Below are 1,153,433 nucleotides of genomic sequence, written 5' to 3' on the forward strand. Positions count from 1 at the left end.
GGAGGGGGGTTGGGGGAAACTCAGCCAATCCTGGGAGCAAGGGAGAGTCAGAAGACTCTTCTGAGCGCCACAGGCATCATGAAACTAGCCCCCCACATTCTGCCAGTCATTCTCAAGCTTGCAGAATCAGGGAGAGCCTAGAGGATCAGATAGCCACCTACGGTAGCACTGCTTCTGAATCAGAACAAAATTAAGAGGGCTCTACTAAAAGATCCCCTGAAACAGATCAAGGCCTTTAGGAGGGTCATATCTCCCTATCACAAAAATGGCAAGTATCCAGTCTGGGAGCACCTGGAGTTATACGAGCAAATGATGGATGCTTTCCACCTGAAAGATAGCCAGAGTTGCATCCAATATGTCAAGTGGACATTTTCCCCTGAATACTCCAGCTTCTTTGCGGGGCTGGAGTATCAGAACCATTCAAGATGGTCCACCTATACAGCACCCATCTTAAAACATTTTTCTGTACATAGGAACCCCCAAGAGGCCCGCAAGGCGGCCTACAATCTGCAGTGTGGGGAAGACCAGGCCCCACAAGAATTTGTGCAAGAACTGAAAGGTGCCTTTGCGCAGACCACCAGGAGGGTGCGCACAGACAGTAGGGAGTTCATTAATACCTTCTTTCATGCACTCCCTAAATACATCATGACCCAGCTAGTGAGGGACTTTCATGAGAAGAGATCACTAGGCTGGCTCATTGAACAGACGACTCATATTTATGAAGTGCAGAAACCAGTAGAGAGTAAAAATACAAATATAAACCCTAAACCAGCCAACACCCCTGCTGCTGCTAAGGTGGCGGAGGTGAAGGTTGCCCCCATTTTAGATCTGGAAATGGGGGGCCTAAAAATATTCCTGTGCAAAATCCTTCTAGCCAAAGAACCAAAAGGCCCTCGGGCCAATCCCAATCAGGGAGCCATGGAGGTAATCCCACAAATGTGACCCCTAACTACCCTGATTATATCAGCCCCCTGTTACAAAGGCAACAGATCCATCCTGGGGTATGTGTGGACTCCCCCATCCCAAGGGGGGGGGGGGAATCCAACCCAGTAGCTACCAACTCAGGAAACTTCCTTCCTAACTTTCCCCAGGAGGGCAGTAATCCACCAAATGCTGGGTTGAGCTTCTTTCCCCGGTTGCGCCAAACTTCAACCCCCAAAACAACCCTCCTTTCTTTCCCCACTTTCCTGAGCCCAGACAGCCCAATCCAGGAGAGGGGAAACCAAGGGTGGAGGGTTACCAGAACTATCCCAACCAAGGGTATATAGGGAGAAGTGACAGTTACCCTTACCGTGATCCACCTAGGATGGACCAGAGACCCCCGTGACAGCCAGAGTGGGTGTCCCAACTGGAGAGTCAGGTCCAGAACTGGTCACAGGATCTGGGTCGCATGTTGAGGGCTCAGCAGAACCATCAGATGAACATGGCGGCCCAGAACCCCTCAAACCAAGGGTCTGGTACTCCAGAGCAATGACAGGGGAGAACCCCGAAAACCCACCGGTTCCTAGGGAGGAGGCAGAGGGGGGAAGGGGGTGTAAAGGAAGCTTTCTTCCCCACTTGTGAAAAGCCCCGGGAAACCCAGGAGCCAGAACCAGAATCTCCTGCCCCCGAAAGTCTGCAACTTAAGGAGCAGAGGGCGGGTAGGAGAAATAAAGGACCTAAAAAGACCCATTTTGTGGAGGAGGTCAGTGTCCTCCAATTTGAAGGAGAAGGGTCTTCAGAGGACTCTGGGAAAGGGATCTTCTCCTTCAGGGATGGGGGAACTTCTCCCAAAGAAAAATGGGTCCTGAGAGATCCTAATGAAGACTGGGTAAATGTGGGGACTGAGTTAAAACTGCCCATCATTGAACCCCAGAATGATTGCTTGGAAAATCACCTTGCCCAAACATGTTCTGGGGACTGCCTCCAAGGGGGGGGGGGGGCAGACCAGAATCAGAACCAGGGGAGCCCAAAACTCCCCCAATATCCAACTGCCACCTTTTTCTTACAGATCCCCAAGATCTCTCACCTAATCCTGCCCAAACTACCCCTGTGTCAGAATCCATAGTCAAGAAATTAACCCACCAATTGGCCGAAAATGCACATTATCTTTGCCCCCTTGAGGAGAAGGAGGGAAGATTTTATGCTCCGGTCCAAATACAAGGGTAATTTACATTTTTGACACTGGTGGACACTGGATCCCAAGTCACCCTTCTGTCAAAGAGGGCCTTTGATCAGCTGAATTCAGGAAGGGGGGAGAGATACAAGATCCCTCTCACCCCTCCTCCTGGACAACTTCAGAACTTCAATGGGAATGAAATTCCTGTTGAGGGGACTGCGGATTTGGAAATTAAAATTAGGCAACACAAGGTGAAAAACCCAGTCATAATTGTGACTCCAGAGGGCACACTATGTTTACTGGGGAATGACATCCTGCGTAGATTGCCTCCCCTAATAGATTGTGTAAACAAGGTAATCTGGACCCAGACCAACCGACCAATAAAATTAAAACATAGTGTCAACCATGTTAGTCCAAATGGCACATGTCACATGGTTGAACAAAAACAGGATCACATTGAATTCCATTTTCAGAACAACAAAATCCCTGACGTGACAGTAATTGCAGTAGGACAACAAACTGATGATGGGAAGTCCTCTCTATTTCTGAAAATCAACCTTCCTTCCAGTCTCAAGTGTCATTCCACACTGGAAGGAAATACTCTGAAATTCTATACCAATTCACAATCAGAAAATTCCACGTCCATAGTCCAAAATGATGAGAAACCAGCTCAAGGCTTGGCTGAAATTCATAAGATTGGAGAACAGTTGTTCATCCCTATTCAGTTAAATGAGAGGAAGGACTCTGTTCTCGCCCGAGTGTGCGTGAACAACGGTAAGAGCTTCATCAGCAAAGCCATGTTCCGAAAACTCCCAAAAGATCCAGCCATTAACACATTTAAAGTGATAGACAAATGGGAAATGGACCTGGAAACACCAAATTCCAACCATCTCCTTCCTAGCAGGTGTATGCTCACAATTTCCATAGGCAACATGAGCATAGTCCATAATTGTTGGGTCGTGCGAGATGTCCCTGCCGCATTTTATTTAGGCAGTGACATTCTCAATTGCTTTGTCATTTGTTTGGACCTGATAAACTTCAAAGCCTGGTCCCGATTAGCGGATAATCCCATGGACTTTGATGATCCAGAGAAAGCATTTCGGTCCAGCTCAACTGCTGCCATATGCAATTGAAGTTCAGATTTTAGAGGAAGTCACTATCCCAGAACAGAAGTAAAAATTAAAAGAGGACAGAAATTGCAAAATCTTGACGCATATGTTCATCTCGATGCCCATCTTCAACAGCAAGGGTTGGGGTTAAACCCAACATCATTAGTCAATGCAGAACACAACACCATTCCAATAGTGGTGGATAACAGCGACCTTAGGAGTAGCACTATGGGCGCAGGCGCCCTTATTGGAATGGCGGTTGATGACTGACATTTTTTAATAGATTTAGGTAATGAACTGATAGAACCAATCCCCAATGACTGTTTTGACAGTGACAGCGACAATGACACACCACCAGACAGGATCTTCACCCGGCACGGGGGGAATTTCCTGGTGTACTCTTCCTGCCCTTATGGTAAGGACGAGGTGACCTGTGACTTCAGAAAGGATGATGTGATCTTTCAAGTTCACCAGGACTGCCTTCCCCACCTGAAGGCATCAGTCCAAGTCAGTACTTTAAGCAAGGACTTCTCTACCCAGCTGGAGGGGGCCGCTGAGATAGCCAAACCAGAAGTCTTTCCGGGCTTCAGGCAGATGGTTGAAGAGAGGGTCAACCTAGCTGATGCCTGTGAGACTCTGGAGCAGAAGCAAAAATTGAAACAAGTTTTCTTAGATTTTCAAGATCTCTTTGCGGTGGGCTCATATGACTGTGGTCGCACCGAAATCCATACAACGACAAATCCCACGGACCATGGCATGATTCCAGTGTTTGTGAAGCAATACCACTTGCCTCTCACATCCATGGAGTCCCTCACAGAAATAATTAAAAACCTTGAGTCCCATGGGATAATTTGTCCAGTCCACAGCACCTTCAATAATCCGGTGCTGGAGATTTTGAAACCAAACGGCCAGTGGGGACTCTCTGATGACCTGAGGGAGCTAAACAAACGGGCCCATGCTTCCCGATGGCCCCTTCCCTGCATTGACCAAGGGCTGGCCCAGATCCACGGGTCAAAGGTATACATTGCCATTGACCTGACCAATGGGGACTGGACCGTACCTGTCAGTATGGAGGACCAATACAAGGTGGCCTTTACCTTCGGAGGACAGCAGTGCACTTGGACCCGGACTCCCTTCGGATACATCAACTCCGGCAATGAATTTAATATCTTCTTGCATAAGGCCATGCCCGACTTGGGTGAAAGGGGTAACTTAGCCCATGTAGATGATGTTCTAATCAAAAGCTGAACTGTGGAGGAACACAGTGGAGATACGTTATGTTCTGACACAGTTGTGGGCAGCAAGAGCAAAACTATCCTTCCAAAAGGCACAGTGGTGCAGGACCCGTGTCATTTTCTTGGGGCATGAGAACTCCTGAGGGTCTCTGTCCCCAGGAAAAGAAAGTAGAAGCACTCCTGAAACTAAAAGACCCCACAACTCTGCGGGAGCTAAGGAGCCTCCTTGGACTGACTAATTACAGCAGAAAGTTCATTGAGCATTACGCAGAGATCACAAGACCCCTGATCCATCTGTTGAAGGGGGGGGGGGTCAAGTGGGAGTGGGATCCAGAACAAGCCAAGGAGGTAAGACAACTCAAAAGAAGCCTCTCACAAGCACCTTGCCTAGCTTAGCCTGTCAAAAACAAGAAGTTCTTCTTGGAGACAGGGTTCTCAAATACATGCTTGACTGCAGTATTATATCATAAGCATGACAAGATCAATAAAGTCATCTCCTATGCGAGTAAGACTTTATCCTCTGTGGAGGAAAAATTCAATGATTGTGAGAAGGCACTCCTGGCAAGGGTTTGGGCATTGAAGAAGTGCCTCCTGTTCTTCCAGGGGGAACACATCATAGTGGAGACTTCACACCAGCCTCTGCAATATCTTCAAAGTGACAGAATCTGGCCCGAAAATGTGGGTAATTCCCGAATTAATTCCTGGATTCTGTCAATGCAAGGCTTTCCTATGGAGGTCAGATATGGCGAAAACAAGAAGAAGCCTCTCACGCAAGGTCTGGCTGACTTGCATGATTGTGCCAGAGAAAATTGTCTTGAGGACGAAAGTCTTAAAATCAAGTACAACATGGAGGCATACCTTAATTCCCAACACAAAGTCTATGAAGAAGACAAGTGTGAGGGAATGCCCACTCTCTATGTGGATGGGTGCTCCTACCATGTTGACAACAACAGGGAAAAGGAACTAGTGGCCGGCGTGGGGAATTGCTGGGTGAATGATGCCCGAGAACCTTCCGCTGGGTACAAAATCAGTCCCCGTAGTAGTCAAGTGGCAGAGCTGATGGCTGTGCATCAAGTCATCCTCACTGCTGTCCAACACCAACTCCACGAACTAGTCATAATCACCGATTCATATTAGTCCGTAACGGGTTCGTGGACCACCTGGTTCATTGGAAAACCAGAGGCATGCTGTGTGCTAACAATAAACCACTAAAACATGGAAAATTAATACAGAATATTGATGATCTAGTCACCTCGAATGGGATGACCATCTAGTGGAAAAAGATCAAGGGTCATTCTAAAGTAGAGGGACCAGACAAAACTGGAAATGATCTAGCTGATCAGCTGGCAAACACTAGAGCCATCCAAGGGGATCTACTTGAGATTGAGTACCTGGGGGAAATCCAGGTCATTGTTATCACTAGGTCCCAGACAAATGCTCACAATTAATTCTCAACTGCCCAGTGGAGTAAGGAGACCCCAGATGCTGATTTGATTATGGCTCAAAAAGGGGATCCAATAATTGGTAAGTTTTATCAACACATTGAGGACCGTGAGAACTTTCCCCTGACGGATACCGATTGCATTAGGAAAGAGGACCTCAGAGTGTCGATGAAATGTCCAAAAAAGTTCAGAATCCAAGATGGTTTGTTGGTGAGGAGATCCATATCTGCCATGAACAGTGGGTCATCCCTACCTCATTCTGAAGCCTGGTGCTCAGTCATGCCCATGATGTGGCCACAGCCGGTCATTGGGGGTTTCATACGCGAGAGGTTGAATACTGGCCACACATGGGGCAGGATCTCGAGCAATACTTGAAGGGGTGTCTTGTGTGTGCACAATTTCAGCCAACATCACTCACATACTGTGCCCCCTTCCAAAAGAGGGGAATGACACTGCCTTGGTCAGATTTGCAAGGCGATTTCATTGGGCCCGTGATTCGCTCCTCTAGGGGGAACAAGTACATGTTAACCGCAATATGCTTGTTTACTAAGTGGGTGGAAAGTCTCCCGGCCCCAAATTGCAAGGCAGAAACAGCAGCTGCCCCGATGATCAATCACATCTTCTCGCGTTTTGGACTACCCCCAAAGGATTGAGTCAGACCGAGGAAGTCACTTCACCAGCGAAGTGATCACAAAGATGTGGGAGATACTTGGGGTAAAAAGGAAATTACACATTGCATGCCACCAGTCCTCTAGTGGCGGAGTTGAGAGGTACAATAAAACTATTGAGCATATTTAAAAAGTTTGTGGCAAATTCTGGGCCAAGTTGGGATGTTCAATTACCCTTTGTCCTGATGACCATCAGATCTTCTTCTGCAACAAAAATGTCTCCATTTGAGCGGATGACTGGACAAAGGATGGTGCCACCCCAGCATCTGCTCTACAGAACCCAAGAGCAGACCTTGATAAATGCCTCCACAACTCATGAGTATGTTGAGAATCTGAGAAAACACGTTCAACATGCTTTTGCGTATGCTCAGTGGAATCTAGAAAGATCTGCAGACAGTATGAGGACCCACTATGACCTAAGACAACTAAAAAGGAATATCAAGTAGGAGACAGGGTCTACTTGTACAATTTCCAAAGGAACCAAGCCAAGGAGCGCAAATTTCTCCCAAGTTGGCGGGGTTCTTTTGAAATTGTGGACAGAATCTCACCAGTCGCCTACAGAATCCGCATCCCCAGGGGAAATTTGACAGAAGGGGGAAGACAAGTGGGTCCAGATAAACCAGCTAAAGAGTTGCCATCCCAGGCATACTTTGCGGCATATAGAAGAGCCTACTGGAAACCCAGAGGGGGAAAATCCAGAGATCTAGAAAAAAAATGTATTAAAGGTTCATTAATTACGTGTGAGGAAAGTGTTAAGACTATCACCGAATATAGGCGGGGAATATTTTCAATTGTTATTAAATGCATGCATCCGCCCCACTGCACCCCTCGGGGAACAGTAGTGGGGAAATGTCCCCAACCGTGCTATGTTGTATGTTGTGTTTTCTAGTAATGGAATTAAATCCACCTAATCACCAAGGAGGACATCCTCGGAGACTGGGAGGAAAAAACCAAAGAGATCCGGAGTATCGCTCCACACTTCGAAGCAGAACCAGCGCGGAGAGCGTGTCACATCCATCGCTGATGGGAGAAGCAACCGAATTTCTTCACATGGATTGAAGAAAGAAAATAATCCCATGTGCCCGACTCCCCCATGACTGGACATCACGCTGAAGTCGGGGGGGGGTGTGTAGGATATTTCAACCCATGCCAATGCACCCTACTACACCCCTTTGCCAATGGGGGGAATGAAACTGGCAAAAATGGATACACTAACCCGTGTGTGTGCCAAATCTGCAAAACTGCGCATGGTTCATAAACCACCACAGAGCTGCACACCCTGCCACACACAGTCAACGTTGATGTCAAAACAGAACTCCCTGCAGGAGAATGCTGTCACCTGTCACATTAAACAAGGCCACAAAAGGGGGCTAAAATCCGAAAAATGCTCTTAAATAAAGCTTCCTAATCAATGGCAACCTTCAAAGTGCTGTTTTGGCGCTAAATTCAGTCATTTTCCCAGTGAATTATTGAAAGGAAAAGTGTGCTGAAAGCATAGATTCTCCAGGCAGTCAGAGAAGACCGGGCCTCACTGACTGACAGCTGCATAAGAAAATTAGATGACAAACCCAGTTTACGTGTGTTTCTTTTTCCTGAAGAAATTGCAAATTCGCTATTTAAAGTATGTTTGTGAAGGGCTTAATTCCTTTAAAATGTCAAAATCCATTAAAAACTCTGTTCATTTTATATCTTTTAGATAAAAGATTGTAGCTGAATCTTACAGTAACCCAGTGGAAGTAACTGCTTACTTCAGATTGGACAGTGCCTAGCCTGGGAAGGCTTGACACTTCAGTTGGCACTCCCTCGATACAGGAAGGTTAATGGCTGCTTAATGGTTCCCGCATATGGAGCACAATAGACATCATTAGGCATTCGTCTTGTGGCCGAGTCAAGAACAAAGGACAGGCTGAGCATGGACCTCTGCTGGGGGTGGGCAGGATGCTTCCCTCTACACCCCACCCTGATCAAAGGGACCTGACAGCTGGTGTTTGTTGAAAGGAGAGAAAAGAAACTGCTGGAACTTTTTGATGTTTAAACTTTTATTTGTGGTTAAGTTTAAAACTCTTTAACTGTGCAACCGGAAGAAGGATAAATTAGGTTAACACTGTTTTTTTTTTTTAAAAATATATTTTATTTTATATATATAAACCACACAACATTACAACTTGAACATAGATAAACACGTTTAACAACAAACAACACTGCAATCCCCATCCCTCCCCCCTATGAGCCTGTATGGTGTTCGCCATTGGTATCCGCTGTGGGCGAGGGGGCGTCAGCACTCTCAGAGTCAATTGAAGCTGACCCCGTTCCAAACAGTTCAGCTATCAACAGTTTCCATGCCGCAAGAGAGCACATTTCCTCGTCCTCCCCTGCGATACTGGCATCTCGCCACACAGCCGTCTCGGCCTCCGCCCATTTTTGGAGATCCCTCCACCAGACCTCCGTTCGTGGTTTATGACACTCCTTCCAACCCATGGCAATCCTACGTTTAGCAAGCACATAAGCCAGATCTTTCAATTTATCGACATGTCTAAGTTTACGCGCTCTGGGATATCCCCCCAGTAAGCAGGCCCAAGCTGAATCCACTTTGAGTGTGACACCCTTTCCTGCCAGCTTCTGCGCCACTTCGCCCCAATAGCTTGCAATTACTGGGCACGCCCAAAACATGTGTATCATGTCTGCATTCTCCTCGTCGCACTTGGGGCACGCCTGGCGTCCAACACCCCGAAATTTGGATATTCTCAAAGGGGTCAGGTATGCTCTGTGCGTTATATAAAGCTGTATTTGCTTGAACCTGGCATTTCTCGATACTTTTTTATGATACCCAAGGGCTCGCTCCCACAACCCATCTGTCATCGGGGCCCCCATCTCCGTTTCCCATTCCAGTCTCAAGTGCCCTAAATCGCTCCCAGCCTTCATCATCAACATCTCATACAACCTAGAGACCTCGTGCCCGCCCTCCGATGTGTCATATAGTATCTCCACCGGGGCATCCGGTTCATCGGCCAGGGTAGTTTCGGGCCACCTATTCCGGATCTCCTGCACTATCCTGTGATATGTCATATATTGACCCCTGTGCAGTCCCGACCCTGCCTCTAATTCTTCGAACTCCAAGATGGTCCCATCCTGCCAAATATCTCCCATGGTGACCAACCCCACTGACTCCCAGTATATCCGAATGGTTGCCCTGAGCTGCCCATCTCCCCTCGCCAGTGCGACCAATGGGAACTGCAATACACACGGCAGAGGGTTGCCCATCATCCGGCAGGCCCGTTTCCACATGTTCCGTCCCAAAGCTAGCATACTAGGCCGCTCCCTCATGCATGCATTAGCCACCCAGATCACCTCTCGCAAGTAAAAAGGGGAGCAATCCCTCCCAAACAGCCTGTGTTCAGGGGTCTCTTCATCAGAGAGCCACCTGGACACATATTGTAGCTGCGCTGCTACATAATATGCCTCAAAGTTCGGCAGCTTGATTCCGCCCTTCTCATAGAAGTTCTGCAGCTTCCACAGTGCGACTCTGTTGCGCATGCCGTGCCACAGGAATTCTCTGCAAACACTGTGTAGCCTCACAAAAAACTTCTTAGGAATCATGTAGGGGATGTTGTTAAAATAATGCAGAAGCCTGGGCAGCACCACCATTTTAAGCATGGCTCCTCGGCCCATCATCGCTAGTGGCAATCTTTCCCAGAACCTCATACATTTCTCGATCTTCCCCACAGCAAGTTCAGTGTTATACTTGTGCTCTTCCACGGTCGTATGATACATATCAATCCCCAAGTATCTAAAGGATCTCGTCGCCCACGGGATCTGCAACACTGGCAACCTCTCCACTGGAGTCCCCACATAGCCCCCCAGCGGAAATAGAGTGGATTTCTGAGGGTTTACCGCTATACCGGACAACCAGGCGTACCTCCCCATCACCTCTAAGACATACTGCAAATTTTCTTCTGGGTATCTTAGGTATAACAGCATATCATCCGCATACAGGGATATAAGGTGACACTCTCCTCCCACCTCGATGCCGACCGGGTCATATTGCTGCCGGAGGTAAATCGCCAAGGGTTCTAGGGCCAGGATGTACAACATAGGGGACCAAGGACACCCTTGCCTAGTGCCTCTGCCCAACTGCCATCTCTCTGACACCACTGCGCCCGTACGGACCCTGGCCAGTGGTGCACTGTATAACATCTCGGCCCACCTAACATAACCTGGTCCCATCCCGTACCCTTTCAGAGCCGCTAGCAGCCAAGGCCATCGAACAGAGTCGAACGCCTTAACCGCGTCCAATGCTACTATCGCCATTTCGCCGTCCTCACCACCACCCCACTCGACCACCCTGTGGAGGCGCCTGTGGTTGTGAGTGATGTTCCTATTAGGGACATAGCCCGTCTGGTCAGGGTGGATCAACTTGCCGATCACTCTACGCATTCTAGTAGCCAGGACAGCTGTCAGGATCTTACTATCTTGGTTCAACATCGACAGGGGCCTGTAGGAGCCACAATCATGTCCCGGTTTATTTGGCTTGGGGAGCGGTATTATAATCGCCTCCCTAAGTGACTCCGGCAACCATCCCATCTCGTACGCTTCGTTGAGCATTTCCAACATGGGCGGGAGCACTTCCTCTGCATAAACTTTATAAAATTCACTGGGGAACCCATCTGCCCCTGGGGTCTTACTAGTGGGCAACTGTCTCACAATCTCCTTCAGCTCTTCCAGGGTGATCGGAGCATCCAGCTCCTCTCGCTCCTCATCGCTGACCTTGGGCAAGCCTACATCTTCCAGCACTTCGTCTATCTCCTCCTGGCTGCCCCCCTCGCAATCTTCGTATAGGACCTTATAGTATTCCACGAATGCCCTGTTCACGCCTTCTTGGGTGTCTACCTCCTCCCCCTTTTCATTGGTTACCATTCTGATCGGGGATCGTGGGGTCTCACTCTTGTACAGCCAAGCTAAGAGTCGGCCCGTTTTATCTCCCCCCGCATGCAGTCTCTCAGTATACTTTCTATAATTCAAATTACAGAGCCTGTCCCAATGTTCCGCACACTCTTGTTGCAATTTAGAGACCGCCTCTGCATCTGTCCCACCACCTTTCAACTCCTCCTCCAGCGCGGTCTCAGCTCTATGCAAATCCGCCAGGACTCCCCCCATCAATCCCTTAGACTTCGCAATGGCGATCCCCCGCATTACGACCTTAAAGGCCTCCCATAAGGTGCCAGCCGACTTAACGCTCCCTTTATTCACCTCAAAATAAGCAATTATCTCTTCCCTGATATCCTCTCTGAAGGCGGGGTCTTTGAGCGCCTCCGCCCTTAGGCGCCATGTTGGTATACGCGCTCGTGGGGGATACAGTTGCCATCGCATGACCAGGGGTGAGTGGTCAGAGAGGACCCTCGCCCTGTATTCTATATGGTCGCACTCCGCGACTATGTCTGGCGTGGTGAAAAAGTAGTCAAGCCTCGTGTGCAGTAGATGCGGAGCCGAATAGTGCGAGTATTGTCTCGCGCTCGGGTGTTTCGCTCTCCACACATCAACTAGGCCAAAATCCGCCAGCAGCGTCTGCAATACCCTAGCCGCCGGACCGGGCCCAGCCATCTTGTCATCCGACCTATCCTCCTTGGGGTTCAACACGCAATTAAAGTCACCACCCCATATCACCGTGCCCCCCATCCCAACACTGAGCTTGGTGCACAGCGTCCTAAAATATGTCGCCGTTTCCTGGTTAGGCGCGTATGTATTTACAATGCACACTACTTTGTTCTCTACCAGCCCCCTCACCATAACCAACCTCCCATCCTCCTCCACAACCTCCTCAATTAGCTTGAATGGGACGTGTGGCGCCACCCACACCAGCACTCCTCTGGCATAGGCGGAGTACGTTGATCCTACCACTGTTCCCTTCCACTTCCTCCCTACCAGCTCCAGTTTCTCTCGCTTTAGATGTGTCTCCTGTAGCAGGGCTACGTCTATCTTCTGCCTCTTGAGATACAACATGACTTTATTTCGCTTGAGGTAACTGTTAAGCCCCCTAACGTTCCACGTTAGTATCCTAAGGTCTCCCATGGCCTATCAGTAGTTTCCTCCCCCCATCCAAGGCAATCCCTCCCCACTTTGCGAACACCCACTCCCGGTTTCACCCTCAGGCTCATACAAAAACTAAAACTCCCCCCCAAACCCCCCTACCCCCAACCACTGCCCAGCTCCATCCCTGGATCTCAGGCATCCCTGTGTTCGGTCCTCCTTGGAAACCCAAATAGAGAACCCGACAGGGTGTCACCCTACTAACAGTGACTAAACTAAACACAAAAAGGGGGTGTGAAGGGTGGCTTCAGGCGGCTCCACAACTTCGCAACCATGTCCGCGCAAGGACCACGTTTCATAACCCCTGACGCGCGCATGTTCTCAAGCGAGTTCAGTGACTATAATCTAGTCCCAATGTTCATGACCGACCGGGCCTACAGCGTTACTTATCTCGTCCTTTATTTTCCACCGGCCGTCTGAACATCTGACTCCTGAGGGCAGTTGTGTGCATCCAACCACTCCATAGCATCCTCCGGGGTGACAAAGAACAGTAGCTTGCTCTGAAAGAAAACCTTCAGTTTGGCCGGATAGAGCAACATGTATTTAAGCCCCGCTTCCCGCAATCTCCTCTTCACCGTTCCGAAGTTCATACGACTGCGCTGTACCTGCAGGGTGTAGTCGGGATAGGCCGTTATATTCGCCGCTCCTCGTTGTATTGTGCCTCCCTTGCGGAAGTGTTCAAGGATCCTTTCTCGGTCCCGGTAATTAAGGATCTTAGCTATGACTGGCCTGGGCGGGTTTCCCGGTGGTGGCTTCCTAGTTAAGGCCCTGTGCGCTCTCTCAACCGCAAAACCCTGCGACAGGGTGCCTCCCGTGATCTCCTGCAGTAGCATGTTTTCAATAAATTCCGTTGGATTGTGGCCCTCAGTTCCCTCCGGCAGGCCTACGATGCGAATGTTGTTCCTCCGGGCGCGCCCTTCTGCCTCCTCCGCCCTACTCTCCAAGTTGCCCACGCGTTGCACCAGGGCATGGAGTTCACGCTTATGCACAGCGCAGTCCGCCGCGGTAGGGCCCAATTCTTTCTCCAAAGTCTCTGTACGCTCTGCCAGGGTACGCACGTCCTGCCTTAGGAGGTTCACGTCCTCCTGTACTGCCCCGACCTGGAGTTCCATTGCGGTCTTCAGTTCAGCCACAGCGAGCTGGAGCTTGGTCTCCCAGGTCGCTTTCAGGTCTGCGATCGCAGCGAGGACCTCGTGGTTCGCACCCCCGGCGGCCATTTCCTTGGCTTGCGTTTTGTCCTTGCTTTTGGCTCCGTCTGGGCCGGGAGGCGTTTTAGCGTATTCGTCGAGCGTGTGCTGTTTGGTCTTCGCTCTCAGGGGCTTGTTAGACATGTCTCACGTCCTTCAATCCCCGCTCGGATCTGGGGCAGGGTTTCACTGTGCGCCCTGCGGGTGCCCCGTTGTTATCACCACTTCTCTGACACTAAGTTCCTCTGTCCTCCGGCACCCCCGGCCATCTTGTCTGTTTACCTAGCTAGGCCAGGTCGCGTCTCACCCTCTGAGGTCCACTTTAGGCCACAAAGGGCCCGGGGCACAGTTCCAGGTCACACCGCACGATCCGGGTATAAAGTATCTTCGATCAGGCCCTGCTCCCTTCCCAGGTCCACGCCGTCGGCCTCGCAGGACTGGGTGTCCTTAATGACCTCGATGCACCCGCATCATGCACCTACACCATCACCATGCTCCAGTGCGACCGACAGGCGCCCAGATCAAGCACCCCTTTGTTCCTTCGTTCGGCGGCGGCGGCGGCCATTTTCTCGTTCAACGCACTCTCGCCTCCAGATCTTCTTTTAGCTTTTTGTTGCGCTCTCACGGTGCAGGCCCGTGTCGAAACATAACCTCACGTTCACCCGAGATTCATGCGCGCAGTCATATCGGTCTCAGCCAAATTGCATCGGTCCTTGCACTATTTTCAGTCGGATAATGTGCGGATCTTCGGGAGCCCCCGTACAGCCACGTCCTTTCACATGGCTTCCTAGCCACGCCCCAGGTTAACACTGGTTAACCTAATTTCAGGCTTTTGCTTTGAAGACATTGATGAAACCTGTACCACTTAAGGAACCAAAGTTGTGAAAAAACCCTCATGGTAGCAGAACTATTAATGTTGCAAGCCTAAAATTGTATATACATGATCCACTGATAAGCGCCCAGAGATGAACTGAATTAGAAATTATTAATCCAAACTGTTATGATTAAAATTGATACAATTTCTATACAATGAGAAAAGACAGCTCGCACAGAGATGGGGATTGAATGTGAATATAGACCATCAAATATGAAATATGTGTTCGATTTTATTAGGGTACATAATTTTAGAAATGTACATTTGTGCAAAAGTTACGTTTTGGTCAAAATCAATGTGATGGTTCCTAAATCCCATCGTAAAGATGACAGCTCTATTTGACCCGTTTTTATCAAAAATCGCATAGTGAAAATTTGCAGTTTTCAAAAGTTTACACGTGTCTTTTTCCCCATTTAAAGTGTTTCTCAAATCCCATTTTGATCTAACGTGTGTACTATTGTTCAGCTGGTAGCTCATGTATGTTAGGACCTGTTTAGTGTTGCTTTCCTAAGAATTTTTATTCATTTAAGTATTTTTCACCCTTTTGTATTGTTTCACAAAGCCATTTTCACCTGTCATTTTAAAAGTGTCCATTTCCAAAAATGGTTTTCTCTCTTGCTTAAGGGAGGGAAGATTGCTTTGAAACTCTAGCCATTGTCTTTCATTCCTGAATACCTGCTGATTACTGACATCTGTGTAGGGTTGCTCATTTGTACCTTCGGTACTTTGCAGGGGGAATATGACCCTGAACGCCATCTGTTCACAAACCAAAACTGTTCTTTTTCCTGTGTTTTCTATTCTGCATTAATGTAAGTGAATTCAATTGCTTTACTTATTTTTGAATTGTATTGTCACCACTTGGTGATTGCTGCCCGATATATATAGTCGAGTGTGAAACGCGTTGTGTGCGGGTTGTGCTCACAGGCGTCCTGCCTCTGTTTTTGCCACTGCTTTTCAGCCGTATTTTGTACTTTTGTTTTTTTGGTAACATTAAATACCTTCAGACCTATACCCATACTGTGTCGTGAGCTGTGCTATTTTTTTCTTGACCATGGTCTTTCAATTGACAGCGGAGAGTGTGGTTCATTCTTTCCTCTTTTTGTCTCAATATATATATATATATAAAACTTGTGTGATTTGAATATTAAATAAATATTTACCTTTACAAACTAGCCTGATGCCTGGTTCAGTGTGGCCTGGGGGGTAGTTTGAGAAGGGTGTGATATGAGTGGTATATCATTCAGAATATTGAACTTATAGACACAAATAAAATAAGTATTTCATTGTGTACTACATGCTAGGCGAGACCTGGGTGTGTGCCTGATTGAAATCCTTAACATTACACTGGTTGCACGCTTGTGTGAGGGCAGGGCATTGGTCCCCATGTGGGAATGAGAGCCCACAATGGTAGTATGTGCGGCCTTCTTTGTTTACAGGCGTCTAGCATTCCCCCACCTTGTCTAAACCCAGTCATGAGCTTATCCTTTGGTTGCCCTGAGGCAGATCATGTAGGAAAAACAGTGGTGGCAGCCCCACCAGCCTTAGGTGTCTCCATGACTGCTGCCTGGCTTTACACCCTTTCAAAAATTCTTGCTAAGTCGAGGAGTTCAGGTAAGGGCAGTGGCTTCTTGAGTAACTGTGTCCGAAGCACTAAGCATGAGCACCATTCAAATAACCCATAATCGTTTGGCCTCCTTGTCTGAGAATTGATCCAATTGGCAGTGTTGGATCTGCTCTTGTATGCACAGCACATATTCATCCACTGTCTCATGTGGAAGCTGGCTGCACTGGTTGAAAGTAAATCATTCAAAGTCTTTGTTCCTTTGTGCCACAAACACGCCACTCAATGCTGCAATCAGGGCCTCATATGTCCCCTTTTCTGCCGGCGGTAGGTTTTAATGACCTCCCGTATTTCCTTTCCAGATAAATTAGTACAAATAGGCATCATGCTTTCAGTGTTTTCATCACCCACTGCCTGGATGAAGTCATGGCACTCCTCTTGAGACTCAGGTTTACGTGACCCCCCCTAGCAAACTTGGGGGCGAGTTCAAATGGGTGGGGCTTGCACAGAAAAACGTCCCTAAGGGCACAATACTGATTTGCCCCACTCTTGCCTCCTTTTTCTACTGATCCTGCTTTTTAGATCACCATTGGTGGGCGAACTCTGTACTCCGATATGGGTGTTCAACATTAGGGACCTGAATGAGGCCTCTCCAGGCATATATGGGGTACCTCGTGGGTGAATAGCTGCAGTCTGGGTATAGCCTGTCATGATTACTCAGTGGGGTGATGCAGTGGGTACAAGATTTCCATGTGCTAAATTATTGATGGGCTATAGGAAGGACATTTTTGTTCTTAATAACCCACAACACAAATGGAGTCTGAATATTGGGTTCTATGTGAAATTTCTGCTATTTGAAGGCTGCACATTTATTACGGTTGATTTTGAGCAGCCCTCAAAAAGCTGAAATAGTATGAAATTGGGGTGTTTCACCCCTGAGACCCCCTTGCTCACCTGCCCCCCCTCTGCCTTTCACTCCAAGCCTACCTACTCTATCCCCCACCACATTCACACACAAACATGGCAACCAGTTACATTTACCCCATGTCCGTCCCCCTCTCCTTCACAAACATTCCATATATATATATATATATATATACACATATACACACACACAACTCCTCCTCTGGGTCTCGTTGTGCCCGTCAGCCCCTGCATGCACTTGTGTGCATCGCAGGGGCTGACAGTTCGATTTAGAGAGACCGCTCGGAACGCTCTATGAGTGGTCCTTCTAAAACTGTCTTTTTAAAATTGATTATTAGTAATCGATTTTTTCACTTAGTACCGAATATTGCTATTTGGCTCCGTTTTATTGATGATCTATTTGTAATATCGCAAAGGAGCTTGGGTGATCTTCATTTATTTCACACATTTCTTAATAAAAATGATTTGAACTTGAATTTTGTGATGTTAACCAGTACAGTTAGTATTGAGTCTTTGGCCTTAAAAATATCGGTAATTGATGGTCTCATCCAAACGCAGATGTATCGTAAATCTACTGCAGGAAATTCTCTAAATGCAGGGAAATTCATGTCATCCGTATTCACCCAGTACAATTAATGATGTTCAATATGCAGAATTTCTTAGGGCCAAAAGGAATTGTTCTCATGCCTCTGACTTAGAAGTTATCTGTGAGGATATGTCAACAAAATATTTACAGAGAAACTATTCAAAGGAGGTTATATAAACATCTAGAAGTAAAATGAATGTACGTACTAGACAGAATTGACTAAATTCTAAGAAAAAAGCTGTATCCAAATCTGATGAAATTAGACTTAGTACCACACTGCAAGCTAAACAAATACGCAAAACTGTTACTAAACATTGGCACCTATTGTTAAAAGATCCAGATTTGAGGGTGTTGAGTCCTAGAGCACAAATTACATATATACGAGGTAAGCGCATTGGGGACCTGGTGACCGTTGGCCATCTAGAGGTCATGAAACAATCTAATTGCCTTCAATAATGTCTAGGGTGTTTTTTTGTGGATCGTGTAGCATTTGTCCACAGGTAACTAAAAATACTAATTTTAAAGTCAAAGGTACGAATTGGACCCACTACATTACTTCTCATATTGATTATAACTCAGATTTTGTTGTTTGCGGACTGATATATCCCTGTACAAAAATATACATTGGAAGTACCAAGATAACAATTTAAAATACGTGGAACATCTAAAAACTATTACATCCAGGGATGACAATTATCCAGTAGCCACTCACTTTGCCGAATTCCATAATCAAAATAAATCTTCAATGAAATGGATGGGGCTAGCCTGCATTAAACCACATCCACATAAAGGTGATAGCAAGTTCACTGTTCAGAGACAAGAAGCCAGGTTGATGCTACACTTTAATTGCAAAATCCCTATAGGCTTCAATACCATTGAGGGTACCCACGTGTTTCTGTAGGATGTACCACCAATGCACATAATTGATTGAAACATGTTTGATATCTATATAACGGTATGCATTATTATAATGTTTAATATTTTGTTGTTCTCTTTCTGTGCATGTTTGAATTTTGTGGGAGTATTCTTTGGGTTGTTCATTGTATTGGTTGTATGCTGAGGTGCTCTTTTGTTATTATGTAGCTGAGGCGAGTTATAGAAAAACGATGTTCATGGGATAAGGATACATTGAATTCGATTGATTTAGTCACTTATACATAATTAGCTCTTTTTTACAGGAAAATAATTATATATGTTCTTACTGGATGTTGGTAATTCTCTCATTTTCTAAATATTTGAACTTGCAAGGTTGCACTATGCACTTAATGTATTGAGCACTGTCACGTTGGGGAATTTGTTGTGCTTTTTTGCTACTATGCATCCCAAGCAAGTTATGGCTAATTTATCATGTAATTGTACAAGACAACGCGCCTGCCCACGTGCTGTTGGGAAATTACCTAGCTGATTTGGAACTGGTTTCTAAAGGGCCTCCTCCGACTGCTGCAGCAGTCACTAGGTCACAGGCCAAACAGGACCCGACTGATCGTCAGTTACTCAAGCCAGAAGGGAAACCCAAGGCAAGATGAAAGATCAAGAAGGCCACTTCTGTGAAGGGGGCCACTTCACTACCTGCTGCTTCAGCAGTGCCCACTGTGGACCAAGCCCCTGAGAGACTATACCCATTGGTGACCCTAGATTGAAATACTGAGGGAGAAGATCCTGAGGACCCTCCTCAGGTAGAGGTACTCAACCAAGAGGATCATCCTGACCTTCAATGCCTGCTGGCTGAAGGTGGATCCTCTAGGGGGGATTTTTGTCAGGGTCAAAAAGAGTGCCACTCTCTTGAGGGTCTCAGAAGACAGGCCCAGGCCCACGTTGAAGTGTCTTAGTCTTTCAAGGTTCATTGGGAGGGTGAGCTCCTTTAAAGTGAGCCCACTGAGCTAGTACTTGTACCCCAGGTCTACAGGCCCTTGCTTCTACAGTTGGCACATGAGGTGCCCTTAGCTGCTCATCTTGGCACTAAGAAGACCAGCAAAGGCTCACAGCCCACGTTTACTGGCCCGGGATGGGAGCAGAAGTGGAAAGCCACTGCATAACCTGCCCCAATTGTTAATTGTCCGGCAAGACTGGAGGCCATGTCATTGGCCCACTGCAGCCTTTGCCAGTGGGCGACACCATTTGAGAGGGTAGACATCGACATTGCCTTTCCATTAGACCCTCCTACATCCGGTGGACATGAGTTCATCCTGGTACTGTGGATTATGGCACTGGGTACCCCAAGGCTGCACCCTTTCGGACCAAAACTGCCAAGGTGGTTGCCAGGGCTCTCATGGGAATTTTTACCAGAGTGGGTTTCCCTAAATAAGTAGTCTCCGACAGGGGATCCAACTTCATGTCTAGTTACATGCAAGCAATGTGAAAGGAGTGTGGTGTAACTTACAAGTTCTCTACATCCTACCACCCCCAGACTAATGGTCTGGCTGAGAGATTTAACAAAACTCTCAAAGGCAAGCCTATAGAGAGGTGCCTTAAGAGGGTGTTGGTTTCAGCCCCTTTGAGCTCCTCTTTGGACATCCAGTGAGGGCACCCCTTGCCTTAGTGGTAGAAGATTTGGAAGCCACCCCTCCAGGTCCTGCCAAGAAATTGGGGGACTATGTGTTAGGCCTCAGAAGGAGGATGGCACAGATAATGGACTATGCATCACCAAATCTCAAGGCTAGCCAAGAACTGAACATCTACTTGTACGACCTTAAAGCTTCACAGGTGGCATGGACTCATAGCCAGGAGATCCTTGTGATGGAGCTCACCAAGCCTCGAGCTTTGGCAGATAATGGACTGGACCCTTCACGATAATGTCCAAGATGGGCGAAGACAACTATCAGCTTGACATGGGTATCTCTAGCGTAGCACCTCAGGTCTTCCATGTTAACAGGCTCAAGCCATATCACAGAAGAGAGGAAGTCTCATGCCTTCTGCTAGCCTCGGGGCAGGAGGAGGAGGAGGAGAGTGAGCCCCTTCCTGACTTGCTGCATATCAACCCTCAGGTTGGCTCAGTGGGGGGAGTACATCTCTCTCCAGATCTGACACCAGAGCAGCAGAGGACATGCAGGGCTTTGATCCAGCAGTATGCCCCTCGGTTTTCACTGACACTAGGCCTCAACCCATGGTACAGGCATGAAATAGACACTGGTGACTGTTACGCCTCGGCAGGCCCGGAGGAAGGTTATTGCCCTCCGTAAGGGTATGCGGCATATTGCAAACCCATTCTACGCCCACTGGCAACTGCCCTGGAAAATAGTGGCTTCGGCTCACTCTGCAGCACTCTGCGGCAAGTTGGACTACGATTCCCAGCCTTCCGCCTCCCGCTGTCAGCTGAGAGGCGATGATGCGTGAACCTCGGTTTCGTCCAGTTCTGCCTTCTCCTTCTCAATTTAAACTTTGGAACCGGGCGAAACGCTGCTTCTGATTAAAGTTGCATCCCGGCATTTAGAAGTTCCGTCTTCAATCCTACTTTACTTACCTGTGTACCAGACATGTTTCCTTCTTCACGGACTGCTTTTGCCTGCCGCTTTTTGGAAAACTACTTAACTGTGTACCAGACCTGTTTCCTCCTTCACGGACTGCTTTGCCTGCTGCTTTTTGGAACCTTGTGATCACTGCATCGGTAAGACTTCTTTTCACGACCTGCTAACAAGCATATCTCCTGTACTCATTGTACCTTGCCGCTGAACTAAATCACCTGCAATACTCCAACTCAATTTTGTCCCTTATTGTTGCTGTTACCATCCTCTCCACAATCAGACTTTCATTGGACATTCTTCAGTAGTGCACAGGGAAGCTTTGCAGATAGTGCACCTACCCGACTCTAGTGCGGTCCTCGTTCCGCCCGGGTTCAGTTCCCTAACTAACCTACCCATTTTTTATTTTGCACTTCCGTTTTATGAACTCTTTGGGACAACAAAGACTCAACAGCACATCACTGGTAAGGGTTTTCTGTATTATGATTATCCATATTCCTTAGATAATCGACCACTATAGTCAGGATAGGTTACATTCTCCTCTCTTACTTGTAGGTGGTTCTGGTTGCCTTGAAACAAGGGGAGGGCATAGCTCAGGTACTACTAGAAAGAAGTATCGAGGGAAAGGGATCTTTCTTAAATTTCCAATTGCTCACCTCTTGTTTTTCCTTTACAGCTGGGTTCTTGGCGGCGTGTCCTCCCCGCCCTTTTGAGCGATCAGTCCCTCTGCCTGGTCCTACCCAGCAGAGGGTCATATCGTTAAAAAGGTCTTGTGCCCTCACAGAGAGGAGGCTAGGTTGGAGGCCCCAACCTAGCTCTTCAATCAATAGTTCAGTCCTTTGTCTTCCGGCCACCGATTTGGTATACTTCCCGTCCGGTGAGTAACAGTGACAGTGTACCTGTCAAAAGCAGATTCTACAGGTTGTCAGACACTGTAAATAACCACATCCAGGCAGAGGTCACCAGGATGTTGACCTGGGTGTAATTGAATCCTCAACTAGTCCATGTTCCAGGTCTCCAAGGCAAGTTCCCATGCAGGTACCAAAGATTGGAGATTGTGTGTTAACTACAGAGGAGTCAATGCAGTCACTAAGACTGATATGATAGGTTATTTATAGCGCGCTTAATACCCAGATGTTTCTAAGCGCGTACCCGGGGATTGAACCTGTGGTGCTCCATGTCGTCTTGCTTCCAAGGCGAGCATGTTGCCCCTGAGCTATCCTCCCAAGACTGATGCTCACCCATTGCCTAGGATTGATGAGCTGGTGGACACCAGAGGTGCTGCCAAGTTTATAAGCACCTTTGAGCTTACATCAGGCAATTGGCAAATAGCTCTGACTGACCAGGCCAAGGAGAAAATGGCTTTCTCAACCAACCTCTAAGGGGCTCTACCAGTTAAGAGTCATTCCTTCTGGGTTGAAGAATGCCCCTGCCGCCTACCAAAGGTTATTCAATCATGCCCTCAGTGGACTAGAGAGCTTCTGTGTGGCCTTTCTGGATGACATTGCGGTCTACAGTTTCACCTGGGAAGAGCATTTGACTCATTTGGATAAGGCGATTCAGGTCATGAAAAGGGCCGACCTCAGTAGCAAGTCCACCAAGTGCCATCAGGGAATTGTCACTTACCTTGTTCATGAGAAAGGAGGGGGTCAAATTCAACCTCTCCCTAGTACAAGATGTACATGACTTGTAGACTCCCACTACTCAAACCCAGGTGAGAGCTTTGGTGGGCCCCACTGGGTATTACAGAAATGTTATGGCAGACTATGGCACCATAGCTACTTCTCTGACAGCTCCGACATCACCCAAGCAACCTAAGACAGTTAATTGGACTGAAGACTGTGCAAGGGCATTTGATGGCATGAAGGAATGTATGCGCAGGGCACATGTATTGTATGCTCCTGGCTACAGCAAACCCTTTATTGTACAAACTGAGGCCAGTGACACAGGAATTGGAGCCTTCTTGTCCCAGTTGGGCGACTAAGGGAGAGAACATCCCATTATCTTCATCAGTAGGCAACTGAAAGGTAGAGAAAGTGGGTGGGCAACCATTGAATAGGAATGTTTTAGTATAGTTTGGAGCCTTAGGCGTTTTATACCTTACCTTACTAGGTCTACCTTAAAGGTGCAAACGGACCGTAATCCCTTAAAGTGGGTATGCAGATGAAGGGTGAAAACCCTAAACTGCTCAGGTGGTCTATTAGCCAGCAGGGACTAGACTTCACTATTGAGCATAGACAGGGAATAGTCATGATAATGCAGATGGCTTGTCCAGAAGGTATGTTGACAGTCTGGATGAGGATGACTACCTTGTGGGAGCTTAGCTCACCCTAACCTCAGTCTGGGGTATGGGGAGGGGTGGTGACTGATGCTGGAAATGCAATGGAGTGACAAGGCCTCCTTGTCCTATACCTCCATATTCTGTGTGTTCTGTTTATTTTCTGCACAGGAGTCCAGTTTGGTCCCTTGGCAGTGCGGCTCTTTATCTTGTGGACAGAGACCCATGGCATACCTTGGGGCACCCATGGGTGGGGTGCAATCCTGTAACCTTAGTTTATGTTTTTGGGCATGTGTGTTGCCCACAGAGCAGGGTTTGGGCTGGTGGCAGCTACATGCTGATGTGACAGTGGCTTTAGGTATTCTCCATTTTTGGGATACCCAGGCCCTGCCATAGGAATTAATGGATTCCTACACAAAGGCAAGATGGCCACTGCTGGCCTCTTGATTTACTTTGCCTTACCCCGTGTCTCTCAAAGTCCCGAGAAGCCCTGGCTCTGTTCCCTTCTCCTGAATAGTTGTTGGGTGGAAGGACCATTTATGGCTCTGGGGCTGCCTCCTGCCAGACTGGATGGAGACTTCCTGGGGGCTGCTTGTTGTGGGTACACCCTTGGAGTGGAGCCTACCTGAATGAAGTGAGTAGTCAATATGCTTTATGTGTTGTGGGTGTCTGGTTTTGGTTGTGTGGCAATGCCTGAGCCAGGCCTGACAAACTGGAATAAATGCAGTATGGTGCACTGAATGGCTGGGGAGTAGCCCCAATCCAACTCTTGTGTTGTGGGTGTCTGGTTTCTGGTGAATAGCCTGAATGCCTGTGAGCCTGACTGGGTGCTGTCAACATGAATGTACTTGCGTTGGATTGGCTGGCTGAGCCTGGCTCAGCCTGAGTGAATGTGGAGTGTTTAGTATAACAGGGGGCCTCACACTCGCCGCCTTGTCTCACACTGCAATCTTCTCAATTGGACTGCTGCCCTCTCAACAGCTCCGCCACCACAAGGCATGAGAACACCAAGTGCCTTGGTGGTGGAGCTGCCATTGATAGCGGGCCCGCGCTTTGTCCCCTTTGCTGCACTCTGGAGCACCAGCTCCACAAATATGGCAGACAAGTGGTCCATGTTCAATGGATGGGCACATTCCAGCCCTTTTCCTGCAAGCAGCTGCCCTAATAGGCTGCTGCCTTTGTTTAATATGCCATTGGCAGGGAGCCGGCAGGCGAAGCCGGCCCCGGTTAAGGACTACAATGAAGGATTCTCCCCCGTCTGGGCCTGTGTGGTGCAAGGGCGCCAGCCTTCTTGCCCACTTTGTTCCTGGTTGTCCGTCTGCGCCTCGCGTCATCTCCTTGATGTTTCCTGTTCTGGTTACTTGCTGCCATGTTGACTGTTCCTACTGTAAAGTATGGTGCCTTCTCCCTCACTTTCTCTGTATCCTCTTCTTATCATCTCGCTCCTCCTGCCTTCTTTCCACCCTGATGCTTCACCTCTACTTCCTCTGGTGTGCAGCCCGCCTCTTTGTGCCTGTCCTTTTCTCAATTATCACTTCTCCCCCGCCTCCTTTTCCCACTTCTGCCTTGTCCCTCATGATGGCTCGTGTCTGCCCCACCCCCGTTTATTCCCACCCCCTTCTCACCGCACTTCTGCCGGGTGCAGCCTAGTCCTCGTTATGTCCTGCCCTCCCATCTCATCCATGACTCATGGCCCATCCTCCTGATCTGCCTTCCTCGCTCCACTGGACCCTGCGTTAGAGGCGCTCTCCAGTTTCCTTACCCGCCTGCATCTTGCTACACCCTCTCCTTACCTCTTCATTATTTGCCCTTGCCTCGTTTGCCTCTGCAGTTCCCTTATTATAGGTGAGCCAAGTCTCTCAGTTACCTGTACCCCTTCGCCCTCACTCACCTTCTCTCTTTTTCTGCTTCTTCCCACCATATTTAACACTCTGGCATATCCTAGCAATCCTTGCCGATTGTCTCTCCTATCCCTGTGCCTCCCACCTGCTCTACCCTCCTTCTGTACTGACCCTCAGCTATTTCCTCCTGCTGATATTTCGCTGTCCGAGCTGTGCAACGTTTGGGCCTACCTGCATCCACTGGTCTTGACCCTCGCAGCCTATTCTGTGCATTGGATTTTGACCTACCTCCATCCACTGTTCTTGATTTTTCACAGTCTGTGCTGTGTATTGCTTTTTACCCACTGGTATACATTTTTCCAATGTCTATGCGTTGTTGGTCTTGAATGGATATGTGACGTAGCTCTTTGTCACCTCAGGGTTATGCTTTCCATTATTGTGATGCTTCAACCTGTATACCTGGTGTAGTCCCTTATTCCACAAAACAAGGCTTTTCCAGTCAGGCTGCAGTCATTCTTAGCTGTTTTTTACCACGGCATGTCTGTATGCCTGATGTAGCCTCTCATTCCATGAGGTGTGGCTTTTCCATGCTACAACCATTCACACGCAATTGTCATAATTGCATGTCTGGTTTTCCTAAATGCAGTTTACCTACTTGTCCCTGCACTTTTTAATTTGTTACCCTCATCCCCTCCTGCAATTCCCTTCCTCCCCCTCTTTCCATGTTCAGCACTTGCACATTCCAAATCATCTCAAAACCTGGTCAGGTTGTGTTTGTTCCTTCCCTCTACTCCCTTCCTGCACTTCCCCTCCTCCCCCTGTCCCCTGCTCTCATGCTACAGCACTTGTACGTTCCGAATAAGTGAAGACATTTTAAGAACGGTTTTATTTTATACCTTTTTCCTGTTCCCTCCCCTTTGTCTTGATGCACCTAGATACACATTAATTTTTGGCCATATGTAATGTGCACTATACAGCAAAGAAAATATTGCTCCAGAAGAGGAGTGCCAAGAAGCACATCTATGTCGCCCAGGGTCCGGAGGAGTGTTTGTGACTGTTGGAAGCCAAGTTGCCGAGTATCGCCGGAAAAGGGGGTTACCCTGGCATAGTGCTGCTTGACACCCAGATCTGTGAAAGTTACAAATAATTGACTAATCCTTCAAGGGGCATCCTTGCCACATTTGTCCACGCCGAATGTCCAATGTCGCTGCCTGCAGTGGAGTGTTCTCTGGTGGGTTTCCCACCACCAAAATCCATAGACCATGTCCCGAATGTCTAGACTGGCTGAGGGGCCACAGTCCAGTCCTGTGGTGTGGTCATGTCCAAGTCACCACAAGTCATCCTGAGATCCATGTTGCAGCTGCAGCACCGAGGAACCGAACAGTGGTAAATTGCGAAATCCCAAAACCCAACACCTACTTCTGCCACTACATCCATCATCCAAAGCCACCAAGGGTCTGATCTTCTTCAGCCCGGACTTGTCGTGGTCCAAAGCAAGCTTCACCTTCATGGGACATCCACAGCTGGAGTAACGACCCGGCAACTGAGACAACCGCGAAGACTAAAGTGCTACCTTTGCGACATTGCTTGGTTCCTTTCTTTTTCAATGCATCAACATCCCAGGGACTCCTTCCTTCTTCCAAGGGGGGGTCCATCCTCGAGGGGTCTTGTTGAGTAAAGCCAAGAAACTCCACCCCTTCGCCTGCTAAGGCACCCAAGGTACTGTGACAAGGAAAAGCATCTTCGATCCTCAGGAAGCCTCTAGGAGTCCCAGATTTGCCTTGAATTCTGTTCTCCTGTGACTTCCCAGGTACTTTGGGGTAGTGAGTCCTGGAGAAAAAGAAGCTGAGCATTATTGAACATATTTGGACTGGGATGTAATATACAAGATAAAGTACACCTTAACCTCTCCCTTACCGGTTACCCAGGTGAGGGGGAGGGGGGATCTTCACACAGTATTGCCCATCTACTTTAAGAAAATAATTCTACCAAAGTTCCTAATCTAACCTGCCGTTCTACAGTAATGTCTATGCCATTATCCAATGCTTTAGGATTCCTATACGTTTTAATAACTGTCAGCAGTTGGTGTATATTCTAAATTGAATCTAAGGTATATTGTGGTACCACATAGATGTGTATGGATTTATCATTATTAGGATAGTGTTAACCGAGTACAGCGTGTGTCATTTACTAATGTATATATTTATCTGAACTTTAATTTCTATAAAACATCTGAGGTAGCACAAAGTGTGTGGCCATTCCATTGTGGGGGCTTGGAGCTTCACTGTACTTTAATACCCAGCCTGCATCACCCGCCCTTGGGTCTCAGCCTTTGGTTGCTTGTCCATTGTACCATATCAAGAACCTTGGCTGGGGTGCTCTGTGCCTCTACCCCAACTGCATAGGGGGGCAGAAATACAGATGCCCCCTCCAGTCATTACAGTATCCTAATAGAGGAATGGGACAGCCCACCCTGAGCCAAGGTTAAGAGCTGGTGCTATCAGGATGAGGTGGCAAGGATACACTCCGGTCATCTGAACAACTTTGCGGATCCCTCGGATTGGGGGGACCTCCATTCCAAAAAGCGTCCTCCATCGACCCTTCTTAGGGTAGCCTGCTCGCAAACCTCTTCCACTGTTTGTTGTGTTTGGTAGCAAATAAATCCACTTGCAGCTGGGTCCATTGTGCCAACACTTTCAAGAGTTGCAGAAACCCACGTTCCCTGCTTGAGGTAAGGGGCCATTGTCCTTAAAGCCTTGATCCTTTCTGGGGACGGTCAAACTAGTGCTTCAGTCATGGAGAAGGTCGCACCAAGGAAAACCAGTCGTAGGGATATATGCAGGACTTCTTGTAGTTGATAGTAAATCTGAAATGTTGTGTCTCCCCTGCATGTGATATGGACTGTTTTGCCCGAGCTAGTGTGGAGGCCCGCACTAGCCAGTCGCCTAAGTACAGGTAGATGTGGTGTCCGTGTTTCCTAAGGTACAGTGCTATAGGAGCGAGGCACTTCGAGAAGGTTCTAGTGGCTGATTTGAGTCTGCAGGGTAAAACCCTGAACCGATAGTGTTCACTTCCTAACCTGAACCTTAAATATTTTCTGTGCTTTTTGTGCACTGGAATGTGGAAATACAGGTCTCGTAGATCGAGAGACACTAAGTTTTCTTGTGGTTGAACAGCTTTTATGAAATCTTGCAGGGTAATCATCTTGAACTTCTGCTTTTTTAAATCAATTTGTTAAGCATCCTGAGGTCGAGGATTGGTTGCCATTTTCCATCCAGAAACAAAATAAATACTTTGAATAGACCCTCGTGCCCTGGAGATGTTTTAGCACTTTATGCAATGCCTTTTTTCTCAGCATCTCCTGTTGCTTTAGTACCTTTAGATGGGGTGGCACCTGTTGGTTTGGTGGCATAATGGCAGGTTATCTTGGCAAACACTAGGACGTGGCATTGCTGGATGATGTCCAGGACCCATCTGTCTGATGTTGTTTCATTCCATGATGTAGTTTGTGATTTTGCCCCCTATTTGTTCCCCTTGCTTCATCTATGGCGAGTCATTCTTGTGGTTTAGTCGGTCTCCCTCTCTGTGAAGAAGAGGGGCCTCTGCACCTTTATGATGGTCCCTGCGCCTTTATGATGGTCTCTAGTCCTTTGACTTCTGGTATCCTTGAATATTTCTCTTATTCAGACCTTTGTGAATAGTAGAAGCTTCTATTGTAAGATCTTTCTCCCCTTGTGGAGGAGGAGGTGGCTTTACCCAATGCATCCCAAAAGGGATACAAAGTATTTTGGTGTCGGTGTCCGCCTTCATCACCTTCAAGGCATCATCGATTTTTGTGCCAAACAACTTGTCCCCTTGGAATGGCATATCTATGAATTTACTTCCTGGCAAAATTCAGTGCGGCAGAGCTAACCTTAACAACAGAGTACTGCCCCATTGCCCATTTGTTTAAAGTCATTTTCAGCGACATCTACTGTATGTTGATATTGTGGTTAGAGGCTTCTTCCCCTTCTTTCATGATGGCGAGGGCCTCCTTCCTTTTCTCAGGTACACCAGGATAGGGGCCATCCTGTGTCACATTTCTCTTTCATACCTTGACATGATGGCGCCTTCACAGTGGTGGTACCAATGGCCAGCACTTTCTTTCCCAAATGCGTCCACTTTCCTTCCTTCATTTTCTGGAGGGACAGAGCAGTTCGATGACTTAAGGCCGGCTTTGTGAATGGGCGTTTCATGGCTCATAGGCCTTCCTCTCACACACGATCAATGATCGGAATGGAGACTATCGCTCTCCTACATTTGTTCCTGTGATCAAACAGGAAGTAGTCCTTCTCTTCTGTAGGGGTGAGGCTGAACTCCTGACATGCACCAGTAATCATCGCATGAAAGGCTTCATTTCCTCCGTTGGAGAGTGTGTCCTCTGTGTGGGGGAATCATCCATCTACCAGTCATCACCCTTAAGTTATGATGACGTTGAGGACGCCGTGTCCCATGGATCGCAATCAGTATCCGTATGTGGTAACTCCCCTCCGTTATATGCAGGGGGTGGCGTTCCGGTAATTTAGTTGGATGTGCTGATGACCTGTGAGGTCTTGGTGGGGGTACCACCTGCCTGTGTCGTTGTGGAAATCTTGACCTCTGTGTTGTCGATGCTGCTCTTAGCAGTGGCAAAAGCGATCTATGCCTGAGGGGTCGACCATCCTGCCGCGTGCCCTTGCCTCCTGCTGTGTTGTAGGTGGTGCCGGGAGCAGTAGTCTCGCATGGAGCTGAGACAGTAAACTTTGCAGAGAAGATAGTACCTGCAATGAAAGCAGCATTTGTGGGTGGATTTGTGGCTGCCTTGGAGCAGCTATTTGCAGAGCCAGAGTTGCCATTCTTGGTAGCAATGGCTGTTGAGGAGATGGAGGTAGTCTAAGTGGTGTCTGAGGCTGTGGTCTTGGTTGTTTGCTATCATCTGTTCTTGTGGGTAGGTCCCTTTCAAGAATCAATGACTCCTCAGAATCCAAGAAAGTTGGCGATCATCCTTGTTGTGCCTCAAAATCAATATGTTATTGCAATATCTCATCTGGCATCATATCTGAGTAGGTTATTGCTGGTGAGGTAGGTTTTATTTCCTCTATTGTGATTGCAGGTAGGTCCATCGGCACAGGTAGGTCTGTGCCAGCCCTCCCTAGTATGGGTGACACCATGTCCTTCTCACTCACTGCCACTATGGAGGATGAGGGTGTTGTAGAATTTTGCAGTGGTTTTTCCTTTAGGTTCCATGGACGGGACTTTTGACGTCGTTGATGTCATTGACGACCGGTGAACTGACTCTCTCAACGACAACCAGTGTTTAGATTCCTTCGTCAATGACTTGTGTTCCAAATAAGTCATTGATGAGTGATGGGATTCCTTTGTTGACAAGTGACTCAGACGGCGTGTCAGTATTTTGATTACCTTTGTCAAAGAGACCTTCGCTGAAGATGTGGACGACCATTTTGTAGATGTTACCTTTATCGACGTTGAAGAATGATCCCCCCCCCCCATGGCATTTATCTGGAATGTGCCCACACACCTGCCGGCATTGAGGTTCCTTTGGGTGGTCGTAGATGACCCGGACGTCATCAAGGTTTTTGTTGGAGCTGCTGCGGAGCCCTGGGTCCCAATGGTGAGGTTTCTCATCCTTCTATTTTTTGTATGGCCTTTCCTCAGGCCTTGCCCTTTTCTGAGAAGAGATTTTCACTGAATGTTTGGGTACTGCCATGCTTTTTTAAAGATTCTGCCTCTGACAGTGGGTATTTTCCCTCGTTTAACCAGCACACTAACCTCCTGTGCCTTTCTCTAAGCGTTTTTGCACACTGAAACCTTGGCAGATGTCGCATTCTTTGATGGTATGGTTAGCATATAGGCAGTAGATGCAATCCTCGCGGTGGTCTTCTTCAAAAACATTCGTGAACCCACCAGTGGAGCAAGCCCTAAAAAGTGACTTCCCAATCTGCTCTCCATTTTAAGTCTACTTGGAAATAGAAAAAGACTTATCCGATTTTAATTTTTGATAGAAAGACATCTTTGGTGTGAGGACTTCTCTCAGCACAACGTGCAGTTAGAATCTGAATATGGCCTCCCGGGGAGGTGCTTAACACTTGATGTCTCATTGGCTGTGATAAAAAGCACCCATAATGAGAAGGATGGACTACAAAACACAACTGGTGTTTTTTCCTTTAGTAAAAGTAGTAAGTGTGTAAACAAGGGTTCCCCAGCCTGAAGACAGGGAATATTCAAAGCATGTGAATCTATGAAAGATCCAATGCTGGAGAACTGTACTACCCAGCTGGGTTGACATACTTTAAATGAGACAGCACTGCACTCCTCAGCAGGGCTGACATTCTTTCAATGGGACATCACTGTACTTCCCATTGGACAGGACAGGCACTTACAAGCAAAGTTGGCATGAACTTCGTGATGAACAGACTGAATCAGGGCTCTGCCCTTGATAATATTGACAGTCACTCTGCTTTTGCGTCTGTAATATCCACAATAGCTCAAAATTCTCCCATCAAACTGTCAGCCTCGTTTAATTTTTAATGAGGGTGTAAAATAGTGAGGATGCAGGAAAACATGATGGAACAATGATCCCACAGGTTTTTCCATATCCATACCATGTTTTAAGGGCCTAGGCACGGATCGGACACCCCAGTGTAAAATCTGCTTTGTGGGTTTCCCAGCTCTGTGCACGAAATCTGCATGCGCCTTCCCCAGCCTCAGTATTCTAATGCATATGCTAAAAAGCGGGCAGAGATGTCAGATGCAATGGTGGTATTATTTCATGGCGCCACCATTACTGATGTTTACCACATGTGCATGAATGCATGGCACAAAACCAATTGCATGATTTGCAGGGAGCAGATTTAGGCAGAGGAACATGCATCTACCCAGATTCATGGTTCTAAATCTGCTCCATTCAATGAGGAGAATCCTGTGGAGCGAACCACAGATGCAGATGCAGTCAGGTTCTTACTGCCAGATTCTCAATCTAAATGGCTGTTGGGGAGTAACTTAAAGTTCTGTTGCTTGTAATATCCACACTATATCCAAGCTCTGCTCCTGATAATTCTCATTAACGCAGAGCTTCCAATATCAACCAGAGACTTTTTCCAGCTTTGTTCTTGATAACACAGACTCAATCACAGCTCCACACTTGATGAATCTCCAAGTCACTCATATTTGCTTGCAGAAATTCCTAGGCTCATCCGGAACAATGGCAAGAGATTCTGCAGAAATCTGCATCTTATACATGATTACTCCGAGCCCAGCCCTTAAAAACAGAGTAACTCCAACATTACCGATGCCCAACCAAGTTTCTGTAACGGATAATACTCAGCCACTCATTTGTTATTTGAATGGATAAAGCACTACTGTCATGTGGTTTCGAAGTAGGTGACCAGCAAGCAACATTAGGAAGGGGAGAATAAGGAAATACTAAAAGAGAAAAGTCTTCAATTTACGATGGAAAAATCGCCCGGTTGCCACTGGATCAAAGCGCTCCAGGAAAGGAATTCCAGACTCAGATGTCGACTTCTGAAGATACCCAGGGTTACTCGGAGCGCTGTTCTTAATAATGCCTAATGTTACTCAGAGCACTTCAACTGCTAATGCCAATGCTCTTTCGAAGCGTTGCTCCTGATAAGAACTAGATCTACCTGCACTTCTGCTGTTGATAAATCATTCCCTGAGAATTCAGATTCTGGTAATTAAATGATTCACCCAAACATTTGCTTTTGATAATATCCAGAGGCATGCAGGGCTCTGCTCATGAGAAGACCCCCGACTCACCCGGAGAACTGTTTGATAATTCCTAGAGTTAAGCAGAACTGATGATACCTACACTTAAAAACAGTGCTCTCAATTAAAACTACAGATCTCTGTAGTTCATCACTAATACTCAGTCTCACCAAGGGTGCTGCACTTGATAACAACCAGAGTCATTCTTAGCTGTGCGTCTCATAATATCTAGAGTGGCTCGGAGTTCCCCTTTTGTGGTCACCCAGCATCACCCTGAGCTGTATCGCAGTCACATAAAGATGAATTATTGATAATACCCTTGTTTAATAAGACCTACTCATTCAAGGCACTGCTATTGGTAATATCGTCTCACTTCTGAACTCTACTCTTACCATTCCACAGACCCTGCTCTAGATAATGCTCAGAGTTGCCCGTTGTTGTTTCTTTAAAATATTTACGATGCAATTGGCCTTTGCTTCCTCTAACTATGTGCCCGTGCGTCCAATACTATATAAATGAGTTCTGAGCTCTGTTCCTGAAAACGCCCTATCTGATAAATTCTCAGTGCTACACGGGCACATCTAGCGCTCTGTTCTTAGTAATGCACAGAGGAGCGTGCACATCTCTGGTCCTAATATGCACACTCACAAAGTTCCATCCCTGATAATACCCAGAGTTATTCATAGCGATGCACCTTAAATGTCCCCATTCCCGGTCGGAGCTCTGTCATTGGCAGCTGCTAAACAAACCCAGAGATCTGTTCTCCACAATGCCCAGCTGCTCAGAGGCCTGCTCATAACACTTAAATTCACCCAGGGCTCCCTTTTCTTGCTAGACCCAAAAACCAGGTAGAGGCTTGTTCTTAATAGTAGGCAGCTTCACTCAGTATTCTGCACTTGATAATACCCAGTCATTCTTAGATCTGCTCTTGATAATACCCAGAATGACTCTCGTGTTTACATCATTATTCGCTCAGAGCTATAGCCTTAATAATTCAGACCCATTCAGAGTTCAGCCCTTGAAGACCCACCAGCTCTGGATGGCAAGTGGCCTCCTTTGCTGGTCTGTAGGACCAGGCGGGGGACTTTGTCACTAAGCATGTAATGAAAATTGAAGGAGCCAGGAGTTAATGGAAGATCATACATCACTGCATGGTTTATCTTGACTCCACACCCAATTATTGTCTATCCAACTCTCTGCCGCTCAATCTCCCATGTTTGGGAATATTACATTAAAGTACTCTTTCTAATCCACTAGAGGGGCTCCATCAAACCCTGCAATACATCTGCTTCAACTTGGCCTCGGTTACCTCAACTGTACTTGTTCTTGCCAATTACTTCTTATAATGCAGTCCCGTGTTGCTGCACATTTCCTGAAAAAGAAAACCCTGTCGGGCACAATCCAAACTTGCTCTCGACGACCCTCGTTTCAGAGTAAAAATTTGATACACGAGTGTGAATCCATGTAAGACCCATGCTGGAGAACAAGAGTTACAGGTAAGTAACTTGTATTTTCTCCAGCATGGGGTCTTACATGGATTCACATGCTATGAATATGATTACATAGCAGTACACAAACACATCCCCAGGCGGTGGCAAGGCTCAACAGAAGCAATACACTTACGCCTGGAACAGACTCACCTCATGCAAACAGGTTGCAAAGCACTGCTTGCCAACACAAGACTCCTCCATGGAATCCCTGTCAACACAGTAGAATCTCGTGAAAGTGTGGCAGACCTCCACGTAGCAGCTCTGCAGATATCCAGCAGGGAACACCAGAGAGGAACGCTGTAGTCTAAGCAATGGCTCTGGTGGAATGGGCTCTTGATTGGCCAGGCAATGGTCTGTTGGCCAATTGATGGCAATGCATGATACAGTTGGAGAGCCATCTGGAGATGGAAGCCTTCAATAAGGCTTGCACATGCACCACAGGTGCACATTTTACAAAAAATGTTAACTCTTTCAAAAATCTGTAATGCGTGCCACATAGAACTTCAAGGCATGCAACATGTCCAGTGAATGCAAGGACTGTTCAGCAGGTGTAGAGGAGTTTGCAAAGAAAATTGGTAAGACCAAACACTCATTTAAATGAAAGGCAGACAGGCCTTTGGCATACAGGATCGATGAGTTTGTAGGACAACCTTGGATTGGTGGAAAGACAAATATGGAGGCTTGCATGATGGAGCCTGTATTTCTCCAACATGACTGGCCAAGGTGATCACCACTAGGAAGGCAGTCTACCACGAGAGGAACTTCAAAGACATCTGATGCATTGGCTCAACCCGAACACCCATCAGTTTGTACAGGACTACATTCAACTCCCACGCCAGGGCATGAGCCTTCACCGGAGGGAATGTTCTGAAAAGATCCTTGAGGAACTCGTTCACAAGCCTGTGAGAGCTCATGGAGAGCTTGCCAGGAGCTTGGGTATACTGGGATACTGCGGCTAAGTGCACTTGATGGACTTTAGTATGGGCACCTATAGCCAGCGAGAGCAGGTGCGGCAGAAGTTGCGGTGCTGTGACCTGCTGTGGATAAATCTTCTGTGACTGGCACCACACTGTAAAGTGCTTGCACTTGTGTTTGTAGCATGCAAGTGTAGACAGACCCTGGTCATGGCTAGAATGTTCTTGTATTCCAAAGGCAGCGATTAATGTCCAAATTCTAGGTCTGCAGGAACCAGACCGACAGGTTCAGGGACACTCGGCCATGGTGCAGGATTGCCCCTGCTTCTCTGGATAGCAGGTCTGGAAGAGGAGGCAGCTTGATGGCCGGAACCACTGACAGGTGAAGAAGGTCCAGGTAAAAGATCTGTATAGAACAAGAGAGAAAAGGTCCACCACTAACTCGGTGGACAAACACATGGCACACTTATGTCTGACAAACGTCAGTGAATAGTACATCAATGTTAAAGCAAAAATAATGTTTTATTTTTAGTTGCTTTCCTTCAAGACAACTATCTCTACTAAATTTGACTCTGTTACAGCGTGAACTATACTGGATTGACAAATTAGAATCAATGTACCCAAAAGGAATGAACGTTGATTGGGACATGAGCTGTCATCTGTAAATCAATGAATGCCATACATTTGAAACTGTAGAACAACTATTGTGAGTGTAACCTTACCAGTTTGGAGTATTAGGTTACAGCAATTTACAATCTCAAATTCAGTGCGCTTGTTATTAAGATTAATGCAATCGAACATCTACAACATATTGATTTTCGTTATTTGGCATGACACTCCAAAATGGCGCCCTGCATCGACAGGGTTTTCAGTGAGGTTCTAATTACCCAAAAACCCTCACGGTTGCCCAGCCAACAACGTTAATCCAATTGACAGCGAAAACACTCGCGCGTCTTCTCCGGATACAAAAGAATTACGAGAAAGAGTGCGGTAACAAGGAAGAACGAACGGGGTCCCTCTGGGCTTGAGTAGACAGTGGAACGTCTACTGTTACATCGCAAACGCGCCACGAAGCCGATTTTAACTCCTAGTCATCTGTGGAATATCAAGAAACACAAGTAAGTTGGCCGTATATCAAACGGTTACAACTGCACGGCAAAGTAGCCTTAATACAAGCTAGGATCGGTTGAGATAATATTGTAATCAATATTCACTGTCACCATTTACAGAGCGGTGTTGTGGATAATATCGGAAGGCAAACGTGGACAATACCATCATTGATATGTAGCCGAAATTTGCAAATGATGCTTTTTGCACTGAAATCTCCATACTGAATCAACTATCACATAGGAACACGGTGAGCCGAATGTTATGTTTTTGAAAAAACAGATGAAATAACCGTGGAGTGGGACCCATCGCTTTTGTAGAGCGACTTGGTCCCACTCGCGGTTTTTGAACATATAAGACTCATGATTAGTTTTTGTAAATATGTATTTCTCTACTAGGTATCAGTCCGATACATGAACTAACATCTAGAAGACCTTATCAGCCATTAGATCCCACTTAATTTGGCCCAGTTATCATTGGCACCCTATGAACACAGGTCAGTTGTGTATTTTTTGAATTCTTTAATGGTTGTTGTCGAAATCCAATATATACTCCTCAAATGAACACAAGCCCTATATTTTCTTATCTTTATTCTAAACTACAGGAAAATTAAAGCTTGAAAATTGTACCTGAAGAAGGGCTAGTCCCGAAACGCGTCGTACATTTGCTTTGTGAGAATTTGAATCTCATGTTTTTTACTGAGATAATGTTAATATCATAAATCTTTATGTTTGCTCATAATGATTTTAAATTGCTGAATTTCTTTGCTTTTGTTATACACAATGTATTTACTTCATATAAAGTGTACGTTAAATGTTAACCATTTTAGGTTACACATGTCAAATTTAGTAGAGCTAGTTGTCTTGAAGGAAAGCAACTAAAAATAAAATAAAACATTATTTTTGCTTTAAAATTGATGTACTATTCACTGACGTTTGTCAGACATAAGTGTGCCCTGTGTTTGTCCACCGAGTTAGTGGTGGACCTTTTCTCTTGTTCTACTTTGTTATGGTCTTTTAGCCGAGACCTACTCAGGAGCACCTAAATTTCAATAGGACAAAAGGTAAATTCAGTGAATTATTGACAAACCTTATTTTTCAAACAACAAGAGTGCACCTCTACACTTCATTTCTGAAAAGATCTGTATAGGCCATGCCAGTGCAATGAGGATCATCTTGCAGCAGAATAGTTTAAATGGGTTGATCACATGCAGGAGTAGCGGAATTGGCAGGAATGCGTAAAGGAATAGGTCTTCCCACAGGAACGAGAAGGTGTCCCCTACAGACTCCTTGCCTGAGGATACCTGCTGGCAAATTGCTGGCACTGGCCGCTGTTGCAAACAGGTTGATCTGAGGCTGGTCCCACTCACTGAAGATCCGAGAGGCTTGAGCTTGCAGGAGGCTCCCACTTGTGGCAGGACTGCAACTCCCTGCTGAGAGTGTGTGATGGTGTTTTGAATGCGTGCCAGTGGGAACGGTATTAGAAACATCCGGGGAGCAATGGTTCAGTGCCATGGGCTGTGTGCCTCCAGAAAGAGGGCGGGAGACCTTGTCCCATCTTGCTTCTGGATGCAATACATGGTGTGAAAAAAAAGTCTATAAACGTGCAAGAAAAAATATTAGAAAAATGTAGCACTAATCCCCATTTTCTTACTGAGCTTCTGATAAGGCGGGCTGTTGCAACATCAGTAGCCTTAGTTCCAGCACAGTGCACTTGCTTAGTCCAAAAGCTTCTTGGACTTGCGCTCATGCAAGCTACACCCAATGCTGCCCTTCAGGAGATCCTGGGACTAGAGTGTACGACAGATGGCATTCTACCACTCCCAGAGTCCAAGAAAGTAGTGGTAGAGTGGAAAACCACTGCTGGAGCCCCATGCACAGTGTGCATAAGGCAGAGATCGGAACCCTTTGGCTCGCCAAATGGTATGCACTACAACTCCTACCAGTCAGAGCCAGCATAGTCAATGATGAGGTATCACAGATGTCATAAATCAAAAACACCTAGTCGGTCACAGTCTCTAATGTATTAAGTGTATGCCTTACCCAGTCTAGTGGTGTATAATCTGGTTGGGGCATGGTGGCTACTAAAAGCACACAATTTTAGAGCCACAGAAGAACAAGTTACTTACCAACTGTAAAGTACTTTCGATTGGATGTTCCTCCCACGTATTCCTCATCTTAGATATAGCCTTACCTTCAGCTTTGCTGCTTCGTCAAAAACATTTTTCTCCACCAGAGGGCGCTCTGCTCGAGGCTGCGGCGTCGATGTCCCTCGGCGGCATCCGTCGAGCGCAGACGTCATCTGCTGTATAAGTGCCTCAAGCCGCACCCATTGGCCTCAGTTCTGTTTTTTTGTATATTGTAGCCAATGGCATGCCTCTTTTGACCCAAGCTTTAAAGGAACTTTGAGTGTAAACCACATAAACTGTACTGTACTAGGCTGGGAGGGTCGATGAGGAATACGTGGGAGGAACATCCAATCGAAAGAATGTTACAGTTGGTAAGTAACTTGTTCTTCCAATATATTGTGTCCTCCCACGTATTCCTCATCTTAGACTCCCAAAGCAGTTTTTGTATTGGAGGAGGGAGTACAGAGATATTAATGATGTACAGAATGAAGTACTAATTTAGCAAAGAGACCTCCCTGTGAAGAAGTCGAATCTAGGGAATTGTTTTTTTAATAAACGTGTGCATGGATGACCAGGTGGCTGCTGCACAAATATCTTGCACTGGGACACCCCTTTGAAAGGCTGTTGAAGTTGCCATGCCCCTGGTTGAATGAACTCTCAGCCCATCTGAAGGATCTTTCCCAGCCAATCTATAACATTCAGTTCTAGACAAAATTATCCATCTGGACAATGTTTGCTTAGTCACTGCCAGCCCCAATTTACGGCCAGTGTATCCCAAAAAGAGTTGGTCGCACTGATGTAATTTTTCCAGTATTGAAATATAGAAACTAAGAGCCCTCCTAGGGTCTAAACAGTGTAGTCTTTCCTCCTCCTTACTTGCATGAGGGGGAGGGGGGTGAGGGGGAGGGTAAAAAGCAGGCAGTGTTAAGGTGAAAATCTGAGACAATTTTTGACAAAAAAGAGGGTTTGACCCTAAGAACAACCTTATCTTTGTAAAAGACGGTGTGAGGAGGCCCGCTAGAAAGTGCCTGCAACTCACCCTGCGGGCTGATGAAATTGCCACAAGAAGTATGGTTTTTAAAATAAGGAGCCTTAACGGACAAGAATGTAAAGGCTCAAACGGGACGCATGTGAGGAACTTTAATACTAAGTTTAAGTCCCACACAGGTACTTGAAAAGGAATTGGAGGAAACACATTATTAAGACCTTTTAAGAATTGTGTAAACAAGACTATTTTGAAATAAGATTCTTCCTGTCAGGAGCGCTTAAAAATGGATAAAGCTGCTAAATAACCCTTTATTGTGCCAACCTGGAGCTCCAGATTGGCCAAGTGTAGCAGAAAAGACAATATTGTGGGATTACACTGAAAAGGGTCCACATTTTTATCTGCACCACCTACTGAACTTGTTCCAACGACACCAGTACAGAGATTTAGTTGCTAGTCTTCTGGCCAAAAGCAAAATCTCCATAACGTCATCCAGACTGTCCCAATCCTTGTATCTCAGCCTCTCAGAAGCCATGCGTGAAGGTTGAGTGTTTTGACCTCTGGATGGAGAACCCAACCTTCCTCTCTCTCTCGAGCAGGTCCTCTCTTTGTGGAAGACGTATTGGAGGACAGATGGACATGTCCAGAAGTCCGGGTACCACGTTCTCCTGGTCCAATCGTGGGCAATTAGGATCATGGTTTTGCTGAACCTCCTTAGCCTCCTGATTACTTGAGGGATCACAGGGACTGAAGGAAACACCTACAGGGAAATTCCCAGTCCACCACGCACGCGTCTCCTAGAGCTCCTCTCGTGGGAAATTTCCTTGAGCAGTACAGTTCTCACTTCCTGTTGACACTGGTCATGAACAGATCCACTTGCGGGGTTCCCCAAAGGGCAAAGATCTCTTGAAGGACTTCCTGAGCTAGTTCCCATTCGTGGGAGACTGTGCGCTGCCTGCTCAGAGGGTCAGCCACTGTGCTTTGCTCTCCGGCTAGATGAACTGCCGACAGAGAGATCCCTTCTTGTACTGCCCAGAACCAGAGCTGCATTGCTTCTCTGCACAGTGGTAGTGACCCTACTCCTCTCTTGTTGAGGTAGTACATGGCCACCGTGTAGTCAGTCATTATCAGGACATTCTTTCCCCGTACAGATGGCAGGAAGGCCTTCAGCGCTAGTCTGATTGCCCTCAGCTCCAATAGGTTGATGTGTAGTTTGGACTCCGATGGAGACCAATGACCACTGATTGTCAACTCGTTGGTGTGAGCTCCCAACCCTGCGAGTGAGGCGTCCGTCACTACCGTTATCTCCGGCCATGGTTGCTAAAAAGATTCTCCCTTGAGGATATGTTCTCTGCAAGCCCACCATCGAAGATTCTGTGCTACCCTGGCTGGACCATTTCTCCTGAAAATTGGGACCATTTAGTCCTGAGGGCCCATTGAAGGCATCTCATCCTCAATCTGGCTTCTGGCACCAGAAAAATGTAGGATGCCATAAGACCGAGCAACCTGAGAAAATCGAAGGCCGGTAGATGCTGGGCATTCTGGAATTTTGTAACCATCTGCAGAATGTGGTGAGCTCTCTCTTCGGGAGGCAAGGGTTTGCCCGAGCAAGTATCTAGGACTGCTCCGATAAACTGGAGTTTCTGTGATGGCATCATGTTTGACTTTTTTTAAGTTCAGAGAAAAGCCCAGTCTGTGAAGGAAGTGGCAGATCTTGGATAGATTCTCCTGGGCTTGTTCGGAAGAATGTGCCCTGATCATCCAATCGTCCAGGTAGGGGTAGACGTGAATTCCCCCTCTCCTGAGACTCACTACCGCCATCAACTTGGTGAAAACTCTCAGGGTGGAGGTCAACCCGAAAGGCAGAACTCGAAACTGATAGTGAGAATTGCCAATTGCAAACCTCAAATACTTCCTGTGTTTGAGATGTATTGGCACATGAAAGTAAGCATTCTGAAGGTCCAATGATACCAACCAGTCTTGGAGACGGAGAGCCTGAAGGATCTAAGAGTGTGTGACCATCTTGAACTTGTCCTTCCTGAGCAACTTGTTCAAGTTTCTCCGTCCTTCTTTGGTATAAGGAAATATGGGGAATCCCAACCCTTGTTCCTCTCCGCTACAGGTACATGTTCTATCGCACCTTTCTGTAGCAGGGTTAAGATTTCCTGCAACAGGAGCGGGTTTGGATGTTTGGCAGAGTTGGATCCCTGCGGGTGATTCTGAGGTTTCTTTTGAAAAGAAAGGCAGTAACCTTGGGATACTGTTTCCAGTGCCCAAGCATCTGAAGTAATGCCCGCCATTCTTCCAGATGCTGCGAGATCCTGCCTCCCACCGGGGTCCTGTGGGTCAAAACCTCAGAGTGGCTTTGCGGCATCTGTAGCAGCAGCTGAAGGGACAGTTTCCGTTGCTGGGGCAGATCTAGTACCTTTTCCTCACTCCAAGGAAATGTCCTTTGTCCCCTTTGACTGGCCTGTCCCCTTCCCTTTCTAAATGAGGAATACAATTGAAAGGGATGACCCCTCCAGGAAGATGAGCCTGTGTAGAAGCGTTGTTGAGGTTGTCGTATAACGGCATTGAATGATTTTGCTGCCGCTTTGGAGGTCTGCAGCTTCTCCAAACTTTCATCCGCCTTGCTACCGAACAAACTCGAGCCGTCAAATGGCATATTGAGAAGTCTTGCTTACATATCCGGTACAAAACCTGACTTCCTCAGCCACGCAAACCTACGTAGCACAGTACTAGACGCCATGGACCTACTGATGCAGTCAGCCGTGTCCAAACCTGACTGAAGGCATTCCCCTGTAGCCTCCTTTCTATTCCTTACTATGGCAAGGAAACCTTCCCATTCTTCACCTTCAGGGATGTGTTCAGCTGCTGCTGTCATACAGTCCCACAAGGTGTATGTAAATCTTGCAAGGGTGCAAGTTACATTTGTAGATTTTAATGTCAGGCTCCCTGAAGAAAAAAATCTTTCGGGACCATGCATCCATCTTTTTATCATCCCTCTTTGGGGGAATTGTAGGATATGCTGCATTCCTAGTAGAACTAGCCGCCTGAACTACAAGACTCTTCAGGTGATGGGCGTTTACTCAAATATTCACGATCTGAAGAACAGGGTCTGTATTTTGAAACATATTTTTTATTTACTGCCGGAGTAGATGCAGGGTTTTCCCATGCAGTGGTCACCTTCCTTTGAAGAGATACGTGAAAAGGAACTATGGGGTCTTGTTGAGGTCCCCCCGAAAGGATGTCACGCATATCATCCTCCTGATAAATAGGTGAATTTCTGCTCCAACCCATAAATTCAGTTACCCTTTTCATTAACTTTCTGTATCCTGCATCAGCATGCTCAGCCGGATCAGGCTTTTCAAATTCATATTCTGGAGATGTGTCCAGACCACTTGCTGACTGCAAGCACTCATAAGTCTGCCATATTAGATTGAGGGTCAATCAACTCCTCAGGGACCTATTTTGTACCAAATTTCACACCAGCTGGTGAAACATCTTCCTCTTCTGATGAACCTCCCTCATAAATGGAGAACATGGTTTTAAAGAAATCTTGCCTACTTTCAGGGTGAAATAATTTCTCAGGTGGCACAGACTTCAACACAGATGTCGATTTTGCAACAGGAATCAATGAAGATGTCGACAAGAGCGTCAATGGTGTTGACGTTATAGGTATCGCCTTCAATATCGTCGAAGTAACCTTCGACACTTTCGAAGGAATTGTCAACACTGTTGAAGGATTTGTCAATGGAGCCTTCAACACCGTCTACTGTGCACTCGAGGTAACCTTCTTGGAATGGTCTGTTGACACCCTGTGCTCGATCGCCTTTGACAGAGGCTTCGAGGAGGTCTTCGATGAAGATTTTAATGGCGGATGAGTATCCAATGCCATTTTATCGAGTACTACCCCCGATTTCTGCACCGGTAGGTGTTTTTTATGAGGCATCAGGGGTGACTCCCTGGACGACACCCTCAACGATTTCTCGCCGGATTTTCTTGTCTTAGATCTTCCCCTGTCACTCTTTGTATGAGAAGGGGCATGGCCTTCGCTAGACCTCTTTGAAGGGGTCTGGGCTGCATTCTCAAAGATCTTTAGCGTAGATGTTCTGAGGGCTTCCCACTTTTTTGGGGAATCATGTTTTGACGGACATGTGATAACTTCCTCAGACGACGTCGAGGAAGAGTAAGAGGGAGACCGGTGTCGTCTATTCTCCGCCTTTTTTGAAGAAGAAGAAGAGGACTTCCTGGATCTACTCCTCGACCTAGACTTTTTGGGTCTGTGACGTCTTAAAGAAGACTCAGCTGAGTCTCTTTTCCGCCTCGAAGAAAACTTTAAGGACTCCTCCCCCACCGCCAGTTTACCTCTTAGTTCCTTTAATGCTTTATGGGTCGATTGACAGGAACCGCACTCGTAGATACGGTGGCCGGAACTGATGCACCAGAGGCAATTCCGATGGGGGTCAGTCAGCGACATCTTCCTCCCACATTTCTGGCATTTTTTTAAATCCAGTCTTCGCATGGAAGGATTTGATGACATTTTCACGAACTGAAGCACCGTTTTCTCGATCCGAAGCGAAGCAAACGGAAAAACGGAACTGAGGCCAACGTGCGTGGCTTGAGTCATTTATACAGCAGATGACGTCGGCGCTCAACAGATGCCGCCGAGGGACAATGACGCCGCAGCCTCGAGGAGAGTGCCCTCTGGTGGAGAGAATTTCTTTTTCCAAAGCAACAAAGCTGAAGGTAAGGATATATCTATGATGAGGAATACGTGGGAGGACATAATCCATTTGAAATTGAATTTTACATTAGTGTCCGTTTTGTGAATGACGGGACTGATTTGTATTGGTGTCTGGTCTGACAGTCCCCTTGGCTGCTATAAGGGATAATAGCCAGGCTGCTGCCGTTTGATCCTGCTGAAAGACTAACACCTTCCTCTGAGGATACAGGAAAAATCAACAGGAGATCACCAGGGTAACTGGTACTTCAAAAACAGCACAGACCTAAAGCCAAACTCAAACTAAGGTGCTGGCAACTGGAGTGCCTATAAAGTAAACAGACATGGGAAGAGGGCAAAGTTAGAGTAGCCAGAAGGGAGCGGTGGGCTCAGAGAGGGGGTGCCACCATTCCAGTTTCTATTAGGGCTCTCTAAAACTGTTACTCTCACCTGATCTCTGCGGGGGCATTGGGGAATGGTTGCCGCCCTCCCTGGACTTGGCTCTCCTGGATCAAGCTTCTTCCCCAGCTCCTGTAGTGTGGACTGCGCTGGTTGCAGACACAGCCCCTGAGAGAATACGAGAGGCAGTGAGAATGCTGTGGTTGTACTAGGATTTCCCTCAAACCCTTCTTCCCAGAATGAGGTGAGCATGCGTCTATTCATAAGGTCTCACCTGCTTATTTATGATAAGCTCTCTGTCCTGCTTCTCAACCGCAGCGGCGCCTTTAATGGACCTAGTTTCTTCACTGGTCCGTGCGCGTGGCAGCCCAGACCGGCTGCAGCTGATCCACTTCGAAGGCAAGTGTTTAACAAGGATTATTGTCCGTATCCTTTTGCAATGTCTTTCTTCCGTGATTATTGTCCGTAACCCTTGTAATGTCTTTCCTTCTCCCCAGTAGGTGATGAAGGGCCCAGCGGAGTCGCAGTGTTGGGAGCGAGTCCAAATGGAGGCCAGAGGAGTTTACGAGGTCCCCAGTAGAAGGCAAGTTGGGTTCTAAGGTCAAGCACGAAGAATAAGTTGCACGTGACCTTAGTGTTAAGTCTTTGTGTTTCTAACCTTGTTTATCCTTCTCTCCTGCAGGAATGGCCTGGCGACGTCTGACGAGAGGCAGCTATCCGAACACCTGCCGGCAGTTGCTGGATGGATGGATCCACAATGCTGCTGGCCGAGATGGGCTCCCGCATAGCTTAGACACCCGGAACAGGTGAGGATGTGCCTTGACTGTGATGACTACTGGAATCAGGTAAGATGCGCTGCAGGCGATGGGATTGCGGGAGTCAGGTAAAATGTGCTTCCGGCGATGGTGTTGCTGGAATCAGGTTAGATGCGCAGTGGAGATGATGTTGCTGGAGTCAGGTAAGCTGCGCTTCAAGCGATGGTATTGCTGGAATAAGGCGGTTCAGGCGGCGGTGAGCGTTACGCTGCTTAAGCAGACTAACGCAAAGCGCTTGCATGCGGGCGGGGCAGGCTTAAATAGCCTGGTCCCAGCCACGCCCCCTTGGCTCCGCCTTGTGGCCCCACCTTGCCACTCTGAGTTTCCCAATGTTTCCCTATGGCCACGCCCGACCTGAATGCACGTGGGGAACCTGCAGGGAAGGAAATAACACGTGCACCAGAAATAAAGTGTGCAGAGCATACTTTCTCATGAGCCTGGTGCCAAAGGTGCCAGGACTGGGTCCACTTGGACACTTTAGGTGATGACACTAGCGGTTCTTGCCCAGTGGCCATGACAAAAACATCCTTTCCCTCCATTATGGCAGAGCAAGGTACTCTGGTTAGGTCATAAGGCAAAGGTCATTTGTTACAACAGAGATTGGGCCAATTACAGCCGGCTTGCTTTGGCCCAAACCCATGTGGCATTTTGCCTTTATATGGAGAGAGGAACCCCCTCATGCCTCAATTCATCTCTGGATTCTAACAGGAGGAATTCACTGGACCTCGGTTGAAAAAACAGCCTGTCCCAAAGTCCTCTGCCAGGGAGGTGAGGACAGAAGACATCCAAGGCAGGGTGAGCTCTGACCCCTAACCATCCCCAGGGAAGTGTGGGGTCCACTGCTGTTGGTCCAGGGCTTTACTGCTGGAAGAACCCCATTGACTGGAGGTGAAAGACTCCCTGTAGGTGCCAGCTAACTACCTTTAGTGGGAATACAGAACAGAGGGACTTGTTGTCCTGGTGACCCTGGATTGGGGCTCCGAGCAACAGCTCGGAATACGGTTTCCACGGATCGAGCCATCTTCGCACCAAATCGACCACGCTCAACACCTTTCGAGCCACCACAGGACCTGCGCAGTGCTGCTTTTGGCATTCAGCATTGCTTCAAACCGCTTACTGCATTTGTAGCCACCCAGATGCCAAAATGAACCATTGCCATAGACCAGCTTGAGCAACCCAACTGCAGGCTCAGCCTTCATGGAGGCAATTGACTCGAGCGCCAACTCCACCACTCGGAAGCCATCAAACTCGCTGTCTCAAACTAGCAGAAACCATCATCTTGCTGCCAACTTGACCGTTGCCCGAACTGTTGGAAGACATCTCAAACGTAAACTAGACCGTTCGTGGTCCTGCATTATCAAGCCAACTCCCCCTGACTGCCAGTGGGATTGCATTGAATCAAAACATCTCAACAATAGCTCCACCACAACTATAGCGCCAAGAAGCACAGCTTGATGCCATCGAGCCCTCACAGACAAGAATAAAGGTTCTGTGAAGAGGCCCAGTCCCCTTGGTACCAAGGAAGAGTCTTGCTAGATGCTGGCTTCTCTGTAGTGGTGATCAAACCTCATGTGTCACTGTTATTCTACAAACCCATCACCCATAGTTTTTTGTTACCATTTATTTGTATGAACTAGTAATTTTTTTTATTGTTTGTACAAAGTCAAAAAATTAGAGTGCTATTTCTTTATTTCTTACCGTGAGCACACTAAGCAACTTCTGAGTCCAGAAAGAGGCTTCAGCAAGTTGCACAATGAGGGCTGCAGTGTTGACGTCATTGCTGGAAAGGGAAGGGTTTGGCCATTTACTGCCATGCAGGCATATACTGCTTTCAATAAGAGATACTTTACATTTCTTATTGAGTCAAAATATGCACTACGCAAATAGAGGTAAAAATGTCGAACTGCAAGAAAACCAACCAAAATAAAAAAAGGTGGTTGCAATTGGGGGGAGCAGCTGTTGCTTGGTTAAGCGCTCTGGGCTAAAAGCACATAGTGCAAGAACTTTGTGGAAGGCATGGCACGGTTGTAATACAATGGTTTCTGCAGGTGGAAGCATCGGGGGCAAAGCACACAGTAAGTGCTTGCAGGAAGTGTGGCGAGTGCTGTGTGTGAGACAGGGCAACTCAGTACTAGACAGATTTGTATTGTTCCCAAAAGGGATTTAAAAAATGTGTTTTTTAAAAAATTTAAATATTCAAAGTTATGGAGATATTTTATTTATTTTTACTGGGAAACACGGCAGATGGCTTTATTTTTTCCATAGGAAGTGCCGAAATGAGACAACGGTCTGTGTGTATTGGCAGAAGTCTACAATATAGCCTTCTAATCCAACGGGCGAGTGGTGGGTTATTATCATTGGATAATGGCCTGCTCCCAACTGACATCCCAAGGCGAAGCAGAGGGGTATACGCTGGGAAAGGGTCACTATCGCAAGCAATAAGTACACCTCCTGAGGTTGAATGGGCTATTTGCACATGGTAGCAATTAACAGCTTTGGAGTTGTGGTGTTGAAGTAAAACAGGCAAGTTTAAAAAGGAGTACAGTACACAAAGCAGGCTAGTAAATTAGATGTAGATTAACTTTAAATAACGTCTTTTCTAATGGTAAGCATCACATTGTAAACGTGGTTGAACGGTAACAGTTTCAGCATGAGATTGTTTTTGGTGCATTGCTCCTTTACAAAAGCGAAAGCATTGCTCCATGTTTCAGCTTTTACTTTGTTGTGTTAGAATAGGTTGGAGCGCCTTGTTGAAAGAGATCTTGCTGGGAGATTGCAGTGACAGGAGTGTTTTCGTGGCTGCTTCTGAAGTTAGAAGGTTTGGAATTCATTCAATACTAGTAGTCACTGACTGCATTCTGATTGGCTGATTTGCAATGTAGCTTTTTCAATGCCCTTTAGAAACTAGCACTTTGGGTTCCAGCATGGAACATGCATTTTCACTGTAGCCTTCTCAATAAGCTTTTGGAACCTGCACTCTGAATTCCTGCATGCAGTGCCGTCGTGGCCTTCGCAATCTGCTGTAGAAGCTGAAGATCTGGGTCCAACATGCAGAGCGTCTTTTCACTTTGCCTTTTTCAATGCATTTTAGGAACCTGCACTCTGAATTCCTGCATGTAACGTGCATTTGCACTGTGGCTTTCTCAATATGCTTTAGGCGCCTGCACTTTGGGTTCCAGCATGCAGTGCCTTCACAATCTGCTGTAGAAGCTGAACATCTGGACGAAAAGTACAGCATGCAGCGTCTCTTTTCACTGTGGCATTCTCAATACGCTCTAGGACCAGCACTCTGAATTCCTGCATGCAACGTGCATTTTTAAAAAAAAAAATGTATTTAGTTGTTATGGTCACGAAAAAAAAATATCGAGACCTTTCAACTTATTACAACAATTGTAAAAAAAATCCAAAGAACAAATTTACATACATGATACAATAATTGCTAAAAAAAGACTATATATAAAATACATTAAATGTCTGCTATAAAATTGCAACAATGCACCAAAAGAGATATTTATAAAAGAAGACACATTTACAAGATGTTTATAATGCTTAACATAAAATGATGACTAAAAATAAAAGAAAGAAGAGATAATTAACAATGAGAATTCATGACACTTGAACTGAATCACATATCTCGGTGCACACATTCTCAATGTATATACACCAGTTCCACTGTTAACTGCTAAAAAATAATTTTCTTTTTGAATCTTGCAGCCCAAGATGGCAGAGAAAATTTACTACAGCATATCTCACCGACTTCCTATTTGTATAGTATAGTAAACCCCACAATTTATCGGCTGTCAAGTCACAGTACTCAGCAAATAAGTGCTTATAGTGTGCACATGTATGCATCACCAGTTCAGTACAATCAGTGCATAGATGTTTAAGAGTTTCCACATGTTGATTACAAAAACGACATTTCTCTTTCATACTCCCAACAATACTGCGCCTATTTAACACTTCTTTGGTAAGCCATAAATTCAAGCAAAACCTCATAAAACCGTCCCGATGTGATGGGCTTGGAGATTGCACCATATAATTTGCAACCTCATTATAACATTTCTTCTCGAAGGGGTATGCAATAAAGTTTTGATATTGTGAGCATGCCGTTCTGGTTTTAATCCAGTCTCTCCCCCATATTTTGGTTTTCGCTCGATCCGGATTCTCAATTAGTAAATCTACTTCAATCTGTGCTTCCTCTAATATGCCCTGAATTTTCAGGCGCCACAGTTTAGGAAAGGAATCTGCTGAATTTAACAAATAGATCGCTATAATATTACAAATACCCGTTGTTAGTTTATTCAGGAGACATTTGCGGTAGAGTGAGCATAACTTCCACTTGTAGATTGCACATAGAGAAATCAAACCAAGTTCGTGCCTTATTAATGGTAATGGTTGGGAGTTGGGTAAATTTAACACTTGTTTCCAATAGCGTCCTTTAATCGCCCAATAGTTATAATTCTGCAATTTTTTTGTTTCAGCGCCGTACATAATAACTGGCGTTACTTTTAATTTGAAATAAGTGATCAATAGTAAAATTGAAAACTTACAGTACCTTGCCTTAATAATACGGGCTTGCGAAATTGCTGTTTGAAGTTTTAGCATAGCTGGTTGGTGATATGCATCTTCTGCCAATTGATTGGAAATGGTCATAACTAAGAGAATATAAGATGTTACCACCGATATTTGACAGTTTTGAAGGGGCCACTGCAGTCTAGCTGTTCTTTGCTTTCGTGTCCCAAATTGAATTATTTTTGTTTTTGAGATATTAATGGTTATGCAGTTTTTCTGGACATATCCATTCAGTGCTCTGAGTATTGTACGCACACCCTTGGGGGTTTGGGATATGAGAACCAGATCATCTGCGTACAATAACCATTGTACCTGCGATCCCATAAGTCTTGGGGAATCAGTATTCAATTTCATGAAAACATGGCTCACATCCGAGATGAAGAAGTTAAATAATGCCAATGCTAGAAAGGCAGCCCTGCTTTAAGCTCCTGGCAGTTTCAATTGGATCCGTTAGTAATCCACCCTTCGTAAATCTTATTTGAATAGTGGTATCTGTGTGTAATTATATGATCCATTTTAGGATTTCCCCAAGGACAATGTGCATCAGCAACTTTTTTATAAAGAAGCTCTCGTTGAACTGCATCGAATGGCATCTTGAAATCGATGAAGGCAATATACAAAGCTTGTTTATACTGATGGGCTCTCTGTATAATACTTGTAAGAGTAATCATATTAATGGCCATGCTGATACTCAGTAAGAAACCCGTCTGAAATGGATCACGGATATTCTGAGTATTCAACCATTTGTTAAGAGAGTTTAAGAACAATCTGGCGAATAATTTACCCGGACAGTCTAACAGCGCTATCGATCTGTAAGACCGGGGATCTTCTCGGTCTCCCTTTTTAAATATTGGAAGTACAATTGATTTTTTCCATGTGTCAGGAATGCTACCAATTTTAAAAACATGGTCATATGTTCGGGATAGGATACCAGCCCATTCATCTGGATAAACGTGCATTTGCACTGTGGCTTTTTTGAGAAGCTTTTGGAAGTCCAACACTGCGATCCAAGGTACAACAGGTCTTTTGATTATAGCTTCTATATTATGTAAAGGCTCAATGAACCAATGTGGGTTTAATAATCAGGATTAGTGGCGCACCTTCTCAACCAGCAACAAGCAAACACTCACCCAGATAACACACTCAACGTTCCACTCTGCTCCATGGAGACCTGTAATATTTCAAGTGAATTCACTCACAGGGTGTAGCACCCCTCTTCTTTATATATGTGAAAATGTATATACACACACAGGGCAAATATATATATATATATATACACACACACACAAACACAAGAAAGTAGCAGGAAGCTTGCAGAACCTTGTATAGCGAAAAACAAGTGGAAATCAGGACAGGGAAGCATGCAACTACCAAATAATGTGTTGCTGGTTAGGTCCAGTGAACATACATTAAATTGGAATGAACCCACAAGTAGGGCACCACTCAGCCCTGCACAAGGTGGGTTCTATTTTTCTGGTTGGCTTTGGGGTAAAAGAAGTATTGGAAGTACACTCGGGAGCAGAAGACAGGAGTACAAGGATACACTACGGGCACACCATTGCATCCAGCTCCCAGACACCAGGGGACTCTCTCGAAACACACTCAATATCCTACTCGGCGCTGTGCAGGCCTGTCCTACATATCTCAGGTGCACTTATTTAAGGGATGCAACACTAGCTGGTATAGGAGAGAACAATAGTAGGCTGTTCATGTGGCGCTTCATGCTACAGTAGTTGATACCATTTGGCAGCATGGTCATTTAACGGGTGATGCGATGTCCCAATGTATTGATGGTCAATTTATCAACCTATGAAAGTGTGCACGATTGAGTGAGCTCTGCACCGATTCCATTCACTTACCTGCAGGATGAACACAGAACTTGTCATGAAGCACTCTGCTTACAGAGATCAACGAGGGACTCCCTGCACCAGACTCAGTAAAAGAACATGCAAGCATATTCAAGCCAGGGCTACTACCCTGACACACCTTGTGAACATTAGCATGGCAAGCAAACTCCCACACATTATGGGTTGCATCCCTGAAAACAGCAATCCCTCTGTGTCTTTCAAAAATGGATGGGCGCAAATGGGCTGCAGTAGAATGGTCTGTGGCGCCGGCCTTTTCCCTCGGATGGCTCATCATGGTAGCGGCCCCACTCCATCATGTAAAAATACCTTAGTCCATGAACCCCAAGAAAAGCCTACTCCTTGGCCAGAGAGTCAAGCTAAACTGCTTATTTTAGGTGCAGTACTTAATGCAAAAGAACTGGTTCACATATCATGAGGATTTTCATTTTGACGCAATTCGCACCAATAGAATGTCTTTGGTCAAATGCAGCATGGAACTGTGGCAGGTTAGCTACGTGGAGGATGCGGGGGCGGCACCCATCCCATAAGTGCGAATCGCTAGCCCCTCCGACACATTTTCCTGTGAGCTCTACCCCGGGTCGCTTCTCCCCCAATCCCTCAGAGACCGCAACACTGACTTATCCACGTCTTGTTCCTCTAGCACAGCTGCCGCTTTATCTGTGGTGTGTGCTAAAATAACAAAAATAAAGACTACAAAAAGATCTACTACTTACTTTCACAAAATCATTCTTAACCCGCACTAAAACAATAAACCCACTCTTGCCCACACCTTCCTGTCACCCACCACAACTCCTGCCCCTTCCAAGCATATATGTTGGCTGTGATGTGGACGCATCACTCTCTAACTATGCTCATAGTAAGTCTGCAAAATGTGTACACCCCTAAATGAGTGTACCCACAGGACTGGATTGGATAGTAAAGATGTGAAGCAAACAGCTCTGTGGGCCATCCTGAAGGTCAAGCGGGGCATTCTATGGACGAGTATCCTGAATTAATGTGGCTTTAGAGGGGGTCTCATTCCACAGACCATGTGGTTTGGAAGTTTTCCCCTACTCTGACTGCAAAGCATCTCAACCATGAAGACCACATGGTTTGGAGGCATGGATCAATCCCGACAGATGGGCATTCCGCGGATGAGAATCCCAAAGTCCACGTGGCCTGGAGGAGGGTCTCAGTGCGGAGTGCAGGGCTCTGCTTGGCCCAGCATCCTGAACGAAGGAACAGCAAGAGAATCTGCAGACCTGATCTTCACCCCAAATCAGCTCTATAACAAAGAGTACATTACCCACTCAGCCTTCTGAGGGACATCAAGAAACACATGGGGCCCAAAGTTAGCCTTGGGTTCTCCCCATCTCACCATGCCAACCCCAACCTTGATTCACATGAACACATCAAACATGCCCAGACCCATAAAGAGACACAAGCATTTCTTGATAAAAATAGAAGACTATACAGGATTTATTGCATACAAAACAACTCCTACGCCATGGAATAACACAGTTACAAAAAACAAACGGCAAGGTCAAATATTGTGTAAACAAAATATAGCTTTTCTTTTTACAAAGTTGTGATGGCTGATGTGATGCAGTGCACTGCTTGGACCATGTTTTCCACTGGAGAGATTGTAAGCAGCGGTATCTCAAGCACCTCAAAGTGTGGGAGGCAGAGTCTTTTGCTTTGGACTAGGGTTTTGATGCGGGAGGTAGATCCTGGTCCTCTGGCCTGCAGTCTTTAGAGATGCTGGAGTGCGACAGGGGAAGGATGCGACACTGCGAGCCAGAGGAAGTTCAGCACAGTCGGACGACTTGAGTGCCCAAAAGCATGTTACGTGGGACGCGGGCAAGAGTATCCTGTGAGGTGCAAAATCAACGCATGTGACAGTGGACAAGGGAGTAGAAAGTCTGCTTCCAAAAGATCTTGTGCTATAGACAACATCAACATTTGTAACTGATAAAACTCACCAAATTGCAAAAATACTCAGAGGAATTCAATTGAGCAGATGTGCCTTTAGAAGCTTCTTCAAAAGGGAGGTTATGCTGTTTTTTATTTAAAAAAGTGTACGCAGATCTCAGAGGGGGGCATACTTCTGATACCTGTCCAGAAATGTCCAACGACAGGAAGCACCCCTCGCCTAACCAGGCTTTTTGCTTTCCTTAAGAGCGGACAGGTTGCTGAATGTACCGTATAGAGGTCAGATGCACCCCAAGTCAAAATGTACAGCTAACCTCAGAAGCAAAGGTCTATGCTGATGCGTCATTAAACACTGTACTCTCCTTATTTTACAATTACTCAGATATTAACTGGCCCTGAACAGAATATTTGAAGACTGCTTGTATCCGCCTTGTGTCATCAATGGGAACAATAGACATTTCATGGGGTCACCTCCTGCAGAAAAACATCCTGGCTTCCCTCATTGAAATATTGTCTTAAGAACACGTAATGTGAAGATTATTTACTGTGCTTTAGGCGATCCTAAAGTGTTATTTCATTTATTTACTGAACTAAGGAAACACTGCTGTCTCGCAAGTGTTGGAAACTATCACTGCCAATGATGGGGAGACACGGGGGCGGGGTGTAACTCCATGATTTCTAACAGCGGTTTGTAACAAAGGAGAGGAGCGTAGTTGCGGAAATTTCCTGTTATTAAAACCTGATGAATTGTGACAAATATAGCGGAATGCATAGATAGAAATAATATTATAATGATAAATATAGGGGTGCCGCTGAATAAATGAGAGCCTCATTGTTCCACAGATCACATGGCCAAAAATAGCCCCACCGTATGCAGCCTTCAGTGTGTTGCCTCATAATCGTGTATTTAATATATATATATATATATATATATATATATATATATATATATACACACACACACACACACACACACACAAACAGAAAGGTTAATTTAAAAAAAAAAAAACAAACGGGAGAAACTGCATATATACAAGATTACCAGAGCCTCTCTGAGATGGCAACATGTGTGCGGTCTTACCGGGCAAGTGCCTTCCACTATGCTTATTTGTGTGCCCCAAGCCAATGTTTGGGTTGTTTGTTGCAAAGGAGGCCCAGCACAGTCGAAGCAGGCTTGGGATCCCCGAATTGCTGTGCAGAAGATAGGCTGTGGAGGTTAAGCAATTCTATTGCAACCAGGGTCAACAGTGATAAACTTATGTTTGGTGTCTCCTGAAATGTCAGAAAATGGAAACACAACGGAAGACTTCCCAGAAAGATTCCCAGCGGATAAGGTCCGTTGGCTCAAGCGGTCCCATCCATAATGGGGTCTTTTGAAAGGTTGTGGAGCAACAGCTGACAGCAGTCCAGAGAAAAGAAAATACCTCCCACAAGCCTCTGCAACAACGTGTGTGCTTATAGTCCTGTCGAAATAACAAATATGCGACATGTAAGCTGAAAGCGAGATCACTTAGCAGGAACTAAACCCTGACGGACCCTGTTCAATGTTCTAGGGAACTGTATGGCTCCTCTTGGCTCGAACATATTATTGGCTTGACAATCAATGCATTATCTGGCCCTGCAGAGCAGATGCCGTATACAGTCGAAGGCTTTCCATAATATTTTGAAGTGGGAGTATTTTAATCTGTACTGTTAAAAGTCAAATGATTTTTTTAAAATGCAATTTATTCCCAACAGGAATATTGTTTGGGGAGAATAAATATATTTTTAATGTAAAAAGAAATTACAAAAAAAAAATGTGTATGTAGTCAAAACTTTCTGTCTAGCTCCTCACTTATGTTAAAAAAAAAAAGGATATTTTTTTTTGTTTTCCCTACAGGCCCCCTTCAGATAAGGCAGGTATAATATAAAAGCTCCCGCCCCCACCCCTCCACCCAGACCCCCTGGCACGCCTTGTGGCATGTTGCAGCTAGACCCACTGTTCTGGGCATGGAAGCCTTGCACCTTGTGCTAGAATAGCTCCCCACGGACATACACAGATGCATTGGGGAAAAGGCAGGGTCAGGCTCCTCGTCTCCGAGGTAGGTCTGCCCCAGTGAAGTGTGCACCATCGCATGCCTTTCGACTGCAGTGTCAGGGAAGCGCTGTGGCTTATGAAAATCTGCTCAGTGGACTCCATGTGACGTTGCACAGCATTGGCACATTGTGCAAACTACTGTGTTGAGGAGATTGTCTGAACGCAAAAATACAAAATTCTGGTTAGTCTCATTGTAAAAACATTCACATTAAAATCAGGTGCCTATGATGCATTCTGGTCATTATGGCTAAAATGTGTGTTTAATGTGCAAGTCATCCATTTCTGTTTTTCCTACCCAGGACTGACCAAAGCGTCCGCACTGTATGAGGTCATGTGTATCAGAATGTTAAGAAAGGAGGCGTGCTCCCCTTCCTGCACCCCAGACGCAGAGGTCGACCTACAGGAAGCGGCCATATGCTTAATATAGGACATGGGAAGAGTTTGGAAGAGGTTCTTCAGCTGTTCAGGAAGGATGGCAGTGCGACCCAACACCTCAAGTCATCTTCAATGGAGTCAACATTAGGTTCTCGGATATTTAGAAGACACATTTTTAGACTCTTGAAAACTATAATGCTAGTTGCCCGTGCCACTGGCAAACCCCCATAAAAACAACCAGAAAGAGCTTTTCTGGAAATATACAAGACGCACTTTTATATGAGGGGACCGGGAACCATGAGAGCAGGTATACAGTGTCCAAGGCGTTCGAGGCCCATTGCAAGTAGCCTGGGACTCTTTGTGGTCCATTCCTTTCCAGAGCAGCCCTCAGTAGTGGTAGACCTTTATTTGGTTATTCTCGTCCAGGCCCAACTGCAGCACCCCAGGGCTGGCCGGTGTTTTCCCCGTCCTAGTGAAGAGAGGTCTAGTGCTTAGTGAAGGAAAACGAAAAAGGTGTGATGGTTAAAAGAACAGAGTCTAAGGAATTTCAGGTTACATACAAGGAGCAGTGGCACAGGGAAAGCATGGCGCCACCTACAATCGTACAGACTGCCAAATATGCCAGGGAAAATAGATTTTTTTTATTTATTACGGACAAAAAGGTAATCTTGTTTGGGCGACAGTGGATCTCATCTCACAGGGATCTTGGGGAGAGCAGCACAAAAGCACCCCATATACCGTTACAGCGCTCCAGACCCAATTATGAAGTGAGGGTAATTTACTACATCATTTTTAAAGTTTGATATAAAATGATCTTTTAGGGAATACAAAATGGAATCCTAGTTCAATGGCAGTATTTTATAAGCACATACAAATCTGTTTTAGCTGCAAAACAAATGTTTGCCTAATAAAAGTTTATTTTCACTAAGTTATTAATTCACATGAAGATACATTTTGCCTTTTCAGATCAGGCAGAAGCATTAGTTTCTTCCTGTGCAACTGTGTGTACTGGTCCAAATATATCCATGGATCTGTGTGGGTGAAAGCTGGGGAGAGGGAAGGGTGGGGGCAAGCTCCAATGTGTAGATTTCCTATTTTTTGTTAGGAGTATTTTTTACTCCCCATTTTTCTTTTTTGGGAATAATGCCTATTTTTAGGCAGTAAAGGTGGCTGATACACCCCTTACGTTACCTGTAGGGCTGCACAAGGAACAAGTTACTTACCTGTAACTGGTGTTCTCCAGCATGGGTCTGGCATGGATTCACATGCTCATGAATATTCCCCGTCGTTAGGCTGGGAATCCTCAGTAAAGAAAAAAAATCATTATCAGTTTCGTTTCTGATCTGTCTTTCTTAGTAGTAACCAATCACTGATCTCTGGGTCAGCCCCCAGCCAATGACTGCCCTTTCCCTAAGCCCCGCCTCTGGCAGCCATCCTCAGATTTGGTAGCACGCCAAGTGGCAGTATAACCAGGTGAAGAGCCGCAGAGGGGTAGGTGGGAGGGTTCGCATGTGAATCCATGCCAGACCCATGCTGGAGAACAACAGTTACAGGTAAGTAACTTGTTCCTTCTCCAGCATGGGGTCTGGCATGGATTCAGATGCTCATGAACAAAAGAATACATAGCAGCATACACATGCACAACCACGGGAGGTGGCAACAGGCTCAACATTAAGCAATACAACAACTCAACATTAAGCATCTCTTACCTCCTCACCAGGCTCATCTTAAGCGAACAGGTTGCGCAGCACTGCTTGGCCGACCCTGAACTCCTCCCTGGTGTCCCGATCGACGCAGTAGAATCTTGTGAAGGTGTGCGTCGCCCTCCACGTAGCAGCCCTGCAGATGTCCAGCAGGGGCACACCAGACAGGAACGCCGTGGTAGCAGCGATCGCTCTGGTCGAATGGGCTCTCGGACAGCGGGGCAGCGGTCGGTGTGCCAACCGGTGACAATGCATGATGCAGCCGGAGAGCCATCTGGAAATGGAAGTCTTCGAGAGAGCCTTCCCTTGATTCACAGACCCAAAGTTCAGAAATAGTTGTGACGTCTTCCGAAAACTCTTCGTGCGGTCCACGTAGAACTTCAGCGCTCTAGCTATCTCCAGCGAGTGCAAAGTTCTCTCGGCCGGCGTCGAAGGCGACAGGAAGAAAACTGGTAACACCAAGGGCTCGTTGAGGTGGAAGTCCGACGGCACCTTGGCCATGAAGGAGGGGTGCGTCCTCAGCACCACCCTAGTTTCATGAAAAGTCAAGTATGGAGGCTTGCAAGATGGGGCCTGAATCTCTCCCACTCGTCGTGCAGAGGTGATGGCCACGAGGAACGCTGTCTTCCATGACAGGAACTTCAAAGGCGCTGAATGCATAGGCTTGAATGGGGCACCCATGAGCCTGGTCAGCACCACATTAAGCTCCCATGCCGGGGCAGGAGCCTTCACCGGCGGGAATGATCGGAATAGTCCCTTCATAAATTCCTTCACCAGGCGATGAGATCACAAGGACGCCCGTCCCGTAGTCCTGGTGTATCGGGAGATGGCAGCCAGATGTATTGTTATGGAGGCGTGAGCCAGTCCAGCTTTGGCCAGCGACAGTAGGTACGGCAGCACTTGAGGGGCCGTAATCCGCAGAGGGTTAATCTTCTGTGCACGGCACCAGACAGAGAACCTCTTACATTTATGACCGTAACACTTGAGATTTGAGGACACCCTGGCCTTTGCAAGAACCTCTCTGCAATCAGTCGGGATATCGTACCCTCCAAACTCTAGTGCTGCAGGACCCAGGCCTGCAAGTTGAGCGACTGTGGGTCGTGATGGAGAATGGCGCCTCCTTCTCTGGAGAGAAGATCCGCATCCGCCGGCAGCCTGACTGGTGGGGACGTTGACAAGTCCAGAAGGTCCGGGAACCAGATCTGCCTCGGCCACGCCGGTGCAAAGAGGATCATCCTGCACCTGGACTTCTTGAGCTGGTTGATGAGGCGGAGCAGCAACGGCAATGGAGGGAACGTGTATAGAAACAGGCCGTCCCAAGGGAACGAGAAAGCATCGCCCATGCTCCTCGGCTGTGGGAACCTGCTGGCGAACCTCTGGCACTTGGAGTTAGTCGCCGTCGCGAACAGGTCGATCTGGGGTTTGCCCCATCGTTGGAAGAGTCGATCCACTTGATCCTGGCGCAGTTCCCACTCGTGGCACGAGCGCAGCTCACTGCTGAGTGAGTCGGCGATGGTGTTTTTTATTCCTGCCAGGTGGAAGGGAACCAGAAACATCCCCTGGGCGACGGCCCAGTGCCACAGATCCTGGGCCTCCTTGGATAGGCCTGGGGATCTGGTGCCTCCTTGCTTCCGTATATAGAACATCATGGTGGTGTCGTCGGTGAAGATCCTCACCACATTGCCCTTGAGGGACGGAAGGAACGACTTGAGAGCCCAGAACACTGCTCGGAGCTCCAGAATGTTGATGTGGAGAGACCTCTCCTCCGGGAACCAATGGCCTCTTGCGTGGAGGTCTCTGTGTGGGCCCCCCAACCCTACAGAGAGGCGTCTGTCGTCACTGTCTCCTGAAACGCCGGGATTTGAAATTCCGTGCCTGTCGTGAGGTGAGCACGGATGCCCCACCATAAGATCGCCCGACGGAACTCTTCGTCGAGAGGGATCCTGTCCTCGAAGCAGCCCGTTGCCTGAAACCAGCGGGCGTCGAGGAACTCCTGTAGCGGACGCATCCGAAGTCTGCAAAGGGGTACAAGATAGACGCATGGGGACATCATCCCGAGGAGGGACTTGATGGACCTCACCCTGGCCACGTCCGTGGCTAGCAGGCGCCGCAACTTGCCCAGGATGGTCTTGGTCCTCGCCTCTGACGGGGAGGCCAATTGCCCCACTGTATCGAGCTTTGCTCCCAGAAACAGTGCTATCTGCGATGGAACTAGGTGGGATTTGGGGTAGTTGATGGCAAACCCCAGCTCTGAGCAACCGGACGGTCCTTGCCGTGTGTTCGACGGCGAGTTCCCTTGTCCTTGCCCGGATTAGCGAGTCGTCCAGGTAGGGGTAAACGTGGATCCCCTGCAGGCGCAGCCACACCGCCACTGGTGCCAGGCGCTTGGTGAAAACCCTGGGTGCCGACTTTAATACAAACGGTAGGGCTCTGAATTGGTAGTGACGTCCCTGAACCACGAACCTGAGGAACTTCCTGTGCCTTTTTAGAATAGGGATGTGGAAGTAAGCATCCACCAGGTCCAAAGACGACAGGAAGTCGCCTTCCTCCAGCTGTCCCAGCACGTGCGGGAGGTTGACCATCCTGAATTTCTGCACCTTGATGTACTTGTTTAAGCGACGCAGGTCCAGGATGGGGCGCCAACCGCCTTTCTTCTTCCTGATGAGGAAGTACTTCGAGTACACTCTGGAGCCCCGGAGCCTTCTGGGGACGAGCTCGATGGCACCTTTCTTGAGCATCGCCCTTACCTCCAACAGCAGTTGAGGGACGTGATTTTCCTTCCTGGCCACGGGAGGAATGCGAGGGCACTTCTTTTGGAATTCCAGTGAGTGCCCGTTGGCCAGGGTGTCCAACACCCAACGGTCGGTGGAGATGGACTCCCACGCGCTGACGAACTTCGTCAGCCGGCCTCCCACCGGGGTGCTTCGGTGGGGGCCCGACAACACGGCTGGGTCAGTCTTGCTTGGAGGCGGCCTTGCCGCCGACGGCGGGATCCCCTTTGCTTGCCGCGACCTCTGTAGGCCTCCTGGGAAGAGGAGCGGGCCGCCTGGCGGTAAGTGGAGGAGCCACCGCTGGAACCTTTGGAGGCACCCTGTCTGCCTCTGGAGCTCTGAAAGGGCCGTCGCTGTTGAAGTACCCCTAAGGCCCAGGCCGTCTCCGAGCCGGTCTTGATGGCCTGTAGAGACTCGTCCACCGCCTTATCAAACAGGTTGTTGCCGTCGAACGGCATGTCCAACACTCTGGTCTGGACGTCCTGGCGAAAGTCTGTCGCCTTGAGCCATCCTCGTCGTCGGAGGCAAACTCCGTTGCCCAGTTGGCGAAATCCGGTATCGGCAATGTCCTTTGCCACCGTTATGTCGTGATCCGATGCCACCTCGCCTTCCTGCAGAATTTCTAGGGCCTCCGCCCTCTTTTCGTCAGGTAGGAAGTCTAGCAGGGGAGCTATCTTGAACCAGAGCTCCCTGTCGTAGCGGGCCACGATCGCTAAGGCATTGTCCGCCTTAATCGTCGCCGCCGCCGACGAGATGACTCGTCCCATGGAGTCCAACTTCTTGCTGTCCGGCGGGGAAGTGGAAGTTGAAGCCGCCGCACCAGCTGCCTTCTTCTTAGCCGCTGCCGAGGCGTGGGCTGGGCCCTGAGGCACAAGGGGCGGCATCGGGGACTCAGTACTTCTTCTCGTACCTGTCTCTCTTGGCAGGTGCCATAGAAGGGTTCTTAAGGACAGCAAGCCCCTCGTTCCAGATGTCATCGAGCAAAGGCACCGCAAGGGCCGTCTTCCTCTTGGCCTCTCGTCGTTGGTACAGAAACCCTTCCGTTTTTTGTTCTTCAGGGCAGAGCTGGAAGAGCTCGGATGCCCTGGTTATCATGGCATGGAAAGAGCCAATTTCGTCGGCTGGGGAAGCCCGCGGGGGGGGGGGGGTGATGACGGGATGTCCGCTGTGTCATCGCCGCCGTCATCGTCCGTCCCCCTCGCTGTGTCCGTTGCCATATCCTCTATACGGTCCGGCGCGGATGAGGGGACCATAGGTCTCGCAGGCACGAAGGCCGGAGCGGGGTGGACTCTCCTCCGCTTGTTCGGAGGGCTTCCCGACGGGCCCGGTTCTGGATCCTCCGTCGGGGTCCGTGGTAATCTCGTCCTTATCTCGGTACATAAGGATTGGATTGCCAACAAAATGGCCGCCAAGCTATCCTGGGGCTCGGGTAATGGCTGCGACGGACGGGATGGCCGTTCCACTGGGCCCTCTACGTCGCCATCTTCGATCACGTCAGCGGGGACCGTCCCCTGGGATCGACCCTCTCGTTGAGGCCTATGAACCTCTCGTTGAGGCCCTTCTCGGCTTCCACCGGCTCCTCCTCAGAGGCTGATTCAGAGTCTGTAATGGCCACCGCCCCCCCCCCCTCTTTTTCCGCCAGGGGCTTCACGGGGGTCTTAACGATGGGCTGGAAAGAGGACTCCCTCCACGGTGGCAGGGATACTCTGGGCCCAGAGGCCGTTTCCACTGGCGTAGTCTCAGCTGGCTTCGCCAGGGTCGCAGCGACTACTTCGACAGAGGCCTTTGCCGGATGGATCAAAGCCCTCACCACCTCAGGTGCGTCCTGGGCCTTTGCCTGGGGGGGAGGGTCAGCGCCTCGCTCCCCCTTCGAGATCGACTGGGTCCGCTCCAGCGGCTTACCCGGGTTCTCGGACTTCCTCTTCCCCGAACCAGAGTGCTGGCTCGTGGTCGAACGTGCTGGGGAAGTAGCGCCCTGTCTGGCAGCCGTAGAGCCCGACCTTTCGGCGCTCCTGGTGCCCGTGGACTCGCGGTGCTTGGCCTTCTGTTGGGCCCCCGTCGCCGGGGCGCCCTCACAGGACTTAGAAGCCCGCTCAGACTTTTTCTTCGCCTTCTCAACTGCTGTGCCCTTCTCCAGCCAGGCGGCAAGGCGGGAACGACAATCTTGTTTGGTCCGTTCTGAAAGGTTCTTGCAGAATGCACAGTCCTTCTCCACGTGCGTCTTGTCCTCATGAAGACTGACAACGCGAGTGCTCGTCCTCCTTGAAAACATTCTGCAATCCGCATCCAGGGCAGCACCTGAACAGCTTGGATCCGGGCGTCAAGCTTCCATTGTCCTTGGCCATGTTCGTTGAGGTAGGCTGCAGATCTTCTGGAATCCTCCAAGAAGTGTAAACTCGACAAAAACTTCACCCTTGAGGGGGGTAGAAGAATTCCGAAACGGGACCCCGTTATCGGAAGTAGAAACGGTGGAGCTTGAGGCTCGATTAAACCGAAAAAATGAGAAAATCTCCTGAAAAAATGCAACAATGCAGCAAAAACTCGAGAGCTAAAGCACGAGGACTCCCAATACTTGAGCGTGCGGTAAAAATCTGAGGATGGCTGCCAGAGGCAGGGCCTAGGGAGAGGGCAGTCATTGGCTGGGGGCAGTATGACCCAGAGATCAGTGATTGGTTACTACTAAGAAAGACAGATCAGAAACAAAACTGATACTGATTTTTTCTTTACCGAGGATTCCAGCCTGACGACGGGGAATATTCATGAGCATGTGAATACATGCCAGACCCCATGCTGGAGAAATATGGGATACATTACTCACCGTAATGATATTTCTGATGCTTGTATCTGCTTAGATTCACATGCTCTGCATAGTCCGACATCTAGTGGTAGTCGCAGAGTATTACAAGATTTGTTTTCAAAACTCGAAAACAGACGTCGACAGGGTGTGTTAGTAATACTATCCTTAGTGTGACGTGAACAGTACCCATGGTCCTTCACACGTTGATGCCCCTCAGATTGATTGTTCCTGACATGAGGTTGCATGAAGTGTAGCGCGAGTACAGATGTGATAAAGCAGAAACAGTGATAGACCAGAAAACAACTATGCACCTTCGATTGCAGAAGGGGAGGAAGGGTGGGCACATGTGAATCTAAGCATATACAAGCATCAGAAATACGATTACGGTGAGCAATATATCCCTTCTGAGGCCTGCGGATCTTCTTAGATCACATGCTCTGCATAAATTAGCGAGCAGCATCTGGAGAAGGAGGTGGGATGTGAGAAGGTACAGCAGCAAACAGATGTTTTAGAGTGAGTGTCAATGCAATAATGCTGTGTGATGGTATGAATGGAACTCAATGTAGCTGCTTTGCAAATGGTGTCTAGAGGGACGTTTGCAATAAAGACTAAGGTAGCTGCGGTACCTCTGGTAGAGAGAGCCCTGGGAGTGAAAGGTAAAACTCTTGTGGATAGGGAATAGCAGAGCTGTATGCACTTGACTATCCATTTGGAGATTATTTTTTTTTTATATATGATGGCCGTCTCTCCCAGGTGCTATGGAAACCGAGTTGGTCTGTTTTCCTTAGAGGTTTAGTTTTGTACACAAAGTACAAGATCGCCCTCCGTACATCAAGTGTATGGAGGCTTCTTTCACCTGAGTTAGATGGATTTTGAAAGAAGGTAGGTAGTTCTACAGATTAACATGCAACTTTGAAATGAATTTAGGTGAGAACCTAGGGTGTGTGTTTTGATGACAACTTTGTCCTTGTGGATTATGAAGAAAGGGTCTTGTACGGACTCGTCTTATAGAGGTGACCGTTACTAGGAATGCAGTCTTAAAAGTCAAATGTTTTAGGCTGGCCTTATGCATAGGGGCTCAAAGGGCGGACCCATGAGTTTGGAGTGCACAACATTAAGATCACAACCCAGTGTAGGGTTAGAGATGGGAGGGTATAGCCTCTTTACCCCTTCCATGAATGCTTTAATGTCAGGAACTTTTAACCAGGACACTGTTCTGTGAAGTGGTGTAAACTGATAGAGCCGCCAGGTGCACTTTGGAGTTGAATACTAGGCTGGAGTCTAATGGGTAAAGCATGTAATGGAGAATGTTAGCTGGGGAACATTCTGTTGGGTTTAGTGTTTGCGACGTGCACCATATCACAAATCTCTTCCACTTATTGAAATAGCAGTGTCATGTGTTGGGTTTCCGTGCCTCTTTTAGGATATTCATACACCATTGTGGAATATTTAAATGGCTGAACTCCAGGGCTTCAGAAGTCGGGCTGCCAAGTTCATAGATTGAGGACGAGGATGGAGAGATGCTCCCTTGTGTTGTATTAGCATGTTTTAAAGGCATGGGAGCTTGATTGGATTGCACATCGCCAGTTTGAGCAGATGTAGAAACTAAGGTTGTCTCGCCCATATAGGAGCAACGAGGATTAGAGTAGCTTGTTTCTGGTGCATTTTGTGCACTATTCAGCTCAGGAGTGGGGTTGGGGGTAAAGTGTAAGCAAATTTCCCTGACCAGTTCATCCACAGGGCGTTCCCCTTGGACCCTGGTTGGAGAAACCTGGATGAAAAGTCTGGGCATTGTGCATTTAGGCTTGTGGCGAACAAGTCTAAGGGAGGATGCCCCCATTTGGAGAAGATTCCATCGAGTTTTTCCAGTGGAGTTGCCACCAGAGGGTATCTGCTCAGGGTGTCTGCCTGCCAGAGCACACATGTTGAGAGGTTAGAAAATATGCCCAAGTGCCCACTTCCATATTTTCTGTGATAGCGTGGACAGACTTGGAGAGTGTGCGCCTCACTGCGTGTTTATATAGAACATGGAAATGGTCTGTGAGGACTTGGACTGTTTGACCTGTACAATGTTGCTGAAAGGCTTGCAGAGCCTCGAGAACTGCCAGAAGTTTAAGAAATTGATGAGATTTGGGGCTGTGGTGTATGTCTACTGGCCAAGGGCTGAGTGATGGAGGAAGTGGGCTCCCCAAAAACAGTGAGTGAGGCGCCTGTAGTTAGGATTGCTTGTGTTGGTGGAACGCAAAGGGGTTTTCCTTTTAGTAGGTTGTCCTTGGACCACCAGCGAAAAGCCTGTGCCAGGGTTAGCGAAACAACCACAAGATCGTTACACTGACCGCTTGCTTGAGATCATTGCTCCGCTAATCCCTATTGCATTGGGCGCATGCGCAGGTGTGCGTGTGGAACCAAGTGAAAGCATGAGGCCATCATCCTGAGCAAGCGCATTGCTTTGTAAGCAGTTATCTGGTGACCAGCCTTGTAATGAGATACTTGCAACAACATGTTTTGTACTATCCCATTTGACAGGAAAGCCAGCTCCTTTATGTTTTTAAAACGGCTCCCAGAAATGGTTTATTTGGCTGGGAACTAGACTTAATTTTTTCTCATTGATGGAGAAACCCAAAAGGAAAAGGTGGTTATCATTCTTTGGGTGCTAGGTCTGCAAATTTGAGGAGAATCCCCAGTGATTAGCCAGTTGTCAGATAAGGATACACAGGGATCGACTCTCTGCAGAGATGTGCTGCTACCACTGCGAGCACCTTTGTTGAATACTCTTGGGGCTGAGGCGATGCCGAAGGGGAGCACATTGAACTGGTAGTGAACTCCTGCTACCTTGAATCACAGGTAATTGTGTGCTGGGAGCATTGAAATATGAAAGTATGCATCTTTCATATCCAATGTTGCCATGTCATGCCCCCTGTTTTAAGAGGGGGATTACCGCTTGAAGCGTGGTCATGTGAAACTTTTGAGGTGTGACATATTTGTTCGCAATGGCACAGATCTAATACTGGGCGCATGGACATGTCTTTGGTAGATGGAAGTACACTGAATAAATACCCTTGTTTACCCGATTTGCTGGGACGATCTCTATGGCGTCTTTTTCTAGTTGGGTATTTACTTCCTCCAATAGTATGTGCCAATCTTTCTGGCATATTTCTGTGTCTTGGCGGGCGGTTTTTGCAAAAGTTCGATACAATACCCATCTGCTACGGTGGACAACACCCACCTGTCTGACCTTATCCCCTCCCGCGTGGGTGAAGTTTGAGATGCAACCTCCTACGGGAGTGGCATGTGAGGGGACCTGTAGCGGTGCATCATTTCTTGGGAGGGGTGGAGCATCTTCCAGGTGAGGTTCTGCCTCTTCCTCTGGATCTTTTATGTCCCCTCTGAAAATTAAAAGCGGAAGATTGTCCTTGCCAGGGGCCCCATGTTGAAGACTGTCCCCCCGATTGTATTTGGAAGACCGTTGATTGCCCTGTCCCCGAAACCTGTTGGAGTTTGAGGAACCCCATTAGACGTAGAGTTTGTTGGTTAGTTGGCTGAGTGACTCAAGAGTATCATACTCTTCCTTGGTGCTCTTGAGGGCATCTTCGACGGCCTTGCCGAGAAGGACGTTAGGTCCCACCGGCATTTTAAGGAGGGTGGCCTGTGTCTCCAGTTTACCAAACTGTCTAAACCAGGAACGGCACTTGATCAGTGTGCCCGCTGCAATGATGCGGGCCGCATTGTCTGCTGCATCAAGGTTGTTTTTAAGGATGCAATTAGCTACTGAGACGGTGCTTAGTAGTTGTGATTTTACGGGTTCTGAAACCGCTTCAACCTAGTGCTCCAACTCATCCCACTTATGACAGACATAACTAGCTAGGAGGGTAGAATTATTTATAATTCTAGCCCGATATGCCGCTGAGGATGTGACCTTCCTTCCGAAAGTGTAGATTGTCTTACTTTCTTTGTCTGGCGGGGATTCAGCCGACGCCAGAGGAGTGAAGCCCTCTTCCTAGTAGTGGTGGTGAGAAGTGAGTCAGGTTTGAGCTGACCCCTAATATACAGGGGGTCTGTGGGCACTGGCCTGAATAATTTTTCAATTCTAGGGTTAACCGACCTTGTGAGGTTAGGCGTAAATAAGGAGGGCTGTATACATCTTTGTATGGACTGTAACAGTGGAATAAACCAAGAGGCAGATTTTTTTTGTCGCCAAGAATGTTCTCCACAAAGTCTTTGTCTCCATGTGCTTCTTGGGTGTCAATACTGAAATATTGGGCAGCCTGCCGCAGCAGGTTTGTTGTATTGAAGCTTATTATCTAGAGGTGAATCTGCTACAGGCTGATCTTGATGGCCAGGCGACTGGATGACAGATGTCATTGTAGTACTGGTCCTGGCTGTATTGATCTCCTGTATTGATGTGCTACTGTCAGTCCTTTAGAGTTTTGCACTTAAAGACAATTTTTTTGCCCTTTGCTGAATTGAATTCTGGTATTTGTAGACTCGCAGTCAAGATCGGTGGGGGAGATAATGCCACAATTGTAAACTTTTTGCCTAACATAGTTCCATAAGGATTTATATATTCGAGTGACACTATGGTATATGTACTTTTCAAGTTCGATGATAAAGCAGAGCATTGTTGAAAGGCAGACATGAGGGTGAGGAGGAGAAATGATAATAGAGGGCAAGTAAATCAGGGTTATTTGCCCATAATGTGGCAAGAGTTTGCATCCTGGACACTGGCCCTCTTATTTTACCCTGATTGTGGCTGCTTTTCAGACCACCAGTAAAGGACACATGTGGGTGGACAGTGTAACTTTTTTTCCAGAGGGTGTTCACAACCCCTTGTTTTTTTTTGAGGTTGGCAAGCTTGCTCAGTTATCCAGGATTTTACTCTGGTTGTCCTGTTCCCAGTGCAGACACCTGACCACAAGCACTTGTTTCGTATTGAATTTTGTTTTCCATGGAATATTTCACTACAGATTGCTGTTTTTTTTTTTAAATGTCCAATGCTATTTTGTCTTGCACACTTTCTTCTAAGGATAAGGTCAATTGAACTACATTTGTATATTTCACTTTAAAATATACGGTCACATACTGTGTGTATATTCATGAGTGCCAGATTTTGATTTTCGCTATGGGGGCAAAAGTACCTGGGCATATGTTATTTGTGCAGATGGTAATTTTGTTATCCTTTTCCGTGCTGCTTAAATGCAGTCAGTTTTGTGATGTATCACAAGTCACTAGGAGACCAGCCATAAAACAAGGGGCTTGGGGCACACTGATTATTCAAAGTGTGTGAGCCTTAGTAAATAATGTAATCTCAATGCACATGGAATAGAAACATTACGAGTTCTCAAAGCCTGCAATCTTTTAAACATAACAATACGACTGTCAAGATAGGACAAAACCAGTTTGTGATTAAAGAACGTCTTTGAGCGATGGGTTGCAAGTGTTTTAAAAAATAGTATGGGCATGCCCACTCGCCATTGCCGAAGGCTGTGCTTTCTGGCCATGACTGAAGACCATGCTAGTGGTTTGGAAGCCTTCTGAAAATCTACTTTAGTTGCAGGGATGTTAAGGTGAGAACTTAATGCAACAAAACTCCTGAAATTCAGCAACGCCACCCCCGGCTGTCCTAGAGCTCTGGCTGGGCTTCGTTACAGCTTTTCCATCTGGGGATAGATGGGGACTCCGCTGGGTTGCCCCATGACCGCTGCTAGCCTAGGGGCGACAGTCGACCCATGTGCGAGGCAGAAGCCCAAGGCCTGGAGCAGCACCTCAGGTCGTCCTAGAGCTCATTCTGGGCTGTGTTACAGCTCTTGCATCCAGGGAGGCATAGGGACCCTGCTGGGGCTCCATCGGACTGCCGCTGGCCTTGGGTATGGTTGACCCAAATGGGAGACAGGTACCCAAGGTTGTGGGCAGCATCCCCGGCTGTCCTCAAGCTCTGGCTGTGCCGTGTTACAGCTTTTCCCTACGGGGATGAATGCGGACTGCGCCGGGTCACCCCATGACCCCTGCTGGGCAGTCAACCCTTTTCCTTTCCCATCCAGGTAAACACACCCACGCAAGTGAGGTTTGGTTTTCATCAGGACATCTGTGTTAATGTGGGGAGGTGGGACATGTGGTGTTTTGCAAGCGTTTCGGTAATTTCCATGTGGGAAATGTGTGAAAATAGTGTATTGTCGGATTTATAAGTTTACAGTGCATTCTGGGTAAGAAAATCTGTCGAGAAACACGCACGTGATGCCTATTTGGATTCCCATGAGTGTCTTTTCAGAAATGCAAGGGGCTCCCTGTTTTCCTTGGTGGCTACGACACCCCAAGCCCAAATCTGTGGGTTGTCAAGAAGGGCAAAAACACTATACATTTTGTCAGGCGTTTGGTGTACCAGTGGTTTAGCCTTTTCCCTTTGTGCTCAATACACCCACACGAGGTACTGTTTTCATCTCGACACCTGTGGGAGCTTGGGAAGGTAGGACATGTGTTGTTGCATGTGTGTTTGTGGTTTCCTGGTCACAAATCTCTAAAACTTGTGGGGTTTTTCCCAAAATGTTGGACTTTGCTGTGCATTCTGGTTAATAAAATTGTAGTGCAACACACTCCTTTAGGTCAGCCTGTGTTCTTTCAAAACAGTATGCATGGCATTCTTCACCACATTGGTTTTTGTTATTTTCAAATGCCAAGTATGTCAGTTTAGGCCGTCAGCATAAAAATATTGTGTACCATGGCTTGGTTTTTGGCTTGTGGTATTGCTTGTTTTGTGAACCATTACGAAAAATGTGTGATTTTCGAACTAGAAGAGTTGGTGCATTGCTTTTCTGCAAAGTTATGGAAGCAATTACCTTACCAGGGCAAACATGTCCAGCACATTCTTTCTTTTTCTGTCACCTTTCCAATTTATTGCCGAACTATTGCAATTATGGGTACATAGTTGCTGCAGGAACTTGAAATTGTATCTACTTTTCAGAAATGTATGCCTTTCTGTGTTCCCATTGAGCTTTCCTGCCCTCCTCTTCCATTCCGTGCAAGCATGTCCATAAAAAAAAACAATTAAAGAAAAAAAGGGAAAAAAAAAATCGCCTACCTCCCACAAAACTGAAGGTACACTTACGAAAAATATTTTTCCTTCCGCTCAATCTGTTCTTGAAACTTCGAAAATGGCAAATTCGGAAATGCCAACCTTTTGTTCCTAGCTCTTACGAGAGAAAAACTACAGGGTTTCTTTGTACATCATTGTATTGGCATTTTCTGAAAAAAAACACGATTTGGTCACTTTTTTGCCACCCCCATACAGCAAACCACGAATCCATGGTGGCTTTATGCCCACCAACATGTGAGGGGAAAAAGGGTGCACATGTGGGGGGAAAAAGGGTGCACATTTGGCCAGGATATCCCTTTTAACAAAAATGTTACAAGGGATTGAATGCCGACACACCGAAATGTCCAAAAAAGGGCTCATCACTGGGAGGGAAAGCCCTCGGCAGTTAAGAGGTTAATGTTTCATTCTGCTTTGTGTAACTGAAAAGAAGTTAAAAACCGATGCATTCATATTATACACAGATTTCAGTTACATATTTTAATCGGTTTACTGATGTCTATGTTGGTGGGAGTCTATTTGTTGCCTACTTTTTCAGAAATTTGGTAGCAGCTTCAGCAGTCTGGTGGACCTTTTCTGTTCACAGTTTGTTACCAAAAGGGTGGTGAGGGGGAGGGGCTGGATTTGTGTGGTAGGTTGTCTCATCTGAGTTTCGACTAATCATGATGGCTTTTGTTTCCACGTTTTAAAAAGGTGTGCATGTCACTGGATGGCTGGATTAAGACTGAAAGTGTGATAAAATGCTGTGTTACCAGTCTGTTGTACTCTTGTCATTTTTTTTAAAGTTAAGATGTGATGTGACCTGCCGGGAAGGGGCCTCGCTCGTGCATGATAAGGGCATGTTTAGAGTATCCCTTTGTTTCTTTCGGATGATAATGGTTGCATTTTGTGATGTCGCAAGTTCTTGGTTGTATGGAGATGTCTTTTTTTTTTAGGATACATTTTGCTTCCATTCTACGGATATGTTGTTGTGAATGATTTTGTTTGTTGCGCGGTACATTACCCATTTCGTTGTGTCCCTCTGACCGCATGTTGCACAGTATTTTGGCTTGGTCCCTGTGACCGTGTTGCTGTATCACTGCGAAATTCATGATTTGTGATGGCCCATCTTATTTGGCTAATCTACCACCACGCGGAGATGGTGTGCTGTGGAGGATGGTTTTCTGTTGCACGGTGTACTCCTGACTTCTATGCTGTACTGCGATTCTATGCTGTACTGCGATATGTGTGGAATCCAATGTATTCATCACAGATTCCCTGGTGAGACCCTCCTCCCATGTGACCGGGGGAAGAAAGCTGCTACCTGAACCTGGGGGCAGAATTTTGAGGGAAGACCACATGGGAGGAGACAGCTACTGTGGATATCTCATGACTTCTTTGGATGAAACACAGAATTCCCCCCTTTCCCATGAAGAACACCCTCTGACACCCAAGACCTTAATGGCCCATTGTCAGTTAACAGTCTCCCCTTACACTACTCTGACCAGGCCCCCACCTTTGATCCAAACACCCACAACTCGCACAAAACCTCTCGTTTCTGATGTGCCTTTATGTGAAATCTCGGAGTAAAACCATCTCAGAGTTAAAAGGCCAAAGACATCCATAGACTCCAACTCCCATAACTACTCAGGTACTGAGACAAGGAGGAGGATAAGGGAGTTTATGCAAATTGACAAGAGTTCAGGCTAGCTGTTTTTGCAAGTCTACAGAGTACGGGATATTTGAAGATGGCAACCAGACTAGCAGATTGAGCAGTGCAGGAGAAGACGTTGAACCCCATGCTGAGGCTCATGAACGCGAGACATACAGACCGGTGTGGTGGAACAGAGAAGGCCGCTGGAACGAGAAGAGGAACTCTGCATGTGAGCAAGAAGTGCTGCAGAGACGCTGGGAGCTGTGTAGAAGTTCCTGTATTTTGGCCCGCTCGAAGAGCCAGTGTGCTCTGGTCCGGGCGGAGAAATGGAAAGCCGGCGTGTGACCACGGAGACGCGCAGGATGCTGTAAGAGCGCCTGCACACTCCAAAGTGTGAAGCGGGTGAAGGGACGACTCCAAAGAGGGGCATGTAGAGTCGGAGATGCTGGAAAGAACCGGTCTGCCCAAAGCAACTGGGTCCCTGGGAGGTCCGACAAGCACATCACCAAACGTTTGAATGATACGAAGTTGCTGATGACCCAAAGTTTGTTTAAATGCAGTCAAGGCAAAGTACAAATTCAAAACCCAATATGAAGAATGTTTGAATGCAGACAAGACAAAGCACAAAGGTAAACCCAAATCAAGCACAGATGCATGAGATGCCAGTGTTGGGGATACGTTTAAGCAAATACTTATAAGAATGTTTGAATGCATACATGGCAAAGTAGATAGCATAGACAGATATGCCAATCACCACACAGTATAGGCTTTTGTGGTATAGCCAAAGAACTGTGAAAACATAAGACAAGTCCTGGCAGGCGAGTACACCAGACAGTTGAAATTGTATAAAGATTCCTGGCAGGGGAGTATACCAGGTGATCAACAAGTTACATGAAATACTACAGAAAGACTGGTACAAGAGCTTACTGTTTAAACAAGAACTTTGTCTAGTGAAGAGACAGAGGAACTGTTAATCAAAGAGACATTTTTGCCACCCTATCTAAGAATCCAGGGGAAGGGTGCACTGTTGCGCACAGGCTAAAATGGCCAAGTAGTGGAGCAGCTCTAGCGACCTGGGGGGTTTACACAGGTCCCACTGTCGCCTGTAACCGGCTTGCGACCTTAGCACAGCAGATGTTGCTGCCTGAGAACATCTGCTACATATTGTGGTTGCTGCTCGGTGGGGTTGCTGTGAAGGCCGGGCAGCGCAAGCAGCAGATCCAACGCCTCACTGGATGATATAATGGCGGCAGACATGCAGGCCGCAATGAAGCAATAGCTGTCGGGGATAGCTGCTGGCCGTGACTCGTGCCTGCCATACTTTGGGAGGACAACGGCTGCATCAGCCGGGACACTGCAGAGAGCAGCTCGTGGTGAGGTGATCTTCCCGATGCTACAGGGCTGTAAAGTACTGCCAGCTGTGACGTGGAACACAGCCCTGAGACAGAGCTTCTCTGCCAAACAACAGTGCTGAAGCACACAGCGGCATTAAGAGCAATAGACCCGTGTCTGAGGTAGATTGTTGGCTTCACCGAAACAAGTTGCCCTGGCCCCTGACGGCTGTGCCATACACATCAAATGGAACGCTGAGACTGCAAGTACAGGGCCTGGTGCATTGCTCCTCGAGTGCATGGTGCGCTCTCCCATTTCTTTGACTTGAGGGGTGGCTTGATGGTGCGGGAGCCTTGCTGCCTCGCACTGTGGATTTTGCAGTGTGGGACAGTGGGAGTGAGTGCCCCTACGAACATACAATACTTTAGGTGCTGTGAGTGGTCCTGCAGCCACTGGGGGACTATGTGGTGGGGACTGGTGCTGGACTCAGAGGACCCTGCTTTGGAGTGATGCAGGGCGGATGGGTCGTGGTGCCATCAGAGGCTGGAGGTACAAATACTACGGCAGATCCACCCTGGGACTCCTGTCTCATAGGGAGAGTTGTGACTTCAGCAGGGTGACTCCTGGGGGCAGCGGTGCCGACTGAGCTGGTAGGTGGAGGCGGGTCGACTGTCCCCAGGGCCGCGCAGAGCCACTGTCATCTGGAGCTAAACTGGCCCTGTGTCAGCATATTTGGAACGCACCGTGAGAACCAGTCCCACTGCTTCACTAGTACCTCTGCCCCTGGTGGTGGTTGATTGGTGGTGGAGTCGGGGGTCATGAGATCCGCAAGTGAGACAAGAGCCATCCTGGTTGATCACGACTGCCCGTACTATTGGTCCTCCAGCTCCTCCTAGGGGAGTGATGGAGCTGACACTCGAGAGTAGGGAGAACCACATTCCTGTGTATTCTAAGAGTGGAGATGATGAAGGGGGTCAGCAGGAAGCAAAGCACCATGAATATGTTCACCAAGGCTGTCCCGAGGGGGGCTGAGACCGCTAGTGGTGCCCAGACTCCGGCTGAAACCACAGATGCTGGGGAGCCCACAGAGACAAAGCAAATGATGGCATGTATGCAGGAGGGGTTCTCAGCCATTCATACAAAGCTAGATGACATGAGTGGTACCATCAGCTCCATCAAGACTCGCTTGGAAAAAACAGACACACGGCTGACAGAGGCCGAGACTAAAGTGGAGAATGTGGAGGACATCTTCTGGATGAAAACGTATGTAGCTGCTCTGACCAAGCAGTTGTTGATGATTACTAAGAAAAATGATGTACTCAATCAAGGTAGCGCCGCAACAACATTTAGATTATTACAGTCCCGCTGAACAACCTGGAAGGACCCATGGAAATATTCGTGGAACACACCATTCGAATTCTGCTAGGCAATCCTTACATCGTCACCTCAGTTTGTGGTGGAGCGGGCTCATCGTTCCCTGGCACCTAAACCAAAACCTGGACACCGCCCACTCAATCACTGCCAGATTGCTAAATTACCGAGACACGATTCTACGGGCGGCGCAGGAGAAAAGGCATCTCTTTTTGGGCTCCAGTAGACTGCATATTTACACAGACTTCTCGGTGGCGGTGCAACAAGAGCAAAAACCATTCCTTAAAGTGAAAAAGAGGCTTCATGATCAGGGAATGAAATATGCTGTGCTCTACCCTGCTAAATTAATCATGGAGTGCAACCTTACTGCAGGAAGTCATGACATTCCTGGACGAATGTTCCACTGGTCCGGGATGCAGCAAGGGCTGATTCGATATGCATCTGTAATGTGCATGTATCCCATGTCCGCCCACTGTGCCCTGGGGATCATACTCTGTTTTGGTGATGTCACAATTGAGTGGCATGGATACCACTTCCAGCTAGAATATTTTGTTTACAGAGTCTGTCTTCCGTATAAACAGTTCAGGAGAGATTATTATCTAGAACCATGCTTTTTTCTTCAGTTAGTTCTGTTGGAGCCTGTGTTGCTTCCCGTGCACCTGCATCCCAATGCAGAGTTGCAGTGTTGTTGGGGTTGGGAATGTTGTTGGATACATCCTCCTGATTGGGTGGTGGATGAGGGTGGTGGGAGGAGGGCAGATGTTGGGGTGTAAAAGTGCAGTTGGTATAGGTAAGGCACTTCAATTGATCCACAGACTCTTGCTGCAGAGGGGCTCAGATTGGGAGGCTTCATAGTTGCTGCTCCATCGGGGGTCGTGCATTTCCGGTGTGCTGGGTATGGGTGAAGTCACATGTGTGAGTTGGAACATACAAGGGTTGGGGAATCCAGTTAAGATGCAGAGCTTCTACTCCATGTCGAGCGGCCTAAGGCCAAACTTTTATTTTTGCAAGAAACCCATGCCACGACTACTGGCTGTGAGGGGTTTGCTAAGAGCTGGGGGAAGAATCGGTTTTAGACTGAGTGCTCAAGACAATCTAGAGGGGTGATTCTTCTTCACAACACAGTACCCTTCACACATAGGAAAGTTCACATGGATCCATTGGGACCGTATGTGCTGGTGTATAGGGTGTTGCGGGGAGAGAGTTAATCCTGTTGAACGACCTGTCTTTTTACGAGGAACTCACAGATATGCATGCCCTTTACCCCCCGATTCCCATCCTTTGGGGTGGGGGGAGGTGACCAACAACATCCTAGACTTGCACCTAGATTGATCCAGCTGCAGTGCTAGGACGCTCACGAGGGCTGCACAGATGGTGAGAGATCGATTGGATGAGCAGAGCATGGTGGATGCGTTGAGGGTTCTTCACCCAGGCCAACAAGCATATTCATTCTACTCCTCGGTGCACGATTCATTTCCCGCATTGATTTATGGTTGATCTATGATAATTTGCTCAGCGGGGTCACTCGAGTGGGGGTACTACCCAGAACATACTCTGATCATTCCCATGTTCAGCCTACACTCCAGAGGGGCAGGCTTCCTAAACCCAGGTCCATTTTGAGGTTTAAGTCCCGGGCGCTGTTGGATGTTGCTTTTGAAAGCAACCTAAGAGATCATGTTAAACTTTATTTTGAGGTGCATGTTTGATCGGTGGCTTCTAGCAGGGTACTATGGGAGGCCTTTAAGGTCTATATTCGGGCATTGCGGGGGCCACAGAATACAGTGTCCTTAAAACTATATGGCAGGACATATTGAAAAGTGAGGAAAAGCTGATGCCTGGAGGAGCAGCAGCAGTTGGCGCATCCCCCACTGCTTTGCTTTCACAGTTAGGGAGGCCCTGGGTGAGTTCAGAGAGAATGAGTCGATTTCCTAGATGCCCCGAAGGCAGCGAGGCGGTACGTAGAGGGGGAGCGACTGGCGGATTGCTTCAACGTATGGTGAGGTAGACTACTGGCAATAACTGCATCCCGCTTATCTATGATGGGGCTGATACCCCGGTACATATGCTATCCACGGTTAATCAGGCATCTGAAACCTTTTACTCCGGTTTGTACTTCAGAAGGGAACACTTGTTCACAGGGCAGCATTGACTATTTTCTAACAGCTCTCCCCCTTTCGCAGCTATCAGCAACAGCCAGAGAACAGTTAACTGCCCCACCTCGATAGAGTATATTAGCTGAGGTATCGGTGCATTTCCCACTGGTATGGCCTCTGGTCCAGTCGGCCTCACTACTGAATTTTAAAACACTTCCAAATACTTAACTCTCTACCTGCATGTGGTGTGTGTGGAGTCTCTTGAAAGGCAAATGGCTCCCTCCCAAGTTGGAAGAGGTGGTTATCATGGTGCTACAGAACCTGGGAACCCCCCGCCCCTAAACACTGCAGCTCCTAGCGCCGCTCTCATTGATCAATTCAGATGCCAACATTTTCCCCAAAATTCTGTCTGCCAGCAGCCGTACACTGTACATGCCTCATATTATCCACCGGATCAAGGAGGCTTTATACCCGGGTGCTCTACAGCACTTACACTGCACAGGCTCTTTAATATCCTGCCCAAGAAGACTTGTCAGCCAGAGCAGTGGTAGCCACTTTAGATATACAGAAGACCTTCGATTTGGTCTCATGGCGGTTCATGTATGTGATGTTGGATACGTGCAACTTCGGCCCTGGCTTTAATCCGTGGGCAAGGCTACTATACTGCTCTCCTTCTGACAGGGTCACTTCTAACAGGATGCTCTCAAATCCCTTTAACAAAGCCAGGGGCACAAGTTAGGGGTGTTCCCCATTCCCCCAAGAGGTCTACCCTCCCCAAACTATTATTACTTTCAAAACATCCCATTATGGTCTGGAGCCAACTTCTTTAAAGGACCTAGAAGCTAGTGTTAATGCTAATATGTGGCACTCTGGGTCAGTGCACCTCAAATGGGATATGTTCGCCACACCATACGCACAAGGGGGGTTTGCAGCTCCTAACATATATTAGATGTTAACACAAGCACAATATGCAGTTTTCTGGTTTGCCCAGGACCTCCTTCTCAACATTTTAAATTGGAGAAGTACTCAGCCGGGGAGCGAGACGTTAAATCCTCGGCGCTGCCCCTGAGATTTTCAGACCCCTGCCCTTTCAACCCTGCAAGTGTGACAGGGTTAGTCTGGTGCAAAACGTGGGAACTACTGGGGGTGATCTATACCTTCCCTGTTGGCCTCCGCCTGTGGAACTATATCCCGGCCCTCCCCAAGGTGGATACGGCAGTAGAGCAACAGTGGGTGGGGCAATGGATTTGGCACGCTGGAGAGAATGTATGTTGAAGGAAACTTTGTTGAGGTACCTGGTTTTAGCTCGCCTTAAATCATTGCAGTGGCTCCTTTACATAAGGCTGCGTATGGTGTTCAGGAGGTTGTTGACGGAGTTCCATGTGATAACCCCCCATGAAGTCCAGCTGGATTAAATTATGAACATGTATGGTGCCCGGGGAGTGGGTCAACTTTGTATAGCCTGGTAAGATCGTGCTCAAAAGGGTCCCTGTCAGGGTACACGCCAAATGGAGCAGGATATGGCTCTCGATATTTCTGATGAGGTCTGGAGGGCAATGTGTATGCAGACCCAGGAGATCTCTTGACTGCAGGTTCGCTATGATACAGTTTAAGGTGCTTGACAGATACCACTATACCCCAAGCAGATTACAACTCTTCTCCCGAACCAATACAGGTGTCTGACCTAAGTGTACGGCAACTGAGGCCGGATACTTGCACATGATGTGGGACTGGCCAAAACTTGTCAACTACTGGAATGTTGTTTGCGCTTCCCTCACTGGCATGCTTGGACCTGAACTAGCCGCCAAGCCCGCTTGGACCTGAACTAACCGCCAAGTCCCTGCAATTCCTTTTCCATGCATTTGAGGGTCTGGGGGTAGGGGGGGGGAACGGAAGCATAAACTTGTTTGTTTTTGTTTGTTATTGGCAGTGCGCTGTATATTGTTATTGTGCCTCAGACCAACGGTGCCGCAGTGGTTGCGGGCAGTCACCTGTGGGCAGACACCAAGGAGCAGTGGGCTGCCATGCCACCCAGTTGATATATGAAGGCCCTTCAAGTTACATTTACAGCCCACGTTGGAGGAGACAACCCCCGGGTAAGCTGGGTATGGTTTTTGCCATCTCTACTAGTACATTGTGCCAAGGCAGTATATGTGAGCGCCCAATGTGTGTATTGTCCCATGCACGGATAGGACTGTAATACCATGTGATGGAATGGAACCTAAACACTGTGAACTGGCAGCATGTTAGAAAGATGCAACTGTTTTTGTGCTTATGCTGGAAATGTATACCTGGTTTGGGCAACTTGTGATCCAAGTGCTTTAATAAAGAAAGTTAAAAAAAAAGAAAAAAGAATCAAGGGGAAGGGGAAGGAGACCACCCTCTGGAGCCAAGTCTCTTTGTTTGTTTATTTGATATAGCGCGAGTCCAAAACACTCAGGTAGCTGGGCGCAAGCAATACAAGAATACTTGGGAACCTAGTTACAGGGCAATGCAAGAATACTTGGAACTTGGTTGCAGTAAAATTCAAGGATACTTAGGAACTTGGTTGCAGAACAGTGCAAAATTACTTAGGAACAGGGTAGTGGAGCAATGCAAAAATACTTGGAAAAAAGATGATTACAGAGAATGTGTGCATGGTATGCTCGGTTGCAGAGCAGTTGGAAAGAGGAAGGCGAGCGAGTGCGGGTCATAACAACGGTGAAAGTCATAAAGGGGAAGTTATGTTTCAGCCAAGTAGTGACTCTCCGTCTGAAACTCGAGTAGGGCTGATCAGTTCTAAGCTCTACAGGGAGTTCATTCCATGTTTGGGCAGCTATAACCGGGAAGCTAGAGCCACCAGCAGAACTTTTTGTATCTGGGAACCATAAGCTTGTAGGCATTGGTGAGTCTCGTAGGTCTGTCAGAGGTTTTTTTTAGTAACTCTGTCAGCAAGGTAAGGAGGAGCTAGGTTGTTAAGACATTTGGATGTTAGAGAGAGGGTTTTGAGAGTTATCCTGTCTTTAATTTTGAGCCAGTGTGTTTTTCTTCGAAATGCCGAAATGTGTTCTCTGATCGGGATCTTTAGAGCTGCTCTAAGAGCGTTATTTTGGAGCCTTTGATGTTTATCAAGGATGTATTTATGGGAACTTGCATATAGAGCATTACAATAATCCAGTCTGGATAGAATAAGTGTGTTAGCAGGGGTAATGCAAGTAGTCTCAGATAGGAACGGTCAGCAAGCTCAGATCAATTTGCAGGTGTAAACTGTGGAGGATGCTAGAACATTGATTTGTTTCTTGAATGTGAGTGCTGAGTCAAGATAGACACCAAGGGTTTTGACTGCAGGCATCATTTTAATGACATTACTGTCAATGTTAAATGAGTCATAGCTAGGATTGAGTTTTTTGATAGCCGACTGAGCCTAGGATCAGGATCTCTGTTTTGTCATCATTCAGGCAGAGGCCATGGGAGCCCATCCATGCCTGAATGAGAAGATATATCTTGTTTACTAAGGCCGAATCTTCCAGGTAGTTGCCCGAAAGGGGGATGAGGATCTGAGTGTCATCTGCATAGTTAGTGTAGATGACACCCAATCTGTCCAACTTGTCAAATAGGGACTTAGCAAAGATGTTATACATAGTGGGAGATGCACATGATCCTTGTGGGAGACCACAGGTGACTTGAATATGGTCAGCAGCTGCTAGGGGGGGAGAAGACTCATTGTACGGTTGACAAGGAAGGATTGAATCCATGTTATGGCATCACTTGAAGTGGGCGGCAGATCTAAGGTGATTGCATAAAACTGCATGTGGTCTACCAGGTCGAAGGCCGCCGACAGGTCAAGGAGGAGTAGCATAGCTGATTTGCCAGTGTCCTTCAACTCGTCAATTTGGGTCTTGCGGTTCAATCAAGGCTGTTTATGTGCCATGAAGGGGACGGAAGCCAGATTGTCTAGAGCCTAGTAAGTTGTTAATTTCCAAGGAGTCCTGAATTTGTAGGTAAGCTACTCTGTCAATGATTTTAAGTAAGAATGGGACTGTGGTGATGGGTCTATAGTTTGTTGGAATAGTTGGGTCCAAGGTTTGTTTTTTGAATAGGGGAAGCACCCAAGATTGTTTGAGGTTGTTGGGCACAAGGTTTGACCTAAAGGATGCATTAATAAGTTTTGAGATAATGGGGGCTAGAACTCTAGCTGCGTCCTTTATTATTTGGGCTGGACAGTTGTCACCTTTACAGTTAGATGGTTTTAATGAGAGTATAATTTTTTCAGTCTCAGCTATAGATATTTTTTTGAAGCTAAATGGGTGAAGGTGTTGTTCGGAGAGTTGGGAAGTGGCTGCTGCTGTGGTACAGGTTCTGTTGGGAGGATCAGGGATGCTTTCTTGTTGGCGATTTTAGTTTGGAGGGATTTTGCCCACTAGGGCATTTGGGATTTTAGTACTCCAAGGCTTGTCTTTAGAGGTATTGTCGACTTGAGCTATAGCTGATTCCATTTCTCTGAGGATGGAGAATAATTCCCTGGTATCTGAATTAGCTTTAGCTATTCTTTCATTAAACGTGTTTTTTTTGTGTTGATGATTTCCTTTTTGTATATGCTAGAATGGTTGGTTAGCTTAATTTTATTCTCTTCAGTGGGAGAGTGGCGCCATATTGATTGCAACTTTCTTTTTTGAATCCTGAGTTCTTTCAAATTAGCTGTGAACCAGTTATTCAGATGGGATATTTGTCTACTTTTACGAGTTTTAAGAGGAGCTATAATGTCAAGAGCTGTATTCATGGCTCTATTGAAGACTTCTACCAGCAGGGTAGGGTCTGAGGTATTAGTAAAGTTATCAAGAGTAGGAAGAAGCTGAGGTAGGAGATTTTCTGCTGTAATCTCTTTTTTACACCTAGTAGGGAGAGGCGGTACTTTGAGTATTGGTTTAGGGTGGGCAAGGTCAAGTAGTGTGGAGAAATATCAGATAGTGGTCTGTCCAAGGTTGTGGTGTTAAGTTCGTAATGCAAATGTTACAGTTCAAATCGGCCACCCAATCTAGTTTCCTACCTTTGGCATGTGTGGATGTAGAGATTCTTTGTGTTAAGCCCTAGTCATTAATTAGTGAGGCTACTGATAAGGCATGTTTGTCATTACTATCATTGAAACCGAGGTTGAAATCTCCCAGTAGCAAAATTTGTGTGTGGTCCTTATTATTGTTGTTTAGGATGCTAGATAAGTCCTCCTCAAAGGAGCCTAGTGGTCCCGGTGGTCTGTATAATACAAATATAGTAAGAGTATGGTTGCCTGATAGCTGGAGTTTGGCTGTGAGTATTTCACAAGATTGGAGTGGGAGATTGGAGGTAACCCTAATCGGTAGGTTGGATTTATGGATGATAGCTAGGCAACCTCCTCTAGAGTTTGGTCTGTCGGCTCTTAATAATTGGTAACCGTCAGGAACTGATAACATGATAGCGGGGCCTGCAGCCTTGTGGAGCCAGGTCTCGGTTATGACCAAGAAGTCCAGGTTCTCATTTACTATGATGTCAGCAGCATGAGTTACCATTGACCTGGCATTTATAAGGGACCAAGTTAGTGATAAGGTGCTGGTTGCCTTAGTGACAGGGGAAATTTTGGTAGCAAGGAGACCTTTTTTGATGTTAGTTTGGTTGGTAGCATAGAGGGCAGGTGACATAGGGTTGTGTCTTTGGTACCATGGTTTAGTAGCTAGTCGATTGAGATGGGCGGCTTTACAGGGAACACCTCAGATGGTGTAGTGGATAGGAGGATCATAGATGCGGCACAGCCTCGCTCTCAGCCTCAAGTTTCTGTCCTTAGGTGGGCATGGGGCTAGGGATACGGCCGCCATAATAGAAAGGAGGCCTAAGGCAGGAAGTAATGTCTGAGTCTTGGTAACTTTCAACATAATTGGTGGTAGGGACAGCAAAATAGTGATCATGCATAGGTTAGGGTTGTGGACATTAACTTGGGAGTTAAACTCAGTAGTCATGTAATGTAAACAGTAGTCATGCAATGTAAACTTAAGTCTTATGTGATAATAAGATTAGCAGTATTAGCAACATTGTTATAACAATAATCAAGCATGTGCACATAAGCAGATATGTGATAGTCTGATCATTAGCAGCATATGTTGTTGCAATAAACAAAATCAGGTACTGTGTAAGAATTAAGTTAGTACATAAGTAGGCAAGGGCAGAGTGTAATACGTAGAGGTCATGTGGTAGGCAGAGTATGCTGTTCGGTAGTAGGCAGCGGCAGGATATTACAAATGGTTCTCTAGCGACGGCAGGAGGTATGGTGTCAGCAGTTTAGGTTATTACGTGGATCTGCATAAGCAACACTATATTAGAATTAGTTGCAGACTACACGCAGAATTTCCAATACGCATGTGAGACCAGAGGCAGCACTTTGGCAAGGCCAAATAGTCGTAGGCGAGTCAGCACAAGATCATACGAAAGGTGCAATGTAACTATATGCAGGCAATGTGCATAGCAAGTATCAGAGTCAAGAAGCCAGTGTGGTGAGAGTTAGGTTTACACATGTATAGTGCAGTGTGGATAGCATTCGGGTTACCTGGACATTGTCATAGTCTTTAGGCAGCAGTGGTTGCGGCATAAACCAGAATAGAATCATCCGTAAAGGTCATGCTAGAGGTAGGTAGGCACACGAGGCATGGTTGTGGTACCTTGAAAGGGCTGGTCCTGATACAAATAAAATCAGACAGACAGCAAGGGACACACGTTGATCTATGGAACGTAGTTACTAGATGTGCTAGGAGGTTTGTACATCGATAATGGGAAGCGGGCTCTAAGTCAGCACTTTCAAGGTGTGACTCAATTTCGTAGATTGAAGAAATTGTGTAAGGCCACGGGCCTGCCTTAGTATAAGGATGGGCTCCAGGAGTAAATAGAGGGACTCCTACTACTCCGTTGCTGTGGGGGGTCTGCGCGGCACAGATGAGGGGACGTAGGAGCATAGAGGATAAATGGACCAGTTAGAGTATATAGCCGTGTTTCCGTGGCGTTCCCATGGTGAACATTTTTGTTGAAGTCAATTTGTATACTTTTGGTTTTCAACACTTTTGCCAACATCAAAGCTAAAGACATTTCCTTGCACCCCTTTGTTAATTTTGTTTGTTGCGTGAGGGTCAGGATAGGACGTTTTGGACACAAGGACGGCTTTTCAGTTACTGACATCCTGACACAGAGAGAGCCTTAGTTTTTCATTTCTAGGTAGGTTCGATCCTCTTAAGAATGGGGTCAGAGAGGCATTTTCCAACTCATTTCTTTGTGTACAGCTTTAATTTCTACCCCTTGGTAGAGGTTTTGTGGGAGATTCGTTTTGTGAAACCATATGTTCCTCATTTTGTTTAGTCCCCCTGGCTGTATATTGCACAGTATATATTTTTTATTTGTCTGGTCCACGTTACCATGCTGCTGTCAAGTTGTAGAATTTGCAATAGCGCATGTCATTTGGTTACGATTGTGCATTTATTTTTTACATTTGCTATGCTTGTATGTGGTGATGGTGTGCTATTTTAGCAGATGTTTGACTTTTATACAGTATCCCCTGCATTTACATGTTACGATGGTGTGCTGTAGTTTCAGTGTGGAAGCGTTGAGATTTTTTATTTTTTAGCAGTATATCCCTCATTTTATTGTGTCCATTGCAGGTAGTGTGCATTACTGAGATGGGGTGGCTTTGGGTGTGTGGTGGTGGCTGTGGATGTTTTTGTGGAATATTTATCCTTCTGTGGGCATATTTTGATTTCATTTTACCCCTCCAACCCTACTGTGCATGTAGAGAGTAGTTTCGTACCTGCAACTCCATTTCCCCAGTGTTTGTAGCTTTCATGGATTCACATGCTGTGAACATTCCCAGTCAGGCTTGGAAACCCTGGTTACTATAGCTTAGTTATTTTCCTATGGAAAAAACTTGACACCTTCAGTGTCCCATCAACGTCGTTGTGGGTGCTTTTGGTACCAACCAAGGGGACGTCGAGTGTGTACCTCCGCTCCAGCAGCTTCCCCTCAGATTTTAACCAATCTGAGCTGGAGGATACTCCTGACAAGAGGATGATTGCCTGTAGGGGGAAGGCTGGAGGGCGCATGTGAATCCATGAAAGATACCAACGCTGGAGGAAAGGAGTTACAGGTAAGAAACCGCTCCCTCTCCAGCATTGGATCTTTCATGTATTCAAATGCTGTAAATATATTTTGTAGCAGTATATATGCTAGGAGGTGGTAAACCAGGCAAACACAGATTATCTACGTTAATGCAAGAATAATACATACGCAAGCAAAGAAAGGAAAGAACCCCAGAAGCTGCAGGGATTACCATACTGGAACAGCTGTTGAAGGACTGCCCGTTCCATCTGTGCATCCTCAGCGTGTTGCTGATGTAAACAGTAGTGCTTGGTAAATGTGTGAGGCACTGCCCATGTTGCCACGTGGCAAATATCTCCGATGGGTACACCAGACCAGAGAGCCGGCGATGCAGCTGTGGCTCTAGTGGAGTGCGTTCTGGGCGCCATTTGTAGCGGCTTATTTGTCTTCGAGTGGCAGAAGGAGATTGTAGATGAAACCCACCTTGAAATGCCCTGATTTGATATGGATTTTCCATTGCTGGATGGACCAAAGGCGACAAACAGCTGGTTAGACTATCCAAAAGATTTTGAGCGATTTAAATAATATTTCAAAGCCCCTTTGACATTCAGAGAGTGCAGGGCTTTCTTTGCTGGTGAAGTGACATTTTGAAAGAATGTGGGCAGAGTTATGGTAGCATTTTTATGAAACTCTGAAGTTACTTTAGGGATGAAATGAAGTTTAGTGGAAAGAACCATTTTGTCTTTCATGAACCGTAGATACGGAGGGTCTACAACCAAAGCTTGCAGCTCCGAAACACATTTAGAGGACGTGATGGCCACTAAAAAAGCCACTTTCCACGTTAGAAATTTGATGTGGGTTGTCGACAAAGGTTCGAATGGAGGCTTCATGAGAACTGCCAGTACCAGGTTCAGGCTCCATACAGGTGGAATCCTTTTCTTTGGCAGAAAGGTATGAAAAGTCCTTTTAAGAAGTGTTTGATTAGCCTGTCACTGTAGAGAGGAGAAGATCTTTTCTGTGTAAACCTAGAGCTTGCCGATAAGTGCACTTTCGATGGAAGAGATCGCTAGACCTTTTGTAGCTAACTCTAACAGATACGGAAGGAGTTGATGAGGTGTTATAGCTAGCAGCTGCAGGTTAGGCTGCTGTGCACACCAAGCACAGAATCCTTTCAATTTTCAGCTATAGGAAATCATGGTAGAAGGAGCTCTAGCTGCTGCTAGAATGCGCCAGCAGTTTTGAGGGATATTCAAATGACCGAATTCGGCATGGTCAGGAGTCACGCTGTTAACGAGAGAGCCTGGGTCGTGATGAAAGATCATACCATTGTTCTGGGATAGAAGATTGGCATGAGATCCTACATGGATTGGATTGTCCGCTGCCAGCTGAAGGAGGTCCGAGAACCAGGTCTGTCTGGGCCAGTGCGGGGCTACCAAGATTATTCTGCAACAACTTGTGTATCATCTGTATCGTTTTCCTGATAAGAGGAAACAAAAAGGTAACACGTGGGCAAAGACGCCGTTCCAAGGGAACGAAAATGCGTCCCCTTGAGAGTCGGGATGCGGAATCCTGCTGGCAAATTTCTGGCACTGTTCATTGCCAGGGCTGGAAAATGGATCTACAGGGGGATGACCCCCATCTCTACAACATGTTGGCTACCTGGATGCTGTGCAGTTTCCCCTTGTGTGTCTGCGAGGTGTCCCTGCTGAAGGTATCCGCTTGTTCTCCATCCCCGGCAAGTGGAAGATTTGAAGTAGGATGTTGTGCCGGATGGCCCAATGCCAGATGGTCTGTGCTTCCTGGCACTATGTGATTGAACGCGTTCCACCTTGCTTCCATAGATAAAACATTGTGGTTGTGTTGTTGGTGAGGACGTGAACCACAGAATTCTTGATTAGAAGAAAGGATTTTAGAGCCCAAATCACTACCCGTAATTCCAGCACAATGATGTGGAGGACGGCTCCCTTGGGGGCCCAGAGGCCTTGGAGCTTGTCCAAATGAGCGTCCCATCCTGCCTGCGAAGAGTCTGTTACAACAGTAAGACGGTAATTTGGTTCCATTAATGGCATTCCTTTTTCTATGTTGCAGGGGTATGTCTACTATTTCAGCGTGTTTGACACAGCCCGGGAGATAGTTGCTTTGTCTGACCAGAAACCCTGGGTTTGGGACCATCTGGAAGCCGGCAGTGGGGAATAAGCGGAATCCAAGAGGACATGGTCCCAAGGAGGGCCATGTATGCACGGACTATGACTAGCTTGTTTGGTGTAAATGAGTTCACTAGAGTTGTCAATCTTTTGATTCTTTCTGCTGAAGGCCTGACAAGACTGGCCTGTAAGGAATTGAGCGCTCGGGAAAACCAAACTTCTTGAGGGAAAGTGTGGAGGATTTGGCATAATCTATTGTAAAGCCCAATTGTTGGAGCAGCGTTACTGTTTGGTTGAGAGAAGATCAGGCTTGTTGATACGTTGAACCTTGAACTAGCCAATCGCCTAAGTACAGGTAGACGTGATGGTCTTGTTTTCGAAGAAAGGCTGCTACCGGTGCCAGGCACTTTGTGAATGTTCTGGGTGCCGATTTCAGGCAGAAAGACAGTACCGAAATTTATAATGGCTTTCGCCGACTACAAATCTGAGGTTCTTTCGGTGCCTTGGATGTATTGGCACATGGAAGTATGTGCCCTTGAGATCTAAGGCCGCGAGGTATTCCTGGGACTGAACGTCTTATGACCTCCTGGAGCATTGCCTTTTTGAATTTTTGTTTAATCTTTGTAGAACAAGAATAGGGCGCCACTTCCCATCTGGTATTTTGACGATGAAGTACCTGGAGTATACTCCCTTTCCTCTTGCTGAGGGAGGAACTTTTTCGATGGCTCGCTTTCTTAGCATTTGACGTATCTCGTGCTGTAAAACCTGATGGTGCGGGTGTACCTTTGTGAGAGGTATCGGGATGTGTGCGCACTTGAACTCTAACAAGTGGCCGTACTGGATTGCATCTAGCACGCACCTGTCATTCGTTATTGTTTGCCACTCGTCGAGGTGGAATGCTACATTTCCGCTAAAATGACTGCCCCTGAGGCAGTCATTGCTGTGCCTTACTTTGACGACCTCCCTGTGAGGTGGCAGAAGCGCACTTTTCATGGCCTCAATGGTATGCTCTGTTGCGCTGGGAGGATTGATAATTCCGCTTGTAGCCCTCAGAGTAATATCCGGGCCTACCATAGTTCTTGTTGTCTCTGAATCTTGCATTACCTGAGGCTCCTCGAAAGGAGCAAACGTACCGCCTGCCCTGAAGGGCTGTAAGAGACCTATCCGTGTCCGAGTCAGCCTTAATGGCTTTAAGAGCCTCATCAATTTTGTTCCCAAACAGGTTTTCCCCCTTCAAATGGCACATCAATGACCTTGTGTTGAACTTCTTGTTGAAAATCTGTGCAACAAAGCCATGCTTGGCGCCTAAGGACTACGCCATTGCCAATTTGTTTAAATCCTGTTTACGCAAGGTCTACAGCGATGTGATGTGGATGCTGTGATTCCAGGCTTTTATTCCCCTTCCCGTACCAGCAGCATGGCCTCTTTTCTGCGTTGATCCGGCAAGTGTTCCAACAAGGGAGCTAAACGGTGCAACATCTCTCGATCATATCCAGCAACTTTTGCCAGGCAATTTTCTGCTTTAACCGTTGTTGCCCCAATGGTGAGAACCTTTTTCCTCCCCAAGGCATCCATTCTCTGGTTTTTGTTGTTTGGCGGATTGGTACACTGATGCTGTGTTCGAGCCATGTGGCTTGCTGCCGCTGAGACCACCGACTCTGGAGCAGGTTATGAGGTGAGACATTTCAGTGTAGTATCTGGAGCCTTAAACTTCTTCTCCAGCCTACCTTTAACCGTCGGCTCTGTAAAAGGATGCTTCATAGTACAGAGGCCCTCCTGCCACACATGATCTAGAATGGGTATGGAAAAGACTGCCTTCCTGCGTTTACCCATATGGTGGAAGAGGAAACAATCTTTCTTCTCATCTGGAATTAGGCCAAACTCTTGGCATGCCTTGGACATCATGGCGGCAAACGCCCCAATGTCGCCGGGAGGTGAAGGTTGAGCTGGGCTACCCTGCGCATCTTGATCAGGATCTGTGTCCCACTAGTCGGCTCTTCGTGGAGACAAGGAGGCGGTGGAACTTGTATCCCTCGGACCAGAGTCCTGGTCGGTGTCAATTAAATCCCCATCTTCTTTCTCTCTTCTACGTGGACTGAATACGTGGAGGTGAAGATCTAGGAGGTGTTTGAATCCTAGGGAGTATGCCCTGGTTTCTGCATTGATGGGTTGGATCCCTTCGTTAAGGGGTAACTTGAGATCCGCCATAGGGCTGAATCGGCTGAGCTTGTGGAAGCGGAAACCTGGTATCAAGCTGTCCTAACAGACACTGCTGTGTTGTAAAGACCTGCAGGGAAAGTAGGGATTGTGGTTTTATAAGGGGGTATTGTGTATGCATACCACCTGTAGCAGCAGGTGTTGATGGCAGAGTAGGTGTCTGAAACAGAGTGCGTCTTCCTCTCTAGATGGTCTTTGGATAGGAGGATTAGAAGGTCCTTCTGGATCGGATTCAAAGACACCTGGACATTTGTATGGTGGAGGCTCAAAGTCTGATGTAATCTCATGCTGCAGAATGTCTTCTGGCAGGATATCTGGGTACTCCACAGGAGACATTCCATTTCCAGGGGAGCCTGGTTGTGCATCGTGGCCCCATTTGGGGTTTTTAAAATACCCTTGGGGGACATAATATTGCCTTCTGTCGGTAATAAAATGTCCGTCGTAGCGGTCGACAGACACTTAGGCTTTTCTGCAGGCTGCATTTTGGTTGTCAACCAGGTGGTCGTCGACGAGAGATGAGCCGCAGACTCTGACGAAGATGCAATCATCGTCGTGGTCGATGCCGTCGTCAATGGTGCTGTCATCGGAGTAGACCACGAAGACTATTTGGCCGTCGACATGTGTCTTGATGAAGACTTGTGGCCAGAGGAGATTCCGACGACGAGTAGTGTTTTTTGCCACTCGTCCAGGAAGATTTTTTCAATGACGACACCAAGGAGGATTTGGCTCTTTGCTTGTCAGTCGATGGAGGAGATGATCTGGATGGGTCTGTGGATTTTGATGATGGGTGTGAGCCCTTCTCACTTGGTTTGTCCGACGGGCCCTTGGAATAGTGTTTGGATCCGGTATGGGACCCATCACCACTAGGTGGTGGTTTCATTACAGGTACACAGGGTTTGGCTTTATCGTGGCGCAAGGACGATTTTGCTTCAACTGTCTTGTTTCTTTGTCACCGGCTCCTCAGATCTGGACCTCTGTCTTGACAGTAACTTCTTGTCCGAGGGAGTGGTTGCTATCCCACTCCATGATGAGCCAACCTCGGATGCCGGATAGGATCCTTCATTGAGCCAGCAGATAAGGCATTGGTTCCTATCCTTAAGGGTCTTTTGTGTGAAACCCTTTCAGTCAGCGGAATGGTTTGGGTAGAGGCAGTAAAGACATTCTGTGTGCCTGTTCCCCTCAAACATTTTTTAGGCCGCAGGTGTCGCACTGCATAAATAAGGACTTCTTAGGTACTGAAGCTTCCATGGTTGGAACTGGAACCGAATGTATTCTGATGTCGGTTGCACAGGATTGTAAATTTTGAAGAAAAAATGTTAATTTTAGAAGAAATTTAATTTTCTCTCAAGAGAGAAAGACAAGGAATCCCAACAGCTTGGAAGACGGTTGAAATCTGAGGGGAAGCTGCTGGGGCGGAACTACACACTCTACGTCCCTTTGGTGGGTAACAAAAGCACCCACAGCGTCGATGGTACACTCAAGGTGTCAAGTTTTTTCCATAGGAAAATTACTAAATAAAAGTAACCAGGGTTTCCCAGCCTGACGACAGGGAATGTTCACAGCATGTGAATCCATGAAAGATCTAATGCTGGAGAACGTGGACATCAGGTTCTTCGGAAAGCCTGATGCAAAAAACATGGTGTTTTAAGTCCACTAAAGTTTTGACATTTTGAAACAGATTACAAGACTGTATATTGAGATTTGAAAATTGTCCAAATGGGCTAAATGGCTGCTTAAGTCAATACTAAACAAAATGGGAACAACTGATTTCAATAGATAACGAACAGCAGGACTTGCTTCATTTCAATGTAGGTCACCAAGAATAAAAGATCTAATTTCACATTATTTTAATCACTGAGGACCTTTTGTATTACTATAATGCAAATTTTTGACAACTGCCCTTGGTAGAAGACCTTTAAAAATGTCATTGGCAAAACAAACAGCTGGTTAATGGAGGTGGGTACTGTAGTCCACTATTGGGAAGGATGGAGCAGTCTAGAGGTCACCAACATCCAGGCAAAACTTCCCCTGCCTCCTAAAGTCAGACAATCCTACAGGTGGTAGACCTTGCTCCGGGTGGGCCGACTCTCCCAACTGTTCATATAGAAATTCTATTGGTGCTAAGCGGCTAAGGTGCTTGACAGGGCATGGGGGTTATAGTTTTGCCACACTGGTGCACTACGGCCATATGGCCTGCAAAGGATACACTTTGGGGTCATTCTTGAAGTTCTCCAGCCACCTCTTGTTGGCGTCAATCATGTTCCGGACATTATGACGATCGGTCTCCGGGACCTTGGGGTAAGAGTGCTGTAGGAGGCGGAGCTGTTCACTGTGAGGAGGAAAAGTAACAAGACATCAGAGTTTAGTTCAGGGGGGTTGTGTCCTAATGCAGGTACGATGGCTCTCTCTAAAGGAGGTCCTAGACCTTCAACTTCCACTCATCCGGAAGCAGTGCTGCCCTTACATTTTCACAGGACTGCTCATCTCGCACCCCCTTCATAATGGTGGCTGCAGAGCCTGCATTCATACCTTCCTGTCTATGTTGGATGTAAAGTGCCCTAATGACACACTCCTTGGGATTTCCCAGTCCACAGCTGCACAAGGATATGCAGCCAAGTGGAAACTGACATGTATTTCACAAAGTATGAAGTGCCCACCTCATACTCAGGGAGTTTACTTTAAACTATTTAATTTGTCAAGCCCATAGCACTAACTCTCAGCTTCAGGGCACTATACATGAAGAGCAAAAACAAGAAGAGTCCTCTTAAAAACAGAAACCGGCCCAAGCCAAAAAACAATTAAAAAACCAACCAGAGGAAAGCTAACGGCTCACCATGATCAGACATATATTTTAACATGTGTGGTTCTTGAGATGGAATTGAACACAGCGAAATGGCCAACAAATGTACCTCAAGCACCAGGATTAAAGGCATTTGTCCCACTACCTGTTTCAGCGCGACATAAGTATCAGAGCCTTTATTCCACCTTTTGAGTACCAGCGTCTTGACTGACAGCGGGGACCGGTCCCTTGGTGAAAATCTGAGGGCCAAGTAGTGTAGAGACTTATCTCATTTTCTGGTGACAGCTTGAGAATCTGTCACCCCTTTTAAGACCCCAGACAAGACAAATGGGTCCATTGTGGCCCATTAAAAGCTTACCGGACACTAGTAGAAAACCCGATACAAAAGCTGTCAAAGTAGCAGAGCCAGGAAAGAACTAGAGCTGGACGAGAGTAGTCGGCAGCTACAGGGAGAAGCAGGGACCAAATCTAGCAATGATATGTGAGATCTTCCACTTGTGTGCATCTAATTCAGCACCTGGCATCTCAGGGGTCACTTCACACCAAACCCCTCACAGCTCCAAGGTGTGCCCAGGTTACACTTCGGATACACAACTAGATAGGATATCAGATGGTCAGATTAATCCAGTCTGTAAACTCATATCAACCCAAACCATATCGCTAAATGGGGGGGAGGGAGGAGATCTGCCGGTCCCACTACCAGATTTTATTCTAAGATGTGAGATTTGTCCAAGCTGTGCACCAGCCTCATCGAGAGATGATCTACAAGGATGTGAAACATGGTTGAGCTGTGCAACAAAAGCATCTCCTGGTTGACATACCAGGACAAGTCATTTGCTGAGTTGGCAACCCAACCCACGGCCACATGAAATCGAAGAGCTGACATCTGCTTTGGATGCAACATCCAACCTACTGACCAATAATCTTCCCATGGCAGAGATGGAGGTTGAATATTCTTCAATGGAACTCATGCAGCAATAAGAGAAGCTTATGTGAAGCCAAGGACATGCTGCAGAAAATGTAGTCAGCTGTGAGCTAGGATGAAAGTGAAAGGATTTGATTTTACTTCATACTTGCATGCACACCTACCCTGCTGACAGGTATCCTAGGCTACTTTCCAAAGGTGCTGGGTTTCCACTGAGTGTGGGGATCCCACCTGAAAGAGACAGTAATAAGTAAACAGAGGTATAGATCAGTTTTGCAACCAATTTTCTTTGCAACTCCGCAAAAAAGAGCAAAATGGATTCTTTGACATTTTTTGTTTTTTCTTAACATGGGGGGGGGGGTCCACTTCCTATTCCCCATTTTTCCTCTATAACTTTATTCCTGTTCCCCCCTTAACTTATCTTTAACTTATCATACAAACCATTTACATGTCTGATCGGGATAGAAATTCGTCGGCATTGGGCCAAAGAATGGTCTACTCAATGGTCTTTGTTTTTGGACTGCAAGCCAGTAGAAAGTGCCGAGTGAGAGCCCGGCAAGCACCAGGGTCTGTACACATAGCGTTTTAATAAGAAACCATCTGCTTGACATGAATGTAGCTTAGCTGACCTCATGAAGTGACAAACTTATGCAGACACCATTTACCTGGGAAGTATTTGCGCCATTTTTCATTCAGGATTGTATCCACAGACTGAGTTGCAGAGGCCAGATTAGCGTTCATTGGTGGAGGCCATGCCCACTTGTTTGAGAGCGGAAAGCTGGCAGGGGTGGGCGGAAAAGACCCAGTGGCAGCCTGCGTCCGGGCCAATGAGGTGTAGGTGGAGAGGGGGAGACCGGCAGGAGGAGCAGGATGTCCTTGAATCGGTGAGGAGGCGTAGTTGGGCATGCCAGGATTGCTGAGGGAGCCCAAGATACTCAGCACCCCATTTAATTCTGTGGTGATGCGCTGCAGGGATTCACCGAGGTATTGTACCTTGTTGCGCTGAGGGAAATGCAGGTCAGCTTGCAGGTCATCTGAGGAAGGAAACATGTGCATCAGGTGAAGTTCCCAATACCAGACTCAAGCTTCCTACACTGGGCAAGTGACCGAGTATGCACTACAAAACAAGCCATGTGTGCATGTGGAGCTAGCGGCTGGCTCAAAAAGGGCACCACAGAAGGTGGGTTTGGAGTGGGAACCACAAATGGACTGCTTCATTTACGTCTTAGTGTGGGCTCACATCATGCAAGATACACAGATACTTTGGGAGCTTGTTGGTGGGCTCAACTAATGGGTTAATTACATGAAGACTCCGGGGCGAAATAAGCGAGCGGCATAACAGCCAGTTTTTATGGGCTTTGTGATAGGCTCAAAGGAGATAGTACCGGTTGGGTTCATATGTGGGTCTCACTGTGGGATACAAGCGGACCCCACAAATAGGGCAAATAACAGAGGATTTTGGTGGGGGGAAGTAGTGCTTGGGCTACCAATTGGCTGGTTATATGCTGGTGGACGGAGATTGGTTGTTCACTTAGAGCAGTCACTACAGAGACATTCATATCATGACCCACTGTAAGCATAGAGCTGTCAATACACACAAGACTGCTTACCTGGAAGGAGTCAGTGGTCGGGCTAGAGTAAGTTCTACAGAGGGATTACTTCCATGAGGGGCAGGCTGAGCAGGTCCCACAGATGGGCTTGCTTACCCAGCAGAGTTTAGTGGTGGGATAAAGGGGGGGGGGCAATATGGATATGCTGCTTACATCTGAGCTTGGCAATGGCTCACACAAGCTCTCACAACTGGTTGCTTAGATGGGTCTAGTGTACAATCTGAACAGGCCCAGCACCCTCCAATAAACGCATTGAGACAACATCGTGGAGATGCACTGCAGGCAAGACAATACTTTAGAACATATAAACACGAAGAGTGTAAACATAGGGGCATCGCTGGAGAATGCATATGATCCTCCAAAGAGGACAACCTCAGGAAGATCTCATCTGAAATTGCAGTGACTCCAGGAAGTGCATCGTGGCCTTCACAGCCACAAATAAGGAAACCTTCCTCTTGTAAAACACTTTCAGTCCCACCGGTTGCGGGACTGTAGCCCGGGCTCCCAATTTCACAAAGGTGTTCATGCTTCTAGCTCTACCCACATCTGTGCCTGGGAGAGAGATGGAGTTTCCCTTATTTTTCTTTCCACGTAGGCGTTTGGTCTTGGCCCCTCCACAGATCATGTTCATAATTTCCCACTGAAAAGTAGAAATGATCACTACCACTGGAGGTACCTTCTCGGGTGATACAAGTTAATTCCTTTCATATTCGTAGGACTGGACTTCGTTTCTGATTGCACTGCTGACTGGGATGCATTGTATACTCTGCTGGAATGCTTAACTTTTGCATAAATACCATTACAATAAAGAAAATATATCTGGTCCTAAATCCTGGCTGGTGCATGAGCAATTGCGGGTGGGCTCAATGCAGGTATTGAAGTCAGAATCCTAACAAGGGGGTGGGTGGTGGCTCAGCGGGTGCTATAGACAGGTTGCATGGCTTAACCTGGGCTTGCAGTTGGCCATACAAGTCAGAATACTTTGACGGGGGGACGCATTGGTGGGCTCTAAGTGGCTATTACTGAGGGACTGCTCACATGTATTAGATGCAGAAATGCAGAAAGGCTTTATAGATGGGCAGCTTAGAGGGAGGGCTCAATGGTTTAATCTGAGAAATACAGGCAGGCTGTTTTTCCCGGCCAGGGTGCTTGTGGTGGTTTGTGGGAAGATGGCTGCTTACTTACATCTCTTGGGAGGTAGATCAGTGCTGAGCATACAACTGCTGGTGTCATCAGAGTCACTGAGGTCAAATGTTACCATTTTCTTCCCAGACGTTCCTTTCAGAGTATCTTCATCAGAGAGCTAGGAAGAGCATTGAAAGGTCATACAACATAGTTTTTTCAAAGGTGCATTAACGTAGCAGTAAAATATTCATAAAGCAATGATGATAGAATCCTTGGCACAGGCAAGCCATGACTAGCCCCAAAACCACACTGGCACACCAGACAATGTGCTGCTGCCCCCCCACTCCCTCCAGGATACATACATCCCTGAGAGTGTCATAAAATCACCAACGGATTGAAAGTTGAAACCATTTCCAAGCTCACGCCATCCAAGCGAAGACCAGAGAGGCACCAGCCCACAGATATCTTGGAATCTCCACGTACTGCCACTCCAGGACCAAAGAACTATCCAGGACGTCGGTTCCGTGCCTGAGGTTTATTGATGTTTTTCACTAGAGGCAATGTCCTTGCCCTCCCGGGAACCTTTGTGCTGTGAGCGGGGGTTTAAGCGTACTGATTGCCCATGAGAAGGGAACTGACAATACAGCTGTCAAGAGATCGATGTTAGAACTCAAAATATTAGATCAAATATTGCACACCATTTAGGTTTGATTATAAGGCAAACTCTAGAAGATTAAATGCATAACCAAGCAATTTACAAGATCCAGTTGCACTAAAGAGAACCCTCTGCCATGATTGCGCAGCCTCTTGGGGAAAGGGGAGGAGGCGAGCTATGTGTGTGTTGGTGTGTTGACCTGTGCAGACCTCAAGAACCCAATAGTATGTGTGCCAGGCAGGATCTGGTCATTTGGCCTTAGGCAAGAGGATGTTGCCAGAAAGCCCCTCTCTGCTTACGATCCCAGCCCGTTGGCCTGAAGGGAAGATTTGCACAATGCTCGCAAACTATCATCGTCAGAAAGGGGTGAAAGAAACTCTATATTCTGGAACCTGGATTTGGGTTCATTCTCAAAAGAAAAAGAAGACTCGCACTAAAGAGGCAACTGAGAAATGAGGTTCAACAAGTTAATGTTAAAGGATATTCATACCGCCATTATCACCACCGGAGTGGTCCCCTGGCGGCTCTGAAAAAGGGAAGGGGGTGAGTTAGTGGGAATAAGCTGGAAAAGTGCAAGAGAGCAGTGATGTGCTGTTGGCAGCCTCAGCCCGGTGGGTCAGTTGGCTGGGCTTGGGGTGCTTTCCGTTCGGTAACGGTCATGTACTGTTGCGCAATTCTATGTGTGTTTTGTTGTTGCATTGTAGTGAAGTTTGTGTGGTTGTGTTTGTTTAGAGTTTGAGAGGTGTATGCAGAGGGATAAGATTGTTAGTGAGTTGGTTATTGATCCATGATTGTACGCTTGGTACAGGCTCGGCAGGTGAATCGTATGTCAATCCTTGAATCACATTTCTATCCAGGTGTGGTGCAGACTAAACTTAAGAATTCCATCTATGTGTGGCATATGCCAACAGTCACATTTTATCTAGATGAAACGCAGGCTAAACTAAAGAATTCTGTCCAAGTGTGGCATGTGCTAGCAATCACATTTCCATCTAGATGTGGTGCAGGCCATACTTAAGGATTCCGTCTAAGTGCGGTACATGTTGGCATTCACAATCCTATCTAGATGTGATGCAGGCTAAACTTAAGCAAAAGGACCTTCAGAAAGACAGCAAAAGGCCCTGGTCAAGAGAAGCCCTGCTGCATACTGGAAACTGGGGGGAATTCCCCCTCACCAGCAAATGAGCACTGCCATAAAAGGCACACAGGGGTTCTGCATTCTGGAGGCAGATTTAGTAACAGACCAGCCTGCATTGCCAGGGATCTACAGGGGCACATCCCGAGAAAACGAACATGGTCAGAATAAAAGAGCACATGGTTCTCTGTGGGGAAGAGACCAATCTCCACTGCATTTTGGAACATGTAGTGAAGGCTTTCAAGTGAATGACAAATAGTAAAGAACAGGTTGAGAAGCATTCTCACAGAGAGAGCAGAGACTGCCCTGTACTGCATGCTGGTCTAGGGCTGAGGTTTAGGATTAGGCACAGGCCTTTCAGAGACACAAGTGTTTCTAAGATGTAAAAGAGCAGAAATCCTAGCAGTCTTGCATCGCACGCACATCCATACGAAATAAAGAGTTGAACATCCTTGTTTAAAAGTTATTTTTCATGCACACATGTCACAGACTAAAAGCCGAAGAATTGCTGTTTGACATACCTCAAGTGCCCACAGAACCCTGTGCGTCAGGATGTCGTGCGTTGCCAGGCAACCCGAGCCATGCTGATTTTGACATGGGTTTCATTCCAGAGTCTTTTTTGGGAAAATCACCTCTGACTCATGTGGAGCACATGAATATGCATATGTGATGTCCCCATGCTGCGCTTCAGCGTGGATGGCAGGCGTGCCCATCATGCCATGCCCCTTAGCCCTCTAGGATGTATGGGGCATGGATAGGGTGGGGTGGCACTGCGTTACCCTGCTACCTTATCTGTTGCACCCTGGTGCGTGTGCGCGTGTGTGAAGGGCTCAGCTCTGCATACCATTGACCTTCAAGCTGGTTTGTAGCACTGGCAGTATAATGACTTCGATAGGGATGGAATCCTACTGCTTGAGCTCCCAGCACAGACGTCGGCTGGACGCACAACACACATTCTAATCTTATTTAATTGGCCCGGAGAAAATCGTTTGAATGGTGATTTGAATGAGTACAGGAAGCCCCATGTCTCCCAAAATACCTACTTCATGTCAAGCACTTTGAGTCAGACTCACCTTTTTGTCCTGTCAGGGGATGGGGGCTTTTGTTCCAGTACAATTATCTTGCCCTGGGGAGGGGTGGCCCTCTTGGGGGCAAGTCAAGAGCGGTAAATGCACTCCACTCCTAACAAGCTACAGTGGACAGGGCGGTATACTACATGGACTCCCACCGCGGCCAAATTGGTAGGGACCAGACTCCTAACAGTTAAAGGCCCACACATTGTATTGCTTTTCTTGAATTTTCAATTAGAAATTGTACGTGTTAAAAATCTACTGCTTGAATTCTGGAGATCTCAACAAAATGAACATAGTATCTCTCGTGTATTACACCTGTTTACACTTGTGTACCTTTTCACCAAGCAAAAATCGAATAAAAACGCATATGGAAAAAACTACCCCCATTAGTAGTTGTCTGTTCTGCAGCATGCCCGGTTGCCAAACTGGGGCCCTCCTAAATTGGTGTGCCAGCTGTGAAGACTAGCTTTGGCAACTGCCTTCCAATGTGTTACCGCTGGGAAGTGCCTAACAGTGAGCTTGGAGAGAGGACTACTTTGCAAGCCTACTTCCAAGGACTACAAGAGGCAAGAACGGACTGCAGCTTGTAATGTCCAGAGTCTAGCTCCTGCTGCCGCGTGGATTACTGGAGGAACCCTGCAAAAGAGATCCTAAAACCATCTGAAAGGAGGCATAACCGCATCATGCAGGGAAACGTCCATGCAAGACTCGAGTCTACTGGAGGTAAACAAAACGTAGGACGGTACTTCTGCACCAGTGTGAAGGGCATCCAGACACCGCCAGCTTTGGAGCTTCAGACTCTGAACAAGAACAGCCAGATGAGCTGGGCGTCTCTCTGCTCAGGTGCAGCAAAGATAAAACCAGAACAGTGCATTTTCTATGGGGGGTGGGGGAGCGGGAGGGGACAGCCTCCCTTATCAGTCGGCAACAGGTCCTTTCGTGGCTGTCTAGCACCCTTTCTGTCTTAAACATTTAGACAAACTCGCCTTCTAAACATCCAACTGCTGATACTTCGAAAGATTCCAAGTACCTTTTTGGGGTTTTCCTAATTTTTAAGGATAATTATAATGGGTTTTTTTATAATGCGCTTAATACCGAAAAGGTTTCTAAGCGCAGACCGGGGATTGGAACCGATGTTGCTCTGCATCGTCTTGCTTCCAGGACGAGCCCGTTTCCACTGAGCTATACTACCCGAACCCGATGGATCTGTTAAAACATGTTTTTCCTTTTCTATGGTATTGCCTGGAATTTGCTTATTTTATTGCATTCAACTGTATTGATTTTTTTTTATCATTGTTCTGCCACCAAATGGAAGAGAGGTGCCTTTATGGAATCATGGTTCCATCATTGTGCAGGACTGCTACTGACAGATTTGTGTATCCATATGGCCTAGTGTTTCCAAAGCCATCACAATTCCATTTTCTGAAGACTTACCAGGCCTACTGATCCATACATTCTAGGGTTAAAGGGGAATGGCACACACCGTGTTCTTTTTAAGAAAGTAATCACTAGTGTCACTCCCAAGAACAGCAACCAATGTAAAAAACAAAATGTTTAGACCCTGAAAAATGGCTTGAAAATGGACTGAAGGGGCCGGGGGAGCCATTTTGTTCAGTTTTGTTTACATAATCCTGAAACCAACAAAGGGGTGAACTATACATGGTTTGAAGTAACATCTTGTTTGAAACACGCGAGTGTGTTCCCAATTTATGAAAAAACTGAAACCGATTCTTACAAACACTTGTATTCCTTTTTCGTTTGCTGTTTTTGCTGCTTCTATTTCGCTAACTTTCTTTTGTGTTCTCTTACTTTCACTCTTGCACTTTCCTTTTGCTTTTCCTTCATTATTCCACCACTCAGTGTATTGTTTTCAAGCTATCCTTTTTTGCTTTTCTTTACTGCTGTTCCTTCATTGTCTCTTTTCCTCTTTTGCGCGTTCACTCTCTCGTTTTGACTTTACCTCACAATCTTTCACCCTATCTTTCCGTTGTGTGACCAATTCCCACAAGTCAAGTTGGATGAAGTGACATGGGGGACCCTGGGGGACAGGGCGCCCCCCCTAAGCCCCTCTGCAATGTGGACTCCAGAAGTGGAGAGTCTGGAACAGTTCAATACTGAACTCTGAAGGGGCACAGGATCCAGTGGGTAGGGGCATGGGGAGCAGTTAATACACCTGGGAGCAATAGAAATACAACCCTGGAGCACCCTAGGATGGAAATAAACAACCAAGTACACCTGGTCCACTGGGAGAAAAAAAAAGATAGGCCTAAGCCTCCTCCACTCAAGAAAAATAATCTGTGGGAAGTCCCGAGCCTCCGGCCAGGAGTCCTTGTTACACATGCAGAGAGATAGACCCCTTCTACGGAAGGGTCAGAACCCACGCACCCCTAATATGCCAAATGGAAATATCTACCACAAACCACCATCAAGATGTCTAGTGTGCGGAGGAACGTTTTGGTAGACAGTGAGGGGGCAGGTGGTGGGAGGGGCGAGGTTTCCAACTGCATCTCCTAGAGTCCCTGCTACCACAAGCCCTGCAAGACTAGAAAAATGAAACCTAGTTTTGAGAAAAGACAAAGCTTGAGCGTGGTATTGTCACATGCAGCTGCCCACGAGCCCGAGCCTGCAAAAAACAACTTCAAACCAGAACAAACACCCAACCTCAGAGGAGCTGGACCGCGAGCTTCCGCAGAGCAGCACCGGCCCTATCTTCTGGTTGCAGACCTGCAGCGCCATGCACACAGCAGGTCTGCATGGCTAAGGGGTTGATAGTTCTTCTTTGAGCTTCCCAATCAGAGTCCACTCGCAACAAAGCCCCCGCTGAAGTCACTCCTTTGCTAAGTCGGCAGGCAGACCCATAAGGATATGAAAAGCAACAAATAATTAGGAAAAGTCTGTGAGGTGGTGCTGGTGAGTGAATTAAGTACATGTTGGAGTGGCAAGGAGGAGAGAAGCGGGAAGGAGGCGGAGAGGAGGAGGGGAACGAAGCACAGAGGAGAACATCAACGGGAGTAGGAGAATTGGAGTTGGCAGAGGTGTACAGGAATGGACAGCACGATTGAGGGGAGAAGGTTATAAAGCACCAAAAAGGATGGCAAGTAGGTGGTGAGGAAATCACCAGAGATGTGGTACAGACGATAAATGAAGTATGGAGGAGTGAGGAGAAGGACGACGCAGGGGCCGATGCAGGACAAAGAAAGAGGCACAGTAGCATGTAACTAATCAGCAAGGATCAGTGTGTGTCAATCAGAGGGAATGAGGGAGACTACAACTAAGGAGCAGCAAAGAAGGAGTGATAAGAGACGAGGATAGAAGAAGAGAAAGGGTTGGCCTGGAGTAAGATTCCTACAGATAGTACTAATTTGGTGGTGGTGGTGGTGGTGGTGGTCAAGCCTAGAAAACCTCAGCAGCCAGAGAAAAAGTTGAGCCCAATAACTCTTCAACCCATAGTGATCTGGCAAAACATCTTAAGAGTCTGGCACATGTCCTGATCAGGCAAGGCCCAGCAGTGATAGTGCCAAAGATGGCACCATCATTGACGACGAGAAGCAGGCCAGCAACATCCCGACAAAAAGACACTCAGTCAGTGACTCTGTCCACCACCAGGAATCAAGAGCCTACGGGGAGAGCGAAGCACTGAGGAACAAGGTGCTCTTTAAGCAGGTATACAACCAAACGATTCACACTTCCTTCCGAGTCAAACCTAATCTCTTGCTGTTCTGTTGTCATAATAAAGACCAGTGGACTTGGAAACTGCAGGAGTGATCCGTCAATCCCTTTGGATTGTGACAGCGTTCTCCCAGAGGGCATGGATGACAGACACCTGGATAATAGAGTGCATACTGCTGCAGACCTGCATCTTTCAGTCAGCTGACACTTATGCTAATCATGCGTCACTAATGACACCATGAGGAGCACTGCAAACGTCATCCATCATACAAAGCATAAACACTTGTCACACGAGGGGGGCCCACAGATACATTTTCTGGTGCCAATTACACATAAAAAGCAGCATATTCTACATGAACGAAACCCCTGTCCAGAATACCTCCGAAAGGGCCTTGCAACCGCCCCTGGATAAAGCCTATAAAAACGGCCAAGAATTTAGTAAGATGATCATGCAACAATAACCCAGAATCCTGGAAGAGCGTGATAACAGCATTCCACAATCTCGTCCTACAGCGTGGTCTGCAACATGCGACCCTTCAGGAGTTTGGGACTACAACGCCCACGGTTTCTCACCATTGGCTGTGCTGGCCAGGGCCCCTGGGCGTTCTAGTCCAACTCATCTGGCGATCCAAAGGTTGCAGACTCCCGGCCTCAAAGCTATTAGAGGACGGCTTTAGGCAACCTTCGTAGAATAGATCAAGATATATTAGGATATCTACACTAACGCGATCACAGAATTCCTGTGCGGCCTAATACATCATCCCACAATACTGTACGCATGTTTTAAAGACATGAAACATGTCCGTAAGGGACAGATCTGAACCCAGCTGGGTACAGGACATTCTGCAAGATACTAGCACCTCTTCCAGCAGCGAGGACTCGAGCTGGTTTAGCCTCTCCTCTTTCTTCTTCAGGAGCACTTGTCCCTTGCGCATGGCCGACTTCATTTCCTCCAGCTGTTTTGCCTCCTGCATTAAATGGATGACCGAGACAGAATTAAAAAAAGGCACATCAGCAAAATGTTCTGCAACCGCAGTTTGAGCCACTGGACTCCTTCGCTAAACGCCTGCTGCTCTGACCTAGCATTTCTGGTTTCTTTCAGAAATGCAAGCTTCATTCTCAGTGGCACAAGTGTTTTCAGATATTCATGTTCAACTTCAGTAGACGTAAGCTGGCAAATATTCAAGTCCATAAGTCCCTGCACACCGACTTGCACTTCTCAGGGCACTTGGCACTATTTAACAGACTGAATCTCAGCCCTTCCTAACACAATGACTCAAGGCACTTTCTAATAAGTGGACTCGCAGCACTAACTAATGCAGAGTTGCTACACATCCCAACACTGCCTTTCACCGCTTATTAGAGCATAACATCCCCCACTTGCTCCCACCCGTGCATACTATCAGCGTTCCTACTGCTCGCAGCACCAACTAATGCAGAGTTACGACACATCCCAACACTGCCTTTCACCACTTGCTATTCTAGGGAATAACATCCCCCACCCGTGCATACTATCAGAGTTCCTACTAACTTATTACATTTCAGGACACAGGATTCCTTACTGCTTTCATCCAACATACATAGCTCGCTTTCCGCCTCCTAGTCAGATTCGTTGGGAGGTCAGACCCACGGCACACTTCGGTGAACTGGCCTTCTGCGCGTACCTCACACATGCAGCTGTCAAAGTACCCAAGACCTAGACAGTCTCCTTCGGTATATACCATATGCACAGCACTATCCAAGCACCTCCTGCCAACCGGCACACAACCCGGACATTTACTCCCTCCCCTCTTGCTTCTCTAACTGCTTTGGAGTAACAGCCACCATTCACAAAAGTGAAATGGTTCTTTGCCTCGTTTCCAAATCCGCAGATGTCGGAGTTTCCCAGTGTACTCCCAGCACTGACTGCTGATCTAGGAACTCCGCACCTACTGCTCTTCCACCACAATTCCAGGTTTATGCCAAAGCATCTCCCACTGGCTCACAGAGATTCCTAGTCCTACAGGAACTAGACTGCCTGCTTCCTGCCCGCCCCCCCCCCCCCCAAACACACCACAGTAAGGAGCAATCTGTAGACCTGAAGCACTTCACGCTATTCCTGAACTGAATTCCAGCTCCACTTCCTGGAGACTTGCACGCAGCCTTGCGTTAAGCCAATGCCGCACACATGCACGTGGGGGAAGGAGACATTACAGCGCACTGACTGGCAGGTGACGACGAGCCAGTGCCGCCACAGGACGGTCAGACAGACACACCCAGACACCGATGTTCTCACCTGCTCCAGATTTTTGCGGACATCTTCCAGGATCTGAGAGCTTTCTGGGTCCTGCAGTGCCCCTTGCACCTGGTGCATGTCATGGCGCCATTGCTGCTTGGCACTTTTCAGTGCCACCTGGCGCTTTCGGATGGACTTGGTCTGGCGAGACAGGAACTCCTTTGCACCCTTGATGGACACTCCCTCCGAGGAGATGTAATGCCGGACACTGTGAAGGTAGTCACACATAATGATGCAGGGGGGGGGGCGCCACAAATGGGGAGCAAAATAAGAACGATTACAAATGAGCGCAGCTAATCAGAAAGTACTCCTGCTGTGTGCACAACTCTACTAGCAAACGGCAGACCAGAAATACGCAGATCCCCACACTGGGAGTGCCCAGTATCATTCTGGCTGGCTGCACAACAGCGCCCCACAACATTTGCACGGCAAAAATACACTTTTTTATTTTTATTAATAATTTGTCTAGTTGACGCATCAACTTTTCAAATCGTTAACAAAATATTTACAAACAATAAAATAACATAATATTCATACATCAATAAACATCAATGAGAAATGTTCAATGACTAAAAAGAAAAAAAATTGAAGGAAAAGAAAAAAAAGAGGGGATAACAGACAAAAGCTAAAATCTCATACCATCAAAAATTTCTTACATTAGCAGATGTTAAATTGCCCTCAAATAACCACCAAGTCTGAAAACATCCAGAATTAAGTAGCATTTCTCCTTGACCTCCATACATAATCAGCCAAAGATGATACTGCCTTTACTCTTCACAAATTGAATTTGGTAAAATCATGTCAAGAAACTGCATAATTGCCATTTGCATTTTTATTCTCGGGTTTGAGAATAATAATCACCATATTTGGTCTTGTCTCATAAGCTTTGGAATGACAATATATTCCTGAAGCATTTGCTCCGTACAATGCTCAATGCCTTGCAATCGACTATCAGATGCTGTAAAGTTTCAATTTGGTTTGTGTTCAAGCAGTAGCGGCAGTAGTTTTGCTCTGTGGAAAGGACTCTCCTTCTACACAGTACATGGCGAGTGTTCCACAGATTTAACATGAACCTCAAATACTTCCATCGCATAACCGGGCATGGACACTTCACAAGGTAGTCGGCCATCACCCCATATTTTTTGGTGCCAAATAAGAATATGTTGAATCTTTATGTGACAAACACTGTTACATTTTCCGACCAATCATACTCAAAGATTTTAACTTTTGCCCGATCCGGGTTTGTGATGAGTAAATCTATTGTGACAGCTGCATCAGTGAATGTGTTCAAGATGTGCTTACGCCATTTAGAAGGAAATTTATTTTTAGATGCAAGTAAATTATGGGCTATAATCTTCAAGATAGAGGATTTATCTAAATCTCCCATCGCTTTCAGAAAAAAAAAACCATATTGTTTCCATGTCACATGTGAGTATAAGGATGATAATCCTAGTTCATGACGAATCATAGCTAAGGGAGTACCATTTGGTAGCTGCAATGCTCGTTTCCAATAAATGGACTCTATATTGTCCTAAAATGTACGTTCTTTTGGTTCACTAGCTTCCACTCCATACAATAAAACCGGTGTCACTTTCATTTTGTAGAACATGGTTATATGTTTCAAAGAAAATGTTCCGAATTTATTGATCAATATCTTGGTCTGTGACACTAATGATTGCAATTTACTTTTAATTTCACATGTGTACTGTGTTATAGATTTTCTGTGCTGAATTACCACACCTAGATATTTATACTGATAGACATTAATGAGTTCACACTGTTGTAAATAACATTTATGATTATATTTTCTAGACTTCGGGTTGTTATTACAGACCACTATCTGTGTTTTACTCGTGTTGATGGTTAAATTATTGTCTTGGGCATAAATGCCAAGTTGTTTCAGCATGTTTTGCAACCACTTGGGTGTTTGTGATAGGACCACCAAGTCATCTGCGTATAATAAATAGGATATTTGTTGTGCTCTGATTCTTGGGGGGGTCACCAAGACAATTTGTTAGAGATTCGCCTATATCTAGTATAAAGAAGTTAAACAGAAAGGAGGCTAAAGCAAAGCCTTGCGTTAGACCTCTGAGTGGTAATTATTGGAGATAATTTACCATCTCGGGTGACACGTACACGCATCAATGTGTTCATGTGAAGTAACGTTATCAAAGATAACAATGAAGTGGGGCAATTGTGTCTTTTTAGCTTGGACAACAGGAGGGTTCTGTCGATAGAGTCAAACGCGGCTCTAAAATCAATAAATCCCAAATACAGGGACTGACCTCGAGCCATTTGATGGGATTGAATTAAAGCAAGGGCAAATATGTTAGGAATTGTACCCAATCCCCTGACGAAGTCCGATTGAAAGGGGTCCAACAGTAACTCTTCCGCTGTCCAAGCGTTTTATTTTTTAAGAATTATCCAACAAAAGATTTTGCCTGGAGCATCCAGTAGTGAAATTGGTCGGTAGCTACCAGGAGATTGCCGATCATCTTTTTTGTAGATTGGGACTGTTATTGCTTGTGTCCATGTTTGGGGCAGCTTCTAATCATGGTTAACAGCTGAAAATATATTAAATAATATGGATGCCCAGAGCTCTGGATGGATTTGCATAATATGATTAGATAGCCCATCCGGTCCTACTGCTTTTGAATTACTGGCAGTTTTAATGAGATGGAAGACTGAGTTGATCAAAGGCGAGATTAAAGGCACTCAGTATATTTAAGGCATCTAGACTCAGACTGTTCTCAGGAGCTGAGTACAGATGGCTAAAGTACGATACCCAGTGATGAGTATTAACAGCAGTGGTCTGCGAGCAAATTTGGTGATTACCGGAGGCTTGATTTATCATTGCCCACATCTTCGAGATGTTTTTATCTGCCAGGGTCCTTAACATGTGTGCTCCGTCTCTCTGGTAAAGCAATATTCTATGTCCCTTTGTCCAGTTCCTATAGGCGTTATGTACCTTTTTCGATAAAACAGCTCTGATGGAGGGAGGGTGCACTACGAGTTTTCTCAGCTCACCACGATACATAGGTTTTTTAGCGCGTATCATATTGTCAAATACGTTCAAATGGTTTTGTCGGTTACTAACAGATGTCTTTGTCTGCGGAAGGCTTGAATCACATCACTATATATAATACCAACACTTTCTAATGGATTATCATCTCTCGAATTTGACTATCAAAAATTGATTAAAGTGTACTAGGGCATCCTCCGACCATCAGAGACGGTCTCCACCTGCATTCACTATTAAACATCCCTGCACAGGTACAATCTTAGCAGGGAGACATTCTAATTGTGCACCCCATTCTGTAGATAAAATGTTGTGATCACTTGCATCAAAAATATATTGAAAAAGGACAGCTCAGTGCACATACATGACCCAGGGTCAGGTTGGCCCTTATGTATCTACCAGATCCCTCTAACTCGGTCTGAAAAATGAGATCAGGGAGATGTGGAAGTACAGCGGGTATATGGGAGAAAGAGGGAAGCTGGCTAGGTAGCATGGCTGCTGGGGGCAAAGGTGAAGACAGAGCTGTTGCGAAGCAACTGGCAGAGCAAACCCTCTACGGGTGGATGAAGGATGTTGTAGGAAAACAGATGCGATAGGCCATTCACAACTCCAACAGCCTACACACCGAGAAGAGATTTGCACAAGGTTGGCGCTGCATGGATCAATGTATAACCCTGCAGTTAAGCTTTCAGCATCATTGAGGGTGTATCATTAGGAAGCGGCGGGAGCGAGTATTGTCAGCCGCAGATCGAAGAGCGGTCGGCAAAGCAAAATGAACAATGGAGAAAAACACTATGGGGCACAATGACCCGCCCAAAGCAAAGAGGAAAGCAAAAGACCCATGTGTGGAAAGCCATTTCACAAATTGAATGAAAAAAAGGAGAGAGATCAGAGCGAGGAAGGCAACCAATAGAACCTGCAGACCTGGACATTGCAACATAAACATCTAGTAAGAACTCTTAAACTGAAGTACAATGTTGGCCCTTCAGGATCATAATCCCCAGTCACACAGATATCCAGGACAACGGAGGATGGGAGTACCTAAATCCTTACCCAAGTGGCAGCTCCCGTATCAGTGGAAAGAGCAAGACAAGTGGAAAGAGCAAGACAAGTGGCAATAGTGCCTGGGATGCCAGAAGCGGTACCAACATTGACCAGGCAAACAGGAAGCGATGCAGTCTGGCGCAGCAAAGGGCCAGGAAAGTACAACAAGAGTGGGTTCAACCAGGATTCAGGACAGGGACCCAGCAACATGTGGCAGAAACATCTCTGCTGAGAATCATGCCACCTCTGCTCCCCTAAAGAACAAACTGCAGCAACAGGGGAAACTGTAGCAGAAGCAACAACTGAAGTGGATGCCCCAACAGTAAGGGTAGGCCAACGAACAGGCAGAGGAAATGGCAGAAGGAGGCACCAAAAAGGACGCTCCTGGAAATCCTGCCGGCAAACATCGCCAGTTTATTGGAAACCCATCAGCTGTTGAGAGAGTGGATACAAGTCAGACCAACCACCGGGATAACACAGAGGGTGGCGGTGGAGAGGAAGGAGGGGTGTCCAGAAGGGATAGAGAGGGGGAGAGACTTATGGAACCAAAAACATTACCGATGGGGAATGGACTACAAATGGTCCAAAGAGACAGGGTCAATAACCCTGTGGGATATGGGGGAGATGAAGCCCAGAAGGTCCTAAGAGAAATTCTGTAACACTCGGGGCGTGCACTGCATCGTATAGGGCATCCAGGAAAGGTGTGTGGGGCACACATGACAGAGTATTGAACACTGTTGAGTTCATGAAAGGAACTTGTAGTTAAGAAGGTTAACAATCATCATAAGATCTTTCTAATCCGAGGCATCATAGGAAAACAGGCCCTGAACAGGCATTGCATATATATATATATATATATATATATATATATATATATATATATATATATATATATATAGCACTCGCCTTCAAATGATGCTTCAGAAATTAAATCGCTACCAGCATATCTTTGTAACCCCTTTATTGGTTAAAAGTTGGCATAAACATATCAGCCGTCCTGCATCTCGGCCTTCCCAACAAACAGTCGACGCGTTTTGCGGCATTACTCGCCGCTTGCTCACAACCTAAATATATATGTCAATGAAAAAACTTTGCTAAAAAGGGACGTTATGGTTAAGTTGTGCTAATAAAAACCGATGAAATTCAATGCAGTTTCATTGAGTGGCGCCAAAGTTATAAGCCATCCAAAAACTGCTTTTCACCAACCCTGTAATGCAGAAACAGGCTCGGATGTCCTAGGACATTTGAAGTGTCCGTGGACACTTCAAGACAGTCCCATGATATCTTGTGTTCGACGACTTTTCGGGGGATGAAAAACACCAGTTTTTTGGCTTCTTATGGCCAAATCCCATTCCATCCTCATCACCCCCCACCTCCCCAGAGATTGTTGAGTTTGACAAGTGCAATGTTGCCTCCCCCCGCCCCCCTTTCTACCGCGGTGTCCGCAGACACCGCCAAAAGTCTGCAAATCCAACATGGTGGGCGTTTAATAAAAAGGACGCATTTCACGCTTTTCCTGATCCAATCAGCAGGCGCACCCGATGTCCACGGCCTTCACGTCACCCGATAGGCCAATCAGATGACTGACTCTAGACCGAACTGGGAAATGGATCCGCGGACTGAACCCAGATATCACTATTTTGTTTTACTTCCGTCTAGCCCGTTTTAAAGAAAACTACTGGACGGATTTACACCAAATTTAGAAAGGCACGCTTTCCGAACCAAACCACCACTCCTGCCACAAATTTGGTGAAAATCCGTTTGCGGATTGGGCTGTATGCGTGAGCAAATTTCTTTCCAATAGGTCTATGGAAAAAAGAAAATGTGGGACCCCCTAGAACTTTGCCCCCCCTTGACGAAACCTCACCAAACTTGCCAAAAAAAAATTCAGAGTGGGCCATATACTTTTTTTTGCAAAGTTTGGTCAGGATTCGTCGAGGGGGAGTGAAGTAATAAGTCGCCCAAAAGTGCTTTTCCTATGGGTTTAGCAACTTAACCATAACTAAATAGCCGCTACTGCAAGCCGGCAGTCGCTGCCCTATAGTTCAGGTGAGTCGGACTCCCATAGGAACCCCTCAAAATTCTATCATTAATAACTTTTGATTTGAGTAACAGATTGGACCGAAATTTCAAAAGTGATTGAATAGCGAGCCCGCCACTCTCCAAGCAGCACAGTTTTATAAAGGTTTGCTAAAAAATGTTTTTAAAAAGTTAAGATAAAAGATTTTATTTTCTCCAGAAGTGCAGCGTACTTCACATCAATTTTCCCATAAACAAATGGTACATTTGTGCCAAAGGGCACAGCCCAAACCGCTGGACGGATTTGGACCAGGTCCGGAACAACTTGGGCAAGAAGTGTTGACTGGCGATCCATGCATGGTTTAGGGTTATTCCGTGCAGTAGTTTTTATAATATATCTCACAACACATGACAGCTGCATTATTTTCTTTTAAACCGTGCTATTGTCAGTTCTTGAAAGTTTTGCACAAAGACAATTTCTTGCCTTTTGATGAATTGCATTCTGGTATTTCTCACCATCAAGATAGGGGGAATAATGCCACAACTGTACACTTTTTGCCTAACATAGTTCTCTAAGGATTTATATATTTGAGTGACACAGTGGTATGTGTACATTTAAGTTAGCTTTATAAAGCAGAGTATTGTTGAAAGCCAGACATGGAGGTGAGGAGGGGAAACTATGAGAGGCCAAGCAAATCATGAGCATTTGCTCACAATGTGCTAAGAGTTTGCAATCCTGGAAACTGGTGCAGTTATGTCCCCCTGATTGTGGCTGCTTTTCAGGGCATCAGTAGAGGGCACATGTGGGTGGACAGCATAACTTTTTTCAGAGGGCCAACGCAACTCTTGTTTTTTTTTTTGATGTTCCCAGTGCAGACGCTTACCCGCAAGACCACATTCACTTGTTTCGTGTTGGGATTTTGTTTTCCATGGAATATTTCACTACAGATTGCTTGCTTTAGAAGGCGAGTACCTTTTATACTCCGCCAGCATATTTATTGAAACATTTCCTCTCTCAGGTTATTTTTCTGGTGTTCTTTACTTTTTTTTTAAAAGTCCAATGCTATTTTGTCATGCGCACTTTATTCGAAGAAGGTCAATTGAAATACATTTGCATATTTCACTTTAAAATATATGGTCACTTACTGTCTGTATATTCATGGGTGCCATCTTTTGATTTTCGCTATGGGGCAAAAGTTCCTGGGCATCAGTTATTCTTGCAGCTGATAATTCTTTACTATTTTCCGTGCTGCTTAAATGAGGTTACTTGGGGTAGTGCGATGTATCACAACAGCCACCAAGAGACAATTCTTAAAGAAAGGGGCTTGTAGCACGCTGCTTAACCAAAGCGTGTGATCCTTGGTAAATCATTTAATCCCACTGCACATTGACTAAGAACTTTTTGAGCTCTCAAAGCCTGAAATCTTTTATACATAATTAAAAAAATAGATATGTTTACAGCTACAGTGGGTTTCCCATCCATTCAGTACCCAGGATCGACCCTGCTTAGTTTCAAAGCAAGGAAGGGGTCAGGCCACGTTGCCTAATAAATGAGCCTACCTTACAAGACCACTTAGAGCAGCATGGCCTTAGGGGGCCGGATCCTTCCTCGAAGGGTCAGTCCCGGTTACTGCGTGGATGGGAGACAGCCCACAGTCCCGAATGGCATGTGTTTTCCTAGTTTTAAATATCTCACAACACACAGCAAACGCATTATTTTTTTCAAAGCCGTGCTACTGTCAGTCCTTGAAAATTCAGCATTCGGAGACCATTTTTGAGCCTTTCACTGAATAGCATTCTAGTATTTGTAGTCCCCCAGTCAAGATGGGGGGGGGGGAGCCAGAATTGTACACCATTTGCCGAACATAGTTCTATAAGGATTTATATTTTGAGTGACACTATGGTATGTGTACTTTTCAAGTTAGCTTTATAAAGCAGAGTATTGTTGAAAGCCAGATGTGGGGATGAAGAGAGGAAATTATGAGAGGGCAAGTAAGTCATGAGTATTTGCCCACAAGGTGGCAAGAGAGTTTGCAATCCTAGACACTATTGCACTTATTCCCCGCTAATTGCGGCTACTTTTCAGGGCACAAGTAAAGGACACATGTGGGTGGACAGCGCAACTTTTCTTGAGAGGGCGGATACAACCCCATGTATTCTTTTTTGGCTGGCTGCTCAATTATTTGGCTACCAGGATTTTACTCCGATTGTCATGTTCCCAGTGCAGATGCTTACTCACAAGACCAAAAGCACTCGTTTCATCTTGGGATTTTGTTTTCCATGGAATATTTCACAACAGATTGCTGGGTTTGAAAGGTGAGCACCTTTTATACTTTACCAGCATTTTTATTGGAACATTTCCTCTCGGGTTATTTTTCTGGTGTTCATTACTTTTTTAAGAAGTCCAATGCTAATTTGTCTTGAAGACTTTCTTCTAAGGGGAAGGTCAAATGAACTACATTTGTATATTTCACTTTAAGATATAGGTTCACTTACTTTGCATATATTAATGGGTGCCAGCTTTTGATTTTCACCACGGGTGCAGAAACTACCTGGGCATATGTTATTCTTGCAGCCGGTCATTCCCCCCACAGACCCCCCCCCGCCGTTTTCGTGCTGCTTAAATGTGGTTAGTTGGGATAATGCAATGTATCACAACAGACACCAAGGGAACAGCCGTAAAACAAGACACTTGGGGCTGCTTAACCAAAGTGTGTGGTACATGGGAAATAATTTAATCTCACTGCGCATTGCCTAAAACATGGTGAGTTCTCAAAGCCTGCAATCCTTTATACATAACACTACTACTATCAAAACAGGCCTAAATCAGTTTGTGATTGATGGACGTCTTTGAGCGATGGGTTGAAAGAGTTTTCAAATATATAGTGGCCTTGCCCACTGGCCGTGGCTAGGGGTCTGGTAGAGTTTTAAAATGGACAGTGGGCACGACCAAAGGCCGTGCCCACTGATCATGGCCGAAGACCATGCTAGTTGTCTGGAAGCATTCTGAAAATCTATGGAATAACAAAACCCCTGAAATTCAAGGAAAAAAAACTTTAGTTGCAGGGACGTTAAGGTGAGAACTTACCGCAACAAAGCCCCTGAAAATGAGCTAAAGCCAGCTTAACATCGCGCCCCCTGTTGCGCAGCCTAAGACCACAATGATAACATCACAGATCACATCTATGCCATCACTCGCGACAACCCTAATTACATTGTATAGAACTGATTACATGAAAAATGGAATTAGACATTAACATTTATAATTTAGCTCATGAAAACTTTAATTGCCTTAATAACAATTTAGGCAGTGGACCTGGCCATGGCGAAGGCTGTGCTCACTGGCCAGCACCAAAGGCCATAGCTAGAGGTTGGTTGGTGTTCAAACATACAAATGTGCATGGTTAAAAGCCATGCCTAGCAGCCCATCACTGTTTTAAAATATACAGTGGGCAACGTTGAAAGCTGTAGTCGGTGGCCATGGCTAAAGGCCATAATATCCCCATTAATATGTTAGCATATAAAGGCTGCGGCCACTGGCTAGTATTGTATTGAAGACCATGGCTAGCGGCTGGTTAGTGTATATAATATACATTGGGCACCGCCGAAATCCATAGCTAGTGGCCATTAATATGTTAGCATATAAAGGCTGTGGCCACTGGCTAGTATTGTATTGAAGACCATGGCTAGCGGCGGCTTAGTGTTGTATAATATACAGTGGCCAAGGTCAAAGGCCATCTGTTATTGCATTTTATTATTTTAAAATATACAGTGGACATGGCCAAAAGATGTACAAACTGCTCAAGGTCAAAGGCCATGGCTAGTGGCCCATTTATATGTTAGGATATATAGTGGGCACAGCCAAAGATTGTGGCCACTGGCCAGTATTGTGTTAAAGTCCATGGTTCGTGCCTGATCAGTATATATAATAAACAGTGGACACGGTTGAAATCCGTATCCACTGGTAAAGGTCAAAATCTATGGTTGGTAGCCTGTTTGTGTTGTGAAATAATCAGTGCACATGGGTGAAGGTTGTGACCACTATCTAACTGTAGGCCTCGACTAATACTCATTCATGTGTTAAAATATATTTGGCCATGCACACTACCAAGGCTGAAGGACATGCTTAATGCCACTTACTGTTGTAATGCAATTAGGGATGCCATCAGTGATGTCATCAGTTGTGCAACAGGGGGCACGAAGTTAAAGGAGAGTTCCGGGACTTTTTTTTTATTGTCCCTACGGGTCGGCCATGTGTTTGTAAGCATAAATCGGTAGATCGTAGGAAACTTTCCTATGGACCTTACCCGACTTTTCGCCCCTTATCGCACTCGAAATCAGCCTCCATTTTGTGATAATCCTATCATTCCGCCGCATCGACCTGGCTCACCTGCCTTTGCGGCACTAAATCAAATCCCCCGCCCCTGAGCCTGACATCAGCAGACGCGTACTGCCCATTTCAAGCACGTCTCGTGTCAACAATCGCTGCGCCTCAGCTATTGACGTGTTGCCATGGAAATGGCAGGACGCCTCTTTCCCCAATAAGTATAAACAGACCCTTTCACAACATACAGCAGCAGATTTTCGATTCCATTCCTCTCTCTGTGTTACTTTGAGTATTCTGTGACTCGTTTCAGTGCTCTGGTCAGCTACCTTCGCCGCTTGTAGCCCGTGTGAACAGATACCAGTACCACCGCTATAAATTATTTTACTATCTTTACCGCACAATGGCCACAATAATGCCGTATATGTACGAGCCCGAGTACACCGAGGAAGAACTACTGGAAAGGCAAGCACGCGAAAACGATGGGGATTCGGACGGCAGTTGGGAGGACCAGTCAACGGATGAAGAGCCTGGACCATGTCGCATGGACGGCGTCTCCACCTGGTGCACGTGCAATCGGTGCGAGCTAATGCCAACTGAGGAGGAGAACTGCTGCTGCCGTGAAAATTCCGGGTGCTTGGCCTACATTTCGGAAAGCGAGCAAAGTCAGCAGGAAGGCGAGCAAAGTCCGCAATGCATCACCGAGCTGCCAGAGTTCAGGGAAGCCTGCCTCTCACGGACAGTGTTGAGGATGATGATGGTGCTTATGCACGAACTTCGTGGCACTGTTCGTCCGCGTAATCCGAGTAACGAGTAAGTATACTCTGTTTGTGATGTCAGTGATGCCACCACTATTTCATGGTCGTCTCCCACATATAAAATTACATTTACATATCATTGGAACGCATGTAAATTGGTTCCATATAGTGCATTTTCTAGATATAATTTTTTTCTAAGGAAAATGACATGTGTTACCTGAATCGACATTGATAAGAAAGTTTGGTCAGTTTAATACAGTTTGCATCTTTTTTTTTCACAGGTGGTACAGGCTGGTGGCCTATCGTTGCTTCACTTGGTGGCTTCACGGGAGGCTCGGACACCGCGTTCGGAGAGTAATACCTGCCTGTGCGGTACTTGCCATTAGACAACATTTCCCCAGTGACAGTGGACAATACCGCGGATTTTCCCTCGATGTGCTGCAACCTCAACTTTACAATGTGTAATGTTTATTATTTATGTTTAATTAAAATCTAAAATAAAGCCCAACATATATTTTAACAATGGTTGTTTTGATTTTTTAAATGAATCTAGTGTATATTCTCCTGGGAGGGTGAGGTATTTATAAACTCACCCCCCTGCCTTCCATGTAGTAGATCCTGCAGCCATCCTCTTACATTCAGTTAGATGGCCTCTCCTTGGTGAGGCCCTGCGGCAAACGGGTCTTGTCTGCACGACCACCGCCCCGATCCACCCCCCGCCTTATCAAAGGCAGTTCGCACCGGGGTACTTGAGCTGCTGGCAAGTGGAGCTGTCAGGGAGCGATAAAGGCCAAGAGGTGCCAAAGACCATGTACACTTCAAAGTGGTCTATAGAGCATGGGTTTGTTGTTCCCATGTCTACCTCCAGACCCCGTGTCTCCTGCCAAGCATCCCCCTCACGCTGGACGGCCCCCTGCAATCCACATAAGTGTGTCTCCATTCACGAGTCTTCCTGTGTCTTGTCTGCACGACCACCGCCCCGATCCACCCCCCGCCCTATCAAAGGCAGTTCGCACCGGGGTACTTGAGCTGCTGGCAAGTGGAGCTGTCAGGGAGCGATAAAGGCCAAGAGGTGCCAAAGACCATGTACACTTCAAAGTGGTCTATAGAGCATGGGTTTGTTGTTCCCATGTCTACCTCCAGACCCCGTGTCTCCTGCCAAGCATCCCCCTCACGCTGGACGGCCCCCTGCAATCCACATAAGTGTGTCTCCATTCACGAGTCTTCCTGTGTCTTGTCTGCACGACCACCGCCCCGATCCACCCCCCGCCCTATCAAAGGCAGTTCGCACCGGGGTACTTGAGCTGCTGGCAAGTGGAGCTGTCAGGGAGCGATAAAGGCCAAGAGGTGCCAAAGACCATGTACACTTCAAAGTGGTCTATAGAGCATGGGTTTGTTGTTCCCATGTCTACCTCCAGACCCCGTGTCTCCTGCCAAGCATCCCCCTCACGCTGGACGGCCCCCTGCAATCCACATAATGCCACGACATATACACGTCATTCATTCACAAACACACCCCTGGTTCGAATTCTTTATAACCCACCTCATATTTCTAATGAGAACTTCTTTGCGCTTTGCTAGTCAACCCGTGAAGGTGCTGGTTATCTGCTCTTCGTCTCTGTGAACTTCCGTGACCACTTTGAGCAAACTCGTCAGTTTGCAACCTGTGAACTGCTCCCTGTTCTACGACAAGAAACTACTCTGATCCCTGCATCTAACTGTTTGTTCGTCAAGGTAAGTCCATGTACCATAATCATTTTGCGTCCAATTTTTTAATTTATATCTATTTGCTAGTAGTCATCAAATTGCATCCATGTTTTCTTTTCGTTCACGACAGTACATGCAAGGAACTAGTCACATGTTCTGAGTTTAGTCAAATTACTTTTTCTATTTTTTGAAAGTTATTGAAATACTTATCCGCATGTGAATAACGTGTATAGTTCCAAGAACCAAAACGGACCTTGCATTGAACCTTTTATGTGTCATTTACTGTTTTAACACATTGGTATTCATAGAGAATTGTTGATCTTTACTTTTCAGAACTTTCCATAATGCCTGCCTGTTCCATTGGCGGTTGCCCTTCGAAGACCCATAACAAATCTGAAGGTACTATAATGCATGTTTTCCCTAAGACAATAGATCAGATAAGAGAATGGGTCCGATATTGCGGATATCCAGCCTCTGAGCTAGAAAGTAGAGTCCTAGAAGTCTTTGCGGACAAGAGGGGTGATCGATACCGCATCTGCAGCAGGCACTTTAGCCCAGACATGTACTCCACATCATTGCTAATAAAGAAGAAAACACCGCGAGCGAGGCGAAAATTGCTCTCAACCGCTATTCCCACTCTATTCGTCCACATCCCTCCACTGGTGAGTCAAGTTTACGTATTTATCTCTCGGCCTTGCGGTAGTGTGTAGCATTAGCTAACAATAATTTCCCCATTTATGTATCCACTCAATATGAAGGCGGAATATTCTCCATCCGTGTCGTTATTGCAGTCATCAGCCACTTCAAGCGCCTATCGGGTAATCTTACTTAGCTATTCTGACACTGACTTGTTTTAGGCATGTAAATCAATAGTTTTAATTGATCGTGTAATTATTTTACCTAATGGTACACCCTTGTACTCGTCCTCTAGTCTTTGTTTTCAGTTATAATTATTGTTATCCAAAATAATGCAAGTACTGTCTTTCAGGGAGATGCTGAGGAGTCCAACGCATTGACGACAACCGTAGATGTCACTCAGATGCTCGAGGTACGTTTCCGGACAGTTCCATCGATGGAGATCATCAGATCTTGCATTCTTGTAGCGTGATTGTTACACACAATGTTTCTTTCGTTTTTAGCCATTGATATGTCCTTCTGTCGTCGCCCTCCTATTTGTCTTCTTTTTTCAATATTGTGTTCATTACTAATGAAAGTCCTATGTTTCAGGGAGTCGATGGAGCATTAGTCCAAGTAGAAGGGGGAGCATGCAGTTACGGGTCGGCGCAACAGCTTGCAGAAGTGTGCACCGCAGTTACATCGTCCCTTGATGTTCTTATGCATTTCGAGGTATGGATACTGACAGTTCGATCAAGCGAAATCATATGACGTGATTACATCCGCTATACTTCCTTCTTTATTAACGCAAGTACTATGTTTCAGGGAGATGACGGAGCTTCTTCTACAAGAACATCACCCCTAGTAGTTGATGCAGATCTCTGGGTGGTGACACTTCCAACGATCGAGCAAATCGAATCATATTTACATATCCATTATTTATTTTAGACAACTGATCATTTGTGCAGGTCTATTTAGATGAGCCGTTGACGCCTGCTCAAAGTTTATGTTCTTTTTAACAAAATAGAAAAGCATACTAATGCAATTACTGTGTTTCAGGGAGTTGCTGAAGCGTCATCTTCAATAATATCATCAATGGAAGTCTATGCGGAGCCCGAGGTATGGATCTTGACAGTTCAATCTAACTAGATCAACAATGCGTGAACTATTGTCGTTTGAATGTTCTACACAATGCGTTCATTCGTGTTTTGCTATTGAGATGTACGTATGGGTATTGGTCCCCAAGTACATTTTGTGTTTTCAATATTATTATACATACTAATGAAAGTTCTATGTTTCAGCGAGTCGATGGAGCCTCAGTGAGTGATGGATGTGCTTATCATGAAAGTATAGTCGTTGCAGCGCGAGAGGAAGTGGAGACATGCACACACGAGTCGGAGCAACAGCGTCCAGATGTTGAAGTTCGAGGAAAGAAAGTTTCAAAGAAAAGAAAGCAAAAGAAGGTTAGTGTCCTGTTCACTATATTATGTTGTCTTTCACTGTCAATAGTTCAATACTGTAAGTTGTGTTTAAACTGAACATCCCTTTTCTAATCTGTCCTCTAGTTGCGAGTGGGTGTAAGAACTAGATCTACACAGACAGTGAAGCGAACGAGAGATGTTGCTTGTCAAACCTTTTGGCAGGGACTTGAGACTGGAGATGCATCGTGCCAATGGGAAGAATATGAAGTGATTGACAACGGAGCTATACCACCACCAGCCATTGATAGTGAATGTCCTCCTGGTAGTTTGGATGCAGTCGTAGATCAATTCACAGAATCCACACCCGCAAAAAATAAGAGCACGCGAAAGTTGAAGACATTGTTTTTTTCTCCCATCTCCGGACAAGGAACAGATGTTGCAATGGAAGAGAATGAAGTGGACGACAATGAAACACCATCAATATCACTCAGCATAGCGGAAGACGATATCAGAGATTGTACCTTTCATGCGAGTGACATGTCCTCAACGTTACAGGCCGAACCAGCTGGGATGCAGAGTGACAGTATAAGGAAAGAGGCCAAATTCATTGTATTCGATAGCTGTTTGATGGATATTATTATGATGATGAAATGTGGGCATTGGGTTGGTGGGGAAGTATGTGGGGAGCCATTGATTAATGTGACTCGTGCAATTCGAGGCACTAACCTTAAAATACATGCCACCTGTACACAATATCATCCGTTCACATGGTCTGCACAACCCATGCTGGGGCAACTGCCAGCAGGCAATCTACTTTGTGCAGCGGCCGCACTTTTTAGTGGTTCAAGTTTTAAAAAGTTACAGTATTTCTTTCAGTTTGTGGGAATCCATTTCATTGCGAAAAGTCAGTTCTACAAATACCAAACCGATTATCTATTTCCAGCCATCAGCGAAGCTTGGAGAATGGAAAAAATGTCAATGGAAAGTACATTCGCGGGCAAACGCTTCAGGCTAGCCGGTGATGGACAATGCGACAGTCCAGGATTTTCAGCCAAGTACTGCACCTACCACTTTCAGGACATGGAAAGTAAGAAAATTGTGAGTTCGGTGGTCGTGCAGGTGTCACAAAGTACATCCTCAGTGGCCATGGAGAAAGTTGGCTTTGTAGCATCATTGCAAGAACTACAATCGCGGGGAATGGTGATCGACCTGATAGCCACGGACAGACACGTTTCAATTGCCAAGACAATGAGAGAACAGTACAAAAATATAAATCACCAATTTGACGTTTGGCATCTTGCAAAATCAATCAATAAAAAATTGTCGGCTGCAGGAAAAAAAAAAGATATGCAAGGTATTTCACAGTGGTCCAAGTCAATCAGCAACCATCTTTGGTGGAGCTCAAAAACATGTGAAGGGTCGTTGGAAATTCTACTGGAAAAATGGCGGTCAGTAATGTTGCACTGTAGCAACGTACATCGATGGTCGACAAATGAGCATTTCCACAAATGTGAACATGGCCATTTGTCCACAGAGGAGGCACGGAAGAAGAAGTGGTTGATTCCTTCATCACCCACTCACAAGGCCATTGAAAAGATTGTATTTGATAAAACTATAACAAGAGATTTGAGGGGACTCACGGAATTCTGCCACACAGGAGATTTGGAGGTGTTCCACAATATGTGCCTAAAGTACAGGCCCAAAAGATTGCATTTTGGCATGGAAGGCATGATAAATCGGACTCTTCTAGCGGTCTTGGCACATAACCATAATGTTGGCCGTCAACAAAGTAGGACGACCGGAACTTTAGGGACGCTTCGCTACAATAAGGCCTTCACTAAAAGAAGTAAACAATGGGTGATCAAACCAGTGTTTGAGGATATGCAATATGAGTTTATTGAGAGACTTATCGTAGATGTCCTCGATAGGCACATACATGGAGTGGTGAACGAACCTATGCAGGGGACAACTGCATTGCCACCCAACATTGCCTCTGTTCCATGTCCACCTAAAGCAGAGCTCATTGAGAAATACACATCACGGTTTAAATGATTGTAATTCGATTGTCTGTTCTCTCGAGTCTCCTCATGTTGCAGGCCCATTGCAATTAAACCAAACAGTAATATAAATCATTTTTACAAACATTATAGAATGTTTCCGTATTACAAACACATGGCCGACCCATAGGGACAATAAAAAAAAAGGCACGCAGACAAGATGCCCTTACACTAACTGGAGCTAACTAGAAATGTGTGCTCGCTCAAAGTGAAGGTCAGCTGCTTTGATGTTTTGCTCGGGTGGCGGAACGGCCCACGACCCAATATAAGGTTCTATTGTGATTTGACCTTGACAGGCCGGGACCATCCTGAAAGACTAAGAAAAGATAATGAATAAAATTTCAGAAACGAAACGATGAGCCACGTTCATTAGAAGAAGTAACGTCGGCAAAGAAGGAGTGGTGTTTCGGGTCTGCCCTACACAGAGACACAATGGAAAATGCAAATATAATGTAAGTAACTTTTGATGAGTTTATACCGCAATTTCATTACTATACAGTGGCTTTAAAGACGGGTTCAGTTGTACTTGTTCGTTCTATGTGGCATAGTGTTTTCTACCGCGCACTATCTGGAGGAGAAACATCTGCTTTTACTGAAGCACCTCAAAACCTTCCTCTTTGCTTCTGCTTTCTCTCTCCCTCTCCCCTGCTACAACTGGTCCACTGTCTGCGACCTCGGTCCTGGGCCCTTCCACTCTCCACCTGCACTGCCTCCCTGTCAACCCCTGCACTGGGGGACTGTCTCAGTATCCTACAGCCCCCCCTTCCCAGCACTTGTTCTGCACTTACCTTGCACTTGCCACCAGCTGGCCCTATTTATTTATTATTTTATGCTACTTACCTTGTACTCCACTCCCCCCCCCCTCCATGCCTCGCCACGCCTTTAAACACTTGTGTACACCCAGTAGCGCTGTCCTCGCTATGAAATGAATAATTTTAATAAGGATCTGATGGTGAGACTAATTTCATTTTTTATGTTTTTAGGTACATCATTCACTACTGTCTGTGTCACGAGTACCAGACACCGGCGGACGGCTTCTACAGCCGCCAGTTGCTTCTCCGCGTGAACAACGTTACCACCCTGACCATTTTATGGGACGATCGCCAAGTACAAGTATGCCCTTACGCGGTACTAACGGTTAGATGCAACATACCTACCATTGTGGTGGCCTAGTGCCTCGTTGTTGGAACAGCCATGCGATTATCAGTGCGACAGAAGAGCTTATTTTTATCGTAAACCAACACCCTGTGTACTGCACACGAACATCGCTTCCCTCAAGACTAACTAATTTGGATCGAGAGCAAAGAAAAATGCAAATCGCTGAATATTCTCTAAACATTTGATGTCCAATAAACGTACTTTGCCAAATGTACAATCTTGCCGTTTGCTTTTAAACCACGGTTTCACATTCCGAATTGTGGTGCTGTATTGTGAGATGCTCTAAGACCCTGTGTACAGCAAAGGACCATCGCGTTCCTCAATACGAACTTTTTGGAACATGAGCAAATAAAAATGCAAATCGCTGAATATTCTCTAAACATTTGATGTCAAATAAATGTACTTTACCACATTTACAATCTTGCGGTTTGATTTCAAAGTACAGTTTCATATTCCGAATTGTGGTGCGCTGTATTGTGAGCTGATCTGTGTTGATTTCCGGGGTCTGTGTGGAGTCGCGTAGAAGACGCCTGGGCGCGTTTGCCTACGCAGCACAGTCACGTCACGGATAGAGGCGGGGAATATGAATGTTTTGATAAAGTCTGTTTCAGGGGCGGGGGATTTGATTTAGTGCCGCAAAGGCAGGTGAGCCAGGTCGATGCGGCGGAATGATAGGATTATCACAAAATGGAGGCTGATTTCGAGTGCGATAAGGGGCGAAAAGTCGGGTAAGGTCCATAGGAAAGTTTCCTACGATCTACCGATTTATGCTTACAAACACATGGCCGACCCGTAGGGACAATAAAAAAAAAGTCCCGGAACTCTCCTTTAAGGTGGCTTTAGCTGAATTTCAGGGGTTTTGCTGCGTTAAGTTCTCATCTTAATGTCCCTGCGACTAAAGTTGTTTCCTTGAATATATACGATACATTACTCACCGTAATTGTATTTCTGATGCTTGTATCTGCTTAGAGTCACATGTTATGCATAGGCTGACATCTAGTGGTAGCTACGGAGTATTACAGTTTTTGTTCTTGAAACTCGAAAAGGGACATCGACAGGGCATGCCAGTAATACTATCCCTATTGTGACGTCTACTTTAGCCATGGTCCTTCATGCATCGAGGTCCCTCAGATTATTTTTGTTTCTGACATGAGGTAGCAGGAAGTGTAGCGCAAGTACAGGTGTAGTAAAGCAGATAATTGCAGGTGAAGCCAGATAGACATCTATGCACCTTCTACTCCACAGGGGAGGAAGGGTGGGCGCATGTGAATCCAAGCATATACAAGCATCAGAAGAACAAGTTACTTCTTACCTGGTAACGTTCTTTCGATGGGATGTTCCTCCGACGTATTCCTTATCTTGATAATTACTACCAGCTTGCTGACCTCCGAAAATGTTTTCAGTAGAGGGCGCTGTGCGTCGACTTCCCTCGAGTTGTTGTCCCTCGACAGCCTCCGTATCGGCGCCGACGTCATGCGTATAAATAGACTCGAGCAGCATCCGTTGCTCAGTTCAGTTTTGAAGCTTAAGAGTAGCTGTGCATGAATTGGTTATTGACCTTGAAGGAGCGTAAGCTGCAACCAAAAGGGAAGTTTTACTGAGGGGATGGATGGGAGCGGCGATAAGGAATACGTCGGAGGAACATCCCATCGAAAGAATGTTACCAGGTAAGAAGTAACTTGTTCTTCGAAGGGATTGTGTCCTCCGACGTATTCCTTATCTTGATAGACTCCCATAGCAGTGGTGTGTAAACGGAGGTGGGAGTAAAAGTCCCATATTCCCCTTAAGAATGAACTGAGTGTAATACAGCTTTGCCAAATCTAGTCTCTTGGCTAGAGGAGGAATCCAGATTGTAGAATTTTGTAAAGGTATGTGCGGACGACCATGTGGCAGCCGCACATATGTCTTGAATCGGTACCCCTCTTTGGAGGGCCGAAGAGGCTGCGATACCCCCGGTTGAATGAGCCCTAAGATTTTGAGGGGGCTCTTTCCCTGCCAATTTGTAACATTCTAGAATGGCTAAAATAATCCATCTGGAAATGGTCTGTTTTGTGATTGGCAATCCTAATTTGTGCCCTTTGTAATTTATGAACAGTTGGTCTGCTTGCCTAATCCTAGCAAGTCTGCTGATATAAAAACTCAAGGCTCGCCTTGGATCCAGCCTATGTAGCCTCTCTTCCTCTTTCCCTGGATAGGGAGGAGGATAGAATGAGGGTAAGGTTATCTTCTGAGTGATGTGGAATTCAGAAACCACCTTTAGGAGGAAATTAGGCTTCACTTGTAGGACAACTTTGTGAAAAAATGTATGAGGGGGTTTACAAGATAGGGCTTGTAATTCGCTCACCCTTCTGGCAGATGGCAAAGCCACTAATAAGACAGTTTTAAGGGTGAGAAATCTTTACGAACAAGAATGGAGTGGTTCAAAAGGAGTACCCATCAGGAACTTTAAGACTAAATTTAAGTCCCATAAGGGAACTTGGAACGGTCTTGGGGGATAGGCATTAGTTAACCCCTTCAGAAATCTTATTACTAAGGGTAATTTGAAATATGATGGCTCCTCTGCAGTGCGCTTGAAGATCGATAGAGCTGCCAGGTAGCCCTTCATCGTACCAACTTGAAGACCTGAATTCGCCGAGTAGAGAGGATAACACCATTGGTGTACCACATAAGGGTTCAATATTCTTTTCTCTACACCAGCTGCCAAATCTGTTCCAACGGCAGCGGTATAAAATCTTTGTTACTGGCCTTCTGGCTGAAAGCAACACCTCCATGACGTCATCTGGGAGGTCCCAATCCTTGTAGCTCAACCTTTCAGAAACCAAGCGTGAAGGTTGAGGGTTCTGATGTCTGGATGGAGAACCTGACCTCCCTTCTGCGAGAGAAGATCCTCCCTGTGTGGAAGACGCATCGGAGGGCAGATGGACATGTCCAGAAGGTCCGGGTACCACGTTCTCCTGGTCCAGTCTGGGGCAATTAGGATCATAGTCTTCCGGAATCTTCTCAACCTCCGTAACATCTGATGAAAGACAGGCACTGGAGGAAACGCGTACAGAAGTGGAAACTCCCAGTCTACCACGAACGTGTACCCTATAGCTCCTCTCGGGGGAAATTCCCTTGAACAAAACTGATTGCACTTCCTGTTGATACTGGTGGCGAACAGATCCACTTGAGGGGTTCCCCAAAGGGCAAAGATCTCTCGAAGGACTTCCTGAGCTATCTCCCACTCGTGAGAGACTGTGCTCTGCCTGCTCAGAGCGTCCGCTGTCAAGTTCTTCTCTCCAGCTAAGTGAACTGATTCCTTCTTGAATTGCCCAAAACCAGAGCTGCATCGCCTCTCTGCACAGTGGCAGTGATCCTACACCTCTTTTGTTGAGGTAGTGCATGGCCACTGTATTGTCCGTCATTATTAGGACATTTTTCCCTTGTATAGATGGCAGAAAAGCCTTCAGCGCTAGTCTGATCTCAGCTCCAACAGGTTGATATGTAGTCTGGACTCTGATGGAGATCAATGACCGCTGATAGTCAAGTCGTTGGCATGGGCTCCCAAGCCCGTGAGTGAGGCATCTGTGACTACTGTTATCTCCGGCCATGGTTGCCAAAACAGTTCTCCTTTCAAAATGTTCTCCCGACAGGCCCACCACTGAAGGTCTCGAGCCACTTTGTCCGGAACCTGAAGGAAGTCTGTCATTCTTCCTGAGAATTGCGACCACTGAGTTCTTAGTGCCCACTGGAGAGATCTCACTCTCAGGCGAGCCTCTGGCACAAGGAAGATGCAGGATGCCATGAGGCCTAGCAACCTCAGAAAGTCGAAAGCTGGGAGATGTTGGGCATTTTGAAACTTAGTGACCATCTGCAGAATATCTTGAGCCCTCACCTCTGGTGGAGAAGCTTTCCCCAGGGAATTGTCTAGGACGGCTCCGATGAACTGGAGTCTCTGCGATGGTATCATCTGTGACTTCTTTAAATTGAGGGAGAAGCCCAGTTTGTGAAGGAAGTGGCAGACATAGTTTAGCTGAATCTGAGCTTGTTCCGAAGATACAGCTCTGATCAACCAATCGTCTAGGTAGGGGTAGACGTGAATCCCTTCCCTCCTTAGACTTGCAGCCACTACCGACATTAGCTTAGTGAAGACCCTCTGGGCGCAGGTCAGCCCAAATGGCAGAACTCGAAATTGATAATGAGAGTTGCCAATTGCGAACATCAGGTATTTCCTTGTTTGAGATGGATTGGCACATGGAAATAATCATCCTGAAGGTACAGAGATACCAGCCAGTCCTGAAGCTGGAGGGCCTGAAGGATCTGAGAGAGAGTTACCATCTTGAACTTGTCCTTCCTGAGGAACTTGTTCAATTCTCGTAAATCCAAGATAGGTCTCAGTCCTCCGTCCTTCTTCGGTATCAAGAAGTAGGGGGAGTACCAACCCTTGTTCCTCTCCGCTACAGGTACCGGTTCTATGGCACCTTTCTCCAGCAGGTCTAGAATCTCCTGCAAAAGGAGCGGATCTGGAACCTTCAAAGAGTTGTTCCCCGGTGGATGACTGAGGGGTGCGTAGAAAAGGCAGGCAGTAACCTTGGGCAACTGTCTCCAATGCCCAAGCATCTGGCGTAATAGCCTGCCATTCCGTCAGATGTTGTGTTAACCTGCCCCCTACTGGTGTCTTGTGAGGAGAGTCCTCAGAGTGGTTTAGAGGCGGCTGATGCAGATGCTGAGGGTAAAGAGGCACCTGCTTCGGCTTTTGTACTTTTAACCCGTCCACCTCGGGTGAATTTCTTTTGGCCTCTTTGAGCTGGCTGTCCTCTGACTTTTCCGAATGCGGACTAAAAACGAAAGGACCTACCTCTCCAAGAGGTTCCTGAGGGGCGATAGGGAGTTTGACGGATTGCAGCTCCAAGAGATTTTGCTGCTGCCTTGGATGTTTGTAACTTCTCTAGGCTGTCATCAGCCTTCTTACCAAATAAAGAAGAGCAGTCAAAGGGCATATTCAAACGTCTGGCCTGTACATGTGGAGCAAAACCAGACTTTCGGAACCACGCAAATCTGCGGATTGTAGTACTTGCCGCCATGGCCCTGCTGATACTGTCAACAGAATCAATGTGTTACTCACCGCTCCGTATGCTGATTGGAGCCTGGGTAAGACGACCTCGCGGAGGGAGGTAGGATTTAACAGGTTCGGGTTCAGCCTCCAGGATTCCAGCTCCCCTGAATTCTGTGATTCAGGCTCCCTCTAAGAGGGGCTCTTTTCTACTATGTACCTCTCTGCCGTTTGAGTAAAAACCAGCAGAGATGTCTATCGCCTAAAAGAGCGGGAGAACACACACCGCCAATAACCAATGCTGCAAAGAAAAGAGTATGATTAGAAGCAATCAGGCAATATGGAGTTATTTAGACCATCAGATAATTCTCTAAGTACCTAGACAATGGTTGAGGTGGTGTTGGACCTTAATAGATGAACCTACAAGAAAATCCAAGACTATGAGTATGCACAAGTGATAACCACACACTCACTATGACTGATACAACACCCAGCAGACCTGATAAGTGGGATTCCTAGGGAAAAATGGGTACCAGTTGAAAGGAAAACAACGGCAGGTACAAAACAACAAATGGGAAGGTTAGTAAGGAAGAATATACCCGGGCGGCACGAGGGTCGCACTAGTGACGGGATGGGGCATACACTGGAAAGCATCACTACCATGCACTTGGTTGATGTAGAAAAGGTAAGAATAAATGATATAGTTCCAGGAATCCACACGTATGAGAAGGACTGATGGATTTCAGGTCATGAACAATACAGGAGAATTGGATGGGTTTTACCTTAATTACACAAACACAGGTCAAGTTGGTGAGGCAGTATTGTAATGTGCAGCGTGGTACTCCGCGTAGGAAGTTAATTGCGTAGAACGGCAAGAAAAGAGAGTCCAAGTTCGGCAACAGGGTTCACTGATCAGAATGGAGGAAAAAGCAAATGCAATCCAAGGACAACCCGAAGTCGGCAACAGAGTTCAAAATCAGGTTGAAGGAACAGGCAAGGACAATCCAAGTAGATAAAGGTGGGTCCAAGAATCAGGAAGTCAAGTATCAAGAGGAAAAAGGGAATAAGCACTGGAACGGGATGAAACCGAAGGAACGGAACGCCACAATTAGCAGCAACAAGCCGCTGAGTCCCTTCGGCTTTTATGGTGCAGGGGGGCGGAGCCTCCTTACGCATTCTCTGCGCACAGGACATCTCAGCTGATGCGACGTTCTCTGCTGTACGGCCAGACGCCATGGCAACCGATACCGAAGCCACAACGAAGTTCTGGAACGTGCTTTCCCCCGTATGTGGCCACAAGAAACGGGAGGTACTACAGGACGAGGCCGATATGTAACACAATGCCATTTTGAAGGGATTCGCACATTGCGTCTTTACCATCTTTAATGATGTTCAGAAAAGCTTCCCTTTCTTCTCCTTCTGGGAGGCAGTCAGCCGCTGATGAAGCACACTCCCAAAGTGTATGGCTGAATCTTGCGAGCGTAAAAGTAGCATTAATGGATTTAAGCGCCATGCTACAAGCAGAAAAGACCTTTTTTGACATAGCGTCTATTCTCTTATCATCCCAGTCTTGTGGAACAGTAAGGTATGCAGATCTACTGTTCGATGAAGTTGCTGCTTGAACAACCAGACTCTCTGGAGTTGGATGTTTGGACCAATATCCAGGGTCAGAAGCAGATACCCTATATTTGGCAGATAGTTTGTTGTTAACTGCCAGGATAACCTCAGGAGTTCCCCAGTTGGCCGATATTTTCCTCTGCAACGCAGTATGAAATGGAACCACAGGAAGTCCTGTGGGCCTTTAATTCAAATGCCTGTACGATCATCTTGTTGAAAAGCAGGTGAAGGTGTAGACCAACCCATGAATTCTATTATTCTGGCCATTAAAGTTCTATAAGTGGTCTCCGCATGTTCCCCTGGGTCTGGTTTGGCAAATTCTACTTCTGGGGAAATATCTAACCCACTTGCATCATGCAAGGATTCTTGAAGGTCCTTCAATCTATTTTCTTCAGAGATAAATTCCTCTGGTACAGGTGTTGTAGTCCTCTGCAACCCAAAAGGTCTTTCCTGATCAGAATCCTCCCCTTCCTCATAGAGGACAAGGCTCTGATATAATCTGACCTTGGAAATGGCGTAAAACCCATTTCTAAAGCAGAAGGGGCCAAGCTTGTAGTAACCTGTTGAGAAAACGTCGATGTCGTCGACGTGGAAGTCAAAGGCTTCGAAGAAACCGAAAAAGGCGTCGAAAAGGTATGAAGAGACCTCGAAGAACTCGAGAGGATCGGAATCCTACTTAGAGTCATCGAGGTTATCGACGACATTCAAGGTCATTGTGGAAGCCCTCGGTATGACTACTGACTGCAAAGTAGTGACAGCCGTATGTTTGTCCTTTATCAGCGTCGACATCGGCGTCAAAGACGGCGTCGATTCGACCGATCTATGCTTCGATGGGCCCTTCGATAATGGCGTCGATGATGCAGATTTATGAGTCGAAGGGACCTTCAACGATGTTGTCGATGACGCAGTCTTACTGCCTTTGCTCGAGGGTTCATGACTCTCGGGCAGTTTCTTTCGCCGGGTGCAACGACTCGCAGCGTTTCGATTTTTTGGGTCTTTCACCCAGGGTATCACCTTTAGCCGTCTCCGAGGGGGGTCGAGGCCGCTTTCTCGAAGACGCTAAGCATCTTTTTACGGAATTCCTCCCACTTAGCTGGAGAGCTGTGTTTTGTGGGACAGGTGACCCTTTCCGGGGAAACAGAAGACGAAGAAGAGGGTGATCTTTTGACGTCTTTTTTGAGTGTTTGAATCTCGAAGAGTGATGGGAACTGCTTCGAGACCTCAAACGGGAATGTTTCCTGTGACAGCGAGGAGACGAATGTCTCGACTCTGCCGAGGAAGTAGAGGTTTTGAGAGTCTTGCCTCTTTCGAGCTTCCCCTTGCACTCCTTCAAGGCTTTCGCCGTCATGGACATGCAGTCCTCGCATTCTGAACAATGGTGCTACGATCCCAGGTACCACAAACAGATCCTGTGAGGATCTGTCAACGACATTTCCTTTCCACAATCTCAACACTTTTTGAAGCTGGACCGTGGGGTCGACGGTTCAGATGAGGAAGCCATCGAAAAGAGTAAGATATATTCGAGGAATAAGTAGAATCTACTTGAAGAACGAACTGAGTATTTCAAGGCCCACAAAGCGTGGAAAAACGGAACTGAGCAATGGACGCTGCGCGAGTCTATTTATACACAGGATGACGTCGGCACCGATACGGAGGCTGTCAAGGGACACCAACTCGAGGGACGAAGATGCGCAGCGCCCCCTACTGAAAACATTTTCCGAGGCCAGCAAGCTGGAAGTAATCTATCAAGATAAGGAATACGTCGGAGAACACAATCCCTTCGAAATATGATTACGGTGAGCAATGTATCCCTTCTGAGGCTTGTGGAATCTGCTTAGATCACATGCTATGCATAGATTAGCGAGCATTGTCTGCTGGAGAAGGTGGTAGGATGTGAAGGTACAGCGGCAAATATATGTTTAGCACTGCTTGTCCCTCCTGTGAATCTGCTTTAGAATGTGAGTCAATGCAGTAGTGCTGAGAAAAGGTTTGAATAGAGTTCCATGTAGCTGCTTTGCAAATGACATCTAGAGGGATGTTTGCAATAAAAGGCCAAGGTAGCTCCTGTACCCCTGGTAGCAAAGTGAGCTCTTGGTGTGAAAGGCAGAGTTTTATTTGATAGAGAGTAACAGAGCTACTATCCATTTGGAGATGGCATTTTTGAGACGCGATCACCTTCCATGCCGGCGCTATGGAGACAGTTGGTCTGTTTTCCTTAGCGGTCTGGTCTTGTTTACATAGTAAAGGACCGCCCTCCTTACATCTAGTGTATGGAGTTTCTCAGCTGAGCTTGAAGGGCTTTGAAAGAAAGCTGGTAGTTTGATGAACTGGTTGACATGGAACTTTGATATGAACTTGGGTACCATAGTACCAACTTGTCTTTGTGGATGACAAAGAAAGGGTCTTTCAGTGACAAAGCTTGTAGTTTGTGGACTCTTCCTATGGAGGTGATAGCCACCTGAAAAGCTGTCTTATATGTAAGGTGTTTAAGACTGGATTTATGCATGGGCTCAAAGGGGGTCCCATGAGTTTTGCAAGTGCTACGTTTAGGTCCCACCCAGGAGGCGGGTTTGAAATGGGAGGGTGGAGTCTTTTTTCTCTTTCCATGAATGCCTTAATGGCCGGTACCTTCCACCAGGACACCTTGCTTAGAGAAGCAGTGTATGCAGAGAGAGCCGCCAGGTGAACCTTAGTGGAGCATGTAGTGGAGAATGTGTGATGGAGCACATTCCATCGGGTTTATACTCTTTGACTGGCACCATATTACAAATCTTTTCTATTTGTTGAAATAACAGTGTCTGGTGTTTGGTTTGCGTGCCTACTTGAAGATGTCCATACACCTTTGAAGTAGTTTTAAATGGCCAAATTCCATGACTTCAGGAGCCAAGCTGCCAAGTTCATAGACTGAGGTTGTGGGTGGAACATTGTCCCTGCGTGTTGTGCGAGCATGTTGTCGGGCACAGGAGTTTGATTGCATTGCATATCCCCAATTTGTGCAGATGTAGAAACCAAGGTTGTCTCACCCACATAGGAGCAACTAGGATTAGTGTCACTTATTCCTGGGGCATTTCGTTCACCAACCTGCTCAGTAGCGGAGTAGGGGGGGGGGGGAAACGTAGGCAAATTTCCCTGACCAGTTCATCCACAGGGTGTTCTCCTTGGGCCAGTGTTGGGGAAACCTGGATGCAAAGTCTGGGCATTGTGTGTTTAGGCTTGTGGCGAACAAGTCTTAAGGGGGGTAACCTCATAGGAAGAAGATATTGTTTAGGATATCTTTGTTGAGTTGTCACTCGTGCTCTTCAGGTAGAGGATCTCTGCTTGTATTTGCATTTGTGTTTGAAATGCGCTCGTAGCCCACAGGCATCGGGGCGCAAAGCGACAGATTCATACTAGGCAGTCAGGGTGCAGGAAGGATGGCTAGGAAAGCGGAAAGTTATTTGAAGAGATGGGTCTTCAAATTTTTCCTGAAAGATGTGTGAGTTGGTTCTACTCATTATTGCTGGAAGATTATTCCACTGCCGAGCTGCCTGAACTGGAAAAGATTTCCCGGCACCCATGGCTCGGTTTGCCAATGGTACCAGTACCTTGCCTAATGCTTGTGATCTTAAGGTCCTGTTCGGAATGTATTGTGTGAACTTGGATCTGAGGTATGACGGGGCCGCTCCATGCAAACATCTATGCACTAATGTCATAGATTTGAAAACGATTCTCTCCTCAACTCTAAGCAAATGGAGAGATCTTCTGGCCTCCATCACATGTTCTCTTCCTTTGATCACTGTTATAACCCGGGCCGCGTTATTTTCCTTTATCTGGCATCTGTTGATGCATTTTTAGATGCTCCCAACAATGAATTGCCGTAGTCAAGGCACGCCAGTATAATGGCCCTGGCTATCGTAGCCGCATTTTTCTCATTAAGAAGAGGGCAGATTGCTCCCACAAGCCTTCTATAATAGGCATTATTTTTGTGGAGGTAGTTTGTTTGAGCTTCCGAGCCCAAAGTAGACTCCATCATTATCCCAAGTGTTTTTACATGGGGGACTACTTTGATACGCAAGCCTTTGATCATAAACTCTTCATAATCCATTCCGAGCTTATCCCTCGCTTGGTCCGAGCCAAAAATCATAAGCTCGTTTTTTTTTACTGTTCAAGCACATCCAGTTGTCTTCCATCCATTTATCTATCAGGTTGTAGGCAGACATGATCTTTTCCTTATCTAGTCGGTAGTCACCCTCCAGTTCTAGAACCAACTGTGTGTCTTCGGCGTAGTTTGTAAAATATACGCCGATGGATTCTAGCAGTACACATAGGTATTTCATAAATGGGTTGAAGAGAAGAGGGGGGATATGCCAACTCCCTGTGGTACCCCTGCACTTATAGGGGTTGGAGTTGAGAACTTCTCTTCCCAGTGCATTCTAGCTACACGATCTGAAAGAAAAGATGCCGGCCAGGCCAGGGCTGCTTTGGAACATTCTGCAGTTTTCTCCAGTACTTGCTGTAGCAGTGTCTGATCAACAAGATCAAAAGCAGCACTTCGGTCTAGGAGCATAAGTATCCCCGTCTTGCCCTTATCCACTATGGAAAGCATTTGCGATTGGAGATCTAAAATTGCAGTTTCTGTGCTGTGTGCAGCACGGAAGCCCGACTGCTGCTCATGCAGGATGCTATTGCGTTCCACATGTGCCTGCAATTGTTCTTTGGCGATTGTGTCCATAATTTTCAGGACACAATTAGTGTTAGTGATTGGGCGCATATTACTAGGATCTTTAGGATCCAGACCTGTTTTTTTTTTTTAACAATGGTGTGATGGTCACCTTTTTTATGGCTTGGGGAATCATGCCATCATGAAAAGATGCGTTAATTATCTTGGACAGCAGTGGGGAAAAACAGTTCTTTATTTTCCACGATTATTTTAGGAGGAATTAGATTTTCGGTGCAAGAGGATGGTTTCATCTTGGCTAGCACCTTCACCATCTCAGCATCTGAGATGGGTTGAAAATTAAAGTTGTCTAGTTCATAAGATTGTAGTTTAACCGCATTAGGAAGATGAGTCTCTTTGGCGGTTTCTCTGGCCAGAATGATCGCTTCTCTGGCTTTTTGGGTTTTGTCTGAGAAGGCCTTTTATTTTTACAGTTTCACAGTTCTCCTCTATAGGTGTGTGGTGGGGGGGGTACATGGATTTTGGTTTCTCGTGCAGTTTCAGAATATCAAAGAGCTTACTTGCAGAGTTGGGTGCGGCTTCAATCAGCTAGTTATAATGTTCTGCTTTAGCATTTCTAATGCCCTTTCTGTATTTAACATTAGCCTGGCTCCATTGTTCCTTAGTCTCTGGAGAGGGGTCTTTTTGCCAGATTCTTTCCAGCCGTCTTTTCTCAATCTTGGGTCACGGAGTGTACTGTTGAACCAGCTCTGATGGTTATTAGTTTTTCTAACCATTTTAGATTTAAGAGGGGCATGTTGATCTACCATCTCCAATATGTGATTCGAGTAGTGTTTCAGCATTTGCTCACAGGAGTCCCCGGTTTTGAAGCATTCTATTTGTCGAAGGAAGGGTTCTAGTTTTTCTGGGCCTATGCCTTTGAAATTTATACTCCTAGTCATGATGTGGGGACTGTGTTTATATCTGGGTGCGTCTTGTAAGCAAATGTCAAAACATGACTTTGAAATGATCGGACCAGATGCACGGCTGGGTTATGTTTTGAATGGTGAGATTGTGTGTTACAACCCAGTCCAACTGATTACCTTTCATTGTAGTGGGCTTGTTGTTCTGAATGGACATGTCAATATTTTTTAAAGACTTTTCAAGGCTGGTGGCTTCTTTATCCAGAAGATTTCTACACCATCCATTAAGATCGCCAACCAGGATTGGAGGAGTTAATAGATTTCAGTGCATTGAGCTGCTGGGTGATCTCGAAGCTAAAGTCTGAAATAAGGGAGGGAGGTCTGTATAGCACAATAAAATTGACCCATACTCTAAGGGTTGGGGAGCATTTGAGGTGAAGAGTTTCACAGCCTCTGCAGGACATAGATGCTCTAAAAAGACTAAATGTCTCTCTTGCTATTATGGCCGCCCCACCTCCTGCCCCTTTATCCCTGTTCTGGTGGTAGATGGTATAACCTTCTGGGACTGCTTTATTTCACACAGGGCCGATTGGCTCCTTGAGCCAAGTTTCTGTCAGGAATAGCATATCTAGCTTTTCCTCCACGATGAAGTCGTAGATATTTTCCGAGTGTTTACTGCGAGACCAGGTGTTCAGTAAACAGCCTTTGAGGGTCCTAAGGACAGGCTCTTGCTGGTTGCTTAATGAGCCTGCCAGAGAATTGAGTTCCCTGGAACACGGTGCGATGTTAAGAACATGCCCCGCTTGAGTGCGCACTTCCTCATTTGTTTGTGGTAGCCTGGACAGACTTACATACTTTGTGCACCCATGCTTGTTTACGTAAACATGGTAGCGGTGCGGTCTGCGAGGACTTGTACTGTCTGACCGGACAGCTGCACTTGGAAAGCTTGCAGTGCTTTAAGCACTGCTAGTAGGTCCAAAAGGTTTATGTGATTTTGGGCGGTGATTTGTGTCCACAGGCCATGCGCTGCGTGGTGAAGGTAATGGGCTCCCCACCCGGTGAGCAATGCGCCTGTTGCGATAACTGCTTGCACTGTCGGGTTGTGAAAAGGTATTCCCTTTAATAGGTTTTCCTTTGTCCACCATCGTTGCACTTGAACTAGGGTTAGCAAAACCACCACTAGATCATCCCACTGACCGCTTGCTTGAGACCACTGTTTCACTAACCACTCTTGCATTGGACGCATGCGCAATTGTGTGCGTGGAACCAGGCAAATGCAAGATGCAATCATCCCGAGCTAGCACACTGCTTTGCATACGCTTATTTGGTAACAGGCCAGGTACTGAGGTATTGGCAGCAGTAGGCTTTGTACTCTTTCCATTTTCATGACAGCCCCTAAGAACGGTTTGGTCTTGCTTGGAACAAGACTTGATTTTTTTCTCGTTGATTGAGAATCTCAATTGGAACAGGCGATCAATAGTTCTCTGGGTGTTTTGCCTGCAAATCTGGGGGCGGGGGGGTGTTGTGATTCCCTTGTTATCAGCCAGTCGTCCAGATAAGGGAACAATGGGATGGATTCCAATGCGTAGATGCGCTGCCACTAGCGCTAGTACCTAGGTGAATACCCTTGGAGTGGAGGATATGCAGAAGGGTAGCACCTTGAATTGGTAGTGCTGGTTTCCCATTTTGAAACTCTATGAACATATGCATCTTTCATATCCAAGGTTGCCATGTAGCCCCCTGCTTTAGCAGTGAGATTACCTCCTGTCGCGTTGTCATGCAGAATTTTTGTGGCTGGACACAGGTGTTTGCAGGGCACAGGTCTAGGACAGGGCGCATTGTTAAGTCTTTTTTGGCACAAGCAAGTACATTAAATAAATACCCTTGTTTACCTAGTTTGCCGGGATGATTTCTATGGCGTCCTTTCAAAGCAGCGCCTTCACCTCTTCCAACAGGATACATTGTTCTTCCTGTGAAGAATGCCTTTGTCTTGGCGGGTGGTTGGATTGCGTTTGCATCAGTCCTATACAATATCCCCCCGCCACAGTGGAACGTACCCACTCCCTCCTCCCATGCGTGGGTAAAGTGTGAAATACAACCTTCTAGTGCAGTGGCATGGGAGAGAACCTGTAGCATGGGTGGTCATTGCTTAGGAGCGGAAGGGGGGTGGAGCCCCTTCTGGATGAGCAGGATCTGCCCCTACTTCGAGATATTCTTTGGCCTTTTAGAAAACCCATTCTGAGGACTGTCCTTGTGACGAACCCCAGGACGAATCTTGGCCACCTTGATTGTAATTTGAGGCCCGTCGGGAGTTTTGTCCTCTGAAACTGCGAAAGTTGGAGCTTCTTCTCTGCCCGAAGGGTTAATTGGTGAGCTACCTTAGGGATTTGAGTGTGTCATATTCCTCTTTCGTGCTCTTCAGAGCATCCTCCACCGCTTTGCCAAACAAAGCATTGGGTTCAATGGGTTGCCTGGGTTTCTTGTGTGAGGCCCGATTGGCATAGCCATGCATGGCTTTTAATTAGTGTGCCTTCTGCCACGATTCTCCCTGCATTGTCCGATGTGTCCAAGTTGTTTTTGAGGATGAAGTTGGCTACTTGTTTCCCCTCTGCGATGGTTAGAGCTGTGTTTTGAGGGGCTGTGGGACTGAGTCTATCTGATGAGCGATTTCATCCCACTTGTGACAATTATAACTGGCTAATAACAGTGTTATTAGCTATCCTTGTTTGGTAGGCTGCAGCGGAAGCTAGCCTCCTGCCCAGGGTATAGATTTTATTACTGTCCTTGTTAGGAGGGCCTTCGGCAGAGGCTAGAGGGTTCCTGTCCTCCTTCTTGTAGTAGTAACTACTAAAGAGCCAGGCTTTAAATGCCCCCTGATGTAGAAGGGGCCTGAGGGCGCTAGTCTGAACATCTTCTCGATGCGTGGGCGTACTGTGTTAAATTGGGTGTGAGCAGAGAGGGTTGGATGCGTCTATGTACTGATTGTAACAGGGGAGGGGATAAAGTGGTTTGCTGATTTCATAACCCCCAGGATGTCCTCCATGAAGTCTTTGTCAACTTGCGCTTCTTGTGGATCTATTTTGAAGTGAGTTGCCACCATCGAGAGCAGGTCATTATATTGTTACTGGTTGCCTACCGGCGAATCGGCCACCGGTGAGTCGGAGTGATCTGGGGACTGGATGACTTTTACGTCCTCATTGTCGCCATAATATTGGTCCACGTCGACGTGTCTCCTTCATCCTTTGGGTCTGTGTATGTGCTAGGGTCTTGCGAGCCCTGTGTGGTATGGCAATAGGTATCTTGCTCTAGGTCCTAATGCGAGGTGGTAGCTTGCATGGTGTCCAGGCAGGCTCTTTTGGGGGCGGGCTGAATGACTGCTGCCCCGCTCTGTGGGGTTCCCTGAAGATTTGGGAGGACCTTGGGGTGGATATCAAAGAAATTAATAAAAGAGGCCATCCTCCTCATAACTATCAAATTGCTCTGTGGTCCACTGAGGAGCTTGGTACTACTGAGGTAGCAGGTATAGGTGGGGGCCCTGGGACAGGGGTTTTCGCATGGTGCATAGCCCCTGAAAGAGTACCTTCAGGGGTAGAGTAATCCCTGGTTTTGGTACCTTGAACCTTTTTTACTCTGGGATGAAGACTTATGGTTTTTCAACATTAAGGCCTTTAACAGGGTGTCAAGAACATGCTTTTTAATTAACTTACTCATCTTTGAGCTTTATTTGGAGGCGGTCGACTGTGTCTTTCAAGGCCTGAGGACTTTATAAGTTTAGACGCGGTGTCGGAAACAGACTTTGCTGTCTGTTTCGAAGGGATCTGTCATGTGGTGGTCGCGACCGTGATGGCCCAAAGGACAGGGAAAGTTCGGACCTCCCCCTCAATGCTGCGTGTGGCCTATCGGTTCAGCAGCGTTGTCGACTTTTGGCCATGGGGGTGTGCTTGGTGTGATGAGACTCGGTAGTGCTTGAGCCACCGGGTGTCGGCCCTGTAGCAGAACCTCCCGACCGTCACTTAAGACATCGATGCTGCCATCGCTGGAGGCTCCCTCGATGTCCATGCAGCCTCAACCTGCATGGCGTGGTGGGCCCAGCGTTTGGTCTTGCAGTCCTTTAGGGTTTTAGGCCTGAACAGTTTGCAAGACTTGCACCGTCCCTCGGCGTGATCCCTGGAGAGACAAAGATTGCACACCCGGTGCAAGTCTTTCCAGGGGAACTTCCTATTACAGGAAGTGCAACATTTAAAAGGTGTTTTCCATGATGTATGGTGGTGGCAGCCTGGCAAAATAGATGGGACTAAAAGGGGAATATACATTCTCTAAATGAGACTAGAATATGAACTTCCCCCCACTCTGCCTACTGTGCAGGGCCGAGACCCGGTGGGGCCTTCAGAGGACGTAGACAAAGGATTGTTGAGACGGCTGTTGCTGTCATCACGATTGAAACCGGTCCTCGAAGCAGTCGCCTAAGATCTTGCATTAAACGGATATCGAAAGGACAGAAAGAAATACTAGAATTAAACCTTTTCTAATAAAATGGTGTCAGCCAAGAAGGAACGCCGCGATATGCGTCCGACTACGATGGTGGAAAAAAACAATCTGAGGGACCTCGACGCGTGAAGGACCATGGTGCCGACATCTCTTTTTGTGCTTCGAAAACAAAAACTAATACTCTGCAGCTATCACTAGATGTTGCCCTATGCATAGCATGTGACCCAAGCAGATTCCACAAGCCTCAGAAATATATATGTATATAGCCATGAGAGTAGCAGGAAAAGGGAATACACCCCCGGCACCTTCAGATTATAAGAGGACGACACAAACGATGAACAAAATCTAAAATGTGATCAATCAACATATAACTAGACGCTAATTGGTCACGAGGCAAAAAGTGATTTCGGGAAGTAGAGGGTGATTTCAGAAATTAAAGTGTCACTTAGGAAGCTGTCAATGGAAAGGTAAGTGGTAAAAAAAAAAGGGTGCAGGATGACTAAAATGAATACGAGGTCCAAAACAACCTTCAACTTCTGACAAAAGATGCATGGGTTAACAGCTGGAAACAGCCTACAGATTGCTCCATGGATTGCTCTATCATCCATGGCGGGGAAGTAATCGCAACAAGGAGGAGAGTATACCAAGATTTAGGTCAAAGGATGCAGCAGGCTTCAAGCATTTAATAACCCGGAACTGAGACAGCTCTATACACTAGAGTAGAGGGTTACCAACAGGAATGGGATAAATGCATGAACAGGGTTTGAAAAAAAAATAGCACCACCACCCAGTCTTTCAATTATTATTAATGTCTTTAAAGGCTACTTGGAGTCTACAGATATTCACCTGGTTACCAGGCTTGGCCAGCGGTGGAAAACATCAAATGAAATCATTCAAAGAGCATTTAAGTGATCAATTTCTTTGCCTAAGACTCTATGGGAAAAACGGAGCCATTTACCTTCATGTGATCTTCTAGTGGAGGGTCTCCTGCTACCTTGTGGGTGCTGTGGAGTGATGGAGTAACGAGGCTGATGAGATGTTATCATTTTGATAACATTTTATTCCAGTGAAATGAAGAACCTGTCTCTCCCTATTACTAGAGGGGTTTTCCCTACCTCAACACTGAATAACTTGGGTACTTGTCAGAATATAAGTCAAATAACCAAAGTAAAGTCCTCTGTCCAAACCAACAACTCTAGCCCTACCACTAAGAAATCAACCAAAAAAAGGATTCAATAAACTTAACAAGGTCACTAAGAATGGCTCCCTTCTCCTAGTGAATCAAACCAGGCTCAGGCTGACTGAACATCAGTCTCTTGCAACAGTGTCTGCTTTACCAAATACACTTGGACCAGGAGAATGACTCCCTTCTCCTGTTTTATCTGGAAGTGTTCTGGAGACTATTCCTTAATAGTCCTTTAGAAGCCTCTTAATTTTCTCCCAAGGACTTGCAAACAACAGAGTTGAGGCTTTATCCACTCTTCTTCTTACTGCTGCTGCCCCTTTATTAAGACTATCTTTATTATTAGGAATACTACTCCATGACAGTTTTGTCCTTTTGGTATCCTTCACATGTGTTGGATTTCCCACTGTGATTATGGAGTTCACTGCCTAGGCTCTCCTGATATTTAGGCTATCACGTGATGAGGGAATTCACTCCCAAATAACTCTTGAAATGTATGGTTTTTCGTGTCACTACTCTGATGAGGGAGATCAATCCTGAGGGATACTTGACTCTTGGTTCTCTCAGCATCAATACTGTGACGAGCGAGTTCACCCTCAAGAAATACACAACTCTTTGTGCTCCCTGGACCACATGCGGCTTTCCAGCAACTCCTGTTAATTGTATCTTCACTGGGGTGTGCTACCTGGTCTTCCCGGGGTCTCAAATCGCTGTTGATTCTGTCAACGTTCAGTGCATGTTCCTGCTTTCCTCCCCTTTGGTCTATGCAGCTCTGCAAAGTCATTGCTGCAGCAGTTTCTGCATGCTTTATGGGCCACAGGGCCCACCTGGTTACTTTCGGATTCTTCTCCCGAGGACTGACTGCCTCTCGATATTTCGAGCAGCACAGGTGGGAAATTTCCAGGCCCTGCAGGACAGATGCCAGCTTCCATCACTACTCTCGAGCACACCTAATCCTTCGTCGATCTTTATATTGTTGGGACCACCCCATCGTAGCATCAATGCCTCTGAAGTTAATCTTCATGCCTCCTAGTGGCCACCTAGTTGCAGTTTTCGGATAATCCCTACTATTGCTGTTCTGTATGCTTCTTTGGTTCTTTGTCTCAGTCTTATCGGACCCTACAAATGCAATAGTAGAAATCTCACAATAACACAGTAGCAGTTTCAGGTTGGGGAGAGGCAGAAGGCGTTAATAAAACAATGTCTTCTGTGAAAAAGGTTTAAGGAGGTCCTTCACAGGAGAGGAGTCCTTATCCCCAAGAGGAGAGTCACTCCCTACGAGGCCCTCCCACTTCTTACCATCCCTAGGGGGACTATTGGGTAGCAGTCTCCCCTCCCTAGCATGATAGGGAAGGGCCCCCCTCTGGGAAGAAGTGACAAGACCCTGTGAATCATCACAGTTCCCAGTGTTTCTTTGGACAGTCCCAAATGACTAGCATTAGGGTCATTTTACACAAGTCCTCTGGCGAGGGATTAGGAAGACCAGCTTGTAGTCTTTGTGCAGGGTTTCCCTTTGTTTATTACAGACTCTGTGGTATCAGAGTGGTCAAGGCAGGGGTAGTAGCAACGTGCAGCAAGCAACACGCAATAAGATAAGGACCACACTTTCTATCAAATTGTGCATACATATTATTTACAATTAAAAGAGGTCAGTACTTACAATTCAGAAGAACAAGTTACTTACCAACTATAACGTTCTTTCGACTGGATGTTCCTCCCACGTATTCCTCATCTTATGATAATTCGTTATCTCCAGCTTCGCTGCTTCGGAAAACAAAAATTTCTCGGCAGAGGGCGCTGTGCTCGAGGTGGTGGCGTTGATTGTCCCTCGACGGTCTCCGTACCGTGTCGACGTCACTGATGGTATAAGTAGCTCGAGCCGCGCCCGTTGCTCCATTTCTGTTTTTTCGATGAAACCATATAGGAGGAACACCCAGGCATGCCCCATGACTGATGCACACTTTGTGAAAGGAAAGTTTAAGAAAACGTAAACTGTACTGCAGGGTAGGATGGGAGGGTCGATGAGGAATACGTGGGAGGAACATCCAGTCGAAAGAACGTTACAGTTGGTAAGTAACTTGTTCTTGGAATGGATTGCGTCCTCCCACGTATTCCTCATCTTATGATAGACTCCCATAGCAGTAGTAATTTTGGAGGTGGGAGTATTAGTTTTCAGTTTTCATGGATAGAATGCAGAACTGCCTTGGCAAATAAACCCTCATTAGATGAGGCAGTATCCAAACAGTAATGTCTTACAAAAGTGTGTATTGTTTTCCAGGTAGCAGCTGAACAAATATCTGCTGCCGGGACTCCCCTCTTTAGAGCCGTAGAAGTAGCCATATTCCTTGGAGAATGGGCACAAAGCTCATCTGGTGGGTCCTTTCCTGCTAACCTGTAGCATTCAGTTATGGCTAAGATGATCCAGCGGGATATGGTCTGTTTTGTTACAGATAATCCTAGTTTATGACCAGTATAACCCACAAATAGTTGGTCATCTTGCCTCAATTTAGCCATTCTTGAGATATACGAAGTAAGAGCCCTCCTGGGATCTAGTCTGTGCAATCTCTCCTCTTCCTTTCCCAAATGAGGAGGAGGATAAAAAGTTGGTAATATTATCTTTTGCGACAAATGGAAGTCTGAAACTACCTTTGGTAAAAAGGAAGGTTTAACTTCCTTATAAAAAGTAGTAAATGGCGGTTTGCATGAGAGAGCCTGAAGTTCGCTAACCCTGCGGGCTGATGACAAGGCCACAAGAAGTACAGTTTTTAATGTTAAGATCCTCAATGGGCAGGAGTGCATAGACTCAAAAGGTATACAAGTCAAGAATTTTAGTACTAGATTTAAGTCCCAAGTTGGGACATAAAAAGGTACTGGGCGGTATACATTAGTAAGCCCCTTTAAGAATTGAATGATCAATGGAATTTTGAAATATGAAACCTCTTCTGAGGTGCGCTTGAAAATAGACAGCGCAGCAAGGTATCCTTTAATTGTCCCTATCTGGAGCCCCAGATTGGATAGATGCAGTAGGAAAGAAAGCACCATTGGGGTGCCACATTGAAAAGGGTCCACATTCTTATCTTTGCACCAGTTACTGAACTTGTTCCAGCGACATCAGTATAAAGATTTTGTTGCTGGCCTTCTGGCCGAAAGCAAGATCTCCATTACGTCATCCGGAAGATCCCAATCCTTGTATCTCAACCTCTCAGAAACCATGCGTGAAGGTTGAGTGTCTTGACCTCTGGATGGAGAACCCGACCTTCCTCTTGCGAGAGAAGATCCTCTCTTTGCGGGAGACGTATTGGAGGGCAGATGGACATGTCTAGAAGGTCCGGGTACCACGTCCTCCTGGCCCAATCCGGGGCAATTAGTATCATGGTTTTCCTGAACTTTCTCAACCTCCTGATTACTTGAGGAATCACAGGGACTGGGGGAAACGTGTGCAGCAGTGGAAACTTCCACTCCACTACGAATGTGTCTCCCAGAGCTCCTCTTTGAGGAAATTCCCTTCAGCAGTACTGCTCGCACTTCCGATTGAACAGATCTACTTGAGGGGTTCCCCAAAGGGCGAAGATCTCTTGAAGTACTTCCTGAGCTAGCTCCCACTCGTGGGAGACTGTGCTCTGCCTGCTCAGAGCGTCTGCCACCGTGTTTTGCTCTCCGGCTAGGTGAATTGCCGATAGAGAGATTCCTTCTCGTATTGCCCAGAACCAGAGCTGCATTGCCTCTCTGCACAGTGGTAGTGACCCTACTCCTCCTCTCTTGTTGAGGTAGTACATGGCCACTGTGTTGTCCGTCATTATCAGGACATTCTTTCCCTGTACAGAGGGCAGAAAGGCCTTCAGCGCTAGTCCGATTGCCCTCAGCTCCAATAGGTTGATGTTTAGTTTCGACTCCGATGGAGACCAACGACCGCTGATTGTCAGATCGTTGGTGTGTGCTCCCCACCCCGTGAGTGAGGCGTCCGTCACTACTGTTATCTCCAGCCATGGTTGCCAAAAGGATTCTCCCTTGAGAATGTTGTTGTTGCAAGCCCACCATAGTAGATCCTGAGCAACTGCACTCGGGACTTGCAGAAGATCCGACATATTCCCTGAGAACTGGGACCACTGAGTTCTGAGTGCCCATTGAAGGGATCTCATTCTCAACCTGGCCTCTGGTACTAGGAAAATGCAGGATGCCATGAGGCCGAGCAACCTGAGAAAATCGAAGGCCGGTAGATGTTGGGCATTCTGAAACTTCGTTACCATCTGCTGGATGTGGAGAGCTCTCACTTCGAGAGGCGAGGCTTTTCCCGATGAAGTGTCCAAGACTGATACGATAAACTGGAGTTTCTGGGTTGGTATCATGTGGGTCTTCTTGAAATTGAGGGAGAAGTCCAGTTTGTGGAGGAAGTGGCAGGTGATCGAAAGATGTTCCTGAGCTTGTTCTGGAGAACTTGCTCTGACCAACCAGTCGTCCAGGTAGGGATATATGTGAATACCTCCTCTCCTGAGACTTGCTGCCACAACCGCCAACAGTTTGGTGAAAACCCTCGGGGCGGAGGTCAACCCGAATGGCAGAACTCGAAACTGATAATGAGAATTGCCAACCGCGAACCTCAGGTACTTTCTGTGCCCTGGATGGATTGGCACATCAAAGTAAGCATCCTCAAGGTCCAATGATACCAACCAGTCTTGGAGCTGTAGAGCCTGAAGCATCTGAGAAAGGGTCACCATCTTGAACTTGTCCTTCCTGAGGAACTTTTTCAAGTTTCTTAAATCCAAGATGGGTCTCAATCCTCCGTCCTTTTTTGGGATGAGAAAGTATGGGGAGTACCAACCCTTGTTCCTCTCCGCTAAAGGTACCTGTTCTATGGCACCTTTCTCTAGCAGGGTTAAAATTTCCTGCAACAGGAGCGGGTCTGGAATTTTTTCGGAGTTGGCTCCCGGTGGATGATTCTGAGGCCTTTTTAGAAAGGGGAGACAGTAACCTTGAGCTACTGTTTCCAGTGCCCAAACATCTGAGGTAATGCCTCGCCATTCCTTCAGATGTTGAGAGATCCTGCCTCCCACTGGTGTCTTGTGGAGCAAGGTCTCAGAGATTTGGAGGTGGCTGCAGGAGTGGCTGAGGGCAAAGATGCCGCTCCTGAGGCTGATTTCGCACCTCTTCCACCACGAGGGAAGTTTTTTTCTGCCTCTTTGAGAAGCCTGTCCTCTTCCTCTACCAAATGAGGAGTAGTAGCGAAAAGAACAACCTCTCCAGGAAGATGATCCTGAATAGGTTTTCTGAGGCTGGCGCATGGAGGCACTAAGAGATTTAGCTGCCGCTTTTGAGGTCTGGAGTTTTTCTAGGCTTTCGTCAGCCTTACTGCCAAATAGCCTCGAGCCATCAAAGGGCATGTTAAGGTGTCTGGATTGCACATCCTGGGCAAACCCCGACTTCCTCAACCACGCAAATCTGCACAACACAGTGCTTGTAGCCATGGATCTGCTGATGCTATCAGCAGTATCCAGTCCAGACTGGAGACATTCCCCCATTGCCTCCTTTCCGTCTTTGACTATATTCAGGAAGCCTTCCCTTTCCTCGCTTTCCGGAATATGCTCAGCCGCCGCCGAAATACAGTCCCACAGGGTATGGGTAAACCTGGCCAGGGTACAGGTGACATTTGTCAATTTCAGGGCCATGCTATCTGAAGTGAAAACTTTACGGGCCCAGGCATCAACTTTCTTGTCCTCTCTATCCGGAGGGATAGTGGGATATGCAGTTTGTTTTGCTGTGGATGCAGCCTGAATAACCAGACCTTCTGGAGTCGGATGCCTGTTTAAATATTCAGGATCAGTACCAGCTGGTCTGTATTTCTTTGGGAAATTACTATTTGTAGCAGCAATGCTATCAGGATTTTCCCAATTTTTTTCTACTGTTCTCTGAAGAGCCCTATGAAAGGGGAGAACTGGGACTTTTTGGGGACCTTTCACAATTATATCGGTCATGTCGTCCTGTGCAAACACAGGTGAAGTGTTAGCCCAACCCATGTATTCTACTACCTTGTTCATAAGACCTCTGTACCCTGAGTCTGCATGTTCTGCAGGGTCAGGTTTGGCAAATTCTAACTCTGGGGAGGTGTCAATTTCACTAGCAGAGTGTAGAGTATCACTCAGGTCTCTCATTCTAGATTCCTGATCAATGAGTTCCTCAGGAACTTGTCTTGTGCCATATGAAACTCCAAAGGGAGTGACTTAGTCTTCCTCCGAGCCAGATTCCTCATAAATTGAGGACATAGCTTTAAAAAAGTCTGTTCTGGGCAACGGAGTAAATCTCCTTTCTTTCTCAACAATTTCCTTCGAAGGAAAATCCTTCGAGGTTGTCGACGGGAACGTCGAAGACTTCGAAGAAGACTTCAATACAGGTGTCGAAGACGCTCTTGGCTTCGATGCTTCGATGACTTGAGCTTTTTATGTGGCACCGGAGAGGTGCTCGACTCTCGAGGAGTCTTGACTCACGAGGAGCCTTCGACGACTTGGCGTCGACTCGAGTATCTTCGATACTACTGGCTTTTACCAAGGTAGTTCTCGACTTCTCTTTGTCGTCCAATGGAGCGACCTTCGAGGAATGGCTCTTCCGAGGTTCTTTCAAGGGGGTCGGGGCCGCATTCTCGAAAACCTCCATCATCTTTTTACCGAATTCCTCCCATTTTCTGGGGGAATCCGATTTTGTCGGACATCGAATTTCTTCGGTCGACTCAGTAGATGATGACGATGAGGGAGATCTATGTCTCCTCTTCAGTTTTTTTGACGAGGAAGAAGAGTGTCTCGATCTACTCCTAGATCGAGAGCTCTTGGAGTGCCTATGTTGATCCGATTCTTTCGAATCAGTCGCTTTCTTATGCTTTTTGGACACAGCCTTCTTAGAGGCTTCCCTCCCCACCAACAGTTTAGCTCTCCTCTCACGAAGTGCCTTCTCGGTCATGGACTGGCAGGAACCAGTCGTCGGTTCGGTGACTAGAACCGAGACACCAGAGACTAACTCGTTGATGATCCGTGATCGACATTTTCGATCCACAATCGATACACTTCTTGAACCCAGTCTTGGGTGTCGAAGAAGATGACATTTTCACGAAGAAAATCTCGGAGCGCGCCGTTCACGATAGCAAAGCGATCGGAAAAACGGAACTGAAGCAACGGGCACGGCTCGAGCTACTTATACCATCAGTGACGTCGACACGGTATGGCGACCGTTGAGGGACAATCGACGCCGCGACCTCGAGCACCGCACACTGACGAGAATTTTTTTTTTCCGAAGCAGCGAAGCTGCAGATAACGAATTATCATAAGATGAGGAATACGTGGGAGGGCACAATCCATTCGAAAGAAGCATTACAAACAGTAATGTGCATCAAGAAGACACAAAGTGGCAATTTAAAGTAGTATAAAATATAATTTCACATGCAAGTAAAACATTAAGATACCTTTAGATGGGCTGAAGTTTTTGTTCATTGACTTTAAGGGGACAAAATCAATAGGCAGTAGTTCAGAGTTCTATGGAAAAGGAGATGACATTCTAACAAGTTCCAGTGTGAGCTACAGACAAGGCAACCTTTGAGCTAGTAACAGGTAGGGACCCCTTCACAAGAACTAGGATATAAGTCGTTAAGCAAGAGGCACCTGAGAATGTTGAGAGGAATGAAGTTAGGATGCAGACAGTCTGTGTTCTGCTGCCTGGGAAGAAGGTTTGCAGGCAAAGCCCCAGACACTGAAAAGGGAACCGTGGCTAAGTAGCAGTATAAAGACCCCAAAGGACGGGTAAAGCTGCTGTAAATTTACAAAAAGTGGTACAGGAGACAAGGCTGCATATGTGAGTTGATATATCGAATTTTCTGCAATTTATGGTTAGGTTTCCAGATAAAAGGACAGCGCACAGACCCACTCGTGGGGAAAGGATGAAACCAGCAATGCAGTTGAGGCCAGAAGACCAACAGAACAACCTTCATGTCAGCGAACTGAAGGACAGCAGCAACATAGTCCGATAATGACCCTTGGGGGTTGGGGTGAATCAGCAGATGCTCTAATAAGGATTTAACATGTCTGGGAAGAATAGAGGACGTTCTCCCAAAGGTGGACAGCTGTTGGTTTCTTGCATGGTGAGTCTTGTGATGGTGCAGCACAGGAGGACGGCAGTACCAAGGTTGTCCAGTCACCAGCAGTGTAGCAAGGGCTCCCACTTCTGTGTTGCTAAGGCACAGGACCGCTAGGCTTAGGGGACTACACAAGGGCAGCAGAGGTGTCTCCCCCCCTCACCCCGGGATCAAGGGGAGGAAGTGCCTGAAAGTGTAGTCCACTGGTTGGAGAGGCAGTGCTTCCAGCAAGGATCATCCATCAGCATCTTCTCTCAGTAGTCCCAGGTAGTATTATAGTGAATGGCTCAGGGAGACAGACCGACCACAACCCCCACCCCCCCCCCCCCGCACTCCCGCAACCCCCCCCCCCCCTCGTAACCAGCCACCCTATCACATCTCATGCACCTTTCAAACATTTGGCAGAATTCAAATCTGGAACGTCAACTTCACTCAGGTTTCACAGGCACATTCAATGGGATCTAGATTCAGGTGTCTGCCAGTGCCTCGACCCTATTCCCAAACTGAATCCCATTCAATAAAAGGGTCTTTGTGATCTCCAAGGCACAAATCAAATGGGCAAAAAGGTCAGATTTGATGTTCTTGCCTTGAAACATGAGCACAAGGAATGATTTAGCCAATAGCTATGTCATGGGATGTAAACACTAGGCAGATATTTTGCTGTTGCTCAGGGAGCAAGTTCCACCCTACTTGTTAAAATGCAGTGCAGCCTTTTCCGTTCAAAGTCCTGCCAGCAGCTGTAACAGGGTCTTTAAGAGAAAACTCATCTGGGGACAACATGGGGCCACTTTGTAATACAAACAGCACATCACCAAATGGACACGTTATATCAGACATTTTGGTCATTTGGACTGGGACTCTAGAAACCGCTCAGGTTTTCTTCAACTGGCTCAATAGCCTCACCAGACATTTACAATTCACAATGACCAGTGATCATCACACCACCAACTTTCTAGATCTCACCATTTACCATCACCAAGGAGTACTGAAGGTGAAACCTTTACACAAAGCCACAGACCGGATCTCTCTCCTGGAGTACTCCAGTCACCACATGAAGCATCTCAGGGATAATCTCCCTTTCAGGCAATTTTTGCGCCTCAAACGAAACAGCTCTAATAATGAAATATATGAAGTAGAGGCTAAAGCCTTGACCAAAAAACTAAGGCAACAAGGATACACGAAGAGACTGGTGAAGAAAGCCACTAAGCGGGCATTCAACAACAATAGGAAGCACTCATCGAAGAGAAACCATCAAAAGAACAAAACGGTAGTATGGTGTGTGTCAACACCTTTACCAACCTCAGCATGAGGATTAAAACCATCATACAGAAAAATTGGAGAATTTTTGAAACCAAGGAGATACCCATGCCACAACCCATCTTTGCCTTCAAAAAGAGCACATCAATTGGCAACAGGGTGATTAACAGCAGACTTAAACCCAACTGGACCCAACAGCCACTATCCCTGTGGCTCCTTTGGGATATGCAAACTCACCTCAAAGACAACGGAGGTTGATATCGGCACCGGCAGACCATGGAAACAAAAAACCATGACGAACTGCAACACGGACCATGTGGTGTACCTCATTCGCTACAAATGCGGTCTTGCGCATATAGGAAAAACGACCAGAAAAGCAAAAACCAGAATAATGGAACACAGAAGCTGTTTGAAGAACAGAACGGAAAACGCACCAACGGTTCAACATTTCACCTCCATGAAACATGGGCATGAGGATTTCACATGGACAATTCTCCAGACACTCAAAGGGGACCCAAGAACTACGGTTGACCCCAGACTGTTTAAGTTGGAACAAGAGATGAACTTCAGAATGAGATTTGACCTAAACGGTTTGAACGAGTCAATCGAATGGAATAAGATAAGAAACTGATCCTCCTGATGCTGGGAGTCTCCAGTTTCTGCCTGTGGGAACACTAGCACTTAATTAAAAAAGTTGACAGCATACATTCCCCCCCCCCCTTAGTGAGCCATTAGGCAGCACACCTTTTGCACCCACATGGACCTACAGGGTATCAGAGGGATTCACTGGGGTCCACTCCTGCAGAAACTTGAGTCTGTCCCTTTACAGTCCCCGATGAGATTCGTTTGAGGTATGGCAGACTACCTGTGCTTTCCCGCCTTGAAGCTACCCGAAATGGGTGCACTATAGTGCTGTTGTTCATAACATGTATGTTTATGTGTGGTCATCATCACTGTACCTAACGTGACAATATGTAGCCATACTCTTATACGAGGCTAAAATCAACCGAGGCTTAAAAACCTGCTTACGGGTACTTTGTAATTTTCAAAACATTGCAAAACAATACAAAGAAAAATATTTTTTTTGGGGTGCACTGGTCATTAAGAGATCCTACTCTATTGCCATTTCGGTTTATGGCATGTAGCCGCCAATGGCATAACTACATATTAGAGCCTCACCATAACATGACTATACAGGATAATAGGCCCCATTCCAATTTGGCGCACAGGACAACACCTCCAGAGTTAGGCTCCAGGTTCCCTGACAACAGAGAGAAGGGACTCATTAGACGCCGGGTAACCATGGCTACCCGCACGCCTCCTCCGCAGCATTTCTTCGATCAGTCCACAGACTATCGCGGACAAGACTGACACTCTAGAGGGTTGACAGAGGATGTACAGAGCCTCTCCCCACGGACGGCTTCAAGGTAAGCGGACCTCCACCTTCACATCTAGCCCCCAGGAGCACGTACTCCCCAACGTTTATGCCTGACTCTTTGTAGGCATTCTCCTCGGTACCAACGGCATTTCACCTACTCATCATTATCAATCTAGGTTTCCCCTCAACAGGGGGAACTTCAGCCCTTTGGCACACATAAGAAGCCCCACACTGAGACCCCTCCACCATCTCTGCAATTCAACACGACACGTCTCCAGAGGTAATGGTCCTTCTGGTGTGGGCAGTTGCATGTATGCACTTAGATTTTTACTTCTTTCTATTGTGCTAATTTTAAGCACGTAGGTGGAGAGAGTTTAGCCGCTTGTGTTACACCTTTGAAATGCCCCTTAACGGGCTCCGGGCGTGGCTATCTTTTTGTAGCTAGCATCTTTTAGCTAGCCCTGTTAATTACTATCCCTGTGTTTTCTATTGTAGATGACCATAGTGCCACACAGTACCGATGCAGGCGGAGATTTGAAGACTTGCAGCCTCACGTTAGAAAATTTACCTCTTTGGCACTCTGGGGGTTATTCTACCTTCCAACACAGCAAGGCCAAGTAGCTCCCACTACAGGTGGGTGTCTTTCGAACTTTACTTACCCATACTGCTGCCCCGACCGTACTACGTTTGATCTAAGAGAGCCGCGCGCTCTGTGAGCATAAGACTAACCAAACCTCTGCTTATCTTTACAGCCACACAGTAGGGAAATGATCATTTCCTACCACAATTCAACAGAAGGATTGTACGCCCCCACAAGAACCTTCCCGAGGTAATTTGTTTATCTTGAGTTTAAGGTTCCTAGTTTACTTGTGAACACCTAGAGATTAACCTTAGCAGTAATAGCTTACAGTATATATTTCTCTGTTTAACCTGGACAGGTCGTGTTTTGTTTGCCTTCACTGAAGTTGGACGCATAATAGGAATTTGATGCACATTACTTCCTCCTGTTGAAAGTTCTGTACATATGACATTTTGGAACTGAAACATGTCGAGAGACTAGATGTCTCCGTATAATAACAGAGCTAGAACATTAAGATCAATTGTGAAGATATTAATGATTGCAAACAATGATTTACCATTTCTTGCCTTTTTTCTATGCTCCAATTTGAAGGTTAGCCCATTAATGGCTATATGTCACAAAAAAGTTTCTTCTGGTGACACATGTTTTGAATTGAGGTCTTATGATTTAATACTTGTTTTATGAATGTCTTAAATAATTAAAAATATTGATTGGTAAAATGCTTTACCTCTGACCTGTCCTTTTAAGTTCCATTTTCTCATACCTAAAAGCCACTTTGTAATATGCCAGTCTCGGTAGCCTTATAGACTACTATGGGAGCATGTATAGAAAAGTGTGTTTTGGATCAAATCACAATGGAGAAAGAGTGAGATACCTAAAAGTCAGCAAAAAAGGTTAAGCGGCTAACAAGGTAAGTCAAAAGTGGTCTTTAAGTGATTTCAGCAGGGTTCAAAACTGCTGCAAGCTGGGAAATGTAGCTCCTGCTTGTAGTTTAGAACGGCCTTGTTAGCTTGACACAAACAGTTAGCAGGAGCAACGTTTGGCTCACCCATCTGGTGACATTTACTCAGTTTAAGGGGATTTATATAAAGAAGTTGGAACAAGTTATTTACCTGTAACTGTTGTTCTCCAGCATGGGTCTGGCATGGATTCACATGCTCATGAATATTCCCCGTCGTCAGGCTGGGAATCCTCGGTAAAGAAAAAAAAACAGTATCAGTTTCGTTTCTGATCTGTCTTTCGTAGTAATAACCAATCACTGGTCTCTGCGTCATACTGACCACAGCCAATGACTGCCCTCTACCTAAGCACCGCCTCTGGCAGCCATCTTCAGATTGGAAGCACGTGAAGTGGCAGTATGACCAAGTGAAGAGCCGCAGAGGGGTAGGCGGGAGGGTTCGCATGTGAATCCATGCCAGACCCATGCTTGAGAACAACAGTTACAGGTAAGTAACTTGTTCCTTCTCCAGCATGGGGTCTGGCATGGATTCACATGCTCATGAATAAAGAATACATAGCAGTACACACATGCACAACCACGGGAGGTGGCAAAGGCTCAACATTAAGCATTACATCAAACTCAACATTAAGCATCTTACCTCCTCACCAGGCTCACCTCAGGCGAACAGGTTGCGCAGCACTGCTTGGCCGACCCTGGACTCCTCCCTGGAATCCCGATCGACGCAGTAGAATTTCGTGAAGGTGTGCGTCGACCTCGACGTAGAAGCCCTACATATGTCCAGCAGGGGCACACCAGAAAGGAACGCCGTGGTAGCTGCGATCGCTCTGGTGGAATGGGCTCTCGGACGGCCTGGCAGCGGTCGGTTTGCCAACCGATGACAGTACATGATACAGCCGGAGAGCCATCTGGAAATGGAAGCCTTCAAGAGAGCCTTCCCCTGGGTTGACAGGTCCAAAGTTCACAAAGAGTTGTGACGTCTTCCGAAAACACTTCGTGCGGTCCACGTAGAACTTCAGCGCTCTAGCCACATCCAGCGAGTGCAAAGTCCTCTCAGCCGGCGACGAAGGCGACGGGAAGAACACAGGCAACACCAAGGGTTCGTTGAAATGGAAGTCCGACGGTACCTTGGGCATGAAGGAGGGGTGCGTCCTGAGCACTACCCTTGTGTCATGAAAAGTCAAGTACGGGGCCTTGCAGGAAAGGGCCTGGATCTCTCCCACCCGTCGTGCGGAGGTGATGGCCAAAAGAAACGCTGTTTTCCACGACAGAAACTTCAACGGGACCGAGTGCAGAGGCTCGAACGGAGGTCCCATGAGCTTGGTTAGCACCACGTTGAGCTCCCACGCCGGGGCCGGAGCCTTCACCGGCGGGACCGATCGGACAGTCCCTTCATGAACTCTTTCACCAGACGATGAGACCACAAGGACGTCCGCCCCGTGGTTCTGGTGTATCGGGAGATCGCAGCAAGATGAATCTTGATGGACGCGTGTGCCAGACCAGCTTTGGCCAGTGTCAGCAGGTACGGCAGTACCTGGGAAGCCGTAATCCGTAGAGGGTTAATCTTCTGTGTGTAGCACCGGACAGAGAACCTCTTCCATTTGTGTCCGTAGCATTTAAGAGTCGAGGACGCCCTGGCCTTTGCAAGAACCTCTCTGCAGTCGGCCGGTATGTCGTATCCCCCAAACTCTAGCGCTGCAGGAGCTAGGCCTGCAAGTTCAGCGATTTCGGGTCGTGGTGGAGGATGGCGCCTCCTTCCCTGGAGATTAGATCCGCGTCCACCGGCAGCTTGATTGGCGGGGACGCTGACAAGTCCAGAAGGTCCGGGAACCATATCTGCCTCGGCCACGCAGGTGCGACGAGGATCATCCTGCACCGTGACCTCTTGAGCTGGTTGACGAGCCGGATTAGCAGTGGCAAAGGAGGGAACGCGTAGAGGAACAGGCCCTCCCAGGGGAACGAGAAAGCATCGCCCATGCTCCTCGCCTGGGGAAACCTGCTGGCGAACCTCCGGCACTTGGAGTTCGTCGCCGTCGCGAACAGGTCGATCTGGGGTGTGTCCCACCGTCGGAAGAGGCGATCCACTAGATCCTGCCGTAGTTCCCACTCGTGGCACGAGCGCAGCTCCCTGCTGAGTGAGTCGGCGATGGTGTTTTTTATCCCTGCCAGATGAAACGGCACCAGAAACATCCTTTGGGCGACCGCCCAATGCCACAGGTCCTGCGCCTCCTTGGACAGTGCTGGGGACCTGGTTCCGCCCTGTTTCCTGATGTAAAACATGGTGGTGGTGTTGTCGGTGAAGATCCTCACCACCTTGCCCTTGAGGGACGGAAGGAAGGACCTGAGGGCCCAGAACACTGCACAGAGCTCCAGGACGTTGATATGGAGGGACTTCTCCGTCGGGAGCCAAAGGCCTCTCGCGTGCAGATTTTCGGTGTGCGCTCCCCACCCTTCCAGGGAGGCATCCGTGGTCACTGTCTCCTGGTGGTCTGGGGTCTGGAAGTCCATGCCCGCCGTCAGATGCGCGCGGGTGCCCCACCACCGGACCGCTCGGCGGAAACTCTCGTCGAGTGCGATCCTCTCCTCGAAGCCGCCCGTCGTTTGGATCCAGCGCGCGTCCAGGAAACTCCTGCAACGGGCGCATCCGGAGCCTGCACATGGGAATGAGGTAGATGCAAGAAGACATCATTCCGAGGAGGGACTTGATGGACCTCACCTTGGCCGCGTCGGAAACCAACATCCGCTGTACCTTGCCCAGGATGGACCTGGTCCTTTCCTCCGACGGGGAGGCCAGAAGGGACACTGTGTCGAACTTCGCTCCCAGAAACAGTGCGTTTTGCGCGGGTACCAGGTGGGACTTGGCGTAGTTCACGGAGAATCCCAGGTCCGTGAGAAGTTGGACGGTCCTTGCCGTGTGCTCCACGGCGAGCTCCCTCGTCTTGGCTCGGATGAGCCAGTCGTCCAGGTAGGGGTAGACGTGGATCCCCTTGCGGCGCAGCTGCGCCGCCACTGGTGCAAGGCACTTGGTGAATACCCTGGGTGCCGACCGTAGTCCGAAGGGGAGGGCTTTGAACTGGTAGTGACGCCCTTGGACCACAAACCTGAGGAATTTTCGGTTCCCCTTTAGGATGGGAATATGGAAGTAGGCATCCTCCAAATCCAACGACGACAGGAAGTCTCCTTCCTCCAGCTGACCCAGGACGTGCTGGAGGGTGACCATCCGGAACTTCTGCGCCTTGATGAACTTGTTCAGACGTCGCAGGTCTAGGATGGGGCGCCATCCTCCCGTCTTCTTCTTCACGAGGAAGTATCTCGAGTAAACTCCGGAGCCCCGAAGCCTCTTTGGGACGAGTTCAATGGCGCCCTTCCTGAGCATCGCCCTTACCTCCAGGAGAAGCTGAGGGACGTGAAGCTCTTTCCTGGCCACGGGGGGGACACGCGGGCACCTTCTTTGAAACTCGAGCGCGTGGCCCCGGGCTAAGGCATCCAGCACCCAACGGTCGGTGGAGATGGACTCCCACACGCTGACGAAGCTCGCCAGCCGGCCTCCCACCGGGGTGCTTCGGTGGGGGCCCGACCCCACGGCCGGTTCAATCTTGTTTCGACGAGGCTTTGCCGCCTTGACCTCTTTGGCGACGACGGCGGGGTCCGCCAGACTTGCCTCGTCCTCTGTAGGCCTCCTGAGACGACGAGCGGGCCGCTTGACGGTAGGTGGAGAAACCGCCGCCGGAACCTTTGGAGGCGCCCTTGCCTCTGCTGCTTCGAAAGGGCGTCCGTCGTTGCTGCAGAACCCCAAGGGCCCGGGCCGTCTCAGTGTCCGCTTTAATGGCCTGAAGGGAATCGTCCACTGTTTTCCCAAACAGGTTGTTCCCATCGAACGGCATGTCCAGGACTCTGGTCTGTACGTCTTGACGGAAGTCGTAGCCTTGAGCCATCCACGACGCCTAAGGCACACGCCGTTGCCCAACTGGCGAAACCCAGTGTCGCCGATGTCCGTCGCAATAGTGATGGCGTGGTCCGACGCCACCTCACCTTCCTGTAGGATCTCCAGGGCATCCGCCCTCTTGTCGTCCGGTAGGAAGTCCAGCAGGGGAGCCAGTTTGTACCATAGCTCCCTGTCGTAGCGGGCCACGATAGCCAAGGCGTTGGCCGCTTTAATCGTCGTCGCTGCAGACGAGATGACCCTGCGTCCCATAGCGTCCAATTTCTTTCCCTCGCCGTCCGGTGGGGAAGTCGATGTGGAGGCCGCACCCCCCCCACCCGCTTTCTTCCTGGCCGCCGCAGAGACGACGGAGTCCGGGGTAGGCTGCGCCCGGAGGCACAGGGGGGCCGCGTCCGGGACCCGGTACTTCTTCTCGTACCGGTCTCTTCTAGCTGGCATCGTGGAAGGGTTCTTGAGGAGGGCGAGGCCCTCATCCCAAATGTCGTCCAGTAGAGGCACCGCGAGGACCGTCTTCCTCTTGGCCTCGCGCCGTTGATAAAGGAATCCTTCCTTTTTCTTCTCCTCAGGGCAGAGTTGGAAAAGCTCGGATGCCCTGGCGATCATGGAGTGGAACAATCCAATCTCGTCGGGCGGAGAAGCCCTGGTGGGAGGTGACGACGGTAGATCCTCGTCGTATACCTCGTCGTCCGTGCCCGTCGCTGCCGTGTCAGTCCCTGTATCATCCCCTCGGGGGGACGGGGAGGAGTACCGGACGGGGCGCGACGGCTGAAAAGGAGGTGGAGGGTGAATCCTTCTTTTCTTGGGCGGGGGAACACCAGAAGGTCCCGGTTCAGGATCCCCCGACGGGAGAGGTTCCTCCGTCGGCAACGGTAGTCTCGTCCTTATCTCTGAGCATAAGGACTGTATAGCCAACAAAATGGCCGCCGAGTTGTTTTGCGGCACTGGCAGAGGGGAATCCGACGGGCGATCAGTGGCCCCGTCGGCACCCTCGACGATGTCGTCGTCACCTGCGTCGGGATCCATCCCGACGGGCCGGTCTTCTTCCACGCCAAGGCCCTGGCTTAAGACCTCGATCAGCTCTTCCTCCGAGGTTGAAGCCGAATCTACGACGACGCCCTGCCCCCCCTTTTTCTTCCCCGCCGGGGATTTCACGGGGGTCCTATCGATGGGTACAAAAGAGGACTCCCTCCGAGGTGGCAGGGAGACTGAGCCCCGAGGTCGCCACCACTGGTGTAGCCTCCACAGGCTGAACCAGGGCCGCCGTGACAGTTTCGATAGAGGGCTTGGCCGGATGGATTAAGGCCTTCACCACCTTAGGTGCGCTCACCGCCTTATCCTTGAGGGGGGGGGGAACACTGCCTCGCTCCCCCTCCGATGGGTCCTTCGAGCTCGACCGGGGCCTCTCCAGGAGCTTCGCCAGGTGCTCGCCCTTCCTCTTACCCGACCCAGAGCATTGGCTCATGGCTGAAGGTGCCGGGGAGGGTGCGCCCTGCCTGGCACCCGTAGAGCCCGACCGTTCGGCGCTCCCGGTGCCAGCGGACTGGCGGTGCTTGGCCTTGTGTTGGACCCCCGTCGCCGGGGCGTCCTCAAAGGTCTTAGAAGACCGCTCAGATTTCTTCCTCTTCTTCTCGCCTGACGGGCTCTTCCCTTCCAGCCAGTTGGCGAGACGTTGATGGCGGTCCTTCATGGTCCGCTCCGACATATTACCGCAAAACGCACAGTCCTTCTCCACGTGCGTCTTGTCCTCATGTAAGCAGTAGAGACAAAAGGAGTGTTCGTCCGGGCGTCGAGCTTCCCTTCTCCTGGGCCATGTCCGGGCCTGAGAAGCTTCTGGAGTCCTCCAAAAGCGTAGCTCGACGAAATGTTCATCCTTGAGGGGCGCAGACGAATCCGACACGGGTCCCCGTTAATTGGATGGAGCGTCGGTGGAGCTTGAGGCTCTTTTGACCGAAAAAAACGAAGTTTTTGAGAAAAAACGTGAAAAAAATAGCACTAACGCTCGAGAGCAATAGCACGAGGATCCCAACACATGAACGTGCGGTAAAAATCTGAAGATGGCTGCCAGAGGCGGTGCTTAGGTAGAGGGCAGTCATTGGCTGTGGTCAGTATGACGCAGAGACCAGTGATTGGTTATTACTACGAAAGACAGATCAGAAACGAAACTGATACTGTTTTTTTTTCTTTATCGAGGATTCCCAGCCTGACGACGGGGAATATTCATGAGCATGTGAATCCATGCCAGACACCATGCTGGAGAATTAGGATGCTTCTGAAATTTACATAAAGCATAGCCGGCCATATAGAATGGAGAAAAGGTTCATTTGCCTCCAATGAGTTAGCTAGATTTGTGGTACTCTATGCACTAACTCCCTGATCTTCAGAACTAGCTCCTGCTTACTGATTAATGCCGGACACATAGAAGCTGCTTTTTGCTCCTGATCAGCACAACCTTATTTCAATCATGTTTCTGACCCAACAACCAGCATTGCCGCAAGCATGAGAGGAATAGGCCTGATGTGCAGAGGTTGTGTGCCAGGCTCCCCCTTCTGAAATCTATTTGAACTGTGTAAAGAATGTTCTTGTGGGACACCATGATGCAGGCAGCATATCTACCAACGAGGCTTGTGAATATGGAAAGGGTGCACAAGGACACCTGTGTCTCAAAAATGCACATGGTTTTACAACTTTAACCAAGTAGTAGAATGCCCGAGTAAAACAACCAACAGGACAGCACTGGGGGTGGTTTCCCTGGGAAAAAAGGGTCTTCAATAATTAAAAAAGAAAAAGATGGGCTCTTTCTTCCCCTAAAAGTCACATGTGGAGGAGCATGATGAAGTGACAACGGGTAGGTCTTCTGTCAATTGCAGCATTAAATGAAGTGGGACTAAAGCCATCAGGGGGATCACTGAGGAGGGAGGGGAGAGGAAGTGGTAATACAGATGTTGCTGGAAAATATCTGTTTCTATCAAAGAAGAGAGATAGAGTATGGTGGTAGGTCCCATCTAGTCCTATGCTAGAGAGCAGGGCAGTGGTGTAATGTCCTTATCTGCACAGATCACACCATCTCTATTTGACTATGCAGTGGAAGACAGGCACGTGGACAAATGTGTCCCTTGTGAAGGAAAAACAGTGATATTAGGTTAATGTCAAGATGTCAATCAATTTGTAGGGCCCTGAAAAGGGAGAGAGAATGCTAAATCTTTGTGGTGAAGAGAACCTCCACAGGAGACAGAGCCAACATCCATAGCCCAGACATCTGTGCAACGTTACCATGATTTCTGGGAAATGCTAAATCGTGCTTACTCGTCCATGCTTGTATCTTCCTCCTCCTTCTTCTGCGGGGTTGGAGTCTGCTCCAAGGGGTTCTCAATATTCTAGAAAGGGCAGAATAGGAAATACACAGTCAGATCAAAAACAATCACTGCTGCTGCCAAGGGAAAGCTATGACGTTGGTGCACCCCCGACTTCAAGCGACCACCTTATATGGGAATGCCATGGTGAGAACCCACCTCAGGAACTCTTCTTGAAACTGTATACCCTGGGCAATGCTGCATAATTTCCGGAAGATTGACAATCTAGGGAATAGGACTGAGACCACGAAAACAAATGTGTGTAATTATCTGTAGACTAGGACACACAATTCCCAAGAATTCATTCTGCAAATACTGCAGTGTGGCTCTTCCATTGTACAGAGCTAGGAGCACAGAATTCCTACTTTATTGCGAAATTTCACTAATAGTAGATCATTTGGCCCACAGATATTGATGATTCATGACAAATGAGGTGAATATTTCATAGAATTGTAAACACTCTAATCAGGAAAAGCACTGGTGGTCATGTGATGTGTGGCAACAAGTCTATGTTAGTTCTCCATCACAACAAAGGAAAAACTGAGGATAAGGAGCGTAATGTCCCATTGGAGAGATCGGGACAGGCGATGCCATGTGCAAGGTGTTTCCTCACCGTGGTAGTCTTCCTTAGATCCTCTACTCGAAGCTCATCCTCAGATAGCAGCGAAGGCTCATTCTCTACCATGGATAGGTCTTTCAAGGCATTTTGTTTGCTCTTGATGTCAGCGTCAAGGTCCCTGGAGAATACAGAGATAAATCAAGCAAATTGAGTCGTGGTCAAAACAATTCAGTACAAACATGATCCTTAACATCATATCATCATTTATCAAATCATAACATGCTCAACACACACAAGTCTGCACCGTGACTAGCCTAAAAGAGAATACTGAATATGCCATCTGCCTGAAATACATGTTGCATAGCTACTTCGCCCTTCCATCTCGTGGTTCAGTACAGATAAATGTCCTTTGTAATTAAAATGACTTCCGAATTGCTATGGATCTTCCTTTTGCTATGCCCATAAATGTGACTGCGGGCACGAAAATGCTCACCAAAAACCTCCCCTCTGCTCACGGAGTGATATAAAATGGCAAACAGTTTGTTTTCAGAGATCTGCCAATAGCCCTCCAGTGAGCGTGTGAAGAGATCCATCCTAATAGGGAAATCCAGTTGGCAGTCACATTAAACTCTCAATGGGCAATGGGTCACAACTGTCGGGATTCACTCTTACGAGGGGATGGGCTCACAGCTAGGTAAGGTGAGCCCCAATTGACACAAGAGAAATAAAACAAGAGAAGACACTACACAGCTATATTGAAAAATATGAACACTCTTTATTATAGAATAACACAAACATGAAGTTAAAGTAGGTACACGAAATATATAAGTGCTAGGCAATATACAGGCAAGACCCTTCGCCCCTCCGCCCCATAAAGCCAGTATCACTGATAGCCCCTGGCGGCAGGCAGAATACCTTACACCAGACTTGCTAAAAAAGGTGGTAGAAAAGGGATCTCTAAACACAGGTAGCAGACAAAGTCGTTAAATTATAGGCAAAACATGGATGAACTGTGTTCTTTGTCTACTCCACTTGGTGTATTACAAAAATCGGCTCAGGGTCTAAACCCTGCAAACAAAAGACTGCCTATGCGGAAGGCTTTCGTGCAGGCCGCTCTGCCACCTCCACCTCACACGGTCAGTCTTTGGCATTCCCTTCCTTTTTCCTGTTTATTTCAGCCTGCCTCTCCCCACTCGCCAACACTCAACTTGGCGCCCGCCACCACACTCCCCGAACCTCCACCAACTAACTCAACCGGCAGCAGGGTCCACTTCCCGCTTCCCTCCAGGTCGCATGCCTGAAGAACAGATGTACATCAGGTTGTGTAATGTGAAGAGGCCTTCTGTACGTCGTTTTTCCAGGGACACAGTCTAGACCTCAATCGTAACAAACCTACCAGGGAATACATCTTATAGATATGGGAGGCAAAGGGGTTAAAATACAGGGGCAGTCCAAAATAGTCAATCAGTAAGGTTATTCAAAACAAGGGACAAGCTAAAGGCCCCATTTAGGACAGGTTTTGTACCACTCTCTTAAGGACTCTTCAACAAATGGCCTTAATGGGGGAGCGAACACATGTGACAAGAAAGGGTAGCCAAACCTCTAAGGTAAAGAAATATGGTCAGAGTGGCTCAACTCTCATGTAGGGGTAGTAGATTGGCACAAAGGTATAATTAATCCACATACACATCTCTAGATAATACACCACACTGATATACTGAAAAATATATACTTTTAAAGTCACACACATAAAATAGTTCAAATAAGTACTCAATTCTATTCTTAGATCGGCAGTTTTTTAAAAAGTATTTTGCAGAACATTTTCAGCTGAAAAAAACTTTATTTGGGAGTGGGGGTTCCCCCCAAACCCACTTCCCTATTATCTAGTCCCTATTCCCCACCACCACTTGCATCCCTTTATCCCCCACCCCCCCCCTTATTTTTCAAAGAGTTTTTTTGCCTGAATATCTTTACTCAAAAAACGCTGCGAAAAGAAAGCCTGGCAATGTAACGTCGTCATACCAAGTACTCCGGTAATCATTCACAGTATAAAAAAGATACAAAGCATATTTAAAAAAATGTACTGTCTATACAAAAACCCTCCTAACCCCAATGTCGCTATGTGGGCCCTCTACCAGCGGTGAGCACTCAACATAAAACAAAAGGGTGGTGGAGGGGGAGAACTAAACAACCCTCAAACCTAAGAAGATAAGCCGCCTATGGGCTGCACCATACAGCACAATGTCCTATAGACAAATCACCTAATGGTCAGCACCTAAAACACATAGGTAGGGTATAGGAAAAAGAGGTAAACACAAATTTAATTAACAGGAAAACTAGGTACTAAGTCCCTAACGCCTAAAACAGTACTCCATAATGTTCTACATAGGGCATTATGAACGGATTTATACACAGGAACATATTATATTATAGGCAGAGAGAAAATGAAAACATTGTGAACCCTAGCCAAATGCTTCCAAGAAATATCAAAACATTTAGTAAAAAGTGTTACAAAATAGCCAGAATGTTACACTTACAGTTTTGTGGAAGGAATGCATAAGAAGACTTTAAAATTCTATTCAAAATCACAGATAAGTACCAAAAAAACCAAGCTCAGAGCTCACTAGCCACCCAAAGGAAAGCGGCAGTAGACACCAAAGAAGTGTTCCAGAAGTAGGAAGATGGACCCAGACCCCAGAGGAAGAACAGGCGGAACCCCAATAGAAGTCTATGGGAATCACAGTGAAGACTTGCCTCACAGGAATCTCTGTCACAGACCAGGGTACACCTGCGGGTGAGCATGTAGCATAATCACCCACCCCAGGACCCACATGTCCATAGCTTTTATGAAAAGGGGCCCAGCAGCATGAAAAGCACCCGATGAGTAGACCGTTCTTTCCAACGTGTGCGGTTTGCAGGATTCGGTTCTCTAGGACTAACTGTAGGCCAACCAACGCCCAGCAACCCAAGAAAGAAACAAAGGCTCCTCCCATGATCTCTACCTTCAAGCCAGAAGTGAAACATCTGGTGAGGAAAACTGCAGGTAGAAGAGGGACCCAGTGCAAAAGGATACCAGCAGCCTAGTGAACAAAAGAAAGCAGCAGCACAGCAGCAAACTGTCTCAGGACGGAGAGAATGGCTGGTGGCAGGCTTAGAGGTGCCAAACTGAACATCTGGCAGGTGTTGGAGACTTCAACCAGCTTCTGCACTTCTGCAGTGACCCACAGCCATTCAGAAGGTTCTGTCAGTAAACGGCTGATGGCAAAGGTAAAAAGTCCCAGAAACAGTTGAGACATGAAGGTCTCGGCCCAGCAGCAAACACTCAAACCAAGATATACCCAAACCAATATACTTAGCCTGTATGGCCAGGTGAGGGATAAAACCAGCAAAACAGCGAGAATTGCAGCAAAAATCTCCAGCAGGTCAGTTGGCCTGCTTCTTCCTCGTCGCAGAACAGGAAACCTAGAGAGTAAAACAGGGGGACGACAAAGTCTAAATACCCTTGCACAAAGGGTCTGACTAAAGGCCGTCCATCCAAACATACTGGTGGGTCAGCAGGACTGCCATTCAGCCTTAGCCACCCTCACAGGAAGTGAGAGGGATAGCCCAGGGACCCATACTGGCCTAAACCAGTTAGGACTAATGTGAAGGCCATCATGATATACTCAAAGAGCCCACATAGTTTTTTTATTTTTTATTGTTGCATTGTTACTTTACATAAAGCCTTATACAACATTTCACATACAATATACAATTCATTTTATAAAACAGCATATAACATATAGAAAACATTTCATCTAAATCAAAAACATTTTCATAAAATGTTCCTAAAATATCTATCCCAGCCCTATATTAATATTACATTTGTATTCCCCTTCTTTTCCATTATCTTTTCAGTCCTATTATTCCTCTATAGAATTCCTTTTTTCCAATTCCTCTATTATATTTTGGAGTAACAGATTTAATGCCAGAATTAAAGAAATATTTACACCCCACATACAGCGGCTCCAAAACAAATGAATAGGCATGTCAAGATCCCTATTACATCTATCTTTAATATGAAGTGCTCGTATAGACTCAAAATGGGTACAGGACAAGATAAGGTGCTTAAGGGTTTCTAACAGGTCAGATTCTCCACAGAAGCGACATGTGAAGCGAATTTGATCTTGTTTAGGCATCTCTTCTTTATGTCCCCAGTGTCCCACCCTTTCTAGCATCGGCATCCGATTGAGTCTAAAACGCATAAAAGTTAATCTCGCCCTATAACAAGGGAATATTTGTATATAGAGGGGAATACATTCTCTTGCATGTCCAAAGTTAGAATACTCCTTATAAGAGGGGTAAGACTCTATCCCATTTGCTGTGTCCACCCAATCTGCCTTAAATAGAAGTCTCTTAACTAATCCCGGTCGTTGTACCAGGTCTTCTAAACAGAGACCTAAAGTATCTAATAGAAGATTCATTTTATCACAGAATCCTCTAATAGATTTTACTGACCTGGATTTAACGACCTTATTTAGCAACTCGTATAAGGTATTTACTGGTGGATCATTCATCTTTCTAAACAGTAATAGCTATCTCCACAAGTATCTAGCTTTAAGTGAAATAAGATAACTTGTGGCGGATAATGGCATTGGGGACTGCCATGGATAGGCCCAATACTTCTTTCCACATTTTCCCTTGAACCACATTCAAGTGTGAGCTCATGTCATGGGTACAAATGTTCAGACCATACAAAAGAATCGGCTCCGCTTTCGCAAGATAAAAGCGTCTGATCGGTAGGAGTGAAAATGTACATACCCTAACCTTCAAGAATTTCATTTGAATTTTTAGTTTTGACGCTTTTTCTGCTAGGCTCAGTTTCCACATCTTAAGGCTAGATTTATTAGTGAAGTTATAGCCTAGATATGTTATAGCCTGGACCTGTTCCACCCAGTCGTCTCCCATCTTCCAAGTATATTAGTGACCACAATCGTACAGGATTTGGATGCATTCGGCGAGAGATTATTCCCCATCGCATACTGTAGAAAAATATCCATCTTTTTACGAAGGCCACGTGGAGTGCGGTCAAATAAAATCATCAGCAAAGGCCATCCATTCAATAGCCAAGCTCCCCAACCTAACTTGCGCAATGGAAGGACCCTGCCACATGTCCTCCACATCGCTTACTTATAGGTTGAAGAGTGTGGGCGCAAGTGAACAGCCCTGCTTTACCCCAACCTTAGTGTCAATTGCATGAGATAGCGAGCCTTCCTGAGTCAAACGAACCCTAACCGAGGTATTCCTATGCAACAGTGCCAAGAGTTGGACAATTTTTCGTGGAAATTTCATTGCTAACATTTTAGTCCACAATCTTGCTCTGATTACCCCGTCAAAGGCTTTGGAGAGGTCTAATGATGCCATAAAGACTTTGCCCATGTTGGACTGGTGGACTGTATATCTTAAATGGGGCAAAATATAACCATTCAAATCGGTTCCCAACCCCTCTCTAAAGCCAACCTGAAATGTACTAAAGCAAGCATTCCTCCTAATCACTTTATTAAGGTCCCTTAGAAGTAGAATACCGAAGACCTTACTAGCTGCATCTAAAACTGCAATAGGCCTAATTCTGGGGGTTGAGAACGTCACCTTTTTTAAATATTGGAACAATAATGCTTTGAGCCCAAGATTTAGGGATGATATGATTTTTAAAAATATCATCAAATATGGGTTTTAGCAACTTGGCCCACATTTCAGGGGCCGCCTTTATGACAAAAGGAGGGATACCATCTGGGCCCGGCGCTCTAGATGGTTTAAGTTTATTAATGGCCGACATGATATCTTCAATATCCCACAAGCAATCACCCGCCACTGGAGGACCTAAATCCAACTCCTGTTCCCTAGAGAAGGCTGAAGGCAATGCAAATTTTTCCTTGTAATAAGCACACCATGCCTTTGCTTGGATAGGACACTCAAGTCTGTCTTTTGCCGGCGTGAGAGCATTGTTGACAGTAGCCCAAAATTTAACGTCTCTGCCCTTGCAGAGATTATACATCATCAATTGGTGTACTTCTAGATATTGATCCATTCTCAGGGACTTAATCAAATTTTTATGCTTCATGATAATTTTTTTCTTCCTAAACTGAAATTCGGAAAAGGAGATAGGTAAATTCTTTAAAGTTTTGAAATCCCTATATTTGGTACGCTTGGAATTTTGGATTCTGGAGTCGCCAACCTTCCTCCTAGATTTCAGCGCCTGCCTATTGCATGTCCTGCTAATTTTATAAACACATGACAATATGATATTATTGTAATAAGATTCCCCCAATACAATGTCCACTTCTCTACCCATTCGATGTGCCAATAGGGTTAGGTTCTCCAAGACCAAGGTATTGAATTTCAAGATCGTTTTCTTATTCCATACAATCCTTCTCCCATTATTAGCCGCCTTTAGGCCCGAAAACGTAGGATTGGTATGATTACCCAGCATATGGGAATATGATCACCCAACTCTATCTTCATCGTTGTCAATATTCCACATGCTTGCTTCCAGCTATTGGATACATAGAAACAAATCATTTCTGGAACTGTTGCTTCCTCTTTTCCAGGTATATCTGGGTAAATTCCAATCCGAGGCATGATCTAAGAGCCCCAAATCCCAATGATCAAGGAACTTATCCCACCATAAACCTCTCTTAAAACTCGTAAGAAGCAATTTAGGGATCACCCCTCTTTCATTTAGCATAGAGCCCTCAGCACAAGCCGAAATAAAAATCACCTCCCAAGATAATGTGATTTCCGAACCCCTTCTCAAACCAACAACCCAAAATTTCTCAAAGAGCACCTTCCACTGTATCGATGGTCACTTTTAGAGGATTCTAATATAGATTCAACAAGAGAATCGGATCTACATTATTTTCTGACGATAGAACAATACCCAGAAGCCAATCACTCCTAAAAATGACACTGCCATGCAACCCCAAATTACGATCAACAGCAGTAATCAAACCGCCACTAGGTCGACCAGCTAGTCCCCTAGATGCTAAAGAAGAGACGGTATAAAATCCCTCTATATATGTATCAGACAACATCATGGTTTCTTGAAAAAAATAGATACAGGGACAGATATAAATTTCACCTGTAGTCAGGAATCTGTTTAAATGTCCCCCACGTGAATTCCAAGAAATAACACTGATATTAGAGCTGTTAGGAGCATCCAATACCTTGTGTAAGGGTCCCTAAGGTTTTGAGCACTGGTTGCAACCATGACCAATCTTGACCACTGTTAAGAAGACTAGAAATTGAAGCCATCCCTGGATCTAAATTTTCTGCTTTTTTATTATCCAATTGTGCAATTTGTTGCGTTTGAGTGTTAATCGATTCCTTACATTGAAGGAAATTATCAGCCTCTTTGTCATCTGATAATGTGGTTAGATCATATCCCAAGGAATTAAGATTTTTTCCTTGGGCACGCACCATGTCTGCCACCATCACCGAGTGAAAACAACTTACCATCCGATGATTATTATGGTTGGGTAAGGAGATAGCGTCTATATCATCTGTTATAGCCCGCAATAGAGGAATTATTTTGAACAAATTTAAAAGATGTGTTCTATTTAAACTAGTCTTGATAGTCAGTTTTGTTATTATTAATCCAACCCAAAATCTTCCCTGTATGGATCTTTGAAGGGGGCTGGCCCAAAGTAGACTGCATCTTTGTGTTATCAACAGAAGGTTTATCCAAGGCATTTCCTTGAAAGTCTTGGATTTTAAGAGAGTGAGGGCCTCATTACGACCCAGGCGGAAAACCATGGTGCTAACAGCACCATGGTCCATGCCGGTAACTTACCAACTCCGCCATGGAGAAAGGGGGAATTACCACCCCATTACATGGTTGGCGGGGCGGTAATTCCCCCTTCCTCCATGGCCCTTCCCCATTCCCATTTTCACCCCATAGGGCTCAATGGGATTGGGGAAGGCGCTAAGTACGGTACCACAAATTGTGGTACCGTACTTGGCACCAAGGTCCCATTGCGGGTCCCTAATTTAACGGCTGGTGTAAGCCAGCCGTTAAGGTCGGGTCCCGCAAAGGGACCTCGTAATCAGGCGCTAATGGGTTAACGGCGCCACAGCCTTTTACAGCGCCGTTAACCCATTAGCGCCAGGGTCATAATGAGGCCCTGAGTATCTAAGGGACTTTTCCCCCATATTATTAGTCGAACAACCACTCCCACGCTCGACTGTGGCAAGTGGCACATTAAGAGGGGGGGTTTTGGAGTATACTATCGGCATTATAACTTGGGCCGCCGGAAGAAGTTTAATTTGTTACGTGCCTAGTGATGTTCGGGCATGTTTGGTGCTGGTTATTTTACCAAAAGCAGTCAGCTTGGTTTGTTTAGTTTGGGTGCGGTCATGTCCAATTTTCAATAAGTTACTCTCATCCATGCTCGGGTTGGTATGTTTTTCTCTAGCTAAAGAGCCTTTTTGGAAACCTCCCCCTGCACCTTACCCTCTTCCCTATTAGGGACCTTCGCTACCCCACTATCTTCACATTCTTCTTGGGCAGGAATATTCCTAATTGCTTTAAGATTGGAATTTCTGCCTTTAATTTTTATATTCGGCATATTTATAGTTTTTTTGAGCATCCTGACCCGTTTTCTAGTTTTTTTGCGTCTATTCACTGGAGATTGAGGTACCTCATTAATATCATAGTCCAAATTGTTAACAGGATCTATTTCATCGGAATTAGTCATTCCACCCGTTTCGAATACTGGGTCTACTAATTTCTTCTCTATACGTTTAGTCTTTTGTTTACATTTTTTTCCCTTTTTAGGTGGAGTAAGTTGGATAGTTATCGCTTGTTCACTACTGATATTCAAGCATTCCCCCACCTTAGATAATTCACTCCCGTGCTCCTGGGCACTAGAGTTTTCCAAAAACTGTTCTTGAGTAGACCCTCCTGTATCTCTTACAATAGCGTCCAAAAGGACAGAAGGGCTATCTGGGCAGCTCAATTAATTTCCATATTTATTAATGTTGGATTTTTTGCCTCCTTGGTCATGGGGGTCTAGGTCCACTATCCCTTTATCTGAAGAGGTAGGGCGATCCCCTGAGAGCATGATTTCCAACAAAATGGTGATTTTTGGATCCATAGTAGTTAGCCTATTCTCTTCTTCCACTCTATATTTTTCATATATATTCTGTTCTTTAGTATTATGATCATTATGGGTCTTACCCTCCACTAGGCCCTCTAAAAATGCCAAAGAAGTGACTAATTGGTTAAAGGCCGCTTGTTGGCCTACCATAGAGCCTCCGAGCATCTCTTGGGACTCACCTATAGTTTTCAGAACCAAATTTAAACTAATATGTAGGTTGGATAGAAGGGGTAGGAGATAGTCTCTATCTTCCCCACCTGAACAGGGAATTTCGTGTTTATTCTTAACACCCGAATGACTTTCCAATATAGTTTGATGAGGTTCCGTGGAACTATCCACTGTTTTCGGACATTGGTACCGTTCCATATCCTTTTGAGTGCAAGCTATCTTCCTATATATAGGCATTAAAGAGGTATCCAATGCCGTTCTAGTGGGGGTTAGTTGCTTGCCCTCTTGTTGTTTGCCCATCATAGTAGTGCCTCTAATAGTACAACTCAGCGCCCCCTCAGAAAGGCTCCTCCCATTTTTACCCTTGGATAGAAATCTCCCTGTCGGAATCTCCAAATCAATAATTTCTTTGAGCAAGTCACCCGTAGCATCCGCCATAAGTAAAAAGGAATCATCCAAGTTGCCCCCCCATTAGGTAGATTAATATTATGATTAGAGCGAATGGGTGTCTCTTTAAATTGTTCTCCCTAATTGGCATGCTTAGACTGGGTTGGGCTAATAGCACATTGCATCTTTGTCAAAGGTACTGAAGCAGTAGGATCCTGCAGGAGTGAAGCTGGCCCACCAAACCCCCTAAGCCTGCCTGCTCAACAATCTTTATACTATTCAACTATTGGCCAGGCAAACCCGAGGGGAAAGGGGAATGGATAAAATAACAAAAGACAAGAACTCCCACTGCAGGTACTTCAGACCGTCTTCTTCGGATGGCTTTTAAATCAGTGGAATTCCTAAAAGGATAATACAACCTTAAATAAGTAATATAAACGTCTTTTCTGACTCTCTCTCTCTCTCTCTCTCTCTCTCTCTCTCTCTCTTTTATCTTTTTCTAGTTACCTGTTGCCTAAGCTAGACTTGCTCTTAGGCTGCTTCAAAGAGAATGCTGTTGCTACTTGAAATGCTCTGTACGAACTTCTCTTCTATGTACCTCTTCTTTCTTTTCGAAACTGTGATTTAAACAAAACATATCCAACAATGTAGTTATTCCTAAAGCTAATGTGTATCTTGCTTCTATTTATTTTATTACACTAAATAGATATTAATGTAAGTCAAATTCCTTCTACCTCTGATGTGTCTCAGATGTGTCTTTTATGTTCACTTGAAATTTCATACTCTGTAGGAATTCTTATTTGAAAACTTTCTCAACGCTATATTTTTCTTGAAGAAAATTATTTACATCAGATCACGCTCACTGGAAAATTGCAACTGACACACTTCGTTTTCTGATGCGCTATCTTCAGACGAATGTCTTTGAAGAAATGCTGTCCGTAACACTACGCGACGCATTAAAAAATAAATCCAAGATGGCCGCGACGTTAACGCTACGTCGTAATGTTCTTTCTTCTATCGCGCTGTAAAAATACGATCGAGCAAAGCACAACGAACTAAAACATTGAATTATATTTAGAGGGTTAGAAAATAAGAATTAGAATTAGTAACTCGGCGAAATAGATCCGCGCGCCTGGTTAATGTCAAAAATACCCTTTAAACATCAAAAAGAAAATTTACTTATTTTTCCAGTATATAAACAAATAGTTTTTTCCTTCTACATCAATTTGTACAGCATAAAAGATGTCTAATATCGTCTTCAAATTTAAAGCCTTTGAATCTTCTTCCTTTTAAACAAAAATGCACTTAGCTTAGTTCAGTTCTTCTTTTAAATCTTCAGCTGCCCAGCAAACAGGTTCTGGTGAAAATCTTCAACTTTAAATTTCTTTCTTGCCTCTTTGCCTATTAAATAGATTTGGAAACTACAAAAGATTCTAGACTAGTAATTTGTAACTATACTTAAATTTACTGGAGCTAAAAATTACATGACCTAACCAGATGAAAAACTTTAATGAAAGGCAGTTTAGAATTGTCAGGAACATTCTAAATGACTACACAATGCTGCCTGCATCAGAATAAACCAATCACTGCTGGGAAAGTGTTCCACCATCTTGGCTTGGGAGTGTTTCATCTTTCTACATGAAAGTGAGTTAAGGAAATATGAACTAACTAAAAAGGATTCATTAAATACTTCAATAACATCCCCTTCTAACTTTCTTTGAATAGCATTTGAAACACCCTATTCTCCAAGGAACCCTGCCAATGTGAGATACAAATTGTGAGGTCCTGACAATCTTATTCTGTTCACCCCTCCCAAAAATAAACACTGCTGGCGAGATATGAGTGGAATGCTTAGTGCCAAGTGGGTATTTATCCTTATTATTTCCCATTGTATTCAATTTGGGTAAATCTGAGCCATTAATTTCCCCAGCTTGCATTTTTCCACTTAAAAAGATCTTCTGAAGTGGAGTGGATGCATGAAAGCGAACCACCCTTTTAGTACCAAATAGACTTTGCTGCAGGCATTCTTCGTCTGAGCTCCTGTCTAGACTCCAACATATCCCTATGGGCCCCAGTGGCCTCTATATCTAACATGTCTAAATTTCTCCCAGTAGGAGCTTGCACCTCCATGGTGGCAAAATCAATAATGGAGGGTCCCCCCACACTCCCTTCAGGTGTGTGCTCGGACCCTCCATCACTAACTTCAACAGATACATTAGAAGCAGTGTTATTTTCCATATGGTCTATATTAACAGTCGCCTCACGCTGTGTCGAAGAGACCAATTGAACCTCTACTCTCTTATTCTCTAGACTCTCCACAGTTTCGAACCTGCTTCTAAGTGCTGGCATACTTAAGTAATTAGAATGTACAAAAACACTCCTTTCAGGTAAAAAGTGAGAGGAGAGTACAACTCGCAGCCTCTGAGGATAAAGTAAAAAAATGAAAGAAGAGAAGAATATAAAAGGGCTGGGAAAGAAAACAATGTCGTTAAAATATGTGTAAAATGCAACAATTTTTCAAAGTCACTATGACATAGATGTAAGAATTATTATATTATGTTTACACTGCCTTGGGAACGCCCGATGGCTTGAGGAGCAGCCTTAGTCTGTCTCTCCTCCCCAATGTCCAACTAAATACTGGAGGTAGCAAACACGAGTTTCCTTTTCAGAAGTTTGATAAACAATAATCGAAATTGCAGATATATACCATGCAAGTTGAGGGCTTAAATAACAGTAAATGTAGGGCAATAGATGGACTCAAAGAGAATTCCTCCACAGTCACCCAATGTCCTACTAAATACACTAGTGCACCATACTAGCAGCAATACTGTAGTAAATAAACTTGCAGGAGTAGTATAGGATCACTTCCAGCGCCTCCCAGAGCCAAACAGCAGACAAACAGTGCTATAAAAGCTGCGCCCTTGTCTCCGCTGCGGGCTTAACGCCGCAAGGGTGGCTGGTCCGTTGTTAAATAAAAGAACAGGGTCACGTGATCCGTCACGTGGCCTCAGCCGGTACCGCCTCCTCCAGGAAGCGATAGGTAGACAGCAAGAGCACCCGCGGCTCGCAGTGCTACGTTTATCAAATTAACAAATTCAACAAACGTTCGCCTTCCAACAGTGCACCTTCAATGGATTACAGAACTTACATAGTTAGAACATCCATTTTAAGCCAACTTACCTGTGGTGTGTAGAAGTAGTAGGTGAACACTTAAAGGACATTTTTACTGGTGTTTATTAAAATAATAAAGATATGGCCAATAATAAAGATATGGCCTATCTTTCCCTATTGCTAGAGGGTTACTCCAGGTTATATAAATAACTAAAGGTGCTTATCAGTACGTCCAAAATTAATATGTCCACAGGCCAAAACTAGTTCCAACTGACCCTACCACTACTTTAACCAACTTAAATTTTACTAGGAGAACATCTCTATTTCTTAAACCATGTGATACTTCCCTTCTTCCCAAGGTGTTTGTGCACAGTTCTTAATAACTTCTCTTTCAGGCGTATTCATTATTCTCTTCTCAGTACGACATTTCCACGTAAATGGCTTTATATTTATTAGCTCGTCAGTTTCACTTCTCGTGTTCCAGAACAATGCCCCGGCAGCCTCCCGGTTCCCCTGTTCACCCTGTTACCATTGTATATGGAGGAGAATACTATCGGGCTTGGCACCCACTCGGGTTCTATCCATCTGCTCAGAGGTTGGTGCTTCTCCTTGTTGTTGGTGCCTCGCCCTCTTCTCTCTCGTTGCGACCGGATCTGGATGCGGGTCGTAGGGTGTCCTGTGGACTCCCCAGCTGGGAGCCTTCAGCACTGCTCAACAGGCACACCGGCCACCACAAAGTCATTGTGGTCACGCCACCACCGGGATAATGATTCCCTTCTCCTCATGTCCTCTCTACTCTGAAACTGCAAGCCTCCAGCACTTCCTCTCTGCTGCTTAGGACTCTTCCGAAGGACACAGGTGCCATAACTCGCCTCGGTTGTGCCTCCTCCAGGCCTCCCCTGCTTACGCTCTCCTCTCTAGCTTGGTGCTTTGCCTCTCCTCAGAGTACTCTCCTTGTTCAGCCTCCTAGTCGCTGTTAAATGTAGGTCTCTTCTTGGCAGATCCTCCTCCTCAGTCATAATGGGGCATTTTAGTTTTGTCTTCAGCCAAGTCTCTGGATCGTATAACGTTCTTCAAATCTTATAGTCCCATATATGCTACCATGGTGGATGGTCTAGGGAGTTCCTCACAGGAACAGTAGTCCTTGTCCTCCAAGGGGGAGTCTCTCCCAGTGACGTTCCACTTGCCCAGACCCCTAGTGAGGGTCTTGGGGAGTCAGCTTACTTACCAAGCCTCAAATGGGGAGGGTCCCCTTGGGGAGAAGGGAGGGATATCCTCGATTCGCCACATAACCTAATGGCTACTAAAATGGTGCATTGGGCAACCCTGGTGAAGCCAAACTAAATTATAGCGAACACCAACCTACTCCATAAAACCTCTTAAGTGTGGGTTTGTTTGATTGTTTATTTTATTTATATAGCACGGCTGACCCATAGGTATCTGGGCACTAGTTGATAAGAGGATGGTTACAAGTTACAGTTCATTTGAGAAAGTACAGAGATCACATGATACAAATCATACAGAAGGCATATGATACATGGCATTTAAAATTCAAGTAGTGCAATAGTTCAATCATAACTACAGTCATGTATGAGCAAGTGTGATCATGTAAGGGCGGATGGGTGCAGGGCTAAGAGGGCTAAGAGAAGAGATAGGGTTAGTTCTTATTCAATAGCCCGGTAATAACACTACTTCAACATTTTTCAAATACTTGGATAGTTTTTATGTCCTGAGGGAGTGTGTTCCATAGTTCAGAGGCGAGGACCAGAAAGCTAGAGCCACCTGCTCTTTTGAGGTTGTATCTCGGTACCACTAGGCAGGAGGTGTTGGTGGATCTGGTGGTGCGGGTGGACGTTGAAGGTGTCGGTGAGGTAAGGTGGGGCTTGGTGGTTCAGAGCTTTGTGGATAAGGCAGAGTTTTCTGGTTAATTTATTCTTGTATAGAGAGCCATTTGTGAAGTTTTCTAGTAGCTGATATGTGCTCTCTTCTATGTATGTTTAGGGCAGCTCTGAGAGCATTATTTTGCAGTATCTGCAGCATCTGCATTTTGTTCAGTATGGACTTGTTGGCACCTAGGTAGAGGCCGTTGCAATAGTCCGGTTTAGATTGTATAAATACTCTGACTAATATAAGGCAACTGTTGGGCAACAGTAGGTGTCTGCACGCCCTAATAAACTTGCCAGTGTAGTTGAAGCAGTCATGTTTACATGTTTGGTCAATTTGGAGTTTGCATCAAGGTAAAAACCTAGAGTTCTTACATCTTTGGCGATGGGTATTTTGTTCCCGTCCATGCAAATGCTGGTGTAGTTTGGGCCGAGTTTCTGTAGTTGGTAGGAGAACCGACCAGTAGAATCTTAGTATTATCATTCAGGCAGAGATCATGGAGGGCCATCCATGCCTGAATGATAGTGTAAATTTCATTGATTCGAGATACATCTGTGTCGTAGATGCCTGATAGGGGTAGGAGTATCTGGGTGTCGTCTGCGTAATTGGTGTAGGTGACACTCAGACGGTCCAGTTTATCGAATAGGAGCTTTGTAAAGATATTATACAAAGTAGGCGAGACACATGAGCCTTGTGGCACGCCGCAAGATGATGGGAATGGGGTTGGCCGCTGCCGTGGATTAGAAGACACGCATGGTCATGTTATTAAGTAATGATTGAATCCATAAGATAGCTGAGCTCGAGAAGTGAGCTGCTGATGCGAGGTGGTCACAAAGTACCTTGTGGTCGACCAAGTCAAAGCCCGCCGACAAGTCAAGGAGGAGTAGGATGCCCACTCTGCCTTTATCTTTTAGGTCGTCAATCTGGCTTTTGAGGTCAACAAGGGCAGTTTCCGTTCCATGTTGGGGTCTGAAGCCAGATTGTCGTGTTCCAAGTAATTTGTTGGTCTCAAGATAGGGTTGCTTACCTACAAATCCAAGACTAATATTTTTAATAGAAAAGGAACCGTTGTGATCGGTCTGTAATTTGTGGTTTTAGATGGATCCAACGTTCAAATCACCCTAGGACAGAAACGAGGAGCCTGAGGCAGTCCTAGTATTGGGTACCTTAGGGTCGACCCAACACCATAAACCTTAAATAAGGGACATAATGGCAGAGGACAAGCACCTCTGCCCACCAAAAAGCAATGGGGAAAAGCAAACACTTAAGGGACCCCATAAAGTGCCCCACTCTTAGGTCAGTGGTAGTACAGCCCTGAACAGGGGGTTGTCCAACAACTGATTTCACACTTCTCCAAAACAGATCTCATCCTCGTTTCTGCATTCTCTAGCTCCCGCTTTTCAGTAGTGCCTGTAAAGACTGGAGGGGGGTGTCTGTACTCCTGCTCGCTATATGGCAGAGGAGAGGCACAGAGGACCGCAGCCAAGATTCTTCATTGTTCGTAGCAATGGACGAGCAATGAAGGCTTAGCTCTCAGGAGGTGATGCGGGCTGGTTCTTAAGTACAGTGTAGTCCCCAATCACCCACAAAGGAATGTCCACACACTATGTTAATTAAAACACAGTCGTTATACAAATAAGGTTCAAGGTTATATACACAATCAAGATAATACACTGTGCTCCAACAATTATAAAATGGTAAATATATAGTTTTAAGTGGTACCACTATTATTCTGATTCCATTAAAATGCATCAACTGTACTCAGTTCAAATAACATAAGAATCAACACAGCAAACCGTATCAACCATAGACTTAGGAGGACGACAAGTTGGTTAAACAATTGGCAGAATCCTGGCCCAGATACCTAGACAGTTCTATATGAGGAGCCCCCCCCCCCACTTAGGCAACCTGTAAATGAAGACGCACTACCAGCCCAGTCCATGTATTAGTCTCATCTCCTTCTATAAAGGTTCTACTGCCCCAAAGTATGTGGATTCATAGAGTTCGTTGGTGAGTCATCGTCAACGGGCCCTTCTTGAGCACACTCCCTTTAAAAGGCAGGAGCCGCGCATCGTCGAGATTCGGTGAAGAAAGAGGTGACCGTGTCGTGGAGGGAGCAGCTTCGATCTTTGCGGTGTTGGCTGATGAAAGCTTGTGAATGTCCTGTGAAGGAGGAGTGGGGTGCACCTCGAAGACAAGTGTTTGTTGCCGCAAAGAGTCAGTGAAGAACTTTGGCCCATTAAGGACGTCGGGTCGTCAGCATCTGGTTTGGACGAACAGGACGGGACCACGGCTGGCTTCAGTAGCTTTGTCAGTGTCTTTGAGGTCTTCAGGTGGCGGGAAACCCACCAGCAGATTCTCCTCGGTCGTCCGCGGCCAATACTTTCTCAGACAGGACGAAAGCGGTCAACCTGGTTGAACAAGGATCAAAATATTCTTAGGCAAAAGGGAGCACTGCGGTGCTGGCGGTCGGCTGTCCGGTGCTTGTATTCATGCTCATAGCGGTCCCCTTCTCCGGTCGGCAGCCTTTCATAGGTCTGTATACCAGGGAGCTTTGGCAAATATCAGCTGGTGCACGATGGTCCCTCGTAGCTCAGGAAGAGGTCTTCTAGCCAGGTCCTCTCTTGGATCACTTCCTTGAAGGCTAAGCAGCTTTCAGATTAGCGAAAGACAGCAGCAGCAGCAGTTCTTCCAGTGGGCTTCAAAGTTAAGCATCAGTTTCAACTTCAGCTTCTGAACGATTTCTAGCAGTGAGAGGCCCCCCAGATATACTGTTGATCACCCATTCACTCTGCTGGGTCACACACAGGCAACCAATCACTCAGAAGGGCAGTAAGGCAGCCAATCGGCTCACAGTGCTTTCATGCCATTCTTCTCCATCCAGACACTCACAACACAGAATGTTGATTCAGACAAGCACTCTGCCATTCAGCACTACACACTGCATTCATATCAGTTTCGGACAGGGCTGTCTCAGTCGTTGTGTCAAACACCAAATACTAGACACCCATAACACAGTATGCAGATTCGTCACACACGCCATTCACCCCGGTCCCACCCCACGGGCGTACCCACATCATACAGTCATTGGGAAGGCTCCGGCCAGTCTTGCCTGGACTTTCCCACAATACCATATATGGAACTTCCAACCAACAGCCAGTTAGGGGAAAGGGACAGTCAGGGCTTCCCGGGACTTCGGGATAAGTAAGGTAACAGGCGATAGAAAACAAGAGGCCACATGGGCCATCTGTTTTTTTTAAATCAGGAATCCAGCGATTCCCATGACAGGGCCTGGGCATCCCAAAATGGAGGAATCTCAGGGCAACTGTCAATTCAGCACGGAGCTGCGACCAGCCCATACCCTGCTCTGTGGGCCACCCACAGGTCCCCAAAAACATACACTACGAGTACAGGGTCGTACTCCCACCCATGGGTGCCATAAGGGTATCCCAGGGGTCTGTTCACCAAACCAAATACAGGAAAAGCCGCACCACCAGGAGTCCCACATGAACTCCTGCGCAGAAAACAAGACAGAACACATGATAAAAAGAAATAAAGAACACAGATTTTGGAGGCCCTGTCCCTCCAATGCATTTCCAGCATCACAGCGCCAACGGGTTAATCTGCTTCCCTAGCCACATACTCACCCCACCTACTTATGCGGACACTGCCTTTGGCACGGCTGAAGAACAACAAGGCAAAAACACTACCAGAGCATACAGGTTTACTTGTTGACTTATTACATTCTTGTTACCACTGTTTTAGTCAGGGACATGTACAACTCTCTGTTGCTCCTGAGCTAGGTTTGAGCTATCAGAATATATAATAACATCCTCATTAAGTGCTCCACGTGAGCTAATACACCCTTCCAACACACATACTCACCCAACTCGCTTTTGCAGCCTCTGACTTCGGTTCTGTAGGAGCTCCACCTGGGCTTCTAGCTCAGCCTTCTGATCTTTCAACTCCTCCAGAGTACTTCGCAGCTGTCGCACTGACTCCTGAAGAAGTCGATGCTGCTTCTTCGTTTCCTCTAGCTCAACCCGGCTAAGGTGAGCTGCAGCAGCTTCCTGCAAATAGAGAAGGAAGCAGTAGCTTTTAACTTCTAGCACATGAGACATACCATGTGTGGATGGGGAACAGGTCAGTAGTAGCTGAGGGGTGGGGCAGCCATGGTAATTATAGGAACAAAGGTTGAGTAGGGCCAGCGATTAAGATCATAGCTCAGTTGGGTGACTAGGCTTTGAGTTTCCAAACAGGTCTGAAAAGACACCAATAGGAGGTTAGTAATGTTGCACAAGAAAAGAGAAAATATGCCCCTTTGTTCCTTTGATGTTCCAGGAGAAAGATACTTAAAGACTCTGAGCTAAGCTTAACACAGAGGGAAGTGGTTAAGGCTAGGGAGTATTGGGTGCAAATCCACAGATGGCAAGTGATCCCAAATATTGTTCTCTATAGCAAATGCCCCACCAATGTGAGGTGAATCACGTATTGCAAACAAACATTTGGGTGGTAAACATATTGCCACTAAATGCTTCAGTATGCGCTGCTGGGAACATAGACTATTGCAGTTGACAAGGTTTTCCCACGTCATGCGTGAGTAGATCATCAAGTCGTGCTTTTTGGTCATTTGGAATTTGTAGTCTAGAATATAAAATGGAAAAGCAAAAAAAAACACACATGACTAGTGTTAGTAGGCAAAGAATGAAGGCAGGACTGAAGGGCCATCACCTACTCCATCTCTGAAAAACCTGTTGCGTTTTTCATAATCTTGGTACAAAAACTGACATGACTGTTTAATGCTATTGCAGACAATCTTGGTTTCTAATACAATGCTAGCCATATGACATGCATTACTTACCGTGAAAGCATTTCTGACAATTGTATCTGCTTAGATTCACTTGCTGGGCATATAGTCCGACACCCAGTGGTCACCGCGGAGTATTGCATCTTGTCTTTCGAGAATCGAAAGGGGACATCGACATGGGCGTGCCTGCAAAACTAACGTGACATGTAGTGTACCCAAAATCCCTCATGTGTCAGGGTCCCCGCAACTGTATTTTTTCTGCCGTGAGGGAGCCTATGACTTTCGTGAGTGAGTACAGAAAAGAGAGAGTAGTAAGACGTCTATGTTCCTTCCATCCGAGCGCGGAGGAAGGGTGGGCGCATATGAATCTAAGCAGATACAATCATCAGAAATGCTTTTACGGTAAGTAATGCATGTCTTCTAATGCATGTTAATCTGCTTAGAATCACATGCTGTGCATAGACTAGCGAGCAGTACCCGGAGTTGGAGGTGGGTTGCGAGAAGGAACAGTAGTGAAAAGATGTCTTAGTACTGCTTGTCCCACTTGAGAATCAGACCTAGAATGAGTGTCTAGGCAATAGTGTTTTGTAAAGGTAAAGTACAGAACTCCAGGTTGCCGCTTTGCAAATGGACGATAGGGGAACATTTGCAACGAATGCTATGGAAGCCCCAGTGCCTCGAGTAGAATGCGCTCTAGGCTTGAAGGGCAGTTCTCTCTTAGCAAGAGTGTAGCAGAGTGTGATGCATTTGTCAATCCATCTACAGAATGTAAATTTGGAGACAGGGTCTCCTCCTCTACCTGCTGCCACTGAAATGAAAAACTGATTTGTCTTTCTTAGTGGTCGAGTTTTTTCCATGTAAAACAGGACTGCTCTGCGTACATCCAGTGTGTGCAGGCTTCTTTCTCCCATGTTTTAGGGGTCCTGAAAGAACATTGGTAGTCCTATGGATTGGTTCACATGGAAGTTTGAAATGAATTTAGGCGCAAACCTGGGGTGAGTGCGAAGAACCACCTTATCTCTGAACTGTAACAAAGGGGGCTAGAACTGAGAGCGCTTGTAGTTCACAGACTCTCCTAATGGAAGTAACGGCTATTAAAAAGGCAGTTTTGTAGGTGAGATCTTTGAGCCTTGCTTTATGCATGGGCTCGAAAGGGTACTCCACAACTCTAGTCAACACCACGATTCATTCCCATCCGGGAGCTGGGTTAGAAATGGGAGGGTGAATTCTCTTTACTCCCTCCATGAAAGCCTTAATAACTGGTACCTTCTACCACAACACCCTTTGTTGTGATGTAGTGTAGACTGAAAGAGCAGCTAAATGAACTTTTAAAGAGTTAAAGACCAGGCCTGAGTCAAGTAAATGAGTCGGGTACAAAACGATGTATAGGAGAGCAGTCAATGGGGTTGATGCTCTTAGATTTGCACCAGATGACAAAACGCTTCCACTTACTGGAATAGTAATATCGTGTGTTAGGATTCCTTGCCTCTCCGAGTAGGTCCATACTTCTCTGAGGGAGTTACAGGTGCCCGAACTCTATGACCTCAGGAGCCAGGCCGCTAAGTTCAATGTTTGCGGGCATGGGTGAAGTGTCTCCCCTTTGTCTTGCGACATGTTGTACGGGCAAGGCAGTTTCATTGGAGGAGATAGGGACATCTCCATCAGATGAGCGAACCAGGGTTGGCGGGCCCACATGGGGGCCACCAATATCATTGTGACTGGTTCCTGGTGCATCTTGTGCACCATCTTGTTGAGTAGGGGAGTCGGGGGAAAACCGTAAACAAATTTCCCTGACCAGGTTATCCAGGGTCCGTTGGAACGGTTCTGGGGTAATTGAAGGCGTAATCTTGGCATTGAGCGTTCTTGTCAGGTCCAGTCTTGAATCTTCCTGCAAGAGTGATGCTGGCGCACCAAACACCCCCCCTCTCCCTCCAAGTATGCCTGCCCAATAAACTCTTAGTAGAAATAACTACCAAGCTGGCAAACCCCAGGGGAAAGGGGAATGGAGAAAATAAAATGCAGATCTTCACTGCCACTCAATGACGCCCTCTGGAACTGGATTGATAGATGATCCCTCAGTGTCTGAAAATCTAAACACAAATGTACACAGATGAATGTTTGCTCTGCTCTTAAGTTCTATGTTGCTATAATTATGATTTACCACCCACTTTTTTAATAACTGCTGCCTATACTTGATAGCTCATAGGCTATTTACTTGCAATAGAGTTGTCTAAAGTCTTTAGGGAGTTTTTCTTCATCACTGAATACTTCCTTGTACAACTCTTGGCTCTGCCTTAGATCACTGCAGTCTTACTCCTTCAATTTTCTTTTTTAAATTTCTATTGTCTTTTCCTGCTTGCAATTAATTACTTCTGAAAATATTTCTTTTGTCATCTCTTCTTCAAAAGTATTTCTGTTCAAAACTAACTCTTAAAGTTTGCAAGTAAAACTACTGATTTTTATACACAGAAAATATCTTCAATAACACGTTGAATATTTTGAGTATGAAAATTCACTTTAAACTGAATTGTTTTACTTAACGCAGTCTTAATGAAACTGAAATCCTTAAAATGAAACTGCTGATGAATTCAGTCTTGAAATTTCTGCAGATAGACTCGATGCACAGCGCAATCTCTACAAAAGGACTTGAAGAAACTAATCTCTTCAGGAAGGTACGACGGACACGACGCACTTGACGCTTTTTTCACACAAGCGGGTCCTTTAACTCTAACGTTCATGTGACAGATGACCGAACGCGCACGCCGAAGAAAAAATACACATGGGGAAAATTGTTAATATGTACCTATAAATTAGGGTTAAACTAATTACATTAAATCGATTGAAAAGAGAACCGCGTGCCAGTTATGTGTTATTATTTGCTCGCACACCAATATTTTGTTGCACATAACGGCGCTTACAAGCTGATACAGCGCTCCCTCTATCACGACACATGCACACAGTAGAATATTTGCTGCTTTCATAAAATGTATAGCAGTTTCTTAGTTTTAAAAAATAAAGCTTTTCTTGCGCTGGGAACTTGAATTTAAAATACAGTTCTTTACTCTCAATACATACAACTATTTTAAACAAAAAATGCAATAGCTTATCAGGATGACTTAGCTTGCTTCATCTGTAAATATCCTCGTTTCAAATCAGACTTCGCTTTTTCTTTTTTGAGTTTTCTGTAGAATATTCTTTTCCTTGAATGATCTTCACACAACTTGGATTTATTTGGATTTCTATTTAACTTATTTACTGAGCTATGAAAACGGCAACCTTCCTCTTGGGAAACTGGAATGAAAGGCAGTTTAGAACTCTTGTAAGAATTCCAACTACCTTACCACTCTTCTCCTCCAATCACTGTTGCTGCAGGGAAACTCCATCTTGCTTTGGGGAAGCAAAAGCTTCCTGCACGCTTTTTCATTAAGGAATTTTTACATATTCAAAACCTTAATCCCAACCATAACAAAACCCAAACATCCTTCTACTAACACCTTCACTTAAAGTATGTAAATGATTAAACTAAAATGAATATCTACATGAATCTCTTAGTGAGTGTTTTCTGAAAGAATGTGTTTTTGGAAATTTAAAAATGTACCATGGAACAAGTCGATCTCTGGAAGCCCCATTCTACGAAAACGTTGGAGATAATGTCTTCGTGTAATCGCCATTCGTACTCCATGGGTAGTGGGGAATCTCTGCTGAGTATGTCTGCCAGAAGGTTGAGTTGCCCTGAAACATGTGTTTGAGAGCCCACTTCCAAATTTTCTGGGACAGTTTTGACAGCCCTGGAGAGAGTGCCCTCTTGCCTGTTCAGATAGTACATGGCCGTGGTGCTGTCTGTGAGGATCAGGACCGTCTTGCTCTGCAGTTGTGTCTGAAAAACTTTCAGTGCTTTGAATACTGCTAACAGTTCCAACAGGTTTATGTGGTTGGATGCTGTGTCTGACGACCAAACTCTGTGTGCTGTCTGTTGAAGCAGGTGAGCTCCCCATCCTGTGAGAGATGCGTCTGTAGTTAGAGTGGCCTCCACTGCGGGGTGGTGAAGGATTTCCCCTTCAAGAGGTTCTCCCTCGAACACCACCGTAGCGAGAGAACGAGGGCTGGCGAGACAACCACTCGATCGTCCCATTGTCCGCTGGCCTGACACCACTGGCTGTTGAGCCACTCCTGCATTGGACGCATGCGCAAGCGAGGAACCAACTAAATGCATGACACCATCATTCCCAACAGTCGCATAGCCTTGCGTACCGTCACCTCTCAACTGGCTACATATTGAGGGATTTGAAACAGCATGTTTTGGACCCTGTCGTTGGAGGGGAAGACGAGGCCGTCCTTTGTTCAAATTAGAGCCCCTCGGAACTGCTTGACCTGACTGGGGTCTAGGCTGGATCTCTTCTCGTTGATGGAGAATCCCAGACTGAAAAGAAGATCTATAGTTCTTTGGGTATTTGATAGACATGTTTCGTAGGAGTCGCATGTTATGAGCCAGTCGTCGAGGTAAGGATAAACTGGAATGGATTGCCTGTGCAGGTGTGCTGCTGCCACTGCCAACACCTTTGTAAATACCCTTGGTGCAGGTGCTACACCGAAGGGTAGTACTTTGAACTGATAGTGTTTTTCTTGTATCATGAATCTGAGGTATTTCCTGTGCGCCGGCAACATTGAAATATGAAAGTATGCATCTTTCATGTCCAATGTTGCCATGTGATCCCCTGTGTGAGCAGGGGAATTACTTCCTGCAGAGTGACCATACAAAACTTTTGGGGCTTCACAAATCTGTTTGCTGGGCGCAAATCTAGTACAGGGCGCATGGTGAGATCCTTTTTGGGTACAAGGGAGTACACTGAATAAATACCCTTGTTTACCTGTAGAATAGGTGCGACCTCTATGGCACCCCTTTCCTGCAGGGGCTCTACTTCTTGTAGCAGGATGTGCAGATGTTCCGGCGTCCGACGTCTTGCTTGTGGGGGGCTGAACTGGGGGGTCCAGCAGAATTCTATACAGTATCCGTGGGCAATGGTCTTTAGTACCCACTGGTCTGTAGTTATTCGCTTGAAGAAATTATGTTAGCCGGCCCCCGACCGGGGATGCATGGGAGGGGACCCAGAACTGCGGGTCATTTCTGGCCTGAGGCGGGGAGCCTCAAGGGGTAGAATTCCGGCCCCTACCTTTACCACGTCGTTGCCCCCTTGTGGGATATCGGGTGGTGTAGCTGCAGGTTCTTTGGGGAGAGGAACAGTTATTTCCCGTGCTGTATTGATTTTGAGGGAAACGTTGGCCACGAAAGGTATGTCTATTCCCACTCTTCCTTTGTGAAGGTCTCTGGGTGATCTGATCCAGAGTCTTAAGGGTGTCATGCTCCTTTTTTGCAGTTTCAAGGGCTTCATCCTCTCGCTTGGCCCATTGTGCATCAGCATAGTTGTCCAACAAAGTTGTATTGTTTGCAATGCGAGTGGAGTAACCCGCTGCCGCAGTGATCCTTTTCCCCAGAGCGTAAAGTCTTACACTCCTTATCATGGGGTGCCTTCCCAGTAGCTGGGGGAACCCCTGCTCTTTTCCTGGTGGTTGTCACAACCAGTGAATCTGGAGTAGAATGACCCCTGATGTAGAAGGGGTTAGAGGGGGAGGGTTGAAAAAAAAATTCTACCCTCAGATTCACTGCTCTAGTAAGTGCGGGTGTTAATAAGGAAGGGGCCAATGGCTTCTTGATTGAATTTAGGAGAGGAATAGCTTGGCTGGCCGGTGGTTTTTCTTTTAAAATGTCCGCACACAAAATCAGACTCTGGAACAGCTTCCTGAGTAGCAATGTTGAAGTGCTCTGATGATTTCCTCAATATGGCGTTCAAAGCCATTTGATCATCAACCAGGGAGGCCTGTCGAGTGGGGGTGGTTGGAGGGGAGTCCAAGCACAAGGCATCAGGTTCCGGTGTTGGAGTAAGTGATCAATGGGGTCTGGGTCTACTCCCCCAACCCTCAGTGGGGTCCAAATGAACCTCCTCAGAGTCTGCAAAAGGATCTTCATCCTGAGCCTCCTCCTCAGTGAGGTCATAAATATATTCCTCTTCCTTTTCATCTTGAGAAGGGTCAAAGACCCTCTGCAGCTTAGCCACAGGAAGAGGGAAATTTTCCTCCCTAGATCTCTTGGGTGTGGACTTCCACCACAAACCTTTCTAGCCTGTCCATGCATCCTTCAAATTTTTCTCTGGTCCAAACAGATGAACCAGAGCGGTCCAGGGGTGGAAAGGGTTCTTTGTGGATCTTCTGTCTCCAAACGTTGAGATTTCTTCTTCAACGTTGAAGAAATCCCTTCAGGAGCTTCCGAAAAGTCTTTTCGGGGTTTCGACGGTTGACGCGTGTCCTTTTGTCTGTTTGTAGGCCTTTCCGTAGGTTCTGGTAACTCCTTCGGCCTATCTCTGGATTTTGACAAATCCTTGTGCTTGTTCTTGGGTTTCGATGAATCCTTGGACTTTTGTTTGTGAGAATCAGCCGAAATGATCATGGCGATGCTTTCGGTAATCGCTTCAGCATCTGGAAGTTCTAAAGTTCGGGCCTCTGGTTGCGCGACTACTTTCGGCGGAACCGGGGCCTTTCCGGCTGAGGACGCTTTCTTACGATGCATCTCGACGGATTCCTGAATATCCAGAAGGCCCGGCCACGTGGTCGGCAGCGCGGACCGGAATACCGTCCATCCAAGATACGTGGAACCGTCTTCGGTGGAGACCTGGAAACAGCCGTAGATGGAAGGGACTGTAGGGTAATATTTATAACTAATATATATACGACCAAAGGTCAAAGAAAACAATAGCAATTTTTCTGGACAAGCTCTGCATAAGGCGACCAGTATGCTGGGCGGAAAAAAACAATCTGAGGGACCTAGACGCGTGAGGGATTTTGGGTACACTACATGTCACGGTAGGGATAGTGTTACAGGCACGCCCATGTCGACGTCCCCTTTCGATTCTCGAAAAACAAGCTGCAATACTCTGCGGTGACCACTGGATGTCCGACTATCTGCACAGCATGTGATTCTAAGCACATTAACAAGCATCAGAAACCCTTTTTACTAACGCATCTGTACCCAGAGCTCAAAGGCATGAGTATGTTCCTGATGGACTCTAAAGGGCGAATCACTTCTGCTGATTTTGTTAGTAAACTTTCACAGGCTGCAACTTTTTCAAAGCACTTAGGAATCTTACTGGCCAATACACTTGAGCCCAAAGAGGAACCCCTCCTATAGAAAGTCGGTGCGGGGGGGAGGTCAGCTGAGCAACCAGAGCACAATTATACATACAGTAAATTGAACTTCCCTATCCCTTATGGATTTTGTGATAAACAGGCATTCCAGCATCCAGTCAACCCTTACTTCACGATTCTTCGAAAGTTTCTCTTCATCTTCTTGAAGCTGCTCTCGGGCCTTCTTCAGAGCCTCCTCCTGTGTTTTTCAAAGGAGAAGGGAAAAGTGAATCAAAGATTCCCAAAATTCGAGCCAGCTGTGAGCAGTCAATTTGGCATCTACTGCTGACTTTGAGCCCAACATGCTCTACAAAAGGATTTCAAGCCCTGACTAGAACTGGCTGCATGGCAACCGCCTGGTCCTGCTTACGCTTTTCTGGACCAAGCCTTCCCATGTGTCAGCATGAGTGTGGGTGCAGGTTAGGGCATAAGATGCATTGGTGGGATAGCATGTGGATAATAAGCAATAATAAGCAGGGCCATAGGGAGAAGAGGGTATGTATAATACATCCAGAGGAATACCACTGGCCAACAGAAGGAGAGAACAAATAAATGAATGTCCAAACTGGTATGAATCTATCTCAATAGCAGCTTAAATAAAGGATAGCAGCATCAATGTACTTGGTTGCAGCCTCAAGCAAAAACGTGGGGGATCCCTTTTGTAAAATAAATAGTTTCTTGACAAGTAAGTATGAATTGGTGCTTCTTCAATTTGGGGTCCTGTTTCCAAAGACAAGGTGAAGTAAAATGAACACAAAGTCATCAGCAAGCCGTTTGTGACCACCTGGAACCTTTACCCACACTTCTGTGTCCAACAATGAGATGTATACCTAGTATACACTAAGGGAACAAAGGTAATGTGTTTATGCATTTCTATCAACGTCAGTGTGTGCTTCTCCCTGGGGGCTGAATGGGAGGTAGGGAGCAAGTAAGTGGGGTGAGCAGGCGAGGGTGTGGCCGAATCTTGATTAGTCCCCCTCCAGAAATGGCAAAGCAAGTGGGGAAAAGGGAGAGCGCGACAATGCAGGGGCGGTCTTCAGCAGTGTTGCTCGGACATAGATCTGGGCTTAGATATGCAGTGCTGCACTGTTCAAGTCTCCTTTCCAACTCACCTTGTTATTCAGTTGAGAAGTTTTGGTCTTCACCTCTCTGCTTCTCAACTCCAACTGATCCTCCAAATCTTGGATTCTTTTTTCCTGTAAAAAGCATGTACACAAATTAGCAGTGCTAGATTCCCATTAAATGGTGATACAGGATCATGGTCAAAGAAAGCGATGGAAAAAGTGATTCTATCATGGTTTTCAGCCATAGGGAGTCCTCATTCAAGGCCTCATTAGGGGTGCTACTATGTGTGATATTACTCCTGAGAGACCTTAAGCCCCTCAGGATGCGTTTCCCAAAGTAACTGTTTTCTTCAGCAAGTAACCTTGTTTTGAGAAATTAATGTCTTTGTGCAGCTTTCCAATACTCTTCAACGGTACCCCACATATCTGTGGAGTGTTTAGACACCCGACTAGATTTTTGGGACCGAGATCCTTCTATTGGGTGCACAGTTCCGTCCTAAGGCTATCAGTGCAGGGAGATCTTGTCCCTGAATAAACTAAGGAAGCATTGCTATTTCCCTTAAGGATACTAGTGCTGGAGTTTCCAATTCTCTTTGCCCTGTAGTTATTTTCTCATACTAAATGAAACCCAGGTTAGCTGGTGCCAGTGACACCTTAATGTATTACACTCTCATGCACTCCTGGGCACATTTCCTTTTTTTCTGCATGGCAGCATATTGTACGCTACAGTTCTCAAAATGGCAGGCTAGGTTGCTTAAACTCAATCTTTCCTTTTTACTGTCCTTTTGGGCGTCTTCCACCCAAGCCGGGGTAGAATGTGACCATTTATGGGCATCCACTTCATAAACTCTGGCCAGAGCCCGGGAAAACACTTTGTTGTGCTTGGAACTGGTAAATGCTGGGTATGGGGCTGCAGACAGCTACAGTATGCATCCTGGACCCTGTGTGAGGTCATTGATGCACCTGTGCTGGCTGTCCATGATTATCCAGCCAGACAGAGTTTGAATGTTACAAGTCTTCCAATAGGTCTTCTGGTGGGACTCCAGCCCAGGATTTTGTATATCTGGAGAGGCTATGGAGCCACTCTTCAGCTGACCATGGGAGCCAGACATAAGAAGAACGAGAGGCAACAGATAAGATGTTGAAGCACTACTACTGGGAGAACGTCTGGCCAAACGCCATACACCACAAAGCAAATATCTGTTATTTATTTAACTAAGGAGACCTTTCCCAGTCCTGCATCATCGAGTTGTTAGAGAGATTTGTGCACAGCCATCTGGTGAGGTCTGTATAACCAGCTAACCTAAAGGTTGGACAGATTTCCACCTAAAAGGTTAACTAAACCTATCTACATCAGGTAGCTGTGGCTCAACTCCAGGAAGGCGGGGGGGCTGGTAGATTATTTTTTTGTATTTGTAAAGCGCACTACAGCCCACGGGCATCGAGGCTCTGTTGCACAAAGATGTCATAGCTACAAGAATAGGTGGACCTGCGAGTGGGTTACAGGGAGCATGACCTATGCATAGTGAACAGAGTCCAGGTAACTGGCACTGTAGGGTGGTTAGTAAAAACTTCAAACAGGGGCAAGTGCCAGTTCTAACCCAAACAGTTAACCAAAGAAAACACACCACACTGATATACTGATAAATATACATCTCTATAGGTCTATTAGTTCAAAAAAGCACTTGAGTCAGACATAAAACATAGTAAGTACACAGTCCATGTATAAAAACAGTAACTGTCAATTAAGACATTACCCACTCGTCTACTAAAATGTAAGCCCCCCATCTGATAATAGGCACAGTACATTTAGTCGAAAGGGGTTGGACAAAAAGGAGAACCATAGACCACAAAACACACAGCAATAAAAGTGCCATCCTAGTCCTTGAGGACACAGTACTATATATAATACAAACATGCACCTAAAAGTAAATTTAGGACCTAGATGAAAGGGAAGAATACATAGAAACACAGCCATAGGCCACCAAATGTTATAATGTATTCAATGATGGTACCAATACATTACAAACAATATTTAAAATAATACTTTACGGTTACAAATTGTAACCAAGCATTTCTCATAGGCAGGAGTGAAATGCAAGACTTAAAAATACATGTAAAATCAATGGCACCATGCTAAAATTCCAGTCAGGCTTAAATCTCTGGTGTCCAAGGGGGGGGTTCAGGGACAATGTCCAGAGGCAAGTAAGTACCCCCAAGGTCTCTTAAAGAGAATTCGAGGTAAGTGTGAAAGTTCCCCATAGGAACAAACAGGACAAAGTCAGGAGACGCAACAGTGGTTATGGGGAAGGTAAGTGCCAGTTCTATCCCACAGGTGCAGAGAAGACAGAAACCCACCCCAAGGGATGCAAGGGGATACCCACTGGCAAAGTTCAAGGGCTAGAGTCAAGTCCCAGGAAGAGATGCGGCCAAGCAGGAGTCAACCCAATATGAAAAAGTGTAAGAAGGGGACCTGCAGACTTGACCATGCAGACCCCTGTGGGTAAATATTAGGGAGGTTTTCTTTTTGTAAAGGATTCTGTCCCTTTCTTGAGCCTTGCAGCACTACTGCCGGTCCTTGAGACTTTCATTGACTTTGAAGACGATTGAGACTTTTTTTTTTTTACATCATAGGCGCACAGTCCTGCCTACCTTACTTCTATTTGGGGCTGACAAAGCAGTGGTGTCCGTGACAGTACTTTTAAGGGTAATTCTCTGGGATCCCAGGAGTGGTAGCTGCTTCCTATAATTCTACAACTTGACTAAATCCCTTAAGTCATATTTTTACAACTACCCTTTGCTCTACACTGAGTGCCTGCTTTGACCTGGACTCTCTAGCAGGGTGGGCTCTCCTAGGTGTGAGAAACCTGAAGGGGACTCACACGCTAGTCCCTGGGGATCTGTCATCTAGGTGGCCAGGACACGGCCATCGCTTTTGAATCCAGTTCGGCTGAGGGGTCTTCAGGGAGTGGAAGTTGGACACCGGATGGGTGAGACAAGAGATTCCCTTCCTTGTAACACCTTTTCCCCATCCTACCAGGTAGGATACCTAGGCGCTCGACCCCCCTTTCTCTCGACAAACACTTTCTCACAGACAGTTCACTGTGAGCAACAGACTAACACCAAAGCCGTATACCAGACATGTCTCAACCCCATGATCAGGCAATTAATGATCATTACACACACACCTGACTTCGATCACACTTCCCCCACAGTGATAAAAGGCGGAGCACGAAAGCACACTCTGAGCGAGGCAAAACACACAAGAGCAGTTCCAAGATGGCAGTTTAATACAAGGAGAAAGACGGCGAGACCGGAGAGGATTGCAAAGAGGGAAGCACCCTTGACCTACAGAGACCGTTACTTTCATGAAGCTTGGAAAGTAAGAAACCGAAGACCAGGAACGTAGGAGGAGGTACCCAGGGCTCTCCTGCATCGATAACCAAGGCGGGGAGGAGCGATTGCCACTGTGGTACTGTCCTTGGTTCCTACAATAAAGCTGCGTCCGAAAAGAAAGCACAGCCAGTGAGTCAGGGAGACTGATACCAAACCAGCTTGTGTTTTTTTTTTTAAAACAATATTTTTATTGATTTACAACAAGAAACATTCAAACTGTGTCCCACTAAACCTCCCCCCACCCCCACCGGGAAAGTTCTTATCGCCGCTCTGCTCTCCGAGAGTCTCTAGTTCAATTTAACTAAACATGTCCAGTATCTTTATTTTGTGTGGGCACCACTGCTCCATATAGTCACTTTGCAAGTATTCCAAAGTTACTGCCCACTCCTCCCTGAATTTCTGATGGTTCCCTTGAAGATTGTAAGTTATATGTTCCATCGCTATATGGGACCATACTCTTCTTATCCAGTCTATTGCCATTGGTGGGTGTTTCTGCTTCCATTTTTGGGCTATTTCCAGCCAAACTCCGATTAGTAGGCCCATAAAGTTTCTTTTCTGGGTTTTGGTGAGTGTTCTAGCTTTCGGGTCCCATATCCCACATAGCCACACCTCCTTCCCTGGATCCCCCATGTCTGGGAACATTAACTTCATGTGCGCCTTAACGTCACTCCAATATTGTTGTAGGTTAGGGCAGTCCCACCATATATGCCGCCAGTTGCCTTGTGCCCCACAGTCCCTCCAACATGCATTGGATACTCCCCTGAACATGGTGTGTAGTCTTTCTGGCGTGTAGTGTCATTGGAGGAGAATTTTCATCCACATTTCTTTTGAGTGTTTTGCTTTCGTTAATTTGGGTATCAGCTCCCATGTGTATTCCCACGATTCCCTTGGTATCGTTTTCCTCAAAGTCTTTTCCCACCTCTTAATGTATGGCCATTGTACTTCCTCCCCAAGAGAATTTATAAATCTATATATGTTTGAGACCAGCTTCCTAGAACCATCGTTTGTCATAATGTATTTTTCAAATGGGGTTAATTCTCTCGCGGCAGCCTCTCTTATTTTGGGTGAGTCTAACCAGTGATATATTTGGTCATATCTATATTCATCCGTGGCATTGAGCTTCAATAGAGTGGTACAGTCTTCAAATGATCTTATCTGTCCTCCCTGGAACATATCCCCCACCATTTTGCAACCTGCGACCTCCCATTTTAGGTATGCATTCTTCTCAAGTCCGGGGGGGAATTCTGGGTTTTTGAATAGGGGCATGAAGGGTGCTGGGTTTTTTGTTAGTGTGCCCATCTTAGTGGCTCTGTCCCAAATTTCTAGTGCCGTCTGCATAATTACACTTATACGTGTATTGGGGTGCCTATGTTTCCTCCCCACCCATAGCAAGTGTCTAGTGGGTGTGGTTGCTACTGCCCTATCTTGGGCTGCCCAAAGCCTCTGGGAGTTTTCCGGTATCCATTCTTTCAATATCCAGAGTTGGGCCGCCTCATAATATTTTTTAAAGTGCGGTAGTGCACAACCCCCATCTTTTCTAGCCGCTGTGAGAACTGTGTTGGATGCTCTCGGTGTTTTCCCCTGCCATATGTATTCCGTGACCGCTTTCGTTAGGGATTTGAAGAATTTCGGGGTGGGCCTTATTGGCAGGGCTTGAAACAGGTACGTAAGTTTGGGAAGGATGGTCATCTTGATCACCGTCATCCGTCCCCACCAAGTTACTACTAATGGGTTCCACTTCTCGAGGTCCCTTTTTATTTGTCTTAATATCGAGGGGTAGTTTTGGGCATATAGATGTTGTATTTTGTGTGTCAGGGTAATTCCCAGATATTTGACCCCCTGCTGTGCAACCTTTAATTGGAGATCCGCTGCAATTGATTGAATCTGCTCGAGTCTCCTGCCAGTATCAGTGTTTCTGATTTCTGTCTGTTGATCTTAAGACCTGACAATGTGCCGAATGTTTCTAATTCCTGCATAAGAATTGGGAGGGAGTTTTCTGGGTCCCCCAGCAACACAAGCATATCATCTGCATAAGCAGCTATTTTATGTTCGGTTCCTCCCATGTCTATGCCCTTTATTTCCTTATTACTTCTAATCCGCGATAGTAGGGGTTCCAGAAAAAGTGCGTATAGCAGGGGGGGACAAAGGGCATTTTCTCGGAGAGAGCTCCATTCACTGCAACCCGGATGGAGGGTGATTTGTAGTTAGCTTTGATCATCTTAATGAAGGGCTCCCCCATCCCCATTTTCCTCAACGTATGAAAAAGGAACGACCACTCGACTCAGTCGAATGCCTTTTCCGCGTCCAAGGCCAGTACTGTCGCTGGGGTTCGAGTTATACCTATTTTTTTCCACAATATGTAGGACCCTCCTAATATTGTCGTACGTTTGTCTACCGGGGACAAAACCCGCCTGGTCCTGATGGACCAGGCTCGGGAGTATTTGCGTGAGTCTCGTAGCTAGAATTTTAGTATATAACTTCGCGTCCAGGTTTATTAATGCTATTGGGCGATATGATGTTGGAAGTTCTGGGTCTTTTCCCTGTTTGTGTATCACCAGCATTTTTGTCTCAGATAACGCCTTTTTCTTTGAATGAGTTAAAGAGTTCCGTTAGGACCGGGGCCAATATATCGCTATAGGTTTTATAAAATTGAGCAGTATAGCCGTCCGGGCCCGGGGCCTTATTTCTGGGAAAGTCTTTAATTGCTTTGATGACCTCTTCTTGGGATATATCTTTGTCTAACGTCTGCCTCTCTATTTCCGTTAGTGACGGGAGCGTCACCCCATCTATATATGTCCTTTGGGGGGAGTCTTCTGGGTGATTGGACGAGTATAGTTGCCGATAAAAGTGTTCAAAAATGGCCCCAATTTCCGTCGTTTGTGTTTTCCTAATCCCTTTCTCGTCCTGCAGTGCCTTTACTGTCCTATCCTGAATTTTCCCCCTCAACTGTCGGGCCAGGAGCTTGTCCGCGATGTTGGCCTTTACCAGAAACCAGTGTTTCAATCTTATTAAATGTCTTTCTGCTTTTTTTGTACGAATGGAATCTAATTGGCTTTGTACGTGTCTCAGAGATCTTTGCAGCTTCATGGTTGGTTTCTTTATAATTTCCGCATGGATTTTGCTAATGTTGGCCTCCAGCTCCCTTTCCCATTGGCAGTTAAGCCTCTCCCTTTGGGCTTTTTGTGCGATTATATGACCCCTAGTAACCGCCTTCAGGGCTTCCCATTGTGTTTCTATCGGTATGTCTGGGAGGTTGTTATTATCAAGGTATTCGATGATTTGTTCTCGAAAGGTGTTTCCCATTACCGGGTCTCGGAGTATCTCTTCTGGGAGCCGCCATTTCCACAAGCCGGGGCTTTGTGGGGGAAGCATTATTTCCATCGAAAGGGGGGCATGGTCGGAAAGTGAAATGGCGCCAATTTCTACCCTCCGTGTTTTTCCCAGAATGCATGGGGTGGCCCATAGATAGTCTATCCTCGACATTGATTGGTGTACATGTGAATAGTAGGTGGAGCCTTGTTGATCAGTGCTAATGTGCCTCCAGGTATCTGCAAGTGCTAGATTGGACATTTTCTGTTTCAGGGCTTTCGAGGGGGAGCAGTGGCCCTGCTGTCTGTTGGCAGATCTGTCCAGAATGGGGTCCCACGCTATATTTAGGTCTCCTCCCAGCACTATTTCCCCTGTGGCGAAACGTTCTAATTTTCCCAGTGTGTCTTTAAAGGAACCCCTCCTGCCCTGTATTATGTGCGTATAGAGCAGCAAGCGTTAGGGAGCACGCTTCAATTTTCATGTTCACTAACAGATATCTTCCCTGCTTGTCTGCCTCGGTTTGGAGGATCTGTACCTTTAAGGAGTCTTTGAAGGCTATTAAGACCCCTGCCTTTTTGTCTTGTGTGTTTGCCTGTAGTATCTGGTTATACCCTTTCAAACGGACCTTTGTCTTGTCTTGCGTTTTAATATGTGTTTCTTGGAGCATGATAATGTCATATCTATCCTGTTTCAGGAAGTGCTCCACTTTTTTCCGTTTGACTGGAGAGTTAAGGCCTCGAATATTATAAGTTAGGATTTTAGTCCCCATCCCAATCCTGGATGTTGGTCCCCAAGTTTGTGTCTTGGAGCCTTTCTAGAGTGTAGCGCTGAGTCCCGGTGTTCCCCTCCCCCCCCACCCCTATGAAGCAACCCCCAACTTGCCCTAACCCCCCCCCCCCAAAACTGCCCTGAGATGGGCTATGGTTCCTAAGGTCGCTCTGGCGTTGCGCCGTGCGCGCCATGCCCGACTGTTCTCAGGGATAACTTGCAGGGTGTTCTAAAACCCTCTGGATTCCAAGTGATGTTCCAAGTGCCCTCCTCCCCCCTCTCCACAACTTGTTCATGATTCTGGAAGACTCTCGTCCTGTTTCTTTATCGTTGTCTAGTTGGGTTACTCGTTCTCTCCGGTGTGGATTTGATAGTCCCTTCTGATGCCTTTGTTGTGGTTACCCATCTGTTGGCGGGGGGACCTTTCCCTTTTCTTCCGGTATTTTTCCAGTGGGAATCAGCTCTATTCCGGGTCTGGTTATCTCTCGTCCTTCTCAGAGGTTCTTCCTCTTGTTCGTGAATGCCCAATATTTGTCTCCCTTCTTCGCAGGTAGTTATCCTCCTTTGTTTGTCGTCCCACGTGAAGAGGAGCCCAAAGGGGAATGTCCATTTATATCTTATTTGCCTTGACGTTAGGTATCTTACAACAGGGCCCATGTCTCTGCGCTTCTGTAATGTGATCTGTGCCAGGTCCTGATACAGCTGGACCTCCTCCCCGTTCATTCTAATGTGGTCCATTGACCTGGCTTTCCTCAGGATCTCTTCTTTTTGGGGATAAGAGGAGAGGGCTACCAAAACATCTCTAGGCCTTGCGCCCGGTTCCCCGGCTCTTTTTGGGCCCACCCGGTGTACTCTGTCTATGGATACTACTTCTTCCTTTGCGCCTAGGATCTCCTTAAAGACCTGTTGGACGGCATTTTTCAGGTCTCTGTCCTCTATTGACTCCGCCATATTTTTAATTCTTATGTTCGACCTTCGTGAACGATTTTCAAGGTCCTCGCACTGAATTTCAAGATTGTGAGTCTGTCTCAGCAGTTGTTCCTGGAGCTCTGCATATTGTTGCGTCTCTTCGTCAAGATTTTGGGTGATTTTCTCCAGGGTGTCCGTCCTCTACCCCAAACTCTTAATCTCCGATCCTAATTCTTGTAAGGCCTTCTTCATTTCGTTTTTCATGGATTCAAATTGCGTCTCCGTTTTGGCCATGAACTGTGTTTGAAATTCCCCAAACCACATTTTCATGTCCTCTTTAGATGCCATTTCGGGGCCTGATGTTCCTGTGGTTGCTTTCAAGGGATGTCCTTCTGGAGTTTTTTTCCTTGTGGAGGTAGAGGGAGTAATCTGTTCCGGCCCCCACAGTTGTGGGAGGCTCTGATCCTGTTTCTTCTGGGGGTTTTGGAGGGTAGATTGCGCCGTCCTCCCCCTGGATTTTGACATATGTGCTGATGTTTATTTTCAAATTGTGGGCGCTTCGTTCAGTGTCCTGCTCTCTTCCACTGAGAAGTGTTCTGGGTTCGGGGTGGGTACGCGACTTTCCCGGATTCCGGGTACAGGCCCCCCCGCTGCCCCTGGGCTGCCGCCTCTGTGCCATCGTCGATGGGATCTCCCCCAATTGTCTGCCACTGAGTCTTCTCCCCCAGGGTCGCGTACCTGTTATTTTGTCCGCGGGTGGGCGATTCCCCTCGCCTCCCCCGGCGATCCCTTCTAGTCTTCCCTCCTCACCGCCACCGGCTCCAGCGTCTTCCCGCGGTCCTCGCCGGGGCCGCCCTTCGGTCCGTTGTCCTCCGGCGGCTGTTGTCGGGGGTGGGGCTGCTTCTGCTTCTCTTCCCCTCACGGTTCCTGTCCTTGCTGCTTCCCAGTGTCAGCTCGAAGTCGCGTGGGGGGAAGACGGTTCGTCCCACACTGCACAGCTCCGGGGAGTCGCGGCTCTGTTTTCCTCGGCGGTCGTCTCTGGCGCACGCGGGAGCTTCATGGCAGTCCCGGCAGTCCACCGCCCGTATATCTCCGGCTCTAGGCGATGTTGTGAGAGTTTTCCGCTATGTTGATGGGCTCTTTGGCGGTGCTGCCTGGATGGGGGACGGAGCGACGCTCAGGCACGTCCTCCCTCCATCGCCGCCATCTTGGAATCCACCAGCTTGTGTTTTGAAGCAAGGTTGCAAGCGGCAACATTGTATGAAGAGAACAGTGTGTGAAGCGTTTATAAGCGACGCAAATTCAATTGAAAGTTAAAACACACAGTGGTCCAGCACCACATGGGTGCTTATTCGAAAGTCTGTCAGGTATCCAACTGATGCTAAGTGTGAGAGAAATATTGCAATCGAAGTGGTCAAGCAACGGGTTAAGTTAAACCCTTTGCACATTCAAAAGTCATTCTATAGCTTATAGTAAATCCAAATTGGCCCAAGCCCGTCTGAGGGAGACTAATTGAACCTTGTTTGAAAGGGATCTGAGCCCGGCAGAGGGGGACCAGGATGGACAGCCAAGTTGAATATTGAAGAGAACATTTATGTGTTGTTTCTGGTACAGCAGGCCATCTCTGAAGAGAGACGCAGAGGCTAGAATGTGTGCTTTGCTTGAGTGATCCGCCTTGGCCATGGCTGAAAACGGGGGGAAGGGAGGCCAACTTCCCGAACACCATGACATTTTGTGAACACTTTTTTTCATGAACATTACCCCACATTATTGTGTAACTTAGTGGTAAGGATTGGCAATAGGTTTTTTAGTATAGGCCCTTGTAAATTTGACAAGACTCTACTAGGACTGTATTATTATTAGATGGTCTTAGCTTGCTCCCATCTCTAGATTTAGGTTTAGATGGGCGTTTATCACACCCTCTAACTGTGGTCACTTGTGTCTGTCTTACTATTCCCTCCATGCGTTCCTTACATAGGCTACTCACCCTTGCCTCTCAAGAAACTTTCTGGGACACCTACGAGACTGCCAGTGACTCCGTTGCCCAGAGATGTACTTCTGAAGTACAGTATGCTGTTGAGTAGCTTATAACTGTAAACTCTATGTTCTGATTTGCTCCAACAACCATCTCTCCACTTTAGCCTATGTATTTTATTTTTTAAATAATTGGTTGTTATACTAAAGTAGTGTGTAATCCATAGGGGGTTACCCAACTGTGAGCTATATGACATACATTACTCACTGTAATCGTATGTCTGGTGCTTGCTTCTGCTTAGATTCACATGCTGTGCACATAGTCAGACATCTTGTGGTAATCGCAGAAAATGCCATCTTTTTTTGAAGATCGAAAAGGGATTTCAACATGGGCGTGACTAACATTATCCCTAACATGACTGTCAGTGTACCCAAAATCCTTCACACATTGAGGGTACCCCCCCCCCCACCAGTTTTGTTCTGCTTTGAGGGAGCCTGAAAGAATGCACGAGTACAGAAGAAAGAAGGTATAAGATGTATACGTTCCTTCAACTCCAAAAGGGGAGAAAAGGTGGGCGTATGTGAATCTAAGCAGATCCAAGCACCAGAAATACGATTACGATGAGTAATGCATGTCTTCTGTGAATCTGCTTAGATCACATGCTGTGCATAGACTAGCGTATTTATAGAAAACACTTTCTCCTGGACTAATCCATATATAAAATTACTTTGCAACACTTCTGCATACACCCATTACGGTCTGTGTAGTAGAACATCGTCCCAAGTATGTGTAATCGGGGATCCATCAATGAACCAACCCAGATAGACAAGCCTGTGATGTAACAAAATGATGAACAATTTATTGAAAAATTTCAAAACATACACCCCCAGTAACTCGTATCTCAATTAAAAACTGATCAATGCATTCATAATTAAAAATCTGGCATAAACATATACAAATAGTCATTAAAACAGAATAAAAACAACAAGGAATAAATACATACATTGACAGAAAGAAATCTTACAGTCAGCATAAATCACAATCTATCTATCGCAATTAGAGGGTTGCCTATAATCATTAATAACACCATTGCATCATACACACTGATGAGGCCAACTTGGTGCCTAACAAGTGAAGAAACCCAGTATCTATCTTTGGCCGAGCCTGCTATGAGAACAGATCCATCAAGCCACACTGGCTTAACTAATAGTCCTAGTTTCGACTCCATCGTAAAATCAAAAACAGGAAGGATGGGGTCTTCAATCTGTGACCAAAACACCCTCCCATCTACGAAAGTACTGAAACTGTAAAATCAGTCAGGCACAGATTAGGCACTATATCTAAAAACACATCACCATACCCAAGGTGCGTGTCATCCATCTGTGAAAAACAATTCACCTACATCAACAGACCGAGTGATTACCCAGTGAAGAATCCAGTGTCCCCTACACCATTCCGTGGAAACTACTATATCCAAGCACTGATTTGGACCAACACTGGTCTATGCCAATCAATGGCTACCTGACAGAAAAATCAGCAGCAGCTGACCATGCTTCAGTTTTTTTGTTTCCTTTTCTCTTATGTTGAAGACTTAATTATGGTCAAACCTTTGCTATAGCCTGTTAAACCTATTAAGGAATAGACAAACCATAGACACCATGTGAGTTTCTAAAATAATTAATGACAACTACACCTCATTCTCACATGATGTTGAAATCCATACTCAAATCGCATGATATGTGAAGCCTCAGAACTCATGAAGGCTAAAATCGAGTTTTCACCACCATAGCATCTAACAAGAAGTGTTGTAGACAAGAGGAAAGTGCGCTTGCCAGAAATACTGCAAAAGTCAACATGAAGGTATACCGTAAAACCGTTATCCACAGCCCATACCAATACACCAACAGCGAAAATAATCAACTTTTTTGTTAATACTACTGGCTCGCAACAGTACTTACCCGTTTCACTGTCGGGGTCGAAACAATCAATTCGCGAAGGCACGCTTTAGCTGTAATTCATACAGCCATACCACACAGTTCAGTCCTGCCAGAACAGCTTGCACGCCGGCATCGATCTTTACATATGAACACATCCCGTAGTTTGCTAGATCAAGGACAGAGACGACAAATACCATTGATCGATTCTAATGTATGGCGGCGGCCATGTTGGCTGCATCTCCCAGGCAGAGGCGATCGTATGAAAACACAACAGCTTCTTACTTCCTTGCTACTTGTAACATTTTAAAACAAATAGATACACTAGAGAAAATACATTGGAAAAAAAGCCCATGCTGTAATAGGGGTTACTGCAATTTTAGCAACAATCGTGACCGCAAAAGTTAGAACAAATAACTTAGTCCCACTACAGCCATAATTACAAACCCCATTAATTAGATGGAAACGTGCCAAAACATTAGCCAATGTCACTACAATGATTGCAACTGCTGAGCTGTAAGGAGTGCAGCAGTGGGCATACATCTCTTACTAGTCACTAAGGAAATGTGATAGTATACTGTGTACTCAAACCCCCGATTCATAGAGTGTGCCACGAGATCTCTCATGCAATCACTTAAATCGAAAATCCCTAGCAACTACAGATGAATCACGAAATTGCAGACCTTAATTCACTCATCCATGACACTTACAATCTAATCAAACACCAGGTGCACAAGGAGAAAAGACACCATATTTCACACGGCAGGCCAAGTTTAAAACCATGCCACAACAAGCTTTTATCCCTACTTACTATGCAGTGGGACCATGTCAAAATAAGCTGGTGCTCGGGAAGCCATTATTTAAGTGCACTGGTCCGCACCATGGCATCATTAAAGCCCACCAAATGGGTCTGTAAGTTATAGATCCAAAAGGCTTCACGGTTTGCCAACATTTCTGGAAGAGAACCCCCTCTGTCACTGATGGTAACTTTTTCTATAACAAACCACTTAAAATAATTCTCGCTACGGCCAGCCTCTACAAAATGGTTAACAAGTAGGGCCAAAACAGTCCCTGAATCCGTGACTGGTGTTCCGTAATTCGGCTATGAACTGGTCTCTGGTGTAAGGAAATCATGGTGGCAACAGTAAAGACAGACGCAAGTGATCACAGTTCAAGGGTGTTTATTAAACTGTATAGGTAGGTTGGAGTTGGAAAAACGCCTAATCTACACCTAAATCTAAGATGGGAGCAAGCTACGACCATCAAAAAATAATAATGCAGTCATAGTGGCGTCAAAGGGCCTATACTAAGAAAAACATATTACCAGTCCTTACAACTAAATACAAAAGGGTGTGGGATAGGATTCACAGGAAAAAAAAGAAAAGTGTTCACAAATAATAAGCCAGGATGCAGTAGTTGGGGTCTCCCTTGCCCACGTTTTGAGCATGGGACAAGGCGGGGCTCCGGGGCACAGCACACACTCGCGCTTTCCTAGCACGAGACTGCAGTTTCGCTCTTTGGTATCAGAACGACGGCGGTTAAGTCTCTTCTTCAAAAATTCTCTTGCCTCCAAGTACCCAATGTGTTCCAGAAAAAATAAAGAAGTTCCTTTCTGCTTGCACGTTGGGTGATGCCTTTTCACCCCTGGATCTCCCTCTTCTGGGCTCAGACCCTTCTTGGATGTTAGCCTCATTCCGTCAGGTTCACTACGGCTTTTTAACTCAATTTCAATTCTGGCGTTCACAAATCTTAATGTCCTTTTAAACAGTTCATTGTGGACATCCCTCTGTCGGTTTCACCTTTGACAACACACTGTTCATTGGGACTTTAGGCTTTGCTCCTTTGCATCGGCACCCCTCCGTCAGGTTCACTCTTGCCAACTTTACATATCCTTCTTATGAAGTGGGATTCGCTTCCTTTGGGTTTTCACTGGTTTGCCGGTCAAAGCATTTCGACTGTAGAGGGATTTTGACAGGATTCTGTATGACCACTTTGACCTTTTCCTTGCGGCTCTCTTAAGGCCTTCTGCTATCGGTAGTTTTAACAAACATGGGATCAACCACAGTCTCTTGAATGAGCACCCACGTGGTGACAGACCCCTCAGCAGCTGATCTTCCCTTAACTTTAACAATTCTTTGAACTTTTTTCTGCCACTTCACAATTTTCATTCATCACAGTTTGGTTTCTTATCGGCTCTCCCCTCGACTCACCGGCTGTGATGAACCGCTTGGCTTTTCTTGTCTCTGGAGTCAAGGACGGTACCATGGTAGCAAGCGTCTCTCCCTGGCTTGTTTATCAGCGGAGGAGGGCTCTGTGTACTGTTGCATCTGCTGCAACACACGTTGGCTATTGTTCGCAGTCTTACGATTCCTTCTACGGAGGTCTCACAGGCCGTGGGAAAAAAAGGGCAGGGTTGCTTCTCGTGCGGTCTGCCTTGCTCATAGTGTGCCCTCGTGCTCCACCATTTATCCCTGTGGGGAAGGGAAAGGGCCGTCAACTCCCTGACCCTTGTATTGGGACATGTCAGGTAAACGGCTCTGGTGTTTGTCTTTCGTGGTGTGCGAAAGTGTGTGTCAGAAAGAGGGAGGGGGTGTAGAGTATCCTACAAGGTAGGATGGGCAAAAGGTGTTATAAGAAGGGGGATACTGCATCTCACCCATCAGTGTCCCACTTCCACTTCCCGAAGACCCCCCATCCAGGTGATCCTGCCTCACTGGTCCACCCCCAGCAACTGGATCCAATAGCAATAGCCGTGTCCTGGCCACCTGGATGGTAGATCCCCGGGGACTAGTCAGGGAGACACCTTCAGGTTTCTCTCACTGGGTCTTTCCAACATAGTGTAATTGACCAGGACAAGTAATAACTTAAGTGACATTACATGATTTACAGTTGGTATGTTTGCTTAATTTCCAAGTTCTTTGATTATGCATAAAGTCAACAATATTTTCAGTGAGTTTACATACCACACACCCTCCCAAACGGATGGTGGCCCTGCACAGGTGGCACCCCAAATACGTTCTCATGTTACCACACGTGTTGTCATCTTTTCATAAAGCACAAACCTGGGACTGGTGTAAGTTTACACCGGTCTTGAATGCAGACATCGGTTTGGCTAGTTCTGGTTTGATACTTTGCAAGATATGCCAATTTCTATTAAATTAGGTTATGGATTTTGTTACTTAGTGGTAGCATATACCATTCTTTCAACCTCTGGTCTTAGTGTCTGGACCAATATATGTTCCCACTCATAAAACCAGGTCCTTATCACAGAGCTTTTTAGACGTTTCTTAGTGTAACCCCTTTTGATAGTCTCTCTGTCATAGTTATGGGTTGTTTGTAAAATTCTTCAAGAGATGTAAAATTAAATCGAGCCCTTAGAAACGGATTAAATGGAATGTTTCATGCAGGTTCACGAGGTGTTGGCTTTGACCATGCAAAATGGTATTTCCAGTCCGTGGATTTTCAAAACATCACCTTGATCAGTGTTTTTATTTGCTCTTAATAGCAGATCTAGAAAGGATATTTCTTTTTGACTATGTCTCTGATTCAATTTCAAAGTGGGCAAATCCCCCTTCCAAATAATAAGAATATCATCAATATACCTGTGAAAGAGGACTGTATTCAACAAATATATTGGTCTCAGACCAAATGTAAGTCTTCTTAAAATCCCCGACAAACAAGTTGGCCAAACTGGGGGCGAAAGACAGCCGCACAGATGTGCCTTTAATTTGATTAAAGAAATTACCTTTAAACAGAAGGGTATTCTTTTTCAATGCCGATGCTATGAGATCAAAGAGAAAGGACGTGGGAATCCTGTGTGGAGTAGGTCATGCATCTAGAGCTGTGGTGATCACTTTGATATCCTCTTCCTGTGGGATATTCATGTACAATGGCACAATAACCAATGTCACAAACCATTCATCTTTACTATGCATAGACTAGCGAGCAGTACCAGGAGATGGCAGTGGGATGTGTGAATAAACAGTAGCAAAGACATGTCTTAGCAACGCCTGCCCCACCTGCAAATATGTCTTAGAGTGTGTGTCTAAGGAGTAATGTTGAGTGAAAGTGTGAACAGAACTCCAGGTAGCTGCTTTGCAAATAGAATCAAGAGGAACATTTGCAATAAAGGCTAAAGTAGCTCCTGTGCCTGTCTACCTTAGTGGTTTCGTTTTTTTTTTATCAGGGTAATACACCACAGCTCTCCTAACCTCTAGCGTATGGAGGCTTCATCAGGTGAGAGTGGGATGCTGAAAGAAAGTTGGAAGTATGATGGATTGTTCACATGGAGCTTAGAAATGAATTTAGGCGCAACGTGTGGGTGTGTGCACAATACCACTTTGTCTTTGTGAATGGTAACACATGGATCTTGAACTGAGAACCTGCAGATAACTAACTTTCCTGATAGAGGTATTAGCCACTAGGATAGCAGTCTTATAGGGGAGAGCCCCAAGACTAGCCTTATGCATTGGCTCAAAAGGAGGTCCTACTAGTTTTGTAAGAACAACATTCAAGTCCCAATCCCGGAGTTGGGTTAGAAATACGAGGTGGACTTTAAGCGAGTTGAAAACAAGCCCTGAATCTAAGAGGTGTGTTAGATAAAGGACAATATCTTTAGGTTAACTGTCAATGGGATCGGTGTCATTAGTATTGCACGAAATGACAAACCGTTTCCACTTATTGGAGTAACAATGTCTGGTGTTAGATTTCTGTGCTTCTCTAAGAATGTCCATAGATCACTGAGGTACTTGGAGGTGCCCAAACTCTATGACTTCAGGAGCCAAGCTGCTAAGTTGAGCGTTTAAGGGCACAGGTCTAGTGTCTTCCCTCGGTCCTGTGACAACATGCTGTTTGGGCAAAGTAGTTTCTTGGGTGTGGAGACTGACATTCTCATGTGATGAGAACCATGGCTGTGAAGCCCACATTGGCGCAACCAGAATCAGTGTGACTTGTTCCTGCTGCATCTTGGAACTATCCTGTTGATTAGAGGAATGGGGGGAAAAGCGTAAGCAAATATCCTTGACCATGTTATCCATAGACTGTTCCCTTCGGACTTTCTCTGCTGGTACCTGGAGGCGCAATCTGACCACTGTGCGTTCTCTAGAGTTGGGAACAAGTCGATGTCTAGATAACCTCATTCTGCAAAGACTATGTAGAATGTGTTCTTGCAAGCATCACTCGTGGTCTACGGGTAGGTGCAAGTCTCTGCTGAGCACGTCTGCCAGAAAGTTGTGTTCCCCTGGAATATGCTGTGACCGTAGGAACATGTCATTTTTGATTGCCCACCTCCAAATGTTCTGCAACAGTTTGGATAGCTCAGGAGAGCGAGTGCCCCTTTGTTTTCTCTGGTAATACATGGACCTGGTGCTGTCTGTAAGGACAGAACGGTCTTCCTCTGTAGATGTGTTTGAAGGGCTTTGCACAAAGCAAGTAGTTCCAACAGATTGATAGGTTTGGTTGCTACAGATTCAGACCACATGCCGTGCGCTGGACTGGGAGGTGTGCTCCTTGTCTGACAGAAATGCGTCCATGGGGGGAGTGGCTTCCACCACGGGGGTGGTGAAGGATTTTCCCTTCCGAACTTTCTCCTTGGACCACCACTGCAGAGATTGAACGAGGGTTGTCGAGACAACCACTAAATCGTCCCACTGACTGATTGCCCGACATTGGCTCGAGAGCCACTCCTGCATAGGACTCCTGCACAGACAGGCTTGTAGAACTAGCAAGATGCAGGACGGCATCATCCACAATAGCCGCATGCTTTTCCGTACGGTTACCCGGTGAATGCCTACATACTGAGGGATCTGGAAAAATATATTTTGGACCCTCTCATTGGAGGTAAAGACGAGTCAGTCTTCTGTCCAAATTAGTGCTCCTTGAAACTGTTTGACTTAACTGGGGACCAGGCTTGATTTTTTCTCATTGATTGAGACCCCCAGATTGAAAAGAACATCTACTGTTTTTTGGGTGCTCTCCAGACACGTCTGGTACGAGTTTCCAGTTATGAGCCAGTCGACGAGCTAAGGGTGCACTGGCATGAACTGCTTGCATAGGTGAGCCGCCGCCACTGCTAGTACCTTTGTAAACACCCTTGGACCTGAGGCAATGCCAAAGGGGGGTGGGTACCTTGAACTGATAGGGAGTGTTTTATATCTTGAACCCGAGGTACTTTCTGTGCGCTGGCAACAATGAAATATGAAAGTATGCATTTTCATATCCAAGGTGGCCATGTGATTCCCCCTGTTGTAGCAGCAGTGGGATTACCTGCTGTAGAGTTATCATCCTGAACCTCTGAGGTTTGATATACCTGTTCGCAGATCTAAAGCAGGGTGCATGGTTGGATCCTTTTTGGTTACAAGGAAGTATATTGAATAAATACCCGCATTTACTTGAAGATCTGGGATGTCCTTGCTCGCTCCCTTCTGCAGCAGGATCTGAACTTCTTCTAGCAGGATGTGTAGATGTTCTGGCGAGAGCCATCTGCTTTTCGGCGTGTGTATTGGGGTGGTTACAAGAAATCGCGCATCCGGAAGTGCCTGAGAAGTGCTGTGGCTGTTTGGCTGTGGAACGCTGCCTTTCTACCTGCATCGTTATTGCTGCACTCTTCTTTGCCTTTGGCCGTGCAACAAAGCCGTCGGCAAGAAGAAGCATGAGGAGTGTGGAAACACCCAACTCCGCCCTCTGATCCGCCCACTGCATCCCGGCCTTTCCCACATATACTCCGGTGCCCGTGCATCTCGCGCGCGCATCCGGAAGTGCCTGAGAAGTGCTGTGGCTGTTTGGCTGTTCGGCAGTGCGGGGGGGGCGCCCAAATAGCGATTCTTATCCTTCACAGAGGTATTGGTGTTGTCCGTTTAGAACTGTTAACTGACTGTGATAGATGGGAATCGTGCTTATACATGATACATCATCAAAGGTCCCCATGTTAGCTTGACCATTCGTTGTAGGGAAGGCGTGTGCTTATTGCGAATTGGAACTGATAAAGTCACTACCTATATATACTCCCTAAATTAGTGATAACAACCAGCAGACTTCAAATCCTCTTTCACTATGGCTACTGGTCTGAGGAGTTTGAAGAAACTACAGGACCCACACTGCCCCACGGGGACAATCCATACCAATGGGGCATGCATGTCCTCTACTATGGAAGATGATATGCTGCCACTATATTTAGGTAGTGAGATGGTGGACAAGGCTGATAAAAAAGACTTAGACATACCAGTAGATCACAAAGATAGGATACTAAATGAAATGGGAATTATCCCAAACAATTTGATAACTGCACAGGTACACACCTCCCCTATTAGCCTGGTGAAATACGACTCAATACCCAAATATGCTGTAAAGGACCTTAATGATATCCTGCACTCGGATGAGTCGTATGATGACCCCGTTGTGGAACTTAGGAGACAGATGAATGACATATCTGTTGTATCAATTAAAGGGTCGAAAGATAATGTAATGGATTGTTCTATGATGGGTCCCGCCATCGAAGCTGAACTGGGGAAAAGGGTGCGGCTTTCGCTAGGCCCCTCGACCCCAGTGAATTCCAGAATCATGGGTCGTGAAGATGTATTCATGTTTATCAATCCGTTAATAAAAAAATGTAAGGTAATACTCCCCTATCTGAAATCAGAGGATGGCGTAAATACAATGGCACAATGGGAACCTAATGTGGCATCAGATTAGCATATTGAAAAACCTAAAATGAGCTCCCTAAAAACGAACAGTCCCCAATCAGTCATTGATGCTCGAATGAAACTCGATATACAGGAGTTCCAGTCGACCTCAAATGATAAAGACAAGGAGTTTCCGTCCAATGTGGCTCAATCAGATTTACTAGAAGGGCAATCATTAAACACTGATTTCCCTGTAATAGCGAGAATCCTAGACCTACTCGATAAAGGACATGAACGGTCTCACTGTGAGATTGGTCTTTTGAGAAGATCAATTGAAGAACTTGTGAACAAAACAAAATCGAATTGAGGGACTATTGTTCACGTGTGAAGCAGTTGCCACCCTAACAGGGAAATCTTGCACAGAGAAAACCTGGGCGGATAAAACAACTCAATCCCACAGTGAACCTGACTTATCGGGTAGGGAGAAGAAAACCTTTGCGGAAGTTACCACTGTGAAAGTGATGCAAACAATACACTGTCAGACGGATCCTTTTGCCCAGATTGAGGCGGGGTCCATAAACATGGCTACTTCAATGCAAAAACTTGAACATGATCTGAACGACCTAAAGGATCTTTTTGGGTCCTTGAAACATATGGGGTCTGAAGTTCCTCCAAGTCAGGTTTCATCTAATAATAAGAGTCCCGATAACCCTTCTCCCTTGACAGACTTAATTGACCTTACTGATGATTGTGTTGTGAGAGAGGGCTTACAAGTACAGGCTGTAAGAGAGGCAGATGACCAAGAGAAATCTATAGTTGTACTGACAAGAAGAGAAAAAAGACTAGCCATGAGAGCTCAGAAAAGAAGGGCCAAAGCCAATGCCACAACAAAAAAAAAGAAAATGGTGAATGAGACTATAAAATCTAAACAAGACCGCACCTCGCAGGAATTTCTTGGTACTCATAGCGAAGAGGGGGTCATTGATTTATCCCAATTAAATGAGGAATCGAGAGTTCATCTAGATCATAAACCTGATGGTACGGCTGTTGCAGTAAAGGGCCATAACAACTCCGGTTTAATTTCCAAAAAAGCGATGGTCCCTGATCTAAGTATTCCCAATATAAATTCTAAAAAGAAATTACTGCAGGCATTGGATGTGGTGATGGCTACCTCTCAATCTTCACTCTCACAATTCTATCCTATGGTCCACAAAACCACTTCTGTGAAAAAAAATATAAAGCTCCCTAATGAGCATTTGCCAGTCAAGCAGAGCTTAAATTCACAGAATGAGCTGGGTGAACCCTGGATGATGGGGTTTCTGGGCAAAGATGAACAATGTGTGGTACCTAGTACACACAACTCTGCCCAGTCTTAATAACAAAGTGGCCTCAAATATTGCAGATTCTAAAAATAATGTAACCCCGCCTATAACGGCAGAGGAAGTGTTGCCTAAATCATCTCCCGATCTAGCGGCTAGTGAGGGGGCAGTACCTGAGACCCAAAATGTTGATGTGAACCAAATGGAAAACAGGGAAATCCTAATCACACCCGAGATGCCACTCATCCTGGGATGGGAAAACGACCCGAATATCAATGGTAAAATCAATCTAAACCGCTCCTCCTTATTAAAAGCATTCCATTCTATCCCACCGTTGAGAACGGTGTGTTCGGATGATATTGATTGGGTGAGACTAACCCCATGTCACGACAATAGAATGATTTGCGGATTTCACTCATTGCCGATTATGAAACTGGTATGGGAGCAAAGGGCAAACTTTAGGTATGTTGGTTTGTTACCCAGCCTGTTTCAAACCGATTTGGAAGCTAAAACATTTCTTGAAATGCCAATCAGGAAGGTTGTTGACGATTGACCAAACGGAGCAATGGGTGCATCAATGCTTTCTAATGACAATATGATCAAACAATTAATGGCATTGAATGCCGCTTTGAATGGCTTAAATGGTTTGAATAGCACTCTCTCTAATGCGGTCTCGAAAATAACTATGCTGCCCCCCTAATCAAATTTGTAATGAGTCTAATATCCTGTGTCACTCATGGAACAGCTGTGGCCTGGATAATTTCTTCAGATGGTGGGACACTGCGAAAGATACATGTCATCTGGATGTCATTTTATTACAGGAGACAATGCATATGTCACATTTTAATGTTGAAGGTTTTGTATGCCATTCTCAATCTGCTAAAAGGGGGAATTTGGGGAGGCCTTCAGGAGGTTTGGCCATTCTTATCAATAACTCCTGTAAGCTTATTTCAAAAATGGTATTCAATGATGATTCTGTCGAGCTATCATCAGCCTCAGATCACGCGAGACCAATTCTTATTCTATGTATTTATTGGAATAGGGTTACTACTACCTACAATGAGTTGGAAAGTTTGATTGATTCTATTTTAGAGGAAGCGCTTGGCCGACATGCGAATATTGGTGTCTTAGCTGGAGGAGACTTTAATTCATCCTGTTTATATAAAGGTCAAAAAGCTGGACAAAAATTGTCACCATCTGCTTGAACGGTCAGGAATGGTAAAAAAATGGGTAAAATATTTTCTAAACTGGGATATGCAGGTGATCGAAGTCGGTGATCAAACATCCCCGTATACATGGTCTCGAGGAGGGTTATTCTCCCACATTGATCATTTTTTTTGTCAACTTCATTGTATCACCTTTGCGATCCGATTACAATTGAAGACTTGGGTTTTGGAGATCATTGTGCTATTTCAATTAAACTTGAATTTGGTGAATGGGATTATACTACCTGTCCCGTTCTTACTCTTGTGGATATGGACAGACCGGGTCTGTCAGTCAGATGGTCTGCATCCACATGTCATGAGTTTATCAGGCGGATGAAAAATGATCCTATAATCATGGATAATCTGTCCCGTGAAAACATGGATGCACCCTATATGGATGCACTTATAACCAAGCAAACAAACTTTCATGTATTGGACTTGGTTAAGAAGACGGCTCCGGTCAGCGTTGATAAAATACATAAGCATAAATTTAACATTGATATAACTAATTTAAAGAAAGTAAAAAATACTAATCTTAGAAATCTTGCAAAAAATGTTATTGACAGGGACTCCTATGAGGTCTCAAAATCCAGTATTTTACAGACATACAAAAATTCACTGAAGAGTCAAAGTTAATCAATACATGATTGACAACCAAAATATGATATCATCTGCTGAAATGTGATACCCGTAACATTTGGGCTATATTAAGATCTATAAATCATGAAAAGACTGGCCTAAAGGAAAATGTAATTGCGGGTTCTGTATGGAAGGATCACTTCAAGTAAAAATTTACATTGCCTACTGATATTGTGGAAAAAAAATATTTCCTCCCTCAATTGTGTGGTTAGCCAGCAATCCTTGGTCCCTTAATGATGTTGAAAGGGCAACCATGAAATTAAATGCATCTAGAGTGGTTGGCCCTGATGGAATTCCAGCATGCCTTTTAAAATCAGATATAAAGTTCTGGGCTAGTATTATAAAATACAAAATTGATATGGTATTTGTTACTCATTCCTTACCTCAGCCATGGTGTGCCGCTACGATCAGGCCAATCTATAAAAAGGGCCCTATTAATGGTCCAAATAACTTTAGGCCGATTGCCCTCACGGATGCCTCCTTAAAAGTATTTTGTCATCTTATCTTAGAGGAGCTCCTGGAGTACATGTATGTTAATGCTACCCTATCAAAATATCAAAACGGCTTACGTCGTTCAATGGGGTGCTCCCTAAATGCTACAATTATTTCCCACATTCAATGGAACACTAAACATAATCACACGGGTGCAGTCTATATGGTTTCTCTCGACCTGAGTGCAGCTTTTGACATAGTGGTGAGGGAAATACTGTGGAGAAAAATGCTACACATGGAATTCCCCTCGTACCTGGTGTCACTAATTGCCCTTCTGCATACCTCGACTTATTATAAGGTCAGACTAAACCGAGCAGGCGCTACCACTGATGATATACCAACTAACATTGGACTTAAACAAGGCTCCACTCTTACAGCTGTATTATTTAATCTATACATCTGCGATATTGAGGATTGTTGGACAGAGGTCATCAATTTCCCTGTGAATCTGGGGGTGCTGAAACTCAATTACATGGGCTTTGCCGATGATTTATTATTATTTGATAAGACACCCTTTGGTCTTCAAAACAAGCTGAATTCCTTTTCCCTATATGCATCAGAGAATAATCTGAAAGTGAATCAATCTAAATCTAACATACGGGTTTCCACAGACGGGAAAAAAAGGCATATCAATTTAACTGGTCTATGGATGGTATTCCTATTGAGGTAGTAAAATCTACTAAATATCTTGGTTATACACTGTCTGATATGTACTCATTGCAATGGTGGAAAAACAAACTATGAAAAAGCTAGGCCTTTAATCTCTCAGATGAAAATTATCATGAGAAAATATTGCGGCTATTCCATATTACCTGTTTTACAATTTTATCTACTCAAAGTGGAACCATGCATTCTATATTCTCTTGATATATGTCTTTATGAAATTGAAGATGTTCTTGATTCATTACAAGGTGGCATGTGGAAACAAGTAATGGGTTTGGCCGCCTCAATTCCAAATGATATAAGACATGAAATAGGACTCCTCCCTCTATCTGTAAAATGGCATTGGCGGATGCCTAACAATTATGCTAAGTACCTAAATCCACCAGCCAATAGCCTTTATGAAGACCTAAGAAATCAGGTGCTGCTTAAACATCCTCCGTCCATATCAGCGTTTGTGGAAGAAATTAAGGATATTATGTCCGCTACCCTGATCCCAGAGGAACATCTAATTTTGGGTTTACCTAGCTGCAAAAGGAAAATGCAATTATATTATTGGTGTTGTCAATCAGACAGAATAAGTAGGTATCTCATGTATCAGGATTATGCTCAGACTAGAAGGAAATGGGGTACTTGTCCGAGATATCTTATACAATTTCCATCAGCTCTGGTAGAAATCTATACCTCCGCTTCAGACTGAATCAATTCCCTACAAATGAAAGATTAGCCCAATGGGGAAGATGTAGGGAATCAACTAATTCTGGTGCTTGTAGATTCTATCAGAAGGTTACTGTGGTTGAATCTATACAACATCTGGTTGTTTTCTGTGACTATTTCGAGATAAAGAGACTTAGTATTCTTGGATCTTACTTTGACCCCTCTTCTTTGCTGGCGAGAATGACCCTCTGGTCTAGGTGTATGATAGGCAATAGTACCAAAATGACTATGAACTTGATTATGTTACTGTATGAAATTGACAAGAATTTAAAGGATATTAATCTTTTATGTACATAGTATGAAATCACTAAACTATTAGGGTTAATAAGGATTTTATGATCTGAATAAGTTCACTTTTAGTTTTGTCATACCAGTAATAAATCTTTTTTTTTTTTTAAAAAATAAGGAAATGTGACCTATCACATATGAATTGTAGCAAAAAGAATTGTGTTTATTTGCTAGGAATCAGAAAGATGTTTTTTATATTGTTGTAATTATATGTTCAAAATCTTGTGTAAATTGTAAAGGTTTGTAATCTTACCAAATACAATAAAAAAAAAAAATTAAAAAAAGAAATTGATGCAATAGCTGCTTCTGACGGTTTTGAGGACTCACTGATCCTAGGCGATACCGTCCCATGTGTGGGTGAAAGATGTCAACCGTCCTACTGGGGAAACATGGAAGAGGACCTGCACCACCAAGCCATTTGTTGGCTGGAGCAGGGGGCCTCTGGCTGCTGAATTTCCTCCTCTACCCTTGCCAAACCGAAATCCCCACTGTTGAGGGGTTTGAAAGCTGCTGGAAGTACCCGGACCAGAATACCAGGGAGACCCTCTCGTTACGTTGGCACCTTGGGATGAGTGGAAAAGGATTGCCCGCGAAAGAACCAGTGGGTGTTAAAGACACCCCATTGAACAAATGGCTTGGGCGAGAACTGATTAAGTGACTTCAGCGTTTCATGTTCCTTCTTTGGGGTTCGAGGGCTTCGTCATCTGCTTCACCGAAGAGGACAGTCTTCCACAGGTTTATTAATAAGCAAAGCCTGTTTTTGTGCTTGAACCCAGCATTCTTGAGCCAGGCATGGTGCATCAACACGGTGCCTTCTGCCAGTACCCTTCCTGCAGTCTCTGCCAAGTCAAGGGTGTTCTTCAAAATGTTTTGTGTCAATTGACGCCCTTTGTTCACCACTGCCAGAAGCTGTGATTGGGCAGGCTCGGGAACACTTTGCAGGCCTTCATGAGCTATTCCCCCATTGCACATCATTATAGCTAGCCAAGAGTGTAGCGTTATTAGCTACATGGGTGCCGAAAGCAGCTGAGGAAGTAATCACTTTCCCCAAGAGCATAAAGCTTCTTCCAGTCCTTGTCGAAGTTGACTCGGACGAGGACAATGGAACCCCTGCACATTTCCTTGCGGTAGTCACAACTCGGGAGTCTGGAACAGCATGTTCTCTGATGTATAAAGGATCCGAAGGAGGGGGACAAAACATTTTCTCAATTCTAGAGTTGACGTCCCGAGTGAGTGAAGGTGTAAGTAAGGAGGGGGCAAGGCATTTCTTAACAGAGTTTAGAAGCAGGACAGCCTGGCTGACTGGGACCTTCTCCTTCAGGATATCCTCAACGAAATCCAAGTTGGGCACAGTCTCCTGTGTCACAATCTTAATGTGATCTGCAGACTTCCTAAGGAAGATTTTGAACAACATTTGGTCCTCAAATTGGTGAAGCCTCCCAGGGCTGAGAGACGGGAGAGGCGTCCAAGAATATATTATCTGGTTCAGCCTCGTGGACAAGGGTAGCGGGCAAAGTACCCTGGTCATTTCCGTGGGGTCCAGGCATCTGGGTCTTGAAAAACCAGGTCCTGTGGAACATTATCTGGGATATAATTGATATCATCAGAGTTATAGTGATCATCCTAGAAGATATCCTAAGGAGGATCAGACAAACGTTGCCTAGGCGGTGAGGAAAGGTGAGCCACAGCAGAGTAATGCCTTTGTCAAGGTAGGGAATAAAAGTGAGTCCCAGTAGAGTGATACATGGGGTACTTTGAAGGCCTAGGGCAGTCCGCCATATTCAGTAACCTTTTAAGAACATCAAATGTGTCTGAAAATTTTATAAATTCTGAAGTTTTTTCCATGCAGGCCTCTAAATGTCCCCTGGTCCATGCAGAGGAAGAGGATTTATCAAGAGGAGGGAAAGGTGGATTAGATGGAACAGATCATGTTGTAGGGCCTGTGACAGAGAATAGGCTGGGGAATACCCCTCAGGTAAGGGGACTGAGGGGGTCTTCTTGGGGGTAGAGCCATAAGAAGGGGCCTTGGAAAGCTTCTCCTGGAGTTCAGGAAGCGTTTTAGCGAGGGAAGCGCGTTTCGGCACGTCCTTCAACACAACCGCAACATGCGCCGAAGATTTAGGGGCGGCGCCCGGGTAAGGCTGAAGCCTTAGGACCTTGTGCCGACCGCGAAGGCGGGGGCGCAGGGAGCCCTGAACTGCGAGGTTCAGTAGGCCCTGTCGAAACCTTTGACAGGCCTACTGCCGCCAGTGGCTTCTTCAACTAATCCGTCAACGGATGCAGAGGGGTTGTGTTCTTGGTTTTATGCAAGTGATGTGCATCTTTGTTGCCGGGGTGGGAAGTCCCCATTGCACTGCCGGCGGCATGCATATCGGGCCAGGCACATGCGAGTTGGCAAACTCCACGGTAACGTCTACAGGCTTCGAATCAGAGCTGTGGCTGCTTATGGACTCCTCGTCCGAAATGACAGCGCCAGCAGGGGGCAAGACTCTCAGCCTGCATAGTGTAGGTCGCCCACCGCTTGGTATGCCTGTCCTTAAGGGTTTTAGGCTGAAGAGCGTACAGGCCTTGCACGCTATTCATCATAGTAACAAGGAAGATACCGGTTACACTTTTTGTGAGTGTCCTTCCACTGGAATTTGCTGTTAGACGACAGGCAAAATGTAAAGGCAGTTAGCTCCATAATGGAGACAAAAAGCAGCCAGACGGAAAGAGGGGGAGGGGCAAGGAAAATGCATTCTCAAAGATTATAGTCAGTAGAAAAAGTGTCCCCACACTCCCCTACTGTAAGGCTGGGCCAGAAGGTCAACGCCGAGAGCAGTCGTTGAGTCACCAGAGGTGTAGAATCGACAAAACGGGATCAGCCGTCTAAGAGGATCTAACAGTCGTCGAGGATGCTGATGAAGAGCGCCAAAGACTCAGTAGCTAGCAATATCAACTCGATAAACAAGCTCTGCGTTAAGCGACCAAACAGAAAGGCGGAAAAAAACTATCTGGGGCGGCCTCGACGAGTGAATGATTTTGGGTACACTACACGACACGTTAGGGATCGTGTTAAAGTCACGACCATGTCAACGTCCCTTTTTCGATCTTTGAATAAAAGAGTCAATACTCCACGCTTGCCACTAAATCTTGGAATATATGCACAGCATGTGAATATAAGCAGGTTCACACCCATCAGAAAGTTATTTTGACATACCTTTCAATTTTTAAAAGTGTGACCTAGTTTAGCATTGTAATAAAATGTTATTAAAATATTTAAAAATAATACACAGATGTTAAACAAATCTATACATAAATATTGCAAAAATCTAATTGATCAGTGTCTGAGTCACATAAAATAATTAAAATGTATTCAACATGCCCCCACTTCCTCTCCCATCAAGCATCTAAAAGGAATATGCAAGGTCTTCAACAAGAACATGGCCCCCTTCCCACTTAGTTCAGTCTCACCGCTTGGTCGGTGCCACTAACACTGCGCTTTAGCTCAAGTAGGGATGTGAAAGCCCTGCTAACCCTACACATTGGCTATTTCAAGTCCTACCAAAGGTAACGAGTTTGAAAAAACTTCCTTACAATAAATATCTCTAGGAACCCACCACCAGCACAGGGCACAGGGATAAGCACTCATGGCAGTGGTTCCCCAAAAGATGGTTCAAAAAGAGACAAAATAACCGGATTAGTACAGCTCTTCTTTTACAGATGCAAGTTATGGGACCCGGTCACCCAGGGACTTGAAACATGGACCACCAATGACCCCCAAAAGCCAAAAAGGACAAACTGATGCCACAGGAGTGGGACCCCATAGCCAGGAGTCAAAACAATGACGAAGCTCCTTGATGACTGTGGAACCCAGCAAAGCAGATTCTGGCAGCTTGGATAAAGAGGCGCAGACAATCAGTAGAAAGCGTTCCCTCGACAACAGTGGAGGTGCCCCAGGATGGTCAAACGGACAGAAGAGGTGGGTGTTGGCATTTTACCACCATTAGATGGGGTGAAAGCTTCCTAAATAAATCAAAGTGGCAAAACTGGAAGACTGTGGTAAAATGGCCACAGATGGTGTAAGCATGGATGTCCCAACCAATCCAATGACAGGGATCAGAAGGAGGAAGAGAACAGCCCAGGAAGGACGCCCAGCAGCCAAAGATCCAGAGCTTAAGCACAGAGACACAAGCCCAGCCAGTATATCCAAACCAGGTCTCAAAAGCATAGGGTGCCAAAATCTCCAAACATGCAAGTAAACCTGCAGAGTTAGTCTGAACTACAGCAAAAATCATTCAGAAATGAGCAGAAGATCAGGGTCTTTCCTAGATAAACTTACACAAATAAAACAGCAAGGCTCCTAACAAAGGTGTTGGTGGCCAGCCACTCAGGTTGGCCACAAAATCTACCAAACATTCAGGCCAGGGCCATTCCCACAGGATATGCCAAAGCCTGCCTACGGTTAGGGACTGGTCTAAACAGTCCAAAGCACATTAGAGGGTGCAGGGCTGGGCCCATAGTGAGCCCAAGTGTGCACATGGGTCTTTTGGGCTTTCAGATCCCCCAAGACAAAGAGATGGGGCAAAAACAAAATAACAGAGCACGACAAAAAGATTACATTAGTATTCATTGGCTATCGCTAGGGAGATTTTGGCAAAACCCTCTGGTTAGGGCTGGGTAACCATCTAAGCTAATAGTAAAACACTGTTGTCCAAAAGGAAAATAGGCTAGTAAAAAGGTACAATTGTTACCAAACGTCACCACAAAAGAATACACCACACAAGTATGCAATTCTTAGGTCACACATAAAATACTTACGATAGGACAAATAATTATGCAGGCTTATGGCATTGGTAGCCAAATGTAAGTTCAACATAACATAGCTGAGCATAATGTTGATGAAACAGTTAACGGCCAGTTATGACCCAAGTCACTCTTTCCCATAAAATGTAAGCCACATACTTGGTGGCAGAGGCAATACATAGTGTTTTCAGACGCAAGTTAAAGAATAGACCCATAGGCAATATTACAGAGTAATTACCATCATGGCCAGGATCCAAGGCTACCACACAGGACTTTGCACAGGTTTCCTACTGAAAATCTAAACAACATCAGCAGACAATACAATTTTAGCACTCAGAAGTAGTTAACAGGGGAATACAATGACAAACAGAGCTTTTAGAGCTACCAAAGATCAAGATATATTTTAGTTAGACAGTCTCTAGGCCCAGAAGGGATTATTACACTCCAATGAGGGAAACAGTAGCAACATTTCGCGATAGAAAGCCTATCCTAAGCAGGAGTGTAGTATATGGATTTAAAAATCTCTTATACATCAGGGTGTGACATTAGAATTCTAAGGCATTGAGAACTGCAGGGACCCTAGGGGAACCCAGAAAATGCCACAGTCCAGGTAAGCACATTGCAGAGTCACCTGTGGGAGTTCCAGTGTTGAGAAAATTGTCCCATAGGAAACAAAAGGGCAAAGTCTGTAGGTTGACCTGAAGTTACGATGAAAAGCCTGGTAAAGTCCCAGTTCCTTCGCACAGGTGCCAATAAGCAGTCGAACGCAGAGGACAACAGTGGAAACCCCCAGGAAGACATCCAGTGGATGTTGCAAGACCTAGTAGCCTCACGATCAGAGAAGGTGTCCGCTCCCAATGTAAACCAATGGAAAAATACAGTTAACGGGGACCTGCAGAACCAATGATCGTGTACCATGGGGACCCCGCAGGACGAGCAGCCTTAACATCCTGCCAACCCATGGCCCAGAGTTAAGCACTTGTAGTTTTGGTTAATGAAAATACTGTACTAGGAAAGCAAAACAACCTGGTAAGTAAACACTACATTTTAGGGGGAAATCAAGGATCCGGTCACCCAGGGACTTGAACTCTTGAGCCAACAACCACTGACTGCCAACAAAAGAACGATCGTCCTCAGGAGTCGAGTGTACCCTTCAGCGGCAGAATCCGTGACAGGTGGTTCTAGCAGGAGGGAGGAACCAGACCATGGAAGACCCTGGAAGCTAAACAGGCAACTACTGGTAGTGAACCAGAACCGCCCAGAGATACCGATCTGGCAGGCTGTTGGGATAACTTAGTGGTAGACTGCAGTAAAAAAAGGCCAGAAAATGATCCCAGGATGGAAGCCCTAGCACAAGATGGTGAATAGGAAAAACAGCAGGACAGGGAATATCGTAGAATGAAGGCCAACACTTGAAAATACTAAACCAGTGCACAGACCAGATACACCAGTCCCACCAATATGGCCAGACTGGGTCTCAAATTCAGCTACAATGGTTTTCGGCAACAAAATCATCCATCTGGGAAGCAGACTTGCTCCCCTTTCAAAAATCCAGCAGACCTAAGTGTAGGAATAGTGTTTTACCCATATGTGCCTTCACTCACAGGATCTGGATTCTACAGCCTACCAATACAATTTAGGGGATTTAAAACAAAGGTTTTGGCAAACAGCCAATCAGGTTTCCCCCCAAAACTACCACACACTTATGCCCAAAAGAGGTGTTGCCTGCCCAGGGCCAGGAACTAGTCTAAACAAGTTCAAACTACTAAAGAGCCTTTCATTTTAGGCTTACAAAGAGCCTATATGGGCAGAACCACCATTTTAGGCCAGCCTCATGGTTTCCCTGAACAAAGGAAGCCCCTAAAACAAAATGGCAGAGGACTTAACAAAACCCATTATTACCCCAATGACTACCATACAGGTACATTGGGCTACTAATGTTGTAAAAAGGCTAGTCCCCGGTGAAGCCAAAAGTAATTTTCAGCTGCCACCAGCCAGGCCCCTAAAACAATGTAGGGTGAAATAATCACTCAGGGCACAAAGGGGATGCTTAAGAGGCATCTGTGAGCACCTATTGGCGAGCAAGGACCATATGCGCTTAAAAAGTGAAAAAGGAATGTAGTGGCAGGGCAACTTCAGCAGATGTCACTCTGACCACCAAAATAAGTTAGAAATTCCCTCAAGAAATAAAGGAAAAAAATGCAAAAAGTTAAGGGATCCCAAAAATGAGACTGCAGAACCCCTAAACTAGAATTCTGCCTCAACAGCTACCAATAAGGTGCGCTTAAGTCGGCTTCCATCCCGGAGAAGCCAAAACTAAAATTACATATTCTACCATCCTACTCCCTTAAAAGCAATGTAGCATGATAAAATCAGCCAAAGGGGGAAACTGAGGTAAAAAATAAAGCACCGGTCCCAGGAGCTATATGGGCTAATATGGCACCATATACTAAAAAGGATTGCAGTGGCAGGAGGACATTCCGTAGAAGGGTATGCACGTCAACTGTACTTAACACGGAGGCCGCACCACCGGAAGGCTTGAGCCGGTAGTGGACCTCTGCTACAAGGACCTTGTTAAAAGGGCCTGTCTGTGCCTGTCCGTGACACCAGAGCACCGTCGCCTGGACACTCTGCCCGTTGATGCTAGACAATTTCTATTGGGGAGTACACTAACCTCTTGTGAACTCCTTTCCCCACCCGATTGCCCCCTTTTCTATCTCCCACATGGTTACTCTGGACATCTCATTGAGCCCGCATGTACGCCTCACCCCAACTATGCTGCCCTTCACAGCAGACTACAACTTGTTCCTGTCTGTCATGTCGCGCAGCCCCAATCACATGATCTGCAATAGCCCCAGAGTCTCTCATCAACCTTTATCTGCAATAATCGCATTCGCTGATTCAGCCCTCTGTTGTATCATCATATGCTCCGCTCCCCAGTAGCACTACAAGCACATGATTTAGCCGTCCATGCTCCTATCATGGCACTCGATAACAGCCTACTATACATTCAAACAACCCACCTTTGCAAAATAACATTCTCCTGTACTGAACTAGCCCACTGCATACAAAAACACTGTGGCTCACACTCGAAACAACCAAGTTTGTATTAACCTCTGCTACTGTATACTAAAAACTGATCTGCATTCTAATAGCCTAGCATGCATTGATTTTGACTACTGCATACTAATACTGTGGTTCCCACGTGAGATAGCCTTGCTTGTATTTGTAACAGTTATTTCTCCTTACTTGCCCACTGCAGTGGAAATAACCTCTGGGCACTATATTACCCATAGTGTTCTTGACATACTCCACTGTTGAACTAGCCCTCAGGCGAATGTAGATCTGTATGCTGCCACCCATTAGTGGAACTAGCCCAAGTGTAATGCTGCCCCTTATTAGCTGAACCAGCTTACTTGTGAAAATTGATTTGTATGTTGCCACATATTAGTTGGACCAGCCTATTTGTGAAAAGTGATTTGTAGGCTGCCCCTTATTAGCTGAACTAGCCCATTTGCGAAAATTAATCTGTATGCTACCATTCACTAGTTAAAAATGACTACAGTGCTACTTGACTACTAAGTTTATAGGGCCGCCCAGCCTAGCTAACTTTAGTTGTTCCACCCACTCCTCTGAGCCGCACACCACTTGTACATATCAAATAAATTTGTCCTAATAATGCTTGCATTCCCAACCACTATAATGTTCTCCTTCTGCATAATGCCCCACTCTGTACCTTGTACAGGAGGTTGCTTCATTAAGGTCAACGAAGGACTAGCCCGATTAGGATGCCAGTGCCATTACCCAATTCCCTGCCCTACCCCTTTCCTTCCCTCCACTCCACTACCCCATTCCCCTTTCCTACTGCACACAAAAATAGTGGTGTATAGGGAAGAGGCTGTTTTGTGGATGTTTAGCGCTGTTTAGCGCTGTGTGCGCGGGCTTTCAGAGTTCTTGGGCCGGATCTAATACAGTGAAAGGATTACCCCGTTCGCCGAACAGAGCGAGTTGCCTGTGTTCCTTGGGGTTTGCGGCGCCCCATGGAGGCTGCGCGCCCTTGGGGGAAAGAAATTCTGCATCTCGCTGCAGTAGAGTGCCTGCTTGAATTTCCTAACTTACTATAAACATGCGTCCGGCGGTGCGCTCCCTGGAACCTCGTTATCAGGGAGGACCAGCGCCCAGGCCAAAACACGCGCACAAATAAAACAAGGTCAACGTGTAGCCCCATTGACCCCAAGTGGCCAAGCTCCCAATAGAATATCTCCATCCCGAAGCAAAGTTGCCCGAAAAGCCACACAAGAAACACCCCTCACCGCCCTCACCACTCTCCTGCCCTTACCACTCCCTCTAGGGAAGCGATCCGCAAGAAGGCTGGATTGGAACGCATCCTCGCAACTACAGCTGGAGGCTGCTGAAGAAGGTGAGAGCGAGAGCGAGTTTGAAAGCGGTGCCGCTATGGAGGAGGATGTGGTTACGGGGTCAATGATGAAAATGACAGACACTTATACAGTAGAAGCACAAGTAGTGCTTTGGGCCGTTGCAGTAAGGAGCGAACAGACGGGAGTGGAGGGAGGGCAGAGCTCTAGCAGAGAAGTTTCCTGCTCTGCCATGATCCACCGAGACCCAATATCGATTAACACAACGTCCTCTGCTGCGACCAACTTAGATTTTAAAGGACTACAAGAAAAAAATATCCCCAAACTAGGAGCAGGTGAGATTCATGGTCAAATGACAGGGGATTCTCACGCCCACGAGCGCAATCTGGTGGAGCAAAGAAACAAAGGACTCAAAACGGGGTCTGATGCTCTTAATAATGAAGCAGAGAATCCACCATATACATCAAACCTCATAAATTTCGCAACACTACTGAGATCGATCAGGAGGATCCACACTCGTCAGTCGACCACCTAAAAGCATGGAATATGCACTCAAATGGAATGCCTATAAGTACGGTCTCTGCCACTCAATCGGCAAAGCATGAAGAGCCAAAGAGACCAGGTCCTACACTAAAACTATTGGCTTGGCTAAGAGTTGCCGAAATGCACAAGCCGGTAGTGAAAAGAAAAAGCCCTCTACCTACGAGTGCTTGTAGGGACGTTCAACCAGCACAAGAGAGGCACAAGACAAACTTCAACCAAATATTGATCCCAGGAAACTTGAGCAATAGACATGAGGAGACAATAGGAGGAGGAGCCGATAGTTGGGATCATTTCCAGGTCTGGAAAGAGAGTCTAACCGACTCAAATGCAACGCAACGTCCACGTCCGAGAGACTCACTTGGCATTGCAGACCAGGTGTTAAAAGATCTGGTGGAGCTTAAAACAAAATAACTAACCCAAGGAGGCAATCGCAATTGAGTGCGGAGAGAAGCCCTCTGCTTCAGCCTGAGCTGATGAAAAACACAAAAACACAGAAAGGGGAATCCGAGAAGAAATGAGCCTCGAACGCAACACTCCTAGGTTTGAGGTTAGAAACGACGAGATCCTGGCCTCGCAAAAAAGGTCAAGATGTACAGTGAGCTCCGAGGAGGAAGTAGCTACTCCAAACGCTTTAAAGGTGGGAAAAACAGGACTGTAACTCCACCTGATGAAGAGGTTGATCCTCCATCATCCAAAAAAATAAGAGAAGGCTCACTTAGCTCAACCCCATTTGAATCAGAGGACAGTACTTGCGTCACTGCAAAAAACAAGAATACATCTCAAAGAACACATTCGAAACACAAGAGAGGAGTAAAGAATTCAAAAGATATAACTACCGCCCTAGATAAGATACTTTCAAAATTAAGTCCTATCTTGATGTCGGCTTCAACGATAGCAGTGGCACTTTTATTGAAATTATACGAGAACATAAATGAGAACTTTAAAGATAAAACTACCTTGATTTCTCTACTAAACTCCAAGATTGTAAAATTGGAGATTGACTTGAAAGAAATGACGTCACAAGTTGCAGTGACAAGGAATCTATAAAAAACAGTTCTGAAGACAAGAGACTTCTGGCTGAAGTTACGAAACAGGTACTCCTACTACTTCAAAAAGATCAGGAAGGAGCGAGTAGAAACGATCAGAAATGACCTTGTAGTAGCAATCACTCTTTGGCGGAAACAGCGATTGCCATCGATCCTCCGACTATCACAACAAGAGCCAGAGATCAACAACATCCACCCGAAGACTCTAGAGTAAGACGCATGACAAACTCCTGCAAGAACTGCTGTTACGAAGAAGATCCTATGATCATCTCAGACGCTCAGAACACGCCAATAAAAGCGAAAGTTCTAGAAGAAAAGACAAATAAAGCCTGTAAAAGCACCTCTACTGTTCTAAAGACACAGAATGCAATCGAGGTTCCTTTGGTTACTCCCTCGACCTCTGGAGAAAATGAGGCTAGTACCTCTGGAGAAAATGAGGCTAGCACTCAGCCATTAACTGCCCAAGTAGATGATCAAGGAGCCTGTGCTTCACACAACCCTCCTCAAGAAAGCTTACCCGAAGCGGACACAAAAGAAAATAAATATCGAGAGTGGTTTGATATTTTTGAAAAACACAAACCACAGAGTGAGGCCTCAAAGCTGCCAAAAAATGCATCGAACGATGTGGCAAATGGCAAACAAACAAAAAATAACAAAAAAAAAACAAAGAATTAGCAATTACAAAAGAATAAAAACCTGCAAAGTTCTGCAAACTTCTTCAGAAACATCGAAACTCTAACCATCACAGTGAATGACACCGAACCAAGACCCGATAAAGAAAATGATGAAGAGGCGAGGAGAGAGCCGGCCGCAAGCGATCGCCTGAGGGAAACAACGAAAGTTAAGTCTAGAGGTAGTTTGGCGGCTAACACAGCTGATGAGGAAGAAATAGAAGAGCTACTGGACATGTCAACATACAGTTTCCCCGATGAAGACGCGTTAGAGGACGATTGTTCAAGTAAGGTAAACCAGAAAACTGAGAAGAACACCAGTCACGGTGATCTGGGTGACTATCAACAATCCCCACGCCTTTCGACACAAGAAGAGGAGAAGACGAAAAGAGAAGTCCAGAAAGGAAAAAGGGTTGTTATATGGCCCGATTCACCAGGGAAAGCTACCTCCCCGATGACGACTGAAAAAGTCAAGAGTAGTGGAAATGAAATATTCCTTACCTTAAAAGAGAAACAGGAGCTGAGCCTCTTGAATATGAAAAAAAGCACTCATTCGATTAATAAAATACACGTGAAAAACGTGGAAGAAAGTGAGTGAAGCTTAATGAATGATAAACCATGGAATCCCGAACAGGGGTCAGTGAAAGAGTCAGGTGACTCAATGAAGAAACCGGCAAATAAAAGTGATGATCAGTCGGATAAGTCAAAGCCCCTCTCTCAGAAAGCTTCATTACCGAGTCAACCATTTAGAAATCTTGTTGAAAAAATAACAGGAAAAGTGACGCTCCTCTGAACAGATACTCCATTCTCCAATTGTTTCGAACAATTCCTGTTCTGAATTCCATAAAGAGCTCACAAATCGACAGAGTGCAGATTATACCCGACACAAAACAAAAATGTGTGCTGCTGCACATCGTCGAGAAAAAAAGTTGTATTATCGATTATGATGTGCGAGCGTCGATTACTGGACGCTGGTTATCAAATCTATGAGGCTGAAAAAGCTCTACTAGAGGATAGACACAGAAAGGCAAAGGAGCCAAACTCATCGCAAAAAAAAGAGGGGCTCTGAAACCCTAACGTCTCCAGCAAAATCAAAGAGTGGAAGGAAAGCCAATGTAAACTTGAATACAGAAGAAACAGTCAACAAAACACCTTTCACTTATGAAGAAAAAAAGGTTAAAGGAAATCAGAATAACAGTAGAAAATGTTGAAGGTGGGATTGCAACGTCCCCAAGGAATGAAGAAAAAAAGCGATTTGGGAGACAGTAATGATTGGGCATGGATAGCTAAATCGCTAAATGCAACGAAACAGAGTTAATGCCATGACCAAAAGGCAAAATTAGTGACAGCTGCTTGGAACACGAGAGGCCACTAATCTCCTGAAAACAATGCCGGAGGCGATAGCAAATGCCGACGTGTTATGTATGCAAGAAACGTGGCTCTCAAAAATGCCATATATTGAGGGATTTGAATGTATATTTAATCCAGCTATCACTAAAACTAAAGGGCGCCCGATGTCAGGACAACTAATCCTCATTAAGAGGAAATGTGGCCTAAGAGTGAAGTTCGCAGAGTGTCTCTCACCGTTCCTACAGACAGCTTTTATCGAATCAGTGGAGAGGAACGAGATGGCGACCTCCCCATTCCACTTACTAAATATATACTGGAATACTACACCTAAAACTCATCAAAAATTCGAAGATGATTTACTTGAGGCTTTCGACAAAATTGTAATAGGAGACCCGAAAGCTCTCATAATTCTATGCGGGGATTTCAATATGAGACTTATAGAAAATAATAACCCCAAAGCAGCGTTTAACTACAAAGAAAGGCTCAAGAAATGACATGCAGAAATCTAATTATGCTGAATGGAGCTACAAAGGGCGACATCCCAGTGAAATCAACCTGGACAAGAGGCCTTCAAAACTCGATATTAGATTATATATTCTTCTCTGAAGACCTACTGAAAGACATCGAGTCTTTGAGAGTAAGCATGTCTAACAAAAGTGATCATAATATCGTATCACTCGAGTGGTACAGGTCGAAACCAGTCAAACGGGAACAATGGAGGCCCCAAATCTCACTAGAACCTGGTAGGAACAGGCCACGTCTAAGGAACGAGGACATCATAGCAGTAACATATCTTTTAAGACTGCAAAAGTGTGATGAGCAAACTGATAAGATTGAATACCAACATCTGTTAGAAGTATACAAAGTAAAAAAGAAGACGTATCAAAATAAACCTAACTATCAAAGACTTCACTACGACCCACAGGTGACCCAAAAAAAAAGACAAGGAAGGCAATAAGGGTCATCATAGCATCAAAAAACCCAGAATGTAAGACGATGATAAAGAAAGTGAAAAATCAATATAACAACTGGTGCAAAGAACGCAGAGCGAGAATGGAGCAGAGAGACGCTGAAATAATGTTGACAGCGCTGAATCAAAAGAACTGGAGAGGCTTCCGGACAATTATAAATGAGTCGATGAACCAGGAAAAAGCACTACTATCGAAAATGGTACCTGAAAAAGAGTGGGAAACCCACTATACAAACCTATTTAAAAAGGTAAAAAGATCAAGCTACCGGAATGCCCCTTTAACAAATCCCTGGGAAATAAAATTTCGATCGAGATGATATCCGACCTATTAAAAAAAAGCAGTGCCTCAAGGGCAGCAGGAGCAGATGGTCTGTCAAATGCAGACTTGAAAGCGAATATTGAAGAGTGGTCGGAATTCTGCTACACCCTGTTCCATCTAATAATCACAGAAAGACGGATTCCTTCATCCTGGAAGTCAGGTATCATTGTTCCAATTTACAAAAAAGGACCTCGAAATGCTGCCATAAATTATCGGCCCATAGCTCTATTAGACGTTGTGGGGAAAGTGTTCGCAAGTTTGCTACTTATCCAACTTACAGCATGGATCAAAAGATCTACGATGAGCGAAAATCTGGCTTCATAAAAGGAGTTGGCTACAGTGTGAATCTCTGCATTTTGAACCTGCTGAAAATTGACGCCATCAGAACAGGGCAAAAGGTTTACTTGGCGTTTATAGACATGGCAAATGCATTCAACGGCGTCAAAAGAGAAATGCTGTGGTCCAAACTCAAAGAACAAGGTTGCAACGTGAGTCTAATCCAAGCCATCGAAGAACTCCATTCTGAAACATATCAAAGTACGTTTGTATAACGAGGGAAACTTAGCAAACCCTTTAAGAACGGGGAGGGGAGTGAAGCAGGGTTGCCCCCTTGGAGCAACGCTCTTCAACTTCTATATACTGGAAGTTGGAGCGGCCCTGACAAAAGTGGTTTAGTTTCCACCTCTGATAAACGGAGTACAGTTACACCATATATTATATGCTGATGATATGGTCATCGTGGATTGTACACCCATTGGTCTACAAAGAAAACTGTCAGTGTTAGAAACCTTTACAAAATATCTGGGTTTAGAGATTAACGTGACAAAATCTGAAATCCTTGTCCTAGAAAGCAAAAGGGGAAGGATGAAAAATAACCAAAGACTAAGATGGGCTCTTGGGTCAAAGAAGCTGAACAAGGTGCTTCAAACAAGACACCTAGGAACAATCATTATTTCCAGCATATGCGACAAACCGATGAAAAGAAAATTGCTATGCTCCTCCAAACAACTAACATAGGGGGCAATAATTCAAAGGAAATATGGAAAATACTCATGCCTACGAGTAAAAAGATTTTTTGAAAGCAAAGTCACTCCGATTTTAACATACGGAGCAGAGAATATGTTCGGATGTGACGCAACGACATGGACAAGATGTGAAGGATTTTTTTGGAAGAAAATTTTGCAGATTCCACAAAGTACACCAACTGCCTGCATTCTATATGAAATGGGGATTTCTTCCCTAAATGCGAGAATAACTTGGAACAAACTAGCGTTATTCAGAAAAATCTACACAGAAGCAAACCTACCTTTGGAAATTTGGATTTTGGAAATTCTAATGGACAATACAAGAAAAAAATCAGCGCTAGTCGAATGGAAACATCATTGTAAAGAAATTTTGAAACAGCTGGGGACCGACGTAAATACACTATGGTATAAACCTGATGCAGTAAAAAGAAAGCTACTAGATCTTGAATGGATCGACATTGGAGAGAGAACAACAAATCACAAATCCATGCAAAACTCTCCTCCAGAAGTTAAAAAGCGCTCCACTCTGCAAAAGTACTTGATCATTGCACCCTGTAAACGCCTAAGAAGGCTATATTTAAAAATTCGGTTAAACACCTTTGAAATCAAGGAAATACTGAGAAATAGACGTCACCTTTCATTGAGAAACAAAGTGCAGATTCTGCGATGCAGAAGAGGAAAATTTAAAACACCTTGTCCTCAGTTGTCCTGAATTAAAAGACAAACGGGAGAACTGCTTAAGGAGAGAGATGAACCGATACCAGACGTACAATCAAGTAGACTGGTGGAGACAATTACATATCACAGAATGCAAATCGCTGATGATGGCAACGATGCGATTTCTAGACCAACTTCAATCTCTGCTAGAGCGATCCTCAGTAAATGGCACCGGAAAGGAAATTGCTCAAAGTGGGAAGAACAATTTTGGTTATAGGCCACTTGATGAACATAATATTCCAGACTATAACGATAGAAAGTTTTTTTTTCTTTCCCCTTTTCTTTTCTTTCCGTTTTCTTTTTCCGTTCTCTTTGTCCTGTTTGCTAAAAAACAGTTGCTAAAACATTTTTTTAAGATGTGTATTAATGGAAAATCTTGATTTGAGTATTGATTTGAGATTTTTACATTTCAAAAAATGTGTATAAACTACATGAAATAAAAATAAATTTAAAAAAATAGCATTCTAACCCACGCCACTAACACAGCAGCACCAACCATCCCTAGCTTGAGTAACACAGCGAAATTCGCCTTATCGATTGTGACCAAGAATAAGACAACTCCCACATTGGGTCTCACCAGACTAAACAGACTAAACAGACTTAGAGCTAGAACCAAAACCCTCCACCAAGCTACCAAGCCCACATCTACCACAGATACGTGTACCAAATTTGATACCACCCCCAATAATCACCAACTCAAAGACTTCACTAAAAAACCTATCAAACCACCAATAAAATCCAAAACCACCACCCATTCACCCAACCCAGGAACCCAACACACCAAGACACCACCCCCACGGTCAAAGGTGCACTTATTAATGCACGTTCCCTCGGAGCACACGCTATAGAAATCCATGACCTCATTGTGGATCAACAACTTGACATCCTGGTAGTCACCGAAACCTGACTACACCCTGCTGCAGGCCCACTCCTAGCCCTCGCTATCCACCCAGGATACAACATCTTTAGGACAGACAGGACCAATACGCAAGGAGGTGGAGTCGCCCTAGTAGCCAGAACCTCACTGCAAATCAGAGCATGTCCATTGGAACAAATACAGGGCTACAAACTCCTATTAGTTAAATTCATCCCCAACCCCCAAACCACCATCAATTTCCCGATAGTGTACATGACAACAAACAAAAACACACCCCAATTTGGACACCCCCCTACTCTTAACGCCTTTCATCAAGCCTAACACCAAATGCATCATCCTCGTAAACATCAATTTAGGCTATAGTGACCCTCTAGATCTGGACGCATCAGCCTTCCACACAGCTATGTTAGACATGAATTTTGTACAGTTTATCAATGAACCCACTAATTTCAAAGGTAGAACTCTGGACTGGATCCTCACCCTTAACTCTCGAATCACGATTGACTCCATCCTTCCCATAGACTTGTCAGACCATTTCATCATCAGTTTTACACTGGAATATAACATCACTGACCATACCATCCCCAAGTCTCCCGACTCTTGAAACCAGAAATATCAAAAAGCCCTCTGCTGATAATCTCTCCCCCACTTTCAGCTCAGCACTAGCCAACATAATTCCAAATACAAACAACCCTGTCTACCTAGCAGACTATTACTAACAAAGCCTTACCCATACTATTGACTCACTCGCCCCTATCATTACCAAAACACGGAAACCAGACAAACGCTCTTGCTTCTGGTTCAATGAAGAACTAGTCTCGCTTAGACGTATAAAAAGATCACTAGAGCACCTACACAGAAAAACCAACACCCTTGAATTAGCAAAGGCCTTTGAAACAGCCAATAAAAATTACAAACCAGCCATAATTGCCCACAAAGCTAATGCTTTCAACCATCGCATCACCAATGCCAACTCTGACAGCAAAGAACTGTTCTCCATCCTCAGAGAGCTAGAGAACCCCTGTCAAGTCACAGCTCCCAACAATGTCAGCAAAGCCGGGTGCACTACCATACAATACTCCTTAGCCTCAAAAATCTCGCTGTTAAAAAAACAAAAAATGGAGAGTAAAAAAACTCCCTGCAGAAAAGAATACTTCCTACTATAACAGCGAACCCATCCAACACCTCTCCGTACACTCCTTTCCACTTCACCTCAGTCTCAAACAGAGAAGTGCTAGGCATAATAGCCAAACTCAAAGCATCTAAGAAGACCAATTCCCATCCCACCTAGTCCAACTCTGCGTCCCTACCCCATCACCAATCATTACCGAATTTGTCAATGCCTCCTTCAACTCAAACACGGTCCGTATCAACATCAAAAAAGCATGGGTAACCCCATTCCTAAAATAAAAAAAATAAAAAAGACAAGACCCTTGTTCCTTCAATCCCGATCAACTACCGACCAATTAACACAGTACCATTTCTCCTGAAAATAATTGACAAAATAGCATACTCTCAAATACAAAACCACCTAGAACACCACCACCTAATGGGGGACCGAGAGTCAGGATTCCGCCCTAACCACAGTACGGCGACAGCCCTTCTCGATTTGAAAATCCAAATGGATGCCACCAGAGAAGCAGGTAAACTCTGCCTACTAATGCTACTAGATCTTTCGGCAGCCTTTTACTTGGTCGACCATGACAAACTCTGTGCCTCAGTAGCCAATAACTTTAACCTGTCCAACGACTGGATAAAATCTTTCCTAGCGGATAGCACCTCAAGAGTGCCCATCGGCAAAGAATCAGCCGGGCCCATACCAGTTCCTGTCAGAATCCCACAAGGATCATGCCTATCCCCACTCTTTACAACGCCTACACCAGGCTGCTTTTTGCAGCCTTGGATGCCATGGGTGTCATCTACACTAGTTTTGCAGATGACACCCAGATCCTCATCCCACTAACAGGTAACCACAAGCAAGACTCGCTGCTCATCAACAAAATCTACTCACTAATCCAAAACTGGATGGCCAATAACAGCTATGTCTCAATGATGGCAAAATAGAGCTACTTCTATTAGGATCATTCTCCAAAATTGACTCTCTACAGCCTACTTATACATGTTTCATCATTGATGGCCCCACAATCCCAGTGCTTAAACAAGTCAAGACACTTGGTGTCTATCTTGACGCTACACTAACAATGTCTAAACACGTCAACACCCTAGCCTCCTCCACATCCTACACATCTTTAGTCACAAATTCCTCACAGCTGAGAACTGCGTCACATTAGCAAGAGCGCTTATACTTTCCAAGCTCGACTACTGTAATATCCTATTCCTTGGCACCTCCAATACTAATATAGCCAAACTCCAACTTATGCAAAATAAAGCCCTCCGAGCTGCACTAGGCATAAAAAAACTTTGAAGACATATCTAACACCAGGAGAGACAACCACTGGCTCCCTATCAAAGCTAGGATACTCTTCAAAACCCCAAGTATCACTCATAAATGCATCACCAACAAAGCTCCCAAATACCTTATTAATACAGTCATGAAGAAAAATCACGCTAGACTCCTCAGATGCAACAATAATGCAAACCTCGAAATCCCATGATATAAAAGAGAAAAAGCGGGGGGCAGCAGCTTCTAAGTCCTCGCACCCAGACATTGGAACACCCTACCTACTAATATCAAGAATGAAACGTCCTACCCCAGTTAAAAAAAAAAAAAAGAAAAAAAACACTGAAAACTTGGCTATTCAACCAATACTAATGCTAACCATGACCTCCCACCCTCACTAGACCCCTCCCATCAATTGTATATAAAATGTATGTGTTATAATTTGTGTTTTACTGTTTCTTTTAAAATATTAAGATTGTTTTACCCATTGTCGGCAACTACGCCGCGATACCTCCCGGTCTGGGCGTATAACAAATGTAATAAATAAAATAAATAAATTAACACCAAACACCTAATCACTCTGGCCTGGTGGATGGAGGTTTAGGAGGCCACCCTTGTTATTGTAAACAGGGAGCAACTTCTGGGAGATTAGCCAAACCAATCAAGGTAGCATGAAGAGAAGCCAAGGCTAGATCTCAGGAGAGGGGAGTGGGGTCAGGGTTCCACAAGGAGTCCACACAATGAAACACCAATCATTACACTTAGACAGTTTTAAAAATAACACATTTATTATAGGCCCAGAAAACACATGAAACATTACTATTGCCAGGTAAAAATATCACACAATACTAAGTACTAAAAAACATTTATTTGTATTTGCATTTGGCTTATTACAAACCTTTCAGCAAAGTGTAACAAAATAATTCATACAATATCAAACACATTATCACAATACATTTCACACTTGTTTAGTTATTAAAACACATTACATATTACACATACCATTTGTACAGTCACTGTAGTTGGTGCAAAATTAAACAATCCGACCCCCCCAATATCTGTAAAGGAAGGCACGTGATCAGGTTAGCACCAACTGTCCACAGGATTTACAATCCTAACTTTCGAAGTGCAACCCTAAGTTGTATGCGGCCTTGTGCCCACATGTTCAAAGCTTTCCGGTAGTTTAGAAGTTGGGAATAAATTAGCAGAGGGGTCCTTGGGACGTGAAGATGGGTCCAAAACTTAGATGTAGTATTTTAGTGAATAAATAGTTCCCAGCTTTCAGAGGGCTTTTAGAAACACGTTGTGCCAAAGCTAAACAAGTGTAAAAGTTAGGTAAACTTTTCAAGTGTGATAGTGGGCAGGTAGGTATTGCTACAACTTACCACCTGTGCTTTGATTTCACTTCAGATTTGGTGTGTCATCAGAGGCTCCTCTGGGGTAAATTATCGCGCCTTTGGTTCCCTTAGCTGGTGCCCAGTCGCTACAGTTGCAAGAAGAGTTCCGGTTGTGGATGGAAGTTGGGTGCAACCTCTTCGACGAATAATGCAAGAACCGCTGCTGCAGCACACTCGATCCGGCACGGGAAAGCCAGTTACAGGGAAAGCCACCATTGCACAGCGACACCAGGCATCACGATTGTCGCAGTTGAAGAAAGTCTCCCATCTCAGGACCCGACAATGACGGGGAGCTGGCATTTTGTAGGAAGACCACTTGTCGCACAAGCCAAAGAGCCCTGGAGTTCCGGGCCGAAACTCGGAACGACAGCGCTTCTGCCACGGTAGCCCAATCTGGAGCTGGTCAGTCCACTGGGTGTTCAAGAGACAGTTCTGCGTGCTCCAACCTGCTTGGGTACCAGAAGATGCTCGGATCAGTTCTTTTTACTGGTCCAGAAGGCCGAAACACCTACAAGGGCCTTCAGGGATCAGTAGCCAGACAGGGTTCCACTGGGACTCCAGCCTGATTTGGTTGCCAGGCCCCTTCAGGGATCATCCACAGGTCTTCCACGGTTTTCTCAGCTACTACAGGATACTTGGCTCCTCTTCAGATCTGCTGGAATGGCTACAGGACACATCTTCTTAACCCAAAGTCAGGTGAGTTATCAGACTCCGCCCTCCAATGGCAAGATCTGCGACACACATGCACACCAGCAGTGGTCCGATCAGGGATCACTGTGGGTTTTAGGCAAGCATGCACACCAGACTCTCAGGAGCCAGTATGTGGATTGGGACCACACAGTCCCAGCCCACTTCCTGGACCCCATGCACTTGGTATGCACTAACACGCGAAAAAGCAAGCCTTTCCTAGGCAAGTGCATGACCATAAAGGGATTTTCCCAACCTAGCAGGACAAGAAGTAGGCCAAAGGAAAAGATGGCCAAGCAACAAACAAACTTGTGGCACAGCCATGTTTGGACACTAGTCACCGTTAGTAGCCAAACACGATAAAAAAACGGGTAAGGCTAACAAAAAGTACAGTCAAAAATAGGAAAAAAGTAACTGCTGCCACCAGTCTTTTCTTAGACACACCTTAGGTAACCAAAACATCCCCTTGAGAGTAGTCTAGGAGCATACAAAAGAAACCCCTTTGTACTGTATTGTAAAATGCATTGTGCAATGAAAAAACAGTTTCCCAGAACTGGCAGCCTGAAGGACTAGTCAGTTTTCCCATAACATGTTTATGTTTATTTAATTGTTTTTTTTCATAACGCGCCTAATACCATACCTGAGTTAGGTTTCTAAGCACAGATCCGGATGCTTGCAAGACCTGCATGTTGCCCCTGTGCTATCCTCCGTTCACATGTTAACAATGCCCACTGTAGTGAAGCTGAAGGCTTCACTTCACTGTAAAAAAGTCAGGCCAGGCTAGAATGGCTGGCGGTGGAGTAGCAGCTTAACTTAACTGCTCTGGACCTCTCCCTGTAGCTATTTATATTGAAATTATAATGAGCTCCAAGAAAAAGATTGGGGAAGCAGAAAACCCAGCCTCCAAGAAATCTAAACAAATTCCTGAGATGGAAGAAACCCCTAGCCTTGGAGATGTCTACAAAACCATTCTTCAGGTGGCCCAGGATGTCAGTGATATTAAACTGACAATGGCTGAACTCAATCTGAAAACCGGTCAGCTGGATGGCAGAGTCACAGAACTGGAAAAATCCTCTTCAACTATGAGCACTGAGATTGCTGGCAGCTTCCAAGCATACAAGAACCTACAATCTGACTTGAAGACTGAAAGGGAACAACACTTGGATTTGGAGATGAGAATCAGAGCAAGAAACATCAGACTGGTTGGTGTAGAGGAATCTGAAGGAGATGAGGAGGGCCTGCCATCCCTAGTCTTACAGATTTTTAAAAACAGTTTCCAGTGCTCTGCAATCAGGAATGAAGACATAGATAATATCTTTCGGATTGGTAAACATCTGGGGAACAGAGCTCGGCATATTATGGTCACTTTTTTACATATAAGATCAAAGGAATGTTTGATGAAAGCTGCCAGACAGGCTGGGAAAGCCTTATTCAAAGGTAGATCTGTTTATGTCTATCCTGATTATCCTAAAGAGATCCTACTTAGAAGAAGATCTTTCCGGAGTGCTAAAGAATTGGCTAATCAACTAACTTTAAAAGCCTTTCTTAGTAGAAATAACGTTCTTACTGTTGTGTTTCCTGATGGGGACAGAAACACATCTGATCCGGCATTGGCTTTAGATTGGTTGGAAACATACAAGAGGGGCCTTCCAGCGCCTCCCATGTACAGTGAGTGACATTGTTGGTGTCCCCCCGCCCCACCATGTTTGTATATTTTTATTTTTTTTATTTTTAACAATGTTCTTTTTAATATTCGCCTTTTAAAATGGCGCCGCCGGATTTTGGCAGTTCGTATTATTTGAAATTATTGTGGAACCCCCACTGTACCATTCGATGGAATTGCACGTCTTCGTATCCCGGCTCGCAGTGATTTTAGATGTAAGGAAAGGACCATTCAATTTGGCGTGAGACGTGTGTGTGTGTGTGTACGTCATCACGGCCGTTGAACGCGGAAATGCGGAACCAGCCACAGACGTCAAGAGTGGATGTGTGCGCGGCCCGATTCCCCTTGGATGGCCGTGTCCGGACTCTCCAGTGGCGCTTGCGCCCGGGCGTGGCCGAGAACACGGAGAGCAGCATCTTCGCCTTCAGCTCAAGGTATGTGCTGTCCAAGTGGGGTTCAGTGTTGTCGGGACTGTCTCCTTCATGTCGGAAGCTATGGATGTCCTGGGAGCACTCTGGGCTGCACAGGTTCCCTTGCTCTGTGCCACGGGGGCACATGGTATTCACAAGCCAAGTACAGTCATCTTACAAGCATACCGACATCCGCTCCTCAATTGGTATGTGTTGAGATATTTTATTTCTGGCTGAGACTACGGCGGCGCCCAGGATGCAGTTCTCCTTTTACTCCGCTGCGGTCACATTGGCACGCCTTCACTGATTACGAAGTTGGAAAGTTAAAATGTTAGTTTTATTTCAATTTCGGCAATCTTCATTCCATCGCGAGCCTTGTGGCCACAAAGGATCTGGTCTCCCAAGGGAACTATGGGACAGACTTATGGTCGAGATTAGCTGATTTTAGTACAGGTGCTCAATTACTTTGGCTAGATTAACCACCAGAAGGCACTCTCTTTTCTGTGCTATCCTTCACGTAGTGTATGTGATATCCAAATGTTCCTTTACCCTTTTCCTTTTAACTTCTATTGGGAAGTTGCAATTTAATCGAGGTTTTGGACCATAGTGATGGAGTAGCCTGATGTACGGATATTGATGTTGCATGTTACTGTTTAGATATTCATGAATGGTATGATCTCAGTGCTCTTGCATAGTATATATATTTATACATTTGGAGTTACCTTTTCTAACCTTACTGGTTTTTGCACGGTTCTTTCGATGTTAGTGGATAGGTGCAATTTGGTGTGGGGTGGGGTCTGACAGTATGTTTTTTAAGTAGTGTTTGTTTGCTATAACCTTTTTGTGTTTTTCAATGTGACTCTTGATGGTGGGGTTTCTTCTTTGGGGGATGACTGGGGTTCGGGTTGTTCATTCATTACCAAATATTGTTTTTCTTTATTGGCAGGGTTTTCTGACCACATAGTTATCTTTTATCGCATCATAGGGAGGGGTCCTGGGGATGGTTCTCAATGTTTTTCAATTTTCTTTTTGGGCTGAATAGACTTCATTGCCTTGTCCGTTCTTTTTGTTTTCTGCTTATTGTTTGTCATTTTTTTTGTGTTCCTTTTCATTTTGATTTTTTTGATATTTGTAGTGTAATGATGACTTCCCACTCAGGTGGGACTTCGGATTACCTACGTATTATCTCCTGGAATGTGAATGGGATCAATAACCTGCTCAAGAAAAAGAAAGTGTTTCAAATGATGCAGGACATGCATGCTGACATCTGTTTTTTACAGGAGACTCATATATTGGAGGATGAAATATCTGGGTTGGAGAGGGAATGGGTTGGTTTAGCTGTTGGCTCTTCATTCACTTCCAGATCAAGGGGGGGGTGGTCATTTTGTTTCGAAAGAAATTACCTATAAAAGTTATACGCAAAATTGCAGATCAAGAAGGTCGAATGATTGCGTTGTTGATCGAGATCCAGGGGGAATTATTAACTCTCTGCAATGTGTATGCTCCTACTGTGGATGATGGATCCTTTTTCAGAATGGTGGCACAGACTATTCTAGAGTTGTATAATACTAATGTTCTGCTTGGTGGTGATTTTAATACTGTGATTGATCCAAAAATGGATAAGAGTCAGAGCGGCCGTGTTCTTCGTTGTGATTATCATCACCGGGCACTTAGGTTGATTTTAGAGGAACATAGTTTAAAGGACATATGGCGTCTTGAGCATCTGGACAAGAGGCAATACAGTTTTTATTTCTGTGCACATGCAGTGTTTTCTAGACTGGACATGTTTTTCACTGGTGGACAGTTTCAGACAGTTGGGTCTCTTCCGATATTGGTAACATTGTACTGAGTGATCATGCCCCTGTTGTGTTGCAATTGAGACTTAAATTTCAGTGTAAAAGAAGCTTCTCATGGAAAATGAATACCTCTATTCTATTAGATGATGATATTTTGGATCGGAACTGAAGCTGATTATTTTGTTAAGGAGAATCGCTCAGAAGAGATCAGTGTGGCAAATACATGGGAAGCCTTTAAATGCTGTATGCGTGGTGTGTGTTTGGGGCTGTCTAGTGGTAAACGGAAGAGAGAAGAAGGTAAGAGGCGTGAGCTTGACTTACGTATTGGTGAAATTTCTCGGGATCTGATGTTCGATCCAACAGATTAATTGAAACTTGCTGAATTGAAAAAGCTCAAAAAAGAAATGGAAGATTTTTTGACAATGAGGTCCGAGCGTAGTTTGTTCTACTCTAGGTGTACATATTTTGAGAAAGGGGAGCGTTGTGACAGATGGCTGGCATACCGGCTGCGAAAAAGGATCTCAGAGTCGGCTATTGCTTCCATGATTGACAAGGAGGGTAGGATCACTTTTGATCCAATTAGAATTAACTCAATCTTCCGCGATTTTTATGAGCATCTGTATGGCGATGAGGCTGGTATTACAGGTAGGGGTGAGAGCTTTTTTGGTAATTTGAATTTGCCCAGGATCCAGAATGCTGAGCGTGATAGGCTTGGTGAAATGATAACTATTGAGGAGATTAAAGGCGCAATTTCCGGGCTGAATGTAGGTAAATCTCCGGGGCCGGATGGCCTTCCATGTGAATTTTATAGGGTCCTTCCGAACTCGGCTTTGGAACTCCTGAGAGATATGTTTGTGTCAAGTAGAATTGTTGGGTTGTTACCTAAGAGTACCAATCATGCGTCGATTTCGGTCTTTTTAAAAAAGGATAAGGATTGCAATCAACCAGCAAGTTATCGTCCTATCAGCCTTATCAATACAGATAACAAGATCTTGGCCAAGGTTCTTGCTATACGCTTAGGACAGTTCATGCCGGTCTTGATAGGGGAAGAACAATCTGGTTTCATGAAGAGTCGGCGTACGTCCAGCAATATCAGGAAATTGTTATTAACCATGGAAATGGCAGACAGACTGGTAGGTGATGCAGCCATCCTGTCCTTAGATGCTGAAAAAGCTTTTGACAGAGTTAATTGGAATTATTTATACTCGGTATTGAGGGAAATGAATCTGGGGGAGGATTTTATTTCCTGGGTAGCTCTTTTATATGCCAGTCCAACGGCTGACGTTAAGACTAATGGAGTGGTGTCGGAATCGTTTTGTTTGAAGCGGGGCACGAGGCAGGGTTGCCCTTTTTCTCCTCTGTTATTTATTTTGGCGATTGAACCCCTAGCTATTTACATAAAGAATGAACCGAATTTACAGGGCATTGAATGTTGGGGTATGGTGCAAAAGGCATGGCTTTATGCTGATGACCTCTTGTTGGTGTTGCAGAGTTTGGACATATCCCTGCCATGTCTGATGAGGATTTTGTCGAATTTTCATGATTGTTCTGGATACAAGGTTAACCGCCAGAAGTCAGAAGTGTTGCCTCTGTCCAATAGATGTGATAAATCCCTGGTTGAGGGTCTGGGGTTAACTTGGTGTGATAGGCGCTTACGCTACCTAGGGGTATGGTTGACAGTTCCAGTCTCCCGTATGGTTGATGAAAACATGAGTGTGGTAGTACGAGATTGCAAATTGGTTTTGGAAAGGTGGTCTTTACTTAAACTTTCACTATGGGGTAAAGTCAATGCCTTGAAAATGAATTTGGCTCCCAAGATTAACTTTATAACCAGCATGCTTCCACTGAGAATAAAGTGTAGTTATTGGAAAGATCTAGACCGCCTTATGCAAGAATTTTTATGGGACAGGAAGCCGCCCAGACTTAGTCTATGGAAATTGCAGCGTCCAATTTATTTGGGTGGTCTAGGAGTTCCGAACTTTAAGGCCTACCATTTAGCATTTTCTGCTCATTCTTTTGTTCCGTTTTTAGATGGTAAACTGGACAGATGGGCGGTGGCGGAGTCGAATGCATATGGGCCATTGGGCCCGGAAGCACTGTTGACCACTAACACAAAGATCACGGGGGGGAAGTCTGTTAACCACGTCCTTTTCGCGCAACTCTTGGATTGAGGTCTTGACTTTGATAGGGAGGGACGCTTTTAAGTGTAAGAATGCCTCTATATGGCTGAATCCTAGGATTAGAGATAACTCCAGGACAATTTTTTGGCCCGATTGGTTCCTGATGAATGTTAAAAAGGTCTCCGACTTGGGGAACGATGATCGATGGCTGACTGCAGCTGAGCTGAGAGAGAGATGGAGTTTTGAGGACTTGTCGGACTCGGCTTATAGACGACTCAAGAGGTCTATCGGTGAGGTGGACTGGTCTGACTCCTTTGACTTGATTATTTTTCTGACGGATTCTAATGGACAGGGAGGTGGTTTAGCCAGTAGGTTATACAAACTTTTCATGTCGTATTTTCGGAACAATGACAATTTACGGGATGTCTGGAGTGAGAGAATTGGGTCTGATATTGATCTTGAGGCCTGGCAGAATATATGCGGAAATGTCTCATTATGTTCACTGAATCTGGGCGAAAGGTCTAGACAAATTAAGATCCTGAACCGTGTGTATTGGTGTCCGGAAACGTTACATAAAAGGGGCATGACTGACAATGCTGATTGTTGGGGTTGTGCTCAGGAAGTGGGAACATTGGAACACATGCTGTGGGCCTGCAAGAGGGTCAGGGCTTTCTGGATAGACATTTGTGATGTGTGTGTCAGAATTTTGGGTGAAGGGTGTGTCCTGGACTTTAAGACGATGATCCTAGAGGAGGATTCTGAGCTGGCTGAAGTCAACTCTTCCCTTAAGAAATGGCTTTTCAGAGCAACCATTGTTGCTAAAAGGTTGATCCTTCGAGGATGGAAAGGTCAGGTCCGTCCGTCATTTGAGGAGTGGGTTCAAGAAATGCATAGCCTGTCCAGTACAGAAAAAATGATCTACAGATTGAAATGTAAGTTGTCCACATATGAAAAGATTTGGAACATGTTCAATGATTTTATTTGATTCGTTTTTTCTATATTCCTTGTTGTTCCTCTGTACTTTGGTATTATTTTTGTATATACTTGTAAATAAATAAATAAATTAAAAAAAAAAAAGGTCAGGCCAGGATGAAAAACAAAAGCAAACAGTTTGGGGGGTTTATAATCTATGGAGGGAAAGTTGCTAAAAGAGAAAACCTTCCTAACACTCCCACTGCTAACATTCTTTTTCACCATCACAAAATGGGGGTCTGGGAGAAATATTCAGCCCCACATACCTTTTTCGTAATGTCCTTTTTCTTGGCTAGCTAAAGGCTTTGACATATCTAGGTTATGCTATATGACCTTTATGCTATCTGTTGAGGATGTCTGCTGCCCCATAAAAGCACACCCAGTGAAAGACCAACATCTTTCTGCGGAGAAAAAGACCTAACCGGAGTAAGTCTCCCCCGAAAAAGCTAATAAGCATATTCCACTCTGCCTAGGAAATAATCATTATATGACAGGAATACAGTAAAGGGCCAGCCCATTACTAGAGACCACTCGGCAGAGAAGTCCACTTCAGCTGAGAAAAATACATTTTCACATGTGAGGAATGTCTGTGCCCCGAGAACTATCACCCTTCACCTTAAAAGAATGCCCCTACTCCCAAATTGAGTAGAACACTCTCTGATCCAAGTGGAACAACTCAGAGGGGAATGACACCTCTCCTTCCCCCACCCGGAGGGGAACACCACTAAAAACCCAAGGGCAACACAACATTGCCCTGGGGAAAAGGTCTGCAACCTTTGGCTATCCAGATGTTTGCATTATACTACCATCAGTCCTAGCCAGCATAGGGAATGGTGAGCGATCACAGGAGTTGTAGTCAAAAACATCTGGGGAACTGAAGGTTGCAGACCCCTGAACGCTTCCTTATTTGAGGGGCACACTCATTTGAATGCCTCCTCACTCTGGGAACCAACTCTAGAGAGTAAAGTCTAACTAAAGAGATTTTCTTCTGTGCCCCTACCCTGTAGAAACTGCTTGACCATTAAACATCAACATGCACACCACTGGAAAATAACAGCACAAACCAACAAAAAGGGAGCCTCCAAATACTAATACATTCACATAATTACCTAGTGAATTATCTTCCAACATCAAAAAATACCCCATTTTAAAAATGAATGGCCCCTTTCAAAGATCAGCACCTTTTCCCGATAGCTGTGCCGGATATCCTCTAACCGCCCCTCCAGGTCCTGCCGCAGTGTTCCCAGCTCCCGGTCATGGAGACTGGTTAGGCGCTCTCGCTCTTCATGACGCCTTTCGAGCAGCCTTGCACGCTCCTTCCTTTCCTATGGATGAAAGCACATGATGTTTGAGCATTAGATGCTTGTAAGCAATCCCAAGAAATGCAGAACCTGCGAGGAGGTTGTCCAACCATGGAAGAGCCGTGCACGATTCTGCATCACACAGCCAGCACACCACATACTGGCAAGCTAATGTGACTATCACACAGCATCCTTCCAGTGAAAACATGTACTCTAGCTCACCAACAGCAGCTATTGCACTGCATCCTTCCAGCAAGGCACTAGGCGATGACAAAACATTACTTAGAATTATTTTTCAGAGCAGTGCAGGCTCTTGTTATGGAACTGAATTATGGCACACCTCTTCTTCATACTGGTCTCTGCACCTCTCCAGGACCTGCTTGTGTTCCTCCCTGAGTTTGTCCAGACGGTGCTCATGGTCATCCTGCACCGCCTGCCGCTTCTCTTTCAACAGCTCACTCAGCTGTAACGTGGAATCAAGAGGACAGAAAATCAGGTAGGAGGATATAAACAGGATTTTCATTAAGTTGCTGAAACATCCCTCCCTTTGGAACTGTGGGAGTATTCAGAATGGGATTCAGGATTATATAGGTCGCAGTGGTGGGCACCTAACCTCCAATGACAGGAAATGGTCAACAAAAAAGAAGGCTTCACTCCACAGCACTTTCGCTGCACACTACCAGCATACTCTGAAGAGACCAGGTATAGAGTTAATTGTCAATGCCTTTAATCCAAGAGCCATTGCTAACTTGTATCACTCACCTCATGCTCATAATCGAGCACTTGCTGCATTTTCTTCTGAGATAAATTAAGGTTCTCGGGTAGCGGTGGTTCTTCAGTCGGCTTTATTTCTGCAATCTGCTTACGCAAATTGGAGACACCCTAAAGGGAAGAGAAGCAGCAAGATGTGGATAGCAATATAACGGTTCATAAGAGGCCACAACACATACGGAATGCAAGGAAGTGAACAAAATGGAAGGGAACACAGGAAGAGGCCAAACAATTAGTAATCAGCAGATGGAATAGAAAGCATCAGATATAAAATTAAAAAAAATATATATTGAAAAAGTGGAGAGGGGCACCCTCCAGTTCCCTGCACAATAAACCCACTCAGCCACAGGTGTTCTCCCACCGGTTTCTGTGCTCTTCACATCATCAGGGAGGCAGTCTTAGCTTGCAGCTCACAGCAAGTGCAGGTGTTAATCAATGATGATTCTACTGCAAGGACTTCTGGTAGCTGTAGTCATCAAATTTGCAAGGAACAAGCTCTGTTTGTTCTCTTTATTTTTTAAATCGGTGTTTTTTCCAGCAACAATGTCACTGGCCACCGTACTGGGTCGCCCATAAGGTGCCCAGTCCCATGGGTGACTCCCAGCCGCCCCATTTCTGCCCTGGGATTGCTTTTGTCACCCTATATTGATTTTAGGGGGTAGGCTGGTGGCAGCTAATATTTGTTTTTCGCTTCACCAGGGATGTATGACCATTCACAGCATTAGTAGCCCAATGTGCCTTTATAGTAGCCATTGGGGTACTAATGGGTCTTTTAAAGTCCTACTCTCTACCATTTTGTTTAGGGGTGTCCTTTGTTCAGGGAAACCATGAGGCAAGCATTAAAATGGCAGTTTTTGTGAGTGTTTGGGAGTTTGAGGCCAACCTGATTTGCTGGCCGCCAATACCTTTGTTATAAATCCTCTAATGGTATTGGTGGGCTGGCAGAAGCCAGCCACTGTGAGTTACGAACATATAGGGGGAAACCTATTCCTGAGCTCAGGACTGCTGGATTTGGATAAGTAGGTCTGCTTACCTGCTCGAGGATTGTCAGCCGTTTGTCGCCCTTGCTGCATTTTTAGGCCCTCCTCTGGAAATATTGTCTGGATACAGTGGCCTGGATATAGCTCCGGTTTGGATCCGGTTTTGTACCCTTCTCGTGATTTCCTCATCCTGCTCTTGGTCCTGCTAGGGCTGTTTTCTGGGCCGTTTTACCACATTTTACCGTTGTTTCCCGCCAAGGCATCCGGTCTTGATTTTGGAAGCTACCACCGCCTTGAGAGGTGTTGGGACTCCCCAAAAACACCAAATGTGCTTGCATGGGTCGTCTCTGGTTACCACCATTGATGTCCTGCTGTGTGTATGCTGACCACATTTGCCTGCTGAGCTGCTGGGGTCTGTCGTGTGCCGGTTCCTGCATCGTACTGAAGCCATCTCTGACGTGGATTCCATTTCTGGATGGTGGGTCACATGCCACTGAAGGACGATTGTTCTTTTGGGCCTTTGGGGGTCATCATTGGCTCAGGGTGCAAATTCCTGGGTAACCAGAACCTCCATTTCCCCCTTTAGAAAGCAGCTGCTACTTACCGAGTTGTTTCTCTTTCTGGGAACCACATTTCTAGAGGCAACCACTGTAAGTACTTACTTCTGGGCCCTGGGTTGGTGGGTTATTATAGATGCTCCCTCTCAAGGGTCCCCATGGTCTGTGGTCATTGGGTTTTGCAGGTCCCTTCTACTGCATTTCCTCATTGGATAATATTGGGGCCTGAATACTGCTCAGCTACTTTGCTCCTGGGGCTGTTGTGTCTTGAACCCTTCACTGGATCTCTACTTCTGGGTCTCCACTGGTGTCCCCAGGAGTGGATTGCTGTCTTGGAACCTGTGGAGTTGTTCCAATTATTTCTGATGAGCCATTCTTCTCAACACTAACACTAAAATGTGATACTGCCAGGCCCTCATGTGTACTGTGACATTTTCCTAGGGTCTTCCTAAGGTTCATGGAGGATCACACCAAGCAGTAGATCTTGAGAGACCTCCCCTGAGGTACTAGGGACTTTTAATTCTGCACATTACACCCATTCATAGCTTATATATTGTGTCCTTGTATGTTGATACCGTTGCCCTGCTCGATGTGCAATATGTCCTTCTGAACATAGGGACTGTATCTAAAAGATATCATGGACTTTGGTAGCCCTCCTTGCTGTGTTGGATATTGTGTTCCCCTGCGCGCAACCTTTAAAAGCTATAATGCATTATAGGCATATGTGTTAAGCATAATACTTCCTGCTGAAGGTAATAAGAAGTCTGCACTAAGTTCTGTTTGCTACCTTGGGATCCTGAACTTGATCAACATTACTGTGTGCAATATTGTCTAGAGGTCTTTCTCTTAAGTTACTTCTGAAAGCTTATATGTATGGGGTGTGAGAAACCTGATGGTATTCTCTCACCCACTCCCTCGGGATCTTCCATTCAGGTGACCAGGGAAGGGCAATCCGTTTTGGATCACGACCCTGGGGGTTGACAAGTGAGGGAGGATCACCTGAGTGGAGGGTCACTGGGGATTGGGAGGACGATACCCAAAGGGAAGGCATGGTCTTCCGCCAGCCTGGAAAACACCTTCGCCTACTCTCCCACAGCTTTTGTGGGGGCTTTACAACCTCACCTCATCTCTCCCTCACCGTTTCCAACAACTAATGAGACGAGGAGGTGCCAACTAAGATCAGTAAATATTACCCGTAGGAATATAATGGGGAAAGTAAGGAAAACCTACCCGGGAAAGAACTCTGGTTGTCCCACTAGAGTCAGGCAGCGTCAGGAACTCTGTAGTAACTACTCACACCTGACTCCATTTGAGAGTTTGCTTCACTATAAAAAGGTGTGGTCATGCACACAAGAACAAGCGAGTTGGGGATGCAGTCCGGAACGGTGGAGCCCAGGAGCGGAAAGAATCAGATGCTGCAGGCTGGAGGAGGATGGTGTGCAGAGACACTGTCCTGGTGTGTGTGTGGGCTGTAGAGTTGGTGAAGGAGCCGTGCCTCCAGGTTGCTGGAGAAGCACTGCCTGCATTCTGCAGGGGAGGTCCAGTGAAGTGCTCATTCCCTTGGGGCCAGTGCTGACCCAAAGGGTGCCTTGGGGGCAGGTGTTGAGACCCTGACTTCAACCCTGTACTTCCAGGAGGAACCACCTCACAACGTGAAGCTGCCCATTCAGTTTGAGGGGGGAATGTGAGAAACTCAGGAGTGTGCGTTTGGATATAGAGCAGAGTGGGAGAAAAGCACTGACAGTGAAAGTGGCACAGAACTGCAAGAAAGGAAAGCATTTAAAGCAGAAAGTGCAGCTGAAGGCAGGAACGAAGCAAAAAGCGGAAAGGCTGAGAGCAAATCAGAAAGCCAGTGCGAAGCGGAAAGCAAAAGCAGAAAGGACAAAGGCGTGAAGGCTAACGGCATAGCTGCAAGCACAAATAAAGCAGAAAGCAAGAAAAACAGATCGGAGCAAAAGACTGATCCAAATAGAAAGTTAGAGAAAGTGGAAAGGAGCAGAGAGGTGAGGATGGCCCATAACGAAAAGAGAGGGAGGCATGAGAAGAGGCAAGAAAAGATGCCAGAGGCACAATAAGAAGGAAACCGAAAAAAAAGAGTGCAAGTGCGCACAGAAAGGACAGAGGAGTGCAAGTGTGCATGCCAAAGGAAAGTAGTAGTAAAGGGGTGCAGGAGGAAACTGAAGAGAAACAAAAAGGTATAAAGAAACGAAAACAGCAAGAAGACAAATACGGGTAGAAGGGTTCGAGTGGTCACGCCTAGGAAAAGCAAAGAGCCTTGCCTTTTTCGAAAGCCTCTGATTCTACCCCATGAAAGGATGGTATAGGGAAAAGTTTAGCAAAAAGGAAAAGGTACATCCTATACCATGGAAGTTGCATTTTTAATTAAAGGACTCTAAACGTGGGGAAAGGCACCCTGTGAAATTAATAAAGAACTGACATGTTAAGTTGTGTGTTTGAAAGCTGGAATAGGCCTAAAGCTTGGGGAAAGGAACCCTGAGAGGCTTATCAAAGAAAGCCTTCCGATAAGGCAATTTGTGTTTAAAGGTCCAAGGGGCCTAAGCTTGGGGAAAGGAACCCTGAGAGGCTTATCAAAGAAAGCCTTCCGATAAGGCAATTTGTGTTTAAAGGTCCAAGGGGCCTAAGCTTGGGAAAGGAACTCTAAGAGGCTTAACCAAGTTGGAGACGTATTATTTTTGTTGTACTGCTGAAAGGAACAATGCGTGGGAAAGGAAACCCCAACAGCTTACAAAAGGAACTTTGTTACAATTATTCTATGGTGTTTTGAAACATGAATGGGCTGGAGCTTGGGGGTGAGGACCCCAAGAAACTTAGACATTGAAGGTAGTTGGAATAACTACCAGGGGCCTGTGGAGAAGGTCCTATGAACAGCCCTGTTGATTGAACTTATTTGTGTGACACTGACCAAGCAGCACTGGGTAAGAAGATCACCTGAAACCAACGCTGGTTTCCACTTTTTTGTACAGAGTGAGGGCAACATTCGGTTTAAAGACAGACTGACTTATTTTAGACTATTAGTCAACGACGGCCATTAGAAACATCAGTTGAGGGAATTACCCTCATTAGAGTTCGGGCCAGTTAGGCATTGCACCAACCCATTAACTTCAGTAAATAAAGGTTTATTAAAAAAAACATTTGAGTCTGTGTCGTTCTTGCTACCATGCCTGTCTCACAGTGGTCTACCACCAGGTATGGGGCCAACATGTAAGGTTAAAGATAGAGGTAGGCCTTGACTGGCCCTTTACTATTTTTATATCTACACTATGCTCTGCAAAGTGTTCTGTGTGAACTAAATACTTATTTTCTCCAATCATGAATATGTTATGTGACTTTATAGTAAAGTGTATATTTTTACAGAATACCAGTGTGGGGTGTTCTTGTGTGGTGTCTGTTGGGACTAATTGCACCTCGCTGTCAGCCTTCCCACCTCCCTCCCTCTTAAAGTTAAGCCTGACTGCTCTGCTACCACTACTATTGTGATTCTGGTCTTTCCTTTTGGGTGGCAAACTGCACCAGCATTAGGTTGGAAGATTATACTGCTCTCACCAGAGGGTTGTTCAAGAATCTCCGCAACAGAGTCAAACAAGGTTAGAGTAATAGTTGTCATATGCAATCAAATTTAAGCGTAGCGTGCTGGTACCGCTTAAGTTGTGCTCACGTTATAGAAAGTGCATATTCATTAATGTGGATTTCTTAACAATCCTCAGTATACTGGACTGACATATTTGATTGGTGTGCAGTGCAATGCATAAATATATTGTTTGTCACAAATAAAACCAGAGGACTACATGGACTGGCTTTGCTTCAGCACTACTAAAGTCCATTAAACTGGAATGTTCTAACTTTTGGTTGCCTCTCAAGTTAGACCTGGCCATTCGCAGAGGTGGGAATGGCAGAACACAGGGTAAATGGGAAAGAATGTATATGTGCAACTTCAACAGAATGGCATGCATTTCATTTATTGTATATTTGTAAGGAGCCTATACAACAAATGGAGTTTCAAGGCGCCACAAGACAAAAAGGGGGCGGGGGTGGACAAGTGAGAAAGATAACAATAACGATCTTCCTAGGCCTTGTGGCATTCGGATCATGCAAGGGCAGTAACAAGATGTTTGGTGGGGGTGAAAGGGGGTGAGGTGCCGGTTTGCCCGAAATGTGCTAGGGTGGAAAAGGGAGTGCAGGGCAAGAGGAGAGTGAAGAGTAAGGGGGAAGGAGAAGCGGTGCAGAGGGGGGAAGAGAGGGCTACAGGAGCTAGACGAGCGCTAAGGCGAGACCAAGAGGGCAGTTACAGTGATTGCATGTGGACCCTCACCACTGGACCCCATGCAAAATGTGAGGAAGGGGGGTGGACTGGGTTGGAGGGGGTTGGTGCCCTGTAGAACTAGGAGGGAAACCAGGCAGCCAGTTGCTGCGGCAGACAGGGGGAGTTAGCAGGGGAGAGGGAAGGAAGAAGAGAAAAGGAGGGCCTTGAGGAGCTTCCAGGAACTTAAGGAGATCTAGCTCAAGGCGTGGAGCCCATTACAGGGACGGGCTCCGGAGGAGATCGATCAACCCCCCCACCCCCACAATCTCTGCTTAGAGAAGAGTCTGATCTGCCAGAGAACCGATGGGCTCTAACAGAGGTATTTAGGAAGAGAATGTTTGCTGAAGCGGGGTCCCAGGTCCCAGAAAGCTTTGTGGATGATGCAGAGGGTCTTGAACTTGATTCTAGCAGCAACCAAGAGCGAATGGAGAGATTTTAGAGCTGAGAGATGCGGTCCCTGAGCTCGAGGCCAAGAATAAGTCTTGCAGAACTATTCTGGATTAGTTGAAGGGGCAAAGGGAGGAGTTAGGCAGATTGAGGAAGAGGCTGTTGCATTAGTCCAGCCTAGAGAGAACCAGAGACCTGGAGACTGAGTTTCTGGGGGAAGGTGAGGAAAGGGAGGATGCCTCTGAGGAGGTGCAGCTGATGGTGGCCCTTCATGGCAAGGTCCACGATTTGAGGAGTGCAGGGGAGGAGGAGAGTCACAGATGACACCCAGGTGTTTTTTGACTAACAAGAGTGTGAGGGGAAGAGGACCCATAGAGTGCGGCCTTCTCTCCTCAAATCGAGGGTCCCGATGAGAAGGATCGCTGTCTTACTGGCATTAAGGTAGAGGCACAGTGGAGGCAAGTGGTGTTTGCTGGTGCCAGTTGGAACGTTAGATTGGCGTTTCCTTTGCTGCTGCTGTTTTGGAACACTATCCCTTTAATGCAAGCCCTAATGGAAGTTTGAAGCAGGCAGGCTTAAGTGTTAAAAACATGCGAAGCAGAGCGAAGTGGAGGCAAGTGGTGTTTGCAAGTGCTGGTTGGAATGTTAGATTGGCGTTCCCGTTGTCACAGCTTGTTTTGGAACACTTCCCCTTTAATTCAAGCCCTGTTGGAAGCAGGCAGGCTTAAGGGTTAAGGGTTAAAAATACGCCTCCTCCGCAAAGTGAAGGCAAGTGGTGTTTGCTGGTGTTCGCTAGGGGAAGGTGGGCTCATTCATATAACAGACTGCGATTCCCAACCCTGTAAAATGGTCAACGCAATAAAAAGGCCTGCAGGTGCCAGAACGAGACAGTAGGTAGGAAGACTTATTATCCGTCGATGGAGATGCGCCGCCCACAGACATTGCGGGGCAACAGTCAACGGGGCTTGGTGGTCGGAGTCGGAGTCATCATTGATGGGTCCCTCTGCTTCTGTGGCATCACCGCTGATGAAATCGCGGATGTAGACATCGACGAGGACCTTGATGTAATCTCCTTACGATATTGCTTTTCCAGTTTATCCTTCAACGAAAGGTCATGTTTCGAAGGTCTCACAGACGATATCTCATCCACCTGCAAGCTTACCGTGGATGAGCATGGTGATGGAGAGCGAGTGCGCCCAGAACTAAGTCCCGTGGCATCTCTAGTCCACTCATCAGCATGACGCTTGGCCTTACAGACACCGTACAGGGATAAGTCTTCAGCCAATCTCGACCTCTTACCAGAGGGAGAGCTCTCCAGAAGTCGACTGGATCTGGGATCTGCCCGAGCGTGCCCGAAAGCTACACCAGGGGCCCTGTCCTCCTTCAATCACGCCAGGGGCCCGGTCCTCCTCCAGCCACGCCACCAGTCAGTAACAGTCCCTCTTGGTCTTGGCTGGGAAACTTCGGCAAATGTCGCACAAGTCTTCCTCATGGTCAGGATGCATACAATAGAGGCACCTTGTGTGCCTGTCCTCCATAATAATTTAGCATTTATATAGCGCTACAAACCGTCAGGTATCTGAGCGCTGCTTTTTACCCACGGTGTGTGGTGCTCATTTATTGACCTCAGAAGGATGAAAGGCTGAGTTTGGCCCTACCGGGATTCGAACCTGCATCAGCAGGCACTGCACAAATGTGAGAGCGAGCGCTCTACTCGCTGTGCTATCGGACCGGCTAGGTGTTCCTCAAAGCACACTGGGAGCAGAGTCTGAACCGACTCCTCTTGCCTTCCTCTGACATGGTGAGGCGTGAAGAAGGCCTCACTAGGCCATCCAACAGAGTAGTTGACAATCTTCACCGGCAACAGTCAGTGGACAAGAGATTTCGGACAAAAATAGGAATGTTTTGTGTCGAAAAATAACAATTATGAAAAAATAGTTTGAAGAGCAATTCACAAGGATTGCCTGCACCGAAACATGTGGTAAAATTCTGAAGATGGCCTCTGGGGACAGTATTCGGAGACAGTCGTCATTGGAAGGGTGTAATATGACCCAGTCTCCAGTCATTGGATAATGAGAGAAAGTCTGTTTTTCAAGCTTTTAAAGCAAGACTGCTTTTTTTCTTACAGAGGATTCCCGGCCTGATGGCAGGGAATATTCCTGAGCATGTGAATCCATGCCAGACCCATTCAGGAGAAACAGATTAAATAAAAAAAGAAAGGAAAGTGAGAAAGTAGTACAGGGCAAGTCTGATTTTTTATTTAAAGAAAAGGGAAAGTGAAGGCAAGTGATAACTGGCAGTTTGGGAGTTGGCGAATGGGTGAGGCTCACCTATATACTGGCGTGTAAGAAGTGGCCTACTGCGGTCCACTGTGCGCCTCAGATGTCCAGCGTTCTTGCGACCATGCTTCTTGTTCCTTATTCACAGGCACGCAGGAATCATGGTGAGTCATTGTATGCTTTAACTTCAGCAAAAAACAAGGGGGGGGGGGGGTCCAGGGAGTCCTATCAGTCCGGTTACAAGAGCCGTACCCAGATTCTTTAGCTCACCATCTTTCACAGAGGAGAAATATCCCAACAATATCAGTCTTTGTCCTGCACTGGGGCAGTCCAGCACCGAAATGGTAGACAATTCTCCTCTGAACAAGAGTACCAACAGCAACCCCAGACACGGGTTTCGGTCTGGTTGGACCTCATCAGTAGGGCGGAGTTGTGCCGGACAGGACAAAGACTGATATGTTATGGATATTTCTCCTCTGTGAAAGATAGTGAGCTAAAGAATCTGGGTAAGGCTCTCGTAACCAGACTTATGTCTGACAGAGGGACTCCCAGGACCCCCCCTTGTTAATGTGTTTTAACTTCAGTCCATTGGATGCTTACTCACAGTGGTCTACCACCAGGTATGGGGCCAACATGTAAGGTTAAAGATAGAGGTAGGCCTTGACTGGCCCTTTACTATTTTTATATCTACACTATGCTCTGCAAAGTGTCCTGTGTGAACTAAATACTTATTTTCTCCAATCATGAATATGTTATGTGACTTTATAGTAAAGTGTATATTTTTACAGAATACCAGTGTGGGGTGTTCTTGTGTGGTGTCTGTTGGGACTAATTGCACCTCGCTGTCAGCCTTCCCACCTCCCTCTTAAAGTTAAGCCTGACTGCTCTGCTACAACTACTATTGTGATTCTGGTCTTTCCTTTTGGGTGGCAAACTGCACCAGCATTAGGTTGGAAGATTATACTGCTCTCACCAGAGGGTTGTTCAAGAATCTCCGCAACAGAGTCAAACAAGGTTAGAGTAATAGTTGTCATATGCAATCAAATTTAAACGTAGCGTGCTGGTACCGCTTAAGTTGTGCTCACGTTATAGAAAGTGCATATTCATTAATGTGGATTTCTTAACAATCCTCAGTATACTGGACTGACATATTTGATTGGTGTGCAGTGCAATGCATAAATATATTGTTTGTCACAAATAAAACCAGAGGACTACATGGACTGGCTTTGCTTCAGCACTACTAAAGTCCATTAAACTGGAATGTTCTAACTTTTGGTTGCCTCTCAAGTTAGACCTCGCCATTCGCAGAGGTGGGAATGGCAGAACACAGGGTAAATGGGAAAGAATGTATATGTGCAACTTCAACAGAATGGCATGCATTTCATTTATTGTATATTTGTAAGGAGCCTATACAACAAATGGAGTTTCAAGGCGCCACAAGACAAAAAGGTGGCGGGGGTGGACAAGTGAGAAAGATAACAATAACGATCTTCCTAGGCCTTGTGGCATTCGGATCATGCAAGGGCAGTAACAAGATGTTTGGTGGGGGTGAAAGGGGGTGAGGTGCCGGTTTGCCCGAAATGTGCTAGGGTGGAAAAGGGAGTGCAGGGCAAGAGGAGAGTGAAGAGTAAGGGGGAAGGAGAAGCGGTGCAGAGGGGGGAAGAGAGGGCTACAGGAGCTAGACGAGCGCTAAGGCGAGACCAAGAGGGCAGTTACAGTGATTGCATGTGGACCCTCACCACTGGATCCCATGCAAAATGTGAGGAAGGGGGGTGGACTGGGTTGGAGGGGGTTGGTGCCCTGTAGAGCATGTGAATCCATGCCAGACCCATTCTGGAGAAACAGATTAAATAAAAAAAGAAAGGAAAGTGAGAAAGTAGTACAGGGCAAGTCTGATTTTTTATTTAAAGAAAAGGGAAAGTGAAGGCAAGTGATAACTGGCAGTTTGGGAGTTGGCGAATGGGTGAGGCTCACCCATATACTGGCGTGTAAGAAGTGGCCTACTGCGGTCCACTGTGCGTCTCAGATGTCCAGCGTTCTTGCGACCATGCTTCTTGTTCCTTATTCACAGGCACGCAGGAATCATGGTGAGTCATTGTATGCTTTAACTTCAGCAAAAAACAAGGGGAGGAGGGGTCCAGGGAGTCCTATCAGTCCGGTTACAAGAGCCGTACCCAGATTCTTTAGCTCACCATCTTTCACAGAGGAGAAATATCCCAACAATATCAGTCTTTGTCCTGCACTGGGGCAGTCCAGCACCGAAATGGTAGACAATTCTCCTCTGAACAAGAGTACCAACAGCAACCCCAGACACGGGTTTCGGTCTGGTTGGACCTCATCAGTAGGGCGGAGTTGTGCCGGACAGGACAAAGACTGATATGTTACGGATATTTCTCCTCTGTGAAAGATAGTGAGCTAAAGAATCTGGGTAAGGCTCTCGTAACCAGACTTATGTCTGACAGAGGGACTCCCAGGACCCCCCCTTGTTAATGTGTTTTAACTTCAGTCCATTGGATGCTTACTTTTAAATAAACGACTACTAAATTCGAAATAACGCTAAGGCCATGGTTAAGTTGAACTGTGGAAAATTATCTATGGCATCGCTGCAAGCACATTTGACAGAGACAATTGTTGAACTATTTTCTCCGATCTGTAAATGTGTATCCAAGAACTCCAAATTGTCTTTCTAGAGTACCGCCCATGAAATCGTCCCTGACGGACACTTCTATACTAATTATAATCTGTTCAAATAGGCACTCTTTGGACTTGGAGTCCTTACAATCACATTATCTATTCATGGCTGATTCTCCTAAATTTAAGGCTGCAGCTGGTTCTCCATTAGACCGCTCTTCTCAGGTCTCACCCTCAAATATAGGGGTGTCTTTGATGATGGGCACCTCACTACATGAGATCCCGAAAACTCTTGGAATGAATCTTCATGCCTTAAATTTTAAATTAGCCCAGTTGGTCAAAACATATGAGACCATTGCTGACGAATTTCAGGAACAACGAAACAATCAATATAAATGCATCCAAAGTGGCCTTTTTTGAGGTTTTTATATATGGCACTATCCATTCAAAACCAGATACCACTCCACAAGGGAAGATGCCAGTCGTTTCGAATTGTGACGCCTCAAGGCTCTTCAGTCTTGAAAACACCTTTGTATCACTCATCACGATTTAATTTGAATTGTCTGCGTCAAAGGAATTGCTGCAGCAGAAGTGAAGTTATTCAATCTGTGATACAACCTATTGTCATTCCTGCCACTATCATCTCAGGGGGACTTAGGAAAGTCTTCGGAAATGTGTGTTCGTACTATTAGTCCTATGGTGAGATACATAGCTACTAACATGGTTTCCGTTTTATACTTTATCGAGAAGAAAAACAAAATATGAAGAATCCACCCGAACAGCAAAATAAGGGGTCCCACCAATTCCCAGGGAATTTGAGAATGGGGGCATTTTGTCAGCTGTGTGGTTGTTGAGGATACCACAACTCAAAAGGCAAAGGGTGCAAAGGAGTTATTAGAAGTACATGTTCAATCTGTCATCACCAAGGAAAGTCAAATATAAACGAAAACATCTTGAAAAAACTGAGTTAATAGGGGACAAAGGGTAAATCAAAAAATATCTAAAACCATTGTCAAATATCTGTTGCCCTAAACCTGAGCACCCTATAAGTATACTCAGATGGAGAGTATTGGGGAACATGCTGAAATTATTTTGGGGGCCTTGGAGGAAACACCCCCTCTTTCCGCCTTGATAAATGCAGTTAGGAATAAATGTAAAAAGGTGCATGTCGCAACCTGGAGTCCGCCTACATATACCTCCTTAGCTGTAAAGACAAAAACATTGGCTCCGATTTTTTTGCCTCGGGGCTCTGGCTCTTTAAAAATGAATAATTTAAAAACAACTAACTTATTTCCAAAGGTAGGCCCAAACTTCTGAAAATGTCTCTCTGAATATGAAGTGGGTGATGTCAGTCATGAATCCGAATTGAAGACAACAGCGGTCTAATACCTTTGTGGGGAAGGGGTTTGACCACAAACCAAAAAAAAAAATATATATCACCTTTGCCCTAGTTTTTAACCACACTAGAAGAAAAACAGAATAACTGTGACTCTCTTCCTTTGTCATCTCAATTGGAGGCCTCACTATTAAAGCCACAATTATGCACGAATATACCTTTTATGATACTGGAAGAAAATAGGTAACTTTTGAATGGGCACATTTCTAAGCCCTTATACAGAGTGGGACACAAGGTTCTTCCCCCTTATACTCAAGCTCTGTGCATAACTAAACGCAAAAAGCAAAGAGACAAGAGTGTGACCCTGAACAGGGCTCTCGGTCAAACACCAAAAAGGGGGAGAAAGGTTTGAGGGAGCTCTACATTTTTCTGATGATCATATTTTAATTTTGAAAGGCGTATTCACGGATCGGACAGCCCCTCCTCCCCCTTTAATCGCTGGTACGTTATGACTCTGTTTTCAGAGATCCCCAATCTTCGTTTGATATCATCAAGAGACATGGCTCAGGTGGAATTCGTAGTTGACAGAATAGTCGACTTGGTAAAACTATTTCTTCTCGCGCATCATTAGAACTCTGGTCTTGTCAGAGTTAGAGCCTTTTCTGTCATTGGGATATGAGGTAATGCATGATTTAGAGGAAAATATTGTTAGGGAGGATTCCTGTAGCCGCAACTTGTCTACTCATTTGAAGTAATCAGAACTGGTTCAATGTTATCCATTGTCGACAAGTATACCTTCTGATGTGGAAGCAGTACGCCGAGTAGTTGATCAAAATGTATTGGAAGTACACCCGACATATGAATGGAACTCTATTCTATCTGCCCTACATGGGGGCAGGTCTGGTGCTTCCAAGAAAATAACTTGTATGCTTTGGTTTCATGGAACTGTAGGTGCCATGTTTTTCTGACTACAGACTTTGAATTTTTAAGGCCTTATTCTTTTATGTGCTTACAGGAGACTGGGTAAGGGGCCTCATTACAAGGTGACCGGCAATCCACTGGTGCTACCGGTGCGTTGCTGCCGACCTCGTAACACCGTTCGCCACCTGAGATCCTGGTGCAACCAGGACATTACAAGTCCTGGCGGCCTAGGATGTCAGACGGTGGAAAGTGCAAGTCCCCATTCCTGTGGAGGACTCCACGGGAATGGACACAGAAGCACCGGCACCGTTGCTAAAGGTGCCAGTGCTTCCGTGAAAACCATGCCTGCAGGGGCCAGTGCTCCCGGCAGTTGAGACCTGCTGGGAGCACCGGTCCTTGCAGGCATTTTCATAGTATGGCGGTCCGGAAAGGGTGTTGGAACGTTGCTACCGGCACCCTTATTTCCGGATGCCAGACCTAGAATGTGGCCCAATATCTCTCCTTTCAGTGGATGGGTTTGGTGTTCTTACTGTGAATGCATCACGGGGCACCCGCGGACGTCCATCACGGGGCCTTCTGTGTGTACTTAAGAATGATATGGGTCTATCAATGAACAAAGTTGAAATCAACCGAAAAAACATTCAGCTGGTTAGGCTCAACCACTCGCATGGTCAAGTACCTGGGGCAGTTTTGTGCTACATTTTAAACATATACTTTAATCCAAAGTCCGGGGACATAATGTCCTTTTTAGAATATTTGTCTGATCTTATGTCAGAAGTACTGGATGAGACGTCAAGTCATGTGGTTATTTTGGGTGGTTTTAATAGTGAATGCTTAGATCCCCACCACTACAGGCTGAACGATAGATCAAATGTATCTCTAGCGGCGAAGGAAAGAGGTATACTCATAAGGGCAAAGCTGAATGATAGGGACTTGACTTTGTTAAAATCAGGGGTGAGAAGCCCCCTCATTTCACATGAAGAAATGGTTCTCTAAAGTCAACCCTGAACTAAGTTTTAATTTCTGATGATTTGAATGGGAAATGCTCTAATTTGGAGGTGATAAATATGAATTCAAGTGACCATTGTCTAAGAACTGTCTTTGGATTTGACAAACCTACAGCTAGTGTCGTGGATGCTAACCCAAGAAATCATTCCCTTGTATGGAAACCTGGGTTGGCATTGTGTTTTAATGAAAATATACGGTTATTGGCGGGAATAAAGATTTGTTGTTAAATCTGTACGATAGAGGAGTCCAAAAAGGTTTACAGAACTTGCATGTTCACAAGGTGCGGGTTGCCCATTCCTCCAAGGGGAAGTGTGCTTGTAAACACAAAAATCATAAAATACTTTGAGGGGAAATGTTCCTTACAAAGAGTCTTAAGACATCCTAATAAAGATGCTCGTAGTTATACATTGGAGGCCACGGCTACAAAACAAAACTACAAATAATTGGCTAAAGAACCACTGCATTGGTTCATATATTGCGGATGCCGAAACTATGCTTGGTACGATTACTCTAAAAAGATGTATGCTCTTTTTCGAGGTTGGTTAGGGAACCCGCCCTTCAATGCTCCCTCCAATAGCAGCCTAAATAAGCAGAGACGCGGCAGTCCCACTGCTCTGATTTAGATCATGAGCAAGGGCTCACGGTTGGGATGTGCATTGGTGCGAGCATATACTGTGGCCCTAGAGGCGGTTCAATCACTTAAAAACGTAAAGAATTTAACGCCCTAAGCCCAGATGAGTTAGCTAACACAACATTAAAATCAAATGTCAATTTATGGACAGTAATTCTGTGGGACTTATTTCAGAATATTTTTAAGGCAAGTATGTTGCCTCTATCGTAGAAAAAAGCTTTGATTATTGTCATTTACAAAAATGGTGACAGATTACTCCCTATGAATTACCATTCAATATATCTTTTGGATGCCTCCAGTAAAATATCGGAGGCACTTATTTTAAGAGAACTGCAGCAGTGGGCATCCTTGATAGGATGCCTAGATGCATTTCAATCAGGTTTTAGACCCGGTATGAGTACAGCACAAAACTGTTTTGTTATTCATCTTTTGCAAGCTCAGGCCAAATGGGATTTTTTTTCTCCATTACCTGCGCCTTTTAGCATATAATGCAGACCTTTAACTGCGTGAATAGGGCCCTACTTTGGGAAAAATGTATTAAATTAGGATGTCTGTGTGGTATTTTTAGCATGCCGACTGCACTTATACTGAAGGTTTCTTTACTCAATTAGTTAGATTAAAACGCATTGTGGTCTACCCCAAGGTTGTCTTTTAGCACCTTTTTTAACATATATATTACTTGCCTTGTTGACATTTTTAGTAAAATATCAAATAATCCACCAAAATTGGGTAACCTACAAATCAATCATTTGGCCTACGCAGATGACGTTTTGTTACCATAGGCCTCCAAAGAGCCTACGCCGCTATTAAAGGCTAATTTTCTTTTATCTTTGGACCTCATTTTAAATTTAAATAAATCAAAAATGTTAATGGTAAATTATACAAAAGTAAGGAAGTTGAAATTGAATTGGTTTTTAGATCACACACGTTTGGAAGTGGTCCAACATTTAAAATATCTGATAGTTGTCATTTTTGCTAAGAGAACAAATCGGGCTGACTTGGATAATATGAAAAGGAAGATTAGGCTAAATGCTTCCGAAATAATGGTCCTAGATAGGAAATTTGGCCAGTTTTATGTGATTCCTATGGTTAGGTTCTATCACCAAAAAACTGTGCGTCACTTGCTTTTTGGGGTGGAAACAGGTTGGTTGCCCAATTCTTGGGAAAGACTTTAATCGTTCCCGTGGAAAAGGATTCTTATTTTACCACAAGGGACTACAATAGCAGTGTTAAGGCACAAGGTGGGTTTGATTTCCCTTTGTGCCTGTGCAGACTGGAAAAGACTTCAATTATCGAGAGCCCTCTTATTGCCTCCTGAAAATTGTTTCTTTTTTTAGCTAAGCACTGAAATGATTCAGAAGTCTTGTAAAGGTTCTGAATGATTGCAACCATTAAACTATGGAACTACTAGTCACCTACAATATTGTGATAGAGGGCCTCATTGCCTTTCCAGATAGTGTTAAAAAGTCAGTGTTTTAAATAGGTTGGATCAACAAAAAACAAAGAAAAGACATAAATCTGCGATGAATTATTCTTTTTTTAATCATCTTAAAAATGCAATTAAATCTTTTAATGTGCTGCCATAGTTGATTACATGGACTCTTTGCGACTCGACATAAATTTCAATTGAAATGTTTCATCCAGGATTTTCTATAGTGGCTTGAAGCGATGGTTATAGTTTTACGGAACCTTGCTTCAGATAACTTGACATATATGTTACATTGTAATAAAAGTCTGATGTCACAATGATCGCATTGATGCATGTCAGACTGGTGTTTCAATAAAAAAAAATTACAAAAAATTAAATCTTTTAATGTGCTGCCTCTCTTTTTTTTTTACAAAAGCATCCTTCAAGAATACATAGACATGATATGTTGCGTTTTAAACTGAATCTATTCCCCAGTAGAGAAGGAATATGTGCAAGGGAGAACATTCCGAGGTATCAGCGTAGTTGTAGGTTTTGTGCTAGGGATGTTGAGTCACTTTATCACCTTGTTATGCCCTTGCTGAACTGTGTCATTTATTTTTTGGTTTATTTGTTAATGATAAATGTTTTTTAAACACAGAAATGTTTTGGTTTAGAATTTTAAACAGTAACAACATTTCTTTGGATATATTGATTTTTAAATTCTTAGAATTGCTTTTAAAATAAGTGAACAAACGGGGGAAAACAATTTATATAAAAATGTGTATATGAATTGTATTTTCTTTTGAATATTTCAATGCCTGTTTTAACAGTTTTTTCTTCTCTTTGTATTGTATCAATGATTCTTTGTTATTGCAAAGGTTTGTTTTAAACCATAAGCAATTAAATCTATGAAAACAATTTAAAGAAAGAAAAAATGATACCCAGCACTGATGTTTTAACATAGACGCAGAGATATACAGATGTCTTTAACCCAAGAAAATGACATGGAACCCGAGATTATACACACATTCCACACCTTTGTGCTAAACCTTACTGTGTGTTTTTCTGGTTAGAAATATTTATTTATAGGCAGTTTAGCTTAGATTACCCTGCCTTCACTAGGTCTCTCCCTGGTGTAATTCTGTACATTAACACTCATCCATGCAATTCAAAGAAGGTAGGCCATCTGTTCGTCCCACTAACTACTGGCGAAACAGTGGTTCTTCAAGAACCAGGTTTGACAGGAAATTGAGGACAAAGTTCAGAAAATAAAGACACACTGGAATATGGTTGTAATGATGCCCTTGGCCATTTCAGAATGGTTTCTGTCCTAAAATTAAACACCAAGAAAGTTGCATGGAACGTGTGGCTATCCGCTGCAACCACATGCATAATACAAAGTAAAAAACAAAACCTAGCAGAATAATGGCAACGTGCAGTTTCAGAATTACAAAAGATATGCTTTAAGGTAATGGGTTCACACCTTGAGGTGGTCTTCCTCGGCTGTGTCTTTCAGCCGCTGCAGTTCCTGGTTGTGCCATTCGTTCAGCTCTTGAAGTGTCTGGAGAGGAGCAAGAGTGAAAAAAAAAATATCAAAGCACTAGAAAAGGAATGACCCTGTGATGGCAGGCAATATGATAGGCTTCCCTAAGTCTAAGGAGAGCATACGATTCCTAAGCACGCATTATGGCTGGGATGAAACAGATACAACAGTGCACTGGCATTTAAGGATATGATGTTTTCCAATAGCTATTCATGCTCGAGGTTCGGTCATTCATACGTCTGGTTTCCCCGACAGGTGACTGGCTCATGCCTAGCCCAGGCAGCCTTTTGAATGACTTACTCCTTCCCAGCTCTTGAAGACTTTCATGAGGGAGCCTGACATGTGAACAATTATGCTCCACCCACACAGCATTTCATAGTACCCTGCCAGTCTAAAATCTTCCAATTTGCAAACATGTCTGTGACTAATCAGATTACGGAGTACCAGTGGTTCAGGGGTGAATATCTGTTTCTAAACCATCAATCAGCCCCACACCTTTAATACACCAGAAAAGAACCTAACAGATTGGAATAAACAAGTATACAATTAAAAGTATAAGCTCTTTGTTTAATTATGTTAACTTGGACGAAAATGCAGTCTTATCTCCTCTAAACGATGTGGATCGGTGGTTAGTTGCAACACAACGAAAATACAATTAGCCAATGATAAAAGGACTGCCCAGTCAAGGTTATATAAAAATATCTACTTTATTAGTATCTCAACACTACGAAATACAACCGACCCTGTAAAGGAATGCAGGACAGACAGTTTCAAAGAAGGAAAAGGGATGATGCACTCTGGATACTGACAGGAGGGTAGTCGGTATGGCATATAACCACCATAGTTTAAGATTTCTTGGCTTCAGCACAAAGGGAGCAAAGGGTCTTAACATTTCTCTAGGGGCCTTCTGGGAAGGACCAGGGGAGCACAACCACAATGTACCTTTTGCTGTTGGTTTTCTTGGTGCTTGACAGGGTTGAATTGGCTTCAGGGCGCTTTGTAGGCTTCTGTAACAGAGTTTGAGATGAAGCACTGGTCGAGACATCTTGAATGTCTTTAAGCGACCGTGGCTTGATAGCGGTCAGTGTTGAAGTCTGTTGCGGATCGAGGAACTCAGCTGGCTTGAAAATGTCCTTTAAGGCGAACGCAGCAGATGCTCATCAAGGCACTTCTCCCAGATTCTTCAATGGGTGTGTGTCGTCCTTTAAAGCGGACGGCCCACAGCTGTGGAGGGTGTTGTAGACCGCTGCCTTGTCCTTGGTTTTAGATTCAGAGACCTTCTGTAACTCCCTATCCAGGTAGCTTGCTGCAGAGCCCAGCAAGGCATGCTGTGGGCTGGCTGGGTACCAGTTCTGTAGTGGCTGCAGGGTCCTCCGAGGTCTGTTATCCCTCTATTCCCAGGGAGAGGTTGAGGGGAGAGAACTCCTGGCCTTCCTTCACTGGAGGAAGATGTAAGTTAGACTGTACCTTCAGCCAGAGTCCAAAGTCGAGTTCTTCTTTCTTACTTCTTGTGAAGTCTTTGGATGGTCTGCCTAAAGAGGGGCTCTGGCCCTCTTTTAAAGACAAGTGGGCCAGAGTCATTGGTGTAGGCCAAGCCTACCTTAGTAAACCAATCCTGTGGTCCTGCCAACAATCTTCTGTATGTGTGCGGTCATAACAAGAGTGCTTTGCAACAGGAAAGGTAAAGGGGTGAAAACAGGAACAAGATGTGCCCCAGAACTAAATATGGCAGAACCCTTCTCTCGATAGAAAGAGCTCTGGGCTCACTCTCTTGTGCTACTAAGTCCCATCCATCTTCCTGTCTGTTGTGTTCAAAGAGTCTCGCTGGTTAATGGTCCTCCCTGTGTGGTTCCTGTCAAAGCTGCAGGTCTCCCTTGAAGATGCTCAGAGACCAGAACATCTGCCTCCTGCAAATCACATTCTCATACCTTATGAATGCCCCCCCCAGCAGGGGTGGCCTAATGCAACGAAGACCCAGACATTACAGTTCACTGCCATCAATACTGATAGGCGGGAGCTGGCTTCAGGTTGACGCAGTTAGATATGAAAGGTTGTTGGGTTTCCGGTCTTCTTTGTTACCCTCTGCAGCCAGGCCCCGTGTGGGCCTGTTTGAAGTACACCCTGTAGGTATGATAATCGCTGCCACTATCTGCAGGGCGTAACAAAAGAGCAGGGTGATTCCATGGAGCCTTTGTCAGTTAATCAGGCTGACCATGGCAGGGAGGAAGGTCCCAGTACACCCCCCCACCCATCTCCCTGGTAATGACAATGTGCACTCCTAAGCCGTCACAATCCAACTAAATATGATATGGGTGGACAGTGCCTGTAGGCGTTGTCCTGCATGGAGAGTACATGGGTCTACGCTTTGCCATGGTGTAAGCATAGGAAAATGCATGTGGATTTGCCCCACACATTTTCCTTAGGTCGGTCTACCATCATTCCATTTAATGAAACATGTCAACAAAGCCCAGGCTAGCGCACGCCCACCATGCGGATGGTCAAATTCCTCACATTGTCAGTTTCCTCTGTAGAGCCAACAGACAAAACCAATGAACAAAAAATGGAATTTGCCACTGTTTTATAGGGTGGGGTATTGAGTTGTCAAACGTTTCACATTTCAGGAGTGGAGCTGCCCCCGCCCCCACCCTTACCCACACAGCTACCTCTAATTAACAAAATGATGATTCATGGGACACCCAAGCCAAGATTATAATGAAGATTAGGCCTTTGAATATAAATAACTAGCGGGTTTCATATAGTACAAAGCTCAACCTTTGCACTGTGAGTGATTGTTCATTTTTGGTGTGCTAAGTGCATTTTGAGGTTTTGACACTTCATATCATTGTAAGTAGCAATTATTATTTAAGCTTTAGCACCTATGGGGTGGGACCCATGGCCATCAAGTGTCCGGAAGGCTGAATTAATGATCCAGAGAGAAGCCTGGCCTTTACCAAGGGCTTAGAGAACCTAATCGGTGCAAGTCCTGCCCTTCCTCTACCCTGAGGGTGCTAAGGCTAATAGCTTACCAGGTGCATGTAAATATCCCAAATTGGAGGGAAAAAAAAAAACACAAAACATTAACATGGTGCACAGTGCCCTGTTGCCATGGAGATGAGGCACAGTGCACCATGGGAGATGGGGACCAGCACTGGTGCACTCAGGGAGAAGTTGTGCGCTGGCACAGGCCGAAAGTGGAACTTCAGTTGATGGTGCAGGCCTGGGAGGACCGAGAAGGCTGGTGTGGGCAAGAAAGACAATGCAAGAGGTAACTGGTGAGAAGCAAGGCAGGACTGGACACAGTAGCGGAAGGAAGTTGCACCAATGTAGCCCTGTGCTTGGCTCGGCCATGCAAGTGGGAGAATTTTGTGGAACTACTGGTGGATGGTGCCAGGAATTTGTCTCAGCCAATTGCAAAGCAGATTTCCTAGCAATCAAAATCTAAAAAGGTGTGCTTATATTGGCTAAGTTAATGGTACTCAAACAATTCGGTGGCTCATGAATTAACACTGAGTTGATTCTACTGGAAGTCAACCTTGCGATCTGCAATTCACATATAGATCTCAGCAAGAGTTGTGCAACTTTCTGAGCTATCCAACGACCTAATGTTTGTAATTGTTATCCGTTTACGGTCCTGGTGTGCACTTTTCTGTTACCATAAATCCCTGCCAGATTGCCGAGATTAGTTCCCAGCAAACCATCATTGAAAAATGAGGAGTCTACTGTTTAAAATGTTTCTCTTCTACATTTTGTTTTTGGGCGTGGGGACATCATTGGCCTATGCAAAGCAGGTGTAATTTTGCAGACATACTTTAGTGGGTGACACAGACTGAAAATTTCAACTGTAAGCAGTGCTTGTGGGCGGGAAGAACAGCAATCTGGGCACTGGGTGAACATGGCAATTGAGGTCACACGCTCCTAATGCACACGTAACTTGTCCATCTCCTTAAATTCCTCTGCACACAAAGTCTTATCCCTAGAATCCAATATTCAAGAAGTATTAAGGTAGAGTGGCACAGACAGGTCCAGTGGGGGGAAGTATTACAATATTATATCAAAACTGTTTCCTGGACTGCTCTAGTAAACCTGCAGCAGCTATGCATCAGAGTACACCCATTGCAAGTATGGTAATAAGTACTTAGTGAAGGTATTCACAGAAGTCACTGTCAAGGGTCTTGCATGTGTCAGTCGAAAACATGTGTCTCAAAAAAAACAATGGATGATGCTTAACAATGGGCAAAAATAATACACTGAATAATCCATTTAAACTATGGCTCAGCAAAGTCAGCCTCCAATTTGTCGATTCCTCAAACTGACCAAAAAAATATTTGCCTGTATAAGTGGACCATCTGCTCTTTTGTCCAGGTTAGAGACATGCTGTTTGTTTTTTTTGGCCCAAGTCCTGTCTGTGACAAGACACTACAAAGACCACCTTGGATGAACAGGGTTGCACCCCTTATGTTTAGCCTGAACTATCCAAAGGTTTGGTAGCTGTGGACGAGCAGCCAGGCTTAGTCTAGGAGAGAGCAGAGCTGTAGCGATGCACACAGAACCCAGAGCATACACTTTGTTCAAGGAAACTCTTACACACTTGGAGTTATATAAACACATAGGTGTTTATTTATATACACCAAGGCTTGTTGCATTCAAGTAAGGTAAGTACTATCACACAATCATATATTAGGAGAATAGTTGCAATATTAATAGAGCTCGATACTCCAGAATAACAATAATGGTAACAGATCACATATTCAAAACCTCCTGAAACATAATAGCAAACTTGTTAACACTTTGATAACTTCAAATTAGCTTATCTTAGAAAGTCCACCCCAGTCTTGGGTGAGTCTCACAAAGTCAGAGGGGGCACTAGGGCACCAGTGACCATGGGCTCAGGAAGGCAAGGCAAGAAAGCAGAGTTCAGGTATCAAAGAAGTAGAGTCCAACAAGAAACCTTCAGGTTTTCAGGCTGGTATCAGTCAGGTGTCACAGGGCAAGGAAATTAGGAGGCTCCCTCACAGAATTGCCCGCAAGAAACAGTGTCCAAAAGCAAGGTAGAGCACATTGGGTTGTCCACCCCAATGTGGCTCAAGGTAGGCCCTGGAAGGGTGCGAGATGCAGCTATCTGCAGCCCCCAGAAGCACAGGATCAACAAAGGAATGTTAACTATGTAACTAGGAGTAGGACAGTACCTTTAAGCAAAGAAGCTGATACAACATGACGGCCCCGACAGTGAGGAGACAGCAGACCCCAGTTTGGGTTTCTCAGTCTTGGACACAGGAACGAAGAACTGGAGTGGATCCGACGGCTGTTCTTATGTGGTTGGATGCCCAGCAGAGGATCTTCGCAGCACTAATTCGTTGGCGCCTTTTTCAAGGTTCAGGTGAAGGACGGTTGTCATGCAGTAAATTTTGCTCCGCTTCTCGTTCCTCGTCTCGGATGGGGGTGGGAGGGACTTTCAGAAGGATGCCCACAAAGTTCCAGATGAAAACACGCTTCAGAAGACGTTGCACTGGAAAACGGCACAGGACCCTGGGCATTGGTAAATTGCAGGCTGTGAAGTTCGCAGCTCTTCCAGGGATGGCACAAAATGCAGTTTGTCTTGGGACTGATTAGGTCTACCAGTCCAAGGGAGGAAGTTGTCCTCTTCGGAGCTTCCCTGTCAAACAGACGTTGGGGTAGGGACAGCAGTGGTTACTCAGACATATCTTGCGATCCCTGGAAGTGGCTGCAGATGTTTTTGTTCTTCATGGGAATCTTGGTTGCAGTGGTATGAGTTTCAGCTGCAGGATCCTTGGATTTATCAAGAAACACCGGGTAAGTCCACCAATCACCATTCATGCACCATTTAAACTTGGGGGTGACTGTCCAATGGGGACAGACAGCCTCCAAGTGCAAACTGGTTCCAGCCGGCACTCTGCATGAAAAAGACCAGTGGAGTTTTGGTCACCTCCCCCCGCTTCCTGTCCTCTGAGGCACTCAGCCTTCGATGGCTTTCCAAGGGAAGCCCGCCAAAGACAAAAGACCCATCAAGACCCTCCCCACCCAGCTAGGCAGAAGAAGGCTCAAGAAAGGACAATTCATTGAGAACAAGGCATAAAAAAGTACAGCCACCATTTAAGGGACAATGGTGTCCCTTGTGTTCCTTACCGAAGCTGCAAAGACATCCTGCAACAAAATACACCACAAAATGTTGTGTAAAAAGGTACAATGGCACCAGCCTGTCAGATTTTGTCACAGTAACCAAAAAGTTACTGGAGAGGCAAAAAAGGGGAGAAATGTTTTCCCCCTCAGCACTCCACTTAAGGTCGGGTGTCCTGATCTTGCAAAATAAAATACAGGTGGGACAAAAGTGTCCCCCTGACTTGTGTTATCACAGGTAAAATACAAATGGCAGCTCTAGGAACTCCAACGACACTGCACAGAAGGTGCAGTGTGCTGCAATAGGAAAAGGTAGATGCCAGGAAAGTTGGAGGAAAGCATAACTCCATTAAAAAGTACCAAAAAGAGGTCAAAAGGGTACCCAGGGTCAGAGTAAAACGATGCACGAGTGTGGAAAAGGGTTCCCACTCACTCAGGAGAATCAGTCCAAAAATCCACTAGTCCAGCGAAAATGCTGGGCGACAAACAGTGGGGAGAATTTCACTCAAAAAGGAAAATCTAGCCAACACATGCATTTTTTTTAATAACTCATCCTCGAGTAGATGACTAACGCGCCACGGGTGCAGTATAAAAATTAACTTGGCTTCCGAGCCATCCAGAGCAGTACACATCAATCGTATTTTTGGTTCACTTGCCACAAAGTGTTTGATCGTGTCCAATTCTCATTTTATAAAACCTAGAAGACGAGGGAACATCTAAGATCAAGGAGGCAGAACATACTCTATGGCAGGTGCCGGTATCTGCTGAGGGCGGGGAGGCCAGGCAAATAGCCATAGACCAGTCTACCAACTAAAAACCCCACATAAGCAGCCATTAGAAGAAAGCTTTCCCTACGATGCCTGTTCCTAGAAGGTGATAGGTTCTGGCTCAGACAACCCGGAAGGGCACTACAGAAGGAAGCAGCTGTCTGGAGAGTGATGGCACTAGTCTTTCCTTAAGAGGCTCTTCTCAGCTAAAAGTATCATGATAAAGAGAATTAAGAAGAGAATTAAGAAAAGTGGCCTCTACAGGGGTGTCAACCAAGTCTTCCAGATTAAGGACCTGACATCATGGGCTCGACTGTGGTCAATGATGCTGGTGACATACTCTTGGCATTTATACAGTCCACAACACAGCAGTTTAAGGATGTTCACCAAACTACAGTAAAGTAAATACAGGTTACTTTGAGAGATATAGTAGGCACACTAGTGTCAAAGTACATCCGCATACTACCAGAGACATAGGACCCACACCTTTGCTTGGGTACCACGACACTGTATTTGTCCATAATACATTGCTGCATTTGTACAATCTACAAAACATCAATTTGAGGATGTTCCCCAAACTACAATGATGTTAATTCTGGTAACTTTGAGAGATATAGTATACACAGTGTCCAAGTACATCCCCGTACTACCAGAGACATAGGATCCACACCGTCTGATGGGAGTCCACATTGCTCTTACAGTAACAATGCACGACCAGGGGTGCACCGGCGGGGCTCCGTGCATTCACTGTGGCCGCTACTGGCTATTGCATTCCTGGTCGTAGTGTAGATTCAAGAAAACCTGATCTACATTCCTTACCCTACACCCGGGCTCTGGGAGCAGGACACGTGAACTTCAGTAAAAATGACAGATCACTCACACAAACCTAATAGTGTATATAACTGAAGAGGCGATTTCCGGCACACCGCACCCAACAAACTTTATTAACGCCACAGTTGTTATGACAACTGTGTATATCAAGTGTCTCTGCCACACCAAGATGGAGATGGAGATTCTCTGAATTGTTTTGATCCGCGCAAGCTCGCTATGGCAACCGTCTAAACTTTCCACGTACACATGGGCTCGGTTAGACGCGAGCCTTCTCACTGACACATACAGCGCTGTCTGGTAAGCGCACAGCATCTTTCTATTATACATAAAGCAGCGTTGCACACAGCATTGAGTATGCTTACTCTCACTGCACCCTGTGTGGCGCTTTAGAGTCTAAAGATTGGAGGTGCATTATTGACTGCACTTATACAGAGGTATGAGAACGATTAATAGTGGCGTTATGCTAAACTTACCACGTTGACACAGGCTCGGTTTAACGAGAGTCCTCACCTTGACACAGACAGCGCTGTCTGGTAAGCGCACAACATCTCTATTTTACACTAAGAAGCGTTATACACTGCGTTGGGCATGCTCTCTTTCACTGCACTCCGTGTGGCAGTTTAGAGTTTACTGATTGGCAGTGCATTATTAACTGCACTTTTACAGATGTATGAGAGCGATTAGCAGTGGCATTACGATACCGGTTGTTCTATAGGAGACTCAGTGTTACACAGTCACTTGACAAATTATGGCATTCTGGAAGCTAGTCTACTGACGTCCACTTTTCCGGATAAGCTAGTAGAGGACACGCATGATACATGTCCTTGCATTACACCGTGGGGTTACAGAAATGACAAGATGATACTTTGTTTTGTTTTCTCTGGAGGTGTGGGGATCCACAAGAGAGAGTCAGCATCTGTTGTATATAACCATGTGTAGATCGCTATTCCACGGGGAGTGCGAGTATATTTTTCAGTACTTTTGGATTTAACTTGACCATGACGCAAAAAGCAGGCATGTCTTTATAATCTCTAATGAATGATCGATTGGAATTGACAATGGAACCCTTGTGGTTTTTTCTACAGGTGTGTATACAATATGTCACAATTGACACAAAAGATAAAAGGTCAGTACCCCCTTTTTGTGTTTCTGACACTGTCTTTGTAATTCTGTTAAAGAAAGATTCTTGAGGAATTGACCACATTAATTAGCATATATCCCTGTTATATCTACAGGAACAGAACAGAGTGGGAACTTCTAGCTCAAATGCCCTGAGGATGAACTAAGTTTGAAACGCGTTGGCTACTTGTTAAACAACGATTTGAGTTTCTTTGGATAATTTTTCCTTTCGAGTGTAAAGATACATGTCACACAATATTTGCAAGATATGCTTTAATGTATGTTCAAACAATACATTGTACCAATGTACACACCGATAAGGTGGATAGGCATTCTCATGAATATGGAATGTTTCCAGTTTTTTTGAAAATAGCTTTTTGTTATTAAAAATGTGTTTGTTTTGAATTGATTTTTATTGGATTTAACTTAATTTTATTAAACACATGTTGAAACAAACTCATGTTGGAATATTGCATTGCCTTAGACTTAGCTTTTTACGCGTGATTATACTATGACTAGAAGCTTGGATTGCTATGTATATTTGATTTTTTCTTGAAGATTTACATTGTCAAACAAAAGATTCCAACAGGGCATAGCACTGATAGGAGTGCAAGAAGGTCTCCCCGTTGGCAACAACGGGCTATTTGGTGTTCAATACTCATGGTCTATAACAATGGAAATAAGGGACCATGGTGAGTGGTCTTGCAGCAATCCATGATCCAGTCATTGTTGCAGGCAACTGAAAGGAACTCCTGGTGGCAACAGTAAAGACTGGCCCAACTGATCACAGTTCAAGGGTGTTTATTAAACTGTATAATTAATGCCTAATCTAAATCTAAGATGGGAGCAAGCTATGACCATCAAATAATAACAAAACAGTCTTAGTGGCGTCTTGTCAAATATAAAGGGACTATACTATTGCCAATCCTTACACCTAAGTTACAAAAATAGTGTGGGATAAGGTTCTGAAGAAAAGAAAGAAGTGTTCACCAAATAATAAGTCAGGATGGTATGGCGGGGTCTCCCTTCCCCCATGTTTTTAGCAAGGACAAGGCAGGACCTTCGAACACTGCACACTCCTGGGTCACACCAGCACAAGGTTACAGTTCCTTTCAATGATGCCAGAACCTTCCAGGGCCAAGTCTCTTTTCCTGAAAAAGTCTCTTGCCATAGAAGTACAGTGAGCTAGTGGTGCAGCTTTTACCAAACTCCTGCGCTGATGAAGTGGGGAAATCTTCAAATTCATTTTACTAGAGGGAGCAGTGTGGTGGGGCTTTCCCTGTAAGTGACCTGAAGCTACTGGTGCAGGTCTTGCAGGGATGCGTTTGCGCCGAGCGTCTGGTAAGAACCTAACACCCTGCAACGCCTGACCACTCTGCTTCTGAACCAATTACTAGGGTTTCTTTTCAATTACATATGTTACTTGTTCAACAAGGTTGTTGCCTGCAGCCTTGGGCCCAGCAGTTTGGTTTCACTGTCTCCACCGACTCACCGGCTGTGCTGAACTGTTGGAGTCTCTTGTCTTGGGAGTCAAGGATGGCACCACAGTGGCAAGCGCTTCTCCCCGCTTTGACTATCAGCGTGGGAGGGCCCTGTGTGCCATTAACACCCATCACACCACCCGCCAGCTGGACTTCCCGGTCTTGGGACTTCCCTTTCAGAGGCTTAGCGGGTCTGAGCTGAAAAGGGCAAGGGCAATTCCCCCCTCGTCCCTCCAGGTCTCTCCGCCTTTCTCCTCCTTTTGAACTGCCAGTCCGGAATAGCTGCTTCCTTGTGCGTTCGGCCTTGCTCGAAGTGTGCTTTCGTGCACCGCGGTTTTTATCCCTGTGGGGAAGGGACTGTCAGGTGTGCATAGTTTTTGTCAATTGCCCGACTCTGCCTGACCCTTGCGTTGGGACATGTCAAGCAAACGGCTCGGGAGTTCGTCCGTTGTCTTTCACGGTGTAGGAAAGTGTTTGTGTTGGAAAAGGGGTGGAGGGTAGAATTTCTGAATATCCTATGAGTAGGATGGGGAAAAGGTGTTGTAGGGATGGGGGTACCGCCTCACCCATCGGTGTCCCACTTCCACTCCGCGAGGACCCCTCATCCAGGTGATCCTCCTGCACGGGTCCACCCCCAGGAACTGGATCCAATAGCGATGGCAGTGTCCTGGCCACCTGGATGACAGATCCCCCGGGGACCAATGGGTGAGACACCTTCAGGTTTCTCACAAACCCCAAATATTTCTTTTACTATTTGGCGTTGAACAAATTTGCATCAGATGACACCATGCTGCCTGACAAAACAGAATTACTATTTGTGAGGCTTATAGGGCCACTTTTTAGAGACCTCTACTTTTTGCTTTTTTACCTCTTTTTCTTGGATCACTAACTTCTGTTTAAGACCATATAGACTTCATGAGAAGTCCCTTGCCATTGCTATCCTTTTTACCTTATTTAAGGTATTTGGGCCCCTCTATAGAGCCCCGTTCCATAGTGTGACTCTTAGAAAGCCCATTTCTGACCTACAGTGATTAATCACCCTGCATAAATATGAGGGAGTAGGTTGGTGGCAGCTATACATTAGTTTTGGCTTCACCATTGGTGCAGGCAATTTTATCGCATTGTTAGCCCAATGTGCTTTTTTGGTTGCCATTACTTTAATTTATTTAATGTGATTTAGTTTAAGTAAATTAAACTTTACACGTATCAAAAAACAAACATACACAATGGGTAAAACAGAATAAGAATAGCGTACACAATATCAATATATACATCTTCACATGATTACACAGTTAACAAGATATCTTCCTGTATCAGCCACAGGAAATGTTAAAAAGAAGAAATGAATATTGTCTGTAGAAAATTATGCTGACACTCAACTCAGGTTAACTTCAGTCACAGTAAGTATGGTTATTTTTGATCACACTTTATAGCAGAGGGCCCAATTTAGATTCAATCCTTGTCCATATGTTGTATAAAGCCACTAATGGGCTCATATTCCCAGAGTTTAAGCAATATTGCCAAAAAGATCGATCGCCAATGGTTCCTAAATTATGTCGACAAATTCGATCAAATTCGATCTTCTATCAGTAATTTGGCTCTACTTCCCAAGTTTATCCTAGTGGGGAGTTGTTCCAGTCTTAGCAAGATGATGAACCGTCCGAGTCTGTTTGCTGGGCAGAGATTTAGGTATGCCTGGGGCTTCATGAAGTCATAGTGTCTGTGATGGACAAACTGGTATCGCTTTAGCTTGCTCAAATGGGCATAGTTTTCTAGCCAGTCCCAGAAGGCTACCCGCTTATGGAGCGCATTTTGCACAGCTTTCGAATAGCTAGTTCCTCTGTGATTCCATCACATCTCTGTTAGGAATTTAATCATGGGCTCGTACAGTGAGCTAGTGGTGCAGCTTTTACCAAACTCCTGTCGGATAGTTATCAATAATGGGTTGGTGGAGCCGCCAGTCGTCCTCAGAAAAAAGTCTGCTCTCTTTTTTAGGACAGTAGCTTTTAAAGCGAGGAGGCCGAGTTCTAGCCGTATAAAGGCCATTGGGACTCCAGGCAGTAACCCCAGGATCTGGCGCCAACATTTTCCTTCGATGACCTGGAGCCAGGCCAGATCCGAAGTCCACAGCGCTTCTAAGCCATAGGTGATCATTGGAGAGAACACCTGGATGTATAAGTGCCGCGTAGCCCACATTGTGAATCCCCTGTTTGTAGGAAAAACTAGCCATAAGGGCAGACACTTGTGCAGCTTTGGTAATACGCATTTTTCTGCATGCGTTATAGTCACCATGTGGTTCGAATTCGATCCCTAGGTATCGATAGCATGGTGTGTATGCTATGCTCGTGTTGCCCACCATGAGGTTGACCCGACTGACTCTTTTATGCGTGTAACTGATGACCTTGGTTTTATCAAGGTTAATCGTCAGCCCGTTGTTATTGGCATACTCCCATAGTGCTATAGCAGATCTTCTCAGGCCGCTTATGGTATTGTCCAGCAGTACCAAGTCATCTGCATAGGCTAACACAGCACAATGAGCATCTCCAATTTTAGGGGGGCAGTTGTTAGCAGCCTCACTTACTAGTGGTATGTCATGCACATATAGGTTATAGACAAGTGGTGCAGTGACACACCTTTGTTTGACTCCCCTATTTTGGTAAACCATATTAGTCAGATGCCCTTCCTGATCTAATTTGAGCCCGACCGTAGTATTATGATGGAGGAGTCTGAGGTAGTATAGTAATCCCTTTGGGCACCCAATTGTTTCTAATTTGAGCCACAGCCTGTCTCTGGGGATGGAATCGAATGCTGCCTTAAAATCTATATACAATGCGTAAAGTGGAGGCTGCTCCTTGGTGACCGCTCTAGTGCGTAAGATGTCCATCACAGCGAGATTGTGTGTCATGGAATATTCTCGCCTAAATCCACACTGAAATTTACACAGAATGTTGCCATTATCCACCCATTTCTGCATTTCGCTGAATAGCAAGGATGCAAATAGTTTTCCTGTAGCACGTAACATGGATAATAACCTATAGTTATTAGGATCTAATCTATTTCCCTTTTTGAAAATGGGGACGAGTATTGCAGATTGCCAGGAGTGAGGGATTATTCCATGTTCCAAGATCTTGTCGAACAGGATGGCTAATAGACTGGACCAAAATTCAGGGTAGTTCTTGATGACGGTATTGGCCAATCCATTAGGGCCAGGTGCTCGAGGATTTTAGGTCTTTGATTTTGGCCAGTATAGTTCCCGGGGAAACATCAAAAAGGCGATATGTCAGTGCTTCGTTGGTAGAATTAATCTCGCCTGGTTGGAATACAGGGTTGCGATCATCCAAATATTTTTCCCATTCAGCTCCACTTATTGGATTATCTAGCGGGGTTTTACTTTTGCCTCTAGACTCACTTAGAAGTGACCAAATGCTTCGCAAATTTTTAGAGCAAATGGTTTGGACTAATTGCTGATGAGCACGATTTCTTACCGCCCTTTTGAAGTTCTTAATGGTGGTCCAATATCTATTTTTTATTTTCCTTGCTAAAGCATCATATTGTGAGATGGGTATGTTCCGTGCCTTAATTTTGCGGAGATTAGCTCTTAGACCCCTCTTGGCATCTCTAATCTCACTGTTAAATGGCTGCACATTTCCTTTCACTCTTGTCATTGGTCTTCTGGTAGATGTGGCATGTTTAATAGAAAAGGCCGCCATCCACTCCTCAGTAGAATTAATGGACATGCATAGAATTTAGGCAGGCTACAAGTATCCTCATCTAGTAAGGCTTTAGTGGCCCGGCTGATGTTATTGTCTGACCAACTTATTCTATTCCCTGCCTGATTTACCTTAATTGTACCCATGTTGCTCTGCATACAACTGTCCCACACAATGCTGAAAGTACATTGCAGGAAGGCATGGTCACTCCAGTTGTTCAATGTCACCGACATATCAACAATTAGTTGTAACATTTTGGGACATAGAAAAATGTAATCCAAAGTACTAACTGCCGTACCGTTTGCCGTTTGTCCATGTCTGTTTACCCGGTGTATCTCCGGGGGTCCGGTCGTTGATCATTTCGAGTTCCCAACCATCGAACAGCCGTAACCATCCCATCCCCTCGCCGTCCTGTTTATTATGCATCATTGTACATTTGTCTTTCAGCTTGGGGTTCGAAGAAGAGATTTCCGCCCCTATAATATGACAGTTAAAGTCACCAAGCACTACCACTGCTGAGTTCCCACATTTTGTTGACCAAGAAGTCATTAACTCCTGCAGTGCTTCTTGGATTAATTCCCTTTTTGCTGCTCCAGTTGGATTGTATACATTAATGATGAGGAATCTTTCTGGTCTACGTTCATGTCCCAACTCCACTTCGACTGCAATAAGGTTATTTTCTTGATAACAATTAACCCGACTAGAGGCCAGTGAATTGGTCACGCCAATTAGTAGGCCGCCCGAGTGACGTCCTTTTTCTCCTCTGGTTGCAAAAGCTTGATGCACCACATACCCATCAAATATCAAGGAGTCAGTTACCTAGGTTTCTTGCAGACAGAAACGGCTATGTTTGGCCAAAGCTTTGGCCAGCCCCTCCGCTCTCAGCAAGCGGGAGAAGCCTCTGCAGTTCCATGTGAGGATAGTGAACTCTCAATTGTTGGCTACCACACCCGGAAGAAAGTCCAGTAACCGCTTTAGAGTTTGCTGTAGTTCCGCAATGCCCATAGCAGAAGGGGATAATAAGAGTTTAGCTGGAGATATCGGCTCCTCTGGTACTGCATTGGGGTCGGCCTCGTTCAGATCGACATCAATATCAATGTCCGCTAGCCTCAGGTCATCTTTGTATTTTCTTATGATCTTAGCTGTTGATGCAAATTTGCAGTGTATGGCAGAAACATTCGGGTTAGGACCCTTGAGTGGCTCAACAAATAAGAAATCATCAGATGTGAGGACTTGAAGTTCCGGGACCGAATTGAACCTCACCAATAGTTCAGATCGTGCTAGCCATTTGTTTTTGACACTCCGATATAGGTTCTTTATAAGACACACACGATTGTTGGATGGCTCTTTACACTCGTCTAGCAATTTCGGAGTTGTCCTAGTCGATTTGTCGCCTATATCAGACGATTTTACTGATATGGCAGGTGTATGAGGCACCCTTTAGTCTTCACTGTGGTCTGGGATGTCTATCAATTCGTCATCTTCAACCAAGTCAGCCAACTTCACTTGCTCCTTAAGCAGCCAGCTGGTTAAATGGCCCTTGGCTGGAGGGATCTTTTTCCTGGCTTTGGCTGCTCTCTTCCTGGCTTTTTTGGACTGCATTATGGGGAAGACAAATCTGGCTCCGATGCTGGTTGTGTACTAGATTTTGTATTCGTTAGTGCTTTCTTTGCCAGTCGGCGTTGTTTCCGAGAGAAGTAGACAAAAGGGCTTAGTTCGAGATCCGGAGAGTTCTCATTGTTTTGTTGATCATTATCGTCCTCTGCAATTTGGATGGCTTCAGACAAATTAACATCCGCCTCTTCATGTTCGTTTCCCGGCTGGTCCTGGGTCGACCTGCGTGTGATGGAATTGGCCACAATTCTACCTGACATTTGCAGCAGGATTTTGAGGGCAAATTGTATAGATGCCACTGAAGACTGCAGCTCTGCGATCTCGTTTGCCATAGGTGCCGGGCAGTTCGACTCCTCTGGTTCTTTCTCTGGTCCATCTTCCATTGAGGTCAAGACCAGGTTGGGCGAAGCAGATCGGCGACCGAAGCTCCCTGACGGATTCAGTAGTTCCATCCCTCCACCTGAAAAATTCTCAGCCTGAGGCGGGATGCAATTTTTTGCTGGTAACGGAATTTGTGACAACATTCCTTTTTGGATATTTAAACATAACTCCAATAGGGAATTGTTGTCAACGTCCTCGTTGTTGGTCAAGCTCATTACTCCACTGGCAGTGGGTCCTGGGGCGGCAATCTCTTCAATACTGGTAGAGGTAATGTCCAATGGAGGAATCGAAGGGTTCGGGGGGGGAAGAATCCCGTGATCATTCTTAAGTTTCTTTTTAGATCTCGTAATGGTCACCGGGGGAGCCGGGTCAACGCTCGCCTTGCTGGGTTGTTTTCTGGCTTTACGCAGGTTGTATTTGGTCTGTGCAAAACCCTTCCCCGGAGACATTGCCAATTTGCTAGTGGTGGGCTGTATGTCTAGGTTTACTTCCCACTCAATACACCTCAGGCAACTTCTTATTAGAGTGGGTAAAATTGTGCTGTTAATCAGAGACCCACAAGGACGTGTCTCAGATAACTTATTAAAGTGGATCAGATTTGATTGTTGGTCAAAGATCCACAGAGGTTCAGCGGCAGCTCAAGCTCGGTGACACTCGGGGCTCCTTACCTTAAATAAAGTGAATTTCAGGATCAAAAGGCACTAAGCCAGCAGTCTCCTGAAATAGGGTTAGGCAATATTCAGTTAAGTTCACAAATAGTTTTTTGGGCAACTCGTGGTAGTCCCAAACAATACGGTCTGTCACTGTTCCGCCAAAATTGATACTGTCTGCCTTGTTAGACTCTCCACCCAGGTGCCTATGGTAACACCATATGAATAGTTAAGGATGTGTACTTATGTGGTGCCAGTTAGCCAGGCCATTAGTCACTAGATGAGACACATGGAAAGGGGGGGGCAGGGGGTGGGGGTAGGGGATGGAAGTGGGGAAGTCACAAAAAGGAGGCAAACCGAAAAGGCCACCTTTACCCCCCTTTCCTACTGCACTCCTCTATGATCCCTCCACTTAATGCACCCACCTAGGTGCTGTGGCCTCAGGCTGCCTGCAGGCGGCTGCCGGCTGCCAAATTACCTGATCAGTAAGCTTCACAGGTTGCGGCAGTGCACATGCCCATGGGCAGAAGAAAATAGGGAAAGGCGAACCGCATGTTTTCGGGCCGCTCCTCCCCCACGCCCCAAGCAGCACAAAGGCACCAGGGCACCTAGGCAGCAGCAGGCGCCGGAGGGCGCACCCGCAGCTTTCCCGCAGGAAAGGACCTAAACGGCACCTATCGTGCACGTACACATCGAGCCGCACCAAAGTTCAAAGCTCACGTTTGCAGAGCAGTGAACTGGCCGCTTCCGACGTCCTGTCCAGTTATGAAATTGTAATGGCACTCACACTGTAGGTGGCCCCTCCACCCAGTCACCTTCAACACATCCTCAGCAGTGCAGAGCAGGCAGTGATCAGCTAGGGTGCACACAGCAATGCTCTCCGATTCCCCTCGGCCAGCAACCAGAGCTCATACACTGCGAGTGCAAAAAAACAAATAAAATAATGTGGGGAGTGCGGGCTGGTTCACTCACCCGGACTCACTCACTGCATGTGCAGTCATTCCTCCTCCTTGTTCAGTGTTCTGTGTACCGTGATATATGCCAGCACAGGGTGACTGCCAGGAATTGGATGCACACAAGGAATTGCCGGAACACCAGCGCTTCCGAACGCAGCTCCACTCAGCGCAGCTCGGCTCTCTCACTCTCTTGATTTACAGGCTAGACGAGAGGACCCAAAGGAACAGGAAAGCACGTCAAGCCGCACTGTGCATGCGAAATGCAAAATGTGTATGCACAGCCGCTTCCGACATGAAAAGGGCAGCATTGCAAGCGTACTATACACCATTGGTTGCCATTGGGGCACAGGTGCGTTGCTATAGGGCAACCACAAGGTGGCTTTAAAATGGCGATTCGGACCATGTGGGATCTTTGTGAGCCCACAAGTTGTGGCCTCCATAATGGTTTAAACTGGTTTTCGCCAGATCGGTCAACAAGTTCTGCACTCACTGCTTAATACCAGTTTGCATCATCCAGATCACATTGGTGGAATCACAAAAGGGCCAAGTCGGAGCTCCATCTTTCGTAGGTAAATGGAGTACCACAGAATTGAGTTGAATGAACAATTTATAACAAGACAAAATTAAGCAAATGCTTTTTGTGTAGGAATGGGATGTAGGAATACTGAGGCCGCACAGAAGGGCATCAAAGAAGTAAGGGCCCCAAACCTTTACATTTGGGAAACTTTGAAGTTTCTGAAGGGAAATGCTGATAGTGGCAATTCAAGAGATAGATGAATCTTTGCTGTGGCTTTCAGTATGAGGTCTACCATTTTGACACTGCATGCCGTAGTATTGAAAGAGTTGAATTAAGTTTGGCATCTTGAATCATACCCAATTTCCCCTCCAATGCCCCAACACAATACTGCATGCAACATGGAACTCAATAATGCAGGTGGGAAAGATAAGGTGTGGAAATGGAAACCCCACCTTTTCCTGCTGCTTTTTCAAGTCTTCCCTCAGTTCTTGGAACGCCTTCTCCTTCTCTTGCTCCAGCTTGGCTCTTTCCGCCTGCAGATCCTGGTCAGCCTCTTCCTTCAGTTTCTCTAGAAGCAGGGACTTCTTTTCAAGCAAGTTGTCTCGTTCTGCCTTCTGCAGCGACTCCAGGTCCGATCGGAGCTCCTGCACCAGTGACTCCTTTTCTGCCCTGTCAGGGGTTGTCGTGAGGTGAAGAAAATAAAGAGTTTGAGAGCGCAACACACTTAATGCAATGTACCTTTTATGAGAGAGGAACTCAACTCGCCTTTACTATTTTTAAAAGCCATAGAAATTAACCAGCAGGGCAGATGGGCTTTGACTGGGGTGGTGGGCTTGGGGTTTTCCTTTCCTTTGACTGCTTAAATTAAAAATATTTACGACTGAAATTGTGGATTTGGTGCAGAAGATTTCATAGGCCAAGTTCAGCTTTAAAGAAATGAAAGGCATGTTTTAGAGCAGTTCAGTGTTACAAAATTCACAGTAAGTTTGGAATCATATCTAAGAGACAGTAGACATGTTATTCAACAAATGGAAGAAATACCATGGGATAAAAATTATCTATTTGTAACTCTCGATGTGGTGTCTCTTTACACAAGCATAGAGCACCTCAAAGGGATGAAGGCAACCGAGTTCTTTTGGAAATCAAGGTCGATCTCATTTCTGCAACATAACAAAATGATTTTGGAAATGTTACATTTTGCATTGACTAATAATATTTTCATGTTTAATAAAATCATCTACAGACAAGAGCAGGGTACGGCGATGGGGGCAAAGTTTGCGCCCTCTTACGCCAACCTGTTCATGGGTCTTACGAAATAAATCATGCATGGCAACACTCAACATTTAAAGACAGAAATATTGTATATTGGGGACGTTACATCGACGATGTGCTAATGATATGGAATGGAGACAAAAAGACACTAGAAGACTACATCGGACATCTAAATTCAAATAACTACAACATAACATTCACAGTTAAAATCAGCACAGAGTATTGAGTTTCTGGACTTGCAAATTTATACGGATGGAGAAAAAAATACTGACTGATTGTACATCAAACCCACTGCAGTAAACAAAGTTCTACATGCAGAAAGCAACCATGTGAAACATATAATTAAGAATATACCCTATGGTGAAATACTCAGAACAAAACGGAACTGTAGTTCAAAAAACAAATTTGACGAACATGTATCAACTCTCAAAGAAAAGTTCACAAAGAGAGGCTACAAAGCAGATGAAGTAGAACGAGCTATAAAAAAAGCAGAAAAAATACCAAGAACAGAATTGTTAAAAGACCGACCAAAAACAAGAAATAAACAAAAGTAGATTTTATCACAACTTACAAAATTGAAGCATATGTTCTTAAGAAGGTTTTGAGAAAACACTGGAACATTTTACAAAGTGATGATATAATAAGACAAAATATAGAAGTCAAACCAAGGTTTATTTACCGTAGAGCTCCCACATTGAAACAAAAAATTAGTGCTAGTCATTTAAAGAAGACAGAACCGAAATCCTCATTCAATTCCTGAAAGTGCCGGCACCAATAGGAACTCACAGTTGTGGAAATGTTATTATTTGCAATCAAATAGAAAATGGAACAAAGGAAATCAAGTTGCCTAATGGAAAATTACAAAAGATCAAGCATTACATTAACTATAATACAAAATATGTAATCTATGCTATTACTTGTATCTGTGGGAACAGATACGTTGGAAGTACCATCCGACAAGAAAAAAATTAGGAACATTTAAGAGCCATGAAAAATAATGATACCAGATATCCAATGGCAATACATTTCAACCAAGAACACCAACTGAATGAAATCAAAAACATTACATTCCTTATGCTAGATAGAGTTGACACACCAGAGAGAGGAGGAATCAGAGAACTTTTGTTAAGAAAGAGAGAGGCAAAATGGATATGCACTCTGGATACGTGCCAATCAGGCCTGAATTCGGAAAATGAAATGGCCTACTGGCTATGAACACTATACTTTCTGCATTCATCACTATATAATGTTCATTTCTTGCATATATTTGGTGTTTATATGTATGTTTATAATGCGCAACACATCAATTAGTTGTTTCTTTTGTATGTAATACTCTGTGAATCATTATGTATGCAGGCTGAATTAATTTCAATATGGTCATGCTAGACAACTTGAATTTTCCTTTTTCTTTTCTTGGATTTAAATTATTCATTTTTTTCTTTCTCTAAATATTTTAAATATCTTTGATTTACATCATTTTATTCTTTCCCAAAAAAATCCTTTTTAAAAAAATATTTTCAACAAAAATTCGTTCATGCTTAAACTTACCTTCCACTTTTATGTACAAAATGCTAGAAAAAATGGTCCTTCCATAAGAAAGGACTAGTTACGCGATCCTCAGTAGTGGAAAATGGCCGCCTGACGTTTTTAGCGTGAAAAATTGATTTTCTATTATTATTAGGCAAAAAAATCATTTTGAAGAATTGCTTTGAAAACAAGAATACTGTTGATGACAAAATATATATGGGATGTTTATAATTCCTAAATGGAATACATGATTAATATATGGTCTAAATAATTGACTTTCTATTATTCTTAGGCAAAAACATATTTTGGAAGGAATTGTTTTGAAAATAAGAAAAATACTGCTGATGACAATACAGATATGAAAATTTAGAGAGAATGTTGGTTGAGATATAAAGAATAAGAAAATTAGGAGAGTATCAAATAAAACATATACATCAAATAGATTATTCTTTCTCCCTACCATTTCGATTAAATATTTTCTGATTCAAATTCTGACTATTATTCTATTCTATTTTTTTTCTTCTATACTTTCCTTTTAGTATCTCTCCTGAAGAACCACGGATAATCACCGTGGGGAAACACGCGTTGAGAGCAAAAAGATGTGAATGGAAAAAAGGACAAAAGTATGTGTATATTACATTTACAAATACGTGAAGGAAATTTAAAGTTGCATGACAATCAATGCAAGTTTAAAAAATAAAATCTAATTTTTTTGAACAGCAATCAAAGAATTACCTATATTATTTTTACCAGAAGCGCAACCCACTGTGGTGCTTTTACAATAAGAACAGTGTTATTCATCTAGATTATAAATATCAAAATACAGCACAGCTGTGACCACGATAGGTTGTCATGCCCAAACTACCCGTTGAGTCAGTTTGAAACTGGATTATAGAAACTATGCAACTGTTCCCCATAAAACATGATGCCATTCTCAGAATGTTCTGCATTCTGAAACACAGCAGGTGTAGTTCTCTTTTGAGCAGCTACCAGCCTTGTTGGGGCAGGGGGTGACATCCTACGACCTCTAACGTGTCAGCTTAAAGAGCTCTGAAGGGGAGTTTGCCAGCTAGGTCACAGATGCTTAACATATGTGAGATAGCAGGGAGTTAAAGGGAAGATACATTTAAGCCAATGGCATTCTCCTAATATGGAGACCATTTTGAAAAGGTCAGAGATGCAGGTTTCCAATTGATAAAAAAGAAAATAGTGCTATGTTAAGACAGAATTCCTATTTTGGGGGATTGTAGAGTCACTTCTTAAAGCCGCTCAATGTCTTACCGTTTGTCTGGGCCACTGACATATTTTTGGTATAAAAACCCCATCCCAATGCAACCCGTTTAACCGTATTTAAGATACATGATATTGGGTCATCCCTAATGCACCCAATCCCAGAGGTTCCTCCAAGGAACAAGGGGTGCTTCTATAGCCCTAAATTAAACCCACGAAACACTTCGTACAGGCGTGTCATAAATACCATATCATATATTGGTTTTAGGGAGTAGGTTGGTGGCAGCTGCAGTTTAGTTTTGGGTTCACCAGGGTGAAAGCAAGTTCACTTTATTGGTAGGCTGATGTGCCTTTTGGCATCCAACAGGGGACCAAAGGGTTTATTTATAACCTACACTCGCTATTTTGTATTTTAGGGCTCCCTCTGTTCTGAAAAACTGCAAGGAAGGCTTGAAATGGCTTATTTGTGAGCCCACATAGCAGCATCCAAGTTGGTTTAAACTGGTCTTGACCAGTGTAGATCCCTGGTCTGTCCATCACTTCCTGTAGGGGGTGGTCTAGGCTTTGTGGCAGTCCTACTGGTGAACGAGTGTGTGTGTGTGGTCATCCGACCCTTTGCCCCCAGCCCTCTTTAGTGATTGGTGGGCTGGCCATCAGAGTAATACTTTAGGTATGGTCAATGCTGCTCAGTAGCTGCTTTGTACGGTACTTGGAAGAAGCAGGTCTGTCGATCTGTTGAAGTAGTTTTTCTGCTGATAACAGCCATTTTAGCAACCCTTACCTGGCCATACTTGGTGGGTGCAATGGTTTGGCCTTGTCCCGGTGTGAGGAATTCAACCATACACACTAGGAGTGTGTGCTCGCCTAGACTTTTTAAAACATTTTTAATGAAATGCTGGGAGATCAACCTCCGGAAAACGTGTAAGGCTAATCACCCACATTTCCCTATGCTCGCCACACAAACACAGTCAAGTGTACTCTGGGGGGACAGCCACAGGTACATCAAAGAATCTCAGGAAGGTGTAAAGCACCTTCCTCATGCCAAGGCCAGCCTAATTAAATATCAAAAGCTCCATGGAGCCGCCCAGTTCATTGTCAGTTGTGTGGTGGCAGTGCATACTGGAGAGTTCATTGAAGCAGGCCTGGTCACAGAACTAATAAACGGCAGGAAACCCAAAACCTTTTTGATATGCATCTCTGTCAACTTGAAGTCAGTTCCTATGAAGGGCAGTGAATGTCATGTCTGGGCCAACGGTTTACGTTGGTCATCCCCGCATGGGGACCCCATTCAGGAAGGTACGAGAATGTGATTTGATGGAGACAAAGTCTGTTCTCACCAGAACTTCAAGGGAAACCTGAGCTTTGATGCAGAGCCACACAGAGCTCAATTAACCACAGTGACACTTTGATCCACAACAGACAGGAAGATGGGTGACCCCTTTAGCTTTCCTGTTTCAAAGCACTCTGGTTATGACCTCATGCAGAACAAAAGATTGTTGGTGGGCGCCCAGGATTGGTTCATTAAGGTAGGCTAAGCCTGCACCAATCACTGGGGCCCATTTGGCTTTAAAAAAAGGGTTGAGGCCCTCTTTTGGCAGATCATCCGACGACTTTGAAAGGAGCAAGAAGGAGGACTCATTTGGACCCTGGCTGAAGGTAGTCTGCCTTACAGCTTCCTCCAGTGAAGGAAGGCCAGGATTTCCAATAGAGATGCAAGATCCCTCCCCTAAACATCTTCCAAGGAACAGAGGGAGATACCGACCACAGAGGACCGGGCCGGTTCACAGTGTGCACTGCTAGGTTCTGCCAGCAAGTTTTAGGTGGGAAGGGCCAGAGAGTCTTGGACCAAAGGAGAAGGCTGTTACCTGCAAACACTCTCCTCAGCTTTGGGCCGTCCGCCTTAAAGGACCTCACGTGCCCAGCGAAGAAGCTAGGAGGAGTGTTACAACAAGCATCAACCAGCACCAATCTATTAAGGACATTTTAGAGGCAGTCGAGCCCTCTAACCACGACTGGCTGCACCTCTGACTATTGTCACGCTGCAGTCACTAAAGCCATCCGAGACGGCTCGACCAGCGTTACAGATCTGCCAACTAGCACAGAGACAATGATTCTCGACTCCGAGCCACTGTGTAGGCCAGCCTGCAGCCATCTGCCCAGCCTTGCTTGCACAACTGCCTGCTGTCTGATACCCGAAGCTGTCTCCCATCTTGAACTTTGTCACAGGAGCTGCAAGACATCCTGGTAATGACTGGACGCTGTTGAGCATGATAATCATCTCAAGCACCAGGTAACATTGTGGTTCTGTCCCCCTGGTCTTTCTCTGAAGGCCCCTAGTGACATTTACAACCCCTTGCTACCTTGGTTCTGAAACCAAATAACCTTGAGCAGTTAGGACTGATTGCTTTACCGACTTTCCTGTCAGTATCCAGAGTGCATGCCTTTCCTTCGTGAAACTGTCTGTCCTCTGTGTTCCTTTACAGGGTGGGTTGTATTTTGTAATGTGCTAGAACAGTCTGTAATAATAATAATGTAGATATTTTTATACAAAGTTGACTGGACCGTCCCTTTTATCACTGGGTAAGAATTGTATGTACGGTGTGTTGCAACTAACGATCCACGGCCTTGCGGAGATAAGGTTGCCGTTCTATCCAAGTAACCAAAATTGGACAAGGAGGTTTATAATTGACTTGGGTTTCCAATCTGTTTGGATCCCTTCTGGTGTTCTAGTTGCTGATTGATGGTTTAGAAACCAATATTCATCCCTGGACTATTGGTGCCCCAGAAGTTGATTCGTCACACCCGGGTTTGAGATTTCTGCTCTTGGAGGGCCAGTCCAGGCTTCTGAATTCTCTTCCTGCCATCCTTTATCTGTTGGGTCGAGTTTTCCATGCTGAAACTATTATCTGGGCCTTTTTCCTGCTGCTTCCGCAATTTACCTCCAGGTATTCAGCTGGTCTGTGGTTCGCTGCAATCCCCTGAAAGGGTATTAGGACATATCACCACACTGTCAGATCTGCTGCTTCCGACATTTAAGGGTGCCATAAGCCTTAATACCTTTCCTGGGACCATGTTTTGCTGGGTGGCCACCCTTGCTTGTCCACCGTGATACAGAATCTCTAGTCTCCCTCGCTGGACTCTTCAATTCAGGCTTGAAGGTCGCCGTCATGGTAAAACTGTTAGTTCCTCTTGGTAGAGGGGGCATCGTCATTGGCTCAGGATTCAAGCCCCGGGTCACCAGATCGTACAGCGTACACCTAGGAAAGAAGCCTGTACTCGCCCTGACTATTCCACCATGCTGGAGCAGTTTTGCTGATGTGGGCACTTACCCAGTGGGTGTTGTGGTGGGCAAACATTAAAGACGCTAACCCTCAAGGGTACATCTGGTCAAGGATCGATATCCTCTGGATGAGAGATACAACCGTGTATTCCACTGATTTATATTGAAATTCAGGTCCTCTTGCTCTGCAACATCTTCGATTGGGGCTTCTGGTTTGTGCTCAGACTACTGGATCTCTTGATTGGGGACCTCCCTGTGGTTGTCTGCAGCAGAATCCACACTTAGGCTGTAAAATAGACTTACCTGCATTTTCCCATCAAAACGGATGGCCCATTGGTTTTGCTCCATTGATTCCTAAAAGAACTTTCTACCTGTCCTGGATCCCTCCTTAAGTGACCCTGGTGATACTTACCTGCCTCTGGAAAAAAATGTCCAGTTCCCACAAGAAGTTCAGGGAGCTCTAGGCCAAAGTCTGGATTTGTAGGCCATACCTGTGTTTAATGCGTTTTTAAAAGTCCTACACTCGTGTCTTGTAAATGATCGCTCCGCCATTTAATTTGAGTAACTGTGTGACTATTTTTCCAGGGAGTGAATTGTACTGGCAAGTGTTACCAAAATGTATTCCGATTCCTTCAGAAGCCTTGAAGCTCTGTAGAAATTATTTTCCAGCCGTACTCTGATTTTAACCATCACGGCAGACGCATCTAGATAGATGTTGGCCTGCGTCGCATCTGGATAGGATCGATTGAAGGATAACATGCCCGCGCCTAGAAAAACGAGAATGCTAGCATGTGCCACACTTAGAGTTGTGAACACCAGCCTGCGTGGCGTTCGGATGGAGTTGTGAATGTTAGCATGCCCACACCTGGACGGATCTCTAAACACTAGCCTGCGCCGTATTTAGATAAAAGTGTGAATGTTGGCATGACCACACCTGAATGGAGTCCTAAACATTGGCCTGCGCCGTGTCTAGATGGGAATGTGAGGGCCAACAAGTGCCACACTCGGACAGAACTGTGAATTTTAGCATGGTAAAGGTCAGGTAACCCACTAACCAATAAGCTCAAACTCTGCATACTTATCTCACTCAAAAAACTCACACAACCATCTCTCGCACAACAAGCCGCACGCACTTCACAACACTGCAACAACACATAAGCCGGAACAGCAGCACACGCGGACTGACTCCGATCCGATACATGCACCAAAGCTCAGCACCCAGTGTATACGGAGTTGAAGCTGCCAACAGAACACCACTCCTCTCACTATCCTACTCCCTTCTTCACCTTACTAACCCATCCCACCTTTATCATTTACAGATCCGCCTGAGCGCCTGGGGACCAACTCCGTTGGTGACGGTGCGCGGTACAAATACCTTTAACATTTAACATGTGTGCATATGTATTATTGTAATGCTGTGTCCGAGGGGTGCTGAATTAATGTGGCGTCGCAGTGTTGGCCTCAAGTACCAGTAGGACTATTTTACCTGCAGATTAAAAATGCCTTGTTCCCTTTTCTGCCCATCTCCTTCCTATAGGTGTACGGTGTCAACCACCTGGTCTAGGGCCTCCAACATTTAATGTGGTAGGTGGTGTCTTTAGGATACTGTGCTTACATGTCCCGGCCATGGAGGATTTTACCTGCTGCGTTACGTTGTGTGGTTCCCCTTTTCTCCCTCTTCTTTTAATTTATGCTGGGCACTTATCTGAGCTAGTGGATCCATACACAGGCAGTCGAATGGCGAAAGTCCTAAAGTATATTTACTGTTTTTATAATATAAGATTTATTTTTTAATATTGTTTATTATGTGCTTAGTACTCATTTGACCTGATGGAGATCAAACTTCTATTTCACTAATGAGCTTGCACCTGATTTTTCTCTCCTCTTCCTCAGTTTCTGATTGCAGCTGCTCACGTAGCTTCAGCAGCTGTGCGTTGTGGTCCTCTCGTGCTCGAGCCTCCTCCCGCTCAGCTTCCAGTTTTAACCTCTGCTTCAGCTCCCTAAAAGGCCCATGAAAAAAAAAAAAAAAAGAGGAAAACTGGTTAAAGCTTTGATTATATAGTCAGGAGTAGAACACATTTGAAAATCACTGATTCTGCAGAGGAAGATGGTATGTAGCAGCAGAATGGAGTGCGATGTGCGACAGAGTGCATCTAAGGATAGCAGTCTTCCAGCAGGAAGAAATAGTTTTATTTACTAGATGTGTTGAAGTGTTGAGAGTTCAATGAATCCCCACTCTTTTTATACTGAAACCTAAGTGCAGGCAAAGCATGAAAAAAAAGAAGAAAACAAACGTATTATTCGGGGTATTTTCAATAATCTTGTTTTACACCACTGTGGCTATGGAATAGGTAAATCGTCGGGTATTTACCTCAGGAATGACGACAACCACACAACTCACTCGAGAAAAGAACTGGTGACATAGCAAATTCATTTCTTAGACTTGTTTACAATAGTGATATAGTGTTAATGCATTACATTTATAGACATTAATAAGTCATGAGGAATTGTATGTGCTAACTCCATTTGTTTTAGAGCATGCCGAAGAGGCAGTAAATTTAAAATACATGAAAATATGAGTGACACTTGAAGTAAAATTACATTTGAAAATTGTGCCATGTATGGAATAAACTTGATTTAATATTTCATTTTTTTCATTCAAACGTCTGACCTGTGGAGTACAGACGTATACAGCATTTTCTGTGCAGGTTTTAAATTATCCCTTCAAACAAGTGATATTTGTTTTTGAAGAGTCGTGCTCCCACAAATAGAGAGAAAACTACATCTCCTGGATTGCAAAAGCATAACTGCTTAATCAATACAATCATATTAAATTTAGATTGTTAAAGAAAAGTTAATTTGTGCCCATTTAATTAAAAAAGCTTTGGCAAAGCCAAAAGTTGTGGTTTTTCTATAGGAAGACATGTTCCCCCACTCATATTTTTAACTTTGGACTTTATGTTAATTCAAAGAAAGGATTGAAGTGGGAATCGGCCAATCAAAGTGAATTACAAATAGTCACTCAAACGATACATAGAAATTGTGTATGGGTGGGGTCGCAAAGTCCAGCTATCATTAGGTCTAGTTTTTGCATCTTAGTCTCGAATATATCGAATCAATTGAAAATTACTTGCAGAAAGAAAGTGAAAGTTGAAAGTGTGGGCTAGTTGGATTGTAATTGCAATAAAGCTAGATCAGGACTACTTACTCTACTAAAAAATTCAGCGACCACTAAAATCGAAATTGTTGAGGTTAGAGCCACTTATCAAGTCTATCATTAATAGGAAAAAAAGAGATGGGGTGAGACACATGGTTTGATCTGGTAACCACAGCCGACCGAAATAAGACATTTTGGCAATTAGTTGCACAGGGTCCACAAAATACGTCTACAGAATCGGGTTTGGAATCTATGGTCCCCGATCCTGTATGGATGGATGATTTCACTAAACTCTATAAAAAGGACTTCAAATACGGATTCTTTACACGTAGTCAATTTCTCAAATAACAATGATTTTATCAAGGGGGAACAGTCGTTTGGTACAAATCTCATCTTTAAAATTGAGGAGATAACTGTGGCAACTGAAATACTAAAGAACAATCATTGCAGAGGGCCATATAGTATAACTGCAGACTTGCAGGTGGAATTATAGGCCCCATTACTTACAGTCTGCTTTAATGCAGTAATCAATACGGGAAAGATCCCAATTTCATGGCACTCAGCAATAATTCAACCGATCTACAAAATAGGGCCTAGAGAGATCACCGCCTCTTATGGACCAATTTCCTTGCTAGACTCGCTCTTTAAAATATTTGGGGAGAATGGAGGGTAGGGGAGTATTTTACTTCATCTCGATGTCATGTCTAAGGCCAAACCGCTAGATTGAATACGGAAAGTCAACCAGGGTAAGTCCGAGACAGTGGCAAGATATGGGATGACAATATGGGGCCATGCGAACACAAACAAAATCCAGATCAAGAATGACTTCTTAAAAATAATCCTAGGGATTCCCCATGCAGCTCCTTACTTTAGCATACATATGGAATTAGGCTGTACGTATATTAAGGATGTGTTTTCCCTGGAACCAGTGCTTCATTGGGTGCAATTAGTGAAGAATAATAAGGTAGAACTTACAATGGTTAAAAGAAATGACTATTCACCACACACTTCAAGCCAATTGATGGCTGGCACTTGAGAAAGGAGACTAATGGCTGATACCAAGGACAGACAGCATTTAGAACTCTTGCATCCATCTAACGGAAGACACGCAATCATGACGGAACTTAACGTCCAAAAATACTTATTATGGGCATCCAACCAAAATCGGACAATACCTGTAACAAGGACCCGGTTCATCCGTTTACCACGTGGGCTATAACTTCAAAATGGTCAGGAAACGACAGCACTGAACAGTCATATCTGCTGTGCCAAACACCAATAGAGGGCTTAGCCCACTTTCTTTTCTTCGGCCCGGGTATATACACATATCAGAAAGTTGACTTTGAAACTTACATTAAGAGAAACTGACTTCACCTGCACCAATACTTTACTCTGGGCAGATACTCCTAATGTGGCCTGTGCACTTAATGTATTTAAAACGTGCATGGTATAACAGTAAAAACTCTACTAGCACTTTAATAAGCTCATTAACTGTGGTCATTGTTGTTATTCAAGTGGTATTTTACCTTTTAGTCTATTTTATCCGTAGACTCGCATGATTGCTTTTAATTGTAATTTTGGATTTATTGTATTGAATTCCGTGTCTTATAATATGTTGGGTTTTTTTTATTAATGGAGAGTCCTGATTTTTTTCCAAAATAAACTGCAAATTGAATTGAGTTAGCAACTCCCCTTTGAAGGCTAGCCCAGTCAAAGTAAGCACAGTTAGTTACAACTGGAAAGTTTTCACTCCAAATGCGTTGTACCGGTGTGCCTTCGAAAAGTAGGTTTAGCTCCCTGCAAAAATGGGAAATGCCTTGGTCCTCTCAGAATCGCGTTTCATAAACAAAAACACGAATCATCCCAATAAAGTGAGTAACAAGGTTACACTAGTACGTGTTCTATATTATTTTTAAAAAGTTATCTATAGGCGAAAATATTCCCTTTACTGATGCTGCTTATTTATAGGGCAGCACATTTGCGTCAGCAGCAGTGGATGGTCGGGTGTGGTTTTTGACTTGGAGTGAGTGTTGTGAACAATTAACAGTAGCTAGGTTAATCACCCTGCGTGTAATTGGAGGTTGATGTATTATTATATAACACTGTGACACGACCCAATAGCCCCCTGAAACACAAGTGAAGTACTTCTAAATCAGGACTGTGTGCTGGCGCTATGCACTGCTTGTAAAGCAAGTGGCTGAAAGGCACATTTAGGCAAGAAGGCAGTTTAACCAGGAGCTGCGAAAAAAGCAGCAATTAATCCATCTTTCAGCAATTAATGCTTTTGTAGGGAGAACAGGCTGAAGCAAAATCCTTTAATATGTCAAGAATTTAAATAGAGGAGGTCGTGCCACAGGTGATATTACTAGTGTATTTGGAGCATGCTACAAAAATGTGGCAGGCCCACCAACTGTACATTATTATGGTCTCATACAGGAGGCCTACACCACCTCTTAAGAAACAAAGACTAAAGACACATATTGGATAGGTTAAGTTGTCATTTTAAATAATACAAGTGTGATTTTAAAATGGGCAGCTTCAAAGGGTGACTTTCAAATTATGTCAGTTTCAGTAAAAAGTGCAGTTTTTAAAACAAAATTTAAGGATAAGTAGATGTTTAAAATTGTCTGCTTAGCAATGAAAGTAATACCGACATACCATATGCACTCTGCCATGAGCAGAGAGTGACAGGGTCCCATTAGGGTCCGTGGGTACACAACATGAAGGCAAATGTGCCTCAGAGGAAAGTGTTAGACATATAAGCACCTCAGGCTCTCATCCTGCTGTTGCTTAAGGCAGGCCGCCTCTTCTTCCTCTTCCTTCCTGAGCTTCTCCTGCAAGGCCTGCAGACTCTTTGTTCGCTCCTCCAGAAGATGGACCCGCTCTCGCTCAAGCACCTGTTCTGTCTCCTTGGCCACGTGCAATAGCGTCTCCTGTGGAATCTCCTGTAGGATCTCCTGCTGAAGCGCCTTTGGGGGTGCTTGGGACTTCTGATCGTGCTGGATGCGCCTGCAGTGGATCCAATGATATCACAGCAAGGTATTAGAGTGGCTAAAGACCACTGCCACTTTCCTGCAACCGTCATGTCTTGACATTCTAAAAACAGCTTACCATGGGCAGTCCCAGCGGAGGGGTTATGAAAGTGGAGCTAATAATTAACATGCTTTCAAAGGCAACACATATGTTACACAAATTACAGCTTTACCCCTTTCAGTTAATAACATAGAAGTGCAGCATTCACAATACAGGATAGGACAGAAAGAGCAGGGATATTTAAGTATGTGCTCAATGTCTCCTGCTTCCTATAAAAGCTGATTCCCATGTCTCATTTATCTAAAATGTTAACATATGCAAATTACTCACAGTAGTGACTTCCGTTGCCACTAAAGTCACATGAGTTCCAGAATGCAGTATTGGAACTTTTTGTTCAAAGTTGAAAGATAATGTTTCAAAACAGTAGCCGTGTGTACATGCATGTCTACTGGCGATCCATCTTTCCGCACCCAAGACCCTTGCACTCCCTACCCATAGCCAAGAAGCAGAGATAGGGGGAGAAGGGCGGCTAGTTTCAAGCATAGGCACCAAGAACTATCAGTGCAATAGCTATTATAGGAAGTATCTTTTCCTTACTTTTGTGCACAATCGCAGTTCCTCTAAGCTTATGTAACGATTTAAAAACTTAAAAAGTCATTAGATTTAGAAAGGGGGTAGGCGCATTACTTATATCGACATTTCCCCCAAAATACTTTCCTGAGCAACTTGGCAAATCTACCCATGCCTTCGCCTCCCCATGGCTAGAGGGATAGAAGTGGTGCATGTCAGAGGGGAATCCCACATATCTATACAGTATCGAATTAAGATTTAAGGACCCTGTCAGTGGTCACATGGCACTGGGAACCTAAATATCCAACTGTTGCAGCCTCTGCCCTCTCCCCCTTTTAGACTTCTCTCATCAAGAAATGGGTCACTCTTTTTGGGCCTTGCAACCATGGAAAGCCATAGAGAAATGGACCTTTGAGAACTTTACAGTGTTAAAAGCCAAATGTTGGAATTGAGCAAATACTCCTAAATGTTAAACTTATGCGACATTTGGCAATGATACCGTGTTTCTAAAGCATCTTGGTGGCTGGTTTCTTCGGAACCTCCATGTTTCCTGTAGTGTTAGAGCTACGTTGGGAGTCTAGGGGGGTAGCACGGAGCGAATCCAGATTTCAGATGTGTTGCTCCTCATATGAAAGCTACAGTAGATTCACATCAGTGGATGCGTCAGAAACGATTGGCTTGAACAGCAACTCGAGTTTCAGCAGCAAAATCTAGTCTACACTCTGCCACAGGGAGGATCAAGTTATGGGGTACGCCTGAATGTTGGCATGATATGTCCAGAAATAATTAAATTAACATTTTAGGGGGCACACAAACAATTGCTGGCCCGCCTGACTAGATTTTCTGCACAGGCTCAGAGTATGGTATAAATGGAAGGCCTTCGAATGATCTGGTTCTTAAGGGAACAAAAGGAAAGCTAGCCACTGAATATGCAACCAGGCCATGCGTGGTAGAGCCCAAACCACCACGTGAGAACGCAGGTCCGCTTAAAAAACGCCAATATGTGGCATCACTTTTTGAAAGCCTTTAGGATGTGTATATTTAATTCAGGTATGCTTCATTAGCATGACTCAAGGAGATACAAATGATGTATTATATACATACATACACACTCACATTACTTACCCAGTAATAGTCTTTCTGTGGCTTTTATGAGTTCAAAATCGCATGCTATGCTTATTCCACCATCTAGTGGTTGGTGCAGAATATTACAAGTTTAGTGCCAAAGTAAAAGTAAGTGTCGATAGAGTTCCTGTCATATTATCACTACACTACATGTGCGTGCACCCACAATGCCCATTGAGCCGCACCCTCAAGCTGATAGTTTTCTATAAAGGTGCGGCCCTTGTGTTACACAGTTTCGCAACATTCGATTCAGAAGTTCCTTCTGATAAGCACAGTGGTTATGTACGCATTCTTTTTTTCATACCGGTGCCTCACATTTAGTAGGCTATGTCGGTGCATGCCATTCTAAATAGATACAGACGCCAGAAAGACTATCACCAGGTAATTAACGTTTGTCTTCTGGGGCTAGTGAATCTTGATTCACATGTTATGCATAGATTAGCAAGCCATGTATTACATAAGAGGTGGTTGTGCAGAAGGAACAGTTGAAAGTAAATGCCTTGGTAATGCTTGCCCCACATGGGAATCTTCCTGGTTTGAGTAAGTATGTATGCAGTAACGTTTAGTGAAAGTACAAGAAACTATCCAGATTGTGTCTAGACTAACATTAGGTAAACACCTGTGTGTAGCCCCTGTTCCATGTGTGGAATGCACTCTGCCTTCTAAACCAATAGTGTTGTGTGCTTGGTTGTAGAATTCCTGAATGCAAATTACAATCCATTGTGCAATGCTTGAATTGTTAACAGGATTTTCCTCTCGACTCTGGCAAGAGACACACAACTGTTTGTTTTTGCAGAGCTATGTTTTTCTGTCCATGTGAAACATAACTACTCAACAGACATCGAGTGAGTCTAAGGTCTTTTCTGACCTTGTCTGTATGGACTGGAAAAAGGTGGGCAACTCAATAGATTAGTTTACATGGAACTTTGAAATCAATGTTAGTGGAAAATGTGGATATGCGCCCTTTTGAACTGGTATGAAGGGCTTGTTTACTGGCAGGTCTGGAGCTCACCGATCCTTCTGATTGAAATGTTAGCAATTAAAAAAGCCACCTTGTACACAAGATGTTTGAGGGAGTATTAGGAAGTTATTCAGAACCACTACTAGTGCAGGGTTCTGAGAAGCTAACCTTAGTGGACAGGCAGAGGTTTACCACAACTGTAACTTGGTAACATGGCTGAGCAGTAAGGCTTAGACAAAGGAGACCAGGGGTTTGGTGTAAAGCACACTTAACATGCAAGAGTTCGTCAACCAATAGATGTCCACACAAATACACTTATTTATGTCCAAAAATAGATACATTATTCTGCAATACTACAAGTAAGAAACATATATGCATAGCATGGTGTCCAATTGGCATGACCACCACACAATATCATTGTAACTCAATATTGTTGCAATGACCTAACTTGGGGGGAAATTATGTTAAAACAACTTATCAAAGGCAACACCGGTCCAAGTCTAACCCTAACCTAGGAAAAACCATTCAACAGTGTTTAAGATAACTAAAAAGGTTGTAGCTATTGTTGCTGAGTTTTAACAGTTTTACACACTTCTCTCAATGAGCATGGGGCTCAATGTGGTAGCTAGACCTTTAGTCAGTGAAACTTTCCATAGTATAACAAAGTGTTATCATCTTACGCTAAATGTTTGGGAACAAACCAGCCCCATGTTCCCCAGTGACCCCCAATGAGAATTTACAATGACCCCAGGTGAGTCAGGGCTGTTGGAGACAACTGCTCCCACTGTGGATTGCAGTGTTAAAGGTCCAGAGGTCACAGATGTAGAGTGTTCTTCAATTGGTAACTTTAACGCCTGGATCCTGCGAGTCACTGTTTCTGTCAGCGACCTAAATTTTCCAAAGACTACCAGGCTGGGCTAAGAATGATAAACAACAAGAACCTCAGATCCCGAGGACCACGGAAGAATCCAAAGGACACCATGAATGAGATATGCAATTGAGGCGTCCCTGCAGAGGGTATTCAGGCAAAAAGACAGGACCATGGGACTCAATCAAGGCTTTTCTTGACAACAAGCAGCCACCAAAGAGTAATTACCAGGCCCCATGATAAGAGTGTACTGCGAGTTTCAAAGCACCAAGCTGCACAAGATCTAGGCAACACGGGTAGTTCCTCCTGCCCCCCACCTCATAACTCGTCTGAGCTACAGGATAATAACTATGCTGATGCAGTACTTAGAAATGGTGAGGGCCCACCAGCTCAAGTGAGGGAGTCAGTTTTTATGGTTTGAGTCCCATAAGAACTGTTCCAGCAGTGAGCATTTGTGGATACGTTCAAACAGTCAGTGTAACGCAGTTTAAATCTGTGGAGTGCCCACTGGCAAGTGCATGATATTTTCTCCTTATACTAAGTCCTTAATTACTGAATTCTTTGACCATGAAGACTGAACAGAGGAGACCACACTACTCCAGTACAGAAAAGCCTAAACTGGCTACCAGTAAAAAAACACATTAAATTTAAAGCACTCTGCATCGCCCACAAAGCCTTGCACAGACAAGGAGCTGAATTCCTTCAAGACAAGATCAGCCGGTACCGCCCAAGATGGGACCTAAGATCTAGCAACGACCTACAAAAGGAGAAAACATTACGAAAAAGGAAATTCGGCTGAACAGCAGTATGACTAATTGCAAACATTTGCAACACCATGCCCAGAGAAATTAGAACCATAGATGACCACATCACCTTCAGGAAACAACTAAAACCCTGGTTGTTCAACAGACAATGACAACCGCAAAGGGACTTCGGCAGCAATAGCATCAGCAATAACATCACAGAAACAACAGGAGAAGAGGCGAGAGGGGCCGACAAACCATAACCAAGAACATGGATAGATACCATAAAGCGGAAACCACACAGTCGGACCAGAGGCTTGACCAAACCGACTGACCTACTAGCCCACTTCCCCTTCCTGCTCCTCCAACATAACCAACACCACTACACTAGACCTTGGGCTAGCCACACTCCACATAAACCCACAAAGAATCTTTTCAATATTCACACCCCACCATCTCCCCAAGATTCTGGAAGCACCACCACTGCCCACCAGATGCAAAAAAAATATTACAGTTGACAAACTATTACCACATCTCCTCCCATCACTTCAATTTGCTGCCCAGCAACACCGACCCAAACCTAGTAGAGACTTATCACTATGATCAATGCCTTGGATATCATTGCGCCAGCCAAACTTTGCAAAAGTAAACAGAAGGCTCATATCAACGCCTGGTTCACACCCTATCTTAGAGAGCAAAGGCTTCAGAAAAGAAAACTACAATCCCTCTGGCATCACTCCACCACAGAGGAAAACAAACGACAATTAACCCAACTGGCCAAGAAATACAAAAAAAATAATCTGCACCAAAAAAGATGTATTCGACGAAAGAATCTCTAAAGATGGCTCCATCGCCAAGGAGCTCTTTGTAATACTCCGGGAACTAGAATCCCCTATACCCCCTCTAGACAATGTACCAAAAGAAACAGTGGTGTATTAGCATCCAGAATGCCCTAACAGAATAACATCCCTCCAAATAAAAATTGCCAATAAAAAAAGCCTCACTGCCTCCTATTGAGCCACTAGTGTCCGTTCCCATTGATATCCCCACCATGCCAGCACCCTTCAGTTTCACCAAAATTTCCTTTCTGGAAACAGAAAAAAATGATCCTAACGCCATCTAATTGCCAGGGTGACAACTGCCCTGCCCAAATAGTCAAAAATGCAGCGAGAGACCTAGCGCCATTTATCTCAAAACTTATCAATGCCTCCTTCAAAACTAACACTGTCCGAAAAAGTCTAAAAGAGTCTTGGGTCCTACCACTACTTAAGAAACGGACCCTTGACCCATCCCTACGGTACCATTCCTCCTTGCAACCACCTACTAGGATCCCGCCAATCGGGATTCCGACACAAACATGGTACCGAAACGGCGTTAATCGACCTAAAGACCCAAATAGATGAGCTTAAGGACAAAGGCAAAACTGCCATGCTACTCCTCCTTGACCTGTCGGTGGCCTTCGACTTCATGGACCATGCAGTCTTATGCAAACACTTAGCGTCGGCAGCCCACTTCTCGAGTGACGCAATAGCCTGGGTCCAGTACTTTTTAGCTAAGAACAATGAGCGTCTTCTCCCCCTCGGCTGACCAGATTCGAACTACCTGTGGCATCCCATAAAAATCTTGTGTCTCACCCATTATGTATAACATATTTGCCAAGCCCCTATTCGATAAATTGGACAGACTGGGTGTCATCTACACTAACTATGCAGATGACACCAAGATCCTCATTCCCTGTCCGGGCAATTTTGATAAGGATAAAGACTTGGTAAATGAAATATTCAGGCATGGATGGCATCCCACGGCCTCTGCCTGAATGACGATAAAACGAAAATCCTGATCCTTGGCTCCAAAACTAACCTAAAAAAACGAAATCCCAACTATGCCTCATTTAACATAGATGGCAATATAATTAAAGTAGTAAACGAGGTAAAAACACTAGGTTTTTATCTCGACTCTACCTTATCATTAAGAAAACAGATTAACTCCCTGGCTGCCTCTACTGCCTACTCTGGCAAACTTATCAGGGCCTGCCGACCATATCTAACAGAAGCTAGTTGTATCACCCTCGCTAATGCTCTAATACTGTTAAAACTGGATTATTGCAATGCCCTATATCTAGGAGCCAACAAACACATCATTAAACTCCAAAAGCTCCAAAATAACGCCTTGAGAACTGTCCTAAACCTAACCAACAGTGAACTTATCTAGAACTTCAGAAGAGACCACCACTGGCTAAGGATTAGCGACAGGATCTTACTTAAAACCATATCCCTCACCTTCAAATGCCTCAATAACGCAGCTCCCCCATACCTCACAGAGAGAATAATCAGAAAAACCTTGTCTCGCCCATCCAGAAGAGCTAACTCTCACTGTCTAGAGATACCTAGATTCAAATTAACCAAATCAGGAGGAGGCAGCTTCCCAGTGAAAGCTGCACAACACTGGAATGCATTACCCCTGAGCTTCAGATCCGAGCAGTCCTATGTTAGCTTCAGACGCAACTCCTTAAACTGGCTGCGATCCAATGATACATGACCCGCAAACTCCTGAATCATGCATGTACTTATGCTCTTGCTACTCACCCACAAAAATACCGGCAAACAGACAATACGGACAATTTTGGACACTCCACATTCACTTGTGGGAAGGACTTTCTAGCCAGTGAAGAAACTGGCGCCTTGAACTCTCGGCCTCACTGTGAAAGCATAAAACACAAGGCGCTAGTTTCTTCACTGTCTAGAAAGTCCTTCCCACAAGTGAACGTTGCGTGGAGAATGTTGAGTGTCCAAAATTGTCCGTATTGTCTTTGTTTGAACTGAACTCAACCTAGACATTGGCACCAATCACATGAGTGAATCGCACCCCTGCAAATGCAGGATGGAGTGCACACCCTACTAAAGATCAAGCCCATAGGGGACATCACAGCACACAGTAAAGAGAAGGGAAGGGACCAGGGGAATTGGATCAATTCAGGTCCGAGTGTACACCTTGCATTTGACAGGTATTTCTCCGGGTGAAACAGGGGAAGTGAAGACTCTGGGTCAAGGGAGGCTCGCCCATCGCTCCTGCAGAGACACAGGTGCGTGTGACAGAACACAAAGCCCTCCTCAATACCTCTGCCCGAGCGAAGGAAACCTCCGAGATAGACCAGCTTTCCCTATTGTTAGGTGAACCACGGGGCCGAGGTGCATGCAGCCTGCTCAGAGAAATGCCTCAAGGCGTGAACTGGTAGTCAACAGGGACAAAACAGACGATTTGGCAAGACAGCTCCTACAGACCCAAGCTGGTCTAGCACCCCTACCAGGTGGAGTTCCACAGGGGTAGCCTACCGTGGCACCTGTAGCCACACCTGTTCAGGTATTGCTTCCAGGCAACATCCCTTTAGCACCCGCCGGAACGCTTCTGTGGATCCCAAGAAATTTGGAGCGTTCAATGCCGGCTACATTTCATATGCAAACCAGACACCTTTCTGAACGACCAAGCTAAAGTAGCTTTTGTCCTCTCCTATTTAGGAGGGCACGAGGCAGACTGCTCTGTCCCGTTAGTGCTTAGGGACGACCCTTTACTGAGAAATTACACAGGTTTTCAGCGTGAACTGGAAAAACTATTTGCCCATCGGACTCGAGGTCAGGTCCTGGATGATGAGCTACTCTCTCTGCGACAGGGTGGTCAGGATCTAATCTCATATGTTGCCACATTCAATCGCTTAATAGCCGAATCAGGTTGGCCAGAGGAGAAATGAATAACGTTATTTTATCGAGGACTGAGAGGAGAATTAAAAGATGTCTTGGCGCAAGTAGTTCATCCTCCCGAAGATTGTAGTGACTACATCGACCTAACTATGCAACTAGACCACCGGTTACAGGATCGCAAGGCCGACCGAACCAGATCAGAGCATAGACCAGTGTATGTCCGACCAAAGGAAGCGTCCCATCGACAAGCCTCAGAAATACACTCAGAGCCCATGCAATTGGGTGTTCTCAGGGGACCACTCATCAAGGCGGAGAGAGAGAACGGAGGCATCAGGAAACACTTTGCTTATATTGCGGCCAATCTGGTCATTTCCTCCGGAACTGCACGATTAAACCCCCACGGAAGACAATGGGGGTACTAGATAACATAGGGGAAGACACAGGTGCGGTAGCGGAAAACTCCCAACGCCCGGCAGATGTAGAAGTCGGTCTGTCGAGCCAGGAACGGAGCACTCAGATCTCACATTTCAGTATTCCTGTGGTTTTGGTAGACCCTTCACAGCCCACCCAAATGCATGCCCTCAAGGCATTCATAGACAGTGGGGCTATTGGGAACTACCTGGACATAAACACCGCAAAGACCTTGGGATAAGCATTCCACCGTAAGGACACCGCAGAAAGCGTGACAGCTGTGGATGGCACACAACTCCTTTCGGGACCAGTAACAAAGTACTTCCACCATCACCTTAATCTGCCAAGATGGCCACAGAGAAAGTATTAGATTCGACCTTATCGCTGCATCCCATTTCCAGCTGATTCTTGGGATACCGTGGCTAGAGACGCACAACCCAAAGATAGATTGGCGAGCTCGAACCTTACTCTTTTCCACGGAATGTGCCTCTTGTTACGACAAAGGGATCAAAGGAAGCCCATTGTTAGCTTCACAGGAAAAGATAGCAGGTTTAGGTTTGGTGGCCACTTTACCAGAGGAATACCAGGAGTTCCAGGATGTGTTCACGAAGGAGCAAGCTAATACACTACCACCACATCGAGTTTACGACTGCCAGATCGACCTGAAACCGGGGGCACAAGTACCGTGCAGCCGCATTTATGCATTAACCGAGGAAGAAAACACTCATCTACGTGCCTACTTGGATCAATACCGGGCCAATTGCTTCATTAGACCATCTAAGTCACCAGCCGCCTCCCACTCTTCTTCCTACCGAAGAAAGAGGGGGACTTGAGAACGTGTATTGATTACCAGGCCTTAAATCAAGTCACCGTTACCTCTGATACCAGTACTCATAGACCAGGTGAGACAAACGAAGATTTTCACCAAGCTAGACTTACGCGGTGCATATCACCTGGTACGCATGAAGAAAGGGGACGAGTGGAAGACTGCCTTCCGTACCCGCTATGGCTTGTACGAATAACAGGTCATGCCCTTTGGGCTTTGCAATGTCCCGGCTACGTTCCAGCATTTTATGAATGATGTGTAATGGGAACTCCTTGATGTCTGCGCAGTCGTCTACATCAATGACATTCTGATCTACTCCACCACTCCCCAAGAGCACGTCACCCACGTGCAAGCTGTACTCCACAAACCGTGTGAAAACCAATTATACACAAAGCTAGAAAAATGCTCCTTCCACGTCACTGAGGTGGAGTTTCTGGGATATGCACTGACACCGCAGGTGATCAAGATGGACAATAGAAAAGTGGAGTCAATCCTCACTCGGCCCTCACCCACGTCTGTAAAGGGAGTACAGAGTTTTAGTGTTTGCAAACTTTTATCGACGCTTCATACCAGGATTCTCACATATTGGACATCCAATAACGTCCTTGCTGCGCAAACACCGAAAGTTCGAATGGACACCAGCGGCGGAAGAAGCTTTCCGAGTTCTCAAGAAAAAATTCACCTCAGCCCCAATTCTGCAACACCCGCAACCCGATTTACTGTACATCGTGGAAACGGACGCTTCAAGCATTGCAATGGGGGGGCGTATTGTCTCAACAAAATCCTGAAACCAGATGCCTTCACCCCATTGCCTTTTGGTCAAGGAAATTTTCCCCAGCAGAATTAAACTATGCAATTTAAGAACTCCTAGCAATCAAAAGCACACTGTGTGAATGACGACATTACTTACTAGGAGCAAAACACACCATCACAATAACACCATCACAATAATAACAGATCATTGGAACTTGCAATATTTACGCTCAGCAAAAGCTCAGTCTTCTAGGCAGATCCGTCGGGCCCGATCCTTAATGGAATACAACTTTGTAATCACCTACCGCCCCGGAGTTGAGAACGGGAAAGCGGAAGCGTTATCCCGCATTGGCACAGGAGAGGAAGTCTACAATGCCCCTAACTCGGTGGAGATCATACCCAGCCATACAATTCTCGGCCTCTGCATCGACCCATCTCCGTTAAATACTCTGCAGGAAACAATAGAAAATAGGTCTGAAAAGGACCTACTGGCTTGGGACACGAAGGGAGATCAGTTCACCATTCAAGACAAACTACCATACTACCAAAAACGCCTCTACGGTACAACTAAGGATCTACAACAAGCAATCATATCAGACTACCACGACTCGCTGTTAGAAGCCCATCCGGGTATAGCTAAAACCATGAAGAAAGTAAGCAAATCTTATTGGTGGCCAACTTGGCGAGAAGATCTTGTCACCTACATAGGCACCTGTGAGGTGTGTGCACAATACATAACACCCAGGCAAAAACCAGCCAGCCTCCAGCAGCCAATCACCATTCCGCCAGCGCCCTGGCACACAGTATCAGTGGACTTCATCACTGATCTACCTCCTAACTCAGGTTATACCACCATCCTCGCAGTAGTGGACCTCTTCTCCACAATGGCCCATTTCATAGCTCTAAAGGGTATTCCCTCAGCTCAGACCCTGGCACAGGTTTTTCTAGAACGAATTGTCAAGTTACATGGATTCCTTACCATAATCGTTTCTGACAGAGGCAGCCAATTTGTATCTCGTTTTTGGAAAAAATGTTGTGCCCTGGCAAGAGTAGAAGTCCTTCTGTCTTCTAGTCACCACCCTCAAACGGACGGCCAAACTGAGCGCACGAACCAGACCATGGAACAGTATTTGCGCTGTCTATTACACCAAACAAGCCAAAGCTGGACAGAAATTCTATGGATGGCAGAGTATGCCTACAACAACTCAACACATTCATCAACCCAAGCAACACCCTTCTTTACTATATATGGTCGAAACCCCAGAACGTCGGTCTACGATCCGCCAGAAAAGATTGAAATGCCCGCAGTAAAGAATCTACATGCCAGCATCATGAAAGCAGCCAGAGAAGCCATCAGGAACCTAGCAGGAACCTACAGCAAGCCAAAGAAACACAGAAAAGAAACGCTGACCGCCATCGACGAAAAGCCCCAGTTTATCAAGTGGGAGACTCGGTCTGGCTGGCAACTAGACACATTGCTTTAAAGGGTCCCAAGAAATTTCAGCCTGGATACATCAGCCCGTATACAAAAGAAAAAGTAATTAATTCAGCAGCCATGAGACTGGCTTTACCACAACATATGCTTATACATCCCGTATTTCACATGTCACTATTAAAACCAGCACACCCAGGAACCCAAACTTCCACACCTCCTGCACCCATACAAGTGGGTGAAGAAGCACCAGAATATGAAGTAAAGAGCATACTAGATTCCAAACAAGTACGAAAGACCCTGTATTATTTGATTGACTGGAAGGGGTACGGACCACAGCAAAGATCATGGGAACCCAGCACGCAAGTGCATGCGCCCCGATTGGTGCGGAAATTCCATCAGGACCATCCTGACAAACCAAAGCCCTCATACACACCATTGGGAGGGGTCTTGAGGGAGAAGACTGTCATGGGTATCAGGCAGGTAGTTGGGGCAAGCTGGGTGGAGGCTTGGCAGGCCTGGCATAGGCACACAAAGAACCCATAACAAATCGCTCTTTTAATTCCTTCCTAGTGTTTGTAGTAACTTCCTGGTTACCACTTCCTGTTGCCAAACAGGAAGTGCATGATAACTCATGAGCTCTCTAGTGTTTGGGTGTGGCTGGCTATATAAGCCACACCCAAGATTCTTCCAGTGCTTTGTGTTGCTTACTGTGAGCTGTATCAGCAACACACTTGCCGTGCTCTGGATCAGCCAGCATCTGCTTAACTGCTCCGGATCATCCTGTTTCTGCTTACCTGCTCCGGATCATCCTGCTTCTGCTTACCTGCTCCGGATCATCCTGCTTCAGCTTACCTGCTCTGGATCATTCAGCTTACCTGCTCTGGATCATTCAGCTTACCTGCTCTGGATCATTCAGCTTCAGCTTACCTGGTTCTTACTCCACGCCGCAGCTATCTCTAGTCAAGAGGGGACTTCTACACCGGCACCTGTAAGAACAAAGAAGAACAGCGTTAACACGCGCACATCAGTAACACTGCGTATACTCACAGAATCTTCCTGCGACGCTGGAATCCAGGTTAGCTGCACAAGCGCACAAACCCCTGTAAGAAAGAAGAGACATTATTCATTGCGCTCGCTCCAATAACGCACACACTTATTTCACTGCGCTCTCTCTCTCTCTCTCTCTCTACGCGGTGCATACTTACCAAAAGCCTCTGTGCAAACTTACCTAACCACCAAGTCTCCAGTAGCGGTTAACCCAGACTTGAGGCGCTAATACCACATAATTTCTCCTGCAAAGGAAAGAGAGCAACATCACCAGGCGCGTTCGAATTGAAGGCGCTGGGCAAACCTACCAGCAGCTAGCTTCTACATGCAGCGCTACTCGCCCACAAAAATACCAGCAAACAAAGACAATACGGACAATTGTGGACACTCAACATTTCACGCGGAATTTTCACCTGTGGGAAGGACTTTCTAGCCAATGAAGAAACTGGCGCCTTGAACTCTCGGCCTCACTGTGAAGGCATAAAACAGCGTTTGGCATCTGAACTCAGCCTACAGACATTGGCACCAATCGCGTGAGTGAATGGCGCCCCTGCAAATGCAGGATGGAGTGCACACCCTACTAAAGATCAAGGTAAGCCCACAGGGGGACATCACAGCCCACAGTAAAGAGAAGGGAAGGGCCCAGGGGAATCGGGTGAATTCAGGTCTGAGTGTACACCTTGTATTTGACAGGTATTCCTCCGGGTGAAACAGGGAAAGTGAAGACTCTGGGTCAAGGGAGGCTTGTCTATCAATCCTGCAGAGACACAGGTGAGTGTGACAATTACCAAATAAACAAACGAACACCTAAAGTGATCCATCCGTCACAGTCAATAAAATCGTCAACACCAAAGGAACACACAAAGACACCAGATGGTCATACAGCAACCGCCACCCGCGACTCTGGATCCCTTATGGACACAATATAACCAGTCCACACAACCACAATGAGTCAACTTCTGTTGGGATGATACATTTATGTAAATATGTTTTATGTTTAGCACTTGGGCGAAGGCACTATATAAAGAACAAATCATTATCGTGTAGTTTGACATTCTTCCTGTCCTGGAGAGGGTAGATTTTCGATATATGTAAGGCCTTTCCTGGGGAAAGTTACAGCGTTTGCGGGCAAAATGATGGTCTATGTGCGGTCAGATGTGGGGCCTGGGTCTTGACCCAGTCCACTTTCGTGCCAGATGTGTCTGTTGCTGGGCAGATGCAGTAGACAGAGGCTGTCCATGATTGGAAAGCCTCTGCTAAGTTTGAATGGTGTAGATCGTGGACGTGGGTGGGCTGGGGGCAACTCCAGCCAGGATTCTGGATAGGCGGGGCACTCCTGCAGCCATTCCTCTCATGAGATCATTTGGAGCCAAGACCTAGCCCACTGAAGACCTAGAAGTCCTTGTTGGAATAACGCCAGCAACCCTTTCTTCACTTGCCTGAAGCAGCACAGTCTCTCTGCAGATCTCCTGAAGACCTTCATTGGATCTGTGACCCCTGCACTTGGGGGAACCAGCCCCGACCTCTGCTTGAAAATCCAGCTGCTGGAAGCAGCTCAGAGCAATCCCGGAACAATCTTGTGGGTTAGCCCTGCATCCTCATGGGCCACTTCGCTGCAACAGTCGCCGCCCAATTTTCAAGCCTTGGGAATCCATAGCTCCTCAGAGTATGGATATTCTGGGATCAGCTCAGGTTTTCTCCCCCTCCGAGGGGGCTTCTGGGAGATGTTCTCAATTATTTGCTCTTTCAAAACGGTCTCTGAGACATGTCCTTGGGGTATGTCAAGAGTCCTTCCTGGTATTCTTGGCTTCAAGGACCTTGTGATGATCTGGAGGTTGCTTAGTAACCAGTGCCATGAAAGATATGGCATCAGTCTCTCCCCTATACATGGTATATGCTAAAGCGACTTCACAGAATTGTCTTAACAGAGAAAGAGTGTTGCTGTTTGGGGAACGTCCTCGATATTCAACTTCAATTTGATACAACATTCCACAAAATTTGAGAAATTAGATGCATCTCTGAGGCACGCGGAAGGCTCATTAGACACAGAAAATACAAACAGTCTGCTTAGACTACATTTGCAGTCAGTTATTAAACTTGCAAGTAAAATTGTTTCAACAATAAAAGTGCAAATCCTTTGGATTTTTATTTTATTTTTTAAAGAAAATCGGATGTCTGTGGAAACAGAAGGCTCAATGAAATGGTTATTCAAATGGACACACGCGCATAAACTGCAACACTCCAGTTTTGATTTGAGGCAGTATAAAAACATGGAGCAGTTTTAAGAAATAATCCCAAATAGCATCCACTTGTAATGGAAAGGGCTGTTTTTCATGGCACACAATCCTCTCGGAGGTTTATGAACTATTTCAAATGAGTTTTCTTTTTATCATACCAACCATGTGTTTTTGGTTACCCGAGATGGGTACAATATTTCATAGGATTGTCTAATTTCAGAACATGTGCTGATTTAATGAATTACCATGACTATTTTATAAAATCTAAAAAAGGTATTTCTTCATGTCTGTGGTTATCAAAGGCTGTATGTGATGAATAGATTAACACAGTGCTCACATACTGCCCATCAAGCTGCTTTCTAGCATATTGCCAAACGATTCCCTAAAATGGGGCAGCAACCATGAAGGATCACAATGTAGGAAGGAAAAGCTACAGGTGCTAACATCACAACCACAAATACAAGTCTTACGCTTCCGGAGGGGCTCCAGACTCTCCCGGACCGTTCTGGCTATCTGGGGGCGTGCCCCTATCCGGCTCTGGAGAGGAATTCGCCGAGATCCGACCTGGTCTTGGTCCAGTTGTTTGGGGGCAGGGAGAAATGGGATCCCCAACCCTTGGCAACAGTAGGAGGTAACATGAAAACATTAATCAGCGTGAAGGACTACATGGGTGCTTGGTTGTTTCATAGAAGATAAGGGAATGATGGAGGAAATCAAGGATAAGGAAAGCATACCAGAAAATCCCACAGCCCCATCTGCAGCCCTCTGTGCTAGGTTGTAATCCCTGATTCAATTTCTTTTCATCCATAGGCATCCATAGGCAAACATATCTACAAGAAGAATCCAAACACTTGGGGGGCAGGGTCAAGGATTAATGCATCTGGACCCTTAGAAAAGGTTGCTTAAACTGGAGGCAGATGAAGGCTGGAGTATGGAGAGGTCTCGGCAAGCATAACAGACAAAGCTGAATGATGTGCCCAGGGGTGTGCAACAGATGTTAACAGGGATGTTCCCAAGGAACAGTGATACAGAAGAGGCACCCATGGGATTGGCTACAAGGGGTGCAAGTACAACAGACATGTCTCAGATCCTCTCAACACCACATACCTGGCAACAATGAAAATCTCAAATGTGTGCGATTTTGGGTTAGAAAGATGGGCACATTCCAAATGCAAACAACTGGTCGGAGTACGATTATAAACATTGTACCAAGAGGAAACAATGAAATGCCAAATTCTGCATTTGAAGATGGTCTCTGTGGCCGCTGTGTGCAAACATTTCATGTGGATAATCTCACCTCTCTGCAGCCTCAGCTCGCTTTCTCCTTTCCTCTTCCAAAAGGGCATGTTCAGTTTCCTTCTTTTCCGTCTCCAGCACCTGCACAAGCAATGAGAACACATGCCAATTAAGCTGTATACACTCGTGTTGCTCATGGCCCAAGTTCTAGGTTTCCATACAAGTAACCAATCGATCACAACAAAGCGCATTGCACAATTCATGTGTATCCCATCACCTTGGGAAGAAGGCTGTGATTTTATGAAAACTGAAATGTTCTGGTTGGTCATTCATGCAATCTCGAGTTCTACAGAATTATGCAGATTCGAAACTCCAGTAAAAAAAGTCCAGAAAGAATGTCCTGATCGCCACCCCACTTGAATACCCAAGTCTAAGCATCATACTGCAACATACCCCTTTCACCCATCTGGTCTGTGATTATAAGGCACATTTTTGCTGCTAGCAACAGCTGTAACAGCCCTGGACCACCACGCAAATCCATGGTTTGCTCTACAAGATGCAGACCTTTACAGAGGAGCATAATAATTTAAAGACAAGAGTGAGTTTCCTTCCTTTGCCATATTGAAGGCATCTCTCTCACCAGAAAGTTCCTTGCTTCTTGGATCAGTGGGAAGGATGCGGACATGCTAATAATAGGAGGTCAGCAGACTTCATCCCACAAGAACGATGGGATGGTTTTAGGATTAGCAGGGCTCCCAAGACACACGTTCATTTACATCTACTCTTATAGGAAACAGAATGCTTAGCCCAGCAAGCAATCTTTGTCTGAATCATTACAATCTCCAGCTCTGGATGCAATCTACAGTTTCAAACAGGTACTCTAGTCTTAGGAATGTTTTTCCTTTTGCAACCGTCACAACTACCACAACGGGACACCCAGTAGATCTGCTGAATGATTTTGACCCTTACCTCACTTTGAGGTGCAGGGTCTTTTCAACCTCACTCCCAGTTTCAACTCACATCGTTTTGAGTGCACTGGTGTCCTTAAGGCGGCCAATGTAGGGGGCATTCCTCATGCTCCCCTCCACCCCCCAATAATCTTGTTTGTGCATCGGTGCTACCATCCATATGTAGAGTACTGCAGGTAAGCAGCGTTTCCCCTTATTTTCTTTTTAGTGTTTTTATGCTTTGTCCACTGCAACACGGACAGGCTGGTGGCAGTGTTCTCTTTTTAAGATTTGTTGGGGAAATTCCATGCCCCCTTACTTTTTTCAGTGAAGCTGGCTTGTTAACATTATGTGGTCCTAAACTGTTGCACCGCGTGTTTTAAGCCCAGTCTTTTGGGCTGTCCTGTATTTGTTGGCCTTCTTCCTCCTAGCAAGGGTAGGAAGCATTGTGACGAACCAGAAGGAGGCGGATGAGGTACTGGCATGTTCAGGGTTTATTTAAAAGAAAAGAAAATCTCCTAACTTGCCTAGGAGTTCCCTACAGAAAAACTAAAAATAAGGGTACATGTCAAAGTCCAAAATAAAAGTCCTCCATCCGAATACTAACCAACTAACTGGCCCAATCACTTTAGAAAACAAAACAAAAAGAATGAGACCAGGACAAGGGCTCTCTATTGGACTGCTGCCTGGCCAAACACTTGGAGAAAGTTCTTCGATACAATACAATAAGTTAATGTCTTTTTTGGCTTTCCTGCCCTGGGTGCTGAGTGTTTGTCACTCTTCTCACTGATTCAAAAGGTTGCTTGCCCATTCTTGTTCCTCAGGCTCACGAAACCTTGTAGGCTTTCCCAGCCTGGACTCACAATATTTGTACTTGTCTCGTTTTGATTCACATGCGCCGCTTACCCCCTCTGGTTTCTCAGGCTCCTGAAACCCCCTAATCTTTCCCAGCCTTGACTCACAGTGTTGGTACCTCTGAGCGGTATCCTTTCCTTGGGAGTGCTCACTTCCCTGGTGCTGCTTCTCTCAGTAGCTAACATCCTTCAGGCTTTGAAGCTCAGGGATTCGGCTCTCCCCTGTGATCTGGTCTCTGCATCGCTTACTGCGCCCTAGGCCCAGCACGGCTTCCCCGTTGTTGTGCCACCAGAGGAACCAGGTGCTTTCCCATCTCTGCCTCTTGCCCCAACCCTGGCTTCTCGGTCAGACGGGACGTCAGCCTTACAGCGTCCGGCTAGCATTAGGCTTGCTTTCCATACTTCCCCCGGCTCAACGATCTACTAATCACTCTCCTCGTAGCGTAGGAGATTCCCCCTCCATTCACAGTTCTTCTTGGGTTTAAATATGTTATCACAATCAAAAAGGGTGTGTCCTTCCTTGACGGTGGCGCTCTGATGAAACCCGGCATTACCTGAAGAAAACGAGATAGAAGGAAGATCACTAGTAGTTGTAGTCAACGCATGAGAACAAACAGTTTTTCGAAATCCCATGTAGGTGGACAATGTAGCCTGGTCAGGGAGGTCCTTCTAGGACTAGAAATCCTTTTCCCCAAAAGGGTCCCTTGCAGTGAAGTTCCACTTTCCCAGACGCCCAAGAAGGGTCTTGCGGAGTGGGCTCACCTCCATAGTCTCAGTGGGTGGCTCCCTTCTGGGGAGAAGGGACCAGATTCGTCACATACACCTGTTAAATGACAGGTTCCTCCTTGATTTGGAAGCAGGAAATGACTCAAAGTCCACATTGCCTTGATCTTTCCCTTTTCGATGTTCCACTGAGAAACAAAAAGGCATGGAGATCTAAAAACCATCCCACGGCTCGGGCATTTGAATCTTTCCGCAGACTCATCCAGGTCAGGGGAAGTGATCGGTCATGAGCCGGAACCTTCATCCTGTTCAATAATATTGTAGATTTACGATTGCCCATTTGATGGCCAGGGCTTCCAGTTCAACAGTGGCATATGGCTTTTCTCTAGGAAATGGCTTCCGACTTGTGTACAATATGGGGTGCTCGACGCCATTGTGTTGTTGTGATATTGTGATAGCACAGCTCCCAATCGGACCTGGAGTCAACGGTCTGAAGGATAAATTCCTGATAAAAGTCAGGCATTTTTACTATTGGTTCCTGTCACAAACTTTGTTTCAGACCTTGCTGTTTGTTGGTCCTCTCCCCAGAAAAGCTTTTGGGGGATGGGAATTCTTCAGCTCATCAGTTAGATTGTCGGCCAAGGTGGAATAAATTGGTATACACCGTTGGTAGCAGCCAGTCATTCTGACGGAAGCTCAATGGTCTCCTGGTTTTCGGCACCAGGGTTTCTTGTACCGCTTTCACTTTCTCCACCTGAGGTTTATCTGTCGGTTTCCCACGAAACAACCCAGGTACTTGATAGCCATCTGGGCCAATGACACTTCTTCGAGTTACCTATTAAGCCAGCTCTTGCAAGAGCTCTTGTGATCACATATATATGGTGCATGTGTTCGGGCCAGTTCTTGTTATTAATCATGATGTCATCCAAATATGCCCCTCATAAGGTCATAAAATCTTGTTCATTAACCTCTGGAATGTGGCAGGAGCTCAATGTAAACCAAAGGAAGGGCTTCTGTAGAAAGGCAAACTCACGCTCTGAACGTAGACAAAAGTTCAAGCTCCATACATTTCATTAGTCTGAAGTTCGAACATTATAACGTCACAGTTTCACGGTTATGGCAGAGTTAAATTTCATTAGGCCAATACTCTTGTGAATTTAATGCTGCCAAATACATTTCCCAAAGGAATGTCCATAAGAAAACTTGAACACGTTCAAAAGTAATGTCCTGAACAGCAAGAAGTAGTAAAATACATTTGTTGCTACAGAACTGTACTAATGAAGAACAAAGCTGCAAGCTAAGCAAAACACTGCCATAATACTGAAGCAGCCCTGAAATGCTACTGCCCCCTGGCAGGCTTTTGAGTCACAATACACATAAATAAAGTGGGTTGGTAATACAGAATGTTTCAGTAATTATGCCCAGGTCAACTGCAGACACTAGAGGGGTCAATTAAATGTTGCCGCAGGTTGCTGGTTTAGCTAAACTCACTAATTATGATTGGTTCATCAGCATGGTGATATTTTCAGGATGACATGTGGCAAGTCAATGTTAATGTTAAAGGACATTTGTACCGCGCACTACCGGGCGCTCTGGTGGCTCTGAAAGAGGGGAGGTTGAGTTAGTGGGAGGAAGCAGGAAAAGTGCAAGAGAGCAGTGATGTGCTGTTGGCAGCCTCAGCCCGGTGGGTCCGTTGGCTGGGCCTGGAGTGTTTGCGGCCGGTAGTCGTCTCGTACTGTTGTGCAAGTCTATGTGCCTTTTTGTTTTGTTGTTGCAGTGTAGTGAAGTTTGTGCGGTTTGTTATGCTGTAGCTTTGGTTGTGTTTGGTTTGGAGTTTGAGAGTTGTATGCAGAGGGGAAATTGTTAGTGGAGTTGGTTAGTTGGCATCTCTATCCTGAATTGAGGCGCTGGGCTTGCGTAGTCTCCTCTGATTCGGCTCTGTCCTGATCTGGGTCCATCCGACATTCCAAGGTTCCTTACTCCTCTGGCCCGCACCTCTATCTGGCTCTCTTATAGCCCCCATCCCCCCGTCCTCCCTTCATACTCCTGTTGCCAGTGCACCGGTCAATGTCCAGAAGTCAGGTAGTGTGGTGGATTGCCAATATCTCGACAATTCCACAACACTGTGGTATCTGGTGGGAACTAAGGGGTGGGTGGAGATGTTAGGTGGGATTGGCTGGGGTAGTTGACTCGGTCTCCGTGCGTGTCGCCTGTGTTCCAGTCTATCCGGTGCCACTGGTCCAGGTGCCGTGGGAGCTACCTTGTAATTTCTGGGGCTGTCCGTGTCCTTTTCAGTTTAGTCATCCTTTTTCTCTTTTTTTGTTTTCACTTTGAGTCTGAGGTGTTGAAGAGCCAGGTTTTTAGTGATTTCCTAAATTTTAGGTTGTTCTAAAACGTCATTAAGGGTTGTTCATATGTCGTCAGCTACAGGTGCTGACCAATGATGTAGAATTGTATGGGTCATCGTTTAGGTATAACCCTGGCCAGAGCCAGTATGGAGATGGGGGTATGTTTTTACATGGTACAGTGTTTCTTTTACTAGTTTGAATGTATCAAAATGATGTGTTTATCTATAAATATTGAAGCCAAATGTGGGTGGGCTGAGGGTATTTCGGTTTTTGGTTTGCTGAGCCGTTGATCTCCTAGAAGTATTGCATTGCAATAAAGAAACTGTCTTTCTACATCCAGTGCACTTCATTTTTGTTTCGGTGGGTTATTTGCAGTCAGAAGGATATTGTTCAACAAATTTTGTCATAGGCCGACATGATCGCCAGTGCCCCGGAAAGGAACTGCAGCCCCTGCGCTGACCGTGTGCCACCATGCTGCACCTCCAGCTAGCAGTCTTGTGTGAACAGATTCAGTGAACAGATGTCTTGTTGCCTAAATGTCTGTCTGGCCCCTGGGGTGAGAGGGGGGCTGCCCCTAACTATGCAAGGCAATTAAAGGGAACAGTGCCTGGGGAACTCGGAGGACACATAGAACATGAGTGCACAGTTTGGGTGAAAGTGATTTTCTTCGTATCTTTTTATTGTCAGCATTGCTTGTAAAAATTGCTATGCGTTTAGGAAAGTTATTGTGAATGACGAAAAGCTACGTTGTTTTGTATAAATATTGATGAGTTGTTGAGGTGAAACTGATGTGAAGAGCCCCTTGTGAGGAAAGATGATATCATAGATTGATAACTTTGCATAAAGTGATTTAAAGTGACGAATTGATGTTGGGTAGCTCCTCTTAGATGGAGGAAAGACAGCGCTGCAAGTAAGAGATGGTCCTATGGTGAAAGGACGGGTCATATCTTGGTTCAAGAGTAGAGAACTTGAGGAAGGAGGGTTGAGTACTCTCACCTCGAATTAAGGAGGCAGAGGAGGAAGGATACGCATCATTGAGTAAATCATTTTATTTCGGGTATTGTGGGCAGCTGCAGTTTTCAAGGTTTCAGCCTTGTTGACACACCATATAGATAGGTGTTTGTGGTAAGAGATGCTTCTTTTTAAAATTATATTCTGCGATGATTTTTTGGTTTTAAAGTAACTGTTGCATTGTTATTTTGAAAATAAGTCACTGCTGGATCGGCACCTGCAGACTGTTGATTTTTGAGTGAGGTCCTAGCCTCCAGGTATAATTCCATATTAGAAAGTGTTTGTACAGCACTTCCGCAACACAAGGAATAAACTATAAAGTACCACGAAGGGTGTGTACAGGAAACCTTGGGTAAATTGTTTAAATCTTGGTCCAAAGAGGGTTAGTTTGTTGAAAGCATTAGCATTCGTATTTATTGTCAGCTTACAAAGAAAAGCAATTACAAAATAGACAAGCTATGCTTTATTTATGGAAAATGTACACAGTACAAATAAATGACCTGATGACTATGCAGGAGGAACCAATCCGGGTTGCGACACGTAATGGCTCTGGCCAGTTATCGATCCTTTTCGCTCCCGCCAGCCACTGAATACACCAACCTCCAGTTTATGAACCACAGTTAAAGAGGAAAAAAACCACTGGGGAAAGTAGAAGGGGTCACCAGAGATCCATTGATTTTAGGAATTGAAAATAAAGCACATAGGAAATTAGAAGCAGCGTTACAGAAGGCAGAGGAAGAGCTGGCGAAAGCAATGCAGGGCCAAGGGGAGGGGCAGTGCGCGTCAATAGCCACAGACCAATGGAGGGCAGGACAGATACTTTTCAAGATTGACAGCAAGGCGGTACAGGACACATATCAATGAGTGGGACAGCCCCCAACCAGGAGGCAGCCACAGGCGATCTCATCAACCTCAAAGGAAGAGTGAGGGATCCTACCAGTTCGAGAGAAATAGAGGGGGGTCTTCAGGATGCAAACAAACACCATGATAGTGTACTATGACTGTGTACTCTGACAGAGAAAGCAAACAACGATGAAGATGAATGGGAGACAGAGCAACAGGAAGATCCAACACCATGGGCTGACGGGCTTAGACTGCGGCCTGGCAGAACTGCCCTAGCAAAGGGTAAGCAGAGAGGGAAAGCCCCAGTGTAGAAAACAGGGAATGCAGTTGCCGTTGTTACAGAACAGTCCCGGGAGAGCACAATATGTGCCCTGGCCCAATATGGATAAGGTTAACTTAATGCATACCTTACCCTCCCTCACAGTGGGAGCCAGAAAGTGGATTTGAGCCCTTGGAAAAAAAACACAGCAAGAATCACTTTAGGGGGACATGAATAGTTTGCTTGCATCCTTCTTGGGTGAGCAGGCAGATGAGATATGGAGAAAGCTGGGGTAAGGTGGTGACGTTGAATAATACTGCATACAATGGTTTCTTATTTAATTACTGTTGAGCAGTGTGGAAGATTTTGAAGAATATGTAACCTGATAAGACAGATAGAAACTCAATTATGTACTGCACAATGAAAGCTGACGAGGACCCTGCGCTCTACTTTCAGCAAATACAAGAGAGGTGGAGGTTAGAAGCAGGGGAGGTACGGGATACACACATTGATGTTTATCAAGTTACGAAAGGGGCTCCCCACAGAAGTACAAGCCAATCTAAAAAAGGAGGTTGGGATTTCTGGTACAGAAGATGCTAACCAAAATAAGCTGAGAAGGAGCAGTAATCACCACACTGCAGAGGGGCAGCTTGAACATAACCAAGGACAGAAAGGGGGAGAGAGACCAACGAAGTCAGAAAACATGGGACACCTCTGGAGGGGAAGAGGTTTCCAGAGAGGTAGAGTGGGGGCAGGTATGAGGCCCAGATGGGGGTGGGGGGGACAATGTTGGTCGTGTGGGAGAGTAGGGCATCAGGAACGCAAATGCAGAAATAACATGGCCATGCCCTATAACCCTAATATCCAAGGGCATTGACCCATGTTTTACCCACAGCCCCAGACTGCTCAACTTGCCCCAGCTACCACAGGCTCCAAGCAACAACAGCCAATACAGTATCAGACACCAAATTTTGCACAACCATGTGCGCAGTTTTTGGCCACAGTACAGCAGCAGGAGAAGAATCATTTGCCACGGGGCAGAGTAACACATTACACAGGGGCGAGTGTGTTCAGTGGTAACCCTTATCCTCTTCCAGGCACAAATGCCCATTCACAATAGGGCAGTCCACAGGGAAGATGGACATGTCCAGTCCTGTCTCTAACGGACCCGGAAGAGGAACCTTGGGTGGGAGTGAAGATAGGAGACAGAACATTTTCTTTTTTGGGTCGACACAGAGGCTACTAAATTCTGTATTATGGGGGAAGATTTAAACAAAATGAATATGCAGGGATTTTTTGGGGTCATTGTTTCGGTTCCTGTCACTTAAGGGCTTCCTATTAATGTAGAGGAATGTATAGTGTGCTCCACACCAGGCGCATACCATGCTAAAGCAGTGCCATTAACAGAAGTACTCTGCCATGACAACGCCTTGAGAGGCATGCACCTACACCCAGATGTGTTCTTTTATGGGCGACTGCACTATTAGGATGGGTCCCCGGTATCCAAGACAAAATATTGTGCATACAAGTTGAGTTCCTATTTAGACCAGCAATCCATAAGGAAAGGACACCAGGTACCATTGTCATGTTGGATTTAGAAATAGTAATCACTAAAACAGACACAGTAACATTGTCGGGTATGGATGAGGATGGCATTGAATGGCGCAGTCCTATGCATTGATCCAACAGCAATTGAGAGGTGTCTGATGAACAGCTGTTCGAAGACGATGATGATAACAGAGAGATTGTGTTTGAGATGAGATGTGTATACCCTGCCAGATAATTATACATTCAGTTTTTGAAACAAACACCCAGAAACACCTTATAGAACCTACACCCACTTGAAGGTCATCACCCTTGTGTCTAATGCACTGAGTGTAGATTCACAAAATAACACTTCTTTCTGATAAGAAAAAAGAATGGCAATTATCAGACTTTACTGATTGTAAACCAAAAATGAATAATCTACTGTATTGAATGCCCCTGCAATCTACGATACGTCGGACAGACTGCAAGATCAGTAAATACTAGAGTGTCAAAACATAGATCTCGAATTAGATGTAAGGTAATCGCAGCAGCCATGGTTCAACATTTTACACTTTGACACTCCCCCCGATATCAAATGTTGGGTGGTGGATACTGTCAAGTCCTCAAATAATGGGGGATAAGTTACTGCTTCAAAAAGAATCCAATTGGATCCATAGGATGGACACATAAGTGGCCTGAACACGCAGTTCATTATTTAACAGTTCATTTTGACAGATATGAGAATGTATCCCTGTTGCCTTTCCTGGCTACACAAACTGAGATTTTGCTGCAAATGTATAGGTTAGCTTTAACCCTTGAAGTTACATGGTTGCACGATTGTAATCCATTATGTGCTTTTATTGCAACACATATGACTCACTCAATTTGCCATTGTGATATTTTATGACCTATATATATTGTAATGATTCAAAAATGTTTTATATGAAACGTTAATTTAGTGATTTTCCTACACTACAGCAGATTGAATTTTAATCAGTTTGTAAATATGTGCATGGTAAAATGATGCCTCTCCGTCACCCACTATGAAGTGGTGAACAAGCTTTGCCAATTGTGAAGCAATTGGGTCTCGACGTGCCCTCCATGGCGTCCCCTCTGTCTTCTGTTTCTCAGTTGAAAGTTCCATTGAATCCAGTTGCTGTATATGGATGTCTGTCCCACATGCTAATGTGATAATGCGACGGAGTGACATCATCGAGTCGCACTTTTGGCGCAAGGATGTCCCGAAGCCAACTACCATTATTTAAGCGGCTGTTTTTAGAGGCAATTGGTCTCAGTCTTCTGAGGTGCACGTTGTGGCCGCTTTGCTGAGCATTTTTGACTGAACAAATGGTAAAAACTATGATTTCGTCTATTAAGGTCCTATTGACACAGTTAATCTATCCCGCAAGTAAACGCAGCCGAATGATTCCTGTGTTTACTTTACTAGGGGCTTTTTGGGACATAAAAACCATTTTCCTCTTCTATTAATGATTGACCGTAATCCCTGTACGACACTCTTCATAATGAGAGGTATGTGTTTTAAGCCCATGTTGGCTTTTCGGTAGTTTGTCTTTGGTTAAAATAAGGATACATGGACCAATGCTCCGTTTTCTGCCTTTTGTATTTGAATTGTCTTTTAGAATTCGATCAATGACGCTTAAGAATAAGACATTTTTTAAAATAATTTGGAACGTCACATTTGCTGAATATCTGGCGCGTGTGGATCTCAGCAAGAATGTGATTTTTTTGTGTAGTTCATTTTATTTGCATCCGTTTAAGTTAGGTGGTAGTGTAGTAGGCAATAATTTCATCTCGCTTTACCGAGGGGTCCGGTACTGATGAAGTCGGTACACCTCTTTCTGCCGAAGCGCACCTTATTATTTATTGTATTTATAATTTTGTTTAATATAGTGCCAAGACCCATAGGTATCACAGAGCTTTACAATGTAGGTGATTACAGTCAAACAAAGCAGTATACATAGTACAAGAAATGTTATACATATTTCTTGAATAACGACGTTTAAGAGTTTGTTTTAAAGAAAGAAGGTTCATTTCGGGGGGTGCTCCACAGGGTTGGAGCGGTGACAAAAACTGGATCCCCCAGATTGCTTGAGATTGAATCTGGGTATATGCCGAGCACGGCTGGACAAACAGTGGAGGGAACGGGCCGCTTGTTTTGCAGAAGTGTGGGATGAGGTAAGAGGGGGCATTCTGGTGCAGATATTGGTGAGCGATGGCCACCATTTATGTGCGCTTATATGCATTGACCATGGACTATCTCGCAACTAATCTGCACATTTTATTGTAGTAGGTTTAGTTTGTAAAATTCAGTGTAAGTTTATTCGTATGTCACATGAGTTGGTCAGTCAGTCAGTGTTACACTAATGCAGTGGTTTTCGTCTTTTTGATATTAATGAACTTTTGAAAAATAATGTTCTAATGAAAAGAAAGCAATAATGTTTCTGTATAAATAAAATAATTTGATTAACTCAAAGGCACCATTGGCATAGGGAATGATTTACCTTTTGCACCATCAGATGCTGCTAATAATTAAAGTAGTCTTACATTAAATAGTTAATAAGTAGGAAGTTAACTAATGTTCTGGTAGGGGGGTTTAATGTAGGAGGACTTCATGGGGAGGCATTCCCCCTCTGGGGATAAGAAGGATCCCCTAGGACACAGCCCACTGGCCAACGCCTCCATTCCAAACCACTTCCTTGAGACTAGACCCATGTATTTTTGTAATGTAGGAAAAACAGCCAAAACAGAAAGTACCAGGACGAAGAAGAGCACAGAAGACAGGGAGATTACTGACTGTGCTAATATTGGTACCAGGGGGCCCCGAGGATGCATGAAGATCAGCCTATCAACAACTAAGGACTTTGTTGCCAGTCCCACCCTGGCAGATTCTCAATGTATAAGAAGACAAGGACTGAAGATTTGGTCAAGCCCAGTCCAGGAGAGGCAGCAGGTGTGGAAACCATCCAAAGCTGGAGTTTCAAATCCAATCAGCTGACCTGGGATGCCGAAAAGCAGAGCAGCTGTTGAATCACTGAGTGAGTTCTGCGTAGGTCCAGCTGCAGCGAACCTGAATACTAAGCAGGAAGATAGCCGAGCAGTCCAGTAGAGCGTGGAGCCGCCCCAGAGCTGCAGGAGAGAAGTCGGAAGAGACAGAAAGACACACCCCCACTTCCAGGAAGTTCCGTTGGCATACCGAACTCCCAGAGAAGGTAATGGGAGGTACGCGAGACGTACAGGGAACATGGGGGTGGACAAGAGAGGCTCTAGCAGCTTTCCATTTGCCCAGTAGTAGCAGTCAAACTATTGGGAAGGGTGGACCGAGCATCCAAGGAGAACTTACTCATCGCAGTGGAGTCAACAGTCCCACTGACCACCAGAGAAGGGTCTGGGAGCCCAACATAAGTTTACTAAGTATCCAAGGAAAGCATCCTCGTCGCATTGGCAAGGAAAAGTGCACTAAGGCACCAGGAAGGATTTACGACTTAGCTAATTCCACGATAAGGGGCGAAAGAAATGTCAAGCTGAGCGATATGGAAAAGAACTCTCAAACACCAGAAGGGAGTCATTCTCCTGGTGAAGAGACTGAAAGCCCTTTTGATGCACTCGAGACGCAAGGGGAAAGGAGTGTGTGGACGAATATCATGAGAAGGGAGTTCGAAAGTTGAAAATAAAAATTGAAAGCCCATTAATCTCGAGACGTAAGGGGAAAGAAGTCAGTCCCCCTGGCTTTGGTGTGAACAAAATTGGAGTGTGTGAAGCAATACCAGGAGAAGGGAATAATTCTCCAGGTTCTGAAGGTAGACTGGGGCAAAGGTTTGTTGGAACCACAAGCCAGGGCACGGGAGTCAAATCCCCCCCCGAGCATCCTTTTGCCAAAGAACATTTCTGGGAATATCATCCAAATACCAAGTGAGTCAATATCCAGGACAAGGAACATTCTGTTGGCTTATTTAGTTTTAGTTTAAGGGATAGAAGTAGGTTATGACACAGGATGGTGAACTTTGATTTCAATGGACATTCTGACAGATCCTTTAATATTAGTTTGAGGCAGGGAAACCCTAGGATAAGCATAGTGAGGGTTTCTTACTTTTTGATAAAGGTTTATACCAATCAAAATGCCACCCTTGTGTCAGCATCCTTCTTTGACGCCCTTACAGTATCAACCATAGAAGCACTGTGCAGCAAGGGATCATACATCCATCAGAATCACCCTTTAATGCCCATTTATCTGATCAAAAAAAGCAAAAGGATCATCTAGGAGGATGGTACAGGATTTGCGCCCGTTTAACAACATTGTAGAAGCAGAATTCCATGTGGTCCCCCACCCAGCAACCATTCTTTGCAACATCCTAGCACAAGCGACTTGCTTCACTGTTATAGATCTGAAAAATGCATTTTTCTGCATTCCATTCCATCCGGAGTCTCAGCCACTTACATCATTCGCTTCCATAGGGCAAAGAGTCCAACACACACCTTCACCACAAGGGTATTATGAATCACCTAGCATTTTCAACAATGTTATAAGCAAACTTAGAAAATTTACAAGTGCAAAGCACAGTGATTCAATCATTAGATGAAGTCTTGATGTGTAGCCCAACAAAAGAGCAATGCAGAAATGACTAAGGAAACTTTGGACCCCATTAGCAGAGTAGGGTTACAAGGTAGACAAAGATAAATTGCAATATTTTCAGAAAGAGATAGTGTACATAGGACAGATGATATTGTTAGAAGGGAAAGGAGTAGCCCCAGAACGAGCAGCAGCAATATACCATACCCCACAGTCAACCACAATCAAGCAAATGCAGCCATTTTTAGAATTATGCAATTACTGACGCGCCGGGATATTTGATTATTCCAGCTACATAAAACTATTGCTAAGGTTAAAGGAAGCACAGAAAGCAAAGCGACACATCATTTGAACAGATGAGCTGATCAAATCATTCCAGGATCACAAAAATGCAATCAGTAATGCATCTGTCTTTGCCACCCCACATTACAAGATTATTTTCTTCTGTTTTCACACTGAAATGGCCGCCAGTTGATGACAACTGTCCTCATTCAACCTAATACAATAGGTCACAAGCCTTTGGCTTATCACATTGGTCTTTTAGACACAGTGATGCAGGGACATTCGCCCTATGAACAAGCTTTAACAGCAGCATTCAAAATACAAAAATCATCCACAATTGCCATGGGTTGCCCTGTCGCCCTCTATGTAGAACATGCAGTTTTTGCTATACTGGAACAATCTGAATCCAACCTCACCACCCAAACGGCATCAGCTTATGGAAATCTCCTCCATTCACATTGTAAAATGCCCCACTGTCAACCCAGCTACCTTCATTGCAGAACCAGTACAATCATATGATAAGTGCAATATTGCACAACATATGAGGGAACGTGTACGGACAGAATTAATGTTAGGGAGGATGCACTAGAAGAAGGGGGAGTGCTTTTCGTTGATGTTTCATCAACAATTGATCCGAGGAGTGCTAGTGAGCCTTGAAGATGGGGAATACCAGGTCATGGAAAAAAATAAGATTGCCCACACATTTTTCTACATAGGTATATGAACTCTTGGCACTCCTAGAAGCACTAGAAATGTTCAAAGGGTGCTTGCTATGTCGCCATTTGCTCAGACTCTGCATATGTCACCTCCACAGTACATTTAGGTTTGTCGGGATGGCATAGGAGAGGGTTTTAAACAAATCAGATGGTACACCCGTGCAACATGCTGCATTACTCTCTAGACTGATTGTTGCGTCAGCGCTTCCCTCAGTAGTAGCATTGGTGAAATGCAAGGCCCACTCACATGATACCGAACTAATAGGTTTTGGGAACAAAGAAGCAGATCTAGCACCAAAAGAACCAGCATGTTAAGAAAACCCCAAATAGGAAACCGTACCTAAATTAGCACTGCAGGAGGTAGAGATTACTATACCTTACAATGCCCTGCCCACAGCACAAATCATTGAATTGTAAGCTCAAGCACCTCAACAGGAGAAAGTGTTATAGGGAAAAAAGTGGGTGCTCTTTATCCCCTGCAAATTTAGTATGGAGCCAAAACATTACAGGAAAGGCAGTAATGCCCTATAAATTAATTACGGTATGTGAGGAACCAGGACTGAAACGTGGACACAGAAGACTCATATTATTTAATATAGACTTTTATTAAAGAATAAAGGGGTTGGAAAATGCAAAACTGTCCCTAATCTAGGAGGTACCTCAACCAAAAATAAGGGTCTTGTGAGATGTCCAAAGAAAAAATATCCCGAGTCTGAAATCCTAGCCTAGCACTCGCATTCTAAAAACGAACTCTAAAGTGTTAAGGGTATTGTCTTTGTCTTAGAATGTGCGCAAATGTTCAAGTTCAACAAAAAAGGTAGAACGCCAACAAATGTTCCAAATGGGTAATGTTCACAGTTCCAAAGGGAATGTCTCCCTTCCCCAGGATTTTCTCCACCAAACAAAAGCTCAAAAGAATAACCAAGTTCTTTACAGTCCAAGAGGATAACTATCTCCTCTTGTGTTGCAATTCACTCCATGGGAAAGGACTCCCTTCCCCAGTCCTTTTCCACATTCAGTACAATTTAAATCTAAAGGGCATGGGTCTTCCTTAGGATTCTCCTTCCGAGATAGAACAAGAAGGGTGTGGGACCCAGACTCGCAAAACACCCGTTATACTCCCTTGCCAGGTCCTCTTGTACAGTTCCATTACATCATTTGGGTGCAAGTCCCAGACTTGCAAAACACCTGGTATACTTCCCAGCCAGGTTCTCTTCATACAATTCCTTCTAAGTGCAAATCTCAGATCTGCAATTTCCCTGGCATACTCTCCTGCCAGGACTTTAGTTGCAATTTCTCTTTCTCATTCAGTACAAGGGGGCATGGGTCTTCCCCAGTTACTTTGTGGCAAAGTACTGTGACTAAGAGGACACCGGTTCCAATGAATATTCCTCTCTTCCCCACTCTTGGCAACCAATTCACTCTTTCATGGTCTCTTTGCCTCAGTTGCGGAGTCCACTTCTTCCCTCTGGGTTCACCAACAACATATGTGTTCTCTCGCCCTCCAATCTTACACATTCTGGTACTTGCCTCAGTATCTGCTGGACTCAAGCGGCTTTCCCTCAGTTAGCGGCACAGAGCATTCTCGCTCCTTTCATCGCAACAAAGCCTGTCCTGGCTTCCAGTTCCCCCTGCAACTTCCTTCTTCCGGTGCTTTCACAGTCAACCCACACCACTTCACCACGTGGCTGGTCTGGAGCTCGCCTCTGCACCTCTCCTTTCGCTGGCCACGTTCCGCAGCCACGGTTCTCAGTCCCGTCTGCCTGGCCGGCCAGGAGTGCCTGGGTCAGCTCCCTCTTTCGCTGCCTCCACTTGCCCGCTTTCGGGGTTCGCACCCTGCGTTTCTTGTCAGCCTCCAAGCCGACGCTTGGAAAAGGAAGGTCTCTCCATCTTTCTCCGGTGGCCGATTTAAAATTCCACCTCCAGACTGGAAAGTGTCTTGGATCATTCAGGTTCTTCACAACACTAGACTGCGCATTACGGTGCCCACTCTGTCTCATGGTAGTCCTATTTCTCCTATCAGTATATATTTTTTTGTGTATATCTAAAATGTGCATAGGTTCTAGCAGCTTTTACATGTTAAAGGGGGTTCTCGAAATATGCCATTAAGGTATGGGAAATGGAGTGGGTATGCCTAAACGGGGGATACCATATCTCATCGGATGATGCTGTCCATCCCTCCGAGGGTCGGCTACCCTCATGTGATCCTCCCTCGCATAGCATAGCCACCCCCCACGGTCAGGTTCAGGTAGCGGCTGCCGTCTCCTGGCCACATGAGGAGAGACTACCTCTGGGAAAGGAGTGAAGACAGTCAGATTCATCACAAGTAGCATTAAAGCAGTTGGGTTATCTAGCACACACATCCGAAACCCAACACCAGACACCCAGGAATAGTGATTTGTTCTCAATCTCCAAGAACATGCTGAGGGTTTTAGGTCCAGCTGCACCACATGCAACATGTACAGTACAGGTCGCACACTGAAAACATTGAAGGCAACTTTGCCACGCCCATCAGGGCCATTAAGGCATTTGTGTGTGGACTACACCAACATAGTTCACAGGTACAGGTATTTCCGTCCTCATTGTTGTGTGCACATTTTCCCGATCGCTTGAGGCAGGTCCCTGCGTCCATCCAGATGCCAAATACGCTGCTACATTTCTTGTCCGTGAAGTATTCCCCAGGTGTGATGCCCTAATATCCTACAGCAGGCCTCACCACTTTAATGAAATGTTCAACTAAATCACTTCTTTATTCGGCATCAAGCACACATTTTGTTCAGTTTAAGCCAACAGTATTGAGGAGCATTTAAATGGATTTGTTAAAAATGAAATTAGCCAAATTGTGCAGTTCTTTGAAGAAACGTTGGCTCCATTGCCTGGCCCTGACATGGTTTGCTTCACGCAATCAGTCCGGGTCGGATCACCACCACCTCATACTACATGAAATCATGACTGGCAGGAGGCTGCACACACCACTCACACCTGCACGCACAGCTTCCAATGCACATAATGCAGCTGCCATTTTAGGTGATAAATTTGGGGGTTACCTTGGGGCATTAACAAATGCTGTAAAGTTTATATCTCGACAGCTAAGATCCCCGCCAACCACCAGGGGAGCATGTGCACTCCACCAGAGGACAACTCATCGGTACCGCAATAAGAAACATCACAGCAACTCTAACCTGGTGATTGAATATGGATTAGGAACTTCAGTAGGAAGATTTGACGACCCATAAAGCGTCATCTAAGCCACACACAGAGCAGTGAAGGTGAAAGGCCGACACTCATGGATTCATGATGTAATGAAGGCTCCCCCCCCCCACACCATTTCCAACAGAAGGAGGAAGACAGAGGGGAGTAGTATTACTTCTCACTTGACTTTTTTTAAATCAATTATCCTTTCGGTCAATTAGATCGGCCTGAACACTCACAGCAGCAACAGAGCTCCAATGGTTTAAAAAGAATGAGGTCATGTATTGTATGTCTTTTCTTTTGTTTCATTCTCTTTTCAAAGTCAAACTAACATGTTTTTTTCTAAAGGAGCAATCAATAATATGAATGTTGCCAGTGTGTTAGCAAATATGAATGTGTCAATTACAAGGGTGAAGCAAGATATTACTAACCCAAATATCATTCCTGATGAACACCATGTGGTACAGACATACGAAAATGGGGCGAAGACAAAAATCAAGCAGATCTTGCTTTGTCTGTTCTCTGCCATAGCCACACCCAGATTGTTTACACCACAAGAAATCCTCCTTGAGGTAGGGAAATGTTGAGTTCACCTGGCCTTATGCAGGATGCGAGGTCTGAGTCAAGGGCACACATTTCTAGTGCAATGTGTACAAGCAGATGCAGCAACTTTTGAAGATAATTACATAAAAAATAAAGAAATTAGCAGAGACAGATAATATGAAGAAAATTATAATTAGCTACCAGCAAAATGAACAGGAAAAGCAGGAAGTAGTTCCTATGCAGTGCTCTGATGAGACAGGGCAAGGATAGAATCACTGACAGACCACTACAAATGAAAGGTGCCGCGTTTAACAACACTATTGGATTGATGGGCTATTTGGATGCAAGGCAGGAGGAATATTAGGACTAACAAAGGAAAAAGGTGTTACAAATGAGTGAAATAACTATTCCATGCTGGAATACGAGGGGGTTTACCCATTGGTTAAAGGAGGGTGGGTCCCGAGAATTGCTTATGTCCTGTGGAGTTTTTATTCTTCAGGAAACTTGGGTTACCTTTGAGCTGGAGTTTGATGGGTATGTTATATATCAGACCGAGGATACCAAGGGAGAGTGTGGTCGACCTTCAGGCTGCCTATTGATTGGTGTTAAAAATTATCTACACCCCAGGATTATTTATCAGGGCAAATCGGGAGATAATATATTGGCTGTTGAAATATCTCCTCTTGAGGGTTGGGGAGTTCACATGTTTATGATCCTCCCGGTACTAACTACACAGAGTCCATATGTGACAAATTGGTCGCCATATCTGCCCTATGGCAAACAAGCGCAGGGGGCACGCCAGTGAATCTTTGTGGTGCTTGGAATGCCAAATGCGTGGATATGGAGAGTTGTGGATCTTATGGAAATGTGCATGATTACTGTGTCATGACAATGGGTAAATCCTATGATAAGGGAAGACAGTGGTTGGATTTTTTTGAAAGACTGGAGTAGCACCATATTAAATGGTCGCACCACTGGGGACCTTCCGGGTCAGGTGTCTTGGTTGGCGTGTAGAAAACGTGCAATACTGGACTATACAGCAATGACTGAGTGTTTATTGGAACAAGTGATCCAGCTGCAGGTTTCCCTCAACGATTACAGTGATCATGCCACTCCTGTTAATTGGTGTGACTAGTGAGAGTTTTGGGAATGGAGTGTGTAGTGAGGCGATTCCCAATCACTCGGGGAATAGAATCCGATGGTCACAGAAAAACATAGACAGGATGTACCATTACTTTCCCTCCAGGCTTCACAGTGGGTAACATGTTACGGGGTAAAAACCCAGAGGCAATTGAAGGGTGGATACAACAGTTAATAATTTTGATAATAGCATCCATGATCAGAAACGTAAAATGTGCCATGCGATTAGAGCTGCTAGGAAGCTTGTAGTCGATTCTGGTGTTGCCCCTAAAATTGACCGCAGTCACAAAGAGCCACAAAGCGGAAATAACGCTCTTGGTTGAGACGCTATCGGCTGTCTCAGCGAAGATTTGCCTGGCAGAATTTTGTAACGATCAGCAAAGACAGCCAAAAAATGTGGAACGCGTTAGCAAAAGCAAGAGGTGAACAAATAACTAGAATAAACCCCATATCGGGGAACAATGGGTCATGTATATAATCAGCCAAATTCCATATACGAACCAGCCTCACTCCTGGTAGTAGCCCCCTTCTGTGTGGCTTGGCCTCTACTGTTCAGCCACAGGATTGTGACTAACGTTATATTGAAATTTAAGTCATCTAATGCCCCGGGCCTGAATGGTCTGGCAAATATAGAAAAAGATCAGAGAATTGGGCCCAGGTTCTGTTAACTCTCTGCACTTTACCGTCATCATGGCAACAGTTGGTTCTTATCCCGGTGCATAAAAGAGGGGACAGGGACCAACGTGGCTAACTATGTCCTCTTGTCCATGTTAGACGTGAAGGGAAAAATGTTTGCATCACTAGTGCTCAGGGAACTAGAATCCTGGGTCACTACCAATCAGATTATTAACTTTGCCCAGACAGGCTTCCGATCAGGCTCCAGCACCAATCATAACAAAAGAGTCCTTGATCAACGGATTCACACCATGCGCAGTAGAAAGGAGGCCACTCTCTACATTGGCTTCATTGATTTCAGAAGTGCCTTTCACCAGGTAAATCAGGAGACTCTAATGGCGAAGCTTAGAGCTTTGATTTGTGCAAACTGGTCGTTACATATTTTGATTCTCCAACACAGTAATAACTCAGCTAGCGTTAGATTGAACAACGAGAGGGGCGTCTCTGATTCCATCCAGATAAACTTAGGTGTTAAGCAGGGGTGTGTGGCAGCCCTTATACTGTATAACTTATATATTGCTGATCTTCTTCCCCGCATGTCTAAAATCTAACTGCCCCCGAAGATAGGAGATACTCCGATTGGAGGCATGTTATATGCCGATGATTTGGTTTTATTCGATCAGACCATTTCAGGGATCAAGAACATGCTCAATGAGTTGGCTAGTCATGCCTCTCAGCTGGGCCTGACCATTAATTTGGAAAAATAACTGCATAATTTTGATCTCTAGAAACAAGGTCAGTAGGACAAGGATAGATACCTTAATTGGTACCATAGATTATTCTCTATCCTACTCCTACGTAGGCTTGAAGTTTGACACCCGGGCAGATTACGAGCTGATAATAGCTGATAAAAGAGGCAAGCCAAACTCCTTACTCTTCAAGCATGTAAGTTTGCTCGTCGACATGCAGGATACAGTGTGGCTGGGATTGGTATGCTCCATCAGCAATGCTTTGTCTCCGCCATCCTCTATGGCCTTGAAGCATTGGCTATTCAAAATCTAACTTGGCTGAGCAGCCTCGAAGGTGATTATTGGTGTGCAGTATTAGGACTGGGGCCCTCTTGCTCTATGGCATTCCTCCGCCTATAGCTGGGATTAACATCACTAAGAGGTAGGGTTCTTTGGGATAGGGGGTGTTTCCATTTAAAATCTTCTGCTGACCCAGTTTGTAAGCTACTTGCACTGGTAGGACACAATCCCGATTCTGCGAGGGTTCTGAGGCCTCAACTGCAAGTCCCTGAAGGACACATTTTGCTGGTCTCTCGCTCATAAGAGACCGATCGTATATGCATCTGAAAAAATATTTGAGCACAAACTTAACAAATGGGACTAGTGCAGGAACTATATACATCTGTCAAAGCTTAAAGGGTACGAGGCAGTGTTGCATGTAGTACATCGATACAAGAAAATCCAGCCTTACCTGCTGCTGTGCCCTGCCTCGGAGGTAAGACAGCTCTTACTGAAACTTTGTATAAACCAACTATCGGTAATGGGGGTTTTGGGTGCCCGCACAAAGGTAGTACTAGAAGACAGGTATTGCTGTATCTGTAGCATAGTAGGAAAACTGGAATCTGCCAGACATGTACTTGCCCAATGTGGCAGCTTGGGGCCTTTGTATATGTGCATGCTGGGCAGATTTGTCCACAGCTACAAGGAAATCACTGCAGATTCTTTCTGGGATTAGTGTCTGAACTCAGATACTATTGCTGTACTACTTGCTTTATTTAGGGTATGGCAGCACATCAAATCCTGCCTGCCGGACTAAGGGCACTGTTCTCCCCACCTGGGGTAACATACAGGGTCTTAATGTCTCCATCAGTTAATTAATGACTATGAACTTTTGCCTCCGGATCCTAGCTAGAAGGGTGTGAATCTATTCCCTTATTCTCTTTCTTGTTTTGAACCTTATTCCACTTTGCATTTTCTCCATTATTTGCTAAATTACAGAATTGAAGTTGTACGATCACTTGTGTTATGTATTCTATGATTTATGATTAACGATGTTCCAAATTATTTAAGTTTTTCTCACTTAGCTAATTATTATTGATTTTTATATACAGATACTTGCAATTGTATTACACACTGCTGAGATGTTTGTAATTCTATATTGTATTGTCTTTTATATGTTTAATTTTGTTTAAAGTTCAAATTATGGACTAAAATCACAATAAAATGATTATGTTACAAATTAATGAAAACTGTTCTACTGTCTGGGGAAAGTATGTTAGAAGGTGGATCTGGATCGATAAACAGAAGGTCCCCACAAAGATCGTGAGACTTAAACGTTTCTCCTTGTGTTTTAGGAACAGTGGCAATATATATGTGGGGGACAATCAGTTCTGTGAGACCACAATAAACATTCCTGACATTCAAGGGGGCACTGCTGCCCTAATGTGCCTTTTCTGGATCTGTGGGGGTGGAGGGGGAGAAGCATATATCCAGCTGCCACCATGCTGGAGTGGAACCTGCTCTCTGGCCACTCTGCACGCCCCAATGTTCGTAGTTCCTGGGGGGAACCCGACAGCAATAAAGAATAACCCCCAACTCTAAATCAGTTTTCCGAACACATCAACAATAACACCATGTCTAAATCAGTTTTTCCAATGCATCAACGGGCCCAACGCTCTTTGCACTGCAATGTATATCAAAGTAATTATCTTTCACATGAGTCAAGCGACCGATTGAATTCTATACATGAAAAGTATCGCTTGTTTAGCAAAGGAGAAACCTTTTTCACGTCTATTTTTACTCCTGGTGTACAAGCAGCATCCAACGTCAAATAGCCCCAGATAGTTAGGTGGGAGCTCGTGAGCAAAACAGAGCATGGACTCAATGCCATTCAGAGGCGTTGCTAGGGAGTGCTTGAGGGGGCTATAGCCCCAGGTCTTTTGGTGGTAGCCCCGGATAGAAGCTCAGGGACTACAACCAAAATGCTATAGCTAGCCCTGAATTCCGCCAGTCCAGACATTAGCTTAGCCCCTGATCTTTTCCCGATCCAGCAACGCCCCTGATGCCATCAAAGAAGAGCTCTGAGCAATTAGGTATATCCTTGACTTAATGGCTGCCATAGAGGAGGGAAATGTGCCTGATTGAATTTTTTGGGAAATGGTTTAATGGTTTTTACTCCCATCCGAGTCCTTTGGTCTGACAATTTGATGCTCCCATTCACAATTGTTTCTGCAATCTCTGCCTCGCAACATTTTCCAGAAATGTGCTCACAGCGCCTGGATTGGGGTCAAGTCTCCCCCGCTACTGTTTGGAATTTTCTGGTGACCAGTACTCATCATTCTATGTCTAAATAAAATCAAGATTCCCTGTAACGCTGTATGCCAACCGTATTTTAACTGCTCCTTGTGCGGCTTGTGAACTTTTTAAAGTTGCAAAGGAGCTTTGTAGTGTTTCCCCAGCAATTGATCCCTTGCGTTCACAAGCACAATGTGATGTTATTCGTCTATTTTTTTATGAAAAAGTTCAAAAATATTCAGCAAGACATTGCAGTGTATGGAATGGATGGTCTAGAGGTTATTTCTCCTGACTCCTATCCAATCAGTAATGAGACCACTATGGTTTCCTTTGAGCTCGTTACTGATGACATTATTATAAATTCCCTCAAAGCGCAAATCCTCCTCACTGGCAGACCAGATTACTCTCTGGTTTATCCAGTCTCTGCATATGGTAGTCATTCTATTTTTACAGCTGCAATTCAGGCATGCTTTTCGAGAGGCTTTATCCCAGGTAGTATGAAACATGTGCTTGTTTCTCCTCTATTGAAGAAACCCCAGCTCAACGCTGCTCTGGCAGGTAACTATCTCATTGCTCCAGGGTATTATGAAGCTCATGGTATCCATTACCCACCCCACCCCCCTGTCCCTCCAACTGTCCTGTTGTCTCGATCCTCAAGCTCCTTCACACCCATTCCCCTCTGGTTTTCACCCTGCTAGGGGTATTGAGGCAGTGATTGTCTCCGCCTTGGATGATATTGCACTGCTCCAGGACCACAGAGGTCGGTGTTCTAATTCTCCTTGACCTCTCCACCGAGTTTCATACAATCCATTATAACATCTTGATTTAGGGCCTTGAACCGGCAGGAATAGCCAGCCCACCCCTAGCTTGGTTTATTTCTTTTTTGTCAGAATGCAGTCAAACTGTTTATTTCATTTTCAATCCCCTCCAACTGCTCTTTCTCGTTTGGTCCCCCAAGGGTCTTCACTATCCCCCCTTCTCTTTAATCTTTATCTCCGCTCCCTGGCAGATCTTATTCAGGAGCATGGGATACAGTTCTATAAATATGCTGACGACACGCAGTTGCTCTTTGGGATGTATTCCCAGCACCCGATTTCCCTTGTATGCTTTGTAATTGCCTGGTGGCAGTAGGAGATTGGATGGCTAGAAACTGGCTTAAACTTAACAGAGAAAACAGGTCAAGGTTACAGGCTCCATCATAGCGTAGGATGCCTGGATGAAGGATTTTTTGCCTGAATGCCTCCGACCTTGCCCCTTGCCTAGGAAATCAGTTCAAAGCTTGGGGTGAAATTCTTCCTTCTGGGTCACGAGAGCTTCAAATCTCGGCAGTCTGCAACTTAGGTTTTCTTTAAATGGAAAATCTTTAAAAAAACACTACCTTTTCTCCCATCAGAATCCCGTTCAAAAATTGAAGCAGCTTCCGTTTTAGGATCGATTATCGTAATAGCATCTATTTGGGACAAACAGCCTTTCTAATTCAAAGGCTACAGCTTCTTCAAAATGCTGCAGCAAAACAGGCTTTGGGTGCAAACTGTTGGGGCTCACTCCCATGATCATCTTCAACAGCTGCACTGGCTCACAATGACTAGGTGCATTCAGTTTAAGATCTCCTGGCATGGCTCACTGGGCTTTCCACTGTGGTGGGGTGGAATTTCTTCAGGCTAAACGGACCCTTTATGTCCCCTAAAGGGATTTTAGGTTTGCTTCTGAATATCTCCTCCGACTTCATCTAGCGAGGGCAGGGGGCCGCGCTTTTTCGACTGACACTGGCTATGTGGAATTCTCTCCCAGGGAAGCTGCGGGAGATAAGCGATCACCTTAGCTTCTGGAAAGCCTTAGAAATGTACCTTTTCTAACAGAAGGTGTGTGTTTTTATTATTCAGCTGTGACCTATTCCATCTGTCATTCTCTTTTTAGCACCTAGATGCCCCCAGACCGTAGTCTGCACTGTACAAATTCAGTTAGATTGCATTACATGAAGGTGTATGTGCAAAATTAGGCAGTTCATGTTGTACTGAAAAACCCCCCGCGAAGACTCGGATAATGGAACCTAGACACAAGCCATTCAGGCACTACACAAATTGCATATTACAATGGAAAATGAGGGTGGGTTGAAAGAAGATTGGATTACAACGCGTTTTGCTTGGGTCCCTACATGGATGTTGGGTGTCTTCAAAGTGTTGATTCTTGTCCTACTGCTTTTATTTTTCTGCATTTTCCAACTGATAGCAGGACATTTTAAAAAGACAGTGTTCAAAACACTGCCTATGGTCACACCCAATCGCAAAGCTATCAAAAATACTCTTGGTGGAAAAAGTTCATGCCCAGACAGAAATGCGGTTTGGCAAAGATTCACCTCTTAGGGTTAGATTAGAGCATCAACTTGGTTCACTAGAGATGCCATTCGACTGCCCCACTGACCCAGATGATTTTTTTGAAACTTATGTAGACATATGAGGAAACAGAGGTTTATTTAACTACCTTGCAATCCAGAAGAATATCAAGGAAATCCGTGAAACGGCTGTAAGGTTTGGGAATCAAACAAAGATTTTTGGGAAATGAGACATAATTATGAAGTAGTACATGACTTAATTAAGGGGGGTGCAAAAATATGCTCTGAACGTAGACGAAAGTACAGCAGCGCACATTTCGTTAGTCTTAAGTTCTAACATTATGAGTCACAATTTTCCCGGTTACGGCAGAGTTAGATTTCATTAGGCCAACACTCTTGTGAGTTTCATGCTGCCAAATACATAATAGAAAACATTAGAGCCAAATACATTAGTTAGTAATCTCAGAAATACTCTGACACCTTAAATGTGCAACCATCTTAATGGCTAAGATTCCATTTTGTGCCATTTAGCTAAATACCATGTTTGTATTAGGGACTGAAATTCCTGCTGCATTCAAAGAGATCTAAGCCACAAAGTCACAGGTAGAATGTGACATCCTTTCCCATAGATCTCCACAAGAAAACTGAACATGTTGAAAAACAACAAGTCATATCCTGAACAGCAGAAAGAAGTAAACTACATTTGTTGCTCGAGCCCTGTACTAATGAAGAACAAGGTTGCAAGCCGAGCAAGACACTGTCATAATACTAAAGCAGGCCTGAAAAGTTACTGCCCCAAACTGGCTTCAGTGTCACAATAGACATGAATAAAAGTGGCCTAGCGATACAGAAAGTCCCAGTAATTGTTCCCAAGCGTCAGGTCAGCTGCAGAAGAACAAGTTACTTTCTTACCTGGTAACGTTCTTTCGATGGGATGGTCCGACGACATATTCCATATCTATGACAGATAATGTCCACAGCTGTGCTGCTTCGGAAAATCTTTGGCGTCTGCGTCCTGCGTCGATGACGTCGATGCGCCGTCCCCGAGGACCTCCTCCAACGGCCGACGTCACCCGATGTGATAAGTAGGACGCACGACGCCCATAGCCTCAGTTATAGTTTTTTCCCAGAACGTGTGCCACCAGTTTACTGCCAGTCAGACACACAAGGCCTTGCTGAATGCAAGCTGCAATCGCAAAAGAAATTCTGCAGCGGGGAAGGCAGGGAGGGAGCGATATGGAATACGTCGTCGGACCATCCCATCGAAAGAACGTTACCAGGTAAGAAAGTAACTTGTTCTTCGAGGGGATTGGGTCCTCCGACTTACTCCATATCTATGACAGACTCCCAAAGCAGTACCAAGCAAGGAGGTGGGAAAGAATTTAGAATACAAATTTAGCATGCCCAAATTGCGGAATAGAGAACTGCCTTGCCAAAGGCCAGATCTTGCCCCCTGATGGAATCGAGGGAATAGTGACGTACAAAAGTATGTACTGAAGCCCAGGTGGCTGCATCACAGATGTGATGAATAGGAACTCCCCTCTGCAGGGCAGTAGACGCAGCCACTCCTCTGGTAGAATGGGCCCGCAAGCCAGCCGGAGGGTCCTTACCCGCCAAGCGGTAACACTCGGAGATAGCTAAAATAATCCAACGAGACAAAGTCTGTTGCGTCACAGCTTGTCCCAAACGCTTTCCATCGTAACCAATGAAAAGTTGATTGTCCACTCTGACCCCGGACATGCGCGAGATATAAAAGCTCAACGCTCTCCTAGGATCAAGCCTATGGTGCCTCTTCCTTACCAGGATGTGGAGGAGGATAGAACGCCGGAAGAACAACCTTCTGGCTCAAATGAAATTCCGAAACCACCTTCGGAAGAAAAGAAGGACGAACTCTAAGGACAACCATGTCCTTGTGAAATACAGTGAAGGGTGGCTGAACTGAAAGTGCCTGTAACTCACTCACTCTGCGAGCGGAAGTAACCGCAACTAAAAACACAGTTTTCAGAGTTAACAGCCTCAAAGGGCAAGAATGTAAAGGCTCAAACGGAGCACCCATAAGAAACTTAAGAACAAGGTTCAAATCCCAACCTGGCACCAAAAAAGGCGACGGAGGGAACACATTAGTGAGCCCTTTCAAAAACTGCGAAATTAAAAGGAATCTTAAAATAGGAACACTCTTCAGACGAGCGCTTAAATATGGACAGCGCCGCCAGGTAACCTTCAATGGTCCCCACTTGCAAGCCCCTGTGGGCCAAAGAAAACAAAAAAGGCAAAACCATGGGAATGTCACATTCAAACGGATCCACATTCTGAACTCTGCACCAGTCGCAGAACTTTCTCCAACGGCAACAGTACAGAAACTTAGTTGCCGGCCGCCTGGCTGAGAGCAACACCTCCATCATGTCTTCAGGGAGGTCCCAATCCTTGGACCTCAACCTTTCAGAAGCCAAGCGTGAAGGTTGAGGGATCTGACTTCTGTATGGAGAACATGACCCCCCCCTCCCGTGAGAGCAGATCGTCTTGGTAGGGAAGACAGTCTAGACGGTCCGGGTACCACGTCCTCCGGGCCCTTGCCGGAGCAATGAGGATCATCCGGGAACCAAAACTCCGTAACCTCTGCAATACTTGCGGGATGACGGGGACTGGAGGAAACGCGTACAGCAGTGGGAATGACCACTCCACCACAAACGTGTCTCCCAAGGCTCCTTTTGGAGGAAATTCCCGCAAGCAAAACCTTTCGCACTTCCGGTTGACACTGGAGGCGAAGAGATCCACTTGAAAGGTCCCCCAAAGGGCGAAGATCTCCAGGAGAATTTACTGAGCCAGCTCCCACTTGTGAGAGATCGTGCTCTACCTGCTCAGAGCGTTTGCCGTCTCGTTGTCGTCTCTGGCCAGATGAACTGCCGAGATCGAAACTTCCTGCTGGATGGCCCAGAACTCTAGCTGCATCGCCTCCCTGCACAGCGGAAGTGGCCCTGCCCCCCCTTTTTGTTGAGATAGTGCATGGCCACGGTGTTGTCCGTCAGAATCAGGACACTCTTCCCGCGCACAGTCGGCAGAAAAGCCTTCAGGGCTAGCCTGACGGCCCTCAGCTCCAACAGATTGATATGGAGTCTGGACTCTGACGGAGACCAACGACCGCTGACTGTCAGCTCGTTGGCATGAGCTCCCCATCCCGTGAAGGATGCGTCCGTCACGATCATCTCCTCCGGCCTGTGCAGTCAAAATGGGGCACTCTTCATCAGATTGCCCTCGACGGCCCACCACAGAAGGTCCCAGGCTACCGAGGGCGGCACCTGAACAGGGTCCGACAGCCTGCCGGAGGACTGAGACCGCTGGAGCTTGAGCGCCCACTGCAAAGATCTCATCCGCAGACGAGCCTCTGGCACCAGAAGAATGCAGGACGCCATGAGGCCGAGCAGACTCAAGAACTCGGATGCTGGGAGAGTCTGCGCAAACTGGAACTTGTGCACCATATGCTGAATGTGAAGAGCCCTCACCTGAGGAGGAAAACAGTGCTCCAGGGACGTGTCGAGCACTGCTCCGATGTACTGGAGCCGCTGCATTGGTGTCAAATGGGACTTCTTTAAATTGAGGGAGAAGCCCAGCCTGTGAAGGGAGTGGCAGGTGACGGACAGATGATCCAGGACTTGCTCGGGAGAGCTCCCCCTGATCAACCAATCGTCCAGGTAGGGGTAGACGTCAATCCCCCCTTTCCTGACATGCGCTGCCACCACCACCATGAGCTTGGGGAAAACCCTCGGGACGGAGGTCAATCCGAACGGCAGGACCCGAAACTGAAAGTGCGAGTCGCCAACCGCGAACCTCAGGTACTTCTTGTGCTTGGGATGGATCGGCACATGGAAGTAAGCATCCTTGAGGTCGAGTGACACCAACCAGTCCTGAAGTTGAGGGGCCTGGAGGACTTGAGAAAGAGTCACCATCCTGAACTTGTCGTTCCTGAGGAGTTTGTTCAAACCGCGCAAATGATGGGTCTCAATTCCCCGTCTTTCTTTGAAATCAAAAAATAAGGGGAATACCATCCCTTGTTCCTCTCCGCTACAGGCACCAGTTCTATGGCGCCTTTTTCCAGCAGGGCTTGAATTTCCTGTGCAAGGAGCGGATCCGGACTCTTCAAAGAGAGGTCCCCTGGCGGATTGTCGTGAGGCCTCTGCCGAAAAAACGAAGACAGTAGCCGTGGGTTATGATCTCCAGAACCCACACATCTGAAGTAATGGCTTGCCACTCTACAAGATGCTGCGCCAGACTTCCCCCAACCGGCGAACCATGGGACCTGGCCTCATGACTGAGTGGTAGCGGCAGCGGCGTTGCCTGAGGGCAACGAGGCAACTTCCCGAGCGGCCTTGGCACCGCGAGTACCTTTGTTTCCACCTCTGGCACTCTTACGATGGCCTCTTTGACGGCTAGCTCCTCTCGCTTTACTGAAGGACAAGTAATAGCGAAAGGAACCTCCCCTCCATTGCTGTCCCCTAGGACGAAAAGGCGGAGGTTGTCGAACTGCAGCGCCCAACGACTTCGCTGCAGCTTTGGAGGTCTGCAACCTCTCAAGGCTCTCGTCAGCCTTGCTGCCAAAAAGGTGTTCACCGTCAAAGGGCATGTTGAGGAGCCGGGACTGCACATCAGGAGCGAACCCAGACCTCAACCACGCAAACCTGCGCATTACGGTGCTCGCCGCCATGGACCGGCTGACACAATACGCCAAGTCCAAACCCGACTGAACAGCCTCACACATGGCATCCTTGCCATCCTGAACCATAGCAAGGAAACCATCCCGTTCGTCCCCTTCGGGAATATGATCAGCCGCTAATGCAACACAGTTCCACAGAGTGTGCGTGAAACGAGACAAGGCACATATGGAGTTGGCCGCCTGAAGCGCCATACCCCCAGAAGAAAACACTTTCTTCGCCCAGCCGTCAAAACATTTGTCGTCCCTATCCAGAGGGATGGTAGGATACGACACCTGCTTTGCTGGGGCCGTAGCCGCCTGCACCACCAAACTCTCTGGGGTGGGGTGCCTAGACAAGTAGCAGGGGTCGCTACTGGCTGGACGGTATTTTCGCGACAAAGACTTACCCACTGCCGGATGACTCTCCGGAGCAGTCCAAGCCGCCGCCACCCTTCTCTGCAAAGCCATATGAAAAGGCAAAACCGGGTCAGTGGGTGGACCGAGATCAAGGATGTCCGTGAGATCATCCTGAACAAACTCCCCTGGGGGAACCGACCAACCCATGTACTCGGTAACCCGAGACATAAGGCGCCAATATGACGGATTGGCATGAGAGCCAGGCTCCGGCAAACAAAACTCCACCTCCGGAGAGGTGTCCAATCCACTGGCATCATGCGGTGACTGCCTCAGGTCATCAAACTGACTATGGCCCGAGAGCCGAGAGAAGTTCATCCGTAACCGGAACCAGACCGCCATCAGAGCCTTCATCACCCTCTGAAATGTACTCCAGGTGGGGAGAGGAAGACCTCTGCGGACCAAAGCAGTGCCAGACCTTAGCCATAGCCTTTTTAGGGGCAAACCCCGTGCCACAGGGCCCCTCCGACACCACCGCCCGAAAGGCGTCGAGGGCGCTGAGCGAGCCGGCGTCGACAGAAAAGGCGTCGACGTCGAACGAATCTGCGTCGACGTCAGCTGCAACGCCTCCAGCATCGGCGGCGTCGACACAGTCCTTGAAGCCGGAGGTCCGAGCGTGTCTCTCGACAGCCTGGGTGCCGACGACCCCCTCAAAGATGGAACCTCGAGAGTAATCGTCGACAACCCCGGAGCCACAGGCGTCGACGTCTTCTTCGAAGACGGCACAGGATCACGCGGTCTCGAGCGCGTCGAGGACCGGGACCTGGAACGGGCATGGCGAGAACGGCTACCCTTATCCGAGCGGGACCTCTCCCGCAAGCCGTGCCGACCACCCGAGCCCGAAGGCGTACGGGCGGTGTCTCTCGACCGGTGCCGACCGACCCCACTCGGAGGCGCAGACGAACAGGTGTCCTGCAATTCCAGAATCGCTAGCATCTGCTTCCCGAAGGAAGCACATTCCTCTGGTATCGCTTGCATGGAGGGATAAGCGACCCGCCGACGGGCGGAGTCCTCGGAAGAGGACGGGGAAGGCGACCTATGCTGGCGCTTCCTGGAATGCCTAGAAGAGGCAGAGGAGTGGTGAGACCGACTCCTGGAAGGAGACCCACCGGACTTCCGACGACGATGCGGAGAGTCACCCCTCGAGTCATCGGTCAAAAGCCCCGCAGACCTCGACTTCCGGGGCTTAGACACCCGACCTACTGACAGTTTCTTCTTGCGTTCTCGCAAGGCCTTCGCAGTGAGCGACTGGCAGTCGACACAGTCGTCCGTATCGTGGGCCTCCCCGAGGCACCAGAGGCAGGCGTCGTGCGAGCTAATGACCAACATCTTGGACCCACAGTCCCCGCAGTTCTTGAAGCCCGGACGAGGGGTCGAAGATGAAAAAGACATCGCCACAAACAAACCAAACAGGTTCAACAAACCGAGAAAGAAAACAGCAACTCCAACGAGTCGAGGCGTACCGAGATTCACGAAGCGAACACGTTCACAGAAAAAACGGAACTGAGGCTATGGGCGTCGTGCGTCCTACTTATCACATCGGGTGACGTCGGCCGTCGGAGGAGGTCCTCGGGGACGGCACATCGACGTCATCGACGCAGGATGCAGACACCAAAGATTTTCCGAAGCAGCACAGCTGTGGACATTATCTGTCATAGATATGGAATACGTCGGAGGACCCAATCCCCTCAAAACCTTTTTCATAAAGACTTTCACTGCAAGATAGTTTCAGTCCCAACTTGATCCTACGGAATACAAAGCCATTTTTTCAATATGATAGCTACAGAAATAGGTTACTGTGAGGAATAGCAAGACGTGAGAACCATCTGTGTAACCAAATAGCTGAAGTAATGGAAGCGGATACTATAAGTGTCAATTAAATGTTGCTGGTTTAGCTAATCTCCCCAATTATCTGGATGGTGATATTTTCAGGATGACACGTGACAAATTAGGTCATTTCCTATGGGTTGTTCTAAAACGTCATTAAAGGTTGTTCTTATGATGTCAGCTATAGGTGCTGATCAATGGTGTAGAATTGTACGGGTCGTCGCTGTGTAAGCCTGAGCCAGCAGGAAGAGAGGGGTGTGTTTTCTTTTACTAATTTGAATGTATTCAAATGATGTAATTTTTGTCTATAAATACTGAAGCCAAATGTGAGCGGGCTGGAGGTATTTGTGTTTTTGGTTTCCTCATCCGTTGAACTCCCGGCCGTATTGTACTGCAATAAAGAAACTGCCTTTCTACATCCTGGCACTACATTTTTGTGGATTATTTAGAGTAAGGGGGATAAGTGTCTACATATTTGAACTGAGCCCAGCCTGGATGCAAAGTGTTGGTCTATTTTGCACTTATTCACAAGGGCACTTGCCCATTCCGGTTTGTCAATCTCCCGAAACCCTGTAGGCTTTCCCAGCCTTGACTCACAGTATTTGTACTTCTCTCATTCAGAGTCATACGGGGCGCTTACCCTTTTGGGTTTCACAGGCTTGTGAAACCGCATAGGCTTTCCCAGCCTTGACTGACAGTATTGGTACCTTTCAGCTGCATCCTCTCCTTGGGAGCACTTGCTTCCCTGGTGCTGCTTTCTCTCAGCAGCCAAAGTCCTTAGGGCATTGACCTCAGATATTCGGCTGCTCCGCGGCAACCAGGTATCGTCGTCGGTACAAGGCCCTAGGCCCACTACAGCTACTGTGGTCGAGCCGCCAGAGGAAACGGCGCTTCTCAGTCTCCACCGCTTCCTCCACCATGGCTTCTCGGATGGGACGCCAGGCTTCCAGCAGCCGGCTAGCATTTGGCCCGCTTTCCACGCTAGCGTGGCTCTGCCTCTCCAGGATGTCTCCTCTACAGAGGCTCGCCTCCGAGTAGGATTCACTGCCCCCTCCATTCACAGTTCTTTTTGTGTTTAAGTATGTCTCTGAATCAAAAAGGGTGTGTCCTCCTTCCTTGATGGTGGTGCTTTGATGAAACCCAGCATTACTTGAAGCCAACTGGGTGGAAGGAGGATCACTGGTAGTTTTAGTCAAAACCTGATAAACAGTTTTTCCAAGTCTCATGTAAGCAGTATGAGGAACACATGACATCAAAAGTACGAACGCCACACAAAGAGCAAGTTCAAGGGTGTTTATTGAACAACTTTCAAGGGGTTTGGAAAAACTCCTAACTTGCCCTGAGGCTAGAATGGGAGTAATATCGACCATTGAAATAAGGAAAGAAACAGTCCTAGTCAGTCCATGTGAAATCAAGATGGCCTATACTAAAAAAAGAAAACCAATGCCTGCCCCATCTCTTATACAAAAAGTGTGTAAAGGGGGATGTGTATGCAAAGGAAAGAGTGTTATAACAAATGATCAAGATGGCCGAGTCTGCTTTCCTTCCCAAGTTGGACAGCACAGAGTAAAAGGCGGCCCCCATAGACAGGATGACACACACTGGCTCAGGTTATCCAAAAAAAAAAGGCAGTTCAAAACGTGGTTCGAGGCCCGCTTGGCCTTCCACGTTAAAGTCACTTAAGTTCACCAAAATGTTATTTCTCGGTTCAACAAAATTCACATAGGTCACCCTCCATTGGTCAGTCGGGCCTACACCTTTCACTGATGTCGAAGACTTTCGAATTTGTGAGCCTTTTCCATAAACCTACACAGGACCACTTCAACTTTCACCTCAGCTCTCCCTTATGGTTTTTGCCCCAGTGTCCCTTGGTCTGGGTAGTTCCACATCAATCAAATCAAAGTTCACTATAGGCTCCCCTCGGTCGGGCTGAAGCCTTCTTCCTTGCTTCGGTTTCTCTGTCGAAGACTTTCAAATGTGCAAGGATTTGACATGTACCTCAACATGACCACTTCGACCTATTCAGAAATTCTAACAAGGCACTCAATTCAGCCAGACCAGTCTGCTACTCATTTTCAGGGTTTTAATTATTTTGCTTTAAAAAACGATCAGTCCCATAATGCACTTGGTCTCAGTTCATTCATTTCTGTTATTATTCAGTCGCACACATGCACGTGGGTTCCTTTCTCTCAGACACACCCAGATGACACAGCGCTGATAGCCAGGGTCTGGTGCTTCCTTTGGCCGAGGTCAGGGTCTCACCATCTGCATGTCCTTCCTCCTCAACTCTGTCGTTCACCTGGGAGGTAGTGCACTACTTTTCCCAGAACGCACCTTTTCCTGTTCGTCAATGCCCCAGAGGTATGGGCACTGGCCTGGAAATATCCCGCTATGAGCAGCTCTCTCTGCTCTGGCTTCCAGGTACGGTCCAGCTACGGCAGCTCGCTCTGTGAGTGCTTTGTACTTAGGTAGGGCTCCTCTGCCGGACTCAGCCTTGCAGCCTCCCACCTGGCTTCCCAAGAGCAACTGCCTACTCTTCCCCTTGCAGGCTCCTTTTATGCACCTGTGAGATGTTAATTGTCTGCAGGTGTTTGGTCAGAGTTGGGTCTGCCCGACCTTGCCTGTCCTCGTTAACAGGACAGCCTACTCTCAGAATGGAAGAGTCTGTCCTCTGTGTTTTAGTGTGCTTTCCTTTTGTAATCCTCATACTCTTAGTCCCTCTCCCTCGTCTCACTCTCTTGGCATTCTAGTAGAAGAATGGGATTATGGAAGTTGTAGTGTCCTTTGAAAGGGGAAGAAAAAAGGCTAGATTTTTGTCAGAAAAGGGGGTTTGGATGCAAGGTTGCTGAGAAATGGGTTTCACAGAAGGAGAGGTAAAATTTGCATTGGGGTTTAGGGATGGTTTCGGTTCCCTCGGATGGTGCCGTCTTTAAGGGAAAAGGTTAGGGCAGGACGAGACTCTGATGACTATATCTCATAAAAACAAAGGGGTTGTCAGGTAGGGGTGTATGCAGAAAAAAATACAAGAATACTGCCTTTCGCCCAAGGGCGCTCCTTCTGCAGTCCCCAAGGACCCCCCTTCCCAGGTGATCCTCCCTCGCTTGTCCACCCCCAGGGTTGGGATACAAGAACGATGGCCCTCCCCTGGCCACCTGAGTCAAGGATCCCTGGGAATAGCATGGGAGAAACGCCTCAGGTGTCTCACAGCGAACAATGTAAACCAGTCAGGGAGGTCCTGGTAGCACTGGGCATCCTTCCCCCTCCTCCCCCAGAAACAGGAGTCACTCCCAGTGAGGTCCCACTTGCCCAGAACCCTAGGGAGGGTCTTGCAGAACCGTCTCTCCTCCATAGCCTAACAGGGGGTGGCTCCCCACTGGGGAGAAGGGACACATTGACCAGAATCGTCACAGCATGCACCTTTGCAAGCTTCTTGGAAGAATCTAGGAAGTGCCCTATTGCAATAATCTGGGAAAAGGGAAAGCAGACTGTTCGGGTTTATTTTTTCCAGCTGATAAGAGTGTGAGCCTTTTTCCCACTCTTACAGTGTATTTTTGTGTGTGTTGTACTTTTTGTGCTCATGGGCTATGGAGTGTCACCAACTCCCTAGGCATCATCTTTTTACGTGTGTCACACAGCACCTTTAGTGCAGTGCCACAGGGATGTTTTAGACTTCCCTTGTGAGCTCCATTTGTGGGGATGACTACTGTCCCCCAGAAATATGTAAAGTCACCATTAGCTTTGCTAGTCCTTTTAAAATACAGATCCAGTACAAACCATCTTACAATGGAGTACTGGAGGGGAATATCTTTCCCCTGTCCTGCAGTAACTCAAGGAGCACTTTGTGTCCCCCTTCCCGACTCGACATGGCTGGTGGCAGTGGTAACTATCCTTTTTACACAGATTCCCGTGTTAATGTTCTGGCTGTGGTGACAGATGCGAACATAAAACCCGCTACCCCATATCGTTTTATCTTGGATCCCAGTGCGGTTTTTCACCATTTTGTGTTGGAAAGGTCTTTCTTGTGGTTTGCTTTTTGCGACAAACCAGGCTTGGTTTCTCTTTGATCGCCGTCCTTTGGCAGGCTTCTGCAAAGAAGCCCTCCTTTGGCATCTGGGTGTCTAGGTGGGCTGAATGTGAGGGAGGAATTTAGTAACCCACTGCACAAGTCGCACTTTGTGTTGATTGACAAAGGTGGTTGTCTGGGCTGGACAGCCCCCCTGCTGTGTTATTGACAGCCAGGCTGTGTGAATGGGGGATTTTGACATAAAAGGCAGGACTCGTGTGCTGGAAGTCAGAGTCACCACTGGAACTACAAGAACCAAAGAGAAGTGGAGAAGAAGGCGGCTGCTGCAACTCCTGGATCCTGGTGAAGCCCTGCTGCAGTCCTGAGCTATCTACCCTTCAACGACAGAAGATCCAGTCTGGAGTCTTCTTCCCTTGAGCCTGCTGGGATCAACCAGCTCACCATCGACAGCCAGAGAATCCTCTTCTGGGTCGAAATTGCTGCACTGAGCTGTAGTGGTCCAGATAGCCATCAGAAGAACCCTCTCCTGTTTTTAAGGAGCGCACCTTTTATTCATTGTTGTTTTGCTTCTGCTGGCTTCATCCCTGGGTAGTGCAGATTTCTCCAACCGTCGTCGTCCTTGTCACCACGACTGAAGCTTCAGGGACCGCGAGTCTGCAGGAACTACCAGGAACAACTGCCGTAGCACCAGCTTTCTTAAGCCGAATAAGGAACTGTGTCCATTTGGTCGTTCTCTCCGTCAGACCTTGAGGAATCGGGGTGAACCTTTTTCCTTGCCGAAGGCTTGTCCTTTCTTCCTCCTTCTTATAACTTTTGCTTCCCTTGGACAATATCCAGTACTCCTGGCAAACTTTAATCGTGAGCTATTCTAACTCTGTGATCCTCAACAACAGAGCCCCTGCTCCATTCGACACTGGCGCAGGCCTATTGACTTTTATCTGCCTCTTAGAAAACGTCCTCTGATTCTATTGCCTTGATTAAAGTATTGCCTATGATTTGTATCCACTATTCCCTTGTTTTAATTCTATGTGCTAAGTGTGTTTGACTTCGGATGTATTTCTTCCCGCGGGTATGCATTATTTTCTTAAGACCGAACTGTCAATGTCAAAAAGTGATCGCGTATTAACCCCTGGTAACGTATTTGTTTAGAAACACTGGTCTGTCAAATTCTAATGTACTTCCCTTGAATTGACGTCAACAAGAGGAATTGATTGTGTGTAGTATATTTAGAGTGTGGTTTTATATAATAGAAGTGAAGTGTTTTGTGAACAGATGGTTTAAAAATAAATGTACTTATATTTTTTAACCAAAAACCTTGCGCCTTGCGTCAGTGTTTGAGTTACAGTAATTGTAGTCCTTTGTGTAATCCCTATTACTGCTCATTTGCTCTTGAGAGAAGTCTGGCTGCTCAGCCATCGCTACCACTTTACTGTGTAGTACAGGCTTGTACCAAAGGTGAAATTGTACTATCGCTAGTAGTCTTAATTGTAGATAGTGTTCCCGAAGGGTACTGCATATGATTCTGCCTAACACAGACCTTGCTAAAAACACATTTTAGCCAAAGAACAATTTACTTTCTTATCTGGTAACGTTCTTTCGATGGGATGGTCCGACGACGTATTCCATATCTATGACATGTAATCACCACAGCTGTGCTACTTCGGAAACTTTTTTCGGCGTCTGCGTCGATGCGCCGTCATCGAGGACCTCCTCCGACGTCATCCGATGTGATAAGTAGGACGCACGTAGCCTCAGTTGTAGTTTTTTCCCCCAGAACGTGTGACATTAGTCAACTGCCAGTCAGTTGACAAAGCCTTGCGGAACGTAAGCTGCAATCGCAAAAGAAATTCGGCAGCGGGGAAGGCAGGGCGGGAGCGATATGGAATACGTCGTCGGACCACCCCATCGAAAGAACGTTACCAGGTAAGAAAGTAACTTGTTCTTCGAGGGGATTGGGTCCTCCGACGTATTCCATATCTATGACAGACTCCCAAAAGCAGTACCAGAGCAAGGAGGAGGGAAAGAATTTAGAATCCAAATTTAGAATAGCCAATCAAATAGCAGAGCAAAGGACCGCCTTGCCAAAGGCCAGATCCTGTCCTCGGATGGAATTGAGGGAATAGTGACGTACAAATGTATGTACAGAAGCCCAGGTGGCTGCATCACAGATGTTGCGAATAGGAACACCCCTCTGCAGGGCAGTAGATGCAGCCATACCCCTGGTAGAATGGGACCGCAAGCCAGCCGGTGGGTCCTTACCCGCCAAGCGGTAACACTCCGAGATGGCCAAAACAATCCAGCGAGGCAGTCTGTTTCGTCACAGCTTGCCCCAAACGCTTTCCAGCGTAACCAATAAAGAGACGATCGTCCACTCTGACCCGGGACATGCGTGAAACATAAAAGTTTAAAGCTCTCCTAGGATCAAGCCTATGGAGCCTCTCCACTTCCTTTCCTTACCAGGATGCGGAGGAGGATAGAATGCCGGAAGAACAACCTTCTGGGCCAAATGAAATTCCGTCACTACCTTCGGAAGAAAAGGAGGACGAACTCTAAGGACAATCCTGTCCTTGTGAAATACAGTGAAGGGTGGCTTAACTGAAAGTGCCTGTAACTCACTCACTCTGCGAGCTGAAGTAACCGCAACTAAAAACACAGTTTTCAGAGTTAACAGCCTCAAAGGGCAAGAATGTAAAGGCTCAAACGGAGCACCCATAAGAAACTTAAGAACAAGGTTTAAATCCCAACCGGGCACCAGGAAAGGTGATGGAGGGAACACATTAGTGAGCCCTTTCAGAAACTGTGAAATTAAAGGGATTTTAAAGTAAGCACACTCTTCAGACGAGCGCTTAAAGATGGACAGCGCCGCCAGGTAACCTTTAAATGGTACCCACTTGCAAGCCCCTGTGGGCCAAAGAAAGTAAAAAGGACAGAACCATGGGGATGTCACATGCAAAAGGATCCACATTCTGAACTATGCACCAGTCGCAGAACTTACGCCAACGGCAACGGTACAGACTTTGTTTCTGGCCTTCGGGCCGAAAGCAACACCTCCATCACGTCTTCAGGGAGGTCCCAATCCTTATACCTCAACCTTTCATCAGCCAAGCGTGAAGGTTGAGGGATCTGACCTCTGGATGGAGAACCTGACCCCCCTCCCGTGAGAGCAGATCGTCTCGGTAGGGAAGACGACGTGGAGGGCAGATGGATAAGTCGAGAAGGTCCGGGTACCACGTCCTCCGAGCCCACGCCAGAGCAATGAGGATCATCCGGGAACCGAACTTCCGTAACCTCCGCAGCACTTGCGGGATGACGGGGACTGGAGGAAACGCGTACAGCAGCGGGAAGGACCACTCCACCACAACGCGTCCCCTAAGGCTCCTTTTGGAGGAAATTCCCGCGAGCAAAACCTTTCGCACTTCCGGTTGACACTGGAGGCGAAGAGATCCACTTGAGGGGTCCCCCAAAGGCCAGGAGAATCTCCTGAGCAAACTCCCACTCGTGAGAGATCGCACTCTGCCTGCTCAGAGCGTCCGCCGTCACGTTTTCGTCTCGGGCCAGATGAACTGCCGAGATCGAAACTTCCTGCTAGATGGCCCAGAACTCGAGCTGCATCGCCTCCCTGCACAGAGGAAGTGACCCTGCCCCCCCCCCCTTTTTGTTGAGGTAGTGCATGGCCACTGTGTTGTCCGTCAGGATCAGGACACTCTTTCCTCGCACAGTCGGCAGAAAAGCCTTCAGGGCTAGCCTGACGGCCCTAAGCTCCAACAGATTGATATGGAGTCTGGACTCCGACGGAGACCAACGACTGCTGACTGTCAGCCCGTTGGCATGAGCTCCCTATCCCGTGAGGGATGCATCCGTCACGATCGTCACCTCCGGCCAGGGAAGCCAAAATGGAGCCCCCTTCATCAAGTTGCCTTCGACGGCCCACCACAGAAGGTCCCGGGCGACCGAGGACGGCACCTGAACAGGGTCCGACAGCCTGCCGGAGGACAGACCACTGGAGCTTGAGTGCCCACTGCAAAGATCTCATCCGCAGACGAGCCTCTGGCACCAGAAGAATGCAGGATGCCATGAGGCCGAGCAACCTCAAGAACTCGAACGCTGGGAGCGTCTGGGCATGCTGAAACTTGTGCACCATCTGCTGAATGTGAAGAGCCCTCACCTGGGGAGGAAAACACTGCCCCAGGGAAGTGTCGAGCACTGCTCCGATGTACTGGTGCCGCTGTGTTGGCGTCAAATGGGACTTCTTTAAATTGAGGGAGAAGCCCAGCCTGTGAAGGGAGTGGCAGGTGACGGACAGATGATCCAGGACTTGCTCCGGAGAGCTCCCCCTGATCAACCAATCGTCCAGGTAGGGGTAGACGTGAATCCCCCCTTGCCTGAGATGCGTTGCCGCCACCACCACCATGAGCTTGGTGAAAACCCTCGGGCGGAGGTCAATCCGAACGGCAGGACCCGAAACTGAAAGTGCGAGTCGCCAACCGCGAACCTCAGGTACTTGTGCTTGGGATGGATCGGCACATGGAAGTAAGCATCCTTGAGGTCGAGTGACACCAACCAGTCCTGAAGCTGAAGGGCCTGGAGGACTTGAGAGAGAGTAACCTTCTTGAACTTGTCCTTCCTGAGGAGTTTGTTCAAAACGCGCAAGTCCATGATGGGTGTCAATCCCCCGTCTTTCTTCGAAATCAAAAAATAAGGGGAATACCATCCCTTGTTCCTCTCCGCTACAGGCACCAGTTCTATGGCGCCTTTCTCCAGCAGGGCTTGAATTTCCTGCGCAAGGAGCGGATCCGGACTCTGCAAAGAGGTTCCCCAGTGGATTGTCGTGAGGCCTGTGCCGAATGGGAAGACAGTAGCCGTGGGTTATGATCTCCAGAACCCACACATCTGAAGTAATGGCACGGCACTCTACAAGATGCTGCGCCAGCCTTCCCCCAACCGGCGAACCATGGGGCATGGCCTCATGACTGAGTGGTAGCGGCTGCGGCGTTACCTGAGGGCAAAGAAGCAACTGCCCGAGCGGCCTTGGCACCACCGGCACCCTGTCGTCCACCTCTGGTACCCCTGTGTTGGCCTCTTTGACTGCCAGCTCCTCTCGCTTTACTGAAGTACGAGTAATAGCGAAAGGAACCACCCCTCCATTGCTGTCCCCTAGGACGAAAAGGCGGAGGTTGGCGAACTGCAGCGCCCAACGACTTCGCTGCAGCTTTTGAGGTCTGCAACCTCTCAAGGCTCTCGTCAGCCTTGCTGCCAAAAAGGTGCTCACCGTCAAAGGGCATGTTGAGGAGCTGGGACTGCACATCAGGAGCAAACCCCCGACTTCCGCAACCACGCAAACCTGCGTATCACGGTGCTCGCCGCCATGTACCTGCTGATGCATTCAGCCAAGTCCAAACCCGAATGAACGGACTCGCACATGGCATCCTTACCATCCTGGACCATAGCAAGGAAACCATCCTGTTCGTCCCTTCGGGAATATGTTCAGCCGCTAACGCAACACAGTTCCACAGAGTGTGTGTGAAACGGGACAAGGCACAAATGGAGTTGGCCGCCTGAAGCGCCATACCACCAGAAGAAAACACTTTCTTCGCCCAGCCATCAAAATGTTTGTCGTCCCTATCGGGAGGGATGGTAGGGTACGACGCCTGCTTTGCCGGGGCCGTGGCCGCCTGCACCACCAAACTCTCCGGAGTGGGGTGCCTGGTCAAGTAGCAGGGGTCGCTACTGGCTGGACGGTATTTTCGCGACAAGGACCTGCCCCCCGCCGGGAGACTCTCCGGAGCAGTCCAAGCCGCCGCCGCCACTCTTCTCTGTAAAGCCATATGGAACGGCAGTACCGGGTCAGTTGGGGGACCAACATCAAGGATGTCCGTGAGATCATCCTGCACAAACTCCCCTGGGGAGCAGACCATCCCAAGTACTCAGAAACCCTAGCCATAAGGCGCCGGTACGAGGAATCGGCATGAGAGCCAGGCTCAGGCCTACAAAACTCCACCTCCGGAGAGGTGTCCAGTCCACTGGCATCATGCAGCGACTGCTTCAAATCGTCAAACTGACTATGGCCCGAGACAATTTCATCTGGAACCTGACTAGGAACCAGGCCATCAGAATCCTCATCCGCCTCTGAAATATATTCCAGGTGGCGAAAAGAAGGCACCCGAGAGTGCTTGCTCTTAACCAGAGCCTCCCTAGGGGGTTCCCCCATGCCATCGGGTACCTCCGACACGAAAGGCGTCAATGGCGTCGAGCGAACAGGCATCGGCGCCGAGAGGATCGGCGTCGACGTCAGATGCAGTGCCGCCAGCATCGGTGGCGTCGACACAGCCCTCTAAGCCGGAGCCCCGAGTGTGTCCTACGACGACCTGAGCGTCGACGGCTTCGATGACTTCCTCGGAGCCAGAGCCTCGAGAAAGCCTGTCGACGCCCTCGACGCCTCAGACGTCGATGTCTTCCTCGAAGACCTCACAGGTGCACACGGTCTCGAACGCGTCGAGGACCGGGACCTGGAATGGGTACGTCGAGAACGAGTCTCCTTGTCCGAACGGGACCTCTCCGTGACTCGTGCCGACCACTCTTGCGAGCGGTGTCTCTCGACCTCTCACGACAGACCCCACTCGGGGGCGCGGACGGCTTAGTACCCTGCTACTCGAGAATCACCAGCATTTTCTTCCCGAAGGAAGCCCATTCCACCGGCGTTGCACGGCTGGTGGGGTAAGCGTCATGCCGGGCAGAGTCCTCCGAAGAGGACCTGGAAGACGACCGGTGTCGGCGCTTCCGAGAATGCCTCGAAGAGGCTGGAGGAGTGGCGAGACCGACTCCTAGAAGGAGACCCACGAGACTTCTGACGATGACGCGGAGAGTCACCCCTCGAATCATCCGTCGAAAGCCCCGCAGACTTCGACTTCCGGGGCTTGGACACCCGACCTACCGACAACTTCTTCTTACGTTCGCGTAAGGCTTTGGACGTGAGCGACTGGCAGTCGATACAGTCATCCGTGTCGTGGGCCTCCCTGAGGCCCCAGAGGCAGGCGTCGTGCGAGTCAGTCACCGACATCTTGGACCCACACTCCCCGCACTTCTTGAAGCCCGGACGCGGGGTCGAAGACGAAGTAGAAGACATCTTCACACGAAGGATTTTCACAAAAACGAACAGGTTCGAAGAACCGAGAAGAACAGAACTCCAAAGAGTCGAGGTGTTTAACCGAGATTCACTAAGCAACACGTTCGCGGAAAAAACGGAACTGAGGCTACGGGAGTCGTGCGTACTAATCACATCGGATGACGTCGGAGGCGGTCCTCAACGACGGCGCATCAACGTCATCGACTCAGGAGCCGAAAAAAGTTTCCGAAGCAGCACAGCTGTGGTGATTACATGTCATAGATATGGAATACGTCGGAGGATCCAATCCCCTCGAAGTGTTGTTACTGGTGCTGGGAATGCTGGCTGTCTAGGATTAGACACTATTTGAATAGTGCAGACCTTCCATTGGCGGGCGAGATTTTCCCAGTGCAGTTTTTTGTATATCAGTAGGTGATCTGGAACCATTTACTCAGTCATCTACTGGAGCCAAGAGTCTGAAGGCGAAGAGGCCACAAAAGAACAGAGGACTACTGCCGGAGCTTCCTTTAGCCAAGCCATCCACTGCCCAGGCAAATCGCTGCTATTTATCGGCGGGGGGAGTCCTGTGCAAGGTGCGTCTCCCCCCCCCCCCAAAGCCCTTGGGCTGGTGGGTGTAAGCAGTCTCAAGTCCTACTCTGCTGTTCCCAACCTCCCAGATCCCTGAAGAGCATTAAGATCGGATATGGCTTTGATCATCTGGATCGGGTTCTGCTCCATTGCTCGGACCTCATGCAGCCTGGGGGCTTTTTCTACCGCAGGCATCTTCGCTGTGGGAAAACTCAGCACTTTGCAGATGCTCCTCTCTGCCAAGGATCAGCGTCTTCTTGGCATAATGGGTCCACCTGTCCCGCTTCCTTGTGTCTGACAACTTGAGGCAGAGTCACGCCAACAGCTTGTCATGCATGATGTGTTCAGGGGCTCCACAAACACCATCAAAGTAATTGCAGAGGCCTTCAGGCACCTTCAGCCAAGTCCAGTCAGGTGGTGATACATCTCGAAAAGCTGCTGACTGAGTCTGGAACAACCAGATCACCAGACAGAGATGCCAAATGTGTTGCCTGAAGAGTCTGCTCTACCTGGAAATCCTGGACCTCCATCTCCGGGTTTACAGTTGTCAGTAGTCAGTTGCATGAAATCCTAAACCTGTAGCTGCCTGGTCCTGGCCTACGGCGGTGGGACCCCAGCCTGGACATGCAGTCCTGGGATCATGATGGTTCTAGATGTCTTCATGCAGAATGGCCCATATACCCCAGGACAACAGCCAGATCAGGTCGGCCTGCATGACATATGGGCAGAAGCAAAGGTCACCCCAATCTGGGGCAACAGGCAGTACTCAAGGTGACCAAGAAGGCACAGCTCTAGTAAGGTCCATCTTCATGCTGGAGAGCATCAGCTACAGGATTGATCTTCGACCACAAGCAGACAATCGTGGAGCTCCAAGTTGCAACTCAGGGCAACGGCCGATGCACAGTAGATGTGGACAGTCCACAGGATGGTTCCAGGACACTTCCAAAGTCTTCCAACAGCATGTTACTCGTGCAGGTCCACCAGCCTGAGGGTCGAAGCAGCAATGAAGGTCTTCTGTGGATCGTTGCAGAGAGGCAGGGCTTTACCAGGACTTGGCTGGAGGCAATGCTGGGATTCTTCAGCATGATGCTCCTCTTATTAAGGATCTTGGCTCTAGGTGGCGATCTAAGTAACAGCTGCAGGACTCATCCTTTGTATCTCAAGTTCAGACTACAGGCTGCCCCAGCCCACCCATGGTATGGGATCTGTCTCATTCAAATCGGCCCTCTTGCCCCATATCTGCACAGCAACAGATCCTTTGGCTGGAAATTGGACAGGGACAAAACAGTCCGAAGCCCCATATCCGTCAAGTATGCACAGAGCGACACTTTGCACGGAAACTTAGAGCTGAAGCCTGGGAAACAGCTTACCATATATGATATTTCCCCGACTGAAGATGGCCAAAAGACAGGGTGAACAAACACTTGGCATTGCCATTTTGAGTATATGGTACTGAAAATGGCACCATACAGTATACCATAAAAGTGCACACGAGTAACATTTTATTAATTTCCACTGCCACCAGCCCTTCCTGAACACATCTTAAAAGAAACAAAAGCCTAACAAACTAAAAGCAAAAAGACTTTACTTGCCTCCAAAAGTCAGGTCAGTGTTAAAACCATAGCAAAAAGATGGAGGATTCTATTAATTTCAATGGAGAGAAAGCTGCAGAAAGAAAGTCTTGCTAATGGTGTCCTCTGAGCAGATTGCCGGTAGCCAGAATGGCTCAATGGCCATTCCTCGTGTTGAAAACACAAAAAGTGTTACAATGAAAATAAGGCAAAAAGACCACATAGTGGAGTAGCCAAAATGCAAAATATTCAGTTGCCACCAGCCTGTGATCCAACACGCTTTCTGGGTGAGAAAACACACCGAGGGACAAAATAGTATAATTGTCTTTCAGAAAAAGAATAGTGTGGGTTCCAAAAAGATGACAAAAGATTTAGTAGACCATGGAAGATCTCGAAAAGAAAGCCTAGGGCTTTATGACCCGTCTACTTTGCAGGGGTGGTTTATATTTTTTTCTGGAGAAACTGATATAATCAATGTTACTTTGAAAGTTTGTGTTCATATCCTGCACATATAATTATGGGTTCCTCAATTGTCTCCACTTTTGTCCATTCCCTTGCATTTATTTGTCCCACCTTGTGCTTCTCAGATCATATGGCTTTCATTTGAATCAAAAGTCAATACCCACATCTGCATCACTATGGATTACTGTACACCTTGGCCTACAGACTGCTTGTCAGGAGGCGTCTCCCTACCATGTGTTTAGGGTCTGGTGTTGCCTCTCCAAACCCAAAAATACCTGCTATCCTGAGAAGTACATAAACATTTACTTTTACATCTTGTAAAAGGTAGTAAGCAGATTCAGAAAGTCTCAATTCTTAAAGAGTAATGTTCTTTGGTCTTTAACCTTTATTAGCAACCAGGGGGATGCAGAAGCCAATCTGTTTGCTCCAGAGCAGGCGGAAGTCATCGACTTTAGTCCATGTTCGGAGCAAAGGTAGTGCTCCTCACAACTGCTCAATTTGTAATGCCTGCCTAGACATGACCTTTTCTTCCCATACAGCTTCCTGAGCCACCAACAGCCCCTCACACCAAAAGGGACTTTAAGAACCAGACCGAGGGGTGCGGTGGGGCAGGGGGTTGAAGAGTTCTGAGGATAGGAGATGAGCAAGGCCTTTTCCCACTTGGTCTTGCCAAACCCTTGTAGGTAGCACAGGCCGAGTAGGTAGACCGACTTTCACAGCATTTTGAGACAGTCAAGCAATAACGTTGCACCAAGAAGTACAAAAATATACTACTTATTAGGCTAAACATATGAACATAAAACTTAAGGATACTATTTACCAACGCACACAAGTACATGCATAATTATCTACACAGTAATATCAAAAGGTGCGGCTGCATAATACTTGTTACAGATAGCAGAGAAAAAGCTCAGTTTCAAGGATGGTTCAATGGTTTTTATTAAGGTCTTTGTGGGGCCATGGGCTGCTCCTCTCTCCATTGAATCTTGCCACGGCCCTCCGACCTAACCCAAGTGGCCATAACCCCAGTTAGTACTACTGAATATTGTCCACTACTATATAATATCCTTCTTATACTAATGACTTCCGAAATGCAGGCTATTTAACTCCCTCTGGGACTTTCTAACTTCCTCTACTTTCACCAAAGGTTAGTGTTCTACAGGGAATTGGGAAAGTGCCTTGCACTTGCTTTGTGGGATTCACCTTGTTTCAATCACACCCAGGGTCAGACCTTCCACTTGCTATCCTGACTACTTCCTCTCCTCCAGACTCCACCCACTGATATTTTGTCCCTCAGTTGTTTCATTCCGCCCATCTCCCACCTTCAACCTTTGATGTTAACTCTTCTCTCAGTGCTACTCCTCTCTAACACTACCATGACTATTCTTCCCTCCACACTACTACTCCGCCTCATCCACAAACCCCATTACTTGCATTCCTCCTCCACTATTACTCCTCCTCTTCCTCCCACACCACTCCTCGTCCTTCCACACTCCTGCACTACTGCATACTCCTCCCGCACTACTACTCGCGTACTCCCCCCTACTCCTGCCATTGCCCACACCACTACTGAAACACCCCTCGGTCACCTAGCTTCATCCACCTCTTACGCTACCTTCTCACTCATCTCATTAATACACACACTCACTGCAGAACCACCATCACTAAGCGAATACCTCACCTGCTCCATGAACTTTCTCCACAAGCACCTGCTCCCTCCTTCCGCCTGCTGGTTTCTTAGTCGTCCTCCACCACAACCTCGGACATCACTGATAAACCCACACTTCTTATTTAATGTTCTCTGCTTATGTATTCCTCCCCATGTGATGATTGGTTGCTTTTCCTTAACCAATGTGGCCCCTTCTTTCCCTCCCAGGGCGTGTATGTGCAGGGCAAAGCCTTTAAACTGGGCTAACAACCGCCCACTTTCTCCATGCGGGTTTGCAGCATAACGGCCCTAGCCATGTGCAAGATCAACATTATAGTTTGTTTTTCAGGGTCTGCTTCCTGGGACTTATCGGTAAGTTTGAGGGGTGGGGGGGTTTTCCCTTCTCCCCTCTTAGTCTGTGGTGGTCTCAGGGACCACTGCTTGAGAGTGCAGACAAACTCTGCTGGTTCTGCGTTGTAGTGTTCTATGGCTATAGCCTGTCTCTTTCTGGCAAGGCTTCTGCTGCGATCGGGTCTCTGTAGCGCTGCGATAGTCTTTGCTGCCTTTTTTCCGAATACATGTTGTGTAAATGGTGATCTTGGTTCTCTGGTTTCGTCTTCTCTCCGCTCTTCCTTCTTTGTCCTAGTGATATCTGAAATCGAGAGAAAACACTGGCAAGTACATGTCCCAGGGTGCAAGGCTATAGGTAAGGTTCTGCAAAGACACAGGCTAGCACAAAAGGAATCGACTAAGGTCCCATATGACTGGGTTCTGAAAATTCATTTTGCAAGAAGGGAAGACAAAAACCTTAGAGACAGTAAAACATTGCATTCACATCAGGAGCGCAAGATGCCCCACAATGGTCACAGTATTCATAAACATCTAGCACAGAATATATCAAATTACTGAACGTGATCTTATTTATGATGCGTGTATTTGTTAGATTCATATGCTGTGCATAGGCCGACATCTAGTGGTAGGTGCAGAGTATTGCATTCTTGTTTTCAAGTTTCGAAAAAGGAAAGTCGACGGTGTGATCACTGCATCGTTTTTACTGCGACCGCCAAAAATGCAGACTTTTAATTCGACACCCTTTTCATCCCGTAAAAACGGTGCAATAATTGTGTGATTCCCCTTGTAACCCTTCACATGTTGAGGTCCCTCCATTTGTTTAGTTTCCGACAGGAGGGAGCATGAAGTGATGCGAGAGTACAAAGATAAAAGGTGCAAGACGTCCATGTTCCTTCAACTCCAAGAGGGGAGGATGCACAGGTGCAAGTGAATCTAAGCAGATACAAGCAAAAGAAATACGATTACGGCAAGTAATGTAGTAAGTAAGTTGAAACAGACCCGAACATGGTCCCAGCATGGGAAGCCTGACTCAGACAACTGGGGATAACCAGGACAGCCAAGGAAGGAGGACCAGCAGATGTTAACCCATACCAGAGTTAATCAAAGGACACAGGGAGCAGCCAGTAAGGCCAGATATTGTCCTAAAAATGCTGCAATGACCTCTCTGTAGTGAAAGTTCTCCAATAGGTAAGTAAGCATACTGCACTCCATAAATCTGACAATGTAGGAACAGTGTCTCCCCTCGATATCCCAAACACACACAGAGGCTTGCCTAAACCAGCTCACTAATCGCACAAAAGGTCTTGAAACAAAGGTTTTGCTGGCCAGCCAATCGGGCCAGGGCTTGCTCTAAATCATCCCAAACTATTTGAGAGCACAGCACTGAGCTCAGATTGAGCCCATGTGTGCACATCTGCAATGTCAGGCCTGCCTCGTGCCCCCCCCAAACAAAGGAATGCCCAAGAAACAATATGGCGGCAAGAAGGACTGTAAACAATACATTAGTACCTCAACCGCCACCAAAATGGTACATTTGGTTACTAAGCCAACATTCTTTACAGCTGCCACCAGGCATATGTCCTAAATCAAATATAGGGTGATGTACTTATCACAGGGCAAAAATCGAGTGCTTAAAAAGTATCCATGTCGGAGGAGCCATATGGACCTCAGAGGACACTTGTGCGTTAAAGTGGGTGGATGCGCTACGGGCCACCGTTAAGGGTTGCAAGTACTCACCGACCCCCAGCACACTCCGGACCAAACTTCGGCAGTCGAGTCCACTTCGGTTGCATGTTCAAATGCGGCAGTTGTGCGGCTCTGCGGCTTTCAGCTGCGAAGTTACAGCATTGTTTTCCAAACGAGACAGTTGTGATTCACTGTAGCAGGCTTCAGGGTACAGAGGGGCACATCAGCAAGGCACATTCAAAGTTGGTCACCACGACTGGGCGACACGGTAACCGTGTGTACTCCGGTTCGGGCGCTCTCTCTTTACTCCAGAATTGGGAATGCCAAGTGTACAAAATTCGGTGTAAGAGTGCCGTGAACACAGCTTGCAATGTACCAAGTTTCAAGGGTCTCCGCGAAACAGCGGCGATGTCAGAGCAAAGGTCCTGCGCAAGCTGGTCAGCCCACTGGTTGGCCCAAGGGACCTTCCGAGAAGGCTTACTTGCAGGGTTTGATTAAGGTGCCGAGAACAGTTGGTCCCACTATTCTAATGGGGTGAAGCGTCTTCGCAGGCCTTCTAGTTCGATCAGATGCAGAGGGGTTCAGCGGGACGACAGCAGGCTCAGGGTGCCAAACCTTCCAACTAGCCATCAGCGGTTCCTCGTCTCAGCTTCTTGGTTTCAGGATACTTGGATCCTATCCAAGGTTCAGCGAGAACTCAAGAGATCGACTTGGTGTGGGTTTGGGGCCTTCTCTTATCCAGAATCTCCTTTGCGCCAAAACGAAGACGACCCAATGGGAGATCTGCTCACATACAGGCACACTAGACGTGGACCAATCTTGGACCACGGTGGTCCCAGTGAAATCACAGCACACCAGACTCTCTGGTACCCAGCATGTGTACTGGAACTAGACAGTCCAGCCCACATCCTGGAAGCGTGCACACAAGGCATGCAGAAGCCTGCGAAAGCTTGGCATTTTGCGGGAGAATGCATGCCCAAATAAGGACTGCCCCGGGTCAACTCGATATAGGGAGGGCAAAGGGGGAATATGGCCAAAGGACAGGAAAAAGATCCTCGTGGCATGGCCATTTTGGAGCCAGGCCTGCTTCCTGTGCCAATCACGGTAAATGCGGTTTGCATGGCAAGAAAGGGTTAAAATAAAGCGAAACGATAAGCTGCCACCAGCCCTGTACAAGGCACATCTGCACTTCCACTGCAAAATCCTTTCAGGGAATCTAGGGCCTTTGAAAACGAAAGGGAGACCCAAGTGCACTGTACTGCAAGGTACACTGTGCACTTTTAACATGTTGCAGAAAAGTTGCAACATTGGAAAGGATTAAGGGAAACAAAGTCTCCTGGTGCTGACTGTCTTTAAGGGCAGGTCAGTTTCCCCATAACAAGTGAGCGAAAAGCCCAGTGGAGTACAGCTGAAGGCTGTGCTTCTCTGGCAAAGTCAGACTATGGTGTTTAAATAGCAGCAAAAAGTTGGGGGTGGGGTACACAACTGGAGGGAAAAGTTCACATAAATGGGAAGCTCTCCTAACGGCCCTCCTGGCAGGGCATGAAAGCCATATTGTCTACAGTCATTGATAAAAACAGAATGATTTTAAATACCAAATAACCTGAGCAATACCTCAAAAAAGCACACCAAGTGATTGTTACAGGGAGAGACGTGGTTAATTTTCATGCAGAGTTTGCAGTTTCTTATGGTTATGGGCCCTTAAAGCTCCAAAGACGTCAAACTACCCATGTCCATGATCCAATGGATATTTACCATATAGTACTGCCTTTTGTGAAGAAAGCCTATTCAATCAGATAAAAAGCTCCTTTGTCATCCATGTCGGCTCAAATTATTGGATGAATAAATAGTGGTGATGACAATTTATCTTGGCGATTGTCTTCATTGAGTAACAATAGGTTTACTAGAAGGAGCAGCATTTGGCTTTTCGCTGTTATATTCTTTTTAGACACGACAAGAACAAAACTAAGGAATTATCATTGGAGGAGTTGTCGAGCAAATCGGTTTAAAGAAAAAAGCCCCCAGTTGCTTCTACAATATAAGAACAAGTTACTTACCAACTGTAACGTTCTTTCGACTGGATGTTCCTCCCACTTATTCCTCATCTTGTGATAAATCGTTATCCCCAGCTTCGCTGCTTCGGAAACATTTTTTCTCGGCAGAGGGTGCTGTGCTCGAGGTCGTGGCTTCGATTGTCCCTCGACGTACTCCGTACTCTGTCGACGTCACCGATGGTATAAGTAGCTCGAGCCGCGCCCGTTGCTTCAGTTCTATTTTTTCGATGAAATATATATAGGAGGAACACCCAGGCGTGTTCCATGACCGATACATTCTTCGTGAGAGGAAAGTGTAAGAACACGTAACCTGTACTGTGGGGTTGGATGGGAGGGTCGATGAGGAATACGTGGGAGGAACATCCAGTCGAAAGAACGTTACAGTTGGTAAGTAACTTGTTCTTCGAATGGATTGTGTCCTTCCACGTATTCCTCACCTTGTGATAGGCTCCCATAGCAGTATCAATTTTTGGAGGTGGGAGTACCATTTCAGTTTTCATGGACAGAATGCAGAACTGCCTTTGCAAATAAACCCTTGTTAGAGGAGGCAGTGTCCAAACAAAGTTTAACAAAGGTATGTATTGTTTTCCAGGTTGCAGCTGCACAAATGTCTGCTGCCGGGACTCCCCTCTTTAGAGCCGCAGAAGTAGCCGTTCCCCTTGTAGAATGGGCACGAAGCCCATCTGGTGGTTCTTTTCCCGCTAATCTGTAGCATTCAACTATGGCCAATATGATCCAGCAGGAAATGGTCTGTTTTGTTACAGATAAGCCACATTTTTGACCAGTGTAACCCACAAACAATTGGTCATCTTGTCTCAATTTAGCCATCCTAGAGATGTAAAAACTAAGAGCCCTCTTGGGATCTAATCTATGTAATCTCTCCTCTTTGCCCAGGTGAGGAGGAGGATAAAACGTTGGAAACGTTGGAAGTACTATTTTTTGTGACAAATGGAAGTCTGAGACTACTTTTGGCAAAAATGAAGGTTTAACTTTAAGGACTACCTTATCTTTATAAAAAATAGTATATGGTGGTTTGCATGAGAGAGCCTGAAGTTCGCAAAACCTGCGGGCTGATGATAGGACCACAAGGAGAACAGTTTTTAGAGTTAAAAGCCTCAATGGACATGAGTGTAGAGGCTCAAAAGGTATGCAAGTCAAGAATTTTAATACTAAATTTAAGTTCCAGGCTGGTACATGAAAAGGGACTGGAGGGTATACATTAGTGAGCCCCTTCAAGAATTGAATTATTAACGGTATTTTGAAATATGAAACCTCTTCAGAGGAGCGCTTGAAAATGGACAGCGCAGCAAGGTATCCTTTTATTGTTACTATCTGGAGCCCCAGATCAGCTAGATGTAGCAGAAAGGTGCGCACCATTGGGGTGCCACACTGAAAAGGGTCCACATCCTTGTCTTTGCACCAGTTACTAAACCTATTCCAGCGACATCGTTACAAAGACTTTGTTGCTGGTCTTCTGGCCGAAAGCAAGATTTCCATTACGTCATCCGGAAGATCCCAATCCTTGTATCTCAACCTCTCAGAAACCATGTGTGAAGGTTGAGTGTCTTGACCTCTGGATGGAGAACCCGACCTTCCTCTTGCGAGAGAAGATCCTCCCTTTGCGGAAGACGTATTAGAGGGCAGATGGACATGTCTAGAAGGTTCGGGTACCACGTCCTCCTGGCCCAATCCGGGGCAATTAGGATCATGGTTTTCCTGAATTTTCTCAACCTCCTGATTACTTGAGGAATCACAGGGACTGGGGGAAGCGCGTACAGCAGTGGAAACTTCCACTCCACTTTGAATGCGTCTCCCAGAGCTCCTCTTTGAGGAAATTCCCTTGAGCAGTATTGATCGCATTTCCGGTTGATCGCAGTGGCGAACAGATCCACTTGAGGGGTTCCCCAAAGGGCGAAGATCTCCAGAAGGACTTCCTGAGCCAGCTCCCACTCGTGAGAGACCATGCTCTGCCTGCTCAGAGCGTCTGCCGCTGTTTTCTTCTCTCAGGCTAGGTGAATTGCCGACAGAGAGATTCCTTCCCGTATTGCCCAGAACCAGAGCTGCATTGCCTCTCTGCACAGTGGCAGTGACCCTACACCACCTCTCTTGTTGAGATAGTACATGGCCACTGTGTTGTCCGTCATTATCAGAACATTCTTTCCCTGTACAGAGGGCAGAAAGGCCTTCAGAGCTAGTCTGATTGCCGTCAGCTCTAATAGGTTGATGTGTAGTTTGGACTCCGATGGAGACCAACGACCGCTGATTGTCAGATCGTTGGTGTGTGCTCCCCACCCCATGAGTGAGGCGTCCGTCACTACCGTTATCTCCGGCCATAGTTGCCAAAAAGACTCTCCCTTGAGAATGTTGTCGTTGCAAGCCCACCATAGAAGATCCTGAGCAACTGCGCTCGGGACTTGCAGAAGATCCGACATATTCCCTGAGAACTGGGACCACTGAGTTCTGAGTGCCCATTGAAGGGATCTCATTCTCAACCTGGCCTCTGGTACTAGAAAAATGCAGGATGCCATGAGGCCGAGCAACCTGAGAAAATCAAAGGCCGGTAGACGTTGGGCATTCTGGAATTTTGTTACCATCTGCTGGATGTGGAGAGCTCTCACTTCGGGAGGCGAGGCTTTTCCCGATGAAGTGTCCAAGAATGCTCCGATAAACTGGAGTTTCTGGGATGGCATCATGTGGGGCTTCTTGAAATTGAGGGAGAAGCCCAGTTTGTGGAGAAAGTGGCAGGTGATCGAATGATGTTCCTGAGCTTGTTCTGGAGAACTTGCTCTGATCAACCAGTCATCCAGGTAGGGATATATGTGAATACCTCCTTTCCTGAGACTTGCTGCCACAACCGCGAACAGTTTGGCGAAAAGCCTCAGGGCGGAGGTCAACCCGAATGGCAGAACTCGAAACTGATAATGAGAATTGCCAATCGCGAACCTCGGGTACTTTTCTGTGCTTTGGATGGATTGGCACATGAAAGTAAGCATCCTGAAGGTCCAATGATACCAACCAATCTTGGAGTTGGAGAGCCTGAAGGATCTGAGAAAGTCACCATCTTGAACTTGTCCTTCCTGAGGAACTTGTTCAAGTTTCTCAAGTCCAAGATGGGTCTCAGTCCTCCGTCCTTTTTTGGGATGAGAAAATATTGGGAGTACCAACCCCTGTTCCTCTCCGCTACAGGTACCAGTTCTATGGCACCTTTCTCTAGCAGGGTTAAAATTTCCTGCAACAGGAGCGGATCCGGAATTTTGACGGAATTGGCTCCCGGTGGATGATTCTGAGGCCTTTTTAGAAAGGGGAGCCAGTAACCTTGGGCTACTGTTGCCAGTGCCCAAGCATCTGAGGTAATGCTCCGCCATTCCTTCAGATGTTGAGAGATCCTGCCTTCCACTGGTGTTTTGTGTAACAAGGTCTCAGAGGGATTGAGTGGCTGAGGGTACAGATGCCGCTCCTGAGGCTGATTTTGCACGTCTTCCCCGTGCTCCACGAGGGAAGTTCCTTTTGCCCCTTTGAGAGGCCTGTCCTCTTCCTCTACCAAAAGAGGAGTAGTATCGAAAAGAACGACCCCTCCAGGAAGATGAGCCGGAATAGGGTTTTAGAGGATGGCGCAAAGAGGCGCTAAGTGATTTAGCTGCCGCTTTCGAGGTCTGAAGTTTTTCAAGGCTTTCATCAGCCTTTCTGCCAAAGAGCCTCGAGCCATCAAAGGGCATGTTGAGGAGTCTAGCTTGCACATCCGGTGCAAATCCCGACTTCCTCAACCACGCAAATCTGCGTAGCACAACGCTTGCAGCCATGGATCTGCTGATACTATCAGCAGTATCCAGGCCAGACTGGAGGCATTCCCCTATTGCCTCCTTCCTGTCTTTGACTATATTCAGGAAGCCTTCCCTTTCCTCGCCTTCCGGAATATGATCAGCCGCCGCCGAAATACAGTCCCACAGGGTATGGGTAAACCTGGATAGGGTACAAGTGACATTTGCCGACTTAAGTGCCATACTGACTGACGTGAAAACCTTACGTGCCCAGCCGTCAATTTTTTTATCCTCTCTGTCTGGAGGGATATGTCTATTCAAATATTCAGGATCCGATCCAGCTGGTCTGTATTTTCTTGGAAAAGTGCTGTCTGCAGCAGCAATGGTTTCTGGTTTCTCCCAGTTTTTCTCCACAGTCCTTTGAAGGGCCCTGTGAAAAGGGAGAACAGGATCCTTCCGAGGTCCCTTGACGATAATATCCGTCATGTCATCTTGTTCAGAAATGGGTGAAGTATTACCCCAACCCATGTATTTAACTACCCTGGTCATAAGACCCCTGTACCCAGCATCTGCATGCTCTGCAGGATCAGGTTTGGCGAACTCTAATTCTGGGGATGTGTCAACTCCACTGGCAGAATGTAGAGTATCACTCAGGTCTCTCATTCTAGATTCCTGGTCAATAAGTTCTTCAGGAACTTGTCTTGTACCATAAGTAACTCCCAAAGGAGTAACCTCGTCTTCTTCTGAAGCAGACTCTTCATAGATTGCAGACATAGATTTGAAAAAGTCTGATCTGGGCAAAGGAGTGAATCTCCTTTCTTCCTCTTCCATCTGCTTCCAAGGAAATGGCAAATCCCTCGAAGTTTTCGAGGGTGTCTTCGAAGTTTTCGAAGATGACTTCGATAATGGCGTCGATGACGCATGTGGTTTTGGTGTCGAAATTATCAACGTCGAGGGCGTCGACGAAGTCGAAGTCTTCGACGATTTGTGTTTCTTGGCCGGCACTGGAGAGGTGCTCGACTCTCGAAGTTTCGACGGTTTTACGTCGACTTGAGGTTTTTTGTATTCCTCGACGCTACTGGTCTTAGCCATAGTAGCCTTGGACTTCCCTTTGTCGTCCAATGGAGCGACCTTAGGGGTATGGCTTTTTCGAGGTTCTTTCGAGGGGGTCGAGGCCGCATTCTCGAAAACCTCCATCATCTTTTTGCGGAATTCTTCCCACTTACTGGGAGAATCTGATTTAGTCGGACCACGAATTTCTTCAGTCGACTCTGAAGAAGATGATGATGGAGATCTATGTCTCCTCTTCATTTTTTTCGATGATGACGAAGAATGTCTCGATCTACTTCTAGATTGAGATCTCTTCGAGTGCCTATGGCGATCCGATCCCTTAGATTCGGTCGCTTTCTTATGTTTTTTTGACTAAACCTTTTTTGAGGCCTCCCTCCCCACCGACAGTTTACCTCTCCTCTCACAAAGAGCTTTTTCAGTCATCGATTGGCAGGAGCCGTAGTCGTCGGTTCGGCGACTGGAACCGAGACACCAGAGACAAATCCGGTGGGGATCGGTAATCGACATCTTAGACCCACAATCTGCACACTTTTTAAAACCAGTTCTGGGTGTCGAAGGTGTCGAAGATGACGACATTTTCTTCACAGAAAATAGAAGCGCGCCGTTCTCGATAGCGAAGCGATCGGAAAAAGGGAACTGAAGCAGCGGGCGCGGCTCGAGCTACTTATACCATCGGTGACGTCGACAGAGTACGGAGTACGTTGAGGGACAATTGACGCCACAACCTCAAGCACAGCGCCCTCTGCCGAGAAAATATTTTCCGAAGGAGCGAAGCTGGGGATAACTATTTATCACAAGATGAGGAATACGTGGGAGGACACAATCCATTCGAAATATACATACGATGAAGAAGACATATTCAATCTGATTAGGGCGGTGGGCCAAGATGGTCTGGATAAAAATCATTTTAAAAAAAGGGCCATGCAGTATGAGGCAGACAACTAAATGAATTATTTAGATCCGTTTCCAGGGATATGCGAAGTTCAGACTCTTGGAAAAAAATCAATACTTGTGCCATTGACCCGACAAATTACAGGCTTCCAGCTTACATCTTTGCCAACTTAATTCCCAATTAAAAGGAAAAGGCTAAAGGATGGGATTGGGCAGCCAGTATGGATTATATCCATCATGTACTGTAGGACACCGATGCCATACCTTGCTAATTGCAATGACATTGTTTTGAGAAGATTCATAATGCGGCTGTGACTTAATTTATTACCCATCACCGGGAATACTTAGTAAGCACAATTATACCAAAGACACAAGATCCCTGGGAATATATGATGTCAGGCCGCTCCATGTATCGAACTAGGAAAGTATGCAAAATATGGATAGGATTGCAAACAAAAATACCATTTATTCACAATAAATAAGAAGGAATCAGATGTTTCATTAGTTTATATTTTAAATGTATGTAACATGAAATATTGTGTATTCATTACTATTGGCAAAGATATTTTTGTATTGTGCAATGGTTTGTTTATAACCAAATCACATGAAGAGAAAAAAGGGCAGCACTATATGCTGTTGAGTCCGGCCTCAGGATTTCCGTTGTGTCCAAGCTGCATGAAAATGTCTTGTTGTGATGCTGGCATGTGCGGATGAGACAGGCCTCGTTTGCCCCAGGCCCCGGGCCGCATGAAATGCGGGACGATATGTGGGACGATAGAGGGTCTGGGAGTTTAGGCGCGGGGTGGGGGGAAACGGCGCGAAAGCGTAGGGAGGGGTGACCGAACGGCGCCACAAGTAAAAGCCCAGGAAAGGGCAGGAAGCAGCACCTGGGAAGGTGCGAAATATAACAGCAAGGGGCCAGGGGGGGGGGTAACCCGGCCACCCCCAAGAAGGAACAAAAGGCCGGGGGTGTATAAGTAAGCCAGGAAAAGGAGAGGCGGCACAAACCAGGTAAGAGCTCACCTCTATCGGATAGGCTCTTAGTGCCTGGATAAGGGGAAGGAAAAACGTTTGCTCTTGTGGGCTCACGCATTTCCACCTCCTCTTAATTCGATCTAAACGCAGTGGCTACGAGTTCACCTAGCCGTGCCGGAGCAGGAGCGACCCAGAAGTACCAGCTGCGAGCGAACAGAGCACTTTCGCCGTGGACAAGCGAGACGGCCGAGGAAGATCGGGATTAGAAGACCAGAAAAAACAGAGGACGCACGGGGCGAAGGAGCCGGAAAGCGTGGCTGACAGAATTCAGACGAGAAGGATGGCGGAAGGAAGAGCAAAAAGGGCTCAAGAATTCTCAGAATGGGCGAGAAAGGCAGAGAAAGAATATGGGGCACAATGGGTGCTGGAGATAATGCAGAAGGAAGAAAGGGCGAAGGCAATGTCACCTTTGCTGTTCATAGAGCCCAGCAGCAGCGAAGGAGAAGACTAGGTACTGCAAGGACAGAAGAGGGGGAGAGTGGAGTCGAAGAGATCGGAGGAACAGACAGAGGCACCTACCAAGAGAAAGAAAAAAGATAAAAACAAAAAGGTACTGTAATGTGGGGAATAAGATCGTAAAAATGTTAAAAAATTGTGTCACGGTTTCAAGTAAGTCGCCCAGAACCAATGGCAAGAAGAGCAGACGTGAGAAGGGCTCCAGGGAGGAGCGGCAGGGGAGTTCCTCAACTGAAGCAAGCAGTGATGACGAAGAAAGGGACCATTTAAGGGCTTGGGTAAAATGGAGAGGAGTGGTGAGCAGGGAGAAACAGAGAGGCAGGGGGGGCAGGGGGCAGAACCCAGGGAAACCCCGGTCACAGTGCCACAAGGGGCACCAATAGTCCCGGCACCACAAGGTGCACCGGTAGGGCCAAACACAGGGGGGAGCACCGCAAGGACCCAACCCACAACCGGGGGTGCCAACGGGGGCACCAGGAGCAACAGTGTCAGGGGACCCACCGACGGTGGCAGCGGCAGAAATTGGGGGGCCACTCATGATGAAATATGGCATGCCAACCATGGGTAAAGATTCACAGGGCAGGTCAATGAAGGCAATGGCTTGGTATATAAATGACAAAGTAAAGGAGAAAATATGGAGGAAGGAATTTATCGATATTTTCACATTGTTAGATTGTCAAAAGAGGGGGATGAATGTGGCCCTAGAGGACATTAAGGAGGACGAGAAAAGCTTACTAAAAAAGGGGCAAGTGGTAAGGAATTTTGACAACTGGATGGCAGCCTTCACCATAATGTCTACAATTACATTACAAAAATTCTCGGAAGACGGGGTAGCATTAATGGCGTATCAGCAGAGGGTGCTGAAGGTACACGCCGCGTTTGGGGGTGACGCATGGCTGGAGTATGATCACGAGTTCAGAAAGGAGATGGACTGTTTTCCGGATATGGGCTGGGATGAGGAAAATTTTAATCTCTACATATTTAATGTACTGAAGGAGAAATGGGATTCCAAGGAGCGAAGCGCAGGGGAGCAGCAGAGAAGGCAATATTGGCAGAATGATTAAAAAGCGGATTATAGATACAATAACAGAAGGTAAAAATCCAGCTATGACAGAAATAGAGACCAGAGTTTTCGGAGCAGAAATTATGGGTCACAGAGAGGGTGGCAGAGCAGCCTGCCCCCAACAACGCAGGGGGGAGGCGGCAGCGGGAGCACGGGAACAGCACGAGCAGAACCAGGACAATGTCGGAATTTTGAGAAGGGGGTACCCTGTAGTTGGGGATGGAAATGCAAGTTCAGCTACAAGTGCGAGAGAAGTAAGGGAGACCACAGCAGCTCAAAGTGCACAAGGGCTGCAACTCCAAGCAGCAGAAGCGATGAGACGCGGAAATAAGAACTGGGGCGGGAAGGGGGCCACGCCAGTAAAAATTGAGAGGATGGAGGGGTGGCTCCAGAAATACCGAGACCAAGAAAAGGCAGATCAGATCAGACAAGGCTTTAGAGAAGGTTTTAACATCCCGTTTACCGGGCAGGGAGCGCAAGACATTCCTAGAAACCTGAAGTCGGCAACCGAGAACAGAGATATAGTGACCAGTAAGATCCAGAAAGAGGTAGAACTGGGGAGGGTGGAGGGCCCCTTTACAGCCTTACCATTCGAAGAATGTATATGCTCTCCACTGGGGCTGGTGCCGAAAAAAGACGAAGGGGAATACAGGCCGATACACCACCTATCCTACCCCCCCCGGGGGCCTCGGTGAATGACGGCATCGCCAGGAGCGACGCAGCGGTATCATATTCAGACTTCGAAGAGGCAGTAGAACTGGTCAGGAAAGCAGGAAAATGGGCATGGATGGCGAAAGCAGACATTAAATCTGCATTCCGCCTGTTGCCAGTCAACAGCAGATCTCAAAGATGGTTATGTACGCATTGGGAGGGGGAATACTTCATCGACAAATGTCTCCCGATGGGGTGCGCCATCTCATGTGCATATTTTGGGAGGGTACGTTCATTTTTGCAATGGGCGGTAACAGAAGAGATGAGGGAGTCCATGATGGTACACTACCTGGACGATTTTGTATTCGTTGGACCCAAAGGTTCAGAGCTATGCAGGGCAACCTTGGATAAATTTGTGGAAACAACAAGCAAGTGGGGTTTTCCACTGGCGGAGGAGGAAACGATGGGCCCAATGCAGATTATCCAATTCCTAGGAATAGAAATTGACTCATGCAAAGGAAGGTGCCGGATCCCGGATGACAAGGTGACAGATCTGCTGAAGACAAAGTAACTACAAGGAAGAAACAAAGTGACAGTGAGAGAATTGCAAGCGCTGGCAGGAAAGCTGAACTTTGCAGGAAGAGTCATACCACAGGGGAGGGTGTTCCAGAGAAGTATTGAGCTGAAAACGAGAGGGGCTACAAAGGGGCACCACAGAGTCAGGCTAGGGGCAGGAATCAAGAGAGATCTGGAAGTGTGGGCAGAATTTCTGAAATACTTCAATGGGTCGGTGATATGGCGCTCACCGGTAAATGAGGAAGGTAAAAGGGTGTTCACCGATGCAACCGGTGGCCTTGGTTTTGGCACGATACTGGGGAAACAATGGTGTGCAGGCAAGTGGCCAAAAACATGGCAGGTGGCGGAATGAACGAAAAACATAACGCTGCTGGAGCTCTTCCCGATATGGGTCGCGTTATGCGCATGGGGGTGAAGAGCTAGGAAACAAGGAGTTGGCAGTATGGTCAGATAACATGGCGGTGGTGCACGTGTTAAATAAAGGAAGTGCGTCATGCATAACAGTGTTGGAATTAATGAGGGCAATCCCGCTGGAAAGCCTAAAAATGAATACATGCATAAAGGCAAGGCATATCACTGGGGAAGCAAATGTGGTGGCTGATGCAATCTCTCGCTTTCAGTGGGAAAAATTCAGGGAGCTGAGACTGGACGCCAACAAGGAAAGAACGCCCACGCCGCGGAAGGCATGGGTCCCGTTGGAGGCACTGGAAAGGAAAGCACGGTTGGTCACAAGGTCGACTCAAAAGAAGTGGGAGAAGAATGGAGAAAGGAAAGGGTCATTGACAAACTGACCAGGTACTCCCTAACGTACAAAACGGGTAAGCAGTACGAAAAGCATGTAAAAGATGTGTTGGTGGAAACAGGTGGAAAAGAGGTGGAAAAAATTTCAACGGAAAAAATGTGTGAATTTCTCGAAGGGGCATTTGCCAAAGGGAAAAAGAAACGCTGGGCAGCAGCGCACCTAGCAGCGGTGGCATATACCACAAAAGTGGCGGGCATACCGGACCCTACCGACGGCGCTAGAATAAAGTACGCTATGAGAGGATGGGCGAAATAAGAGGGGAAGAAACCAGATAACAGAAGGCCGGTAAATTTTGGGAAGTTGATAATTCTGTTAAAAGTACTACGAGACACATGCAGCAGCACATACGAAACCGCGCTGTTCAGGGCAGCATTTGCGCTGGCATACTATGGGGCTTTCAGGGTAGGGGAACTGGTGGCCAGTAATACAGTGGCAGGAGACGGCCTGGCAAGGAAAGACGTTTGTATGGGAAACAAGGGGATGTCTATAATGCTAAAGAAATCTAAAATAGACCAAACGGGGAAGGGGAGAGCAATAGACCTCAATTGCATCAGAGAGAAGGACCACTGTCCCAGATGCATCACCAAGAATTCCTAGATCTTCGACCAGAGTGTATTAATACATAGGGACGGCAGCGCACTCAGCAGGTACCAGTTTCAGGCCGTATTGAAACAGGCGGTGGCAAAAGCAGGATGGGATACAGCCGAATTTGGAACACACTCTTTCAGGATAGGAGCAGCAACCTCTGCATGCGCAGGGGGCCTGGGAGCGAAGAGTGTGAAAAGAATTGGGGGATGGAAGTCGCAATATTTTAAAAAATACATGAGGGAGGACCTGATATAAACACTTCTCTTCCCCGTTTCCATAGAGGCTGGACCCTACGAATCGGCATGGATAGTGGGGCACTCTTTCGTGACCCGGGCAGGCAGGTGGCTGGAAGAAGTGAAGCAAGGACTACTTTTCAAAAACACAATTACATCCTGGCGGAGCCTCCCAGGGATGCACTGGGAGGACATCCACGACAGGTTTCAGGGGGGGACCTGAACGGGTGTGAGGAACACTCGCTCAGGTGTGGTGACATGTGCCAGGGAACGAAGCCTTGGGCAACTTCGGGACTGGACACAAGGTGCCCAAAAGCATATGGCAGTGTATTGATTTTTGTTGTGTTGTATTTTCTGTAAGAAAATAAAATGCCTACGGCCTTCAACTTTTCCATAAACATAATTGGTCTGTGATTTATTTTTTAGGTAGGGATCTGGTAAGAGGAGCAAAGCGAGCCCACACTACTCAGCCTAATTTTTTTAGCACAAGCAGCAGGACATTGTGTTCAATACTGCAGTGCTGGCAGCCGCCCTGCAAGATGGGGTATGGCTCCTCTACGTTTTTTTGCCTCAAACTGGTAGTGTTGACCGGTACTACCCGCACTTACCATTGTAATGACCATTGGCCCTCTCCCCCGATTAAATTCGCCTCTGCTGGTTTTGACTTGCTTGTGACAATTTGCAGAAAACATTTATGCCCGTCACTTTAAAAACTCACAAGCTTCCACGGAGTACACACGATGGCAATATCCACAATGCAAAGCCCAAGCACTGAACAGACACGCGAAAATAGACGGACCCAGACCCACATACAAACGCGCAATCCCCGGGATCCCAGCCTGCACTTGAACGCACGGAAGGATGGGCTCTGAAATTAAATCGGCTTTTAAGTGGCATTTGGGAAAAGCCTGAATACATTTCCTGAAATCATGTGACTTAAGCAGCAGCTCTCATTGGACAGCGAAACCAATGCACCTTAGAGACAGTTTTAGCCTGGCACCATCATGCAGAGAGATGGCACTAATGTTGCTGGAATAATGGTCTCCCCCTCGCCCCCTCCCTTTGTCATCAAGCCTGCTCCTTCATGCTTCCTAAGCAAGCGTCTTGGCAGTTCAGGCACAGCTAATGTCGCCTGGAAGTAGCCTAGGGGCCAGATCCAAAATTAGAAGAAAAATAAATTAAAAATAGTGCGTATGCAAATCTTTAGAGGAGCAGAAGGTTTCGCTGCCAGAATTGTCGTCTTCAATCGCTTACGGTCCAACGCTCCAAGCGGAGGTCGAGTCCTCAAATCCTGACATCGACGAGAGAGCTCCGGCAGCACTCCGAGCACGCGACTATTCCTGGAATCCTAGCGTTCCCGGGTCAGCTCTGGCAGTGCTGGCAGAGAGATCGGCCTGGTAGGATGGAGCAGAGCACGCACGTGCCCTGCATCCAAGGAGGGCAGAGGGCTGAACTCCCAGAGCATAGGCCGACTGTTGCCCTTCAGACAGGCATAGTGACTTCTGCATTTTTGGAGGATTGAGGATAACTCGGGATAATACTGAACTCCGAGTGGGCTGGAGAGCTTCCAGGACATTCATACAGTGCAGACCAAGTCCAGGACTTCAGAAAGATGGGGGCACTCCAGTTACACTGACAAGAGCACAGGCTTGTCCTGGATTGCAAGCAGACCGACAACAACGCTGGTAGCACTGGCAGAGCACAGGGCGAGTTTCGCACGCAGCCAGCACTTGAAGAGCAAATAGGTGGCTCCTGGAGACGGACAGGCAGCTTTGGGAGCGCTTCCAGAGCAGAGTCAATGATGCGGACTTCAGGAGAGAAGACTATGGCTCCGGCAGCCATCGTGGACCACAGGCTTCAGCCCTGGATTTCTGGAGGATGGGATGGGATGGTGAGGAAGGGCCAACTGCAGCAGCACAGGAAGAGTGCAGTCTGAGTCCGGACTCCAGGACAGGGGGAGATGTATCCAGCTAATCTAGCATGGTCGAAGGCAAGTTATCACTGAAAAAGGTTCATTTGGAACTTAGTATCCCAGAGAAAACAATGGAGGAGATGGGCTGGCTTCTGGTTTGCCACACGTGGTGCAGGCCTCAATGCTGCACACTACGAAAATGGTATGTTCAGGACACAAATTGAAAGAGAATGCCAAATGTTACAGAAAGGATTTCACGAGCACTCAAGTGGCTTTCTAAAGGCGATGCTACTGCTAGGAACCTTGTGCTTCGGGTATCTTCTGCGGTTTCTTGCCACCAACTAACAACACACAGGGGTCCACAAAAGGTGCGAGATAAGCAGTGGCATTTCCAGTGATGCTCTGATGGCACCAGTGTAGATGAGGAGGGTCTTCAAGCAAGAAGGTCTGCTGTGGAGTCACTGGTGATGTTGCTGTGCTGGAGAGAGTAAGACTGCTGAAGCTGGAGTTTGGTCCCGCTACCGGATTTGCTTATGGCGAGCTGCCTAAATTGCCCATCTTTTCATGCAGCAGAAGCAAACGACCTGGAACTCTGCTGGTACGGCCGCTGCCAAATGTGCCTTCCAGAGAGTGTATAAGGTGGGGTGGTGCTTGTGCCTCCCAGATAGTCGAGGAGGTGGGATGCCACCAATGAATCAAAAAGGCACAGTGCAGGAAAAGCATATACAAAATATTGTTGCGCGACCACAGAACAGCTTCAAATAAATATAATGTGCAAACGGCACCATGCAGATGTTACTTTTCTGCATATCCCCTACATGGCAATGTGGTCAAACATGCCACTTCATTTCCTTCTTTATGTGGCTTGTAATGTGCCAACTGTAAACCAAATCAACTCTAGGCGTGGATCTGCGCCCGGTGAAGTGGGTCAGATGCCCTGCCAATAACAAGAAGCAGAATGTCTTCGGCCTTCCTGAAGCACAGGAGGATACAGAGAGCAAATATATATATATTGCAAAAAATACTACCATGTACTGAGATTCAAAAGGATTTATATATCATTCATTATTTCATTGATACAGGTATTTCCTTAAATCTTAAATTTCAGTCAATATATGTTTGAATAACTAAAAATACCGAACCACATTCAATCTGACAGTACCAACCACAGTAAATTGTAAAGTGTGCCTCCAGAGCCCTACAGGTAAATCGAGTCACACCCACCTGACAGCAAGTACCCCAGAAAATATTACGTGAACACTCAATTGCATTAACCTAACACAAATACCAAATAAAACAACATAAGTACCTAACTTCGACAAGTGCATGAATTATACAATGTGAAAATATCCTTTGAATAATATGTTACAAGGATTTATCACTGAGTGAAAATAGAGGACTATCAATTGTAGGACTAAATATGTTGTCTGTATAGTGACTTGTGTCTGCAATAAGTTGTATGTGGAATCGACTATAAGAGAACTGAGATTTCGTATGAGGGAACACTTGAGAAACCATTACCTGCACAAGAACATTGGGCACTGGAACACCAGATGGATGATAAAGAACGGATGAAATTAATCAGAGTGAAGCGCATACATCAGAATATAAGATGGGAGATAGTGAAATGACCCGCAAACAGGAAGAGGCAAAGTTGATATGCAGACTTAAATGTGCCACACGGAGACTCAACATGGATACAGAAAAGCAAACCTTCATATGAAGATGGAGGAACACACAACATTTATTTTGGTCGAATGACTGACTCACTCCATGCAAGACGTCATTAATGACTCTGCATGCAAGGGCATATAAATAAGTGGATACCGCATACCATACCTTGTGAGACCATTTTTCGACATTGCTGGTCGGTACCCTTAACTGGACACCAACATTGAGACCATTACTTGAACTAGTTCACCAGAATCGGAACTTTCAAGATAAAACAATACACCTGAATACACAAGTCAATGGCAGTCCAAATCGTTCTGTGTGAAATATCAGCCCATTTAAACAAGTGGCAGTTGTGAGGCAATGGTGAAATGTTGTTTCCAGAACAATAGGTCAGGGTTTTTCTTTTCCAGGAGCACAGTTGCACTGCAGTTAATGAGGCATTGATATAACATCAATGACTATGGGTTATTAGGAGCCACTAATGGAAAGCGTGTATAAATGTACGGTAACAATGTACATGTTTACGTTAAAGTACAGTACATAGCACCATGATACATTAGAATTGAAGTAGGACCATGTCAAGAAGACTGAACTATATTTCCGACATGACAGGGGACAGGAATTGGGTTAAAAGTAAGCCCGTTGGCCCTAATTAATAAAGTACACGCAAACACAAACAGCGGGATGACTCTGGGATGTGATGACGTCAGGATGCACGTGACGTCATCCCGACCCAAGACGTCACAAGCGTGGCATTACCTATAGGGTAAACAGTATGGTGATGGAGTTCCTGAACACAGGACGTGCTGCACGAACATGCTGAAACATTGCAAAGTTACTCAGGGAAAATCGTGATTACTAATGATGAGACTACATAACAATTATGGCAATGACATAATTAAAGTATAAAATGAAAGACAGAAAATAATGGGAAGCCAAGTTGGTACGTGCACTGACACGGAGTCGCTGCTGATTTAAACACATCAAAATTGACCAGGTACAGGAATTTCATAACACTGTGTGCGCAACTGAGCCTCTAACTTCGTGTGTTGCATACAAATTCAAACAGAGGTAAGAAAGGGTTGATCACAGATTTGTAATTAGACTTCGTAGTCCATTTGAATATGATAAGTGATATAACTTAATATTGCCATTAAAAACAAACTCACAATTACTAAAGAATGTCTAGTGGTGGTACAGACTAGCAACGTTGGATTTGGAACAAGTTAGCAACAGGGCTATGGGACCGGAACCCCACTTACTAATGTACTCGGGTATGCCAAAACGGAATGAGGTAATGATTTTTTGTAATCCAATTACCATGCACAACCCCTCACCTCCCTATTTTTGCTTTTCTCTTTCCCCTTCTCTTTACAGGCTACTTGGAAAACGCACTAATGAATTAGACACACAAACGAATTATGTACGATTAACCAATTTATATGAATTGATGCCAAACAAATATTGAGAACAACGTTTTACTATGTCCTAGCCCCAAAAAACAGGCAGCGAGATCATGTATGAGTTTTGCTTGGATAAAGCCCAATAAACAGGCCAAACAATAAGAAGTTTGTTTGCCTGAACAAAGGACAAACGGGCGAAACATTATCACGTGCGCGCTAATCAGTTAATGTTGGGTGTTTTCTTTGTTAGGTACTTACATTTCTTATGGGTATTTTTGTTAGGTTAATGCAACTGAGTGTTAACGTAATATTTTCTGGGGTACTTGCTGTCAGGTGGGTGTGCCTCGATTTACCAGTAGGGCTCTGGAGGCACACTGTACCATTTAATTCACTGTGGTTGGTACTGTCAGATTGAATGTGGTTCGATATTTTTAGTTATTCAAACATATATTGACTGAAACTTAAGATTTAAGGACATACCTGTATCAATGAAATAATGATAAATCCTTTTGAAACTCAAAGCATGGTAGTGTCTGGATTTTTAATCTAGGTTGGTTTATAGTGTTACAACAGCCAGACGATCCACGCAGCAGGGGTATTTTATTAGAAGTAAGCAGAGATTAGAAGTAAAATAATTGCCAGGGGAGCGCTTTGTCACGGCTTCTAACACTAGAATTGGTTATGAAATATATATATTAGGCAGTATGGGCTGTGCAGTGGCTGTTTCCATGGCTTGCACATCTGGATGCAGCGGAATGCATAAAGTGGCGGGCTTGACATATCTGGATCTGTGGGAGGGAAAGTAAGAGGATGACAAATCAGTGTGTCAGAGTGAATTTTATTGCCTCATTGTGTTGCCCAGATTAGAAAAATGTCCCGATGATGTATGTGTAAGTTGGGCAAAAAAGCTTGAAGGCCATTGTTGGGAGAGATTTTCATACCTGCCCATTAGGGGAGAGGCCAACCTAGTTGACGAGCACGGACTTTTACATTTAGTTTAACCAAACGTTCTAAAGTTACCATAGGTTGAACTGTAAGACAGACCTAGGAGATCAAGGGTTGGTATCTAATTACAGCTAACACTCAGAGGCAGCTAAGTTATAGAGGTCCACAAAGAAGAAGAAGAAGAAACCTATACTATTTATTAAGCCTTAACATTACAGCAGGTAAAATGGAGGAATACTATGCACTTCAACATAAGGGATACCTTACTCACTGCACTCGTATTTCGGATACTTGTATATGCTTAAATTCACATGCTATGCATAGGCCGCCGCCGCCACCTAGTGGTAGCTGTGGAGTATTTCATTTTTGTTTTCCAAACTTGAAAACAAATGTCGACAGGACGTGCCAGTAATACTATACCTAGTGTGGCGTCTACTGTACCCATGGTCCTTCAAGCATCGAGGTCCCTCGGATTGTTTTATTTCTGACATGAGGTAGCATGAAGTATAGCGCAAGTACAGATGTAATAAAGCAGATAGCAGATAAAGCCAGAGAAACATCCATGTTCCTTCTACTCCAGAAGGGAAAGAAGGGTGGGAGCATGTGAATCTAAGTAGATACAAGCATCAGAAATACGATTACGGTGAGTAAGGTATCCCTTCTGAGGCTTGTGTGTCTAGATCACATGCTATGCATAGATTAGCGAGCAGTACCTGGAGAAGGTGGTGGGTTGTGAGAAGGTACAGTGGCAAACAGATGTTTTAGCACCGCTTGTCGCACCTGTGAATCTGCTTTAGAATGTGGGTCAATGCAGAAGTGCTGAGTGAAAGTATGAATAGAGCTGCATGTAGCTGCTTTGCAAATGGCATCCAGCAGGAGATTCGCAATAAAGGCTAAGGTAGCCCCTGTACTCCTGAGCTCTCAGTGTGAAAGAGTTATTTGACAGCGAGTAGCAGAGCTGTATGCATTTCACTATCCATTTGGAGATGGCGTTTTGTTAAATGTGTTCACCTTTCCTGTCAGGTGCTATGGAGACAAACAGTTGGTCTGTTTTTCTTAGCGGTCTTGTTTACATAGTAAAGGACCGCCCTCCATACATCTAGTGTGTGGAGTTTCTCAGCTGAGCTTGACAGGTTTTGAAAGAAAGCTGGTAGTTCGATGGATTGGTTGACATGGAACTTAGATATGGACATAGGTGAAAACCTAGGGTGTGTTCTTAGTACTGATTTGTTTTTGTGGATAACAAAGGGTTTTGCACTGACAAAGCTTTTAGTTCAGACTCTTCTTATAGAGGTGATAGCTAACAGAAAAGCCATTTTGTGTTTAAGGCTGGACTTGTGCATAGGCACCAAGGTGGGTCCTATGAGCTTTGCAAGTACCATATTTAGGTCCCACCCTGGAGGCGGGTTTGAAATGGAAGGTTAAAGTCTTTTTACTCCCTCCATGAATGCCTTAATGACAGGGTTTTCCACCAGGACACCTTGCTTTGAGAAGTGTTGTACGCGAATAGAGCCGCTAGTTGAACCTTGATGGTGTTAGATACTAGCCGGAGTCTAGTAAGTGGAGCATATAATGCAAAATGTGCGATGGAGTGCATTCGATCGGGTTCATATTTTGTTGACTGGCACCATATTAAAAATCTTTTCATTTGTTGAAATAACAGTGTCTGGTTTTTGGTTTGCGGGCCTCGTTGAGGATGTTCGTACACCTTTGAGGTAGTTTTAAATGGCCAAATTTTATGACTTCAGGAGCCAAGCTTCCAAGTTCATAGACTGGGGTTGTGGGTGGAGCGTTGTCTCCCCCATGCTGTGTGTCCAAGCCCACCATTGATAAGGATCTGCACCATTCAAACAGCTAGTAGTTGTCCAATCAAGGACAACCTACTGGTTTCACATTTGTCCCACACCCAGACTTTTTGGCACCAAGGACGCAGAAAGGGACTAGACAGTGTCACCCCCTTCCTGGGACACACACACACACTGATGAATCTGATGTTGTCATCAGTCCTTTCCCTGAGATCGCCTCTCCTCATGTTGCCAGGAGACGGCAGCCGCTACCTGATCCTGAGGCGGCTATTTGAGGGAGGACCACATGGGGGGAGGCAACCCTCGGGTGGATGACATGACATCAGGTGAGGCACAATATCCCCCCTTTCCCTTTTAGGGATATTCCCTCCATCTCTCATGCCCTAATGGCATATTGCCATCATCCCCTTCAAAAACCTGACAATTTTACTGACAGCATTCCTCCATATCAGAGCAAATAAAGGAACAAAAACTGAGATGAGGAAGAGGCAAAGAGCAAAGATGATTACCCGTAATGCAAATAAACACCAGCAGTCTATTGGCTGGGATAATGCAATGGGCCCGACATGGCTTATAAAACCATGCCAGGAAAAGAAGCATGCGTTTGTCAGCTTCTTATCCAGCTGTGGTAAGGAGAGCCGAGGAGAGAGACCGGAAGTACAGCAGCTGGTGGCACAGGAGATTCCCTGCCTCTGAAGCAGGTCGGAGCAGTCAGAGGAAGCAGACGGTCTTGCAGGGTGGTGGAAGGTCTGGGAACATTGTCCAGCGAAGCACACGGGTCGAAGCACTGCCACCGAGACAACAAGAAGAGAAGATGATGCCAAGGGGAGCCGCAGGCGTGGTAGAAGCCAAAAAGCGAACGAAGCCCTCGGCAGACCCAATGACAAGCTGCAGACCTCGACAGGGGAGTTTCAAGGGGCCCTGAACCCACTGCTTTGAACAGTTGAGTGTGCTGACAGGGATGCCCCCCCCCCGGGGGGCTCTGGAAGGTGCACCGCTTACTGACGGAAACACAGCTTCAGAGCTGGGGGAAGCCAAGCGGGATTACAGCATCAGTGGGACATTTGATTACAAGATCAGAAGTCCATGGAAAAGGGTCTGGTACCGGTAGCAAAATTATAAAATACACGTGGGAAAAACAGCGTGGCAGAAAAGACTGAAACGCAATGAATAATAAAAGACCTGGCAGGGTAGTATACCAGTCCAAGCCAAGTGGGTGAAGTGAAGTACAGTTAATGTGAAAAGGAGCCTGGGAGGAGATTATACCAGGTGTTTTGAGAGTTAAAGAATCCCAAGTAAGAGCCATGCCCTAAGGACTGGTAACTGCAGTGAATGCGTAACGAGAAGGAACCTGGCAGGAGAATATAGATGGTTTGCAAGTCTGGGACCTGCACCCAAATTGTATCAAAGAACTATATGAAAGAACCTATGGTGAGGGGGGCGGAGGGGAGCGCAGGAGAAACGTGTTTGTCTTGGAAGCAAGACAACGTAGCGCAGCATAGGTTTGAATCCTGATCCCCGCGTTTAGAAACCAATCCCTGGTATTAAGCAGGTTATAAAAGAATAATTATAACCTTCCAGGGGAGTATACCAGGTGTTGTATGAATCAGAGAATCCCAAGAAAGATTCATGCCCTTAGGATTTGTGAATTACGTTGAATGTGAGAAGGACTTGGGTAAAGGAGACATTTCCTCTGGAATAAGTTTCAACATCAAGAGGAGGGGAGTTATCCCCTTGAGCTACAAAGAACTTGGTTATTCTTTTGAACTTTTGTTTTGGCAGAGAGAAACCTGGAGAAGAGAGTCATTCCCTGGAGTTGTGAACATTATTAATTTGGAACTTGAACATTTGCACACTTTGCATGTCAGAGACATTATCCTTAGCACCTTTGAGTGTGAGGGCTAAGATAGCATTTCGGACACAGGACATTGTTGCTTTGGACAGCTTAACACACGACAGGCCCTTAGGTTTGGTTGAGGTGGGGAAATCCCTTCTAGGTTAGGGACAGTGATGCATTTTCCAACCCCTTTATTATTGAATAAATGTTTATGGCATACACCATGAGGCCTCTGTGTCTGAAGCATCAGCTTTCCCGGGTAAGTGCATGACCATAAAGAATTTCCTGACTTGGTAAGGCAGGAAGAAGGCCAAACAATATGGCTAAAGCAGCAAGGAAAATCTCATGACACATCCATTTTAGGGCACTAGCCACGTTTAGTAGCCATGCATGGTAAACACGAATGTACACACTAAAAATAATGCAAAATGGTAAAAAATGTATCTGCTGCCGGCAGCATGTCTTTAGGCACATATAAGTGTAACTGAAGAGGGGGACCCTGGAATGGCCCTCATGTCCCCTATGCGGAGATCAACCCGAAGAACGAGGAACGAAAGATGTAACTCGCTGTTCGGCCAATCGCCAGGCGCACCAGTGTATTCCACATAAGCGAAGAGATACTCTCAGGTGGCCCTTTAAAAAGTACCCAATTGATGGATTTGAGGAGACAGGTCCCTCATCAATGGAGCAAATCGACTGATGACAAAGTCCAGCCGTGATAATGTCACTAGTGACAACACGACATAGCGATCGACCTGAAGCAAATTTGCATTCCTACACGAAGATACGCAGACACACACATATATACACAAAGAACATGCTTACACCTTCTATAGACAGAGGACAGATACATGTACATACTATCAAAAGCTTTTCCGTTTCCCCAGCGAAACGCAAGAAAGCCAAGCATACATGGACCGAGCTTGCAACCGCTTTACTGCAACTAACCATAAGGAGCTACGGGGACGTATAGGGACCTTACAGGGCTCTGCCACTACTAACCTCTAAGAAGATATTAGAACGCATAGGGACACCATAGAATAACTTTAGTGAATAGCAGGTGAAATCACAGGCCTCAAATACATGGAGGGACAAGTGCAGTCCCAGCATCATGAAGCACAAACAGTGTTCGCAGCCAAAGACAAGGGCGGATGGGAACTTTCCGATTCCGGAGGCAGAGAGCCACCTGCAATATACAGAATAAATTCCTCATAATTGTAGACGGGAAGGCTCAGTTTTGTGGTCCTCGCACACGTGACCCAGCAGAAGCCGATCAATGGCTACCTACTCATGGTGATAAGGAGCTGTTCCCAGCGAAGCAGACAAGATTGATACATGAGTTGTCCACCAAAAACTGCAATCTGCAAGCACTCTCTCAGGCTAGGTGATCAGACCAGTGGCAACAATGGGGACACAGACTTTCTCATTACCTTGAAAAGGTACACCGAGCGCTGTGAACAGAACAGGGTCCAGGCTTGGGAGGTGCCCGCTCCAGCCAATCCAGATGCTCTGATCAAGGGTGGTGTAGAATGTTGCATGGGCCAATGGTCGTTGTGCGACCCTGCAACAAAATAATGTATAGTTTTGTGGGGAAGTCTCTGGCGAATCCACCTGACATGGGAAGACCAGTGAGAATCCTGATGTTATATGGTTTCACAGGTAGTATGCCCAAACTAACCAATAGGGGATTTTGTTATGGTTTTGGGGATGCTGTTAATGTTTTCACGTCACTGCGATTCAAAACCAGGTGACAGACTCAGAAGCGAAGATTGCCAGAGATTATTTTGTTTCCTTTATGATCCCTGTCTATTGGATAATAAGATAGTTTATTTGCCCCATGGCCGGGTTCCCGGTTATTGCCTGGGGGAAGGTTTCGGATGGGATGATACTCTGCTAACGTGCGTTATTGTTGATGCAAACAGCCCCCCCCACCGTCCTCGGGTATACTATTACATAATCGAAAATCCAATGTGTAAAAAGCTAAGGTGATACAAAAGTATCCTCATTGCACTGTAAGGTGCTGGGTGCAATTCAATAGGGAAACAGTTGATCAGTGCTGATAGTCTAAAGGACTAGTCAGTTTCCTCATAATAATGAGCAAATGTCAAGGGGAGTGAAGCTGAAAGCTTTACCAGCCTCCAAAAGAAAGAGCAGGTTTAAAAACAGAGCAAAAGGAACATGTGTCCATAGAAACTATAGAGGGAAACTTTCAAAAAGAGAAATCATTCCCAACACATCACAACAACAAAAAAAGACAGACATTCGCTATTCAAGATTTTAAAAAGGAATAAACAACTGGGTCCAGTTGAACCAAAAGGGATCCAGTAAAGCCTGAAGCCAAACAGGTCCAGTAAAACCATCCCAAATATCAGGAAATAGTCAAGTAGAGGGCTGAATAAACTAGGCCACTAAAGGTGTACATTTTCATGAATTAGGTAGGAGGAGGACATAAAGACCCCAAAAGTCATGGCTTCTTCCCAATAGACTACCTGATCACGCACACACATCAGTGTGTTCTCTTTAGGAGGAGAGGTTGCAAACCGAGCCAACCTCCACTACATGCTACTAGTCTCAGTAGGTGGTCTACTGGGTGCCCGCTGGTACAAAATCTTTGCCCTGGGCATGGCAGCAACAGCCCTTCTAGGTTATCGGGGAACATTAAGCAAGCGCTGTGTAAGGACAACTGTGTGTATATATAAATCTATTTCCCCCCCCCACAGAAGCAATCGCCATCAAGGCCGTTTCCACTCATCAGCTCTGCAAAATCAGCAATTAGCTGCCCTTAGCCAATCACACCTTGGCTCTCCAGAATCACACCTCGGCTCTGCAGAATCACACATCCGTTCTTCACATTTGCACATAGTTCCGATTACGTACCTCAGCTCTGCATAGTTACACACCAGCCATTAATAACATGCTGGCTTGCCAGTCACAGAAATCAGGGGAAGAGTGGGCAGCATTTTGCATTGATAAGATTTCTCTTTGTATTACACGTTCAGAGTGGGGCAGTTTTTATCTGCACACAAGTTACCCAAGTAAACGTGCTGCAAGTCATTGCAAGACTGGACTCATACAACAAATCATAGGCTGGACAGTACTGAACAGCACACCTGCATTGCCATGGCTTTGGATTCTAGTGTACACGTGCGATAACCCGCTTACAAAACCCCTTCAGAAGATTGAACCCACATGGAGAGATGCTGCCCAACTAGGAACAATGCGTAGGCTCACCTGAGACTTGGAGCTGTCCGGGGCGGGAGAAAGAGCAGCCACGTCAAGAATCTTCTCCGGAAACATGCTTTTGAACCCAGTGTCCTAGAAAGGAGGCAGGCAGAAAATCGGTTTCAGCAGACCACTGCTCAGAACTGTCAATGTGAACCAGCAACCCTACTGTGCACTGTGGAGCAGAAAAACAATCATAGGCTCAAAACAGAAGGGTCTTTCTGCTAAAGCTGCTTCCCTGAAAAGATGTTCCGAGGCCCAAATAGTTGGTAAGACTGAACTTCACACATGGCAGCCCTATGGAAATGACCGGCCTGGCTGAATGCGTGGCTCATAACTTGCGCTGGTCTACTTACCTAGTCCCCGACAGGCAGCAAAGCTCAATAGGACACTCCACAAAACTGCTCATCGCCTTTAAAATGATCTCTCTGATCTCGGCTCACCATCAACCCAAGAAGAGTAATAAGTACTAGAGGGGGAAAAACAAATGACAAAACAAGGAGATCGTCCCCTGCCTTAATCTACTAGAACCCAGTTAACTTTTCGACGGCCTTCAGTGTTAAAACTAAAAGTGCTTCCTTTCTGAAGAGATGCCCGGAGAACAAAGCAGTGAAATGGCGAGGCTATAAGAATTAACCAGATAAAGCGTACTGTGGTCCACTTAATGTATTCAGGGCAGGCAACAAAGCTCACCAGGACACTCAACAAATCCAAACAGTTTATCTTGTTTAAAGTCATCCCTTTAATCTCTGTCCACCCCAAACTAGTAGAGAAATTGCTAGGAGTGGAAACTACCATAAATGACCAACCTATGAACGTCCCTTACCTTATTCGAATGGAACAACCATCACATTTGAGCAAAAGTGAACTTCAGAAAGAAGCTGGAAACATTCCTCCGCTTTGCTTCACACGGCCATTCCCTCAGCTATGAGGCGTTTCCATTGGGATGCAGTTCACAGTGGCATGCTGGATAGGTCTACTATTCATTGAACTAAAGCATTGTTCCCTTGACTTTGACAGTCTAGGACTAACCATGTGCTAGATCATTTTCATCCATAACTTAAGATGCCAGCTGTAACATATGACCAGAATGGAACTATTTTGGGGGCTAAAGTGTAGACCCTCAACCTACTAAAAAGGAATCCAGCAGATGAAGAAACCAAAGAATGGGTTGGCTCCTAGGTGGCCGAGTCAAACCACAGCCAACGGAAGAGGTGGCCATTTGCAACAAGTTTGAGGCCGCTTTTGTAATCACAGTGCAGAACGCCTGGACGCACATTCGTTCCAGACAACTGCAGCAGGAAAGGCATATGCAGAGCCACATCTATTCGCTTGCACAATACCTATGTCGAACCGTCAGGCAAATACAAGACTATTTGGACTTTCATTGGAGAAACTAATTGATCAGAAACGCTGATGCTGGAAGGGGTGAGTGGATAGCCTAGTTCTACACCCCAGAAGTCCATTGAGACTATACCTAGCCCAGAGACCTAGGACTATTCCTTGTTGAATTATAACCCCATAGAACCTTTGGGAAGTGACCTCAGCATATTCTTGCATTCCGTTTTGTACTGTAAATGCCACAGGTCTTACTCTTATGAAATATACAGATTCTGTAAATCAATACTTCATTTCATTTGCAAGTCGCACTGCTGGTGATTATTATATTCATGAGTGAGGTGACCAAAACACTGGACCCTCGACACGCTGGTTTACTGAAAGTGTAGCCTATCATTGGTAAAGCACCCCTACATTACTTCTCTCTACAGGTACGGGAGGGGGGGGGGCGAGTTGTTTTGCCCCCATTTCACAGCTGATACTCTTTGGAAAAGAATCTAAAGTTAAACAAAATATTTTAACAAGTAAACTGGTTATTAGGCTGGACTCCTAACAAAATAAATCCCCAAACTCAAAGAACCTGGGGGAAAGCCATGGCCGAGAAGGCACTTGAATAGAACAGGTACACACACTTCTTCTGTGTATTCAATTCATGAAGGGCACTGGGGGACAGTCCCCTAAGAGACTATTTGTTAAAGGTGCCAAATGCATAAAGCACATTGCCCCAACTCAATACTAGAGGCAAAAACAAGGGGGGTTCTGGGAGTTTCTCTACTACTGGCCTATATCCCGGGTTAGAGTCTCAACCAGTCTCTTTAGCTCACCATCCGTTCACAGAAGAGATATGTCCACTACATATCAGTCTTTGCCCTGCCCAAGGGCAGTCCAGCACCGAAATGCCTGGCAATTCTCTTCTGAACAAGAGTATCAACAGCAACCCCAGACACGTGTTTCGGCCTGGTTGGGCCTCGTCAGTGAGGTGGAGCTGTGCCTCTCTAAGAACAGTGAGCTATTCTTAGAGAGGCACAGCTCCACCCTACTGATGAGGTCCAACCAGACCGAAACACGTGCCTGGGGTTGCTGGTGGTACTCTTGTTCAGAGGAAAATTGCCTGGCATTTCGTTACCGGACTGCCCCAGGGCAGGACAAAGACTGATATGTTTTGAATATTTCTACTCTGTGAAAGATAGTGAGTGAAAGAATCTGGGTAAGGCTCTTGTAACCAGGACCAATGTCTGGCAGAGAGACTCCCAGGACCCCGTTGTTAATTTTCAATACTAGAGGCAAAAGAAAGTTCCACGAGACTCGACGAGCATTTAATGGATCACCTCTTTTCTGAGGCTAAAGACAAAGGCCCAACTTCGTGCCAATCGTGAAGGGGGTTGCCCAGTGGAGGCGGACTTGGGAGCGCCATCTCGCTCCACGGTGACAATGAACACAGTGTGGTTATGAGATATTTGATCCATCGGGCCAGGACCTTTGGCTGAGTCAAGGCCTGTACATGCATGACATCCATGGGGCGTTGCTGTGAATTCGTGTGCCCAAGGAAACCTAATTAGCCAACATTGATAGGAACATGAACACAAACACAACGACAAACAAGCTTTTATGAAAATAAAAGTTGAAACTCATGTACCAGGCTGAAAACATCCTTTTCGTCGTCGTCGTCGTCCTCTTCCTCCTCCGAAGGGTCCGAGACCTTCAGCTCCTTCCCTTTCTCACTGGGTTCGGATTCCTTTAGATAAAAGGCATTTGGGAGAGGATTTAGGCGAGGGAATGCATAGATTTTTTTCTTGCTTTCCTAAAGAAAGGTTCGTACTTCGGTTCAACCAATCCTGATGCAGCCACAGAAAGGAACATGGGAAATTATAAGGCATGGACAACACAAGTAGAGTCGCGCGATGCAAGGCAGATCAGGGAAGAGCACGCGGGCACAAACACGACAGGGCAAAGCACAATTACAACATCGACAGCACAGGTCAGACCACAGCAGAACACAATCGGGAAAGGGCAACATAGGGACATTATAGGCTAGACTAGAAGAGCGCCCAGGACACACCAGACCCTGCTGCCCAGACCCACAAGGCAGCACAAATGAAACCAGAGCACAACACAGCCAAGGCGTCACAAACTTGGGCGAGAACAACAGAAAGCTTAGAGCACAGCCAGGGTAAAGACATCGCAGAAAAAAGGTCTGAACATAGCAAGGGCAGTAAGAGCATATATCAGGAGAATACAGAACAAGGCAGCGATCATTCAGGAGATACGAAAGAACATTGGGTAGACCAGGGCAAGCATAGAGCCATGGCAGAGAAAGATGTGGATGCACCGGGAAAGGGCAGAGGCTGGGCAAGGACAGCACCCAATGAAGGCATGTTAGAGGCAGCCCAGGCCAAAAGCAGAGACAGCAAAAATACCAGAGAACATGGCAGAACACATTAACAGCGGGGACAGCACAGGTGAGACTGGAGCAGAGAAACAGACTGTCTATCCAGGACACACAACAGAGCACTTGCTGAGCAGGGGCAGACCAGATGGAACGTAAGCTGAACAGGGGCAAAGCATTTCAACATAAGGCAAATTACAGACTAGACCTGGGGAAATCACCAACAGGACACTGGACAGAACAGACTGGACTTTGGCATAGAACAACCAGACCTGATCCAGCAAGATCAGGGTGCAGATCACACCCACAACTGGTACTGGACAACATGAACCAAACAAGAGAATGGCACCAGGCAGATCACAGACAGGGCACAGCTGGGACCCAGCTAGGATAACAAGAGCAAATACAGCACAGCCTAACAATGGCAGATCACAGGGAAAAAAAACATTTCCCATAGATAGCAGAGACCTGGGCAGATCTAGGAACATTCCTCGATGTTTTACCCCTGACGGACATTTCACTGAATATCATTTTGCCATTTTGACTGCTTTAACTGCAAAAGGCAGGGGGAGACCACCCCCACCCCCAAACTATCTATATTTTTGCAGTAAAAAAGTGGTAAAACATGCAACAACAAAAAATACAAAACTGCTAAATGTCTTTTGGCAAAAATGGGTAATACCACCTGGGGCAGGGCAAGGACGTTAGAGACCATTTCAGGTTAGAGCATAGATTATATCAGAGCAGAGCGCAGTCAGGGATACTGCAGCACAGGTTGTATGAAAGGGAAGAACTTGGCAGATCGTGATGTTGATATGCTAGTGTGACTACACAGTGCACCAAAGAGCAATGACTATCCAGGACACCCCCAGGACATGAGGCACGAGATGGGCTGGGCACTACAGTGGCAGTACAGCCCAGATGAGGGGAAAGGACATCTAGTGCAGACCCAACAAAGACTGAGCACAGCCATGATCCTCCAGGGACAGCAGCGTAAGGAGGACAGTGGCACAGAATAGCCATGGCAGACACAGCACAGGCATTGACAGAATAGAGCACAGCAAGGGAGAGTTAGCATAAGCCAGAACACAGCAGAGCACAGACAGAACATGCTACAGCGAGCCCAGGGAAGAGGCTAAGGCAAAGACTTGACCAGACCCAAAAAACAGAAAAGGGCAGCAAAGCGTGGACACCGACGAAGCCAATCAGTGCACTAAATCAATCAAAAAAAGCCCAGGGAAGATTGGCAGACAATATTCAGGGCAGGCCAGAAACTACATAGACCAGACCATCCCACAGACTAGGGAAGAGGTGAGAGCCCACAAAGGCTGGTCTAAGATACACAATAGGTACATTGCAGAACAAAGTAGAAAACGGCATAACTAAGGTAGGCCTGGGGAAGCAAGTGTCAGTCCAGGGCAGATCAAGGTGCATCAATGATGCAACCATGGAAAGCACAACTGGCAAACCCAGAGATATCTCTGGGGACAACAGTGCCATGCCTGCCTACACAGGGCAATACAATATACTGAGGACACCAAGCAAGAGACACTTTTCCCAACGCTGTAGGGCACTACCACCCCCAAAGGTAATATACAATGCACAGTGCAAAGGAACCATTGTCAAATATCAACACCCTAAAAGCCATCTTGGGTGCCTTGAAAGGGGTTCAGAGGGTGTCTATGGACATAATAAAGGGTGGAAGGTGTTAATCTACTGACCAAAATCCCAGTGAATTTAACAACTCCTCCCCCATGTTGTACCTCCCAATAACATTCCCATTGTAATGAACATGGAACTTATTCTTGTGCAAGTTCTTTCTATGCATGTACCTTTTGGTGAGCCCAAGACCCCCTTCATTCACAGACCAAGAAGATCAGCAGCATAAAGGAGCGCGTCCTTTACTTCCATCCTAGTGACATGGATTCTTCTGTAAGGGTTCTTGGTGACATCCCATGGGGCAACTCCTCCAGGGCATTCATCTCCGCCCTCAGAAACCACAAAGGCTCAAGACACACCAAAGTAGGCACGTCACCCTGCAGGAGGAGCAGCTCCTTTCACCAGGGTAAAAACACTGGTTCCAAGGGACCGTCCGTTGAGTGTTGTGGGCCACATCCTTTCAGGGCATATTTACCAGGTCAAAAAATAGCATACGGACTGCACAATCCACACCACAAACACTCATGAGTGGTCCTGCAAAGGTAGCACGACCTGCGTGCTCCGCTCCCCATTCCAGGAAGGAATCAGCTGGGGGAATTCCCTGTAGCATTTGCACAAGCCAAGAGGGCCGCCGTATTCACAAAATGGCCGCTGCTACTGCTGCTATGGCAACCGCCACAACAACAACTCCGGGGACGCCGGATTGGCCCCCACACCTCGCCGCGACCTCCTCTCCTGCTTAAAAGGGAGAGGAGGGTTGCCGCGAGGCAAAGCCGCGAAGGGAAGGCCAGGAGGAAAGGCCATCTTCCCTCTTTGCAGCTCTTCGCTGCTCGTCGGTGCTCGATGGCGCCCTGTGCCCGCAAAGAGGTAAGCCTGCACACCCCTCTGCCATCCTTAATCAATGTTCCACTCACACTGAGGTCCAGGCACCACCTCACACCTACCCCGCTGTCCTGAGTGTAAGAAACCTCCGTCTCCGTACACGCATCCAGCCCTTCCCGATGCGATGCTACGCACCGTGTATAAGCGTTCGCAACCTCAGAGTTGCTAGTAGGTGTCCTCGGAAATCCCCACGGGGATATAACTCTGCTCACGGCATGCCGCCTAAGCCCTCCGGTTCCCGCCCTACGGTGCGCAATGCTTGCCGCAATTCAAGCAACACACCCTCCGAAAGAACCCTGACTCTCAATCAGAGCCCAAGCGCAAAGGACACATCTCCCGCACGTTACTTTACAGGCAACCACGATGTTGGTCTGCCCATGCCCATTGAAATGCCTGCACCTTGTCATGTTACTGCTGATGCACTGCCCATTGAAATGCCTGCACCTTGTCATGTTACTGCTGATGCACTGCCCATTGAAATGCCTGCACCTTGTCATGTTACTGCTGATGCACTGCACATTGAAATGCATGCACCTTTTCATGTTGCTATGGATGCACTGCCTCTGCCCACTGCGATGCCTGAGCCCATTCATGTCGTTTCACCACCTGCACCCACAGAAATCTGTCTTCCTTCTCCTGCAACTGCATCCCCAATGCCTGCCAATCCATACTCCTCTCCATGCAACAACCACGCCCCCTCCATGCCACTCCACACTACTCTGCCACCCTGCACCACACCTCAAACCTCTTCTCAAAGCACCTCACAGCACCCTAAGCGTACCCTGAAATGTGCAATTAATGCATGCTCCATTTCAGCGCATCCCCTTGACATTCATGATCTTATAACTAAAGACAATCTAGACATACTCGCAAGTACAGAAACTTGGCTGAACGACAGCTCAGGACCTGCACTCTCTTTAGCTATCCCTGCTGACTACGCTATCTACAGGAAAGACAGCACCAACCAGAGAGGTGGTGGTGTTGCCCTCATAGCCAGGAACTCCCTTAGCATCAGGGAATCACCTAAACAGGGACAACTACGACTCAACTGTGACTACCTCCCACTCAAAATCAACCTGTCCCACACCTGCACCATCAGTATGCACATTGTCTACCGGCCTCCCGGCCCCTGCACTGACTTCCAGGACTCTCGTCCACGCCTTATCAGACAATATCAAAAAAACCTCCCAAATCATCCTCTTGGGCGATCTCAACTTGGGCCTAAATGACCCTAAAGATCCTCACGCCAAAGCCCTTAAAGCTCTTACCACCCTTGGCTTCGCACCCACTATCTCTGAACCTATCTCTGAAACCCACACCAAAGGACGCACCTTGGACTGGATCAACCAGCACAACTGCACCATCTTGGTTACTGACAACACCCCCATCCCATGGTCTGACCACCACTATAACCAGTTTAACCTCACCGCTAAGCAAAAGCACACCGTCCCCATTAACCCTTCCCAGTGGCACTCGCCAGGAGCTCACGCCAACTCACCGTGGAAAATCTGGTGCCATTCCTAATGACGCCCGAGCTTCATAAGCCCTCCTCCAGCAATCCAGACATCCTCGCTAGCACCTTCAAAAACATTATTACCAATGCTATTGACACCATTGCTCCCCTGGCGCTTAAGAAAGCCAAGAAAATCAAGCACTCTAACACTTGGTTCTCCAATGAGCTGCTCAAACAACGCTCAGAAAAACGCTCCGCCCTCTCTACCTGGAAAGCTAACCCCTCAGATTTCAACAGGGAGGCCTTCAAAACATCTTGTTTTTGTATGATTTGGAGGTCATCAAAGCTAAGGCACTCTCATTTAACTCAAGGATCAACGAAGCCAAATCCAACTCCAAAGAAATATTCTCTATCTTCAGAGAATTGGAAAACCCTCCACCCCCCCCCCCCCCTCTCATGCTCATTAAGGATGCAAACTGGTGCAACAGCATTCAATCAGCAATGCTAGACAAGCTCAACACCCTTCAATCTAAAATCCTTGGCCACCAAAATGTGCTTGAAAAGCTAATAGCCAGCCAGCACAGCATATCTCCCACCCCACCAGCACTGAACCCACCTCCCCCCTTCGAATTTAAAGACATCACAGAAGCGGAGGTCATTACCCTGCTCAAAACCATTAAGCCCTCCAATTGCAAAGGTGATGCCTGTCCAGCCCAACTCATCAAAGACTCTACACCCACATTAGCTCCCTTTCTCACTGCCTTCATTAACGCCTCCTTCAAGACAGGCCTTGTGCCCAAAGATCTCAAAGAAGCATGGGTGCGCCCACTAACAAAAAAACCATCACTAGGTCCCACCATCCCTGTCCCACACCTGCACCATCAGTATGCACATTGTCTACCGGCCTCCCGGCCCCTGCACTGACTTCCAGGACTCTCGTCCACGCCTTATCAGACAATATAAAAAAACCTCCCAAATCATCCTCTTGGGCGATCTCAACTTGGGCCTAAATCACCCTAAAGATCCTCACGCCAAAGCCCTTAAAGCTCTTACCACCCTTGGCTTCGCACCCACTATCTCTGATAGGCCCATCACCACAGTCCCATTCTTGCTAAAAATTCGACAAAGCTGCATATATGCAAGTACAAAAGTACCTGGAAGAGAACGAACTCCTTGGCCTGAGGCAATCAGGCTTCTGCCCACGACATGGCACTGAATCAGCCCTTCTCGATTTAAAGAATCAAATGGATGACATGAGATGTAGGTAAACCTGCACTCCTCCTGCTCCTTGACCTATCAGCTGCCTTCGACCTTGTCAACCATAACACCCTCTGCCGTCACCTTGCCTCTGCAGCTAACTTCTCCGCTAAAGCATGTTACTGGATCAATTCCTTTCTCCAAGACAGGGCTATGAAAGTTTTTTCTGAATCAGCTTCCGCCACCCCCAGCATCCTTAAATGTGGAGTCCCACAAGAATCCTGCATTGCACCAACTCTGTACAACCTTTTCACAAGGCCACCGTTTAGCATCTTGAACTCATTGGGCATCTCATACACCAATTATGCGGATGATACGCAGGTGCTAATCCCACTCACAGGTGACTACAAAACTGACATGTCTAATCTCATGGCCATTTACTCAACTATCCAATCCTGGATGGCTGACAACTGGCTCTGCTTAAATAGTGAAAAAACAGAACTCCTACTTGTCGGCTCACCCACTACCTTGGGTAACCTTGGTCAGGAATACTCCACCTTCACTATCGACAACACACCCATCAAGGTATCTGACTACGTTAAAACACTTAGGGTGTACCTAGATTCTAACCTCACCATGGACAGACAAGTGAATGCTATCTCTGCTTCCTCAGCCTACTATGCGAAAATCATCAACGCATCCAGACCATTCCTGTCTAGACAGAACTGTCTCACCATAGCCAGAACCATTATTGGCTCTAGACTAGACTATTGCAACGCCCTACTATGCGGGACGTTATGCAAAAACCTCTCAAAACTACAACTAGCGCAAAACAATGCCCTGAGATCAGCTACGGGGACCTCTAGGAAAGAGCACATTTCTGACATCAGGAGGCAAGTCCACTGGCTCTCGGTCAAACAGAGAATCATTTTCAAAACTCTCTCCCTGGCACACAAATGCCTCCACGATGCTGCCCCTCCGTACCTTGTACAGAGGATTGTCAGACACACTGCCACAAGACCTCTCAGGGAAGGCTACTCTAACCTCATCCTTGTGCCTAAAACCGATAAGGCCCGTGCAGGGGGATCCAGCTTCCCCAAGATAGCCGCTACACAATGCAATGCCCTTCCACCTAACCTACGTACGATTCAATCCCACCTAGCATTCCATAAAGCACTCAAAACGCGACTCTTCAACTGACAATTCAGCTGCTTACCAGGTGCTACATAATCTATGATTAGTAATGTAAATTCCTTCTGTGTTGAGTGAGGTATGAGAACTGGAACTAAGACCTTGCGGTCACATGTAACCTGCCTACTGAAATTGCTTTAAAAACTCTTGTAACACGCGCCACGATGCCTCTGGGCTGTGAGTGCGCTATACAAATGCAAATAAATAAATAAATAAATAAATAGAACGTGGCCTTGGACCTCTGGCACCTTACGGATGATGACGATTTTATTAACTGGCAGCAGTCAATTCCTAAGCCCCATAGTTGACACAGCACTGAAAGGTTGTCTTTAGAGAACATTAAGAATCCAAGTGTTCACATAAAAGAAGCAGTCATGGTTCAGCAGCTTGGTGTGGCTTTGAGAGGGAGCGACTGTACGGCAGAGTAGTGGAGGATTTCCATGTTGAAACTCTTCCCGTTTCTGGTCACATGTTAGTGTTGAAGCACCGGTCAGGCGCAGCATTTAAACATGGATGCTTAGCTTGCCTCTTCTACCTTCTCTATTCCTCTGCATGCTGCCACGCCTCCTCTAAATAGTGGACGGCCATCTTATTCTCGCGCACATAGGGGCAGACTCTAGGCAAAAAGTGCAGAGGGTGGACTTTTTTCATTTGCGTTCACTTTAGAAATGGGCAGGTCGCCTGATTCTCGAATGGGCGCCTGCACGTTTTATTGGGGCTGGACAGCAGCACGAAAGACGTGCTAGCCAACTCTCTTGGCTACATTAGTGTCATGCTTTGCACAGGCTTGCTTTGCGCAGCCCCCGTTGCAAATAGATGCATAGAATATCTGTGTTATGTGCATTTAAATCGCACACCTTTTGGGAATTCGCAATGTGTTTTAAAATGTGCAGTGACATCGAATCTGTGCAAATGCCCTTTCTAAATAGGGTGCACCTTTTTTATTCGGTGGAAATGAGGAGTTGGGCTCCAGCAGAGCATCTCTTTGGAACAGCAACCGCAGGCTCCATGAAGAACTAACTTCCCAACACTAGAAAGAAAGAGCAGAAAGCAGGATCCTAGTGCACAAGATTCCAGGCCCACGCGCCACAGAAGTGGAGGTGGTTTAACGGAATGGGACAATAAGAAGTTACGAGAACCATGACACGGCCCTATAGACTGTTCACGGAGAAAGGTTTTCTGAAGCGGCCAGTTATGCCACAAGGGTATCGCGGTTGCATAGAATATCCATACCACGAAGGTTGGGGGAGCGGGGTAATCAGATATTTGTGGGTCACTCGCCACAGGGGGGTTCAAGGCAGCCACAGGAAGGCTTTGGAAAGAAGTGTGTTTAGAGAATGTGCCACATTTCAGAGACCGCCTGTTGTAGCACATAGTCCTGCCATCTCTGCTCCGTTTAGTGTAAAGGTTTGATTTCGCTTTGCAAAAGGCTATGATAATGGTGGCTGGAATATGAAGAGGCCTTTAGACCCAGGTAATCCGGTGACAAGGCCATGATCCATGGTAGCATATTCTTGCTTAAGATTGAAATCATTCCATGTATCCTGCTTCCTGGTATGAACAACCTTTAGTAGAAAAGGAGGGGGGGTTACAGGGATTTTGTGCATGGGCACGAAAGATGGCATACCTGGCCAAGGATGCGAGAAAAAGAACACCTACTTGGGACGTTTTGGTTTCTCAGCCAACTCCATCCACTGTGAACTACCCGTTTGTGGTATTGTCTCGAGAGTATACCAACCCTTGGGAACCCGTATCTGCGCCGTACCGGTGCCTCCTGGTAACAGTGGCAGGCTTAGTTTAACTCCACTGGCTCGTGTGCAGGCTTCACACGTCTTCCTTTGCTAGCAACCCTTTCTGAGAGTACATATGTCCTGCTCTAAAAAGACACTGCTCAGTATAGCTCCTGCAAGGCTGCTTCAGGGCGCATGGAGGCCCTCTGTGCGGCTATGGCATGTACATAGGTGGCGTGGTTCGCTCCCTCTGCCTTGTGTTCGAGGACTAAGACGCGCAGGCCATCAGCGTAGCAACAGGTTTCCTGTCTCTCATAGTAGTAGTAATGGCTGAGCTATAAAGGGGAACTCTTGGAGCAGTTCAATACGCCGTAGAACACACGCTACAGTAAATAGGGGGATGTTACGTAAAGTTGCACCTCCATCTTCGGTGCAGGCAGGATGTTCTACAGGTAAACTTATTCACTTGAAGTCTTCTCATTGTTCACAAATGGTACCTGTAAAACGTGCCGTTAGGAAATGGCTCCGAGGCCGTTAACCATAGGCAGAAATCACTGCCATTGTAGATGTACTTTTTGATTCTGAGATGTTCGAATCTTTGGGTATTCAACATGGCCTTGGTGCAAGTTTACCATTTCCACGGGGCAAATCCCAACCTATCTTCTTCCATAAGGAACGTTCATTACATTGCTTCATACAGAGCCAGAACAAAATGGGTCTCGATTGGGCTTCAGAAGAAAACGTGTGCAAGCCCAGTGCCACACATATTGCGATAGTGGGAGCAGTCCTACAGAAAAGCAGCCATTTAAAACACACTGCCTTCCTTCTGGAGTCCCATGACTGCATACATTGGCCACAAATGGGGTCGCAGATATGGCCTGTGACTTATAGAACCTCTACGGCCGTTGGGAGCACCGCCAAATGCACAGGTGGCCCCTGTTCTCTAAGCCATAATACTGTGATGGCGCTCACAGGTTGGTGCCATTTGCTTTATATGACATTGCACTCCAGTCAATGAGAAATGCTTGGCTACAAGTAGTACGGTATGTGCTTTCCCCAGGAGTGGAATGAGTTGGTGCCGGAGTCTAAATGCAATGCAACCTTTGCTGGCCTCTGGCTTTGTATTCCGAGTGTGCTCCCATTAGGGCTGGACGATATATTGAGTTTGGAGATATACTGATAGGTTTTCAAAATCGATATAGAAGGAGACAATATCGTTAACATCGAGATATATACACACATTATACATATACCATTTTTTAAAACATTTGCATATTTACGCAGCTGTGTGTATTCTGAAACAGGAAAAGGAACCCTGTATTTGCACTTTATTTTGAACAATGTCTTATAAATAAAAGTGCTTGCGACATCTCACATGTAGTTGGAAGCTTACAACTGAGGATTTAACCCACTTAAACCATATCAAGATATATATCCTATATTGCCATTCCCCCCGAAAACATTGACTTTTGGTCCATATCGCCCAGCCCTAGCTCCCATTTTCCACTTCTAGATCCTACATTTACTGCGAGATGGGCATCTGGATTACGTATAATACTACGCTGTCCTAGAGTTTTAGGAATACAGTGACTGTCATGTGTTGGAACATGTAGGGGATCTGAAGACTGTATGAATATACTGTTCTGCTGGGTCTAGGATCCATGGTTCCACCCCCAGAATAACTATACGCTTGGAGCTAAAGACCCGCGAGGAACAGCTGACACTGGGAGCAGAGGTCAGCAGAACACACAGCTAGTCCTGGAGCCAAGCACAGCGATGGCTGCAGAACTTTGAAAGTGCCATGGACTCAAAAGAGAACTAGCTGGGGGCACATTCTACTGGCATACTCCTCCCGCCATCTCCCTATCTTTGGATACCAAAGCAAAGCTACCCGAATAGAGCGCTATACAAGAGTGCCCACGTGGAAGGCCAACACAGGTGCCCTGGCAGCGTTTCCCCAGCCTTTAAAAGCGCCACAGCCAGCAGGCTCCAACATGCTATTCTCCCTTCACAGGAAAGAGACATAAGCAGACCCTCGTGTTCAGCAACCATCCATGTGGGTTTATTGGTAAGATTACACGCGATGCCCTGCCTTTGAAAGAACTGGGACTGGAAGGCCAGGCATGCCAGAAATCGCAATCTAGTCATAGCCTCACTGGGACAGCCAACCACAGTGTACAAAAGAAAGCGCAGCTCAATAGTGAACGACCTTGGCCCTCAGAGGCGAGATATTCTAGAGCCAAGGGAGTATATGGAAGTATCCGACACAGACACAACTTCCTCAGAGCCGAACCATTTACCTTTGGCGCCATCGGGAAAGCACTTCTACTGGCCATGCTCAGCGATCTACTGCTATACGTTTATGGGGTTTTAGCCGCCAACATGCAACTACAGGACTAGCAGAACCGCTAGAGTGGGGGGGTGCTCAAAGCAGCGGTGGATGTGGTAGCGGCGAGATAGAGGATGCACAGGCAGTCTACAGGCATGGGTCCATTTGGGCTTACTTCTGCAGTCATTGCGACTCAATGACTAAGTCTTTCCAGCTGAAATTGAATTCCTCACCTCATCCGGAGCTGTGGGTTCCACTCTACGAACACATTCTTCAGACATGGCTGATTTTTTGAAATCCAAGTCTGGGGAAAGAGTTGCATTCCCTTTACTTCCAGGATGCTCCAGATCAGCGTTTGGAGATGCCCCGCTTCCCAGAATCCCTTGCTCTCCAACAGGTGAAGGCGTGGCTTCCCCAGTGCCACCTGCCTTTGCTTCTTGGGATGGCTTCCAGGCAGGTTCACTGAGGAATTCATTTGTTTTTGGCTCAGAACCAGAGTGGTCATTATTTCTGTTGACCATTTCGTTGGGTGTTGGCGGGCAAGCCACATCAGAGTTAAGAGGACCATCGCTCCTTCCACCACGCTCTCTCTCCTTCATGCACAGTTTCTATTCAGCAAGTTACAAAATGAATTGGTCACATTAGGATGTCGGATCATACGCCAGGGGGTAAACATCAAGTCAAATGACCTCATGCAGAAGGAGAGCTAACACTGAGCCTGTGGGTGACTTTAAACATGGAGTCGACTCCTTTAGCATTTATTTAAATATGCCAAATTAGCAACATCAGCTTCGTCTGCGTAGTTTGCGTTTTAAAAAAGGTTGCCAAAAAGATATTGACTGGGCCGCTCTAATCTCGACCCTGTGGCAGAAATTGGTCCCATAAGCATGCCCTCTCCCCTGAAGTGGACTATAGAATTATTGACCTTTGTCTTAAGTAGGAAATCAACACCCATTTAGTACCCCCAGCTATCTCCTTAATCTAAGAAAGGCTAATATCGTCTGCATACAGGAGACATGGTTGATCTCAAGCCCCATTCTGGATGGCTATCGGATCTACAATCAATTGGCTAATAGGAGTGCAGGAGGTAGGCCGTCGGGGGCAGTGGTCTACTTACGGTTATAGGTAACAACCTAGGCTTGTGTGGAACAACTTTAGTGGGCCTCCCTTTTGGGGCTCTGGGGGTAGACCTTATTACCGGTGATGGTGCTTTAAGGTTATTGGTTAAACATTTATTGGCACAGTGGAATGTCACCGGTGGAGGTATTTGTACTGAATGTGTGCCGTGGAATATCTGAATGGGCTCTTGAAAATCAGAATGGCCAAATCCTAGTGGCTGGGGATCTGAACGCAGACTGACTTTGAATAGCCCCCATGTGAAATCTGTAAAATGGATCTGAAACGACGGGGACAATCACTGAAAAAAAGAAACTGCACATTTTGGTATGTGGGTCTAGGAAATGCCGGCCTTTTACCACTGTTGGGCTCCCAGAAGGAAGGCGGTGGGGAAACCGCCTGGCATACATGGCATCGAGGAGACAGTTCTTCTATGTTGGACTAGATTCACCTCGATGACTACCTGAGGAATAAATGCATTTCTTTCACGGTCACTCCATACTAACTGCAAATTTTTATTTGACTGTAACCTTCAGATATTATAGACCACAGCCTCATGTAGTTGACAGTGCTACTGGGAATGCGGTCAATAGAAACATTAATGCTCTAAACCAAACTTTGTGGGTCTCCCTTAATAAAACCACCCTTGAATGGAAGTTGAATAACTCCAATGCAAATGAGATCAAGTGCCTTAATGATTTTATTGTCTGCGGTTTTGGATATTGGCCTGAGATCAAATAGCAGTGTTGTTAATGTTATACATACCCACTGCTTTAATCAAAATATAGCTCTGGCCAAAACCAGCATGAGGAGAGAGGTACGCAGAATTAAGAACCTAATGTATGATGAGGCTCTTCAGAAAACCAGCATTTGGTTGTAAAGCTATAAAAAAAAGTCGACTCTTACAACAAGATGCTGAAGCCATGCTGGGGATCCTAATTGGGGCCAATGTGGCTGCCTTTTGGACAGTTGGAAATGGTCAAGATATCAACTAGATCATTTCACAACTGAATCCCATCTCAGAGCAAGAATGGATGGTGTTCTTTGGTAATATATTTGGGGCCAAGGCTAATCTCAGGGGGGGGGGGGGAACAGCTTGAAGATAGTCTGGTCAATTTCACTAAGGACAAATGGGAGCTTCCACTTGAGATTAATAAGATTAATACTGTCATAGCCCTGATATCTAAATGTAAAAGGTCATGTGCCTCAGGGCCTAACGGCCTAACAAATAACACTTTCAAATCAGATCTTAACCTCTGGGCAAATATCCTTTACTATGAATTTAAAGATATCCTTAGGACAGGCATGACCCCACCATCATGTAGTACAGCCCATGTTATCCCAACCTACAAGTGCGGGAGTAGGTCGGATCCAAAATACTATCGGCCTATCTCTCTGATAGATGATGATTGTAAGAAAAGGTCAGCCCTATAATTAACGCATTTGGAGGAGTGGGAAAAGCAATTCCATACGCTTAGTATATTCCAAACAGGCTTTCGTAAGGTCCACCCTACAAATATAATGGGATTACTGTGAAATGCATACAGGATGAGGCATGGAGGAGGCAGAAGGGCTGTACATTTATGGCATCAGTCGAGCTCTCCGCCGTATTCGACTGCGTCAATCATAGTAAATTATGGAACAAACTAGCCTTATGGGGTCTGCCAATGGGCCTTTTGAGACTTGTTGAGGGTGTTTATAAGAACGCTGGTATTCGGTTGCGATTAAGTCAGAAAGGTGAAATATCAGAAAGAATCCAAACACACTGTGGGATTAGACAGGGCTGTGTTTTAGCGCCCTGGATTTTTAACCAATACCTGTTAGATGTGGCTGGGCGCCTGATGAAAGAAGGGTTGTTAGCACCAAGATTAGGCCTAAGTAAAATCATATGGCAGGATGATGCCAATGATTTTCTGCTGTTTGACTGTACTAGGGTGGGTCTGCAGGGCCTTCTTGCCATTATCGCGAAATATGCTAAAGAAGATTGCCTCATTATTAACCCTACTAAAACAAAAATGATTTCCTTTACAAGAGGCACAAAGTAAAAACTTGCGCCCAACATGGCTTTTAGAAGGCAGTACAGTGGGTATCTCCACTAGTGCTACATATATGGGCTATCGTGTTGGTGCACACAGGAGTATAAAAACTCAGTTGGAGATCCTCTCGTATAAAGCTAAGCTTTTGGAAAACCATATTCTGAACATGCATCGAAAATACAGTAGATTCTCGATAAAACCTGCTCTTAAGTTCTTTGAGGGGAAGATGGTCCCTAAGCTTGTATATGGTTTGGAACTGTGTTCTGGTGCGATACTGAAAAAGTGGAATGAAAAAGAAGGCTACATCTGGAGACGGATCCTCGGTATCCCTAATGCTGTGCCCTTGGCCGTTATCCGATATGAGTTGGGATATATTTCTCTTTGGGTGCGTGTACAGTGGAGGATGCTTATATTATATGCTAAAATCATGGCTCCTACCGTAAAAACTTTATATGAGCTGCTAGGGAAAAATATAAGCTGCTCTGGGTTTCTGTTGAAATTTAAAAAATAACTGTGAAACAATTCTCCAGAATAGAGACTCTAATTTGGAAACTCTGGCTAGCAACCCGATGTTAACCAAAAAAAGGTTGCTAGATCATGATTGGATCTTAACGACAGAAACTTTCCATTCATATAGCTCACGGAGTCATTTATCGCATGAACATAAGAAACGAAGATCCCTCATCTCTTTTTCTGAATGGATGCCATTGTGGATTGTTGCTGAGGCTACGTGGGAATATCCTCCCAACTAATGACACTCTTAAGAAGAAAGCAAATAACTGCAGAGGAAAGTCATTGTAGGTTCTGTCAATTAGAATGTGAATCTGCTAAACATCTTATCCTGGACTGTGTCCAGTTGAAAAATGTAAGAACCATCTTTTTAGGAGTTTGAAAGATAATTATGTTTGTTATTCCATGGATACAGTGTGGAAACGCTGCCTAAATATACAAAATGTACGGGAAGGTCTAGCCCTCTCAGGTTTCCTTAAGGGCATTAAAGTGATCTAGAGAACAGTAAGGAGGTTTCCTTCCATAAGGCTTATTAGCTTTGAACTAAGCCCATTTATTTTTCTTCTTTTATCCTCTTCTTGGGCCCGGTTGTTATTATCATGTGTATATATTCAAAGTGAATCGGTTTATTTTCGATGTATACATGAAGTGTAAATCCCTTTTCTATGTAGGCTTTTTTTATTTGCCTTACTTATGTTCTCTGCAGTTTGCTTCTTTAAGATGTTTAAGATGTCTACAGAGGTTTACAGTTCCATTTACTATTTTAACTCTACTGTATTCTCTTCTCTCTTCCTTCTTTTCCTTTTCTTAATTATGGGATTTTATCTTTGTTTGTTTCATATGTAAAACACTTGATTTTGTTTACCAATTTGCAAAGGTTTGATTAAACCAATTACAATGCAAATAATAAAAAATAAAAAGGTTGCCAAAATAAGAACTAGAAACGGAAGCCCTTCATTTATCTACCACACTTGGACTGGAAGTGCTAGCTTTCCTATGCATCACACAGCCAATTTGGCCAGGACTAGGCAGGAAGTTTGGCGATTTTGGCAAGGGTCAGGGTGTTCCGACTATCAGCAGTAGGTTTGGTGCAGTCGTTTAAAAAGGCATGCATGACAAGCTCGGAGGGAACGGGGCTTGCTAGTGGAAAGGGGCGCAAGCATGACAAGCTAGGAGGGAAAGGGGCTTGCTAGTGGAAAGGGGCGCAATCATGACAAGCTAGGAGGGAAAGAGGCTTGCTAGTGGAAAGGGGCGCAAGCATGACAAGCTCGAAGGGAACGGGGCTTGCTAGTGGAAAGGGGCGCAAGCATGACAAGCTCGAAGGGAACGGGGCTTGCTAGTGGAAAGGGGCGCAAGCATGACAAGCTAGGAGGGAAGGGGGCCTGCTAGTGGAATGGGCGCAAGCATGACAAGCTAGGAGGGAAAGGGGCTTGCTAGTGGAAAGGGGCGCAATCATGACAAGCAGGACAAGCTAGGAGGGAAAGAGGCTTGGTAGTGGAAAGGGGCGCAAGCATGACAAGCTCGGAGGGAACGGGGCTTGCTAGTGGAAAGGGGTGCAAGCATGACAAGCTAGGAGGGAAAGGGGCTTGCTAGTGGAAAGGGGCGCATGCAGGTCAAGCTAGGAGGGAACGGAGCTCGCTAGTGCAAAGGGGCGCATGCATGACAAGGTAGGAGGGATCGGGGCTCGCTAGTGGAAAGGGGTGCATACATGACAAGCTAGGAGGGAACGGGGCTTGCTAGTGGAAATGGGCACAATCAAGACAAGCTAGGAGGGAAAGGGGCTTGCTAGTGGAAAGGGGCGCAAGTATGACAAGCTAGGAGGGAAAGGAGCTTGCTAGTGGAAAGGGGTGCATGCATGGCAAGCTAGGAGGGAAAGGGGTTTGCTAGTGGAAAGGGGCGCATGCATGACAAGCTGGAGGAACGGGGCTTGCTAGTGGAAAGGGGCGCATGCATGACAAGCAGGACAAGCTAGGAGGGAACGGGGCTTGCTAGTGGAAAGGGGCGCAATCATGACAAGCAGGACAAGCTAGGAGGGAAAGGGGCTTCCTAGTGGAAAGGGGTGCATGCATGTCAAGCTAGGAGGGAAGGGGCTTGATAGTTGATAGTGGTGCAAGCATGACAAGCTAGGAGGGGAAGGGGCTTGCTAGTGGAAAGGGGCAAATGCATGGCAAGCTAGGAGGGAAAGGGGCTTGCCAGTGGAAAGGGGTGCATGCATGACAAGCAAGGAGGGAACATGGCTTGCTTGTGGAAAGGGGCGCAATCAAGACAAGCTAGGAGGGAAAGCGGCTTGCTAGTGGAAAGGGGCGCAAGTATGACAAGCTAGGAGGGAAAGGAGCTTGCTAGTGGAAAGGGGTGCATGCATGGCAAGCTAGGAGGGAAAGGGGTTTGCTAGTGGAAAGGGGCGCATGCATGACAAGCTAGGAGGGGAAGGGGCTTGCTAGTGGAAAGGGGCAAATGCATGGCAAGCTAGGAGGGAAAGGGGCTTGCCAGTGGAAAGGGGTGCATGCATGACAAGCAAGGAGGGAACATGGCTTGCTTGTGGAAAGGGGCGCAATCAAGACAAGCTAGGAGGGGAAGGGGCTTGCTAGTGGAAAGGGGCACAAGTATGACAAGCTAGGAGGGAAAGGAGCTTGCTAGTGGAAAGGGGTGCATGCATGGCAAGCTAGGAGGGAAAGGGGCTTGCCAGTGGAAAGGGGTGCATGCATGACAAGCAAGGAGGGAACGGGGCTTGCTTGTGGAAAGGGGCGCAAGTATGACAAGCTAGGAGTGAAAGGAGCTTGCTAGTGGAATGGTGCGCATGCATGTCAAGCTAGGAGGGAAAGGGGCTCGCTAGTGGAAAGGGGTGCATGCATAAGAGAGAAGTATAGGGGTGCACAGACAAGTTAAATAAAGGTTTGAGAGTGGAAGGATTGTGAATAAGAATGTATCAACAAGAAATAATGTGCAAATGTTATACAAAGACTTCTGGTGCAATCGGGCTGTCGTCACAAGGCCACTTGGGACAGAGAAAACCAAACAAATCCAAAGCTGTGTATTGCTACCCAGCAAGCCCAGATGCACTCAACAGGGACAATAAGTACCCTCTATTTTAAATCAAAATTCATTTAAACATTTGGCGCCAACAGGGCGTAAATTCTACGGTGTACAAGCACCGCCTAAGTTTCTCTAGTTTCCAAAAGAAAATGTCATTACACAATTTAACGGTGTTAATAAGGATAAATTGTAAACAGGTGTAAAATGAATGGAACAATCAGAACCAAGACATTAGAGTTAACTTTTGGATTTTAATCCTCTTAATCCAATAAATCGTACATGAATAAACAAAAAGTAGTACGATCAGTGTACTCTATTTACATATGGAGAGAGCACTTGTGGGTGTTCCATATAACACAAGTAGGAACAAACGGCATAGATAGAAAACAGCTTGTATAGAGCAGCACAATTGCAAATCTGTATAGCAGTTTACCGTTTACAAAGCTCTAAATGCATAGGTTCAACCATTCAACAATTTACAAATGAAGTCTCATATTTAGATATAACAAATGAGGCCGACGCGTTTCGGTTCAAAGAACCATCTTCAGGGGATAGACTGATTCATGTACGATTTATTGGATTAAGAGGATTAAAATCCAAAAGTTAACTCTAATGTCTTGGTTCTGATTGTTCCATTCATTTTACACCTGTGTTTACAATTTATCCTTATTAACACCGTTAAATTGTGTAATGACATTTTCTTTTGGAAACTAGAGAAACTTAGGCGGTGCTTGTACACCGTAGAATTTACGCCCTGTTGGCGCCAAATGTTTAAATGAATTTTGATTTAAAATAGAGGGTACTTATTGTCCCTGTTGAGTGCATCTGGGCTTGCTGGGTAGCAATACACAGCTTTGGATTTGTTAAGGGGTGCATGCATGTCAATCTAGGAGTGAACGGGGTTTGCTAGTGGAAAATTGCAGAAAGGTGCACATTTCTAGTACATTTTGCTACACTTGGGCCGAAGTCAGATGTAGACGTGTTGGTTAGAAAGGGCACTCTTCCTCTAGTGACAGCTATGGTTATGGGCACCTTTTCTCTGGGCATGAGGGGCACAGAAGACGTTTGTCCCGCAATGAGCACAGTAGGCATGATGTATTTCAACATGTACCCCGTGCCAGAGAGGCCTGCTTGCTTGGGCATCAGTCAGAGAGGGTATAATCAGCAGAGTACACTCCAATGTGGGGTGCAATGACAGCCCCTCGTGGCTGCATGTGGACGCGTGTGAACTTTCACATTGTGCTTGTGGCATGGGATCAACCAGTGCCGGCCAGCTCAGCATATACGGACGGGGCGGTGGGATACTGCGATTGCCCATCCTAAAACACAGCACTAGTGCTGCGATATTGCCTTCTGGGAGCACGCCCTCTCCGGAAGGAGAGTGGTCTCTCTGCAGTCCACTCAAGGAGCCATTCATCCCGGGTCGGTTTCAGGGGTCAGGGCGACGGCGGAGCTTCTATGGGGACCAAGAGAGCAGGCGAAGCCCCCGCCCAATACATCCCCAAAGCTCTGGATTGGCGCGACCCCAGGAATGCGCCCACCTTACTGTGCTTTTGAGCAGAATAGTGGCGTTAGGTGGCCAATCACTGTACATTTATTTACAAAGAAATCAAATGGCCAAATATTAGAGGAGACGGAGTTTTCGATAGACGCAGCTGTGCTGAGAACTCCGCCAAACCATGGGGAGCAAAGGTCCCTGAAACTATACCGTTGAGATAGAGCGCCTGTTGTCACCCAAAGGTTCATTGGACTGGACTAGGATGCATTCAAACATTGCTAATCTACTCACTGCACACACGAGAGACAAACACTCAAGCAGAGGCTGCCAGAACGAACTGGCAGTGTGTGGGTGGGGGACAGGACACTCTCCAACCTAGCCAGTGTTGCCCCCTCCCCAAGTTTAAAGTATAGGGGCACTAAAGCCCAGTTCATCACAGCTGTGCCCACCAGAGTCCAGGGCACCTACATAGCCTGGCCCAGCCCAGCCCCGAGGCTATGTCCAAAATATTCTACAACTGCACGGCCCGCCTTGCTTACAAGCAGACCTCTCACTCGCTTGTGAATGTAATACTGAATCACAGAGGCCTGGTAACAGAAAGTTGCTTTTCTTCACAGAATGAACTGTGCCACAGCCATGTTAACCACAACTCAGCTACAGCGGGTAGCGCTCAGGCAGAGTTGCCAGAAGATGTGCCTGGGAGGCCATGCGTCAACCCAACAAAGGAAGTAAAAAAAAAACATTCAAAAAGAAGAAAGTGCGGGTTCTTTTCAAGGAAGCAGTAACTAGGTGTAAAAAAAGGATCTGCATTAGCCCGAGAGGAACCCCTGTCATTAGGACCAGTGCACAGTAACCTGCACAAACCCCGACACACAACAGTGAACACAAAGTGCAAAAGTCAGCGAGGGCGAAAGGAGCTGGGCCACAGCTCTCCAGGGCCTGCAAAGTCCCTCGTTGAACAATAAAGTGCAGAGAGGAAGTGCATGAGACACGCCCGAGGGCACCAAATCACAGCATGCAGACCCCGGCACGCGCACACTATGCACAGCACACTAGTATCTACTCCACACGAGGCTTGGGGGACATCATGGCGCTGGCCATAGATGCCGGGGAAAGCTCCGCCGATTCACCTCTCGCCGACTCCCGGCATCGTCCTCAGGCTCCTTGAGATGGTCGAGCTCCGACTCCGTGGCCTCATCCGCTTGGCTGCAGGACGGCATTCCCTCAATCTCGTCCGTCTCCTGGGGGCAAGACACAGCAAGTGGGGTGACGTACCCGCCTTCCTATGGGCATCTCTCAAGCTAGTGGCACTTAAATGTTTTAAATGCACTGAATTCCTAAATTCCTCCTGTTCTACATGCTGCTGAAAGGGTGAGCATTAGAGGGCCTGAACGACCCAACATCACAGGGGCAGGAGGTTAAGAGGTGCTACCTACTCCATTCATTCCCCAGTCACATCACTCAAGGGGTGGGGGGCGTGGCTTACTGCAGATGGGTGCCTGTGCTAAATGATGAGGCCAGGATCTCTGCATTCTCACCCGGGACCATCCCTGCTTAGCCAGCCTGTCTTGCTAGCTTGGCGAGTTTGCGAGCACCCATTTGCTTACACAAGGAACCAACTACGAGATACAGGTTGGAACATACCTTTCCTGGTTATGCAACCCACTGTATGCCCGTCCCCTTGCACATTTGCTAATCTGACTTTTCATGGCGGTTTAGCATGTACTGGCCGTTTGCCCTCCATATCTGGCAGTACAAGCCAACCCTCCTTTCTAGGAACTCTGCAATCAAAGGAAAAGAAGTAAATCGACAGGTTATTGCGTTGTGCACTTCTAGGCCTAAGCTTCGATTTGACTTTATGCCTCATGGAAATAAACCTAAATACTGACCAGCTGGGTTTATTATGGGGAAACTTTCAGACAAAACAAAGGCTTTTAACATATTTGGGGCTTGGAAAAAAGGGACGAGATAGTGCCAAATTCGTGCATACTCAGACCCTCTCTGCAGTGACAAAATCCAGCATGTGAACCATGTAGTGGAGTGTCGTGAACTTCTGGCTCAAAGCAAGCAAACTGCACAGAAAGTCGGCAAACATGGCAGCTCTGGGGGGAGTGAACTACTCAAGGGAGATTGCCAGAGTCCTAGTGAACTACTCAAGGGAGATTGCCAGAGTCCCAGTGAACTACTCAAGGGAGATTGCCAGAGTCCTAGTGAACTACTCAAGGGAGATTGCCAGAGTCCTAGTGAACTACTCAAGGGAGACTGCCAGAGTCCCAGTGAACTACTCAAGGGAGATTGCCAGAGTCCTAGTGAACTACTCAAGGGAGATTGCCAGAGTCCCAGTGAACTACTCAAGGGAGATTGCCAGAGTCCCAGTGAACTACTCAAGGGAGATTGCCAGAGTCCCAGTGAACTACTCAAGGGAGATTGCCAAAGTCCTAGAAACCTGCTTACTAACTGGTAGAAAAGAAGAGCGCAGGATTCTATGCCCCCTGTGGGATGTCGGTGCGAGGCAGACTGTACAAGGGGGGACACTTCACCACCCCCCTACCCCCGCCCCCCCCGCTCCAGGCCAGAACCCGGCCTCAGACAGATGGATGGATGGGCTTCTTCCTCAAGTGATGGGAAGGTACGCTAGAAAACAGAAAGCTAAACACCGTTCTCCTCCACAGCCCCCTCACCCCCCCCCCCCCAGGCCCTCTTACTCTCCAAGAAATGTGCTACACAAACAGCACAGACCGTGCGGCAACTGAAGGATGAACGACTGGAACCTGCTTCAAACTCAAGCAGCAGCGCCAGCAGAAAACAAAGGAAACAGCGCAGGCTGCCATGGAGCGATGGGGAGGCATGCCCTCGCCCCACCCCGCACCACATCCCTCCCCCAAAACATGGCGTTTACCCCTTCTTCACAAAACAAAATAACACCAACCTTTAAATGAGAGAAGCCACGTTTTTCCAATGTGGCCCCTTTCCTACTCAGAAACCAAGCGGACACTTGGTTAAAGCGTTGCAGCAGCAGCAGCTCGTCAGTGCAATTAACCCAATGCCTATATGCTTTGCAGTCGAAAATGATCCTCGCCGCGCCCAGTCAATAGAACGAACAACCGATGAAGATGCCACAGCCTGCTTAGCGGGCCCAATTACAACCCATCCATAGAACAGAGCAAGGGATGGGCATCGTGACCAAGGCACTGCATCGCTCTGCTTTCAACTGCCATCAAAGGGTAAAACGCAGAATTCTACACCACTGCTCTTTTCGCACAGATACCTAAAGCGACAACTATGAGCCAACCCGAGTAAGCAAAAACCTGTGCATGGGCGCGTTAGAAATGCCCTATCATATCAAGTACCAGTACACACAAATAATGAACAAGGTATTACATGTCTATCAGGAACAAACTCAACTAGCCATTTTCTGATCGTGATTCATAAAGGAGAACATGCCGCCAAATGTAATAAAGGAAACGGGACTTTCAGTTTCACATTGATTCGATGCGTAAACCACTAAGAAGTACTGCATTTTTATTTTCATTGGAAGACGTACACTTCTGACGCCAGGTCTTTGGACCGACTGTGTAGTGAAGGGGGGAGATGTGGATGGTGTCCTACTGCCATCTGCTGGTGGCAGCTGGAATAGACACTTTGTGAAAACCCTAGAGCAGCCATAGACGCACAGAAACAAGGTGCACAGGGGGCTATTGTGCAAAAAGGCAGACAAACTATCGCAAAGACATAAGCGTGGCCAAGGGCGGAACGTGCTACCCCCTGGAATCCGAATGATGACCCCATTATCCTGAACTAATATTATCAGGGAGGGGTGTTTTATCGGTGCGATATGTCCACTATAGCTCCTATGACTAGGAACCATTTCTCCACGTGCATAATGACTTTCGCCCGCCCCCCCCCCCCCCCAGAATTCCACTTGGCCACATTACAGTCAAGGTTTTGCACAGAGTCTTCCTTACCCCCAATGGATCTTGCGCCCCGGCTAATACAGACTCCTGACACCAAGTTCTCGGCTGCATCGCCACCAAGACCCGGGATGCTTTTGAGGCTGTGGGGACACTCCTATTTTAGGTGGAACATGTTGCAGGGCCCTGTGAGGTGCCCCAAATATTGATGTCCAGGGTGTAGGCCACAGGTCAGCAAGTGGTGGCTAGCACCTAACCAGCCTTTACTGCTCCCACTCTTCCCCCATTAAGGCACTATAAAATGCTCCAAAATAGCCTCCTTCTAAAAAAGGTGCTGTTGCCCAGCAGCGCCTCGTCACACATTGAAGCAGGATCCTGGAGAGGCGCTGTGAGTGAAAACCTTACCTCGTACTCGAACCCCGCGCCCAAAGAGCCGATGTCCATGTGGAGGTTCTTGAGCAGCCTGGCCGATCCCCGAGGGCTCTGCGTAAAGGAACACACAACACATGTCGGGGCATTTTGAATGGGGTTCACTCCCAAAACGTGCAGTTAGTCAGTGGAAAATAATGTCTCCACAAACGCAGAGCGCCATCACAGCACAGGCATGATTAGTACAACAGTGGCTTATCCACAAACACGGGAGCGCTAGCAGAGTGAGGGCAGCTGTGATAAAACGTCCACATGCGCACCCTTCCTCCCAAAGCATGAGCAGCCTACCGCAGTGCTTAATCCAGCACAAAGGGGGAGGGCGGGGGGGGGGGGCAAACTGCAACGTCCAAGCCCATGGCGTAGCAGGTTCGAGGGATGACGTACACAAATGCCTCGGGGGAAAATCCTAAGGGTCGATCAGGTCAAAGGGCAACATGGGCAAAAGCCTTAATGTAAGTGAATAAGGTTAGGGGGAAAACGTATGGAAAGAATGAACATGTTTTGAAACGCATGGGCAAAGCCAACAGTTGTTGCTTCTGTGTGGGCACGGGACAGGCATTTGCCAAGCACTGTCATAATAACTATCTGGCCATAACTGTTGAACCCATCTGCAGCAGACTTACATTAGTTGTTGTGGGGTGTGTGTATGCGTCATGTCTTACGGCCCTTGCCCTCCCCATGAAATATCACACCACAACAATTTGGTCAAGTGTTGGCAATAAAAGGCCGTAGGTTTTTATTGATACAGATATGGTTATGGGAACATAAACAATACTCGTATATCATAATTATATCATCCTTTTGGGCACCGGGTCCAGAGGTAACCCCCCTCTGGCCCGTGCCGCCTTCCTTGTCCCACGACTTCTTGTAGTCACCGTACGGTGTCCTGAGTTTCTTTCCATTGTTCTTCTCCCTTTTTTCTAGGGTGGGAGGTTTTTGGTGGAAAAAGAAAAAGAGCAGGAAGACGCCGAGTGCACAGCAAACTTCCCTATGCTGTGTGGATCCCTGTGCAGGGCCCACAACAGTTTGTGTTTTTGGAGCTGCAAGCAGCTCATTATATAGGACCCAGGGAAGGCCCTGGGTCTTAGTAGCATGTGTGGGGGGCTGTGCACCAACCCCCCCAAGCCAGCCTACAGCTAACTAATTGGAGCCCACTCCGCCCCAGGGTGGGGGGGGGGTAGAGATATCCCTTTGTACTTCCCTGCCTGGGTATCCTGGTTCTCCTGGGTGCAATGCACCCATACATTCTCGTGGAGGGGTTCGGTATTTTTATTACCTCACCCTTCCTGCGCTTTGATGCGCCAGACCCTGCTGTCTCCCTTATCTATGGGGAGGAGAGGAGCGCTGACCCTGGAGGAGGGCTGCTGCCCCTCTCCTGACCCTGCTGCCATGTAACAGTTACCTGGCCTCGCCTGGGGCGGCCCAGCGGCATTGCCCATAAGGTGCGATTAGCTGGGCATACTATAGCAGTGCCTGGCAAATGCCTTTGAAATATGTATACAATCTAAAACCGGTGGCTATACCAAAGTTTGTTTTTAAACAGGACTTCAGCACAAGGAACAGATGTAAATGAAGTGGCTGAAGGCACACGTGGATAAGACGTTATTACAGCAGTAGTGCATTTACCGCTGAAATGATGACATTCCCGGGCTCTCACCAGTCTGTGCTTAGAAATGACGCAGTCAGGCCAGGGTCTGATGTTACTGCTTGATAGCGCTAAGTTAAGAGATCCCACGAGGATGTGTTTTGGGAGGGAAGGGGCAGGTCGTGGGTGTGGATGGTCATATGGATTAGCCTGGCATGCGCAGTCAGTGGGTGGGTAAATAACCAAACAATGCCCACAGGTTCTGCGTCCCTCCCGGCAGGTCACCTTCCTCCTAGCTGTACTGCAATGGGACAGTTTAGCTAAAACTAAAAACTCTATAACAATAGGAAGAAGTATGCAATAGGAGAGGTTAGGAAGGGGAAACAAGGGTACATCAGAATAATAAAAAAAATTAATAGGTATTTAAAAGGGGTGGCTTTCAAGGGGTGTTAGATTACAACAAGCCCTTTCTTTTCTTTAAAAGAACTTGATGTTTGGGCACGATACCGCCCATAGGTTAGAGGGCAGCTGCATGGTGCAGTGGCAAAGGCCCCTACAGGCTGTGTGTACAGCTAGAAGCATCAGCCGAGAAAGGCGGCCCAGTTCCATGAAGGATTCCAGTCAAAGAGCAGCGCTGGAATGCGCTCAATGGCTGGATGCACCTGTGAAAAGCAAGCATTGGGGCGCAGGCGGTCACGTGATGAAAGGAGTCCAGTTTGTCAGGCCTTTGAAGGCCTGCTCCGATGTGGACTTCTCTTAGGACTCCCAGAAGTTATTCTGACGTCCATAGGTTACTCTGCCACTGGCCTAAACATGCACGCACAGGCGCTCGGGACCATCAGGCGCTTCTATTAGCCCGCGAGACAGCCGATTAGCCTCACCGCCTTACCTGCTCCTCGCTGTCGTCCTTCTCTTCATCCTCCTCCTCGAGGCCGGGCAATGAAAGTGAGACCCTTTCCTCGTGTCTGGGCACCAGAGCGCTCTTGGCGAAGCCCACAGACTTGGCCACGTGAGCAGGTGGCTGAAAACAAAAAACAGACATTGGAATGAGTAACTTTTGGACCGCATTCAAGTAACCCTGAATCAAGCCTTCCTACGTTCCCTCATAGCGCCTCGATGCCTTTGGGCTGTAGTGCGCTCTATAAATCCAAAAAATAAAATAAAAATAAAATACCGGGCCAAACCAATCTGGGGGCTGTGGCCACAATCACGCGGGGCAGAAGCTCAGTGCGCATTCACCAGGAGGGTGCAGTAGTCTTATTGTGCACCCACAGTTGTGAGCCGTCACTCAATCACTCACATCATTGCCTGCTCACAACACAAAAAGAGACATCACCACACAGCCATTACCCCCGCGGTGCCAGTGAGGAGCGCCTCGAAGCCTCCAGAGCTGCCCACGCTGCTGCTGCTCAGCGATCCACGGATGCCACTGGAGGGAGCCTGGTCCACGAGGCCGCGAATGGGGGCCAGTCCGCCCAGGGGGGCCAAAGGAGATCCTGGAGACTGGAAACCAGAAGGTTATAGTAAACATCGTGCCCGACAGGTGACATTTATTTTACACTATAATATACTATACACGTTAACAAAAAAAGGGACCCCCCCCCCAATCTCGGGGAGACCCCACCCCAGTCCACCAAGAAATCAAACATGCCCCACCCTCACCCAACACTCACCCCACAAATAACCGTTACCCTCCCCCTCCCCCAGGATTTGTATATTTTCCAAAGTGGAGTGACTGTGTCGTGAGGAGGGGTTCCGCGCCCCGCCCCATGCTAGCTCAGAAAGCTGTTAACTCGGCTCATACAATGTTGAGCGCTTGCAAGATGGGCCGGCGTGGAACCGTGCATCAGGTCCATGACAGACAGGAGGATCTTTTCCGTGGAGGCTCTCGTCCGTGTGCCAATGGGGCAGGGGAACTTTCTGTATGCCACTACAGCAGGTGGCAGAGGGAGCCTCCTCGGACGCCACGACCCACACGCCTGACAGCCAAGGCCCAGCAGTTGCAAGAAGCATTCACACCATCCTATGGGTGGCTGCACTAGCCAGGTCATTGTCCACCGAGGCCGAGCTGCAGAGCTAGGCCGGATTACGTTCACAGACCTAAAGGGTTCGGGGTGCACAAGGGATAGCTGCAGAAAATGGACCTTAAATGGAGACAGGAGGCCGAAGGGGGAGCGTGTGCAGGGAAGGACATGCCCATTGCGATGGCCCTTACGAGGGACAGGTGTACAGCAGGGACAGCTGCAGAGTGGCGTCTAAATCAAGAGGGACATGTTTGCAAAACGAAGGCTTGAGTGTGATTGCTCCACATGTCAAGCTGCAAGACTTAAGACAACCCAGAGCCTGCCTCGTGGCACTGGGAGGTAGGTTTTATTTGCGATATAGGTCAAAAGTAAACTTATGCCTCCCCATAAAGCCCAGCTCTGCAGCCATTTATATGTATTCATTAAATATTAACAAAGGCTCACTATACAGCCAAAAGGTGTTTCCAGGCACCCCAAGATAAAAAGGGGATCAAAGGGGGGCAGGGGAGATGAACAATAGCAGTCCTACTAGGCCTTGTGACATTCGGATTGTGCAAGTGCATGGGGGAGGGGAGTGGTGGAGGGGGGCAGGGCATGTAGGGTCAGTGACCGTCAAGGGAGGGGATATAAAAATCAGAGGAATGGGGGCGGGGAAGAAAGCGTCCAGGGGCTAGGCAAGTGCAGGCGGCACTCAGGGGGGCAAGTGCCAGGGGATCCCGGGGACGGACCGCCATCTACGTGCGAGGACAGGGGTGGACCAGACTCGGGAGGGATATCCAACCCACCAGGCTAGTCAAGGAAGGTGGCCCAGAAGGGCAGTGCTGGTATAGGGGGGCGCTGGTATAGACTGGTGAAGGAGGGCCTGGTGCTCTGTATGACTCCAGCGGCAGGTGGGGGCATGAGCAAAGGAGGGAAATGAGGTAGAGAAAAGCAGGGTCTTGAGAAGCTTCTGGAACGAACTTAAGGAGGTCCAGCTAAAGTCTGAGAACGGCAGGGAGACCATTCCAGAGGGAGGCTACTGCCAAAGGGAGATATCTACCCCGACTCTCTGCTATGAAAAACGTCTGATCTGCAGAGAGTTTGAGCTAGAGGACCAAAGGGCTCTAGCAAGGAGGTATTTAGGGAGAGAGTTGGATGTAATTGTATATTTATAGAGTGCTTATACACAGGTGGAGTGCTTCAAAGCGCTTCAAGACGGGAAGGGAGCAAGGGAATACAATAAACATTCTTAGGCCTTGAAGTTTCAGAATGCTTTAATAGAAAAAACTAGCATAGTTGGCCCGACAGCATTTCTCCTAGTGCAAGTGCAGGAAATGTTACAGTTGCAACCCTGTTAGAGGGGGGGGGGGGGCAAGGGGGAAGACGACAGGACAGACTAACTTAACTAGTCCTAGTAGATTTTGGTCATGCATGCGTACAGACGAAGGTGAGGGGGAAACAAACGTGTCGCGTCCAGCAAGGCCTTGTGCTAAGTGCAGAGAGGTTGCCCCGCTCATGGAGCTCATGGAGTGTAAGCTGAAAGTGCAGTAATTCTGAACAAAGTGCAGCGGCCCAGAGGCAAGTGCAAAGACTGGTGGGGGAGCCTGAGACCTGAACGTCTCTGGAGTTGAACCAGGCAACCATTCAGCAAAAACTGAACATAGTTAGGGAGGGGAAGGAGGATGGAGAGAAAAGAACGGAGGTTAGCAGGGGAGATGGAGAGAGAAGAGGAAGCTCTTCAGGAGTTTCCGGAACTTAAGGTGCTCCGGCTCAAGATGGAGAGAGGCAGGGAGGATGTTCCAGAGGGAGGCACCTGCAGAGGATACATATCTGCCCCCAAATCTCTGTTTGTGAAAGCGGCTCAACCGCAGGGAGTTGGAAGAGGACGAGCGGAGGAGGACTCTAGATTGAGAGTATTTAGGAAGAGAGCGTTGTAGATGGTGCAGACATCGGCCCCAGAAAGCCTTGTGGATTATGCAGAGGGTTTTCAACTTGATCCTTGAAGCCCAGGGAGCCAGTGGAGGGATTTCAGTGCAAGAGAGATACGGACCCTGGGCTTGAGGCCTAGGATAAGTCTTGTGGTTCTGTTCTGGATGAGTTGTAGGGGACGGAGAGTAGAAGTAGGAAGATTGTAAAATAGGCTGTTGCAGTAGTCCAGACTAGAGAGGAACAGGGCTCTCGAGGTGGTGAGCCTCTGGGGGAAAGTGAGAAAAGGTTGAATACCTCTGAGGAGGTGCAGTTGGTAGTGGGGCTTTTTGGAGATGTCCGAGATGTGAGAAGAGAAGGAGAGAGTGGAGTCGGAGATGACCCCTAGAATTTTTGCCTCATTGGTAGGTGAGAGCACAGAGTCAAGGGAGGCCGGCCAGTGTGAAAGCGGGAAAGCCAGAGCAGGGGTCCCAATGAGGACGATCGCGGTCTTACTGGCATTCAGGCAGAGATCGTAAACAGCACACCAAGAATGAATTACGGACAGTCAGGGATGAGAGAGGAGGAGGAGGCAGAGGGTAGCCTGAAAGAAAGCTGCGTGTCATCCGCATAACACAAAGATAGAGGCAAAGGTACAGATTCTGTGGGCCAAGGCGGCCATGTAGATATTGAAAAACTAAGGGGATAGGTTAGATCCCTGAGGGACACCACAAGTAGATAGAGAGAAAGGACCCACATTCCACCTGGGAAGGCTGGTCAGAAAGAAAGTATGCGAGCCACGCCAGGGCCTGATCTGCTATGCCCATGGTATCACAGAGATGGGAGATCAGGATGTTGTGGTTTACCGTATTGAAGGCAGAAGAGAGGTCGAGAAGAATGAGAACAGAAGGAGAGTTAGAGTTAACATTTGAGAGCAGGTCTTCACAGGTTTTCAGAAGAGCAGTTTCTGTGCCTCTGGATGCTCTAAAGCCAGACTGATGGTCATGGACACAACCAACAGATTCAGTGTTGAGGGTGAGTTGAGTGATCACCAGCTTCTCCAGGAGTTTTCCCAGGAAAGGGGTGATGGAGATGGGAAAACTCCAGTGGCGAAAGAGGTTTCAGAGGTCGGCTAGGGCTGGAGCCATAGTGTCTATATTGTCCTTGATGGTTCTGGAGGAGCAAGGGTCCACCTGTTTGGAAGAGGCTTTCATAGACCAGACTTGTCCAGCGACCTCATCAGGTGTGACATGGGAGAGGGAGGAGAGAAGAGGGGGAGCGGCGGGGGTGGCCAAATGGGGGCTCAAGAGATGTTGGTGCACGAGGGGAAGCAGAGTAAAGAGGACAGGATGTCCTGTGTTTTGGTGATGAAATGGGCAGCCAGCGCCGAGCAAAGTGTGGGTGGGTGCAGTAGAGGATGCAGCTGCAGTAGGGTTGGACAGTTCCTTGCAGTCTTTGAAAAGTTCAGTTGTTAGATGCCGTGGAGATGCAGGCTTGAATGTAGATCTTTCTTGGAGCGGATGCAGAGTCTATATTGCCTTTGAAGAAGGCGGCAGGCCAGTTTGTCAGAGGGTGCACCTGAAGATCCCCATTTCCGTTCTGCTGCTCTGCACTTGCGTTTAAGGGCAGCCAGATTAGAGTTGTACAAAGAGTTGCACTTTTTGGCAGGCTTCAGTCGGACGCTCATGACAAGGGCAAGAATGTCCAGAGTGTTGGAGATGGAATGGTGAAAGTTAAATAGAGCTGTATCAGAGTGGAAGTCAGCCACAGGAGTAGAAGGAGGAGAGTAGGTGGAGGCAAAGGCAGCCACTGACACTTTTCATGGGTCGGATGACCCTGAAGGTAGGAGGTGGTGTAGGGTGTGCCATTGCTAAAGGAAAAGAGCGCTTCAAGAGAGAAGGGAGTGATCAGTCCAAGGGAGTGAGATAGTGAGAGGAATAGAGTGGGATGTCTGTGGAGATGGGAGCATCCTAGGTGTGGCCAGCAGTGTGTGTTGGCCTAAAGGGTAGAATGGAAAGAGAAAGGGAGTCACAGGTTGCGGAAAGGTCCTGAAGAGTCCAGTGAGTCTAGATGGATGTTAAGACCACCCAGCAGGAGGAGAGAAGAGGCCAGCTCAGCCCATTCCGAGAGGAAGAGGGTGGATTGGCCTGGCGGCCGATAGAAGGTGGCCAGAGTAAGAGAGACGACAGGCGAGAGAGAGCCTGCAGACCAGGCATTCAAAGGAGGATTAGGCCTGAATGTGAATAATGCAAACAGTACTCCGCCACCTGGCCTGTTGGGCCTGGGCACTGAGAGGATCTTGTAGCCTTCAGCGAGAAGTGTGTCAAAACTTGTGACAAAGCTGTCCTTAAACCAAGTCGCAGTAAGAGCAAGAACATCAAGGTTCAGGAGTTGAAGGAGGTGGCAGATGTCAGAGAAGTGCTTGACAGAAGAGCAAGAGTTTAGTGTGGCAACTTGGAGAAGGTTGCCACTTTTGAAGGATTTACATGGCGGTGCAGGGGACAGAGGTCCCCCCCGTAAGCGGCAAGAGTGCCTGAGAGATAGAGGTAGGAGGAAGCAAGGATGTCAGTGAGGAGTAAGCAGGTGAGGGAGCCAGGATGGTGGTAGTTGGCAAGGGAGCCAGTGTGGGAGGGGCCACAGGAGGCAAGGGAGCACCAGATGCGGCAGAAGTGGGTGGACAGGGCAGCAGGGTGGAAAATACTGATGAGGTTGACAGTGTAGTGCAAGTGGGCAAGGGAGCCTGTACAGTTGAAAGCGACAAGGAGGAAGTTGTGAGGGAGGTGGTGAGGTTTGTAAGAGGCAAGATAGCCAAGGTGGGTATAGTTGGCAAGGGAGCCTGGGCGGCCGTAGAGGCAGGTGGCAAGGGAGCCCGTGAGGGGGGGAAGATTAAAGTTGGTAAGGCGAGGAAGGAGGTTGGGTTGAGGCCCTTATCATTTCAATGGATATTCATGATGGCCCTGGAGGTGGAAAAGGAGTAAGGAGAGAGCAGAGCGGCCATATGGAGAGTCCATGGGTTGGGAGAAGGAAAGACAGAGGATGTCGGTGAGAGTCTCTCTGGCGGAGGAACTGACATAGGTGTCAGCGATAGGAAGGCCTGGGTTGGAGGCCAGTATGTCTTTCTTGAGTTTCTTCCTGACAGTCTTGTGAGAGGTGAGAGGTGAGGGATATGAGATGGAGAAGCAGAGGTGAGAGGTGAGGGATATGAGATGGAGAAGCAGTTAGAGAAGACGGGGGGTGGGAATAGAAAGTGCCATAGTGAGGGGCACAGAGTGTGGTACACTTAACCAGGCAGATCAGTGGAGGTACGTGGGAGGAGGTAGGCAAGGAGGGTGCAAGCGCACAGGGAGACAAACAGGATAGGAAAGAAACAATGGGAACAGATGCCAGACCAGAAAAAGAGGGAAGAGGGGGTAACCAGTCAGCGCCCCTCCATGAAAAGCAGGATATGCACACCCATAAAAAACAATTTTAAACAAGCAACAAAACATGCTGGATGTGCACACAGCTAAATTCGATTTTTGTGGGCAACATGTATAGCAGCACAACAGTACAGGGGTGTAGACAGTGGAAACGTAGGCCCAGGAAGGAAGAAGAGTGTTTTGGCCTGGTGCTTGGAGAAAAAGATACCTTCTGAGATAGATTAGAGCGATTGTCAGGAGGAATGGCACAGGCACATAGTCTGGGGGTTGCTGCAGGCAAATAAATAACAGTCCACACTTCCGTGATGGCTGAGATGGATCACATAGGCCAGGGCCACCTGGATGAGGTACGGGGCCTCAAGATGCAGGATGATGGATTGGGAAAGCAGTAAAGGGTCCTGCAAAGTCCTGCCAGGACCAGACAGGCACTTACAGGAGCCTTGGGAGGGGGCCTGCATTCACCTGCCGGCTTGGTGATTGGGGCTTAGGAGTACGGGAGGCCCAATCACAGCCTTCCTATACACAGGGGGGAGGGGCAGGCACTCCAGTGCCTGAACAATGGGGGAGCCATCTTGGAGATGGAGGCAAGTGCTGCCTCAAGAGTGGATCCGGCCCAAAAGAGCCAAAAAATGTAGCGGGGTGCCAGGCCCCCAGAAGGCCTTGTGGATGATGTAGAGGGTCTTGAATTTGATCTTTGCAGCCACCAGGAGCCAGTGGAGAGATTTAAGGGCTGCAGATATGCTGTCCCTGAGGCCAAGGATAAGTCTTGCAGTCCTATTCTGTATTAGTTGAAGAGGGCAAAGAGAGGAAAGAGGCAGATTGAGGAAGAGACTGTTGCAGTAGTCCATCCTAGAGAGAACCAGAGCTCTGGAGACATTGGGTTTCTGGAGGAAGGTAAGAAGGGGGAGAATGCCTCCGAGGATGTGAAGCTGAAAGTGAGCCTTCTTGGCAAGGTCCATGATGTGAAGGTAGTCACAAGACGGTGAGGGGAGGCGACCTAAAGAGGGTGGCCAGAGAGCAGGAGGGAAGCAGGGAGCAGGGTTACCAATGAGAAGGATCTCGGTCTTACTGGTATTAAGACATAGGTCATTAGCCGAGCACCATGCCGGAGTAGCAGTCAGGAAGAAGAGGTAGTGGAGGGAAGCTTGAAGGAGAGCTGTGTGTCATCAGCATAACACTGGAAATGAGAGAAAAAGGAAATCAAGTGGGCCAGACGGGCAAGATAGATGTTGAAGAGCCAAGGCAATAGGATAGAACCCTGAGGGACGCCGCTGGTAGAGAGTGAGGAAGAGGCAAGGGCCCAGTTGCACCTGGAAAGTCGATTAGATAGGAAGGAGGTCAACCAATCCAGTGCCAGGTCCATGATATCAAGGGTATCATGGCGCCACTTTATGAGGGTGGCAATATGTCAAAGGCAGTGGACAAATCAAGGAGGAGGAGGAGAACAGAAGGAGGGTTGGAGTCAAGGTTTGAGAGAAGATCTTCAAAGGTGTTCAGGAGAGCCGTTTCTGTGCCTCTGGATGCTCTGAAGCCAGACTGGTGGTCACAGAGACAGCCAACAGGGAGTGGCTAGCAGCCATGGAATAGAGACTGGTCTCCTGTGAGCAACTGCATGATCCATACTTTGATAAGCCTTCCAAATGATCAGAAGCTGTATCCTTAGTAATATCAAGAACCAGAGTGGTTCAGGAGCTGCAGGGTGAAGTTTCACAGCCCGAAAAAGCACAGAAGCAGAGAAAAGCTGGTCGACGGTAGAAAGCGAGGAGCCTGTCATGGCGCCCGCGCCATAACGCTGCAGGAAGCGCGCATCAACCGCAGCGCTGGAGCTGATCTGTGGGAGGACGGATCTCAGCAGCTCAGAGGCAGATATTAGGGAAAAACAGGTCGTAGCCAGTGGCTACTGAAACCAAGAGCACCTGCAGCTCCGAGGAGAGCCTCGGAGCGGGACCAATGCTGAGGCTGGCTCTGCCTTTTAGCGCCAACCTGGAGAGACGTGTATCATTGGAGCGGTGGCAGAGGAGGCAGAAAGAAGCTGGTAAGACAGATTTGGCTGAGCCCTGCAGAGCGGTTTACGGGGATGGGAGCGGCCGGATGGCTGGGGACTCGGGAGCACAGTCCCCCTCTGCCCAATGAGCTGGTAAGGAAGAACATAGCAAAGACAGGCTGTGCAGTGGCCCTGGTGGGCTGGTGGCCCCTCTTCTGTTGGCCAGGAGGAATAGTTGAACTGTCTGGGCTGTGGAGCACCAGCAGACCTCGGGAGTGATATACCGAAACATGGAGGGGGCACTCTGTGAGGTGCTGAGCCGGGCCCCTTTTTCATGAGAACAGTGCATGGCTTCGGGTGGCATCGGGCCATGGTCTTTGCCCCCTCTCCCCACCCTGTCCGCTGGGTCTGGTGGATTCATTGGAGAAGGTAGTGGAGGCCCTGCAGTGGCTGGTGAGGGGCACCTGGGGGCCCCTTTGGGCTGCAAGTGAGGACCTCTCAGTGGCCTGTGCTATTTGGAATTTGCAGAAAGGGACTGCCTAAGCAGGCTAGGCACATGTGTGCCCTATTGCGGGGGTGGTGAAGCAAGTGCACCCCAGGGACAGAATGCTCTCTGCCTGGCTGGCAATGCCTGCGACAGTTGAGGGAGGGTCACCAGCAGGAGGCAAACAAGGGCACGCCCAGGTGGTGGTGGAGCAAGGTGGACATCGCTCTGCTGCTGGAGACTTGGGATGTGCTGGGCCTGACCCCTATATCAATACAGCAAGCTGAGGGGCCCAGGGGGTGCGCACCCTCCTCATCTGGTGCCTCTGGCAGCTGTGCTAGGGGTTTCTTCAAGGCACAGCGATAAAGCACGATGCTCGGCAGCGGGTAAAGACAATTGTGCAAAACGGGGACTGTTGCATTTTGCTGCCTCCCTGACGGTCCGAGTCCAAAGTGTGAGATCGGAGCGGGCAGTAGCGCTGAGTAAGCAGATAAGAAGTGCAATTGTGCGACCTGGACGCTCCAGTGGGTACATGCTAGACGAGCAGCACAGGGTGAACTCCAGGCAGACCAGGATTGATGCCTTCACGTGCAAGGGCGATGGGAGCAGTGCGTCACAGGAGGATGGAGGCGCTGCACAGAGGTGTCCGCCCCTGATGGTTCAGATGGAGGAGAGTCAGATCTTGAAAGCCACTGATGTGCTCCAGACGACATTAGAAAGATTGACTAGTTCATAACAGATGTTGGCCTGTTAAGGCAAGATGTTCAGGGTCTAGCTGACAGAGTTCCGACGGTGGAGACTCAACCGGATGAAAATACATGGAACATCACGGGAGCTGTGACAGAGGTGCGCGAAGTGACAGCAAAGGGGCAGTGCTGGAAAACAGGGCAGTGGATGCCGAGGGAAGAGTGCGACGAAACAAAATCTGCCTACTAGGTCTGCTGTAGGGGGTGAAAGGGAACGACCCCACGAGATACATGGAGAACATGCTGCTGCAGGAGAAGAGGCCAGGTCCCTTGTCACAGGGCTTTACAGTGGAGCAGGCTCATCGATCCCTATCTAGAAGGCCCCCACCGGAGCGCCCCCTATAGCGCAGATTGCAAGGATATTGAATTACAAGGACAGGGAGGCGATCCTGGTATTCTCCAGATGAGGTGTCGTTGAGAGAGGGTCGGCGAAGATTATACGCAAAGGGTACAGAGGCAGAGAGCAGCTTTTGGCCCTACGAAGGAACCGCTCCGGCATGCTGGATTGAAATATATGCATATTTACCCAGCTAGACTAAAGGTAAACAATGGAACTTTCTACTTCTTTGATAACACTGAAGGAGCGCATGCTTGGATGAACACTGCAGGAATCGTCCCGCTACCAAGGCAGCTGGATGAGGAGAACTGATTGTTGGAGGGTCTGATGGCAGGGTCTTCTATTGGAGGACAAGTGGAACGCGTCATTTGTTGTATTATGGTGGGGGTGGGAGGAGAGCAGAGACACGACTGAGGGGCACCAGCACAGGAAATGGCCCAACCCGGGGCCTACTGTGTGAGCGGCTTTGCTGTTCACGGTGTACCTCACTATTCTTACCCTCTCTCTTTCTTTTCTAGTGCTAGTTTAGTCACTCGACCACTGCACGTGAGACCAGCGACTCTGGCTGTGTGCAAGAAGGGGCTGCACCTGACCGAGTTAGTTGTCATTGGGCGGATGTTGGGGAAGTTTGGGGATTTGGGTATGTTTGGTGTTTGTATTCATTGCATGTTACAAGGCTCAACCCCCCTGCCTTGGAATTGGATAGCCGGGGATGTATGCCCAAAAGGGAAAGCCCAGGGGCGTGGAGGACCCGGAGTTCTCGCACCGGAATGTGGAGAGGCAAGTGGGACGCCAAGACGGGTGGTGATTGCGCAGCGGGGATGGGGGACATTAGGAGAGTTTCCTGGAACGTCTGGGGGCTTAACAGTTTTATCAAACCCAACAGAGTGTATACATACATGAAGAGCAGAGGAATGCACATTGCTCTTCTGCAAGCGACATCTCACAGAGGTTAGACAGGCCACGCTCATTAGAAAGTGGGTGGGACATGGGTGTGGATCAGCCTTTTCCGCCTACACTAGGGGCACACTTGTGTGGGTAGCCCCTTCAGTGCCCTTTAGGCTGCCTGAGTCCAGGTGAAATAATGAGGGCATGATGACCATTGTACAGAGGTTTTTGGAGCAGCAAGAGATCTGCATAATTAATACATATGCTCCGAACCATGATGCTACTTTTTTCAGATCACTGTACCTTAGGTTGACAACGTATCGGGGGGGCTTGTGGATAAGGGGAGGATAGGGGTTTCAACGGTACACTGGACCCCATGGTGGACAGGTCGGATAGTAAACAGAGCAGGCCGGCACCCCCCGCAAAACTACTGAGCACCTTGCAAGACGACCTGGGATTAGTAGATCTTTGGAGGAGGCTGCATGGGGACAGGAGAGGGTATTCCTATTTCTCCAGTCCACACCGGGTTTACAGAAGCATAGACTACATGCTCACGGGTGCCGAATCCCTGGGTGAATTCATCATGGCTGAATACAAAGCTAGAGTGCTCTCCGATCTTTCACACCTAGCTGTCACGTGGCAACATACCAAGAGTAGGCCACCAATCCAGACGTGGTGACTAAGAGCAGAAGCACTGCTTGATGGTTCGTTTCAAGCCCTTATAGGGGATACAATTGAGGAATTCTTTGAATTGAACTCGGGAGTGTGGATAGTGCAGGCACTGTAAGGAACACATTCAAGGTGGTGATGAGGGGTGAGGCGATCTCCAAGATGAAAGGGCGCATGCAGGATCCTAGAGCACAGCATTTCAGGCAAAAATTGAAGACCTGATGGATGGGGCGGGACTAATGGAGAGGCGTGAGAAGGAGCTCATTGAACTGCGGCAGGCATGCATTGCGGACTGGAAGAGGTTGGGGAAATATGACTACACCAAATATACAGAGAAACTCCATGAAGGTGGGGACAAGACTGGGAGGTGTTAGCTTGGCTGTGCCGCGCAGGAGAGAAGTGCAGCCATTAGCTCCATCAAAGACTAGTGCCGGCAGGAGTGGAAGGCGCAAAGTGAAATTAACTGAGTCTTTAGTGGGTATTACCAGCTGCTGTATGGTGCTGAGGTGGAGGGTAATGCAGCGGACATACAGGACGCCCTGTCCCACACCTCGCTGCCCCATCTGGAACACGTTTAAATGTTAGGTACTCTGATGACTACTGATGAACTGTTAACGACCTGCGGGTAAAATGCTGGGGGCAGATGGCATCCCGGTGGAATTTTATAAAGAATATGCTGGAGGAGGCCTTTGAGAGGGGCCAACTGCCGGAATCCCTGAGAGAGTCTATAATTTTACCACTACTTAAACCTAGTAAATCGTCACAGGAGTGTGGTTCATACGGTATTAGCCTATTTGACCTAATGACAAATTTGATAGAATTATGCATGGGTGATTTGGCTTTTGGGGCAATTTGGTCGCATATATTGCAAAATACCAACCCTGGAGAGCGGGAGTTGCAGGGGTGTCACAAGCTTCCTTCAAAAAAGTGGAGGCTGGGGACAAAAATAAAAAATGCATGTGCGTTTAAATTGGGCCCCAATCAGATAAATTGCGGTCAGTTTGCTGCGATCCAAACAAATTCGGTCAAACACAAGATACTTGTCATGATGCCTACCTCCAAGGAGCCGAGTCTGACCCAGCAACCCCAGAGGCAGGCATCATTCCCCCCAGGGAAGTGCCAGCGGGCCCAAGCTGGGGCCCTTTGGACACAGTCCTGGCGCCTTAGGCGCCAGGCTCATGTTGGACCCCTGTCCTGGCGCCTTAGGCGCCAGGCTCATAAAGCTAGACATGTGTTCAAGTGTTTCAATGTGCACTTACCTGATGCAGACCATGCTGCTACATCCAGGCCCTCTTGAGGCCTGAATGGAACTACTTTACCTGTGGGACTACTTTCCACCTGGGTGTCGTCGGGGAAGGATACATACCTGATCGGTGGAAGGATACATACCTGGAACTTCTTCCAAAGCTATTTAAACCACGCCCGATCAGCAACTCTTGCTTCGCGTTGTTCTGCACCTCGCAGCTGGACGCTCACCGTGTCAGCTCTTGCATCTGGACTTCAGCCACGCCTGTCAGCATCCTGGGTCATCTGCAAAGGGAGATAAGAGAGAATTGGGGAGAAAGAAGACCTTACCTGCTAAAGCTGTACCACTGAGACATCACACCGACGATCCTGAAAGGGAAGACATCATTTTTAAAAGCATTTTGCTTCGATCGCTGCAGCGCTGCATTTCACTCACCTTTCCTGGGCACCTCCATCTTCAGCAGCGATCATCCGGATCCGCAGCCACTTCCCAGTGCCTAGAGAGAAAAAGACAAGAACACAAGGTGAGAGAAGGAAGGGAATAGGAAAAGCTCAGTTTCCTTCTAGGACTTACCAGTTGGGTCATTCCCATTTCATTTCGGGTCCTGCCGCTTCCTGGCATTCCGGACCCCGGCCCCTATGGGGTAAAAGACAAAGACATTGAATGAGCGAATGCAAAGACATTACCCGAACGCTCATCCAGAACTTACCTGTCATTTATTGGAACTGCACGTTTCACTTCGGGTCGGCGCCATATCTCCGGCATTCCGAACCCCGGCCCCTAAGGGGAAAAAGACATAAGCGTTAGCGCTTGCTGCAATAAGACAATGAACATTATTATTAAGCTTGAACTTTTGAACTTGCAACAGAACTCTTACAGCGCCTTACCTGAATAGTCAAGCTTATTTGAACTTCCATCAAACCTCAATCCAGTGAAGTAACTGGGTTTCAACGCGCCCCTGAATCAGAAGCAGGATGGAGAACTCATCCTTCCAGACCCTAAAGTGAGACTTCACAGGGTATCGTGGAGGGTTGGAAGGAAGTGGGAGGCTTGAGCATTATTCCGTCAGTAGGTAATACTCCCTTTTCACGCACAGGGGAATATTCCTACGAGCCAGAAAAGCCAGAGTAGAGGGGCCCTACCTGTCCATCTTCAGAGTCCTGCGCTTCACCATTGAAGAAGCATCAGCACTCGAAGCCAGACCTGCGCCTCAGTGGGAATCAGGTGAGCGTGACAATACTCACAGCGCTTCTTGCAAATAGGCTGCCTATGGTGATCTGCGCCCTGATGCATCCAGACCAAACTGGATATTTTCCCAGGTAGGAACATGTCCTGGAACTTACACAGACTACATCATGTGATACACCAAACTAGCGGTGCTCGGACGTATTTTGTGGTGGCCTCGCTCGATGCAATAAAAGCATTTGACTCAATGATGTGGAATTGGCTATACGCCACTCTGCAACAATTTGGGATGGGACTGAGATTCTTGAGGTGGGTGTTAGGAAAGATTTGCCTTCTGTGCAATTTTCTCTCCATTTATGGACCGCCCCCAAACCTTTTGCTTTTGTTTGGCTTACCTATCCTGACTAGCCATCAGCTGTGCTCATCAGGGCTTTTGCTAATTTGTTATGGGGAAACTGACACGTCCTTCAGGTGCTCAGTACTGGGAAACTACGTTTCCCCACAGTCTTCACCTCCTTTTTGACTGGCAGGGGCCAATCAGTTTCTCTTCCCTAATTTCTTTCGGCTTCTTATTCCCTTTCCTGTGGGGTCTCCCAGGGCTCCGCCTTGTCCCCGATGTTTCAGGTGCTACTCGGGTGCTACTCGTATGCCGACGATAACCAGATCCTGAGAGAATTAGATCTCGACAGAGTTGGGGTGGCGGGTCGTCTGCGAGAATGCCTGTTGGCCGTAAGGTACTGGATGAGTGGCAACTGGCTGAAGCTCAATGGGGACAAGCCGGAGGGTCAGGTAGTGGGAACCCTCTCAACCCTGTTTCTGGGCTCCTCACTTTTGGCCTCCCTCACTGGGTGTTTTTACAGTTCCAGTGACAGTTGTGAAGAAACTGGGGGTTTATCTCTCGGCATCTTTATCCATGGCCCCACAAGTCAGTGCGATCTGCAAAACTGGGCACTTTCTATTGAAGGTGCTCCGGAAGACACTGCCTTTCTTCCAACCGTGCCTTCGGCCAGTGGTTGTTGCTTCTCTTATCTCCAGTACATTGGACTACTGTAATGCTCTCTCTCTTGCCAAGCCAGCTGGCCTAATCCACCGGCTTCAGCTGCTCCAAAATCTGGCAGCTCGGATTGCCACAGGTACACTGTATGGCTCTCACATTAGCCCAGTGCGACACAGTCTACATTGGCTCCCGGTGAAGCAGAGAATTGTTTTTAAATCTCTTAGCCTGGTTCATAGGGCTTACCATCGAGTTGGTGCAGATTTCCTCCAGGACAAATTCCCCATGGATATCTGCGATCAGGCAGTGCTCGTCTGCTCCAGGTCCCTAACTTTCGCCATCAGCGAATGGGTGGTTGGGCCTTTTCAGTGTCCGCTGGTAAACTTTAGAACAGTTTTCCCGTTCAATTTAGGATGACTGATGATCACTCGCTTTTCCGTCTGTTAAAAACCAAACTCTTTGTTCAGTCCTAAGGCTGTTTATCTGGTTCCGTGGATATCCTCGCGCCAAGATGCCCTTGGGTGAATGTGCACGCTATAAATGTTTCTAACATTTATAACTGTGGCCAGTGCCTAAAATGGCATTGCCATGAAATCTTTTCTTCTGTCCTTTGACCATTTTGTACCTTTGCCTTACCCTACGTCGAGGGACCCGGGTTTCCATATTTGGGTATGCAGCCACCCGTGAAAACCACATCTTTCGCAGGCTCCTGCATGTCACGTGTGCTAGTGCCCATGAAGAAAGGTTGGGACTGTCTGGTCCAAATCCACACTACTGGTGCCAGTATGTCTGGTAGGCTTGAATGACTGGACCACGATTGGCCCACACCTGGTGAGCATGCAAAGGAGCAAATCTTCCACTGATTACCCTAGATTTGAGCGCAAAACAAACCTTGGATAAGAGAAGGGGCTCTGCATCCATTCCAGGTCGATCACCTGAAGTCCACACCGAACTACAGAAAGAGCCAAGTATCCCGAACGAGAGAGCAGACTCACGGAACCACCGGAGACGTGCTGGAAGGTTTGGCACCCTGACCCCACTTTTGTCCCATCAGACCCCTGCTTTTGTATCGTACCAAGAATGCCTGCAAGGGCGCTTTGACCTTTTGGAGTAATGAGACCAACTACTCGCTGCACCTCCTGCTTACCCTCGCAAAGAGCCTTTTCGGAAGTGTTCCTGGGCCATCCAGCGAACTGATCAGCTCGAACCCGGCTATCGCACAGGAGCGCTGCTGTCCCGAGTTGAGACTCTGGGAATCGCTTACTTGCAGTCCTGGGCCCTCTCCCATCAAAACTTGTTGCCCTGGCTCCTCTGGGTCGCAATTTATGAGAGTGCACCACACCGCGAGCATTTGCGGTCCTTGTGTCACCCCGCTGTGGTGACTGTCGCTGTAAGTGCTTGCAGACCTACCCACCCGTGTCCCGAGAAGTGTTGCACCGGAACGATCCTTCTTTCTTAGAGAGCTGAGAAAAGGCTACTGTCCCACCACGAACGATCCTCCCGTCCCGCAGCCGCTGAGAGCCAGAGCGTCCTGTAACTGCAGGGGCGAAACCTACTAGCGGATTGAACTAGACAGGCAATGATTGGCCCGGACTGTTTCGAGGGTCAGCGAGGACTTGCATCACTTACCAGTGGCCCCCTGGCACATCCATCTGTTTTTATGCACGAGAATCCCTAAAAAGATACTCCCCAAAGCTGGGCTAGCTTGCGCTCCCCAGCTATTCCCGAACGCCGAAAGTCGCTCTATCTGCAAGGGTAGACTCCACTGAAGGAGTAGGGCTTTATTCCTCATTGCCTCAACCCCCTTCCTGAACAGCTACAGCTCCCTGAAGAGAACCCGCTTTTCGCATGACCGCGCGTTGTTCACACACTATTGTACTTTGAGCATAAAGATCTTCACTTCTTAGGGCTGGACTGCATAAGATAGGGATGGATTTCGAAGAACTGCCAAATGAGATATCAGTGTTGAACTTACCTCTTCTGTTGCAGGCTGTGGTTATTCTCTACCCGTTCATCTGCATTAGGCTAAACGCATTTTGTATATATGTTACATAGCGAAAAGCGTGTGTGGCAATTGTTTTATTAGTACTGTGGTCTATTCGTGTTTTGTCATAAAGGCCTATAATAAATGTATATTTAATATACATCTGTCTAAGAGTATTCTGTGGAATTTTACTGTGTGCTAATTGTGGGCTTCCGACCCCTCTCACCCCTCCAGATACCTAGTCTTGACTTCCTGCCAAGGTACTGTAGATTGGTCTGGTTTGTGCAGAAGGTTCCCCTGTTCCACTAAACTAGGGTGGCATTCTAAACTTCTGTCCATTAGGTAAGAGTTTAGAAATCCATCTTAACAGTGGGTGAAACAGATTTACGTGAAATCAATGGCAAGAGTCAGGACCAGGAAGTATATTTCAGACAGGTGGGAATTGGGTAAGGGGACCAAACAGGGATGCTCGCTTTCTCCGATGCTGTTCATTTTGGCTCTGGAGCCCGTGGCGGCCCTTCTTAGGGTAGACTTTAAAGACATTGGCATACCGGTAGGAGGTACACGCACGTGGTCTCGCTATCTGCAGACGATATGTTACCTCTATGTACAGAAAGCAAAGCGGGGGTTAAACTGCCATACATCCTGGAAGTTCTGGATGGGTGTGCGCGACTATCAGGCATAACCGTAAGTAGGGACAAGTCAAGGTCATCCCCCCCCTGGCAGGTTTGGTGGGGATGGGGCAGAATACTCTGCCGGGCCTAGGGCTGCAGTGGGTAGTAGATACTTTACAGTATCTGGGGATAGATGTTTACCATGACCCCAGGCAGAGCATGAGATGAATAAGGTATGAGCTATGAAGGGAATAGAGAGGTCCATGGAATTCTGGCACAAGTTTCCACTCCATGATTGGCAGAGTGGTGCTTTTTAAAATGATAGTGCTTCCGCAGCTTTTATACGGCTTTATACATTTACTGTATGATATCCCATGGCTGTTTTTCTGCAAGCTTGAATCTGTGATTAGAGGTTTTATCTGGGGCGGGAAGAGGAGCGGGATCTCGCCGAGTACACTATGTAGAGATTTTAAGGATGGCAGAGTTAAGCAGCAACACTTTGAACTCTATTATCTTGCGGGACAGCTGCTATTTGTCATGACTTGGTTAGCAGACGAGGCCACACTGGATACAGATTTACTGCAGGACGCTGCTACGCCCTACTACCTGAAAGATGGTCTGGGTGCGGAGGGTGAGTTACAAGGGAAAGTCTGCGCTTCTGCGTTTGGGGCAGAGGATGTGGTACAGATTGTGGCGATGGGTGGGTGGGCGATATCCGTACTCTGACAACATACCACTGGCAGGGATACAGGCGGGAAAGACCAAGAGGAGATCTGCAGTTCCAGACGACACTGGGAGCCAAATGGGATTATCACCTTGGGGGATCGGTTTAGTGAAGGCATTTTGGCAAGCTTCCTGGAGCTGGAGAAGAGGTATGATCTCCCTATAGGTCAGTTCTTAACTTATCACAGGGTGATCAGAGCGGCAGAAGCCCGGTGGCCAGAATTCGGGCAGGGAATGGAGTGAGACACGGTGCTCGACTCTCTATTTCTTGTCAGAGGGTGGTCATGTGATTTCAAGACTTTATGAAATATTACTGAACACTGTCACGATGTTGGAGCTCAGGGTACGGTCCCATTGGGAAGAAGACATAGGCCGTGCATTCACAGAGGGAGAATGGGCCAGGGCGGTAGCTGCTGTATGCACAAAGGGTGTATAGCAATGCCAGGCTAAAAATGATGCAATTATACGTTACACACAGAGCGTATCTGACCCCCACAGGCAATTTAGCGATTTCAGTGCAGAGATGCCCCACATGTGCAAATGAGAGAGCATGTATGCTGCACATGTTTTGGCCATGCTAAGTGATCAGAACTTTCTGGCATGAAGTTGCAGACAAGTTATTAGCAGGGTGATCACAACGCATGACTGGACACCCGAGGAATCGTCGTGGTGTAGGTTTGCCCGTAGGCAGGGGGCCGCGCACCTTACCAAGATCAAGGACCTTATATGTGTTTTAGCAAAGCTTAAGATAGCGATGGCGTGGAAAGTAGTTGCAGGACCCAGGATTGAGGCCTGATGGGTAAATCTGAATAGGTGGGTGTAGGTGGAGGCGGAGACGATTGTATGGCACCGTGCTTTGTACAGAGTGAATAGGGAGGTCAGTGATGTGACTGTGGAATATGTGAATGCAGACAATGTTTGCACCCACGGATGATGGGGCCCCAGGACAGTCATCCGAATGGCCAGACAGTGATCAGATTGCGATGAGCGGTAGTGGGAGGACGTCTGTGGCATCAGAGAGGGGTTGGGGGGAATCTGGGCTATGCACACAAGGGGTTTGGTTTACAGTTGTCTCATGGTCCTCTGACCTAGTTCAATTACAGGCCGGTGGCACACTTAGACTGGTTAGACTCAGTAAATGGCTCTGAAGCGCACATCTGATGTGACTATTAGAAGTGTGAACATTTCGCAGAAAGGGGTCATGAGACACTGATAGCAAATTATTTAATTTTCTGAATTAATGTCATGATATGTGGTGTGCTACTGTGCAGCCATTGTTTGTTTTTTATTTTTTTTGTATTTTTTTTTTGGTTTGTCTTGGTTGTTGAAAATAATAAAAAGTAAAAACGTGTCTTTTTTTTTTTTTAATGGCGACAGCCAACAAATTCAGTGTGATAGGTCAGTTGGGAGATGACCAACTTCTCCACGAGTTTGCCCAGGAAGGGGGTAGTGGAGATAGAGCGGTAGTTAGACAAGCAGGAGGGGTTTGGCAGACGGCATTTTTAGGAGAGGTTGCACAAGGGAGTGCTTGATGGATAGTGGGAAGGAGCCAGCGGCAAAGGAGTGGTTACAGAAATCAGCCAAGGCAGGAGCGAGAGAGGAAATATTGTCCTTTATAGTTCTGGAGGAGCAGTGGAACACCTGTTTGAAGGAGGCTTTCATAGATCAGACAACTTTAGTGACAGCATCCTGTGTTCAGGGCCAGAAGGAGGAGAGCATGGGGGAGGGTGAGAGGGGGGAGTAGGAAAGGGGGTAGAGGAGAGGGACAACAGAATGTCCTGGGTTTTGGTTGTGAAATGGGAGGCCAGTGCAGTACAGAGGGCCTGGGACGGAAGAGGAGAAACAGCGACTGCAGTAGGATTGGCAAGTTCCTTACAGATTCTGAACAATTTATCCGTATCATTGATGGACCCAGAGATGCAAGCTTGGATATGGGCCCTCGTCTTGGAGTGGATTGAGAGACGGTATTGCCTTTGGAGCAGGCGATAGGCCAGTTTGTCAGTGGATGTGCTTGAAGGCTGCCACTTCCATTCAGCAACTCTGCACTTGCATTTCAGGGAGGCTAGGTCGGAGTCATACTAGTTGTTGCGCTTGAAGACAGGCTTCATACGGATTCTCATGACGGGCAAGGGTGTTGGAGATGGAGAGGTGGAGGTTAGCGAGGGCTGTGTCCGTGGGAGAGCCGATGGTGAGGTGCAGGAGGGGGGATGAAAGTGGCAGAAAAAGCAGTGACTGACACTCGCTTCATCGGTCGAATGACAGAGGAGACCGGCAGTGCAGGCAGAGGCTTAGCCAGGGAGCCCAGGAGCTCCAGGTGAGAGGAGAGCATGGTCAGACCAGCAGAGAGGTGTAGTGAGAAGGTTGGAGATAGGGATGTCTCCTGAGATGAGCACATCTGAGTGGGTCGGACCGGAGGGAAGAATGGTGAGGTAAAGAGTCACAGAGGTCGCAGAAGAGTACAGTGGCTGCATTAGAAGAGTCAAGATGAATGTTGAAATCTCTGAGGAGGAGCAGCTTGGAGGTAGACGTCAGGAGAGAAGAGGAGAGCTTGGCCCATTCAGAAAGGAAGAGGGAGGCCTGGCCAAGGGACCCGTAGATGGTGGGAAAGGTAAGCAAGAGGGATAACCAAGCCTGCAGACGAGGCATTTGAAGAAGGAGTAGGATTGAGTGGGTATGATGGTAGCAGGAACCCATTCAGGGAAGATCAGAGCCACTTCGCCTCCAGACCGGTTGGGCCTGGGTTTGCAGCGGATCATGTAGCCCGCAGGAACAAGAGTGTCAAAAGCAGTGACAGAGCTGGCATTGAACCACGTCTCAGTGAAGGCAAGAAAGTCTAAATCAAAGTCTTCAAAAAGGAGACAGATGACGGAAGAGTGTTTAATGGCAGAACGAGCATTGAGAGTAGCTAAGTGAAGCTAGTTGCAACCTTTGAAAGTTTTCTGAGGCAGGGTACAGGGACGTGTTACACCAGTCAGTGGTGGCAAAGGGGTCAAGAGGATGGCAGAAGGAGTAATGGCAGTAAAAGGGGGGCAGTTGATGGACGGAAGACGTCTATCAAGAAGGAGGAGGTTGGGCTGAGAGCCCTTGGCAATGACAATGCCATTCATGATACACCTTGAGGATGGGAAGTGTGCCAATAGTACTTCCCATCTGGTTCCACCATTCATGGGCGAAGAAGAGAAGGGGGAAGAGGATTGAGACCATATGAGGAGTCCATAGGTCCAGAGTGGGGGCAACAAAGAGGATGTCAGTGATAGTCTGCCTGAAGGAAGCATTGACGTAGTTGTCAGCGATGGGGAGGCCTGGGTTGGAGACCAGGAGTGTGCTCTTAAACCTTTTCCTTTCAGGCTTGAAGAGAGAGGTAGGATGGCTGATAGAGGATATGAAGATCACCATGGAGGCAAGGTGGAGGGAAACTGCAAAGTGCACGAGGAACTCACCAGGCGGCCTAACAGCAAGATAGGCGCAAACAAATCAAATGTACAATAAGTCAAGTGTCCAGGAGGGATAGGGCCTTGGTTAAAACAAACAGCTGAAAGCACGAACCAGGAAGCGAGATAACAAGACAGAGGGGAAAAAACCTAGACACAGCCAGCAATTCCAAGCACACACAGATATGAAAGCACATCCAGTAGTTTCGAAACAGATTTGACTTTCTAAACAGCGGTACAAGGCCTAGATTTTAAGCACAGCAGCCATTTCAAAAGCACTCCGATTTGACTTTCCAAATGGAGGTAGGAGGCCTAACCTTTAAACACATCCGGGTAGTTTCAAGACGCACAGATTTGACTTTCTAAATCAGGAGGTACAAAGCCTAGCTAGTTACAATGATGATCCAGACTCATGCCAAACATATAAGCCAAGACTTAAACTGAGCCATCCTGCATGAACACTGTCCCTCCTGGTCTGAACCCACACTAAGGCCCAGCTTTGCACCACCAACCTGCCCTCTGCATAGGTCCTCTTGCCCACTCTACCCACCTGCGCAAGAAATCCCTCCTGTATACAGTCTCGGCGTTGCAGTGATCCATCCTGTACGCAAACCCCAGTTTCCCTACTAAGATCCATCTCTGCAGCAATCCACTCTGTACACAGGTCCTCTTGCTCACTCTACCCACTGAAACCCACCTCTGCAGTAATCCCTCCTGTATACAGTCTCAGCTTTGCAGTGGTCCATCCTGTACACAAAACCTCTTGGCCAGTCTTCCTACTAAGATATAACCTGCAGCAATCCATTCTGTACACCGGCCCACTTCCCAAGTCTACACACCAAAACCCAGCCCTGTGGCATCACCTGCAGTCTCCTCACTAAGGGCCTGCTCTGCAGCAATCCCGCTGTACAATAGTCTTCTCGTTCTAGACCAACCTCCCCCCTAAAGTGAAGCTCTTCAGTGATCTCTTATGTACACGAGCCCTTTTAGCTTGCCTGCAACCAAGGGCCAGCTTGGCAGCAGGCAATCCCTCCTGCATGTGCCCTTTTGGCCTGCCTCCTCACTAATGCCATACTCTGCAGCTATCACTTCTGCTCACATGCCTTCATGGGATGTCTCCCCACTAAGGCCCCGATCTGCAGCTAGCCCGCCAGCCTACCTGTCTGTTCTACCGATTACGTGGCATGTCTGCAGCTCTCCTTTGTAGAAACACAAACAGTAGCATCAGATGGGGCGCTTACTGGGTATTCAAACCAAAATGGCCAGTTTACAGGAGGGACAGGTGCAGAGCTGGCTCTTAAAGCAAATGCAGGGAGTGAAAAGGGATAACTGTGTGCGGGTTGTGGGTTAGCCGAGGAGCTAGACTGTGGGTATCACCATGTAAGACAGGCGGGGTAGGGTGGCTAGAGATCAAGGTTACCGCTCCCTGTGTGGCAGAATGTACAAATGTGACAGATTTTTAGCAAGACCTTACTGCAAATGTGGCGTTTAGAGAGGGCCAGGCAAATATTGAGGTTAAGATGGGGGTACATACAGAGCTAGACTTACTGGAGAGACAGATAAAATGATATTTAAGAGGAAAGTCATACAGAGACTACAGACCAAGATGGACAAAGGTAAACAGGGGAGAGCTGCAGAGCTAGACATTATGGACAATAAGCCCAAGGAGCATGGTGCGTACAAGGGGTTAGATCTAGAAGAACAGGGTCTTAGTGGAGCTGCACGTCAAAAGTAACAAATGAGAGAAAGTGGAAAAAGAGCCCAAGAGGAACAGCTGCAGCTGACCATTAGCAAAGAAACTGGACAAATGTGACTGGATTATGAAAGGAATAGCTGCAGAGCAATGCCTTATTGGGGACGGATACCAAAAGGAACAGGTGTACAGCAGGAGAGGTGCAGACCTGCAAGTTACAAGGAAGAAGGATACAGGGAAAATAGGTTCAATCAAGAGATAGCTACAGAAACGAGCCTTAAAGTGACAAAAGCGAATTAAGAGAGGTGTGCTGAAGAGATGGCTGCAGAGCAGTGCTTCACTGGAGAAGGAGAAATGTACTGCTGCCTAGCTAGGCCTTCTCAGGAACATAGGCTTAGAATCCATAGATGTATGAGGAAGAGCTGCCCATCTGGGCCTTACTGTGGGGACAGGCCAAGGGAGACATGGTGCAAGAGTATTGCTTCAGAGTACAGCATTACACAGGAGGGATAGCTGTAGAGCTGGGCATTACTGGGTATACAGGTGTGATAGCTGCCAGGTTACTAATGTAGAGAAGGGAGAGATGCAGAGCTGGATCTTACTTGTCACACAGACTATGCAGAAAGGAACTGCATGTGATCAGGTTTGCGTACAGACCCAGTCAGGGCAGGTAGCCCAACCCAAATAACCTGCGATGCCTGAGCGAGTGCGAGTAGGTCCCTTAACCTTAACTGTGCAGATGGTGGCATCCTCGCCACAAGAGAACACTGGCGCAGAGGAGACGCATCCTGAAGACTTAGACAAGTGCTGTAGAGTAGGAACCAGGATGGTGGCGCAGTGGGACAAGGCATGCACTTCGCCGCAGGATGGAGTGAGTCCAACCACACAGGGCTGCACCGGGAAAGGCAAAGCACTGCTCCAGCTGGCTGTCAGCTGGAGCTTGCGTGGGTAAAGCAGTCCACCAGCGATTCATTTTCAGGGGACAAAAGCCTTTACAACAACCTCATGGAAACATCTACCAATCTATATTAGTTATAAATAAAGGCCTCCATAGGCCATGATGACCCACTATGCTACCAGGCATATTTCGGGGCATGAGGGTTCCCCAAGGATGAATCCATTGTCCAGGTTTAAATGTTGTAACACTTCCTGGCAAAAGAGCACGGGGCTTAAAAGCCTTTATCAGCCCCCACCAAGCCCTTCCCCTGAAACCTTCTGGAGCAAGATAGGTGATTGGTAGCATAAGTATCCAATCATGGGAGAGGGTACAGTACTTACAGTGGTGCCCCGAATGATTGACAGTGGGTTAGTTGGGTGAGGACAGGAGGTGGTGGAGGACGTCCGAGAGAGACAGAAGTGCAGAGGCTACTTTACTTGGGGAGGGGGGAGTGTGTGGAGGGTTTGTGAGTGAGGGGAAAGTGTGAGGAGGAGTGGTAGTAGTGGCAGAGGTAGTAGTAGTTGGGGGTAGAGATAGTAGGTAGTGGGAGAAGCTAGAGTAACGATTGAGAGGTAGTAAGTAGTAGCATTTGTAACCGACATGAAGAATAAGACTAGAGGGAAGACAGGTATAAGAGTGATAGTGCTAATAACAGAATAGGAATAGTAGTAGAGGAAGTCAGGGTATCAGGGAGTGGGAGGATAGGAGTCATGGTAGGAGCAGAGAGAGACAGAAGAACAGATAAAAAGCAAGAGGCAAGGAAAAAAAGAGTGGGAGGTGCGAGAAACCAGAGTGCCTCACTCGCTAGTCCTCGGGGACTTGTTATGCAGGTGGCCAGGACATGGTCATCGCTTTTGGATCCAGTACCTGGGAGTGGACCAGTGCGGGAGGATCATGTGGGTGAGGGGTCTTCAGGGAGTGGGGGGTGAGATAGCCAATGGTGAGACGCGGCATTCTTACCTCTTTTGTTCATCTGCCCTATCCTATTTTGTAGGATTTTCCGAAGTCCCATCAGCCCGCTCCTTTTTACACAAACACTGGGACGATGAAGAGGGTGACAGTAACCAGACTAACTCTCTCACATCGTACTGGACATGTCCCGGTATTCGGGTCAGGCAACGTCAAGCACTCTACCCGAAGTGCGTACACCTGATACCAGTTTGCTCTCCTCACACAAATAAAAGGCAACATCTAAAGACACTTTAAGCAAGGTGGAATACGAGAACAAGCACAACTTCCTGGAGCAGAGCGACGGACCAAGAGCAATGGGTTAAAAACCCCAAGGCTTCCCTACTGGAGGTTGTTGCCTCCGACAGACTACGAAAGACACGGGGAGAAGGCCAGATCCAATAAGTGAAGATTGCATTGTATTTCAAGGACACCAGCGACCCTTCCAGGTGACCGGCAGAGTTGGGGAGCCAGAGGGGGACCTACGAGAACAGTGTGGTGAAAGGTCTGAGCCCGGCAGAGGGGGACCTTTATGAACGTTTTGGTTGAAGCTTTAATTTAGAAGTCAGAGAAAGAGACTTTAACGTGGAAGGCCAGGCGAGTCCCGATCCACGGTTTTGAACTGTGTTGGAAACCAAGCCACAGGGTGTCATCCTGCCTACAAGGAACGCCTTAATATGCAAGTCCCAACGTGGGGAAGAGAGCTGGTTCAGCCACATTATCATTTGAACACTGACTTTTCCTTTTGCATGCATTTGTCCTTTTTACACATTTGTATAAGAGCTAGGGCAGGCATTAGGTTTTGTTAGCATAGGCCATTTTGATTTGATGGACTTCCTAGGACTGTTTTATTTATGGTTTGATGGTCGAAGATACACCCATCTTAGTTATAGAGAAAAATAGGAGTTTCTCCAACCCCAACATTTTCAATAAAGGTTTATAAATTGTATCCATAGTCAGTGTCAATACCTGTGATACCAAGCCTTCCCTAAAGAGGAAGGAAGAGAAGAGAATGGCAGGGGTAGACAGAGAGGTAGTTACAGTTAAGACTGACAGTAAGATCAAGAGTAAGAAGAGACAAGATCAAAGGGTGGAGGTGGACCGGAGGAGTTCGAAATTGGAGGGATATTGGCGTGGTGGGAGGAGAACATCTTGGGACCCATGGTAGGGAGGGGTCAGGTGTGAACGAGTCAGTGGAACGGCATGGAAGGAGGCACCATTCCTAGAACACCAAGCCAGGATGGTTAGAGTCAGCCAGCGTCTTATGGACAACATCAATAGGCAGAAGGAATTAAAGACTGTGGATTCGATATATAAGTGCTGTGCGCTCGTGACCACTCTTGAAATTAAATATTGAAACTGTACAATAGTAAAATTAACTGCCAGCGATCACTCCTAACCCTCCAACTCATCCACCAGATCTGGAAAGCAATAGAGATCAAAATTGTTGGGGTGGGAACGGTGACCCATGCTCAAGTTGGTTAAGAAAACAAAGCCATTCAGCATCAACATTAGAATATTCCAGAACAAGAGTTTGCAAAAGTTCGGTTTTCATTCTCAATATCAGACAGCTGACACGTGTTTCGACCAGCAGGTCGTTTTCAAGGCTGTATAAATCCCACATTGCAATTCATAGATATAAATAGTTAGAAGATGTGATTTGCATCACCACATTTACATAACACATTAAATACATCCAAAACCACAATTTCAACAGAAAGGTCAAAATCAAGAAAATCAGTGTTGCAAGATTCCCATCATAAATAATAAAAAATACAGAACATGCCACATTTGGAGTTGTCGATGTAGGTCAAGCAAGTGATGCACAGTATTGGCACAACTCCAAATGTGGTATGTTCTGTATTTCTGATTATTTATGATGGAAATCTTGCAACACTGATTTTCTTGATTTTGACCTTTGTTGAAATTGTAGTTTTGGACCATCAACAGGCATATGTAGAGAAATAGACAGATGGGTCAAGTGGCAATATCATATGAGCATTTGTGTTAAGGAGACCTGGGCTAGGGAAGGGGTAAACCGACGGAACTGGAGAGAACGTGACAGCCATAGCGCCAACTTTCCTAAAGACCCAGTAGACCCTGCAACCCACTAGCCTCTACCACAATGTTACCGGTTGTTAAGTTCCAATAAACCCCCCTGGAACTGCTTTAAATCTCCACAGTGGCTGTTTGTGACGGGTACCCTGTCACATGAACCAGCTGGTCTTTAGAAGGATTGCCAGCTTAGACAGATCATGCCTACAGGATGGATAGCTGTAGAGCAGAGTCCCATTGGGAAAACAATTGTCACCATTTGTCACCCGACTCAAGCCAACCTCTGTGGCCATCATTCATATTCACAGAGCAAGTCTGCATCCATCTCTCATGTACACCCAAAAAGTTACAGGTGTACAGGAGAGACACAGCTGGAGAGCCCCTTTTGTTTTACAGGACATTAAGGCCAAGAGTGATGGCTGTGTAGGGAGAACAGCTCCAAAGATGTCCCTTCCTGATTATAATGCAGAGAAAAATAGATGTTTGGGAGGGGATTGCTGAAGAACTGGGCCTTACTTTGGATATACACCAAAAAGGAACAAGTTTACAAGAGGGCTAGATGCAGAAAATGACAGTTATATAATTCATATTTGGTAACCTATTTGTGATTCACTGATCCCTAGTCTCTTCAGCATGTGGGAATATAAACTAATGGCGTATTCAAAGCAACTGTTAGGGTGTTTTGTTGGACTCAAGCCTGCATACCCCACCCAAGCCATGGCAGGGTCAAGTGACATCCTTTCATGTAAGAGGGCAGGAAGGGAGAGCTTGAGGCGGTGCAGAAAGACGCAGCAGGAGAAGGAAGCTGCAGGGTGATGCAGACACAGGATAGAAAGGGGATAACAGATGGGTGGGAAGGTGAAAGCAAGGGGAGATATATTACAATTAAGAGCAGAATGGGACATACTGAAGAAAGGCAAAGGAGAATACAAAAGTGGAAGGGTTGGCATACAGGAAATGTGCACTGTTCATGAAGGCCCACGAAGAGATGGTGCAAAGGGGGTGTAGAAAGCTGGCAGGGAGGACCAGCAGAAATCAATACCTGTAAGGTGCACTCTTGTAGACAAAATCTATAATCGCTATAAAGAACCTGCTTATCTGAAGCATACAATCTCACAAAGATAAAGTTTATCCTACTGGGTCTTGGTTTATATCTGCACCAAAAGCCTCTCCTGCTTCCTTGAAGCTGCACCATGGTTTAGTCTTGGGGTAGGGGGTTTGGTGTCTTTATCAATTAAAGTTGGGAGGCCAAAGCAGTGAACGCAATTTATCTTATGGCCACATGCTCCTTCCGATACACTGTACATGATTAACAAACAAGTGATGCATGCACTCTCTCCCTCTCTCTCTCTCTCTCTCTCTCTCTCTCCTACATATCTGCTTCTCACCCCTTGTCATTCTCTCACTCATCTCGTCAGTTTCTGCCTACCTTGCTGCAGACTGGTCTGTCTATGAAGATCCTAAGGCTGCCTTCCTTGCTCTGTGTTTTAATCTCAACCTGGTCGGTTCCTTGCAGACTTTCTGCATTAGACTTCTCAGGGCAGTCAGGCCTTGGAGAGTGGTGAGGAGGGAGGATGAAGGGCACTGCCTGCTCAGACTCATGTTCTGCTGAGGAGCCTGGTCCTGGGTTATCAGGTCCCTTGGCTTTATGAGACTGTTCTACATCTTTTTCCAGCGAACTCTGGAGACAAAAAGCTTCTTCCATGCAAGGAGATTGTAGGTAAGGATCTTGTGTTTGCGTTCCTCCTTGGGGCGGCCTACCATCACTCCCTACAGTTCTCGAGAGCTTCACCATCCGAAGTAAGTGCTGGTAGTATTTCTGGTCTTCAGAATAGCCCTCACTGGCAGATCCTTCCTCGGCTGAGTTTGGAGGTTGGTGGGGGAGTGGCAGCATCAGCGAGCGAGAGGCTGCAGAGTCCTGCATGCTGGAGAGATCTTCCTCTGCCTCCATGTTGTGCCAGCTCTGCGGATCCCAGGAGAAATTGTCCACTTCACCCAAAACACAAGACTCCAGATGGTCACCCCGACTGCTCTCACCGCTGTGCTCATCTTCTGAGCGCAAGATGAAAGGGTTAAACACATCATTTACTATTCTGGGAGAGGGAAGGGTGCCTTCTGCTAGATGAAAAGGTAAGTATCCTATACTGGAAGGAATATGTCTAGCTTTGGGAAAAAGTGATTTTGGGCGTGTTTCAGTACAACTTGCCTGCTGTTCTCCTTTCTGTGCAAAGTGAAGAAATCTGCCAACAATCGTTTGAGGAGCCTGATATGTCAGTGCATTACTTGACTTACACAGCGTTTGATCACAATGCTCAATGCGTTCACCAACATTGTTCACAACTCTCTGCTGGCAGTCAAGCTCCAAAAAGAGGGTACTTTCACTATCTTTTACTTGGTCCTTACAGAAGGTTCCAAAATCTAGAGAGTGGACGGGCACAGGAGCCCTAGCTGCCAGAGTGCCTTCTCTATCACAATACAAGGGTTCTGGATTCTGGCCATCAGTAGGAGTGCTCTGGACTCCTTGTTCATTGGGAGAAGTGTTGGCATTTTTAGATAGCTTCTGGGCTAATGTCTGGTTGCTTGTGGCATGCTCTAGCTTAGTTCCTTCATCACATGAATTTGCGAATTGCTGAGGCTCAATCCACCCTACAGTAGCAACCTCCTCCTCCCCACCCTCACCCTCCAGGTCACTGCTCTTGCACACTTTCAAAGCCTGGAGATTCATGGCCTGGTCCACCAGCTTTCTTTTACGCCTGCCTTCAAATGCTCGGCCAGACAAGCTGAGATCTTCTGACTTATCTGCCCACTCACCATCTTCTTCCATGTCCAGTTCTTCCTTGATACTGGGCTCCAACACAACGTTTTCACATGTCCTACTGTAAAAAAAGTTGTCAACGGAGGAACATTCTTCCATTGGAACATTGTTGAATTCTTTCATTGGCAGGTGAGGATCTTTGGATTTGGGAAATGAGGAATTATCTGGTATTTCTTGCATGAAACAAGCTTGCTCCACCATCGTAGGTAGACCCGTGATCTTTGTGCAACATTTATCAGAAGCAAGATCTACTAATTTAGGTCTGTCTCCTAGTAGTTCCCCTTCTTGATGCTCCACGGAAAAGTCCCTTTCTTCAATGACGCTAAGAGGTGACTGCAAAGTTCTGAGAAGGCCAATACCAGAGGAGAGATGCATCAATGCCTCTCTGGGTCCTGGCTTTGCACCTTGGTAGAAATCTGTATCTTCCACCTCTGAATCAGAGTTTCGACGGTCAGATGAGTCTTCAGTTTCCATGGACAAGTCCTGGCCTTGCTGCCTGCCAAGGTCTTTTTTTATAAAGGATGAAGGTCTTCCCAAAATCTTCTCAAAATCTGCAAGAACATGCCGATTTCGGCCAGTTTGGCATGGGTGAAGGGGTTGCAGCTTGCCTGAAAGGCTTGGGGAGATGGGGCCAAGCAAGCCGCTAGATTCTGGCAACATCCCTGTGCTACTTTCATTCATGAGGGTCTGAGCCCTAATCAGTCGTCCGTGCTCCATTTCAGAGCTCATGGGCTCCGAAGTTATGAACGAAGATGATACTTCATAGCTGGATGGTGAGCGAAGAAGCCCTTGATCTGGCTGCCTTTCCTAAATAGATAATGCACACTTAGAGTCATCAAATTAAATGCAATCAACCTTATCATTAGTAACATTTATACCTGTGAAGAAACAGATTGATAAGGTTACATTGAAAATATATGAACATCCTACCGTATAGCATGCCAATAAATTAGGAGGAAATGGATCTCATGGTTAAAATAAAATTTTAAAAAAAAGAAAAAGAAAACATTAAAAGATTAAAAGGGATATGAATCTCTCTTTATTAGATGTCGCATTTTAAGGATGTCGTGTCGGAATAAGGAGAACGCACAGGAAGTCCCTATGTAACTTCTGTTTGCTGCCTTAGAGAAGAGCTTATTGGTGAATATTATTATCCCTAACTTAGCAGGCTAGTTTGGTGACATTACAGGCCTCGTTACATCTCAAAGTCTAGTCATGGCATGAAGGGGAACCACTAGAACTGTTCCCTGCTATGATTTTTTTTAAATAAGCTATTGATTTCCTTGCCCTCGTTTCAGCTTGTGTGCTCTAATCACCCATCCACTCAGCAACCAATACCGTCTGTACAAGTGCAAGGGTATTTTGCTGCGTGCATGTTGCATATATGGCCTGCTTTTTGGGCTGACTATCAATTGGAATCAGGGAATCCAATTGCTTTAAATGTTTGAGAGTTGAGGAGAGGGCAGCAAAGAAGTTGGGGTGAAAATAACACCTACGAAAGAAGAACTTATACCTTTATGGTTTTAATAAAGGAGCCAAGCAACCCACCCTGTGCCCAGGCATCACTACATTAAAGACTAGGTACATTGACCAGAACTTTCAGCTTTGTTACACATAGGTCAAGGTAGCTTCTCTTTATTACAGTAATCTAATGTCAGGTTTAAGGAAGCCACCCTAGCTGCACACGTCCAGGCAAATGCTCACTCCCCACTGGCCAATTTCTTAGTGTAATGTATAAGGTGGGAAAAACTCACTGGGGTGGGTTTTAGCAGCTCACGGTCCCTCTTCTCTTTCTTCTCCTTTTTTTCCTTTTTCTTCTTTTTCTCCTTTTTCTTGGGTCCACCTGAGCCACCACCGCCTCCCAGTGCCTGTAGCTTCTCTCGCTCCTGTAACACAAGCTCACGATAATGTTCATCACTCGGATGGTCCCACGTCGACTGGCCAGTGGCAAAATTGAAGTAGTAGATATCGCCTGTGGTGTCCTGGCTGGCGAGTGGAAATTCAAGAAGACAAAGTCAGATGGTATCACCCAAAGCACCATGCTTGCAATTACTGCTTTCAATAATATTAACTAGTGCCAGATCTCCCGGTCACCACTGGCGCCAGTGCTAACAGTTAACTTTAGTACTAGTGCCCCTTCTCGCCATCAGTCCTAGTACATCAAAATAAATGAATGCCATTGCTCTAGCGAATTCGCAAGTTACTCACCATAATTCATAGTCCTAGTCCTCCTTTCAGCAGTCTCATGGGATGTCCTTAAAGGAATGGAATGCTACGAAGAGGACATGAGCAGTGTTTGCTCAAGCCACATCACTAATCACTATACGCCTTTTCATTGAGGCTCTCTAAGTGAATACAGTTTTTGCACATGTATAGGTCGCTTGCTTGCTAGGCCCAGAGAATCAAGCATCGTCTTACAGATGAGGCACGACAAGGATGAAATTGGCCTAGAGAAGCTTGTGCTACCAGCCTGAGGGGCTGGAACCTAGCAGTTTGGGTTGCGCACACTGATTTGGTGCACTGTTGAGGCTGATTTGCATACTATTGGTGTGTGGCAAATCAACTTCCGGGGTACCAGTGGTACAGGGCTGAATATCGGATTCGAAACCATCAATCAATCCCACACCGCTAGCACACCAGAAGGGATCCGAACAGATTGGAATACAAGAGAATTATAAGACCTCCTTGTCCAATTTTTGTAACGTGGACGGAACGGCAGGCTTATCTATGCAAGTTCGTGGATCGTTGATTAGTTGTAAGACAGCGAAAATACAATTACCCAATGATAAAAGGGACTGTTCAATCAAGGTAGTATAAAAATATCTACTTTATTATTACTACAACAGACAGTTCTAGCACACTACAAAATACAACCGACCCAGTAAAGGAACATAGAGGACAGCCAGTTTGACGAAGGAAAGGGAAGCACTTTGGATACTGACAGAAGGGTAGCTGGTAAAGTAATCAAGTCTTAATGTTCAAGATAATTGGTTTCAGCACAAAGGGGGCAAAGGGTTGTAACGGTCTCTAGAGGCCTTCAGAGAAGGACCTGGGGGGCAGAACCACAATGTACCTGGTGCTGAAGAAGTTCTTGGTGCTCGACAGCGTCGTGGCAGTTCCCAGGCGCTTTGCAGCGCTTGGTCCGAGTTAGTGGTGGGAGACAGCTGCGGGTACCGGGCAGCAGGCAGTTTGGCAAGCGAGGCTGGACAGACATCTGCAGACTGTCCGGCGTGGCGGCTCGAGGTAAAGAATCGTTGTCTCTGTGCTGGTTGGCGGATCTGGAATGGATGGTCGAGGTGTCTCAGACAGCTCTGGTGACTGCAGTTTGACAACAGTCAGCGGTGCAGCCGGATGCGGTTTGAGAAAGACAGTCTTGAAAATGTCCTTAACGCCTTAACTGCCAAGGGTCTCCCCACCCCACCCCCCATCCCAGTGCCAAGGCCTTTTTTTGGTTATTTCGGTATGTCGTCATTCCATCCCTAGTAACTTTTTTTTTACATGTGCTATCTTGGCCAAATTTGGCCCCTTTCCCCCCCCCCCCCCCCCACATGTAGGCGGTTGTAACATCACCAAGGAATCCGAGTTTGCTGTAGGGGCGTGAGAGAAAATAACCAAAAAGGGAGAAAAGTTTGGGTTTTTTCAGAAAATGCCAATAAAATGATGTACAAAGAAGCCTGTGTATTTTCCCTTGTAAGAGCTAGGAACACATGTTTGCTGTGCTGAATTCGACATTTTCCAGGCTTTCAAGAACAGGTTGAGTGGAAACCAAAAAAAACATTTTGATATGGTTACCAGCCGTTTTGTGAGAGGTAGGCGATTTAGCCCTTTTTTTCCAATAGGACAAGTTTAGGAAGGGGTGATTTACGCAGGTCAGGCAACAACTATGTAGGGAAAAATACAATGGTTTGGAGAGAAAAAAAAATGTATGTGGTGGACATGGTTGGCCCGGTATGGTAATGGCTTCTGTGAATTTTGAGAAAAGCAATGCCCCGCTACATTCCCCCGACTCTTCCAGTTAGGAAATTACACATTTTTCGTAATGTTTCACAAAACAAGCAATACCAAGAGCAAAAAACTGAGCCATGGTACACAGGTTTCTTATGCTTACGACCTAAACAGACGTACTTAGTATATCTAAGTAAAGAAAACAAATGTGGTGAGGAAGCGCATGCACACCTTTTTTGAAAGGGCACAGCAAGACCTTTTGAAGGGTAGGAGACTTGTGCAGGTTACAAAAGTGTATAGTGCCTAAAGCAGCAACTAAATGTAGGTCACATTTGGGAAATTAAAGGGTTGTGAGACAAAGTGCAGCAGCAAATGTTCAAAAACTTTATGAAATCCACGTAAACACAACAAATGTCCTACCTTCCCGCATTTCCACAGGTGTCCAGACGAAAACGGTACCTCACATGTGTGTGCACCTACCTGGGTGAAAAGGGAAAAGGCTAAACCACTGGTAACCCCAAGTCTTTCGGCAGAGCAGGTTTAGAGGAATTTTGCTCTTGTGTACAACCTTCAGATTTGGGCCTGGGGTGTCGCAGCCACCAAGGAAAACAGGGAACCCCATGCATTTCTGAAAAGTCACCCATGGGAATCCACAGAGGTCTGACTTGCGTGAATCGCTCCAGAATGTATAACCCACAATCCCTGGCAAAGGCGGAAACTTGGCGAAAAAAAAAAAAATAACAATTTTCAGACATTTCCCTCTGCCCACCGAAACACGCTGCCAGCACCACGTCCTACCTTCCCAAGTTCCCACAGGTGTCCCCGACGAAAATGGTACCTCACATGTGTGGGTGCACCTACCTTGGCGCAAAGGGAAAAGGCTAAACCACTGGTAACCCCAAGCCTTCCGGCAGAGCAGAGGAATTTTGCTCTTGTGGACCACCTAGCGATTTGGGCCTGGGGTGTCGCAACCACCAAGCAAAACAGTACTGCAGGCCCTTCAGAGCTCGAGGATAGTCCGGGGGGTTATGTCCCCGGACTTGGGCAGCTGTCTCATGTGGGTGAGAGACAGCTCCCCCTCAAGCCGTAATGCAGGCCAGCTAGAACTCCAGGATGGTTGGAGGTGATGCCTCCAGCCTTGGGCACCTTGTCTCCCATGTAGGTCGACCATCCCCAAGTCCAGCGGAAGTTCTAAGGAGCCCCAGCAGGATCCCCATTCCTGGGCTTGCGAACGGTCAACCCACATGGGAGACAGCCACTCTCAGGCAAACATCTAAGTTATGCTGGCATGGGGCGGGGGGGTTGCATTTTGAGCCCTGACCATGCAATTCCGTCCCAGCCCCCCAAAATATCTCCCCAGACGGTCCACTCCTGCCCACAACACCAACAATCCAGCCCCAGTCCGACCCAACCCACTGACAATGTGCCCTAACCGTAGAATGATAAAAAAATAATAAATTAAAAAAAACAGTACTCTCATAACATTGCAGCTGCTCGCATAGAAAAAGCGGTAAATGAAAAAACAAAACATTTGTTACCTATGGTCACCCCAGCAAAAGCAAACCATAACTACTGCTCTCCGATCACGGCCCCCTTTCAAGCCATCCCTGGTGTTCTACTGGCCCTCAGCCCCCCCCACCCCCCCCAGTAAAAAAAAAAACACCAGCAATCTGCCCCCAGGGAGGGCTACATGAGAGCCTGCTCATCCATTTGGGGTGGGGGTGGGGGGGAGAGAGGGCCAAGCTCTTTCACTGTAGCAAAAATCCTGGTGGTTTAGTGGCCCCCACCCAAGTCTAAATTTACTATTATTGTTTTGCCATTATTACTTTTTTTGCCCCCTTCCCTAGGGGCAGATGGGCACCCATCTGCCTCCAGGGGGGGCCAATACGTGCAGCCCCATGCGTTGAGGGGGTCTGCACCAAGATTTCTGTTGGCCCTCTGCCCCCACCCCAAATGGATGGGGGGAATCTCATGAAGCCCACCCTGGGGGCAGAAATCTGCCCCCAGGGACGGCTACATGAGTTGCCCCCATCCACTTAGGGTGGGGGGGGAGAAAGAGGGTCATCCCCTTTCATTGTAGCAAAAATCCTGGTGGTCTAGTGGCCCTCCACCCAAATCTCCTTTTATTTAATTTATTTTTTTGTTCTTCTCCCCTCCCCCCCACTTCGCCAGGGGCAGATGATCACCCATCTCTCCCCATGCTTGGGGGGGGGGGAAGAGGGCTGCTTACAAAGTAAGCAGCCCCCTCTCCCCCCACGTCACAAAGAGATCCCTGGTGGTCTAGTGGTCTAGTGGTATTGCTGGGCGTGGATTGAGCGCTCTGCGCCCGATCTGCGCCCAGCAATGCTTCAAAAAAGGTGTTGTTGGAAAGGGGAAGAGTCTCCCCTTTCCAACGACACCTCCCTCAAACTGAACGGCACAATAGTGCAGCAGATCGAGGGGGAGAAAGGTGGAGGCTGACCTTTCATTTACAACACGGCAGCCGAAAATGGCAGTAAAAATGTACTTTCAGTTTCATGTCGGCATGCATTACGCACACAGACGTGAAACTGAAGGAAATCCAACCCCCCGGGCAGTGAGGAGGAACCTCCTCCTCACATAGCCCGAGGGTTGGATTTCAAGTGCCAAAAAGGACGAGCCATCTCGTCCTTGGCAACACAAACGTAATGTCAAGGACGAGATAGCTCGTCCTTGGCACTTAAGGGGTTAAAAGATGAACGCTGGATGATGCTTGTGTGGCACTCCTCCTAGCTTCTTTGCAGGGCTTGTGTCCCATCAAGGCAGACGGGCCAAAGCTCAGGAGAGTGTTTGCAGGCAACAGCCTTGTCCTTAATTCAGATACGCTCTGGCATTTCCCACCAAGAAAGCTTGCTGGCAGAACCTAGCAGGGCACGCTGTGTGCTGGCTGGGTACAGGTTGTAGAGCTGCTGGACGGGTCCTCGAGTCCGGTATCTCCCTCTGTTCCCTGGGAGATGATCTTGCTTCCCTCTTGGACCTCTTGGCCTTCCTTCACCGGTGGAAGATTTAAGGTAGACTGTAGCTTCAGCTCAGGTCCAAATGAGTCCTTACTCCTTGCAGTCTTCAGATGATCTCCCAAGTGAAGGGTTCAGCTTTCTTTTAAAGCCAAATGAGCCCCAGTGATTGGTGCAGGCTAAGCCCACCTTAATCAACCAATCCTGGGTCCCCACCAACAATCTTCTGTTATGCATGAGGTCAGGACCAGAGTGCTCTGCAACAGGACAGACAAGGGGGACACAACATATACCCAAGTCCCTCCCCCATCTCCCTGTCAGTTGTAGATCGAAGTGTCTCTATGGTTAACTGCGCCCTCTGTGACTCTTGATTAAACACAGGGTTCCCTTGAAGTTTGTGCTAGCAGCAGACTTCATGTATCCCCAAAAACCACATACTTCTCCCCTGTGAAAGGGGTCAGCTCTGCAGGGATTTGCCTACGGTAAATGGTGGACCAAGACATGCATTTCACTGCCTTTCATACAGACGGGTAGAAACTAGCATCAAGTTGACACATTGCATACCAAAGGGGTGTTAGCCACGCCCTTCCTGTTGTCTATTCTGGCAACCGAGTCCCTTCAGGCTTGCTTCAATTATCTCTTATTAGTATGCACTCATGGCTGGAGGAAGGTGTGCCTTGTCCCGTCGGGAGATGCTTTGATGTACCCGGGGCCGTCACATTCCAGCTGAATATGACAGGGGAAGTTGGCGTCTGTCGGCTGTCTCTTCCCGGAGTACATGTGACTATGCGTTTTTTGCAGGAAGCAGATGAAATGGGTGCAGAATGGCCTCTGAGGTTGTCTCCCATCATTTATTTTCATTATTTAAAAAAATAATAAAAAGCCCAGGCGAGCGCACTCTCCCCGTGCGGATGGTCGAATTCCTCACATGGTGCCCTTCTGTAATGGCACAGATAGGCTAAAAGTAAAGGAAACCATGGTATCAAGAGCAATTCTCAGACAGTAAACACACTGTGGCTCAAGCATTTGCCATTTATTGCAAGAAGTCTGGCCAGATTTTCAACTCTCCAGCTTCCCACACCACCTTACTTCTCTCCATAACGGTCCCATAGAGAAAACAGAAACTAGTTAGTCGCAAAGTCCATCTGAACAGGTAGCGGACAGGTGCATCTGGATGAGAGGGTGATAAGAACTTCTAGCACAAAGAGTTATTTGTGAGTAACTTGTACTTATTTGATCATCCTGTGCCATTTCCTCCAGACTCATAGGAAGACTACGAAGCATGAGGAGAGTGAGGCAGCTGTTTTGATAAGTGATATTTCGTAGGAAGGCAGGACTGTACTGACCCTAACTGAACGTAAACCCAAAAAGCAGTCCTTACAAAAGGCCTAGGTCGGGCGAGGGGTTAGAAATGTGAGGTGAACTTTGTGAAGGTTTTTCAGAAGATGTAATTGGGTTTGACAAACGCCTCACTATCCCTAACCGAACAAGGATTTCCCAACCTATAAAATAAGCTAAAAAAAACACTAGCAAAAGGATTCTGTCCCTCACACTTGCACATACAATGAACTCAACAAGGTAATGCATAGCAGTTTAAACATAACAACATGAACAGTTATTTGTAAGACCTTGTAATTGTTCTTCCTTGTAATCTGGATGAATTCCCCTTTCCCAGATTCAATCAGGATTTCGATCAACAGTTCAAAAGAATAAGGAAATCCGGTATTATCACAAAGTCAAAATAAAGTTCCTCTTCCGCCATTAGGTCAGTAGGTCTTGCTTTGGGGGTTTAACCAACAATTCAAAATTGTTCAGCAAGTCTTTTTCTCTCTCCACTGGTGGTAGAGAGTGCCACACAACCACTACTTAGCAACAAAAAGGTGTACTTCCACAGTGTATTCATGTCAACGAAATTACTTTTGTCAGGATGCTTCTGCAAATGTTCATAATGCACTTTCATCAATAATGTTGATTAGTCAAGGTAATTCCACAATCAATGAATTACACAACCAGCCTGATGAACTCACCTGCCAGGACTACAAGGTCCCTTGCCCCGGTGTACTCTCCAGCTAGGACAATAATCAACTACTACTAACACTACAAGTACCTCTGTGGTACAATTCTGCCTTGTACAACTTCTAAAGTCTCTGACTTTCCACACCCTCAGTGTTGACTACTTCTTTTGGTAAAAAATGTGACACATTGGTGCCGTTTGTTCCACCCTATTGATTGCCACATGCAATGCAGGTTATGCTCCTCTCCTCCTGAACACTTTTGTCAGAAGGGCAGCCTTCTTGCCACTCTTGTTCTCCTACTCTGTTTTTAACCACATGCCAATATTGGGGATCTCCCACTCCTGCTTTTGTTTGGCTTACGCAATGCTTATTCAGATCAGTTCTTTCTATTGCCTCTTTTCCTCTTTTACAATAGGGTCCATATAAAGCTGGTTGCTGAACTGCTCCCTTTTCACTTTAGCAAGATTGGTTCTCTTCAACTATCACCCTCTTTTGGCTTTGGCAATAGTGGTTTGCTTTGGGTTTTTACAATAGTGCCTTTGAATGTTGTTGCCAATTATTCTGACCTTTAAAAACCCAATGACTCTGCCACTTCCTCCCCTTCGTAAGGGCGTGACATTCAGAATCAATATCTTTCTGCTTAACGCCAGTTCAATTCACCTAGCATTTACCTTTCTGCCACTTTGCTTCTTTCTCATTAGTTCAGTATTCAAAATACCTGCCTTCAGCTAGCGGGCAGTTACAGAGCGCTCCAGGGTCACAGTATTCAAGTGAATTCACCGGGTAAGGCTTGCGCATCCACTTGCTCGCTGCCGTCAAGTTCTCTACTTCTTCTGCTTCAGGTGGACTGGAAAACTGCTTAGCTGTTTTGTTCGTTCCACGCTTTTCAAAATTGGAGCGTTTTTTGCTACACAGGCATTCAGGTGCTCGCCTGCCACCCAAACCTATCTTGCCTTGAGGAAAGCGTTCACAGTTCACCCTTCCTGCTGCACGATCTCTGCAAACAGTGCCTGAAGGAAGAGACCCTTGCAGAACTGGCATCCGTGCAGCAAATGTCTGCGGTTCCGGCATCTCTGCTTTCCTTCAGCTGCAATCGTGTTGTGGAGTCACAGCAAGCACTCCACCTTCCACTACTGCTGCTACTCTCTATGGCTATCATCTGAGGGGACATTTTATGCCTCTCAGTCTCCATCAGGTGTGGGTCATTAATTTAAAAGGTCTGCTTCCTGCAATTTAGAGCCTCTACATCCCTCTTCTTCGTCCCACTACTTTTGGAATTGTGGGACCTCAAGTCCCCAATGTTCAAGTCACTCCTTTTAAGGTAATAATTGTTACAGACTTTGTTTCTATCCTTAAGACCCTTTTTAAAAAGAGTTTTATAACATTTTACTGAATGGCATTGCTCTTTAGGCAAATTATGACTTTCAGAATCCAATATGGTACTATTCAAAGATTGATCTCTCATATTCCCCTGTTGAACATAGGAGTTTTCACTGCTACAATTATTAACCCTGGGTAAATGATTCCTACTTTCAATACAGGATTGATTAGTACAGCTTTTACACCATCAGGAAAATTAGCTTTGGGAAACAAAAGCTTCTTCTGGCAACAGGACATTACTGATTCCAGCATTACTGACTACCTCCTCAGAGGAAGAAAAATACAGCATTTCTCCCAACCGAGTCCTCCTGTTACCTTGGAGCCCTTCTCCTCCCAGGTGATCCTCCCAGCTAACACTATCCCAAGGTTCGGGATCAGGTAGCGGCTGCCTTCCCATGGCAAGAGAGGAGATTTTAGGTAGGGGTTTTTGTGAGGACTCTGCAGGATTCATCTCATTGGCACCCTATGTGCCCACTCCACACAAACATCTGAGGGGACATATTTTGCAACGTGTCTGGTAAGCCACAGAGGCAAATGGGCTAAGGATACCAGAAAAAGAACCCCACCTTTGCTACCTGATATAGCATTCAATAGGAGGACATTAAATGCATAATGGAAACCTTGGTTACCTGAATGTCTGATGGCACCTCTATCGATCAGAAGAGATATATAGAGAAGAAATGAATACATATCCATTGGTTGACATGGACATGTAGCAAAATATTTAATACAATTGAAGAATGAGACATAGACCATTGATGCACTACAGGATACTGTGCAGTAAACCTCCAAGTATCAAATTGCACTTGGTCCCTAAAGTACTCTTTATGGAAGTCTTTAGGAGGTTTGACTGACTAGTATATATTCCTTCTTGAGAAGGGTTCACTCTTTGCACGATAGGCCAGCAGTAAGCACATAGACTGGTGGTACCAACTAGTTCAGACCTCTGTAAACCGATCCTGCCCGCTGGAGCCTTTGAAGTGTCCCGGAACCACCTTGTGGGCTCAGTTCAGCATCAGATGTGCACCGGTTGCTCTTCTGGGTTCAGACCTAGAACCGAGCAGGTCCCCAACTTGTGGCCTAAAAAAAAAAAGAAAAAAAAAAAAGGAAAAATCCTGATGCTACACTCCATCTTGGAGAGGCCTTCCAGAAGAAGTTACGTGAGTCGCCTGTCATCGTATGAGTGCAGTGATCTTCCCTTCTGCCTGCTTCCATCGATCGCGTCCTAGGAGCCTCCTTTCACCAAGCGACTCGTGGTGGTCTGCATCTCGGGATGCCAGAGTCCTCCAGCTTTCAAGTGCCAGGAACCATATCACCAGAGTTCAGAGCTACCGTGTAGCTTGACCAATCCCTATTCCAAAAACAACCTCTGCACCCGTGACCAGTGGACCTCCTTCCGCCAGAGTGAGCAATGATCAAATACAAGTGGGCCTAGGTTAGCTAAGAGCAGTGGTTTCAAGAGGAAAGGCGAGCTTGAATACCGTTTCCATCCACCACTCCTGTCGTAGGATTGTACAGCACAAAGTCCTGACCCCCCCCTACCTCTCCCGTGCCTGGTCCTGATCAGCGACGTTCTTGCTAAGGATCCCCCCCTTGGTTTACCCTAGCTTGGTGGGATTGGGAAAAGGACCCCTGATCTATGAAACTTATATTTGTTCTTTCACCACAACTGTTGAATTACCTATTGGCAATACTTGTTTTCTTCACTTAAAGAACTCCCCACTCCCTACCAATGTTATCTGCTTGGGACTTGTGATACTTCTGGCCATTAGGACTACCTACTTGAGCAGTGAAGAACTTTTTAAATATACGGGCACCTTGTTTTAAGGCCAAAGTAAATTTTCTTCCAGTACTTTACAGTGTCAGATTGTTCTAACCTGTATTATAATATTGTGGAAACAGAGAAAACCCCTGGGTGGGAATGTGCACGCCTTAGAAAGTTATATTGTATGCATGTGGATTATGGGCTAGCTACAGCCGTGTGGTAAGTAAGGCGATTTTCCACTGTCTCCTATGCAATTAACAAGTAGATGAAAGTACTGACCTCACAGACAGCGCTCTATCATCCCGTCATCTTTGTACATTTAATCATAAAAATGATTTATAGTAAGTTGTCTGAAAAAATACAGGCTTGAGTCAAGGTAAGTATGTATATACTTCTGTATTATGTCATACAGCTTGGTACTATACTTTTTTCTGTATTAGCATTCATACAGGTATACAATGTGTATTCCAGAATAGTTTTAGAATGAGGTTCAACATTCAAAGTTTGGAAATTATGAAGCGCACAATGACATGCCAATATAAAAAGCACAATGACCCGCCAACACGTGTTTCGACCTAAACAAAGGTCGTCCTCAGGGCGTAGAACCAAGTGACATAAGAACAAATATTACAAAAAAATAGTAATTTTCTTTGTATAGAACAATTGGAGATTTCTTTTTCCTAGGGTGGAGGATTGGGAGACAAAAAACCCGGAGAGGGGCATGGGGAAAACAGACAAAGGCAAAAGAATGAAAGAATTTTGTTAGATGGTTCTCAATTTTTCGCTACTCAAACTAAGTTCAGCAACATAGCATACCCAAAATTTGCACTTGAGGCTAGTCAGAACATGGTTGATAATTACGTCTAGCCACATAAAAATCATAACAATCCTCTTCCAGTAATTCTATTTGTCATTAGGAGTACAGCAGTTTTTGATTAAAGTAGGAAGGTAAGTCAAGTTTTAAGTACCTATGCAACTAGTGGATTTTGGTATATCTTGTTGCTGCTAGTTTATTGCACGAAGTGCTAGACAACTCTTTTAGGCTCAAGGTTTTCTATTAATTGATTGCGGCTGAAAATGAAAAAGACCTGGATTTTAATCCCGATTGGCAAAATATAAATTGGTAATTCCCTTAAAGTATTAATGGAAGTTTACATGATTATGGGCTTTACCTGAACTGTATTTAGCAGTCCGCTTCAATGGTACAGCGGTATTGAGGCAGGTTTCCCTCTGGAATTAAGTGGCCATAATCTACAAGAGTAAATATAAAGACCCGGAAATGTTCTTTTTGTTCTCTTATACAAATTAGCAACGTACACTCTTAACAGGCTAGAATTGTATGCGATACGATTATATGTGCTGAGCGCTTACCGGCAGATTTTCGAAAATGACACGCACAATGGCGAACGCCGTCAGGCAGTGAGACTGCATCGGCAGGCAATGTTCGTAGCCAGGCAACGAGTGCTAGTCTCCGGTCAGCTGACTCCGCACGTGACTCGCGTTGCTAGGCAACCTGGTAGTTGTCCGGAAATGCATTGCTCGGCTCCGAGAGGAGGGGTGTATGGTATGATGATGTTCCTAATGTTATCAAAGTATTACAATCCATATGGCTAAAATAGCGATGTGCATTAGTACATCCAAGTGTTAATACACTAATTTTCGATATTTTAGGAAAAATACTTTGTGTAAAGCTACATGCCTGCTTTATTTATACAGGAAGTGTCATAATTAAATCGATATTATTTATTTTAGTAGAAAGGGTCCACCCGTCCAACAGGGCGAGTAAGCACGAATTTATTGGAATGATTACAAAAGCAATCCTGCTTGGAGGCAAGCAGTTCATGCAATGCCTAAGGTCGTAAGAGGCCTTCTCACTAGAAACACAAAGCTGCTGTCTCCATGTGACAAGCTTGTTATACCCAAACATTTTCACTTTCTTAGGATTTAAAGCATCACTGTTCAACACATTTAAGGCATGCAAGTGTGTGTTAATCCCAATGTTACTCCTACATTTTTTAAAAACAAAGGGAAGTAGTAGGAAAAAGTATATAAAATATCTTATTGAACAGAAATCGTCCAACATAAATATTGTGCTTGGACTAAGTTGGCTGCAGAAGTTTTGGATAGACATCCTAAGTACTCCATATGTGTTCCTAAACTAGCCATAGATAAATATATTATTTAGCTGGTTTCCATATTTCAACATACAGGAAAATATACGAGATGTTCATAAAAAGACGTTGAACATAGTGTCAAAACGTTGTCCATATGTATTAAGTAGTAAAGCTACATAGGATCAGGATCCGATCTGGGATCTGACACCAAAACTGTTTGTTTTTGATTAGACGTGCACAACGAGGGATGTACGTTATAGTGTACGAACTGTTTTAAAATAGGTTAATCTACACATGACAAGGATCTTAGTTACGGCATGATGGTAGTTAAGACTGATTATACATATTTTTCGTATGCTTTGCACACCCAATTCCACTGATATTTTCACAACATCGTGATTAACCCTACCAAGAGACAATACGTTGCTTAACACTTACCTAACACAGGGAGATATGTTATGTGCATTTACGTTAAGAATGAGTATCTAGTTAATATCCGGACCTATATAAACCTGATCTCACATTAACTTGATTTCAGACTTTATATTGGGTCCTATGGATTGGTTTCTTGCAAATACGGGTAAGCATACCTGTTTGATATCGTTTTGGATAACATGCTGGTCAGCAGACCATTATGGATTTATTATGATTAACCAAACTAATGATACTTTATCGATTTTTCTCTTTTGTCTTGTCTTTTGACGTTTTGATTTTTGGAATAATGTGCATATATGATGTGTTTCTCTACACCCTTGAATCCTCCCTTTCACCAATATTGTTATCACCTTGACCTGTATATCCGTATTGCGGCATGATGGAATAATGCCCACGTAATATGTTTAATTTCAAAACTGGTTTTATGCTGATACTATGTTTTTGTTTAAACATTACACAATTATGCCAAACAATGTTATACACCTATGGTGATTTGCTGTGGTATATTATTTAGCCCAGATTTGAAAAAGGCTCAGGAGAGCCGAAACATGTTATCGTACATGGGCTTTTACTAAATGTGTGATAAGCATCATAAGGAACAAGTTACTTACCTGTAACTGTTGTTCTCCAGCATGGGTCTGGCATGGATTCACATGCTCATGAATATTCCCCGTCGTCAGGCTGGGAATCCTCGGTAAAGAAAAAACCAGTATCAGTTTCGTTTCTGATCTGTCTTTCGTAGTAATAACCAATCACTGGTCTCTGCGTCATACTGACCACAGCCAATGACTGCCCTCTACCTAAGCACCGCCTCTGGCAGCCATCTTCAGATTTGGAAGCACGTGAAGTGGCAGTATGACCAAGTGAAGAGCCGCAGAGGGGTAGGCGGGAGGGTTCGCATGTGAATCCATGCCAGACCCATGCTGGAGAACAACAGTTACAGGTAAGTAACTTGTTCCTTCTCCAGCATGGGGTCTGGCATGGATTCACATGCTCATGAATAAAGAATACATAGCAGTACACACATGCACAACCACGGGAGGTGGCAAAGGCTCAACATCAAGCATCACATCAACTCAACATTAAGCATCTTACCTCCTCACCAGGCTCACCTCAGGCGAACAGGTTGCGCAGCACTGCTTGGCCGACCCTGGACTCCTCCCTGGAATCCCGGTCGACGCAGTAGAATTTCGTGAAGGTGTGCGTCGACCTCCACGTAGCAGCCCTGCATATGTCCAGCAGGGGCACACCAGATAGGAACGCCGTGGTAGCTGCGATCGCTCTGGTGGAATGGGCTCTCGGACGGCCAGGCAGCGGTCGGTTTGCCAACCGGTGACAGCACATGATACAGCCGGAGAGCCATCTGGAGATGGAAGCCTTCGAGAGAGCCTTCCCCTGATTGACAGGTCCAAAGTTCACAAAGAGTTGTGACGTCTTCCGAAAACCCTTCGTGCGGTCCACGTAGAACTTCAGCGCTCTAGCTACATCCAGCGAGTGCAAAGTCCTCTCAGCCGGCGACGAAGGCGACGGGAAGAACACAGGTAACACCAAGGGTTCGTTGAGATGGAAGTCCGACGGTACCTTGGGCATGAAGGAGGGGTGCGTCCTGAGCACTACCCTCGTGTCGTGGAAAGTCAAGTACGGGGCCTTGCAGGAAAGGGCCTGGATCTCTCCCACTCGTCGTGCGGAGGTGATGGCCACAAGAAAAGCTGTTTTCCACGATAGAAACTTCAACGGGGCCGAGTGCAGAGGCTCGAACGGAGGTCCCATGAGCTTGGTCAGCACCACGTTGAGCTCCCACGCCGGGGCCGGAGCCTTCACCGGCGGGAACGATCTGAACAGTCCCTTCATGAACTCTTTCACCATACGATGAGACCACAAGGACGTCCGCCCCGTGGTTCTGGTGTATCGGGAGATCGCAGCAAGATGAATCTTGATGGACGCGTGTGCCAGACCAGCTTTGGCCAGCGTCAGCAGGTACGGCAGTACTTGGGGGGCCGTAATCCGTAGAGGGTTAATCTTCTGTGCGTGGCACCAGACAGAGAACCTCTTCCATTTGTGTCCGTAGCATTTAAGAGTCGAGGACGCCCTGGCCTTTGCAAGAACCTCTCTGCAATCGGCCGGTATGTCGTATCCTCCAAACTCTAGCGCTGCAGGAGCCAGGCCTGCAAGTTCAGCGACTTCGGGTCGTGGTGGAAGATGGCGCCTCCTTCCCTGGAGAGTAGATCCGCGTCCGCCGGCAGCTTGATCGGCGGGGACGCTGACAAGTCCAGAAGGTCCGGGAACCATATCTGCCTCGGCCACGCAGGTGCGACGAGGATCATCCTGCACCGTGACCTCTTGAGCTGGTTGACGAGCCGGATTAGCAGAGGCAAGGGAGGGAACGCGTAGAGGAACAGGCCCTCCCAGGGAAACGAGAAAGCATAGCCCATGCTCCTCGTCTGGGGAAACCTGCTGGCGAACCTCCGGCACTTGGTGTTCGTCGCTGTCGCGAACAGGTCGATCTGGGGTGTGCCCCACCGTCGGAAGAGGCGATCCACCAGATCCTGCCGTAGTTCCCACTCGTGGCACGAGCGCAGCTCCCTGCTGAGTGAGTCGGCGATGGTGTTTTTTATCCCTGCCAGATGAAACGGCACCAGAAAAATCCCTTGGGCAACGGCCCAATGCCACAGGTCCTGCGCCTCCTTGGACAGCGCTGGGGACCTGGTTCCGCCCTGTTTCCTGATGTAAAACATGGTGGTGGTGTTGTCGGTGAAGATCCTCACCACCTTGCCCTTGAGGGACGGAAGGAAGGACCTGAGGGCCCAAAACACTGCACGGAGCTCCAGGACGTTGATATGCAGGGACTTCTCCGTCGGGAGCCAGAGTCCCCTTGCGTGCAGATTTTCGGTGTGCGCTCCCCACCCTTCCAGGGAGGCATCCGTGGTCACGGTCTCCTGGTGGGCTGGTGTCTGGAAGTCCATGCCCGCCGTCAAATGCGCGCGGGTGCCCCACCACCGTATCGCTCGTCGGAAACTCTCGTCGAGCTTGATCCTTTCCTCGAAGCTGCCCGTCGTCTGGATCCAGCGCGCATCCAGGAATTCTTGCAACGGGCGCATCCGGAGCCTGCACATGGGAATGAGGTAGATGCAGGAAGACATCATCCCGAGGAGGGACTTGATGGACCTCACTTTGGCCGCGTCGGCCACCAACATCCATTGCACCTTGCCCAAGATGGTCCTGGTCCTCTCCTCCGACGGGGAGGCCAGAAGGGACACTGTGTCGAGCCTGGCTCCCAGAAACAGTGCGACTTGCGCGGGCACCAGGTGGGATTTGGCGTAGTTCACGGAGAATCCCAGGTCCGTGAGGAGTTGGACGGTCCTTGCCGTGTGGACCACGGCGAGCTCCCTCGTCTTGGCGCGGATGAGCCAGTCGTCCAGGTAGGGGTAGACGTGAATCCCCTCGCGGCGCAGCTGCGCCGCCACCGGTGCGAGGCACTTGGTGAATACCCTGGGTGCCGACCGTAGTCCGAAGGGAAGGGCTTTGAACTGGTAATGACGCCCTTGGACCACGAATCTGAGGAATTTGCGGTGCCCCTTTAGGATGGGAATGTGGAAGTAGGCATCCTCCAAATCCAACGACGATAGGAAGTCTCCTTCCTCCAGCTGACCCAGGACGTGCTGGAGGGTGACCATCCGGAACTTCTGCGCCTTGATGAACTTGTTCAGACGTCGCAGGTCCAGGATGGGGCGCCATCCTCCCGTCTTCTTCTTCACGAGGAAGTATCTCGAGTAGACTCCGGAGCCCCGAAGCCTCTTTGGGACGAGCTCGATGGCGCCTTTTCTGAACATCGCCTTTACCTCCAGGAGAAGTTGAGGGACGTGAAGTTCTTTCCTGGCCACGGGGGGGACGCGCGGGCACCTTCTTTGAAACTCGAGCGCGTGGCCCCGGGCCAGGGCGTCCAGCACCCAACGGTCGGTGGAGATGGACTCCCACACGCTGACGAAGCCCGCCTGCCGGCCTCCCACCGGGGTGCTTCGGTGGGGGCCCGACCCCACGGCCGGTTCAATCCTGCTTGGGCGCGGCCTTGCCGCCTTGACCTCCTTGGCGACGACGGCGGGGTCCGCTAGACTTGCCTCGTCCTCTGTAGGCCTCTTGCGACGACGAGCGGGCCGCTTGACGGTAGGAAGCGAAACCGCCGCCGGAACCTTTGGAGGCGCCCTTGCCTCCGCCGCTCCGAAAGGGCGTCCGTCGTTGTAGGACTCCAAGGGCCCGGGCCGTCTCAGTATCCGCCTTGATGGCCTGAAGGGAATCGTCCACTGTCTTCCCAAACAGGTTGTTCCCGTCGAAGGGCATGTCCAGGACTCTGGTCTGGACGTCCTGCCGGAAATCCGTAGCTTTGAGCCATCCACGACGTCGAAGGCAAACGCCGTTGCCCAGCTGGCGGAACCCGGTGTCGGCGATGTCCGTCGCCACGGTGATGGCGTGGTCCGAGGCCACCTCACCTTCCTGCAGGATCTCAAGGGCCTCCGCCCTCTTGTCGTCCGGCAGAAAATCCAGCAGGGGAGCTATCTTGCACCAGAGCTCCCTGTCATAGCGGGCCACGATAGCCAAGGCGTTGGCCGCTTTAATCGTCGTCGCTGCCGACGAGATGACTCTTCGTCCCATAGCATCCAATTTCTTTCCCTCGCCGTCCGGCGGGGAAGTCGATGTGGAGGCCGCACCCCCCCCCGCTTTCTTCCTGGCTGCCGCGGAGACGACGGAGTCCGGGGTAGGCTGCGCCCGGAGGCACAGGGGGGCCGTGTCCGGGACCCGGTACTTTTTCTCGTACCGGTCTCTTCTAGCTGGCGTCGTGGAAGGGTTCTTGAGGAGGGAAAGGCCCTCATCCCAAATGTCGTCCAACAGAGGCACTGAGAGGACCGTCTTCCTCTTGGCCTCGCGCCGCTGATAAAAGAAGCCTTCCTTTTTCTTCTCCTCAGGGCAGAGTTGGAAAAGCTCGGAAGCCCTGGAGATCATGGAGTGGAAAGATCCGATCTCGTCGGGCGGAGAAGCCCTGGTGGGAGGCGACGACGGAAAATCCTCGTCGTATGCCTCGTCGTCCGTACCCGTCGCTGCCGTGTCAGTCCCCGTATCATCCCCTCGGGTGGACGGGGAGGAGGGCTGGACGGGGCGCGACGGTTGAAAAGGAGGTGGTGGTTGGATCCTTCTTTTCTTGGTAGGGGGAACACCAGAAGGTCCCGGTTCTGGATCCCCCGACGGGAGAGGTTCCTCCGTCGGTAACGGTAGCCTCGTCCTTATCTCGGAGCATAAGGACTGTATGGCCAACAAAATGGCCGCCGAGTTGTCTTGCGGTGCTGGCAGAGGGGAATCCGACGGGCGGGCAGGGGCCCCGTCGGTATCCTCGACGATGTCGTCGTCGTCACCTGCGTCGGGGTCCATTCCGACGGGCTGGCCTTCTTCCACGCCTAGGCCGTGGCTTAAGACCTCGATCAGCTCCTCTTCTGAGGTTGAGGCCGAATCTCCGACGACGCCCTGCCCCCCCTTCTTCTTCCCCACGGAGGGTTTCACGGGGGTCCTATCGATGGGCACAAAGGAAGACTCCCTCCGAGGAGGCAGGGAGATTCTGGGCCCTGAGGTCGCCACCACTGGTGCAGCCACCACAGGCTGAGCCAGGGCCGCCGCGACCGTTTCGATAGAGGGCTTGGTCGGATGGATCAAGGCCTTCACCACCTTAGGTGCGCTCACCGCCTTATCCTTGAGGGAGGGGGCACTGCCACGCTCCTCCTCTGCCTTAGAGCTCGACCGGGGCCTCTCCAGGAGCTTCGCCGGGTGCTCGGCCTTCCTCTTACCCGACCCAGAGCGTTGGCTCGTGGTTGATGGTGCCGGGGAGGGTGCGCCCTGCCTGGCGCCCGTAGAGCCCGAACGTTCGGCGCTCCCGGTGCCAGCGGACTCGCGGTGCTTGGCCTTATGTTGGGCCCCCGTCGCCGGGGCGCCCTCAAAGGTCTTAGAAGACCGCTCGGATTTCTTCTTCTTCTCGCCAGACGGGCTCTTACCCTCCAGCCAGTTGGCGAGACGTTGATGGCGGTCCTTCATGGTCCGTTCCGACATGTTGCCGCAAAACGCACAGTCCTTCTCCACGTGCGTCTTGTCCTCATGAAGGCAGTAAAGGCAGAAAGAGTGTTCGTCCTCCTTGAAGACGTTCTGCAGCTGGCATCCAGGGCAGACCCTGAACAGCTTTCCGGGCGTGGAGCTTCCCTTCTCCTGGGCCATCTCCGAGACCGGGCCTGAGAAGCTTCTGGATTCCTCCGAAGTGTAGCTCGACGAAATCTTCACCCTTGAGGGGCACAGATGAATCCGACATGGGTCCCCGTTGATCGGATGTAGGATCGGTGGAGCTTGAGGCTCTTTGACCGAAAGAATCGAAGTTTTTTTGTGAAAAAAGCGCGAAAAATAGCACTAACGCTCGAGAGCAATAGCACGAGGATCCCAACACATGAACGTGCGGTAAAAATCTGAAGATGGCTGCCAGAGGCGGTGCTTAGGTAGAGGGCAGTCATTGGCTGTGGTCAGTATGACGCAGAGACCAGTGATTGGTTATTACTACGAAAGACAGATCAGAAACGAAACTGATACTGGTTTTTTCTTTACCGAGGATTCCCAGCCTGACGACGGGGAATATTCATGAGCATGTGAATCCATGCCAGACCCCATGCTGGAGAATTAAACATACACACATCTTGATGGCGCTGAGTCCTGGATGCTCTTCTTTTTTGCACCGTCTATGGTAACGGTTAGGCTTTATTACCATCTGGATACAATGACCTGCGACATCCTTAAGCTTACTTCATGACCATAAGGATATGGCCTCCTATCAATAACAAAAACAGATATTAACTCAAGGGATTGTAAGGTGTCGCCCTTCAGAGCAACGTATACTAAAGCCACACTTTTTTCAGTTGTGTTCAATAGATGTTGCTCATCTCATACGCTTGTTGGTATTCTCATGGCTTTGCCAACACTTGTGTCTCAAACAATTCATTCTGTGGTATCTGCTGCTTGCACCACCTTGCTTTCATTCTATTCACAAGTACTCATAACTTACTTTTGCTTTGTGCAGCATTCAAAAGTGTTCACAATGTCTTTCCACTTGTTAGCTATTCGAAAGCACCCGATTTAGCATTCAGAAAAGTTCAGTTTGTTCAATATTCAATATGCATTTTAAGTCCACGGAGCGCCCCCGCATGAGTGTTCCCAGTATCCACTTGCTGGCTTAACACGGCAGCTCATGTCAGCTTCTTTCCGGTCCACGTTCTGCTTTCAGCTTCCAATTCCTCTGCTCTTCCCTCAAAGATGTCCGAGAGCACTGCTCATTCTCATGGAAGCCGGTAACTGAAGGGATAGCCCTGGTTAAGTGGCAGGAAGTAGAGCTAGAACAGAACTGGTAACAAGAGGGCTCCTACCACATGAAAATGCTTCTCACTCTAGTATTGCTTAGAGTGTTTTTCTGTACTATATTAAGTTGTTGTTTTTCTTGTAGTGCTTCTAAAGTAAGCAGAGTACCCAAATGCAGGGGTTATTCTATTCTGGATATAAATTCAAAGGTCTACCCTGAGCCATTACTTTAGTGCTCAAAACATGTTGCTTTTATTCAACAACACCAGTCCCCAAGACTGTGTTTATTCTACACATATTCATGATACAATAAATGAACATAATATGGATACTGTGATTTTTTACATAGAGGTAAAGTACATCACAATATATGCATCAAGAGTGTGTTAGTATTACTTTGTGTAGTAAATATTACATAATATTTACATTGTTGCAGAGTGATAACCAAAGAAACAGTAATTGCACAAAGTAGAACAATAATCTGTATTGTAGTACACATATCCCCTAGTATTAATCTAAAGTACAGATGTATTCATATCTGTGCAGTTTGTCTTTGGAAAGAAATTCAAACTACCGGCCTCCCTCTGCAGATGACTAACTCCATCGCAAGCAGGAAGGCAAAGCACAAACCAGCTTCCACCTTAAGCCGACCAGAAGGTCAGTCCCCGATTTTTCCAGCTACAAGAACCAGATCTAATATGGTCTGGCCAATAAAGAGTTTTTTTTTTTTTTTTTTTTTTTTTAAGAGTACCCTAAATACTGCAAAGCCTAGCGGCAATGCAGCAATAAGGTTTTTTTTTAATGAATATACCCTACAATATTAAGAGACTAACTTTAGGTCTCGTTTCTCTCTCCCATCCCCTTTCCCCTTCTCCCTCCCCTTGCCTCCTCTGTTTTCCTACTAGAGAAACAAACCCAAAGGCCCAGATGAAGGCTTTGCAAGCAAGAAGCTGAAACGCCTGTGGTTCGAGCACAAGAAAGTGCTAACATACTCCACCTGAACTCCTTAGGGGGCAACTCACCCTGGCGTAGACCAGCGGTTTGGTACTCTGTGGAAATAATTTTAACCCACCTAAGAGTTGACCACATCAACTGGTTTCAGCTCCACAGTCAACCTAGAAACACTACACTAGTTTGAATTTCTTTCCAAAGACCAAATGCACTACAAGAAAAACAACAACTTGATATAGTACAGAAAAACACTAAGCAATACTAGAGTGAGAAGCATTTTCATGTGGTAGGAGCCCTCTTGTTACCCATTCTCATGGAAGGCCACAGCAACTGGAGTGCAGGCACTCCACAGCTCCTGCTGCTTACGCCCGACACAAAGGGTTTGCAGGGCTTCCAGACCTCTAATGTCCAGCCTTGGCCCTGGCATACTTTTCCTCTACTCGACATGGCTTGCAGCACCAGTGTCTCCCACTCCTGCCTCTCCAGTCCGCCTCGCTCCAGCCGGCTGCACGCTCCAGTCGGCTGTCTCTCCCCATTCGTGCTGTGCAGCCCGCATTTTTATATCGATTAGGCTTGTTAAATGACCACAGTTGTGGGTCATTCAATCCAATTGCCTACCATGGTAACACTCATTAAAGGGACATGCCTGACTGGTCCATCTGAAATCCTCCATAGCCCTCTTCTTCGTCTCAGTACCAAAGTGGTGTTTGGGGAGGTTTGCATTAAAGGAAGTGTGCATAACTCTCGTCTCCTCCTCATCTTGGTACTTGACTGACATGTGTCTGTATTAACAATATAAGGCTTGGTACTTGGCTGATAGGTGCTTATCTTATTCACGTGAGGATGTGTCCTCCTAGTTGGTCTCTTCCTCGTCCCAGTGTTGAGGTAGTATTTCGGGGGACATTTGGGAAGGAAGAAAAGGGAAAGGGCCGACAGCCTACAAAGGCTTGAGAGATGGAAGATTATTCTGAAAATGGAATGGGGAAATACCATGTCTCACCCAAAGACGTCCTTCTCCCCAAGTTCCCACCACCCAGGTGATCCTCCCTCGCATATCCACCGTCACAGTTGCGATCCAAAAGAGTGGCCTTTCTCTGACCACCTGAGACGAGGATCCGGTGGGACAAGAAGTGAGGACGCCCTCACGTGCCTCACAATGCACACTTTAATACATTTCTCTCTCTGGATTTCAAGCATGCCACAGTTCTGCCCATCCCTGGATTCCTTCTCTCCCAGCAGACTATTGTCCTCTTCACCGTCTCCCCTTTCTTTTTTAAGTCTTTCGAGTGGTCTACTCCTAACTCACCACTTACCTTGAACGCCAGTCTTCTTCCCCTGTACCAATCTTGTGTCTGTCCAGCATATTCTACCGAAACTGCTCTTCTCTGCATTACTAATTCTCAACTTTCCTCTTGGCAATCTAAATGTTCTTCTGTTCTCCTTCTTGGCCTGTGGTCTGCTTTCGATACTATAAATCACCCCTGTACTTTTTAAGTCTGTCCTCACTTGTTTGGTTCTGTCCTTTAATGGTTCCCCTCTTGGTCATCTGACTGCACTTTTTCTATTTCCTGAACTCACGGTCCTTCAATCTTCCTCTGTATGGGGCTCTGTTCTCTGCTTCTCCTTTACATATACCTCCTTTAATCTTTCCTTTCACTTTTATGCAGACGATTGACAAACCTTAATTTCCTTTTCTTTTCTTACTTCACAGACTCCCTCCTTTCTCAACTCACTTTCTGCCTTATTGCTGTACGACCCTAGCAGCATTCTCACTTTCTCTACCTAAACGCATCAAAAACAAAGGCCCCTCCTTTCTTTCCAGCTGGAAAAGGTTCCCACCTCCAGTTTTCATTATCGTGCACTAAATAGGATTACTGTCAAGAATAGCTTTCCTTTACCTCTGATTTCGGTCCTGTTGGATCAAGTGCGGTCTACACAGATTTACACTAAGTTAGATTTGAGAGGGGCCTACCACTTAAGAGTGAAAGAGGGGGATGAGTGGAAGACTGCCTTCAGGACTAAGTTTGGGTTGTTTGAATACCTTGTAATGCCATTTTGTTTATGCAACGCTCCAGCGGCCTTTCAGTTCTTCATGCAGGAAGTATTACGAGAGTTCATTGACATTTTTGTTATCGTCTACATTGACGACATTTTGATATATTCAGATTCTCCAGAACATGTAATACATGAACGGGCAGTATTGAAACGTCTGCAAGAATACCAACTGTGTGTGAAATTGGAGAAATGTGCGTTCCATGTAAAGCAGGTGGAATTTCTGGGGTTTATCCTGACTCCAGCTGGAAATGTTATGGATCCCAAGAAAGTGCAGGCTGTGACTGATTGGCCGTCTCCCCAGTGCATTAAAGATATCCAATCCTTCTTAGGGTTCTCCAATTTTTACCGGCGTTTCATTAATGACTTCTCCAAAATAGTATCTCCCATCACACAATTACTTAGGAAGGCGGCAAGATTTGCTTGGAGTCCTGAGGCAGAAAAAGCTTTTAAAGAACTTAAAAGAGCCTTTACTACAGCACCAGTGTTAAGACACCCAAACCCTGAGAAAGTTTTTCAGGTGGAGACGGATGCTAGCAATGTGTCTATAGGAGCCATACTGTCACAAAAAGATGAAGATGGAGTATGGCATCCAGTGGCATTTTTCTCAAGGATGTTGACAGGTTGTGAGCAAAACTATTCCATTACTGACAAGGAATTGTTGGCCATTCGGTCAGCCTTTCTGGAATGGAGACATTTACTAGGGGCAAGGCAACAGGTGGTGGTGGTAACGGATCACAAGAACTTGCAATATTTCAAGACTGCCCAAACCTGGAGTCAGAGACAGTTGAGATGGTCCCAGTATTTTAATGAATTTGATTTTATAGTTACATTCAGGCCAGGAAATAAAAATGGAAAGGCAGATGCTTTATCTTGACAACAGAATACAGACAATGTAGTAGGGGAAGTAAAAACAATTATTGCCCAAGAAAAAGTCATTGGTGCAGTTAATCGACCAAATAAAGAAGGTTCTACCACTGAGTCAAATGCTGAAGTGGAAGGAGAGTGATTCAACACGAACGGTGCGGGAGGGGTTGCCTTACCATCAGGGGAATTTGTACTTACCCACCAAGGAATCACAGGAAAAGGCGTTGTATTGGTGCCATAATTCACCTTTAGCAGGACATGCAGGGCAGAAGAAAATGCAAATCATGTTAGAGAAATATTTCTGGTGGCCTACATTGAAACAGGATGTGGAAAAGTATTTGTTACACTGTGAAAATTGTGCGCGTAACAAGGCCGAGCATGTGAAAAAGAGGTTTCTTACAACCATTACCCACCCCTGAAAGAGCATGGACTCATCTGTCAATGGATTTTATTACTGACTTACCACCTGATAATCAGTTTGATACCATTTGGGTGGTGGTGGACTTTCTGTCCAAACAAGCTCATTTTATTCCATGTGTTGGAATTCCGGGGGCAGGCAAATTGGCAGAATTATTTTTACAACATGTGGTCAGATTGCATGGCTTGCCAAAGAGCATTGTTTCAGATAGGGGTTCGCAGTTTACATCCAGGTTTTGGCTTGTTTTCTGTCGGATGTTGGGAATCAACTGTGCTCTGTCTACTAGTTATCATCCTCAAACTGATGGTCAGACAGAAAGAGTGAACCAGACTTTGGAACAATACCTGAGAGGTTATCTGGGAGATGGCAGACTCGTGGGTGCAGGCACCGTGGCTGGCAGAGTTTACATATAATAACACCTTTCACAGTTCTTTGGGAATGGCACCCAATGAATGTTTGTATGGGCATGAACAAAACATGATACCTGAACAACTACCAGATATGGAAAATATGCCAATTTTACAAGAGCGTAAACAGTTGCTTCTTAAGGTTAGAAAGAGAGCTCGCACCAATTTGGAGAGCTAAAAGAAGCATATAAGAAACAGGCAGATAAACACCGGCAAGAAAGCCCTCAGTATCACGTGGGAGATCGGGTTTGGTTATCAACAAGAAATGTATCCTTGGTGGGTTCACGTAAATTCATGCCTCGGTTTATTGGTCCTTATGAAGTATGTAAGTGTGTATCTGATACCGCTATGAAATTGCGTTTGCCTAAAACGGTCGCTGTACAACCGGTATTGCATGTATCTTTACTTAAACCTGCAGCTCCTGGGATGAAGACCAAATGGCCCCCGCCTATTATAAAAGATGGACAAGAGGAATATGAGGTGAAAAGGATTTTGGATGTCAAAAGGAAGAATCGACAAATATGGTACTTAATTCAGTGGGTAGGTTTTGGACCAGAAGACTGTTCATGAGAACCAGCAGAGCCAGTGCATGCCCCCAGGTTAGTGAAATTATTTCATTTGAGACATCCGGCAAAACCTGGTCCTGGGAAGAGGCCTGGGAGAGGAGGTAATGTCAGGAATAAGGGTTGGACACGCAAGGGAGTGACAACATTTGCTTATTAGCCTGTACGGCTAAAGAACTACACTTCCCAGAATGCTGTGGGAGGGGCTGTAGTTCTATACACGCGCGTTGCCAGCTGCAAGGAATTAAGGGCAGCATAAAACAGCAATGCGCACGCACGCAGGTGTGGCTTATTGTTTCTACGGTTAAGGCTGGAACGGCACGCAGAACTTCCCGGAATGATCGCTAATTACTGCCTGTGAGGACGCTGAGCGAGGACGCAGCGGGCGAGCAGGCTGGCCAATATCACAGCATTATCTTCATACTCCGAGCGGTCCCGTGGGGCCGCTCGGAGCTCAGATAAGTACTGGGCATTGCGGGGTGCATTGAAAAGCGAATTCTGGTCAAAACGTTCGTAATCTAAAACCGCTTATGTTAAAGAGCGGCTGGCAGTTTGTTTCGATCCCCAGCTGCTTTGTGTCATGAAACGAGTAATGATTTATGGCTATACACGTTGAGTGCAGTTAACTCAACAGTGAAACCGCTTCTGTTAAAGGGCACACTTCTACGATCAGCTGCTTGTGTCATGAAACAAGTAATGGTTTATGGTTACAAATGTTGAGTGCAGTAACTCAGCAGTACACTGATGATAAATGCTATAGGACATTCTGAATTGGTGGTGTAAAAGGGTACCATAGTTTGCCCTGTTTGAGCATGGATACCACTACTATATGTGTTATGTGTTGCTTTAGCTTGCCCAACGGGCCATGTGTCATGTGTTTCATATATGGAATGTAATTCCATGGTTTGTGTTCATCCTTGCTTGCTATATGTTCATTGTTGCTACATGTTCACACGTATTAAGGTATGTTTAGGTGATTTGGAATAGGTCAGGAAGCAGGTTTGAGAGAGTATTGGTCGCTTATAAATAAGGTACTAGATAGGGAGGTTTGTCACTCTGCCTACTAACTCACAAAAACGCAGACAAAAATATGCTCAATGCATATATTCAGCACCACGGCGCAGCTTGTATAATTGTTTTGTTCTCCGTTAGTGTAAAATAAAAAAACCTTTTGTTGTCATTCCCGCATCCGTGGGTTTTTGTCTATTGAGCTAGCAGTTAACTAGCTCCTCTGCAAAACCTGGTGACCCTATGTCACGCCTTTGGTTAGGGTAGCTTTGACTCCTTTTCTCACTTACAGCATCTCCCACCCTCTTGAGTCAAGCCCCCTTACAAAAAAGAGGGTCGCCCTTATATCTCTCTTTCCCCTATCCTATCCACAACCTCTCCCTAACTCCTCTTCCCCCCATGAATAAGGTACTAGATAGGGAGTTTGTTTTTCCTGTGCTTCCCCTTTACCTATCCAACGAAGGAGTTCCCTAATCCTCTATCCGGTGTTCCCGACATTCCCCTATCCTATCCACAACCTCTCCCTAACTCCTCTTCCCCCCCATTGGCTGCCACGTGGTGTCCTGTGTATAGTATCAGGCACCTGTGCAAACCATGGTGGGAGGGTCGAATTCATTCGGCTTCTGTGGTTCGGGGGAGAGTGTCGATTTCTCTCCTCCATTATGGTCTGCATTGTGACAAAAATGTATGTGTAAAAGATATGGGGCCTCATTACAAGCCTGCCGGTCCGGAAACAACGGTGGCGGTAAAACCGCTGCCACCATTGTCTCTGGACCGGCAGACTAGGAGTTCTGCAGGCGGGTGGAGACACTCCCGCCAGGTCTGACCTGGCGGGAGTAACGGCACCCGCCTGCAGACCGAAATGGAAACACCAACACCGTCATTTACGGTGCCAGTGTTTCCATTGTCCCCAACCCCATGGAGTCCCATGGGACTCCATGGGAATGGGGATTAACGGAATTACACCTCTGTAATTACTGGGTCACCGGGGTTGTAAAGCGCTATTGAATTAAGAAATCACAGAGGCGGTAATTAATTCCGGGTCCGGCGACAGCCTGCCGGTTTTTCCGGCACAGCTACTGCCGGACTCGTAATGAGTATTATAACGGGCACCTGGTTAATGCCTTGCTCTATCCAGGTAGGTACAGTCATTTATCAACACAATTGAGCAAGGACAAAACAGAACCAACTAAAGATGGTCCCTAACACTCCTGAAATTCAAAACAAAGTCAAATACCATTTGATGGAAACTGCAATTCTTATTTAATTTTTTCGCAGTAAGTGTAACAATACACAAGGACATTTGAGACATAGGATATATAACAAGACAAAATACATGGTGTAGTACGCGAATAACAATCCAAATAAAAAAAATATTTGGTTATTCACTTTGAGCAATTTCATTCTCTATGCATCCTATTAGGAGTTACATGAAATTTAAGTACGGTAATTGCAAGATAGAGGCACAATGGAGAGTTGCAAGGCAACAGAGACAAGTCAACACAACATTGTTTCGGCCAAATAGCTAGATTTGACAAGCTGTAGTTAGGATGGCCTTCATCAGTACGGGTGAGTTCAAAAATTGTTGTAGAATCCTATGCGATCATAATCACGTAGCACATTGGCAATAGTTCCTCTAAGTGTCAGTGTACACGGAGGTAGACAGATAATTCTTACTCTGCTGTGGTCATTCCAGACACATTAGTGGGTGTGGAAAAAACTCCAACAGAAGAGGCAAATTGATGCAGTCAGATCATATCCGAAATGGAAGATTCTCACGTTGGAGCCTGGATCTCCCCTTTCGGATATGATCTGACCGCATATATATGGGATACATTACTCAACGTAATCGTATTTCTGATGCCTGTATCTGCTTTTATTCACATGCTGTGCATAGGCCGACATCTAGTGGAAGCTGCGGAGTATTTGTTTTTCGAAACTCGAAAATGGGCGTCGACACAGGGCGTGCCAGTAATACTATCCCTAGTGTGACGTCTACTGTACCCAAGATCCCTCACGCGTCTAGGATCCTCAGATTGTAATTTTTCTGACATGAGGTAGCATGAGGAGTAGCGCGAGTACAGATAATCTAAGCAGATAGACAGAAAGGTAAGACTACAAGCAATCATGCGCCTTCTCTCGGAGGGGAGGAAGGGTGGGTCGCATGTGAATCTAAGCAGATACAAGCATCAGAAATACGATTACGGTGAGTAATGTATCCCTTCTGAGGCTTGTGGAATCTGCTTAGATCACATGCTGTGCATAGATTAGAGAGCAGTACCCGAAGAAGGAGGTGGGATGTGAGAAGGGTCATGAGCAAATAAGTGTCTTAGAACCGCTTGTCCCACTTGTGTATCTGCCTTGGAATGAATGTCAATGCAGTAATGCTGAGTAAAAGTGTGAATAGAGCTCCAAGTAGCTGCTTTGCAAATGGTGTCAAGGGGAACATTTGCAATGAAAGCCAGAGTGGCCCCGATGCCTCTAGTAGAGTGGGCTCTTGGCGTAAAAGGCAGAGTCTTTTCAGAGAGTGAGTAACACAGCTGGATACAGTTAATAATTCACTTCGAGATGGCACCTTTAGAGACGCGATCCCCCTCTCTGCCTGTAGCTACGGAGACAAACAGTTGATCTGTTTTCCTTAGCGGTCTTGTTTTATTTACATAGTAGAGGACCGCCCTACGCACGTCTAGGGTGTTGTAGTTTCACCTCAGCAGAGCTTTGCGGGTTCTGGTACGTAAAACCAGTTTGTCTTTATGGACAGTAAAGAAGGGATCCTGCACTGACAGAGCCTGAATTTCACTGACCCTTCTTATAGAAGTAATAGCTACTAAGAAGGCCGTTTTATAAGTCAGGTGTTTGAGACTGCTTTTATGCATGGGTTCGAAAGGGGGGCCCATGAGCTTGGCTAGAACCACATTAAGGTCCCACCCTGGTGGTGGGTTTGAAATAGGAGGGTGAAGTCTCTTTACTCCTTCCATGAAGGCTTTAACTACTGGTACTTTCCACCACGACACCTTGCTATGGGAAGTGGTGTAAGCCGAGAGGGCAGCCAGGTGTACTTTCAGTGAGTTAAAAACCAATCCTGCATCTAGCAGGTGGAGCATGTATGTAACAATGTTGGAAGGAGTGCAATCAACCGGGTTGATTTGTCTACTCTGGCACCAGATAACAAACCTCTTCCACTTGTCAAAGTAACAGTGCCTTGTGTTTGGTTTCCTAGATTCCTTTAGGATGTCCATACACCTCTGTGGCAAATTGAGATGTCCAAACTCTATGACCTCAGGAGCCATGCTGCCAGGTTCATTGAGTTGGGTTGCTGGTGCACTGTTTGACCTTGGTGCTGGGACAGTAGGTTGTACCAGGCTGGAAGTTTGATGGGCTCGCACACCGCCATCCTGCATAGGTGTGGGAACCACGGTTGTCTTGCCCACATGGGAGCAACTAGGACGAGCGTCATCGATTCCTTGTTCATCTTGTTCACCACTTTCCTGATGAGAGGAGTTGGTGGAAAAGCGTACGCAAACATCCCTGACCAGTTCATCCACAGGGCGTTCCCCTGGGAGTCTGGTTGGGGGAACCTGGATGCAAATCCTGGGCATTATTTGTTTTCGCTTGTGGCGAATAAGTCTATAGTGGGGAAGCCCCACAGAGAAGAGATCTTCTATGACCTCTCTGTGAAGAACCCATTCGTGCTCCTCTGGGGGGGGGGGGGGTGGGGGGTCCCTGCGAAGAGCATCCGCTAGGGAATTGAGCTCCCCTGGAACATGTTGCGATGACAGGAAGATGTTCCGTCTGAGTGCCCATATCCAGATTTTCTGGGCAAGCTTGGACAGATTTGGCGAGCGAGTCCCTCCTTGCTTGTTCAGGTAGAACATGGCTGTAGTGCTGTCCGTCCGGATTTGCACTGACAGGTTTAGTAGATGGGGCTCGAACGCCTGAAGCGCTCTGAATACTGCCAGAAGCTCTAGCAGGTTGATGTGGTTCTTGGCCACTGAGTGAGACCAGAGACCCTGTGCTGTGTGGTGGAGATGGTGAGCTCCCCACCCCGTCAGACATGCATCTGTAGTGACTACTGCCTGTACTTCGGGATCGTAAAAGGGTTTCCCCTTTGCGAGATTCTCTCTTGTCCACCAGTGGAGGCTTTGTACCAGTGTTGGCGAAACGACCACTAGATCATCCCACTGACCACTTGCCTGAGACCACTGTTTCACCAACCATTCCTGCATGGGACGCAGGCGCGCGTGGGGGACCAGGTAAATGCATGACGCCATCATGCCCAGTAACCGCATTGCTTTGCGTACCGTTATTTGTTGACCGGACTGATAATGCGGAATTTGCAGTAGTATATTCCGAATTTTGTCTTCTGAAGGAAAGAGGTCAACCCCTCCTGGGTATCCAGGATTGCTCCTAGGAATTGTTTTGAGGTGCTTGGCACTAGGCTTGACTTCTTCTCGTTGATTGAGAAGCCTAATTCGTGGAGGAGGTTGATAGTCCTTTGAATGTTTGTCCTGCAAATTCCTGGGGTTTCCCCCGTTATGAGCCAGTCGTCCAGATAAGGGTACACTGGGATTGCCTCCCTGCGTAGGTGTGCAGCTGCCACCGCCAGTACCTTGGTGAATACCCTTGGTGCTGAAGCTATCCCGAAGGGCAGTACCTTGAATTGGTAGTGGCGACTGTCCACCTTGAAGCGCAAGTACTTTCTGTGCGCTGGGAACATGGAAATATGAAAATAAGCATCTTTCATATCCAAGGTTGCCATGTAATCCCCCTTTTTTAGGAGGGGGATTACCTCCTGTAGCGTGGTCATACGAAATTTTTGGGGCTTGACATACTTGTTGGCAGGCCGTAAGTCCAATACTGGGCGCATTGTCAAGTCTTTCTTTGGCACAAGGAAGTAAGTTGAATAAATACCCTTGTTTACCTGGTGTCCCGGGACGGGTTTGATCGCATCCTTTTGTAGAAGAATGGCGATCTCCTCGAGGAGAATCTTCTGATGTTCTAGGGAGTGTACTTTTTGTCGTGGAGGATGGTTCCGGGGACGCTGCAGTAGTTCTATACAGTACCCATCTGTCTGATGTGATCCCTTCCCAAGCCTGGGTGAAGTTTGAAATGCGTCCCCCTACTGGGGTTGCGTGAGAAGGGACCCTGAACTGAGTGTCACTGCTTTGGTGGAGGCGTACCGCCTCCCTTGCTGGGGCTGCCTCTGCCTTTACCACGACCTCTCCTATTACCTCTGTCGTAACCCTGGGTAGACTGTTGGTTGTTGTTCCACTGTGTACCCAGCCCCTGGGAATAGTTAGATCCTCTCTGGGAATTTTGGCCGCGGATGCGGCGAAAATTACTATTCCCTCTCTGGTTGGGGGGTTTATTGGTTAACTGGCCAAGGGATTTGAGTGTCTCGTATTCGTCCTTGGCATTTTTCAGTGCGTCCTCGACCGCCTTCCCAAACAACAGATCGGCTTCCACCGGTTTGTCTAACAATGATGCCTGAGTTTCTGTCTTAAAACCAGACTGCCGTAACCACGCATGTCTCTTGATAACAGTACCTTCTGCTATCAATCTGCCTGCGTTGTCCGCGGCGTCGAAGGTTGCTTTCAAAATGCAACCAGACACGGCTCTACCCTCTGCGGAAATCCAAGCTAATTGGCCCTTTAACGGTTCAGGAGCAGAGGCTATGAGAGCCGTGACTTCTTCCCACTGATGGCAGTTGTAGCTGGCCAACAGGGTGGTGGAGTTAGCAATCCTTGCTTGATAGGCGGACCTTGAGGCTACCTTCCTGCCGAAACCGTATAGTTTTTTGCTCTCCTTGTCGGGAGGAGCTTCTGACGAAGACAAGGGTGTTCCAGCCCTCTTACGAGTGTTGGTAACAACTAGGGAGTCTGGCTTCAGATGTCCTCTTATATAGAGAGGGTCAGACTGAGCTGCCCTGAAAAGTTTTTCAACCCTGGGATTGACTGCTCTGGTGAGGTTTGGGTTCACCAGGGATGGATCTATTCTCCGCTGAATGGATTTAAGGATAGGGATGGTCTGGGCAACCTGCCTCCTTTCTCCCACTAACTCTTCTGCGAAGTCCCTTTCCTTCTGTACACCGTGGGTGTCAATGTGAAAATGTTCTGCTGCGCGAGCGAGAACCTCATTTAGGAAGGGCTGGTTATCGAACGGGGAGTCGGTAACCGTGGCTTCGTTCTCTACCGGGGAATCTACTCTGTATGTTTCCGGGTCATCCTCTTCTTCTTCCTGGTCCTCATCATCCCCATAGTATCCCGTCCCGGTTTGCTCTTCTATCATATCAAACTCTTGGTCTTCACCAAAGGAAGCCTCCCCTTGATACCGAGAGTATGGTGTTGCGTAAGGTTGTACCTCGAAGGGTTCAGACCTCATCGGGGTTTGAAACCGGGCCTTCTTACTCGGGGGGATAGGATCAGTAGAGCCTGAGGGTGTGGCCCGTTGTGGATCATACGAGAGGAAATGTTCAGGATTTTTATCATAGAAATCAGCCAAGGAAGATATTCTTGACATGACCCTATCTATGTCTTCACTGGACCATTTTTTGGAACTGGGAAACACTTTCTCAGCAAGTCTATGGGATTTATCCTGAGTAGCCTTGCTGGTTGTGGACCTATCAGCAGACCTGGACTTGTCTGTCTGTTTAGGGGGGTTGGATTGTCTCACAGGTGTGGAAGAATGTACAGGCATTTTCTTCTGCTGTTTTCCCCCCTCCCTGTGCGTAGAAAAATGTTTTCCCTGTCCCTTAGTGGCTCCGGAGTTCTTCGACGCCTGGCGTTGAGGATTGGGAGAGGTGTCCCTGTCCTTCGAGCGTGGGGCCTCGCTGGTTTTAATTGCGGGCTCTGCCTCCTGGAGCGCGGCCTGGGGGTGGAAGTCGTCTTCCGACGATCGAACTTCTGTTAGCCTAGGGAGCGAAGCACTCTTGGCAAGAGTGGATGATTGCCTGGCGTCATGCGGCGATCTCGATCGAGAGCGCCCAGAGGACACCGAGTCGGACCGTTCTGTCTGTGCCTCTTTCCGAGAACTCGACGTCGTTGAGTCTCGGTTGGACTTAGTGTGTTTAGTGTGTGTAGTATGTGAAGCGCTTGCGTCGCCGGGGGTCTTCCCCATAGCCGCCCTGCCGGACGACCTTCCGAGGTCAGGGACCTGCGCTCGGCTGTCTTTCGACGCCGTAATGCCCTCGCCGTCCGAAAGTACAGCGTCGCTGCCATCGCTGAAGGCGCCCTCCGCTGCCATGGCCGCCTGCCTGGCGTGGTAGGCCCAACGCTTCGTCGAACGGTCCTTAAGTGTCTTAGGTTTAAACCTACTACACGCTCTGCAGTTCGCTTCGGGGTGGTCCCTCGGCAAGCAGAGATTGCATGTGGCGTGCCTGTCGACCCAAGGGTATTTGCGGTTGCACTTGGGGCAGAATTGAAAAGGGGTACCCTCCATACGCACCTTGAGGCAGAGGGCTGTTAAGTGTAGGAAATATATAAGGTGTACCTATATACCAAGAGTGTAGAGTATGTACCACCCCCCACTCTCCCTACTTGCAGGGCCGAGGCCAGCGGCCTACCAGGCCCGGGCCGAGGCCAGCGGCCTTCCGAGGCCCAAATCCGTCGTGCAGCAGCCGACGGTCGATTTCTTCTCCAGCTGGCGTCGAGTGTCGAAGTTCGACCTTGGGGTGGGGAAGGATGTCAATAGATTATTATTTTATAATTTTAGCAAAAGTATGGCTAAGGCCAGGGGACTCCGCAAGATGCTTCCGACCAGTATGGCGGAAAAAAACATTCTGAGGATCCTAGACGCGTGAGGGATCTTGGGTACAGTGGACGTCACACTAGGGATAGTATTACTGGCACACCCTGTGTCGACGCCCATTTTCGAGTTTCGAAAAACAAACTAATACTCCGCAGCTTCCACTAGATGTCGGCCTATGCACAGCATGTGATCTAAGCAGATTCCACAAGCCTCAAATATATATATGAATCTCATCAAGCTCATAAAGACTTGTTCCCCAGTGAGTGACTGCTCAGTTAAGTTCAGATGACAACTGTAGCATCGAGCAGTTTCAGGGATCGTGGTGTGGAGGGGGAGCCCTCTAACCTTTCATACGGCTGAATGGGAGCTTGTCTGTCTCCTTCTGTTGTCTGGAGCATTCCACGAATTATTACGCGTCTACTCCATCCTGTATATTGTTTGTTACGATTGTTTCGTGCGCTACGCGGAGGCGAGCTGCTTGCTCTAGGTGCGCCTGTGTGAAACGCTAGATCTCCGAGCGCATGCGCCCGAGCTTAGACATGGTACTCGGGACGAGCACGATCTAACACAGGCAATCGTCCACATGAACCACTGTTTTGCTTGCCCTCTCCAAATGGCAATGTTGAGCGAGTGAATGTTTGTAAGGCCTTTCCTCCAGGGGATTTGCACTAATGACGGAATCTGTTCAGGCCCGGAGGGGCTGCATTCACATGGGTCATAATATATCATATCATACAACCTCGGATATTGAGAATAGTGGATAATTAAATTATAAATTACAAATAAAAATTAAAAAGACACGCTCTACTTTAGGTGGGATTGCGCCAAGATAAATTTCCGGAAAGGTGGATAGAACAGCGCATGTAATGCTGTCTATTACTCAAAAGGATGTTTGTTGCCCACAAGGTATATGCACGATCTGGAGAGGGTGCTAAGAAGTGGTATTTATGGTTGCTGTGTACACATGGCATGCTCTTTATTCGTATGAAAATCGGAGTGAGTTGTTCTGCTCAGCCACTAATAGTGGGACTTTAACGATAAGACTTTAAATTGCATGGGCCAGCCTCGTGGTGGGTATTAGAGGGTGGCCAGAGTTTGCCAGCTGGTTGGTTCATTTAGGCCAATGGTGTGTCTTAAGCTTAAAGATCCACAATTGTTCTCTTCTGTAGAGTAGGTTGTGCAGGTTTCCACCTCTTCTGGTTACAGCAATTTTTTCAATGCGTGTCCAGGTGAGGTTGTTTCTCTATGCAGTGTTGCACCATAGGTGCAGTCACTTTTTTGGTTAGAATGCATGACCCATGTTTTGCCATTATGGTTCTGATGGGTCGTGTGGTCATGCCCACGTAGCGTTTTTGGCAAAGGCACGTGATTAAGTAGATGACGTTATTGCTGTTGCAATTCGTGAGCGTTCTTTGGTTCCATGGGTAATGCCAGCCGATATCAATAGTTAGAGTTCTTTTTGTGGTGGCACAGGCACTACATCCTCCACATAGCGTGTATCCAGATGGTGGGGTCTGGTTCCAGAGGGTGTTGGGTCTCAGCTCTGGTTCTTTATACGTGTGGACCAGTGAGTCGCGTAAATTGCGTCTTCTTTTCATAGCGAACTTCGGTGTTTCCAGAGTGGTATCCCCCACATTTAGAATGGGCCAGAGTTTCAGAACCTCTTTCTTGATTTGGCTAGCCAGTGGTGAGAAGCTCAATACTGCTTTTATTTTTCCATCTGATTTATCACGTTGCCATGATTTTCAAAGGTAATATCCCGTCGGATGTTCCTTGCTCTTTTTCATGATCTTCTGATTAGGCGTTTGGGATATCCTCTGGTCCTGAGCTTAGTGGCTAGTTATTTCGATTGTTGCTCGTAGTCCGCTACATTGGAGCAGTTTCTTCTGTAACAGAGAAATTGCCCAAAGGGCAGACTGCTGTGCAGACTGGCTGGGTGATAGCTGTCGAAGGTCAAAAGCGAGTTCCTATCTGTGGGTTTGTTGAATACTGTGGTCATGATGAGTTCATTCCTAATTTCAAGATTTATATCCAAGAAGAGGATCGACACCCGGCTGTGTGTTTCTGTGAATTTGAGAAAGGTATTTTGCTCATTGAGCCATGACATGAAGGTTGCCAGTTCCTCCTCACTGCCCTTAAAAATCATCAGTATATCATATATGTATCTTGACCACAGCTCGATCTTTTCCGTCCAAGGATTGTTTTCACAGTAGATTATCTTCCTCTCAAATTCCTCGGCATACAGGCACGGTGCGAATGTGGCACCCATTGCTGTGCCGGATGTTTGTTCGTAGTAGGAGTCCTCATAGATGAAGTCGTTTTTAGTTTAGGCTACCTCTGCCAGTTGCACGATTGGTGTGATAGGTGTATTAATTGGTGGATCAGTCCGTCTTAGAACTTGTCCTACTACCTTCAATGTTGCTATCTGCGGTATCCTAGTGTATAGGCACTTGATGTCCAGAGTCACTAATAATTCTTGGGTTGGATTGAAAGAGCGATTTTTTACTAGGTTGAGAAATGCAGTTGTGTCCTTTAGGTACAATCTCATTTTGGCCACTTCAGGTTTTAGAAAAAAGACAACAAATTGTGACAGGGGTCCCAAAATGGACCCTATTCCTGAAACAATTGGTCTTCCTGGGGGTGGTGTCTTTCGCTTATGCAGATCTAAAAAAATTACATCATTTTTAATAATAAGTCAGAAAGGTTAAAAAAACATGATTAAATTCAACAGTCCACAATACAAAACTTTGCAAAAAAACATAGGAATACGTGATAGGCAGTAAATGCTAGCTAAAACAAATTCAAGAAACAGTGTACATCTAGGGCAACCTGCTGTGTATCAAACTCCATTTGGATTAGTATGTCACATTAGAACATCTCTGTTTTCAATCCAGGGAGCGGTCTCAACTTGTTTCTGGTCACAAGCACAAATAACGAACATTCATCAAGAGAAAACAGTTACAACGAAAAACCTAGTTCCTATAGATTCACAGACTTGATCTGGGTCAGTCTCATAGCACCTGTAGAGTTAAAAAAATATACAAACAAAGGATCAGCTGTTAAATAGCTACATTACTTTGTAAAGTTCTAACTTGCTGAACTGGAGGACCAAAAAGGAAAAATTACCTTATCTGGTGCTCATGGGGGCTCACAACTTCAATGGATCAGTTGGAGTAGGAGGATGAATCTGTCCACACTACCAGAACACTACCAGATGAGAAAAACAGTAGTGTAGTGCAACTTCTACAATTTGCAAAAACCCAAAACTACTCAGACACACCACACCGATGGAAAAAAATCAATGGTGTAACCTAAAAATTCTCAATTAAAATGTTGATAAATTTAAACTGAAATAAATTCAGTAACCCATGCCAGTGTAAAGACCACAACTTCACTACTAAACTACCACAGGCTACAAACTGTGTGCCCTCCACCACAAATTTAAAAACAAAATTTTAACTGGCGTGCAATAACAAAAAAAATATCCTCCCGCATGCACTGTCTGGCATCCCAGAAAACTTAGGAAAACAGCATGGTTCCTAAAAATCAACCCCAATCTCAACAGAAAGGAAAATTGCCGTGCAGTTACCTTCAACGCAGACAATATAGTGTAGCCCTGATATTGTAAACATACACAACTTTAAGAAACTCTTTTCCTTTCCTTTTTCATACGCACAACTGCGTTGAAAATCCACAACCACCTCAAAACGGGCCCCATGCCCTAAAGTCAACATCACTGGAACACTCTACTGTGTCCAACCTCCTTAAAACAAACTTGGGTTTCCTCCTGAAGGTTTTTATACTACTGCCAATGCACCTGGCCAGGGTGCATAAGCCTAACCCCATTGCATATATGCAACTCCCCACGTTATATACTCCAATATTGCGCAATTACTCCACTACAAATGTGCATAATCACACACATCAACATCTACAAAAATGCAACTCAAAACATGTGCAACTCTACGCAGAGGCTCACATACTACACGCACACATTTGGCACTGAAATGCACTACAATTGCAGAACCTGCTGCCTCCAGAGCACACCTTTACGTCACTTTCCCATAAGTGATTGCGCTCCCATGTGCAAACCACAGTGCACAGTCACACTACAACATCAACACTTACAAAACATACTTAAAAATCTGTACCTCCAAAATGTTCATTTTCAAAATTATGCATCTCCCAAAATTTGCATTTCCAAAAGTGCAACTTCACATTATAATGTTTCCCCAAAATACTTTAAAATGTTTCCTTTTGATCATTAGGGCATTACTGCATTTTAAGTTAATTCTCTGGAATATTCTTCAATTAATTGCATATGAAACATCAGTCTTAAAATAAACCTATCATGTTTTGCTAAAGTCCTGCACAGAATCAGTAAAAAAAATCATCAAGAAAAATGTCCTCATATTTCTCATACAAATATACCTAGTGCAGAATAAAACAGGCTTTTTGTAATTAAATGCATCTCCTAATAAACAACACCCGACATGCACTTTGGACACAACCAACTTTCATGTCTTTCATTTTCATCCCCATGACTTCATTTAATTTCCCTTCCATGAACTTCATAAATATTCTAAATGCATTCTTATACTTCCTAATTTTATAATCTCCAATTTTAATATCTCCACTTGTGTTGCAGAGAAATTCGTTCTGTGACAACCCAAAACATCTAGACAACGGCAGTCACAATTTTCGGCACTGCTTCAGTACCGCTCTGAGTGTCATCATGTCTAACAGCACATCAGTAAACAAACTCCTTACGTTTCGTCATAACTTCACCGTCTCACCCACCAGTGACTGTAGTATCAGAAGTTACAGTCCTTCCTGATAGCGCGACGTGGTAATCCTCCCTATTCAAAATCACTGTCTCCACGAATACACTTTATATGTTTGTTTCGTTTCTTTATTACCTCTGTGTCCAATGTTCCTCCGTGAACGCCTCCTGCGCGGGATGATCCGAGCATGCTTTGGAATTCAGGAACAGCTGATTTCTTCCTGATTCTCCACGTCTGTGTCCACGTCCTCACGCAGACGATGCTGGTAGGGCCCTTCCCCAAACGTCTTCACTGTACGTTCGGGGAAACTCCTCGATGGCGTCGGCCCCCACTGCATGCGTTCCAAACCAAAGGCTTGGCTGAAACGCAGGGGAATGTTGGGCGCGCGCAGCCCAACGGCCTCCATGGCCAACACCAAGGCTCTCAAAACTACAACAGCGGGCCCAGTCCTCAAACAAAACTCACAGGACATCGAATCCCCAAACTCTGAGGACCACAAATCCATGATCCTCTCCATCTATGCAGCGCAACAACGCTCGGATCTGCAGTACTTGGTCGCCCGGCCAAGCACACACAACCAGTGTGTCACATATTTGATCATCTTCACAGGCAATGTTTCCATCTCGGCCCTCACCTCTCTCCACGGTCCGAATCTCCTCCTCATGCATGAATGGGCCACAATCATGACCCAGCATTCTTCAATCTGGCACCAGCTTCTTCCTGTAGTACCTATTCACCACCACAGCATCTCCTCCAGCTGGTGCTGTTAACGGGCTTTTCCGTTCTCCATTACCTCTCCTTAGCTCTCTCACCCTCCAGGTTCTTAAATGTCCTTGTCTCCAAATGATGCATCTTCTGGTGGTATCAAACTTCAAGCAGGACACGCAGTAACCACCAGTGAGCCAGGTATACAAAAGGTAAGTCTTCTTTATTTAGTTACAGCATCAGTAGGAAGGTGAGAATAGGAGATCAATAGTGTGCTGCCTTCCACTCTGGCTCTCTCCCTGTAAGTCCCTTACCGTCAAGCCTGGAACCCTCTTAATCACCACCTTCCATGACTCACACCAACACTCCAAGCTCCACTCACAGACCCACAGCTCTCATACCAGATATAACCCATACATATACTAGGATACAACACTAATACCACTTAAAAAACGATTAACGCATACGGAATTACATGGGGCAATCATGCTGGAATACCTGAAGAACAAGGCATCAGGGACAGGGTCTTACTGTCCCTAATGAACCTAGATTGTTCCTAGACAATGAAAAATTCAGAGTCCAGTGGAGTTACATCACCAATCGCTGTGGTCGAGACTGGCTGATCTTGATCATAGATACAGCCAAAGAAACAGCAACCAAAATCGAGAGAGTTACTAAAAATTGAAGAAAACAAAACTATTACCATTTGAAAAATTAAAAAAAAGACTAGAAGAAATAGAAAAAGAAATGAAGGAATTTAAAATCCATATTACCAATGAACGCATTCAGCGCATGACAAAAGACCTAGCACGCTTTGACCATGATAAAGCATTTCCATATGTTAAAGACGATTATGTTAATAAAACTCTTCAATTCAATGGACCCACGAGGAACCAAAATACATCGTATAGTACTAGTAACGACAGCAGCGATCCCGATGACTCAGGGGAAGGAACATCAGCTGGAACAAAACCGACAAACAAAAGAGGTAGAGGACAACCTATGAGACGCCAAGGCAATAGAGGCAGGAGAAGTAATCAAGGCCGTTTTTTTTATACACCAGGCCCAAAACCAAAACAACTGGCATGACGGAACAAAACAGACCCGGAGTGGAAACCGCTTCTGATTAATTTATCTGATTACACCTCGACAGATGCAGTACAACAAGTTCTTAACAAAGGACTGGGATATGTCATTACCAAAGAACATGACCTGTTTGAATTTTGTATGGAGTTTAACAAATTTATGAGAAAAATCCATCTGAGGGAACTTTTTGCACTAGAAACAGAGAGATCAGGGGATGGACCCACTAACTGTACTGGTTTACGGAACCCTTCCACGTTCTACCTGCCCACGCACAGCTTCCCACCAGAATCTTTCATTTTTTAAAAGAAGGTATGTGCTGATATTGCCTCCATTGAAGCCAACCAACAGAGACCTTTTCAGAATTTAACCAAAGTAGAACAAAGAGCCTTGAATTCACTGTCAGCCAACCCGTCCATCATTAAAAAAAGCTGATAAAGGCAGAGGGATTGTGATCCTTAAGCATACTGACTATATTAAGGAGTGTGATAAACAACTTAGCAATACCCATTACTATCGCACGCTCCAAGAGGACCCCACCAAAGAACTCCAATGACTTATCTCGGAGAAGATTTCTAAAGCTAAAGATCGTGAATGGATCTCTAAGCAAGAAGCTGTTTTTCTGTACAATAGGAAACCCATCATCCCAACGTTCTATACCCTTCCTAAAGTACATAAAACCTTAAGCAACCCCCTGGGATGACCCATAGTGGCTGGAATAAATTCTGTACTGGAACCACTCTCGATGTTTGCGGATCACTATCTCCAAATTTATGTACAGAAGAGGCAATCATATCTCAAAGACACTAGGGATGTTATCAATAGCTATGAAGATCTGGAATTTGACCCCTCGACCTCCTTACTGCTCGGATTTGACATAATCTCTCTATACACTAATATACCTCAACAAGCCACGCTGGTTACAATAGAGATACTACTTACACGCGAAGACCATGATCCAGTCCCCACCTCCTTCATCGTTTGGTGTGTAGAGTTAGCCCTAAAACTGAATTATTTTGATTTCAATGGGAATCTTTCCAACAGATTGAAGGGACCGCCATAGGCGCTACCATGGCTCCCAGTGTGGCGAACCTCTATGTGCAAACATTTGAAAAAACACATTTATAGCGTACACAATCCTTTTGTTAAGAACATCGAAAAGTGGAGTCGCTATATTGACGACATCTTGGTGGTATGGGAGGGTACTCGAACCACTGCCGATAACTTCTTTATCTGGCTAAATACTTTGAACCCCCACCTCCAATTCACCATGACAGCCAGTAATGAATCCACTAATTTTCTTGATCTGACTATTTATCCTCAAAATGTCATATTAAAAATCAAGCCCTACCACAAACCCACAGACAAGAACTCGTTAATAGACTATTCCAGTCATCACATTGACGATCTGCGAGATAATTTGTCTTTTGGGCAATTTTTACGCCTTAAGAGGAATAGCTCAGACAAAGATACATACGAGAAGGAAGCCGACTCCCCAAGTAAAAAACTGAGACAGAGAGGCTACCTTAAGAGGCTAGTCAAAAAAGCCGCCAAGAGGGACTTCAGAGAAGCACTGTTGGAACCAAAACCGGCTAAAACAAAAGATGAACAAATTGTCTGTGTCAACACCTTCACGGACCAAAGTTTTAAAATTACCAATATTATCAAGAAACATTGGAAAATCTTTGACACCGCCTTACAACCGCTACCACTCCCACTCCCAATTTTTGCTTATAAAAAAAGCACAACTGTAGGTAACAGAGTGAGCAACAGCAAATTGAAATGCATAATCACACCCGCCCCCAAACTCACCACTCTGTGGGGCATGCCCGAAGCCACTGGACACTACCCTTGTGGTTCCTGTGGAGTCTGTAAACTAACCTCTAGGAGCAAAGAAGTTTATATAGGCCGTCCTAAACCATGGATCCAAAAAAGTATTACTAATTGTAATACTGAGTTTGCGCTCTATTTAATTACATGTAAATGTGGATTATTGTATGTGGGAAAGACTATTCGAAAAGTAAAGACCCGTATAATGGAGCACCGAAGTTGTATAAAAAACAAAAAACTGAGAATGCACCTCTAGTTAAGCTTTTTAGTTTGTTAAAGCATGATCATGAGGACTTCACCTGGACTATATTGATGTCTCTGAAAGGGGGTAATTCCCAAGAACTTGAAAAAAGGCTGTTTAAAAGTGAACAAAAATGATTTACATGCTGCATAGTGATGTCACAGGCTTGAACGAGTCCGTTGAATGACATAAGATACAGTCCTGAGCATTAGGTGAGATATTTTCTAGCTCTTTTTTACTCTCCTCGAGAGTGCTCTTGACTTTTTGGTATACTAGTTATTTCTCAGTTGCACACGGCTCCACGGGTTCTCTGGGAAGCTTGGGTTTGTAGGCCCCAGTTAGTGAGGTTGTGTTCTGTCTATCTCTATTCTTTTTTGACGGCCCTTCCTTTCACCTTCCTGGTCTATTGGCGTATTAAGCTATAAACTGCCCCCCCCCCCGCCGTTTCCTTGTTCATAATTGATGATTGGTTATTTATATTAATATCTAATTTTGCAGTCCCAATTTATATTTTATTTTCATTTATATTTGGTGTAGTGAATGGGTAGCCATCCACCCTCCCCGACTGGATTTTTTCTTTTCTTTACTTTTTTCGTTACTTTGTTCTGGATCGACCCTTGAGGAGGTGTCTTTACCAGTCTCTACCTTCCTCTTTTAGTATCCTACATTTGCCCGTTACTTAATTTTTTCCTGTCCTTTTTCTGTTCATTTTCCTCCACAGGATAGGGTTTCTAGCCATTTTCACTTATGCGGCACACTCAGTTTCTACTGTGCCACGAACACTGGCTGAATATGACGTTTTTGACATGTTTCATTTTTCGAGTACATTCAGGGCAATCATATTACTCCTTCTGCTGGACATTACTTATCCCACTTGGGGCAGTAGTTATTCTGTTTGCCAATCGTGTATGAATTGCTATTTACTGGCTAGCCATTCTGCTGGTCCATGATGGCCGTCCATTTACCTTAATTTCCTGAATTTCCTTAATGTCTTCGTGTTCAATTACATGGACACTGTAAAAGGACTTAGGCCGTCTCCGTGACGACGCCTGCACATCTACCAGCCTTGTGCGGCCAGCCTTCCCTTAGCGTCAGTTTCAGCATTACGAGGCACATTTCTATGCACGACCGGGGCATGCAGGTATGCATCCTCCTCTAGGCGTCTTGAGTGCTGACTCACCTTTAGACCAGCGCGGAAGCCTTACTATGTTTTCCGTTTTCCACAGTGTCGCCGACGTGTACTCCTTCACATCCTTCGAGTTCGGGAGCGAGGTGTTCTACGCCCGAGTATTTTAGAAGTTTTCCTCGGCTTCACAAATATCCTTTGTACAACTTTTTAAAGGCGGTAGGTAAGTTACCTCAGTTTCCTTTGTATTGATTTCGCTATGCTAGTTGCGGGGTTGTACTGACTACAGATTGCCACGGTACTTAGGGGGATGCTCTGTACTTTAGATATAGTTCACCCAGCCATGCCGTTGTTATTAGCAACGCACGGGAGTTATTGTACCTATTGCCATACATATGGAACTCTACGGATATAATTACGGGTTTGCCATTTTGTCCATGGGGCACCCCTTTCAATGGTATTTTCCCCGTTGGCTCTGTTTGGAATTTTTTTTGGGCAATCTTGTCATTTTTGCTTTTTCCACACGCCTTTCCTTAGAGTACTAGTGGTTTATCCTGATCAGTAGCGTTAGTTTTGTCTATTTGACTATGTAGTGACTAGTCTGTGGCCTTTGTTTGCAGGTTCTCTTATTCTGAGTCTTGTTGGGTGCTACCTGTACCGTGGAGCCCAACACCATATACGTGTATTGGAGAGTATCCCTTACCGGTTCCGATACTTTGAACGGCCTGCCCTCGATCTAGAAAGGCAGATGAGCGTTGTCCCTCGGTTCTCCTTGTAGAAACCTCTCTACCTGGTGATTGGCCCCTTTGGTGTTGTCTACTGATTTAAATATTGTGTTGTGAGCACTGATATTGCTATGTGGTAAAAGCTCACGTTAGATGCTTTTCTTGTATTATATACTTTGTAGGACAGATTCATCCTCCTACTCCAACTGATCCATTGAAGTTGCAAGCCCCCACGAGCACGAGATAAGGTAATTTTTCCTTTTTGGTCCTCCAGTTCAGCAAGTTAGAACTTTACAAAGTAATGTAGCTATTTAACAGCTGATCCTTCGTTTTTTATATTTTTTTAACTCTACAGGTGCTATGAGGCCGACCCAGATCAAGTCTGTGAATCTATAGGAACTAGGTTTTTCGTTGCAACTGTTTTCTCCTGATGAATGTTCGTTATTTGTGCTTGTGAACAGAAATATGTTGAGACAGCTCTCTGGATTGAAAACAGAGACATTATAATATGACATACTAATCCAAATGGAGTTTGATACACAGTAGGTTGCCCTAGATGTACACTGTTTTTCTTGAATTTGTTTTAGCTAGCATTTACTGCCTATCATGTATTCCTGTTTTTTTGCGAAGTTTTGTATTGTGGACCGTTGAATTTAATCATGTTTTTTAACCTTTCTGACTCATTATTAAAAATGATGATCTAATTTGTTAGATGCGTCTGGTCCCCCTTTCCTTTTAGATGTTTGGCGAATAGTACCTGTATTGCTAACTCTGTCTCCTACTTTATATTTTGATATTGATCCACCCGGATTTAGACAGAGTAGACACTGCTAACCTCTTGTTGTACAGTAGTCTACCGGGTTTCCTCTCTGATATTTATGTCTTTTCTTTATGCACCTTTGGTAGAGCATAGAATGCTGGTTTCCTGGGTGCCTAAGAGTTGAGAAAATCATATTCCTTTGCACTGATTAGTTCTTCAGCAATGGCTTCCTCCAGGATGGGTTGGATCAGTCGGCGTATGTCTTCGGTTGGATCGCTGCCCAGTTGTCTGTAGCTGTTGTGGTCGTTTTATCGGTCCATGACCATTTTTCTACAGTCTGCAGAGTCCATGATTACAGTCTTTGTCTGCAGGTTTGATTGTGATCAGATCATTTTCAGTAAGTGATTTGAGGGCTGTTTTGTCTTGTTTTGAGAAATTCTTGTGCCTCTCAGTGGTGTGTTTTTCTAACACTTCAAGGAGTTTGATCAGGGTTTTCTCAAAGGTTATCGATTCTGGGGTTATACCATTCAAAGGCGGGTAGTAGGTTGATTTATTTTTAAGGTTGGTTGCACTTTTTTCTTCCACAGTGTTGATGGTGCCTCCGGGCCTGAACAGATTCTGTCATTAGTGCAAATCCCCAGGAGGAAAGGCCTTACAAACATACACACACACTCAACATTGCCATTTGGAGAGGGCATGCAAAACAGTGGTTCATGTGTACGATTGCGTGTGTTGGATGGTGCTCGTTCCGAGTACCATGTCTAAGCTCAGGCGCATGCGCTCGGAGAGCTAGCGTCTCACGCATGCGCACCTAGAGCAAGCAGCTCACCACCGCGTAGCGCACAAAACAATCGTAACGAACAATATACAGGACGGAGTAGACGCGTAATCATTCGTGGAATGCTCCAGACAACAGAAGGAGACAGACGAGCTCCCATTCAGCCGTATGAAAGGTTAGAGGGCTCCCCCTCCACACCACGATCCCTGAAACTGCTCGATGCTACAGTTGTCATCTGAACTTCACTGAGCAGTCACTCACTGGGGAACAAGTCTTTATGAACTTTTATGAGCTTGATGAGATTCATATATATATATATATATATATATATATATATATATATATATATATATATATATATATATATATATATACACATACACATTGATGGGTACCTAGAGACAGAGTCCCTTGAGCATGTCTTTTTAAATTAAACTAAGTAGACTGGAGAAATAAATGTGAAAGAAATCACGCTTCTGCTAAGAGTACTCTAGTAATGCATTTACAATCATTCTAGGTACGATGGAATGTCAGCAATTGGGGCACCCAAGATGAAGATATCCAACAAATTAAACCACACCCTCTAAAGAACTATTCTTGGAAAGTCTCAAAAAAAGAGTAGGGTAAGCAGCTATAACTCTCTCTCTCACTCTCTCTGTATGTGTGCCACAGGAGTGTGGCTAGTCCAGAGACTTACAGATCTAATCGAGATATGCATCTCTTTCTATTACCCGTACCCTTATATCTCTCCCTTACAGGTGGTGTACCCTTTTCACTCATACATACACAGCTGAAAATGAAAATGACTTAAGCAACACTCGGAATCGTGCTGCAATTTAGCCCTGAAGAAAGTGGCATAACTATATTTGTCCACTGAAACCAGTAGGCTCTTTCCGGTCTTTTCAGAAGAATGTACTAGTGACATGGTGAAAAGCCGCATATAAATCCTTCCAACAAATTTAGGAAGGAGTCAGATTGAACCACAGTTTGAGTCCAAGAAAGGAGAAACACACTGTGGAATCCATGGGGTTGTACTTAAAAATACAATTCTGTCTAGAAATATCTGACAGTAGTCCTGTTTAGCTGTGTGTTGTTCACCTAACCCACAGACACTGACTGAACAGTTTCTTTTTGAAAGGGGACAACCCCCTGTTTTTTATAAAAATCTAAGAGATTTTCATCCACTTTCTTTTTATATTTTTCTGCCGAACAAATAAAACAAAAATATATGAACTTATTCATTTGCAAGGTAGACGACACATGCCCTGATGGTTATGGCATCTGCCTATTAAATCTATTTTGAACAATTATACTGTTCTCTCAGAGTGTGGTAGAAGACTAGTGATAGGGGAAGTTTCTTCTCTACTATACCCTAACCCTGGATAAGCGGAGCAATCAGCACAAACTAGGGCAAGTAACACAAAAGGGTATAGTTTAGTATGGTTGAAGGGCAAGTTAGACAAGGGCCAGATTTTGTGCCAATGACAATTACTAAAAATCATAAAAACTGAAGACTTTATTGTGTGAAAAGGTTAACGAGCGAAGTCTTCAGATTGCCACCCTGAACAGCCCTTAACGTGTTTTGATCAATAGATGAAAGACAACATAGTTTGATGTTTTAAACATTAGACTTCTTTATTTAAGGTCAGGATGGCGTAAGGCCTAGCTTGCCCCATCTCTGGGATTTCCCTCAACTGACGCAACTAAAGAAAGTCTAAGCCCGTAAATCCAAAACAAAAGTCTATCTGTGTCAAAACCTATGCTTCTCATCACACCCAACTAAACACAGTGTAGGGATTTTCTCATTCAACAAAAATAGTGTTAAAGTAAAATGCAAAATCAGGATTTCTGTTGAAGCTCTTCTATGGCTCCCATCTCCAAGTTCAAAGCATATTAGTTCACAAAGTGAATCAGGGTTTCTCAGGGTTCCCTTCCCCAAGCTTTAAAGCACTCGTATTCATAAAGGTCAACAAGCTTCTCTCCAAGTTCAAAACATAAGTTTGAAAAGTTCACCAAGGTTTCTTATGGCTGCCTTCCCCAAACTTTAAGTACTTTGATTCACAAGGTTCAACAAATGTTCTCAAAAGGGATCTGGGTTCTTCTTCCCAAAGTTCACAGTCTCTCGTCATGCTATTCACCAGTCTCACTAGATTTGACAGGAACTCTGGATTCCCTTTCCCAAAGCTCAAAGCACTTTGAATAGTTCACAATATTCAACAGCCGATTTCATGGTCACCTTGATTACTTTCATTGTTAGTTGGGGCCCTCTGGACTGCACGGGCCACCCATTACAGGTTGCGCAACCATAAGACCTTAGCTTCCCAAGTTCTCTTCATTGGGTCTTGTTCATATTTTGCTCACACTTCCTTTTGCTCCCCTTTACCGTTGCAAATTATTCGTCCTGGATAATTGCTAGGGTTTTCCCATTGTTCAGAGACCTTACAACATGTGGCTTTCCTTGTACGCAGTCACTCTGATACAATGTTTTATACACTTTAGCTTTCAAGTCATTGTTCACTTCTATACTCTATTATCCTCTTGTTAGGCTTCTCGCCTTCATTTGTTTGTTTGTTTGTTTGTTTGTTTAGAATTTATTGTGCGCACCGGACCCTGGAGTATAAGGGCGCAAACAGTAAGAATATGTACAGCTTAGAGCATAGGTTACAGGTTACAGTTACAAGTTACAGACATTACCAGTTACAGAAATTACCAGTTACAGGTGCAAGTTTACAATACAGGTTTACAATCGTATGATGCAGATACTGTGTAGCAAACAGGCGTGAGCATTATCATGGGTTCAATTAGCAGTTGCTGTCGTTAGCCAGTTAATTACAATTTGCCTGAATTTGGAAAATGAATGTTCTAGCCTCGCAGTAATGGGTAATTCGTTCCACAATTGAGCAGCTTTGACTGGGAAACTAGCTCCGCCTATGGTGGTCAGTTTAAAGCGTGGTACTTGTAGGCGGTTGGTGTAAGCAAGTCTGGTTTGTCTTGTGGGGTGTGTTCTGGTGAATCTGTCCTTAAGGTATTGGGGGGCTTTGTTGTGTAAAGATTTGTATGTGAGAGATGCCGTTTTGAGTCTGATTTTCTCGTGGGTGGAGAGCCATTTGTGTTTCCTTCTTATTACTGTAATGTGTTCTCTCCTGGGGATGTTCAATGCCGCTCGGAGGGCCTTGTTTTGCTGTATCTGGATTTTGTTTATGATAGATTTATTGGCTCCTATGTACAGTGCGTTACAATAATCTAGTTTGGAGATGATAAGGGCTCTGGCTAAAGTTAGACAGCTGTGCTGGGAAAGGAATTGTTTTCCTGCTCTAATGAGCTTACATGTGTAGGCTGTCGAGGAAGCTAGGGAGTTTACCTGTTTGGAAAATGATAGGGTAGAATCAAGGTAGATCCCTAATGTTTTAACTTCTTTGGTAACTTGTATGCAGTTCCCATCTATGATAAAGGAAGAGTAGTTTGTGCTTAGTTTTTTTATGAGGGGTGCGGTGCCTAGGATAAGAAGCTCAGTTTTATCATCGTTCAGGCATAGGCCATGGGTTGCCATCCATGCCTGAACGATGCTGTATATTTTGTTCACCATTGCTAGATCTTTTTCGTAAACCCCTGTGAGTGGGAGGAGGATCTGGGTATCATCAGCGTAGTTGGTATACGTGATACCCAGAAGGTCCAAATCATCAAACAGAGGCTTAGTGAATATGTTATATAGCGTTGGTGAAACGCATGATCCCTGTGGCACGCCGCAGGTAATAGGGATGGGGTCTGCAGCTGCTATAGGTGAGAAAACCCTCATGGTGCGGTCACTGAGGAAGGATTGTATCCATGCTATAGCCTCAGTGGAGAAGTGTGCTGCTGAGTCTAGGTGGTTACATAGGACTTTATGGTCCACTAAATCAAAAGCGGCCGATAGGTCTAGTAGCAGGAGGAGTGCTGGTTTTCCAGAGTCTCTTACTTTGTCTATTTGGGCTTTCAGGTCAATCAATGCAGTTTCTGTGCCGTGAAGAGGGCGGAAGCCAGATTGTCGGGAGCCTAGTAGTTGGTTTTGTTCCAGGAAACTCTGGATTTGTATATATGCCACCTTATCCAGTATCTTCAGAAGGAATGGTACCGTAGTAATAGGTCTATAGTTAGTGGGTATGGTGGGGTCTAGAGTAGCCTTTTTTAAGAGTGGGAGCACCCAGGACATTTGGAGATGTGCGACAAAGTGCCGACTGCACGCAACCACTCGCTACACTGTATCCAGTCCCTTGCATTCATCTTCATCTTGTATCCAGACTTGCAACTTTATGTGTTACTACGGACTTCTGCAATTGTATTAGCTCTCCCCTCTTGCTTCGCCACTCTTTTTGACTGCTTACTCTGTTCTCTCCTATTCTCCCTTTTCCCATCTCCTCCCCTTACTTTCTTCTATGCACTTTATCAGAATTGTCCCTGGATCTAGTATGATAACAACCTCGTCTGTCTCCTCCCCCTCCAGCACTATCTGAAATGTCATCAGGCCTAGTACGATAGTCGCTTGTTTTGTTCCTCCCCTCCCTTTCTGCACCCCTCTCCCTCACATTTTGTTTTCTCCGGCACTACCAGAAATGTCATCGGGCTTAGTACAGTAGTTACCTGTCCGTTTCCATTTCCTTCCCACTTTCCCCCTCCCTTATCTATGTCTTAGCTCTTGCACCATCTGAAATGTCGTCAGGCAGAGTACGATAGTTAATTTCACATCCTTACTGTTCATGGCCTGTAAAAATGTCATTGTCTATTCCCTTGTTCCCTACCATGCCTTGAAGCGCTTTGAAAACACATTGTGTATAGGCGCTATATAAATTAACCATTATATCATATCACTCGCACACCAGGTTTCTTAACACATGAAATTCACTGGTCGGTCAGTGAGTTTTTGCTGCTTCTTCGATTTCTGCCTTTAGGCACTCCTGGGTCGCTTATCCATCCAGGGGAACGAGAAGTCTGAAACCACCAGTAAGGGACCTCCTGTCCGCATAACGTCCTCTTACTATTTGCTGCCAGCTCTTGCAAACGAATTGTCTCTGCATCACCACAGCGCCTTGACGTTTCCGATTTCTTCCTGTCCATGACATCTCTTCCTGCTACTCTCCCAACGCGCTCTCTTTGCTCTCTGGGGTTTCTCCTTTTATACAGCTGCCAGTCAATAATAGGTTGCAGGTGCAAGGTATCAGACTCAATTGCCTGACTTTGCCGGACCCCATTAATAGGACATGTTATGTTTGAGTAATGGTATTCCTTTATAGCCCTCTTCCTCATGTTAGTAATATATTGGCGTTTCCTAAAGGAGCTCTGCATTGCTCTTTGAGGCTTCTTCCTCGTCCCAGTACTTGATGTAAATTCAGATAGGACAAGATATGAATGGCAATATCCTATAAAAGCTGAGGGAGAGTAGGGCAAATCAGTGTTGTAAAAAGGGGGAATACCATGTCTCGCCCTAAAAAAACACCCAATCCCAACGGACCCTTCACTCAGGTGATCCTCCCTCGCATGTCCACCCCCCAGGGTTGGGATCCAAAGGCAATGGCTGTACACTGGTCACCTGAACAGAAGAACCCTGGGGAGTGGAGTTGAGGGTACCTTGAGGTTTCTCACATACCCTTCCCTAATGTGGGTTAGACAGTTGTTGCACAAGGAAAAAGAGGAAAAGGCTACTTAAGTTTGCTTTTGTTCCTCTCGCGGTTCTCTTGTGGAATCGCCAGATCTACAGTCCGAAAAATCCTGCATTCTGTTAACTAAGTCTCCGATTTGGGAGTTTTTGTCACTGAAGGGGCCCAGAGATGCCACTACAAGATTTTTAGAATTTGGGCTATTTGTAAAACCCATTGATCAAAGTGAGGAACATCTCTCCCCAAGATTAATGGAGTTGGCAAGTTGGGAACCATAACTACAGTTCAAGCTGTTTTCCTTTTGTGTGGGAGTTAGGGGTAGTTTGGGCCCCCCGCCATACATTCAGTACAGCCTGGACCACTTGCTCTTCCAATGGTGGGGGGATGCCTCCATTGTCCTTATGTTAACATCAGCCTTATGCTGGCATTGGCATAGATGGGGCTGTTGCAAGAGACACTTGGCATCCATTTTGTATACCCTCAACTCCATCTTTTTGGACTAGGCCTCACTGCGATCATACAACAAGGCTTCTCTCCCCTGTGCAGTGCCGTGCGTATCGCGCATATAGCCCCCACCCTTTCTCACTGTGTCTGAAAGCTTTGCAGCTCCTTTCTCATGCCCCAGCCGGAGGCAATTGCAACAACAAATGTAACATCTCGCTCTTCCGCTGAGATCACTGTCCTGTGTGTGAACCGGCCTGAGCCAGGCCTTGTAGCTCGTCCATCTCCACAAACCTGCCTGTGCCCACTCACCCTTGCTGTTGGAAAATTACTGCCAGTGTAACCCTGTGTCCCTGCAAGATATTTTCTTGATGTACCAGATATGTGACCCTGCCATGAAGCCCACCTCAGCGTGCCCTTAGCTAAAATCAGACCTCTGTCACAGTATATTGCTCTTTGTAACTAACAAATGTCAACTTGCCACCAGCCTCTTTGATAAGTCCAGACCCACCCCGCAGTTGATGTTATCGTACTGGTCAAGACCCTTACCCTGGTACCCCATATAAGTCCCAATAAGTAATGGTGCGATTACATGAATACAATTTATAGGTTTATGATGATTTGCTCAAAGGAGTGGTAATGACTACTGTTTAGTGCATGTTTGATGGTAGTGTATTATGTTAGCTTAGTTAGCGGCCACCCTGCCTCACAGCAACCTGACCCTCACCCCGCCTGGACACAGACAGATGAACCTTGTGACGCTCACCCTCCCGCCAACCCAGCAGCCAACCATGGAGCAGCAGCACCTATATGCGCCTACACAATGCAAGCTTGTGTCCAATCATAATGGACTTTGCAACATTCATGTCCGACATCATTTATGACACTTCTGCCCTTATAATCAATTGTAAGTGAATTGTTTGCCAGAGCACTCTCGGGCAGCAGAGTTCTCTAGATGCCAATTCTTTATAAAGAAAGACTAAATCTCGCAGCCTGTTCCCTTAGTCTCATTCCCTGTTGGGGTGTGTCTATTTTATTTGTATTGCATGTGCTAAAACGGGGATGGGCCTTTACACTTTCTATGTTATAGGAATTTGAGTCAATGGGTATTCCCGAGAATGGCCATGTACACAAATCACTTTTTCCTGTTTATCTTCTTACCACCCCGTTGGAAACACTTCTGTTCTTATGACACTTTCTTAACTTCCAGTGTCTAATTCAACCCAGATCATTTTTCCCTCTAAAACCACAGGGATTGTATATGTGGACTTTCCCTTTTCATACAAAAAGGCATTATACTTGTTTGGAGGTTGATTGGGTTGAATGGATGATATTGAGTTGGAAGTTTCAACTATATTCACAGGACAGTTTTTCACTAGATGGCCAAACCTTTTGCACAAATAACATCTCTGATACGGATCAAGAAATGGATTACTGTAAGATAGGTTTCTTTTTCTATTGGTTCTCTCCGGGATTCAGCTTTTTCAATCCCTGTTTGAAAAGATGGGTTTATCTGGGAAGATGAATGTCCAATAACTTCCTTGTTGAGCCATTAGAGTATGCCACGTTTTCCTCAAAATGTTTTCCTAAAACCACGTTTCCCTTCTCTTCTTCTTTGACTTTGGATATTCCCATACCTGTGGAGGTTCTAGCTGTATTTACTAATGTAGTGCATTTGTCAGAATCTTGTGATTCTATTTCAAAAGGTTTTAAGACCCAGCTCTGTATTCCTTCCCTTTACTGAGATGGGTTTCAAACCATGGTCTTCTGAGACTGAATAGGAAAAAGGTTTCCTTAATATGTTGTATCTTAGAATTCCTAGTGGTTGACCCCTTGTTATCTCAATGTGGTCATAGGAAAAATTCAAAGGACACATTTTACTTCATCCTCTTAGGCTGTATTTTTGATTGCGGCATATATATATATATGCCTAAACAAAGAGATTACCATCTTGTCTCTCCCTAATATTCAACAATCGAAAGGACAAAAAAAGATAATAATTTCCTTCTACAGATTTTCTGATGGGAAGTATGGCCTGAGTGTTTAACGTCTGAAAAGTTAATCCTACCTGATGAGCTTTCTGATGGGAAAGGTTACTCTTTTTCTTCATTATCTAGAGTTTGTGTAATTGTTCCCTTGAAAGAACTCCGATCCACATCCATCCCTTCACTATAAGAACATGCAGGTAGAACAGACGTATCAACTTTGACAAGTCATACAGGTTTGCATTAGGGTTTTAATATTGGTCTCCATCCCAGACCAAAGGAACCTTTCTCTTAAATAATGTTTGTGTTTTCTATGTTTTGTATGATCATTTGTTAAATGGGACTTCAGGTCATTTGACAGGAGCTCTGGATTCCCTTTCCCAAAGCTGAAAGCACTTTGAATAGTTCGCAATATTCAACAGCAGATTTCTTGGTCTCCTTGATTACCTTCATTGTTAGTTGGGGTCATCTTGTCTGGGCGCAGTTGATACTGCACAATCCACCCATTACAGGTTGCGCAACCATATGCTCTGTTGGGAAACGGGGGCAGTCGTCCCAAGCCACCAAGAGGATTCGGATGAAGAGGAGACATAAGAAAGAGTTGTAGGTATTTGGGAAGGTTATTGGAGAGAGAGGGGTGTCGATAGACGCTGCCTTATGGGTACATTTATCTGTTTAGGTATTGCTTGCGTTGGGAGTAAATCGTCATCTTACAAAACTCGCTGCCATTTTTGAAATCGAGGCTTAGTGCCGCGTTGCAGCCGGGGCAGCAGGCCCAGGCTCAGAACAGGGGGAGAGGAGAGTGCATGCAGGGTCGAGTTGCAGCATAAGCAGTAGTGAGAAAGACCAACCCCACAGACAGTCAAACCGTTCATTCTTATCCCAGAAGGAATGTGCCCTGCAAGGCCATAAGGGGGCAGATAGCTCCCTGCAAGATGTTATCCCATGAGAAGGAGGGCACAAGCCTCTCATGTTCCCCAGCCCAATCCTTAAGTTATAGTGTCCAGATGCCCCTGTCCCAAGACCCCAGCATTCCCAGACCAACCATAAAACTGTTAGTCCACCAATTCATCAGAAAGATCGCAGCAGAATATCCTTGCCCCCAGTGATTTGTGCTGCGAGGTGGCAGGGAGTGAAAGTAACGCATTTGAATCCTGGGGTGGGAATAAATGCAACAGCGCCAACGCGTCTGGGTTTGAGCAGGGGTTTGCAAGTTATTGTGACCTCAAAAGTATTACCTGCGCCCATTTCTGCAGTACCAGGTGCCCATTAGGCCACAGATCAGGAAGGTTCTGATTTGTACTTATAATTGGCAATTAGGAGCCATGCGCCCAATGACATACGAAGAACCCCACGTCGAAGATGAACAGAAGACGCTGGGACCAATGACCTGGCATCCCACCTGGAGCAGGCCACCCATGTATAGGGATCAAACCAACCAGCTGCGTGGATCTGCAACCTATTTGATGTACGTCAGTAGCAACGCTTTTTTTACCTTTATGGGCTAACGCCCATGCTGATTTCGTCAGAGCACTCTATGGCAGCAGAGTTCTTTGTTAGCACGTATATCTTTTATGAGACTAAACCTTGTTCTCCTTACAAGAGGTATGATGGGCCTTTTGCCCTAGTGTGTTATATTTCTTCTGGTGTGAGCATCAAGGGGCTTCTCTACAGCCATTAACTTCACAAGCTCTCTTCATTGTGTCTTGTTCAAGTGTTGCTCCCACTTCATTTTGCTCCCCTTTTCTGTTGCACATTATTCGTCCTTGATACTTGTAAGGTCTCTTTACAATGGGCAAACCCTTGCAACACGTGGCTTTCCTTGTATGCAGTCACTCTGATAAAATGTTTTACTTACTTTAGCTTTCAGGTCATTGTTCACTTCTATACTCTATTATCCTCTTGTTAGGGCTTCTCGCCTGCATTCGGACACTCAGAATACGTGCCAAATGCACGCAAAAACTCTGCTACACTGGATCCAGTCACTTGCATTCACTCAAGCACCGGGTTTCTGAACACATGAAACTCCCCGGTCGCTCAGTGAGATTTTGCCGCTTCTTCGCTGTTTCTGCCCTTAGGACTCCTGGGTCGCGTCTCCACCCAGGGAACGAGCTGTCTGGAGGCACCAGTAAGGGACTGCCTGTCTGCATGGCTTCTTCTTACTATTGCTGTCGGCTCTCCGGAGACTCAATTCTCTCGCCATGCTCCCACAGACCACTTCCCTCTGCTTCACTGCAACACCTTGGCATTCCAAATTCTTCCGTTCCACATCTCGGCTTGGATTCCTTCCTGCTCCTCTCCCAAGGCACTCTTTGCTCTCCGGGCTTTCTCCTTTTATACAGTTGGCAGTCAATAACAGTTCGTAGGTGCGATGTATCGAACTTAATTGCCTGACTTGGCCTGACCCTATAAAATGGGACAGGTTTGTTTGAGTAATGTTATTCCTTTATAGCCCATTTCCTCACGTCAGTACTATACTGGTGTTTCCTAAGAGAGTTCAGCATTACTTGGAGGCTTCGTCCTCGTCCCAGTACTTGATGTAAATTCAGAGGGTAGGCCAGGCTATGCATGGCAATATCCTATAAAAGCTGAGGGAGAGTAGGGTAAAATGAAATCAGTGTTGGAAAAGGGGGGATACCATTTCTCACCCTCAGGCACCCTCTCCCCAATTCCAAAGGACCCTCCACTCAGGTGATCCTCCCTCACTTGTCCACCCCCAGGGTCTGGATTTAATAAGCGATGGCCCTTCTCTGGCCACCTGAACAGAAGATCCCTACAGAGTGGAGGTGAAAGTGCCTTCAGGTTTCTCACAAGGTGTACTTACCTGCTGGAAGATTTGCCGCCATTGCTGCATTCTTTGGACTAGGTTTGGCCATAATAGGCTGTGTCCTGGGCTGATTTCTGGTTGGGAATTTTGGCTGCTGGTGGTACTTTCTGGGCCTTCTGTCCTCCTGCTGGCTGTACTCCTGCGCTGGGCCTGTAGTTTTGTCCTGGGACCATCAACCCGCAGTTTTACTGCCAACCTCCCGCTTTACCGCCATGGTCATTCCGGTTTTGGTGCTGGCCGCCGCCGTTGCCTGGGAGGGTGTTGAGACATTAACACCCTACCCTGTCTGCTCTTCAAGACCGCCCTGGGTCATCTGCACATATTCTTCGCTATGGCATAATTGTCTGTGGCGAGCACCCTCTCTTTGTTCACTGAGCCAATGGAACCTGCTTTGCACAGTTCCGCTGCCTTTTCTGAGTCTTCCTCAAGCCTGCATTTACTTCAATCTAGAGGTGGTCACGTCAAGGAATGTTTGTTCTTGTCCTTCATCGTTGGGGGTCGCTGTTGGCCCAGGATTCAAGTCTCTGGGAGGTCACATCTTGTAAACTACACCTGGAAAACAAACCTTGCACTTACTGGGTTATTTATCCTTACGGGAAACGACTTTTCAGGAATCAACACGGAGTACATGTCCCTGGGGTGGTAGGTTAATTACAAAACATACCTTCAGGAGTCCCACTGGACCTTTGCTAAGACTATTCGTAGGCGAGTCTCAACAGCAGTTTCTCACTGGTTTCTATTGGGGCTTTTGTGGTGGTTGTGCTGCTTCTTCCGGGGCTCCTGGTTACCCTGGCACTTTTTATTGGGGTCTCCTCTGGTCCTCTCAAGGATCATTTGAGAACAAATCTGGACCTGTGCGGAAGAACTGGGGCTTACTTGCCTTTTCCTCATACATCTGGATTGTCTATTGATCTTGGCCAATTAATTTCTAATGGAGAACATTTTCCAAACCTGAAACTCCAAAAGTTCATTTTGTTTGTTTATTTTTATTTCTATAGCGCTTTACAATCATTAATGAGATGGAACTTTATAAGAAATGTAGGCAACATTACAACACAGGACAGTATAAACAGAATATGAAGAAAGAAGAAGAAAAACAGGAAGAAAGAGCAATAATGGTCAAAAATATCAAATTGTGATAGTCCAGCAAACCTACATGGCTGTAGGACAAAATGAAGCCATTCCACCCCAAATACAGCATGGGTGAGGCAATGTCTAAAAATGTAACAATACAGCCTGCAGAACAAGTAGCAGTTCGCTTCAAAAGTCATCCTTCCAGAAGGCACAGAATTAGATGGAATGTCAGTGCATACCTTCGACAAAAAGTCATAAAACGCATCTCCTCGCCACACCATCACCAATGTCAAAGATCATCAAAGGCAGGGTCTGCCATATCCACACATTGAAGGGGATTCCATATCGGACATTTGTGCATCACAATGTTGTTCTCCTTTGCTCTGCGGTCTACTCTTGTGCCTCCTGCCATAGTTTTACTTGTCCTTGATCTCTTCCATCAACCAGGAATGCCTTTTGGTGTACTTATCTGCCTCTAGACTTTGTTTCTGCATCCAGGCCGTGCCACTCTTGCACTAGTGATTTTAAATCAATTTTTAAAGCTATGTATTGAACTACTAATCAAGGGATTGCCCGATTACAAAGTAACTAATTATGCCGGCATTTTATTTATTTTTCCCTGAAGCGTAATAATAAAGGCCTCCCGACTTCTGGTGGCTCCTCGTTGTTTTTTCCTCCCTCTAGGATGTATTTCCTTCACTGTAATGTGTGCATTTCTATTTTCCCAATACTATGTCCTAGCGGTATGGACGCGCAGTGACTGTTGGCAGTGGGATCCTGTAAATAATATTTTAACTGTTTTAACTGTGTTTTAATGTCTGGTTCTCCTCTCTTCACACTGATCAATGTGATTATGTCCCCACTCCTTTCCCGGGATAACCTCTCCACGTGTGGCCAGGAGACAGTAGCCACTACCTGATCCCAACACTAGGGGCGACTATATGAGGGAGGAGACCTTCAGGGGAGTGACATGATATTGGACGAGACATGGTGTCCCCTTTTACTTTTGAGGACACCCCCTCCATCACCCATGACATAATGGCATATTGTCATACCTCCCCTCAGCCACTTAGGAAGGTTACTGAAAAACCTTTTACAAACTCTGTATACAAGTCATCAAAGCCTGACTTGCCCTTCAAGACTACTGGGAACACTGCAAGACTTCATATAAGTCATCAAGAACTGACTTCCCTTTCCGTAAACATGAGAATACTGTAACGAAGAAGATGAGCCGAGCAGTGAATATCAATGAAGGCCATGAGCACAAGCTGCGCTCTATTTGTTGCAGGAACAGAACCGATGTAAGCTGGTTCACCAGTTTAAATCTCCTGGCAAGGAGAGGCTGGCTGGAGAACTCTAGTCCTCTCTCTGTCGACCAAGGGATTGTGGGGCTGGTGCGAGTTCCATGGAGCCAACCGGCTTCCCGAAGAGGCCAAGAAGAGCGGACTGCAGAGGAGGGCACGCTGCTAGGACGCCCGAAGCAGAAGACAGGCTTCCGAGCATTTGCAGATACCGATAGGCAGCCTCCACACCGCTGAAGCCATTAGAGGCGCAGAACCGACTAGCGGGAGCCAGGCAAGGCACAGAAGCTACGAAGCAGAGGCGGCAAGAGGGAGAGGAAAGCCTAAGAGCCACCACAGGATTGCCACCGGAGAACCTAAACATGCCACCAAGAGCCAGCGAGTTCCCCCAAGGGAAGCAGGGACACTGAGGCGTGTTGGCAACCCTGGCGAAAGCAAATAGCAGTGGATGAAGTATATGAGAAAGAACGAGCAAGTGAATATTTTTAAAGAGACAAATAAATATAAGAGACTTAAGTTTGTAAGTGTATCAGCATACCTATAAGAAAAGCCGTGGCATGATAGCATACCAGGCAGACTCAAAACAGAACAAGATAAATATAAGATTATGAACTGTGCGTAATGCACCCATGAGAGAGGCCCTGGCACGCGACTATACCAGGCAGATGCAAGTTGCAAATAGGTTCATAGAAAAAAGCCCTGGCAGGAGAATATACCATGTAGATGCAAATTGCAAGCCTGTTCATATAAGAAAGCCCTGGCAAGAAAGCATACCAGAGAAGGTCAAGTTGGACAGCGTGAAAAATATATCACCGAAGGAAGTCCTGACAAGGATATATCAAGACTAGCAAAACACTGTGTTGAAATATAGTGAAGGGGAGAAAGGGCCTGGCAGGAGAGTACACCAGGTATTCCACCAAGATACACTAACAGCCAAGTTGTTTTGTATACCAATTGTGTTGCTGATCAAGAGAAACTTCAGGAACAGATATTCTAGAAGGAATAAACCAGAGTGAAGAGAAATCCAGGGAAAGGGAACCACCCTCTGGAACAAGGAACTCTATCCTTCTCAAACTTGTGTGTTGGAGTTTCTTATTTCCTTTTTGAACATGTATACACTACATAAAGCCACAAGATATTTTTTTCCTTTTCACCTTAGAGTTGATTTTTAGAACGTGAGGGCCAGAATAGTACTTCGGACACAGGACGTTTTGCTTTGGACATCTTGACATTGGACAGACCCTTAGTTTTGTTTTAGGTAGGCTAACAGCTCCTAGAATAGGGACAGATGCATTTTCCAACCCCGTTTTATTTTAATAAACGACTTTGGCCAAAACCATGAATCCCCTGTATCCGCGTCTCATTCCTGGTTCCTCACATAACCATTTGTCTTTATAAGTAATGTGTCTACCACCAGATACTGGGCCGGCAATATTGTATAAGAGTGTCATGTGTATTTATGCCATTTACTATTCTTATATACTAGGCAATTTGTACTTGTGTTTTGTTTACTAAAGTACTTATTTGACAAATAGAGGTGTGTGTATTGGTTTAACATAATACATGTGTATATGTTTCAGTATACCAGTGTGGTGTATTTTCCATGATTTAAGTGTGTGGACTAATTAAACCTTTGTCCCAGACACACCTGGAACTAAACCAGACTACTCTGGTTTGACTTCTGTTTTGGGCTAGGTGCTCTGCCCTACCTTAAGGCTAGTGGTTGTACAGTGCTCAGAGGGTTGTGCAAAAAACGCCTTAACAGAGAATAAGAGACAGAGTGGGGGGAACATACATCTAGGCAAGAGGCCACAAAGCAAAAATAGATGCATGCAGAGAAGGTGCAAGTGGTGGTACTTAAGGGGGAACCCTGTAGCTAAACCCAATTCTGTTTTGGAATTTTTGGAAAAAGCAGGTTTACCCACCTGCTTGAGGATTTTCCACAATTGCTGCATTTTTAAAAACACGTGCACATAATGGCTCAATGCTGTGTCCTTGTTTGAGCTCCAGTTTGGGTTTTCAGCTCCTGGCTGTCCTTCCTGGACCCCTTCCATCCTCCTGCTTGCACAAACTGGGTGTTGGGTCAGGCCTTCCATGCTGGGACTGTCTCTAGGCCATTTTACTGATGCTTCCTGAAATTTACCCACAATGGTGTATGCCTTGGTACTTGTTGCTGTCATCGCCTGAAAGGGTGTTAAGACCAACACCACCATATCTGCTCTTCCGGGCCAGCATGGTCTTCCACTTACATCTTGTTTGTGGGACTGTCTTCTGCTGGTTGCCACCCTTTTGTCATTTGAGCCACATAAGCCTACTGTTTCAGGTTCTCCTGCCTGCTTCATTGACTTTTAGGGTAAGATTCTACTCACCTGAAACGGTATGGAGTGATTTTAATTAATTGAAAACGAAGAATGAAATTTTAACTAATCAAAAACGAAAAAAATATCGATTTAAGAAAATATATATTTGGGGGTGTGGTTGGGTTAAATCTGGTGAGGAGTAGGTTTAAAACAAAGGGAAACAGGGATTTGGCCCTCCCTCACCCCCAAAAAGAAACACAAAAATGTGATATAGTTTTGTTGTTTTGGATTAGTTAAAACTGCATTCTTCATTTTTTAGTTCGTAAATAAATCAGATGCAACCACCTGAAACTCTTCTAAAGTGAGTTTGGGGGTACTGAACTGTCCCTGGACATTTTTCATGTATCCCGTTTGGATCCAGTGAATTTTTGGCCAAAAAAAAGGAATTCTGTTTCTCATCTGTAATGATTAATGTATTTTTTCTTTTTTAAAGTCATGTCTTCCGCTTCTGTAAATGTGAATGCCTATTTACACTTAGTATTATGGTGATGCCAACTTCTTTTTCCCTGAAGTGCGATCACTTGGTATGTGTAGCAAAATGTATCGTATCATCTGGTTGTATTTTAGAAGGTGTTCTGGTCCTCTAGAAAGATTGACTGTGATGTGTGCATTTGTATTTTCTTAAACACTAGGTTCTAGAGGTCTAGAAATTCTGACTTGGTTAGCGTTTGTATTGGGATCCCGTTTGACTGTTAAATGTGTTTTAACGTACATCTCCCTTTTCTTTCCAACTCTTCTCTTTAAATATGAATTGCCTAGATCGAGGTAGAGGACCTACAACATAATATAAGGAGGTATGTTGTGTCTTTATTGCATTTACTGTTTTTATAATACACTAGGTAGTTGTATACTGTACATTTTATTGCTAAAGTACGTATTTAACTATAAGAGGTCAATATATATGTGTAACATTAAAAGTGCATATTTTTCAGAATACCCATGTGGTGTATTTTCTATAGAGAAGAGTCTGGACTAATTGTACATTTATGTCAACCAACTTCTCCTTCCCAGAGTTAAGCCTGACTGCCCTGCCACTCCACCGTCCCTTTGGCTTCCCTTTTGGGCGTACTGCTCAGCATCAGCGTAGCCTTAGTGGCTGTACTAGCCCTCACCACAGCCCTGTCTAAAACCTGTTGTAACAGAAGGTCTCAGGGTCACATTAAAAAAAGGGATCTGAAAAGAAATAGGCTAATCTCTATTGGAAGGTCCAAAAAAGGCATTGTCTCCACCATGACCAGAACATTGTAAAATAGATCAAAAAGTGCAGTATCACACATGCCAGCAATTTAAGAGAGCAAACACTGGTTATTATAAAATGGAGCATGCTCAAGATGTTTGTTTATTTGATATGGTGCAGCCGAGACCCGCAGGTAGTTGGGCGCAAGCAATACAAGGATACTAATCAGCTTAGTTACACATTGTTATGAATATACAAGATTTAGATGCGCAGTATTTATATACAAAAAATAAAAAGGCTTACATACAGGTTATAGTACAGGCATGGACAACAGTTCACTAGACTGTAGTAGGTGATAGGGTTACTGAGAGAGGTATTTGGAGTATCTGCTGGTGGTGGGATGACATATACGCGGTTGGTGGGAGGTATGGTGTGCTATCTGGGTGGGGGAAGATATCTCTGGCGCTGGGTTTAGGCATCATTGGACCATAGCCATGCAAGGAGTTTACGCCTGAATGCGGGGTAGGGTTGGTCAGATCTGAGCTCAAGTGGGAGTTTGTTCCAGGATTGGGCAGCTGTAACTGGGAAGCTGGAGCCGCCAGCTGTGTTCAGTTTGTACCTAGGAATCTCAAGGGTGAAGGCGTTGGGTGACCTCATGGGTCAGTTAGAGGTTTTCCTATTGATTCTCTCTGTAAGATACGGGGGCGCAATGTTGTTATGACATTTGGAGGTCAGGGAGAGTGTTTTGAGGAGGACTCTGTTTTATGTTGAGCCAGTGAGCATTTCTTCTGAATGCAGAAATGTGCTCTCTGTTAGGAATATTGAGAGCTGCTCTTAGAGCATTGTTTTGGAGTCTTTGTAGTTTGTCTAAGATGTATTTATTGGAACCCGCATAAAGTGCGTTGCAATAGTCCAGTCTCGATAGTATGAGTGCGTTGGCTAGGGTGATGCGGCTGGTTTCAGAGAGGAATGGTCTGCAAGCTCGGATCAATTTGCAGGTATAAGCTGTTGAGGATGATAGTGAATTGATTTGCTTCTTAAGGGAAAGCGCAGAGTCGAGATAGAAGCCAAGTGTTGTTTTGACAGCCGGTACCACTTTAATGTCGTTGTTGTCGATATTGAAGGTGGCGTAGTTGGGGTCAAGTTTTTTTAGGGATTTTTTTAGGGATTTTTAAGATGGAAGACATTGAGGATTTTGAGATGCAATGCTTTACTATGTAGCTTTCAAGTGGCTTCAATATGGACTCACCAAGGCTTCCACTCTGCAGGTAAGGGGGCCACGATACCTTCCCTGGCCAGCCACATGAGCTCTGGCTCATTTTCAGGGTCCAAGCCAATCTCCCGGGCATACTCCTGAATCTCTGCAGCCAAATTCACAAGAGAAGAAAAACAAAGAACAATCACATTAATATCTCAATCCATTGCTGGGAATCTACGGAATACTGTGGCGAGAAAGACGGCAGAGGTCACCCCCAAAATGCCAGCAAGTGGCGTTCTGGCACATGTTAGGCACCGCCTGACCTACAAATGACCTATGCAGTTCTACCATTCTTTCAGAGATTCTCCCTCCCTCCAATTTCTCTTTTGCCCCTACTCTGTGATTTTCCCTTTAAATCACAGCCGCGCTGGAACGAAGCTGGTCAGGTTCCAGCTTAAGAAATTAAGAACATCTATGGGGTTTGTGGCATTTTAAAATATAAAGAATGCTTTTGATGAGGTAATGAGTGCCTGAGCACTGTTGGCAATCAATGAAAAACAAATGATATTTAAAATTGTCCCTGCATTTACAAAATCCCCTCCCCCCTCCAAAAAAAAGAAAACACACACACTGGTGGGTTAGGGATACAAAATAAGAAATGGTTAAGCAGTTTACAAATATTATTGGTCTTGCCTTTCAGAACTTGCAGGTAAACCGACTGTTGAAATAATTCTGGGAGAATGTAGTAGGTCATTGTAATGTTACAAATTCCTCAACAGTACATGTCAATATATAACAAATGTGTTGTGGGAATCGTTCTGGGCATGTCCAGAGATTGGGAAGTTCAAGGGCGAAATAGCTTACCTGTTGGGAGAAAAAGGGGTCAAGATAAATGTTGAATCTGTGTGGGCATGTCTGATAGGAGGGTTCCCTAGACCACGTAAATTAAAAATATATGAGTAAATTAAAGGACTTGGCATACATACTTGCCAAGCGTAGAATTGCCATGGGCTGGAAGGCATATAATAGATCAAAGATAGAAATTTGGTGGAAAGATCTCCAGAAATGGGCGGAAGCAGAAACGGTAGTGTGGCAAGAGGTGGGTAATAGAGGAGGGGAAGAAGAAGCAGCAACCCTGATGGCCTGGAACACTTAGTGGCCACATTGTATGGATCCACCCAAGACTGGCCGAGTGACCAGGATTCCGCTGAGGACGCAGAATGGGGCACCCCCCAAAGAGATTTAAACGTGGACCATGAAGTGGAGTAAGCTCGAGTGGGGGGGGGGGGGACAGGGTTAGGCAGTAGACACAGAAGGATATAGGCACATTTTGGTATAATTATGACATGTACTGCAAGTTTTTGTTGGTTGCTGTGATAAAAATCAATAAAATTGTTTTAAAAAAATGTGTTGTGGGAATCATCCTTATCAGTGTTGAAAGTCACTGCAGAGTACTTTTTGTAAACATTTACACCCAATATACCTAACCTATTGTTCATAAAAATACAATTAAGACAACCTGGAGGTGGGCAATAGGCATCACTTCTTTGCTTTAAACTTTCAGCACTAAAACGTAAAACAATAAACTACATTTCCCAGAGATATTAGGCCTTCCCAATTGTTTTGTTTGAATGCACAACACAAACACTAACCAACAACAACCATGGCCGAATCCCCAACAACCATGGCCGAATCCCCTTGCAGGACTGGCCATGACCTCATGTCCTCTCCTCCACGACTGCTCTTTAAGGCTGCAAGTACCTTTTTTCTTTAGCTCTGTGTTTTGTAAACGCTTCATCTAATCCTTGAATTTTCCTTGAGGGATTTTAAGTGTATTTATAAATACTCAAGCAATGATATTCACCTAGTACCAAAACCATACAATTAAAAGAGAATGTGGAGGATTGTCTTTCTCTCACCTGGCAGCAATAAACTGGAATCACCTACCAAAAAAAGATATGCAACACAAGGGATCATCTTGAATTCAGAAATCTACTCAAAACTTGTCTCTTTGCACCAGAACCAGAAGGAAATGACTAGGAGGCACCGACCCAGCGGGAAACACAAATCCCAGGGAGGAACCCATGACCAGTGACCACCCCCTCCAACTTAATCTTCCCTAACTGGAGGGTTGTGGGGGCAGAGGGGAAGAACGGGACACCCTGACCACCCATTTCCAGCAGTTAATCCATGGAGGAAACTTAGGTAGGAAAGGACCCCGCACAGGATGGGCAGGGAGGGACCAGAATCCTCTAACCTAAACATTGCCAACACCAGGGCGGGGGACCACGACTGCATCAGCCAGGTACACATACCACTAGAGTAATACAGAGGAAAACTACCACTCAATTAACGTGCCTGCCAACTAGGGGACAAACTACAATACCAAACACAGGATATTCATAGATGTTGAGCACAGAATCGCAAAGACAAAGAGGCAAGGAAAACCTGCTAACCCATCTATAAAACCTCAACTTTCCACAAACACTTCTCATACAGAAACTCACACAGCCACTTCTCTGCACAGCAATCTGCACGTACTTCACCACATTACAACATCAGACAAACAGCACATAACCCAGCAGAACAGCGCATGGGAATTTGCACAGACGGAAAATCGCACTTCAGCTAACGGTGCAAACCAAACAGAGTTGTGATGTCCTGTTGGCAGCTTCAGTTTCTATTCCCACTACACCCTACTAAACCCCGACTTCACCCCTTTATTTTTCACACCTTCTCTTTCAGATCCGCCAGAGCGCCTGGGACCACTCAGTTGGTGTCAGTGCACAGTACAAATATCTTTAACATTAATAATAGTTTCTTTTTTGCCGTCGAGTATCATGGATTCAAGCCGAGCTTGCAGCCAACACTGCCTTCCCAGGGCAGGGCTCGGATGAGCATGGGAGATCAGAGTTCTTGTTCCTTTTGTACCTTCATCTTTTCGGAGCCAATATATAAGATTACTGGTGCAGGCTGCTCGCCATCACAGAAGCCCAGTATCCATGGGAGCCCTGAAGCTCCCACCTAGTCAAGAAGTGGTCGAGTGTACACGCGTTAAAGGCACGCATGCGCAGAAGCTCATCATGACCTCTCGCTCGGGAGCAGGCGTGAAGCTCAGATGCCTTCAAGACACGCCAACGCTGCCCCATATACAACCGAAAGGGCATGTTGCGTGTCTAGTATGGTTTCCTAGCAGATTGCGGAGAGGTTTCAACAGAATTATACAAAATAAATACAAGATAGTTGAAGAGGATTTTATACACTGGATCATGTCACTGCGTTAGAGCGGGACAAGAAAATAAACGTAGCAACGCCGGCTCCTGCACAGGGAACGGCAGTCATGAGTAAGCAACCAAGTTGGCGGGTGCCCCATTTATAAGGCGCAGCGCGCAAGTCCCCGCTCCGGGCCCTCACACCCACACACCGGAGCACTCATGAACATGCCTGCATTATGATCAACAACACTAGTGACAAAGGAAAGTATCGCCCAGGTGGCAGAGGCATAACAAGGGGAGCAAGGTCTTCTGCATGATGCAGAGCTTGAGAAGTAAACCAAAAAGCATGTGCACCCCTCGGAAGCAAACTAGCATAAAAAGTCCCAAAATAGGGTCAGTGTCTCCCCACCAATGCACCAGACGCCATTTAAAGAATCACAACAAGTGGGCCCACTCCCAGACCTGTAGCAAGTGGCATGGGAGGTTCATCTCCAGTCTCCAGAGCGCTTGATGATGGAAGCCACGCCTACAGAGGTGCGCAGCTTCCTGGGGATGGCCACGTGCCGCGGGAGGGTCATCAACAAATTAACGAGGCTCTCAGAACCGCTGCGAGCCATGACCAAATCAGGCACCAAATGGGAGGGGAGAAAGCCGCTTCAAGAAGCATTCAAGGCTATCAAAGAGTCACTGTCTGCCAGTACCACCATTGCATACTACGAAACTCGCCTCCAAACAGAGCTGAACGTGGGCATGAGCCCGGTGGGGTTGGGAGACATCTTAGTAAAAAAAGAAAAAAAAACACTCTCCTACAGGGGTGATCAAATAGGTGGCATACGCATCCCAGGTTCTGACCCCCCCCAAAGAACAATGCTACTCGCACATTGAAAAAGAAGCCATGCCTGTCCCGTGGAGATGCAGGCATTTTCACCTGTACTGACAGAAATGTTAAGACCTACACAGACCACAAGCTGCTGGTTCCCAATCTTCACTGGGTTGATGCCTCAGCCCCCAGCATGTATTGGGAAGTGGCTGTTGCAACTACAACAATGTGACTTTGACCGCATCTACCGGGCAGGAGCAGACAATCGCGCAGACTTCCTGTCCAGGCAACCTCCCGCCACCACAGCGGCAGAAATAACTGAGGTGCATATCTGTCTTGTCGATCAAGCAACAAAACCAAAAGGCAGTCAGTCTGTCAAACATAGTGGATGCCACAACAGTGACTCCTGATGCAACCTGGTAAAGAACGCAATCCTGGCAGGAGAGCTGAACGCTTTTCTACAACACAATCACAATCATACCATGGCTGCAAAGTACTTCTTGGCTAGGGTGTTCACGGTCTGCCACAAATTGTCCATCAGGAGTGAGGTACTCCTACTGAAGGGCACGCACATCCTGGTGCCACCCAATCTGCAGGACTGGATAGTTGCCCTCGCGCATGAGGGCCATTAAGGCATTGTCAGGACGAAAGCACGAATAAGGGACAGTGTGTGGTTTCCACAGGTGGATGCCGAAGTGGAAGCAATCGTATCCACATGCCTACCGTGCAAGGCCACAGGAGCACCACCGAGACCAAATGGATAAAGTCTGCCCCAAGAGGCCCCACATGATGGCAGGCATTCAGCATTGACTTCTGCACTGTGAATGAAGGGACCTACCTCCTCGTGGCCATCGATGAGTACTTCTGGTACACAGAAGTGGAGGTAGTCCCCTCAACAGTGGCGGAAGCAGTGTTGCCAGTCCTGGAGAAGATGTGTGCAACACATGGATTACCCAAGTCCATAAAAAGTGACAATGGGCCCCCCATTCCAAGGGGGTGAATTCGCAAGATATCTGGATGACCTTCAAATAGTACACAACCTCATCACACCGCGGTGGCCCCAGGCGAACAGGGACGCCGAACGGTTCATGAGAACATCAAAGTCCTCGGGATTGCCAAGCCCAAAATGCCCCATGGAAATTTGAACTATACTGGTTTGTCAGAAACTACCGCTTAACACCTCATGCAAAAACCGACACCCCCCTGGCAGACCTCATGTTCAGGAAGGTGCTACACTTCTCCATACCAAACCAGCGCTGCAATTGGATGAAGGACAGTGACAGAGGACACACGCAAAGCGAATCAAAGCGAATGAACAAATGTACAACAAGCAACGGGCCAGGAAGTCCCACCACAAGGTTGGGGGGGTGGAACCGGTGGGGCTGGAGGTGCGGTGTCAGGTGTAGGTCCTCCAGAACTCATTAAGAGCCAAAGAGCCAAACCTGAGAGCCCTTTCAACACCACCCCCTGGACAGTGACCAGACAGAAAGGGACCATGATCACAGATGGCCACGCCGGAAAGTCGATAACGAGGAATGCATCATGGTTCAAAAGGATCCTTAAGACAGTGTAGAGAGAAAACCTGGATCAATCTGACAGAAGAGGCTGGGAAGAAGAATAGACAATGGAAGTGGAAATGGGTCGAGAGGGGCACACTCCTGGCCCGACCCAAGGGGAAGCCAAAGAAGAGGTCGGTCCCAGCTCCAGAAGAAGCCCAGCTGACCAGCACTTCCCCAAACCTGGTGGCCCGACTGATACCATCTGAGGGCGGCGCCGCTCCCTTAATGTCGGCAACCTTGAGGGCGTCCGCTGATACGCATTTGCTGTTGAACACATAACCAAAGAAGGTCAGCTCTTCTTTGAGTAACTTGCATTCGTCTTTATGGTCAGGCCAGCTTTGTCTAGCCCGTGGAGGACTGCTGCCAGTAGGCGCATGTGTTCCGCTCTGTCCTTTGCGTGGTAAAGGATGTCATCACTGAGGCCCTCTGGGGACTGTGAGGGCATCATGATGTACACACAGAAAAGTTCACATAAAATATGTTTATTAACTTAAATATCCGGATGGTTGAAGGTCCAACTTGCCCTTTGCTAAGGTGGGATTTCCCTACCGGAACAAAACTAATGAAAGTCGGAGTTAAAGAGTTCAACTTAAAAGTCTGTCCATGTCCAAAACCTATTCTTGCCCTCACAACTACAATTAACCAATGGGTAGGGATGTCACAGTTAAAGGAAATGGTGTACAACTCAAGCTTCTTCCAGCTAACAGCTTACTTTAAGCTCCCTTCCCTACCCCCCCCCCCCCCCAAGTACAAGAAAGTGCCACGAAAAAGACTCAGTTTACCCTTTTACCCTAGCTCAAGGCGATGCAGTTCTGAACCAATCCTTGGGGTGCCCTTCCAAAATTGTAACAAGTAACACAATCCAAAAGCAAAAGGGGTCTTGAGACTCTGCTCTCAAGATAACAAATCTGGTTCTTGGAAGCCTCAGGGTTCCTTTCCCCAAGACGTCAGTCATGTCGCCTCTACTTGGTATAGTTTTTCCAAAGAAAAGAGTCTTAACAAAATACCAGGTCAACCGGACCTTCTTTCGGGCCCACTTAACCAGCTCGTGTGCAGTGGTTTCTTTAGGCTGTTGTTCGGAGTGCAGGGGTCTCTGAACTAGGCGCAGTTGTTAGACCGCACGGTCCACCCATTACAGGTCACGCAACCAGGGCCCCAGGACTCTTCAGAAAACACACAAGTTTCCTTGGCACTTGCTCCTGTGCACCAAGTCACCTTCACTTAGCTCCTTTTATTGTCCTCTGGGCTTTGTGGGTATTCTTGCACTTCCTTGGCTTCTCCTTATTAACCTTGTGGCCCTGCCATCATGTGTTCCCCACCTCCTGCCAAGCTGTGACATTGTCACACTGCATTCACTCTCAAACGGGTCACTGACTCTTCCCCTTCTGAATACTCTTGTCTTTGGTTAGGGGACGCCTCCACAATAAAAGTGTGCACTGAAGAAAGACTTGAGGAGAACCACAGCAAATCACACATTGCCACACTCTGCGTTGCGCTATCGCGATGGGAGGCGTTTTTAAGTAATGTTGGGTAGGGTCCATCTCACAAAAAAGTAACTACTGAAGAAAGACAGAGCACCACAGCACCATGGCAAACCACACTCACTGTCGCACTCCACTCGTCTTTGATGTTTGAATTAGATCCTTCTGACACGTGCACAATTCAGATCAGTGTTCAGGTGTGCACTTTTATTGTTCCGATTTAAAGTTCTGTTCCGTTCAAGATGCAATGTGCACCTTTTTGTTTTTATGTTTAAATGTCCCTTATGTTCGGCATTCAAGGAACATTTAGCTTTCTCTGTAGTTCAATATTCAATAAACCTTTAATTGTTCAAAGTTACGTTTTTCTTTAGTTGAATATTCAATAAAACACAGTTTCCTTATTGCAGACCGGTTTTCCTTTGCGGTCTTGTTGGAGCGCCCCAGAGCCTAGACACTCACCAGCCTTCTGTGCTTTAGCAGCGTGAGCCGAGCTCGCCTGCCTTGTGCGTCTCTCTGCATACCGGCAGCTTCAGTGCCTCGGTCGGCATGAGGGCAGCGTCCCCTCGGCTCCGGCTCCACGGCAGCTCCTGTTGCGCACTCAGGAGTCTTAAAGCTTCCAGGTTTGAGGAAGCCACACCGGCCAGCTGCATCGGGTCCCCCAAGTCCACTGGATGTCTTGCCGGCGTCCTGGCTTGTGCTGCTCCAGTCCCACCACAGCTGCCTCCTCGCATGTTGCTCTATGTCTCACGTTCCTTCCCTCTTTCTCCGTCAGACTGATCTCCATTTATACACCTGCAGCCCCTTGACAGGCTGCAGGTGGGGCCGACCAATTAGCCCTGCCTGACCACAATCAGAGGGACATGCCTGACCCTCACAATGTTTAGTAAGCATCTTCCTCTTCCCAGTACCAAAGTGGTCATCTTCACTGGTCTTGGTGGTCTTAAGATTGTGGGGAACTGGCTTACAATAGCCCATAACGGTTGGGGGAGGGTTAGGTTGATTGTCACTAGGGAAAGGGTGATACCATGTCTCGCCTAAGGGCGCCCCATACCCAATCCCCAAGGACCTTCCACTCGGGTGATCCTCCCTCGCTTTTCCGCCTCCAAGGTCAGGATCCAAAAGCGATGGCCTTTCCCTGGCCACATGCGTAGAAGATCCAAGGGGAGTAGGAGTGAGAATACCCTCAGCTTTCTCACAGGACATATATTATTCTCTGCATTCTGTGTCTCCCCTTTGTTAGTGTTTGTTTGTTTGTTTATTATTTATAATGTGCCGAAAAGCCCAAGGGTAACAAGGCGCAGCAGATACAAGAATTTGCAAGACTTAGTTACAGACAGTAAAATATATACAAGTATGAAAACAGTAATAATAGCAATAAGCGGTAAATATAAACATATGTACAATTAACAGTTGTGTATCCAGAGTGACCAAGTGAAGGTGGGAGACAAGAGGTCCTAGATGATAGCTGTCTTCAGCCAAGACATCAGCTTTGAGCGGAAGTTTTGGTAGGGTAGGTCCATTCTAAGAGTGGGTGGTAGGGAGTTCCATAGCTTGGCCGCTTTCACTGGGAAGCTATTGCCACCTATAGTTGATCGTATGTAAGAAGGGACGGAGAGGCAGTCTCTGTATGCTATCCTAGTCGGTCTCATGGTTGTTAGTCTATGAAATCTGTTGATCAGATAGGTAGGGGCCGCATTGTTAAGGGACTTATGGGTTAGTGAGGCAGTTTTTAAGGAAATTTTGTCTATGATGGGAATCCAATTTTGTTGCTTGCTATGTATTGTAATGTGGTCTCTTCTTGAGATGCCCAAGGCCGCTCTGAGTGCGTTGTTCTGGAGAGTTTGTAGCTTGCCAGTGACGGCCTTGGAGGACCCAAGATAGAGGGCGTTACAGTAGTCCAAGCAGGAGAGTATAAGGGCTCTGGCCAGGGTCAGACAACTAGCCTCGGATAGAAAAGGTTTGGCAAGTATAGGACGTGGAGGAGGCTAGTGAGTTCACTTGTCTGCTAAAATTGAAATTAAAGCCCAAGTAAAAACCCAGTGTTTTGACTTCGTGTCCAACCCTGATGGTATTACCATCAATTATAAATGACGAGTATGCCGGGCTCTGTTTCTTTAGGCTAGCTTTGGTGCCCAGAGTGATGAGTTCCGTTTTATCATCATTCAGGCATAGACCGTGAGTGGCCATCCATGCCTGGATGATGATGTAAACCCTATTCACCAAGGCCAAATCCTTTGCATAATCTCCAGAAAGCGGAAGGAGGATCTGGGTATCATCTGCATAATTAGTCTAGGTGATACCGAGATGATCCAGATCGTCAAAAAGGGGCTTGGTAAATATGTTGTACAGTGTAGGGGAGACACAGGAACCCTGAGGCACACCGCAGGTGATGGGTATGGGGTCTGCCGCGTCTGTCAGCGAAAAGACCCTCATGGTTCTGCCATCAAGGAAGGATCTGATCCATGTAATGGCCTCGGGGGAGAAATGGGCAGCCGTGTGGAGGTGGGTGCAGAGGACCGAGTGATCGACCAAGTCGAATGCTGCGGATGGGTCAAGGAGGAGGAGTAAAGCTGCTTGACCATTGTCTTTGAGCAGATCAATCTGTGTTTTAAGGTCGATGAGAGCTGTCTCGGTCCCATGTTGGGGTCGGAAGCCTGATTGTCTGGCTCCTAGCAAGTGGTGATCCTCCAGGTGCTTCTGTGTTTTTACATAGGCGACCTTGTCCAGAATTTTCAGAAGGAATGGTACCGTTGTTATAGGCCTATAGTTAGTAGGTATTGCTGGGTCAAGAGTGTTTTTTTTTTAGTAGGGGTAGTACCCAGGATTGTTTTAAATTAGTTGGGATGGAACCGGTGGAGAAGGAAGCGTTGATTAGCTTAGTGATAAATGGGGAAAGGTCACGGGCAGCATCTTTTATGAGCTGTGCTGGGCATAAGTCTCCCTGGCAGTTAGAAGGCTTTAATGACAGGATGATTTTTTCCACTTCGAGTATGGTCACTTTGGTAAAGTTAAATCGTGAATATTCACTTGTGGTCCGCTTCTCAGGTGGCTTAGACAGGGCAGGATTGTTCAAGGAGGCTTTTTTACAGCATATTTTATTTTGTAGCGTGGCGATTTTGTTGGCTAGGGCATATTGGATGTCGGTACACCAGTTCTTGTCTTTTATGCAGGTGTCTATAGGTGCTATGGGGGTTTCTACTTCTTTTAGAATCGAGAATAGTTCCTTTGTGTTTGAGCTGGCTTGGGAGATGCGAGAGTCAAAGGATGTACGTTTTGCAAGGAAGATTTCTTTTTTGTACAGGGCCGCTAGTTTGGTGAATTTAGTTTTGTTGGCTGCTGATGGGTCTTTTTTCCAGATAGATTCGCAGTGTCTTTTTTATTGTCTTAAGTTTTTAAGGAGAGGTGTGTACCAGTTGTTAAGGTGGGTTTTGGACTTGCTTGGCCTGAGTTTGAGAGGGGCAATTGAGTCCAGGGAGGTAGACATGATTTTATTATATTCCTCAACCAAGGTTTCAGGGTCCAAGTTGTCAGGGAGTGAGTTAAGTGTGGGGAGTAGGTTGGGGATAAGTCTCTCCACTGTGATACTCTTTTTGTTTCTCGTAAGAGTAGGTGCTGCCCTGCACGGTAATATGGGTGGAGGTCTAGTAGTGGACAACACCAACAATACCAGGTGGTGGTCAGTCCAGGCTAGGGGTGAGATGTCAGTGACGTTGGCTAGGCAATTGTAGTCGGCTACCCAGTCTAGTATTCTGCCCTTGTCATGGGTAGGTTTTAGGCTTCTTTGAGTAAATCCTAATTCGGTGAGGGTGTTCAACGTGGTGATGGCGGCTTGGTCTTCAGGGTCATTAAAGCCCATATTGAAGTCTCCGAGGGTGAGCATCTGTGTGGCGTTTTTTAAGTTAGTGGATAGGATAGTGTTAAGATCCTCATCGAAGGTGCCTAAAGGACCTGGGGGGCGATAGATCAAATGGACGTTAAGGGTTTGAGTATTTGTGATGGGGATTTTAGCTGAAAGTAGTTCGCAGGATGGGGCATTGGCGGGGGTAGCTAATCTTATTGGAAGGCTACATTTGTGAATGATGGCAACACCGCCTCCTCTGGAATTGGGTCGGTCTTGTCTCAGGATGGTGTAGTTATCTGGGATTGCTAGCATCAGCATAGGTCATGCTGCCGGGTGGAGCCAGGTCTCTGTGATGGCAAGGAGGTCCAGGTCTTCATTGATAAGTAGGTCTGCGATTTCAGTTGCGTGAGCTACTAGTGATCTGGCGTTAATTAAAGCTCCCTTGATTTGGGGGCTCACTAGAGGTGCAGTAGGGGCCGACAGTTTCTGAGGGGGTTTAGTGTTTTTCTGGATGATGGGAGTAGTAGGGTCTTTAGTGGGATAGCTCAGAGATATTTTGGGTCTGTAGTTGTCAAGGCTAGTGAGAGTGGATTTGGATCTTTTATTAGTAGGCACGGAGCGGGCGAGTGGCTCGTAAATTTTGGCTAGTCTAGCTCTGAGTTTTGTGTTCCTGACTACAGTGGGGCACGGGAGGCTGATCATAATTGCTAGAGGAGCCTCAGTTGTTGTTGGCGGTAAATTGATTGAGGAATTGAAATTAGGTGAGGTCGTGTACATGGTAGTAGGGAGTTGAGGTGGCATGTTGGATAGTATAATGGTAATTAAGAAGACTAGGGTGCTGGCAAGGTAGTTACTAAGCAGAGGAGGCATGCTAGTTAGTGGCAGGAGTGCGTGAAAGCGACCTTAAGGCACAGCACAATTTTAGAATGGTCTGAAAGTGGCCTTAAAGGCACCACACAATTTTAAATGGTCTGAGAGCGACCTTAAGGCACAACACAATTTTAGATGGTCTGAAAGCGACCTTAAGGCACAACACAATTTTAGAATGGTCTGAAAGCGGCCTTAAAGGCACTACACAATTTTAAATGGTCTGAGAGCGACCTTAAGGCACAACACAATTTTAAATGTCTGACAGCGATCTTAAGGCACAACACAATTTTAGAATGGTCTGAAAGCGACCTTAAAGGCACCACACAATTTTAAATGGTCTGAGAGCGACCTTAAGGCACAACACAATTTTAAATGTCTGACAGCGATCTTAAGGCACAACATGCTAGTATGCACAGAGCTGTATCTGGATTTGAGCAGCAAGGCAAACTACCGTGTACATGGCCACATCTAAATTCAAATCCGTGCGGGCAGCACAAGGCAGCACAGTTAAACTGGTGTGCACATGACAGTATCTAGAATTGGCCAGCCAGGCAAGCTGTAGTATGATGATGAGTCAGAGTAACTTACCCTTTGTTGAAGTAGGGAAGAACATATCTGCACAATGTCCTCGGCTGGAGCTTGGGCTTAGTTTGAGGAAGAGAAAACGGAAGTTGAGATGTATGAGGAAGAGGCTTCTGAAGGTGATCAGGCCGCGCGTTTAGCCTGCCACGTCGGGCATCACGACTATATGAAGGTATCAGAGTCAGGTCCGTATAGCACTTTGGCCCTTACATTTGAACACGTCTTTAGCAGGTCTGTAGCCAAAACAGTGTACTCTACTGTCCGGGAAGGGATTCTGCCAGCTAAGGGTCATCTGAAATCCATGAAAACATGGCTGAATGTGAACTTCCCGCCTAGTACCTCCCTCAGTAAGCCACCCTACGTGGGGTGCAACTAAACTACATTTTTCACAGCGGAAGGGGGGGGGGTTACCCTTGAAAGGTTGGAAGAGGGGCTAACTTAGGACCAAACTTACTTGTGTGGGATCTAACTTCTTTACACATTCTAATGAGACTATTCCGTTGAAGCTTTAATGTTAAAAGCAGTTAAGTCTCATTCAAGTCTGAAAGCAAAGGCTGCTGTGAGAATGAGGTGGCTGCTGTGAGAATGAGGTGGCTGCTGTGAGAATAGTGTGCCTCCTGCCCCTCCCCCACCCTTCTAATCAATTCCTGGGCATGCAAGTGCTATCACCCAATCATGATTTCAATTGCCTAAAAATGTATGCATATGAATGCAGTTACTAACAATTTAACGCTTCACATTAGCAATTGCCATGCAGCCACAGGCACCATTTATTATTGTCCTGTCTCGATAGGTCAGCCAGGTCAAGTCAACATAACCCAAAATTGTAGGGGTGAGGGGGGGCTAAACCCAGATCTACCCAGTGCTCCCTGCGCCACTGCTCTGAGCTACCAGTCAGTGCTACTAGGCATATGTGAAAACAATCATTACATAAGGCAGTAACCCATCCCGGACTAGAACTTCCTCTTTGACCCTCACAAATCAGGTAGACTCTTTCTGTGGATGCGAGCGCATTTGGAAAGATCAAGGCCGTATTTACAGATGGTTTGCCTGCATTCGGTATGGCTAGAGACCGAACCTGAAAATATCGAATTAGGTCTGTGGGGGAGTCCCCCACATAGAGGGGGAAAAAAAAGCGGGGACAAATAAAAAAAAAAGAAAAGCTCGAATTTCTAAATGCAGCAAAGTGGGCCTTCGTATTTTGCAATTTGATGATCACGGTACATCCATTGCCATCTGTATTTATTAGTAAAAGTATGCTGCGCGGGCATCACACCCTCATCCTGAGAAATCTTAATATGGGTGCACACTGCACCTCAGAGCCTTATCCATGAGGTCAGGGTCACGATTCCACTTAAGATGAATGGGATAATGAAGATGGCTCAGAAGCCGAGTGGCAAGATGCAAACACAGAAAACAATCCTTTACCACTGATGGATGTGCCCTTGGCATGTGGCGCTCAACCTTTCAGTTCAGCTACATTCAACCCCAATGCTATGCATTAATATAGCTCATCTTCGTGGTCACCATCCACAGTGGCATACTGCATGCCCTCCAGATTAGAAAAGCCCTGCACGAAGTAGCAAGGGCCAAGTTAAAAGCAGAGTGCCCAACACTCATTCCAGAGCAAAGTGGCACTAACCCCAGAAATAGAAACACATATTCATCTCTAAAAGGAAAGGATCCTAAGAAAGGCATCGATTACTCTTGGATCTTTGAAGTCCCATCAAGAAAAATGGCTTGATCTTTCCAATTGATTGTCAGAAAATGCAGACCACTTGGAACAGACCAATGATACCAGTGAGCCACTGATTCAGTCCTCTTAGCGAGCTGGGTTCAAAGAGCCGTCTGCCTCTTGGGCAATTTAAATTGTGCATCAAGGCTGAATGAGACAGAGGCATGCTGGTGAAAAGAAAAACCAAGCTCAGAGAGCAGCAGCCTTTAGAGGCAGGATCCAAAGCCAATGGAGTGCAGTTCAGGGATCCTATCGCAAAGAAACTCAGCATGTTTGCTGGCACTTACACGGGTATGGACAAGGTCAAGCAGTCATTCAAGTCTTTTCACTGTGTGTTTTTGGTAGGACAGGCTACGGTAGGGCCCACTCAGCCAACCATATATTCAGTATCCCGGGGTGGTTGTGGGACTACAGTCTACAAGGATCCCCATCAACAGAATATCACATTCTCTTCTAGAGGGAGAGGTGGCCATGGTGATTCTGAAGGTACTACATGACAGCAATTACTACGGGACAGGAATTTTAACTAGCCGAACACCGCAGTAAGGGGGAGGGGGAATCAGACGTCATCGTTTGTTAACAATTGGCATAAAATATCAGACAATGATTAGGTATTACAAACGGTCAGGTTTCCACCGAGAATCGATAGGTTCCTCATCCCAACCGGTGCCGCACAGAAAGATTGCCATATTATAAATGTACAGCATCCAGCCACTGGGTGATGTACTGACATTTAAAAATGCTCAGGGATATTCTCAACAGGGAATTTATTGTTCAAGCTTGATCTCAAGTACATCAATCTCACCGACCCAATATTTTTTTATTATTAATATACATTCAACCACATGGTTTTGTATACACAATTACATTAAACAATTTCATATTCACAATTACACAAATAATCAACAATAAACATCTAACATTGTACAGTAAAATCATCTATATAAAAATGTCTTTTATACCTGACCCGTTTGGAGATAACTACACTTCATAATAATTCATCTAACCATTTCAGAATCTCAGACATTACATTAAAATACACCTAAAACATAAATTTCATGTCATTGTCATCCATGAAGAGTGACCATATCTTTACATGCTCCTGAAACTGATTATCATAGGCTTCAAAAAGTGGTTTCTAATAATGTGTAGACCGGTGCATCTAACAAGTAGGTGTTTTAACGTCCCAATAGAACATTAACAGGAGGTTTCTACAATTCTTTTGGGACGGTATCATCAAACGTTTACGTGTCTCCCATTCTGCCTCATGCTAATCGTAGCTCATCTGCAGGTTCAGCATTCGAATCAAAATATACTTGGCAACCGGTTTCTCCTGCCTTAGGACCCGAAACAGCTGGCAAGACAGACAGATGAGGCAGACACTCTTTTACATAGTTTAGGTTCCATCATTAACTGGAAGTAAATGAGTCTTTTGCTTTGCCATAATCTGAAATTCCTGACTTCTTTGTAAATAGTCCATGACCCTCCATTTGCCAGGCCACAAAACCACATCATCAAGATTTGTTTGTTATTAAAGAAGGGTGTCATATCACTCAGGAAACTAAGATAGTGGGACTCCTGGCATCCACCATCAAAACCATAGTGCCCAACCCGCTACACTACAGATTGCTACAGAGATTGGTGATTTGAACATATAAGTGGAAATATTGCTTACACTAAAATGGTTCTTTTAGATGTGGAGTCCAAGACACATCTTCACTGGTGGCCCAACCACATGGACAAGTGACACGACCTGGCGATTTTCAGTTCCTTCTTGGACTGCATTGTAGAATCAGATGCAAGCATAGCAGACTGGGCAGCCAGGTGTTGAAATCTCTCCACTGGTGAAAAGAGGTCCCCAGAAGAGTTGAATTTGTCTATCAAGTGCCTGAAACTTCTGGCGGTCTGTAACAAATGAGCCTCCAGTAAGGACCGTTTAGAAGCTTGTGTCCTGCTCAAGATGGACAGATCAGTGGGCAAGTATATCAATCCCTTATGGGGTACAAGATATAGGATCCATGCAGAATTAGTGAAAGACTTGTCATTTTTTTTCATGCTGCAGCTCTCTTCGGATGAGTTTGCCTCCATTACTGCCCGAATGTCTGTAAATTGTGGGTGCACTTGCACCAAAGAACCCAATCCGCCAGCCCCAGGCCCCAAATTCCACCCCCGCAACCCTCGCCACCTCCCTCTTCCTGGTGCTCTCCAATCCCGCCTCCCGACCTCTGTTCCCAGATTGGTCCCTAGTCCCTGTGTTTTAGCCTAGGCCACCGCCACAACATCCGTGACCCCTTTGTGCTGCAGCTCTCTCCGGGTGATTTTGTTTCCATTGCTGCCTGAATTTGTGTACATTTTGGGTGCACTTGCACCAAAGAGCCCAATCTGCCAGCCCCAGGCCCCGAATTCCACCCCCCGCATCCCTCACCGCCTCCTGCTTCCTGGTGCTCTCCAATCCTGCCTCCCGACCCACCTTCTGTGCCCTCATTGGTCCCTGGTCCCTGGGTTTTAGCCTAGGCCTCTTTACAACGCGAGCGAGGTGTGTGGCGCAGCTATACTTCTTTGTCTTTTCTGGGCAAGCTTGTGTGGTTTTGGTGCAGGGAGCCCCCGCGCCCCGGTGAATTCTGCTCCTCGTTGCTCCTTGGAGCTCCACTTCCTTATTTAGGACTGGGCCTGCCCTCCCACTCTCCCTCCCTCCCGCCCACACCCGCTCCGATTGGTCCCGACGAGAAGGTCCCCCTTTCATTGCTAGTCCTCCCAGGGCAGCCCTCTGCCCGGCAGCCCATCGGCTAAGGACCCAAGGCAAAGGACGGCTCCTTCAGGGACTGCTTAAGGTTGTATCTGCAGGTATCGGCAGGAGCAGCAAGAAACCAACAATAAGTAAGTGTGGCAAATGCGGGGTCAGAAGCAATTACTTCACGCCATACTACCCTACCACTCAACCCTAGAAGCTAAACTATTGTAAAAATCTTCATACTGTGCTAGAATTGCATTTAGAAGGCCGCCTTTACAGCATGCCTGTGGTATAGTTGCATTTAGAAAGCGGGATTTCTTCGTTGACTATCAGTGGGCCTAATATCCTCTCTGTGCCCTGGTTGAATTTAGAAGTGTGCCTAATAGCGTGCCTTGGTTGAATTTAGAAGTGTGCCTGGGAGGCCACCAGGGGGCGCACAGGCAATGGCTGCCTGAGTGCACAGCTCCCCCGAGGCCCGGGTATCCGAGAGACCCCCCTGCGAGCACAACTGGGGTGACTGACCAGGCGCTCCCCCCGGCCCCCCGACGAGAGAAAGAACGGAGCGCGAGCTCCCCGGGGAGCCGGAATACGAAGCCCGCGGCGCCTGAGCAGGAGACACAGCAGGACAGGAGCGGCCTCGGGACCGCGAGCGAGGCGGTCCCACCCCGGGCGCACACGGCACCCCGGCCCGACTGGCCTTCACTCCCCCCATCAACATCCCCCCCCCCTCGGGGTGCGGGAACGACCCGGCCGAGGTCCGGGCCCCGGGACTCCGGGACTTTGGGGACGCGGCAGTGGGCCGGCCCTCTCCGCCCCTCCCCCCGCGGCCCAGACCAGAACGAAGAGCGCCGGGGCGGCGAGGAGGCAGCATCAGGGGGATCGGAGCAGCGCTCCTGGGGAGTCAGCACCCGCCCCCCCCGAGAGTGAAGAGGGAGCGGGGTGCCCCCCCCCCTGGGGACGGCAGCGCAGGCGATCACGGCCCGCCGGTGGCCAGGTCAGCGGAGGAGGCGACACCCGGGGGCCTGGAGCGGTGCCCCCGGGGACTGTGGGGCAGCCCCCTCCCCCCCTTGGGGGTTTACCAGCGCCGGTGCACAGCACAGCAGAGCAAGGGGAGCCCTGAGCGGGGCGGAACCCCGAAAGCAAGAGGACCAAAGGTGGGGTCTGTGGACCAGGGCCCCCCCCGGAGACAGCAAGGCTCGAAGCAGGGGTGACCAGGGTGAGAGGCCCCCGCCAGCAGTGGGTGGGGCGTGTGCCCGCCCGGAGGTGCCCACCCCCAGGACTCACGGAGCGAGCCACAACGTCCTCCCCACCGCCCCCTTGACCCACCATCCCCCCCCACCCCCACTCCAGGAGACCGGAGGAGGCCCCAGAAGACCACGAGGCACTTGAAAAGGGTGTGAGGCCCCTGCCTGAGAACAGGTGGGGCGTGTGCCCGCCCCCCCGGACTTTGCCACCCCATTTGGGACACCTGTGGAGCGCACAACCCAAGCAAGGAAGGACGGGCCAGTAGGGGACCCCCCGCCGGGGCCGCGGGGATCCAGACGACAGGACACAGGGAAGAACCACATGAGCTGGAGGGAAGCCTTGCAGAGATACCGCTTCCGGGGGGGTGTAAGAGGTGACGAAGGCTTAACCCGCGAAGGAACCATGGCCCAATCGGGGGAAGCGTCCCCCTCCTCGGCGGCAATGGAAAGGGGCTTTGCCTCGATCCTACAGGAAATAAGGGACATGCGCTCCGACATTGCCCAAAAATTTGAAAAAATGGACCAGAGGGTGGACAAGATTGAGGACAGGCTCCTTCAGGTCGAATCCAACCAATCCTCCATAGCAGTCCAAGACATACAATATAGCATGAGGTTGGAGGCCCTGGAGAGGAGGGACGAGGAGAGGGCCCGACAGATGGACGATTTCGAAAACAGGGAGAGGAGGAACAACCTCAGAATCTTTGGGGTGCCCGAAATAGAGGGGGAAACGGAGAGGGGCGTCACCCGAGCAGTACGAGACATCATTACTCTCCTGTTCACGAAGGAAATGACAACCGAGCCAACTTTCGACAGGGTGCACAGGGCGGGGGGCAGGGCCGGGGCCCCCCGGTCGATTCTGGTCCGGTTTCACTACTACTCAGAGAAGACGAAGGTGTTGGAGGAGGCCAGAAAGGCTAGGGAAATCACTTATAACAACGCACAAGTCTCGATATACCAAGACCTCTCCGCCTACACGCTGGCCAGGCGCAGGATGTGCCGCCCTCTTACACAGGTGCTCAAGGAAAAGGGAGTGCGCTACAGATGGGGCTACCCCTTCTCCCTGACTTTCGAATACATGGGCCAAAGATCGACCCTGATCACGGAAGAGGACATAAGGGGAGCCATACAAGAATACGCAGTGGACACGAACCCCGGAGGGGCCCATCGGGGCCGGAGCACGGGAGACCCGGCGGCCCTGGCCCGCCCGGCGAGAGGAAAAAGCGCACCGGCGCGAGGAAATTCAGGAAAATGAACACCCCCTCCCCTTCAAAGGTCGGAGAACGTAACGACCCCGAGGACTGAGCACGGGGGCACCCTGGCATGCCCTGGTCGGAGGGACGCAGACTCAGAGGATTCACTACCATCAACGTCCCTATGACCGGCAAGTAGGTGGGGTCCGCAGAGGGGTCACAGACGCGGGGGATCTCAGGGGGCTCAAGGAGATGAGCTTCTAATGCAGATTGCCTGGCCGAGGTGGGCAGGCTGGTGGTTCGGCCAAAAGCCAGCGATGGCAGAACTACTTGGCTGGACGCCGGGGAGGCGGGTGGGGGGGTCCACGGGAGTTGGGGAAGTTCAGTTACGATTTGGGGAAGGGCGGGCAGTTGGGGTTTTGTCATAAGCCCACCCGGGGGGAGGGGGCGGGGGGAAAAGGGGAACACAGAGTTGATATAACGGAGCACACGGGGAGGAGCGCAGGGGAGGAGTTGACCGAGAGAGAGAAAAATAGCGACCATGGCTGACGGGCTGCCCCCCCTGGGAGTGGGCTCACTTAATGTCCGTGATTTAAACACCCCCACCAAGAGGTCCTTGCTCTGCAGGGAATTTAGAAGGGCACACCTAGATTTTCTCTTCGTTCAAGAGTCTCACTGGCCACAGGGGAAGGAGCCCAAAATGCGGGGAGGGGGAATTGGCGAGGTCCACAGTGCATCCCACAAGTGCAAAAAAAGAGGGGTCGCCATCCTGGTAGCCAAACATGTGGCCTTCGAGAAAGAAGCCACGCTGAAAGACCCGGGGGGCCGTTACCTGCTGGTGCGGGGGTCCCTGCAGGGGGCCCCACTGACCCTAGCGGCCATCTATGCCCCAAACGAAGGCCAAGCCCAGTTCTGGGAGGAGGTGGGGGACAAACTCAAACATTTCATCTATGGTACAGTGGTGGTGGGGGGGCACTTCAACATGGTTCTGGACCCCACCCTGGACAGGAAACGAGTAGGCCCGCAGTCCTCCAGGGCTGCGGACGAGATCATGGCGCGCACCTTCCAAAAAGTCAACCTAGAATTGGGCCTGTTGGACACGATCCCCGTCCCTAGAACAGACTCCCCCTCCTTTACATATTACTCAGCCATCCACACGTCGTTCTCCAGGATAGACTACATCCTGGTAGACGAGACCCTACGTCCATTTGTCTCGGGCCACAGGGTAGACCCCGTCCCCTGGTCTGATCACGACTTGGTCCGAGCTACAATAGCAAGGGGAGGTCTACACGAACGCAGAGGGAGATGGAAGTGCAACGACTCCCTGTTAAGGGACGAAGTCCTATCCCAGGAGGTTCTCGAGGCCATCACGGAATTTTTTGAGCTTAATGACAACGGGGAGGTGGGCCCACACACCCTCTGGGACGCCTTTAAGGCAACCTTACGGGGAACCCTGATCAAAATAGGAGCCCAGAAAAAAAGGCAAAGGGAAGGCCAGGAAAGGTACCTCAGGGAGAAAATCGCCCTACTCCAACCTGGGGGTCTCCCCACGGTTCCCCTAGATAGCGAGCAGGTGACCGCATTGGAAGACTACAGACTCCAACTGAAGGATCTCCTTCTCCACAAGACGGAGAGGAGTCTCCAACTGGTCAAACAAAAGTACTATGAAAAAGGGGACAGGGCGGACAGGATTCTGGCTTGGAAACTGAGGGAGGTGCAGAGAAGCCGATTAGTGAAAGAGGTCAAGAACGAGGTGGGAAAGGTAGGCTACGACACACCCCACATTGGCGAAGCCTTCCTTAGATACTATGAGAAATTATATTCGTCCGAGTACGATGGGGAGGAGGCGGAGATGGTGGGGTTCCTGAATTCAATCCAAATCCCGGCCCTGACCAGGGAGATAGCGGAGGGGTTGGAGGGCCCGGTGACCGAGGACGAGGTAGAGCGTGCGATTGGAGGAATGAAGGTGGGCACTTCCCCGGGAGAGGACAGGTACTCTTGTCTACTTTTACAAAAGGTTCCGCTCGACCCTCTCCCCCCATTTGGTAAAAGTGTTTAACGCGGTGCTGGAGGGGTGGTCTCTCCCGGACTCCATGATGGAGGCAATTATTGTGGTGCTCCGCAAGGACGGCAGGGACCCTAAGGACTGCTCCTCCTACCGACCCATCTCCCTGTTGAATGTTGACGTGAAGATCTTGGCCAAGGTGCTTGGGGGACAGTTGGAAGGGGTCTTGCCGAAGCTGGTCCACGGCGACCAGGTAGGATTTATTAGGGGGAGACAGGGCCCAGACAACATCCGGAAGACCATAGACCTGATGCACTATGCCCAGAGGTCAGACTTGGACGCGAGCGTCCTGTCCTTAGACTCGGAAAAGGCGTTCGACAGGGTGGAGTGGAGATTCATGGAACTTACCCTCCAAAAAATGGGCTTTGGTCCACACATCAGGGACTGGGTGGCAGCTTTATATAGGGCCCGAGGGCCAGGGTCCAAGTCAATGGTGGGTTGTCGGAGCCCTTCCCCTTGTCGCGGGGGACAAGACAGGGATGCCCACTCTCCCCTCTAATCTATATCCTCTCCATGGAACCTCTAGCCATAGCAGTCAGAGCCCACTCAGAGATTAAGGGGATTAAGAGGGGGGAAGTGGAATTTAAGCTCTCCCTGTTTGCGGATGACATCCTGGCTTACTTAGTAGACCCGAGATCCTCGCTCCCCCCGCTCCTCTCCTCGATGGCTGCCTACGGGCGTTTCTCTGGTCTCAAGATCAACGCATCCAAATCAGTCCTGCTCCCTATGAGAACCCGGGACCCGGGCTTGGACGCCCTCGCCTGCCTGGAGGGAATAACGGTGGGAAAGGCCTCCATTCGATACCTGGGAGTCCTCCTTACTCGGGACCTAACCAATCTAGCCTCTGCTAACTATGATCCCGTTGTGGCGGGAATCACTGCAGATTTGAGGAGGTGGAGGTCAATGATTCTGTCTTGGTACGGCCGCATGACGGCTGTGAAAATGAACATTCTCCTGCGACTACTATATCTCTTCACCGCCCTCCCACCTGTAGTCCCTGACCGGACCTTCAGAGCCCTTCAGAATGCGGTGCGGGAATTCATATGGCAGGGTAAGACCCCGAGAACTGCCAATAGGGTCCTGACCTTACCGAGGGAGGAGGGAGGGTTTGGGTTACCAGATTTTCAACTCTATTTCCGGGCAGCACAACTACGCGTCCTCCTAGAACATATGAAAGAGGGGATGGGCACTTACTGGTCATACCTGGAGGACATGGACGCCCACCCACTGAAGATTCGAGACCTCCTTTGGGCCCAGTGCCTTAAGTGGCACTACAAATCGAGCCGGGGCCCATCGAGGGGGCGTGGCCTAACAACGGGGGTCTTGATGGGCCGTTAGGCCACGCCCCCTTGACGAGCCCCGGCTCAATGGGCTACTGGCACCCCTGCCAGGCAGCCTTTTGTAGAGATTAGCACCCTCTCCCCTTTGGGGGAGAGGGTGCTGATCTCTGCATTTCTATTCTATAGGCTTGCCTGGCAGGGGACAGCGCCTCTCCTATTCAGCCTTAATGGTGGCGCTGCCCCTCGCCAGCTGGGGAGGGGCAGCGTCACCATTAAGACTGAAAGGGTGAGGCCACTGGAAGCAGAGGCCTTTTTCCTAAAGACTGAAACTCCCGAGAATCCACGGGAGCTTCCGTATTTAGAAAGCAAGGCCTCTGCTTCCAGCGGCCACACGTTTTCTCCATAATGGTGGCGCCGGCCCACGTGCATCCCTTGATTAAAGGGATGCCTCGCAGGTGCGGCGCCACCATTATGGCTGAAAGGCATTTTTTCCTGAAGCCCGAAGCTCTCGCATACGAGCGAGAGCTTCAGGCTGTAGAAAAAAATGCTTTTTCCTGTAGTGGCCGGGGCTGACAGGGGAGATTAGTGGGCCCCGGCAGGGCCCCGCCTCAAAACGAAATTTCGGAGACTGCCGGGGCCCAGCCCCGGCAGGCCCCGGCCCACTTAAAGCCCTGTTTGGGCCCCTAGCAAGTTTATTCCGAACAGACTCAAATCCCACCCAACCGTGGGAGTCCTCTGGACGATCTGGAGGGAGGGTCCCCAGACGGCACACCTAACATCGTGGCCATCACCGATGTCCTCTCTTTGGGGTCACCCCCTCAAACTGGGTAGCAGGGGGTTCCGCAACGCCCAGTCGTGGTCTGACAAGGGAATGGAGTGGGCGGGGCAGATGTTCAGAGAAGGAGAATTCCGGCCATATGAGGAACTGAGGGACGCCCTCGGTCAGGGGTCCCTCTCCATATTTGAATACATCCGCCTGAAGGGAATTCTATGTGACCAGGCCTGGGGCCAGAACCTGAAAAGACAGCTGACCCCCTTCGAGAAGCTCCTGGACTCGGCGGCCTCCAGGAAGGGAGCGGTATCGGGGATGTACAAGCTACTGAACAAGGTTAACCGAGGGGAGAGAAGGGGGTTTCGCTCGTTCTGGAATGACCTAGCGGGGGATGAGATCTCGGAGGACGCCTGGGCAAGAATATTTAAAATAGCCTTCCATGGGAACTTATTCACGGCGGACATGGAACACAACTTCAAGATTTTACAGGGGTGGCATAGAGACCCAGTGAAGTTGGCTAAAATGTACACGGGAGTGTCCCCCGCATGCCCAAGGGGATGTGGCCAGGTCGGCACAAGAGGGCACATGTGGTGGCACTGCCCGAAAGTCCGGGCATACTGGGAGAAGGTGAGGGGCTGGATCGCCGAAGTTTCTGATGAGCTTCTCCCCCAGAACCCCCTGACAATGCTGCTGGGCCTCCCCCCGGAGGACTCGGACATTCCCCGATACCCTAGGATGTGGGAGACAATGCTAAGGGCGGGAAGGGTAGCACTGGCCCAGAAATGGAAGAGCCTGGAGACCCCATCAAAGGAGGACTGGCAAAAAAAGGTAAAAAACATGTACCTGATGGATAAACTGACGGCAATGATGAACAATAACTTGAGCTCTTTCCATGGCACAGCAGACATGGGGTTGGCATGTGCACTGATCCATAAGGGGGACAAGAAGCGGACAGGGCCCTCAGCCCGGGGGACGATGGTAGTTCATCAGCCATTTCTAATAATCAATGCTCTCGCTCTTCCTGGAGCTCCAGACTCTCGGAGCTTACACAGTGGCTCCCCAGCAGAACGTTTCTATGGTTTTTCCCTTTTGGGGGGGGGGTGGGTGCGTTTGGGGCGGGTGAGGGGGGGGGGGGGGTTGGGGCCTGTTACTTGCACAATGTGTGAAAATGTTTTGCGCCCTTTTGTTATAGTATGAAAATGCCAATAAAACAAAGTTTAAAAAAAAAAAAGAAGCGTGCCTAATAGCCTCTCTGTGCCCTGGTTGAATTTAGAAGTGTGCCGAATATCCTCTCTGTGCAAAGTTGATTAAGAAGTGTGCCTAATATCCTCTGTGCAAAGTTGTATTTAGAAGTGTGCCTAATAGCCTCTCTGTGCCCTGGTTGAATTTAGAAGTGTGCCTAATATCCTCTCTGTGCAAAGTTGTATTTAGAAGTGTGCCCAATAGCCTCTCTATGCCCTGGTTGAATTTAGAAGTGTGCCTAATAGCGTGCCCTGGTTGAATTTAGAAGTGTGCCCAATATCCTCTCTGTGCCCTGGTTGAATTTAGAAGTGTGCCTAATAGCGTGCCCTGGTTGAATTTAGAAGTGTGCCTAATATCTTCTTTGTGCAAAGTTGAATTTAGAAGTGGGCCGAATATCCTCTCTGTGCCCTGGTTGAATTTAGAAGTATGCATAATATCCGCTCTGTGCAAAGTTAAATTTAGAAGTGTGCCGAATATACTCTCTGTGCAAAGTTGCATTTAGAAGTATGTATAATAGCGTGCCCTGGTTGAATTTAGAAGTGTGCCTAATATCCTGTCTGTGCAAAGTTGAATTAAGAAGTGTGACTAATACCCTCTCTATGCCCTGGTTGAATTTAGAAGTGTGCCTAATATCCTCTCTGTGCCCTGGTTGGATTTAGAAGTGTGCCTAATAGCATGCCCTGGTTGAATTTAGAAGTGTGCCTAATATCCTCTCTGTGCCCTGGTTGAATTTAGAAGTGTGCCCAATATCCTCTCTGTGCCCTGGTTGAATTTTGAAGTGCACCTAATAGCGTGCCCTGGTTGAATTTAGAAGTGTGCCTAATATCCTCTCTGTGCCCTGGTTGAATTTAGAAGTGTGCCCAATAGCGTGCCCTGGTTGAATTTAGAAGTGTGCCTAATAGCGTGCCCTGGTTGAATTTAGAAGTGTGCCTAATATCCTCTCTGTGCAAAGTTGAATTTAGAAGTGTGCCTAATATCCTCTCTGTGCAAAGTTGAATTTAGAAGCAGGCCTAATAACGTGCCCTGGTTGACTTTGAAGTATGCCTCTGTGCAAAACTGATTTTAGAAGTGTGCCTAATAGCGTGCCCTGGTTGAATTTAGAAGTGTGCCTAATATCCTCTCTGTGCAAAGGTGAATTAAAAAGTGTGCCTATAGCGTGCCCTGGTTGAATTTAGAAGTGTGCCTAATATCCTCTCTGTGCAAAGTTGAATTTAGAAGTGTGCCTAATAGCGTGCCCTGGTTGAATTTAGAAGTGTGCCCAATATCCTCTCTGTGCCCTGGTTGAATTTAGAAGTGTGCCTAATAGCGTGCCCTGGTTGAATTTAGAAGTGTGCCTAATATCCTCTCTGTGCCCTGGTTGAATTTAGAAGTGTGCCTAATAGCATGCACTGGTTGAATTTAGAAGTGTGCCTAATAGCGTGCCCTGATTGAATTTAGAAGTGTGCCTAATATCCTCTCTGTGCAAAGGTGAATTAAAATGTGTGCCTATAGCATGCCCTGGTTGAATTTAGAAGTGTGCCCAATATCCTCTCTGTGCCATGGTTGAATTTAGAAGTGTGCCTAATAGCGTGCCCTGGTTGAATTTAGAAGTGTGCCTAATATCTTCTCTGTGCAAAGTTGAATTAAGAAGTGTGCCTAATACCCTCTCTGTGCCCTGGTTGAATTTAGAAGTGTGCATAATATCCTTGCTGTGCCCTGGTTGAATTTAGAAGTGGGCCTAATATCCTCTCTGTGCCCTGGTTGAATTTAGAAGTGGGCCTAATATCCTCTCTGTGCCCTGGTTGAATTTAGAAGTGTGCCTATAGCGTGCCCTGGTTTAATTTAGAAGTGTGCCTAATATCCTCTCTGTGCAAAGTTGAATTTAGAAGTGTGCAAATATACTCTCTGTGCAAAGTTGCATTTAGAAGTATGTCTAATAGCGTGCCCTGGTTGACTTTGAAGTATGCCTCTGTGCAAAACTGATTTTAGAAGTGTGCCTAATAGCGTTCCCTGGTTGAATTTAGAAGTGTGCCTAATATCCTCTCTGTGCAAAGGTGAATTAAGAAGTGTGCTTAATATCCTCTCTGCGCCGCAAAGTTGAATTTAGAAGTGTGTCTAATATCCTTTCTGTGCAAAGGTGAATTAAGAAGTGTGCCTAATATCCTCTCTGCGCCACAAAGTTGAATTTAGAAGTGTGCCTAATATCCTCTCTGTGCAAAGTTGAATTTAGAAGTGTGCCTAATAGCGTGCCCTGGTTGAATTTAGAAGTGTGCCTAATATCCTCTCTGTGCAAAGTTGAATTTAAAAGCAGGCCTAATAGCGTGCCCTGGTTGACTTTGAAGTATGCCTAATATCCTCTTTGTGCAAATTTGAATTTGGTTGCCTAATATCCTCTATATGCAACGGTGAATTTAGAAGTGTGCTTATATCCCCTCTATGCAAATTCATCAGTGCAAAACTGATTTTAGAAGTCTGTCTAATAGCCTGCCGTGGTTGAATTTAGATGTGTGCCTAATATATCCTGTCTGTGCAAATTTGACTTTAGAAGTGTACCTATTAGCGTGCCTTGGTTGAATCTAGAATGTGTGCCTAATATCTATCCTCCCTGTACAAAGTTAAATTTAGAAGTTTGCCTAATAGCGTGCCTTGCTGGAACTTAGAAGTGTGCCCAATATCATCTCGATCCAAAGTTGAATTTAGACGTGTATATAACATCACCACTTACGCATAGCACAATTTGGACAGTGTCCCTAATAGCGTCACTGTGCCAAAGTCTAGAAAGTCTGCCCTATAGCTTATCTGTGTCATAATCTCATTTGAAAGTCTACCCTATAACATATCTGTGGCATAAATACATTTACAAAGTCCCTATAGCTTAGCTTATCTATGTAATAAGTGCAATCAAAACTCTGCCCTATAGCATATCTGTGTCATAATTGCATTTAAAAACTGAATTTAGAAAGTTAACCCTATAGCTTATCTGTCTTAATTGCATTTGAAAGTTGAATTTAGAAAGTTTACCCATATCTGTGTCATAATTGCATTTGAAAGTTGAAGTTACAAAGTTTACCCATATCTGTGTCATAATTGCATTTGAAAGTTGAAGTTAGAAAGTTTATCCATATCTGCGTCATAATTGCAAGTTGAATTTAGAAAGTTTACCCTATAGCATGTGTGTCATAATTGCATTTACAAAGTTTGCCTTTTAGCTTAACTATGTCATAATTGCAATCAAAAACTCTACCCATAGCATATCTGTGTCATAATTGTATTTGAAAGTTGAATTTAGAAAGTTTACCCTATAGCATATCTGTATCACAACTGCATTTAGAAATTCCTCCTAATCTCCACTTCAAGTCCACCTAAAAACAATATCCGTGGTGCTGTTACACTCGAAACTCCGCCTAATAGCATATCTGTATCCCAACTTGCTAGAAGAAAGTCAACCCAACAGCTGTAGTTGCAACTATATAGTCTGACTAATAACATATTCTATGGTCTAGCTACATTTCAAAACTGCCTAAAGGCACATCTGCAGCCTAGTTTGCAACTAGCACACTAAAACTTAGTATACGTGAATAATATCACCCTGCCTGGTTGAAACCAGAAACCTTGAATAATCTCACCCAGTGATATCACAGTCACTAACCATGAGTGCACCCAATCCATAAAGGTCTACCGGAAAGCGACTGCCGTGCACCTCCCCCCTCCTGCCAGCCCTACCTCCCGTCCCCCCCCTCCCCAAAGCATACCACCCCCCCACCCCATCCCCTTTCCAAACACCAAGAAAGAGGGGCACGATGGCGAGCCAACCACCCCAAGACCACTGCTCCTCCGAACTCCTCCACCGATCAGCCTACTAATATCATAACCGCTCCCCTCACTAGCCTCCCAGGCACACCCTGTCCAGCAATCAAGCACTCCAGCGACTTTCCCATCGACTCCCACCAACATCCCCCCCGACCACACTCCATCCCCTCCCTAAAAACTGCACGCATAGCCCTAGAAAGAACAGAAGCCTCATCCCTCTCCCCCTCTGACCCACCTACCCTCTCGCACACACCAATCGCAACAAAGACACTAAAGAGGAAACGTACCTGGTCCCCCTCAATCTCTCAGCACTCATCCCCCGTCTCGACCCACTACCACACCCCCATTCACCTCCTCCCCCCACGCCTCACCCTGCCTGAAACCCCTCTCATTCGATTTCTCACCGACCACAACTGAAACTCCTAACCCCCCCAATCCCCACCTTCAATTCCCCCGTGCCAAACCCAATCATCCCAACACATGCGTCCATCCACTCCCACCAGAAACCCACAAACTTTTCTGCTCGCCCTCTCTTCCCATCGACCATCATCCACCCCACCCCTCTCGCCACCGCCCCCCCATCTCTGCAGCTCCGACAGCGACCTCTTCTACCGAAGTGAATTGCATCCTATTTAATGTCCGATCTGTAGCACAAAACAGACACAGCATCTTTGCCCTCCTCGCCTCTGACAAACCAGACCTGGTCATCATCGAAACCTGGTTCTCTGACGACTTCGCCCCTCTCGCCAATGAAACCGCCGTCCTCACCCCCCCTTCCCCCGCCCACCCGACTACTCCCTCATCCCACTGAGCCATCCCTCTAGAGGAGGAGGAATAGCATTTGCCTTCAAGTCTCACTTCCACACCTCAATCAGCGACAACCAACCTTCCATTCCTTCCTGCGAATCATTCCTCGTTAAACAATCCCTTTCCCCTTAGTTCTCCCACAGCTTCCTAATAATCTACAGACCCCCTGGCTATGATAGACAATTCTCAAACAACCTCTGCGACTCCATTGCCACCCTCCAACTAAACAATCCCAACCTCACCCTTCTATGAGATTTCAACATATGGCTCGACATTCCCACCAACCCTATGACACACACTCTGGTTGACGGCCTAGACGCAATTAACCTCCAACCACACATAAACAGCCCGACTCACTATAAAGGACACACTCTTGATGCCATCTTCAGCTCCTACAACCAGATACATCTAAACCCCCCCCCCCCCACCATCTGGTCCGATCACTTCATTGTCTCTTTCGCCATTTGCTCATCCAACACGCTTCCTGTACCCGAACCTGAACCTCCGAATCTACGCAAAAGCTGGAAGAAACAAATAATCCTTCATGACCTAGCTGGTGCACTCCTCCAGTCTCCCCCGCCTACCTGCCTACCCAATAATCAACTAACCCCCCCCCCCCCCGCAGACGCCTTTGATTCCTGGCTCAACACCTCACTAATGCAGCTCGCACCCTCCTGCAAACCATCAGCCCCCCCCATGGCCTTTTCCCTAGATGGTTCACACCTGAATTGAAGACCAGTAAACAACTATTAAATACCTAGACCGCAAATGGAAGGAAGACAAAATTCCCCTGAGCAGATCCACCTTGGCCAGGCACCTTCATCAGTACAAGGCCGAAATCCGGAAAGCAAAAAAAGCCCACTACAACTCCCAAATCTTAAAAACTGTAAAAACCCCAGTAAAGAACTTCACAAAATCATCACCAAATTCACCAAACCATCATGCACCACCACCGTACAGACCCCCTCACAATCGCTGTGCGACTCACTCTCTCTCCACTTTTACACCACAGCTCTCGAAAGAACAAACGCTTTAACCAACAAACTAGCTCTCTTACACTCAACCAGGCAACCCACCCACCATACCGGCCAACCCACCGCCTGCGACCGCTACCCAACCAACATTCGACTCCTTTAGTCCAATATCAGCTGACCAATTTCTCAAACTTCTCTCTGCCCGCAAACCATCCGGCTCTCCGCAACCCTCAAAGAAATATTCGCATCTACCTTCGCAGGAGAACAAGCAAGAACCATCATAAATGACTCCCTTGCCTCGGGAATCTTTCCAGATGCATTCAAAACGGTTCACATCGAACCGCTACTAAAAAAACCTTCCCTTGGCCCTCTCGAGCCCAAAAACTACCACCCCATCTCAAACACAAGATTCCTTGCCAAACTCATCGACCGAACTGCCTACTCCCAACTAAAGGCCTTCGTCGAAGCCAACAATCTCCTAGACCCCCGCTCATACAGGTTTCAGAGCCGGACACAGAACCGAAACCACCCTTACCTCAATCTGGGATGACCTTAAAAACACGGCAGACTCTGCGGGATGCGCCGCATTAATCCTTCTTAATCTATCCGCCGCCTTCGACACAACCACTCAATCCTCCTTCACCGCCTCCACTCCCTAGGAATCCGTGGAACCGCTCTCAAATGGATAGCATCCTTCCTCAAAAATAGGAACCAAATAAAGCCTACTCTCCACCTATTCCTCCCAAGCCCGACCAGTCGACACAGGAGTTCCACAAGGAGCATGCCTATCAGCCTTCCTGTTCAATCTCTACATGGCCACCCTCCAACGAATAATACATTCAAACAACATCCTGTGCTACAACTACGCTGATGACACTTAACTAATTCTAAAACTCTTGAACTCAAAACCCAACTGCCGACCTGACCTTGCTTCCTGCCTCCTCGAGATAGAGCTCTGGATGACCACAAACCACCTCTTGCTAAACCCCTCCAAAACCAAAGTCATGGTATGTGGCAACACCGAACTTCTCCCACACCCACTACCCTGGCCATCTGCAATTCACCGACCCCCTCTAATTCAGTAAAAAATCTTGGATGCACCCTAGACTCTGACCTAACACTCTCGCGCCAAGTCAACAACGTCTCAAAATCCTGCCACTACCACCTTAAAACTCTTCGACGCATTTTTCCATACCTCTCCTTTCCCAACAGACTCTCCGCAGTCCAATCAATTGTTATATCAAGACTGGACTACGCTAACCCCCTCTACCTCGGAATCCATGCATACCAACTGACAACTGACAACTGACTAGACTACAAAGAGCACAAAACGCTGCAGCCAAACTGCTATCATCGGTTGGCCCGAGAGACCACATCCCCCCAGCCCTTAAAACTCTGCACTGGCTTCCGGTTGCCCGAAGGGTGACCTTCAAAACCTTATGCATTTCTCACCGAGCACTGCATAAACCCGGACCTCAATATCTTCAAGACAAACTAAAACCCTACCAGCCAGCACATACTCTAAGATCAAGCTCAGCCGGCCTCCTAGTCATACCAAAAACAAACTCAGTCAGGTTAGGCGGATCGTCCTTCTCAGCCTTGGCCCCCACGCTGTGGAACACACTCCCACCCCACATCCGACTCACTGAAGACCTCATGTCTTTCCGCAAATTACTGAAAACTTGGCTCTTACCCTAAAACCGACCCCGAACTCAAACTAACTCAAACTGGATAACAGCATCGCACTGACTTTGCCAAATGCTAAATCATAAATAGCAATGTAGCATCATGATCCGAGCGAGAGATCGAAAACTAATAACCTCTAATGGTCAACTAAAAAGGACAAATAAATTAGAATGAGTGAATAAATAAATAACATTTTTTAATAAGGGTGAACGAACTGAGTGAGTGGAGCTGACGAAGTCGGTGAAGTGGAGGAAGCGCGCAGGGCGGATGAGTGCGCAGGGCAGATGAGTGCGTAGTTTTTGGTACGGATATTGGTCATGGTGCGGATGTAGGGTGTGAGTGGATAATAGAGTGGAGCAGATGTAACATGTTGAGCAGATTTAGGGTGTGGAGCGGATGTAGGGCCTGATGGTGCTGAGCAGATGTAGAGTGTGAGCAGATCTAGGGTATTGAGCAGATGTAAGGTGCGGTGGGGTTGAGCCGATGTGAGGCGTTGAGCGGACGTAGGGTATGGTGCGGGTGCGGAGCGGGTGTATAGTGCGGATCAAACGGGTGATGTATGTGGATGGAAGTGGGTGGTAGGAACGGAGGATGGAGCTGGAAGAACAGGTGACGTTTATGGACGATACGGGTAAAGTACAAGGAAGGAATGGGTGAAGTACGTGGACAAAATAGGTCAAATATATTGAATAGAACGATTTAGGTATGTTGATGAAACGAGTGAAGTGGATGGATAAAATGAAAAATATGGTCAGAATAGAGGAAGTATGAAATTGGACCATGTGGAGTATGTGAATAAAACGGATGGACTGGATGGAACGGACAAACTGGGTGGAACGGACAAACTGGGTGGAACGGACAAACTGGGTGGAACGGACAAACTGGGTGGCAAGGATGAAGTATATAGATGGAAAAAGTGAAGTATGTGGATGGAACGCGTGAAGTATGTGGCTGGAACGCGTGAAGTATGTGGAAGGAACGGGTGAAACATGTAGAAGGAACGGGTGAAACATGTAGAAGGAACGGGTGAAACATGTAGAAGGAACGGGTGAAACATGTAGAAGGAACGCGCAAAGTATGTGGATGGAACGGATGAAGCATGTGGTTGGAACGGATGAAGCATGTGGATGGAACGGATGAAGCATGTGGATGGAACGGATGAAGCATGTGGATGGAACGGATGAAGCATGTGGATGGAACGGATGAAGTATGTGGATGGAACGGATGAAGTATGTGGATGGAACCGGTGAACTGATGTAGAATGGGTGAAGTGGGTGCAACAGGTAGAATGGAAGAACGGATGAAGCAGGTGGATGGAACCGGTAAATTGGGTGAAACGGGTGAAGTGGATAGAACATGTGAAATGGATAGAACCAGTTAAGTGGACGGAACGTGTGAAGATGACGTATGAGGATGGATGATGCATGGAGATAAGATAATGTGAGGTAGAATGAATAAAAGCAGCAGTGCATAAAATGGTTGATGTCCTTGGAACGGATTAGAGTGCTTGGAAAGAAGTGGAGGGCATGGAACGGATGAGAGTACACGGAACAGTCACGAGTGCATGGAACGGACTGGAATGCATGGAAAGGACTGGACTGGAGTGTATGAAACGGATTGGAATGCATAGAATGCCGTGACTTACATGTAATGGTTTGAAAGAGCATTGAAAAGAACGGATGAGAGTGCTTGACACGGTCGTAATGCATGGACAGTCGGAGTACATGCAACGTCGGATGGAGTACATGGAACGGATGGAGTCAGCCCTGCAGATAACATGCGTATCCTGCCCTTTTACGCATGTAATTATTGCAAATACAGAGGATTTCATTTTCTACTGCGTACCGTGTACGCTTTGATTTATTCATTAAAAAAAACATACTTTCAACCACTAGATGGCACTGTAGAGTTTCTTTTGTCAGCAGCATAGCCTTTCTTACATATGATGGTGAATTTCCAACTGAAAAACTAAATCTGTGACAGCTAAGCGAGCAACACAAAGCATGCATCCTTTTAAAATGTGTTCATACCCATGACGTCTAATAGCTCGATATGCTCAAAAGGAAAGTTTGCTTTGATGTCCTTAGTTGAATATTCTTTAATAACCATATATAACACTCTGGAGGTTTGCGATGAATTTCCAAACCTAAGTGAGTTTATGGCATAACTTATTTTTTGGGGTGTTTTTAAAGTGCAGAAAATGAAGTAGGTAAACCAGGATGTTTTGCCTTTTGCATCTTCTAGTTTTTCATGCAGGATGTGAAAAATAAAAAAAGTACAGTGATATTATTTTGGCACAAAATGCTGCTATAAGCATTTACATGTTATGATGCTTTACTGTGCAAGTAAACTCTACAGGACAGTATTATTGTAGGTCTTGACACCCAAAAAAAAGGTTTTGTTCAAAGTAAAGCGCGGAAGAAGGTGGCCATGCCCAAATTGAAAGAGCGGGTTAAAATCCCAGCTTCGCTGTTTAGCGCAAGTGTGTGATGCTGGGCAAATAATGTAATCTCACTCTGACTTCAGCTGCAAAAATTGGAGTGCTTATAAGTTTACACCTTTACAAAAGGACAGTTTTAATAAGTGTAGAGACACATTGGTGTATAGTGGTGTTCCTCTGCTAGTGGCTCCAATACTGCTGCATAGAATTCCATTATTGCTGCACTTGCCTTCCCAATTCTTGTAACACTGGATTTGAAAGGCAGACAGTTTCACCAGCCAGTCAGTGCACCAGAGATTCTAGTATAGCGGACTGTGGTAGAACCAACATTACATTTTCTCCCCTGTTTCTCCCAGCCACTGAAGGTGCTTGGGCCATCCAGAGTACTGCCCCACACTCTGCAATGCCCTGTTATGCTAGGATATTGAGTCTTTCATTGCACACCATCTGCCATTTTCACACTTTCTAGGACTTTCAGGTTCTGCAAGAAGTGGGTGTTTCAAACTCAAAGGAGAGAGCAGTTAACTGATTGAAGAATTTGAAGCTGCACTAGAATATTCTTATTACAATGAGTAATGAAGTTACATGCCCCTACACAAGTAGGTTTGCCATTCCTACACAGTCTCTGAAGTTAGTGCCTTTCCCAACATTTTAAGGGTTAGCCCCAGCCTACATTTTAGCCTAGGTGCACCCCTGGATGTGCACACTTGCATTTTGTTGATAGGTAGGGAGGTGAAGGAAGTTTTTCCCCCAAATTGGTGGTGTTAAAGATTTACTGTTTGTGCTCAGAAAAATGTACTTGAACAAACGCAGCAAAACTTTAAAGCTGTTACTTTCAAGAAAGTCTTCAATCACCTATCTGCATATTGCTCTTTAAAATGTACTATTCAATAGTTGTTCCCCACACCAGACCATGGGAGGAGTTGGGTAGAACAGTGGCGCAGAGCTTCCATGTTTGCCCTGCCTATTTTCTGAAGTGGTCCCTCCCATCACAACTTAATCCCCCCCCACCCTGCCTCAGAAATGTAGGTTTTGTTGTGCCCCTGCTTCGGAGAGAGGTCAGATAGGTCGGCTTACTCTCACAAGCCACCAGCCACCCCCACCTCTCCCCTGTCAAAGTGTTGAAATAAAGGGGTGGCAGCCAACACATCTGCAATTATTCCTTTACTTGCTGCCTGTTGTATACCTGGTCTCTAAAAGAGAATTTATAAAGTTATGCTGACTGCAGTAAGACGTGCGCTTGCTGTTGGGCTATACCACGAGGGATGGGCCATTACCCCATGCAGGGATGAACGGTTCCATTAGCCTGAACTTAATAGATTTGCCAATAACACATGCAGGGAGGCCATGTGCCACTGGCACATGCAGAAAAGAGATGCTCAGTTAGCATGTGCAGAGAGGAGATGTGCTGCTGCATGTGTACGGAGGCTATGCCAATAACAGGTCGAAAGGGAGTATGTGTTCTGACACAGCGCTTTTAGCCTACTTCCTTCAGCTTTTAAGCACTGTGGTAACTTATTATCCCATTTCGAATGGTACTTGATTCATTATAGCAAAACAGAGCAGAATTACCAGGGGAGCACTGTTGGGCATTGTGGTGGGGGCTGGTGAGGACATGTTCGAGTCAGGCTGAATAAGGAAAGGGGAGGGGAGAAAAAAAATAAAAATAAACAAATTTAAAAAAAAAAAGAAAAAACGGGTACATCTGGCCCTAGTACATTTTGTCAATTTCCAGCACTGATAGTAAATTGTGTGAACAGTCATTCTTCATTATTGCATTTCTTGTAAGAAAGAAGCGACTCCTCTGCGGTCTTCCCTCTGCACCACACCCATCAATGCTGCGTCACATAATTGGAACTTGGGAAGTACAGGCAGCCCTCCTGCCCATTAGCTTTCTACCCTTTCTTTGGAGGCAATGTATTAGCCTGTGCAGCAGGGAGCCCTGCCATTAAGACTGGCAGAGAGGAGATGTGCTGTTATAACATGGGCAGCGGAGAGGCTACGTTACCACTCACAGAGAAGAAATGTCCCCATAGTACGTAATTAGTAAAGATATGTAATTTGCACGTGCCATGGAACAGAAGGGGAATTAGCATGCAGAGCCAAGATGTGCCGTTAGCATGCAGAGCCGAGATGTGCAGTTAGCATGTGCATACACAGGATGTGGAGTTTGCACATGCTAACTGCACATCCCATCGCTGCACAGGATGTGCAGTTAGTACGTGCAGGGATGGGATGTGCAATTAGCATGTGCAGAGAGGATACGTCCCATTAGCATGTGCGTAGAAGGCATGTCGTTAGCATGCACATCTCCTCTGTGCACATGCATGCAGTTATCACACATGTACAGAGAGTTGTCCCACTAGTATGTGCGCAGAGAAGATGCACCATTAGCAGACGAGAAGAGATGTGCCAATAGCATGCGCATAGAAGAGAGTGGAGGTCACTATGGGTAGAGATATGTCCTGTCAATGTGTGCAAATATCAGGCTTGCTAAACAGAACATGTTCTATCAATATGTGAAAACAATGTCTGCAATTAGCATATGCATAGAGATGTGCTGTTAGCATGCACATGGTGTAAATGTGCAATTTACACATGCAAATGTCACAAATTTGCTCTTCAAATGCTAACAGCACATCTCTGAAAATGCTGAAAGTAGATGTGCCTTTACCATGTGCACAGAGTACGTGGCATACTTGTTATTATGTGTCAAGAGGAGATGCGTAGCTAGCATGTTCACAGAGGATATATGCCATTATCAAGTGGAGTGATGTGCTTTTACTATGTGCCCAGAAGGGATGTGCCGTTTGCATGTGGAGTGAAGAGCTCTGCACAAGCCAGACAACTGATCTACAACGCGTTTGGTCTATGGGTCTGATTTTGCATATGCATTGGGTGTATGTGTTGGATAAGTTTTACTCTCCTTCAGAGGACAAAACTGATTTTTTTACTCTCTTGAAATTGCATTTACTCTCTAATTTGAAAAATCATGCGTAAAATACTCCCACCTCAAAATCTTATCTGTAGCACTGGATGGAGTACATGGAACTATTGGAGTGGGCTCGGTCTCAAGCAGCTAAGGTAAACCACCATATCCACATCTCCACGCTTACTCTCTTCTTTACACAACCACTCAAATAGAACACACCGATACTATGACACCATTCGGTATAGCTGTTCTCATACCTTCATTTGCCTCATACTCCCCATCACTCTAACTAAACACTGCTGGTTACACACCCACCGGCCTAGGCGTTTCTCCCCAGGCCCAACACAGCCAAATCGGTCTGGATAACAACCTGCCAGAACAAACACATACTCCTGATCTCTCAGCCTCCACACCTACAGCTAAGAAGCAGCTATCACACGATTGCCACACCTGCTGCACACATATCCGGTGCTCACACGCACCTTTGACTCTCTCAATTCTCTCTACTAACCTGAACTTCGGTTCCTGAGGGAGTTCAACCTACCAGCGCCTTGAGACCATACCAATGGTACATAAGGCGCTATGTAAATGCAAAGTAACATAACATTATTGCCTGCAGAGAAAGTGGTTGTGGGATGACTCTGGTGATATCATCAATCCTTCCCTGGGGAAAAGTCTCTCCCCACGTGGCCAGGGAAAGGCAGAAGCTACCCGACTCCGACCCTGGTGGTGGCTATCTGAGGGACGTCCACATGGAGGGAGACAGCCCTCAGGGAAATGGGGAAGATGCACTAGATGAGAGTATTCCTTGTTCCCAAGCACTAACAACCCCTCTGTCATATCCCAAGCCTTTATGGCATACTGCAACAATGAGATGGAGTCTCCAGTCAGGGCCAATAACCACCCTTATAATCCCTTCCGTAATAATACTGGGACGAAGTAGAGGGCCAGAGGGACAAAGATTAAAAGAGCCAGAAAACCCATTCCACGCTCTAGTTGTTGGAAGAGAATGAATGGTGCGGTACATTAAAAAGCACCACAGCTGTAGCAAAGAAGAGAGTTAACAGAAGGAGGCTGCTCGTGTGTGGGGAAGGCTCTGAGAAAGTTTTGTTGCATTTGGCCGGTGTTGGCACACGGGAAGGAAGCAGGCCGTCACTCGAAGACCGAGGGATGCTGGAGATGGCGTCCGGAGAAACCAAAGAGCCGGTGGTCTATCGTGCAGACGCCACGTACAGAAGGAGGCTGTCACAGGAAGGCAGAGGCCTGCGAAAGGTGGAGAACAGACGGGGTGAGTTTGCGAGATGCAGGAGTAATGGGAACACAAGAAGGGAAGCGATGTTACGTACCTTCATTAAAGTCGAGGGATATAATTAGGGGTGTTGGAAGCACAGGGAAGTTTCAAGAAGTAAGCAAATTGCATGGAACAGGGTCGCTGACCCAGTATGAGAAGAGAAGTTTAGCCAGCAGAGAGAAAGTGGACGCCTGCTGAAAAGTGCAAGTCTGGGACCTGCACCCAATTTGTGAATTGGTCAGAAAAGAGCCAAGGGAAGACACATGCCCCTGTGGTTGCCCAAATATATATAAGGAAGTCCTGGCAGGAGAGTAAACCAGGCAGTCCACTGTGAGTCTGCAAACCCGCACCACAAAGAGAAAAAAAAAACATTGAAAGTAAGCCCTGGCAGGAGAGTGAACCAGGCCAAACTGACTGCGAGTTTGGAGACCCTACACGCAGAAGGAAAGTTGAATGCTGCGAAGTCCTGACAGGAGAGTGCACCAGGCAAGAGGATTGCAAGCCAGAGATCGGCATCCAATCATAAAGAAAGACATTCAAGAAAGCCTCTTGAATGTTTATGAAAACCCAGGGGAAGGGAGTGATTTCCCCTTGACGCAGTGAGAATCTAGGCACGACCAGAGTAGAGTCATCCTCTTGGCATACTGGTGACTGTTGATGGAATAAGGACCAGGAGATGGGAGTCCTCCCCCCTGGAATTGTAAGACCCAAGAGAAGAGGAATACCCCCTGGCAGTGTGAATAACTACCAACATTACAACGCCATGAGGAGAGTCATCCTCTTGACACATTGCGAATTGTATTGCAAAGTAGAAGAGTGAAAGAAACAGTGCACTTGAATGCTGATGAGAGTCCTAGCAGGAGAGCATACCAGGCAGTTTAAGGGAAGACCCATAACTCTTTAAAAGCGGAAACCAATGGAAATGTAACTCAGGGGAAGGGACGAGCCCCTCAAGTTAATAAAAACCTTTTTGATGGAACAAAGTGAAAAACCTGGAAGGAGAGTACACAGGCAAATTGATTTTGGTCTTGACCCGCACCCAAATGAAACTGCAAATGTAAGGAGCAACAAAGTACCTCTGAGTGTCAGAATCCAGGGGAAGGAAGGGAGAAATGCCCTCTGGATTGAAGGTGTACTGTTGAACTGTGAAAACAAGGAGTAAGAGAGTGGTCTTTGTATGGGAGAAATTAAAGGGAAGGGAACAATACCCCCCTCGATTTAAGAACCGAGGAACAGAGTTTGAGGCATTATGAGGCAGCTCAGGTAACATGTATAAGTTCCTTTATCGAGTTACGTCTTAATTAAGCAGGAACTAGGACAGGAGAAGCGAGGGAGCCCACTAGCTCCCATCACCCAGGCTACATGGTATCAATTGCCGTAGGTGGAACACTCACTTATTCACAGAACAACATTCCACTCATCCAACATTCTACATGCGACATCACTCGCAGTCCCCGACATCATTCACTCCCTGCACACTCTCAAGACAAGACAGAACACATCTCCACACACACACACACACACACACACACACACACACACACACACACACACACACACACACACACACACACTACACACTACACACTACACACTACACACTACACACCAAACGGGACATAACACAAATATTATGGGCTTAGCTTGTAAGGGTCAGGATAGGATTTTGGACACATGACTGAGAACGGTTTATTTTTTTGTGGACATTTGGACACTGACATTCTTTAGTTTCGTTGAGGGTAGGTATCCCTCAGTTTTAGGGCAAGATAGGACTTTTCTCCAACCCTTCTTTTACTTTAATAAAAGTCTATAGCAATCATCACATTCCTCGGTATTGTGGCTGGACAGTTTCCCAGCTCACTGGAATACCCCAGGTCATTTAGCTACAGTTCCTAGCTACATCAAGGACTCCTTGGCTTCCTCTATGGCCACGAGTTCCAATGCAGCTTGGTCGTTGGGGGGGGGTGGGGGGGTCAGTGAAGCATAAAGTGAGAGGGAGATCCATTTAAGTCAATATAGTGGAAGTATTAAATAACTTGCCCCCTTAATTGATGAAGGTAAAGCATTCTGCACGCTTGCCATCTTCTACAGAAGAGATATTTCACCAGGCATGAGTGCATGGATGGCAAGCCAGCAGGCAGCTCCCGTTGGTATGTCTTTTTCCAAGGAGTGCAAAATGTCTCCGCCCACTAGAGCCCCTTTAATTCGCCCTCTGGGCCATTAACGTGGTGCTCTGGTTTCTCGAGAAGGAATGGCACAATGCGGTCTTGGGTTTGACAGAGCTGTTCTGTAACCCCATGATGTTTGATATATTACCAACAGGTTTGAGACGTGCAGACTCTTGATCTTTCTCACAGGGTTTACACCCTAGATGACATGTACTTAGACATCTCTAGGCATGCAAAGACTTCCATTTAAGTCAGAAATGTAACGGGTCAAGCAAAATCCTGTGGACAATCGAAAGTGTTTGACGTTAATAGAGTAAAGAAAATTGAGGACAAAGTAGATCAAGTTCGTCCGAGCGAGGGAGATCAGCTGAGAGCTTTTGGGTAAAGAAAGTTTGTGTTAAAGTAAATTAAAATTAGTCCGAGCCCGGCAGAGGGCGACTGATTGAACATTGCGTTGAATCGGATCTGAGCCCGGCTGAGTGGTATCTGAGTTAAATGGCGAATCACCTGAGAAATTGAGTGCGTGTGAAATCCTGAGCTGAAAATAACGTTTTGGTTCGTCTCTCGCATCAGGCCCTCTGAAAGAAGAGACTTTCAAAGGCAAAGAGACTTGGGCATGGAAGGCCTTGATGCTAATGTTTGAACTACATCCATGTGCTAGAGAAGGCAGAGACTGCGCTAAGCTCGAGTGAGTCACCTTGTCCCATGCTGAAAACGTGGCGAAGGGAGGCCAACAGCCAGAATATCCTGACTTATCATTTCTTGGACAATTTTCTTTTACATAACATTGTTTCCCGCACTATGTGTTTAGAGATAAGTATGGGCAATAGGTTTATAAGTATAGGCCCTTTTATTTTGACAAGAGACCACTAGGACCGCGTTATTATTTAATGTTCGTAGCTTGCGCCCATCTTTAGATTGAGGATTAGATCGGTGTTTTTCAAACCTTTTTCTTAAAGTTCAATAAAGAAACACTCTTGAACTGTGGTCACTTGTATCTGTCTTACTGTCGATACCAGGCCTTCCTTACAATACTGACAGGATGGTAGTCAGTAAAGCACACAGTCTTAACTGTTCAAGGTTATTTGGTTTTAGCACCAAGGGAACAAGGGGTCGTAAATGTCACCAGGGGCCTTCGGAGAAGGACCAGGGGGAAGCAATCAGAATGTACCTGGTGCTTGAGATGATCTTGATGCTCAAAAGCATTGAGCGGTTGCAGGATGCTATGAAGCTCCTGCGACCGAGTTCAAGATGGGACACAGCTGCTGATCGAAGTGCAGGTCTCCCTTGAAGTTTGTGGTGAGAACAGACTGTCTCCATCAAATCACATACTTCTTCCCTCTGAAAGGGGCCGACTACCGTAAACAGTTGTCCCAGACATGACATTCAATGCCCTTCATACAGAGGGGTAGGAGCTAGCTTCAACTGACACATTGCATATCAAAGAGGTGTTGGTTTTTCCTGCCCTTTGTTAGTTCTGTGACCATGCCTCTTTGGCAGGACTATGTCAATTAACCTTCATTGGTATGTGCTGCCACCACACAGAACTACAATGGGCTGGGTGGATCCATAGAGCCTTTGAAATTTAATTAGGCTGGTCATGGCAGGAGAAGGTGTTGCCTTGCCCCTTCCTGAGATACTTTCATGTACTCCTGACTGTCACATTCCAGCTAAATGGGACAGGGAGGACATCATCTGTAGGCTGTTTGCCCCCCCCAGAGTACACTTGACACAGTGTTCGTTGTGCGGCAAGCATAGGAAAATGTGTGTGGATTGGCCACACACATTTTCCAAGGTTTATCTCCCATCATTCCATTCCTTACAAAATCTCAAAAAAGCCCAGGAGAGCGCACACTCCCTGTATGGATGTTTGAATTCCTCACACCAGGTCCCTGAGCAAACATGTCATAGACATTCACAACTACATAATGGAAAACCGCATTGATATATTATGCTTAACAGAAACGTGTCTCAAAGACTCTAGTGGGCCCAAAATCAACTTGACAAACGTGAGGCATAGGTCTTCTCCTGGAATCGAGAAAATGGCAACGGGGGAGGAGTCGCTATACTGGCGAGGAAAGAACTTCACCTTTTTGAAACTCCCAGTGCTTGTAACGACTGACATGTTTCACCTTAAATTAAATCCTACCCATAGCAGTTGCATTAACATCATCCCTCTTTATCATCCCCCAGAAGACAAGCCCAACTTCAATGACAAAATATTGCAGTTGCTAGGACCTTTATATAGACCCAACTGCTTAACTCAACTTTTAGGAGATCTAAATCACTGGCGTGATAACGCTACTGATAAGGATGCCATAATTGTGGAACAAAATATTAACAACATTGAGATTCTAGTTCACAATAGCAAACCCGAATGTAACAAGAGAAACATCTTGGACTGGGTCACGTCACAAAACCTTAATATCAACATAACGACTACTAAGCCATGTATTTGGTCTTATATTTTCTTTCCATATGCTGCTTCAGGGCAAAGAAAAAAAACAAGCAAACACTCCCAAGAGTGTGCTCAGTCGGAACAACAATAAAGTGCAAACATCTGGCATTTTGGAGGGGATTAACAAACATTTGGAGTCTACTTGAGACTCTGACTCTCCCTGTGCCTTAACACTTAGCAATCGCGTCCAAAACTCACGTGACCCACATGTTAAATCGTATCACCCTTATAAGAAAGAAAACCATCAGGGACGGCACGCACCACAACACCTAGTTTACAACAGATCACAAAACTCTGAAGAAAAAAAAGACAGCCGGAACGCAATTACCAGAAAACCAACTCAGAGGCACTTAACAATGTATGGAAAAATCACAACAACAAAAACATTAAATTAAAAAAAAAATCATACAAATTTGCCATCTATGAAGCTAACCGGAATTATTTTAACGAGCAGATAGATTGTGCTGGGAACAACACCAAAAAACTGTTTGAAATACTAAAAATGCTGGAAATACCTAAAGCACAAGTACTACTTTTTAATCCATCTAATTTAGACTGTGCTAGGATTCAACAAACAAATATTTGCTGGAAAAATTAGTTGCACAGGAGAAAATTAAAAAAGATCTGGTGGCCGATTCCCACAGGAACGTGTGTAATTCTCCTGCCAACATACACCACCCCCAAGATTCTAAACAAAAACTAGATTCTTTAGTTTTTACACTTAGGCTCATTACACTGCCCAAAATGGCCAGAGTGCAATAGATCCCACCTCCTGTTACGGAGAATTCATTCCTTCCAAAACATTCCTAGAAAACAACATCTTTTCACCTTTCCTTGTGAGGTTTGTAAACGCATCCTTCCATCATAACTGCACTGAAAACTCCATTAAACTTCAAGAATATTTAGATTCTACTTCTAAATCGCACAAGTGACAATCAGGCTTACTCTCAGGTCACAATACTGAGAGTACTTTGTTAGACCTACAGACACACATGTTGGATATTCTGGATAAGGCAAAACCGGCCTGCCGGTATTGCTAGACCAGTCTACTGCCTTTGATCTCTTAGATCACAAGCACCTTTTAAATACGCTTACCTCTGTAGGTAACTGTTCACAGAGTGCCGTGCGCCGGATCAGGATATATTTTGAGCAACCGCAGGGCCACGGATCGTTGCAGCCACCTCAGCCTCCGCACACTTATCATGTAGAGTACCCCAAGGTGCATGTATGTCGCCGGCACTTTTCAACATTTACATAAACCCACTGTGTGACCTAACTGAGATGGGTGTTTACTTTACCAACTATACCAACGACACAAAGCTGCTACTTGATCTCAGCGGGGTCTACGAAACAGATACTTCTTAAATCACTCCGATTTATAAGACGATCAAAACACTGGATGTCTACACACTGAATGTGCCTGAACAGCTCCAGGATTAACTTTTGCATCCAGGAAAGAGCCAAATTAGATCCCAAATAAAACCCTCAATGTTAAAAATAACATCCAAACACTTGAACAAGTAAAAACTTGCAGGGTTTACATTGAATCCTCACTCGGTGCGGATGCAGATACCAACTATGAAGCTAAAAATTGTCCATTTTTTATTTCTTTTATTTATTACATGTTAGGCGCTTTATACAACAGAATTGTGTTTCAAAGCGCCTTACGTGGTCCTACTAGGCCTTGTGACATTCGGACGTGCAAGTGCATTGAAGAGAAGTGCAGGAGAAGGGAATGGAAGGGGGGCAGAGTAGTGGACAAATGCTGGAGGAGGGCCCGAGAGGGAAGTGCTACGAGGAGCCAAAGAGGAGAACCACAGGCTAAGTGCTTTATATAAGTCAATATTACCTTAGACTTCTTAGGCAAGTCAAACCTTTAGTCAACAAGTAAAACTGTACAACCTTAGCTTGCGTCATCATTTTACCTAGGATTGATTACTGCAATTCACTCCTAGTAGGTGAAAGTAAAGGCTGCCTTCAAAGGCTTGAAGTCACACAAAAGGATACTATTTGCATAGTAAAAGTCGTTTCCCGCAGACGACACATCTCAGAAAAGACATGCACTGGCTACCAGTGGTGGCTCGAGTACAATTTAAAGTGTGGCCACTTTATTACATAAATGTCTGTATGCAGGTCCCCTCCCCCCCCCTTCCCCATCGCCCGTCTAACTTGAGGATTGGTTGGTCAAGTACGAGCCTAAGGGGGCCCTGCAATCTAGCAACGCCAGCCTTTTGTGCTGCCCTAGAACTAGACGGACCAAGGGAAAAGGCAGATCTTTTCCAGTGTTGGCAGCATTTACTTTGAACCATTTGCCTCTGAATTTACGACAGGAGGAGATCAATCTCCTCTCGATGTGGAAACCTCTGAAAGCGATACTTTTTCTCTAAACTAACTTCTGGATGACTCTCCTCTGCTTTGTCCTGTCTGGGGTTTCCATCTTGTGCATTTATGTGTGCCCTGATGCCTGCGAGCTTTGGCGCGTTACAAACAAATAAATACAAACATAAAACATAAATAAGTAAGTTTGTGGTTAATGATAAAGCGCTGGATGAGAGTTAGACAGAGAAGCCACCAAGTTTCGTTTCCATCAGCTAGCCCTGGATTTGATTGTGATAAGAAGAGCCTAAAGGAGGACGAACTATGTTTTCATGGGGATCAGTTTCAGGTCGGCACCGACATCCATGTTACGACCACATACCTCTGCCAAACAAATTCAGTGGCGGTTTCCAACACTCACTTGTATGTCCTAGCGAGGGGGCAGAATGGGAACCTCCAGCAGCAGAGCCGACTACAGCTACACTTCTATATCGAGTAGTGGACAGTATTTTAACGTTGCTTGGGATGCAACACCCTTCTAGTCTTGCCACAGCTCTGCCCCTACTCTTGCTCCATCAGGTTATTACTTTGCCCATGCCAATACCGCTCTGTTCTCTTGGAGACTGCATATTAGTACCAGGTAGTGCTATGACTATTACTTTGCTGGCTATGGATTCAATTCCTCTGTGCCTCTACTACTGCCTTGCCTGCTGGTTTACAATTCTGCCAGACCATGCTGCTGCCCTTACCTTGCTCACTGGGAATGTAGCTCTCATCATAGTCTTCTTCGAGGATAAGCTGGTCCCCGATGCGCATGGCAGGGCCGGCCATGTCGGTCACCTCATCACCAGAACTTGCTCCAGAACCTGGAAACAAAGAACACAAACTAAAATCAGGTCCCGGCTGGGATTCAGCTCAGTCCAACGCAGATAAGAGACCACTAAACAACCTGAAAAATAAAGCAAGTCAAAAAATAAAGAGCAGAAAAATCACACGCAAAAAAGATTCTCTTCCCCTGAAGGGGGCTGCATTGTCGTTGAAAACCCTCAAAGAGGGGCTAGGACAGGTTTAGTAGGCACATTTGGAATGTTTTTCTTTGACTACACTCTTGGCCCCATCACGTGTTGGGCAGTAACGCCAGCGCCATTACCACCGGTGCTATTAGCCCTACCGCCAAACCCCCCTGCGCTATCAGCGCCGGATCACAGGTTTGGCGGAACGGTTAGTGCCCATTCCCCATTGGGCCCATTCGGGAATTCCTCATTCCCCATTGGGCCCAATGGGCAAAATTGGCGCTATTACCGCTGGCGGGAAATTTCCCGCCAGCGGTAATAGCGCCGAAAATCGGCAAATTTGCCAAGGATTTCCCCCCAGCTCAGTGCTGGGGGGAAATCCGCCAAGGCCATGATCTGGCGGACCCTTAAATGCGGCAGTAATAGCGCAACCGCCGCATTTAAGTGTTACCGCCAGACTCGTGATGAGGCCCTTAGTACAGTTAATCGTATTTCAATTAGGAAGGGCACCATTTAGAGGAATTAGGGTTCCATGTAATAATGTCCCAGCAAAAAAGTCGCTGCTTTTTGCAGAGACATTATTATTATTATTACATTGAACATGCGGGGGACAGTCTCATATACCCTATCCCCCCAGTCCCCGTTTTTAAAAAAATGTTTAAACGGGAGCAGGAGACATCCCTGCAACCTGCCCCCTTACATAATGTCACCATATATAATGTCAATGGACAAGCGAATGGACATCAGCCCCATTAAAATCGACCCTTGCAGTAAATAACGTTTCCTCAGCCCGTCCAGTCACTCTTTGGTGCACACAGCCTTAGACCTTATGCTTGGCGCATAATGCATTCAGGCTCCGTGATTAATGGAGGCCTTATCTCGCCGAACACAGGATGCTTAATCTGCCTCCAGATCGTGAGGAAGAGGACAGACAAGTAGTGGGATCGGGATCATAAGGCGTCATATCACTAACATGTTGGCGCTCTCAGGCTTTATTTTGAGAAAACAATGCTTTCTGGGAGTTGTGGTCTTGGTTCATTCCAACAAAAGAACCTAAGTACAGGCTTTTAATGTTTTGTAAAAGGAAATCCCAAGAATAGAACATGGGCCCGCAATTCACAGAATAGTTTTGTCCACTAGCGTGTGCCCATCCAAATGTACAAAACACTTGTAATCTCTACGCAGGAGAATTCACTTATTAACTTTTTTTTTAATAATCCATCCAATTCGGACAGGCGTATGAAGAGCTGCGACATGCGGGGCGGAGGGGGCAGGGAGGTCTGCCACAAATCAGAGCACCCCCTCTATTCACGACGGGGTGTGCACCTCGGGGATATTTTCCCTGTTCCTTTGCAGTCAATGCTGCTAGGGGAGCCCATCCCCAGTAACACTGGTCTGCTCAAAATAGACGTGATCATGCTTGGCACGTGAGTTCTTTCTTTTTAAAACGTACACATCCCAAATACAGGTGGCAATGTAAAATCTGCGTCAACAATTGCAGATGCCCGCAATTACTCAAATGTTGCTATAGGGCTGGCCCTGGTAAGGACCCTTTGCACCCACAGTTACACCCACCCTTCTCCTTGCAAGTCTCCTTCATGTATTGGGGCAGGTGGAGAGATGTGAGAGCAAAGTGCCCTTCCATCTCTGCACCCACCGATATTCGTGAATCTGGCCATAGTGTTCAGGTAAGCGGGAGGAGTATGGCCCTCCTTGCTGGCAGGGCAGACGGGTACAGAAACTACTACTGCTGCTTGGGATGCCACTCACATTCACTCTTGCACTCTACAGACTGCCACACAGATCAGTGAGACAAGCAGGGAAAGAGAGCCATTACAAGTGCATGCATATCTATTGGTGACCGCCCCCCCCCCAGCAAGTCATTATTGGTATAGCAAAAATATACACAATTTGAATCAACAAGCAAAAAAAGAAAAGACCTGCAATGCACTTAAACCATTTTGTAGCCTTCCGTTTTCAAGACCATTGTTTTAGAGTATAAGCATGGTTTGTCTCTTCCCTGTTTTCAACAGTAGGTGAACTGAAACATAGCTGAGCAGCAGTGTTTCCCGCAAGCTTGGCTAAGTAGTGGTGAATGTGGCTGAGCATCAGTATCAACACTCAGGCTGCAAAGGGGGTGGTTAAGAAAGCAAGACGACACGAAGCAACACAGGTTCGATCCCCGGGTCCGCGCTTAGAAATCTCTGGGTATTAAGCGCGTTATAAATAACCCATCGTATCATACCATACCATACTGTGCGTGGCACTAATTAAGCAATAGCCTACTATTCATAACCTCTTTCTGTGGACAATCTTCCATGAAGTTAATATTTGCTGGGCAAATCATTGATAGGGAAGAATCTTCGAGTGTTCTGAAGTGACGAGCATCAACATTAACGTCTGGGCAATGCTGCAGGGCCGCCCAAAGCGAGGCAGGGCAACTGGTGTTACCATCAGCAGGCCTGGAGAGGGGCAGCCTAACCTCTCCCCCTCTCTGCTCTTCTCCTTCCCCCAAGCCAGAGAGACATGGAGTCTGTGCAACACAAAGCTGAGGAAGGGTGAGGTGTGAACAATCACCTCACCCTTCCTTCATACAGCAAGGTGCTAAGCACCTAAGGAAACCAACAGTCAGGCAGGGATCAGGTTCAAAGACCTGCCCCCCCGCAGGGGGCCAGACAGTCGGCTATCCGGCCAGAGACTGGAACACAACAGCCCCCACTACTACACATATCAAAGACCCAGGGATCCCCTGGGTCTTATAAATACAGAGTGGCATGCTCTGAGAAAAAACAGTTTGTGGACCCTAAACGGGGACCCAAACACACAGGAGGTGCACTATTTATTCAGTGCCTTCCAAACCTTTGCTTCTTTAGCAAACTCTGAAGTTTGTTGCATTCGCAGCGTCTTCGATTCCCTTTGAACATTGCACTGTTCATGAACCTCTGTGCGGCAGCGGGCGGCGAACACTGAACAAACAAAGAAAGTCTCCCGGGACGTACCGAAGGGAAGCAGGACTCCACTTACCAGCGCGAACGAAGGAAGGAAGGAGGAGGAGGAACCTGCAGAGCAGCCCGGCGTAGGCGGTGGCTTCAGTCAAGCGTCAATTTCAGGTAAGCCGCCACGCCGGGCTGCGAGCATGAAATAGAACACTGTTTTTTCTAACCGCGTACAACAAAGATAAACATCCGCGGGCAGCCGCTCGCCGGCGGATACGGAACGCGCGCTGCACGTCAATTTCAATAGAAATATTGCACGTTTAAACACCGAGGCTGCGGGGAAACCCCGTTCCGGGAAACCTTATCGCAAAAGTACAACGAACATTGTAATTGAGGCAGTAGGCAGACAAGTTTTGGTTCATACAGCATTTGGGTAATTTTTTAAGGCCCAGGCCAACAGGGCACACGCAATTAATTGCAGTGAACAACAAAGGCATAATTTATACGCATAACTTGAACCTGGGCACAAGAAATAATTTCAGCTCACCAAAGACCACTGCTGCAGTTTGTCTGAACATAAACCAAAATATTTTTGGGAGCAACACTCTACAGTTACCCAGCACCGGAGACAGCATTTTTTGCAAGCCCACAAGAATCCACAAATAATATAACGAGCATTATATGGTGCATGATAGACGGTGCTATTGCACAACGAGTAGAGCTCATTTTCACATCTGTGCCGAGACTTCTGACACGGATTCAGATCCCTGCAGGGCCGAACACAGCCTTTTTCAAATACCTTTCTTTTAATCAAACAGGCTGAAAGGAAACATGGGTCCCAAACGAAAATCACAGGAACCCACAACACCGGCACAGAAACCCAAATCACCCCACCTTATGGCAGCCATCGAGGCAGCGGAACACTACAGTTGGGCATGGACCAAGGAGAATATGTACAGCCTACCAAGGGAAGGGACTCCCATACCTCCCAATCAAGATGATGTCACAACACCACCAAAGAGACAGAAAGTGACAGATGGCCCTAAAAAAGGTAACAAAATACGGACGAAATTGTGTGAGAACATGTCGGAAATGCAACAATTATTGCGCGAAATGAGGGGGAAACAATTACCTCAAACAGGGGAGCAGGGACTCACAAACCCCAACATACCCCTAGAACCTACCATAACGGTCACCCCCCCCACCAGCAACGATCCCAACAGCAGCCCCAGCCACACCACTGCCACAGGTGCCAGCAATGCCAACAGCTGCCAGCACAATTGCGCCAACTGCAGCCACAGCAGACCCAACACGTGCTTTAAAAGCATGGGCAACCCCCAGTACAGACCCACTGGGACAGACAGGGCAAAGCAACAGCAACCCAACAGACATAGCAATGATCTGAAATGCCCAATTAGAATTAAAATTGAAATCCTTCTAGACTGAAATCCTGAATAGATCTAAAAGATGCCTAGCATGGAATATTGACACCACAATCAAAGAGGCCATATGGGCCAAAGAGTCATAGAAATATTTTCACTTATAGAATCCCAACGCAAAGGGAAAGATGCTTTTAGGGATCCCAAAAAGATAGAAGAGAAATCCATAGCCAGAAATGCCCGGGTAGAATAGAATTGGGACAACTGGCAACAATATACGAAGAGAAATTCCCCAATGATGGCAGAAAACTATGGGCTTACATGGATAAAATAAGACGTAAAAATCACTCAAAAAGGGAAGACCTGGGTAGCATATGATATCGGATTTAGGAAAAGCATGTCAGAGAGGCCAGCCATAGAATGGGACGGGGTCCAAAATGACTTATACACGTTAAACGCTGAGCCCCCATTGGAGGAAGAGGCCTCTGTTACGCTCACCTGGCTCCCACAGAGGCGTCGATCGGAACTGGACAGCTGCGGTCTCCACCAATGTGACGCATAGGGCCAAGATGACGGACTGGACTGGCCCACCTAGCTTTGTTTGCTTGGCCCATAGGAATATTCTTCTGCAAATGGAGAAAGGGAATTAACCACCCGTGGAGTTGAGCGTAAATCCCCCCACCCCCGCTGTTCTCCCCACAGATCGCCTTTGATGTCCCCTCTTATAGTCTCACCTGATGGTTTGAAAAGAGGAGCTCTCCATCCTGCATTGAGCGCAGGGGCGCGTTGATAACCAGTTGCTTCACTGGCTCGAAGGAATTGGTGAGCTCCAGAACAATATTGACTCAGATTCCCGGCAAGACGCCGTAAGTATAAAGTTCGCAAGAGTTCAAATGCCTAACTTTCACTCATGTCCGATTCCGTCCAGGTTGCAGCTTGACCCTAATGAAGAGTTCCTTGTAGCAACCGGTAGTATTCTGGTAAGGATTTGTATTTTCCAACACAGTTCGATAAAATAATGTCAATATGTAACCTGTTGCTTTCTCCCTTATTCAGGCGCTGAGAGAAAGTATGAAGTCTTGGGGAATAATACCTCCGGCGGTAAAATCAGGTAAGTCTATTGTGGTGAGGAGAGTTCCCCTGGTTAGTCCCTTTGTTTCACCTTGCTGTCCTTTTGTTTCCCCTTAGGGGCCGGGGTTCGGCGAAGATGCAGTGGAAGCTGCGCCGACCCGTGAAGAGGAATAGTACCCTCGGTGGTAAAATCAGGTAAGTCTATGGGGGGTAACTAATATACCTCTGTGTATTCCCTTAGCTCACCTTGCTGTTCTTGTCTTCTCCTTAGGTGCCGGAGTGCGGCGGGAACATGCAGGAGGATGCGGTGGAATGTGAAGATGCTGCGAAGGCCGGTGAGTTCAGCGCGGCGATGCAGCATGCGAGGCGACGCGCATAAAATAACTTTTTTCTTCCAGCTCGAAGGCGCAATGGATCGGGAATTCAGGTAAGGATTAAAGGTATTGCTCTTGTTCTAACCTTTTCTCCTTCTTTCTCCCTTTTTCTAGGAGCTCCAAACTCGAGGCGGGCGTGGCAGAAGGCTGGATGCAGACTTGCAGGCACGGTGAGCGTTACGCAGCTGGATGCAGAATAACGCGAAGCGTGTGCTGCTCTTCGGGCGTGGTTTAAATAGCCTCCAAAGTAGTCCCAGGTAAGTATTTCTACCCAGACCCGCCCGAGTAAAAAAAATAGTCCCTAAGCAAAGTAGTCCCTTCCAAGCCTCTTTTGGCTTGGAGCTCTTGCAGCATGGTCTACATCAGGTAAGTTTGCAGCATGGTCTGCATCAGGTAAGTTTTAATCTATGAGCCCGGCGCCTATGGCGCCAGCACTGACTCTCCATATGAGCCTGGCGCCATAGGCGCCAGGACTGGACCCAAATAGCCCCTAGCAGGGGTTGTTGGGCTTGCTTAGGATAACTTGATGCCTGCTTCCGGGGTTGCTGGACGTGGTCTGGGTCCCCGGGGGTAGGCATCATGACAGCCTCACAGAACATCTCCAAAAATAGCAAAAATGCACAGGGCCCCAGAAATAACGAGAACGAGAAACATAAAAAGGGGGAACAGCCCTTTCGGAAGAACCAGCCATGGGCGGATAAGTCTAATACCCACAGGCAGAACAAAAACCACTCTCCAAAAGCCAACATTCCATGCAGGAAATTTGGAAAAAACCAGTGCACCTGGGGTAAGGACTGCTGGTACAAACACGCTTTGCACAAACTGCAACGGTGACCACGCAGCAAGCAACTGCACCAGACTGCCAGCCAAAAAAACAAAAGATTAGCACCATCCACTCCCTTTCAACCCCAGGTTTGGCACCAGGTAGAACCCCCATCAACCCAAACAATTTTAGAGAAGCACTCTTGAATTACCCAGCCAGGGAAACCAGCAAAGCAATCTGGCAGGGTTACACTAAGGGTTTTACCATCCCTTTTAAGGGCACAGGGTCACAGAACATCCCAATGAACCTGAAGTCGGCCAGGGACAACCCCCCAAATAGTGGAGGGCAAAATCAAGAAGGAATTGCTGTTAGGCAGGATTGCAGGACCCTGGGACCACATGCCCCTCAAAGATTACATAATATCACTAGGGCTGGTCCCCAAAAATGAACCCAGGAAAATTAGGCTAATTCACCACTTATCCTATCCCAAAGGCCAATCACTAAACAATGGCATTCCACACACAGAATCTTCGGTATCATACACACACTTCCAGGAGGCAGTAAGACTCATACAGGAATGTGGCAGGAACGCCCTGATGGCCAAACTAGACATCGAATCCGCTTTCAGACTATTGCCAGTCCACCCAGATTCCCAGCAATGGTTAGGTTTTACTTTTAACAACAAATTCTATGTAGAATGATGCCTCCCCATGGGGTGCGCAGTATCATGTGCCCTATTCGAGCAATTCAGCTCCTTTTTTTCAATGGGCTTTCCGAAAACAGAGACCAGGGACCAAAGTAGTACACTACCTCGATGATTTCATGGTAATGGGCCCAGCAAATTCTGAGGAATGCAACAAGGCCCTGGTGAAATTAAAAGGAATGGCTGCACAGTGGGGCATACCTTTAGCAAAGGATAAAATGACCAAACCTGCCACCAACATAATTTTCCTGGGCATTGAAATTGACTCTTTACAGGGCCTATGCAAGATCCCAAAGACAAAAATTGCAGAACTCCTGGAGAAAATACAAGGCCTGACAACAAAAGACAAGGGCACAGTTAGAGATATTCAATCATTAGCAGGGAGTCTCAACTTCGCTGCTAGAATAATCACCCAAGGGAGGGTATTTTCCAGAAGTCTGGAACTAAAAATCTAATCATACACCAAACCCCACCTACACATCCGGCTAGGCACAGAGGTGAAACAAGACCTGGAAATTTGGGGGAATTTCCTCAAAGATTTCAACGGGACCTCACTTTGGCGTACGCCTTTGAACACATGGACAAAAAGGGTCCTTTTCACCGATGCAGCCAGGAGTAAGGGGTTTGGTTCCATACTAGACTCAGAGTGGGTGGCAGGACACTGGCCCAACTCATGGCAACAGGCGGGTGGACTAAGAACATCACCCTCCTAGAATGATTTCCCCATTTGGCTAACATTTCACATCTGGGGTAGGCAGCTAGCTAACACGGAACTCTTGGTCTGGTGCGACAACATGGCCATAGTAGGCTCCATAAACAGAAGGTCTACCAAATGCCCTCTAGTGCTAAAAGTCCTATGAGCCATCACAGCAGTCACATTACAAGAAAACATTGTGGTCAAAGCAAAGCACATCGCTGGGGCGGATAATAACATTGCAGATGCTTTATCTCGCTTTCAGTGGCCAAGATTCCGGGAGCTAGCGCCTCATGCCCAGTAACAGATGACGCCAATGCCAGCGGAATGCTGGGCAATAATGGAAAATCAAAAGGAATGGCATCAATGCCAGTGCCAGAGGACCAGGCGCCTCAAAAACAGGTGACAACAAAACAATGGCATCAACACCAGTGCCAGAGAGCCATGGCCGGGATGCCCAACAAGAACCAGGCACCTCAATAATGGGTGCCAACAACTCCTTAGGCTTCCTAACAGAGATGGCAGAGAAAGCACTGGCAAGCACCACCGCGGCGCAGTACAGCAAGTGCTTACAAACAGTATTTAAAGCCACAGGCGTAAACCATGCAGAGTTAATAACGATTAAAGACATAGAAATATTTTTTAAATTGGCGCATGAACAAGGCTTTAAGAGAGATTGGGCAAAAAGAAACCTAGTTGCAATCTCGTATTTTTCAAAAATATGGGGCGATTCAGACCCCACGCAGAGCGCTCTTATTTCCTACGCAATTAAAGGATGGGGTAGAATAGAGGGCCCCCAGGTGGACACCCGCCGCCCCCTGGATTTCAACAAACTTGTACAAATTACAAACCAGCTGGATGCCATATGCTGGCATCCATACGAGAACTTATTATTCAAAACAGCTTTTTTCCTGGCATACTTCGGGACTTTCCGTGTTGGAGAGCTTATTGCCTCCAGCACCAAGGCTACCAACGACCTGGGTGTCATGGAGGTCAGGGTTAGACAAGAGAGCGTCAGCATAGAAATCCAACAATCAAAAACTGGGGCCAAAAGAACCATCAACATTTGTTGCATTGATGAGGCAGCAAACTGCCCGGTATGTATCACCAACCTTTATCACACGCAAAGGCCCAAGGTAGGGGGGAGGTTTCTAATCCACAAGGACACCTCGGCACTAAGCTGCTACCAATTCAAAGGGGTGCTGATGAAAGCAATCAGCAAAGCAGGGTGGGACCCCAGGGGTTTTGGCACCCATTCATTCAGAATAGGTGCCGCCACCTCAGCATGGCAAGGAGGCCTAGCTCCCCAACAACTAAAAAAACATAGGGGGATGGAAGTCAGATTGCTACAAAAGATACATCAGACCACAGCTAATATAGCCATCCTCCCTCATTTTTCTTTCTCCCCCTTCCTACAGAAACAACAGGCGAAGGGAGGACCGCTCTCCAATCAGCATGGATAGTCAGCCACTCATTTATCTTCAGGATGGGCTGATGGGCAGAGAAGACCAAAGAAAGGCCACCTTTCAGAAACACCATTTCTTCATGGTGGGAATACAGAGGCCTACGATGGGCCGAGATCCACGAAACCCTAGCAGAACTGGTCGCATACAGAGACCCGCCAGAATTTTTGGTCATACACCTAGGGGGCAATGACCTGGTATCCATTGGAAAGAGAAATTTATTCAAGGACATGTGCTCCTCCCTAGGAGGCATTTCACATAATTGGAGGGGAACAGAAATATATTTCTCGGGAATCCTACCCAGAAAGAAATGGCAAGGGGCCAACTGCTACAAATCGATAGACATTTCTAGAAGAAAACTCAACAAGGGGCTAGAGAAATTCTGTACAGCAAGAGGACTGGGCTTCATAAAGCACCCGGCCATTATACTGGGTGACCCGGCCCTTTTTCACAAAGACGGCACCCATTTATCAAACCAGGGCATGGAACATTTCTTTAGAGAAATTACAGCAACTCTAGCCTCCAGGGGTTGCCACTAGGAGATACTTTCGGGGGAACGTGGTCAGCCGCCAACCTGCCCATGTGTGGTGGCACGGGCCAGAGGGGGTAACCCCAAGACCCGGTGCCCAAAAATATGTTTTTAAGATATGTGATTATTGTTATCTCCATAACCATATCTGTACAATAAAAACCTACTGCCTTTTATTACCAACACTTGACAACAATGTGTTAGCCAAATTATTCCGGGTGAGGGTATGGGTCGGCAAATAATTATGCATGCATATGGGTTTAGCAGTTATTGCCAATGATTGTGCAGATTTTACAGGCTCTCCCGATTACACCAACTCCTCGGCTCTCCGATCAATGCTTACAAAATGACTCCATTTTATTTTGGCTAAATGGCGACTCGAGGATAGGCGAGGACTGGCGGTAGCAGGCATTGGGAGATATGTCGTTGCAGGCATCATCCAGTGATTCCGCTGCCTGCAGGAGGAAGCAATAGGTTCTACTGGGAAAGGGCGATTTCTCATAGCATTATGAAGAGTTATTTCACCAAACGCTCTTCCAGACCCTAGACTATTGGGACGAATGCTGCCACACTTGAACAGTCAGACTTCGTGGTGCGCAAGAATAACATTTACTTCATCCCCTTCCCCGTTTGCACTGGTAATTTGAAATCCTGATTTCACACTAAGCCGGATAAGCTTGTGCTTCGGGAGTTAGGAAAGCGGAGAACAATGTATTTTGAGCCACTTTTATGGAAATCAGGCACCTAGATTTTGTAACCTGCACATGTGACAAAGTCTCAATCCCAACATCGCATCCAGCCCACCTGAGAGCAGGACCAACAGGGCCCTTCCTGAACTATTCTTGAACCACCTGAGATACCAACATGTTAGGAACTACCAGGTCCCAAAGAAACATGCTACTCGGCACTGCATCTCCTAATATGCATCACGTTTAAAAATCCAAAACCCAGTTTTTGGGTTGCAGAACATCTTTCAAGGATTCAGAAAAAAATGATGCTATGGGAAAACATTAGCAAATCACCAGAGACTCCTTTATCAACAGGTGCGAATTCTCAAATGAAAAATAAAATTATGCCAACTCCCTGAACCAGCAAAAGCAGGGTTCGAAACGGAGGGTAGCGGGGAGCTTTTTAGCTCCTGCTTTTAGCCTAGAAGAGCTTGGTTCGCTTAACACCAACATTTGTCTTGCAAGGCCAACTGAGAACTAACAATAACACCTATATGAATTTAACTGTACATTTGAGACAATCTATAAACGATAGGACATATCTATACGACAATAGAAGCAGAAGGGGTCATAAACTATGGACAAAATGATGAGTTTGCATCTTATGTGTATGTTAGATTTGCAGAATGCTACGTTCTAGCTGGTCATTCCCCAGTTGTAGCTCTTGTTCACTGGTTAATGCTGGACACCCAGGAGCTGCTTTTACACTGTGGGGAATCTGAGGGCGTCCTCACTTCTTTCCCCAAAATATCTCCCCCCACAGGAGGCCATGTAAAGGCTGTTGCTTGCAGCTCCTGACTCAAGGGGGGATATGCAAGGGAGAATCATCTGGGGGTAGGAGACTTGGGGAGGAGCCTCCCCTTGGGTGAGACAATCAGGCTTTTATGGGATATTTTCAATCCCTTCCTTATTGGATTAGAGAACCATCTCCCAATGTATGCCACAATGGTACTGAGACGAGAAAGAGTCCACATAGGCACTTCCATTCATACTTTATTAATTCAGACATACAAAAACAACACTGGTACTGGGACAAAGAAGAGGGATGTAGAGTACCATGACCGTTTTGAAATCAATGTGAATGGTTGGCACCTGAAGCCAGAAGGGTGGTATAAATGGACCGCTCGGGTGAGGCTAAGGAGCTTGCAGAGGAGATCGAAGTTGCTTGTGGCCTGCTTGCAGACAGAGAAGCCGGAGGTGAAGGGAGGTAGACGTGTATCCAAAGCGCTGAGGTGCTGCAGCGGAAGCAGAGTGTGGCTAGTGTTGTTAGAAGGTCTCCGTGCCAGGGTCAGGCTGCCGACCTCCCGAGTCAAGCGGACTCCCTCTCCAGTAGCCGAGGTGTCGGAGACCCAGAAGAGGGGCTTGCTGAGCCGGGAACAGCAGCTTCCACAAAGAACCAATTGAAGCAGAGAAGGGCACACAAAGACAGCATACCTGGTGAGTCAAGCGAGTGCGAGTGACTGAGACGCTGTGGTGCGAGCCGAGTGGTGAAGGAAGGTCAGAGCGCTCGCAAGCGACAGAGGTGGAAATGTGATTGGCAGTTCAGAAATGGAAAACACAGATGTTTAATGCAGTTTGTGAATACCGGTGAAATTGGAAGGATGTGGAAGGGTCGTTAAAGCAAGAAACTTGAAACTGAATGAGAAGCTGTGAGTCGAGTGCAAATTACCAACAGGCGCGTGAACTGGGAATTTGCAGTTATGTTTTGGACATGAATGAAACGCAATTTTGAATACCAACCAAAGGGAAGTAATAATGAGTGAATGCCACATGAGTGGAAAGCAGAGAAAAGTGTTCCCTGACACAAAGGAACTGTGAATCATGGAATGTGGTAATTAATATAAATAATTGTGAATTGATCAAAGAGCCAAAAGGAAAATGGGAACTGTGCAAGTTTAAAGTTGAAACTGACAACACTATGAGAAAGTAATAATCCAAACAAGTGAATGGTGGCAAAACTAATGTAGAAAACAACTGCAAGACTATAAATTCAATACCACTGTTGAGCTGAAGCAGTGGTTGTGTGACTATGGAAAAGAAGCCAATCGGGTGTGTCGGTTGCGTGACCTGTAATGTGTGAACCGTGTGATCTGACAACTGCGCCTAGACCGAATACACCCCACTAAAGAGAAGCCACTTGACGCATCTATAAGTTTATGGTTGTATAGACATAGAAGCTTGCGCATTGTGAACTTACAAGAGTTGAACATTATGGTATTGACCAAAGTACCGAATAGCCTGGAATCTGGGAAGAATACAGAGGAATTGTGGTGCTGTGAGACTTGAAAGCTCGGGGAAGGGAAGCCCTTGTGATTAAGAGTGAACCATTTGGAATCATAGGGAAAGGAGAATCCCCTTCCAACCAAGAGCTGGAAAAAGCTCTGAACATTTGTTTCAACACTTTCATTTGATGCCGACATCCCTACACAGTTTGAACAAATAGATGTGAGGGCAAGTATAGGTTTTGGACACAGACGGACATTTACTTAGGGCTTCCTGACACAGACTAGCATTAGTTTTATTAGGAGTGGAAATGCCACTTTAGCATAGGGCAAGATAGGCCTTATTCCATCCTTTTTGTGATTTTAAATAACATTTTGTAACCCTTTCCTTTGTCTGAGTCTACTTCCTGATGCCTTCACACCACTCTTATCTCGAACCCTGCAAATGTGAATAACAGTTTTCTCCCTCCCCTGCAGCATATAAGTAGACACATAGGTCCCAAGCATTTCTGATTCTTTTAGTATGATGTACATGAGGAATCTCTCAAACTGAAGTGATTTCTCACCCGTATCTTGTCATAAGAAGCGCAGTCCAAATACAGGGGGTAAGTCACTGGGGTTCATATGGAGTCCAGATAAATGTGGCTTCAGGCCTTTGTGAGCAAAAAGTATGTTTCAGACCAAGTGCTACATAGAATGAATGGCATTAGATATGCGTTCTAGTATTTTTTTGCATCGACAATCATACCCTTCCCCGAAGCTCTATTGATAGAATTGAGACGGGCAAACACCATCTGTGTGATTTATTCTCTGTTTGAATTCGAATTCTCGTATAGAGTGGTCACTAAGATTTTAGCAATGCTGTGGTCATGCTGATGCAGTAAACGAGCCATCTATCATCTAGTAACAGACACTGTCGGCAATCAATGGCATGAATGTCAAACCAATAATTTGCTAAACTCATACTTGTCTGTATACATTTGTGTCTCCTCCATTACCCCATCTTCCTCCCTCTTCTCCTTTCTGGCGCCATGCACCAATTATTCTTTTGCATTTGATATCTTCCTTTTTTCGTTCATTTGGCTTTTTGATTTGATCTGTTCTTTGCTGAATACAAATCAATGTCCATGTGATCATGTTATGGGAATCTTTGTGTTGTAAAAACGCAGATAAAGACATTGTTGACTTGCCTTGAGAAAGACCGCAAAGGTCGAAACACGTGTTGGCACGTCCAAATAATCAGAGAAACAAAAATGAAACCTTTATTTTGTTCATACCATTGACATTCCGTATTGCAATTTATTGGTGTCAAATCCTTATATTTGTCTTAGCACGTTGATTCTGGCACCTCATAACTTGTTTGACACAAGGTATAGTTCAACTTAATGGAGCATGAAAGGTTTCCCTAACCACAACTCCATGGATCACACAAAGGGTGAAATGTTTTCTTTTTTTACTCTGGAAACTCTGAAGTAATTTAGAATGTTGAAAGCTCTGGTCGCTCACATCTATTAGATTCTTGAAAGGGAATTCAGCAAAGAATTATCCCATAAAGACTAGGATAACATTGCATCGACAGCAAGGAAAACCTCACGTTGTATGCATATTATGGAAAATATGTATAAACTATGTTACCGCTGGTACACGACCACAAACAGGTCATAACAGAGACATCCCGGAGATGTGCGCAACCAAGAGTGCATACATGTTTTGACTGACCATGAATTCAGAATTTTTGTAAAGGTCTTGTCACATATTCGAGACATCAAAAGCATCCACTAAGCTTGATCCAGCAATGGTATTTTTGAGGAATCCTTGCACAGACCAAAATTGCTCCCTACATTCCATCATGAGGAAACATTACCAATCGCTTTATAGCAGCTCACATATTCCTAGTGGAATGGTGGAAGAGTGCAGATGCTTCCTGGCTGCATCTCGATTATCGTCCATATTTTGGACCACCAATCGACAACCTTTAAAGATACATATTGCTGATTCAGAGCGGTGTGGGGGTCCCCTTCTACAACATTTGTTGCTGGGTTAAATGGCGTTCCACTCCATAATTAAAGTTTCTCCTGTGCTTTCCCGATAGAAAACACATTCAAATATCGCCATGTTTTGCATGTGGTTATGCATTTTTTCTGTTTATATTCTCCCCAAAGGCAAAGGGATTTCCCAATAATACCCACTTGAATTAGACATTGATTAATTGTTTTGTAGATAAGATCTGGTTCCTAAAACTGGGTCCTCTCCTCTTTTTCCTTCCTTCCACCATTGCATCTACAAGCAGATATTTGCTTTCTTCACATACAAAGTTATCTATTACAATATTAACTGAATGGAAAATGCTATTGTATCAGGATTTATTTTTAGATCTTGAACATGAAATAAAAGGACACACACACACACACACACACACTAATTCAAAGCCAATGGTACTTTAAAGGGAACTTTCACAAGTCCAAATAAGTTTGTCCACTAGATCCAAGAGGGACTAAACCAACGGTCAACTTGTGAAATGGTGAGCAGTTTTTACTTACAAGTCCCTGCAGTGCAAAAGGCAACACGTGCCTAGCTTTGGTGTGTAGCAGATCCCACCAGTAGAAATCCAGACCCAAGTTCAACTATCAGGAGGTGCAGGATTGACACTACAGTGGTCCATCAGTGCAGTGAAGGACCTAGCGGTCGGGGGATAAAGATGGACTCCACACACAGATCAGACACCTAGCAGAAGAGGACCAGTCACCAAATGGGTGGCAAAGAAGGCTGCACAGAATGCCAATTGCTGCTAGGAAGGCCAAGGGAGCACAAGTGCACTGGTCACCGTGGTTGTGGTACTGTGTCCGTCTAGATGTCTGTGTGGATTGTAGAGTTCCAGAAGGTGCCAGGACCAAAACTACAAGACCTAGGATGAAGGAGGACCTCTTCCAGGTACCCCCCCGCCACGGGGCGGGCATGGCAGCAGCAATGGGAATCACAGAGGTGAATACAAAGGCTCAGACGGAGCATAGGGCATTGTCCCTTGACAGAGACAGCTGATGCAGTGCATGAAGGAGCGCAAGGATCAGTGTCCTGTGATGGAGTAGAAGCAGGCCATTCAGAGTCCAGCCAGGCAGCAGGAGACTACTATTTTAGTTTCAATGGATACCATTGGGACAAGAAAGCTTCAGAGGACCACATGAAGCTGAGCACACAGACCTTCAGCACAAAAGGCAGAGGAAGCAGAAGAGCCTGAACCAAGCTTCTTCAGGCACAGAGAAGCAGTAAAAGGATGACATAGCACAACCACCAGGTCTTTCGGGGCAGCCACTCTCTAGTTCGGTTTTTAGTACTCACATTTGGTGAATTTTCCTTTGTCTCCCTGGTTATACATGCACAGGGCCATGGGTAACGCTGTCCATCTATCAACAATCATTACCTTTCAAAGTTTCAGCAAACATCCTATCATGATTGACCAACCAAACTCCATAAACTCCGGCAAGCACATGCAGATTGAGGTTTCGGGTGGGAGATCCTCATCCAGATACCAGGCACAAAAACAGTGACATGGAAGGATCTGGCTAGAGCCTACGTAACAAGAATGGCCATTCTGGCACAAACAAAACAGCATGGGTGTAGGATTTTTAAAGCGTGTCGATAGCCCAATGGCCACCATACATTAGCATTTTGCTACACATTCAGTAAATAGCCAGTTTCTTAGTGGGGAGACTCACCCACTGGCAAAATGGAGTGCTCAAGGAGCATCCAATCACTGAAAGTCATACGGACAAACAAGGACAGTGTACCTGTAAAAGGTGCTGTAGCTGAAGGGAGACTCAGTAGAATTCCCCCAGACAGGAAAAAGGAAGTGAAGAAACCAAAACGAATATGCAAAAAAAAAAAAAAAAAACTATAAAAAGAATTTCACTTGATAACTTACAGCAGATCCAAGCGACTGAGCCAACCTTCTTCCCATCTCTACCCCACCTTTCACCAGCAAACTCCTGGATAGTGTCATCAACCAATAGCTCTGCTAATATGTGGAGATCAACAACCTTTTCCTGTGACAGGATCTTCGGTTGGAGGCTGACATTTTGGGCCAGAGACCCCCTCAACCTGGGGTTGGTCACCCACTAGGACAACATCAGAGCCAGACCTAGCCCACAGGTCGAGTGGGGTAGTTGAGGAGGACCCCGGTCACCAGCTGCATGTTTGTACCTCTGCCCCAATCCCCATCAACCTCGCTACTGGCCAGGTTTTGTTCTGCCCCTTCAGATGTTTCCTGAGAAAAACTAAAAGTACCAAAATTCACCTGGGACAAAAAGACAAAACCCATCCTGGAACAGGAGGAACGCACTGGCTAACTAAATGCAAATGGAATACCAAACACCTAACCCAACAAACCCCAGTCTGGATACAATAGGGGAGTAGTGAGGCAACAGTAAAGAACTGTGAATGCACTAGTAGATACCAGGGTATCCTCCCAAAAACCTTTGGAGGCAAATCCTCTTTTGCTGCTGGGAGCAAATAACCAAAGTGACCACATTGGCAAAGATTGAGGCTGAAAATTGAGGCATGGCTAGAGGTGCCTATGAAGACTTCCTGGGGAAGTCCTGGCCTACATCATCCTAGCACTCTGCTTGCTGGACTCTCTCCCATTTAAAAGAAGATCCACTTCTCGACCCTACGCATCACTCACCACTACTACTATGAAAAAGGTCCAGAATCTCCCAGAAGAAAATGTGCACTTACTACCTCTTCCCCATAGAGAACACCAAGATCTGGCAATGGTGCCACGCTTCAACTGGAAAAAAAACATGGAGGTGCCACTTTCTCTCTTCTAGCTACCAAGCTCTCAAATTCCATACTGTAAAAAATCAAATTATCACGTCCCCTTTCCTTCTCATACAAACTCTACCTACTACTTGAAATACCAAAGCAAGCTTTTTTTAACACTCCCCCCGCCCCCCTACTCTACAAACCCATATGCAACATCAAGCAATGCACTTGTATAAAAGAACATCACAAATAGGTGCAGGTAGTACCGAGACAAAGGGGCCCTATGGGGAAGCAAGGAACAAAAAGAGGAACCACTCAATGTTCCCATTGTCTTGAAAGCATCCAATAAAATATGATCAGGCACTAAACCAAAAGAGAAATGGTTGTAGCAGTAGCAGCAGTTTTAGTAGCAGCAGCGTGAGGTACAGAAGTGAAAGAGACAAGACAGAAGAAAGAGGGGCTGAACAAGTGTATGCTCAAAAGCAAGCCGGGACGCCTTGTAACGTAAATTTGGAAAGCAATGGACAAAAGCCCAAAACGAAATCGGCAACCCTCAGGCCGCTTCGGAATCAGAGGAAGATTGGCGAACGCCACTGAGCGAGCCGACAGACAGACAGACAGTGTTGTAGGCTGCAACCTTCGACTCATGTGGAGTGTCACTGGAGGAGGCGGGGGGATGCCAACTTCCTTCAGTGGTGTCACCAGCGGGCATCGAGCGTTGCGGCAGAAGGCAGGCAGACAGTGTGTATTGAGAATGGCAGAGCCAGGGGCGTTGCTAGGGGGGGGCTAAGAGGGCTATAGCCCCTGATCTTTTGGTTGTAGCGCCGGATAGAATCTCAGGCGCTACAGCCAAAAGACTAGCTAGCCCCCAGTCCCAACAGTTCCGACATCAGCTTAGCCCCGGGTCTTTTCCAGACCTAGCAACTCCCCTGGGCAGAGCCCTGCAAAGATAGCGGAGAAACCAGACAGAGTATACCCCGCCAACCCCACTGCCAAAAGAAGAGAGAATCCCAGGGGTTTGCGCCGTTCTTCCTGGTACTGACACTTACAAGGAGGACAGCAATGCTCCTGGAAAGCCACACTGGAACCAACTGATAGACTGGAAAGCAAGATGTACCGTAGAGGACCAGGATGCAGCTACTGGGTAGGATAGAGAGGGTAAAAGAGTATCAACAAAGGACATGCCCTCACACATAAATACACATTAGATCGCTAAAGGCTGTGTATAGAAGAAACACCAGCTCCTCCTCTTCCCAGTCGTTTGGGAGAACACAATTATACTCAGCAGGCAAATAGACAATCTAAATAAGATATCTGTGCCTTTAAAGAGAGGAACACACCTACAAATAAGGACTGTCCCGCTTCCTCGGAACAGAACCAATGATATTCCAAGCCATGATGCTTTTCCACCACTTCCACTATTTCAAGGAGTTTTACCACAGTTCAAACGAAAAGCCCCTTGTACAACCGTCAGTGAACCACAGTTTTTGGTTAACAATATGTCATCAGTCACAAGATTAGGATTCACAATGGGTATATTGAGGCGATAGGGCCCAGCCACCGAGGGGCATATCGCCATTAGCACCCGTGTAGCAAGCTACGCGGGTGCTAATGTTTTTTTTTCTTCAAATGTAAAACAGATTTTCTTTCCATGCACGGGACGCTTCGCATCCAACATGGCCTACTGTTCGCGGGACTCGCCGTTGCAGAGAAAAAGTATGTGGGTTTGGGGTAGGGATTTTAAAAAAAGTTGGGTGAGGAAGATGGTGAGGGAGGCGGCATAGAACGCGGGATTGCACTGGTAGTGTCAGCCCGCGTTCCTGGCCACCCGATTGGCTTGTTCCCCTGCCCAGGGTGCTAATTGTCATGATGACTTCACAATACTGTTTCCACTTCAACAACTTCACATCTACTCAAGTTGACTATGGGAGCTTCTCCCCTTGTCTCATAGGACTCCGTTTATTTAAGCTTCCGAATTGTTACATCTACTGACACTTTAATATACTACCAAAGCTTCAGTACTTTGCAATTCAAAAAGGATTTTAGTTTTGACAAGATTTAGGTACAGGCACGTCAACACCCTCCACCAGACATGGATGGCACTCTTCCTCTGAATATCTCTTCAAGAGGGGCAGGTAATATTTATGAGAAACAAGTTTCCTTTCCCCAACTTTGCCTTCATTCATCTGCCAGCTGTCAGCAAAAATAATTACAGGGACATAGGCTACCTTGTATATTAAGCAGCGTTAAACCTTCTGTAGACTCAGTCATAGTTAGGTGGTTTTCTGGCTTTAGGAAAAGCTACTTGCAGGTTTAATAGGGGAATACTGTTGTCTTGGGCAATGCTTGCTCTTTCTCCCTTTTCAATGGTAGCTACAAAGTTTAAATGCTTCAAATGTTCATGTGAATAAATATGTAAAAGTTCACTCTTTCCTTGAAAAGTGGAAGTAGGCACACGCAACCACACCTCTTAAAATATTTTACAATTTCTTTCAGATCACGCTCCACTTTGGCTAGAAATAACGACCCCAGAAAAGGGGGATGGGCTGTGGCGTTGGAGGCTCCCACAGGATATTCTCCTGGACCCAGTACTGGGGGAAACGATTAGGGACAAGATAACTGAATATTTTGCACAAAACGACACAGGCGAGGTCCCACTAGGCACGGTCTGGGAGGCATTCAAAGCGGTAACCCGCAGACACTTCGTAGCACTAAAAGCCACTAAAGAAAATCGGAGACACCGCTGGGAAAAAGAACTGGAAAAAAAAATAACAGACACACCCCTCCAGAACCCTAAAGAAGGCCCTAAAACATACTCAGGGACAACAAGAAATGCTCCGCGCCAAAGGGGCAGAAAGATCCCTCCAATATCTTAAACAACGGCTATATATAAAAGCCAATAAGGCAGACAGACTCTTAGCAAGACAGCTGCGAGAAAAACAAAAGACAAACATAATGAGCATTCGAGACCCGCAAGGAGAATTACAAACACAAACCCAGAATATAGGGAAAGTCTTCCGGGAATTCTACCAAACACTATATACCACAGAGCATCCGAATGAAAACGACCAAGACACATCTGCAAACTCTCCCCTTTAAGAAAATCCCAGAGGAAGACAGACGCATTAGAGAACCCGGTCACGGAAGAGGAAGTCAAAAAGGCAATAGCGGCACTCCCAAATGACAAGGCACCAGGCCCAGACAGGTTTACCGCCCCTTCTATAAAAAATACGCAGATATACTCATCCCTGTCTTGACGAGACTCAACTCCTTCAAGGAAAATGGCAATGTGACACACTCAATGAATGAAGCAAAGGTGTTGGTATTCCATAAAACAGGGAAAGACCCATCCCTCCCCGGCTCCTACCGTCCAATAACATTGATTAATTTAGATGCCAAACTATACACCAAAGTCCTGGCAAATAGGCTATCCTCACTTCTCCCGTCACTAATAAACCCAGACCAATCAGGATTTATCCCAGGGAGACAAACGCACGATAACCTGAGAAGAATAATACACCTAGTGGAGAAGACCGAGATCACACACACACACACACCGGCAGCCCTGCTCTCACTAGATGCCGAGAAGGCCTTCGATAGGGTGGAGTGGTCAATATTATTCAAAACTCTAAAGCATATGGGATTTGGGGAACAATTTATAAAAATGTTAAGAGCCAATTACACCTCCCCAACAATCAGGATTGCCATAAATGGGGTGGTCACAGATAAAATAGAAATAACACGGGACACTAAACAGGGTTGCCCACTGTCCCCTCTCCTGTACGCTATCTTCCTCGAACCACTTCTAATTAGAATAAGGGAGTCACTCGCTATAACAGGGATAGAAATGGGAGGTACCCAACATAAGGTAATAGCGTACGCAGATGATGTGCTGCTAGCCCTAACGAACCCGGGGACGGCACTACCCAAAGCAATTAGAGAGCTGGAAACTTCCGGGGCAATCTCGGGCCTTAAAATAAACAAGAACAAATCAGAACTGCTTCTCTTAGCAGGTGGGAGGCCGGAAATGGAAAGAATAGCAGCATCACTCGACTTGACAATAGCTGAAAAAGGAATCAAATATCTGGGGATAACTGGCACACAAGATAGAAGTACTATACAATGGGAACTACCCCCCCCCCTCCTGGAACGGGTAAAGAAAGACCTGGTACGCTGGAACCCCCTAATGGTGTCATGGTGGGGTAGAATTCAAGCAGTAAAGATGAACGTCCTCCCTAAAATGCTATACCACTTTCAGGCTCTCCCGATCAAAATTCCCAATTCTTTCTTTAAAGCAGTTTCCAAAGCAACCTCGTCCTATATTTGGAATAAAAAGTCCCCAAGGATAGCCAGAGCGACCCTAACAGCCCGAACAAAGATGGGGGGGTGTCCCTGCCACACTTCCGCAAATACTACATGGCAGCACAACTCTGGGTTCCGAGAGAATGGTTGGGAGACAACCAACAAACAGTATGGGTGTCACAAGACAGGGCGGTAGCCAGATCCCCGTTAGAGGAAACCCTATGGAAAGCAAAACATAGGCACCCCAACCTCCGCATAAGCGAGATTATGAAAACCACCCTAGAAGTTTGGGGTGAACAAACACGGAGGGGCATCATGACCACAGTGGAGGGTCCCTTCATACCCATTTGCCAGAACCCCCAGTTCCCACCAGGAATGGAGCAGGGAGCCTATGAGAAATGGGAGGCAGCGGTATACACAAAAATAGGCGAAATGTACCAAAACGAAGAAATAAGAACCTTCAAAGAATGCGAATCAATACTAAAACTAACAGAAGCAGACAGATAAATATGATAAGCTTAGGCACTGGCTGGCAACTCCAGACGTCAAGACAGCAGCCACAAGAGAACTCAAGCCATTTGAGAAGTTCCTAATAACCAACTCTGGATCAAGAAAACTGTACGCCTTCATCAACTCCCAGGATGAGGAAGTTAAATGGGCATACATGGTCAAGTGTACGAAAACATTGGGGGAGGAAGTCCACAAACGGCAGTGGGAAGATCTATGGAATACCATACCAAAAATGACCCGATCAGTCCAAAAAAGGAAATGTGGCTAAAAATTGTAACCCAATAGCACTATACACCGGAAAGGCTGCACGCCATGTAGCCCCTAACACGTGCTGGAGAGGCTGTTCAGAAGTGGGCACGTGGAAACACATATGGTGGGACTGTAGGGGGATCAAAGCATTCTGGACGGAAATGAAGATGGAAATCAAAGATATTCTCAGATGCGGAACAACTAGGGGAAAAAGTATGGCTATGCGTAATAAAAGATCAGGCCGCTAAGAAATTTAGGAAAACACAATGGAGAGGTTTCATGGGACTACGCATTGCAGCTTGGGCGACAATAGCCCAAAACTGGAAAAAACAAGAACCCCCACTGAGTTACACATGGCTCCAAAAAGTGTGGGCACAGCCGACCATGGAAAAGCTCACACATACAATACAAGGATCAAAAGAGACCTTTACAAAGGAATGGGGAGAGATTCTGGACTACCTGCAATCAGACTACATGGAACAATGGTGCCCACATAATATAAGAATTTCGGACATATTTAGTTCATAGACATACCCTGGAGCAACAGAGACAATTAGAAATCTTCCGGGGTGGGAGGGGGGAGGCAAGGGGGGAGTTGGGGACGGCTATGTGTTCCCAGTTTGTATTTAAAAATAATAAAATAAATCATTAAAAAATAAATATTTTACAATTTCTAAGTATTCGACAATGGTTTTCGGTAATGTTTCCTCTACACGCGAGTGAAATAAAGAGATTACCAATCACACGCGAGTGCTACTTTCTCATTGTTCCATTGTCAAAGGTTTAACAAACAACTTCTGCTCGATTATTTCTATACGCGAGTGAAGATAGGACTGGATACTGTTGCTGGCAGTGCTCGAGCAAGGAATCAGAATGTCAGGTTTGACTCACCAGATTTTGTAATCCTTGTTCTGCGGGTTGCACAGCTTCCACGACTTTGGGTACAACTTCTACCGCTTCTGGCTTCACAGGGGCCCTTCCTCGTTGAAGGAGTCTCAGGTCCAGCTATTTGAATAAAAAGGAGCCCCTCTCATTCCTGAGACCCACGGCTTGCCTTCAGTTCCTCACCTCGGTCTCCAACACACCTCTGGCACGGCAATCGTCACAATCGGGCTCACATAGGCTCACATAGGGAAAGGCAAATCTCCTGCACACCTTCCGCTGCACAGCCTCTGCAACTTAGTGTTTGGGGGAACAGGACCCTCTCTGAACAAGTGGGTGAAATTTGCTGTATCAACGTTCCGGCGTCCCTCTGGTTCTCCCACTTCTGCAAAGATTGCCAACACGTCTTCTTTCTGCCTCTGCTACTACAGCACACACTCAAGTCACAGTTCCAGCTCCATTCTCTTGCATGCACCTGAAGGGGCTGTTTATGCCGCCCAGGTTTCTTCAGGTGTGGGCTGTTCGGCTTAATTGCCCGACTACTACTAATGCATGCCTCCTATGTCCTCTTCCTCGTCGTCGTCCCAGTACTCCGGGGATTATGGGACTCAGTCCCCTACAACAAAGTAATTTATTTAAATTTAATTAAAATTAATTTTAACTTCAGCTGTTCGGCAAACAGCCATGAAAAGTGAGGGATTGCAGGGAAAGTTAAACAGGGAGGAGGGGACTTTCCCCAGTCTTCCTGGCTTGACCCCCCCCACCCATGTGATCTTCCCACAGTACACCACCCCCAGGGTCAGGATCAGGAAACATCTGCATTTCCCTGCCACATGAGAAGGGTCCCAGGCCAGGTTTCTGGGAGGCATGACCGATGCATCACACTTGCCTGCTTTGCACCTTTTGTCCGGACTATCCAGTCCAGCCTGTACCAGTAGCCCGTCCTGCCTACCCTGCTCGTCTACCGTGTCCTGTTCCGGTCTTTCTTTGCTGTCCAACCAGTCGGTTTTTAATGGTTTTTTATTGTGCATGTGTTAGGCGCTTATACAACAAGTAAATTGTGTTTCAAAAACGCCCACAGGGCAACAAGGGACTGAAACAATGAATACACTGGAAGATAAAGACAAACCTACTAGGCCATGTGAGCATTCAGAACGTGCACGCGCAGAGAGAGAGAGGAGGGAGGGGTGAGAGGTAAGTGCTAGGAGTGCTCATGAGTGAGCAACAAAAGGTAAGTGCCCAGTGGAGGAAGTGCAAGTGAAAGGACAGCTGAAATAAAAAAAGTGCAGGCCTAATTTGGACATAGGCCAGTAGGTGCCAGGCAAGTGCTTAGGGCAAGCGGAAGCTGATGGCGATTCTGTGTGGGAGGCCAGGGCTCCGGTCACCAATCTCAGCGACAGTGGGATTAACAGGGAAGGGAGGAAGGGAAGGAGGGGGTGAAGAGGAAAGTCTTGAGGAGCTTACAGAATTTGATAAGTTCCGGCTCAAGACGAAGAGGAAGGTGGAGGCTGTTCCATAAGAGGGAAGTGATCAGCCACTGGCTCCGTTTAGTGAAGCGCTTGACACACACAGTTGGTACTGGAGGAGCGTAGAGATCTAGAGGGCGAGTATTTAGTGAGAGCAGGGTTGCAGATGGCGCGGTCCACGGCCCAGACAGCCTATGGATGATGATGCAGAGGGATTTGAATTTGATCCTTGCAGCAACTAGGAGTCAGTGGAGAGATTTTAGGATTGGAGAGATGCAGTACCTGGGCTTGAGGCCAAGGATAGGTTGTGCTGCTCCATTCTGGATTAGCTGGAGGGGTCGTATGGAGGAACAGGGTAGATTCAGGAGAAGGCTATTGCAATAAGATAGAGACCTGTTTGGAGGAGACCTTCATGGAGCGGACAACTCTGGGAACCTCATCAGGTGTGACGGGGGCAAAGGAGGAGATGGCGGAGGAAGGAGGGTGGGAAGCCACAGGAGGCAATCCCATTACCGCCTCATAGGCCATAGGACATACAACTGAAGTCAAACTACCTGCGAAACGGATACCCCCATGCACAGGTCTATTCCTTGACACCCCACAAAAGGAAAGTTATACAGGAATGCATTCATGAGTGCCTGGAGAAAGGATATCATGCCATCCTCCGTTTGCCCCCAAGAAAGATGACACCCTCAGACCATGGGTGGACTACTGTGACAAACGAGATAACCAAAAAGACTGTTACCCTTTGCCCTTGATATGGGACATCATGGAATCCCTGAAGAGCCATGTGTCTTCACAAAGCTCGATTTAAGAAGGGCCTATCACCTCATCAGGGTCAAGGAGGGAGATGGATGGAAGACAGTCTTCAAATCACCTATGGGGCATTTCGAATAGCAGGTTATGCTCTTTGGCCTGTGCAATTCCCTAGCCATATTCCAGCGATTTATGGCACATGTATTTTCAGACTTGATCGGATTGACCGTCTGGATGTATCTGGATGACATCCTAATGTTCTCTCCTATGCTCAACCAGCATATACATCATGTTTGCAGTGTCCTTCAGCGTTTGACAGTACATCGTTTATACACAAAGGCAGAGAAGTGCCGGTACCAGTCAGTCACAGATCACATTTTTGCATTATTGAATGCCAGTAAGGGCTTCAGATGGGCCTTACGATCATCTAGGCGATCAACAATTGGTAAAACCCTAAGGACATCAAGGCCACGCACAGTTTTTTGGGAGTTGCCCATTTCTATAGACAGTTTAAACCTAGTTTTGCCCATCTTGCCTTTTGTTTGACCCCTCTATTGAGTATCAAGAATAGATTCCTGTGGGACACTCAGGCCGAACAGTCTTTTACATGTCTCAATCAAGCTTTTTCTTTGACCCCTATCCTACGTCATCAAGACGACAAGCTACCCTCTATTGTGGAAACAGATGGAAACATTGGGCCGTTCTTCTCCAATTGCCACCAGACACCAACCAAGAATATCCAGTGGCGTATTACTCCAGGAAACTGGCCAGCTGCAAACACGACTATGCAGTAATCGAAAAAGAACTGCTAGCCATCAAGGAGGTCTTTAGCAAATGGCAACACCACCTGCAAGGTGGACCGTTCCCCATAGAAGTCAGAACTGACCACAGGAATCTGCAGTACCAGCGATCCCTGCAGTGTCGAAATAGTAGACAAGCCAGATTTCTCTCATTAAGACTTGCACATTACAATCATTCCTGGTACACAGAACAAAAGGCCATATATCTTGTCAAGATACTGGTGAAGATTGCACGTCCTGTCTATTGGATCCGTCAAAGCAGGACACTAAGGTTGTTCAGAGAAAAATAAAAAAACAGCACAAAATATCTGTAGACAGAAAGCAAAATACAATGTTTGGCTATGTAAGTTTGTTTTTTAAAAATCATGTAATTGTATCACTATGAACAGCAAGGTACATCAGGAAATGCCCATCCGAGGTCTTTGAATGTTAATTCAACTATATGCAGTTAACCCACTGCGTCTACGTTTATAAAATTGTTTTTGTTTTGAAGTACAACACATTGAGAAATAACCATTGTGATATTTCAATTTGTTATGAAGTAATAAATCAGGGCAATGACAAACACCTGGTACAGAGAAAGGGAATACTTTGGTAGAAAGTTTTTTCTCAATACTACGACTGCCTAGAAAATTGTTTTTGAAGGTAAAAAGATACCCAACACCTCGAATTAACTAATGCAATAGCATGCACAATTGGTACCTGTTTGAACTTTAAGTGTTAGGACACCCCTTTGTTACTCAAGACAACTGGGCTGTACAGCTGGACGTGCCATATAACAATGTTCTCCATATAGCTAACAGATGGTCCTTTCCTGTCTATTGTGACATTTATGGCATTTGTCTCTTCTCCCCATGTGGAAGCCTCCCCCCTTTGAAGCTAGGGGGATGAGCCCGCTCCGCAAGACCCTCCCGAGGGGTCTGTGCAAGAGGAACCTCAGGGAGACTCCCCCTTTGGGGACAAAGACTCCCGTTCCTATGAGAAACTCCCTAGACCATCCAGCCTAGTGGCATATATGGGACTATCAGAGCTGAACAACATTATAGCACTGCGAGGAGTCAGAAATGTGAGGACGATAACTTTTGGATGATTTTTCAAAATAGGCCATTTTATTAAACCACATTTCAACAAACGTCTCACTATCCATGCTCTGACTAGGATTTTCGTGCCTATCAAAAACTAAAAAGGAAACACTACTAAAAGGAAACACTAACAATATCTAATCTCACACAAGCATAAAATACATGGCAATTCACGACAAATATTAAGACCAGTATTTCTCCTATGTTCACAGTTTCTCTTTGTAACCTGGGTGAGCTCCCCTTCCCCAGGGTTCAACTTCAATGTTCAACATAAAGAAACAAAGAAATCTGGGTTTACAATAGCGTTTCCATTCAGTTCTTGGTTCCTTCACTGAGTCACAAGAAAGTTCAATGTTCAACCAACATAAAGAATTCTGTCATTTCTTGAGTAATAACGTCCACTTAATCAAATAGCATCAATGATGTTCTAAGACACAATGCTTTACCACAACTTAGAGATGTCAAATAGGAAATACATTTCCTTATCAGATTCACAAAGGCTTGACAAGGCAAAAAGGACACTGCTTCTTGGCAGCACTCTTTAAATCTATGCATAACCTTATGTAACATAGTTCAGAACTGGTCAGGATGACTTCACAGCACCACTGCTTCTACCTGGGTAATTCTCAGGCAAGGTCAACTTCTGCTTGGATTCACCGAACAGGTCTACTCTCCTGCCCCATGCTGTTCCACATTCAACTGGGCTTTGAATTGAAGTTTCAAATCTACTGACATTCAAACGCTTTAACCACTGCTTCAATAGTTTACAACTTTGTGACTTGTAGCAAGTTTTCAGAAAAGACAACATTCACTTTAGTGTCCCGAGCACCTTCATGTAGGCAAGTCACTCTGGCACTCTTCCTATGAACATTCACCTTTGAGGGGCAGCGTCTTTGCCTGCTGCTTTCGAACAACTCTTCAAAATAATGACAAGATCCACTTTAGTGCACTTCAGCACTTCCAGGTAAGCAGGGCACTCTTCCTCTGAATATTCATCTTTCAGAGGGGCAGCCTCTTTGCCACTCTTGTTTTTCTGTCGCATCAACCAAAATGCCTGCAAGGATATACTTGCACCTTTTCCTTATGGCTTTGGCAATGTGAGTTACACCAACTTTAGGGAACAGTTACCATCAACAAACTTCACCTTCTTATAGCTGTGCATTCTCCTCTTGTTTCCCTGCCAACCAAAGTAGCTTGACTGCATGCAATGTTGTTGGTCTCTTTTGGATTTAGACACTCTGACCACCTCTTGGCTCTAGCAAAGCTTGCATCACAATTTGGGTTTGGGAAAAACTAATTTCACTCTTGGTTTGGGTAATGCTTGCATTAGTCTTGGCTTGGGTAATGCTTGTGTGATTCTTGGCTTTGCTTGTTCCCTGAACTCACAATTATATTCAGTCACTTAACTTCAGTGCCACATTAGCCTTTACTTTGGAATCACTTTTAAGCATACGCAACCATTTTTTCATCTATTGTCAAGAGTTTTAGTATTAAATCAACATGTTTAACGCTTTTTACTCTTGCACAAATTAACTGAATGTTGTTTGCTTACACGCGTGAATTACTTTTCAGACTTCTCATTGTCTGTCAATCAATGGTTGATTGATTATATCTTTCGAATTTGTTTGTACCCGGATACCTTGCGCTTGTTAAATTATTTTTACTCTTTACTTCCTGGTTAGTAGAGTTTTCTGTACATTTTATATTAATTGGTGGTCAGCAGACACGTGTTTGGACCTCTCAGGGTCTTCATCAAGGATAAAACGTGTGTTCCATGATTGCCGGTTGGCAGACTTGTGGTGGAGATTACAGTCCTGTTGGGAGGTCTGGCCGCATGGGTTGGAGTCTGGCTAGATGCCCTGGAGGAGCTTACTATGTACACTTCCGGACAGGATTATAGCTACTCGCACAAGAGTGCTTGTACTTGGATACAGTTGCCTGCCTTCGTTCGCACAAGGGTTCAGAACGCTCGGAAGCACTCACCATCTTCGGTTTTCCTCCCTTCACGTGCAGTACAGCTTGGACTGCTTTAAGCCTCGTCTTGACACACCGTTCTTCGGTGAAGGCGTCTTCGTTCCTGCCACGCAGTCAAGGAGCTTCTCTCGCTCCTGGGACCCTCAGCTGGACAACACTCAAGCCACGGTCTCTGACTTGCTTCCTGCTGACCAATCTCTGCAAACAGGTTGACATGTGGAAAAGCAGTCTTCCTTCACGCATTCCGCTGCACTTCAGATTTTGGCAAAACATTTACCCCTCTGGAGAGGTAGCTGAAATCTGCTTGTTCAAAATTCCAGCGTCCCTTCGTCTCAACCATTTTTGCTTAGATTGCCAACACTGTTCGCTGCTTCTGTTACTGCGGCGACCGCTCCTACTACAGCTCCATCGGCTTTTTTGGTCTGCCCCCAAGGGGGACTTTTAAGCCTTTCTGCTTCACTCAAGTTTGGGTCATTAGACTTTACAGGCCGAGTCCCCCGGCAGCATTGCTCTTCAGGCCTCTTCCTTGTACCAGAATTTAAGGGATTAATTAGGCTTTGTCAGTGTTTAAAAGGCAGATTTATTTATTTTATATACTTTTAAGGAAACATCACAGGAGTTTTATCGAAAAGGACAAGGCAGCTCACTCATGCCATTAGATAGAAGTTTCCTGTCATAGTACCTCTGGGAGACAGGGGGGATTGTTAACCTTAAAAGGCTCAATTGAGCTTTCCTTCCTTGGGGAATTTAGAAATTTCACACCCGATTTGCCCACATCAAAAGGCTTAATCTGGGGTTTACCCACATAACAATAAGCAATCACATGTTTCGGGACCTTTAAAAGGTTCTTCCCTTCCAAGGATAAATACTGTGTCATCCCACAGTATCTCCTCACCGCACTGGGCTCTGTCTCCTCCATGTGATCCTCCTGCAGTACGCCACGCGCAAGGTCAGGATCAGGAAGCAACTGCCTTTCCCTGGCCACCCCGGAAGAGACTTTAGGCAGGGGTTTAGTGAGGGATCCGTAGGATTCACCACAGCACCCAGAGACTTGGCTGAAAACAAAACTAAAATGTACTAGATGAACAAGGGATAAGATCTGTCTCTTTAAGAAAAGACATACAAATAACTAACTGAAATGAGGAGATTGAAAGAGAGCACACTGAGGAAAAGTGAAGCACAGAGAGACTAGCATAAGAAGGGGAAGCCCACTGACAATGTGGCACCTGAGGAAGGTGGAGTCGAGAAGAGCTGTGGAGCCTGCAACTCTCAGACAGCTCCGGAACACCTGTGGGAATCTACCAACATCCAAACCAACTCCTTTCCTCCCCAATCAGTGCTCACACGGTCCTCATACCACAATAGTACAAGGTAGGTGCTCAATTGGTGTGGGGAGTCGGGCGACAATAGCAGGTACTGTGAGGGTGTAGAAGATAGACTGACAAGGGAGGGTCATCTTGTGGGCTACAAACTTTTATTAAATCAATAAAGAACCCCATCTGTCCCTAATTCAAAGGGGCTTTTCCTGCCTCAACCTAAGAAAATATTGGTGAATTGTCGGAATGTCCGTCAAAATTAAATAATCTCCGTCCTCGGTCAGAAACCAACTAAATCGACCCCAACGTTATAAACAGTTTGAATTTTCTTCACCAGGAGAATGACTCCCTCTTCCTGATGTCTTGCTTCCATCTTATAGCAGAAGTAATTCAGTTGATGTTCCATCAGAAAGGACATGGGGAATGACTCCCTTCTCCTGGTCCTCGTATCAAAGTTCTCCACCGTGGCCTTCATGCACTCTAATCCAAGTTTTCTGTAAGTCTCCAACTCCTTCCAGAAAGTGCTCATAGCCTTCTTTGGCTTCCATTTACCACTCTGATGAGGGAGATGAGGGAGATGGCGGCCAATCCACCCTACTTGGGCAGCAGTATTGCGTAGACCACTGCAGTGAGGGAGATGACCCCTGGCCCAGTCTGCTTGAGCAGTGGTGTTTGGCCAACCGGTGCGACAACAGAGAGGACTCCCAATGCACTCTGGCTCCTTAGCTCTTCTTTCCAGACCCCTGCCGGTCTTCCCGCCTTTCCAGTTACTTTGTACTCTGCTAGGACACAGCTCCAGTTGTTCCGGTTGGAGGGGGAGGGGGGGGCATGTCTGTGCCCTTTGATATTCTTAGTGCTTTTTCAACTTTGTTATACAGCGTCTATATATTTTCCATGCTCATTCAGTGGGGCCGTGTGTCCGTTATATGCCCTTGACTTTACACACTTTTGTTGGTCATTACAGCCTTGGATCCCAAGGTTCATATACCTTTCTCTCAGGGTTCATCGGGCCGTGTGCCCATTCATTTCCTAGCGTTTCAAACCCGTGTCGGTTTCTGTGCTCTTGGAAACCTGCAGTTGTGGGCCTTTCTCACCTCCACACTTCCATGGCGTCTCTTACCGCATCCGTCCCTCTTCAGGCAGGAACGGCGCTTGTCAGTGAGAGCTCGGGCTCCTCTCATTCCTCAGATCTCTGCGTTCGTTGCTCTTCAGTGGTCACGCCACCCAAAAAGACAGTTGTCTTTCCGGCCTCTGCTTTCCCTTGACCGGAGCTTCTTGCTCGGTCAAGGACCCCACCTTCCAGCTAGCAGGTTTCTCGCTCGGCATGTCGTAGCTGGTCCTGTGGCTCAATGTGTCTCCTCCCCTCCAGGATGTCAATCCTCCAGGGGCTCGCCTCTGCTCTCCTCCCACAGTGGGAGCTCCTCCTCCAATCATAGTTTGTTTCCTTTTATATACGTCAGAGTAAATGACAGGATGTCCGTCTTCACTGATAATGGCGCTCAGGTGAGATTCACCAATAACTGAAGTCAAAAGAGTCAAAGAAGGATCTTTGACAATTAAAGTTGTAGCAAGGTGTGCAACAGAGTTTCCAACATCCATACATACATACAGAAAGGGTAGTTTGAACAGGGAGTTCCATGCAGTAATGGGAGTCCTTGTCCCCAAGAGGGTAGTCACTTCCAGCGAGGTCCCACTTGCTTAGAACCCCTAGGGACGGTCTCACGTAGCAGGCTTGCCGTCCTAGCCTCAAAGGGGTGCCTGCTCTCTGGGGAGAATGGATGAATTGTTCAGATTTGTCGCAGTTGCCAGTGACACGGAATGCTTGCTTCCTGCGGGCAATTCTTTATGCAGTACTGATTACCTGTGGCAGGCCTGCAAGTTTCCTGCACACACGTCACTGATCAGCCATGGCTGGGAATACATTTTTCCTGAGCTTTCATTCACTATGCATTACACCTCATTGATCACCAGTGGCTTGGGCTACTGGTTTCCTGGGTATCAGTTCCAACAGAGCACCTCGTTTATTACCAGTGGCTGTGGGAGTGTAGGTGTCTCCCAACAGTACAGTTAATGAATCAGTTATATCTATTTAGTTGATCACCAGTGCAAGTGGCTGCCTGCTGATTTTTTTCATTCACCGTATTGTAGACGTCATTGACCGCCGGTGGGTGGAAGTTTCTGGTTTTCCCATTTGTCATTTTTCATACAGAAGTGTATTGATCATCAGCAGCTGGGAATGCTGGTCAGTTAAGGGATATTGACTAGAAGTGGTTGCCTATTTCACCAACATACGTTTGGCATCCATCCATGAGCCGTCACCCAGTGCCAATTATCTCGCTTTTGAAATAAACGTACCTCCACTTGTACCCAAGAGAACTATTGCTGAAATGAGTGGACATTCGTGAATAAAAGAACTTAAGGGGCAATTTGCACATTTGTGGCTTTTTCAGACACATATAGCTTTGGATGTGACAGTTGAAAAGGTGAATCTTTAGGTTTAAAGGGTTACAATGGTTTTTAAAGGCATGCCCTACGCCCTGGTTGGAGATTTATTTTCTGGGATAAAAAAAAAAAAGATTGCATAAAATGACATGCAAATTTCACTTATCCTTTTGTGATATATTGTATTTTGGAATGCGCTAAACTAAAAAACTGAATAGGGAAAAAATATAATTAAAAAACAGAGTGCATCTCTTGGCGGGAAAACAAACCGCAAATCCCAACAGAGCTATGTTTTCATGGGCTAACACCTCTCCTGTGGCAAGGGAGGCACAACAAAATCCTGCTTGCACTGAAAGTAGAAGTCGTTCAGTGTACCTCCAAAGAGGCATGCACGTTTTGCTTTTTCCAGATGGATGTATGGACCCTTTTCCCTCGAAATGAGGCCTACTCCAGGACCTAATCAGGAATGCCGTTCAGTGGTCTCCTCTAATATATCCCCGGCCTCTCAAGAGTTAGGATGTCCCAAAGACACACTGTTCTTGCGCCATTTTCATGAACAGTATTAATATTTTGACTACTTCTAGCACACATTTTATGAGGAAGCTATGGATCATGATACAAGGTTGGTGGAGGATTGCAACACAAATGTAAACTGGACCCAGAGAGGACAACTTCCAGCTGTGGATATTGGTGGTCTTTGCCAGAGTTATAGATTCCCCTACTCCCAGAAACCCTGGGTCTTGAGGTCCTTCCTGAACCACAAGACTGTTCTAGCCGTCCCAATTGCGACCGAGATAGTGTTCCAGTACCAATAAATTAACAGGTTACTCACCGTAGTGACCACCTTACTCCTAGTCCATAGCCCCCTTTCCTTCATACTTGTGGGACATCTCTCCTTCCTGTGGGAAGGGACTGGAGCACTTTGTAAAAAAGCATCAAAAATGTGTCCCTCCTCTCTTTCCTACGCGGGGCCCGGCACGCGGCCGTAACCCCGCCCACCTTGGCTCCGCCCCACGCATCACCCCTCAGTCCTTCTCTATCGCAGGGTCCAAGACCCATTAGCAATAACAGAGGAACCTTATTAGAGGGGACGGCGGGCGGGCATATGGAGGAAAGGGGACTATGGACTAGGAGTAAGGTGGTCACTACGGTGAGTAACTTGGTATTACTCCTACGTCCCGTCCCCTTTCCTCCATACTTGTGGGAGATTCCCAAGCACTCCTTACAGGAACTATGGGTGGATGGAAATTCCCCTTACTGAAACAGGTTCTTTAGCACAGCCTGACCAAACTGAGCATCAGCTCTAGAGCTCATATCGAGGCAGTAATGCTTACAGAAAGCAGATGGGGAGGCCCAAGTAGCTGCTTTAGCGATGGACTCCCAGGGAACATATTTCTGAAAAGCAACCACGGCTGCTTTGCCCCGCACCAGGTGTGCATGGATACCTTTAGGAGGTTTCAGCTTTTTGAAGGTGAAAGACTCCGTGATACAGGCGGCAATCCATCTGGAAATAGATGCCTTAGATGCCGGCCTGCACTGAGGGTTACCGAAGGTCACAAAAAGTTGAGAAGAACTCCGAAGCTCGGAAGTCCTGTCCAGGTAGAACTTAAGAGCTTTTCGGACGTCCAGACAGTGTAGAACCCTTTCAGCCTCCGAGGCAGGGTTCAGAAAAAAAGACCGGAAGGGATATTGATTCAGATGGAATTCGGTCACTACCTTCGGTAGGAAAGCTGGGTTTGTCCGAAGGACTACCTTGTCCTTGTGAAAGACCAAGAAAGGATGCTCAACTGACAATGCCTGGAGCTCACGCACTCTCCTCGCCGACGTAACGGCGACCAGAAAGGACACTTTCCAGGACACGTACTTGAGGTCAACCGTAGCCATTGGCTCAAAGGGTTTATGGCACAGCGCCGTCAGGACTACATTTAGGTCCCAAGGCGGGTGCGGACTACGAACCGGAGGGTAGAGGCGTGTCAAGCCAGCAAAATGTCTCTTCACCACCGGGTTAGAGAATAAGAACACAGGTCTGTAGAAAGGTAAGCGGAAACCGCCGAGAGATCAGTCCTGCAAGACAGAACATGAACCCCTGACTCTGCTAGGGAGGATACGAAGGACAGCACCGTGTCAATTGTTGCCACCCTCGGATCCAACTCTTTCTCCAAACACCAATGACAGAACCTGAGCCATTTACTCTTGTATTGAGATCTGGTCGAGGGTTTTCTGGCTGCCTGGATAATGCGCATGTTATCCGCAGACAAACTCAAATGCTCTAAAGACTTGAACTCGGGCACCATGCCGCCAAGTTGAGCGATTGTGGGGAGGGGTGCCACATCTGTTGTTCCCCTTGGCGAAGAAGATCGGGAGTTACTGGTAACCTGATCGGCGGACACACCGACAGGTGTTGAAGTTCTGAGAACCGGCCACCACGGGGCTATCAGTAGAAGAGAACAGTTCACAGAGTTCTTCAACTTCCAAACTTCTCGATGAACTAGGGGCAGAGGCGGGAAGGTGTAAACTCTCATGTTGTGCCATGGAATCTAGAGAGCATCCCCCAGAGAGGAGGCTCTCATGAGAGGATCTCTGCCTTCAACTCCCACTCCTTGCTGACCACTGTCTGCCGGCTGAGGGCATCCGCTGTGACATTCAGCTGGCCCGGGATGTGCACTGCAAGCAGCCAGACCCAATGAAGCACGGCCCACTCCCAAATCTGGATGGACAGGTCTACGAGAGGGGGAGACTTCGTTCCCCTCGCTTGTTTATGTAATACATTGATACCACATTGTCCGTTCTTATGCTGACCACCTTGTTGACAATGAGCGGTCTGAACGCCTTGAGCGCCAGAAAGATCGCCAGAAGCTCCAAATGATTTATGTGAAGGAGCTTGTCCTGAGGTGATTAGAGGTCTGAGACCTGAAGAAGATCTAACGTCGCACCCCCCCCCCAAAAGAGAGGAGTCCGTTGTGATCGTCACAATGGGGGCTGGGTCCTGAAACCCCGCGCCCACTGACAGGTTGCTGAGAGATGACCACCAGTCCAGGTTCACTCTCATGGGATCCGGAATCATTATCCGCTTGGAATCCGGGTCTCACAGCCTGACGCCAGGAACTCCGAAGAGCCATCTGGGTCCGTCTCAGACGAGCAAGAGGAAGAGCCAGTACACAGAGGCAATGAGGCCCAGAAGCCTCTGGAACCACCAGGCCGACATGCTCTCCGACTACGCAAACATCTGACACGTGGCCAACAGATCTGCCATTCTGTCCCGGTCAGATACACTCGGCAGTCGATCGTGTTCCAACGAAAACCCAGGAAAGTCAGGTCCTGTAAAACCGTCATGGAGGATTTCCACCAGTTCACCGACCAATGGACAAGGGCTGCGTAAAAGCCAGTCGTCCAAATAGCGATACACATGGATACCCTGGAGACGAAGATAGGCCGCAATCACCGACATCATCTTCGTGAAGACACGCGGCGCCGAGCTGAGGCCAAAAGGAAGCACCCGAAACTGGAAGTGCTCCTCTCCCAAAGAGAAGCGGGGGTATCTCCTGTGTGGATTCCAAATCAGGATTTGCATGTACGCATCCTGAAGATCCACCACGCTGAGCCAATCGCCCATCTGCAAAGAGGAGCGAATCTGGCAGAGATTGAACTGGGAAAGGTCTAGGATGGTGCGCAGGCCAGCCTGGTTGGGTTTGGGCACTGTAAACAGCCGGGAGTAAAAGCCCTCCCCTCGCTCCCCAAGGGGAACGGGTTCCACAGCTCTGAGATGCAGGAGTTTCTGAACCTCGCCCTTGAGGGAGGGTGAGCCCGACAGCTGAAAAGGAGGGTTGAGGGGTGGGGTAGGGGGTAAAGGCAAGCGGAAGCCAGCTCGAGCGACTGACAAGACCCATCTGTCTTCTGTAATGGTCTGCCACGCCTCCCAATGAGACGCAATGCGTCCTCCCACCGGGGTCTCGTACGAGCGCAAAAAACCCTCATTTGGCAGGCTTATCGGTGGCAGTGCCACCTGAACCTGATGAGGAGCGGGAGATAAACCGCGTACGCTGTTGTCTACGGCGGTTATTCCCGCAGGAGTATCCACTCTGCGAGATTTGCGGTCGAGGAAGCCCCTAAAACCAGAGGAAGGTCGACTTTGCGACAACGGTCTCTGGGATTTGAAAGGGGCTTTAACCAGAACACACAATGATTTAGCCGTCTGAGTGCTATACTTGGTTTTGGTGAGCTCTACATCAGTAGAAGAGTGAAAAAGCTCCTTACCATCGAATGGAAGGTCCAGTACCTTGTCTTGCACTTCCTTCCAAAACTTAGTGGCATGCAGCCACGCTTGCCGCGAGGTATCAACCCCAAGCATCAGGCCCCGAGCCGAGGTGTCTACGTGATGAGCCGCAGTCTCCAGGAGATCCTGGGCCAAGACCTCGCATCGGAAAGGCCACCTCTGGAATCTTCCAACTTCTCGACCGGAATGTGCTCCTCAAACTCCGACAGACCTTTCCACATCTGCACGTTAGCTCCCGCCAAAATCAATTCTGCATTGGCCTGCCTGAGCTGCAAGGCCGAATTGGCAAAGATTTTCCTCCCTGGGGAGTCCAGGAGCTTGTCCTCCTTTCCCAAGACCCGAGTAGCCGTCGCGGAAGAGGATGCTGCAGGTCTGGATTGCAACGTAGCCGCAGCCACCACTGTGGAGGAGGGAGGCGGACAAGACAAGGCCACTTCTTCCGAAGAATGCAGCCTGTACCTCGCGTCAATCTTTTTATTGACAAAAAGTCCCGAGTGTGGCTTTTCCCAAACTCTTCGGACCTCGGCCAGAACGTCCTTCTGCAGGAACAGGCCGGTCTGCTCCGTGGGAGACAAGGTGAACGCCCCAGAAAGCACGCCCTCCTGCGGAGCGGGTGCCTCGGGCACCGGAACATCTAAGAAACTCATCATGTTCAGCACCCGGTCATGGAAAGCTCTGATAGAGCGGGGAAGGTCCTCGTTGTCCTGATCGCCTTGAGGGTCATCTGACAGGTCAGGATCCTGCTGAGCCATGTCAGGCACTGCCTTGTCCACTGGGGACAATGGTGGCAAAGGCGGAAGAGCAGGGGGAGGCACCACGGGCAAGGGAGGCGCCGGCGGAACCACCGGAGGAACAGGTGGAGCCGGAGGCGCAGGTGGACATATCTCCTTGAAAAGCCCTTTGAAATATTCCCTCAAGGGGTCGGTGCCCATAAGCGCTTGAAATTTACCGAAAAAGGCGTCCTTTGGAGATTGTTTCGGAACCTGAGGAGGTCTCTCATGAGGTGGACAAATCCAGGGACGTAACGGAGAAGGGTGCCACACCGGCCCCTCCACCGACATATCCACATAAATCAAGGGAGCCGCCCCCGCGGGCAACGAAACATTGTGCGGAAGAGGCATCCGGGCATTCCAATCATAAACCGGCCGGTAAGGATGTGCACAAGGGACCTTAGGTTCACCCAAAGGACCGAACCCTACACCAGGGGCCGATGGCGTAGTTGTAGGGGTAGTACCTAAAATGGCTTCCGTGGTCGTGGCGGGAACGGCCGCCATTTTGTCCTCATCTGAGGGGAACTGCGGCACGTGAGGAAGTGAGGCAGGGGTCCCCGTCGATGGGTCAGGGGTCTTAATTTTAGCCTTAACGTAAGGAACCTCGGCAGAGCCGGTACTATGAGGCCTGGAATGTTTCTGCGACATACCAACCGCCAACTGAGCCTTCGAAGGAAGGGCCTCGACACAGCCGGTAAAAGAAGAACCTTTCTTCTTTGCCCCCTCGACAGATCCGGTGTCACCACAAGAGCGGGAACGGTGAGCAACCGCTTTCACCGACAGGGCCTTGCCCGGCCCCTCAGAACTGTTGGTAGCCTTAGCCTCTGTACGAGGGACCTCGGAACTAGGCCCGGTACATCCGTTCGGTAACCACAAGCCCAGCCAAGGCCTCAGGGCGCACCCCGGTTTTGTTTTTGAGGGAAGCCGAAAGAGGCCTCAGAGCAAGCTCCGGCTACCCCACGACTCAATAGAACTGGGCCTACAAACAGCCCCCACAGGAGGGACCTCGGAGCATACTCAGGTGTACACAGGCCCCTTACGGAGACCCTCGGAGAAAACTCTGGTAGAACTATTAGGCCCGACAGGCACCTCAGGGTGAACCCCCGGTAACAGAGCGATCAACGCCCCTCCCGGCCCGAGAGGAACCTGGGAAGGTATCCCCCGGTCGGGGTGCTCTGAAAAGTAAAGAACTTACCGGGCGTTTCTTCTTCTCGTCGATGAACGCCGGAAAATGAGAAGGAGGAGTTTGTCGGAACACCTCCTCACACCGCTCCAACCGACGTTGGAAGTGCCCGGACCGAAAGGGAGTCACAGTAAAAACAGGAGTCCCAACGGTGTTCCGGACCCAAACACTCTAAACAAAGAGGATGGGGATCCGCCCTCGCGAAGCGACGGTGACACGATGAACAGTCTGGAAAATCTAGTTTAAAAGACAGACAGACTAGTAAACGAACGCTAGCGAGAGCCAGAGAGTAAAACAGGGAAGAAAATCTTCCGAGGATGCAAGTGCGTCCGGCCACGATCGTGCGGAGAAAAGGACTGATGGGCGATGCGCGGGGCGGAGCCAAGGTGGGCGGGGTTACGGCCACGTGCTGGGCCCCGCGCAGGAAAGAGAGGAGGGACAAATTTTGGAAAAAAATGTGGATGCTTTTTACAAAGTGCTCCGGTCCCGTCCCACAGGATGGAGAGATGTCCCACAAGTATGGAGGAAAGGGGATGGGACGTAGGAGTATCCAGGTTTTCCGTTTTTTTCCCTTTGTCCATAAGTGTTGCCCCCAACCTTGCTGATGGTCTTGTGGAAGTGTGCAGCCCTCTGCCAGTGAAGAAAAATAATAACAGTGAAAATAAATAAGGTACTAATCTGTGGGGATGAGCAAAGCTATGAAATGAGGGGGTTGGGACACAGGGGCTTCTTGGTGGATTAGAAGGGAGGAAAGGTTTATTCCCACTGCTCCATCACAATGTCATCTCCGTACCCTTTATTATTTTCCTTTTAAATAGTAGTACGCTTAAGTTAGGGAATCCCTCTGCCTCCTTTGGCACAAGGCATTGCTGAATACCACCATTTGGACTGCGCATGTACGCCTAAATTGCTGACAATGGACCTTCGGCCTAGATGAGGTTAGTGGGGCAAAGTCGTTGAACTGGAGCCAATGGATCATGCCAGTCTGAACCACCCCTAAAAATAGACTTCACATTGGCACAGGAGGGGTCTATGGGGTGGGGTGGAGTGCCGATGATCCTCGACTTAGGAGGATGTGACTGAATGCACACGTGAGCTGCCATTATCACCGGGAAACACTCTACTATGGGACATCCAATGGACATAGACATGAAGGACAGACTAGTCCATTGAGACAACAATCTTTGTTCCCGTCAGAGCCCTGCGCTTGAACTTGGACTTTTCTAACTTACAAAGCACGTCTGCTGGAATTTGCCTATCGTGAATACCATTCTACGCGATAAAATAGGGGATGCTGTATCCCCCACTCCACTGAAAACGGGAAGATTGAAACTGTCCTAACACGTTCAAAGGGAACATTCTGAAAGTCTGTTGTGACAATTCCAGGGAGTTTGTCACCTTTCCCTAAAGCCACCCCCTTTGGGACTAGGGAGTAGTGAGCCCGCTTAAAACCCCTCCAAGGGCACAGGATAAGCAAGCAGGATCCCTCTGGAGGAGACTCGCCCTTAGGGGACAAGAACATCCCAGAGATTGACTCAAGTCCCCATCCCATCCCAGAGACACAAGCACATTTAGGGGCTATGTAGGAGCTAAGGTGCAGGAGAATTGTCCAACCCCTTTTCTAATGGCTGACACAAACCATAGCCAGTATTCACTGAAGACAGCAGAAAGAGGAAGGGATCAGCCTCAAGGGGTGAGCGTCATTTGAAGGAGCCAATCGGGAGGGAGATTCTGCAAATCCTGTGAAGTTTAATTGCAAAGCAGTGCATAGAGGAGGTGTGGCCAGTAAGGGGGGTGGGGGGGAGAGGGAAAGAGGGAAAGAGGGAAAAAAAGTCCTGCACTACGCGAGTGCAGTCAGATCCCAAAGATGAGTAACAAAGACCGTTTGGTGTGGTCCCAAGAACAGAGTACATCAGAAGGCTGAGGCAAAGTCCAAGGAGAAGCAGCATAGAGAGCTCTACGTCGAGTGCGCTGGAAAGACGAGTCAACACCGGCAGATGTGGAGTCCAGTTGACGTTGCATAAGCGGCTCCACTGCAAGAGGAGAACCAGACAGACTGTACAACCCTCCGTAAGAAGCCCAACAGTATTCTACCACCTACTCCCCCGGGATCTTTAATTCATGTTACCAGGGAAGGGCCATCGCTTTTGGATCCCCCGACCCTGGGGGTGGACAAGCGAGGATCACCTGAGCGGATGGTCACAGTGGATTAGGGGAGTACCCAAGGGCGAGATATGGTATTCTCTCTTTCCCCATTATCCACCAACCCACACTCCCTCAGCCTTATTTGGGTATTTCCAAGCACACACAAAATCTCCCCCTCCCTGTTCCCAATAAATACTGGGACGAAGAAGAGGTGATTGGGAGCAATGAAGATTAACCATAGCAACAACATAGGAAAGCACAGAGAGGCCTACCATGTAACACCAGTAGACCGTCCCAGTAATAGAGCACGCATGGTCAAGCAATCAACCCAAACCATTTGCACCTGACAAAAAAGGTGCGATTCTGCCAAGAAGTATGAGCAAGATGAGATTGCTGGTTGGAACGTGAAGGCAGCAACACAAGGAGCCTGGGAGGACAGAAGGAGAACGGCAGGCTGGCCCAGTGTACAAGAGGGGGTCGCAGCAAGTGAGAGTACAAGCAACCCGAAGCAGGAAAAGGGGGTGCGAGTGACCCGAACAGGAAAGAAGGGTGTGAGCGACACGACAGATTGAGAAAGTGAATTACAAAGTGAGAGAAAGTAACAAAAAGGGTGTTTGTGACATGAAAGCAGGAAAGGGGGTACGAAAGACCCACAGGTTGAAAAAGGTAATGGCAAGAGACAAAGAAAGAAGGTGCAAGGTTGCACAACCAAAGAAAAGAATGTGCCAGTGGCACAATAAAGTAAACATTGTGCAAGAGGCATAGCAAAGAAGAGAGAAGGAAGTAGGTGTGCACCATAGAAAGAAAGGTGAAAAAAGGTGAAAGAGAAACAAAGCCTGAGTAGAAAGAGCACAAGAGGGAATGGTGCCCAAAGGAAGAAACAGAAAACAAAGAGAGGGGTCAGGAGTCAGAGTGGTCGCGCAGGGGAGGAGCCAAAGCCCAGCGTTTTTGAAAAAGTCTGACACTACCCCATGGAAAGAACCGTGTGTTAAAACGCTGCAGCTTGACAAGGTGAACTTTTGTATTAAGATGAGGGGTCTCGGATTGGGGAAGGGAAGCCTGAGACGACAGCAAACAACATGGCTAAGTTTGAAGAGGGGTTTAAGCTTGGGGAAGGGAACCCCAAGAGGCCCACCAGAGACACTGTATGAACATTGTAAAGAGGCCTAACAAGAAATGTGTCATTTTGTTTGGAGCTGAAAAGATCGAAGCTTGGGGAAGCAAACCCCAGAGAGACCCAGAGAAATGGTGAACTCTATTGACTTACGGCAAGAGCCCTACGTTAAATGTTCGAAGGGCAACCCCTTTTGAGTTGAACTATTTTTAAACTGACAGAACTACACCAATGGGTAAGACTGTCTGAAACCTGCTGTGGGTTACATTTTCTTTTTAACCACAATTCTTTCTTTAAGAAAGTCCCTGAACACATTTTGTCTCGGAGTGAGGGCAAGAATATTTTTAGACACAGACAGACTTTGGTTTTGGACTTATGTACAGACGGCTCTTGAAAGCATCAGTTGAGGGAACAACCCCTTTAGAGTCAAGACCAGTTAGGCATTCCACCAGCCCAACAAAGCTTATAACTAAAGGTTTTCGAACTGTTACCTTTGAGCCTGTGTGTCTCTTGATACCTTGCCTGTCTCACACCTCCCAGGGGGGCACCGGTCACCAGTAACATTGCGGCTTCAGAGGAACTGGATGAGGGCGACAAGGCAAGAGAAAGATGAAGCCCAGAATGGAAAGGAACAGTAAAGCCCCAGAGAGAGGAGCAAGAAAATAAGAAAACCGAAAGACGATGTCCTGGAGCGAAGAGAATGGTACAGTCCTAGAATGGCAAGAAAAAGAGCAAGGAATGGGAGGGGGGGAAGAACAGAGGACCCCGAGTGTGGACTAAGACAGAAAAATCCCACAGTTGGGAGAATGAAAGACCAGCCACAGGGTGGGGGCGTGGAAAAGAGCAGAGTCCCAGAGGGAGAGAACCCCAGAGTGGAGCACAAGAAGAAATGGAGCCCTAGAGTGGGGAGGAAGAGACAGAGAAACCCCCAGACAGGAAGGAGGGAGAGGGGGGGGGGCGAGGACTAAAGTGACCATGAGAACGACAGACACAAATTAGAAAGAAAAGCAGAGAAAGACTTACTTTGAGTCCCGGGACAGCACTCCATTACAGAAAGTAACTGGAACTACGAACATAGGCAAGGGTCTATGATAGACACACAAAAGGGGTGGTATGTCAAGAGCCATTAGCCACCCCTTTCCTTGGGCAATGTCCCAAAGTATATTTTGGTTGTATTGGTATTTTCATTTTTATAGGTAGGGAAAGGTGGTTAGTATAGGATTCCGGGCCAAGGGCTTAATTTATGCAAGACATCCTGACAAGCACCCTTTTACCAGTTTCTTTTTAGAGTGGGTCTTAGACTGATGCTTAGTGAAAGGTTTGGCCTTTTCACATTAAAGAAAGAATGAGGGTATTGGAAGATCATGCCTCCTTGTGCGACTCCCAATTCTGACCAACCACACCGCAAATACATTGTTTAAAATGTAGTTGCTAAGCTGTGTCTTTTTAAAACATGGTTGCTTAGCTTTGGGTCACAAAATGTGCGGTCCTAAATGATTCGGGAACATCTGCTGAATTAGGCTGCTCCGTCAACCACATCAGAATGTCTGGTCTTTGTCAAGAAATGATGCACAGTACAGAAATCTGCCTCCACTGTCCTGGTTTGCCGCCAGATTTCATCTGTGGCACCTAGAGTTGATCTATCATTTGAGGGATCTACAATCAAGTGACATTTCCTCGTTTGACTGGTTATTGAAGCATTGGATCTCCGGGCTCCCAGGGCCCGGAATGTTTCAGCAGAACCAGATTCATCTTACGTTTTGGATCTGCATAATTGTAGGTGTATTTTGACCCAGCCTGCTGAAGTAACTGCATGAACAACTCCCTAATATTGCTATATGGAACTTCTCATCCCCCCCCCCCCAACCCCCCTGACTCCGGGGAGGCTCTCGATATCAGGATGATCATGCAGTGAGACTGGTTTTAAAAAACGTGTTGTTGCCTGCCTTTGAGACCCACTTAGCAGTAAGTCTCCATCAGTCCTCCAATAAAGAAACTCTGGGTTATTCTGATTGAGTGAAGCATTCATCGTGCCCTGCTGTTCTCCTGGATCATACTTTCTAATTCCCTTAGTTGTGTCCTCATGCTGCACAGGAAAAGGCCTCTTTTTGTGAACCTAGTGCTCGGTTGGGGGCAGTCTTCTCTAGCCAACGGGCTGTATTCTAGGTCTCTGGCATAGGTTTTTGGAAGTGCTCTTTCTAAGGTAGGTTCAAAGCAGAACAGTTCTAGAAGCACTAACAGGATTCACTGGGAATTTAAATCGGTTTCTGTTCTTTTTCCCCACACAGGCAGGGATAAAGCCTGATGGCATTCCTCCTGACCTCTCTTTGGCTCTTGTGTAGTCTTGCATCATCTTGGATGGGTAGTCAGAAGGAAGGTCTTCTGCTCTCCTGGGTTCATGTTGTTATGCACAGCTTGATGGTTTTCAAGTCATCCGTGGAGAAGCTGTTCCAAGGAATGGTGCCACAAAGTAATTTTCGCAGAGGAAGAGTTCCAGAGTACTGAGCCTCGTGAATGTAGAAATCTGACCACGAATAAGTCAGATGGACGGCTAGATTGAGGTAGGATAACCTTAAACATGCAGTTGATCTAGGTCGCAATACCTTCTATAGGTACTGTAATGAATCAGGAAGACAAGGACACAAGGGAGTTATGTTGATTGCCATCAACACAAAATGGATTAGAAAAAGATCCCTCCGCCATTTTACTACGAGGGGTTTCCCTTCCTCAACTTAACTAAGGAGGTCAAATGTCAGAATGTCCAAAAGCAAGAGAGTTCTCCGTCCTGTGTCTGAAATCCTAGCCTGACCTTTAAATCTCAAACTTATGAGACTATACCCCTTTTCACATTTTCATAAGTGAGCAATTGTGGTTTCCTCCACTGTTTGAACGCAAAGTTCCAAAGTGAAAAAGGCGCAAAAAGAAGTAATCCAAGCTCCACAATCCTCAAAGGGTGGGGGGAGGGGTCCTCCCATCCCCTCCCCCGAGTTTCTCAGCACAAGCACAGTTCCTTTCCTTACAGATTTACAGTTTTCCAGTCCATGGGGTACGATTCCCTTGCCTTTGATTGCTCAAACTCAAGGTGAACTCGGTTGCTCCTTGCCTTCACGCTCAAACCCAATTTCTGTCCAGGAGGTATTGCCCCCTTCCCCTGGAGTTTCTAGAGTCCCAAGAGGGTGCCTCCCTCTTAATTCTCAGTTCTCTCATGATCGGGTGCGGGTCCCAAACTTGCACTTGCTCTGCCTGGTATATTCTCCTGCCAGAGCTTTCACTTCAGTCCAAAATAAAAAAATAAAGGCTTTTATAGTTCAGCAAAACAATGCTCTCTTCCCCTGGAGTTCACAAGAGGTTCCTTCTCTCTTCTAAATTCTCATAGTCAATTACTATGCCTGGTATACTCTCCTGCAAGGACTTTCTGGTACACTCTGGGTGCGGATCCCAGACTCACAGTTACATTGTCTGGTATACTCTCCTGCCACGGCTTTCAGTTCATTCCAAAAAAAGGTTTCATCTACTTCGGGGGGCTTCCCTTCCCCTGAAACACAATTCTACTGGTTTCCACTTTAAAGGGGTATGTGTCTTTCTTTATTTTCTCATACTTGAGTGCGAGTACCCAACTGACTGCATTTTCATCATTATTTAAACGTCCTGTTTCTTTCAAACTCAAACAGTTCACAAATCGTCTCTTCTCCTGATTGATCTTTGGTATCCATGACACACTTGCATTCATGTTTCTTATTCCTTTTAGCCATCTCTGAGTTTCAGCTCCCTCGCTGATGTTCACCCAATCTGTTAACGGTGTGCGGCAAACGCTGCGGAGCGCCCCGACGTCCCAAACTACCGTATTGGGCTAACTGGTGTTAATCGGCAACTGCAGCGTCCCTCGCAGCCTCCCGTTCACCCAGCGGTCGGCATTCTACCGTGGAAGCCATCCTCCTCACTCTGTGATCCACGCTGTGCTTTCCACATCGCTTGGCAGCATCTCCTAGAACGTGTTTCTAGTTCTGGACTCAGTACTGCTCCCATGCTCTTCCTCGTCTCAGTTCTTTCATGAGGAGAGTGGGACAAAGCCTTACCGTTTTCTTTAAGCGGATGCATTGCTCTATGTTGCAGTAGGCCATATAGGTTTGGGCATTCAAAAATAAATTTATTTTTTTTATTTTTTATTAGAGTGAGTCATAGTCTGAATGAAAAGGGTGGGGGGGGATACCAGGTTCCTGCTAGTGAGTCTCCTTCCCTCCCATGAGGGTTACTGACACCCCATCCGCCCCACCATGTGATCCTCCCTCCAACAACCACCCCCAGGGTCAAGATCAGGTAGCGGTGGTCCTTCCCTGGCCACATGGGAAAGAGGGGATTATGCTGGGAGGGAGTGATGACATTGCTATATTCACCACAGTACTTCGATTGCCTAGTACACAGGGCACTACATGTTAGGCCAAGTCTTTTAAAGTGTGTCGTCTCATTGATTAAGAGCCAGTTCAACGTCTGCAGAGACAGGGTGCATGGTCAGTGTATCACAGTTAGATAATAAGGCTAGAAGGGCAGCTCTGCATTCTTTGGAATCTGCGATTGCGCTACACTGGGTGACCCGCCGACAGGGCCTCTCAATTGCATATTTATTTTATTTATTGATTGGGTATTTATAATGCTCATATACAGCTAATGGTGTTCCAAGGCGCAACAAGACAAAAGGGGGTGGGGGGATGGGAACAGGGAAGAATAACAACAAAATACGGTCCTACTAGGCCTTGTGACATTAGGAACCGTGCAAGTGCAGTGACAAGAAGTGCAAGGGAGTGGGAGGTGGTGGTGAGGGGGGGGGAATAGTGGGAGTGCCGGTCAGAGCGTAATGCGCCAATACTAAGGAGGCAAAGAAAGTGAAGGTCGGAGTGGAGGGCATGCGCAAGTGCTGAGGGGGTTGGGGGTGGGGTGAGAGGGCCCCTGGGCTAGGCGAGTGCTACGGAGAGGCCAGGTGGACAAGTGCGAGGGGAATGCAGGGAGCGCAAGGAATGAAAGGTCCACATGCCAAGTGGATGGTGTATCAAAGGTGATAATTCAACGCCAGATACGGGGACACGCCTACCACCTATGGGAAGAATGGATGGGGCACCTCCTTGGGGGGTTGGGGTGAAAGAGACACGGACACACAAACTAATTGTAGTAACGCTGTGAATAAATGCCACACAGGGAATGCAGGGGTAGGATTGCACTGTGTACATCATTGGCACAAAGAGTTTATGTAACTACAAGACAGGGAAAAATCCCAAATAAAAAACACTTGCCAGGGATGCCCCCAGGTTGGGCCTCACCCGGGAAACCTGCCTCGAGTACATGATCAGCACACCACTGATTAGGGAGGAGGGAAACAAAGCTCATGCTGTGCATCACGAGCATCTGATATTGCACTTGGCGATGTAATTCCGAGGCAGCAAGCCAATCACATGGGCACTCAGGGGTAGAAGGGAAATGGACATGAGCCAGAGAACCATTCCCATCAAAAATGCCTTTCGGCAGGTGGGTATGAGAATGGGGAAACTGCACAGAGCGGCGTGCCTGAAAAGAGCAATCAGACGGCAAGTTTCTATATCCCTGGAAGTCGGCCAGCCTCCAGTGTATCCAGCACAAGGTCTGTGATGACGGTTATCCAGTAGGTGGCGTGTGCATGTCTCCCTTCCCACCAGATGTAGGGCGTCTTGTGTCTTTTCAGCAATGGTGCTGACCAATGGCAGAATAATAAAGTCCCAGCAGTCAGCACAAATGTTATTTTACTAATTGCAAATTGCCCCCGAGAGGTGTGAGAAGCAATGTGGTGGCACATCGGGGGGGTGATGTTTTGGAATACAGTTGACCCGTTTGCTTCAATCACATTCCACTAACATATGCGTAGCACTAAGGATATGACGTAGTTTAGCAAATTCATTTCATGGGAACGTTGGAAACAGCGAACATTCGAGCTGCAACTGTTTCTAAGGCCTTGAACATGGTATTTGAAGTATAAAACAAACATTTGTTGCATGCCCAGATGTCAGCTCTCATTAATTAGTTCTAGTCCACTGTTCCGTTTGATTTGCACTCGCCCAGCTGTAATAAACAGTTTACGTCTTGCCTGGGGTGCGCTCTTTTTTTGACTACCTGTGGAATTTAGTAATACATGGATGGGCTGAGTAGGGGCGCAGTCCCCACCAGGCTACTACAGTAGGAGAGAGTTGGAAACGGGACAAAAACTATGCAATGATGCATTGTTAACAGAGAAGATGCTCACTAGTATGCATTGAAAACTATGTTGATTGAGGGATGATGGACAAGTCCACATCAATCATCTGCCCTGGATTCAGGACTTTCTGAATGGGTGACTGTACCAGTGGACCAGGGATGAATATCTGTTTCTAAACCATCAAATCAGCCCCACACCTCTAGTACACCAGAGGGATCGAAACAGATTGGAAACACAAGCAAATTCTAAACCTCCTTGTCCAATTTTGGTTATGTGGATGGACCGGCAGGCTTATGACAGTTTCAAAGAAAGAAAAATGGATGCAATCTGGATACTGACAGGAGGGTACTCAGTATAGTAATTCATCGCAATAGTTCAAGGATACTTCGTTTCAACACAAAAGGGGCAATGGGTCGTAAAAGGTCACTAGGGGCCTTTGGGGAAGGACCAGGGGGACAGAACAACAATGTACCTTGTGCTGTAGGAGTTCTTGGTGCTCGGCAGGGTAGAGTCGGTTTCAGGGAGCTTTGCAGCTTCTGCAACACAGCTCAAGATGGGAGACAGCTGCGGGTATCAGGCGGCAGGCAGTTCGGCGAGCGCAGCTGGGAGACAGCTGCAGGCTGGCCTACACAGCGTCTCACTGTCCAGAATCATTGTCTCAATGCTGGTCGGCGGTTCTGAAGCACTAGTTGAGGTGTCTCCAACGGCTTTAGTGACTGTGGTGTAACAACAGTCCACTGTGCAGTCGATTGCAGCTCGAGGGGCGCGACTGGCTCAAAAAGGTCTTTGAAGGCAGATGTCGATAGATGCCCGTCATTGCACTCCTCCTAGCTTCTTCACGGGGCTTCTGCCATCCTTTAAGGTGGATGGCCCAAAGCAGAGTAGAATGTTGCAGGCAGCTGCCTTGTCCTTGGATTGGTTCAGGGACTCTCCAGCACTTCCCACCTGAGAAGCTTCCTGCTGAACCTAGCAGGTCACACTGTGTGCTGGCACGGTACTGGTTCTGGAGTGCTGGAAGGTCCTCTGGATTCAGTATCTCCCCCTGTTCCCTGGGAGATCTTTAGGGGGAGGGATCTTGCTTCACTCTTGGAGGCCCTGGCCTTCCTTCACTGGTGGAAGATGTAAGGCAGACTGTACCTTCAGCCAGGGTCAAATGAAGAGTTTTTCTTTCTGCTTCTGGTGAAGCCTTTAGACGATCTACCAAAAGAAGAGCCCAGTCCTCTTCTAAAGCCAAACGGACAACAGTGATTGGTGTAGGCTAAGCCTACATTAATGAACCAATCATGGGTCCCCACCAACAATATCCTGTATGCATGAGGTCATAACCAGAGTGCTTTACAACAGAAAAGTTAAAGGGGTGAAAACATAATACTAAGCCCCACCCATTTTCCTGTCTGTTGTGGATCAAAGGGTCCCTTTGGTTAACGAGCTCTCTGTGGTTCCTGATTAAAGCAGCAGATCTCCCTTGAAGCTGCGGCGAGACCAGACGTTCTGGCTCCATTAATCCACATACTCGTACCGTCTGAATGGGCTGCACCTGCGGGGAGAACTACTGTAAACAAGCAGTTCCAAGCATGACATTTCACTGTCAACCGATACTGAGGGTGGGAGCTGGAATCAGGTAGACACAGTGCATATAAAAAGGTGTTGGGGTTACCCCTTCTCCTTTGTTAGCCTCTGCAGCCAGTCCCCATGTGAGCCTGTTTGAATTAAACTGATGGTATGTGAATGCTGCCACCAGCTCATGGTTCAACAAAAGGGCAGGGCAGACCATGGAGCCTTTGTTAGTTAAATAGGCTGGCCATGACAGGGGTAAGATTTGGCCCTCCCCTTCTGAGATGACATGGTGTACTCTTGGCTGGCATATCCCAACTAAATATGACAGGAGGACTGCGCCTGTAGGCTGTGTCCACCCAGAGTACACAGGTGTATGCGTATGTAGTGCAGTGAGCATAGGAAAATATGTGCAGATTAGCCCCACACATTTTCCAGAGGTTGATCTATCATTCAATTTCATTTAAAATTTCAAAAAAGAGCCGGTAGCGCAAATCCACCCTGCGGATGGTGGAATTCCTCACATATGTGAACAAGAGATTGACTGGATCAATGAAGCTCATGGTGTGAATCTCTATTTTGGATCAATCAGGCATGTTGCCAAGTGTTAAAAGTCATTGGCTCCTTCTAAAGTTTTAAATATACCTTGGCATTAGCATCCGGTTACCAATTAATTAATGTAAGAAGATTGTGGGGTATTTTGAGCCCCAAACACAAATGAACTGCCTATGGCCAAGTAAGGGCCAAAAGTGCATTGTTGGCTGCCACAGCAGAAGGCCAGCATGCAACCTTCAACTGCCAGACATAAAAGGAGGGATTTCAGGAAAGTAAAACTGCATTGTGGTCTGTATGCGAATGACCAGGCTGAAAAAGCCTGAGGCTTAATTCCAACTACATGGGCCGGATACCCGAAAGTGCAGCTTTGCTACAACAGAGAGGTGGCATGGAAATGTGTGCATTTTGCAGGGCAGTGACAAGATTACAGATGAAACTCCCCTGCAGGAGTAAATTCAAAAAGGCAGACATTAAGGAAACCGGTGGCTACAACAGTTTTAAAACAAGCTTAGAGAATGAGGATGCATGAATAAAATGCATCTTGTGCGATATAAAAGACATTGAAGTAGACATCATGCAATGAAATAAAATTCCTCTTCCTCCCTCCCTCCGTCCGTCCCTCCGTCCGTCTCTCCCCCCCTCTCTTCCTCTCTCCCTCCTTCCCTCCCTCCCTCCCTCCCTCTCTCTCCAAGATTGGTGTGCCGCCAATGATCTTCGTTAGAATGCCAGCAAGACTGAGATCCTTTTCATCAGCACTCCTTCACCATCCTTTCTCCTCTCTGCCCAGCCTCCCTTGGCCCTCCTCCTACCCCCCACCTGCGAGGCTAAGAACCTCAGGGTCATCTTGGACTCCACACTTTCCATCTCCGCCCACATCTCCGATGTCTCTAAAAAGTCAAATTTCCTACTGCACCTCCTCAGAGATACTCTGCCTTTCCTCTCCTTCCACCAGACGCTCATGGTCTCCCAAGCTCTGGTTCTCTCTAGGTTGGGATATTGTAACAGCCTCCTTCTAAATCTACCTGCCTCTACTCTCCACCCTCTGCAACTAATCTAGAACAGGACTGCAAGACTTGTCCTTGGACTCAAGCCCAGGGATTGTATCTCTCCAGCTATGAAATCTCTCCATTGGTTCCCAGTGCATGCAAGGACTAAATTCAAAACCCTCTGCATTGTCCACAAGGCTTTCTGGAGCCTGGGTCCAAAATACCTTCAGCTATCCCTCCGCAAATAACTCCCCTCTCGAGCTCTTCGTTCCTCTACATCTAACTCCCTCAGGGTTAGTCATTTTTCAAAGAAACGAGCTGAGGGTAGATCTCTGTCTTTGGCTGGGGCTTCCCTCTGGAACAGCCTCCGTGCCTCTTTAAAACTTGAGGAGAACCATCTCCGGTTCCGGAAGCACCTCAAGACCTTCCTCTTTGCTTCTGCCTTTGCTCCCACTCTCCCCTGCTGATCTGTTCTCTCTTGGCATGTGCACCTGACCACCGTTTGTTGCCTTTATTATTTATTATTATCTATCTGTTTCTGCTTTGCTCCGCACTTTCCACTTCACCCCCCCTTCCATGCACTTTTCCCCTCCCCCTCTCCCATGCACTTGCGCGTTCTCAATTTCACTGGCCCTAGTAAGATAGTGGTTTTGTTCTTCCCTGTTCCCCTCCCTTGTCTTACCGCGCTCTGAAACACTTGTGTACGAGCGCAGTACAAATAAAATATCAGTCAAGCAGAAGAAGCCTTCCACCAGATCAAATTCAAAAGGTGAAGGAACTGCTTGCCTCTCCCTAAATGTGCCAGATGTTCGGTCAACTCTTTGAAGGCGGAGCTTGAACCTGGGAAGAGGTGTTATTGGTGTGTATGACAACACTGAATACATAATGTTGCAGCTAATGGATGGTGAACTCTAAAAAAAAATGTTTTAAAAGTGTACATTCAATTCAATTTTGTGGTTAAGACCTGAGCTGATGACAATAGACATGGTTCGGAAGAATATCACATGAGTCAGGGGGCAGAGTTATCCCCTCTGCTCAAGGTAGGTAAGGACACAGATGGGTGTCAACCCTGGGAGCAAAAAGTAGTTTAGTGCAGGCTTGGGTCAACAAAGCCCAGAGGCCAGGTCTACATATATGTCATGGGAAGAGAAATGTGAGGTCAGATTGAACTAATATGTATATAATAGGATGGAGAATCTTATGTTGTCCATTAGCTTGAGAACTGTGACACTTACAAAAATGGTTCACATATTCCTTTACAGCTTATTAAAGCCCCATCTGATAATACAAGTCCCAAAATTCCAATTCAAGAGTTATTATATTAGCTAAAATGCAATTGCTGCTCCCCATAATAAACAACATATTAAAGAGCCATGTACCTTGTAGCTAATGGAACCAGATTTCAGAATCAGAAAATTCTAATTTATATCCTTTTTTTGGGAAACTGCCAAAATCTTACATTCGCACCTGCAACCACGAGACGCAGTGCTTTCAGACAGGCTTGATAAAACCAATTCAGAAATACATAAGTTTGTGACCCTTAGCGGTAAAATAAAAAAAAAAAAGTGTCATGTTGAAGATTTAGTTACTTCATATCGAAGTGTTCAGAAATGCCATTTGAAATAGGTAGTGCTGTAACTCCCAGGAACCAATCATTGCAAAGGGGCTAGGCCTTGTTGAAGGGTGGAGGACAACAATGGTCCAATGCGATTCAGGAACCAATAAGATGACACCTCATAAATTAGATATTTTGGGGTGTATTAGGGGTTTAAAAGGTAGCCACACAGTTGAAAAAAGGGGCTGCTGGAGGAGAACCAAAAATTGCAAGGGAGACAGAAGGTGGATGAGATGAGGAGAAACTTGGACTAAGATCCGGAGGGAACGAGGAGAGAGGCTGAGGCTGGGGGCCATCCATAACCAGAAGAGAAGGTTTGGCTTGGCGATCTTACCAGGTCTCTGATTTCCATGAGATGACCAAAGGGGCCTGAGGACTTTCCTGAGCATACACCCAGAGAGATATTAAAGTACCTAATCCCAACAGGACAAACCATTGGTGGGTGTCTTGTTGAATTGGTGTCTTTTCCCATATAGATATTCATGGGGAGGGCATCCAGGAGTAGATCCCTAGCAATTGTGATTCATGAATAATTTAATGAATGTCCACACAGCCTAATGATACGGGTGATCTTGGAGAAATTTGAAACCTCCAACCTCTCTCCCAGCGTGAATAACGATATAGTCCTATAAAGTAATTTTGGACCACTTATATCCCTTGTGCCAATCACAAAATTCCCTAAAGGGAAGGGTACATTTAAAAAAAAAAAAGAAAAAGAAAAAGAAATAAAACAACAACATTTCTAAATGGCTTAACCACCAAAGCAGAGGGGGCTCTAAAGCAAAATCGAACATCTGGGTTTGTGCTTGGCAAAAAAGTATCTTCCAGGTTTAATAAAGTGAAATAACCGATTTAAAAGCATACACTCTGAGAGTGAGATAGGTACTACAAACAGAGAGAGTCTTCACTTCCTAGTGGTAATGGAAAAGGAGTCGATATATTGAGAAAAGTATTTTGTTAAATAATGGTTGTGCGAGTACATTGTTAGAAATTAAGAGTACACAGGGAGGTCAGAAATGAAGAGCCCGGCGCATGTGAAATTTCTTTGTGACCAACAGAAAAGTGGCTAAAGGTATTTAACCTCTTAAGTGCCAAGGACGTCCTTGACATTACGTTTGCAGTGCCATGGGCGAGATAGTACGTCCTTTTTGGCACAAAAGTGTAATCCAACCCCCGGGCTATGTGAGGGGGAGGTTCCTCCTCACGGCCCAGGGGTTGGATTTCTTTCAGTTTTACGTTGGCATGCGTAATGCACAGCGACATGAAACAAATTAATTTTCAGTGAGGCAGACATTTTTCAGCTGCCGCAGTGAAAATGAAAGGCGAGTCTCCACCTTTCTCCCCCTTGATCTGCGGCTCTATTGTGCTGTTCAGATCGAGGGAGGTGTCGTTGGAAAGGGGAGCCTCTCATATAGCCCTCCCTGGGGGCAGAAATCTCCCCCAGGGAGGGCTACATGAGAGGCCCCCCATCCATTTGGGGTGGGGGGAGAGGGCCACCATAATTCTTGGTACATGCCCCCCCAGCATGAGGCAGTACGTTTTGCCCACCCTGGGGGCAGATGGGCACAGTAATGTGGCCATCTGCCTCTAGGGTAGGAGCAAAACAAAAAAATCTAAGTTGTTGGTGGGGGGGGCACCCTAAACCACCAGCGACTTACATAATAAAAAGGGGATGGCCCTCTCCCCTAACCCCAAATTGATGTGGGGGCTCTCATGTAGCCCTCCCTGTAGGCAGATCTGCCCCTAGGAAGGGGCAAATGTGTTTGTACTGGGTGTTGAGGGTCAGTAGAACAGCAGGGATGGCTTGAAAGGGGGGCCTTGATCAGAGAGTAGTAGTTATGATTTGTTTTTGCTGGGGTGACCATAAGTAATGAGTGTTTGTTTTGTTTATAGCTTGGTCTACGCGAGCAGCTGCAACGTTATGCAAGTACCATTTTTTATTATTCTACGGTTAGGGCCCATTGTCAGTGGGGTGGGTGGGACTGGGGCTGGATTGTTGGTGGTGTGTGCATGAGTGGGCCGTCTGGGGGAGGTATTTTGGTGGGCTGGGACACAATTGCAGGGTCAGGTCACAAATTGCCCCCATGCCAATGTAACATTGGTGTTTCCCTGGGAGCGGCTGTCTCCCATGTGGGTTGACCATCCGCAAGCTGATGCTTCACCTCAGGCTGTGCTGCGTTACAGATGTGACCTCCGGGGATGAATGGGGATCCTGCCGGGGATCCTGCCGGGGATCCCTGGGACTGCCGCTGCACTTGGAGATGGTCAACCCACATGGGAGACAGGTGCCCAAGGCCAGGTGCGTGATCCCCAACCATCCTGGAATTCTGACTGGCCTGCATTACAGTTTCTCCCTCCGGAAAGGACGGGGAACGTCCCGAGCCTCCCGGGAACCACTGCTGGGCTTGGGGACCTTCAACCCACATGCAAGTCAGCCGGCCCAAGGTCAGGGACATGACCCCTCCCACCCCACCACCCCAGAGCTCTGGCTGGGTTGCGTTACAGCTTCTCCCACTGGCAAAGGACAGAGACCCTGCCGAGGCTCCCTGGAACCGCTGCTGGGCTTGAAGATGGTCAAACCACATGGGAGACAGCCGCCCAAGGCCAGGGACATTACCTCCGACTTTCCTAAAGCTCTGGCTGGCCAGCGTTACAGCTTCCTCCTATGGGAAAAGTCGGGGACCCTGCCGGGGCTCCCTGGCGCTGCCGCAGTGCTTTGTGACAGTACACCCACATGGGAAACTGATGTCCATGGCCGGGGACATCATCTCCAACCGTCCTGGAGTTCTTGCTGGCCTGTGTTACAGCTTTTCCCCACCAGGGAGTCCCAGCAGTGTGCCAATACCTCCCCAAAGGGAAAAGCTGCCTGGACTCCCTGGTGGGGAAAAGCTGTAACACAGGCCAGTGTAGGGGAGGAGTGGTCCAAAAGACCCCCCCTTGCCTGCACCTCCACCCCAGGTGAGGGCCATGGCTCATCGGGCGTTCCCTCCTTACCACCAGGGCCCAGGTGGTGGATGGCTCACCTGCTGTAGACATTGCCCGCACGTATTGAATTTAGTTAGGCCTCAGAAACCATTTTGTCAACTGAAGATGGTGTGAGCTCAGCGCACTGTAGCGCGGCCCCCACCTTTGGGAAGTTTCAGTTATCCCTGTCGCCGCAGCACCCTGGCAGATCCGCTGCGAGCCCGTTCCCACGAACAAGACGGACATGAACTAGCATAATACACTAACATTGTAACAGTTCGCCTTCCGCAGTGTATCATCGGTCCCAGCATGACCCGGCCAGCAGGCCTGGGCAATGAAAATAACAGTAAAATGGTCCTCAGATGGCAGAAAATCTCTACATATTAGTGCCAGGACCACTTGCAAAGTATGCGTTTCTCCACAAAATCTCTTATATTACAAAAGCCCGTAAAATGTATGAACATAAGAAAGCATGCTTCCACGATATAAGCAATGGCGAGCCCACACCACTGCAGTTGGGTGCTAATAACAAAGGAGCGTTCCTGGGATCTATTTATTAAGTGTATCACTGGGAAACCTACACTCCATGGTTTTGCGCCATAACCAAACTAATGCTGCTAGAGTACACGAGAAGACGAATGTAACCATACTGTGGACTCATGTGAAGGATGCGCGAGAATGCACTCGTCATGTGTGTATGTCTAAGCCCCTTATGTGCCACCACCGTCACGTACAGTGGCGGGTTATTTTCTATGTACTCCACCAACCCGATTACTACCTCACTTACTGCAAATGTATATGCATGTAACTAAATACTGTAGTTGTTAAAACATAGTGTACGAATACGGTGCTCAGACTGGGTATAATCAAGACACATCCAGCAGAGTTTAAATGCATGTTCTAAAGTGATTTGAATAAGTATTATAGAGTGTTCAAATATTTGTGATGTTTTTACCTAAAATCGGCAACACACGAGGGAGATACCTTTGTGAATGCGTGCAAGGCCATTCCCCCTCCCACCCTGCGAAGGCTGCCAAGACATTAGAACAGAGACCCGCGCTGCGCTTCCCCACCTCCCCCAACCAGACTGGAGCCGCTTCAAAGATTTGTAGCCCCCTCTGCAGCACCCAAGGCCGCGGCCCGCCACCTGCATTATTTACAGCACAGCAGTAAACCTCCGCCTGAACACACACTTCCAAAGGCACCCCCTCGCAAACCCCACAACCCACCGGATTATGGCCCTGTGCAATCAGGACACCCAATACTTTGACAACACACAGCGGCACATCCATAACAACTTCTAACAAGGTAGGAAGACCCGTACCGCCCGTCCCAGGCCCTGAAGCTTAGCACCTCGACCTATGGCCCCGGTCAACAGGACACTGGTAACCTTGTCCTGATGTATTACCATCAGACCCTTCATAAGGTGCATTCCTCCTGTGTTGCATTAACCTGTAGGATAACCTATTGGAAGATTTACTAAAGGAGATAATATTGCAATGGCTGAATGACTGCGGTGTGCATGGCCTAGGGCAAATAAGTCAGGAAAAGACATTAATCTCTGACACTGGCCGCGATGGCACAACGACACCGCCCGGATGAACTCAGCCAACCCGCCAGGCCCAGCCCAACCCACGAGGCTGACCAGTGACGTCGTCCAGCCAAGGCCAACCACCTCGCAGCAGCACCTATAGCTAGTCATCGCCACCCAATCCCATTGAACTTGTGCCCCCTATAGTATGTAGGTTCTTATGACGAATTTTGTAAATATATACGCCTGTCTTTGCTATTGTCGGACAGAGCGCTCTCGGAGTTTGCAGAGTTCTTTGCATGCCCTATTCTGATTGATAAACTCCCATTTAAGCTCACCCGCACTCTGTCTTGGCTTTATTCCCGACTTGGGAGAGTCCTTTACTGTCTCTCATTGCGGGGAGGATCGTGCTGGTTGGGGACGCTTGCCTTCACCAGCAAGAACTCCAGGTCGGTTGGAGGGGGTGTCCCGAGCCGTGAGCATTTGTTTCCCATGTGGGTGTTCCATTCGCGCAAGTCAGACCTCTATGGATTCACACAGGTGTCTTCTTTTGGAAATGCATGGGGTTCCCCATTTTGCTTGGTGGCTTCGACACCCTAGGCCCAAATGTGTAGGATGTCCACAAGAGCAACATTCCTCAAAACCTGCTCTGCCGAAAGACTTGGGGTTACCAGTGGTTTAGCCTTTTCCCTTTGCGCCCAGGTAGGCGCACCCACACTTGTGAGGCACCGTTTTCGTTGGGACACCTATGGGAATGCTGGAAGGTATGACATTTGTTGTGTGTGTGATTTTCATAACGTACGACCCATTTTCTGCTGCACTTTGTCACACAACCCTTTCATTTCCCAAATGTGATCTACATTTAGTTGCTGCTTTAGGCACTATACACTTTTGTAACCTGCACAAGTCACCTACCCTTCAAAAAGGTCTCCCTGTGCTCTTCAAAAAATGTATGCTTGCCTTTCCTCACCACATTCGTTTTCCTTATTTACACATGCTAAGTAGGTCTGTTTAGGCCGTAAGCATAAAAATCCTGTGTACCATGGCGCAGTTTTTGGCTTGTGGTACTGCTTGTTTTGTAAAACATACGAAAAATGTGCGATTTCCTAACTGGAAGAGTCGGGGCAATATAGCTGAGCATTGTTTTTCTCAAAATTCACAGAAGCCATTGGCTTACCAGGCCAACCATATCCACCACATACCTTTTTTTCTGTCATTTTCCTGATTTTTCCCCAAACTATGGAATTTTTCCCTAAAAAGTTGTTACCTGACCTGCGCAAATCACCCCTTCCTAAACTTGGAATTGTGTCTACTTTTCAGAAACGTATGCCTTTCTGTCTTCCCATTCAGCTTTCCTACCCTTCTCTTCCATTCCGTCCACGCATGTCCTATTGGAAAAATAGGCCAAAATCGCCTACCTCTCACAAAACGGCTGGTAACCATATTAAAATAGGTTTTGTTTTGGTTTCCACTCAACCTGTTCTTGAAAGCCTGTAAAATGAGGAATTCAGCACAGCAAACCATTTGTTCATAGCACTTACAAGGGAAAACCCACAGGCTTCTTTGTACATCATTTTATTGTCATTTTCTTGTAAACTTGAAGAAGAAAAAAAAACATGTTCTCCTTTTTGGTTATTTTCTCTAATCCCCCAGAGCAAACTAGGATTCCTTCCAACATACCGAAATCATCAAAAAAGGCCTTGGCCGTGGGGGGCAGGGGGGAGGCTTTGGGGACCCATGGCAGTTAAGGGGTTAAGTGAAGCCACTTATCAAATACATTGTCACATACATATTGCCATGTTATAGGGTGTTGTATTGATATAGGCCTATATTAGGGGTAATTTCGTGAATGACTCAACCATTTTAAGGATTATCTGGACCGGTTTTTCTTCTCCATGTGACCAGGAGGGATTTGAAATCAGAAATGAAAACGGCAGAAGAGTGTGTTGATTCCATTGAATTAAGGTTGATATAATTGTATGGATGATTCGTATTTTCTTTGATCTTTGTTTTTTTTTAAAGGTTTGTAATAAACCATATTAAAAAAAAAAAAAAAAAAAAAAAAAAAAACGGCACGTTATTGTGTACTAGATGTTATGACTCTTTATATCAAAAGTTAACAGTGTTCAACAGGAAAGATGGTGTACCACGGAGTGAAGTGGCGTGCGTTGTGATACATTGAGTGATAAGAATGTTGTCTACCAAATAATATATATTATATATATATATATATTCTTTCTGGGTTTCCCCAAGAGGCTGGTATGGCTGTGGCACATTTGATTTTCTGAAGTTCCAGTGTTATAACGGCGATTAAGGTGGTGATTGGTAGAGGGAATACCTGCAAGTCTTGGTTTGCTACTAGGCAAGCGTCACTAGGAAGGAAAGTCCGCTTGACGTTTAGCTGTGCTACCAATCAGACCGGAGGGAGCCCCATCCTGAGAAGCAACCACCTATTTACATGTTAAACAAGGGTGTGGGAGCCAATCTACTGAGAACAAACATGGGTCAAATAACTTGCTCTATGGGATTTCCCCCACTGAGGAGGGTCCAGACAGATAGTAAATGGATATATTTCTCCTCTGTGAAAGGTAAACCCAGACCTTTGGCATACCCCTTTACATGTCTGCAGATGGGCTCATTTTATTTTAGAAAAAGTACAGGTGGTCCTCGGATACCTCTTGGGCAGGAAGCGAGATAAAGTCTACAGCTAGTATCATTCCCCTGCATCATACACAACATACCCACGTGTACAGCCGTGAAGGACAACATTCCAACAGTAATCAGTTCAACTAACAGGGATGTAACTTTTCATATCAGTGATATTTCTAAACATAAAATTCCTTAGCAAAAATGCTTGTGCGCTGGTGGCAGCTCTCTGCAATTCAAACAATAGCAACAGACAAAACATTTTATAAAATGAGTCTCTGAAAAAAACTAAAAAACACAGAAATAAAATCCAACTAGGAATGAATCCGAGTAGCTGCATGTCATGCTCGAGTCACAAGGATCTTTCAAGCTCACACAGCAATGAAACATTTCAATGAAGAGGACTTGATGTTTCTCGACACTGTAAAGAAATATGTCGCAGAGGAATTGAAATCAATGAAGATGCGTTAGCCATACAGAAATCCTGTAAACCCACGTGAGCTATATCGTGCAATGCTCACAGAAAGCTAGGCATGTACCAGTTGCTGAATTCTATCCAGGTAGGTGCTTGCCCCTTCTTACATCCACATTGCTCGAATAATTTCTCTCGATATACAAACCATTATAAGACCATCTCAAATCCAGCTGTCCACTGAAGACAAAAAGGAAGCAAACAAAATAGTTTGCAAATATTACATACGCGCGCGTGCGCACACGCGGCTCTAGCCAGATATGTGTTAAACATTATTATTATTATTTTTTTTTAAATACACCCTTTGTTGTTTTATGTAAGTGAAATACATCAAGAGATTTGGTCAAATGTATAATGAAACTCGATATGTCCCCTCCTCCCCGCAGCTAGACAGAATACCGAAATCCCTTGCATTTACTAGATTCTCATATTCAGGAGCGGTTAAGCTCCTTTTAAATAAGTGGGACTATTTTAAGCATGCTTTTAATCTGGATAGGCTTTAGACTTACTGCAGACCCGCACCCACTAGCTTTAAACAAATAACTGCAAGGCATATATATTTTTAATGTGGTTTTAAGGCCTGAACTATTCGGTTTGATAGGGATGTATGTGCATCGCGTTTCTCATGGTGCAAGTAGAAACAAAATGTGTTTTATTAGCTCACGTCATGCGCCAGGCTCTAAAGCCATATTTTCTTATTCAATATATTTTGCACACACAATTGGAGAAACGATTTTCACCCCAATAGATCTTCATTTCCGAGGCGAATATATTTCTCTGGGAAGATAGGACCATATAGCAAAGTGTATTGGTGAGAAGGGCCCTTGCGCTAGGAGAGCCGTGAACCATCATGCCAGGAAACAGAACTGGAGAAAAAGGTGACAGAACTAACGATAAACACAATGAAAAAAACTTGGGTCTTTTACCACATAAAAGCAAACTTTGTAGCAGTGTTAACTCCCAAAATTCACTGACAATGTTAATTGGCCTGTCAATATTAAAACATTCACTACATCATGGTCTAGCCACAGACTCACATACCAGGCCCCCCTTTAATAAGACAGCTGTAGCCTAAATGATCAGATACTGCCATTATAGCCAAAATGCACTCATGAATCTGGTCTACACCCAGCCTATGTCCGCGTGCGCCACACGGGCCAGATACAGTGTGCTATGCTAGGCTCAGTCTTATCTGGTTCAGTGTTATGTTATGGGTACTTATATAGCGCACTGTCACCAACGGAACTGGTCCGCAGGCACTCTGGCAGATCTGTAAACAGGAAGGAGGGCAGGTAGGGTTAGTCGGGAGGAGAGGAGTAGGAGAGTGGGAGAAGTGATGTGCTGTTGGCGGCTTCAGCTCGGTATACACCGAGTGCTGGGCTTTGGGGCAAGTATCAGGTTGGGCGAGACCTTGTGTGCTCTAGGTGCTGTTTATGTGTCGTTGATGCAGTGTGGTAAAGTGAGTGCGGATTGCTGGGAGAGAAATGGTTGTGTGAGTTTTATGAGGGTTAAGTATGCAGAGATTTGAAGGTTGGGTTAGTGGGGTCTGTATCCTGATACTTCTGGTTCCGTTTGAGCTGTATCCCCGTGGGTGGGGTTTTTGCCGATTCCTTATAGGCCGTCTCGCTGTGGTGGGTGATGGTGCATGCAACTTAAACTCTGTACTGATCTGCATCATGCATGGCACATCATACAGCCCCTTTAAGGCAAGCCCTGCCTTATTTTGTTAAGCATGTGTGCAGTTGCACTTCAGACATATGTCCGGTGACCTCAAAAGTGAAAATGTCTCTGCCTAGATTAAAACCCCTGCAGATTACAGTGCAGTGTACCAGCGCAACAAGACTATATATCAGAGCGCATGCTTCATCACCAGTGCTATTGCAGTTACAGGGCTGCGTGTCATGAAACACACTGTGCTCCCCTTAGCATAAATGCCCTAGCATACCTTGCTAAAGTAATGATTTGCACACAGAACAGCACATTTAATAATGCACTTGCCTAACATTGTATACATTCTCCCAGTGAACTACAATTTCAGAATGAACTCTGACTCACGCAAAATAAAGCCCTCGCAGTGAACTACATGTTCTATAAGGAACTGTTTCACTTACCATTAATGACTCCACAAGATGCCTCTGCAGGACTACATTCATGCCACAGTATGCAAGATCTCCTTCAGTACAGATGCACACACAGGGTTACGTCAAAGAAAGTTAATCTCCTCCTTCTTGGTCGAAAACCCTCACAAGAACATGCGTCTTTGAACACACTCTGCTTCACACAGAACCGGGGGGCTGCATGCCTAAGAAAGCAATGTGCATCACCCAGAAGAGCCCTCCAGAATGTCCAAGACTGCACTGTAACTCAGCGTCAGTGCCATGCTTCAGGCTGGGTGATGGGTCTGGGAGGACCATGGAGAGTAGGCATCACCACCTGCTCCGTGATGCAAGACCCAGAGCAGGCACACAGAGGAACCCCGAAGCTCCCCAGTCAATCACCAGCCTCAGTTTAAATCCTGCATTAAAGGAAACTGCTCCATTAAAACAGGAGATGACGGAGTATCCAAAACTGCTTAATTCCCAAGAAAGCTTATGCTTAGGGGACAAGACACTAAGGTAACAGAAAGCCAGGGCCCATTATTCCATTAAGGGGAGAGCAGAGCCCACAGTTGTCCTTCAAGACCCTGACAACTCTTCCTGGAAATCATGGGGGGCGGGGAGGGTGGGAAGGGGGTGAATAAGGAGAAACACAGAGCCCCCTTAAACCAGAAACAGAGAACAAACCCCAGCTTCAATGGGCTAAGTGACCTTACAGCTCCAGGGAAACCTGTGCCAGTTGATGTGAAGACTCTTACCGGCAGTCAGGAGATCATGGTTACAAGTTGTACAACATAACTAAAGTGTTAAACTAGAGCCGCTAATAAACTGGCAGAGATCTTCAAAAACAACCAGCACGAGAGACAGAGCAACTTGGAAAGAAGAGGGGTTTTGAAAACCATATGGCTCTCCACATCTATCTGCTCACAGACTGCTAGTACAGGTCCCGTGATCTGGATAATGTGAACACGACACTATGGTTTCATTCGTTATTTTTTCATTCGTTTTTATGCTCGTCTCGCCTACCAGTGCAGATGGGTGGATGTGGAGTGTAAGAAGTGGAGAGGAATGAGGAAAGAGAAAAGTAGAGAGAGAACAAAGCACCGAGGTGGAGGGGGGTGAAAAGAGGTGGCAGAGAGAACAAGGCGGTGTTGGGAGCTGGAAGGGGGAGGAGACGGCTAGCAATCGGCTGGTAGAGGACAAAGAAGGAGCAGTAAGAAGGTGGTGGCAAGAACATTAAAGCAAAAGAGCAAAAGGGAGAAGGGAACTAGGCGTCTAAAAGAGGTTCTGATGAGAAGAGAAAAAGCAAGGAATAGTGGAAGTAAAGTTCAGAGAATGGTGAAGTTTTGGAGGTAGAAAATAGAAGGTAGAAACAATAGGAAGGAGAGAAGGGGAGGATGAGGTGCCCTGGGGAGAAGGAGATGCCAAAAGAAAGTGGCAGGAAGCTAGAGAGGTAGTTGGGACCCAAATGCCTGGTGAGACTGCGGCAGTACCTGAAACAGCATCAATAGGGTTAAGCCCAACAACCCCAGGTACTAACACAATGTTTGCTAAGATATTCTACAGTTACTCCTGGCCCACATTCAGTTGTCCCAGAGCACCAGCAGAGGTAGAACTAATTTCACTTCAAAAGAAGAATATTCAGAAGAAATTCTGCAAAGGCCAAAAATCAAGAGATGCGATAGTTGTGTCCCAAAACAGACGTTTTACCCACCAGTTAGCAAAGCCTAAGGAAGAGGGCAATGCATTGAAGAAATAAAACAAACAAAAAAAGATTTGCGTTCCTTTCCAACTCTGAGCGAATTACTTCAGGTCAAACTAATGTATTAGCTCTTCTGTGGTTTAATAAGTCAAGAGTTAGGGATGCAATAGAATGGCGAAACCGGGAAGAGATGATCTCAACCCTCCCAAAGCTACATATACTTAGTTACTTAATGAGGGATGATATTGGGGAGAAGGCCATTAAATCTTAGTGATAGCAATATAGATCTTGCTCAGGAAAGCAGAATCTGCACTCCCTATGCTGGGCAGTAAGCAATCACTAACATATCACTCAGTGGCAGTCGAACGATTCATTGCGTTCACACCTTTTTCCTGAAAAAATGAAAATGTATTTACTATTACACCTGTGAAGGATCACCGTTTGAAAAGTAGCTTTAAAAAAGCTTTTGACAACCCACCTGTGGAAGAGCTTAACCGAAGTCCCTGTGCGGAGGAACTGCGCAAGAGCGTTCGCCTTTGCCTTGTAAGATCAACTGTGGGGCATAGAAACCCTTTCTGCAAGATTCAGGATAAATGTTTATGGACGGTTTAGGCAAACTGTAATCCATGTACTGTTATGCTTTAGTATGGTTCTGATAGATCAAAAGTTTCAATAAACGAGGATGATATGAAGGCTGCAGCACCCCAAAGTCTCTCTCACCCAGTGGGTCCCATTAACATAATTGGGACCCGACCTCAAGCAATATGAAGTGTATAGCTCATCATTCTTGTCCTATCCAAATAGCCATAGAAGTGAGACTCACGCAGCTAAGCTCAGCACTGCCCACCTATAAGCAGAAAACGTAAAATACCACATTTGCCAGTTAATTCCTCTGGAACTGCCCCTGATCCCAGTCCACCTCATTCAATATACAAAGAATGCACAAATCATCATAATCGACCTCTTGAAATGCAAGGTTAGTTGTAAACTGTAGTCAACAGTGTAGATGTTCATAAAGTTATTACATGCAATCATCAACCCAATAATATTGAGTTTACGGCCCTTGTTTAGGTAGCGGGTCATGCAGGTGTATGGGAAACAGAATAACTCCGTACTCCAATAATCAGACCAACTCAGGAGAAGGCAAAGTGTTTTTACTGTTTCATTATCAATTATCTAAAACAGGGAGTTACAACGGACGTCGCACAGGGTTTTCTCAAAGCATTTCATTAGTAAAAAACGCATTACTACTATAACAAAAACTCGTCATACGTGACAAATAAGAAAAAACTACGGGGAGGTTGTGGTTGGCTTCAGGGGGAACAACCAAGTATACTTTCTATAGGGACTGAGATTGTGATTGAGGATCTACAGTCAGGTGGACAACTCGGGCAAGTCATCTTCTTTAATTATTAGGAACACGGTACTCCATTGGCTCTCAAACTAGAAGGCCCTTCGTTATATGGACCTCTACAAGTGGTTGGCACGCTTGTGCCCTTTCTGGAACATTCGGTTCACTTAGCATGTGAGCTCAGACCCAGGTGGCGGACTTGACTTTACCTACCCACCCGATTAGCCCATCACCTCTCATCACCCATGCCTTCTGCCATGCAGATGGTCTTTGAACTTGGCCTTGCAATGTATTCTCGTCTCTGGAAATATAAGGGCGTTTGAGCACACGGTTATCAAAAGTTCTGGACTGCATGCCCAACTCTATTCCCATCCTTGACTCACGTGACAGGAGACTGCAATTTGGCCCATTTTATAGCATTTAATGGTCTTGAATTAATGAACTTAGCACTCATGGTGTTCTTTCCTTGTACCTTAGCAAGGGATAAATCAGCCTCTCACGTTCTCTGCCTTCAAGAATAGATAACCGGTTTTGGCTGCCTCCAGTCTGGACACTAGACCAGACAGCCCTTCTCGTTTCTTCCATGCTCCCAGCTAAATCTTTGCTGCAACACAGTCTTCAGCCCTTCTCTTCATGGTCTGAACTAACTAAAAATGTGGCACAGATGTCCAGCTTCTATATAATGGCGACTTCTGTGATTGCTTGATCTACTTGCATTGCTGCATCTGTACAATTATCGAACAATTTACATTTTCTACGGCTCTTCACACGTGCAATCTTTGTGTCGCACATGAAAGTTTACTCAAATCTTTACTTCGTCACCAGCTTATTTAAGGTCCATATATTATCTTCTTCAGGCAGTCTTCTCTGTGCGTCATGCTCATTTTTTGTGACATCACCAACTTCTCTTTCTCTCCTTTTCATATTCTTTCGGGGGATCTCCTCCAAGAGATTTGTCATCTCTTCGGGGATACCTTTTCTCGAAGACAACACGGAATAGTCACAACTGCTGGCGTCAAACATGGCATCATGTCAGGCTTCCAGCATACAAGTATTGGGGGGGCAGGACTTCCTGCAGAGGCATTCGACTGCTCTGCTACAATATACTTCACAGTTTGTCAAAGGTGTATAGTAACCTAGAAGAGTGCCTCCATTCTAAAAGTTGAGACTAGGATCATCTCATCAAACCGGGAGCAAGAAGAAGAGGTTCACATATTTTGGTAACAGTACAATTCAGAAGCTCAGAAAATATTAATACAGCCTGCAACAAATGTACCGAACAGCGTTAGGAGAACTGTCAGGCATGTTGAGTAAGCCAGTCCAACTATTCTGGGCCGGGTGATTTACTTCAGTTGCACTGATCATTTGGTTCTTCGTGTCCATGCTCTGCAGAGATAGGAGCCCAGGGCGAAGGTGACTCGCCTCTGAGCACAAGAGTAGGAAGACGGAGCAGAACTCAAATTACAAGTAGTCCAAAAATAATGCCATTAGAGCAGCGTTGAACATTCCCAGAATGCAGCACATATCCGATACTAGACGTAGTTTACAGTGGATACCTGTCAACCATTGACTCGCCCTCAAATCACTGTCACTTACTCATAAATGCCTCGCTAACCGCACACCGAGCTACTTGTCAAATCTATTCACGCACAACACCTCTGACAGTCCCGCAGAGCGGCCAAAGCACATTGCCTGACGATACCAAGGTTTAAGCTTCATAAGGCTGGGGGCAGTAGCTTCCCTGTGCTTGCAGCAAAGCTATGGAACTCTCTACCCACCTCGCTTAGAACTGAACCATCCTACCATTACTTCAGAAGCAAAGCCAAACTGACTTGCAGCACAAGTCCTATAGCTTCCAGGTCTATGCCTAACCATCCAAAACTATATAAATAAGTTAACCCACAATATATTGAGCCCAATGCTTTTGAGATAACTGCATGTAACGTACTTTCCTTCTGACACCATGTATGTTTGCATACACTTGCTCTCCGGTGTACCATAGTATTTGCCTTTTTAAATATTCCTGTGTAAATATATTCAACTGTACTTGCAAATGTATATATAACAGTGTCTAAATATATGTAACTGTAACCTTAAGAAATGCACCCAGATGCCTTTGGGCTTGGCGCACTACACAAATAAAATACAAAAACAAAATGTCTTAGCCAATGCTTAGCCCTGGGCTTTCCCAAGCCTTAAATTTATTTGTAATCTTTATCACCATAACTTATTAGGGCATGGCAAATCAAAAACGATTTACACGTGTCACAGAAAACAGTTGCTCCTTCGTTTGAAGGTAATCACCTTCCCTCCCCCTATACTTCTTTTTAGTGTTGCCTATTAGTTCTACATATGCAGCCTATAAGCCTAAACTATTGACATGGGAAGCGGAGATAAGAGAGATATTGGTTGTGGGGAGTGGAATGCAGTCTATGGGTGTGGTTTGGCTTTTTTGTGTTTTGGTTTAGAAGAAAATGTCTGCATTAAAAATGCAATATAAATCAACATAAAATGAATTAATTACAATATTCTTGCTAAAACATCAGTATATTATCAACCTTGTTACAAAACAAGAGCATTTTCTAAAAACAGTGAAATTTGATATCCAGCTAACAGGCCAAAACTACTCTGTTATTAAAGTAATTGGCGAACTAAAAGGGCATAAAGAAATTAACCACATTTCCAAAATCCCAGAACAATAGCTATAAGTGTCTAAATGTTTCTTTGTCTTAGACCATTACAACATCATTTGGTGTAGCATTAAATAATAGACATGATTCCATACAGCTCATAAATGTCTTCGCTGGTAACATAAGAATAATGGCTGCAGCTATCCCATCCAAATGCTTTGTCCTTTAGTGTTTGTAACCTAAAATCCACATCATTTAACACTCTATCAAGGTCAATTGTTTAGGAAATTGAATTCAACCCTGTGCATAGTTTTCAAGGAAGGCATTGTTACCCGTCTCCAAGAACTTCGACACAAAATATACGACTAGAGTGCTTTTGCCAATTTATAATTTGAAACTGTAATCATAACGTCCTTAATGCGGCCAAACACACTAAAAATGTAAAGCCCAATTTGGCCCCAATTAACATGATCTGTGTAGATGGGTGAAAACCCAAAGTCTGTATTTTCCCCCCTCTAGGCTCCATAGCCAATGGCAAGGGGCGCCTAGCCTTGTTTCAATGCCCTACAGAAAAAAAAAAGCAACCAACGTTTGCTGAATGGCAGCAATAGGGGAGCCAAAGAAAAAGGTGGTCTATACCCCGCCCCCATCTTCCAAGGACTGCCATATTCATAAAGATCCATCCCCGTTATCTGAACTTCTAATGGCTTGGATTTATCAGACAAAAACAAAAGTCCAAATACAAACATTCAGACCCCATTTCTAATGTATGTTTCCCAGTATACCAGATTAATATCTTAATCCTTGAAAACAACAATCTTGGCTTTCCTAACGTGAATTTCTAATTCATCAAGCGCATATTGCTGCACCGCATTCAAGCTACACTAAAGCCCAATGAGAGTACAAGACAATATTGACAGCATACACCAGCTAAGATAGATGATCAGTACCAAGTTCAGATGCTGCATTCCCCATCTTGGGTAATGCATTCCCAAAATCTGCCCAATATAGATTGAAGAAACATGGGACAAAACTACATCCCAGTTTTAAGTCAGAATTTGTGACAATGTCCTTAGAAAAACTGCTGTATCTTTGTGCAATAGCATGATCGATTTCAACAAGCCTTCATCGACGTCACATAGCAAATAGTTTTGCCGAAATATGCCTCGATCAACCTTATCAAAAGCAGCAGCAAGATCTAAAAAATAAATAAATAATCTGCATATAGAGAGCAAATGCCTCTTTGCTCAAAATGTATTACATAGAATATCCAAACTTTCCCAAATTCAAAATTGCCAGTGTTTTATTCATAGCAGCTCCCATCGTCGGACCTTTCAAAAGGCGAGATGAAGAATTTGCTAGATACATTCAACAAATCTATTCATCTGTAGCTAGGAGCCTCGTCTCTCCTTCACTTTTCTATATAGGAACTAAGAACGAACCGTCCCAAATAGAGGGCAACATAAAGGTGTCTAAAAGATTTGAAAACCGAAAAGTTAATAGATCTGCCCTAACAATGGCTGAACTTTGAAGCCCATTTTGTAAAGGCCATCCAACCTCGGAGCCCTGCTACTTAAAAAAAAAGGGTTATCAAAGTAAATCATAGGTAACACATTCATCCTTGAAAAGGATCCAGACAACTGGCTAGAGAGCAAGGAGTAAGAGCCTACGACGCGGCTCCTGAACGGTAAAAAATGTACTCAACACAACCTCCAGAATATCCTTTTACTGAGCGACATGTTAATGATCCAATTTTGTCACCACCGCCCAGAGCTTCGTGTTTCTTTTATCCAAGCTTTTCTGCTTATTAGGCCATTTACCATGCATTACCATTTTCTTGTTGGTACAAGTCAGTTTTTCTGTTGTTGCTTGAACCCCTTTACTTTCACAAGCATAAAATGCAGCCATCTCTTTCTTAAAGACAAATTTGCTGTCAAAGTATTCCACTGGCATGTTTTTAAATGCAGCCTTACATTCTGCCTTTTTACAGGCAAACTTACTAGACCAAGATTTCAGAACCTCTGAAAAAACAGAGCGAATACATAATCACAATACTGTGAATCATTGCAAGCCCTTGCCCAAAGCAAGACTTCATAAGGTCTAATTTTCATTACATTTCAAATGGACCAAACAGCACGATTGTTGGCACTGTTAACCGATCACAGTTTTACATGTTTCACTGAAATAAGTTAACAAGAGAAAATAATAACCAATCTATTCGTCAGCACCTTAAAGAAAATACCCGGAGAGAAGATGGGGTTACAAAGAAAAAGTCTATTGTAGAATAAGAATTGCTGTAAAATCATCATCAGGGATATTCCCAGGCTCCCGGGCCATTTACAATAGCCAGACCCAATCGTAGAATAACGCTGACCAGAAATTAGCACATTAGACCAGACTTGTCACAAAGATGCTTTAGAAATATTGTCATATATTCTTATTTAAGAGCATTCCTTCCTGTGACATCTCTCTGCATTTAGTGCTAAAATCACCACCCAAGATTACAGGTATCCAGTAATATGGTCGCCGAACAAATTGCAGTTTATACAAAAAATTTGTGTCAAAAAGGCTGTGGTGTGACCCGGGGAAAGTATTTCCATTATGCCACACATGGTGTGTGGCGCCAAGTATGCGGGAGTTCCGGGGCCCGGGGCACCCACCGGCACAATGAACTCGGGCTGAACCCCACTCCCATGGGCGAGAGAGAAGAGACGCAGCATGGATGGCCCTTTGTTTTGGGCTCCATACTGCGTCACTCTCTGGCCCAGGTAAAAAAAAAAAAAAACACATCGGTGAAAATGTCCAAATTGGTGGATGGTCCTGGAGGAGAGGGCTTAGGGGCCACTGGAAGCTTCTGATGTTTTGCTTCCAGTTCACCCATGATGCTTAAGGCAGGAGCAGCAGGCACACAACGCAAGCCGAAGCAGAGAGCAGCACGTCTAGAAGCAGGTACGTTTGTTTTCCTTTTTGGCCCTCTTTTTCCTTCACCCACTACTTTTTGTTCCCCCCCCCAACCAACATTCTTATTTGCCCAACACCCCCCACCCATCCCCTTTCCCTTCCCCCACTTCTATATCTGTGCACCCCTCTTGCTTTGCATCCGTTCCTCCATTTTTACAATCATTTTGGGTTGGGTGTACTTGTACACCTGTGCACCCTTCTTGCTTTGCCTCCATTTTTAAAAATCGTTTTGGGTAGGGAGTATTTTTACATCTGTGCACCCCTCTTGCTTTGCATCTGTACCTCCATCTTTAAAAAATTGTTTTGGGTCGTGTGTATTTGTACATCTTTGCACCCCTCTTGCTTGTGAAAAGGATGCCAGCAATGCTTTTATTAAACATACCTTTAACAATTTTGGGAAGGCCATAGAGAGATGCAACAGCCATCAGACTTCAGATCTTCATCGGGCGGCTGCAATGGCACTACATCTGTGAAAAGGGGTACGAATGTTGCAGCAGCTCTGCCGTTGGGCCACATCAAGCAGATGAGGGATAACAGACGTGCGCTGGTGAATATCTTAACAACATTGTTGACTTTAGCTCGGCAAGATCTTGCAATTCGCGGCCATACTGAAGAGGACTCTAATCTAAAGGCAATTATGTCGCTTTGAGGCAGAGATGTCCCGGACCTGCAAACTTGGCTTCAAAGAACAGAGTAAAAATGGATGTTGCGTGACAGTAAATGAAATGCTGGCAATTGTCACATAATTTGCTCCGTGACCGGATGAAAGAGATTCATGATGCAAAATGATTTTCTACTATTTTAGATGAAACTGCTGGTGTGTCAATAAAAGAGCAGGTCTCTGTAGTCTTTCGCATTGCAAAAGAGGATCTTCAGGTAGAGGAGTTTTCTTTGGCTTTTATGAAACGTCTAGCACTACATCACAAACTCTGCCATTTTAAAAGATGTTCTCATGAGGTCAGGCTATAAAATGGAAAACTGTCGGGGGAGTGTTATGATGGTGCTTCTAATATGGCTCGACTTCAACATGGTTTGCGGACATGGTACAGGAGGTGACACCACAAGCAATTTATGCACACTGCTTTGCACACAATCTGAATTTAGTAGTCAGGATGTAGCTATAGGCATTGACAAGTTCACGGATCTATTGTTTTTTGTAAGGGACTTGATTGGGTTCATTCTGAAATTCCCCAAAACACCTTGCTTGTTTTGAGCATTGTCAAGACGAAGGGAGTATCAAACTGCTTTTATTCTGTCCTATGCGATGGACAGTTCGGGCAAAATCTTTGAAGACTATGCTCGCCAACTACAGTACTGTAATAGAATTTCTGGGACTTACAGCCGGGGCCCACAATGAAGCGGGAGCAACAGCCCATGGATTGCACTTGCAGCTCCATAAACTCAAAACCTTTCTAGGTCTTCATCTTCTTTACATGGTATTTTCCTGTTTTGAAACTGAACACCGTTCTACAGAAGGTCAATCTAAGGTTCCATGACACATCGGTTACCATGGAAAACCTAAGGCCATCATTGAACAACTGAGTGAGGGATTTGAAGACTTCTTCTCAAAAACCAGCGGCCGATGATTTAGATGTGAAATGAGAGGAACATTTTGTGCAAATGAGGGCAAGGAAAATCCCACTGCGCCTGCATGAAGGGTCAGTTCTCCATGTTTTCCAGTCACCCAAAGACATCTATAGACAAGGTTATTATGAACTAATGGACCGTACATTGGTAGCTTTGTCAGAACGTTTCAATACAACTGCATGTGACCATATGGCTAACATAGAAAACGTTGTTACAGGAAACGCCACCAGTGAATATGTCATGAATTCTTAGAACACTGACTTTGATGAATGCAATCTAGAGCTACATAGGAATATGTTCCTTGAACTTGTACAGAGGCACAAGGCTCCAGTTATGTGTTTTCAGGATGTCTCCGACATGTTCAAGGGTGAAAGGGGTTGTCCATGTGCAATGTGTTCCCAGAACTGGTACGACTACTTAAATTGCAGCAACTATCCATGTATCCTCTTGTTCTTCGGAGCGTTTTGGTGCATCTAAACATATCCGAGAGCTACAGTAGGCCAAGCTCGATTAAATGTGGCTGCTTTTCTATATGGACACAAAGATGAAGCTGCACATCTGGATGTTGAAGCCATTGCAGATGAATTCAACGAACTGTTGTCTGTAAAAATACATTTTGCATGGGGAAGGTGCTGCAATGAAAAGAGATCACCTGTTCTCCTGGCTGGCCAATCCACAGCAGCACTATTGTGAGTTTGATTTGTTGGAAGTTTTACTGCGCTATGGCACCACACACACACACACATCTTGCTTGGTACTTTACATATGTTAAGTAATAGTAAGAGTAGGATGCTGGGAATCTACCCCCTAATATTAGCAATAAGTGTACTGTGTATTGTTCGACTATACTGTTCTTAATGCTCATACATTATCTTTACAAGTAAATATATACATAAATACTAAACAAATGTAAGAGCATTTTTAATGTGTTTCTATCAGAGTATGAAAGCCACTAGAATGCAAGTGGTTTACTTAAACTGTAGCAAAGATACTAATAGTATCTAATGTTAATCAAAAACAGAAAAAAAAGGGTTAACTTGTTTTTTATATTTCACACAGAAGGTGGAAGCAAAACAATATTGCTGTTCAATTGTAAGTCTGCCCGGTTTTCTGGGTTAGTAGTGTCTCTTGCACTAGAGTGCAGTGACCAACTTCCAGAGGGTCCTTCTGGTACAGCAATACAGTCTAAAATCCTGCCATAGCTTCGGGTAGGCATTTAGACCACATTTGGGGTGATGGTCATGCAACGGTATGAAGGGTATGATGTAGATCGTGACAAAGCACTGTTGTCCTTTTTAAAATCAGGATACTTCTTTCCTTCTTGTTTCCCTTGTATTGGGAAATTTTTGTTGGTGGTGGTGGTGGTGGTGGTAATCCACCTCGCAGCTGTACCTTCGTTCTCCCATCCTAGTTGTGTTGCTGTGCATTTTGAGGGCTACTACAACCTGGATGTTTATAGAGGGGTGGAGTAGGGGCAGTGATGGCTTACTAGAATGCAACTGGAAGGTTTAAATCTCCTTCTTACTTGACTTTAGTATATGCAGTACATGCATGCCAATGTTTCCACTGTTCTGCGCCCCCCCCCCTCCTTGCACCACGTTGGAGACTATGTGCAAATACGGTCATATAACTGCCGCTGATGTCACTTCCTAGATTTGGGCACACACGGGAAATTCATAAGTCAGCTCCCCTGGGCCACACCACAGCCCTTTTGCCGGGCTTTATTTTGAAACGCCCATTTTCGATGCAACTTTATTACATGGAACCAGATCACATTCGCCTACCAATAAGACAACAAAGATGAAACCTTGCTTACAATAAGATTCTGGTCTTTACGCAGAGGATCATACACATTTACAAACTGTTAAGCGTTTGGCAGGCAAGCACACACCCAGCACGTTATCACACTTAATCTGTTTCTACTCAATGTTCAGTAAAGACATTTCGTATTGTAATTATGAAAACCCCTACGCAGATGTTCTACAGAGCCCTTTACAGCAGGCAAACAATTGATATTGTGTCCATCAGGAAGGGTTTTAGTCATTAGCCAAATCTTTTGTAGCATATAACATCATACTTGCATAATGTGTGCCCAGCCAAACCTTCAGATAAACTTCTACAACCCCCCAAATTTAAAAGAAATGTAATGCTCAATTTTCATTTTTAGGGACTACAAAATGCAGGTCAACAAAGCCCAGTCAGTTGACCTTATATGTTGCTCTTGTAACTGATCAATGGTATGCGCTACTTCTCCCATACCATAAGAAGCAGTTGTATAATTAAGCTTTAACCAAACCAAGTCATTAGGTAGAGCAAAGTGTGCCGTCTCAAGGATCCCAATGTGAGCACCATGTCCCCCTAAAGACACCCATTATCAACGAATCATTAAAACTAACAAAACAAAGAGAGAATCAAAGCCCATCACAAGATAGGTTTTCATTTACGAAAAACACATCCTTAAAAACACTGAAGAGCTTAGATGGAGATGAATTAATTGGAGATTAATTAATGAGAGTAAATTGACAGAAATTACACATGTAAAATATCTTCTGAGGGTGCTAACTCGATTTGGGAATTTCATTGAAAGGCTCAAAATACGGTCAGGATGCAATCGTTAAAGTATTGAAGAGTCAAAAAGGTTCTCCATTCGGAGGAGAGGGTCCCCATAAGAACATGGCACCATTGTAAGTTTCTTTTAAAGCTTATGGTGGGTGACTTTCTAGCATTTTTAGAACAAACAGCAAGAGTCAGAGTGTTCTTCTCAGAAGTGTGAGTGGGATCCAGCTCTACTTCAGAGTCCCGAAGGATTTTCAGCTTCGCCAGCTGGACTCTCTTCCAATATTGCTGCAAACACACACTTTTCTCTATATGTAGACAACACATTTCGAATATCATGAAAAACAAGAGCCATCTTTATTTTACAAAACGGTATTTTCTTGCATGCAGGTTGAGCGTCTGTTCATAAGGCTCACCAGATGTGATTAATAAAAAAAAAATATTTTAGGCACACTTCTCCTCACTTGTTTAGTGGCCAGGTGGCAGCGATTGTAAAGCAAATACAGGCCCATTTTCTTTGGAGCCTTTTTATCTCTCTTCAATAAGCCATTCTTTGGTTTCTGCCATCATGTAGTTATTCTGGTGGTTAGTTTTCCTTTTTACGGTTTCCTTCCAGACAAAAATGTGTGCATTTGCGTTTTTCCCACCTACAGAGTGCACAGAGCCACCCATATGGTCATTCACACCTGCTACCTGCCCCACCCCACCCAAAACACAACTTTGAGAGCGCTTTGAAATCCCTTAAAGCACAGAGCTAGCTCGATGCAATTTCTAAGCCACCTGCTGAATGGTCATGCTTAATAATGTCTTAGCCAAGCATATTTCAGTAACTTTATCCATAAGCAATATGTCCGTCACTGTATCTGTTCCCTGCACTAATTTCCTGTTCAAAACAGCTACTGCCAAAGCCAATCGTTTTTGCTCTCAAATAGGCATCTGCCAGGCACTACCATATTACGCCCAAGTACTGCCGCCATTTTCCGGCGAGGCAGTACCATTATGGCAATGCTTAGAATATGCATATTCCATGGCCACACAAAGACAAAACTGCTTGCTTTATCAATGCTTTCTGTTGCTTGGTAACAATATACAGCTGTATTAAGTAAACGAGCCACAGCCAATGAAAACGGAACCCAGGAGATAAAACGAAATGCATCATAGGTAAAACACATCGTTTTTACTACATTTCGCACGTCATCCTTACAGTGTCACAAAAAGCTTTTGCGTAGAAAAGTCCCTCCCGCACAGCATCTTAAATGCACATATGGAATAGATTCAGTGAGCTCATGTAAGATGGACGCCTACCACCCTTGGGTTTTTTGTTACCTAGAGTAAAAATAACAGAAGTAGCGTGCTCCAGTTACTAAAATTAATGGGTTGGAGAGTAGTCCGTTTACACCAGGATTCAAACCTAGGTTATCAGGTCCCCCGGACTAGAAACGTACCTGCTAGACCACATGACAATCCAAGTACACGTGTGAAAATATCTGACAATAGTATGTTGATCTGTGGTGAACAATTCAATACAGAGTATTGGATTTAAAAGGTGGGTGAATGTTATAGATTGCCAGCAAGGTTATATAAAAAATCTCCCCTCTCAAGTTATTTTTCGTATTTATGATTTATTGCCTGAAAGACAAATGCTAAATTTGTCCTATGCACATTTTTTGATCAGGAAAGGCTAACTGAATGAACGTTGAATATGTTTGCTCATTACTTCCGGTTGCTAGTGCATATGTTAATTTCAATTACAGTAATAATGGGCGCTACGACCAGAGAGGTTGCTCAGCGCACGAAACCTCAGACCAACAATAAGAAACAGATTAATAGAGCTGATATCAGGACCTTATTTCAGGACATTACTTCCAACAAGAGTTGAAGAAGTGGGTTTTCAACTTTAAAAAATAATTCCTCCGGTTTATTATTATTATTATTTTTTTTTTTTTTTAAAGAAGGACTTATGCCCTGAAGGTCACATACTGGAGCTGGAAAAAGGAGCCGCGGAGGCCTAAAATCATGAATACCGCCTTGAAGCTGCTGAGTTTAAGAATGATTTGGTGCCCCTAGTCTCAATGGTAAAAAAGGCTTAGCTGTGTAGGAGAGTCACTCTGAAGGTGGGAGACCTTTAGGAAGATCAGTGTAAAAGTGAAAAGAAAGTTTCAGATATATGAAAAGCACCCGAGAACTGTAAGAGTGAGGGATGGTTGAGTCACAAGAGACCTTCCAAGATATGGGGTTACTGGTGGAGGGTAGGGACGGAGCTTCATTTATTCGGATTGGTTGCTCAGGAAAGAGAAGCAGCAATCAGTGGTAAAGTTTGTGGTTCCCATCATGCTGTTGTAAGGGTCCAGATCCAGCGCTGTCAAGGGGTTGAGGGCGTGGGGGCAGGGCGCACATACCAGTTGGGCAAGTAAGGCGATGATGTAAAAAAAAAAAAAAAAATTAAATATATATATATATATATATATATATATATATATCACGTGGTGGGTGACATCACGAGTGGCGACTTCATGGAGTGCGGCGCAGATACTATAGATATAGTTGTTATGGTACAGAAGCTGGCGCAGTGCAGCACAAGAAGCCCCACGGGGAACGGAATGGAGGGTGTGCAAGTTGCTTAGCGATGGGGTAGCTGGTGCGAGCATAGTGGTGGGGTGTAAGGTTAAGGGTTATCGGGATAAGGGGCATTTTGAGCACTAAGTGAACATTAGAGAAGCCATGTTTTGTAGCACCATATTAGGAAAGCATTTTTGAAGGCGGCTCGTATTAAGGGCTGCAGGCCTTTGTGACAGCTTTAAGAGGGCAGAAGTAAGGCTCGGACACAATGGTGGCATATTTTTGGGTATAGACTTATTAACTTAAATTAGGTTGGAAAAATGCCACGTTCAATCATTATTTTGCAGGTTATCCGCTGGTATATTGGGCAGTGCCAACCAAAGTCAATCAAGCGTTTTTTGACCAATCAGCACAATAACGTAATTGCAGGGCGGTGTGGGATGGTTTGTGACGTCACACCAAGAAATGTTTTATCCAATGGAAGCCACCTAATGAAAGGTATGCTGTAGGGATTTCATGTTTCTCCACCAATAAGCTCCTGTGACCTGCCCCAAGAATGTAATGTTGTATGGTATTTCTGTAATTTGTGTATAATTCCAGCCGCAGTGGACGGCCTCAAGAGTTTATTCAGTTCAGTTCTACAAGACCGTCTGAACCGTGTTTCCTAACTGTTTGGGTCCAATAAATCTGTGTTACTTCTTGCTTGATGTAAGCTCCTCGGATAAGAAAAAGTAATCCAAAAGAGATTATTTTTGATGGAGGTAACCTAGTACAATGCGTTTGGTTGGTGTAATGCATGCTAGGTCTAGAGTGGCCAACTGCCATGATTTAATTGGCTGTGTCCCACGTACTGTAAGCAGCCAGTCTTGGGTGGGCAAAATCCTGAGTTTTCTCCTGTGTAGAAGAGTCAGCTGACCAAAGCCTTGTGACCTCAGTTCACATACGTTTTCAAATTATAGTTTAAAGCGCAGGGAAGCACAATGGCTCCCCCTGTGGTCTTGCTTTGTGTCAACTTAGCATTACAATGAGAGTGACTGGAGGCTAATGGCCCAAACTGTAGCGAGTGGTCCCTTGAGAAGGGATATTGTGCTTTAAGGGTTGCAGATGGGGGTTGATAACCAGGACAGGTGCATAACAGGGCATGCTGGCAGAAATAATGACTCAAGCCTTCGACTTTACACTACTTTGCACTTTCAATACAGGTTTAAACCCCTAAGGACATTTGTTCAGTCCTATTCCTTTGCATGCTATTACTGTAAACTCCCATCCAGAATGGGGACAATAAAAAAAAATAAAAAGTATAATGCCATTATTTTTGCTCAATATGTTTCTAGAACAATGTCTAGTTGGCACCGCTATGAAACCAATTTATTTTATAGTTAACAACTGTCAACTTTTAATACGAACCATCTAACTACAATTAATACCACCACATTAAAATGAGAATCACGTTCCGTTTGCACATTCCAATTACAGCAATATTTCAATCCGTCAAAACATTTGTGCGATCTTCCTCCACAGAATAGTGAGGTAAGTAATGCATGTGTCATGGCACACAACTCCCTCGGTTTACTAAACTATAGAGTTGCTACTGTAAAACAACTGAGGGTGTTTCACTGCCTAGACCCCGGGGATCCCTTACTCAAGGGGCCATAGGATGTCTGTTGCGTTTGGATCCCGACCCTGGGGGTGGAACGCCTGATGGCAAGACATGGTTTCCCCCCTTTCCAAATACTCATGTCCCGTCCTATTTTAGAGGATATTCCAATTTCCCAGATCCCCCCCTTTCCGACACAAACACTGAGCCAAGGAACAGGAGGTCTGAAGCTAAAAGGAGTACCACCCATACAATAAATTGGATATGTCCCACTAATAAGATCGGGCAGGGTCAGTCACGTGATCTTAATTACATACACCTGGTACACATTAGCTCTCCCCACATGGTTAAAAGGTGGAACACTGCGACACAGGGCGACAGCGAACCAGGCAGAGCAGAGTGACAGGCGGAGGGACGGAACCGAGGTACAGAGAAACCTTAGACACCCCAGCGAGAGATCATTGTCTCCGAAAGGCCTTGAAGGTTGTGCAAGGAAGCCCAGCCAGAGAGAAAAGACAAACACTCTTGTGTTTCAAGCATACCAGCCACCATCCCGGTTGAACGGCAGAGTTGGGGAGGGGCAGCGGCAGTTGTGGTATCAGCCTTAACTTCAGGTTCAAAGCCAGAAAAAAAAAATGAATTAAACACAGCCGGTGAATTGATTAAAGAAATTAAAGTGTCTGTGTTAAATGAAACTTGATGGCAACAGTATCCGACGAACGAAGGTTGTGCGTGTTCCAATAAGACGTGAGAGAAAGCAAAGCATTGTAAAGAACTGTAAATTAAAGATACAAAGTAACAGTGTGGTCCGGCGAAAGAAGATTGCCCAATCGAAAGTCTCTTTGAAATGTCTGATGCCGTAGAAGTGGCGGGAAGAGAAAGAAACTGAGATGCAGGATTTGAACTGTTAGGTTTGATTCCAGCAGCGGGAAAACCTGGATGTGAGAGATAGCTTTGAAATAAGTACTGTGCTCGAAACTACATTTACCAACAAGCCTTGGTGTAGGAGAGAAAAAAGTGACGTTTGAGAAAAGAAGGTCGAAGTGGTCCAAGTGTGCCACCTTACCCCGTGCCACAAAACGTGGGGAAGGGCGTTTACTCAGCCATACTGACATTTCTTTTGAAGATTCCTTTTGCATTACACATTTATTGTATTAGAAAGAGGGCAGGCATTAGGTTTATTAGTATTGGCCTTTTTAATTTGACTAAGGACTGTATTTTATTTTTGTTTCATGGTCGAGAATACTCCCATCTTAGTTCTAGGGCAAGAAAACTCCCACCCCTTTTAAACCATCAATAAAGGTTATGAAACGTGCAGCTCTTGTGTCAGTGTCTACTTGTGATGCCATGCCTCCCTCTCATAACATAGATAGTAACAGGGCATATTCATATATTGCACACCACAAAGTAAATTGTTGCTTGGCTTACACATGGAAACTTCTTTTAATGTTACTATCTACGATGCCGTGGAGTATCAAAGACTGATGACAGTAATATTATGTTCTGTGATGTCAATTGATGAAAAAATGCATAGTCAAATTAGGGGGTCGCATTGTCTTTTGCCAACAAGAATTCAGAAACCATAGTAAGAGAAACAAAAAAGAGGAGAGAAAGAGGCCAGACGCCTGTATGCTCAACGGTTCAACTTCTTTGCTATGTGTAAATGCCCTTTGCTATTAAAGTTGGGCAAACGTAATCTTAACCGAGTCTATAACTGTCTTGTAAGTGGGACAAGGCATTAATTACAGAAATATGTGTGTAACCTGCCAGTCACATGTTTGGGTTCCCTCCGACTCTCACCTTTAAGAGGTGGGCAAAACGAGAACCAGTATGTTGTGTAATTAAAAAACCGTTATGCGCACCAATACACAAGTTAGTTTTTAGTGCGTACAACATAAGGGCGGTAATTAGTTAATAAATAACGGGCAATCCGGAAGAAACATCCAAGTGGGAGAATTTTAGAACAATCTGGCCAGCTACCACGTCACATAATTTTTATGCATGAGGCAGATGAATAAGAGGTGTGTAATGCTTTTGTTGGATAGGGTGCGAGGACGTGAACGGTATCCAGGAACTCTTCATTCTGAGCAACGCCTTGATAAAAAGGCACACGCATTTCATAAAGGGAGATCGTCCGTTTAACAAAAAAAAAGCGTACACATTTTATTTTGGGTGGCGTGCTACGCTAAAGGCACAGCACGCACACTTCTAAACATTCACACAGTCAGAAAGCGAGACTGATATTGGTGAAGGGGGGCAGCAAAACAATTTGAAAAAGTGCTGCCTTTAGGCGAGGTACGAGTAGTCACTGAATTTTATACTGTCCTTTTAAAACTATCCCATGGTTCACGCCCTCTTCCGGGGGAGGTGGGGCTAGAGGGGATCAGGGCCAAGATGTGGGTCCTGGCTTACCTGTCAATCTCTGGGGACCTTCACCGGGCCAGCTCTGACTTTTTAAGCCTCTTCTGGCAGGCGCAACTCCGAGTGGTCGAGCTTCCTTCCCTCGGCAACCGGCGCACCCCCGTGGCGTCTGCCGCCTCTGCGTTCAACACGGGCGAGCTCCCGCGCCTCCTCCCGCTCCCCATCCGCGTCCTACTGCTTCCGGGAGCGCTGCCCTGGCAACGCTGCCTTGCAGCTCGCCCATAGGTTGCAAGTGCCCATATTCAGATTTTCATTGGATAATTCGGCCGTTCCTCTCCTAGTCGCACCGAAGCACGCCGGGAGATGTTGTTTGATATATCATTTTCAGTTAGTGATGCTAAAGTGGGGCAAAATCGTCTGCGAGGGGATTAAACCGTGCTAAGCCGCTTTAAGGTTTGAAAGTGGGAAACGTGCCATTGTTGAACGTTTTTTATGTGTACCGCTGGTATTTTTCTGGAATAAACGGCTCCAACGCTTATTTTATTTTAGTGGTTTGTGTTTTTGTGGAGCACAAACCTTGCAGGTCCAGTCAACTCGAAGAATGTGCATTAATCATGCCTAAAACAATATAATCCTATTATGTGACTTTTTTTGTCTTTGTAAGAAGGCTTCAACCATCTGGAACGAGTTCCCTCCCTGGTTTGAACATCATGCCTATTGCATAACTAGTAAGATAGCAGCAGATTTTTAAGACATCCACTGCAGGGACCTCTCTATAACCAGCAGCACACTGCATCTATCCGCCTGAGATGGCTCAATGAGTTAATTAGTGAGAGGTCTCGAACAAGCTGCAAAACAATAATTAGGGACGGCGCCCAAGCAGAGGCTTAGCCAGGACTGTCTAACAAGTAGGGCCTGAAGCTAATGTAGTTGGGCACACTGCATGGATGCCTGTGTTTATGGCTGAGTCAAAACCCTCCATCACGCTTCAGTGTTCAATGCAGCAGGAAAGTCAGAGATTTCAATACCAGTCATTCAACCATTCACCCTGCTTTGGGGCATACGAGTGCATAATACTGCAGTGTGAAATGCTCCATAACAAACGTGTCCTCATTATGCCAAATTTCACTAATTAAGCAAGAGAGCAACTCTTTAAAAGTTCAGGTATCGGGGGCGTGGCCTGGAGCGCCACTGATGAGGCTGCTCCGTTAATGGCCTCCGTAGGGACCCGCAGCCTCAGCTGAAATTTAGCCGGCGCCAGCGCCGCCGCTGCTGTCCCTCTGGCGGGAGAAGCTGGCGGAACCTCCTGTGCATCCACCGCTCCAATCTTGTAAAGCGAACGCGGTGGGAACCCTGAAAACGCGGCGAAAGAACTCGACGCGGGTGCCTCTCCGCGCCGAGCCAAGATGGCGGCCGCGACCCGGGCCCCTTTCCTCCGCCGGCGCCCAGTGACGAGACGCCCATAGGACCTCCTGCTCTCGCCCTCTGCTCCGATCCTGAGCCTCGCTGGAGGGGCGGCCGCTCCGGTCCCCGGGGCCCTTCCACCTGAGGCCTCGGCGCAGGCTCGGGTGCTCCTTCCACCCCCCCCTCCATTGGAGCGGAGTACGGGGTTGACGTCAGCCCCCACCACCATCTCGACCCCCCCAGTCCGATTGACTCTCCGGCCCTCCGGACCTGGTGGCCGGGCCGCGGAAGGAGGCCCTCCTGGAGGAGGGCCCCCAGGGCTCCCCGACCCTCGCCCGTGCGGCGGACCAGCTCGCGGGGGGGGGCGACCAAGCCCCCGGGGCCCTCTAGCCCCGGGACCAGCTGTGGGGGCGGGGGCCCTTCTACCGCCCCCCCCCCACCTTCTACACTGGCAACGATCGACCCGGAGAGCGGAGGAGGCTGCGGCTCCTCCCTGCGGCCCGGCACCCCGGAGGCGGTATCGGAGGCCTGACTGGGTGAGTGTCCGCCGTCCCCCACAATCCCCCCGGCGCTGAATCCGGAGCCCCCCCTTCCAGCTTCCTGGGGCGCCCCTGCCCACCAGATACCTTGCCGGCTGGGGAGAGTGGTCGGGTGGTCCCCCCCCCTGACCACTCAGTTTTCCCCGACCTCCTTCTGAAGGCACCCCCACGTCTCCGACTGCCAAAATATCCTGGGGCGCTCCTGCCCACTTCATCCACCAGGCCTATCATCCTGGATAGCTGCAGCCCCCTGGCAGGGTGGACATCTACCTCAAGCGGAGCCGACCCCCTCCACTACATCCAAGAGTGGCAAGACCCAGACATAACCACTGCAACTCTGACAACTAATACGGCAAGCGGATCACTCGCCCTACACAGCAGATTCGTCCGAAACCAATCATCCTCCCCAAAGCGCCCCCCCCCCCAGGGGCTTCCAGCCAGAAGAGGATCCCCAGAGTCCCAGCCCCGGCAAAATGTCGAGACTCACCAAACCAGCCAAAACCGCGGACATTTCCACCATGCTCCTAGTAACAGACAAGACAAGAAAACCGGACCCCTCACTTAAGCTTACCCCGCAAAAGCCCCCAGAAGAACAAGGTAACCTCGCCACCAGAGATGACTTAATGGCCTTCATGAGGGACATCAAAGCCGAAATTCGGTCCTGCATGACCGAGCTCACCACACGACTAGAACAGACAGACCAACGACTCACGGAAGCGGAACAGAGAATAGGAGAGGTCGAAGACTTGACCCAGAACCACGATGCAGCAATAATTGTCAGGATTAGTCAGGCGAGTACAAAGGCAGCGAATATGGCAAGGGAAATGTGCACCCAGGAACAACGACTCAGGTATGCTAGAACCCAGGAGTGCTAATAGAGTGTGACATCAAAACCAATATATGAAAAGGGATGTGGGGTAAGCACCTGACCGCGAGGAAAGTCGGCAAGCACCTTACTCCCAATTGCTGTTACAGGTACTGACAGCGCTAAACCCACGTGGAGGGCCAGCAATGACAGGATCTGTGTACTAACACTCTTGATGGTATTACATAAGGGAACTTAAGAACTGTACTCACGAGGACGAGATACACCTCTTGAATGTCAGCTAGCCCACGAATCCTGTTGATGAATCTGGGACCCAGAAAAGGCTATAACAGCAATGGGAGAAGTAGGGAGGTCCAGAGGACAAGGGCTGAAGGCAGCCGGAATGAGGCAGGCTGCCGGGCAGGGAGCCCAGAGGACAAGGGCTGAGGCTGGGAATCAGCAGAGCGAGATCCGCTGCAATGTAGAGAGCCTGGCAGGGCAAGGGCGGAGACTGGAAGGCAGCAGAGCGTGATCCGCTGCTATGTGGAGAGCCCGCAAGGCAAGGGCGGAGGCTGGAAGGCAGCAGAGTGAGATCCGCTGCAATGTGGAGAGCCCGGCAGGGCAAGGGCGGAGACTGGAAGGCAGCAGAGCGTGATCCGCTGCTATGTGGAGAGCCCGCAGGGCAAGGGCGGAGACTGGAAGGCAGCGGAGCGTGATCCGCTGCAGAAAACTAAATACCTAAGTTGGAATAGGGATTACAAATTAGTGGGGAAAACATAAGCATTCACACAGGAGCTAGCTACCACCGCACACCACACCTAATGATCAAATGGGAAATGGATGCAGAAGTGCAATGGAAAACATGGAATGGATCCTCTAGAAAGTAAGGATCAGGAGCAGGGAAAAACGAAATAACCTATGCAAACTTCTCCCTACCCCTCCAAGGAAAAGACAGGAAACTAAACTAAGAGGAAGGCTAAGGCAAATAGGTAACAGCAGCAAAGGACAGAGTCAAAGAAATATAGAACACAGACAAACTGGGCTGCATCTAAAAGGGGAAAGCACTGAGAATTGCTGCCTGCAAACAGGGGAAGACAAAAAGGGAAATCAAGGGAGCAGAAATCAATTAGCGCATGAATCCGAAATTCAGGGCGGAGGAAACAAGAAAACAGGAACAAGGAAGTAGGTACAAAGGCAAGGAACCAGGAACCAGGGACTAGTCAAAAACAGGAACACTGCGATCGATGACCAGCGCTGGACTGAAGTAAGACTGAGGCTTTTAAAGCTGCTTAACGAGCACACGCCTCGGGTGTGTTGATTGCTGCACCTGCAGCCACAGCTGTTACCTATCCTCCACCCAACCTTGTCCTGCAAGGGTGGAGGTGGAGCAGTGGGCCAGGCATTCTGGGAAGCATAGTCATTTGGTTAAAGAAGCATGCTGGCTGCCAAAAACCTGGAATGGATCCGGAAGGGAAGTAGCCTGGAAAATAGGGATTTAGCGCTCCCACTTCATCACTGCACTGTAGCATAATGTTCGAAGGAAAAGTCCAGTAGGGAATGAACCCCAAATCATGCCCCCAAGTGGTGGGAACGGGAGCGAAGGGAGCGAGTCGTGACAATAATAGAAATGCGGCGTGAGATCCGAGTGCTTCAGTCCAGTAATGAGATTCTCGCGTTCAAGCAAGAGGACTTAGAAAACAGGGCCCGACGGAATAACCTGCGCATCCGTGGGGTCCCAGCAACGATCCAAGATAAAGAGCTCCCGGAGTATATAGGCAACTTCTTCCAGGCTCTCCTTCCGCTAACGGACAAAGCCCAACTCGTCCTGGACCGAACCCACAGACTACGCCCGAGACGAGGAGTAGATTCCCACGGCCCTCCGGATGTGATCACGAGAGTACACTTCTACGCTACCAAAGAAGCCATCTCGGCAATAAGCCGCTCCAAAGATGAACTGTCGTTCATGAGCACCCCCCTGCAGATATACCAAGATCTCTCCCCGATCACCATACAGAAAAGGAGAGCTCTCAAGCCCTCGACCCTCTTCCTCCAGAGCCAGCAGATCCGCTACCGTTGGCTCTTCCCCGCTACATTACAATTCTCGTACCAGGGAACTCTACGCAAAATTAGCCACCTAGAGGACGCGAAATCGATCCTGCACCCAAACTCTCCGGAGACCTCAACCACCCCTAGTCCACTCCTCCCGCCAGAGGAACCAGATCAATCACCTCAAAGACAGCAACAACCCTGGTCTAAAGCGCAAAGACGCCGAAAGATGAAATGATTTAGAGGTTTGCGGCCATGATGCTAATACCGACGCTGAAGCCAAAACGAAGCATGGCAATGCCGCGGGCCCCGAACGGCCCAGTCCCCCCCCTCTCCAAGGAGTATGTCACCTACCCACCCTTGGAGCCGAGCTGATCTCAATGGTTCGACCCTCGCCCCTTTGGCGAGGAAAACTGTTTGGGCCACGTTGGCCGTAAGGGTGGCTGCGCAGAAAATTCCGCCCCCCCGTACAGTTTGGAGTTCTCCCACCCGTTTAAGTTTGCCCACCCGTTGGTGGACCCACTCAGATAAAATGTTGCCCTCCCGTTGGAGGATGCAGAAAACCCGGCTGCAGGAGGACCTAGCTAACTCGGAATCTCGAAATGAAGACTGAATACCCCCAGCCCTCCCACGAGGAACAGTATCCCACCCCAGAAGGCACCCAAGAGGCCCCCCCCGCCGATCCAGAAACTAAGGTTCCTAACGCTGAACGTTAGAGGCCTCAACGCCCCACAGAAGAGAAAAACAATCCTACAACGCATCCAGAATGATAAAGCCTCCGTTGTCTTCCTGCAGGAGACACACTTGATCCCAGCGGACTTCGCAAGGCTCAGAGATCGGCAATTCCCAACGCAGTTCCTAGCTTCGAATGGAGCGAAGAAGGGTGGCACAGCTATTTTAATCGCCAAAGATTTGAAGCCTCAAATCCTGGACTCTAAACGGGACCCAAACGGCCGCTTCGTGGCGGTGAAATGCCGAATTCTCGGCCAACTATACACGTTGATCTCAGTATACGCACCAAATCAAGAACAAGAGGCATTCTACTCGACCCTGGAAAACACCCTGCTTCCGTTTGTTGAGGGTCAGACCATCATCGGGGGAGATTTCAACTGAGTCCCCAACCCACTAGTAGATAGATCACACCCCCCTGCCCGCGGAGACTTTGGCTTGGCGATCGCCCTGCTTAAATTGTTCCGAACCTTCGAAGTGGTGGATACCTGGAGGATCCTCCATCCAGAGGAACGAGACTACTCATGCTACTCTTATGTGCATAGGACTTATAAACGTATCGACCTCTTGCTTGCTTCCCCGCAGATCCTGTCGTACACGGACGATGTCCTCATAGGCCCCAGAATCCATTCAGATCATGCACCCGTAATGCTAACGCTAAGAGCCTATAACCCGGACCCGCCCCCAAGACGCAGATGGTCTCTTTATGACTCGATCCTAAATAACATGGCGACGAGAGACGTAGTAGCTAAAACCATCAAACAGTACTTTGAAGACAATAAAAACGAAGATACCTCCCCAGCGACGACATGGGATGCAATGAAGGCCCTAGTGCGAGGGGTGCTGATCTTTCGAGGAGCGGCCTACCATAGGCAAAAGCAACAGACCCGCTGCATCCTAGAAGACAAGGTTCTGGAGGCGGAAACGGCATGTAAAGCTAAAAACTGGTCCCTGAGAACCTACCGAATCTTGCAGACGGCACGGAGGAAACTAGAGGCTCATTACGCGGAGGACACAGCCCAGCTACTAACCAAGACGAAGCAGAGCTACTACGCCAGGGGAAACAAAGCAAATAAATTCCTGGTGGAAAAACTCGCAAGAATCAAGAAAAGGAACACTATACTAAGCCTCCGGGACCCTCAGGGTGCAGCCCAATTCGCGGATCAGGATAAGCTGAGAATTGCAGAAGCTCACGTAACCGAAACTATGTCAGCTACCCAAAAGCCCCAGGAAGAGCAGCAGTCCTACCTGCGGGATGCCGCCTTGCCTAGGCTCTCAACTACGAGTAGGGAAGAGTTGGAGGCCCCGATCACCAGCGAGGAGATCGACGAAGCCGTCAAAAGCTTAAGAACGAGAGCCCCGGGCCCAGATGGTTTCTCGTCCCGATTCTACAAACTCTTCAGGCCTCAGCTACTAGCCCCAATGACGACCCTCTTCAACTCCTTCGCCACTTCTGGATCAACGACCCCGTCAATGAAAGAGTCAATAACAGTATTAGCGCTGAAACCAGGAAAAGACCCCAGCGATATAGCAGCTTATCGACCCATCTCCCTACTAAACCTGGATGCGAATATCTACTCGAAGGTCTTGGCAAACCGATTAGCAAGGCTTCTTCCGGACATCATAGACCCAGACCAGACGGGATTTATCTTAAACAGAGCCACCACAGATAATACGCGCAGAGTCCTCAACCTGATCGAGATAGCCAGACAAGACTCGAAGAAACTCGCCCTGCTAGCTTTAGACGCGACCAAGGCTTTCGACAAAGTGGACTGGTCGTTCCTCCGCCTCACTCTGGAGTCGTTCGGCGTTGGGCCCTCCTTCCTAAAGCTCACCCTAGCGAACTACCAATCCCCGACCACCCTGCTCCGAGTGAACGGCCTCCTGACTAACCCGATCTCCCTAACATGCGGCACCAGACAGGGCTGCCCCCTCTCCCCCTTACTGTTCGCTATGGTAATGGAATCGTTAGCCCAGCGGATTCGCCTTAACCCTAGAATCAAAGGCCTCCAAGTGGGCTCTACCCAGCACAAGATAGCGCTCTACGCTGACGACGTGATGCTAACCATCACAGACACCTCGCAAGCCTTAAAAGCCGCCCTAGCGGAAATCCACAGATTCGGGAAGGTGTCCGGATTTGCCATTAACTTGATGAAATCGACAGCTCTGGGGATAGGGTTGAATCAGAGAGAGAAGGCATCCTTCAGTGCCCAGTGCGCGGTCCCGTTAAATGACACATCCATCCCCTACCTCGGGGTGCAGATCCCCGCTAACCCGGGAGACATCTATCGGATAAACTTCCCGCCCCTGATGAAAACTTTGGAAAAAGACCTAGACTCCTGGCACAAGCAGGAAATATCCCTAATAGGTCGTATCACAGCCTGTAAGATGAATCTGTTGCCACGATTCCTATACGCCTGCTCGGCTCTCCCCATCATAGTCCCTCGCCCCCAACTACAGAGACTTCAAAGGAAGATATTTGGATTCATATGGAGGAGGAAGAAGGCCCGCATTCCTCGGAAGACAATGCTATGTGCTCCGGACTAGGGAGGCCTAGGGGTCCCTGACCTCCAAAAATACCAAATGGCGGCGCAGATAGCGCATACCAGGGCTTGGACTATAACGTCAGGGCGCCCCAAATGGATGGACATAGAGCAGTCCAGATTACCCCTCCCATTGCGCTTTCTTCTACACTTGCCAACCGCGCTGCGCCGGACATGGCCAGCTATACTATCCTCAACCAAGCAAACGTTGAAGGCGTGGGATTGGGCCCGCAAATCCAGAGGTATCCCGAGAGCTCTGGGCCCCTCAGCCCCAATCTTCCATAATCCGGCGTTCTCTCCGGGAGCTCACCCCACTAACTTCAAGAACTGGATCGCCGGAGGCCTCTCCTCCCTAAGCCAACTATTTGAGGGAACTCAGCCGCTGGCATTCGCCCAATGCAAAAGTACGTTTAACCTAGCAGAGTCAGACAGGTTCACATACTGCCAAATCAGACACTGGTGCACACACCCCCAGACGCGAGAGGCGGCCACCCGGACCCTGGATGCCTTGGAATAAACAGTAGCGGACCCCCCCTCCCGAGGGCGGATCTCGACGCTGCATCGACTATTCCAGGAGAACCTCCTGTCCAATAGAGCGACATATATGGCGCAGTGGGAAAAGGACCTAGGGCACTCAATCCAGGATCAATACTGGACCGATATCTGGGCCCGCACACACTCATCGTCCTTCTGCATCACTAACCGGGAATGTGCATATAAACTGCTCATGAGATGGTATTTCCCACCGCTACAACTACACCACTTCAACCAGTCGCTGGACCCACAGTGCTGGCGTCGGTGCGGCTCGCCAGGCTCCTACCTACACATGTGGTGGTCATGCCCGGTGGTGAAGGTCTTCTGGTCCCAATGTATAGCGACCATCACAGACATAACCCAAATTCCGCTGCCACTGGAACCGGAGCCGCTACTGCTGGGGACCCCGATCCCAGACACCTACCCGAAAACGGGCGCATCCGCGGCCCTCATTACGCAATTACTCCTAGCCGCTAAAATCACAATAGCCCGGACATGGAAGACTCCGGAGGGCCCCCTAACGGTGCTATGGTGGCTGAAAATCTGGGACATCTTCATCGCTGAGAAAGTGATGGCAGCAAACAGAGGCCGCCTCCATCGTTTCACAAACATTTGGTCGCCTGTGATAGACTATGACTTACGCTTCCCGGCCCTGACATACAAACCGCGCCTGGTGCAACTGGCCCAGCAGGCGGCGGACAGGGAACGGTCCCAGCTGATGGAGGAGCAGGCTCTGGAGGATAGCCAAACCCAGGACTTGAGGGCGTAAGCCGGGAGAGGAAGGAGGAAGGCGAACCGAGGTAGGAAGAGACAGGAGTGAATGAGTCAGGAAGCGGACCTTATAGGGGAAAAAAGACAGTCCACGGTAGACGCCCGAGACTAAGAGGTGGGGTTGGGTGTTGGGATATAAATAAGCGTATAATAATGCCGAGATAAAGTGTTGAACTGATATTGTAATGCATTCTCCTGTATGCCAACTGAAAAATAAACAAGTTAAAAAAAAAAAAAAAAAGTTCAGGTATCACATTTGCACATTACTATTGCCAGAGGAGCAGATATCCGGTGGAAAACAAACTGTTTCATAGTGCGTACATTTTCTTTTTGTTGATGATTTATAACATGCCAAATTGCAGTATAAACACTTCAAAGTGCCTGGGGGGTCGAGGGGGGATTCCAGGCAAAGCTATGGATTATCATAGGTAATTATTCACAGTGCCAAATCATATTCCTAGTGCTCCAAGAATCTGACAGGAAACATAATGCAGGAAAGCTGCCAGGGAATAGGAGGCCCTTGTTGTAGGCAGGTATCCTGATCCAAGAGCTCACCTGCCAGCCAGCTTTTCACTCCCTAGCATGGTGTAGGATAGGGGTTGTGTACGTTTGGCTCTCCATATATTTTAGACTACAACTCCCATCAGCCCTAGCCAGCATAGTCAGTGGTGATGGATCATGGGAGTCAAGGTCTAAAACATCTGGAGAGGAGCAAAAACCTGATTTGAGCCATGGGTAGTGCAACAGATCCTATGTTTTAGAAAGGTCACATGATAGAGATTTATGGTCCAAGAAGTTTGATTAGATTAAAAGCCGGAGGCCGTTTGGGATGGTCACGTCTTAGCCTTGTAAACCTCTTGTGGTTGTGTTCTGATCAGATTTCTGCATGTAACTTATTCCAAGGGATAGGCCCCGCCAGAGCAAGTGTTCTGCCACCATGTCATTCCTTTTCAACTTCGGAGCTGCTCGTAGATTGTGGGGGAAGATCCCAGGTTCCTGGAGGGCCTATATCTCTACAAGCTCACATTCAGATAGCTTGGTCCTGTTATCATTTGGGCTTTGTGGACTATGTAAGGAACTCATGGTGGCAACAGTAAGACAGACACAAGTGATCACAGTTCAAGGGTGTTTATTAAACTGTATAAATGGGTGAGAAAAACACCGAATCTAAACCTAAATCTAAGATGGGAGCAAGCTTCGACCATCAAATAATAATAAAGCAGTCCTAGTGGCGTCTCGTCAAAGAAAAAGAGCCTACACTAAAAAAAAAATCTATTGCCTGTCCTTACAGCTAAGTTACAAAAATAGTGTGGGATAGTGTTCACAAGAAAAGAAAGAAGTGTTCACAAAAATAAGTCAGGATGGTATAGTGAGGTCTCCCTTCCCCACGTTTTAGCACGGGACAAGGCGGGCCTCTTGAGAACAGCACACAACTGGGCTACTGTTCTTCTCAGCGATATCAGGATCTTCGGTGGTCAGGTCTCTTTACACAAAGTCTCTTGCCCTGAGTGCCTGATATATCAAAAGAACAAAAAAAAGTTCCTCTTTGTAATCTTTTATGATGGGTGATGACTCGGGATCCCCCTCAACCGGGCTCCGATCCTTCTTGACTGTTAGCCTCCCTCTGTCAGGTTCACTACGGCTTCTTTACTCCTAATGATTTCACCTGTCGTATTCAGGAGTTGTAATGTCTTTTTAAACAATCTTTCACTGTGGGCTTCCCTCAACCGGGTTCACTCTTACCAGCATAATGCTCCCAGGGTTATCGTGCATCACCCCATTTTGTAGGCATCCCTCAACCGGGTTCATACTTGCCAGCTACACAGTTCACCCTGCTTTATCACGGTGCAGGATTTACTTCCCTTAGCTTTCCTCTTGGTTACGATGGCCTCCTTTGGTCGGGCTCAGACAATTACTTCACCGTAAACTTCTCTCGGTTGGGATCTTGTTTGTCATTTTAACACAGGTCATGATCTTCTCATCTCATTAGAAAAGTGGGGTTCCCTTCCCCTAGCTTTCTTTCGGCATCCCTCCGAAAAGTTCACACTTGCTTTTATTCGCTAGACCGCTTAGGTTCTTTTCCTATTTAACCCCCCAGTCAGGCTTCATGTATTTCAATGTTCTTTGGGTGTTACTAACTACCCTATTCTGCAGGCATCCCTCAGTCAGGCTCACATTTGCCATAGCTTTTATTCACTTTACTCAAGTCCGGATTTTAGCCTCCAAGCCCCCAGTCAGGCTTTCTTTTAAAGCCCCCAGTCAGGCTTTCCTTTTGGTTGTGGGTCAAAGACTTTTGACTGTATAAGGGTTTTTACTTGACCCTTGTAAGACCACTTTGACCTCTTACGACGGACTCTCCTAGGGCCGTCTGGTATTTGTAGTTTTAGTAAAAGGGGACTGTTAAGATGGATTTCTGAACCCTGACCTGGAGGGGCAGAGGTTCAGAAGGCCAGCCTAGTTTCTTGGACAGGGTAACCTCTGGACAAGCCAGACCAATCAGGGTAGCGATGGCAGCGGTCAAGACTAAGTTTCAAGAGGGGTGAGGGCGACGGAAAGACCTCAATGAACACACAAAGCAAGGGCACTTACAAATTACTCCAGACAGGTGTTATATTAGAAATATAGACACATTTATTACAAGGCCTTTGTAACATCGACCATAGCAAAGAATCACAATAATACTAAAGTAAACCAACACATCACAATCAATACAATATATATACAAGACCGAGGGGTCTAAGGAGTTATGAGCACGTAATACGTGGACCACCTAGATGGGGAGGAAAACAGGCAGTGCATGTAATCATTAGACCCAGTTCAACATCAGAAATACACCTAACTAGGAGGAAGTCCGAGCCCTACGAAGAGAGGACCCTTATTCTCAAAAGTACCTGCACACGCTGGTGCCAATGGATAAAGTAGGGCCGCTTCAAGGGTCTCAGGCAGTTCAGGAAGGTGAATGAAGCGATGCAGAACAAGTCCCCACTACTCAAGCAAGGCCTCCACTTGTGGGCAGAGGCAGGGTGAGAGTGCAGGATAGAGTCGCTATTTCGCAACAGCGGTAGAAAAGAAACGGGCTTCTGCGCGAGGGGCCACCAGTTGGGGTATGGACTACTCACCGGTCCCCGACGCAGGCAGACCCAGACTTCTCCAGTTCAGTTCACGTTGCTGGCAGGTTCAGCTGCGTTGATCAGGACATCTCGACACCGTGTAGATTCTGTGTAGCAGGATGCAGGGTCAAAGGTTTCCAAAATGTAGCGGACGTGCACAGATTGTTACCGCAGCAGGGCAACACGGCAACCGCGTTTACTCTGGTCCGGGCGCACTCGTCTCACTTCAGACCTGTGAATGCTAAGTGTACGAAATTCGGTGTGAGGGTGCTGTGGACGCAGAGCAAGCAGGAGACCAAGTTTCGAGGGCTTCCCCGAAACGGCGGCTGTGACAGAGCAAAGCATCCTGCGTAAGCTGGTCAGCCCACTGGTTGGCCCAGGGACACTTCCGAAGAGGCTTACTTGCAGGGTTTGATGAAGGTGCCGGGAATAGTTGATCCCACTATTCCAATGGGTCGAAGTGCCTTCACAGACCTTCTAGGACGATCAGATGCAAAGGGGTCTCGCAGGACGACCGCGGCTCAGGGTGCCAAACCTTCAGCGAGTCACCAGCGATTCCTCGACTCAGCTTCTTGTTGCAGGATACTTGGCTACTTATCCCTTGTTCGGTGTGAACTCAGGAGATGGACATGGTAGTGGTGTTATCAGCCTCCTCTTATCCAAAGTTCCCTTTGTGCCAAAACAGAGAGGACCCAATGGGAGATCTGCTCACAAACACTCACACCATACGTGGACCTATCACAGACCATGGTGGTCCCAGGCATTCAGGACACTCCAGACGCTCTAGCACCCAGGATGTGCATTGGTAACAGACATCCCAGCCCACACCCTGGAGGCACACACAAGGCATGCAGAAGCCTGCAAAAGCATTGGGTGTCGCGTGAAAGTGCATGACCAAATAAGGACGGACCCAGGTCGGCTCGACCTGGGGAAGGTGAAGGGGCAAGATGGTCAGCGGACAGGACAAAGAAACTTGTGGCATGGCCATTTTGGGGGCCACGCCACCTATTTGTGCCAAACGCAGGAAGCGCATATAACATGGCAAAAAAGGGTTCAAAACACAAGAGAAACGATAGCTGCCACCAGTCCTGTCCGTGACACACTTGCACAGTTCATAATAAGTCCAGCGAGAGTTTCTAGGGCCTTTGAAATGACTAGAGACCCAAGAGCGCGGTAAAGTAAGTTACAGTGCACTCTTGTTTCATGTTGTACAAAAGCTGCAACATGAGGAAAGGACTAAGGGAAACCAAGTCTCCCATTACTGACTGTCTTAAGGGCATGTCAGTTTCCCCATAAGAATTGAGCGAAAGCCCAGAGGAGTGCGGCGGAAGGCGCGCTTCTCTGGCAAAGTCTAGATCAGGGTGTAAAACAGCAGCAAAAAGTTTGGGGGTTGGCACATGGAAAAAAGGGAAAATTATATACAATTATGAAATCTTTCCTAACACTCGTCCCTCCCAGACTAAGGACAGGGGGAACTAATCCACCCCTGGATGAGTTTCTTGTTCAGGTTGGTTAAACATTCTGGACAACCCATCAGCATTGCTATGTTGGACACCTGGCCTATGCTCAATAGTGAAGTCAAAGCCTTGTAGACTTATGGACCACCTAAGCAACTTTGGATTCTCTCCCTTCATGTTCATCAGCCACTTTAAGGGCTTATGGTCAGTTTGCACAGTGAAGTGGGTCCCATAGAGGTGGGGCCTCAGCTTCCGTAGGGCCTTCACAACAGAGAAACATTTTTTCTCTACTGTGGACCATCTGAGCTCTCTGTCCTTAAACTGGCGACTAATGAAACCAATAGGGTGTTCCTTACCCTTCTCATCTACTTGTGATAGTACAGCTCCTATCCCAGTGTCAGAGGCATCTCTCTGTACAATAAAAGGTCTTTGGTAATCAGGGGCCCTGAGGACAGGGGCCTGGCACAAGGAGTCTTTTAAGCCTTTGAAGGCCTTCTCACACTCTTCAGTCCAAGTTACTTTCTTGGGTTTCTTTGGAGTGGTGAGAGCTGTTAGAGGGGCAGCTATGGTGCCATAGTCTGCCATGAAATTTCTATAATACCCCGTGAGTCCTAAGAAGGTTCTCACTTGGGTCTGTGTAGTGGGGTTAGGCCAGTCTTGTACTGCTTGTACTTTACTGGGTAGAGGCTGTATCCTCCCTCCACCTACTTCATGTCCAAGGTAAACCACTGAGCCTTGTCCAATCTGGCATTTACTGGCCTTTATGGTCAAGTGGGCTTTCTGAAGAGCCTGTAACACAATCCCAAAGTGTTTCACATGGTCTTCCCAGGTGGCACTGAAAACTGCTATATCATCCAGATTTGCAAGACAGAATTCATCCAACCCATTCAACACATGATTCACAAGCCTCTGGAAAGTGGCAGGTGCGTTCTTCAACCCAAAAGGCATTACCCTGAACTGGTAAAGACCTTCTGGAGTTGAGAACGCAGTCTTCTCCTTGGCATGTTCTGCAAGGGCTATTTGCCAATAGCCTGCAGTGAGGTCGAACGTGCTGAGGTACTTGGAGGCACCCAAGGTATCCACCAGCTCATCTGTTCGAGGTAAGGGGTGTGCATCTGTCTTGGTGACAGCATTCAGAGCCCTGTAATCCACGCATAGCCTCAATTCAGAAGTGCCTGCTTTTGGAACCAAAACCACAGGGCTGGACCAAGGACTACTGCAGGGTTTAATCACCCCAAGATCTAACATTTTGTTGACCTCCGTCTTAATGTAAGACAGTACTTTGTCTGACATCCTGTATCCCCTACTTTTGGTAGGTACACTGTCTCCTGTGTCTATGTTATGTTTGCACCAAGGTGTCAAACCAGGGGACTTTGAAAACAGGGGGGAAAATTGCCTAAGCAAACTTTTCACCCCAGCCTGCTGATCAGAAGTCAGGTGAGGGGCCACTCGGACACCCTCAAAGGAGCTATCTGAAGGACTGCTTTGAAACAGGTCAGGAAGAGGTTCAGACTCCTCTTCCTCAACATCTGAAGCCAATAGCAGTGCTGCGATTTCAACACTTGGGATGAAAGCCTTCAGCCTATTTACGTGGAACACTTTTGGGGCCTGTCCAGGCCTTCCAAGGTCCACTAAATAGTTGACCTCACCCAAGGGCTCCACCACTGTGTAAGGGCCTGACCACTTATCCTGTAAAGCTCTAGGCCAGGGGTCCCCAACCTTTTGTGGCCAATGAGCAACTTATCTGTATGAAATGAAATGGTGAGCAACAGCTGAACCTCGATGTAAAATATCAGCGTTCAGGTGTTAGCAAATCGATTGTTAATCAAATTACAATCCAACTGAAGTTAATATCACAAAAACGGCACGTTAATGTGCAACAATAAACAATTTTTGCATTGGGTCTCTCTCCTGTCTCTTCCTGCTTCCCTCAAGATCTTTATTTCTTTGGATGTTTTGAAATGGTGCATTTGTGTGCACATGATTGAGTAACATTTTTGTCAAAATCTAGTAGGATTTAAATACTTCTTTAGAGGTTCTTTTTTATAGGATGCCCCCCCCCCACTAACAATTTTTTTAAACACAGAAGCATAGAAGTATTTGGCAGAATTTTTAACCGCATGTGAAAAACTATTTCAAATAAATGCTCATAAGCGACCGAGTGTAGCGAGGGAGCCTGAATCACACTAGGAGGGTTCGGGGGGGTTCTCCCCCCGAGAACTTTTTTAAAATAATGTGTTAAAATGGTACATTTTACAGCACACTGTCTTGGACAAATTGGGCAAAATGCCACACAGTTTACTGCTCGTTTTGTAGGGTAACACATGAAAAATGTACATTAGATACCAAGTCACTAACCATGCACAGGAGCATGTTTCTGAAATATTTTTTATGATGCCATTCCCCACAATATATACCAATATTATGTCAGTGTAAAGAAACGTTCATGTTTCTGCCCCAACATGTCCGTGCGGGCTGGACCAATTTATGCCAGTATTCATGTAAGAACACTCGTGTTGAGTTTGACATAATGCCAAAATAAATGCCATGCCACTTTAAGAAAGCATACCTATACTGGCTGCACCAATGTAGGCGTGCCCCTTTAAGAAAACCTCTCCATACATGACTTCAGCAATGCAGTCTTATTCCCCACCAATGACACAACTCTCATAGCTTTTGTTTTGCCGAGAATGCTAGAGAAAGAACACTGCCATTGTACATGTACTGGCTTCCTCAATGCCCCCCCTCCACCACTATCTGGCTTTCTTGCTCCCCCAGCCACAGGAACACATTAATATTCTCATTAATACACATTCACGCGAACAAGTATACACAGTCACACTGCTTTCTCATTCCCTCACACACGCACCCAAACACCACACTACAAAATCCAAACTGTATTCTCATTCACATGCACAACCATTCATCCATTCAATCATAGATGACTACGACATACACACCACAGCCATCTCATTCACATGCAGACTTAGACATGTCACACAGACCTGAGGCTTATATACACTCATACATACACACATAGCAAAACATGATTTTCTGGTTACCCAGGCTGCAAGACACTCCTGCTGTAGGCTCCTATGTTGCATGTCTGGCTAATGCTCACCCCAAAGCCAGGAACCAAGAAGCATGGAGAGCTTCCTGGTTCTGACAGATGTGGTGAAGCCAGAGTGCTACCATTTTGCCAGCCCAGGCCAAAGAAATGTAGGGGTGGTGCAGGAGTGGCCTTGCACAGATTTCAACTGCAGCACTCCAGCCTGCAAACCCCAATGGGCCATGCAAGTTGTTAAGACGGATTTCTGAACTCTGTCCTGGTGGCGCAGAAGTTCAGAAGGCCAACCTAATTACTTGGAACAGGGTAACCTCTGGACGAGCCAGACCAATCAAGGTAGCGATCGCGGCGGTCAAGACTAGGTCTCAAGAGGGGTGAGGGTGACTGAAAGCCCGCAATGAGCACACAAAGCAAGATCACTTACAAACTACTCCAAACAGTTGTTATATTAAAAATATATACACATTTATTTCAAGGCCTTTAAAACAATGACCGTAGCGAGAAAATCACAATATAACGATAGTAAACCAACACATACCATACCAATACAATATATATACAAATACGAGTCTCAAGCGTTAGATGCACGAAATGGGTAGTCCACCTAAAAGGGAAGGAAGACAGGCAGTGCGAAATAATGCTTAGACCCAGTTCGCCTTCAGAGGCACCTAACTAGATGGAAGTCCGAGCCCTGCGAAGAGTGGAGCCTTGTGCTCAAAAGTACCTGCACATGCTGGTGCCAACGGGCAAAAGGAGAAGCTCTTCGAGGGAAATCAGGCAGTTCAGTTTAGTGCACAAAAGAAGAAGAACAAGTTCCGCGACTCAAGCGCAGCCTCCACAGTGGGCAGAAGCAGAGCGCGAGTACGGACAAGGGTGCTGTTTTACACAGCGGGGAAAAGCAATGGGCTCCTGCAGGAGGGCGACCAGATCCTAGCTATGCTACTCACTGGTCCCCGATGCAAGCAGACCCAGGCTTCTCCGCGTCCGTTTCAGCAGCTGGCAGGTTCAGAAGAGCAGGGAATGCCTCGTCGTCGTGTTGAGTAAAAAGACGTCCCAATCGAAGAAACCCGCACAGTTCGTTACCACAGCAGGGCAACGGAGCGGCCGTGTGTATTTGAGCCAAATGTACACTACTCACTTCCGACTTGGGAACGCCAAGTGTACGAAGCGTGTGAGAGTGACCAGGACTCGAAATACTACACAACCTGGCGGCGGTTACAGAGCAAGACTCCCGTGTAAGCTGGTCAGTCAGCTGGATGGCCCAGAGACGCTTCCGAAGGTTTACTGGCAGGAGATGATGAAGATGCCGAGAATAGCTGTTCCCGCTATTCCAAGGGACGAAGCACCAGTACAGGCCTTCTGGTTCGATCAAAGGGGAAAAGGGTTTCACAAGGCGACAGCAGTGCAGAGGAGAAGTCCTTCAGTGGGTCACCAGCGATTCCTCGGTCCAGCCTCTTGTTTGCAGGATACTTGGCTCCTGTATTCCTTAGTTCGTGAGAACTCAGGAGATCGACATGGTAGTGGTGTTTCCAGCCCCCTCTTATCCACGGTTCCCTTCGCGCCAAAACGGAGGGGACCCAATGGGAGATCCGCTCATCAACACTCACACCATGCGTGGACCAATCACAGACCACGGTGGTCCCAGGCATTCACACCACCCTAGACTCTCTGGCACCCAGGATGTGTATTGGGACCAGACATCCCAGCCCACATCCTGGTGGCACACACAAGACATGTAGAAGCCCGCGAAAGCATCCGTGTTTTGCGGGAAAGTACATGCCCAAATAAGGAAGGCCCCGAGTCGGCTCGACCTGGGGAAGGTGAAGGGAGCAAGACGGTCAGCGGACAGGACAAAGGAGCCTCGTGGTCTGGCCATTTTGGGAGCCAGGCCACCATTTTGGGTTAAGTGCGGAAAACGCGCTTAGAACACCAAAAGGAGCTCAAAACACAAGAAAACGATCGCTGCCACCATTCCCGTCCCTGAATCACTTGCACCGATCAGATACAATCCTAAACGAGTATCTAGGGCCTGTAGAAGACTAGAGACCCAAGAGAGCTGTAACTTAGCTTACAGTGCCCTCTTGTGCCATGTTGCACGAAAGCTGCAACATGATAAAAGAAACTACGGGAAACAGCGTTCCCCGGTACTGACTGTCTTAAGGGCATGTCAGTTTCCCCGTAAGAAAGGAGCGAAAGCCCAGAGGAGTGCGGCAGAAGGCTGCACTTCTCTGGCAAAGTCAAGGACAAGGTGAAAAACAACAGCAAAAAGTTTAGGGGTTGCCACATGGAAGGAAAATTACCTACAATTATGAAATCTTTCCTAACACTCGCCCCTCCCAGACTATGGACAGGGGGAACTAATCCACCCCTGGATGAGTCTCTTGTTTAGGTCGGTTAAACATTCTGGACAACCCATCAGCATTGCTATGTTGGACACCTGGCCTATGCTCAATAGTGAAGTCGAAGCCTTGTAGACTTATGGACCACCTAAGCATTTTGGATTCTCCCCCTTCATGTTCATTAGCCACTTTAAAGGCTTATGGTCAGTTTGCACAGCGAAGTGGGTCCCATAGAGGTAGGGCCTCAGCTTCCTTAGGGCCCACACAACAGAGAAACATTCTTTCTCTACCGTGGACCATCTGAGCTCTCTGTCCTTAAGCTGGCGGCTAATAAAACCAATAGGGTGTTCCTTACCCTTCTCATCTACTTGTGATAGTACAGCTCCTATCCCAGTGTCAGAGGCGTCCGTCTGCACGATAAAAGGTCTTTGATAATCAGGGGCCCTGAGGACAGGGGCCTGGCACAAGGAGTCTTTTAAGCCATTAAAGGCCTTCTCACACTCGTCGGTCCAAGTTACCTTCTTGGGTTTCTTCGGAGTTGTGAGGGCAGTCAGAGGGGCAGCTATGGTGCCATAGTCTGCCACAAAATTGCGGTAATACCCCGTGAGTCCTAAGAAGGCTCTCACTTGGGTTTGCGTAGTGGGGGTAGGCCAGTCTTGTACTGCTTGTACTTTACTGGGAAGAGGCTGTCTCCTCCCTCCACCTACGTCATGTCCAAGGTAAACCACTGAGCCTTGTCCATTTTGGTGAGGGGCCACTCGGACACCCTCAAAAGAGCTATCTGAAGGACTGCTTTGGAACAGGTCGGGAGAGGTTCAGACTCCTCTTCCTCAACGTCTGAAGCCAGTAGCAGTGCTGCGATTTCGACGCTTGGGACGAAAGCCTTCAGCCTATTCACGTGAAACACTTTGGGAGCCTGTCCAGGCCTTCCAAGGTCCACTGAATAGTTAACCTCACCCAGGGGCTCCACCACTGGGTAAGGGCCTGACCATTTGTCCTGTAAAGCTCGAGGCCTTATGGGATTCATGATCAGGACTTGCTGACCAAGTGTAAAGTTGATGAGGGAAGCTTTCTGGTCGTACCAATGTTTCACCAGCGCTTGCCCTGCCTTCAATTTATCACTAGCCAAGCCCATTAGAAGTACCATCCGTTTTCTGAGCCCTAGCACATAATCAACTACGTTGGTAGTAACAGGGGGAGTGGGCATCTCCCATCCCTCCTTGACAATGGCTAAGGGTCCCCGTACGGGATGACCGAACAGAAGTTCGAAGGGGCTGAAGCCAACACCCTCCTGTGGTACCTCTCGGTAGGCAAACAGTAAGCATGAAACAAGAAGATCCCATTTTCTTCTCTGAGGCTCCTCCAGAGCCCCAATCACGCTCTTTAACGTCCTGTTAAAACGTCCCCCCAGACCATTGGTCTGGGGGTGGTATGCAGAAGAGAACTTGTAGGTGACCCCACATTCTTTCCACATAGCCTGCATATACTTCGACATAAAGTTGCTGCCATGATCCGACACAACTTCTTTAGGGAAGCCAACCCTAGTAAATATGCCGAGTAAAGCTTTTGCAACTGACTTGGCAGTTACAGTTTTCAATGGGATGGCCTCAGGATACCTGGTTGCATGGTCGACCAGCACCAGGATAAACCTATGGCCCGAGGATGTTTGCGGGTCAAGGGGACCAACGATGTCGATCCCTACCCTTTCAAATGGTACCCCCACAACTGGGAGCGGTACCAACGGAGCTTGGATTGTCGCGCCAACCTTACCAGACAACTGGCAGGAGGCACAACTCCTGCAGTGACTTTCTACTTGCACCCCCATCTTGGGCCAGTAGAAGTGCATGGATAACCTTTGCTTGGTCCTCTTCATACCAAGGTGACCAGCAAGGGGAACTTCATGCGCCAACTGCAGGAGGAAGGGCCTAACAGCAAGGGGAACCACCAACCTCCTATGGTCTCCTTCTGTAGACTATGTGGGCTCACTATACAGGAGTCCACCTTCCCAATAAATCCTATGCGTCCCAGGAGGTTCACCCTCAAGCTGGGAGCAGGCCTGTCTCCTTAGGCCTTCCAGAGATGGGCACTCACGTCGGCCTTTACTGAATTCGTCCCTATCAGGACCTCCCTCAACTAACAAGTCTTTTAGTTCAGGATGATCGTTGGGGTCAAAGACTTCAGGCATCGCCACCTCCTCGTCAGGCCCGGGCGATTGACCAACTTCCTCCACCGCAGTGGTAGGCGAGCTCGGGGGAATATTCTCTTTCCCTCGTCTTGACTTGTCGACTCCTTTCGCCTTGGGTTTCCCCTTCGGCTGGGGCGGCGTATTGGTCTTGGCCATGCTGCCCGTGCTTGAGACCGTGTGTAGGGTCTTTCGGCAGTGTCTCTTACGAGCCCTAAAGCTCTGAGATCATTACCTAACAAGACCTTTCCTGGGCCGTTTCTCTGAATGCTCACTGGAATCCTGACTGCTGTACCATTTAAAGTAAGATTTACAGGTATTATTGGGAACATACGGAGTGGGCCGTCAGCCAACTTAGTGGGCATCAGAGTAGCTCTGGCAACTTCCTCTGAGTCTACCAAGGTAGAATCCACTACAGTGCGACTGCACCCACTATCCCTAAGAGCTGGAGTATCTACTCCATTGATCAGCACACTGTCTTTAAAGTAGTGCTTGGTATTATCCGGAATCCTAGCATAAGCCTCTGCGACTTTAGGCTCCCAGGAACCCAGAGAAACTAAAACTACCTCAGCCTCTATCCCGCTGGGAAATGAGTCTGAGGAGAAGGATGCTCCTGTAATCTCTTCTTCCTCGTAGGAGGAGAAGGCCAGATTAGCGGAGTGGACCCCCAAAGGTCTAACCTTACACCGGGGATCCCCCTTCACGTGGTCAGTTGCTCCACAAGCAAAACAAGATCCATTGGGTCTGTTTACATAGGGAGGCTTATTGTAACCAAAGTTCTGTTTCGGAGGCGGACCTCCACTACCCTGCGAGTTCTCTTGTGTCTTACCCTTATTTTTCTTTGTGTGGCCCTTATGAGAAGAAGATTTATCAGATTCTCCACCCTCCATATCTTTGGACTTTTTCCCTTCCTCCTGCTTACCAGAATGAGTTTTGTCCTTATGGGACACTCGATGTGACACCCATAAGTCTGCTGCAACGGCCAGCTTCTTAGGATCTATCTCCTTCGAATCGGCCAAATGCTGCTTAAGCTCCGGGGAAGAAGATTCAAAAATGTGTTCCAGCATGACAAGATTTATCATGCCTTCGAAGGTAGAAACCTTATAACCTTCGACCCAGCCAGTTAAGTTTTTCAAGGATTCAGTGACATAAGATACCCAAGTACCACCTTCCTTTTTTTTATACTCTCTGAAACGTTTCAAATATTGGGCCGGAGTCTTCCCAAACTTTAAAATGAGAGTTTGCTTTAACATTGCGAAATCAGCTCGCTCAGCCTTCGACATTTCCATAATGGCACTACAGCCAGAATGGGGCAGTCTGCTGAGTAACCAGGCAATCTTATCAGCATTGTCAACTTGTTGAACTTCGCATGCATACTCAAACGCATTCAGCCAGTCCATAATGTCATTCCTTTCTTCATACACACTGAGCAGATCTTTCGGAAACCGTGGATGAGAGGAAGCCCCAGACCCATGTCCAGGACCCTTGGACCCATTTGCAAACTGAAGCTTGGCCAGTTCCAACTGGTGATCCCTGTCTTTTTGTTTTTCTGCCTGTTCGATTTTTAGTTTGGCTATGCTGAATTCAAGCTCCTGCTGCCTAAACCGCAGCTCTTGCTTCTTGAATTCAAGCATAGCCTCCCCATCAGCACTGGCAGAGGAAACATGAGACATCTCGTCCTCCCTGTCCTCGTGGTCGCGATGGATCAGTGCAGCGGCAGAACCGTCGGTTCTACCAGTGAGAGCAGCCCCACCACCTTCCGCACTGTCCTCAGAAGTTATAGCGTCAAGCTGCACTTCTTGCCACGCCACGATTCTTTGGATCATTTCCAATTTCGTGCCTTGAGAGGAAACACCTCTCTCCGCACACATCTTTTTCAGTGTTTCTGATTTGGAAGCATTTAAAGTTAACAAGGTATTTGTTTCCATACTGTTAGATAGGACTATGGCCTTTTTAAAGTTATACTACAACAATTCACTACGTGTCCTGGTTGGAATAACCTGAAATGCCTTAGTTCGTGCGCAACACTGGATACCTTCAGTCGTATCCCACCGCTGTACACCAATTTGTTAAGACGGATTTCTGAACTCTGTCCTGGTGGCGCAGAAGTTCAGAAGGCCAACCTAATTACTTGGAACAGGGTAACCTCTGGACGAGCCAGACCAATCAAGGTAGCGATCGCGGCGGTCAAGACTAGGTCTCAAGAGAGGTGAGGGTGACTGAAAGCCCGCAATGAGCACACAAAACAAGATCACTTACAAACTACTCCAAACAGTTGTTATATTAAAAATATATACACATTTATTTCAAGGCCTTTAAAACAATGACCGTAGCGAGAAAATCACAATATAACGATAGTAAACCAACACATACCATACCAATACAATATATATACAAATACGAGTCTCAAGCGTTAGATGCACGAAATGGGTAGTCCACCTAAAAGGGAAGGAAGACAGGCAGTGCGAAATAATGCTTAGACCCAGTTCGCCTTCAGAGGCACCTAACTAGATGGAAGTCCGAGCCCTGCGAAGAGTGGAGCCTTGTGCTCAAAAGTACCTGCACATGCTGGTGCCAACGGGCAAAAGGAGAAGCTCTTCGAGGGAAATCAGGCAGTTCAGTTTAGTGCACAAAAGAAGAAGAACAAGTTCCGCGACTCAAGCGCAGCCTCCACAGTGGGCAGAAGCAGAGCGCGAGTACGGACAAGGGTGCTGTTTTACACAGCGGGGAAAAGCAATGGGCTCCTGCAGGAGGGCGACCAGATCCTAGCTATGCTACTCACTGGTCCCCGATGCAAGCAGACCCAGGCTTCTCCGCGTCCGTTTCATCAGCTGGCAGGTTCAGAAGAGCAGGGAATGCCTCGTCGTCGTGTTGAGTAAAAAGACGTCCCAATCGAAGAAACCCGCACAGTTCGTTACCACAGCAGGGCAACGGAGCGGCCGTGTGTATTTGAGCCAAATGTACACTACTCACTTCCGACTTGGGAACGCCAAGTGTACGAAGCGTGTGAGAGTGACCAGGACTCGAAATACTACACAACCTGGCGGCGGTTACAGAGCAAGACTCCCGTGTAAGCTGGTCAGTCAGCTGGATGGCCCAGAGACGCTTCCGAAGGCTTACTGACAGGAGATGATGAAGATGCCGAGAATAGCTGTTCCCGCTATTCCAAGGGACGAAGCACCAGTACAGGCCTTCTGGTTCGATCAAAGGGGAAAAGGGTTTCACAAGGCGACAGCAGTGCAGAGGAGAAGTCCTTCAGTGGGTCACCAGCGATTCCTCGGTCCAGCCTCTTGTTTGCAGGATACTTGGCTCCTGTATTCCTTCGTTCGTGAGAACTCAGGAGATCGACATGGTAGTGGTGTTTCCAGCCCCCTCTTATCCACGGTTCCCTTCGCGCCAAAACGGAGGGGACCCAATGGGAGATCCGCTCATCAACACTCACACCATTCGTGGACCAATCACGGACCACGGTGGTCCCAGGCATTCACACCACCCTAGACTCTCTGGCACCCAGGATGTGTATTGGGACCAGACATCCCAGCCCACATCCTGGTGGCACACACAAGACATGTAGAAGCCCGCGAAAGCATCCGTGTTTCGCGGGAAAGTACATGCCCAAATAAGGAAGGCCCCGGGTCGGCTCGACCTGGGGAAGGTGAAGGGAGCAAGACGGTCAGCGGACAGGACAAAGGTGCCTCGTGGTCTGGCCATTTTGGGAGCCAGGCCACCATTTTGGGTTAAGCGCGGAAAACGCGCTTAGAACGCCAAAAGGAGCTCAAAACACAAGAAAACGATCGCTGCCACCATTCCCGTCCCTGAATCACTTGCACCGATCAGATACAATCCTAAACGAGTATCTAGGGCCTGTAGAAGACTAGAGACCCAAGAGAGCTGTAACTTAGCTTACAGTGCCCTCTTGTGCCATGTTGCACGAAAACTGCAACATGATAAAAGAAACTATGGGAAACAGCGTTCCCCGGTACTGACTGTCTTAAGGGCATGTCAGTTTCCCCGTAAGAAAGGAGCGAAAGCCCAGAGGAGTGCGGCAGAAGGCTGCACTTCTCTGGCAAAGTCAAGGACAAGGTGAAAAACAACAGCAAAAAGTTTAGGGGTTGCCACATGGAAGGAAAATTACCTACAATTATGAAATCTTTCCTAACAGCGGCGGAAACAAAATGATCCTGGCCTTCCATGACTCATAGAGCAGGTGTGCTGGGATACTGTAGTTTAGTGACATGGAATTCAATCCAGGAGCTCTCCCTCTGAGGGAGGGATCATGTTTTAGCTAAGCTTGCTTCTGGCTCATCCATAATGCTTAGCAAGTCAGCAACCTGTTGCCACTTATGAATGAAAACCCCTGCACAAAAGGAAAAAAAAATGGTAAAAAATGAGTATGATTTACATACCTCTTTGCAAGGGTTTTAATTGTTCACACTAAAATGTGCTTAATGTTTATCAATGGAGCAGGTTAACACACACAATAACAGTAACGTTAGTCAACACTTTGTAGGAGTCAAATGTCTCTTAACCGGTGGGCTTGATGTTTCTTACCCAAGGATTTTTTTGAAAATTGTTGAACCAATTTAATACTTTGATGCTCATGATAACAGTAAACTTAGCCAAAACGTTGTAGGATTTAAATACCTCTTTGTAGGGCGAGGGAGAGTTGAGAGTTAACCTCCCAAGGATTTATTTTGAAATGTAACAGAAGGAGCATATCTATGCACAGAAGGACAGTAAACTGGGCCAACTTCTGTAAGGGTGGGTGAGCATTGGTCATGGACATTGACATTCATAAAGAGTAAATGCATAACTCTTTAATCAGATTAAGTTTAACTTTCAAATGTCTTTTAAAATAACATAAGAGAGCCTCTAGACATGAGTTATTGAGATTGATATTCCCCAACCAGGATCCATACATTGATTTCAGATTGTTCATGCAATACAGAACATGTTACCTCATGGAGTGATGGTTCCTATTTCAGCTATGTTTAACAACAATGCATTTGCAATTTCGAAGAAAACTGTAACGCTCACCTGATTCCCGCAGAGGCGCCGGTCCTGACTGGGTGAATGCCGTATCTTCAAAGGTGATGTGTAACACACGGTTGGCTCTTTGGGCTGGACCTCTGTGCACTGTATGTCTGACTCGAAGAGTAAGATGTCTGCAGATAGAAAATATGGGATTAATGAACTGGGGTTATTGGGTGCCTCTCCCCTCTTCCCTTTCTCTTCTCCTGTAGAACCCCAAAGGTTAACACCCTCACCTTAGGTAAGTGAACGCTGAGCTCTCCATCTGCCTCGGGGCAGGGTGCCGTAACCAGTTTCTTCACTGGATAAGGGTGCAGGCCTCTTGACCTCAGAGGACTGCTGTCCGTCGTTAACTGCACGAACGGTAAGTTCTGGGCACTTCAAATGTCTTAAAAGTCTTTTGTAATGATATCTCTTGTTTTGCAGGGTTCCGGCGATGGCGGATGGCGGGCTGATGAGAGTTGAGGATCGAACCCGCGTGAGGAATAGAAGCGCCTGGAAGCACGTAAGTAAGCGCTTGTAGCCTGCTTCACGATGCACACTAACTGTCCCTTTTATCTTGCAGGTACAAGTTCGGAGCTTTAGAGAAGCTGAAGGGTGCTGGAATACCCACAGGATTCGGCGTGGGAAGGAGTAATGGCACGTGAGTAATAAAGTTGCCCAATGTCTTTAAACGCACCTTCTTTTGTCTTTCAGATGCGGGATGCAGCGCCGAAGGCCTCCGGAGCGTGCGAAGAGCTGGTAAGCTTTTGTCTTTCAGATGCCGGAATGCAGTGCGAAGACCTCCGGAGCATGCGAAGAGTAGGTAAGCCTTTGTCTTTCAGATGCCGGAATGCAGCGCGAGGCGTTGGTGACAGCCGATGGACCAGGTAAGAGATGCGCTGCCACTGAAGACCGTAGTGCTAACCTGTTCTTTCTTTGTCTTTACAGGTGCTGCTGAAGACTGGATTCCAGGATGGTAAGCCTTTGTTCCCTTAGGCCCAGGATCAAAAGCAGAAGACACGATGAGCGTTCTGCTGCAGAGAATGCAGAATAACGCAAAGCAAGATTCATCCATCGGGTGTGGTTTAAATAGCCTCCTGTAGTGCTTAGGTGTCTCCTTCCACAGCCACACCTAGGTAAGAAAAGAGTTCCTGCTTTCCAGAAGAGTTCCAGTGTTCTGAACCTAGGGAGTGGCTCCTGCCCCACCCAACAGGAAAAGTAGTCCCAAACAGAAGAGGATCAGGGGTTCAACTGGCAGGTAAGTAAGCAGCATGGTCTGCTGCAGGTAAGTCCACCCAAGCATTATGAGCCCGGCGCTTCCAGCGCTGGGACTGGGCATCTTTATGAGCCTGGTGCCACTGGCGCCAGGACAGGGTCCAAAAGGTCCCAATTGGGACTGGCTGGCACTCGGAACCGGGGTTATGGGTCTGCTTCCAAGGGAGTCGGGCAAGTTCTGATCTTTTGGAAGCAGAGATCATGACAAAAACATCAGTAACTGATGGATGTGAAAGTAGCTACTCGTTCAAAGGTACAAAATGGAAAAATCTCTTTCAAAGTCTTTGATGCAAGTGTCCAGATCTGTGGCATAATACCTATATTTACAGTTGCTAACTTTCTCAAGTCTGGAAAGAGATTTTAAATGCCTTTTCAGATATCCTTAAATGAAAGTGTAATTTGAATGCATTAGCAATTTTAGAGCATTCAGTTTGAATATTAAGTCACTTCGCAAACATTTTCTAATGATTGAATATCTTGCCATGTGTAAAGTAAAAACATCATCCAGGTCAAGTTATAATAATCTGAGTGCATTTGAATGTAAGTTGTTAGAGCAATTTTAACACCAATGTAGTTTAGTGTGAAACTTGACACTGCATATTTTCGGCCAGTTTGTCAAAGTTGGCGGTGTAATGGGTTACTGCAAGTTTCATGCAGTCATTTAGATGTGTGTTGGTCAACCGAGATCGGTATTTTGATTTCAAAATCTTCATTGTAGAAAATCCAGACTCACATAAGTAAGTTGACCCGAAACAAGCAAGCAAACACTGAGAGGATTGCTTCAGAAGTGGGTATTTGGACTTTTGAACCATGGCCCAAATTTCGGTGTGTGATGATCTTGCTTTCAGATGCAAGTCTGCTTGCAGAGTAATAATTTCCATTTCAAGGTCTGGGATGCTTAATCTGAATGCATTTGCAATTTGAGATGCAGTGTCAGTGACATCAGTTTCCATGAATGGGTTGGTTATAAAAGTAGCCACAGGTTCAATGATCAGGAAATCAGAAAAACGTTTCTCAAAGTCTTTTCTGATCAGGTCGAGATGTTCAGCATACATATCTTTTTCATAAACAGCACTTTCCCTTACTAACTTTTCCAGACTGGGAAAGTGAGTCAAGATACCCTTTTCCATTTGAGTCATCCATAAATTCAGTTTGACTTTAAATGCATTAACTGACCCAATAAGTTCTGTTATTGTTTTATCTTGCCCTTGGAGTTCAAGGTTGAGAGCATTCAGTTTAGATGTCAAATCATTAAGAAAAGCCAATTCAGATAACCATTTAGGGTTACTGAGTTGCTCAACTTGGTCCCCTCTTCCTTCTAAAAACACAATAATTTCAGGTAGGAGATCCAGAAATCTTGGCAGTACTTTACCCCTGCTAAGCCATCGTACCTCTGTATGGAAGAGTAGAAAACCATATTGAGCATCCATTTCATCTAGAAGTGATTTGAAAAGTCGGTTTTGCAATGACCTTGCACGTATAGAATTGACAATTTTTAAAATGACAGTCATGACATGCTGATAATTGAGTACCTTGGAACACAGTGACTGTTGGTGAATAATGCAGTGATAACTTCTGAATTCTGGAAAGTCTGGATCTCTTCTGCAAAGAGCAACAAAACCAATATTCCGCCCTACCATGGCTAGTGCACCATCTGTTGTAACTGCCACAAGAACTGCTAATATGTCTTCTTTCACACTGCTATCTTCAAACACCATTCTAATAAAAATAGATAGCTGTGCAGTATCTTCTATATCAGTTGATTCATCAAACTGCAAACTCATAAAATCACACTTTTCTAAATCACTCCTAAGCTGAAGGTCAACATCTTCTGACATTACCTCAATTCTACGAACCACTGTGTTTCCTGAGAGCTGGACATCTTTAATGGCAGCTATTATTTGAGAGTAATTTTTAAAGTCCTGGAACAGTGAATCAGCAGTTGCAAGCATAGCTTCTTTTACTATTTCACCATCTTCAAATGGTTTCTTCTTTTTTGCAAGAATATGGGCCACTTTCAATGATGCCACAGTTGCTGCTTTTGAATGAGAAACTGTTTTCTTAAAAATTGATTGCTGAGCGCTCAATGCAGTTTTAAGCTCTTTAACTCGTGCTCGCCTAAGATTACTGTTGGTTGGGTAGTCTATGTCATATGACTTATGAACTGTGTTAAAATGCCTTTCCAAATTGCATTTCTTCCCAACTGAAACACTTGCTTGACAAATTAAACATATAGCTTTCCCTTTGAAACTTGTGAAGAAATATTGTTCTTCCCATTCATCCCTGAAAGTATATGAATATGTTCTTGATTTCATCAGTGGTGGGGAGGTAGAGGTAGAAGCCATTTTGTTTCACCAGTCTACACCTGACAAGAGTACAAGTTGAAGTTCTGAGTCACCTCAGCTGTGTAACTAACTGGAAAAAGAAAAAAAGACTGATTGTTACCGACTACATTCTTTGCACACCACCACCCCCCCCCCAATGTATTAAGGCCCCTCTTGTTTATTTATGTAGCTCTATCTTTTATGAAACATTTTGCCTTGTTAGTTACTACTACCGGCCCACCTATCACATTCATCACCCTCACTGTCCTATCGCAACACTGATGTTTTCCTACTGATTGACTCTTGTGCATTCCCTTCTTCTCAGCAGTGCTGACATATGAAGTGCATCGAGGCTCCCAATAGTGGCAGACAAGCGCTGGACAAGACCACTTAGGTATTATTCTACACTACAGAGTAGTGTTATATTTCAGCATGGTTCCTGAGCGACTAAAGGAGCACATACAAATAAAAAAAATAATAACAATGAAATAGTTGTTTGATTCTTTTATCTTTCAGAGAGTTTGGGTGGCAATCAACACTTATTGTTGCCCTGGTATACAGGTGAAAGCTGTTGAGCACACACGGGGAGCTTGTGACACCCATGGGTTCCCTAGGTCTCCTTGGGTGCTCATTACCCCACTTGACAACTGTTGGGAGTTGTAAATAGCTCAGCCCAAGGTGGTACGTGCCAACCTTGACTGTCCTATGTCACATGCGCTGCCTCTGCCATCCTTAGGTGAACGCTTAGGTGCCCTAGGACACTCCAGGATTTCTGAGGACTGCAATAGGTTAGTCATGGGCTGTGGAGATCCTAGGTTACAAATTAACCTAATTTTATCATGTTATCAAAATGTTGGGTCAGACATCCATGCTTTTCTTCAGAAACCCTCCATAGTCGGTGTCCAGTACAATATTGTGTTTGAGTTGCAAGGTCACGTCCTGGGGGGGTGTGGTGAGGGGGATTGTGTGTGTGTGTGTGTGTACTAAGAGGTTGTGTGTGATCTGTGGGGTTGTGTCAGAATGTGGTATGTGGAATGTTGGCCTGTGATATGAATACTTTTTCAGTCCTGGACACAGTCCTAAACTTGTCTTATGTGAACAGGGTGTAATCCACCCAGTCTTGTTTTTCTTTGTATTCTGGTACTTGTAGGATACAATTCCCAGAGTGTGGTGAACAAAGCAGGACTAAATAGGTAGTGTGTTTGTGTGTGTGTGTGAAAGGAGAGAGAGAGATACATAGATAGAGAGATAAAGAGATGGAGAGAGCCGGAGAAGGGGAAATGGATCTGCTAATGTGAGAGCCTTTTTGTTTAATAGAATTGTAAGAGAGGTGGTTAAGTTCTCTGCCAGTGATATCTTTTTGTGTTCACATGAAAAGTGTTGTCTTATGCAATGTGTCATTATGGTCCCAGCTGTCCATGCTTGTGGGGTGATGAGCAGGGTGCCTGGTGATTTGGTAATTGGGTGTCACAGTATTAAATAGCTCCTATGATGCCATGTTTGTCAGGAACATTGAGCACCATGTGTGTGAAGGACCAGGGTGACTTGTATGCCTGACTTACTACAGGCAAGTAATCTGGGAGAACAGGTGAGTAATAAGAGTGGTGCCAGGCACCATGGAGACCTATTCTGAATCAGGGACTGTGCTTTCTGCCATGAACCCCCTGTGACTAGACAGCCTGTGGACATAGTCGGCCTATGCTGGGTACACAATACCTTTCTTTAAGAGAGTGTCAGCTGTACTTCCATTGGAATGGAGGGGCAGGAGAGCTCTGTACACAGAGGTGCAGAGACAGCAGACGGAGTAAAATCAGAGTGGTCCTGGGGCTGCAGAGTGCACTAGGCAGAAGGGGCAGTATGGGTTTGGGGTTTCTGGGAAAGATTGAAAAGTGGCAAATGTTGCAGCGGATCCCAGCTAAAAGGATGCCACATCCCTGGAACTTGGGTTCATTTCTTTTTTCAGTTATAGTGTTTCCAGTAAGTTTTAGTGAGACAGAGAGAATTTGCAGTGCCCCACTTTGGGTTGCATGACCAGGCCTTGGTCCACTGGCGTGGGGCTGTCAGGTCAGATTAGACACATGCATTTTCCCTTGTGCTCACAGTGAGAACAATCACCAGTAGCAGAGGCAGGTTTTAGTGCCAGGGGACAAAGGGCTACTCCTGGCACACAGTTCTCACTGCAATATACAAATTGGCTTTTGCCTCCAGGGAAATCACAGAGCATTAAATGCGCAGATTCTCAAGTGCCAGCTCTGCTGTAGCTAATTGTAGAAATGCTAAAACATGGCATAAGAATGCACTCCATCGGGGGCGTGGCTTGGAGCGCCAACGATGTGGCTGCTCCCCTGAGGCCCGCCGTGCGAAGCCCGCCGTTTCTGGGCCCCTAATGCGGCTCCGCGCCTCGATACCGGAGCCCAGCTGATCCCAAGGACGTCGGAGGACCTGGGGCCCATGTAGGCCGAAGCGGAGACCATGACGCCCGACGGGGACGAAGTTATCCGCCCCGGTTCCCCGAGCCGTCCTCAGCAACGACTCCCTAAGATGGCGGCCGGGCTCGTCTCTCGACCCAGGAGGGCGGGGAGAGCCTCCTGAAGCCGCTTCCGGACGCGGCTTAGCTCCTCGAGCGCCCGGGGCGCGGCGGAGCGACATCAGCCCCCCCGGACTTCTCCTCCGGTGGTCTCCCCGAAGCGACCCCTGCACAGCTGCGCCGCCCGCGGGGGGCCCCCGCTTCCCGCACTACCGCTCCAGGCCTGCACACGACTGCCTGACGAAGAACGGCACGGACGGTGCCCATCAGGTAGGGGTTGCTGGGGGTGAGGACCCCTCTGAGGCCACACGGGTGAAGCCCTCCGGATCTGCCACAGCGCCTGAGGTGGGGGCCGCGCCATCACCACCCTCCCCCCCTCCGCCCTCCGGCGGGCTCCTGCCTCCACTCCTCTCTGCCAAAGACCTAGAGATCCAGACCCCATACGCCGCACTCCTGGGGCGCCCCGGCCCATACCATCATCTGGGGCCTCCGCTCAGGCCCGGGACCTGGAGGTCCCCTCCCACTACCATCCCCACTCACAGCTGCAAGCCCCGAGGAGGGCCTGACCAACGCCGCCCACCTGGAGCCCTGGCCCGGGGCTCTCTCTGACGCCCCCCGAAGCGCCTAGGCTAACCCCCGGGCCTGGCCACACTTCCAGCCCGGGCTATCCCTGACTCCGGAGGGGTAGCCCCCTTCAGCCTCGGAAGCGACCCGACGGCGTATTTCCTGGGGCGCCCCGGCCCACTGCATTACCCGCTCTGTTCTCTCTGGCCCAGTCCCAAGTAGGCGCACATCAATCTATCTGCCTACCGGATCCTTCGCCCCACTCATTTGCCTACCACCAAGACTTGGAGAGCTCACCCCCTTGTCCGAAGCCACTGTGCACCGGCCAAGCTTGGAACCAGCATTCCCTCTCCGCAATCAAGAGCCTTGACACTCATCCACAGGGTGGGCCTTCCAAACCATCTCCCCACCCACGATTCGCCAACATGTCGAGACAGTCGAAAGTTATTAAAAACGTGGACATTGCTACCATGCTCACCGCTCCTGACAAGGGAAAGAAACCGGACTGAGTTACCCCCACCCCAATGATCTCCCAGGAGGTGGGTGACACCCCAGCTACCAGAGGTGATCTACTGGCGTTTATGGCAGACATCAAAGCCGAGTTTCGGTCCTGCATGTCGGAACTCACCTCCAAATTGGAACAAACGGACCACAGGGTGACCGAAGTGGAGCAGAGACTGAGTGAGATCGAGGATCGCTCCCAAGACCAAACAGCTGCCATGGGAGATATTCAGCAGACAGTAAGAGCCCTCCAAGACAGGTGCGAAATCCTCGAATACAAACAAGAGGACCTGGAAAACAGAGCTCGTCGGAATAACCTCCGAATCCGGGGAGTTCCGTCCTCAGTCCCCGACCAAGATCTTGCAGGCTACATAGGAGACCTCTTCCAAACCCTCCTCCCACAACTAGATAAATCCCAACTGCTGCTGGACCGGACTCACAGACTGCGTCCGCGTCGGGGAGTAGACTCCGACCAGTCCCCGGATGTCATTACGAGAGTTCACTATTTCTCCACAAAAGAAGCTATCTCCGCTATCAGCCGGTCCGGAGATGAACTCTCCTTTCAAGGTCACCCTCTTCAAATTTATCAGGATCTCTCCCTCTCAACCCTTCAGAAAAGAAGGGCTCTCCGACCTTTAACCCTCTTCCTTCAGGAGCGTAAAGTCAAATACAGATGGCTCTTCCCCACAGCATTGCAATTCTCGTATAATGGCTCCCTCCGGAGAATATCCCACTTAGAAGATGCCGCTAAAATCATGCAGACGTCCTCCTCCCCTGAAGGAACTACCTCCCCGGACTTGGAAGCCTCGGGGAGCCCTACGTCAGCCCTCCCTTCCCAACCCAGGCCTCCTCCATGGTCCAAGGCCTCCCGAAGCAGGAGAAGATAGCCCGAGTCCGAGCGGCCCTGGGTGTCCTCCGCTCCCCCGGCGTCCCGGACGCCCAACGCCCTTTCAGCTAAATTCAGAAACAGTAACTCCGGCCCAACACAGTCCTACGTTCGCCCAGCGCGGCGGGCTTCCTTCACGGCCTATGCCCCCCCTCCAAGGTCCGCTCCATCTTAGAGTCCTTGGATGCAAACGTTACTTTGCCAGATACGATTGGCCCTGTTGGCCTGGGGTGGGGTTACACCCACAATGTTTCCCACCCCGCTAGTTAAAAAGTTGGCCTCCCGTTGGGGGCCTCTGTTAAAACTGCAAGTGCGGTACAGATCACCTCTACACCCTCTACACGATGGCAGCTAATGGACAACCTGGAGTCCCCCCTCCGTCCCCCAAGCAAGGAACCTATGGCTCCCCGATCCCGGAACACCAGACGCTGAGATGCCTTTCCTGGAATGTTAACGGACTCAACTCTCCCCCCAAGCGCAAATCGATTCTCCAGAAGCTACAAGATGAGGAGGCCGGTGTGGTGTTCCTTCAAGAGACTCATCTCCTCCCGGCAGACTTTGGCCGGCTCCGATCTAGCATGTATCCACGCCAGTTCTTCGCCTCGGGGAACTCTAAAAAGGGGGGCACAGCAATTATATTTCGGAAAGACCTGCGCCCCCAGATCTTGGACTCCATGATGTGCCCGGAGGGCCGCTTCGTGGCCATCAAGTGCCTCCTGCTGGGGGATCTCTACACCTTGATATCGGCATATGCACCCAACTCGGGACAGGCAACTTTCTATGATTCCCTGGGCTCCTCCCTCTCAAGCTTTGCGGAAGGCCAGACAATAATCGGAGGGGACTTCAACGGGGTTCCAGACCCCACTAAAGACAAATCCAACCCCCCTGCTCTTGGCGAGTTCGGTCAGGCCCTCAGTCTGCTGCGGCTCTTCAGGACCCTGGAGGTGGTGGATACATGGCGGGTGCTTCACCCCACCGAGAAAGACTACTCTTTCTTCTCGGGCGTTCACCGAACTCACTCCAGAATTGACCTCATTCTATCTTCCCCCCAAACTCTCGCCCTCGCTAATGAAGTGTCTATAGGCCAGCGAATTCTATCAGACCATGCTCCGATAATAATGGAACTAAGCATTCAGAACACCCACGCTAAGGCGACACGCAGATGGGCGCTCTATGACCCAATCCTCAATGATATGTCAATCAGAGACAATATAGCCACCACCATCAAGAACTTCTTTGAGGAGAACCCAGCCGCGGACACCTCCCTAGCCAATAACTGGGATGCAATGAAAGCTGTAGTTAGGGGATCCTTGATAGCCCAAGGCGTAGCATACCATCGAAACCGGAAACAGATCCGCCTATCCCTGGAGGAGGACTTGCGAGCAGCTGAGGAAGCCCAGAAAAAGAGTGGCTGGTCTCCCAGAACACAGAGAGCGCTCCGCTCGGCCAGGAAGAAATTGGAGGCCCACTATGCAGAACACACTGCGCAACTCTTGGCGAAGACCAAACAATTTTACTATGCCAAAAGCAACAAGGCCAACAAGTTACTGGTGGCCAAGCTAGCTAAAACGAGACGGACCAACACAATTATAGGGCTCCGAGACCCACAGGGGGTGATACACCACTCCGAACAGACGAAACTACAACTAGCTTCGGACCACTTAACCCAGGTCATGACAGCACCCCCCCGAGATCGGTCCAGGCAGGAGGCATACCTGCGGAACGCAGCCTTGACACGTCTCTCAGATTCCACACGAGAGCAGTTGGAAGCCCCGATAACAGATGAAGAAGTTGACGAAGCCATCAAGGCCCTCAAATCGCGGGCCCCGGGCCCAGACGGATTCTCCCCGAGGTTCTATAAGATATTTAAGCTCCAACTTATCCCCCATATGGTGGCCCTTTTCAACTCTTTCCAGGTCTCGGGATCTGTGACCCCCACGATGCAAGAGTCGGTGACGGTCCTCCTTCCTAAGCCGGGGAAAGACCCGAGAGATCCGGCGTCATACAGACCCATCGCCTTACTGAATATCGACGCCAACCTGTACTCGAAGATTTTGGCTAACCGCCTGGCACTTATCCTCCCGGAAATAATCCACCCCGACCAAACAGGCTTCATTCTTCACCGAGCAGCAGGGGACAACATCCGGCGGACTCTGAACCTAGTGAACATCGCCCACCGCAACTCCCAAGGCCTCGCCTTAATGGCCCTGGACGCAACCAAAGCCTTTGACAGAGTCGATTGGTCCTATCTGGAATGCACCCTGGAAGCATTTGGGTTCGGCCCCACAGCCCAAGCCATGATCCTGGTGAACTACAAGCAGCCCAAAACCATCCTCAGGATCAATGGCGCCCACTCAGCCCCGATACCTCTGTCTTGTGGGACAAGGCAGGGCTGCCCGCTGTCACCCCTACTCTTCGCCCTCACAATGGAGCCCTTCGCCCAGAAGATCAGGCGGAATGAATCCATTAAGGGACTTCAGGTGGGCCCGTCCCACCACAAAATCGCTCTCTACGCGGACGATGTACTATTGACACTTACGGAAGCCAGTACCTCAGCGAAGCACGCCCTGGCCGAAATAAAGGAATTGGGGGAGGTCACCGGCTTTACTATCAACTTCGCCAAATCAGTGGCCCTAGGAATCGGCCTCCGCCCAGAAGAAAAAGAGGCGTTAACGGATCTGTGCCCGATCGAGTGGAGGGACCACTCGATCCCCTACCTGGGAGTTCTCATCCCAGCGAACCCGAAGGAGACCTATCAGGCGAACTTTCCCAAACTGATCAAGGAGCTGGAGGGGGACCTGAAGCGCTGGACCACGCAAGAGATCTCACTAATGGGCCGGATCACAGCCGTCAAAATGAACCTGCTCCCTAGGTTCCTCTATGCCTGCTCATCCCTATCGGTGCCCTTCCCGGCCCAGACCCTCCACGACTTACAGAGGAAGATATCGAAATTCATATGGAAAGGCAAAAAGGCCAGGATCCCCCACAAGACCCTGATTGGTAACGCCAGGCTAGGAGGCCTAGGGGTCCCGGACCTGCAGGCCTATAGGACAGCGGCGCAACTGTCACACCTACACGCCTGGCAGTCGAACACGGCCCGCCCCAGATGGGTGGAACTGGAGCAAGCCCAGCTTCCGCTCCCCCTCCGGTTCCTCCCTCACATCCAACCTTCTCTCAGGGCGCGCTGGAAGGACATCCTACTGACAACGAAGCAGACCCTGAGCTCCTGGGACTGGGCTCTAAAGCAGAAGGGAATCCCGAGGGGCCGGGGCCCCCTTTCGCCGATCTTTCACAACCCCGACTTCTCCCCGGGATCTCTCCCTCGCAACTTCCAGAATTGGATAGACGGGGGCCTTGAAACCCTGGGGCAGATGTACTCCGAAAACAGACCCCGGACCTTCGAACAGTGCAAGGAGACTTTTCGGCTTCAAGAGAGGGACAGATTCACATACTGCCAGCTCCGCCACTGGTGTTCACACCCCCAGACCCTCCAGGCGGCAACTCGCCCCCCGCCTCCACTGGAGCTAACTCTCGCGGATCTGCCGGCCAGAGGAAGAACTTCAGCCATATATAGACGCTTCTCGAGGGATTTTCTGGCGGCAAAAACTCGATCCATGGCTCAGTGGGAGGCGGACCTAGGCCATCCGATTGATGACCAAACCTGGGTAGACATATGGTCCCGCACCCACTCCTCCTCCACCTGCGTCACCAACAAAGAATGTGCATATAAACTCACCCTGCGCTGGTATTACCCCCCTCTCAGACTCCACCACATGAATCCACAAGTGGACCCCGCCTGCTGGAGAGGCTGCAGTCAACCAGGCTCTTACTTTCACATGTGGTGGACGTGCCCCAAGATCCAGCAATTCTGGACCAGGTGTCTCTCAACCATTGAACAAATCACCGGCTCCGCCCTCCCACTGGACCCTGAGACAATTCTACTGGGGATCCCGATCCCCGGAATCTACCCCCGCTTCGGCAATAGGGCTAAGCTCCTCACACAATGCCTCTTGGCGGGCAAGACAGTTCTGGCCCGTTTCTGGAAGTCACAAGATGGCCCCTGCCTAGCCCACTGGTGGGGAAAATTGTGGGACATCTTAATAGCGGAAAAGGTCACCGCAGCGAGAGCAGGGACTCTGCACCGCTTCCAGAATGTATGGGCCCCAGTGCTGGACTATGATCAGCGATTTCCCGCAATGACGTTCAAGCCAATCAACGCCCGTTGGGCCCTGAGGGACCAGGAGAGTACACACCAGGCGGGGGTGATAGACTGAATCTCTGGCCCGGGAAAACCGGAATGATGGGGGGAAAGGGACACAAAGCCAAAATCTTTTCTTTGCTATATTATACTGCCATCCGATACTGTATGTAACCTGTACTGCCTTGCTATAAATAAACATATTTAAAAAAAAAAGAATGCACTCCATCACGCAATGTATGGCGTAAAAATGGCACTAATATCAAGACACTTGTCACCCGAAGTACATAAGGATCAACCTCAAAAGACACCTTAACACTGCTGCCTCAATACCTGAATCAGACATAGCAACAATAATAATTCTGTGAAACAAGTATAAATCTCAGACCAGCTTAGTATCTTGATCTGACGATAAATAAATATGCCTTGTGTAGTGAAAGTTCGGCAAACTGTTTTATTATATTGCTGGCAAAATATAACTGACTCTAAAAATGTGTGATACTTTACTACAATTACCACACACTGATTTCTTTTGGTTTTTTGATCTCTAGGTTATCTTTATGCTGAAAATGAAAAAAGGAACTTTTAAATCCCAGCTTCACCACTTAACTAAAATGTGTAATCCTGCACAAATCTTTTTATCTCTGTGCATTAGCTGCCAACAGTAGAAGTCACTAGAAGTGACTAAATTCAAACTGTCTGCTACTCAAAGGAAGCATCAGTCATGATATTGCTCCATTATTTTTATTATTAGTAATAATAATAATAGTGGCCATTCATACATTGCACATCATTGTATTTGGTTTTTGGCTTACTCAGAGCAATTTCTTATAAAGTAACTTCCCCTGACCATTCCAAGTATCACTCATGTCACTCTCTCTGAAGTCAATTTCTGTGATGTCAATAGTTACACAAATTAAGGGGCCTGCACATATTTTGCCTCACAAGGCCTTGTAAACCCTAGAACAGTCTCTGTTTAGCAGTATGCTTGCCTTCCACACTCTTGTGTAGTTTCCATCATTCACCATTGTTTCACGTCTCCCTTTGCTCCCTCCACCAATCTGCCTGTGCACCTAGCTGTCCTTTTGTGCACTCCTGCTACCCCTACTACACCCCTCGGACAGTATTCTTGTGCCTTCTCTCCTGCACCACTCTTCTCTGCACAATACTGTCTCTTTGCATTATCCCTCTCTTCATTATAAACATTCTTCCCTTCTGTAACCCTCTCTTCTGCATCATGTCCTACCCCTCACCTGTGTTCCAGTGCTCTCCTCTGCAGCCTTTTCTTATGCATACTCCTTGTGTGTCTGTTGCACCCCTTTCTTCTCCATTGTATACTCTTTACTGAATCCTTCTCTCCCCCATGTCCTCTTGCATCCCTCTCTTCTACACCCAGCATGCCTACTGCATAGCAGAATCCCTGATGCTGCCTGCAACTTATATCTCAATCCCAAGCAACATGGTAAAAATCTGTCAGTGTCCATTCTGTTTAGATCCATATATCCATTTCTATCCCAATCCCCTCACACAACCCTCTGCCCTCTCTGCAAAGCAACACAAGCTGATATTTTAAACATTCATCCCATGAAAGAGGATAAGACAATAGTGGTATGAGAGGTAACATCCTAGCACACTACAGCTTCTGTCACTGGATGCCTGCATCTGTATTAGTGCATAATGTATTAGTGCAGCCGGTCCGTTAGCACAGCGAGTAGAGCGGCTCGCTTTGACATCTGTGCAGAGCCTGCTGACACAGGTTCGAATCCCAGCAGGGCCAAACTCAGCCTTTCATCCTTCCAAGGTCAATAAATGAGCACCACACACCGTGGGTAATAATAAGCAGCGCTCAGATACCCGAGGGTTAGTAGCGCTATGTAATGCTAAATTATTATTATTATAATATTTGTACCCACTGCATGATGATCATGAGATTAATTGCCTCGGGGCAGTTTGTGCATCATTATTTGCCCTTATACATTTTGGACACCAGGCTATGCACATTATGCCATGAAGTGCTGAATAATTAACCAATGCTGAAAATATTCTGTTTGTATGAGCTGCTAAAAAAGATCTTTAGTGGCAAGAGAACAACAAAAGAAAGGAAACCTGTCGGCTGTATCATGCAAATTGAAGTGTCATGTACAGATGTACATGTAGCCTTACAATGTTTGCTATTTCCTTTTATTATACTTTTCACCTGTGGTAACATTGGTTTGTCAAATTTCCTGACTGTTATGTCTGGGGAAAGGCTTGTACGATCAATTTGTGTTAGCAATGAAAACTGAAGGGGGAACACTGGGATTTATAAAGGCAGCCGTGAAATGTTTGCACTTTTTTTTCACACTGTTTATTTCTCTTGCCTGCATGTACGTACACAACTGTGCCTTCTCTTGAAACTTGAGCACACACTTGTCACACTTTCAACTAGCACTCGAACACTTGTTCAATCACATCTGATCACTCACATAATGTTGTAAACATGGACACTGGCAGTCACTTGCTCGCACACCCTTTCACTCTGAATAAACAAACACATGTTAAAAAAAAATGTAATCATTAAACACTCGACCTACCTGACCTTGCTGTATAGAAGTCACTTAGCAAGATAAATGTGAATTTCAGCTTCGGAGGCCAACACTGACAGCAGTCCCAATGCAGACAATATGCTGAGAGATGGGGCCGGTTACTGCCGCGCACAGGAATGACAGCTGCACGTTAATTTACGAGCAGCTCCACTGTCCTTTCAAGTGAAAATGGCGGTGAAACTTGAAATGGGGCAGCACGTTTGACCCGTGGTTCACGCCTGCGCAGTATATCTTTCAGACACATGCGCAATACAGGCCCTTATTGAAGAGCTGGCGAGCAACATGAATGGGGGCTGCGAGCAACATGTTGCTCGTGAGCTACAGGTTGGGGACCCCTGCTCTAGGCCTTATGGGATTCATGATCAGGACTTGCTGACCAGGTGTGAAGTTGATGAGGGAAGCTTTCTGGTCATACCAATGTTTCACCAGGGCTTGTCCTGCCTTCAACTTATCACTAGCCAGACCCATCAAGAGTACCATCCTTTTTCTGAGCCCTAACACATAGTCTACTACGTTGGTAGTAATAGGGGGAAGGGGCATCTCCCATCCCTCCTTGACTATGGCTAAGGGTCCCCGCACAGGGTGACCAAACAGAAGTTCGAAGGGGCTGAAGCCAACACCCTCTTGTGGTACCTCTCTGTAGGCAAACAGTAAGCATGGTAAAAGAAGATCCCATTTTCTTCTCTGAGGTTCTTCCAGAGCCCCAATCATACTTTTAAGGTCCTGTTAAACTGTTCCACCAGACCATTGGTCTGGGGGTGGTATGCGGAAGAAAACTTGTAGGTGACCCCACATTCTTTCCACATAGCCTGCATATACTTCGACATAAAGTTGCTGCCTCTGTCAGACACAACTTCTTTAGGGAAGCCAACCCTAGTAAAGATGCTGAGTAAATCTTTTGCGACTGACTTGGCAGTCACAGTTTTCAATGGGATAGCCTCAGGATATCTGGTGGCATGGTAAACCAATACCAGGATAAACCCATTGCCTGAGGATGTTTGGGGGTCAAGGGGACCAACTATGTCGATCCCTACCCTCTTGAATGGTACTCCCACAACTGTGAGTGGTAGCAATGGAGCTTGGATTGTTGAACCACTCTTACCAGATAACTGGCAGGAGGCACAACTCCTGCAGTGACTTTCTACTTGCACCCCCATCTTGGGCCAGTAGAAGTGCATGGATAACCTTTGCTTGGTCCTCTTAATACCAAGGTGAGCAGCAAGGGGCATTTCATGTGCCAGCTGCAGGAGGAAGGGCCTTACAGCAAGGGGAACCACCAACCTCCTATGGTCTCCTTCTGTAGACTCTGTGGGCTCACTATATAGGAGTCCACTTTCCCAATAAATCCGATGCTTCCCAGGAGGTTCACCCTCAAGTTGGGAGCAGGCCTGTCTCCCTAGGCCTTCCAGAGATGGGCACTCACGTTGGCCTTTACTGAATTCTTCCCTGTCAGGACCACCTTCTACTAACAAATCGTTTAGTTCAGGATGGTCATTGGGGTCAAATACTTCAGACATCACCACCTCCTCGTCAGGTCCGGGTGATTGACCAACTACCTCCACCGCAGTGGTAGGTGAGTTAGGGGGAATATTCTCTTTCCCTCTTCTTGGTTTCTTGACTCCTTTAGCCTTGGGTTTCCCCTTTGGCTGGGGCAGAGCATTGGTCTTGGCCAGTGCTGCCCTCATTTGAGACCTTGTGCAGGGTCTGTCAGCAGTATCTCCCACAAGCCCTAAAGCTCTGAGATCATTGCCCAACAAGACCTTTCCTGGGGCACTCCTTTGAATGCTCACTGGAATCCTGACTGCTGTACCATTGATAGTAAGATTTACAGGTATTACTGGGAACATGAGAGGTGGGCCGTCAGCCAACTTAGTGGGCATCAGAGTAGCTCTGGCAACTTCCTCTGAGTCTACCAAGGTAGAATCCACTACAGTTCGACTGCACCCACTATCCCTAAGAGCTGGAGTATCTACTCCGTTGATCAGCACATTGTCTTTAAAGTAGTGCTTGGTGTTATCTGGAATCCTAGCATAAGCTTCTGCGACTTTAGGCTCCCAGGAACCCAGGGAAACTTAAACTACCTCAGCTTCTATCCCACTGGGGAAGGAGTCTGAGGAGAAGGATGCTCCGGTAATCTCTTCTTCCTCGTAGGAGGAGAAGGCCAGATTAGCAGAGTGGACCCCTAAGGTTTTGACCTTACATCTGGGATCCCCTTCACGTGGTCAGTTGCTCCACAAGCAAAACAAGATCCATTGGGTCTGTTTACATAGGGAGGCTTATTATAACCAGAGTTCTGTTTTGAAGGCTGACCTCCGCTACCCTGTGAGTTCTCTTGTGTCTTACCCTTATTTTTCTTTTTGTGGCCCTTTTGGAAAGAAGATTTATCAGTTTCCCCACCCTCCTTATCTTTGGACTTTTTCCCTTCCTCCTGCTTACCAGGATGAGTCTTGTCCTTATGGGACACTCAATGTGACACCCATAAATCTGCTGCAATGGCAAGCTTCTTAGGATCTATCTCATTTGAATCTGCCAAATGCTGCTTAAGCTCAGGGGAAGAAGATGCAAAAATATGTTCCAGCACGACAAGGCTTATCATACCTTCAAAGGTAGAAACCTAATAACCTTCAACCCAACCAGTCAAGTTTTTTAAGAATTCAGTTACAAAAGATACCCAAGTACCACCTTCTTTTTTCTTATACTCTCTGAATCTTTTAAAGTATTGGGCAGGAGTCTTTCCAAACTTTAAAATGAGATTATGCTTCAACATTGCAAAATCTGCTCTCTCAGCTTTCAACATTTCCATAATGGCACTGCAGCCAGAATGGAGCAGTCTGCTAAGTAACCAGGCAATTTTATCAGCATTGTCAACTTGTTGAACTTCACATGCATACTCAAATGTATTCAGCCAGTCCATAATGTCATTCTTTTCCTCAAACACACTGAGCAGATCTTTTGGAAACCTTGGATAAGATGAGGCCCCAGACCCATGTCCAGGACCCTTGGATCCATTGGCAACTTGAAGCTTGGCCAGTTCCAACTGGTGATCCCTGTCTTTCTGTTTTTCTGCCTGTTCAATTTTTAGTTTGGCCATATTGAAATCAAGCTCCTTCTGCCTAAACAGCAGTTCCTGCTTCTTGAATTCAAGTATGGCCTCCCCATCAGCAATGGCAGAGGAAACATTGGACATTTCATCCTCCCTGTCCTCATGGTCGCTGTGGACCAGTGCAGCAGCAGAACTGGCAGTTCTACCAGTGAGAGCAGCCCCACCTCCTTCTGCACTGTCCTCTGAAGCTATAGCGCTAAGCTGAGCTTCTTGCCACGCCATGATTCTTTGGATCATTTCCATTTTGGTGCCTTGAGAGGAGACACCTCTCTCAGCACATATCTTTTTCAATGTTTCAGATTTAGAAGCATTTAAAGTTAACAAAGTAGTTGTTTCCATACTGTTAGATAGGACTATGGCCTTTAAAAAGTTAGACTACGATAATTCACTATGTGTCCTGGTAGGAATCACTTGAAATGCCTTTGCTCGTGTGCAACACTGGATACCTTCAGTCCTATCCCACCGCTGTACACCAATTTGTTAAGATGGATTTCTGAACCCTGACCTGGAGGGGCAGAGGTTCAGAAGGCCAGCCTAGTTTCTTGGAACAGGGCAACCTCTGGACAAGCCAGACCAATCAGGGTAGCGATGGTGGCGGTCAAGACTAAGTCTCAAGAGGGGTGAGGGTGACGGAAGGACCTCAATGAGCACACAAAGCAAGGGCACTTACAAATTACTCCAGACAGGTGTTATATTAAAAATATAGACACATTTATTACAAGGCCTTTGTAACATCGACCATAGCAAAGAATCACAATAATACTAAAGTAAACCAACACATCACAATCAATACAATATATATACAAGACCGAGGGGTCTAAGGAGTTATGAGCACGTAATATGTAGACCACCTAGATGGGGAGAAAAACAGGCAGTGCAAGTAATCATTAGACCCAGATCGACATCAGAAATACACCTAACTAGGAGGAAGTCCGAGCCCTACGAAGAGAGGAGCCTTATGCTCAAAAGAACCTGCACGCGCTGGTGCCAATGGATAAAGTAGGGTCGCTTCAAGGGTCTCAGGCAGTTCAGGAAGGTGAATGAAGCGATGCAGAACAAGTCCCCACTACTCAAGCAAGGCCTCCACTTGTGGGCAGAGGCAGGGTGAGAGTGCGGGATAGAGTCGCTATTTCGCAACAGCAGTAGAAAAGAAACGGGCTCCTGCGCGAGGGGCCACTGGTTGGGGTATGGACTACTCACTGGTCTCCGACGCAGGCAGACCCAGACTTCTCCAGTTCAGTTCACGTTGCTGGCAGGTTCAGCTGCGTTGATTAGGACATCTCAACACCGTGTAGATTCTGTGTAGCAGGATGCAGGGTCGAGGGTGTCCCAAATGTAGCGGACGTGCACATGTTGTTAATGCAGGAGGGCAATACGGCAACTGTGTTTACTCTGGTCCGGGCGCACTCGTCTCACTTCAGACCTGGGAATGCCAAGTGTACGAAATTCGGTGTGAGGGTGCTGTGGACGGAGAGCAAGCAGTAGACCAAGTTTCGAGGGCTTCCCCGAAACGGCGGCTTGACAGAGCAAAGCGTCCTGCGTAAGCTGGTCTTCCCACTGGTTGGCCCAGGGACACTTCCGAAGAGGCTTACTTGCAGGGTTTGATGAAGGTGCCGGGAATAGTTGATCCCACTATTCCAATGGGTCGAAGCGCCTTCGCAGACCTTCTAGGATGATCAGATGCAGAGGGGTCTTGCAGGACGACAGCGGCTCAGGGTGCCAAACCTTCAGCGGTTCCTCGACTCAGCTTCTTGTTGCAGGATACTTGGCTACTTATCCCTTGTTCGGTGTGAACTCAGGAGATCGACATGGTAGTGGTGTTTTCAGCCTCCTCTTATCCAAAGTTCCCTTCGCGCCAAAATGGAGAGGACCCAATGGGAGATCTGCTCACAAACTCTCACACCATATGTAGACCTATCACGGACCATTGTGATCCCAGGCATTCAGGACACTCCAGACTCTCTGGCACCCAGGATGTGTATTGGGAACAGACATCCCAGCCCACATCCTGGAGGCACACACAAGGCATGCAGAAGCCTGCGAAAGCGTTGGGTTTCGCGGGAAAGTGCATGACCAAATAAGGACGGACCAGGTTGGCTCGACCTGGGGAAGGTGAAGGGGCAAGACGGTCAGCGGACAGGACAAAGAACCTCGTGGCATGGCCATTTTGGGAGCCAAGCCACCTATCCGTGCCAAACGTGGAAGCGCGGATAACATGGCAAAAAAGGGTTCAAAACACAAGAGAAAGGATAGCTGCCACCAGTCCTGTCCGTGACACACTTGCACAGTTCATAATAAGTCCACTGAGAGGTTCTAGGGCCTTTGGAATGACTAGAGACCCAAGAGCACGGTAAAGTAAGTTACAGTGCACTATTGTTTCATGTTGCACAAAAGCTGCAACATGAGGAAAGGACTAAGGGAAACGAAGTCTCCCAGTACTGACTGTTTTAAGGGCATGTCAGTTTCCCCATAAGAATTGAGCGAAAGCCCAGAGGAGTGCAGCAGAAGGCTGCGCTTCTCTGGCAAAGTCTAGATCAGGGTGTAAAACAGCAGCAAAAAGTTTGGGGGTTGCCACATGGAGGGAAAATTACATACAATTATGAAATCTTTCCTAACAGGGACCAAGCAGAGCCTTTTGAATGGGCGCCCATGTGCTGCCGGACCACTCTGCAGCTTGTCGTTCCTTACATTTTAACAGTTCTGTAACACACACAGGGCCTCATTACGACCCTGGCGGAGAACCATGGTGCAATTTGCACCATGGTCCATGGCGCAAAGCTGCCAACTCCGCCATGGTGGTTGGCGGACTTACCGCCCCATTCCGACCTTGGCAGGGCGGTAAGTCCCCAATCCCCATTTACCCTTCCCCATTCCCATTTTTGCCCCATAGGGTATAATGGGAGTGGGGAAGGCGTTAATTACGCCACGGTAAATTACGGTGGCGTAATTAACAACAAGTCCCGTAGCGCCATGGATTTTTCCGCCTGCAAAAAGCAGGCGTAAAAATCACCATGGCGCTACGGGAAATCGTAGTCAGGCGGAAAGGGGCGCCATGGTTTACGCCGGCGTAAACCCCTTTCCGCCAGGGTCGTAATGAGGGCCACAGTCTTTGTTCTTTAATTCACATTATGTTGCCATTCGCAACCTTTGCTCAACATAGTTCGCTTTACTATCGGTTCTCCTTCCGACTCACCGGGTGTGATGAACTGCTTGGTGTTTCTTGTCTCTGGAGTTAAGGGTTGATGACACGGTAGCAAGCGTCTCTCCCTGCCTTGGTTATCAGTGTAGGATATGATATGATATGATAGGTTATTTATAATGCGCTTAATACCCAGAGGTTTCTAAGCGCGGACCCAGGGATCGAACCTGTGTTGCTCTGTGTCGTCTTGTTTCCAAGTCGAGCACGCTGCCGCTGAGCTATCCTCCTGGGAGGGCTCTGTGCACAGTTGACATCTGCTACACCACACACTGGCTATTATTCCGGTCTTGTGATTCCTTCAGAGAGGCTTTGCTGGTCTTGGTGGAAAAGGGCAATTCTCTCCTTGTCGTCATTTCGGTTCTAGCAACCTTTCTCCTCCTCTTGAACTGCCGTCCTGGAATAGCTGAACCGTTGTGCGGTCTGCCTTGCCCGTAGTGTGCTCTCGTGCTTCACCTTTTGTCCATGTGGGGAAGGGAAAGGTCAGTCAGGTGTGTGTGGTTATTATCAATTGCCTGAATCTGCCTGACCCTTGTGTTGAGACATGTCAGGAAAATAGCTCTGGTGTTAGTCCATCATTTTTTATGGTGTAAGAAAGTGTTTGTGTTGGAAAAGGGGCAGGGGGTAGAACGTCTGACTATCCTACGGGGTAGGATGGGGAAGAATTATGAGAAAGGAGGTACCGCGTCTCACCCGTCGGTGTCCCACTTCCACTTCCTGAAGGTGTTACGCTCACCTGGTATCCACGGGCACGCCACCCAGCCCTGGTTGGATGATTTGCACTCTCGAACCCTCTCCTGGTCCCTTGGTAAGGCCTCTGGTTAAAGATGGGTCTGCAATATAGGAGAGCTGGATTCAATACCAGATTGTCTTTACGTTTTCCCACCTCCCCTGGCCTCAACTCCTTCCTCCCCCTTGGCCCTCTCCTCACCTTAATATTGTAAAAGGTGGATTCTCCGTCCTGCTCCTCGTGGCAGGGTTGCGTAGATGTGGGGGGCGAGCAGCGACCAAGTTACTTCACTGGTGCAAGCCCCCCTCCTGTGGGAATCCAGGCCTGCTGCGACTCCGTAGGTTTGCTGCTTTACAGTCTTTATATGCAATTCCTATGTTCCTCTTAATGTCTTGCTTCTTTCCTTTTAGGTATGGAAAGGTATTTTGATGTTGTCATGCAGTTTACTTTTATTTCTCATTATTGTCCATGTAATTGTTCACACCTTTTATTCTTCTTTTTTCTTTTGTTTTTGTATTTTAGGTGTGGTTTTTTATAAATTGTAAAATGCTTAGCTTTTCTCTCTAAATACATTGTGTATATAAAGACACAGATGAATTCCAAAGATGTATGATGCCTACGGGAATGCCACGTCCTGAAGAAGATGGATATCATCTGCTTTTAAGTTAGATGTGTTTTCTCCATCGAAACTACTATCTGTTAACTGTGTCAGGCCTATTCTATTGTATGCTATACTGTCCTTGTCCTGACACATGAGTAGTTGACGCACAGCATCCCTTGGCTAATTTTAGCATTCTTTTTCTATGATTGTGTTTCCATCCCATTGTGCATTGTTGTAACTAATTATTGCGGTTGGGTGCATGATTTATTAGTGACCAGATTGCTCTTTTTGATTTATTTTTTGATTTATTTTTGGCCCATTGCCTTTAGACCTGAATAGGTGACTGGGGTTTCCCTACTTGAGTGATCCCCTTCGCTCGTATGGGAAACCCTCCTTGGGATCAATTTAGTAGCATCTAGGCTCACTGTGATTTATTTCACTGACTCTCTTACTTGCAGCCAACAGTTAAATTAGCACTTTTTCACTGATATATTAATGTTTACATTTTTGCGTATATTGCACATGAACTCCAGACGATTTAATACTGATTTTAATGTGTACAAATTCTAATAAATGAACATGTTACTTCTTACCTGGTAACATTCTTTCGACGGGATGTTCCTCTGACGTATTCCTTATCTTTGATAATACGTTTCCAGCTTGCTGGCCTCGGAAATTTTTTCTGTAGAGGGCCCTGCGCGTCGACGTCCGCCGAGTCGATGTCCCTCGACGGCCACCGTATCGGCGCTGACGTCACCATGCCCATAAATAGCCAAGCGCTGCGTCCGTTGCTCAGTTCCGTTTTGTAGCATAAGAAAAGACATGCCTGAATCAGTTAGTAACCTTGAAGGAGCGAAAGCTGCAACCACAAGGGAAGTTATCACTGCGGGGATGGATGGGAGGGGCGATAAGGAATACCTCGGAGGAACATCCCGTCGAAAGAACGTTACCAGGTAAGAAGTAACTTGTTCTTCAAAGGGATTGTGTCTTCCGACGTATTCCTTATCTTTGATAGACTCCCATAGCAGTGGTATGTAATTGGAGGAGGGAGTGATAGTGTTATGTATCCCTTTAGGGATGGACCGAATGTAATACGGCCTTGCCAAATCTGGTCTCTTGAGCAGTGGAGGAATCCAGATTGTAAAATTTTGTGAATGTATGTGCGGACGACCATGTGGCAGCCGCACATATGTCCCGGACCGGTACCCCTCTCTGGAGAGCCGAAGAGGCTGCGATACCCCTGGTTGAATGAGCCCTGAGATTTTGGGGTGGCTCTTTCCCTGCTAGTCTATAACATTCCACGATGGCCAAAATAATCTACCTGGAGATGGTTTGTTTTGTTAAGGGTAGTCCCAACTTGTGACCTGCGTATCCTACAAACAGTTGGTCTGCTTGCCTGATCCTAGCCATTCTGCTGATGTAAAAGCTGAGAGCTCGCCTAGGGTCCAGCCTGTGTAGCCTTTCCTCCTCTTTCCCCGGATGGGGAGGAGGGTAGAATGAAGGCAAGGTAATTTTCTGAGTAATATGGAATTCAGAAACCACCTTTGGGAGGAAATTAGGCTTCACCTGTAGGACAACCTTGTCCTTGTGGAAGATTGTATGTGGGGGTTTACAGGAGAGAGATTGTAGCTCACTCACCCTCCTAGCAGATGTTAGTGCTACCAGTAGGACAGTTTTAAGTGTGAGAAATCTCAATGCGCAAGAGTGAAGTGGTTCAAATGGAGTGCCCATTAAGAAGTTTAAGACTAAATATAAGTCCCATAATGGAATCTGGAATGGTTTTGGAGGGTAAACATTAGTTAGACCCTTGAGAAATTGTACCACTAGAGGAATTTTGAAATACGATGGTTCCTCCGCAGTGCGCTTGAAGATAGAAAGCGCTGCGAGATAGCCTTTTACAGTGCCAACTTGAAGGCCTGAGTTTGCCAAGTAGAGTAGAAACGATAACACCGTTGGTGTACCACATGAAAAAGGGTCGATATTCTCTTCCCTACACCAGCTGCAAAACTTGTTCCAACGGCAGCGGTATAAAGACTTTGGTGCTGGTCTTCTGGCCGAAAGCAACACCTCCATGACGTCATCAGGGAGATCCCAATCCTTGTACCTCAACCTTTCAGAAGCCAAGCGTGAAGGTTGAGGGTTCTGGTGTCTGGATGGAGAACCTGACCTCCCTTCTGCGAGAGAAGATTCTCTTTGAGTGGAAGACGGATTGTAGGGCAGATGGACATATCTAGAAGGTCCTGGTACCACGTTCTCCTGGCCCAATCCGGGGCAATTAGGATCATGGTTTTCTGGAATCTTCTCAACCTCCTGATCATTTGAGGAATAACAGGGACTGGTGGGAATGCGTAAAGGAGTAGAAACTCCCAGTCCACTACGAACGCATCTCCTAGAGCTCCTCTCGGGGGAAATTCCCTTGAACAGAACAGATCGCACTTCCTGTTGGTGCTTGTGGCGAACAGATCCACCTGAGGGGTTCCCCAAAGGGCGAAGATCTCTTGAAGGACTTCCTGAGCTAGCTCCCACTCGTGGGAGACTGTGCTCTGCCTGCTCAGAGCGTCCGCTGTCAAATTCTTCTCTCCGGCTAGGTGGACTGCCGATAGAGAGATTCCTTCCCGAATTGCCCAAAACCAGAGCTGCATTGCCTCTCTGCACAGTGGCAGTGATCCTACGCCTCCTCTTTTGTTGAGGTAGTGCATGGCCACCGTGTTTTCCGTCATTATCAGGACATTTCTCCCCTGTACTGATGGCAGGAAAGCTTTAAGCGCTAGTCTGATCGCTCTCAGCTCTAATAGGTTGATATGTAGTCTGGACTCCGATGGAGACCAACGACCGCTGATGGTCAAGTCGTTGGCATGGGTTCCCCACCCTGTGAGCGAGGCGTCTGTGACTACTGTTATCTCCGGCCATGGTTGCCAAAACAGTTCTCCTTTCAAGATGTTCTCTGGATAGGCCCACCATTGAAGGTCGTGGGCTACCTTGTCCGGAATCCAGAGGAGGTCTGTCATTCTCCCTGAGAATTGTGACCACTGACTTCTCAGTTCCCACTGAAGAGATCTCATTCTCAGGCGAGCCTCTGGCACAAGGAAGATGCAGGATGCCATGAGGCCTAGCAACCTCAAAAAGTCGAAGGCTGGGAGACGCTGGGCATTTTGAAACTTGGTGACCATCTGTAGAATATCTTGAGCCCTCACCTCTGGTGGCGAGGCTTTTCCAAGGGAAGTGTCCAGGACCGCTCCAATGAACTGGAATCTCTGAGATGGTATCATCTGTGACTTCTTTAAATTGAGGGAGAAGCCCAGTCTGTGAAGGAAGAGGCAGACATAATCTAGCTGGGTCTGGGCCTGTTCCGAAGATACGGCCCTGATCAGCCAATCGTCCAGGTAGGGATAGATGTGAATCCCATCCCTCCTTAGACTCACCGCCACTACCGACATCAGCTTGGTGAAGACCCTCGGGGCGGAGGTCAGCCCAAATGGCAGAACTCGAAATTGATAATGAGAGTTGCCAATTGCGAACCTCAGGTATTTCCTGTGCTTGAGATGGATTGGCACATGGAAATAAGCATCCTGAAGGTCCAGAGATACCAGCCAGTCCTGGAGCTGGAGGGCCTGAAGGATCTGAGAGAGAGTTACCATCTTGAACTTGTCCTTCCTGAGGAACTTGTTCAATTCTCGTAAGTCCAGGATGGGTCTCAGTCCTCAGTCCTTCTTTGGTATGAGAAAGTAGGGGGAGTACCAGCCCTTGTTCCTGTCCGCTACAGGTACCGGTTCTATGGCACCTTTCTCTAGCAGGTCCTTAATTTCCTGCAAGAGGAGCGGATCTGGAACTTTTAGGGAGCTGTTTCCCGGTGGATGACTCTGACGGATGTGTAGAAAGGGTAGGCAGTAACCTTGGGCAACTGTCTCCAACGCCCAAGCATCTGACGTTATAGCCTGCCATTCCGTCAGATGGTGAGTTAACCTGCCCCCTACAGGTGTCTTGTGTGTGAAGACCTCAGAGTGGTTTGGGGGCAGCTGATGCAGATGCCGAGGGTAAAGAGGCACCTGCTGATGCTGCGGTCTTAGTACCTTTGACCCGTCCACCTCGGGTGGATCTCCTTTGGCCTCTTTGAGCCGGCTGCCCTCTGCCTTTCCCGAATGCAGAATAATAGCGAAAGGACTTTCCTCTCACAGAGGGTCCTGAGGGGCGAAAAGGAGTTTGGCGGATAGCAGCTCCCAAGGATTTTGCTGCTGCTTTAGAAGTCTGTAACTTTTCCAGACTGTCATCAGCCTTTTTTCTGAATAATGAAGAGCCGTTAAAGGGCATATTCAAAAGTCTGGCCTGTACATCAGGGGCAAAGCCCGACTTTCGCAACCACGCATGCCTGCGGATTGTTGTACTTGCTGCCATGGCCCTGCTGATACTGTCAGCGGAATCGATGCCCGTTTGAAGTGATTCGCACATGGCATCTTTGCCATCTTTAATGATGTTAAGGAAGGCTTCCTTTCCCTCTCCATCGGGTATGCAGTCAGCCGCTGATGAAGCACACTCCCATAGTGTGTGACTGAACCTGGCGAGCGTACAGGTGGCGTTGATGGACTTCAACGCCATACTACAGGCAGAGAAGACCTTCTTTGCCATAGAGTCGTACCTCTTGTCATCCCTATCCTGTGGGACAGTAGGGTAAGCAGTCCTACTGCTGTATGAAGTTGCCGCTTGAACCACCAGGCTCTCTGGGGTCGGGTGTTTTGACAGGTATTCAGGGTCAGCAGCCACTACCCTATACTTTGTTGACAATCTTTTATTGACTGCTGGGATAACTTCGGGAGTTTCCCAATTGGATGCAATTTTTCTTTGTAGGGCTGCATGGAAGGGGACCACCGGGTCCTCCTCTGGTCCTTTGTCCAATATATCTGTTAGATCATCCTGTTGGAAAACAGGTGAAGGCGCAGACCAGTCCATAAACTCAATTATTCTTGCCATCAGGGTTCTATACGGTGTTTCGGCATGTTCCCCTGGGTCTGACTTTACAAATTCCACTTCTGGGGAAGTGTCTAGTCCACTTGCCTCATGAAGTGACTCCTGTAGTTCCTTCAGCCTTCTTTCTTCAGAGGTGAAATCCTCTGCAGTAGGCAGTGTGGTTCTCTGTAAACCAAATGTTTCCTGGTCAGAGTCTTCCCCTTCTTCATAAATTGAAGAAAGACCAGGGTATTCTGATCTCTGAAATGGAGTAAAGCCCTTCTCTAGGGCCGAAGGAGCCAAACTCGTCGTTATTGGACGAGAAAATGTGGAAGTCGTCGACGCCGATGTAACAGGCTTCGAAGGCGCCGAAAATGGCGTCGAAAAAACTGGAAGGGGTCTCAAAGAACTCAGAGGATCGGGATCCTACTCGAGGGCATCGACGACAGTCTCGGCGTCGTGCCGGAGGCCATTGAAATCACCGTTGGCTGTGGAGCCTTGGTCCTCTCTTTCATCGGCGTCGACGTCGGCGTCGACGATGGCATCGAGTCGATCGACCGATGCGTCGAGGAACCCTTCGACAACGGCGTCGATGGTGCCGATCCGTGCGTCGAAGGAACCTTCGACGAGGGCGTCGAAGACGGTGCCTTCTTACCCGATGGCTCATGGCGCTCTTGGGTGGAATGTTTCGCCGGGTGCTGCGACCCGGGCGTTTTGATTTTTTGGGTTTTTCACCCGGGGTATCACCCTCAGCTGTCTTCGAGGGGGTCGAGGCCGCGTTCTCGAAGACGCTTAACATTTTCTTTCTGAATTCCTCCCACTCAGCTTGAGAACTGTGTTTGGTGGGACAGGGAACTCTTTTTGGGGACACAGAAGACGACGAGGAATGGGACCTTCGACATCTCTTTTTTGTGTGTCTAGATCTCGACGAATGGTGGGAGCTGCTTCGAGATCTAGAATGGGAGTGTTTTCGATGGCGAGGAGACGAATGCCTCGACTCAGCCGACGAAACCTTCGAGGAGGATTTGGCTGACTTACCTCTCTCGAGCTTCCCCTTTCGCTCCTTCAGGGCTTTCGCCTTCATGGACATGCAGTCCTCACACTCCGAACAATGGTGCTTGGGCCCCAAGCACCATAAACAGACCCTGTGTGGATCCGTTATTGATATTTTTTTACCGCAGTCTCGACATTTCTTGAAGCCGGATCGCGGCGTCGTCGGTTCTGATGAAGAAGCCATCGAGAACGATAAGGAATATTCGAGTTGAAATAGATAGTAAACCTGACTGAACTGAGCAACGACGTTCCGAGGCCCCACGAAGCGCGGAAAAACGGAACTGAGCAACGGACGCAGCGCGTGGCTATTTATGGGCATGGTGACGTTGGCGCCGATACGGTGGCCTTCGAGGGACATCGACTCGGCGAACGTCGACGCGCAGCGCCCTCTACAGAAAAAATTTCCGAGGACACAATCCCTTCGAAATAGTATGTTAAATGACTTTTTGTCCTTTGTAGGGTGATCTGTGTTGTTACCTTTAGGGGACCTTCCCTGTTTTGGCGGTCAGATTGCGTCCTTTTGAGTGTTAATAATTCTATTCCGCTGGTTTGACCTCTGTTTACACTGAATGCAGTTTGAAGATGAGCATGGGGCGGTAGGCAAAAGCGCGGTGTGCGTGATGCTGTCCGGTGAGTAATGCGTGATGCGCGGCACTGTTTTGCCTTTTATATTGCTAACCTTTGTCTTTTCTCTCGTTGCAGGTTGTGATGTTCCGAGCCGAGTGCCGTAATGTTCCAGCAATGATACTGACCAGGAGATGACTACCCAGGTAAGAATTGTGTGGCTTTCTTCTTTCGGGAGGAAACGTGAGTAAATGCTTACTAATGCTGTCTTTCTTTCTCCTCTTTCCAGGTTATGGTATTCCAGGATGCATGCGGTGCCGGATGATGGAGTTTATAACTTCAGGTGAGTGGAACTGAAGTCGGCGATGGATTGAAGACAGGATACTGTTGTAGGTGAATTTCGTAGTGTTCGTTCTCTCTCTGAAGGTCCTTGGTTTCAGGTAAGCTGGCATCAAAGAACTGGACCCGGTGAGCGTTCCACTGTCCACAGCAGAATAACGCAAAGCATGTTCTGCTGTTTGGGTGTGGTTTAAATAGTCTCAGGTAAAGTAGTCCAGGTAAAATTGTCCCAGGCCTGCCACACCCAAAGTAGTCCAGGTAAAGTAGTCCCCGGCCTGCCACACCCAAAAGACTAGACCAGAACGCATAGCTCAGTTCCTTGTAACTGAGATATGTGTGTGCCTCCATGTTGGCTGAACCCCCCAAGTTAAATAGTCCCAAGTAAATAGTCCCATTCTAATGTTGGTCTTCATGATGGTTATGAACCTGGCGCACTCCAAGAGAGTCTTGGATGAGGTTTTAAGGCCTTTGACCTGGCCCTAAGTGGAAGGCTGACTTGCCAGTGAGGGCTAGGGGCAAGGGTCATGACAGCACTCCCCCCCAAGGCCCCTCTCACGGTGGCACTTCTGCCTTGTCCTGGTTTGGCTGGGTAATTCTGATGGAACTTTTTAATTAAGCGAGATGCTTGGATGTATTCACTAGGTTCCCATGATCTGTCTTGAGGGCCGTACCCCTTCCAATCAACTAAGTAGTATAGTTTGGATCTGGTGTATTTTGAGTCTATGATATCCTTTACTTCAAACTATGGTTCTCCGTCAACTAATAATGGTTTTGGTGGTGTTGTAACCCGAGTACTGGGTTGTACCGGTTTCAGGAGTGATACTTGAAACACAGGATGAATCTGCATAGTGGGTGGTAGGGCTAACTTAACTGCCACTGAATTTATTATGGATTCAATAGAATAAGGTCCCAGATATCGGGGATGAAAGGTCCGAGTCCTTTATATGGGCACATATTTTGATGCTAACCAGACCCAGGCCCTCATTACAAGTCAGGCGTTAAGGGGTTAACGGTGCCGTCGGCGCCGTTAACCCTTAACGCCTGATTCACACTTTAACGCCTGCTTTTTGCAGGCGTTAAAGTCCAAGGTGCTAAGCGAGCTTGGTGCTAATTACGGCACCGTAATTTACGGTGCCGTAATTAGCGCCTTCCCCATCCCCATTATGCCCTATGGGGCAAAAATGGGAATGGGGAAGGGCAAATGGTGAATGGGGAATTACTGCCCCACTCACCTTGGAATGGGGTGGTAATTCCGCCATCCAACATGGCGGAATCCGGCATGGACCATGGTGCTAATAGCACCATGGTCCACCGCCTGAGTTGTAATGAGGGCCCTTGTCTCCAATTCGATAGTCGGGGGCTTTACTACGATGTTGGTCAGCAAATTTCTTTTGTCTGTTCTTGGCTTGGAGTAAATATTCTGCTGCTTCTTTGAAGGCCTGGGAATTAGTCGTATGTAGGGTTTTAACCGCTGGCATTTCCAACGGGGTTGGGAGATCCAATTCTGAAGTACGTGGATGTCTACCATATATAGTGTAGAAAGGGGTTCGTCCAGTGCTGCTGTGTAATGAATTATTATAGGCATATTCAGATATCCATAACAAGTCCTTCCAATTTCTTTCCACTTGATGTAACATGCAACGTAAGTATTGCTCGAGGGTTTGGTTTGTTCTCACTGTTTGGCCATCTGTTTGAGGATGGTGACTTCTGGATAGTCGAATGTCAATTTGGGCCATTGAACAGCATTTCCTCCAGAAGTTGGATATGAACTGACTACCTCGATCTGAGATCAAGACGGATGGAAAGCCATGTAGCCGTACGATTTCCTCCAGAAATACATTTGTTGAATTGGATGACCCTTAAAAGGAATAAAGTGTGCCATTTTAGAGAACAAGTCTACAACTACTAAGATGGTGTTAAATCCTTGACTGGGAGGTAGATCTGTAATGAAATCAAGGGACAGTATGTGCCATGGTGCAGGAGGAATTTACAATGGTTGGAGAAGACCAGCTGGTTTCTGCTTTTGGGACTTGTTTTGTGCACACACACCACAAGATTGGATACATTGTATGGTGTCTTTACGCCATGTGGGCCACCAATAGTTTTGTTTTACTTTAGCTAGAGCTTTGGCAATTCCAGGATGACCTTCAATCAGGGAGTCGTGATAACCCGAAATAACCTGCTCTTGTAAATCTTTACTTGGCAAGTATAGACGGTTCCTAAAATATGGTAACTGGTCTTTAATGGTGTAATGTTCTCCTTGAGTACACCACTCTTGTGAGAAAGTGGGATCCATTAAGAGTTGGATCTTGTTTTGGAGTTCACCCTGTGTCATTGTTGTCGTAAGACCCAGGAGTTTGTCTTCTGGAATGATGGCTACTGGATCTGGAGTTATGTATACCTTTTCATCAACACCCATGCGGGACAAGGCGTCAGCCTTTCCGTTTCGGACTCCTGGCCGATAGGTGATCACATAGACATATTCAGCAAAGAAAAGAGCCCACTGCAGTTGACGGGATGATTGAGCCTTTGCTGTTTTTAGGGATTGCAGGTTTCGATGATCAGTTATGACCATGACAGTATGTCTAGCACCAAGGAGATAGTGTTGCCATGCCTTGAAAACTGATTTTATAGCCAAGAGTTCTTTGTCTGTGATAGCATAGTTGAGTTTGGGAGGTGAGAACATTCGTGACCAGAAGGCCACAGGGTGTAACTGGCCAGTTCCTGGGTCCCTTTGTGAGAGAACAGCTCCCATAGCCATGCTAGAGGCATCTGTTTCAACTATATAAGGGAAGTCTGGGTGAGGATGCCTTAGAACTGGAGCAGAAGTGATTTTTTTCTTAAGTTCTTCCTTCTCTGCTTCTTCGGTCCAATAGAACTTTTTATTGTTTTTTTCTCAATAGTGATGTAATTGGATGCACTATTTGGGACAAATCTGGGATGAATCGGCGGTAAAAGTTTGCAAAGCCCAACATACTCTGGATTCCTTTAAATGAAGTTGGTGACGGCCAGTTAAGAATGGCATCTACCTTGTGCCTTTCCATTCTGATACCTTTTGGTGTGAGGATAAAACCGAGGAACTCCACTTTGGTGACATGAAAAGTGCATTTTTCAAGTTTGGAATACAGTTTATGTTGGCAGAGTTTAGTAAGGACGGAGCAGACATGCCTGACATGGTCTTCTTTTGTAGCAGAATACACTAAGATGTCATCAATGTAAACCAGGGCGCAAACGTCGATGAACTCCCGCAAAACATCATTCATAAAGTACTGGAATGCAGCAGGAGCGTTGCAAAGTCCAAAAGGCATTACCTGGTATTCATACAAGCCGTATTTGGTATGAAAGGGGGTTTTCCATTCGTCTCCTTCCTTCACTCGAACAAGATGGTACGCCCCCCTAAAGTCCAGTTTGGTATAGATTTGGGCGTCTTTGACTTGATCCAATAATTCAGGAATAAGGGGCAGTGGATAACGTTTTTTTACTGTGATCTGGTTTAATGTGCGATAGTCGATGCAAGTCCTCAAATCTCCTTCCTTCTTTGGTACGAAGAATAAGGGACTGGCTGCCGGTGATTTAGATGGGCGGATAAATCCATTTGCCAGGTACTGATCAAGATAAGATTTCAAATGGAGGTTTTCTGGTTCAGTAAGTACATAGATTCGACCACAAGGAATTTGCGCACCAGTTATGAGGTCGATCTGACAATCATAGAGCCTGTGCGGTGGTAGAGTATGGGCTTGTTCTTTCTGGAACACATCTTGAAAATCTTGGTATTCATTTGGTAGAGTACTAGTCACACCTAGTACGATAGCCGCCGTACTGGGAGTAGCAGATGTACATAAGTCTGTTTTTCCCTTTTCTTGGTAATAACATGTACGAGCACAATCATCGGAAAAGGCCAACTTCTTGGCACACCAATCTATTAGAGGGTTGTGAGCTACCAACCATAGCATCCCTAAGATTAGTCGAAACTGAGGAGCTTTGATGAGATCGAATGCAATAGATTCTCGGTGTCCATCCGGGCACAGTAGGGTTAATGCTGCTGTGCATTGGGTTACTGGTCCGGAAGCTATTTCTGTCCCATCAACAGTAGTCACTTTTTCAGTAGTCGACTTAGAGCATAAGGGAAGCCCCATCTCTGCTGCCAGATCTTGGCCTACATAATTCCCAACTGCTCCGCTGTCTATGTATGCTTCGACAGCATGCATCCAAGACGGTTGTTGGTGATTGATCAAAATTACTGGTAATGCAAAGTGTGAGGTCTGTGGCTCATCCTTTTCGCTCGACAAGCGGACCTCTATGCTTGCCGGGCTTGGTAGTTTTCTGACTCCTTGTTATTATCTTCCTTCTCTGTGGCTCCAACAGTTCTCCTTGGTGTTTTCACTGGACATTCTTTGAGGAAGTGGCCTGATTTTCCGCAATATAAGCATAATTGAAATTGCCTTCTCTTATCTCTTTCAGTTTTAGTTAAAGGGGCCGTACACCTCCGATTTGCATGGGTTCTACCGTGTTTTCCAATGTACGTGGAACATTATCCTTTGACCGGACATACACAGATCGAGTGTCTAACCTTATCCGATCCGCTTTTCGGTCTTGTAATTTTGATCTAATTGCACCACAAGGTTGATGAATTCTCCACAGTCTTAAGGTGGGTTAACCACTTGAGCAAGGACATCCTTTAGTTCCCCTCGTAGACCCCGATGAAATAGTGTGGTCCTTTTTTCCTCAGGTCACTCAGCTTCAACGACTAGTCTGTTAAATGTTGCTATATATGTAAGCAAGTCTTGATTTCCTTGACAGAGTGACAAAAGTCTGTTGTCTAACACTTGGCCTTGGGTATGACGAGCAAAGAGTTTTACCATTTCCATCTGGAAACCCCCAAAGTCATGTAACAACGGGTTATCCTGACTTACCAATGGTACCGACCAATCCGCAGCACTGCCACTCAGATATGACAAGGCAAAAGAAACCCGCGCTTGTTCGTTAGGAAAAGCCCCAGGTCTGCAAAGGAAATGAAGACGACACTGGTTCATGAACATTGCATACTTCTTGGGGTCCCCTGTAAATCATTCAGGTGGAGCTAAAGGAACTGCCCCAGGAAGGGTTATTTGTACTGGATTGGTAGAAGAAGTTGGTACAGGTGCTGGCGGAATGTTACCAGGCAATGGGGTCTGTCCTGCCTGTGATTGGAGCAATTGTCTACTTATTTCGTCTGTACGATCCTTAGTAACAATCAAATCCCTCCTAAGAGCGTTGGTTTCTTGCCTGGCTGAATGTACTTCAGCGCGTAATTGTCCCAACAACTGAACTAACTGGTCAGTCTCTGAAGTCTCCATGACACCCAGGTGGATAATATTATTGAGGCTTTGCGTTCTGTTACGCTCACCTGGTATCCACGGGGACGCCACCCAGACCTGGCTGGATGATTGGCACTCTCGAACCCTCTCCCGGTCCCTTGGTAAGGTCTCTTTAAAGATGGGTCTGCAATATAGGAGAGCTGGATTCAATACCAGATTGTCATTACGTTTTCCCACCTCCCTTGGCCTCAACTCCTTCCTCCCCCTTGGGCCCTCTCCTCACCTTAATATTGTAAAAGGTGGATTCTCCATCCTGCTCCTCGTGGCAGGGGCGCGTAGATGTGGGGGGGCGAGCAGCGACCAAGTTACTTCACTGGTGCAAGCCCCCCTCCTGTGGGAATCCAGGTCTGCTGCGATACAGTCTTTATATGCAATTCTTAAGTTCCTCTTGGTTCGAATAATAATGTCTTGCTTCTCTCCTTTTAGGTATGTAAAGGTATTTTGGTGTTGTCATGCAGTTTGAAGATGAGCATGGGCCGGTAGGCAAAAGCGCGGTGTGCGCGATGCTGTCCGGTGAGTAATGCGCGATGCGTGGCGCTGTTTTGCCTTTTATATTGCTAACTTGTGTCTTTTCTCTCCTTGCAGGTTGCGATGTTCCTCTCCGAGTGCTGTAATGTTCCAGCAATGATACTGACCAGGAGATGGCTACCCAGGTAAGAATTGTGTGGCTTTCTTCATTCGGGAGGAAATGTGAGTAAACACTTACTAATGCTGTCTTTCTTTCTCCTCTTTCCAGGTTATGGTATTCCAGGATGCATGCTGTGCCGGATGATGGAGTTTGTACCTTCAGGTGAGTGGAACTGAAGTCGGCGATGGATTGAAGACAGGATACTGTTGTAGGTGAATTTCGTAGTGTTCGTTCTCTCTCTGAAGGTCCTTGGTTTCAGGTAAGCTGGAATCAAAGAACTGGACCCGGTGAGCGTTCCACTGTCCACAGCAGAATAACGCAAAGCATGTTCTGCTGTTTGGGTGTGGTTTAAATAGTCTCAGGTAAAGTAGTCCAGGTAAAATTGTCCCAGGCCTGCCACACCCAAAGTAGTCCAGGTAAAGTAGTCTCCGGCCTGCCACACCCAAAAGACTAGACCAGAACGCATAGCTCAGTTCCTTGTAACTGAGATATGTGTGTGCCTCCATGTTGGCTGAACCCCCCAAGTTAAATAGTCCCAAGTAAATAGTCCCATTCTAATGTTGGTCTTCATGATGGTTTTGAGCCTGGTGCCAAAGGTGCCAGGACTGACTCCAAGAGAGTCTTGGATGAGGTTTTAAGGCCTTTGACCTGGCCCTAACTGGAAGGCTGACTTGCCAGTGAGGGCGAGGGGCAAGGGTCATGACAGCACTCCCCCGCCCAAGGCCCCTCTCACGGTGGCACTTCGGCCTTGTCCTGGTTTGGCAAGGGTCATGACAGAGGGCCCCTCATCCAGGTGACCCTCCTGCACTGGTCCACCCCCAGGAACTGGATCCAATAGCGATGACCGTGTCGTCCTGGCCACCTGGATGACAGATCCCTGGGGACTAGTCAGTGAGACACCATCTGGTTTCTCACAACTATGTATAATGTTTTGTTCGTGATTCTATATCCCTTAGGGAGCTGCTGTCCAGCATTCTAGGCTGGTGTCATGATATCCATGTTTCATTGCAACGTTTACCATTGCAGCCTTTTTTAGTAGTCGTTTGAGCAGGTGAGTGAGATATTTACTGAGGCTCAAGTAGGTGCAGTTGCAGTAATCCTATCTGGATAACGCCAGTGCTCAAGTGACCTCAATTTACTGTGTCCTGTAAGGGATGGTTTTCATCACAAGGAATTGATTTATTTTTGTGGTAGCATGTTGTTTTCTGCTAGATTCCGCTTCTAAGATCTGAAATAAATAGGTGTTGTTATTAGCCATATCATTGGTACTAAATTTACGGAACTCTGAATGGTGCTACGCTGAGGCGGCCCTGCAGGCCTTCGAACGTGGGCTGTAGTCTGCACGCAGATGTCTAAAGCAAGTCCTTGATTCACATAGCTATCGTAACACGTATCTGCCAGTGTATCAAGTGAGAGTGTACATGCTACAAGTCATACTGAGGTATAGATTTTAAATAAATCATATGTATGTCTGATAGGGCAATAATATATCCATTACTACCATGGAACCACTGCTTATGTAGATGGACACATTCATAGAGGAATGTATAGCAGCTTTTCCTTGGTGTGGTGACTTCCCCATGGCAATCTATCGGGGTAGCAGGGCACTAGGGATGGGGCTGTATCAGCCTCTACCCGATGATCCTCCCTGAGGACAGATGAGGTGGGATCCCACAGGCCCGTTACTCCCCATGGGGCACAGTGGGGACTCCAAATGCCAGGATGCACTACTATGGAGTAGCTGGGTCTGCAGACCAGAGGAACCAAATTCCAGAGATGACTCTCCCTGAACCTGGGGGACAGTTAGCAGGATGGAGTATGCAGTGCAAAACAGACCCACTGGGCTCAAGTTACACCACACACCGACAACAACAAAGTGAGAAATACACTACCTATTTCAAGGAATCTGCAGAACACTGTAGAGCCACTAAACACAACAAAAAAGGTTTTAAGATGCTGCAGCATGCCACAGGCACTTGTATAATCTGTCAAGGCTCGGTGAGACCCAATCGGGAAGATTGGCTGGGGAGCCAATCCCTGTCTTTCCATACTGCTCATAGGAAGGAAGTACTAGAGAAGGTAGAAGAGTAGTCAATACTGGGGAGTGATAAAGGAAGGGCTCTGTGATAATCTCAATGGCCCAGCGCCAGAGGAAGAAGACATATGCATAGAGTCTCTTGATGCACGACAAGGATGTTGATGGGTGAGACCCAGAGGAGCCTGCTGCCTGGAAGAAGACACCAGAGGGGTGTTCCAAGAAGCAAGCTGCCTGGAAGATGGTAGCCCAAAGCTGGAAGCTTTGGAAGGAGAAGAAGCCTTTTCTTTCTAGACACAAGTGAGGAGTTCTGTGATTTTAGGTCTGGGAAAGGTCCTGTTGTGATTCATGAAATGCTGTGACGTTTGAGAGAGGCCTGTTAAGAATTAAGGAGCCCCGAGGCCATGGCCTGGAGCCTGATGTTAAGAATCCTGAAAACATAAGTCCTGGGAAAGACCTGTTGAGAAGCTGAATCCCAAGGTCTGGGGAAAGAACCTGGAGAAGTGTCAAGACTTGATGGTCGTGTAGGCGATGATACCTCTGTCCCCAAGTTCCACTCGAGCAAACAATCAATATACTGCTCGAGCAGCCCTTGAGGCCACAGGTGGTGAATGTCGTCAGCCGGAACCAGGAATGCCGGAAGATGTCCCCCCGACCACTGTAAGGCAAACACGCGGGTTAGATAACAAATACACCCTGTACACAATCCTTAATGTTTATCTACAAGGGAGCTTACCCTGAGGGGTTGTTTGGAAACCAGTGTTGATGTGGGGTGTTTGTCTGAGGGAGCCGGCAGGGTTGACGACAAGGTAGCAGCCTGGCAATGCACTTGAAGGATGGAATCACCACCTGATACAGAACCTGGTACTGTGAGCCAAACAATATGGCACGTGATCCAAAGAGCAGAGTCTAAACCAAGGGGCAATCCAATTGCAGTCCAGGAGGAAAGCCGAGGTCGTGTCCAGGGGCAGCGGTTCAAGACAAGGTACCAAACAAGGGAAATCCAAGAAGCAGTCCATGGGAGGAGCCGAGGTCAAAGCCAGAAAGAAGCAGGTCCGGGCGAGGTACAAAAGGGGAAGCGGGTCGGAATCCAAGGGCAAAATCCAAGATCAAGAAAAGCAGCGTCAAGTCCGTAGTCCGTAGTCCAACCAAGATCAGCTGTGAAGCGCCGATGGGAGTTCGCGCGTCGCTTTTGAACGCTCGCTCCAGTGACCATGTGACCCACGCACGTGATCGTGATCGGACGCTCCTGCGATCACGTGGCTCACACACGTCATTGGCGCACACGCGATTGGACGCGTTGGGGAAGAGCGTCCAAGCACCGGTAGCGGAGACGCGGAATGCCCGTGGCGCGTCTCCACGGCAACCGCCAATGCAGAAATGGAGAGCGAGGCATAAACCAGCGCCGCTGAGTTCGGCCAGCCCCTTGTCGGCAAACCTGAAGGTGAGGATGTGCAATGGTGCGTGTGGAGACTTGCTGTGCTCTATGTCTCTGCCGTGTATTGATGGAATTACGGGGTGCAACAGGAGGGCTTGTGGATGTGGATGTGGATGGAGGCGTGACAGAGCCCCCCCTCAAAGGCCCACGACCCCGTGGGCTGAAGGGTACTCCCTGTGGAATCGAACCACCAACAACGGAGCATGAACGTTAGGAGAGGGGACCCAGGACCGTTCCTCAGGACCATAGCCCAACCAGTCTACCAAGTACTGCAACTGCCCTCTAACAATCCGGAACCCCAAAATAGCGCTAACCTCATAATCCTCCTGGGAGACCAGTGGAACAGGACCGGGAGTGGGCGTCATGCGAGTGGCATCGAGGCAGGGTTTGAGAAGGGACGTGTGAAAAACAGGGTGCAGTCTCCATGAAGCGGGGACAGCGAGTCGGTAAGCTACCGGGTTCAGGACCTTGGAGACCCTATATGGGCCGATGAAACGGGGTAGTAGTTTACGTGAACCCGGTATGCGTAGGTGACGCGTAGACAACCACACCCGATCGCCCGGTGAGTATGAAGGGGCTACCTTTCTCCTTTTATTAGCGGCTGTCCGCATCAACTCCTGTGCTTCCCGGAGATGGACAAGGGTTTGGGCGTGTATGGATGCGAGATCCCGGGCACAGTCATTTGCTGCAGGAGTCCTGGTCCGTAGTGCGGGGGTATTGGCAAAGTCGGAATCAGAAAAAGGGAGAGTACGTGGATGTTGGCCGTAGAGTGAGTAGAAAGGGGAGAACCCAGTGGATGAATGCAGGGTGTTGTTGTAAGCAAATTCTGCGTAATGTAGTGAATCAAGCCAGGTGTATTGGAATTGCAAGGCTAAACAACGTAGGTACTGTTCCAAGTCCTCATTTACTCTTTCGGTCTGGCCATCGCTTTCGGGATGGTAGGCCGACGGGAAGCGTGCGTCAATACCCAGTAGTTTGGTAAGGGCCACCCAGAAACGTGACGTGAACTGTGTTCCAAGGTCTGACACAATGACACATGGCAGACCGAACAGACAGAAAACAGACCTGAAAAACATCTGGGCCAAGGAAGGAGCGGTGGGGATGCCTTTACACAGTACAAAGCGGGCCATTTTGGTGTACGAGTCCACTACTACCCATACCGTGTCATAACCCCGAATACGTGGTAATTCTGTTATCAAATCCATGGACACCGTATGCCAAGGTCTCGGGGGTATGGGTAAGGGCTGTAGTAATCCCAATGGACGGCCTCTCTGTGTTTTGCACTGTGCGCATGTAGAGCAGGTGTTGACATAAGTCTCCACATCTCGTCGCATCGATGGCCACCAGCACCAGCGTTTCAATAATTCCAGGGTTCGTCGCTGACCTGGGTGACCATTGATGAGAGCATTATGGGACCACTCCAAAGCCTGGTTACGAGTATCATTGGTGGGTAGGAATAATTTCCCTTGAACAAAAGGCAAGCCGTCTTGTATGTCAGGATCCCAGTCAGCTAGTATCTGGGGATGTTGTGCAACCCATTGTCGAATAGCAGTCAACATAGGTGTGGGTGGAGTGCAAGCACAAACTACATGCCCTTCGCCTAGAAGCATTTCGGCATACGAAGGAAGGGGTACCCCCCTTGGTGAACGGGACAAGGCGTCAGCTTTTCCATGGATCGCCCCAGGTCTATGCTTGACAAGGAAATCATAGGCAGAAAAGAAGAGATGTCAACGAACCTGTCTACTGTTGACACACTTCAATGACGCTAGGTCCTGTAGGTTTTTGTGGTCAGTGTAGACTGTGGTCTGGTGCTTCGCCCCCAGGAGATGATGTCTCCAGACCAGAAACGCATCTCTGATTGCTAGGAGCTCTTTTTCGGTGACCGTATAGTGTGTCTCGGTCGGTGTGAATTTCCTGGAATGGTAGGCCACCCGGTGTAGTGCTCCGGTGGAGGGACATGGTTGGGACAGGATGGCCCCCAAAGCGAATGAAGAGGCATCTGCTTCCACGACATATGGGAGTTCTGGGTCCGGGTGTTGCAAGACAGGAGCCGTGGTGAACGAGGTTTTGAGGGTATCAAAGGCTACTTGATGTGTAGCGGTCGAGTCAAACAACACTGCGGGACTGGTCAATGCGGTTAGGGGTGCCACAATGGAAGAGAAATTCGCGATGAATCTCCGATAAAAGTTAGCGAACCCCAAGAAAGATTGCAGTTGTTTCACAGTGACAGGGATCGCCCAATCTATGATGGCTTGGACCTTGGACTGGTTCATAGCCAGCCCCCCTGGGGAGATATGAAAACCCAGGAATTCGACTTCGGCTGTGTGAAATAGGCATTTCTCAGTTTTGGCATATAAGGAATGTTTTCAGAGTCGTGTGAGTACTTCTCTAACATGAAGGACATGCTCGGCCATAGTTTGGGAAAAGACTAGTATGTCGTCCAGATATACTACGACATATATGTCCAGAATATCACTGAATATGTCGTTTACGAACCGTTGGGAAGTGGCGGGGGCATTGCAAAGGCCAAAAGGCATCACCATATACTCATACAACCCCTGACGGGAGCAGAAGGTCGTTTTCCACTCGTCACCAGAGCGCATACGGACCAGATTGTATGCTCCCCGGAGATCCAACTTGGTATATACAGAAGCATTGGTCAGCTTGTCTAGCAAGGTCGATATGAGTGGGAGAGGGTAGCGGTTTTTTATGGTGACCGCATTCAGGCGTCTGTAATCTACACAGGGACGGAGGTCACCCTCCTTCTTCGGAACAAAAAAAATGGGACTAGCCACAGGGGAAGAAGAAGGCCTGATGTGACCTAATTGAAGGGCATGATGTATGTATTCCTTCAGGGCCATTTCTTCTAATGGTGATAGCGAATATATGCTCCCCTTGGGAAGCGTTGCCCCATCGATCAGATCAATGGGACAATCATACGGTCTGTGGGGTGGTAGTACTTCGGCAGAGGCTTTGTCAAAAACCAAATGGAAATCGTGGTATTCTGGGGGTACCCCTGACACAGTGGCTCCCACTGTGTGTGCCCCTTCAGGAGGACTCTCATCCTCTATGCGTAGCCCCCCGAGTGCCCTTGCGGGACTGATGAGGACATCGTCTTCCAGTAGGCAAAAATGCTGGCATACCTCGGATTCAAATGTACCCCAATCGATGAGAGGGTTATGCTTTTTCAACCAGGGAAGGCCCAGGATTATCCCGAACTCTGGTGTTGATATCAGATCAAAGGACAGTTGTTCCTTATGGTTGCCCTGGATGGTCACGTCCATTTGGGCGGTCTGTTGCTTGATCGGACCGGATACGAGGGAGGACCCGTCCACTGTCTGGACTGGTTCGGGATGTATCTTGGTTACCAGTGGAAGGTTCAGTGACTTGGCCAATGATATGTCGATGAAGCAACCGGTAGCTCCTGAATCAATGACGATGTGGACTTCATGTGAACACTCCCTGGCCGGGTGAAGAACCGCTTGAACAACTACTGGCCTTACTGGACCGAATGAAGGAACCCCGGGGTTATAAACCGAGCTCGCCTTGTCCCCCGTACTCAAGGGCGAGCTTTCTGAAAACCCGAAGCCTTGTTCTTCGGGCGTCGAGGGCACTCCTTGACAAAATGTCCACTGAGGCCACAATAGAAGCATGCATTGTCGGTTCTCCGACGCTCTCTTTCGGTTTGGATAATAGGGCTTCGTAGACCTCCTATTTGCATGGGTTCACCAGCACCATCTGGGGAAGAGGGCAAGGGTTTTACAGAAAGGCCTGACTCCATCCGGCGTTCGGACTTCCGAGCGTCTACCTGGAGGGCTAGGTCTACCAGATCAGAATAGGTGTCAGGAAGGGAAGGAACAACAGAAAGGGCGTCCTTCATAGTGTTACACAAACCTTTGTAGAACACCACGGCTTTCTTGTTTTCTGGCCATGAGGTTTCAGCCGACAACTGGTTGAAGTGTGTGATGTATTCTATCAAGGATTGTCTGCCTTGGGATAGCTCTAACAGCTCCAGGTCCCGGGACTGGGCTTTATACCTGGTGTCAAATATTTTGGCCAACTCACTCACCAGGAGGTCGAAATCATAAAGGGCCGGGTGATCATTTTCAAGGAAAGGATTGGCCCAAGTAGCGGCAACCCCGGACAGATGGGAAAGCAGAATAGCAGCCTTTGTGGTGGAATCATGAAAGACTAAGGGCCGACAAAGGAAATGAAGCTTACACTGATTGATAAAGGTACGGTATTTTCTGGGGTCCCCCTGGAACTTCTCAGGGGATGCCAAAGGAAACTGGGTGTGCAATACCACGGGAGCAGGTGGCGTGAGGGGTGCAGAGGGGCCCGGGGTTGGTAGTGCCGGATCCCCAAATTCGGCATCTGGTGGTAAAGGGTTGCGGTTGCTCTGGATGTTGTCTAAGCGATGATGAATCGCGGTTGTGGCAGCCGCCACTTCCGTTCTAAGGGATGCAACAGCTTGCATTAGAGCGGCCACGGGATCCCCGGCAGCGGGTTCCATCGCCTGAACGACCAGAAAGGGCTTCACAGTCTGTCAAGACTTGATGGTCGTGTAGGCGATGATACCTCTGTCCCCAAGTTCCACTCGAGCAAACAATCAATATACTGCTCGAGCAGCCCTTGAGGCCACAGGTGGTGAATGTCGTCAGCCGGAACCAGGAATGCCGGAAGATGTCCCCCCGACCTCTGTAAGGCAAACACGCGGGTTAGATAACAAATACACCCTGTACACAATCCTTAATGTTTATCTACAAGGGAGCTTACCCTGAGTGGTTGTTTGGAAACCAGTGTTGATGTGGGGTGTTTGTCTGAGGGAGCCGGCAGGGTTGACGACAAGGTAGCAGCCTGGCAATGCACTTGAAGGATGGAATCACCACCTGATACGGAACCTGGTACTGTGAGCCAAACAATATGGCACGTGATCCAAAGAGCAGAGTCTAAACCAAGGGGCAATCCAATTGCAGTCCAGGAGGAAAGCCGAGGTCGTGTCCAGGGGAGCGGTTTAAGACAAGGTACCAAACAAGGGAAATCCAAGAAGCAGTCCGTGGGAGGAGCCGAGGTCAAAGCCAGAAAGAAGCAGGTCCGGGCGAGGTACAAAAGGGGAAGCGGGTCGGAATCCAAGGGCAAAATCCAAGATCAAGAAAAGCAGCGTCAAGTCCGTAGTCCGTAGTCCAACCAAGATCAGCTGTGAAGCGCGGATGGGAGTTCGCGCGTCGCTTTTGAACGCTCGCTCCAGTGACCATGTGACCCACGCACGTGATCGTGATCGGACGCTCCTGCGATCACGTGGCTCACACACGTGATTGGCGCACACGCGATTGGACGCGTGGAGGAAGAGCGTCCAAGCGCCGGCAGCGGAGACGCGGAATGCCCGTGGCGCGTCTCCACGGCAACCGCCAATGCAGAAATGGAGAGCGAGGCATAAACCAGCGCCGCTGAGTTCGGCCAGCCCCTTGTCGGCAAACCTGAAGGTGAGGATGTGCAATGGTGCGTGTGGAGACTTGCTGTGCTCTATGTCTCTGCCGTGTATTGATGGAATTACGGGGTGCAACAGGAGGGCTTATGGATGTGGATGTGGATGGGGGCGTGACAAGAAGAAGCTTGAAACATTGAGTTTGGGAAGAGACCTATGGCAAAGACTGAACACTCAATGTCCATGATGGAGACCTATTGTGAACTCTGAAACCAAGGCCCAGGAGGGACTTGTTGGGAATCATGAGAAAGTCCAGGTACGCGAGAGACCGGACATCCAAGCAGGAATGTTAAAAGCCTACAAGAGAGTTATAGGTAATCTAATGGAACCAAGAAAAGGAGGCCCACAAGTGGTTGTGTGGAGCATTAAGGAATCCTGAAGGAGAAAGCATTGGGAAGCCAGAATCCTAGGAAAGGTCAGGAGAAGCTAGGTAAAAACCAGGAGGCCGGAACAGCTGCGAGTACCTGCTACCTGAACATCCATTCCATGCTGTTCCATCCCTGACACCACCCCGCAGCGCAAACGTGTGCAAAGTCGATGTGGAAACAGCCGCTCGCATCCACGGCGAGGATGTACGCCCTATTTTGCCCCCGTCAGTATCTCACGGCTCTGATGGGAACGAAACGGTGGCGGAATCATCCGTGGACCCTCAGGTCCCCGGTGGGGACAGGGCAGACGGAAAGGAAGCACACGGATCCACCAACAGAGATAGGGGTAGGCACTGCAGTAGCACATTGCTCCTCCAGTGAGGAAGCTGAAAAACGCGCTGACCCAACCCCTTACAGCGACCAGCCCCCCAGACACAGCAAAATCATTCTTACTGAAAAAGCATGCTCTAGGAATCCCTTGTGGAACAGGCATCCGAACAGAGCCTAAGGCAAATCACACTATAAATCATGACAGTGTGCACACACTGTTGGACTGTTGGGAGGGGGCAGGCCTCCAGGGAGACACCAGGAAAAACAGGTGGAGAATGACCCAAGCAACCAATTAGGCGAAGGGAGACCAGCTGGGTAGAATTAGCGCAATGAATGACCCTATCAGACTGAAGAGGGGGGGATAGAAAGGGAAGTAAACCAAACAAAGGTTGTGCGGTACTTTTTGTCATTACAGCAAGAAGAAGGAGAAGAAGCAGAGACAGTGGCGTACGTCCGGGCATATTAGAGGAGATAGAGTTTACTAAGGGTGCTTCCCACCTTTTTTGATAATGGGGGCCTGTCTCATAGAAGGAACATTCAGTACAATCTAGAACAGCAAGGGAAACGGGCTCCCCCTCCCTCTTTCATGCTTTTAATGACTTTGAGCTAGACCGTCTGTGCTACGATTGAATACATCATCTGGACGTTCACCAGAAATCTGTTTAAAACAGTTTAGTGATTCATTGTTGTTTTGTAAAAACAGCTTCAATAATAACGGACATAATGAGTGCCGCCCCCTTGCAAGTTCACGTGTAGAGTTGCCTGTCGTAGCTGCTATGCATTTATCTAACTCTAACTTTAACCACTGTTTTTTTTTTAACTTTGTTTTTATTGAACAACACGATTATACAAACAGCTAGCCAGGTAACCCCTGGCTTTAAAACATCAATATAAGAAGATGTCAAATATTATTCCTTCCCACCCCTCACATCCCTCCCCCCAACATCTAGGCATACTAAGTGCCGTCTGACTGCAGGTGAAGAAAGCAGTGGGAAGAATGACCAGTTACTAGCTAGAACATTACACGCCAATTGACGTGGTGAAGTCGTGCCTTGTCCTAACAACTTTAACAAATAGAGGTAAACAAACGGTGGTACAGTAAAAAATTACAGGGGTTCCATTAACATTTATGGCTCACAGACTCATAGCGTCACATTCGTCATTAAGGAGAACAACAGTCCACTCCTGCACAAAGGAAGACCTAGCATCATTAGTAATGGCAGTCCGTTTCTCATAGGTAAAAATAGCCCCTAATTTATTAACCAGTCCGTCTTGGAGGTGGCCAGGCTGCTTTTCAATTTCTGAGCAAGGGCTAACCTCCCCGCTCTCAGCATCGCTCCAACCACTTTCGGAAAGGTACGCAACTCAGAATCCGGCATAGGCGTACCCAAAAGGATCTCCAGAGGAAGTAGAGACGGCTAACGCCCACCATGCATTTGATCCAGCTAAGCAATTCAGCCCAATACACCTGATAACCAGACATTCCCATCCCATGTGATACCAACTACCGCGTTGCGAGCAAAACCTAGGGCATAGCGGGGAAACATTTTTGAACATTTTGGACAGGGTAGCCGGAGTGTGATGCCAAGAGTGACGTATCTTAAAGCTGTGCTCCATGGCCGAAGAATACAATGACCCAGAGAAAATAGATTTGAAAATCGCCCTCCACGTTGGCTTCTCCAAAGTCATACCCAACCTCTCTTCCCATATTTGTTTAAAAAGCTGTCTACCCTCTAGACTAGCTGTGATTAAAGCATTATATATCTTAGAGAGGGAGCCCTTCCTCGTCGAGGGTTCGACCAAGATTTTTTCAAAGGAGGTGAGGGGGCGACTCAAGTCGGAGACCCACCGAGGGTGAGTCAGAATCCCTTTCAGGCGTAAGCATTTGAAAACCGATAGGGGATTATCTCCCAATGCCTCGGACAGTTGGCCGTATTCAACAAAAAAACCCTGGCGGAAGAGTTTTGCTGCCGTCTCCAGGCCCTTGTCTGACCACAACTGAGTGTCACGGAAGTCCCTAATTCCAAGGTTGAAAGGGGGGCTCCAAAGAGACGATAGGGGAGACGGCAGGAAGAGAGCTGTTTATTATCTTTATTCAGTTTCCAGGAAGCCCATAGCGCAGCGGGAATAGGATGAGATATAAGGCGAGAGGGGAGGGCTTTTGGGGAGGCCCAGAGTAGATCTCTTACTTTTTTCGGGTATGAGTGCATGTCCTCGATATAGGTCCAATAAGTTTCCATCTCATCCCTCATGTGTTCCAACATCACGCGGAGCTGGGCTGCCTTATGGTACAGCCTAAAGTCGGGGAGACCGAAGCCTCCACATGACTTCGGTAGGGTTAAGGTTGAGAATTTGGCTCTTGCTCTTTTACCATTCCAAATAAAACGGTGAAGTCGGGACTGTAATACCTCAAAGAAAGCCTTGGGAATCCCAACAGGAAGGGCTGTGAAGAGATAAAGAAGTCATGACAAGATGTTCATTTTCACCGTAACCATACGCCCGAACCATGAGAGAGTAAGGGGAGCCCAGCGTAAAAGGTAGCTACCAATCTTAGCCAACATTGGAGGGAAATTTGATTGAAATAATTGGGATAAGTCTCTGGGGATTTTGGTGCCCAAATACGTGGTAGCTTCCTGTTCTATTCTAATTCCCTGCATCTCGGTACTCCCTCCGATGTCGCAATCTCTGGTACCCATGGCATTATACAAGACTTAGATACATTTACCTTAAGCCCCGAAAAGGAGCCAAAAAGGCCAATGAGGTTAAATAGCTGAGGAAGGGAGACTGGAAGGTTGGTCAAATAGGCTAAAATGTCATCCGCAAACAGGGAAAGTTTGAAGTCACAGTCACCACAATGCACCCCGGAGATCTCATGATCAGCCCTAACTGCGATGGCCAGTGGTTCCATTGCCAGGGCGTATATGTTATGTTATGTTACTTGGCATTTATATAGCGCCTTATGTATCATTGATATGATCTCAAAGCGCTGGTAGTGTTGAACGCCCTCAGGAACCGTAGTTCAAGTCAGTAGAGAGAGAGAGAGAGAGAGAGTTTCATATGGTGCGTTGGTGCACCAGATATGTGTGCAGCTGGTGTGGTTGTTGCATGATAGCTGCTTCTTGGCGGTAAGTGTGGTGCTGAGGAAATCAGCTGGATGTGTTCAGTCTGGAGGGTGGACACCCAGACTGAGTTCTGGTTGCGTTAGGCCTGAAGAGACACCTAAGCTAGCCGGAATGTGCTCAGCTAGCTGTGTTTGATTAGGATGTTGAGGTGTTCGTGGGGTTGTGTTAGTATGATAACAGCTAGACCGATGTGTGTTCTAGTTGAATGATGGTGTATAGGAGAGAGTAACCGTAGTAGTGTGATAAGGTGGTTATCATTAAAGCGCCTGCGACCAAGCACGAGAGCAGGACAGAAGGCATACATAGCGGCTTACGTATATAAAGCGACAGGATGGATAGGGATAAACATGTGACACGGATAACATGGGGATGCAGGTACATAGCATATACATGGCATATATAGGAGACACAGAGATGTATCTGTTCCATCCACTATGTCCTTTCCATCCACTCCATCCTTTCCAACCACATGGAGAACGGGTGTTGTCTCTATCCGCACCATAGATGACGGTATTAGTGACACTTTCTAGATTCAATTTCAACACAGTGACGCTATTAGGGCACACTCAATGATGTATAGGAGAGGGGATAGAGGGCACCCCTGACGGGTGCCTCTGGAGAGGACCATGGGAGTCGAGGTGCAGCCACTGACCAAGACCCTAGCAGAGGGGTCATTGTACAATGCCGAGATCCACCCACAAAATCTGTCACCCAGGCCCATTTTTCGGAGTCTGTATACAAGAAGGGGTCCTGCCTGTAGGGATGCTATTTGGTTGCATACATATTCAAAATGCAAATTTATTTACATAAATGGCACACTGGCAGCATACTGTTTACTGTTGAGTTGTGCAAAGCCGTGTAAAAAATGCAGTATAGGCACTCAGAGTGAGTTACAATTTGTTTTACTGGTAATGGACACATTCATTATTAAAGACATACATAGAAGTTAAAAAGGTTCTGTGAGCAAATGTACATCAAAATTCTTAATAAACATGCAAGTGTGAGTTCATGAATATTCAAACCAAGCACGTACAAGCATTACTTCATGCTCAATGTACATGTAGCAATGAAATCTCAACAGTGTTAATTATTTTCACATGTAGCGCAGGGAAAGCAAACAAGGAATTTCCAACTACAAATGCATTTACTTCATGCAAAATTATCATTTTCATGTGAACACTGTAGGTAAGTATAAAAGATGCAAAAATAGTCCCAAATCATAGAGTCCATAAGGTGCATACAATTCTGGACCTTGTATTTAGAAAGTGGACATCTTGTGTAAAGTTTTTTAGGGGGATTTTTTTTTTTAGACCTTAAGAGGGTCTGTTCAAGCCAGGCTGTAGGGTGACCTTGTGATAAAGTATCACAACTTAAGGTCTAAAAAAGAAAGAATCCCCCTAAAAAACTTTTCTTGTATACAGTCTTTGTTAGCCCATAGTCCTGCACCTGTTCTGGGCCCTCCCTCCAGTGTCCTCCATTTTTCGGTGTACCTTTCCCATGTAAGGCCATTCAACACGGTCGAAGGCCTTTTCTGAGTCCAGCGAGAGAAGGTAGCCCTCTACTTCTTGCCTCGATACCTCGTGCATGAGATCCAGGGTCTTCTGCACATTATCAGATCCCTGGCGACCAGGAATGAAACCAACCTGGTCCCCATGCAGCAGGGATGGAAGGTGTTTCACCAATCTATTGGCTAAAGGTTTTGCTAAAATCTTAACATCCATGTTCAGAAGGGAGCTAGGACGATAAGATTGGCATTGGGAGGGATCTTTCCCTTCCTTGGGGAGAACCACTATGAGGGCAGACATCATGGTGTGTGGGAGGGTGCCTGATTCCAAAGCAGCATTAAACATTTTAGTCATGAACAGGGCCAACGTAGAGCGGTATGTTTTGTAAAAGCTAACCGTAAAACCATCCCCCAGGCGACGTACCACTCTTCAGGGAGGAAATGGTGTCAACTATCTCTTGTGGGGTGATAGGGAGCTCCAGAGGGTCGGCTTTGTCAGGGGGGAGGCTGAGAATGGGTAGAGAGTCCAGGAATCGATCAACATCAGCGCCGTCCCCTATGTACTCCGTGGAATAGGGGCGCTCATAGTATCGCCCAAATTGTTCTGCTATCGCTCTATCCCTTAGGATCTTCTCGACCTCAGGGGATCAAATAGAATTCACTCTTCTACTGTTCCTAAGTTCCCAAAGCCTCCACGCCAATATTTTATCTGCTTTCTCCCCTTTCTCTATATATTTCTGCTTTAAAAAGGATAGCTTCCTTTCCATCTGCCCTACAAGAAGAGCTGCAAGTTTAGAACGTAATTGTTGCAGTTCCTCGCAGCGACCCGTGAACATCTGCGTCTTCAATTTCCCTCCTGGTTGGATAGTGGCAATCTTTTCCCTCAAAATGTTCTCTTCCTGAGCTCTTTCCCTCTTTTTCCTCGAGCCTATCCCAATGAAGGTACCCCTGATGGTGGCTTTGAACGCATCCCAAACTCCCGTAACACCCACCTCCCCCTTGTCGGCAATAGAGAAGTACTCTTTTATTGCGGTCAGGAGCGTTTGCCTCACTTCCTTATCCTGAAGCAAGAAGTCATTGCATCTCCATTAAGACCCTGAAGAAGGGGGAGGGGGGATACCAAGTTTAATCTTAACCATGTCATGATCGGACCACGGGATGGTTTCGACCCCGGACTCGGTGACCTCGTCCTGAAGTGAGGAGTCTATCAGGATGTAATCAATCCGGGAGAACATTGCGTGTGGTTTAGAGAAAAAGGTGAAGTGTGGGTCATGACCCGGTTCAAAGATATGTGAATCCCTACGGCCCAGTTCCCCATTGATCTCCTGGAAGGCCGCAGCCAGTTTCCTCTGAAGGCGTGAGACAGGACATGGGTTGGGTGACTTCCTATCCCTACCCGGAGAAAGCATCGTATTAAAATCCCCTCCCACCAATAGGGTACCTTCCGAAAACGCTACGATTTTCCCTTTCATCCTTTCCCAGAAGACATGTTGTGCCTCGTTTGGGGCATATATGCCCTCCAGAGTGAACAGTCTGCCCCGTACTTCCCCTTTGACCATGATGTATCGTCCCTCCGGGTCAGGCCTCTGGGCCTTGGGAGTGAAATCGGCTTTGAGTGAAATCAATAGGGCAACCCCACGTTTTTTTGCTGTAAAACGGAAGCCAACCACATGCTGTATTGTTTTAACCTTGTATTTTAGTTCTTTTCCTTTAACCCAATGGGTTTCCTGCAAGAATAGAAAGTGGAGCTGGAGCCTTCCAAATTCTCTCACCACCATTGACCTTTTGGTAGGGGAATTAAGCCCCTGCACATTTGATGACCCCACCATCAAAAATCGGGATGTATCATCCATCAAGAAAGTGGTAGAAGCTCATGGTCCCAATGAAGGGGCTCTCAGTCTCAATTCCCCATTATGCTTCTGTGCACCATAGATGCCCTCAATGAGTCCTGAAAATCCGATAATTTCCAGAAAACTTGGTAAGCCTAAAACATAACTCCTATAGTCTAACCCAAACGACCCTCCCCGCCCCCACCCACCCTACCCCTGAACGCCTGGGTGCTAAGTGACTTCATCTCTCCGCTAAACCAGGCCACCAGTGTCTCCCCCCTCCGGGCACTCTAAATCCCCAAAAACAACAACAAGAACCCCTCCCACCCCCTAGGAATAAAGCTTGGCCAGGAAGCGGCCATAGTCGTGTTGCAGCCATCCCAGACAGCAGTGGGCCCCCCCTACAGGCCCCCAACAACCGTAGATTCATGAGCATTAATTTGCGACTCCCCGCTCCCATAAGAAAATTTCAGATTCAAAACAAGAAGCAAAAGCAAATGTCAGACGCTAGATGGACTTGGCGATGCCAGGGCGACTCTCCTGAACTTCCTGTGACCTCGGATCTTGCGCCTTTCAGAGGAAGCCGGAGCTCGTTCATGACCATGCTCAGCAGTTTCCATGTCTGGCTCGCCCAAGAGTTCCTGAGAGACCCTGTGGATGTCATCCTCCGTGACCAAGGCATACTTATAGCCCTCAAGTTCGAAGGAGAGCGAGAAGGGGTATCCCCGCCAATACCGCACACCTTTAGATTGAAGAATTTTTGTCAACGGGGAGCAGAGCCGACGTATTTCCAGAGTAAAGGCTTATAGGTCCTGGTATACTGAGATCTGCGCGCCCTCCCATTCCACAGGACCTCTCTTATGCGCTAGCTCAAGGATCTTGCTTTTCTCTGAGAAGTAGTGGAATCGCACAAGGATGGATTTGGGGCCTCTATTGGATGCACCAGCCCTGTGCGCTCTGTCAATGGTGGGTTAATTTGTGTTGGCATCCTCCAAAAGTGTTCTTATAACTGCATTGACGGCCTTGACAATATCTGCTTGAGTTTCGCCCTCTCGTTCCGGAAAGCCCAAAAATCTCAGATTACAGCAGTGTTCCCTGTTTTCTAAATCGTCAAGTTTCAGGGAACACTTCTCCTCCCTCCTCTCTAGCTCCGCCAGCCGCTTGTCGAGTTGAGTTTCAAGGATGTCAATTGAGGCCGTATTATCTTCCAGTGCTTGGACCCGGTCATCAATGGTGTCCACTTTTTTGTCCAGTGTGTCCAGCCGTACCGTAATGTCTGCTCTAAATCCCCAGATTTCCTCCGGAAAGGAAGCCATACCCTTGGTGACAGAGTTGGCATCTGCCTAATCAGAGTGTATAGGGGTCGCCATCGTAGGGTGGGGTGGAGAGTGAGGGGGAATGCGGTGAAACCTCTGTAAGGATTCTGTCAAGACCATGTGAGCTCCCAGCCCTCCAGATCACAGACTAGGCCCTCTTGTGGAACTCTGGGCAGAGGTAGCACAATGAACGGGTCAAGGGGCAGCACTGCTGCTGAGGCCTCGAGAAACCCCAGAGAGCCTGGTCAAACAATAAACACTATATGAGGCCTAAACCTCAGGCTGCACGACTGATAAAATGTGCACCCCAGGGGGAGCTCTATAGCACACACCTGCCGAGGTGTAGGGCAGGTCAGTTGAAGTTCCACTAGTGGCAGGGGGAAGAGCAGGATGATCCCACTCCCCACGGGTGTCGCCCTGTACCCCTGCACCAGCGGGGCTGTGAAGGCGGTGAGTGTGCCCCACCTGGGTCGCAATTTGTCCCCCTTTCACTGCCTACAAGTACCCAGGGCAGGCGGAACAAGGTTCCCCCCCCAGGAGGCTAAAGTGGGGAGAACTGGGGCACCCACCTGGCTCCTGGGAGAGAGTCAGGGTCCAACGATACGGCGACCCTGTCCTCATGTCGTCACAACTCTCCGGGCGAGTAGAGGTGGCTCACAGCTCTGCTTCAGGATCGTTGTTGCCAGATACGATGCAGCTTGCAGTTTAAAGCAGGAAGTTCCAAGACGGAGCGGTGCCGAACTTGGCGGCGTCTCCTATGGGCAAGTACAGCCAAGGCACGTGAGGCCTCCTCCGAGGTGGATTCCCGGTCAGTCGGAAGCTTGCTGAGCGTGTGGGAGGGGGGAATGAGCCCGGCATGAGGCCGACGAGGAGGGCCCCACCGCGCCCGGGGCGGCCACGGGGAAGCTCCGTCAATGGCCTGAACCCTGGGGCGCGCACACTCTACGGGCCTCTGCCTTGCCTGCACTCCGCCTCCCCCGTGAGATCCTGGAGGTCCGCTAGTTCGTTTATGTTGGGGGAAGGCTATGTTCGCGGCCACTGCAGGGGCTCGGCCAAGAGCGAAACGCCAGAGAGAGCACTCCCTGAAGGCAGGCCTCAGGCCCCTCCCCCTCCGCAGGAAAGGTGGAGATGGTGTGGAGCTGGTGCTGGGAACTGTAGTCCTTTCCGCACCACTGGGACCAACTGGCTCAAATCTTCGGATGCACGCCACCTAGAGAGGCCGGGGTTTCGCCCTTCAGGGGCGCGGGGGCTCCACACAACGTCCAGGGGAGTCAGGCACCTCACTTGGGAGGGGGGGTAAGGGAGGATCAAGTCCCATTTAACGAGACCCGGTCGAGGAGCAGACAGAGGTGCGTCAATTCATCTCGGCGCCCCCTGGTGGTTCCTTGACCACTGTTTTACTGCAATAAAGATACTGCTGGACCCACACTTTGAGCTTGAGTTGTGTTATTGCCTCGAGTTCAACACAGTATCCAAACCGAGTTCTCCAGGGATGACTTTGCCCCAGGTTTTCCCTATATCTACACAAATACAAAGTACATACAATGAATCACAATGGAATTATCTACAGAGGCTCTGGTTACCGTGAAAACCTGGAGTGGCAATGGCCCTTAAGGAGTGTTGTTGAACATACCTGTAGTACTGTTGTCATTAGGAATAGCTTAGAATAAGTTAGTTATATGCAGATTGCATCAATTCACAGATACATTTTGTGACTTTGGCTGTTAACACTTACTTGGGTGGAAACAAAATACTAGGCACGTATAATGAGCACTGGGGGGGCAGATGTCCTTATTTTATGCGCCAAGAGCACATTGGCATCTTTTGTGCTGTACAACAGAACATTTGGCAGCAAAGCACAATTAGCCCATTCAGTACATGAACTCCATTTCCTTCTACTCATCTTCCGGTGTCTTATTTAAAACATATTTTAAATGTATCAAAGTCCTCCCGTCATTATGGTAGCTGAATGCATAAAGGATATGCCACTAGAGATAAACAAAAATAAGTTAAAATAATAATAAAGAAAGGTGTATTTACTGAGCTTTGGCTTTGATAGGTGTGAAATTAAGAGCCGTTGAATTATTTTTTTCCAGTATTTATTTTTTGAAATTTTAACAGGGAGGCCGTGCCACAGTGGATATACAAAAAAAGACACTGTTAACAACACAGTTCATATCATAAGTAAAGCGATTCTGCAGTACAAGCTGGTGGGAAAAAAACAACAATAACGTGTGCATCAAGCATGTTAATATGATGGTTGCATACAGCGCTGTCCAGTCGTTTGGTCGACAGACAAATGGTCTAATTTTTTTTTATTTATATATATATTTTTCAGGTTTTCGTTTAGGAAAAAAAAGGGTTTTTTAGAAAAAAAAAGGCCCCCCCCCCCAAAAAAAAAAGTGAAAATACAAAAAAAAAAAAAAAATTCGACCATTTGTCTTTCGATCAAATTGTGTCGACCATTTGTCCTGTCGACCATTTATTTTCGACCAAATGACCTGTAACCGCATACAGCGTGTACTATGCCCCCTGTCAATAAGAAACCAACCCTTTCACTCACCCCCCTATTGGGTCGATAGAAGATAAACGATAAATAAACAGCAGGTGAAGGGTTTCTAGAAATATCTAATAGAGGGGCAGGGTGTTATATGTAGACTATTCAGGGGAGCATTGTAGGGGGCTCCATCCGCCAGTTTATGAGAGCTACAATATCCCAAAAAGGGAAGCCACGCCATGTCGACATGAGCATGTGACTCTATTAGTATGGCCGCTGGGCTTTCCATGTCATATATTTTGCAGGCTTTCCTTAACCACTCTCCATGTGTAGGGAGAGGGCTCTTTTTCCAGCTGAGGGTTAGGCAGACTCTGGCTGCCAAGAACAGATTACTCTGCATGGGAAAGAACACAAAAAACTCTTCTTCTCGCCTTTCAACACCGAATAGAACCGGCAGTGGAGTCAGAGCTCTATTTATTATGTCTGTGGTCTTTACCCACCCAACACCTCTTTCCAAAAGATCTCACTAAGCGACATTCCCACCACATATGCCAGTATCACATGTACAATGCAGACCACAATTTCTCCAACATAGGGGACTAACATTAGGGCACCTTTTAGAAAGTCTCGAGGGGGTCAAATGCCACCTAAACATAAGTCTACTGTTGTGCATTTTGTACTGCATCGCTATTGAAGACGACCATACCGCCCTCTAGATCACCTGCCAGACACCCATATTAGCAGTGAGCTGGAGGTCTGTAGACCATTGTTTCTGGGTCCTCTTGATTGGAGTGATGTATACAGACACCAAGTTCAAGGCATTCTCAACATCGGGTTTAGACAAAAATGTCCCCTCCTTCTGTACTTGGCCAGCCCTTATCAAGCCTGATTCATAGCAGGATTGAATTCTGGAGGGATCCGTTATCCTGTCTCTAATGGAAGAGGACCACATGCAACTAAGTGGCCTCATTACGAGGTTGGAGTTAGCTATGGTGCTATTAGCACCATGGCTACCCCCTTACCGCATTCCGGGTCCGGGTTCTCGGAATAGGGACTTACCAGGTCATTCTAACCTTGGAGGACCCGGTAAGTCCCCATTCTGAGAACCATTCCCCATTCCCATTCGAGCCCCCATAGGGCTCAATGGGAATGGAGATGGAGCTAATAATATAATTATTAGCTCCCTGGTTCCTTAGCGGCTCCCGCTAAGGGCGCCTGGAAAAACCAGGCGCCCTTAGCGGGACCCGCCAAGGGACCTCGTAATGCGGCAGTAAGGGGTTAACGGCAACGGCACCCTTACCGTTGCCATTAACCCCTTACCGCCGATCTCCTAATGAGGCCCTAAGTGGCAAGGGCCACGAGGTAATCCCCTCCGAGGCAGGCGTCTGTGAGGAGCCCACAACCACTATCCCAGGGTGACTGGGGCAAAAAGTAAGTTGTCTACAGTGAACCACTGCTTAGTTATGTTTTCCCTCAGGTGATCTACCAGGACTCTAAACTGGGCAGCTCAATAGTACTCGTAAAGATCTGGGAATCTGGCCCGCCTTTCTTCATTGGTGATATGAGGGTGGAACTTGCAATGCGTGGTCGCTTACCAGCCCACAAGATGACAAGCAGTGTCTGTTTAACTCCATTGTGAAACGAGGCCTGCAATATTACTGGGAGTGCCTGATACAGAAACAATAATCGTGGGAGGACATTCATTTTTATGGTAGTGAGGCGGGCGGCCCATGATAAAGTAATTTCAGACCATGGGGGTCATTACGACCCTGGCGTAAAAGGCTGCGGTGCCGTTAACCCCTTAACGCCTAATTACGAGGTCCCTTTGCGGGACCTGACCTGAACGGCTGGTCTGGACCAGCCGTTAAAGTAGGGACCCGCAAAGGGACCTTCGAGGTAATTACGGTAGCGCAATTTGTGGTACCGTAATTACCGCCTTCCCTAGTCCCATTGAGCCCTATGGGGCAAAAATGGAAATGGGGAAGGGCCAATGTTCAATGGGGAATTACCGCCCCGCCAACCTTGGAATGGGGTGGTAATTCCCCATTGAACAATGGCGGACTCATTACAACACCGGCAGCAACCATGGTGCTAACAGCACCATGGGTTACCACCAGTGTTGTAATGAGGGCCCATGAGTGAATAATCTTTTTCATTTTGTCCCACAGGAGTGGGAATTTAGCCTCATAAAGCTTGTCTAATTTATCTTTAAAATGTATTCCCAGATATTTTAAGTGCCCTTGCTGAACCTGTATGCCGAGATTCAGCATATCATGAGCTGAAGGAGTTGTGCTGTCTGTCAGCGGCAGTGCTACAGTCTTTGCAAGATTAACCATAAAGCCTGAGTGCTGGCCGTATTCTAGGTTGGATTTCAGAAACGCTATGACTGACGTACTGGGCAATCTTAAATATGCCAGGATGTCATCCGCGTACACCGCTAACTTATATTCCCAATCACCCATCTACAGGCCTTTAATAAGGGGGTTTGAACGAATTGCCACTGCCAATGGTTCCAATAGGCAGCGACAAGGGGCATCCCTGCCATGTCTCGCGACTCAGCCTAAATTCTGGGGAAACAACCCCTTTCACTTTAAACCTCGATGCAGTGTTTTGGTATAATCCCAGCGCCCCCGCCAGCCATGGAGGCCCTATGCCTGCTTTCCTCAAGGTTGCCTCCATAAACCGCCACTTGACCCTGTCAACCCTTTTTGGCATCGACCGATAGCAGAACGGCCTCCTCCTTTCTCCCATCTTTCCCTGCTATTAAGTTTAATGTCTTGCGAATATTGTCCACCCCCTGCCTGCCTCTGATAAAACCTACCTGATCACTATGGACCAGGGTGGGGAGGACAGAGATTAGTCTGTCAGTGATGAGACTAGCATATATGTTGGCGCCTGTGTTTAACAATGATATGGATCTATAAGATCTACATTCAAGTTTGTCCTTGCCCTCTTTTGGAATGACTACAATTCACGCCTGTGTAAAAGTATATGGGACCGTCCCACCATCCAATATACGGTTAAAAGCGTAGTCAAAAACGGGTCTAGTAAGGGGCCATGTCATTTATAAAAAGCCAGCGTATAGCCCTCCTGCCCTAGTGCTGATCCTGCCCTCAGCTCTGATATGGCATGAAGAATTTCCTCACCTGAGATGGGTGCATCTAACATCGTCTTTTCTTCTGGTCGACTAGCACTGAGTGGGAGGGTTTCCAAATACTGGTGTATCACTTCGTGCTCACTCTGATCCTCAGTGTTGAGCACTGCTCCCTCACGCATTCGTCCACATTCGTACCAAGGATATGCGAAGCTGCGGTTAACTTCAACCTTCTTTATTTCCCTGTTACATTCAACTGCCTTTCACTCCCCAGTCCCTGCCGCTTCCACACCCTCCTCCCGTCATGGTGTGTGTGTGTGTGTGTGTGTGTCCTCCCTTAAAGGGGCTGCGTCCCTTTATTCACATACAACACCTCCCCCGTGCTTAACTATAAAGCCGGGGTCACATCTGTTCAATGAGTCTCACCGGTCTCCTCACTGTCCTGTGGGGTCTGCCTGGAGACTCTCTGTTCTCGCCAATCGCCTCTACTGGGGGGTCTGTGTCATCTTCCTCTCCTGGGTCCTCGGCAACCATTTCTGGTGCCTCTTGATCATCGAGGTATAACCTTTTGAAGAATGACGCATTTCTAGTGACCTCTCCTGGTTCCCCGGCTGCAGTTATCATGGGCCCTTTTATGACCGTGATGATTCGAGGTTCTGGACTATAGCGGGTGTCCGTTTTTCTTCTCTGGGTCTGTCGGACTAGGACAACTTGTCCTACTTCTAGCTGGGGGTCTTTTGCCTTTCTCTTTCCCGTTCCCTTATGGCTGTGTCTTCTTCTGGTGTGTAGTCTTCCCACTGGGGGATGCGTGTTCGCGGTCGGTATCTCACGATTAGTTTGGCTGGTGTTTTTCCCGTTGCATCGTGTTGGGTGTTCCTGCAGCTTCGCCGCATGCTGCAAATGGCTTGTGCTTGAGGTACTTGCTCTGCTAGGGCTTTCTGTCTAGTTAGTTTAATAGTGGCCATGAATCGCTCCACCATTCCATTGGCTTGAGGCCAGAGTGGTGTAACCTTCTGATGATGAAAGCCAAGGTGGTCTGCGAATTTGGCAAACTTGCGTCCTTGGAACGGGGATCCAATGTCTGTCTTGACGATGTTGGGGATGCCCCATTCACTGAATAGTTCATCTATGATGGGCGCTGTCTCACAGAATGATGTCGAAGGTGTTTGCTTGATGAAAGGAAACCTCGAGTATTCATCAATGATTACGAGTAAGTATCCGCCTTCTTCCAGGGGTCCATAGAAGTCCATTGCAGTGTTTTGCCAGGGTCTTACTGGGAGTGTCGTTGTTTGTATGGGGTTCGGGGGTGACCCTTTTGCTGCTAGTTGGCAGGGTCTGCAGTGTGCCTGCATGTCCTCTACTACGGTGTCCATGTAGGGGAACCAGACGTGATTTCTTAAAATCTTTTTCGTATTGTCGATCCCTCTGTGGCCCTCGTGTGCTAGCGTTATTAGTGTCTTCCGTAGGACTTTTGGGGCCACTAGCCTGTTTCCACGTAGCAATATGTCTTGGTCCGTGGCCACCAGTTCCTTGGGTATCTTGGCTAGTCGGTCTAGGTCCTTCTCGTCCGCCCCCTCCCCTCCGTTTCCTCTTTCTTGGCACTCTCTCCATTTGTTGGAGCGGGTGAGGCGTATGGTGGCTTTGATTGTCCTGTCGGCCTTGCTTCTTTCTGCAAATATTGCCGTTGGTATCGTCGGTGGCATAGCATTGGAGGATAGGTATGAGATGTATTCTTCGGCCTGATGGGCTAAGGCGTCATCACCTCTCATTAGTGGGTGCCTGGACAGGTAGTCTGCAGGGTTGGCCTCTCCTCCAGGCTTGTGGACAATTACATAGTCATGTTCTTGTAGTCTTATCCCCCACCGCTCAATTCGGGGAGGCATTTTTATCTTGGGGTTCCCAAATATCGAGAGGAGTGCTTGGTGGTCCGTTACAAGGGTGAACTTCCGGCCAATTACGAAGTGGTGAAACTTCTCGCAGGCCCATACCGCTGCTAGGCTTTCCCGTTCAGCTTGAGAGTATGCTCTCTCTGTGTGGGACAAGGCACAGCTGGCGTAGGCCACGACTCTATGTTGTGCGTTGTCCTTGGTGTCAGTTTTAGCTAGGATGGCTCTGAGGCCCACTGGGCTGGCATCCTCCGTGATGATAGTGTGCCACTCCAGATGGAAGTATGCCAGCTGGCGGTGGTTGGCGAGGTTCTCTTTGATGGTTGTGAATGCCGCCTGGCAGTGTGGGTCCCAGAGGAATGGTTGTTCCTTCTTTAGGAGATTCCGAAGTGGGTCAGTGATGGTGGCATAATTTGGGAGGTAGCGCGCACAGTATCCCGCCATCCCTAGGAAAGAGTGCAGTTCTGCGGTTGTCGTGGGTGCCTGGAGATCCGTGATTGCTTTTATCTTGTCTGGGTCGGCTTTTATTCCTCTGTCTGAGAATATGTGTCCAAAGAATCTGAGGCTGGTCTTGTTGATGTCGCATTTGGGTCCATTCAGTGTTAACCCCGCCTCTTGGAGGATCTTGCAGACAGCTGTGAGGGCTCTATCGTGTTGTTCCTGGTCCCCCCCGAAGATCAGAATATCATCGTTGTAGTTTAGGGAGTTTATATTTCAGCTGATATTAGGCACCTGATTGTCTCCTGAAATATTTCTGCGGCTGAAGATATGCTGAAATTGAGCCGTTTATATCTGAACAGCCCTTCGTGTGTCACAAAGGTGGTGATTGGTCTTGAGGCCGGGTCGATGACAAGCTGGTGGTAGCCCTGATTGAGATCTAGTTTTGAGAAATGCGTCGCCTGGCTTAGCCTGATAAGCATGTCCTCTAGGCTTGGGCCTGGGTGCCTCTCCCTTTGAATGGCGGTGTTGGGGATGCACATATGTACACATATGCTGCATAGGCGTCCGTTGTCCTTGGGCACAATCACCATGGGGGACACCCAGGGTGTTGGTCCTTCTGCTTTCTCGATGGTATCATTGAGGAGGAGGAGTTGGATTTCTTTTGACACTTGGGCTTGGAGGTGGAAGCCCACCTTGTGGGGGTGTTGTGGTACTGGCGTGACCTCTGGGCCAATGTGCAGTTTGACAACTGAGTCTTTGAGCATGCCCACTCCTTCAAAGAGTTTGGGGAATTGAGTCTTGAGGTCCTCTTTTGTGAGGGGCCGGCATGTTATTGACATGGTGGTGTCGCGTTCTGACGGGTGCCCTTTTATTACTTCGGATTGGTCATAGTGTAAGTCAGTGAGTGCTAGGGCTCTGGCCGTTCGGTAACTGAGGAGGCAGCGGCCTACGGAGGGGCTCCTTATGACATGAATTGTGGAGGTTACTGTGAGATCGCGATGTGTCAAGTCACATTGGAAATGTCCTTTGGACGTCATGGGCAGGGCTGCTCCCCACTGAAAGATGTGCGTCTTTGACTTCCGCAGAGGGTAAAGGGTAGCAATGCCATGGTATAGTTCTTCCTTCATGACATTTACTTTTGCGCCAGTGTCGACGACAAATTTGTTCCTGGTGCTTCCCATCTGTATTGTGACTCTGGGGGCTGGCGTGTCCTCGATGTCGACGCTGAGGAGTCGGACATATTCCCTGTCGTATCCGTCCTGTAAATATTGAAATTGTTGCATCTCCTCCTGTTGATATCTTGGCAGGGAGTTGGCACACGGGTCTACTCCTAGAGGGAAGGGTAGTGTTACGCTCACCTGGTATCCACGGGGACGCCACCCAGCTGTGGGGACTCTGGTGCCCTTCTCAGCCGCTCCCAGGTTTAATCAGCGGAGAAGTTCTGTCTGGAAAATAGGTGGGCAATGTTCAAGACTGGGCAACTGGGGTAAGAGCCTCCCAACACCCTATATGCCCGCAGCCCCTCCCCGGACCTTTCCTCACCTTGTTATGGGTTTTGGCGTGCTCTCCGTCCTGCCTTCTTGGCATGGGCGCGTTGTCCTTTGTGGGTGAGTGCGATCTAGTTACTTCACTGATGCAGGCCCTTTAGTGTCTTTCAGGTAGGTATTATTACTGTTATACTGTATGCCTTTCTTGGATTTAAATAATGTCTTTTCTCTCTCCTTAGGTGCGCGGACGTTTGCTGTGGAACGTTGGCTGAATTGGGACTCGCCGGCAGGTGATGGTGCTTCGAGAGCGCCATGATGCGGTAAGTAGGCGCTATGCGCAGCGCTATGATGCCTTTCCTTTGCTAACCTGTTGTCTTTTGTTCCCGTAGGCTGCGGTGCTCACCCGGAGCAAGAAGTCCCAAGGCGATGCTGGGCGATGGGCGACTCGTGAGGTAAGCTGCCGGCACAATTGTAAAATGTCCAATGTCCTGTTTCTCTCCTTTTTGCAGATCCAACGGTCCGGGAGGCTCGCTGTTCCTTGGATGCTGTTTGCAGAAGCGGAGGGCAGCTAGCAGTGGAATCACAGGTAAGCTGCTGCTATTAACGATGTCCTTTTGTTTTTCAGATGCTGTTCTTCCGGGGTTCGCAGATGCAGCTGAACACGATGAGTGTCACGTTGCAGGATTGCAAAGTAACGCGAAGCGTGCTATCCAAGTCGGGTGTGGTTTAAATAGCATCAAGAAAGTAGTCCGGGTAAAATAGTCCCTAGGCTACCACACCCGAAACACTATACCGCATAGCTTGGTTCCAAGGAGCCAAGCTATGTGGATGCCTCCATGTTGACTGGCACTGAAATAAAGTAGTCCCCAAGCACAAGTCTTCATTAAGTATGAGCCTGGCGCCAAAGGCGCCAGGACTGGCCCCTGGAGGTCCTAGGCAAAGGATGCCTAATCTTGTTTTGGGCCCGAGCCGAGACCCCTCCAGGCCCATGGACCCGCCGGGGGGATTCAGGAAGTGGATCGTGACAGTTAGGACATGACTGTCTTATTCGTGAGGTGGCACGAGGTCCCTCGTGTAAATTCTCTCATGCGCAGGGACTTGCACAGGGTCATGTTGACGGACGTCGTAGAGCTCATGATCTTTCCTGTCAGGTTCAATTTGTAGTCCTTCCAGTGCTCTCACTGTGTTTGGGCGTTGGTAGATGTTTGTGGGGTAGATCAGCCCTCTCTCATCAGGGCGTTGGTCATGTTGTTCTCTGTGTGTCTCCGGTACTCGACCAGCAGTCTGTTGGCGGATTGGGCTTGCCTCAGGGAGCTGTTCCTTGCACATTGCTTGAAAGTGGTTTTCTTGTCCACACCTTAAGCACCGCTGGCCAATTGTAGGGCACGGCCCTCTGTGTGGGTACTCGAACTCGCAGCGGTAGCATTGGCGGTCATTCTGGGTACGTTGTAAGGGGTACCTGGGAGTCGGTCTGTTCTGCGAGTTTGGGTATCGGGTGTAGGGGCTTACCGCTGCGATGATGTCACCATTTTTGGGATTTTCTATGGCTGCGGCTTGAACGTCGATTCTTTCGTATACCCTGGCTAAGTCCAGTACTTCTCTTAGGGAAAGAGGCTTTTTCAGAAGATTTTTCCTAAACATTGAGGATATGCAACCCTCTATTATGTGCAATCTGATTGCTTCATCGTCGTTAAAGTTAGCAAAGTCGCACTTTATGATTTTTTTTTGGAGGCGGATGACAAATTCTCCTATCTATTCGTGAGGGAGCTGGGCACATTGATTGAAAGTATATTGTTCATAGTCACGGTTGGGTGTTATGACAAGCTTTTCATTAATGGCTTCTAGAAGTTTTGGGTAGGTAGCACGGTCTTGTGGCAGGATCGTGCGTATTATGTTCTTGATTTCTTTGCCTGCGACATTGGTAAAGATACTGATTTTGTTGGGAGGTTCTTGCGTGCCAATGGCACCTACAAAGTCTTCAAATTCTTTGACCCATTCTTCCCAGCGTTGGCCCTGATCATGGTGTGGGTTGAGTGTGAACGGGCTTGGTCTCCTCATGAGGCTGGCATGTGAGGTAAGGCTGGCGTTGATAGATGGGGGTGTCCCTGTGTCCGCAGCTGCTTGTGTTGGGTCTGTCATGGTTACCTTTGGTAGTGAGGTGGCGTGTGGCCGTTCTGTAGGGGTAGGTAGTAGTGTTCAGGCGGTTGTAATGGGCCTGAGTGGGTTCTGGTTGTTCTGTTGGGGTGGCGCAGGTGCCACTGGTGCGTTGGATGTCTCTCTTTTGATTCAGGGTACTGTTGTGGAAGCGTGCGTTGGTTGGGCGACTGGGGTGCTTTGCTGGCGGCTTACAGGCCGTGTGTCTAGGACGTGGGCTTCCCGCCCAGATTGTACTGCTGACAGCCTCTGGGCCGTTTGTTTTATGCGTGGGCTTCTTGCCCATATGCCCTTGTTGTAGCCGTGTTACACTTCAGTTGGGGCAGCCACGGGTGTTGTGCTGACGGCCTTCAGGCCGTTTATCCCCTTTGCGGGGTTCCCACCCACTTGCACTGTTCTGCTGACGGCCTTCGGGCCGTTTATTCCTTTCGCAGGTTTCCCGCCCAGATTGTGGTGTCCTTATTGTGGGTATATGTGCTGGTTGGGCAGCTGGGGGCGCTTCGCCGTGGTTTTGCGGGCCTGCAGGGATCGCTTACCCGCTGTGCCAGCGTCGTGTTTCCTTGTCGGTCCTCTTCTTGTTTCCTTTCGTTGTGGGCACACAGGCCCTCTTCTGGAGCTCCTTCGCTGCAGGGTTCGCAGGTCTTCTTCTGTTGCGGGCGCACAAGCCCTCCGTCGTCTCCGCTACTGGGCGCACAGGCCCCTCCTTACTGCTGGCGCACGGGCCCTCAGTAACTGCTGGGCACATGGGCCCCACATTGCTGCTAGGCGCACGGGCCCTACCTCACTGCGGGCACATGGGCCCTTGGATGCTGCTGGGCACACGGGCCCTTCAAAACTGCTGGGCACTCGGGCCCTCCGCTGGGCTCACAGGCCCTCCTTCGTTGCTGCGTGCACAGGCCCCTCTCCACTGCGGGCGCACAAGCCCTCGGTTACTGCTGGGGACACAGGCCCTCCATTACTGCTGGGCGCACGGGCCGTCCATCACTGCTGCGGAGCGTGGGCTCTCATCGGCTTCGTCGCCAGTTGTTGAGCACTGCTCCCTCATGCATACGTCCACATTCGTACCAAGGATACACGGAGCCCCGGTTAACTTCAACCTTCTTTATTTCCCTGTTACATTCAACTGCCTTTCCCTCCCCTGTCCCCGCTCCTTCCGCCCTCCTCCCGCCCTGGTGTGTGTGTGTCCTCAGAGCCGGTAGTAATATTCACCAAAGCACACTGCTATCTCTTCAGGTTTGGCTAGCGATCCGCCTCGTTCACTTTTAATCTGAAAGACCTAAGAGGAGTCAGGAATGAAACTCAGACACAAGTTAGCCATGTTTTTGGTTAAAGACTTTTATTGAAAATAAAAGGGTTAGGAAAAGGCCTCTCTGAGCCTGCTCTAATAGGAATTTCCTACTTAAACTAAGGATCTGTCTGTGTCAGGATGTCAAAACAATACTGTCTGAGGTCCAAAGATAGATTCTGATCCCCACACTAAAACTAAACTCTACGGTGAAACAGGAAATGTCTTTAACCATGCGAGTTTTAGAAAAGTGTTCACAAAAGAAGAACACATGGCTCCAACACAAAAGTTCTTCAAAGATAGAGGTCCTTATTCCAGAGCATGCTTCCCTTCCTCTGGATTCCTCTTTACTCTCCAAAGTTTCACATACAACAGTTCTTTGTGCTTTTCTAGGCCCACAACAATTGACGTACAAAATTGTTTGATTTTGAAATTGTTTCTCTTTCAGAACACCTGCCATGATTTTCTGCCAAGATCTTAGTTCTTCTCTCCTGCACAACACAATTCCTATTCTGGTCCTGATATTTCTTCTCAGGACCTCCTTGATTTTAATCAACACAATCCTTTCTTCAGTTCTGATGTTTCTTCTCAGGACCTCTTTGTTTTTAACCAATACAATCCTTTCTTCAGACCTGATGTTTCTTTTCAGGACCTCTTTCATTTTAATCAACACAATCCTTTCTTCAGTCCTGATGTTTCTTCTCAGTACCTCTTTGTTTTTAATCAACACAGTCCTTTCTTTAGCCCTGAATGTTCTTCTCAGGACCTCTTTGTTTTACACAGTTATAGTTGCCTAGTATACTCCCCTGCCACGGCTTCTTGCTTTCACACACTTGTGGTTGCCTGGTATACTCTCCTGCCAGGACCTCCTATATTCACATGGAGTTTCTGCCCTTCTCCATGTCCTCTGAACATCTTATCCGATTTGGGTTTCCCCTATATGTGCATAACATATATCCATTTGCTTGAAAGGGGTTTATTTGTAGCTTGAATCCCCTTTTCACATTAAGTTCATTAATTCTTTCTCTCTCAGTTACTGCACAAACAAGAGGATCAGGAAGTAGCAAGGAACAAGGCAGCCGAAACGAAGGCAGTACAAGGAAGCAGTAAGGAAATGGAGAAAACAGCATGGGAGACGAAGCAAACAAGGATCAAAAGAGAGTTCCAGGAGAGCGTTGAGACGCAGTGAGCGATGAATCTGCAGTGACTGTATAGTGCGAAACCCAGAAGTGCTGGATGGATGCCAGTTCCAATGACTAGACTGAGTACTCCACGTCCTGGTTGGCACGCTGGACACCATCTTGGAGAGGAGCGCCTAGTGCAGCAAACGGGGGGAGAAGCGCCAATCGGATCAGACAGATCAGGGGTGATACCTCATGACAACTATGTTGTTGTTGCTCGTCCTCGTCCCAGTAATGAGGTCTTTACTCCTCACTAGGTGATTGTTGCTCTTCCTCATCCCAGTATTTCTTGGGGGAAGTGTTCTTGTCTACTCGGCAGACATACATGGAAGTGTATGGGGTTATGCATTGTGCAGGGTAACCGGGTGAGGGATGTTGGGGTGTAGGGGAATAATACTGCGTATCTCCCAAGGTGTCGTCCCTTGTCCCGTAGGGTGTTTTCCTCCCAGTGAGATCCACTCACTGATTACCACCCCCGAGGGGACTATTGGTTAACTGCCTGACCTCCCTGGCCTCATGGGAATGCAGCTTCCCCCATAGAAGCAGTGATGATGGAATTTCTCAAGTTTAGCCTGCATCGCATCTAGACAGAAGTGTTGTTGTAGGCATGTGCCACACTTAGATGGAATTGCTCAAGCCTAGTCTGTGCCAGATCTAGATGGAAGCGTGGTTGTTAGCATGTGCCACACTTAGATGGAATTCTCGAGTTTAGTATGAGTCGCATCTAGACAGGGGTGTGATTGTTAGCATATGCCACACTCATATGGAATTTCAGAAATGTGACTGTTAGCATATATGATTCTCAGCATGCACCACACTTGGAATTCTGAGCCTGGCTTGCGTCGCATCTAGATAGAAATGTGACTGTTAGCATGTGCCACACTTACAATTATGAACCTAGCTCGCGTCAAATCTAGATAGAAATGTGACTGTCAGCATGTGCCGCACCTAGATGGAATCCCACAATTGCAAGGACAGCAATGCCAACTAACCAACCAACTAACAATTCCATCCCTCTGCATACACCTCTCAAACTATAACCAAACACAACCACAAACCTAAAACGCAGCAATCTGCACAAACTTCACAACAATGCAACAACAAAACAAACCACACATAGACTTGCACAACAGCACACGACGACTACGGACCACAAAACACCCCAAGCCCAGCCAACGGACCCACCGGGCTGAGGCTGTCAACAGCACATCACTGCTCTCTTGCACTTTTCCAGCTCATTCCCACTAACCCACCCCCTCTCCTCCCCTTTTTCAGAGCCGCCAGAGCGCCAGGGGACCACTTCGGTGGTGATAGTGCACGGCTCCTCGGCTTCGACACACTCTGCATTGGCTTTTGACTGGCTCTGCCCTTGTATTTCCATACATGGTGACTCTTCTAGTCTTGCTAAGGTTTGATTTCCTTAGAGTTTGGTTTGGATATCATCCTCTTCTACCTCTTGCGTTTTGCCCAGATGGAGAGTCTTCTAGTCTTGCTAAGGTATGGCTTCCTTAGACTAGAGTCTGCTTTGAATGTTATCCTCTTCTGACCCTTGTTGTTTGCCTAGCTGGTGACATTCCTAGCCTTGCAGAAGCTTGGTTTCCTTGGACTCTGCTTTGAATGTTAGCCTCTGCTTCCCCTTGTTGTTTGCCTAGATGGTGACTAATGCACCTTAACAGCAAAAGGTGTTTCAAGGCACCACAAGACAAAAAGGGAGGGAAGTGGGGGGTGCAGGGATGAAGAATAACAAAAACGGTCCTACTAGGCCTTGTGACATTCAGATCGCATTAATGCTAAGATTGGAAGGGAAGAATGGAGAGCATGCAAGTGCCGGAGGGGGGAGAGTGAGGGAGGGAAGAGGGCCCCTGGGCTAGGCGAGTGCAAAGGGGAGGGCCCCTGAGCTAGGCGAGTGCTAAGGGGAGGACAAGTGGACAAGTGCCAGGGGAAGCAGGGAGTGCAGGGAAAGAGGGTCCATATGCTAAGTGCAAGGACGGGGCTGGTTTGGGCTCAGAAGGGGTTTAGGCCCCGCCAGGCTAGTACAGGGGGAGGGAGCCTGGTAGGGCAAGTGCAGGATTGGGGAGTGGGTCAGGGGAGTACGAAGTGCTGCGGTAGACTGGGCAAGGAGGGCCTGGTGCCCTGTATGACTCAGAAGCATCCAGACAGCCAGTCAAAATATGGCAGAGGGGGACAATAGCAGGAGAGGGGGAGATGGAAGGAAAAAGAGAAAAGGAGGATCTTGAGAAGCTTCCAGAACTTAAGGAGATCCGGCTCAAGCCTGAGAGGGGCTGGGAGGCAAGTCCAGAGAGAAGCTCCTGAGGAAGAGCAGACAGAGATCTACCACCCACTCTTTGCTTGGAAAAACGTCTGATCTGCAGAGTTAGAGCTAGAAGACTGAGGGGCTCTAGCAGGGAACTATTTAGGCAGAGAGAGTTGGAGTTAGCATGGTCCCAGGCCCCAGAAAGCCTTGTGGATGATGCAGAGGTTTGGCTTCCTTAGACTACACTCTGCTTTGAATGTTAGCCTGTTCTGCCCCAGCTTGTTTGCCTAGATGGTGTGTCTTCTAGTCTTGCTAAGGTTTGGCTTCCTTAGACTACACTCTGCTTTGAATGTAAGCCTCTTCTGCCCCTTGTTGTTAGGCTAGATGATGTGTCTTCTAGTCTTGCTATGGTTTGGCTTCCTTATACGACACTCTGCTTTGAATCTTAGCTTCTTCTGCCCCTTGTTGTTTGCCTAGATGGTGTGTCTTCCAGTCTTGCTGACGTTTGGCTTCCTTAGACTACACTCTGCTTTGAATATTAGCCTCTTCTGCCCATTGTTTTTTTCCTAAATGGTGAGTCTTCAATTCTTACTAAGATTTAGATTAGTAGGCTCTGCTCTGGATAGCAGCCTTCTCTGCTGCTTATTTTTGCCTATATGGGGTCTCTTCCAGTATTGCTGGCATTTGGTTTCCTTATTGTTTTGCCTAGAGGGTTACTCTTCCAGTCTTCCTAAACAGTGGCATTCCATAGACCATGCTTTTGATATCAGCCTTTTTGTCCCCTTATTTTCTGCCTAGATGGTGACACTCCTAGCCTTGCTGAAGTTCGCTTTCCTTGGACTCTGGTTTGAATGTTAGCCTCTTCTGCCCCTTGGTGTTTGCCTATATGGTGAGTCTTCTAGTCTTGTTAAGGTTCGGCTTCCTTAGACTAGACACTGCTTTGAATGCTAGCCTCTTCTGCCCCTAGTTTTCTGCCTAACTGGTGACACTCCTAGCCTTGCTGAAGTTTGCTTTCCTTGGACTCTGCTTTGAATGTTAGCCTCTTCTGCCTCTTGTTGTTTGCCTAGATGGTGAGTCTTTTAGTCTGACTGAGATTTAAATTCTTTAGACCTTGCATTGGATATTGGCCTCCTCTGCTGCTTGTTTTTTTTACCTGAAGTTTCAATCTTTAGTCTTGTTGAGATTTATTTTTTTAAACTCTTTCCATCCACATGTCCGCGCGTCCTTAAAAATGTCTTGCAGAATTCCCACAAGATTGTCTCTATAATTGGTAGGGGCAGGTGCATGATGACTGTATGCCCACTGTTGGTGTGAATTTCATTGCGTCCCAGCCACTCTCTATACACCAGGCATCTCGTCATTGCATCCTTACAACTTTGACGTTGTTTAATTATTTTTGTCTAACCAGGTTTGTGATGCTTTGTACTTTAAAGCTCACAGGTAGAGTCTGGTTTCTGATCTTTTGCTCGCCCTATGATCAAGTTGATGTTCGACGCAATGGTCAACGGAGACTTGTTGAGGTCTACCGCTCTGGGCCAATGACTGAAAACCCTCAGATTCCGCTGGTTTTCCACTCTCCTCCTTTCTCAGATGTCAGACCTCAGGGCCCAAGTTCAATGCATCAGCTTAGTCTGGTAAAGTTATACTTTTTATCGGTGTGTTCTCAGCTCAGTAATTACTCTGAGACCTACCACAGCCTCTGCAGTGGCCCCCTTCCATGGATGTGCTGGCTGCGCAGTCATAAGAGTAAACAGCTGACATTGGTCCAAGTGATTTATTGAAGGACTAGAGTTAACCTGGGACTATTCCAGTTGACTCCTAGTTTCTTCTGGACTAACATGGTTTCATGCTTGCCTGCTCTTTCTCTGCTGGTTCTCTGCAGATGTTAGTCTTGCACCTAAGTTTGCCGTGCCTCTTCCTTGTATTGTAGCCCACTGCTTTGCACCTTGTTTCCTCATAGTCATACAGAGGGTCTTGAACTGGAATCGCTTCACCACTGGGGCTTAATAAATGGCCTTGAGAACTTGTGATAAGGGTCATGCTGTCTATAGAAGTCTCAATTGATATGATATGATATGTTGCTTAATACCCAAAGGTTTCTAAGCACGGACCCAGGGATCGAACCTATGTTGCTCCGTGTCCTCTTGCTTCCAAGGTGACCACGTTGCCCCTGAGCTATCCTCCCGAGATATTATGGCATGCCACACATGGCCCAATATCAGGGGTCAGGCGCCTTCTCGACTTACATAACTGTGGAGGATGAAGTAAGGCTCCCAAGCCTAGTGTTGAGATGTTAGGACAATGGGTACCCAAACTGTTGCATGGGACAAACAAGGAGGCAGGTTATCAACAGTACTTGTCATGGATTAGCATTCCCAGTCCCCATCATTGACCATAATCAAGAGTGTAGAATATTAGTCAAGCTCTGCGTCAGACTTCCCAAAAAAGCATATTCTGTAGGTTACAAAGTTGGCCACACCGCTTCCCTGGGTAAGATTACTAGATAGATCCTATTCCCTGGGCCTTTTCAGAGGAATCACAACCTTGATCCGTTTTAACAAATAATGATCACATTTCCCCAGAAAATAGCATGTGTAAATGGTCGACTGATAAATCGTGTGAGTACTTAGTCTTATATTACCAATACCAGGCAAATTGCAAAAATACTGGACATATGCGTGCAATAAATGACCCATTGTGCAAGTCTCTGACTATACGATGGCAACACCTGGAATTTAGTGTGACTGCATCCACATAGGAAGGCAACACCTGCAAAGGGTGGGTCTTGACCAGCAAATAGCGCAAGTCCCTGGACATGTAATATGATAGGTTATTTATAACACGCTCAATAGCCAGAGGTTTCTAAGCACGGACCCGGGGGGTGGAATCTGTGTTGCTCCGTGTTGTCTTGCTTCCAAGGTTAGCATGTTGCCGCTGAGTTATCCTCCCGAGACAACCTGGCAAATGTATGGGTACCAGCATGTATGAAGGCGTTATCTGGCAAATGGTGTGAGTAACTTTGCATACGATGGCCATATGTGACACATGCCATAAATAAGAGCCCTGTGATGGCATACATGGAAAATTGTGCCAGTGCCTGGTCACATGCAGGCTATAGCTGGCAAATGCTATGAGTACTGGACGTACAAGGTCAATAGTTGGCAAATGGTGTAAGTTAATGGTAATGTTAAAGGATATTTGTACCGCGCACTATCACCACCGGGGTGGTCCCCGGGTGCTCTGGCAGCTCTGAAAAAGGGAAGGAGGGGGGTGAGCTAGTGGGAATAAGCTGGAACAGTGCAAGAGAGCAGTGATGTGCTGTTTAGTGGCCTCAGCCTGGTGGGTCTATTGGCTGGGCCTGGGGTGTTTTACGGTTGGTAGTCATCGTGTACTGTTGTGCAAGTCTATGTGTGTTTGTTTTGTTGTTGCAGTGTAGTGATGTTTGTGCGGATTGTTGTGCTGTAGGCTTGTGGTTGTGTTTGGTTAGAGTTTGAGAGGTGTATGCAGAGCCGTGAAATTGTTAGTGGATTGGTTAGTTGGCATTGCTGTCCCTAAGTGAGGCGATGAATTTCCGTATTCTCTCCAGGTCGGGTGTGGGACCATTTCTCAGTCTCTGTCCTGATCTGGGCCGTCCAATACTCCCAGTCCCCCCCTTCACACATGGCCTCCACTCACATTCATTACCATACCCAAGTTCGGCCTCTGCCACCTACGTGACACCTGTTTGTATGTGGGGCAGGCAGGCACATGTGCGTCCCTTCAAATTTGGCCCAGAGAACATTCCCAATTTAGTCGGTGCGGGGCATTGACTAGTCAAGGCTACTCCATCCATATGTGGCGTGTGGTGGCATTCATCATCTTATTCAGTTGTTTATGCAGGCCATCATTCCCAACCCTCTTGCAACGTGGCAAGTGCCAGTGCTTGCATTATGTCCCAGGGCGGTACCAGTCTTCATTCACAACTCATATGGTCAGTGTCCATGCCAATGTTCACAACTTAGCTCAGGTGTGGTAAGTGCTAACATTCACACAACTCTATACAAGTATGATACCTGGTAGCAATTATGGGACGGGTGAGGTTGCTGGCTGGAGTTGGCTAGGGATGCTGATTTCTGTCCTTATGGGTGTCGCTTGTGTTCTATTTGACTTAGTGTCATCTCTCTTGTTGTGGTAATAGATTCTTTTATCAGTTCTGGGTGTTGTCAGTATCGCCCCCCCCTCCCACCATCCCGGTTGTTTCTGTTTTTCAGTTTGAATCTTTGGTGTTGCAGAGCCAGGTTTTTAGTAATTTTCAGAATTGTAGGGGATCTTTGGTGTTTCTTATTTCTTTCTGGATGTTGTTCCAGGTTTTTGCGGCTAAGTGGGAGAAGGAGGAACCTCCAGGTTTTTCTTAAGGAATGGTTTTCTTCCACACGAATTTCGTTTCTTGATCTGAGGAGTCTCGTTGGCTTGTAGATTGTTATTTTCTTTTGTAGGAATTCTGCTCCTTATCCGCTGATTGCCCTGTGCATTATGCACATTGTTTTGAAGGTGATGCGATGTTTGACTGGGAGCCAGTGCAGTGTTTTTAGGGCTAGAGTGATGTGGTCTCTTCTGGATAGTTTGAGGAGCAGTCTGACTGCCGTATTTTGAATCTGTTGTAGTTTCTTCAGGAGATATTCTGGTAATTCGAGGTAGAGGCTGTTTGCATAGTCGATTCTTGAAATAATGAGGGCGACGATTGTGAGTGTTTTGTGGGTGAAGGAGAGGAAAGGTAAGATTCTTCTTGCTGTATGGAGGAGGAAGAAGCATTTCTTGATGATCGCATTTATTTATGGTTCTAAGGTTAGAGTATTGTCTATTAGGACTCCCAGATTTTTTACTGCCTTAGATGGTGTTGGTGCAGTTCCCATTTCTGTTGGCCATGGAATGTAGGTGTTGTTTGTTGTTTTCTTGGTTTTTGGATATAATCATGATTTCTGTCTTTCCTGGGTTGATTTTCAGGTATTTGGCATTCATCCAGTTAAAGACTTATTTTAGACATTCGATTAGGGTTGAGTGATTGGCTTGAGTGTTTTCGATTTTGTAGATGATTTGAGTGTCATCTGCGTAGTTGTAGCATGTAATGCTGTATTTTTTGAAGATTCTGATTACTGGAATCTGGTAGATGTTGACGTACAGTGGTGATAGTGAGGGCCCTTGTGGTACTCCACAGTTGTTAACTCGTGGGGTGAATTTGAAGGGTTTATCCATACGGTTTCTGTTCTGTCGGCTAGGAATTATTTAACCCAGCGTAGTGCCATGTCCGTTATGCCTATGTCTTCTAGTCTTTTGGTCAGGGTGTCATGGTTAACTGTGTCGAAGGCTGCGGAGAGGTCGAGCAGAATCAGGGCTGAGGTTGTGTTGGAGTCTGCGTTAATTTTGAGGTTGTCCCAGATGGATAGTAGTGCTGTTTCGGTTCCTCTTGCGGGTATGAAGCCGACTTGTGCTTGGTCTAGCAGTTGGTGTTTTTCTACGTGTTCTTGGGTTAGTTTGTACACATAAGTTTCAAGGAGTTTTGCTGGGTAGGGAATGTTTGAAATCGGCTTGTAGTTGGAGAGGTCTGCTACGTTGCCACTTGTGTTTTTTAGAAGTGGTTTGATATATTCTGATTTGAAGGCTCTTGGTACAGTTCCTGTTGATTGCGTTCCTTGTGCGAGGATTGATTTGTAGATGTCAGGGGGGCAGGGATCCATGTGTGATCCTGCTTTCTTGCTGTATTTTACCAGCAAGGCAAATGCCTCTGCTGATATTTCAGGAAAGTGGAAAGTTTTGGAGTTTGTGATGTGACTCTGTGTTAGGTCCATTTGGTAGAATGTTGTGGTTGGTTGGTCTGTTTTGTATGATTTGTAGGATGTCGTTGATTTTGTTCTTGAAGTGGTCTGCCAGGCCATTGTAAAGTTTCTCTGAGGGGCTTGGGGTGTTGTCGCAGACTGGTGGGTTTGTCATTTCATTAATGATGTCGAACATTTCTTTTTGTGTGCTTTGTGTACTTTTTGTGTATCTTGCCATATTAAGGCACTATCTGGCAAATAACATAAGTACGAACCTAAATGGGGAATGCCTAGCAAATGGTGTGAGAACCTGCCATGGGAAGGTAATATCTGGAACATGACATGATTACTGGACATATAAAGGCCATAACTGGCAAATGGCGTTAGAACAGTCATAGGAAGGCCATATCTGGAACATGACATGATTACTGGACATATAAAGCCAATAACTGGCAAATGGCGTGCGAACCTGTCACGGGAAGGCAATATCTATTATTACTGGACATATAAAGGCATTAACTGGCAAATGGCGAGAGAGCTGGCAAATGGCGAGAGAACCTGTCATAGGAAGGGATTCTCTAACAAATGACTTAAGCATTGGAATTACGAGGGCAATACCTGGCAAATGGTGTGAGTACCTGGATGTATGAGGTCCATGTCTGGCAAATGGTGAAAGTACCTGGGCACACGATACCATTACATGCTAGATGGTCTATCTGGTCATATGATGGCAATAATTGGCAAATTAGGTGCCTGGGCATGCAAAAGTAATACCAATGTCATGCACAACGGCCCTATGATGGCAACACCCGGCAAGAAATGTGAGTATACCTGATACAATATGAAGGCAGTATCTGAAAACTGGCACGAGTACCGACATTACCTGGCACGTGGTGCAACTCTCTGCCCATATGAAAGAAATGCCTGGCAAATACAATGATCACTGGTCATAGCGGGGCAATGCCTGGCATATGCTGTGGGTACCTGGACATATGAGGCTATTGTCTGGGAAATGGTGTAAGCAGTTTCCCATATGAGGCAATTAACTGGCAGCTTGCGTGAGTATCAGCCTCAGGCCATATGATGGCAAGATATGGCAAATGGCTCACCTGTACACATGCTGTGAGAGCCTGGCGACATGACGCCTAGCCCTAGTGCCCGGTGAATGGTGCATTACCTGGCAAATTGCCGGAGTAGTGGGGCAAAGGAAGGCAACACCTGGCAAATGATGCGAGTGCCTAAGCGAACTGAAAGCTATGAGTAACCTGGCAAGTGCCTAAGAAAAATAAATAAAAGCTGTGAGTACCTAGGCACACGCTGGCATTATCGGGCAAATGGGAGTAGCTGGCATAGGGTGTTCGTAGGTGCTGGGCATGTAATTGGACTAGCAGGCAAATGAGGTGGAGTACGTAACATTAGCATATGAGGTGGGTAAGTATCCGCCAAAAGAGATACCAGTTTCCAAACACACTTTGGCTTGGTCACAGCTTCTTTTATTTGCTGCTATTTTTTAGCTGGTTCGACGGTGGCACCCTCGCCATACACGCTGCGGGCGCTTTTAGGATGCTATAAAAAAAAAAACAAAGTTGCCAATGGATGCGGCTGATGCAGAGCACCCGAGCGGACTGAAGAGGGCGCCAGGCGAACGTGTAATGGCGATAGCGGTCGATGCTGGCGAGGAGACGGACATGGAGGGCGAGGGGGACTACAGCTCCCAGCCACCCCCAGGAAGTGAGGCAGCAGCGCTGGGGGAGCAGCAGCCTTTCCGCTCAGGGCCGGCCGGGGAATGATGCGAGGCACCGGGAGGATACTGGACTGAGGGCCCGGGGGCTGGGAGCGCCAGAGGTTGGTGCGGGCAGGGAGCAAGGAGAGGAAGTGGCACGGAGGGATGGAATGCTGAGGGCCTGTGCGCGAGGACCGGGCAATGCAGGGGGTGCAGAGGTGGTCTGGGAGCAGGTGAGCCCAGGGCAGAGCCTGGCTCAGGAACGGAGAAATAGAAAATAACCAGAGTCTAGGGACGGGGGAACAGGTGCCAGGGTCCTGTGAGCACGGCCTGGAGCAGTGCGGCACAGGGGGTGATTCTGGGGAAAGCAGAGGGTGGTGGAGTGTGGCCACCGTGTGGTGCAGGGGAGGAGAATTGGACCAGAAACCAGGGTGCACTACTGGGGGGAACTGATGCTGGTACAGGGGACGGGAGAGCAGAGGGGCACCATTTAGCATAGCCTGCTGGACCAGGGGAGAAGTAGGCCAGGGCCTAAGGGAGTTCAAAGAGGAGTACCCAACCTTAGCACCGGCTGGGCCTGCTTGAGGTGAACTCCGTTCTCTGCCAGGAGGTTCGAGCGCAGGAATTGCTGTTTGAGAAGAGAGTACTCCTGACGGGGTTTGTGGGAAGCAAAGGGGGACTTAGGAGAAAGGGGCCAGAACCAGAACTATAGCCTTGCCCTACAAGGGGTACTGGTGGGGAAACAGAAGAAGAGCCAGAGTATAGTACTGGGCGAGCTGAGGCTTGCAGTGAGGGGGCAGAGCAAGAAACCACCGAGCAGCCCAGACCGCGACCGACCATGACAGAACTAGAAATATGATTTACCCAAGACCCGAACAAAATAATTGGGTCCCTAGAACTGATTTCAGGAATCTGGGCCACTCAATGTCAAGCTTAAAGCGGGCACGCAGAGTGCTAGAGTGGGACTAGTGTGCCAGAGTAGCATTTGATAAGGATCTAGAGGGGCAATTGTCAAAGTGGCAGGGTGCCACTGGTCCTGAAAGGGAACAACTCTTTAGGGTCTCTCTTGGTGGCCACGTTCCTATCGCAGGTGGGTTTGAATGCTGCCTATTCCTCGTGGGCATCGGTCCCTAGGGCCCAGGGTTAGGGAAGTGGGTCCATGGACACTAGACATTGAGTATAGTCGGGGCACACAGAGAGACGTGGGCGGAGATCTGTGGCCCCCTCCCTTATAGACTCTCCAAAGAAGGTACATCTTGCGCAGAGATGGACACTGGCCTGCCCCCATGCCCGCCACTCCCATGCCTGCTCTTGCTGCTGTTAATTGGGGGGATTCAAGGTGCCAGTGGCACCCAACCAGGCATCCGTGTACAGCTGAGGAATGGACTTGGCGTTGGCAGTCCCCAGGGGCACAGGGTGGCGCGAGCTGCCGAGTACCAGCCCAGGCGAGGAATAAACTTCATGGACATGGTCGACAACCTGAGGGGTAAATCGGGCCAGGGGTACTACGTGGAGATGACCGTGGGGAGCCCTCCTCAAAAGGTGAGTTAAGTTGCTGCCGCAGGAGCCATCTGCAGGAAATGCTGCCCTCACGCCATGCCACCCACAGCCACATTGTTCAACGCACACACTGCTGCTGCTTCGTCCACTTTCGCTGTCTCTACACACTCTTCCTCCACCTATTGCCCCACTGTCCCCCTGGACCTTGGGGGATCAATAGACACTCCAGAGACTGGGTAGAGTTCAACCCCTCCATTTTACAACAAGCGGAGGTTGGATACAGGCTGTGCATAGTTTGCAAAAAAAGAAGTGCCAGGGCGCAAATATTTTCTAGCGCACATGGGACACATCGGGCAGGCAACTCCTGGCCCACTGTTGCCAACACCCATGATTGTTCCCTTCACAGTGCCTGCATGTTAAGGGTTAACGCTGCCACTCCCCCTGACTATTTTGGGTGATGGATGGACTAGGCAAGGCAGATGCGGAATTTACAGAAGCCAAACAACATAAAATCTCATAACATACTAGTTTAAGACACATGTTTAAGTGCTTCTTTAAACACCTGATCGTTGTTAACATTTTGTTAAGATTGTGTAGGTGGCAATTGGAACCTGTTGACCATCTATCCACAGAAAAAAGGAGCAAACCTGCTTTCCTACTAAGTTTAATTGCTTGACAAATGCAGGAATAATTATTACTGAATGGTTAAACTTGTCTTTGAAACATTGCAATACAACCTTTGACTGTCCTCTTGTTGCCAAACCACACTAATGTTGTAGTGTTGCTGGGTATTGCTGTAGTGGAGGATCTCCAATGGTTTGCAGGATGGCTGGAGAAGAGTGTGGGCATGGACAGCACAAGCACCCAGCAATGTCACCTTCCAACACATTGTTATCAATGAAAATGGATAACTACCACTCTGCTGTCTACGTGGGTCATCAGGTTCATGAATAACGATGTGCTGACACAGGGTGAAGAGAATGTGGCCAGCGCACACTGTTGTTGTTGTGTGAGAACTGCTGGATCAGATTTTATAATAAAGTTGCCAAACCATAACCTCATAATCAGACTGAGTCTGAGAAAATAAGCGCCAGGGATCAGAGATAAGCGCCGGGGCTGAGCCCTGGCAAACACCCCCACACAAATTAAGCACTGGATAAAGTCCTCTAGGAATAGGTAGCAATTAACGCAGAAGGGATAACTTGGGATACTAATGTCAGGGTGGAGTTATGACCAAAATATGAGCAAGCACTTCTTGTCTCACCCACAGGATAGGGATATAGCACCTAGCATGCTTTCTGTCTCGCTCACAGGCCAGGGATATAGTATCTAGCATGCTTCTTTTCTCATCCACAGTCTAGGGGGAAGGCGCCAAGCTTGCCCTTAGTTTCTCCCAGAGTCCATGCATATAGCTGTGAGCGTGCTTCCCGTCTCACCCACAGTCAAGGGATATACAACCAGTCATGCTTCTGGTTTCACGCAGAGCATAGGAATATAGCACCTAACATGCTTCCCGTCTCACCCACAGTCCAGGGATGAAGCACAGAGTATGTTTCCGCTCTCACCCACAGCCCAAGGGATAGAGCACATAGTAGGCTTTTGGTCTCATTCACAGTCCAGGGATTGAGGACCAACCATGCTTCCGGTCTTGCCCACATTCTAGATATATAGCACTGAATATGTTTCCGGTCCCACACACAGTCCAGGTATATAGCACCAACCATGTTTCTTTTCTCAACCAGATTATGGATATACCACCGAGCATGATTCCATTCTCCCGCACAGTCTGGGAATATAGCACCTAACATGCTGCTTTTCTCACTCAGAGTATAGCAGTATAGCACCAAGCCCTCTGCAACCACCTAGACTCAGCAGCTCGCTTTTCTCAACAAGCTATAGCCTGGATCCAATCATTTTTGAGTAGTAGAACAATGAGTCTTCTCTGCCACAGCAGCAGCAGACCCTATCCCCATCACCTGTGGAGTTCCCCAGGGGGTCATGCGTTTCCCCCACCATGTATAACATATTTACCAAGCCCCTTTATGATGATCTGGACTGTCTCGGTGTCACCTACACTAACTATGCAGATGACATCCAGATCCTCTTACCACTTACAGGGTATTATGATAAGGATTTAGCCTTGGTATATAGTGTATACCTCATCATTCAGGCATGGATGGCACTCCATGGTCTATGTCTGAATGATGACAACAGAACTCATCATTTTGGGCACCACAACTAACAAGTAAACTTGGCCACAAAAACACCTCCTTCGACATAGATGGCAATACGATCAAGGTCGCCAAGGAGGTAAAAACCCTAGGCTTCTACCTGGACTCTAACCTTACCTTGGTGAAACAGGTGAGCGCAATGGTATCCTCCACAGCCTACACATGTAAGCTGATTAGATCGCCCAGACTCTTTCTCTCAACAAGTAGCTGCACCACATTAGCCAGAGCACTTGTGTTGTCCAAATTGGACTATTGTAATGCCCTATACCTTGGCTCCAATAAATACATTACCAAAACAAAATAACGCCTTGAGAGCAGCGCTAGGTATTCCAAAAAAAAGACCATATCTCTGAGGTAAGGAGGCAGAGTAACTGGCTCTCTATCATTGACAAAATTAGACTAAAAACGCCCATATTAAACTTCAAGTGTCTAAACAACACGGCACCTTGATACTTAATAGACAGGATCAATAGAAAGCCTACCCTCCAACCTACCAGAACTGCCTACACCAACCGCCTGACAGTCCCTACCTTTAAAATGACCAAAGTTGGTGGCAATAGCTTTCCAGTTAAAGCTGCCCAACTTTGGAACTCCCTTCCCCTCTCTCTAAGAGCAGACCAAACATATTCCAACTTTAGACTGAACATTAGCAACTGGTTCAAAGAAAATGATTACTAACGCCTAGCTGGCCCTTCCCCTATGTTACTGCCTTGTTATAGACGCCATGCATTTCTTAACTTATATTCTGTATCATATACACTGTATACTTTGCTTCTCTGCCTGCCACTACTAACTGTACTTATCAATGTATTTTTGTCACTACTATCTAACTGTACTTCTCATTGTACTTGTACTGCATTTTTGTAACCTTGTAAGCCGAAAATATTCTTGTTCCTGCGCCCTGATACCTTCCGGTCTGGTGCACATTATAAATAAATAAATAAAACAAACAAACAAGTATACGTCCTGTCTCACCCACAGCCCAGGGATAGAGCAAAGAGTAGGCTTCTGGTCCCACCCACTTTCCACGGATATAGCACAGGACGTCCTTCCGCTCTCTCCCACAGTCTAGGGATATAGCACTGAGTGTGTTTCCGCTCTCTCCCACAGTCTAGGGATATAGCACTGAGTGTGTTTCCGCTCTCACCCACAGTCTAGGGATATAGCACTGAGTGTGTTTCCCTCTCACCCACAGTCCAGGTATATAGCACCAAGAATGTTTCTTTTCTCGGCCAGTCTAGGGAAATAGCACAGAGCATGCTTCCGTTCTCGCCCACTTCCCAGGGATATAGCACAGAGCATGCTTCCGTTCTCGGCCACTTTCCAGGGAAATAGCACAGAGCATGCTTCCGGTCTCCCTGCCACTGTCCGGGGATGTAGTGCTGAGCACACTTTTGGATAACTGACTCTTCCTCTTGTATTCAAGTTCCAGCCCTTCAGGACCCTGAGCATCCTTGTCAGACTCTTTGATGAAGCAAACCCCTCCAGCAAGAATGTGTTATTCCCCTTTGCCTTGGGGGCTACCTTCTGAGTACAAATTCTATCGCCCTTCATCAGGATTCTACAGTGACATTTACCAGCAAGAATAGCCCTCCCCCTCCCCTTGCCAGGGTCCTTGTCAGACATAAGTTCTTATGTGCCTTACTAGGCTCTCTGCTGTTCTTAATGTCCTGGCCCTTGACACCTTCTGGGATATAGTCCCCGGCAAACTCTTAGCAGCTTGAATACCATGTACTCTGATCTGGGACTGGGACTAGGCTGTAGCACTCGGCAAGCTGTGACGTTCCGCCTTTCTGTATCTATCTTGCGCTGCTTCTTCTCTGTGGACTGCGTCCCAACTCCCTCAAACCCTGTCTCTTTTTGTACCCCTCTACATTGCTGAGGTGTCCTAATCTTACCACCTGCTGACTCTCAAAGGCTGAGGCTGGCCAAATGAGTATATATGGCTCGTAGTTTGCCGTCACTTTACCAGCAGGGTGTTATCCAGAATGAAATAAGTAGAAAGGACAGTGTGCATTATTTTCTGAGAAGGGTTGGAAGCTTGAATCACTGTCACATATGCCATATATAAGCATCTGTGGTGGTTCTTATGCCCCCAAAATGTTCTTTGATTTTATGAAAAGCAGTAAGTAGCTTACAGTGGTGCTGTTTGCCCTCCTCTTCCTTCACAGGTGCTCCTATGGGCGATTGTCAGGGCCAGCGTAAGATACATGATGGCTCATGGTGGCCACCCTCAACCTACCGTCACTGACACAGCTGTGTGGCGTATAGATTATAATGAAGGTGCTTTCGCTGGATTTATCGCTGTGGCTGCATAATATGAGCCCCACCTTGAATTTCATTATTCCGGAAGGACGCTCCCTGCCTTACACCAAACGGCAGAAGGCAGGGTAGAATGAATTGGGTATAAGTTATCACCTTGAGGTCTGCCTCAGGCCAGCAAATGCACATTTAAAGGGACATGTCCTTTAGTTTGAGAAGACTCGTGCCTCGTTAGGGAACATAAGCTTACTTTTAGCCCTTCCTTGCAAAGGGCCAATAGCTACAGATTATCACTGGACAGGCCGGTAGCAGGGTAGCTAAAATCCGAAATAAGCACTTAAGAAAAGGATCAAGAACTCTCTGCAGCTGTCATTTATTTACAGAATGAAGGTGATTTGCCCACGGATTTAAATGGTTATATCCCGAGTGAAAGGGGAACTACTTACAGACGGCAGTTTATTTAGGAACTATTAGGAACTGAACCAGAGGGAGTTTTATTTACTGTACGCAGACAAGGCCACAGAGACAGTCTTCAGTGAAGAGACTGCATGTTTCGGGGCCTACTGGCGTGTTGTTTTTTGGAGCAGGTGTTCTTTGCTTAAGCCTCCTGGCTGCTCCTCTGTAAGGCCACGTCCAGAACAATGTGGCCATACCCCCTTTCCAGAGCCGTGCCCTGTCCCCCGGTTTAATATCCCACTTAAAGCAGTACTCTTTAGTGATGAGGCTCGCGAGCCACTCACGTGTGCAGGTATTTGTGTAGCACACTGTCTCGCCCTGAGTGCAGCTGCGACGTGGGGACCGCTGACAGGACAGATCAGGACCCTCATGTGGCTCCACAAATAGGATGCCTGTATGGAGGGACATATAGGTTGACCCAAACAAAACTTTCAAAAAGTACTTACTCAGGTCTGCCCAGTGCGCACTGGGATCTATGGGACTGTGAAATCCTGCCAACATCAGAGGTCGAAGTGGACGGGAGTGGTCGGGAGCGCTGCTCCCATACCTTTGTTTTTAAGATTCACTGTTCCTATACTTTTATTTTAAAAAGAAACCGTTCTGGAATGGTTTCGTTTTAAAATAAAAGTGTAGGAAGACGTTGAAGCTTGCACTTTACTGCACTGCACATTCCCATAAATAGCAGGTGTGTTTGTTTGGGGGTTTGGATTGTGTGTGGGAGGGGGCTTGATGATGGGGTTTGAGGGGAGTGGCGCAGACCAGCAGGGAACATAGTTCCACTTCTTCTTTTCGTACACTTCGACCACTGGCCAAAATGCTAAATTGGGGAGAGGGCTAGACCCTGCGAGTTCCCCCATTTACAACCTCCAGACTGGGGTTCAACACTATTGGACTAATTGAGCTCGAAGATATCCCCTCGAAATTCGGTGCTGCTTTTGAAGGGACCACCTCACCTGCAGAGTTGTCATGAGCAGGACAAAATGCAGATTATGAGCTCTGTCCAGATTTATGCACTTTTTGTTATCAGCAGTGCCTTTCTTACGCATCAGTATTTAGCAATTGGCACCGCAGTAGGGTCTTACAAACTGAAAGACCCCATACAGCTCCAATTAACCATCAGGTATGCATCTGCTTCCAAAACAAATGACATAAGGTATTTACCCTACGCACCTTGTACTTATTACATTATAAATCTTTACCAATATTAGCAGAATTAAAACAATAAGTCGGTTACAATCATTTTTCTCAGTTTCAGTAGATTCTCTTTAGCTGTTCTTCATTCAATTCTAGCCATAGCCAACACGTGTTTCGACCTAATTATCACTGGTCTTCATGAGGGCTTTAGGTATCACAAAACAAAATCCACTTAGAAAATAAACCATAAAAACAAATCCAGCCTATACCGACCAAACAGCAGTCCAGCAATGTGTCACAATGAGGGACGTAGTAAACATTGGCAAAAATAAAAAAAAGTTAAACAAATTCCTGATATTAGTCTCTCATTGATCAAACTATTCTGTTCACAAAGAGAAAAAGCAAAAAATAGTACATTCCAAACATGCAACTGCATGCGAGTGCTGTCGCCACTAACCTATACCTGTCCGTGTCCATTCCAGTTTCCACCACCAACACTCTGTGTATTTACTTAATATAACCTTTAAGAGTACTAAGACGTGTTGATACGTGCAAGTTCCACTGACCTAGTGTTTGTCAAGAACACTGTGCATTAGATCTATCTTATTAAGGGCAAGTGATTACCGTTAAGGCTTCTTCAGTATTCTATTTCCAAGCAGTACATCTTATTTTGATTCAAACACTTCCAAATTGCATCTGCGGGTTTACCACAAAAACTGTAGTCCCTCTTGCCCTTTCTTCGTCATGGACCTCTCTTTCTATTAACAACCAAAGACTTACCTCAATATTCCACTATGTTAGATTATGGTCTTATAGCATTTTATTCATACAACTCCTACGTTAGGTAGCAGGGAATGGGTTCTAGAAAATGAACGCTCCTGTGCTGAGCTCTGTGTAGTCGTAGTTCTATTTTCTGGTATATCTTTGCAAGGCCACAGGGAGGAAGGGGCAAACCCAATGCCCCTTGTGGAAATTTCGTAAGAGGTCTTGGTTACCTTGCAGTAAATTATATTATATTCGACCCTTGTAAATAAAAAGGATTTCACGCAGGTGGCTGTGTCTTCACATGTGGTTTTCATTGTCCCTGATGTGGACATATGGTCAAAGGAAAGTGGTCAGCCGACACGTGTTTCAACTTTCAACCCCAATGGATCTTTATCAAGGCATAAGTAATATATCTGAGGGATGTTATCCCATGTTGTTCTGGCTGGCGGTTGGCAATGTTTCTTAGTAATCTTGCAGAATCCCTAAGGCTGGTTTCAGTATCAGTGCGGGTCGCTCATCAGTAGGTCCTGAGCTCCGCAGTGGCTCTTACTTAATGTAGCTGTGACTGTGCAAAATCTATTGCGTATGTGCAATAGATTTTTAGAAACATTGCCAACCGGCAGCCAGAACAACATGGGATAACATCCCTTAGATATATTACTTATGCCTTGATAAAGACCCGTTGGGGTTGAAACACGTGTCAGCTGACCACTTTCCTTTTACCATATGTCCACATCGGGGACAATAAAAACCACATGTGAAGACACAGCAACCTGCGTGAAATCCTTTTTATTTACAATGGTTGAATATAATATAATTTACTGCAAGGTAACCAGGACCTCCAGCGCAACTCCTACATTAGGTCAACATTCTTGAGACCTAATAAAGATTTAAGAAATGCCATGTCTATATTTCTATAGACTGGTATCGGTCTCAATTCATACGTTGCTATTAATCTGGTAACCACATTCATCCAGCAAGTAATAGCCTCAATCTTCATTTGGGTGAGTGCTTCCTTACCTAATTGCTCTGCGCCCATTTCTCAATACAGATTCCACACATTCACAATTGATTTTGTAGACAATTTCCTTAGATTTTGCTCCCAATTACTCGGTAACCTAAAAATGATATTGTCACAAGTCTCTCCCCTTCTCACCTGTTTTTGTTGTTTGTTTGAGACCTTCTTTGGTGACTTCTTTCGCACGGTCCGGGATTTGTATAAACCTGTGTGCTGGTCTTCGGATTCCAGCATGAGGATGACAATCCAATTCCAGGATACGTTCAGATGTCCAGGACGGAGACCAGGAAGGCAGAATGTCTGAGCTCGGAGACATGGAACGCCGTGACCCGAGCGCGGGTGAAAATCCAGGAAGTTCGGAGGTAAGAATTGAGGAAAATAAGGAAGGAAGGGGGATTCAAGGAACCGGGAAACAGGATTCAGAAGAAAGCCCCGAGCGAACTTCAGCAACACACGTCCAAATACAGCAAGTGGTAGCGTTGAGACACGCAGAGCCGCGGGGGCGTGTCTGTTTTGTAGAATGTAGACCGTGGAGAGCAAGGCCTGGCAAGCAGCGTTCCGTATCAGGTGGCCATGTTGGAAGTATTACTGCATTCAATCTCCTATGGGTCAGGGACCACAAAGTCCAGAAGGGACGTAGGTGGCAGTTCATGACAGTATGCCTCCTCTGAAGCCCAGTTCCTCCGGGTTTGCCTGGATGGATAAGATGGTATCTTCGGATCAGCCTGGGGGCATTCATGTTTGACACAGGTTCTCAGGGTCGCTCACTGGGAGGATAAACTTTCCACACAACCAAATATTGTAATTGACCACGTCGGTACCTGGAGTCACAGATTCTGGATACCTCATATTCGAGTTGGTCATTGACAATCACTGGGATAGATCTTGGAGCAGTTCGAGAGGACTGAACATATGGTTTTAACAGAGAGGTGTGGAAGACTGGATGGATCCTTTTCCATGATTCTGGTAGTTGGAGTCGAAAGGCCACTGGATTGATGATTTCTTTTATAGAAAAAGGCCCGTATTACCTGGGAGCCAATTTATTTGGTCGTAGGTGACGGGGAAGGAGTTTTGAGGATAACCAGACTTTATCGCTTACTGAATAGGAAGGCCCAGGTCTTCTTTTGGAGTGCACATTAATTAGTGTTTCAATCCAGGAATCAACCGCAGGAACTGGGGTAGGGTGTGGAAGAATGGACGATAGGACTGAAGGATGAAATCCTTTACTACAGAAGAAAGTACTGGTTTTGATAGCTGAATGATCCGAATTGTTGTATGCGAATTCGGCCACAGGTATTAATAGTGACCAATCATCCTGGACCTTGGTGGCAAAGCAACGAAGATACTGTTCCAGGGTTTGGTTTACTCGTTCAGTGGCTCCATTAGTCTGTGAGTGATAACCCGAAGACAAGGCACGTTGGATTCCCAGTATTCGACATAACTGTTTCCAGAACTGGGATATGTACTGGGGTCCTCAATCAGAAATGATCTTGGAAGGTAGCCCATGAAGCCGGAATATGTGTTCCAGGAAAATTCCAGCAAGTTCAGATGAAGATGGCAGTTTGTATAAGGGTGTAAAATGAGCCATATGAGTGAACAAATCAATGGTAACCATTATACTTGTGTAGCCTCTGGAAAAGGGTAGTTCCACGATAAAATCAGTGGCAATGATTTCCCAGGGTCTTGTTGGTATTGCTGGTTGGAGCAGGAGACCTGCTGGTCTTTTGTTATCATGTTTGTTCTGATTGCAGACTGCACATGTCTGGATATGGATCTTGATATCACCCTTCATCTTTGGCCACCAAAACTGTCTTTGTATTAGATGGACAGTGTTGGTGATGCCACGGGGTCCTGAATGGAAAGTATCATGACATAGGCATGTGATCTTTTGTCTCAGTACAGGAGTGGGAATGACCAAGCGATTGTCCTTGAACAGGTATCCGTCCTTTGTTTTGAGATTCCATCGATTGTTTCTCTTGAACTCCTTCCAAGGTTCAGAGGACTGGGTTTGAATTTCGAATATCCTCCAGGAGGGTAATTGCTTGGGCAACAAATATTGTGTGGGGAAACATCTTAGGAAAGGTCCAATCTTCAAGGGGTTCATAATCAAGACATCTGGATAAGGCATTGCTATAATGTTATGTGTTCCAGGGACATGATGGATTTGAAATTGGTATTGGGCAAAAAAGAAGGCCCAACGGCTTGACAACTGTTTCTACATTCTAGGGATTGCAGGCTTGAAGATTCCGATTGTCCGTGCGGACTCGTACCTGGTGTTTGGCTCGCAAAAGAAGATGACGCCAATCAGTGAAGGCTTGACGGATGGCTAGCAATTCCTTTTCCAGGACAGAATAATGAGTTTTACTGGGGGTCAAGGTGCGAGAGAGATAGGCGATCGGGTGTTCTAACTTGTCGCCAAGTTCCTGTTTCAGGACTGCCCCAATGGCGTAGTTGGAGGCATCAGTTTTGACAAGAAAAGGTCGATCAATGTCGGGTTGAGCCAGGATGGGAGCTTGTGTGAACTCCGATTTCAACCGTATGAATGCCGAATCTTGGGCCGAGGTCCACCAAAAAGGGGTATCTTTCTTTAACAATGTAACAATAGGATGCACAATCTCAGAAAATGCTGGTATACATTTCCGGTAGAAGTTAGCAAGCCCTAGAAAGGATTGAATTTGTTTCACAGTGGTTGGAACAGGCCAGCATAGAATGGAATCAACCTTTGAGGGGTCCATTCCAATTCCCTTTGGGCTAAGAACGAATCCGAGATAGTGAACAGTTGATACATGGAAAAGACACTTCTCGGGTTTAGCCAGGAGCTTATGTTCACATAGACGTTGTAAGACTGTCTTAACATGCTCTTCATGCTTCAGGTGGTCCTTGGAGTATATCAGTATGTCGTCCAGATATACAATGACGAAGAGGAACAGCATATCAGAAAACACCCGATCCATAAAACGTTGGAAAATTGCTCGGGCATTAGCAAGTCCAAAGGGCATAACCAAGTATTCAAAGTAGCCAAAGGGTGTTCTAAAGGCTGTTTTCCATTTGTCACCTTCCTTTACACGAATAAGATGGTAGGCACCCCTGAGATCTAATTTTGTGAAGACGACGGCCCCTCTGACTGCTTCCAGGATGTCCGATATGAGCGGCAATGGGTAATGATCCTTGGGAGTACACTGGTTTAAGCCATGGTAGTCTAGGCATGGTCTGAGCTCCTTGGAATCCTTCTTGGGGACGTAAAATAGAGAAGCGCCCGCCAGGGACTTGGATGGTCATATAGTTCCATTTTCCAAGTTGGTATCCAGGTATTCCCGGAGGGCCCTTTTTTCGGGTTCTGACAAAATAAACATTCTCCCGAATGGGAAAACTGCTGAAGGTTCAGTATCGATGGCACAATCCTCAGGTCTGTGTGGTGGAAGAGCTTGAACAATGGCTGTCGAGAATACATTTGTGTAAGCCTGATAGGCCCTGGGAATCTGGATGATGTTAGAAACAGTGACTGGATTTTGCTGAGTTTCTTGAGAGTCTACAGGAGACCTTGGTAAGGTATCTAGGGATATGCAGTTTGACATACAATGTTCAGAACCAAGAAACAAGGAGCCTGCGGTCCAATTGATGTAGGGGTTATGCTTCTGTAACCAGGGCATGCCTAGAACCATTGGATAGTGGGCCGATTTTATGATGCCGAATTTAATTCTCTCTTCATGGTGGTTTATAGAAAGTAGGATCTCTTTAGTTTGAAGGGTTATGGGTCCCGAAGACAGGGGTCTTCCATCAATAGTCTCTACAGGTTGCATTGTCTCTCGAGTTTCATGTGGAATGTTGTGAGTAGTAACCCAATCATGATCTATGAATATGCCCATGGCTCTGCAATCCACTAATGCCAGGATGGGGTAAGATTCTTTCTTGGAAGGCGATAGGAATGCCTGTAGAATCACAAGATTATTTTGTCCAGGAGAGTTCAAGGATGGAATTGATGTGGAGCAGGCATCTCTCTCCCGAAACTGTGTCACATCTAGGATCGGGAGCTGGTGTTTCCCGAACTCCGTGGAGGAGCAATAGGGCACTCTCTCACGAGATGTTTATCGGCGGCGCAATACATGCACAGACCAGTGTGAATCTGGCGCATTCTTTCTTGCGGAGTAATGGGTCCACGGAAGGCCCTCAGTTGCATGGGTTCTGGATCCGAGGTTGGAGAAGCTGTGGACTCTGGTCTGGATGGGTGGTCTGTTGCAGCCTTTTGGAAGGTTAACTTAGACTTCTTTTTCTCTGCCTTTCTTTCCTGGATTCGAAAGTCGATTTGCAAGGAAAGGCCCATGAGAACCTGGAAGGAGTTTGGGCGAGTTACCCTGGCTAACTCGTCCTTTATTTCTTCATTCAGGCCTCTTCGGAAGAGGGTGAAGCTGGCTTCTTGAGACCAATCAGCTTCCTTCACAAGTTGTTTAAAGCGGGTCACATAGGTAAGCATAACCTGAAATCCTTGTTGAAATTCAAGCAAACGTTCTTGAGCGCTGTAAACCTGCTCTGGCCGATCAAACATGGTTTTTCGGGCTTCCACAAACCCATCATAGTTATCCAGGAGGGCGACGCCCGAATTGACTAGGGGGGTTGCCTAGGTCAAGGCGTTACCTGTGAGGTGGGATATCATGAACCCCACCTTTGCTCTAGGAGTGGAAAAGTAGTAGGGCTTGAAGGTGAAGTGTACCAAACATGAATCAAGGAAGGCACAGAGGTTCTTTGAAGAACCATAAAATGTGTCCACTACTCCTCCCAATAACACACTTTCCTTAGTTGCAGAGTCACGTGACAAGACCAGTTGTTTTAATGCAGCATTCTTAGCCTTAAGGTTCTGGACTTCTGTGGTTAGTTCCTGCATGCCTCGCATGAGGTCTTGAACCGTGGCTTCCATCTCTGTATCGTTTTTTTAGGCGTCTCAATCTGTCACAAGTCTCTTCCCTTCTCACCTGTTTTTGTTGTTTGTTTGAGACCTTCTTTGGTGACTTCTTTCGCACGGTCCGGGATTTGTATAAACCTGTGTGCTGGTCTTCAGATTCCAGCGTGAGGATGACAATCTAATTCCAGGATACGTTCAGATGTCCAAGACGGAGACCAGGAAGGCACAATGTCCGAGCTTGGAGACACGGAACGCCGTGACTCAAGCGCGGGCGAAAATCCAGGAAGTTCGGAGGTAAGAATTGAGGAAAAGAAGGAAGGAAGGGGGATTCAAGGAACTGGGAAACAGGATTGAGAAGAAAGCCCCGAGCGAACTTTGGCAACACACGTCCAACTACAGCAAGTAGTAGCGGAGCCGCGGGGTGTGTCTGTTTTGTAGAACGTAGCGCATGGAGCGCAAGGACTGGCAAGCAGCGTTCCGTAACAGGCGGCCATGTTGGAAGGATTACTGCATTCAATCCCCTATGGGTCAGGGACCTCGAAGTCCAGAATGGATGTAGGCGACGGTTCATGATAGATATCAAGTAATCAGAGTAAGGCCTGTCTTCCAGTGCCATGAGACATGAGTACTTAAATCTCTAAATCTTTCAGGTAGATTATGTATTGCCAGCCACGTTTCTTGGCCAGGCGGAACGGGCGATGGCCCGGGGTGCAGAGCTAAATATCTCAGTAGGAGGGCGCAGTAAGGGGCCCACCCAGAAAGCTGCTTCTGAGCTTGCCGGACAACAGATTAAGCAGCCTCCTGTGCCGTTGAGCGCTCCACTGCGATGTGACGGCTGGCTACTCTCTGCCAACTTGTGGATGACTGGGATGTGTTCGAAATATGCAAACAAAGGAATGCATATTCCAAGCACAGCATGTGAGATGGTCTGGAGTCACACACCCTGTGCCCCTCATTGTTTGTGCTGAAAGCCTTTTAAGTGGGGCAATGTTTAAGTGATGGCTCATTTAACAAGCCATTGTTTTTACACAGTATCTGCTTGACATTTCAGTGTTAAGAACTGAGCATGGGGCATTTGTATTCAAAAGGCCAGCACAAGTATCAGTTAGCTGGCCAAACCTATGCATTCTTCAAAGAGAATTAACGTGCCACACAGAAAAGTTTTAAACTATTTTCTTTATTTTCATGTCTCTTTATTTGATACACAAAAACGTTTTTTTTGTATATTACTTTTTAGTTACATATGGTGCATACCTGGGAAGGTTAACTGTCATTTTCTTGCTTAAGTATTCTAGTGGCTGCTTTGGGGCATGGGCTAAATGCATCTGCTCAGCATCAAAGGTCTTTTAATTGTCTAAACAAGCAGGCCACTGCCTAGAGGGCACCCCAATGTCACTTGGCACCTTGATTAAGAAAGCAGTTCATTGTGTGTCACCATGCAGACAGTAGTCTATGGCAAATCAATGCAGTGATATGTTTGCAGCAATGATTTATGCGCTGCACAAGTCGCCACCCTGTTGGTTAATGGCGTCTATGTGGTGCTCTCTTATGTAAAAGTACATATACCATTTTTTTGTCTGATGTGCCCAATGTCCATACAATAGCACACTGGAATGTTTTGTGCATGTGGCTTTGACGAGCATGCCATACGGTGCCCACACTTAAACACACAAAGCAGTCAAAGAAGTTGCCTCAAATTGTACATCCACTAGGCCAAACGCCCTTTCTACACTGCTACACCATGATTTTCATTAGCTGCAGGCCAGCACTAATAAGAGATGCTAATGCCAGCTCGGTTAGAGCATGGGCCTGCTCATTTCTGCCGAAATAAACCCAGAGGCCTGCGTAATAATGAGGAGGTAGTGGCCAAGGAACTGTGGACCCTTTACCATGCAGTAGAAGCCAGTTTTGTTTAAAACGCTTCATCAGCTTATTACTGGTCAGGCTAAGGTTTGTAAGAGGTACTATCCTTTCTGTATAGCCTTTCTGTGCATCATTTATTGGGTCTGTCTTGAGCAGTATCCTGCCCTGTAAGTAGATCTATTTCCCTAAAGATGTTTCTGTATTGGGGTTGGCATGCTCAGGCTGACACCCAGCTTTTCCTCATCTAAAATTCTTCAGAAACAAGAAGCAAAAGAGCCCTTGTACCCCATTTGAGTGGCTGATGTTGCAGCCATTTTATACTCGCATCCAAAAACGTAAGCTGTCCAAATGAGCTTGTACGGTTCATGGTTACAAACATGTTAATGTTAGAGTGAGTATTGTGAACCGTAGTGTGAGCACCAAGCCAAGCATCGGTTATGAATTTTGAGATTCACACATACACTCCTTTTATCACAGACTTGTTTATGAAATGTAGAGATCTCTGATCACTGTTATAGTCCTGAAATGCTCTGTGATTTAATACAAAGCATACAGGAATCCTCATTGGTGCTATTTGTCCTCTTTCCCACTCTGAGTGGTATTTTGAAAGAGTACAATAAGAGTGTACCAGACTGTTCATCTTGGAATAATCTTTTATCAGAGAATAATTAATATGGTTAGTCAAACATTGCCCATTGCGAAGTACAAGAGAGGTGGTACGAACAGAACTGCAACACAGGGTCAGGTCAATGGGCCCTCAGAACCTGTTAGGCTGTTCAGACCGCAGTGTGAAGTATGGACAGTTTGAAACTGCTTTCAGGCAAGGCCTTCTCTAAAAGCAGGTGACAGAAAAAACATTTACTTGGGCAGCAACAGCTGTGTTTTCACATGAGAATTCTTCTGTAAATGACTTGAATTTCAATGTAATGAAACCAGCTTCATTTATATAGCAATTATTTATTTATATTGAGGAGGGGTTTTCCACGCAGAGGTGTAGTTTGGGGGTGACGTATGCCAGTCAGGGGTGGGGGGATTCTAATGTTTTGCCCAGGGCACCAAGTTGGCTAGAAACTGCCCTGTGTATTGCTTTAAGACTCCCAGCCCACACATAAGTGTGACCAGCTTGTATCTAAATCTCTTATACCAAAGAAAAATCCATTGCTTACATATCGTTGGAGTTTCCATCCTCCAAAGCTTTTTCTGTCTGTCACCACCTCTGGGATCTCTTTGGAGGGGTTTTAAATCCAATGAATCGGATACCTGCCTTGTCATCCATTTGGTGACATTTCTTCCAATGTACCACTAAAGGTAATCTCATATCTTCCCTGTGTAGGGTATTGACATGCTCGGGAGGATAGCTCAGGGGTAACGTGCTCGCCTTGGAAGCAAGACGACACAGAGCAACACAGGTTCTATCCCTGGGTCCGCGCTTAGAAACCTCTGGGTATTGAGCGCATTATAAATAACCTATCATATAATACCCCTTATAGTGTTCTACTGTTGTACACTGAGCCACACTGTGCCAAAAGAGCATCTTTCTGCGCGGTTCACAATCCGCTGTTCCCATCCTAATGTTCCGCACATTTCCCCCGTATTTGGCACACTGTGCCGCTGCGGCCAGTCAGCACCACTGTTCTCCTCACTAGACCCAGCGTACCCCACAACCACAGGCCTAAAAATAACCTGACCACAACATGGAAGGAAGGTGGTGGTGTGCCAGATGCAACCACAACGTCTTAAATAACTCGACGCAAGCTATCCTCCACGGTGGCAGATACCGCGCAGAGCCTGTATCCGGAGACTTGCCCGCAGTGGCTCCTTTGACACTCGTCGCCCAGGCTCTCATCCAAGAAGCTGATCTCAAAGACTACGCCAGACACCACCGTTACTATCATTCCTCCCCTCCCCAGCACCCAGACTAAGTGCTCCCAAAATGTAAAACGGGGGCCAACTCGTCTGCACACTGGCCATATGTCCCCTCTCCGGTTTGTCAAGCATGCACTCTTGAGATGTGTTCGGGCATGTGTTTTAGCGCCAAATTTTACCGCCGTATATTTTTACCGCCATTTTCTTTTTTAGTTTTATTTTTCCCGTAAAATGTGTGGGGTGGGGGGACCCCTTAACACAATACTCGGCTCAACCCATACCAAATTGCCACATCCAAAAACCTGCTCCCTACCCCCCAACATTTTTGCTGCCAAAATTCTGTAAAAAAAAAAACCTTCCCTGATCTCAGAGTTGCAAATCTGCAAATGCTCAGGTTACCGGCGCTTTATGAACTGGTTATAGTTGCATGTTCAACCTCACTATACTTTTTCCCAAAGTATTTGTTGTGTGGGTGTTACTTAAGGAATGTTGCAACCCTTCATGGGGCAATCGCCGTTAGATCTCTGTGGAATGTTGAGCGGCAAGGGCGCGTTAAGAATTCACCCGGCTCCTGCAGTGTTTCTTTTCACCTCAAGTCCGGGCTGTAAGTAACCATTTTATAAATTCAGTTCCAGCCCTGTGAAAGTGTGGCAACGGCAGGGAAGTGTCAGTAGTGGCCCTATCCTGTCTAGGCCTCTGCCAAGTGGGCTTTTAGGACGTCTACCATTTTGAAACAGCCAGGACGCCCACCTACCGCTATTCCAGCGAGTATTATCGGTGTCAGGTGAGGTGCTGCCTCTTAGAATTGCGGTGCATTGGCAGAGCTGTGTGTGGATGGCAGTACTCGCAAAGGAAGGGTAGCAATCGGGGGAACTGGAGAGTCCCCGTGTTGTGTGTGACTGTGCTGTGCATGTAGGCCGCGCTGCGCTTTGCTGCGCACGGAGAGATGCAGACGATGCCACGTCACCACGTGCCCTCACGTCATATAACACTGCTCCCTTTTTATACAGAAAAAAAACTTTCAAACGTGTCCAACATAACTTGTGTCACTAGACCAACATTTTATCAGCATTCAACATAACGTATGCAAGTAATTTCCTACAGGACAGGTTTTCCAGTCCCATGACCATCTATAGCTTAGGTGTTCATGACGTCATAGTCTTGCAGGTATGCTGGTTGGTCCCTAGGTTCGCGCATGTGGTACCAACGCTCTCTTGCCTCACTCGCCACATCTCCTACCTTTTCACTGGGCTATTTGGTCCCGCGGTCATCCCCTCTATCTGGAGGTGTCTATTCAGGGTTGTTATCGTCCCCGTCGCTCATTTCTGGGCAAAGGACTTGACCACTCGCTCTTCTCCCCTGCCAATCTCTTGCTTGGTTTGGCGGCTCAGACAGTTTATGGAAGAAACTGGAATTCCGCAGTATCTGCCCCTGGCTGTCAGCTGCAGTTGCTTGGGATCCATGTACCTTAACCACCCTGAGGAGTGTGGGATTGTGGTTGAGTGACATCTTCCCCGCAGGGTTCTGGGTCCGCACTAGAACCGTGTCCCCTGCTGCAAAGTCATACTCCTGTAGGCCTCGGCGTGCGTTTTCTCGTTCAATCAGCGCTTCTTTGCTCACCTGCACTGCCTCATTGGCTATGGTGCCTGGAGCCTTCCCTTCCACTTCAGGGAGAAATGTGCGTGGGCATCTTTGAAGTAACGCTTCTGCAGGAGCCACCCCTGTGGCACAATGCAGGGTGGTGCGATTTCCAAGTAGAAATTGAAACAGTGCTCTCTTTTCACATAGTCCTTGACTGTGAACAATTCGGAAGGCTTCGTTTAGGCTGCCCGCTGGACACTCGGCCTCTCCATTTGCTGGGGGCCATACTGGGGTGATTTTTTCGGTGTCTGATCCCTCGTTCTGCCAGGAATTCTTCCAGACCTGCGCTCTGAAACGGGGACCCCTTGTCCGAACAAACCATCCCGGGGAACCCATGCGTGGTGAAGATTTTCTTTATGGATGCCATGGATGGTACAAACTCTATCTTTGGGTAGCAGGACCATTGGCCCACCATCCCGAGGAAGTGAGAGTCACGATGCGTGGAGACGAAGTCCATGTGTTCACATTCCTAGGGTTCTTCGCTCCTTGGCATGCACTGTATGGAGGGTTCCTTGTGTCTCAGGCAGTAGCCTGCCACCATATGCATGCTTTTACCAATTTCTCCACTTTTTGTTTGAGGGCAGGGAACCACACTTTCAATAGGAAGCAGCTTTTTGTCTTTGCCGCTCCTTGATGCCCATGGTGGGCTAGCGCAATCACTCTCTATTAGGGCTGTGGGCACTACCATGTGGGATCCTCTGCAGAGGAGGCCGTCTCATGTAAATGTTAGCTCATGTTTTACTTTCCAGATTTGCTCGAGAGTTGATTTTGCCTCTTGAGTCTTGTTTCAGAGATTTTCTAGGGCTGTTTTCCACTGTCCAGACACTATGGCTTCTTTCAGGAGTTGGAAACAGCTGTCGTTCGTCAGCGCTTCTCTCAGCTCGTCAACTTCCAAGGACTTGGGTATGGTCCCGGCAGTAACCATCCTCACAAAATCTTCGGTCTCTGAGATGCTCTGCCGTGCAGGATCACCTTCGTCATTTGGATGCCTGGACAGGTAATAGGCTGCGTTATTGGATCCTGGTCGGTATATGAGATTCACCCCGTACTCTTGCAGCGCCACCAGTCATTTCTCAATGCATGGTGGGGGGTTTGCTGAGTCGCCTGTCATGATAGGGAGTAGCGGTATCTCTGCTCTGTTGGGGATAGGGCTCGACTGCCATAAGCAACGGTCTGTGAGTTCCATCTTGGCCGGCCTGGGTGAGTACAGCTCCCAGTCCAAACAGGTTACCGTCGACAACAATTTTGGTGCTTCTGCCAGGGTCAAAGAAAGCGAGAGTGCAGTCGTCTGATAGAGCTGCTTTAATGTCATCGAACAACTTCTGTTCTAGCAGTGTTCATTGCCATGGTGTGGAATGTTGTGCGGTTTTCAGGGGTTCTGACAAGGTTGCCAGGTCTCTTATGAATCGGCCACAGTAAGTGAGCATTCCCAGGAAGCTTCTTACTTCAGAGATGGTCTCCGCTGCCTTGGCCTCTCGTATGTCCCTTACATTGGTTGGGTCAGCTGATTTTCCTTATTCTTGGAATATGAATCCAAAAAACTCTAATTCACATTTTTAGCGATGGAGCGTTAGCCCCAGTGACTGTATTCTTTCCAGTACTGCCCTTAGGCGTTCCAGATGTTCGCTTTTAGACTTTGCGAAGATCAGGATGTTGTCACTCGTGTTCAGTGTCCCTTGCCAAGGCTCCTCGGTTGGTGTTCTGAAAAACTTCAGCAGCCGACGAGATTAGCCTTTTGTATCGGTATAGCCCGGCGTGAGTTGCAAATGTGGTAATGTATCTGCAGTCCAGGTTGAGCACCAGTTGGTGAAATCCAGATCAGAGATCCAGCTTGGAAAAGAAGGTAGCGCCTTTCAGGTCGGCTACTATTTCACCAAGAGTTGGCGTAATATGGCACTCTCTCTCTGAATCGCTTTATTCGGGAGCCTCATGTCTACACAGATTCTCACACTGTCAGGTTGTTTTGGCTTCTGTCTCATTCAATGATATCTATTACAGTTAGGTTTTGGATTTCTTTTTCTACTCGCTCACGTAGATGGAACCATACTTGCCAGTGTTTTAGCGCCACTGGTTGGACCGTTTCATCTATGTGGAGGCATATAGGTTCCCCTGACATACATCTGATGCCTGTGAACACTGCCTTGAACCGCTTGACCAGTGCTTCCATGAAGACCTTGTGTGCAAATTGAATCAGCTTGAGTGCTTCCGCCACTGCGCGCCCCATCAGGGTCTGGTCACCCACTTTGGACACGTAGAACCGTGCTCTGATGGACTTGTCTTCGTGCCTATCAGGGTTATGAATGTTCCTTCTAGAGTCAGCAGGGTCATGCTCTCGAATGTGAATATTCGTACTTGTTTCCAGGAGTGGTGGTGGATTGTGCACTTTCCGGTAATGGGCTTCTGTCATCACGTTTACTGATGCTCCTGTGTCCAGGAGTACAGGGATGGTGGTGTTCATTATGGTCACTGAGCACTTTGGCTGGCGCTTGCCTTTACTCCAGATGCTCAGTACTGCTGAGATGAAACACGTCCTTGTCTTCCTCGTCTCCGTATTGCGGAGGTGGGGTTTGCATTTTGTGGTGGTTTGCTTTGTGCTGGCCCTCTAGGTCGCTGTTTCCCTCGGGATACTGTGGCCGGTGCTCTGCAAACTTGTGCGGAGTGGTTTTGATTTCCACACCTGGAACATGTGTACCCTTTTATAGGGCAGTCTTTTTCGTGAGAAAGGTCGTAACCGCATTGCAGGCATGGAGCTGGGGCCGAGTTAGCTCACTGTTTTCTCTGTTGTTAGGGACCTATATCACCAGGGTTCCTTGTCAGGTGTTTTTCCATTGCACATACTTCCTCCAATTTAACAGATTTTAATGCGTACTCCATTTTGGAGGCTCTGACGTCGGCCAATTTGTGAGCGCAGGGCCTGCTGAGTTTATCAGCATGGACTTTTTGGCCATGTCGTCACGCCGGCTTGTGGCATCGAAGTACATTTCTAGGCACTTGCGCCAAAGTTCTGAACCTGGGCCTAGGCTGGCTATGGCCCCATCAACGTCCAATTCACATATTGGGGTTAGGGAGCCTTCCTGGTGGGAGGTTCTCCATCGTGGGGATGGCACTAGTGCACTGCCATCTCCCTCGGGCATTGTGCCACACATTCCTGGCCACCCAGTGGAAACTGGTGTCTCTGCCCCTTTCACTGGTGGGCGCACGAGCACTCCAAAGGAGCCGCAACCCCTTCTCCCAGTGGTGATAATCAAAAACAAAGGGGATGCCCACTGGTGATACCACCGTGGGGCGGGCGCACAACACTCTTGTAGGAGAGCCGCGCCTAAGGGTGGTTTTGGGTGGGTGGATGGTGTGCCCACTCCATTTGCTTCTGGGAAGGGAAAATGTCGGCGTGGGCCGGTGGCAGCTGTGATTGCCCTGACTGAGTCAACAGAAAGAAATGGCCTGGTGCCCTTACCGGCGGGATACCACGATTGATTTCTAGACCCGGCAAGGCTGCACAAGCGTGAGTTTTCCGACACTGGACGCCTGTTTGTGGTTGGAGTAATTAGCGGGTCGTACTCAGAACAGGCTCATCGCCATTTGTTGTGTGCAGAGGCGTTGCTGGGGGGGGGGAGGGGCAGAGGGGGTTGTAGCCCCAGATAGAAAGAAGCTCAGGGGTTACAACCAAAAAGGCTAGCTAGCCCCCAGTCCCGACAGTCCCACAATTAGCGTAGCCCCGGATCTTTTCCAGACCTAGCAACACCCCTGGTTATGTGTGACCGTAATCACACTCACCATGTAGGCCGTGCTGTGCCGCGCAAGCAAAGACACAGACGAGTTAGTGTCTCTACCGGTCCCCGCTCATGAATGCCTTGCCACTTGCCCTCATGCCATATAACACCTAGTACTAAAATATCGATGGGTGTTTGCTAAACTTTTGAATGGTGGTGCTTTGGCAGAGCCCCTGTGAGTGCCAGTACTGGACTATCATATCAGTGGGTGCTCCAACCCTGAGTTGCTTGCTTTGGCAGAGTTGTGAACTCATGCTGCTGCAAGACACCAGGGTTGAGTCGTATTGGCAGAGCTGTGTGACGATCTCGGTTGTGGAATGTCTGGTGCTGCAGAAGATCAGGATTGAGCTGCATTTCCCGAGCTGTAATAAATATCCAGTGCTGCAGCGGCTCGGGAATGAGGTGCATTTCCAGAGCTGTAATATTCAGTGCTGCAGCGGCTTGGGAATGAGGTGCATTTCCAAAGCTGTAATATCCAGTGCTGCAGCGGCTCGGGAATGAAATAGGCTCGGGAATGAGGTGCATTTCCAGAGCTGTAATAGCCAGTGCTGCAGCGGCTTGGGAATGAGGTGCATTTCCAAAGCTGTAATATCCAGTGCTGCAGCGGCTCGGGAATGAAGTAGGCTCGGGAATGAGGTGCATTTCCAGAGCTGTAATATCCAGTGCTACAGCGGCTCGGGAATGAGGTGCATTTCCAGAGCTGTAATATCCTGTGCTGCAGCAGCTCAGGAATGAGGTGCATTTCCAGAGCTGTAATATCCAGTGCTGCAGCCGCTCGGGAATGAGGTGCATTTCCAGAGCTGTAATATCCAGTGCTGCAGTGGCTCGGGAATGAGATGCATTTCCAGAGCTATAATATCCAGTGCTACAGCGACTCGGGAATGAGGTGGGCTCGGGAATGAGGTGCATTTCCAGAGCTGTAATATCCAGTGCTGCAGCGGCTCGGGAATGAGGTGCATTTCCAGAGCTGTAATATCCAGTGCTGCAGCGGCTCAGGAATGAGGTGCATTTCCAGAGCTGTAATATCCAGTGCTGCAGCCGCTCGGGAATGAGGTGCATTTCCAGAGTTGTAATATCCAGTGCTGCAGCGGCTTGGGAATGAGGTGCATTTCCAAAGCTGTAATATCCAGTGCTGCAGTGACTCGGGAATGAAGTAGGCTCGGGAATGAGGTGCATTTCCAGAGCTGTAATATCCAGTGCTGCAGCGGCTCGGGAATGAGGTGGGCTCAGGAATGAGGTGCATTTCCAGAGCTGTAATATCCAGTGCTGCAGCCGCTCGGGAATGAGGTGCATTTCCAGAGCTGTAATATCCAGTGCTGCAGCGGCTCGGGAATTAGTTGCATTTCCAGAGCTGTAATATCCAGTGCTACAGCTGCTCGGGAATGAGGTGCATTTCCAGAGCTGTAATATCCAGTGCTGCAGCAGCTCAGGAATGAGGTGTGCTCTGGAATGAGGTGCATTTCCCGAGCTGTAATATCCAGTGCTGCAGCCGCTCGGGAATGAGGTGCATTTCGAGAGCTGTAATATCCAGTGCTGCAGCCGCTCGGGAATGAGGTGCATTTCCAGAGCTGTAATATCCAGTGCTGCATCCGCTCGGGAATGAGGTGCATTTCCAGAGCTGTAATATCCAGTGCTTCAGCCGCTCGGGAATGAGGTGCATTTCCAGAGCTGTAATATCCAGTGCTGCAGCGGCTCGGGAATTAGTTGCATTTCCAGAGCTGTAATATCCAGTGCTACAGCTGTTCGGGAATGAGGTGCATTTCCAGAGCTGTAATATCCAGTGCTGCAGCAGCTCAGGAATGAGGTGTGCTCTGGAATGAGGTGCATTTCCCGAGCTGTAATATCCAGTGCTGCAGCGGCTTGGGAATGAGGTGCATTTCCAGAGCTGTAATATCCAGTGCTGCAGCGGCTCAGGAATGAGGTGTGCTCTGGAATGAGGTGCATTTCCAGAGCTGTAATATCCAGTGCTGCAGCGGCTTGGGAATGAGGTGCATTTCCAAAGCTGTAATATCCAGTGCTGCAGCGGCTCGGGAATGAAATAGGCTCGGGAATGAGGTGCATTTCCAGAGCTGTAATAGCCAGTGCTGCAGCGGCTTGGGAATGAGGTGCATTTCCAAATCTGTAATATCCAGTGCTGCAGCGGCTCGGGAATGAAGTAGGCTCGGGAATGAGGTGCATTTCCAGCGCTGTAATATCCAGTGCTGCAGCGGCTCGGGAATGAGGTGGGCTCGGGAATGAGGTGCATTTCCAGAGCTGTAATATCCAGTGCTGCAGCAGCTCAGGAATGAGGTGCATTTCCAGAGCTGTAATATCCAGTGCTGCAGCCGCTCGGGAATGAGGTGCATTTCCAGAGCTGTAATATCCAGTGCTGCAGTGGCTCGGGAATGAGATGCATTTCCAGAGCTATAATATCCAGTGCTACAGCGACTCGGAAATGAGGTGGGCTCGGGAATGAGGTGCATTTCCAGAGCTGTAATATCCAGTGCTGCAGCGGCTCGGGAATGAGGTGCATTTCCAGAGCTGTAATATCCAGTGCTGCAGCGGCTCAGGAATGAGGTGCATTTCCAGAGCTGTAATATCCAGTGCTGCAGCCGCTCGAGAATGAGGTGCATTTCCAGAGTTGTAATATCCAGTGCTGCACCGGCTTGGGAATGAGGTGCATTTCCAAAGCTGTAATATCCAGTGCTGCAGCGGCTGGGTGAATGAAGTAGGCTCTGGAATAAGGTCCATTTCCAGAGCTGTAATATCCAGTGCTGCAGCGGCTCGGGAATGAGGTGGGCTCAGGAATGAGGTGCATTTCCAGAGCTGTAATATCCAGTGCTGCAGCCGCTCGGGAATGAGGTGCATTTCCAGAGCTGTAATATCCAGTGCTGCAGCGGCTCGGGAATTAGTTGCATTTCCAGAGCTGTAATATCCAGTGCTACAGCTGCTCGGGAATGAGGTGCATTTCCAGAGCTGTAATATCCAGTGCTGCAGCAGCTCAGGAATGAGGTGTGCTCTGGAATGAGGTGCATTTCCCGAGCTGTAATATCCAGTGCTGCAGCCGTTCGGGAATGAGGTGCATTTCGAGAGCTGTAATATCCAGTGCTGCAGCCGCTCGGGAATGAGGTGCATTTCCAGAGCTGTAATATCCAGTGCTGCAGCCGCTCAGGAATGAGGTGCATTTCCAGAGCTGTAGTATCCAGTGCTTCAGCCGCTCGGGAATGAGGTGCATTTCCAGAGCTGTAATATCCAGTGCTGCAGCGGCTCGGGAATTAGTTGCATTTCCAGAGCTGTAATATCCAGTGCTACAGCTGTTCGGGAATGAGGTGCATTTCCAGAGCTGTAATATCCAGTGCTGCAGCAGCTCAGGAATGAGGTGTGCTCTGGAATGAGGTGCATTTCCCGAGCTGTAATATCCAGTGCTGCAGCGGCTTGGGAATGAGGTGCATTTCCAGAGCTGTAATATCCAGTGCTGCAGCGGCTCAGGAATGAGGTGTGCTCTGGAATGAGGTGCATTTCCAGAGCTGTAATATCCAGTGCTGCAGCGGCTAGGGATTGAGGTGCATTAACAGATAAATGTGACCCGCGCCAGGATACACGTCAACCCCCCCCCCCCCCCGCTCGTCTACGTCAGTAAATATCCAGTTGCCTGGCACTGGCAGAAGTGGCAGGGAGATGAAAGCCCTGGCAGAGACCCACCAACTGACTTTGAGCTTTTTCTTGATATTTAACCAGTAAGAAAAAGTGGGGGGGAGGAGTGCGGGGGAGGTGGCGGGCAGCATTGAAGTTCATCAGCATGTGTGCCGGTGTGGACACGTGAGTGGCGTGAGAGAGGTGCACGAGGAACGTCTGTGCCAATAGATATAGCGCTTTTTAGAAGAGACGCATAGTGATCTTTTTACATAAAAAGTGATTTTTAAGCTTAAACGGTCTGCGTGTGATTCTCAAAATCATTGGCGCGCCCAAAATGACGGCCTTAATGAAATGGCAGTGCTACTGCGTGGGGAGTGGGGCTGTGAAACGGGAAGAGGAGGGGCGGGGGTGTTTCGTGGCTGCAGCAGACACCATGTCGTGTGAGAGCGGCCATTTTCTCTAAAAAGTCTAAGCTAATGTTGATTTTGTTTGACGTGCACATGTTTATAGTCTGCATAACAGTTTGCAGCTCTGTCGGATAATGACTTCAAGGACATGGCTGTATCGCAAAGGTTCTTCTGGCATGTGCCCAAGCCTTGAAATGAGTACAAGCGATAGGACAGTTTACTCTCGGATCTACTCCTTAGATCATTTCCATCTAGCTCCTTCGGAATCTACACATTAGATCTCCCGCTAGCAGCTCCTTCTGGATCTACTCCTTAGATCATCTCCCTCTAGCTCCTTCTGAGTCTACTTCTTTACCCGCTTCTACCTTTTGGGATTGTGAGTCACACCTTGTCAACACTTCTATATTCTGTCTGCCTTTCATTTCTTCTCTTCTTTCCTCTTTTTGATTATTCATACCTTCTTTCAATCCCCCTCAACCTGGGTTCTCTCCTGAACTCCTTCCGCTCAGACGTCGCCTTCGCCGTGCTGAAAGACACTTTAACATACCTAATTTTGTCTGAATAACCTTGCTTCTCTTTCTATGTTGCATGACTTAACTTAATTTGCAGCTGGTGAGCAATATTTTTCTGATCTCGTTTATTCCTTTCTTCTCATTCAAGACGCTTATTTCGGCTTGGTAATCGCATGACAGCTGCTAATTTGGCTCATCCTTCTCTCTCCCGCCCTTTTCTCTTTAGACTTTGCTCATTCTTTCTCTATTAAATTCGCTCTTTTGCGATCTAACGTTCCTTCTTCTCATTCTGCTTCCTTCTTTTCTTCTTCTCCCGCTTCCCCTGAATCTAGTTATTCTTTCACCCCTCTTTTTGATGTTGATAGTTTTTCCTTCATATCTCCGGCCCACCCGACAGCCCCCCACACTTCCCTCTCCCTTGTCCTCCAATGCCTAAAGCGTATCCACGCTTGCTTCCTTCTATGACCTCTCTCTAACACCTCTCTTGCCACCTCTGTTTTCCCTTCAGAGTTTAAACCTGCTGCCATTCTTTCTATTCTCAAAAAACCTTCTCTTGATCCTCTCCTCCTTTATCATTTGTTCCCTAGTTCTCGTCTTCCTTTTCTCTCTAAAGTCCTGAAAAGTTTCCTCGTATCTTGGCCAACACTCTACTTCCTCTTCACCAATCCAGCTCTGCTGAAACTGCATTACTTTGTGTTGCTAATTCTTACTCGCCATAGTAAACTCTCTTTTGTTCTTCTAGATCTCTCAGCTTCTTTTGATGCTCTGGACTATCCTACTCTTCTTCTACTCTCTCCTCTTCTTTTTTTTTTGGTTGTGTACTTTAGTGGTTCCGATCATATTTAAGCAACCAGAACTGCTTCGTTTTTTGGGCTGAGAAGTCTTCTCCTAAATTTGCCTTGTGATTCAGCGTTCTCTAAGGTTTTGTTCTGTCCTCTTCTTTTCTCCCTCTGTATGAATCCACTCCCTTCTTGTCACAACTACAATCTATATCATCTTTTCTGTGCCGATAATTCACAAATGTTTCTATCCTTCTCTTTCTGCAGTGAGTTTGATTCTGCTCTTTCTAGCTTCCTGCTTGCTGTGCAGTCAGGATGAAGGATCATTTTCTGCATCTCACTCCTACCAAAACGGAAGTTATTTTTTATTCCTGACTCACTTTCTTCTCCTTATACCCCTCATTCTTTATTTTCTCCTGCCTCTCATCTGTGAAGAACTCATGGTGCCAACAGTAAGAGTACAACACAAAGATGCACGTTTTCAAAACCTTTATTGTAACTTGATTGGGGTTGAACTCCTATCTGTCTCTATAACTAAGATGGGAGTGATCTGGACCATCAAATGATAAGGAGACCAGTCTCAGTCAAAAAATAATAACAGTTAAACTTGAAAACCTATTGCCTGCCCTTACTCTAATACAATAAATGTGGAACGGGAAGTGCCTTACTAAATAACGAGAGCAGTGTTCGTAAAGAAATGTCAGTATGGCAAAAGTAGGTAAGTGTTAGCTCTCCTCCCCACGTTATGTGGCACAGGGTAGATGAAACATTAAGGAGGGTTGACGCACTTTGGCCTTCAAACACGATGAGGCTACGAGCTGTGCCTTCCTCTCGTTGTTCCTGTGGCTTCCTCTTCTTTGATTTGGAGCAACGCTATACCCTCCTCTCTGGACGTGATTCTGTGCTGCTTTCCATCCAGAGAAAAAAGCAAGCCACATGCGAAGGTCCATCTGTATTTAATGTTGTGAGCCTGGAGAGTTTTCACCACCTCCTGCATTTCTCGACGCCTTTGTAAAGTTACCAGTGAAGGTCCTGATGCAATGGATCTCCACCCCGTTATATGTGTTTGGTGATGCGTTTCTTGCTTCTCCCAATATTTGTTCCTTTTGCGGATACTGTGCGCTTTCTGCCAGTACATCACGTGGGCGTGCCCCCGGTTCTGTTCTTTTGAGTCTGGTCCTGTGGACCTGATCTAATGGGATGGGCATGGGCTCTTCACTTGCAATAAGGTATGCAAAGATCTGCGTAACTGCATCTTTTTAGGTGTGAATCCAAAACTGATTCTGGAAGATTTTGCGTGGTCCTTGACAGTTCTTCTAGAGCTATATCCGCAAGTTTGCTGTCGTCCGCTAGTTTTTGAATTGCCCGCTCATTAGTGTCAACACGCTCCCCTAATTAAGAAATCTCTTTGCTGAAGTCGGTGACTGTCTAATTTCCGAAGTGAAAGACGTGAACTGTACCTGGAAAGAGGCTGAGACCTTGTCTTGAAAGTCCTGAATGCTTTTATTGAAATCTTCTTTAGAAGCGGCCATGTCTAAATCTTCCATGGGAGGGGACAATGGGTGTTGAAGTGTTGACGATCCGGCAGGCAATGTGGTTTCTGAACGCTTCATCAGGTACCTCCCCAAAGGGCTAGGCTGTATGTTCCCGGCCAGGTTCTGCTTAAGTCTACCACCAGGCATGTGTCTGGAACCTTATGACTTATATATGTCTCAGGAAGTCACCACCCACAAGATATGCTATCTACCTGTATCCCCATAAATATCTGTATGTTGCTATGTACTGTCCTGCTCACGTGCCTGGTCTCAGGCGCTTATACTGATAACCCCCATATCACACCACTACGCATACTCTCTACTCTACACCATCACTCAACCAGAACACAGCTATACCCCTGTTAATTCAGCCTAGCTGTTCACATATGAACACGACTCCATGATCACCTAATCACCCTAATAAAATGCAGCTAGCTGAGCACATTCCAGCTAGCTGTTCGCATAGGCGTCCCTCAGGCCTAACACAGCCAGAACCCAGTCTAGGTGTCCACCCACGGGACTGAACACATCCAACTGATTTCCTCAGCAACACACAAACAACTACACCAGCTGCACACATATCCGGTGCACCCACGCACCATACAACACTTTTTCTTTCTATTGACTTGAACTACGGTTCCCGAGGGTGTTCAACCTACTAGCGCTTTGAGATCCTACCAATGATACATAAGGCGCTATACAAATGCCAAGTAACATAACATAACATAACAATGCGCCTAATCTTCAGATTGCGAATTGGTCTCCAAGGGTCATTCGCCAAGTGCAATGTTGCTGCCGGAGTACAAAGCAAAATGTTCCCTACTTCCCTTTACTCTGCGTAGCGATAGATGACTGTTCTTCCCCCATCCTCTCAACCGCCCAGGGGAAAGCCTGCTCACTGTGGGCGCCGCTCCAGAACAAGAGGGAATTGCTTCAGAGTGGTTGCGTGTACTTTGCCTCCAATGTTCTATAGCAGCCAGCTGCCAGGAGCAAAGTTTACCAGTTTTTATTCAGCTTCGCAGGCGGTTCCATCAGGGTGCACATTCAACCGGGGAACAGTGATTTCCTTCCTCCCCCTGGTTCGGTTATACATTCATATGCAGACCCCAAGTTCCCTTTTCGTCCATCACCAATTTATGTCCATGGAAATATTGCGTAGAGTTCTGCGTCCCCCCACTTATTACATGTGGGGGACCCATGCTCACCGGCTAGTCGATGTGTGTCTGCGCCCAAACTTGCAGTGTTCGCTTCCTCTTCCCTACAATATCCCCGCTGCCTCCGGATCCACCTCACAATTCCTAGGGTCTGCAAGGGGCATCAATTTTCAACAATCCACCGATTCTTCCCAGGATTGATCTCAGCGCGCTTCCGACTGGATGGCCACACCCACGCCCGATTCTGCTGAGGTTGCAAAACCACGCGGCAACAAGCCTTGTCCCTCTAGCTGGGGGCACACCCAGACACACAACCACTGCATCGGCCACGGCCAACCTCCTCTCACTGGATAAAGCAGCAAAAAGGATTAGTTTAAATCACTGGTGGGGGGCTCACACACACACAACATCATCGTGCGGCGGCCATCTTGGAATCCTGCAGGCTCTTTTTTAAGCACCTGTGGGATTTTAATGTGCTGCTGGTGTGTGGTCAGGGTTGGGCCTGCCTGACCTTGCCTGCCCGCATTAACAGGACAGTCTGTTGTCAGAAGGGGAGAGTCTGTCCTCTGTGCCTTAGTGTGTTTCTTGCTTGCACTCTTCATCCCTCTAGGTTGCCTCTCCTTGCTATTGTTAGGAAATGCAGCGGGGGGATATGGAATGGCACTGTACATAATTTCTAAAAACGAAGTGGGCGTGGTGATTAGGAACCTGACCCTGCCTAGTCTTCTCAATGGGATAGGACCGTTGCATATTACCAGAGAGGCTCCTCCCATTTTTGGCCTTTGGTTCTGCATGATGGATTTAGGGATTGTGGGAGTTGTAGTTCTTGTCAGGATAAAGGGGGTAGACTTATTATTCTGGTGAATGGGTTTTGAGTGATAATATCCTATAACGACTGAGGGGATGCTGGGTAGGGATATACTGGAACGGGGAGGAATACCATGTCTTCCCCGAGGGCGTTTCTCCCACGGTCCCCTTCGCAGGTGATCCTCCCTCGCTTGTCCACCCCCAGGGTTGGGATCTAAGAGCGATAGCCCTCCCCTGGCCACCTGAGTCAGGGATCCCCGGAAATAGCATGGGCCAAATGCCTCCGGTTTCTCACAACATTTGCTCGCAATCTTTGTGTATGGTTTGATTCTTCTTTCGTTTTCTACCCACATTTCTAACACTGCTCTTACCAGCCGCTTTTATCGGAATAATATTAGCAAAGCTTGTACCTTCCTTTCGGTCCAGGCTACTAAGCCTCTCCTTTCTGCTTTTATTTTTTCACAGCCTGTCTGTTGTTTGGCTTTTCTTGTTGGAGTCCCTGCCGATCAGCTCGCCCCATTCTTTCTATTTTTAACTCTGCTGTCCGGCTTCTTTTGCCTCATAATTCTATTTCGTGATCTCTTCTTTCCATCTCTTGGTTTCTCTTTGACTCCCGCCTCCTCTTCCACTTTCTCTGAACTGTCTATACATGCATTCAGGGTCTAACTCCCCTGTCTTTCTTGTCATCTACCTCCTCATCCCTTTCGTTCTTAGGCTAATTTTCTGATCTCGGTCCCTAAACCTCCTTGTGCACAATCGCATTTGCAGTCATTTCGAACACTACTCTCTCCAAAACATTGGAAAACTACCCTACGCCCACCCCTACTTTGTCATCCGTGCTTCCCCTTCTTTAACTGTCACGTTAGCTTGAAATCATATTTCTGGTCTGAGCTATGGTAATTATTGCACCTTTATCACTATACTTATTCATTTTATGTTGTACTGCTGCTTAATCATGTGTACATTCTTTGGCGAAAGCGGGTTAAGAATCACAATAAATGGATTGAAACAGATTGTAAAATATTCACTTGTTTTATAAATAATACAGTATGATGGTGGATTGCTGCATGGTGACGCAATTGCATGCAAACGCGGCGACGTCATGGCGTAGCAGCGTGATCGCCGGTGACGTATTTCAAATGTGATTCGATCACGTTATGAAAATGAAAAAAAAAACCTCAACAATGAATACAAAATACAGTTGTCAAGTTGTTCTATACCAGTAGCAATATATTTATCCAGTCCTGGCTTTCAAGCTCACATCACATTGCATTCTGGAACTTTTAGTGCTCTGTTTATAATGGGGCTAGTGCTTAGCCCAAGCACTCCGGCGTGCAGGCCTCGCCCCACTCGTCCCTAAAAGAAACACACAGACGCAGGTCTTGCTTTGTCGGCCTCCCGGGGCGCGCACTGCCGTGTTGCGGGACTGCCCCCTTTATTACAAACGGCGTGCGACGGCTTACCACAGCCGTCTCACGCCACGTGACACATCATATTCCTCCTTTTCCATATGGAACAACTGAAACACCTTCCTTCATTGCTGACATTTTAAACATAACAGTCTTAACTTGATTACCACGCAATACCACAGTGTGGGATAATGATATCAACTGTTATCTCAGCGCTGAGATGCCTGCGGGCTTGTAGCGCTATATAAAACTAGATATTATTATTATTATTAACTTAGTAAACATGGTAACATACCATACTGGTTCGGGCCCAACATGGGCAACATCGGTTAATTTGGTCTTGACCCCGTCAGGTCTAGCTTATTCACCCATTATGTAGTCTTTGAATTGTGTGCGGCACCTCTGGTTCTCTCAGCTGGGGTATCTGCTTTCTCCTCCCTCCCCTCTGGTGTGGTCCTTGACCCTGGTTGGATTCGGTGTCTCACTCTCCCAAGTGTCCCCTGGTCCTGTCTCCACTCCCTCCTGAGATCCCGATCGGGAGTATCTCGTCATCCTGTTCTCCTGTTCCCTCATTTTCACCAACCTTCTAGAAGAAAATGGAGTTTCGAGTCACTGTTCCTCTTTGACCAGCTGCGGTTACCATCAAACCCTTGAATTGGACGATGTCCATGGGGCAGAGCTCATAGGTGAGAGATAATTTTCCCTCCGGGCGTAGGTTTCACACTAGTATGGTGTCTCCTACGGCTAGGTCTGGTGGCTTGAGGTGCCATCAGAGGTTTTCTCATTCGCTGTGGATTAAACAATCTTCTGTTGTTCTCTCATCGTGGATGGTCCCTCGGGGTCGGCCCTCCATCTCTGGGAGGAGCCCTCTCGGGCATCTCTGGAATAGTGCCTGTGCTGGGGCCACTTCTGTGGAACGGTGAGGCGTGGATCTATATTCCTGCAGGAATTGGTACAGGGTCCTCTTCAGCGCATTGCCTTGGCCTTGTGCAATGCGGAACACTTTATTTAACGTTCTCATAAAATGTTCGGCATCTCAGTTGGCCCGGGGCCAAACCAGTGTGACTTTTCGGTGGGTGATTCAACATTCTTCCAGAAATTCTGCAAAGCACTCTCGTTGAAATGGGGGCCCGTTGTCTGATCATATGACTCAGGGGAAACCTTGGGTTGCAAACATTTTCTCCATTACTTGCGGAACTTGGTCAAAAGCTGTGGATTCAACTAGGTCAACCTCTGGGTACCGAGACCACTGTCTATTATTACTAGGAAGTGCATCCCCGGCCTGTGGACCCAAAGTCTGAGTGTACAATGTCCCACGGCCAGTCACTGTGAGGCATGGACTCTATACAGGGTTCTTTGTTGGCTGGGGCTGCTGCTTGACACCAGATAAAGTTTGCATCAAGCTCGACCACTTTAGCCTCAAAGTTCGGGAACCATACCTTCAAACGTAGTCTCGACTTGGTTTTGGCTGTTCCCTGATGGCTGCAGTGTGCTAGCTCGATTGCTCTTTCTACTAGTGCCTGTGGGATCACCAACTTGCATCCTCGTAGGACGAGTCCTTCTTTGGTTGTTGATAGTTCATGTTGCACCTGCCACAGCTGTTCCGAGTTCTGCTGCGCTCCTTGGTCTCTTTGGTGTGGGTTGGACAAAATGGTCTTCCAGTCTCTATTGAGCATGGCTGCTTTGACCATTTTGAAACACCTGTCACAGTTTGATGCGTCTGCCACCTCTTGAATGGAGAGAACTAGTGGTTTGGAGGCCGCCACTGCCATGCGCACATGTTCTTCACCTGCAATTTGTTATGCTCCCCGGGTGACGCAAGAGGTAGTCTGCTGGATTGTGGGTCCCTGGCCTGTACATCAGATTTACCCCATACTCCATCAGTGCGAGCATCCACTGCTCGATTCTCTGGGGCGGTTTGGACGAGGATCCGGCCATGATGGGCAGTAGCGGCTTGTTGTCGGTCACCACAGTTACTGGCTCACCCAGGATGTAGATGTGAAAGTGCCGGCATCCCCATAGAACAGCTAGTTCTTCTCTTTTGATTTGGGAGTAGCGTTGTTCCGTATTTGTCAGTGCTTTGCTGGCGGTCGCTGTCAGTCTCATCTGTCCTTGTGCATCTTGTTGTGACAGGACTGCTCCCAACCTGACGAGGCTGGCATCAACAATGATCTCAGACTCCTTTCCCTGGTCAAAGAAGGCCATGGATTCCTTTGCAGTGAGTACCTGTTTGATGGCTTCGAAGGCATCCTGCTCTTTTGGAGTCCATTGTCTTTTTTCGTGAGCACTCTGAGGGGTTCTTAGAGTGTCGCTTAGTTTTGGATAAAGCCACCGCAGTATGTCACCATCCCTAGGAAACTCTCCAACACATTTCCTGGCAGGCTCGCCTCCTAGATGTCTCTAATTTTCTGCGGGTCTGGGGATATGCCATTTTGATGTAACACAAACCCAAAGAATTCTGTGCTGTTCTTCAGGAATTCACACTTCTCCCGGTGTAGAGTGAGCCCAAGGAGTTGAATCCTTTGTAATGTCTTCTCGAGCCGTCCTAAATGTTCTGCCTCAGGCGTGGCATGTAACAAGATGTCATCACTCAGGTTTATGACTCCACCTAGCCCCGCCAGGCACCACATATCAAGTTTTGGAAGTGCGGGTGGAGTGCCAGTTGATGGTACCCGGACCACAGACCTAGCTTTGAAAAGACTTGAGCACCCTGTTGTTCGCCCACCTCTTCGTCGACAGTCAGGGTAATGGGTCGTTCCCTCCTGAGGGCCTGATTCAGAATTCTCTTAACACAAATACGCACCAACCCCGGTTGCATTGGTTTACGTGCAACGACGATGGGGAGACCCATGGAGTGGGTCCTTCCACTCTTTCAATGATGTCTAGTTTCACTAGGTTTTGTAGTTCTAACTCTACCTGCTCTCTGAGGTGGAACGGTATCCGACAATTGTTTCAATGCAGTCGGGCGGACTGTTTCATCTATGTGCAGTTTGGCTGGCTCACCTCGTAGCTTGCCAACGCCTTTGAACACTGTTCTGAATGTTTCAATTACTTCTTTGAGGTCCTCCATGTATACCCCGTAGGAAAAATGAACAATCTCTAGTGCCTCTGCTGCCGCACAACTCAGTAGTGAGTGAGTACTTATGTCTGTGACAAAGAATTTGCCTCTGATTTCCTTTCCTTCGCGGGCCACCTTGTTGATGAACACACACCTTTTAGAGGTATTGGTTGGGTTCCGCCATTTGGGAAAATCTTTTCCTGGGCTTTGGACAGTGTTAGGGTCCCCGGGAGGGCTTTGTAGTGGCGGGTCAACATCACGCATACCGACGCTCCCATATCTACTACTACCACCGTCTTTGCTCCCTCCACGGACACCGTGCACATGGGTTGTCTTTTTTCTGTTTTCTTGGAGTCAGCTGGAGATGAAAAGATCTACTTTTCCTCCTCTTCTTCTGCCAGCTCCTGACCTAGTGACTCTTGTTCAACTGCTGCGCTTGCCTCTGTCATCTCAGAATCTCACTAGGCACCCTGCTTGGCTCTCTGCGGATGGTGAAATGTGTGGGGGCTTTGCACATTCTCGCAAAGTGACCTGATGCTGCGCATCGCCTATATACCCTTCCTCTTTCCAGGCACTCCCCTGTGTGCGGCAGGTCGTAGCCACACTTGGGGAAAGGCATTGGGGTTTCACCTCTCCTTGCGTTCCACCAGGGTTTTACTAGCCCAGCGCATTGTTGCTGTCCCATCGCAAAGACGTCCTCCAGTTTAAGTGATCGGAACGTGGCGTCCATTTTGGTGGCACAGCTTTCTGCCAGTTCATATGATCTACCCATTTCCTGTATGCAGGCCAGCGTCAGTCCTGGCTCACGCAAAACTTGGCAGCACAGTTTCCCTGGAGCACACCCTTGTATCAGTTGGTTTCTTACCATGCCCTCCTCATTCTCCCACACGCACGTGGCTGCCAAATGTCCGAGCCTGCCATAGTACTTGTCCAGGGATTCTTCCTTCTTCTGTTTGGCAGGGCACCCAACAAAACTCTCATACTCTTGGTTTGTCAGTGGCAGCAAGTGTTCTTTGAGGCAATCCTTTGCCGCCTGATATGAGTTGTCGATGGGAGCGAGGGTCTTGAAAATCTTGTGTACCTCGGACCCAGTGGACTAGAGAAGGGTCGCTGTCTTGGCCTCATCAGACTTGACGGTTGTTCTAAAGTACATGTCCAGCTTTTCTAAGCACCCAATTCGGTCCCAGACGGGAAGGGTTATCTGAGGTATCGAATTCTGGCATCGGGCTAGAGTGCCTTGTTGACGTGGTGTTCTCCCCCAAGGGGTTCTCATAGCATCTTCTCGGCTGCTTGTTGATCTTCTTCATCACTCATGGTTGCGGGTCGCACAGGCACTTCTTATGAGTGGAGGCCGCGACTTGCACCTGTTGACAGACTTAGGGGCTGGCAGGGTTCAGACAGCTGCTGTAGCACATCAACTCAGTTCTCATTGGGCCCACCACTCTGTAGTGAGGGGCGAGTCAGTACCTCAGTTCCAGTAAAAATCTTTTGTTTTTGTAATAGGGCCCTTGTGAGCCTGCAGGCAGTCTTTTGCCATATAGGCGTGTATTGGGGGTTCCAAAAATTGCCCACACGACGCATGAGCACTCCAACTGTGGAGCTGCTGCCGTTGGGAGCATAAAATGGCGTTTTTTGCCTTACCGCGATTGGGAATGCATCTTACAAGCGTCGGATTAGGTCGCCAGAGACAGCATTGTTCATCGGAGTGCCTTCCCCCTGCCCAGCTAAATCCTTGTCACCAGTGTTGGATTGTGCTTAGCCCGGGACTCCCCGTATGCAGGCCTCACCCCACACGTGGGTATTTTTCACTTCAAATTCCGGAATATTATGGTTCTAGATTTTGTGACATTGTAATGTAAATTATGTGCTTGTGAATATTGTGAAAATAAATTCAGTTTTGCTTGTAAGCCAAAAGGGGTGCGGTCAAAAATGTAAATATCGTCCGCAAAAGCAAACCAGTTTAGCAAACCAGTTTAACTGCAGATGTCCAAGTTTTGCGGGAAAGCTAATATCGTGAGACCAGATTTGATCAGTGTTACACAGGTAGAGGTTGAACAGGGTTGCTGCTAAGTTGCAACCCTGCTTAACCCCCACGTGAACTGGAATTGGAGGTGTTGTTGCACCCGACATGTTAACCCTTACTAAATAGTCAGTATTCTGGTGAGGTTTGGCTATTAGGTGAACAGGAAAAACCAACCTGTGCATTTTGTCCCACAGCAAATGTCTAATAACAGAATCAAACGCTGCAGAAAGATCGATCGCTGCCATGCATAGGGGCGCAGTGTTTGGTCTTTTCGCTTTTGCCAACAGATGCGCTACAATGGTTGCATTCAACAAAGTGCCCATCTGGGAGCGATAGCCAATCTGAACGCGAGAGATAATGTAATTGTGGCTAATGTGCTGTTGAAGTTCCCTGAGGAGCAAAATGGCAAAGACTTCTGCGGAGGTGTCTTATAAGGCAATCGGACGAAAATTTTGTGGGTCAACCGGATTACCCTTTTTAAATATAGGCACTATTATAGACTGTAGCCATGTTTGGGGAATCTTCGATGTGGAGTAAATATGATCAAATCTGATTTTTGCCCAAATGTGCAGATTCCTCTTCAACACATACAATGGTATGGAATACAGGCCCGCAGCCTTTGAATAGTTTAAGGATGAAATTGCCCATTCAACGTCTTCCGTGCACCAAGGTGAATTGCCATTGGATACTAGCGAGAGGTCGTGAGGACTGCTATGGGAGAATTTGTCCGGTAATTGAAATTTGGAGGTGAAGAAGTTAGACCATGTTTCTTCGGCAATGGATGCGGACAGATCATTCCTGGACTTGGAAGAGTCCGCTCTTAGCATGGCCCATATAGATCTGCGATCATTGTGGCATAAGTAATTAATCATTTTCTGGTTGTTTTGATTATGGCAGAGGTGTTTTGTGTTTAGGCAGACATTTCTATAAATGTTACAGATTATTTTTGTCCTCGCAAAAAAAAACATCTAAACTCGGGTTACTAGATTTGAGTTGGTGTAGTGCCCGATTTTTGATGCATTTTGCTTGCGAAATGTCGCTGCTATGCGAGTGATGATGTTGGCGATTAAGTCCCACCTGTTCTTGCGAGAGCTTTGCTAACTCATTTTTGATGATATACGTGTGCCTATCTGCAGCCTGGTCTAGGGATGGAAGCGTTAGCTGGGAGTTTTTGTCTAGATGTAGTTGTTTATCAATCCGCATGTTTAGTTTATCGCAGAGATGGTTGTTCCAGCGTAAGGAGAGGCCCGGATGGTCAGTTGAGAGAAGAGTGAGATTAGAGTCAACAGGCAAGGTCTCTGCTGGTTGTTGTATCTCAAAAGATATCATCAAATGATCACTCGCGCCAACGTTCGTTATGCAAACTGAATTGCAGGTGCCTAGTAAGTTGTGCGAAACTGCAAAGTAGTCGATGCACAAGCTATTTGCACCTCTCCGCCAGGTGTTCGTGGAGCCGCAAGAATCGAAGGGCAAAAAGAAAATGTCCCATTGTTCGAGAAATTCGCACAAGCGGTGTCCCCATTCATCAGCTACTGACACTTCCCCCCTGAACCGAGGGATGAGTGAAGTTGAGTCCGCCTGTAGGCAGCAGACATTGAAGTCACCCCCAAAAATAGTTTGGGAGTCCGATTGAGCCTTAACGCCTCTTCTAGTATCTCTGCAAGATGGACCAGCAAAGCGTCCAGCTGTAGAGAAGCAGGATTCCAGTAAATAGTAATCATGTGATAAACAGCACGAGCCTCGTCATCGAATGAAATAAGGATAGCTAGCATTTCTGGGAAGGATGCTAGCATTTGTCAACATACTACAAAGCGGTTATTTATCAAAATTGCCAATCCACCATATGGTCTGCCCATAGTACCCCTTTGAGCCTCTGCCGTAAATGGAAAGAAACTGTTAATTTGGAACGCCTGCTGGCTCATAGTTTCTTGACAGAATACAACATCCCAATTTTTGGCTGGATTTGTAGAATAACTCTATGCAAATAGGTTAGAGAATCCACGTGGATTCCAAGAGGCAAATTTCAACCCTGGTTGACTACCGGGTTGAAGAAGGTTCTTTGCCAGTATTTAACCGGTCAGCCAATGAAGCCATCCATGACCAGTCCTTGCTGATGTTTGACAATGCCGCCAACTGGGTAATTACAGCTAGATCTGGTAAGGCTGCAATAGCAGAGTTTTCATGACTTAGTACGGACTCTGGTGCTAGTGGTTTGTGGGTTTCATTGAACGCAATAGCCTCCTCTGTGGAGTCAAGTGTATGAGGAGTTAAACCAATCATTTGGAGGTCGTTACAATGATCCATTATTAGTTTAGTTATGATTTTTGTTTGAAATTCGCAGACCATGCAATGGTTGTTTTTGGCTGGGAGCGTGATCCACTCTATATCAGGTGAAATTAATGTTCTGAGTGCTGGAATTTTGTAGAAAGCCTTTAATAAAGGATGGATTAAGACGCAATTCGCCGTTGATACTTGGATTACTGATCCAGCCAACTATATTTGATGTAATATCATTGTCACACACATGTTGAAGAGAACCGGGTAAAAGGTTTACACCTAATTTGGCGGGATGTTTAATTTCTTACCACTGGTTGAAACAGCATTGGCGTCGGGGTAGTCAAGGCTATAGGCGCATTGACCACGCCAGAAGGTCCTGCCAAATTTAGTTTTTTTATTAAGTGCTTGGTTATAGAACATTGAGAGTTGATTTGTCGCGGCTCAGCCCCAAGAAATATGTGATCAGGTTGACGTGGGCTACCTTGACAACTCTCTTGGCGAGCAGACTTTGCAATCGGTGTAGGTTTAATGCACGTATTTCTCGTGTGAGTAATTTCGACATTGGAGGATTTTATCATGGGTGGTGTGCAGGCTATTGAGTTGAAGGGCTATCTTGCTTTCTTCTGTGAGTTTAGTCAGATCTATGACTGCCCCGCTTTACTTAGCATAGTTCTTAGTAGCATTTGCCTTATTTTGTCTTGCTTTTGCCGCAATGTCTTTTTTGGCCACGTCTTGCTGTGCTGCTTGTCACGCGGCATTTAGTTTCAGTGCTCTTAAGTAAAGCCGTTTATCGCGGTGAGATAGGAACCGGGTAGAAGGCCAAGGCTCCAAAATCGCCTCGACAACACCATGCCCTGCATCACGTATGGTATCCCTTTCCTCTTCTTGATCGATGAGGTTGGTGAGTGCAGATAGACTATCAATGCACTCAGAGTGAGTAGGAGTGGTGTAAGAGGCTGTAGCAGCTCTACATCAGTGAGAGAGGCCTCTCCGATCTGTAGAAAGAATAGAATCTGATCTATTTTATCACAATTAACAAGCACTTTTTAAGATAGTTCTGCATAATTTGTTAATTGCGTAGAATCTGGTTCCCCCAGTCCTGTCAGTGCCTGTGCATACAAACGAGGAGGATTCATAAAAAAGGTGTATGCATTTTCTGTCTGTGTAGACTGCTCCCTTTGAAAGTTGTCAGTTGTTTGCAGTGCAACTGAACTTGTTGAGCTGGCTGGTGGAGTAGCCATGGACTACTTCTTTTGATCTAGCAAGTACATGTCAGCACATAAGAAACCCTCCAATTTATTACGTTTGGCCAAAATACCGGATATTGAAGTTTTAATGTCCCTGAGCTCGTAATGAGTGTAATCATGGCCTCTGTCAAGTAAATTCAGAATTCTTGATATTACGGGAAAGGAGGATTCTAGATACTGGACATCATCATTTGTATTCATGTGATTTCCCATGGAGGGAGAGGTGTCATTAATATCTATATGAATTTGTGGAGGTTCCTCCGTGTACTTAGAATTAAAAATTTGAGGATGTGATGAAGTACTTTTGGGAGAACTTGCAACATGCAAAATTGGGGCCGATTCCACAACCGCCACCTCTCCAGAGTGAGTATTTGTTCCAGCTACACTCGCCCCTTTGGACTGATGTAGGTGCACGTTATCAATGCCACCTACTGATGCAGTGACTGGCGTGGAGGGGCCTATAGAGAGCCAAACTCTTTTTTTCATGTTCGGCCATAACAGCTGAATCAGGAATTGAGGTGTCAGAAGGTGGACCTTTCATGCCCTCTGGTGCCATAAGCGTAGGAAGTGAGTAAGATTATCACATACACTCCGAAAGCTTACTGGCAACAAGGTTTCAAAGTTAAAGGCTTTTTTGGGGGAGAGAGAGGGGGAATCTTCCTTCCAATCCTGAGAGGGGTGTGTTTTGGAGCGCATGTACTCAAAGGCCACCTTGTGACGGATGGTACTGCCAGAAGGTGGATCATTCGTGTGAGTAATCTTGGGATCGGCATGGTCGGTAGAGGCACCAAGAAGGTCACATTGATTGTTTGAGTTGTTGCCGTCAGGCTTTATCGCGATTTCGCCCTGGTCTGGTGGCAACAACATATCGAGATGAATTGGTGCTGATGCTTTACAGATGCGCCCACCGCGTAGATTACTGGCCATATTCGCAGCTTATTTTATAGCTTCAAAAAATAATACAGTAGCTTCTGCAATGCGATGAATGCCAGTTCAGTGGGGGTACCTGCTACCACTAATCAAGAAGGGCTATGAACAAAGAAGCCAATGGACTCAGCTCCGACTATCTGTGAGGTGGACCAACAAGGCTACCATTTGCAACTAGTTCACCCACATTCCTCAAACGAATTGCCGTCGATTATTGGTTGGAACCCGGCGTCCTTTTGAGCACGTTGGCTCACCAAGGTACCACCTCAGCGATGGAGAGACTAGTATTCAAGGCCTCAATTTGGGCAATATTTAAGGAGCCCAACCATGCGAGTCGTGACCGACAAGTGTTTGTAGTTGGAACCTACGCATCAATAGGTGAGTGGAATACAACAAGTAGTGTGTAACAGTCCGAGTTCACCATTCACACTCCTTATGCAAGAAAAAAGAGAGTGGAATGGATTGCGTGTTAAACTCCACCCAGATACCCTGGATGCCCGTATACCAGCATAACACACATCCTTGATGCATAGGTACTTCAAATGCACTTTTGTCAAAGATCGAAACAGAACGTGCCTCAAAGTATAGAATCTGCAATGATGACTGAACACATTGCAAGCCCCCAGTACCAGTGCCCCTTAGACCAAACTGCACCTGTTTGAGTGAGTGCAACTTTGTGAGTTTATTTGGGCAGGTTGTTGGGATACCGTCGCCCAAGACCCGGGCCCCAGCCGAACAGCACAACAGCATGACACTTTCAAGCACTTCCAGATGCGCTCTATACCCACCCACCTTCATGGCACTTAGAAATAACCCAAGAGAGTGTCTCTCTCTGCACTTACCCCAGTCTCCACCGACTAGGTGCACTTGGACCTCCCCATCCCTGTTAACGTCTATGCACTTGCACAATCCAAATGCAGCGTGCCTGAAGATTTTCTGTCTGTTCTCCCTCGTCTTCTCCCCTTAATTGCACTGGTAAAACTGCAGAATGGCCGTCAGGCCTATTTGCTGTGTCTCAACTGTTAATTGTATTTTCCGCACGCACTCTGCCTGTGCAGACTATTATCGTCTCACAATTTCAAGGGCTCTGAGCGACTGTTGTTCTTTCCCCATGTTCCCACCCTCCTTCAGCGCTTTGAAACCCTTTCCTGTGTATAGGCGCTGTATAAATAAACAATACAATACAACCTACCGTCCCAGGGCCATTGTCCTAACGGACAGGGGCACACCAACGCCTTCCTGAACAGTACTTCTGCTTGTTTCTTGAGACCCACTATGGCCAGGCACCGTGACCTCTGACCCATTTCACCCCAATCACCATCAGAACCACATTACCTCATCTCTGATGCACCCCCACCAAGTTGCACCCATTCTCCAGGTGCCCGTGGTGGAAGCCACCCGGGTATTCTGGATTCTTCCTTTGGATTGGGCTGAACACCGTACCACATCTTCAGCCTTTGTGTGGCCGGGAACATTATCAAACACCGAGAAAAAAATATTTTTGCCCCCCCCCCCCCTTAAACATAATACCCTTACTTGCAGTAATGGACAAACCACCAGCCAGGAGGCATGAGGTCATTCCCCCCATCATTGGGTGTCACCTAGAGATAGAAAACAAGACAGGTTAATACATATCAGATGTAAGATCCGCCAAACAGCAACTTAGGTCGACCATGGAACTGGGAGCCCTCACTGGGGCCATAACCCCTTGGCTGTCCCAGAAGGAGGGGACTGGGGCACCCCCAGGTCTCACCACTTACTCTCCCAAGCAATGGCCTAGCGCTGCAGTCCCTAATACCCACGGGAAACCGCCAGTCTGTGCACAAAGCAACTCCACCACCTACAGTCGTTCACTCTTCTCCTAGCACCAGGGTGTGGCCCACCCCTGCCACATCCCTGCAGAAACGATACCCGGGGAGCCTTAAGACCCTCGGCCTGCATCCAGTGTCCCCCGAATCCATATCTGCCGGCCCCCACATAACTTACCTGCCCAAAGCCCCCAGTTCTGCTCCAAGTCGGACCACCCACACCAATTGCTCCAGGACTGCTGCCAGAAGTCCAGCATCTATCACGTGAGCCCCCAAGAAAACCTAACCGACACACTTGTCTTTCAGTTATGGACACTGCCCAGTAGAAGGGTGAGATGCCACACCCTTTGAGAAACCATCCCCAGGGAGCTCACAGACCCTCTCTCAGCATACAGCACTATAGGATCCAGATCTCCTGCCCCCCGCCGCAGACCCTACCTACCAAAGCCCTTCAGCCCTGCTCCAAGTGGGACTCCCACCAAATGGCTCTGGATGCCAGGACTGCCACCAGGGGGCAAACACCTATCGCAACCAAGCCCCCAGAAAACCACAACTGAAAACCCGCCACTTTGCCTGGGCCAGTGCCCAGCATCGAGGTGAGGCCCCTCACCCAGCACACCTCTTGAGAAACGATACCCAGGAAACCCTTTGCAGCTCACCGGTCCCAGGTGGGGCAAAAGAGAGAGAGAGAGAGAGAGTGAGAGAGAGAGCACTTTGTACCCCCTTTCTTTATACCTGCCCAGAAACCAGGGTTGGACGGGGACAAGTAATGGGCCCGGACACCCAAAGAAAAGTGGCCCACCCCTCGCCTCAAAAAAGTGGCCCACCACTTGGAGGCCTTATAGGCAATAATGCGTAAGATGCAATTCGGGGAAGCATTTATAAAATGGGCACAGCTCCTTTACAGCAATCCCTCAGCAGAAGTAAGAGTTAATGGCTGGCCCTCACATAGCATACGACTGAGAAAAGGCACCAGGCAAGGATGCCGCTCTCGGCAATGCTGTTTGCATTACTGATGGAACCATTAGCGGTCATTCTGAGGGGCACGACCACATGGACTGGCTTCCGCTGGAGTCCAAGTTGGGAGGACAAGGTATCCCTTTACGCAGACGACCTCCTGGTATATTTGGGAGACCCGGCGGTCTCCTGCCCTTTAGTTACCCAAATACTAATAAACTATGGAGACTTCAACGGTCTCAGAGTGAACTGGGCCAAATCTGTGCTCTTCCCAGTGAAGGGAGTAGACTGTATACCGTCGTCTGAATCCCCATACCAAATTGTACACACACAGTTTCGCTATCTGGGTATCATAGTCACAAACAGGCTGGACAACTACCTGACCTATAACCTACATCCGTTAAGTAAACGATACGCACAAGATGCGATCCACTGGGAAGCACTGCCATTGACGTTATTAGGTAGGGCAGAGCTTTTCAAGATGTTAGCCCTACCCCGGTTCTTATAATCCTCCAAAATGCCCCGCTCCATATCCCCACCGTAGAGTTCCGCAAAATAGACAATACAACGCGTAAACTCCTCTGGGGGGGAAACACCCGAGAATAGCTCTCAAAACCCTTCAACGCTCAGTCTGGTAGGGGGGAATAGGTCTCCCGAATATCTGTGTATATTACTGGGTGTCTCAAATGGCAACAGTAAACGATATACTACACGGTGACCCGGCCACCCCACACATAAAAGCCAAACTAGCGGCAAGACACGATATGTCCCCGATTGAAAGTCTCTACACTAGACAGACTCGCCCTCCCGAAAACACGATAGTGGCGCACTTGGTCCTGGTATGGAAGGAATCACACAAACACATAGGATGGAGCAACAAACTCGCCCTAATCCAACCCATCTGGAACAATGCCCACCTCACAGGTCTCCGTAACCTCCCGAAGTGGCCGAATTGGGTGGCAGCCGGTATACACACCGGCCAGCAAATATATGCAAATAATCAGATAAAACTGTTCACTGAGATCCTGACCACATATGAACTTCTAGCCACCAAAAGCTATCACTATGGGCAACTACAGCATGCACTCAGTGCACACAGGGATCAGCTAGCGGACATGCCAGAGTGTACACCAATTGAGAGAAACATAGTCATAGAACGTGTCAGCAACAAGGTCACATCTACTATGTATAACGCCATATCCTCCTTTGCCACGACGGAACTGGCACACCTGAAAGCGAAATAAATGGGAGGGTGATGTGGGACCGATACTACCTGAAGACTGGATCTCGGCCCTGATGTATCCAAGAGAAATTGCAATCTCGGCAAGAATTAGGCTAATCCAGGTGAAAATACTTCACAGAATATATTATCCCTGAGTAGCTCTGTACAAATGGGGCAAAACAAGTGACCCCAAGTGCCTGAGGTGTGGACGAGAAGAAGGAACCTTTTACCATATCCTATGGCAATGTACGCAAATACAACACTTCTGGCATAAATGCACTGAAAGACTCTCGAGGGTCATGGGCCGTCCGATCCTGACTGACCCCAAACTCCTTCTCCTGGGAATCGAAGAAGAAGGAGACTTGTCCCGCTTCGAACGGCTACTTCTTTCAACATCCACAGGAATCGCCAAAAGAAACATAGCACAGCTATGGGGCTCAGACGTTACGCCAAGTTATGAACAATGGACCTCAGATGGTGATGCCATCATCCCAATTGAGCGTCGAGTTTATCAAGCAAGGGGCTGTCCAGGCAAAGCAGACAAAATCTGGGAGAAATGGGAATAGACATTGTAAGGCACGCACAGCTCAAACCACCGAACCTGGGAGCGCTTGTCTGCCATGGCATAGGAGTTAAACTCTTATCACCTACTGCGGTTCACTGTTTCAACCCCAGTTGTATCTTATGCCATCTGTGTCTCTAAATATGCGAATATAATTGTAGTACCTGGTCGCACTGCTCTAGTAATGCTATTTGTGTACTAGGATATATGGTTGTGTTTTGTATGTTGTGTTTTGTGAAGCGAAAATCCAATAAAATTTGTTATTCAAAAAAAAAAGTGGCCCACCCCTCACGACCCTTGACCTATGATGACATCACCGGAAGTGATGTCATTTGACCCCAACCCAAAGTGACATCCGGGGAAGCGATGAAACATGACCTTTCACCACTTGACAAAACAGGAAGTGGCATCAAATAGCATTGTTCCTAAGTACACTACGAAAAATATGATTATGATTTCACTAATCTGATATACATTTCATACAAGAATGGATCACCATATGTATCATTAATATCTGTGTGTATAGATCCATATTGTCAAATTACTGTGAATGCAAGCAGATGTCCAAGGCCAAATGATATGTTATTGTATAGCACTTACTTAAGCTCTTTTTTATAGAACAAATATGAATACAATATCACCTAGCCTGTGTTGGTACTCATTGTTTGACCTAAGGAGGATGAAAGGCTGAGATGGCCTTGCTGGGATTTGAACCTGCAGATCAAACACACATTTCAGCACTGAGCGCTCAACCCACTGAGCTATCTTATCAGCTATGGTAAAATGTGCAATTATTCTGTAGTGGATACCATTAAACTGGTAACTGAGATTTAACAGCAGACCAGTTAAGTTCATCTGCAGGTCCGGTGCAAAGTTGGACGCATGTCAAGCCTGCATGCATCTACTTTCAGGCTTCAGAGGATGGCAAAATAGGGAAAGCAGCGCACTCACAGGATATCTCATACTATAAGCACACGTTACCACATACATGCAAACAAACATCCTGAACAGCATGCCAAGGAGATGGGAAGGTGAGACACATTGGGCCTCATTACAAGTTTGGCGGTAGCCTTGCTGGTAACACCGGCTGGCTGCCGCCGAACTTGTGTATGTTTCCGGTGCCCGGGAATGGGCAATTACCGGGGTATTACAACCCCGGCGGACCCAGTAATTGCCCATTCCTGGGCACTGGAAAATATTCTTCCCCATTCACATTTGATCCGCTTAAGGCTCAATGGGAATGGGGAGGCCGAATGCACCGGCACCATTCGTGAATGGTGCCGGTGCATCCGACATGCTCTGTTTGCGGGTGCCCGTCCGCCCGCCAGGTCAGACCTGGCGGGCAAAAAGGCACCCGCGAGTAGAACTTGTAGTTTGCCGGTACGGTAACAACGGTACTGGCAAGCTTACCGGTACCATTGTTACTGTACCGGCAAACTTGTGATGAGGCCCATTACAACAAAGCATTCATTCTGGTACAATGAAGTCAATGGCCACTTGATGTGCTATGGTCAAATATTTCTACACTGTACAGAAGCTTTTACGCACAAGGATTTTGTAAAGTGACCGAGGACACCGAGATTGAATGTCTTGTGATGATCGTAACAGAGACAATGGCAGGAAAAAAAACATACTATTACTGCAACTTTCAAAAGGCAAAATACATAGGCCCTCATTACGACCCTTGCGGAATTCGGAAAACGATGGCGGAAATGCAATACCGCCATCGAATAGCGCTCGGTGCGACTATGACCCGTCACCGCAAAGTACGAAGCCATTAGCGACACCGTAGTGAACGCCAACGCTAAGTGCACCAAGCACGCGCGCGCGCGCCATGCCAAACCGCAAACACCACCATGGCGCAAGGGTACGCCAATTCCGACCCTAGCGGACATGTACCTAACGCCATCAAGCATGGCGGAATGTACCATTCCGCCATGGTGAGAAGTACGGCATCGCGAATCAACCGTAAACGGCCCCACTGAGTGCCTGTACACCGCTCCCTGCCCACAAAGTACAACTCCCCGTAGGTGCAATGAAGTCACAATGCAACCATTGAAAAGTACAAGTCACCCATGCATGCCAACGAACAAAAGAAACACAACAGGGGCCAATGGGAGCTGCAGGGCACAGATGGCACGAATACAGAAGCCATCCCAATGGACATGACCACAGTCCCCCACCAAGAAACGCACGCAAACACAGGCACCTGTGACCAGCAATATTCTGAGAATCACATCATTCCACCAGTCCACCTGGCTGACCGGCATCTGTTACACAAAACCCAATCCCCCGCCCCTGAGCATGACAACATTCAAACTGTCATATTGGCAGCCCCCATCCCTGACCTCACGGGCTTCGTAGGCAAACGCGCCCAGTACAGTACCACGCAACTAAACTCCGAAGCTGGAACCCAATGCAGATCTCCTCACAATACATCGCCCCCCAAATAGGCATATGCCACATCACTTGCAAAGAAGAACGCTACACGGGCCAAATCAGAATAGAAATTTAATGCACATCAAAATCACCAAGCCCATACAGCCATCAGGTCATGAACTCCAAAACACTTTTCACCATTGTGGGCTGCATCCGCAAGAAATGACCAGCCACTACTTGTGTGACGCCCTGTTCCCTCATGGTACACAGAGCCACATTCACGTACGAAAAGGCAACATGGAAGCGCACAGAACCGCAGGGCCGTCCCAATGGGGAGGCACTAGTCCAGCTGAAAGGCCGAAATGTTGCTCCGAGCCACCAGTACTGCGTAAGGGCATGTGGGCCATTGGCGATCGTCCCATAAGATCGTAATGCTGCTCCACTGATTAACACGAAGCAGCAGGTGTCGGGAGTAAAACCCATCTGCAGGAGTGGCATACAGATGGCAGTGGCAAAAGGGGAGGAGATACCTGTCAACCAAAAGAAAAGAAAAAGAACAGAATGGCCATCAGAACTACATTCGAACAACTCACTTCAATGATCACACTAAATCCACAGCCATATGCATGCTAGCCCACTCCAAAGGATCATCACCACCCCAAAACCACTTGCGACTCATAACCATCTATATCGAGGTGCAAACACCATCACAAACGAGTGTACCTGTGCATGCGTCTGTCAAAACAGAATCCATCAGATGGGAATGTTAACGTGCATGGACACAAGTGTCTGAGGGCGCGTCGAGACAGGGAGGGCTCAACAAGGCCAGATAGACGATGGTCCCACTATGGCAGCCCTGCATCACATAGCGTAGGGGAGGCGGATAGATCCCAAGAAGCCCTGTACATGGCAAACTCTGTATCAAATCACCTGCCCATGCATCCATTCATCATTCCCTCATCCCGGGATTAAAACGCCTGAATATTTACTCACATAACATTAGAAATATCCATTGAGTCTGTGCGTTATGCAGCCTGCAAAAGCCACAGTGCCCCAGCCCGTAATTCCAGTGTAGTGAAGTAACATGTATTTGGGAACGTCCGGCCTCATCGCCCACGTCGCTATTGCGCATCCCAAACTATTCATATCAATCATTGCATCCTCGCCATGGCCCCTGTCTCAAGGACATTGAACAATAGTACGTTATATTTGCAGTCAGACCTGTGGGCATTTCCTCGCCGCTAGCTGAAAACCGAAAGCGCCGCCCTTCGAATTCCTCATTTGCAACATCACGTCGAAGAGGCATCTGTGGCCGTTTGAAATCACTAATTATTCCATCGAGTGCGGCTGTGTGTGAAAATGGCAACTGCCTTCACCCACAAATGGGACGCCCCGCCCGTCGTTGCAACTCGGTACAGTGATGCATGAGGGCCCACCGTTACTCGAGTACTACGTTCCACTGACCCTTCACAAGTCTGTTCGCGACTGCACAGATAGTATGTGAAACAATGGGACCACAGCAGAATGAACATATCAACCAATCTTACACGGCCATCGGGTACAAATACATGATTGCAATAGCAAGATGCCATTCCCCGAATTGCAGCGTTGTGCGCGGGACGTGCTCGGCCAAAGGGGAGAGCAGTTTGCACAGGTGGAATTAATCACCACAGGTGGAGGCCATACAGCCTGAAAACACATAAATTGCACAGCCAGTCTCCTCCCACAACCACACCGAAATGCTACCGGCAGGACTCGCGATGTTGGCCCTGGGGGACCTGATAGCACTGCAAGTACTCCAACTCCAAGAAGAAGACGAACACCAACTACAACCGGCCGCACGGAGGAGACGCAGGAGGAGGAGGAGGCCAAGGCAGGGCCAGCAAGGGCCGCCAGCACAGCCACTACCACCACGCAGGCAGCCCGCAATCCCACGCCTCCGAGCACATCCGTTCAACCTCACTGATGAGCAGATCCACACCCTCTACCGTCTGGACCGGGACACCATAGCCGCCATTGTGGACATGACACAGGCTGACCTTGTCAGCATGATAGATAGCCCAACCGCCATCCCACCCCTACTGAAGGTGGTGTCTGTACTCCACTTCCTGGCCACAGGCACCTACCAGCACACAGTCGGACAGTTGCATGGCATTTCTCAGCCACTGTTCTCACGGACACTATTGCAAGTGCTCGATGCCCTCCTGCAGCACGCAGACGACTACATCTCTCTACCACGCTCGGAGCAGGAAATTACCAACACAAAAGTGGGATTCCATGCACTTGCCGGCATACCGGGTTGCATTGGTGCCATCGACTGCACCCATGTGGAATTGGTCGTCCCACATGCCATGGAGGCCCAGTACCGCAACCGAAAACAATTTCATTCCCTGAATGTACAAATGGTGTGTGACTCCAACAGGATCATTACACATTGTTGTGCCCGATTCCCTGGATCAACCCATGATTCTATGGTCTTGAGGAACTCTACAATACCACGCTACATGGAGCGACACGCAGGGAACAGATCCTGGCTACTCGGTGAGTCTCATTACATGCATGATTATGTGGGGTATGTGATTCGGCAATGACCTGGCAGGAAGGGGGGGGGGTGTGCGTACGTAGCAATGGCATTCCACATCATACGTTTATCGTCCACATACAGGTGATGCTGGATATCCACTGAAGAGATGGCTCCTCACACCAGTCCGGAACCCACGGGACCAGCATGAGGAGGACTACAACCATGCCCACTCACGTACCCGTGTAGTCATTGAACAGGCATTCGGCCTACTGAAGACTCGTTTCCGCTGCCTCAGCAGGTCTGGCGGGGCACTCCTGTACCGCCATGAGAAGGTTGCAAAGATGGTGATGGCATGTGTCATGCTCCACAACATGTGCGTACGTAGAAATGTGCCCATGCCCCCTGACGCAGAACTGCAAGCACCTGATGATGGTCATGATGAGGGTGGGGATGTGGCAGCACCTCATGGAGTCTGCGAGGCACCGGAGGCCCGTGACATTCGTCAGCATCTCATTGATGCATGCTTCTAGCACTCACGCCTGGTGGCTGATACATGGACACGGGACTCGTGGCACTGTGTGTGTCTGGGACATGCACAATATGGACTGTACGCCTATGATGGCCTAGTACACAAAGATCAATGTCCACACATCTCATTGGTTGATCGTGCACTGTTTATGGCATATGTGATATCATGTTGTACACCCTATCGACCCGCCACCCAAGTGAGCCCAACACACCCCCTCCACCCTCCTACCTCCCCCCCGAACACCAGTGTCCAAAGATGCTCATTGTCAGTGGGCTGTCGCTATTGCAAGCCCCCTCTGCGGGTATCAGGGGCACCCCTGCCTGTGGAGCGCAGGTTCCTCCCAGATCTACGTTGGGGGCTGCCCTGGACGGAACTTGCAACGGATGATGTGTCTGCCTGCTCACGTCCATGCATGTCCCTAAGGGTTTGCGAGAGCTCAGTGAGCACACGGCGCACTGCGGCAAGTTCGGCACATACGTCTTTGGACGTCGCATGCAGTTCCCCCCTCAGGCTCTCGGTGCTTCTCTCCATTTGGACTCTCAGGCTCTCGGTGCTTCTCTCCATTTGGACTCTCAGGCTCTCGGTGCTACTCTCCATTTGGACTCTCAGGCTCTCGGTGCTACTCTCCATTTGTGCCCTTAGCGTCTCTGTACCTCTCTCCATTTCTGCCCTAAGTGTCTCAGTTGATGTTTCTATGTCTGCCTTAGTGCCCCCACATTCATCGGCATGGTCCTTGAGGAGCGTGGCCAGTTGCTGCTGTTGCACGATTAACTGGTCGAGGGACTGTTGCCTCTGCTGGGCCATGGCCATTTGCGGGGGTGTCACAGAGGGGCTGTTGTCCTCATGTTGCCTTGCCACAGGGCTTGTGGGGGATGGCCAGTCGTCGTCTTGTGGGTGCCCCTGCGTGGTATCCTCATGTTGTACGGGATGGGACAGACAGGGGGATTGGGACAGGTCATGGATGGATCTGACTTCGACATCCCCGTTTTCTGTGACCGAGCATGCTGCCATCAATGGGGTGTCACCTATGGTGCTGCTGCCACCAGAGGCAGTGCCTTCTGTGGCATCCGTTGGGGGGACCTGTGGTGGTGGTGTTGTGGGCATGCTGGCTGCTGGGGTGCCTGTTGATGTTCCCTCCTCTGTGCTGCCACCTGATTTGTGCTGCTGCCGTGTCTTGATGCTTGCAGCTGAGGTGGAGGGTCTTTGGCCGTTGGTCTTGGCCCTCTTTGCAGGTGTGCTGGTAGGGGTGTCCTGAAGCTCGTCGTTTGGATCGGACCCTGTGGTGGAGTAAAGGAGGGCGAGGGTTATTGATGGGTCTGTGGGAATTGGAATGGCATTGTATCACATGCATTGGGGTGGTACCTGAGGGTGATTTGGGTCGGGGCCTTGGAGGTGCTTTCATTTGTGTGTGGAGTGAGGGTGCAGTTGTTTGGCAGCCTGCAGTTAGGGTGTGCCTGCTGCACGTGTAGTGCGTGTTTTAGGGGTTTTTAATTATTTATGTATTTATTGTGGGTTTTGACGTGCGCTATCAGGCCGATGTGTGTGGACGTTCTCCTGGACATGTGTTTCTGTTGCACTATGTGGACGCATGGTACTTCACATGGATGGACTTTGTGGATTTGGCATTGTTTTATTTGGCCCACCTACCTGAATCTTCGGATGTCTGCACTCCTTTCTCCATCCCTCCGACTCCCTCTATGCTCTCCATTCCGATGGTGGAGGCACAGATTTCTTCCCAGGGGGTCAACTTGATGGGTGATTCAGGACCTCCCCCGGTGGCTGTGGCAATGTTGCGGTTGGCAGAGAGTATGCTGCGGACGCGTATCCGCAGGTCGTCCCATCGCTTGCGGCATTGCTGTGGGGTGCGGGGTGCGGTCCCCACCGCACTTACCCGCTGTGCCACCAGAGCCCATATGGCCTTCTTGTTTGCAAGTGCCGTCCTGGTCATTTGCGTGGAGAAGACGACGGCAGCATTCTCCTGGAGGGTCTCTGTTAGCACGGTGAGTTCCTCACGGGAGAAGTGGACCTGCCGCTTGCGGTCGCACGCTTTCTTCGCTACTTTTCCCATTTTTCTTGGTTTCGCTAGGGTGGATGACGGGTTGGGGTGTGTTTCAGGGTAGTGATTTTAGTGGTTGTGTGGTTTTAGTGGTTTTATAGGTGTACGGCGGGATGTTTCCCGTTCCGGGCCCATGTTTTTACTTCCGTTTCCGTATATTTCCGGTCACCGTACTTTCCGGTAGGCGCACACTGCGGTGTCAGCTGTGATGGGTGGCGGTATTGCACCTAGGGCGCCGTACGGCGGCGGTGTGGGCCGTTTTGGGGTCATTTCCGCCATCGCGGACTTTGCACTTCCGCCATGGCGTGGTGCTCGTGCCCGATGGGTCGGAATGGGCCGCACTTTGCTCCTTCGTGCAATGGCGGAAACGCTATTTACGCTGTGGCGGTCCGGTCAGTCACTTTCCGCCAGGGTCGTAATGAGGGCCATAGTCCGAAATTGATGCTTATTCTACTCTAAAATTGGTAGTTTACACTAATATCACTAATACATATTTATCACTAATAAATCATAGCAACTCCAGGGTGCATCGTGCCCCCAGGAGTGGCGGCACGGTGACAGCCGCCAGCCCGGCGGCGGCCCAGGACCCTCAACTTTGCATGCTACAGCAGCATGTGAATGATGCATGCATCATAGTTTATGATGCACACATCATGCATGCAAATCAATCATCAAAGCAACGTAACATGTGTTACCTTGCTTTGATGAATTATGCTGTTGCAGATGTTATTTTTTTCCCCCAAAAAAATATTTTTCAAATTATTATTTTGTAAAAAAAAAATTCGCAAAACTGGCCCAGGCGTGGGCAGAAACCGGGCCCCTCTCCCTAGGGCCGATTTCGCCCGGCCAAGTGTCCAATCCAACCCTGCCAGGAACCCCTTGGCTCTATACTTGCGGCGCCTGTCAGTGACGTCACCCTGCCGCTGGACGCCGGGGCGGTATTTGGTGTTCCTGCCCTCATCCTCATGGCTAAACGCCAGGGCTGCTATTGGAAGATGCTGAAGTAGAAACCGGGACAGGCTGGCAATGCCCCGCATCCAGTCCCTGACAGCCCCCGCCGGGTAACGAGGCGGGGTTGCAAGGAGAGGAGGAGAGAGAGGAAACATGGACAGAAGTCCTTGGGGCGGAGGGATGAGGTAGTGGGAGAGGCAGTGAGCGCACCAGTCTACAACAGGAACCGGGGACATAGCGCCACAAGAAAAGGTGCCCCTTAATCCATATCGAAGCAGGAGGCTGCGAGTAAGAGTGGGATCAAGCTAATGCATTCTGGGAAGCATAGTTTCCAAACAATGGGGGGCAGAGAGAAAAGAATTGAATGAATATTATGAGCTGGCAAGAGAGGAGCAATTCATAGGCCAAGGTCAAACAGAATATGAAATACATGTATGAGTCGTGTTTAAAAGAAAGGTATCCCATGACACTTAACAGGGGCATAGAGAAGCCTCGAATGGATAATCGAAGCTAGGGCCAGGAGAGTAATTCACCAGGCCAAGACTGAGACCATCAAAAGGAAGCCGATGCATGATGGGAAAGGTGGATCCAGCGATAATGAATGCGTAAACCAGCACTGGCAAAGCCAACAATTGTGGCTTTCGTGCTGGCATGGGATAGGCATTTGTCAGGCACTGCCTTAATTGTATTACCTGGCCATACGAAGACAACAGCTGGACAATGGTGTAATTATCTGCAAATGACTAATACCTATACACAATCCAACACAGTTACATTTGTCAATGGTTGTTTTTAATAGGGCTTCAGTGAAAGGAAGAACCATAAATCAAGTGGCTCAAGGCACACTTGGTGAAGATATGTTTATTGCACTTGTAGCATATTTAAAGCTGCAATTCATCCATTGCCTTTCCGAAGACTGCTTGCTAATAGGACTGGCTTGGCAGAGTTTAATGTTACTGCTTGAAAGGGATAGCTCCACGAGATCCCGGGAGGATGTGCTTTGGGCAGGCAGGGGCTACTATGGGAATGGCGATGGCATAGCATGGCAGTGGCAAGTAAACGTCTGTGCAAATAACCAAACGCTTGCAAGCTGTCGTCCCTCTCCCCCACCCTGCAAGCTGTACGTCACTGCAATAGCTACGGCGTATAGGTGGCACTTAAACATCACCAAATAACCAAAAATAAAAAGAAGACTTGATCGGGCATTCTTAACAATTTTCTAAGCCAAAACCGTTAAGGTTCAAGTATAAGGTTTGCCCAGAGCAGTGTGTGATGACTACAGGTGATGCATGTTGAGAATTGAAGTCCTATTGATCCCAAGATGCATTGCCATTGAATCTAAGCATTATCACATAAACAATGTTGATGCATGATGTGGAATGAAGTCCGATTGAAAAGAAGAGCTATTGTTATTGAATTCAAGCCTTCTCAAATAATCAAAAATGCTGCATGCTGGGAAATGTAGGCACGTTGACGCCAAGAGGCATTGCTATTGACTCCATGTCGTACAAAGATATCAAACGTGTATCTCAAATTGGTTTATGTTTGGAATGGAAGTTTAATTGATCAGCGGGGGCTCATTACAGCAACTTCCAGACAAGCTTTGGGGGTCTAAGATTACAGTAGTGATTGGGTGCAGTGAAAGTACAGATGTTGTACATAACATAACCAAACACATTATCAATGAATTTAGCTCTATCGAGAGAACCTGATGAACGTTGAGAAAGGAATTGTTTACAAGTCGCAGAGACGTGTACTTTTTATTCCAACCACAAAAAAATAACAAAGTGAACTGATGTAGTTTGGGAAATTAAGTCGTCCTGTAGAATAATACACAGGCAAAAGACAGAGACGTTGTGGTTAAACCAATACGGTCTTCCAAGACTAGAAGACCACAGCAATAAATACTAAGGTTCAGGGAACTTGTGTTTCACAATGAATCAATCTGATTTGTACACAAGTAAGGCGTGCCATCGTTAGGCAATGATCACAATGCATCGATCACAGCCTTAGACACTGCCCTAATTGGCGTGTTACCCCCACAGATGTACATCCTGAGAGGTGGGCAAATACAGACTGGGTGACGGAGGCTCCTGGAAAGAGTTCTTTGCCAGGGGGTGGGGGTGGGGGCAGGCAAAGCCCTCCTCTAGCGATGCCTGTGCAGGAGCCCTCACCATTAATTATGCGGGCTAGGGCGGATGGCAGGTGAAGAGCCAAAGGTAACAGACCCCAGGAAGACGGGGGCACCATGGAAAATGACTCCCTGCACAGTGCTGACCTCCAGGGTGCCCTCCACAGGCTAAGACACAAGCTAGCAAAGAGGTTACATTCGTTGACTTTATTTAGTAAGGTAATCGGGTTACATTACCGCTGCATCAGAACACATGGCTTTTTTCAGGCTCTTACTCAGTGGAGTAACTTCATGTCACTTAAGTCAATACCTATTTTTTTTTAATTATTATAGACCCCTTACACCTCAACTCAGACACCTTTTTTCTCTTCTTTTCTCCTTTCTGCAGCTGAACATTTTAGTCGACACGGGTAGCAGCAACTTCGCCGTGGGGGCCGCAGCCCACCCATTCCTGCGGAGGTACTACAGGAGGCAGCTGTGAGTATGACCCCCCCACCTCCCCACTCCCTATATGCCAACTTCCTAGCACGGTGCACTTGGTGCCCCTTCCTGTTGAATGGGTAGGGCCTAGTCTTCTCCCTGTGCCACTGTGCCAGTCTTCTGTGCCTGGTCACTGTTTTCAAGCCATGGGCCTGAATGCCCTACTTCAACGTTGGGGGTTGCTGTAGAGTTTCAGGAAGGGTGCCTTGCTCAGGTCTTCAGGAGGGGGCCGTCTGGTCATGTCATATGGGGAGGTTCTGATTGCTGGGGGAGTGCTCCCACATATGGTGAGAGGGGGTGTTCATGAGTGGCTCTGCGTTTGAGGGTACACACTCCAGGATGGTTCTTTTGGTCCTCAGTGGGTGCTGTCAGTTGCTCTCAGCTTTGGGGTACAGTCCATGTGATTTCTGTAGGTGCTGTTAGTGTCTCTGGATTTGAGGATGGAGCTGAGGAGTGTTTCTGTTGGTTCCCGTAGGTGCCTTTAGTGGCTCCAGTTTCTGGGGATGGTTCTCGTCCTGGGTGGGTGTTGAAAATGACATCTTGGTTTTGGGGATGGTCCCTGTGCTCCCCATAAGTCCAGATAGGTTCTCTGGTTTTGTGGGATAGTACTGAGTGATTGTTCTTGTGCTCCTTCGCTGGGGCTGTTACTTGCTCTGGTTTAGGATAGCATGGAGGGTTGGTTCTCATGGTCCCTGGTTGGTCCTGTTAAGGGGTCTGTTTTGGGGTACGTACTGAGCAATGGTTCTTATGGTCCCTGGTCGGTCCCGTTAGTGGCTCTTATTTGGGGGTCGCCAAGAGATTGTTCTCGTGGTCCCTGGATGGTGCGGTTAGTGGCTCTTGTGAGATGACACTGATGGATGGTTCTCGTGGTCCCAGGTTGGTGCAGTTAGTGGATCTTGGGGGATGGCACTGATGGACGGTTCTCGTGGTCCCTGGTTGGTGTGGTTATTGGCTCTTGGGGGATGGCACTGATGGATTGTTCTTGTGGTCCCTGGTTGGTGCGGTTAGTGGCTCTTAGGGGATGGCACTGATGGATTGTTCACGTGGTCCCTGGTTGGTGCGGTTAGTTGCTCTTGGGGGAGGCGATGGCACTGATGAATGGTTCTCGTGGTCCCTTGTTGGTGCGGTCAGTGGCTCTTAGGGGATGGCACTGATGGATTGTTCCCGTGGTCCCTGGTTGTTGTGGCTAGTGGCTCTTGGGGATGGACAGGGGAAATGGCACTGATGGATGGTTCTCGTGGTCCCTGGTTGGTGCTATTATTGGCTCTTGGGGGATGGCACTGATGGATTGTTCACATGGTCCCTGGATGGTGTGGTTAGTGGCTCTTAGGGGATGGCACTGATGGATTGTTCACATGGTCACTGGTTGGTGCGGTTAGTGGCTCGTGGGGGGTGGCACTGATAGATTGTTCATGTGGTCCCTGGTTGGTGCGGTTAGTGGCTCTTATTTGGGGGTCGCCAAGAGATTATTCTCGTGGTGCCTGGTTTGTGTGGGTAGTGGCTCTTGGGGGGTGGCACTGATGGATGGTTCTCGTGGTCCTTGGTTGGTGCGGTTAGTGGCTCTTGGGGGATGGCACTGATGGATGGTTCTCGTGGTCCCTGGTTGGTGCTATTAGTGGCTCTTGGGGGATGGCACTGATGGATGGTTCTCGTGGTCCCTGGTTGGTGCGGTTAGTGGCTCTTGTGGGATGGCACTGATGGATGGTTCTCTTGGTCCCTAGTTGGTGCTATTTGTGGCTCCTGTGGGATGGCACTGATGGATGGTTCTCATGGTCCCTGGTTGGTGCTGTAACTGGCTCTTGTGGGATGGCATTGATAGATTGTTCTCGTGGTCCCTGGTTGGTGCGGACAGTGGCTCTTGGGGGATGGCACTGGTGGATGGTTCTCGTGGTCCCTGGTTGGTGTGGTTAGTGGCTCTTGGGGGATGGTACTGATTGATGGTTCTCTTGGTCCCTAGTTGGTGCTATTAGTGTGACTCATGTTTTTGAGTATTGTATTGAGGGATGGTTCGTGTAGTTCCTGGTTGGTGCTGTTAGTGGCTCTTGTTTAGTGGGTGGCACTGAAGGAGGGTTCTCATGGTCCCAAGTTGGCGCTGTTAGTGGCTCTGGTTTTATGGATGGCACTGAGGCATGGATCTCGTGGTCCCTGGATGGTGCTGTTAGTGGTTGATGTTTTTGTAGATGGCACTAAGAGATGGTTTTCATGGTTCCTGGTTGGTGCGGTTAGTGGCTCTTGAGGGGGTGGGGGGGCGATGGCACTGATGAATGGTTTTCGTGGTCCCTGGTTGGTGCGGTTAGTGGCTCTTGGGGATAGGGGGGGCAATGGCACTGATGGATGGTTCTCGTGGTCCCCGCTTGGTGCTATTATTGGCTCTTGGGAGTTGACGCAGATGGATTGTTTTCGTGGTCCCTGGTTGGTGCGGTTAGTGGCTCCTGTGGGATGGCACTGATGGATGGTTCTCATGGTCCCTGGTTGGTGCGGTAACTGGCTCTTGTGGGATGGCATTGATAGATAGTTCTCGTGGCCCCTGGTTGGTGCGGTTAGTGGCTCTTGGGGGATGGCACTGATGGATGGTTCTCGTGGTCCCTGGTTGGTGTGGTTAGTGGCTCTTGGGGGATGGCACTGATTGATGGTTCTCTTAGTCCCTAGTTGGTGCTGTTAGTGACTCATGTTTTTGAGCATTGTATTGAGGGATGGTTCGTGTAGTTCCTGGTTGGTGCTGTTAGTGGCTCTTGTTTGGTGGGTGGCACTGAAGGAGGGCTCTCATGGTCCCAAGTTGGCGCTCTTAGTGGCTCTGGTTTTATGGCTGGCACTGAGGCATGGTTATCGTGGTCCCTGGATGGTGCTGTTAGTGGTTGATGTTTTTGTAGATGGCACTGACAGAGGGTTTTCATGGTTCCTGATTGGTGCCTTTAGTGGCTCCAGTTTTGTGGATGTCATGGAGCGGTGGTTCTCATGGTGTTGAGTTTGTGCTTTTAATGTGTTTCTTTGAAGGCTGCACCAGTGGTGGGTGGCACTGAATTGTTTTGGTAGATACTTTTGCCTTTGGAACAGGTTTATTGTGGATGAATCCGCGTGCTGGAGTCCGCTTTCAGTGGCAGGGCAATAGTAGGGAGTGCCGGGCTGAGCACTTTGTGCTGCTCTTAGGAATATGTTCTTCTGCTATTGTTGGGTTCTGGGGAAGCCTCTTGCTCTTAGGGCTGTGGTAAGTCTTGGGATTTGAGTTTAGTGTTGAGGGTAAAGTTTGTGTTGAAAGATAGGGTTGCAGATGAGTTCTGAAGATGGGTCAACGCTAGGGTATTGAGTGGGTGCCTGGCTTAGTGTTGTATTTTGAAATTAGCCGTAGGTGCTGAGGCTAGGGTGGGCTTCGGTGCTGCGGTCGGCTTTACATGTTCTGTTTAGTGTTGGGTGCTGGGATTGTGTAGGATGCTGCCATTGTTGTTTGTGATGGGGTTAGTGTTATATGCTTGGGTACTAGGGTTTGTGGTGGGTGCTGAAATGAGATGAAAGTAATAGGATTATTGTTGCATGTTGACAATGGAGTCTGCTGCATGGTACATTAGGTTCTCCAGTATGAACATTGAATGCTACAGCTGGCATTGGATGCCGGGGGTTGGGTTGGATGCTGGGGGTTGGGTTGGATGCTGGGGGTTGGGTTGGATGCTGGGGGTTAGATATACCTGTCACTGTGTCACCAGAGCAGGTAACATAGGGTGTTTTTGCTTTGAGTGGGTGAGTGTCCATTGAAGTATATGGAGATGTATGGGGCCTGCCATGAGTGTGACCCAAGTACAAGGCAGGTGATGCCAGCCAAATGCGGGTGACTGGAGAGCTATGGGTTAGTGTTGGATACTGGGGTTATTGTTGGGTACTGAGGTGTATGTGTGCATGTATTGGGATTGGCCTGGGTGCTAGGGTACATTTTAATGGTATATTTTCATGGTAGGATTGGCATTAATTTGTGGTTAGTATATGGTGGTGGGATTAGTGATAGATGCTAGGGATTTAGAGTTTGGTGTTAAAGTTAGTTTTGGAGCTCCTTCTGGGCTTGGCACTGGGGGCTGGACTTCACATTTGAGGCTGGGATTCGTGCTGGAGGGTGGGGTTAGCGTTAGTCGTTGGGTCTTTTGTTGGGAGCTGGTGTTGATGGTCGATGCTTGGGTATATTAGGGCTGGGTGTTAAAGTCAGCATTGGGTGACGATGTTACTTCTGAGTCTTGAGGGTGCTGGGGTAGCGTTGGGTGCTTTGGATTCATATTGGATGTGGGTGTAGGGTTAGGGGGTAGGTATATTGTTAGTTGTTGGAGTTAGTGTAGGGCTTCTTGTTGGGTGCTAGGGTTAGTATTGGATGGTGGTTTTGTGTTAAGTGATAGAGCTATTGTTGGGGTTTGGGTTTAGAGAAATGATTGTTGGTGGCTGATGGGCGTTGTGTTGGATACTTGGTTATTAGAATTGAGTGGAAGGTCGAATTTTGTGTGCTTGGGTTAGTGTTAGGTGCTTGGCTTAGAGTAAAATACTCGGGTACTATTATTGGGGGCTGGCGTCGGTGTTGGGTATAGCATTGAGTGCTAGAGTTCATGTTGAATACTTCAGTTACTGTTGTATGACTGGGTTAATTTCATTGTGAGGTTATCATTGATTGCTTGGGTTACCTTGGCATGCTCTGATATTCACCCTGGGCATGATTAGAGTTGGATGCTGGGATTAGTATTGGGTGTGGTTAGAGGTGCGTGATGTGGGTAGCATTGGGTGCCCGGGTTACATTTGGATTCTCTGGCTATCTTCCGAATAGATGATCTTGCATTGGTGTTGGGTGCGGGTAGAGTTGGGTTCTGGGATTAGCTGTTGATGCTCTGATATTAGCGTTGATTGCAGTTAGGGTTCGGGGCTGGGTTAACTGTTGGGTGCCCTATTTCCCCATTCGATGCTGGGATGCGCTTTAGAATAGATACTCTGGCATTGGTGTTCGGATTGGATAGGGTTGGGTGCTGGGATTAGCTTTTGAGTCTGTGATACTAGCGCTGGTTGCAGCTAGTTAGAGTTGGGTGTTTGGTTAACTGTTGGGTGACCGGTCCACCTTTACGATGCTGTGATAAGCTTTAGAATAGCTGCTCTGGCATTGGTGTTGGGTGCAGTTAGAGTGAGGCATAGGGTGTGTTAGGGAGTTTAACTAAAGTCCAACTATGGTAGGACTAGAGAAGACTCACTCCTAGGAGTACAGGACTCCAACTCTTAGATTTGGCTTGAACCACCCAAAATGTTTGGTAACTATGGCCGAGCAGCCAGGCTTAGTCTAGGAGGGAGAAGGGCTGTAGTAGAGTACAAAGACCTTTGAGCACACTTGCAGTCAAGGAAACAATTACTATAGCTATATAAAAATAGGCTTATTTATGATATACACTAGGCAATGTTCAATTCAAAATACAATTCAGAAAGGAAAGTTTCATACACATATACATTAGGACATTTGCAGTAGCAATACTCATATCGCAGTTACAGCTTTAGATTATAAAACCGGTGATTATCAAGAGTAGCTTTAGGTTAGCAACCCATTTATCAATCGCAATTAATAAATGGCAATATTGCTTTGTGTAGGTTTACACTTTAGAAGTCCAACTGTTATAACTGGAAGCGAGCAATGACCTTTGTTTGTTGGCTGCGCTGAATTTGTAGACTGTGGTAAAAAATGAGGGACTCCCAAAATGTATCTGACTCCTGGGAGAAACAGGAGGCTGTCTACTCTTCAGGGAAAACACTCAAAAGGGGGGAAAAAAACAAGATGTGTTGCTCCAACAGTTGTGCAAGTGTTGTTCTGAGTGGGCTTGAAAGATGAAGGAGGAGATCCGGGTCAAAAATGAACTCGCAGACAAGGCAGGAGGCTGTACAAATAGGCTTTAGGAGCATCAAAAATTATTCTGCAGACAAGCCGAGCCGCGGAAAAGGCAGGAAGGAGCTGCTGAAAAGGCGCAGTCTCAGAGAGCGATAATAGGAGGGCCGTAGCAAGAAAGGTGGCGAAAGAAACTGCAGTAAGGCAGCGCAGGCAGAGGGCAGCCAAAGGAGGGCAAGAGCTGACAATGGCTCACCAAACGCAGAGGCTGAACGGAGAGACAGAAAAACGAATCCGAACAGAGACACTGGGTGGTGGGAAGGCAGGACTGAAAGGCAGGAGCGGGGAAGATAAGGAGACTGGGAAAAAAGGCAAAGCAAATAATAAGGGGACTCTGTAACAATTAATTGTGACCGACAGAAGCTAAGGAGTACCGGCGCACCGTGCTCACCTCTCCCGGCTTCTATAAACATTACTGTAGAGTGACTCTGGTGTCACGAGCAGGCCGCAATCTTGGAAATGACATTCATTACCATACTAAACTGCCATGTCGGAAGCGTATGAACACAGTGAAATTGTATTCTCTTCCATTTATGCCACAGAGACCAGTCTGGTCCATGTTTCTGATACCAACCCTATCTGGGAAATGAGAGTCTCAAAACGTCAGGTGGGGACACTGGGGGATCAGTGACTTTGGGAGGCAGAATAAAGGAAGGCAGACGCTGTCAAAGTTCAGAAGATGCTTTTAGGTAACAGGTAGGTAACACATTTTGATTCACAGAGTTCAAGGGGGCTAAATAGGCCACCTGAAGGGTTTCAGCCTGGGGGACAATTGTCCTTGGGCCCAGGAGAACACGGTTGGGTTGTCCAACCCAACGTGACTCAGGAAGCTCAGGAGGAGTGAACAACACAAAAACTGCCCAAGTAAGTACCCAGACAGTACTTCTACGATGATGAGCGATATCACAGGCGGGTCCCCCAGGCAAGACAGCAGCTCTGGTTTGGGTATCTGGCTTTGGTGGCTGGAGAAAGAACTTTTGGCTGGGGCAGATGGTCAGACTCGGTCACAGGGATGACCAGCAGATGATCTTTGCAGCACTTGGATGTGGAGGCTCGACACAGACTTTGTAGCAGTGACAGTAGTTACCCTACAGACTTTCTTCCTTCTCTCATTCCTCGACTCTTCTGAGGGGACTTCTATGATCAGGATGGAGTCTCTGTAGGTCCAGTTGGATGCCCACAAGTTTGCAGCCAGAACTGTGCTTGACGAGGCAATGCACCACAGCAGTGCACGGCGGTCCCAGGGTATTCAGATATTGCAGGCCTGGAAGGTTGCAGCACTTCGTGGGGTGGCTCAAACTGTAGCTGGTCTCGAGCCTGGTTAGGCCCACCAGCCCAAGGGAGGAAGTCGTCCAGTCTGAATCTTCCCTGTTGCACAGAAGAAAGGGCTGGAGCTGCAATGGCCGCTCAGTCGACTTGGTGGTCGCTGTAGGTGGCTGCAAATGTCCTTCTTTGGATGTTTCTTCCAGTGGTCGACTCTGGTTTAAGCATCAAGACTCTCGCATTTTCTGCAGGAATCCAGCTAATCAGGATGCACGCAACATTCAAACTTTGGGTGCTGGCTGTCGCTAGGGGACTGGATTGTAGCAGAGACAATGTCCTACCAGCTTCCTATCCTCCCAGACACACTGGCGCCTCTGGCGTGCTTCCCAACGCGAGCCTGTTGGAGACAAAGGAGTGAGCAGGACTTCTGCCAGCCAAGTTAGCAGAGCAAGGCCCACGAAAGGGCAAGACACTGTGAGTTGGTGAAAAAAGAAGACCGGCACCATTTTAGTAACCCATGTGTCCTTTACCGCAGCTGCGAGAGCAGCCTGTTTGTAAAAATCATGAAATGTCGGTAGAAAATATCCACTGCCAGCAGCCACTCAGCCAGACCTGCCACTGCAATGAGCAAGTTACAGGAGAAGTGGGAAAAGGGAGACTGTCCCCTCAGCTCTCCTCATAAGGTGGGGTGTCTGGTCTCACAAAAGAAAAGCATGGGCAGGATAAAAAAGTATCGCCCTAGCCTGGTAGCATCAAGTAAGCGTATGAAAATAAAAGAAAACCAAAGCAGCACTGCCCAGAAGACGCTGTGTGCTGCAATAGTATAATCCAATGACATTGAAGAAGATGGAGGAAAGCAAGACTCCATCAAAGTTAACCAAACAGGGTTCCCAGAGTCACAGAAAGAATGAGGGAGTGAGGGGAAAAGGTTGCCACCTACTCAGGAGAGTCAGAAAACCCCCAGTAGTCCAGCAGAAAGTGCTGGCGGACTCACTAAGTGGGGAGAATGACACACAAGATGGAAATTCTACCTAAGCGGGCGAGCACTGGGTGCCGTTACTCGGCCACCAATGCTGTACCCTGGGGTTCGCTTTAGCTCTGGTAGAAGCATTGGGTGTGGAGTGGAGTTGGGCGCTGCGGTTAGCCCAAGAGTGACGATGCTGACTGCTCGTTTGTACCGCACTGAGCTCATGGGTGCTCGCTTTCATCAAGCGGGGCTCATCCCAGTGGAGACTGTGATTAATGCGGCCCACGTTGCAGTGGAGTCACCGTGGCAGCACTTCCAGGAAAAAGTCACACCCTCTCTGCTGATTATTAAAGAATACCACCTGCTGTCGGGTTCAAAGCCTGAGCATTCTCTGGCACCTGCAGGAATGGGAGCTGTGTTAATTGGCCCAGCATGCACCTTGCCTCCACTGCCGTTGTGGGAGGTGGGAGAAGAGGGGGTATCGAAGCCTGCCATCACACCTGCGGTGCTTCTTCTAATTGGAGTCAGTGGTCTATATCACAGGCTCCTAGGCCTCTGTCTATCCTGAGTCGCCGAACTTCTAATTAAAATGGCCGCCGTTAGCAGCCCATTGCGCAGTACAGGATGCCCTGTTGTGTCATATCTCGCGCTCAGAAAGTACGCCGCCTAGCGTTCGCGGTCAGTACTTCACTAGAGATGCCCTTGCTTGAGCGTGGCAGGCGCGTGGTTGTTGCTGTTTGTATCGCGTGCCAGCTCTTCTTCTCCCCCAGTGCCGTGGCTAATAATTATTAGGAATCAGACACTGCAAATGTCTCGGAGGTCTATGCGGGGGTCCACGCGGCTTAGGTGACAGCCACTTGGGCAGCCATGGTCTCCTAAAACACACCTGCCCGTGATAGGCACATGGCGCGTCGTTCTCAGTTCAAATCCGTGCGGGGCTGTACTCTTTAGTGTGGCACCGTTTGGGTCCCCAGTAACAATGGGTTGATAACCTTCTGGTACAACTACGGCTTCAGTATAGGAGGGGGCAAGGGGCTCGGTTGCTAAGCACTCAAGGGGGTTGTATGGAAAAGGGAACCCGGTGGGAGTGTGAATATGGGAGACGGGTAGACGTGCAAGGCGCCATTAGCAGCAGGCCTACAAGGTTCGTGCGTGCCAATCCTGCCAAAACGGAGGCTTGCTGACAAACGGCATGCTCCATTCTACCAATGAGGCAATAGTCTGGGAAACGGAAGGAAGATTGCGCAAGTGCAGGAAGACTCAACCCGTAAATCCCAGGTGGCCAGCAGGGGTTGCAGAGTTTTAACCATGGGGAGGATTTTTAGAGTGCTATACAGGTTCCTGAGTAGTGAAGGGGAGTCTGGGGCTGGGCAGAGGCCACACCACATCATGACTGTGGCATGCCCAAGATCACTAGGAGTGCCCTTACTGGAGCAGTCCGGATCAGCCCACGAGGATTCTTGAGTAGTGAAGGGGAGTCTGTGCAGAGATCACACCACACCAGGACCGTGGCATGCCCAAGATCACAAGGAGTGCCCTTACTGGAAAAGTCGGGATCAGCCCAGAAGGATTCTTGAGTAGTGAAGGGGAGTCTGGGCAGAGATCACACCACACCAGGACTGTGGCATGCACAAGATCACAATGAATGCCCTTACTGGAGCAGTCGGGATCAGCCCACGAGGATTCTTGAGTAGTGAAGGGGAGTCTGCGCAGAGATCACACCACACCAGGACCGTGGCATGCCCAAGATCACAAGGAGTGCCCTTACTGGAAAAGTCGGGATCAGCCCAGAAGGATTCTTGAGTAGTGAAGGGGAGTCTGGGCAGAGGTCACACCACATCATGACTGTGGCATGCCCAAGATCACTAGGGGTGCCGTTACTGGAGCAGTCCGGATCAGCCCACGAGGATTCTTGAGTAGTGAAGGGAAGTCTGGGTAAAGTGCACATTGCCTCTGGACTGTGGCATGCCTAGGATCACAAGCAATGCCCCTACAGGTTCACCCGGGATCAGCACACAGCGATTGGAAATGATGAGCCAACAAAAAAGAAACGCATCATTTGAAATGTTGCTTGTGGGATCCCCAGCTTTGCTGTGGAGAAGCTTTCGGCGTGATCACACATATTGCTAAAAAAGAGTGGAACACCAGGAAAGGTGAACAGAACCTAAACCTTGATCAGGGGGGACCGAGCGTGCACTGGCACCATTTGCACTAGTGTGAAGATTAGGCACTTCTTGAAATGTGGGCGTCTAAGCTGCGCTGGGATGTGACCATCACACTCCTACAGGGGACATATAGCCACTTCTTCAGTCAACTAAGGTGCCGTTCGAAGGATAGCCTTGCCTCTTGTGTATCAATAAAGGCTCTCGCGGACGCCTTAAAAGTGCAGGATGGGAACTAGCCAAGTTCCCAGCATTAAATAGAAAATGTGCATGGCCTGGTTGTGTTTGGCCGTTGATTTAAGGCGGAATCACGGAAAATGTTCGAAGAAAATGATCGAATGCGTCATTTGGTCGAATTTCGGCCGTTCGAAAATTCTGAACGGCTGAAAAATTCTACCAGATCACACATTCGGTGCTCAGTATATTGTGAGCGGGGGATACGCCCGCAGCCGTCCCGAAAGAGAAAAAAAAGGACCCTGCGGATCCGGTTCCTGATCACGGAAGTGAAAGGGAACAGGCGTTGCTGATCACGGAAGTGAAAGGGAACAGGCGTTGCAGGGACACAAGGTAAGTAAGGGTGTGGGTTGGTGGGTGATTGGGTGGGTGGGTGGGTGCAGGGGGCCAAGTTGTAAATGTTCAGGGGAGAAAAGACCGAAGATTATTTCGGAAAAATAATCTTCGTTTTTTTCTCCCTCGAACATTTGGATCGCAAGCTTTCAACCCCGATCCAATTAACGCAGAATTTTGCATCATAATATCTTCCAATGTATTCATTTTTATCATATGCATGTCAAATGGCACCAACCTTAGTTAATGACATTTGTAAAGCAATTACACCTTTTTCCGCTTTGACCCATAGTGATGTCACTGGTCACCTGAATACAAAACGCTATTGGTATAACTTCTGTACAGGCTTGCCGCTGTTTTCTGTCATCCATGGAGGAATACATTATGCTTGTAGATTGCCTTTGGTCAAACTGTCTCTGTTACCTAAATGCTTGTCACATTAAATTGATTTAAAACAGCTATTTATGCCTGCCAAACAAAACTCGACGAGTAATGGGCTGCTAAGTAGGCCGAAAGTGTAATCAAATATTCCTAACCAAATATGCTTTCAGCAAATTGATTTCTAAGCAACACGGCCCTGAATTAATGTTCTTATATTGGCTCGGTAGTTATTCTTTTGTAAGGGAAAGTAAAGACTGCTAGTAACTTGTTACTATTTTCTGTGTTTTGCAAAGAGAAGGTAAATAGTAGTAATGTTATTACTTTTATTGGGATGATTGCCACAAAATAGTAATATATAAATGCAATGCTAAAAAGATATGCCCTGAGTGACTCTAACATGCATACGTTTTGGGATCTGTGAAGAGTCAGGAATGAAACGGACAGAAGTTAGCCATGTTTTTGGTTAAAGAATTTTATTGCAGATAAGATGGTTGTGGAAAAGGCTGCTTTGACCCTGCTTTAAGGGGAATTTCCCTACCTAAACCAAAACTAAGGATCTGTCAGGATGTCAAAACCAATACTGTCCTGTGTCCAAACTAAGTTTTATTCTGACACACTAAAACTAAACTCTGTGGTGAAACAGGAAATTTCTTTAACCTTGGGAGATTTATAAAACTGCTCACAAAAGAAGAATACCTGGCTCTGACACAAATGTTCTTCCAGGATATTGGTCCTTGTTCCAGAGGGTGGTTCCCTTCCCCTGGAATCCTCTTCGCTCTCCAAGGTTTCACATACAACAGTTCTTTGTGCCTTACTAGGCTCCCAACAATTGACGTACAAACCTGTTTGACTTGGCAATTGTCCTTACCCAATACCTGGTATGCTTTTCTGCCAGGCTGTTATTTCTCCTCTCCTGGTTCACATATGATATGATATGGCATTTATAACGCGCCTATACACAAGTATTTCAAGGCGCGACAAGGCAAGGTGGGGGGAACAGAGGGAAGACAGCAATCCTACTTGGCCAGGTGTCATTCAGATCGCGCAAGTGGATGGGAGGGGGGAGGGGGAAAAGTGCAGGGGGGAAGGGGAGGGGACAATGCAGTACATGGGAAGATAGAATAAATAACAATAGTACAATGGTAAGGCACGGCCAACAGGTGGCAAGTGCATCTCTTTTCTAGTCCTGATATTCCCACTCAGGATCTCTTTATACCAGTTACTGCTGCCTGGTATTAATGCCAGGGCTTCTTGTTTTCCCACACTTGTGGTTGCCGGCATTCCCCTGCCAGGGCTTCTTGCTTTTACACGCTTGTGATTGCCTGGCATACTTTCCTGTCAGGGCTTCTGCTGTTCACACACTTGTAATTGCCTCATATACTTTCTTGCATGGGCTTCTTGTTTTCCCACTGGGCTTTTGCCCTTCCCTAAAGTTGCAAATATTCACACAGGGCCTCTGCCCTTTCCCAAAGTTGCATATACTATCTGGTTTGGGTTTTGCCCATATGTGCATAACATGTATCCTTTTGCTTGAAAGGGGTTTGTTTGTTGCTTAAACACCCTTTTTACATCAAGTTAATTTGTTCTCTCTTTCTTGGTTATTTGTGTTATAACCACTTTCACTCAGCTTTGCGCCAACACGCCCTGGGTCGCCACTGCCTCCATGTGGACTCACTGGCTCTTGTTGGCGTGTTTCGTTTCTCTGTGGTCAACTGGAGAAGCGTCGTTGTCTGCTTCCTTTCGGCGACCGCCTCCTCTTGATTCGTACGTCTCTCGCGGATTCCACTTCATGCGTCTGCTTCTCCCTAGCCCCCGTTAAGTGAAGTGCTGCTCTCTGTCACCTGCAAACGCCCAGGAGTCTCAACGGCTCCTGGATTTCCTGCAACGTGTCCTTCTCGCGCAGCCTCTTCCTTCTTCGTTGGTGACCTGCCTAGCTCCACCACGCCGGTAAACCCCTTACAGTTTTCTGCACCTTCACCGAGACACAGCTCTCTCTCGCAAGCAGCAGAGAGCGATTCCCTACTTCAGTTGCCTTTTAAAGTTCCCGGGCACAGGTGTTTGCGAGCAACCACTAGAGCGCTCGCTGGGCTTGTAGCCTCTCTCGCTCTGTACTGCTTAATTACTCTTCTTCATCCCAGTGTTTGTGTCATTCTGGGAGATGAAGTTCACTTTTGAGAATTGATTTGAAATACTTTAACCATTTCCAATAGTCTTAAATGGTGAATGAATTCTGGATGGTTGATGAGTAGAATTGAAGAGGGTGATTTCCCTATTCTTCATGGGAGAAAGACTGGATGTATCACAATAGGCCATGATGGTGTTGGATATTGGAGTGTTATTTTAAAGAGAAAATGGGGGATACCATGTCTCACCAGATGAAGACATGATATCTCCCCGCAGGTTGTCTCTCCCTACCCCCCATGGGATCCTTCCTCATATAGCCTCCCCCAGGGTCAGGATCAGGTAGCAGCTGCCCTCCCCTTGCCATGTGGGAGGAGATTATCACTAGGGAATCAGTGATGCCTCTGCAGGATTCATCACAGATCTAACAAATACGGAACCAACTTAAAAAAAATGCCCATAGGAATGCGATTCCCCAGGAGGTGTGTGTGTGTGGCCTATTCTTAAATAATTCTGGCGATCACACCTGATACTTAAAATTCCATTTGTGGTAGGGATCATGTTTTCGATTGGGAAGATGTATTTTCCCTATAAAAGGTGCAGGAAGTGATAATGAAAGTCAATCCATCTAGATCCCGTAGGCTGGATAAATTAGCCCCAGTTACAATGACGTTTAATTCCAACCTGTGGGCACAGTTATTACATGATCTATTTTTGGAAATTATCGGAAGGCAAATGATACCCCACTCCGCCCAGTGAGGCCTACATTGTACTCTATATAAAAAAAGGGAATTGTCTGGCTCCAGAAAACTACTGACCTATTGCAATCTTATCTGCCCCTAGTAAGATCATTGTAGCAATAATTTTACAAGAACTGACAAATTGGGTAACAGACTTAAATATTCTGTCTCGATTTCAGGTGGGTTTTCAAAGATCTCTAGGAGCGTCATTGAATGTCCTCATTTTAACTCACCTGAATGCTCACACTAAGTGCCTGGGCACCGTGCCAATATATATGGCGAGTCTCAGTTTGTTGAGTGCTTTTGATAGAGTGGGAAGGAGCAGACTGTGGTGGAAACTATGGGCAAGAGGTCTTGCCGAACGACAGATTGGGCTAATTATCTTAATCTATTAGAGTTCGACTATCTGCAGAAGGACTTTTAACTAGACCTATTGTTACATTGCTTGATTTAAGACGGGCTGCTTAATCGCCCCTCTACTTTTTAATTTGTATTTGGCAGACATAGAAACACTCTGGGCTAATACGGATGCACTCCCGGTGAGGTGGGGCGGACTGAAATTACATTGGCTGGCATAAGCCGGTGATGTTGTTCTGTTTGACTGTACCCCGCTGGGTTACAGAGAAAGCTGACCCTGTTTTTTTTTACTACGAATTAGAAAATAACCTCTTAGTAAATGGTGCAAAATCCACAGTTTCAATTTACTCCAACAAGAGGTCATTGAAACAGGTTTTTTTGGACAGTCGCTGACCAAAGACTTGACAGTGAAAACCCTGAAATATCTTGGCTTCTTTTTATATCAATCATCAACTATCTTATGTGTGAAAGCTACGGTAAATGCGAAGGCCGCTGCTTTGCTAGCAAAGAGGAGGTGGGTTTACAGATTATTTTGTACATTTTCTATTGTTCACCATAGGAAGTTTTTCTGTGCCAAGGTTGTTCCAGCTCTCATGTATGGTACAGAGAGCAGGTATGTTTTAGATGATTATCTGAACTCCATCAAAGGCATTCTGTGGACAAAAGGTACTAGGCCTACAACTTTGTGTTCCAAACGCTGTTATTCGTCATGAGCTTAGGATCACATCTCTGGGTTGCATTGTTTTGTGGAGAAAATGGGGTCTGTTGGTTAAAATATTGAATGCTGATCCTATGACTCTGTTCAGTGATATTCAGATAAATGTACTTGATGGTCATCGAGAGTCATTAATACATGTTTATGTAACGCAGCTGTTAAAAGTCCTATTAAATATTGTTAGCAACATTACGGAACTCATTACTAATCCGGACGAAACAAAGCAAGGACTCTACCAACATGATTGGTGTAATACCATTGAGGAGATGAAAATCTACTCTCATTATTCTGAATATACAAACATGGAGAGAGGAGGTTTCTTATTGAAATCTTTAGTGTTTCCCCTGTCGGACAAGGTGTTACCTATATCTGAAGTTTAAGCTTAACCTACTACCAACACTGGAGATTGTAGGCCGTAGGTCAGCCCTTCCGGCAAATGCTAGATACTGTAGATGGTATAGACAAGTTGCAAAACTAGAGACGATAAAGCACCTTCTGATATATTGCCCATTTTTAAAACTGCAGGAACAAGTTACTTTGCTGATGTTATATATATGAATGGTGAAGTCTCTGGAACAGTCTATTGGAGGACAATATTGTGTCATTGGTATTAAGATCATGTACATTTATAAATCGGATATTTGAACAGGTGGCTTAAGGGGAAATCATTAACTGTTTTCGTATTGCTTTATTTTACTAATAAAAGGTTTTTAGATTTATAATTGTAAATGCTTTGTATTTTTTTCTCGTTCCCTTTTGATGAGACTTTTTGTTGAAAATGATTGTGAATGGTTTGTTATTAAAAAATAAGACACAATAATAAAAAAATAAGTTATGAATAAGGGGGACACGTTTCTTCCTGTAGATGATCCGAAAACTGCTGTCTTTGCCATTGCTTAGTTCTTTGTAGTCCTGGTCTCCCAAACGTGCAAGTCTCACTGGTAGCAGCCATTGGCCTTCACCATTGGACTGATGCCTGATAGATCCATTGGGAAGGCCACTGCTGGATGCACTAGTAGGTCTGAGATGGCTAGATCATCCACTGGGAAGACCCCTACTGGCTCCACTGAAAGGGGAGTGATGGATAAACCCAATGGGAAGGTCACTGGATGGAGCCACTGGCAGCAGAGTTATGGATAGACCCTTTGATAATGTCTGTACTGGATCTACTGACTGGAAGGGGGGGTAATGGGTGGACGATTTAGAAAGGGCACTGCTGGATCGACTCAAAGGTCTCTGATGGATGGGTCCACTGGGAAGGTCACTGCTGGATCGACTCGAAGGTCTCTGATGGATGGGTCCAATGGGAAGGTCACTGCTGGATCGACTCGAAGGTCTCTGATGGATGGGTCCATTGGGAGGGTCACTGCTGGATCCACTCGAAGGTTTCTGATGGATGAGTCAATTGGGAGGGTCACTGCTGGATCCACTCGAAGGTCTCTAATGGATGGGTCCATTGGGAGGGTCACTGCTGGATCCAGCAAAGAGAGATGGATAGCCCAATTGCATAGATAGAGCCACTGAGAATGTCCCTGCTGGGACCACCGGGATGTGTGGGATGTGACCATTGCACAGACCACAATGAAAGGCTGCACTGATGCTGCAGTGAATCAGAAGCGGGCAGGGCTTCCTCTCCAGGGCCGCACAGAAGGGCTGGGTGTTGCCGCCTGGAGACAGATTGGCTCCTATCTCTGAGGATCGGGAGCTGCCTCTGTTCCCAAGGCAACCGAGCCAACACCAACTGTTCACAGAGACGGCAGTGAGTGAGCAAGGGCGTCTTTGCGTTCCCACTGCGCTGGCACTCGTGTGTGTGCGTGTGTGTTCCTTGCCATGTCCCAGCTGTACACGTGCTATGCGCATTTTCCTTTTTATACTTCACCATCACCAGTATAATTGGGTGAGCAGCAAGGATGGGCTTTGGGGTAGGGATTGCCCTGGTGCATAATTTATAATGGAGCTCATAATATAGGAAAACACTGCATTTATCAACTTTAATTGCGTTGTGCTGTTTAAATATATTTGGGGTTACAAACAAAATCCCAAGCCCACAATTGCACTTTGTCTTAGCTTAATTTAATTAGTGAAGGTTTTTGTTTTTTTATTAAAGGACTTGGTTTCGGCACATAGACTATACACGTGGGCATTCAATATTAGCATATAGCCCGCACACAGCCTGTGCCTCAGGGGAGCATGCTTACTCGGCCTTCCTCTGGGCCCTAAAACAGAACTATATACCACTACTGTTTTCATTGCAGTACGGTTGCACCCCAACTTTCACCTACGATGACATATTGGGGAAACTTTCCTCAAAAAGTTTGGACAGCACCGACGTTTTTAATTTAGAATGAATGTAATTCAGTGTCTTGTTTATAGTCTCTTCGCCAAACTGCCAGATTAGCCGATCAGAAAGGTTCGATCTTTATTGGTGCCTCTCAAAGCCACAGGTAATCCGTGCATCAGGATTGTGCTTGATTTGTGACCCACTCAGCCCCGGACTCCCCAACATTTCACAGAAAGCTGACATGTTTTCACTATTGTGTTCTATCACCACTGGACACCACCCTCTGCGATTTGCATTAACTTAACTCTGTTTAATATTGTTGCTCTTTAGGAAGACGTTGAAAGTGGAGTGTAGGATTTCGCCTGTGAAGTGTCATCTCCAGACTCCCTACCACCTAGACTGTACAAACAAAACCCTTCTTACCATTTTCTATCCCTGCCCTGAATTATTTTGTATTTCGTACCATATAGTGCAATCAATGGCGTTTTAGGATTGCCTCTCAAATTTCCCAAAATGCCAAACGCATCATCCTTTCAGATGAAACGAGCAGCTTCTACACTTGATTTCTCGTACGCCAATTTATCGGGAGTTAGAGGTCACAATAAGAACCGGATGGGGCTCTTGACTATAGTCCTAATATAACACAATGAAGACTAGGAAAGGTTAATATATTAGGCTGGGGAGGGGGGCAAAAGGACAAAAAAGTAATTCTTTCAGACTGGATGGAGAAACTCTGAAGGAACTGAAGTCCGGAGTTAAGATTGTAAGGTGGAGGAACAGGAGGAGCTGAGCTCACACCAGGTGTTTAGAAGGAGAGGATCAGGAGTAAAATGTCACAATATGAGACTGGAGTGGGTGGGTCAAGGGTACTGGTGGAAAACATTCTTTCATAGAAATGGAGGCGACTTCACTGATCAATGTCCTGCAAAAAAATGCCCATAGGAATGTGATTCCCCAGGAGGTGTGTGTGGCCTATTCTTAAATATTTCTGGCGATCACACCTGATACTTACGATTCCATTCGTGGTAGGGATCATGTTTTCGATTGGAAAGGTTTATTTTCCCTATCAAAGGTGCAGGAAGTGATAATGAAAGTAAATCCATCTACGGATATCCTGCATACGGAAATTCACTCAAAAGGGTCCTGCTCATTGCATAGGTTTGTAGCAGGACGTAGTAATAGAGGGTAAAGCCAGAGAGTGAAAGATATGCGAGTTTTGAGCAGGTTATATTGGCTGGTGGTTCTTAGATCTTCCAATTTTCAAAATTTGAAAGAGTGACTTTTTTGATCTAAAATAATTATGCTGTGAGAGCCTAGAGGTCTTGCGTAAGGCACATCCCATATTATCAGCAGTGCGCTGTGTAAGGAAGGCATGGTATCAAACAGTGAAGACAGACACGTGATCACAGTTCATGGGTGTTTATTGAACTTCAGTGGGTTGGTTGAACGCCTATCTAATCCTAAATCTAAGGAGGGGAGCAAGCAACGACCATCAAATAATAATAACGCAGTCCTTGTTGAGTCTGTCAAAATAAAAGGGCCTATACTAATAAACCTGTTGCCAATCCTTCCAAAATGGTGTGGGACAATAGTGTATGCAAAAAGAAAGTGTTCAAGAAATTATATGTCAGGATAGTTGAGCAGTTGGCTCCCCTTCTCCACGTTTTCAACACGGGGTAAGGCGGCACGTTCGAGCTTCGCTCACGCTCTGGCTTCTCAGCCACGAGGATACAGTTCAAAGCATGGACATCAAGACCTTCTGCCAAAGCCTCTTTTCTAATAACAGTCTCTTACTGCAGAGGGTGTGTCGTCACAAACCAATCACAAAGTTCCATTGCAAGCAGGATTTTCACATGCACAAGTTCTTGCTTTCAATGTTCATCAAGGGTCTCCCTCCTTCAGGCTGAGACCCCCTTTTGTCACAATGTTCACACTTGGTTTCCCACGTTCGGGCTTGGACATGCCTCTCCCTCATTCGGCCTCAGACCCTCTTGATATGGATCTCCCTCATTCGGACTGGGATCCTCTTGATATGGACCTCCCTCGTTTGGGCTCGGATCCTCCTGATAGCAAAATCGAAGACTTTCGAAATATGCGATGGGTTTTGCTTAAACCATCGCAGGACCACTTTGATAAACTTCATACAATTACTCTTATCAATCTTCTACTTTCATTTCTCTTGGTGGGATACCTTACAGAGACCTTCGATTGAGCACATTCACGGTGCCGGACCACTCAGTCAACGGTATTGTATCTTTCCCTCTCAAGTTCATACATTCATCAGCACTGTAGCTTTACTCACGTTTTTCATCACATGCGTTTAACAAAGCTCCTTCCAGCGCTCATTATACAATGTTGCCGCTTCCAACCTTGACTTCAACACAAACCGTTCTTGCATCGGTTTCCCCAACTCACCGGCTGTGTTGATCTCTCTGGCGCTCCCTTTGTTCAAGGACGATACCATGGCTGCTGCTGCTCCTCTCTGCCTTGGTCAGCCACGCGGGAGGGCCTCCGGTATCTTTGACACACAATGAAGAATTCTTTATGTGGGTCTCCTGGCCTTACGCTTTCACTGTCGAAGAATTCTTGAGAGTGACAATTTCTTGTCAAAAAGGTTAAGGGCATCTCCCTCCTTGCGAACCTTTCATGGTTTGCCGTCTTTCTCCCTTCATTCAGCTGCCGATGCCAAACTGCTGTTCCTTCATGTGTTTTTCCTCGCTCAGAGTGTGCCTTCATGCTCTGCCTTTTATCCATGTGGGGAAGTTTAATGGAAGTCAGGTGTGAATGATTGTCGGCAATTGCCTGACCTTGTCTGACCATTATATTGGGACATGTCGGGTACACTGCTTGGGTATAAGTCTGTTTTCTCACAAAGTCGGCTGTCCGTGTGAAAGTGTTGGTAATGGCAAATGGGGTTGGGGGGCCTAGAGTTCCTTCATATCCTGGTAGGATGCAGTGAAGGAGTTAAAGTGGGTGGGAATGCCATCTCGCCATCCGGTGTCTCATTCCCACTCCCTGAAGACCCCATCACCCAGGTGATCCTTCAGCACAGGTCCACCCCCAGGAACGGAATCCAAAAGCGATAGCCGTGTCCTGACCACCTGGATGACAGATCCCCGGGGACTAATGGGTGAGACACCTTCTGGTTTCTCACAACTGGGAGGTTGCTAAAGATGGTGGTGGAGGTAGCTCTTCCTACTTCCTTATGATGGGCTTTCTAGAGGTAAAAGCGATCTAAAGTTAACATCAACTTTAAGCTAAACTGGCGGATCAGATCTGCAGAGTTTTGCTTTTCAAAGAAAGCAGACTTTCATGGGTTTGAAAGGTCTAAAAATGCATACATTGTATTCCTCTGTTTTTGTTCTTCCATGGTTTGCTTGTACCTAGAGGGAGTCTAACTCTTCATGAAGCAATCCCTGCCATGGTGTGCAGTGCCACCTGATTCATACATGCTGTGGTTATTTCTAAAACATTTTGAATGGTTTATTATATCACAGAGGGTTGTCGGGTTGGTTTCTTGACTTCCTCTAGTCACTAATCACAGTTGTTTCTTATTCACACTATTAAATGATTAGGATCTGGAAACTCAACTCAGATGACCCTCCGCTCAGCCATTGTCACCAAGGGATCTGGTAACTTGAACCTCAAATCGCAGGCCGCACTGATTGTGCATGCAGTCTGTTTTGTAGCGGGATCTGGGATCTTGGACTTCAGTTCCCAGAATGCAATAATTCTGTGCTCAAGTGCAATTGCTGCTAAATTATGTGGTATAGAGAGCCTTTTCATCCAGCGTAACTAGATTTTATTCGGGATCCCACCAAATATTTGTAAAAGTCCTAAGACCTATGTGGACCCTTTTAGGTATGATGGGAGTGCTGGTCCGTATAGTTGTATAATGGTCTCCAAGTACTCTGGGAATGGAAGCTTTTGGTCATTTATGCAACATAATGCTAGAATACCCCCATGTCTCATGACGATTTTCATCCAGTCCTGTTTATTCCTATGCGTTCTGGAACTTGCAGTCCTGGATTTATAATGGGGAAAAGGAAAGTTACAAGTCCCAGAATGATAAGAGCAACAAATGCACTGGATAACAATCTCCCAGACTGGGTATGCTGGCATGCATGGCTAGATCCTTGCCAATAGCCATGGATCGGGGTCCTGACCCTTTACAAGCTGAGCAAAAACAAAGAGGTGATGGCTGAAAGGTTTAGACGGTATCTTAACCTCTGGCGTTACTCTGGTCAACCCTCCAGACCATCGTTCTTCGCCTGGCAAGCCATTACGGAAGAGGCCAGCTGCCCTCTTTCCTTGCAAAAAACTCCTTTGTTAAAGTGGTCTCACTCCTCAAACACTGAATCAGAAAAAAGCTTTCTCACAGCTTCAGCAAAAACCCACCTCCGTTTTCCATTTAAAGAAAGCAAGAACTAGGCATAGACCGTGGATGCTATGCAAGCTGCGACATGTGCAACACCATGCCAAAACATTAAGCAACGGTGATGGATCAAGAATAAGAATGCCAAGAAAGCTATTATATGGAAGCCATGGTCTAAGAATGCCAATCAAGCTGGGGCACAGCAGACAAGGCTAAGCAAGCTGTGACATAGGAGGCACAATCATGCACTTTTGAACTAAACCTTGACCTAGCAGGCATAGTCAAAGAATCGAGAGCAAGCTGTGATGGAACCAGAACAGTCCCAGAATGCCAACCAAGCTTTGATAAACCAAGTAAGGTCCCCAAATCCAAAGAAAGCTCTTGCATAGCAAACCTGTTCCAAGAATGGCATGCAAGCAGTGACATGACAGGCATGCTTATCAAATGTGAAGTTGTTTGGAATCGGACAAGGTCCAAGCGGGCTAATCAAATTGTGAAATAAAAGGCAGAACGCATCTAATGTTGCAAAAGAAGAGGTGACAGAAAAAACACAACCGCAGAAACCAAGAATGTTGAGGACTTGTAGCATAGCAGGCATATTCTCTGAATGCTAAGAAGCCATGACATCCCAAGCAAGGTCCCGAAGATGAGCAGGCTGTGTAAAATAGGCTTGGTATGAAAATGCTAAGCAAGCTGCGATCTATAGTAAATACACCCGCTCTCCTTGATGTTATTTTGGCATTGGCACAGTGTGCCCAGTCTCAAGGAGGACAGGAGAGTCAAGCAAGCTGTGACTTAGCAGACACAGCCACCCTCCCCACAGAATGTTAAGCAAGCTGTGACATACTCCACCCTCCCCCACAGAATGTTAAGCAAGCTGTGACAGTCCACCCTCCCCCGCAGAATGTTAAGCAAGCTGTGACATAGTCCACCCTCCCCTGCAGAATGTTAAGCAAGCTGTGACATAGTCCACCCTCCCCTGCAGAATGTTAAGCAAGCTGTGACATAGTCCACCCTCCCCCGCAGAATGTTAAGCAAGCTGTGACAGTCCACCCTCCCCCGCAGAATGTTAAGCAAGCTGTGACATAGTCCACCCTCCCCTGCAGAATGTTAAGCAAGCTGTGACATAGTCCACCCTCCCCTGCAGAATGTTAAGCAAGCTGTGACATAGTCCACCCTCCCCCGCAGAATGTTAAGCAAGCTGTGACATAGTCCACCCTCCCCTGCAGAATGTTAAGCAAGCTGTGACATAGCCACCACTATTTCAGTTACAGAATAAACGGACGACTCCACCCCCATCCCGGGTAACATCAATTAACTGAATATTCTAATTGATTTACTGGTGGCAGCAGATTATGGGGAGAGCCTGCAGAGAGCAAGTGAGCAGGTTACTCTGCCTTACAACGTTAGCTGCTAAAATAGCTCAGAGGTTCATGCAGCTGCTCAGAAATATGTAAGAATGCTGGTTTCCCCTTTCTTCCCTCCAAAGTTGAAGAAACGGATGTAATTCAGCGGTGTAATAGCGACTCCTGCTATTTTATAGCCCGCCAAGTAAACAAGAGTGTTGCTGAAAGGGCTCCCTAAAAAAATAACCTGTCATTTGTTTATTAGTTTAATGTGAAGTTGGTAACTCGGAGAATGAAACAAATGAAGCTATCGGCTTTGTTTCTTTCCGCTTATTTCACGCTCAATCCGACGCGCCCTTCCGCTTTCACGCCGTGTGGTTCTCATGTCCATCACGCAGCGCGCTTTAGCTGACGCCCGGCAATGAAAGGAAATGCACCGAAAAAAAAATATCAAGGCGGCAACTTCGTGGTTTTTGTCTCATTGAGATGAGAAGGAGATCGATGTCTGGTGTCCAAAATCGGGATATACCTGGATGACATTGGGAGCCTGAAAGAGAATGGGGCCCTACTGGGGATGGGTCTTCGCTGTGGAAGCTGGAGCTTATCTGGAAGGGTGGGGGGTGCTTATATGTGATTTTATCGACCCAAATTTCAGAGTGGTACATTTCATTGCCACCATAATACCGAAACGCACCAAATTATAATTTTTTTTTTAATTGGGGGGCTCGGGGGTTTCCACCCCAAGCACCCTGTTTTACCATGCTTATAACGCCACCCCACCCCATCCCGACTCATTTTAACCCCTTACCCCACTACCCCATATATATTTAATTAAGAATTTGGGTGTCTTTCTGTATTATGTACTTTGGTGAAATGTTCCGCTCTGTTGTGTTTTAGGTAAAATGACTGGGTACAGAAAGGTTATGTTTTGTTATGTTCATAGGCTTTTAAACAGGGGGAAATCGCCACCATAGTAGTTTCAGAGCACACAGTCTTGCCTGTGGAGTGGAAACCTCTGCCCAAGCCAGGGGTATCCAGACCTTAGGCCAGGGGTCTGCAACCTATGGCTCTCCAGATGTTTTGGTCTCCAGATCCCATGATTCCTTACCATTGACTCTGCTTTCCAGAGCTGATAGTCAAACTAGGGGTTTGCGGATCTGAACTCTGGTGAGGGGTTTAATGATGTTATCTAGTTGAATAGGAGACGTCATTCCATGTGGCACCAAGGACACCCACCTCCTGGATGCGCGACGACTGGTCCCACCTAAATCCCAGTTACGTGGCCCAAGATCTCATCCGTTTGTGAAATCCGGGGGGGGGGGTTAAGAAGGCAAATAAGCCTCGCGCCGCTGCAGAGTCTGCAGTCCCATTCCTCTCTGTTACGGCTGATCCTCGTCTTATCCCCAGGGATTAGCCCGAGCCACTGGAATAAGACTCCTCTTGAACAGTTGTAAACCATGCAGCGACTTAGGGAAGGGGCAGGGTGGCATTGCCCACACACAAAGAACCAGGCTCTCGGGGAGGCGGCAAACACATAAGACACCTTTCACGAGCAACTAAGATCAATCGCCTAAAGGCTGCTCAGCCAACATTGATCGCTGTACAGAAATAATATGCGATGACTTTCTAAGAGGCGACTCGGCTACTAGGGGGCGCTATTGCAGTGGGGCAGTGGTCGAAGTGAGCGGGAGCGGTGCTACTCTACTTTTTAAAATTAGTTTTTACAGCTCCTATACTTTTATTTTAAAAAGATACCATTCCGGAATGTTTTCGTTTTAAAATAAAAGTATAGGAAGAGATTGAAACGTGCTCTTTCAGTGCACTGCACTGAACGTTCCCTTAAACATCAGGTGCAAGTGTTGGGGGTGTGTATGGGGTGTGGAAGGGGACGTGGTGAAGGGGTTTGTGGGTAGCGGGGGAAGGCCAGGAGGAAACATAGTTCCACTACTTCTTTTCGTACACTTCGACCACTGCTGTGGGCACCGTATAGTAAAGAAATTTTGTGATTTGCCTGAAGCTGATTTTGTCAACAACGAGAAGAATGCTAGAGAGCGCTATACTAGTGACTGCCTGGGCTGTAAGTAGGCTTGGGCTGAGCCCCGGCAGTCTCCCTAAACCTCAAACGAGCCAGCCTAACCAGACAGCCCCATTCCCTTTTTTATCCCTCTGTGTTGGGAATTCAAACCCCAGCACTGCGACAAGCCAGTGTCTGATTGCACTGTGGTATTCCGTAGGTGTTGGAATTCTGTTGTTTCATTCATATGACACTTTGTGTCAAGCAGTCTGTTGAATGAAACAAAAGAAATCCAGCACCTACGAAACGGCACATTTACTGTGCTATTTTGTAGATGCTAGATTTCTTTAGCTTCGTTCAATAGGCTGCCTAAAACATAAAGACTGTAACGGCTTTATGTGTCGAGCAGTCTATTGAATAAAACAAAAGAAATTGAGCACCTGTGAAATAGCACAATGCGACCCAACACTAGCTTGTCAGCAGCAGGGCTCGGCTACGATTTCCCGGTATGGGACGGTAAAAAAAAGCATTTCTTTGTCATTGTCCTGTGACAAGCTAGTATCACATCAGACTATTTCTGAGATGCTGAATTTCTTTTGTTTCATTCAATAGACTGCGTCTGCTGAAACAAGAGTGCCAATGAAATAGCACAGTGCAATGCAACACTGGCTTGTCCCGACGGTTCTATATGAAAAAGTCCCCTGGAAAAAGTCGCCAGGTAGGCGCCCCTGAAAGCCTTTCCCCACATATTTTCAGACCGGTATTAATTACGATTCTAACTACAGTTCTAGAATATTTGGGGAAAGTGCTTGATTTCTGTCAGAGTGCAAATTTGGGGAAATGTCACCCCCTGGTGACCTTTTCACAGGCAACTTTATCACTGGGTACCGTCACAACAGTGTTCTGGTTCAGGGTTCTGGTTCGGATCCCCAGCACCAGACAATAAAAAAAAAAAAGTAACCCGACGGTGACGAAAGACACATTTCGTTTTTATTGTCCTGCGCTGAGGACACTTCAGGACACGCCCATCGTTTAGGCTACCCCCTTTGTTACAACCCCCCCTCGATTTCTCACCCCACTTAAAGCACTGGTGACCGTTATAGGGAAGGGGACTCTTACAGAGCTCCCAAGTTTCCCATTGCCATTTGTGAGGAGGCCATCAAGCCCTGGTTTGTCCCTCTAGATTCTGGGACTTGCTGTTTTTTCGTTGCCATTTGAGATTAAGGAAAACTACAAGTCCCAGAATTCCATGCTAAAACAGGACTGAATGGCCGTCTGAAGCATGTGTATGGGAAACATGAGAGCTCTGCTCTTGCCTTTTTGGCAGCTTGACCTGTGACGGGCACTATGTCAGTGACTGCCATACAGAGAACATATTCTGTGAAGTGCCCAGAGGCAACTTGGACAACAGGAGTTATCTGTGATACGGCTAAATCAGGCATCTGAATCCATTCACTCACCAGAGGTTTTGGACTGATTAACGTGTTTTTGTCGCCGTTTTTTTGCACATTTGTTTTTTAAATGTGCACTTTTTGTTGCAGTCGTTTTCGCATTTTTTTTAATGGGAGTTCCTTCACCAACTCCCATCCAACCCACACCCACCATCTAACCGTGCCACCCACCACCACCAATCCCCTACCCCAAACACACAACACATCCAGAGCCGACGGCGGCAAAAAGTGCACATTTAAAAAGCAAACGTGTAAAAAGATGGCAGCGAAAGCACAGCAAGCAGGTTTTGAACTACAACTCGCATTATCCCTAGCCAGCATCGTCATTGATGAGGGACCATGGCAGATGTACTCAAAAACACCTATAGAGCCATAAATTGCAAACTTCTGCCCAAGATGGAGGTGGGCAAGCCACAAAATGTATTGGTAGAGTCGTGCGAGAGCTGAGCCAGTGTCTGGCTTGTGTGGAGAGGCCAAAGAAGGACACAGACTCTCTATGTGCGTTTATTAAAGAATACAAATCTTTTCCTATCTCTATGGGGCGTCCCCTGACTATTTTACTAAGGTGCTCGCCAGTCGTGAATAAATGTCCAAAAAGAATCAGTCAGCTGTCCAAAGCTAAGCTAACTGACCCTACCACTATTTTAATTAACTAAAGTCAGGAGAATGACTCCCTTCTCCTTGTAGTTGTGCTTTTGCACTTATGTTTTCTTCTTTTCAGAGATCTGATCAATATAAAATCCTTAAATAGCCTCTTGTTATTCTCAGTATTAGTTCCTTCAGGATTGTTTGTCTTTTTCTCTTCTTTGTTAGGGTTCTTCCTTGCTCTTGTCAGAACCCTTCTGTCATGAACCACAGGAAGCGCCCCTTTTGGTCTTCCTGGTCCTTATCGGAACAGGCTTTGCATTCCCTGACACTCCCAACATGGCCGTCCAGCGTGACACGCCTTCCGCGGTCTATACGTTGGACGTAAGGTATTCTACTAATAGACCGCACCCCCGCAGCTCCGCGCGGCTCAATGCTATTGCCAAGTAGCGATCAGACGTGTGCTCTGTAGTTCGCTGTATTGCTTTCCTGGTTCCTAGCTTTTCTACTTCCATTCCTTGCCCCTTTCCCTTTCCTCTTGCTTCCTGGACTCGTGCACCATCAGCACGTCTTCTTCGTTTCCCCGGATCCCCGGATTGCTTCATCCCGGAATCTTAAACGCACGCTGGAGTCGGAAGAGACTCGCTCAGCCTTATTCAAGTCCAGGTCTGTCCGCAAGAAGACACCGCCCATGGAGTCCAGCAAGGATCGGTCTCAGGTGAGAAGGGGGGAACTCTGTGACACCTTCTCTCTTTATTATCGTATACTTGAATCGTGTCCTTTTCTCTGGACTTTTTGTTGTCCAAATGCTTATGGTTCCTCTTTTCCCAAAGTGGTCTTTCGTGTGTAAGGTTTATCTTAGGGACCTGTCTGGTTAGTTCCCAAGTGTCTCCCTTTGTGTTCCACACTCTGTCTCTTGGATATTGAGTGATCTTCGCCTTTTCCCAAGGTATCAAGCCTCCACTTCTATTCCTTTCACGCTTGGTGCTTTCTGTATTTCTCATTGCCATATTAATATAGTTCAACATTATCAACTTGTTTTTCACACTTTCGTCATTTTGTACTGGATGAGTTTCGTTGCTTCTTTAACAAGTCCCCTTTTGCTCCCCGGTATTCCGTTCTCCGCGTTACACTCTGTATTTTAGTGGAACTTCTTTGGTGCCTGCAGGTACTTCGGATCTTGACCTTTCTTGGGTTTGCTTCTCGCAATGTCTGCTTCGTGTCCCATTTCGGTCTCCTGTTTATCTTCTCGATATTGCTGCGAGTAATTGGTTCATTCGGTGCTTCCTCTGCGAGGTGCTGTCGGCGTCATTGAATGACCAGTCTGCCCACCATGATTGCTCTGTGGTCATGCAACCACCGAGCGCTCTGGTCTAGCTGTCTCAGCTCCCGGTTTCTCTGACACGCTGGGCTTCCAGCACGTCCTGCTTCAGCTTGAAGCAGTTCTGGAATGTGCAGGTTTGCCGTCTGCATCAGCTCTGCCTCCTTCAGGTGTTCTTCATACAGGGGGCTTCCCTTGTCTGTCTCTGCCTTCCTCTTTTTCCTCCTCCCCTTGGCGTCTCCTCTCTTGTCAGCGTACTCGGCACAGTACTTTGGAGATTGTGATTTTAAAGGGACAGCTTCTCTTTCTTTTTGATAATGGTATAAGTTTACTTTATCTTCGTCCCAGTCATGGAACTTGTAACGATTTGGTAGCTAGTTCCATATAGTCCATCACATGGAGGGCATCGGAGAGTTCCTCAAGGGATCGGGAATCCTTGTCCCCAAAGCGGGAGTCTCTCCCGGTGAGGTCCTACTTGCCTTGACACCTATGGAGGGTTATGTGGAGCGGGCTCACCTCCCTAGCCTCAAAGGGGGGCTCCCCATAGGGAGAAGGGACAAATTCCTCCAATTCATCACATTTGCCTCTGACAGCTAAAGTACGAGCCAACCCGGCAAACGAAATTATGCTACATTCTATCTTCTCTATCACAAAAGCGAAATATTATATTTAGTAGTTATTAACATCATAGTCTATATAAATACAACCCAAACTATATTACATAGTAAGTGTCTAGTGCCTCACATGGAATTGAAAAAAGCAGATTGTTATCACTGTAATGTCAATGGAAAATACTAGTCATATTATAGTACTTTTATTTACTTTTTGATCTAATTTTTCTATATATGGAATAAAAGGCAACTGGCACTCGCAGCTCTGGGGATGTTTTGAACTGCTACTCCCATGAAATCTCACCTGTGACTTTGCTGGCTATGGCTGATGGGAGTTGCAGTCCTCAGCAGCATCAACAAAGGAGTGTCTTAGGGCGTGCATTTTACGTGGGCACATTAAAATGCTCCCCTCCCCCCATCATGCAAATTAAAGTGGGTACGGCCAGATATTTTTTAACACATTGCGTATTCAGAAAAGTGTTACACACAAAATTGCTTGGAAATAGTCTTGTGTTTGCCTGTAACTGTCCAGATCAGGCCTTGGCTGTTTTGCAATGTGCAGAAGGGTCATTTCCGAGTCTTCTGTGCCTTTTATAACCATGGGCCATGGGGCAGCAGCACCTTGAGCCCGGCAGCCCCCAGTTGATGCTGCGCTTTTGCTCCAAATGCGAGAGTGCGTGTGATGAAGTATTCCCATTAACCCTATGTTAGATCCAAGCCAAGCTCTGTGGTGGTGGATGTGGGATCCCATTTCAATCGCCCGGACTGAAAGCTACTGATGCCGGGCCTGAACTTAGATAATGGTAAAGTTGTGCATCTATGGCACGGGCCTGCAACCTGCGGCTCCCCAGATGTTTTAGACTACAACTCCCATGATCCCTCCCCATTGACTATGATGGCTAGGGCTGATGTGAATTGTACTCCAAAGCCTTTGAAGCGTCAAACATTGCACACCACTGATCTAGAGTGTAAAAACCTAAACTAGAAGTCTGAAGTGGGCAGTAGAGGGCTGGATCGCAGAATATCTGACAAGGATCTGGGTTTAAACCCTGAGAAAAAAAATTACTTTGAGCAAAGAGTGCAATCGTGTAGCCCAACAAGCAAATGGAATTCTACGTTAAATATTAAGGAACTTTAGAACATCATTACCAGTGTGGCAGTATTTCCTATGGAAATAGCACCATACTCGTTTACCGCTACCACCACTAGTTTTGGCGGTAAATCTGCTAAATTACGAGTGCTGGCTTGTCCGTCCTTGTCACCATTTTGCAGTCCCATTTAGCTGGATGGGGTTTAGAGCATTACCACCGGTGTTAATTTTACCCACAGTAAATACTCCAGGTTCATCCTGCAGCTCCCCACCCCCTAACCTCTAATATGGCAGTAAAAGTGGTGGTAAATCAGTTACCAACACTTTTTCCTTGTACCGCCATATTTGTAACGGCGTACCTAGTTTATTATATTTTTGCCTAATAGAAATAGACTCGTCTTTCTGCGTTGTGTGCTTACTAATAACAGCTTTTACCAGCGTCTGCTCATTTTTAATGACGTAGATCGCAGTAAGCGTACGTAGTTGGGATGCACATGGATTGTCATTGGTGTGATTTTTGTAGTGCCGTGAAAACCGGAAGGAGAAATGGATGGACATGTTTGAGAAGATGCTTGTGTGCACTGGGGATTTCTTCCGAGTGGCTTTGCAGTCCCCTTTGTCTCGCTCACCTGTGCAAGCACAGTTCATTTCATCACTTGTATAGCGCCTTTGCTCATAGGTATGGTCCCGACGTGCAGTAGGTTGAAAGCCCTCGGAGGGACCCAAGTCCAAAGTATGGGAAAGTTAGGAGGTGCTAGTATGCATGTGTGCATAATGGCCATTAAAGGTTATGTGGACTTGCCCGAGTCCCTGCTAGACACCCATGTCATTACAGAAGGAAACAACAGCATGGAAATCAGATGTGGTCCGGCTCCTCAAGGGAGGGTCCAGTCCTGTATCCTCTGCACAGGAACATAACCAACCCTTTCTACTTTTAACCCCATTTGGCCTCTTGAGCGAGTGTTAAGATGCAAGTGACCCGCGTCTGGGCATGCCCTTCACATGTAGGGAGGCCCACTAAGGAAACCGAAAAGGGATGGTTAAGAGTGCTTGAGCTAACGATTCCTAACCCCTTCAATTACCTCTGGGCATCATTCCATGACATTGTAGTGAGTCTGTGCCATTAGAAGGGTTCCATCTATATGTAAAGGAGTCTCTACCCAGTGCCTCGTGGGAGCAGTCCAGTTCGAACTGCTGTGGCATGTCTCCTCTGCACAGGCACATAACTAACACTGTACAATCCTAACCCCACTGGGCCTGCTCAGTGAGGTGCAGCTTAAGTCGCCAAGCAAAGCACACAAGTGGCCACATCTGGACATACCCCCCACACTTAGGAAGACCCAATGAGGAAACCTCAAAGTGATGGCGTATTGTGCTTGAGCCAATGATTCCTAACCACTGGACATTCCTCTGGGCTTCATTTCATGAGGTTTTAGCATGCCTGTTGTGGAGAATCCTGTGGACCCCCACTAAAACCCTGCCTAGAGTCTCCTCCCAGGTGGCCTGTAGAGGGCAGACGCTTCCTGATCCCAATTCTGGGGGTGGTGTACTGCAGGAAGATCACCTGGGTGGAGGACAGGCCCAGGGAAGTGGGGAGACTTCGCAGAGTGAGACGCAGTATTTTTCCCTTCAAGAGGAATATATTTTCCGTGGACTTGGAGGAGTTGGCTTATTGCCATTTTGGCATATGTCGACCTCCTACTGAGAATGAAAAGGTTAATCCTAAAGAAGTGAGTCCATTTAGTGTTGAACCCAAAGATCCAATGTTTTATACCCCTAAGTTCCCCTATCCTCCACAATGCCGAGGGTATGCCAATAGGAATGTTGAATATGTGCCGTTTACTGTACCATCTAACTCTAAAAAGGTTAAACCCCTCTAACTCCTTTATTAAAAACATCAAGGGAGGAAAATCTATTTTCAAGCTTTTTTGAAAAAAAGTAGAGAAATTGACTTTTTCTCAAGTGGACTGCATGTCGCAGAATCCCTCAGAGACCGTAAAGAGGAGGGCTGAAGAGGCATGCAGGAGCCAAGGTCAGGCAGGCAAGCCTAATAGCTTTTGCCAAGGGTCAGGCAATTAGTATTAAGGGCCTGTACCTGAAAACAATTAACCCATCTGAGGGGCATAAAAAGCTGCAGCAGGTAGGAGCAGTAGAATGAAGCTGGAGTAGGAGCTGGAAGGCCAGTAGCAGAAGAAGTAGAAGCAGAGCATGAGGCTGGCAGTTTACAAGGAAGTGTGACCACTTAAGGGGTGCCGGAGCGAAGGAAGAGCATATTTCACCTGCAGGCTCTGAGTTGATCCTGTGTTCACAAACCCTTTTGGCTGTGGCAGCATTGGAAGAGGCTGGAAGAAATGGGTGCGCCCGATTGCTGTGACTGCAGAGCTGAAGTCGTGCATCCACACAAGGCCCGTGTGCACAAGCAAGCTGAGGGAAACTGGAGAGTGGGAGACTCTTTTGATGAGGCCAGATCGAAGACACCCATGCAGCAAAGGGGTGTGGGCCCCAAAAGTGCCTGCAGCAGTAGGAGTAGAAGAAACCAAGCCAGGAAGCAGAGGCAGCCCGCAGTCGTCGTGAATGTGGAGTCGGAAAAGGGAAGGTCTTTACTCCAAATCAACAGAGACATCTTGCCGGTAATTTTAACCAGTTTTATTCACACTTGCATATACCTCAAAGCGAGTAAAAGTTGTTATCGAAGTGGAAAGTCTTCCTAATGAGATGAAATATAACACACGCTCATGCTAACAAAACCGAAGCCCTTGCACGTAAAGCATCTCGTTTCCCTATTGTTAGAAGTAGCTGATAGTTGATTGGTTGCTGGTTCCTATTAACACAGAGAATGCTGCTGGTAAACTTAATAATGCAGAATTGACTTTCCTAAATTGTTACAAGCACAATTTGGTGTCTGAAGAGGTCACACATGATACAGTGTTTCCCCAATACCGTGGAAGCTTAAAGCTGACTGTAAGGTGGGCACGCACATCCTTTGAAGTGGCAGTTCAAGCTGAAAGCGAAATCACGTGTGCTTAATTTTGTTTCCATTAATAAAGTACAAGTTGTACAAGTGGCTGAAGCAGAACAGAGAACAAGTATTACCCAAGCCAACAGACGCAAACCTATTAACGTGAATCCAGCATACCATCACTTTAAAGTTGCTGAAGCTTTTGTTAACTCTGAGTCCTCCCGTATAAGAGCAATACGGTTATCCAAGGCTGAAAGGGTGGCATTACCGCTTTGGAGTAATTACTGGAGAGGAAAGGAGCATACGAAGCTGTGGAAGGGGGCTGGGACCTTGTTCAAAAGTCTATATTTTAAATCTGTGAACCCAAGACTATTCTAGTGGAGAAGAAATAGTCTAGAAGTTGAAGACCAATTTTTGTGATAGCTGCAAGACAGAAGGAGAGACAAAGAGGCTGCCCTTTCTTCTTATACAAGAGAGAAGAGTGCTTTGCCAGCCTGTAGAGGTTGATTAAGACTTATTGAAGTTACCTAACCATATAAGTTGCAGTAGCAGAACTGTGGTTGTCAACATTTTTGTCAAAACTCTAGCAGATAAATGTAGCAGAAGCCAACTGTGCGGCAAAGGAGCCTGCTCTCACAGTATCAGAAGCATCCTGACACATTAGATGTACAAGACGCCACAGCACTTGTAAGCAGAAAAGTTGTTGTTAAACAGAAGTGATACTTTTGTCTTCAACCTTTTTGGTCTTGTCCTGTGAAAAGAACAGTGAGCTATAGACTTGGTTGAGACTCTCCCAGGGGCCATCCACCCAAGAACAAGTCATTGGGCTGTGTTCGTGCTGGTAGAGAGTTTCCCAGACCGCCTCACCCCCCCGCCGGTTTTGCTTGTCCTGGAAGTAGTTTAACCAGGAGCCCCATTGGTGCTGTTGTTTTCTTTGTGGAACTGGAATAGGGAATCTTTTCATCACGCTAAGCAGAAACGTTACCAGTGGGTTTTATTTATTTGAACTTTTGTTTCTTTGCAACTTTTCGACACTTTATTTCAAGGCTTTCTTTTTCCTTGGAATTAAGTGACTTTGAGACCTTCTTGGGAAGCAAGATTTGCCCAGGACCAGTAGAAGTCATCCAAGACACTGGCTGTTGGTAACATTTTATTTGTGTTGTTCATGCTTTACTTTGAATGTTTCTTTAGTGTGAGGGTTAGTTGTGTGTATGCTAGGGGGTTTCCCTTAGATCCTAGACTAGGTAGAGAATCCCCTGGTAAAGTAGGTTTAGTTCGGGTTTATTTTATAATTTTGTTTGAAATAAAATGTAAAACCTTAAGAAAACTGAATACAGTCGCGAGTCTCGGATTACTGACCCCTCACACTGTGCCATTACCGAAGGGTTTCGTCCATATGCAAATCCGTCCTTGGCCCATGCCTGATGGGAGAAGAGCAGCCAGGACTAGAAGGTATGGGCATTCACTTTGCAAATGAACAGATTCCCCCGTAATATTTGCTGCCAGATATATCTGAAAGAGGGAGAGAAATTACACTCAGAATTCAAGTATGATTTCTTGACCTGTCCATTTGACAAGAGCTTGAAACCGTGAAAGGGTTAGATTACTAGATTTTCAGAGTCTTGTCCTCACTCATTACCTACTTGTAGATTCCATAACCCGTTTAGAATATTACAACTTTCTTTCTGTACAAATGAAAGTTATGCAGAAATTGAGGTGGCAGCCATCTTGTCCTGTCTCGATGATATGTGCCAGATGACTTTTCTGGTGTTTCCCCTGCACTATCCTGAGGGTATTCCAGCATCAGTGCCAAGGTGATCCAGCGAGAAGCCACCACTCGGTATAATGCAGTCGACAGCTATTTGTTGAATCGAGACAGTCTTTCATAATGTGTTACTTTTTCAGAGGACAGGCTTAGAATTAGACGGCAGCAAAGGAGAAGTCAGAGGGGCCGACCTTTAAATTGGGACTGCGTAATGGACCCATCACCCCCTGAAGGATGCCCAATATCATATATTTTTGTGATGACTAAATATCTTCGCTGGGCATATCTTGTCAATGGTTGGATATGTGGCCTATTGACACAAACCTAGGGCTTCAAAGATACAGATGCTGGCTGGGGTGAATGGAGCGAGTCTGCCCAAACAGTGAAGTCCAGAACGATTGCTAAACATGTATGTTGAATCAGAAGTGTGGAAATAATTGTCTAGACGTTCCTGTATGGCGGTGTGCTAGGAGGAAGGTGCGCCTATCATTTGGTAACTGGGACCATTGCTTATCATTTGATAATGGGGATCCTTTACATAATGTTTCACTGTGAGCAATAGGGAGAATGGCTTCATTGTCGTGTGCCATAGATATTGCCTGCAACCAGGGCCAGTAGGCCCCTTATGGATCAGGGCCTTATCAACCAGAAAGAATATTGATCATTGCAACTGACCAACATCATACCCCAATTGTTCTCAATGTTGACATCTGTGATATCAGTCTGATTGATGGTTATGTTTGTTTATTAAATTTATATAGTGCTTTAACCCAAAGCGCTTTACAATACAACAACAGGTACACTGGATGGAGAAGCATATAAACAATCACGATACAAACCAGTGTAACAGTACATAGAACAGTTTCCTTAGATGGAGGAGGCAAGGGAAAGGTGAGGGGGAAGGGAGTGGAGGTAGTCAGGGAGGGGGATCAAATTCAGTTGTCTGATTTAAGTTCTGAGGTATGAGAAAAAAGGGGGAGAAGTGGGAGGTATGAAGGGGATGGGGGGACTGGGGAGAAGGGAGGAGAGAGAAGGAGGAGGTCAAGGGGGGGAGTGGGGAAGGAGGGCTTTCAAGGCAGAGGGGGAGGAGGAGTAGGTGGGGATGGAGCGGATGGAGAGAGGTAAGGAGTTCCAGTGTAGGGGGGCCAAGAGCTGAAAGGAACGGAAGCGAGAAGAGGCACATGGTGAAGGGGGTACTGCGAGTAGGAAAAGATCAGTGGAGCGGCGAGAGCGGGAAGGAGTGTAGAATGAAAGGAGAGAGGAGAGGTAGGGATGGGCAAGGTCATGGAGAGATTTGAAAGCCAGACAGAGGAATTGAAACTTAAGTTGGGAGAGGACTGGAAGCCAGCCAAGGAGAGAGAGCGAGGAGGAAATACAGTTGTGATGACATAGGAGACAGAGAGTACAGATAGAGGAGTGGTAGATGGATTTGAGGGGGGTCAGATGAGAGACAGGGAGACCAAAGAGGAGAGAAGAGCAGTAGAAGAGACGGGAGAAGATGAGAGAGGAGATTAAGAGTTTAGAAGCGTGGAAGGTGAGGGAGGATCGGATTTTACGAATGTTGTAAAGGTGATGTCGGCAGGCGCGAGAGGTGAGAGAAAGGTGAGTTATCACAAGAGCTTTTGTTCAATAACAGACAGGATAGCCTAGGGTAGGGAGCAGCCTGGCTTATCATTGATTAGAGATGTTGCTTGGAAGAGCTTGACAGGAAGACCATAGTGCTCAATTGCCCAGAACCTCCAAGTAATATGTTACATCCTTGAGTATGGTTCTAGAGTGCGGGCCTTGATCATGAAGGTCTTACAATTTTCTGGCTTGCCGCACTCAGACAAGGATGTGGGCAGGCACCACGCTTCTCTCGGGGGCACCTCTTTCCACCCACAGAGGAGGACTCAATGGAGGATGGTCTGGAGAAGCAACTACCGAGCACCACGCCAACTATCTGTTATGTTTCCACTTGACCACCTCCATCAAGACCCTACCTTGATATCCCCTGTTCTAGAGTCACAACTCCATTTAAACATTCGCACAGCTATTGCGGCATATATATACAGGCTCGACTGGCCTATAGTGCAACCGGGCAATGCCCGAAACAAAAGCGCAAAATGCTAGTGTGGACCAGTATTTGTGGTCATAGTGGGCCACTTTTTTGGCCAATGTGGGACACTTTGATGAGTTGCTTTACGATGTGGCTAGTAGTTTTGACCATTGTTGATGAATAAATATTCTTTACATTTTACAATTTGTATTTCATTTTATCCATAAAATCCCCCTTGGGTACTATTCAAACAGTCTGTTACCAGGAATGAATTGCCATTTGCAAGTGTGGGCCACTTTTCCATCGGTGCCTGCCCCAGTCCGACCCTGTGTACATATATATCCCAGTTGTATTAAACTTTCTCTGTCGCTGCACCTTCATGGTAGCCCTCGCCTGACCTGGCTCCGATCCATCGCCCTTCCTCGGGAGCGTAGGAATGCTTGTATCTGAGATCACACTTATTGCAGTGATGTTGATGCTGTCCACGCGTTTTCCATCCTCCCCTCCGCAGATCAAGCACATACCGAGACCTGAGGAAGGGCGTCTACGTGCCCTACACCCAGGGCAAATGGGAAGGGGACCTGGGCACCGACCTGGTATCCATCCCTCATGGACCAAACGTCACGGTGAGAGCCAACATTGCCGCCATCACCGAGTCCGACAAGTTCTTTATCAACGGCTCCAACTGGGAGGGGATTCTGGGACTGGCCTACGCAGAAATTGCAAGGGTGAGTACTGTTTGAAACAGCCAAGGTTGGTGTACTGTGTACTGTCCGGAAATGCAAGGCGATCTGTTCCACATAGTAAGGGCGAGTACGCTCTGAAATAGTAATGGTGAGAACTGCTTGAAATAGCACTAGTACTGCGCAAAATACCAAGAGCCTGTACCGTGTGAAATAGCAAGGAAGAGTACTGTGTGAATAGCAAGGTTATAGTACTGAACTACATCGCAAGGGTGAGTGCTGTCCGATATATTAATGGTGAGAACTGTTTGAAATAGCAGAAGTACTGACCAAAATAGCAAGAGAGGGTACTGTGTGAAGCAGCAAGAGAGGGTACTGTGTGAAAGAGCAAGAGAGGGTACTGTGTGAAAGAGCAAGAGAGGGTACTGTGTGAAACAGCAAGAGAGGGTACTGTGTGAAATAGCAAGGATAAGTATAGTCCAAAATAGCAAAGATTCTGTCCAGAATAGCAAAGGAGAGTACTATTGAAAAAAAAAAACAATAATTAGTACTGTTGAAAATAGCAATTGGACTTTCTGAAAAAGCAAGGAAAGTACTGTTTGAAACAGCAAGGGTTCAGTCCGAGATAGTATGGATGGGAACTGTTTAGAATAGCAAGGCAAGTACTGTCAGAAATAGTAAGTATACTATCCGACATTACTAATGCGAGTACCGTACGCTGAAGTAGCGTGTCAGAGGGTGGACAGAGGAAGTGATAGGGGCTTTAGTTGGCTACGTGGACTACTGAAAGGGCGGGCTTTTGTACTCTTCCAACGCCAGGCCCAGTGTTAAGGGTGGCATCGAGGGGGATTTGCCATCACTGGTCCCCCAGCTCCTATACATCTAGTCTAACAATATAATAAAAGGCCAGATGTATGTTTGTCCCTGTTTTTCATATGCAGTAGCTTCGCCTGTTGAGCGGCAGCTGTTGCCTTAGGATATATAGAGACAATGCCAATTTGCATAGCTTCACCTGTTGTCACCACTAGAGGGAGATGTTGCCTTAGGATATATAGTGGTCCTACAGTGTCAATGTCAACCTGCACTTAAGCACTACTTATAGCTAAGTGCTGTGGGTAAGTCCCTGTTGGAGAAGTCGCAGAAGTCAGCGGGTTGCTCAAGGCAGGACACCTGGCCATCTCCAAAGACGGTCCTTTGCTGAGCTCAGCCCTGTCAATGAATGGCATCGCAGCCACTTATACCCCCTAAAAATGGGCAATTGCTCCCAACAAATAAATGGGCAGAACACGTACTCCCAGGAAATAGGAAACAAAGGTCATACAGAAGCCTGTATGCCCCCCACCGCCTCCCCACATACTCGCTCGGTATGTTCGAATCGGGGGTACCAGCAAAGCCAGGCCACGGGGAGGAAAATTAATAGTATTACTGCCTGATCAGAAGAGGAACCTTAAGGTGAACATGAATCTTTTAATTTGCATGATTCACGAGGTGCAAAAAGTTAGGCATTACAAAAAGGCATCGGTTTTCGAGGTAACATGCATTTAGCCCCTTGAAAAAATAGGATCTATGTGATCTCTGGGCCGCCCATAACTGCGACGGACGAAATGCCAACGTCAGTTACGGCGCGGCGCTGTGATCATATAGATCACTGTGCCCGCTTCCCCGGCCTGCTTTTCCCTACATACCCCCCACCCCCACTTACCTTTCAAGGCTGCACACTTCTGTTATCCTTGCGGCATCAGCTCCTCCCACTAACGTGGGTTAGAGCTGACGCCGCAGGGTGCTTTTCTTTTTTTTTTTTTTCTTTCGTGTCGCCCGCGGTCACCCCCGCAACCCCTGACTCCCTTTACAGCGCCCAAGCAGAGCAGAGAACACCCCCGCGACCCCCGCTCTGCTTGGGCGCAGTAAATGTCACCCTCATTTTGTGCGCCCCCAAAGTCACAGTAACTGCGGGGGCGCAGAAATGAGGGCGACATTTTTGTACGATTCCGAAAAAATACCATCATTGGGAATGGCAGTTATTTAGTTTTACACCCTAAAAATAACGTTACCTTCAACTTCCTGAAATAGGATATATAATACTGCCACATCGTATTCGCGACCTTGATAATGATTTGTCATTTAAATAGCGCTTACGCCTAAGCGCTGTACATGGAACATATTTACATACATTTATCATCCCAACCGAAGGTGGTTCTCATTTATAACCTTCGAAGGATGAAAGGCTGAGTTGGCCTTGCCAGGATTCAAACCCGCGACCTGCAGATGACACACAGATCGCTGCAGCAAGCGCTCAACCCGCTGAGCCATCTTATCAGTTTGGTATGCCCTATATCTTCAGAGACTGCCCCCACAGAGAGCGAATGCTGGAAACATACCGGGGAACTAGCACACCAGCACTATAGGCAGGGACAGCCAAGAGGCAGCGCACACAGGCACAGTCATCTGCACACAGAGCCAGACCAGCACACGGTCTGTGCATACCAGAACCGCCAATGAACAGAAACCGTGCAAACAATCCCTGAGCTATGCAGAGAAGGGTGAAACGTAGTCACACATAGTGACAGGTGCACGCAAAGACGTAGAGAGGGGTGCTGTGGACTGACAGTGACACAGAAAGACAGTGACGTAGAAATCGGAAGACCTAGACACAAAAAGGAAGACGGGACACAGCCCGGCCCAAACTAACACACAATTCTGCAGGTAGCAAGAAACTCTGGGCTAGACAGGCATGAAGAATGGGGTCTGTAAAGACTTGGAGGCGCGACTGCACATGTGCAACCACATCCACAGACTATGCGTACGTATACTCAGTGATTTAAGTGGGGTGAGAAATCAGGGGGTGGGAGGAGCTGTAATGAGGGTGTGTGGCCTAAATGATGGGCGTGGTCTGAAGTTTTCGTAACTCGGAACAATAAAGTGGCTTTACACTCTGTATGTTTTTTAAATTCTTTTTTGTTTATTGCCCTGTGCAAACCCAAGCCCTGGTTCATGCAATAGCCTGCTTGACACACTATTTGTGTGTGCAACAATCAAATGTAATGCCAAGCTCCCCAATAGCACCTTGCGATGTGACACTGGCTTGTTATGGCAGGGCTTACCCTGCACAGGACAATTCCAAAACATTTATTTATTTGCCTTTTTGTATTGTATCCTGCTTGGGGATTCGAGCCATGCTGCTGACAAGCCTCTATTTTATAGGTACTTAATTTCTTTCGTTCCATTAAATAGACTGTTTGACACATAAAGCCTGGCGTTACGGGCTTCGTGTGTCAAGCAGTCTTAAATGAAACACAAGAAATCCAGCACATACGAAATGGCACTGTGCTATTTCGTAGGTGCTGGATTTTGTTTTGTTTCATTCAATAGACTGTAACACAAAGCCTGTCATTTCAAGCAATCTATTGAATAAAACAAAGGTGATTTCAGCACAGGACCCGGGTTCAAATCCGCAGGCTGTGGCAAAAAGAAAAGGCGTCTTTAGTTGCTGGTGGGGAGGGAGCCATGGCAGGTCCCCGATTCGGCCTGAGCTTTGGGAGACTGCCGGGGCCACGTCCCGTGCGTATACTGTAGCTGTAAAGAGAAACACGACGACATCCAGACTTAAAAAGACATAGAAAGGTGTACATAGAAATAGAACACTGTGACGCAAGTAGGGAGAAGCAGCGCTTACAGATGCATAGACAAAGACAGAGGACAGAACTCACTGGAGAGGACTGCAGATAAACAGTGATGGTGTGATGAGAACAGGACAGGCTCTGAAGCACAGGCATTACAGAGATAGAAACATTGGAGAGAGACACGCTGAGAAAATCAGAGACATTGAGGCCTTTAAGGAACGGGATTGGCGAGAGGGATTCTGAGAAAACGGGGACATGAATGAGACAGAGAGAGAGGTGCAGAAACACGCAGGTAGTGACGTAGATGTGCCCAGCAGAAGAAAAGGCCCAGATTATGAGCCAACCAAGGACATAATCCATAAGTCAGTTTGTGCAAGATATTGAACTTCTCCTCAATGGATGAGCGCGTGCTCCAAGGAGTGAAGACATACATCCAATGAATGACACTGCCCCATAAACAAGACTTGCATCAAGTAAGTGAAATTGTGTTGTAACATGTTGAAGAGTGGGTTCATTCTTGCGGCGCTGGTATGATTCATGGCGCACAGCATGCTCAGCAATGAAGGGAGGACCACACAGTGTCAACCGATCTCAACCCCATCTTTATTATAACTGCCCTTCCTGCTTTCCATCACATCCTTTCCCCTTGCTGTGTCCCGCCCCCCACCCTAGCCCCACCTTCCACATAACGATGCAGTTTGAACATGAACATAAACATGACAACTTTCCGCCTTTTTAAATACTTGTGTGCTAACCCATCTCTTCAATCAGTCTTCTGGGTTTAGTCTTTGCTCGGACTGGGCTGCCTTCCCTAGTCGGCTCGGGCTGCGATGAAGAGACCTGTCTGACGCTCCCCTGCCATCGTCACCCGAGGCTTCCCCAAATAGGAACATGTGGAAATGTTTTCAGACGACCGGCAGGCTTTCCTTTTCTGCTTGCGAGTATTTCTGCTCATTGTTGGTCAGACTGCGGTTTACATATGACACAACTTTCTTAATGTGTGGGGTCCTGGGGTCATATTGTGCGTCCACTGTCACTACAGTGTCTGTGGCAGAGCTGAAATACGCCATGTCGGTGGCTGAGGCAATGCATGCACGGATTTCTTCGAAGGCGGCCTCGTATTCAGGTGTCCAGAGGAAGTCCTGATTGTCTTTGGTTAACTCACGTAGTGGAACGCTCACCGTCGCAACATTTTCTAGATAGCAGGAGCAGTAACTTGTGGGCCCCAGGAATGACCTGAGGTCCGACACGTTCACTGGGTGTGGGGCTTCTTGTAGCACTTTGACCTTTGTCTGGGTCCAGATGCATTCCTTGGTCTGAAAATGTGTCCAAAGAACTTGAGGGTCCATTTGCCAAATTCACATTTATCTTTGTTGAGCGTGATTGGGCCGCTTCTAGGGCCATGCAGACCCTGTGTAGGCTGTTGTCGTGTTCCAGGGCAGTTTTGACAAACACTAGAATGTTGTCGCTGTAGTTCAGACACTCTAGATGTGCTTGATTACTGGGTGGATCTCTTCCTGAAAGGTCTCGGCAGCCGAGGATATGCCAAAATGCAGGCGCTTGTAGCGAAATAGCCCCATGTGTGTCACAAAGGTGGTAATATATCTAGACTCCCGGGCCAGCTCTAGTTGGTGGTAGCCCTTATTAATCAAGTTTTCAGAATACAGTTTCTCTATTGAGAAGGTGGATCATGTCAGTTATTCTCAGGGCTTGGTGTCGCTGTTGCTGGCTAGCCGTGTTGGGGCGGCTCATATCTGTGCAGAGACGGATAGATCCTTCTGCCGATTTCTTATGGACTGGTACAATTGGGGAGACCCAACGGGTGGGTCCCACCGCTAGCTCAATGATGTGAAGGTCCAGTAGGCTCTTATCTCCTCCCCTACCTGCTTTTGTATATTTATGGGGAGGCCCCTGCAATGCTGGGCGACAGGTTTAACTTCTGGTGTCGATATGAAGCCTTACTTTGCAGTTTTGTAATTTACCCAATCCTTTAAAAAGGTTTGGAAATGCTTTTGTGACATCCCATTCTGGGGCCTGGTATTTGTGAGCCATTTTATGGTAGAGAATGTGGACGAGTCCCAGGTCTATGGCCATTTTAAAACTTAAGATACATCCACTGATGGCTTCTGTGGAGAGTACATGTAGCTGGATGCGGGCCGTGAGTGATTTGTGCTCACAGATTGTTGTAAAGGTTCCCTTGCATGGCAACGGCGTGTTTGAGCCATAAGGGAAAATGTCCATGTGCTAGGATCTTCAGTTAAGGCGGTTGTGGGAGTCGATTGTAGGCCTCCTCACTTGGGACATTTAACGTTGCTATGGTGTCGACAAGGAACTCTGTTGGCATGTTGTGCACATGGAGAGTCAGAATGGGGCTGTGTTCCTTCGCCGTCTCATTTCCTAGCGCCCACACGTACCCTTTCCTCCTCTATTTCGCGAGGATGACAATGTACTTCCTCATAATGTACGCTCCATCAAGGCCTGTGTGTGCTCTTCCTGTTAGGGGACCGGTGTGACCATCTGGACTGTTGTCGGCTGCTCTCCCCTTCTGCGGGACGAAATCTTCTGTACTCACGGCTTGGCCTTCTGTCGTATGATCGGTGTTTGGGATAGCGCCTGCTGTTCTCGGTGATGCAGCCTGGGTGATCGGTGCAGGGGTGTCCCTGCAGACCCTCTGAAGTGGTTGTCTGCCCCACATGCTGCACACCTCTGTCTCAATGCTGTGCATGTATCCTCATGGGGGAATTCATAGCCGCACCTGTAGCATGATTTTGAAGGATGACTGACCTTTTCGGGTGGGGTTGGTGTCAGCTTCTTGATGACCTCCTGATCTCTGGGGTCTGATGATATCTTTACTTGTCCCAGATTGATACACCTGTTGTGCTACCGCCAAGTCGGTGCGGGCCATCGCCAGAATTTCATCGAGGGTTCGTTGTTTCTGGAGAAGTTTCCTTTTGAATTCAGCAGACTCGGACCCCACAATGACTTGGGAGCGCAGTGCTTCATCATTTGAGTAACGATGGAATGTGCAGTGCTTCATGTGGATCCGGGGTCTCACGACATCGTTGTACATAGTCTCGCCCCTCTCCTGCATGGTGGTGTGAAAGAGATGTTTCTCTTAATCCACGTTGGTTGTGGCGCAAAATATGTGTCAAGTGCTTCTCGAAGTTTTTGAAACATTGCCTTCTCCTCGTCGACTAACTCATATAGTATGTCCCATACTGCTGCTCCTACAGCCAGGGTTAATATTTTTTTTTTTTACGTTCTTCATCCATGGGTCCCATTGCCCCCCACATATACTCTGAAGTCCTTAATCCATCTGACCCATCGGGCCCCAAGTTACCTGTGTCTGTGAGGTCAAATGCTTGCGGCAGCTGGCACGGTGTAACATCTCCCTGGCTTTGGTGAAAAACCTCTGAAAGCCTGGCAGGCACTGTAGCAAGGAGGTCCTCCTCTGACCTCTTTTGTGTGTGTTCTCTTATCCTGTTTCACTGTGCTTCTTTACTGTGGCATGTGTATTTTCCTGTTCTTCCTCACCTCTGGAGGGTTAGGGTATCTTCACCTTCGCCTGCACTGGCTGGTTTCCTTGCATGCAGTATGGCACGCGGCCTCTAGTGGGCCACGCGTGCAGAAAACATGTTCTCAACTGCACTGCCGCAGCCCGGGCTGAATACCTGCCACCTGTGCTGCTTATTATGCGGGCACGCTTGTGAATCGGATCACCGCTGACCCCCGGGTTCATTCACCCATGCAGCCCGTGACGTATGATCAGCTGTGGCGGGCCACACCCTTGGATCGCCTTCGCAGTGAGTGTTTGGAACGTTGGGACCTCACCGGGTCCGTACCTCCTCGTCGCCAGTGTTGAAGAGTGGGTTCACTCTCTTGCAGCACTGGTGTGCCACGTGCTCGGCAATAAAGGGAGGCCCACACGGTGTCACCCAGTCTCAACCCCATCTTTATTATAACTTTACTTCACTCTTCCTAACACATACTCTACCCTTCCTGTGTACCGCCCCTCACCCTAGGAACACCTTCCACATAACGATGTGGATTAAACATAAACATAACACAACATGAATGACTCATACCCGATGAGTGAGACTGTGCTCCTCCCGTGAGAAACTTGCAGATAGTGAGTAATAACGTGCTACTAGGGGGGAGTGATGTCACCTCCCAGAAGGGAGAGTGTTGCAAGATATGAGTCTTACAAACAGTGAATCAACGTGTGCCAGGAAGTAAGACTCACACCTAATGAGTGGGCGAAGTGTACGAAAAGAAGTAGTGGAACTATGTTCCCTGCTGGCCTGCCCCGCTCCATGCTCCACACAAACCCCATTTGCCATGCTCCACACAAACCCCATTGCCACGCTCCTTCCCACGTGCAATCCAAACCCCCAAACACACACACACACCTGCTGGTAAAGGGAATGTTCAGTTCAGTGCAGTGCACTGAAGTGCAAGTTTCAACTTCTTCCTACACTTTTATTTTAAAAGTAAACCACGGTTTCTTTTTAAAATAAAAATATAGGAATGTTAAACTTTTTTTTTAAAAAAGTAGAGGCGCACCGCTCCCGGCCATTTCGACCACTGCACCTAATGATGGAGATTGTTATCCATTGGGCAACACTCGCACCCAGAGAGTGCTCCAAGCAGTGAGACCGTACACACATCACCTGCAAGACAGAGGCGCGACCATGCTTCAAGGTGTAAGAGTTGCATGCTGTGTGGGACTCCAACCCTGCTGTCAGTAAGAGTGGGCTCCAAGATGTGACGTTCAGAACCTGCATGTTCTTCAAGATGGTGCTTCTGAGTGAGACTCTCCTCTGCGTTGTAAATCTCACACATTGAGTGTGACCTTACTGGAGGCACACACCCAATGAGTTAGACTCTGCTTCAAGGGCGCAAGGTTCATACCCAATAATCCTCTTGGTAGAGAGCTGGCTCCCTCTGTAGGTGGGCTTGGAGTTTCTCACTTTGAGCAACTCGACCCCTGACATTGATTGTGTGTTCACCTTGGCTTTTTCTTGTGATGTTACTTTCTGTTCCCTCTGAATCCCGTTTTTGGTATGTTCTGCCCCATTCATGATTTTTGGACTCCTACATGTCTCCCTTCTGCAGCCGGACGACTCTCTGGAGCCATTCTTCGACTCCTTGGTGAAGCAGACGCGGGTGCCAAACGTCTTCTCGCTGCAGCTGTGTGGCGCAGGCTTCTCGCTCAACCAATCAGAAGTTACGTCCTCCGTGGGGGGTACTATGGTGAGTTCTGGGGTTGGGGCTCAAGTGTTACACACACAGGCACAATGGGGGCAGGGGTTTCTCACCATATCACAGCTAAACTAAGGGGTTCCAGAGCCAGTTGCATCTCCACCTAGTTGTTTTAAGGGTCCAGCACAACCAGACCCAAGAGTTTTCTTGGTCATCACAGTCCGACATGGCGGATCCTGACGCTGCCAGACCTAGGATCACCAAGAGGCTACCACATCCAGGCCCAGTCCAGGAGGTTTCAGGCCCTTTCACAGCAAGTTTTTGGGAGTGAGGAGGGCTCAATGACCTAGAACATATATACTGAGAGGACTCGGGCCGGTCACAGATGGAAGCAATGGGTTCAGGACCTATCGCTGACAGGAAGCTCAGAAGCTTTTCACAACAGGACGTACAGGATTCGGGTGACTCTTCCATGCAGACAGGGGGCTTTGGGCTTAATCGCACCGAGACATGGGAGCTCAGAGGATCTGTCAAAACCAGACCCAGGGGGATCTGGGCGTGTCACAGGCAGCCCCAATGCGATCAAAGTGTCTAGTACAGATCCAGGGGATTAGGGGACGTATCAGAGCCAGGCATGGATGACACAGCCCTATCGAAGGCAGATCTAGTAAGATTTAGGAAGCCCAGGTGCCTTTCACAGCCACATTTGGGAGCCTAGGGGCTTATCAGAGACTGACCCCAGAGACTCTGTATGCCATCACAGCTAACCACAAACAATGAGGCCAGAAGCAGTGGTACGGGGTCATAAAGTGCCACAGCCGTCTAGCTCCCCATCTCAGACAAACACAAGACTCGGGGCCTATCATGGACCGAACCCTGGGTGTTCAGGGGCCTCTCTCTGGCAGACCCAGGTGGCTTGGGCCCTACCACAGAGAGACACAGGGTGCCCAGGGATTTACAACAGCCAGGCTTAGCAGTCTCAGGCACCTATCACAACTAGAACCAGAAAGGCCTAATGTCATATTAGGGTTAGACACTGGGGTTAGTAGGGATGGGTCATAAACCTTTTACAGACAGGCCCATGTCATTTTTAGGTATATCATTGTAGGTTCCAATGGGCCCAGGAGGCCATTAGTGCAAAGTCTGTGGTGGCTATGGCAGCAGGACCTAGGGCGTCTATGCCCCCTAGAGGCCCTACTCCCCTTCCCCCGCCCTCCAGCCTACTTCTGCAAGAGTCTGTCCTGATACATTCTGGTTTCACCATTAGTGGGCAATACTGGATTTGACTTTTATGGACTTCATTAATTCACAGTGTGTCACCCTTTCTCATGGTGGCCCTGAACCAACCATGCTGTTACCTTATTCATCTTGTATCCAGGCTTGCAACATTGTGTTATTTCTGACTTCTGCAATTGTATTCGCTCTCCCCTCTTGCTGCTCCACTCTTTTTGACTGCTTACTCTCTGTTCTCTCCTCCTCTCCCCCCCTTACTTTCTTCTATGCACTTACTCTATCAGAATTGTCCCTGGACCTAGTGTGATAGCAACCTCGTCTGTCTCTTCCCCCTCCCCTTACTTGTTTTTTTCTTCCCAAAACCCCCCTTGCCCCCCTGCCCCCCTATCTGAAATGTCGTCAGGCCTAGTACAATAGTTGCTTGTTTTGTTCCTCCCGTCCCTTTCTGCACCCCTCTCCCTCACCTTTTGTTTTTTCCGGCTCTACCAGAAATGTCGTCAGGCCTAGTCCGGTAGTCACCTGTCTGTTTCCATTTCCTTCCCACTCTCCCCCTCCCTTCCTTATCTATGTCTTAGCTCTTGCACTATCTGAAATGTCATGAGGCCGAGTACGGTAGTTAATTTCACATCTTTACTGTTCATGGCCTGTAAGAATGTCATTGTATTTTACCTTGTTCCCTCCCTTGCCTTGAAGCAGTTTGAACCACAATGGACCGATCATAGACAGACCAAGGTAGGCTAATACAGCCAGATCCATGTGGGCTCCGGGGCCTATCACAGCTAGATAGAGTGATTAAGTCAGAGCCAGGCCAGAGCTTATTGGAACACGTTGTTCAGAGGGTACTATAGCTAGACCAGGGTGCAAAATGTGTATATTCTACACTGCTAGCCATACATCACTGCACAGAAGCATATCATGCACATATATTTTTCTTGGTGAATTTTAAATGTTTACGATAAAATCTAATGACACTCCACCTTTATCAACTAATCCAGCCACTCTGATGTCCCAACTCCTTGTCAGTGAGGAATTGCCCAAGATCACTGTATGTGATCTTGGGCAACAAAGTAAGCCACTGGCAATAGAACTAGCCTAAAGACTAGTACTACGTAGCCTCCCATCCCAGATGTTGCTTACCTGTGTAAGTTGGACTCAAGCATTCTGCTCACATTCACACACCTAACATCCAAAAACAATTTACCACACATTTGGCATTTTAGTTACCCATTCCATTTTACGCTCCCTCAATGTACAGTACCCACGGCACATCACATATCACTGGTCTCCTTTACTAAAAACACAGTGCACAGTAACCGTAGCATATCACATGCCACTGGTGTCCTTTACGTGACTACATGTCCCTGTTTTGCTGGGCCCGGGGCTGTCCCGGAATTGATTGGGTGTTCTGTCTCAAGATTATTTTTCCATTGGAAGCTGCAGTGGTCCCGGTTTTTGGCAGTAGGTCTTCATAGCTGGCAGGCAGGAATGCACAATCTCACACAACACATGCTGCATTTTACAACTGAAGATAGTGGTCATTTGTGATGGATTAATGATAATATATGTTTATTCGAACAGTAACACTTACACCCCCGTCTCCTCCAACTGCTACTGAAGTGTAGTGCCTGGACAGCCACTGTCGAAAGTCAGTCCTACTTTTATGTTAGTTGCTCAGTCCCGTTTTTATTTTTAAATTTGGTCACGCTGCCTTTACTACACATGCAATGCACGGTACCAATGGCACATCACATATTTCTGGTCTCGTTTACTAAAAGTAACTGGTCTCCAAATGCCCACTCTCAAGGCTTTTGCCTGTCGGGCCTTGTCGGCCACACAATCTTGGCTCCCTCACTTCAGAGGTCAGAGCGAACCCAACACGCGACTCAGAGTGCGACTTACTGGAATGCCACAAGATATCGTCTTCCAACATGAGCACAGGTGAGCAGCAAGCCCACTATACCACAGCACAAGAACTTCTTTGATCGGAGCTTCACCAGCACCAAAATGGCAGCCGGCACCTCACAGGGGTAGCTGGAGGCACACTGGGCCACCTACATCACCTACATCATTGTCGATTGGCCTATGTGCCCTACATCTGAGCCAATTTGAGCTAGCCGGCAGGCAAAGCCGCCCCCCTCCAAAGGTCCACTCTCAAGGCTTCTGCCTGTCTGGCCCTATCTGCCATGGTAGGCCGCCAGCCGGCGCTACTCCTTACACCCCATTTGCCCGCTCTGCCTAAACCAATGCTAATCCACGCCTTGTGCATGTCCACAGGTCTCCCTGACCAATCGACCATCTCACCCACCTGGTTCCTACCAGTGGTAAAACCGGCAACTCCCAGCACTAAACAAAGGGACTGAAGCAACTACCACAACGCCCCGTTCCCTACAGGATCGAAACATCCTTCTAGCGATCAGAACTGCAAGTACTTCACCTCCAGATAAGTACTCACTCCCACGCCCTTCTGGCCGTACGGCAGCATCACACATGAGACAATTTGGCCAGGACACATCCTTGCCTGCCCAAGGCATATGCGCCCTCCCTAAAGCCTCAAAAGTCAACCTAAAACAGACCCAGGGGCTACCTATAGAAACTGCCTCACCGCTACATGTATTTTCTGTCACGCTGGAGCGTTCGCCTGCATCAGCCATATGTACGCATATTGAAACTACCGCTAATCCCCTCGATATTGTGGATAATGACCATGTTCCCCTTGCAGCCTCTCCCATTCTCTCACGCGTACACGCCGATATGGCGGATACTGCTGCTAATACCCATGATACTGCTGATGATGCACTTGACCCCCTTTTAGCCACACCTACTGCCCCATGAATGGATGGCAATACTGCAGATACTATCGATAACAAAACTGTTGATGATGCCCCTGTTCCTCATTCAGCCGCACCGGTTGCCCTATGTATGTATACCATTACTGCTAATACTGCTGATGACGCCCTTGATTCTCATTTAGCCACACCTAGTGCCTCCTGTATGTATGCTAATACTGCTGATCCTATTCTTATTGACACTGTTGATGATACCCCTGTTCCCCACTTAGTCGCAATGATTGCCCTTTGTATGTATGCCAATACCACTAAAACTGCTGATAATGCCCACGATCTGCAGTTAGCCGTAGGACCAGCCATACCCACACATAGCCCACCTGAGCACCAAGACACACATAGGCCATCAGCCTTGACTGCACCCACTGCACACGATTTACGCCAAGCCAACACAACTTCACGCCTAACACTGCGCCTAAGGGCAAGCCTACCACCAATCACAATGATAACAACCCACCGCCACCTAACACCTTTCAGTGTGCACTAATCAATGCAAGATCACTCCCTGCGCACGCCCTCGACATTGCTGACCTCCTCACAGCCAATCAACTTCACCTACTCGCTGTCACCGAAGCATGGCTACACACAACCGCAGGGCCAGTGCTCTCATTAGCCATACCAAAAGGCTACATCATTTACCGTCAAGACAGACCCCAAGGCAAAGGAGGCGGGGTGGCCCTCATTGCAAAAACTGGCATCACTATCCGCGAACTACCCAGCCAAAGCTTCACTTCAGGGGAACTCCTATCTACCAAACTGTCGATACACAACCTAGCTGTTCTTACCCTACACATAATCTATAGACCCCCAGGACTGATCCTGTCCTTTGATGAGGATATTTCCCTGTTACTCTCCAACAACACCAAACCATCCTCCAGAATCGTTGTCCTAGGAGACTTCAACCAAGGCCTCAACGACCCAACGGACACCAAAGCTGCAGACATAAACAACACATCACCGCACAACACAATCACGACAGCAGGGTTCACCTAGCGTATCACCCATCCCACACACGCAAAAGGCAGGACACTAGACTGGCTGGCCGACCTGAACGGTGACACCAACATCCTCGACAACCACCCATACCATTGGTCTGACCACAACGTCATTACTTTCTCCATCCCTCAAGACACCATGTCCAATGATATCCCCCATCAAATAGCACCAGCGACCAATTCCAGGAATTCATGCAATATCACCCCAGAAAACATGCTCCCTCTGTTAGGCCCAATCACTGACCACCCCCACCCAAACTCCATGGTTGAAAACTACAATAATATTCTCCTCCAAGTACTAGACAAAATTGCCCCAGCGTTTGCAAACCAAAACCAAGGGCCAACCTCAGTTCCTGGTACACTCCATCCCTAAAAACGCTATGCGCAGCTAAGCGTACAGCCGAGGCGACCTGGAATACCACGCCATCAGCAATCAATAAGGAACAATTCCTAGCTACATCCAAAAAATACAAATATGCTAACATCCAAGCTAAGAGCCTCAACTACATCAAACGCATCACAAACGCCAAAACAGGCACTAAAGAACTCTTCACTATTCTGCGTGAGCTAGAATCGGCAGTGAACCCACCAGAGACCTGCCTCAAAGACGAGGCTTGATGCCTTAACATCCAAAGAGCACTCCTGGGTAACATCTCCCTACTGCAGGCCAAAATTGCTAACAAAAAAAACAAGCTGCATATACAAAACCCACCCATCTACAGCAGCACCTCAGCCAAATTACCCCATATCCTGTTCGAATGCAGACCAGTTACAACACCGGAGGTCATCAAAATCCTATCCGGCCTCAAACCATCAAGGTGGCGAGGCGATATCTGCCCAGCCCCAATAATCAAAGATTGTGCAGCAGAACTAGCTCCATTTTTCACCTCTCTCAAACAACTCCTTTGCACAAAGCATTGTCGGTTGGGTCCTCCCGCTGTTAAAGAAACCATCACTGGATCCAAACATACCTACTAACTACCGCCCCATCACCTACAGATCCAGGAGCACCTAGAGACACACGATCTCCGCTGCCTTCGACAATCCAGCTTCCATCCTAGACACGGCACGGAAACGGCCCTCCTAAATCTTAAAAACCAAATGGATGAAATTCTCGACAAAGGGAACCTAGCAATCATACTCCTCCTTGACCTCTCTGCAGCGTTCGACCTAGTAAACCATATCATCCTATGCCAACACCTTTCATCAGCTGCTCATTTCTCACCCAAAGCCATTGCCTGGATAAACGAATTCCTCTCCAATTGCACAATGAGAGTCTTCTCCAATGAGGCAGCCGCCCAGCCATCACTAGTCCACTGCCGAGAGTCACAAGTCTCATGTGTCTCACCAACAATCTACAACATCTTCACCAAACCAATATTTGACCACGTAGACACACTCAGTGTGTCTTAAACCAAATACGCAGACGATACGCAGATGCTTGTTCCTATCACTGGTGACTACCAAACCGACTCTGACATGATCAACAAAATCTATCAAAGTATCCAAAACTGGATGGCCCAACACGAACTTTGTCTTAATGATGACAAAACGGCGCTTCTGCTGGTAGGGACCTAAACTCGCCTCAATAAACTAAATCCCAACTACAAATCCTTCTCCATAGATGGGAACTCCATCTTGGTCTCAAAAGAAGTGAAAACCCTAGTGGTCTATCTTGACTCATCACTCACACTCACCAGACAAGTCAACACAACCATCTCAGCCGCAGCATACACTGCTAAACTCATCAGCGCCTGCAGGCCCTTTCTTAACACGGACAGCTGCACTACACTAGCCAGAGCCCTCATACTGTCACGTCTAGACTATTGCAATGCCCTGTTTGCAGGATCCTCCACAGACAATATGAAAAAACTCTAAGTCATACAAAGTAAATGCAGCGCTCAACATCCCTAAGAACGAACACATCTCTGCATTCAGATGCAAATTGCATTGGCTACCGGTCCATGAACGTATCCGATTCAAAACCTTATCTATTACACACAAATGCCTATCCAACACCGCCCCGAAATACCTTTGCAACCAACTCACTAATCCTATCCCAGAAAGACCCTCCCTGGGCGTCCACCTTGCACTGCCTCACCATACCGGTATTCAAACGGGCAAAACCTGGGGGTCGCAGCTTCCCAGTCGTGGCCACCAAGCAATGAAATGCCCTACCCCTATCCCTTAGATCTGACCCATCTCTATGGTTCTTCCGCAAAAAACTGAAAACCTGGCTCTTCAAATAAAGTCTCTAACTGGACTTAACCATTTCCTCACCTATTCTCTGTACGTGCACCTATGCTGCTTGCCATGTCCAATATGGCCAAATGTTTGAACTGTTCGCTTATGTTCCTGACTGTAATGTCTTGTAACTATGCCAGCACTCAGATGCCCCTGGGCTTGGCACGCTCTACAAGTGCCAAATAAAATAAACAGTATGCACAACTTATTTTCTTTTTTTATAAGGGAACACACAAATGCTACCGTTCACCAATTTGTGTTAGTCTTGAAACAAAAGCAACTTAAATGTTGCTTTTTTTCTGAATGGCTTACACCCACAAGTTATGATTGTATGCCCTGTGTAAAGAAAGCGTCCTTAGACAACACAAGTTTGCCTTTATCAACTTTTATTTCCTGATCTCCTGGAAGAGGTCCGTAAATGGAAGCCAAGAGTAAACCACCAGGCAAAAAGAGAAGCAGTGGTACTGAATGTTATCTTAATGTCCTGCTGACTTTTCACAGGTATAATTTGGAGAATTCTAAAACTAGCTTGCCCATTTACGGGAATTCTTTATCACGCATCACGTTCTGTTCTCCCCCTAATACTTCGCTCTCTGCTTTCTCATCCTTTGAATTTCACTTTGTCTCTTTTTCCAAACTCCTTTCCTGTTATCTATAGACCAGCTTGTTCTCTCATCTTTTTGCGAAGTCCTGGATGTCCAGCTCCCTTGCTTACTTTCAACTGATATCGCTTTGTTCCAGCTTGGAGGCTTTAATTTGCACCTCCAATCTATGCACAGCTATTCCCCAGTTGTATCCCTGCTTGATTCATATCAATGTTTTCAAGCTCCTATCCCACCTTCTCATAGGTCCGGCTCTTCCCTCAATCTTATTTTCTCATCTCTGGATTCCTCACTTGGGATCTCATCCCAGCCTACTCTTTCCTCAGATCATTTTCTTCTATCTTTTGTTTTTTCACCACTTTCTCATAGCCCCCCACTCATATCCAATATTCGCAAACATGTTCACGTCTTGACCTGAGAAATTGTATTCCTCAAACTTTATCTCAACAGTCTTCTCATCTCTTCATTCTCTTTCTTATTTCAACACTTGGAATGGCAATGATGCTATATCTGCTTTGACCCTGGCTACTCTGGCTACTTTAGCTTCTCTCTGAACTTCTCAATCCTTTCTTCCTTCTAGGAAACACCTCAGTCTTGGGTCACTCCTGCTCTTCGTTTCCTACGTACCACTCTCTGTTGCCCTGAATGCACTGGAGGGCATAGGGGTGCATCTTCTTACAGATCTTAATCTGTTGTCCCATCATATAATTTATGATTATGCTCTTTTTCTTGCTAAAAAGCACAATTACACTGCATTAATAACATCACTTTCCCTTCATTCTCGACATCTTTTCAAATTCTCAATCAGATGTTATCTCGTTCGCCCCAGATCATTCCATCTCTTCTGTGCTGACAGCTTCTGCATTTGCATCATATTGTACCTCTGTAATTGACACACTACTTAAAACCTTTATTCCTTCATTGAGTACTTCTTCTTCTGATGTTACTTCGTCAACTTTACGTACCCAGTTGCTACATTTATTTTGCCTTCCATTGGTGATACAGAGACTCGGCTATTCTGAACCCAATCTCATCCCACTGCTGCTCCGGCAGATCCTCTTCCACCTTTCAATATTCCTAAAGCCTATCCGTCGCTGATTCCATAAATTGCAGCACTTTGTAATCTTTCTTTGTCATCTGCGATATTCCCCATTGAGTTAAATATGCCTTGCTGAAGAAACCAACCCTCAATTCTTCTATTCCTTCCAACCGTTGCCCGGTTTCCCTTTTACCGTTCCTTTCGGAAAATCTAGAAAAAGTAGTTTATACCTTAATTAACTTAGATGATTGTCTCACATCTCACTAATCCGGTTTTAGACCACCTCCCTCTACTGAAATGTCACTTTTACATGTCTCTAATTCTTTATTTTCGGCCTGCCACTCTAAACATTCTTCTGTGTTGGTGGTATTAGATCTCTCTGTGGCATTCAACACTGTGGATCATTCTATTGTCTTTTCTACTCTTCCTACCTTGGGGCTTTCAGATTCTGTACTCAATTGGTTCGCTTCCTACCTTTCAAATTGAATGTATTCATTATCTTGAACAGGACAATCCTCAGTTGCTCTTCTTTTGTGCTGTGGCTTGCCCCTGGGTTCTGTATTAGGGCCTTTACAGTTTTTACCTTCATACCTCTCCACTCTATAATATCATCTATTCCTTTGGTTTTCCTATGACACTTTGATGCAGATGACACACAAATCTTTTCTTTCTCGTCTCTTTCAGATTCTCCTCACTCTACTCTTTCTGCTTGCCTTTCAACCCTTCAAACCTGGATGTTGTCTCGTTCATTCCACTTTAATCCTACAAATACTGATGTTCTGTATTTCCCCCCTAATATCCTCCAGTCAGTGCCTCTCCTGTGCCAACCCCCCACCCCTGCCCCTTCTCATCTTACCTTCACATCTTGGTTATCTTCAACCCTTCTATTTCCTTTTCAGCCCATATTGATAATTTGGCTGAAACATCCAGCTGCTCTCTTTACAATAACACCAAAATCTGCCAATTTCTGACATTTCAACCAACTAAAATCCTCAGGACTTCTCCCATCTTTTCTTGGCTTGACTGTTACTCTGCACTTCCGGTCGGTCTTCCTCCATGCTCTCTAGTCCCACTTAATTCTATTATTGCTTCCACCCGCCTTCTCCTTTGCCTCTCTCCTCCATCCTCTATATTAGCCTATTTGCCTCCCTTACTTATCCTCATTGGGTCACTTTCCCATACCGTATTCTGTTTCGTATCATCTATAAATGTCTACACAGTCGAGCACCTCTCTGTCTTCCTTGGTTTCTTTGCACACGCCCTCCAAGCTCCTTTACTTTATTTCTCTTGTCTGTACCTCGACCGCCCTGTGCTCAATCTTGCTTTCAGGCTTTTTCCTTACCCAAAAACATTTTAGCAGACAGAGAAAGAAAATAGTCTTTGAGTAATGAACAGAAGTTAGCAAGAGAGGAAGCAGAGTGAATATGAAAGAGGTAGCCTAGGTATTTTCTTTCTCTGTCTGCTACCTCTCGAGAATCTTTGTTGTACCACATGACTCATTTATGGCCAAATTCATATGTTTATGTACCGTTTGATGATTGAAGGTGTACAAGAGTCTTTGGCGAAAGCACTCTATAAATTACAATAAATACAAATGTCATGTAGACAGGTTGTTGTAAAACCTATATTCGGCGTCCAAACTATTTCTTTGATATCCAATGTTGGACAGAGAGCCCATTCCATGTTCCTATTACTCTTTGAAGCTGATCTAGAGCCTCAAAGTGTGTGTGCCAGATGTTGGGGGTAATGCACACCGGTAACATTGATGACCGTTTGTCAGCTTTGTGTGCCAGTTTTTTGTCTCTTACTAAGTTTGTGTGCACACCTCTCAGGCCACGGACGTGCTCCCTTTCTACATCCTCAATGTTTTTTTAGATAGTAGGAAAGCAATTGGTTTTTGGCATCTCTACAGTCCCTGTCAAACCACTTTCTTTGCACCCTTAAAAATTCGGGATTTGAGTGCAGTGACAAAGGACTGAATGTGTTCAGTCAATTTCCCAAATTCTGAGCGGATATCTTTGTCAACACTATCACATGAGCATATCCGCTCAATGTTTTCCAAAATTGAGCCATGTTTACTACACATTTGTTTTTTGAGAATCAGGGATGGCCATTTCACTGCAAATGCTTGGATCGAGTCCTTCCTTAACAACAGATCCATGAGGGTATTTGCACCTTCAGCCTCTGCCATACCCACCCCAGTCACCTGTGGGGTTCCCCAAGGGTCATGTGTGTCCCCTACTCTCTACAATGTGTTCACTAAGCCACTTTTTGATGGACTTGACTGTCTGGGGGTCACGTATACCAATTACGCGGATGACACCCAGATACTCATCCCCATCACTGGTGATCACATTGTAGACAGTAAGACCCTCAACGACATCTACAGCTTTATACAAGCCTGGATGGGGAAGCACGGGCTCTGTCTCAACGACAAGAAGATAAGAGCTGCTTCTCCTAAGGTCCACAGCCAAACTGAACAAATTTGCTGCGCTATTCACATCATTCAATATAGATGGTAATGTAATTAAAGTAGCCAATGTTGTGAAAACTCTAGGAAGCTACATCGACTCTGCTCTCACTCTAACGAGACAAACTAGTGCCCCGGCATCCTCCACAGCTAATACCTGCAAGCTCATTACGGCCTGCCGTCCATATTTGACCCCAACCAACTGCATCTCAATAGCTAGAGCGCTAGTCCGATCGAAGCTCTATTATTGCAATGCGCTTTACCTGGGCACGTCACAACATAACCTCAACAAAATGCAAGTCATGCAAAATAATGCTATTAGATCAGCCCTGAACATTCCCAGGAAGCAACCTATTTCTGCAACCAGACACTCACAGACAGTCAATAAATTGGCTTAAAATTAAGCAAAGAATTGACCTGAAGACACTTTCCCTCACCCATAAGTGCCTTTCCAACCAAGCCTCTAATTACCTTTCTAACACTATCACACGTCATTCCTCAACACGACCCAGTAGAACAGTACAGTCACCCTGCGTCTCCATTCCACGCTTCAAGCAACAACGCACAGGTGGGGCCAGCTTCCCAGTCCTCGCGGCTAAGAAATGGAATACACTCCCAGTATCCTTAAGAGAGGAACCCTCATTTCTCCTATTCCGGAAAAAGGTTAAAGCCTGGCTCCACGAGCTAGACCTTAATGTGGTTGTATAAATAGCGAGGCCAAGTGGAAACAATCACCACCTGTTGTATATATGTAAACCTGACCTTTTTGTATTGTTGACCATTGTATATTTGCAAATACTTGTATCTATCCTCTATGCTAATTTCTACTGTATTCCAGATCTGTATTTCATTTACTGTTGTAACTTGTATGAATAGCGTCCGGATGCCTCTGGGCTTGGTTGCCCTCTACAAATAAACTAAACTGGACGGTAACCATGATGTCAGTGAGGGCAGTGGGGCTCATTTTGTAAATGTTATTGTTGCTTTTGAGGACAAGCATTATTGGTTTGTGAACACTTTCAAGGCGTTCTAACACTTGAAACCCTACCACTTGATTACAGTCCTGTGCCAGGACTAGTGCATAATCAATCTGTGACCTCCCATTAGGTCCATAATATGCGGCACTGGCCGGCTGGTCAGTGGGAAAACGTCCATTGCATGCCCTCATTTGGAGATCGTATAGCGTCTGAGCGGTTTCCACAGCAGTGCTGTGAGTTCTCACTGTGGGTGAGAGGGGTCTAGCATCTACTTGAGGGAGACTAGTAAATGTTTGCATCTTGACTTAGATCCCGGAGGCTATCACAGTGACATGCATGGGACTCGCAAACTTATCAAACCAAAAAAGTTAGGCTCCGGTACATCTGTGCCGAATGGGGTTGGCTGTCTGTTGCTGATAGATCCTATAGGCTCTGGGGCTGATTACATCAAGACTTATAGGGTCTCATTGGCCTACATAAGCAAGACCGAGAGGGGCTGGAGCCTATCACTGCCATACACAGAGCTTTTAGGTGCCTCACTATCCGACCCAGAGGCTTCAGGTCCTTTGCTTCCTAGCTCATGGGACTCTGTGGCTAGTCACAAAAAGGGAGAAGAAGAGCGTTTCACCCACAGACCTAGTTGGTCCAGGTGGCATTTTACAGATGGATTCAACAAACACAGCTAGAACCAAGTAGGGATAGGAGACCTATCGCATCCATACCTATGGGGACTGCCTAAGGCATGCTGTGCCGGGAGGGAAACATCTCCCTGTGGGGCTGTAAATCATTCTGGTTTTTCCCTCTTCCATAGATCATTGGTGGTATTGATGGCTCGCTCTATACAGGAAACATCTGGTACACCCCCATCCGGAAGGAGTGGTACTATGAGGTGGTCATCGTCAAGATCGAGATCAACGGGCAGGACCTGAAGATGGACTGCAAAGAGGTAGGATAGAGGCTTCTAGCTGTGTGTACAATGGAAGTGAGCATGGATTGAATGGGAAGAGTCTCTTCTTCTACAGGGTAATAATCCAAAATGTTCCCCAATGGGGCAAACTGCCTCTTGATGAGACTGGAGGAGTTGTAGTCCTGGTTACCCCTGCTTGCACACTGCAATATTATTACGTTGCTTGATTTGTCATGTATGTAGCGATTTTGTCCATTTTACAATGAGGTGCTCTGTATATTTTCTTTTGGCGCTGGGGGGGGATGTGTGACTGATCCATCATTGTTGTTTTTGGTCCTTACTATTGCCTACATCTTCCCTCTCTTCAGTACAACTACGACAAGAGCATTGTGGACAGTGGAACTACCAACCTGCGGCTTCCCAAGAAGGTGTTTGAGTCAGCAGTGAGTGCCATCAAGATGGCTTCTTCAGTAAGTACAAGGTGCTGTTTTTCCTGCACCATCGCCCTACCGTACTACCCACCAGCCCTAATGCTTGTTCACCAAAGAGGACACATTTAGGTCCACCAGTCCTGTCCAATGTTTTCTTGTCCTATCCTATTTCGACACCTGGTGGCCTATATCTGCTAGCCCTAGCTTAGTTCTGCCAGGTCTTACCCAGATCTTTCAGTAGTCCCGTAAGATTGCCAAAGTAACAAACAAACATGTGCAGAAATGCAGAGGGAGACCAGCGAACTCCACTTATTTGTACATTCATTTGATTTCTGACGAGTGGACGTCACTGCATCTTAATGAAGGTTTGTGAATCCCAGCGCGTGGGCAGGGGACTGGGCCACAATGACAGATAATAGATGCTTTGGGGAGAACTGTGAGGAATGCAGCATTCCTCTCTTTTTGGGCAGACAATTGAAAAGGACAAAAGTGCTTTTCATGGTACTTTACATAATTCAAAAGTCCTTGGATAGCAGTGCCCCACTATGCATAGCGAACAGTTTTTCAATCCAACGTTCTGATTCATACCCTTGGTTTTTAACACTGCAACCTGTTAAACATGGCACGTGCAGGAAAGAGATCCATATCCTCTCTTGGTGGTGTGGCAGATTGGAACACCATTTCTCTTGAGTCCCGTTCCATCAACCAAGTTATCTGTGTGCTTCATACTTTCATCTGGATACTAGTGCCAAGGGTAGGCAGGATTCAGGACCCGAGAGATACTAGGAAAAAGCACTTGAACCTGAATGGTATCACAAAGCCAAGCAGAATCAATGCCAGACCCGCCCCCAGGTTTTATTAAAAAGTGTGTGTTTATTGGGAAGGGTTACTTTGTCTTGAAATTGCACCAACAGAGTCTCTAGATCTAGGATCAACAAAGTCTCTGTGACCGTGTGGCATGATGGAGTAAGGAGGCTGACAAGGTGTTATCATTTTGGCTATGGACTTTATTCAAATAAAGAAAAAAAACCTGCCTCTCCCTATTTTTAGCGGGATTTTCCCTACCTCCACACAGAATAACGCGGGTGCTTATCAGGATGCAAGTCAAAAAACAATAAACCGTCCTCTGTCCAAACCAACTACTCTATCCCTGCCACAAAGAAATAAACCAAAAAGGAATTAAATAACTTCTTATCAAAGCCACCAGGAGAGTTGCTTCCTTATCCATGTGAAATGATTTAATCTTAAGCCGATTTAACAGCAGTCTCTTGCACCAGGGTCCAATTTGCCCAATATACTTAGAAAAGGAGAATGACCCGCTTCTGCTGGACTATCTGGAAGAGTTCTGAAGACCTTTCCTTGATAGTCCTTTGTATAGGTCTTTTAGAAGTCTCTTTACTTCCTTCCAAGGATTTGCAAACAACAAAGTTAAGGCTTTATCAACTCTTCTTCTTATTGCTGCCACTTTATCAGGACTTTTTATATATTGACTATTGGGGAGATTACTCCCTGACTGTTATGTATCCATTTGGTATCTTTCCCAGGTGTTGGGTTTCCCACTGTGACAAGGGAGTTCACTCATGGGGACTACTTAACTCTTTGGGCCCCATGGATCCCACCCGGCTTTCCTGCAACTCTTGTTTCCTGAATCTTCACTGGGGAGTGCTACGGTTCTTTCCAGGGTCTAAGGTCGCTGTTGGCGCTACAAGCGTTCAGCTTGTATTCCTGCTTTCCTCTTCTCCAGTCTGTGTGGCTCCACAGAGCCGTTGCTGCAGTGGTCGTGGTGTGTTTTATGGACCACACAGTCCACCTCAGAGAGGCCACGCCACCGCTGGAATCTTCCTGCTTCTGTAGCGAGTCGGGTTTACTCTGGCTCGCAGGGTTCCTTTCAGCTTCTTCTTTCAAGACCAACTGTCTCTCGAAGCGATGCTTCGGACATCGCAGGTTCGAATTTCCTAGGCCCTGCAGGATGCATGTCCGCTTCCCTTGCTGCTCTTCCTTCTCCCAAGCACAGCTAGTCCTTCCTCGGTCTTTACTTTTTATTGCTGAGCCCGCCCCAGCGTAGCGTCAACGTCTTTTGTCAATACCTCTGAAGGTATCTTCATGCCTCCTGGTGGCACCTTGTCACAGTTCTTTGGTCATCCCTTCTACCGTAGTTCTAGATATTTCTGTGTTTCTTCTTCATCTCATTCCTATCTGGACTTACGGATGAGATCGTAGAGACTTTACAATAACACACAGTAGTAGTTTCCAGTTGGAGAGAAGGAGGAGGCAATAGGACCATTGCTTCTGGGATCAAGAGTTTAGGGAGGTTTTTCACAGGATGGGAGTCCTTATCACCATGAGGAAAGTCTCCCTATGAGGTTCTCCCGCTTTTTACCACCACTATGGGGACTATTAGGTAGCAGCCTCACCTTCCTAGCCTCATAGGGAAGGGCTCCCCTTTGGGGAGAAGTGACTAGATCCCCTGAATCTTCACAGACCAACAGAAGTCTCTGCCGTTCACTGTCCTCAGTGCAGTGACGAACCCAGGGTACATGATATCCCCTACCCGAGATGTAAAGGGTCTCCCACGGACACATCTGTACAGATCAGTGTCCCTGGTGACCTCCTAAGCCATCTGATTGTGTCTCATGAGGGAAACGGTCAAGTTAGTTATTAAAGATAAAGGAAAAAGTACCCAAGCATCTTCTCAGGAGTTCAGTAGAAACAGTTGCCCCTATTTACTGCTAAATAGCATCTGTAATTCCACTACTTGTCTCTCTGTGTACACCTTTGCTGGACAATTCTGTCTAGGCTTGGCTGCCTTTTGACATTTACAAATGGCACACAGTGTTTTAAATATTTGGAACTTGATCCACCTAAAAATCCTTCTCCCAAAAGTGTATGACTTACTATTCTGTGCATAGCATGTGATTGTATTTCAAATGCATAATTTTAAAAAGTGTGGTAGTTCAGAAGAAGGAGGTGGACAAAGAGATGGCATTTCTACCTGTGTTCTTATTCAAATAATAAACAAAAGACCTTTCTATTCCTGCCAAAAGGGGATTTTCCCTACCTAGCAGAAAGCTAAATAGGGTGCTTGTCGTCAGTGAGGTGGTACAAATCAAAATTGTCTGTCCTCTGTCTAAAAACTACCCTTTGCTGACCCTACCACTAAGGGTTGTATCTACCAACAAAACGGGGTTCCATGAGAATGGCTCCCTTCTCCTGAACATGTCTTCTTAGCCTTAATAGTCTATCTTAAGATAGTTCCTTGTGACGTCATTAATCAGGTCTTGTAATTCCTCAAGGTGACTCTTCTGCCTTCTCTTAGGTATCCCCTGTCTTAACTTATATACAGTTCCTTTTTTTCCTGCTCTAGGGTCTTGACCTCTGCTCCTCTGGAGTGCCTTTGTATCAATATCTGTCTCACTTGTCTCTCAATCCATGGAGACTAGTATCCCCGGGTCCTTTCACCACTTTTTTTATCTTGTAAATATTTTGACTTTAAGAAATAAACATGTAGGTTCCTCTGCGTCCCTTTAGTTATGTCTTGGTCTTCGCAACAACTGAGAAAAGTATTACCAGTCTCTTGACTTTCTCCACTATCTTTACTGCTTTTGTAATCACTGGGACAAGTGTGAGGAGTCCCTGAGTATTCATTATATACTCTGCTGTTTTCACCGTTACTGGGACAAGTAGGATGAATCCCTTGAATTTCGTTGTACTCTTTGTTTCTGTCACAATTACTGGGGTGAGTATGAGGAGTCTCTCGGTATTCGTTATGTACTCTGCTGCTTTTACAGTTACTGGGACGAGTATGATGAATCTTTCGGTATTCGTGATAGTCTCTGCTGTTTAGCACCTGCACGTGGCCCCTTCCGTGTCTCTCTATGTTCCGGTTACATCTAGCTCGTTGGGTTGTCGTCCCTGGTTCCTTCTATGGGGCCAGGATCACGCTGTGTCGGTAAACACTTCCAGCGTCTTCCTTTGCTTCTATGCTTCACTCTCTGTGGCTTAGCTGAGTATTCTGTTGGATGGTCTCGGCGTTGTTGTCGGACCACATTGTCCACCTCCTCGAATCACGCCACCTGGCAATGCTTGCTACACACACAAGTCGGCTCCTGCACCGATTTCCTTCTTCGTTCTCCACGTCCTTTCGACTGAGGACCTCCCGGAATGCCCTGGCTTCTGTCTCCCAGGTTTGAACTTCCCAGGCTTCACCTGCTCAGTGAACACGACTCTATAAAACAAGTCCTTCTTGGCTTTTTAGGCATCTGAGTTGGGTCCTCCCCAGCAGAGGATCTTTGTCCTTCTTCTCTTTCTCTGAAGTATTCTTTCAGTGACGATCAAAGGGCTCATAGGAAAATGGGGTAGGGAGTTCCTTCACAGAACGGGACTCCTTGTCTCCAAAAGGGGAGTCTCTCCCTGTCTGCTACACCTGGGGGGAATGTTGGGTAGCGGGCTCACCTCCCAAGCCTCACAGTGAATGGCTCCCTTCTGGGGAGAAGTGACAAGATCCTGTGAATCAACACAAAAGTCTCAACCCAACAAATACACGGGGCAAAATAAAATGCTAATATACCATCTACATGAGACCTGACCAATGAGCCCTGGAGGTAAAATAGGATAGAAGGTTGGTGCCACTGTCATGCATAGGCTTGACAACGAATTGAAATGGCACTGAGTAGTCTGGTTCACCCTCAAACATAAAGAGTAAAGTCAAGAATGCACAATCGGAGTAGTGTTCCAAACATAACACTTGATAACAGGAGTAAGCATAGCATGTGAGTATATAACACAAAGCCTGCTGCACAACTATTGTTACAGATTAGCAACATTTTGTGCATTGCTTTTATTTTTTTGTCTTGGCTTGGTGAAGCTCCATCACCCTCTCCATAGTCTTCTGCAAAGGGACTTGGTAAATTCACTGAGTGGTTTAGGTACCAGGTGGTGATGGTGGGTGTTGCTGGGCATGAAGCCCTGCGTGTTACAAAGGAGTCCTTCCCTTTGCTTGAGGCCCAAATGGCAACCAGAAACCATCCAAGTACCTAAAGCATATCAGCTAACAAGAGACACAGACACATGACTCCCCATAAAGTGCACAAAGTGCAACAAAAAACAGGGACCTCCCGCCACCTCCTTCCAGTGTGATGTGCAGTGCCAAGAGCCGGGAAGGTAACAGGTGAACAACCCCCCGCCCCCCTCCTACCCCACTGTGACTGGGGCTGACAAGTGACGAGGGACCTTCCCAGTGCAGGAACCCAGCAGATAAGAGTGAACCCTTAGTGATGGGGGATACCCCAAAACCCTGTATTCCAGCAGGCGATGAGGGGCCTGTGGTGTAAACAGATGATGCTTTGCTCCTGGTCATTTCTTTTCTTGCCTCACACAGACAGAGAAGTTTCCAGATGGCTTCTGGCTGGGGGAGCAGCTTGTGTGCTGGCAAGTGGGCACCACGCCGTGGCATATCTTTCCAGTCATATCTCTATACCTGATGGGTGAAGCAACGAACCAGTCCTTCCGGATCACCATCCTTCCCCAGGTGAGTGAATGTTTTGGTGTAATGGGCGTTTACAGGGCTCTTTGGGGAACGCTCTTTCTAGGTGATACTGTCCATTTGGTGCCTATGAAAAGCTGGAAAAGCTCTGAACTCTCGTCTGCAGTGGTTGCATGCCCACAATTTCTATAGGGAACTGTTAAATTGTGGCAATTTGATCGCCACGACATAATGGATATAGACAAAGCGAGGGGGAAGGAAGGGCTGATAAACGTGGTCCAGCATTGTCCCGGGAGGGCATGAAGACACTTCTGACAACAAGCACAAGCAAATCCATGGCCTCTACTGAGGAGCTGACTTTCTAATAGGTCCATGATCAAATAACTTCTGACAAGCTGCTTCCTCTGAAAGATGCCCTGCAAGGCAAGGGCAGGGTCAGCCCCATGTCAAGCTTGGACCAGTAAACACCCTGAAAGTCTAGGGCTCTGACAGTCATGCAGGTAAGACTATTTGTCTTCACCTGCCCCTACATAAAGAGAAATTCCTTTTCTTTATGCTCAAAAGTAGGACACTCAGAATAAAATGACCATATATCGGAACAAATAACGCAAGGCCCAATGCTGCGCCTTCGCAGAGAGTAGAGCTTCTAGCAGATGGGGAATAGCTCAAGGGGAGGAAAATGTGTGTAGCGTTGTTGTGTGGAGATGTACATACTGAGGGAAGTGTTGGGAGTGTGTGTTATCTGTAATGGGGATATGTGTGAGGTGGGTACATATTGTACCATGGGGAGATGTGTGTAAATTATAGTAATGTCGATTGTGTGTGGCACGGAATGGAAAAAAGGTGTGGGGAAGTACGTGGAGTGGGGAGTTGTGTGTACTAGAGTTTTGGGAAGTTGTACAGTGTCGGATGTAAGGAGTGGAGAGCGGTACAGCATTAATGGGTTATGTTGGGTAGGGACAGAAATGTTATAATATCAAGGGTGCCATTTATGCAGCGTGGGGAGTTGCCACAGCACAGACCTTCAGATGTCGCAGCACTGGATAGCAGAGTTTGCTTTTAGCCGTCTTGGGGTTACTGTTGAGGTGCTGGTGTGCCTTGTCAGGGCTTGATTGGGGAGGGAGGAAAAAGTGAGTTGGCTCACATTGTCGCCTCTTTTCTCGCAGCAATACCTACGACCAGTCGAGGACGTGGCCACCTCGCAGGATGACTGCTACAAGTTTGCAATCTCCCAGTCCTCCACCGGCACAGTGATGGGAGCAGTCATCATGGAGGGATTCTATGTGGTCTTTGACCGCGCTCGGAAGCGGATCGGCTTTGCGGTCAGCTCCTGCCATGGTGAGTGTTCAGCATGCTAGAGTGTCTGTCGGAGCTGCAGTGGGAAGATTAAGGGCACAGAACAAATAAAAGGAAGGGGTATATCTATCACGGTACCAGTGGGAGTGCAAATGTTTCTCTTTCAAAGGAAATTGAGGCTACTCCGAGGACTGTCTCTACTTCTTACAGGGTGAGATCAGGAGATGTTTTGCATAAGCCACTGCTTGGGAGACTATCTTCTGCCAAGCCATGTCGTTCTGGTCTCAGAAAGGATAGGTCAGGCAAGGAAACTGCATGACTCTGGAGAGGGAATGTTTAGCCATGTCGTTGGTTCTGCAGAAATGACTTGAAAAGGATCACTTTCTCTTGCATTGGCAGCAGATTAAGTAAATAGGGACATTTTTTAATTGGGTGGGATGTCTGCATGCATTTGATGAGGCACTGTGGTAGGTCAGAAGGAGGATACTGACTCTTTGAGGAAGGACATTTCCATGATGTGTTTATTAAAGAATAAATAGAACGCCTAGCTGTCCTTAGCTTGATGGGGTGTTTCCTGCCTATTAATCTAAGGAGCTAGTCAGTCGTCTTGTGAATGTCCAAAAGGAAAGTGTCCACTGTCCAATCTAAGTCGAACTGACCCTACCACTATTCTAACAACTAAAGATAGGAGAATGACTCCCTTCTCCTTGAGCTTGCTTCTTGCAGGTTTCTTTTTCTGGTTCTAGCCCACAAGATATTTCCAAGTAGTCTCTTGTGACTCCTTTAATTAGTTTATATAGTTCCTTCAATACGTTATTACTCCCTTCTTCTTGGTTGGCTTCTTGACCCTTGAAATGCTACTTGGTTCACATAGGGTTGCTTTCCCCCTTTGCCAGGGTGGTGATAACCAGTCTCTGCAAATCACTCTTTTGATATCCTCTTTGCTTTTCCTTAGGTCACACAATTCTCTCTCTTTAGCTTCTGTGTACATGGACAGATATTCCAGTTTTCCCTTTTCCTCAGGCGTGGCCTCTCACTCTTAGCTGGTCACTTGGTCAGCTGGCTACCCTCTGTTCTTGGGCCCAGGTCCCCTCCCCGTCAGTTGCAAGCCTGCACTGCCCCCTAGCAATTTTGCACTCGGACTGTTTCTGTATCCCTACAGCCCTCTACCAGATCTTGACACCTGATGTCTGCACTTACTCTTGCACCTGCCACCAGCTGGCCGCGTTTCTTATTTATTGTTTTTATTTATTTACTGTTTATCCTATGTACCGCACTTAACCCTCCTCCTTGACCTCTTGCACTTTTCCCCGCCCCCAGCCCCTGCACTTGCGCTATCTCACTGTCACCTGGCCTGGTAAGATAGGTGTCTCTGTCTTTCCCTCTGTTCCCCTCCCTTGCCTCGTCGCTCCTTGAAACACTTGTGTATAGGGGTGTTATAAATGCCATATCTTATCATTAGCATAATTTCTCCCCTTAAACACTCTGCTTCTCTCCTTAGGTGTTTGCTTTTTAACTTCTGTTTCTTTGAAGGTTTATTATATCAAGGTTTCTCTTGTCATCGTTCCATTTTCTCTCTGGTATATATCACTGGGACGACTATGAACAGTCCCATAGTGATTACTCTTAATGTATTCAGTGTTCCTTACAAGGTTTATTGCATTCAAGAATCTCTTGTCACCATCATTCTATTATCATGCTTTCTCGTATATATCACTAGGACGAGTATGACTGGTCCCATCGTGATTTGCCTTGGGCCGCCTGGGTTTCCTGTTTTCTCCTTTATCTAGGTCTACCTGGGATAACGTCACTGGGGCCTTCGTATGGTAGCATCATCTTCTTCACTGTCTCTATATTGTATTTCCTTCAAGTTGTTCCATATTCCCAGGGAGGCCATAAACACATTTGGAAGTTAATCAGAGGAACAGGAGTCCTTGTCCCCACAGGGGGAGGCTCTCCCAGTGAGGTTCCACTTGCCTCGACCCTCAGAAACAGTATCGCAGAGCGGACTCACCACCCTAGCTTCACATGGGGGGGGGGGGGGGGGCTGCCCCTTGCGGAGACTGGGCGAATTCCCTTGATTTGTCACACCAATCACTTTATGTAAGGGCAAACAGTGGAAACGTCATGGGCTTTCCCACCAGGACAAATGCAGAAAACATTTAGTTGAATCTTAATGACAGCTCGATTTACAAGGGTGGCCTCCAGCAGCCATGACTGGTTGTTCTTCAGTACCAGTTCATAATCTAACGTCAAGTTTAAGGTCGTCGTAATTGACAGAAGGAGGGGCAATTCACAAAAGAACCACCTCCCTGAATGCATGAAGGAGGAATCACAGAAAAACCTCTTCTTAGTGACTGTCTTACCATATAGCACAAGTGAGGGAATGTGAGAGGAGAGGCTCGGAGCAGGTAAAAGTGAGGTCAGGATTTGCACCACTGAGCTTGGTGGCCACTTCTTCATGGTGATCAAGGGGACAAGGGGACAAGGGGCACGGCCAAGAAACTCATCGGTTTGAGAAGTAACCTACTGAAAACACTAAAGTAAAACAGCTTAAATGTGTTGGAGTTGTTAACTGGTCCAATCACCAGGATCACCTCTATCCAGGTCTGCCATTTTATTCAACTTCAGTTTGCCTGGTGGGAGTTGTCATTTTGCACTTTGCATTAGAAGTATGGGTCTCGAGCCCCATAATTCAAGGTATTGTTGGCTAAAAAAACAGGCACAAACAAACCGGACTCTAAAGCCGGACAGACAAGGAGTTCAACCTCCCATAGACACACCGCCATTGATGAGCACCTGAACGCCTTCCTGGATAGGTGTGCACAGTTCAGTTGTATATTGCAGAATGTGAAAGGTGAACACAGGTTTGAATAAAACTGGAATGGAGGACACTTTCCCTTCTATGTATGTCCCGCATTGGTCCTGGTCCATGTTTCATGAAGGATGCTCCTGGATGATGCGTTCCTGGGTTCTCGGTATCTTACTGACCTATTTTAGGCCAAGCATATCCAAGGGATTTTAGGACACCCAAAACCTACAAGTTTGACCTGCCCGGCATTGGTTACTGGAAAGTCAGACTATGGTCTACAGCGAGTGATGGGTCCTCTAACCAGTTGCTAGTTGACCAGGCACTTAGGAGACTCAATGGAAGAACAATTTTTCCAGAGAGAGAATCCACCAGTGGGCAGGAGTGTCCCAGCAGCTTCCAGCAATATGCAAATCATTTACACTTGGCACTCACTGCCATCCTCATATAAGCCACCATCCATTAGTAAGGATAACTCAGTAGCACAGGGTATTGTGGGTAGAGCGCATTGATGCCACGTACAGATGAATGGACTTTTTCTAAGAGAACCTGGAATGAAATCCCACTGCACAAACTGAATTGTGGGCATGTTAAAATAGGGCAGGACTTGGCCATGTCGGTAAAAGCACCCACAGTGCACATACTCCGCCTTTGCTTCCCACAGGCTTAATTAATCAGCCTACTGAGCTCCACCACCAAATCAGCTGGACGCGCTTTACAAAGCATCACTATAAAAAGTAAGCGAGATTGCCTAGACTAAGGAGAGCCACTCCCCTAGTTAATTAGGCAGTTTAGGAATCTAGGATTCTGAGAAGTGCTGGCGGCAGATGGATTTCTCACGTATTTCACATCTTTTATTGTAATATAAAGAAATATCCTGGTGTAGGATCAGGGATTTGCAACCTTTGTCTCTCCAGATGTTTTGGAACTACAACTTCCATCAGACCTAGCCAGCATAGTCAATGGTAAGGGATCACGGAAGTCATAGTCCAAAACATCTATAGAGCCTGAGGTCTAGACCCCTGGCGTAGAGCCTAAAGGCGGTGGTTTCTCAGGTAAAAACCTCCTTGCGCTGTTCGAGCGAGCCCACTGTGTGTCTCCTCTGATTGGCTGAAAGGCATTGTTGCATGGTCACTGTCTTGTAATGAACTGCCTCTGATGATCTGCTTCCTTCCCCTCCAGCGCACGACGAGTACCGCACGGCAGCGGTGGCGGGACCCTTCTTTGGTTCAGATATGGAAGACTGCGGCTACAACATTCCACAGACTGACGAGTCGACACTCATGACCATCGCCTATGTCATGGCTGCCATTTGTGCCCTCTTCATGCTGCCACTCTGCCTCATGGTGTTCCAGTGGCGCTGCTGCCGCTGCCTACGCCGCGGTGGTGATGACTTTGCAGACGACATATCCCTGCTGAAGTGACCTCAGAGCTCGTCTCGTCCCGCCTGGCCGCCAGAGTGCACCAAGGAAATGGCGGATCCCAGTTGGGGCTGGGACTTGCATTCAAGGGGACCTGAAGTAGGGAGGGGCTCATCCTAGCAGATCCCTGACTTGTGGACACCGGACCTGGAGGTACTTCCGTAGTGGATGCACTAATGAAGGGCACTTGAGCAGAGGGTATGTGATTTGTGAGGTCACGGACTGGTGGACAATTATAGAGTTCAATTCCACAGCTCAGACCAATACCATAGCAAGGAGCCTTCAAACCCCGAAATCTATGCAGCGGCCATGTGCATTGGCGCAAGTCTGACTGTAACTCCACGGAACCGTATGTTTGACTGTGCATTTCTCTGTGGCTGAGTGCACTTTTGTGTGACTGATCTTGTTTGCGTGCATGAGTGCTATTGTTAGCGCGTGTGTCTGAGTGTGCAATGCAATATCTTACTTGGGTTATCGTCTCAGTTTGTACGAGGTTGCCCGTATGAGTAACTGTGTGCGATCACACCTGTCAGGATACCGCTGTCTTTGTGAAGGTGTGTATGCCCCTGTCTGTTTGTGTAAATGTGTGAGCTCTTGATCATGGGGTCATCCATCGTCTGCAGACTGTATCTATTGTGTCAGGCGCCGTTTATTGGTTTGTGTGAACTCTGGCGTGCAACTGTGAGTGCCCATATCCGTGCAACTGTCTGCTTGTGAATATGCCTCACTGGGCCGGCGCACCTTAGTGTAACGTCCCTCCTGTATGCCTCCCGCCCGTGGCCTCCTACGAGGAGCATCACTCCGCTCTGATGTCTTTACTGAGTGTTGCTTCTGCGCCTGGGACTCAGTTCTCTCCCACAGCCATTATTACCTCTTCACTGCAAAAAGCCAACCCACAATGGCTGCGTACATTAATATTTGCGCTCCCCCATTCAATTTTTTTCCCCATTGGTTTGATAGATAAACCATCTCACACTCAATAGAATCAAAATGTAAAGATATGAAACATTACAATTTGATTACAATTCCATACAAGATCATATGCAACATACAAACATATAAAATGCAATTAACAAAAATAGAAAAATACATGTTATCTATATAGTCCGTTCCTGTAATTATCCAATGGACCAATAAAACTGCCTTCCACTGCACCCGTGCCATCTCCACTGCACCCGTGCCATCCCCACTGCACCCGTGCCATCCCCGAAAGAAGATAATATGGAGCTGGCCAACTTATGGGAGCCCCCCCCCCATTCTCCAGTGCCACTGATGTTGGGACATCCCGTCCAGCTTCGACGCGGGTGATGCGGTTTGGCCAACGCCATGACCACCGCTGGTGCCTGTGAAGCAGATGGTTCAGTGGCTTCCGTGCTTTGGCGTGGAGGGCGGCTTCAGTTTGAGGCCAGACCGTTTTAGGTGAGGTTGATGACTGCAGCTCTACGCCATGACCACCGCTGGTGCCTGTGAAGCAGATGGTTCAGTGGCTTCCGTGCTTTGGCGTGGAGGGCGGCTTCAGTTTGAGGCCAGACTGTCTAAGGTGAGGCTGATGACTGCAGCTCTACGCCATGACCCCTTCTGGTTAATATCGCACTGGACCCGGGTCCACGTGATGGTTTTTATGGTTCTACATCAACTGTGTCTCTGCCGCAGACGGTGTCTGGCGCGCATCCTTATGTCTACCTGCTAGTGCCGATTAAGTCAGTGCAACCTTCAATATGTCGTAAGTCTGAGTGATGGAGACAGTAGATCTCCTTCATCCATGGGAAAAACATTATTTTTTTATCATGTGCGTCATGCCGGACTTTAGCCTATAAGCGTGGGATCGGTATGGAACCGCGGCATTGTCTTGTTTCTAAGCCGAGCCTGGTGCCCCTGAGCTATGCTGCTGGCCCACATGGCTGGCACTGATGCAGAGAGGGTTCAGGGCCCTTTATACCGCCAGTACTGTGTTACTGTGGTGTGTGGTGTAGGTCTTGCACATATTTGGGAATGCCACATTTGTCTCTTGCGAAGGTAACGATGACAGTTTGACGTCACATCTGACTCTTGTCCATTGCAGAGATAATAAAACCAACTATTTCCCCCTAAATGAGCACTTTAATTAGTTGCGCTAACTTTCAGAGCAAAATAAAAACATCGCCAGGATGAAAACGGAGCAAGTTATTAACAGTGCACTGCCTGGTCTGACCTGTGGGGCATGGAACTTCCTTGAGAGAGAGGAAGCTTGAATACAACTGCTTCCCAAATGCCAAAGGCAATGGGAGGCTTTCCAAGTTCTGAAGCCCAGACTTGCAATGACTGAAAGGTGCTCCAGTCCTAAAGAAAAAGCGGGGGGACTCTGACGTATGCATTGGGAAGTGACGGCACAGGAAGTCGAAAGATGGAGATTTCATTCAACTCGTCTTTCATAATTGAAGAAACTGTCCAAGACAAATAAGCATTTGGTAACTGATACGCACCTTTTAAATCTAAAAATCTTTTACAAAACATGCCATGTACAGCAAGATGTCAATGCGAGACATTGTACTGCTCAGTGATAAGCCATGTCTCTGGTCTTGTGGCTTGCCTCCTAGCCTTCTGACTTGGGTTTGACTCCTGGTCTTTGCACTGCTCACGTCAAGTGGATGCAGCATGTATCTTTATTTAAAAAAAAGCGGGCGGTTGCCGTCTACTCGCACGGCCCCTTGACTTGCGCCCTGTGCTCCGCAGAAGAGCATCTTTACAGCATGTCACTTCCGCTGCGGAAGATGGAATAAAGAAAGTGAGAGCGACTGTGAGGCAAAAAAGCAAGGCACATTCTAGCTAGAACAGGAATAAGAGCGGAGGTCAACGAGGGAGTGAAGAGCAGCAGCAGCGAGTAGACACGTGGCAGGTCTTTATCTCAGAAGGATTCCTCTGAGCAGAGGCAGGCAGCTTTCCAGCAAGAGCCTACTTCCACGGTCTATAGTCGCAAACCTCCTTCGTAATGGAGCGAGAGCCCACCCTTATAATGCAAGCTCCTTCTTCTTCACTGACGGCCTTTGGTGGGAAGCAAATAGTTAGTCCTGAGCATGCAAGCTCGGAATGCGGATAGATTTCATTGTGCCTTCCTTCCCCTTGTAGCACTAGCGCTCATAATACAGATAGACTTCATGATGGCCTTCCCCTAGTGACCCTATTGCTCGGAACACAGATTTCATCTTGACCTTCCCCTGGTGACCCTACTGCTCGGAACACAGATTTCACCTTGACCTTCCCCTAGTGACCCTACTGCTCGGAACACAGATTTCACCTTGACCTTCCCCTGGTGACCCGACTGCTCAGAACACGGATTTCACCTTGACCTTCCCCTAGTGACCCTACTGCTGGGAACGCAGATTTCATCTTGACCTTCCTTTAGTGACCCTACTGCTCAGAACGCAGATTTCATTTTGCTTTAACCCTAGTGACCCGACTGCTCGGAACACGGATTTCATCTTGGCTTTAACCCTAGCGACACTAGTGTTCAGAGCGCAGACGGATGTAATCTTGTCCTTACCCGGTTGAAGCGTGTGCTTGTAATACAGATGGATTACATTCTTACCTCCCTGGAAGTCCAGGCAACACTGGTGCGCTTGTAGCCAGAAGTAATGATCCAAAACCAACATAAAGCCATTCCCTTTATGCTGGTGATCCCCATGCAGTCAGAAATCGTTTGTGGGCACCTACCTTCTGCCATTGCTGTGCCCTTGCTCCCCTTGGAAAGCACCACTCATCGTGCCATCAAAAGCCAAGGTCTTTCTCCTACCTGACATCAGCCCCAACTCTATTAATCTTTTTACAATGCGCTTAATACCAGGGACCAATCTCTGAGAGCGGGACCGGGATGCGAACCTCTGTTGCTCTGCGCAGTCTTCCTTCCAAGACAATCGCCTTGCCCCCGAGCTATCCACCCTGCTCATTCATGTGCCTTGCGACATTGCCAAACCTGGGCCTGCTTCCAGACGTACTCAACTGCAGAGGACGATCGAGAAGAATTGGGTTGAATTGCGCAAATAGTCTAGTACCTGGAGCTCTGCTAGGAAATAGTGGTGAGGGCAGTATCTTGAATATCAATCAGTGTTGTGTCAAGAGGCCAGATGTCCCCCTTCCCCCCCCCCTTCTTGAAATGGTACAGTCCACACAGTGCTTGGACACAATCTTAAGGTCACTGGAGTCTGCCAGCTAGAAGGTTGGCTGCATCCCCTAGGACCAATTGCAGGAACTCTGCCTCACCATGTGTGGTCTAATGCTTGGCAAGTTCACACTCCGGCTAAGTCCATCTCCCATTCTCTCTACCTCTTGCCAAGCCGCTGGTTGGGGAGGTATCCTGTGGGTACCCCAGTGGAAGGCAAACAGTCAAATCGGGGTCATTTGGGCTGCTTTGGTCTCACACAGCTGCTGTAAGCATCAGCATCTCTGAATCCAAGGTGGATGACCCGTCCTCACAATTTCATTTAGTCATTGCCCCCCCCCCGCACCCCCGTACAGAATTGCATAGCTAGGGTATACTTGCCATAGTTGGGCTGCAATACCTTGATTGCAGGAAACACCCATCGAGAAGCACCATGCAACCACTGCAGAGGACCATGCAGAGGGTTTGGCCCGCCAGAACCCAGAGGTTTCAGCGCCCCCCCAAAACAGAGGTGTTCCCTGGGTACCTAGGTCAGTTCAGTTGGCAATACACGATTCAACTACCTGAGCCCTTAATGTCTGCAAGAGACACACTGAATTCAAATGCCGAATATTACAAGAGTGAAAAAGGCAGAGCCGAGACACAATGTACCAGACGGTGTTATCTATGTTGTTCCCTCTGCACATATTACAAAATGGTGAGTTTGTTCGTGGCAAATTGATTGTTGCACTTTCCTCTTTTTTTTTTTTTAAATGTCATTTAATGGCTCCAAACCTCTGCTCCTTCATCATGACATCAGCCTTCTCCACATAACCCACCCCATAATTTGTTTTTATCGCAGCAATCCGTTTTCTACAACAAAACCAAACCCTATAACATGTGCAGATAAAGCCACTACAGATGACCCCAGACTTGCAGCGAGGTCATTCTAAACCCATGGGGCCCAATACAGGTGAGATGGCAGCCGCACCCGTGCCCAGAGTGATAGTTCACGGATTAAGCAACAGGCAGCCTGCACTTTGCAGGTTCAGATCCTGGCAGGTCCGACTCAGCCCTCTGTCCTTTTAAGTCTCATGTAAAGCGAGCCCTATTAAAAGGGGTAACATTGCAGCGTTTAGTATCGCGAATCCACCATGCAGCACTGTCTACAATAAACCCCGGTAGGCCTGAGAGCCTGAAGTCTCTGGTGTGGCTGATGCAGAGTTTGACATCAGGTCCTGGTCTTGTGTGAGGGGCATAGCGGCAGCGCGTGAAAGAGAGAGCGAGTGACTTGCGTGTGTGTTTTAGGAGTTGTTTTTAACTTCACAGGCTCACATGTGGTTGGACATCATGCTGTCATCTTTTGAGCTTGACACAAGCCGTTTAATGTTAAGGTCTTTGAAGAAGGTTAGGCAAGAAGCTTAAAGTAACCTTGCCTGGTATTGGTGATGACGATGGTTCCACATTGCAGGGTCAGTGGTGGGGGTGATGGCCATGGTTCAGCGTTGCTGGGTCAGTGGTGTGGGTGATGGCCATGGTTCAGCGTTGCTGGGTCAGTGGTGTGGGTGATGGCCATGGGTCAGCATTGCTGGGTCAGTGGTGTGGGTGATGGCCATGGGTCAGCGTTGCTGGGTCAGTGGTGTGGGTGATGGCCATGGGTCAGCGTTGCTGGGTCAGTGGTGTGGGTGATGGGTCAGTGTTGTGGGTGATAGCCATGGTTCAGCGTTGCTGGGTCAGTGGTGTGGGTGATGGCCATGGTTCAGCGTTGCTGGGTCAGTGGTGTGGGTGATGGCCATGGTTCAGCGTTGCTGAGTCAGTGGTGTGGGTGATGGCCATGGTTCAGCGTTGCTGGGTCAGTGGTGTGGGTGATGGCCATGGTTCAGCGTTGCTGGGTCAGTGGTGTGGGTGATGGCCATGGTTCAACATTGCAAGGTCAGTGGTGTGGGTGATGGCCATGGTTCAGCGTTGCTGGGTCAGTGGTGTGGGTGATGGCCATGGTTCAGCGTTGCTGGGTCAGTGGTGTGGGTGATGGCCATGGTTCAGCGTTGCTGGCTCAGTGGTGTGGGTGTTGGCCATGGTTCAACATTGCAGGGTCAGTGGTGTGGGTGATGGCCACGGTTCAGCGTTGCTGGGTCAGTGGTGTGGGTGATGGCCATGGTTCAGCGTTGCTGGGTCAGTGGTGTGGGTGATGGCCATGGTTCAACATTGCAGGGTCAGTGGTGTGGGTGATGGCCATGGTTCAGCGTTGCTGGGTCAGATGGCCATGGTTCAGCGTTGCTGGGTCAGTGGTGTGGGTGATGGCCATGGTTCAGCGTTGCTGGGTCAGTGGTGTGGGCGACAGCCATGGTCCAGCATTGTGGGTGATGGCCATGGTTCAGCGTTGCTGAGTCAGTGTTGTGGGTGATGGCCACAGTTCAGCGTTGCTGGGTCAGATGGCCATGGTTCAGCGTTACTGGGTCAGTGGTGTGGGTGATGGCCATGGTTCAGCGTTGCTGGGTCAGTGGTGTGGGTGATGGCCATGGTTCAGCGTTGCTGGGTTAGTGGTGTGGGTGATGGCCATGGTTCAGCATTGCTGGGTCAGTGGTGTGGGTGATGGCCATGGTTCAGCATTGCTATGTTAGTGGTGTGGGTGATGGCCATGGTTCAGCGTTGCTGGGTCAGTGGTGTGGGTGATGGCCATGGTCCAGCGTTCCTGGGTCTGTGGTGTGGTAGATGGTTCAGTGTTGCAGGGTAGGCAGTGTGGGTGATGCGGATGGTTCAGCATCACAGTTTTTGGTGTGATTGATGACGATTTAATTGTCTGTGGTATGATCCCACCAGTCGCTGGCGCGGGACAAGGCCACGGTGCGATGAATTGGGCGATGCTGTGGATAAGAACAACAGTCCAGTGGCACAGTCTCTAGTGTGGGAAATAGAAACAGTTCAGCGACAGGCTACCTGGTGTGGTAAAGGCTCTGGCTCGGCGACATGCTCCCTGGCGTGGGTAATGAAGACGGTTCTCAGCATGCGTGGTAGTAATCATGGAACCTTGGGATGGAGCATCATGGGACTTTAGCTGGAGGGGGGCAGTGGAGGACTTGGCATCATAAGCATTTACAGCCATTACTCCATGGAAAACCCTGGCTAGAAGCAAACTGCAGAGCCCACGACTTGAAGCACAGCAAAGATGTACAGTCTCAAAGGAGGCGTCCCCACCTTGCTTCATAAAATACGGTACTTTTTCCATCTGCATCTGAGGTAGAGGTTGTGAAGCTAGAAAGACATCTTAAGCTACCCCTATAGTACAGGCTGCCCCTCTGGGCCCAAGGCAAGTGGTACAGGACCAACACAAACTCCTGGATACTACAGGGAGCTGCTTTGTGGTATTGTTTGAACCCGGACTGCCTCTGTGTCACTCACAACCCAAATATTCGCATCAATAAAAGGAATTTAGAAAATGGTGAACTTTAGGACTGGACGCCGCACAAGAACTTCAAACACTAAACCAATCAAGCTCGTGTTTGATTCTAAAATCAGAAAGCGAATGATACCTGCTCCCCAGTTCTTAATATATAAGAAAGCAACCATTTTAAAGCCTCTGCCATTATGGTGGGTAGTGATTCCAGGTCCGCATAATTGAAATCTGTCCTTCAAAGGACGAGTTCCCTTCCTCTAAAAGGACACAGCCCCCCAGTGGTGTGATTGGAGGCGCCAGGGCAAGACGTTAGACTTGCACAATGCCCTGAAGAGATGGGGTGGGAAACTGGGTGGCTGTGGGGGCCTCGGCATCCTTGACTGCATCTCTGCTTCCACTCCCCAGTCCTCACGCGGCCTAAGACAACTGCGTGCCACCTGGGATTCAAACCCGTGTTCCTCTGCTGGACTAGGACCTTGCCTGCCCCAAGGAGAAAGACCTTCCCTGTGTAGAGAGAGCAGGTTCCCACACAGAAACAGTGCTCACCTGTGGATGACGTCAGTGCGGTTGTACCCCGGCACCCTACTTTCAGGATCCCCTTGTTCTGCCAACGAGGGCAAACCTTGCCTCTTATGTCACATCAGTAGGGCAGGGCTTGGGCCGCCCTGGACGCAGTGCACTGCTGAATTCTGGGAGACCACCCCCTGCCCTCTAACGCCAGGACTGTTTGAAAAAATGTTGGGGTCAAGAGTTACAAAGCCAGAGACCCCAAATAGGTGCACACTCGGTGGTTCTATCAGAAGCCATAACACCCCTCCGCCCCCTTTAGCGGTGTGGGTTACCTTTTATTTTACACCACCCTCTTCGTCCCCCATGTTGTCCCCGCTGCATTCCACAGAGAGAAGCCTCAGGTACCCCGCCATGAAGAAAATTGATCTCCTTTGCACCCCCCACTAGTTCATCGGCAACAGTCCTAAACACCCCTCACCCTTAAATCATGGTACGGTTTAAAAGGCAACCTGCCCTTTTTGTCTTTTTGCGTTACCATTCCATCGCTGTTTCTTTTTTTGTTGTTTTGTTTAAACAGTCGAACTTAATTGACGATTCATGATAAACCTCAAGGATTAGCTGTATATATGTTGCTATAAGGTGTAACTTTAAAGTACTTCAACGACTAATGTTTGCACAGGGCCTTTGGGGGCTGTTATTTGTGTTACGTATTGCTGTTCATATTTTGTATTTCATTGCATCATCTGCCACTTGGCCGCCATTTTGTAAAGTGATTTGCTTGTGGTTCTGTGAAAGAGCGATACTATGTGAATGGGCAGATGCTATGGCCAATATGCCAAGAGGTCGTCACTCTTTCTGCTTTGGTTCCTATTTTACCATTTCAAAATGCAAGAGGGTGTGGAGGGGTTATGGAGGTACATTAAGGCAATCACTGAAAACCCTTCATCTTAAGCACACAATTTCACATTTTGCTAATTGCTGGCCATTCTTCTGCCATTTCAAGTGGCGCTGTAACTCCCAGCTGGACCAACACCGGAGGGCCACGTGCGCTCGTGTCAAGTGCATTGTAAGGTGGCAGATGGCATTGCCTTCTGTAATTGCGCCTAGTGGTGGGAACAGTAAAAGTGGAACAGTTTACCGCAGCGGTAAAAGACCATGTTGCTCTGCTCAGCATGGTCTTCTTTGAAGTGATGGGCTTCTTCGGTGTGATGATGGAGAGGGCATCTCTGTGATGATGCACAGGGCTGCCATGCCCAGAGAGGTCTCCCCTGTGATGATGGACAGTCCTGCCATGCCCAGAGAGGTCAGGGATACCATGCCCAGAGAGGTCTCCCCTGTGATGATGGACAGTCCTGCCATGCCCAGAGAGGTCTCCCCTGTGTGGTCTCCCCTGTGATGATGGACAGTCCTGCCATGCCCAGAGAGGTCTCCCCTGTGATGATGGACAGTCATGCCATACCCAGAGAGGTCTCCCCTGTGACGGACAGTCCTGCCATGCCCAGAGAGGTCAGTGATACCATGCCCAGAGAGGTCTCCCCTGTGATGATGGACAGTCCTGCCATGCCCAGAGAGGTCTCCCCTGTGATGGACAGCCCTGCCATGCCCAGAGACGTCTCCCCTGTGACGGACAGTCCTGCCATGCCCAGAGAGGTCATTGATAACATGCCCAGAGAGGTCTCCCCTGTGACGGACAGCCCTACCATGCCCAGAGAGGTCTCTGTGATGGACAGTCCTGCCATGCCCAGAGAGGTCTCGCCTGTGATGGACAGTCCTGCCATGCCCAGAGAGATCTCCCCTGTGATGATGGACAGCCCTACCATGCCCAGAGAGGTCTCTGTGATGGACAGTCCTGCCATGCCCAGAGAGGCCTCCCCTGTGATGGACAGCCCTGCCATGCCCAGAGAGGTCTCTGTGATGGCCAGTCCTGCCATGCCCAGAGAGGCCTCCCGTGTGATGGACAACCCTGCCACGCCCAGAGAGGTCTCTGTGATGGACAGTCCTGCCATGCCCAGAGAGGTCTCCCCTATAATGATGGACAGTCCTGCCATGCCCAGAGAGGTCTTCTCTGTGACAATGGACCGTTCTGCCATGCCCAAAGGGGTCTTCCCTGTTAGGATAGGCAGTCCTGCCATGCCCAGAGAGGTCTCTGTGATGATGGCTAGCCTGCCATGCCCAGAGAGGTCTTCTGTGTGACAATGGACAGTACTGCCATACCAAGTCATGTCGTTGCTGGGTTACCTTGCCAAGAGGCTCCTTACTGGAGAGGTGAAGCACCCAAGTACGTGTTCAGTGGATAGGTAAAGAGCATTTTCATGGCCATACATTTATTTTTTAAACCTGAAAATGAATATTGTTGCCATGTCCAGGAATGCCTGCACTCAGAAGGAGAACGCCATCGCAACATCCTATGGTAACTTAATTGGCAAATGTTTTGCCATACCCGCTGATGGCCCCACTTGGAAGGTGCAATGTGTCTTCACCGGGAAGACACCCAGTGGTAGTGACATGCCCAGTGATGCCCTCACAGGGAAGGTGAACAGTGTTTCTTTTGCCAGCAATGTCTTCATTGGAAGCAGAAAGGTTTTGCCATTCTCAAGGTTTTTTATTTATCTCCTGGAAAGGTAAACCGTTTTTCCATGCCTTCACTATGAAGGTGGCTACAGATGCCATGGCCAGCAGGCTCTTCCCTGGGAAAGTGGACCCGTCCTACAAATCCCTTAGCCCCATTGCTAAAAGACACAATTGCGAGTTCCCACCTCCAGTCCCACAAAGGCAATAGTGGTGTCCTATGGAACTCGGCAACCATTGACCGGATGAGGAGCTTACTATCGCCCCGTGCATCCCACAGAGAGGGCAACTGGGGAACTGAACCCACTCCCAAGATGAATATCCCTTCAATTGGGCAATGTTGCGGGGTGCGATGCATAAAACAGCAGGCAGGCATGGGTTAACTTCTTTTTCAGGTGCTGGCGCAATTAGCAGAAAGGACAGCAGCCGGTGCTGGATGAGGTGGGCTCGGATGATGGGAAGGCTATTCTTGTAAAAGAACATGTCCAGGAAATGGCAGTGCCTTTGGCGTTTAATGTGTTTAATCTGCTTTTTACTGCTAGCAGCTATTCCCCACGGGGGGCGGGGAAAGGGGGGTGTAACCAATGGAATCACAGAGCGCGCTCACCTAAGAGCAATGCCCCCCTGTATATGGGCCAGGGATAGGACCTCCAAGTTCAGCCATCAGGAGCCACACCAGGCTTTCAGGGCAACCACTGACTACGTAAATTACTCAGATTTATAGGCAAGAGATTCAAATACATTTTGTGTGGATACCCTGAAAACCTGGAGTGGATTTGACTTGTGCAGAAAAGACGAAGACCACTAAGACAAAAGCCTAACCATGTATGGCCTCTGCTCCCAGCCTCGCTCTGCGGTCAGATTGACCCCGTGTGCAACACAGCAAAGTTCCAATGGCGCCTCTGCATGGTGAACAGATCTCTCACCAGTGCCTATGGCGGGCTGCCCGGGTATAGCCGATAAAGGACAAGTCTCTCTGATAAGATGCTCCACTTTGAATGACCCAAAAGTCCATCTCCTTGAACCACCCTGGGGTTCCCTCCACCAGAGCCACTCTCTCCTGGGATTAGGAGATAAGCCGCCTTCCCAGCGTCAGAAAGAGGGGCAAAACACAAGCAAACTTCGCAGTGTGCGTGCATTGCCAGTGCCCAATATTGCCCACTGATAAAGGTATGTGCCATGCGCTGGATGACTCGGTAGCAGACAGTTTTCGGAAAGTCATAGTGGGCAGTGCCCAGGAGGTACGGAGCCATCTTTATTCACAAACCTGGAGCTCTGCCATTGCGAATGCCAGCGTAGTTCATTGCCCTAATGTCGATCTGTGCGATTTCTGAATGTTAACATGCTAAATTATTATAATAAAGTGTTTAAATTGGAGTTTGGGTTTCTGTGCTTAATTCTCTTAAGATCGACACCTGTGCAACGTGGCCACATCTGCAGGTTTCCTTCTGTAGACAGCAACATCTGCTTTCCACCAGTGCTGCACTGGGGTTCGGCACAAGGGCATGGACACTGCTCCCCCAGGACTGGATGGATCAGGGAATTAGTGCAAGGTAACAGACCCTCAGGACATTGGCACATGCCATTGAACACCCTCATTACTGGATGGCTGAGGGTATTAGCATAGAGTAACAGATCATCAAAGGATTGAAATAAGGCATAGAACCCCCCATCCCCTTCAGGAGTGGGTGGCTGATGGTAATAACACAGGGTTACAGATCATCTGTGGATTGATGGCTCAGAGGACTGTTATCCATAGAGGGTGACCCTCCAGGGGTGCACAGCTGAGGGTATTAGCATAGGGTAACAGATCATCAGGGGATTGACACAAGGCATAGAGCCCCATATCCCCTTCAGGACTGGGTGGCTGATGGTATTAGCACCGGGTAACACCATCTGTGGATTGATGGCTCAGAGGATTGGTCTCCATAGAGCAGGCCCCCTCCAGGGGGGCACAGCTGAGGGTATTAGCATAGGGTAACAGATCATCAGGGGATTGATGGCTCAGGATATGGATACAGGGGCATAAAGCCTGCTCCCCCTTCCAGGACTGGGTGGCCCATGGCATTAGCATAGGGCAACAAAGCCTCTGTGGATTGATGGCTCAGGGGATTGGCACTGGGCATAGAGATTCCTCGCACCAGAACTGCATGGCTGAGGGTTTTAGCATATAGGGTAATATAACCTCTCTAGATTGATTATTCAGGGGATTGAGTTAGGGGCACAAACGCCTGCCACATCCAGGGCATTGACTCATTGCCACGGCACTTACCCCCTTCAGAAGAGGATGACAGAGGGCATTAGCATATGGTAAAATCCTCTTAGTCTTGATGGTTCAGGGCATTGCCTCTGTGACATAGAGCACACCCCCTTCATGAGAGGGTGACTGAGGGTATTAGCACAGGGTAACAGATCCTGAGGCTAATGGTCACAAAGCAAAGGGCAGCTCACGACCAAGCAGCTCCACTCCGTGTTCACCTGGGAAGCTTGCCGCAGACAACCAGCAGCGACCGATAAGGTACGTGTGGTGTGGGCGGGGAGTAGAGCCATTACAACACCTCCAACTCTTATTATTTAATACCATAGAGCCTATTTGTGTAAGGTAGCCTTATCTTGCGTTTAGCTCCTCTGCGTTAGTCAGCCAGATCTTGCATTTAGCCAATTTGTGGAAAGGTAGCAGTAGTTTACATTTAGCCTAATCATGTAAGGTAGCCATTTGTTGCTTTTTGGTTAATCGTGTGATCTGGCCATATCTTACATTTAACCCAATTGTGCAAAGTAGCCTCCTTCTGCATTAAGCCTAATTCTACAAGGTAGCGATATTTGGCATGCAGCCCAACTGAGTCCGAATCTAGTCACCTCTCCCGCTTCTACCAAAGTCTTCTGCCATGCCAAATAATTCCAAAGCCAAAAGAGCCCTCTGGCGCATCAGGAACCAGAAGCCCACCCCCCCTACCAGTGCCCTCCATCACCTTCATGCCTCAGATTGTCCCCTTCCCTTCCCCCCTGAAAGACCTCCTTCACCCTCCCCATTCCTCCCTCCTACCTCAGCACCATTCCAACCCTGCCCTGCCCCCTGGAGCCCCCCCTGCGAACCCATTCCCCCTACCACCTCCTGCCCAGCCATAGCAAAGATTCCCCATTAGCTGACCCTCCCAACTTCACTCACACACCCCTTGCACACCCACCCGCCAGCCCAGGATCATGAGACCTTTCTTCTTACCCCAACCATGCCAGCAACTCCCCCCCGCTCATGACATTTGCACCCTCATCAGCGCCAGAAACACACACTCGTTGACCTTATCTCCAACGAAAACCCAGACATCCTTTTTATCACTGAAACCTGATTCTCTGACTACTTCCTCCCCGCTCCATCAAGGCCTTCCTCCAGGCTACTCCCTTATCACCCACAACAGAGCTAGCAGCATAGAAATAGTCCTGTAAATTAGAGTACATTTTGCTTAAAATCACTGCTCATATTGGTAATTGTCTTGTGGGTTTGTTGTCTTATGTCTTTTTGTGCGCTCGGACGCCTGCAGGCCAAGGCGCGTTATAAATACAATTAGAAAATAGCAGAGCAGGTGGAATAGCCATACTTCACAAACCTCACACCCGTACAGGTCAATAAACAACCCTGCAATGAGGACTACAAATGCCTGCTAGTGAAATTCCAATCCTCTTTTCTCCCCCAGGTTCCTCCTCCTTTAGAGACCCCCTAACAACCCTGCAATGACTACTGCAGATTCCTGCTAGTGAAATTTCAATCATCACTTCCTTTCTCTCTCAGCTTCCTCCTCCTCTACAGACGCCCGGGCTATAACAGAACCTTCGCAGACTCCCTGAGTGACTCTGTTTGGGGCATACTGATCTCTCACCCGAATCTTAACTGTTGCTGATCTAAACATCTGGTTCAACACCCCCTACATCCCCATGACCTGTCATCTCATTGACAACATGGAAGCACTCAATCTGACCCAACTTGTATCAGGCCCCACCCACATTGCAAGTCACACCTTCGATGTAGTGTTCAGCTCGTCCAACCTGATCTCCCCCCCCTTCACTCGCTCCCTTATCTGGACTGATCACTTTGCTATCCACTTCTCAGCCCTGACTCCCATGCCCACTTTCACTCACCACCACCACCCGCCCCTGCCGCCTCCCCGATGATCACATTCTGGAACCAGGTAACCATCTGCCCTGATCTTTCCTCTGCCCTGCTCTCCTCCCTTCCAAATCTCCCCCTACAGGGAGGAACACCATACCCAGACCTTTTCGACCAATGGCTCTTAGATGTTCTGTCCCCCCCCTACCTCTCCCAAAACTCCTGTCCTACCGCATAGGTCCTTTCCACAGGTGGTTCAACCCTTGCCTCACAACCCTCCCCCATCGCCTGGAACGACACTGGCAGACCAACCCTTCTGCCCAAGACAATTTTGGTCTGCAACCTTTGGCTCCCAGATGTGTTTGGACTACCATTCCCATGATCTCCTGACATTGACTATGCTGTACAGGCCGGATGGGAATGGTAGTCCAAACACATCTGGGAGCCAAAGGTTGCAGACCCCTGCGACAGACAAGTGCCTACAGATTCGAAATTCGGAAAGCAAAACATGCCTTCTAAACTTCCTGCATCGCTAATGCAATTATCCCATGCAAATAACTCCACAAGATACATCCGAGTTGAAGCACCCCCCCCTCCCCCACGCTCTTCCTCTCTGCTCCCATGCACTGTGCAACACCCTTTCCAACCATTACATCAACATAGCCATTGAAAGGAACCTCACCATACACGCTAAACTACCAATCCCTTCTGCCCCTATACAAACAGCCCCCCTCCGCTGCCCCCAACTCGCACCCTCTTCAGCTCCTTCTCTACAAACTCCCATCCTGAGTTCTCAAGGCTTCTCTCCAATAGCTACTCCTCAGATTCCCCGGGGGACCCCTGCCCCTCCTCAAAAACATCCTCTCCTCTACCTGTGCAGGCCCCCCTCACCAAATCTATAATCAACCACTCACTAACAGCAGATATCTTCCCACCAGCATATAAAACCTCCTGTGAAACCACTACCAAAATAACCCTCCCCTGACCCCCTCCTTGCCTCCAATTACCACTCCATCTACAATTACCACTCCATCTCCAACAACCGCTTCATAACCAAACTACTAGATCGCACAGCATACTCTCAGCTCAGCCTCTTCACTGAGGCCCACAACCTCCTTGACCCTGCCCAGTCTGGCTTCAGACTCCTCCATGGAACTGAATCCTCCCTGGTCTCTATCTGGGACGAACTGGAAAGAACAGCAGACTCTGCGGGCTGCACTGCTCTCATCCTCCTTGACCTCTCAGTAGCCTTCGACACTATCAACGACTCCATCCTCACAAACAGACTCTCTGACCTAGGCATAAGGACTCCACCCTCAGATGGATCTCCTCATTCCTCTCCGACTGCTCCCTAATATTCTCGGTCCATCCATTCTCCTCTCCCCCCACCCCAGTTCCCCCATGGAGTCCCCCAGGGAGCTGCACTCTCCCCCGCCTCTTCCACCTCTGCTTTTCGCCCAATCCCCAAGCTCACCCATTCCCACAATCTCACCGGTTACAACTATGCTGCCAACACCTAGATCATCCTCATCTTCCCCTCCTAACCCCACCCAGACCTTGCATTCCGCCTCTCAGACATTGACCTCTGGATGACAAACAATCACCTGCTCCTCGATCCCAGAAACCCCCAAAATCCTAAACTGCAGCAAAACAGCTCTTCTTCCCCAATGTATCCCTTGGCCACATTCTTTAGGACATGCGCCCATTGCATCCTCTCAGTCAAAAACCTAGGATGCATTTTCATCTCAGACCTGACCATCTCCCGTCACGTCGCTCCTACCCCCCATAGTTTCCGCATTCCTGGCTATCATCCTCTCGCACCTAGACTACTCTAACTCTCTCTACTTAGGCGTGCCTACATACCAACTGAGAAAGCACCAACAGAATCAAAACTCTGCAGCAAGGCTCCTCCTTGCACACTCTCCCCCCAGAGAACACATCCCCCGCACTCAGAACACTCCACCGGCTGCCCATCAGCCAACGGACCGCCTACAAAGCCATGTGCATTGTCCACCGCGCAAGTCACAGGAAAGGCCTGGAATTCCTCCAAAACAAGCTCATTCGCTACCACCTCACCAGAAGGCTCAGATCAAGCTCCAACACCACCTAGTAGTCCCTCCTTTCAAGTTCTCCAGATTAGAAGGTGCCTCATTCTCTGTCCTGTACAAACTTTCTGGAGCACCCTCCCCCTCGCACTCTGCCTCATAGAGAATCAGGAAAGCCCTCAAAACCTGGCTGTGCCCCCCCCAACTTCCTGATCCCCCTGCACCCGCTCCCTGCCTCTCACAAACACACGCACATGTTTTTTCTGACAGTCCCAAAGCCCATGCACACCCCCCACCTGTCAACTACTAGCCTCTTCTTTCCTTTCAGCCGCTTTGCTCTACCACCCACCCTTCCTTGTGGGACACCAAGCACACATGGAGGACGCAGGAAGTCACTCCAACTTGCATCTGGAACTAATCTTGACAGTGGGCCAGTTAGTGCACTCATATGGGCTTGAATGGTGGGCAATAAATCACACTTAAAATGCACCTTGGGAAAATCACACTGATCATCCCGCAGGAGGACAATCAGGCACCCCAGATCACTCGCGCATGGTTGGCACTGCATGTAATTGTAAAGCACAGGAGGCTGGGCCAAACGTGGTCCTTGATTTTGCACTAGAAGGAACTAGGGATGGCAATCTCTCTCTAAGAACATCTCAGGTGAGTATTATGCATTTAGCACTTAGATCGCCTGTGAAACGTAGCACTGCTCCTTGTATACAGATGGAACCCAGGAAGTAGTAGTTGTTTCTACAGCTAACCCGTTTCTCCTCTCGCACACCACACCTTTGCAATTTAGCAGAAGGCAAGGTCTCACTCCACACACCCGGCACTCACATATAACACAAACACTATTGCACATCACCTCTGCCATACGAATGAAACTACTTTTAATGACACAAATTTGAACTGTAGCTTCCCACACAACACTCCATCTCCTTAAACACCCCCCTCCCCTTTAGTCCATAGTATAACTCTGCTGCGCCCATACACACTCCATTTAGACATGGGTGACTAGCAGGGTCTTGACCACCCTTGCATAACTTTAATGGCTGAAATGCACACATGCATAATAGCACCTCCCAAATGTTTGGACTCCGGTCCCTCCGAGGGCATGCAACTAAACGAGAGTTGGTACCATAATTGTGGCGTAAGGTGCTATAACAAATTACAAAATGAATGCATTAATCTGATTTGGCCTTAAGATTCGGGCGGGGGAAGGAATAGAGAGTTTAACCTCTAGAACTGGATGGGTTTAATGGATTGACCCATGGATAAAGGGCTGGTCAACAATAGAGTTGGGTGGATCACAGAACTAGTCAATCAATGCAGAGCATATCTACGGGGCTGGATGGTGTTGATGAGTCGAACATGGACGCATACCCGGCTGTACTGGGACTGGATGGGCACATGGATACAGTCTTTCATATCGATGTACAGGTGGTCACTTGAGATTGGCTCAGGTAGAAGTCATGTCACACGCAGGGCTGGATGCCTACATGGATATAGAGCCCATCACCCCAGTATTGAATGGAAACAGGATTATCATAAAACTACAAATCTTAACTTTTTCTAGACCCCATATCTCCGGCATGCAGGGTGTTCCTTTCACTTGTAAAGAGAGCTCAAGGGCTTGACAAAGCCTGCCACTGCGGAATGGATTTGGGGATTGGCAAAGAGATACAGAGCATATAACCTCTCTGACGGTTTTATTGGACCAATAGGGCTGAGAAGTTTCATAAAAGACCACAAGTCCCCTAAAGGTGTGGATAGGGCTGCATACTGAGATCAAGAATGCTCGAGCGAGGCTATCATTGCAAATATTCTAATTGACCCTTTAAACAGGTTTTCAACTGGGTACTCTTGCTAGCATGGGTGTTTTTGACAACTTCTGCACATTTATGGCGAAGATGCCAGTTGCCCCTTTGTGCTTTTACTCCTGTCTAATGGTGGTCCCATTGGATCCAGGCAAATTAATCTCTTGGAATAATACATGGGATTCTTGGACTTTCAGAAAAACTGGGGTCGCACAAAGCCCACTTCTTTTTGGAGAACACCAGAAATGGAGGATGCACAGACAAAGCAGTGAGTTCACTGATAGAGAGCAGAAGTAATGACCGATAGAAAAATCATCTCCATGGTCAAAGGACATAAAAAAGAATCGTGTATAGTACTTTCGGGTGCTTCTGAAGTGTGAAATCGCATTGGGGTTGTGTGCCTGTGGGCACAATTTCAGAGTGCAATTGTTGCTCCGGTTTTAGTGTCTTTGTCATCAGTGGTGGGGTAAAAAAAAAAAACGGTCATTTGAATCCTTTGGTTTTTACCATAATAGCAAAGCATAAGGTCAAGATCATCACCAAAATGTTCCCAATCATGCTGATCCGCCAAGCATGAAGGTTCCTACTGGGAAGGTGGAGGTGGGGCACATGACTTCCAGAATGAGCGAGCAGGAGCCTCCATGGTGGGTGTAATCAAAAAGCCCAGCAGGAATGCATACCAAGTCCTTCTCGACAAATCTGACGGCAAAAGCTTCATAGTCTTTTATCTGAACAGTAACCAAAGGAATCAATGGAATGGACGAGAAGGCATACACAAGATACAAGTGCCAGACCACAACCAAAACATTATCCAGAGAATTGCCAGGAGCTTAACTGCAAATCTAAGTTTTTATGGGAGGTCAATGTATTCACTGGTTGCAAAGACAGCGTTTGTGATCTCCCACCCATTGGCGGAGTGTTTGGGAGTGTTCTTTGTGTTACTGTGACTCCTTTGTTTCCGGCCCTGGTGCCGTTGTGTGGTGCTGCAGGCGCCGCGGCGCAGGAGGCCCTTGGGGCTGGCCCTTTGGTGTCCAGCGGGCAGCGAGCTGTGAATGCCCTGGCCGCGGCGGCGGAAGCCGCGGCTGCCATGTCTGGGGATGCGGGCTGGGGAGGCGCTCGGCTGGGTGCAGAGGGCGCCCAGCCGAGCGCCTGTGAGCGCTGTGAGCCGCGCACGCGTGGGCCCAGAACGGTGTGGGAAGTCCGGGGCGGGCCGTGCAGGGCTTTGCTCTTCTGGGTGCTGTCAAGAGCGGGGGGGCGGGTCTGCGACTGCAGCCCTTGTCGCGGTGCCACCCCTCGGACTACTGGCGTGGCCTCCCGGCTCAGGCCCCTGTGGCTGCGTGAGGAACTGTCCAAAAAAACAAGACATGGATCAAAATCCCGACTCTTGCCATGATGAAGATAAAATGCTAAATACAGAGCAGGACTCTGATACAATACCTATGATGCCCATCTTATTAAGAATTCTTGCTTGGCGGGTGTATGAGCAGAACAAAGAAAAATCAACAGCTCCTCCCAAAATGCACGACCACAACGACGTGCAACATGTTAATGGGAGCATAAATCATACACCGTCAGCGGAACAGTGCAATGTGATTAACACGGCAAATGATACAAATGAGAGAACGGTGGCGGCAAGTAAGCAAATAGACAATAGACTCAAAAAGGAAGTTTTACTTGAGGCCAGTGCCTCTACACTCTTGAAGAGTGCTCCTGATGAGGAAAGCCTGTTGGATCAACGTGCAGCAAAAAACGGGAGGAGAGACTCATTGTACTTAGCTGATAAGCTAAAGGAGGATTTGAAAAAAATAAATGGGAAACTAAATGGTGGCATCTTGTTAGGAGGATCAGTCCTCAAATACAAATAGAATAAATGAGAAAGCTGCAATGCCAAATGATCTGCATGACAGAATATGTGACCTGCAGAATGACATCCAAGGCGACTCTAAAAATCAGTCGCAAAGCATGCCGCAAAACCTCCATCGGCCTAACAAACATCGCAGAATTATGGCAAGTATGAGCCCCACATTGGTTGCCTGCTCACAGAATTCTAAATATCAACCAAAAGTGATTGTAAATCCAAACAAGAGAATGAACTTGCATATGAAAATCAGTGGCAATACTGAGAGCCACGAAAGACGGTCCCCCGAATTAGCTTCAACAGAATCAAGTGACGATAGTACGTCCGACACAGACTCCTCACTAGCAGAGAGGGAATTTCCTAAAGTAAGACGTCAAAACCAGCAAATAAATCAAAACTTCAGGCAAACAGCTGCTGATCGCAGTAAAGAATGTTTTGAATTAGTGGCGCAAGTGATTAACCAGCTAAGGCCAAATATAATCTCGGCTTTAACAATAACTGTTTTTCCACTAATAAAACTCTATGAACACCTAAATGAAAGCTTAAAAGACCAGTCTACTTTGACAGCCTTGGAGATGCAATTACAAGAAGTGAAGATTCACACAATGGACAACCAACAAAACAATTCAAGCTTTACCACACAAATTAAAGAGCAAATAAAATATAATGCAGAAGACAAATGACTGCTAGCGGAAGTGGCCCGCAAAGCATTAAACATATTAAAAAAGCAGCACCCGAATAATGAACAAAACCAGAGGTGTGGAGAAGAACAAAGACAGGCACCAGTAGCCAACCTTAAAAGTACTGCTACTAAAAAACATCCAAAGCACTAAGAGCGATGAATGCGTCTGGCCAACAGTGACGAGTATAGTCACCCATGAACAAGTAACCAAAATTTTGAACCAAATGCCAACTCAGTCGGACGATCATCCAACTATCTCGGGTGAGACTCCAACCAGAGAAAAGTCGGCTTCTACAGTCACCGTCCAAGTACTCTGTAATGACAGCGAGAAAAAGGAAAAAGATAACACAATCTTAAACGTTGAACCCACCTGCCCCTCAACCTCAGCAAACGCAGACTGATTGGCAACCCTGCTGATCTTCCGGTAAATATCCCTGCAGAACCAGCCGGGAAAACCGACACGTTTGCAACCTTTGATAAATCCAGAAGAGAAATAGTTGATAAACAGGAGGACAAAAGCAAAAAACGTGCAAAACAAACAAAGAAAACAAAGAATATGCTTAATAGGAAAAAAAACTAACACCAGAAATTCATGCAAATTCCTACGGAATATTAAATCTTTGAATGGAACAATACAAACAGTAACAGCTAAATCAAAAGCAGACTCAGGAGTCCAAAAAAGCTAAAGCGCCGGCAGCATCATTAAATCAAACTGGAAACGTCCAAGAACTAAATGAAAGTGTGGAAAAGGAACCAGACGATGAGCAAATGATGGAAGAGCTAGCAAACTTATCCACTTACGATTCAAACAGTATTGATTTAACGCAAGATGAAGGCGAATATGACTAGGAAAATCTAATTTTAGACTGGTATAAAACAAACTCCCAACAAATATGTGGCAGAGAAGAAAGCCAGCAAGGACGTTTATGTACTATGAATATTACACCTAAAAATATACACAAACAACGTATTCAATGTCAAGAGCTAGAAGAACTACAACCAAAAAAAAAACGTTAGACGTTAGATGAAAGATGGGCCACGTCCTATCAAATGTCTAACGACACTGGCCCCCAATTGCAAAACAAAGTGCCGGATGCAAAACTGAGAAGTACTGTACCGCCTAATAAGGAGCCAAGATGCACCAAATCTGCTCCAAACAACAAAATAGAAGAAATGGAAAGAAAAGAAGGTGCTAAAAATGATTGGAGAAAGGACAAGCGAAAGCCAAACGATAGGATGAAGTACACGACAAAAAAGCAGAAAGATATCATTTCAAACTTTTGCTGCGGACTTGAAAATCCAATGATGGGCTGATTCTAAACCGATATAATGTCCTGCAACTAATGAACCATCTCCCCCAGCTCCGTGCGATAACAACAAATGACATAAAAAACGTCAAATTCATACAAGACTCTAACAGATAGAGTCCTGCTTCACATTTATTCAAGAGCAAGAAGAGAGATCATCGTTGAAAATGTTACCGAGCTTCACGAGCTTGGCTTCAGAATAAGTGAACCATGGATGGACGAAACACAAGACAAACAGAAGGTTGAGTTAAAGCAACAACAAAAAAAATGGCAAAAAAAATGGAGTGGTCAAATCCAACCAGAAGATTGGCTAGAAATGAGACAACTAAATTAGGAAGTATTGGAGATCTAGCCGAAGATGAGGGTTACCTGTATGCCCTTGAAGAACTGCGCACAGATTCTAAAAAACTAATAAAGATAACATTTGCAAGTAAATGTGAGAATGTGGAGCTCACAAATCAAGACAAAAATAATTCCAGCAATGTGGATGACAACCAAAGCTGGCGATGGGTGTCAAATACACTAAATGCACAAGCAACAAAATAATACCAACTCAGCAATAAAAACCCTTGCTTGCTAATGGGCACGTGGAACACACGAGGGTTTAACCATTTGTTTAACAACAGTCATAGCGAGCTAGATACATTGCAAATAATTTGTCTGCAAGAAACATGGCTGTTGTCACAACCTCTAGTGGAAGGCTATGAAGTTGCATGGAATCCCACTATCAACCAGGCAAAAGGAAGACCAATGTCAGGACTACTGACCCTGGTCAAGATTAAACAAGGGCTAAGGATAATTAAGGCAACAAATTTGACACTTTATATACAACACGTAATTATAGAAATCAAGAAGCAAAGGCTAATTGCAAACGACAAACTGCATATAATCAATTTGTATTGGCAACACAAGGCCTCAGATGTATGGGCCCATTTGGACGCTATAGGCGATCTTATTGACTCAATAATGATCAATGAAAAAAATGCCAACATAATACTTTGCAGCGACCTTAATATGGAATGCTTAAAAACACATAACATGGAAGTCTCAAATTGTTCAATAATGGACAAAACAAAAAATCAACTAAAAACTACATGGGAAGAAGAAATGGAGGCCCGGAAAATTACTATGTTGTATGGAAATCTACAAGGCGACATCCCCCAAAACCTACATGGAAAAATGGAAATTTGAAATCCATTTTAGACTACTTCTACGTATCAGACAGCTTCTTGGGAAAGATTTACGAACTGCCCATAATCAATATGCCACACAGTGATCATGAACTTGTGCGAATAAGCATACAAGAGCAAAATTTGAATAAAGAAGTTGCATGGAGTCAAAACATTGGGGTAACGGCTGGTCGAAACCGCCTCAAAGTAAGTGAGCGCCAGATTATGACCATGACAAAATCTCTGGCTGGTGAATGAAGCGAAAAAATATCAGAAATTAAAGAATACCCGGCCTTACTATCCGCCTACACAGAAACAATTTGTGAGCAAAAGAAAAATACCTTTAGGAAAAAGCATGTGTTTGATCCGGAGGTTGTAGGCAAAAAAAGAGAACTAAGGAAAGCCATCAGGGCTTTACAGAAAAATCCGACGATGGACTATGTGAAACAAAAAAATATGGCCCAAACAACGTACAAAAATTGGCTAAGATCACATGAAAGTATCATGGCTCAGAACGCTGCAGAAGATATGCTAAAAATCTTGTCAATGAAAGATGCTCGCTCGTTATGGGAAGTCATTAACAACTTCGAAGCGCCACAACAAGCAATCCAACTTAACGTGGTGTCTGAAATTCAGTGGATTGAGCATTTCTCAAACCTCTTCTAAAAAATACGGATATCCTGTACGAGTCATCACCCTTAAATTCTTGGGACCTAACCATAACCATGATGGACATTTATGCAAATATCAAGGGGCTAAGTTCATCCCGAGCCCCAGGACCTGATGGTTTTACGAACCAGAAATTAAAATGCTATCCTGAAGCATGGGCAGATTTTTGCTATACGTTGTTTAAGAACATCATTGAACACAAAAAGATACCAGATTCATGGAAAAAAGCTATAATCGTGCCTGCATTTAAAAAGGGAATAAGAATGGAACCCAAAAACTACAGGCCGATTGCACCTTTGGATGTGGGAGGAAAAGTGTTCGCAACACAACTGCTACAACAGTTAACTGAATGGACTAAAGCAGCAAAAATTATGGATGACTGCCAGACTGGTTTTGTGAGAGGTGTAGGTTGTGCACTAAATCTCCTCTTAATTCATTTACTAAAAATGGAAGCAATACGAAATAAAACCAAAATATATCTTGCTTTCGTGGACCTAGCTCAGGCATTAGACAACATAGATTGTGAGTTACTTTGGACCAAACTAAGTAAATGGGGATGCCCTAAAGGTCTACTCGCCGCAATTAAAGAACTTTACACTGATACTAACATACAAGTCAGGTTAGACCAGCAGGGTACCCTCTCAATAGAGATCAGAACAACTTGAGGAGTGAAACAGGGGTGCCCCTTAGGAGCCACTCTATTTAGTACATTTATATCCGACATAGGGCTTGCATTCAAATCAATAAGAGCTTTTCGGCCAAAAATAAATGGGCACAGATTATGACATATCCTATATGCGGATGATATTGTGCTAATGGATGTAACACAGATTGGGCTCCAGAGGAAACTGACCGCTCTTAAAAAATACACAGAAGAGAATGGTCTTTTGATAAATCCCACAAAAACAGAAATATTGGTTCTGCAAAATCTAAGAGGTGCAAAGACGACTGAAAAGTTCAAATGGAACTTAGGCCTTGACCCAATCAAATTGACGAAGGAGATGCAATATTTGGGTACGATAATAAATTCTCGATCAACGACGATCAAATGGCTGAGAAAATTCGCTGAAAATGCAAAGCTCTAGCGGCCCAAGGGGCTGTTATAAATAAAAGGTACGGGACCTATTCATTGAAGCCAGTAATTCAATTCTATAAAGCCAAGGTAATTCCAGCTATAATCTTTGGTTGCGAGGCAATGCTAGGATGCTCGTTGGACACATGGTCATGGTGTGAAAACACCTTTTGGAGTCGAGTGATAATGCTGCCTAAAGGAACTCCGATTGCCTGCATTAGATATGAACTGGGACTAACATCGATCAATTCCAGAGTAATGTGGAACATGCTCATGATCTATAGGATATCAAATTATTCACCTAGTGGGTGAACAGCAAAACAAATCAGTACTGTGTAAATGGAGCTGAGCCTGCGCTGACATCTTGGAGCAACTAATGGTGGATCAAACTCAGCTGATTGAAAACCCTGAAGCAGTTAAAAAGCAGCTCTGGAACCAAGACTGGTGAGAAAACTCAGACAAAAGAATGCTTCATAGACCTATGGCGCAAGTAGCCCCAGAAGCAAGAGCTTTCAACACTCTTCCGATATATCTCCAAAATTTCCCATGTAAAAAGAGAAAGAATATTTTTATGAAATTTCGGATTAACTTATTTCAGACCAGATCCGTAGCCAACATAAAAAAGAATGACAACAATCAAGAAGTAGATTGTAGATTTCGCAAACTCGAACCAGAAACTTTAAAGCACCTGGTGCTATATTGTAAAAAATTAACTCTGTTGCGATCGACTCACCTGGGACCCGAAATTATTAAGCGACCAAGTTTAGGCCCGGAGGAGTGGTGGAATTTAATGACACATGGAACAGTAACGAAAATAACGCTTGCTTTAACAAACTACTTAGGAAAATTAGAAAGTCTTTTGGTAGAATAATGCATACTAACGATAATAAGCGACCAGCGGGATACTGTCGAAATTTGAGTTATATATGTATAAATGTGTTAATTGTTTTAAGTATATGATGTGAAATTTTGGAGCTTAATAATGTTGTGGAGTATGAGAAATGTTGTGCTGAATCTTTATATTCAGAACATATTTTAAAAGTTTGTAACGAACTATGAAAAATAAAAAATTTGATGTTAATTCCTGTTGATTATGGCATCATCCAGAATTGTCTCCTCCCCTGCCAGATGAGGCCCAACAAAGATATTTGTTCTTTTAGCACCCAGGACCAGATGAACATGGCATCTCTGACCAATGTGAAGAGAACTCACATCACCACTCTAGTTGTTGATATTGCATAGTGGTGGCGTCCATCAGGATCTGCAGAGACATCCCAAGTGAGTACCCAATGATTTCATCCCTGGAAATAAACAGAGAGCGGGAAACAATATTTGTTTAAGCCACTATCTAACACTTTTCCCAAATATTCTAGGACTGGAGTTTGTTTATATAATTGCACCAGTGCTAAAATATGTTGGGAAGGGCGTTAGTGGGTTAAACAAATATCATTTACCTGTCAATGTTTATTACCAGCTATATATTGCACCCCCTTTTGTTGCCATAGGATACGCCTCCAGAGCATGCTTGATCACACTCAACTCCAGTATAGTAATGAGAAGGACTATCTCATTGCCTGCTCACTGAGAGGTCAAATTGGTGTGCACCCAACTCGCTTAGTGAAGAGTGTGTGACCAAAGTAACATGAGGTCATAGGGGCCAAAAGGGCTTGCCAAGCAAAACACTGGTTTGGGAGGTCCACCAAAGAGGACCCTGATTTAGCTTCACCAGAACATAAATCGAATTGGGTAGGCCCAAACAGAAGAATGATCGCTACAGCCACAAGGTCTATGGTAGGGATCGAATCTGTAGCCTTGCAGAAAAATGCATGAGGGCATCAACTGCGATTGGCAGAGAAAGTGAAGCAAGCATCTGGGATTCCAGGAGAAAGACCAACACCAAATGACAGATTCCCTGCACCTTCTCCCTGAAGAGTTGCCCTTCTGGGGTTCCAATAAACTGAAGGTTGGTCAAAGGAAACCTCCTGGCATTCAATGAATGGAAGAGTGAGCAAGTACGCACAAGATGATGAGCAGTCTGTTCCCGTGGCTTCATTTTAATCAGAGTAGTCCAGGTAGCAGGACACATGGGTACTCTACTGCCTCAGATGGGCTACCACCATCACTAGGACTTTTGAGGATACTTTCAGGGCTGATGTCAACCTTAAACTGATAATGGCATGGATGTGAAAATATGCATCCTGGAGGTAAAGGGGCCCCAACACCAGTTGCTGATCTTTAGAGTTGAAGAATGTGGGCTAGGGTCACCATTTTCAATGTTTGCTTCTGGAGGAATTTGTTCAGAAGGCAAAGATCTGAAATGGTCTGAAGACCACCCTCTTGCTTGGGGACATGAATGCACCTCAAATACTTGCCTTTATGGAAGGAGAACATTGAATTTCCATGATGAGCTGCCATGAAAGTGAGTTTGATGGAGAATAACGCACCCCTGTGTAATAGGCATTAGAAAGTGAGTCATATATTTGATGGCACTGAAAAGCAGGAATAAGAAACTTTGGCTCACAGGATTGATGTAATCCATAAGGATTTGTTGTATGGTAAGTGATATGATGTGGCATTTATAAAGCGCCTATACACAAGTGTTTCAAGGCGTGATGAGGCAAGAGAGGGGGAACAAAGGGGGGACAGACAACAATCCTACTAGGCCAGGTGTCATTCAGATAGTGCAAGTGCATGGAATGGGGGAAGTGTGGGGGGGGAGGTGGGAGGGACAGTGCAGTACATGAGTATAGAATAAAACAATAAGTAAAGGTAACGTCCAGCAGGTGGCAAGTGGCAGCAAACCCCAAAACAAACCTGAAATTCCTACTGACATACAGACCGCCAACTTGCGATGCAACCTTTGTAGACGCCTTCACGGAAGCAATCACCATCCTAGACATCAAGCATAATCATCTGATCAACCTCAGAGATTTTAACATCTGGTTCAAAACAAAATCATTACCATCCAACAAACCATACAAAGCAGAACACACGATCATACTACAGACCCCGCCTATCCTCACAAGGAACAACCAAACAAACTACAAAGCTTTCCAGAAATATCAGCAGAGACTTTCGTCAAACTGGTAAATCAAAGCAACAAATCAGGCTCTCCCGATGACACCTCACCCCCTGCCCTCCGGACATATACAAATCAATTCTCAAGCAAGGAACTCCCATGGAATACTACAGGAATGTCCTCAACCTTTCAATCTCAACAGGTAAAGTCGCACACTCCTTCAAATCAGCATACATCAGGCCACTACTCAAAGATACAGCAGGAAACGTAGAGGATCTCTCCAACTACAGACCCATGACCGACATCCCATGCATAGCCAAACTGCTCGAAACATACATGTACAAAACAACCCAAGAATTCATAGAAGAACACTCCCTACTACTTAAACTTTCTTAAACTCACCCAACAACACCTCCCCATCCCACCGTTTATGCATGAGGGTACAGCATTAGAATGAGAGGCTGAAAAATAGCAGATTACAGTGACCGGAGTGAGTCCGCCCACAGTTTGAGCCACAGGTCCATAAAAACATAGAGGTCGCCCCTGACCACCCGTATCCCCAGCATAGCACCCATCTTAGCGTACAACCCCCACCTTCTCGGGCGCACCCGCTCTCCTGTACACACGGCAAGAGCCACTCCCACCGGGAAGAGCACTATACAATCGCCCTAAGGCAAAGAAGGTTCAGTACTCACAGTTGTCGATTGTCAAAGAAGATATAAAGTGTATGCGTCCCACATCCGACGGTCTCTTCCACGCTGATTTTGTATCACACCCCACCTAGAGTCCATATCATTACAATACAATATATCTTTTTCCCTCTGGGCCACCTTGGGGCTGCCTTTCCCGCCCCATTCCATAGCCACTCTTTGTTTTGCCAGTATCAGGAGGAGACCCACCAATCTCCTGGTCCCAGCGGGGAGCAACTTGGTATATCCCAGTAGAGCCAACAAACAGGTCCCCAAATTTATGTACTAACCTTTTCATCAAAGTTACGTAACCGGATTCGCTAGTCAGGGGGATGCCCGGGATATATATGTATATGACCGGGAGCTCTGGCGAATATATTACCTCCCAATTAGCTTTCCGCTCCAGGCAGGTCCAGGACCGGCATGTCAGAGCCACCATATCCCGGGCCGTGCCCGGTTGCCTCAGTGCCGTAAGGATGACCGCCCACAATAAGGCAGAGGATGCAATCGCCCTCTCTATCACCACGTGCCGCCGCCATTCCGAACCAATATCGCAGGAAACTAGCCTGCGCCACCGTATAGTGTAGTTCAAAGTCCAGCAGGGCGAGTCCTCCCTCCCGAACGGGCGCCACCAGCTGTCTCTAAAGGATATGAGCATGGGGTTTACCAGCCCAGATAAAGTTCAGTACAGCAGCATGGATGTCCGGAAGAATTTCTTAGGTACTGGAATAGGAGCGTTCAGGAACACACAAAGAAACTTGGGGAGGATGGCCATCTTGACCACCAAAATCCTGCCGTATAGATTAAGCGGGAGCGAGTCCAACCTGAGCATTGCTGCCTTGGCTGACTCCAGCACTTCCAAGTAATTCCTACGATAAACCACCCCCTCTTCCCTCGCTATTACAATCCCCAGATATCTGGTGCTGACTAATTCCCACTGAAACCCCCTGCTGTCAGGAAATTGGGCCACTGCTGCCGTCAACGGGAAAATAACCGATTTTCTGGCGTTAACCTTAAGCCCTGATAGTTTCCAGAATAGCAAAAAATCTCTCATGATCGGGTCCAAATTGGTCTCTGGCTGGCGAATAAACAGGACCATATCGTCCGCGTATAACGAAATTACCACCTGGTGAGTATATAGCTGAACACCTCGGTGTATGTGCAAATCCCTCACCCGGTCAGACCACGGTTCTATTGCTAGGGCAAACAACAGAGGGGACAACGGGCACCCCTGGCGCGTACCACACGCAAGCGATATGGGTTCAGTAGTCAGCCCATTCACTCTAATCCTAGCAACTGGATCTTTATATAGCAGGGATATAAAGGAAATCAACAAGTTCCCCAGCCCTAGCCTCCTTAGAACCGAGAAAAGGAACGGCCACTCCACGGAATAGAATGCTTTAGTAGCATCCAATAGGGCCGCTATCACTGGTTTGTCCCTGTACAACGCCGACATCAGGCCAAACATTCTCCGCAACCCGAATGATGTGGAGCATCCAGGGATAAATCCCGCTTGATCGGCCCTGACCATTGTCGACATCAGCGGCGCCAGCCTATCAGCCAGCATTTTGGCCAGTATTTTATTATCAAGATTGAGCAACGAAATCGGGCGATATGAGGAACAGTCTCCGGCGGGTTTCCCAGATTTTAACAGCACAACCACCACTGCCTGCCGCAGGGACTCAGGGAGACGCCCCTCAAACACCGCCTGCCGATACACCTGTAATAGATATGGTGCCAATTTATCTGCAAATCATTTATAAAATTCAGCTGTAAAGCCGTCCGGGCCAGGGGACTTCCCACCCTTCAGCGAATTGATGACCCCAGTCACCTCCTCCAGTGTCAGCGGCCTATTCAACCATTCCCGTTGCTCATCAGAGCACCAATATAATCCCACTTCATCCAAATAAACTTCTATTCCCGCCTGAGGGGCCAGTGAATGAGACTAGTATAAGCAACTGTATAATTTATAAAATTCGAGGACTATTTCCTCGTCCTCAAAATGATCCCTCCCCTCTTCGTCGGTGATGGTGATGACTCTATTCGCCCTCTCGTGTGTCTGGATGGGCCTGGCGAGTGACCGTTCCGGAGCCTGCCCTTCCCCATACTGTTGAGGGACCACTTTGTCCCACAGATATTTAACCTCCCTCTGAGCCAGAACGTGAAATTCCTGGAGCTTCTGCATGATTTCCCCCTGTTGGAGCCTCGTAGGGGTGGGAGCTGCCTCCTGGAGAAGACGTACCTCCTCCTCTTTGTCTGCCAATTCCTTCCGTATCCGCCTTATAATCCCAGATTCTTTAGCTATGCACACCCCCCGTATCACACACTTGAACCCCTCCCACAGGGTGCCTACTGAGTCCACAGACCCTACGTTATCTGCAAATTATGTGTCTATGGCAGCCGACAATTCTTCCCTGAAAACAGCATCTGTGAGCTCATCGCTCTTGAACCTCCAAGGAGGCCGTGCCCCATCTGCCCCTTTACATGAATGGACATCAGAACCTGAGCGTGGTCGGAGAGGGTATGAGCTAGAATTTCAGCCCCCTGGATTTGTCCCAAGAGCGCCCGGGATACCAAAAAGAAATCTAACCGTACCACAGAGTTGTGTGGAGCAGAGAAATGAGTAAAGGCACGCACCTCCGAGTGTCTCACTCTCCATGGGTCTCCCAGCCCCCACACCTCTACCATACCCCGTAGTTTCCCCGAACTCTTGCTGCTCGAGTGTTGACCATCACCTGCACGATCCTGGGCCGCATCCAGGACCGCGTTAACGTCTCCTGCTCACAGGATTTCCCCCTCCGGAATGTCGCTCAGTTGCCTCTCCACCCACTGCAGCGAGTCTGTCGTGTCCGTATTAGGCCCATAATAGCAGATCAGTGTGTATGATTTCCCCTGGATGGCCCCCTGTACTATCAGTGCCCGGCCTTCCCGGTCCTTCAGGACCTTGGTCAGTCGAAATCCCACCGAACTGTGTATCATAATGGCCACCCCCCTGGAGTACGAGGAGAAATACCTGTGGCACCCCCAGCTCTTACCAAATTCAGACTCGTTCTCAGCCGTCAGATCTCTTGGAGGAAAGCCACTCCTATCTGGTGTCACCTCAGGTGTTGCAGAACCTTCCGACATTTAGGTGGGCAATTAAGGCCTCTGACATTCCATGTCATGAGATTAAGAGCTGCCATCAAAGAATCATGTGTCCTGGACCCCCCCTGTTACCGCTCATTGTATATATTCCTGTATCCATTGCCTCGCTGCACCCTCTCCCCCAGTCCTCCTTAACGCCCCTTGACCCACCCAATCCACCCCCCACCCCTGCCAACAATCCCCTAACCTGTCGGCGATCTGCCCACCCATGTCCTCCCTCCATCGCCCTTACCCAAACGAAAAGAACCACCCACCCGCCCAAAGTACTTCAACTGTTCAACTCAACCACTACCCTAAGCAACACAGTACTTGCTTCCGCTCGAGGGGTAGCTACAAGCCCGGCCCTCCACAGCACCGCTATAGATGTATCGTCTCCCAAGTAGTACACAAACCCAAGTATAGATGGGGATGACCCGCTTATCGTGGTATGAATACAACCCGACTGCAAATCATTCATTGTTCCCTTGTGATCTAGAGACTTGTGGCAGCATATCGAGGAAGGAAGCGGCATCATCCGGAGTTTGAAAAAACAGCGCCTTTCCATCATGTTAAATCTGCAGCCTAGCAGGAAGCAGCATTGCGTATCTAATATTCCTGTCTCGGAATCTCTCTTTAACATCTATGAATGTTCTCCTGCTTGCCTGCACCTTGTCAGAAAAGTCCGGAAAAAATGTAATGATATCTCCCTTGTCTGAAACCGTCCCCTTCTCTCTGGCTTTTCGGAGCACAGTATCCCGGTCTCGATAGTTCAGCAGGCGGGCAAATCACTGGCCGCAGCGGTGCTCCTCGAATTGGTTTCCTTCCGCTCGACACCCTGTGCGCCCTTTCCACCACACAGTATTGGGAGAACCCCTCCGATCCCAAAGCTTCTCGCAATATTTATCGCACCAATTTTTCCATGTTTCCATGGTCTCCTGATTCAGACAGGCCTACAATTCGAACATTGTTCCTTCTTGACCTGGATTCAAGGTCATCCAGCTTCTCCCTGAGCTCTTTAAGAGCTTTCCTAACTCCAGGCTTTTCACTCGAGATTGATGCTGCGTATCCTCTACTCCGGAGATCCGCCCCTCCGCCTCATTCAGACGATCACCATGTTTGTCCAAGCGAACCTGCATATGGTCCACTTTGCATGTCAGCATATCAAGATTCCCATCCAACGATTGGATCCAGGACTGCAGCTGCGAGAACATGTTCTTAATATCTTGAAAGATGACCGTGGGATCTGGATCCATCCCCGAAGTCCGGGGTGCGGCTGAATCATCCATCAGTCCACTGCCTCTAACCTGGTTGGGTGTCTCGAAGCACAGCTTTGACTGTTGTTTACCGCCTTTACTGGATTTAGTCATGATAAGCAAAGCGGCGGACCCCGGACACTATCTGTCTACAGGACTGGCCTTACCAGGTTGCGCCCCTCCTCCTTCCAGCAGAACACGGATCCAGGTTCTCCAACACCAGCGCAGTCCCACAATCCCACCAAGGGCCACCTGACCCAGCCTCCGCCGAGAATACTGTTGCTGCAGAGCACTTCAGTCAGTTACAGACCGTTCCCGCCAGCCAGGCGATCAGCCGCTGGGACGGCAATGCATGAGGATGCTCAGGTGGCAAGCAGGGTCCTGAGAGGCGGGCCATGGTCCAGGAGAATTCCAAAGCCACCCCAGCAGTCCACCCCTCACACATGCCATGGATTAGAAAAACCCAGAATGCAGTCAAGTGAAGGGCACATCAAAACTCACTCCACAGCTCCAAGCCGTACCATCCATTCTAAATATCCTCCAGAGCGCTTGACAGACCAATTGCCTATTGGAGTATGGGTGTTCGAGTTGTTCCACACATCCGTCGGGTCGCTCGTGAGCCCCGTACTCAAATCATGAGCCGCTGTTCAATCGTCGGGCCAGATGCCATCCTCAGGCCCGGCGCACTGCAAACGTCCCTGCGGTGCCGATTCACGGCGCCGCCTAGTCACCCCAGCTGAAGAGACCGCCAATCTTCACCGCGCCCTCACAGCGCGCCGGCCAAGTGTCCTCGGGACAGTCTCCTCCCGTGTAAGTCCTCCAACAAGGGGCTGCGTCGCACCCGGCACACGGGTCCACAGCTCCTTCCAGGCACCACCTCCCCTCCTCTGCCAACGCTGCTCCACCGATAATTAAACGCTGCTCCACCGATAATTCAGGCGAGTGTCGCAGGGTCGGCAGGAGAGGCCACCGGCACGAGCCAAACCAAGGTCCGCGCCCCCAGGCTCCGAGACCGCACACCAGCTCCATTCCGCCTGCCACAGCAGCGGTGACCTTGCCGTCCACTGCTCCGAGTGTCCGCGGGCTCCCAGCCCCACTCTCTCCAGCCGGAAACATTGCGCACACCGGCGGCCCCCTCCCTCACAAACCCGTCACAAGAGATGGGAGCGGAGTGCCAACGCGGCTAACTCGCCAGGCCGACCGCAGCCACACCTCTGCGAATCATGTCAGTTTCAGCCCAAACTCCGGTCGGAGGCATTTCCCCCTGGACACACCGCAGTCGGGCATCAAGTCACACAGCAGGCATCCACTGTGCAGCAAGGAGACCGCCAGAGAATAGACTGGATTTGCAAGGTGCTGAGGATCTTCACAGGTCCACGGCCATCTTGGTCGGGCTCTCTAGCACCCCCCGAGCACTCCCTACTAGACCAGGCACAAGTTGGCTTCAGACCAATGAGAGGAACGGAATCAGCTCTCCTCTCAATAAGGGATGACCTAAAAGCAAACAAAGACTTTGACAACAATACTGCCTTGATACTTCTAGACCTATCCGCAGCATTCGACACAGTCAACCACTACATCCTCAAAACGAGATTCGAAGGACTATGAATAACAGACACCTCCCTACTATGGATCAAATCCTTCCTAACAAATAGAACGGAAACTGTATGGATGAAACCTTTCAAGTCCAACCCAAGAGACTCCACATGCGGAGTACCACAAGGATCATCTTTCTCCCCGCTATTATTCAACATCTACCTATCTCTATTAATCAAACTCATCAAAAGACACAGCCTCACCTGCTACAGCTATGCCGACGAGACACACACACACACACACACACACACACACACACACACACACACACACACACACACACACACACACACACACACACACACACACACACACACACACACACACACACACACACACACACACACACTTCAAAATACTAGACACCCAAGGAGAAAACACAACACTAGAGAATTGCCTTTGGGATGTATTCAACTGGATGAACTTGAACTACCTCAAAATTAATCCAGGCAAAACAGAGATAATGATCGTAACAAAAAATGAATGGAGAAAACAACTACATCCCCTGGCCAAGAGAACTCAGTACAACCCCAGCGCCATTGTAAAAAACCTGGGGGTCCTGATGGACAACAATCTCACTCTAGAACTGCAAGTAAACGCTCTACTCAAGAAATGCTTCTTTCTCATTCGAGCAGCAAAAAGGATCCTACTGTTTCTGTCATTTGCCAACAAAACACTTACCATCATCGCTCTCATCAGGTCAAGAGTAGATTATGCCAATAGCTTTTACATAGGTATCCCTTAACGACTTATAAAAAAACTACAACACATACAAAATGCAGCAGCCAGATTGCTTCTCAAAGTACCCAAAAGAGAACACATCACACCTGCGCTAACAACACTACATTGGCTACCAATAAAACAACAAATACAATTCAAATCAATGTGCATCACGCACAGAGCAATACCCAAACAAGGTGCAAAATTCTTGAGAGACAAACTATGCCTACATCAGCCAACAAGAACGCTCAGATCAAGTAACGAGATCCGCTTGGAACTGAAACCCTGCCACAAAAGAGAACTTGGGGTTTCCCGTTTCTCTCACCAGGCACCGAAAACCTAGAACGACTTACCAAAGAATATACGGAACACAAGAAATCACCTACTTTTATTTCTTTATTTAGTTGATTTAATCAAATTAATGATTTTTACAAAACATAGCAGAAATCAAAACGAAGTGAAGAAAGGAAGAAATCGAAAAATGTAGAACATGAAGCTGTATCATGAAAGAGAGAAGAAGAGAAGAAAAAGAAAATGGAGGAAGATAAGATGAGATCATTTCATTTCAGTAAAATTGTAGTTTTGGCGATGATTTGAGTCTCATAAGGATAAGATAAACTTAAGAGTCTGTGTAGTGGCAATTGTCCAAGTATTTCTTTCTCCGCTCATCAAGCGTGTCCACCACAGTTCCTCTTCCCTGGTATTTGATGCTGAAAGATGTGGTAAGAAAAATTTCTCACCTATAGCTCTTATACCTGGGCAGTTTAGGAGCAGATGGCGTATCGTTTCTACATTTGTGTCATTTTCACAAAAACGACATGTGTCTGAATTACTCTGTCCTCTGAGTTTTAAAATCTCATTAGTCAGCAGTAAATTTAAGCACGCTTTCAAAAACAAGTTTCTGACAGCTTTATTGGGAAACTTGCTCAAGTAATTCGGAACAATGTTCAATTTGCTTTGATAAGGTGGGAGATGGCTGACTGATTTTGCGTTCATTGCATTGTTCAAAGTTTGAATCCAGTCGAGCTCACTGATTTTCCTTTTTATTTTTGACGGGTTGCGAATGAGATCTTGCTCTGAAGAGTGGATTTCCAGTAATTTCGCTTTACGGGCCGATTCCCAAGATTTTAATACAGAACAACGTGCTGTCAGAATTTCAGCACGAACGATGGCTAACAAATGTGAGCAATCTGGAAGCAACATTTTCCTGTAGAGCATCATGGATTTTATCTCCGTGCTCCCTTGCAGTGAGAGGAGGCCTAGCTCTCTTCTGATAAGAGGAGCCGATGTTGACTTTGGGAGACCTAGGACCATGCGCCAGAAGTAACCCTCTAACTTCGGCCACAGATGGGCAGGCGTGTGGGGAAGAGCTTCTGCTGCATAGGTGAGTGATGGGACCACATTCATCCTGTAGAATTTGATCAATGGTAGCAAGGAAAAGTGACCAAACTTTTTATCCATTGCCCGGGCTTGTGCCGCTAGATTTTTTGCTTTGTTCATTAGGCTGCTCTGAAGGGTTGTGTTGATACTAGAACAGTCCAGTGTTACTCCTAGATATTTAACGCTGGAGACTTTTTCTAGTGCAGCCCCATCCAAGTGCCAGGATAGTTTTTCTTGTGGTCGTTATTTTTCCATGGTCAGAATCTTGGTTTTAGATGCGTTAATGGTTAAATCGTTTGCTTGAATATAAGCAGCCAGATTATCGAGCTGACGCTGGAGGCCAATCTGGGTCATATCCATTAGGATTAGATCATCCGCGTAGAGTAGCCTGGTGGTTTTCAACTTCCCATTGACGGCGGACAGGAGCAGATAGTTAGTTCTGAGGCTTTGAAATCGCCCAAGTAAGCGATGAAAAGTGCCAGAGCAAGGGGGCATCCCTGTTTCACTCCTCGGCCGACTGAGATTTCTGACGATAGCAGGCCAGCTTGATTTAGTCTCACACGTACCTTTGTGTCCTGATGTAATGCTTGGATTGGTTGAAGGAGTTCAGCAGGGCATTTCCAAAGGCTCAGTTTTCTCCACAGACTCACTCTGTTAACTTGATCAAAAGCTTGCGCCAGATCTATGAACGCAAGGAACACTCTCGGACCTCCTCCCAGAACATTGCTTTTAAGGGCGCTAAGGAACATAATGTTGGTAGCTGTTCCACAGTTTTTTGTGAATCCCATATGAAACGGGTCAGTGCATTCTGCTTCACTTGCCCATCGCTGGAATTTTTGGAGTAGTAAGGAGCCGAACACCTTGCCAACTCTGTCCAAGAGCGCGATAGGGCGGTAGTTCTTGGGATCTTCTTTCCGGCCTTTTTTGAATATTGGGACTACAATTGAAGTTGTCCATGAAGACAGAATTTGCCTTGCCTGTTTACAACGTTTAAAGATTTCGCTGATCAGTGAAGACCATTCTCTTGGGTATTTCTTTAGATCAAGGTTTGTGATTCCGTCCGGGCCGGGCGCTCGCGATGGTTTGAGTCTTCGAAGGGCTTTGAAGATCTCGGCTTCACCTCTCAGATCTATCCATGGTTCCAGTTTAGTGCTGAGCTCTGGGAAACTTGAGGATGCGGGCGTCTGGAACAGGTTTGAATAAAAATGTATCCAGTTTGTTTCACAGACCGGATTTGAGGGAGATTCCTCGAGAGGAGAGAAGGTCAATCTAAGGAGAGCCCAAAACTCCAGAGGATGGTGGCCGCAAACCAACTTCAACATGGCTTCCGCATCTTGTTGATGTAAATTGCTGCGATATTGCCTGATCCATGATTTATAAGTTTGCTGTTCCTGATTGAAGAATGCCTGATTTTCAGCCGATGGAAAGCGCAGAGTTTTCTTCTTGTTTTCCTCACTGAGCGCCGTCTTAGAACCAGTTCTTTACTATATTCGTGTCTGGCAAGATTGTTACTCTGTCTGGGACCATTGGGTTTAGATCTAAAAGGTACCAGAAGTGGTTGATAATCTGGTAATTGCAGATCGATCAGTTGGTCAGGCTTGTTTGCTATTCTCAGGTACTGGTCCTTTATCTTCAAAATCGAAATTTCTGATAGTCTTAGGAGGTTTTGCCGGTTGTTTGACTCCACTTGAGCAGGCATGACTGGGTTATTGATGCATTTTTGTCTTCCATTTCAGTACCAACAGATTGTGATCGCTCGCTAAAGACTTTCGTACTTCGAACAAAGTGGTAAGAGCTGCCAAGTATCTGCTTATAAAAATGTGATCAATACCCGCGGAGGAATTTCCTCTTTCCCAAGTAGGAGGCCTCTCTTCTCTGGTGAATAGATCCTCCGCACAAAGTAAGTCACAGGATGACATCGATGTCAGCCATGCTACCCCACGCTGGTTTCTAAGGGATGAAAAAAGGTGAAGATCATCCACTGATTCATGTGGCAACCAGGTGGCATTTAAATCTCTGCAAATGATTAGCAAAGCCTCTGGACACCTCAACAGAGCTTCGTCAATAGTCTCTTCAACCAAGGCTACAAAGAATGAGTCAGTCATGGCTGCCGGATTCCAGTAGACAGGGACTTTCCCTTTTCCACCTCGGAGCGGTTCCAGCTAACCTCTGTGGCCAAGAGATAAGTTGTAAATCTCAATGTTTTCTTTAAATGTAATCCGGAGCCGCAATGAATTGCAGTTATGAGGCCAGATGACGGACGGCCAAAAGTTCCTTTAACGGCTGGGGCGAATGCCAAGTCATAATCGTCCATAGAGGGCCGTTCAATCATCCAAGTTTCTTGTACACAGATAATATCCAAACACCCCAAGTTTAGGTCTCCTTTCTTAGTCAGATGTTGAAATCCACAAGTATTTCAAGACCCCAAGGAGAGGTCTGGTTTCCCAGGTGATTGCTTGATAGCAAGGGGTGCTGGAAAGTGCTCGACGAGTTGCTATTTGTTCTTATTTAGCGTCAATGCCTTTGGTAAACATGCCCATAATTGCGCTAATGGTGCTTGTTTTTGGGTTTCTTCGGCGCCAATATCCTTTCCTCCCAGGGCTTGGTTTATAGTCCGTACAATTTTTGGCGCAGGGCCAAGAGGGCATCTTCCTATGCCTAGAGGATCTTTATAGGCAATTTCATTACTCCTGGTGACGGTTGTCAGTTGCCGACTCTCTGCTTCACAACGGGAGTTCGAGGGTGATACTCGGGGAGAAGAATCCTGTGAAGATTGTTTGCTAGTTAGAACAGTTTGTTTCGGGCCCCTCGCCTTCATTGGTCTTGTAGACTATTTTAATTTGTTACTCAAGTTGGCTGGACGTAGGGATGTGGTTGGCTCAGCCGTTTCAGATAGTTTCCTTAGAGAGGTGGATCGAACCCTCTCTTCAATTTCAAACAGGTCGAATCCCAACTTTAATAAGTGTTCTGCCGCCTCGGAAATCCTCACCTTTGCCCAGTTTGTGTGAACATGCAGGTAGGTGCATGCAATTTTCCCTTGGTGAAACGGTTCGACCCTGGCTAAATCTTTTGTTTCTACTTTGCGGAGCGTTGGTACACATTTGAGAAGTTGTAGCACGAAGCTTCTATTCAATATCACGTACATTTTGTTATTTGGTAGTTGTTCAATCTTAATGTTACGTGTTGTCGTAGAAGCATGTACTGCTGTTCCTGATGCTGTCTTTTCGCTGGGTTTGGAGTTATTCCGATTTTTCGTATCTTTAGTATTTGTTTCTGGAAGGTTTCGCTTTTCTGGTAGCCGTTTGGCTCGTGTAGCATGGACCCATTTAGTTTCAAGGGGGGAACTTTGTCTCGATGAAGAGTCAGAGTATCTTGATCTTAGTCTTAAGAGAGCGTTTTCTAAGTTAAACTTGCCCATTTCGGTTTCTTGATGGATGGTTTGGTGTGATTCCGGGGTTCTACCCTTTGGCGATCGAGACCCCCAGCTGGACTTTTTTTGGAGCTTCTTGCAACAACTTTCTAGAGTATAGAAAGGAGAGGTCTCCTCGTCAGTGTGGTTGAGATTATTACTTTCTTCATGATCATCAGATAGAGTGTAGAAACTAAGATTAAGTAAATCCTCATCTATAGCTGAGTTGATTTCCTTAGTTGCGGTTACACTTTCTAATGCAGTAATTCCAAGCTTCTGACTTGGAAGTTTAAGCTCAACCACAGTTCTTGAAAGTTTCTTATTAGAGGATTTCTCGAACCCTCTGTGCAGCTCCCCCTTTTCATTCGAACGCGGCTCTTTACTGCTGATCGGTTGAGGAGAGAAATACTCGATTGTCGTTTGCTTTTGAGTCATGAGATGGCCTTTTGTAGCCGGTACTAACACCTTTGCATTCAGGTCGGGAATAGACTCCTGTTGTAATTAAGATAGGTTCATCGCAGATTGCTCCATTTGCCTTAGCCATTGCCGGCTTTAACTTTGTCTTCGTGGGACCCTCACAGGGGGACACTTTACTGGACTCTAATCTGAGCTCCTCAGGTTGGAGAGTCGGCCATGGTTCAAAGGTCTGGGAACTGGAGTCCACCGGCTGGACTTGCGTCGATTGTGTAGCAGCTGAAGACTTTGAAAACCCCTTGTCCGTGTCACGCTTTTCCATTTTGTTGTTAAGTGCGTTGATGTAGCCTTCCAAGAAAATCAGACGACTATTCATCATCGCTATAATGGAAGTATGATCTCTCATCGAGTCATTTATCGACTTGTACAATTTACAAAAGGGGGCCATGGCCAAGGTTACAATAGACATGATTAGCCTTAGGTCAGTCTTTTTAGGCGAGGTGTCTTTTACTGACTTTCCTGTTTTCTCACTTGAACATAGGGGTCTCATTGGAGTAAGTACAGTTTGGGCGCTGGCATTCTGAGACCCAGCAGAGAGTCTAGGAGTCCCAGGGCTCATTTGAGCAGCCGAGTCAGGTCCCTTGCCTTGCTTGGGATATGCTCTGAGGTCCGTGACTTGCACTTGCAAGGCAGTAAGGGAATGCTCGGAATGAATTCGTTGATATGAGATCAATGGTTTCTATTTCATTTACATGAAATGAACCAAACGAAGTATCTTCAACACCACTTAGGTCAGTAGTGGCGTTCACCGAAGGTCTTTGATACCCCCGTTTCTGCGATGGAGACTTTGCTGTAGGCAGCATAGCTACCGGAACCGGGGGCCATGCGGCCGAGGCCCCTGAAAGGGGGCCCGTTGCCTCAGGGGCCTTAGGGTCCATTGCAGAAAACTGTAGACTTAATGGGTTTATGGCTCCTTCCGGATCATTTGTAGACTTAGTGAAAGGACTTGAAAGGGGGGGTGCACCGGTACATGGGGAGCCAAAGTGCCACCTGATATTGGCATCAGAAACTGTACTAGAAAAGGAAAAGCGTGCTGGTTCTAGTGAAAATACTGGTCGCACGTGAGTAGTCACTCCAGTGATGTTTACATGAAGACTTTGATCCGTGATGACTCTCAGAATCTCGGCATCAGAGAGTTCTTCTGAGACTGATGCTTTCTTTTTTAAGAGGTTTGCAAAAAATCTGTTATTTGCCGACAGCTGGGATATGTCATCCTTCTGCTGATGGTGCTGGTGACTCGGAAGTGCACTGGGAAGTCTTTGGCGCTGTGTCGGCTGGGCTTTGAGCCCAGACTTTTGGCGTGAGTGTGCGCATTGTTTCCTGCGTACAGGTCCTCCTTTCTTTTTTAAATGCGTGACATTTATTGAAACATGAGGGGGTTTGATGCAGCTGTCCTTTTGCAGAACTCCCCCAGGGGGGTCAGGCAAAACCGTGTCAGGATAGACCACTGCAGCTGAGACAGTTTGCTGCTCTCCCTCTGGCAAATCAAAGTGAGGCGGAAATGCCCCTGTTTGCCCTGCCACAAACTCCAGGGGAGGATGGTGGTGAATAGGGACCACTGTAAGGAGGTTTGGGTCCAGAGTACTGGTCTCCACCCGTGGCAGATCTCCTGCCGACACTACCCCACCGCTGTTCTCACCCCCCACCGTCGGAAGGGGGCGTGGGGCCAGTGGGCGGGGTGAACGCAGGGGTGAACACAGGCGATCAGGAAACTTGAGCTGGTGACCCACCCCTCCCCTTCTTCATCCACCGGTCCCGCCTCACCTGTTGGGAGCAGCGTTTCCTCTCCTCCAAGGGCCAACTCCAAACTTGCCTCGCGCGGCGGGAGACAGCAGGCCGAAGAGAGAGACTCCTCCATGGTCGGGGGACAGGTAGCAGCCGGAGACTCACGGGTGTCCGACTGGCGTGCTCCCGGATCCAGATCCAGTCCGGGGGCGGATCCAGGTACGATGGAGGCCAGCCTCAGTGCGGGAGAAGCTACCTCGTACTCCGAGTGAGTCTGGGGGGCCGCAAGGGCCATGGTAGTTTTGGCGCTCCGCAGACGGGGACCCAGAGTCTCAGATTGAGTGAAAACGGAAAGGGTGATATGTGGGGAATCCCCGACCGAAGTCCTTTTGGCAGGAGCAGGAGTATGGGAGGTGCGATTCTTTCCGCTGGCAAGCCATACTGACCTAGCTGCCATAGACTGCAGAGACTGCCACTCCGCGGCCGCTCCGCGGGAAAGAGGGTTTTTGAGAGAAAGTCCAGCCCTCTCACAGTAGACACAGCAGACAGACTCCAAAAACACAGGAGTATACAGGAAACTCGTAGGAAAACTGCAGAGACTGCCACTCTGAGCCACTCCTACTTTCCAGGAAAGGGCTCAAATCCTGGCTCTTCACTGCGTAACTAGAAGACCACGCACAGACACACACACAGCTAAAACAATGACAAATGAAGGTACCGATCCCGGCTCCCACCAAGTGATCGACTGCAAACAGAATCTAAGGAAGACACTCCACAAAATACCAAACCACATAATGAGAGATAGCCATGAGAGGAGGACACCAAAGACTGAATACTTAGGCTGACCAACACAGAAACATCGGATGATTCATCAATAGCATCCTGGCCCTGTACCACTCCCAAGCTCCAACAGACCCATTTCATAGATAGGTAGGAACAGGGGCCACCTAACTCCCAGCTCCGACACCTAAGGAGGAGAATAGAGCCAACCAATCACATTATATCAAACTCAGATAGCACACAGCAAGGAGAGTGCTGCGCTTAAACCAGCAACAGTCAGACGGCCAAGAAAAGTCATTAACAACTAATCGCACCCATAGTAATAAAACTTAAATCAAACAAGATGTGCCACAACCAGGACTCTCACCCACTAAACCTACCTCAAATCTCTGCATACCTAACTCTCCCAAAAATTCACACAACCAACTCTCGCTCAGCAAACCGCACGCACTTCACCACACTGCATCAACAACAAACCAACAACACAAACGGCACCAACAGCACACAGGTCTCGCCCCAGTCCAATAGTTACACCAAAGCTCAGCGCACAGTGTATACCGAACTGAAGCTGCCAGCAACACACCACCTTCTCTCACTCTCCTACTCCTCCTTCTCCCGACTAATCCAACCCCGCCAGCCTTCTTGTTTACAGATCCGTCAGAGCGCCTGGGGACCAAATCCGTTGGTGACGGTGTGCAATATAAATACCTTTAGCATACGTTGGAGTGTCTGATTATTGCACATTACCGGGAGAAATGAATGGTTGACAAAAGTAAACCTTGTATGCAAGAGAACCTGGCAAAAGGGCGTCAGAGGATGGTGATCACAGAAGCCCAGAAACGGTGAATGAGTTTCGTAGCAGGAGTGTGCACTGGGAAGCTTATGATGAATTTAACAAAATCACTCTTCCTCCCTCCATTCTTACTTCCAACCCTCTTTGTGCCTTCAACTGTTGGTTAGCTTTTTTAAATGAATCTCTGTTGTCCAGTATCACAAGGTCTTTGTGTTGGTGTGCGCCTTGATGCCTGCAGGCTTTGGCGCTATATACATATCTGACAGGAGAGTATATTGGCAAGCCTATGTGGATTCACACAAGGGCTGAAACAGAGAATACATTTCCTAGCAGGAGAGTACTAGCAAGGTTATAAGGGCTTGTACAAAAAGGACTTAACACTGAGTTTCCAAGCAAGAGAGTGTACTGGAAAGCTTATGTTGGTCATTGCAAGTGAAAGCTAATATACCATTGAATGGTGAGAAACAAGACAGCTTCAAGGACAAGTGAAAGGAATCAGTCAAGCCTTATTGTGAAGCTGGAACTGTGGCAACATACTTATGAAGCAGACGCAAGTAGGGGTGTACCGAACTTCAGCCAAATTCTGTCTGAAAACCAGCTATTCGGCTGAATACTAGTTACTTGAATCGTTACGGCAGCCGAAGTTACACCCCTAGTCCTGCCTGACGCCTCCTGTTGGTGCCGGCTGCATCCACCTCTCAAGGGTCTGTGGAATGCGCTGGCTGTCTCGGCGCGCTGGCTGGTGTCACTCCTCCTCACTCCTTCCCTCTCTCCCAGCCCCCCCCCCCTGAGCCGGTCTTGACTGTGTGAGGTCTGTGCCGGGTGCGTGTCCTGCCTTATGGCAGTACACCCGGCCCGTGCGACAGCCTCAGCCTCTGGGACAGTGCCTGATCTAAACGCAGCAATAAGTGACAGTCCTTTCTCATCACGGGCACTCTCAACACAGCCAGCACCCCACCGCTGTGAACCATTCCAGTCACCAAAACACACCACCTTTCCGCTCTACCCTGCAAAAGTCTTAACACGTTTCACAAACACATTGGATGCGACCAGCGTGTTCATTTGCCAAGAGTCCCCCCCTTCCTTCTCACATTTGCGAGAAGTTGAGCTTGTGAGCCTTTCACCTGGTCGGCGGTCGCACATGGCTATCACATCTCAACACCCATGATAATTGAATGTGTCTGTGGATGGTTCAGTAAGCGGGCGCTTGCCATTTATGTGCCACCATACTAATGGCGAGGTACCCGTACACTGCGCGTACAACCAGTAACTATGTAAACGGTCGACTTCCATAAAGTGCATTTTTCTAATTTGACATGCAGGAACACACAGCATAATTACTAAACTCAAGGACAACTAGCGCGTAAAAGAGTGACTATCAGGCCTATGTTCATTCATTGAGCAGGGCTGATACTATATGCCCTTCGTGTGCAATACCTGCATTCTTGCTCATTAATACTCATGCGAGACTTGCATGTACGCGTAAGCGGGCTCGTTTGCCAGTATGCGCTTAGATGCTCCCCGTTGCGGCTGTTCACGGGCGCTGCCGCAGAGATTTGCCCCCGCCCACCTCGTTCAGCCTGTCCCCGGCTGATCACTGCTTTCTGTTTTGCAAGTGTGGGGTTTTTCTGCTGAAGTGAGTGCTGAACACGGAAGCCCGCAGTTGTTCTGGTTTGCATGTAACTTTATTAATTTGAGGACCCCCCTTTCTTCCAGACAAGCTCACCAATGGCTTGGAAGGTGTGCTGCACTCGCACAATCTGAAAATGCTAAAATGTTATTTCAGGAGTATTATTTTTTTCAGCTGTGTCGTTTCACTCGAACACAGAAAATGCACAATTTATAGATCTGCCCAACTGGTATGTACGCATGCTTCTCATTTCACACGTTGACTATTCGCAGCAGGGCCGATAGTAAGGATTAATATCTTCCAGGCACATTTAGAGTTTTATGTCCCATTCACCGATACAATTTCAGAATTCTTTCTGTCAACAGCTCTTCCGAGCAGTCAGCAAAATAAACATGCACGATCAATCAGTGACTATTTTCCTATTACATCACACACCAATGATATTGGAACTGTAATTTTTAGCACAGAAAGCAGCACTTTCTCCTCCCTCCTCCTCCTCCTCTTCCTCCTCCACCACTCGCAGCGCCCATTAGTTCTCCTTCAGGGCACACCCGGCAGAACAAAAGGAGAGAAAAATATGCAGCTTTTCACTAAGTGGGCTTCACCTTTTACAAGATGGAGCTAGGATTGATTTGGGAATTACTTTTTCAGTTGTTTTTGTCATTTGCAGGGCATATTCTAATATGTAAATGTTTAGTAATTGGAGTTGTAATGACTCCTTTAGAGTTTCAGTGCCTTGCTAAAGACTGGGAAGGCCCAAAAGGAACATTTGAAAGTACAAGTAGACACATCCCAGTCTCCTCTCACTGTGATTGCATAATATACTTTTGGCCTAGCCTTAGTTACTTGCTTCAGGCCCAACAAGCGACACCCAAAAATACAAACTGTGCTATTATTGAACAGGTTTTCTGATAATGTATTCCTTTCATGGTTTACACAAACATCTTCTGTAGACAAAAAAAAATTGAAATGCAATAAAGAATAGATGTACATATTTTAAAGTGTGTTTTTCATTTACAAAGTGTTTTTAATTGTCTACATAACTGTTTATTAAAAAAGGCAACTATTCGGCACTGGCCGAATACGGTGTCCAGTTAAAGTACGGAATACAAAAGGATCGAATGCCAAAGGGTCGAATCAATTTGACCTAAAACAAAAGGGTCGAATTATTTTTTTTTAAATATATATTTTTTTTGGTTTCCGTTTTGGAAAAAAAAGTGGTTTTTACCACAAACAAGGGGGTTTGGGGCGGGACCAAAAAAATTCGACCCTTTGGTTTTCCGTCCTTTTCATTCGACCCTTTGGTCATTTGATCCTATGCGTTCGAAACTTTGACCTAGAACTGCTGAATACATGTCGAACTATTCAGTATTCGGCCGAATACTTAAATCTACTATTCGGTACGGTGTGTCGGTTGCGTGACCTGTTATGATTGGACTGTGTGTTCCGTTAACTGTGCCTAGACCAAATACACCCACCTAAAGGAAAAGCCACTTTGTTATTGAATAAAGGAAAACCTGTGCGAATTGAAACTAAGGAACTGAACTTTATGAACTGGTGAAAGGTAACTAAACTGAAGAGCTGAAAAGTGTGCCGAGGAACTGTGTTATTTTGGAACATGGAATATCCTGAAGAATTGTGTTGTTTTGGAATTTTGATAGACTTGAAAATTTGGGGGAGGGAACCCCTCTTTTGTAAAGTGAACAGTTTGAACCTTGGAGAAGGGAAAACCCTTTTCCATCTGAGAGTTGAAAGAAGCTCTGAACTTTCATTTGACCACGTTTTATTTGATGCTGACATCCTTACACATTGTATAAAGTTAGATATGGAGGGAAAGTATAGGGTTTGGACACAGACAGACATTTGCTTTGGACTTCCTGACACAGACTATCACTAGTTTTATTGAGGTTGGGAAATCCCACCTCGGCATACTTTTAATTTGTTTATTGAACATTTGTATGGCGCATATACACAAGTGTCCACTTTTAGTTAATACAAGTTATTCAGTTGTCTGTGTCTACTTCATGATGCCTTCACACTATTTAAACATTTTTTTTAAATATTAGTACCCGGCGAGAGACAATCAGAATGCAACAAGCATTCTGATTGGCTCTCGTCGGGTCATTACCCGGCCGAGAATCCTTCGATTCTCGGCCAGGATTCCAGCCGCCTTGTCCTCTGCGGGGGCGTGGCAGCCCCTCAGCCAATGAGGAGGCTCGAAGCGGGGCCATCCCCGCTCCGTGCCTCCCCACGACTGAGAAGCTGCCTTCGCCCCCCGCCGCGGACTCGGGTAAGCTTTTTCTTTTTTCCTTCCCTCCCTCCTCCCTACCCCACTTACCTTTTTGCTCCTGCGTCCCCGCTGGGCAACGATAGCAGGCTCCAGCAGTGTGGAGACTCGGAGCGGGCCATCCCCGCTCCGCGTCTCCACACAGCTGGAGGCTTCCATCGTCCCCCAGCGGGGACGCAGGTAAGTTTTTTTTTCTTCCCCTCCCTCCCTTCCACCCTCCCAACCCCACTTAGCTTTTTCTTTTTTTTTTTCGGGAGCGGAAATGCCATTAGCACCCCGATCCAACGGGCTGGGGTGCTAATGGCAATAAGACCCTCAGCGGGGATTCCCAGAAATCTCCACAAAACAAATACACATATGCAATAATGGGAATGATGACTGGCTTGCAATGATGGGCACAAATGCGAAGTTTTGTTTTTGTAGTTGCCAAGTTATTTTGTGCTGACCACATGCTGCTTTGCATCAGAGTTACATAGAGAGACACTCTAATTTGCTGCCCCCCTACCCAAGCACAGGAATGGAAAAGTGCTCAGTGCTTGAGTTCAGAATGTTTTTACTTGCCATCCATCCTTGCCCTAATCACTTTCACCCCCAACCTACGCCTGTACCAAAAACAGCCAAACCTTATTGTCAGAAGCAAAGTCATTTTATACATTGCTAAATTATATTCCCCTCTCTGATACTCTTGCCACATTCTTGGCATAGAAAGATGTATTGAACGCTCTCTCTGCTTTGGACCAGAGAGGGATTCCCTACACATTCTTTTTTTTTTTTTTTAAACTTTATTTTTGAAATTTTACAGAACAACAGAGAATACGAGCACACCATCCGGGTGCGCTTACGTAGCACGGTGGAACAGAGGGGAAAAGGGGACAGATTGGGGAGAGGGTAGGGAAAGGAAGGGGATAGAATAAAGCGAAAAGAAAACTTAACATTTCCCGCTCCCGGGTGCGGCCGCGGAGCCGCCCCACCCCACTCCCGCCCACAACAACAAGCATTAGGACTTTCCTGGTTAATTGTCAATCACCATTAAGGCACAAATATATAGTGACCCCCAATCTCACAGATCCGTTTCGGAATCAGGAGCCCTCAGTAGTGGAAGGAGCTGCACTGTTTAGCAGATATGTAATATACGGCCCCCAGATGTCGGGGGGGGTCGAGCATGCAGTGGAAGGGTTTTTATAAATTCGCTCTCTACATCCTGACAATAGGTAATATCTTTTTTCCAATCTCCAATTTTGGGTAGAGGGCCCCGGCTCCAGGCCATAGCAATCCACCTACGGGCCAACACCAGGAGGAGCGCTGCCAGTCTGCGGGGCGCAGGTATTTTGTGAGGCCGAGGAGGGCCGCCAACAGTAACGGGGCTACTTGTTCCCCAATAATGTCCGCGACGATCTGCAGGACTGAGGCCCAGAACCGCTGGATTCCGGGGCAATCCCATGCCAGGTGGAAAAAGTCAGCATGCGCCGCTGGACAACGTTCACATTGGGCCGATACTTCAGGGTGATGACGGTGTTTCTTGGCAGGGGTGTAATATGTTTGGTGCACGTAATTAAAGTGTATAAGTTTATATCGTGTATTCACCGCGACTTTTTGGGTTTGATATAGAATGTAGGACCAGTCCCCAGCCTCTATCGTCGTCTGGAGGTCCGATTCCCATCTTTGTTGAGTTCTGGCATTGGGTTGCCCGGTGTCTGCCACCAGGGACCGGTAAAGTGCCGAGACCAATCTCCACTCTCCCCCAGCCTGGATGGTTTTGTGCAGCAGATCCCATGTGGGGGGCTGTGCAGGAAAAGAGGGCAGTATTTTTTGCAGGGTATAACGCAGTCTGAAATAAAGAAAGATGTCCAGTGAGGTGCTTCCGCCCCTATCTTTGGCCATCTGAGGCGTTAGGAAGGTGCCTCCCGGGAAGACATCACCGAAGGAGTGGATATTAAGCTTGTCGACCCATATTAAAAATACTTTTTCATTTGTAAGCGGGACACCCGGGATGAACCTGATCGGTAGCAGAGGGGAGTATCTCACGGTCACCCCATACTTGGCAGCCATTTTCTTCCAGACTGCGTACGTAGAGAGGACTGTATTTAGAGTGTTGTACGGAACTGGGATCTGACTAATGATAACGGCGCTGAGCAAGTCGGGAGAGGCCATAGCACGTTCCACCTGCACATGAGGACGCACGAAGTGGATCGTGTACCAGTGGCTTAAAAACTGTGCCTGAGATGCCCAATAGTACTTCTCAATATCCGGGAGCGCAAGGCCTCCTTTTGACGTCGGCAGAACCAGGGTGTCGTAGGCCACGCGCGCCGGTTTACCGGCCCATAGCAGTTCCAGGACTGCAGCCTTGATTTTCAGGAGGAAGGATTTGGGGAGGAGTAGCGGGATATTGGTAAACAAGTACAGAAGCTTGGGGAGTATAACCATCTTCGTAAGAGAGGTCCTTCCCCACAGTGTTAGTGGGAGCGTTTTCCACCTGTGTACCCGTTCCTGAGGTGAGCGTGGAGACATAATTGTCTTTATATATCTCGTGATGGTTACGTGACATGAATATGCCTAGGTAGCGTACCCCTGAGTTCTCCCATTTAAAACCATGGTCATCAGCGAATTGCACCGTGTGCGGGGTCAGGGGGAATATCACAGATTTAGAGTGGTTGATTTTCAGTCCCGACATTTGCCCAAATTTTAATACCTCCCGCATAACTGGGTTAAGGTTCACCTGGGGATTGCTGACAAATAATATAACATCGTCCGCATAGAGGGAGACAATCAATTTGTGGGGACCTAATTTGAGGCCTCTGTGTATTTGGAATTCGCGTAGTCTGGAAGACAGGGGTTCCATAATGAGAGCAAAGATCAGAGCTGAAAGTGGGCATCCCTGCCTCGTTCCGCGTTCAAGTGAAATGCATGTGGATCTGGTGTTCCCTAGCGTAAAATAAGATCGGGGGCTGTTGTACAATAATGACACCAATTTAATAAAGAAGTTGCCAAAACCCATTTGTCTAAGCGTTGCTAGCATGAATGGCCATTCCACAGAGTCAAATGCCTTCTCGGCGTCAAGAAGCACCGCTATTGCCTGTTGCGATGGGTCCAGGGCCTCCATGACGCCAAATAGGCGCCTGATGCCATAGGTGGTGCTGCGCCCTGGGATAAATCCTGCTTGGTCTCCAATCACTAGAGCTGGCATAAGGGGGAGGAGCCTGGAAGCAAGAATTTTGGCTAGGATTTTATTGTCTAGGTTGATCAAAGAAATTGGTCTATAGGCTGCACATTCGTCAGCGGGTCTGCCGGCTTTGTGTAGGAGAATTATGTTGGCTTCCCGTAGTGTTGGGGGAAGGCATCCGCTTTCAATGGATTCTTCATATACGCGTAGCAAGAGAGGGGCGAGGGAAGTTGCGTAGTCCTTGTAAAACTGTCCGGTAAGTCCGTCCGACCTGGTGCCTTGGAGCTCGGGAGGGCCTTTATTGCTTCCAGTATTTCTTCTGTTGTTATCGGAACGTTGAGTGGTTCTCGTAGGTCTGCCTCCAGCCAGTACAGCTCAGTGTCGTCTAGGTATGCTTGCAGAGATTCAGAGTCCGAATTTCCTCTAGAGCTGTACAGGTCCTGGTAGAAGTCTCGAAATGTCTTGGCGATGTCCACTTCTGTATAGACACGCTGGCCTTGTGCTTCTTTAACACATTCCACCCGGGTCGGGGTTTTGTCTACCAATAGTAATCGGGCGAGCAGGGCTCCTGGCTTCTGACCCTCTCCATATTGTCAGATCTGGTGTTTCCGCCCTAGGAATTTTAGCTCTCTTTCGGCCGTTTCCCTGAACCTCTGGAGCTCCTCCTTCAGTTCTGCCTGGATTTGCAGGCTTGGAGCTGAGATGGCCTTCATCTCTAGATCCTTCAGACGGGTTTCGCTGTCAGAGAGTTCACTACGGATCAGCTTCAGTACACCATTTTCCTTACCCAAACTTCCGCGCACAAAGCACTTCAGCGTTTCCCAGATGATGCTGGTCGTCTTGACTGAGCCCTGATTTCTCTCTATGAAGGATGTTATTTCCTCACGCAGTTCGTCTGCAAAAACTTTGTCTGAAAGCGCACCCGGCTTGAATCTCCAGTTCAATCCGGGGACCGTTGCGCCCACAATGGAGGCGTCAAGTGTGACCATTGAGTGGTCGGCTAGCGTGCATGGTAGAATTTGGCTCGTTCCCCAGGCAAACGGGCAGTGGGTGGAGGCCATGATGTAATCTATCCTGGAGCTGGTGTTGTGAACGGGCGAGTAGAATGTGAAGTCTTCCGCATCTCGATTGTGATGCCGCCATGTGTCAGACAGGTCGAACGCTTGACATATCTCGCGAACTTGGCCACTGGCTTTCGACCGATTCCCAGTGGTGTTATGGGATTTGTCTAGAGTAGGGTCCATCGGTGTGTTGAGGTCTGCACCCCATATGATTGTTTCTGCGTTGGACTTCCCTAGTTGGGACATCACCCAGTTAAAATTGTCGGGTCCATCAGTGTTGGGAGCATAGGAATTTACAATCACCACCTCTTTCCCCTCACCAGCAGGCCCCTGCCTTCAGTGTCCTTCACCGATTCAATGAGACTGAAGTTTGTTCTCTTATCAATCAGAATGGCGACCCCTCTGGCAAAGGACGAGTACGATGAAAAGTACTTGTGACAGCCCCAGGACCTGGCCCACTGCGATTCCGATGCCGGCAGGAGATGGGTTTCCTGAAGAATGGCGATGTTAACCTTGTGTCTACGGAGACATTGAAGGATTTTCCTGTTCTTTGCCGGCTGGTTGCCGCCGTGGATGTTCCAGGTAGCAATTTATGGCTAGCATTCCGAAGGCCGGGTGAATTCTCGCCTGTCAGGACATGAGATCGAAAATGGTGCCTTGAGGCAGTGGAGTGGCTAGTGGTTTTGGCTTCCAGGTTATCAAAGTTATATAACATCAACGTTGCTAAACGAGAGCGGGGTGAGTAAGGCGGCCGCGTTCGGCCCGAGTCCCTCCCTTGTGTGGGCAACCCCCAACTGGCCCACAGAAATCCCCCCATGTAGAACAGAGCTGCAGGCATAGCCGCGCTAGGGGCACTAGTAGCCTGCCAAGAGGGTACCGGGCTTCCTATGGCAATGTCATTTCGTTCCTGTGATGTATATTGAGCATAGAAGCAGAAGGTGCACTGGTCGCGACTGCCAATTACTGTGATTGTAGATTACGGAGGGTCTTGTGGGATGTATTTACCCATGCATCAGAGCCCTACCTCAAAACTGTGCAGTATTGACATGGAAAACATCATGATGGCCAGAGCTTCCCAGAAAATGCACAGGGAAATGCATGAAGAATAGGCTGCCACTCATTTTTGCCGATGTTATGGGCACAGAAGGACGCTGCCTAAAACCACCATTGGACTACCCACACAGTAGTCTGAAACCATTGGGAGTGGCAATGCTGATTGCCAAAAGCAAACCCATAACTGTTGGGAATTCATTTTCTTAAATCCCAAAAAGGGGTGCAGTACCAGTACTCACCACTATCCAAAAGCCGGCGTTTTAAAACCACCAGATTTTGCAGAAAACTGAATAAATGAACCCAAAACATGCCAAAGAAAGACTTACTAAGAGGTGGATCCAATGTAAAGTTATATTCTGAAGTGACTTGAAGGTTTATAACAAGACTGGCTGAGCTGTGGATTTCAGCAGTTTAAGTAAATTTGGACTGAAAGACACTACAAATCTAAATGTTTAAAATAAATGAGTGACCTACTTTGAGTGTCACATAGGTTGCAATTGTTTAAATGTCATAGTTTTAAACTTAGAATCAGCATCCTAGCTGCATATGTAAAAATGTTTAGTTTTATTTGAATGCAGAAAACTGGGGAACAGAAATGACATGTAGCTAAAAACTGGCTTAAAGAGATTCCAATTTTGCCTGGCAACTACCCCCCATCAGGAGTGAAACTTGAGTCACAGCTGTGTTCCCAGGCCTATCTGCCTTTTGCTGGCCACACTAAGGATATGCCATCTCTCTGATAATTGAATTAAGGGGAGCCCCCACAGAATGCAGGAGCTCTGAACAAAGCCCTGTCCTGACTCAGGCAAATGTTTTATTGGCGGGAGTCGTAAATGGAGCTTCCTCTTGGCAGAAGCTGGGAGGGGCAGGGTCTCTGAGCTTGGCAGAAACTGGAAAGACTGGTTTCTGTACCATGTGACATGAAAAGACACACCTCTATAGCCAGAATATGGTTTTAGAAAAAGATGAATAACTCATAGAGCGGACTTGTGAAAATTTTATAAATGACACCATAATTCTTGTGATTTTTCTGCCCACATTTTAAGAGGTTTTTAGAACCGGTGGCATGTTCAGGGGGGTTTTAGCGGAAAAGAGGATATTACTCAAAATGTGTGCATGTGAAAAATCTGACACTTCATCAACTAATGTCCATACTCCTTGCGCACATGTGTGTAAATTTGGGGTAATGTCCGGGATTGCAAACCAGTTAAAAAGTGCAAAATATCGCCATTTCTGAATGCAAGCCCCCAGGAAGAGCAGAGTTTGAACAGGGTATACCTCCTGTGATATGTGATGGGTGCATGTAATTTCAAACCACTGTGTAGCTATGAAATATGTATTTGGTTCAAATCTAGATTTGTGTGCAAGTTGACAGGAGGAGTGGACTTTCTGCAGGCTGTAAAATGACATCACTCTGACACAACTTAGCTCCCCCAATCAGGGGAGAAATGAAAGCTTGGCCAATGATAAGTGGAGAGGGGCTGGCTAGTGATGCTGCTCACACACACCCATTTTAAAAACACATAAAAGCAGAAAGACAGGACAGATAGGGACCTTCAAATCCATTTGCAGCTGGAAGCTCTGCCGGGAAAATCCATACTTTACCTCCATCAACCTTCAGAGACCCAGACCAGACCAGCAGAGTAGAGCTGACCTGTTAGCAGAACCAAAGAGCTGAACCGGAGTCCAGTCCAAAACCTGACCAGATCTGTGGCGAGGCATATTTCTAAATATAGTGTGAGTACATAGTAGAACTGTGCAGAACCAATCTCTTAGTTAAAATAATATAATTCAATTCTATTTTAATCTAAGTAGAACTGCCTCCTGTCACCTGTCATTTGTAAAGCTGTCACCTGTGATTTGCTAGTTGCAAGCTGCACTTGTCTTTTTGAACTTTAAAATTTCAAATCTGAAAAACGACCTTTATTTAATCGCTCATATCTCCGTGACCATTTGTGCTAGAGACTTGCAGTAACTTTCATCTGGAAGCTGAGATCCTAGGCTTTCATAGGACCCCAAAACGATATTGATAGCCCTTGTAGTTCTTCTGTAATAGCGCCCGGCGCATTCGCGAATTTTGCCGCGATTTGCAAGTTTCTCCACATGTAAAAATCTGCTGCTGCTTGCCTTCCATTTGCCAAAAATTCGTTTAACCTGCTAGTTACACCCTAGATCCTTGCTAAAGTGATCCTGAACTTATTCAAAGCATATACCACTCACCCTGAACCTCTAGAGGGAATTAAAAGCATTTTAGCATATTTTTCACTTTATTGCCAGCACATATAAAAGCATTTTGCCTGTGTTTTCAACTTCTGTAGTCTAAGTTGCTGGGTGAACTGAATTACATTTGAATTGCATTTCTGAGAATTGTGTGCCTTCCTTCCATTTCCTTGCATTGCATAAAAGGGGGGGAGTGGATTGCCAGAGAAAAGTGATTACATTGTTTTGTTGAAATCCTATCAAGTTATTTTCTGTACTGCATTTCATTCCACATTGCATCCATTTGAAACCATAAAAGTATTGTTGCTATCTTATCCATTTCATGTCAACTCCTTAGTGATTATCAAGAAGTGTGCTAGTGCCAGATTCTCTGTTGTTAATCTTTATCATATCAGATTAAGTGTGCTATTCAATTATTAATTTATTATAAAGTCTGATATATATATCTATTGTTTAAATGATCAAATAAACCTTTTAACTTGCAAAACAGAACTACTTCTTGGCTCAGTGGGGTCAGGAGGATTCCAAGAGAGGGGTGTTATATAGTGGTAGTCATCCAGAACGCATGAACTGGACATAAAGATATATCAATAAGGGTTTTCATTCAGTATTATAGACTAGGCGTTGACTTAGCTGTAGTGCTGAATTGAATCCTCTTACAAATTGGGGGCTCGTGCCGGACGTTTGGGTTAGATCTACCATTTGTGCAGATTAATACAGCGTGCCAGCTGACCAGATACACATATCCGGTCGGATCACCACGCTGTGTTACGCTGTAAAGCACTCCTCATAGGAACGCTCTAAGAAAAAGGTCTGTTTTGCAAAAATAAAATACAAACTTCTGTAAGTCAGGACAGAGACCAATCTCTAGAATGACGACCTTAGTAGACATGAAAATAGCCAGAGAGCACCTCTTACATAAACTATTTGTGAGAGGTGAATGGACTGAACAGGGCCAGGATGCCTGGTTGCAGGCCATCACGCGACAGGTCACTGAAACAGGGTCAGACCTATGGAGAGATCAGGGTCCATTACATGTGGCCCTGAGTGAACTATATATGGCTCCTAAAGCCAAAGATGAACACAATAAGATTGCCAGGATAGCAGCATACCTGTACCTATGTATGGGAGACATGCAGGATAAATGCACTGAAAGCCAAGATCTGGCAAATAGGCAACAGATGGCATTAGAGAAGGCCCAATCTGATCTGGCCTCTTCTGAGCAGAGGCTGCAGAGGAGCCAGGAGTCAGAAAATGATAGTAGGCAATATATCATTAAAATAAAAGAGGATATGGGCATCCTACAACAGGAAAAGACAGACCAGGATACCAGATTTCTGGCCCTGCAGAAGGAGCACCTAGACAGTTTGGACTCCTTACTGCAGAACCAGAAAAAGTTGGAGCAACAGATCAATTTCAACAGGGCATGCGCGGAGCAGGTAGTCACCCTGCAAAGCCAGCTAGATAGAGAGAAAGAGGAGAGCAATAAACTGATTCTGAAAGACCTGGATACCCAGGCAGAGTTTGATGAGGAGCGCCAAAAAGCTGGTGCCTTTCAACGACAGAGGGACGACCTGGCAGCACAGATGCAGGCTCTCAGTCAGGAAAGAGACACTTTAGGCCAGGAAGTCTGCCACTTAAAAAAGGAAATTGAAGAAAATCACCTGGCCCTCCAGGGGCTGGGTGACCTCCAAAAAGAAAACCAGAACTTGGTAGAGCACACCAGAAGGGTGGAAGATGCTCTGGCAAGAAAGGAGCAGGCCAGTAGGGATGGGACTCAGGAGGTAAACCTCCTGCAGCAAAGACTGGCCCAGTTCTCCAGGACCAACCAGGAAGCACAGAGGGAAAATGAGGCCCTTTGTCAACACAATGATAGGCTCCAACAACAGGTAGCGATGCAGGAGAGACTGATAGAGTCTAGTAAGGCCTTGACTGAGGAACTGAAAGCACAAATGCAGGCTCTTGCATTGCAACAGGGAGCAGGGGCGGATAGAGATGAGGTCCGCCTTCATCTCTCCCAGTCCCTGGACTCTACCACCCCCATGTCCCCTGGCGCACATGAGCACAGGGCCACAGGGATGGCAGATTACTATCCAGCTAAAAGTATGGGGCTCATAGGCCAGTACCACTCAGGAATGGAGGGGTGGGCATCCGGGTATGGGCACCCAAGTACAGTACAGTTCAGTGGGGAACCCCAGGAGAGTAGGCCCCTTAAGGGCATCCTGAAAACCTCTGCCCAGTTAGGTCAGTGGGGGGGGGGGTACCCAGCAAATCCTGGCAGCAAGGAGGGATCTGAGGACTCCTCTGAGCACCACAGGAAACAGGAGACCAGGTCCCCACATTCTGCCAGCCATTCCCAGGCTCGCAGAATCCGGGAAAACCTGGAAGAACAGACAGGAACCTCTGGGAGCAGTGCCTCTGAGTCAGAGGATGAATGGACAAGGGTTACCCGAACCAAAAAGGCCAATAAGGCAAAAAGGGCCTTGCTTAAGGACCCCTTAAAGCAGATTAAGGCGATCAGGAGCGTCATCACGCCTTACCATAAGAACGCTAAGTATTCTGTTTGGGAGCACTTAGAGTTGTTTGAGCAAATGATGGAGACTTTCCATTTGAAGGACAGCCAAAGCTGTATTCAATATGTAAAGTGGACCTTCTCCCCGGAATACTCCAGTTTCTTTGCGGGGCTGGAGGACCAAAATCATTTAAGATGGTCCACCTATAAGGCGGCCATTTGAAACATTTTTCTGTTCACAGAAATCCTCAAGAGGCTCGCAAGGCAGCCTATAATTTGCAATGTGGGGAGGATCAGGCCCCACAAGAATTTGTGCAAGAACTGAAACGTGCTTTTGCGCAGACCACCAGAAGGGTGCGCACAGACAGTAGAGAATTCATTAATACATTTTTTCATGCCTTGCCCAAATACATAATGACCCAGCTCGTGAGGGATTTTCACGAGAAAAGATCTTTAGACTGGGTCATTGAACAGGCTACCCGGATCTATGAGGTGCAGAAACCGGTAGATAGCAAAAATAATGCCCAGAAAAACCCCAAAGCCAACAGCACCCCTGCTGCTGCCAAGGTGGCAGAGGTAAAGGTCACCCCCGTTTTAGAGTTGGAGATGGGGGGGCCTAAAAACCTACCTGCACCTAATAATGCTAGGCCCAGAAGGTCCTCGGGCCAGTCACAGACAGGGAGCCAGGGAGGCAGCCCCACAAATGGGGTCCCTCGCTCTCCTGATTATGTAAGCCCCCGTTACAAGGGAAACAGACCCATCCTGGGTTATGTGTGGACTCCTCCAGCCCTAGGGGGGGGGGATCCAGCCAAGCACCTAACCCAGGGAACTTCCCTCCCAACTTCCCACAGGAGGGCAGAAATTCTCCAAATCCTGGGCAGAACTTTTTCCCCAGGTATCCACCCAATTTCCAGCCCCAAAATCCTCCACCCTTCTTTCCCCAATTCCCTGAGCCCAGACAACCTAATCCGGGAGAGGGGAGGCCAAGGGTGGAGGGGTATCCAAATCTTCCCAACCCGGGGTACTACCAAAGAAGGGATAGCTACCCTTCCCGGGATCAGCCAGGGGAGAAAACAGGGCCCCGTATCAGCCTGAGCAGGTTTCCCAGTTAGAGCGCCAGGTTCAAAACATGGCGCGGGATCTGGGTCACATACTGAGGGCTCAGCAGAACCCTCAGATCGGCATGCCGGCGCAGAACGCACCCAACTCTGGACCTGGTGCCCCAGAACAATGACGGGGGCAGCACCCCGATAACTCACCGGTTCCCAGGGAGGAGGCACGAGGGGAAGGGGGGTGTAAAGCCTTGGAGGAAGCTTCCTTCCTCACTTGTAAACAGCCCCTGGAAACCCAGGAACCGGAAACAAAATCTCTTGCCCCTGAAAGTCTGCCTCCTAAGGAGCAGAGGGGGGGTAGGAGAAACAAAAGACCCAAACAGACTCAGTTTGAGGAGGAGGTACAGATATTCCAATTTGAGGGAGAGGGATCCTCAGAGGATCCTGGGAAAAGGATCTTCTCCTTCAGAGAGGGGGGAACTCCTCCCAAAGAAAAATGGGTCCCTAGGGATGCAAATCCAGACTGGGGAGATGTGGAGACTGAGCTACCGCCACCCACCATCTCATCCCAGAACCAACAGCAAGAAAATCCCCTGGTTCAAACCCATCCTGGTGACTGCCTCCAAAAAGGGGGGGGCGGCCCAGAACCGGAGCCAGGGGAACCCACAATGGCTCTGATCTCCAGTTGCCAACTTTTTCTTTCAGATTCCCAAGGCTCTCCACAGAATTCTGCCCAAATCTCTTCGCTAGCGATGTCCAAAACCAGAAAGTTAGCCCACCAGTTGTCCAAAAATGTGCATTATCTGTGCCCCCTTGAGGAGGAGGAGGGAAGATATTATGCCCCGGTACAAGTACAGGGGCAGGGTACAATTTTGGCGCTGGTGGACACGGGATCTCAAGCTACCCTTCTGTCCAGAAGGGCCTTTGATGAACTGAATGCAGGAAGGGGAGAGAATTACCAAATTCCTCTCACCTCACTTCCTGGACAACTCCAGAACTTTGACGGGAAGGAAATTCCCGTCGAGGGGACGGCAGACTTGGATATTAAAATTGGGCGACACAAGTTAAAACACCCGGTCATAGTTGTGACTCCAGAGGGCACCCCTTGTTTACTAGGGAATGACCTCCTGAGAAGGTTGTCACCCCTAATAGATTGCGTAAACAAGGTCCTCTGGACCCAGACTAGCCGACCAATAAAATTAAAACAGAGTGTCAACCATGTTAGTTTAAACGGCACCTGCCACATGGTTGAACAAAAATCTGACCAAGTAGAATTTCACTTCCAGAATAGCCAAATTCCAGACGTGACAGTAATAGCAGTAGGACAACAGACTGGTGATGGAGGGTCCTCTCTATTTCTGAAAATCAACCTTCCTTCCAGTTTAAGGTGGTATTCCACGCTGGAAGGAAACACTCTGAAATTCTATACTAATCCACAATCAGAAACTCCCACTCCTATAGTCCAGAAAGATGTGAAATCAGCTCAGAGCCTGGCTGATATTCAGCAAATTGGAGAGCAGTTGTTCATCCCTGTTCAGTTAAATGAGGGGAAGGACTCTGTTCTCGCTCGAGTGTGTGTGAACAACGGTAAGAGCTTCATCAGCGAAGCCATGTTCCGCCAACTCCCAAAAGATCCAGCCATTCCCACATTCAAACTGATAGACAAATGGGAAATGGACCTGGAAGCACCTAATTCCAAACATCTCCTGCCAAGCAGGTGTATGCTCAAAATCTCCATTGGCAACAAGAGCATAGTCCATAATTGTTGGGTCGTGCGAGACGTTACTGCCGCCTTTTACTTAGGCAGTGACATTCTCAATCGCTTTGCCATTAGTTTGGACCTAATAAACTTCAAAGCTTGATCCCGATTAGCGGATAATCCCATGGGCTTTGATGATCCAGAAAAAGCATTTAGGTCAGCTCAATTGCTACCTTATGCAGTTGAAATTCAGATTAAAGAGGAAGTCACCATCCCAGAAAGGACCCGACAATTCTCCCTGCAAGTGAAAGTTAAAAGAGGACAATATTTGCAAAACCCTGATGCTTACATACATCTAAATGCTTCTCTCCAACAGCAAGGGTTAGGGGTAAACCCAACTCCATTAGTCAACATAGAACATGACACCATTCTAATAGAGGTGGATAACAGCGACTTAAAGAGTATTACTCTAGTCGCAGGCACCATTATTGGAATGGCGGTTGATGACCGACATTTTTCCATCGACTTAGTAAATGAACTGTTAGGGCCAATCCCCAAGGACTGCTTTGACAGTGACAGTGACGACAATACAACACCAGACAGGATTTTTACCCGGCATGGGGGGAACTTCCTGGTGTACACTTCTTGCCCTTATGGTAAGGAAGATGTGACTTGTGACTTCAGGAGGGATGAGGTGATTTTCCAAGTCCATGAGGGCTGCCTTTCCCACCTGAAGCCTCCAGTCCAAATCAGCACTCTGACCAGGGACTTCTCCACCCAGCTGGAGGAGGCCGCTGAGATAGCCAAACCAGAAGTCTTTCCAGGCTTCAGGCAGATGGTGGAAGAGAGAGTCAACCTAGCTGATGCCTGTGTGACTCTGGAACAAAAGCAAAAGTTGAAACAAGTTTTCTTGGATTTCCAAGATCTCTTTGCGGTAGACTCATATGACTGTGGTCGCACCGACATCCACACAACAACAATCCCCACAGACCCTGGCATGACTCCTGTGTTTGTGAAGCAATATCGCTTGCCTCTCGCATCCATGGAGTCCCTTACTGAAATAATTAAGAACCTTGAGTCCCGGGGAATAATCCGTCCAGTCCACAGCACCTTCAATAATCCGGTGCTGGGAATATTGAAGCCAAACGGCCAGTGGAGACTCTGTGCTGACCTCAGGGAGCTCAACAAACGGGTCCATACTTCCCGATGGCCTCTGCCCTACATTGACCAAGGGCTGGCCCAGATCCAGGGGTCACAGGTATTCACAGCAATAGACCTGACCAATGGATACTGGACCGTGCCTGTCAGTAGGGAGGACCAATATAAGCTGGCTTTTACCTTTGGGGGCCAGCAGTATACATGGACCCGGACTCCCTTCGGATACCTCAACTCCAGCAATGAATTCAACATTTTCCTACATAAGGCCATGCCCGACCTGGGTGCGAGGGGTAACCTGGCTTATGTAGATGATGTCCTTATCAAAAGTTCATCTGTGGAGGAACACATAGCGGAGATCCGTTATGTTCTGACGCAGTTGAGGGCCGCCGGAGCAAAACTTTCCTTTCAGAAAGCACAGTGGTGTAGAACCCGTGTTAATTTCTTGGGGCATGAGATTACTCCTCAGGGCCTCTGTCCCCAGGAAAAGAAAGTGGAAGCACTTCAGAAACTGAAAGACCCCACAACTCTGCGGGAACTAAGGAGCCTCCTTGGACTGACTAATTACAGCAGAAAGTTCATTGAGGGCTACGCATAGATCACCAGACCCCTGATTCATCTCCTGAAGGGGGGGGTCAAGTGGGAATGGGGTCCAGAACAAGCCGAGGCAGTAAAACAACTCAAAAGAAGCCTCTCACAAGCGCCTTGCCTAGCTTACCCTGTCAGAAACAAGGAGTTCTTCCTGGAGACGGGGTTCTCTAATACGTGCTTGATGGCAGTATTATACCAAAAGCATGACAAGGTCAATAAAGTAATCTCCTATGCGAGCAAAACTTTATCCTCTGTGGAGGAAAAATTCAACGATTGTGAGAAGGCACTCCTGGCAACGGTGTGGGCATTGAAGAAATACCGCCCGTTTATCCAGGGGGAACACATCATAGTGGAGACTCCACACCAGACTCTGCAATATCTCCAAAGTGACAGAATCCGGGCCGGAAATGTGAGTAATTCCCGAATTACTTCCTGGATTCTGTCAATGCAAGGTTTTCCTGTGGAGGTCAGATATGGCCAAAACAAGAAGAGTCCCCTCGCGCAAGGTCTGGCTGACTTGCATGATTGTGCCAGAGAAAACTGTCTCGAGGACGAAAGTCTAAAAATCAAGGACAACACGGAGGCATACCTTAATTCCCCACACAAAGTCTTTGATGAAGACAAGTGTGAGGGAATGCCCACTGTCTATGTGGATGGATGCTCTTACCAGGTTGACAACAACGGGGAGAAAGAACTGGTGGCCGGCGTAGGGAATGCATGGGTGAATGAGTCCCCAGAACCCTCCGCTGGATACAAAATTGGTCCCCGAAGTAGTCAGGTGGCAGAATTGATGGCTGTGCATCAGGCCATCCTCACTGCTGTCCAGCATCAACTCCACGAACTGGTCATAATCACAGATTCGGATTATGTACGGAACGGGTTCGTGGAGCACCTGGTTAATTGGAAAACCAGAGGCATGTTATGTGCTAACAACAAACCCTTGAAACATGGGAAGTTGATCCAAAACATTGATGATCTGGTCACCTCGAATGAGATGACCATCTATTGGAAAAAGATCAAGGGTCATTCCAAAGTAGAGGGACCAGACAAAACTGGAAATGACTTAGCTGATCAGCTGGCCAAAACCGGGGCCATCCAAGGGGATCTAATTGTGATTGAGTCCCTGTTGGGGGAAATCCAGGTCACTGCTATCACTAGGTCCCAGACAAATGCTCACAACGACCTTTCAATTGCACAATGGAGTAAGGAGACCCCTGATGCTGATTTGATTACCGCTCAGAAGGGGGATCCAATAATTGGTAAATTTTACCAACACCTTGAGGACCCTGAGAACTTTCCCCTGACGGATACCGATTACATTGGGAAAGAGGACCTAAGAGTGTTGATGAAATGTCCAAAAATGTTCCGAATCCAAGACGGTTTGCTGGTAAGGAAATCCAAAGCTGGCCACGATCAGTGGGTGGTTCCTACCTCATTCCGAAGCCTGATGTTAAGTCACGCCCATGATGCGGCCACCGCCGGTCATAGGGGGTTTCACACAACATTGGAAATCTTAAGAGAGGTTGCATACTGGCCACACATGGGGCAGGACCTCGACCAATACTTGAAGGGGTGTCTTGTGTGTGCACAATTTCAGCCATCATCCCTCACGCACCGTGCGCCTCTCCAAAAGAGGGGGATGACACTGCCATGGTCAGATTTACAAATCAACTTTGTCGGCCCTGTGATTCGCTCTGCTAGGGGGAATAAGTACATGTTGACTGTGACATGCTTGTTTACCAAGTGGGTGGAATATCTCCCAGCCCCAAACTGCAAGGCAGAAACGGCAGCTGCCCTGATGATTAACCACATCTTTTCCCGATTTGGTCTACCTCAAAGGATTGAGTCAGACAGAGGTAGCCACTTCACAAGTGAAGTAATGACAAAGATGTGGGAGATACTGGGGGTCAAAAGGAAGTTACATATTGCTTACAGGCCAGCTTCTTCTGGGGCAGTGGAGAGATATAACCGAACCATTGTGAGCATCTTAAAAAAGTTTGTGGCAGATTCTGGGCCAAGTTGGGATATCCGATTACCTCTGGTCCTAATGGCCATCAGATCTACCCCTTCATCTGCAACCAAAATGTCACCATTTGAGTTGATGACTGGGCGCAAGATGGTGCTTCCCCAGCATTTGCTCTACAGGACCCAAGAGCAGACACTGATAAATGCCTCCACAACTCATGAGTATGTGGAGAATTTAAGGAAACACCTCCAACATGCTTTTGCTTACGCTCAGCGGAATCTAGAAAGATCGGCTGATAGCATGAAGACCCACTATGACCTGAAGACTTCCAGGAAGGAATATCAGGTGGGGGACCGGGTCTATCTGTACAACTTCCAAAGAAACCGGGAAAAACAGCGGAAATTTTTGCCTACGTGGAAGGGACCCTTTGAGATCATCGACAAGATCTCCCCTGTGGCCTACAAAATCCACATCCCCAAAGGTCCTTTGGCAGCGGGGGAAGACAAGTGGGTCCATATAAACCAGTTGAAATGTTGCCATCCCAGGCACGCTCTGCAACAACTGGAGGAATCCTCTGGAATCCTAGCGGGTACTGTCTCAGACTAATTCAGTTCCAACCATAAAACATACCACATCTAGTCTCTAAAATATTGTGATTTGCATGAAACTGTCTCTTAGTTATACTGTTTTTTTTTTCAAAATAAGAATGTAATGTTTCATTATGATGAAATGCATATGCTGCCCCACTATCTCAACAGTGGTGGAAAGACGTCTATGAGTAGGTATTGCCGCTCTTCCTTTGTCGTCCTAGGAGAAAGAAAGAAGATCCGGAGACCGGGAGCAGAGACGCAACGGGCCCGGGGTACCGCCCAATCTTCCCATCAGGACCGGCGAGGAGAACCGATCGATCAGTACCGGATGGAGGAAAAGATGCTGAACTGTGCCATCTATTGGAAGAAGATGAGGAAACATCCCAGGTCTTGCGAGTCCCATTCGTGAAATAGAATGGCCATCGCAAGAGGGGGGCTTGTGGGATGTATTTACCCATGCATCCGAGCCCTACCTCAAAACTGTGCAGTATTGACATGGAAAACATCATGATGACCAGAGCTTCCCAGAAAATGCACAGGGAAATGCATGAAGAATAGGCTGCCACTCATTTTTGCCGATGTTATGGGCACAGAAGGACGCTGCCTAAAACCACCATTGGACTACCCACACAGTAGTCTGAAACCATTGGGAGTGGCAATGCTGATTGCCAAAAGCAAACCGATAACTGTTGGGAATTCATTTTCTTAAATCCCAAAAAGGGGTGCAGTACCAGTACTCACCACTATCCAAAAGCCGGCGTTTTAAAACCACCAGATTTTGTAGAAAACTGAATAAATGAACCCAAAACATGCCAAAGAAAGACTTACTAAGAGGTGGATCCAATGTAAAGTTATATTCTGAAGTGACTTGAAGGTTTATAACAAGACTGGCTGAGCTGTGGATTTCAGCAGTTTAAGTAAATTTGGACTGAAAGACACTACAAATCTAAATGTTTAAAAGAAATGAGTGACCTACTTTGAGTGTCACATAGGTTGCAATTGTTTAAATGTCATAGTTTTAAACTTAGAATCAGCATCCTAGCTGCATATGTAAAAATGTTTAGTTTTATTTGAATGCAGAAAACTGGGGAACAGAAATGACATGTAGCTAAAAACTGGCTTAAAGAGATTCCAATTTTGCCTGGCAACTACCCCCCATCAGGAGTGAAACTTGAGTCACAGCTGTGTTCCCAGGCCTATCTGCCTTTTGCTGGCCACACTAAGGATATGCCATCTCTCTGATAATTGAATTAAGGGGAGCCCCCACAGAATGCAGGAGCTCTGAACAAAGCCCTGTCCTGACTCAGGCAAATGTTTTATTGGCGGGAGTCGTAAATGGAGCTTCCTCTTGGCAGAAGCTGGGAGGGGCAGGGTCTCTGAGCTTGGCAGAAACTGGAAAGACTGGTTTCTATACCATGTGACATGAAAAGACACACCTCTATAGCCAGAATATGGTTTTAGAAAAAGATGAATAACTCATAGAGCGGACTTGTGAAAATTTTATAAATGACACCATAATTCTTGTGATTTTTCTGCCCACATTTTAAGAGGTTTTTAGAACCGGTGGCATGTTCAGGGGGGTTTTAGCGGAAAAGAGGATATTACTCAAAATGTGTGCATGTGAAAAATCTGACACTTCATCAACTAATGTCCATACTCCTTGCGCACATGTGTGTAAATTTGGGGTAATGTCCGGGATTGCAAACCAGTTAAAAAGTGCAAAATATCGCCATTTCTGAATGCAAGCCCCCAGGAAGAGCAGAGTTTGAACAGGGTATACCTCCTGTGATATGTGATGGGTGCATGTAATTTCAAACCACTGTGTAGCTATGAAATATGTATTTGGTTCAAATCTAGATTTGTGTGCAAGTTGACAGGAGGAGTGGACTTTCTGCAGGCTGTAAAATGACATCACTCTGACACAACTTAGCTCCCCCAATCAGGGGAGAAATGAAAGCTTGGCCAATGATAAGTGGAGAGGGGCTGGCTAGTGATGCTGCTCACACACACCCATTTTAAAAACACATAAAAAGCAGAGAGACAGGACAGATAGGGACCTTCAAATCCATTTGCAGCTGGAAGCTCTGCCGGGAAAATCCATACTTTACCTCCATCAACCTTCAGAGACCCAGACCAGACCAGCAGAGTAGAGCTGACCTGTTAGCAGAACCAAAGAGCTGAACCGGAGTCCAGTCCAAAACCTGACCAGATCTGTGGCGAGGCATATTTCTAAATATAGTGTGAGTACATAGTAGAACTGTGCAGAACCAATCTCTTAGTTAAAATAATATAATTCAATTCTATTTTAATCTAAGTAGAACTGCCTCCTAACTGTCACCTGTCATTTGTAAAGCTGTCACCTGTGATTTGCTAGTTGCAAGCTGCACTTGTCTTTTTGAACTTTAAAATTTCAAATCTGAAAAACGACCTTTATTTAATCGCTCATATCTCCGTGACCGTTTGTGCTAGAGACTTGCAGTAACTTTCATCTGGAAGCTGAGATCCTAGGCTTTCATAGGACCCCAAAACGATATTGATAGCCCTTGTAGTTCTTCTGTAATAGCGCCCGGCGCATTCGCGAATTTTGCCACGATTTGCAAGTTTCTCCACATGTAAAAATCTGCTGCTGCTTGCCTTCCATTTGCCAAAAATTCGTTTAACCTGCTAGTTACACCCTAGATCCTTGCTAAAGTGATCCTGAACTTATTCAAAGCATATACCACTCACCCTGAACCTCTAGAGGAAATTAAAAGCATTTTAGCATATTTTTCACTTTATTGCCAGCACATATAAAAGCATTTTGCCTGTGTTTTCAACTTCTGTAGTCTAAGTTGCTGGGTGAACTGAATTACATTTGAATTGCATTTCTGAGAATTGTGTGCCTTCCTTCCATTTCCTTGCATTGCATAAAAGGGGGGGAGTGGATTGCCAGAGAAAAGTGATTACATTGTTTTGTTGAAATCCTATCAAGTTATTTTCTGTACTGCATTTCATTCCACATTGCATCCATTTGAAACCATAAAAGTATTGTTGCTATCTTATCCATTTCATGTCAACTCCTTAGTGATTATCAAGAAGTGTGCTAGTGCCAGATTCTCTGTTGTTAATCTTTATCATATCAGATTAAGTGTGCTATTCAATTATTAATTTATTATAAAGTCTGATATATATATATATTGTTTAAATTATCAAATAAACCTTTTAACTTGCAAAACAGAACTACTTCTTGGCTCAGTGGGGTCAGGAGGATTCCAAGAGAGGGGTGTTATATAGGGGTAGTCATCCAGAACGCATGAACTGGACATAAAGATATATCAATAAGGGTTTTCATTCAGTATTATAGACTAGGCGTTGACTTAGCTGTAGTGCTGAATTGAATCCTCTTACAGTCTCTTCTCGCTCGCTCTTCCCGACGGGGTCTTGGATTGTTCCCGCCATGTCTGCAGCCAGTCCGGTCCAGGTAGTCATTGGCTTCTTCGGGGGAATTGAAAAATTGGGCCTTCCCCTCATGTTGGATACGCAGTTTCGCTGGATATAGCATGGAATAAAGGATCTGGTTGTCCTGCAGGCGTCGCTTGACTGCCGTAAAGGATCTTCTCTGCGTTTGCACCGCCTGTGAGAAGTCTGGGAAGACCTGAATGGAGTCGCCGTCGTATTGAAGTTTCCCCTGATCTCTGGCTGCCCTGAGCATGGCGTCGCGAGCCTTGTAGTTTAAAAGTCTTGCAATGATTGGTCTGGGGTGCGCGCCGGGCGCCGGTCTAGTGTTCGGGATTCTGTGCGCTCTTTCTACCACAAAGAGCTGAGACAGCGTTTCTCTACCGAAGAGAGCTATGCAGATCTGTTCCACAAAGTCTTCCATTTTACCTGGGATTTGCCGCTCCCTCGCCCCTATTATCCTGATGTTGTTCCTGCGGGAGCGGCCCTCCAAATCCTCATTCTTGGCGCACACCACCTTCATCTGGGTTTCGAGCACAGTGACACGGGATGTCAGTGCCGCCGATCCATCGTCCAGGTTGGACACGCGTTGTTCGACATTGTCGAGTCGATCGGCTTGTTTACCTAGCCTGTGCTGAAGCTGGTCCACCTTTGTCGATAGGGTGTCCAACTTGCATCCCAGGCCGCTGATACCGGACTTCAGGTCCATCAGAATCTTCCCTTACATCACAATGTGGGCCCTGGTCCTCGGCCGACATCGCGTCAGGTGGCGGGGAGTTGGGCCTACTGCTGGTCATGGGCCTGGCCTGTGTGCTGGCTTCGAAAGTCAGTTTCTTCTGATTCTTGTCTACTTTCCCCATGGTAGCTTGGGGAGAGTGTCCGTGCTGAATTGCGACTGTCTTGGTCCCGATATTAGCACGATGCCTTTGGTGCTTGATGTGTAGAGTCTGTGCACAGAGCATGGGGCCTGCACGGCGCGCCACCAGAGTTTGCCACAGGCCTTCTATATCAGCTGCGCCGAGGGGCGGCAGCACACGGTGAAATCAGCGGCGTGTATCAGAGCGTCAGGCCCAGCCATCTCGGGTCGGCTGCATCTTCTCATCCCCAGGATCAGTGCCGCCGGGGTTTACTAGCTCTCAGATATCCGGTAAACCAGACCAGGCCTCTCCGCACTTGCAGCTGAACGGATGTGTGTCGTGGGAGGTCTCGGCGGGGGCCACGCAGATTAAGCGGCGCCCGGCGGCGGGACAGGCGGGCCCACCCAGCGGCCGCGCCGAGCCCGCCCGCCCGCGCTGCAGTCCGCTCCTACCTGGGTTGTCTCGGGACCCTAGCTCGTCGCTCCTCCGCCCTCGCGACGGGCCACCGTGTGGGACGGAGACCTCCTCGTCTCGCGGGTGCTAGTACGCACACGTCCACTCGGCTTGCACGGTGCCGCTCCTGGTCCCGCCGCCGAGACCTCCGCCAGGTGCCCGCCCCCGCCGCTCCACACACACGCAGGGCCCACACCGCCCAATCTGTCAGCCGGCAGGCCTCAGAATTGCGAGCGAGTATCTCGGGCTGTAGGCAGGCGTCTGAGTCGAGATTTATCTCAAAATGATCAGTGGAGCTTCGTGAAGGAGCACAGCTGTAGGATAGGTCGTTCCAACCATCACAGGAGCATTGATGTTACAGGATTCATTAGAGCCCTACGGAGCTCTCTCAGGAAGCGGCCATCTTGGTTGGCTCTCTAGCGCCCTCTCTATTCCCTACACATTCTGTCTTGTTTTCTAACAGCATGTGTTCACTGTTTCATGTATGAAAAACTCAGCTGCCTTTGACAGACAATAGATCGCCCACCCATCGCTTAAAGTGGGTTTGCTCCTGCCTCTTTACCTCCAAAACCAAATGCCAGGTACCACTGTGGACTTTGTGCTGCTTCTAGATGTAATTTTCAGGGACCTGGTGTGTTTGCACTCAGGTGTAGCCAGGTCCTAGCTGCCAAATGTCTGTCATTTGCACTGCGGGTTACAAATGCAAAGGGCAAAAGGCAGCATACAAGCGCCTATGTTGCCTTATGCCCTTCACATTTGCACTACTCAGCGCAAAGTGAGTAAATGCTGCCAGGCATGGCGCAAGCAGTGCTCACAATTACAATTAAACGCTCTCCGACATGCTGCGTTTAATTTCCATGCACGCATGGTATGCAGTGTTCACAATGAAAAATAAATGCTCTATATGTAAATGTTAACGCTGTCCTCCATGCTGGGATGGCAGACAGTGTTATTATTGAGTATGCTTGCTTTTTGCAGGTGCAAAAAGTGGGCGGGCTCCATAGGGATCCCCACCATTTGCACCTGCATGAAAATGCATGTAGGCACGAAAGCTGGAGTAATTGTATCGCAGAGAGGAAGGGAGCGGTGGAAATGCAAGTTGTGTTCCGGCCCTCCTCTCCACCATAGAAATTGATGAAAATGGGGCTTGCTGGAAATGCAATGTGTAAAAGCCTTACACAAGACTTTTACACATTGCATTTCCAGTAAGCAGGGCCGAAAATGAGCCCATATATGTTATTCTGCAGGAGTCTATAGGTGGTGTGCCTGGGGATTTACTTCTGAGTCCAACTGCTCAGAGTCCATAGGGCGCAGACCACTTCACTGGGGCTAAAACGTGTACGGAAGTGCCCCCCTCACATTGTTCTTTGGACTAACTTAGTAGCACAGAAAGAGGCGCAGCAAATACATTTTCACAGGATAACGAGGGTTCTATCCTTGTTATAAGAAGGTATTACAAACTCTAAGTCTTACTTTGTGCCTTATTCAAAACACATTATTTCAATTATTTCAGTTGCAGAAATATTCTCATCACTAGGCTCCTACATTTCACACCTTGTAAATATCGAACAGCACAAGCACTTTGTCAGGGATTGTAACCTATTAAATGCACCAACTGAAAACACCCTTTTGGCGTTTCTATAGCTAGGAACACAAGAAACAATTTCTGAACAGCTATTGGGGAACTGGAAGCATCTATCTGTAGTGTCTATCAGCCCAGCACCAACATAAATGAACGGTTCCATGTGATGATTCCGCCGCAAAAATATTGCCATACAAAAATATTGCCATATTTTTGCGTCAAAATTCACAATGGACCCTGCGGGGGAAACCCCCGCAACCCCCGCATCATTTTTTAATGTGCGGGGGACTCCCCCGCTCCCACATAATATCCCCAATACAAATATCGCCTATGGCGAACCAAACGGCCATATTTACAGCAATACTTTTGTCGGGGATATTAATACCTGATACCAACTGAACATGCAGAGTTGTGCTCGACAATATTTCCTAAGGAACAAGCAAACTGGGAAAAGTTGCCACTTAACCGAAGTGCTCTCATACCTGCCATGAAGCGCATCAAGGGCGTTGCTAGGGGCGGGGGCTAAGGGGGCTATAGCCCCTGATCTTTTGGTTGTAGCCCCGGATAGAATCTCAAGAGCTACAGCCAACAGGCTAGCTAGCCCCCAGTCCCAACAGTTCCGACATCAGCGTAGCCCCGGGTCTTTTCCAGACCTAGCAACTCCCCTGAAGCGCATCAACTACCAGATCATGATCTGGATACAAGATGACTAATTGCAGCCACATTTTCATTTCCTGAGGGACATGGATGGAACATGGAGGAGAGAGAAATGGCTCTAGTTGTCTGTGAAATGCCATGTGCTCCAGACTCCATTCTGGAGCTGAGAAGTTGCTCGTCTGTGAAGAACAAATGAAGTCCACCGTGTAAATATTTACTAAACAACCTAACTGGTACAGACATGTCCAATGGGAGATGGAATATTTGGCCGTGAATGTCATTTGAGGGTAAACCTGCACGTTGGAAAATCTCAAAGGATGTGAAGGTCAGCAAAAGCATGGCTCTCTCAGAGCTTCATCCCAATCTGCAATGCAGCTTTCAACAACAGCAATCTTCCTAGAATACAGCAGGACAGAAGCGAGTGGACCTAGTGTTTCTCAGCATAAGCCAAGTGGAGAATGGGGCTTTCAATCCTGCACCCTAGAAGGCATCCAGTGTTTCCTGCCCAAGCATGCTCTCGCCTCTTAGACATTGACATGACAATATATCTGAGAAAGCATGCTGTGTAGATAGCTTGTGCAAAACATGCCACAATTATTGACTGCAATCTTCCTGCCACCCTGATGCAATTACTGCTGGACAAATCACTGGCAGGAATGCCACAATGGAGTGGTCATCAATGATGTTAAGAAACCATGGTAGGGTTTTAAGTCTTTCAGCTGGCAACATCTACTATCGTTACCATCTCTCCATTCCTGGGCATTACTCCAGCAACATTTCTGCGGTTGATGTTGAACACCAACTTCAGGCCCTAGAAATACTTGGGAATGGAGCAGTGTGCTTAGCCTTCCAGGACTGTTCCTCCGGCAGCAAGGTCCTTTTGTGATCTCACCAGGGCCATTTAATGAAGTCCTAGAGGTGCTTTTGTTAAGTCAACGTGACTCATTTAACTTTATTTAGAACAAATTACACTTTCTTCTTAAAAGGGCATAAAATGATATACAAAAAAATTAAACAAATGCACTGCATGTATACAATAATCAACATGACTATTTGGGAGAACAAGGTAATGGAGGTCAATAATGCGTTTAAAAGTGAGTCAACAGGACTCCGTAATAAGGTCAGTGAAACTCTTAAGTTGATCCAAATATGCCCCTTATGTAAAGACGTAATTTGTGAGGTGAAGGGTTCTTGTGTGGGAGAATCAGGTTTTTAAATCCATACCATGGCTCCTCGTTGTGTCTCTTCCTTATACCATCCTCATATTTTACTTCCACCCCTCTGTTGCACACCCTCCTGTACTTCCCATCTTTATTTATACTATGGACCCTGTGCCCTCCTTAACTTTCAATCTTCCTTCCAGCACCCATTGCTCCAGCTGCTCCTCAGATTCCCTCCATTTTAACCCAACTCCTCCTCTGGCTCTCTCATCACTACTTCCATCTTTGCCTATCCCCTTCCCTCTGCTCTTCCAAGGATGTCAAAGCAGTACAAAGTGGGCACATGACTAACGGTGTGTGAACAAGTGTGCCATGGCAAGAGCTCAGAATCACTCCAGTCTCTTTGTACAAAAGGAAACAGCATAGGTCCATCCGAAATGGTCCACCACAGCATCATTTGGAGGCGGGGCAGAAAGGACAGCTCTCGTTCTGATTAGTTTTGGCCCAAAACCGAATACACTAAAATGGAAAAATATACAACAGCATGTGAATAACATTTCAAACTTTCTGGTAACTTACAAAGATAATTAAATCCCAATGTATGTAGTGATGGTGCCATTGAAGGCCTCAGAGGTAGGTTGCCCACTGATAAGCATTGGATTGGAAATGGATTGCTGCAGGTCAGGAGTGAGGTGCTCTGGCAGTTGTACAAGTGCTGGTCCAAGTACCAGAACAGCAGAGAATGATGGTGGCCAAAAGTGAGCTGCTCTGGAATACCCATGTGAGCGTTCCACTACTTAAAGAGCACAGGGTATGGCAGGCCACAACCGAGGAGCATTGGCAGAATTGCTGAAAATGCAGTGGGTGCAGCAGTTTACAATGGAGGTGCATTTGCTGAGGTGTGCGTGGGGCCCATTCTAAGTGGTGCAGCAGAGCTAGATTCAGATGAATAAGCAGAGTGTGGCGAGCCCTCTGCACTGAAATATTACCACATTTCCAAAGAGATGCATGGGAAAAGCTCTAAGCCAGCGCACGCTTCTCTTAAACATGAGCACATAGGGGCCGTAATATACCTCCCTCCGTATTAAGTCAGTGTTCTTAAAGGTGCTGGATATTGATCTTTATATGAAGCACGTGCACACAAAGCAGATCTCTAGGGACGCAAGTAGGGCATGATGCTTACCTCTCCATGAAGCATGTGTATGTAGGGCGCAATGCCAGTTTCTTCAGGAATCACATGTGCACAGTGAATGCTAATAACCCCCGCGTGCGTGTATGTCACAGCACACACCTTTCTGAAGCATGTATGCAAAGATATGGCTTCTACCTCCATAAAAAAACTTTGCAATCTTGCCACTGGGAAGCATGAATGTAAAGGAGACCAGGGCCTGGAACTCGCCTCTCTATAAGGCACACATGCAAAGGACACCTACCTCGGTATGAAGCACATGTGTACACAGCATCGGGTGGGCATCCCTGGGTTGCACGATCTTCTGACACATCAGGCAGAGTTTACAGGTCGGTGTGGACTGCAGGGTGTCAGACATAACAGAACATACAATTAGAGCAGCATAAACAAAGGTAGGAAATCCAACTGCAAGCTCTGAATAGGAAAAAATGACTTAGCAGGGTACGAGAGCGGAGGAAGAAGACACTGTCGCTTCGTTCACCCTACACACGAAAGCCCTCAATGTCTTTACTTTTGCTCCCTGTGAACATAGTCACTGAAGCAGGAGTTGTCAGGACAATGGGTGCTCTTTTAATGGGAAGTACTTCCTGTAATATTCACTACTTCTAGGAAAAGATGGACTATAACAACTTCTCTAATGAAGGGATTTGTAACATGCTAAACATGTCACTGAAGCAGTCCCATTGTGCCAAATCTAAAAACCATAGCCTATCGGGGAATAAGCCACATTTGAAGGCTTCCTGATCTGAAGGTGGTAATTCAGGGCTGCAGGTCTACAGGCAGGGAACGCGGCACACTAGCTACAGCAGAGAGAACCAGCCATCCTACTCTGTGCAAAGGGCATTGAGGGGAAAAGAGGTTGCTTGAGATCAGAACTCGAAGCTATAGAAGGAAGGGATTGGGAGATCAAGAAATGTGCACTAAGGGCTCATAAAACCAGGTGACCAAGAAGAGACGTTTCTCGACTTAGTCAATTGAATGAGCCCAAAAAAGAGAAATGTGGAACAAAGAATGCTTCCATTCATTGTACACATTGAAGCCGTCTCAGTTCACTGACAAAGCCCAAAACGGGTCCTTTAGGCATGATGACAAGTTTGTATTTACGATCACTAGGGGCAGGTAAGTTTCTACCCATAAGCAGCTCCACGCAAATCCTTCTTTGTTTCAACAGGAAACTATATGAAACTCTTAATTTACTAATGCTCTTCAAATCAACCCATGTCATTTAGCACATTATAAGACCAAAAATGACATGCATTACTCAACATAATCGGATTTCTGGTGCTTTTATTTGCTTAGATTCACATGCTGTGCATATAGTCCGACATATAGTGGTAATCAGAGTATTGCATCTTTTTTTCAAAGATCGAAAAGGGACTTCAACTTGGCCATGACTAACACTATCCCTCTGTGACGTGTAGTGTACTCATGAGACCTCAAGCATCGAGGTGTCCCCCCTTCCCCCGGTTGTTTTTTGTTCTGCCATGAGGGAGCCTGAAGAGAATGTGTGAGTACAGAAGAAAATAAGGTGTAAGATGCCAATGTTCCTTCAACTTCAAGAGGGGAGGAAGGGTGGGCGCATGTGAATCTAAGCCGATACAAGCACCGGAAATAAGATTATGGTGAGTAATGTATATCTTCTGATGCTTGTGAATCTGCTTAGAATCACATGCTGTGCCTAGTCTAGCGAGCAGTACCAGGAGCTGGTGGTGGGATTTGTGAAGGAACAACTACAAAAAGATGTCTTAACATTGCCTGACCCACCGAGAATCAGTCTTAAAATGTATATCTAAGGACTAATGTGTGTAAAGGTGTGAACAGAACTCCAGATATCTATTTTGCAAATATATCATAGAGGAACATTTGCAATGAAAGCTATTGCAGTTCCTGTGTCTCGAGTAGAATGTGCTCTTGGCGTAAAGGGTAAGGCTCTCTTTGACAGAGAGCAACACATTTGGATACATTTAACGATCCATTTAGAGATTGCAGACTTGGTGACAGGGCCCACTTCCCTACAGTGGCAACAGAGACAAAGAATTGATCTGTGCTTTGAAGCGGCTTTGTCTTATTAAGATAATACATCACTGCTCTCCTAGCATCTAGTGTATGGAGGATTCTTTCAGCCGAATTAGTGGGATTCTGAAAGAAAGGTGGAAGTTCAATGGACTGGTTTACATGGAACTTGGAAATTAATTTAGGTGCAAAGTGTGTGTGTGTGTGCGCGCGTGCAAATCCAATTTGTGCCTTATCTTTAGTAGCAAATGGGTCTTGAACTGAGAGAGCCCGCAGTTCACTAACTCTCCTAATGGAAGTAATAGCCACCAGAAAAGCAGTCTTATAGGTGAGAGTTTTAAGATCAGCTTCGTGCACTGGCTCAACAGGAGGGCCCATTCATTTGTTTAGTAAGGACAACGTTCAAGTCCCATCCGGGAGTTGGATTAGAAATAGGTGGGTGAAGTCTTTTCACCCTTTCCATGAAAGCCTCGATTACTGGGACTTTAGACCAGGAAATGTTGCTTTGAGAGGTGGTGTAAGCAGAAAGGGCAGCACGGTGGAAGCACGGTGGACCTTCAGTGAGTTAAAAACTAGTCCTGAGTCTAAGAGGCGAGTTAGATAGAAAACTATGTGTGTGGGTGATGTAAGAAACCAGAGAGTGTCTCACCCGCTAGTCCCCGGGGATCGCTCTCTCAGGTGGCCAGGGCACGGCCATCGCCTTTGGATCCATACCCTGGGGGTGGACCAGTGCGGGAGGATCACCTTGGTGAGGGGTCTTCGGGGAGTGGGGGTGAGGCAGCTGATGGCGAGACGTGGTATTCCGCCCTATTTTATTTATCCGACCCATCCTATTTTTTAGGATTCACTGAGGTCCCAAACCCCCCTTTTTACACAAACACTGGGCCGAGGAAGAGGATGACTGAGACTAACAACATTAACTTTCACACATCGTACTGGAAATGTCCCGCTAATGGGGTCCGGCAAAGTCAGGCACTTGACTCTAAGTGCATACACCTAATACCAATTAGCTCTCCTCACACAAATAAAAGGCAGAACTCAAAGACATACTCTGAGCAAGGCGAAGCACGAGTAGGAGCAGAACTTCTGTGACGACTACCTACTGGAGCAGAGTGTAATGAAGGCATGGTATCAAAGTAAGACGGAGACAAGTGATCACAGTTCAAGGGTGTTTATTGAACTTTATCAGCGGTGTGAAAAACGCCTATCTAAACCTAAATCTAAGATGGGAAGCAAGCTACAACCATAAAATAATAATAATAATAATACAGTCCTGGTGGAGTCTAGTCAAATAAAAAGGGCCTACACTAAAAGAAAAACTATTGCCAATCCTTAACGCTATGCTACATAATAGTGTGGGATAATGTTCACAAAAAGAAAGAAGTGTTCACAAAATGATAGGTCAGGATGATAGGCCGTGGGCCTCCCTTCCCCACGTTTTTCGCACAGGACAAGGCGGGTCACTGAAGCACAGCACATCTACCCATCTATAAACCCTCGCGTCCGGTCCGTTCACTTCGGTCCAACTTTACTAAGAAACTTGAATCACCTAGATACAAGCTAGAGGGCGATGGTGGCATGAGCTTTGATTCCATTGCCCCGCGCCTATGGAATCACCTTCCTACTTCTTTGCCTCTGTGAGGAACTATGCTTGTTCAAAAGAGTTCTTAAAACGTTTCTCTTTGATTCAGATGACTAGCCTTACATCTTCTCTAATGTCTTCTGATTCCGATCTCCTTTCCCCTTGCTGACTTGCTGCGCACTGAGGCCCTTTCGGCAAGTTGCGCCCTATAAAAGTTACATAACAATAACACACTCCTGGGCTTCTCTGGCACGAGGTCACAGTTTCTTTCACCAACATCAGGGCTTTCTTTGTCCAAGTATCTTTTGCCTCAGAGGACCTGATGTACCACAAACAACAAAGAAAAGTTCCTTTTTCAATATTCACGTTGTGTGATTTACTGTTCACCCTGGATCCCCCTCAGCTGGGATTCGATCCTTCTTTCACTATTAGCCTCCCTCAGACGGGTTCAGACCAACTTACATTTTTAGGAATCCCTCAGTTGGGTTCACATTTGACACAACACTCTTCTCGGGTGCATTACTGTTCACCGAGGATACCCCTCTTCTGGGCTCAGACCCCCTTTCTACAATTAGTCCCCCTCATCCGGGTTCAGATCAACTTCAGTTTACAGATAATCGAAGACTTGAGTGTGCACAGGATTTAACATAACCCGCTGCAGGACCACTTTGATTGCACAGGTCAACAATTCTTCCACTCTCAGAAGGGTGGGGGGGGGGCAAGGGTACTAAACTGAGGCCTTCGAGTGAGCACCCACGGAGTGCCGGAGCACTCTGTATCTGGTACCTATCTTGGCTTCACAAGGTTCAATTGTATTCAAGTTCTGTTTTTTCATACAATGTTGCCACTTGCAACCTTGAGCATAACACAGGTTGGTCTGCTATCAATTTCTCCAACTCACCGGCTGTGCTGAACTCGTTGATGTTACTTTGCTGTCGGAGTCAAGGACAGTACCACAGTCGCAATCGATTCTCCCCGCCTTGGCCATCAATGCGGAAGGGCCCTGTGTACCTTTGACACAGGCTACACCGTTCGTCAGCTTTAATCCCCGGTATTATGTTTCTTGTCCTTGAGCCTTCAGGCTTGAGACTGAGTTGAAAAGGGTAAGGGTAATTCCCTCCTTGTCGTCCTCTCTGATCCTGCCGCCTTTCTCCTCGGTTTAAACTGCCATCTCAGAATTGCTGCTTCCTCGTGCGTTTTGCCTTGCTCAGAGTGTGCTTTCGTGCTCTGCCTTTTATCCGTGTGGAGAAGTGTAATGGGAGTCAGGTGTGTGCAGTTATCAGTAATTTCCTGACTCTGCCTGACCCGTGTGTTGGGACATGTCAGGTATACGGCTCTGGTGTTAGTCCGTTGTCGCTAATGATGAACTGCCCGTGAGAAAGTGTTTGTGTCAGAAAAGGGGGGGGGGGGGTGGGAGGGGTTGAGTTTCTAGATATCCTACCTGGTAGGATGGGGAAAGGGTGCCATAAGGAAGGGGATACTGGGTCTCACCCTTCAGTGTCCCACTTCCACTCCCTGAAAAAAAACCATCCAGGTGATCCTCCCACACTGGTCCATCCCCAGGAACTGGATCCAATAGCGATGGCCGTGTCTTGGCCACCTGGATGACAGATGCCCAGGTACTAGTGGGTGAGACAACTTCAGGTTTCTCACATACCCTTCCTCCAAGCGATGCAGCTGCATTTGTTTCACAGGGAAACCGGGAAAGGAAATCTACATATGCTTGGTCTTTACCTTTTCGGTATTCTACAGTGAAACAGTAGGGCTGCAAGTCTAGGAACCATCGCATGACACAAGCGTTGGGAGTCTTTTCATTGGATAATCCACACTAGTGGAGAATGGTCCATGACGAGTGTGAACTTTCTTCCCAAAAGATAATCTCTGAGGTGGATAATGGCCAACTTGATGGCAAGGGCCTCTAATTCCAGCACAGAGTAATTATTTTCACGTGTGAAAGGTTTGCGACTCGTGATGAAGATGGGATGTACTAAACCATCGCAGACTTGCAATAGGACTGCTCCTAACCCTGTAAGGGAGGCGTCCGTTTGCAATACAAATTCCTTTGAGAAATCTACTACGTTTAGAATTGGGTTTTGGCACAGGGTGTGTTTTAAAGTGTGGTAACATATGTCATCCTCGTCAGCCTAATGAAGTTTCTGGGGTTCCGCGTTTTTAAGTTTATCTGTCAACCTAGCTGTTAACAAAAATTTTGGGATAAATCAACGGGAATACCCTGTTAACCCTAGAAAGGCTCTGAGGTCTCTTTTAGGTGTATGGGTATCTAAGACAGCTTTCACTTTCTCATGTTGAGGTTGTGCGTTACCATTCTCTACAAAGAAGCAGAGGTATTTCACGGCTGACTGGGCCAGTATGCATTTGGATGGATTAGCAGTTAGACCGGCTTCTCTGAGGACTCTCATAATAGTAAAAAGATGGAAAAGGTAGTCCTCCTAGGTTTTACTATAAATGACGATATCGTCAATATAAGCTCCACATAAATCAGAGAAGGGTTGCAATATGTTATCCATGAGGCATTGGAAAGTGGCTTGAGCGCTGTGTAAACCAAAAGGGAGGACTTTGAACTGAAATAATCCTAGGGGTGTTGAGAAAGCTGTCTTTTCCTTATCAGGCCCATATACTGGGACCTGCCAGTACCCTTTGGTTAAGTCTAGGGTGGATACAATAGTGGCATTTCCGAGTTTATCAATTAGGTCATCGATGCGTGGCATGTGATAGGCATCGAAGTCAGAAATGCCATTAACTTGGTGGAAATCTATGCAAAACCTCCAGGAATGGTCAGGTTTGGTTTCCAATACGATAGGGGAGGACCATGGGCTGGAAGAAGGCTCGATAATATTTGCTCCTAACATCTTATTCACTTCCTCAACCACTATCTGTTTACAGGCTTCCGGGAGTCTATACGGTTTTAGATGAACCACTTTTCCCTTAGGTGTTCTAATATAGTGATGGGTGCCTTTAACTCTTCCTAGTTTTTCTGAGAATACATCAGGAAACTATTTGACTACATCTTTTAGATCATCTTGTTGTTGATTAGAGAGCTCTGGAGGAATCAATTCAAAGTTGTCTATTTCCTTCTGGAACCAAACAGGATAGTATTGTCGCATGGGTGTCTGATGGGGACTCCTTCCACTCTTTTAAGAGATTATCATGATATAGATGGACTTTGTTTCCTGTCCGGTTGGGCTACTTTATAAGTACAGGTCCCTGTCAGTTACAATATTTCATATGGCCCGTGCCACTTAGAGACAAGCTTGTTTTCCGAGGTGGGTAAGAAGACTAGTACTTTTTGTTTCATGGAAAACAATCTTAAGCTCAAACTTAAGATCGTAAGTGGATATTTGTTGGATCAGGGCTTTTTCCCTACGAGTACAGACTAGATCTCGAACTAGTCTCATATGCTCCTTCAATCTGGTAGCGGTTTGCGAGAGGGGAATGGGTGCCTCTTCTCATTCTTTCCAAGTTTCCCAGAGCATGTCCAGGACATCTCTAGGTTCTCTGCCATAAAGTAATTCAAAAGGGGAGAATCCAGTAGAGGCCTGAGGGGTTTTCCTTACTGCAAACAGTGCCCAGTGGATAATTCGGTCCCAGTCCTTCCCGTCGTTATCTACTAACTTCCTTAGGATCAATTTAAGTGTTTTATTGAATTAACTTGTTGGTGTTACTTTGCTGTCGGAGTCGAGGACAGTACCAATCTCTTCTCCCTGCCTTGGCTATCATGTGGGAGGGTCCAATGTACCTTTGACACACGCTACACTCTTCGTCAGCTGCGACCCCCGGTCTTATGTTTCTTTTCCTTGAGGCTTCTTGAAAGTCGTGGTTCTGAGTTGAAAAGGGCAGTGTTACACTTCGGCGTCTGCCGTACCGCCCGCATCGGCGCCCACATCAGGTCACCTTGGCCTCCAATACAAGTAGGGCGGCTGGAAAACCCCAATTGCCGCATAAAATAAAGCACAGAAAAGTCGTGGCATTACGGAGAGGACTGCGACACTCCCACGCTCCATTCTTTACTCAATGGAAGCTCCCGTGGAAACTAGCCGCTTCGAACTCCATTTCCCAGAAAACCGGAGTCACAGCTGTAGTTTGAGTTTCCCAGCCAGAGCCTCGATTTCCTCCGGTCCTGCCCCCCTTCTTGTTAAAGCAGTGTAGTGCTTCTGAGTCTCTGCTTCTGTTTAGTGTTATAGCCGGCACTTTGAAGTTACGTCTTCATTTCTTGCTGCATTCTACAATCCTTTTTTGAACTCCTGTGTACCGACCTGCCTTTGCTTTCACGGACTTCTTTGGAAAGCGTTTTTGGACATTTCTGCCGCCCGCCTGTGCACTGAAACCCTGCCTGCTTTCACGGACTTCTTTGGAAAGCGTTTTTGGACATTTCTGCCACCCGACTGTGCACTGAAACCCTGCATGCTTTCACAGACTTATTTGGAAAGCGTTTTTGGACATTTCTGCCGCCCACCTGTGCACCGAAACCCTGCCTGCTTTCACAGACTTCTTTGGAAAGTGTTTTGACCACTTCTGCCGCCCGTCAGTGTATCGGACCTTTATCTCTGTTCCACAGACTTCTCTGGTAAGCGATTTTGTTTACTGTTGCTACACGCCTGCGCATAGGAATAATCCTGTCTACTTACGAACTCTTGGAGTAGCATTTTGAACTTGTTACCACCCGCCTGTGCACTCATTTCTCTCTGTGCTCAAATACTTCCTTGTTACCCCTGTGGCAATACCTGCTTATTTAACACCCATTGCTCTTCTGGCAGTCGAAAGAAACCTGAAACTCCCCTCCCAGTGAGTGTGGTTTGGCATAATGGATTTGGTTCAGCTTGTCTTCCTTGCCTCTGAAGTGGAATCGACTAGTGCACACGAGGACGCTCTGCTGCTGGTGCACCATCCCGAAACCAGTGCGACCCTCGTGCCATAAGGGTATAGCTTCCCTACTAACCTTCCCTTTTTCTTATTTTATACCTGACGTTGTGTCCACTGCTGTTATCAGTCAACTCACATCCAGATTCACTGGTAATTCTAGTACCTGTATCTATCACTGTTCATATTTTTGGTAGTCTACACTATAGTTAATTCTCCTTTGTTTCTTAGGTCTTTCCACTCTGTTCCGCTGACTAAAGGGAGTCGATTCAGGTATTCTAAGAGAGAGAGAGAGAGAAGTGCTAGAAAAGGTGGTTGTTTTGTTTTCACTAGTAAACTCATCTCTTGTCCTTTTCCTTGCAGCTGGGTCCGTGGCGGTGTGTTCTCCCAGCTCTTTTGGGCGATCGGTCCTCTTGCCTGGTATAACATCCAGCAAGAGGTCATATCGTCAAAAAGAGTTTATTTCCCTCACAGAGAGGAGGCTCGGGTGGAGGCTCCAACCCGAGCTCTTCAAGCAACTCTCTCCAAATCTGTACTCCCGGTCTCCTGTCCTCGTACTCCCTCTTCCGGTGAGTAACAGGCAGGGGTAATCCCCCCCCCTTTGTTGTTGCCTCTGATCTCGTTCCCTTTCTCCTCAGTTTAAACTGCCATCTTGGAATTGCTGCTTCTTTGTGCGTTTTGCCTTGCTCAGAGTGTGCTTTCGTGCTCTGCCTTTTATCCATGTGGGGAAGTGTAATGGGAGTCAAAGGTGTGCAGTTATCAGTAATTGCCTGACACTTGTGTTGGGACATGTCAGGTATAGGGCTCTGGTGTTAGTCCGTTGTCGCTCATGATGAACTGCCCGTGAGAAAGTGTTGTTTTGCAAAAGGAGGGGTGGGGTGGGGTTGAGCTTCTAGATATCCTACCTGGTAGGATGGGGAAAGGGTGCCATAAGGAAGGAGATACTGCATCTTACCCTCCAGTGTCCCACTTGCACCCCCTGCACTGATCCACCCTCAGGAACTGGATCCAATAACGATGGCCGTGTCCTGCCCACCTGGATGACGGATCCCCGGGGACTAGGGGGTGGGACACCTTCAGGTTTCTCACAAGAGTGACGGACCAAGGGGTAAGAGCAGCGGGTCGAAAACACCAAGAGTTTCCAACCGGCGGTAGTTGCCTCCGACAAGCTGCGGAAAACACGTGGAGAAGGCCAGATCCCACAATTGAAGACTGCATTGTGTTTCAAGGACGCCAGAGACACTCACGGGTGAATGGCAGAGTTGGGGAGGCAAGGACAAGCCGGTGGCACTAACCTCGAGTCCTGAACACGCAAAACCAAGAAAGAGACGCACACTGCTGGTGAGTTGGCAAGCGACCCGAGAGACTGTTGTGTGTTAAAGTTTGAAGTAGCAATTTATATTGCAAGTGAAGGCTGGACGCGTGTAGATGAAACGCGAGGAAAAGCAGACCTGGGAATGAACTGTAAAGTAAAAGATAGCTGCGAAATCAACGATACTAAGTAATGGAGTGGTCTGGCGAAAGGAAGTAGCCCACTCGAAAGTCTCAGTGAAAGGTACATTGTTTGAAGAGATAAAGCGAATGAACAGCAAAAGTGAAATAAAGAAGTTTAACTCCTAGAGAAGGGGAAAGTGAAAATTGAACTATGAGCTTCGAGTCGAAGTGGTCTTGTTGTGGTCTGAAAAGTAAATCATGCACATTCGAAAGTCTTCAAAATCCGAAAAGTGGTCCGAGCCCGACAGAGGGAGATCCAAAGGGAAATAAGCTTGGGGAAGAGAGTCCCCTTACAAGTTTGCGTTGAACTGTATCGTGAAAGGTCTGAGCCCGGCAGAGAGGGACCTTTGTGAACTTTTTGGTTGAAACATTATTTTTGGAAATAGAGAAAAGGGATGAGCGTTAGGGCCCTTTTTATCAGGTATCATGTCATGCAGTGGATGGGAAGCAGAGTTACTCTTACACCAAATAACGGAACCAACTCAGGAAGATGGCAAAGTGGTTTTACTGTTTTATTATCAATTGTCTAAAACAGGGAGTTACACAGACATCAACAGACGTCGTACAGCATTCTCTCGAAGTACTTTAAAAATCATACTTATATATTGAACATTCATCATATGTGACTTCATACTTCGTGGCAAATAAGTGAAACCTAAGGGGGGGGTTGTGATAAAAAAGGATCATCTAAGAATACTTTCTATAAGGGGTCGGGTTGTGATTGGGTCTCTACAGTCAGGTGGACAACTCATGCTCATGCCCACCCCTAGTGCAAGTCATCTTCAAGACTTATTAGGTACACGGTACATCATTGGCTCTAAAACTATAAGGCCCTTCGTTATATGGCCCTCTATAATTGGTTGGCACGCTTGTGCCCTTCTGGAGCATTCGCCTCCCTAGCAGCACGTAAGCTCATACCCCAGGTGCCAGGAGATAGACATGACTTTACCTCCCCACCCAATCAGCCCATCATCTCTCATCACCCATGCCTTCTGCCATAAAGATTGTCTTTGAACTTGGCCTTGCAAAGTATCCTTGCTTCTGAGAATATACGGGAATGTGAGCATACGCTATCATAGTTTTGGAACCTCATGCTCAACTCTATTTTCATCCTTGGATTACGTGACAGGAGACCGCAATTCGGCCCATTTTGCAGCATTTAATTGTCTTAAATTAATAAAACTTGGCACTCGTGATGTTCTTTCTTTGCACCATGACAAAGGGTGATTCAGCTTCTCACAATTACTGCCTTTAAGAATAGATATATGCGTACTGAAAGGCGCAGGAACACCCCACACCCTGGACCAGGGTATTAGGTAACAGGGTATACTGAAAAATGTGTCCAGAGGTTTTGTTTATTTTATAAAGGTATCACATTTTATTTACTAAGATACATTATTTTTTCAATTAATTCATCATCTATTAATGTACACATTAAATTACATAGATGTTGCAGGAGAGCATGGTACACCAGATTCTAAAACAACCTAACACAACCAACATTCTTCAACAATCAAACCATCATTTGTGCCTCAAGTCAATCAACCTTATTCATTCACAATAAAAATTTGGACCAAACAATTGGTGCAATATATCTGTGTGGTAGCACTTCATTAATTAGACCCACATAATCTTTGACATTTCATTTCATCCACATTCAATATGTATTAGCACAATAATTGTCCAAAATGTGCTCTCTTCCACGGAGTGGGTGCATTAAACAAAAAATGACAGATCCCATCCCCGGATGTTCTTCTACCTGTTTCAACGTTTGAGGATAATTAAACCAACGTCTTCATCAGGAAAACCAATTATTGCAATATAACAACTGAAAAAAACAAACAAAAATACAACAATTATATGCAATTGCCTAAACTAGCTGGCTCAAACTGGCAACATATAATTCTTCAATTGCACTTTTAAAATTTAACTAGAGTCACCAAGAATAGATCAGTCCCAAGGTGTCTCTTATTGTTCCAGAGTATAAAAAAGGGGGGGGGTATGTGAAGCCCTGGCACCAAGAAAGACACTGTGTCTGAAGTGAAATTACACCAACACCATGGAGAACCAGAACACCGAGACACAATGGCCGACACAGCCATGCTAACCTGATTTCCAGTGTCAAATGCTCTCAATGGTAGGAGCCCCAAATATGACTCAAAACGAGTTCGGAAGGATTCCAGATCTAAAAAATGTATGTAAACCATGATAAGTTAAAGAGTATTTAATTAAACTGCATGTCAGTTGTATATGGCCTAGAGCACCATAGTTGGACCAACCACTCACCCCGGGCCAGGTGTCGGAGTTATTCCAGTACTGAGCCTACAAATGTCACGTGTGCCATCGAAGTAGATAAAAATTCAACTTGCACGGATCAAAATTCCATTGTTATCTGTGCAAAAAAGGGAGGGGGGGGGAAAAAATATTTTTAAATTAATTATAGAGCCTGATGTTTTAGCAGTCAGTCATAATAACTGTATTTAAACGGTTGTGTTAAAATAGAAACACATACGGTTTACAAAAGCGAACAGGCTTTCCGTTTTGCGGCTGTTAAATTTTCAATTAAACAGAAGCTAGAAGAAATACCATTCGTACCGCATAGGCGTGGAAATTACATTCAATTACCTACCACTACCGAACGCTGGACAAAGCCTAGCATACTACAAAGGAATGCTTCCAATTTGGACTTGTTTCCGATGTCAGCGGTATGCAGGCAAAAGCGAGGCTCTCTCCGAGGCGGCTCTAGATCTCACGTAAAAGTACTGATTGCGTGCAGGCGTGGGGGCGTGGTGTTGAACGGGTCTCCTTGACATGGCCATGTGATTACTACAGAAGGCGATCACGTGAGTGAAGTTCTGTAGTAATTAAAGGCACCCGTCTTAATTTGAGAAAACAAAAGGGAGGTGCACTGTGTGCTACGCCAAAGAGCCTCTAAGTGGTATTCAATTGTCTCACTATGCTAAACATTCCACTATTTGAACCGCCAGGCAAAAGACGGTGCATTTACTAAATATGAATTGATTAGAGTTAGAGTATAATCAAGTCAAAACAATATTTTAATTTTTGAACTGACATGAGAATAAATAAAAAGGTAATGGTAAGGAACCCAGGTGCAAGGTGTTTCATATGCTAAGTCCAATGAGATTACAAATAAGGCAATTTGGGCATGATTTGCCCAAACTAAGTTTTAAATTATAGCACTTATTTTTATTAGTAAGGCTAAAAGTTGGCAATCCAAAAGTCCCGCTTTACAGATATTCCGGGTATTGGGACAACTAACTAAAACCTAGTGCTTTTACTGAATGGAACGAAAATATAATTAGAACAAGGTTGGTTTAGAACCAAGTTAGCCATTGTACTTATTGTTGTGCCCCATCGTACTAGAAAAACCAATGTCGATGTTATGATGTGTGCATAAGCAATTGCTGCGTGATGTTGGAAACACATGCAGAAAAAAGCACGCACACAGGGGGGATGGGAGTCAACCTGAGTTGAACTCCCAAGGGTCCAACGTGTTGAGCCCCCTTTCTAATGTTTTAAGGTTAAAAATGCACAATTGTTCTTTATATGTCAACTTGTTCCTGGTTTGAGCCGGTCCACTAGTGGCAATTTTCTCAATGTAGAACCACATAAGATCTTCCACACTATGACCTGTCTCCACAAAATGAAGAACCATGGGCGCATTAAGGTTCCGAGTGCGAATTTTTGAACGGTGTTCGTTAATGCGGACGTGGACCTCTCTTGAAGTTTTTCCTATATATAACGTGTTGCAAGGACACTGGATCGCATACACCACATTTTTACTTTTGCAAGTGGTGAAAGTGCGTAAGTCCCATGTTTTTCCTTCCCCCACAAAGGTGGTAATTTTCCTTGAATATTTGCAAGCTGTACACGAAGTACAAGGGTAATGTCCTACTACTGGGTTTAAATTAATGTCTCTGATAAAGTGACATTTTGGTGGACATCGATTGGCGCAAGTCAATTTTTGTCTCAAGTTTTTTCCTTTCTTAAAGGCAAATAGTGGTTTTTGAAGTTTCATTGTAGTCGAATTCAGGATTCTACAATTTTTCAAAATGATACCTTTGATCGCATGACTATACTGGCAAAAGGTAGAGACACATACCAATTGCTCTGGGTCAGAAATCTTAGTCTGCGGGTTAAGGAGTACTTCACGGTTCGTATACCGTACTCGCTTCCTGGACTGTTTGACTAGTTTTTTGGGGTATCCTCGTTCAATAAGCCTAGTTTCCAAGACTTGTGCATGTTTGTTGAAGTTACCCATATTGGAGCAATTCCGCCGTAGCCGTAAGAACATTCCATATGGAAGATTCCGTAGTAGGCTTTTGGGATGTTGGCTGGAAAATTGCAATGTGGTGTTTCTTTCCGTTGGTTTCCTATATAGCTCCAATTGTATATGACCAGATTCATTATAGAAAGAGAGGTCCAAAAATGAAATTCTCATAACAGAAAATTCAAAGGTGAAATGTAGATCATCATCTATCTGGTTGAGCCAATTCATAAATTGGAGAAGTGTGTCAGCATTACCTTCCCAGATTAGTAAAATATCATCTATGTATCTTCGGTATAGCTTAATCTGTTTGAAGAATGGATTACTGTCGTGTAGCACTTTATTTTCTTCAAATAAGGCCATAAAAATAATTGCCAAATTTGGGGCAAATGTACAGCCCATTGCAGTGCCCTTACTTTGCAGAAAAAAAAGACTCTTTAAATTTAAAGAAGCTATTTGCTAGCACTAAGTCCGCAGCTTGACACAAAAATTGAGTAGGCACATTATGTGGTAGAGGGCGTCTGTCCAACATAGTACGCAAACTATTAACCGCTTTATCCTGAGGGATATTGGTATAAAGTGCTTCTATGCGAAGAGTGACAAGAATTTGTTTATTGGGATCAAAAGCCATGCCTTCCAGCAAATTAATGACCTCTCTAGAATCCAATAAGAATGTTGGTGTTGTCATAGCCAAAGGCTTAATGAAAAAATCAATATATCTAGACAAGGGCTCTAAAATGGAGCCGCACCCTGATACAATAGGGCGTCCAGGTGGCTGGCTGGTATTTTTGTGAATTTTAGGGATTATGTAAAACAAAAGGGATGTGTTCTTCCAAATAGTTAATAAATTCAAACTCTTTTTTCGAAAGGTAGCAATCCCCCTGGGCTTTTTCACTAAGTGCCAGTATTTTTGCCTTTATTGACGATGTAGGGTCACTATTAATTTTCAAATAGTTGCCAGGAATGTCCAACAGTCTTTGTGCTTCTTGATCATATAAATTGGCGTCCCAAACAACAATACCCCCGCCTTTGTCGGCCGCTTTGATGACTATAGAAGGATCCTTTGACAAGGTATCTATGGCTTGAAATTCGGCCAAACTGAGATTTGGTCCACCGCTATTTCTAGGGAATTGAATAGATTTTTCAAGTGCTTTAAGTACAACTTTTTCAAATGTCAACACTTCCCCTGGAACCTCTGATGTAGTGGGAGTGAAGGAAGAAGGTTTTGTCAAACCGGATAGGTTAGTCTCTCTAGGACCATCTCTATCTGCAAAGTACGCTTTAAGTCTGACTTTTCTCAAAAAATCTTTCACCTCGGTAGTAAGAGTCATTGCACTAGGAGTCTGTGTGGGCACAAATGAGAGTCCCCGTTTGAGAATTTTGTGAGACAGGTCATAGTGTGGAAGATCTTATGTGGTTCTGCATTGATAAAATTGCCACTAGTGGACCGGCTCAAACCAGGAACAAGTTGACATATAAAGAACAATTGTGGATTTTTAACCTTAAAACATTAGAAAGGGGGCTCAACACGTTGGACCATTGGGAGTTCAACTCAGGTTGACTCCCATCCCCCCTGTGTGCGTGCTTATTTCTGCATGTGTTTCCAACATCACGCAGCAATTGCTTATGCACACATCATAACATCGACATTGGTTTTTCTAGTACGATGGGGCACAACAATAAGTACAATGGCTAACTCAGTTCTAAACCAACCTTGTTCTAATTATATTTTCGTTCCATTCAGTAAAAGCACTAGGTTTTAGTTAATTGTCCCAATACCCGGAATATCTGTAAAGTGGAACTTTTGGATTGCCAACTTTTAGCCTTACTAATAAAAATAAGTGCAATAATTTAAAACTTAGTTTGGGCAAATCATGCCCAAATTGCCTTATTTATAATCTCATTGGACTTAGCATATGAAACACCTTGCACCTGGGTTCCTTACCATTACCTTTTTATTTATTCTCATGTCAGTTCAAAAATTAAAATATTGTTTTGACTTGATTATACTCTAACTCTAATCAATTCATATTTAGTAAATGCACCGTCTTTTGCCTGGCGGTTCAAATAGTGGAATGTTTAGCATAGTGAGACAATTTAACACCACTTAGAGGCTCTTTGGCGTAGCACACAGTGCACCTCCCTTTTGTTTTCTCAAATTAAGACGGGTGCCTTTAATTACTACAGAACTTCACCCACGTGATCGCCTTCTGTAGTAATCACATGGCCATGTCAAGGAGACCCGTTCAACACCACGCCCCCACGCCTGCACGCAATCAGTACTTTTACGTGAGATCTAGAGCCGCCTCGGAGAGAGCCTCGCTTTTGCCTGCATACCGCTGACATCGGAAACAAGTCCAAATTGGAAGCATTCCTTTGTAGTATGCTAGGCTTTGTCCAGCGTTCGGTAGTGGTAAGTAATTGAATGTAATTTCCACGCCTATGCGGTACGAATGGTATTTCTTCTAGCTTCTGTTTAATTTAAAATTTAACAGCCGCAAAACGGAAAGCCTGTTCGCTTTAGTAAACCGTATGTGTTTCTATTTTAACACAACCGTTTAAATACAGTTTTATGACTGACTGCTAAAACATCAGGCTCTATAATTAACAAATATTTATTTTTTTCCCCTTCCCTTTTTTGCACAGATAACAATGGAATTTTGATCCGTGCAAGTTGAATTTTTATCTACTTCGATGGCACACGCGGCATTTGTAGGCTCAGTACTGGAATAACTCCGACACCTGGCCCGGGGTGAGTGGTTGGTCCAACTATGGTGCTCTAGGCCATATACAACTGACATGCAGTTTAATTAAATACTCTTTAACTTATCATGGTTTACATACATTTTTTAGATCTGGAATCCTTCCAAACTCGTTTTGAGTCATATTTGGGGCTCCTACCATTGAGAGCATTTGACACTGGAAATCAGGTTAGCATGGCTGTGTCGGCCATTGTGTCTCGGTGTTCTGGTTCTCCATGGTGTTGATGTAATTTCACTTCAGACACAGTGTCTTTCTTGGTGCCAGGGCTTCACATCCCCCCCCCCCTTTTTTATACTCTGGAACAATAAGAGACACCTTGGGACTGATCTATTCTTGGTGACTCTAGTTAAATTTTAAAAGTGCAATTGAAGAATTATATGTTGTCAGTTTGAGCCAGCTAGTTTAGGCAATTGCATATAATTGTTGTATTTTTGTTTGTTTTTTTCAGTTGTTATATTGCAATAATTGGTTTTCCTGATGAAGACGTTGGTTTAATTATCCTCAAACGTCGAAACCGGTAGAAGAACATCCGGGGATGGGATCTGTCATTTTTTGTTGAATGCACCCACTCCGTGGAACAGAGCACATTTTGGACAATTATTGTGCTAATACATATTGAATGTGGATGAAATGAAATGTCAAAGATTATGTGGGGCTAATTAATGAAGTGCTACCACACAGATATATTGCACCAATTGTTTGGTCCAAATTTTTATTGTGAATGAATGAGGTTGATTGACTTGAGGCACAAATGATGGTTTGATTGTTGAAGAATGTTGGTTGTGTTAGGTTGTTCTAGAATCTGGTGTACCATGCTCTCCTGCAACATCTATGTAATTTAATGTGTACATTAATAGATGATTAATTCATTGAAAAAATAATGCATCTTAGTAAATAAAATTTGATACCTTTATAAAATAAACAAAACCTCTGGACACATTTTTCAGTATACCCTTTTAAGAATAGATAACCAGTTCTTGGCTGGCTACGCCTTGACACCAGGCAAGACAGCCCTTCTCAATTCTTCCACGATCCCAGCTACTTCTTTGCTGCGGCACAGCTTCGGCTTTTCTCTTCATGGGGTTGAACTTACTAAAGCTTCTATATAATGGCGGCTCCGCCTGCAGTCTATTCATTATGTATAGCTAGCTTTTATGATCACTTAGTCTACTTGCGTTACTGCATCTGTACAGTTATTGAACGGCTTGCATTTTCTGCAGTGCTTTTCACACGTGCAATCTTTATCTTGCATATGAAAGTTTACTCGACTCTTTACTTTCGTCACCAGATTATATAAGGTTCATACACTCTCTTCTTCAGCCCGTCTTCTCAGTGTGTCACGCTTGTCTCTTCTGATGTCACCATCTTCTCTTTCTCTCATTTTCATATCCCTTTCGGGGATTTCCTCCATGAGATTGTCATCTTTTCTGGGATACATCTGATAGGGTCTTCTTAATGGATACCTTTTCTCGAAGATTCTCTGCGGAATAATCATAACCACTGGCGTCACGCATGGCACGATTTCTGGCTTCCAACATATAGGTGTGAAGGGGGTGGGACTTCCTGCAGGGGCACTTGACTGCTCCTCTGCAGACACTTAAACGTGAAAGGCCAGACAGGCCTTGATACCGTTCTGGAACTGTTTATTGCATTGGAAGCCGAGCCAGAGTGTGCCATCCTGCCTAGAAGAATCGCCTTAATATTAACATTAATCTGTGAAGTCTAATGTGGGGAGGAGAGCTGGTTCTACCACATTTATTCATTTTGAACACTGATTTTCCCTTTTGCATACATTTCTCCTTTTTACACTTTTTGTACAAAAGATAGGGCAGGCATTAGGTTTCGTTAGCATAGGACATTTTGATTTGACGGACTCCACTAGGACTGTGTTATTTATTATTTGATGGTCGAGACTACTCCCATCTTAGTTATAGGGCAAAGTTTGAGTTTCTCCAACCCCGACAATTTCAATGAGGGTTTTACAAATTGTACCCATTGTGTCAGTGTCATACTTGTGATACCATGCCTCCCCTACAGTGAACGGTCAATTGGGTTGATTTTACGAGTACCACACCAAATGCCTGGTTTTTGGTTTCTGTGCCTCTCTATGAATGTCCATACACATCTTTGAGGCAGTTAGAGATGCCCAGACTCCTTCAGGAGCCATGCTGCTAAGTTGAGAGTTTGAGGGCAACGGTGCAGTGTTGCCCCCTGATCTTGGGACAGCATGTTCTAGGGGCAAGGCAGCTGCACCGGAGGGCAGAGTGACATTCTCATGAGATGCGAGAACCACGGCTGATGAGCACATATTGGTGCTATCAGGATGAGTGTAACTTGTTCTTGGTGCATTTTGTGAATTATCTTGTTGAGGAACGGAGTTGGGGGGGTTGGGGGTAGTGGGAGCGTAAGCAAATCTCCCTGACCATTTGATCCAGAGACCGTTCTCCTTGGACATCTTTTGGGGATACCTGGAGGTGTAGTCTGGGCATTGTGCGTTCTCTAGTGCTGCAAAGAGGTCGATGTCTGGTTGCCCCCATTCTGCAAAGATGTTGTGCAATATGTGCTTGGGCAAATGCCACTCATGTTCTACAGGTAGCTGCACGTCCCTGCTGAGCACATCTGCAAGAAGATTGTGTTCCCCTGGAACCTGTTGTGACAGGAGGAACATGTGTTTGAGTGCCCACTTCCAAATGCTTTGCGACAGTTTGGACAGTCCTAGAGAGTGAGTACCTCCCAGCTTGTTTATGTAAAATATGGCTGTGGTGCTGTCTGTTATGACTAGAACGGTCTGTTGAAAAGATTCTAGGGCTTTGAACGCTGCTAGTAGCTCCAACAGGTTGATGGTTTTCTTCGCTACTGATTGTGACCATGTGCCGTCTGGTGGATAAGGTGAACTCCCCACCCTTGGAGGGATGCACCTGTGGTGCGGGAGGCCTCTACTGCGGGGATGGTGAATTATTTCCCCTTCGGAAGGTTGTCCTTCGTCCAGCACTGCAGTGATAGAAGAACAAGTTACTTCTTACCTTGTAACGTTCTTTCGATGGGATGGTTCCTCCAACGTATTCCTTATCTTAGATATCTCTTTCCAGCTTTGCTGGCCTCGGAAATGTTTTCTCTCTAGAGGGCGCTGCGCGTCGACGTCCGCCGAGTCGATGTCCCTCGACAGCCGCCGTATCGACGTCGACGTCATCGTGCCTATAAAGACCGCGCGCAGCGTCCGTTGCTCAGTTCCGTTTTGTAGCCCACAATAATTCTTTCTGGACTCAACTAATCACCCTGAAGGAGCGTAAGCTGCAACAACAAGGGAAGTAGTACTGCGGGGATGGATGGGTGGGTCGATAAGGAATACGTCGGAGGAACATCCCATTGAAAGAACGTTACAAGGTAAGAAGTAACTTGTTCTTCGAAGGGATTGTGTCCTCCGACGTATTCCTTATTTTAGATAGGCTCCCATAGCAGTATTCTGTTATTGGAGGTGGGAGTACTGACTTCATGCTTCCTCTTATTGATGAATAGAGTGCAATACTGCCCTTCCAAACCTAGTTTCCTGACTGGAGGAGGAATCCAAGTTGTAAAACCGTGTAAAGGTATGGACGGACGACCATGTGGCAGCCGCACAAATGTTTCGAACCGGCACTCCTCTTTTGAGGGTCGATGAAGCTGCGATACCTCTGGTCGAATGAGCCCTAAGATTTTGAGGGGGCTCTTTTCCTGCCAGTTTATAACATTCCAAAATGGCTAAAATAATCCATCTGGAAATGGTCTGCTTAGTTATCGGTAGCCCCAGCTTGTGACCTGCGTAGCCTACAAACAGCTGTTCTGCTCGTCTTATCCTAGCCAGTCTACTAATGTAAAAACTTAAAGCCCTTCTTGGGTCCAGCCTGTGTAACCTCTCTTCCTCTTTCCCCGGATGGGGAGGAGGATAGAAAGATGGAAGGGTAATCTTCTGTGTGATATGAAATTCAGAAACCACCTTTGGGAGGAAATTAGGCTTCACTTGCAGAACAACTTTGTCTTTGTGAAAGATTGTATGAGGGGGTTTACAAGAAAGAGCTTGTAACTCGCTCACCCTTCTAGCAGATGTAAGTGCTACTAATAAAACAGTCTTAAGGGTAAGAAATCTTAACGAACAAGAGTGGAGTGGTTCGAAAGGTGTGCCCATCAGGAAAGTTAGGACTAAATTTAAATCCCATAGGGGAACCTGGAATGGTCTTGGGGGATAAACGTTAGTTAACCCCTTTAGAAACTGTATTACCAAGGGTAACTTGAAATAGGATGGTTCTTCCGCAGTGCGCTTAAAGATGGATAGCGCTGCGAGATAGCCCTTGATGGTGCCAACTTGAAGGCCTGAATTTGCTAAATAAAGTAGGAAGGACAAAACCATTGGTGTACCACATGAAAAGGGATCGATATTCTTTTCCCTACACCAGCTGCAAAATCTGTTCCAACGGCAGCGGTATAAAGATTTTGTTGCTGGCCTTCTTGCCGAAAGCAACACCTCCATAACGTCATCAGGGAAGTCCCAATCCTTGTACCTCAGCCTTTCAGAAGCCAAGCGTGAAGGTTGAGGGTTTTGATGTCTGGATGGAGAACCTGACCTCCCTTCTGTGAGAGCAGATTCTCTCTGAGTGGAAGTCGAATTGGAGGGCAGGTGGACAAGTCTAGAAGGTCCGGGTACCACGTTCTCCTGGCCCAATCCGGGGCAATTAGGATCATGGTTTTCCGGAATCTTCTCAACCTCCTGATCATTTGAGGAATGACAGGGACCGGTGGAAACGCGTACAGGAGTGGAAACTCCCAGTCCACTATGAACGCGTCTCCCAGAGCTCCTCTCGGGGGAAATTCCCTTGAACAGAACAGATCGCACTTCCTGTTGACACTGTTGGCGAACAGATCCACCTGAGGGGTTCCCCAAAGGGCGAAGATCTCTTGAAGGACTTCCTGAGCTAGTTCCCACTCGTGGGAGACTGTGCTCTGCCTGCTCAGAGCGTCCGCTGTCTAGTTCTTCTCTCCGGCTAGGTGAACTGCCGATAGAGAGATTCCTTCTTGGATTGCCCAAAACCAGAGCTGCATCACCTCTCTGCACAGAGGTAGTGATCCTACGCCTCCTCTTTTGTTGAGGTAATGCATGGCCACTGTGTTGTCCGTCATTATCAGGACATTCTTTCCTTGTACAGATGGCAGAAAAGCATTCAGCGCAAGTCTGATGGCCCTCAGCTCTAACAGGTTGATATGTAGTCTGGACTCCGATGGAGACCAACGACCGCTGATGGTCAAGTCGTTGGCGTGGGCTCCCCACCCCGTGAGTGAGGCATCCGTGACTGCTGTTATCTCTGGCCAAGGTTGCCAAAACTGCTCTCCTTTCAGAATGTTCTCCTGACAGGCCCACCACTGAAGGTCTCGAGCCACCCTGTCGGGAACCTGAAGAAGATCTGTCATTCTCCCTGAGAATTGTGACCACTGAGTTCTCAGTGCCCACTGGAGAGATCTCATTCTCAGGCGAGCCTCTGGCACTAGGAAAATGCAGGATGCCATGAGGCCTAGCAACCTCAAAAAGTCGAAGGCTGGGAGACGTTGGGCATTTTGAAACTTGGTGACCATCTGTAGAATATCTTGAGCCCTCACCTCTGGTGGCGAGGCTTTTCCCAGGGAAGTGTCCAGGATCGCTCCGATGAACTGGAGTCTCTGCGATGGTATCATTTGTGACTTCTTTAAATTGAGGGAGAAGCCCAGTCTGTGAAGGGAGTGGCAAACATGATCTAGCTGGATCTGAGCTTGTTCCGAAGATACAGCTCTGATCAACCAATCGTCCAGGTAGGGGTAGACGTGAATCCCTTCCCTCCTTAGACTTGTAGCCACTACCGACATTAACTTGGTGAAGACCCTTGGGGCGGAGGTCAGCCCAAATGGCAGCACTCGAAATTGATAATGAGAGTTGCCAATTGCGAACCTCAGGTATTTCCTGTGTTTGAGATGGATTGGCACATGGAAATAAGCGTCCTGAAGGTCCAGAGATACCAACCAGTCCTGGAACTGAAGGGCCTGAAGGATCTGAGAGAGAGTTACCATCTTGAATTTGTCTTTCCTGAGGAATTTGTTCAATTCTCGCAAGTCCAAGATGGGTCTCAGTCCTCCGTCTTTCTTTGGTATGAGAAAGTAAGGGGAGTACCAGCCCTTGTTCCTCTCCGCTACAGGTACCGGTTCTATGGCACCTTTCTCTAGCAGGTCTAAAATTTCCTGCAAGAGGATCTGGAGCTTTTTGAGAGCTGATCCCCGGTGGATGACTCGGAGGTATGCGTAGGAGAGCCAGGCAGTAACCTTGTGCAACTGTCTCCAATGCCCAAGCATCTGACGTGATAGCCTGCCATTCCGCCAGATAGTTGAGTTAACCTGCCTCCTACTGGTGTCTTGTGAGGGAAGTCCTCAGAGTGGTTTTGGGGCGGCTGATGCAGATGCCGATGGTAAAGAGGCACCTGCTGTTGCTGCGGATTTTGAATATGTACCCCGTCCACCTCGGGTAGTTCTTCTTTGTCTCCCTTGAGCCGGTCGTCTTCTACCTCTTCCGAATGCGGAGTAGAAGCGAAAGGACTTGCCTCTCGCAGAGGTTCCTGTGGGACGAAAAGGTGTCTGACGGATTGCAGCGCCTAGGGATTTTGCTGCTGCCTTTGATGTTTGCAGTTTTTCTAAACTGCCATCCGCCTTTTTCCCCAAACAAAGAAGAGCCATCAAATGGCATGTTCAAGAGCCTGGCTTGCACATCTGGGGCAAAACCAGACTTTCTCAACCAAGCAAATCTCCTGGTTGTTGTACTTGCCGCCATTGCTCTGCTGATACTGTCAGCCGAATCAATGCCCGTCTGGAGGGATTCGCACATAGCGTCTTTACCGTCCTTTATGATATTTAGGAACGCCTCCCTTTCTTCTCCCTCCGGGATGCAGTCAGCCGCTGTAGAAGCACACTCCCAAAGTGTATGGCTAAATCTAGCAAGGGTGCAAGTAGCATTAATAGATTTTAACGCCATGCTACATGCCGAAAAGACTTTCTTAGCCATAGCATCGTATTTTTTATCGTCCCTGTCCTGTGGGACGGTAGGGTAAGCAGTATTGATGTCAGAAGAAGATGCTGCCTGTACCACCAGACTCTCTGGGGATGGGTGTTTGGACAAAAACTCAGGGTCTGCAGAAGATACCCTGTATTTAGTAGACAGTTTTTTATTTACTGCCGGGACGACATCTGGGGGTTCCCAGTTCGTCATTATTTTTCTTTGAAGAGCTTTATGAAAAGGTACTACAGGATCCTCCTGTGGACCTTTATCAAGAATATCCGTGAGGTCATCCTGTTGGAAAGCCTGTGAAGGTGTTGACCACCCCATAAATTCTATAATCCTGGCCATTAAGGCTCTATAAGGGGTTTCAGCATGCTCCCCCGGGTCTGGCCTAGCGAACTCCCCCTCTGGGGAAGTGTCTAAACCACTTGCCCCATGTAAGGAATCATGGAGTTCCTTTAATCTGCGTTCCTCTGAGGATAACTCCTCTTGAACTGGGGTTGCAGATCCCTGCAACTCAAATGTCTCTTCTTGGTCAGACAGTTCTCCCTCTTCCATAATTGAGGACATTGTTCTCAATTGGTCTGAGCTCACAAAGGGTGTGAAACCCATCTCCAAGGCAGAGGGTACCAAACTTGTCGTAATCGGCCTCGAAAACGTCGATGTTGTCGACGCCGACGGCTTCGAACGTGGTGTCGAAAACAAAGGTGGAGGCCTCGAGGTCCTCGATAGAATCGGAATTCTGCTTGAGGATATCGACAATCTCGACGACATCGTCATCGAAGACCTGGGAATAGCCACTGGGTGCGCCGCAACCGTGACTTTCCTTGGCGTCGACGCCGGTGTTGAGGATGGCGTCGAGTCGACAGACCCGTGTGTCGAAGGTCCCTTCGACAACGGCGCCGAACACACCGACCTCGGCGTCGACGGAACCTTCGAAGAAGGATTCGAGGTCTTTGCTTTACTCGAGGGTTTGTGACGTGCTCGAGAAGCTTCCTTCGCCGGGTGCTGCGACTCGCGGCGTTTTGGACCTTCAGGTCTTTCGACCAGAGCATCGCTCTCGGCAGTCTTTGAGGGGGTCGAGGCCGCTTTCTCGAAGACGCTCATCATATTTTTTCGGAATTCCTCCCATTCAGCCCAGGAACTATGTTTCGTGGGGCAAGGGATTCTCTTAGGTGAAACAGAGGAAGAGGAGGATGAAGAAGGGGATCTTCGGCGTCTCCTTTTCGAGTGCTTCGATCTCGAGGAGTGATGGGACCCGCTTCGAGACCTGGAGCGCGAATGGTGACGAGGAGACGAATGTCTCGACTTCGTCGAGGAAGAAGAAGCTTTAGAAGTCTTACCTTTTTCCAGCTTCCCCCTACGCTCCTTCAGGGCCTTAGCTGTCATGGACATACAGTCCTCGCACTCCGAACAATGGTGTTCAGCTCCCAAACACCACAGACAGACCCTGTGAGGGTCCGTCAGCGACATCTTTTTTCCACAGTCTCAGCATTTTTTAAAGCCGAACCGAGGGGTCGTCGGTTCAGACGAGGAAGCCATAGAGTATGGCTCGAATATCTCGAGGAAAATGGAATAATATCTCTACGAAACTGAGCAACGATATTCCGAGGCACTGAGTAAGCGCGGAAAAACGGAACTGAGCAACGGACGCTGCGCGCGGCCTTTATAGGCAGGATGACGTCGACGTCGACTGTCGAGGGACATCGACTCGGCGGACATCGACTCGGCGGACGTCGACGCGCAGCGCCCTCTAGAGAGAAAAAATTTCCGAGGCCAGCAAAGCTGGAAAGAGATATCTAAGATAAGGAATCCGTCGGAGGACACAATCCCTTCGAATGGGGGCTTTCGAAACAACCACTAGATCGTTCCACTGACAGCTTGCTTGACACGATTGGCTCGAAAGCCACTCTTGCATAGAACGCATGCGCAGACGAGCGTGTGGAACCAGGAAAATGCAGGATGCAATCATTCCTAATAGCCGCATGGCTCTCTGTATGGTTATCTGATGACCAGCTACATACTGAGGGATCTGGAACAACATGTTTTGGACCCTATCGTTGCAGGGCAAGACCAGTCTGTCTTCTGTGTTCGAATCAGGGCCCTCAGAAATTGTTTTACTTGGCTGGGGACAAGACTTGATTTCCTTTTGTTTAGATAGAGAACCCCAGATGAAAGAGTAGGTCTACAGTCTTCTGGGTGTTCTCTAGACGCGCCTGATGTGGGTCTCCTCTTATGAGCCAGTTTTCTAGATAAGAGTACACCGGAACGGACTGTCTGCATGAGTGACCTACTGCCATTGCCAGAACTTTGGTAAAAACTCTCAGGGCTGAGGCAATGCCGAAGCAGAGTAATTTGAACTGGTAGTGAGCGTTCTCCATCTTTAGCCTCAGGTACTTTCTGTGCGCTGGCAACATTGAAACAATAAGTATGCATCTTTCATATCCAGGCTGGCCATGTAATCCCTGTGCTCCAGCAGTGGAATTCCCTCCTCCAGAGTAGTCATCCTGAAACTTTGAGGCGTGACCTACTTGTTTGCAGGACTCAGGTCTAATACAGGGCACATAGTTAGATCCTTTTTGGGTACGAGGAAGTATATTGAATGGATACCCTTGTTTACCTGATGATCTGGGACAAGTTCCATCGCTCCCTTTTGCAACAGGGCCTCCACTTCTGCCTGAAGAATGAGGAGATGGTCTAGAGACGTTGTTCTGTTCTTCGGCAGGTGATATCAAGGTGTTTGAAGAAACTTGATGCAATAACCCTTGCCAACAGTCTTGATCACACATTTGTCTGAAGTGATTCCCTCCCATGCGTGGGTGAAGCATGTTAATCGACCTCCTACTGTAGATGCATGGGAGGGGACTTGGACCGGAGAGTCGTTTTCTGGCAGGGGAGCCACCGGCAGCCACATTCCAAGCCCTTCCTTTGCCACTCCATAACCCCCACTGTTTGAGGTCTGATAAGCGTTAGACGCTCCTTGGCGAGAGTACCAGGGCAAACCCCCTGTACCATAGGAATACTGTGCGGGTCTAGAGAGGGAATGTCCTGAAAGGAGCGTCGGGCATTAAAAACTCAGCGCTGCACATACGGCCTGCTGGAAATCTGGTTGACAGATTTCAGTATCTCATGTCCTTTCTTTGCCGTCTCGAGAGCAGCGTCCATCGCCTTTCCAAAGAGAGCAGACTCTTCTATGGGCTTATAAATAAGAGAGGCTAGCGTCTCTGGTATAAACCCTTCATTTATCGCGTTTCAAAAGAGTTCTTCTGACAATATTCTGCCAGCCGTCTCGGCGGCATCAAGCATGTTCTTAAAAATATTATGCGTGACCCGACGCCCCTCTGTCTCAATCACGAGCAGCTGTGACTTTGCCCCATTGGATATCACTGAAGGTGGTTAGCAAGGTGGTGCTATTGGTGGTGCTATTGGCAATGCGGGTACTGTAAGCCGCAGAAGAAGACATTCTTTTGCCCAAGGCGTAGAGTTTTTTACAGTCTTTATCGGTAGGAGCCTCAACCGAAGACCAATTAACTCCTGCACATTTCTGGTTGTGGTAACCACCAGGGAGTACGGAATGGCGTGTCCCCGAATACAGAGGGGATGAGAGGATGAAGTGCGAAACATCTTCTCAACGCGTGGGTTTATTGCCCGCGTAAGTAAAGAAGGGGCAATACGCTTCTTAACTGAGTTGAGAAGGGGAATTTCCTGGCTTACAGGAATCTTCTCTTTGAGGTTGTCCTCTACAAATGGTCTGCTGCCGTCCTAAGAATAGTATTGATAAGCAGTTGGTCAACAGGGGAAGCCTCCATGGGCTGTGTGACAGGAGTGGCGTCCAAAAACATATTGACAGGCTCTGGCTCGTGATCAGGGGTAGTGGGCCCGGCCCCCTGGTCATCTGCATCAAGCCATGCGTCTGGGTCCTGAGAGGCAGGATCTTGGGACACATCATCCTGGTCTGGGACATAGAATATCTCTTCATACTGATCATCTTCTTTCCCTTGGCTGGCTACTCTTTTCCACTTTATAATGGAGAGAACTCTGTTTAAATGTTGGCATTCCTGTAATCGGATGTTTTCTTGGAGGGACACTCCTAGTCCTCCCCATGTCTTGCTAATGCATACCTCCTCCACTTACTTATATGTAGAAGGGGTCCTCAACCTTTTGTGAGAAATGAGCAACATGTGCTTATCAAATGAAATGGTGAGTAGTATCCATACCTTGACAGAACGTATCGTTTTTCAGGTGGTAGCAAAATGATACATTGAATAGCACAAATCTAGCATGTTAATGTGCAAAACAGTAATCTAATGAGGTGCAAATATACTACATGCAAATCTGCAAGTTTTAACTTAATGTGAGATCAAGTTGGTGCTTACAAGGCAGGTAAGTGGCAAGTGAGGCATTTTTCCACACACACGACTATTAACACTGGTCAATACATGTCTGATTTAAAGAACATTTGACCTGGAGTTTAGGGTTATTCCTAAAATAATATTTGGAACATTTATGGCAAAAGGTACATTTGTAAACATATTAGGTCAGTAATATTGGTCACAAATTGGAGCTTCCCTACAACTGTACAGTGTCGTTTGGGAGTTCTATCTTTGATATTCGGAAGAATGTATTGGCATTTCAATTAAGAATTATGAACAGTGAGTTCATTTGATTGTTTGACCGTAATGAAGTTGGCAATTTATTCAATGTATCATGTATTTTGCTTACTTTCCCATTATACAAGTGCCAGTTGGGCAAAGTATCAGGTGGATAAAATTTTTTCACAAGGCCATTGCACTGGGCATTGTGAGGGAGGCATGGTATCACAAGTAGACACCTACACAAGAGCTGCAAGTTTCAAAACCTTTATTGATGGTTTAAAAGGGGTTGGAAAACTCTTATCTTGCCCCATAACTAACATGCGAGTTGAGCATCAAACAAAGAAAATACAGTACTAGTCAGTCTTTAGTCAAAATAAAATGGCTTATAGTAATAAACCTAATGCCTGCCCTCTTTCTGATACAATAAATGTGTAAAGGGAATGTTTAATGCAAAAAGGAAAATCAGTGTTCTAAATAAATGTCAGTATGGCTGAGCAAAGTCCCTTCCCCCACATTTTGTAGCATGGGATAAGGTGGCACAATTGGACCTTGCGACACACTCTGGCTTTGGACACAAGGATGCAGTTTGTTTTGTGGACCAAGGCCAACTTGGCCTTCCATGAAATGTCACTAGTTTATCCACTGGACCTCTCGGCTTTCTTTCACTACAGTCCAGGTCACCTTTTAGCTTTCAATACAGTTAAATAAAAGTTTGTTTCCTTCTGGTTACCACAATTCAGTACAGGTTTTCCTCCACCAGGCTCAAACCTTTCAATCACAATTTGTAGGGGTTGCCTTCCCCAAGCTTCAATCACAGTTTCATAGGTTCCAAGTCTTCTTCCACTGTCAAAGACTTTTGAAACTGTGAGGCTTTTGCTCTTACCTCGACAGGACCACTTCGAACTTCTTTCTCAAATGTCACTTTTTCTCTCCTACACTAAAGCCTCTTGGTAATCAAGCACAGTACTCATTTCAAAATTCAAAGATATTTCTCATATCCAGATTTCCCTCTGCCGGGATCAAACCTAACAGTTCAAATCTTATATCTCAGTTTCTTTCTCTTCCCACCACTTCTACGGCAACAGACATTTCACAGAGACTTTCGATTGGGCAATCTCCTTCCGCCGGGCCACTCTGCTACTTTGTATCTTTAATTTACAGTTCTTGACAATGCTTTGCATTCTCTCGCGCCTTATCGGCGCACACGCAACCTTCATTTGCCGAATATTGTTGCCATCACGGTTCCTTTAACACAGAACAGACTTTAATTGCTTTCATCAATTCGCTGGCTGTGTTAGTTCGTTTTCTTCTTTCGCAGCTTTGATCCTGATGTCAAGGCTGATACCACAACTGCTGCTGCACCTCTCCAACTTTGCCGTTCACCTGGGAGGGTGGCTGGTATCTTTAAAACACAAAAGAGAGTTGTCTCTTCTCTCTAGCCGGGCTTCCTTGCGTAACCTTTAAGGCACTTGACAATCTCTCGCCAGGGTGTCCAAGGTTTCTCCGTACCACGGTTCTGCCCCTCTGCCTGTTGCTCTGCTCTGCCTGGTCCGCCGTCGCCCTGGAACAATGGCTCCTTCTTGGACACTGCCTTGTTCAGTGTGTGTCTCAGTGTTCCACCTTTTAACCATGTGGGGAGAGCTAATAGGTACCAGGTGTATATAATTAAGGTCGAGTGCCTGACCCTGCCTGATCTTATTAGTGGGACATGTCCAATGTGTTGAATGGGTGATACTGCTTTCAGCCTCAGACCTCCTCTTCCTCGGCTCAGTGTTTGTGTAGGAAAGGGGGCGGGGGAAAGTTGGAATATCCTATAAAATAGGATGGCACAGGGTTATTTGGAAAGGCGGGGATACCGTGTCTCGCCGTCGGGTGTTCCTCCCCCACTCTCTGAGAAACCCTCACCCTGGTGATCCTCCCGCACTTGTCCATCCCCCTTGCCACCTGAGTAAGGGATTCCTGGGGTCTAGGCAATGAAACACCCTCTGGTTTTTTAGAGCATGGAGCATTTCTGACAAATATGCATGTTGGCATTAAACACAAATATAGGCTGTACAAAATATGCATATGCAAATGATTTAATAATAGAACGCTGTGGATGCGTGCCACCCATATGTCAACTATCACGTTACTAGCTGTGCAGAGGAACAGAAGATGACAATTGCTCACCAGGCACTAATGTGGGCATTTTAATTTGCCCAGTAGAGTACGGAAAAATGTTAACAAATAATGTGAATGGTGGATACCATGTGCACAAAAAGCCAATATGAACCTAGGAAATGATGGACAGGTGGGCATTCATGTCACTTGTTGGCCCATTATGCACGTGGCAAGCTTCTGTTAGCAGCCTTTTTATACTCTACCCAAGTGCAAAAGGTGGGGCAGTTGGCTACAGTGGTTGTTGAACATATTAAGTACCTGCGCCAGCCAGTGCCTCTACTCTAAGTGGTGCAGAGGTAGGCTGGCCGAGAAAATGCAGGTTCGGCAATGGGCTTTTGTACTGCCGATTGCAGCAGCAGTGCCATTGTTCTTCCCTGGGCTTCTCTAGTTTTTGGGCCAAAGGTTCTCCTCAGTTGCCACCTCATTAGGTTAATATGTGTTGCACACCCATATGACAGAGGTGTGTGGGTGTAGCAGGGCATGGCTATTGCTTCTGACTAAATGTTAGTCCATCATGAAGAATGCCTAATGTGCCACCTCATGATGCACATCAGTAGCCTACTTCCATGCTCAATGTGCAGTGCAGGCCCATGTGACCGCACACTGTGATAGCGAAATGACATATCTATGATTTTATTCTATTACATCATCTGAAACCCGGCCTTTCAGCCCACTGGGATGATGCTTCCACAAGTAATGTCATGTCTATCTGCAAGGGCAGGCCGACTGGCTAGATTTCCAAAACGTTCATGGCTCAGCCAACACTGCCACTGTTGTTGCATCACTCCAGAAACTCCAGAGGCCCAGAACACCTGGCTGGCAACATTTTACGGTGCTGCAAGCAACATGTTGCTTCCAAGCTACATTTGGGGGTGGGGAGTCACTGATAGATAGCTATCTATTTCGTCATGGATCACATTGCCACGACCAGACAGTTCACTATAAAATCGTGGAGGTGAAACCACTGCAGACCACCGAAGCCTTGCAAGCAGTAATAAGAGAAGAGGGTGCTGCTACCTACCATAGCGATTCCTCCAGTATATGATGCCTGTGCCATGGGTCGGTAGACAGGGTGGCTTATTCGAGGTTGAGGGACACTGAACGGGAGTGATCCGATGTGGCCAAGTGGCTGCTGGATAAAAACATGAAATATTTTCACCAAATACACACACAGAATATTGAGAACAAATGCTTTGACTACAACAATGTTAATATGAGATGCGCTCGGATGAACTGTCTGGATAGGAATAGATCAGAAAAAAACTGCCACTGGGGGAACCTGCCTTTACCCACCATCCCAATTAAGCCCATCCCATATCTGAAAGACTCTAAAAAGGTGCCAAGGGTGTGAGCACAAATGGGACAAACAAATGGCGACCTGCATGTGAGAACATCTAATAAAACAAAAAGGGTTTCCTTTGAATCCAGAAATAGCATAAACACAACAGATCTGCAAGTGGAGGGATATTTCTGCAGTGGAGACATTTTTTATTGTCTAGGCTCTTTAATGCTGCATTTTCATAATCCAGGAAATGTAAGCAGCCAGTTTTCCCCGACTTTATTTATTTGGCCAGACCATCACATTTTCTTTATTCATGGCCAAAAACATTGCTTTTTTTAACTGATCATTACCACAAAAGCGGGGGTGGGATTTGAGGGGGCCCGCACCCTTCACACCTAACCCCTTTGTATGTCCATAACTCTGACTGACCCCACCATCTACTTGTTTGCAGGTAAAATAAAAAAAGTGGTACAAAAGCAACGTGAGGAGTACAATGTTTTCAACTTTACTTTTCTATTACTAGGGAATGTGACATATGGTCATACCTTGGCTTTAAAATAATTATATTTGGAGTGTGCGTTCCTCTTGGGAGTGTTGGGCTTCTCAGGACCTCTCTGGGTGGGTGTGAACAGCATTTCTCTTGATAACTAAATGCACATAAAACAACTACAACTTCCCACTTACTACCCCAGGACGTCAGAATAGTAGGAAAGTTCTCTTGAAGCTTCAGTAAAGCTATGATATAGGCACAATGTTTTCCCGTAGTCCAATATGATCACTTGTCCATTTTCATCAAGGGTCATTGTTCAGGGGCGCTGTTGAGCAGCCAACGGATGCAGAAGTAGAAATCTGCTGCTCCGCCGCGGCTGCCAATAATCCTGATATATATCCTACTTCCAAACTTCAATTCAAAGAACTGCTGGTACTGGAGGAGGAGGGGGGAGTGAGACCACATCACCCATTCTACGTTTGTAGTGAAATCGGAGCCTGCGCCGCAAAACTGGAGCGTTCTTGTCTCCGGCTCTGGCAACGTCGAGATTAGGGGGAGGAGGAGCGCCAATGGGCCATGCGGCTCGCACAGACAGAGGCGCAGGGCTAGAAATGGACGCCCATGCCCAGGCCTGTCGTTCCCTACCCCCCCTACATTGCACCGACCACACCGGACGCACCCGCTGCAACGAGACTACTGATCAGGTAGGCTCGCCGGAAAGCAAGAGTGGGAGCCGCGCACAGGAGCAAGGGCCGAGCAACGAGACTCTTGCGGAAAGGGAAGCCGACCTCCAGTGAAATCACCAAGGAATAGGACCGTGGAGGGCGGAACGGATCAGCTCCACTGCACAGCAGATACATTGTGGTGAACATCATCCGAGGGCTCTCTCTGCCGTGGCGAGGGAACTCCCATCAAGTGAGAGGTGAGGCTGCACGAGAGGGGAGGCACGGATAGCCCCCTTCCCTTAACAGCTTGCCACTACAATGTCAGGGGAGGCTGCGCGGCGACCAGCACCATAAGCCCTCCTCCCACCCTACGTGGCTGCGATCCGCACCGTGACCAGTTAAGAGACCAGGCGCTGATAGTGCAACGGTGCACTGGACCACAAATTGAGATAAGGGCTTAGAGGACTAGGGGGATCTGCAACCAAGCAAGAAACGTGACCGTGTAGCCGGGGAGTGGAGCACCGACTCCACCCCCCCCTCCTCACACCGAGGGAACAGAAAAGCCTGCTCCCTGCACAGCGGCCTAACAAGTAAGGCGCCATTAACTTGCAAGCATTGCAGACCAGGGGAGAGGGGGGAGCCCCAAATATAAAAAGAGAAACCGGAAATAAAGTGGCATACTGCGTAGGGGTGGAACTCCACCTGCTCACGTCCTACCGCCCCCCCCCCCCCAGCTGACTGGAGGGTATTTGCTAAACCCGCCAGGCTTAGACTGCATATCCGGGAGGTGAACATTTCCTATGGAACACCCACTGTTGGCGGTACGGTAAACACTGACTGCTCACACCCTAAGGTCTCTAGCTGACGATAGGGCGCCTTCCACGTCCTTAACATTGGTATATCCAAGGAAGCAGACCACGCCGCCACGTGGGAAAACGGCTGCTGATGCAACGGTAATGAAGCTAACTGCACCGGCAAGGACCCAGGCGACTTAAAGATACCACGGCAGCATATGTGGAAGTAGAGCACCAGAAGTGGATTGTGTGCAGATGATCGTCCTCCTCGGGCCCCCCCCCCCCTTCACCCACCTCTACCACGAGCCTCAAGCATCCAGACACGACAAGTGACCATAGTGGGGCTATCTATCCTACTACGCAAGGAGCTCCTGGGCGCCACACAGCACCTAATCAGACGGATGCTTCCGGGTAGCTCCACCGCAGCTGGGACATGGTGAAGGATAAGCCCTGCAGAGGAGCAATGTAAAACAGTATCGATAAATACACCACGAGTGCCCCGGTAAAAAACTCTGGATCAACGGACATGGCAGCAGATACCACAAAGGGAGGTGAAGACTTGATTCTATCGCTTGCTACTATAATGGTGGCCATCGGGGAATATAGGGCATCTACGGTGGAGGCCAAAATTGACGGACTCGCCTCCGAAGTCTCCTTCTTACGACAAGACCCGAAAAACTTGTCAGCCCGTGTAGGAGAAACTGAGCAGAGGATTTCTGACACAGAGGATACTGTCAAGAAAATGGAAGGCCGCCTGGAACAAATGGAGCGAAAACTCACCATCCTAGAGAAGAGGGCAGAGGACAGTGAAGGGAGATCCCGCCAAAATAATCTCTGCATACTCGGCCTCCCGGAACGTGAGGAAGGGCCCTCCATGGAACTCTTTTTGGAAAGCTGGCTTTCAGATCTCATGGCTCCTAAAAAACGTTTAAACTTGTTCTCCATAGAGAGCGCACAGGATCCCAGCAGGCAGACCGCTCCCCGGGGCCCCACCGCGGACAGTGATTGCTAGACTCATGAATTATAGGGACTGCGATACACTTTCTGCACATGGCAAGAGCAACTGGCCCAATTACATACAATGGCAACCGGATAGGGTTCTTCCCTGATTATACGAGAGAAGTCCAGAAGGCACAACAATCTTACGACTGTGAAGAAAAAACTTTAGTCTCTAGGCATCAAATATGCGCTCTTCTTCACGGTCATCTTCAAGCTGTATTATGACGGTACGGTCCACGTGTTCCACAACCCCCACGAGACCTGGGAATGGCTGGAAACACAGGTCCTTTCTGCCCCGTGCCCAAACAGACAGAGACTGCACCCCCCCAAAAGGATATCACGGGTTGCACTATGACTCCTGAGCAAAATACACCAACGCTCACGGAAGATGGAAACGTGAGAACATCGGAGCAAGCAGGGGACATCTGAGTCCACCAGTACATGAAGTGATCTGCAAGAGCCCGAGAGGGGGTCTAGAAGTGGTGTTTGCTCCCACCCTCTACTCCCGGTGGATGAAACGCTTCACTGTCAAGAATGGAACCTTAAGCTTGGCAGCCCTGGACGGAGGCGAAAGGAGATAGACAGCCCCAGGGTTTACCCAATCAGGTTTTTCAGGGGTTCAAAGTTACACGAGTTTGGGCGACAGGTGCTTCTGGTTGGAGTAAGTGCAGGGTGGGCAGAGTTTATGGGGTATGGTTGGTTGGTTATGGGGGGGGGGGGGGGGAAGTGGCTCTAAATGTTCACAATCGCACTTGGAAGAAAATCGCGACAGGACACCCTCTCCGCCCAGATCGAGGAATGAGAGATTCCAATGTTTACAAGCTAGAAAGGTTCAACAGTTGAGGTTTGAATTGTATGAATGTGAAGCAGCACCGGGGGTGGCATGGAGCGGACACCAGGGTTTGCAATGGGTCAAGGCACCCAACGGGAGGGAAACCCCTAAGACACCCAGCATCCTCCTTAGGCGCGTAACGACAAGAGACACTCTGACAGGACACAGGTAGGACAGGTCTCCCTAATGACCTGGAACGTTAACGGCCTGGGATCCTGCATAAAACGGAAGCTGGTGCTTCAATATCTTAACCGATATTCCCCTGATGTTGCCTTCATCACAGAAACCGGTATTACCCGAATTGTTCGTTTACAATTGTTCGAATGACACAATTGTTCGAAGAATAAGGGTCCTAATTGACCTTCTGCACAATTGACCGTATGGTCATTTTAATATATATTATGGGTTGGGTTGGTGTAATAATAATATAAGGGGATTGGGAGGGGGGTTGGGGTGGGGGTTGGATTGGGTAGGGGGCTGCAGGGGGTTTCCCTCCGCATATATATCCTAATTGACTGTTTAAATTCGGTCAATTGTGCAGAAGGTCAATTGTTATTCGAACAATTGACATTTGAACAATTCGTATACCACCCAGAAACCCACCTAGTGGGTACTGATTGCGGGTTCTTTAGAAGGTCTAACTACCCACACACTTCAGGCTGGGTTCTCTAGGGGTTCTAGGGGCACCATGATTCTTCTTCACAAGTGAGTGCCACTCCAGGCTAGGAAAGTGCGAGCAGACCCACGGGGTAGGTTTATGATGGTACTTGGTGATATCTGGGGAGAGACCTGGGGCCTCACTGCAGCTTATGCACCTCCCACATTAACAGGGGAACTCCTCCGCGAGCTACAAATGATGATAGAGGAACGAGCAGACTCCTGTGGGCAGTGGGCGGGGACTTTAAAGAGGTTATGGAAGTCGTTCGAGTCAGAACACATATGGGTAACGGGGCTGCAGATGACGACCAAATTGTATACTTTTGTGGAAGCAATGGGACTATTTGACACATGGAGGGCGCTGCACACCTCGGGCATAGGGTTCTCATTCTACTCCAATGCGCACAAGTGGTCTCCAGACTTGACTACATCCTTACTCCCAAGAATATGGCCCATAGGTTGACATCAGCAGAATTCCTCGCAAGAGGGATATCGGATCACTCCCCCCTGCTGATAAAACTGAAAGGCACATAACACAAAAGGGATGCCAGTTGGTGCCTGAACACTTATCACCTTGGGATATCTGAAATCGTGGAAGGACTCTCTAATAAGACATCGGAGTATTTTGTTCTCAATGAAGGGTCGGTGGACTGCCCAATCACGACATGGGAAGCGTATAAAACGGTCCTACGCGGGGAAGCGATCTCCTTGGTAGCCGCCCATCGTATACAACACACTAAAGAGGTCGTAGAGGCAGAGAGTCAGGCGAGAAGAACAATTGCTAGAAGAGGGGACTCACACCGCACATGAGGCCCTGATAACGGCCCAGGAGGTGCTGAGGAACACTGCCCTGGATAATGCTCGGGTTGGTTGGTCCGGAGCCAGATTTATGAGGGGGGGACAAAGCAGGCAAAACTCTGGCCTGGCTAGAGAGACGGGAGCTTAGTAAAGGGCAGGTACGGGCCATTCGAGTGGATGAAAGGAAAATGCTGACAGAGGACTCTGATATTGCGGAGGCTTTTGCCAGTTACTAAGAACAATTGTACTCCCCCCTCCAACCCCCCACCCCAGCGAGGGAACCCATAACAGATACCTCAAACTTCCTTGATTCGATTATAATTCCTCTGCTCTCTAGACAACAGGCCGAGCAGCTTGACTCCGAAATCACCGAGGAGGAGGTGTGGGAAGCATTGATGCAGCTGCAATCGGGGAAAACCCCTGGCCCTAATGGTTTCCCAGTGGCGATATGGAGACGACTGGGCGGGCACCGCTGAAGCACATGCATCGCATGTTCCTCCGTAGTAGAGAACAGGGCGTGCTCCCCCTTGACCTCCGAAGGACATTCATCGTCGTAATTCCCAAACCCGGGAAGCCCCCGTACCACTGTGCCTCATATTGGCCCATATCATTAATAAACGGGGAACCAAAAATTCTGGCCCGAATACTGGCTAACAGAATGCTCAGGGTAATCAACACCCTGGACCACCCAGACCAGTGCAGCTTCCTCCTGGGTAAATCCACCCGAATTAACCTACGTAGGGTTCAGAAGGCCCTAGACAGAGCCTCTGAGATCCCAGACCCATTGGCCCTCCTAGCGGTCGATTTCGAGAAGGCATTTGACTCGGTGGGGTGGGATGCTCTATGGGAGATAATGAGACGGATGGAATTCAGGCAAGGCTTCTGTAGGGGAGGACTGGTCCAAGACGACCCCCCTCGCCTGCACTTTCTCCCCAGGTGAGGACTATGGCTCTCTTGGGCGTCCCCTCCTGCCACCCGGGCCCAGGTGGTAGAGGGCTCACCCACTGGAGACATTGCCCGCACGTATTAATTGCCCACACGTATTAAAACGTAGCTAGGCCTAGAAACCATTTTTGTCTGGTAAAGATGGTGTGAGCTCAGCGCACTGTAGCGCGGCCCCCACCCTTGGAGGGTTTCAGTCATCCTTGTTGCCGCAGCACCCTGGTAGATCCGCTGCGAGCACGTTCCCACGAACAAGACGGACATGAGCTAGCGTAATAGCCTAACATTGTAACAGTTCACCTCCCGCAGTGTATCTTCGTTCCCAGCATGACCCGGCCAGCAGGCCCAGGCAAATGAAAAGAACAGTAAAATGGTCGATTACATGCCAGACAATCTTTGCAAAGGATGCTTTTCTCTCATAAAACCCCTTATATTACAAAAAGCCTGTAGGATGTATGATTACAAGAGATCATGCCCCCATGATATGAACTATGGTGAGCATGTACCATTGCAGTTGGGTACTAATAATAACGGCACACACCACGAATACGTGTATGACTGAAAAACGCACACCCCATGGGGCCCGTGCCATAACTGAACTAATGCTGCTAAGAGGACACAAGAAAACGAATGTAAACCATCCAAAGGGCCCATGTGAAGAATGCATGAGAAGGTGCATGTCTAGGCCCCACATGCGCCACCACCATCACGCACAAGTGGCAGGTTACTTTCTATGTCCTCCACCAACCCTAACTCTACCTCACTTACTGCAAATATATATGCATATAACTAAATACTGTATGTGTTAAAACATAAATGTATAAACAAGGTACTCAGACTGGCTATAATCAAGACACATCCAGCAAAGTTTAAATGCATGTTTTGTAGTGTTTTGAATAAGTATTATAGAGTGTTCAAATGTTTGTGATGTCTTTACCTAAACCGGCAACACACGAGGGAGATACCTTTGTGAAATACGCGCAAGGTCATTCCCCCTCCCACCCAGCGAGGGCTGCCAAGGCATGAGAGCAGAGACCGCGCCGCGCTGCGTTACCTCCCCCAACTAGGCTGGAGCCGCTTGAAAGACTTGTAACCCCCTCTGTAGCACCCAAGGCCACCACCCGCCACCTGCATTATTTACAGCACAGCAGTAAACCTCTGCCTGAACGCACGCGCCCCCTCGTAAACCTTACAACCCACCGGACCATCTCAGACTTATGGCCCTGTGCAATCAAGACACCCAACACTTTGACAACACACAGCGGAACATCCATAACAACTTCTAACAAGGCAGAAAGACATGTACCGCCCGTCCCAGGCCCTGAAGCTTAGCCCCTCGACCTATGGCCCCGGTCAACAGGACACTGGTAACCATGCCCTGACGTATTGCCTCCAGTCCCCTCACAAGGTGCATTCCTCCTGTGTTGCATTAACCTGTTGTATAACCTACCGAAAGATTTACTAAAGAAGATAATACCAGAATGTTTGAATGACTGCGGTGTGCACGGCTTAGGGCTAATAAGTCAGGAAGAGACATTCATCTCTGCCAATGGCCGCGATGGCCCCACAACACCGGCTGGATGAACTCTGCCACCCTGCCAGGCCCAGCCCAACCCACGAGGCTGCCCAGTGACGTCTTCCAGCCAAAGCCAACCACATCACAGCAGCACCTATAGTTAGTCATCGCCACCCAATCCCCATGAACTTGTGCCCCCTATAGTGTGTAGGTTCTCATGACGTTGTTTGTAAATATATACGCCTGTCTTTGCTATTGTCAGACAGAGCGCTCTCGGAGTTTGCAGAGTCCTTTGCATGCCCTATTCTGATTGATAAACTCCCATTTACGCTCACCCGCACTCTGTCTTGGCCTTATTCCCATTTTGGGAGAGTCCTTCATTGTCTCTCATTGCGGGGAGGATCGTGCTGTGTGGGGACGCTTGCCTTCAGTGGTGACCCCGATAGCGTGATTTTATTTCTTCCTAAACCCATTATAACCGTCCCCTTTTGGCACGAGAATCTCCGGTCGAAAAGGGATACGCACGGTGAGCCGGCTCCGGGAGGCTGCCCGCCAACGGCGACCGGTACACTAAGAAGTGCGCACTCAATAGAGAAAGGGTACGGGATCCCGGTTGAAAAATCCCCTTTGAGTACCGCTCGCCGGAGCCGGGGCTGACTGTTGAGCTGACGGCGACACTGCCTGGACGGACCCAGTTTCGGAGACTATCGGTTCAAGACGGGCACGTGAGTACTGAGTGTGAGCGATTGTAAAGGGAGCGGGGAGAGAAGCGTAGGACAGGGAACGAGAAGGGGGTACGAAGATATACTAAAGACCATTCTAAAATTTCCTTTCTTTTTCTTTGCATATGGCCATTAGGATTACGAGGTGAATAAAGAGATAGAAGTGACGGGAACCTAGCTCCGAAAGGGGGTGGAAGGCGGCGCCGCATAGTGCTATATTGACTAGTGCTGGGAATATATGACGAAGTGAAATATAAGATAAAAGTGTTCAGCAAAAGGGGGCACGGAGAATATATTAGTGATTGCTACTACTTCTTTTCTTTTTCTTTAGGGGCAGGGGGAGAATAAAAACGGAATTAGCACGAACTTGGGAGAAAAGTAAGAGAACAAGGGTCCTACTAGAGGGGGGAGAGCAGGTTAAAACCTATAAATATATGCATATGCGCTAAGTAAGATAGACAGGGACAGCCGGCTAGGGAGGAAAGGGAGGACAGTGTGAATGGTGTACTGAGTGTTACCAAGAGGTGTGTGCACCTCGTATGTGTCAAGGGACGACTTTGATGTTGCGAATGTGTAAAACGGCTATAAATATATAACTGTTAAATGGTCATGGTAAGTGTGACCGGATAAAACGTTTTGAAGGCAACGTTGAGACAGCGACGTGAGTGGGTGCCTTTTGATTTCCGGGTTGATGTTGTCAAAATAAATGATGGGTTGCTGTTGTATGTGTCCCCCAAAGAGAACAAATTAGAAACTGTGTACAGTCTGTTCCGTGTTGTGCAGTCAAGGGAGGGAGAGCCCAACCGAGCATAACATTGAATGTGAAGCAGAATACTAAAAAATAATATCGATACTACATTCACATTGTGGCTGTAGACACACACACAGCGACACATAAGCACTAGGAGGACACAGAGATGGGGGCTGAAACACCCTTATCACATATTTGTAAAAGTCTTCCAGGGCACGCGGAGCGGATTAAGAAATATCACGACCAATGGGTAACCGAGTTGAAAGGAGAGGGGCTACCCCAGATATGGCCAGAGGGAGGATCATTTGACAAAAGCGTTCTAGATACGGTGATGACATGCATTTTCTTGAAGTACCGAGGGAAACAGCTGCAGAATAGGAGGGAAATATTAGATCTCTGGCGGTTATTTGAAGAGGTACCACCGCCTAAAGCGCCAGCACCAAATCCCGATCTCCCATCTACTACAGACAATCCACTGGTGTTACAGAAAGATATCAAAGAATTGCCAGGTGTAGCGCCACCAGTAGAGGTAATAAGTTTATATCCGATATTAAAGAAACCTGTACCCGCGGAAGGATACAGTGATCCAATGTACGTACCTCCCCCGACAACCGCTACACCCCACCGGCCCACTGCACCCCCACCATATGAAAGTACAAGGGAGCGAGGCCAGGCGAGTACACAAAGGGTGGACATAGAGAAACTTACAGATGATCTAGAATCAAGACTGTCAATAGCAAAAGATGAGCTCTCGAGGATAAAAAACATATGCGAACGAACAGCACTAGATACAACTAGAGCTGGACGTACGTCTAGAGCATCGGATGAAAGCAGAAGGCCCGAAGAGGGGTGGAAAAAGGGCGAGATCCTGTTTAGGATTGAGGAAGAACCAACGCGAATAATAGAAGTAGGGACCCGAGAGGAAGATGGTGGTAACGAAGAAAGGCTTGGGGGATTCAGAGAGGAATTACTATGTGATATTAGAGAGGAGCTAGACGAAAGCGACAGGTTGAGTATGGCAATAGGAGGGGGAAGCGAGGGGGAGGAAGGTGCATGTTCTATGCGAACCCTAGATGATGAGTGGGCGGGGCGACTGAGGAACAGAGTGGGGAAGATGGCATCACTGGGAACATCAGCAGCCAAAACGGGTCCGGATGCAACAACGAAAGGAAAGCTACAGCTCCCGTTGATACATAGGGGAGGAGGGAGGCCTAACTATATCCCATGGGCACAGATGGATAAAGCTAATTTATTAAAGCTATTGCCCCCGTTATCAGGAGGGGCAAGTAAGTGGATATACGCCTTCGAAAAACATACAGCTGGGGTACCAACTAGCTGTAGGAGATGTGAAAAGTCTGCTCGTATCAGCGGTGGGCGACCAGGCTGAAAGAGTATGGGTTAAAGCCGGTTTCCCGGGAGTAACCTTAGACTGTGACCGCCATGATGGGGCCTCCTTTAACACAGTACGGGCTAGGGTGTGGGACGCCTTACGCGAAACATTTCCAGACACACCTGACTTACAGTCCGTGATGCAGTGTGCAATGAATGACGGGGAGGAGGCTATGGATTACATATTTCGGGTCCAAGAGATGTGGAGAGCGGAAACGGGCACGCCCTGGTATCAATCGACATCTTTATTTTACTTCATTATAAAAAGGGGGCTCCCAAAGGAAGTGCAGAAGGCGCTCGACAAAATAGCAGGTATAGAAGCAAAGGGATGGCCGGAAATTCAGAGCATAATAGTACACCATTGTAAACGAATCAAGGAAAGGGAGAAGGAGGTGGCGCAGAAAAGATTGGCAGACGAGGCGAAGTTGGTACAGACAAAGTTAGTGAAGGTTGCAGCAGCAGTAGCCGCGCTCCCACACAGCAGGGAGGGAGAAGATGAGGAGGAGGGGCTGATAGCAATACAAGGAAGGGTGGCAACTAATTGGGCGGGAACAGGACAGCGGCAGTGGAACGAGCAGGAGCAGGGTGGAGGTCCGCAGTGGCAAGAGTGGACCCCTCGAGGGGGACGAGGTGGGTACAGGAGCCGAAGAGGAGGTGGACCACAGGGGTACGGGGGAATGGGAGGAAGTGGATGGCAGGGTCCCAGGGGCCCTCAGGGGAGTTGCTGGAACTGTGGACGATGGGGGCATTACTCCAGGGAGTGCAGAAGTAGACAAAACAACGGGTTCCAGGAGGTGGAACAGTATGGCCATCCCCACCCGGGAAGCCCATATGGCCTTCCGATGGGACAACAGCAGCTGAGAGACCCAAGCCAGGGTAACACGGGCCAGCAACAGGGACCCCATTATAGAACCCAGAACCACCCACAAAACATGCCTAACAACGACAGCATGCAATATACACCAGGCAACCCTTTCGCGACAGCAGCTAACGGGGCCCCCGCACCAGCACCTTACAACGGCATGTCAGTGGTCTCAGGTAACGTATTCAATGAAGGGGGGGCGATGAGACACCCCGCATAGGACAGCCCACAGAGAACACTTGCGTGTCCAGTTCTATCTACCACCCACAGTGCAGCAGAGGAACCATTGGTAGGGGCGCAGATAGGAGACAGGCAATTTATATTCATGGTTGATTCGGGAGCGGAGAAATCATGTGTCAGGGAGGGCCGGTTCCCGTTATCTAACAGGAAGTTAGAGACGCAGGGGTTCTCTGGGGCTGTAATTGAAGTTCCTTACACAGACGTTTTGGATGTAACCATAGGGGGCAAGACTGTAAAAGCACCCTTACTGTATTATGAACAGTCCCTGATAAATTTGCTGGGGAGGGACCTTATGAGTAAACTTAACATGACCATATCATTTACGGAAGGAGGAATAGTGTGTTCTACACCCGGGATATGCCCCTTGCGTGCAATGTTGGTAGTGCAAGCCTACACAACCACACAGGAAATACGAGGGATGCCACAAAAGGAAGAGATGTTCATTGCAGGGCTAAAGACTTTGGCCCTTATAGTCCCAGAGCTAAAAAACATGGATTGGAGGATTCCAGCAGAATTCCTCTTCCGCCCCATAGTGTGTCCAAATGCAGCACCAGGATCAGTGGTGTCGTTGGATTTGCACGCTGTGCAGGTATCAACGAAACGGATCGCTGTGATTGGAATGGACAGAGAAGGATGTGAGTGGCGCACAGTACTGTGTACAAACGCAAACCTCGCCCTACGCGAAGTAACAGATGAGGATCTCTTTTTAGACACAGAAGCAGATGGTGAGATAGTAATGGAAATAGCGATGCCCTGTGACATTTTGATCCAAGCCAGAGAGATCCCCGTCCAATTGATGGCAGTGGTAGGAAAACCACCGTCATTTTTTGATGACGACATGAGGTTAGTACCAAACAATTTATGGACAACAGGCCCCCATGATGTAGGGCTGTTGCATGGAGTACAACCTGTGATAATAAAACTAAAACAAGGAGCTATCTTACCCCGAGTCAAACAGTATCCATTGTCCCGTGAGGCTGAAGAAGGGATAAAAGAAACGATAAATGCACTACTAGTACAAGGGATAATAGTGCCTTCAAACTCACCATGTAACACATGTATTTATCCAATCAAAAAAGCGAAAGGGGGGTCTTGGAGGATGATACAGGACTTACGCCCCCTCAATGATGTAATACAGAAAGAGTTCCCTCTAGTCCCGAACCCTGCGTCAATACTATGCAGCATCCCAAAAGCAGCATCACATTTTACAGTAGTGGACTTGAAAAACGCATTTTTCTCAATACCCCTGGCTGAAGAGAGTAGATATCTTACAGCGTTCACACTGGGGGGAAAAAGATATGAACATTGCAGACTGCCACAGGGATACTGTGAGAGCCCGAGCATATTCAACCGCATATTGCATGAAGACTTGGGAAACCTATCAGTAGAGAGTACGATTATTCAGTACGTGGATGATTTATTGGTGTGTGCACAAGACGAAGCAACATGTAGAAAAGATTCAACAATGCTCCTGACTTTACTAGCCAACAAGGGTTACAAGGTAGACAGGGAGAAGCTACAGTATTGCCTGACTGAGGTCCTATACCTGGGACAGCTCATATCAAAAGATGGAAAAAGAATAATTACCGACAGGGTGGAGGCAATAAGGTCAGTAGGAGAGCCCACGACGGTGAAAGACATGCAAAAATTTTTGGGGATGTGCAATTACTGCCGAGCATGGATACTAGACTATGCAGCATACACCAGGCCCCTCCTGCAAGCACTCAAAGAAGCACAACAGGAGAATGAAAAAATAAAATGGTCAGAAGAAATGAGCATATCGTTCAAATTACTGAAAGAGCTAATTTCAAGCGCTCCAGTACTAGCAAACCCTGATTATGGACACAAATTTTACCTATTTTCCCATTGAAAAGGAACACTTATGACAGCAGTACTGACACAAAAAACCTCCTTAGTACACAAGCCCCTGGCGTACTATAGTGGTACTTTTGGATGCCGTGATGCAGGGTCATTTCGCGTGCGAACAATCGCTCGCAGCAGCCGCATTCGCGATTGAGAAAAGTGCCACAATAGTAATGGGATGCTCTGTAACATTGTTTGTGGAACACTCATTATTTGCAATACTCGAAAGATCAAAAAGCACGCTGACCACACAGCGGGCAACAGCATATGAGATCATATTGTCCAGCGCCAACATCCACATAGTGAGATGTAAAACAGTAAACCCCGCCACGTTTATCACAGAAGCGTGCACATTGGAGGATATGCAAAATCACGACTGCACAACCCACACAGGAGAAGGAGGGGAGGGCGCAGTTGTGTGTGAAAACGCTCTCAGCGAGGGGGAGGTGTACTTTGTGGATGGATCCGCATCAATTGATATGGATACGGGAGAAAAGCATGTTGGCATGGCGGTAGTGAGATTAGAGGAAGGTGAATTTGAAACACTAGTACAGTACCGCCTCCCGTCACATTACTCTGCACAAGCAGCAGAACTGATTGCGCTCATAGAAGCACTACACGCAGCAAAGGGCTGCGCAGTTACAATATACACAGACTCAGCTTACATGACGACGACAGTACATGGAGGTCTAGCAAGATGGGGCCGTAGGGGATTTAGAAGGGCAGATGGAACACCAGTGCAGCATGCAGAATTGTTAAAAGAATTAATTGAGGCCCTACAAAACCCTACTGCCGTAGCAATAGTGAAGTGCCAGGCCCATACCTCCAACTCAGACGTTGTGTCTTTAGGGAACGCGGCAGCGGACGCTGCCGCCAAGGAGGCTTCCTATTTTCAGAAATACGACACCGGTGAGTTCATGATCAAGAACACAACAACCAAAGAACTGTCAGAAGGGTATAACATGATGTCCTTATCACAAATTCTAGAATTGCAGGAAGGAGCTAGTGCAGAAGAAAAACTAACGTGGACGAAACGGGGATGCAGCCAATCAGGAACAGACCTATTATGGCGGCAAAATAACTCAGGGAAAGTGGTAATGCCACTACAGTTACTAGAAGTAGCATTTCAACAGCTACACTTCCCCGCACACAACACTAAACAGCACATCGCAGCAGAAATACAGGAAGAATGGTTCGTGCCCTGTCTCCAAGAGCATGTGTCTCGATTGGCAATGGAATGTACAACATGCCAAATATACAACTCAGGAATGACACTACGCACACTCCGGGGAACAATTCCCAAACCCATTGGCCCCTTCAGAGAACTGCATATAGATTATGCAGACATGGGGGAAAGATGTAATGGCGCACGGTACATGATCGTGGTTGTGTGCCCGTTTTCAAGGTGGGTGGAAGCAGGACCCTGTGCGCGGCCTGATGCCAAAAGCGCCGCCAAGTTCCTAGTAAGGGAAGTGTTCCCGCGCTGGGGAATTTGCGACGTGATTCGCTCAGATAACGGCTCTCACTTTGTGAATGAACTCTTCAAGGAAGTTACCACGTTATTGGGTATAAAACATAAATTGTGTTCGATTTATCATCCTCAAAGTAATGGCGTAGTGGAAAAGATGAACGGCCTGTTAAAGGGCAGGTTATCAAAACTATGCTTCTCATTAAAGAAAAATTGGATTTACTGTCTACCCCTGGCACTATTTGAGTTGAGAAATCAACCAAGTAAAGACCACCATTTGTCCCCACACGAGATCGTGACTGGGAGACGAATGAACACAGCACACTCTCCACTGCGTGAACACTCAGATGCTCACAGGAGCGCCGCAATATTGGGAGATGAGTTCACGGACTACCTAAAAAAATTAACAAGGGCAGCGCGCGCAATATCGAAGCAACTCTCCCCACCCTTCACTAGAGAAGAGGGAAATGTAACAGGATCTGTCACGGAGCCAGAGCAACAGCTACAGCTAATGCCAGGCGACTCAATTTATGTCAGAAGCTTCGTGCGTCGGTGGAATGCACCACGATTCCATGGCCCATACGAAGTAATATTTTGCACGCCCACGGCAGTAAAGGTGAAGGGCTTGAGGTACTGGGTGCACTTGACCGACGTACGAAAAGCATACAGCAATGTACAAGAGGAGATAGATGAGGAGGCACAGACAACAGCAAACGATGCAAATGAGTAAGATGTCTAAATACCGACTTGTGTGTGTGTGTGTCAGCACTGGACTTCAATGGAATAATGACTGACAAGGATATTACAAAAAAAAAAAAAAAAAAATTTTGTGTGTGTTTTCTTTTTTTATCTTGTTGAGTGGTATGTAATTAATGAAATAATAATATTATAACATGTATATACCCTTGTCTGTGAATACCCCTCCCCCACATCCCCACCCGCTTCCATTCCCCGTCAAATGTATTGGCACAGATGGTGCCAGCAAAACGTTTACATGCATGCACTTAATGCACTTTTATATCTCAAACAGGAACTTCCATGGCATCTAACGGGCAGCCTGCAACGGATAGAATTAGTAGAATAAGAGAATTAGTATATGAGAGATGTAGATATTCGTATGAGTGTGGATTATCAATATGCATTACATTGTTTTTTATGATAATGTTCGGCTTGGTTACATATTGGTTTATAGCGTTCATCTCTATCGAGATGTACGAGGGGGGAGGGAGTAACAACACCACTGGACCAATTAACAGTACCACCGGGCCCAATGCAACTGCAGGGGTCAATACCAAGGAAGGTGATTTTTTGATATGGGACGGAACTAAACTTGTGTGGGGGTATCATACCACACCATCCAGTGTTGTGACCTCACAAAGAGAAAAGCCACAGGGTGGAATGCAGAGCAACACAGTGTCTCCACCAAGGGTATCCACTTACAATGCCCACAGTCTCAATGACCGAAACCCGTCTGCCATATCATGGTTATATAACACCCCCACCAGCCAGCTTGCCCCCACCCCAGAAAACAATCTGCCAGATAACGTCAGGAAAGAAAACGATAAGCTACTAGAAATGCACGAAATATTATATGATGAATGGGTCAAGGGGGGCGGGAAAGAGAAAGGGGGGTCTAGTTGGTCCACTGCCCAGGGGGGTGGGAAGTACATGAGCAACAAGAACAACAGACGAAAGAGAGAAGCAGGGAGGAGAAAGTACGATGAGTACTATGGGCTAGGTCTAGATGAGATGGAAGACCCACGACACCCCCATCAAACAAATAAGTGGTATGCAGACATGAGTGCCACAGCTAAACAGACAACAAACGAGAGATGTTATGTCTGTTCCCTCATCCCCCATGCATCAGGTACACCCAAAGTGTTGTTACCTAAAGAGTTGCCTATTGTGGATGCCCAATGTCTCCTTCATCTCACGCTGTGCAGGATTAAGAACACCTTCCAGGCACACGAAGTGACTTTTCAAATGCTGCAGAACGAGAAAACGTGTTACCCAAAAACGGCAGGAGTAGTATGTTTGAAAGAACCATTTTTTGTGATAGAAGGGACACTTTTTTCTGACAACAAGCAGAAGGATGAAGAAGTACTGTGCAAAGCGGAAGCACTAAGAGGTGTGGCGCCGGATAAATTACAGTGGATAGTGGAAACATGTACACCAGTATGGAGAGAACACATTTCAAAGCTAACTTGGGTAACTGCCATTGAAAAGCCGTTCAAACTACAGAGCGAAATGGACTATAAACTGTGCTTTAAAGGAGAAGGAAGAACCCCCATGGGAATAAACAAGAACTGCAACAAGACCCTCACCATCCCAGACCTAAGGAAAGGGACAGCGGCCCTGATGGACACGTACTGGGTGTGCGGCAAACAGGCATACCTACACCTCCCCCAGTCATGGAGTGGCAGCTGCTCAATGGCCACTCTGCACTCAGCCCTGATGGTGATACCAGAAAGCCACGTCGATGGGACACAGGAACGCATGCAGAGTGTGGCTCAACCAACTGCAGAGACACAAATATATGTCCTGTCTTCTGGAAACAAGGAAGAAGTGCTAACCCGTAACAGGCGAGCATCAAATTACATATCAAAGGCATCATCGGAACTATTGGCCCAGATCCCAGACAAATATCGATTATTCAGCTCAGCAGAAACATTTTTTGCCTCACTCGTCTCAAGTGTCCAAGCACGGGCAAATGCAAAATGGCTCCAGATAACACGCTGGGAATTGATTCAGCTGGCGAACGACACTGAAGAAGGATTCAATATCATCAGAGTTGAACTAAGAGCCTTACGACTAATGACCATACAAAACAGGTATGTTCTAGACCTGTTGACAGCGATGGACGGTGGTGTTTGCCGAAAAATAGGAAGTGCCTGCTGCACTTTCGTACCTTCTGAAGACGCAGAGAATGGCTCCCTGTCCCATGTGATTGAAGCAGTCCACAACCTAGGAGAAAAAATGAAAATGGAAGGTGGAGCAGAAGCGAGTACCTGGTTCGACAACATCTTCTCCTGGGTTCCCCCATGGCTTGGAACAACTGTGAAATTTTTAATACCCGCTGTTGTGTTCCTCCTTCTACTTTTTTGCCTGTGCCAGGTGGGTCTTCGAGTCTGTGCTAACGCAGTACCAAATGGTGCAATGATGATGGTGACAATGGGCAACTCACACGGTACAATAAAAACAATGCAAGAAGCACAAGTACAAACAGGGATAGATAATTCGCCCAGGTACCAACTGGTGCCCATATACCACGATAAAGATATTGTAGATAAGTTGTGGCACACCACCATCAAAGAGCCCCGTATACTAGAATGGTATGAGGAAGTTTGGGTAGATTTAGAAGCAGATGGTGGGTGCATATATCTAACGTGTACTCCAGATGAATATGCCCGGAGAGGTGAAAGCTTAAGAGCGGTATGCAGAGCATGGATGCCCATCAAAGGAACTCCGGCATGGGATGAGGCGGTGATGGACGAGGCAGAATGTAGGAGGATAGAAGATTTAAAGAATTCGTTACTTTAGTAACGAAAGGGGGGAAATGTAGGGGAGGACTGGTCCAAGACGACCCCCCTCGCCTGCACTTTCTCCCCAGGTGAGGACTATGGCTCTCTTGGGCGTCCCCTCCTGCCACCCGGGCCCAGGTGGTAGAGGGCTCACCCACTGGAGACATTGCCCGCACGTATTAATTGCCCACACGTATTAAAACGTAGCTAGGCCTAGAAACCATTTTTGTCTGGTAAAGATGGTGTGAGCTCAGCGCACTGTAGCGCGGCCCCCACCCTTGGAGGGTTTCAGTCATCCTTGTTGCCGCAGCACCCTGGTAGATCCGCTGCGAGCACGTTCCCACGAACAAGACGGACATGAGCTAGCGTAATAGCCTAACATTGTAACAGTTCACCTCCCGCAGTGTATCTTCGTTCCCAGCATGACCCGGCCAGCAGGCCCAGGCAAATGAAAAGAACAGTAAAATGGTCGATTACATGCCAGACAATCTTTGTATATTAATGCTGAGACTACTTGCAAAGGATGCTTTTCTCTCATAAAACCCCTTATATTACAAAAATCCTGTAGGATGTATGATTACAAGAGATCATGCCCCCATGATATGAACGATGGTGAGCATGTACCATTGCATTTGGGTACTAATAATAACGGCACACACCACGAATACGTGTATGACTGAAAAACGCACACCCCATGGGGCCCGTGCCAATACTGAACTAATGCTGCTAAGAGGACACAAGAAAACGAATGTAAACCATCCAAAGGGCCCATGTGAAGAATGCATGAGAAGGTGCATGTCTAGGCCCCACATGCGCCACCACCATCACGCACAAGTGGCAGGTTACTTTCTATGTCCTCCACCAACCCTAACTCTACCTCACTTACTGCAAATATATATGCATATAACTAAATACTGTACGTGTTAAAACATAAATGTATAAACAAGGTACTCAGACTGGCTATAATCAAGACACATCCAGCAAAGTTTAAATGCATGTTTTGTAGTGTTTTGAATAAGTATTATAGAGTGTTCAAATGTTTGTGATGTCTTTACCTAAACCGGCAACACACGAGGGAGATACCTTTGTGAAATACGCGCAAGGTCATTCCCCCTCCCACCCAGCGAGGGCTGCCAAGGCATGAGAGCAGAGACCGCGCCGCGCTGCGTTACCTCCCCCAACTAGGCTGGAGCCGCTTGAAAGACTTGTGACCCCCTCTGTAGCACCCAAGGCCACCACCCGCCACCTGCATTATTTACAGCACAGCAGTAAACCTCTGCCTGAGCGCACGCGCCCCCTCGTAAACCTTACAACCCACCGGACCATCTCAGACTTATGGCCCTGTGCAATCAAGACACCCAACACTTTGACAACACACAGCGGAACATCCATAACAACTTCTAACAAGGCAGAAAGACATGTACCGCCCGTCCCAGGCCCTGAAGCTTAGCCCCTCGACCTATGGCCCTGGTCAACAGGACACTGGTAACCATGCCCTGACGTATTGCCTCCAGTCCCCTCACAAGGTGCATTCCTCCTGTGTTGCATTAACCTGTTGTATAACCTATCGAAAGATTTACTAAAGAAGATAATACCAGAATGTTTGAATGACTGCGGTGTGCACGGCTTAGGGCTAATAAGTCAGGAAGAGACATTCATCTCTGCCAATGGCCGCGATGGCCCCACAACACCGGCTGGATGAACTCTGCCACCCTGCCAGGCCCAGCCCAACCCACGAGGCTGCCCAGTGACGTCTTCCAGCCAAAGCCAACCACATCACAGCAGCACCTATAGTTAGTCATCGCCACCCAATCCCCATGAACTTGTGCCCCCTATAGTGTGTAGGTTCTCATGACGTTGTTTGTAAATATATACGCCTGTCTTTGCTATTGTCAGACAGAGCGCTCTCGGAGTTTGCAGAGTCCTTTGCATGCCCTATTCTGATTGATAAACTCCCATTTACGCTCACCCGCACTCTGTCTTGGCCTTATTCCCATTTTGGGAGAGTCCTTCATTGTCTCTCATTGCGGGGAGGATCGTGCTGTGTGGGGACGCTTGCCTTCACTTCATGTCATGGGTGAAACTCCTATATACTCTTCCCGAAGCATTTGTGAGGGTTAATGGGAGATCGTCCAGGATGTTCCCGCTGGGTCGTGGGACCAGGCAGAGTTGCCCCTTCTCACCCCTACTGTTCCTTCTCGCAATTGAACCCTTAGAAATTAGACTAAGAACGGGCACAAACTGGACTGGATTCACTTGGCCAGGGGGAGGGGAAGATCGGGTCTCGCTATATGCGGATGACTTCCTTATATACCTTGGCAACCCAGTGGTCTCCTGCCCGATTGTGTCCCAGACTCTCTTGGAATACCAACACATCGGGGGACTCCAAGTGAACATGCATAAAACAATATACTTCCCTATTCAGGGGGGCGATTCAGAGATTCCCGAACCTTGTCCATACCCTGTCTCAGTGTTGGGCTTTATCTATCTGGGCATAAGGGTCAGCCCAAAGCTAGATGATTTCCTTAGACTTAACCTACAACCAGTAGTGGACAGATTCACGAATGATGCTTCACACTGGCAGTCCCTTCCACTGTCACTGTTGGGAAGGGCAGCACTATTCAAAATGATGACGCTTCCAAGGCTTCTGTATGTCCTACAGAGCACCTCACTCTCCATCCCTGCCGAACCCTTTACAGCTATTGATAAGACCCTATGCCCACTGCTCTGGGGTGGGAAACAACCCTGCATTGCGCTCAAGACTCTCCAGCGCTCAGTATGGGAGGGTGGCATAGGATTACCGAATGTTTAGGTCGACTACTGGGCCGCACAAACGGGGTTGATAAATGAATGGTTGCACTGCTACTCAGGGCTCCCGCATATTTGGGTAGAAATGAGTGATAGTAGCTCTCTCTCCCCCCTCCAGATATTATACGAGGACAGCAAGAGCCTTAAAAGGGACACCAAGATTGTCACTCCATACCCACCGAATCTGGGAGGAAGCGCACTGACACATAGGATGGGAAGACAGGCCGACACTGATCCAGCCTCTATGGCACAACACATACCTCCCGGAAATACAGAGAATGGGATACTTCAGAACCTGGGAGAAACACGGGTTATGCACATTAGCGGATATTATCCAAGAGGGGCGACTTGTAGATTTTGAGACTCTGAATGCGAAATATGCGTTGCAACCTATGGACCGCTTTAGATACACACAACTCACTCATGCAATCAATGCCCAATTCCCGAGCCTCGCTGATCTACCCGCCTGCCCCTCCCCACCCCCCCGAGACAAATGTTAACCCGGACTGTATCTCTTCTAAGGTTACCTCCACTCTTTACCAAGCGCTTAACTCCTTTGGCACTAGGGAACTCACAAAACTGAAAGAAAAGTGGGAAAATGACCTGGGCACACTGGAGGCGGAAGAATGGGTACAGGTGTTGATGTTTCCCCGAGAAATAGGAATTGATGCCAAACTAAGATTGATACAGCTCAGGATACTACACAGGTCATACTACGCTAGAACAACAATGGCTAAATGGGGAGGGACCAATGTTGGGGACTGTCTCGGGTGTAAAAGAACGGACGGCACCTTTTTTCACATGATCTGGGAGTGTGATGCATTACAGGAGTTTTGGGCGGCGTGCTTTACGAGACTCTCTGAGATAATGGGGTCCCCGGTCCCGAGAGACCCAAAACTGATCCTACTTGGGGTGTGGAGTGAAACGGACTTCACCAAATATGAAAAAGCATTTTTGGGGGTGGCTCTAGGGGCAGAGAAAAGATTGACTGCGGCTCCACAGACACACTATCCATAAATCGATGGTCCAATGAAGTAAGCAGATGTGCCTCCCTAGAACGACGCATCTACACTGCACGGGGGTGCCCTCAAAAATGTCAGAAAATATGGGGTAAATGGGGGGAGTAGGAACTGAACTTGAGTTACGAACGACTGTCCTGGAGAAACAGGTGGTCCCGCCTGCTGAGAGCACCCCCTCGCCCCCACATTCGGAGAACTCTGGTGCTCCATGTATGCTTTACAGCAACTACTGTGTATTTTACTTCTCTTGTGACCCTGCTGCTTCTGTGTGTTCATATTGTCGCTTGTCCATATTGTTTATTGGATAAAACTTAAAAAAGTTATATATAAAAAAAAAAAGTCATGTTCTGACAGAATTCCGATTTTGCGGATTCTAGGGCCACTTTTAGGGCCCCTCAATGTTTTGCTTCCCCCCTTTTTGGGTTCCTTGATCTCTTGTTGGTGGCCACAGGGACTTCTTTTGAAGTCCCCTGGCGTTATGCACCTTTTTACTTTCTATAAATGTTATGGCATTGGGCTCCCCCTAGGAGTCCCGTCCGTGGGGTGTATCAGACTGCCCATTCTTGCCATAGGGGGATGTTATCACCCTACACAGGTTTTAAAGAGTAGGTTGTGTTGCGGGTCACAAGAAAGAGACAGACTTGTTACTACAATTAGTGACTGGTCATTTAAATAAAAGGTCAAAATGCCTACCTTTCCCTAAACTATGGGTTTCCCTACCTAACAAAACTAACTAGGGTGCTCGTCAATAGTCTGCGAGTCAAAAATAAGTCTGTCACCGTCCAAAAACGAAGCTAATCTGGCCTTACCACAGAACAAAACCAAACTTCTCCTGTGTGCTGCTTTTTCAGAAACGTTCTTCAATACTGTATTCTTAAATAGTTCCTGGTAATGTCTCTGATCAAGTGGTACAGTTAATTCAATGGGACTTTCCCTTTTTCACTCTCTTGCTTTTCTTGACCTCAATATGTTACAGATTCGATTTCCTCTTGTTACTTGTGGTTCCCCTGTTCTTGGTTTCTGTTAGGTTGATTGTCCTTCTTGACTAAAAGTCTCCCCACTTTCTGAGTCCCCCAGCATTGTTGCTGAACTATTGGATTTTTGGACTGATTCTCCTGAGTGAGTGGGAACCTTTTTCCACACTCGCTCATTCGTTTACTCTAACCGTGGGAACCCTTTTTTGTACTTTTTTAATGGAGTTATGCTTTTCTCCACGTTTTCTGGCATCTACATTTTATTATTGTAGTACACAGCACTTTCTGTTTAGTGTTGCTGGAAGCTCCTTGAGCTTTCCTTTTTACTTTACCTGTGTTAACACTAGTTACCAGGGCAGGGAGACACCCTTTTGTCACTCCTGTATTTTAATTTGTGAGATCAGCACACCACACCGTATGGGGAGTGCTGAGGGGAAACGTTGTCTCCCTTTTCCCACTTTCCCGGTAACTTTTAGTTACTGTTACAAGTGCATCTGACAGACTGGTCGCAGTGTACCTTTAGGCACACCTATTTGGGCGCTTTTGTCGCAGGGAGCCTTCGCAGCTGCGGTAAGTCACACAGGGGCCACCATTTGCCTAAAATGGTGGCTGTACTTTTCTAAGACCTGTTCATGATGACTTGTTCTTACTTGAGCCTTCTTCTACCTGCCTGGGTGGGTGAGGTCCTAATGGGCCTTGTTGTTTTTTTCCTTGGAAAGCCTACCAAGACTCAGTGCCTGAAAGGGCAGGAAGTAGAGGAGGTAACCGAAACATCCCTGGTCTTTGTCCTGCAGTGTGCCTGCCTGGTACCAGTTTGGGCTGGGGGGCTGACTGTCCCCATTGGACAGCCACACCCCAGGTTTAAATGAATGCATGTCTGGTGATTGTTGAACTCAGCCAGTTTTCCCGTATAAAAGACGACGCTCCTGGAGCAGAAACTCAGTCGACCACTGGAACTGAAGATCTGATTAATAAGGAGGACGTCCGCAGCCACCCTCAGCGACCGCCAGAGCCATTCCCACTGCAATCCTGACCTCACCTCTGTGCGCCAGGGAAGCCCCAAAGCGGACGGCTTCCTCCCTTGGACTGGTGGCCATAACCAGTCCCAAGACGAACTGCATGTTGCACTCTCCCTGGAAGAGCTGCGATCCCCACTGCCTGCAATTCACCAATACCCGTAATCACGTTGAATTTTGTGGTGCAACGTCAACCGAAGTGCAAATTCATCTGAAACTTTGCAGGCATCCTCCTGGAACTCCAGAGGCTGGATCCTTCTCCTGAAAGGCCCCTAAGCCGAGACAAGGATTCAGAACCAGTGCAAAGTCTACCGCACAACAAACATCCTTTAAACACGCCTCGAAAAAGGCCCCAACGAGACAGTGCTGTGAAGATCTTTTGCTGGGCGTCCAACTACTCGAGAGACACTACCAGATACATTGCAAGTTCATTTTCTTCAGTTGCCAAAGCCAAGAAGCACAAACTGGGTTCTGCTGTCGCCTCTCCTTGGGGACTGTCCTGCTGCCCAAGCTTCTTCACGGAAAAGGTACTGTTAAGCCCCTACTACTTATCTGGGGGCCTGCTTTTTTGTTCCTATGCTTTGGGGGGTTGCAGTTAAGCTGCTACTTGCATCCCCTCCTAGGCCTACATTGAGCTACATTGCGGTGGACAAACCTTTGTTCTTATTACTAAAGAAACTAAACTGCTACTCGCCTGCAAACTTGAAAAAAACATTCTGAGACTTTTTCTTGTCTACTACTTTACCTGGCTTTCCTTCCTCAGCCCTTGGTCACTGGCCCCCAGTGGCACCCTTGCATCTGTGAGACTCACTTAGAATAGGGTTGGACTTTTTAAGTTTGGCAAAGCAGCGGTTAACTAAAGTTATCCAAGTTGGTCTAAAGTTTGAATACTTGTTACAAGAGTTTCTACAAGTTTTGTATTACTTAAAAACATTGTTCTAAAGTATCTTTTAGCCTTTTGATATTGCATATATATTCTGTGATTAATGCTATTGTGTGAGAGTACTTACCTTACTTAAAGTTATAAGCTTCAGTGTATATCGAATACATGCCTATTTTTATATACCTTCTAGTGTAAGTGTTTCCTTGTACTAAGTGTATCCTCTGAGTGCTCTGTGCCTCCTGTGATGAATCCGATGGTGTCATCGCTCCTTTCAAAGTGGTGACCTCTCCCCATGTGGTCAGGGGACAGCAGCCACTACCCGATCCTGACCGCAGGGGGTGGCTATATGAGGGGGGGAGGCAACCCTCAAGGGAGTGACACATCATTGGGTGAGACGCGCTATCCCTGCCAACCAATGGACCCTAAACCCCCTTCTTAGACCCACAACAACAATCCCTTCCCTAATGGACTCATGGGTTGTACTTATCCTACCATTCCCCTAAAAAGTACTGGGATGAGGAAGAATAGGAGTCGCCTGGTTGAAGATCCCTTTCCCAGTACTGTGACGAGGAAGATGCCCAATGACACACAAGGGAGTGATAAGATCAGTATTGTGACGAGGGAGAAGAATGGAGGAATGAGGACTACCTGCAAGAACAACATACAGCAGTCTAGTCTTTCCCAAAATCATGTTGGACAGAGCCAGTATAAAACCAAGGAAAGACTCATGAAGTGAGAGAGACCCTCCCGGGAGGATCTGGCTGCAGGATTCATTTGTAGCAGAAGAAAGGGCCTCGGACTGCTATCCCAGAGAAGTGAAGGGGGAACCCTTGCACCACAACAGCTGGTGGAAAACATGGGACCGCTGGGGGAACCCCAGGAACTGTCTGGGCCCCCCAAAAGGGGGTGAACGCCTAGGAACCAGCAGTGTGGCAGGGAAATGGTGGAGGCTCCCCCACTGGAGAAATACAGCAGAATGTGGTAAGCTTGAATCTGCTACCGCTACAGCTGAGAGACCGGATGGAAAACTTGAGTTCCGTTCAATACTGACTGAGGTACTGCAACGCTGGTGCAAGGTTCGTGGAGCCAGCCGGCTCACAGGAGAGACCAAGCATAGCTGCAAGAAGGATACGGTATGCTGCAAGGACATCCGAAGCAGGAGAAAGGCTCAGTATTTGGACAGACGCTGAACAGGCAAACGGGAGCCGTGAGAGACAGAAGCTACAACGGGGAAGTGATGGAAGGAAGCGGAACACCGAAAAGCTGCCACAGACATACTGCAGAAGAATCTGAACACGTCAGTGAGTCTACCCAGGGTAAGGGGGGGGATACTGGGGTGTATTGGCAACCATGCCGAGGGCAAACCCTGGCAAGTGCAATATATATGAAAGAATGAGCAGGTGAAGGGCACAAAAGAGACAGAGCAAAGTATATACAAAAGCCTGTCAAGTGTGTAATGTATGCCGTATACATGTCAGAAAATCCCTGGAGAGAATATACCAAGCAAATTCAAGTCACAAGAAGAAATCACAGGCAAGTATGCCAGGCATTTGCAAGTGTGTTCATATGAGAAAGCCCTGGCAGGAGAGTATAGCTGGCAGTTGCAAGTGTGTTCATATGAGAAAGCCCTGGCAGGAGAGTAAAACAGGCAGTTGCAAGTGTGTTTTTATGAGAAAGCCCTGTTATATGAAATAAATCACCTAAAGGGGTTCTGAGAAGGATATACCAGGAGTAGCAAGAGGCAGTGTTAAAACAGAGAAGGGGAGGGAAAACCTAGCAAGGAAATACACCAGGTATCTTACTACGATACAGACTTGCAGCAAAGATGTTTGGTTTACCAGTTGTGTTGATCAAGAGAAACTTAAGGAACCCATTATTGGAACTAAAAAAGAAAAACAGAGTGAAGAGAAATCCAGGGGAAGGGAACAGCCCTCTGGAAATAGGAATTCTATCCTTCTTGAACTTTTGTGTTGGAGTCACATCTTTTCCTTTAGAACATTTGTGCACTACTGAAGCCATTTTCCCTTTCACCCTAGAGTTGATTTTTAGAATGTGAAGGACAGAATAGTACTTTGGACAAAGGATGTTTTGCTTTGGACATTCTGACATCGGACAGACCCCCAGGTTTGTTTGAGATAGGGAAAATACCTCTTAGTGTAAGGACAGAGAGGCATTTCTCAACCCCCTTCTCTTTTGTCAATAAAGGGTTATGGCCAAAACCATTTACCCACTGTGTCTGCGTCTCATTCCTGGCTCCTCTCACTCCCTACAGCCCTCATCCCTCCTAGACTAAAGCCTGGCTGCTCAGGCATTGCTACCAAACCTTTCAGTAGTTTAGGCTAAACCTAAGGTGTGCCCCCCTGTTCATCCAAGGTGGGCTTTCTAATGTTTTCACAAATAGGACTTTGGCAAAATCCTCTAACAGTTTCTCTCACAAATTATAAAGTATTTCGTCTTTCAATGTCTAAGCTTTTTCTTGATTAGTATAAACTATATTCTTCTCATTAAAATGTTCATTCTCTTTAAACGTTGTCAGCACTTGTTTATAACTTCCACTCTAGCTGATTACTTGGAAGAGTAAGGACTCCCCAGTAATGGTCTGCATTCTTTTTACCACTTTATCTCTCACTGGAACGAGTATGAGTTTGCTAGTGATGATGGTCACTCTTTGTATCCCTCTGCGTTGTACTGGCACTAGTATGATTTACCCGGAAATGTATCTCCCACTTTTTCTCAGTTTCTCTCTCACAGGGACGAGTATCTCTTCCCAATTGATCACTCCCACTCTTTTTCTCAACTCTCCTCTCACTGGGACAAGTTTGAGTTCACCAATCGTTATATCCGTCTCTCTCACTGACACAAGTATGAGTGTGCCACTCGATATATTAGTTTCTCTCACTGGGACGATTAGGAGTATACCAATCATATTTGCCTCTCACCCTGGGTCTCCTGCTCTCCCAGTTACCTTCCTTATAATGGAGCTACGTCACTGCTTGGCGTTCTCCTCTGTCTTTTCTTTGCTTCTGGTCAGGGTGTCTTTTCCACTCAGTTCCCCTTCTTCTCTTGGCATGTTCCAGCGTGCTTCTGCACAAGCGTTCTTGGCTTCGGGTAAGGGATTTCTCCATCTTCCCGATCCGGCCACCACTTCTTTCTCCTCCTCTTAAGTCCCTTCTGGGACTGGACTACAGTTTTTAGGCTCTCTCTCTAGCCTGCTTCTCGCAAAGGGCAGCGTGTGCACCTGTCCACTTCAGCCTCCTCCCAGCTTGGGAAGCAGCGTTTCCCTGTGTTAGTCAGCTTTACTCCAGAAGCTGATTTCAAACTCCCGGGTCTCTCGCTCTCTTTCTCCTCCCATTCTTATGATGCTGCGCTGGGACTTCCCCGGCATAGAGTAGAAGTCCTTGTGTGCCTTAATTTTGTTTGTTATTACTGCAGTGGTTTTCTTCATCGCAGTACCACCAGCTCTCTCCTGGGCGACCTTGCTGCAGCGGTCGTCGTTCCAAGCAGAGCATATGCTACAAGTTGCCTGCTCCTGCATTATAAGCGTCTCACTTCAAGGGAAGCTGTGCTGGAGCTGGCTCTGTGTTTGCCATTGTATGCTCGCTAGTCGCCACCTGACTCTGCTGATCTTCATTAGAACATTCCTTGAATCCCGTGAGGTGTCCTGAAGGGGTGCACACTTCAGTCTTCATCTTTCTCCATTTTGGGACTTCTGGAAGCTGACTGGAAACGTTTGCCGAGCAACACAACAAGAGTCCCGACCCGGAAAGTGACCTCTGCACCCGCAATGCCTGGGCCTTCCTCACCGAACCAAGTGCAGAAGATTGTGTCCAGAAGACATGCAGTGGTATCTGGAAGAGACAGAGTCAGGGGGCTAAGTTAACATCCCTGTTTCTTCCCTCCCCCTCCCCAGTGATCCACAGGGTACCATTGGGCATAAAGTACTTGACCCTAACTCACTAGCCTCTGGTCGTCGACCCTGGGTTATGGACACTTTCCTAGGTCTTACCTGGTGAATCGGACAGAGTGGATTACTTACCTGAATTAGGATACATCTTTAACTTTTTAAAGTTTTCCAAAGCACCACCGCAGCCCACTGCATAATTTTTGACTGAATACCTTACCCGAAGAGCTTATATATTGCAACGTGTGACTTTTGGGAACAAGGACCCATAGCATCTTAGGGTTGGACTTCATAAGATTGAGGGAAGCTGTACTTTTGCTTATTCTGTAAATTTTTACCTATTTTCCTTACATCTGACTTCTCACACGTTTGACATTGCTAACTAATTCATATGCAACTCTATTCTCCTATTGGTGAATGTGCATATATGTTACATATGGTTTTGCATGACAATACTTACCTGTGATTTTTATGTGCTAAGTTTGTAACTAAATACCTAATAAATAACTATTTTTGATATTCTGTCTAACTTGAATTACTGGTGTTTCTCTGTGTGGACTCATAGTCCTTGACCACTATCACTTTCCTGAGACTAAGCCTAGACTGCTCAGCTAGCTTAAATTGGTTGGGTTTTGGCCGACCTCTCAGTGCCTTCCCTGTTTACCATAAATTATGGCACCCCTATGGTTGGTCAGAAGGAGGAGAAGGAGCTACTGGTGGCATTTCTACAATTAGCTTTCATAAATAAAAAGGCCCAACTACCCCTAATAGTATGGAGTTTGCCCTACCTCACACAAATCTAATTAGGGTGCTCGTCATCAGTGAGATCGACTAAAAAAATAACCTGTACTCTATCCCAAACTATCCTATTCTATCCCTACCACTTTTTAGAAAAGGCTGAAAGAAAAGAGGGATCCAGGAGAATGGTTCCCTTCGCCTGGACAGGTTTCTATAGCCTCAGTAAGTCTTTCTTGGGATGGATTTTGGTGATATTCTGTACACGTTCCTTTAGTTCTTCAAAGGGGCTCTTGTCCTTCCGAGGCTTCCCCTTTTCTAATATTGCTGCAGTTCCTTGCTCAAGTCCAAATTTCCGTAGCCAGCGGCCCTGGTCTTGGCTCTCCTCCAAACCTATAAATGTCACTTGTAAACCTCTGAAGTACTTGGGATCCTCCTTTGTACAGTGGGTTTAGTTTCACACACAATTCTTCCAGTATCCGTGGACCACTGGTTGGTTGGTCTCTCTTTCTCATTCTTTTCTTTGCACCACTGTTCTCTTGAGGCAGTCCTTTCTCTTTCCAAGTTTGACTAACACTGGGGTGAGTATGGTTACTTCCTTGGTAGTCTTTGTTAACTTTACACCATTCGGATGCAAGTTAATGGCCAGGTGTCAGCCTCAACATATTTTGTCAGACTTCTCTTCCAGATGCACCCTTTTTTTGTCCGAAAAGAGCTGTGCTACACTAGCCAGAGCCATAAGTGGCTCCAAAATATACTATTGTGGCAGCCTCTTAGTCGGGATGACCAAAGGAGACTGTATGAGGCTTCAAGTTATTCAGAACAGCGCGGTTAGGACAGTGGTTGGTCTTGACAGGAGAGCACAAGTTTCAGAGGCCAGACGTAGACTGCACTGGCTCCCCATTGAGGCCAGAACTGTCAGGAAAAATCCCTCTCTATCTATTAGAAACCCTTAACAAAAAGCCAAGCGCTAGACAGCTGAGATCTAGTGAAAGCAATTTATTGCTGGTACCAAGAACCAAACGGGCTAAGGTTCGCAAAGGTGCCTTTTCCGCGGCCGCATCAACTGCATGGAATGCTCTCCCTTTTGACATCAGGCTGGCTGCCTCCAAAGATCTATTTAAGCAAAAGCTCAAGACCCATCTGTTTCAGTAACCCTCTTTGATAACCCTTCTGTCTATTGCCCTTCTTTTCCAGCTCATGCTGGTTGTGTTTTGTTCTCTATTTATGCGCCCTCGGGCTACTGGTTGCGCAATATAAATAATCTAACATAACATTCACTTGTACTGGGACGAGTTTGATTGTTCCCTCCGTAATCTTTGCTAACTTCACACCTTCACTAGTACTGGGACGATTATAATTGGTCCCTTGGTAATCTTTGTTGGATTTGTTCCACTTCCCCCACCCAGGTCTCCCGCTATTCCGGTTACCTCTTATATACAGGAAAAGAGTCGCTGGTTCCCATGGGGTCAGGTTTGTCCGTCTGACATAACTTGCATGGACTTTCTCATCTTCCTTCTGTGGCCATGTCCCTAGTATGGCCTCAGCTATTACCACTTTAATCTGAATACGATGGTGAAAGTACAAAATAGCTACTATTAAGATATCACCTTGGCAGACAGTAGAATCCCAAATTGGAAGAGCCAATGCTGAAGGTGAAAGCTCCCTCGACCGACCTGTCCTTCCCGGCCCTGAAAGAAATAAACCGAGGCAAAGGACACAACTGTCAGGGAAACCCTCTGGGGAAGAAAACCCTGGATGAATCTGGGAACCGGTGAAGCTGGATGGCTGTGTAGCGGGGGTTTCACCGACAGCTGGTAATGGACTGGAGGCAGGAAGGCTTCTTCTAATGGACAGAGAAACAAAGGAGTTGAGAGGAGGATTCTGAAAGAAGAAGGAAATTAGGATTTGAACAGAGGAGAGGTAGGGGAGAGATTCCCTCACCTGATGACGTGCAACTAATAAAGAATTCGAGGCAATGACTTGCAGACTGGATCCGAGGTAGACGGGAGACAGGAGATCTATAACAGGCAGAAGGGTAAGTAATGGCGAGTTGGGAGGAATGAATGAAAGGCTATCAGTCAATAGAAGGAACTCACACTTACAAGCTGTAGAGAAGGAAGCAATGCCCGAAATGGCGATCTGGGACTAGAAGGGGAAAAAGATGCTCGGAAGGCAGAGGGAAGAGCTCGAGACAATTGAGCAAAGAAGAGATTCCGCTGATGCGATCTGAAAGGAGCAGAAGAACAGAGTTAGAAATACTAGGTAAGTATTGGGTCTTGGAGGGAAAGCAAAGTAAGGGAACACCTAGAAGCGAACTCACCGAGCGCCTGCAACAACAGAAGCGACGCAAAGGGTGTTCGGTCTCTGTTCCATATAAGGGATCACGTGAGCGATCCTCGGCGTCTCTTGCGGACGTGCAGAGACTGAACCGCTGCTCTCCGCCCAGGTAAAGCAACAAGCCTTCATCTTGGAAGTACCATTTCTAAGTATACTGCATAAGCGGTTACGGGACCAAAGAGACCATCGGCCGATATGTGTAACAGTATGCCCCCTCCTCCTGAGGGGCGACCCTGGTTTACCCGGATGTAGCCAGAAAAACGGCTGGACCAGTCGGGGTGCGTGAACCCCAGAAGCAGGTTCCCTTGTCCTCTCTGCAGGCGAATACCCCTTCCAATCCACAAGAAACTGCAATCGTCCCCTTCGATATCGGGAATCACAGATGCTGGCCACCTCGAATTCAGGACCAGTATCAGTGGAGACAGGGTGTGGTGGAATCATACTCAACCGATGAAAACGATCTTGAATAAGCCAATTTAATCTGTGACAAATGAAACACAGGGTGTATCCGAGACCATGATGATGGAAGTGCTAGTTTGACTGCAGCCGAACCCACCAAAGACACCACTTTAAAGGGTCAGAAGAATCGGGGAGAAAGCTTAGATGGAACTAGATGACGGGGTAGGAACCGAGATGCCAACCAGAACGAATCTCCTATGGTAAGTGTCAGGGCATCTCGGCGATGACGGTCTGCGTTCCTTTTTGCCTGGTCTTGAGCCATTTGCAGAGACAGTTTGGCGAGTCTGTGACCTTCGTGAATTTCTGAGATAAGGCTATCCACTCCAGGACAGCTGGAAGAAGTAGTGGTCACTGAAGGAACAAATGAAGGATGATCACCATAAGAACAATGGAAAGGACTGGTGTGAAGGGCAGAGTGTCTGGCATTATTATAGGCAAATTCTGCAAATGGAAGTAGTTCTACCCAAATATCCTGGGCCGCCGATACAAAGCATCGCAAATAAATAACCTTCCAAAGTTTGATTTAAGCGTTCAGTTTGCCCGTTGGTTTGGGGATGATATCCCGAACTGAGGGCCCGTTTAATTCCCAAAGCATGACAGACCTTGTGCCAGAAAAGTGAAGTGTATTGGGGACCTCGGTCTGATACAACAGTATCTGGGAGACCAAGCTGGGAAAATATTTCAGAGAGAAAGATCTTAGCCATCTGTCCAGCTCCAGGCAGTTTGATCAATGGTGTAAAATGCGCTAATTTCGTGAAATAGACTATAGTGACCATAATGGTGGTTTTGTTCTCTGAAGGAGAAAGTTCTACTATAAAATCTGTAGAGATAATTTGCCACGGTCTATCTGGAATAGGCATTCTTGATAACAATCCCAAAGGTGGCACTCGTGGAGTCTTGGATTGAGAGCAAATGGTACATGCAGCTACATAATCTTGGACATCAGATCTCATATCTGGCCATCAAAAATGACGTTGAATTAAATCCAACGTGGATTGAACGCCCCAATGACCCGCAGCTCGCGAGTCATGGCACATTTGCAAAACTTCTTGCTGTAGCAACAGAGTTGGAACCAGGACTTGAGATCCGTGAAAAAAGTAATCGTTTTCTTCGGAGAGTTGATGGGTAGAAGCGATACTTTCGCATAGTGGCTTGTTTAGCGTGGTAGCAGATCTCAGCTCTTGGAGAAAATCAGTAAGAACAGTGATAAACCTTGTCTTGGGAAACAGTCTTTCCGAACAGAATCTAGATGTAGGGGAATCCTTATGGGAAAGGGCATCCGCCCTTAAGTTGTGTTTACTCGGAAGAAAGGTGAATTCTATTCGGAATGGAAGGAAGAAATATGCCCAGCGGGCCTGTCTACTGTTGTTAGTATGAGCATTCTGTAACACTCTGAGATTTTGATGGTCGGTGCGGACCTCCACTGGGAATGGAGATCCCAGCAATAAATGCCTCCATTCTTTGAAGGCTCTCTTTATAGCTAAAAGCTCCTTCTCAAGCACCCAATAATTCTGTTCCGAAGCATTGAAAGTTTTTGAAAGATAAGCCACTGGTCTTTCTACCCCCTGATCTGTGAGTTGTAGTAACACTGCGCCTAAAGCGTATTGGGACGCATCTGTCTCTACAATAAATTGCTTGTTCTGATTGGGAGTGGTCAAGATAGATGCAGAAGTAAACATCTTCAAAGTGTTGGAGGCGGTTTGTGCCGATTCATCCCAGGAGAATGAGATCCTTTTTTCAAAAGACGGGTAATGGGCAAAATTATCTCAGAGAAACAGGGAATACATTTCCTATAAAAGTTCGCAAACCCTACAAATCGTTGGATTTCTTTGATACTGGATGGGGTAGGCCAATCTAATACTGCCGACACTTTTTTAGGATCCATAGATATGCCCTGAGCCGACAAAACAAAACCTATATAAGTAACTTTCTCCTGATGAAATTCACACTTCGTTGTCTTGCAATATAGGTGATTGGACTGAAGACGTTCAAGAACAGTGTTTACATGATTAATGTGGTCTTCTCTGTTAGTAGATATACTAGAATATCGTCTAAATATATGATGACGAAATGAAACAGGATGTCAGCAAACAGATGGTCCATAAACCCTTGGAAAACTGCGGGTGCATTGACTAGTCCAAAAGGCATAACGTGATATTAGTAATGTCCGAAAGGTGTCCGAAAGGGTGTTTTCACCTCATCCCCGGGAGCGATACGAATGAGAAGATATGCCCCTCGGAGGTCAAGTTTCATGTAAAGGGAGGCTTCCCGGACCGTTTAAATGACATCCGGTATTAAGGCATGGAATACTTGTCTGCGATGGTGATTTTATTAAGGCCCCGATAATCGATGCATGGTCTGAGTTCTTCAGAGTCTTTTTTAGGAATAAAAAAAAGAGAAGCACCCGCTGGGGAAACCGATTCTGTAATAAGCCCATTTCGCAGGTTGGATTGGAGGTATTCCTTTAGAACAGCCTTTTCACATTGAGAAAGTACATACATTCTTCCAAAAGGAATAGGTCGATCTGGAAGTAGATCAATGTGGCAGTTGTCTCTCCTATGAGGGGGTAGGGTAGGAAATTCAGGATTAGCGAATACCGATTGGAATTTCTGATGGCATGGCATTCAGGGATAATCTCTAGCTGGTTAATGGTGGATACAGTTGGGAGATTGGAAACTTCCGCAGGTGTATGAATGCCAACCGACTCATGGGAGAGACAGTGATGTACACAATATTCAGACCCGAGAAAAAGAGTCCCTGCTGTCCAGTTTATAAAAGGGTTATGGAGCCGTAACCAAAGAAGACCCAGAATGACAGGAAAGTGGGCCGCCTTGATAAGGTCAAAAACTAAGGTCTCCTTATGAGTTGCAAACGTGCATTTGATCGGATCAGTCTGTTCTCGTATTGGGCCGAAACTTAAAGGACTTTCGTCTACTCCTTGGATGGGAGTAATTAATGTCTTTGGTATGTGGGCCATACCATGATCCGAGGCCCCTTTACCGTCCAGGAACTTTCCTGCGGCTCACAATCAATTAACGCGGGGAATACCTTGTATGACTTGCTCGGGTAATACCATGGGCAAAGACACCACTACCATGGTCTGATTGGTTGAAGAAGTTTCTAGGTTCAGACTCATTCTATTTGGGGAAACTGATTTATGAACCCCTACCGTTTTTCCCCTTGCGGTAGGGTTTTTGGAGTTTCCCGAACTTGAAACTGGAGTTCGACGTGGAGGAACAATATGGCAATCTCGCAATACGTGCGAGGAGGACCCACAGTACATGCACAGCCCCAATGTCTTTCGTCTCTCTCTCTCGCTAGCAGATAGAGGTCCTCTCACAGCTCCTATCTGCACAGGCTCTTCGGCTGGGACTGGTTACAGGAGGGTATTCGATATGTGGTCGAATCCCTTTATTCTTCCTTTTTTCATGAGAGCGTTCTTGTAAGCGGTATTCTATTTGCATGGTAAGGCTGATCATATCTGCTAGATTCGCAGGACGAGGGACTTTAGACACTTCGTCTTTGAGTTTGTCAGATAATCCTCTTCTAAACAGGGTGAGGAGACCATCATCTGGCCAAACTGTCTCGGAAGACAACTGCTTGAACTGTGTAATATACACCAAAAGATCCTTACTGCCCTGTTTAAGATCAAGGAGCCTCTCGAGTAGATACAGAAATCTCTTGTCTGCTAAACATTGTTTTTAAACTATTAGTAAAGGCTGGATAAGAATCTAGAATTACATTGTTTGATGTTACTCATGGAGTAGCCCAGGCTAAAGCTGGACCGGATAGATGAGATATCACAAAGCCCACTTTATCCTTGTCAGTTGGAAAAAAGCGCGACTTGAAGGTAAACTGAACTGTGCAGCTGTCAAGAAATTCCTTGAGTTTGTGCGGGTCACCGTCAAACTTGCTAGTATGTAATGTAGATGGGGGGGTATCTGAAAATGCACAGGCGACTTGGAGACTCGCAGTTGGGCATTGTCCTGCTTAAGCGACTGCATCTCTAATGCCATTGATTGCATCGCAGCCATGAGCTGTTGCATTTGCTGTTCCATTAGGTAACTGTCTGTCAACAATGGCGTCACTTACTATTACCACTTTAATCTGAATACGATGGTGAAAGTACAAAATAGCTACTATTAAGATCTCACCTTGGCAGACAGTAGAATCCCAAATTGGAAGAGCCAATGCTGAAGGTGAAAGCTCCCCCGACCGACCTGTCCTTCCTGGCCCAGAAAGAAATAAACCGAGGGAAAGGACACGACTGTCAGGGAAACACTCTGGGGAAGAAAACCCTGGATGAATCGGGGAACCGGTGAAGCTGGATGGCTGTGTAGCGGGGGTTTCACCGACAGATGGTAATGGACTGGAGGCGGGAAGGCTTCTTCTAATGGACAGAGAAACAAAGGAGTTGAGAGGAGGATTCTGAAGGAAGAAGGAAATTAGGATTTGAACAGAGGAGAGGTAGGGGAGAGATTCCCTCACCTGATGACGTGCAACTAATAAAGAATTCGAGGCAATGACTTGCAGACTGGATCCGAGGTAGACAGGAGACAGGAGATCTATAACAGGCAGAAGGGTAAGTAATGGTGAGTTGGGAGGAATGAATGAAAGGCTATCAAGTCAATAGAATTAACTCACTCTTACAAGCTGTAGAGAAGGAAGCAATGCCCGAAATGGCGATCTGGGACTAGAATGGGAAAAAGATGCTCAGAAGGCGGAGGGAAGAGCTCGAGACAATTGAGCAAAGGAGAGATTCCGCTGATGCGATCTGAAAGGAGCAGAAGAACAGAGTTAGAAATACTAGGCAAGTATTGGGTCTTGGAGGGAAAGCAAAGTAAGAGAACACCTACAAGCGAACTCACGCAGTGCCTGCAACAACAGAAGCGACGCAAAGGGCGTTCGGTCTCTGTTCCGTATAAGGGATCACGTGAGCAATCCTCAGCGTCTCTTGCGGACGTGCAGGGACTGAACCGCTGCTCTCCGCCCAGGTAACACAACGAGCCTCCATCTTGGAAGTACCATTTCTAAGCATACTGCATAAGCGGTTACGGGACCAAAGAGACCATCGGCCGATACGTGTAACAGTGGCGTTCACGGACCGGTTGGTCCACCCACCTGGGTCATGCCACCGCCCCCAGGCCTTCCTCAGATGTTCGGTTCAGCCTTTGGCTTCTTGAACGCCTCTCTCTCTTCTCGATCTGGGCCGCCCAATCAACAAAAGGCAGCTTTGCGTTCGCCAACTGCTTGCTCAGCTTGGATTTGAATCTCCTGGGCTCCGGAGACGAGATCCCTTTCCATTGGTCCTTCCTGGTTTTTTATGAGGAAGGGTTGTGCCCTCCCCAGCGTAAACCCACAGTATTTTGTCTCTCTCCATGGTGCATTCATCATGCTTTGCCCTATCTTATTTGTCTCAGTATGGTTGGCTTACAACCACAGTAGGATTGGTTGCTGAAGATTGATTACTGACAACATTACAGTAGCCAATAGTGACTGGTTTGGCGGGAAGGTAGTCATTCTCTGATGTTCTTGTGTCCTCAGGAGAGTGTATAGGGAGTTCATGGATGGAACAGGAGTCCCCGTTTCCAAGAGGGGAGTCTCTCCCTTTAAGGTCCCGCTTTCCGGAATGTTGCGTAGCAGACCCACCTCCCCAGCGTCACAAAGATGGGCTCCCCTCTGGGGAGAAGTGATGAGATTCTGTGAATCGTCCCACCAGGGCTGACTTTGTAAGTCCATCTTAACACCTAGAGTTTCAGAAGCCAGCCAATTGGTTTGAAAGCCATAACACATGCAGGTTCCCCCCAAAGTCTGAAAACAAAACTGAACTGCAATGATCTCTCTCAAGATGCAGTCCACTTACCTATGGCTGTGAATCGTCTGTAGCGGTCTACATTCACTTTGCTGTCTTCTACACAGACTAGAAGATTCCAGTGCCCCTTGCAATGAGGGTATGGGGATGTTTTCTAGGCCTGACACCCTACAGTGGTTCAAATGTGGGGTTCAAGATACGCACAAATGGACAAACCATTGGCAGCTGAGAGTCCTCAGTGGCATCGGACGTGGACACTTTAGCAATGGCCCAATTAGGATTTGTACTCCCATTGTTTTGCGCCGCATATAGTGTTGGACAAATATTTATGCTTTTTGGGACTATAAAGTGGTGACAATGACTCTGTCCTGTCATGATTTGTCAGTAGCAGAGGAGAGGACTGAACATTGTACTGCTCTCCAAGCTCTGTGCTAACTTTCCAGTTCTTTTATCCTGTTGAGTGCAAAGCTCAAGGAGCACCTCAGAACAGGTTCTGGCAAAAGGGAGCAGTTCTTTGTTAGCAGGCATGAATAGCGCCTCAAGATAGTCCCCAGTGTATGTACTTGAAGGTCGGGGAGTTGGAGCAAGCATAAAACAAACCTGTCTGCTGGATTGTAAAGCTCTTCCCTGTAAAATACGGAACCAAAGATAACTGGAAATGGTGTTGGCATGAGAAGAGGTCTAATTACTATTTGCCTCGGAGCATGGAGGTCACAGAACTCCTGGGGAGGATGGATACCAAACTTGTTGGAGTACCTGGGGAGGTGGTGTATTTGCGTACTCTAGTTGTAGTTACACCTAAAATAAAAGTGCACAGAATGCTGCCCTTCCAGGCCTGGAAGGGACTACCTCGAGGAAATCGCCAGCAGAGGAATTGTATACACCCTATAAGCATTTCTAGAAGTCTTTGATATGCAGCAAGTGAGCGTACCTGGAGCAAGAACAATGGACAAAGATAAGCTAGCCCAAAAAATAAAATAAAAATACAATAGTTTGAGTTAAACCCACATGCTGTGCAATGATGTCACCTTTCCTCGAGCAGAGATAAAAGACTGAAAAAGACTAAAAGTGGCATATTAACTGGAGACGAGTTTGGGCACAGGCAGTAGTGTGCATGCACTGAGGTTCAGGGTGACAAACATTTGATTTTTAAATTATACTTATTAAGCAGAGGTGCCCATTATAACTTCAAAGCGCGTACAAAAGGTAACAAAACACAATAATGAAGACAAAATTAAGCAGCAAAAAGAAGAATTAAAAACTCATGTGGATATAAACTGTGCAAGGTGCTCTGTCCCCTCACACTTTTCAGAGAAAATGTTGCATTAGTATAGGGAAGAGACTTATAACTACTAATAACGAATGGGCTGGTTTATGCTGGTATTCTGGAAAGAATGGTGGCTGATAGATATAAACTTTAACTTCTCAAGAATACAGGCATCTGAAGTGATGTCATGCTGAAAATTTGAAGACCGACATTGTGGTACTAGGTTCCTGAATTCATGTCACAGTTTGACATCAATTTCATGGAGTAATGTAACAATTTTAATGTTGGATGCATGCCACATTTTGAGATCAGGCTCTGCCGAAGCTCTATACTCCATAACTTGACTGTTGAGTCGCCATGAGCATAAGGAAGCATTTTCTTCATGGAAGAACCTTGGTAGAGGTGGTGGAGGAAAAGAACAGACTTCACAAGCGGGGAGGCATCACGAGCCAATATCAACAGAGCATGTGTATATGTCGGCACTTGTGGATAAATCTCACAGCCCCCAGCAGAGGTGATGATCAATAGAACAGTCATCAGCAGGTTTGATGGATCCATGGAAAATGGCATGAGAGGAGGTGGATGAAAGACACAAGTCCCCCTCACCCCCCCAACCCAAACCCCCGCTCCAACCTCCCCAAGCAGCAAAAGTGGGGGAATTCATATAACAGTCAACAGGGCTATCAATGGCACAATTCTCAACAACCGTTGCGTGTACTTTGATCAGCTCCCAGCAGATGGTGGAGTCCTGGAACAGCCCCACGCAGAGAATGATGCATGAAACAGTCACTAGCATAGATGGTGGAGTCAGTCCCTTAAGGACATGGTACAGCCATGGAACAACCCTGATGGAGATGGCAGGGATATACCCTTGCTGCAACCCTGTTTCTCAAACCCACCTGTACACTTCCTGCTGCATTCACTTGCATTTCTGCCAGCCGTGCACCAACCAGTTGGCAGAGATCATCCATGGAGAGGCCGGCAGTGGTTCCACGAGACGTTTTGATATGCTGAAGAATTTGGGTAAACTGGGACCTAGTGACAAAGACAGTCCACGAGTGAATCACACAACCTCTAAAAAGCAAGCAACATAAGTGCAGCTCTGCCCCAACCAGAACAGATACAGCGCAAATGGCAACAAAAGTGAACTTATACCTCAATCTAAGAAAAAACATTGTTGTCATACGAGGAAAAGGTCCAGCTTTGGGCAGCAACAATGTAGTAAAAATAAAACAAAGACAGTACTAGAACAAAACTCCACATCACAGAATCGGAGCAGCACAGGCAGCAGCAATCCAAACTTCAAATACACGAAAAGAACAGGGACAGCCTAGGCAGGCACAATGCAAGCCTTGTCTACAAGAAACCAGATGCAGCACGGGGAGCAGCAATGCAAGCTTCTCTCACACACAGAAATGTATAGTCGGGCCAACAGTATTCCATGCTTCACTTTGCAGTGGTTAGGAATGCTGGTTTTTCAGCCTCATTCCGAGACCTCATCCACCCACCCCACAGCACGGGAAGCAGTAATGCAAGCTTTTTGCACACACAGAAATGTATAGTAGGGCCAAGAGTATTCCATGCTTCACTTTATAGTGGTTAGGAAATACTTTGCTGGATTTTCAGCCGCATTCTGAAACCCCCTCAGACACTTCTTTTTTTAATAAGCTGTCTATGCAAAGTGAGGTACCTTTGTACCCCACCTGCCCTTTTTGTTTTTAGCACTCACAATTTTAGGACAATACTGGTCCAGCCCCAAAGCGGCCAATACAGAGGAACGCTATCATACATTTTGCCATTTTTGGTGTAGCACTGCTATCCTCCTGAAGAGCACTACTATAGGGGATACGGTGCCCCAGTTTTATTCATCACAGGCAGATTGTCCAAATGCACGCTGTGCTCCAAGGAAGACTGGTGGCAGAGTGACCCGATTTGATATTTTTCATGATACACCATTGCAAACTATTATTTTTACTATGAGGTAACCACTGGGCAATTCCGCATTGTTACAATGGCCTCCTCTTTGTATAACCCTGTCTACATGCCACTGCCGTTGTTGGCCATTTCCCCGCTGCCCAAAATAAGAAATGGACATACAGGGGCATGTTTCTTCACAGGCTGGGTAGCAAGCTCGGGAAAAGCAGCCGAGTACTTGGTACTGGCAAGGGCTGGTGTAAGGAAATATTTTTATTTTTGCTGCTTCCCCCATAGATATCAAATGGGAAACCCCACTTTTTGCTATTGTGTTGAACCTTTCCTGAATTTTGGAGTTAAGTAAAGCCTTTTTGCTTCACTTACCTTGCTACGTTCATCTGCGTTGGGGACACTGATCAGTCTCTATGGCTATCAGTGAAGGAGAACTTTGTCCTCCATAGTGCAAGTTTCTGTTTTTTTCCCCAGCACATAAACAATCTTCTGTGAAGCGCGGTAGAGACACCATATCTCTATAATATTGTAACATTGTTTTTGGCAACTTTGTGGTTACTTGCATGAAGTATCCAGGATGGGCTGGTGGCAGCGGATACATTTTTACCATTTTCTATTTTATAGTCTCATGCACTTTGCATTCTACCGCATAATGCCATTTAGAGAAACATACACTATAATATGCCCATTCCACAAGACTTACACCTGCCCTTTGCCCATCCTGTATTTTGATAATCTTCCTGCCCTGCCAGGTTTGGAATTTTCCATATATCGTAAGCCTTTCCCAGGAAAGACACCAGCTTTTGTTGGCAAAGTGGCAATCTGTGTGTGTGGTCGGATGTGGGGGCAGGGGTCTGTCTGGACCGGAAGGGTGCAGAAGGAGGACTCTGACACAAAGATGGCATGTTTGGGGCTATAGACGTTTATTAATGAAGCAAGAGAAAACCCATCTTTCCCTATTCCTAAGAGGGGTTTCCCTGCTGCAACTAAAGCTCTAAGGTGACTATCAGGATGTCTGTTAATGTAAAAGTGTACACCGTCCTGTGTCAAGAAAACCCTACATCTGTCCCTTACGCTATAAACTAAGAAATAAAGCAGCACTGTTCTGATCCCAGGAGAATGCCTCCCTTCTCCTGGGTTATGGTCACAGTTACACACAATGAGCCTCATTACGAGCATGATGGTCCGGTAACAACGGCTGCCGTCCCGCTGACTTTCACTGAGGCACTGGCACCGTTATTTACGATGCCGGTGCCTCCGTGTTCCCCATTCCCATTCAGTCCTATGGGACTCAATAGGAATAGGGAATACCATTTTTCCGGTGCCTGACTTCCTGGACAAGCAGGGTTAGAATCCTCCGTTGTTACCAGCAAGCCAGGTGCAGGAAAAATTCACAAGTCCGGTGGTAGGCTGCCGGTTTTACCAGCACGGCTACCGCCGGACTCCTAATGTGGCCCAATGTTTCCTTGGTGAGCCAAGAGAATGCCTCCCTTCTTCTGGCGTTCAGTGTTTTTTTTTTTTTAATAACTCTGTTTATTGAATTTAAACAACAAAACATAAGAGACATATAAGAATAAGACATGAATCAGCAGTATACATGTGGAAGGCAATCTCAGCAGTATACATGTTGAAGGCAATCGTCCATATCAACGGGGCCCGTAGGGCCGAGGACCAGAAGACAACAAGACAACAATAGGACCAGGCAGGCAAACAAGGCAAGCATCACTACCGGTGCACCCCCACCCACAGAGCTTATTGAGCATCTAGCCATTTGCCCCATATTTTCTCGAATTTACGGGGGCAGCCCCTTGCATTATAGATTCGGCGCTCTAAGGTAGCACCTCGGTCCAGCTCGTTACTCCATCGATTCAGGCTCAATGGTTCGTCCGACCCCCAATTGGCCGCTATAAGCCTTTTGCTCGCCCCCAGCGCCGTTGCCAAGAACATTTTTTCATATTTGGACAGGTCTACTTCCCCTCCAATGCCCAATAGTACCATCTTGGGGTCCCTGGGAATTGGTGTCCCCAGAGCGGCTGAGATTGTATTAACGCATTCCACCCAGAAGGCCTGTATCACCTGACAGTCCCATATCATATGGTAGAAGGTGGCGGGTTCAGTTTTGCATCGGACACATGTCTCGTCTTCTATTCCACCCCATCTGGCCATTGCAGTGCGCGAGTGATATGATCGATGTAGGATCCTCAACTGTATGAGCCTAAGCTTGGATTCTATCCCAATTTCTCTGGGGGACATTAATGCTTCTACCCAGTCTTCAGGTTCCAGGGGGCCCAGGTCCCTTTCCCACTTTGCCTTTAGTCCGTCGAGTTGTGGAGTCCCGAATGAGCTAAGGGCCTGATAGAGGCTGGAAGTGACCCTAGAAGAGATGTACTGCGGGAGAATATTGGTCTCGATGGGGGAACAAGGGGGTAGGACCGTCGTGTCGGGGAATTGGGCGCGGATTGCATGGGACAATTGCGCATGCCGAAACCGATCCATGGGAGCCAGGTTGAATCGTTCGCGCATGGTCTCAAAGCTCAAGAGGCGGCCCTCTTGTATAATTTGTGCTAATGTGTGTATTCCTTTGGTCAGCCAGTGACCGAAGGGGCCCATTTTTACCAGTTCCGGGAGGAGCGCATTGTGCCATATGGGTTGCGACAGTGTTGGCTGGCCTTCCCAGCCGATTAGCTTGTGAGCGGCCCGCCAAGCTCTCCGGATATGATGGGACATTTTGGGCAGCGCCGGGAGTTGGTCGCGGGTGGCGTAGAGGATTTGGAGCGGTGTTAGTGGGGACATGGTCTCCAGCTCTATACGGTTGTGTGGCTGTGTGGGGTCTGCATGCATCCAGTCATTCACTACTCCTATTTGTGTGGCCAAGTAATAGGTGCGTATGCAAGGTAACCCGATGCCTCCCTCCCACACCGATCTCTGGAGCGTGTCAAGGGCAATCCTGGATTGTTTCCCTCCCCAAAGCAATGTGCGCAGATTCTTGTCGATGAGTGCGAAGGTTTCCCGGGGGATGGGGAACGGGGCGTTCTGGAGGACATACAACAGTCTGGGAAGGGTCATCATTTTGAATAGTGCGGCCCGGCCCATTAGAGACAGGGGGAGAGATTGCCAGTGGGGGATGTCTCTGATGAATCGCTCTATTACTGGTTGTATATTAAGTCGGGGGAACCCATCGAGCGTCGGGTCAAGCCGTATACCCAGGTATTTGAATTCCCTGATAGAAACGTGATATGGGCAGGTCTCCGGGATCGCAGGCTCACCCCCCTGAATCGGGAGGAAGATGGTTTTGGCCTCATTAACCTTTAGGCCTGCAAAGGAATGATATTCCCCGAGTATGCGGGAGACCACCGGGCACGAGATACTTGGGTTACTAAGGTATATGAGCAGGTCGTCCGCATAGAGCGAAAGGCGGTCTTCCCCCCCTCCCGGCCAGACGAAACCATTCCAGTTGGTGTTAGCTCTAAGCTCAATCGCTAGTGGCTCGATGGCCAGGAGGAAGAGGAGTGGAGACAGCGGGCACCCCTGCCTCGTGCCCCGACCCAGGGGGAATGGTTTGGAGGACATGCCGTTCACCCTCACCGTGGCCTCCGGGGATGCATATAACAGTTTTACCCACGATATAAATGTCTGCCCCAAGTTCATCCTGGCCATGATCTCCCACAAGGCATCCCACCCCACTGAGTCAAACGCCTTTTCGAAGTCCACCGCCAGGAGGGCGAGTGGAGCTGGTATCTCCTTTGCCCTGGATAGCGCCAATTGGACCCTGCGCAAGTTCATTCGAGTCGACTTATTGGGCATAAAACCGCATTGGTCCGGGTGGATTAGGGTCTCAATCACTTGCAGTAGTCTGTTGGCGAGTGTTTTGGCGAGGACCTTCGCTTCGCCATTAATCAGGGATATCGGGCGATAGGAGGCACATTCCTCCGGGGGTTTCCCCGGCTTATGTATGACCACTATGCATGCCTTCCTGAGGTCTGGGGGAAGTGCTCCTAGTTCCCTGCTGCGTAGAAACATGCGGTACATGTGGGTGGGAAGCATGCTACCAAGGCACTTCCACGTTTCTGTTGGGAACCCATTGGGGCCCGGAGTTTTCCCGGGCTGGAGTTGTGCCATTGCATCCTGCACCTCAGTGTCAGTAATATCCGCATTCAGGAGGTCTGATTGGTGCTGCAGGAGTGTCGGGATTTCGATGTGGTCGAGGTATCGGGAGGGTTCGACTGATGGGTTCCCCGTGGGCGGGGTGTAAAGATTTTTGTAGTAGGTGGCGAATGCCTCGACGATATCTGAATCTTCCGTCAATAGTGTCCCATCCGGAGATCTGATTGCCCTAACGTGTCCCCTGCTCTGCACGCGTCTCTCCAACCAGGCCAGTGTCTTGTTAGCTTTGTCGCCCCTTTCATATATTTGGCTTCGGACCAACTGGTGAGCATTTCGTGCATTGTCTAGGGACAGGTTACTGAGGGCGTCCTGCGCCGTGAGCATCGCCTCCTTTGCTTCTTGGGTGTTCTGTATGAGGGTTTGTCGCTCACACTCCAGGACGCGCGTCTCTGCATCCCTGACCTTCTGGACTTGTCGTTGTTGGTAGGCGGAGACCTTGGAGATAGCCTCCCCTCGTAGGACAGTTTTGTATGCCTCCCAGATCGAGATCGGGCAGTCCACCGAGCCCACATTGTGTTCGAAATATTCCGCTGTCGTCTTCTCTAGCTCTTCTGCAATCTCGGGAAGACGGAGATGGTATGTATTTAGGCGCCAGTTACGGTCTGAGCGGCAGGAAGAGTTCTTGAGGGTCAAGAGAAGCGGGGAGTGGTCCGAAATCCCTCTTGCGAGGAATACAGCATCGAGGAGCCTGTGGGTTATATTGCGAGGGATGAAGGCGTAGTCGATCCTGGAGAATGATTTGTGGACCCCAGAATAGAAGGAGAACCCTGCCTCGTCGCCATGGAGTGTGCGCCAGGTGTCCACCATTCCTGAGGTTTCCGCAAACGTGGTGAGTGGCGTAGAGGTGGGCCGTGTTCCAGCTCTCCTATAGGTTCTGTCGATTGTGATGTCCATTACCTCGTTAAAGTCCCCTCCGAGCACCCACACATCCGCCTCCTCCTCCAGGAGTAAGTTCTGTAATTCAGCGAGCAGTTCCTTCGTCAGTGTGGGGGGGGCATAGAGCGCTGCCAGGCCCCATCTCTCACCCCAGATGTCCGCCAGCAACAGCACATAGCGGCCCCGGGGGTCCGTCCTGATCTTCCTAACATGGAGAGGAACTCTCTTGTGGACGAGTATCATTGTGCCCCTCGCCCCTTTCGTGAATCCGGCATGGTTGACCTTCGAGTAGTTGGATCTTTTGAAAAAGATGGTGTTGGTGCCTGTCCTGGCGTTCAGTCTCATTCTCAAATTAGCCTGGGTGAATAACTCTTCGCCTGGCCTGTTGGACCTTCCTCCTGGTCCGCATTACCAGGAGAATGGCTCCCTTCTCCAGGTAGTTATGAAACAATCTCTTACAACCAGATGGAATGACTCCCCTGCCCTGGCCTTCTCCTCATTAGGTTTCACAAGTACAAAACCCATCTCTGAATGTTATGAGGGTCTGCAACCCTGGCTTCCCCCTCTTCTTTGGTTTGGCACACTTGGTTCACTTCCCTGCCAAGTACTGCCACAATGAAGATGACTAATGATTTGGGTCCCCAACGTCTCTCCCTTTCTCTTTTTGTCCCCTTGGCTGCCTCCCTTGCCAAGTACTGACACGAGGAAGATAATCCTGCTCGTTATAATTGTATAGAACTTCTGCCCCCTGTACCTTCCAGCCCCTACCGGTTCCTGTGTTCCTCCCGTTACCTTCAGTGTTCCTGGGATGCATGGCTGGTTCTTCCTGGGGTCTTTCTCTTACGTTGTGTGCTACGCGGACATCTCTGTGTCTCGGTGTCTTCACCTCACGGATCTCCTGCCCGGCCCTTGGAGTGACGGTATGGACGCTGCCTCTTGCGTTTGAGTCACCGTCAGCCAGTCTTGAGTCACTGCCTGGAAGCAGTTGGGCAAAACAGTGCTGTTGTCCTCTTGACTCTGGGAGCAGACTGCAGGAGACTTTCTCAGTGTCTCCTTTGTGCTTCCCGGGCTTCACAGTCTCTCGTCCTGGTTGGCTGTGTCTCTCCGACAGGCAGTCTTTCTTTTGTCTTTATGGCGGAAGCGGGACCACGCCTCTGTGGAAGTCTATACCACTGCAGTTCCTTCTTAGTATTGCTCTTCATTGCTGCCGTGTCCCACCTCGTCCCAGTACTTGGATTACCTGGGTTCCTGATCTTCTTCGTCTCCGTACTTTCCAGGACTTTGCAGTAGTCTTCTTAACAACAGTACATAGATCTAACGTCTTCAAAAAGGTTAGCAGAGGAAGGAGACGCTAGAGTGTGTGGGGGTGTGATGTTCCTATAAGGGCTATAACCTAGATGGTTGTCCTCCCTAGAGGTTGGAGGGGGCCCCCCCATGAGATCCTCCCGCATTATACCAACCCCATGGAGACTATCAGGAAACAACCTCACCTCACTGGCCTCATGGAAAAGGGCTCCCCCTTGGGGACAAATGACGACATGTAGTGAATCCTCACAGGACCCACTCCACATTTCGTGCCAGAGTGTATGTTGCTGGGCAGATGTAATTGGCAAGGGCTGTCCAGGATTGGATAGCCCCTGCCATTTGAATGGTGCTGTTGCTTGCCACTCATGGGCTGGGGAAAACTCCAGCCTGGATAAAAGGGTAACTCTTTCAGCCATTCAACAGATCATGTCCTGATAGTGCCCCAAAGTAGCCGCCTGAGTGGTGGTCCAGTAGCCAGTGTGTCCCGGGGGTCCACCTGTCCAGAACCAATCTAAGAAGCACAAAACCACGATCTAGCCAGACCCAAAAACCTGACACCTAAAGTGACATCTGCACTCGAGGCCCATAGACTTCCTTCTGCAGAACAAGCACTAATTTAGAAGGCCAGTGAATTCAGGTACTCCTACGGTGGTCTCTGAGTGAATCAGAGCCTAGGGGGGCAGTAAACATTTCTGTTTTGCACCTGCCTCTCCTTAAGGTTGTATGGGAGCAAGGGATCATTTGCCTAACTGTGGATTATATTGTTCTGGTCAGGTATCCTCCCCTGGGCCTCTCTGAAGGTGGTTTGATTGGGAAAGGGTCTGCTAAGAAGTTGTTTTACTTTGGAACACTTCCAGTCTGCTGGCTTTAGCCAACACTTCAGATTCCAAAAGAGACTCCTAGTCTCCTGAAAAGACTTATACTGGGACCCACGAGTCTAAGGGAACTAGGCGACTTACTTTCTAGCTAGGGAAGGACTTTCTAAGGATTGTAGCTTAGCAATCAAGGTTTTGAATGGTTTTTCTAATGTCTTTAATTTCAGCCTCAAACTAGTTCTCAAACTATTTGTTCCTTGACTGGTTCTATTTTTTTATTCACTTGCTTTGCTATATCTACAGTATTATACAACGGATTCTAACTATTTTAAAAGTGATGTGCTGGAGCTCCTAGCAGAGCACACCAAGGTCGAATGTGTATATAATAATAGTGAATGTTTTAGTGTGTTACTTATCTGTTTTTTATTGTTGAGAGTTTGTCGAAGACCCAAATAATAAACTGTATTTTTATACATTTTGCTTAACTTGTATTATCAAGCATGCTCTGTGTGTGCTTAAACAAGCCCTTCACCACTCTCACAAACTCCTAAATCTAAACTCTGCTGGTCAGTCACACTACCCAGATAGAGTAAGACCTTAGTGTTTGTCCCGGATTATTAGGACAGATCTTTTTGCTGCTTTCTTCCAATAGACTTCTACAGGACACCCATTTCAGTTACAGTTTGCTTGTTTTGAAACCTGTCCTTCACATTTTGGAGGTAAATAAAGCCTTCTGCTTTACTTCCCTTGCCCTATTGCTCATTCTTCTGTGGGACACTGATCAGTCCCTAAGACTATCAATACTGAGAGACTATGTCTCTGTGAATTTCTTGTATTGTTATAATGGCACACATCACTTTACAGTGAAGTGCCGTTAAGGTACTGTGTATCCTTGTAACCTTTTATATAATGAATTTTTGGTTACATTTACAACGTACCTAAGACAAGCTGGTGGCAGCAGTGATCAGTTTCTGGAATGCTTTACTTGTGCACTTTTACATTTACTGTGAATGGCTGCTTACACCCTAAAATGGCAGTGCCACATGGTTTTCTGCTTGTTCTTTGGCCTTCTTCCTGATTTCTCAGGTCAGGAAATTTCTTATATGGAATGCCATTTCCTGTGCGGAGTGTGCAGTGAGTGTGGTCTGCTGTGGAGGTGTGGTGCAGTGAATCACTGCTGCTGGTTTTGGAGGAAACTGGAGTCTTTCTACAGTTGCTATTGAACTGCCCTGGTCCCACCCCATAAAAACCTCAGTCCCGTGCAGACCGCGCACAGAGTGTGGTCAGCTGTGGTCCGCTGGGGGTCAAGGGGCGTTCAGAACGTTGAGTTGGAGACTGCTGATCTTCACAGGTGAGCTTTGCTTATTGATTGTTATTATATAAGCATCATGGAGCTGAATTCTCCACCCTGTATTAGGTGTAATCTCTGGATGTTAAGTGACTGTGTATGTTAAGTAAGTGGCGCCGGTCAAAGGTGATGAAAAAAAGGAGGAAGTAAGGGGTGGCGTACCGAAGAGCATGCCTGAGGCAACAAACTTACTTTCCCAGGTAGACGGGGCGGGGAGACTCTAGCCATAGAGGCATTCCAACGTTGGGTCCAGCCAGGCCCAGGCCCAGGAGTCGGCTCTGATACACTTGGAAGGTCAGCTGGAAGCACTGCACGCAAAGGAGCTGAGAGCGTCTTTATCGGAGCAACCCGTAGAGGTGTGGCGAATGGTTCTCACAGTGTTGAGCGGCGTGGCTGAGCCGCTTCCAGTCCCTCTGGAAGTCCACCACCTGACCGCCGATCGCCTGGGAATTACGGATCTGGTCAGAGTAACGAGTTGGGAGGAATTACCAAGACTGATATACATCAAAACGATAGGTTGAGGCCGAGTGGCCAGTCGTCTCACTTAAAACGGAAACTACTGAACCAGTCAGAAGGTGCAAACGACTTACTTAGGAAAAAGCGTTTCTTCTATAAAAAACTGCCAGGAGGCTCGGCGGAATTTGACATGTATGAAATAACCGATCGTGTCTTGCTGGAATCGGCTGAGTCAGCTGAGACGGTAGCGCAGGTCGTCCCACTGGAGGGGGAATCCTATGGTGTGAAACCGGTGGAAAACAAAAAAGCTCTTGGATTGCCACTCAACTTTGACTTTGGCTGTATTGCAACGGTTGTAGACGACCAAAGACTGGGCGTTTCCAAGCCCTTGCAAGCTGAAAGGAGACCAGGGGGTCAACAGAAGATGGTCCATCGCCACTCTAGGGGAACTCTACACTAACCTCTGGAGGAGTCATAGAACTGAGATGTACAAAGCCCAAGTGTGCCGCTGATAAAAACAGTGGTGGTATTCACCCGAAGTGGGGCTGGACCTTCACCCCCGTTTGTACCATAGAGATGAAATACAGACATGCAGGTTAGGAAATGAAAATACAGGCCCAGGTCGCCGAGGTGGCCTACTCCCACAGCGGGATGTAACAGAACAGACGAGAGGCCTTCGTCCTCTGTATGGCGAGGCCCTTCAACAGAGCATCTTTCGGGGGCGGAACCTTCCCAGCACCGATCCCGGCTTTCATCCGACCATTGGAATCTTGCTGGGCTAATTCGAGCAGGATGGTTTCTCAAAGAGAGGTTAAGCCTCTAAGAAAGAGGGGGCTGCACCCTTCATCAACCTCGTCCAAGAGTATGTCCCCCCCAGACATTGAGAGTGTCATGATCCCAGTAAATGAGCACTGTTCCCATTCAGGCATACTGGAGAAGCAAAGGCCAACATCAGTCAGCAGGTTTACAGTGGCTACAAGCCTGGCACAACTGGCATGTGTATCATTCAAAGTATGGCACACACAGGCTATCATAGAGTTTACAATGGTTTTCATACATTAAACATGGCTGCCGCCAGGTCCACGGATAACTTACAGCACATTCTATGCCTTTTCAGGAGGGAGCTACTTAAGCCCCGCCTCCAATGGAACGCTCGCTTTGCGTCTTCTCCGCTGACAGCGGGTAACGCTACCGGCGTCTCTCCTCACAGAACATGTCAAAGGAAAAAAGACAAAGATTTAGTTTCCTCAGAAAAACAACAGAATTCCATTGTTATTTAAAAGAGTTACCGAACCGAAGTATTTCCGAAACGTTTCTTCAGTCAGCTGTTTCTTAGCCGCAGCATCTTCTGTCGTGTGTTCCCTCACAGCCGCAGCATCTTCTTCGCAGCAGTCTTCGTTCGTGGTCACAGTATCGTCATACAGAAGTTTTCCTCAGCAGACTCTGCAGCTTCCGAAGGCATGTCTTCTACAGCTTTCCGAAAACCTGCAAAACAAAAAAGGTATTTCATTAGCTAATTAACTTTAAAAAAAATTAAAGGAAAAGTTTAATAAGTTACGTACCTGAAGTGTCTTCAAGTGTTCACCGCTTAGTTATTTCCGCACTCTTCCCTGAAGGCTACAGTCTTGCGCATAGTGTGTTAAAGGTTTTTCATACAGAGTTTAGTCGCAGTCATTCCGCAGCCACAAACTTTTCCCCGACATCCAAGAACCTGTTAAAATAAGGAAGAATATTAGAAAGAGATCTCTCCAACGTAGGGACAACTCTGAAATTAACAAACTATAATATTTGTCTCAAATACTTACCCAAGACAATTTGGAAACGCAAAGACATTATTAAAGACAAGAGTCCTTTGAACACTGCATCCTTCCAAGTTAAAAGCTCTCATACCAACGCGCCCCTGTAGACTACAGGATGCAAAGCTCCACAAAACATACACATAGGTGAGAATCGAGGGATTACCAAAGGCACACTACTACACAGTATTTTCCCCAGAAAAGAGGTATCACAGTAGTTCTATTGTATTTATTGTCGTTTACACAGGAGAAGAATCCTAAAGGTGCCCAAGTATCAGATCCACTGGCTGAGAGAGACATTATGCTCCCGAGGAGTCCAGGTAAGCATTACAGAGAGTACCCCTACTGTGGGGAAGGGGCCACAATAGGAAGAAAAGGAGACCATATTACACTGAATCCAGATTCAACCAGAGAGCAGATGAAGGAAGAGGGGGTTTAGATGCTGGAATGTCGTCAGCTCCGAGTATAACCCTAACACCATTCGTAAAGCTTTACAAGGCCCTTAATGACAATTTAAAAGATCATTCCACTATACTGGCCATGATGCATTCTATGTTGGTCTTTATTGAAGGATATGTAACTGCGTCCCAAGGTGCATACCTGAGAAGCCTTGAGGCAAACGCCAACTCTGAAATCTACCTTAGAAACCCTAATTCTTGATGGCCAAAAGAAGACATCTCTGAGAACGGAGGCTGAGGGAGTAAGAAGGAGTAGTATATTCCTGGTGGCCTCAGAAGGCGGAAGAGTGTGTGGTCGAAGAGCAAGAGGAGAGAGAGGGCAACATAAGGGTGGTGGTGGCACCTGGCGGTGTGGCTGAAGTACCTGGCTGTAGCGATCGCTCTGTGTTAGAAGTTGTGACGGAGGGAGAACGAGGTCAAGAACAACGGCCTGAGGCCCAAAAACAGGTTGGTGCCGGATCAACTTCAGGAACATCTGGAACTCCAATGACTTTGGGATCAGGAGGGGTACCGCCTACAACCGGTGTCGAAATTGATGATTCCCAAAACAGAGACTATCCGATATTTGATAGAAAGATGATGAAAAAACAACTGACACGATGCCAACTTCAATCCATCACTAAAGAATCAAAGAAGGAAACCTTAGGCAAAAAATCTAGAGCTAATGGCTCAAGGAAATTCTTGAGGAACCTAACTCTGCTAAGCCTCCCTGAGACAAGGGGAAGGACTTTGAACAGAGATGTGATGACTAAAAGTGGTCCCGAAAGAGACCGAGCAAGCAAGTTAGTTCCTGTTGAGGAAGGGAGAGAACCCTACGAAGAAGACAACTCTGAGGCGGCTTCCGTTAAATTGCTAATGAGACTTTCACACACCTCGTGGGAGGACCAAGATGTCACTACTGACTCTCCGCCGCCTGTTGGATGGCTTTGTCAAAGAAGATGAAGAGGGTGAAGCCCAATAGTGGGCTAACCAACTGTGCTGACGTTATTGGGGGCGGAGGATTGCAAGCCTCGCATGGTCTGGAGCCCAGCTACACGGGACCCTGCTCCATGGGCTAGTGACGGGTGGAGCGTTAACAGTACACACCAAGTACCACCAAACGTGCGAGCTACAACCAAATCCTTTATGACACTTGAGAAATGACAGGAAGCGCTCATAAGGATCAAAGTTGGAACACAGAAACAAGATAAAAGGGAAGTCACGTAGGAAGTTAATGACAGCCAACAATATACACTGGCGGACTCAGGGACTAGGGTCAACGGGTGCCCGACTCAGGTCATCTGTAATACTCAGGCACAGTTCCCTTGCTCAAACCAACAGAGTACAAATGAACAAAAACATCCGAGATCAACCAAGGGGGTGCGAGCTGTCAAGAGGACATAAGGTGACATGGGACACGGCTAAGCCTAGCCAGACTAGCTCTGGTGCCGAAACATCATTAGAGAGTTGGCCAGAACCTATAAGGAACTCAAACATGGCATCCGTTTGGAACAATTGTTTAGTTTGGCTGATGGGCTTATCCTGAACAGATATAACATGCTGAGGTTATTTAGGTGTATCCCGAAGCTAAGATCAATTGAAACTAGGGATACAGACCTGGTGGACATCCCATATGAAAACTGCTTGCAAATATATTTAGCATCAAGTCTTGTTAAAGGAATGCTTTTGGACAAAGCCGAGGGTCTCCAGTTGAGAGAAGGAGTACCAGACCGATCTGGACTCTGAACAGAGAAAAAATAACGGTTACAATTACCTTTGTCTACTTGGGTGTGCTGGTGAACATAAGTGTCAACGATAGCCCCAGGACCGACCAACTTAAGTCGAAGGTCATAAATTTGACATCGCAAGCAAGGATCTTGCTTAAAAAATATTGGAAGTTCTCTATGATCCCGGTTATCAGGTTCTACAAGGCCAAGGTGTCGTCCATAATCACCTATGGAGCTGAGGTATTTCTCTTAACAGACCGTTCTTGGTGGGCCATATGTGAGGGTTTATTTTGGAGAAAGGTTCTGAACATGCCACAGTGTACACCGATGTCTGCAATCAGGTTTGAGCTCGGTCTCACATCCCTACTGGCAATGATGGAGTGTAAGACACTGTCTTTGTATAGGAAATGTTTTTCTGTGCCATCTGTAAGAGGCTTTAAAGTCTTGAGAGAAGCTTTGGGAGCAAAAAGTGAACTGATCTTGAATGCATGAGAATCTGCATGCATCCAAATGTTGATGGCTTTGGCTAAAACGAAATCAAAACTTATAAATAACCTAGATACAATCAAGGCTAAACTGTGGAAAAGGGTTTGGGTCGACACCATCACGGCTAGGGGAGCCTATAAGAAATACCGCAATTTTAAAGTTGAGTTTCGGCATAAGAACACTATTCCAAAATACCTGAGCCTTTTTCCAAGTAGTATGATACGAGCAAAGTTTCTGAGGTTCAGATTAAATATTTACCAAACTAAAGAAATCCTGTTGATTAGGAGTCAGTGGTCAGAAAAAGACAGGAGTTGTCACTTCTGTAAAAGTACTGAAGCTGAAGAATCGTTGGAGCATATAACCCAGAGCTGTCAGGGGTTGATGGACAAGAGAACTTTGCAGTTAGGAGTGCATTTTACTAGGTATAGCTCCCCCTCCATAGATGAATGGTGGAACAGGATTGTGGGTGGAGAGAGTGTGAGCCTCACAATTTCCCTTATTAACTTTTTGGAGGATGTCTTCCAAGGACTGGTGAGTGGGGGCTAAACCGATACATGCTACACAAGTAAATTTGAGCAGACGGTAACCCGAGACAAGTATTACATCTAGATGAAAGTTGTTTTTTAAAAGAAAATGTTTAATTGGTAATTATGTGAGGTGGACATGAAATGACGAAAGGAGGGATATGTGTTTTAATTAAGTTTACAGTAATGTGTATTGTATTGTATAATGCGTTTTGTATTATTTTTTTGAATTGGTGAAAGGTTTATTTTTAAGCCAGAACACTAATAAAAAAAATTAAAAACAATGTCCTGGGGAAAGCTTTGGGGTTCGCAGGTTAAGCAGCGGTTTGTGTCTGTGGCCAGCAGAGAGGGCTATGATGGTCTAGTCCCAATACACATCCCTGCTGCCTAAACGTATTTTGCTAGGCCGAAGATGTGGCCAGTGGTTATCCATGATTAGATAGCCACTGCCTGTTTGAAAGGTGCGATCCTTACCATTGGTGGGCTTAGGCATGCTCTCAACCCAAATCTTGGATAAAAGGAGGGCTCCTGCAGCTATTCGGCAGATCATCCAAGTGCAGCACACAAACGACCAGAGGACAACCACTGAATCTGACCAGCATCAACTCTAGTGCAGGCCCGGTGAAGCCCTGCTTCTCTGTCCTGATTTCTTTGGTGCTTCGACCCCTGGACCTGTGGAAACAACCAGTCTCGACCCCTGCTCGAGGATCTGCGCTTTCTGAGCCTTTGGAAGTGTCCTTGGACCAACCGATGGACTGATCAGTGTAAGGAACTCATGGTGACAACGGTAAAGACAGACACGTAATCACAGTTCAAGGGTGTTTATTAAACTGTAAGTGCAGGGTGGGAAAATGCCTAACCTAAATCTAAGATGGGAGCAAGTGTCGAACATCAAATGAAAAATAAGGCAGTCCTTGTGGCATCTTGTCAAAGTAAAAAGCCTATACTAAGAAACACCTATTGCCAAGTCCTTACAAATAATTACAGAAAGAGTGTGGGATAGGGTATTTAAAATAAAGAAGAAAGTGTTCACAAATAATAAGCCAGGATGTGATTGCCTCAAGGTCTCCCTTACCCCACGTTTTTAGCACGGGACAAGGTGGGACTTTGGAGCAGAGCACATGCTCCAGCCTTCCCAGCAAGAACTAACAGTACTGTATCAGCTATCAGGTTCTTCGATAGTTAAGTCTCTTTGTAATGAAAAGTCTCTTGCCTCCGACGCCTGATGCTCTCAACAAACACACACAAAGTTCGGTTCTACAAACACTTTGGGTGGTAACTTTCCACCCCTGGATCTCCCATCGGCGAGGCTCGGACCCAAGAAGAGAAGGGGTACACTTCCCTTCCCCTTGTCTTGCAATGCTCACGCTTTCACATATTGTAACAATGAGACAGTCAGGCGGTGTTGAGAGAAATAAAATGGGTCTTTATTCAGACTTTGCTGCCAGAGTCGAACATTGACTGCACTGCTACTTCGCAGGAACATGGCATTACGGCTCGAGTGTGACCGCCCGGAGGTTCCATGTCTTCCTGACGACTGCCAGAGTCGAACGTCGGCATGTCTGCCGTCTCACATAGATGCAACGTTCCATCTCCTGTGTCCCCGTCTTGGAGCTCCACATTATATTTTCCTGTCAGTTTTTCTCCAGGATTATCTGTCTCCTGACCCCACCATTCCCCAACCAGGTGGGTCTCTGGGTCTCGGGCCCCTCCGTGGTATAACTGACCCTCTTGACTATTACATAACCCCCCGAAGCATCCAGCCGATCGGGCTGGTCAGAATTTCTGGACAGGTAATCAGGGACTAATTGGAAAGCCGCTGGTCGGTTAACTGTTTCAAAACAAAATTCCTGTAAGGTCAGGAACCACCTCAATACTCGTTGGTTTGAGTCCTTGTGCGTGGCCAACCATTGGAGTGGAGCATGATCTGTAAAAACTGTAAACTTTCTTCCAGCGAGGTAATATCGGAGTGTCTCAATGGCCCACTTGATGGCTAGTCACTTTTTTTCAATGGTAGAATACCCCACCTCATGTGGCAAGAGCTTACGACTTATAAAGGCCACTGGCCGTAGATCAGTTTCACTACCTTGTGATAGTACGGCGGCCCCCATTCCCCCAAACCTAATGGTTTACTCCAGAGCTTCATTCTTTGAAGAGGGAAAAACGGACCTTAGAAAGGAAATGGATTTCAGACAAAGCCGCGGAGAGCAAAATTATCTGGAAAAAAAAAGGACAAGGAATATAGAGATAAGATTAAATCAGCAAAGGCCGACTTTTTCAATTGTGAAATTGAGCTTGCAGAAAACAAGACAAGCAAGCTTTTTGATATTCTGAAGAATATTGAAAAGCCTGACTCTCTCACCCCTCCATTTACGCCATCTGAGGAGGATTGTAATATGGTTTTAAATGCCTTCCAAGCAAAAACAGAAAAAGCAAGACAGAATATTATCAAAGCTAGATCCTCTGCTAATCTAGACACCTGCCCTTTAGTAACAGATAATTCTGCGAGAGAAGTCTTTTAAATTTAGCTCCATCTCAGAGTCAGAGATTTTAGAGGTACTGAATAACATGAAGCCAACCACTTGTGCAGAAAATATCCTGCCTCCAAACATCATTCTACAACATAAAGACATCTTCGCTCCTATTCTACAGAGAATAGTGAACTCATCTTTTCAAGAGGGCATAGTGCCTAGAGATCTTAAGAAAGTTACTATTACCCCTCTAGTTAAAAAAGCAGGTCTGTATCCCAAAGACCCTGGGAATCTCCGTCCAATAACTAATTCGAACTTTGTTCTTAAGTTATTGGACAAGGTAGCTACACAACAACTGCAGCAGTTTGTTGAGAATGAGGAGATCCTGCATCAACAACAATCTGGATTTAGAGCATCCCATAGTACGGAAACTGCCATGCTGGACCTGCAGAACCAGATGCTCAGCTTAATGGATAAAAGCAAGTTGGGAGTACTTATGCTTCTGGATCTAAGTGCCGCATTCGATCTGGTGGATCATCGCCTTCTTATCAAGGCGCTTAGAGAGAATGTGGGTTGCTCGGAAGGAGCCATTGATTGGCTCTTGTCTTTCCTCTCGGATCGCCAAGCAAGAATACATTGGGGCAGTAGTTTTTCCGATCCGTGTGACATCTTATTCGGAGTCCCACAAGGGGCCAGTCTGTCCCCCATGTTGTTTAACATATACATGCGCACATTGTGCAGTCTACTGGTGAATGCGGGGGTGTCGTTTACTAATTACGCAGACGACACCCAACTCATTCTGGAACTGGGTGGCAGCCACTATGATTCAGACAGTGAAATAATAGCCAGGGTTTATAAGATAATCGACGATTGGATGCAGACAAACTGGATGTGTCTGAACGACTCTAAAACCGAGCTGATGCTGTTTGGATCAAGTCATCAGCTAGCGAACTTGGGGGCTGAGTATAAATTGTTTAAAATCAAGAATGCCACTATCCAGGTGGTCCAGAAAGTGAAGACCCTGGGAATAATGATCAACTCACAGGTGGATTTTCATGCCCAGACTAGCTACCTACAAAAAAATACGGCATATTACTTAAGGCTCATGAAAGCCATTAGGCCGTTTCTTAATGAGGGTAATATGGCCACCGTAGCCAGGGCCATTATACTATCAAGGCTTGACTATGGCAATGCCCTGTTATTAGGGGCCTCCTCTAAGGATGTTTCTAGTTGTCAGGTGCTTCAGAACAACGCGGTTAGGCTGGTAAAAAATCTGAAGAAAAGAGATCATGTTACTGCAGAGAGAATAGCCTTGCATTGGCTCAGAGTGGAGGAGCGCATTAAATTCAAATCTCTCTGCCTGGTGCATAAATGCCTGTACGGCTCTGCTCCTGAGTATCTGAAAAAGGGCTTAGTGCTTCACACCCCCAGTAGGAATCTTCGTTCAAAGGATAAATGCCTGTATATCGTCCCCAAGTTTAAATTGAAATCTGGGCTGGGCAGTTCCTTTTTGGTGCAGGCCCCCAGCTTGTGGAACAGTGTTCCAGAAACACTCAGAACTGTTACCAACCTTACTGTTTTTAGGAAAGGGTTGAAGACTCATCTTTTCAGATGATGAACTGGGATACGGGGGATTATGACCACCTCATGGCTTAGCGCAGACGTTCCTATTGTATTGTTTTGTTTTTCGTTGTTTGCCTAAGCGCCCTGATGCCCACGGGCTATCGGCGCTATACAAAAAATAAATACATACATACATACATATTCCTGATGCGTGTGATTGCACAAAAAACCTTTCTTGGAAATTGGGACACCGTAGAACAGGTTGTGTTGATATGATCTGTTTTAGCTCTGTAAAGGCTTTACAGGCTTCTTCATCTTTAAGCAGGTCGCCTTTGTAGGATGATTTGAGAGCATCCGTCAACGGGTTGGCAATGGAAGAAAACAAAGGGATGAAGCGCCAATAATATCCAATGAAGCCTAAAAAGGCCCTGACCTGTTTCTTGTTGCTGGGCATAGGCAGTTTCCCTATTGCTTCAATTTTGTCCAACTGGGGTCGTATAACCCCGTCCCCGACCAGATATCCCAGGTATCGAGTCCGATTGGCGGCCAGAAGGGTTTTCTTTGGGTTTATGTTAAGTCCTGCTGATTGCAATGACTTTATTACGGATGATAGTTGACTCAGATGATCCTTCCAGTTTTTACTGCATACAACTATATCATCCAGGTAGGCTGCACTGTATCCATGATGAGGAGCGAGAACCTGATTCATCAGTGATTGAAAAGTTGCTGGGGCTCCATGTAAACTAAATGGTAGTACTGTAAATTGATATAGACCGGAAGGGGTAGAAAAAGCTGTTTTGATTTTATCTTCAGACCTTAAGGGAATCTGCCAATAACCCTTTGTCAGATCAATGGTACTAATGTATTTAGCGGTACCCAATTGTTCAATAAGTTCATCAATTCGGGGCATGGGGTAGGCTTGGTATATAGAGATGGTATTCAATTGTCTGTAGTCCATACAAAAGCGTATACTCCCATCCGGTTTTGGGACCAGAACAATAGGGGATGACCAGTGGCTACATGATGGTTCAATTACCCCCAGCCTCAGCATCTCCTAAACTTCTGCTTGCACAGCATTCCTTTTTGACTCAGGCAATCGGTAAGGACGGATTTTTATGGTCTGTCCTGGTTCTGTTTCAATTTTGTGTTCTGCCAAGTGTGTTCTTCCTGGGTAGAAGGAAAACACATTACTTAAAGGTTCAAGGTGTTCCTTCAGTTCTCTTTTCTCTTCTGGTTTGAGCCGTTTTCCCCACTGAACTGAATGCAGGTTCCTGGGTCGTTCTTGTAACTACCTGTATGGCTTTGTCCGTGGTCTTCCATTCCTTCAGCAAGTTTACGTGGTAATTCTGTGTTTTTTCCTTCCGATTGGGTTGATCCACCAAGTAATTTACTGGTCCTATTGTCTTTATATTATATGGCCCCCTCCATTGGGCCAACATTTTGTTCTGGCTTGTGGGCAATACTAGCACCTGGTCACCTATTTTAAACTGTCGAACTCTGGTTTTCCGATTGTAATATTTTTCTTGGGTCAACTGGGATCATCCCAGGTTGGTTTGTGCCAACTCCCTCATCCTAGTTAGATTATCCTGGAGTTCGATCACATAGTCTGTTAGGGTGGCAGGATCCTCTTGCCCTTCCCACTCATCTTTGGCGATATCCAGTATTGTTTTCGGTTGGTGTCCAAATAACAATTCAAAGGGTGAGAAACCTGTTGAAGATTGTGGGTATGCCTTAATACCATTAGAACCCAGGGTACTGCTCTGTCCCAATTCTTTCCGGTAGGTGCCGTTACCTTCTTAAGCATTAGCTTAATGGTCTTGTTTTAGCGCTCTACTAAACTATTGATTTGTGGATGGTAGATAGACGTACGGATTTGCGGTGTCCAGTCAACTGGTCGACGACAAACTGGTCGACTGCAATTTGGTCGACACCATTTGGTCGAATTTTTTTTTTTTTTATATATATGTGTTTTGTGGGTTTTCGTGTGGGGAAAAAAAATAAAAAAGAAAAAAAAGGGGGTTGGGGGGGGACCCCCCCCCCCAAAAAAAAACAAAAAATGGGTAAAAAAAAAATAAATAAAAAATTCGACCATTTGGCATTCGACCAAATGGTGTCGACCAAATTGTCTGTCGACCAAATGTTTTCGACCATTTGACTGGTAACCCGGATTTGCTTTATTTGAAGCTGTTGACATACTCTTCTCATCACTCCGGATACAAAATTTCGACCTTGATCCGTTACTATTTCTGATGGTATTCCTACCCTGGCAAAGAATGGACTCAATTGGTTGCATACTTGGATGGTACTTGTTCCTCTCATAGGAAAAGCTTCTGGATATCTTGTAGCGTAGTCCACCACTACTAATAAATATTGGTATCCGTGACTACTGGGTTCCAGTGGACCTACTATAACCATGCCAATCCTGAAAAATGGTTCTTCGATTAATGGCATAGATACTAATGGGGCACGTTTTGGTTTGTGTGGGTTTGATTTTTGGCATGTGGGGCATTCATCACAGTACTTTGCCACTTCCCTATAGACTCCTGGCCAGTAAAACCGCTTCAAGATTTTCTCTATGGTTTTCTCTCTGACAATGTGTCCCCCCGTCTGGTCATCATGAGCCATCCCCAGTATAGACTTTCTGAAACTCAGAGGTACCAGATGTTGTTCCATCTCCTGTTCATCCGGTTTTTTTGTAACCCGGTATAGAAGTCCCCACTGTACTTTGAACCTCGGATGACTGCTTGTACTTTCTGGGTCTTTCATTGCTTGCTCGAGGACATTCCTTAAAGATGGGTCAGTTAGTGTTTCGCTTCTAAAAGAGACTCTTATCTTCACAAATCCAATCTAGGAGTCCACTGAAACTTTCCACCCATCTCTGTTTCTCCTCCCTCACCTCTCTTCTGGTTTTCCTTGGTATTCTCCCACTATTCCCTTCAATATCAGTTTCTGAGAAAGGAGCCCTTCTTAACCATTCCTTTTCTCTAACACAGTCATCAAAGTTGGGCAGATCAGTCCCTATTAACACAGGAGCAGGTATATGAGGCATGATGGCTACCTCCATTGGTGTGTGCACCCCGTTAACCTCTATGTTTACTTCTTTGGAAGGGTAGGTTTTTATATCCCCATGCACACATTTTACCGAAATATTTTTCTTCCCTTTTTTATCCAAGACACTTACTTCTGGTCTGATGGCTGTTTGCTCGCTTCCACTGTCGACCAGGCTTGTCGGGGTACACCGTCCACTCGAACTTCCACTGTATAGGGCTCACTTCTCCTTCTAAACTCCCGGTTCTGCATACAACCAATCTCCATAGGTTCTGGTTTGTTCTTCCTTGGGAAAAACCAGGCGATATGGCCCCACTCCCCACAATCATAACACTGGGGTTGTCTGCTAGTGGTGGGCCATGTCGTACCTCTGGGATCTACCTTGTTTGGCTTTATATCTCCCAAATTTGTGGGTCTGGGAAGCAATAGTTTGTTTCCTCCTTCCACAGAACTTATCCTGGCTCTGCCTGCTTTTTGGAATGCTGTGGCAATATCTATGGCTTCAGTGAGAGTGGGTCGATGGTGTTGTTGGACCTATTGTTGCATACTGCTAGGAAGTGCATCCACAAATTGCTCTAACTTCACTTTGTCCATGATTTCAGGTATGGTGCAATTGGCTGGTTTTAACCATTTTTCGGTTAAATCGTGTACCCGATAGTACAGTTGCCTCGGAATTTCCCCAGTGCGGAGTTTGGTTTCCCGTAGCTTCCGACGATATGCCTCCTCATCCACCCCCATCCTTTCTAGGATGGTTCTTTTTATGTCCGCATAACTTGTGTCTCCGTTGGGATTTGCCGCCTGGTAGGCCCCTTGCATCGAGCCTGTTAGCAAAGGAGCTATGAAGTGACCCCATTTCTCCACCGGCAACTGGGAGTTTCTAGCCACCCTTTCGAAATTCGTAAAGAAATAACCTGGATCTTCCCCGGCCTGGAATTTCTGTAGAATGTTGGAAGGGGCCGGCGTCATGCCTCTATGAGCGATCACAGCTTCTGTCACTTTCTTCAGGGCATCCTGGGAGGCAGCTTGCAACTGTAGGGCTTGTTGTATGGCTTGTCGATCCGCCTGGGCTTGATGTCCCTGCACCTGCACCAGTTGCTGGAGCTGTTGTTGTCCATCTGCGAATGCCTTGATGATAGTCTTCATACCGTGTTTCAGGATCCCACCACTGCCACCAAACTTTGTAACAATGAGAGTCAGGCGGTGTTGAGAGAAATAAAATGGATCTTTATTCAGACTTAAAAAAATTGGTAAAAGAAAAATAGCTTCACGCAGACTTATTTTCTGCAATGTCCTTTTTTGTGCTTAAGCTAGGTTTTTTCTCTGTTCTTTGCAGGGAATGTGATAAGGACTTCTGGCAAGACTTCTCCTAGTCCTCATACGCCCACCAGCCTTCAGTAACTCCGGATGTTCTGTCTGGTTCGATCTGCAACAAAACCAAGAATGAACACCCTCTTGCCTTCCAGTGTTGTCTTTATATAGGCAGAAATTAACAGGCCAATTAGTGTTCACTTCCTCCTCTAGTCTATATAAATTCCCCCAAGCCCAGCCCCTTTTTCCCTTGAGGCATTGCAACTGGTCTTCCTCCTCTACCTCCATCCGCTCCCTGTCCCAGTCGCCTCTGCCCAGGTAAGTGCTTAATTTCTCTGTGGAAGGGACTGTGTGTGTCTCTGTGAGACCCGTGCTTCTGGGCTGTATTATTATTGTGTCACAAAGTTGTTCTTTTATATTCCGCGGCTCCGCGGCACTTATGTGGGCTGTTGTACAACCGCGGCTCCCCATGCCGCGGCAGCCCCGCCTCTCACGGCTCGCGGTCCTTTGACTGCTGCCGGAGTCGAACGTTGACTGCACTGCTACTTCGCATGAACATGGCATTACGGCTCGAGTGTGACCGCCCGGAGGTTCCATGTCTTCCTGACGACTGCCAGAGTCGAAACGTCGGCATCTCTGCCGTCTCGCATAGACGCAACGTTCCATCTCCTGTGTCCCCGTCTTGGAGCTCCACATTATATTTTCCTGTCAGTTTTTCTCCAGGATTATCTGTCTCCTGACCCCACCATTCCCCAACCAGGTGGGTCTCAGGCCCCTCCGTGGTATAACTGACCCTCTTGACTATTACACATATCTTAATGTCTTTTTAAACAAGTTTTCGGTCTTTGTCCCTGGTTGTCGGCTTCCCTCTGCCGGGTTCATTCTCGTTGACTTTTGTAACACAATGTTAATGTACTTATCTTCCCAATGCAGGATTCACTTCCTTTAGCTTTCACAATTCTCTGTCGGTCAAAGACTTTCACGGTGCAGAGTATTTTACGAGACCCCTGTATGACCACTTTGACCGTTCTTCGCCTCTTCCCAAGGCATTCTGGTTACGGTAGTCTTTACAGTTGGGTAATTGCCCAGCAGAGTTTCCTGCATGAGGCCCCACGTGGTGCCGGACTCCTCTGTATCTGGTTTTCCCCCTCCTTCGTTAATCGTATCCTTTTGCTTTTTAAAGTTCAACTTAGCCTTCAGCTACTTTTCATTCAACAGTTCGGTTTCTTATCGACACCCTCCTCGACTCACGGGCTGCGATTAACTGCTTGGCTTTCTGATGTCTTGGAGTCTAGGTTTGTACCACAGAGACCAGCGTCTCCCCCTGGCTTGGTAATCAGCGGGGAAGGGTCTTGCGTACCAGGCACATCTGTTGCAAGACACGTTGGCTATTGTTTGCAGAGTTATCGTTCCCTCCACAGAGGTTCCACGGGCCTTGGTCGGAAAGGGCAAGGTCGACTCTCTCCTTGTCTCCCTCTTGGTCTGCGCCGTCTTTCTCCTCGTCTTGAACTGCCATGTTGAGTTAGCTCTTATGTCGTGCGGTCTGCCTTGCTCGTCCTGTGCTCTTGTGCTCCACCTTTTATGCATGTGGGGAAGGGAAAGTGCTGTCAGGTGTGTGTGATTCTGGTCAATTGCCTGACCCTGGTATTGGGACACGTCAAGTAAACGGCTCCGGTGTTAGTCTGTTGTATTTCGTGTTGTGCGAAAGTGTTTGTGTGGAAAAGGGGGAGGAGGGGGGCAGTGTTTTGGAGTATCCTATGTGGTAGGATGGGGCAAGGGGTTGAAAGAAGGGGATACCGCGCCTCGCCCGTCAGTGTCCCACTCCCCAAGGACACCCCCATCCAGGTGGTCCTCCCTCACTGGTCCACCCCCAGGAACTAGATCCAACAGAAATGGCCGTGTCCTGGCCACCTGGATGACAGATCCCTGGGGACTAGCTAGGGAGACACCGTTCGGTTTCTCACACCAACTCTCTCCTGGGATACCTCGCTGCAGCCATCGAAGTTCCAAGTGCATCCTTGGAACTTGGAGAATCTTCAACTTGTATAACAAGACGTCTGACTCCTGCATTTTCAGGCGTCTTGCATGGAAGCTGTACTGTGCCGGGTCCTTTGTTTGTCCATTGGAGAGCACCTGTCGCAGCCCGACAGTGGCGACTCCTGTTGCAACACTCATTTGATCCCTGGTGGTGTCGTGGAGGTGGTCTACCCCGCAGAAGTCTCCATCTTTCCTTGTTTGGGTGTTCCACTTGAAGCAGTCTGGAACTGATTCCTTGGTACCATATATGACAAATGAAATCCTGTGTCCGAAAGTGACCTTGAACCTGCGATTCCTGGGCCTTCCTCGATGGGACCAAGCACAGCTGATTGTGTCCCCAACAGATTCCCAAACACCAATTGTGGTCTCTGGAGAAATAGTGTGGGGGTAAGTTTACATACTTGTTTCTGTTCTCCCTGTCCTCCATGGGGTTAGATGGGCATAAAGTCCTGTCCCCAAATCACACTTTCCCACCATTGGTCGTTGGAGGCCCGGTCAAGGATCCCTCTCGAGGACTATCGTAAGGACTGGAATTGAGTAAATTTGCTTACCTGAAGTTTATATTTTTTTACTCCTATTAGTCATCATCACTGGCGTCATCAATCTCTTAATAAACCTACCTGTGAAGTTTCGACTTGGGAACTGGTGACTTTTGGAAGCAAGGCCTCACACCATCTCAGGGTTGGGTTTTAAAACAGCTTGGTAAGCTTATGCCACTGTTTCTGAAGAGTTGATGTCTCACTGCTCAGTAATGTCTACCTGTGAGAGGTTCGTCAAACTGGCTGGATACCATGCATGTCCCCTACAGGTTGGTTTCTTTAAACCCCACAAAAACAAAGAAGGAATAGCTGGAAGGCTTATAATAAATCTGAAACCTCTGACAATTGTTCTGGGCAACGCTCCAGACCATCGTTCTTCTCTTGCCAAGCCATTACAGAAAGAGTATCAGGCTTGGTCCCACCCCATGGCCGAAACATGTCTGGGGATGCTTGTGGTCTCGTGCAGAAGGGATGTGAGCTAGCAGTTTGTGCTGGACTGCCCCTTTTGGGGGGGAGGGACGCGGGACAAAGCCTGATTTGCATATGGTATTTCTCCTTTGGTAATGGCTTGACAGGCGAAGAACGATGGTTCTGGAGGTTTGCCCAGAGCAACGCTAGAGGTAAAGATTAATTCTAAACCTTCCAGTCATCACCCATTTTGTTTTTCTCTAAACCCCATACGACAGGTGGAACAGAAAATCCCCAATAACAAAATAAGCAACAAAACAAGGTAAACACATGAGCATGCAGAACATGTACAGGAGTGTAGACTTCCACAGAAACACTAGAGGGCAGCAACAGTGTCTACTAGCCTCAAATTAGCTAGAGCACAGGTACACATAACATACATTTCCATCAAATACAGAAAAGGATAGCATAGGCAGAAGCATTGCTGATTACTTTCTCATACACCAAACATTCTAAGCTCAGGTTTGCGTAAAACGTAGATAACAGACATAGCCCAGGCAAAACATGACCAGCAGCACTGTGCAAAATTGACCCACAAAGACCACACAGCAGTGGCTTAACTCACACAAAGAACAAATACAGCAATGGCGAACGCCCTGCACGATTCCCTCACACATATGCAACAGGTACAGCCTGGGCAACAATGCTGCATCTTCTCTCCATCTTAGACCCTGTGACTATGAGTGTTAGGAAAGTTGTTCTAAAGTCTACCAAAAGGATTCTATAAAACTATACCTAGGGCAATACAGACCTCAACTCTTAGTACAGGCCTGTACCACCTAATATTATGATTGCAATGATAGAGCAGCCAGGCTTATTTTAGGCGGAAAAGAGGGCTGTAGGAAGGTACAAAGAACATGTAGCATACATATGGTCCAAAGAAACACTTACACGCTAATGGTTTATTGTATACACACACACACACACACGGGCAAAGAAAATTCTTTACAAAGGTAAGTGCTCCTATACGTCAAACAATATAAAAGCCAACACAATACTTATAGTAAATAAACCAAAGTATAAAATACATTTAGAATGGCAGTATGCAATTCAAGGTGAGTAAAACCACATTAGACTTTTAGAATGGCAGTAAGCAACTCAAAAGTTAAGTAATAACTTTGTAGAACGTTTAACGTGTTCTATTTCAGGAATAAACTGTTACAGCACCAACACATAGCAAGTAAGTACTTTGCAACACTTGTTATAATTTCTTCACAGAGGCCTGACACATTAGAAGTCCTTCCCTAATCTAGGGCATGAGTGCTCTCAAAGGCAGAAGGGGGCACTGGTTGTCCAGGGGTCAACTGTAGGCAGGACAAGATAAGGCACAAACTGTAGGAAAGTCAGAGTTCGAGGATTATTCGTCTAAGAAGTAAGTAACAGACTTTAGAGCCGGTAGTAACATTTAGGGACTTCGTAGAAGGCTCCCTACATGCGTTCCAGCGTTAGGCCAGGGGAAACGGTATGGGCCGACTCCCAAACATACGAATCACCACCCTAGACATAGAGGAGTGACAAGACTTTAGCTAAGTTACCTGAAGCCACACAGTACCTCAGCAGTGAAGATGTGGGAGACGGACACCTTCACGATGCAGCAGCACAGGACCCGGTCTCTGGATTCTTGGTCATGGTGACGAAAGAAAGGACACTGGATGGGAACTTGCAGCAGCCGTCGAGAGGAAAGGCTCCTAACAAAGGATTCTCTGGTGCTTCTTGGGGCTCTGTGGATTTGGTGCCCTTTTGAAGGCACCAGATGAAGACGGTTGTCGTCTGATCAATTTGCATCGCTATCTCGGCCCAGCAATCTGGTGAGTGGACTTCAAGGAGTGGAATCTTGCTTCTGGAGTTCCAGCAGGAGTCCACCAAAGTTTCAGCGATATTCGTTCTTTGGAAGATGATGCACAACGCTCAAGGTCCCAGGATATTGGCAGTTTGAAGCCTAGGAAAGTCACAGCTAGTCGTGAGATGGCTCAAAATGCAGGTCTTCTTAAGACTGATTAGTCCCACCAGTCTAATGGTCATAGTCGTCTTCGGGACTCCTGATGTTGCAAGGAAAAAAGAGGCAGTGGTTACAAAGCAGCCATCTCCGGTCGCTGGAGTTAACTAAAGCAGTCTTTTCTTCTTCCTCATCTGATTCAGCTCCAGTGGTCGACTTGCATTCAAGCTTCCAGATACAGGCCATTTATCCAGGAACCCAGCCAATCGGCACTCATGCTACATTCAAACCTTTGGGGGTGGCTGTCCTTTCAGGACATCCAGCCTCTCAGTTGGAACTGGTTCCAGGCAGGCATGCCAGAAGACAAAGAGCTGAAGTTTCAGACTCATTCCTCACTTCCTTCCTTCACAAACACTCTAGAGCCTCGGTGGGCTTCCCAAAGAACTCCAGCCGAAGACAAACGTAAAACCAGAACCTCCACCACCTAGGACCTCCCGCACCGAGGACGGCAGAAGAAGGACCAAGAAAGGACAAGCACACTTAAAATGGCGAAAAAAGAAAGAAGCCACCATTCTAGTTGAGTGGACACCCTTCTGTGCTCCCCTGCGCAGGTGCGCTGCCACTACCGCCAGTACCTTTGTGAATACCCTTGGAGCCAAGGCTATTCCAAAGGGCAGCACTTTGAATTGGTAGTGCTTGTTCGCTATCTTGAAACGCAAGAATCTTCTGTGCGCTGGGAACATTGAAATATGAAAATAGGCATCTTTAATATCCAGTGTTGCCATGTAATCCTCCTTTTTTAGTAGCGTAATTAACTCTTGTAGCATAGTCATGCAGAACTTTTGTGGCTTGACATATTTGCTTGCAGGGTGTAAATGTAATACAGGGCGCATTGTTAGATCTTTCTTTGGCACAAGGAAGTAAGTTGAATAAATACCATTGTTTACCTGGTTGGCTGGGACCACTTCAATGGCGTCCTTTAATAGAAGTGTAGTTATCTCTTCTCGAAGGATCCGCTGATGTTCTTCGGAGTGTATTTTCTGTCGTGAGGGGTGGTCGTGAGGACGTTGAAGTAGTTCTATACAGGAGCCCCCTGCTACCATGGACAGCACCCATCTGTCCGAGGTGATACCCTCCCATGCGCGGGTGAAGTTGGAAAAGCATCCTCTTACCGGAGATGCATGGGAGGCTACCTGGAGCGGAATGTCACTTGCTCAGAGGTGGGGTGCCACCTCGAGCAGGGCCTCTGCCTCGACCACGACCTTTGCGTTGTCCTCTGGGATAGCCTTGGAAGGCTTGTCCTCGATTATTCCCCCAGGATGAGCCTTGGCCTTGATTGTAGCCGGATCGGCTTTGCGAATTCTGGCCCCGAAAACGGCGAAAATTACTGTTACCTCTCTGACCAGAAGGCTTGTTTGTGAGCTGACCTAAAGATTTTAGAGTGTCATACTCGTCCTTTGCTGTTTTAAGTGAGTCTTCCACGGCCTTACCGAAGAGCACGTTAGGTTCCACTGGCATGTTTATTAGAGTGGCTTGTGTTTCTGGCCTAAAGCCTGACTGGCGCAGCCATGCATGCCTCTTTATAACAGTCCCCTCTGCAATGACTCTTCTGGCATTGTCCGCTGCATTGAAATTTGATTTAAGGAGACAGGTAGATACTGCCCTTCCATCTGCTGCCACCTGAGCTAGTTGTGATTTGAGTGGCACGGCGGATAAAAGTACCGCAGACATTTCTTCCCACTTATGGCAATTATAACTAGCCAAAAGGGTTGCGTTGTTGGCTATCCTGGTTTGATAGGCCGCAGAGGAGGCAACCTTTCTGTCCATGGCATAGATCTTTTTGCTTTCCTTATTCGGTGGAGCCTCGGAGGATGCAAGGGGTGTGCCTGCTCTTTTTCTAGTTGTGGTAACAACCAATGAGCCTGGTCTTAATTGGCCTCTAGTCTGGGAATCTCTCTACCAGCACGAACACAGCCCAATGACCTGTTCTTGGGTGAATAACCCCTGGGAGAGACTCTACCAAGTCTTTAGCTCACTGTCCCTTTCACAGAGAAGAAATGTCCCCACATAACAGTCTTTGTCCTGCCCAGGGGCAGTCCAGCGAGAAATGCTAGGCAATTCTCCTCTGAACATGAGTACCAACTAATATATAAAGGGTCTGATGGTGCAGGCCTGAATAATTTTTCCACACGCGGGTTAATGGCCCGTGTGAGATTGGGTGCTTCTAAGGATGGTTGTATCCTGCGTTGTGTTGATTTAAGTAGCGGGATAAACTGGACTACTGTCTTTTTGTGCCCCAGTATTTGTTCTGTGAAGTCTCTATCCTCATGTATCTCCTGTGTGTCAATTTGGAAGTGTTCCGCCGCTTTGCCTAACACTTCATTGAGGAGGGGTTGATTATCGACATGGGAATTGACAAATGGAGTACCTTGATTAAGAGGGGAATCTAAGGAGTACATGTTAGCCTCCTGGTCTGCCTCTAGGTCCTCGTCATCCCCATAATAAGGTTCATCTGTATCCTCTTCATTAGGATGCCTCGACAAAAAAAAGAGATCTTCTTGGTCTTCTTGTTCTAATTCAGGGTCATATAAATCTATAACCGTACCTTGTAAGGGGACATTAGAGAGAGACCTCTTAGAAGGGGGTTGAGTGGGTAAGGCAGAGGCTTGAGAGCCGGAAGGGGCTGAGGTGGGAGGAGTGGAGTGGAAACTCAAGTAATCTGGGTTTTTCTCGTAAAAATTGGCCATGATGGTCAGTCTTCGCATTACCCTATCAATATCTTGGGAAGACCATTCCTTTGAACTTGGGATCACAATAGATTGTGGGGAAAGACCTAAGTCCTCATTAGTGGGAGGTATAATTTTATGTCTAGAGTCCTTGGGTTTTTCTATGGCCTTGGATAATATAGGCTTTCCCTTCTCCCTAGGAGGGATCTTATCCCTATGAGGGGGTTTTAGAGGACTTTTTGTGATGTTTTTCCCCACCCTGGGGCCCAGAGAAGTGTTTTACAGACTTCTTGGGGTCTGCCGCTTTGTTGAATGTCAGTGTGGGAGCCGAGGCTTCGTCCACGGACGATCGACCTTCGGAAGGAGTTTTTCGAGCGACATCATTACTGTCTTTCGATGGCTGAACCCTGTTGTGTGGCGATCTTGATTGAGATTGCCCAGAGGACCGGGACTCAGTGGACCTTTCCTGGGGTGTCGAACGTTGTTGAGTGTTCGACTCCTTTGTCGAATCTCGACTGGGGCTTATGTGCTTGGTGGTGTGTGCTTTTGTAGCGCTGCCGCTGCTGTCCCCACAACATGGCCACCGGCCTGTCCTACAGGTTCGGGGTCTGCGCTTGAGTAGCTGAAGCTACACTGTTGCCCTCACCGTCCGAAAGTACGGCGTCGCTGCCATCGCTTAAGGTTCCCTCTACCTCCATGGCCTCGATGGCCTAGAGTTGCCTGGCGTAGTGGGCCCAGCGTTTCATGAAGCAGTCCTTTAACGTCTTTGGCTTGAAGAGCCTGCACGCTCGACAAGACGTTTCAACGTGCTCTCTTGGGAGTCACAAATTACAAACAAAGTGTTTGTCCACCAATGGGAATTTTCGGTTACACTTGGGGCAAAATTGAAATGGTGTAGTTTCCATAATTATGGGTTATGGAAATGGCAGCTGGACGAACAAAGTGTAGGAAGGGGAGTATATGCATTCTAAAATGGCCTCCCCCCCTCTCTCCCTACTGTTTGGGCCGAGGCCCGGGGTGGCCTTCCAAGGCCGAATGGTCCGTTGCAGTGGTCTCCGACAGGCAGTTTTCTTTCTTCACTGGCGTGGTGTTTCGGCGGTAGATGAAAGGATAGAAAGAAATACTATCGTAATTGTGAAAAGTTAATGGCTTATCGCCAAAAGGAACACTATACATGCCCGTCTAGCATGGCGGAAAAAAACAATCCGAGGGACCTCGACGCGTAAGGGATCATGGGTACAGTGGACGCCACACTAGGGATAGTATTACTGGCATGCCCTGTCGACGTCCCTTTTCGAGTTTCGAAAACAACAACTGTAATACTCCGCAGCTTCCACTAGAAGTCGGCCTATGCACAGCATGTGATCTAAGCATATTCCACGAGCCTCAGAAGAACAAGTTACTCTCTTACATGGTAACGTTCTTTCGATGGTATGGTCCGACGACGTATTCAATATCTATGACAGTAATCACCACAGCTGTGCTGCTTCAGAAAATCTTTCGGCGTCTGCGTCCTGTGTCGATGACGTCGATACGCCGTCCTCGAGGACCTCCTCCGACGGCCGACGGCACTGGATGTTATAAGTAGGACGCACGACGCCCGTAGCCTCAGTTGTAGTTTTTTCCCAGAACGTGTGGCACCAATATTCTGCCAGTATGATCACAGAAAGCCTTGCCGAAACCTAAGCTGCAATAGCACAAGAAATTCTGTAGTGGGGTAGGCAGGGAGGGAGCGATATGGAATACGTCGTCGGACCATCCCATCGAAAGAACGTTACCAGGTAAGAGAGTAACTTGTTCTCTTCGAGGGGATTGGGTCCTCTGACGTATTCCATATCTATGACAGACTCCCAAAGTAGTACCAACGTAAGGAGGTGGAAAAAGAATTTAGAATAAACAAATTTAGAATGGCCAATCAAATTGCATAGTAAAGGACCACCTTGCCAAAGGCCAGATCCTGCCCATGGATAGAATCTAGGGAGTAGTGACGTACAAAAGTATGGACCGAAGCCCAGGTGGCTGCATCACAGATGTTACAAATAGGAACACCCCTCTGCAGGGCAGTAGAGGCAGCCATACCCCTAGTAGAATGGGCCGGTATGCCTACCGGAGGGTCCTTACCCGCCAAGCGTTAACATTCAGAAAATGCCAAGATAATCCATCGAGACAAAGTCTGCTTAGTAACAGTTTGTCCCAAACGCCTTCCAGCGTAACCAATAAAGAGCTGATCGTCCACTCTGACCCGGGACATGCGTGAAATGTAGAAGCTTAAAGCTCTCCTAAGATCTAGCCTATGGAGCCTCTCCTCTTCCTTACCAGGATGTGGAGGAGGATAAAATGCCGGAAGAATAACCTTCTGGCTCAAATGAAATTCCGACACCACCTTCGGAAGAAAGGAAGGACGAACTCTCAGGACAACCCTGTCTTTATGAAACACAGTGAAGGGTGGCTTAACTGAAAGTGCCTGTAACTCACTCACTCTGCGAGCGGAAGTGACAGCAACTAAAAATACAGTTTTCAGGGTTAACAGTCTCCAAGGACAAGAATGCAAAGGCTCAAATGGAGCACCCATTAGAAACTTGAGAACAAGGTTCAGATCCCAACCGGGCACCTGGAAAGGTGACGGAGGGAACACATTAGTGAGCCCTTTCAGAAACTGAGAAATCAAAGGGATTTTAAAATAAGAACACTCCTCAGACGAGCGCTTAAATATAGACAGCGCCATCAGGTAGCCTTTAATGGTACCCACTTGCAGGCCCCTGTGGGCCAAAGAAAGGAAAAAAGACAGAACAACATGAATGTCACATGAAAAAGGATCCACATTCTTAACCCTGCACCAGTCGCAGAACTTTCTCCAACGGCACAGAGACTTTGTTGCCGGCCGTCTGGCCGAAAGCAACACCTCCATCACGTCTTCAGGGAGGTCCCAATCCTTATACCTCAACCTTTCAGAAGCCAAGCGTGAAGGTTGAGGGCTCCAACCTCTGGATGGAGAACCTGACCCCCCCGTGAGAGCAGATCGTCTCGGTAGGGAAGATGACGTGGAGGGCAGATGGACAAGTCGAGAAGGTCCGGGTACCACGTCCTCCGGGCCCATGCCGGAGCAATGAGGATCATCCGGGAACCGAACCTCCATAACCTCCGCAGCACTTGCGGGATGACGGGGACTGGAGGAAACGCGTACAGCAGTGGGAAGGACCACTCCACCACAAACGCGTCTCCTCTTGGAGAAAATTCCCGCGAGCAGAACCTTTCGCACTTCCGGTTGACACTGGAGGTGATGAGATCCACTTGAGGGGTCCCCCAAAGGGCGAAGATCTCCAGGAGTCTCCTGAGCCAGCTCCCACCCGTGAGAGATTGCGCTCTGCCTGCTCAGAGCGTCCGCCGTCTCGTTTTCGTCTCCGGCCAGATGAAATGCCGAGATCGAAATTTCCTGTTGGATGGCCCAGAACCAGAGCTCCATCGCCTCCCTGCACAGAGGAAGTGACCCTGCCCCCCCCTTTTTGTTGAGGTAGTGCATGGCCACTGTGTTGTCCGTCAGAATCAGGACATCCTTTCCTCGCACAGTCGGCAGAAAAGCCTTCAGGGCAAGCCCGACGGCCCTCAGCTCCAACAGATTGATATGAAGTCTGGACTCCGACAGAGACCAACGACTGCTGACTGTCAACTCGTTGGCATGAGCTCCCCATCTCGTGAGGGATGCATCCGTCACATTCATCACCTCCGGCCAGGGCAGCCAAAATGGAGCCCCCCCTCATCAGATTGCCTTTGTCGGCCCACCACAGAAGGTCCTGGGTGACCGAGGGCGGCACCTGAACGGGATCCGACATCCTGCCGGAGGACTGTGACCACTGCATCTTGAGAGCCCACTGCAAAGATCTCATCCGCAGTCGAGCCTCTGGCACCAGAAGAATGCAGGATGCCATGATGCCGAGCAGCCTCAAGAACTCGAACGCCAGGAGACTCTGGGCACGTCGAAACTTGTGTATCATCTGCTGAATGTGAAAAGCCCTCACCTGGGGAGGAAAACACTGCTGAGCACTGCTCCGATGTACTGGAGCCGCTGAGTTGGCGTCAAGTGGGACTACTTTAAGTTGAGGGAGAAGCCCAGCTTGTGGAGGGAGTGGCAGGTGACGGACAGATGATCCAGGACTTGCTCGGGAGAGCTCGCCCTGATCAACCAATCGTCCAGGTAAGGGTAGACGTGAATCCCCCCTTTCCTAAGATGTGCTCCCACCACCACCATGAGCTTGTTGAAAACCCTCGGGGCGGAGGTCAATCCGAACGGCAGGACCTGAAACTGAAAGTGCGAGTCGCCAACCGTGAACCTCAGGTACTTCTTGTGCTTGGGATGGATCGGCACATGAAAGTAAGCGTCCTTGAGGTCGAGAGACACCAACCAGTCCTGAGGTTGAAGGGCCTGGAGGACTTGAGAGAGAGTAACCATCTTGAACTTGTCCTTCCTGAGGAGTTTGTTCAAACCACGAAAGTCCATGATGGGTCTCAATCCCCTGTCTTTCTTTGAAATCAAAAAATAAGGGGAATACCATCCCTTGTTCTTCCCCGCTACAGGCACCAGTTCTATGGCGCCTTTCTCCAGCAGGGCTTTCCTGCGCAAGGAGCGGATCCGGACTCTTCAAAGAGAGATTCCCTGGTGGTTTGTCTTGAGGCCTCTGCCGAAAAGGAAGACAATAGCTGTGGGCTATGATCTCCAGAACCCACACATCTGAAGTAATGGCACGCCATTCTACCAGATGCTGCGCCAGCCTTCCCCCAACCGGCGAACCATGGGACCCGGCCTCATGACTGAGCTGGAGCGGCTGCCGCAGTGCCTGAGGGCAAAGAGGCAACTTCCCGAGCGGCCTTGGCACCTCGAGTACCCTGTTTTCCACCTCTGGCACTCCTACGGTGGCCCCTTTGACTCGCAGCTCCTCTCGATTTACTAAAGGACGTGTAAAAACTAAAGGAACCTCCCCTCCATTGTTGTCCCCTAGGACGAAAAGGCGGAGGTTGGCGAACTGCAGCGCTCAATGACTTCGGTGCAGCTTTTGAGGTCTGCAACCTCTCAAGGCTCTCGTCAGACTTGCTGCCAAAAAGATGTTCACCATCAAAGGGCATGTTGAGGAGTCGGGCTTGCACATCAGGAGCAAACCCCGATTTCCGCAACCATGCAAACCTGCGTATCACGGTGCTCGCCGCCATGGACCGGCTGACACAGTCTGCCATGTCCAGACCCGACTCTTCGGACTCACACATGGCATTCTTGCCATCCTGTACAATAGCAAGAAAACCATCCCGTTCGTCCCCTTCGGGAATATGTTCAGCTGCCAAAGAAATACAGTTCCACAGAGTGTGTGTGAAACGTGACAAGGCACATACGGAGTTGGCTGCCTGAAGAGCCAAACCCCCTGAAGAAAACACTTTCTTCGCCCAACCATCAAAACGCTTGTTATCCCCATCAGGAGGGATGGTAGGATTCGACGCCTGCTTTGCTGGGGCCGTAGCCGCCTGCACCACCAAACTCTCCCGAGTGGGGTGCGTGTTCAAGTAGCAGTGGTCGCTACTGGCTGGACGGTATTTTCGCGGCAAAGACTTGCTCACTAACGGTCGACTCTCCGGGGCAGTCCAAGCCGCTGCCACCCTTCTATCCACGGCCATTTGGAATGGCAGTACCGGGTCAATTGGAGGACCTTGGTCGATGATATCCATCAGGTCATCCTGCACAAAATCTACTGGTGGCGCAGACCACCCCAAGTAATCCGTGACCCTCGACATAAGGCGCCAGTACGAGGACTCGGCATGAGTGCCAGGCTCAGGCCTACAGAACTCCACCTCCGGAGCGGTGTCCAGACCGCTGGCGTCGTGCAGCGACTGACGCAGGTCCTCAATCTGGCTATGACCAGAGATAATGTCGTCTGGAACCGTGTCAGGAACCAACCCATCTTCGGAACCCTCATCCACCTCAGAAATATAATCCAGAGGCTGGAATGTGGGCACAGAATAAGGGCGAAAGACATTTTTTGCCTTGGCCAGAGCCTTTCTAGGGGGTACCGCCGTGCCACGGGGAGCCTCCGACAAAACAGCCACGAAAGGCATTGAGGGCGTCAACGGAATCGGCGTTGAGCGTGGGGCCGACAGCATAGACGGCTTCGCCACAGGCCTCGAGGGCGGAGCCCCAAGCGTGTCTCTCGACAGCCTAGGCGCCGATGACGTTGACGACTTCCTCGGAGGCAGGGCCTCAAGAGAGTCCGTCGACGACCTCGGCGCCACAGGCGTCGTCGTCTTTTTTGAAGAGTTCACAAGTTCTCGCGGTCTTGAGGGCGTCGAGGACCGGGACCTGGACCGGGCATGACTAGAACGATTCCCCTTGTCCGAGCGGGATCTCTCCCGCAAATCGTGCCGACCACCCGAGCCCAAAGGCGTACGAGCGTTGTCTCTAGTACGGTCACGGCCGACCCCTCTCAGAGGCGCGGACGGACCGGAGCCCTGCGATTCAAAAATCGCCAACATCTCCTTACGGAAGGAAGCCCATTCCTCAGGAGTCGAATGCTTGGTGAGACAAGCAACCCACCGACGGGCGGCGTCCTCAGAAGAGGACCGGGAAGGCGACCGATGATGGCGCTTCCGTGAGTGCCTCGAAGAGGCAGAGGAATGGCGGGACCTACTCGAATCGTCTGTCGAAAGTCCAGAGGACCTTGGCTTACGAGCTTTGGCCAATTTACATACAGAGAGCTTCTTCTTACGCTCCCGCAAGGCCTTCGAAGTAAGTGACTGGCAGTCCACACAGTCATTCGTGTCATGGTCCTCCCCGAGGCACCAGAGGCAAGCGACGTGCAAATCCGTCACCGACATCTTGGACCCCCAGTCCCCACACTTCTTAAAACCCGGCCGCGGGTAGAAGAAGACAAAGACATCTTAACGATCTTACACAAACGAACAGGTTCAAGGAGCCGAAAGAACAGAACTCAGAAGAGTCGAGGTGCGCCGAGATCTCCAAAGTGAACACGTTCGCGGAAAAAACGGAACTGAGGCTACGGGCGTCATGCATCCTACTTATAACACCCGGTGACGTCAGCTGTCGGAGGAAGTCCTCGAGGACGGCGTATCGACATCATCGATGCAGGAGGCAGAGCGATTTTCCGAAGCAGCACAGCTGTGGTGATTAAGGTCATAGATATGGAATACGTCGGAGGACCCAATCCCCTCGAAATATATATATATATATATTTTTTTTTTGTAAGTATAAGAAAGGGTGGGTGGGGAAAAAGGTTCCAACTCACTCAGGAACATAGAAAAAGAATCCACAAGTCCAGCAAAAAGTGCTGGGGGTCTCACATGTGAAGGTGATTTGGCATAAGGAACAAGTTACTTACCTGTAACTGTTGTTCTCCAGCATGGGTCTGGCATGGATTCACATGCTCATGAATATTCCGCGTCGTCAGGCTGGGAATCCTCGGTAAAGAAAAATCAGTATCAGTTTCGTTTCTGATCTGTCTTTCGTAGTAGCAACCAATCACTGATCTCTGCGTCATACTGACCACAGCCAATGACTGCCATCTCCCTAAGCCCTGCCTCTGGCAGCCATCTTCAGATTTGGTAGCACGTGAAGTGGCAGTATGACCAAGTGAAGAGCCGCAGAGGGGTAGGCGGGAGGGTTCGCATGTGAATCCATGCCAGACCCATGCTGGAGAACAACAGTTACAGGTAAGTAAGTTGTTCCTTCTCCAGCATGGGGTCTGGCATGGATTCACATGCTCATGAATAAAAGAATACATAGCAGTACACACATGCACAACCACGGGAGGTGGCAACAGGCTCAACATTAAGCAATACAACAACTCAACATTAAGCATCTCTTACCTTCTCACCAGGCTCACCTTAGGCGAACAGGTTGCGCAGCACTGCTTGGCCGACCCTGGACTCCTCCCTGGAATCCCGGTTGACGCAGTAGAATTTCGTGAAGGTGTGCGTCGACCTCCACGTAGCAGCCCTGCAGATGTCCAGCAGGGGCACACCAGATAGGAACGCCGTGGTAGCTGCGATCGCTCTGGTGGAATGGGCTCTCGGACGATCGGGCAGCGGTCGGTTTGCCAACCGATGACAGTACATGATACAGCCGGAGAGCCATCTGGAAAAGGAACCCTTTGAGAGAGCCTTCCCCTGATTGACAGGTCCAAAGTTCACAAAAAGTTGTGACGCGTTCCGAAAACTCTTTGTGCGGTCCACGTAGAACTTCAGCGCTCTAGCCACATCCAGCGAGTGCAAAGTCCTTTCAGCCGGCGACGAATGCGACGGGAAGAAAACAGGCAACACCAAGGGTTCGTTGAGGTGGAAGTCCGACGGAACCTTGGGCATGAAGGAGGGGTGCGTCCTGAGCACTACCCTTGTGTCGTGAAAAGTCAAGAACGGGGGCTTGCAGGAAAGGGCCTGGATCTCTCCCACTCGTCGTGCGAAGGTGATGGCCACAAGAAACACTGTTTTCCACGACAGGAACTTCAACGGAGCTGAGTGCAGAGGCTCGAACGGAGGTCCCATGAGCTTGGTCAGCACCAGGTTGAGCTCCCACGCCGGGGCCGGAGCCTTCACCGGCGGGAACGTTCTGAACAGTCCCTTCATGAATTCTTTCACCAGACGATGAGACCACAAAGACGTCCGTCCTGTGGTTCTGGTGTATCGGGAGATCGCAGCAAGATGAATCTTGATGGAAGTGTGCGTCAGTCCAGCCTTGGCCAGCGTCAGTAAGTACGGCAGTACTTGAGGAGCCGTAATCCGTAGAGGGTTAATCTTCTGTGCATGGCACCAGACAGAGAACCTCTTCCATTTGTGTCCGTAGCATTTAAGAGTTGAGGACGCCCTGGCCTTTGCAAGAACCTCTCTGCAGTCGGCCGGTATGTCGTAGCCTCCAAACTCTAACGCTGCAGGAGCCAGGCCTGCAAGTTCAGCGACTTCGGGTCGTGATGGAGGATGGCGCCTCCTTCCCTGGAGAGAAGATCAGCGTCCACTGGCAGCTTGATTGACGGGGACGCTGACAAGTCCAGAAGGTCCGGGAACCATATCTGCCTCGGCCACGCAGGTGCGACGAGGATCATCCTGCACCATGACCTCTTGAGCTGGTTGATGAGCCGGATCAGCAACGGCAACGGAGGGAACGCATATAGAAACAGGCCCTCCCAGGGGAACGAGAAAGCATCGCCCATGCTCCTCAGCTGGGGAAACCTGCTGGCGAACCTCCGGCACTTGGAGTTCGTTGCCGTCGCGAACAGATCGATCTGGGGTGTGCCCCACCGTCAGAAGAGGCGGTCCACTAGATCCTGTCGTAGTTCCCACTCGTGGCACGAGCGCAGCTCTCTGCTGAGCGAGTCGGCGATGGTGTTTTTTATTCCTGCCAGATGAAACGGCACCAGAAACATCCCTTGGGCGACGGCCCAATGCCACAGATCCTGCGCCTCCTTGGACAGGGCTGGGGATCTGGTACCATCCTGCTTCCTGATGTAGAACATGGTGGTGGTGTTGTCGGTGAAGATCCTCACCACCTTGCCCTTGAGGGACGGAAGAAAGGACCTGAGGGCCCAAAACACTTCACGGAGCTCCAGGACGTTGATATGGAGGGACTTCTCCGTCGGAAGCTAAAGGCCTCTCGCGTGCAGATTTTCGGTGTGCGCTCCCCACCCTTCCAGGGAGGCATCCGTGGTCATGTCTTCTGGTGGCCCGGGGTCTGGAAGTCCATGCACGCCGTCAGATGCGCGCGGGTGCCCCACCACCGGATCGCTCTTCGGAAGCTCTCGTTGAGTGTGATCCTGTCCTCGAAGCTGCCCGTCGTCTGAATCCAGCGAGCGTCCAGGAACTCCTGTAACGGACGCATCCGAAGCCTGCACAGGCGGATGAGATAAATGCAAGACGACATCATTCCGAGGAGGGATTTGATGGACCTCACCCTGGCCGCGTCCGCAACCAGCATCTGCTGCACCTTGCCCAAGATGGTCCTCGTCCTTTCCTCCAACGGAGAGGCCAGAAGCGCCACTGTGTCGAGTTTCGCTCCCAGAAACAGCGCGTCTTGCGCGGGCACCAGGTGGGACTTGGCGTAGTTTATGGAGAATCCCAGGTCCGTGAGTAGTTGGACGGTCCTCGCCGTGTGCTCCGCGGCGAGTTCCCTTGTCTTTGCTCGGATGAGCTAGTCGTCCAGGTAGGGGTAGACGTGGATCCCCTCCAGGCACAGCCGCGCCGCCACCGGTGCGAGGCACTTGGTGAACACCCTGGGTGCCGACCTCAATCCGAAGGGAAGGGCTCTGAACTGGTAGTGACGCCCTTGGACCACGAATCTGAGAAACTTTCGGTGTCCCTTTAGGATGGGGATATGGAAGTAAGCATCCTCCAAATCCAACGACGACAGGAAATCGCCCTCCTCCAGCTGACCCAGGACATGCTGGAGGGTGACCATCCGGAACTTCTGTGCCTTGATGAATTTGTTCAGTCGTCGTAGGTCCAGGATGGGACGCCATCCTCCCGTCTTCTTCTTCACGAGGAAGTATCTTGAGTAAACTCCGGCGCCCCGAAGCCTCTTTGGGACGCGCTCGATGGCGCCTTTCTTGAGCATCGCCTCCAAGAGAAGTTGAGGGACGTGATGTTCCTTCCTGGCCACGGGGGGGACGTGCGGGCACTTCTTTAGAAACTCGAGCGCGTGACCCTGGGCCACACGCTGACGAAGCTCGCCAGCCGGCCTCCCACCGGGGTGCTTCGGTGGGGGCCCGACCCCACGGCCGGTTCAGTCCTGCTTCGTCGAGGCTTTGCCGCCTTGTCCTCCCTGGCGACGACGGCGGGGTCCGCCCGACTTGCCTCGTCCCCTGTAGGCTTCCTGTGACGACGAACGGGGCGCTTGACGATAGGTGGAAAAACCGCCGCCGGAACCTTTGGAGGCACCCTGCTTGCCTCCGCCGCTCCGAAAGGGCGGCCGTCGTCGCTGGAGAACACCAAGAGCCCGGGCCGTCCCCGTGTCCGTCTTGATGGCTTGTAGGGAATCGTCCAATGTTTTCCCAAACAGGTTGCTCCCGTCGGACGGCATGTCCAAGACCCCGGTCTGCACGTCCTGCCGGAAGTCCGTTGCCTTGAGCCATCCACGCCGTCTAAGGCACACGCCGTTGCCCAACTGGCGAAATCCAGTGTCAGCGATGTCCGTCGCTATCGTAATGGCATGGTCCGACGCCACTTCTCCTTCCTGCAAGATCTCTAGGGCCTCCGCCCTCTTGTCATCTAGTAGGAAGTCCAGCAGGGGGGCGATTTTGTACCACAACTCCCTTTCGTAGTGGGCTACGATAGCCAAGGCGTTGGCAGCCTTAATCGTCGTCGCTGCCGATAAGATGACTCTGCGTCCCATCCAATTTCTTTCCCTCGCCGTCCGGCGGGGAGGTTGACGTAGAGGCCGAGGCCCCCCCCGCTTTCTTCCTGGCCGCCGCGGAGACAACCGAGTCCAGGGTCGGCTGTGCCCGAAGGCACAAGGGGGCCGCGTCTGGGATCCGGTACTTCTTCTCGTACCGATCCCTTCTCGCGGGCGTTGTGGATGGGTTCTTGAGGAGGGCGAGACCCTCATCCCAGATATCGTCCAGTAGAGGTACAGCGAGGACCGTCTTCCTCTTGGTCTCGCGCCGTTGATAAAGGAAACCTTCCTTCTTCTTCTCTTCCGGGCAGAGCTGGAAAAGCTTGGATGCCCTGGCGATCATGGCATGAAACGACCCAATCTCGTCGGGCGGGGAAGCCCGGGGAGGAGGTGACGACGGGAGATCCTCGTCGTAAACCTCGTCGTCTGTACCCGTCGCGGCCGTGTCCGTCCCCGTATCATCCCCACGGGTCGTGGACGGGGAGGAGGGCTGAGCAGGGCGCGATGGTTGAAAAGGAGGTGGAGGATGAATCCTTCTTCTCTTAGGAGGAGGGCTCCCAGAAGGGCCTGGCTCCGGGTCCCCCGTCGGGAGCAGTTCCTCCGTTGGTGGTAACGGCAATCTCGTCCTTATCTCCGAGCATAAGGACTGTATAGCCAACAAAATGGCCGCCGAGTTGTCTTGCGGCACTGGTTGAGGGGATTCCGACGGGTGGTCAGGAGCCCCGTCGGCACCCTCGACGTTATCGTCGTCTCCGACGTCGGGGTCCCTCCCGACGGGCTGGTCTTCTTCCACGTCAACGCCATGGCTTAAGGCTTCGATCAGCTCCTCTTCAGAGGTTGAGGCCGAATCCACGATGACCTCCTGCCCCCCCTTTTTCTTCTCCGTCGGAGGTTTCACGGGGGTCCTGTCGATGGGCATGAAAGAGGACTCCCTCCGCAGTGGCAGGGAGACTCTGGGCCCCGAGGTCACCACCACTGGTGTAGCCTCCACAGGCTGAGCCAGGGCCGCCGCGACTGTCTCGATAGAGGCCTTGGCCAGGTGGATCAAGGCTTTCACCACCTTAGGTGCACTCACCGCCTTCTCCTTGGGGGGAGGGTCACCGCCTCGCTCCCCCTCCGATGGGGCCTTCGAGCTCGACCGGGGTCTCTCCAGGAGCTTCGCCGGGTGCTCGGCCTTCCTCTTACCCGAGCCAGAGCGTTGGCTCGTGGTTGATGGCGCCGGGGAGGATGCGCCCTCCCTGGCACCCGTAGAGCCCGACCCTTCGGCGCTCCCGGTGCCAGCGGACTCGCGGTGCTTGGCCTTCTGTTGGGACCCCGTCGCTGGGGCGCCCTCAAAGGTCTTAGAAGACCGCTCGGACTTCTTCTTTTTCTCGCCTGACGGGCTCTTCCCTTCCAGCCAGTCGGCGAGACGCAGATGGCGGTCCTTCATGGTCCGCTCCGACATATTGCCGCAAAACACACAGTGCGTCTTGTCCTCATGCAGGCAGTAGAGGCAAAGGGAGTGTTCATCCTCCTTAAAGACATTCTGAAGCTGGCATCCAGGGAAGACCCTCAACAGCTTTCCGGGCGTCGAGCTTCCCTTCTCCTGGGCCATGTCCGAGATGGGCCTGAGAAACTTCTGGAGTCCTCCAAAAGCGTGGCTCGACGAAATCTTCACCCTTGAGGAGCGTAGAAGAATCCGACACGGGTCCCCGTTGATTCGATAAAGAAACGGTGGAGCTTGAGGCTCTTTTGACCGAAAAAGAGAAAATGTTCCTATGAAAAAAGTGTGAAAAAAGCACTAAAGCTCGAGAGCAATAGCACGAGGATCCCAACACTTGAACGTGCGTTACAAATCTGAAGATGGCTGCCAGAGGCGGGGCTTAGGGAGATGGCAGTCATTGGCTGTGGTCAGTATGACGCAAAGATCAGTGATTGGTTACTACTACGAAAGACAGATCAGAAACGAAACGGATACTGATTTTTCTTTACCGAGGATTCCCAGCCTGACGACGGGGAATATTCATGAGCATGTGAATCCATGCCAGACCCCATGCTGGAGAAATATGAAACTCTAACCTAACAATGAGGACAGTCTCAGCCACAGGCAAGTGGTCTGCAATATTACGGGAACTTACACCAAGAGAACAGTGTAACAGAGGGTGGACTCTGCCACAGACAGGTGCCCTGCCACATTCATGAGCCTTACAACACTGAGGGGACCATGTGGAATTGAGGGAACACCATCACAACAAAGGGGCTTCCAAATCTGTGGAAGGTTCCATAACAATATGATGGTTTTACAAAAATGGAAGGGCAGCGAAACACAAAGGGATCCATCGGACATTAAGTGGACTCCGATTTTGGCTTAAATGGGACCTTACAACACTAAGGTGCATCTTACAACACTGAAAGGCCATGCAACACTGGGGAGGTTTATCAAAACAGGTAGTGTTGGGCACTGTTTAGACAGAGGGAGCCCCTTCCAAACTATGAGAAGGCTGGCCGCACTGGGAGACTTTCTATGGCACGGGATGGAGTCCTGAAACAATGCAAGGTCTACCCCTTCCCAAGACACTGAGGGAGCGCTCCGAAGAAGACATGGTGACATTGAGGCACCTTGAACACTGAGATAGCTGGATCACACGTGTGGGCTCTACACTGACATGAAGCTGCCCACTCTAATGCAGGAGCTGTACTGAGGGGGATCCAATTGTAGGAGTTTTTGTGAGAGTGCATTTATGAATCTGAATGCAAATCTATCCTCGCAAAGTTCCACCTCGGCTCTGTGAAGCTTTGGTCCCCATTCTCACCAACCCGTCGCCCTTCCCAAAGATCAGCCCACACTCCAAGTGCTACACCCCTTCCCTCAAAGCTCCCAACCTTTCAAGCATCGCCTAGAGCAAACTTGGAGTACCAACCCTACTGCACAAAAGAGAACGACCTTCACAAGAGTGAAGGGCTTACCTGTCCAAAATCAAGAAAGCCAAAAAAAGCCAGTATGGAAACAGAATCGCCAACTCCAAAAATCCATGCAGGGAACGCCACAAAATCTGAGGGGAATTCAATTCACCTAGTTGCCTTACCCCACCATTGCCGCAAAACTAGCAATGATCACCTCCTCTACATCCTGCCCTCCCTTAAACCCAATCATTGCCCCCCCCCCCACCTGCCTACTCTTCATTCACACCTATTCCCCAAGATGTTTTCCAGAACTTACTTGCACTTAGCCGAACCCTGGGCTCATCGGGATATCCTTGCCCACGCATCCTTCTAAAAAAAGATGCTTACCACCACCTGCTTAGGCGATTATATGTGATATTACCGCATTTTAAAGACCAAACACAAAAATACAGATTATGAGTCAATATGACATGCCCCCCTGCCCCGCACAATGATCCCTTCCCCACCCCCACCCTCTCCCGCCCGTTATGTAAAACAGGGAGGGGAGGGGGGTTCACCCCATCCAAACCTCTTTTTCCCCACTTAGTACCGTGCAGGCAGCGTTGCCCGCTCCATCATCAGTAACTCCCCTCTCATCGGGCACCTTCCCGTAGGCCTTCAAAATTTCTGTCAAACCCCTACTCAAAAAACCCAGCCTCGACCCACTCTTCGCATCCGACTACCACCCAATCTCCAATACCTGCTACATTGCTAAACAAATTGACGCGTGGCATACAAGTAACTTGGCCTATATACTTAAGTCAATGGACTCCTCGACCCAGCCCAATCTGTGTTCTGACCCCTTGATGGAACGGAATCCTCACTGATCTCTATCTGGGATGACCTAAAAAGAACTGGCGACTCAAAATGAAGCACTGCAGTCATCCTCCACGATCGCCGTCGACCACACAATACTCAGGAACAGGCTCCTCACCCTAGGCATTAAAGATTCTGCCCTCAATTGGATCTCCTCATTCATTTATAATCATTCACAAATTGTTCTTCTCCCGCCTTTCTCCACCACCCCTCGCCCCACCACAAAAGGGGTCCCAAAAGAAGCCTCCCTCTCACCCCACCTCTTCAGCATCTACCTAAGCCCACTGCCAGCCTCATTCGCTCTCACAACCTTACCTGCTACAATTACGCAGACAAAACCCAGATCATCTTCAAAATTCCCATGACACCAGTCTCCCCACAAGCTGACCTCACCTCTTGGATATTGACCTATGGATGATGGCCAACCACCTTATTCTCAACCCGGGCAAAACAGAAATCCTAATATGCGATAAAACTGCCCTCATTTGCCAACCCTTACCATGGCCACAGGAACTGGGAGCCCCACCTGCCAAGTCCACCTCCGTAAAAAATTGTGTATGCACTATGGACACAGACCTCTCTCTCTCCAAACACATCATCTCCGTATCCAGAACTTTGCACTTGCGTATCCTAAAGCAAATGCTTCCGTATCTCTCTTACCCTCAAAGAGTCTCGGCTATACTGGCCATCATCACCTCACGCCTAGACTACGCCAACTCCCTCTATCTCAGAGTCCCAGCATTCCAGCTCAGGAAACTCCAAAGAATCCAAAACTCGGAAGCCATACTGATCGTTGCCCTCTTGTTCAGAGAACAGATCACCCCTGCCATCAGAGCACTACACTGGCTGCCTATGAGCCCAAGAGTGACCTTCAAAACCATGTGCATCACACACCTAGCCCTCCGTAACACACGACATGAGTTCCTACAGAGAAAGATTATCCTTTATCAACCCTCCATCAACCTCCACTTGGACTCAGCTCTCCTCCTTGCTATTCCCCTTTATTACACTACTAGAGTGGGCAGCTCGGCCTTCTCTATACTAGCTCCCACCATATGCAACTCTCTTCCTCTGCACATCCGCTGCACCGAGAATTTCCTTTGCCTCAAAAAAAGCCGTCAAAACCTGGCTATTTGCCACATTAGCCTGAAACCCCTTCCTTAACCCCCAAATCCCCAATCCAATGCATATGTACATTCATACCCAGGTGGGCCAGCTGTTTTCGCGGCAGCCCGGACCTCACACGACCCGTGACCTTGGTTTCTTATATGCACCACCAGCTGGAAACACAGGCCCTCTTTACACTTTGAAATGTCACAGGATTGTTTAATCACTACAATGACGTGTACTGGGAAAACAGGGAACCACAGTCAAAATGGTCGAGATAGAACTTCAGCTCCACCGCACTCTCATCGATTGGGATGTACAGTGGGACATTGTCATGGGAGGAATTGCGTGCAACGGCCAGGTCTTGTGCCGGAACCTATGTGCAGTTTCCCACTACTGTGAACCTTAATTCAAGAGGCTTATCCCTCTTCTGTGTATTCTAAAAGCTCTCAGAATGTTCGATTAGATGAACTGTTGAGGGTTGGAAATTGGACTTGGGGGTAGTAAATGTGCCATATTCAGATGGATTTTGGGGGTGGGAAATGTATAGTTTAATTCTGGGCCCTTTCTGCCACTGTGAGTTTTGAATCTAGTTGTATTTTACCCCACTGTGAGTCTGAATCTAGCTGCATCTTAACACTACTGTGAGTTTTGAATCTAGGTGCACTCTTTCACTGCTGTATATTTTAAATCTGGGTCCATTTTGCCACTACTGTGAGGTTTTAAATCTAGAAAAACAGTAAATGTTCCACAATCAGATGCGCTGCCAACTTATATATATAGAGCAAAAATAACTGTTGGAATTTATAAAGATAGCCCATGATTCAACAAAAGATTATTATGTCTAGATGACACAGTCATATGTCATGTTGACGTTTGTGTAATTCAATTGATTGTCCATATTTCCAAGATTTTTATGCCAAGATGACAGAGTCATATGCCAAAACGTATTTCGACCTCCACAGGTCTTTTTCAAGTCACAACTCCAATATATGTTCTAGCAAATGCACGTCCCCTAAAGTTAGTCTTACAATTCATGAAGTCACGTATTTGAATTGTTAAACCATTATGGCAAGAAAAAGAGTCAGATTGTATTACAAACTTGCAAAAGGTGCATGTGCCACATTTAAAGAAACTATTTGGTTTGGAGGGTAACCAAGAAATTGACTTTGCAACATTGGTTTCAGGAGCTAAAAAGGAGGGGCATAAATGTCCCTTTAGTGTTCTCTTAGGGTGATCAATGAAATAGTGTAAATCATGTGTAACTGCCTGATAGAATGTGTCAATAACATTCTCATTTTGAGATTCCGCAACAAATTTAGATGGCTTCTTATGTTCCATCATTTTAAGATTCAATTGATGAATGCCTAATTCTTTTTGTAATTGACCTTACTGATAATCAAAATCCTCGGAAAGGGACAGAAGTAAGGCAGTATCTTCTATGTCTGATAACGTGAACTGACTAGGAAGACTGGAGGTATTCTTAGATTTATATTGCTGTACCTGTGTGTGAAAGAATTTTTTGAGCTTCAACTTCCGTATGAACTTCAACAAATCAATTTGGAAATCAATAAGATCCGGTTGGCGACTTGGTGCAAATGACAAACCTTTATCCAATACTGACATTTCTGCCAGGGTAAGAACTTTGGAAGATAGATTATGCACTAGGTTTTCAGAATCGATTTGGCCTGAAGATTCTTGAGACTGGCCCTTGTGTGGCGTCTGTTTGCGTTGTGTCCTGTATTTAGCCCTCGATCCTCTTCCTCTTCTTCCTCGGAAGATGTGTTGGGTGTTGCAGTAGCTCTCCTAAAGGGACGGCAAATCTAACATGTTTGTAAGTTCAGTATTGTAATTGGAAGCATTACCTTTCCTGTGCCTTTTAATTTCTGCCATGCATCCCCTTCTACGCTGAGTTAGTGAAGGTGTAGGTTTTAAATCTATGTGCGTTTTCACCATGACTGTGTATTCTAAAAGCGCTCAGCATGTTCAATTAGATGGAGTGTTGGGGCTAGGAGATTTGTTACACTTAGATTTCCAGTAAGACTATAAAAGGTAGCCTGTCCATGGCGTCTAAAGAATTCTACTATCCTAAATCCTGGTACAAGGTTTGAAATTGAGGGGAGCTCAGAGCTATTTAGCTCTTGCTTCTAGCATAGTAGAGCCTGGTTAGCTTAAAACCAACAGCTATCAGGAGCTACATTTGGCTGCTAGGACCAAATGGTGATTCCAAACATGTGTTGGGAAGGGGAGACAATCCCTTGAGAACCCCACGCAGTTTTGGATGAGGCAGAGGCCTGGAAGTGTACGGTAGATGCTTGTGGAGGGAACAGGGGGGCGTCAACAGGGACTACAGTGCAGGGAGGGTAGTACATGCTTTGGGTTTAGAATACAGTGGGAATCAAATGCCATTTTACATAATATTCATATTAAAATTGAGGCCTAACTGCGCTGCAGCCAGGACCACAGCCCTAGTCCACAAACATGGGAATAAGTGTGTGCATGCAGCAATAGGTTGTATCTTGGACACCGGAGAGAAAGGCCATAGCTGCAGAGATTCATAGACCTTTCATTGTCACATGTTGCCAGCATTTGTATCCCAGGAGGAATGCGCCCTGTAAGGCCACAAGGGGGTTGAGAGTTCCTGGCGAAAAGCGATCCCACGAGGATGTCACGATCCTCCAACCTTCCCCCTGCCCCAGTCTTACGTAATAGCTCCCGTCTTAACACCTCAACATTCCAAGGTAGCAGTCAGTCCGGGACCACCGACCATAAAGCGGTCAGAAAAGATCAGAAAGCAGGAACAGGCGGCCTTCACTGTAGGTCATGTGATTTGTGCTGCAAAGTGCCGGGAGGGGAAAAAGATCAAACCTAAAATGAGGGTGGAGAGCTTAGGAAGGGCGCCGACGTGTCTGGAATGGAGTTGGGGTTTGTGAGTTACAATGACCTCGAATTATTCTCTTAGTCCTTGTCTGCAGTACCAGGTGCACATTAGGTTACAGAAAAATAATGTATAGTTTTTCTTCACATAACAAGCAATTAACTGTAGCCTCATGCCTGATGACGTGCAAGAAGAAACCCACGTGCGAGAAGATGGACAGACAAGGTTGGGACCAATGGCCTGGCATCCCTTATGGAGCAGGTAGCCTATGCATAGGGTCCCACTAACCAACCATTCAGATTTGTACCTTATGTAACTTACGTCACTGATATTGCTGTGTGCCTTTTAATGTGTTGGTTGTACTGATTTTGCCAGAGTGTTCTGTGGCACATCTCTATTATTGTGGAAATAAACCTTGTTCTCCTTGCAAGAGGTCTGCTGGGCCTTTTTCCCTAGTGGGTTGCATTTTTTCTGGTGTGTGCGTTGAGGGATTTCTCTACACATGTAACTGACATTAAATGATCACCACAGCATATCTTTCCAAATCATCCTGCTACTTCCCAAACCTAAAACCCCCAACTGCCCCATCTTTTCGACATACCGAAACTACAAAAACATCGATAGGAACCATCTCATACAATGCCTGGCTAAGGTTGAAAATAACCAAGCTGAGAACGACTCTTGTGATACTTTACTATTAAATTTATTTAGCCATCTTGGAAAACTTACGGATCAAGTAGCGCTCCTTCAGTCCAAGTCAACTAGACCCATTAAAAAAAAAACAACAATGGTTCTCGAAGGAACTAGCAGAACAAAAAAGGGACAAACGAATCAGAGAAAATGTTTGGCAAAAAAACCTTCACCTGCCAATAAAGCCCTATGGCAGGAAAGTGAAGTAAAATATAAACACATGATAACTGAGGCTAAGAAAAACTTCTATAACGATCAGATTTCTACAGCCGCTAATTCCACTAGCAAACTGTTCAACATTCTAAAATCTATAAAAAAAAAACCCAGAGCCATACCCTCACAAGAAGAATGCGATTCAACCCAGAACGCCTTCTTCAATAAAATCTCCAAAGCTAGGGACTCTATCACAAACTCCCTGACCAACAAAAATGCGACAGTCCCTCTGCCAGATGAGACCGCAACATCATATATTGAAACTTTCAAGTTCACAGAAATTACCAGCAGTGAAATGACTAAGGTACTTGCCTCCATGAAACCTACGACATGTGCAGAGAATATCATCCCGCCCAAAATAATACTGGACAACATTGACATATTCGCCCCTATATTAACAAAGATCATCAATGCCTCCTTCACAGATCAGAAAGTGCCTAATGTCATCAAAAAGGTCACAGTGACTCCTCTGGTTAAGAAACCTAATCTCGACCAACGAGACCCGAATAACCACAGACCTATAACCAAGTGCAACTTTATCCTTAAAATCATGGATAAGATCGCCACCATGCAGCACCAGGCACATGTGGAGGCTTCAAACTCCCTTCACCCTGCTTTCGCCCTGCGCACATCACTGAGACGGCCATGCTAGACCTACAGACCAAAATGCTCAGCATTATTGACAAGGGTAGGACAGGTCTCCTCATTCTCCTTGACCTCAGCGCTGCGTTTGACCTCCTCGACCACAACCTACTCCAGAATGCACTAAAAAAGACCACCCACTGCTCTGATGAAGCCATCGGCTGGATAATGTCTTTCCTAAAAAAATAGGCTATCTAGAGTGCACTGGGGGGACAAGTTCTCCAAGGAAAAGGAAATCCTCTGCGGAGTCCCCCAGGGGGCTAGCATGTCACCACTGTTATTCAACCTCTACCTGAGGTACCTATGCCTTGTCCTCGATCATATAAACACCTATTTTACAAACTATGCTGACGACACGCAGCTGCTGTTTGAATTAAGTGGCAACTATCAGAAAGATAGTGAGCAATTTACCATGATCTACAACAACGTGGAGCAATGGATGGACTCCAATTGGATGTGCCTCAACAGGAAAAAACTGAGCTCATGATATTCGGCTCATCTTCAGCCCGAGCAAAACTATCTTCCTCCTACACGTCCTTCCAGATTAAAGATACACCCATACCGGTCCTGGGTGAGGTTAAAACCCTTGGTATGATGCTAGAAGCATCACTTGGGGCAGATGCCCAAGTACAGTACATCCAAAAAAATTGTGCTTACTACCTCAGACTAATAAAAGCTATAAGACCCTTCATATCAGAGGACAACTGCGCGACTATAGCAAGAACAACCATCATGTCGCGCCTTGACTATGGCTGGCAACGCTCTAGTCCTGGGTGCCTCTAAGCAGTGTCTGCAAAGCTACCAAGTTGTCCAGAACAATGCGGTAAGAATTGTTAAGCACAAAACTAGATCAGAGCACATCAGCAACTCCAGAAGGGAGCTTCATTGGCTGAAAATCGAAGATAGGGTGCATTTCAAGACCTTAACCATCGTTCACAGATGTATTTACGGAAAAGCTCTGGCTTACCTAAAAAACAGGATTAAACCATATGTTCCAAGAAGAACATTGAGATCGTCCCAACTTGGTAAAATCTCAGTGGCCCCACACAAACTTAAAAGCGGCCTAGGCAGATCCTTTCCGACCCTCGCAGCCAGTCTTTGGAATAATCTTCTGGACCACTTAAAACTGGAAACCAACTACATCCGTTTCCGCAAACTGGTGAAAACCCACATCTTCAAATAAATGACATCCCCAGCCCATGCCTATTTCAGAGTAAATTTATATGGTTGTCCCGTCCTCCCCGTCTAGTCACTGTTTGTCTGTTTTTGTGTCCTTGTATCTGCCCATTATAAATATTAAATAAATAAAAATAAATAACTGAGTATTTGAGAATGTTAATAAAGAAGAATTATAACACATCTAATAAACATGTAAACACAATGGTTCATACAAATAAACAAAAAGTTAAAGGAGCATGCCTGGTAGCTCCTGGTTCCCCTGCGGTTGCTGATGCCTGACACCAAGGAGCTGGTTTTAGCGCCTGCTCATCGAATTGCAATTTTGAACCCTGTAATAGATATACTAGGTCAGTCAGTCTATTGAGCTAGGACGACCTTAGGACAGCCCCCCACCCCCACATGGTGCCTAGAAGAGTCTACAAGGGTGGCTGGTCTCTTTTCCCCGCACAGAAGGATGACACAGCAACATCAAAGATAAGCTCAGTCGGTGCTCTTGATACGTATAAATACACCACTTTGATGGACATCTGCCGCAGGCACGGCTTTCCATCCACGCACAGTAGAATGCAGCTACGACCTTTGACAAAATTCGGAAGCTAGAAACTTATTTTTTGTAAGCCTACTTAAACCAGACTATGCCTCTACACTCCTGACATCAGTATGCAGCGAAGACCTATGACAAATTCAGGCAAGCTGGACACAAAGCGAGTCTCTAGCACTCACGCCATCTTGTGACCCCCCTCAAAACCCATCCACATGCTTGATCTTCGTGGGTTGTTTCTATAGGACCCTGGCCTTCCCTGCAAAGGCACACACGTATTCCAACACTGTGATCTCCAAAACACTCTGGACTTCAGTCCTCCAACGGCATTCCCAATACCAGCACTTTGAAACTACAATAATGGTAAAAGGCGCTATATAAATGACAAGTACAATACAATTATACAAAAAATGCCACTCACTTGCTACACTGAGGGTAACGTGCTGCGAGGAAATCCAAGATCTTTCCCAGTTTATTGGCAGGTGCTGCCTGGGCCCCAGAAGTTGGGCTCTTCACTGCAGCCAGGCCTTGTGTAGGCATGCCTGAGGTAGCTTGTGGTACATTTAAGACATGGCCAGCAGGCAGTCCTTGTGAACCAGGACTCAGAGGTGCAGGTTGTTTGGGTGGCATCGTGTCACTGGGCCCCACTGGTATTATTTTCTGCTGTTGAAGGGAAGGATTCAATTGCGGTGCGACCTGAAGCATAACATTTGCCTGCAATAAACCAAAAGACATGAGACTTATGTAACATAGCACATTTATTTATGCAGTGTAAAGAGCATGTGCACCCTGGGGTATATGAAAGGGCCCAATAAGAGTATGGTAAAAGAAACACAGATGGCAAACTATTCCCACTACCACAGGGTTCTTTGCTTCCTATCGTTTTGTTAATGCATGCATTTCAGAAGCATCACTGTGCAGGTGTGACTGTAGGTGGATAGTGTTGAAGTAAGTGGTATCTGCATCCCGTGGGGAGTCTCATGTGCCGATAGTGCAAAGAAGCATTGGTGGGGAATGCGTTATACAAGTTTATGAGAGCACTGTAGAGTTTTTATGTTTGTCAAGTGTGTGTGCGGGGTTGGAGGGGAGTTTTCAATTGTCATGTGTGGGTGGCTTAGTTGTGAAGCATATTTGTTAAGCATATTAGTGAGTGGAAAGTAGAATTTCAGTGTGTTAGGGAGGGGAGCAAGCAGTGAAGACCATTATGGGCAGTTAGAATACATCATCCAGAGTAGCTAAGCCAACTTCCTGTTAGTGGTGCACCTTGGGGCTTGGTCACTGGCAGAGAATCCAGGAGAACACTAGAGCAAGCCAATTTTGGGGATTCTAGGGCTACCTTTTAGGGCCTGTGAATGCTTTGCTTTTCCTCTTATTTTTGGCTCTTTGGCCTATTTTCGGAAGCCCGCTCCACCCCCAGCATTGTAACCTATTTTCACCCATTTACAGTATATGGCCCTGGGTCGCCGATAAGGCTCCCGGTTCAATGTGTGCTTCCTAAGCACCCAATTTGTGCTTCAGAGAGATTTCATCACCCTTTATTGGTTTTAGGATGTCGGCTGGTGCAGTTGTACTTCAGTTTTGGCTTGACCAGAGGTGCAAGCCATTTTTCTGCATTGGTAGCTCATTTACCTTTCTTGTAGCCACTGGGATACCAATATATTTTGTTAAGTCTGGGTCACAGCTGTTTGTATTTATGGGCTTCCTTTGTACTAGGGTACCACGAGGTCGGCCTAAAATGGGGTTGCCCACATGACAGCCTCCATATCGGTTTCAACTGGTTTAGATCAGTACAAGTCCCTGGGCTGTTCCTCACACACCAGTGAATGCCTGTGCAGGTGCAAAAAGAAGCTTGTGCGGATAAAAAAAAAAAACCCACTGATAATATCACCACTGATGGGTGCTTCGAAAGTAATATCCTCTCAAGTCAGTTATTTTTCTGAATCACTCCTTGAATGATGAGGCCATTTATCTAATATATTAGAGGACTTTTGCCTGTAATGAGAAGGAATAAGAATGAATTTATTTTTGTTTAGATACGGTTTTGAAAACGAAAAACAGGAAAAAAGCATAAAAGCCTCCTATGGGGTGGCCATTGAAAACAAATCAAAGCTAAATACTTCCATAAATGGAATATGGCCAAGTGTATCTATGGAGCATCCAGTAAGGTCAGTCTCACAGATTTGTCACAACCCCCTGGGAGAATCTGGGTTTGCATCTTTCAATATGTCTTGTTTACAGATTCTACTTGGATTGAAGGTCTCCAGTCCTAAAAGTGCATGCAATTTATTCCAAGATTACAATGATTGCAGAGTCCTGATGAAGGCCCCCCAGAATCTTTAGGGAGACACTGCGGATGAGTGGATTCAAGCGGATAGGGCCAAAAGACAGTGTTCACACCTGCTTTGTACAGACATCTTTTTTTTATAATAAGTCTGTTGTCTAGATGGTTTCACCCCAATTGGGACAGACATTAGTCCCAAGAGGGTTAACATGGGTTCCAACATATTGAAATAGATGTTGTGACACACATTTAGGTAGCCAGTTTATTGTGGGTGTTTGTGAATACATTTCTTTGGGTGCAAATTATACGATCTGTTTGACGAAATACACAAATTGAGTAGGTGAATATTCTGGCTATGTTTATGCATGTCCCCCACTAAAGTCAGATGTGATACATTTTGATGATGTAGTACTTTGAAGGACTTGCACTGTTCTAGGTTTTTAACATTATTGCCCTTTATTGTATAAGTGTGGAGACATTGTTGATAACGATGCAAATATTATGTTTGTGTGCATTGTTTCTGTTCAATTGTAAACAAAATATGTGTTTAATGCTTAAAAAATGCTTAAGATTTTTAAAAATGCGTTTCATGTTGAAATCTGTAGGAAACAGATAGGGGTTGCTGACTGGATGAAGGTGACCGACTATTTCTTTGCGTTTTATACGAAGTACTCCCCTGCTTGATGAGTCAGTGTCCCTTCTGTGGATAAAAATTGGGGGCGACCCATTTTCAGACTGTATATATGGGATATATTACTCAGCGTAATCGTATTTGTGATGTTTGTATCGGCTTAGATTCACATGCTATGCATAGGCAGACATCTAGTGGTAGTCACAGGATTTGTTTTCGAAACTCGAAAAGTGACGTTGACTGGGCGTGTCAGTAACACTATCCCTAGTGTGACGTGCACTGCACCAATGGTTCTTCACGCGTCGAGGTCCCTCAAATTGTTTCTGACATGAGGTTGCATGAAGTGTAGCGAGAGTACCGATGTGATAAAGCAGAAACAGTGAGACCAGAAAACATCTATGCGCCTTCTTCTCCGGAAGGGCAGGAAGGGTGGGCGCAAGTGAATCTAAGCAGATACAATCATCAGAAATACAATTACAGTGAGTAATGTATCCCTTCCGCGGCTTGTGGATCTGCTTAGATCACATGCTCTGCATAGATTTGTGAACAGTATCTGGAGGAGAAGGTGCGATGTGAAGATACAGCACCAAATAGATGTTTTAGTACTGCTTCTGAATCTGCTTCAGAGCGAGTGTCAATGTAATAATGCTGTGTGAATGTATGAATGGAACTCCATGTAGCTGCTTTGCAAATGGCATCTATGGGGGACGTTTGCAATGAAGGCTAAGGTAGCTCCGGTACCTCTGGTAGAGTGAGCCCTGGGAGTGAAAGGTAAAGCTCTTTTGGATAGGGAAAAGCAGAGTTGTATGCATTTGACTATCCATCTGGAGATTGTGTTTGAGATATGAACGCCGTCTGTACCAGGTTCTATGGAAACAAAGAGCTGGTCTGTTTTCATTAGGGGTTTGGTTTTGTTCACATAGTACAAGACTGCCCTCGGTACATCCAGTGTACAGAGGCTTCTTTCAGCTGAGTTTAAGGGAGTTTGAAAGAAGGTAGTAAGTTCGATAGATTAACATGGATCTTTGAACTGAATTTAGGTGAAAACCTAGGGTGTGTTCGGAGGACAACCATGTCCTTGTGGATTATGAAGAAAGGGTCTTGTACGGACAAAGCCTGTAGCTCACTGACTCGTTTTATAGAGGTGATGGCTAGAGGTGATGGCTACCAGGAATGCAGTTTTGTAGGTCAGGTGTTTTAGGCTGGCATTGTGGATAGGTTCAAAGGGCGGACCCATGAGTTTGGAGAGCACGACATTAAGATCCAAACCAGGTGGATGGACAGAAATAGGAGGTTATAGCCTCTTTACCCCTTCCATGAATGCCTTCATGACAGGAACATTCCAACAGGACACCTTGTTTGTGAAGTGGTGTAAGCTGACAGAACCGCTAGGTGTACCTTGATGGAGTTAAATACCAGGCCGGAGTCTAGTAAGTAAAGCATATAATGCAGAAATGTTGGCTGGAGAATATTCAATTGGATTTATGGATTGTGACCTGCACCATATCACAAACCTCTTCCACTTGTTAAAGTAGCTGTTTGGTGTTGGGTTTCCGTGCCTCCTTTAGGATATCCATACATTGTTGTGGAAGATTTAAATGACCAAACTATGACTTCAGGAGCCAGGCTGGCAAGTTCATAGATTGAGGACGAGGATGGAGAGATTCTCCCTTGTGTTGTGTTAGCATGTTGTAAGGGCACAGAAGCATGATAGGGTTGCACATCGCCAGTTTGAGCAGATGTGGAAACCAAGGTTCGCCCTCATAGGAGAAACCAGGAATAGAGTTGCTTGTTCCTGGTGCATTTTGTGCACTATTCTGCTTAGGAGTGGTGTTGGTGGAAAAGCGTAAGCAAACTCCCCTGAGCAGTTCATCCACATAGTGTTCCCCTTCGACCCTGGTTGGGGAAACCTGGGAGTGAAGTCTGGGCATTGTACATTTAGGCTTTTAGCAAGGGGGATGCCCCATTAGGAGAAGATTCCATTTATCATTTTTCTGTGAGTTGCCACTCGTGTTCTTCTGGTACAGGGTATCTGCTCAGGGTGTCTGCCAGAGCATTGAGTTCCCCTGGAACGTGTTGAGAGGTTAGCAATATGTTCTGCCCGAGTGCCCACTTCCATATTTTTTGGGATAGCTTGGACAGACTTGAAGAGTGTGCGCCTCCCTGCTTGTTTATGTAGAAACATGGCAGTGGTGCTGCCTGTGAGGACTTGCACGGTTTGTCCTGTAAGATGTTGCTGAAAGGCTTGTAGAGCCTTGAGAACTGCCAGAAGGTAGTAGAAATTGATGTGTTTTTGGGATGTGGTGTGAGTCCACTGGCCCTGTGTGATGTAGGAAGTGGGCTCCCCAACCGGCGAGTGAGGCGTCTGTAGTTCGGATTGCTTAGGTTGGTGGAATTTGAAAGGGTTTTCCTTTTAGCAGGTTATCCATGGACCACCAGCAAAGAGCTTGTACTAGTGTTAGCGAAACAACCACTAGATCGCCCCACTGATCGCTTGCCTGAGACACTCGTTTCGCTAACCACTCTTGCATTGGGCGCAGGCGCGCATGTGGAATCAAGTGTATGCATGAGGCCATCATCCAGAGCAAACGCATTGCTTTACGTACAGTTATCTGGCTACCTGCCTTGTAATGAGGTACTTGCAACTGCAGGTTTTGTACTCTCTCGTTTGACGGGAAAGACAGCTCCTCTTCTGGCTTTAAGATGGCTCGGCTCCCAGAAATTATTTTATTTGACTGGGAACTAGACAACTTTTTCTTGTTGATGGAGAAACCCAATTGGAAAAGAAGGTTTATCGTTCTTTGGGTGTTTTGTCTGCAAATTTGAGGAAACTCCCCGGTAATTAGCCAGTCATCTAGATAAGGGTGCACAGGGTTTGACTCTCTGCAGAGGTGTGCTGCTACCACTGCGAGCACTTTCGTGAACACTCTTGGGGATGAGGCAATGCCAAAGGGGAGCACCTTGAACTGGTAGTGTACTCCCGCTATTTCGAATCGCAGGTATTTTCTGTGCGCTGAGAACATTGAAATATGAAAGCATGCATCTTTCATATCCAATGTTGCGTTGTGATTTCCCCCCGTTTTGAGCGGGGATTACCTCTTGTAGCGTGGTCCTGTGAAACATTTGAGGTTTTATAGATTTGTTCGCTGGGGCAGATCTAGTACTGGGCACATGAGTAGGTCTTTGTTTGGAACAAGGAAGTGCGTTGAATAAATACCCTTGTTTACCTGATTTGCTGTCACAATCTCTATGGCGCCCTTTTCCAGCAGAGTCTTTACTTCCTCCAGTAGTATGCAACGCTCTTCTGGTGTCATCCTGTGTCTTGGCGGGCGGTTTGGTGGTTTTTGCAAATGTTCTATGCAATACCCGCTTGCTATAGTGGACAACACCCACTTGTCTGAAGTAATCCCCTCCCAAGCGTGGGTGAAATGTAAGCTGCAACCTCCTACTGAAGTGGCATGCGAGGGGCTTGTAGCGGTGTGTCATTGCTTGGTCGCGGACTGAGGAAGACTGTTCTTGTGAGGGGCCAAATGACGAAGACTGGCCGCCCTGATTTTATCCAGACAAGCGTTGTGCGCCCTGTCCACGAAACCTCCTGGAGTTTGAGTGTTAGGGAAGTTTTCCCAAAGTCCTACTGGTAGTAAGACTTTAGTAAGCTATCCCAGTCATTTGTAGTATCAGTCTGTACTAACTCAGGACCATTTTTAGAGGAAGATGTGAGCTGTAGGCAAGTACACAATCTAGTTAGACAGGTACAGCAAAGAAGCACTTAAACCTATAAGTTATATAAAAGTATATATTTAGACCAGAATCACTTTAAATACTTTAGACGTTTACAGTACAACACTTAGGAATACTTGCTAATACACTTCAACTGGCACTTTCACTTTTGTGTTCATTTGCGGTTACATTTGTAGCAACGTTAGAAAGGGTAAAAACAATGTTATCGTATTATCGGCTCACTCATGCAGTTTTCAACGGTGTATGCAGTAATACATTTACTCTGCAAACACGTATACTATAGTCACTTAAAGGGAGGAAAATGGTTAGTTAGTGTAACATGAGCTTGGTTGAAGGGTCTAGAGAGGGTTTCTTTGCATAATAAGTCTTTTAAGTACCAAAACTCAACCCTAGCAAAAGGCAGTTGGGAGAGGGCTTAAAGTCTTGATAAGCAGCGGATTATGAAGAGTTCCTGTAGATTTCTTCCAGTCTCTAGTGTTATTGAAACAGCAATATAACAACTAACAAGAGAGACCTTAAAACGGACTAGAGAAAGGGACACAAGCAGCGGCTTGGGACTGAGGTCAGAGGGGGTTGCCCTGGACACTTCTATTCGCACACCAATGCTTTGGAGTGACTTCTTGGAATCAGGTAAGCAATACCTTTTTCCCCACAGTACCTTAGGTTTGAAGAAAATGTTTGTGCTATATGCTCTGCGATGTTGGATCTCTGGACCAAACCTCTGGATTCCTTGGTCTGATGACTGAAGGCAGGACAATGGACTGGATCTCTTGGCAGCAGTCTCGAAGCAGGACCTGTAGCACGACTTTCAGCAACTTCTGGGTTCAATCTGCGGTTTTGGCGCCATTTCTGCAGCACCAACAAAGGACACAGATTGACCGGTCAATCTTCTTCGCTTCCTGCAGTCCCACCCTCTGATGAGGGGGTCTGGGCTGTTAATCTGGATTTGTCTATGTTTTTTTTAGCGTGGCCTAATCCATTAATCATTCATTTATACATGCATTAATTTTGAATTCATCTAGAATAGGCTATGTTGAACACTATAGTTTTTGCTCTAAGCTATCATGGTTCAATATTTGTTGAGAGCCATGAGATTTATGTATACTTGTCATTTATAGCACAATATAGTGTGCTTTTGGGCGCAAGAGATCTGCTTTGTGTTTTTGTCCCTACGATTATGCTTCATTCTGAGTGCTGAGAGGGAATTGTTTTCGCAGCCGAACACAGTGTAAAATGTTATCATAACAACTGCTTTTGGCAGACTATCAGAATGTTTAGACAGAGAAGCAACCTTGTGCCGAGTGCGGAGAATACTTGTTTAGTTTTGCAAATGAGACAGTCTTGAGGCGAGAGAGAATGTCAGCAATAGCTTGTTCTGTTCTTAGAATAATGTAGAGACATGTCACCATGACAGTACTTTTATGCTTTCTATGCTGAAAATGATAGAATACGCACACATAGCCATAGAAATGTAAATGCGTCACAGCACCACAATGCTTCTGTATAACATAGCATACAGGGCGATTCTGTTCATTAGGTTGGTTAGACTCATGAGACTCATGAGAGGCGGTAGTAGCTGCAGACAATAGCTGGACCTCGGGAGATGGCTTGTTTCAAAGTTCGTCCTGGGACTGGTTGTTCCCACCAGCCAAAGAGAAGGAGTCGTCCTCTTCGGAGCTCCTCTGTCACATGGAAAACAGGGTCAGGACAGCAGTGGTCGCTTCACGGTGTTGCAAAGGGTCTGCAGGAGTCTCTTGTCATCATCTTCTTTGGTTACTTCAGCATCCATTGGGCGATTTGCTTTTCACTCCAGAAGCCTAACCTTTTATACAGTTCCAGCACACACTCCTCTGCAATCTCTCTCAGCATTTTACAGAAAGGGGTGTTTGGCTGTCCAATCAGGACAGCCAGACCCCCTGTGGGAGCTGGTCCAATTCAGGCACTCTGAAAGACAAAGGACAAGGGGTGGAAGACTCCTCCCCCACTTCCTGCCTGCCCAGACATGCTGGAGCCTAGGCAGGGACACACAAGGGTTCCCGCCAAAAGCAAAACACACACACACACAGACCTCTACCTCCCAGAATGGTAGAAGAAGGGCTCACAAATAACAACCATGCTAGTAATGGCGAAAAAAGAAGGGAGGCCCCAAGTGGATACTGGGGTGCCCCGATTGTGCACTACAGAGGCTATGGACAAAGCCTGCAGTATAATAAAATACACAATAGTTAGCAGAACGCGTCCACTGCCACCAGCCATAACTAGGTTATTGTCTATGTGACTAAAAAGTCACAGGAACAGAGAGAAGGGGGATACTAGATATCCCTTTGGCACTCCACTGAAAGTGATGTGTGCCAATCTCTAAGAATAAAGAGTTTAGAACTTAAGTTACTTAAAGGTCCCCAGCAACACCGCCCATAAGGAGCTGTGTGCTGCAGTTGTAAAAACACAGATGCCTTTAAGAGCTATGGAGCAGACAGACTCCATAGTACAGGTAGAATACAAAGAATAGAGTTCCAAATGACAGAGTCCACAAAAATTAATGAGTGGAAAAAGGCACCACTCATTCAGGATTGAAAGAAAAAGGTCCAGAAGTCCAGCAAAAAGTGCTGGGGGTCTCACTAGGAGGGGGGATGAAGCATAAAAATAATAACATTGAGGAACCCCGTTGGATGTAGGGTTTGTTGGTTCATTGGCTGAAGGACTTAAGAGTATCATACTCTTCCTTTACACTTTTGAGAGCATCTTCGACAGCCTTGCTAAAGAGGGCATTAGGTTCCCCCGGCATGTTAAGCAGGGGGGCCTGTGTTTCCAGTTTGAAACCAGACTATCTAAGACAGGCATGGCACTTGATAAGTGTGCCCTTGTTGTGACTGTGGAGGACTATGGAACTCTCCCGTGACCCCTCTTCACCTGATGTTTCAGAAGATGTGCTTTGTGTCAGTGAGGTCTCTCTTCTTCTTCTAGGTGTTGCCTTCTGAGTCTTCCTCTTTCTTGTCTTTACCCTCTTGTCGTGTAGGTAAGGACGGGCTCCGCTGGAGGCCACCGTGGCAGCAGGGGAAACTCCTAGCCAAGCGGGATCCCCAGGAAGCCCACCTCAGACTCAGGGGAAAAAGCTTCCACGGCTCCAAAAAACCCTGGAGGGCGCTGACAGCGCGGGAGGTTCGCCTTGCCTTGGATCAGGTAAGTATGGGCGAAAGTGTAGACACAGCAAGTCCAATAGCGTGATACTTTCAATGAGGTTCAGCTGTTGATATGTACACGATAGGGCAAGGTAGAGCGGAGGAGACGGAATATTGAAGGTAAGCAAGTAGGAAGAAACGTCCAGAATAGCTTTAGAGCGTGCAGGAGCACAGAATAGTAGGAAACCCACAGGGCATTCCGAAGGAGTACCGGGAGGATCGAAAGTACGAGGCAAGAGAAAGCACTCCGGAGACCCGGAAGAGAGAGAGAGAGAGAAAAGTAGCGAAGGGGGACCGAATCTACAGAACGGAGAGAGCAGGAGAGAGGAGGAGGCGGCGGTACAAAGGCCACCGCGGTGAAGAACGGCGAGAAACTCGCTAGAAGAGCTTGGTGAACGGAGGACACAGGACGCCAACAGGTAACAAGAGCGATACAAAGCACTGGGCGGAAGCTTCAGTGCGTTGTTATAGAAACTCCGTGAGGCGGCGGCCATTTTAGGGGAAGACTAGACCGCGCCTAGCGCTTCTAGCAGATGTTCACTCCTTACGCTGAGAAAGAGCCCATCGATGCCAAACCTTCCAGGGCCGGAACATGACAGCCCTCTGCGATGATGCGACCCACATTGTCTGCTGTGTTGCGGTTGCTTTTAAGAATGCAGTTAGATATCTGCTTGCCTTCAGAGATGGTGCTTAGTAGCTGAGACTATAGGGGTTCTGGAACCACCTCAACTTGGTGTTCCAACTCATCCCACCTATGGCAGCCATAACTAGCTAGGAGGGAGGTGTTATTCGCAATTCTTGCTTGAAAGCCCGCTGAGGATGTGACTTTCCTCCCAAAGTGTAGATCTTTTTACTTTCTTTAATTGGCGGGTGACAGCAGATGCCAGAGGAGTTCTTCCTTCTTCCTAGTGACGACAGGCGAGTCAGTTTGATCTGACGCCTAATGTACAGGGGGTCTGTAGGCGCTGGCCTAAATATTTTCTCAATACGAGGGTTGAGCGCCCTTGTGAGATTTGGTTAAAGTAAGGAAGGCTGTATACGCTTTTGAAAGGATTATAACAGTGGGATGAACGGAGTGGCAGATCTCTTGTTGCTAAGAATACCCTCCACAAAATCCTTGTCCCTTTGGGCCTCCCGAGTATCAATATTGAAGTGTTGGGCAGCATTTAGCAGCAGCTCATTGTATTGCAGCTGATGGTCAGACGACTGGATGACATAAATGTCGTCATCATAGAACTGATCCTGGCTTTATTGATCTCCCTGGTCTCCATGGGAGCCGGGGTCCTGGAACCCTGAGGGATTGATAGTGTACATGTCCTGAGAGGGGTTCTGATAGGAGGCTTGTGGGCCCTGGGCAGACATACTGGGCTGTGGGGTGTCCGGACGTGTTTTGGCATGGGGTTGATGTTTAGCAGCGCCTGACTGAGAGGTGCCTCTAAGGGACGTAGGTTCTTCAGGGTGTCTGTCCCTGAACTCAACAAAGCAGGATATCCTCTTCATAATTCTATTGAATTGTTCAATGGTCCACTAAGTTGAGGTTGGGAAACCTGAAGGGGTAGAAATGATTTGGGAGGGTGTCTGGTCTTTGTGTTGAACAATACCTGTGAGGGTATCTGCAGGGTAGGAGGAACCAGTATCCCGAGAGCTAGTTGTGTGAAGAGGCAAAGGTGTTGAGGATTTAGCTATTTTCGGCAGCTTTGTCTTTAACCCCTTAAGTGCCAAGGATGAGGTATCTCGCCCTTGAAATTGCATACGCAGTGCCAAGGACGAGATAGCTTGTCCTTTTTGGCACCTTGTTTTGAACGATCCTGAAAACTATAATCCAACCCCCGGACTATGTGCACTGCCAAGGGGGCTGGATTGCCTTCAGTTTCAGTAAAGCACGTTGGCGTGAAACTGAAAGTAAATTCACTGCAGCAGCCATTTTCGGCTGCTGCGGTGAAGAAAGAAGGTGAGTACCCTTCTTTGTCCGCCTCGATCTCCGCCTGTATTTCAAGCCGGAGATCGAGGCAGGTATCGTTGGAAAGGGGAGATTCTCCCCTTTCCAACGATACCCTTTGTGTGGCGCAGGGCACGCGATCCGTGGGCAGCAATGTCACAGGATTAATAGAGATCCGTTTGTGACATGGGGGTGGGGGGGCTGCTTACTAGGTAAGCGGCCCCCTCCCCCCCGTGGCCCCAAAGCATGGGGCCACAGCGCTGGAGACCCCTGGGGCGAGTGATCATCTGCCCCCAGGGGAGAAATTTAAAAATAAAATAAAAATAAAATAAAAAAATCGAAGGAAGCCACCAGGGATATTGGCGAATGTGGTGTCGTTGGAAAGGGGAGATACTCCCCTTCCCAACGACGCCATGTATATGAGGCGTTGCTGGTCACGGATCGGCGCAGAGCGCTCGATCCGTGACAAGCAACCCACTGGATCACCAGGGATATGTTTGTGAGGTGGGGGGAGGGGGGCTGCTTTCAGTAAGCAGCCCGCTCCCCCCCCTTCTGTCCCCCAAAGTATGTGGGCACATATGTGCACAACCCTGGGGGCAGATGGCTGATCATCTGCCCCCAGGGAATGGGGCAAATAAATAAATAGAACGGAGATGGGGCATGGGGGGGCCTGGGAATTTTTTTGCCCCCTGAAATGGTGGTGGCCCTCCCGCTCACACACCAAGTGGAAAGGGGGGCCACCCCTTGTAGCCCTCCCTGGGGGCAGATTTATGCCCCCCAGGCAGGTGTACATGAGGTGGCCATTCATCCAATTGGGGGGTGGGGGGGAGGGACACCAGGAATAAGTGTGCAGGCCCCCCAAAGGATGGGGCTTGGAGGTTAGGGCCCCCCCTGGGGGCAGATGGCTGATCACCTGCCAGGGAAGGGGGCAAAAAAAAAAAGAAAATTGAAAAAAAAGGGAATTTTGGGTGCGAATGGGGGGGGGGGGGCACTAGCCACCAGGGATATATTTTACAGAAAAGGGGGGTGGCCCTCTCCCCCTCACCCCAAGGGGAAATGGGGGCACCCCTTGTAGCCCTCCCTCAGCCTGCCCTAAAGTGTAGTGTACCTTTTCCATGTTTTTCTTTGTTTACGAAACTTGCTTTGGCACAGAGGGTCACATTGGTGTGCCAATCTGGCCCCGGGGGGCCCAAACCTTACTGCCCCACCCACTGGGGACCTGTCCCACAAGTTTTGGGGATCCTCTCCCCCCACCCCAAATGGAGGGAGGGTGTACCTCACACAGCCGTTTGTTGTACGAGGCCCAAGGAGGCCTGCATGAGGTGCCCCCGCCAACCATTCGGGGTGAGGGGGGGAGAGGGCCCCTGTCATGATGCCCACCCCCAGGCATCCGGATCGAGTCCATCAGCCCCGGGAGCAGGCATCCAGATATTTATCAAAACCCCAACAGCCCCGGCTGGGGGCTGTTTGGGTTCAGTCCTAGCGCCTTAGACGCCAGGCTCATAGACATTACTTACCTCATGCAAACCATGCTGCAACTGAATCCAAGCCAACGGGAGGTTTGGATGGGACTATTTTGTTACAGGGACTATTTTTTTACTCGGGTGTGGTTCTGGGGAACCTCTTACCTGGAACTACTTTGGAGTCTATTTAAACCACGCCCGATCAGCAGCACACGCTTCGTGTTATTCTGCATTCTGCAGTGTAACGCTCACCGTGCCTGCAAGCCTGCATCCAGTCTTCTGCCACGCCCGCCTCGAATCCGGAGCTCCTAGGAAAAGGGGAAAAGAAGGAGAAAAGGTTAGATAACGAACATCATTTTTACTCCTTACCTGATTCCGGACCCAGCACGTCTCCGAACCTGGAAAGAACATTATTCCAACACGCGCCGCATCGCCAGCTGCAGCGCCACGTTATACTCACCAGTCCACAGCATCTTTCAACTCGGCGCTCTCTCCATCTTTTTCGCTGTCGAACTCCAGCATCTGGGGAAAACCAAAGAAACAACAAGGTGAGCCCGGAAGCCGACAAATATCATCACTTACCATAGACTTACCTGCTTGCACTTTTTATGCAGACCTGGAGCCTTACCTGATTTATCACCGGAGGCATTACCCTTTAACATGCCACATCTTCATATGCCGCACCTATAAAGGAAGAGAAAAACAACAAATTAAACTCGGGCAACTTTACCGGACAGTGTTGGGAAATACAGACTCTTACCCAAACGCCATCAGCTACCTCCAGGCAATATTCTTTTGGACCCAGTGCAATTCTAAAAAGGGAATGTAACTAGAGTGAACATCGGACATATTGAACTCTTTTGAACTTTATAAGCCCAGGAGTCAATAGCCGGAACTCCTCCAGTACCTTCAAGCCAGTGAAGTAATTGGTATCTACGTGCCCCTGCATGCCACGCAGGATGGAGAGCTCATCATTTAAATACATAAGGTGAGCTTACTAAAAGGAAATATCAGAGGTGACTAGTGGGGAGATCGGGAGCAGCGGGGGGTCCTTGCTAAAATCCACTGGTGGCTAAATCCCTTTCTCCACTTGCAGGAGAATACTTCTTCGGGTCAAGCAGACGAAACTAGGCGGGCCAGTCCAAACAGTCATCGCTGCACTACGCATCACGTTGGTGGAGACCGCAGCTGTCCGGGTCCGACCGACGCCCGTGTGGGAACCAAGTGAGCTTAACAGAACACAAAGCCTATCTACAAATCCCCACCCGGGCGTAATGGAAACCTCAGAAACCGACCAACTAGCCCTATTGCTAGGGGAATTTAGGGCAGAAGTGCATTCTGCGCCAAGAAACTAATGCCCTCAGGAGAGAACTGATAGTCTCAAAGGAGCGCACTGATGATTTGGCTAGACAACTGCGGCAAAACCAAGCTGGGCAAACACCACTACCTGGACTCGGAGGGAATCCAACCCCCGTTTCATCGAGCAATCCTGTGCAAGTGGTTCTACCAGGGAGCATTCCTTTAGCTCCACCCGAACGCTTTGCTGGGGTCCCGAAAAGTTTCGCTGTGTTCATGAACCAATGCCGCTTGCACTTTTTATGCAGACCTGGAGCCTTTCCAAACGACCAAGCCAAAGTAGTCTTTGTACTATCATACCTTAGTGGCAGCGCAGCGGATTGGTCAATTCAACTAGTCAACCAGGATGACCCTCTTCTTCGGGATTTTCAGGGTTTTCAATTAAGCATGGAAAGACTATTCGCCAGACATTCACAGGGACAGGCCCTGGATAACAAACTTTTATCCCTACGACAGGGTAACCAGGTTCTGCTAACCTATATCGCAACCTTCAATAGGTTGGTGGTGGAAACCGGATGGCCTGAGGTAAAACGAATTACATTATTTCATCGTGGACTTCGGGGTGAACTCCAAGATGTTCTGGCCCAAGTTGTGAATCCACCTCAGGATTGCGCAGAATATATAGACTTAGTGGTCCAATTAGACCACCGCCTTCAGACTAGAAAAGCTGATCGAGCTAAATTCGAAAATCGGGTATTGGGGAAACGCAACGTTACCCCAAAAGGAACAGATTCATCAGAACCTATGCAGATCGGGGGGGGGGGGGTTAAGGCACCCTTAACTCAAAAGGAAAGAGAAAGGAGACGGCAGATGCAACTGTGTCTGTACTGTGGGGCCTCAGGACATTTTCTACGGGATTGCCCTATAAAACCATTCAAGAAAATAGTTGGAGTTGCTGACAAAAACCAAACGGAGTCTGATTCGGGAAACGACCACGCCCGACAAGCGTAGAGGTCCGCTTGCCGAGCTTAAAGAAGAACACTCAGACCTCGCACCTAATCATACCAATGGTCCTTATTAACCCAATGCAGCCATCACGTGTGCACGCAGTAAGGGCATACATTGATAGTGGGGCCGTAGGAAACTATATGGACCACAAATTGGCTTCTAGGATGAATCTACCTCTTTGCAAAAAGACCACTTCGGATGTCATCACCACAGTCGACGGAACCGAGATTGCCTCTGGACCTGCAACTCATTCCACTACAGAGATGACACTGTTGGGTCAAGATGGGCATCGAGAGACTATTGTGTTTGATTTAATCAAAGCCCTGCAGTTCCAAATAATACTGGGGATACCTTGGTTGGAAACACATAATCCTAGTATTGATTGGCGAGAGAAGAGAATAACCTTTCCCGGATTGTGCACACACCCGTTACCCGGAAAAGACCTTGAACAAAGGCCTGGCCACAGTTACTAGCCAAGCAGTGCAGTTACCTCAGGAATATCAAGAATTCCAAGACGTTTTCCAAAAAGAACAGGCAAACACCTTACCACCTCACAGATCATACGATTGTGAAATCGATCTCATACCCGGTGCACAACCTCCATGCAGTAGAATCTACGCCCTTACGGAACCCGAAAACCTTCACCTACGACAATACTTGGACCAATATCTTGCTAATGGCTTCATTCGTCCATCCAAGTCCCCTGCATCCTCAGCTTTATTCTTCGTGCCTAAAAAGGAAGGTGACCTTAGAACATGCATAGACTACCGCGCATTAAATCCGATTACGGTGAATTACCGATACCCATTGCCTCTGATCCCCGAGTTACTAGACCAAGTAAAGGATGCTAGCATCTACACTAAATTGGATCTAGAGGGGCATATCACCTGGTACGTGTAAAAAAAGGCGATGAATTGAAGACTGCCTTTCGCACCAAGTACAGATTATTCGAATATCAGGTGATGATGCCCTTTGGGTTGTGTAATGCACCAGCAGCCTTCCAGTATTTTATGAACGATGTCCATCGTGAACTCATTGACGTCTGTGTTGTCGTATACATAGACGATATTCTGGTGTACTCCTCTTCAGAATCAGACCATGTTAAGCACATTCGTGCAGTCCTCGAGAAACTACGCCAGCATAAGTTATATGCAAAATTGGAAAAATGTGTTTTTCATGCTACAGAAGTTGAATTCCTTGGATTCATCCAGACTCCAAAAGGAGTTCGAATGGACTCTCGAAAGGTGGACGCGATTCTCAAGTGGCCATCACCCAGTTCAGTTAAAGGGGTACAAAGCATGCTTGGATTTGCTAATTTCTACCGCAGATTTATTCCAGACTTCTCACATGTTGTACACCCCATCACAGCACTTTTATGAAAATACAATTGCTTCTTGTGGACCGAAGAGGCTGAAAAAGCCTTCCAAGAGCTAAAATTGAAATTCACATTGGCACCTGTCTTAAGGCATCCACGCCCGAGCTTACATACATAGTTGAAACCGATGCATCCAGTTTAGCCATGGGGGCTGTCCTATCCCAGAAGGATCCCGAAACCGGTCAACTTCATCCAGTAGGATTTTGGTCCAGAAAGTTCTCGGCATCCGAGTTAAACTATGCAGTTACCGATAAAGAGCTGTTAGCCATCAAATCCGCCTTCAAGGCTTGGCAGCATTATCTCCTCGGTACCAGGCATACCATCACTGTAATCACCGATCACAGGAATTTGCAATATTTGAAGACAGCCAAGGCCCAATCATCACGTCAACTTAGGTGGGCATTATTCTTTGCAGAATTTGATTTCGTGATCACTTATTGACCAGGTTGTAAAAATGGCAAGGCAGATGCCTTATCCCGAAAAGGAATGGGAGAAGCATACTCGAACCCAGAACCAGTACCTATAATTTCAGAAGAAAGAATTCTTGGCATAACTGCTCTACAGACTCTGGAAGATATTCATTTGAAAATCCAACAACTTTTCAATTCAGCAGGACTGGGTTAAAAAGGGCCCAGATTATTCAGTCATCAATGACCTACCTTACTATCAAGGACGTCTATTCTTACCACACAAGGAACTACAGGAACTAATCATCTCCAATTACCATGATGCTTTGATAGAAGGGCACCCAGGTATCGCAAAAACGGAAGCTAAAGTTAAAAGACAAGTCTGGTGCCCCACCTGGCGAAAAGACGTAAAGTCATTTGTACTGTCTTGTCGCATCTGCGCCCAAAATAAAAGTCAGAAGAAAAAACCAGCTGGTCTTTTACAACCTTTAGATACTCCACCCACATCATGGCACACTTTGTCTTTGGACTTTATTACAGATCTACCTCCATGTAATGGATTCAACACCATTCTAGTTATTGTGGATCTTTTTTCCAATATGGCCGACTTTATTCCTTTAAAAGGATTACCTTCCGCTTCAATTTTGGCGAAGGAATTTCTCGAAAACATTGTTCGAATACATGGATTTCCTTCTGTATTGATCTCTGACCGAGGTAGTCAGTTCATTTCGCAATGTTGGAAAAAATGTTGTCAATTGGCGCAAATCGACGTAAGGTTATCAACAAGTCACCATCCCCAAACCGATGGTCAGACGGAGAGGACCAACCAGACTCTTGAACAATACCTACGTTGTATGCTTCACCAAACCGAAAGTAATTGGAAGGATATTTTATGGATTTCTGAATACGCATACAATAACTCAGTACATTCAGGAACCGGACAAAGCCCCTTTTATACCATATATGGACATCATCCTTGAACCTCAGAACTCGATTCGCCCCAGCACTTAGAAATGCGGGCAGTTACTCATCTGCACTCAACTATTACACAAGCCTTTAAGGAGGCAACAGAACATTTGAAACAAGCAAAAGAGAAATACAAGAAGAACGCTGATCAACACAGAAGTGAGACTCCACCATACCAGATTGGGGATCAAGTCTGGCTGGCTACAAAACACATACCTCTGAAAGGAACTCGGACCTTTAATCCTAGATATTTGGGACCTTAAACCATTAAGGCCATTATCAACCCGGTGGCCGTCAAATTAGAATTACCCTCTAATATGCGGATTCATCCTGTCTTTCATGTTTCACTTCTAAAACCAGTTCAACCCGGGACCAGATTAACCAAACCACCTGACCCCATCCTAATACATGGAGAACCTGAATTCGAGGTAAAAAACATCCTGGACTCTAAGATGGTTAAATCTAGACTTTTTTATTTAATCGACTGGAAGGGTTACAGACCTCAAGAAAGGTCATGGGAACCTAGCAACCACGTTCATGCTCCTCGGTTGGTGAAAAAATTCCATCGGAATTTCCCAGACAAACCAGGGCCAATGGGAAGAACAGCTTTAGGAGGGGCCTTGGGGGGGCCAGGGGGGGAGTGCTGTCATGATGCCCACCCCCGGGAATCCGGATCGAGTCCATCAGCCCCGGGAGCAGGCATCCAGATATTTATGAAAACCCCAATTTACCTGATTTATCACCGGAGGCATTACCCTTTAACATGCCATATCTTCATATGCCGCACCTATAAAGGAAGAGAAAAACAACAAATTAAACTCAGGCAACTTTATCGGACAGTGTTGGGAAATACAGACTCTTACCCAAACGCCATCAGCTACCTCCAGGCAATATTCTTTTGGACCCAGTGCAATTCGAAAAAGGGAATGGAACTAGAGTGAACATCGGACATATTAAACTCTTTTGAACTTTATAAGCCCCGGAGTCAATAGCCGGAACTCCTCCAGTACCTTCAAGCCAGTGAAGTAACTGGTATCTACGTGCCCCTGCATGCCACGCAGGATGGAGAGCTCATCATTTAAATACATAAGGTGAGCTTACTAAAAGGAAATATCAGAGGTGCCTAGTGGGGAGATCGGGAGCAGCAGGGGGTCCTTGCTAAAATCCACGGGTGGCTAAATCCCTTTCTCCACTTGCAGGAGAATACTTCTTCGGGTCAAGCAGACGAAACTAGGCGGGCCAGTCCAAACAGTCATCTCTGCACTACGCATCACGTTGGTGGAGACCGCAGCTGTCCGGGTCCGACCGACGCCCCTGTGGGAACCAGGTGAGCGTAACAGCCCCCATAAATGGTGGGACAGGCCCCCCAGTGGGTGGGGCAGTAAGGTTTGGGCACCCGGGTCCAGATTGGCACACCAATGTGCCCCTCTGCGGCAAGGGGAGTTGGGTTACCAAAGGAAAAAATGGAAAATGGTGGAACGCATTTTAGGGGGTGCTGTGGGGCACCCCAAAGGGACAGGGAATTTTCTAAAGGGATGTGGCGTTGACCCCCCCACCCGCAATGGAGTGCGTGCCATATCGTGCAGCCACATGTATGGAGACCCCTGGAGGCGGATGGGTGACCATCTGCCCCCAGGGGTGGGGGGCAAAAAAATAGATATCATGGCTGGTGTTGGGGGGAGTGCCCCCTCCCCCCACTGGACCACCAGGGATTTTTTTTATGGAAGGGGGTTGACCCCTCCTCCCACCCAAAATGGACTTGGGGTCATGTCATGCAGCCCTCCCTGGGGGCAGTTATCTGCTCTTAGGAAGGGGCATGTAACCCCAGGGAGGGCTGAATGACATGCCCCCCTCCTGCATTTGGTGTGGGGGGAGCGGGTCAACCCCCAGTACATTAGAAAATTACCTGGCGGTGTAGGGTGCCCATCTACCCCTGCTTAAGGGCAGCCTGCCATTTTGAATTATTTTCTTTGTTTACTAAACTTGCCTTGGCGCAGAGGGGCACATTGGTCTGCCAATCTGGCTCAGGGGTGCCCAAACCTTACTGCCCCAACCACTGGGGTGCCAAATGGAGGAGGGATGTACCTCACAGAGCCGTTTGTAGGAGGCCCAGGGAGGCCTGCATGAGGTGTCCCGCCACACATTTGGGGTGAGGGGCGAGAGGGCCTGCAAAAATTGTGGGACAGGCCCCCAGTGGGTGGGGCAGTAAGGTTTGGGCACCCTGAAGAAAAATGGTGGAACGCATTTTGGGAAATGCATGGGGTTCCCGGTTTTCCTTGCTGGCTTCGACACCCTAGGCCCAAATCTGTATGTTGCCCACATGTACAAAATGGGCTGTGACGTAAGGCTTGGGGTTACCAGTGGGTTACCCTTTTCCTTTTGGAACCCACACATGTGAGGTACCGTTTTCGTCGAGACACCTGTGGGAACGCGAGAAGGTATGACATCTGTTGTTGGCGACGTGTTTCGGTGAGTGGACACAGGGAAATGTCTCTGAAATTGGCTGGAAATTAAGACCATTCTCAGACATTTCTCTGTGGCCACCCACCGAAACACACCGCCAACAACACATGGCGTACCTTCCCGCGTCCCCACACGTGTCCCGATGAAAACGGTACCTCACATGTGTGGGTGCAACTACGGGGTCACAAAAGGAAAAGGGTAACCCGCTGGTAACCCCAAGCCTTTTGCCACACGCCATTTTGTTCATGTGGGCAACCTACAGATTTGGGCCGTGTGTGTCGAAGCCAGCAAGGAAAACAGGACACCCCATGCATTTCTGAAAAGAGGACACCCGTGGGAATCCACAGAGGTCTGACTTGCGCAAATCGGCCCAGAATCTACTACCCAGAACCCCCGGCAAAGACAAAATTTGGGGGTATGACAACAGATGTCATACCTTCCCGCGTTCCCATAGGTGTCCCAACAAAAACGGTACCTCACATGTGTGGGTTCACCAATCTAGCCGCAAAGGGAAAAGGCTAACCCACTGGTAACCACAAAAGGGTTTGGGGAGATAACATACAGATTTGGGCATAGGGTGTCCAAGTCACCAAGGAAAACTGGGAACCCCATGCATTTCTGAAAAGAGGGCACCAGTAGGAATCCACAGAGGTCCAACTTGCGCGAAGCAGACCAGAATGTTTTACCCAGAACCCCCGACAAAGTGAAAAATATGGGGTTTTTCGGCACACTTCAGACTTTGCCGGGGCTTCTGGGTAATACATTCTGGGCCGATTTGCGCAAATCATACCTCTGCGGATTCCCACGGGTGTCCTCTTTTCGAAAATGCATGGGGTTCCCTGTTTTCCTTGGTGGCTTGGAAACCCGAGGCCCATATCTGTATGGTGTGCCCGTCTGCAGAGTGTGTGAAATTCAGGTGTGAAAACAGACTTGGGGTTACTTGTGTTTTAGGCTTTCCCCTTGGCGCCCAGGTAGGTGCACCCACACATGTGAGGTACCGTTTTCATCGGGACACCTGTGGGAATGCGGGAAGGTATAACATTTGTTTCTGTTTGTGTGGTTTTCATAACGTTTTGACCCATTTGCTGGTGCCCTTTGTCACACAACCCTTTCATTTCCCAAATGTGACCTACATTTAGTCGCTGCTTTAGCCACCATACTCTTTTGTAAACTGCACAAGTCACCTACCATTGAAAAGGTCTGCCTGTGCTCTTTCAAAAAATGTATGCTTGCCGTTCCTCATCACATTGGTTTTCCCGATTTACACATAAAGTGTGTCTGTTCAGGCTATGAGCATAAAACTCCTGTGTATCATGGCTCAGTGTTTGGCTTGTGGTATTGCTTGTTTACTAAAACACTACAAAAAATGTGCGCTTTCCTAACTGCAAGAGTCGGGGCAATGTAGCGTAGCATTGCTTTTCTCAAAATTCATAGAAGCCATTGCCGTACCAAGTCAACCATGTCCAACACACCTTTTTTTCGGTCCTTTTCCCGCTTTTCCCCAATCTATGGCATTTTCCCCTACCTAGTTGTTGCCTGACCTACGCAAATCACCCCTTTCCAAACTTTTTTTAGAATTTTGTCTACTTTTCAGAAATATATGCCTTTCTGTTCTCCAATTCGGCTTTCCTACCCTTTTCTTCCATTCCGTCCATGATGTCCAATTGGCAAAAATGGCCAAAATTGCCTACCTCCCACAAAACGGTTGATAACCACATCAAAATAATGTTTTTTCGTTTCCACTCAACCTGTTCTTGAAAGCCAGGAAATTGGGGAATTCAGCACAGCAAACCATTTGTTCCTAGCTCTTACAAAGAAAAAACCACAGGCTTCTTTGTACATCATTTTATTGGCATTTTTTGAAAAAAACCAACATTTTCGCCCTTTTTGCTTATTTTCTCTCACCCCACTACAGCAACCTAGGATTCCTGGGTGGCGTTACGACCACCTGCATGTGGGAAAAAAGGGTGCCAAATGTGGCCGAGATATCTCATGTAACAAAAAAGTTACAAGGCATTGAATGGCCACATACCGAAATCACCAAAAAAGGCCCTGGCACTGGGGGGGGGGGGGGGGAAATACCCATGGCACTTAAAGGGTTAAAAGGGTAGCAGGGACATGTTTTTTAATAAGCTCTTGCATCCTCAATGTAGATTTAGGGGACGCTGATGCACCTTTCGCCACCTGTTTTTCAGCATGCAAAAGAAGGGCCTTTTTATGCGCGGTGTCCGAACTGGCTTTCGATACTCATTTCGGAGACCTGTCATGCAGCAAAAATGCAAGCGATGGCCCAGAGGACAGGGAAGATTTAGAGGTTTTTTACACGGACATTGCGTGGGCTTTGACGGTCAACGATTTAGTTGAGGGTGAGCCATGGGTTGTGTGCATGGCTTATTTGGAGGTGTGTGTCCTTTGGCCGCCAGGTGTATTGACCACCACAGAGCCGCAGGCCTACTTAGCGGTGTTGGGGCCCCGCACAAGGGCTTTCAACGAACCTTGGTCGCCTTGAATGTCTCTAGGGATGCAGATACTGCTCTTGCTGGATTCCCCCATCAAGTCAATGGAGGCTTCGGCCTGCATGGCGTGGACGGCCCAGCTCTTAGTGCAGCAGTCTTTAAGGGGTTTACAGTGGAAAAGTTTGCAAGACTTGCAAAGCTTTTCTGGGTGGTCCCTAGGAAGACAATAGTTGCACATTCGGTGCACATCCTTCAATGGGAACCTCCTATGGCAGGAAGGGCAACATTTGAAAGGGGTATTTTCCATAACAAATGGAAAGGGCAGTTTGGCGACAAGAGTCAAAGGGGTGGCAGAATAGGCATTCTCTAAATGGATTCAGCTATATGAAACCACCCTCCACTCTGCCTACTGTAAGGGCCGAGGCCCGAAGAAGCACGTGAAGGCAGTATCTGGTCGTCGAGTCAGTCATGCGTCGTCGACGATGGAGCCGTCTGCCAACGAGCAGTAGATGATACAGCGGCAACAGGTAAAGGATAGGAGATGTCAACCAATAAACTTAAGCTAATAAAATGCATCAGCCTGAAAGGAACTGTGCTACTTGCGACCGACTACGGTGGCGGAAAGAAACAATCTGAGGGACCTCAAAGTGTTAAGGACCATGAGTACAGTACACGTCACACTAGGGATAGTATTACTAACACGCCCTGTCAATGTCCGTTTTTGAGTTTTGAAAACAAATTTTGTAATGCTCCGCGACTACAACTAGATGTCGGGCTATGCAGAGCATGTAATCTATGCAGATCCACAAGCCTCAGAAATATATATATGATTTGCAATACACAATGTAGACACTGCGTTTCAGCCATATGTTTCAGGGTACAGCCACAAACTGTCTCCCCCAGATCTTCCACGGCCTTCATCAGGACTGTAGGAGCTATGGCTACAAATAGCTCCCCGTCTTCTCATCCCCCTGTGTCTGGTTGCAGTGAATTCACATCTGTGGCCATACACTTAGTGTTTGTTGTCCCCTTTAAATGAACCAATGAATCCCTTTTGCCATCTCTTATACATTACTCCTGGGTTTCCCTTTAGTGGACACTGAATAAAAACGTAACGGCTGCTTATCTGGCCCGCCTCTCTCACTGGGACTGTATGTTCGCTCTGATCGCGTGACCAGCAGGAGTAATGCATAAGATGACCCAGCAAGGGCAACGTTTGTGGCTGTACCCTGAATCATATGGCCATAACACAGAGTGCCAGCATTATATATTGCAAATTATCTATATGGGATATATTACTCACCCTAATCTTATTTCTGATGCTTGTATCTGCTTAGATTCACATGCTGTGCATAGGCAGACATCTAGTGGAAGCTGCAGAGTATTACAGTTGTTTTTGGAATTCAAGAAGGGACGTCGACAGGGCGTGCCAGTAATACTATCTCTAGTGTGACGTACACTGTACCCATGATCCTTCACGCATCGAGGTCCCTCTGATTGTTTTGTTTCTGACATGAGGTAGCATGAAGTGTAGCGTGAGTACAGGTGTATCCAAGCAGATATGCATCAGACAAGCTCAATCATCCATGCACCGTCTCTCCAAGGGGAGGAAGGGTGGGCGCATGTGAATCTAAGCAGATACAAGCATCAGAAATATGATTACGGTGAGTAATGTATCCCTTCTGAGGCTTGTGGAATCTGTTTAGATCACATGCTGTGCATAGATTAGCGAGCAGTGTGAGGAGAAGGTCATGGGAACTTCAGAGAGAACCTAGGATGAGTATGTAAAACCAGTTTGTGCTTGTGTATGACAAAGAAAGGATCCTGCACTGACAATGCTTGTAATTCACTATCTGTTCTTATGGAAGTAATAGCCACTAAGAAGGTAGTCTTGTAAGTCAGGTGCTTAAGACTTGACTTGTGCATCGGCTCGAAAGGAGGTCCCATGAGCTTAGCGAGTACTGCATTGAGATCCAATCCTGGCGGTGGGTTTGAAATAGGAGGGTGGAGTCTCTTCACTCCCTCCATGAATGCATTGATGACAGGTACCTTCCACCACAATACTTTATTGTGGGAGGTGGTATAAGCCGATAGGGCCGCCAGGAGGACCTTTATAGAGTTGAATACTAACTCTGAGTCTAGCAAGTGGAGCATGTAGTTCAGAATGTCGGATGGGGTACATTCTATGGGGTTTATTTGTTTAGACTGGAACCAAATTACAAATCTCCTCCACTTGTCGAAATTACAGTGTCTAGTGTTTGGCTTTCGTGCCTCCTTGAGGATATCCATGCACCTCTGTGGCAGGTTAAGATGTCCAAACTCTATGACTTCTGGAGCCACGCTGCCGAGTTCATGGAGTAAGGTTGTGGGTGCACTATTAATCCCCCGTGTTGAGTGAGTAGGTTGGTCTGGCACGGGAGTTTGATGGGATCGCACATTGCCAGTTTGCGCAGATGTGGATACCATGGTTGCTTTTCCCACATAGGAGCAACTAGGATGAGCGTCACTCTTGTTTACCACTTTGTTCATGAGAGGAGTCAGAGGGGAAAAGCGTAAGCAAATTTCCCTGACCAGTTCATCCATAGGGCGTTCCGCTTGGAGCCTGGCTGGGGGAACCTGGACGCAAAGTCTCGGCATTGTTTGTTTTCGCTTGTGGCAAACAAGTCAACCGTGTGGAAACCCCATTGAGAGAAGAGGTGGTCTACGACCTCTGGGTCCATTTGCCACTCGTGTTCTTCTGGTAGGGGATCTCAGCTCAATGAGTCAGCTAGAGAGTTGAGTTTCCCTGGAACTTGGTGTGATGGCAGGAATATTTTCAGTTTGAGTGCCCATTTCCAAATTTGTTGTGCTAGCTTGGGCAGATTTGCAGAACGTGTGCCCCCTTGTTTGTTGATGTAAAACATCGCCGTAGTGCTGTCGCTGAGGACTTGCAGGGACTGGTTTGCTAGGTGTATCTGGAAATGCCTGAAGGGCCTTGAACATCGCCAGTAGTTCCAACAGATTGATGTGGTTCTGCGCCGTAGCATGAGTCCACAGATCCTGTGCTGTGTGATGAAGGTAATGAGCCCCCCACCCAGCGAGTGACGTGTCTGATGTCACAATTGCCTGCACCTCTGTATCGTGGAAGGGTTTTCCCTTCAACAGATTTTCTCTCGTCCACCAGCGAAGATTTTGTACTAGTGTTGGCAAAATGACCACTAGATCGTCCCACTGACAGTTTGCCTGAGACCACTGTTTCGCCAACCACTCCTGCACGGGTCGCATGCGCAGGCGCGCATGTGGTACCAGGTAAATGCAAGATGCCATCATGCCTAGCAAACGCATAGCTTTGCTTACGCTTATCTGGCGGCCGGCTTGATAATGAGGTATTTCCATTAACATATTTTGGACTCTTTCCTCTGATGGAAAGACTAACCTCTCCTCAGAGTCTATTACAGCTCCTAGGACTGTTTGGGTTTGGTTGTGCTCGGCACTAGACTTGACTTTTTCTCGTTTATGGAGAAGCCCAATTGAAAGAGAAGGTTGATAGTTGAGTGTTTTGCCTGCAAACCTGGGGAGTCGCCCCTGTAATCAGCCAGTCGTCCAGGTAAGGGTACACTGGGATTGCCTCCCTGCGCAGTTGTGCTGCCACCACCACAAGTACCTTTGTGAATACCCTTGGTGCGGATGCTATTCCAAAGGGTAGCTGTAACGCTCACCTGATTCCCGTAGAGGCGCCGGTCTTGACTGGGCGTATACCGTATCTTCAAAGGTGATGTGTAACACACGGCTGGCTCTTTGGGCTGGACCTCTGTGCACTGTATGTCTGACTCGAAGGGTAAGATGTCTGCAGATAGAAAATATGGGATTAATGAACTGGGTTATTGAATGTCTCTCTCTTCTTCCCTTTCTCTTCTCCTGTAGAACCTCAAAGGTTAACGCTCTCACCTTAGGTAAGTGAACGCCGTGCTCTCCATCTGCCTCGGGGCAGGGTGCTGTAACCAGTTTCTTCACTGGATAAGGGGAGCAGGCCTCTTGACTTCAGAGGACTGCTGTCCGTCGTTTACTGCACGAACGGTAAGTTTCGAGTAATTCTAATGTCTTTAAAAGTCTTTAGTAATGATGTCTCTTGTTTTGCAGGGTTCCGGCGATGGCGGATGACGGGCTGAAGTGAGTTGAAGATGGAGCCCGTGTGATGAATAGAAGCGCCTGGAAGCACGTAAGTAAGCGCTTGTTGCCTGCTTCACGATGCGCTCTAACTGTCTTTTTATTTTGCAGGTACAAGTTCGGAGCGGCTGCAGGGTGCCGGAATACCCACTGGGTTAGATGTGGAAAGGAGTAATGGCACGTGAGTATTAAAGTTCCCCAATGTCTTTAAACGCACCTTGTTTTGTCTTTCAGATGCGGGATGCAGCGCCGAAGGCCTCCGGAGCGTGCGAAGAGTTGGTAAGCTTTTGTCTTTCAGATGCCGGAATGCAGTGCGAAGACCTCCGGAGCGCACGAAGAGTAGGTAAGCCTTTGTCTTTCAGATGCCGGAATGCAGTGCGAAGACCTCCGGAGCGCACGAAGAGTAGGTAAGCCTTTGTCTTTCAGATGCCGGAATGCAGCGCGAGGCGTTGGTGACAGCCGATGGACCAGGTAAGTGAAGCGCTGTCACTGAAGACCGTAATGCTAACCTGTTCTTTCTTGTCTTTATAGGTGTTGCTGAAGACTGGATTCAGGATGGTAAGCCTTTTTCCTTAGGCCCAGGATCAGATGCAGAAGACACGATGAGCGTTCTGCTGCAGAGGATGCAGAATAACGCAAAGCAAGATTCATCCATCGGGTGTGGTTTAAATAGCCTCCTGCAGTGCTGAGGTGTCTCCTTCCACAGCCACGCCTAGGTAAGAAAAGAGTTCCTGCTTTCCAGAAGAGTTCCAGTGTTCTGAACCTAGGGAGTGGCTCCTGCCCCACCCAACAGGAAAAGTAGTTCCAAACAGAAGAGGATCAGAGGCTCAACTGGCAGGCAAGTAAGCAGCATGGTCTGCTGCAGGTAAGTCCACCCAAGCATTATGAGCCCGGCGCTTCCAGCGCTGGGACTGGGCATATTTATGAGCCTGGTGCCACTGGCGCCAGGACTGGGTCCAAAAGGTCCCAATTGGGACTGGTTGGCACTCGGAACCTGGGTTATGGATCTGCTTCCAAGGGAGTTGGGAAAACCCTGACCTTTTGGAAGCAGAGATCATGACAGTAGCACTTTGAATTGATAGTGCTGGTTTGCTATCTTGAACCACAAGAATCTTCTGTGCGCTGGGAACATTGAAATATGAAAATAAGCATCCTTCATATCCAATGTTGCCATGTAATCTGCCGTTTTAACAGAGGGATTACCTCTTGTAGCGTAGTCATGCAGAATTTTTGTGGCTGGACATAGGTGTTTGCAGGGCGTAGGTCTAATACTTGGCGCACTGTTAGATCTTTTTTTGGCACAAGGAAGTAGGTTGAATAAATACCCTTGCTTACCTGGTTCGCCGGGATGATTCTGATGGCGTGCTTTTGGAGCAGCGTTGCAATTACGTCGAGAAGGATGTGTTGTTCTTCCTTCGAGTGGATCTTTTGGCTCGGGGGGTGGTTCCGGGGATGCTCCATTAGCTCCACACAATAACCGCCCGCTACGGTTGATAGAACCCATTTGTCTGAGGTGATTCCCTCCCATGCTTGGGTGAAGTTTGAAATACGCCCTCCTACTGGAGAGGCATGGGAGGGCACCTGAAGCGGGTAGTCACTATTTTGGAGGTGTGGGTCCACCTCTAGACGAGGAGGACCTCCCCGGGCCGCGGGAAACAGCGCTGTCCCCTCTTGTAACTTTTTGAGGCCTGGCCTTGATTGTTACCCCACGATGCTCCCTGATTCTGACGGTAGCCTGAACCCCTTTGTGAATTTTGTCCACGAAAGCGATGAAAACTACTATTATTGCCTCTCTGGCCAGTGGGTTTATTGGTTAGCTGGCCCAGCAACTTCAGTGTGTCATATCCTCTTTAGCAGTTTTCAAGGCGTCTTCAACGGCATTTCCAAAGAAGACGTTGGGCTCAATATGCACACTAAGAAGCATAGCCTACGTCTCTTGCTTGAAGCCAGACTGGTGTAGCCAAGCACGACGCTTAATAATTGTTCCTTTTGCAATAATTCTGCCCGCATTGTCAGCAGCGTCCAGATTACTTTTTAGAATGCAGCTTGAAACTGCACTGCCTTCTGCAGCCACCAGGGCCAATTGTGTCTTAAGTGGTTCAGGAGCCGACGATAATAAAGCGGACACCTCATCCCACTTATGGCAGTTATAACTCGCCACAAGTGTGGTATTAATAGCGATTTTCACTTGAAAGGCAGCTGAAGAGGCCACTTTCCGCCCCATCATGTACAGCTTTTTATTCTCAATGTCCGGGAGGTGCCTCAGAAGAGGCTACGGTTGTTCCTGCTTTTTTCCTTGTTGTTGTTACTACAAGAGAGTCAGGTTTGAGCTGTACCCTGATATAGAGAGGGTCTGAAGAAGCAGGGCGGAAGAGCTTCTCGATGCGGGGATTAACTGCCCACATCTGGTTAGGTGTTTCCAGAGAGGGCTGTATCCTCCGCTGGAAAGACTGCAGGATGGGAAATGAACTTTATGACAGCTTTCTTATCCCCTAAAACGTCATCAACAAAGTCTTTGTCTTGCTGAGTTTCTTGCTTTTTTATTTAGAAGTGCTCAGCTGCTTTGATGAGCATGTCGTTCTGTAGTGGCTGGTTATCTATAGGCGAATCTGCCACTGGAGGATCCTGGGTGACAGGAGAGTCAATATTACACATGTCCTGCTCTTCAGCATCACCATAGTATGGATCTGCGGCCTCTTGAGTAACATAGAGGTCGTCAGTGTCTGAATCCGAGGGTCCTGCTGGAATGGAATAGCCAGGGTATTTGGACGAGACCTTTTGCAAGGGGGCTCAGAAGCAGTGGCATCTGCAGAGACTTGCAAACTAGAGGCAGCTGTTGTGAGTGGGGTGGTTAGAATGCTTTGGAAAGAATCTGGGTTTTTTTGTTCATAAAAGTTTGCAAAAAAGGTCATCCTCCTCATGACCCTATCTATGTCCTCACATGTCCATTGGGCAGTGCTTGGAATGGACATAGGGTCTAGTGGGTGATTCTGATCTTGAGATGCGACTGAGATCTTAGGAGGAGGCTGATTTGAATCCTGTCCTTTATGAGGGGTCTTTGAAAGGTGTTTCTTAGACTCCTTCCCCTTCATTAGGCCTTTCGAGACATGCTTTTCAAATAGATGGGCTAGGCCCGACTGTTTCGAAATTTTCATAATCAATCAATATTTCCCAATTATCATTCCATATAGGTGACGATGCACACTCAAATCAACTGATTCCCGCAATGAATACATCTTTTCGAAATGCGCGACCCAGACCTTTTCCAGACACTGGATTTAATTGAAAATCTAGCTGGAAATTGTCAATATTATTAATGATCTTCCAAAAAGTGTCCTAGTTCTTGTTGCAAAGGGCCTATAGCATCAACTCTGCATCCTTTTGTAATCTTAGTGCACGATTATCCCACAGGCAACTTTTGTAAGTTTGCTTGGCCTTTTTGGTCATGTTAACAGCTTTCACTTGGTCGGATACAGTGATGCACGTTAAACTTCCAAGATGAACTCTCAATGCCCTTTTTTATCAGCTATTACAGAATTATAAGCATGGCAGTGTTTAGGTAACCCAATAGGCACTCCCGCGCTGGAACTACCATTACAGGTATCAAGCATCTTCCATAAAAGCGTTGTGGCTAGTGCTGAATGTATGAAACTTCCAGTCTAAGGTGGTTTCTTCTAAGCACGAGGCAAGATGTTTGTAAACTCGATTAACAAGTTTAGAGTTCAAAGAAATCCTGTTTCCCCTTGCATTTACTGTAAGTTTCAATGGACAGAAGGTTTCACTGCCGGTTACCAATATGTCAAATTCTGCAGTGAGCATACAATGATCACTCCAGGAAGTAGGTGTAATGCGAAAAAATAAACATTATTAAAATTAATCTCACTGGCAGAAATATAATCTAAGGTAGAGGAAAGGTCCCCACTATGCCACATCCAGTTACTGGGAATGTCACCCATGACGGCCCCATTAAACATCTAAAGCCCCAGCCTAGTAGGCAACCTATCCATACCCAGCCATGGTAAAGTTTATGGTTCCCATTTTTCGGGGTGGGTACTACATCACTAGAGTGTACACAGCAATGCAAGCAGCATTAAAGTCAACAGCAATAAGTATTTGCCCACCCACAGTCTGAATTCTCCAATCATTTGCAAAAAGTAAAAGATCAAGGTTACAAATGCATGTATGGCAGTATACATTCAAATGAACAAGGACAACAAGCCACAAGCAGTAATAACTCTAACTTGAGTGGTCAATATACCCATACACATGCAACAATCTTGAACTATCTCAAGTCCCCTACAGGATTTCACCATTGTCAACAACCCCCCGCCCCCCGATGGCCGACCAAAATGACCGTTATTGGCAGGCTGAAACACAGCAACATGACTGTCCAGGGAGGGACAGTCAGTCAACCAGGTCTCCTGTAATAAAATAATGTCATACAACTTCATAGTTATTTCAACATATGGATTAGTAAAAAGACTTAATCCCACAAGAATTCCAAGAGATCAAAAATAAGGAATCATCAAAACCTTTATTCGGCCGTCAGGCCATCAAAGTACATCCTAACACAGCAAAACATACTTAGACTTAACAATAAAATATCAAAAAATTAAAAAAGAAAAGAACATTATGACATTGGTTATGACCTTCGGGTCCTGCTGATCACAAGGGGGCACAATAGATCAAAAGAGAAAAGATTCCCTTTTATTGTCATGTAACAATTCTAAACCTCTCAGGCCTAGAACCGCAGCTGTTACCATATGACCTTTTCTCCAATGGTGTTAAATTTGCACCAGATAAAACAGAATTATATGTTATGGTCAGTGGTCGAAGTGAGCGGGAGCGGTAGGGAGCGGTGCTCCTATACTTTTTAAAATTACCTTTTACAGCTCCTATACTTTTATTTTAAAAAGAAACCGTTCCGGAATGGTTTCGTTTTAAAATAAATGTGTAGGAAGAAGTTGAAACCTTCACTTTCAGTGCACTGCACTGAACGTTCCCTTAAACAGCAGGTGCAAGTGTTTGGGGGGGGTTTGTGTGTGGGAGGGGTTGTTTCAATGGGGTTTGTGGGGAGCAGGGGCAGGCCAGCAGGGAACATAGTTCCACTACTTCTTTTTGTACACTTCGACCACTGGTTATGGTCCTAAATAGGTCAGCAGTTCTAAAGTGGGGGTAGGGGCCGATCCCGATCCTGCTGTTTGCAGTCCGGCCATTAATCCTAGTTCTACCCAAAACACCATTGGCCATTCGTTGGTCCCAGAATTCCAGCATGACAGAGTCGCCGGAGCCGTCATACTCTTTGCGTACTGTGTGCAACTCGCTATAGCTTCCCTGGTCACAAAAGTGCAGCCCTTACAGTAAAGAGCCAATGTAAGCATTTATTTGAGAGTGCATCCCTGGATTCTCGCTGGTTGGGAGCAAATTTGGGTACACCATGCAGATAAACTATGCCCCTGCTTTGCCCCCGGTAGACTTGACAGCTAATCATGCAATCCCTGGGGTCAAATTAATCTGCATGCTCGGTTGTCTGCTATACTGGAGCCTTGGGATCCTACTGTGTTTGTATCCCGGTCCTCCTGTATAGTATGGACAGTATTGGGATTAAGGGCCTTAATGGCTTCCCAGGGTATTCGCTGCTGGACAGATTACTCATTCTGAGACAGGATCGCATGGGGCATAGGTATGCACATTGGTCTCGCAATGGCTGGTGACATGGGGTTGTTTCATGATATCGCATAAGTGGGAATCAGCCTCACCTTCGATAGTCAGTGGGCCATATGAATATAGCTTCTCAGGTCGTTCCAGTGGTCATTTATAAAACCCCATTACATCCAATGCGCCAGTGTGGTGCTCCCCCATAACCTCTCCTCCCTTGAGCTTCTACCAGGACCAATAACAATTTATTAATGTTATGTTATGCTACTTGGCATTTATATAGCGCCTTATGTATCATTGGTATGACCTTAAAGTGCTGGTAGGTTGAACACCCTCCGGAACCGCAGTTCAAGTCAGTAGAGAGAGAATGACGTATGGTGCGTGGGCGCACCGAATATGTGTGCAGCTGATGTGGTTGTTGCATGATAGCTGCTTTGGCAAGTAGCTTTTTTAAGTAGCTGTTGGCTGTGACACTGCTGCTGCTGCTGCTGGAAGAACGAGTGTTGGGGAAAAAACAACTCATCTTGCATATATTGCAGTGGTTCAAGCTCCGCCCTTTCTCCCTCCGAAAACGACATTACCCAGAGTGCACGCGTCATTGGCGCGCGTGTTTTGGCAAGTAGCTTTTTTAAGTAGCTGTTGGATGTGAAGGCTGGGACACACTGCTGCTGCTGGAAAAACGAGTGTTGGGAAAAAGCAACTCATCTTGCATACATTGCAGTGGTATGGATTATAAAGCACTTTATGAAGGACATTTTAGAAGGACATTGTATTAGTCGTTTTAGTAACTCCTATTTTTAACTTTACTTTCAATTAGGTTGAAGCTCTGCCCTTTCTGCCTCCGAAAACGACATTACCCAGAGTGCACGCGCCATTTGCGCGCGCGTTTTGGCAAGTAGCTGATGGCTGTGTAGCGGGTAGCAAAATCTGTCTACAGGACACTAAACTTTTGTTTAATGTTTTTATATATATGTTTTTATTTGACCACAGCTTGTATATTGTCTCTCGGGGCTATAACTGAGCCACGTTGAAAGTCACTTAGAATTCAAGTTTAAAAGCACAGATAGTGCTAGTGAACTAAGTTACAAGTCAAAGTGAATGTGTTAACCGCGTTTTATCAGCATTTTATCTGCATTTTATCTGCAATTCGTCTAGTGCCTGTGGAAACACATTTTGTTTTGTTTGAGTAGCACAGCGGCCAAAGTTGATTGTCCGTTGTGGTGCACTAGTGGTCTTAGTGGTATTATATTGATTTTAACCGAGTATTAGGAGCTGTTATTTTTGTCACATATGATGGGTTCCATGGGGTCAGACACAGGGTTTGACACATTAAAGACAAGTAAAGAAATGACAGATTTTTATCCGAAATTAGGTATATCAACTATCAATAACGTGGAGGCGGCAAAATAACTTGCGATTGAATTGACCAGTAATTTGGGCTGTTTAAGTGCGAAATTGCTGGACGACATAATCTGTGGCGATGCGCCTTTTGTGAATGAGTTGCATGATGGCATAAGTACATTAATAAGTACTCAGGTGACTCCCGCTGGTAATGTTAGAACTAAAGCAGAGGTTCTACCTAGTGCAACCATATGTCCAGTTGAGCGAGCGAATGCAATAGATGGTATATCTGCAGATGCTGCGTTACATGCTCTGCAAACCCATACAGGGAACGTTATATGTTCTAACACTGTGGACGGGCAGCGTTTCAATTCAGTTAGATCTTCCGGTAAGTGAACTAGAAGACGATGGGGCTGTATTTTTAGGTCAGGACATGGCAGCTTCATTTTGTGAGTATTCAACTCCACTAGGATTCATGAAAAAGTCACCTCTGGCAATTGATGTCATGCCTCCCGTAGTGTTATCTGGGGCAGGCTTCGTTCCTGGGGTCTCTAGTGGCTTGAAAGATGGGTATTTCTTTGGTGGCCCAAAGCAACCAGTAGCTTCATACCAGCCAGAAGCTTTTGTATTTCCCCCGACAAAGGCTATTTATGATCCAAGTGAGTGTAAAAATGAAAGCATGGGGGATATTAGTAGGACTTCTGACATGGTGTTTAATGCTTTTGAGAATCTATTGACTGACCTTGTGGCAAAATGTGCAAGATTGGAGGCGAAAATGGACATACAGGCACTTATTATATATAAAAGCATGAATACCTGTGGGAAAGTATTATGTGAACGTGCAACAAGTACATCTGGTTTAGAAACATTGCAACTTAATGATATGCATAATAAAAAACCTACATATGTGAGGAATAATAGGCCTAAAATGAAATCTAAACGTAATCATGCGTTTATGTATGGCAATACAATTATATTAAGAAATAATTAAAAAGGAAAAGAAAATAGAACGAAAAGCCCAAATCATAATATTGGAGCCGTTATATCTGATACTCAGTTGGAGGCACCGCTGTGTGAGGCAGTAGCTTTAGATATCACAGCCATTGATCATGCGGCACAAGAGGTTATCTACCCCCAAGGAGTAAATGTAATACCATTGTCACAACCAGTGATTGGAGCTACCGTGCCAAAATTGGTTCAGTTAGAGGCTCACAATCACAAAGTACCCTTACAGACATCTGGAAACTAAAATCTCACACTGATATAGTGATGACCAATGACATTCACATGAGTGCGAATCCAGGTGTTAGTAAGTCACAAGATGGCAACACTATAGCGAAGGCACTACAATTACAGTTGATCTTCCAGGAAAAAGATCAAATGCCGCTGAATAGAGCAGCCATATTAAATCTATTCCATTGCATAATACCATTGAGGTCTATTAGGGCCTGTGACTTAAAATTGGTGGATCAAATTGAAGAGCTAGGTGTTTACATATCAAACGTATGTTTCAACAGCGATTCCATCTTAAACTATGTTATGCGCTTTGAGGAGGAGCTTTTGTGCATGGGCTATAATAGTAGTATTGTTACAATATCACTAATATCTAAAAAGCGTATTACTGCAAAATCTCTAAATAGTGTTATGGCTAACAATATAAAAGGTTATTCCCAATCGTGTATCTATATTAAATAAAGAAGCATACACAGTGCTATTAGTGTTAAGCAGTGAAATACAGTCCTCTGTTATGAAGGTGAAGGTGTCTCATGTAGGACAAGCTAACACTAACATAGCCATCTGTGAAACTGTTTATTATCAATGGCTTCCAATAGCATTTAAACAGCACTTTCAGGAGAAATCTAGTTGATCTGACTTATTTATGTCATGGAATACTAAGGGTTATAGCCACCTTTTCGTAGAAGAAGGGTTAGTATCTGTGCTTGACAGTTTTACTATAGTAACATTGCAAGAAACCTGGCTTAAAGATAAAGTACTGTTCGATGGACATAGTACAGCCCATCAAGTGGCAACTCAAGGGAAATTAGGGCAGCCTAAAGGTGGACTATTGACCACTGTAAAACCGCCATGGGTTGTAGAAATGCTAGGTGAATCTACAGCAAATATTCTGGCGACTAAACTAGTCCATTTAAAGGATGAAGTTATTGTAATTAACATCTACGATGCTCCAAATATGTCGCAAACAAAAGGTAAATATAAAAGTCGTTAAGACAATTCTTATGAAATATAGTTCTAAATTACTGATAATACTAGTGGGTGATTTTAATGCCAAGATAGCTAATTATACACGTAACGGCTTGACAACTGTATTTAATAAATGTTCCCCTAACAAAATGGAAAATAACAACAGGCAGGGGAAATTATGGCATTGTATGTTAGTCACCCATGGGGTAACAATGAAGTTACGGCAGCTACGAGGGTTGTTGGGAAAGCTGCCTCAGTCTTAGACTATGCGTTTGTTAATAATAAGGGCATTGATTTTATTGAAGACATGGGTTTGGTCTATCGTGAGGAGAGTGACCATTTCCCATTGTGTATGCGACTAAGCGGGCCTAACAAAGATAAAACATCAGTAGAGTATGACCTAAATGGACAATTGTTTGTTAATGATGGTAATAATGGAATTCACTGGCATACCAGCAATTTGTCACATGCTAATATAGTTGCAGAAAGTGAGCTCACAAAATTTATATCTGAAAGGTGTTCATTAATAAATAATGATGGGCATAGGTTAATTAACCACTTTTCAGAGATGATGGAAAGAAAACTAAAGGAAGCGACTCTGAAACGTACATATAAGTCAGCATTGGAACGATCCAATAAAGGGCAAAATAAAGTTTACGATAAAGCCATTAGTAAGGCGAAAAAAAGAATGCGAAGTGAAATAGCTACTGTGGTACGTAAAGCAATGCCTGGTACACATGTAACACTAATTTCTAGTAAAGTAAAATGTATTAAGAAGCAATATCGTCAATGGCTGAGGTGCCATAAGAAAAGTTTAGAAATAGAGAGGTGGCATTATTGGCCCATTTCAATAATTAATCGAAGATATGGGATGTTATTAGGAAAAACAAGAAAAGAGATTTAGCGATAAATTGCATTTATGAGGAGGGAAATCACATCCGTGTAACATTGGGTTGTAAGGAAAGTATAAGTGAGAGATGCCAAATTCCGAATTAAGTATGGATATGCAAATCCTCAGTCCCAGACATAGCACTAATTATTGCACATCTGAAAAACTCACGTGCAGCGGGACCGGATGGGTCTTGTAATCTCCTATTTAAGCTCAATCCTGCTCTGTGGCCTGATGCCCTTCACATGCTGTTCACAGAAATTGGAATGTTTGGCATAATCCCCAAATCCTGGCACGTAAGTCACATCCTAACCTTATACAAAAAAGGCTCTTGGGCTGAGCCAAAAAACTACAGAATGCTAGCCATGCAAGTTATTCCATCATAAATCCTGGCAAGTGTTTTATTACTCGAACTTAATGAGTGGATAAAAACTAATAACATATTGGCCGCCAATCAAATTGGATTTAGGGAAAAATCCAGCACCAATCACAATCTCATGGTGTTAACGTCTAGCATTGAATATGCATGTAAATGCAGAAATCTTAATGTATATTGTGCCCTGATAGATTTCTCAGCTGCTTTTGATTCTGTGTTGAGAAATCGTTTGTGGCTGAATTTACAAACTTTGAATATTCCTAGGGGATTATTAAAGATGTTGATGCTCTTATATAGCGATACGTATGTGCGGATACGCCGAGATGCGAGGGGGAAGCTGTCAATTGTATTACCTGCATGTTGTGGAGTCAAGCAGGGTTGCATTGTTGCAGCAACCCTGTTTAACTTATACCCGACGGATATGGCAATGGAATTTAATAGTTTAGTTTCAACATGTGCACTAAAGTGCGGTGAATCATCAATAGGATGGCTGGCGTATGCCGATTTCTTGCTTCTTGTTCATACGCCAGCCGGCCTTCAAAAGTTACGAGATGCATTAGCGGTGTATTCAAATAAAAATGGATTACGAATTAACATTGAGTAAAGTAAAATAATGTTTTTTCCAGCTAAACATTCTCCAAAAATATACGAATGGAAGATGAATAATGTAAAATTAGAAAAGGTTAATAGTTACAAGTATTTGGGCAGTCTGCTGAATTGTAGACTTGATTGGGAATTGCAATGGTCGTCTGTTAAGGCACACTGCTTGGTTTCCGCCAATGCTATCAAGTGCCTTTATAGGCACACATTTAGGTTTTACAGCTCAGGCGGTTTTCCCGATGTATACCACAAAGGTACGTGCAATGTTAATGTATGCAATTGAGGTATGGGGACAAAGACTTATTTCGTTTAAACTTGAGGCATTCGTTTTAAGAAAGCTGATGCGACTTCCTCCCAATACATCAATTGAATATATCTACCTAGAATTCAATATGAAATGTATTAATGCAGAATATTTACATTGATCTGTGATGAGTTACGCAAATTTGATGCATTTAGATAATGCCACAATTGTGGTAGCTCACATTCATGCCTTTATGGAAATTGATAAGTGTGACTCATTGGGAATCTTGGGCACTATAAAGACCATGTTTGAGTATTGGAAAATAGGCTTTGTTTCAACATCTAATAATGTACCCGTAAGTACCTTTAGGTGGTGGATTAAGAGAAAAATTGCATCATATTGTAATGAGTGCCATTTAGTTTCCATAGTATCTAAAGCTTATAGTGGACATTTTTGTCAATACTATGGATTCGAAAGCTACCACTTAAATACATTAAAGCGTTTCCTAGTCCTTACATTTGTAGATCATATCTTTTAATTAAGTTCAACCTCGAGACAAAAGGGTCATGGACAGGTATTGAGAGAAGTAGACGACTCTGTAGATTGTGTGGATGCTCAGCCATTGAATCCCTATATCACTTGCTGATGTGCTGTGAAAGCCTAGAAAAGTTGAGAATTAAGTTTTTTTAAATCATATAATAACCAGATCAATATGTATATGTTAGACAAAATATGGAATGCATTCATGCAAGGTGATGATCTTAATCTTATGTATTTTATAGTAAAATTTTATTTGAGAGTTGTTGAGATTTTAAAATGTTTAGCGTAATGATGAAAAATTTATATTTGTGTAACATAGGAGTTTTAGGTATGCATTGATTACATTTGTAAAATTTGGGATTGTTGTTTTTTGTAATATGTGTTGTATTGTTTTTACATGTATCAATGTTGTATATACAAAGCGTGATAGCTGTATGTATATTAAATAAAAAATAAAATAAGATAGCTGCTTCTTAGTGGTAGGTGTGGTGCTGAGGAAATCAGTTGGATGTGTTTAGTCTGGAGGGTCAATGAGGAAGTTGGGGGGTGGGAGGCACTACTAGAGATTTGCGATATATATTCAATGGAAATGTGTGCTAGTAACACAAATTTGTAGCTAGTTAGTCTAGAGAAGTAAAAAGAAAACTTCAGGTGCAGCTGGGCAGATCGAGGCCACTCAGGATCCAAGATACAAGGAACAGAAAAACACACTCTGGACTTTGCCAACCAGAAACCCAGTGTTGCACTCCTAACAGGAAAAAATCCCATGTAAAGTTTTACACCTCAGAGGGGTAGACCCTAGAACCATGACCAGTCAGTCATCCCTAGAGGTTGAGGCAATAATATTGTGGTTTAGTAGAGAGCACTCAACAAAGGCTCATGAGTAATTTATAACTCTGTAACCATTACAATGTAACCATATATTAATATTTCTGTCCGCCTTCTGGAGTATAGAGAGGAAAAAACAACCACACTAACTCTGGACAGGTTGAACATGTAAAAACACAAGTATTTATATAACAAAGTTATTTGAGATCACACTGTTAGCAGCACAGTGTGTTGTATAACACGTAGAAAATATCATAAAACAATGATTCAATACAACAGTGGTACCATTTTTGAGCTGAAAAGCTGCTCAGAAAAACACAAAAAGCATAATTTGCAGAGTTATATCACAATTACACCATTGTAAATAACTTTTAAAGTTTGAACATCAGTAAGCACTCCTAGGTCTTGTCTGGTGCCAACGCGTTTCGGATTAAACTAATCCATCTTCAGGGCTGGATGTGCTCCTCTTTTATACTGTATTCAAGTACAGACTTTCTTGGTGAGTCCTAAGAGTAATCAAATTACACTAACCAGTGATTGTATTAGGAGGGTAGTTCGAAGAAGGAAAAGCTAGTAAAATCACTAACCTAAATTGTCCAAAGCGTAGGACTCGTGAATGTGGACTGGTCAAGCGGCCAGACCGCAGAGGAATGGTGGCAGGATTAAGTCTCCCTTGCAGGCATCTGCAAGAAAGGAGGGAAACACGCAGTTAGAGCAGGTGAGGAATCCATGTGGGACATTCGTTAAAAGCCCCCCACAATAGTGAGTAAGCCTGGATTACTGTTATAATTCGATGTACACTTTCTCTTGAACTGATAGTGCACAATGCAAAAAAAAATCAGGACATTGTTTCGCCATTGGATGACAGTATGCTAGTGTGTGGTGCATAAAAACACGTGCCGTTTGAAACTATGACGCCGTATATAAATCGGATGGCAGTGTGAAGTACCATTCCGACCCCGGTGTGTATAGCGGGATCTCATAGTTCAAAAATTCTTTACCGGTCATCCGCGAAGCGAAGGAAATGTCGAGTCGGCCGTCACCAAGACGGGTCGCACTCGACTGAACAATGATAACGCTGGTCGTCAGTGACTGTGGGGTGCCCCCCCCTCCTGTATGGTGGGTGGTGCCTAGTTGGATGAACGAGGCACTAAAATTACAAAAAGAGTGTAAGAGAGATTAATGGGGTCTGTGCAGGAGCACTAGTGAGTTAGAGGGGCAGGAGGGGGGCACCAACGTTCAAAAGAAAACAATGGGGTGCCCCCCCTCCTGCATGGTAGGAGGTGCCTAGGTAGGTGAACCAGAACCATGTCCAGTTCAAAAGATGCACTAAAAATACGAAAAGGGTGTAAAGGAGATTATTGGGAACAGTCAGATTGGAGTCTGTTCAGGGGTGCTGTCTCATACCAGTGCTTATGACATGCCCAATTGTGGACAATTCACATACTGTCGGTCTATAGGCCGTTCACATTCTGAAATAATTATGTCTTTTAACCAGTATTGCACACAATCAATTATGAAGTCTAGTCATTCATCAATTGTCTACATATCAGATTGTCAGACTTAATAATCAGACACAGTTTTATGCACTGGATGGTTTGATAACAAATCACTGGACAATGGCAACAATTATACCACATCATAAGAAGCACATAAGGTCAAATTCACAATTCATACCCCGAGGGGTAAGGCAATCTAACAGGTCAATCCATATAATTTCCCTCTGAAGCAGTTTCTTATGGATATCACCCCCTCTGGGGCCAACCTTCACTTGTTCTAGAATTAAGCATTTAAGTTGAGCAATCGAGTGTCTAAATTCCATGAAGTGCGTTGACACAGGTGATCTGAGACTTTTAGTCCTTATGTTAGACTTATGTTCTGTCCATCTCAGTTTAACCTTTCTCATAGTGATGCCCACGTAGTTAAACCCACATGGGCATTTCAGAGCATACACCACATTAGTGGAATCACAAGTGCACAAGTGTTTCAGTGAGATTGGCTTGCCTGTGTGTGGGTGTGAAATGGTATTGCCAGGTAAGATGTTACTACAATGCTGGCAATTGAAACAGGGTTGTGTCCCCTTAAATGTCTTAGACAAGGGTTGATCTCTCAAGGGTTCATCTCTAACAAGGCTGCTTCTCAAGACCTTGCTGTTACGGTAGGCGAAGGTTGGGAGTTGTTGAAAGAGTGGTTGGGTTAGGGGGTCCATCAGAAGCATGGGCCAATTTTTTGGGATAATGTCCCTGATTTTCTCATAAACCAAGCGGTCATCCTTTGGGCGATTTTTTGAGCAGCGGTCTGTATCAGCACTAGCTGTATTTCCGCTGGGTCTTTTCTACCACTGCGGATCGCACTACTTTATGCCCACTTCAATATGGCGCCTGTGATGCGATTGCGCATGCGCGGCGTCCCTGACGACCAGCGTTATCATTGTTCAGTCGAGTGCGACCCGTCTTGGTGACGGCCGACTCGACACGTCCTTCGCTTCGCGGATGACAGGTAAAGAATTTTTGAACTATGAGATCCCGCTATACACACTGGGCTCGGAATGGTACTTCACACTGACATCCGATTTCTATACGCCGTCATAGTTTCAAACGGCACGTGTGTTTATGCACCACACACTAGCATACTGTCATCCAATGGCGAAACAATGTCCTGATTTTTTTTTGCATTGTGCACTATCAGTTCAAGAGAAAGTGTACACCGTATTATAACAGTAATCCAGGCTTACTCACTATTGTGGGGGCCTTTTAACGAATGTCCCACATGGATTCCTCACCTGCTCTAACTGCGTGTTTCCCTCCTTTCTTGCAGATGCCTGCAAGGGAGACTTAATCCCGCCACCATTCCTCTCCGGTCTGGCCGCTTGACCAGTCCACATTCACGAGTCCTATGCTTTGGACAATTTAGGTTAGTGATTTTACTAGCTTTTCCTTCTTCGAACTACCCTCCTAATACAATCACTGGTTAGTGTAATTTGATTACTCTTAGGACTCACCAAGAAAGTCTGTACTTGAATACAGTATAAAAGAGGAGCACATCCAGCCCTGAAGATGGATTAGTTTAATCCGAAACGCGTTGGCACCAGACAAGACCTAGGAGTGCTTACTGATGTTCAAACTTTAAAAGTTATTTACAATGGTGTAATTGTGATATAACTCTGCAAATTATGCTTTTTGTGTTTTTCTGAGCAGCTTTTCAGCTCAAAAATGGTACCACTGTTGTACTGAATCATTGTTTTATGATATTTTCTACGTGTTATACAACACACTGTTGCTAACAGTGTGATCTCAAATAACTTTGTTATATAAATACTTTGTTTTTACATGTTCAACCTGTCCAGAGTTAGTGTGTTGTTTTTTCCTCTCTATACTCCAGCAGGCGGACAGAAATATTAATATATGGTTACAGTTATAAATTACTCATGGGCCTTTGTTGAGTGCTCGCTACTAAACCACAATATTATTGCCTGAATCTCTAGGCATGACTGACTGGTCATGGTTCTAGGGTCTACTCCTCTGAGGTGTAAAACTTTACATGGGATTTTTTCCTGTTAGGAGTGCAACACTGGGTTTCCGGTCGGCAACGTCCAGAGTGTGTTTTTTAGTCTGGAGGGTCGACACTCCGAGTTCTGGCTGTGTTAGGCCTGAGGGAACGCTCAAGCTAGCAGGGATGTGCTCGATTAGCTGTGTTTCATTAGGATGATGAGGTGTTCGTGGGGTCATGTTAGTATGAGAACAGCTAGGCCAAATGTGTCATAGCATAGCTGTGTTCTAGCTGAATGATGGTGTAAAGGATAGGGTCAGCGTAGTAGTGTGATATGGTTGTTTATCAGTGAAGTGATTGCGGCCAGGCACGAGAGCAGGACAGGGGGCATACGTATATAAAGCAACAGGATGGATACGGAAACATGGGGATACAGGTCCGTCCACTTCATCCGTTCCGCCCACTTCATCCACTCATCCATACTATCCACTCATCTCCTCCATCCACTCGATCCATTTCACCCACCCACCCACTCCATCCTTCTCATCCACTTCATCCGTTCCGTCCACTTCATCCATTCTATCTACTTCATCCATTCCATCCGGTTTCATCTATTCATCGGTTCCATCCGCACCGTCCACTCCTTCGGTTCCATCCACTCCACCCATCCATCCATCCACTTCATCCGTTCCATCCACTCCATGAATTCCATCCGTTCCATCTACTCCTTTCGTTCCATCCACTCCATCTGTTCTATCCACTTCATCTGTTCCATCCACTAACACCCTCCATCCACTCCATCCAATTCCATCCAGCCAATCCATTCTTAGCATCCGTTCTATCCACTTCATCCGTTCCATCCACTCCTTTTATTCCATCCACTCCATCAGATCCATCAGTTCCATCCACTCCAATTCCATCCAGTTCCATCTACTCCATCCGTTCTATCCACTCCATCCGTTCCATCCACTTCTTTTATTCCATCCACTCCATCAGATCCATCAGTTCCATCCACTCCAATTCCATCCAGTTCCATCTACTCCATCCGTTCCATCAACTCCATCCGTTTCATCCGTTCCACCCACTCCATCTACTCATCCATTCTATCCATTCATCCCCTCCATCCACTCCATCCCCTCTATACACTGTATACACTCTATCCACTCCATCCCTTCCATCCACTCTATCCCTTCCATCCACTTCATCCAATTCCATCCACTTCATCCAATTCCATCCACCCACCCACTCCATCCTTCCCATCCGTTCCATCCACTCCATCCGTCTGTCTGCAAGTTCTGAGAGCACTTGTTTGCAGTCGCATCCTTGGGCAGTGTGAACCTCTTTGGGTAGCAAATCGACATTAGGTCAGATGCATTGGCTGATTTGTTTAGGGCCTCTTAATGGGGTTAAGCAAAGAAAAGAGCTATTCCTTGAGCACATGTTCGTCAAATTTCCACTGCAGGTGCTAGTAGTGGAGAAGCATCTATCTTCAAGCACGTCAGCCTTTAAGTCCATTTGGGTCGTTAGTTCTTGGGGGCTGAATTTTTCTGCAGGTGTGGGCAGATTGTTAGTCACTTGGATTAGACCAGGCACGGGCGAAAACTCGGGGACCAAACAATTGCTCTTAAAAGTGTTCTTGAGTGGTAAACCCCCCCCCCACTACACCTGTGTCTGAGGTGGATAACAACTTGTGGGGAAGACTGGTCCATCATCTCCCTCCACTGGTGCTGGTCGTGGCTCTGTCTCATGGCTGGTCGGCTCCGGTATGGAATGAGGGATAGTCCCATTGGTGAGGACCGGGAGCACGACACGAGGTCTGTGATAGAGGGATTTTTCAGCTGTTAAAAAAAAAAGCCATTTCCGCTGCGGATACTCTTTTCTTTGTCGTTATCATTATCAGGGTAGGTAGGGGATCCTAAGGTGATCAATTTCTGGTGTATGTATTCGAGAAGTTAGTGATCATGGAAGAATGTGTGTGTGTGGGATTGCCGGACAGGGGGCTTAATGAGCCAGGAATATGAAAGATTGCAAGCCCCATGTTTCTGGGATGACTGTGCCAGCAAAGAACAGGTTTCTGATAGAGTTCGGACTCACTAGAGATTTAATCCTTTCCCATAATCTCTGAGGAAACTTGGTTCAGGTCAGACATAGGTGATTCCGAAATCTGGTTGGTTTGGGCCAATCAGGTTTTGTAATATGGAACGTTATTACTGTTGTGCTATTCATGTTTAAATGTACTGACTTTGTAATTTTGTAAAGTGTGCTGAGTGTACACAGACAAGATGAGTCAGGCTTTCAGGAATCAAAGGCTTATATTATTTTTTACTATCAATACAAGGTGTCCGGTAAATTCTGGAAGCTGTTCCTGAATAGAATATCTTGGTATGGGACAACCAAGGGAAACTTCTCATCAGGGTAAAACAAGACCAGATGAGGGTATAATTAAAAGTGGTATGACAACTGCTATGGGGTGCTCGGGGTGCTGGCTTCCTTACCTGCCTTTGGGGATACTATTCTCCTGAGGAAGTAACAATGAAGAAACAAACAACCAATGTCCAGTCCAGAGGTCCATTGGGCTGTCTTCCTCTCGGACTGCTCAGACCCGACCAGTGAATGATCAAATCAATAAAGAGAAGCCAAACCTCGTCCAAATGTCTGTTTGCCTCCCATCCAAACCTGGCCTTGCATCCACTTAGGAATCCTGATGTTTGCCTTTAGAGTCAAGGGGTCCTGAACCTGCTTCAGGACCCCTGAATGGGGTGCTCTGGGATCTCATTTAATTGGTTGTTCCAGCACCTGGCACAGTCAACAACTGAAACAACACCAGCAACCAGTCCAGGAAGCTGGGAAATCTCTTTAGCAGCAAAAACGGATCGCAAGGCTTCCGGTTTGGAGGAGGCCGTTTGTCAGGTCTCTGTTATCTTCTCTGCTCTCAGAGCTTTGCATCTGGAGTCCCACTCCTCTGAGGGTCTAAAATAGGCACCCCGCCCCTCGATGAAGTCACACAGACATATTTGTTCGTCCATCACTAATAGATCTTCCGTGGAACAACTTTATCCGATGGAACCTACCTATTCACTAGTGATCAGGTGGGAGGGTTACATTGTCTCCATCCTGTTGCTAAGGTTTGATGCGAGTATATCCCACTCTAGCTGGTACTTTGTTTCTCCCGCCGACACCTGTGCAGCATTATCAACATGTGCTCTAGGAACTCCCTTCAGATTGTAACCCTCTTCAAGCAAACATCTTCTCAGATGCAATACCGTCCCTCTCCAGCACAACCTCCTTCCCCCAGACTCCAACCTTCTCCTCCAACCGCCTGCTATCTCAATATGCCTCTAGCTAACCACTCTTCTAAAACACTCCCCTCAAGCTCCTACTCTAATACAGCCCAACTAGAGACTGTGCAGGATTGCCTTTGTATTCAGATTCCCCCTCATCTAAAGTGGAGACTAGAGAAACCTACTGCCTCTGCATGATGTGGGGCTGGCTAGTGTTTGGATTTGCTCAGTGCTTAGGATCAGTTGGTCTGTGAGAGTCTAAGCCTAAGGCTATTTTGAACAACTGCCGTCATTTTTAATTTTAAACTGTAGAAGACTATGGGAGAGCAGTCCTACTCTCCCCCTGGAAGTTGCGATGAATTTGTTTCTTTTCAGCATCCATAGGCTTGTCAGCATGTACAATGTGAGGTATTAAGTTTCCAGGAGAGCCTTGCTGCTCTGGAACAACTGCGCCACAGGATAAATTACACTTCATGTCTCCCGCAGTGTTTGTTGTAATAGCCGACAGTGGGAACAATAGACTGTACCTGCTCGAGTCTCGTCGCCATCGCTGGAAGTGCCTTCCTGAGAGTACCTTCAATCCTTACAATGTTTCATTTCTTCGCCCTGCAGCTTGGATCCCTTAAAGGGGCAGGCTTGCTTTTTGATCCTAGGTGACATACTTTGTGTGTTTGGTAGGGACAACCTCTCTAAACAGGGATTGATGGATAGAGCTACTTGCCAGGTTCTACGGAAACACTCCTCATAGGTATCATTGCTGTCCCTAGGTAAACTCATGTGAGTAGTTCCTACCTCACCTTGAGAACACACTAATGGAGGTCTGGGGGTCCTCCTTTCACTGTCTCTGTCCCAGCATCCACTAGCTCAGATTGGCAACTTTGTGTTAAGAGCCTGATCACTGGGACGTGGTTTACCGGTTGTCTGGTTGCTATCACATGCTGTCCGGTTACTCTTCTTGGGGGCACCAGTTCGCAAGACATCCAGGGTGTCTTCCTGATGTTAGTGTGGACAGGGGATCAAACCCCCTTTCGTCCAAAGCAGTGTATACTTAGGCAAGGCCAGGGACTGGCTCCCCCCACACCGCAGGCTCACCTCCCGGTATGAACGTGATGAGGAGGCAGTGGAGACCAATGAACCGGGAGGTAGTTGTTCTGTAGCAAAGCACCCTCCAAAGGGAGAAACCCCTGCAGCAGTAAAGAGGGTAAGGAGCCACAGGGAAGGCAGGCAAGAGAGGAGATGGAAAAAGCAGGAAGAACATGGCAGAGGAGGGAAAGGAAGGTCAGAAGCAGGCAGAAGGAGCAACAAGGATCAAGGAAACGGGCGAGCAGGGCTACTTGGAGCGTTAGGACGCAATGAATGGCAATTCTGCTGACCTTTTATTGCGGAAGAACAGTTGCAGCGTTGGTTGTCGTCCTGGCAACCAAACGCTGCTGTGGCCAATCACAGGAGCCCTTTCCGTGAGGCGGTGCAATGATAAAGGCGCGCAACCCCGAAGAACCCGGAAGCATCCGCAGCGACCGTGGTGCCCCTCGCAGTCCGCCGGAATGGATGGATGCCAGCCTGCACCACCATGGGTACAGCCGGCAAGAGGCCATGGATGAGCGGTCCCCCTGGGACCTGCATGCAAGTGACAGCGGGGTGCAACACTTTGCCTCTATGGCCAAAGACTGCTGAATGTTCCTGGGGTGAAACCGGTGACTGTGGAGAATCCAATGGGATTCCCCCCAGGAAACTGGTCTGGGAACCTTCTCATGTGGCCAGGGGAAGGCCTACGTTCTCTGATCCAGACCCTGGGGGTGGTATACGGCGGAAGGCTCACGTGAGTGGGGAATCAGACCAAGAAGACTGGGAGGAACCCCTTTTTAACTTTCCGTATGACCCTGCCCTTCCGAAGGCCTTTTGCCAAATCAGAACGGTAACAAGACCTAACTTTCCTGAAATGGACTAAGAGTTCCAGAATCCCTCAGGGACTGTGATGAAGAAGAGGGATAAAGAGGCATGCAGAGGTGGAGAACAGGCATGCAAGCCCAATAGCCTTTGGCAAAGTCAGGCAACTAAGACTGAGGGTCTGCACCTGAAGTCAATTAATGCACCTAAGGGGCATAAAAGGCTGCAGCAGGGAGGAGCAGAAGAAAGAAGCTGGAGCAGGAGCTGGAAGGTCGGCAGCACTAGAATAAGCAGAGCACGAGGCTTGCAGTTCACAAGGAAATGTGACCAGAGAAGGGATGGCGGAGTGAAGGAAGAGCAGATTTCACCTACAGGCTCAGAGATGGTGCTGTGCTCACAATCCCGGTTTGGCTTTGGCTGCATTGGAAGAGACTGGGAGAAGCTGGCAGTGTTTCCAGGTGCACCAAATTGCTGTGAATGTAGAGCTGAAGTCCTGTGTTTTACATGAGGCCCGTGTGCAGAAGCAAGCAGAGGGAAGCTGGAGAAAGGAAGACTCTCCATTACCAAGGCCAGATCAAGGACACCCTTGCCGAAGAGGGGTGTGGATCTTGAGAGTGCCTGTGGAAGCAGTAGCAGAGAAAGAGCAGTCGCAAAGTGGAAGCAGCCTGCAGCTGCTGAAACTCTGGAGCTGGTAAATGAAGTGCCGTACTCCAAAGCATCAGAATCTCCTTGCCAGTAACTGTAACCAGTTGAAACTCACTCGCACAGAAGGTAAAGTGAGTGAAATCGTTCGTAGTTGTGGGAAGTCTTGTTGAACAAAGGGAAATGATCACATCCTTAATCTGCAATCGCTAAAGTGCTTGAGTGTGAAGAAAGTCTTTATTTTCCCATTGTTATATTAAAAATCATTAACTGGAGAGGTCACGTGTCTCCTATAAAAAGGGAAAACGGTATTGTAATGGTTTAAAAAGTTGTAGCAGACTTTCCCCAAAGAGTCACAAGAATATTTCACTTCAGAGAGGTGTGAACGAAGTATTGTGTTTCCCGATCATTGTCAGAGACGAACGCTGACTGAATTAAAGGGAACGCACGTAGTAAGTTGGAGTTTACCATCAAAGAGAAATTGTGTATGGCTAAATTATATTATACATATTATATCTGTAACATTCTAAACAAACATTTAAATGTTGCAGAAGTTGTTGAACTCACAAGTTGAACAAGCATTACCCAAGCTAGTAGACAGAACCTTCCAAAGGGGAAAACAGCAAAATTAAGACCTGAACCTAGTCGTCTTGAAGCTGTTGAAGCTGATACAACCCCACAGTACTCTGATACAAGTGTGACAAAGTAATATGATATTGCAGCTTTGTGGTAAACCCTAGAGACAAGAAGGTGCACATGAAGCTGGGGAAGGGAGCTGGGTGCTTGTAACAAGAACCAATCAACAATCTGCAAAGCTAAAACTGTGGCAGTTAGAAGCTAAGGCAGATTTTGTGGTGGCCACAAGACCTAGAGGAGAGGCAAAGAGGCTGCACTTTCTTGTAATAGTGGAAAAAATGAGTGCCTTGCCAACCTGTGGAGGTCGAAGAGTTGTTTAATTTTCCAAACACAATTCCACAATAACAAGTCGCAGCAGAAGAAGTAAAACTGTGGCTGTCCAGAATTTTGTAAGAACATTTGCATTTTGATGAAGTTGAAGTAGAAGCAGTCTGTGGAGCAGAGAAGCCTGCCTTTGCAGTAAAATTGGCAGGAGGAAGTTGCCACAGAGAGAGCAACCCCCTTAAGAGAAGCATCCTGACAAATTGCATTCAAGACGCTGCAGAAGTCACAAAAGTAAAGGTGTTATCAAAGTGGAAGTAGTACTTTTTTGTTTATAACATTATCCAGGATTACCACTGGTGGTGCTTTCTTTGTGGAACTTTGAAAGGGAAACTGTTGAGTAATGTCCTTCAGTTGTTGACCAAAGTTTCCTTCACCCATCTACGCGTGTAAGGGCGGGGTAGCCTAGTCTTCTTTTTCTTTGTTGTGTGAGGGAAGCTTTTCATCCAACGAAGAAGAAACTGTTACCAGTGGAATTTTGTTTGAGTGACTTTTTGTTTCTTTGGAACTTTTCAAGAACTGATTTAAGACTTGGGAGAGGTTAGTTTTGTGTTTGCTAGGGGAGTTTACCCTTAGAACCTAGACTAGGGAGGGGATCCTCTAGTAAAGTAGGTTTAGTTAGGAGGGAGGGAGGGTGAGGGAGAGGGAGAGAGAATTCCCATGGCCGGAGATGAAATAGAGGAAGGGGCAACCAAGGAGGTAGACCCAATGATCAACAACTTTTTTTAGAGAAGGGCCCGGAAGCCTGGGACCTGGAGCCCCGAGTCACCCGAAGCATGCAAGCCTTGTGGTAAACCTCTCTGATTACCAACCCACCGCGCTAGAAATGCAGGTTCTGGAAAAAGGAATTTCCACAGTTCCTTTACTTTCAGGCAGCAATTCAACCAGTTTATGAGGAAAATCCACCTACAACAATTCTTTGGGGATAAGAACCCTGAACAAGAAACCTCTGACTCAGGCCTTAGTAACAAATCAACGTTTTGTGTACCACAAGCAGCCCAGAGTCCAGAGGCTTTGGTCTTTCAGAAAAGAGTGCTTAAAGAGGTGAAAATATTAGAACAACAAGAAAAAGGCAAGAAGATCTACCATAATATCAGCCGAGATGAAACCTTAGCACTTAGACAACTATCAAGCAACCAGGCTATAGCGATACGTAAGGCAGATAAAGGAGGGGCGACAGTAATCTTGAACCATGGTAAGTAACTTGTTCCTTCTCCAAAATGGGGTCTGGCATGGATTCACATGCTCATGAATACAAAAATACATAGCAGTACACACATGCACAACCATGGGAGGTGGCAAGGCTCAACATTAAGCATTTCAACAACTCAACATTAAGCATCTCTTACCTCCTCACCAGGCTCACCTTCAAGCGAACAGGTTGCGCAGCACTGCCTGGCTGACTCTGGACTCCTCCCTGGAATCCCGGTCGACGCAGTAGAATCTCGTGAAGGTGTGCGTCGACCTTCACGTAGCAGCCCTGCAGATGTCCAGCAGGGGTACACCAGACAGGAACGCCGTAGTAGCAGCGATCGCTCTAGTTGAATGGGCTCTCGGACGGCCGGGCAACGGTCGGTTAGCCAACCGGTGACAGTGCATGATGCAGCCGGAGAGCCATCTGGAAATGGAAGCCTTCATGAGGGCCTTCCCTTGGTTCACAGATCCAAAGTTCTCAAACAGCTTCCGAAAACTCCTCGTGCGGTCCACGTAGAACTTCAGCGCTATAGCTACACCCAGCGAGTGCAAAGTCCTCTCAGCCGGCGACGATGGCGACGGAAGAAAACAGGTAACACCAAGGGCTCGTTGAGATGGAAGTCCGACAGCACCTTGGGCATGAAGGAGGGGTGCATCCTCGGCACTACCCTCGTCTCGTGGAATGTCAGGTATGGAGGTTTGAAGGAGAGGGCCTGGATCTCTCCCAATCGTCGTGCGCAGGTGATGGCCACAACAAACGCCGTCTTAAACAATAGAAATTTCAGCTGCGCCAAATGCAAAGGCTCGAATGGGGGACCCATGAGCCTGGTCAGCACCACATTGAGCTCCCCCGCCAGGGCGTTCACCGGCGGGAACGAGCAGAACAGTCCTTTCATGAACTCCTTCTTCAGGCGGTGAGAACACAGCGACAACTGTCCCGGAGTTCTGGTGTAGCGGGAGATAGCCGCCAGATGGATCTTGATGGAGGCGTGTGCCAGCCCCGCCTTGGCCAGCGACAGCAAGTACAGCAGCACTTGAGGGGCTGTAATCCGTAAAGGGTTGATCTTCTGTGCACGGCACCAGACAGAGAACCTCTTCCATTTATGTCCATTGCACATAACAGTTCAGGATGCCCTGGCCTTTGCAAGGACCTCTTTGCAGTCCGCCGGGATATCATAGCCTCCGAACTCTAGTGCTGCAGGAGCCAGGCCTGTAGGTTCAGCGATCCTGGGTCATGATGTAGGATGGTGCCTCCTTCCCTGGCGAGAAGATCCGCGTCCATCGGCAGTCAGACTGGGGGGTTGGGAGGGAGACGCTGACAAGTCCAGAAGGTCCAGGACCCATATCTGCCTTGGCCACGCCGGTGCGACGAGGATCATCCTGCACCAGGACCGTCTGAGTTGACTGATGAGTCGCAGAAGCAATGGCAACGGAGGGAACACATACAGGAGGAAGGAGAATGCATCGCCCATGCTCCCCGGCTGGGAAAACCTGCTGGCGAACCACCAGCACGCGAAGAGATTGCCCCATCGTCGGAATAGTAGATCCACTTGATCCTGCCGGAGTTCCCACTCGTGGCACGAGCGCAGCGCCCTGCTGAGTGAGTCAGTGACAGTGTTCTTTACTCCTGCCAGGTGGAAGGGTACCGGGAACATCCCCTGGGCGACGGCCCAGTGCCACAGATCCTGCGCTTCCTTGGATAGGGCTGGGGATCTGGTGCCCCCCTGCTTTCGGATGTAGAACATCGTGATGGTGTTGTCGGTGACCATCTGCACCACTTTGCCCTTAAAGGGAAGGGGGGGGGAGTAAAGACCTGACGGACCAGAACACGGCCCAGAGCTCCAGGACGTTGATGCGCAGGGACCTCTCCTCCGGGAGCCAAAGGCCTCTTGCATGGAGATCTCCGGTGTGCGCTCCCCATCCCTCCAGTGTGCACTGGAGTCTGGAAGTCCATGCCCGCCGCGTAATGCGTGCGGGTGCCCCACCACCGGATCGCCTGACGGAAAGTCTTGTTGAGTGGGATCTTGTCTTTGAAACTTCCCGCCGCTTGCATCCAACGGGCGTCGAGGAACTCCTGCAGTGGCCGCATCCACAACCTGCACAGACACACGAGGTATATGCACGATGACATCGTGCTGAGCAGGGACTTGATGGCCCTCACTCCAGCCACTTCCATGGTCAACAGCCGTTGCACCTTGCCCAGGATGGCCCTCGCACTTTCCTCCGACGGTGAGACCAAGTGCACAACTGTGTCGAGTCTGGCTCCCAGGACCAGGGCGTCCTGCGATGTTAGCAAGTGGGACTTTGCAAAGTTGATCGAGAATCCCAGTTCCGTGAGCAGGCGGACGGTCTTCGATGTGTGGTCGACGGCGAGTTCTCTCGACTTTGCTCGGATGAGCCAATCGTCCAGGTAGGGTATACGTGGATCCCCTGCAGGCACAGCCGTGCCACCACCGGTGCTCAGCACTTAGTAAAGATCCTTGGAGCAGACTTCAACCCAAAGGGCAGGGCCTTGAACTGGTAGTGCCGCCCTTGGACCACGAAAAGTAGGAACTTTCAATGTCCTTTGTGTATGGGGATGTGAAAGTAAGCATTCTCCAAGTCCAGCGAGGATAGGAAGTTGCCTTCCTCCAGCTGTCCTAGCACGTGCTGAAGGGTAACCATCCGGAACTTCTGGGCTTTGATGCATTTGTTTAGGCGCCGAAGGTCCAGGATGGGTCGCCTGTAACGCTCACCTTATTCCCACGGAGGCGCAGATCTTGACTGGGTTGTTACCGTGTCTTCAATTGTAAAGCGCAGGACTCGGCTGGTTCCCTGGGCTGGACCTCTTCTCACGGTATGCCTGACTTGAAGAGTGAGGTGTCTGCAGGCAGAAGAACAAGGGGTTAATGAACGGTGGTTGGACGGACTTCTCCTCCTCACTCTCCCTTTCCTTGAGGCCCAAAGGATAGGTGTGCTCACCTTAAGTAGGTGAATGCTGGGCTCTCCATCCTGCGACTGGTGCAGGGGCGCGGGTACCAGTTACTCCACTGGTGATATTGTAAACCTCTTACTTGTAGAGGACAACTTTGAGCGCAAGGCCGTCGTTAACTGCACGATCGGTTCCTTATATGTATCTGAACACCTTTAATGAAGTCCTTTTCTCTTACAGGCTTTGGATGCGGTAGGCGTTGTTTAATGGACGCCAAAGTACGTGCAAGCGCTTAAGTAGGTGGATGGCGCGCGTGAAGGCACGTAAGATGAATGGCTGCTGATGGTTTTAAATGCACTCAGGTTTTGGATGCGGTAGGCGTTGGTTCATGGACGCCAAAGTACGTGCAAGCGCGTAAGTAGGAAGATGGCACGCGTGAAGTCACGTAAGTAGAATGGCAGCTGATGGTTTTAAAAGCGCTCCTTACTGTCTTTCTTTATTTGCAGGTGCGGGTATACAGCGCTTGTTGGAATCCGGAGCGTGCGTCGCACAGGTAATCAGATCAAAATATGCAAAATGACTGATCAATGTTCTTTGCCTTTACAGGGATCGATGGACTGCCAAGGAATGCGGCGTGAGGATTGGAAGATGCCGATGGATCGGGTTAGTAAAAATGCTGGCTTTTGGCTTTAAGTTGGCTTTTGCTAACCTGTTGTTTTTTTTGTGCTGGCAGGTGCGGCTGAAGACAGGATCCCAGGAAGGTAAGAGTTTGTTCCCACAGGTGCTGGAGCTGGAGTTTTCACTGGCAGACTGGAGCTGACTCGGTGAGCGTCCTGTTGCTGATGCAGAATAACGCGAAGCACGTTGCACAATCGGGCGTGGTTTAAATAGTGTGCAGGAGTGCTTAGGCGTCTTCTTCCACTGCCTCGCCTAGGTAAGGAAAGAGTTCCAGTTTCCAGAAGAGTCCCTGTGTTCCTGATCCAAGGAGTGGAGCCTGCCCCACCCAGGTAAGAAAGTAGTCCCTGTCAGAAGAGGATGTGGACGTCATCTTGTTGGTGAGTATGCAGCATGGTCTGCTGTAGGTAGGTCCACCCAAGCACTTTTACACATCTTATGAGCCCGACGCTTCCAGTGCCGGGACCGATGATCTTTATGAGCCTGGCGCCACTGGTGCCAGGACAAGGTCCAAAAGGTCCCAATAGGGGCCGGCTGGTGCCCGGAATGAAGGTTATGAGCCTGCTTCCAAGGATGTTGGACAGGTCCTGCATTCTTGGAAGTAGTGATCATGACATCGCCAGCCGCCGGTCTTCTTTCGGACAAGGAAGTACCGAGAGTATACTCCGGAGCACGGAGCCTCTTTAGGACGAGTTCTATCATGTCCTTTCTCAGCATGGCTCGTACCTCCAGAAGCATCTGTGGGACATGGTTTTCTTTCCTGGCCACAGGTGGGAAATGGGGGCACCTTCTTTGGAACTCCAGAGTGTGCCCGTGGGCCAGGACATCCAGCACCCAATGGTCGGTGGAGATGGACTCCCAGACGCTGATGAAGTTCGCCAGCCGGCCTCCCACCAGGGTGCTTTGGTGGGGGCCCGACGTCACGGCTGGTTCAGTCCTGTTTAGCCGATGCCTTGCCACCCTGGGCTCCTTGGCGGCGACAACGGTATACAGCGTCCTTGCTGCGGCCTCTGTAAGCTTCCTGCGACAAGGAACGGGAAGCTTGGTGGTACGACGATGAACTGCCACCAAATCCTTTGGAGGCACCCTGAGATTTGCCTCTGGAGGTCTGAAAGGACGGCTGTCGTCGATGAAGAGTGCCTAGGGCACGGGCTGTCTCGGTGTCTGCTTTGATGGCCTGTAGCGACTCGTCCACCGCTTTCCCGAACAGGTTGTTTCCGTCAAAGGGCATGTCCAGTACCCTGGTCTGCACATCCTGACGGAAGTCGGTGGCCCCGAGCCAACCGCGCCGGCAAACGCTGTTGCCCATCTGACGAAAACCGGTATCGGCGATGTCCGTAGCTACAGTGATGGCGTTATCCGACGCCACCTCGCCTTCTTGCAGGATTTCCAGGGCCTCTGCCCTCTTGTCGTCCGGGAGGAAGTCCAGGATAGGGGCGATCTTGAACCACAGCTCCCCATCATAGCGGGCCACGATTGCAAGGGCGTTGGCCGCCTTAATGTTAGTCGCTGCCGACGAGATGACTCACCGTCCCATGGCGTCTAGCTTCTTTCGCTCGCTGTCCGGCGATGAAGTAGATGACGCCGTCGCCCCTGCTGCTTTCTTCTTGGCTGTGTCAGAGACTACGGAATCCGGGGTAGGCTGCGCCCTGATGCACATAGGAGCGGAATCCAGGACCCGATACTTCTTCTCTTATCGGTCTTTCTTCGCAGGGGCCGTGTAAGGGTTCTTCAGAAGGGATAGACCCTCGTCCCATATGTCGTCCAACAGCGGGACCGAAAATACGGTTTTCCTCTTGGCTTCCCGTCGTTGGTAAAGAAATCCCTCTTTCTTTTGTTCCTCGGGGCACAGCTGGAAAAGCTCACAGGCCCTGGCGATCATGGCGTGAAAGGAGCCAATTTCGTCAGGGGGTGGGGAGGGTTGGGACAGGGAGGCCGGGTGCGAGGCGACGGGAGATCCATTCCGTCGTCGCCACCATCAGTCCCCGTCGCCGTTCCCGTCTCCGTCTCGTCCCTCGGAGGAGGGGATGGGGGTGAAGGCTGGAAGGGAGGGGGCAGATGGATTAGCCTCTGCTTGCTCGGTGGCTCCCCAACGGTCCAGGTGCCGCCGGATCTTCCCCGGGGGTAAGGGCAACCTTGTCCATATCTCTGTACACAGGGTCTGCAAAGCCATCAAGATTGCTCCTTAATTGTCCTGTAGCGTAGGCATCGGTTGCGACGGGAGCTACAGCTGGGGCGCGGGGTCCTCAGTTTCCTCCACAGCCCACGGCTCCTCGTCGGCTCCACCGTTGCTCTCTAAGTCCGCCTCGTCGGGATCCTTCCCGTAGGTCCTGACCTCCTCGAACTTCTTGTCCAGGATAGCTTGGACGCCAGCCAGCTCATCCTCAGAAGTGGTATCTGTGTCCGTTAGGGCTACCGTGCCCCCCCCTCTTTCTCGTCCCGGGGTTTCATGGGGGTCTTCTCGATAGGCAGGAAAGATGTTTCCCTCTGGGGTGGCAGGGAAACTCTAGGCCCGCAAGGCCCGGAAGTCGTCTCCACTAGGGTAGCCACCGCAGGCTTCGCCAGGGCCACCACGACTCCTTCAAACAAGGCCTTTGCTGGGTTAATCAGGGCCTTCACGACCTTGGGTGCGTCTGAGGCCTTCACCTTAGGGCAAGGGTCACACCCTCGCCCCCCCTTGGCTTTCTCCGTCTGGATCGAGCGGGGATTCTCCCGAAGCTTACCTGGGTTCTCCGACTTCCTTTTCACCGAGCCAGAGCGTTGGCTCGTGGATGATGGTGTCGGTGACATCGCGCCCTACCTGGCAGCCGAGGAGCCCGAACCAACAGCGCTCCCGGTGCCCGCGGACTCACAATGCTTTGCCTTTTGTTGGGCCGCTGTCGCCGGCGCACCCTCAAAGGTGTTAGAAGAACGCTCAGACTTCTTCTTCTCACCTGCTGCTGGGCTCTTCGCCTCCAGCCAGTCAGCGAGACGTTTACGACAGTCCTTCATGGTCCGGACGGACATGTTCTTGCAGAACGCACAGTTCTCCTCCACGTGCGACTTGTCGGCGTGTAGGCAGTAGAGACTCCGGGAGTGCTCGTCTTCCTTGAAGATGTTCTGCAGTCCACATCCTGGGCAGTTCCTAAACAGTTTGGATCCAGTAGGCGTCGCATCTCCTTTGTCCTGGGCCATGTCCAAATCGGGGTAGGCCTCAAAGGTCTTCCAGAATCCTCCAAGAAGTGTAATTCGATGAAAATCCGCCCTTGAGGGGCGTAGAAATTTCCAAAACGGGTCCTTGTTGATCGGAAGAAGAATCGGTGGATCTTGAGGCTCGAATTGACCGAAAAAAGAGTAAACTCTTCGAAAAAACACAATACGCAGTAAAAGCTCAAGAGCTACAGCACGAGGACTCCCAACACTTGAACGTGCGGTAAAAATCTGAATATGGCTGCCAGAGGAGGGGCTTAGGTAGAGGGCAGTCATTGGCTGGGGGCAGTATGACCCAGAGACCAGTGATTGGTTATTAGGAGAAAGACCGTTCAGAAACGAAACTGAAACTGATTTTTTCTTTTACCAAGGATTCCCAGCCTGACGACGGAGAATATTCATGAGCATGTAAATAAATACAAATACAAATGTGAATCCATGCCAGACCCCATGCTGGAGAACACCATACTTGTCCCACCACTTGGACAAAGGTCACTTGGCAGAAGAGCTGTGGTGTGCGCAGTTATTAGGGGGCCTTAGGCCATCATGGGTGATAGCCGCGGCTAAAATCCTGGACTTAATTTTCTGCAACAAATTACTGGAGCCCTCGACCGAGGTCTTGACCATAGAAAGATCCACGTGATCTTTGACTCACTGGCTTATATTCTTTGAAAAACAAGTGTCTTTGTTTAGTAACTCTTGTTTACCGCTACCTTTACTCCTACTGTTGCTTTCATTTTTACTTTTTCTTTCTCATTTCAAGTCGTCATTGCTGTCTCTTGTAAAAAAATCACTTTGGTGATTATAATCTCGTAAATAAAAATACAAAAAATAATAAAAAAGGGTTTTTAATTCACAGAACTTTGGAATACGCGAGATAAAAATATCAAATTGCCACCCCAGGTCTGAGCCATTCAGTCAAAGGGCACACGGAGAGGACCAAGCATTTACAATGCATGCATGTCCATTCACACACATAGAAGAGAATTTACAAGGGTCTAGATCCACATCTGTGTGCCTGTGCTCTTTATGTCACTGTATGTTGGTGTGTATATATGGCATGCATATGTATGTCTGGAGTCCTTAGACCTGTATGTTGTGGGCTTTCATATTTGGGAATGAGTATAAGTCCACTAGAATGTGTTTTCACCAGAGCACATTTCCATCTGTGTGCGCATTTTTAAACTAGAGTGAGTGTTTGGGATGTGGAGATTTCAAAGGCTTTTCTGGTTGGCCTTTATCCAGGTGCCATGCTGGACGTAGGCTGTAATGTACTGACATTTTGGTTGCGGTAGCTGTGTATTTGGGAGTGGAATTAGCTCCTTGTTTTGGAAGGTTTCTCATCCCCATACTTGAATTTGTGTTCAGTGTGGCATGCATATATGCCCTTGTAGGGTGTTTTGGGGTTGCACTCACCTCTATCCTGGGGTTCGGTTTTGGTGGCAGAGTGGGGAAGATGAGTTCAGGCAGCATGCAGAGCTTGGCTCCATTCTTCACCATCTCAATATGCTGTACAAATTTCTCCTGTGGGTAGAAGAAAATATCCAGGCGGTTAGATCACTCTTCGGATCCTCCAGACAGTACACGCAAACTTGAAAACCTGCAAAGTAAATCTACTTCTACTCAAGGCCAGTAGTTGAGTCCCTGAACAGGTTTACAGATAAACGCTGCCAATGTGTGCATCTAGTGTGGCTACTATCCTCTAATCAGGCTAGCCTTAACCACTCAGGGTCTTACTTAATCTGTGTGTAGGTGGTATGTCGGATACAAGGTGTGCCCTGTAGGAGACAACATGAGGTGCAGTCTTCAGAGAGAAGAGTTGTGTCTGGTGTAGAGAAGAGGCATGCCCAACAGGGAGAAGAGACTCAGTCTAAGGGAGAGGATATGCTGCAAAGGCAAGTAGTAGTAAGGTCTCAGAGTGAAAAGGCCTGGTCTTGTGCCCTGGGAAATGCCTAACGCAGGGGACAAACATGTTCCAGGTCATGAGCATGTGAATCCATGCCAGACCCCATGCTGGAGAAGTGCAAAGTAGGGGGACAAGAGGCACAATGTAGAGGGACAAGAGGTGCAATGTAGGGGGACAAGAGGAGGCGCAATTAAGGTGGAGAAGAGGCACAAGGGTGGTTGGGGCAAGAAGAAATGTGGTTTAGGTTTTTTTTTGTTAAACTCTTTTTATTAGGTTTTTCAAACAAGAAAACGATATGAGTACACATTAGCATTAGGAGCACAGTCAGCGGTGTGGTTTAGGTTAAGAGGAGGCAGTTAGGGAGGTTTTCATTTTTATGCCAAATCCCCTCTACCTGTGAGACCCCCAGCACTTTTTGCTGGACTCTTGGACCTTTTTCTTGTTCTCCTGAATGAGGGGAGCCATTTCCCACGTCTTTCATTCTTGTTGCGCCGACTATGGGAACCCTTGTTCATTCTGCTTTTATTTTATTTTATGGAGTCTTGCTTGCCGCCATAATTTTTAAGGCATCTGTGTTTCACTTTTGCAGCACAGCACCCTGTGTGCAGTGTTGCTGGCAGCCCTTTGGGCTCTCCTTTTTAAATTATTTTATTTTCCTTAACTACTGTTCAAGATTAGAAGGATACTTTTTATCCTCATATTTTTCTTTTGTGATATCAGCAGACATCACCTTATCTAGAGTGCTGAGGGGTTACCTTGTATCGCCTTTCTCACTGCTCCTGTAGCATTTCTGTTTCAGTGACAGGCATACAATTATGGCTTTTGGAAGTAGACGCGTTCTACTGACTTTGGTGTCATTTCTGCTTGTAGGCTGTCTTCGCAGCTAAGATTATAGACAGAAGGGTCGCCATTGACCCACAATGATGGCTTCTTTCTTTTATCAATATTTTTCGTGCGCATGTGCTTTCTTGGTGCTTCTTCCGGTGTCCTTGTGGGGGAGGTCCTGGTTTGACTTTTGTTTCGGCAGGAATCCTTTGTGAAGCCTGCTGAGGCTCCAGTGTGTCTGCGGGGACAGGAAGCAGGGGAGGAGTCTGAAACTCTGCTGTTCTTTGTCTTGTGGGATGCCTGCCTGGAACCAGTTCCCACTGGGAGGTTGGCTGTCCTGAAAGGACAGCCACCCCACAAAAGTTTGAATGTTACATGACTGTTGAATGACTGGGTTCCTAGATAAAAGTAGAGGACCCAGAGGCAAAAAACAAGTCGACCACTGGAACAGAAGAACGAAGAAAAAGATGACCAGAGACGCCTGCAATCCCCTTCCAGCAACTACAGAATCCTGCTGAAGTACCGCTGCTGTGCTGACCCCATTTTCAAATAGACAGGGAAGCTCCGAGGAGGACTACTTCATCCCTTGGACAGTTGGGCATAATCAGTCCTAAGACGGCCTTCAATTCAAGTCATCCCATGAAGTGTTGCGACCTTCCTGGCTGCAAACTGCCAATACCCTGGGACCTCGAGCCTGATTGCAGTGCAACGTCTTGCCTTGAACAAACTCTCCCAAAACCTTGGTGGACACCTTCCAGACCTCCATAGGCAAGAAACCCCTCCACAAAATCCCCTCAACAGAGTGCAGGACCGAGCAAGCGTGGTAAATCATTCAGACGAGAACCGTTCCCCATTGGAGTCTGTGAAAAGGCACCAAAACTGCAGATCGATATTGGAGCATGAAGAATCCTTTGCTGGAAGTGCTTTCTGTCGACTGCTTCTGCAACCTCCCTTCCAGAGTACCGCCTTTCATCACCACAACCAAGGAACAGGAGACCAGGTCCACTGCTGCTGCACGGTGAAAAAATCCAGCTGCATCTTCTTCATAACTCCTCAGGTAACGTACATCCCTTGAATCATTCTGTCACTCCTTTGTTGCTGGAGTACTAATGCCTTAAGGCCTCTGAAAAGTAGTACAGGTATTTTAAAGTACTGACCTACTATTGTTGCTTAACCTTTTTATTCCTACAACATAACATTTTCTGAGTTACTATAACAATTGATTTTACTTACCGTGAACTGTGTTCATTAACTTTTCCAATCTTAACTTATGGTTTACTCGACTGAGAAGAGCAAAGCTAAAGACACTGAGCTAAGTACCCCAAGTCGGAACAGTACCTTTGGTTAGAAGAAGAGTGGTCCAGCTGGCTTCTATCTGGTTGCCGCGATGCAGATCCTGGGTTCCTGGGCCTCAGTCATGGGGACAAGAGGGAGGACGCCTGGAGGACACCTGTGGCAGCAATTCGGAGGTTGGTGGCAGCTAGGGGCTCATTTCAGATCAGCAGCATTTCACGGTTTCAGCGCTCCGTAAACAGCACCACCGTGGATCTTGGACACCGGTTGGTATTCCTTCACTCCTTGAGTCCTGCACTCTGGTGAGGGCGCTCGAGCTCTGGTCATCCTGCTTCTGGAGGGTCCTTAGGAGACTCTTGGAGCTTCTGGCCGGATTGCAGATGTTGCACTCGGTTCCTGCAGCAGCAAAGAAGTACAGACACTCGGGGAAGATGGTCCAGTGGAGTTCGTCTCGGGGTTAGTTTGTCCCACTAACCCAAGGGAAGAAGTCGTCTCTTGCGGAGCTTCTATTGTCGATCAGAAAAAGGAGTTTCAGCACAGCAGCAGGGCTTCACCGGGCAATTCAAAGGTACAGGAGGATGCAGCAAGCTTTGTTCAGTTTCTTCATTGGGTGTTCTTCCCAGTGGCCGACTCTGCCTCTAGTCCCAAAACCCTCACCTTTTGGCTGCAAGTCATTTCAGCGATGGGTGAAATTTCAATGGCCCCCCCCCAGAGTATTTTATACCGAAAAAACTAGTCAAAAATTGATTATTTTTAGCCCCTATTTTTTTATACCTATTCCCGATACTTTACCAGCCCCTCCCCCTATATATTTCGATTAGTTTTTTCGGTCAAATGTACTCAAAAAAAAAACCATCGAAATGTCACCCTTCGATGAAAGAACGCTATAACGGCCTTTTAAGCAGGTTTCTCCCATTCATGCACAGCCTAGGCTGTCAATCACACAGCAGGACAAAGGAAAGGGGAGTTTCGGGAACCTCCCTCACTTCCTGCCCGTACAGACACACTGGAGCCAGAGGCGGGTTTCAGTACTGAAGCCCGCCAAAGGCAAAAAAAACAAAGTGCTCAAACCTGGCTTGGCGCGCTGAGTAAAACCCAAGAAAGACGTCACAAACAGAAAATGGCTAAAAAAGTACACTGGGGCCATTTTGACAAAATGATCACCCATGGATACTATACTGCAGCTGAGGATTCAGTCTGCGGTAGAAAAGCACAATGGTAGGAAAATTAAACCACTGCCACCAGCCATTTAAAGTAGTGAGGGTAACATAAAAAATGTTACATGACTAGGTAGGATAAGGGGGCTACTAAGTAACCCCCCCAGCACTCCACATAGGATGGTGTGTGCTGTACCCACAAAGAGAAAAGATAAGTAAAGTCAATTTCACGTCACTATTCTTAGGAACAGTAGTTCACACAAGAAAAGGTATTTAAACCTTATGAGAACTCTAAAGGATTTCTCTGTGACACTGCACTGAAGGTGCTGTGTGTCACCATATAAAAAGTAGATGCCTATGGAGTTTGTCAGACTCTAAAAACAAAGGAAACACATAATCCAAACCAGGTCAAAACATAAGAGGGAGTGAAAAAAAACACTCACTGACTCCAGGGCTAAAATTAAAAATTCCTAAAGTCCAGTAAAAGAGCTGGGCGTCTATAAGGTTGAAGGGAAATAGCACAGAAATGAGAATTCTCCCTAACATTTAGATCCTATAAACCACACCTGAAAAGAAGACATATACGGACCGGGTTGTCTGTTGCTGCCTGAACTGATCTTTCAGGAACCCTGTGGTCCATGGCCAAAGCTTTCCGCAGCTAGGCCCTAACTGCATTTTCCCATTGACCTCCATTGGCGCTGATTTCTGCATCTCCTCTCAGGGATGCTGATTCTCAAACCTGCTTTGCAGTCTCCTGGGGTTGTTTGACATCAAATATACACCTGCAGGGTAGAACTGAGACTTACCTGCGGATCCGTTTATGGACTTTGTGCCGTTGACTCCTACTGGACATTTTACTCACCGGAAACGCTTGCACTGTGACTTTAGGAATACTTACCTGCCCATGGCCATTCTACCTGCATCCAGTGATGGGTCCAGTGTGCTTTGGGCCAAATACTAGAATTTCAGCTTGGACCTGCGATTTTCTATATATTTTTTAATTCTGAATTACACTTCTGCTCATGTGAATGGCGATTACAAATGTACCTTCTAGTGACACTATCTATTTGCAATGGCGTAATGTCTTGGTGCGATCAGCCTAAATGCAGTGGTCGAAGTGAGCGGGAGCGGTGCTCCAGTACTTTTTTAAATTACCTTTTACAGCTCCTATACTTTTATTTTAAAAAGAAACCGTTCCGGAAAGGTTTAGTTTTAAAATAAAAGTTTAGGAAGAAGTTGAAACTTGCACTTTCAGTGCACTGCACTGAACGTTCCCTTAAACAGCAGGTGCAAGTCTTTGGTGGGTGTATTGTGTTCTGGAGGGGACGAGGTGATGGGTTTTGTGGGGAGAGGGTGTAAGCCAGTAGGGAACATAGTTCCACTACTTCTTTTCGTACACTTCGACCACTGCCTAAATGTATCTAGTCCGCTGGAGAATTGCCCGTCTCCCCTTCCCTCTAAACTCTACATGCATTTTTCAAATACTATATCCTAGAGCAGGGGTCTGAAACCTTTGGCTCTCCTTATGTTTTGGACTACAGGCACCATCAGCCCTAGCCAGGATAGTCAATGGTCAGGGTTCATAAGGGTCATAGTCTAGAACATCTGGAGAGCCACAGGTTGCAGACAACCGTCTTAGACGTTTAGGGTCACAGTGACTTCTTGTTAGAACATATTTTCCTTTTGCTGCTTTCCTCCCATAGACGACTTTTATTTTATTTTTATTTTTTTATTTGTATGGTTGATAAAATCAACCTTTCAAATTTCACAACATATCCAAAGCAATACAATACAATATCTTAAAATGGTCTTACATAGTTGGATTTACATGGACAGCAAGATCACAAGTTAAAAAGAAATTAAACGAGAACCACAAAATGAGCGTTATGACTAATACAGTAAGATTGCAACAATAGCATTTCCACCTCAAGACTCACTACATTCATGTGACAACCGAGGTATTGGTTCTAAAATAAGCTCCTCAAGTTACTACTGCTAGTCCGGGAAAACTGCATCCAAAAACTGTACAGTAGCTATCTTAATTGATAGCGAAGCGGACAAAAAGATGCATTGCCACATGTTTTTCTGACTGTACACATTCTGTTCTTCAAAGAAATTTTTGAAACACTTCTTCCGAATAGTAGACAATTGTGGACAATAGACTAAACAATGTTCCAATGTTTCCTTTTAAGCAAAATTTGTACAAAATCGGCATTGATTTTCAGCTTTCAGTATTTGCTTCGTACAAGCCAAAACGTCTAAAGTTGGCCAGAGATTCAGGCGGAAGCGGAGAAGCTTCCGACGAAGCTTTGGACAAGAAAATTTGACCAAATAGTCAGCCATAACTCTAACGTTTATGACCAAATAAGTCTCGATCAAAGTCCTTGTAGTTTAGACATTTATTTTGGGTTACACACCAATCATGCTGATGAATTTTCATTTTTGCTCAAGCTTCATTGGATAAGACCAACTCTAATTCAACAGAAGCATCAGACAATGCATTCATGGTGAATTCACACCAATTCCGGGAAAAGGTCTGATTTTGCTTAAGTAAGTGAACTGCCACCTTTCCCAAGATGTCTGAGCGCTCCAATGACAAGAGACACTTGTGAAAAAATGCACAGTATTTCCAGGTGACATAGGAGAACATTGATAGGGAACCCAGTTTAAAGTGAATCAAGGGTAAAGGTGTACACATTGGTAAGTATAAAACTTGCTTCCAAAAAGATGATTCTAATTTATCCCACCATACTGCAGTTTTAGGAGTTAGTGCTTCAGACCCATAGGTTAGGATTGGGAGCACCTTCTGGAGATAGAACGTTAACACGTGTTTGATTGTAAATTTTTCAAATTTGCCCATAAGCATTCTTGCTTGGGCAACTAAGGACCGCAGTTTACCATTGATTTCTAAATCAAACCCAGGGCTTGGTAGAGTATCTGCAACTAGAGTTCCCAAGTATTTATAGCTAGACAACTGTTCAAGCGTAACATTATGTGAACTCCACCTGAAAGGTTTAACTTTGCACCCTAAGCGCCATTTACAGACCATTGTTTGTGTTTTGTTGGTATTGATTTTTGGATGATTTAAATCTACATAAGACTCTAGTCCATCCAATAGCTTCTGTAGTCCAGTATGTGTTTTGGAGATGAGAATTAGATCATCTGCATAAAAAAGGTATGGAATTCTGTGTGTGCCCAGACTGGGAGGATCGCTCAAGATTTTGCTGAGATTGACTCCCAGATTGTATATAAAGAGGTTGAAGATTGATGACGCCGGGATACACCCTTGCTTCAACCCTCTATACGCGTGAAATTTCGAGGTCATGTTACCACCCAAATCAAGTCTAACCTGCATAGAAGTGTTGGTATGTAACAGTACTATTAGAGCTATCAGGGAAGGCGGACATTTGAGTTTAACCAATTTATGGTAGAGAAGGGTTCGATCAATGGAGTCGAACGCGACCTTGAAATCGACAAAGGCCAGGAATAAAGTCTGTTTATGGACAGCGTAGTCCGCAAGAAGCATATGCAGCGTGATAATGTTAGGAATAGTACCTAATCCTGCCACAAATCCTGACTGGAATGGGTCATTAAGCTGGGCCTGCATAGTCCACTTGTGAAGATCTCTCAGGATTAAACGGGAGAAGATCTTTCCTGGTGCGTCCAATAACGCTATCGGTCTGTAACTGGACGGCTCTTTCCTGTCTCCCTTTTTAAAAATGGGGACAATGATTGAGTGAGTCCAGGTTGATGGAAGTTTTTGAGTCCTCATAATAGGACCAAAAATTAGAAACAAAATACGCCCCCAGATTTCAGGGTGGGCTTTTAACATATTATTGGACAGACCATCCGGACCACAAGCACCAGACCGACTGGTCTTTTTGATGAAAAAAAGAATATCATCCAGATCAAAATTTATATGAAAATTGGACGAAAAACATATGGGGCCTCATTCCGAGTATGGCGGTAAGGGATAGCGGCCACCGCTAACGAGAGCGGTGGCGGTAATCCCTTACCGCCATACTCCGAGTTCCCTTAGCGCCATGGTGCTTTTAACACCTGCTTTTAGCAGGCGTTAAATACCATGGCGCTAAGGGACCTTGATGTTAATTACGCCACCGTAATTTACGGTGGCGTAATTGACGCCTTCCCCACTCCCATTATGCCCTATGGGGCAAGAATGGGAATGGGGAAGGGTAAATGGGGATTGGGGAATTACCGCCCCGCCAACCTTGGAATGGGGCGGTAATTCCGCCAACCACCAAGGCGCTGCCGGTCCGGGTACGGCGTCAACCAAGGCGTTAATAGCGCCATTGGTTAGCGCCGTACTCGGAATGAGGCCCATGGAGTCTAAGGCAATACCACCATCAGGCACTTTGTATAGGTCAGAGAAATACACAATCCAGGCGGATTCAGAAACTTCATTAGCTTGTATAACAGCTTGCGGACCGATCATGGCTTGATTGAGGAAGGACCACATTTTAGCAATATTTTTGCTTTGTACTGCAGCCAAAAGTAGTTGACTATCAGTATGATATAATTTGGCACGCCTTGCTTTGACCTAATTTTAATATTTTGTTCTCAGGTTTATGAGATGTTTGTATCGGATGTTAACTGCTAGCTTCAACGCTTCTCTTTTCTGCTGTCTAAACAAATGCTTGCGATTTCTAATTTCCTTGTCGAAAACATGTTATGTGGGGGTACGATGAACAGGTTTTAACGAGGAACTAGGCACAGAGGACCGACTTTTTGTTTTGACTCCTGACCTGACTTTTTGGAGGTAATTAAAACCTTTTGCTTTACTTCCCTAGTCTTTTTGCTCATTCGTATGGGGAAACTGATCAGTCTGTAAGACTATCCGTGCTGGGTGATTGTGCCTCCCCCTTATGACTTGGTTGTGACAAATGCAATGTGTCCAGGATGAGCTGCAGGGGACATTGGATATATTTCTACCGAGTTTTGACACTTTACTTGTGCACCTTTGCATAATTGCGTATAGAGTACCATACACTATAAAAGGGCCGTGCCACAGGCTTTTTGCCTGTCCATTGGCTATGTTGTCGTTTGGCCCCCCTGGACAGGAATTGACATCTATGGAATGCCCTTTCCTGTGGAAAGCTTCTGCTTTCCTGGGCAAAGTGGTGGTCTGAATGTGTGAGCCTGGATGTAGGTGGCTGGGACTGTTTGGTACAAGTCCACATCCAGGTCACATGGTGTGTTGATAGGCAGAATGTCTGACCAGTAGCTATACATGATTGGATACCCAATGCCAGTTTGAATGGTGCAGATCCTTACATTAATGGACCTGGGCGACCTTCCAGTCCAAATATTGGCTAAATGGAGGACTTCTGCAACTGTTCAACAGATCATCACTGCAACCAAGACGTCTGCGACGACTAGCAGCCCGCTGATGACCCGAAGACGACACACATGCAGCTGATCAGCCTCAACACTAGTGTGGTCCCTGTGAAGCCCTGCTTCTGGGTCTTGCTCTCAAGAAGGCCTTAGTTGGTGTTTCTATCCCTGGACTGTTGGGAACAACTAGTCTTCGAGGATCCATGCCTGCTGAGCCTTCGGAAGTGTTCCTAAACCAACCTGTGGAGTGAACATCTCCCTCCTGGGCTACCTTGCTGCAGCCGTTGTCGTTCCGAGCAGTGCTCTGGAACGTGGCACTTCTTCGGCTTGTGTCAAATGTTGCTTGCTCCTGTGCTGGACCTACTCCTGTGTTCGCCTCTGTATGATCGCCTATCGCTGCCTGACCGTGGTGACCTTTGTTGTATCTCGTCTTCTTCGTGTCCCGGAGGTGTCCCGTGGCCAGCTCTCCCACAGAAGTCTACACTTGTTTCTTCATTTGGGTCTTCAACTGGAAGCAATCTAGAAGCGATTCCCAAGAACCTCGACCCTTCCGAAAATAAATCCTGTGAAACGAAGCATCTCTTCGGTCTAGACAGCCCTTGCAGTAAAAACAAGCACAGAAGGACAAGCCTGGAAGGAAGCCTGCAATATCCCCATGTGGTATCCTGAGAACTCTGAGTCAGGAGGTGTACGTTTACATACTTGTTGCTTTCTCCCCACTGTCTTGCAAAGAGTAACAAGGGTATAAAGTCCTGACCCTAACTCACTCTGATCGGACCTTTGGTGGTGGAACGTGGGTTAAGGATTCCTCTTAGTGTGTTGGAATGAGTGGAGTACTCACCTGAAATTACTTTAACTTTTATCTGAATTCTGATAACTCTTTAATAATCATAACCACTGGAATTGCAAATCTCTATATAAACTTATCTGAAGAAGTATATGCCCCAAACCATTTTAGGTGGGACTTCAGAAGATTGGGGGAGGCTATTTTCTGTTGATTCTAAAGAGTTCTGTCAATTACTATTCCTCTGACTTCCCACCTGTGTTGCATTGATAATTGATTCATATGTAATTCTATTTCTCCCGAGGGAGAATGCATATATATGTTGTATAAGGTTTGTATGACAATATTTCCACATGGCCCATCTACTTAGTGTGTAAACTAAAAGCCTAAACAATAATTGTATTTTTATATACTTATTGTCTAACTTGAATTAATGGTGTTGCTCTGTGTGGACTCACTTATACCCTTCCTGAGACTAGGCCATGCCTCTCTGCTACCGATTTTGGAAATCCATCTTAACACCTTGATATAATGTACATCCGTCATCCCACTCCCGCTGGAAGAGCACCGCCCTTGCCGTTTGACCACATGAGGCCAAAGCTGGAGGAGAACACATAGTAGTTACCACATGCTTGCTTACTATAGTGTGGCAACTTTTAGGGATTGAACAGTGGCTCCAGGAGATTCAGCACTTCTGTAAAATGTTGTACTCCTATCCATGGTGCATGGTTAATAGTGGAATAAGGGAGACTGAAAGATCTTGTTCTTTTCAGCTATGCACTAGTCTGTGTAGGACCTTGCGTTGTTTACCGTCTATTGGGTTTAATTTATTTGGCACTGCCACTGCATATGACCTGCTTTATATAATATACATATATAAGCGATCAGCGCCATCTTAAGGATGCCTAAAAGTGTTCTTGGGAGGATGGTGAGGAGATAACAGTGGGGGGAGAGGGGTAAGTAGAGGGGTGAGATTATCAAGAGTGGTGACAGTAAAATAACATAAGATCTGACAGTGAGTCAGAGCTTGGTTACAGGTTAAAGGGGATGTTGACAAAGAGGTCTCAGACATGCAGTTTTAATTTTTGTCCCTCCCTCCCCCTCATCAGTGCCGCAGACAGGGCCACACTGTTCCATCAGCTCTCCCTGACGGACACTTATTTGGGGCCACAGATAACAAAAACAAAAAAAAAAAAGATTTAAGCATGTGCATAATCTAGTCATTGGGCCTCATTCCGAGTCCGGCAGTAGCCGTGCCGGAAAAACCGGCAAGCTGCCGCGGGACCCAGAATGAATTACCGCCTCCAGACTTGCCGGATTTACCGGAGCATTACAGCCCCAGTGGTCCAGTAATTCCGGAGGCGGAATAACGTTACTCCCCATTGGGGACCATGGAAACAGTGGCCCGTAATTAAAGGTGCCAGTGTTTCCATTTCCGTCTGCAGGCGGGTGGCATTACTCTTACCAGGTCGGACCTGGCGGGAGTAACACCACCCGCCTACAGAACTCAGTTGCCGGTCCGGAAACAACAGTGGCGGCCGGTTTACCGCCACTGTTGTTTCCAGACCGGCAGGGTTATAATGTGGCCCATTGTGTCTCCTTTGATTTGGGAGTATGAAGTAGGTAAATGCATAGAACATTGTAGAACTCCTTGTTCCCCACAGATGACCATGACCTCAGGTGAAGTTCCAGTAACTTCTTTATTTAGTTCCAGTACATTATGATGGTCATATAATGTCAGGTACATCTGGGTTCATGGCAACATACACCTGCACCCTCCCAGGTAGGCTTACATCTCCCAACTGACCACATAGAACCCCAGTCACACATAAACATTCTAACCCTTAACACTCCATTGTCAATCAGTACACAGACCAAAGGTTCCATTAGGATGCAGGATAATACCAAATCCCTACATATCTCCCTTCCTTAGGGACATAAAAACACAAGTAGATAACTTAACCATAATGGCTAATAACAACACGCACACAAACAACCCCACGTTCAATGCACTTGCCTCATCACTCCTAACTGATAACATTCTGCTAGTCTCATTACATATTCCAAAATAGTCCACACAGCCGTGGGACACAATTACAATCAATGCCCCTTCCTCTTTCTACCAAGTGAGGAAAAGGCACCCAACTGCTCAAACATCCTTACTAAAACTTTTACAAATAGAGGCACCCATACCTCTCTTCCTAAACTTGACTTCATCGTCCCACAAAAGAACACACACACATCTCCCTCACACCCAACAATGCAAACCGGTATGTACCTAAATACACACCACCTCCAACTAGACTGAGTTTCCCAGATACCCGGGTAACTACTTCACTTCTTGTGACACCATTACCCCTAAATTGCCCATGTTGAAAGTATTCCTAAATACAATACAGCTCCTATTAGGGAAACCACACTTCATTCACACCAGCATCATACCAACATCAATGACTCTACTATAGTCTTTGCTGTATCATCATGAAACTCTGAATGGTTTCTAAACCAAACAACCAAACAAAAAACTTTGTTTGACACTTAGCACTCTAAACTTTAGCATTAAATAAGGTCTTAATACATCTGCATTACAAAAGTCCCACCTGTGGAAATAAAACATTAGTGCACATAACTATACTTCAGATTCCACATACCAAACTCTAGCAATGTTGTCAATGCAACCTATATTTCATTAAATGTCCATCTGTGGAAGGCAAAGCGTGTTAGTTAAACATGACCGTACCACAATTTTTTCCTTTGCATCATAACATTACCATGTATTTGTTGACAGAGGTAACAGAGGCCACGACTTTTACACACCATCCGTGCACACCTATCAAACATGCTAACTACCACTTGCAAGATACCTCTCATACCAATGTACCTACAACATAAATACCAAATAGCATTTCAGAAAACACTATTACGGGGGCGCTGTTGCGCGGCGATCATGATGGCCGCCTAAACGCCGTGCTCCGGGCCAGCAGAGCGTTCGATCCTGTTTTCCTCTGCCCGACGCCACCTGCGGACCTGCCTCCTTCACCCGATCCTTCGGGAGCACTACTGCCGTGACCGGACGCGGCCTGGGGCCGCTGCGAGCCCTGTGGACGGGGCTGCGCCTTTCTTCCTTTCCTGCGGCTGCAGCCTTCCGCCCTCCCCGCCCCGCGGCTCCGGCGGCCCTCTTCTGACCTGAGGCCGCGGCGCTGCGGGCCGCTTGGGGGAGGGGCGCCCGCCCGGCGAGGCGCGCCGGATTACTGTGGCCAGCCGGGCCTCTCCTCATTCCTGTGGACCGCTCAGCCGAGACCTCTTCGGACCGTCTGCTTCTTCTCCTGCCTGGCGCGGCTCGCGGGCGCCGACTGGCCCCGGGCCCTTGGTCTGTGTCCCGAGGGGCCACTTCGACTCCGTGGCGGCTTGGAGGTAGGGGAGGCGCGGGGGGGGACTGCGCCTGACCGCTGTGGTCCCGGCTGGATCGCTCGCACCTAATATACCCTGCGGGTGTCTCCTCTGTGCTGGCGCCGCTGCCCCCCTCTGCCCCCCTGCCTCTCTTTCTACGCTGCTAACTCCTGCTGGGAGGCGGCTGCGCCGACCTAGCCACTGGGACCCGCTGGGCCGCGCTCCATCTCCCCCCGGGCTGCCTGCGCCCTGGGCTGCGGCGCTGGTGAACACACCACGTAACTGCCTCCACAGGATTCCCTGAACTGCGCACCTGCCACTGTGTGCCGCATCGCCGGTGCGCGCTTGTGCCCACTGCGCCTACCTTGGTGATATCTACCCTCCAGCCCTAGAAGGGCCACAACTTCTACTCTTCGCCCCCCGGACTCGGGGTGAGCCCACTGGTTGCTCCTTACCTACATTGCCCCGGTGCACGCATTGGCTCCGATATCCCGGAGGACGCTTTTTGGCTCTAATATCTGGCTCTCATCTCTCCCTCTTCTCTCTACCTGATACACGTAAAAGCCAGGATGACCAAGGGAGGTGCGAGGAAGCAGAGCTCCATCAATATGTTTGCTAGGGCTGCGGGGAAGCCATCTGAGGAGGCCACCGAACCGGCCTCCGTTGCCCCCCTCGACACATCCCCGGACCCCCGGAACATGATGGATTTTATACGTGAGGGCTTCACCGCTCTCCACTCCAAACTTGACGACATGAACGGTACCATATCCTCTATTAAGGCCCACATAGAGAGGACGGACAGCCGTGTATTGGAGGTCGAGACGCGGGTTGGCTCCGCTGAGGATGCGCTGGGGGCTCTTCGCACTGAGGTCGTCGCTCTCTCCAACCGAGTCACTGAGGTGGAAAAGAAAAATGAAGATTTGGAATCTCGCTCGCGGCGCAATAACCTTCGCATCATCGGGGTCCCCGAGGATGAAATTCATGAGCCGATGGAGGACTTTGTTCAACGCACACTTCTGTCGCTCCTTGACGAGCCCGAGCTCTCTCCACACTTCGCAATTGAGCGGGCTCATCGCGCCCTGGTGGCGAAACCTAGGCCTGGTGCCCCTCCTCGACCCATCATAGCCCGCGTATTAAACTACCGCGACCGTGACGCCCTCCTCAGGGCTGCGCGACTCAAGGGTGAGCTACTTCTGGGCGGTGCTAGGATCCATCTTTACCCCGACTTCTCGACCGCGGTCCAGCGGGAACGCAAGACCTTCCAGGCAGTGAAACGCAGGCTACGAGATCACTCCATCAAATATGCTATGCTTTATCCCGCCAAGCTTCGCATAGAGCACGCCAATCAGGTGTTGTTCTTCACGATTCCAGAGGAGGCCTCCAAATTCATTGATGAACACTTTCCTGGCTGATCCCTTTCCCCTGATCTCGGCACAGCGGTGATCCTTGGTCCCCGACGGGAGGCGCATGGGTCCTCTCGCCCTCCCAGAACCGGGTCCATGTCAATCCTTTATCCCGCAACCTGCTTGCTCAGTTCAAACCTCAGTGCTCGCCCGTAGTTCCTTTGGCAAGTACTTTGTCTAATCTGCATTTCTCTTCCATTACGGGCCTCCCATGTACTATTTGCTCTGCTGCAACCCGGAGCGTTATGGCCAGTCGGGCCTTCAGACCCCCAGGCGATGATGCCTCTGCTTTGGTTTTGTTCACTAGGGGATGGGCTGATCATCCCTCTGATTGGGAGGGGGGTGTGGGTGGGCTATGTTGGGGTTGTTTGGGTTTTTGTTATCGAAAAAGTGGCGATGGCAGCGAAGGCGAACTGCGCTGAGGCATTTTGGATCTGTTCCCGTGGAACTGTTAATTTGACCTCTCGGTCACTGACATTCTGCTTTATTCTTAATACCGCCATACTGTGATTGAGAGTGCCCTGACCTTTATGAGCTGGAATGTGCGTGGTCTGGGGAACTATAGGAAGATGAGACAGCTCCAGCTGCAGGCCGAGCGCCACCGATCCAAGATTCTCTTCCTTCAGGAGACTCATGCTCGTTCTGTACACTGCATGCGCTTTGCCAAGTCCTGGGGTCCTCACAGGTTTTTCACTGATTATTCTTCCCAGAGCCGAGGAGTCATGACCCTCATTCATAGGAGCCTTCAATTTTCCCTCATCTCCTCGACAATTGACCGCCAGGGTAGATATGTACTTCTTCACGCCATGCTGCACCATAAGGAAGTGATCCTCCTGAACATCTATGGCCCTAACCTTGATGACCCGGAATTTTATGTGCAGGTCACCTCTCTTCTCGATGGCTTCCCCCTTGTTCCAATCCTCTGGGGAGGGGACTTTAACGCGATCTTCGATGTGGCTCTGGATAGATCGGGTTCCAGGCCCCGTCACCTCTCCAGGGCGGCTTAGGCGGCACTGTCCTCCCTTCCCCGCTTGGCCATGGTGGACGCGTGGAGGTTCTTTTACCCGGACTCCCGCATCTACTCTTTTTACTCCTCGGTTCACGACTCCTATTCTCGTATTGATAGGTGGGTGATCTCTAACATACTAGTCAAGAGTGTAACACAACTAATGATCCTCCCGAGAACCCTTTCTGACCACTCTCCCGTCACCATTACAGTAGACTGGGGCCCCGATCCCGCCCGCACCCGATACTGGAAATTGAAACCCCTTTCCCTACTGGACCCAGAGTTTTGCTCCGAACTCGAGCTGTCGATTGAAGAGTTCTTCGAGACCAATACGGGCTCGGTAACGTCCCACGCCACCTTATGGGAGTCATTCAAGGCTTACACTAGAGGGATTGCGCTGTCTAAGGAGAACTGGGTCCTTAAGTCGATCCGCAGGGACCTTGCCACCAGCGAATCTAGACTTTCATCTCTGGAAGCTACATGCTCACTACATTCTACTTCTGGTAACCTCGCTAACATTGGGGAGGAACTGGACAATTTCCGTTCCCTTGCGGACCGCGAGCAGAGGTTCCTCGATAACCCTGGCGTGGCAAGGAGGTATGGAGAGGGGGAGCGCCCCGGCCGCTTTCTAGCTAGGTTGATCCGGCATGAGACGGGGCCCCCGCACATTCTCGGGGTTGAGAGATCTGATGGCTCTATGGCGGTCTCTTCACAAGAGATTAATAGGGAATTCTTCACCTTCTACGAATCTCTGTATTCCAGCGCTGATGAGGTCTCGTTGGCGGAGATTGACTCCTTTCTCGATGCCCTCCCTCTATCTACTCTGTCCCCAGAGGCCGCGGGTTCCCTTGACTCCCCACTCACACGGGAGGAGCTCTCGACCGCAATTGACTCCCTATCCTCGGGCCGTGCACCTGGCTCGGACGGTATCCCAGTCGAGTTCTATAAACGCTTCAAGTCACAACTGCTTCCTCACTTGCTGGCTCTCTGGGAGGAGTCCGTTGGGGCTGGGGTGCTCCCTCCTTCTCTCCGTGAAGCCACGATCGCAGTGCTACTTAAGTCCGGTAAACCCCCTTCACAGTGCGGCTCGTATCGCCCGTTGTCTCTCATAAACTGCGATGTCAAAATATTTGCCAAGGCTCTGGCTCTCCGGCTGGCTCCCCTTCTACCATCTATTATCCATCCAGACCAGGCCGGCTTTATCCCGGGTCGCTCCACTTCTCTGAACTTGCGGCGGCTATTCAACATTATCGATAGAATCAGTCCCGACACACACGCTGTGGCTGTTGCACTTGACATGCAAAAGGCATTTGACTCGGTCTCATGGAGGTATCTATGGCGAGTCCTCGAGTGCTGTAAATTCGGCCCCTCTTTTATCTCCTGGGTCAGACTGCTTTACTCTGAACCGGTTGCCAGGGTCAGCACTGGTGACCGCTATTCTCCCCTTTTCAAGATCGCCAGGGGAACGAGACAGGGATGCCCCTTCTCTCCCCTGGTCTTTGCGATAGCAATCGAGCCTTTCGCCGACATGCTCCGCCAACTCCATGCTCACAGAGGTCTCCGCTCCGCGGAACATACGGATATAGTGTCCCTCTATGCGGATGACGCGTTGCTGTTTGTGCGCTCTCCTTCGGCCAACTTACCCCCTATACTGGCAGACATTAGCCGTTTTGGCCAGATCTCTGGCCTTAAAGTGAACTGTTCGAAATCCACCCTCTTTCCACTCACGGAATGTACCTCTCACCTTCCCGACACCTTCGGCTTCACATGGGCCCAAGACATATTTATTTACCTTGGGACGGTGGTGACTCGCCAACATGAGCGGACATTCCATGAAAACTACCAGAAGTATCTCACACACTTGACGGCCAAGATTCAGGTTTGGGACAAGCTCCCAATATCTCTGGCTGGCAGAATTGGCCTGCTGAAGATGGTGGTATTGCCCCAGCTGCTCTATAGGTTCGCTAATGTTCCCTTATGGCCGGGGGGGGCCTTTTTCCGCGACCTGGACCGCACCGTGAACTCTTTTCTCTGGCACTCGGGCGCGGTCTGCCTTAAAATCGGGACCCTCTCCACCCCCATGTCTTACGGGGGCTTCGATGCCCCTAACTTTCTTAAATACTGGATGGCGTCACAAATCCAATATACCTCCTATTGGTTTGATACCACGGATCCTGCCCCACACGTCCGACTTGAAAAGCTCGCAGTAGTTGACCGAGACATCCGCTCCCTGGTGCTACAACCCGCCCCCTTGGCTCGGAACTCGCAGAACCCGGTCGCCTGCACAGCCGTTGCACTAGCAAAAACATGGAATCTGTTGGGGACTGCCTATGCCTTCCATGGCAATCTCCCACTTTGGAATTTTCTCCCCGGGGTCCCGCGGGTCCCATTGGTAACGGTGCGCCGATGGGCGGACTCGGGCTTCGAGCTGCTACGCGACGTGTTTGACCAGGGTATATTTGTCGAGTGGCCTGACCTCCCCTTATCCCTGAGAAGAGACCGGAGCGTATGGCTTCAATACGCATCCCTTCGAAAGACCCTTAAACGACATTACCAAACATTCCCTGCATTACCGCCTGACGACCCCGCAATTGAGGAGCTCACTTCCCCCACCCCTAGGAGAGGCAAGATCTCTAGGCTATACACCATGCTGCAGTCCAGATCGATCCCAGACTTTGCCAAACTGAAACTTGCCTGGGAGGCGGACCTCGGTGTGGAGATGTCCGATGATCGTTGGACCCACCTATGCGACCGCACGCAGCGGGTCTCTCTCAATTCTCGGTTCAAACTTATCCAATTCAAAGTTCTTCACAGATTCCACCATACCCCGATCAGACTACATCGTATGTCTGCCGACTATCCTGCCAACTGCCCCAGATGCGGTCGGGATGAAGCCGACTATATTCACATGATTTGGTCCTGCCCCCGCCTCGCTCGGTTCTGGGAGGCTGTCTGCTCGACGGTGTCCGCTGTGATAGACCACCCCATTGCTCTCTCCCCGCTGGTATGTCTCTTTCACGATCTCCCAGGCCTCCCCCGAGACTCCAAGAAATTAGCTGGTCTTTGCCTAGTCCTCGCGGTGCGCTCTATCCTGCTCTGTTGGCTTCGCCCCTTCCCTCCCACACATGCCCAATGGTTGAGAGCGGTCACGTGGGCCTCTGATACGGAAGAAACCTGGTCCCACCTACAACCCACACATTCCAGACCTAGAAATATTTGGCTCAGGTTCCGCTCCTATATCTCTGACCTAGTCGAGACTCAGGCCTCCCCCCCTCCTTCCCGGCTTCCCCCAGCCAGCTTAGGTCCTTAGCCCAGTCATAGTTCCCTGATGCCCCTCTTCATGATCTTACTGCATTTTGTTCTTCAATTGTCCAATATGTGTAGTAACTTCTGTATACCTACGTTATGTACACTGTTCTTTTACAATGTTTCTGCCTGGCGCTGTTCGCCTGTGTTTTGCTGCCATGCTTATAATAAAAAGAAGTTTAAAAAAAAAAAAAAAGAAAACACTATTACTACACATATCTCAATCTCTTTCTACTAATATGCAACTTTAACCTACTTAATAAAACCTCACATTTGGATCACTTAATCCCTTGGTTGACTAATTACAAACACCCTTGAGACCTAAATCCAATCTAAAAAACTATAAACTTTGTTCTCTGCTCTTAAGCTTCAACAACTTAAGTACCCCTATTACAGGACAACCTATCCCACAAGAAACTACACCTGACAACATACAGGTTCACACTCTCATGCACTCACGCTGTCCAAATGCCATTCAGGCCTCACATGACAACAGATTCTGAATCAATAAATAATTATAACTACTTAACCAATTCAATGAAGGCAAGACCAAATTGCTTCCTTTACTTATGCCCGTGAAAGCATCATCTCTTAACTTAAAAGTACCTCTGTTATTCATTCCGGCAATTAAGATCATTCACAACTTAAGCTTTTTGAAAAAAAATTCCAACGGGCTGAAATGCAGCCGCCCGCAACAGAAATGGATTTACCAATCCATCTGCCACACTTCCTTTTGTAAATATCACCTCCCG

The 1,153,433-nt window shown here is 47.1% G+C and overlaps 3 protein-coding genes across 6 annotated transcripts; 1 reads left to right on the forward strand and 2 right to left on the reverse strand.

The window, feature by feature from the left end:
- Positions 1–53,544: 53,544 nt before the first annotated feature.
- CEP164 (centrosomal protein 164) lies at positions 53,545–640,388 on the reverse strand. 4 transcript variants are annotated; one of them, XM_069614469.1, is made up of 32 exons: positions 640,202–640,388; positions 557,063–557,179; positions 510,877–510,988; positions 446,546–446,777; positions 415,082–415,234; positions 414,621–414,752; positions 412,123–412,200; positions 408,937–409,047; positions 399,847–400,221; positions 388,423–388,521; positions 385,458–385,541; positions 309,952–310,031; positions 309,125–309,268; positions 293,717–293,959; positions 289,662–289,793; positions 280,937–281,153; positions 262,264–262,341; positions 244,313–244,432; positions 243,891–244,013; positions 243,431–243,574; positions 188,943–189,026; positions 187,961–188,029; positions 179,673–179,857; positions 161,158–161,281; positions 160,498–160,568; positions 104,968–105,175; positions 103,553–103,660; positions 96,221–96,338; positions 94,091–94,459; positions 93,590–93,656; positions 91,907–92,029; positions 53,545–56,957 (listed from the first exon to the last, which is right to left on the reverse strand). In XM_069614469.1, exons 2-32 carry the CDS (start codon positions 557,142–557,144, stop codon positions 56,861–56,863), a joined length of 4,362 nt encoding a protein of 1,453 aa, XP_069470570.1. In that variant the 5' UTR covers positions 557,145–557,179; positions 640,202–640,388; the 3' UTR covers positions 53,545–56,860. The 4 variants fall into 4 exon arrangements, with proteins under 4 accessions (XP_069470570.1, XP_069470572.1, XP_069470571.1 ...); XM_069614471.1 differs by lacking the exon at positions 399,847–400,221; XM_069614470.1 differs by lacking the exon at positions 309,125–309,268.
- Positions 640,389–668,539: 28,151 nt separating this feature from the next.
- On the reverse strand, positions 668,540–716,560 carry LOC138487292 (general transcription factor II-I repeat domain-containing protein 2B-like). The gene is made up of 3 exons (XM_069613904.1): positions 716,330–716,560; positions 681,430–681,482; positions 668,540–670,247 (listed from the first exon to the last, which is right to left on the reverse strand). The coding sequence occupies exons 1-3, from the start codon at positions 716,558–716,560 to the stop codon at positions 668,540–668,542; spliced, it is 1,992 nt and encodes a 663-aa protein (XP_069470005.1).
- Positions 716,561–743,245: 26,685 nt separating this feature from the next.
- BACE1 (beta-secretase 1) lies at positions 743,246–885,247 on the forward strand. Its single transcript, XM_069614473.1, has 9 exons — positions 743,246–744,824; positions 801,943–802,031; positions 839,542–839,758; positions 848,449–848,586; positions 861,750–861,884; positions 862,214–862,315; positions 867,654–867,803; positions 868,925–869,096; positions 873,046–885,247. Exons 1-9 carry the CDS (start codon positions 744,549–744,551, stop codon positions 873,285–873,287), a joined length of 1,521 nt encoding a protein of 506 aa, XP_069470574.1. The 5' UTR covers positions 743,246–744,548; the 3' UTR covers positions 873,288–885,247.
- Positions 885,248–1,153,433: the final 268,186 nt, after the last annotated feature.

This window comes from Ambystoma mexicanum, chromosome 9 (assembly GCF_040938575.1).
Source record: "Ambystoma mexicanum isolate Mex_15411 chromosome 9, UKY_AmexF1_1, whole genome shotgun sequence".
NCBI classification, from domain to species: Eukaryota; Metazoa; Chordata; class Amphibia; order Caudata; family Ambystomatidae; genus Ambystoma; species Ambystoma mexicanum.

Bases quoted from the DNA above. Each gene is read 5' to 3' on its own strand.
- CEP164 (XM_069614469.1), bottom strand. From the start codon at position 557,144: ATGGCCGGCCCTGCCATGCGCATCGGGGACCAGCTTATCCTCGAAGAA. The intron at 409,048-412,122 runs GTAAGGTTTTCA...TCTTGCCCCCAG, and splicing joins GCGCGGGGTTCGAGTACGAG to GAGACGGACGAGATTGAGGG. The intron at 94,460-96,220 runs GTAAGTAAGCAG...TTCCTTCCTCAG, and splicing joins TGATCTACCTCCCAAGAGAT to ATGACCTGCAAGCTGACCTG.
- LOC138487292 (XM_069613904.1), bottom strand. From the start codon at position 716,560: ATGGATGTTAAGATTTTAGCAAAACCTTTAGCCAATAGATTGGTGAAA. The intron at 681,483-716,329 runs GTACACCGAAAA...TTGTTTATTCAG, and splicing joins AATGGCCTTACATGGGAAAG to AGTGAAAGGGTGTGCGAGCA. The intron at 670,248-681,429 runs GTGAGTGATCAG...ATATACTTTCAG, and splicing joins GTCCATGTTTACAACATTAT to GGATGAATGGGAAGAACAAT.
- BACE1 (XM_069614473.1), top strand. From the start codon at position 744,549: ATGGACACTGGCCTGCCCCCATGCCCGCCACTCCCATGCCTGCTCTTG. The intron at 744,825-801,942 runs GTGAGTTAAGTT...TCCTTTCTGCAG, and splicing joins TGGGGAGCCCTCCTCAAAAG to CTGAACATTTTAGTCGACAC. The intron at 839,759-848,448 runs GTGAGTACTGTT...TCCCTTCTGCAG, and splicing joins CCTACGCAGAAATTGCAAGG to CCGGACGACTCTCTGGAGCC.